The sequence below is a fragment of the Amphichorda felina genome (genome assembly GCF_050947745.1).
Source record: "Amphichorda felina strain 45539 chromosome Unknown scaffold_9, whole genome shotgun sequence".
Classification (NCBI taxonomy): Eukaryota; Fungi; Ascomycota; class Sordariomycetes; order Hypocreales; family Bionectriaceae; genus Amphichorda; species Amphichorda felina.
Window position 1 is genome coordinate 1 of NW_028145041.1, and position 1,069,665 is coordinate 1,069,665.

The window sequence follows — 1,069,665 nt, forward strand, 5'->3', positions numbered from 1 at the left end:
CTAACCCTAACCCTAACCCTAACCCTAACCCTAACCCTAACCCTAACCCTAACCCTAACCCTAACCCTAACCCTAACCCTAACCCTAACCCTAACCCTAACCCTAACCCTAACCCTAACCCTAACCCTTTAGGGTCATAGGAATTCTAGTCGAAAACCCGCCGAATAGAGAGCTAGGGTAGCGTCGAGGGTAGCATTAAGCGTAGCGTTAAGTACGGCGTTATAACGTATTAGGTATATAATTATAGCGTTACGGCGTTAAGTATAGTATTATATCGTTACGTATTATAGAGGTTATAGGTAAGAGCTTTAGATTAAAATATTAGAAAATAGTAAGTAATAGGCTCTCTAGCTAACTAGTAGGGTTAACTCTAGCGGTTTATATAATAGATATAATAACTAGGCGTAGGTATAATATTTTATCGCGGGGCTTAATTATTAGGGTAAGATCTAAGATTAAGATAATAGGTATACGGGAATAATATTATAAACCGACTTTAGATATAGTATAATACTAATAACGGCGGCTAACTATACGATAACTATATCGTAGCCGGCTTTATTTTTAATATGATACTAATAGCTAGTTATATAAGAATTATCGTAGTTAGCTTTACTCTTAAACTATTATAATATTAATAATAGCTTACTACGGGATATATTTATCGTAGGTAGCTTTAAAGATTATCGTATCTATACTATACCTATATCTTTATCTTTATACTAAAGATATTATAAGTAGCTTTAAATACTATTATACCTAGTATTATACCTATTATTATTATTATATTAAAGGTATTATAATTAGCCTTAAAGACTATCGTAATAGTATAGTTACTATTATACTAAGAGGTATTATAGGTCGCCTTAAAGACTATTATATCTTTATACTAAAAGTATTATAACTACGCTATACCCGTATTATATCTTTATATTTATAGGCAGCTTTAATACTATTATACCCGTATTATTATCTTTATACTAAAGATATTATAGGTAGCTTTAAATACTATTATACCCATATCGTTATCTTTATATTAAAGATATTATAGGTAGCTTTAAATACTATTATACCTATATTATTATTATACTAAGAGGTATTATAGGTAGCCTTAAATTATATTATATTAGACTATTATCTTTATATTAAACGTATTAGAGGTATTATTATTATATTACTAGAACTATCACGAGTAGCCTTATTAAGAATCATAATATTATAATACGCTATTCTAGATAAAATACCCTAAAAAATAGTATTATAGGTAGCCTTATCGCCGCTACTAGCATAAGCTACCCGAACCGCTACTATCGCCGCCCTTAGATACTATCGCGGGTAGCCTTACTTATACCGTGATACCTACGATAGCCCCGAACCTACGGGACGGCGTAGGCGCGCCGGCTGCCCTATAGCCCCGCTAACCTATAGCCGGCCTATAGGCGCCCTATAGTAGGCATGTAACGCGACTTACGGGGCCCCTATATATATAAACCATAGGGGTAAGGCGGCCCGGTCTATTTATAAGCCTAGCCGGATTAGTAGCGCCGCCTCCTCGGCCGCTATATTATCTAGCGGCTAGTCACGCGTTTACCGGTTCCTCTTAGCGCTTCTTACCTACTCGGCTACCTCTATAATCCTTAGCTTATCGCGTAAGCCGAAATATTATACCTATTATATCCTTTTAACCTATAATAAATCCTAGTCGATACCCTCCTCTATATCCCCCTTCCGGAGCCGCTTAGTATCCTTAGCATCGATCTTAGTAATATACTCGGCTAGTATAATATTAAATATATTATCGCCGGGTATATACTTAGTATCCTTATCCCCCCTTATACTATAACTATTATCGATAATCTAATACTATATAAACTTACTTTAGAGCTATATCTAGAGATATACTTCGGCGTTATTCTAGCTAAGGCTAGCTAATATATACTAGGCTTCTCGGTAATATCGCTATAAGCTTTTCTAAGATATCGTTAGAAAGCGGTAGCTTAGATACCTAAACCTATATAATACTAGTAGCTAGGCGATTAGCGATAACCTATCCTAAGGTAGTAGGCTATTAGATAGGTCTTAGAGCTCTATTAAGCTAGTATAATCCTTAATATTAGCTAGAAGCTACCCTTTTACCCTATAGCCGCGGAAGTAACGCTCGATACCGTTATTAGGCCTAATACTATTACTATATAGCTAATATACTAGTATCTAATACTCCTCTACTAAATATATATACTCTTTTATAGTTATTTCTTTAATCGCTATTACCTACGCCTTAGCTATTAGGCTAATTAATAGGCGTATTAATTAATTAATAGTAAGGTTATTATCGGATATATACGCTATAACTTATTATACCGCTTATAGTTATACTATCTAGGGATAGGATTCTAGATTAAAGGCGCTAGAATTTTAATATATTTAATCTAAAATAGGCGCTCTTATAACTATTAACCGATAGGAGTTAGGTTAGGTTAGGTTTATTTTTTAGACTAATTAGTAGTAGAAGCTAACTAGAAAAGAACTTAACTAGAACGTATAGACTATATACTAATTTCGTACTTTAGGGTTATAGGAATTTTAGTCGAAAACCCGCCGAATAAAGAGCTAGGGATTCTATTATTATAATAATATACTAGCGTCTAGTATAGAGAGTATACTAGTATCTATTATACTAGCTACGATAACTCGCTACGCTATAGAACTCTAAAGAAGAGTATCTTATTAAAATAACTTAAGAAGTATATAACCTTATCTTCCTCGAATATAAGCCCCTTTACTAGTACTCGTTTAATCTACCGCTCGGAAGAGCGATTCTAATTAGTGATATAGGCATGCTTCTACTCGATCGAGTAAACCCGACTCTTATTAACTATATAAATAGACCCTTCCGCCGTTCCTATGATCTACTAAGGCTACGAGAAGACTCTGCGGAACTATGGCATCTTAGGGCCGGGTATCTAGGCTTAACGGTGCTTGAGAAGCTATTCCACGCAAGGATTATGAAGATTATAAATTGACCCATGTAACTTAGGTCGTCTCGCGTAGAATTTCAGAGCATCGGGCCGCTCGGCTATTCTAACGCGTTTATTAGGATCTTTAGGACTTCGAGGTTAGCTACCTAGGATTCTTATGGCTAATGGTGCTCGAAGATAAGTATTCTGGTTGCCTGTTTGCTTAACCATTACTAAATAAGCATATGACTACCGTTTTTAATATGCTATTTTATTTCGAACGATGGGTTAGACGCCAATATAGCCTTGCAATCTTCATATTCCGACAAGACAACGAACGTGCCGTGATCGCCGTATCAGGCGTTAGTTAATTCCAAAGTTGGGCACGCGCGGAAGGAATCGAGCTTGAGCTCGCTCCACCCTATACACATGACCCGAACGGATCCATCGAAAGATTCGCCTTCTTTCGTGGTTGCATGTTATCGATTGCTCGTAAATTGCATCGTTTAATTGTTTGCAGCGCGGCTCGAGCTTCATACGACACATTACTAGACGCCTCCCGTATTTGCTGTTTTATTGTAATTATTGCCTTCTGGTGCTCAGGCATAGTCTGTTGCTTCTTCAAAGTCTCTTGAGGACTGACACCCGCTGTAGCTGTTTAGAACAGCCAGGGCAAGAGATACTGCATTTGACACCTGTCCGTTGGTTAGCTACTACTATGTTACAATTTAAAACAGGAGGCGTTACGGGTATCATAGTGTCGAGAATATTCTGTGAAGTTTTTATCGGGTTTCCGGTAGCGATACTTAGGACAAGCAATGTCGCTGTCAACTTCTTTATTGGGTCTATTGCTCCCGTTCTCATCGCTTTGGTCGCTATCGTCGTCATCTGTAACATCCTCATTATCTTGAGAGCATTGGTCGGCTCGGTCGAATTCATCGTCTCCACGGTCGTTCAGACTAGGGTTATCCAGTTTTCGTAGTAACGCTTGAGAGTGCTAATGACGTGGCTCTAAAAGCTGTCAAAGTCTAGTCAACGTGCAAAGTGAGGTCATATTACCGCATAAGCCTTGATTTCCCTAGTTTGGCGCCCGATTTCGGTCCACAGGGAAGTTCAGTAACCAATCAGTCGTTCTTCAGATATAGTAGACATACGCAAGAAGAACATGTCGCCATCAATTTGGCTGTTGGGCGCCTGTTGGGCGCGAATTGGGCTGCTGAATGGTGTTGCAAGTTGGAGACATGTACGTATTACGTGGCAGTAGCCACGTGTCCGTGCTTTTGCATATTACGCACTCTGTATCCGTACACGTCAACTTGAAAAGAGTGGGGACCAAATCAAGCATATATTCGCCCATATCGCACCAACCCTTGGAGACCAAATCCTCACGCACGGTCTTACATAATTACAGGTCAGTACGTTGCTATGCTTTTTAAGCACGTTCATTTTTTGACGGGACATAGCAATTTCCATCGCACCGGCGAACACAATAAAGATGTGCGCAAATTGCCCAGTATGCGACGGTAACCCTGGTGCTACCCGATGCGGTCGTTGTGGATGTTCTGCATAAATCCTCGTAGGGGTGCATAGCGGCATTACACCTCTACAGTTGGAAGGGAAAATTGGACAAGCGACCTTCCAAGGATGAAGTTGCGGAGCGTCGATTTCATTATGTGGATCACTACGAAAGCATGACAGATCGGATGAACAGGAAGGGGCAGAAGGAGCAGAGGGAGATGATGATGCGACTTTTGCCGTCTAATCAGAGCACCGATTGAGTTTCTGTTTATAGGATGTGAAACCACGATGTGCCCGGCAGGCCCGACAGACTGAATTTTTTAATGGTTCGCCCCGCTGCAATCTACATTGCTTCCCCATCTGCTTCCCAATCAAGGCACCACTGGAGCTCTGCCTGACTATATCGTACAGGCAGACCCGATTCCATCCGATATTGCTGATTCGTCTTGATGCCGCCGGGGCTGTGCCTTGTGTCACAGCCGCTGAGGCACTAAGGTATAGTTGTTGTGGCATTGATAGCCTCCCATCTTCAACCCAGTTTTGCTCAGTCGTACCCCTTGTCGGGCCCGTGACCCTCAACCATGACGCGTTTGTTGCTATGGGCCCATGGTGTTCGACAGGGTGTCTGGCTGAGCGTAAGGGTTGTCACCTAAGCTTAGCAACGGTGGTCTCGTATCAAGGGACGATAGCAGCTTACGATCAATCTACCCTATTTTGTCTATTTGTCTATTTGTCTATTTGTCTATTTGTCTATTAGTACCACGCCTACGATCGAGGGAGCTATAGGCTATCGAGAAGTGCCGGTAGAGACCTATGGGATCCCTTCCCATACCCTGCCTTCTAGATATTCGTATAGGATAGCGTCTTTATGTAGCGTGTATCCCCCTTTATTAGCATCTTAACCGCCCTATTGATGAGGGCGATATATACGCTCTTCCTAATGTAATAATAAAGGTGTATAGCATTGGCTAGGGACTAATATAGATATTTCGGAGCCGCAAATATATTTATTCTTTTGCCGGATAAGTATATGTTTACTCGGGTTCCGAAATACGTTAGTAAAATTATGTATAAAGCCCTCTAATTCCCACTACTATACTCAAAAAATCCTAATATCATCATGCCTATATATCAGCACTCGAATCCGCAGGCTGGAACTAGGGCGTGGCCCCAGCCTTAGGCCCAACTTGCAATATAGTTAGCCGAGAGCTAGAAATAAAACTTGCGCGCCCCGTACAGACCCAATATCAAATAATAAAAGGCCAAATTAATAATTCTCACGAAAATTTAACGATAGAACTACGACACTATACTAAGTCCGTCATATCTCTACGCAAAGAAGTCGAGGCATTTCGGGCTAATATACAAAGAACGGTCGAAAGAACCATGGATCAAGTAACCGAGGTGATGTGTTTGGCCAGGCCGCGAAGCAGGATTCACTTAATTCGCACTGGTTCGACCGGCTATGATAAAGTTCTGAGTAGTATTCGGGATTGCCTGTGTGTCACTGCCCGGGGCCGGTAGGCCGTCGATTTAGGAGGGCCTGTGGAACACTTAGAGTTATCCGCCGTACCTAACCCAACCCGCCAAAACACTAAGTATATATATAAAGATCGGTACTGGCCGCCTAATAGCGGCGTCGCATTTCTGCAACAGAAGCAGAATATCAAATTCAACACAATTAGGCCTTGTGACACCTATCGATGCGCCACGTGAACGCCCACCATGTACTTGTTTCTTAGGCAGTTCACGGGACCTTGGAGCTAAAATACAATGCCTTTAAATGATTCCGAGTGTAGGAAGGCAAGGATGCTTAGCGATATTATAATAACTGAACTGGGTGGGACCGGAAATATCGGGATGACAGGTGGTTACTTTTCAAGCCGAAGAGATATGGATGATCTACCTCCAGCCTATGCCTGTGCCGCACTATTATAGCTCCTTATGATGCATCTCCCCTTCCCTCTTTCAGAAATACCAGTTCTTATCTTAAATTCAAGCGATCCATATTTAGACGTCACATATCTCTGATGGCTGCTTGTTCCGAAGCACCCTATAGCCTATTTAGTTTAGAGCTAACCCAACGTGCGGACTTCGAAGGCCGCCAAATACCAAACTTTATGACTAGTTATACGCGGGAAGTTGAAAAAAGGGGGTTAATCTGGAAGGGATTTACAGAATCTCTGGAAGCACCACTAAAGTGTCCAGGTTTAACAGGGACGGATAGGGTCATATAGTCCAATAATATCATATCATCAGTGAGCGGATTGAAGCCCTGCGTAGTGTATTCCATACCATGCCTCGGCAGCACCTTGACTATCTCCAGTATATCATACTTCATCTTAAGCTACTCTCTCAGAGACAAGCAGAGAACGGCGTTAGTTATGAAGCATCATCCTTTTAGCACCCAAATGCTGATAGTATCTTAGATGACAGCAAAAAACTCGCCGTCGTGTTCGCCCCTACGTTAATGAACATTTCACTATCGATAATTATTATAGAATTTTTGATATACGATGATTTTCCTTTGCTATACGATAACTTCCTACGTCGATTTTATATAAGAAGGCGCCTCATTCAACGATTCTAACACATGCTCGAAAATTATTCCAACTTCGAAAGGGTTAAGATATAAAATTATGTTATTTTTATGGAGCAAACAAAAGAGGGGGTACGTATAGTAGGCGGCAACAAGTCTTAGCGGGGCATCGCGACTAACCTTGGTTGTTGCTTGTTTTGCCTTATCCGTCTTATAGTATCTTTACTCGCCTCGACGGAACGCCCTTTGAATGGTACAGACCACTGTAAGGTCCCCTCGCGCTTCTATAAGCTTCCCTATGCTAACGCCAGTCCGGAAACCATGAGCGTATTGCTAATAAAGCCGGTGCTTTGGAGTTGATATCTCGGAGGACGACGATTCCTGTGCCGAAACCTTATATGCTCTGGACGACGTTTTTAGTCACAGAGCTCGTCGACGGTATTCGGCTAGACCTGTTTTTATGTTATATAATGATTAATAAAGGAATATAGAGCGTATATTAAGTTAGGGTTAATAGTTATTATATATAGGAGGTATTATAGGTAGCCTTATTTATAGGTAGCGGCGAGATAAGCCCGAACTAGTAAGATAGGCTACTATATAGCGTAGCCCTAAGCCTTTAACCTAGACGCGCCTACGTAACGTGCCCTATAGGCGCCCTATATACGTAAATTATAGGGGTAAGGCGGCCCGGTCTATTTCTAAGTGCTACTACTCTCCTTACCACGCTATCCCTTATCCCATTCCAGAGCAGCCTAATATACGGGTTAGAATTCCGGTTAGGTCGCATATTGGAATGTGGCACCAGATGATTAGACCCTTGATATTTCCGGAGCTGCTATATGGAATGTGGATCGAAGTGCTGCTCCCTTTAATACTATAAGACCCCCCTAAATCGCGGTCTAGTATCGCTATAAAGACTCGCTAAAACTAATCCAACTTCTTCTTACCCCACGCTTTCTTTGATTGATATCAATTGATCCTAAATCATATGATAATTGACTCAATCGGATCCCTTATATTCTTTTTATTTCGACCTTTACTATCACATTACTGTCCCTAAACTTCACCACGTGAAAACACACATACCAATTGTCAATCATGGCATGCACCGATACCTTTATCAATCTCGACGATGAGAATTTTGCCCTTCACCTTCAACTTGAAGAGATTCAAGCGCACCAAGAACGCCAAACTGAAAAATGGACCGAAGGCAATACTCCCGACCCGTTGCTGGCATTTGCTGAGTTCGAAGCCGAGATCAAGCAAGTTGTCAGTTTCTTCGAGGATCGAAAGCTCGCCCACAGTATTGCAAAGGCAGTGGACTCTGATGCCGTGGCTATCAATGAAGCAATGGCGGAAGAGACGCAGTCTTTCCAAGACCGGGAGTTTATCCTGAGCATGAACGAAGATGAAGGCTTGCCAACACAGGAAACCAACCATTTGCTAGCACCCTCCCGCTCTGGGTCGTCATGGAATGATTGGGCCTATGTGCCTCGTGATATGGACGCTACAGCGGCAAGCATCGACTCCAACACCACTATTGCAGGTCCTTCCGTTCCATATGCCCTTCGTCAGAGAGAAGGCTTTGAGCAAATACCTGAGCTTAGGGTCGACTGCAGCGTCTGTGGAGAATCTATTCACCCCCACGTCACCGTGCGCCTAGCATGCAATGATATATACTGCAAGCCTTGTCTCAAGGCCTTCTTTATGCGAGTCGCCAACGATGAGAGCCTTTTCCCACCAAAATGCCACCGCCAACGGATCGATCCATCTGTCATCGAGGCTGACTTCTCCGCGGAAGAGCTAGCCATATATCGAAGTGCTGAGCTGGAATTCAGCAGCACATATAGAGTCTACTGCGCTGATCCAGCCTGCGCCATGTTCATCCCCGCGGCACAGCGAACACCTGATACCGCTTTGTGCGCGGCGTGTGGAGTTGAAACCTGCATGCACTGCAGAGAGTTAGCACACCATGGCTTAGCATGCCTAGAGGATAAAGAGGGGCAGTTCCTCCTCCATTTCGCAGACGAGCAAGGATGGAAAGCTTGTTTTGGATGTGGCCGAGTGCTGTCTCGGGATCAAGGCTGTGACCATATGACGTGAGTGTCTACTTCCTATACATCCCCGCCACCCAGAATACTAAGTTGGCAAACACAGTTGTAAGTGCGGTACCGAGTTCTGCTATAGATGTGGTATACAGTGGAAGAATTGCGAATGTAGCGACTGGGTCCCAGAATTACTTAACCGAAGAGCACAGGAGGTCGTCGATAGGGAGGCTACTTTTCCTCTGGCTCCAGCTACGCGTCAACGTCGTGTAGATGCTATGGCACAGGAACTACGTGAGAATCACGAGTGTAGCCATCGTGGAAAGTTTACTAGATTAAACGTCGGAAACCGCGGCAGAGTATGCGAGATGTGTGGTACTAGACACCGCAAGTATCTCTTGTCTTGTAGAGTTTGTCATATGTTGGCCTGCGAAGATTGCCGACGTTACAGAATATAGATCACCATACCCTAATATTTCACCTATCAAAACCAGACAGTTAATAGCCGCGGTATAGAGCGTATGCCTGACAGCTTTTTCACTTCTGACATATAGCGTAATTACGATCTAGATGCATTATTTAACTACCTTCCACAGTATCATAGCCGGCTCCTAGGAAGTTAATCGATAAACTTGATTAATAGACATGAACGGAACGTGCTAAACGTTAGTCAATAAGCAATTTCCACTTAAATAATCCTGAAGTCTCCGAGCACGGATGCATAAATGCTAGTATAGGGTGCTTTGATAATTATATAATCTGGTTTTAATTATCCTAACAGTTTATAAGTACTGTCATACGTTATGAGACCCGAAATCATTAGAGATAGTTATATACCCTTTTACTTTTCGCAAAATCTGTTTATTTAAACCTCTTTGCCGAAATATAAGACGATTGGAACGCACCTTCTATCGCGTGGTGTAAAGCTTATGATTATCAGATATAGGCTTAGCAATGATAAGCAGAGGCACGTGTCATAGGGGCAGAGGCAAGTCTCGTAGTTATAGTCTTAACAGCTTTTTTCATCGAAGACCAGCTATTACTAGGCGGCAATAGCTATTACAATTAAATAATTTATAATAGCCTACTAAAGCTATATCTAAAAACTCCCCTCCCGCGAAGGATACGGAAGTCCCTAAAGCTAAGGCGGTTGCCGGCCCAGACTACTATAATCTTAGGTTTAACAGTGGTAAGCCTACATAGCTAGACTTAGCAATAATGTAACCGGCTTAGGCGAGTTCTACGTCTAGGTTAGGTCGTGCGTAATTAAATTAATCGGAATCCCATATAACCGACCAGTCGGCTAATCTATGCTTAGTATTATAACGCCATAGCAGAGGTCGAGCTGGAACCTATCTATAGGGATGCGTTTAACGGTAACACGCCTCTATGCTCTAAGCTATAAGACCGCACATTTACCTCTGTATTCGACGCGATTCTAAGTATCCTTAAGCGAGGCCCTAAAGGCACTAGGAGTACCTCGTTTAACTTCTAGCTAACGCTTATGCCGCAAACCTCGCCACCATTCAATATCTCCAGTATTAGTAGCGATCTACTCTATAACTCTCCTCGCAGTATTTCGTATCCTATCCTATCTACTAAGTTAGCCAATCGACGATTACTAAGTCTTAATTTATTTCGTTAAGCTGACTTATGGCTAGTCCTAGTCTTACTTAGCATTCTTCGGGCTCGGATCTTAATAACTTTAATTTTACGACCAGAAAAACTCAACAGGGAGCCTGCAACCTTACTAGGTCTTTACAGAATACCCCCTCCTTTGCCTCAGCGATTAGCACCAACTAAATCTTCCCTATATACAACACGACATACCTAACCGGCGGCTATAATATAGATATGCTTCGCACGACGCTATGGGCCACGGAGGGCTAGGGCGAATGACGATACCCAGTAGTCAGCGTACAATTCGATGATAAGACGGCTAACCTAACGCTGAATAGCGTCTTCTCAGCGGCCCGCTACGTGCAATCCGACTACTAGGTAAACGGAGGGCCTACCATAGGCGGACCAGGGGCCCATGGCTTTATCAAATTCAGCTTTGCCGGAGCTCTAGACGCTTATCACTCTTACTCACTGAGTCTCGATTCCGACGAGACTTCGTGGCTGCGCACGGTGGGGTCCGAGAATAATCCCTCGAATATTAGATACGGGAGCAATGCGGACTAGCCGCGTTTCGGGTCTGGTTTTGCTATCACGGCTCCTATACTATCAGTCTCTGCAATGCTCTTATAATAATGTTTGATGACTTCGAGAGCGTGTCTCTCCATGACATTAAAATAGATAGATAGCGTAGGGGTTGATATCATGGGATACTATTCGCAGGAGTTGGGGGTTAGATTTGATTCTGTCCCGCACCTTTCACCCAATTCCAATTAGAATTCCTACTATGTTCAAAATGCCCATGTCTATGGTCGTTGCTAGTTACGAGCCTATACTGAACCCTTATCTAAATATCCACTATCCACACACCAGCTTGATCGAGTTGAGCCCTAGAGTCTCACTTACCTCTAGCTTCAGTCTCGCAGGGTTATATCACCCCCATCCCTGAGAAACAAATAAGTGATATTATGAGTCCTGCTTTTGTCCAGAAGCTCACTACTATTGGTGACTGCAATTACCAGAGGTCCTACAACCATTCTTATCGAGTACCTTGCCCTATTATCGTTAACGGGCAACGGGGACCGAGGCATGGCCGGTAGGGATGTCAACCGTTAGCGAATTCTGTCGAGTCGTCCTCAAATCTTACCCTAGTCTTCCCTATCGCCGAGTAGAGTAACGGATGAGATACTACATAGAATTAGCATTGTATATTTGAAGTACTTCTTTAGTGTGCCGATCATGACTAGGGCCGTTACCATGTCGCTGTCGCCTATGCTTTATATTCCACCTCAGCTCCGGATCTCTAATGTGTCTGTCCGACTCATGCCTCATAGCAACGGCCAGCTTTCTAAAGTTTACCGTGCCGATAGTACCTTCAGTAGTCACAATGACACCCTTCTATCTCTTAGAAGCTACTAAAACGGACCGAATCTCCTCGGCGTGCTTATTGATGTGAAAGCTCAGCTGCGTGAGGATAGAGACCCAAATATCTTCTAGTCTAAAGGTCAGGGTAGTGATAATGGCTATACACAGCGTAGGCAGCCCGGACTAATCTATTATCTGAGCTGCTGATGTATATAATAACGAAAGATCACTCTTAGTTAAGAGAAGATAGTTTTATCATCTTCAGAGAGCGTCTTAACAAATCGGCGCTGAATATGATGACCTACGATATCCTCCCCGCCGGACCCATCCAGCGCCGTGATCTTAAGCTTCATATTACCATTAAAGAAGAAGGGCACGCTATAGCGCCTCTTTTCGCTATAGGTGATAACCCGGTGTCGCGCGCTACGGTAGTAGCCATTTGTCCACTTCTGCATCACGTCGCCCATGTTGATGACAAACGTGTTCTCCTTTACGGGAACCGGAATCCACGTCTCAGTAGGTGGGTACCAAACCTCGAGGCCTTCGCGATCGGGTTCTTGCAGGAGCACGGTCACACCTCCAAAATCTGTGTGGTCACCGACTATGCGAATCGGAGTCAGTTCTGCTACCTCGTTCGCAGGTATTTTAACACACTTACCGCCGTACTGCTCCGTATCATTTCCAATCTTGGGTGGGTAATGGAGCAGACGCATAGGTAGGGACGGCTTGACAGTGAAGTCATCAAAGACATTGGGGGGCTGCTTCCACGACGCCGGCAGGCCACAGCCGAGGATGCGAAGGATGACTTTGACCAGCTCGACCATCTTCTCTCGGTAGTCCATGATGGGCAAGCGAAATTGGTCGTCTGGAAGTGACTTGGGCCATAGGTTAGGACCCATGGAAAACTTGCCAGCGTCTGGGTCGTCGGCCGGGATCTCTGCCCCTATGACAAAGGCCTCTTTAGTGTCGGGGCGCAGGACGTTGTCGTGTGTCTGAAGGCCACAAGGCTCGTAGCCTCGGTTGGACTTGCCCATCGAATTGCCAATCCACAGTTCCATGCGCTCCTCAATCGGTAGCTCGAAGAAGGAACGCGCACAGTTGAGCATCTTAGCCTGGTCTTCCACCGAGATACCATGGTTGGCAAGGTAAAAGAAGCCATATGTGTGGCATGCATCGCGCATGGCGTATACGACTTGATCCTTTTGCGCTTGGGACGCCGAAGGCGACAGCCATGTACCAATGTCAACAGTAGGGATAGCTTCGACAGAGCCCATTTTAACTGTGTCGTTGTTTCGTTTTCGTAGAGGCTGTTATCGAGATAGAGATACTTCGCAAATGTGTGCTTGATGGCTGGGCAAGAAATATAGAAATTATTGGTGTGATATATAGTATACAATCGACTTGTTTATAAACACGTCCAAACTAGTGGCGTAAAAGGGATGAGCAGCTTCGGATAACTGCAGGAATCTACATAGCATAAAGTCTTCCGAAGCGTGCTCACATAGTGCCTCGCCGGACCAAGTGAGCCCTGGTCCAGCTTGCCGGAGCAATTCAACATGTAGCCGGAGCAGAGATTCCCCAGAGACTCATTCCATATCCGGTCATATTAGCAAGATGCTGTTGAGTGGGAAATAGCCTTCCGAACATGGGCCTCCAATTGATTGCTATCAATCCACGGCTTTTCCTTTTATGAACCACTTAGATAGAGCGCCAGATTATTGTTATGATTGTTGTGAGGTATACTCCTGTAAGTAAAGAAGCTGCCGTAGCTTTAAGATGTACTATCTATCCTAGTTTCCTCTACCTCTATGCTTATATTCAGGATATGTTTAATAAATCATACCCGTATATGGAGCCTGAGCAGGTCTTGGGAAACAATTTCATTCCTGCGCGCTTCCAAGCCTTCCATGTCCCATTGCGAACTCACAAAGCGATCCTGCAACCACTCGCGCCTCTCTCTGGTGAGCCACACGACCACGTCACCACACATCTCGGGGGTGTCAATGAGAAGGGCGTGGACTTGCGACGGCATAGTCAGCGACAAGTCCGTTCTAACAGAGCCGGGGTGGATGTTGTGCACCAGCAGGCCCTGGCTGCCGTACTCGATACGGATATGGTTGCTCATGCGAACGACGGCCGACTTTGTGCCCTGGTAAGCACTCGCTCCAACACCGGTGGACAGCGCACCCATACTGGTGACCTGCACGATAGTCTTTGTGGTGCCCCGGAGGAGTAGCGGGATAAAGGAGCGGCACATCAGGTAGGGCCCCTTGACATTGACCTCCCACGACTTCCACCAGTCTGCAGGATTCGATTGGGCGATAGGCTTCCATTCCTCCATGTATCCCGCGTTATTAACCAGGATGTCCAGGCTTGCAAACTCCATCTCGACCTGCTTGGATGCGGCTTCAACCTGGGCCTGGTCGGTCTGGTCGGCGCGGAGCATCAGCACACGCGGCTTTGGGCGTCCGGCACCAGTGGCCACTTGCTGTAGCTGTTCACTAAGCTCTTTCATGTCCCGCCGGGATAAGATGGCAATCTGAGACGCGCCAGCTCTGGCAAAGGACGTTGCCATGGCTCTCCCGCAGCCGCTGGATGCACCGGTAACCAAGACCGACTTGCCAGTCATATCAGCATTTTGCGATGCGATGCTCGGATACGTGTCATGGTGAATCGCGCCGGCAAAGCTTTGGACTTCATCTCATTTGTATCAATTTCTCTATTGAGTTTTGAGAGGAAAATACCTGATGGTGGAGGGAACTCGATCGTCATCGGCTCCGACATGGTGCGTATGCTATTCTAGATCGTTGCGTATCGCACGGACGAGTAGGGCTGATCGCCTGTAACCTCTGGTTTTGTCTTGGGGATAATGACTCTCAAGCCGGATAGAGATTGTCCTGAGGAAGTGGATTGCGCAGATCGTTCTTCCCACATTGGTCAAAATCGCGTACAGGGTCGGATATAAGTTTTCCGAGACGCCTTATCGGGCCCGGTCATGTCAGGACCAACCCCAACGTATGCAATACATCATGTATGGGCCATGAATGGCCCTACCACTCCAGCAATATTTATGTAGATTTATACTCGGTTCCGAGTAGCACAGCATATTGTGCTCAAGTCCCGCAGAATGGTCGGCCGGACTTTCCATGCGTCGCTCCCCCAGCTAAAGGCATTTAGCCCCGAGTTCAAACTGGGACCTTTCCAACAAGTCGAACCTGTGCTCTCTACATGTACGGCATGGTTGACCGCGCTTCAGACTGATTTGGACCACACAGACCACAACTATGACTTCTCCATTTTTGCTCTATGTACTCTCAAGGCCTCATAGCATTCCCGCGTCGTCCTGGGAACAGTTCTACCATGACGACCACCTGGACGAATTGATCAAGAACAAGGTGGCGACGAATGGTTCCATGTACACCCTCGTGCCCAATCCGATGGGAAGAGACCCTCCCGACACGCATACGCACTTGGTCCTCTTTGAGACCGAGCACCAACGCCCCTTTGAGTCGGAAGGTTTCAAACATGTTCACAACGGGAGCACGCTGTTCCCTCCAGGAGCCAGCACTCCAGACGTATCCGACCTCGAGTGCCGCCATTACGAGCTGCTGGAGGTGTTTGACCCCAAGGGCATTGGCAAGCCAGGTGCGTCGCTCCCGTGACCTGGTTCAAACGACACAATGACTAATAACACGCCTACTACAGCAAAACCCGCACCTTTTGTCTTGCAGACCGAAATTGGTGTTGAGGATGTTGACGCTTTTCGCCAGTGCGTTCCTCTTTCCTGTCTTGTCGTAAACGCTCTCGTCTGAGTAACCATAGCACTGACAACACTAAGATACTACCGTGAGGAGCACATCCCCATGACAGCCAAGCACAAGGGCTACCGCCGCGCCACCATGTATCGATACCTTAACACCAGCGTTGTGTATGGCGTCACGCCCGACCCGCACCCCGGCTCGATTGTTGTCGTGCACGAATTTGAGAATTTCGAGGGCCTGGGTGGCTCAACAACCAGGGCCGCATTAGAAACAGACTACGCTGTCAGGATGCGGGCTGCGATCAAGTCGATGAAGGCGCGGACACTTAAATTGGTGTGCACTGATTTATCCCAGCGTTAGGCTAGGCCTCAGGTTAGCTGCTGTTGACAGTTGAACATCCACCATGATCGGCATAGGGTAGATCAATAAAGGGGCTGCTGGGCCATGGCAACCGCACACGCATTTCATAAATGTATGACGTGATGTGATATTGAGCATTGTCTACGTGGCCTGGACCACCTTGAGACCGCCAGTGTAATGTTGAATTAACTCGCTGGGAGGGACGGGGACCAGGCGATACCCGTAGGTCGCATGCATGCGGACAGCAGTTAGGCCGTGAAGTCTCACTCTCGGACCAAAGATGAGACCTCAACGGTGGGTCCGGGAAACTTTGTCCACCAGCCATGAGCCCCAGCCTGTCAACCTAGTATCGCGTACGAGCAGCGGGACGCAGTGCGATCCGGGAATTCCAACTTGTTTCACATTGGCCAACAAACTTTGTGCGAGCACACCTAGGAGGTTTGGTGCTCACGTGTTCTATGTTATTACATTCACTTCCATACTCCGGCGCCTAACCGCTTGACCTGTCCGTTTAACGGCTTTCAAATTGTACTATGGCTACAAATCTATTTCAGGCGCCGAGGATTATTTTCATTGCCTTCTCATAGCCGTAATATCGTTAGTTGTGAGAAGGGAGCCGACGACTGGACATGACCATGGCGAGTGCAGTCAGTGCGTCTGACTCCCCCGGGCGCGGCGCGAGCAACAACTCGAGCGACACACGACTGGCGAATGGTGGCAGCTTGATTCAATCGGCAGACCACGACTCCAACCCAACCGATGTTGAGAAGAAGAAGGCGATAGCTCTCACGCCCACGCCCCTGCCCACGCTGCCACCACCCGACCAGGGAGCCGCAGCATGGGTGGCCGTGGCCGGGGGCTTCAGTCTCTTGTTTGTCAGCTTTGGATGGATTACATGTTAGTGTCGATGATCCATCTGTCAATTTTAACAGTAAAGCTGACTGATGGTCGGATTCGAGGTATCGGCGTGTTCCAGAACTATTACCAGACCCATCAGCTGAGCCGGTACTCGCCCAGTATTGTTGCCTGGATATCCTCAGTAGAGACCTGTATCATGTTCATCTGGGTAGGTCAGCCGTGGCCTGTGTTCTATCGGCAAGCTAACGGATGATTAAAAGGGCCCTGTTGTCGGCAAGATCTTTGATAACTATGGGCCGCGCTGGCTCCTTATCACCGGGACGGTCTTGCACGTTTTTGGCCTGATGATGGTCTCACTGTGCACGCAGTACTACCAGTTCATACTGGCCCAGAGCATCTGCAGCGCCACGGGAGCATCTATTCTCTTCTTCACAGGCCTGACGGCAGTGTCTACCTGGTTCGTCCGCCACCGCGCACTGGCACTGGGTATCACTGTGGCCGGCTCGAGCTTGGGTGGTATTGTCTTCCCCATCATGGTCGACCACCTGAATTCGAGTATTGGATTTCCCTGGACAATGCGCACCTGCGCCTTCCTCATCCTCGCATGTTGTATTTTCGCCAACTTTACCGTCCGATCGCGGCTGCACCACTCACCTAAGCCACTTAATCTCGACGATTACTGGCGACCCTTACGCGAGGCTCCCTTTTCCACATTTACATTTGGCTATTTCCTATTCTACCTGGGCTTCTTTGTGCCCTATAATTTTATTATCCTAGAAGCCAAGCGATACGGCATGTCACCAGGTCTTGCCTCCTACCTGGTCCCCATCTTGAATGCTGGCGGGTATGGCTTCTTATTTCCCCTTCCCTCCCGCCTTGTCTGGGGCCGCGAATGTGGCTGATATATATCCTTGTCTACAGATCACTCGGGCGAATTGCACCAGGCTGGCTTGCTGACCGACTTGGCCGCTTCAACATAATGAGTTTGTGCCTCTGTGGTCACCACACCCAAAGAAAAAGATCCATTTGCTAACATGCGCCTCGTCTAATAGTTATTGTGACGCTCTTCTCGGCCATTGTCGTTCTCGCACTCTGGATCCCTGGCAAAGACGACGGCGCCATCATAGCATTCTGTGTTCTATATGGCTTCGGCTCTGGCGCCTTCATCTCGCTTGCCCCCGCCATCCTCGCCCAGATTTCGCCGCTCCCCCAGCTAGGTGCGCGTCAAGGCACCTGCTTTGCTTTCATCGCCATTGCTTCGCTCGTCGGTAACCCTATCGCTGGTGCTTTAGTGCCGGATACCTCGGTTGACCCGTTCTGGAAACTCCAGCTATTTGCGGGAATGCTTATGCTTGGAGGTGCTGTGATGATTACCGTCGCACGAGTCGTCACAGGTGGGGTCAGTTTAAAGAAGATCATATAAGCCCATGACAGCGGGAGATGTTTGAAAGTTTAGGGGAGGGGATGGGGGTAATACCTACTATATAACAGAAAAAAAGGATTAAAAAAAACCAGGAAAACAAAATCGAAAAAATAAACGTGGCAGGTAGAGTGAGATAGGCCTCGTAATAACCAAAAGAATAAATAAAGATATTAAGAAACAATATATACGAAGAGACTATAGGACGAACAGGACTTTTCAATATATATGAATCAATTTATAGGAGGCAAATAGTTTCCATTTCTCCTCCCAAATAAACTCTAGGTACCTCACAATGTGTGCTTGTGTTTAGCGTACACGGGAAATGGTGTGCCCATGATATCGGCCTTGATCTGTAACGCGAGGAAGCGCGAATAGTACCTTGAATGACCCATGCCGCCACCAATATACCAAAGTCCTGGATCTGTAACGGAGGTGTGATTAGTTGCGGTTCAAGCACTATGGCATGTAGAAGAGACTTACGACCTGTCGGCTTGAACACACCGTGCAGCTCGCCCTCCTCGTCCACACCGAAGCAGTCGCCGGCAAGCTCCGCCACGTCGGCGCCTAGAATCCGGGCAACGTGTTCCTTGAGGTTCCCCAAGAAGCCCGTTGCAAGCACGATGATATCTGCGGGCATGTTAGAGCCGTCGCTGAATTCTAACCCCGTATCGCTATAGGAGACCGGTACGGCGTCAGACTTCATCTTGATCTGGCCGTCTGAGATCAGCTTCCCGGCGCCAACATCAATATAAAACCCGCCAAGCTTAACGTTGATGGCGCGCTGGATGTCGCCATAAGGGTCTGCCTTGAAGCCGACCTTGGCCAGTGATTCCCAGCGCTCTGGCGTCTCGGCAGCCATGCGGTGGAAGTTTTTGCCTGAGACGAGGCGCGCGACGGCCATGGGTGCAGAGAACCAGATGCGATCACTGATCTCGGTGGGAATCACGTCGTTATAAACACCTGTGGTCTCATGTCAGATTGGAGGAAGTCTTTGGGGAATATCCGGCGGGAAGAACCTGCCTCTGTAGCGCTGCATCATGTTTTCGACGGGGAGCACGACTGCAATATGTGTTACTAGTTAATCCAACACCATTCCAGCCTTTGAATGATACGAAACTCACACGTTGGAGACCGTTGAACCATGGTCACAGAAGACAGGCCTGCCGCCACCATGTCACTGGCGACATCGTGCCCTGTGTTCCCAGAGCCAATGACGACTCCTCGCAGGCCCTTCCATGAATCTGCATCTTGGTAGTCGACTGAGTGAACAACCTTGCCACCGAACTTTTCGCGACCGGCCCAGGGCGGAACCACAGGGGTCTGACAGCCGGCGCCGGTAGCAAAGATCAAATGTCTACCTCGAAGCTGGCTAGGTTGGCCGTTCCTAGTGATATCCAGGGTCCACTGGCGGCTAGATGCGTCGTACTTGCCAGTGTCGAGGGTGGTGGAGAGCCACACGTTCTATGCAACGTCAGCCGGTGCGGTTGTTTTTCCATCCAAGGGGAGGTACTAACAATTCCATAACGTTTAGCCCAGTCAGCATGGCCTTTGGCGACTTCATCTTTGGTCAAAAACTCCTGAAACTGGGGGCCAAATGTGCGACCGAATGGCATGTGTGCTGTTGACTCCCGTTAGGAGTCACAATAGATGCATGTTACCGACAACGGCTCAACTTACCATAATTTCTCACGGTATGGACTGCTGTTGTCAGTTCTTCAGCTCTCCTAGAATAAAAAGGAGTACCTACGTCTGGCAGACTTGTACCGTTTCGCCCAGGGGTCCTCCAGGCTCTGCTCGCGCTCGAGACAAACGTAAGAAACCCCCAGGGTCTTGAGACGGCCACCCATTGCAAGGCCGCACATCCCGCCTCCAACAATGACCGTGTCGAAATAAGGCAGCCCATCTACAGAGCCGTTCATCTGCGCCAGAGCTGTGCCGTGGGGCACCTCAGCGGGCTCCATCTTATCGACGTCGCCCTGGCCCTCAATTTGTTCCAAGACGGTCTTGATGACCCAGATTTTCCACCCACCCTCCGGCGTAGGACAGATTGAAAGGAAGCCAGAGCACTTGGTCTTGACCGGTTTCTCCACAGTAAAAAAGAAGCGACCCTCGATCCACTGACTATGCTCGTCGAGTTTAATCTGCTGCACAGCGGGTGCAAATGATTCAAACCCCTTGGCACCGCGGTCACGGATAAGCTCATGCCATGCTTGTAAAATCGTTGTGCTGGTGTAGAAAGTGCGCATCGTGCCGCTGAGCGCAAAGGTGTCACGCCAAATGGCATCGTCTTTCAGCTGCGACGCCGTCAATGTAGGCAGGCTAGCGACGAGCTGACTAGCAATATCAGCGGGTTTAACATCGGCAGGGAGGCTACCCTGGGGCAGCTTGCCAGGTAGCATGCCTAGGATGTCTCTGGACTGGTCAACTCCATTGTTGACCACAGCTTCTCCCGTACGCCAATGTAGAGAATTTTCGGTAGCCATTGTCCTGGTCTTGAGAAGGTTGTGGTCTTGCAAATATCGGTTATAGAGTAAAGTGGCTTGAATCTTGGTCTCTCACGTTGTGTTGATTAATGATATGCGCGTCATGGTGAATTTATTTATTCTTTTGCTGTATAGATATAATAACAGCTATATGGCAGATACATAGTAGCCACCCTCGCTGGGGACAAACGAGCAACCGAGAACTCTAATCGGACTGCATGCAGGTCGGGTTGGCTCTGCTGGATGCGTACAACATTAAGCAGGACGCTTTGAAAGAGATTACCCGAGCTTGAAGCTCGGGGAAATGTTCACCGACCCTAAACCAAACCTCCCTTCACCCTGGAACATGGTTGGCCCGGGAGAGAAAATCCAAGCCACAAAGGAAGAAAGTGGTTTTTATTATGAATCGTTATTCCCTTTACGGCACTAAATTACCATTCCCTCCTTTACGAGTATATTCGTAATAAATGGGAGTTACTCCGTATCCACACGGAATCACCAATTCTTCGGGTTCAGTAATAAAAATTAATACATTTTTGCATCTTCCTTTCGGACGTATTTCTAGGACTAATGTCTTGCAGGATAGACAATCGACTAGATAAGACCAAGCAAAATGGACAAGAAAGAGTATATTTACGCAACTCCAGCGGACGCGCCTCCCGTCATGGCCGACGTGTATTATCCGTTATCGGATGATTTAAAATCGCCCAAGCCAGTCGGTTAGTGCCAAGTCGAACGGCCAGCTTTTCTAAAGCCAGAATAGTTAATAATCATCCCAGCCATCTTGTTCCATCCGGGTGGGTTCGTCGTCGGTAACAAGGAACTCGTCTCGAAAGGCGTGATTGAGTGTCTAGTCGTGGAACTGGGTATGATTGCCGTGGTCCCTAACTATCGTCTCTGCCCTTCTGTTTCCGTTTGGGAGGGACCAGTGACAGACGCCAAATCTTGTTTGGAATGGGTACACAACACCCTCCCGTCGATACTAGCCAACAACAGCACCTTGGCCGTCGATGCAGAGCGGATCACAACCATAGGGTTTTCAGCCGGGGGTACTCTGGCGCTGCTTCTGGTGAGTCATGTTTCGATCTCTGGGGAGATAACCACGAGAGCATTATTAACCAACAACCTTGTCCCATTTAGGCAGCAGAAAAGTACAAACCCATTGCATGCTTGACGTTCTACGGCGAACTCTACTGGTCCGACCCCGTGTGGAGCCAGCCCAAGAAGGCGCTCGCAGGACTCCCGGTACTCAGCAAAGACCTGTATGACCAGGTATACAATGAGGGAATTGTAGTTGCTGCTCCTTCGACTCGTGGCCCCACGGGACCTGACTTGACCAAGCCGCGAAATGCCTGGCTGCTGACTTCCATTAAAGAAGGATGGTGGATCAAGGAGGTTGTCAAGGATGACGACTATGCGAGAATCGACCCCGCGAACCTCTTTGGGCCGGGGTTTCCGCCAACTGTATTTATACATGGTACTGCAGACGTGGTGTGTCCACACAGAATATCGGAGACGGCACATGCATCTCTCAGGGCGCATGGAGTTGATACGGCCCTATTTTTGGTGCCAGACAAGCCGCATGATTTTGATGCTAGCATGGAAAGATATGACGCTGATTTCGCGAAGGTACGTGAGGGTTTGCAGTGGCTTTCGCATAAAGTTGGACGCAAGTAGATTTCTCGACGATTCTGGACAGGGTAATTCGGGACCTTAGTAGTCAATCATTATAGGTCGTCAAAGTTAGCATGAAAACAGCAGCAACAGGACGAGTTGATATTTTAATATGAGTGATCCTCGAATTCAACTTCCTCCACGGGGCCTGCTACACATATCCACGCACACCGCACACCTAATAGGCGTCGACAGATTCAAATGATATTTCTAGTGTCTTAATTACCGCGGCCTCTAGTCTATTGCAGCTCAGTAGATCTTTCCTCTCTACTATTCGGCTACTTCCATGGTAAATCATCGAGGATAGAGCCGCGCGACAGACTTCGCTGGTGGGTCGGTGCGCTATAAGGAAAGTTTTGGAGTGCATATAGAGCTTAAATCTTATCCTGTGCTGGTTGTTGGTGGGGAATATAATGTGAAATAAAAAGAAGTATGGAGAGAAGAGTAGGTTTGACAGCCCCCCTCCAGTTTCCTAACACCCCTTCGAGGATCATGCTTCAACATTTACGCGAGAAATAGTGTCCCATCGCCACGACAGGACTTAGTCTTCAGCATAATGGTGCACTACGAGAGGATCGTATGTGTCATTACCATACGCATCGCCTCCATTGGTCAGGTAGCCGTTCATAAGATCACGGCTAGTCCCTTGAGTAATTTCAGTGGCATTGCCCATTACCCAGACAGACTGCATTCCCATGACCATATGAGGCAGGGTATGACAATGCAGCATCCAGACACTCGACCAGTTAGCTCAAGTACAAGATAAAAAGCGTATGAGAGACAAGACATACCCTGGTTCTGTGACGTTAAGCCTCCACGCGCGCCAGCCTTGGTCGGTGTAGTTTAATCCTGTGCCCACCAGATCTGTGGTGGAATACTTGTACAGCATGGTAGTGTCGCGCAATACAGGTGTGTATCCCTTCAAACGCTGCTCATTGGAGGTCGCATTGTACGTGCCGGGGCCGCTGCCCAGATCATAGACGTGGCCGCCGTGGATATGAAAAGGATGGGTGTCGTAGCCACCAACAACGCCGCTGGGCTGGTTGACGATGACAATATCAATGATCTCTCCCAACTTGGCAGCATAGACGTTGAGCTCTGGGTCCCAGCCGTTGTACTTGCCGACGGCTAAGTCGTAGTTAGGAATAGCGGCTTCTCCGCGGTTATAAATGTCGACAAGGTAAGGGGTATGAGTATCGCTGGTTATGTTTGAGACGTCTGTGTGGTTGTAATGCTCATTCTCGTCGGTCCAGGTGTGGTTGTTGATACTCCAGAAAACGTGAGAAGAAAGAAGTTCTGCCGCTCGGAGGTAGACGGTACGGGTGACCTGGTCGACCGTAGGGAAACCATTCGGCTTCATGGGCTTGAGCGAGTACTCGAGCCACTGTTGGACGTTGTACGTGAGCGAGAGCACCTTGTTTGCTGGCGGCTTCTCAGGTACGGCGACAGGTGCTGAGTTGGAGATGTTGTAGGAGAGTAACGCCCACGAAGTGATATTGGTAGGTCGGTAGCGCGACTCCAGTTGGATCCAGAATTGTTTCATGCCAAGTTCTTGGAGCTCAGACTCGTTCTTTGTCTGTAGAATAAAATCAAAACGCTGGCCGCTAGCCACTTGAATGTGGTCTGTTTCGAAGGGCATTGTGTACTTTCCATCAACCGAGATGATGGAGAGATTGTTGTGGTCCTCAATGCCTAACGAGATCAAGGTAAGACCGACACCGCCGATGGCGCGCATTCTATACGAAGTGCTGGGCTGGACCGTAATGACTTCAGGCCTGCAGCTCTCCTCCACAATAGCAGATCGCTTGGAGTAAGATGGGTGTGCGTCAGCTTGAGATGATCCCAGGCTTGGATAGCTATTTCCGTTGACAAGCAGCGCTTCAGCCTCGCCGACCCTTGGGAACGGTGAGCGGTCTGTCAACCTATGCACCAAGGCCAAAGCAACCACATGGAGTACCCAACTCACCAGGTGAAGTTCTCTAAGCCTTGTTCCATGCCCTGCTGAGCGACAAGGTCTGTTTTGTTCCACATCTCTGTAATAAACAGGGTCCGCTCGTCGTCATAGTGGTATGCAGGTTGTAGGTTGTGCGATGCCACGAGGAGTGGCCCGGTCGCAGTCACTCCCTGCAGGCCCACATGGGAGTGGTAAAAGTAGGTCCCAGCCTCGCCAATCTGCGGTCTAACCTCGTAGTCGAAGAAGTTGCCGGGCTAGTTGTTGTTAGCAATGGGATGGCGTGGCGGAGCTAACAGCGAACTGACTTTAATGGGCCATTGGCTAGCCAAGGGAGTGCCGTCTGAGAAGGGCGCGGACGACTGCGATAGCCCATGCCAATGCTGGGTGGGAAACGTCAGATAATAAGTCTACCTAGTTGATGGAAGCAAAAAAAAAGTACCATGGTCAGATTCTGGTTGGGGATATCATTGTACACTCTGACCCAGGTGGTGTGGTTCTCACGCATATAAATCGTCGGCCCTGGCGATGTACCTTCAACGCGCAATTAACAGTGCGATTCATCGCCAGCAATATTGGAAATATACGTACCATTAACGAGAGCACTTAGGCGAGACCGGCATGCTATTGATATTTCTTCTTCTGTCACACGGAGCATGTACTCGGGAGGATAGTCGACGCTGCTATGGACGACGGAACGAATGGCGCCGGCATGAATGGGAGAGAAACAAGACACTGAAATTAGCAGCCCAATAAGCAGGCTTTGAAATGATGGTATCATTTTTGCAAGAATGCCAGTGGATAGCTAGATCCGCAGTTCTAGTACATAAGGCACAACAGAGGGAGGTTACTCTGTCGGCCCACAATATTTGCCTTTTCACGCTCTTATCAGGCCCCCGATGTAAGTACGCGAGCGGGTTTTTTTTATAGCTGACATTAACTGACCGCACCCGCCATTGGAATATTACCACAGAGACGGCCTGCCTGAGAAACGGCACGGGTTCAACAATTTGTATTGGTTCGTCGGCTCGCAGGCAATCCCCTGAAAGAATGGGCAGATCAGTGGGGAAGACCCCGGAAATTTATTTGACGAGGAGGGTAAAATACACTGCATATGACCTGCTCCGGTGTAAAGTGGCCCCGACACAGGGTTCAGCCGGCGCCTGTCCAAGACTCCGAATAAGGCTGTATATAGAAATCTCCCTAACCAATCAAGCCCTTCTCGGATTGTTCATCCTGGGAAGTGATCCCTGCCAGATATACATGCTAATACTCCGTACCATACCACTCACTTCAAAGGATGAACGGCATCACATTGAATGAAAGGAGAGTTTTGGGCGGCTTAGTGGGGAACCTCCGAGAGTCTCGACATGTCCGGCCCCGTCGACGGCCGAGTCGGCCGCTTGGCATATTGGATATGGCAGACGCAATATCTTGGTTGCCATTATGCACAAGATTAAATTATTCAGTAAGGAAATCTTGAAAATATCTTGCTGATCTACAGCTTTATCAACATGAGTCGCTTCGATAGTAGAAATTTCAAGCGTCTTCCTGATCTTGCCCTATCACGCGTGGGTGAGATAAAAGACACCACGGAGAAACTTTCAAACTCTCAGCGCACTTCGCCATGTCTATAGTTGCCGAGACCACTTTTTTCACATCCGTTGTCTTGATGGGTAACCGATGGCCCCCATCCCAGAGCACCAGTCGCGTTGTTTCCAGGTCGCAGCAAAACTCGTACATTTGGCGGTGGCACTCCAACCCGGGGTCGCTCAGCCCATGCACATGAACTGTGGGGATGGAGAGGCGCGTATGATTTTCGCACATTTTGAATTCCGGACTCAGATCCAAAAGCGGCCCTCTCGCAGCAAGGAGTAGTCCAAATCCGAAGGAGAGACCGCCAAGGACACGCCGCTGTTGTTGCTGGAGAAGTAGGCTTGCTGCCACCCTGCCGCCCTGGCTGAAGCCCATGACACCTACCAAGGCGCCATTTGCACCGAGCTGGTTATCAGCGTGCATAGCTGATGATATCGCGTCCTCGATGGCGTGAATATCTTGTCGCTCAGGGACGATCACATCGGGCGAGCGCAGCCAGGCCTTGAAGGGTCCCCATTCGGAGTAGACAGATACAACGTCAGGACCCGGAACTGAGGGGAAGGGCGCCTCTGCGTAAACGAGTCGAAAGCCATGGGCCTTAAAAGAAGCCTCCAAGACACGGCACTGGGCTCTGAAGATGCGTTTGTTGGTGCCACCACCGTGTAGGGCGAGGATACGAGATAAATGTAGGTTGCTGGTTTCGACCTCCAAGCGTATGGGAGGGGACCCCATGATTCTTGTTGCAGACACCATTTTGCTTGAAGGTAGAAGGCCGTGGTGCTTTCGTAGAGACAGCGAGCTGCGGTTTCAGATGCGCTATGAGAGAGTTACCCTGGATCAGATCATGCCACAGGTGCTAGGTTTGATACTTGGGTGATTATTCTACCTTGCTACCTGTGATGGGAAGGTCTGTCTTTAATACCCGATAGTGCGTAGTCATTGACCCGTATTTAGTTCCGGCAACGGCGAGATATTCTGGCTCTGAATCACTATGCAAGTCAGCACGCTAGAGCAACTGCGGGAAGAGTTCTCCGTTCCCTGCCCCTTTTTATTTACAATCACATCACTTTATTATAGATATTATCGCCTTTTACGCACGAAGTTGTATTATTCGGTCAATTCACGAGTAAATTAAGATATGTGAGCAATTCTTTCCTCAAAGCTCCTCACCGTCTCTTCAAGCATCGCCTCGTAATCAAAATGCCAAATCTTCAGCGTCCGATCTCGAATCTCCTCGAAACACACTTCTGCTTTGGTCCGATGATGCTGGTCAGCCCATTCCCCTTGTTGATAGAGATCGCACACTCGTCTGCTGCTGTCTACGAGCCACTGAGTCCGCGGGCGTCTGGTATTGTTGAACGTTTCGAAAGCCAGCACGAGAGCTTGTCCTTTTGGGGCCTTTTCACCTTTCACACAGGAAGAGACTGCCTTCATCAACTCGACGAGGCAGAGGACGTCTTCGACACCCATGCAGGCGCCTGCCCCGTGGTGCGGCGTGGAGGCATGGGCGGCGTCTCCGGCGAGACACATCTTATCCTTGTGAAAATGCGGCGCAGGGAAATCCCACATATCGTACAGGGCCCATTTGTCGAGCTTTTCGGGCAACAAGCTGACGAGGTTGCGCAGGCTTGGAGCCCAATCGCAGAACACGTCCTGAACATCTTGCCGCGTTGCGGGAGCCACCATCTGAGTCTCGTCCGGCCAGTCATCTGCGTCGTGGGCAAAAGCAGCCACGTTAACCATCGTGTGATTTGCCACTGGGTAGTGTATCAGGTGTGCTCCTGGACCGACGTGCATGTGCTGGTTCTTCGCTTTGTAGTCCCCTAGCGCCACGATGGCCTGTTCCATAGGCACGAGGCCGCGAAACGCAAACTTGTGACTGTAGTGAGCATACGACGCCTGGTTGCCCCTACCAAGAATGACTCTCCTGACATGGGATTTGACACCGTCGCACCCAATAACTTTCGATGACAAAAAGATATTGTTAGCGAATGGCAATGGCAGGCAGTGATATGCCGGGGAGCAAGGAAACTAACCAGCATCTGCGTGAGCAGTCGTGCCATCCCCAAACATCAGCGTGACGGGATCTTTAGAATCAACTGGTTGGATAACGTCGACGAGACGTTTCTGGAATGCAATCCCCTCTGTAGGTATTTGTAGGGCCAGTGCTTCGAGGAATTGGTCCCGCCGGCAACCCTCAAACCCCCGGACTCCCGCATCTATCTTGTAGAGAAATCTCTGGTGTGTCGTCTCGTCATGGCCCACCTCAGTGTAGCCGTCGACCCACCTAAGGTAGTCGTTGGGGTCGTCAGGATCGCCGCTCGTTGGGATAGATCCACTGGCGCGGAGGGCCGTCACTATGGACGGATCAATAAGATTCATACAACGGATGGCGTTGGAGGTGAAGGCGATGCCGGCCCCGATCTCGCGGAAGCCCCGAGCCTGCTCGTAAACCTTGGTCTTGAAACCCCGTCGGATAAGCCCTAGGGCGAGTATCAGGCCAACAATGCCCCCGCCAACAATGGCAATGTCCACTGGGCAGTTTGGACTGGCCTTCGTCTGTTTCTTCCCCGAGAAAGCCATGGCCACGAAAAGATTGCAAGTGCTAGGCAGTGTTGATGCTTTAGGTACCCACCGTGATAGGGTATAGAATGCTTGCGCTGGCCGTTTCCACTAAGCGCCACTACATCTACACCTTTGTATTGTGTTGCTTCGGTGTCTACGATGCGCCTGTGGATGACTGCAAAGCATCCCCGAACACTGTTACGTAGACTAGGGCACAGAGAAAGACCAAAGAGAAGGTTGCTCCGAGGCAGTATATTCCCCCCGCGAAGCCGAGATGGATGTCAGCGTAAAGTATCTCCGAGCCCCGGCAGGATTCTGCGGGCCCTCGGGGCTGAGCTCATGTCGAGGCTAGGCACGGCGATCCCGGATTCGCCTCCGTCAGCCGTAGCCGAGCTGGCTCGCCTTAGTCACCACCGAAGCACTTTGATACGCCAAATGACAGGAAAACAATGTGCTGTGATGATAGTGACGGGTAGAGATCAGCTGCCTTGCCCGTGTCTCGGTTTAAAGAGCGGTCTTCGCTCTGCTTGATCGCATAGCTCGTCTATCGTCTTCATCTACTCCCGTCTGTTCAACATTTCAACATTCCGACACTTCTCTCGCACGTCATTAGTCAATTCCTCAACATGGTTGACCGTATCGCCCGTGCTAGTCAGACCAACTCGATCCTGCTATTTGGGTCGCAGGTCCTGGCCCCCAACGATGATGTGTTGGGTTCTATTCGATCGAGGGTGCTTAGCTCGGACGACAACCTCTGGATATTGGACGTTCTCGCCGATCTCCCCGAATGGCTTGCGAAACTCAAAGATGTCTCAAATACGTTTCATGCTACAGCCGAGAAGTTGCTCGTGGACCTGAATATATGGTTCAGGACGGGGCGTTCTCCGAGCACGACGTTCAGCTCCTTCAATGTGGTGCTCACGCCGCTGACTGTCATTCATCATTTGCTGCAGTATACAGCGTACCTGAAGACTGCATACCAGGAAGTGGACCCGAACAGAAGATTTGGCATGTCGAGGTACTCGACAGAGACGGTTGGATTCTGCACTGGTCTGCTGAGTGCGTCTGCTATCTCATGCTCGCGCCATAGACAGAGCTTTGAACAGTACGGAGCCAGCGCGATACGCGTCGCAATACTCTGCGGCTTGGTCGTCGATGCGCAAAATAACTCGCCCACAGAGGCCCAGGCCACGTCGCTTGCCGCAGTATGGCATTCGCCTCAAGCAAGAAAGCAAATGATTGAGATTCTTGAAGAGTCTCCCGAGGTTCGTCTTATATTGGCCGCGAGTGGAGGCATCTAGTTTGCTGATGATTCAAATAATGATTTGCAGACACGTTACTTATCAGTTCTCTATGATGAGAACAGGGCGACCTTGACCCTCCCGATGAAGTCCATTGCCCAAGTACAGCAGCAGCTCAAGGAAATTGGCGTGACTACCGCCGAGGTTGGCCTCCAAGGGCGCTTCCACTGGCCGGGCCACAAGGAGGCTGTCAAGAAAGCCATTGCTATCGCAGATGCGCATCCAGAGTTTCAATTTCTAGAAGCCGAATCGCTAGTCCTGCCAACCTACTCAAACTCAGATAGAGGCTTTTCTGGTCCACTGCATCGTGAGGTTATCCGGTCTATCCTGCTCGAGCCACTACAATGGCACCAGACGATGCTCCGGGTCCAGGGCTCAACTCTCCGGGGTAGTAACTCAGTTCTCATTAGCTTCGGCTTGGACCGATACGTACCACCGTCCCTGCTGCGGAGACTGAACCCGCAGCTAGTCAACATAACGGAGCTGGAGCAACAGACAGCCGGCGCAGGCGCAGGAGGCAGCCGGCTTTACACCGACACCGACATTGCCATTGTGGGCATGTCCTGCAAGGTCGCGGGAGCCAACGACCTGGAAGAGTTTTGGCAGATTCTATGCGAGGGCAAGTCGCAGCACCGAGAAGTCCCGCCCGACAGGTTTACCTTCAAGTCGGCGTATCGCGAGGCGGATGGGGGGAGAAAATGGTTCGGTAACTTCATGAAAGATCACAACACCTTCGACCACAAGTTCTTCAAAAAGACACCACGAGAGGTGGCATCCATGGATCCGCAGCAGCGCCAGGTCCTCCAGGCCGCATACCAGGCTGTTGAGCAGTCAGGGTACTTTCGCAATGCGCAATCAGACCGGGATACACGCGTTGGCTGCTATATCGGCGTATGCGCAGTCGACTACGAGACAAACATTGCCTGCCACCCAGCTAATGCATTCTCAGCGACAGGCAGCTTGCGTGGTTTTATCGCTGGCAAGATCAGCCACTTCTTTGGCTGGACGGGTCCTGGCCTGACCCTGGATTCGGCCTGCTCGTCTTCCCTCGTGGCTGTTCACCTAGCCTGCCAAGCAATCCTGAACGGCGAATGCAACGCGGCTGTTGCAGGTGGTACACACGTCTTGACGAGCCCTTTATGCTATCAGAACCTAGCTGGAGCTTCGTTCCTGAGCAGGACGGGGCAATGCAAGCCTTTCGACTCTGAAGCCGATGGATATTGTCGCGGAGAGGGATGTGCTACTGTTTTCCTTAAGAAGCTGAGTTCGGCTACTGCGGATGGTGACCAGATCCTGGGCGTGATCCCAAGCACTGCCGTGCAGCAGAATGAGAACTGCACGCCTATTGTTGTGCCCAATGCGCCCTCGTTGACTGATCTCTTCAGAACAGTCGTCGCCAAAGCGCAGCTCCGCCCTGAGCAGATCGGTGTGGTTGAGGCGCACGGCACAGGAACCGCCGTTGGTGACCCGGCCGAGTATGACAGCATACGCCAGGTTCTAGGGGGAGATGCGACGAAGCGGACATCACAGCTGATGCTGAGCTCGGCCAAGGGCTTGGTTGGCCACCTGGAGTGCACTTCTGGTGTCGTCTCTCTTATCAAGACTGTCTTGATGCTTAGGAACGGAGTGATCCCACCCCAGGCCAGCTTCAAGACGCTGAATCCGGCTGTCAAGGCCAGGGCATCGGACCGTATCACAATCCCGACAAGTATGACGCCATGGGGTCCTGGTTTCCGAGCAGCACTAATCAACAATTACGGTGCATCCGGTTCAAACGCGTCGATGATTGTCGTTGAAGCACCCTCAAGAGGCCATGTGTTGGAGGAGACAGTGGCCGAAGAGCCCGGAGTCAGGAGGCCGTTCTGGGTTTGCGGCCTGGATGATGAGAGCCTGGGCGCGAACGCAGGCGCTCTTCGTCGCTATCTGCAGAAGCACCCTGCCACTTCACTGGCGGATCTGTCCTTCAACATGGCTCGCCAGTCCAACCGTACTCTCCCTCGGCGTCAGTTGTTCACCAGCCGCTCCTCCAGCGAACTGAGAGAGCAGCTCGCAGCGCTGGAAACGGGCTATCCTCTGCAGCCAAGCAACACTCGACCGGAACGCAGCCCGCCCGTCATTCTCTCCTTCGGCGGGCAGGTATCAAAATTTGTAGGCCTCGATCGTCGCGTGTACGAAGATGTTTGCATCCTGCAGAAGTACGTGGACCAGTGCGACAACATCTGCTGTTCGCTGGGTGTTGGCAGCATCTTCCCTCACATCTTCCAGCGCGAACCCATCGACGACACAGTGGCTCTACAGACGGCGCTCTTCACCATCCAATACTCGTCGGCAAAATGCTGGATCGATAGCGGCGTCCAGCCCGTCGCCGTGGTAGGCCACAGCTTTGGCGAGTTGACAGTGCTATGTATTGCTGGCGTCTTGTCGCTGCCAGACGCCCTCAAGATGGTAGCCGCCCGAGCCAAAATCATTCAGGATCAATGGGGCGCCGACAAGGGTGCCATGATGGCCGTAGAAACTAACTTGGAAGATGTTGAGCGTCTTGTCAGGGTCTCGAATGCTTCTCTAGGCCAAGGTCAGGAACCTGTCGTCATTGCCTGCTTCAACGGGCCTCGCAGCTTCACGCTTGCGGGATCCACGGCAGCAATTGACGCCGTGGCAGACGTCCTCTCCAGCGATTCATCCTTCTCCGTCAGATCGAAGCGGCTAGCCGTCACCCACGCCTTTCACTCAACACTTGTTGAACCCCTAGTGGTTTCCCTAAACGAGTCCGCAGCCGAATTGAGTTTTGAAAAGCCGGCAATTAGGTGGGCACGCTGCACCGAGGCCGACTCCCAGTCTTGTCCGGACATTGCTGCCTACTTCCTCGGCGAGCATATGCGCCAGCCCGTCTACTTTAATCACTGCGTACAGAGGCTGGCTGCGAGATGGCCTGAATGTGTCTGGCTCGAGGGTGGATCCAACTCTACCGTCACCAGCATGATCAACCGCGCCTTGGGGGCACCGAAGAAGAACAGCTTTGTGCCTGTCAACATCACCAGCGATGTAGCCCTCAACAGCTTGGCGGACACGACTGTCAATCTGTGGGCTGCTGGTGTGGACGTGGCCTATTGGGGTCACTCAAGCATGCAGACAACTCGGTACTCTGTCCAGCTGCTCCCGCCGTACCAGTTCGCGAAATCAAAGCATTGGGTAGAGCTCAAGGAAGGCCCGTCTCTTCCCGTCGAAGCAGCAGGAAATCCTCCTGTGACACCCGAGCCTGATAAGATTCCAGACACGCTGTTGACTTTTGTCGGCTACCAGGACGGATCAGCCCAGCAACATGCCCGCTTTCGTGTAAACACCATGATCCGACAATTCGAAGAGCTCATGATGGGCCACACAATTGCGCATACTGCTCCCATCTGCCCAGCAACGGTTCAAATGGACCTTGCCATTGATGGTCTATCGCAGCTAGTCTCTCTAGGGGCTGACTACAACCCGGAAATTTATGGCATTGAGAACCTTGCACCCATCTGCGTCGACCCTTCGCTGTCCTTGTGGCTTGATCTCAAAGTCTCAGCGGGTCGACCAGGGGAATGGCTGTTCAAGTTGACCAGCACCAGCGGTTCAAGCGCGCGAACAACCGCCACTCACACGTCAGGCCGCATCGTCCCCTCGGCGAAGAACCTCTCGACGGAACTGGATCTATCCAGGTACCAGCGCATCATCAGTCATGGCCGCTGCCTGGAGCTGTTGAACTCACCAGATACCGATGACGCCATACAGGGACGCAACATTTACAAGGCCTTTGCGGACGTTGTCGACTATGGCGACCAGTATCGCGGCCTTGTCAAGCTGGTTGGTAAGGACAATATGTCGGCCGGCCGCATCGTCAAGGGCTATGACAGTGAGACGTGGTTCGATGCGCATTTATCTGACGTCTTTTGTCAGGTCGGTGGCATTTTTGTAAACTGCATGACCGACAGATCCTCAGGTGATATTTATATTTGCCGCGGTCTCGAGCGATGGATGCGATCTATTACGCTGCTCAACGAGCGTCCTGAGACTTACCACGTCCTTGCGTTTCACAACGGTTCCACGGCCAGTGGTAGCTTTTTGACTGACGTCTTTGTCTTTCACCCTAGCACTGGTTCTATGATTGAAGCCATCCTAGGCCTTCATTATGTCCAGGTGCACAAGGCGTCCATCTCCAAGCTGTTGAACCGCCTCTCCAGTAGTTCCGCCTTTCACGAAGCCGCGCCATCAGTGATGATTGACGATAAACACGGCACCGTTGCGAATGGTACAAAGACGGCGGCCCCGATGGTTGTTGAAGAGTCGGCACCTGTGCCCGCAGAAAACTCCACAGTCGCACTGCGACGTACGAAGCAGAGGTCAAATCCGCCCCACGCGCCCCACGATGACCTTCTGCCCAAGCTCAAGGCAATCATCTCCGAGCTATCAGGTGTTGATGAAGTTGATATCACACTCGAGAGCAATCTCGGCGACCTAGGGATAGACTCCTTGATGGGTATGGAGCTTCTCACAGAGCTGGAGACCAAGTTCAAATCTACCTTCTCCGCAGATGAAGCCGCCCAAGTCACCAACGTTAAGGAGCTAGTCGAGTGCGTCCGCAAGACTATCGGAGTTGCTAATGCGAGTGGTGCTGATGAGGAAGACGAAGATGAGGAAGAAGAAGATTATTCCCCTAGCTCTGCTTTTGATTTGGATAACACAACCTCGAGAACGTCCGCTGATAGCATTACCTCGGTGGAGGACTCTGATGGTTGCGAGAGGACTCCCAATCTCATCCCCGTTGATGGGACTGATTACGCTGATTCTCAAGCGTCTTCCCAAACTTCACAACCGACTCCTTCATCCCAACCAAGAGATCAGCTTCGACTCCCGCTGGAAGCCATAACAGGGGCTTTCAATGAAATCAAAGCTCATACCGACCAGAGTATCGCAGCCGGTGGAAGTGCCAACTATATCTCCGACGTCTTGCCCAAGCAGAATGAGCTTTGCGTTGCGCTCACACTAGAAGCATTCGAACAGCTGGGCTGTTCCATCAAGCAGGCAAAACCAGGGGAGTCCCTCCCCCTCTTTGACTACGTCCAGGCACACAAGCAGCTCGTGTGCTACCTGTGTCAAATGCTAGAAGCGGAGTCCGGTCTGGTCAGGCCTGGCGATGGATTCGTCACTAGAACCAACAAGCCATACTCTGCCAGGTCGAGCCAGACCATTTTGGAGGATCTGCAAAGGGTGGCGCCAAACGAGGTCACCGCCAACAACATGACCTACTACGCTGGCTCGCACTTGCCCGATATTTTGACAGGAAAGACGGACGGGATCAAGCTGATCTTCGGGTCTGAAAAAGGCCGCAGTCTAGTCTCTGGTGTCTATGGCGATTGGCCCCTCAATCGTACCTACTACCGGCTAATGGAGGCATTCCTCTCCGCTCTGGTAAAGAGACTCCCACTGGAGACAGAAGGCCCGCTTAAGATTCTGGAGATGGGGGCAGGTACTGGCGGTACAACCAAGTGGCTCGTCCCTCTTCTTGCCGGTCTTGGAAAGCCAGTGGAGTACACCTTTACCGACCTGGCCCCTTCATTCGTGGCCACGGCACGCAAGCGCTTCAAGCAGTATCCGTTTATGAAGTTCCGCACGCATGACATCGAAAAGGAGCCCACCTCTGATCTGCTAGGAACGCAGCATATAGTCATTGCCAGTAATGCCGTGCACGCCACCCGCAGTATGATCAAGTCGACTACCAACATCCGCAAGGCATTGCGACCAAACGGCATCTTGATGATGCTAGAGATGACGGGCACGCTTTACTGGGTCGATATGGTCTTCGGCCTCTTCGAAGGCTGGTGGGTGTTTGAGGACGGTCGCAAGCACGCCGTTGCCAGCGAGACGCAGTGGTGCCAGGCCTTGGAGACAGCAGGCTACGGCTTTACCGACTGGACAGACGGATCACGACCAGAGAACAAGGTTGAGCGGCTGCTCATTGGAGTCTCGTGCCCCAAGCATCTGGTGAGCTCGTCACAGGACCTCCAGACCCGCCAGAACGCAGTTGACGAGTACATTAGTAAAATATCACGGGACCTAGGGGAGGCTCCCACGCCATCAACAAGTGACACACTCCAGAACCAGTGTAGCGTCCTGATCACTGGCGGTACGGGAAGCCTTGGATCTCACCTCGTCGCGAACCTCGCTGAGCGCGAAGACGTTGATAGGGTGATTGTGCTGAACCGCCGGAACGGAATGGATGCCATGCAGCGCCAGAATAGGGCACTCACGTTACGAAGCCTGTGTCTGAGTGCTAGCGCTTTGAGGAAGCTAGAAGTGTACGGCTGCGACATGTCCAAACCTGACTTGGGCCTATCTCCGGAGACTTACAAGTCCATTGCCTCAACTACCACGCACATTATCCACTCAGCCTGGGCCATGTCAGCAAAAAGGCCAATACAAGGCTTCGACTCGCAGTTCAGAATCATGCACAACATGATAAAGCTGGCACAGGATGCCTCCAGCAGCCTCCCCGCCACCAGAAAAGTTCACTTCCAGTTTGTATCGTCCATAGCCGTGGTCGGTCACTATCCTCTCAGGCACAACACACCACACGTACCCGAAGTGCGCGTCAATATCGGCGATGTTTTGCCAAACGGATACGGCGACGCCAAGTACGCTTGCGAGTGCGCGCTTGACGAGACGCTGCACAAGCATCCGGAGCGTTTTGCTACCAGCTGCGTCCGCATCGGTCAGATTGCGGGCGCCACAGCGAGCGGCTACTGGAATACGCAAGAGCATCTACCGTTCCTCTTGAAGTCGTCGCAGACACTGAAGTGTCTTCCCAATTTCGAGGGTTTGTTGTCATGGACGCCTGTAGACCGCGTCGCCGGGACGCTTGCTGATCTGATTCTAACGGATAAGCCACACCCGGTCTACAATATTGACAACCCTGTGCGGCAGCAGTGGGCCGATATGGTGCCAGTCCTTGCCAACTCTCTGGGCGTGACTCTGAGGGACGGCATCATCCCTTTCAAAGACTGGCTAGATAAGGTGCGTACAGCGCCGAGCGGGGCGGGGTGCGGCAATCCAGCATCGATGCTAGTCGACTTTCTCCAGGATAACTTTGAGCGGATGTCATGCGGCGGGCTGCTCCTCGCTACGGCTCGCAGTACGGAGCATTCTACTACACTTGCCGGTACAACGGCAGTGAGCACAGAGCTGGTCCACAGATTTGTGCGGAACTGGAAGGACCATGGATTTTTGGACGAGGTATGAGGAGTCTGTGCTGTTTGGGTGTGATATTGGAAAGGGGCACGCCTATATGACGTTGTGCTTGGGGAGATGATGATACGTGTTACATTGCTCTACTTGCTTTTCTCTACTGCCTTCCATCCATTCCTACTTCTTACTTTCTCAATGACCAGCCATCACTTCATGTCTCCGCCACGGGGTCGCAAAGTACGAATATATACAACCGAACCCGGGCACGGCCACAGGAGCAGGAATCAGAACACGAGACTAACAAGGACTTTTGGGGCTAGGCCGACTGAGATTTCCGGTCATCTAAATAATCCTGGGCCACATTATTGATGCTGCTCATGTCGTGTAGTAAGTTTGAGAGCTCCTGCATCTGCGGCTCGGTAGAGTGGTCGACGACCCACTGCCCACCATCAAGAAAGTCGCGACAGATTCCAAGCGGTAGGGGCGTGAATGGATGCATCTACACAGTAGAACCTCATGTTAGAGAATGTACGCTAATTGGGGCCACATGGGGACTGAAAAGTGGGTGGGATATGGCTACCTTGAAATAACTCAGGGAGGCAATAGACCCAGCGAGGTCGACCATGCCGAACACGGACTTCCAGGCGCGGTGCTGCCAGGCCATTACCAGGCCGTGGCAGTCCTCGACATCTGCGGGCAATGTCTTCTTCAGGCAGCTGCACAGACAGAGGGCGAGGGCATTGGCGAACATGCGTGTGAATAGTAGAATAGGGTCAGAGGTGAGCTGCGAGGATGGGTAGTTGGCCTTCAGGGCCTCGGTACGCAGATCTAGTGTGCTTGATAGGCGGGAGTGGTGGCTGAAGAGGTCATGTGTGGGTATGACACTATCGCGGCCCTCGAGGCGATTACGCTTGAGCGAGGCAATGTTACGAGAGATTGTGCAAAATGTGATGAGCTCGAGAAAGGGGCTTCGATTGAGTTCAGCTGGTATCTCCAGAAGTTCGTGGAGGTACTGCATCTTGTGATGCTCGTCGTTTTGAAAGGCGTCGTCCGGCAAGGGGAGACGGGTCGCGCGCTGGGTAACATGGTTTTCTTTGGTCAGTCTTGCGCCTGTTGGTATAGGACGAGAGGACAAGAGGAGAGGGTAAACTGTACCACGTGTTCGTGCAAGGTCAGAGGCCACTGTCCGCGTTTGCTAACCAAGACATCAACGCAATAAGCCATCCAGAAGGCGCGGCGCATCTCTTCGATGCGGACGGATCGGTCGTGGTCATCGTGCTCTACGGCCTGCAGAGGATCATCGAGCTGGTGAAGGCGCATGAGCTGGACCATACGGAAGCACTGGCCGGCACTGATCCAGCCCTGGCGGTGGCTGCGATGGACAAAGGTGTGGATGGATATTAGTATATGCGCCTGGACGTACTCGATGGCGGCGTTGGACGGGTCGTTGCTGGCAGCAGCCAGCAGCCTCTGGGTCGTCTCGTAGAGGGATTCCTGCAGCGGCTGCAGGTGGGACGACCTTGAGGCGGCCGAGGTCCACATGGCATACTGCAGACAGGTCTGTGCCGGCGTCTTGTTGGGCGACCGAGCCCATGAGAAGTATTGCCGTCGGTGCAAGATGGGGACCGATGGGTGCGTCCTCTCAAAGTAGACCTGGTCACTGTGACAATTAGTCAATAGGCCTTGCTTCATGCTGTTGGCGGTTCCACAATTGACAATAGGTGGACAGACATCAGAGGGCGGCACATACAGATCAGACTGCAATAAGGTCGTGGGAGAGAACGGCTCAGCGGTGGCCGGCGCAGGAATGGCCCTTACTTCGGCGGGGGCAAAGTTGTTCGCCGAGATGGGGCCGGCCAAGACGGGTCCAGCCAAGACGGAGCCAGCCGAGATGGGGTCAGCCGAGATGGAGCCCGTGGTGACGGGGCCTGTTGCCGAGGGTGGAGTCGGTACCATGCCGGTCCACACCGGTGGTCCCAGCGGGTTCGGAGACAGTTCAGACGAGGAGGCGTCGTGATAGTCGTGGTCCTGCGTGGGATAAAACTCTCCCGAGACATCGGCCATGCCAGGGTCCATGGAGAGAAAATCCAGCTCGAACGGCGGCGTGTGGTCTGGTTGCGGCGACGCTGGCCCCGATGCCGCCGTTGTGGGCCTCAACCCGTGTGCTTCTGCAAGCTGCTGCTCCAGCGTCGCTGGAAGACCGTTAGCAGGCAGCCGCCTTGTGCCCTCAAGTCACTTAGATATTACCTATCTTGCCCTGCAGCTCCTTGAGGTAGCCTTTTTTGGGTCCACGGTGGACCTGAGCTGCAGCCGGCTCGCAGTCTACATTTGACCTGATGCACGTCCCGCAGCGAGGGCGCCAACCGTCACACTTGAGCTTCTTGGCACGACAGCGAACGCAGGCAGCGCCTGATTTCTGTCGGTTAGGGGCCATCTCCGTGTCTGTTGTCTGGTGTTGGTGTTAGCCATTGAGTGGAACAGTCAGAGAGGACAAGATGATGGAGGCCAGCTCACACCACGGCCCGTCAGCGGTGGTACCACCCTGGTTGTCGGATTGCCCAGGCAGCTTGCCAGGTAGCGTGCTACCCCCGGGGCTCAAATAATTCACCTTGATCAAGGTAACTTGGCCAGCTTGGGGCTAACAAGGTATGAGGCAGGGAGTGCCGATGGTGCTAATGCGTCCGGGATTGCTGGCCTGTTAAGTATGTTGAGTGAGGCTCAGGAGTTCCGCCAAACTGGGCAGCTCCCCATGAAGACCAGAGGCACAGTCCATAAACAGGCCTTTTCAACCAAACAACCAACAAGCCGTTCCAACTGAGACAATAACAGTTGATCAACAACGGAACCTTTGGGATTTGGGCGCTAGAGCATAGGGGGAGTGCATTAGCGCTGTCGTCAGCATCCCTTCTCTTCTCACGCGGAATAAAGGCTGAGGAGGGCTTCGTCACGGGTTGGCACGTCCAGCATCGGGCACAACAAGGCATGATGGCAGAACCAGTGCGATTACGTAATATGGAGCCGCAAGCAACGGCAGAATCCATTCACCCTCCTTCTTCTCGCCTTATCTTTAGATAGGCTTGTCGAGGGCGCCCTACTAAAGCTTAAAGTTATTAGACTATAGCTGATTAGGTTAACTACAAAGCAACTACGTACGCATAAGCTTCTTGAATCCGTCCCAGGGACCGAGTACACCATGTGTTCCCGTCTCGGCTTTAAACTGGCGGCCGATTGTCGGGTCGTCAGCACTTCGTTTAGCCATGCCGTGTCTCACTATGCACCGAATCCTCCCAGTGCTGTTAACATACGACACACGTGTTAAGCTATTGCATTAACTAGACTGTGCTATTGGCGATAATGAGCCACCAAAATAATACGCAAACTGCACCAAGGGAATACGCACGCTGCATCATCATATTCTGTGAATCATTAAAGCGTAGCAGGCCTAAATAAATGATACAGCATAACGAAGCTTATGTTCTACGAGAGTCCTGTGTCCAATGCTGGTCACTGCCAGGCCGCGCTAATGCCGATGACCAAGGGGCCAGTTGCTGACAGGGCTGACTGCGAGATATGCTGTGGGCCGCAAAGTCTGCCGTTGGCTGCGAGGGTTGTCGTTAGCCTCTGATCGTGCTGATGCTGCTGATGCCTCTAATTCCAAAAGCGCTCCAGGGCCTCCTAGCAAGAGAGCCTATCTTCTCTACACTCGTCCTTTCAACATGACGGGATCAAACTATTCTATTGAGGCATCACTAAAGTATCATATTTATTATATAAGAACTCCTATACTATTTTTTCTCTAGTCTCGAATAGACCAATCGCAGATCATATCGGAAAAGGTTACTCTCATTTCTAAAAAGCTCAATGACAGAGGGTATACAGACCAGGGAGTGAGATGCAAGCAAAGGAAGAAGGATGAGGGACCCGACCCTCAGCTGAGCATGTTGCAAATACGGGCGACGCCCATGGTACGTGGTGGCACGGGAGCGGCCGTTCCAAACGTCATCTGTCAGGGATGCGTGGTTCTTCGGGGCTATGTCGTCATGGGCTGCGATCGTCTTTTCGGTCTAGAGGCGCTTCCTAGACCTGTTCTAGAAAGATTCGGCTGAAGTTGAAGTAAACGTCATAACGGCTTACTAGTTACTATCCGTCCAGCTACATGCAGTACCCAGAATTGACCAAGTCCAATTATGCTATCGTCCCCTTCGACTAGTAAAACAGCTTATGCCGCAATTGTGTGTCTTTAAGGTTTAGGTAATAACATGCGTGTCTTTTGTTCCATGGTGTAACGGCGACGTATCTCTCCATCATATCAACCGATTATTCAAATCACTATGGCTGGCGAACAAGACTACAGTGCTCCGACAGCACGCCAGTATATACCCCCTAACACATATCTAGACTCCAAATCTAGTAAGATACGTACTGTTAAATGATTTTAATATAAATGATGTGTTTCCAAGAACGGCTCCCTTGCTTACGCCGCGGAGATGAGATAAACCTCCGCCTACAATACGTCAGATGACACCAGTGGATCCCGTCCCAAACTACCCTGAATACCACTGACAACCCGCATTACATCTTCCACCCTTGAACATTAGGACAAGATATTTGAAACGAATATTCTCTTTTTCTCATTAGACCGTACCGATATATGTTCCCTAAGAACAATATAAAATCAATTAAAGAATGCATTAACACACTCAGAATAGTTGTGCCCAGTTCTAATACATCACTTTTTTCCCAACGAATATTAATGCCAGCGTACCACACATCTATACCATGTTGGCTTCCCTAGACTCTCATGCCATGACACAGCTCACATTGACCGAGGGGTTACCCAGAATCCTCACCGAGAATTTTTTTGAACCAAGGCTGTTTAACGAGAGGGCGGGGGATAGGATGGCATCCCAAGTATGCAGCCAGGCTTTCTCGTCGAGCCCAAGACAAAAGACTACCTCCAAAAGAATAGCCATCTATTCACTCATACAATCTTTGGGTGTCTCCCCTGAGATCTCACGCAGTAATTGGTCAACTAAGTGGTTTTGATTGGATGGTACCCAGAGAGTATGCTGCGCAAGTCTCTCTGTTGCGATAGGCCTCTTCAATAGCCACTGGATGCTCGTGAGAGTTAATAGCAGATGCGTGACTAAGAATATCGACAACTATTACATTCTCATTGCCACATTCTCCAAACTCGGGCTAATATTTAGATACATTCTTACCGGCGCCCAACAAGCTAAGACCATTGAGAATACTTGCACCCCATGCATTGACGGCCTTAGATAAGGTAAGAGTAGGCCACTGTAAGAGTTTCTCCATTGTGGGGCGGTTCAATGCAAAGGAACAGGGAGGCTGCTAGTTCACGCACAGTTTATTCCTATCAGAAGACAGCGTCTACTATCAGCTTGGCGTCGTATTCCACCGAGCGTTATCCCAATTCCTTTCCTCGTGGGAATACCAGCATCTCGATTCCCCTGGTCTCCTTCCGGCCCCCACCGTTTCAGCTTTTAAAAACGAACAGTCCAGTGATGAACTATGGCATCAAACATGAAGGAATAATGTACACTCTTATATAGATGAACCTAAGCTCGCCGTGCGTAATCTGTGTACAATACTACGTGATCATCCAAAGCTGAGCTAAGAATAATTAAATACGCGTAGGGGCTGATTTAGTGCTCCTCGCTCAGTTTAAATCCTCCCCAATTGAGCTTAGTGAAAACATTCTCCGGGTCGTAGGCCCTGCGGATCTCTCTCATCCTCTTCACATTCTCGAGGGGGAAACCAGCGTACGGATCCTGGAAATCTCCCGCGTCGCCGGCATAGATAAACTCTGAGGCTAACCCTTTGGCCGCATTATCTGAATGCCAGTATTCGACGAAATCGTGAGCCCATTTGGTCATCCGGGCATCATCTGCGGCATTCGCCCACCCTGTGGAAAGCTGCCACACTGCCATCTGTTAGCATTGATTATACGGGAAGAGTTAGAGTGCCTGGTCGTACGGATATAGTCCTGGTCATCGTCCAGGCCCCAGGTGTTTCCAATTCCGTTATTCTTAGCGACGGATAGTGTACTCTTAGGCAGGATGTTCATCACAAAAGTTGGATAAAGGCCTTCCACGTCGCTGACCTCGTCTACAGCAGCCTTCCAGGCTCGGAAGATGCGCTGTAGTTGTGTGGCGTTGGGCTTGATGGTATGGTGGGCAAATTGAACCCTAGACAAAATTATTGGGGTCAGCCATATGAAGTTCAATCAAGTCATGGTATTTAACCAGTATGAGTGGATATTTGACTAAGAGAACTTGATCAATCTTACCGGAACATTTGGAACGGAGTATCAAGTGCCGAATGGAAGTCGGCGGGCTTGACAACGTTATTTTGGGCTGATACTGAAGGAATGGCTGAGAAGTTGGCGAATCGCGAGGGAGGCGATTCTGTGCCTTCTTGGACACCCATAAGCATAGGAGATGTTGCCTTAGTCGTTGTATTGTACCCGATGCTGATGACACTGCCGGCAGCAATGTCTGCTGGATCGTTCAAAGTCAAGTCCACGGTTGCCTTGATGAAATCGTCAACAGCAGAGTCGTCGAATGTTTGGACGGTTGTGCTGATCAGCGGGATGGGCAGGGCCTTGATCGTAAACTTGGTAACGACACCAAAGTTGTTCGCTCCACCCTTCAAAGCCCAGAAGAGGTCGCGATTCGTTGTCGCGTCGGCGACGACCTGTGTGCCATTGCCGAGCACCACATCGTAACTGAGCATGTTATCCATGGTCAGGCCGTACGTGTTAATCAGGTAGTGGAACCCCCCGATTAGCGTCAAACCGGGAACTCCAATCGTCTTGAGACGGCCGCCGATGCAGTACAGGTCGTGTGCCCCAAGGGCCCCGTAAACATCGTACCATGTAGTCCCGGGACCGACGTCTACAGCCTTCTTATCGCTTGCAACACTAATATCCTTCAAGCCGTTCAAGGCGAGGAGAACACCGCCATTGATATTGTTGGATCCCGGGTACTTGACAATCGGTTAATTCACTGTACTCCTTTCAAATTGCCCATAGAAGAGCTCACGTTCATATGACCTCCTCCACGGACCGCAAACTCAGCACCACAGGATGCAAATATGGAGACCGCATTGGCAACCTGGTCTGCACTTGTTGGAAGAAAGATGCATCGAGGGCTCATATCCGACCGGACATCCCAGTACGCAGTCGTTTCGGCAGTGTAGTTGGCAGAGTCCTGGAACAGAACGGAGCCTTCATACTGTGTTGACAGCTGGGTGCACGCACAGCTTACGCCATTTTGCCGGCTGATGACAGGTGGCGACTCAGTGTGAGCGAGAGCAGTCACCACCAAGCCGATCGTCAGGAACTGGGTTGCCGGGGAAAAAATCATTTGTGCCAGGTCGTTGGCTGTCTGGTTTTAGAGATGGTACGAAACAAAAAGGACAACCGTGCAAGGCTATCCTCCCGGGCAGTTATGGGAGTTTTATACAAATATAACCCCAGGGGTTCGGGAGTCCGGACAAGGTGCTCGCCGCGCAACACAACTCACGTCGACGCCGGCAACGATGTGCCGAGGGACGTAGAGAGACAGGCCCGAATCGCCCGATTAAAGCTCAGTGAAGCAATGCATGTAACCCTGCTAACAGGGTGTAAAGGAGTGGGAACACAAGCATCTTCAGCAAATGTAGGAATCAGCCATGTTGGATGTTCTTCCAGCGCTAAGCGGCCCAGATAGGCTGGCACTTCTAATTATACTAGAGCGTGGAATTATAACCCCTATGGTATTACGGCCAGAGCTCCCGCTCCCTTTGGCATCTTGAAGAGCACGAGCGAGATGTAATGGCAAGTCCGCAATTTCAAGACAAACTTTCGCGATTACTAGAAAACGATACCCCTTTCGGAAGGGAACCCGGCCGCATAATTTGGTAATGGTAGGATAATACCAGCATGCACGGACAAGAAAGGGGCTGTGAAATTGTTTGCAGACCATGAAACATGCGGTTGGTTGGGGATCCTTGCAAATTGTGGGCATGAATCTTTATGGGGAAATAGATCAGATCCGGGACCGAGACCGAGACCGAGGTCTCCTAGCCCATTCCAATGTACTTTCAAGGAATATGAAGCGACGTGTATCCATACTCTATACAGATTCCTAAACTCATGTCAAACACATATAAACTTAATATCCTACCCCGAAGAGCATCTGTGCTACGCCATATATTAGACCCACAGTGGATCTCTCCGCCGTTCACATGGTTAGAGAACCAGACGTCCATATAGGTCACGTTATAACTAGCCTTTGCATAGGCTGTCGTTACGGACTCGGCGATGATATTCCTACCGTCAATAACAAGTCCCCAAGAGTTTAGAGCAAGATAGGAGAGATTGCCTAATAAAACGCCGTTGATAGCACCAGGATAATGGGCGATTAATTGTTCCATTTCGGGGTCCTAGAGGATGCGAAGCTTAGGGCTATCCCGCAATGCCGCGTCGATAATATTAAGAGGCTTGGGTGAATGCTTTCCGGTAGAGTCCGTTGGGCGGCAGCCTCATTGAGAGAAATAAGTTTTGGCATCTTGATCTTCTCATTAACAGTCATCTTGGGAACGCATTGATCATCTTGCTCCGAAGGGAACCTAAGCCGCGATACCGCAAGACTCCCACCATGGCCGTTCTTAGACGCGTTTCGGAGAATATCAACACCGACACGAGGACCGTCAACCATCATAACCCAGCCACGTTTGCTTTTAACCGATAAGAATTGCAAGAACTCGTCAATGTGGCCAACCGCCAGCCATGACGTGTCTAGCTCAAGAGGAGTTTGAACCTCCTGGGCTCGAGAAATAGCCATGAAGACGCGTTCGCGATCCCAGGAGCCCTGAATAACTCCACGTGCTGAATAACTCTTTCCACTGTGATTATAGGGCGGGATGGTTTTTAGACTTCCCGTCGAGTCCAGAGTGTCGCCTGGGGCAAGAAGCTGAACGGCGCCCACACTATCCGAACAAAGATGTTGAAAAACTTGATGGCTAGCAAGTCAGTTACTTTGCGAGGACCGAATCGTGACACGAAGTACAATGGGTCCGTCGGGTCCAGGGATGCTGGTATAGCCCGGCTCGAAGAAGTCTTGAGTCCAGATATCGTAGTCGAACTCAAAAACTGGTTCTTCAATGCCAGAATCAAGAACCTGAGTCTCCAAATCGTAAACAGACTTGTTCTGAGCCTCTTGGTTGCCACTAGTGACAAAAACCTTTTGAGCCAGCTGAGCATTGTGATGCGTGAGGACGGGGGCAACGCGAAGGGCGACTTAATCCTCAATCGTATCACCCCTGTCCATTACTGAGAAATGCACTGTGGCTCGACCATCCCTAGCAAGCCAGCTAGACCGCTGGACATCACGAGCGTCTATCCCAAGCCCCTAGCCATCTTTAAGCTCCTCTGCTGTAAATGTGTGGCCGGCTCCGACAAATACCCAGTCGGAGTTGGCTTTGATAAATATACGGACCATTTCGGCGACATCCTCGTCAACGTAGATTGAACCCAAGGCGTCCGAACTCAGTTCTTCGGTGGGAATAGTCCTGAGGGGAGCTAGGTACTTGGGGCTTCTCTGGACTGTACCCGAGGCATCGTTGCAGCTGTCGAACTCCTCGTTGGTGGTATTCGCCGTAATCTTTTTAGAGCATCGCTGGTTTGTATCGCCAATTTTTGCGAGGGATAGGGCACCACGCTCTAGTGTCCAATTCCCTTTATCCTTGACGTCAGTATCGCCGTCGATATCGACTATTCTATCACGATTGGTATCAGCTAGGATAATGGCCTTCAAGCTATTGCAAGCCTGGGCTAGGGCTTGGCGGTTTATATTAAATTCTTTATGGAAGCACATATGTAGGTAGAATCCCCTACCTAAGGCAAGAATTGCGATCTTAGTATTAAGGAAACGCATGCTGAAATCAGAAAGCTACTCTACCCTGGACATGGGATATCGCGTTGAATATATCAATATCCCAACATCAGTATGTGGTGACGGAGGCCCTTTTTATACTTCTGAGTCAGTCCCCTGTAGCCGCAAGTTTACTTGTTTATTGGGGTGATCATCTTTTATTCGAGGGACAGAACCTCCTCCTCCTTCTGTATTCCCTCGTTGAACTCGGTCGCTGCGCCTCGATTGTCATCACGCTAAGATACAAAAGACCCCGCATGATGCATCGGCGATTACCCGATTTATGTTTGGTATTCTAGAACCTCTGTTTCGGGCGGCAGTGCGTGTCTCCTTGCCGTTCAGTTGTTACGTCGTTCTCGTGTACTTGGAGTGTTGCCTCCAGTAGGACCCGTATCGCAATACGAGCGCGGGGATGACGGCGACCGCAAGGCCCAGGAGGCCAAGGGAAGTGTATCCCCAGCCGTACCCGACAGAGTCAATTAAATGTGCTGTGGCCAGTGGGAAGAACACGCCGGCTAGGCACCGAATCGTAATCACGCCGGTGAGAGCGGATGCTGCGTAGATGCCGCAAGCGTCGACAATATACGACATAACCGGCACCATACACAGCACCAAGCATACACGCAGCCAAACGAGACACAGGAGAAGGAGAGCCAGAGGCAGCTTGAGCTCGGCACACCAGCCACACAGCATAAGAGCGGGAGGCATGCAAAAGCCAGCGGCAATGCTTAGGGGTAAGCGGTGCTCTGGGTGACCGACGCCGTTGTTAGCCGTACTGAGTTTGATGTAGGTCCGGTCGAGGTACTGTCTACAAATCACAACACCGATGGTTGATCCAAGGCCTGCAAGAGTCCAATTAGCGAACACCCCTCAGATGGTTGGACGAGCTAAATATATGCTCACCGTTTACCAGAAAGGCAGAACCAATCTCAGCCTGTGACAACCCGTACACATCTTCCAATATGACGGGTAGCGTGGTGGATAGAACGTAAACCTGAGAATAGTGGAATGCGCCAAATAGTGACAGGGCCACTAGGACACCGGAACACATGAGCACACCGAATGGGCGCAGCATCGAGATCATCAGATTATCCGGGCGCTTCTCTGAGTCGGGGTCGCTGGGGGGATTCCCAGCCTCCTTGCGCAACCTGGCAGCCCTGCTGCGCAGGATCTTGACCTTATACGTCTCGCGAAACAAGGTCAAGGAGAGAAGCCCGCAAACGCCTGCAAGCCCCATGCTGACCCAAATGACGGAGCGCCAGCCCAGAAACCCACCGACGAAACCACCGACGGCGGGCCCTATAGTGCCACCAACAATGGGAGCAAACGTGACCATACTCATAGCTGTGCCTCGCTGCTCAGGAACGAATATGTCGCCAATGATAGCCGGGCTCAATACGTTAGATGCTACTGCCATTCCGGTCAGGGCCCGGCTGATGAGGAAGACGGGCATATTTGGGGACAATGCAGAGGCGGCCGTGCCCATAAGGAGGAGTATGTTGGCGGCGTTAACAAGCGGGTAGCGTCCAAATATCTCGGACAATGGGCCTATGAGAAGAGGACCAACTGCCTCACCCAGCTCCCATATGGTGATGGGGAGCACAGCAGCGAAGGGAGTATCGGCTCCCTCTCCATCGCGGAGCTCATCAACGATGCTGCGTGCCACGGGGACGATGGACGTGCAGTTGAAGGTTCTGGACGCCGTGTCAGCCAGAGATATCGGCCCTTAGCAATGTGAATACCTACACCGAGAGGGCCGTAGAGGCCAGAATGGTTACGACGCCCCATTTCAAATACACTGACCACTCGAGTGGATTCTCTGGGTCACCCTGGGGGTGGAAGTTGATGCCATCTGGAGACTCCTGCTCTGGAAGCTGGCGTGACTCTTGCCCGGCCTCGACTAGGAGAGGCGTGGTCTCATCGACAGCATGGCGAGCCATTTCTCGGATAAATTTGGGCATAGGTTGATGGAAAGCGTTCCGAACGATGGAGAGAGGGACTGTGGCCAATACCTAAAATGCCTGGACTCAATGGATCTATGAACTTGTGAAGCTGGTGAGACACACACATGTACTCCATGCCTATATGTAGTATGCAAACTCATAAAAACTGGCGACAGTAGCTCTCAAGTACGAGTAGTATACGAGCAGTACGAAGTACTCCGTACGAGTACGTATTCGTAGGATGGTGAATTGAGTGCGAGTGCGACGCCACCATGCGTGTCTCAAATTGGATTAAAGGTCTCATTGATGGTTCGGTCCATGGTAGCGTGAATGACTTTATGAAAGGTGTGTGTCGGCCTCAAAGGACTCCGACCCGTGGGTACACTACTGATCGGGCCATCCCATGCAAGAAGCTGGGGGTCGTGGCTCTCTGCAACCGCGCCTCATGGAAAGTAGTACGGCACCCTAGACGATCACTTTCATAGCAGGTATCTTAAAGTGATGAAAGTTACGGAATGAGACCGCCTCCATGATCATAAAAAAAGTATGAAAAACAGTAGAGCATTCCAACAAACGGTGTATATTATGATACAAATATATCAATACCATATCGTACTGGTTAATAACCAAGAAGACAGATGGAAGACTGAGAGGAGGAACAGCAGATGGTCCCTTGTGACTTAGCCCCTATCTGATCAGGCCTTCTTCCTGAGTACGCCCCAGATCCTGGGCAAGCAGGTATGCGGGTCATCGCCCTCCTCGATGTCGCCAGGGTTCTCCCACTCGCCCGCAGCGAGGATATCCGCCCTGATGTTGCGATTCATGTTGCACCCGGCAAACGTACTCCAAGCCGGGTTCCAGCAGACTATTTTCATGTTAGCCTCGGCTCCACTGCCCATTTGTTGGTGGATTGGTAACTAATGACGTACTTTGGGCGACGGCCGTGATCTTATCCTTGCTAAGCTCATGCTCCCAGAAGATAAAGCTACCGCCAGGCTTTAGAAGCTTGTACATTTGCCTCGTGACGCTCTTGACGTCTCCCACGGCGCATAGGGACTGGATGCTCAGCACGGTATCCATGGTCCCCTCTGTGACTCCCTCGTCTGCCAAGATGTCGCTGTCCTCGATGCCACAAGCGATGAACTTGAACTTGTTGGCTAGGGATCCATGTTCCGCAAGCTTTGTAGTGATGGACTCTCCGTAGCCAGCGTTGGGGTCGATGCCGTAAACGTACTCGACGAGGGATGGGTCGTAGCGTTGGATCTGATTGCCTGGTCCAGAGCCGACGTCGAGGATCCGGCCGTGAGCCTGTCGGACTAGAGAAGGAACCACAGTGGTGTTTTCGTAGGCAACGAAGCCATCGGCTATTCATCAGGGTTAATAACTTAGCTGGGTTGATCAAATCGGGGGGACACGTTACATGCTTGTACGAGAACTCGTGCTGAGGCGACATCTCGAATGCGCTGGGGACGGAAAAGTGCGGCAATGCCGTCTTTGCGCAGATATTCGAGGAGGACCTCATAGTGTACTGTTGGCAGCTCAGGTATTAGCATTATAAGTGAAGGAGAAGTAGGGGAGCGAGAATCACCTTGTATGGAAAACCAGATGAGACGCCACGGCCCTATGAGGCCATTCAGACGGCCTTTACGAGGCATTATCCTTCTTTCTAGGGTTCGTTAGCATAGGCCTGGTACGCTCAGTTTGGTGGTATGGAAATATACCAGCAAATATAACCACGGAGGCAGAAAACGAGACGCGTTTCTGCTAAGTGTGCAGGTTCAGATTGCTTATGAAGCGGTGAAAAGTGGTGATGATTAGATAGTGGGGGAAAATCACAACATCGAGGAAGAAAAGATGCAAGGAGGGGTAGAGCTGGAGGTGGTACCCCTGCCGGTGGGTGGGAAGCTGACAAGTTGCTTCGTGCGAGTACGAGTACGTAGTATCCGTACAGTGGCAACAGCTACTTCGTAGCCACGACGTGGAATGTGAATGGACTTTGGGCACTATGATTGTGAATGGTCGAGACTCGAGACATTGTCACAACGCATCGACTCCCTGTTGATTCCTCAAAGGAAAAAGCAATTAGTGATTGGGCGGAAAATAAGACCAGTGCGATGTGGTTGGGCCATGTGTGCAGCTGTGCCGTGTCCCGCCTCCTGAGTCTTGCCAGCCGGTGATCGGTGATGGAGACTAGACCGTGTCACTGCAGATCGCGGCTCTGCCCAGGAGGCTGGAACAGCACAAGCGATCCTTATTCTCGCGCTGGCGGGAAGAAGTATTGGGAATCAGGCTCTGGGGATGAGTCTTTCGTTAAATAGGTAGCTAGTACTGAGTGCCATGCGTCCGTTTATCAAATACTGGGCCCCTTGGTTAGGACCTCTGCCATGGCCAGCGAATCCACCCCCTTACTGCAGCGGCAGTCCCATTGCCTTCCGCGGAACCGCCTCCTGGTGGTCTTCCCAGCTCTCGCCCTGATCCAATTCACCTCGTTCCTCGACCAGACCGCCATCGCAACGTCTCTACCCGCCATTGCCTCTGCCCTCGACACGGGCGCCTCCATCTCCCTCGTCGGCGCGAGCTTCCTCATAACGAGCACCAGCATCCAGCTAATCAATGGCCGACTCTCCGACATTGTTGGCCGCAGGGCCTCCCTGGTTACGGCACTTTCCATCATGGGGGTAGGGAGCTTCCTGTGTGGGCTCTCGGCAACGCCCGTGCAACTATTTGCCGCCCGTGCCTTCACAGGTTTCGGCGCGGGGGCCATAAATGCACTCGTCCAAATTGCCATTGCCGACATCACGACGCTTGAGCAGCGAGGGTACTATTTCGGAATCGTTGGCATGGCCGTCGCCTTTGGGAATGGGCTCGGCCCTGTCATCGGCGGGGGGCTTACACAGGCCGTAGGGTGGCAATGGGCATTCTGGTTCGTGTGCCCTCTGTGTGCTTTTGCCATAAGCTATCTCGTTTTGGTTTGGCCGGCCTCGGGCCCTTCTGCTGCTTCCCAAGAAAGGATCTGGGATAAGCTCAAGCTGGTGGACTGGGTTGGGGCCCTGGCGAGTCTGCTGGGCATCGCCTTGCTCCTCGTTCCATTATCACAAGGCGGATCGTCCATGTCATGGGCTTCCCCTGTGACCCTGTGCATGCTCTTCACCGGATTGATGCTGATGGGTGCCTTTCTGATATTCGAGTTCCGTTTTGCGCGGCTACCCCTGCTGCCGGCCTGGCTGTTCCAGTATGGTCGCTCCACCAACATTCTAATATTTGTGAATATCCTCATAGGCTGGGTCTACTGGGGAAACAGCTTCATCCTTCCGCTGTATTTGCAGAACGTTCGTGGGGCGACCCCCTCCATGGCGGGGGTCTTGATGCTTCCCTTGGTCATCACCCATGGACTCACATCAGGAATAACGGGCATTGTCATCTCCGCAACGGGCCACTACAAGCCCATAATCGTCACTGGCGCCGTCTGCTGGGCCTTGGCTGCGATTGAAAAGATGCACTTTGATCAAGAGACGCCGATTTGGAGATTGATAGTTGTCGGCATCTTTGACGGCTTGGGAGTGGGCTGTTCGTTACAGCCAGGTAAGTGACTCGCCCATCAGGCCGCAGAAACATCCCGCTCAAGCATAACCCCAGTTCTTGTTGGCCTCTTTGCAGGCTCCGACCCCGAAGACCGCGCCGTACTGACTGGTCTACGAAATTTCGTGCGAGATCTGGGAGGAGCAACTGGTACGACTGGTACGCATAATAAACCTTGCTGCGGTATCCCGCTACTACTTGATGTCTGGTTGGTGGTACTGACGAACAACAATGTACAGTTTCTGGAGCTCTTCTAAGCAACGTGCTTTTCAGTCAATTGAAGTCAAAATTCAGCCCCGGCCTCATTTCAAGGTTAACCTCGTCGGCATTCGCATTGGACGACCTTAACTTAACCGACGAAGAGAGAGACATGGTCTCTGGGGCCTACATGAATGGTATCCGCGGAGTTTTTATCTCATTTGCTGCACTGATTGCCGTTCACCTTTGTTTCTGCATGTGTATCACAGATTACGGCTTGGCACGAGGGTCAAAGCAGCAGCAAGAGGGGAGAGTCGGGGAGTATGCAAGAGCCGACAGCCCAAGAAGATGAGTGGTTGTGAAATCCGAAAGATTATTGTCATCGGTACTTTAGACAGCACGCTCTAGCTAATCTGTTGCAGCCCCAAGGAATGGGATAGCATCCCATCGTACCCGACGCAAGTGACGCTCCGGATCCTTGATGTCATTCCGTGCATGCAACCACCGCCTGTTATCCATCAGTATCACCGACCCCGCCGGCAGGTCCCTCGAGGTGAAATGCAATGTCATATGTGGCTGAGACTCAGCTCCCTGCAAGGCCATGTCAAACTCGTGCAGTGCCTTCGAGGCTCTTTCTGTCAGGGGCGTCAAGAGATCTCTCCTAAACCTCATCATGCTGGATGGGACCCCCTCGCCAGTCGCCATCACACTTCCCACGGTACTTCGTTTTTCTGGATCCTTGATGAACTCGAGCGGAATTCTGATATTGAATTCTGGGCGCATCAGGCAGGTCCTCGTTGATGGTGATAGGGACTCGGCCAGGCGTTGGATGTTCATGGCTGAGAGGGTCCCTCCCCCGAATCGGTCGTGCTGGAGGACATGAAGTGCAAAGTACCGTGGTGGTAGATCTTCATAGCTGCAGTCGGTGTGCCAGGGGAATTCGTCCATAGTTTCCGACCGGGCTTGGTGGTTCTCGGTCTGGAAGGTGACCTCGCTCGGTCGCACATCCCAAAACCACCCTCTCGACGCGCTGTGTGTTATCGGAAGCCGGTGGCCGTGGTTCTGATGGAGACTAAGAACGAGTTGCTCCAGATACTGGCTCTGTGAATCTGGAAAGCCCAAGTTGATCTTGAGGACCCCATTTTGCTTGAGAAGCTCGGCAACATGGCCAACGTGAAATGGCCGGCTTGCATCCTTGAGATTGGATGCCGTCAACTCAGGTGTTGTAAGTGGACTCGCAGCGGTGACTGGGGATGCTGCGTAGTGGCGAGTAGGTCTCGAAAACCGAGTCAACTTGCAAACCACAGGCAGACGGGTCGAAGAGGGGATCCGGGATGGCTTGCCAAAGAGCGTAGCCATTGTGCGGACGTACAGTTCCCCAGATAAGGTATTTGCTTAGTGCTAGGAGGGACGCGCGGATGCGATCATCCTTCTGCAGAAAGGCATCCCCATTTTATGCCGGTACGAGCATTCAGTGGTGAACCTGGCTGGACTCATACAAGCGCCGGCGCCAGCCAGCTGCTTGCCGCGCATGTACTGCCAGCCATTTCGGGGGAAAACCATGTCTTTTCCCGTTGATACCATGACCCCGTGCAGAAGAGACACGCGGGACGAATTAGTGTGGCTTGCTGAAACATGCGGGACGATCTCGACTGGGCTCTTGTACTTCCCGTACCTGTAGTATGTAATATTCATCTGTACGGATACATGTCGATAGATATGAGCTGAAGTGCACCTCCGGTCAATGTGTGATCCGAAGTCCGAACAACGCCAACGACCCCAACGACAAAACCCGCGGTCTGCTTCCAGATTCGTGGGCATCCTCAATCCTCCTTAGCATTTCTTCTCCTCGGGAGACTCTTTTCCATTACGTTATCCATTATTCTCACGGGGGAGGATGGAGAAGCTTCCTACCCACCAGCCACCCACGACTCGGCAGAGACGCTCTGCTTCATGGAAATGGTGCCTCCTCTTCGTTCCCATCCTCACTTTAACATACTGGCGGACACCCACCATCAATTTCATGATCTCTTCCTTTGACCTGCACAACATCCTGCTTTCCGTCCCGTCTGGTCAGTATGCTCGCAGCTGGAGCACCTACTATACCTCAGAGACCCATCTCGCCGGCCAAGGATTGGATCAGGCGGAATGGACCGAGGCCAGATGGAAGGAATTCGGCATTCCCGACACCCACATATCTTCCCACGACACTGAGGTCCCGCTGCCCAGGGGCAATCAGCGCGTAGCTCTCCTTGATGGCGACAAGGTCGAGTACGTGGCACCCATGGTTGACGGCCCAGCATCGGAGGACAAGGGTTTTGTATCGGCCCTCTTTGGCTTCTCGGCCAACGCCAACATCACTGCCGACTACGTTTACTGCAACTTTGCCAGCGAAGAAGACTTCCAGGAGATGGAGGAGCATAATGTCAACGTCACCGGCAAGATTGGTATCGCCAAGTTGGCAAATGCGTCGCCGTACCTGCGTGAGCGTGGTCTGGAAAGCTTCCGGGCAGCACAAGTATTCAATGCGGAAAGGGCGGGTCTGATTGGCTTGATACTGTACACAGATCCCATGAATGACGGTCCCTTACTCGAATGGAACGGATACAAGCCGTACCCACATGGGGTTGCGCGGCCACCCACGGCCATTGAGAGGGGAGGGCTCGGAAACGCTGGTGAGAAACAACTTGACTTCCTCGTCCTCGAGCAGGGTTGCCGCATCTTGTTGCTGACTAGTACCGCACAGAGGATTTTCATCGTGGATTACTAGCCAAAATCCCATGCATACCTGTATCCTACGCCGACGCCATCCGGCTTATGGCGCCCCTAAATGGAGTTGGTCCCTCATCGAGAAAGCATATGAGTGATCGCTGGCAGGGCGGCGAACTCATGTACTACGGCGTGGGCTATCACCTCGGGCCCTCGCCCGGTCAGCTCAAGATCAATATCGTCAACGATGTGGATCTTGTTCCATCCAAAGTCCAGAATGTTATCGGTACCATCCCTGGAAGCATGAGTGACGAGGTCGTTATTATTGGCAACCATCGGGACGCATGGGGCCCCGGAGCAGGAGATCCTGGCAGTGGATCAGCCGCCCTCAACGAAGTTGTACGCAGCTTTGGTGAAGCCTATAGGCGTGGTTGGCGGCCACATCGTACTCTCGTCTTCGCCAGCTTTGAGGGCGAAGAGTTTGCTCAGATTGGCTCTTCTCTCTGGATCGAAAAGAATCTCCAACATCTGAAAGCCACCACTGTGGCCTATCTGAACGTGGTTGTGGCCGCCTCTGGGTCCAAGTTCCACGCCAAAACTACGCCTCTCCTGTACAGGGCCGTCCAGGCCGCAACTAGCCTTGTACCATCACCAAACCAAACTGTGCCTCATCAGACCGTCCGAGACGTCTGGGGTGGTGACTTTGGGACTCCTGGTAGTGGCGACGCCAATCCCTTTCTCGGCCACTTGTGTGTTTCGACGGTTGATGTCGGATTCTCGCCGTACCTAGGGGAGAAGGTCTTTCCATATCACACCGGCTTTGACACTTTCGAATGGATGGACGAAATCGGCGACCCCGAATGGGAGTACCACGTCACCAGCGCCAGAATTCTATCGCTCATGGCCGCTCACCTTACAGAGCCTGCCGTTCTAGACGTGAGCGTCGGAGACTACGCAGTGGCATTGCGAAAATGGGTCCAAGAACTTTGCAGTAGCAAACTCTGTGCTCAAGAGGTCGATATGACCGACATTACCGATGCAGTTGACAGGTTATCGCAGGCTGCCAAAGCGTTTGACAGCTATGCCGAATCCCTGAGAGCGTCCAAGAGATCGTGGTGGAAGCCCCTGTCAGCATGGGATTGGGACCTCAAAGTGCGGAGAGCAAACAAGGTTTATCTTGAGTTTGAGCGCCAGTTCTTCCACGCACCGGGCATTGACAGCGACTCCAACTTCCACCATGCCCTATTTGCACCATCAGCTTGGCACAGCAACCCCCCACCTTTGGCAGGGCTGAGCAGGAGTTTGGCAAAGGAGAACTGGGAAAATGCCAAGGTAAGAGGCTTCATTCATAGTCTCATTCACATTCATCTTTTGGCCTTGGCCTTGCTAACCATAGATTTACAGAAATGGAAAGACGTTATGGCGGACAAGATCATGGATGCGGCCAATTTGCTGGAGTATAATCTTTCTGTGATAGACAAACAGACCTTTCCTGGGCCTTAGGCTGAATCAGATTTCCCATACGAGCACAATACACTGGCAGCCTAGCGGATAAATTCAGAATGCAATTGTTCATGGTTTTCTTGTCCACCCAGTCCATTGTCGTCCGTATTGTGACTCTCGCTATAGGTACATGTATAGGGTAGTATGACTGTTGCCCACAACAGGGCGCTGCTTCGCCACCTGATGTTAGTAATAGCTGTTTTGGGCCGTTCCTAACATGAAGTGAGCGCCAGTCTGTGCCGTCTTCAGTAGTTGTGATTATTCGTCTTGGCTTGCTGGCCCGAGTGCTCAGGCCCCGTCAATTTGATAGATCATCTACTCGTATGCCATTCTTGGATCTTGAGAGTTCAGCTCATGCATCTGCAGTTTTCAGCTCATGCATCTGCAGTGTTCAGTTCATGTACGGCATTCGTACAGATGGTCCGAGACACCGAGTTCCAGACTTGCGGGTAGGGCACGGACTCATGGAGTACTATGTAGTAGTACTACTACCTCCCAGCACATGCATGCACGAGGATTATTGTGCTAGATCCCGTGTCACCGGTGGGCCGTGGAAGAGGCGACATTCCGGGATGAAACATGGGCCGCGTGGAGTTCTCCCCCCCCGGTAATCGGCATCAACGCACTCGTACATACGTGCGAGTACGGAGTACGGAGTAGTAGTAATCTGCAAGAGTAGTGTACTGTCTTCAATGTTTTGGTTCAGAAGACAGACGGGGCGGCCCGCGTACGGAGTCTACGGCCCCCCTGGGCGAACACCGGACCCTGGTTACCTGAACCTCGGTCGCTTGGCCCACTCCTACATCGGACTATCGGACGTCGCATGACAGGCGGATGCCTCCCCGGTCATGGAAGGCATCTTCTATCACTACTCGTACATGTCCGTTCACTGAAACATCGCAGCGCCGATGATCCGATACCTTCGGTGAAACCTTGGAGCGCCAACGATCCGATTGCCATGATACAGCAAGACAACTTCTCTGGTTTCAGCTCACCCATTTTATGATATCATATCTCCCCATTGGAGTGTGATGAGGCAGCCCTACTGCAGTGCGGGTCTCGCCATGGGTCCATGATTAGGCACGGGTATGAGTATTCAGGTCGGCGATACGAATACAGCTCCCATTGCTTTTCCAAATCACCGAGGGCCCGATAACTCAGCGTTGCCGCATGGTCCCCAAGGCATACGCGTGTCTTAATCATGGCACGGCACGGAGATCACCGTCGGCTTCCTCGCGCCAAGCAAAGAGGCGGGAGGGTGAATGTTACACAGAAGACTAGAGTGGACGATGAGACATGGCTCACGTCGGTATCTGTATGCGTCCACAACAGGAACGATAAACGCCAGGGAATATCGGAGTGCGCTGACAACCTTAGACTGCCAAATAAACGGATCATTACAGCAAACAACGCTGCCGTTATCCACATGATTCCATGTGTTCTTGAACCTTACCTTGGTGGTCATACTGCGAGTCTGAGGCCCGGTCCGTCTATAGGCCATCTGAGAACTACACATCATTCACCTTGTTGATGCGTTTACATGATGCCTTTCCTCCCAATTATTCTACTGCCAGCAGTCATTGTATGTTGGATAGCATACCTCGTTGCTCTCCCGCGCAACTTCCCCCGGAACATACCTGTTGTACCGCTCTGGCTGCAGGTGTGGGATGTCCTACGGGGAGCCTCCAAGTCCGATGTCTACAACCGTCGAATCCGCGGGCCCATTGAGAAATATGGCGCCGTCGCATTGTGGCACGAAGGAAACTGGACTATTCTGGTAACTAAGCCAGAATATCTGGTCAAGATATTCAAGAACAGTGAGCGCACACTGCTGAAGAAAGGGCTGGCTGAGCGAATCCCCTGGGGGAGCGGCGCGAAGCTCTTCGGCATCAATATCATCGACTCGGATGGCGATGAATACGCACAATTTCGAAAGCTCCTGAAGCCGGCATTCTGCATCCCCACCACCATTCCATTCATGAAGGCCAAATCCGAATACTTGGCAGGCGAGCTGTGTAGGGAGCAGCAGTCGACCGGCCTCAATGCTGGAATCCGAGTTGGCCCGGCGGTCTGGCGCTGGGCGCTTTCCGTCTGGGGTGACTACTTCTTGGATGCGCAATTCAAACCTCTGGATTTCTCGCAATTCAACATCCAGCAAATACTTGGGGTCCAGAACAGCAAGTTTATGGGGCGAGCCAAAGGTCTCTTTCCATTCCTTGACCGTCTTCCAGGCTGGAAGTGGTCCGTCACCCAGCACACAGACACCCTGCTGCACCAGGTGCAGACTATGCTATACGACCTAGCTGAAACACGGGCCAAGTTGCCGCCTGCTCCTGGAGGCGAGAACAAGCTCGGGTTCCTCTTGCATCAAGCCAGGGAGCAGAATCTGATGTCGGATTTCCACTGGGGTGGGAACTTGAAGCAGCTCTTCATCGCAGGGCACGAGAATGTCGAGACGGTATTGAATTCGGCCCTGGAGGAGCTTGGTAGCAACCCGCATATCCAGAATCTTCTCCACGATGAGGTGATGCAGCTTCTCCCCGAAGATTACTCGCTCAAGGACTTGGACCAGCTTCCGCTGCTCAATTCGGTCATCTACGAAACGCTGCGTCTGTATCCCCCACTGGGACACATGACAAACCGTTTGACCACTGAGCCATTTTCTTTCGATGACAACATCACAATCCCACCTGGGGTCATGATCGGATGGCACGCGTACGGAATTCAGACCGACGGCCAAATCTGGGGCGAATCTGCCAGGAAGTTTGACCCTTTCCGATGGGGTAGCGATGCCGCAAGCGTCAAACAAGCCCTGCGTAACAGGCAGGCCCGAGGCGAATTTATCCCCTTTGGAATCTTCTCACGCAAGTGTCTGGGCTACACTTTTTCTCTGCAGATGTTGCAGTGCACCATTGCCGAACTTGTGCGAAACTTGGAGTGGCAGCACCCTCCGGGCTACAAATTCTCCTATGGCAAGGTTGGTCTACACAACCCCGTACCATTCACGCATTCTTGTAGCGCTAACTGGTTTCCAAGGCGGCGCTGGTTGTTCCCGATAACATCACTTTGGTTATCAAAAAGAGGGACTCTGTGGCAAGCTAAATCTGGGAGCGGGTGTGTTGACCTAGGGCTAAAATGCTCATATGCTGGAAATTTTGAGATAGAGGTTATTAGGGAAATGCGAGCCTGGTGCTACTAATGAAACTGAGTATGTAGACTCGATAGTTTGAAATTGTAGTGTCACGCGTTAGCTTTGCTCATTGCCTTGCCCATGTGATTGAATGAATGTCGAGGATGTGAGCCGCCGGAAGTATTCTATATAGCAATGCAGAATCACGATGTACGAGTACTTGCGCACTTCTAGTCCCGCACCCTTATTGGCAGCCCATTTTGGCCCTTAGCCCATGTTGTACGGAGTACTCGTACGAGTATTTAACCTGGCATTACCCCACGTCCTTTGGGACTCTTCCTCGGTTCACTTTCAGACACCCTCGAACTTCCGAATTCCCACTGCAAGAAAGATTTTGACATCAAACAGTCGATCATGCCCGAACTAAGCGAGACATTCCCCCAAGATCCCGTTCTTGCCAAACTGCTTGAAGCAGCCCAGCATGTGCCTGGCTCGCAGCTGATTATCAAAGACGTCTTTGGCTTTGAGAAGACGTATCCCGAGATGCTTAGTGACATTCTGGTCACACGCAATGATCTCCGAACTCGACTGCCACCACAGGTCTTTGATGAAAGAAGCCTTCTGTGCGACGAGACCCCGTATGTGGCAGCCTGTACGCGGACCGGTTATGAGTTTGTAGTCGCCTTCTTCGCCGTGAGGGCTCTGGGGGGAGCCTTTCTGCCTCTAGGTGAGTAGTCTTTATACTGGCAGTTGGGCCAGAGCTAAAAAATATTAGATCCCAAAATGTCCCTTGAGAGGATTGCATCGTTCATCTCCAAGGCTAAAGCAACCTGTATTCTGGTTGATGAGGGACGCATTGAGCATGTTGAGCGAATCCGTGCCCATGTTAGCGAGACGGAAGAAAAAAGCTTGGCCGTTGTGCCCATATCGTGCCGCTCACCTCCTTTATCCAACGTCAACAACGTAACCATCGACAACACTCAGCAGTTGGATCCCGATGGCCCCGGTTTCGTCGTATATACATCTGGCACCACAGGGTACTCCAAAGGAGTCGTGCTTCGAAGACTTTGCCTAGCCCAATCGACGCTTGACAAGCCAGGCAGTGCCGTGGTCAACTACAACGAAAGCCACTGGCTCGGCGGCACCAAGAATGTCATCGATGGCCTGCTCACTGGAAAAATGGTGATTGCCCTCGAGGGACCAGCCAGTGCAGGCGATGTCCTAGAACAGTTCAAGACCCACCGCATCAACAACTTCGTCTTCAACCCAGCTCTGCTGCGCGGAATGAAACAGCTGCTTGTGGGTGACAGGGAGCTGACACCTGAGGACCAAGAGAGATTCTCGGACTACTTTGGTGGCCTGCCTTACTTCCTATGTATTGGGGGGTTGGTTGAGAAGCCGACAATGGAATTTTGGGAGAAGGTTTTGGGGCTTCCGCTTCAAAACCGATATGGGACGACTGAGCTGGGGGGATTGCCAACACTAGGGCTCACGAAGCTGGAGGTATGTGCTAGTTCGTGAGCATATTTCTTTCACCTGCTGAATTTGGCTGACTTGTGCTGAAGGGTTCCGTTGGCAGACCTGCGCCTGGCATCGAGGTAAAGCTGTCCGAAGGGACGCATGGCGAGATGTTTATCAAGAGTCCAGACAGATTCGTATGGTAAGTGTGGGAAAGTCATGGAAAATATTTAAGAATTAAGACTGACAAGCAAATCACTACTAGCTATCTTGGCGACCCAGAGGCAACACGAGCTGCGTTTGATGAAGAGGGCTTCTACAAGACGGGGGACATTGTCGAGCTACGAGAGGGCGAGATCATCTTCCATGGTCGGAAGAGGGACGACTGTAAGTGCGGCGATCAATTTAATAACATGATAGCTAAGTATTGGCAGATGTGGTATTCGGTGTGAACCGAATCCCGGGCCTCAAGGTTGAGCAATCCTTGATGGAGCTGCCTTACATCTCCGAGGCCTGTGTCGTTGCTGTTCCGATTGACGACAACAAACAGCTGTGCGGCGCAGTGGTCAGACTTAGGGGAGGCAATGTCACGACATCGTCACAGATTACGCTGGCCCGTATTAGGTCTGACCTTGAGGCTACTTTGGACGCGCTGATGCTCCCGACGGTTCTCCGAGTTCTGGGGGAGGATGAGGAGTTGCCACGTACGGCTACTGGAAAACCTGTACGAAGGCAGGTGATCGAGGATTTCTTCTACGATGGGGACTGTGGGAGAGATTGGTTTGCCGTGGACAACCCGCCACAGGGTATTGAGGTGCATAGCATCCGTGTGCCAATGACGGAGGTGCGGGCTTGAAGCTCAGGATGACTGAGATTGATTACCAGGTTTACTTTTTCGCCTGTTCAGCCGCGTTATGCAGCGGCTCACTGATGTCAAGCACCCAGAGGCATCCGGGACAATGTTCCTCAATGTCATTGGCCGAAACATGAAAGTATACAATTTCGTAATCTTCAGCGGAATGAACTGAGCATCCGAGTCCTACACCCTCCCCGTGGCTTAAAGCAGGAGTGCTGAAACGGAACATGTCTCAGTTGTATTCTACGAGACCCTGTTGTCTCAGTTGTGATGACCCGAGAACCTCGTTACCAATCGATTTACGCTAATGTACCTTATTCCGATTTTACTAATACGTCTCTAGCTATGCGCCGTCGCCGGGAAATGCCGCGACAATTATACGTCCAAAGTTGACGGGATTCCGCTTGATACCTTTGGTACGAGTACAGAGGGAGGTATCAAAAGCCTTTGTAGTGGCGTGAAAGCACATCGCAGCTTTGTAATGTGTAGCTAGCAAAATCAAGGTGCCTGTTGCAGATACCTGGCACACCGTAGTGAACGTGCAAATATCTACAATAGTTTTCAACTGCACCGACTCTGCGATCTCGTCAATTGTCAAATCCTCTGCTCGAGACGTGGCACTGAAGCATTATGTTCGTCGCCGTGAGCTGCGTCGTCTTCTTGACGCTACTAGTCCTCTTATACTCGTATTCCGGAGGACAGTCACAACACTCTCCGCAGAATGATCTGGACGACTTGAGGCATCTGCAAGAAGATGTCCAGCACGATGTTCTCTCGGCATTCCTCAAGTTGGTCGATGATGACGGTGCTGGCCACTGGCCACCAAAGGCCAACCATGACGAATGGCCGCTTCCCCTTCGCCCATACAAGGATATCTACTTGATGATGGCACCATCCCTCGTCACTGCCGACCCATCCAGAGATGATGAGTTGAATCGGAAAAGGCGCCAGGAATTCCGCTCCCGCATGGAGGCTCTGCTCACCGATTGTATCGACATTGAAGCAGCTGAGAGTTCCTTGGCTGCCGTTGCTGCTGGCGATTGGGATTCGTTCTCACGAGAAGCGTACAATGGATTCTACTCATGCATTGCCTGTTTGCGCCATGCATACCGGTACGAAGTAGGAACTACCTTGGATCATCTACCTTGCTAATATGACTGCAGATGGGCGACAAATCCCGTCGTCAAGGTAGCGCAAGACGAGAAGCGAATCCGTTTTCCCACTGAACTTGATGTGGCATGGTCATATTGCAAGCGAAGATTCGACATTACATCTCCCAGCGGGAACATCATGGCTAATGCAGTTTGCAACTTCGACGCTCAGGGTCAGCTCGTGTATACTGTGAACGAGGGCATGGCCGACATCATTGTCAACACGGAACTTGCATGGTGCCGCATATTTTACGATTCCGAAGTTATGGTAATATGGCCTCCTATAAAAGGATCCGGGTGTCTTGGCTAACATGGCACAATTCAGAGTACACCGATATACCGTGCCATCATTCGCGCCATAATCTGCTTCGAAGCAGGTGACAAGGTGTTGGCTCTCGCCCATTCTAAAACGGCTCTGGAATATCTGCGCAAGGTTATGCAGTATCTTTACGAGCATATGAATGAACCCCATGTGGCACGTTCGGTTTGGGTTAGGCACGTATCTGGAATTCACAGTTGGGGCGCAGCCGATGCGTCGTATGACAACGAAATCGAGTATGGCGGGCTTTCAGGTAGCCAGATCCTCCTTTTCCTGGCAGTGGATGCTTTTTTGGGACTTTACCACTACCATCCGGAGGATGAGATGAAGATGCATATCTCTGGCAACATGAGGGACGTATGTGCCGTTATCACCGCCCATTCCTTTAGGAAAAAGCTGTCTGAGAAGAGCCCCCATGACACCGCCCTTGGGGAGGTGTTTGATCAGATGGTGAAGCAGTTACGGGTAAGCTTAAAACAACTTGACACCCCTGAGTTACGGTAATAGTGCTGACACAGGTTCAGACTTTCAGGAGCGTCCATAAGACGCGAGCAGTTCGTTATCTCTCTGCCCCTGCGCCTGAGCGTGTGCCAATGACGGCAGCGCTCTCAGTCTTGGACGGACCGACGGATAAAACACAGGAGGAAAATCCATACAAGGCGATTGAGAGCATCTTGATCAAACGTCTGAACGAGACTATCTAGTTCCATAGTTATGACCAACAAAGTTAGTCACGAGGCAGTAGACAAGAGAACAGAATGTACAAGTACACACGATAAAAAGCGAGGGCCCTTGTAATGGTCTCATAGTCTAGTCACTTCATACCACGTCTTCCGAAAATACACCTCGCTGATCTAGGGTAGCCCGATGAGTAAAACTTCTCATGGTATGAAAGAGTCAAAGAATAATACTCGCATAGAGCCGATGTGCTTGACCTCCCGCTGCATGTACGCGCCGGCCTGATGCATGCATCTCGCCGGTTCTGGAACCTGATCTGTGACTGTGATGTCAACACCGTAGATGTTGTAGAGATCTACCCGTGCGACGCGGCTCGGCCCACATGTACCGCCATGAGTATACCGACCGTCCGACTGTCCGACCATCCGACTGTCCGACCATCCGACCGAGAGACCGAGACACCGGAATACAACAATGGCTCCCTCTGCGAAGAAGCATGGCTGGATTCCGGTTTGTTGCCACTTGTCCCACCTGCACTGCAACTACGGACATGTTGAAGTGTTCAAGCTGCATGTCTCAGCACGGACCCAAGCCATGTAGACTATCGAACAGGGTTGGGTCACATATGCATGTCTTCTCCCGAAATGTCGCTGACTGTTTCGTCGACACTCCACTTCAGCCAAGGCTCTGTTTCGCGAGTCCGCCCATCTTTAATGTTGCTTTTAACTTGGCCTAGCTGATGTGGTGGCGTTTAGTTTCAAACCTCATGTACATGTACATACACACCATGTTCGTTACTTATGGCTATTCACTAGTGCTTTTCACACGGCAAATCACCTTGGTTTGCCTGTTCCCCCATGTACCTTCAAAACCAACCCGGCCACTGGTCTATTCATGACCTCGCCTGCTCCCACAAACCAGCGATCATCACGGAGGACCTGGAAGTTGACCTTGGTGGCACCACAAACTTTCAACTCCCCTGTCCTAGGGCAACGAATCACCATCGGCTCATCCATGGTTGCCGGACAAGATGATCCAGCACCGACATAGAATCGGCTTTTTGACAGTCCTGTTGTCTATTTCCATCTTACTTGTTATTGCAATCACTACCTGGCCTACCTATAATCATCATGCTCTTCGATCACTCGTGTCATGGGATGAGTCACAAGGCTCCATGAACGTTGACAACAATGAGAGGCACTTATCTTCAGCCTTGTCTTGCTCTCCACAAACTGCCAAGTGATCTCTCTACCTTGCCATTTAGCAAGTCATCAAGACTAACCCAAGCTTCGGCAAGTAGGGTACCCGAAGCTGGCAGATGGCGGGAAGAGGATTATCTTGCGCACAATGCATATCTGCAGCGTGTTCTCAACCAAGTTGACTCAAACCCACCGAAGATCCTGACACCAGCTCTGCAAGAGTTGAAGATGTTCATTGAATCATCCTCACGTGCATACATGTACTTTGAGCAGATGTTTGACGAAATTCCCCAGATGCCGCCATACGACGAGGACTTGCATGGAAACCCACAAATTCGCGACTACGACCGTCTGTTGGAGGTCCTAAACCATATTCTGACAACTACACCTGGGTTCCACTCGCCCATACCGCCAATAGCGGCTATTCTTGCCCGGCCATTGGGCACACCGAGGTATGCTAACGACAGAGAGCCATACTCATTCCACAACTTGGATTGCTAACCATGAAACAGTGGTCTTGCTGCGTTCCTGGATCCTGAAGTCAATAGCCTATTGAAGCAAGTTCTCAAAGAATGGGGCAGCTACTTGCAGGTGCGACTATCTCAACGCTTCTCATTCTAAACCCGTGGCAATGATTATCCTTGAGCGATGATTACTGACATTTCTGGTATATAGAGTCCAGACTCACGGCTTTCTCTTGGAAGGGGTGACGACGACTGGTTTGGCCAGCAGTCCATGTTGGCCTTGGAGAAAGCTGCCAACGCACCATACAACACAACTGACAAGTTTGAAGATATCTTCGAATGTGATCCATCAGATGAGTATCATGGGTTTCATTCGTGGGACAGTAGGCTATCTCGTTTCCTTTCATATCTATTATACCCTTGACACTGACCACAACATGTAGGCTTTTTTACACGCCAGTTCCGTGATGGCGCTCGCCCTGTCGAGAGACCAGACGATGATGATATCCTCACCAGTCCTTGCGAAGCTGTCGTGATGAGTATAAAAACTGGAGTCAAGCTGAGAGACAAATTCTTTATGAAAGACCAGCCCTATTCGGTCCTCGACATGCTCGACCATGATTCCTCCGCGGAATATTTCGCCGGGGGAACCGTCCTACAGGCGTTCTTGTCAATGTTGTCCTACCATCGCTGGCACGCGCCGGTTTCTGGAACCATTCGGCGTGCGTTCGTAGTCGACGGAACCTATTACAGCGTGCCCTTGAGTCAGGGTATTGAAAATCCAAACATCACGGACATTGGGGTGGCTGGGGTGGGGGCTTCGCAGGCGTACTTGTCATCTGTGGCCACACGAGCAGTCCTTCTTATTGAGGCGGACAATCCCAACATCGGGCTCATGGCTTTCATCGCCATCGGGATGGAGGAAATCAGTACCTGTGACATCACAGTTCTGGAAGGTCAGCATGTTAAGAAAGGAGAGCAGTTGGGCATGTTCCATTTCGGTGGCTCCAGCTACGCGCTGATCTTTCGAGAGGGCGTTGTGTTGGAGGAAACTCCAGACTTGGGCAATTTTAATTCTCCAAATGTCGCAGTTCGGAGCAAGCTTGCAGTCCTGCGAACAACTGATACACAGATATAGAGGTGAGGAGTGGTCAGGGGGGAAATATATTGAAGCATACTTTGAGGGTTAGGATAAAAAAACGTTTGTCCCTGTAGCTTGGAGCAAGCTGCCATAGACTCATGGCTGCCTGAGCTCAGTATACAATCGAACGAAATAGCCAATGGCACCACTTGGATAGACCCTTACATAACATCACAACACGAGAATTTCTTTTCTGGGACTAGAGCCATCATGATTTCCTCTTGTCGGTGTCTACCGTCGGACAGTCGAAAAGAATCTTTCTAGTGGTACCGAATGATGGGGAAGTTCTATCCGTACAATGCTCTATTATTCTGGGAAAAGAAAAACACCGCGCCAAAACCTTCCAAGTCTTACCCAGGTCTGGAAACAGCCAAGAAATACAGATACAGGTAGAGCCACATGTGGGGGGGGGGGGGACACGGAGTATCGGCACGTTCAGCCTTTTGTTGACATTGATGAATGTACATGTACACGATGATTAAAAACTTCCCATGCCTTCATGTTGCATGCGAGACTTTTCGGGCATGAATGCGGGGGAGAGAAAAGAAACATTTCAGCTAGCCCCCTTATGTACGCGCAAGACTTTGGACGGGTCAGCCCTGAAGATGTCGGGCTTGCAGATGTCGGCCTTGTCTGAGCAGTGGAGCGAGACATGCGCCAGCAGCCAAGGGCAAGCACTCAAGTGGGATGCTGCTGACATCTCTACATGAAGACAAGGCGCTGGTTCATCATGTAAATCCTCGGTATTATGTTGAAATCTTTTGTATCACATCAAAGAGCAGTATGTCTGAATCATCAGCTGACTCCTTGTTCCTTGTCTGTGACTTGTCTTTCGGACACGGCGAACACGGCGAACACGGCTCGGTAACAGCCAAGACACCTCCGGGGCCAGGTCTCGAGAAACTTGCTTGTCTTAAGCGGCAAAAAGATACGGGGGTGCTCGTTATATCCGCTTTGCGTATCTTGACAAGTGCGTATGTTAGCATAATGATTTTCAACATGAAAGTGCATTGGAGCATTCCAGACCGCAACACCCAATGCCACGGGGCGAACTCCTAATCACATGAACCAAACATAAATTGAAGTCAACGTTCTGGCATTGCCCTCCGTCTATGAACTGAGCAGTCCTACACGTACAGAGGACACTTGCGCCAATCCAACCAGTATCACCATGGAGTATCTTGAGACATTTCAGGAAGTCCCCCGAATTCTCAATGAGTTCTCACTTCAAGTCCAAGAGTCTTCTTGGTCAAGCCTTGCAACATCTCGACTTGTCCGGCAGCTGCTTGCAGGTTGTTTGGCACTTTGCTGTGCCCTTTTCCTCCGGAGCTCGCCCCTTAGCCAATTCCCAGGACCGCCTTCCTGGCCCATTGTTGGCAGTCTACCCTCTCTGTTCCGAAAACATGCCGACAGACAATTTTTTGAGTGGTCCAAAAGATACGGCAGTGTCATTCGGGTCCGGATGGGATCAATGACCATCCTTGTTGTCAACTCTGCATCTGCGGCAAAGCATATCTTCACGGGCAGCGCAACCGCCCTCTCATCTCGCCCCATTTTTCACACATTTCACAAGGTACGAGAAATATCTACCCACAAATTACCTCACCAAGTCTAATGAGGGAATGGCAGCTCATTGCTGGTACTCTGGGGCCGACAATTGGCACCGCTGTATACGGGGACGCTCTGAAAAGGGGCCGAAAGGCAACATCCGCGGAGCTGAGCAAGCCAGCTGTCAAAGCAAACCTGGATAAGATCGACCTCGAGACTCGACATCTTCTTCATGAACTGGCCGTCTACGGCAACGAGGGCGAGAGCGCTCTCGAGGTTTCCAAGCTAATCAAGCGGCTGGCGCTGAGCCTATCACTTTCCATCTGCTATGGTCGTCGCATGTATCTCGGCGACCCTCTCACACAGGAGATCATTCAGGTGGAAGACGAAATCCTGAGGCTGAGAAGTATGACGGACAATATCCAGGACTACCTTTCTCTATTTCGCCTGTGGCCCTTTAACGGGTATTATGCCAAGGCGGTAAAGTTACGCGTGCGCCGAGACAAGTATGTTTCCACTCTCAACCACGAGATCCAGGCCAAGATCCAGAAAAACACACATGAGGAGTGCCTATATTCCAAGAACGAAGCAAGCCCGCACCCACTTCCTCTCGATGAGCTTTCTACGGTTCTTCTCACATTTCTTTCTGGAGGATTGGCAACGGAGAGTAGCACCATACACTGGGGGTTGACTCTTCTCGCCGCGCAACCAAAGATCCAGGAAAAGGCTTTCAAGGCTATCCGGGAAGTCTACCCAACCAACGAGCAGCTCTTCAAAGCTGGGCTTGAAGATGTGGAGGCAATTCCTTACATCTCGGCACTTGTTCGCGAGATTCTGAGGTATGATGTGATTGTATCTATATCTATCTCTCCACCTTTCTAACCGTCCGCAGATACTACACTCCATCTCGACTAGCCCTTCCAAGGCTAGCCGTACACACCTTCCAACACGAGGGCAGGGTGATCCCTGAAGGTACCACCGTGATATTGAATACTTTTGCGTGTAATATGGGTGAGTCCAATAGTCAGCCCATCATTGGCAGCGTTAGTCTTCTGACTGTTGATAGATCCCTCGCTGTACGGAGATCCCGAGAATTTCCGCCCAGAACGCTGGATCGAAAGCCCCGATCTTCCCATCCACAGCTTCGGTTTAGGCTATCGCATGTGTGCAGGCTACACACTTGCTAACCGGGTAGTCTACACTCTAATAGCCCGCATCATCTCCGTCTTCGAGATCGACGCTGAGCCGGGGATTAACGACGATCCCATCACCGGCTGTGCAGATGCCGCGCACCAGGCCATGGCTCCGAAGCCTCACGGTTTATACTTTCGACCAAGGGACGGCAAAGCTCCTAGTGAGATCTACACCGTGACTTTGTGAAGAAAGCATGTTTATTTTACATGATGTAGTCTCTATTGTAGGCATGCGCACTGTGAATCTCTGGAAGGGCCACGGATAGTCTGGGGAAGCGCTCACAATCTCACGAATGGCATGGTAATATATAGTAGCAAATATAATTGAAGATATTCAAACACTGCCTACTTAATTTCCCCGAGTTCAAAAACAAACACACTTTATACAATCTGAATCTTATATACAGTCCACCCTATGTCTGTAAACCATATTGCTATGCGCAACCCCTCAAACATAGCAATCACGCCTGATCACTCTATTGGTTTAGATCCACTCCCAGGTAGTGTCAGCACGGCCGATATCCAAGCTACCGACGATCATCTGGAAGGCAGTGGGGGAGAGGTCGAGGCCGTTGGGGCCGCATCCGGGGCAGCGGTCGACAATCTGCACGTCAGCGGTACCGGCAGCGCCAGTGACGCGGACCATGCGGCCGCAAGGGGCCTGGGAGTCGAAGACACCGGAATCAATGGCGGCAATCATATCACCCTCGCCGTTGGTCCAGCCGCAGGCTCCGAGGCCGGGGGTGAAGTAGGATGTGGAGCCGGTCTCGCGCTTCTCGAGGGGCGCGCTTGGGGCCGCGAGAGCGACAGAGAAGAGAGCAAAGGTGACGATCTTGGCGAACATGATTGCGGTTGAGGTTGGATTGGTAGAGAGGCTGGAATATTGTGTATTGCTTTGTTGTAGAGGCTGTTGTTGTTGAGGTCTGATGAAAAGGAAAGGGATAGGCAGGAGGTTCGACGACTTTATATCGCCGTTCGACACCAGTTTAACGGCTCACGGTACTCAGGGGAGATGAATTAGAGATACACTCGTACTGCTCTAATGTTACAGCTGTGCTGCTGGTATTTGGAAATGAGATGTTCCCTTCAATGATGTTGGAGTTGAAAGTGCTACCTGCCCGATCAATAAGTGTGGAAGGAATATAATTTCGGGTATCGCAATGCCTACTTCACGTCCAGCGCCTGGACACATAGAAACGTAGCTTGTACGTTAACTACATTTAGATGAAACCCTTCCATCGATGAGATCGAGAAATCCTTCAAATTACTTCAAGTCGCAAAGGCAGTCAAAAGTTCTTCATATCTTACGTTCAATCTTTGGTGATAAATTCGAAGGCGCAGCCCGGTGTTACCGCAAAGAAATCCTAGTACTAGCAAGAATGCATTGTCTTCTTGTGTAGCCAATGGACGAGTACATTTCTGTAAACTGTCTACTTCCCGTAAACTCATCATTTGCTTAGTGGCTGGGTCCCGGCATGGGTCTTGAGCTACCATCACCCACCTTTGCCTAGGACAAGGCTGCCAGCACAAAACCCCTGCATCTACTTCTTTTCAGCGCTCTGATTCCTAGCTTCTTCTTATGGCAAATTTGTTGGGTGGATGCAACAGTGCGATTGAGTGGTCATGGCTTATGGGTGTTCTTTGCCCATCCTACGGCGCATGCTGACATGCATGCCTGGAATGAAGGGCATCTAGATGTAAGCAGGATCCTCTCGAATCCTTTCATTCAAATTGACTTATTATGGAGGCCTCCGCGTCAACCTCATCCACTACATCGCTCGTCTACTATATCTTTATCTCGTAAAAGACTACTCCGTAGCTACTACTACTAGGCGCTGTGGGCGATCTACGGATACTCGTATTATAAATTTGATCGACATCGATTAGCCGCGGACTTTTTAGATTATTCTGGAGTTATACGAGTAGGTAATCCCTTATAGGATTAGTGGATGTAGGGATTGAAGGATTGTATCGTCGCCAGGGACCGCGGCGCATTCTATCATTCCACCTAATTGGTAAGCTCACATCTGTGAGATGATACGATGTCCAAATCCGGGCTCAAAGTTTGCGTAGGAATGTAAACATATTCCCGTAGGATCCTTCGGCGCTTCGCCGCCATCCTCAGCACCTGAGGGGCTTCAATTATTCTCACAAGGAATTTCTCCATCACAGGCAACGTTTGGTCAATTGCGGAGCATCTGCGGATTCATTAACACGTTGTTGATCCGTCCATCCGCCACATTGTCTGCCCACTACCACTTGGATATCTAATTTACTGGCACTAAGATGGGACTCGGGAGGCAACACATCAGCTCAGAAACAGGGCGGTCACAGAGTTTTCAGAGTTCTTTACTCTCACGCAAGCGTCTAACACCTCCCTCTGTCCCAAGTACGAGGGCTGCCTTTGCTCACATAGAAGTACAAATCCAAACCCCAATTTGCAGTATTAATCCACTCCTCTCTTTGGCCAAAGTTCTGACATATGGGAAATATCTACTTATCTTACCACTCTTCTCCCCACGAGCCATTTCTATCCATGATCTTGGGCGTCTCGTCGCTGGACGAGCCGCATGTTTGGGGCACAGCGTCAACCTAGAGATAGTAAGCAAGAAGGCCCATGGTATTTAAAAAACCTCGACTCACCTCCCCACTTGCAAGATTCCACTTATTATTCAAGTTGACCCCGAATAAGGTTCTGCCACCATTGTCAGTGCCTCTGCGTTCTAAATAAAATTGGCAGCACAGCACTTACGGTGCTGAAACACGCGCGAACATTTCGTATCCAGCCTCCACTCCGTAACAGTATTTCAATGCTTCATCGGTGTTGGAACCCACGGAGCCGTACATTTTGGCGTACGTGTCCACAGCAAAGTCAACCTATCATTTCATCAGCGGCTAACTCTTCGAGTTCATATATACTAAAACTTACGGCTGCATTTGGTATCTCGTATTTGCTGTCAAATACAACTCCGAATGTAATCATGGGGGTGCTATTGTAGCATTTGGGGTCAGATATTATGGATCAGCTCTGAACGTTGGCTCATTCACTTACACATGAATTTCGAGCTCGCCAGAAACCCCAATATCGTAGCCGAAAGTAGGCTTTGAGGAACCTCCTTCTTCGTCCGTTTGACCAAAGGAAGCATTCTCAGGGTTTTCCTTATCGTTGATTGGGGAGTCATCGACGTAGGGATACACTTGACTGTAGTCCCACTTGGCAACCTGGTAGTCAACTCTGGCATTCCTTGATTATTAGTTAGCATCTTTCTCCTATTCACGTCAAGACCAGCCATAACTCACGCGTGGAGGCTCATCCGGCCATCCATTGACCCGATGACCTTGAATTCGGGGCCGACTGTGATGATACCGGGGACCTTGAAACTGGCACCCAATGGCGCAACCCCTAGTCTATATCAGCAGCAGCACTATAGCTTCTGGTTTGCATTAGCATACCGAATAAGGTATGTTCATAATGCGGTAGTCGTAGCTCCGCAAAGGCATTAAATACTAGAGCCGCGTCAATGCTCCCCTTGTTCCGGAACATGATGTGCGACTGGTCAAAGGTCCGGAGATCGCCGAGGTTTCCAATAAGAGAAAGCACGGCCGGTGTCTGAATGTTGGCTTGGATGATGGCGTAAATGTGCGCCCTCACATGCGTCGGAATACCGCCTACTGTACACGACCGCTCTTCGTTAAAAAGATCGTACTGAAAGGTCTTGTCCACGCTATGTTCAAGAATGTCATGCTCCAGGTTGACATCCCCTTGCTTGTGGATCCAGTCCTTGGTCTCGGCCACTTTGTCAGCGGTCCAGGCGGAGAACCAGCGCTTGTGAAGAATATGTAGGTCGTCAGTTAGGGTCGACCGCTTCTCTGTCTTCCACTCGTGGTCGAGGTAGCGCTTGTAGCTGCCTTTGTGATTACGCTTAACAATCTCGTGGACTGTATCCATGTCGCGACGTCGTTTTCCGTCTTTCTTATCTGGCGCCGCCGCTATGTAATCTAATTAGATACTGTTGTAGGGCCACTAGGACGTCAATGACAGAACTTACCAACCACTTCTTTCCAGTAGTCTGGGGAGTCGCTGTAGTCGACCCGGAAGAGCACGTCGCTTTTGCCTCTCTTGCTCAGCCTATGGAATCCGTAGTCAAATGTAAGGTTATAAATAGTAGACGACTGGGGAATGCGGCCCTCCAGATGGCGCGGGACTATCTTGTCCTCGTGAGGCTCGATGCTCACAACCATAGCATATTTGCCTGGCCCACACTCGTGAGGCATCTCCACGACGGTGTCGGCTGCACCACCATCGAAGATGGTATCACAGTTATGTCCGTCTTCTTTGCCACATACCATGAGTGCGGACTGTACCCCATCATGCTTCTCGGTGTCACAACCGAAGAGTTCCCAGTCCGATCCATCACGCTTATTCAGCGTGGTAAGCTCTTCCTTTGGACCGGACATGATGTACCCTATAATCATAGTTAGAACAATAACCAGAGCTAGATCACCATTGAACTTACATCCAAAACTGTGTTCATTTGGATGAAGGTCCTCGCCACTGTCGGCATCCACCTCAATTTTGAACTCGGGCTCATCATTTTGTTCGCCGGGTTCCGGGAACAGATTTTCGAGAGGTACCGGCAAGGTCTTTAGCTTCACTCTCATGGCCTCTGTATTGCAGCATAGAAGTCTGGGCTTGTCGACAGTCTCGGGGAACCTTCCTTGGCCCTGATAAATGCAGTTTCTGCCACCACCGTAGTCATGAGCGCCAAATTCAGATTCATCCGAACCACAGGACGGCTGGCAATCATCTTTTAGCTCCCCTTTCCAATGGCACTGTGGCTCAATATTCTCGTCGCAGCAAAATGGCTGATACGAGTCCTTGAAATGTGAGCAATGACCAGCCCGATAAGTCGTAAACTTCTTGCCACTAGGGCACGCATCACCTTTGGGCTTACCGTCGCCGTCGATATCGACGCACGTGTCCTCCCATTTGCACAACGAGGGGCGTTCTTCTTTGCAGCAAAGAGAAGCATCAGAATAGGCGCAAAACTCGTCGTCGCCGTCCTCGTCGATGTACCACTTGTTGGTGGTCATCTCAACCTCATCGCCATTGCACTGCCGACCTCCTGCAAAATTACAAAGGCCAAAAATAGGAATCGCGTGAGCACTCCATCTGCACTCGTCGGGATCTGGAGCGCTTGCCAACGGGCAGCAGAACTTCTTTTGTCCATCGGAGCCTGCGCGGCATCGGACCTCGGTAATCTCCACGTATGGACCAGGACAGGAGTCGTCGCAATCTGTGTCCAAGTTTCAGTTTGACCACTCACTAATCAGACGCAGGAAGTGCAATATCTTACCTGACCAAACACAGTTTCCTGGTTCGACGGTGGTCCAATCGTTTCCGTCATTGGCTGCGCCGTTTCTATCCTTGAACTTGCCGAGTCCTTCCGGGTATAGAACTGCATCCAGTAGGTCATTTTTGTGGTTGTCTTGCGTAACTGCCCATATAAAAAGGCCGCGAAGGCTAGTTTTAAGATGTCAGCTTACGATATAGGTAAGCACGAAGTTGAGAAATGCCATGGACGAACCCTTGCTTGTTTGCAAATGCCACCTTCTCTTTTATTGTCTCCACATCATCGTAGGACACCCATTGATCGCCATTATACCTTTCACCGTCATCATTAGTCGCTCAAATCAAATGATGCACCGATTTGTCTTACACGAAGTAGTTGGTGGCAGTTTTGGCGTCATGGATCTCTTCAACGTTGCCGCCCTCCAGGTATCCCGCAATATCTTGATAGCTCATATAGCCATCCTGCCCCTGAAAGTTTCGGAGTTTAGAGCCTGAAGGTTGAACGAAGATGGGTATTTAACTTACTGAGCAAGTACCAGCCTTTCCTGCTTCTTTAAACTTGCAACCGGGTTTGTAGCAGTCCTTATCTTTCAGTTTGTAAGTTCTAAAAGTGACATCAGCAAATTACTATCAAGAGTGCTGCATAAATCATAGGCAAAGCCTTACCGGCCATAGAACCCAAGACCCAAGTTGACCTGATTAGCAGGGACGTTGTTTCTCCATAGAAGATCCAAGGATTGCTTAATCTCCGTGAGATTTGTGTGGGAATGTATGATGGGGCCGATGAAGTCGGAGTCCTTGTCCCAACTTCCGTGCCTATTTCGGGTGTGAGCAACGTCAGTAGCGGGGCTTCCAGACGGGCGAGAGACTCACAAGTCATAGGTCATCAGGTTGACAAAATCCACATATTTCATCATCTTCTCGATCTGAAAATGTCGCAGATACCAGTACGATGAAGGGGCTGTAAAGGAGACCCCCCATCCTCGGCGACTATTTTCAAAGCGTCTTCGCACATCATCAACGAGGGCGACATAGTTGACGCCATCGTCACTATGGCCTCCTCTGTCTTTGGCGCCAGGATATTCCCAATCGAAATCGACCCCGTCAAAGCCCCATTGCAACATGAACTTTTCAAGCTGATCAATGAACTTCTTACGCTTGCTTGGTGTGCTAGATAAGTCGCCAAAAACTGGCTGCGTGTCAGTGCCGTCATCACTAAAGGTCCAGCCTCCGAGCGCAAGCCAGACCCGGATTCCAGGAGCCTTTTGCTTCAGGTCGGTGATGGCCTTGAGGTCTTTGATGTCGACGTCAGGCATGGGGTAAATCTCATATGTCCCTGGGTTGATATAACCGAAGGATGCAAAGAGATGCGTGAGGGAATCGACTCGGATGGCATCGAGTTGTCGCTTTCCGCAGCCATCCTTGCTAAACGCCCATGCTTCCACATAACCAATGACCATTTCGCGAACATCACTCTTCCATGGGCTGGTCGACCCTGGCTGGTCACAATTGCTCTGGCATTTGCTGTTGCAAAATTCCTACATCACATTATTAGGACTTTGCTCTAGACTGGGCCGACACTTGCTTACTTCTGTTGTCCCGCAAAAGCCGTGCTCGCTGCAGCAGACATTGATAGGGCATTCTTTTCCAGGAGGGTCTGCGTATTTTCCACACTCCGGTTTGGCGTCGCACTGAGAGATGCAGTCGTCGCCGCAATGCTCTGGTGAGAATCCACACTGGCAGTGTCAACTTCGAGCCATCTACCGCGAAATTAGACTGGGCGAAGTTGGACTCACGTTGCTCCCGTTGCAGCATGCCTCCGTCTCGCACGGGGTGTCCTTGTTACATTTTCCCTCCGGCAGGCTGTCTGGTTGGAATAGGCGGGAAAAGTCGTAGGAGCCCCATCGAGCTGGTGAGGAATCGCTGGACGCGGCAGCTAGAACCACCACATACTGAAGACAAAAGAAGACAAGGAACCACCGTACCCATGTCCGGGTACGGAAGAGGAAGCCATATGGTAGCATATCAATGGTCACATATACAGACAAAAGGTGCAGAGCTGAATATTCGCCGTGATATGTCCAAAGTGAAAGAAGTCAGGCCTCAAATATTTCCTACTGTTGGTATGTTATGGCCCAGGTTGAGCATAGCGAAAAATAATCTGAGTTGAGATCGTCAGGTAAGTAAGGCTTCTAAATTTTGGCACCAGCCGCGTCGAGCGCAACACTGTACTCGACCATTTTACTGCATGATGGACAACATCCGTATTTTCTCTGTTGGTGTGCCTGGATCCTGCACTTGTGGCCATGCATATTTGGTATGCATGTTGGCTCTCTGATATTGGCTCTCTGATGTTGGTTGTTGGTAATGCGGCTGCTGTAGGAGACGGGCACAGATGTTGGTCGTGTTGTATGGGCTGAAGTCTGAACCTATTTCGGGGTGACACGGCCCAGGGCGGGCAACAACCAACGTGAAACATATAACAATACACGGGAGCCCCAAAATATCCGTCTGTAGGATTGCACCCTAGCCCTCAGTTGCATCAAGGAGTATGAGTGTGTGAGCATCACTCGCCTGCGGAACGGGACAATCTTTACTAGTCCTAGTTTGGAGGAACTTGTGAAATAAGGCCGCAGCAAAGGGACCCATGGGCAATTGTGAGGATGGTTTATGGAGCCCTGGGATCACAAGAATAGGACTAACAGCCTAACACAATTGCGAACCTCGAGCATGATTCTCTCAGTCTTTGCGCATTTCATCTAGAGAGTGAGATGTTTGACTTCTTCCGTCTTTATTTTCCTCATCATTCAGCATTATGAGTCTGTTACTCTTGTTCGTTTGCGCTGCTACCTTGGTGGCTGGCGATGTCAACTTGATGAACGTTACGGGGCCCATTGACGGGTTCGCCGACGCGTGCATCTCCGTGGTTAACCAGGCCGTTAAGTGCGACTCCTCGATACGATGGGCCGGAAAGGACAATAAATTTGTCCCGGACAATATCCTAAAAAAGCTTTGCACCTCCGAGTGCACTGAGTCTATGAAAACTTATAGGCGCCGAATCGCTGGTGCTTGTGGGGAGGCAAGATTCATCGGCTCAGATGGGTTGTCATATCTGGCTGGATACTATCCTCAGGTTATTCTTGAGCAGTACGAGACCATATGTCTCAAGAATTCGTCGGTTATTTACCCCCAGCACGTTGGCTCTAACTCACTAGAAGTTCTAGGGATGGCAAATTTTGCAATATCGAGATCAGGGATGCGTTGGGCATTGACCCTGACACGCAACACACGACGAAGCCTCCCAGTCAGCGATATGGCAAGTCAAGAGGCTTTAGGACCATGGAAATGCTGATATCTGTGCAGGTTCTATGCCGACGTGCCTTGACTGCTTTGCGTCCATGTTCAGCACCCGGCTTGAAATGCCCCTCCAAGTCAATAATTCTCATCTCTCCAGCCAATTCTCTGGCTTGACATCTTCGTGTAAGATTTCGAACATGAAGCCAACACCACCAGCCACTTCGACTGTTTTTGTGAGCAAGTAAGTAAAACCCGTGTTTTCCGACCCTGTGTTTAGCAGTCATAATGACATTCTAGGCCGTCCACGACGAGCGGTGTTCCATCCCCAACTTGTGCAGGGACTGTGCATACGCTGAGTGCCGACGACAACTGCAGAAGCGTCTCCCTTGACCAAGGCATAAGTACAAATCAGCTTCTCATAGACAATAACCTTCCAGCCTGGTGCAGAAAGTTCCCAAAAAAGGGGGAGCTCTGCATTCCAGACAAATCCACATGCAAGCCTTACCAACTGTCTCCCAACGGAGATGATACCTGCGCATCTATTGCCAGCAAGTTTCATGTCTCTTGGACACAGATCATCACTTGGAATATTGACTTAGGGAAGTACTGCGAGAATCTCCCAAAGCTCTCTAGTGAGGGATTCGTTCTGTGCGTATCTAAACCAGGAGGCGACTGGGTTAATCCTCATCCCGTGGAGCCGACACCAGAGCCGACACCAACCAAGTATGATGGAAGCACATGCCCCAACGATAATCTAAAATTAGAGAACTGACCTTATGATAGAACATACTTCACGAGGCCCGGGATCGAGTTCTCCGACGCCCCGTCTCCCTCACGAACAGCCGACTTTCCTATGGCTGGATACGTGCCGGCATACGCAAACAACACGAGTCACAATTGCGATGTTTATGCCACAGGTCCGATCTGGAAGAGTCGCGCAAATTTCACCTTTTCCTACAGCTGTCAGGATATTGCAGACGGTTACAACATTCCGTTGGATAGTCTGAAGAGCTGGAATCCATCACTGTCTGATAATACTGAGGATTGTCAGCTCTCTTCTGGTCTGCAATACTGTGTCCAGAAACAGCGCATTGTTCCCGATAAGGTGACGGACGCATGCGTTCATTTCGAGATTGCCCAACCTGGCAGTGACTGCGAAGGCTTTAGTCAGTCATTCGGTGTGAACAACGGGACCTTTGTGGAATGGAACGGCTCCGATTGCGAATCCTTTCGCACTGGTACGTGATCATATCGTACCCTTGATTGGAGCAAGATAACCTGAGACGGCGACCCAGGGACCACGTACTGTGTGGACGTGCGCCACTTCCGGCCCAAAGGTGAGTAAAGACCATGCGATGGCCTGTCTACACCGGATTAACTTTTGCTCTTTGCGAGAAACAGGGACGATATCTACATGCAACCGCTGGGACATGGCAAATACAACTAATGGTATGACTCGAGAGATGGCTTCGTCTATGGCTGGGCACTCTGCTAACATGTTAATGTCAATCCTTTTAGCGAGCAATGATCCATGTGGGCTGTTTGAGGAGAAGTTCGGTCTCTCCCGAGACCGATTTGTAGCTTGGAATCCATCCCTCAAAGAGGATTGTGAGTGGTGACACGGCAAGACTGAATTCGACTAATTGGGATCGAACAGGTTCTGGCATAAAGCTTTACTACGACTACTGCGTTGGCACACCAAATTTTCCCCCTTGAAAAGGCTCATCGTCTTGCAGTAGGCTGCCGTAAACAACCAGGAGGTCTGGTTGGTAGTGCTAGGTGGTTTTTTTTGTTCAAATTGTGACCTAGGTTAAAACGTTGGACGACAGAAATACATGGTTTTTTTCCCTCCTTGAATCCTCTGAATGTCCCCCGCTGTTCTTAGAAGCGGGGGTCCGATTATCACTGTTTGTTTATGTTCATAACACAAGAGCCTTCTCGGCCGGTGTTGGTCGACTCTATCAACTCTTTGGGGCTAATGCAATACCAACCCCTTGTACGGGAGTACCTAGGCAGCATGACTTCTATTATGGGTCCATGTAACATCTCCCTGTCATCTTTATATGTATGAGCCTACAAAAGGGAGCATTGGATTGCATAATTAGTATCAATACATGTCGAAGGACTCTGGATCACCGTGACCGTTGTGTTTCATAGCAACCGGTGGGGAAAAGTAAACGAACGGCAGCGACTACGCGCTTGATAAATGTAGGATTGTGGCATGTAGCATGTGGCCCGCGGCTTAGAACCAATATGAACGCAGATAATCCCTAGACACTTACTGTTGGCTATTACGAGCAGGCCTTGCATAAGGGGTAGACCGGTCAGCTACTCCGCAGACACTCCATGACTTGAGATACCCGATCCTTAAGGGATTTGCGGCATTTAACAGCCATACATATTAATAGCACGAGTACTGTGACGGAATAAATATAACTAAGGAGGTAAGCTATCAGTGATACTATCAGCCGACCAAACAACCAACCAACCCCCAACCAACCCCTGCATAACCAGCCACATTTAAGCACTCAACAGTTGGATTGGATACGATAGGATGTTCTAGCCAGCCATCGCCCAAATGAAATAATTAAGCTTGCGAATGACCATACCTTGGTGCCCTTTTTAGGTCTCGCGCAAAGGATCCAGCAATAAGACCGACGAGGCTAAAGATCAACATCTAGGATGCATGTACTTGTTGGTCAGAGGCTACGACCGGCCTCCAACATCATGCATGGGAGGGAAAAGGATTGCCTCAGCCGGCTTTTTAAAAAGAGAGACAACTTCTTGAGAGATCAGGATTGCATCCACTGTATTAATTCGTCAGGCGGTATGACGAGTGAAGGGTGATCCCACCTTGATGCCTAGAACTAGCAATGTTTCAATCTAATAGCACCATGTGGACTAATTGTTCGGTCAATTAACAGACCCGTCAGTAGGCCCATCTAGGTACTTGATCTCGTTGGCTCCAAACGTAGGACATCTTACACTGTCCGGTCCCTTAGCAGAGTCATGGCTTGGCAATTGTTACGTTTGACTGTTCAGTACCTCAATATGACTGTTTGATTAAGTCATTTCGGGATTTCAAATTGCACAGTGACAAAAACCTAAAATAAAAAGCCGTTGATATTGTTCGGGGCAAGTGGTAGGAGAAGTGTTCCGGAAAAGGGCCTGGATTACCCCCTTAAAGTAAACCAGATTAAATCGTTCTTTTTTGCATGGTCCCCATTTCTTTAGTACCAAGGTTTTATTTAAACCAGTCAGCCATAGACGACATAATCAGTATCTGCTGTCCTAAGACAAATACTTCTCCGGTATATCAGTTAAGAATCCGCCAAAAATGTCCAGGTCCTCAGGTTCAGCACCAATCCCCGAGTCTTCACAGTTAAGCCCCAAAGAGCCAAAGGCTTTCGGCTTGATTGGCGGAAGTTCTTTTCCTCTACTCAGACTTTTGGGATCGAATTCCCAGGCCTTCTTTGTGTCGTAGTCCACGATAACAAAATTCGTGATCTTCCCATCTTCTTTCATTTTTATCAGTGTCGGTCTCTCTATATCGTTCCAGATATTACGGTCAGAAACAAACTCCGTCATGGAATCTGAGTTCTGTGTCATTATCAAGACTTCTCCACGACACATCATGGCCATGGCCTGAGACATGTTTGAGAAATACTCGATGAAACCTGGAGGTGATCTGTTTGGTTGTGTAGTCTTCAGGTCATTGATAGAAGAAAGCCAGCTGTTGGGTTTAAATAGACCATAGAAGTCTTTGTGGCGTAGCGGGTAGTCTTCTTCCGTCGCGGCATTTGGCCATAGGTGCTATTGTCAAGGTTGCAGCACGTTAGCAAGGACAGACGACAATTTAGGGGTGAAAGAGAGTACCCAGATGCTAAATCTTTTCATACTACATGCCCATTTTGTCGCTCCCGCGCTCAGCTTCTTCTTGGGGTTGGTTTTGCGGTCTTTATGCGCTGTGTAGAAGACACATTTGTTGTTAAGCTCTTTGAGGTCCGCCCTCGCGTAGGAGATCATTGTCTGGGTATCAAGTTCCCTGAGAAGGTCCTCTCCGCTCCGCTTCAGTGTGTCTGCGGAGGGACAAAACAAACAGGATGCCTGTGACCAATCCGGACCGTAGGTGTCTTTTTCATTGGGCTCGTCATCCGAATCCCCACGAATACGGAGTACACCAGAAGGCCAGTTGGAGGTTGTTTTCGAGTAGTTTGCCGAGTGTAACTCCGAGATAGGTGAGATCCTAGAGGCGCCGCTAATTCTGATATGGTGATGCGGATGTGTAGACGCCGCCGTCATAGATGCTAAGAGAGATAGGATGACGAGCATCGCGAAAAGGGTCGGAGGTGCGCTCGCCATGTCGAAGACTGACAGCACTTTTCGTCTCTGAATCAAAATTATTAGGAAAAGAAAGTTTCGGGATAGGGACTGGAAAATGATTTCTAAATAAGGCAGCACAGAGTGGCGTGTTCAGGGGGCATGTCATGTGTCATCTATTACATAGGCAGTCTGCCATTACCTTCCTCTGCCGCTATGACAAAACCATGTTGGTCCTGGTGACACGACCTGGTACTGTGTTGGTGAGCAGTTTGAAAGCCATGATGGTTCAAACCAACAGGTCAACACACATACTTGTGCAGAAATCTACAAATATAGAACACATCGGTCGAATTACCGCCTTCCTCTGGATGAGGAGATACTAAGCAGAGACACCCTGTTTCAAAACGCAGGCTCAACCGATGAATTGAGCTCCCATTTCCTCTTTTCAGCACCAACAGCATATGTAGCATATTTCGTATACGCAAATACACCATGAATGCTACCCGTTGGCTAATTTCCGCATGCAATATGCATGGCACCCACGGCACGGGTCGCCAGACCCAACAGCCCCCAAATATCGACTCCTTCGCCAAGTACCTACAGTTACCCCACCTCTGGATTTCGAAAATCTAAACTGAAATCTTCTCACGTCCTAACCAGGCCTAGTACAGGCAGATGGAGTGCGGCGTTTCTGAATGGGGTAGTTGCTCATAACTCAAGAAATTGGACTCTGTATTGCAAAAATTCCAGATTTGACAGTTTATAATAACTGAGATTCTACTGATTTTCTTCCTTGCTTCTCCTTTGGACTGTGAGACCTTCTGGTACTATATGGTGCAGTCTCAAGGACTCCGCCTCTAAGTACTCCCATCCATCTTAAATTGATATTTCTTCTTGCCCAAGATCCACTATGAAACTCGCTTCCGCGGCGACTATACTGGGCCTTCTTCCTTGGATGGCACTGGCTAACTGGCCTGTTAAACCACCGAGTGATGCTGACCCTGATACGGTCGCGGACTGTACCTACTGGAAGGTCGCTGCCGACTCGGATACATGCGAGGGGATTGCAAAAGATGCGGCTCTGACGCTGGCAGAATTTAAGTCCTATGTGAGAGCCTCATCCAAGTAAAGATAAAGGTGTCTAATGTTCGCGGACAGAACCCCTCTCTCGGTGGCCCATGCAAGATGGTTTCCGGCAACTCGTACTGTACTGAGCGCAACTATGGTATCCCAACACCATCGCCGACCACAACTCCGGCGCCGACTACGACACCACCCGGAAATGGCATCAGTACACCAACTCCGATCCAAGATGGCATGACGAAGGACTGCGACAAGTTTTATCTAGTCAAAAAAGGCGACTCATGTGATGCAATAGCGTCCAACCATGGTATTTCTCTATCCAAGCTAAACGCGTGGAACCCAGCCTTGGAAGGCGACTGCTCCGGACTCTGGGCCAAGACTTACGTCTGCGTCTCCATCATTGGAGAGGAGCCCACCCCTTCACATTCGCCGCCGCCGACTACAACCAAGCCTGACAACGGCATCAAGACTCCCACGCCAACCCAGGATGGGATGGTGAACAATTGTGACGAATTCTATCTCGTCAAGAAGGGAGACCAGTGCGCGGGAATTGCCAAGAGTCACAATATCTCTACAAAGACATTCTACTACTGGAATCCCGATATTGGCGACGGCTGCAAGAACCTCTGGGCAGATGTCTACGTCTGCGTTCACACAATTGGGTTCGTGCCTTCAACTACCGTGCACCCCACGTCGACAGGGAATGGTATTGCGACACCAACGCCGATTCAGACAGGTATGACCAAGAAGTGCGATAGGTTTCTCAAGGTGAAGGAGGGCCATAATTGCGACAAGATTGCAAAATATGCCAAGGTTACGGTCGATACTTTTGTCAAGTGGAATCCCAGTGTGGGAAAGAAATGTGATGCGCTGTGGTTGGGATATTATGTATGCATCTCCTTGATCTAGGGTACATATGCTGTGTGGACTACCTTATTCGTGGGTGGATGAGCCATGTCCGCATACGCACTTTGTATTTGCCCTTGTACAAGAGAACTTGTAGGCGATGATATTGTGTTATGGGGTCTCATTGTCCCCCTGGTGCGAGTGATCAACTTCGAATGTGCTACACCTACCTACAGTGCATGTACGAAGTACATACAGCCGCCCTACCAAAAAGTACATGTATTGGCGATGTTGGCGCCCAACCAGCTGTCAACAACTGATTTGGAACCAACCAAGATTCAAAAACAGCTCAGACGGAGCACCCCCACCACCTCACAGGCTCAGCCCGTTCTTGGTCCCTCTTCTTTTCCTTCATCGCTCTCGAGCTCACTTGTCCACCACGTACCCAATCTTATACCTCCACGAAGACCATAGCCTCCCAATCATGATACTTCTTGCAGATGTGCCCCTTGAGCTGCGCCAGGCAATCTGGAGGTTCAGCCTGCCGACCGACGACGACGATGTTCCAGAAGTGTGCATTGCCTGGCCTCTCTACGTTGACGGCGCCAGGAAGATAGAAGTTGGAGAAAACCGCTTCTTGGGAGCACGACCTACACGCCCATTCGTCGTCGACGTCGGCTTTCCTGTCGCCATGCATGTCTGCCGCGAGTCGCGGGTCTTTGCCCAGAGCAAACTTAGCGGTGTCCGATTTCGAGAGTCTCCCGCAGCAAAATGCATGGTCCCCTTTCGACACTTCCGACCCGAACTCGACATCATGCACTACCCTTTTTGGAATGCCAGCCACATCATTGATCTAGGGGGACCCCAATCCTTTGGACATTGGTGGGCTGAATTGCGTCACTTGGCCTTGAGCGCCCACCATGCGCACGCCGTACCTCTTTCAGAGTTCATCTTTGACTATCTCCCAAAGCTGGAGACTCTGTCCGTCGTATTGGCCGACTCTTCTAACAACAATGCTGTTTCAGTACGCATCAAGCCGCCAACTCGACGTTGCAGGCTTCGCCCAATCCCCGAAGACGTTGCTAGAAATATGACAGTCGCTATAGACTATTGGGGCCAGAGGCAGCCGCAGAGTTTATCTGCATTGAAAAGTGAGATCCAGAGGCAATTGGATGGAGAAGGAAAACGCCACTTTGGTTGGACCCAAATGCGCAAGCCACTTAAACAGCCTTACAGCGGAGGATTCAATCCAACAACAGGATCTTTCGAAAAACTCCGAATATCCGTCCTCACCTTCGTTGAATATCATGGAAACGGGGCGTGGGTTGAGGTTTGCAGTAACAGGAAGTATCAGGATAGGTGGAAGGAGAATGACGGTCTCACGGAGTATGAGATGGCTACGGACCGGTGCCGTTACATTCCTATCCCCAACCGACGCAACCCGGAGGAGTATCGCGTTAACGATGATGACGGCACGCTACTTGAAAAGGCGGGTATTTTTTGACCTTCAACAAAGCGCATTCTAGTGCCACAGGGCCTTTGGGCGCCCACATCACAAACATCAACGGCAGGTTTCTCCAACAAGTGGCAGTATTGCATGTGTCCCCTTGTTCTCGATATGGCTTATAGCACTTAATGAGACAACCAACTCAATAAAACCTCGAATCCCCTCTGTTTAATTATTGATTTCTTCTTCACGAAGCGCCCCGACTTTGTGTATACGATGAATTTGAAACAAAAAAAAATCAAAAAATCAAAATCGTACAAATATACATACATCTGATGAGACAATCTGTGATTACCGCAGCTCGTTACAGCCGTTGCCCTCGGTCCGATGGAAGCCACCTATCAGGGGTTCAGCTCCCTGCTCCAGAGCCTCCAAAAGTCCTCCGTGGGTGATCACCACTAATCTTCCAAGAACAGTCTACAAATAAAGCCTCAGCTACACAACACGGGTAGAGGCTAAGTTGGTAGACTAAACATGTTAAAAGGAGAATCGCAAGATGGGGGGCCCAGCGTTTGGCCCGGCGGGAGCAACATCCAAAATGGCATGACGATTGATCTGGGACACCTCAACTCGGTGACTTACGATGCGACGACTAAACTTGCATACATTGAACCTGCCTGTGGATGGGGCGATGTCTACCTAGCTCTCGAGAAGCAGGGCGTGATTGAGGAGTTGGTGCTGGAGGGTTCATGACCGGCGGCGGCAGTTCCTACTTCACAAGTCGTTATAGATTCAGATGTGATAGTCTTATCAATGTAGAGGTTGTTCTGGCGGACGTGAGCGTTGTCATGGCCAATGTAGAGTCTCATCCAGATCTCTGGAGAGCGCTGAAAGGCGGATCGGGCAACCAGGTTCGGCATGTCCACGTTCCCAGCCAAGGATGTCTATGGAGGTGCACGATTTGCGCCAATTACGGCAATTGATGCCATGATTGACGCGCCTGTCAATTTTACATATATGCCCCAAGTTGCGACGGTCATCATTACTGCGCATATCGTGGTGGACACGGAAGAAACAGAGAAGTCCCCAGCCTTTGAGGAGGTCTTCAAGCTGCCTGAAATATACAGCAAGGTCAGGACGAGGTCGTTGAGTAGCATGACAAACGACTACACTTTGCCTACCGGCCTTTAGTGAGCCACCTTACCTTGAGTCTTGCCACGGCTACATACTTACACTAGGGGGAGAGTAACAATTGGTTCACACTCACCTTCAAAAATGGCATTTGCGTTGTCCGGAAGGCGATTGAACTCGACGAGAAATATCTGACCGAGATGAAACAGGTCGTGCCCTCCGAGGAACTCGTCACCAGGTGCATGTTCCATCCGCTTCCCAGGCTCTTTGCCGGCATTGGAAAGGCTCGTGGTGGCAATGTACTTGGGCTCGACAAGTTAGAGAGAAACACCCTGCTCTGGCTGTACACCATGACGAGCAAAGCGCCCGAGCACGAAGAGTTCCTGCACGGCAAGGCCGCCGCATATGTGGCGGAGATGGAGGCCTTTGCCAGGTCAATCGATGCCAGCGTCTCGTAGATCTACCTCAACTACGCTGACGCCAGCCAAGAGCTACGGTGAAGGCAATATTCAATTCTTGATGGACGTGTCGAACAAGTACGATCCTGAAGGGCTATTTCGGAAGCGGATGCAGAGCGGGTTCAAGATCCCCCATCTATGAGGCACAGAAGCTTTAAGATGGAATATTTGCGCATTTCAACTAATCAACGCTACATGAGGACATCGCTTCTAGAGCTTGCTCATATTCGACTGGCAGCACGACGGGAGAGCCTCCGGCACAGCATTCCTGGACGTCTTGTCCACCACAACGTCCGAGGGGGGGACCCAGAGGGCGGGATTCTTGAGGAAGAAGTTGGACGCGCGCATCATGACGCTCACCGGCTCGGCGGGCATGACGGGGAAGTCCTCGGTGCGGGGGAAGTGAGTCAGGCCGAACTGGATGTAGCAGACAATGTCGGTGTTGTCGATGGACTGGTCCTCGGCGACCCAGTCCTCGATGGTCCGGTTGTCGCGGTGGCCCAGGTCGCCCGAGGACTGGCAGACGTAGTCCCCGGCCGGGAAGAGGGCGTAGTCCTCGTAGGGCACAACCCAGAGACTGTTGCGGGCAAAGGCAGCGCGCTTCCAGACCATGCTTCCGGGCTTGGCGAGGATGGCAGGGCAGCTGTTGTTGATGATCTTGTAGGCGACGGGCTTGCCGGCAGAGGCGTTGAGGACGTTGGGGTTGACAATGTCCCAGGAGCGGCTGGTCTCGTGGCAGTAGCTGGCAGCTCCGTCCTTGGCGGTGAGGAAGGGCGTCTTCTTGCAGTAGAAGCCGTTGCCGTACAGGTTCTCGGGGGAGCCGAGGGGCGCCTCGGAGGGGAGGGCGTCGCTCTGGAGGACCGAGTTGTTGGGCCCGTCGACCTCGGGGTCGATGCGCAGGGAGAAGATGTGCTGGTGGTTGTGGGCGTTGATGCGAGGGGCCACCTCGGTGCCGTAGGGGGCAGCCGTCTCAGAGGGGTGCATGCAGTAGGTATTGAGCATGCCCGTGAGCTTCACCTCGAGCTTGTAGGTGCCATCCAGCATGAACATGTGGTAGAAGGCGTACTCGTAGTTGGCGGCGGTGATGATCTGGGAGATGATCAGGCGGCGGTCGCGGGCCGAGACGACGGAGCCATCGCGGTAATCGGTGTGCTTGTACAGCAGGCCGTTGTCCTCCTCGTGGATGCAGATGGCATTCTCAACCACAGCGGGGGCGCCGTCGCTGGTGGTCATGACGGCGTCGAGGTAACGGATGGCGCCCTTGCAGTCGCATCCCAGCTTGAGCGAGTTGGTCATGAGACCGGTTCCGTACTCGCCAACGTCAAAGGCGTGCTTGCGGTGGTGAGGCGGGTCAGGGTTGCCGTAGGGGACGACCATCTCGACGACGCTGATGCGGTTGAAGAGCGAGCGATCGCGCTTCTCGTACATGTCGTACATGCTGACGTCGGAGATGACGATGCCCTCGCGGTAGTTGAAGCCAATGTGCATGGTGTAGCCGGCCCAGGACAGCACGTTTCCGCGCATCTGGAAGGACACACCCTCAGGCTGGGTGATGTCGATGGGCTTGAACTTGGAGGCGTCGTACGAGTCGGCGATGAACTCGGGCATGTAGTTGTGCTCGCCCAGGGGAGGGGGCGTGCGCTCGCCATTGACGAGGCGGACGTCGACGGCCAGCACCTCCTCCTTCTCCGTGTCGACGACAACGACAAAGTCCAGCGGGTGGGCGTACTGGTTGTCGTTGGCCGTGTTGCGGTAGTACATGATGCCCTGCTGCAGGCGACGCTCCATGCCCCAGCGGTGGTCGAAGCCAATGGCCCAGGCATCGACAAAGACCTTGGTCATGTCGGTGATGCCGATGTCACGGCAGGCCTGGATGACGCGGGGGTCGCGGCGGGTGACATTCTCGCAGATGTCCAGGTCCTGGAGCGTCAGAGTTGGCCCAACCTCGGAGACATACTTCCAGTCCTCGAGGGTGGACGAGCTGAGGTTCACGACGGCCTCGGCAATCTTGGGGGTTCCTCTCTCCAGTACAATGGCAAAGGCACGGCGGTCGGGCCGGGGGCCGCGGCCAGCACGGAAGGCGGAATACTCGGCCTTCTTGGGCTCGCGGAGGGTGATGCAGTTGAACTTGAGCGTCTTGGAGGGGTCATGGTCACGGATGATCTTGGAGGCAACGCGGATCTCTTCAATCGATAGCTGATCTGGTCTGGGTCAGCACGGCCAGGGCCTCGGGAGTGGGAGAGCAGATTGGGAGTTGGGCTACATACCGAGAGGATGGACTGAGCGCTGCTTGGACAGATCGGGAACGGCGTCGTTGGGCTCTTCCCGAAAGATGGTGTATCCGGCTATGGACGATGTATCGGCAATCATGGTGAGAGATGATCTTAAACTGTTCCATACAAAGGGTGGTGACGGTGTCGTCTGGGACTGGGGTAGGAGGGGGTTGACTCGGGGGGCAGTGCCTATGGCGAAGACTGGAGCAGCTGGAGATTGTGCAGTTCTGTGAGGCAGATGGGAGGCTGTGATGGGTTTGGAGCGACGACGCTGAGCAGTACAGGGGCCTTCTTATACTACGAATGTACGATGCTCGGCCCACCTTGGTCCATCGTACGAGTAGCATTGCTGACCGGAGGACACCGACGACAGCCGTGCGTCCGGTCGCCGGACATGGCATTGGCCCACTCGAGATTAGAAACGGCGTGGCGGCCGGTCGGAGGAGGCTCATCACCGACCAGGGACTCCTCGGGGGCTCAAAACTCAGGGACTCAGGAGAGGCGGGTCTGAGGAGGAGGAGTCGTGGAGCAACTGGAGCAGCTGGAGCAGCTGGAGCTAATCGAGACAGCCACGCTTACAGCACGTTACAGCAAGCGACCAACCAGAGCGCGCGACTCCAGAACGGCGACCAGATCGAGCAACTTGGCTGCCAATATTGGGGCCCGGGGTCGGCTGACCGCATCTTGGACGCCATATTTGCCTCTGTAATCTGGAATATCCGGGCAATAGCCATCCCATTGAAACCCGGCACTGGGCCCATCATCCCCGGCGTTTCCCCAGACTCGTTTGGGAAACTTTTGTGTCCAGCCGGTCGGCTGGCCATGACACACTACGGCCATTGGCACCTGGGCGACCTGGCACTGGGGCGTTAACGAACAGTGTTCCCACCTTTTATCCCACCTTATCCCACTTATGTGCCGGATGCCGAGTGAAATGATAATGTGTGATAATGCCACGGCTAAGACTTCTCCACCCCTCTGATAAGTCGATAACGCCCCCCCCTGCCCTGGCCCTCGTCTAGTGACGCCTGTGGCGGGAGAATCCTTATCGCCCTCATCTGGCGCGCCGTGACAGATGGAAAGTCATAAAAGTCGTACCAGGCCCGGCCTCAGCGACTCGACTCTGGCCATCCGGAGCGTCGCATACGCACCAACGGCCATCTCTCCATCGACCGCCATGGATCCGACCTCCGAGCCCCCGGTCGCAAAGAACCTCGCGGTCGCTGCACAGACCGACCGCGATGCGGCCGACCTCGCCGCCCTGGGCCACAACCAGGACCTGAGTCGCAAGTTCAGCCCCTGGAGCCTGTTCTTCCTGGCCTTCAGTGTGCTGGGCACATGGTCGACCTTTGCCATGGGCCTCGACAGCGGGCTCACCAGCGGCGGGCCCATCGCCATCCTCTGGGGCCTGGTGCTCGTCACCTTCTGCAACCTGTGCGTCGCCGTCTCGCTGGGCGAGATGTGCAGCAGCATGCCCACTGCCGTTGGCCAGGCCTACTGGGTCGCTCGCATCTGGCCTGGTGAGGCTGGTCGCTTCGTCTCGTACATGTGCGCCTGGATCAACACCTTTGGCTGGTGGACGCTGTCGGCCTCGCAGCTGGCCTTCATGGCCGACTTCATCCTCAGCATGAAGGTGCTGTTCGTCCCCGACTGGGTGCACATCAGCGACGGATGGATCAACTTCCTCGTCTACCTCGCCCTCACCGCCATGGTCACCCTCATCAACATGGCCGCCTGTCGTCGCGACCTGATCCTGCCCTGGATCAACAACTTTGTTGGCGCCTGCTTCATCAGTCTCTTTTTTGTCTTCGCCCTGGCCCTTCTCATCTCTGTGGGCGTCCGCGAGAAGCTCTCCTTCCAACCCGCCTCCTTTGTCTTTGGAAAGTGGCTCAACCAGGGCGGCTGGAACGACGGTGTTACCTGGTTCATGGGCTTGGTCCAGGCCGCATACGGCCTCACAGCCTTTGACGCGGCTGTCCACCTGGTCGAGGAGATCCCGGCTCCCCGCAAGAACATCCCCCGGATCCTGTGGCTGTCTGTCAGCCTGGGCGCCTCGAGCGGCTTCGTCTTCATGGTCATCTGCCTGTTCTGTATCCAGAACATCGATGATGTCCTCGAGCCCTACACCGGCTTCCCCTTCATGGACCTCCTGGTCCAGACCATCGGTCTCGAGGGAGCCGCCGCCCTGCTCGCCCTCTTCATCTTCAACGGCGTCGGCCAGGGCTTCAGCATCGTCACCACCGGCTCGCGTCTGACCTGGGGCTTTTCCCGAGATGGCGGCCTGCCGTGGAGCGACTACTTTGCCAAGGTCAACGACCAGTGGAAGGCCCCGATCCGTTCGCTGTGGCTGCAGGGCATCATTGTCGGCCTGGTCGGCGTCCTCTACACCTTCTCGACCACGGTGCTCAACGCCATCCTCAGTGTCACCACCATTGCGCTCACCGTCTCCTACGGCATGCCCATCCTGACGCTGCTCATTGTCGGTCGCGACAAGCTGCCCCCCGGTGGCGAGTTCTCGCTGGGCCGCTTCGGGGCCGTCATCAACTGGATCTCGGTCATTTACTGCGCCATCACGACCGTCTTCTTCCTGTTCCCCGGCGGGCCCGACCCCACAGGCTCCGACATGAACTACGCCATTGCCGTCTTTGGCGTCATGCTCATCGTCTCGGTGGCGTTCTGGTTCATCAAGGGCTCCAGGACGTACCTCCGGAGCGAGCATGCGGAACAGCGCATGGCCCAGGCGCGGCAGATGGAGGTGTCCTACCTCCAGGGCGTTGGCGACAGCGGCGGCGATGTCAGTGAGGCGCCCAAGAAGGAGGCGGATGGGAAGTAAGTGCACGTTTCGCAGCACACATTTATCTACCTGTATCTATCCGTACGGATACCACACTTTGTTTCTTAGCACACTACTTTTGGTCAACTAGACCTTTATGTATAGTTTATACCCATTTATTATTACATGTCCGGCCAACTGCCGCGGCCGATCCTCCTCTACGCCCTCCGGACTCTGTGAATCGATGTCGATTCGTTTTTCACACGACCCCAGTGCTCGGGCTCGGGGCCATCCCAGCATTGACTATCCGTATTATTGCTTGCACCAGATTCAATGGCAGCAGCAGGGACGGACAGGGGACCCCGCTTTTGATAGCCCGACCGGCAGTCTATTCCTGGTTGGGCAGTTTTCTGGCCCACCATGGCGGTTAGCGTCCCAAGGCTGTTGATGTTATCTCCACGTGTTATCCGTGGCTCCACCGTCCACGAGCAGTCGCTGCACAGCACCGCTGAACAGCCGATCGCAGCTTCCCCACAAAGATTGGGCTCACCCAGTACGTAATACTATACGAATACCTGGTACCTTGTCACCTTGTGAGCCAGGGGTGGTGGTGCTCCGGCCTGCTTGGGGCAATGGGGAAGCACTCCGCACGCGTTTGAGAGTCCCAACTCTCCTCCTCCTTCACCTCGTCTCACCGCATCTTCACTCACGGCCAGTGCTTCCCATTCGTGCACCCCGCCCGCCCAATTCGATCCACCCGACAACGAGTCACCACCAACAACCTCACCACTCCCGACGACGGCACAGGGCCAGCATATCCAACGCATGGGGATGCTGGGGACACTTCGCCCTCACAAGGAGGAGGCCGACTCGCTGATGCTGCATTTCCAGGTCCAGTGGTTGCGAAATATCCACTCCTGCAGTTGTCGCCGTTAACCCGGCTAACCGCCAACGCCATTGGCACCCAAATACGAGTAATAAAACAAACACACACACACAGGTCCACAGCAAGCCGGAATGGTCAGGGTCCGCGTCGTCCAGGGCTCATGCTGGCCGTGCAAGAAGCGCCGGACCCGGTGTGATCTTGCCAAACCCGTCTGCCAGCGCTGCGTCCAGACCGGCGCAACGTGCGACTACAGCGCCCAGCTGATCCGCTGGAGCACCCGCCCCAGCGTCCGTGTCGTCCCGTCCCTGTACCAGGTCTCTGGGCTCGGCCAGGACAGGCTGGCGTACACCGAGCGGCGTGCCCTCGACTACTTCCACGGTCGCGTCTGGCCGCTCCTCCAGACATCCGAGGACCCGTGCCCACCCCCGCTTCCCGTCGCCCTGGAGCACCGCGTTGTCCTCCTGGCGACGTGTGTCCTTGCTGGATCCCACCATCTGCTGCAGGGTGGCAAGGACCGTCATGGGATCAATGCCAAGCGACTGGAGTGCCTGGCAGCCATCAAGTCCGAGGTGGACGGCTGCTGTGCGGGGAGCCGATCAGGGTCGCTCTTCATCCTTCTCTTTGCGGTCCTTCTGCTTCACCTCCACGATGGCTTCATGGAGCCTGGCGTCCAGGGCGCATCCACGGCCATCCACCACCAGGGCGTCGCCGCGATCCTCGTCCAGCTCGGTGGCATAGAGCACGTCCTCCTGTCGGCTCCCGAGTCTCTGCAGATGCTCCTGTCCGAGTTCGTGTCCGGCGATCTGACCACGGCGATGCTCCAGGGCACTCTGCCTGCGTACCCACCGTCGATCTGGCACGTCATTGATCAGGGGGCCGTCTGGTGGGGTCGAGATCCGCGGAACCGACAGTCCCTCGCAACCGTGCTTCGTGAGATGTCGGCCCTGGCGTTCTACCACCACTCCATCGCGAATGGCGAGGTCGAGCTGTGCATGGACGAGGTTCGTGCATTTGAGGAGGTCCTCCGTCCCACCTACACGCCTCTGGCAGCGCACAGCCCCGGCAGCGACTCGGCCGCGAGCGACGTGGAAGTGGCCAGGGGTGTGGAAAGCGATGACATTGAAGCCGTGCATGCGTTTGCCCTGATCCGGTCGTTCCAGCACACAGCCCTCATCTTTCTCTACAGGGCAGTGTGCGGGCTTCCCATAGCCCATCCGCTGGTGCAGCAGCATGTCCTGTCGTGCCTGAACTGCATCTTTGAGATTGAGCGGCCGTCCAAGGCGCTGCACTGCGTCATCTTCCCGCTGTGTGTAGCGGGTGCGCATGCCCAGTCGTCCAAACATCGCAAGTCGGTTCTCGACATGCTCGCCTTCGTCCATGATAATATGCGGTTCGCCTCGGTCAGGGCCGTCATTGATGCCCTCGGTGCAATGTGGAGTTCGCAGTCGGATTCGTCGTGGGTCGAGCTCTTTGCCGGTCTTGGTCCCCATATTCTTGTTTTGTAATGGATTTCCCAATCGAGTGTTATAATTTAGCGCTGCAATGCATCCATCAGTTCTAGCGTCTTCGTCAGCGGCGTAATTACTAACCCGTATGGCGAATGACCGGAGTTTCATGGTGATGGGCAACCGTGACTGACTGTGGCTTTGGGAGGCGCCCACCCCACGATTATTATCCAGCAGATCAAGTCTGGTGTCTTGGAACTCAACCATGGATATTGAAATCCCCCTCTTGGATCCGCTCAAGACACACGCGCTCAGCGACGGCCGAAGCAGCGTATCATGAGAGGATGATGCGTGGAATTACCGGAAGGTAAATCGTAACCATATGGTTTCTGGCGGCCATCCCATGATCCCTCTTGGCCCATATTACGCGGGGACGGGGTCTGATGCGAGACAAGATACCCGTGTAACCGCCTTGGTGCTTCCAGCCTATGCCGTTCCTGGGAAGATTTGGGTCCAACGCCATGGCGTGTGCGGAAAAAGACCCCTGCTCCGTAATCAGTCCATCAAATTCACTACCTGCGCACAAAGGCCCCACGGGACCGAGCTGTGCTCCGGAGCCGGACAATGGATGATAAAACTGCCTCACGCATCATCTCGGCCTTGTGTCCTGCTCACAACCAACCCCCAATCACCTCCAGTCCCTATCCAACATGTCTCTATCCACGGAGCTCACGGCGCCGAACGGGCGCAAGTACACCCAGCCCACCGGGCTCTTCATCAACAACGAATTCGTCCCCTCGTCCAGTGGGCAGACCATCACATCCATTGACCCCGCGTAAGTGCTGCTGCGACAGGGGGCCTCCAAACCCCAACCGGAAGCGGGGGGGCTGACTTGCCACCGCAGGACCGAGGAACCCATCGCGACGGTGCAGGCTGCGAATGCCGACGATGTCGACAAGGCTGTCCGTGCCGCCCACAAGGCCCTCCGCGACGAGTCCTGGGCCGACCTGCCTCCCACCGAGCGCGGCCAGCTCATGTACAAGCTCGCCGAGCTGATTGAGCAGAACCGCGAGCTGCTCGCCACCATTGACGCCTGGGACAATGGTACGTCTTCCTTCCCCCATGAACGACAACAGCCAAAGGCCGCATGACTGACAGGCGCACAGGGAAAACATACCAAGACGCCCTGGACGGCGATCTCGTCGAGTCCTTCACCACGTTCCGCTACTACGCCGGCTGGGCGGACAAGATCTTTGGCCAGACCATCAGCACGACATCGGCAAAGTTTGCCTACACGATCCGTCAGCCCATCGGCGTCGTCGGCCAGATCATCCCCTGGAACTACCCTCTGTCCATGGCGGCGTGGAAGCTCGGCCCTGCGCTGGCGTGCGGCAACACGGTCGTCATCAAGGCGGCCGAGCAGACGCCTCTCAGCATCCTCGTCCTGGGTCAGCTGATCAAGGAGGCTGGCTTCCCCCCTGGCGTGGTCAACATCATCAACGGGCTGGGCGCCGAGGCTGGATCGGCGCTCTCCCAGCATCCCCTGGTGGATAAGGTTGCCTTCACTGGATCCACGGCCACGGCGAAGCAGATCATGGCCTCTGCCGCCAAGACGCTCAAGAACATCACGCTCGAAACCGGAGGGAAATCCCCTCTTCTCGTCTTCGACGATGCGGAGCTGGACCAGGCCGCCAAGTGGGCGCACCTCGGTATCTTCTCCAACCAGGGCCAGATCTGCACGGCGACGTCCCGCATCTTTGTCCAGGACGAGATCTATGACAAGTTCATGGACAAGTTCCTCGAGACTGTCGCGACCGTCAGCAAGGTGGGCAGCCAGTGGGAGAAGGATACCTACCAGGGTCCTCAGGTGTCCAAGGTGCAGTACGACCGCATCTTGCAATACATCGCCATTGGCAAGGAGGAGGGAGCCACCCTGGCCAAGGGCGGTAAGCCTTTCAAGGTCGAGGGCAGTGACAAGGGCTTCTTCATCGAGCCGACCGTCTTTACCGACGTGACGCCTTCGATGCGCATCTTCCACGAGGAAATTTTCGGCCCCGTGGTGGTCGTGATCCGCTTCAAGACAGAGAAGGAGGCGCTGGAACTGGCCAACGATTCCACCTACGGCCTCGGCGCCGCCGTGTTCACGACGGACATGGTCAGGGGACACAGAGTCGCTGAGCGCCTCGAGTCCGGCATGGTCTGGATCAACAGCAGTCAAGATTCGGATCCTCGCATTCCCTTTGGTGGCGTTAAGCAGAGTGGAATTGGCCGAGAACTCGGCGAGGCGGGCTTGGAGGCGTACTCGCAGGTCAAGGCGGTGCACGTGAACATGGGGAGCAAGCTGTGACCTGGTCGACTCGACATGCTACCCTAGAGACCAATGCCGAATCTTCAAGACTTGACTACGAATGAACTAATATAAGATGGAATAAATAAATAAAAAAAATTTAAACGTTTGTTAATTTTTTTTCAGTACACACAGGCAAAAATGCAATTGAATATTGTAGTAACATCAGCAATCTGTTGATATCCTACTTCATGGTTTGGCCATTTGCCAACATGAGGCCAAGAAATCATGTACGCCAAAGTTGTCACGATACCTAAATTCCAGACTCTATCGGACCAGAAGAGAAGCAATATTTTCCAGATGCGGTGACGGAACAAGATCGCCCTTGCAGCCGATGGCCACGGTAGCGGAAGCCATGGTGCATCATGGCGTACAGAGCTGCACAATAGGCTCATGATCTCATGGACGGCAGTCGGTGCGACAAGTACGGATTCATTATTTGATCACAGCAAGAGCCAATCGCGACTTCCCCACCAATACCGACGCTGCGGGGTAACACGGTAGGGACCGAAACCCCGCACTGCAGGAGCCAACCAATCTCCTTCCCCATGTGGCAGGTGGACGGCCACTGAGACGGCAGTCTCCCCGGCTATGTACCTGTTACGGCATTACGTACTTGATAATTCAAGTCTGGTTCCACTGGAATGTACTTTGCATCTCCTAACACCCAGAAAAAAAAATGCCACCAGGTTGGACTGGAGTATTGGAATCAACATGTCCACCAAATCCTGCCTGTTCCCCAGCCGTTGCAGAAATGTGACCGGTGGCGCATATCACCCATCATGTTCGGCGTCTTTGGATCTGTACCGCCGGCTTGGCGGGCCTAGAACAGCACGGGTACGACATCGAAACGTGGCCGCCAATGGTATTACTCGCCTGACCGGTGACTGGTGACAACCTCACCTGTGATGAAAAGAATATAAGAAGGCCTTGATTCGTCTCTGGGATCGCCTACATCAGCACATCTCGATCTCGAGTCTGCAGCTCATTAACAGCCATGCTGCCTAGAATTACTGCCTTTGTGGCCGCTCTGGCCGGCCTCTCCACGGTCAACAGCGAGCCCTTGCACCGTCGTACTGGCCTGGAGGATTTTATCGCGACACAGAGCTCAAGATCTATTGCCGGTGTTCTGGCGAATATTGGCCCTGCCGGCTCCGAGGCCCAAGGGGTCCCTGCAGGCATCGTCGTTGCCAGCCCGTCACGCTCCAGCCCAGACTGTACTTGCTCCCCATCCATATATATATATATATATAATACCTAGGATACTCTGCTGATACAGCCAGACTTTTACACATGGACGCGCGACGCCTCATTGGTTTACAAGTCTCTCGTCGAGCGCTTCATTGCCGGAGACACGTCCCTCCAGTCCAGAATCGATGACTTTGTCTCTTCTCAGACCACGCTCCAGGGCGTGTCCAACCCCTCGGGCGGCCCAGACTCTGGGGGCCTGGGCGAGCCCAAGTTCAACGTTGACATGTCGGCCTACACTGGCGCTTGGGGACGGCCGCAACGCGATGGACCTCCGCTGCGGGCCACCGCCTTGATCCTGTATGCCAACTGGCTCCTTGCCAACGGCGGGGAGACGAAGGCACGTACCAAGGTCTGGCCCGTGATTGCTAAAGATCTGGCCTATACCGTGCGGTATTGGAACCAGACCGGATTCGACCTTTGGGAGGAGGTCAACGGGTCCTCATTCTTCACACTGTCGGCGTCACACAGGGCCTTGATAGAGGGAGCTGCACTGGCCGAGGAGCTGGGCCAGACATGCACTGGATGCGCCGACGCTGCTCCTCAGATCCTGTGCTTTGTCCAGAGCTTCTGGAAGGGTAGCTACATTGATTCCAACATCAACGTCAATGAGGGCCGCACGGGCAAGGATGCCAACTCGATCATCTCGTCCATCCACACCTTCGATCCTGAGGCTGAGTGTACCGACTCGACCTTCCAGCCGTGCTCATCTCGGGCATTGTCCAACCACAAGGCCGTTGTGGACACCTTCAGGTCCGCGTACGGCATCAATAACGGCATCTCCCAGGGCCGTGCCGTCGCTATCGGCCGATACACCGAGGATGTGTATTATAACGGCAACCCGTGGTACCTGACGACTCTGGCTGCTGCGGAGCAGCTCTATTCGGCCATCTACCAGTGGCAGCAACTTGGTTCCATTGCTGTTGACGCGACTTCTCTGTCGTTCTTCCGCGATATTCTCCCATCCATCGCCACTGGCACCTACGCTTCGAGTTCCTCGACATTCACCTCCATCATCAACGCCGTGCACACCTACGCGGATGACTTCATCGCGGTGGTGCAAAAGTACACCCCATCCAGTGGTTCCATGAGTGAGCAATATGGCCGGAATAACGGCTCGCCCCTCTCTGCGCGCGACTTGACCTGGTCGTACGCCGCCTTCCTCACGACCGTGGAGCGTCGTGACGGTACTGTTCCCCCAAGCTGGGGTGAGCCTGGAGCTAACACTGTCCCCTCCGTCTGCACTGGTACACCGTCGTGCAACTCCCGCATCACATTCAACGAGCGCGTGACAACGGCGTGGGGCGACAACATCTTCATCGTGGGATCGCTGACCGAGCTGGGCAACTGGTCGCCTGATAGCGCCATCCCGCTGAGCGCCTCCAGGTACACCCAGAACGACCCCTTGTGGTTCGCCGAGATTGAAATTCCTGCGCAGAGGTCGTTTGAGTACAAGTACATCAAGAAGCTGGCAAATGGGGGGCTTGTCTGGGAAAGCGACCCGAATCGGCGGTATACGGCGCCTTCTGGTTGTGGGAGCACTGCGACCGCGAACGACAATTGGAGATGATGCATCTATATTGATGACGTAGAGGGCTAATGGAGGTGGGAGCGACTGTGATACGTCTTTCATCCTCGATGAGCACGTTCAATTGAAAGCTTGGGATGGTTCGAGTTACGCATCAAGGTTCCCCCAATTGACAAGAGACCTATGGTCTGGCATATACGTAAATGTACCTAAGCTATGCGCCACCACCTTGCTATTTACATGCAGCAACTCTCAGGTCCGGAGTGTGCCTTTGATCTCTCAATCCCAGATTGAACTTAGCAGCTGTTCTGCCCGTTTCCGGGAAGTCCCGTCTGCGAGTAGGCACCACCGGCGTCTCCGAGGCACTCAGCGACGGTGACCAGCTGCAGGCCGTTGGTCTGAGCCCAGTCGATGAGCCACGGCGTAAGCTGGTTGACAGTCGTGTCATACGTCTCGTGCATGAGAGGGATATGGCCGTTGCCGGAGGTACCGGCCTGCTGGAACGCCTGCTGGCTCTGCGCCACCGAGTTGCCATTCCAGTCGCCGGAGTCGACGTCGTTGGTGATGACCTTGTAGCCCAGGGAGCCCAGCGTGGAGAGCACCTGGCCGCCGGTGGCGAGGTAGGGGGGCCTCATGTACGCCGGCTTGACGCCGATGATGTTGGCGAGGGCCTGCTCGTACTTCTGCATCTCCTGGGTGATCTCGTCGCTGCTCATGGAGCCAAAGTTCTGGGGGTGGGTCCTGGGCTAGAGTCAGCTACCTATCATCCAAGTCGCATTCGGGAGGAACATGGAGGTCTACCAAGTATGAGAGGCAATCTGGTGGCCAGAGTTGTAGGCCTTCTGCACGGCAGACGCCTGGTTGTAGATGCACCCGTAGAGAGTGCCCGTGAAGAAGAAGGTGGCCTTGGCATTAGCCGCATCGAGAAGGTCGACCAAGGCAGACGTGTACTGGTAAGGCCCATCGTCGTAGGCCAGGGCAATCATCCCAGGGCTGGCACACTGGGTGATGACAACGCCGGGATTTGGGACACGGGCTCGGAGGTCTGCCGGATCGGCGCTGGGAGCTGCCGCAGCAAGGGTGGGCACAAGGCTGATCAGTGCAAGGGACCAAAACATTTTGGATGGTGTGCTTTTGAGTTGATGTGGGTGGTGATATTGAATGGATGTTGAAGGTGGTGAACTGATGATGTACTTCGTTTGGGAACATGCAACTTGGTCGGTGCTTATATATGAGTTGTCCAGACTATTAATGAGAGGCCGCAAGCCCATGATGATGCCGGCCCATCCGCTCCGGTCGTCCGATTCTCGACCATTCGAGGTCTCGCCATAGGCTTCATTTCACGAGGTCTCATGGGAGCAAGCTACGATGGGCGTTTAAATGCAAACAGCCGCAGTTTCATTGGACATTTAGCCTTATCCGGGGTGAAAGCAGGACTGCTCTGGGAAGGATCAAGCTAATGCTGTCTGGAATAGGGAATCTGGGGTGCGGAGGAGTGGTCCCTTCACCGCATTGACTCCCTTGGCATCCACTTGGCCTGCATGTGGTCGGGCTATGCCGCTTGGGTATTGACCTTGTTCGGCCAAGACAGCGCCTCCGGACCCGTTCAAGAATAATGCGGGGGGGTAAATTCGCAACACGGCAATTGACGGTGGTAACCGACAACTATGCCGGCTGGCCAGAGTATTCCAATTGGTTCATTCGCATCGCATCCCGGAGGCTGTATCATGGTCCCATTTTAGCCTGAGTTGAAAACCATGCGACTCGGATCGCGAGGGGGACGGGCGCATGCATCCAAGTGCCTCCAAGTGCCTCCAACTGCCGTCCCCCTGACGGCTGAAGTGCCCGTGTCCTGGGGAACCCATGTTTCACCCGGGTCAACGGACAATGCACGTTGGGCTCTGCTCGTGTTTCACCGGCTAATTCTACTCCTTGCTCGCCTTGCTCCAAATGGAAATTCTCTACGCTCCGAAATCTCTGACCGGATAGGAGAAAATGCTAAGATCAAACATCATCATCGGGTGATGATACAGGGGCTTCAGAGTATATAAAGACATCCTCTGCCCGTCCAGTCGCATCTTGGAACAACCACAGACCAAACAAATACCATCGAGTCAAGCCTGACAAGCGCAAAATCCAACATGTTCCTGACCAAGTCTCTCGTCGCGGCCTCTGCCATCATCTCGGTGGCATCCGCTCTCCCCAGCCTCAGCCAGAGGCAAAGCGCCACTCCCAATGAGGAGGGCACCCACGACGGCTACTTCTATTCCTGGTGGTCTGATGGAAGCTCTCCCGTGACCTACACCAACGGTGCGGGAGGCTCTTACAGTGTCGACTGGCAGTCCGGAGGCAACCTTGTCGGTGGCAAGGGCTGGAACCCCGGTACCTCGAGGTAAGACGACGTCCTTCAGTAAAGCGGCCATACGTGTGCTGACAATATTCCAGGGACATCTCGTACGAGGCCAACTGGCAGGTCCAGAACAACGGCAACAGCGTAAGTAGTCCCAGTCTGGGATAACTGAGCATGAATCTAACTGGAGCCAGTACCTCACCGTGTACGGCTGGACTGTGAACCCTCTCATCGAGTACTACATCGTCGAGGCCCATGGAGAGTACAACCCTGTAAGGTCATTTCCTTCCTGCTCAAACATATATATCTAATACATTCCCCAGGGCTCTGCTGGCGAGGCCCGTGGCTCCGTCGAGTATGACGGCTCCACGTACCAGCTCTACGAGAGCACCCGCGTCGATGCTCCCTCCATCAACGGCACCCAGACCTTCCAGCAGTACTGGGCCGTCCGCGACACGCACCGAACCAGCGGCACCGTCAGCACGGGCGTCTTCTTCGATGCCTGGGCCGCTGCCAACATGCCCCTCGGCAACCACTACTACCAGATCCTGGCCACCGAGGCCTACAACAGCCAGGGCACCTGCTCCGTCACCATTAACAGCCCGGCTTAGGCGTGGAACAGTTGGAACCGATCCGCAATGGACGGATGGGAACGAGCTGGCCTCTGGTGCATTTTCGTTGCGCGGCCATGGGGGGAGAGGAATCGGGCTAGACCGCTGCAGGCAGCTCACTGTCGAGAATTATATTCGCTCATTACATAGTTGTATCAATGCGTATTTAACATGGTATGCCAGCTATTTATCGCGGGGAAATGTGTTTGGGAACACCCGGGCGACGGTAGAACAGTGTGTCGATAGCCCGCAAAGACAGCAGAGATTCGCCCCAGTAAGGCCTGTCGAGTGAATGATGAGAACAAGTCTTCGCGCACGCCCTCTTCTTGGTACATGCGTCGCGGGTTCTTGATTCTGCGCCCCACGAGCGCTGTTTTACCTCCTCTTAGCCAGTTAGCCCCTGGGCAATGAGGTACTGTCCAGTGTAGTACAGAATCCAGACGGCATACTGCATCCACGGGCGATGGGACGATGTGGGCGCGACGAGGAACCTGTCGATCGCGAGGATGCAATCGGATGTGGCGAACAGCAGCGCACCCCTCACAACAAGCTCATTCTCCAGTGTAAGGGCCGACAGACACATGGAGACAATGACGGCAGAGTAGACCATAATGGGCACACGAAGGCCCTTCTCCAGCTTGGGCATGAGTTTGGAATTGAGCGCCGGGACCGCGAGAAGCAGGATACCAACGAGCAGAATTCGCCTGGGGTCGGATTGGAGGCGGGCGTAGCCGCTGCCCACCTCGAGGAATTCGACAATGTAGAGCAGGTGGGCGACGAGAAAGCTGCTCAGCCCGCAGAGGAACGCGGGCTCGCTGTCGTCGTCCCAGGCCAGGAAGGCATCGCCAAGGGAGCCGAGGGCGAGGGCGCCACCGAGAATAGACGATCCCTCGCGGAGGAAGATGAGAGAAGACAGGAGGGCCGTCGACGCCGTCTTCATGGTCAGGCGAAAGATACCCGGTGGTGTTCGGACGATGAATCCAAAGACGACCGAGGTGGCCAGCGATGAGGCCAGAATGGCCGTTTCCGTGGTTATGGGCGCGCCGTCGGAGAACATGATGCCTGAAAATTGTCGAATACCCCAAGTGAGGCAGATGCGAGGGGTGGTCGAGGTGGTGGAATGGGCCTGAAATATGTCTGAGATGTATCTGAAATGTGACGCGGGGAACATGGCTAGGAAGGAACATCCATGTACTCTCACGTGCCTTCCGTGGCCCAACGTTGTGTGGGTTGGGGTCGATGGTCCTCGGCTATTAGCCTATTATTACAGGGGCCTTACAAGGCAGTACAGGGGGTCGGCTCTCGCAGCAGCGTCGTTGGCGCCTACCGTTGGTAACCGCCCGCTAAACCCCACTATTGTGCGTTCCCCAACCCCCAAAGTGGTAGTTGAGGCGTCGATGTTGCCCAGTTTGAACAACACTTGCATCATCATCTGTACCAGCACATGCAGCTGCGTACTCGTACTCGGATAATTTGCAAAATATTGAAAGGCTACCACGATTATGGAGATGAATGCCAATCGTGCATTCATCAATCAGCCAGCGCAGTACTGGCTCTTTCCCCTGATCCTCTCCCCGTACCTCCACATAGCCGCTGGCGCTACGATGCAGATGGCAAAAGCCACCCCGGCCAACACGGCGTTCCCCCGCGCGATGCCCAGAGCCTCATACAGACCCGGCGCAAATAGCGGGAAGCTGAAGCCGGCCATGGTGCGGATAAAAGCTGCCGCCCCCGTTGCACTCGCCGCATATGTCTCGTAGGCATCCACGACATAGGTTTGGGCGCATTGAAACGACAGTATCAGCCCCAGGGCGAATATGGCGGCGCCAACATTGGGCACGATCCAGTGAAGCTTGAAATGCGCCGCGATCCCGTAGAGTAGGAGACCGCCGGGCGCAATAATCGCCGTTGGGAACATGAGGGGTACTCTGAATTCGGGTCGACCGGGATGGTTGTATCTCGCCTTAAGAGTTTTGTATACCTACGACAGTTAGTAAGGTGTAGATGATTGGGAAGAGAAGCCATACCTTGTCAATTAATGGACCGGAGATTTGCAGCCCAATGACGAATCCCACCCCAAGAGACATGTAGTTGAGACTTGCTCGACCAGGTGCCTGGCCGTATTTCTCTTCCCATACCATTGGGAACGATGCCAACCTGGCTTATTAGATGTTTGTCACTATCAAAGGAAGAAAGACTTACACCAGGTACATTAGACCGTACAGGTAGGCCCGGTACAGCCCAGTGAGCTGAATAGTTGGCTGCGTCAGCAGCATGATGAACGGCCGGGCTAGACTCTTGCCTAAAAGGTTCTTAAACGACCGATCCGGACGGTCAAACTCAGTATATAAATCCTTGTTGCCCGTCTCTTTTCGGAGTCCCCTGGCTTTGTTGGCAAGAATCTTTGGCCTGTAGGTCTCGGAAAGAAATAGAAACGCCATCACCTGGACAACTGCATCTGCAATGGAGACAACCCAGAAGATCCACCTCCAGTCCATGTATTGCGTCAGGTATCCCCCGGCTGTTTTTATTAGCCTCGCTGTATGTGCGTAATCTCGATGGGTAGTCTTACCAATGGGTCCAATTGCTGGCCCTAGAAATGGTGCCAAGCTATAAACAGCCGTCGCACTGCCTCGCTCATCGGCTCTCCAACAGTCGCTCAAAACACCTCCTCCAAGCTTGAAAAAAGTCAGCGACAATGTTGTGATGCGAATATGCCAACGTACTGCCTGCGGAGCAGCACCTCCTAGGCCACTGAGGAAGCGAAAGGCCAGAATCTGGGCTTTTGTCTGAGAAAACCCACAGACAGTGTTGAACACAAGGAACACCATGTTGGCAGCCTGAAGGACCACCACTCGGCCATACATCTCGGAGAGCGGTGCCAGGACAAATGGGCCGACGGCGTATGCGAGAAGGAAAATGGACATTATGAGGTACGTCTCTAGTCCCGAGGAGGTCTTGAATTTGTCGGCTAGATCAGGCAGCGCTGGTGCCAACATGGTCGACGAGACGGGGGAAATAAATGTGAAGCATGAGACAAGGATGGTGGAAGACCACTTCTTGTGTCGCGGCCAATTATGAGGGTTCGTAGGATCGTCGGGTCCGGACCATGTGACCTAGAATTGTTGGATCAGACGATGCATGGAATATAGGTCCAGCAGTTGCTTACCAGGTTAGGGTCTTCAGGATCGGTGGACGACCGAGAAGATCCCCGTATGAAAGGCTCATATGAATGTTCCATAGAGCCATCGGTGCGCGGCTCAAGTGATTGGGACTCTGGGTCGCCTGTGGATGTGTCTCCATAGTTTGGCCTACCAGTAGCAGTCTCCCATGAGCACAGTTCCTCCTCCATTGATGTTAGAGGCGGTGCTCTTTGCAAAGCCTCATGTTCATAACCATATTCGACGTCCTGCGACAGCCAGGGAAATTTGTAAAGAGACCTTTCATAGTCCCCAGCCGGATTCGGGGACCACGAGCGCCATAACGAAGACTTGGAAGCGGCTCGAGAGAGCGAGCGACTGAAACTCATGATAAGACTGTGAACGAATATGTGCCAAATTTGGAAGCGAGGGTGTTGTTTGATAATCTACTGTGCAGGGCAGGGTTAAGTAATAGGAGCAAATCTAGCAGTAGAACGTCAAGGCCACTTACTTTATCAGCCACCAAGACATCATGCTCTGTTTTCTGCAAACATGATTTGGATGGAGAATTCCACACCTGGGTATAAGAACAGAATAGGCGCAGCTATGATGCCTCCACAGGGAAGAAATGCCATGTCACAGCGTGCAGACGTGGCCAAGCCGGGCGAGGCACCAGCGTGGCCCTTGAAGCTGGGTGGTAGTGATCCCCTCCATTTGGCTCACGGGGCGCAATCAACGTCCATATGGCGGTGATGGTCTTGGCTATCCCACCAAGAGGCCTCAAATCACTCAGACATAGATTGGCACTGGCGTCACCAAGGTGGCTGTGCCTCGACCCTGGGGCTCGTGTTCCAATGGGACGGGCCATTGGTGTCGGGAAGTGGGCAAGGAAAGTGGGAACTCTTTACGCGTCCTTCAGCCGCCCCAGAGTAATTATTTATAGGTTTGTAACGTTTCGGGTTGTTTCGGCTGGATACAAAGGTCCTCACGATGCCTTGGCCCTTGGCGTGGCAGCGTCCAGGCCGGATTCCATGAATCCACGCTGTCAAGGAGAGCCAAGACGCCGGCCCCACCCCCACCAAGTATTAAGGTTAATTAAATACGAGGTGGGTATCACTGGGATGTGGGCAGATCGGAGTGATCCATGATCCTGGGTTCCCAGCCACTTCGCGCCTCGTCCCTTGCAACTTGTTGTGAACTGATGCTGGTTGTGATGGCGGTTGACGACGAGGACCACCATCAGCCACAGCCAGGCACAGTGGCTCGGCAGATGACGTGGAAATCCCCTCTTGTAGTGACACGCTTGCAGAATCAAGGGTCTCGTCCAGTCATGAGGGCTGCTGCGCAAGTTGCGCTTCGCCTCGATCGGGAATCACGTCGCGTGGGTACTACCTCAGAAGGGGACATTCGAGACGCGAGCAATTTTGGGGTTTGAGACATAGAGAGTCGAATATTAGCACTTTCTGGACATCAAATCTGTTGCTATTTTGGTCAGACAACCTGGAAAAGCCTCGTCTTGCAAACGTACCTCTAGGTGTTCCAAAACTTGGCGCTTGTGGACGCAGTCCCATAGACCGCTGAACGGGAATCCGGGTCCCAGTTCTCGACAGCAGGATAGGAAATAGCATTATGATCATGTAAACGAGTTAGCAAGGCTCGAATAGAGACTTTGGAGTATATGAATCCCAGCATCTGCCGTTCTCAATCTCACATCCGTAGCATCATCCCAAGTCTCAAGTCATTCGCTCCAACTCCATCGCAGCCGCTCGCTTGACTCCAGTCTGAATCTGTCACTCGCTCCCAAAGCCACAAACCCACATCACTATTGATTCCTTTTTTTTTTCTCCATTTGAAATTCATTTCGAAACACAAAAATTACTCAGCAACTACCGAATAATATGCGCATTCTTGTCTGTCCCTCAGGCTTCAAGGGCAGCCTGCAACCCGACCAGGCCGCCGACTGTATCGAGCAAGGCATCCTGGCCGTGGAACCAGGAGCTTCTGTTCGCAAAGTTCCCCTCGTCGATGGAGGCGAAGGATTCACGCGAGCCCTCGTTTCCATTACGGGAGGCACGCTCCATCCAGTATCGGTCCAAGGTCCTGTCGGTGACCCAGTCTTGTCTTTCTTCGGCATGCTTGGCCCAACTAGCACTGAGCCCTCAACCGCTGTCATTGAAATGGCGGCTGCCGCTGGACTAAGCCTTGTTCCACCCGAATATCGTAACCCAGGCGTTACGACCACATATGGTGTGGGAGAGCTTATTCTTGCTGCCATGAATGCTGGCGCTCGACGTATTCTGATCGGCTGCGGAGATTCGGGGACTTGTGATGGTGGAGCGGGTATGTTGCAGGCTCTGGGTGCCTGCCTCTTGGATGAGGATGGAATTCCACTCCCAACTGCCGAAGGCGGCGAGTCGCTGACGCGGCTTGCCTCCATCGATTTCTCGGCCGTTGATCCTAGGATTAAGAAGACGACTGTTGACGTGGCTGTGAACTGGCATAATGTTCTCTGTGGGCCACATGGTGTGGCAGCTGTTTATGGCCCGCAGAAGGGAGCCAGCCCTGAGCAGACACATCGTCTATCTTTGGCTATGGGTGTATTCTCCCGTGTGGCAGGATCACTACTCGGGGACGAGAATGTCAGTCTAGCTCCGGGAGGAGGGGGTTCTGGAGGACTCGCGACTGGCTTGCGGCTGCTTGGGGCCACATTGAGGCCAAGATTCGAGGTTGTCATGGAGTACATTGCGCTGGATGAGCTGTTTGACAGTTGTGATCTAGTTGTGACAGCCGAGGGAGGGATTGACGATCAGACACCTAGAGGTAAGATCCCAGGAGAGGTCGCTAGACGCGCCAAGAAACATAATCTGCCCGTCATCGCGATAGCGGGGACGATAGGGCCTGGTGCCAGAGTCAACTACGATTTTGGCATTGACGCGTTTACGTGCATTCTGCAAAGACCTACCACATTGAATGACGCGGTCAGCGAGGCGGAGAGACTGACGAGGGAGGGTGCAGAGTCTGTTATGAGGATCGTTGCGGTTGGCAGGATGCTTGGACTCGGTCACGGCTCTGGAAAGGGGCCAAGAGTGTATTCATGATTCTACGATGTTATGTAGCAGTTGATGGAACCATACAGATACTTTGAAACGTTGTTGTTGAGGCTGTTCGCATAATTTGAAAGGCCACGGGCTATTCTACCAACATGCACCTAATGTTCAATGCGTTTCTCTGTTTCTGCATGTTCCGAGAATCCTATCAGTCTTGTGATCTGACCTCAGCCGACTGTATGATCTCAGCCACGTTTCTTTAACAACCAAACATTGTCTCGGATCTTGATTAGGACTCATAGTTTCTGACAGCTGGTTGCCAGCTGCCAGAGGAAATAGAGACTACGCGGTGAAGCTCACCGGGGCATTTGCTCCTGTGCACAGAGTTGTTTACCAGTGCTATAGAGCATGTGACCGCCCCAGAGACGTTCCATTCACTCGAGGCTCACCTTTTCGTGTTGTTTATATTTCTTCCTCGCCGAACTTCGTGAACTCTTACTTTCTTTCCTTCACACCACCTCGCTCACACTTTCCTCTTTTGCCAACCTTCAAACGAACCTTGCACCACTTCTCTCCTCATACATTGCCCTCGAACATTGCATCTTTGAATCTTGATCCCTAAATGTCGGGCTATCAGGTTCCTGACAAGACTGCCTCGCAGCCCGGACCCAAGGACGCGTCCAACACCCGAGGTGAATGTCAGCAACCTTGGGAAATGGGAACCAAACTGACATCTACAGACCCCTCTAGATCCAGAGTCCGAGAGGCCATTTCCAGCGGCAAACAGAACCCTATGACCATGGCCCAATTCGCTATTACACCCTTTGCCCGCGAGAATCAGAACCCACAGAACACGGGAAGCCCCTTCACCCCGACCGGGACTGGACGAGATGCCACACTTCTCGATGAGTTGCAGGACTCCAACCTCCCGGGCATGGATGAAGAGATGCAGCCCACCAACCCGAACTTTGACACCTTCGAAGCGCAGCTCCCCGGAGATGCTGACTACTCGGGCGTCGAGATCTGGGACCAGCCACCACTTGACTTCGTTCTAGACATGAACGATGCATTTGATCTCATGCAGAGAGACGACGCATCTTTCCCCGACCGCTCATTTGACCCTATTCTGGGATTGGAGGACCCTTTTACAGAGCCTGGGACTTTTGATCCCACGCTGGAGGGAGCAGCCCCATTTGCAGAGAATGGCTCATTTGGCCCCATGCAGGGAGAAGACCCTTTTTACACAGCCAACACTGCGTTCAACCCCACGATGGGAGCAGCACCATCTTTCCAAGACATTGTCCCAATTGATCCCGCCCTGGGAGGAGTAGGAGGAGCAGGAAAATCAGACGACACGGAGATGCCAGACTTTGCAGGCGAGCCCATCTCCGAAGAAGCACGCCAAGAGCATGGAGGCAACGAGCAGGGACTAGGCCCAGAGAACTACGCGGGCAACACCCAGATGCCAGAACACGGGTCTTCCGAGGAGGGACTGGAGACTATCTTTGAGGGTGTGGAGAGCGGTTCTGTCGACGCTCCAGGAGAACCAGACATTGACTGGACCAAGGCACCTTCGACAGAGAAACCCCAGAACACCAATGCACCAACCGCCCAGAACACGGAGGCACCAACTGCACATACCACAAATGAACAGGAGCCTCCTCGGGCCATAACATCTATGGCCGAATGTATTATGGCCTCTCTGCACGGAATACCAAACCATTGTGCCATTTGCCAGGGCAAAGTTGTTCGCAGCAAGTTCCGCCGGGAGGGCCACCAAGCGGCTGCCGAGAGAGTCATCGGTGCTTTCATGGCAGTTAACGCCAAGTTCGGCCGGAAGCCAAAGATCCCACAGAGCCCACAGCAAAGCCCACAGAACCCTCAGTGATTGGATTGTTGAGTGTGATTGGAAACAAGAATGACACCTGGGATCGGAACGATTGACGGAAAGCAAAAGTCTCAATGTTTGTATTCAGGAGTGATTGGAGTTTGGTTTTGATTGTACGAGTACCACTTGGCATCGGATGCGTTGGGGACTTGGGGGATAATGGAGTTGGAGGAGATAATGGAGTTGGAGGTACGAAGTAGGGTATCTACGCAGACAAATTGAGCAACAAACACAAAAGCACTAGATCCCATCGCGATTATTCCGCCAGTACTGTGGCATTGTAAGGCAAGATGAGTAGAGACTGTAGCTCCAATAGGGAATTTCTACAGCCGAGTGGAGGTAGCTTATCTCCATCCAACTACTAGCAGGTGCCCCAACTTGATTCTTCATCTATTGTCGGCATGATCATAATTGCATGAAAATGGGCGCAAGAATTCTAGGAAAGAACAGTAAGCTACAGAAACTCACGGGAAGGCATTGTTCTCATACATCCAGCTTGTAGGCAGAGTGAACATGTGATGTTCAAGTTGTGCGATTTGTCCCAACCCGGTGTCACGTGGTCTCCCAGAACGGTACCCACGTACAGCTATTCCTACCTAAGTAGGTAGATAACTGTTCTAGTATCTCACTAAGCCTGGTCCTTCCTGTCCGTCACCTCGACATTCTGCAGCTCCGTCTCGAGAACCTTGTCAACGTTCTTGTCGACGCGCTCGCGCACCTCCTTGCTCTCAAACATGAAGCTCAGCTCCTCGAGACTGCGTCCATGCGTCTCGGGGAAAATGAACCAGACGGTGGCAATCTCGACGACGATCCATACGCAGTACACAATGTAGTACTTCCACCCGATCGAGTCCAGCGCGATGGGGTTGACGTAGGTGTTGAAGAAGACGGCGAAGCGCACCGTCATCTGCTCGACGGCAATGCCCTGGGACCGCTGCTGGTAGGGGAAGATCTCGACGAGGTACGTATACGCTAGGGAGTTCCACCCAATGTTGTAGAATCTGCGCTAATCAGTAATCTATGGACTTCGAGAATGACACGGGCGACTTACGGCGAATAGACAAAGATAAAGACCAGCACCGGGATGGCCGCCGCGCTGGTCGGGTTGATCTGAAATCGCGCTGACGCGATGGTCCAGACGGTATAGACAACAGCCGTTCCGATCGTGCAGACCAAAAACATGGTCCTTCGCTTGAATCTGGGGGTAATCAGGGCAATCGGAACGGCGTTGATGAGGCCCCAGCATGTGTTGCTCAGGATGATCTTCTGCACAGTCCGGTCGTCTTCAATTCCGACAAGGTTGAGAATCTTCTTCATGTAGAATGATATGAGGCCGTTGCCCGACCATTGCGTGAAGAAGCCGATGACGGAGGCGAGCAGGAACCGCTTGCGCATAGCTGAATCTCGGAAGACGTCTGCCCAGATGAACTTCTGGGCCAACTCCTTTTCCTGGGCCAGGGTAGATTGGATCTGAGCAAACTCGAGGCGGACGTACTCGTCGCCATCCTGGCCCTCGGAGTGGTATTTCTGCAGGATGGCAAACGCCTCGTCGCTCCTGTCGCGGCTGACGAGCCATCGGGGAGATTCGGGGCACCAGTACATGAAGGTGAGCTGGAAGAAACTGGGGACGAGCTGGAGAAGACTGGGGATGCGCCAGGCCCAGGTAGACGACATTTGGAAGGTTCCGTAGGTGGTGCCGGCGGCCGCGATGGCTCCGATGAACCAACTAGCGTTGAAGAGACTAGTGAGGAATTGGCGCTCCTTTTCGTAGCCGAGCTCACCTGAAGGCTTGTCAGATTAACTTCATCTTTGTCAGCAGAGTGGGATAATTGGGCGCATACCGAGAAGAGCGGAGGCGTTGACAATGGCAAAGGGAATGCCAAAGCCGAGGAGCCAACGCGATGCCAGGAACATGTCTGTGTTTACGGAGCCTGCTTGGATGGCAGCGCCGAAAACCATGATAATGGATCCCGTGATAATAGTCATACGTCGTCCAAGGTACTGCGAGACGCTGGGGATGAAGGGGATGGCCATCAAGGCCCCGAGAGAGTACATGGCGTTGAGCAGGCCCAGGCGTGCCGAGCTGGGGTTGCCAAAGTAGTCGACCCACGACTCAACAGCCTGGAGACTGTTCATCATGGACGAGTCAAAGCCCGAGGTCCACTCGACACCGAGACCACAAGGGATCAGGATGAGGTAACAGAACCTCAGGTTCGGTTTCTGGTACCATTTTAGGGGATCGGCCTGGGCGATCTTGGCGATGCGGCCATCGCCCAGCTCTTCCTTGCCGCCAATAATGGCCATTTCTTATACTTGGAGGGGTGGAAGTGATTTGGGGACTCGGTGAAGATGGGAGCCAACACGGATATGCGCGCTTCTTATAAACCATCGCATGGGCCGTCTGGGGTTCTCCCCGCGGGGGTCCATGCATAACGAGGGGAGGCTGGAACATTTCCACGAATCCGGATGTCTCTCTGCTGACCGCATGACCCCCATGGCAGAGAGCCGCCCGGGGACAGCCAACAGACTCAAATTGATGCACAGGCAAGCAGGGTCTCAGGGTGACAAGGTCCGGCGTGGCGGGATTCGCCAGTGCGAGGTGCGGGGGCCCCCCGGGGAAGTGGATACCCCGGTGCGGGGCGGCAGCCTCCGGGCCCCTTCCGGAGGTATAAATCACCGCCTGCGGTCGTCTCTCACCCTGCCCCCCAACGCACGGTCAAGCTATGACAACCCGTGACTCTTCGCCGCCATTCAGCTTCCCTTCCCACTGTCCAAGCTCTTCTTGGCGTGGGATGCTACCATCGGCAGAGTGCGCCAAACCCCTCGGCATAGGCCCGACTACGGCAAATTTTCCCAAATGCGTGGTGTTGAGAAGTTGAGAACAGGGCATATAAGTATGATTACATGAACATGAACATGGGCATGGTCGGAGACTCCGCGTGAGGGGTAGTATAGCCTATGCCACTGCTTAATCATGTCTTTATCCATCCAACATGTTTAACACTTCTTCTACCCCGCTCCAGATGATATTAATCTTACCAACCCCCCGTTGCTCCCTTGTCACTGACCATTGCTGACACCTCCTTGAAATGTACCACTACCATTTTAAATGTTGGTTAAATATGTACAACAATATGCAAAAAACGAAGAGCCAGCTAAGATGAAGAACAACAGGGCGGCATTCGTCGTACCGCCTGCCTTGGTTGAAATGGAAAAGAGCGTAGTGCACCACTATTCTTCGCGAAGCGATGGGGCAGAGAGAGATGAAGAAACGCTTAGGATCTTGAACAGGCATAGAAGACGGGCTCTTGATTCCTATTGGGACGGAGCCATCCGAGAGGGCATGCAAACAAAATTGCGACCCCCACTGCAGGTATTGGAGATCTAGACTCAAAGATGCTTCCCCCTCACCGCTCTCACGACTCCCCAGACCGTCTATGCGGCGCAATAGGAGTCGCCCATAGGCGCAAATCATCAGGCCGTTCTTCGTGGGGTTTATTTCAGGGTATACACAGAGGATTGCGATGTTGCGAGATGTCAATCAGGGTTCGGCAATGTTCTGAGTCTCGGAAACAAAGCAGCCAGTGCGCCACACATGGGAGATCTTGAACACGTTCCAGATCTAGATATACACGCCCTCGAGATCTCGAGATATGGGTTTGGGTCTCGGGTGGGGTCGGTTAAGCTTCACGCCGCGTATTCAATTAAATTAAGCTTCATATGGAAGCGGATAACTTGTCTTGGGAGGGAGCACTTGCGTCGATTGATTAGCGAAAGCCAAAACTGACCCTGGGTTAAACTCACCAATCCTGCTAGACAACATTGCATCTCACCATCAAGCACAATGAAATCCCCAATCCCAGACTACCTCAAGCAGGTCCTGGAAGATGCCCGCGCGGACGAATCAGGCGAGGTGGCGGGCTACATCGACGTGCTGGCCGAGGCAGACCCGTCCAAGCTGGCCGTGGCGCTCACGACGGTAGACGGCAACCTGTACTCGGCTGGGGACGACCAAGTCGAGTTCTCGATCCAGTCCATCTCCAAGGCCTTTGTCTACGCGCTGGCCATTGAAGACATGGGGCTGCCGCGTGTCCTGGAGAAGATCGGCGTGGAGCCATCCGGCGGCGGCTTCAACAAGCTGTCGCTGCAGCGAGGCACCAACCGGCCCATGAACCCCATGATCAATGCCGGTGCCATTGCCACGCACTCGCTGGTCGTGGGCCCAAATGCCACAGCGGAGCAGAGGACCGATCACATATTGGAGGCGCTGTCGCGGCTGGCGGGTCGGCAGCTGCACGTCGACGAAGCCGTCTACGAGGCCGAGCTCAAGGACGGCTATCGCAACATGGGCCTGGGCTACATGCTCAAGGCAGCGGGAATCATCGAGTGCGACCCACAGGAGGTGGTGCGTGGGTACATCCGCCAGTGCTCCATCAATGCCAACGTGCGCGACCTGGCGACCATGGCATCCACTCTGGCCAACACTGGCGTGAACCCGGTCACTGGTGAGGCCATCATGCCCGCCGAAAGCTGCCGCCAGGTCCTGTCTGTGATGACCACATGTGGCATGTATGACGCTGCTGGGGACTGGGTCTCGAGAGTCGGGATACCTGCCAAGAGCGGCGTAGCCGGAGGCATCATAGGTGCACTCCCCGGCCAGGTCGGCCTGGCCGTCTTCTCGCCCAGGCTGGACGAGCGTGGGAACAGCGTACGGGGAGTCGCCATCTGCGAGGAGCTCTCGTCCTACATGGGCCTGCACATGATGGACATCAGCCAGATCGGCCTAGCCAGCGTGCGCACCTGCTCCATGACCATCTCCGGCGGCGCCCACCAGCCCCACGAGTGCGAGCAGGTGATCCCCGTCTTCGACGTGCGAGGCGCTGTCCGTTTCGTAGGCGCAGAACGCCTTACGCGAGCCATCGTGCGTGAGCTGACGGGCCCGAATCCCGAGGACCCTGGGTCTGGACGCCATATCGATGCCTGTGCCGTCATCTTTGCCTTCAGACATGCCTATTCCCTCAACTCTTCGGCGCAGCGCGTCATCCGCGAGAGTATTCATCGTCTGATGGAATCGGGCAGGAATGTGGTACTCATCGATCCTGACCGGGTGTTGAAGTTCGAGGGCAATGAAGCACTTGTGGCCAATCCACCGTGTGTGGTCAATGACGAAGCCGAGACGCGTCAGTACATTGGAGGGAAGGGCTGTCGAACTGTATCACACGATAGTTGGTGAATAATTTTGTGTGTCTGCTCGTAGATCCCATACCCATATAGAGTCCTTTTGCTAGGAAGTCTTCTATTCTTTGCTGTCGCCAGTGCTGGTGGTGACCTGGCGGGTGCTTGTTCTCGTGGCTGACTTCCCTTCCCGAGGACAGCAAGACTAGCTGCGTTCACTGTGGCTGATTCGCTGAATAATCTCGAGACAAAGGGAGCAGTGAGGTAGTGTTCCCAGAATATTCACAGAGCCATTTTCTGTGTTCTATTCTTCTCGTTAGTTGTTCTTTCAAAAGTGTTGCAGGGTAAAGTGGTAGAAATAATATTATGTAGGGTTCTATATTCAACTGCAGACGCCAAGGGTCTAGCATAGCTCTTCGGTAGCTGGTACCCTTCTTGAACAACCGCCATAAAAAGACAGACGCTATGTATGCATTGGGTATCGGGAGTTGCAAATGAAGAAAACGAAGAGACACGGGGTGCCTGCCACAGGTGTCTCGGACTACCAGTCATGCCCACAGAGGGCTATCCCCCGTAACAACAAGCCCCTTGCCCTCCGGTCGGAACAAGAGTTTTTCGATCATAAAAGCTTGTCATTAGTCTTTGATTTTTTGAAACTCCCCTTCTCCCCTGGTAGACGACTGGTTAAATGTCCTCATGACCCGTATCATCTGCTTCGTGCTGCTCGTATCATCTTTGCCGCTGTGTCCGCTGTGTCCGCTGTCCCGGTCGTTCTCATCGCTCGCCGCAACCGTCACTGAGATATCGGCGTCGTGGATAGGGTGGTGCTTTCCCTGGATCCGTCCAAACGTGACGAGATCGATGTTGTTGCTCGAGCTGTGCGCGTACGAGCTTTCATCGCGGGCGAGGCTCTTGATGAGCTTTCGGAGCATGGGCATTGAGCCGGCAATGATACCCAGGTCGCACTCGATAACGGTCCAGAGGATGATGTTTCCAACGTTGTCTAGAATTGAGCGTGTCAGTCCATGTGTCTCATGATGGAAGTCAAGTAAAATCGGGACCGCCTACACAGGAGGTCGTGTGGATTCGCGTATGCTGAGGAATACGGCATCCTGATGATGGTCGCAACCGACGCCCTGCAAAAGTACCAACATGTGTTAGCAAAGAGTCTGCACCCCGTGTTACACGCATTCAGAGCGGCCACTCACAAAACACCAAGGCCCATGACCAGCCCAGCCATTCTCTTCAGAGTTGCCCTCATCTGGAGGTTCCAGAGAATAAAGGCCGGGAGAATGGCGACCACCCAATCCGTGGCAATATTCACGCCAGAGACCACGTAGGTGAGGACGATGATGATATTCTGATCGATGCATTTGCCCTCCTGAGTCCATGATGCCGAAACGGGCTTGCACCGGATCAGGACCGCGGTGATGGCAACAGCAGTCGTGACTGTCGAGACGCCAATAAGAACCCACATGATGATCTTGTACAGGCGCCGTGTTGCGATGCGCATGAGCTGGGCGCAAATTGATGCCTTGATAAAGACGGAGCCAGAGACGTAGAAGATTTGCCAAAACACCACCACCTAAGTTGGGCGGGAGTCCATGTCAGCTCCGCTTCCAGGGAGAACTATTGCTGATACCTGGGAATTCGGTGACCTACTTTTGCGCCCTCCATCGAGACCAGAGGGCTATACCCTGCGAGCACGGAGTCTCGAGTCCCTATGCCGGTGAAGCAGCCATAGAGGACAAAGCCGTTGTGTACAAAGTTGATGACCTATTGTCAAAGATTCGTCAACCTCCATGCGCGCTACCGCAGTTCCGTAGCCTCCCAAACATACTGTACCAATACACATAAGCCAGTCGTCAATGCCAAATCCCCCCGTGGTGAGACGGATCCATATGCGAAGCCCGATAATGGCGATACACAGGATTGTGAAGGTGATTGTGACTCCGAGAATCGAGGCGGCGAGGCCTTTAGGTTCGACCGCCTCCCAGGGCGGCATGTCTGCCATGATGGACGAATTCGGAGCTGGCTGCCTTCGATGCTGAGTACAAATGAGGCTGATTGCGAGCCAAGAAAAGAAGAAAACAGATAGATACGTAGAGCAGCAGGATATCCCCGTTTTGAATGACCCTCACCTCAGGCAGGAAACTCCATCCGCAGAGTTAGCTCGCGCTGGGGGGCACAGACACCTGCTAATCCCTACGAGTACTATGACTAGGAAGCAAAAGTGAAAATCATCGCCGTCAGCGGTTGCGGTTGAGTAACGTGAGTTGCTCTGGCCGCGCCTCTGGCAGGTCAGGTTATTCATGCCATCAGACTCGTCATATTATACATAATAATACCTGGCAAGTGGAATTTTGTCCCTGAAACAATCCCTTGTGTCGGGACCCAGTAGCCCCCATTCCCCGAGGGTTGGGCCACCAATCTTCCATCTTATCAACTTGTGTGGCTGGTGCCGGGAGGTCGGGTCTGCTGCCGGGGGAATTGGGCCATGCCCAGAAGCCGGGGTTTGTATACGAGTACCTCTGTACGTACTGACAGGCTCGCAATACATTCTCGTTTGTCTGTGCAATTTGAATCCTCGCCCTGAGCCTGCCAAGAGCCTAGTCGCCTCGTCCCGCACGGGAGTGTCAACGGCCGGTACGGATACGGATGGTCTAAAGGTGCGTTTGCCTCTTACGTAGCTGGCTGATTTAGTATGTGCCCACACACACCTCTTGCTAATGGAACTTGCCGTGCGCTAATAAATGTCAAGTCTTTTATGCAGCAGGCAGACAATTGTGGCGTGGTGAGCGTGCGCGATTGCGGTGAACATCCGAGATACAACACCTATGTCATGGGACACTCACACAAGAACTGTTCTGCGCCATTCTTCGAATCGGGTCATTGGCTGGAAGCCCGCTCGTCAGGTATTATCAGATTGAAGCGTCCATCATTTACCAAAGAAATAATACACTCATGCCCCCCCTGCTCTGTAGGTTCCTTATTAACGTTGTATCTACGGTAGCAAATCTGCCCCTCCTGAACAAATAATGACATTGCGCCATAACCGAGACCGTTTCTCTTGGGCAGCAAGAGGCAAACACCTATCCGTAACTGCCGTGTAATTCTGCCAGGCCACCAGCGGTGTCAGCAAATCAGACAAATCATATTCTCTGCGGGGACTCATACATCAGACCCCTGCATAGGATGAGACCGTTACAACCCAGGGAGCTGATTGCTTGTCACGGGATCAAATGTGTACCATAGAAGTACCCTAGGAATACCCATGCGTGGTACTTCGTAGTACGAGTATTATGGCCAGATACATACACAGTAGTTGCCGACTTCCAGAGATACTACTATGTATGTACCTGTCTTGTACGAAGTAATATCCGTAGTTGTATCCGTTTCCCTTTGCCTCAGCCCCGCAACAAATCAAGGATTGCACCGGGCTGGGTATAAACGTGGGGAATCCGACAGCTTGGGTTCCATGACGATCCAGGCGATTATTACATAGTATTACCAGATTATGAGTCTGTAAAGCAGGTGTATGAGCCCGAGCCACAAATATGTGTGTCCATACCACATATATTCAATGCGAAATGTCAAACTATTGACATGATGAAGGACAGGAAAAGGCGGCGATGGAGCTGTTATTTTAATCTGGGGCGTTGGTGAGCTTAGCTGTGGGGGCATCATGGAGACCGCATCAAAAAAGAGGCCACTGCCAAGGGTCCAGGGGACCAGCAACCAGGAATCAGGATGACCTCAGCCCACTTATGTGGATATCAGAGCGGTCCCCAAAACAGTCCCCTTGGCCTCTTAAGGTAAAGTCGTGTGGAAACCTCCAGCCAGACACACGAGTCCTGGAGACCCGAGTTGTCCGTGGCGATGGCGTCGAGGGCCGTCCCTGGCTCGTCTTCAGTAGCCTCTTGGCTGAGCGCCTGTCGTCCGTCGCTTGTTGGGCGAGATCCGCGGTGTCCCATCATCCCATGGATAGGTACGTAGTCCCATGACTCCCATCTGTCAGTTCCTGGATGGATGATGCCAGCCTGTCAGTGTCACTCGAGCGAGCCACCAGAACGGCAGCATCACCTTGTGGACTCCGACTTGCGGTGTAGGCGCCTGATCCTTGTCTTGGACAGTCGGATATGTTTTTTTTTTGACATGACTCGTTCAACCCAGAGATATGGCTCGAAGCGTACTCGTATCATGCGTCGCTGAACTACCGGTCCCCAATCTGACGTCCAGCGTCCGAACGAGAGGGGGCGGGGGCTCTACTATTATCCACGACTAGTATCCGTACTGCATGTAAAGTACGGATAAATATTACCATGTGCGTCCCCTTGCTCTTGTGCGTCTTGATTAAACCTTGTTCCATCTCCTCGCTTGCTCTGTACCTTGCCCTGTAAACACCGAACCCCCTTACACCTTGTCTGCCTCGTTGTCTGCCGCCACCATGTCCGCCTACGACATCAAGGGAAAGTATGCCATTGTGACCGGTGCTGGATCTGGTATGTCACTCTGTGGGGGTGGATGATAAGTCTCCGATCTAGATGACGCATGCCGAGAGCTGACCAGACTTGAGGCATCTGCCAATCCTTCACCAGGCAGCTCCTCGAGGGCGGCTGCACCGTCATGATGGCGGATATCAAGCTCCGTCCCGAGGCTCAGGCCCTTCTTGACGAGTGGACGACGACCGCCGAGGGACAGCCCACGGCGACCTTCCAGCAGACCGATATCAGCGACTGGGCCCAGATCTCGGCTCTGTGGAAGGCTGCCCTCGACAAGTTCGGCCGCGTTGACATTGTCTGCAACGGCGCGGGCATCTACGAGCCCCCCTCCAGCACCTTCTGGAACTCGCCCGGTATCTCCCCCCTGGCCGAGGACAAGGAGGATGCCAGCCCCGGCGTGTACAAGACCTTCTCCGTCAACACCATGGGCCCCATCCGCCTGGCCCAGATCGCCGTCGACTACTGGCTTGAGAACCGCAATGTCCAGGGCAACCTGCTGTGGATTGCCAGCCTGGGCGGCTACGTCCACTCGCTGCAGTCGCCCCTGTACTTTGCCAGCAAGGCCGCCATCGTCAGCATGGTCAAGTCGCTGGCCAACCTGCGGAGCCGCTTCAACATCCGCAACGCGGCCATCTGCCCTGGTGCTGTCTACGTTAGTACATCCCTTTGCGTTGAGCTTGTGGGAAATCAGTGCTAATCCAATCCGTCCTCGTGCAGACCCCCATCTTCCACCCCGAGTACTGCCGCGACCGAGTCCGCGCCGACGACCTGACCCTCACCCCCGACCAGTGCGCCGCTGTCATGATGAGGATCCTCACCGAGGCGCAGTACGGCGACGGCAACATCCTCGAGACCATGCTGGTGGGCAAGCGGGGAGAGGCGACCGTCAGCGTGCGCGACGTGCCTCTGCAGGCGCTGTACCCGACCCAGGGGCCTGTCGGAGAGGAGAACCATCTTCTTGAGGAGGAGGAGAAGTTCACCAAGCACCTCCAGGACCATGGCATGCGCACCAGCATCATGAAATAAGTGATTGGTTTCGGGAGCGAGCTGAGATGACAAGCTACGATGAACTTATATAATAATATATACATGCAACCAAGGCCGAGATGGTCCTGTGCGTCTGTCGGCCCCCACGTGTTTCGGAATCCCAATCCTGGATCTTGCTCACGATCCAATTCGTGGAATGGTGTCGGATCTGACATCCACAGCATCATTGTGAAGCATGCCCAGGCGGCATGCACTGCCCCGGTCCCCGCATTTTCTCAACTTTCAACCAGCTTATTATATTACATGGACTATGGAAGTGGCCAATCCGAGGATTGATTCTGGGCGATGGTGGTGTCATGGCGAGGGTTGCCAAGAGATGGTCGATCGATTGCCCTAAACAAGGTACGGAGGCTAAACTTCCCTCCTCGATTATATTACCTGCCCATATTGGCAAACCAGGAAGCATCATGGCCGCTCAAAATAGAGATTTAATATAATGGACGAGAACAAGGTACGATGGCGATTCTATGAAGATGACATACATAAACCTGTGCCCTTGAGCCGTTCGCCCTTACGCTATCAACCATACAACCACCATCGCCATCAGCCATCACCCACGCAATATTTGTGCCCATCATGAAGACCGCCGCCCTCGTCGCCCTGATGGCTCCCGCAGCCCTGGGCCACTGTAAGATTTCCGGGCCTATTCTGAAACTAATGGGCATGTCGTTCTTACAAGGTGCTGACCACGGAACCTACAGACTTCTTCTACCAAACCATCGTCGACGGGACCACGTCGGAGCAGTGGGAATTCATCCGTGAAACGGCCAACAACCCCAACGCCTACCCCGTCGAAGATGTCTCCTCCAGCGAGATGACCTGCTTCGAAAAGTCCGGCCGCCCCGCCGCGGGCGTCCTGCCCATCGCCGCCGGCAGCGAAATCGGCTTCACGTCGAGCAACAGCATGGGCCACCCAGGCCCCCTGATCTTCTACATGGCGCGCGTGCCCGACGGCGAGGACGTCGACTCGTGGTCGCCCTCCGGCGACGTCTGGTTCAAGATCGACCAGACGGGCAACGTGCCCGACGAGTCGCCGCCCTTTGAGACCAACATGTCCGAGTTCTTCACCACCATCCCCAGCAGCCTCAGCCCCGGCAACTACCTGCTGCGGGCCGAACACATCGCCCTGCACATTGCTGGCGCGCCCCAGTTCTACATTGCATGCGCACAGCTCGAGGTCTCGGGCAGCGGGTCCGGCAGCCCGTCGTCGCTGGTCTCGTTCCCTGGGGCGTACTCGCTCAGCGATCCTGGCCTGGCTTGGGATATGTATGGTGATACGGGGGCGTATCCTTATCCTGGTCCGGAAGTCTGGGGTAACTAAGGACATCATGTTTTGTAATCCTTCAGTGGGAGATTTAGTTCGGCAGGTAGAACTTGTTGAACTTTCTAACTTCATGTTTGTTGGCAGACGCCGATATTTACAAGGCGAATTCAAAATCAACATGATGTAGGGTATTTCGAATCCGTAAAAGACAGGGTGAATAATCTGATACTCCAGCGGCATGCCATTGTCCACATTAGTGAGGCGCTGTTCTGGGACAAGTAGCATAGGGTAGCTTGCGAGTACATCTACCAGTCGTGAAAGGACTTACAGCCGCTATAAAGATTAATATAAGACTGACTTCCAGGTTATAACCTTGGCATAGGCATATATAGTACCTAAACTCAGACTCACTATATTTACTCCGTGGAATATGGTAACTCTGTTGACATGACACTGGCGGTTATTGATGGCGCGGCAAGAGTTTTTAGTGTTAGTCTTCCTTTGAACAATACCTAGAGTCGTCGTGAAAGCCACGACAATGATGTACTATGTATGAATTCATTGTAGAACTATTGAAATTAGAGAATCTACAGTTTCTGGAGACAATATATGTGTGTCACCGCCATGAATTGGAAACATGCACAAGGGCAGCAGACAGAATGCAATGTGACCGAATAGACCATTGGGGTACGGTCTACTAGATCACTATGTCATGTCATGTTTTCTTGACCCGTCTCGCCCGACGCCGAGGCCACCCAGGGGCTGCAGAGCTGGATCGATGGTGCGTCTTTTTAAACCCAGTCGGGCAGGTCGAACCTTTCATTGTTTACTTGTGCTCAAACAATTGTGAGTTGATTGGATGGAGGCGCGAGGGGTGCAGCTGACGCGGGAAACGTCACAAGAGACACAACACCCAGCACCCAACACCCAACACCAAGGCAATGCGGTACATCCGACAGTAGCAAAAAAAACCTGTCACGTACAGCCTCTAGTTCTATCCACACGGCAACTTGAATAACTAGGTTCATGGCTTGTTAATGACCATCAAAGTGAATTTCTATCTGGGCTCCGAATTTCTCATAACTTTCTCATGACCCAAAACTTCTCCGCCGCGCCTCGTGAATGTACATGCGGACCACACCACATTCTCACTACTCTGGCCAATCACTTGCGCAACCCATCTGTGAAAGCCCGTAATGGCCACCTTGCAGCACTGTCTGTATTCAGCTCCTCCTCGTCGCCGAATCAAAAGTCCAGTTATCACACTGTCAGCTGCCTGTGAGGGGTCGAGGTGGGCATGTTGAGGTAGCTCGACCCTTCTGTATATATGTACATGTATTGATGCTCCCCCTCCTGCACTTCCACCACGTTCAGCAGCCTTCTAAAAAAAATCCCCCGGCCAAAATTTCCCGTCTTTCGCTCGCTCAAGGACTAGCAACAGCGAAGGGTCCTCGAGGTTCCAAAATCCATCCTTGGTTTTCGTCTTTCGCTATTCCCCAAAGTTCACTTTTATGGAACTTGAGATGCTATAATCCACCATGGGCGCCAAGAGTAACAGCTCTCGAACGGAGGAATTGTCCGACTGGATACATGTATGGGAGGAAAAGTATTTGCGGGACCTCAAGGATGACCAAAGTTCGAGTGCTCCCCTCAACGGTAACCTGTAATGTCACTAACCAGAACTAGATCCCCCAGGAGAGGAGTACAAAGCGCAAGAGAATTATCAGGCAACTGAGGATGTTCAGCAGCAGTATCCTGAACAGCCTTCCGATGGGCAGTTAGATCAGCGTAAGATAGGCAAACTGTAACATCATTTGAAGCTAATCAGCCCTAGGGTATGAAGTACATCCCACGTACGAGTTTAGGCCAGGAAAAGTAGTAAGATAAGGTCCTTAGCTAAACAAGCATACTAACATCCAAATTAGATCTTTAAAACATATTGGTCTGGGCCGAAAAGCCCCATAGCTGGCGGAAAAGAAGGATACAAGCTAAGTGAGCTTGTCTACTTAGGCTTTAGGCGCTTCGTTATAATTGCAACTGACTACGGACACTCGCAATGCGTGTAAGTTATTATTATAGGAGAGTATAGCAGACGTCTGAGGGCGGCAGCTGACTTAGATGTATTCTCAGACCAATTATGACCTACGAGGGTAAAGCTTGCTCACAAGCAGGCGTCAGACCCCATAAGCATGGAATCATTTACGATGAAAGAAAAACGCCAAAGAGTCTATCTGGCGAGCCGCCTCTAGGCTATCAACCGGTCCGAGCCACCATGTACAAAGGCGCCGAAACACTTGCCAGAGAGTCACGCGTCAATTACGCCAGTATATCCGCTATCGAGCATAATATGCCTGTTTGGTTCATTGGAGAGGTCCATGTGGACGATTTTCGTATTGTTAAGAAAGCCTACGACAGATGCTGGATGAAGCAGAATCACGGTGGGCACCATTGTAGACGGGATAACCACGAACCCAATGTTACCCTCAACGACTATGTTAAAATTTATCCTTTGGACGACGAAGAAGAGCGGTCAGAGTTGGCTGTCAAGATGACAACTCATAGGGCTTTCCCTGAAGAGGTGGACCTACTCGAAGAACTCGGGCAACACCAGGTTTGCAGCACATCCCCTGTTGCAGACGAGTCTCTCCGCCATGGAATGGAGTCTCAAGAGCAGGAAGAGTCTACGGGACAAGGCCAAACCCCCAGGCAGCCATCAGATACCCATGGTGAAGACGAAACGTTACAGAGAACCATACCACTTGCTCCTACAGACTCGGGATACGGATCAGCATCTGCAATGGATAGCGAGCGGAGTAAATCTGGAGACCAGGTTGCTTCCCAGTCTGAACAAGAGCTCGCCGACCAGGACACTAGTGACACTGCTAGCGAGTATTCCAACACGTCAAGCACGTCATTTTCGAGACAGAGGAGCTATATATCGGAACTGGCAAATTATTTGGCTAGTGAAGCTATGATGCTTCATGTGGAGAAAGAGACGCAGAACCGGGTTTCGGCAATTTTGCCCGATATTCTCAAAGCCTTCGCATTGAGGCTTGGACACCATGCCCCTACGCAAATGCACAGAGATGTTATGGCTTTTGTGCACAGGTATAGACGGTGAGTAAACTATACACTTGTAGATCAAAGCCCCCAGTCGACTCAAAAGTCTTTACGGATATTGAGAGGAAGTGCTCAGTACTCTGATCATAATAACCGTGGTTGTTTATATGGGCCATTCTAACAGCACTAGTGAAATTTCTGCGACTTTTACAGATATAAGTTTCAATCAGGAGAATGACGAGATTGATAAAGACACATATAGCTCGGATGCTATGTCTTTAAAGGAACTTATGGACCGCTGGGATTCGGCAGGAAGCCTCGAAGGCCATCGACTAGAAGAAGGACCAGAAAAACTGGAATATCCGCAAACTCCATACGCCAACAATACTGAGGACGAGAAAGATCCGTACACAACCGAAAACGAGGATGAGGATGACGCGTACACAAACACGAACGGACATGAGGATGTGCCCGAGAGCTGGCTTCTTGCCTATCGAGAGTTTGTTTTCAATACCGATGCGTACACATGGTTGCTATCTCGATTACGAAAGGAATTTCACCTCATTCCGACAGAACCAAATAGCATGCGAGTAATCGGAGATAAGATCATGTCCTCGCTCCCATCAACTCGCAAGATCAGTAGGAAGGTATCTCCACAGAGTTACAGTGCCAGATTTGAGCTCGACTTGGATATTCTTAGTTTCTTCGCCACTCAGGGATATGTAACACGACCAGACGAGGTGTTGGAGGGTGTCATCACCCTGACCGGGTCTTGTTCGGATGCACAGGCGGCAACTTGTGCCCAATATATGAACCAAACATGGCCTTCAGCAGGGGCGACCACACTTGGACTGGTTAAAAGGGCTCTCAAAGGCAAAAAGACGCATTCGCAGCAGTGTAAGTGTAATTGTGAAGGCATATCTCACTGTTCTGCTTACATAACTGCCTACTAGGTGAACTATCGGACGGAACAACGCTCAGCGGGTGGTTCAGCGGGTCAAGTTTCATAGCGGAAGTCAAAGGTGTCGCGGCATCTATCGTCGAAATTGGAGAACAGCTTGCCTGGATTGGGGCTGCTTTAAGGGCGTCCCCGAGGCAGCACGGACTCGTCTATTCCACACCAATCATCACCGATATCCTTCAGAACACAGAGATAGCACGTCAACCTCTGCTCCAGCAGTCATTAACCGATATCACCTGCAAGATTGGATTTAAAATGGAAGAAATTGGACTAACCGTCAGCCCTATCAATGGACAGTGCTGGCACGACATTTTCAAGAACCCAGTCATTGTGAAGGGATACCCCATTCCCCAGAGACCTGAGTGGAGTACCGGCCTGGAGATACCTCTCAACATGATGGCAGGACTAGCTCGGAGTCAGCGACTCGACCGATTCAGGGACAAGCTCTACATTAAGGGCTTTTCAACGATGCTGGTTCCGACAAAGCAAATTGGTGATGTGATTTGCTGGCATATGATCTACAACAAGGATGGAAGCCGGATATCCTACCTAGATGATAACGTGGACCAAGAACAACAAATCGGCCGTGTAGGCCTGGAAAATTCCCGCCATGTGCTAGGATGGTGCTCAGAAGCTAGGTTTTATGCCGGTGAGGCCATTCCTTGTAAACATTTGACCAGGAAATTGCTGCTGACTTGGAATATATGACAGGCTCAGCTGAAGGATACCATCCGGTCACTCACTCGGGTCTCCCTAAGCCTCACGCAGGTTGTGCCCTCGCCAAAACCTTCGTTTCCCCTGGGCGTATGATCATGGGTGGTCCAGCTTTTAAAATTGGTGCTAAGGACACCCCTACTCAGGTATCTCGCAACGGCTATATCCCCAGACTAAAGTGGATATCCACCAAGTTCGTGCTCCTATGGGACGAGGACGACAAACGAGGCTGGCTTATTAACGGCACGAGTGCACTGCTGCACATAGTGCGAGCATCCCTAGCACATGACAGTAGCGACAAGTTTCAATCTGCGTTTCTTTTCAAGAGCGAGGACCTGAAAGAATCGACAACGCCCTTTCTAGCCGACTCGGCCATTGACGTGCTGATCAACCCCGAGAACCTGGGGCTGAAGCTATACCCCGAGAAAGACGGATATCTTCTCCTCGAGAGCCGCATTGACCATTTTTACAACATTTTGGAGAAGTTGATCGATCATCAAACCGACATAGCGGGAGACTGCGGCGGGAATTTAAGTGGGAATCCGCGAAGCCATCTCGAGGGATGGGACTTTGAGGACCTAGCGACGAACCGCGACCCGTTGTACCCCCGCGTGGCCATTCTTGAGGCTGCAGGCAAAGGATGGGTTGACTTCGCCAGAGCCATCCACGCTGTCACATTGGTTGGGCGCTGTTTTGGCGAAATTATCCGGCCGACCAATGCGGATATGTGCGAATACTGGGCTGAGCTGCCCAAGCAGAAGTATTACATCGCAAGTTGCTTCTCTGACCTGAGAGAGGTGGTCAAAGAGCATGGCAGCCACGAGGATGGTCATGTTAGGCTCAGCGACAACCTGATATGGCACACCCCGACGACCATTCTGGGGACCTGTCGATGCAGAGGTGCATTAGGAAAAGATCATTGCGACCCAGTCCAAACCCTGTACCCGTCAGCTCTCTCTACGAGATTGCTCCCCAGAAGACACCCAATTCCACTACAAGGTGAAGGAGCTCTTATTTTTGGACAGAGTTCCAATTTCTCGTGGGTATGGGGGGATATCGGTCATCCTCAAGAAGGCCAGCTCGAACCGGCAGCGTCTGGGGCCAAAGAGGCCGGCGCAGACTCACCTTCGTTTGAGGATAGCGGGATCGGCTCAAGCTTGACACGATCGGCGTCTGAGACATCTCGGCCAAGGTCTATTGCTCAGTTGATGAGGTCTCCAAGCGACTTTCGCACCGCGAAGCCAAAGTCTGCAGCTCCTATCAAAAACGAAAAACACGGTAGAGAAGATTACACGGTGGGAATTATCTGTGCATTACCGGCAGAACTGATGGCAGTAAGGGCGGTCTTTTCCTGCGAGCACAATAGCCTTGAGACAGGGTCAAGGGACAGCAACAGCTATGTGCTCGGCGAGATAGCTCAGCATATGGTCGTCGCGACGTGTCTCCCGGCCGGTGAATACGGAACCAACTCGGCTGCCGCAGTCGCGTCCAACATGGTGCGCAGCTTCTCATCACTCAACCACGGGTTCTGCCTCCTGGTTGGCATCGGCGGCGGTGTTCCCTCAGAGGAAAACGACATCCGGCTTGGGGATGTGGTGGTCGGCCTCCCTAAAGGCAAGTTCCCTGGGGTCGTCCAGTACGATCTGGGCAAGGAGATGGATGGTGGCACCTTTGAGCGGACAGGAACTTTGCGGGGCCCGCCACGCGTCCTAACAACCGCCATCAATATCCTACGCTCTGACCCGAGTCTGCGATTTGACCCGTTGGGCCCTGAACTCGGCGAGATATCCGCCCGCCTGCCCGGGTATTCCCACCCCGGACAGAAGCTCGATGTGCTGATCCAAAGCTTCTGCGCAGCGTGCCGGTCGCGAGAGGCATGTCCCTCAGGTGGCTCCCATGCGAAGCAGCGCATCCCACGCCCGACAGACGCACCCGAGATTCACTACGGGCCCATAGCCTCAGGCAACCGTGTCGTGAAAAGCTCCAAGTTCCGCGACTGGCTGGAGGGCGAGCATGGCGTGCTGTGCTTCGAGATGGAGGCTGCGGGTGTGGTCAACGCGGTGGATTGCCTCGTCATCCGAGGCATCTCCGACTACTGTGATGGACACAAGAATGACACCTGGCAGAACTATGCGGCCGCCACAGCGGCGGCGTACGCGAAGCTATTGCTTAGTGTTGTGGGCAAGGAGAACCATGTGTCTGGCCGCGGTGGCTTCGGGAAGAGTTTGAAAAGGGGCCGCAGTGGGAGAAAGAGGCGCGAACAGAAGGCATAGTGTTGCACTGGCTGGTTGAATACATGCATGTTGGTTGGGCTGCCAACGGTTTAATGTCTCGGATCGCAAAACTCGTCCTGCCTCTCAAGAGACGGAGCGGGGCCCTCGTTCTCCCAACTCCCCAGGATACACTTAAGTATCACAAGTATACACATCACTTCAGCTTTCCCCTCCTATCCAAATTCTTCCTTTGCCTAGTCCTGGTCATAATTCTATTTTACTTCAGCTCAGCGCCATATAGACGTATGGCGGATTCCGAGAGTGTCGTGATGAAAGTGATCAAGGTAAGCGCCAGTGGTTACATACACTCATCGGCCCAAGCGAGTTTTTGCCATGGAAGCTAACATTTTTCCACCCAAAGGTCACCCAAAAACGCTACGGCGTGGTGGAAGGCGACTATTTCATCAAGGGCATCCTGCCAGTTGGATGGGAAGATTTGATGCTTCCTTTGCTGTGGCCCGCTGAGCGCATCAAGAATGAGCACGCAGCCCTTGATCTCATCAGAGAGAAGACGAACATTCCAGTACCTCGGGTCCTGGAAAGAGGTTTTAGCGAAGAGTTTGGTCACTATCTCAAACTGGAGTGGGCAAGCGGAATCGAAATGTACGACATCGTCAACGGAATAGGTGCTGGTGCAGCGTGCTTGATGACTCCTGGCCAGCACGGGCACGCAACTGAGGGCCAGTGCAATCAGTGTCGGGATATGGTCATGGCAAACGCGGACCGACTCGTGAGCGAGACATTGTACCCTGCTTTGGAGGGGTTGCAGAGTTTCCAGACAGGGCTGAACGGCACGGTGATCCCGCCACCCTGGATCACTGAGGGTGACCGCCGTGAGCACTGGCCCGTCAAGACCTCTGACATGGGCCCTGACGAGGACCGCCGCTCATTTGTCCTCTGCCATGGGGATTTATCATATCACAACATGCTGGTCGCCCCAGACACTCTCGAGATAAAGTGGCTCCTTGACTGGGAGTGTGCCGGCTTCTTCCCTAAGGAATTCCTACGCATCTTCGCTCCCACCCGCGCAGAATACGAGAGCCTGTTTACGAGCGAGGGGCGCAGACAGCATTTCATAGACCTTCTCGAGTAGATGGTGACACCACATTAACAATATCATTCAATCACCATATTGAATCAGCCACCAATGCGCAACCCGCCTGTAAAATCTTGTTCTTCACCTAGCAAATGGAGGTGCTTTACCGAACCCTATCATAGTTTCTCAGTCACGCGTGTATGATCACTTCCCCTACCTAGCCTAGTACATACAACCGCAACCAGCAGTAAATACCGGTCTCTGTCAAGCGCTTGCCAAGAAGACATCTTTGGTTGCCAATGCATGAAGACTGCTAAGCAAATCCTCCTCTTCAATACTCAAGACAGACGCCGCAGATACTCCAGAGGATGGGAAATACTCAGCGTCGATACCGCACCTGCTTGCCTAGTAAGTATGTAGCCACCAAAGCTGGAACAAGAGTAAAATCCTACGTTGCGCCAGCTTCTGGGAGAATTCCCTCATTGAGATACTGCCTCAAATGCTTTGCAGTGCACAGTGACGGCATGCTGAGAGTACAGTGCCCATAGGATTTCTGCTCCACCAGGCGAGCGCCTTCGAAGCTATCCTGGGCTTTTTTCGCAGATACCAATGGACACACGGGGTCCCAGGTAGTTGAAAGTACCAGTATTGGCTCGGCTGTCCTTATCCGCGGGAATTCAGGGTGGTACCGAGGGTGGAAGTTGTGGGTTGTTGGAATCGACCACGAGGCCCGATCGTAGATATCAGATACTTTATATGTCGACAACAAGAAGGAAATTTCCGGTGTTGAGATGGTATGGTTACGGATTGGGGTAATGCCGTGGACTGGAGCATCCTGCCCAGTTTTTCGATTATCATTCAACCCGATGAAGGTAGTCGAGTCGTCCACAATATATTTCAGAACCCATGACTCGGAGTATGCGTTGTAAGCAGCGGTTGTGTTGCCGTTCAGAAGCTCCGCCAGGTTCTTTGCAAGAAGAGGCCAAGTATTCGGCTTATAAAGGGCGTAAAATATCCCGTTGGACACTAGATTTCTTCGGGTAATCGCTCCGTAGTTAGTGCTGTTCAAGTAAACGGGAATTGGCTCTTCATCTAGGGCGCGTAAAAAGTCCTCGATATATGATTCAAGTTGCCCAGCCGACTTGAAATGCTCTCCTTTGATTGAGTTCAGCGGACAAGCTTCTCCGGCTCTGAAACATTCCACGACAAAGCCCGTGAAGATGGCGTCTGTGTCGATATACTCCTCTTCAAAGAGAAAGGAATTATACCATTCGTCCTGATTACTAACACCGTCAATTACCATTCGGGAGACCCGCTCTGGGAACATTTGCGCATATGTTTGACCGAGTGTGGTTCCATCTAGGCAAGTTAGTCAAATTAACGACCTTGGAAACGGGAGAGAACAGACAGCTGAGACCCCAGTAGTACATCTTCTGCTGCCCGATGGCGTCGAGGATAGAGTTCATGTCCGAAGCTGTCTGGGGAGTATTGATGTATTTTCCATACGCGCCCGTCATATCTTCACATGCCTTTGCTTTATTCTCGGCCCTCGTGTACATCTCACCAGCTTGGAACTCAAGGTCCCAAGGGTTGCTGGTCAATGCAGCAGCTCGTTGGGCATTGCCTGAGTAGCAAACGGCTTGCGGTATAGATCCACCTACACCACGAGGGTCGAAACTCAGCAAGTGGAAGCCTTCCCCGATGAGCGTATTTAGATCCGAAGCAGATCCCCGAAGAAAGCCGACTCCACTGGCTACAGCATATCAGCACATGTTACGCAAACTGAGGTCTCGGCATACCTCCGGGTCCCCCGGGATTTAGAAAAATGTGCCGATCTCCACTAGCAGATGCATTTTTGGCCAGCATTCTGATGATGGGTATCGAGAAGGTCTTTTCAGACGGTTGACTGAAATGATCCATGGGGACATCCAGCCGGGAACCTTCCAACCGTGTCAGCTCGGCTCATAATATCCCAAAAGGCGGTGCCTAATCACATTGGAGGGTGTGATTATTAGCCTCGCCACACTCCTTCCATTGCAATCCAGAGACTGCATGGGAGCTCAGAGGCATCTGAAATTCGTCTGCCAGAGATGGAGCCACAAGAGCAAAGCTGATGCATGCTGTCGCTAACACGCCCGAGATCAGGCTATTCCAGCCTTTGGCATGGCAAAACATGATGAGCGTGATGTTTCAAGTGAGGAAAAAAGCAATTCGGGAGCTTGAGTGCTTCAGCTTTATCCATGTTTCGATAGACGACATTGTGGGTGCCATGCGTCAAGATGGTTGAGTACGAGTAGGTAAAGATGGGTAGATGGGCGCAGGCACCAGCTGATGCTTACGAGTTACGAGTTACGAGTTACGGCCACCCACCCTTAACAGGGCCTATATCAGTGCCTCAGGCAGCCACCAGTTCGGAGACAATGACCGATTCGTGGCATCAATGATGGAGAGTTTGTCCTCTCTATTATGCTGCGCCGGACTATATTCTGAATCCCTCTGTAAGCTTCAGACTGTTTATGATCGGTGGGCGTAAATAGCATGTCACAATCCTTCTTGGCAAATGATAACCGTGTCGAAATGATTGAATTAGTATAATTTATAATTCAGCGCCCTCAATGCTCAACGCGTTGTTATGTTGGCGGTTTCGGGAAAAGTCTGAATAGGGGTCAGGATGGGAGACAGAGGCGGAGACGGAGGGCACAGTCCACGGTCGCCCCGTAAACCTCACCACTTTTTATTTTTTATTTTTTATTTTTTTAAGGGAGAAAAAATGCACATTGCATTCATTCAGAGACCATTAACTGCCTACTAACACCAGACTTTTGCGTACCGGACCCAATTACCGAACAGCGTAAAAACACTAAACAAGGTTCCAACACGAATCACTACTCCACCAACTGCTCACTGGGAACATTCTCCTGGAGAAGAGCGCCCGTCGATTGCTCACTGGGCACAGTCCCCTGGAACAGACCGCCCGACGCCGCAGCTTGGGTCTTGGCACTAGTTTCCTTGGCTGGACCCCATTCCATGTCCATGATGCTTTTGCGACTCGGTTTGAGCTTCGTCGTGAGATTTGCCAAGGTCAGGTTTCCCAACGGCCGCCGTTCCTTTTTGGTCCCAGCGGCAGCGGCATGTGCCGGGGTCTCCTTGGGCGTTGCTCCGGGAAACACGGGTTTCGACTCCTCGGAACTGGACCCGACTGCTCGCCGCCAAGCTCTCCGGGCCTTGCCAGGCACGGTCGAAAGCCTCCAAGTGGACAAAGCTTTCACCAGACGCCTAGTCCTCTAGTCTAGGGCTGGATCTTCCTCTTCTTCCTCCACTGGCTCCTCCTCCGCTTCGGTGTCTTCGCGTGGGAGCATCAATGGTACTCGTAGCAGGTTTGGAGGAGGCTGATGCGTAGGGTCTAGCTCCTCTGGAGCCTCTCCCGCACCAGACAGTGCCGCAACCTGGAGCAATTTCCATTGCACCTCAATGATGGTCTTTATCTTTTCCAAGTCTTCTTTCTGAACCCTGAGGTTCAGGACTCTCCCTGACTCAACACGTCGACCAGACTGATCTCGGACTCTTGCTCCAGGCTTGGGAGCCTCCACCGCACCATGCATACACCCCAAGATGGCGCGTTTGACTGCTTGAAGTGATTCCTCTGTGTCAATATCAACAATCACCCTCGCCTCGCAGTTGTCACCTTTCGGACGACTGAGAAACCCCCGCGCCAGCTTGTCGTGGATCTTGCGTGGCAACCACTGCCATTCAACCTTGTATGAGACATACTTGTCTCCGTCGTCCTTAACGTCTCCAATCCACTTCAAGCCGAAGTAAGCTTTGCCCCACCACCGGTGCAATTGCGTTTCGAAACAAATCATGTTCCAGGCCCTATCAGAGGCCGCAAGCTCTCCATTGTCTGGGGCCACCAACTTAGCCAGCTTACTCTTCAGTTCTGAACTGAGGAGGAACCGCTGGCTGAGGAGGATTTCTTGAAGGTTCGCGCAGCGGTGAAGTGTCGAATTCGATTTGAAGGGCCAGACGTGACACGCGTCTGGGTCGGGGGTGCCCATTACGACACAGGCGAAGCCGTCTCGTCGTTGTGCCTAAGATGAACCGTCAGTATTTCTTGAGCTACTCTCAAAGTGAGACGAATCAGCATGCTGGAATATACCTAGAATACACCTAGAATACACCTAGAATACACCTACAATACACCTACAATACACCTGGAATACACCCTGAAGTATGTACTGACCTTTTTCACTTCGGTTTGAGAGCGGTCGACGGCATTTCCCCGACGGCGAGGCTGGAACGTCGGGTCGGTGCTCTCATCTTGAGATGAGGCTCTGGATGGTGCTGGACTCTGGCTGCTCTGACCATCACCCCGCTGCAAGACTATCAATCGCTCAAAGTTAGAATCATATGGGCGGCGAAAAAGGGTAGAAGGTAGAAGGGGCCCATACATCTGGCCAACAGAGACTCGCAATTCTTGATGCAGTAAAAGGCATCGAACACTGATATGTCAGACATCGTGCTGAGCTTCTGGAGCATATCCAGGTCTGCAAACATCATGTACGCAATATGCGTCACGTTTGGCTGAAAATCTCGAATCTCGTTCGAACCTTGCAGCATTTCGGCTTTGGACTTGAGTTTTTCGACGAAGCCCTTCGCCAGCCGGAGTCTCTCTTCAATCTCTACATCCAATGCGTTAATCTCGTCCTCAGTGTGTTGGGGGCGAGTGACTGGTCGGGCCTTGTGGAAGCCCATGCCATCGTGAACATCTGTTAGGAGGAGTCCACTGGATCCCAGGAACTCATTAACACCGTCTAGGTACTTCTCCTTAACTTTCTCAGGTACTGGAGTTGCCATGGCCACATCCTTGTTTGCAGTGGTGGCCGAATGGTGTTGTAGACAGCAGGAAAGGATATGAGGACGGATGATGTGGGAGTTGGTGGGAGTGGGAGAAAGTGAGAGGAAGGATGGAAGGAACGGATCCAAAATACGGTATTTTGTGGACGGAAATAAAGTCTGACTGCTTGATTCTACGGGCTTCTATTTTCATCAAGCCTTATGCAATTTTAACCTTCCAAGTCGCAGCCGTGCAGTGATGTGGCACTGACAGCTGTCATGGTCGCACAGCGTGAGTTGCCTACCTACAGGTACTTACCTACTTACTGAGGTACGTAGTAGACTCATATCACCAGGGGTACGTACATCGAAGGTCTCGGTCACTAAGTAAGTAAGTTCCCATTTATCCTCATTCTCTATGTACCTTCCCGGACGCTCAAAGGGGGTGAATCTGACATGTCTACTGTTTGTCAGCCTATTTGATGTTTTTGGTGTTTGTTTATACCTTGAATGTTTTCAAACCATTGCCGTGGCAAACAAGCTAACGCGTTGCCTTCTCATGTACGTTGGACCATCAAATTAACCATCGGGTGCCAACGAAGCTAAAAACAAACGGGAACTACCTTAACGTACCAAGTACTGGTATCCTGTACATGTGGACAAAATCAGCCTCCAACTTAAACTCTAGCTGAATACGTCTAATAAATTCCAGTAGGGCTCTTCTAGACATCCTGCCGCTGTGGCGGGAAGCTGGGGACTCGGGAGTGAGGGAGAGGGCACCTTCATGTACTAATGACTATACTCGCGGGCTCAGTGTGGAGGTGGCTGATTATAATTTACCCAAGTTATGCGAACCACTTCGACATGGTTACCATTTGCCAAGAAAGCCTCTCAAATTCTATCTACGCCCACCGCTTGTACTAAACAGCTTGAAATTCATTGAGGGGCTCAAGATATGGTATGGGGCGACATAGTGGAGAGGAAGATACCTACAGGCTACTATATGTTTCTGTTTTTTTTCCCCTTTCGCTTGTGTTCTTTTTTTACACTGTTGATATTTTACGGGAAGACCGTGGACTATGTAAATAGCTATCAGTGACAGAAGAGTGCCACGAGCAGGAATTCAGCGGGCTTTAAACAGTCCTGCCAGATTGATGAATATGTCTCTAAATACCTACACGTATACACACACATGTATGTATATAAATACATATAAGATAACAAGCTAAGTACCCCCATCATTTCGGGTTTTGTGACTGATCTGTACGAGCGAGAGTGGGTGTGATTGATATATTAATATTAATATTAACATTGTGATGTTGCCATCTGCTGCCTATCCATCCGGCTTACTAGACCTATCATCTTCATTATCCACTATCTCTTGCTCCGCGGGCTCGGATGGAGATGGTAGTGATGACAGGGATATACTATCTACTGCCTTGGTCGGAGCCACTATATTTGCCCCTTTGAAACTAGAAGCGCCCAAAAACTTAGCAGGCGAGGATATTCGGCGCCTCGTTCTACTAGACAAAGCCATAGAGCGGGAAGATGAAGCCTCCCCCGTCGCACCATGAAGCGCAGGCCGCGGGACCGTCAGTGACTCTCCGAAGGGCTGGGGTCTATTCCCCTCCGCCCTCGAGATATCAATGTGATGGGACATCAGATGCCGTGCATCTGGAGACGACCTCCTGGTTGGCAGGGTGCTGGCGCGATTGGGGCTTCGTGATCGTGAGGTTCTGGGTGACGAGGGTGAGCTGCCCCGCGCGCTTGGCGCACGAGATTGTGAGTGGTCGACCATGGAAGAATATGTGGCCATAGTTTCCTGCAAATGCCCATCGCGTAGTGCCTCTGCCGGGACAGTGGGGAAGGTGTAGGCGTCGTCCCTGAGGACCTGGTCTTCCACGAGGCCCCTGGGGGGGTTCCCCAGCGCATCGCCCATCTTATTGAGAAATTTAGCCACCTTGTATCTGCCAGCGTTGCTCGTCCGACGGGGAGGATGCTGTGTTTCATCTGGTGTGCTGTTCGCCGTGGGCTGCTCGTGCAGTGGGAGGATCCCAGTCTCCTCGCTGGCGGGGCTTCCTATGCGCGGGTGACTCGATGAACTCTGAGTTTTTGGGACGGACCGACCCCTTGATTGCTGGCGGTATACATTGTGCTGGTAGCCACACGTGCATTCTTCTGGCTGCTCATCCCGTGTAACGGCGTCGACATCATCGGCAAGAAGAAGATAAATTGATCCTAGCACGACCATCCCTGTTCCGACAATAGGAGCCCATTGACCTAGACACGAGTAAGTTGCGGATCAGGGAAAGCAACATTGATGAGAGTAGACTAACCAACGCTCGCCATAGGCTCTGTCTGGTAGTTGACTTGGTCGCTGAAGAAATTGACTTCGCCAACTATGATGATGGCCACCACTGCTCCTCCAAATACGAGGATTCCAATCATGCTGAGATACTCGCCTATCACGCTGTTAATATTCTTCATCATCCCCTTCGTCGCGCCATTGGCGCCCTTGATAGGCTCGTCAGGTTGTCCTTGCTCATCTGAATCCAAGTGTTTTTTCCAGTTGATCTCGACGACCTTGCTCCACATGGAAACAAGGCAAAGAATGGCATGGAGACAGCATCCCGCGGCCAATAGAGTGGTGGCACCAAAGGTGAGTGTAGAAGGAGCGGGAATGATGTACACATTGTCGGCGGCACCACCTCTCATGGGAGACTTGGGTCCTTTCTCGACGGAGCATGTCATGCCGCATGTAATTTGTTCATCGTACTGGAAGTCACGAGCATTGGGCGAGATGGGAATGGTTCTAGCAGCGTCGGCGTACGGGCAGTCAACGGCTTTGGTGCGGTAGAATTCGACGGCGAGGCTGAGCAGACCTTTGGCGGCACTGGTTAGTAAAGAGCATTTCGGTCTCGAGAACCTCGGTTATGTCCCTCACCTGTCAGAATGAGGAGTGCCCATAAAAATATGATGTTTCGACCTGGGTCATTGAAAAATGTCTTGGACATCATGACGGTCACGGGAGCAGCGAGAATGCCAATGGAGCACAGCTGAAAAGCGCCGAAAATGTCCATGTCAACTGCGCCTGCATCAAGTCAATAAGAAGTACTGGTGCCAAGGCGAATTAATCGTGCAGATCGTGTTGAGGACTCACCATCTACATGCATCGCCGCGAGAACGATACCGTGGATGGCCGCGACGGCGGGGAAGATGAGGGCGACAGCGAGGCATGCATTGACTAGCCATCCCAGCTTTCGAGCCAGTACACAAGTTGCAATGAGCACATAATAGCTGCATATTGAATAGATGAGAGGGCTTCTGTTAGTTTCGGGCCGAAGGGATGTGGGGGAGCGCCGGATGGGGCTGTACTCACAGAACCCTCGATCCCGGGCCATATTGGCCAGATACGGGCCACGCGCAGACTACCTGGAGAACATCGCCGGTTGTGTTGTTAGGAGAGAAGGGCGAGGCGACCGCAGAAGGCTCAGCCATCAACAACGAGGAGATCGCGGGCATGGCCACTCAGGTTGCCAAAGACATGTCTTGACCAGAGACAGAGACCGCATACATGGGGAACCAAGGGGGTGGAGCATACATGAAGATGGGGAATCAGGATGGCGGGGTGCACTTGTGGAATGGACACTCTTAAGAGAGGGACATGTGCCCCGTGTTCAGGGCGAGGCTTTGTGTGTGGAATTCGTGGGGAGTGCTACTATGTACGGATCATGGTACATAATCAGCCTCACTCCGAGGGACCAGCGCCCCCAGTGTCCCAAGTCCCAGTTCCCAAGGGGCAGCTGGAAGGACTCAATGGAGATCACGGGCGCACCTCGATGTGGCTCGTGCGACAGCATCAGCGGAATGAGGACTTCTGGTCGCCCGGCACTAGTGGACGGCCGGAGCAGTGGGAATTAATCATTCACACTCCGTACTTCGTACTCGTACTTCGTAGGGCTGACAGTGACGAACAAGGCGAGACGGGTTGGCGGGGGTGGATCTCTGGTGGACTGTGGTGGACTGTGGAGGACCGTGGAGGAGGACTGTGGTGGACGCCCAGAAAGGGGGTTGGGAGCACGTCCAATCTCTGCATTAGGCAGCGGCCAGTGATCCCAAAGATGACGCTAATGGACGCCCGGCTGGGGTGGGATGACGCCCAACATCAGCGCCTCTGCGTTGGACTGCATCAGTTACGCTGATGGTCGGCCAGAATCGGAGAGACAGGATCCTGCTGCCTTGGCAGCTGCCATGTTATTGTACTCGTAGGGGTCGAAATGCCTCAATGTGCGAGCGTGGAGCATTTAGGACAAGGTTGGAAGACTCAGAAAAGCTCCTTCGAGGACGACTGTCCGGGTAATAATCTAATAAGGTGCTCTGAGCGGTGTGGGGCAGAAGGGAGCGGCCGATCGGTCCATTAACTCCATGAACCATCATCCCATTCCTCGACAATTATCACTCGCCACATCTACGAGGTGAGACCGGCTATGTTCAGTGCTCTTTCCAATGCTTCCATGCCAGCGCTGTTCTTCCAGACTTCTTGCCACCCGTTGTGCTCCTCCCATGTCCAGGGCGTCCCTTCCTTGAAAAGGCGGGCTGTGCCCGTCGATCCTGCCACATCAATAGTTCAGCACTACTTCATTCGTTGAGGCAGCAGCATTTCCACCCTACTTACCCTACCGCCTGCAGGAGGACTGTAGCTCCGCCCATCGCCAATTCCGACCCGGGAGTTCACAGCCTCACAGCCTCAACTTTTCAACGTCAACAAAGCGGGGTCGCCGCCCCCAATCGAACTCCCGGGCGCCACTCTCTCCCGCTTAGTGAGAAAGGATCTCAGGGCCTTATCAACTGCTTCTGGACGCAGAGACTCCCTCGTCCTCAGTTTGAGGAGGTCTCGGTCTCTTGGATCAGGCTCATGAGAGCGCGCGTTTGAACACGCGTTTCGACACACGTCCGCACCATGGCTGAAGGATTCGAAAGTGACACGGGCGACATCACTGAGTGGCGCTCCATAGTCACACTCATCGTCTTTGTCATCACCAGTGAGTTCTGCCTGGTGGGTGAAACATTTGTACTCTCCCACGGGCTGACCCTTGCTATTCGTTGCAGACATTATTGTCCTCTTCCCCTTTCATGTGCCTGTATACGTTCCCCGGCTCCTCTCCGATGCCGTCGTCAATTCTCTGGTTCACCTGAGAGTCATCCCTCCACATCACCACAGCAATGACCACGATGACACTGGCTCGAGAAACTGGTTCGCCAAGCACTTCGAGAGGTTGGACGTCCCATTCAACTTCATAACGGCGCCTCTTGTCGCAGACCTTTTTCTGCTTGCCATCTCGGCCATCGGCCGCAAAGAAGTCAAAGATGGCACCGTTGGGACCGCCCACATCCACCCCCTAGATATCATGATCTTTTTTATCACCCTGGCGTATATTGCCATTTCCATCGACGCATCAGGGCTCATCCGTTGGCTCGCATTCAAGGTCCTAGGATGGGGAGGCGAAGTCGGCCACAAGCTCTTCTTTTATCTCTACGCCTTCTTCTTTGCCCTTGGCGGTTTCATTGGCAACGATCCCATCATCCTGTCTGGCACCGCCTTTCTCGCATACATGACTCGGGTATCGAAAAATATCAGACATCCCAAAGCCTGGATATACAGCCAGTTTGCTGTCGCCAATATTTCCTCGGCCATTCTCGTCTCCTCTAACCCGACCAACCTAGTTCTTGCAGGAGCTTTCAAAGTGAAATTCATTGTATACACGGCAAACATGATTGTGCCTGTCGTCGTCACAGGTATTGTCCTGTTTCCCTTCCTCTTATACATTGTATTCGCCAACGAGGACCTCATCCCCTCGTCGATTGAGAGGTTTACGCTGCCAACCGAGTCGGCAAACAAGAGCCCTGTCAACCCTAATATTCCCAACGCCAGAGGCCACATTGATGAGGAGATTGATGACTCCCCCGACAACCAGCGGACGACCCTCGCGTCCCTAGAAGAGATTTTGAACCCCTTTCTTGATAAGGGCGGCGCAGCCTTTGGAGCAGTCATCATGGCTGCGACTCTTATCACAGTTCTCGCCCTGAACGCTGCCAGCCAGAGCACCGGAGAGCACCCAGTGTTCTATGTCACCCTGCCAGCAGCATTCATCATGTTCTGCTGGGATATTGCTTTTGGATGGTACCATCGGGAAGACACGCGACGCATCGCCCAAGAAGGAAGAGAACAAGTCGAGAAAGCGAAAAGGCAGAAGGAGGAAGCGAAACGGTCTGCGGAAGAAAAGAATTCCCCTACGAATACGGGAGTGCTCGGAGAAGAGGTCCCCTTGGATGAACTGACCTCACCAATGTCGGGCAGCTTACCCCTAGTCCCCACGGTGACAGTGTCTGGGGCTAGTCCTCAGCTTCACTCGAAAGGCTCCATCTCAACTTCGGGGGAATCTAAAAATGAACAGTCTTGGGCCCTGGGTAAGAGTGCCCTGGAAGGTGTACAAGAGTCGAGGGGCTCCGATGCCGGGTCCCGCCAAGCCTCGTGTACTCCCGAGACGGAGAGTACGCCCGCAACCCCAACGACACTCGTCTCTCTCTCTGCCAAGACGTTCCGATGGCTGCAAGAGACATTTCCCACCGCCGTAGCCGTCCTCATGCATCTTCCGGTTGCCCTGGTCCCGTTTGCTTTTGCTATGTTTGTACTCGTCCAGGCTCTAGTGTCCAAGGGGTGGGTCAAAGTTTTTGCTTACGGCTGGGGGCATTGGGTAAACAAGACCGGGACGATTGGGGCCATTGGAGGCATGGGCTTTCTGTCCGTGGTTTTATGCAATGTGAGCACGTCCCCCCAAAACAGTCAAGTCTCATGCTGACCGGTGTAGTTTGCGGGCACCAACATTGGCACAACCATCCTCCTATCGCGCGTGATCCAACAGTGGTACCAGATCCACGAGGAGAGTGGCGTCATCATCACGAACCGCACCTTCTGGGCCACAGTATACAGCATGGCCCTTGGGGTCAATTATGGCGCATTCAGCACAGCTTTTAGCGCATCGCTAGCCGGCCTCCTGTGGCGGGATATCTTGGAGCGAAAGCATATCAAGGTTCACGCACTCGATTTTGCCAGGGTTAACTTTCCCATCATTGCCATTTCCATGGCGGTAGGCTGTGCTGTTCTCATTGGTGAGGTATATATTATGCGAGACAACTCGCCTTACCACCAGCGATAGAAAGCATACCGGATAGGGGCTCGCCGCCTGTGTTCTGGAGCCTGTGGCTCAGATTTATGACCATTTATTTCATGCATAGACTTCGGATAGACTGTGCTGTGTCGACCACGAACACTCACGTGAATATAGACTTGTGTCTTGGTGTTGATGCTGCTTTGCACATCACCAACCAACGAACTATCGATGAGCAAAAAGTAGACATGCGTGCAGTCCACAACCAGCGAGGGTAGCCCCAGTATGCCTCGAATTTGTCCTAGAGCGCCCATCGCCTAGATTATTTGGCATATTCATTGGGATCCTGGCGCCGAAATCATGTTCCACAGCAATATAAAACTGCCTCGCCGGCGCTTTCCAACGCGGGACTTAGTCGCGGAAGCCCCTGGAACTAAAAGGGGCTAGCTGGCAACGCACCTTCATCCAAAATTGACCCAACCAGAGCTACTGGTTCTCGTACTTGACCCCAAAGCACATGTGAGTGACCCCGAGCCCTTCCAACTTGTGAGAATCATGACAAGAATATACAAGGCTAATTAACCTACGAGATAAAATATGTACACAGCAAAAATGCCATCCACGACTCTGTGCGATATGCTGTTAAATATGAACACGAAATCCTGGCAGCGCATCTAATAATCCTCCCTCCTACTGCTAGGTTCAGACCCGTGGGCGCCATGAATATCCGCGCTGTATGTGCTAGGCTCCGAGCAGCCCTTCTGGACGCTGTGCAGCTGATATGTGCGCTGGCCTTTGCTCCGGTTGATCTGGTGACGGTCGCCCCACGAGTTACTGTCCATGGTTCGCGTGCGCGATGTGAAGATTCCCAGGCGGGGGAAGTAAGCGACGACAAGGCTCTTGAGGCGCATGGCGCAGGCGCATATGATGGCGATGTTGATCTCGACGACGGACCACAGGCCTAGGATGCCCTCGGTGTAGGTGATGTCGCTGGCGTTGTCGAGCTGGAGGACATAGGGGACGCGGGCGATGGAGCAGATAACGACACTACAGAAGGGTCAGCTTGTTGATAGAGGCCCGTGGCAGAGAGACATACGCTGAACCCAGTCCTAGAATAAGGCCAACCTGGAGTTTCTGCTTGATGGACAGCTGCAGGCTGTGGATCGTGGGGATCGGCACGGCAATGACAGCAAAGTCGGACGCAATGTTCAGGCACGCGTGGGACAGGGCGACGTTCTCGAGACACTTGGTGGTGCCCTCCTTAGTGGGGTTGCATGGCCCGCCGGTGATGGTGCACAACGCCAGGGTGTAGCCAAAGACGGCGAGGGCGACGGCTGCGGTGGCGGCACGGTAGATCCTGGAGGGACTAATGCGGTAGAGGACGGCCAGCATGCCCAGCTTGGTGACGGAGGGGCATATCAGGTAGGTCATGGTGTTGGGGAGCAGGGCCTGGTGGGTGTTAGAAGACGTTGGAGGTCAGGGAGAGCGAGTGGCTTGCCTTGTTGAACTCGACGAGGTTTGCCAGCGAGACGTCCCAGAGATGCCGTCCCCAGCCATGGTGCATCACTGCAATGAGGTCAGTCAAGGTGGCAGTATCAAACAGTGCCAGGGGTAGCTACATATAAACATGCTAATGAAGTAGTACATCGAAGCGCCATAGGACAAGGTGACCAGAACTGCAACAACGTCTTTGTTAGTGGGAAAGTTGCTAAGAACTAGAAAGTCTACAGCCGCTCTTACTCATATCCAGCTCAACCTTCTTGGAGATCTTGATGGCCTGGAGGTACCGGAGTCCCAGAAACAGGGTGGCGAAGAAGTATGTGACACCAAAGGCAATCATGGTCCCAATCTGCAGAGAGGTGAAAGGCCCGTTGAAGACGGACTTCTCGCCCGGCGGGGGCGCCATTCCAGGCGTCGTGGCTGGATCCATTGTTGAGGGATCCATGGTCGCGATCCTCGTCTGCAGGTGATTCAGAGGTTGGTGATCAGTCTTCAGAGGTCAATGTACGGTGGTCGGAGGGAGGCATTTGAGAAATAGATACCCGACCACGGGCCGTCGCCCTGTCGAGAGAAAGGGTCGTCGGTGCCTTTATTATGCCTATGCAGGTCAAACCACATGGTCAAGAACGCATGTGTGTGCCGGTCCAGGGCCACTCTCCACACGCAACAAAGTCGTGCCACGGATGAAACGACCCATGAGGGTGGAAGCCGGAGCCACGAATCAACAGGGCGGCATCCTTGCTTGAGGGCGAGAAGAGCTCCAAGGACCCGCAGACTTGATTGCCGGTACAGAAGCCTGAAATGCTAGGATTCATAGAATTCTAGGACTCGGTGGACTATTCCCAAGGTGTCAATTTCGGGTTCTGGTTTGCTGCATGCTGTGGCGTCTTGCTGCTCCACCGGCCATGACCAGTTTGCCAGCCATGCGAGATATATTAATACTGCATGCCAGGTAGGGAGTATATGGAGTGGATGCTTGAAGCTCCATGCCAGGGCGCATATCGACGTGATTGGTGTCCCATCCACCGGGAACAAGAGCCGGAGTCGAGCACCTAACCATACTACACCCAGTTTCCGTAGGACCGTCAAGTCCTCGGCTTTCCATATTAATAGTATTACATGAATGATGGCACGATACTAGCACAATAGGGTGATCCACCAGCTCCTTAGCGTGCCTTGGGCAGTGGGCCAACGTCCTCGACCACGGAAGCATGCAATTCGTCTGCCATGCGTTCTGCTTTCGTGGTGGGTCGTCTGCTAACTCTGGAGGGCATGGTGTTTGGGGAAAAGGCACACTAGAGTCCAAGTGTACCAGAGAGCCGAGTCTTATATGGGTTTGGCAGCGTGGCACCTTGCGCCTAAAGCGCCTCCTGCGCGTCTGTCACCCCAGTTTTTCGGGGTCAACGTTTCAGTCTAGCAGTAATTAACTAGAGCGACCTGTTAGGCCCTCTGGTAATACCATGGCTGTTGCTGCGTTTCCGTATCTACGCAATGGGCCTTGCCTTAGCCATGGGGGTGGCAGCGGGAGAATAACTCGATCCGGATGAGCTCCACTGCCCTCCAGAGGGCGAATATTACCGGAGAGCCGGAGATGGAACGTCTTCTCTTCTGACGTCCAACTACCTCCCTTCCCGTCTCCTTCTCTTACACTAACACCGCTGATTATCGACATATCGCTACGGCTGTCCTGTTGGCTGACCAGACCAGACAGAGGCAACCACGACAAACACCACCCCCCCCCCCCCCAAATCTCCACCATGGCATCCCTCTTCGGGCGCAAGCCAGTCGTGCAGACGTTCGAGGGGGATCGGGTCCTGCCGCTGCACTTCTTTGAGAACAGTCTACTCGTACAGGGGAACAACATGGCCGTGTCAATTGTCTTTGAGGAGGTGCTCTGCCCGGAGAAGCTGCGAGACGCCCTCGAGGGCCTCATCAAACGGGAAGGCTGGCAGAGGCTGGGAGGCCGGTTGAAGAAGAATGTTCGTATAATTCAACTTCAATATCACCCGTGACAACCACCGAATCTCCAAGTGATGAACGAGACTTACCATGTAACATCTCAACAGGCCGCAGGAGAGATTGAATGGCACATCCCAGCCGAGTTCACCCCTGAGCGCCCAGCCCTGAACTTTTCCCACGTGGACCACAAGATGTCATCGTCCTCTCACCCGGCAGCCTCCAGGATCCCCCAGCCATCCTCGCGCGTCTCCGTCGTCGGCGACCCAGACGTCCTCGAGGACCTGGCATGGGGCGAAGGCTGCAAGCCCGGTGGCATCAGCGACTACCTGGCCTCGGACCGGCCCGTGCTGGGCCTGCGTGTCAACTCCTTCACGGAACGCACCATTGCGACGCTACAGTGGCAGCATGTGGCGTTTGACGCGCTGGGCATGCAGTACGTCGTCGAGGGGTGGAGCGCCATGCTCTGGGGAAAGGAGGACAGCATCCCCACGCCGTGCAAGTTCGACCCGGATCCCTTTGACGCGCTCGCCAAGGGAACACGCCCCGTAACGGAGAAGCACGTCCTGGCCGACAAGCAGGTTGGTATTGGCGGTATCCTGAAATGGGGGCTTGGGTACGGCGTGGACATGCTGCTGCGGGCCAAGGAGAACCGCATGGTGTGCATCCCCGAGTCGTTCTGGAGGCCAGAGTATGAAAAGGCACTGGGGGAGCTGCGCGCCGAGGCTGCAGAGAAGGACGAGGACGTGTCCAAGGTGTTCTTGACGGAGAACGATGTCGTGACGGCTTGGATCATGCGTTGGGTTGTCGGTCCCATGGGGCTGAGCCCTGAAAAGCTGGTAAGTTATCGCAACTACATGTATACACCGGCCCAACCCGCTAATATGATTTTTCTTTCCCTCCACTTTAGGTGTCTGGCTCTATTGCCATGTCTCTCCGCAAGGCGTTCGAGGGCGATCTCATCCCCACCGCCTCGGAGCATCCATACGTCGGCAACGCCTTTGGCTGGTCCAACATCCTCGTCACGGCAGGCGACGTCGTATCCAAGCCCATCAGCTGGCTGGCGCGCCAAGTCCGACGTGGCATCAACGAGCAGGGCACGCGCGCGCAGCACGAGGCATACTACGCCATGGTCCGCTCCTCCAAGCTGGGCCTGCCCATCGCCATCCTCGGCAGCGGCGACATGAGCCAGGTGGGCTTCTCCAACTGGTCCAAGGCCGGCCTGTTAGACCTCGACTTCTCGCCGGCGAGGAAGACCCCCAGCGAGGGCGGCAGCGCGCCGTGCAGGCCCTCGTATGTCCAGGAGAACCACGGCCCCATCAAGCCGGTGAATGGGTTCTTCATCCTAGGCAAGGACACCAAGGGGAATTACTGGACGTCGGCGTGCAAGAAGAAGGGCGAGTGGGCCCAGCTGCAGGAGCAGTTGGAGAGGCAGTGAGTGGTGTAAGAGGTGTAGGAGTCTACCATTCTCACGGGGACGGTCTCCCTTCGGGGGGGGGCTGTGTACATGTATTTTACTTCTGTACTGCGGATTACGGGGGCCTTTTAGTTTTAATACTTCTGTAATTATTTTCTAGCTAGCAGCGATCAAGTCATGTAGGAATGAGGGAACTTCGCAATATTCCGCATTTCCGGTAGGCATAGTCGCATTTGCTAACACTGAGCACCGGGACGCTAGGTTGTCACTGACAAGTGATCATGACAACATGGATCATTTACCGAGCTGGATGCTAAAGACGACTACATCAGTACACAAGGTATACCATTGGCAACACTCGCAGGACAACTACAGAATCGCGACCGCATTCCCGGGACTAGCCACACCTCCCGGAATCTTAGTTGTCAGCACATGAACAGCTGCCTAAGTCAAACTGGAGTACTCACCTTCAGGGGCACGCTGCAGAGGAAAAACGTCCAGCGCTTCCTCGCAGCACACTTCTCGGCCAGCTCCTCGAGGTCAAACAGCTCGCCCACGGGCATCCCCCATCCCGCCAGCGCCCACTGGTGGATGCTCACATCTGGGTCGTTGTAGGGTCCCCTCGTAGGCCCTCGCTCGAAGCCCGGCGAGTCCGACGCAACGGCCGCGAACCGGCTCTCCCACAGCCACCGCAGCGAGTCCGGGGTGGCCTCGAGCCCCAGCAGGCCTCCAGGCTGGCGGTCGTTGAAGCCCTCCTGCTCGGCGGTGGAGAGCTTGTCGTACTGTGCGGTGAAGCCGACGCGGAGGAAGAGTATGTCGCCGGAGCGGAACTCGAGATTGTTCTCAGCGATGATGGCTCTGATGTGGGCGTATTCAACTGCACCGGTCTGGAAGGGACTGAGGTGGATGCCGTTCTTCTGGGCCCACGAGTACCAGTCAATGAGCACGCCACGGCCTATGATGCCGCCGCTCTGGGAGTATGCTATCTGGATGAGCACTTGTGTTTTTTTTATATATATTCATAACAGTCCATGGCTTACCACTTATTCCCAGCGTCTTCGAAGAGGCAAATTCCTCCTGTTTGTGCCCCTGGTAGAACTGCTTGGTGCGCTGATAGCCTGTAGCAGTTAGCCCTGTGCCCATGAAACTAATACACTGGAAGTGAGCACACCAAAATGCCTAAGGCCGTCCCACTGTGTGCTGCTCTGGGTGTTTATGGTGATGGCATCGTCGTTCATCGTCATGGGGGCCTTGTTGATAATCTCATGCTGGAGCCTCTGGCGGTCAAAGGGCGGGAACGAGGGCTTGTCCAGGGGCCAATCGAGCGATACACGAATGCCCTCCTTGATCTCGGAAGACGCGGCAGAGACAGTCTCTGGGGTGATGAGGTTCAGCCTGCCCAGCTCGTCGTCTGGGCCCCAGAGACCCCAGGCGTTGCCAGGGGGGCCGGACTTGTCGAGAGGCAAATCATCAAAGGAGGGAAACGGGGAGGACATGGCTAGTGAGGTACTATGTATAGTTGACTATGGTTAACCCTCTGGGCCGGGTTCAAGTTTAGGAGGCGAGGGGCAAGTACTAGTGGTTAAGTACTCGTATGTAAGTACAATTAGGTACGTACAGAGTGCAGACTATCCCACGTGGAATCAATGTGTATTTGTAATTCAACGTGGGGTAAATACAGAACCGGTTGTCTGGTCTGACCCGATGTCGCTTAAACGGCTCGCCAGACGAGAAATACGCAGGAACCAGCCAGCTGGGCCAGACAACACATTTATTCAAGAGTGAGGACAGGTTTGCCTGTCGAGCCGAGAAAAGACGTTTCAATCTTCCCATGATCCCAGCCATGAACTGGGTTGAGAAGCCCCTTTTATGATTTTGGTGTACATCTACGCCCTCTTCTATGGCTTCATCTGGAACGGAATCCCCTGGCTGTACGTACACGTACGTCCGAGATGCTGCCCACGCGTGTGCGAACCCCAGGTATGGCCTTTTGCATCTGCACCCAGTGGCTGGCGCAGTTTGTCATTGTCTACAGTCTGCCGCACATGGGTCTTGGGCAAGAGTCTATCCGAAGGAACCATCTCAATGATCTTTTGGCTAACATGTCGCAGCATCCGAGACGGAGAAGAGCTACAATGATGCCTGCAATGCGGGGGCCACCATGAGCGATCAGATCCGAGATAAGCATAAAGATACCGGTGAGGGGGCTCCGTAGGAGGCGCAGACTACATATGCAGCCATTCGAGGTATTAATCCCAGGAAGGAAATTAGTATTTAGCATTGTCATCGATTCTTCCTCCACCGCTTCGAATTCGCCATTTATTTTTCCGCGGGCGTGATGTCGTGGTTTTAGGTGCAATTACGTGATACCTCTTGGCAGGGATCGCTGCTCGTACATATATGCACCTCCAAGACGTGGATGGAGCACATGCATGACTGGTTTGTTCTCCACGCGACACCTTCAATCCTCTGCCACTTCGTCTTATTCCGTGGTGCTCTCTCTGTGAAAACAGCTGAAATTGCCCTTTGTTCGTGCTGATGCTATGGGGGCCTGACCACCACAGCCACAGTACATGAAGCCCGAGTCACAAGGTCACACACCACGACAATAACTGCAATGGCCGACGGAACAGTCACCCACGGCCTTTTTGGGTACCTGGCCAAGGTGATACCCTATTTCCGAAACCCCAAGCATGTCCTCTTGTTCAAGCTGGATGTGATGCTCTTGTTGTGGATGTTTATTGCAGGGGTACGATCTCCCCATCCCCTATGATATGAACTCGGTCAGTCAACAATACTAACAACTGACCACAGATCATCAAGGAGCTGGACCAGACGGCCACTACGCAGGCCTTTGTCTCGGGGATGCGCGAAGACCTGGGCCTCTACGGCAACGAGCTGGTCGAGTTCAACACCTTCTTCTCCATCGGCTATGCGATAGGCCTCATCCCCGGGCAGCTGATCCAGACCAAAGTCCGGCCGTCCATCTATCTGCCGTGCTGCGAAGTGGCTTGGGGGTGCCTCGTCCTGTTGTAAGTCAGATATCAATATCAACCAACCCTGTCCATTATTAGGCGATGCTGGGTTGACATGTAACTACAGCACCTACAAGGCCCCCAACGCGCAGGCCATCTACGGGCTGCGCTTCGGCCTGGGCCTGCTATCCGCGAGCTTCTGGCCCAGCGTCGTGGCGCTCATCTTCAACTGGTACACGCCCAAGGAGCTGGCCATCCGCATCGCCTTCTTCAACGTGTCCGACGTGGCGGGCGGCATGTTCCTGTCGGTCCTGCAGGCGACGCTGTACCGCGACATGAACGGCGTGCACGGCATCGCCGGCTGGCAGTGGCTGTTCATCATCGCCGGGTCCATCACCATCGGCCAGGGCCTGCTGGCCTTTGTCACCATCCCAGACTCGCCCGCCATGACCCGCGCCCTGTGGCTCTCCGCCGACGAGAAGGCCCTCGCCCGCAGGCGCATGTCCTCCTTCGGCGCCAACACCTCCAGGCTGATCCCCGTCGCCGTCCTGCGCCGCAAGCTGCGCAGCCTGGCCGTCCACCCCGTGACCTACCTGGTCATGGTGTCCTTCGCCCTCAGCGCGTGGTCCGCGCGCGCCAACTCGTACTTTGTGCTGTACCTCGAGAGCATCACCGACGCCCGCGGCGAGAGGAAATACAGCACCTACCAGGTCAACATCCTTCCGCTGGGCGGCTACGCGCTGCAGATCGCCACCAGCATCGGGCTCAACGCGCTGTCGGACTGGAAGCACTGGCGGTGGCAGGTCAGCGTGGCGTCCAACCTGCTGTCGGCCGTGTTCCTGGCGGTGCTGAGCGGGTGGCCGCCGCGCGACGACGTGGTGCTGGCCTTCTACTTCCTGACGTTCGGGACCAACGCGGGCAACTCGTCCCTGATGGCGTGGATGGCCGAGATCCTGCGCAAGGAGCCCGAGGCGCGGTCCGTGATCGTGGCCATGACGGTCACGCTGGTGTACGTCGGGCACGCGACGATCCCGCTGGGCGCCTGGCGGGTCCAGGACGCGCCCAGATACCCCATCGGGTTCCCCATGGCGACGGCCATGTCGGTGGCCACCATCCTCACGCAGCTGTGGCTGCTGTGGTGGGATAGGAGGCATCCGGAGATGGCAGAGCGCGGGTATGGCGATGGCGGCTTGCCCGTGGAGGCGTCTGACGAGGAGAGGGCAAACTCGCCGGATCTTGTCAAAGGGCTGCAGGATCCCGTGCCTGAGTTGGTGGCATCGGGGGCTTCAACGAGCCGAAGCCGGTGAGATGGCAAGTGGAAGAGAAACGAATTCAAAGGCAATACCCCAAGGCAGGCACAGATCTCGGAGAGACAGGGAATACGGGAAATGATTTGATATTGACATTAGCCAGCTCATGTTAGATTTTTAGTATCGATGGCTTGTTTACACAAGGTTCCGCCTCCGTTACTCTCCCAAGCCCAACCGCCTCCTCGTGTCTCGCCAAGAGGCCATCAATCAACAAAAAAGGTATCAAGAGAAGAGGCATTCCAGGGGCGGGAGATCATTCTACGCCACCACTTTACGCCACCTCTGTCACCACTATGCTCCAGCCAGTTTGTGAGAAAATGTTAATTGATAAGCAGTACGTAACAGCAATGCTTGCAATCTATATCATAAATAATAACTCCATGCATCATGCAGCTGATATACAAAAAGTCGTAAAGGCATCGCGCGTGGGTACACTACATGTGCTACTCTACGCAACAGCACCGCAAGAGAACGCGCCACGGACAGAGCCATCCTGGAACTTCGAGTTCTGTATATAGAATTAGCATTGGCTCCCAGTGAAGCGGGTGGGGATGTACTCACAATATCATAAATACTGGCATATGTTCCGCCAATGAGAATGGCGATGCCCATCCAGAACACGATGAAATTGACAATCGACTTGAGCAGATTCTGCTTCGAGTACCAGGGGCCCTCGCGGATAAGCATGTACCACATCACGGAAGGGAAGTAGAATGTGAAGCCCGTGATGAAGAGCGCCGAGGAGAGCGACAGCAGGTCGTTGAAGAAGGGAATGGCCTCGGCAATGATCCACGCAATGACCGTGATGACAGTCACAAGACCCAGCCACGACATCCATCCCTTCTTGGTGTTGATAAAGCGGATGACCGAGTTCCTGAACATGCGACCGTGGAGGTAGCGGCCGACGACCGTCGTGTTGATGGATCCCGAGATGTAGATGACGGGCAAGCCGATACCAAAGGCGACCTTGGAAATCACGGTTCCGGCCGAGAGCAGGGCGGGGGACTTGACGTCCACTCCGACGAAAGCGTAGATCAGGGCACCGGTCACGGTGTAGATGAAGATTTCGATGAGGCCTAGCGCCCAGATGGACTTGGTGTAGTCGCTTGGCGTGTGCATCTCGCTAAAAACCTTGTTAGTCAACCGTCACTCTTTTTTGGAGATTTGGAAGAGTCACTCACTCCATCATGGAGAACTGCGTGATGGCGAAGCTGTAGGCAAACACAATGTTGGTAACAGCAATCACAGCATCCACAAAGGTCGCGTCCTCCTTGGGCCAGGCGGACCAATTGACCGAGGACATGCCACCGGCGGAATCGCCAGCCTGGATACCGGTAGCGATGATGGTGATGCCAATGGCCAGGAGGATGGAGCCAAAGTCAATGTATCCGAGGATGGCAAGCTCCGTAAACGAGGGAGGAATGGCCAGGAGGAGCAGGATGATGGCGGAGACGACGCCAAAGACGATTCCGCAGACGGCGTTCTCGGTGATGGTCTGGAAGGCAATCGTACCCGTGAGGCAGTGGGAGCCGACGAGGAAGATGAGCTGGAGGCAGAACATGACTCCCATGATCTCGTACCCAACACGCCCAAACATCAGTTTCCCCGCATCGGCGTAATGCCTGACCTCGGGGTATTTGAGCTTGACCTGGCCGACGATGTTGCTGGTGTAGATGGCAATGAGACCAAGGCCGACGGTGAGGATGACACCAGCCACCATGCCTACTGTGGCGAAGGCGGACGGCAGACTGAGACTGCCCAGGGCGATGGCCTCGACGATCAGGACAACGGTCAGGCGCTTCCATCCAAGACGGTTGAACTTGGCATGGCCCTCGGTCATCTTCTGGTCCTCGAGATCCCGGCGGCTGGCGACCTCCTTGACGGAGTTGTCGCTGCCAGGGGTGCTCTCGCCCGCGTTGCCATCCTTCTTTTCGTCCTTGAGCTCATCCTTGCTGCCCACGTCGGGGTTGCGGATGATATCGATGGGGCTCACGCCACTGGTCGCGTCGTACTGGGCCGCCATGGTTTTTGACGCGGAAGGGGGATGGGTTGTCGTGGGGCCCGGGAGGCGCGGTAGTCACAGCGGGTGGGCGAGAGTGGAAGAGACGAGGAGAGGAAGGACAGACAAGGGGATGTCGGAGGACGATGAGGGGGGAGGACGGGGAAAAGGAGGGGATGGACGGAGAGGCGAGGAGGAGGGACAGGTTTCTATGTAGTAGGAGCAGGAAGGAGCGGAGTGGAGGCCCGTGGCGAGGGACAGCAGTCAGTCGTGTGGCAGAACTCTAGATAGGCCACAGCGAGGTCTAGGCTAAGGGCAAGGCGATGACGGAGGCGTCTGGTGGGCCAAAACACCCGGGGACAACCGGGTGCAGAGGAGAGATAAGGCCCCTGGAGAGTTTTAGCTGTTGCAGCCTGCCATCCGTGGATCCGTCGCGGCTGGATGCACATCGAGAGGCTTCTTCCAGAATTTGAAGGACTCGACGCATCGTCGCTCTGCAACTGCCGTACCCTTCCCCAGGCCACCCCACAAACGCAACCTCAACTGCCCCAGGCTGGCTTTGCACCGTGACATTATGAATGCATCCTCACAGGCCGTTGTGCCCAAACCCGGATGCTCGGCTGGTGTTGAGGGCTTTCGTGAGGGTAATCAGGTGGGTATCCTGACACATGAGAATCCCAAGGCCACTCGCCGCTGGCCACTGGCGGCGGCTGGCGCACGGACGGACCCAATCCAGCGTCGGTTTCGGTGGAATTTCACGCAGGATGCAAGAAATGCCGTTGGGCCGAGTCAGGATGGAGCCATGTTAGCACTGTAGTGATTGCCGCTTACGGAAAAGCACTCGCGACTGTCGTGGTGCTTGTCATGGAACATTACAAACGACTCAAGGTTGGTAGCAGAGAGTCGGGCGGGAGTCAGTTCTAAGCTTCGAACCTTTTGATTCGGAGGTTTTGCACCTGTAAGATCTCGGTACTGTCGTCGATCGCTGCGCCAAGCCGGCATCTGCCACAGATGCGCCTTGCCCAATTGGCTGACGGCCTGGCACATAGTCGTGCTCGCACCACCACCCACCACTGCCACCACCACTACCACCACCACTACCACCACCAGGACGTCGCGCTAAACCCGGCCCTGAAAGTTTTTCGCCTCTCAGCGAGACAGAAGCCCACAAGTCAGTCGCCAGCCGGGGCGGCTCGTTTTGGTTTGGTTTTTTTTTTTTTTCCCGCAGTGGCCGTGGCTGACTGCCACTGCTGGTGGTGAGACTAAGGGCTGCCACAGTGCCAGACTGGGCCTCCGGGCTTGACCCGCCAAGCCTTCTGGTGTGCCTTCGAGAAGGATTCCCCAATGCAGCGAATGCACCACAGTGTGTCAGGGTTCATACGATTAGGCCCCGTAACTCCATATTATCGTGCCCCATGCCATGACCCCGAACAGACCGAAAGCCCCAGCCCCCCAGGTCGCCTCGGATCTCCGTCACTTTTCTATATGTCACAGCAGCCTCTAATGAATTGACGGCCATGCCAATGATTGCAGGCCGTCGGCGTGACCGTAACCGAGGCGCGAGACAATAGGCCACTGTCTCAGCCGGGACTGCCGAGAGACCCGTGCTGTCAGCGTCGTAGACAGCCGGAGACGGCTGGAATCCTGGATTACGATGCATAGTGAGGTAAGTGGTGAGACAGTCATGTAGCCTCCTGCTTACATTGGCTAGCACGTGGTTGCATGTACTATCAGCTCGCAGGCAATCGACTGGTAATACTCGTATCAAAGGCCGTTGAAAATACGAGTACGGAGTACGGGGCACTACGTAACGTGCAGCAGGCAAGCTTTCACTAACCCCACCGAATGGAATGTCCCTAATGACCATCGTATCAAACTCTTGAGATTATAATATGCTTATTATGATTTGGGGATCAGCCATCATGTAAGTACTGTCAATCTAGCGCTGGATCATAACCATGATACGCCACGTATTAGGAGAATCGCCTTAACAAATACTACCAACTCGGAAACTCGCTTCACGCCGTCATGATTAACAGAAGCGGTCAATATTGATGGAATGATCGTTCCCCTTGATTCGGCCATTCACGGAGACATGATTATTCGTGGGGCAAGGCATAGGCATGCAACTCTCCCATGTTGGTCCAGATTCGTAGTTAATGGTGGTAACGGCGTCATTAACGGTCGCAATTTCGTTATCCGCACACAAAACCCAATCTTTTACACTACTCCGTATAGTGCCTGCTCTCCCACATCGGCATGTTTCTTAGGTAAGGCATCTCAACCTCGGTTCATTTGGTCCCGGCCTTGTCGGCTTGGTCGTGCGCCACTGTGGCGAGTCATTGGGGCTGCCTGCATTGCGTCCTCCGATGCATCTCCGGGTGGTCTGATCCGCGCTGGCAAAACCCGCACGCCTGCACTCCAACAACCCCAACAAGTGAACGTGCCTGGGGAATTTGGCTGCCTATGGAGACGATAAGCCCCAGCTTCATGCTTAAGTTTACTCAAATAGTTTATTAAATAGTAATACCTATTAATGGGGCGCCTACAATGGCCGGTTCTGGGCCGACAATTCCCCCGACCCCTCAATTGATCGAAGCCTGTGGTGCTGCTGCTCCAGACCCGGGCGCGTGCCCGGCACTGCCCCCCACCAGCCGCAAGCAACCCTGAGATGACGATTGCCACTCGTTGCGATGACAGCATTTTAGGTTTGGCCAAGTCCTTGCCTGCATCAACACCATTCATCCATTCATCCGCAAGATACGATAATCTGTGTGCATCCTCATCTCGTCGACAAGCCCTGCCCTCATCCTTCGCGTCATCGATCCCAAACCCGCCGTCCGCCCACCTCCCGACGCCCAGACCAACCCCCCTCCAGCCGCCGAATCATCCGTGCAGCTGTCACCGCATCGCCAAAGACCCCGCAATCGTCGCAGGAGTCGAACACGCATGCAGGGCCACGCGTCTCCTCAGGCCCCCGCAGGCGGCCCACAGCTTCCTGAGGGCTGGATCTCTCAATGGAGCGATCAGTATCAGACATGGTGAGTTGTCGCATACCGTCTCCTCGCACCGGGAAGGGAAGAGACATGTAATAACCTTATTTATTCATTTTGCAACGTGCCAGGTTCTACGTCAATACCCGCACCAATGTCTCGCAATGGGAGCCACCCGCAGCCCCATCCAATGACCCCACGGCGGTCCCTACCCATCATGAACAGCCTCAGAGCGCACCATACACCCAGTCGCAGCAGGAGCAGGATGAGGCTCTAGCTGCAAGGCTCCAGGCCGAAGAGAACGCCCGCACAGGAAACACCGCGCCGGGCGCCAATGCGACGCCATCATACGAGAGCGACGCGGCTTTAGCTGCCAGGCTTCAGGCCGAGGAGGATGCTCGTGGGCGAGGGCAACAGCCCCCCCAGCAGGGCTACCCCCAAGGTCCTCATCAAGGAAGCACGGGGTCGTTCCCCCAGCAGCAACAGCAGCAGCCGTATGACCCGAGTCCCCAACCGCACAGTCCCTATCCGCAGGGCGGCGCGTATCCCCCGCAGGAGCAGCAGTACGGCAGCGGCCTATACGCACCGCAACAGTACGGCCATTCTCCCAGCCCGGGTGCCCAAGGCGGGAGTCCTTACGACCATAGCCCGAGTGTGTATTCGCAGAATTCCAGCCAATACCCTCAGCAGCATCAGCAGCAGCAGTACGGTAGCCAGCCGTACGGCTATTCCAACGCCAACATGACCCCGAGCCAACAGTCGGGAGACCAAGGCACCGTGAAGGAGAGTGGATTACTAGGCAAAGTAATTGGAAAGGCAAAGGATCGTCTATCCGCTGCAGGACTGGTAGGAGGTGGTGCCGCAGGAGGTGCCGCGGCCGGCGCTGGCTATGGTGCCCTCTCCCAACATAGTTCTGGCTACTCCCAAGGCCAGTATGCGTCTCAGCAGCAGCAGCAGCAGTTCGGTCAGCCCGGCCAGCAGTACGGCCAGCACGGCAACAACGGCCAGCCGAGCAAGCCCTCGTCCAAGAACAAGTGGGGTCTTCCGGTCGGGGCCGCGGCTGGTGGGGCTGGTCTCGGGCTCCTCGCGAGCGGCCTCAAACACAAGCTCAAGCACGGTCACGGTCACGGCGGCCACGGTGGCTTTGGTCATCAAGGTGGGTATTACGGGGGATATGGTGGTGAGCACGGCGAGGGACATGAAGGCGGATCCGGATCTAGTTCTTCTTCTTCGTCTTCTGACCGCGGAAGCGATGGAGGAGGTGGTGGAGATGATGGCGGCGACTTTGGCGATTTTGGAGGTGACTTTTGAAGGCGAAAGCTGCTCGTTGGATATTCCATTGGTCTCAGCGTTGATTTTGGTCATTTCATATTCCCACATACGTAAAGGTATACGCGGACGTTATGGGGTTGAATCTTGGCACAGAACTTGGCCCCTGCCCCATGACCCTGGTACCCGGGCGGCGGGAGTTTCATTTACAACAATTGCAGATCCGTTGATGCTGCATTGCGTAACCAAAGTACGAACGCGTTAAGTGGGTGGTACCTAGGCCACTTTGGGTTCCCCCTCATAACCCATCACCTATACGGAGTAGTACAGGGCAAGCAATCTAGATCTTACATCCCATGTAGTTTACCTACGCTCACTTTCCCTTTACGGAAATATTCCCCATATTCACCAGCAATTGCGCCGTCACCTCGTCACAGCTTGCGTAAGTACTTGGGGGCCGGCTGGATAATACACCAGAATGCATTATTCGCCATGAATACAGCTAAGTATAAGTACGGCCGAGAATCGCCAACATGTTCGAGGTGGCCAGATCACCATCACTCCATATCCAAACCCGAAACACACCTTATCAACAGGAATGGCCCAGTCACCGCTAACAGACGAGTTCAATGGGTGGGTGAGAGAGAAGCTCGAGGCGTGGAAGGTCCCTGGAATGTCCTTGGCCATTGTCGACGGCGACGACATCTTCACACAGGGCTACGGATACGCGACCCTCCCCGACGTCGAGGCAACCCCCGATTCGCTCTACTATGGCGCCTCCACCACCAAGGCCATGGTGGCCGCTACCCTCAGCCACATGATCGACTCCAAGAAGTACCCCCAGCTCGCCGCCGGCTGGGACACCAAGTTCTCCTCCCTCATCCGCGACGACTTTGTCCTCCAGGACGAGTGGGCCACCAACCACCTCACCCTCGAGGACGCCGTCTGCCACCGCACCGGGATGCCCCGATACGACAAGTCCCTGGCACACAGGGTCGACGGGAGAGAGGCCACGTGCAGGGATGTTGTGCGAAACTTTCGCAATCTGAGCCTAAACGCTGAGCCGCGGACAACCTTCCAGTACTGCAATATCATGTATATTGCTCTGGGCCACGCTATCGAGGCCGTTTCGGGGAAGAGCCTGGGTGACATGATGAAGGAGGTGATATGGGGCCCGCTCGGGATGAAGTCGACCTACCTGTCTCTGGATGACGTGGAGAAGGCACCGGAGCACTTCTCCGCGGGCTACTACTGGGACAAGAAGGCCGAGCAGTTCAAGGAGGTTCCCCCCATGGAGATTGGCGAGGATGCGGCCCCGGGAGGTGTCATATCGACCGTCGCCGACTATGCCCGGTGGGTGAAGTGCCTCCTGGACGAGGCAGCGCCGTTCTCGAGCAACGCGCACAAGGACATGCGGAAACCCAGGATCCTAGCGACCACAGAGCCTGCCAAAGGTGCTGACCTTAGCACGTACGGGCTGGGTTGGTTCCGCAATGTGTACAAGGGCCATGACATGTATTCGCACAGCGGCGGGATGCACGCCTTTGGGGCCCAGGTGTACTGGTTCCCCGGTGCCAAATTTGGCGCCATTGCTCTTGGCAACACAGCCTGGACGTCGAACGCCGTCGAGGACACGGTCCTGTTCCGGCTGATCGACGAGAAGCTGGGCATCCCGGAGAGCGACAGATTTGACTTTGAAAAGAGGCACGTAGCTCACTTCCCCCAGAGCACAATTCTCACAAAATTACTAACATCAGTCCAGCTGGAGAGATGCAATCCAGACCTTGAAAGGAGATGTGGAGGATCCGGTCAAAAGCGTCTTTCCCGACATTTCCGAGCCCCCTCTTCCGCCCACGTTCACAACCTCAGAGCTGGCTGGGAGATACTCTGATCCCGGGTATGGCGAGATACGCCTAGTTGAGGAGGCCCATCCTGAGAAACCGGACGAGAAGATACTCGTGGCAAATAGGGACGAGATGACGTGGCCCTATAAAATGCTGGTGTCCCACGCAACGGGCGACTACTGGGTCGTCAACGTCATCACACACCGGAATCCAACGTTGGTAAATGATTTCCAGGCCGGAAAGTTCATCAGAGGTGTGGGTGGGAAAGTGTCGGCGCTGAGTATTACATGGGGGGGTTATATGAGCGACAGTGATGGCGAGACGACATTCAAGAGGGTGGACTGAAAATACCTGGACTAGAATTCAGTAAATCCTAACCCTCACCTATACTTCTTATTGGAAGTCAAATAATACGAACATAAATCGAGTCAGGGGTTGTCTCCAAATATATTATTATTCGATCAGTTGTTCCTTGGTAACCACTCAGCAATGGGCGGTTTAGTTCCCAGCAAGAGAAAATATCCGGTGATTGCATATCAGCGCGACGATAATAGAAATCTTATAACAGTGCTATTTAATTCTACATGACGACAGGACTTCCATAGCCGCGGGACACCTTTCCCTCGATTTGTGCTACTTAGACGTCCTCTGGGCTGTTCCTTATCTTATCGCCATAAGCAGCAACGGTCGAGACAAGCGGGAAGTGCACAACACTTTTTCCTGATGATTGTGCATAAATTCTGTGATACTATATTATGGAAAGTGATTTTGTAATATCCACTTGAGTCTTCAAAGTTATTTTCTTTTTCTTCTCCATGATTTGGAGCACTATTTCAAGGGCGCAGTGTTATTCACCTTGATGTCTGGAAATATCCCACTGATAGTGGCGGGATCTGACCTCCTCCCACCTTTAATTTTTCCCACTCAAAAATTGCCCCGCCATCGACTTCATCCACCGCCACATCGGGATTCCCATCTTTGATCTTTTCGACAGCTGAAGGAATACCTGTTCTCTAAATCACACATCCCAGTGGCAGTCATGGCCACCCCCTCACCATCGACGGACGCTCCGTCCAAGCCCATCCACAGCCTCGTCCTCGACACGGGCCCGCTCATCAAGAACGACCCCCCCGTCGACATCCTCCGCGCCCAGACCGAGCAGCTCTACATCCTCCCCTCGGTGCTTCCCGAGATCCGCGACGCCGCCACCCGCTCCCGCGTCGAGACCACCCTCCTTCCCTTCGTCACCGTGCGCTCGCCCAAGCCCGAGAGCGTCAAGTTCGTCAGCGCCTTTGCCCGCCGCACCGGTGACCTCGAGGTCCTGAGCAGGCCGGATCTCGAGGTCCTCGCCCTGACCTACGAGCTCGAGTGCGAGCGCAACGGCGGCGACTGGCGCCTGCGGAACACGCCCGGCCAGAAGACGCTGAACGGACGCCCGCCCGCGCGTGAGGGTGCCCCGACGGAGGGCGAGAGCAAGGAGGAGAACAAGGACACAGAGCCGCAGTCCGCTGAGGAGCCGGCCAAGCAGGAGGCCACACAGGATGCCGCAGATGAGACGTCACTGGACAAGGGCATCCAAAACTTGAATCTCGAGGCGCCAGAGCCGGAAAAGGACGCCGCGACCGATCCCGAGACAGCCAAGGTGGAAGCACACAACATTGCTCACGAAGAGGCAGAGGCATCTGACCTATCAGGCAACGCACTGGACGACGGTGAGAAGGCCGATGAGGCCGTCATTGTGGAGGAGGAAGCAGAGGAATCACAAGAAGAGGGGGAGGACGACGACGACGATGGAGGCTGGATCACGCCGTCCAACATCAAGAAGCACAAGGCCAAGGACGACAACACGTCCGCCATCCCCGGGAAGCAGCCCACGACCCTGAAAGCCGCCATGCTCACCTCGGATTTCGCCATGCAGAACGTGGCGCTGCGCATGAACCTCAACCTCGTGTCGCCCTCGCTGGCGCGCATCTCGCGGCTGCGCACGTGGGTGCTGCGGTGCCACGGGTGCTTCAAGATCACGCGGGACATGGAGCGGCGCTTCTGCCCGACGTGCGGGCAGTCGACGCTGATCCGGGCGGCGTGCACCGTGGACGACCGGTCCGGCGCGCTGACGGTGCACCTCAAGAAGAACTTCCAGTGGAACAACCGCGGCAACGTGTACAGCGTGCCCAAGCCCATGCACGGGACGGCCAACGGGCGCGCGCCCAAGGGCAAGAAGGCCGGCGGCGGCAAGAACGGCTGGGGCCAGAACCTGATCCTGGCCGAGGACCAGAAGGAGTACGTGCAGGCGTCCACGGAGCAGCGCAGGGCGCGCAAGAAGGACATCATGGACGACGACTACCTGCCCAGCATCCTCACGGGAGACCGGGGCAACGGGGGCGGCAGGATACGTGTCGGGGCCGGGAGGAACATCAACGCACGCAAGAGACATTAGTTTGGTAGATACCTCTTAGATGTGTGGTTTTAAAAGCGATCAAATTTGCATAGAAATCTGCTCGACAGTCGACGTGTCTGCCGGCTTCAATAACGCCGTTTGCCCATAACTCCAGCCCATGAACCGCCTTTATCCACTCGGTCCAAGTCAGTCATTTTCTTTCTCCCATTTCCATCCACTGCTGTGCCACTCTCTTCCCCATCTACCCCCGACGTTCTAGTTACGACCCATTACTCCTCGTCCTCTGCAAAACAAAGTTGTTAACCATCCAGGGGCCTCCTATGTCTCGGGGGGGAAACAGATTAAGGCCCAAACTCACTCTGCTGCGTCAGGAGCAGACCGAACCGGCGCTTCAGCGTCACGCGCTGGCGCGACCACTTATCGTCGGGGGAGAAGCGCGCCGGGTGCGCCGACTTAGTGACCTGGCCGTGGGCGACCTTCTTGAGGGTGTAGAGGCGCTTGCCCTCCGAGTCGAGAGTGTACATCAGATGCATGGTGGCGGTCGGGATGGAATTTTTTCCGTGGGGTTTATCGGTAGGTTTGAGTTGGATCGCGGTTTCGAGGTCCAATTGACCGAGTAGAAGTGTTAAGTTGCGAGTTTGTGGTGAATCCTGTCTTCAATCTGCAAATTGGGGCTCCCCGAGCTACGAGGTGGGCAAAAATTTCCATCTCCAGGAAAAAATCAAGTCACGTGCGTTTGTCTTATCGATAGGGTGGCACACCAGATCCACAATTACCCGCATCTGCTGAACATCCCCTCGAAGCAGCTTGCCGATTGGCCAACATCTTGCAACACAATGTAAATGAAGATCCGTCCCAAACTCGACCCAGCCGAGGCTACACGTAACATGATAGATTTCACCCGTGAGATACCGGTATATAGTGCTTTCGCAATGAGTCAATTTCAATCTGGTCATTGTCCAAAACAAGTGTAAAATGGTCAGAGAGAACCAAAGAGTGTAAAGATAGACCAAAGTAGGCCGCAGATAAAACGAAAGTAAGCAATACCGCCAAATAATTCATCATTAATCAATCTCGCCAACGCGGGCACCCTTCTCGCCGACCCATCCCTCGCGCTCGTAGAAGCGGAAGACCAGGTCATAGTCCTCAAAGTCATGGACGATGCGATCGATGCGACGGTAGCCCTTGACAGGGTCGACAAGGCGTTGGCTGAGGAGGCCCTTGACCGAGTCGTCATCGCCCATACCATAGGGATTGGCGCTCTTTCCCTTGGTCTCGAAAAGCGTGACACTGAATCGTCCGGGCTGGAAGATGTTCACGACGTTTTCAATGATTTCGGCGGTGGTGCGTCCGTTCTGTCCTCCAGGAACGTTGGTCTCGAACGAGGCAAAGGAGCACTCTGGCTCGGGCGTGACGTGCACCGTGAAGTAATGGCCGGAGTTGGTCTTTCCAGACTCGGAGTCAACCGCAGGGGAAGGAGGCACAACGCCGTTGGCAGAAAATCCGCAAGGACCAAACAGGTAGGCATCGACGCGAGCATCAGGGTAGACGCTCGTAGGGTACACGTCGGAAAGGCCGCAGTTCTCGGAGACGACAGTACCCAGCGCATGTCCCTCGGTCGTCAGGGCCTCCGTAGCATCGAGCTTCTCGTGGTCCCCACCCATGTCCTCTCCGTTGCCAAAGACATCCACCTCATCCAGAGCGCCCAGGCTGTCCCTGGCATGCTGGACTTCGGCAGCCAGCTTGTCACTTGCGACCGCACTCGCATGCGACAGGTAGAACTGCTTGGCGTTCTCCGGGTCCAGATCGGTCATGAGAATCTCCAGCGTCTCGTCATTGTAGTCAGCCACCGCACCATTGACACAGGCAATCCCGGCAGGGATCTTGGCCTCGGGTCCATTGGTCTCCGACTCGGGCGTGCGAGGGGGAGTGAGCGCCTGGTTGGGCGACGTGATGTAGAGATACCAGTGGTCGCCATTCATCTTGCCAACCATGTAGGCGCTGCCGCCCTCGAACATGTCGTCAAGGTACTTGACCTCCTGCTTCCAGCTGCGGTGGGGTCCCTGCTGCTTGTCGGGGAAGAGGAAGTTCTTGCGACTGTAGAACACGCGGTACGGGGTCGCCGCGGAGCGAATGTCCTCGACCTTGCCGGCATTGTGGAATGGGAAGCCGGCATGGAGCGCAGCAATGTGAAGCATGCGCTGGAGGCCAAGGAGCAGCGTGGTGGTGCCACAGGTCTTGAGAATCAGCTTGTGTGGGAACACAAACATGCTCGATTCGGACAAGAGATAGGCGTCGACAGCCTCGGACTTGAGGACGGAGAGGATCTTGCAGTTGACCATGTCGAGCATTCCAACCCACGTCTCCGCAGGGACAACCTTCAAGCCATCCGGCTGGGCTCCCGGGGGAAGAGTCTCGGGGCTCGGGGCGAACCACACCTCGAGCAGCTTCTCAGGGCCTGCGCATGTTAGACGGCGGGGACATTTACGGGCAAGACTGGATTTTACGTACCTTCAAAGGCATTGGTGGAGTCGAGATCTGCAGCAACATCATGATTGATGGTCAGATGGGGTGTCGCCTCCGACGGAGAGAAGGTGTAGCCGCTGGGGACCGAGCGGCTGAGCACCTTGGTGGTCGAGCAGGGCACAGACAGCGACATTGCGAAGTCTGGAGCAACTGGTCGGTCAAGAGTTGAGCTCTGATATTGGAAATTGCCTGCCCGTTTCACAGGGTCCGCGGAGCACTAGCTGCCGCTCAAACAGACCTTGCGGCGTCTGTCTGAGAGAGTAGGCCCACAGGAGTGGCTCGGTCGTAGATGCTGGCGGAAGCCAGCAGCAACTATGAGAGTGGTCGAGCTAACGTCTCAAAGTGGACGTTAAGGAGGTCGGAGGCGAAGGGTATGCAAGAATCGCTCTTGCGACGGAATGGTGGCAGGGAAGCTGAGGTCCGATACCTGTGGGGGAGTATCGGATCGGGCAGATGAGGGATCTGCTGGTGGTCGAGGACTTGGCGGGTGTGAAGGTGAATTTCTTGATCTTCCTAGTGGAGGGGTGCTATCGAGGCCTGAAGAGGTCAGTTTCGCGTTCATTCTAGGAATCAACTGCCGACCAAGACAAGACTCACTTGCTGGGCCGAGAGAAGAGGAAGCGGAGGAGGTCGGTCGATGGCATAAAGGCCAAAGAGCAGGGCCGAAGAGAGTCAGGCAGGCAGACGGTCTCTGGGGCCGACTGGATCAGATGGGTGGATTACGGGTATTAATTGCGTATGTTTGACATTGGATCGTTCGTTGTGGGAGTCGAGAGTGAAGACGGTCGTGTGAGGGCTGACGTCGAATGCAGAAAGATTTTTGTGGTGCGGCGTCGTGGCGGGGCCTGACGTCGTTGCGGGCGAGAGTGAACAAGAGTGTCTCGTGTCTCGAGTACAGCAGCTGGTTTAGAGCTTGGTGGGAGCCAGCCAAAGAGCAGCGACAGAGATGGTGCTTCGACAGAGTCGAGGTGCTAGTGCAGAGTCGGTGTGAGAATTTTCAAAGCAGCTCTTGTGTTTTTTGGATGGGGATTGGGTGGACGGGGATCGATCGCAGGAAGAAACCTAAGCAGCAGGAACCTGGAAGCTGATGCAGAGCGCGCGCGCCTGCAAAGAATTTCGTGCCCCTCAACGGCGATTGACATGCCATGCACCAGCCAGTTGTGTGTGGCCCCCGCCAGCCCCAGCCAGGCGCCTCGCCAGGAACAGTGTTCGAGGCCCCACTGCAGTTGCAGTCCAGGCCGCTGTCCAGGCCGCTGTGCAACCCGCAGTGGGCCACTGAAGTTTTCGCTGGGGTTGACTGCCCTGCACGTTGGGCGTCATTGCCCAGGGGATGCAGCCCAACGGTCCGATCAACCTGACGCAACGTGGATATTATTATCTTGTAGCACGAGGGAATTCTTCCGTCTCCAATCTCAAAAGTGTACATCTGTACGGGGTAGCCAACTTGGGGGTACCGGCCCGGCAATCAATGAATAGGCATGTGTCGCTCTGCACAGGCACGTCTGTCCTCGACATCTTAAGTATTGCAGACTCACCGCCGAACTGTATGCAGGCAGCCGGGATGCCCATTACTTATTAATAACGGATTGCTCCCTCGTACATGGTCGTGCATGGTCGTAAATGGTCGTAATCAGTACACCAGTCCCAGGAGTCCCCAATACTCCCCCTCAGAGCTACGGGCCCAGAGATCCCTCGTCCTCTAAGCTTCCATGCCGAGGAATAAGCTCTCCCGTCGCAGCAAACAAGGCAGCCACACGTGCCCGCCGAGTCACCCAACGAAACCTGCTCCAGTTTGCGAAAAACTGTGTAAGCTTCAGTTCGCGGAACCCTTTGTGAGCTTCACGTCGCGTACACGCAGTAGCAGAGCGTGAAATTGCCAAGGTCTCCTCCGTCCATTCACGTACCGACAGCCTCCACCACCTTCTCGGTGATGTCCCGGAATATGTGACACAGCGAACAGTCCTTGTACTTGTCCACCAGCGTGCCCGCATCGTCACGGTCCCCCTCCTCCTCCCCTGCCGTGCTCGAGATATCCCGCCCAGCCACCTCCGTCCCCGCGGGGTACCGCGGCCGGCGCCCCTCCTCGATGAGCCCTATGAACTGCGCGTCCATGGGCACGGAGCCCAGGAACGGCACGCCAAACTCGTCCGCCATGACCCTGCCCCCGCCGGACCCGAAGATGTCGGTGCACTCGGAGCAGTGCGGGCACACGTAGCCGCTCATGTTCTCGACGACGCCCAGGACGCGCAGGCCCGTCTTTGCGCAGAAGTTGAGCTCCTTGCGCACGTCGGCGGTGGCGACGGCCTGCGGGGTGGTCACCACGACGGCGCCGGCGACCTGGCTGCCCAGGGCGTCACGCTGCAGGGTCTCGACGAGGGAGATGTGCTCGTCGCTGGTGCCGGGGGGCGTGTCGATGAGGAGGTAATCTGTGGGGCCCCAGAGGGCATCCTTGATGAACTGGCGGATCATGGCCGTCTTCTTGGGCCCGCGCCACACGACGGCGTCGCCGCGGTTGCGCAGCAGGAAGCCCAGGCTCATGGCGTGCAGGCTGCCCTTGCCCTCGGAGGGCACGGCGTCGTGGACGAGCACGGGCGCCCAGCCGCCGGGGACCTGTGTGACCTTGGAGGTCTCGATGGACAGCATGCGCGGGATCGAGGGGCCGGTCAGGTCGACGTCGAGGATGCCCACCGAGTGGCCTGCGAGCGAGAGGGACAGGGCTAGCTGTGTTGTGACAGACGACTTGCCGACGCCGCCTTTGCCGGACAGGACCTGCATTGTCTGCATCAGCTCTGGCGATAGAGGAGGGGTTGCGAGAAGTCATCAACGTACCAGCACAACGTGCTTTACCTTGTCCAGACCCATATTGACCAGTATGCAAATTCAAGAATCAGACAGCGCGCTCTGTTTCATGGAATGAGGTTGCTTTTCCAGGCCACAGGGCGACGCGGGTCGATGGTGTGGTGACGGTGCTTAGAAAGCAGCCTTCATGGTCTTGATGGTGACGCCGAAGACGGACCAGGTCGTCGCAAGTGACGCACTAAAAGTCGCTCCCCCCCCCCCACCATTGCCCCTCCTACATGCTTCCAGGGCCCCCATAGAGTCGTAGACATTTGTAAGCCGCCGCTACCCTGTGCCTCCCTTCTTCACCTCCAACCACTCCACTTACACGGTTTGAAACCAGCATTACGGTCATGTACGAGGCCTCGCATGCACCTCTCCATGCTGCCGGTAGTAGCTGCAAGAACTGCTTATGCCCTGACTGGTCTAGAATTTGATCGTAATCCTTCCCCCAGTATCCGCGTAGCTGATAACTTTCCACCTCGTCCAAATGTGCATGGATTTAGTATGCACATTCTAGGAGTAAAAGGATGCATTTAGAAGTATAAATAATAATCCATTGCTCATAGAGACCATCAGACTCAACATATTAAGTCTATAATGCTGAAGCCGTCCTCTATCCAATCTCCTGCTTCCTTTCCGGAGGCATCCTACCTACACTAGACCCTAAAACTCCCATAGGTATGCAAACATGAAAATACCACCTTGGTATATGATTCCGCTCAACGCCCCGCTTGCTACAACCCCTATCAAGACACCACCCTTTCAATCCATTCTCCAACCGGCCCTGGACGCCCTACACGTCTGCCCGAGACTTCCCGGCGCCCGCCTTCTCGTCCTTGTCGGACCGCCGCCCTCTGGTCTCGTCCGAGTCGCTGATGAATCGAATCGAGTCCTTTTGGTAGGCCACAATGGGCCGGTCGCTATTGCAGTACCCCAGAAGCTCCATGTTCTCGGGCAGCGCATTGGCGAAGCGCTTGTTGAAGCGCACAATTGGTCCGCCGTCGACGGTGAAGCCAATAAACTCACCCTGCACCGTCTCGTCCGATTCGTCGTCGGCAGCCTGGATGGTGTTTCTGTTTCAACGGGTCAGTTGACTCGAGACTTGCGGGTAGCCCTCGGGGGGAGGGGAGGGGCAACAGGATGCATACGCTTGGCTCATGGGTGGCCCCAGCTTGGCTTCGTCGTCGTTGGAAGCGCGGCTGGCGCTGCGCTTGATCTTCTTCACCCTTGACCAGGCGCAGGCGTGGAACAGATGAAGAAATCCTGCGATGACGAGCACGGGTGTTCCCAGAGCAAGCGCCCAGGGCCTGGAGACAAGAGTGTCAGCGGAGCCATGTGGCGTTCGGCATGGATCTCGACACTTACGGGTGCTTGCTGTTCTTCAGAGAGTGGAGCATGGCCAGGATGATGCCGACCATGGCAATCAGCGACCCAACCTGGATCATGGTCCACGTCGACCAGTACAGCGACATGAGGTCTTCCCCGTCGCAGAACTGCAGCGCCAGGAGGGCATACACCTCCATGACTACGATGACTGTCGACACCATGACGCATCCCAGGCACAGGAAAATAAACAGGCGGAGGCGCTTAGCACGCTTCTTGGGATTGTCACCGAAGCGCTCGATGGCTTCCTGGCCCCTGGGCGCAAAGGAAGTGTCAGCATTGATACTCCCTCTCGCCAAAATCAACAGTGGCGGGGATGGGACATACTTGGTAAATGTCCATGATGCTAGAAAGAGGACGAAGAGATTGGTGATGAACAGGGTCCAGTATATGATCTTGAACTCCCACCTCACCATGTGAGAGGCAAACTGGGCATATTTCTTGCAGAGGCTGGGGTCCTTGACAAAGTCGGCCATGGCAGGGAGGATGGCCAGGCCGTGAGTGTTGAAGGACGGGGTATCCGCGTAAGGAAGGTTTCCGATGGGCTGCCAAGATATATACGATGTTATCGACGCGTGGTCGTTTCAGGGATACTAGTACAGTACTATTACGTATCCTTGGAAGATTGGGCCGGAGAGGACCAGATCAGATCGGATCAGATCAGGAAACACCGGTTTGCAGAAAGTCAACTCAGGTATGAATAGGGGAGGGGGAGGTGGAAGAGGTACCTGTATTATACCACGAGTGCGAGGAGGAGCGCGGGTCAGGCCGTCGGAGCGTCGTGGCTTGTAAGCCTACGAGTAGGCGGATGGACCGGGGCCCTGGGGCGGTATGGAGTGTACGACTGGGGAGTAGGGAGTAGGGACTACTAGACTAGGGAGTTGAGAGACTAGGGAGAGACAGAGCGGAATGCCTATCTACGAGTACGCGTGGTCCCCTTGTCTCGGAAGCGTTTCCGTGGCTTTGGTGCCCAACCGCAGCCCGCAAGCATGGCTTATACATTCTTGACCACATGATACATAGCACATATGTTTTACCGGCGAGATGGCTGCCTACTACTACTCAATCACAACAAGACTGCTACACTACATGTACATTTGGCACCCGTTGTTCTCCGATAAGGGGGTGGAACTAGGCGATCCCAAGACTCCAAGAGTCCAAGAGCACCCCCAGAGGAGGGAGGTTGACGACGCGCAACCTGAATCAGCAGCGAAAAGGAAAAAAAAAAGCATGTGGGCTTGGTTGCTGGGGCCAAGGAGGGACCATGGCGTCGATCACGCGTCTGGGGTCTACGAGTATTGTCAACGCCCGCGTAGTGTCTACCGGGGGCCGGGGCGGATGGGCAGAGCGTGGAGGGCAACCAGGGACTCGGGGACTGAGGGCACAGCATGGAGGCCTGGAGAAGGGCTGGAGGCGGGACCGAGTGGGCCAGGGTGGGCATCTTGGAGTCCGTGACGACGGGAGGAGGCGGTGTTGGCATGGCAGATGGCTCTTATCTGCTCCTCCATAGATGTTTCGAACATATTGGTATGTCCGGGCATGGTGTTTCTCGTACCAGGTAATACTTGCAACCTTCGATATTCACATGAAGATATTTCCATCCCCGGCACATGATACTCGTGCGGCTGACCAACATTCAGCCCATGGCATGAGATGATGAGATTGTAAGATTTCATGAGATTGGCAGGTTGGGCACCGTCATCCCTTCAACCCATCGCACCGGAGGCTCATCTCTTTTCACCACCGACAAAACGCGAAATCCCGGCAAGGCCATGGCGAGTCCCCGGCGACGACCCACATAGCGCAGCAAACACAGTGGTGAACACGGCAGAGGCTGGGCTGTGCAGTCAACTGTCAGAAGCTCAAGCCGCATGATGCCAGCCAGGGCCATATTATTTCATATAAGATGCATGTTGGCTGTTGCCCGAATCCAATAATACTGCGCGCACGGAGGACGGAGTACGGAGCACAGGTATGTCAAGTGCCGGCATCCCGAGAGTTCGGGCCCGGTGTAGCCGAATACCGGCCCAGTTACTACGCGTATAACTACTAGTACACACACATAATATATAATACGGAGTACGGCGCGCCTGACTGCCAAACCCGGAGGAAACAAGTAACGAAGGGAAAAAAAACTCGAGAAATTCCCAATCGAGGCTTTGGCACCAAGTCGCCAAGCACCGGATCAAGCGCAGGGATGCCGTCTCCAATTCGACGCCGGCACATGCGCATATGCGCCGTCGATCTCAAGTCACAGGACCTCACAGGCCTCCAGCCAACCCTCTGGGGCTCTCCTCCTGTCTCACTGTCCCACGCTTGGATGGGGGATCGGAGATAATGGCTGATAGAACTGCTACGAGGACTAATACACCATACGTACGACGTACTACTCGTACTCGCGCCAACCCCCCACACCGACTATCAACACCACCAGACTCAGTATTAGTGTTCCTCGTAATCCAGTATCCGGCAGTTGACCGATTGATGCCAAGCAGCCCGTCTCAGCACCGCCATCATGTCGCCGTCGGGGATCCTCTTGGCGCCGCCCTCCGCCAACCACGGAGGCTGTGCAGCAGTCCAACTGCAGTCGGCAAGGCGACGGCATCACAGCGCATTGGACGGCGATCTTCGGGATTCTCGGGGGGCACAATCTCTGATATCGACTGGTCACCGTCTCCCTCACTCATCCTGACTCTTGGGGCCCCAGTTCCCGGTCGCTGTGGTACCACCACCCCCCCTCCAGTGCGCAGGCCCCCCGGCATTCCAAGCCCGTCAGATGCATCCGCCTTCCGACGAGGCTTGGCTAATCGCAAGGCCGGCTGGCAAGTGGCAACCAGGTGGTTCGACAGGGGTGAGACCGACAGGGGGCCTAAATTTATGGTTATCGCTGTCTCTCTGATGAGACGACCCTGTGAGTCGCCACTCGCCAGCACTGTTCTCGGACTGCGCCCGTTGGGAAAACGGCCTACGAGACATCTACCAGCGTTAACAGTTGGGATGTCTCACTCACTTTTTTTTTGTCCTCTTTCTTTTTTCCTTTTGCCAAGCAGTCTTCCTACTCCCTACATACGCGTACGTTATTCGTGAGATCGTATCCGCCAGAGCCAAGCCCAGAGATGAAAACATGCCGTGGCAGATTGGGCCTCCACAGCATCCATCGCCGAGCCCGCCTATTCATGGGGCCCGAAATCTCCATCTTCTCCAGGCTCCACGGAGCTCGTTCATGGACTGTTTGTCCAGGAGAAGATCTGAGCTCGACTACGGAACAGATCGGCGCCGCCCAGCCGTGGTCCTGGGGGAGGGGGAGGAGGAGGTTTGGCTCACTCCGTCATCCACTCTCCCCCATTCTCCGTACGAGTAGACTGATGATAAGGCCAGTAGCAAGGGGGGCAGCATCCCGATGGCCCAATGTCGTGGCCTTCATTATCACATACCTACGTATTCCCGATCGGGGATACATCGTCCAGGGCATCCTCCTTGTTAGGCACATTGCGTGGACCACGTTGCGTGCTGCGCCTGACGATGACGACTCCCCCCTGCCTGCGTGAGATCCGGTGTCGTCCTCGAAGCCAGCCCCTATCAACCAGCATACCAGATACTCGTACGGATACCAGACCCAGCGGCCTCCGTCCGAGAGTTCCATCAAGGTTCGCAGCCTAGTTGTTTCGCCTTGGTTGGGATCCGGGACCAATCAATGAATGCTGCTTGCACAACGTGTTGGCTGATCTCCCGGGAGTTGGGGTTTCCCATAGGCATCATTGGCCCGTCCGTTGCCAGCGAGGTGCCCGCTCGTGCTTCCGTCCCGGGATCCCAAGGGGCACAGCAATTGGTGGATGTCCCGCCCGTTTGCTCTGAGACACTCGCATGGCCATTGAGAGAAGCTTTTTCTAATAATAATAATAATACTACGAGATATAACCTGCGGCACAGGTTGCAACCTTGCACACTGCCGACAGCGTCGGATCAATATTACCGTTAATCTAGATCCTGTGCCTTGGCGACAACTAGCCCTGGTTGACCGAGGACGTAGAAGAACGCCACGAAATCCTCCTCCCAATCCCACGGAACGCTGTCAGTGGTCAAAGGGGCCAAGATCTGAACGGGTGCATATTCACGTGCCTTGCCTCCCGTCGGAATCAGAGATCTAGATCAGGGGGGGTGTAAGGATGAGCCCGGACGGTGCATACCGTCCCCCGTGATTATATAAAATCTTTCCGACATTATACTCTTCTGTCATAAATATCACACATACTAAACCATCCTTCTCCCAAAGACCTCGGCTTCATCCCGCAGAGTCGCCTCAGATGGGTGTCTAATCGGGTGAAAACGGGATCGTAGGCGGGCCGTTCTCTACTCCATTAGGCATGATCGGTCGGCGATTCTTGCGCCATTCCTATATTCTCAAGAGTTTGCTGCTTTGAAACCCCATGGTTGTGGGTTCCAATTTACTCTAACCTCATCCTCAGGTGGTAAACATACCGATCCCAAAGCCTCTGATATTGTCACTCCTCATTATTGGTTGTGTCTCGAATAGTACCAGCTTATCGAAAGTCGAAAACTAAAATATTCCCAACGGTCATGAAACTTTCATTTTTCTAGGCAAGTCTGACGAAGGTAGGAAGTAAAAGAAGGGGGGGGGGGGGGGGGGGGTTGTGGTTGTTTGGTTTACAGCGCAGAGAGTGGTACGCAGGGTAAGTTGGCTGAACACCGACCAAGTCACAACACTACTAATACTAAGTCAGTCTCTCGATGAATACTTAGCTAATCAAATCCCCCAGAATGAACGGCGCTCCCTAGAACAGTTTTCCATTTAATATACCTACTATTACGCCCAAGTCTCTCCATGACGAGGTCTTTTATACCCAATTTCGAGGTGTTGCAACACCCCATTGGCTGAGATCTCCAAGACCCCCCACATCAAGACGAATCTGGCTAGCTGATCCACCTCCAACAGACCTCATCTCATCTGTCTCTCACGTCACTCACCCAACGGCACACGCATCGCCATCAGCATCACAACTCGCCCATCTCCTACCTAGGCCACACACAATGCCCCCTCCGCTATAACGAGAACCCTCCCCCTCTTCCCCAAAAACAAACCGCCCACCATGGTCGCCTCCCACTTCCTCCGCATGCCCGTCCGCTTCACCCTCTCCACCGTCAAGCTCCTCTGCACCATGCACCTCCTGCAGACCCACGTCTTCCAGCTCTCGGCCACGGGCGGCCCCTCCATGCTGCCCAGCTTCTCCGTCGCGGGCGACTGGATCTCCATTGACATGACCCACGCCCGCAACCGCCGCCGCGCCCTCCGCGTCGGCGACATCATCAGCTACCGCCTCCCCTACTCCCCGGACGGCATGGGCATCAAGCGCCTCATCGGCCTGCCCGGCGACTACGTCTGCCACGGCACGCCTGGGACGAGAGGCGAGGACCACGTAACCCAGGTGTGTGTGTTATTTTTTTTTTCGTCGCGTGCATACCGCGTCCGCCCACGTTATCCCCTCCCCGGGACAGCTCTCATTGCTCACATGGATACAGGTTCCCGAGGGCCACTGTTGGGTAGTAGGCGATAACCTTGCAGCTTCCCGAGACTCGAGGACATTTGGCCCACTGCCTCTCGCTCTCGTCACTGGCAAGGTAATAGGCAGGGTACTCCCCTTGGCAGATCGGTGTTGGTTCGAGAATCCCCTAGAGGCTGCCCCAGATGGCAACTGAGGGCCATCAGCCCGGAATCGCCGCCGTGTACATTATATCGTCCTCAGCCACCAAGGGAAGAACTATGGCCAAGGAAGCATAGGGTAAGGAGTTATTGGAGTAAGGGTTCTTAATTACATACACCATCTGCCCGTCCTTCTCGTGTCCCTCACTCTCATAATACCTCCACCCATATCAATAAAAATTGGCTAAACCGACAGCTTTCCCACAAAGCTGCTTATGCATTGTACAAAAACAAAATGAAAACCATGCTCGCGCGACGAGAGCGTCACTCCAAGATGGCACATGAGTGGTCTCGCTCGATAGTCTATCCGTCAAGCGAATACTGCTCGACGAATAGCGAGAAAGACATGCTGCTCACTTGGCCATTCTATTACAAACGGCAAACGAGAAATAAAAAGTCATTTCCATCACCCAAGTGCTTGAAACTTGGTGACCTTGCAAACGCCATAACACCACCTATCCTTTGCCTTGCAAACTCCTTTGATGAGAACGCAATCGCTTCCGGGATACGGGAAAGAAAGAAAGAGTCCACGACATGCCGAAGCAGATTAAAGAATAACCGGCAAGGTCCGAACGACCGTTTCGACAGGTAGTCAACTTGGCACAAGGGTACGTCGAGTTCTGGGGATTAGCCCTCGATATGTGCCTTGTTGCCGCTTTGTCCCAAGAGCTCGAGGCATCTCTGGGCCAGGTTCACGACTTCCCCCTCGTCCTCCTCCTCGAGCTCGGGTTCGTTCTCGACTTGCCGGTTGGCAATGTTTCGGATGTGCTCGATGACATCCTCGGCCTTGCCAATGAGGCCGATCAGAGTCTTGTCTTCGGATTCAAATAGTTGGAGCAAGGTCCACACGGCAATATGCTGGAAGGTAGCGTCGCCGGACTCCAAGAAGCGGCCAAGGTACCCGTGAATGCCTCCATTCGGCTCGTTCCAGTTTTGAACAAAGATGGAATAATCGCCCACTGAAAGAAACGGTTAGCCCCGTCAACCTCCGCGCGCGCAGCTCACATACCTTTAGATGATAAATTACCAAGGGCAGCAGCACTATTGCCCTGGACTTCAATGCTTTCTGAGTGCGTCAGGGGAATGAGGACATCGCACACCCCGAGGTTCAAGAGGTGGGACTTGAGATCATCGCTAAGGGCCAGAACAGCAATGGCCGCGGTCATCTCTGACTGGACAGTCACAGGCACGTCAAGCACAAGTTGCTTGCACTTCTGAACCGCGCCCGCGTCGAGAACAAGAGCCTTGTTCCGGTCGGAGCTGGCCGCCAGGTTCCGCAGAGTTGAGATGGCGTGGCACTGGATCTCTTCGTTATCAGTCGAGCCAAGGAGGTCGACAAGGGGCTTCAAGAAGTTGGCTTCAATAATCAGCGACTCGTTGACGGGGTGAATCGAGATGTTGCGTATGCAGGCGACTGCCGACAGGATCAGAGGCAGGTAGGAGGATTGGAGGAGGCGAAGAAGAGGTTGCAATCCGTTTGCCCGAACAATGTCCAGCTGGTACTTCTCATCAGATGCCAAGTTGCGCAGCGCCAAAGCCGCTTGGCACTGGACCTTGGGAGATGAAGAATCCATGAGATTGACCAGAGACTGAACAAGTTTCGGCTCCGAGGAGGCCAGCTTCCTTCTGTTATTGGCGTCGACAGCAATATTGCTAAGTGCGGTCGTGCAGTAGTACTGAACATCGACATCGGGGGAGGAGAGGAGCTGCACAAGAACGGGAATCGCGCCGGCGTTGACAAGCTGTTGTCGGTTCTCGTCTGCGAATTAGGTGAGTATCCCATTGTGAACCAGACGCGGGGTTACGACTCCTACCAGAATGTGTCATGTTGAGCAAAGCACCGGTGGCGTTCCTCTGCACGCGCATATCCCTCGACTTGGCCAACCGAGTGAGGGGCCCGAGTGCGCCAGACCGGGCAATCTTGGCCTTGTTCTCTTCGTGCGTTGCTAGGTTTGTGATGCATCCGACCGCATTGCACTGAACTTCGACGTTGGGGGAAAGCATTTGGCGGATGAGAGGTGTTAGCCCACCAAGCTGGACGATCAAGACTTTGTTCTCGGCTAAGGGGCATTGTGAGTTCCTGGTCGAACAGGAGGGCAGATCTAGAACTCACTGTTGACAGCTAGGTTGCCAAGGGCGGCGCTGGCTGCCCTCTGCACCTCAATGTCTGGACTTTGCAGAAGGAAAAGAATAGGCTCAAGTGTGTCCCGGTCAACTTCTCGAACATCTGAAGCAGCTCAAATCAGTTCTCTGCCCAAGCTTCGTATCGTATGCGAGACCAGTCGCAGCCACGGTGGTGCGTCTACGACCGGTCGTGGTGCGTACAGTTCTGCCACGCCTCCAAAACATACCTCGTTCTGTGATCTCGGCAAAGGTCAGACTAGCGCTGCGTTGAAGATCGATGTTCTCGGAGAAGACTAGAGTGCTAAGCGCGCGGAGGGGTTCGCCCGAGAAGAAGTCCGTCTCGCCCCGCTACAAGTGCATGGGTTAGACACAACACTGTGATATAGACGGACATGCTGCTCACATTCTCAAGATATTGAAGCAGATCGGCCACAGCTTCCCGCTCACTGTCGGCGAGAATCGGGTCGTAGAGGCCATCGCGGTTCCGCCCTGGAGCAAGCGTTAGTCGGGGAACACGGTAGGTCGCAGACACGAGCGTCATAAACACACCTCCGCAGCAGGATGAGCTGCAGATACCCATGGCAGGGATGAGAGGCTCGGGGCCTCTGTTCTGTCTTGTCGATCGGGTTGGGGCGGTCAAATGTTACGATGGGGGAGTTGGCGGAGGTTTGTTTTGGTGGTGGCTGAGTGACGCTCGGGGTCGGTCTGGCTGGGGAGATTGGCCAAGGGAGGGTTCTCCAGCCTCTAGGTCAAAGGCCGGGGGGGCAGCCCAGCTCCTCGGCAGTCAAGAGGGAGCTTTGAGGGCGATGCGGCCAGTTGATGGCGATGTCCCGAGGACGAGAGGATGGGGTTGGTGATGGAGTCAAGTCGGGAGCGGAGCCCAAATGTCGAGGCGAGGATGGGGTAGGATAAGCTGCGCCGCCTGGCTCCCTACCTAGGTGGCAGCCGGGGCGAGTTCGGGGCGGGAGGATCCAAAGTCGGTGGGCCACCAGTGGGGGGCCAGCTGCACTACTACTAAGGTACCTACAGGTATGTAGCTGGTGGTGCGGCCACTGCGGTCGGGTGCCTGAGCTATGGTGCTCTCGCTACTGTACTCTGGGGCCTCTGGCTGGTCCTCTGCCGATGCTAGCGGTCCACGATTGTTAGCGCCAGACTCGGGGTGGTGCTGTTTTAAAACCCCAGGCACCTCTCATTGGCTGAGACACGCAACAGATACGGACTGGAGGCAAGATGACGACTAGCGACTGCCACTGGATTGCTTGCCTTGTCGAGGAAGCCGCAGTTATATGCTCTGCCTCGAGCTTCCTACCAGCCCCACGGCTCACCTATTACGATCACCAGTAGTACTCTAGTACAAGTACTTACTAAGTACTTGTACTTTTACAGAGTACGCTCACCGACTTAAACACTAGGTACTAACTAACTGCTATAACAACCAGAGTCCCTTGCCCACCTAACTGGATAGCACTGGGCCTTCTTCTCTTCCAATTCCGCGCACGCATGTTCTAATCAAGGAATTCGACTTTTTGACATTCCCCAGATGAGGGTGTCCGTGTGATGGTGGTTGCGATACGACACCACCTCGAGGTGCTGGTTAACATCACAAGACCCTGCAGCGCCCCTCACAACTACTGCCCTTTACCTTGGAAACATGTTTTAGGATGGCATACTCCGTAAATACTATTCGCACGAGTACCCAGTAATAGGTCGTATCCGCAAGTGCTAGGAGTAGTGGGAGCATGTCTCCTGGCGAAGATAATACGGCTCGTATTTCTAGATTCCACCGCCACCAATGGCGGCTGTCTCATCGTCAGCGGCATACGAGAACCAACTAGACTACTGGTGTTGGTTGGTTTCTCAGGGTATGAGTATTATGATGTGATGCTGTCTGTGATGCCAGAAGTAAGCAATGTTTGTCGCTCATTTGTTCGGCTACCTAATATTAGTGGCTTACCCTGGAGACCACGTTGTATCTAGATGAGATTTTTGGCAAGAGACGTTGATGAGCTCTCATAGGTAGGCGATAGTGTGCGAAACACTCTTAGACAGGAATGCTTCTTGTTGATTCTGCGCTTCTGCGACGTTGTGAAACTGCGCGGGCTTGTAGTGTGGTTCAAAATGACCACTTGCCGGTCGGCAGGATACAATGTCTGCGGCAATCACCCGGACTACACGGGCATCTGTACCAGTAATTGAAAATGTGCTGCGTAGCCAAACTTTGGAGAGCACGATTACTATGGCTGGGGAACCCTAGGCACGAGCAATATTTCCCACCCCAGGAAGTGGCGGCTTATCTTGTCTCGCGTTTATTATTATCGACGCTGGATAAACGCTGATGATGGCGTCCATGTGGGTTGGTGCCAGTGCACAGTGCCCAGGGGGAACTGGAGTCGGGAACCGAAGTCCTGGAGATAAGGCCGGCAAAATGACCAAATTGTCAAAATGACGCTGGAGGCGCCGCAGCAATAGGTGACCAAACCTTGAGGTGATCAACCGGCGCATCTCATCAACCGTCTGGGGGGGGGCAACTGCCTGCAACTTCAACCTGGAACTGGATGCCTCCACCTTGTTGTCACCCATTCTCTCCCAAAACTTCGAGCCGCATCACCGCCATCGTCCTTATCAGTCATCGCCCATCCCTCGAAGACTGACGCAACCCCCGTTTCCCAACCGTCTCGCTGTGGCCGCTACTAGGTTTGGCCGTAGTCTGGCGGCGCGCGACGGGCAGCTCGGACGCAGGAATGGACTGCCATGCCCCAGCTCCGACTAGCGGCCGCCCAGCCCAGCCAGAGCACCCAGACCAGCTCGACCAGCTCGACCAGCACCACCAGCACCAGGCCGCCGCCGAGCACCCCGCCCACAATGTCCCGCCGCACCACCAACATGAGCGGCTCGAGTCGCTCGACCTCCCGCAACCGCCGCCACCGATTATAGCTGAAGGACGGGATCCGATACCACCAGCAGCGCGCTCCGTCGTACCACCGCCAGCTGCCGACCGACGACCGGGGCTGGAGCCTGATCCTGGACTTCACCCTTGGCCAACCACTGCTCGAGGGCCCAGACCATCAGCGCCGTTGGGTGCCACTGCGTTGACAGCGTCTGCGACATCATCCGCCGGTCACGAGCCTCAGCGCCGTTCCGTCCCTCACTTTGTCGCCCCGTCATCATACCTGCGCCCCCAGGCAATAAACCGCAGCGCAATGGCCGCCGCGCCCGACCCGACGCTGCCCCATCAGACTGTCCACGACAAGGACCAAATCCAGGGTCTTGTGCGCACTTTTCCCCCTCTCTGTCCCTCATCATCTTGCTAATCGACAGCCCCTCCGCAGAGAAATATTCGCGACTTCCTCAAGGTCCGCTGCGGCTACGATGTCTTCCCTCTTTCCTTTCGCCTCATTGTGCTCGACAATGACCTCCTCATCAAGAAGAGCCTCAACATCATGATCCAGAACGGTACGCTCACCGACCCCGCTACTGCGCCTCGCATGGTTACGCCGGTGTCCGGGGTAGACAGAACGATGGCGCGGGCAATAGATAGCCGTGATGGTAGACATGTGCTAATGGTGCTGTCCAGCGATCGTGTCGGCGCCACTATGGGACTCGCATTCTTCGAGCTTTGCTGGCATACTGACAGCCACCGATTATATCAATGTTATCCAGTACTACTGCCAGTTCCCCGATGAGATGGCCAAGCTGGATCAATTTCGACTTAGCAGTCTGCGAGGTACGTTAAGCTGCCGAGCGTGACTTGGCACTGCTGACTCAACGTGTTTAGATATCGAAAAGGCCATCGGCGCCGTCCCTATCGAGACCGTCTCCGTCAACCCATTGACGCCCCTATTCGACGCCATCAGACGCATGTTAAGCACACGGGCACGCCGAATTCCCCTAGTCGACATCGACGATGAAACGGGCAAGGAGTGGGTGGTTTCGGTGATCACGCAGTACCGTATCCTCAAGTTCATTGCCGTCAACAACGAACACAACACAGTCTTCTTGAAGAAGACGGTCCGCGAGTTGAACCTAGGAACGTACACCAACCTCGCCACGACGCAGATGAACAACTCGGTTCTCGACGTCATTCACCAGATGGTGAAGCGAAACATAAGCTGTGTTCCCGTCGTCGACGACGATAATCGACTGCTCAACGTATTTGAGGCCGTCGATGTCATACCGTGCATCAGGGGTGGCGCGTATGAGGAGTTGAACGGGACGATAGGCGATGCACTTTGTAAACGGCCCGAGGACAGTCCGGGCATCTACACCTGCTCGGAACACGACCGACTGCAGGCTGTATTCGACACCATCCGCAAGAGCCGCGTCCATAGGCTTCTGGTAGTGGACGACGATAGCAAGCTACGAGGTATCATCTCGTTGTCGGACATCCTGTCGTATGTGCTCTTTTCGGAGGAGCCATGAGGAATGTGAAAAGCGCAGGAGTACTGCGGGCAAGACGAGACGGGACGACGAAACGAGACGACGAGAAACAAGACCGGCTATACATGATGGTATGGTGGTAGAGTAATGTATTTGCCTGGTGGCTTATATGGGCTACGGGCGACGCAGCAGTATATGACTGGGTTTGGCCAGGATGCATCTAACAAGGCGCAAGGGAAGGCGGGAACTGAACTGGATGAAAGATTTACCAGGGGAGTGGGTGGCATGGTACGTTGCTTTTTAACTACGATAGACTGGAAGCGGACTGCCGAGGACAGTCCGTTTGAACATAGGTATGGCTCGGGGTTGGTGATTAGGCGCCGACTTGGATGCACGGGAGTCGCTAGCTGCCGAATGCCAAACATTATCAAGCACATGAGCACGAGAGAGGAGGTGACACCAGGAATTCCGCGTGGTACGAAGAGCCGAGCGTTGGATCTGGCGTTGTAATGATTGGCAGGGTGGTACACGGCCTTGAGGCCTGGCTGGGTGCATCACTGCCCACAGGTGCTTGGACCTTCAAGTCGCCTGCCAGGATTCTGATCTGTCGCTGCAGCTCTCCTTCCGCCTTTTTCCTCCATCCCGCAGTCTCTTCAAGGGAAGTAGCACCCGCTTCTTCTCTCATCATCGTCACTTCCCGTTGAGTCCACGCTCAGCCCTGCGTCACCTTTCGGTTGCCAAGGGCAGCAAACCAGGACATGACGCGCCCCCACAAGCATTTCAACATCTAAGGAAGCCACAGGTCTTTTACTTTTGGTTTGGTGACTCCTTCGTCTCTGCATTCGCCTTTACTTGCCAGTTGCAATGGGGTGATACACTCTAACCGAGAACACGACTTCGCGTTGCGTGCCCTGGTCTCCCGGGCCCAAGTCTTACATTTGCCTTTACATGCGCGCCGCCTCTCTTACTCAAGGATTTAGCTTACGCGCAGAACATCCATATCTAGAAAAGATTCGGATATTCGTCTGTCGGGTCTGTATCGTCTCTACCGTCCTTTCTCACAGCCATGGCGCATGGTCAACCAGCTCCCGCGATGCAATCATCTCACTCGACCAATGGCATCTCCATCCTCCCGCGACGCATTGGTTCCAACCACAGAAGCTCGAACCCTCTTGGGATTCCACAGAGCGCGACTATTCATAATGTCACGGCTCACGGCGCGCATTTCGAGAGCAGTAACAACTGGGCGATGAGCGGCGGAGAGCTGGGGCTGGTGAGCGACACGGATGAGATTGAGGATAGGGCACTATGGGTGGAAGAGTATAACCGGCTGGCTAAGAAGGTATGGGAGGGATTTTGGATCCAGAAGACTGGGTTCTGATGGCGGCTGATGCTGGCGTAGCATGGAGTGAGAGGGTTAATTGTCGACGACTTCAAGGTCCAAAAACAAGTGAGCATTCACCTTCCGGGCATCCGATAAGAATGATTGCGCTAATACCTCCGTACAGATACAGGGAAAGGACTCGCAAACTCCCGAGAAGCGAGGCTGGTTTTCTCGCATTCTACGATCCACCTCAACGAGTGGCCCGCTCCGACCCCTAAAGCCAGGCATGAGACAGCCGCCCATGAAGCGCCGCCGAAGCGTGTCCGACATTGCCCTTGGCCTTGCGCCGTCAAGGAATGGTTCTCCAAGGACACTTGATCTCCAAACCATGGTTAGGTTGAGCGGAAAGAGTGTACTGTATCTCCCCAGAGACCACACGCCAGGGTCTCTAGTCATACCGACCTGTTTTCGAGCGACTGCCCAGCATCTCGCGCAAAATACTACTGCTAGAGGTGTTTTCCGAATTCCGGGCTCTGTGAGAGTTGTCAGTGCTCTGTTCAACTACTACTGTCACATGGAGGATGGAGAAGCTGAGGTGGCCAGCACTGTCCGATGCGCATGTTTACCGCAGCATATCCAGGCTTCCGTCCATGATGTCGCCTCGACGTTCAAACGGCTACTTTCAGTACTACCTGGAGGGGTTCTAGGAACCCTTCCCGTCTTTGACGCCCTTGTTGCGATTCACTCTCATCTCCACACTCAACCAGAGTTTCCACGAACCAAACAGGCGCTAGTACGCGCACGGCTGATCGCCTTGGCCATCGGGACCATAGAGTCACGATTTCGAAGGGAGCTCATCTGCAGCGTCTTTGGTCTGCTGAGTCTTATCGGCCGAGCCGCGGAGGTAGCACCGCGGGAAGACGAGAATGGGACATCACTCCCAGCTAGTGACCTGATGGGCTATAGCGCGCTGGGCATCGTCTTTGGGCCGTTGCTCGTGGGAGATCTCCTGGACCAATATAGCATGAATATTGCGACACCAGAGTCCGGTCTGCTTCTCTTTCCTCTTGCACCCAAAAGGCTTCAGAAAGGGCAAAGACACCGTGCCAAATCTGTCCCGACAGGGAAGCTACCCTATGGACCCCCAGCCTTTGACAAGATCCATATTGCCAACAATGTGGCTGAGATGCTCATTTCATACTGGCCGGATATCGTCCGCCAGATAAAATATCTGGCCACAAATCATCGCAACATTATATCGTCGCTTTGTTCCCGACCTGCCTCCCTACGCCCGTCTACCTCAGGCTCACACGTTATCAAGAAACCTCCAGGCTGGGACCAGGAGAGAAAAGACCACACTGTGGAGGTTAATAGGGATAGTAGACCTGAGCCCGAGACGCCGAATATGGGGTTGCAGAGGCAGCAGCCCCGAACTAAGAAGAGTGTCGCACCCAACAGACTGTCCGGAAAGCCAAGTGGCGTAGTGTTGAGCTCAACGACGGAGGAAAGGTCTGCTGAAGACTTGTCTCTTCATGTAGGCGGTAGTTCAAACAATATCGCAACCTACGCTATAGCAGCAGACGCTTTCAACAAGGACGCCTTTGGTAGACATCTTGAATCTCAACATCCCCGAGACGTTCACTGCGAAGGGGTCTTTGAGAATTTTGAGGCAGAAGGGTATCTGAGACATCGGCCTTGTAGTAGACAAGAAATCTCGGTGCGCGAAGGCCCTGGGGTATCGATGGAGGACATACCCCCGAGAACATCATCGAAACAATGTTTATACGTTGAAAACTCGCTGATATCACAGTCTACGCACTCGGTGGAGAGCACTGATATGGAACCTGCCCCTCAAACTACAGAAAGGCACGCGCATAGTTTGGGAAATGGGGGAGAAAATCAAAATCCGACCTCAAGTGATCTGTTCCGGTGGAAATTCAACAGTCACGGCTTATTAGGTGCTGGTTTACATGGTGATCATCGGCAAGCGACTGGAGGAAGAAATTTCCGGATCTCTCAAGGAAGCCAAATCACCTACGATCCAGAGCACAGGACAGCGGAGGCAATCAATCGCCCAAAAACTGAGGTCGGCTCAGAGGCTTTTGAAACCATGACGATGCTCACGAAGGAGACTGTCAATGGTCATGCCGTGGAGGCAGTTGAGGACAGCCAGAGTCTGGACGGGGCAATGTCGTCTGCACGCAGCCGGGACTCACAAGACAAAGAGCCTGAAGTGAGTCTCCTTCCACCAAGCAGAAATATGGAGTGTGGTATATCATCACATGGATTGCCCGATCTGGCGCCGCCCTCTATTGATAGTACCCCGAAGACCCGTTATGCCCTGACAAGGAGGCCAATTTTTACTAGAGAACATAGGGGCCATCTAAAAGCTGGACAGGGGAATTGGATGGTGTCTTCTAACAACGGTTCTGAATCTGAAGTAGGGAGCAGGCGAGTTGGTGTCAAGGCTATGGCAGCCATGTTTGAGGGGCAAGAGAAGTCCAAGAAACCACGCTCAGAACCGAAACATGGAGGCAGTGGTCGAGTCTCTACAGAGGAAAGGGGCGAATACTCGCCTAGCAAACCTGTTCATGTCTCTAGATCAGGGTCATTGTGGGAGGACTATAGTCCTCAAAAGACGGACTGCTCTACCAGGCGCCTAACTGCTTCCTCAAACTCGCTACTCATGATATTGGATCATGAAGAAAGCATAGGAAAGCCAACATCGCGGAAATTGGCTGGTCATGGTGCGGCTTTGCGCGCAGCGGAGATCATGAATGCAGAGAAAAGGCATGAAACCCTCGACATTGAGCGACCTCTGTTATCAAGGCCGAGGAGACAGCTCAACTCTCCAGAGGGGTTAGACTTGGTTACTGGTGATGAAATACACGGCCAAAAACAAAGAGTTCCTAGTCTTGGGACCTTGGGACCACATCGGGAGCAGCCGCCTATTGCACAACATCTTAACCTAATCCGACCTTTACTCTCACCTATACCTTCTAGCTTAAATAACCCGGAAGACAAAACCTCGCAGAATATTTCGGCACCTAAGCTACATTCAGGGAGTACAACTTCCCTCCATACGCAAATCTGTCACCTTCAGCACCAGCTAGACGTCAAGACCGAGGAAGCCCTGCAGCTTCGTCGGCAGCTAGAAGCACAAAATGATTTAGACATTGGGACACTCAGTGAGCAGCTGAGGGAAGCCAGGACAGAGGTACAAATGTGGAAAGAGCGAGCTGAGGCTGCAGAGAGACGAGTCAAGGTGTTTAAGAAGCTCACAGTGAGAATGAAGGGTATCCAAGAAGCAGCAGAGATTGCTAATCAGCAAAGAGGAAATCCTCAAGAGAACCCCAACAATGAGCTTGATTTAGGAAAGATTTCTGATCGCAGCACGGACGTTGGCTCGGGGGAGCAGCCTGGGTCAGATAAACGGACTGTGAGTGAAGGCTCTAGAGGTACCGAAGACGCAGAGACAGCGGCGATACGAACCCGTGAATGTTTGCAAGGTTCCCAAGACACCAGCGCCACCACGGCTACTCAAGATGAAGTGGCACGATACAGATACTCTGATACAACTGCTGGGGGGTCAGATGGCGAGTCAAGACTGCCCGGCAGCGGGAGAGAAGCCATTAGTAGTATGGGCGCTACGGAGATTTGGATGGCAGCGCAGGATTTGCTGCGTCTGGAGTAAAGCATTGGTTGAGAAAATATTATGAGAGAATAAGAGGGCGGGATGGAGCAATGCGAAGGGATGGCTGAGCTTCACGCTACGTATTGAGTAAAGAGTATGAGATGGATAATGGCGGTTTAATACACAAGTACCTGTGTTCATTGAAAGTCAAACATCAAATAAATCGTAATCTTGTCTTGCTAGACGGATAGATACAGGGGATACGGAACACACATGCTAGTCTTGCCATCTTCGCCGACCCCCCAGATGGCCCATGCTTTGCTCCTCGATCCAGCGCTCGAAAAGCCCCGATTTATCACGGCGGCGGGGATGCTCCTAACTGTCCCCCCTACCCGAGCGCTTGATGCGCCAGCGTCCGGCCCCGTCCTGTCCCATGGTGACGTGCATCCTCCCAATGCCCTCGAGGACGGTGTTGAAGAGCTGGTCCTGGTTGAGCTCCTCGTCTTTGGGATACTGCTGCCGCCTGCCTTGTACGGTGGGTCGTGCTGGTCTGTTTTGCGCGGTGGCGTCGGCAACGTGTCTTCGCGAGATGGGCTCAGGATACCAACTGGGGGACGGCGGGATCGGTCTCTGGGAGATCTCAGGCGACGGGGGTGTGTCGGCCTGGGAGTCTGGCGGCGAGGGTAGAGGGCTTGGTTGGCCAGATATGGAGAACTGCTGGGGCGACGGGTCGGGCGTGAAGATGGGCACGACGGGCTGGGCAGAGGGGATGGACTCTTGCTCCTGAGAGGCGGCGGGGGAGATGTAGGGGTGGGAGGTTTGCGTCTTGGGGAAGATGCCCGAGTCGAAGGATGGGTTTGTAGGGGAAATGTGAGTGCCAAGGGATTGGTCGGTGGGCGCGATGTAGGGACATGAGGATCGGTGGGATGCTCCGCTAACAGACTGAGTGAACTCGGACGGAAGGTAAGGGAGAAGAACAGAGGCTGGTTGAGGGGTGGGAGACCGAGAGCGGCTGGAGAGGCGACGGCGGCCATATTCGGACGATGCAGTCGTTGTGGCATTGGTGGTTATCGTAAAGGACGTATAGTTCGTTGAGGTAGATAGACGGCGGGACTGTCGTCGTTGCCGCGAGGGGCGGGCCAATGGGTGCCCGTCACCATCATCATCATCATCACCCCCGTTTGGCTGGGTCCAGACCATGGCGACGCGAGGAGAGTAAGCGGGCTGCGAGAGTAGGGGGCCATGATCTGGTTGGGCAAGTCAATTGTCCGAGACAAATATGGACTTGTGGCGGTGCGTGGCTTCAACGACCGAGGCGTATAGTCCAAGATCTAATAGGGAGGGTTTAGATGACATGATGGGCGACACTGATGGGAGGTGAACGTACCGACACCGGGGCCAAGGTCCTTGGAGTTTAGGACTTTGATGGACAGATCTGGGTTGACCTTTCCAATGACCTGTGCGGCGTTGCCATTGGCGAGATGAGCGTCCTTGAGATGGGTTAGCTCCAGTTTCTCAGGGGAGTCGAACAAATAGTGCGAGTAGTCGGAGGCGGAAAACGTACGCGGTTGAGAATCACAGTGACTGTTCCATCAGAGTCCAGAGTAGCTTGGTCTCCGCGGAGCTGCGTGACCTTGCCAACCAGGAGGACAAGGCGACCGACGAAGCTGTCGAGGTAGGGCGCCGTGATGCGCGGGGTGGAGAGCTGTTCTGCCATTGCGAGTTGGCTGTGATGGATATATTGATGGTTCCTTGGGCAGCTAGGCCAGTAGATCCAAGCGGTCTTCAGGATTGGACAAAGATTCTTTGGGTGCTTTGACACGTTGTTTCCAATTGCTAGGTGCTGTCGCCTTGTCGTTGTGAGCTGGGCAGGGCTGCCTGAGACAGAGCTGGTCGTGCCGCCTGTGTTGCAAATAGACGCGTTGAGGGGTCACAGGGCGAAGCGCGAAATCACGTGATGCGCAATGGTCTCCAGACCTTTCCAAAATTGATTTTTGTTCTACCAGGCTTCTACATAGTACCTATTTGCTGCAGTGTGGCGGCTGGCTAAAAGATTCCGAGTGTTCCATATTTTCTATCACGATCCCCAGCTGGCAAGCGGATTTAAGCCTTGACAAGGCCAATGTCGCAACATGAGAATAGAAGGTACCTACACGGCGGTGGCGCGAGGAGCACACCCTTCAGCCCTTCAGCGATTGCTTAGCTAGGAAAACGAGGCAGCCAATTGCCCAAATAGGATGCCCACGATGTCGCTGGGGAATGGTGAGCCGCCCGCTTGACCAAGTGTGTCGCCCCCTTTGACACGAGGAGCATCTTTGACATATGTCTGGGTATCCAGGGTTGGTGCATCAAATTGAAGCTTGATAATAAGTGGAGCATGGCGGGATTGGATCAAAAGCTTGTTATCGATGCTTCGAAACTTCCAGTGTTAGGCCTGCCTGGAGATGATCAGCCGGCTATCCATCCACCCAGTTTCTGGCCATATTGCGCCATTGCTTGAATGGCTGCAAGGTGATGCCAAAGGCTACGGGAATTGGGCGGATCAAAAGCTCCGTGGGCAGCCCGTTTGGTGGGGAGAGCTCTCCGTCCCCACTGAGACCCATTTTTTGATGTGCTGATCGATCCGGCTTCCGGAGCTGTGGGCCTCTGGTTTGCAACTGGTTGACAGTGGGCTTGCACGCAATCGCTAGTACCAGCAACTGCTCGCTGCTCGATACTATCCACAAGGATAACAAAGGTTAGCTCGTTACATGCCAACTTGTACCTTTTTCAAACCCGATTCTCATTTTCTACAGGCTCTTCAACTCTCTTTTTTTTTCTTTACTTATCATTAGTATACCTTAATATATTTTCATGCTATGTAATAAATCTTAATACCACCAGAGCTTTTATTATTTTGTGACGATGATGAGAAAATTGAGCGGCAAAGTCACGTACGGTACTCCGTACTAGGCGCACATTGTGATCCTTGTGGATAGTACTTGATCAGCCTCCCTAGTGTCCGTAGCAACCCTGGAAACCTGCGCACGTTGCTACACGTAAGACATCCCACTCTGCCGGTTTGACGGTGAAAAGCCCCTGGCAAGCCTGCCTGCACATCATCACAGCGTCCATGACGACATCATCGGCATGGCCGCAACTGTCCTTGACGGCCTCGAATCAGACCTCAAGGAGCTCCATTAACGGCCGTAGAGCACACGAGTTGGGATCTCGAGGATGTGCAACCACACCGGGGAACGTTGTCATGCTGCCTGGTCGATCCTGACGGCCTGTGACAGTGCTCCCTTGGCTCCCTCTCGCAGCTGCTTGCCCCTCATGAGTTGGTACCAAAACATTGAACTTTGTCAACCCATCACGACCGCCCGAAATGAGTTTTGACTACCGATCCTGTCGACCGATGCGTGCCTGAGCAGTGCCGCTTTTAGACCCAGCCCCTGCCATCGTCTGCAACAGCCACAGGGATATATGGGCATGCTGCATAACGATGGGGAATTCGAAGAAACTTGAAGATACTCGAAGACATTCGAAGAAATCCGAACAGAAAAGAACCTAGGAGCTTGTGGTATCAGCTTTATGAATTGCAAAATGAAAAAGTCGAAATAGGTAGTTTAACTTCCGATGTCTACCTTGTGATAGTACCTTAAATAGAGACAGACATCAATGGCCTCCTCAGATGTTTGATAAATAGCAGTTTGGGATAAATTCAATGGAAATAAATTGTCCCCATGTATAATACGGGGAATCTCCTCACCTACTAGGTAGGTAAACATCGATCTTCCTCTTTTCCTAGGTCACCTGGTAAGGTCGTTGGAGTTGTCGTCCATTGCTATTCGTAGGTTTATTTACAAGTAGCAGCCAAGACTATCCGATGCATGGCGTGAAAGAGTGCGGATAAAGGCGGCGTGAGAACTATTCTGGATTTGGTGAAAATTGAAGTCATCGACCATCCCACCACGAACTTGAACAGCCTGAACCTTGGCCAGGCAAGGAGCCAATGGGACGGGCGGGGCATCCTTAGGCACTTCGGGATCGTGAGAGCACACCGTGGGGCTACCCACTGTGTGTCAGACATTCCAGTTTGTGGACAGCTGGTCTCAAAGACTCCCAATAGTATCCGGGCGTACTGAACTGTCTGCCTGTCTCGTCTCCACGGGCAGCCGGGTGCTTGGATGGTTGGCCCCCGGCAATCCGTGTGAGCATGACGGCCAATGCCAAGTTGCGCGTACCTCGTGCTACCAGCCATTACCTCAAGCCGGTGGGCGGCCGCATCGTCAATCATGGTCAGCCCAGGAGGCGACAAGTGGTACAACGAGCTGGCGCCTTGATACATGGCCTCGCCTAGTAGGATCCTGTTCGGACAGCAATAGCAGTATGGCAGAACATACATAACCGAAGCGGCGAGGCACAAGAAGAGAGGCCAGGGGTGGAAAACCCTCCGGATGCGTGGCCGCTTCGGATACTACAGTGGTCCTGCATGACAGTACGTACTGATACGTATGAGTCTTGTTGGAGCCGGGATCTAACGTTGTACCCCCGGCAGACGCAGAATTGCGGACCGCCAAACATCCCATTCTGCTAAATCTCGATGAACTCATCGCCCCTAGTGACAAATGCGTGGAGAAGACCTCCAAGGACCTCGAGGGCTGTGCTCCGTATTACCGGTTTGATTGAAAAAAGGACGAGATCCTCTGCCTCCACCGTAGAGACGATGCTGTTTCTCGAAAAACCATCAGACAATTCTTCTCGATAATATTTTACATTCCAACCTCTTGATATTCCTCTGCCTTCGGCACCTCTGGCATACTCATACGAGTACCACCGCCAATCTGATGGACGCTACCACGCAACCACCGCCCGGCAGACTCAACCAGGCGTGGCTCTAATAAGACGCCACGCACGATTCCGTCGACACCAGTCGCATTCCAGCCAGCAAGCTCGGCATCGCCTCGCTGGAAGCTCCCGCAGACCTGGAAATTAGCCCACAACCTGGGAGTTTGGTTTGGGTCTCGGGGAGTCGGGGACTCTCGATCTTGCCGCCCTCGGCGTTTGCCAGCCAAGGCCCCCGCTTGTTGTACCTGGACTTGCGCCGGGGTTGAACCTCCCAGCGCATCACAGCACTTGGACCCGGTATAGGTACATGCCTATCTTCACTTTGATTCCAGACCGAACCGGCAGCAGGACCTGACCGACCAAGGAAGAGCAAAGTTGCACCTGCCTCCAGGTGAACTGAACCCGCCTTCGCTCTTGCACTCAACTTGCCTCACCTTGTCCTTGCGGATTGAACACCGTCTCTCTCACACACTCTCTCTACTCCATCTCCTCTCCCAGTTCATCCGGGCCACACATCTCGCACTTCTCACCTCGCAATCCCCATCCTTCTTGGCTTCTGGTAACTTTCATCAACCTTTCGACGCAAACGGACATTTAAGCTCGCCGTCTCTGCCCCGCTCAAGCACGCTGGCACCACTCCTCGGCACGCACAGCCACCTGCCTGTGCGCCATTGAACCAACGGCTTCAGCCTTTGTCGAGTCTCCCGACCCTTCCGCGGCGACATCTTTTGGTAGACGAACAGCTTCTAGGCTGAATCCCGCACACTTTTCTTCCATATCGTTGACGCTCTCCACACGGACAAACGCCCTTAACTTGAATTCGCCGGTATTGCACGGAAAGCTGTCAAACTGAAAGCTGAAGCTCCCCTCCAGCTCTTACATCCAACCACACATCTGATCTCCGAGCACGGTTATCATTGCTTTCCATTACGCATCGCACCGCACTCCAGCTCTATACGAAAGCCCATTTAGGGAGAATCACAGCACGATGACGACCATGACGGAGCACATGCTCGACGAACCCGTTCATATGGAGGACCTTATGAACCTCAACGTCGATCCTGACGCGGCCATGGTCGACCCCCAGCTCGCGATGCCTTACTTTGGCGGCCTGAACGGCAAGACACCCGAGCAATTAACGGTCAACCCTTCCATGTGGCCAAACCCGTTCGACACGTTCAACCCATCGGCACAGTCTTTTGATTCCGTCAATCAACCTCAAGACGACCCTCAAGACAACATCGATTCCGCCACCAGTGCCTCCTCTCCCTCCACCACAGCTCCAACTCGCCTGACGGGAAAAACCTCTCGAACCTCGAGTAAATCATCTATTCCTTCATTGTCCTCGGGCTCGACATCTCCGGGCAACCGAACGCGCAGCAAAACAGCTGCCAAGAAGGCGGCTGCTAGGGGATCTCGCGCCAAGCAGAAGGCTAAGAAGGAACTAGTCTTAGAGGAAGAGGATGAAGACGACTCTAAGCGCAATAAGTACTTAGAGCGCAATCGAGTAGCAGCCTCCAAGTGCCGTCAGAAGAAAAAGGCGTGGGTCAGCGATCTCGAAACTCAGAAGAGCGATCTCGAGGCAATGCACAGCAATCTACAGCGCGAGTACAGCAGCCTGGTGGACCAAGTCACCCAGCTGAAGAACGATCTCATGATACACGCCGGTTGTGGTGATCGAAATATCGACAGCTGGATCGAGACGGAAGCCAAGCGCTTTGTTCAAAGGACAACCGACCGCTCTGATGTCTACCAACGTCGCCTGTCTAGCAGCGGGTCAACCGGCCGTCGCCCAAGCCATGGTGGTATGTGATGATTTGCACACTCCTGAGCCTCCTACGTACCACACTCGGCTGCCCATTGTGTTCATTCGCCGTCCAGCTTTCCCATCAAATTCAAGGTTAGCATCTGATCGCTAACCTCACACATGAACAGATTCTTTGATGCAGCAGTCTCCCGCCATGTCCACCAGTGCTTTTGCCACATCGCCAATAATCAAGGACGAGGAAATCAACTATGACCACATGCCCGATACCATGTTTGATTGAGCGGGCGAGACAGCGCACGATCAATGGCATCCAGCGCTGGCAGCCAATTCCAGGCAACACGCGGCGTTCGTTGCGCAATAAAAAGGGGTTGAAAATGGAGGGCGGTAAAGACTCTAATTCGCTACTTTTTTTTATGATCAGCACGGCGTTCATGGATTATTATGACGAAACAATACCCTTGACGACACTAGGGTTGTCTCCAGGCAAATCGGAAGGTCGTTCACGGTACGGGGCAATAGGCTTTTTTTTGTTTTTTTTGCGGCCTGGGCGTTGGTAATCTACAGTGTACCGATATTCGGAAACAGATATTGAGGGAGGATGAATGCGTCGGCATCAGGACACCACCTACGTGCGAGTAGATAGTACCCGCTTACACCAGTGTCTCCGGCAGACACCGGCGAGGCGTAGAGGCGCGAAAGAAATGTATTATTTTGCACAGAACATGGCGGCAACCGCACCTACTATCACTTAGCCTCTCGCAATAAGGGGAACGGGTGATGTCGCGGTGGTCTCGTCCTCTTCTTACTCATCTTGGTGCTGATCGTGAAGGTACCCAAAGTCTCCAAGGTCCGAGGACAGTTGCTCGGGGAATGCGTGTAGGACTAAACCAAGATGTGAAATATTTGAGGCCGATATAACAACGGAGCCGACTTTTACATGATCTGTATACAAGCCTTATTCGTACATGATCCCTCTCCTTCTAGATGTAACAGCCCCGACCATACCATCATCCACCGCATCAGCAGCACTCGTAGTAGTACACGCCCTCTAGACGAACCCTCCCTACTTCCTCCTGGTCCAGCCACGCCCATTGGACAATCCACGGATGCGCTTGGTGTACTTCCAAAGGTGGCGGTACTTGGGACCCTGGCGCTTGGCCTCCCAGCCGCGGGGCTTGACGGGTGGCTTGAGGCTGTGGACTCGAGTGGGGCGGAACTCGACGTCGGCGCCGGGCAGGTTGTGGCGGGCCATGACGGCGGCCGTATTCTCGTCCCAGACGGAGCGGAACATGGTGAAGCCAAAGGGCTTGAGGGCGAACTTGTCGCGGAACGACTTGAGCGAGAAGCCGTCGCGGCCAGAGTACAGCTCGCGCAGGCGGGCCACGTCGACGCGCTCGCCGGGCTTCTGCTCGAGCAGGAAGACGGCCAGGCGGTGGTACGGCGCGCCCTTCTGCGAGAAGGCGGGCAGCCAGGGGACGGCGAGCTGGTCGTCGGCCTTGACGCGGCCGAGGGGCAGGGACGTGTCCGTGGGGCTCAGGGGGATGTTGGCAGCGAGGTAGTGGCAGCGCTTGCTGAAGGTGTCGGACTCGGTGTCGGGGACATCGGCGTCCATGACGACGACGGACACGAGGCGCTCGCCCTTGTCAAAGACCTGCACCCGCAGCCGCGGGGCCTTCTCGCTGACGGCGCTGTCTACAATGTCGCCGGCGGGGATCTTCTGCTGCAGGAAGTACAGCTGGACGTCGGCCGTGGGCTCCAGCTTGGGGAGGATGTCAGGGACTATGTGGAACTGCTCGATACGCTGCGTGACGACGCGGTGTTCGTAGGAGCGCCACTTCTTCTCGGCGTAGTAGCGGTAAATGGGCTTGTTCATGTCGCCTGGGGCATGTCAGCATTTGGTGCGCTGCAAATTCAACGAGAGTCAAATAATAACTCACCCAGTCCATCCTCGAATCTCTTCTTGACAACGGGGTCGTTGACATCGGCAAGGATCTTGAGCTCCTCGACATGCCTCCGCAGACTGGCCAGCTTGACGTCCTTCATGTACTGCCCGCCCTTGACATCGTCGGCGCTCTTCTCCTCAAGCCACGCAATCTTGGCAAGCTCGGTGCGAATCTTCTGCAGCTTGTCCTCGCGATCAGCAGCGAGGATCTTACGGGCCTCCTGGAAGGCCTGGTAGGGCAGCTGCTCAAAGGGGAGCGGCTCAGGGACGGACCGCAGGGCGAGGCGGCGGCGGCGCGATCCCACGGGCATCTTGCCCGCCTTGATGAGCTGGGCCTCGAACTCGGGGAGGACGGTGTCGGGGTCCAGGTCCAGGGGCGAGGGCTGCGCTGCGGCTGACGGCTGCTGCTCCTTGACGTCGGCTGGTTTGGCGGTGGTGGATGTGAAGGGCCGGGCGAGGCATTGCTGCGGCCGGCTGGCCAGCTGCCGGACCAGCGGCCGGGCGACCGACTGACACCGCGACATTTGTGCTGTCCAATGCCTCGCAATGGGGGCTCTGTGGTTGGGAATTGGGGTGGTGGTGGTGCGACTGGTGATGAAGATGGTGCTTGGGGCTGGAAAAAGTCGAGGATCCTGGTGCACGCGACGGACCCACAAATTCTTCTGGGGCGGAATCTGCCGCGCCGATTCTCCCTGGTGGTTTGGTGCATGGTTTTTGACCTCCAACATCACCACCAGCGACATCTCGACCACCCAACGGCTCCAATCGCTTGCATTGGGTCACATACGGTCGCCTCGAAATGGCTGGGAAAGGACTTGGATGCCTCACTGAGGCGATGGGCGCATTGAGGATAGCCTCCTCCAAGGTAGGCAGCCTGTGTCGATGGGCGCCCTGGGACGAAAAGCTGATCAGGCACCTGGTAGCCCTCGCATCTCAGCAGGACATTTGCGCGCTCAATGGCCACAGAGGCCCCTACGGCGAACATTACGAGATCAGCAGATACGCAAACCATTATACAGTCCTGGAATCCAGGTCAGACAGCCCCAATGCAAGCAAGCACTCCTCAGGCCCATACTAACAACCCCCCAGTGTCTAGCGTTCCCGTCACCATCCACAGCTTCCCCTGGCTCGAGCCCACGTCCCTCGAGCAGTGGTCCGTCGAGCATCTCTACCTCCCTCTCCGCCGCGACCTCCTTCACCTCGCCGTCGTGTACGAGGGTGACAACACCCGCTCCGGTACCGCCTCGACCAAGACGCGCTGGGACGTCCACGGCTCCCACCGCAAGCTCTACCCGCAGAAGGGCACCGGCCGCGCCCGTGTCGGCTCCAAGCAGAGTCCCATCCGCCGCGGTGGTGGCAAGGCCCACGGCCCGCACCCGCGCGACTTTGGCACAAAGCTCAACCGCAAGGCCTACGACAAGGCCTGGCGCACCGCCCTGAGCTACCGCTACCGCCGCGGCGAGCTGCTCGTCTGCGAGGACGGCATGGAGCTCGCCGTGCCGGCCGACTTTGCCATGGTCGCCGACAAGTTCCTCAAGGACGGCCTGCGCGAGACGTATCTGGCCAAGTACATGTCCGGCGTGCTGGGCAGCCTGGGGCTCGGCAGGGCCGATGGGCGGACGCTCTTCGTCACCGGCGACCGCCGGGAGAGGCTTTTTGAGGCCATGGACCAGGTTCCCTGGGAGGGACGGGCTCTGGATCTGGAGGATGTCGATGTCAAGGACCTGCTGGAGGGCGGCAAGGTCGTCATGGAGCGGAGCGTGCTCAAGGAGATGATTGACCGACACCAGAGCGACCTGGTGTCACAGGTGTTTGTCCATGGGCTGGCGCACCACGGTCCGCAGAGCGGCCAGAAGGTGCTGGGTGCGTGAAGGGAAGGAGATGTGTAGACTAGTATTTGTAAATCTATCAACCGTGTACAGCTCTGTAAGAGAAAAATATGATGCAATCTTCTTTTGTATGTTTATTTTACAATGGGTATCTAAGAATCTATGTCCCAGGTATTGATGGAGATGTATCCTGACGCATTTATACAAGATTATTACAAGGCGCCACCAACCATCTTGACGATCCACATGGCGATGCGGACGTGCAGCCCGACCCTCCTCTCGTTCCTCGAAAAGTCGTCCTGCGTCACCGGTTTGGCATGCTCCTGGAGCAACCGCTGCTCGCCACCCAGCCTGGACTTGAGCCCCTCGTTGCGCGTGACGATGAGAGCGCCGGCCTCGAGATCAAGCGAGTAGCTCCGACGAGTATAGTTGGAACTACCAATCAGGGACATGGCCGGGTTCTCATCGCCGGGGAGGGTCACCCAGAGACCCTTGGCGTGGTACGTCCAGCCGCCCGGCTTGCCAACGGTGCCTCGGCGCCATTCCTGGAGAGATATCTCGCCGTCCCTGCCACTTCGCTGGACAGCGGTGAGGAACCGGCGAGCGAGGAGCACATAGGCGTCAGGGAGGAGGCCAGACACGCCGGGGGAGCCGTAGAAGCCATTGGCTTCAGGAGCGGCAGTGAGGACCGTGTTTGTACGTCCAGAGGAGGCGGTGCCTATTAGGAGCCTGGTGAGGGACGGATCAGGATTGAAGTAGCCTGCCGTAAAGGTCCAGGAGGAGTCGCGGTAGGCGGGTGATCCTAGAGTTTTGAGAATGTGGGTGACGGCGGGGAGTTCAGTCGAGACGTCCGGGTCCATTACTTGCGACATCTGGGCGAGCATGTACACACGCGTGTCGGCGAACTCTGTCGTGGGGGATTCTGTCTCGGAGGATGGTGATGGTAGAATCAGAGGCTTAAGGGTTGAGGTGGTCCTCTTGACAAAGGACGTGGGGCGCTCCAGAGGCGATGGAGCCGAGTTGGTCTCGGGCCATGCTAGAGTGAATCCAGCAGGGTCATCGGTTGAAGGCTGGACAAGGAAGCTGAAGCTGGTGACGGCCTCGTGGATGCGCCAAAAGTGCTCGGTCATATCGCGTGAGGAAAACAGATGGTAGCGGTCCTGACGGTTGGTGAAGTAGTCGGACGACAGATTTGCCCTAGTTTTGTTAGCCTGGCTCTACAAGCCCTGGCTATGATCACAACATACCCCGACATGATGATCTCATCATCAACTCCATACAGCTTCATGTGCTGCAGTCCCCAACCCTCGTTGATGCGATTCGGGACAGCCTTCTTGCGCAGGCCCGTCAGGTTCGGCGTGTGGTACATGCGCACCTCGACGCGATGCGCCCCGAACTCCTCGACTAGCGGCACCAGCAGCGAGGCGCAGGAGGCCTTGGGAGCCTCACGTGTGCCCCGCAATGCGTCTGTCAGGATGCTCAGCTTGAGCTCAGGGTTCTGCCGGAGAGCGTCGCGCAGCGTCTCGATGAGCTCGCGCTCTGTCTTGCCAATGTAGAGGGTCGAGAGGAAGATGCGACGCTTGGCGTTGCGTATGCGGTCCTTCAGAGTCTCGTAGAATTCGGCCGGCGTCTGGATGATCTGGACCTGGTCGCCCCGGATATCAAAGCTCGGTGCTATGCGGTCCAGCTCGCTCACAAAGGGTGCGAGTGAGCCTACAGCGCTGGTGTGGTTGGACGGTGTTGGCGCAGCTCCAGCACCAGTTTGGCTGCTATAGCGACGGCATTGCGAGCGCGCAGCGGGTGGGATCCTCGGCCTGGACAGAGGTCCCGCTCGGACCCTACCGGCGCATCGAGCGCATCCCCTCGCAAACATCGCAGAATTGTCGTGGCGATCCCAATGGATATCGACTAGAGGCAGCGATGGGAATTTAATATGGAAATGGAAATCCCCGGCTCTAGAGTTCAAGGTCCCACTAAAAATTAACCCTTGGCTGCACCCGCAACCAAGCTCCGTCACCCGTGGGTTGCACCGAGATTTAGCCGCCGCCGGCATCTTCAACCTCCCACGTTCAATTGAAGCCTTGCGACCGATCGATCACAGTCAACGGCCAATTGCCTCACAACCGCAGCCATGTCGACTATTTCACGAACGTTCCAGAACCTGCGCAAGGTCGGCATCAAGGTATGTCACTCTTCCCCATCCCTCGTGAGACTATCCCGCTAACAGTGGCCGCAGGACTACTTTGTCCAGATGTTGGTACGTACAGAGAATCCTCACGACTCCAGCAGCAACGACTAATCCGCGCCCTCCTCGCCCTCCAACAGTACATCGGTACGTTCTCAGCCATCACACACTGAAAGCTCTCCGGCTAACCCCCGACCAGGCGACACCAAGGCAGGCACCCTGATAGGCACCGACCGCGCCGGCAACAAGTTCTTCGAGAACAACGAGGAGCTGCCCCTCCGCACGCGCTGGGTCGAGTACGCCAAGCACGACTACGACGCCGCCCAGATCGAGCCCGGATGGCACGCCTGGATCAGCTACTCCGTCGACAAGGCCCCCACCCAGGATGCCCTCCTGCAGACCGGCACCCGCTCCTTCGAGCCGGCCCTGCCCAAGCCCAACTTCACCATGACGCCCGGCGCCTTTAAGACATACAACACGTGAGTTGGAGGACTACGAAGCTGGTGGAAATTTTGCGGTGCTGACTATGTTGCCTACAGAACCAAGTCGAAGCTTGCGACGTGGGAGCCCGTCGCTGCGCAGCGGGCTTAATTTGGAGAGGGACTTGGATGGGCGCACAGCCTTTGTACATAAGGGATGCGATGAATAGAGAGTGGGCGTTTACCTATCTGGCCTCAGAGCGAATCAATGCGTCGTCATATTCAAGGCAGGTTTGATGCAATGAGAGCTATGCTGGATCTAAGAAAAAAACAGCAGGCTGTCGGACTAACCAACAGGAAGCTATCAACCACGAAAAAAATGAAATCAAGAGCAGTATATACGATTCACGCTACGATATGACCAGGAGATCCTCCACAGCACTACACCTTGGTCTCGATCGACGCTTTGATAGCTTTGTTTAAAGTCAGTACAGCTGGGCTTGTCTGGAAGAAGGGCGGGCCAAACTTACCTTCGCAAGATGTCCTGGCATCGCCAAACAGCATCTTTGCGTTGGGCATATAGAACATCGGGTTCGGGACGTCGGCTGTGAAAATGGTCAGTCGAGACCAAGGCATCAGGAAGCATGTGGACTCACCGTATCCACTCCCCAAGCTTCGCTTCATCACCACCACCTGCTTGGCCTTCCAGGCATGCAGGACGGGCATACCCTCAATGGAGCTGCCCTTCTCGAGAGCGATGGGGTTCACGGTGTCGTTGGCACCAATGACCACGGCCAGGTCGGTGTCGGGGAAATCATCGTTGATCTCGTCCATCTCGAGGACAATATCGTACGGAACGCTTGCCTCAGCTAGGAGAACGTTGCACTGCCCAGGCATGCGTCCAGCGACAGGGTGGATGGCGAACCGCACTCTGATGCCCTTGGCCCGCAACATCTCCACAATGTTGGAGATGGCATACTGCGCCTTTGCAACGGCCATGCCGTACCCGACAATGAATATGACCGATTCAGAGTTGAGTAACGCGTCGGCCAAGTCGTCGACCGATGTCTTGGTGACTTCGCCTTGAGGTTTGTACTCTTGCACTGCAGTTGGGGGAGATAAACCGCCGAAGAGCACGTTTGTTAGCGAGCGATTCATGGCGACACACATGATATACGACAGGATGGAGCCCGAGACACCAATGAGCGCTCCGACGGACGTCAGCAGCGGGTTATCAAGCATGAATCCCTCTGCCACGAGGGCGAAACCGCTATATGCATTGAGCACAGTGATGACGACAGCTATCTAGTGTCAGCACATCTGCTGCAAAGGTGTCCTCGTTTTACTTACGCATATCAGCGCCACCAATAGCGGCAGTCGTAGTATAACCCTTGATGAAGCTCATGACAGTGTTTGCCGCGAGGGCCCCGGCGGCAATCACAGGGCTGGCAGGAGCCATGGTAATGAAAGCCCCCATGGTTGCAGCATTGGCTGTCAGCAGGCCGCCGTTGAGCCAGTGACGGCCAGGGATCACGGCAGGGCGCGACTTCATCTTTCCAGAGAGCTTCAGGAACGCGACGATAGACCCGGTGAAGGTGATGCCACCTAAAAAGAGGTAAGCCAGAAGCGGTCATGGCAGGTTAGAACAACGACTGACCGATAAGGACTCCTAGATAGGCCGTCACCATGTGTAGAGTCGAAAGGTCCGTGACGTGGCCCATGACACTGCCGATACTCGTCAACACTGCTGCCAGACCGACGACGGAGTGGAGTGCTGCGACTGTCTGAGGTAGGTCGGTGGGCGTGATGCGTTTGCCAATGAGGAAGCCTGCATATGGTCAACAGCCGTGGTCATAGGAGCCATACAAATACTCACCAGCAAGGGTTCCAAGGGTAGCCAATGCCCCGAACTGGGTCAGTACCTCGGGGGTGAAACCAGCGGCGAGGAGACTGGCAAGGACACCAGTTCCAACGCCCAGCATTCCCAGCATATTGCCCATCCGAGCAGTAGTCTGAGACGCGAGTCCAGTAAGCGAACCGATGCAGAGCACGGTACTAGCAAGATATCCAGCTTGGACAAGCCCAGCTGCGCCAGTGCCGGCAGCAGCAAGGAATCCGCCGCCAAAGACAGCCGCAGGGATGGCATAGAGCCATGGATACTCGGGAGGATCGGTGGCCCCTGAACAAGGGTTAGTCCTGCCTAGATTGTTGCTCTCACTGAATCACTCACGCTTAAACATATCCAGCATGCGTTTAGTGACAACAAAACCACCACCAACGTTGACAAAGGCCAGCAGCACACTAGCCGCGCCAAAGGCCTGGGGGATCGTCTCGGGCACGTACCCTCCACCCAGGATGAAGAGACCACCCAGGCCAACCATTCCGGAGATGGCGTTGGTTACACTCATGAGCGGGGAGTGCAGCGCAGGCTGGACGCCCCAGACCACACGGTAACCAATGAGACTGGCCAGGGCGAAAGTAAAGGCATTCCCCATAAAGAGCGGGCTCGTGAACTTGCCCAGCGCGAGAACGGTACTCATGCCGCCAGTCACGGCAGCAACCTCACGCGTCTTCTTTTGCCAGGGGGTGAGTTCCTTGACCTCAACCGTGACCTCGGCAGCAGCAGGCTTTGCAGGAGCTGGGGGAGGAGCAGGTCGTGGGGCGGGCGGGAGGACATCTCCATCCTGGGTAACAATGGCGCCGCGCACGACTTCGTCGCCGAGATCGATTCCGTATTCCTTCTCCTTGGGGGTCATGGAGAGGAGGAACTTGGTGATGTTGTTGGAGTACAGCGTGGAAGACTGCGTGGGAAGTCGAGAGGGCAGGTCCGTGTAGCCTAATCTGTCAGTACAGGTGGCATACTCGCGAGGCAGCCTCTCAGCTTACCAATAACCTTGACGTCCTTGTACATGGTGAGCTCGTTCTTGACGGTAGCCTCGCAGTTTCCGCCAGCCTCAGCCGCCAAATCGACCACAACACTGCCGGGCTTCATGACATCCAGGGCCTCTTTCTTGATGAGCTTCGGGGCGGGCTTGCCAGGAATCAAAGCGGTAGTGATGATGATGTCAACATCCTTAGCCTGCTCTTTGAACAGCTTCATCTCGGCCTCAATGAACTCCTTGCTCATCTCTTTGGCGTAGCCGCCGGCGCCGGAGCCATCCTCCTTGAGATCGACCTCGACAAACTCAGCTCCAAGGGACTGGACCTGTTCGCGGGTGGCAGGGCGAGTGTCAAACCCGCGGACGACGGCTCCAAGACGGCGAGCGGTAGCGATGGCACTCAGACCGGCAACACCAGCACCAATGACCAAGACCTTGCAGGGGGGGATCTTGCCAGCCGCAGTGACCTGGCCAGTGAAGAAACGACCAAAGTTGTTGGAGGCCTCGAGGACAGCCTTGTATCCGGCAATGTTGGCCATGGAGCTGAGAGCATCGAAGACCTGAGCACGAGAAATGCGGGGAATCATGTCCATGGCGAAGCTGGTGGCGCCCTTGGCGGCAATGGCGTCGACCAGATCCTTGTTCTGCGCGGGCTGCAGGAATGAAATGATTGTCTGCTTCGAGCGGATGGACTCGACCTCTTCCTTGGCCGGGCTGCGGACCTTGAGGACAATGTCGGCCTCGGACCAGATACCGCTGGCACTGTCGATGAGGGTTGCTCCGGCAGCTGTGTAGGCCTCGTCCAAAAAGTCGGCCTGGGAGCCGGCACCGCGCTGGATCAAAACCTTGCCAAAGCCCTTCTTGAGGAGCAGGGCAACATTAGTGGGCGTCAGGGCGACACGGCGCTCGCCCTCGAAGATCTCGGTGGGGACGCCAATGACGAGGTCCTTGTAGGGCTTTGTGGGCGGAACGACAGTGGTGGACTCTGTCGAGTAGGTCCTGGGAGCCGGAGGAGGCGGGGCAGCGATGACCGAGGCATGGCGGATGAGACCGAGTGGTTTGACAACGGCTGGGACCAGAGCTCGCTGGGTAGACGTGCTGATGGTGTTGTGCCATTGTCGTCCGTGGAGACTCACAAGTGGTTTCACATCTGAGAGCACATGTCAGCCACCTGGTTCTTGACTCTTGGGTAACCCGCCCAAATTAGCTCACTCTTCAGCACGCGTCCCGCGAGGCGAGGCGCGGATGAGGACGAGAAGCAGGGCAGCTCCGAGGCCAGAGGGCGTAGTGAATTCGACGCCATCATGGGCGAGAGCGTATCATCTGCGGCAGTCGAGGCGGCTCAGCCAGAGCTGGGCGGATGAAGGCAGAGAAGATTGCCGCTACTGCGGTTAGCCGTCTGCCCAAGGGCGCCTCCGGGGAAATAAAGCCTGTGCAAGCCTCACCGACAACGTGGAAGCCCAGTCTAGTCGATCTGGGCAGAGGAAAGTCAAAAAGCAAGAATGCACACGAGGCTATGCAGAAAGCATACGGGAGGGGGAAAAGAAACGATGACGATCTCTGCAACGGTTACAGCAGAAACAGAAACAGGAGTGTCTCTGCCTCTCGGAAGCCCGGGCGAGTAGGGTGCGAGGAAGGGAGGAGGCGAGAGGAGGAGATGGAGGGAGGAAGAGGGGAAGGGAGCTGGCGATTCGGTCAGGCAATCTAAGTCATCGAGCCGCCCTTCAGGCTGATGGCCCTGAGATGCTCTGATTCTCTACCCACCCTGTACTCGTACGGCACGGTGAGCGAGCCGCCCAGCGGTGTCCACCAAGGGTATAGGTATCCAGTACAACCGCCTACAGGGCCTACAGGGGGTCGACTCACTGTGACGGTGGGGGTTGCAGGCTTGCAGCTGCTAAAATCTGGGGGCGGGGCTGCCGTGCGGAGAAGCCGCGGGGTCGGCTGTCCCCGAGTGTCCTTGACTCGTTGTCGCCATCAGGGCTGATGGATGGTTGCAGCACAGAGTGAGCTTCCTAATTCAGAAGGCCTAACATGGAAATACTGCACTCCGTCACTTGATTTGCATACGGCCATCTCAGACATTGGCCTCCATCTCAGATCAATCTAATCTCGCCCGGGTGCTACCCACAACGGTCGGGCCGGTTGCTGAGATTGCAGCGTTTTTATGCAGCAAGTCTACTCGTACTAGGGCCGAGTGTGACTGCTGTCGATATGTGTGGTATTGGCTAGCTACCGATGAAGGCGAGAAAGCTACGTAGTATAAGTAAGCGCCGACGGCCAACTTCCATTAGTACACACTTCACTGATACCTATTCACCCGTGTCGCTCATCTTGCATTTGCACGCGGCGCCTCAAAACAAATGCCATCTATTAATAACCAGTGAGATCATTCGCTTCTCCACCTCAATTTTCTGCTGTTCAGTGTATAATACTAGTAATAGATTTAGTCTCGCTAATCGAATTTACTGCTACGTATTTCAGCACCACGTCTTTGGCGAAGCCTAAGCACTGTTCCCTTGGTATTGTTTTAAGATGCTTAATTACTAACCCCAAAGTCGACCAGGGACAGCTGAAACCCGATATATTACCCTACAGCCTGGAATCGCCAGTTTCGACACTTATCTAGTTTGTGGCTTGTAGTGACGCCCTCGCCAGCTTGCTTGTGCTGTTGGATTGGTAGTTGGGTTGGTCATCACCGTTGCTACTCACGACGGGGCCGCCCGCCAAGATCACCAAACCAACCTATTTCATATAGAAGAAAATCATCATTTAAAAAAATAATAAAAAATAACAGAGCCTAAGATATTCGAGTTGACTGAATTTGGCCCGAAATGACACCAATGTTTCCACAGAACCCGAAGCCGAGGCAGACTAAGAATAAGCGCACCTTCCTTCCGGTCGGCCCACCGAAAAACTGCCCCTCCAAGTCCAACTCTCGCCCCTCCATGGCCGCATCTCACCTATGCTTCAGATCCTGAACCATCATCTCTGCTTCCATCCCTCGCCACCACTCTCTGTCTTCACCAACCCATCCCGCCATGGCTTCTACCACAGACGCGCCGCAGAACGCGGCCAAGGTCTTTAATGTTGGCACCCGCAAGTCCCCGCTGGCAATGGCCCAGGCCGAGATCGTCGTCGCGGCCCTCAAGGCGGCCCATCCCGACTGCTCGTTCCCCATCCACGGCATGACCACGACCGGCGACCGCGACCAGAACACGGCCCTCTACAACTTTGGTGGCAAGGCCCTCTGGACCTCTCAGCTCGAGGAGAGGCTCGTCGCCAACGAGCTCGACCTCGTCGTCCACTCCCTCAAGGACATGCCCACCACCTTGCCCGAGGGCTGCGTCCTCGCATGCGCCACCACCCGCGAGGACCCGCGCGACACCCTAGTCCTCAAGAAGGAGCTCGCCGATAAGCACGGATGGAAGACCCTCGCTGACCTGCCCGACGGCAGCGTCATCGGCACCAGCAGCGTCCGGCGCATGGCCCAGCTCAAGCGACGATACCCGGGCCTCAAATTCAAGGACCACCGGGGTAACATCCAGACCCGCCTCCAGAAGCTCAAGGATGATCCGGAGCTCTCTGGAATCATCCTCGCAGCCGCCGGCCTACAGCGCATGGGCCTCGACGCGCACATCTCGCAGTTCCTCGAGTCGGACAACGGCGGCATCCTGCACGCCGTCGGGCAGGGCGCGCTGGGCGTGGAGTGCCGGGCGGGAGACGAGCGCACGCTCAAGGTGGTTGAGACGCTCAAGGATGAGCAGACCATGCTGGCATGCCTCGCGGAGCGGAGTCTCATGCGCACGCTCGAGGGCGGATGCAGCGTGCCCATCGGCGTAGAGACGCACTGGGTGGACGGCAAGCTGCGACTGAGGGCTACGGTGGTGGGGCTGGAGGGCACAGAGGCTGTTGATGCCGTGGTGACCGAGTCGATTACTACAGCCGAGGCGGCGGATGCGTACGGAACCAAGGTGGCATTGGACCTGGTGGAGCGTGGCGCGGGCAGGATTCTGGATGCCATCAACACCAAGCGCCCGGCACCAACTAACACGGAATGAGACTCGGGTGTCACCCGGGGCGGAGTGACGGGACGCATATATGCATGAACAGAGAAAAAAAATAGTTTGCCGCTGATAAACCGGCAATGGGAACCAAATATACCCATCCGAGGATGCCCTTCATATGGTACACAAGTGCTGCGTCTACACAGCCTTCCCAGGTTGAACTGTCCCGCCCAACAGTCATATAGTAGTGCCCCTTCCTTTCCCAGATTACCTTCCTTGTCTTCCCACGGGACGTTTATTCCTCGCCGTGGGCGAAATCCTTGTAGGAGGCCTCGTCCATGAGGGCCTCGACCTGCTTGACGCCGGCCTCATCAACCTCGACCTTGGCGATCCAGCCGCCGCCGACGCTGTCGTCCTCGGGGACCTGGTTGATGGTGGAGGGCTTCTCCTCGAGGGAGACGTTGACGGAGGTCACCTTGCATCGGACGGGGGCGTTGATGTCGCTGGCCGACTTGACCGACTCGACGGCGCCGAGGGCATCGCCCTGCTCGATCCACTCGCCCGACGTCTCGGGGAGCTCGACGTAGACGACGTCACCGAGCTGCTCGGCAGCGTACTCGGAGATGCCAACGACGGCCGTCTTCTGGTCGGCCGACAGGTCGATCCACTCGTGCTCCTTGGTGTACTTGCGCAGGAGGCCTAAATTCTCCAATGGTCAGAACAAGAAATTCCACCGCAGAGCTTCACATGTGTGTGTGTAGTGGCGCCATACTCATCCGGGAGGTAGAAAAGGTCCGGAAGGGCGTCCGGGCGGCGAGGGGGGCGGCGCGGGGGGCCAGGCGCAGCACCGCAGGGCGGGCAATGAGTAGGGAACGGGTAATTGAGGCCATTGCTGCGGTCGAGGGATTGTGCGTGAGGAATGGTGGTTTAGGTTTGTGGTTGCGATGCTGGCGACAGAGATGGCCCCAGCCGAAGCGACGGCTCAGGTGCCGGAGCTTAGCTTAGTCATGCATTGCCGACGGAAACACCAGCGAAGGGCTCGGCTGACAGCCGAGTTTCAAGGTGAGAGGTAGCTGGCCAATCAGGGAGCTGGGAGCTGGGAGCTCTCACCTGGACATATATTTCCCCTAGTACTCCGTACCTCACCTCTGACAGTCACGTTAATTTACTTTGCAGCATTAACTCTCATCATCCGGCCTACGAGCATTAGGCCGTGGTGTTTTGAGATGCTTATATGGCAAGCGCATCACTGTGCATCGGGTTGTCAGCGTACTGATGCGGCCATGTGTGAGCGAAAGTGGCTAGCTGAGCTGCCTCATTCACGGTTGTTCTTGGTGCTTTCGGCTACCAGCATCGCCATTGCAGTTGTTTCATTGGCATTTGGATCGTGGTGGGTGGTTGACGTGGGCTGTCGACCATGCAGGGTGGAATTGGACAACTCATCATGGCGACGCTGTGCTTTGCAAGCGATGGAATGGGTTGGCCTCATGCACGTTTCACAGGGAGACACGTCCGGACGGGCCGGTCGCTTGCTTGCATTCGAGGATTGCAAAGTCCACTATTAATTCAAGGAGTCGGGGAGTGTACAGTGCACCCGGGCGGATGCCAGTACTAACATTCTGTCCCTGGTCGCCTTTCAAAATAAGGTACGAGGTAGGGTGGAATTTAGAGTTAGAATTCAGGTAGTTCCCGTGAGCCATCCTGCATTGTTTGAGAGCCCATGGAGTCACGCGTAACGCGTCCGACTAGGAGCAGAACATGCACCTTGGTAGATCTCCAGACGTTGTGAGGCTCTACAGTGGCCAGTGGGAGCAACCGTGCTGGACCGCCAGGGCGGCTGGCCGCTGCAGTCAGCCCGTTCCATTTCCACCTCCACTCCACCTCACACTCTGCCATCCCGTCATCACCGCCCCTCCTCGCTTGCCCACGAGTCCCTACGACTCGACAAACTCGGTTCATCCCACTGTACACCGCTTCAAAGACTCTTCCGACGTCCTCCGCTCCAACTGTGGGCTTCACGCTCGCTAAATCACCCGTGGTGCAGCCTCGAGACGCTGCCTTGCTTAGCTTCATGCATTCGTCCTGCTGACCACGACCTCCCGCCTGTCGTGTCACTCTCTCCAACTACAGTCTCTTCGGCTCTCGATAACCTGCTCTACCGAACGGCCGTGGCCCGTCGAGACAAGAACCCCCCATAAACCGCCAGCTACACAATCCGCCAAGCTGGATCCCTTAACGAACCCGCCGGCAGACCCTGCCCAAACCCCGGCAGCCATGGACATGACCATGGACACAATACTGCTGCAGCCGCAACAGGAGCAGCCGCAACAAGAGCAGTATCAGCAGGAGCAGCATCGTCAGGAGAAGTATCAGCAGGAGCAGCATCAGCAGGAGCAGTATCCGCAGGAGCAGTATCAGCAGGAGCAGTATCCGCAGGAGCAGTATCAGCAGGGGCAGTATCAGCAGGAGCAGTATCAGCAGGAGCAGCATCAACAGGAGCAGCACCAACAGGAGCAGCCACAATTTGAGCAACAACAACAGGAGCACCAGCAATTTGAGCACCAGTCGACGCCTCAGCAAGGCCACGATGATACCCTTGGAGGACTCGACGGCTCGCCACACATGAGCTCATCTGCTGGTGGCCTCCACCATGGGCAGAGCCAATCGCTAGACCAGGGCCTCGCCAACGCTACTCACGAGGGCAGCCCTCGACCCGAAGACGATGCCGCCGCCTCCTCATCCCACTACACGCCACCCGTCTCGAGTGCCCCGTCTCTCTCTCGTCCGGCTAGCGGCCTTTCGAACCCGACACAGCAGGCATACAATGACCAGCGGCAAGGCGAGGCGTCCAACGGCCGCAATCACGTCGTGATCAAGGTCGGAATGGTTGGCGATGCCCAGATTGGCAAGACATCGCTCATGGTCAAATACGTCGAGGGAAGCTGGGACGAAGACTATATCCAGACCCTTGGTGTCAATTTTATGGAGAAGACCATTTCCATCCGCAACACGGAAATCACCTTTTCCATCTGGGATCTCGGCGGCCAGCGCGAGTTTGTCAACATGCTGCCCTTAGTCTGCAACGACGCTGTGGCCATCCTCTTCATGTTTGACCTGACCCGGAAGAGCACCCTGAACAGCATCAAGGAGTGGTACCGCCAGGGTCGTGGTTTCAACAAGACGGCTATTCCAATTCTGGTTGGCACCAAGTATGATCATTTTGTCAACTTCCCCCCGCAGGATCAGGAGGAAATTTCGAACCAGGTATGTGTTTCAGAGCCGACTCTGCCCCAACCTCATCTAATTCCTTTAGGCTCGGCGGTTTGCAAAGGCTATGAGGGCGGCTCTTATTTTTTCGAGCACCAGCCATAGCATCAACGTGCAAAAAGTAAGCGTCTCTCTGACCCCTGCTCTCCGGCAGCGACACTAACCCTGTGTAGATCTTCAAGATCGTCTTGGCCAAAGCTTTTGACCTGAAGTGCACAATCCCTGAGATTGAGAACGTCGGCGAACCGCTACTTCTCTATCAATCCTCATAGTCATCTGAGGAACACCACGCGAGCTTTCATCTGAGCAATACGGCATGTCATGACGGTCGATGAAAGATGCTTCGCGTCAGAGAACAACACGATCCCTCCGTGAACCACGTCGACGTTCAACGACTCCGCCCTTGCGATAAGCGACCGACACTAGAACAAGAGCGACATGGAATCCTCTTTTGTACCCCATCACTTCAACACACATTTCCTTTGTCACACAGCTGGACTAGTTATTTATGCATGATTTTACTGTCGTTAAGCTGTCTGTTCTATTACCAGGGAGACGAGGGCAAAAGAAAGGTGGATCACCTCCAACAGAGGTACACATGGACGTTTGGCGCGGTGGCTTGAACTTTGACCTTTTTCTTTCTTCCCACCCTTCCACGGCGGCTTGATGCTACCGCGGCAAGGCTTTTCGAGTGGGAACCAATATTTTGTAATCGACGCATACGTTGGCAGTGTGATACGCAACGGCCGGCAGGGGGGCTTACAACGGAGAGACAGCGGTATTACATTTCTGCGTCGTATAGAATAGGGAGGAGGAAGGGCCCGGGCATGCATGTAGAGAGGCAGATGTGAATGAAGAGCAACGCCGAGAAGCAGCCCAGGGGTCCGTCGTGACACGTTTACGGATGGTTGACTGGCGAGTGCCCACACGACTAATCTGTGGAACTCACATTACCTAGATAGTCATCAAGGTTGGTGGCTAAAAGGGGAGCCTCAATTTTAGAGAACAATCTCCGCTGTATAATTAGAGCCCCAGTGAGCCTGTTCCAGCCCCTACTTATTGGTAGGCAGACAAGTACTGGGTAGGAACAAGTCCCTCATGTACCTAGAACACTACTAGGCAAACTTGCCCTGATTCAACCCATTAACAATCGACATAAGCAGAGAAGATAGACATGCCACGCAACACCCAAGATAGCCCAGCATCATCTTGATGCCACCCAGGGTGAGACAAATTTCTCTCGACCAATTCCCTCCCGCGGCCACTAGACTGTCGGAAACTGGCGTGCCACCAGGTTCGGTGATGGTCAAGCGTCAAATAAAAAGGAGTTGTGTTCCATAACTGCATGGTGCTTCTGTTCCTGCTCCTGTTCCCGGGGAGACTTCTCCCGCCAGTGAATCGGTGACAGAAGTGATACCCCTGCTCCGGTGAATGAACGCGAACATGAAATCAGGCGGAAACAGACGTCATATTCGGATATCGAGTTGCAGCCCAAGTAGCGCTAGCACTTGGTCTTGGGTTTTGGTACGGAGGACGGTAGACGAACAGGCGTATGTTCGATGTTTTCTAATAGTCAGTGACGATAGTTTATATTAGGGGGGGTTACAAACACAGTTCTCGTTCCTACATCAAGGGTAAGTAGTAGACGTCTCTCAGATACTAAAGCAGTTATTCATTCACAGATATAGTTGGGGATCCTGGAAGACTGACCTTTTATACTCTTGGAGAAGCGATATTTGGGGGAAAGGGGTCTTTTTTATTGTTTTTAATGGGATATCCAAAATGGTTAGTAGAAGACCTAGAATGTCAGCAAAAAACGCCACTGGGCCAAAACGCACCTGAGATGTCTAACACCCATCTCTCAAGCCCTGTCGGGGCGGCCTGCCGCCCTCTCCTGGTGATGGCGATGGTGCTGCGCCTGGCCACCGGCCCTGGTCACCTGCTCCAGGGCAATCTCCTCGTCCCTCTCCCTCCGGGCACGCTTGTTCCTCAGGGATCGCCTCCGGAGGCAGGTGAGGATCACACCGAGGGTGATCAAGGCTGCAATGCAGACCAGAGTCACCAAGATGATGTCGGTGGAGCGCTGGGGGCGAGGGTCGTCGCCGAGGGTGGTAGGGCCGATCTTGATGGGGCCCTCAGCGGCACGGGGGGCCAAGGTGATGATGTTGTTGTTGTTGGCGAAGGGAGCCATGGTTGCTTTGAGATTGCGAGAGTTGAAAAAAGTGCTGAAAAGGTTGCTAAGTTGAGTGGTTGGTTGGTTTGTGAAGGCAAGGCCGAGTTGAGCAGAAGCTGACTGGTTTGATGAGGAAAGGAAAAGAGAGAGGGAAGGGGATGATGAGAGGGGATTTATATACTTGGGGGTCCCATGGTGTTCTTCTGTTTGTAGTGTTCAGCTCGCTCTTTGTCCTACCTGGTTCTATCGTATTCTGTCGTGTCCTGCCTTGTTCCTCATTGTCCCAGCAGGAACAGCCTCGGGGAACAAAGAGAACGCCCATGGAAGCAACCACAAGCTCAGAGCAGCCCTACCAGCCCTACCAAGCCCCGGGCGAACAAGATCCCTAGTTGCAGAACAATAGTCTATTTTCAGGGACTAGGCACATGGAGCTGACCAGTTCCGGGGAACTCTGGGACTCTGACAGGCTGACAGCCGTTCAGCCGGAACGTCCGGAACATCCGGAGATGGAGGTGGGCCTCCCGCTGCCTGTTGTGCTGCGAGATGTCTGCCAGATCTCGGGACCCACTTGGAGATGCAGGAACGGCGCCATCTAAGATCTCAGCAAGCCAACTTTCCTCGTGGGGAACCTGGGCGGTTCCACATCTTCACATGTTGATGGTGTTGGTCATGACTTCGCTTCAGTCGCAATGTTTTCTGTATCATTAAGCTACTGCGCCCGGAACGCACTGGTCGTATCCTTCTCTACCACTATCGAGTGTTCTCCGCCCAGTTGCTGGGCTTGTCCTTCTCTGTTGTGCTTGCCCGTGAGTTATGATGCCTCCTCCTGTGTAACGCGGCGTTGACCATAGACATGATAAATATTATGCTGGTGCCTCGCCTCTGCGGCGCAGGTACCCCGAACACCCAAACGCCGCCCCTGTGGGGTTTCCCCTTGATGCTCCAATGCTGCCCAAAGCGTATATACAAATCGGTTGTTGCAAATAAAATAAAATAAAAGTCGGAAACCACCTTGTTCCATACCTTAGCGTTTGAACAAGGTCGCTTCCTGAAAGACATAAGCAGAGTCCATGGTGTGTCGCTGACGAGCGCCCTTCTAAAGCATGTCCGAAAAAGCAAATCTCTAGACATTGAAACTGACAAGTCAAAGATGATGATGATTCGTATCGATGCCGCTGTGGGGCTCTCAGTTCTTGTTGTCGCCCCAGATGGGTGCCCCGAGGGGCTTGCTCACGCCAAAGCCGACGGCAACGGCGATACCGACAATCAGGAAAGCGATGAGGATCTTGGCAATGATGCGGTTGCGGCGGCTCAGCTTGGCCAGGAGTGTGCAGCTGCGCTTCTTGACCCTGGCCGACTTGGCCCTCTGTTTCCAGTGCTCCTTGCCGGGCCAGATGTGGGCATCGCTGCGGCTGGTGTTGTTGTTGCAGTTGCGGCTGGTGTTGGTCTTGGGGTCCATAACTTCCAAAGCCTCCATGTCCGTCTCGAAGGGGTTGGACTGGGCCATCGAGTCCTTACTTGTGCGCGGTGTCCTGTCCAGCCCCTGCTCATAGGCGGTTGTGGTGTTGGATAGGGCAGCTTTTTCAGGGATTGTGACGGTGGAGGCAGGCGTCAGGGTGTTTTCAAAAGGATGGCCTCCATGGGCGGTTCTATCGAAAGATGCCATGGCGATTGTGATGCCCGAGTCGAAGTATGGGGATGGAGAGAATAATGGATGCGAGATCGACCGTTTGAAAGCAAGCGACTCGTCAGACAGAGCGAGTAAGAGATGTAATCAACGTCGTGCGTGGTAATGTATCTGGCGCTGCGGCGACGTCAGTTTGTTTTCCCATGGACCATTATGTCTTTGTCTGGCAGAGACCTCCCACCACGAGGGACATGCTGGCTCCCGGGCGACAAGCCGCAGGGATGGAATGAACAACCTTGGGCAGTGAGACAAGCATACCTTGATTCTTTCACACTTGGCAACAAGGAAGGAGATGTTCGACAGCCGAGGAAGTTGAAGCCGGGGTGTTTGAACAACGAAGCAGTATTCGCTCAACAACCGGGTCGAGTACTTTGGTGACGCGTGATGAGGGAGGGACAGTAAGAGAGGAGGTAAGTGATATTTCCAACTCTTCTTGTTTTTGACTTTGGACGCTCGAGTGCTACAGCGCCATTGCTGGGCCACCAAAGTCAATCAATGTCTCAAACGTTGGGACTCTTGAGAGGCCGTAGAGTCTTGGAACAACGGTGGGAAGGCGGCAGCAGCAGGAAGGGAGGATGCAGAAAGGGGCCACCCGCATGTGCTAAGGTAGGAGTATCCGCAGACCGTGACAAAGCGACAACCGAACCGTCCTTGCGAACCAATTTTGCTCAACAAAAAAAACAAGTGCCCGTGATAATCAAGCGACAATGAAGCAAGAAATGACGGCAAGAGGAGCGGGGAGCGCGAGACGGGCGAGGGCGTATGGGGGTTATTAGTTATGGGTGTTTTAGTAGGGGAGACGACGACCGGCGCCAAATGCCAGGCGCGCAGCTGTCCCGCCAGGAGGTGAGGACTGAGCAGTGAGGAGACGCCAAAGACCTTGAGATGTGGGCAGATTGGAGGCCCAGGCGCATGGACCCCAGGCAAGTCCCAGGGAGTCCAGGGACTGAGCCTGCGCTAGCCTCAAACCGGGGGAAGCCCAGAGATTGAGCGACTGATGGGCTTGGTCTCTCCACTGGATTCTCAACGCCAGTGGAAGCAGTGGCCTGGAGCCTCCCGTCCCGACCCCACTGTCCAGTGGCACCCACTATTATTCCACTGGCTAGCCCAGTGGCAGTGTGGCACCACCTCTGGCGTCTCTCAACTCTCACTGACTGATCCATGGATGACAGCACCTTGTCTTGCCTCTCTAAACTGTCATTCTGGCCCTGGCCGTCTCGATGCCGATCACCATAGCGGTGCAATTATCAGACCAGAAATTTCTGATGGGCTAGGCCATTCTGCAACGGCTTGATCGTGATGGACAAGGGCAATCAGGCAATCAGACAATCATCTCGCCTCTCGCCCGGCGTCGAGGCCCCGTCTTGGCGTCCCTTCTCCGCTCACGGACTGGCTTCAGCCTTCAGACGAGCTCGTTCATTTCTCCCCAGTGGTGACCTCCAGCGTCCCACACGGGTGTCCACACTCGCCACACCCGCCTGGTCCCCTGAGTTCCACGGTTTGCTTTCGTCGATGGGAGTGTGGAAGTGCGCCGCAGCCGACATCAATGATTCAAATCCCACCATTTTAGCCATTGCGCCAACAACAGCAAGGCACAAGGATCCAAGGAGCATGCCAGCAAGCCCAAAGTGCCTGCTAGCATGAAATAGCATCTGCTAGCCAAGCTAGCCCATGCACGCCGCGTGCGCCTCGTGCGCGCCTCATGCATCTCATGCCACTTGAGGGCCTTCAGGGCAGGAGATCCTCGATATTGGCGCCAAGCCCTCGTGAAAGTGCTTGCCCAATGTTGCCTGCTGCCGTTTCGAATTTGGATTTTGGGTCTGCTCGACCGCCATGGTCCCTGGATAACACCGGTCTTGGCGCCCAGCCTGCAGCGATGCCGCCCCAAGCCACCTGCTGATGACTGTTTTCAGTGTTCGCTGTTGAGACCCCAAAGAGGGGGTTCCCCAGAAATCCAGAATCCAACGTTGAGAGGCAACTTGGAACAGCTGGACGGGCAATGCCGGGACTTGAAGGACACCATTTGAACAGTACCTATCGGTAACTGCCCCGATGGCACGTCGTACTCCCGATGCACCCAGACTACTAGTATGTACTATGGATACCTGGGCTCGGGGACCTCGTCCCACACAGGGGAGGACTGAGATCCTCTGTGGTCTATACGAGTATTACCCCGTACCGTCTTGTTGGTTCTGCGGATTGTCGGCGCATTCTGCATTCTGCAACCTGCAACCTGCAACCTGCGCAGCGATAAGCCAACCGGTTATTCAACCTAGACCAACGTGCATCTTGATCGAAACATGTCCTGCAGAAAAGGCCCTAGGGCCTAGAACACCCCCCAGGTTCTATCCGAAATATTCATGTCGCCACCGATAGTAACCTAATAGTCCAGTGCGGCGACGGCTGCGCTCGAAACACCAAAACGTGTGTGGGTGGTATGTAAAAATCGTCATCACGAACCACCACTCATCGCACTGTTCGCTCTCATCTCCAGACCTGCACCTCAGCCCCGCAACAATAAATGCCGTTCATCAATTGAAGGACTCTCCTAGACTCCTGAGGCCTCAACGAGTGAGCTATCACTCATAGTCATCATGGTGGCCCCCGGGCTCCACCACCCGCATGGGCCCTAGTCAATTAATGATTACGTATGCTACTACGGATAGTACTCAGTCGCCGATTCAAGGGGTTGTTCAACTTGCTTGGTTGTTCTTCTTCTCTTCAAGAGTGCTTGAGCTCCGCAGCACGACCAACCTTCTGGGACGTCATGTTCGCCCCTCGGCATTTGTGCTCGACCCGCAAACGGTTGTTGAGCCGATGCCGATCCCTTCGTTCCAAGGTTTGTACATGTGCATGTCCACAAGGAACTGCCCTCAGTGGATGCCCAATGGAACGGAGTTCCATCCAGACTTGGTGTTTTTTTTGTCATTCATTAAGCTTATCACCACCGTTGGTCACGACCTCGGATCGGCTTGACACTGCCTTGCTAGACACAAGATGAACAAAGATTTGGGCTGCGATGGGCTCTGGACTAAGCTATGGTCTTTTTGCTGTTCTCGCAAGATGCCACCCTACCCGGTGGACATTGAGAGCCACTGTGCCTTCCACCTCCCACACCAGCAGCAGTTCGCCTCGGACGTTGCATCGAAACCGCCCCTTTTTTAGAGGGGCAACTCTGGGTGTTCCTAAGCTGTTGCATACTCGTAGGCATTAAAGCCTCGAAGAAACTGGTTCATTACTCATTATAGCCGTAGTGGAGAGGTATTCCCTCTCATTAGTTCCCCAAGTTCAAACCAGTAATCAGAAACATTTTCGGGAACGTTCTGAGAGCCTTCAGACATTCACAGCGACCCAACATGTCAACAAGGTTCTGATATCGCACGGGTATTGTGATTCAAGGTCGTCGGCCACAATGGTATGTTCTAGCCCCATGAAAGGGGATCCATGGATAGGGAATAAAGATTGGATGAGGCGGGGGGGAAATAGCGGCACGCAACCGTCGCAAAGTCGTGGACTCACGGCCCCCTGCTCTTGGGCAGTGCAATGTGCAGCGCGATCCCCGAACTGCGGGGGGGCATAAAAGAAGAAGAAAGTAGGAAAACACCCGTCTCCTCGGTACTATTTACCACATACTAGCACTCGTAGGTATGTAACGCTGGGTGGTTAGCTTTAATATTTCGCCTTTAAGTGATCGTGAACACCAACTTCCCGATGACATCCTTAAACACGTCCGAGACAACTAGATTTTTCATACAAAGTTCACACGAAGGGAAGAAGAACCCCCATAATCGACTGAGATTAGGGCGTCGTTGGTGTTCAAGAAAATTTTAGAGTCTATATCATTGTCAGGAGTTGATGACGATGAGGGTGCCCACGTGACTGGGGGTTGGTTATAAGAGGTACGACTTTGCGGCGCCAGTAACTTAAAACTTTCAAGATCAACAGCGTCACCTTACTCTAGTAATTGATGTTATTTATTAACGGCTCTCTAATTCGTAAGATGCAACCACCATCTGAGCGCACCTCTTCACTTTCATTATCCAACCCGACTTCTGACGGCCCTATGGCTAGAACGGGATAATCCAGGAAGTATTGGGAAATTTCACTATTTGGGAATAACCCCTCCAGTCAAATAAATTGAGACATGATGGCCAAATTTACCCGACTCAGCATTTGGTTTCCCGGCCGAGTATTGACAAGCCCGGATTATGTGAACTGAGCAAGGGTCGTAGAGAAGGTCGCAGAGATATTTGTGCCTGCACAATTCAGCCGGTACAAACACAAAATTTGTGCTGTATAGCCACCCACATGAGTGTTTGTACGGTACCTTGGGATTATTTAGTCCGTGGAGGATTTAGCTCACATCGCCACCAATACGACCAAGAACAGAGCCAAAGAGTATGAAGGCGAAAAGGAATGATAGATACAGTATATGTAGAATCGATCCACCAAGAATAACCATGATTCCCTTCTATCGAAGCCGCGTCGGCGGTGATCCTCAATCAGGGGTTTGACCAAGCCGACGTCTGATACATGCGATGCTCCGTTGAGTTAGCCCCAACTGACGTTATTCGCAATATATCGTTCCTCCTCGAGAAAAAGGCGACAGTAGATGCTATTGCCGCAGCAGACGGAACTCTGTTGATACTATCTCTCAAATACGGCTAGGGAAAGGTGGCAAAGCTTCTTCTGCGCAACGGAGCGAGTCCGGCACGTACACTTACCGCACCCGACATCAGCTCGCACTGCTCTGGGTGTGGCGGCGTTTGTAGGAGACGCTGACATGGTTAAAAGGCTGTTGGAGATTGACAAGAATGCCGAGTCGCGTCGACGAGCAGTAGAGAAAGCACTATTTGGGGCATCAAAGAATAACATCCCTCACATTGTTGAGCTTTTGCTTGGGGACGCTACTGTGACTGAGCTTTCCTGTGATGAGGCTTCCGAGAGAGCTGCAGAATATGGAAATGACCGCGTGCTTAGGAAGTTGTGGTCTTACCGCATCGACGAGTTTGATGGCGCTCTCTCTCAAAACGCCGTAAACCGCGCATTGTATTTGGCAATAGACATGCAAAGAAAATCTACGGTCAAGTTCCTCCTTTATGAGTTTTGTGGAAATCCGAACGCTGGAGGCAAGGATCAAGGAAATGCCATCACTGCGCCCGCCTATGACGGCAACATGGATATCCTCGAGTTGCTGCTAAAAGTAGAGGGTGATGTCAACTCCTCCACGGGTTATCCTCCCCAAGCAGTGGCAGCCCATAGACATGAAAATATCAAGACCTGACCCTGACGACCGGACAACTCCACTCATCGAGACTGCCTGAAAGTTCCCTCAGCCTGCCAACTATATTGAGGTGATGATTATGTACGAGGCTGATGTGGACGGCGAGGATCGCAACGGCGACACCGCTCTAATCATCTCTACCTATTTCAGTGACGATAAATCTGTCGAACTTCTCATCCATAACAAGGCCAACATCGATTTCTGTAGTAAAAATTACGGAACAGTACTGCACGCGGCTGCTGCTGAGGGCTATTTAAGCACCACTCGTCTACTACTGGATCTCGGGGCCGATCCAACCATCCAGGGCATTCATACAACACAGTACTCCAGGATGCTACCAGCCCTGATAATAAGAAGGTCATGGAGCTCATTCTGGGTAAAGGTCAAGACGGATAGACCAATATCGGCAATGTCGACGACAATAACCAAGGCGGGGAAACCTTCACAGCCCTTCACGCTGCTGCCGTTGTTCCCAATGATGAAGTTCTGAGACTTCCACTTAATCGTGGAGCTCTTCCCAATGTAGTTCCACAGGTTGCCTGCGAGCCCCAGATTGGGACATCAATTCAGTCTGCCATCTTGTTTAGTTGCAATAGCAACGTTCGGCTTTTGCTCAAGGGTAAAGCTGAACCCAATATAAGCGCTGGCAAGCATGGTTCAGCTCTGCAGGCAGCTGCCTTGAAGAGCAGCATCGAAATCATCTATAAGTTGCTGAAACATAGGACGAGTCTCGATGTACGGTCTGGCAAGTATGGCGGTCCTCTTGTAGCTGCCGTTGTGCGCGACTACCACTCCTGGGGCGGTGACCTCGATATCCGTCAGCACCTTCTCCAGAAAGACTTTGCGCCCAAAGCTTACCTTGACGCCCTGGAGAAAGCATTCAAGCTGCGACTCCTTAAGGACACCTTCAGGCTCATCTGGGAAAGTGCCCAGTCCAAGGGCAACAACAAATTGCCACTGACCTCGAAGAAGCTCCTCGCCTATTTCAAGCACACCGAGAGGCAGCGACAGCCCAAGGATCTAGAGGAAGATAACGACACCAGCTACTTTGAGGACGTTTGGGAGAGTGACTGGGAAGATTACGAATACGATAAGTCCGAATGCGATAAGCTTGAAGCCGATGAGTTTGAAGGGGATGAACTTGAAGAGAAGAAGAAGCTCCACAAGCCACTAGAGAAGTTGAGCGGGGATGTGAGCCGCAGTCGTCAAGTCAAGGGCTCTACTTACGGGGCAAGCGGCTATGCCTTGCCAATTCGATCTGCAACTAACGGAAATTCTCTCGCTGTTGGAGAGTATCGTGGAGAATCTCGAGGGCATTCTGATGGAGGGTTGCACAGACCGAGTTCCACGTCACGCACGGTCACCGATATGGGAATTGGGGGCGCCGCCGTTGTAGCAATGGCGTAGGGTGATGGGCGTAGTGATGGGGAAAGTAAACCCCAGGGGGCGTAAGCGGACGAGGAGCCAACCGGGGAAGAGGCTACGAAGGGGCCCCTCCAGAGGAGGAACAGAATATGTGAGAGATTGAAGAGGATTCGGTACAAGAAAGTTAGAAAGATAACAAAAAAAAAGGAAGAAAGAAGAAGAATCCGACAGGGGCAATCCAAAGGAAGAGTCCGGCGAAGATTCAGAATAAGATACTCGGGAACAGGGCTAGGATAAGGAAGAATTTGACGAGGAATGACGATAGGTATATTCAACCATGAATGCGCTCACTACAGCACTTCATCTTCGGCAGCTTCGACAGATGAGCGTATTTGCGCCTTACAAACCTGTCGCTCTTTCTGTACATGCAAGCTGAGATGCTCCTCGGACGCAGCAGGAAAGAGCGCTACTATCCGGCCAGCAGCTGGTAGTCCACTCTGCTTTTTTGTCTGACACCGGTGGACTTCCTTCTAGATAGGGGTATGAGGATACCATTGCTCAATTGGCAATACTGACCCAAACAGACGCCCCATTGTGGTGCTCTGTTGATTTTCAGTTTGTTTCTACCATCTCACAACCTTCACCCACCACATCGTTGTATACAATATTCCTCCTGTCACCATGGGAAAGCCGGAGAAAGCTGAGTGCACCAATCAATGGCGCATCGCCGCTCCAGACTTCCAGCCTCGTCACCCATTTCTCTCATGCCTCGACCTCACATGCTGCCCCTGTGCCGGCTACGCACGTGTCTCGAACCATATCCGTTCTCATGCCGACGGCGTCCCCATCGTCATCACCAAAGAGGACGGCTTCTTTACCAGGAGTTGCTTTGGCTTCCTTGGATGTCTTCCCTGTGCGTTCCTTCAACTATTCTCCATGAAGATTCAAGTACTTACAATGACTAGGCTATAGCTGCCTCATCGCAAAGCTACAGAACCGCTTCCGCCATGTCTACAACCTCAAAGGCAACTACTGCACAGACTACATGGATGCCTGCTGCTGCCCCGCAGGTACCGTGACGCGAATGGAGATAGAAGCCATCGTCCGGCAGAAGGAACATCAGATACTTAAGAGCACACCCAGTGCACTTGGAGAGTCTGGTTCTGGTGGGGGCAACGTCGATGGGTACCAGAACAGTTCCCCTATGATTTACCCCAAGCCCATCGGGAACTACGTCAACATCAAGCATCCCGAACCAGCCCCCAAGTCTAAGGACGACCGCTTCAAGTCAGCTTTCCGCCGGCGCAAAGAGAACTCGGAACACGACGTGGCTGTCCTCGACACCATCCCCGAGGGGAGCCCGGAGCCTTCTATCACAGCGCCCGTCTTTTCTCCGTGGCCTTTGATAGATGAGAGCCCATTATCAAAGATATCCAAGAGACACCCATGGCAAGACGGTGCAACCATGAACGCTTCCACTAGAACCAAGCCCTGGCCGTTGTTCGAGTACCTTGGACAGAAATAGTACATTGCTCCTGCGGTCACAGAGGATAACGAAGGACCCATCTCAGATACAAGCGGGAACAACAGATCGACGCGCGCTGGGTCATTCAACAAATCTCCAGAGAATGAATTGGAGCTATCAGCAGCACAACGTACCGCCCAATTGTAGGATGAGGATGCGATGGCGCCTATGGATAGCCACAACAGTCGATTCAAGGAGCACTTGTTCGAGGAAAACCTACCTACACAAACCAAGACCCCGGCCAGTAGAATATCTCGCCGTCCGGTGAGCAATTTCTCCCGGACGGGTGCGTCGAAAGCCCTCACCAAACAAGATCTCGACAATGACGAGGTGGCCTTAAAGGCGGCGTTAGTAAATGCGCTCTCCGACATGCCGCGGAGGTCAACGTCACAAGGAGGCCACGGTCAGCACGCGTCTGATGGTCAATCCGACGTGGATGAGGGTCTAGTGTGATTTGTCGGTAAGCGGGGGGGGGGCTGTAAAGACTCGTCATGAGACGCAGGTCGCAGCGACGGCGCCTCGCCTAGGACGGTGGTGACAAATATGGTTCTAATGAGTTTAGAGGTGGTGTTCACTGTTGAAGCCGCCGGTTACATGAGCAGAACGACTGGATGGAACCCTAAGTAGTAGCAGCACGAAGTATCGATTAATGAACATTAGTAGCGTACAGATGCCTAGTTGAAGTGATCCCAAGGTTCTGAGAATGGAGCCAGGACAAGAAGCTGCCTATTCCAGCTTGGTGGCGTTACCATGTAAGCTGAGAGCCAACTCAGAGGGGCGTAGAGCGGCCGGCCATAGCAGAGACGTTTTAGAAAACCAAGAGGTGTGCTCACTCGAGCCCGTGGAAGCCATTTGGTGATATCACAGTGGCGGTGTCCAAGGCAAGGGAGAGAGGCCACAGTCAAGGTCGGTCTGAACTCGAACATCTAAAGGGGGGTTTCTAAAGGGGGTTTTCTAGGGGGGGGTGCCCCAGGAGCAGGCAAGATCCACTTCACTGCGGGGTTGCCTATGGCTAAGAACACGAGAGAATAGGAATGCCAATCGCGACGATGTATAGTTGTGACACGACTCTGGCGAGAAATGAGGTTCTTGGAGAGAGCCTCATAGGATAGACAGACGCTGAGGTCGCAGCGCCGGGCAGTTTCAGGGCAGCAGACGGCGATGCAGTGTGCTCTGGGCGGCAAACCTGAGAGGCCTGGTTTGGGGTGGTGAGCGAAACTCCAAACGGAGGCGGCGCTGGCCGGGGTCCCGGAGCGTGTTGGACGCAGGTGTGACGGCTATATAGGTGGAAGAGACGCGACGAGACGTGAACGCGGGTGGTCTGGCCATTATAATACCTAGCCGGCGGTGGCGATGTCGACCAGCACCTACTGGTCTTGGGCGTGACTTGAGGTCACAGGTGTGATGACGAGTGCCAATGGTGGAGTCGCTGGCCGGTTCGGGAGGCCTAGTCGACGCCTTGGAGACCAATGGCGGGGGGATCCTGGGGACCCTGGGGCGGCAATGGCGATGGTGATGGCTCGAATTAGATGATGGCTGCATAGGATATGACCAGGACGAGGGACCTGGCCATCTGGGGGGCCCCCCGTGTCTGTCCGCGTCACCGATCTGTTACATTTGTTACCGTGGGCGTGGGCGACCGCATGGCGAGGCCGAGTCTGCGGGGTGTCAGAAGTTGCTGGCTCTGATGTCGGGAGCGAGTTTGCGGTGCGTTCCATGAGACGGCTGTTGGATCAATTCGTCAATTCGTCGATCCAGCAAGGGAGTTCTCGAGGGAGATGGGGGCGGGCACGAACGCTATCAGAAGCAGTGCGGTTGCTGCAGTGTATCTGTTAGGGGATGAGACTGTCTGTCTGGAAGGAGGGGCAGCGTACTCACCACAGTGGGTTTAATGACCTGCTGCAAGCCAGAACGCGTCGTGCACAGTGGGAGATGGAGGATTCAGTCGCCATCGACGCGTCGCCATTGGCCAGGGGACACCGAAATTGGGTCGCACAACGCTGCAGAAACTGTGCAGCTGAGTGGTTCTTCAACGCCCTCGCATTGGATGGAAATCACAACTGCATCTCCCACTGGACGCGTCTGGCCGCAGCGAAAGAACTCTCAATCTGCCCAGTCGTCTGCCTTCTGCCCATCTGCGTCCTCCCACCCATCCCGAAGCGCAGCCAGGGCGAAGCGCCGTGCTCCTCACTTCGGGCCTTGCAGCCTGTCTCAGCTGCTTCGCTCCCTCGGCCTTCATTGGAGCTCGACCGTGGTCGCCCATCTCGGTCGCCTATTACGCCCTCTCTCCCTCGCCTTCCCCTCCTGCTGACACTCGCCTGTCCCCTTATCACTGTTTGTCGCCCGCTTTCTGACGTTTCTTGTCACCCTTTCCTGTCCCTCACTTTTGTTGTCCTCTTGTCAGCATCGTGGAGGAGGAGATCAAAACGCGATCATAACATTGGACTGTTCGAGGACAACAGAGGAAAACAAACACTGCCCCGCCTCTTGGTGCCTTACCTATACCTCCCTCATTTATACTATTATCCACGGAGCGCATTGAGCATCTCCCATCAGATCTCTCCACCATGGCTTCTGTTGCCCGCCAGCCCTTTGCTCCTCTAGATGGGGCTCGTCTCCAGAACCTGACGAGCCTCAAGAACCGCCAGAATGGTATGTCCCACTGTCTGCCGCAATGCCCCGCTACCCAATAGCGGCGCCCAATTGCTACCAGAGGCCTTCCAATGGCAACATAACAATCACTGACACGACGCAGCCATCCACCCGTCCCCGGCTGCTGCTGGTAAACGCAAAGCCGAGCTCATTGACACTGACGACGCTGAGAACGTCGATCCTCTGTTCTCTGCAAAGCGCTCCAAGGCCGCCAAGTGCTCCAGTGGCTCCGTCAAGGATGTCATCTTCAAGCCCTCCAACTTTATTCTCAAGACGGCCTCGCCTAAGCCGCTCTCTTCCTCTGCCCCCACGCCATCCCTGACTGTCACGGCGACACCCCGCCGCACTCTCCAGCCCAAGTCCCCTGCCGCCAGGCTCAACACGGCCATCTCCAAGTCGTCTCCCCTGACCGCCCCTGCTGGTCGCTCACCCACCAGGGCAAAGCGCTCGGGCATCCTCTCCAACCGCCGACGTACTACCGGTCCCTTCTCCCGCGTTGACCCGCCATCCTTCAGCATCGGTGGCGGCGCCGCCCCCTTCTCTCTTGATGCCGCCCTCAAGGGCACCATCTCCAGCTACACATCCCGCTCTTCTCCCGCCAAGCCCGCCCCCAGTTCCAAATCGTCCCTAGACGAACCCGAGCTGAAGGCCAGCTGGTTCTTCGACATCCACGAAGACACGGCGGAGCAGGAGATGACGAATCTGCTCCAGCACGGGACGTGTGTGCTAGACATCTCGTCGGACGAGGAGTCGGCGCAGCGTGCGCGCCGCGAGGGTCGCGAGGACAAGGAGAACGTGCCACCCATGGATGACGTCTCGCAGACGCCTGCGCGCGCGCAAACCAGGCTCCGCAACCGTTCCACGGACGACATGGTTGTGGAGAAGGAGAGGGTCGCGCTGGGTGAGATGAACACGGCGGATTTCTACGCCGAGGGATGCGATGAGACGTCTGTGATTCTAGTGCCAGCCGATGACGAGGAGGAGCGCCAGGAGGTGCCACAACAGACTGAAGCCCCTTCACAGCCGAAACAGGAGCAGGACAATCAGGAACCCATTGTGAGAGACTTCAAGTTTGCGCCTGAGATCAAGTCATTACCATCCGTTTCGGCGCCTGAGAAGGAGGCTGAACCCGCCATTACCATTGCGCCAGAGCAGGACTTTGACATGCTTATGGGCCGGACACCACAGGCCTCGTCGAGCAAAGCGGCTGTACTGCAGCCCATTGATGGCACAGGCGATAGCTTCGAGCTATGGGAGAGCGACAGCACCAAGGACGAGAACGAGACAGTCCCTGCGACCGCGGGGAGCTCGTCATGACATCGCCGATGAGATTAATGAGTGAAAACGTGTCCCTGAGTCTAACGGAGTGGCGTTCGGGGACTAGTAATACCGGTTGATGTTTATACTGGGATTTGGCGTTCTTGGGATTTCTGGCTAGTAGCCGGCGTTTGGGTATACTTTTTTTTTTCCAACTGCGTTTGCTTCGCGTGTATGATTTGTACGCGCTGGGGAATTTCAATTCTTGAAGTGTCCGAAATACCTTTTGTGTTAGATTTGATTCCTCGTGTGTAGGCCACGAACAAGACCAGATTACTTTTCCTATGTTCGGGGGATAGAGCCGTAAATGTTTTATGGAGATGCTATACACGTAATTGAGACTTCAATTCCCAGCTCCCTTGGCTCAATAGGCATTATGAAAGTAGCCGTTGCAGGAATGAGCTAGGGATTGGTAGTATGCGCACGGCTCTGCACTGTGCTGGCACTCGAAGCGCGGCGGAATTTCACCGTGCGAATTGTGATCATCCCCACCACCGTCCCACCTCACACAACTTGCGCTCAACTCAGTATCATCAACCCACGGACAAGCCGCTCCCTCAGCCCCTCCGTCCTCGATATCGGCCACACATAAAATGGCGTCGACAGGCCCTGCAGATGCGCCCTCGAAACGAGGAGCCTTCATCGTCCTCGAGGGCCTGGACCGCAGCGGCAAGACAACGCAAGTGAAGCTACTAGAGCAGCGCTTCGTCGAGGCGGGGAGGCCGGTCACGATGATGCGGTTCCCAGGTATGTGTGGCTATTTTTTTTTGTCTTTTTATTACTGGTATGGGTGTAGCTGACGGGAGTTGAAGACCGCTCGACGACGATTGGGCAGATGATTGATGCGTATCTCAAGAGCAACGTCGAGATGGACGACCATGTCATCCACCTGCTCTTCAGCGCCAACCGGTGGGAAGCCGCGTGAGTGAACCCCCCGACTCCCTAACACCATGTTCCTCCCAGACTTACCATCACGCAGCAAGAAGATAAACGAGCTGCTAGCCTCGGGAAAGACCGTCGTCTCGGACCGGTACTTCCACTCGGGCATCGTCTACTCGGCGGCCAAGAATAACCCGTCCCTGTCCCTGTCGTGGGCGCGCGCGCCCGAGCGCGGCCTGCCCCGGCCGGACATGGTGGTGTTCCTGGACCTGACGCCCGAGGAGGCGAGCCGGAGGGGGGGGTGGGGCGGTGAGGTGTACGAGCGGGCGGAGATGCAGAAGCGGGTGCGGGAGCTGTTTCGCGGGCTGGGGGGCGTGGAGGAGGAAGGGGACAAGGTGGAGGGAGGCGTGGAGAGGGATGAGGATGTGGTGGTTGTGGATGCAGGGGGGGGCGTGGAGGAGGTGGCGGAGAGGATCTGGGGGGTTGTCGAGGAGCGGGTTGGGGAGGTTGATAGGGGGGAGGTGGGAGATGTGCGGACGGTGGAGTAGTCTCTGTGGGATACAAGGGGGGTTTTATTTTGTCGTTCTGTCAAGGTTATATAGGTTATCCAGACCCCATACAAGCTTGGGAGATAGAGACGACGCAGGGGACATGAATCTACGAATATCATCATATCCAGTTATGCTCTGGTTATCACGTATAGACAGATAATCAGACTAAACCCCATCCGTGCTACCATTATGTTCATTCTCACATCACTTTTACTAGTAGTTATTTAGGAAAACACAACCGTCTTCATGCCATCCAGGAAGACACGCCGCTCTGCATACCACCGCACGGCCGTCGCCAGCGTCAGACTCTCAACGTTGGATCCCTCGGCGGTCAGCTGCTTAGGCTCCATGCCGTGGTTCACCCTGGCGACCTGCTGCTCGATGATGGGGCCCTCGTCGAGGTTGGCGGTGACAAAGTGGGCCGTGGCACCCATGATCTTGACGCCGCGCTCGTAGGCCTGGTGGTAGGGCTTGGCGCCCTTGAAGGAGGGCAGGAAGCTGTGGTGGATGTTGATGATGCGGCCGGGCAGGGCGTCGCACAGGGTCGGGGACAGGATCTGCATGTAGCGGGCCAGGACGACGAGCTCGACGTTGTGCTCGCGGACCAGGTCGAGGATCTGCTGCTCCTGGGCCTGCTTGGTGGCGGCCGTGACGGGCAGGTGGCGGAAGGGGATGCCGTAGCTGGCGGCGAGGGCCTCAAAGTCCGGGTGGTTGGAGACGATGAGGGGCACCTCGATGGAGAGCTGGCCGGCGCTCATGCGGTAGAGCAGGTGGTTGAGGCAGTGGCCGATCTTGGAGACCATGATGAGCACGCGGGTCTTGCGCGAGGCCGGCTGGATCTTGTAGTCCATGGTGTAGTCGGAGGCGAGCTCGTCGAAGGGCTGGGACAGATGGGCCACGCCCTCCTTGTCGGGGGCGGCAACAAAGTGCACGCGCATGAAGAAGCGACTGGAGGATGGGGTGCTGAACTGCTGGAGGTCGGCAATGTTGTGGCCGTGCTTGGCGAAGATGCCAGTCACGGCGTGGACGATGCCGGGACGGTCCGGGCACGACAGCGTGAGGATGTGGTCCTGGGAAGAGGCCATGGTGGGCGACTGTGCTGCTGCTGAAGCTGCTGTTGAAGCAATTGAGCTGGACTGCGATGAGATGAGAGGACTGGTTGTGCGAGGTGAGGCCTGAGTGGATAGAAGTAGTGGTTAGTGCCCAAAGTGACTCAGATATGGTTGAATGCCATTTATGATAGCATTATGAAAAATATCGGAGTCTCCACCGCCGAAGCTTCGGAGGGCCGGCCTAGAGCCTAGCCCTGTGGAGGCGCACTTGGGCCCTTTTCAGCCTGTTTCCAGCGCTCTCGCACCGGGTCACGGAGTTCACTCGGCATCTTGTGTGGGAGAGGACTCGGGGGACCGCTGGGGAAATGGGGAAATTGAAACGTGGGCGGAATTAGAGTCCGATTATCGTCGCCGCTGTGAGTCTGTGTTGCACCACCAAATGCCATCCCGGAACTATCAACCACGTCATCAGCCCTTACCACGCAGTCCGGAACGCCGGTCCCAATATATGAACATGTCTCATGCCTGTAACTTGTTGTCTCTCTAGGGCAAGCCGACATCACCTGCGCCCCCGTCCACCGCTGGGAGGCATCCCTGGCATCCCTCCGCCCATGCCCATGCCCATCTGGCGCATCATGGCCTGCATATCCATGCCGCCCGGCATGCCACCGCCTCCGCCTCCGAGCATCTTCATCAGGCTGCCCATGTCAGGCATGCCACCTCCAGCTCCGCCCGCGCCGCCGCCCATGCTCTGCAGCCGCTTCTGCATGGCCGCCAGCTGCTGCGCCTTGTTGCCGCCGCCCATGGCCTGTTGCGCCCGCTGCATGTTCTTCATGTTGCCACCCATCTTCTTGGCCATGCCGGCCATCATACGCTGCTGCGTCAGCAGGTCCTCCACCTCGCGCACCGACGTCCCCGATCCCCGCGCGATTCTCGTCATTCTCGTGGGCTGGTCGATGAGTATCTTGCCGTCCGAGTCGAGCTCCTTGTCCGTCATCGAGTCGCATATGTAAATCATGCGCTTCAGCTTCGCGCTGCCCTCTTCATCGTCCATGCCCTGCATCATGTTGCTCATCCCCGGGATCATGCCCGCCATCTTGGACAGGGGCCCCATCTTCATAATGTTTGATAGCTGGTCCCGCAGGTCCCGCACCGTGAAGATGCCTTCTTGGATGTGCTTGATGGTGTCTTTCTGGTTGAGGTTGAGGCTCTGCACGTGTTCCACCAGACCAGCCATGTCGCCCATGCCCAGCAGCTTCTGCACAAACTGTTGGGGAGCGAAACGCTCCAGGTCGAGCATGTTCTCTCCCGTGCCGATAAACACGATGGGGGTGCGCGTTGCGGCGACGGCTGAAATGGCACCACCACCGTGTGCGTGGCCGTCTGTCTTGGTGATGATGATGGCTCCAAAGTCGGCAGCCTCCTTGAAGGCCTTGGCCTGTGACTCCGCCTGTTGACCGATGGAGGCGTCCAGAACCATGATTGTCTCGTCCGGCTTGATCGCGTCCTGAATATCCTTCATCTCCTGGAACAGTGCTGACTCCTGGCGATGTCGTCCGGAAGTATCGACAATGATGACCTCGAACCTCTCCTTCTTGAACTGCTCCACACCTGCCCGTGCCACAACCGCAGGGTCCGTCTCGGTAAGCGAACCATAGTATGGGATTTTGACCTTGGTCGCGTTCTGCTTCAGCTGGTCAAAGGCACCGGCTCGGAAAGTGTCTGCGCAGACAAGACCTGTGCGGAGGCCCCTGGTCTGGTAGTGGCGGGCGAGCTTGGTACACGTCGTGGTCTTGCCCGCACCTTGCAGACCAACAAACATGATGACATTGGACTTGCCCTTCTTGGGCTTGAAGGGCTCGCAGTGGGGGTCGACGAGCTTGACGAGCTCATCGAAGACAGCCTTCTGGATCAATCGCTTCTTGTTGACGGCCGGGGGCAGTTCTTTGAAGTTGACGGCGGTCTTGATGGATTTGCGCAGTGTTCCGACAAGCTTGACGTTGACATCGGCTTCGAGAAGGGCGGCGCAGATTTCCTTGAGCATGGAATCGAAGGCCTGGACAGGTGTCAGTTAGCAAGATGGTTCGGTGGCGGGGTCTCGGGGTGCGACGCTGGTCGTGCCTTTTCGTCGAGGTTCTGTTCTCGCGTGAGGTTCGAGACGGCCGTGTTGATACGGCGCCCGAGATCTTGAAGAACCATGGCGCTGTGTGTGGCCTTGGAGGCACTGGCGCTGGGTATTAGGTGGTTTGATGTTGGATGGCGGGATGATCTGGGAGGCGACGGGGGCGTGTGGAAATGCACTGCCAGTCGTCTTCAGTTGTTCGCTGTGGAGGTGGGGCACAGGGACAATCGCCAGGCGGCGTCAACTTTTTCCGTTGCCTAAACAGACTCCGAGAGATGCACCACTTCTATTGACAGACTCGCAGCCACTAGCCAACTAGATATCTTCGTATATCTTCTAAATGTTAATTTCATTGGACGATTTTGTTCGTTTTAGAAAAGGATAAAATTGCTATAGAAAGCTCAATCAACTCATTAACTTGCGAGAGTAATTACCGTTCCAAGCTGTACCAACCAGATTGATTATCCACCCTTTATTGATAGCAGGACATAACAACTAGCTCCAGCTCGCAGCACATGAGACTCAATAAACTCACATATTTATGAAATGAATAATGCAAGACTCCTATGTATTACAAACGACTTGTACACATTTATCTATTTATCTGCCCAATCTCTATGCTATAGGGTAGGTGGTGTGCGGGGAGATCGTCCGGGAAATGATTGGTCAATCTGTCGGGGATCTCTCCAGGTCCACAGTGACGTGCAAAGCTTCAGCTTTGACAACCCCAGACACCTCCAGCCATCGTTACCGAGCCGCGGTTCGAACTACTGCCCAGTTACACTGCTGTCCTATACTTCGTACCCCGCATACGAAACAAATAGACAGAAAGGCCTCATTCTGCAGCATTCGCCATGCCCGGGCGACCGAACCTCCACCACTCTCGCCGGGTACTCTACCGTGCTTTCCTCTCCCAGACAGAACGCAGTCAAGCTGCGGGACGAATCTCCCCATGGACACGCGCACCAGAAGAACCCCTCCGCCGCGCCCCGATAAGGTGTCAAGCGCGATGCCTCAGCAGCTCCCCGTCACTGGGCCGACGCGGACCGGTTGACCTCGACGAGAGGGGAGCCGCCATGGCCGCGGAGGACAAGATTGACCGGCGCTTCACGCTCGGCGACTACATGGAGAAGACGGGCAAGGACCGCCTTCCCCAGGACTACGAGATCACCGACCCGAAGATCCTCGTCCTCGACGGCGGCACCATCGAGGGGCCCCTGGTGACGCGCTTCGTCATGACCAAGCTCAGCACGGGCGAGTCGCTACGCATGGTCCAGCCGTACAAGCCGGCCAACACCAAGGAGGGGACGCCCGAGCAGTACGCCCTGTGCAAGATTGTGAACGTCCAGGAGGAGTACAAGGCTGAGAGGGAGCGCAAGGAGAAGAGGAAGCTGTCGGCCAAGCCCAAGGTGAAAGAGGTGGAGCTGTCGTGGGGCATCAGCGAGAACGACCTGGTCACCAAGACGCGCCAGCTGGGCGAATTTCTGGAAAAGGGCTGCAAGGTGGAGGTGGTGCTGGGAAAGAAGAAGCGGGGGCGCAACGTGACAGAGAAGGACGCCCAGGAGGTGCTGAAAAGGGTCAGAGCAGAGGCGGAGGCCCGGAACGCGATGGAGACGAAGACGCCCCAAGGGGATGTCGGTGAAGTGATGAGGCTGACGCTGGAGAGTAAAGCGCCGAAGAAGAAATAGGCCTGCTTGGTTCTCACAAGTCTTGTACAACAGCTGCACTGCATGGTTGGATGGCATAGCGACAGTCATATGTCCTTGTAGATGTATTGTAGATGGAACTTTGGTATCTGTGACCAGTTCTGGCAGATATGCCCAATTCATCATCATTCAGTCAATTTTTTTTAAAGTCCCAGATCCGTGCGATTTCGCCGAAACGCCTGCGCCTTGAGTCCGTAAACCGTCATCGTCTATAGAATCTCCTCGTCGTCATCTACGGGGATAAAGCCCTCGTCGGCAGGCGCCTGGGCAGCAGGGGCCGACTCGGGGTTTGCGGCAGCCTTGGCCCCCGCGCTCATGTCCTCATCCGTCTCCCAGCCCTTGTCCTCGCCGTCGGCGCCGTCGCTCTCCTCCTCGTCGGCGCGCTGCTCCTCGACCTGGGCCTTCTTGTTGATATCCTCCCACCTCTTACTCCTGTCGACAACGGCGCGACCCCTGACCTTGCTGCGCTCGACCTTCTTGTGCGTGCGCTCGGCGACGGCCTCGCCCATCTGCAGGCCGCGCTCGTGGCGGCGGCGGGCCTTGGAGGACATCCGGCTCTTGGTCTTGGCCTTCTTCTGGACACCGGCAGATTGGTGGACGGCGAGGACAGACGGCCGCTGGGTGCCCGACGAGTAGGCGGGCGGCTTGAAGTCCTTCAGCGACTTGTCGAGGTCGATACTGGGGGACGTCGCTCGACGAGCGGCCCGGGAGTGTTTTGACGGCGCTGCGCAGATCATTAGAACGACGACCATTGGAAACCGGGAGAGGGCCTCTCACCTCTGTTCTTGGCCATCTTGTGCTATTTTTGTGACAAGCTGGACGATGTGATATGAAGGGATTGGAAAGTTGCAACTTTTATCTTTCGTAGTGGGGTTTCCGATAATACGATAGCGGTGGGCTCCATGGAAATTTTGGCACCCCACACTGGAATCTGGCGATGGGGCTTCACCGAGATCCAGGGATCTTCACCGAGGTACGTACCTATAACTAGGCACCTTCCCGACGTGCCGTGTCTTGGAGGATCATGGATCGTCACGCGCGTCGCCCGTGTCTCCTTTCAGCTTTCTTTTCACCTATTTCAATTGCCTTCTCCCACCATGTTTTTTTTATTCATGATTGCCTGAGCCATTTTCATTCCAAGACCCCGGCTTTTTGCTGTCGAGATGGTGTCACTCACGACCTGCATGGTTGCAGGCATCCACTATCTCATTCACCCCCAGAAGCTGGTATGGATATTGTCCCAGCATGTATGCGTAGTTGAAAACCCCCGCTGAACACTACATACAGGGCACCATTACGGCGACTATCAACCCAGACTCTATCCTGCCGGTCACGCTCTTGACCACCGATGAGATCTTTGGCGGCCGTCTGGAGCAGCTCTTGGACGAGTTCGACCGAGTTGACGATGTCTTCGTCCCTGACTTTGGTGGCGTCTTGGTTGAAAAGGCACCTGGAAATGAGACCAATTCAACATACGTACGGGTAGATGTGGGCCGGGATGTCCATCACCTTGAGGTCCCAGTGGGAACACGGGAACAGCTGTATGAGCTGCCGTCGGGACCGTACATCTTGCATGGTCCCAACGTGTACCAAGCATGGCGCCTCTACGAAGACTCGTATGAGGCATTTGACTTTGGCGTCATTCCAGAGAACGTTACTCGCATTGACAGGTATGAGTGTCTCTTCATCCCAGGAACTCGGGGGTCACTAAAGCAAGGTCAGGTTCCGAGCCCTCAACGCCCTGTCTCCTGGGGGTGTATTTAAGTCTATCCCTGTCCCATCTCGCCTCTACTACCCGAACCCGTCCACCGAGAAGCCTCTAGCTGGCGTCCGCTTCTCCATCAGCGACGCAATGTCACTCAAGGGGGCTCGGACCACCTTGTCCAGTCGAGCTTGGGCGTCCCTGTATCCGTCAGCTGCGGACAAGACCGCTCGCTACGCCCAGAAGCTGATGGATCTCGGGGCTGTGATTGTTGGCAAGACGAAAGTCTCACAGTTTGCCTCTGGCGAGCAATGGGTTGACGTCCAGGGCCCATGGAACCCCCGTGCCGACCAGTATCAGGATCCATCTGGTAGTTCTGCCGGGGCTGGTGTGGCCCTGGCAGGATACGAATGGCTGGAGTATGCAGTCGGCGAGGACGGTATGCCCCGAGTTCTTATCTTGTGCTTGGGCTAGGCTAATGTGACCAGCAATTGACGGATTGCGGAGTCCGGCGGCACACAACGGAGTGTACTCGCTACGATCTTCGTTCTCGAACGACTCCCTAGATGGAGTTCGTGTCAGCTCATCGTAAGTACCTATTGTAGGCTCTGTGGCACCTGTAAAACTTACCCATCCCAGGAGATTTGACAGCATAGGCCTTGCGGCCCGCAGTCTCGAAGAATTGTTGGACACTGCGACTGCTATTCTCGATGCGCCTGCTTCCCCTACACTGCCCAGGAAAATTGTCTACCTCGATAATTTTGCGGCCGAGCTTCCCAAGCAACAACTCGACCTCATGCACAATTTTGTTGGAAGCCTTGAGCAATACCTCGGTGTCAAGGCGCAGCGTTTGAGCCTAGGGGACATCTGGGACGCTAAACCTCCGAGTGATGCTGGAGGCCAAACTCTGCAGAGCTTCATGAAAGATGTAATGACCCTTCTTGAGGTAATCTTCTGTTTTGCTGACGAGTCAAGGCCCCCTTTCGATCATTCTGCTATGATTACGCTCACGAATACCAAGATTTTCGAGCCAAGTACCACCAGCGATTCGACCGGGAGCCTTACGTTGAAGCGACTCCAAGGTACCGATGGTTTGTGCTCCTATACCTCCCCGCCATTGTTATGACTGACGAGTTTGTAGGGGCATTGGAGGAGGTGTGGCCGAGGAAGAATACAAGTCGGATTTGGAACGTATCCAGGTCTTTCAGTCGTGGTTCAACGATAATGTCGTCCCTACTGACTCTAGTACCGTGGTCATCTTTCCTTCTGGTTTTGTGGAACCTGATTATCGCCATAACAAGCCTAGCAAAATGCCTGACCCGATTGAAGGCGTCACCTCTGCGATGCTTGCTCCCATACTCGGCGCTCCCGAGCTAGTCGTTCCGTGTAAGTGGAACACTGTTATAGCAATTGATATTTCTCGCTGACTGGGAGCAGTTGCCCATATCCCGTACGAGTCAAAGGTCAGTTGGAGGACGGAATACCTCCCCGTCAGTGGATCTGTTCTTGGTGCCCCTGGCAGTGACACTGCACTCATCGACTTGGTGAAGAAAGCTTTCGAAAAGGCCGGACGGAGGGCCAAGATCAACACTGGGCGGTTTGCATTCCCGGTGGAGAAGAATGCCCGGAGCGGTAATGCCGAGCTGCGATAATTAGGGCTCCATGTCTATCATTACAGGCCAGTATTATTACCGACCATCCGTTTGGATCAAATAAGATACAGGCAAGCTACATGTAGCATTGTGAAATCAATTGGGCCCACACAGCTTACCTGGCGCCTTTCCGTCCCTGAGACTTGTACGGCCTTGAGCTGAGGACATGCAACCGTGGAAAAGCAATCGGTCTTTATTGGCGACTGTGATTGACTGATTCTCGCTGCACTGAAGATGCGACGACGAGCTCAGTACCCGCTGCGAACAGCATTATACTACTACTACCTGGCTGGCCCGACGGTGGTTGTCGCTTATTATAGCTGGTTCGGCTGTGGCTGAACTGCATAATATATTAATGCTGCAGGCCTTATCTCTGCCTTCCTGTATCGGATCTCGCTGGCCAGTCTGACAGTCGTACGAACAGCATGACACATATACTGGCCCCAACAGCTCCATGTTACAGGGTTGCATGCTTGGGCACCCACGGCGCCTAGTGAGATATTGCAGTATCGTGAAGAGGCTCGCCACGCCACCCGATATGGAGCTGTACGAATCAAGCGCAGAGACCCTGCGATTTCAGCTGAGGATGGGTACAAGCACCTTGCAAGCTACATAGCACCAGGAACCTCAAGCTCTCGACCACAAAACACAATCCAGCACTTGGTCTCACGCCCTCTTCACACTGCGAGCACTGTGGGAACTTTGCAGGGCCCCTACTCCTCCCCATCGGCTGCATCTGCTGCCGTCGCCATGGCTGAGCCCGTAAATACGCCGGTGCCGGCGTCGACCCCTCGTTCGGGATCGCCAGCCCCTCCCATGCCCAACATGCCCACCCCCAACGCGCCCATCGTCCCCATCATCACATCTCACCGCAGCGTGCCGCTCTCGCCGCTCTCACCTTCGAGGCCGGTCGGGAACCGCAGGCCTCGCGTGCTGCACATCGGTGACCCCGTGCGCTACAACCCGGACACGTACATCTCCTTCTGCGGCCAGTGTGACATCATCCGCCCGTCGGCGGCTGAGCGGGAGCGCCCCGAGTTCATCAGGGCCCTGAGGGAGCAGAGATGGGGGGATTTCCACGCCATATTCCGGCCCTTCTGGGGCACGGGCGGTGAGATGGGCAAATGGGACAGCGAGCTCATTGACCTGCTCCCCCCGAGCGTAAGGATCTTTGCCAGCGCCGGCGCTGGCTTCGACTGGGCCGACACGAGGCTGCTGGGCGAGCGAGGTAACCCCCTCCCCCTCCCTCATCACCGGTGTTATGCCACTCATGCCAAGATACTGACAAACTCCCCCAAGGCATCATCTACTGCAACTCGGGCCTGGCCTGCGCCGACGCCGTCGCCGACTTTGCCGTCGCCATGATCATATCCACCTTCCGCGTGCTCCCCTGGTGCATGACCTCGGCCGTCTCCCCCCACCCAGACGACTTTGCCATCTGCCACCGCGACGCCACCGCCGTCTCGCACAACCTCCGCGGCCACGTCCTGGGCCTCGTCGGCCTCGGCAACATCGGCCACCAGATCGCCTCGCGCTGCCACCACGGCTTCGGCATGCCCATCCACTACTACGACGTCGCCCCCGTGGCCCCGGCCGTCACATCCGCTCTCGGAGGCGCCATGGCCCACCCGTCCCTCGAGAGCCTCCTCCGCTCCGCCGACTGCGTCGTCCTGTGCGCCCCGGCGGCCCCCCCGGGTACGGGGCCCCTCCTCGGCGCCGCGCAGCTGTCCTGGATGCGGCCCGGCGGCCGCCTCGTCAACGTCGCGCGGGGCAGCCTCGTCGACGACGACGCCGTGGCGGACGCCCTGGACGCGGGGCGGCTGTCGTCGGTGGCGCTGGACGTGCACCCGGACGAGCCGCGCGTGAGCGGGCGGCTCAAGGCGCACGCCGTGGCCGGGAGGGCCATGCTGACGTGCCACAACGCGGGCGGGACGGTCGAGACGCACAAGGGGTTCGAGGAGCTGAGCATGCGCAACATCATGGCCGTGCTGGCGGGTGGGGAGCCGATCACGCCGGTGAATCTGCAGTACTTGAAGTGAGGTACCTGAGGTGAAGGGAGGGGAAGAGGGCATGTGCTTCCCATCCATGATGAGGGCGCTGTGGCTTGGTATCAGATAATAAAAATCGAATTGGGATCAAAGACCCGTCACTTGCTGAGGCGTGTGATCCAATGGTTAGCCTAGGTATAAATAACTCCATGCCAGTCTCCAGGGACCCGATTTACCCATCTCCCAAAGCCCTTGAGACCCAAAACGCCGCGCTCTATAAAAACCACCTGGACACTCCTATTTTCCATCAGGACTTATCCTTCTTCCTCACCAATCCTCCGCCGAGGGCATTGACCTCGGGTTTCGGGGCGGCCTCCTCGTCCGCCTTGGGCTTCTTCCTGACAAGTCCTGCACCGAGGACCTTGACCTCGCCCGCCGCGGCCCCAGACGAGTCGGTGCGCTTCCTCTTAACCAGGCCCGTCAGGTTATTCACCTGCGGGCCCTTCTCCGCATCGGACTGCTGCTGCTGCACCGCCGTACCCTGGGCAGGGGTGGGGACCTCCCTTGTCCCCTCCACGGCGTAGCCCCAGGGGCTGCCCATGCCAACCTCGCCCACCCAGCGGCGCGTGCTACCCGCAGCCTTGTCCAGGGTGGCAAAGTCGAGGTGGAGCAGCAGCTCGACGATGCGCTTGTAGTCCGTGTCGCTGACGATGCGCTCGCCGCGGCCCGCCGGGTCCCAGGAGTAGTACGCCGTCGAGACGGGGCGGTCGAGGAGGTAGTTGCGCTGGGCCGTCTTGACCCTGGGCTGGCGGGGGATGATGATGCCGCGGAGCTTCTGCTTCTGCTTCTTCTTCTTTTCGTCTTCATTTCCCTTTTGGGTGTCCGGGTCGGTCAGTGTGGAGTCCTTCTTGGATGGGAAGAGCTTGCGGGGCGTGGTGGTGGGCGTGATATTGGAGATGGTGCGCTGCTTCTTGGGCGTCTCTGGCACGGCGGATGGCCGCTCCTTGGACGACGCATCCGGTGCGGGAAGAGGCGCCTTCTTCGCAGAGTCCGCTGCGCTCTCATCGTCAAACACCACCCATATGAACCCCGTCAACCTCCCGCTGGAGCACTCCTGCCGGAACGCCATCATCTCCCAGAACGTCTCCAGCGTCCGCACGCTCTTCCAGCCCCCCGTCGTGCGGAAGTGGCCCGTCTGGGACGCCTCCTCGTCCAGCTCGTCGCGGAACCGCGACTTGGGGTCGTCCGGGTAGCGGGGGATCAGGCACCGCGGCGGCACCCAGTCGAACTCGCGGGTGTAGTGCGATATGCGCTCGAGGGGGTGATCCGCCGTCCACCGGCCGGAGGCCCCCGCGCCCCGCGGCACAAACGCCCGCGTCTCGTACGCGTCCAGGCCCGGCACGACGAGGTAGCCCCCCACACCCGGCTGCAGCAGGAGGGGGTCCAGCACGCGGCACCACCACTTGACAAGCCCCCTGTCGTCGAGGACGTGCTTCCCACCGTGCTTGACGCTGTTGGGGAAGAGGTACTGCGCCTGGGCGCGGGCGAACAGGCTGACGACGAGCTGGACGTCGCTGCGGCGGCGCGTGTCGACGAGGAAACGGATGAAGGCGGCGCAGACCTCACGGATGGGGCTGGGAGTGCCGTCGGGGAGGTTGAGCAGGTGCAGGTAGCCGGTGGAGTCGGCCTTGGAGACGAAGATGGTGGTGGCGCGGGCGGTGGTGAAGATGAAGATCTCGACGCCCAGGATGAAGACTTGCTTGTTGTTGATGTGTTCGTTGCTGTTGTCGGCGTTGGAGGGTGAGGCGGAGGAGGAGGGCTGGTCGATGGAGACGGCGAGGAAGTGCTTCTCGCAGTAGGTACGGTCGGGGCGCTCGTTGGGAGGAGGGGAGCAGAGGGCGTCGCACTTGGTGGGCGGCGTGGAGAGGTGGTAGACGTTGAAGTGCTGGCCCTTGGGGAGGACGGCGGCCAGGCGCGAGCGCAGGCCATCGTGAGGCTCGTTGGAGGCCATGGTGGGAGTTGAAGGGCGTTGAAGGGAGCTGACTGCGAGTTCAAGCTTGTGGGGAACCACGTAGCAGGGGCATCTCCCTCGTTTTTGCTGGTCCGGCCGATGAACCTTTTGGGTACAACTGACTCTTCTCAACCTGTTGATAGTAATTGGGGGGCCCCAGCCTTGAAATAGATGACAGGTGGTGGTTGTCGCCCTCGACAAGGCTCCCGGGGACGCGTTCAAGACCTTTTGTTCAAGGGTCGCTCTGGCGCCAAGGAACAACGCTGGAGCTGGTGGGTGGGTGGGTCTCCCGCCGCGTCCCCTGCCGCGCTGCACGTGACCTCGAGAAAATGTTCGCGATCTTCCCATATGGTCAATTGCAAGTTGCAAGCCTCGCTCGCCCATCGCGAGAACAGACCCCATCCCTCTCCCCCGACCACAACGCCGCAAAACCACACACACACACACACACACACAATGGCGATGCAGCCCTGCCGCACAGCCCTGGCGCGCACCAGCCGGCAGGCCCTGCGCCTACCGGGCCTGCGCGCATGCTACGCCACCGACACAACCACGACCACGCCCCCGGCCGCGACGACGCCCACGCCCGAGTCGTTCAAGGTCTCCGAGTCGCAGACCGGCGAGCCCGCGCCGCGCTGGAGCCAGACGCCCGCGGCCATGAAGGCTCCCATCCAGATGCAAAGGTCCAAGAAGCCGCACAACGCGGTCTGGTCCGTCAACAGCAGCCCCGAGGAGCTGGACGACATGTACAACCGGCTGCTGGGCCAGGGGGGCAGCAAGATGCTGCCGGAGGAGCTCAAGTGGCTGGCCGTCACGCACAAGAGCTTCGACGGCGGTCGGAGAGGCTTCAATGACCGCCTGGCGCTGATGGGTATGTTCCCGGGGGAAACTCGCAGAGGAGGCAAAAAGAGCTGTGGTGGCTAACCGTTGGGGAAAAAATACAGGTCGCATGGCGCTGATCATGGAGACGACAAAATTCGTCGTCAACCAGGCGCCCATGGAAGGCGCTCGGGTCGAGGACGAGTTCAGCGCGCAGAGGCAGCCGTTTGAGCACGAGCAGCTGCTCCCCGTGGATAACCTGTCGGTCGAGAACCCGCGGGCCGTGTCCAGCAAGGACAAGCTGTACTCTCTGGCGGCCGAGGTGGGGATGCTCAAGGTGCTGCGGTGGAAGCCCCGGTTGGTATGTCTATCTGCAACCCCTACTATGAACTACCTGTGTGTGTGTGTGTGTGGGTGAACGGTGGTGCTAACTGGATGAATTTACAGCCCCACAAGCTGGAGTCCTCTGGCGTGGAGACGGTACTTAACGGCGCGGTCCTGGCTATCATTGGGGCCATTACTCTGCAGCACGGATCGGCGGTTGCGTCCAAGGTGGTGAGGGAGAGGATATTGCCCCAGCTGCAGAAGCTCTGAGCGCGGGAGGAGGGGGAGAAGGGGTTGTAACCATACATGTACTATTTTATACCTCGGGACGAGGAGGCCTTTTGAATCTGTATAAATTTGCATACGAACGAATGGGTTGTATTATTGCTTGAATGCGAGCTAGCTACCTAACATGGCGGGACTCGTCGTGGGGATCGAGCTCGACCTGGGGCCCGGGGCCGAGGTTCTCGGTGGCCATCGTTCTCTTGTCTTGTTGGCCTGCAGAGAGAGTGGCATAGGGAATGTTGTCAAGGGGAGAGCGTCTGCCACTGTTTCGAAAGCGTACCTAGAGCTTTATATACATGGCAGCTGAGAATTGGACCATCTCTATGCTCTATGGCAATCTCATGGTCCAAGCTTTCCCAATCTTAGCAACTAGGAGGAGATACCTTGCTAAACTGTACGACATAGCTGTCGAGTACTGTTACCTTGGGCCATGGGGTGATGTAGGAGGTTCCTTTCAATCACCCAGGAAACACAAAATAATTATAAGCTATCCTTTGGACATATCTGGAATTCACTCAGATCTACGGGATCCATCTTTGGTGCAGCAAGCCACGTGGAAGCCACCGTTGCAATCCGAGTTACGTGGTGCGCCATTGACGGCATCAGCCTATAGGTTTCCTTATTGGCAATGTGACCTGTGGATGAAAACAAAGGCACACGAGTCTATGCAAAATATCGTTGATGAGCATTTATTTATTTATGTCAATGGTTATATGGAATTCTCACCCTATTGTGGCCTTAATTAGCCACTGGCGGCACGCACCTGATTCATGTTACTAGTAGGGAGTTTTGATGTAGGTGGACGATGGGGTCACCATCTACAAGTAATACTAATAGGTAGACGCTTACGTACCTACGTAGCATAAATTAGAACCCCAAGGACTTGGGCTGAATGACCTCTGAAAGTTCCATCTTGGTCAAGGAACTCGGCGCCGTGGACCGAGAAATACGACGTACGGTTACGCCCTACTGGGCTTTGCCGGATGGTGAACCGAAGCCAGCTGATCCGCCACAAACATTGCCCGCCCCAGCCGTTATTTTATCCTGTCATTTACATGAAACCGTAATAGTACAGAGCTTCCAGTGTTGTAGACAATGATTTTCATCATAATGATGCCCTATCCCCAAATAGTACATATACGGCCTATACGAGTCAGCCTTTCCCCGGCCTTTTATGCCTGACCTGACTGTCGATCCTACCCAGTCCGGTGACTACATATTACGAAGTTGGAGTAGAAACAAGCTGCTAGAAAAGTATAAATACACGGCAGGAGATCCCTATGACTGTTGGTTTGATACCACAGATCAACTGCAAGCAAATCCCCATTGCTCTCATCTCTATCACAACATGAAGCTCACCCTCCTTGTCCTCTCGTTGGCCTCGGCCGTCTTCTTCCAGGGGGCGACCGCAGCGTGCAGCACCAGTTCCTGCGTCAAGTCGGTAAGTGGGGAGGGGAGTCTTGATACTTGAAGCAATCCGGCGGTGCTTACCGTGAAAAAGTGCAAGCAGGAATGGGGCAGCGGGGCGTCGGGGTACTGCGACAGCGGGTGAGTACCACTACTGTCCTAGGTAGCCTGTTTGCGTTGTGTGCTTTTGCTGATGCATGGTACAGCAAGTGTAAATGCATCTACCCAGTCTAAGGGCTATGAGAAATGGAACCGGGGGGAGGAAAGACCTGGATATTATGGTCTGGATATGATCTCCTGATCGTGTCTGGGCCGCCGAGGGTCCGGAGTGTCGGAGAGCCGGAGGGTCCCGGTGCCAAAGGATCCACACCCCCGACGACCCGGGCCGGATAACTGGGGACTGGGAATTACGAATTCCTCCGAGGAGCCTAATTTCTTACTTGGATTATTAAAAAGAAAGTTTTTTTCCCCATCCCGCACGGGAAAGTTCTGACACATGCAGGAAGCCGGAAATGGGCAAACATGTGTAATACTGCCCCTAGACTCCGACCCCTTCCATGCCATTGTCAGCCAGGGAAAAGTCGGAGAGCAGTCTTGCCACGGCTCAACTCCCGTCCGTGCTTACCATTTCCTTTATTAATACTACTCGTACACACCATCTAGTGGCGGACAGCGGCTCGATGAATTGCTCCCTTTCCCTATTCCGCAACTCCGTTTTCAGGCACTCGGCTCCGCAACTCCGGAATGGCCCCACAATTCGGCGACGGGCAGATCCGGCTGGAAGTGGTGGGTTCTGGGCAAAAGACGCGTTTGGTCAATCTGATGAAAAGTGCCGTAGCGCTTGACGTCAATGCCGAAGGGCTGAGGTGCCACACAGAGCTCCGGGGGCTGCTTAGTTCTGATGGAAGCTTCCCCCGCCTTGGGGGCGATAATAAGGCTTGGAATGTATATAAAAGAGGCTTCCCGGTGACATCAACTCAGCTGGCACTCGACGCTGTCATCATCATCATCTCAATTGACATATCCTCACCACATACACAGACTCACAGCAATCTCAGTCTCGATTCAAGCAGAAACAATGGCGCCCAAGATCCTCATCGTCCTCACGTCGGCCGACAAGATCGAGTCCATCAACCGGCCCACGGGATGGTTCCTGGTATGTTTGTCACGGAAATACACCCACAACCAAAGCTGACATCCTCCCCCAGCCCGAGCTCGCCCACCCGTACGACGTGCTCGCGCCCAAGGCCGAGCTCGTCATCGCTTCCCCCAAGGGCGGCGTGGCCCCGCTGGACCCAGGCTCGGTGGAGATGTCCAAGAACGACGAGTCGTCGGTCAACTTCCTCAACACCAAGAAGGCCGTGTGGGAGAACACCAGGCCCATCAAGGAATTCCTGGGCCGCGCGGGCGAGTTCGACGCCGTCTTCTACCCGGGCGGCCACGGCCCCATGTTCGACCTGGCCACGGACGCGCAGTCCATCCAGCTGATCCAGGAGTTCTACGCCGCGGGCAAGCTGGTGAGCGCCGTGTGCCATGGGCCCATCGTGCTGGGGAGGGTGACTCTCCCCGACGGCACGCCCCTCGTGAAGAGCAAGACGGTGACGGGCTTCACCAACGAAGAGGAGGACCAGATGCAGCTGAGCAGCGCGATGCCGTTCCTGCTCGAGGACGTGCTGATCAAGGCGGGGGCCAACTTTGTCAAGGCGGATGAGCCGTGGGGGGTCAAGGTGGTGACGGACGGGAAGCTGATTACGGGCCAGAACCCGGCGTCGGCCAAGGGCGTGGCCGAGGCCATTGCCAAGGCGCTGGGTATTTAACTGTGAATGTGAATGCTACTGATATTGGTCTGACTGCATCTATCTGACTGCATCTGACCGCATCTGACCGCATCTGACCGCATCTGACTGCATATGGCTGCATCTGTATTCACCTCACCCTCTGCCAAACGCCTCGTCGTAGCCCGTCATGGCGAGCCGGTAGCGCACCTTGTTCGCCCTCACCCTCTCCACGGCCTCCCTGCACCCATCCTCGCCCATCTTCAGCACCTCCACCCACGGCTTGACCCCCTTCTCGGCCGCCAGCCGCAGCATCGCCTCCATCTCCTGGTGGTTCCCCAGGTGGCTCCCCGTCAGCCTCGCCCTCGTCCATATGAAATCCCCCGCCGACATCCGGGCCAGGTCCTCATCCGGCACCCCCAGCATGTGGAAGTCCCCCCCCGGCCGCATCAGCTTCATGCACTTCCCCATGTCCAGCTTGTGCGCCATGTCGCTGCAGCACAGGATCATGTCGAACCTGGACCTCCACTCGTCCTCCCACCCATCCTCCTCGCTCGTGACGATGACCCCCCCGGCCCCCAGGGCCAGGCAGTCGTCCACCTTGCTTCGTGACGTTGTCAGCGCGTACGTCTCGGCCCCCAGCGCCCGGCTGAACTGCAGCGCCAGGTGTCCCAGCCCGCCGATGCCCATCACGCCGACCGTCCTGCCCGGGCCGATGCCCGCGCACGAGAGGGGCGCGTACGTCGTGATGCCCGCGCACAGCAGGGGCGCTGCCACGGCCGGCTCGAGGCCCTCGGGCATGCGGAACGTGAAGTACTCGTGCGCGCGGACGTGGCTCGCGAAGCCGCCGTGCGAGCGGCTGCCGTCCCGGTACCGGTCGTTATACCTGGAGTGATGTGATGACATGTCAAAAATGCTGCTGCTAAGTACTGTACTACTGCCTTATAGACCCTCCCCTGGGAGAGAGGAAGCGGAACACACACGTGTCGATCAGCTCAGCGCAGTAGTTCTCCTGCCCGTCCCTGCACAGGTCGCACTCGAGGCACGCCCAGACCTGCCCGCCGACGCCGACGCGGTCTCCCCGGGAGATGCCCCGGACGTGGGAGCCCACGCGGACGGCTCGGCCGACAATCTCGTGGCCGACGCACAGGGGGCCTTGGTAGGGGCCCCAGCCGCCCGTCACGGTGTGCACGTCGGAGCCGCACACGCCGCAGGCCTCGACCTCGACGTCGATGTCGTGGTCGCCGAAGGGTTTGGGCGTCAGCTCGGCGCGCTGGAACTGGTTCCACGTCTGGGGGCTGTCGACGCAGAAGCCGGTGAAGGTGTCGGGGTAGCCCATGGTGTGAGGTTGTTGGGATATGCAGACAAGGGTTGTTGGTGGAGAGAGAATGATAGGAACGGCTAGTTGCTCATATCTATATACTTGCCCACGTCTGTATAGCATCGCTCAAGTCTCAGCTAGGGTTAATGGTAACGTCTCCATCATGGCCCGTCTGTGTCAGAATGGCTACGTTGATGAGCAGCGGGTGTCTTGTCCATACGCAAAGAGGCTTCTTCTCCGATGTGACTTGCGATAGAGATGTCCCTCTGATGCGACCTATGATGGAAAGGCCCTTCTATGGCGTGATTTGTGATACGCTTGGAGCCCAGAGGCTCTTCCCACCTTTGGCATGAACAACGCAGGAACCGTCGGTCCCGAGTTGTCTCGGTGTCACGGTCTGCCTCATCCTAGGCGGTGATGTGACTGCGGAATCGCTCAACGCTGGTCGTCAAACCGCCTGCAACCTTGACGCCAGGTAGCTTTGGTGGATGGAGGGTGGCAGGATGGTACCTAGTAGTAGCAGTTTTCCCTCTACCGAGGTTCTACGTAGCGCGGGCCAACAAGCCCAGCTTGCACCTAGCAGGTCTCACAAGCGCCGACTGGGCCTGGTATATACAACGGGGAGTCTCTCTCACCCAGATGAGTCCATCACGAGCGTAATCCTGTGACGTGGGGAGAGCCAGCAAGCGGGCTTCCTCCTCGATGCTGATCTCCGATAAGGGCGCCCCATAAGCCAAGACCATTGGAACGCCTTGGCAGGTGGTATCTGGGCGGGAGCTGGGCGGTGGCTGACGGCACTCGTACATGGTAGCAAGTCGGTTAATAAGAACAAAACCTAAGATGACAGCCGGCGTGGGGTATTATGATCCATTTCGCGCGGCAAACTGCCGTGTGAAACGCGCGTCGCATCTGGTGGCGTCTGTTCTGTGCAGGGAACTTCTGATCTGCGTCTTGTCGGGACTCGAGAGATTTTAGCTTGACTTTAAGCTTACATCCTTGCTTGTGACCTGGCTGCGTCTCGACTGCCGGCCAGCCCGGGACTGCCGGACGAGCTGCCGCTGGCCTGGAAACACGAAACAAGCCAGAACGAGCTGGAATGAAATCGGACTTGGGTGTAACAGGGCATATCCCATTCTTCCCCTACACAAGCAACGGCTTCTACCCCGCCTGGCAGCCCGCTTGGCGCCTCCGCGACGCCGTTATCGTGTCTCCGCTCGCACCTCCGGCCCCCCGGAAGTCTCTTGCCTAATTGGGCAGGTGGCCCAGGACTCCAGCCAACTGCACATCAAATCAGACCAAACATCCGCCATGCTGCCCATTCAACTGCCGGAGAGCGACGCTTCAAGAAAGTGTGATATGGCCACACTTCCACAGCTACGGATGGATATTCGGCTGTATTCCTGGTAGTAGCAGGTACGCAGCTACTGCATCGGGTGTGGGAAGCTCTATCAAGTACATCCCCAGTACCAGTACTGGGACACCTCCGCCGGTGACTCGAGCAGTGGCATAAAACCCGCCGCCCCCGTCGCCTCCAGTCTTGCAGAGCTCAGCCCCAGGCCATCCTCCATTACCATCATTAAGTTATTCCACACCATGAAGTCCACCATCACCGCCCTCGCCGCCCTCGCCGGCTCCGCCGCTGCCTGGTCCGGCCATATGCGCAAGGAGGATCTCCCCGAGCTCAACGCGGCCAACCGCATGAGCACCCTCCGCCAGATCAAGCTCTCCCAGCGCGACGCCGCCCGCGCCGCGGGTCTCTACGACGCCGGGCGCTACCAGTCCGCGGCGGGCACGCCCTGCAGCAGCAACGGCACCGCGGGGGAGTACAGCTGCCGCAGCGTCGACCTGGCCGCCCACCTGACCCACGAGGACATGGGCAGCTCTGAGCGCGAGGGCAACGACATCTGGGGCTGGAACTCGGACGACGGCCGCGAGTTCGCCCTGGTCGGCCAGACGGACGGCACGGCCTTTGTCGAGGTCCTGGACGGGTCGCTGGCCTACCTGGGACGGCTGCCCACCCAGACCGCCAGCTCCACCTGGCGCGACATCAAGGTCATTGCCGGCCACGCCTACATCGGCTCCGAGGCCAGCGGCCACGGAATCCAGGTGTTCGACCTGAGCAGGCTGCTGGACGTGGACCCGTCCTCGCCCGTCGAGTTCAGCGTGGACGGCGACCTGGCCGCCCTGTTCGACGGCGTGGGCAGCTCGCACAACGTCGTGGCCAACGCCGACAGCAGCACCCTGTACGTCGTGGGCGCGGCCGAGTGCTCGGGCGGGCTCGTCGTGGTGGACGTGTCGGACCCCACGGCGCCTGTGCAGGTCGGCTGCGGCGCCTCGGACGGCTACGTGCACGACGCGCAGTGCGTGGTGTACCCGCCGGCGGGCGTGGACGAGGCGTACCGCGGCAGGGAGGTGTGCTTCGCGTACAACGAGGACGCCTTCACCATCTACGACGTGAGCGACAGGGCGAGCCCCGTGGTCGTGTCGTCGACGCCCTACGACGGCGCCTCGTACACGCACCAGGGGTGGGTGGTCGACGCCGAGTTCCGCCACGTGCTGCTCGACGACGAGCTGGACGAGACGTACGGCAGCGACCAGAGGACCAGGACGTACGTCTTCGACATCTCGTCGCTCGAGGCCCCCGTCCACACGGGCACGTTCGTCGCCGCGCACAACTCCATCGACCACAACATGTACGTTGTCGACGGCCTCGCCTACCAGGCCAACTACGGCTCCGGGCTGCGCATCCTGGACGTCGCGGGAGTGGCCGAGGATCCCACGGGCGGAAACATCGAGGAGCTGGGCTACTTTGACTGCTACCCTGAGGACGATGCCGACCCCGCTGCCGAGTTTTATGGCTCCTGGAGCGTGTACCCTTACTTTGCCTCGGGGACGCTGATTGTCAACTGCATCGAGCGCGGCCTCTTTGCCGTCAAGTTCACGGGTTAACTTGGTAGTTAGTCGTGGTAGTTAGTACTGGTAGCCTGGACACTGCTCTTCATTAGCGAGTGAACCGAGGGGCTGCATACCACCATGATGCTGATTCATGAATGAGAGAGTCATTCTCATGAGAGCAGAACAATCAAGTCCATTGACTTTCTCAGAGTACATAGAAAAAAAACACCCCCGTGCTTTCAAGCAAGAAATCAAGCAGAACCTGGACACCTCGTCTCTGACTGGCGCCAAGTGTATATCCCATGAAAGACCCTCATACCAGCAAAGAACAACCACTAGCAAAGAAGAAACGCTAAAAGGAAACACGGCTGAGGAGCAATAAAAACAATAGCACCCAAGCAAAGAAAAGTATTCACAGCGTGAAAGAATGTTCTTTTCGCGTCCCCGTCTTCCTCCAATTTCATTCATCCAACCCAACCCAACCTCTTCTCTTACGTCTCTCGTGTAGCGAAAGGAATGCCCTGCCTTTCTCGGCTGGGACATGTGGTATCAATACTCAACTCCCCTCCCCCCGTCTCCCCTGAACCGCTTTGAATCTGCATCTGTCTCGACAGAGGACGACGAGAACCACCCGGGCGTTCGTCTTCAACAACTCCTGCTCCCTTCTAGTAGGCGCCCTCATCTGTCTTCGTTCTCTCTCGTTGACAGTGGTGCCGGTCCCGCCAGCTCTATCCGTTTTATTTTCGTTTTCGCTGTCGTTCTTTTCCCATCTGTCCCGTCTGTTTCTCTCGATCACCCGGCGCCCACTGCACACACCCCCTTCCCTTCCCCTAGTTCATCTTGACGTCTCCGTTGGGCTCCATCTGCGTGGGGAGCACGGGGCGGTTGTCGGCGTCCCTGCTGTCGCGCCTCTTCTTCTTGCCCATGCGCTCGCACCACTCCTCCGCGCTGACAATCGTCCCGTCCACGATGCCGCTGACCTGAGACACCATGTCGAGGCCCTCCTTGGCCAGCACCAGCACCTTCTGCGCGCCCTCGCGCACCGCCGAGTCACTGTCCTGCGCGCTGATCTGGCCCTCGTCGTTCTCCGTCATCGTCGCCAGCCGGAACCGGTGCGGCAGGCTCGTCAGGTGCCGCCGCACGAGGACCCTGGCGTTCTCGGGGAGCGCTCCGCCCGCGTACCGAGACACCATCGTGATGGCGTCCTGCAGTGTCTTGAGGACGTCGCTCTTGAGCGAGTTGATGCGCGACACGAGCTCCGCGCGCGACGGCTTGGGCTCCTGGTTGTCATTGTTCGGATCCACCAGCGCTTCTAGCGCGGCGGCGTCTCTCTCTGTGCTCTCCCACTGCGCCATGTCCTTGTCCTCCGGCCTCTCGTACTGCTCAAGGGTAGTCTTCAGGGTGCCAATCACGCCCCCGATGTGCTCGTTGGCCCAGCGCAGCCACCGCAGGCAGTACTTGAGGCTTCGCAGGCTCTCGTCGCTCATGGCAACACCAAGGCCCGAGGTCGACATGACGAGGCGGGACTGCCACGGGGCGTTGGCGCGGTTGGCCCGCGACTGGGCCTGGCTGTCCATGGACTCGCTGTAGGCCGGGGAGCGCATGTCGTCGTAGGCCGGAAGGGTGTCGACGGTGCTGGCAAAGGATGGCCTCCGCTCGCCCTTGGGGGTGGATGGGAATGAGTCTTCCAGGCTCCCAGCCTCGGCGGGGACCTGGGACAGAGCGACTAGGCCCTCTGCCTCGGCGCGCTTCTTGGTGATGGGCTCAGGCCCGGCGGGATCGACCTTGCGTCGCTTCTTGGAGCTCCCCGCCTCTAGGTCAGAACCGTGCCTCCGTCCGGCGCCCAGGAACCAGCGGACGCCGCCCTCCACGCCGGTGACGCGACCAACAGAGCCGACAGTGTTGGCGATGGGGGTCAGGTAGCCCTCGACGTACTCGGCGCCCGACTTGAAGCGTGGTGAAAAGTTCTTTGCGCCGCCGTAGGCCGACGTAGCGCCTGTGATGGTTGTCGCCAAGAGCGGATGCGACGTGGTGAGGAGGGAGAACAGCGGCTCCGCGTTCCGCGACGGCTTCGTCTTGGGAGGTTGGGCAGTCGGCGCGGGCGGGCTTGGAAGAACACCACTCGAGTTGGGTGGTGAGGAGACAAAGTCTAGGTTGCCAGAGGTCAGTGCCGGCTCGACTTGATCTATATACTACATTTGCGATCTACGGGGGCCACTCACCTGCACGAAGATCGCCGAGGGCTTCGGCTGCGAGCCAGACATCAGGGTCGTCGAGATTGACGCTTCCCGCGCGGCCATGGCTGCGGGAATCTGGCGACGCTGCGCTGGCGGCGCTGTTGCTGGCGGTATCAAGATCCATTGTGAGGGGACTGTCCGCCTTGTACTGCGCTGGGCGGCTAGGCGCGACGAACCCAGGATGCTGCATCAGAGGGTTCGAGGCAGGCCATTGGGACGCCGGGTGCTGGCCGACGACGCTGGCCATGTCGCTTCGGATAGGGAGGCTGTGACCGCCCGTGACACTGCTCAGCGGCGGGAGCATCCGTTCGTGATCATTGTTCGGTGATAATGGTGGGAGAGGGTTGGTGGTGGCGGAGGCGGCGGCGGCAGCGTCTTTAGCAGCCGGCGAGGTTACGGATGCGGAATAAGCAGGAGGAGAGACGGGAGGAGGATGACGATGGTGGTCCGCCTGCTGGGGGTTAGGACCCTGGTCGGCGGAAGGTAACATGGTCGTTCGCGAGGGATCTGTGCAGGTTGGGATGGGATGCGACTGGGCTGGGTGGAGGTGGTGGTGACGCTGGAGCGAGCATGTGATTGTGCCCACCGCCGCAGCTCAGCTTCCAGTGTGCTGGGCAGCCAAACCACCGGCGTTTTCGCTACCGTCGGCGATAAGAGTGGGCAGGGTTGTCTGTCTGGACGTCTGGAGGGCCAGACCCTGGCAGTGATTTGTGGTAAACTGCGATTGACCCGGCTGGAGCAGCCGGCGAGCCTTGCGGGCAGGCGATGGTCTGGCGACACGGATACGCAGCAGTTTAGTGGTGGTTGGAAGAGTCAAGTTGCTCAAGCAGCCAGCCTGAGGTCGTGGGGGAAGAGAGGGAGTGGAGGGTCATCAAACGGGCACTTGAATCAATTTGTTGGGCATCGTCTCACTCGCCCGAGTCACTGAGGTGCGACCATGGCGCTCACCCAGCGGCCAATCGTGGGGGGTCGCTCCACCACTTCGGCCACTGAGGCTGCCCTAGGGTACGGGTACTGCTATTAGCTCTGGCGGGCTGTCCACTGGACCTAAGCAGAAGAGAGCGCTGTGAGCCTGTGACGGCCTGTGAGGGGGCGCTGAGAGCCTGAGCCAGATCGGTGCATGTGCTGCTACAGCCTTGGCAGGGTCTCATGGAACATGATCACCCAACTAGGAGTGCTGATCCCCAGCACCACTCCACTGGGAGTCTGGCAGTAAGTGGCTAGCCGCCCACTGTTGTAAGGAATGTGTCAGCAGCACAGTCGCCCGATGCGGCGAAGCCACTGACGATGAGTTGACTTGGGCATGTGAAATTCATCCTGCTCGTCATCATCGCAATCCATCCGTGCCATCCTTTCAGAATGTCCTGAGATGCCTTGATGTCTCGTATCTGGGCTACGGACGACCCCATACCGAAGGCCAAAATTCCAAATCAACCCATGGTCAACGAGTACGGGCTGTGTGACCCGGCCCCGCTTCGAAGGACTCGTGGAACTGCCCGCGAGTCCGAGAGTCCTCCTTCATGGCTTCGTTTCTGACACGTGAGAATCACATATTGTAGCCCTTTAATCCGCGCAGCTTGCCCCATTCACATTGCGATGGTCTCAGCACGTGTCTGACAAGGGTCCTATTACTAGCCAGTCGCCAGCAGCCGGCTTTCGACACTGGCCGACCCTTGGGTTTCGGTTTTGGGGGGGTTTGCATGAACCCTGACAAAATCACATGTTGTTAAACACCCTCCACCGCTGCCCACGATGACGAGCTCAGGTAGCGATTGTTACTGTTGACACGTGCTACCGCTGTCGCTCCTAACATGGAATATCTAACAGCCCTGCCTTATTGCCTCCGCTCAACAGACAACCACGCGGGTCATCAATGAATCCCCTTCCCAAGATGGAGAGACCGGTTACCAGTGTCGTGGCTCGTGCAGGAAGATATGGTTCCTCCCCCGCTTGACGATGAGGAATCCCTATGTAGCAAGAGAAACTACCCGGGGTTGCCCAAACAGGCCGTGATGTCTCTTGAAGTCACATCGTGAACTCCGTCTTACCAATTCTCCTCGGCATCCTGTTTCGGAGCCCCCCCTCGGCCTTTCATACCGTACCTAGGCATTAGGTAAGGGACATGGGAGCCTTCCAAAGTCCCAAGTCGTTGATGAGCCCGTAATATTCCCCAGAGCACAGACGACACGCCTGTCGGGTTCGAAGAGGATACATACTAGTATTATTCAAATATCTTCGTCCGCTATGAATCTCGTCTACTTGAGAGCCTAGAGAAGACGGTGAAGTTCCGCCAACCCACTGCGGTCACGTGATGCATCTGTGGATGCCCTCAACCGAGTCTTTTTGACTTCAATGTCGTTGCGGGAGTTTAGGTGGTGGACAGTAGAGAGCTTGGTCTAGTTTCACGCACTATTCACTTTCAATTTAACTCATAAGGGAGACTGAGCACTCCCATTTGCCATCAATCCCTTTCGTCCAGCGCATTGTCTTTGCGAACCCAACACAAAACTCCAGCATCATGGCCGATTCACCTTGCCGCATACTGGTCATGGCCAGCGGCAACGGCTCCAACTTTCAGGCGCTCTGCGATGGGATATCAGACGGGCGCATACCCGACGCCAGCATCATCCGCCTCATTGTGAACCGTGGCAAGGCGTACGCCACCACCCGGGCCGAGAGCAAGGGCATTCCCTGGGAGTACTTCAACTTGATATCACACGGCTTCCAGGAGAAGGGCGAGAAGGATCCCCAGAAGGTGCAGGACGCGCGGGATAGGTACGACGCGGCACTGGCGGCCAAGATTCTCGAGCACCAGCCGCATCTCGTCGTCCTGGCGGGGTGGATGCAGATCTTTGGCGAGCACTTCTTGGATCCTCTGACAGCCAAGGGGATCCGGGTCATCAACTTGCACCCCGCGCTGCCGCGTAAGTTTTTGCTCTCATATCCATCTCTTATTTGGTCTCACAGGATCTAACATTTTGATTTTAGGTGCATATGACGGTGCTAATGCGTGAGTTTCCCGCACTCGTCTCGAGGAGTGAAACGTGAGCTCCAGTGCTAACCAACATGGCAGAATCGAACGAGCCTTCGAGGACTTCCAGAACGGCAAGCTTAAGGACAACAAGACGGGTATCATGGTCCACAATGTCATTAAGGAGGTCGACCAGGGTGAGCCCATCCTCACGAAGGAGATTGAGTGCCGGCAAGGGGAGACTCTGGCTCAGCTCGAGGAGAGGATACACTCACATGAGCATGAGCTCATAGTCCAGGCAACAGCCAAGGTTGTGGGAGAGATCTTGGGCAAGAGCAACTGAGAATAGTACCAGAGTTCTGGTGAGGCCCTCATTGCGCCGAGACTTTCGTCAGCCCAACAGGCATAAAGTACGAACATTGGTTCGATCATGGTGCCCAATGCCAACTCCCCTCAAGACCCATGATACGCCAAACTCCCACAGAGCAGCCGCGGACGCTTAGAGCCTGGCTGGGCAGAAAAATGGATGGAATCGGGAGGTGAGGCTACAAAGCTGCCATGACGAGCAGGGCTTCTAGCTTGGATGGAAGCCTGGACGAGCTCCGGCAGCGTGTACTCCATAGGCAGCCACCAAAGCTCTGCACATCCGTAGAGCGCATTCACGAAATTTTTCAACGACACTTTTAACTCAAAGATATCAAAACCATGCAGGTGTAATGTCCGGCCTCTCTGACGCCGCCCAAGCCACAGAAACAGTTGGAAGTCCGAAGACGACCGTACTCGGGCAGCTCTTAATGAAACCATAGAATAATCATCCCTCTCCGCGCCTCGAAATCGCGGCCTCAACCCCGAGCCCACGGTTAAGGAGTAGCAGAATGCCGCTCCCAGGTGTGGGCTAATTGGTGGACCGCACTGTCTAATGGACGCGTTGTGAGAAGAAGAGAAAAAATAAACAGGCGTAAAATTTGGGGGTTTTTATTCTGCATGGGCCCGTATCGCATTGCGATAAAGGTCACGTGAGAGTGGATGTGGGAGGATGACGTCCCGAGAATCTCCCGGCACGGGGGCTGCTGGATGCGTGTCCCCCCCCTTGTCTGGGGGAGGCAGCTGTAGTGAGACAGCTCGGGGCAGCAAAAAGATGCCACGATAACTCGAGCTCCACGACCACAACCCCTGACGACGAGCATGTTGCTCGGCTAACCTATTGCGCCACAATTTGACGAGACTCACTACCAGGTGCATGAGATAGACCATCTGACGTATTCTCGCCTGGCCACCGCGCCATCCTCCCACCGCCAATAGCTCCCTACTCTGCCCCGCGATCCCCACGACTCTCATCCACCATGGCTTCCGCGCTCTTCTTTTTAGACCTCAAGGGCAAGGTATGAACGCACCCGAGGACGCTGGAGATGGAGAGCCATGGATCTGTGTGACTAACGCCAATGGACGCCAGACCCTCCTTGCCCGCAACTACAGGGGCGACATCCCCATGTCCGCCGTCGAGAAGTTCCCTGTCCTCCTCTCCGACGCCGAGGAGGAGTCCTCTGCCGTACCGCCATGCTTCTCACACGAGGGCATAAACGTGCGTTTCATATGCGATCCCCGTTTCTCAGCGACCCGGCAGTAACTGACCATATCAGTACCTCTACATCCGCCACAACAACCTCTACGTTCTTGCCCTCACCAAGCGCAATACCAACGCCGCCGAGATCCTCCTTTTCCTGCACAAGCTGGTCGAGGTCTTCACCGAGTATTTCAAGGTTCTTGAGGAGGAGTCGATCCGCGACAACTTTGTCATTATCTATGAGCTGCTCGACGAGATGATGGACTTTGGCTACCCGCAGACGACCGAGTCCAAGATCCTCCAGGAGTACATCACGCAGGAGTCCCACAAGCTCGAGGTCCAGGCCCGCCCACCCATCGCCGTCACAAACGCCGTCTCTTGGCGCTCCGAGGGCATCCGATACCGCAAGAACGAGGTCTTCCTTGACGTCGTTGAGAGCCTCAACCTCCTCGTCTCGGCCAACGGCAATGTCCTGCGTTCCGAGATCCTGGGTGCCATCAAGATGAAGTGCTACCTGAGCGGCATGCCCGAGCTGCGCCTCGGTCTCAACGACAAGGTCATGTTCGAGACCACCGGCCGCACCACTCGCGGCAAGGCCATCGAGATGGAGGACGTCAAGTTCCACCAGTGCGTCCGCCTCTCGCGCTTCGAGAACGACCGCACCATCTCCTTCATCCCCCCGGACGGCGAGTTCGAGCTCATGTCCTACCGCCTCAACACCCAGGTCAAGCCCCTCATCTGGGTCGAGTGCGTGGTCGAGTCTCATTCGGGCTCCCGAATTGAGTACATGCTCAAGGCCAAGGCGCAGTTCAAGCGCCGTAGCACCGCCAACAATGTCGAGATTATCGTCCCCGTCCCCGACGATGCCGATTCCCCACGCTTCCGCACGAACATCGGCTCCGTTCACTACGCCCCGGAGCAGAGCGCCATCGTCTGGAAGATCAAGCAGTTTGGTGGCAACAAGGAGTTCCTTATGCGCGCTGAGCTGGGTCTCCCTAGTGTTAGGGGTGATGATGAGACTGGCGGCGGTATGACGGGAGGCTTTGGTGGTAGCATGGGCGGTCTGGGAGGTGGAAAAGCTGGAAAGCGTCCTATCCAGGTCAAGTTTGAGATTCCCTACTTCACCACCAGCGGTATCCAGGTGCGGTATCTCAAGATCACAGAACCCAAGGTAAGCCCCCTGTCTGAAACCAGTTAGGACTGGACTGCGGTTGCTAATAAGGACGTAGCTTCAATATCCCTCGCTCCCCTGGGTGCGCTACATCACACAATCCGGCGACATCGCCGTGCGCCTACCAGACGCTGTCTGAGGCCCCAACCACCCCATCACGATACACACCTTTACTCGCTCACCACACCTATCCATCTTTCTCCAACAATACGGCACTCCACGAGGTAGATCCCGGGAGCGCCCCAGCGTGCTTTCTGGGACGGCCCGGGAGGCCCCCTTCTTGCGCGCTAGCCTACATGATATCTTATGCAAGGAGACGGAGAAACGAGATGTTCAGACCGGGGCTGATAAAATGGGACGGCCTGTCATGTTTGAAAAGAAGACTTGCATTTGTAACTAGATAAGCCATAATGATTGGGAGGTAGACCAAAGTCTGAACATACATAGCCCTGCTTAGTCCATCCTCGACCTCGTCTGTCCAACGCGAAACAAAAAGGCAAAATCGCACAAACGTTATCATTCAAGAGGCGCCCAGGCGCAGTCATGCATATACCACTCCGCGACCTCATACCAGCAGACATTCACGATCGTTCTGTCGAGTGGGCACCACCACTCTCAAAAACAAAAACAACACACGGGGTATGCCCTGAGCATAAAAGTAAAAGTCTGAAGGGACAGGCGCTTTATACGAGGTCCCCCACCTCACTGTGATTGCCCCATCTGGCAAGCCGACTAGCCCATCACGGCCACATCAGAATACTCAAAGTCTTCCAGCGCCTCGATTGTGGACCCCGTAGGGTTCCAGGGATCAAGGGCGATGGTGACGATGAGGACTTGCGGAGTCTCGGTTGATAACCTGTTGTCTGTAAACCAAAGAATTGATTTAGTAAAGGAGGCATTAGTTGCAGAAAGGTGTGTAGACTTACACCCGGCAGGAGGATGGTTATGATGCCATTGCCTGTTCCTCCAACGCCCAGCAGGTCCGCAAAAGACACCTTCTGCCCTGGTTCGCCCCTCCACTCTCGGGGCCGTGTAGGCCATGATACCGAGGAGTATAGAAAGGTCACCTCCGAGGCCGCGAGACGGGGTCACGGAGAGGGGGTTTTGGTAGGTCCGCGGAACCAAGTTTGGGATCCAGCTAGGCTGCTGGCCGGCAACGTAGGTGGTGAGGCTTCCTCCCACATGGCTAGGTGTCAGATTACTGCGGAACATGGCCTGAGAACGGCCGGAGAGCGAGCCATTGACGTCCAGGGGAAAGAAGAATAGTAGCGGTTGCCAGATATTTTCATCCGGGGAGAAACCCATATCTGATGTGTAGGTTCGGGCAATCATGGCGTCTGTCTGTACCATGGCAAACGGCATTAAGGGGTGACAAGACGACACCGTCGACGTTCTGTACGTCTCAGCCGAGGAGAAAGAACCCTCTTGGTTGATGTAGAAGATGGCCCCTCCAGGGGCGTCTCCGTCACGCTCCCAAAAGGCGACCTCGGGCGAGAGCATCTGGATATCATGCCCGTCATGGAATCTCATGACGGCACTTGGAATCTCGTCGTAATATGCCCTCGGGGTGGTGGGAGGCCGGGGATTTCCCCAGGTATCCGCTTCTGTGTTGGCGATGGATACCTCGTTGACCACAAACAGGAAGCTCAGGCTAGATCTAGTGCCCCCTGGGGTCGACTGCCCAGAACTGTGCTGGTGTCGGCCGTATGTCGAATTTCCCTGTCTTGATGAGTGCCTGCCCGACTTTGACGAGCGACTCTTGGCTTTTCTGTCAGTATAATACTGGTTTAGGGGTAGATTCGCACCTACATATGAATCTCTGCCCATTACGAGAAATTTCTAGTAGCTGTGTACTGGTGATGTGGGAACCGGCATCGATCGAGCACCTGTCGCTCGGTTCCTAGTAGGCCAGATTACTTCATCTTATACAAAAAATATTAACTATCTACATCTATAATTCTTAACATGGCTGCCAGACCCATACTTCGACATAGTATACCGGTGAGGTTGGGCTATACACTGGAAGCCCTGGATATGCTCTCGCATCGTAAGGTGAACTGGGTATCAGTACTTAGCGCCATTTCGGGGTTTGATTACCACCGCCCAAGGTTATTCACTCGTACTGGGCAAAGATAACTACTCTGACGTCTGCCCGAATGCAGGAATATGGTCTTGTGAGCAGCATCGCATTACCGGTGACAGGCTCCCCGGTGATCGGGCACGGTAGCATCACACCATCCCACGGCGGTTTGTTGGCAGCCGTCATTGTTAGCTGGTCATCTCGGCGACTAGGCCGCGAAAGTAGCTCATTAGAGGACAGTTCTTGGAAGCCGTAGTGCTCAGTTAGTTTAGACGTATTGTTCGCCGTAGAGCCATAACAATGCCCCCCCAACTCCACATCTAGTTGCTCTCATCGCAGGTCAACTGACCCTAGATATATGCCTCAAACTCCTACTGGGGGATTCTTTGGAAAGAGGAGATGTTTCTTGGCCAATAAAAAGACAGTCTCACATGTCTCGATCTTCATCTTAGAGATGACCGGGTGGCTTCCCCGGGAAATCTTAGACACTCCCTATACCAATCGAGGTCAAGAGAGCCTAACGTCTCCTGGTGAAATTGATCACCGTCAAAGATAAATGTCATGTTTTCGTGTATCATTCCAACCTAGGTAAGCGGGTCGCGGCCTGGATAGTGTTGTACCTGGAGTCCCTGCGTCAGCCTTGTGACCACTGACACTGGCCTCTAAAAAAGAACTCGCAGCGGCGCTTATAAAAACCAAGCTCAACGGTACACATAATGACGTAGTGGAATCATCTAGGGGACCACGGCACGGGCTTTCTTTCTAGATCTCCTAAGCCGGAGATGCAGAACAGCCCAACATCGGTGTAAGCCACCATGGATGGGGTCATCTCGGAGTTTCGAAAATGAATGTGCTGCTGAAGGGTTGATGAACAGTGGGACTTCTACTCCGTATAGCCGAGTGAAAGCGAAGCACGAGCTCAATTTCCCAGAATCACCTGTGAAGTGGTACACGTGGAGGGTTACACAGCCGCCAAAATGGTCAATGATATTTAGTCCTGGTCTTGGCGGACTCGGCGGGCAGAAAGGCAGTTGGCAACAGGAAAAGATGCCAGTGGGCCGGGAGAAAAGACCACGTTTGACTGGCTCTAGGTGTTCTTCACCGGTCGATGACAGCCGCAGTCTGTCAGCTTGTCCAACACCAGGGACTGGAGAGGTTGGGCCAATGCCCAATGAGTCGAAACAAACTGGGCACTCGCCGAAGAGATGCAGCCAGCTTCTTGAAAATACGTCAGTAGTCTGGCCGCAACCCGGTGCAGCCTGGTTTAATGGCGGGAGAATGCTTTGAGTCGTCATTGCTAATCAGTCTGGGGTAGAGGAAGACAATTGCACTTGCATAGGTTGGAGCGGGACTTCAAGAACGTTGACAATGGTATCCCGCTATGGCTGACAGAGTATAAATCAACAGAGAGGAACAGGTCGATAGTTGGTGACTTTATATTCAATCAATAGACGTGGTAGTGAGCTGGTGCGCATTATTCTGATTGCTCTGGCGTGTGGTGAAATGATGTCTATTCAACACCGACCTCGCTAGTTGCGCGTGTGCTTTGTATCGAGGAATACCGGTATGTCATATCTTCAAGAAGTTTTGCTTCGCTTGTTAGTTTCGGATGACGGATAGCTCGATCCGTCTTGCGGCCCTCCAAGAAGCATAGCCTTGGCCTCTTGCAAAAGAATTTTCTCCCCAAGTCTGACCGCGATAGCCATGCGCTGGTGTTGCGACACACCGTTCTGTTGAAGCAAGCGCTCATCGTCGGCAGTATTTGTGGGGTATCGAGACTCGAGAGCATATAGCGACCGCGCCAGGATTGTTTGCATGACGTCGTCGCGCTTCCTCTTGTCGGGAAAAGACTCTGGATCAACCTTTTTGATGCCCTTGAGAAATATCTTCAGCTGCTCCAGGAGATCTTCGGGCATTCCTGTGAGTGTTGCAGGTCCGGCAAAGGTGCCGTCTGAGTTTGGCTCGCCGGACTCGCGCTCAAGGACAAAGGTATCCTCTAGCTCGTCCTCATCAATGCGTTGACGGACCTTGTTCAATTTGTCCTCGGAGATGCCCAGCTCAGCCTTCAAAGCCGTTTCTACCACCTCCCAAGGGACCTCGACGACGTCGTAGCGCGAATGCTTCGGGGTCACGTACCCATACCGTCTCAGGAGCTCGGAGTTAGGATGGGGCCCGTAATAGTTGAGGATCTCCTCGCCAGCCTTAATTGTCCGCAGTGAGGTGACAGTCAGCTCGTCGTCGCCGTGGTTAACATGGGCCTAGGAGTGTCAATACCTGTCATAGTTGGGTAATTATCCAAGATACTCACGTTGAACTCAGCGTCTGCATTCAAAATGTCCGCCATGGGCACCATGCCCATCAGAGATTTGCCGTCGCGATCCTCGACCCAGCCGTCCGAGTCGTCCTCGTCGCGATCATCCTCATTTTCCAGATCGAAAGCGTACGCCATGATTGTGCTTCCCATACGATGAGCCAGCCTGATGAGTTCATCATCGGTCTTCTCTCCACTCGACAGGAAAAGTCCCGGGTTTTGACGAATGATGGGGAGGATATTGGCACGGAACATATCCTCCGCCTCCGCCTTGCCCACCTTGCCCCGTGTGGCGCTTGCCTGGAGCTCGCTGAGCTCGGCATCAGACCAGAACATGGGCGTGTCAAATCTCTCCGGGAGCACATCAAAATACGGCTTCCAGAGGGACTGCTCCCCGCGCAGGAACTCGTAGATTATGATCAGGATCAATGAGCTCCAGCTGTCCTGTTGCGGCGCATTGTCATCAGCGGGAGCAGCATCCAAGTCAAAGACATTGGGAATTTTCGAAGGCAGGTCTGATGTTTGGACATTAATGATTCCTTTTCTAGGTATCGTAAACAGCGTAGTGTCTGGCTCAATGTCCTCAGTGGCAACTACGTGCATCAGTATTCAACTTTCATAATTAGGATAGTGAAGAGAGCTAATTACTGATTCCACGGCCAGCGTTTCTTCCCCGGAGATCGACTATTTTGATTGAGTCAGAGAATGTAGCTCCTGGCAAGGATTTAAACCAGGAGAGGAAGGCATTGGTTTGTGTCTCAAAGTCTGCCGTCGCCATTGTGGGATAGCAAGACCTAAGCAGAGTCACTGTATGGTCAATTGGCGGAATAAAGTGTCTAAAATCTCTGATGTAAAAGCAATGGCGTTGTTTCGAAGCGATGTTGGCGAGGATGATGAGGTCAAAGTCGAGGAGACAAAAATCTTTCCTGGTGGTGAACGGTGAGGAAAGAGCTAGCACCGTATATGCACAGTGTAAAAATGCGCTTTCCGTCTTGATAACACTGTGCGTAGCACTGTATATTTCAGTGAGGTGGGCGGCTCCTTTTCCAGTCCCCAGGTTCACGACACTCGAAACTTCAGCCAGAAAATGTTTGCCTTGAACAAAGCGTCTAGCAACTCTCGTTTCTTTTCGCATACATTTTTGTACAATATTACTTCGATGTTGTTTTAACCGGAGCCTGGTAGGTTAGCCTTGTTCAGTCACCATCTCGCTTACCCTTCTTAATCTCCCTCTTCCTTGGCCGCAGCCACTCCTCCATACCCTCGGGCCAGTATACCCTACCCTCTGGCCCGCCCATCCCAAAGTCCTTGTCGCTAACTACCCTCTCAGGCACTTCGATTTCGTCATCATCATTATTCGCGTCATCGTTAGTGGCACCGTTGCCACCGCCCTTTCTCCTTCTTGGCTTGTTCTTGGTCTTCTTCCTCTTGATTGCCTTTCTAGGCTCGTCGTCCCGCTCAAAAGGCACGACATTGTTCGTAAGGTCCCATCCAGGGAGCCTGAAGGTCCGCATCAGCTCAAAGACTGCCTGCTCCTTGTCCTTAGCCTCGATCATGAGGTCCATGTCCGGAGGGCAAGGAGGTAGCGTGCGCACACGTGCCGAGTGCTTGCGCCGCTCACGCGGGGTGATGGCCCCGGCTGTCGGTTCGCTGTAGTGCATCTTCTGTCGGATACCCTTTCGCGTCCACGTGGCCCGAATACGGTCGAAAAGTGCCGTAATGTCGTGAGTACCCTCCCGGATGCTGGGGTCGAAGATGATGTTGTGGTGATGGAAGTCGAGCACTAAGGGGATGTTGAGCTCCTCACAAATAGGCAACAGGTCGTGTACGCTCCACGCAACGTCATCATTCTCAAGGACTAATCGTTGCTTCACTCCGTCCGACAGTTCCTTGTAGTTTTTCCTGAATCGATCCAGCGTTGCCGCCTTGTCCCCGTACGTCCCGCCCATATGGAGGATCATGACGGCGTCGCGATCCATCTGCTCAGGAAGCTTGAGTAACGACAGCATCTCGGCATGATACTCAAGGTCCCGGATCGCCGCGGAGATGACCTCTTTTCGCGGGCTACCAAGCTGGGTGAACTGGCCCGGGTGCGTGGTGAGCCGATGACCCAGCTCAGCGGCGACTTTCCCAGCCTCCGCCAGCGTCTCGGCAGCAAAGGATTCCAGCTTATACCCATGCTCCTCGTGGCTTGCAAACGGGAACATCTCGCTGCTCAGACGCATAAACTTTATGCCATATTTTTCGTTCCACCTCAACATCTTGACGATATCCCGGGCGTTCGCTAGGCCAAGTTCCTGCACATACCTGCGGCCGCGCTCTATATCGGGCGGCTGGGTCTTGTCCGGGCGATTTTTTGTCGGATGCTCGGGCTGCGTCGGGTGCTCTAGCGGATGGCGGTGTTCAATAATGGAACTCATGCGACAGGTCCTGGAGGAGAAGACCGGGGGGTTCGAAGTTCTTAAATATGTGTTGAGGCATGCCTAGGTCACCATCGGTTAGCACATCGCTGGTCTAAGGTGCGTGCGTCAGCCCAGGCGCGAGGCCATAGCCCCCGCTTGGGAGTTGAGCTCCTCACATAGCCCAGTCGACCAGACCACGGCAGTGGTAGCGTCTCACTATTCACTGGAGGCGCTCTCCTGGCGCCTCTTTCGATGCTTTCTTCTTCCTTTATGCACGATGGTATGTCGCCTTCTTCCAGTTCTCCTGAGTACTCATCTAGAGAGGCTTTCCCAACGGAGTTGGAGTTCTTTGCGTCGCCCTCGTTGACAAACACCTTCTTGGGAGAACCGGACGGCTGTGTTGGCATCGTCTGCTCGGTCGTTTTGTTGTCGAAATCGCCACTGAGGTCAGATGTCTCAACCGCAAGTTGCTGCCTCTTAACTGCGCTTTGGAACTCGTTCTCCATATTCTGGAGATTACGCATTGCGCGCTCGACATTTCCTCGCACCTCCCAAGAGTCTTGGGCCGAGCCGCGGGGTCTCTGACCGTCATCAAGGACTCTCTGGGCAGCAGCTGAGGGAGACTGATCACCAGTCATAGCCGAATCCTTGCCTCCTATTCTCCTACTGCGTCTTATATTATCCCCCAGTGTTGGAGATCTTGGGGCGTCCGCCTCCACCCGCTTTCTCTTTGCCGGCATAGCGGAGACGGTTTTGGTGCGTTGAGGCCTGTGTTGCCTAGAGAAATTGGAGGACACAAGACGAAAACACAAAGATTCTGCGGGGGTGGTGAAGCGGGTCCCCATACGAGCTCACGGTGTATCTATTTGAGGCTCCTGGTGTTCGCCTTAGGGGTTGTGCTGTATGTAGTGTATTGTGTGTGCTCAGGGCGAGGATGAAGGAGACATGTCCGGGTTGTTCAGACAGCCGAGGAGAATACGGTTAAGTTAACCGAGACCATCCTTTCCTGACGTAGCCGGATCAAGTCTGTGCAAGCGATGATCGCAGGCAGTCCGGAGGTTTGTTCCGGAGGAAGTATTGGATGACGCTGAAAGCGTCAAGCATTAAGCACAGGCAAATTCTCAGCACCCGGCCCGGCAACGTCCTGTCCTGTACTCGCTCGGTATGTGAGACAGCCCCCGCCGCCATTCTTTCTGGTCACGCCTCAGGGCTGAATCCCTCAGTCTCTCAATCGCTCAACCCCAGCTTGGCGCGGAATAGGGCTGCGCAACTAGATGGGGCAGAATGGCCTAGGACCATTATTGCGATGCCCATGAAGTCATCATCCGGCAGTGACGTCGATCGTGGATCTCCCGGGGCATCTGCTCCACTTTAGCGTCCCTTGGCCGGCCGGCCTTGGCGACCAACAACCGATCTGTTTTTGCGCCGCGCATCAGGTCAACTCAGACGCGCCGCCCAGTGTCACCTCGTATCAGTCTATGTTGGGCCAAGAGCCCGGAAGTTTCCTCCGGTGGTGTGTGCATCCTTTTCAGGTTCAAGGTTGAGAATGGCTAAAGGATGGGTAGCGATGGCTTCACGGCCTGGCGCATCACCATACTCCCACTTGGCCAACGCTAAAACATTTATCGTCCTTGAATTTTTTTTAATTTTTTTTTAATTTTTTTTTTATTTTTTTTAATTTTTTTCCCCCATGAAACTACGAGGCAACCTTGCACCAAAAGGCAGCCACGAGATTTGACCGGGAGAGCCCCTCATAAGCATCCTGAGATGATAACTTATTAAGTACAAGGGCATTATGCAATGTCTGGGAGCCAAGTCGGTCTGAGGGACTTGGCTCAACCAAGCTTGGCTTCCCGGCTTGCAAATCACCACCTCACACCCACAGCCATAATGACTGTTCCCTAGGCCTGGCGTCGTCGCCTTGGCCAGAAATGTACTGGTACCGAGTTGAGGTCGATTCCAGGATGCTGGAAACTTCACATTTGGACATTCACCACCGTGCTGCCGTTTCCAAAGCTTCAACTAGGGCGTTGGGGAGGGGCTCAACGTCGACGACAATTTCGTCCTCGTCAACCTCCACACTTGGAACCCAGCGACGGACTGCCATGCCCAGTACGAGTAAATTGTGGTTCGCTCAGGAGTCGGCCTGGCTGCCTTCCAAAGCTACTTGCCCACGCGTGTCGTGGACTAACAGGTCTACGATTTGCGGTTTCAAAGGAAAATGTCAGTGTAGCTCAGCTTTGCTCAAGAAGGGGCATGACACGTCAGGAATGAAACACAACGGACGCCACTCATTGCAGCCGCGCGGCACGGCCACGGAGGTACGGCCAAGCTTTTGTCACCAAAGCAGACGTTTGGTTGACACTGAGGCCTCGGAGGCCGTGGCTAATGTCGAAGAAATAAGCCCATTGCTACCGAACGCTAACCAAGACCATGAAGTCATGATCCGACATCCCCGGGGTATCACAGAATTCACAAGAAATCATCGCAACCTACATCCGAACTTCACATCCCTGAGACAATCAGCTAGACCTGTTATGTCATCCCATCCTGATAAAGCGCCCTCCCGCCCCCATATAGGCACCCGGGCGGGCCACGGCACGCTGTGGCAATGACGGGCGTTTGTAATAAACGACACGACAGACGGGGCAGTCGTAGCGCTGGATGAGGAACCACGAGGCCAGACAGCGCGAGTGGAAGGCATGGCCGCAGGAATTGAGCGTGAGGACGTCGTTGCCTTCAACATCGCCCTCCTCTCCCCCCGCTGCCCCCCCTTGGCCGTCACGCCGCTTCTTCCACTTGCTCGCTGCGGCAGGGAGTCGTCTCCTGCGGGCAGCCAGCGTGGTCAGCTCGTCAAGGGCCTTACGGATGTTGCGGCCATCGACCAGAGCGGGTTCGGGAACGAGCGGCCCGATGCAGATGGGACTGCCGGCAGATAAGTCAGCATTGGGCTCGGGTTGACCTGGTGTGACACGGGTTGCAGTGATGAGGGACGTGTGCGAGATGAACAAGACGGCATTGGAAATGGAGAAGCCTCACCATTCACCCAACTCGAGCTGGGCGGCGGTGGCCTCGACGTCAGGGCTCTGAGTGTTGCCGGTGTCCCTAGTCACGTTGCTCATAACGGTGACGGTGCTGAGTTTGCGGCGAGCGCGCATGAACTCCTTGGGCCCAGGGTCGGCAGCACGGGCCCTCGAGGCTCGCTGGCGAGAGTGGAAGACGCCGATTCTGAAGATGTTAAATACCCATCCGAATCTACAGGAGGAAGTGGCCAACATACATGGGCGCCGTGAGGAAGAAAACACAGAAGAGGCAGACTAGCACAATGCTCAGGTCCTCCATGGCGGCGGGAGCATCTGATCGATGCTGAAGATGCGGCCGGTCACACTTGTTGGCTGTCAATCAGTTCAGTCAAGAAAACAGGCTGGGGTCGCGGCGATCTTGAGGAGATCGAGCTGGATGACGTTGGCCTGGGACCGGCAGCCCGTGACAGGATTTGGGTTTCAATAGCCTGGAGAGCTGTGTTCTTATCGGGCAAGATGCAGATGCACTACCGACAGCCACCAGCATCTTCCCCTCCTCCATCACACTGTCGATGTTGCACCACCCGTAGCCAAATGCCAGTTCCGCGGGGAAGCGGCCCCCAGCTGCGTCTTGGCTTGCCGTTGATTGCACAATCGTGGTGTCATCGTCCGATGCCCATTGGGCGACAACACCAACTCGAGGGCCGGGGTTAGGGTTGCCGCTGTTGTACTACGAGATATCGAGCAGCAGCATCCCGTACGTAATACTACTAGTTGGAGTGTACTGGCCCTCTTCAGCGCAACTCAACTACCAGTCCAGCTTCGGACTCCCGAGCGCCTCCGAGCTATCGTTCGCCCATCAACCTCTGATTGTTCGGTCATTAATCTTGGCCCCGACAAACCCGGGGGCCCCGGTATTCCGCTGCGCCATGATCGCTGGGGTTGTCGCCATCACGCTGATCACATTCCACATTCACAGCGCCGCACCGCCGCGCCGCCAGGTGGCCTAGCCCAGCTGGGTGCCCCCCAGAGCGGAGACGGGCCAAAGCGCCAAGGAAAATAAGCTTATTGTTGAGGCTGCACCGCTGCAGGCTGCCAGCCAAGACCAGGAGGAGCCCCAGAGGAGTCCCAGAAGAGCCCCAGAGTTGGCCCCTTATCACACAAGTTACGCGCGAGATAGGCGCACGGCGGCCGGCCCCAGTACTGTTACTAACAGAAACTGCCTGAGCGCATTATCGCGTTCCCATACCGCCTTGGCAACACTTGCATGCGTTTTAGGATGCCCCATCTGAACTCCGTACAGACATCATCCATCCCACCTAGGATCCCAGGAAGATGCGGCACAGCTGCCCGCTTCCAAGCCTGCCTGGTGCGACTTGCACAGTTACACCAAGGAACGTTCAACAAGGCCACTTTGCTTGCTCCTCGTTGCCCGGCCATGGCGCTCCTGAACAGAGACATTCCAAGCTTGTTTTTTTTTCACCCGTCCAGTCGGCGTTTCTGGAGTCTGACCGTATCTACGGATACTACCTCCTGTATTACAGTACACATTACTACCATGTACGAAAGTAGCCAAGCCTCCGGTGCTGTCAACTGCCCCGGTCACCCCGCCCGAGTCTCCATCATGTCCCATTTCCCCCGACCTTCGAAATGTTCTTTGGAAGATTCCAGAGTCAGCTGACCAGTGACCATCTCTCCTGCCGTGTTGGGCTGTCTGATAAGAGACTAACGGTAGACGCCCCCGTGGACGCTACTCCCGCTCCGCAACATACACGTACGTATCACTAGCACCGCTACTAGTGCATTAACAGTATTACGCGGCTCCGTGACTTGACCAGGGATCCTTGTCCGCTGTTCTATCTTATGGACTCCTTCCCCGACTGCTCCGGGCTCGGCTTCGGGTTATTATCCGTCCTTCGCAAAGACACCATCACCCGGGTATATTGCGTGAGGACACGCGTGTTGCGACCTGCCCTCGGGTCCGTCGCAATGGGACACGTACTGAACAAGCTATTACATAGGTACGGGTACTACCAGGTATGTAAAGATTCAATGACCCGAACAAAGAAAACAGCCGGTATCCTCGGATTCTCTGGTTCGCCAATGCCCGGCTGCGACCCCACCGGGCGCTAGAACTACTTACATACAGATAATAGAGTTAAGATGCCAACAAAACGGTAGAGCTTATCATCAAGCGGTGACCCCGTGGGACAATGCTACAATGTCATTCGCCAATTCGCAGTTACCAAGCAGAGGCGCCAAGGCGCCGTGAGTCGTGTACCGGCGACACTTTAATTCATACCCCAACATTTGGATTTCGCTGTACCGAGTACCGAGCACGGAGAATCCGCAGGGTCCTTCACTTTTCTAGCGGGAGTACAAATTACAGCAGGGTCGACGTCCGAAGAGGAGTGACGACATTCCGCAACAACCCTGGGACGAACTCCCGGGACGAACGACGTCGACATTGTAGTCTGGGGAAGGATTGGGACACGGCTAGAACCTCCCCGCGTGTGTGAAACCGACGTGGACGCCCTGCTTCTGAGTTTCTGGACACGAACAGGTAGGCCAAGACACTACTACGTATGTACGCGCCCACACTGCAAAGCCTGCCCCCTCACCAAAATTGTGTTGTCCGAGAGCTCCGGTCACGAGGTCATTGAAAACGGGGGTGGGATTATTGCATGTCCCTGCTATGGAAATCGGGCGATGACAGCAGCTCTTCTTCCTGCTGAGCAGAGAGCAGGACGTTGGCCGAGCAGGGATTGGGATTTGGCTCGCCCAGCTTGGGCCACCCTATGAAGTCATAACCGCTACGTACAGTTACGACATAGCATTGTCCAGCAATACCGCCAACGTTCTCGCCATTGGGCTCTTGACTTCGAAATTGCAGTCTTGTACGGTCCTAAATCTTCCCCTGGCTTACGGCCAAGGTGTAAAGGCGTATCAATCAAACGCAGACCCGATCAAGACGGGACGAGCACGCAAAGGCGTTGAGCGCAAAGGTACAAGACCACAATGATATGTTGGTTCTTGGCTGCAACACATGGCGAATTGGCGAGCAGGGTGGCCCACTTGGGTCTGGGGCCCAGGGCTTGGCAAACGCAACAAGCCTGCCCAGAGTCCCCAGTGGCGGCCAGCCTCGCGTCCTCGAGTGCCTCCACTGTTCTCACCAATATGGAAGTAAGATGGACCATCCATACAAGGCCAGGAGCGCAGCACGTCGCCTTAAATTCGCCAGCATTCCAGGTACCAAAGTCTCTTTCCCCCCCTTCTTCCAACCGCTCTCCATCAACTCTGACCCTCCTTCTCGTCATCTACACTCCTCCCGCGTCTCCCGGGAGCAGATTCCAAAGCGAGAAGACCCGGACCCGGACCCGGACCCGGACCCGCCCTTGACGCCCCGGCACTCATTCTACATAGTAGATGGTATAACCCGATCTGCCTGGCCGAATTACCTCTTCACCTGGCCGACCGACGACGGCTCGACACACGCCATCGGCCGCCGCGACCATGGGCAAGAAAGACGGCGACAGGGAGCTGGCCGTGGCCAACCATGTCTCGGGCCAGGCCAACAAGCCCATGTCGGCACCCGCGCACGCGCTGCCCTACGAGGAGGTCGCCCGCGAGCTCGGCGCCGACATACAGAACGGCCTGACGCACGAGGAGCACAAGAAACGCCTCGAAGAATATGGGCGCAACGAGTTTGGCGAGACGCAGGGCGTCCAGCCTGTGCGCATCTTTATCGGGCAGATTGCCAACTCCCTGACTCTGGTAGGTGCATGTCCAATTACAAGGGAAAACAAACGGCTCTTCCCCCCCCCTTTTTGAATTATCTATGCATCGTTTCGTTTTTCTTCTACTCAATTGTCTTTTTCTGGTGTTTTTTTTTTTGGGTTGTCTGTCACAATATTATGCCACTTGTGCCCCCCTGTCTTTCTGATGATCCCTTCTGGGCGGAGGGGAAAACCTTAATTTCAAGCTTAAATCCGCGGGGGAAGATGATGGACCCTGGCCCCATGACACGGATGCCACAATGCTACAATACAACCACCACGAAAATATAATCATGCTGACTCGCTGCTGCAGGTGCTCATCCTGGCCATGGCCGCCTCTTTTGGCATCCAGTCGCCAATCGAGGGCGGCGTGCTCGCCGCGGTCATCGTCCTCAACATCTCGGTGGGCTTCTTCCAGGAGCTGAAGGCAGCCAAGACTATGGACTCGCTGCGCTCCCTGTCGTCTCCCACAGCCCAGGCCGTGCGCAGCGGCAACCAGGACACGGTTGTCACAGCTGAGATTGTCCCCGGTGACCTGGTTGAGCTCAAGACGGGCGACACCATCCCCGCCGACGTGCGCCTGATCGAGGCCGTCAACTTTGAGACCAACGAGGCCCTCCTCACGGGCGAGTCGCTTCCCGTCCGCAAGGAGACCAGCACTACCTTTCCAGATGAAACAGGCCCCGGTGACCGACTCAATATTGCCTACAGCTCCTCCACCGTCACCAAGGGCCGCGCGCGCGGCATCGTCTTCGCCACCGGCCTCCACACCGAGATTGGCCAGATCGCTGCCGCCCTCCGTGGCAAAAGCTCGCGCCGTCGTGAGCCTAAACGCCGTGAGGATGGTACGACCAGCTTCGGTCGCTATTTACAGGCTTGGTCGCTCACTGCATCCGACGCCCTCGGCCGCTTCCTGGGCGTCAACGTCGGCACTCCTCTGCAGCGGAAACTGTCCAAGCTGGCCCTGCTGCTGCTCGGCACCGCCATTGTTTGCGCTATCATTGTGCTCGCCGCCAACAGATTCGTCTCCGATAAGCAGGTCGTCATCTACGCCGTCGCCACGGGTGTCTCCATGATCCCCGCCTCCCTCATTGTCGTCCTGACCATCACCATGTCCGCTGGCACCAAGCGCATGGTCGAGCGCAACGTCATTGTGCGCAACCTCAAGGCCCTCGAGGCCCTCGGCGGCGTCACAAACATTTGCTCCGACAAGACCGGCACCCTCACACAGGGCAAGATGATCGTCAAGAAGGCGTGGGTCCCCGGCCGCGGCACCTACTCGGTCGGTACCACCAACGAGGCCTTCAACCCGACCGACGGCGACGTCAGCTTCAAGGGCAAGGAGCCTCGCAACATTGACTTCCAGAGCAAGGATGCCGAGGGCGAGACCATCGACGCCAAGGAGCGCGTCCACTCGGATAGCACACTGCGCGACTACCTCAACGTGGCGTCGCTGGCCAACCTCGCATCCGTCACCAAGGTCGAGGACGAGTGGCACGCCCGCGGTGACCCGACCGAGATTGCCATCCAGGTCTTCGCCTCACGCTACGGCTGGAATCGCCTGGACCTGTCGTCGGGCGAGGGCGCGCAGTGGAAGCAGGTGGCTGAGTTCCCCTTCGACTCGGACGTCAAGAAGATGTCGGTCATCTTCGAGGACACGCACGCCAACAAGCAGTGGGTCTTCACCAAGGGCGCCGTCGAGCGCATCATCGGCTCGTGCCCTCGCTACGCCTGCGGCGACGACATCATCGACTTGCCCGACTCGGTCCGCGACGAGGTCCTGCAGAACATGGTCGCCATGGCCTCGCTGGGCCTGCGCGTCCTGGCCCTCGCCTCGCGCACCGACTTCCGCCACGTCACTGACAACGAGGCCGACCTCGACCGCTCCGAGTTCGAGGAGGACCTCGTCTTCCGCGGCCTCATCGGCCTCTACGACCCGCCCCGCCCAGAGTCCGCCCCCTCGGTCCGCAAGTGCCACGAGGCCGGCATCGGCGTCCACATGCTGACGGGCGACCACCCGGAGACGGCCCGTGCCATCGCCCTCGAGGTTGGCATCCTGCCTGCCCGTATAGCCGACGTGGCCGCCGACGTGGCCCGTACCATGGTCATGGCCGCGGTGGACTTTGACAAGCTGACCGACGACGAGATCGACCAGCTGCCCCTGCTTCCCCTCGTCATTGCCCGCTGCGCGCCCCAGACAAAGGTGCGTATGATCGAGGCCCTGCACCGCCGCAAGTGCTTCGTCGCCATGACGGGCGACGGCGTCAACGACTCGCCCTCGCTGAAGCGTGCCGATGTGGGCATCGCCATGGGCCAGGCCGGCTCTGACGTCGCCAAGGAGGCGTCCGACATTGTGCTGACGGATGATAACTTTGCCTCCATCCTCAACGCCGTCGAGGAGGGCCGCCGCATGTTTGATAATATCCAGAAGTTTGTGCTGCACGTCCTGGCCGAGAACATCGGCCAGGCTATCACCCTACTCGTCGGTCTGGCCTTCAAGGACGAGAAGGACCTATCCGTGTTCCCCATCTCGCCCGTCGAAATCATGTGGATCATCATGATTACCTCTGGTTTCCCCGACATGGGTCTCGGTTTCGAGGTCGCCGTCGCTGAGATTATGCACCGACCTCCCCAGAACGTAAGTTATTATCCTCCTAATTAGGTTCTACAGCAACTACAGATGTCTTTGATAATCCGCGGAACACTAACCATGTGCCAGCTGAAACAAGGCGTCTTCACACCCGAGCTCATGTGCGACATGGTCGTCTACGGCCTGTGGCTCGCCGCGCTCTGCCTGTCGTCCTTCACCCTCGTCCTCTTCGGCTGGGGCAACGGCCTGTCGGACATTGGGCAGGACTGCAACGACAGCATCCACGACGGCTGCGAGGTCGTCTTCCGCGCCCGCGCCACCACCTTCGCGTCGCTGACCTGGTTCGCCCTCTTCCTCGCCTGGGAGATGGTGCACATGCGCCGGTCCTTCTTCCGCATGGTCCCCAAGAGCACGCGCTACCTCACCCAGTGGTGCCACGACATCTGGCGCAACAAGTTCCTCTTCTGGTCCATCATTGGCGGCATCGTCACCATGTTCCCCATCCTGTACATCCCCGGGCTCAACACCGAGGTCTTCAAGCACACGGGCATCAGCTGGGAGTGGGGGATCGTCTTTGTCGAGTCGGTACTCTTCATCGCCGGAATCGAGGCCTGGAAGTTTGCCAAGCGCGTCTACTTCCGCCGCAGGGTCGCCAGGGAGGGCGTCGGCGCCAAGGCCGACCTCGAGGAGCGCACATTTGGCCACTACTTTAAGCACGCGCCCAGCTCGTCGAGCGTGGACCGCGGTGGTGATGGTGGCGGCAACAGCCCCAACGCCGAGAGCGATGCAGAGAAGGCCACTGCTAATCACTCGTCTTCGTCGTCGTCGCCGACGGCGTCGAGAGGGAATGGCGCCGATGAGAAGCAAAGAGCCGAAGTATAAAAGTCCTCGGCTTTTGTCCTTTGTAACGGCCACCAAAAAAAAAAAAAAAAAAAAAGGGAACACCAATTTCTCTGCATCAGGGAGCATAATGAAAAGGCAATCTCTGTAGTCTTTTATTTTTGTTATTGTTGTTTTTTATACGATGCCATACACGACTGCATACACCCACCGACCACAAGGGAGGGCCAGGGATGGGTGAGCAATGAACTCCCAGGAGGAGAAGAGAAGGATGGAATGAGATACCAGTGTGCTGCAAGTCAGTTTGCGTGCGAGGATATCCGGGAGTGTTTTGCTTTTTTAACGATGGAGTTGCTATTATCAATGGGAAGAAAAACTCGAGCCATCGAGATGTGGTTGGGTATGAACTTGGCAGAGGATAAAAGGAGAGGGACAAAGGGGGCATCGGGATGTCTTACCTATGACCGAGGTATTTTGAATAAACCAAGCGGTCATCTACTCGTACTATATCCTTGTGGACGCTAGAGTTTGTATCCCACATGCCGTCGATATTATTTCTCGTATTGATCGTCTTACTGAGAGTCAAGAGAATGATGTTCTCCCAGACAAACACGTACGAGTGCTCGTAATATTCCCAACATGAAAGCTGATGCCTGGAGTTTGGTGATGCCACACGCGAAACTGCAATACGCATGTCTCACCATGGCCTCAAACCTCTCATCTCCGTGCCGTTTTGTTATCTCCATAAAGATAAGCAAGGCTCGGGTACGGATATCCTGTTCATATACGGACGACTAGGTGAGCAACTGCCCTACACAGAGGCTTAAAGTAGTAGCCTCGGCTGGGAGCAAGAGGTGAGCGATGGGATGAAAGCAGCGGACGAGGGCGGGAGAAAAACCAAACTGGCTAGGTTCGCCGAGGGACAACGTTGCATCGCGGCAGAGGCTCTGGGCAGTGGGAAGACTTGGTTGGACGTGGCACAATTCTCCCACTGCCGGATCGGCGTTGGGGCCCCCCTCGGAAAGAAGAGTGATGGGCAACGGGGATTGTTGCGTGCCGGGAGACATGGCTTGGGAGGGGGGGTTCCAACTGGTAAAGGTGTGTCGGAGATGTTGATGATAGGCAACCATGCTTGCGGTAACTGTCCACACTATGTATAATCTGCCACCATCATGCGACGGGCGCTAACCAGTGTTTAAGGCTGCTGCTTGAACGTGGTGCTGACGGGGCATCTCTTCCGTGTCGAGGGTTGGGAATCCGGAGTTGAGACATGGGCAACGGCGAACCCCGCGGTGGACGATACAGGTGGGATATCCGGTCATCTGGCTGAGGTGCAATCCATGGTAAATGTTCGATCTGGAAGAGGAGGAGAGAATCGGGACTCTTGCCACGAGTTGAGATCAAGCAGGACATGCGAGATCAGTGCAATGCACCTGCCAACGGATACGGTAGGTACTTGGGAAGTTGCGAGTATTAGTATCGTTCATCTTGGAGAGTGCAGAGCGCAGCCAGTGCAATGGTGCTGACAGCCACAAGGTGACGGGCCAGTCATGTCTGCAGCGAGGTTTCAGGCGGAGGCGCCCGGCGTCGGCCAGCACTGAGGTAGTACGAGCAGTAGTAGAACTGGGCTAGCACCAGCTGATATCTGGCTCTCCGTGGCTTCTGGTTGGACGACTGTACGAGACGAGGAGACGGCATGGCAGCTTGTAATCGTACTATGTGTACATGTTTAAAGTAGGTAGGTGGCAAGGTTGCCTAGTGACTGTCAATACAGCAGCGTGCGCTCCAAGATGTGCATGCCATGGCTGGCAATCTGGGATCGCATTCCTCGATTGGGGCTGATAGTGGGCTGCTCACTGGATCTGGCTGGATCTCACTGGATCTCACTGGACCCTGTTCTGTAACCTGTTCTGGATGGATTCTCCGGCGCTCCATCCAGTGTCCATTTTGGCAAGGGCGGCGCGGGTCGGGACCGAGGAAGGCACACCCGTGTCCCGCGACCCCCAAAAGACCCCAGCCACCCAGGGCGCCAGAGCCACCTACAGGCCAGAGTTCACCACCCCCGTTCTCCACATCCACCCCCATCCCACGACCATCTCCACAACCACTGCAGCCCGTCCCGTCCGCTGCAGCTGGTGATTCCAGTCCACTCACTGTCCATCCACCCTCGTCCCTCGTTCACAATCGACGTGCTGCCCTGCCGTCCTGTACATCTCCGGCAGGCGGCACGCATCCATGATCCTGCTTCTTCATCAGCCCAGCGCATATTATTCTTAGCCCTGTCATCCTTTGTATCAAGCCATTTCTTGCCATTTGCATCCTTGCCTATACCGAATACGTCGTCTTTCTCCCATAACCACCTCCTTTTCCTGGACCACACGTCCACTGTTCACGGTCCACCGCCCATCGTTACGCAAAACCGCAGCATTCTGCACCATCTTGCGACTGTGCCGCCCGCCCCCAACGAACAACCTCTCCCCAGTCCTCAGTCCTCACTCGTCCGCCTTGAGAGACCGAACCCCATCTGGGAAGCCATCTGCAGCGACTCCAGCGACCAACACCTGGAGCCCTGTCAGCCGTCAGCCGTCAGCCTGTCAAGCCCTTGCCCGCAGGGCCACAAACACCCAACGCCCCCAGCCTGCCCTGAGGAGCCCGTCGGCTCTCCGCCCTCGTACGACCGCCGTTGAGCCCATTGCAGCCCACTGCCTCTCAGGCTCACCCTCCAGTCACATCGCCCAGGGCGGCGTAATACTAGCAGTTCGCCCCTGCGCAGAGAACCCCGCCCACCGCCCGCCATGCCACACATGCGCGAGGTCAAGACGTGCGACCGCTGTCGCCATTTCAAGCGCCGCTGCGATCTTCTCAAGCCCGCCTGCTCCCGCTGCGTCCAGGCCGGCGTCCGCTGCAGCTTCGAGGCCGCAGGCGACTCCTCTTCCACGGCCACCTCGTCCACCGTCAAGGCTTCGCTGTCCCCAGACCCAAACGTCGAGGACACCGCCGACAGCCAGATTTCCCCTTCCGTGTCGGCCGAGGATGCTGATCAGGTCCGCTCCGTGTCCTTGGCTGGGGCCGCTGACGGCGCCGCCCTCCTGGACGGACCTACACCCGGTGGCTCATCCTCATCCGCCGCCGCCGCCCCTACTGCCGCCAGTGGCCAGCGTGTAGTCCGTAAGCGTAAGCGCAATTGTTTGAGTTGTCTACGCTGTCATCGTCTCAAGGTCAAGTGTGACAAGGACCTGCCATGCGGCCGCTGCAAGTCGAGCGGAAACGGCCGTGAGTGCTACTACAGCTACAACAAGGGCCCCAACGGCGGCAAGTTCCCCTGTCCAACCGTCCCCAACAGCTCCCAGCCGTCTGCCAGTGATATTACCAAGTCTACCCAGGCAACATGGCATGTCAGTCATGAGCCTCGTGGCTCGAGCCACTGGAAAGACTTGATGACCAAGGTACGTCTGCTCGTCTCCATTGCGACTGAAGTACGTCCTGACCTGCTCTAGATTGGTTCTCTGACAACAAAGGAGTCACCGCCCCTGGCCGCGGCCCTGGAGAATGTCGCGACCAACGCTTGCCTGGCTAACTTTACCTTGCCCGGGAACTTCCCTTTTGGCACACCAGGTGCTACCAAGTACTTTGCCCGCGATGCCGTCACTAGACTCATCGAGAGCGAGCGCCCGCGCTGCCAGATGTACATTGACCGATACGTCAACCTCCTCGACTGCATCAATCCCATCCTCGATGTGCCTCAATTTCAGCGTGAGCTGGAGCAGTATTGGCAGGACGCCAATTCGATGAGCCTGTGCTGGATGGCCCAGCTTCTCATGGTCATGGGCCTGGGCGCCTTTGCCGACCCGACCAAGGAGGAGCCCAGCATCGCCACAGAGCTCATGATGGGAGCCGAGGCCTGCCTCATGCAGACGCCCTTCATGTTCCGCCCGACCTTTGCGACGCTCAAGGCCACATGCCTGATGGTGGTGGCCAAACAGACCTGCAACCCGACTTGCTGGTTCACTGACTCTTGCTGGTCGCTGCTGGGCCTCCTGGTCCGCATGTCCTTCATCTTTGGCCTGCCGCAGGATAATTCGGAGGTGCTGGACGAGAGGGAGCGCTTCTCTCGCCGCCGCCTGTGGCTGACCATCATCTACCTCGACATCAAGCTCTCCATGCCTACGGGCATGCCGCCCCTGACGCGCCCGGACGAGCTCAGGTCGCTCAAGAGCATTTCCGACCTTGGTGAGCACAGTGGCCTGCAGCAGGTGCTTGCCGAGTCGCTTCCCACCGTCCTGAGCATCCTCGTTCGGCTCAACTCGGACAGCGACCAGATCCCCTACCCCGACGTCCTCCAGTACAATACCCAGATCCGCGCCCTCATGTCCCACGCACAACGTGTGTGCAGCAACCCACTGCAGCGCATGACTGTCGACATCTACCTGCGACGCTGCCTCATGGTCCTTCACCGCCCCTTTGCGCTCCACCTCGACGGCCCGACCCTGTTCCCTCAGTCGTACTGGTCCTCGCTCGAGTGCTCCCTCGCCGTGCTCATGCACTACCGCGACCTCTGGGACGAAGAACCGAGCCACCGTCATGACCTCATCGGCCGTGCCTTTACCCATGAATTCTTCTCGGCCTGTCTGCAGACCAGCGTGCACGTCCTTCGCGAGGAGGCGCCCCTGGCGGGCGCCTCCACCATCGTATGCGACATCCCCCCGCGGCAGATCATCCTCGAGACACTGCGCAGCTGCGTCGAAATCTGGGGGGGCGAGCAGGACAAGAGTGTGTGCTGGCGGACGTCATACAATATACTCGACAACATACTGGGCCTCATGCCCGAGTCTGGAATGGAGATGGAGGCCGGGGACACGGCGATGAGCCACGAAGCTGGACTTTGATGGCTCTGATGGCAAATGCGATACGACAACATTTTTTATTTCGACATGCTGAACGAACTTGTTTTGCTAAGACTTTTTTTTTTATTACTAGGACACTCATGTACAGACACGACAGAAAACTACCGTGGTACCAGCCGGTGAGAAGGACCTGCATTGGGAGAGCACAGCTACTGTTAGCTAGTTACGACTGCGCACTACTATCCACGTTTTGATACTTGGCAGAAAGTCAATTAGTGCCGGCGTTATTGTCTGGTTGGAGATTATTGCAACGGGATTCGGACATCTTATTATCCCGATTTGCGAAACAGATGTGCCTTGGCGCACATGCTCGGCCATGGCTGCGAGATTTGATCATACGAACTTTTCTTCTCCAACCGGACAGACGATCGGTGACGTGAGAGACTCATCGGAATGAAGGCGGCTTATCAATCACGGGGATAGGCAGCCCTCTGCCATATGTCCGTGGAATGTCGTAGACACAGCGTGGTGACTAGGCTGGCTGGCTCAGGGGATAAGCCACACGGTTGGGGAGAGGCCAGACGGGAGGACCTGGTGTCGGCCAGATGTCCAACTCCTGAGCGCGGAAAGAAACAGCCGAAGAGTATAATTACTACGAGTACTACGTAGCAATCTTGTCTAGCAGGAAAGCAGGCTCCGCGCCACGAGGAGGCGGGATCTTTTGCTGCTGGTGCCACGGGAGCGGCATCGAGAGTGTCTCGGTAAGATGGGGCTCGTGCCTGGGCTGTGTGACGGAGGCGGGGGACCTCTGTTCAGAGGGGATGGGCCATGGCAAGTGAGGAGGTGTGAACTTTGTGGTGCAGAAAATGCATCAGTCGAAGGTGCTCTGCCGATATGAAGGGGCGCAGTGTGAACAGGTCACGTTGAGCTGTGGTGGTGTGAGAAGTTGAGAGTGATGTGAAGCGAGGGTTGAGAGGTTCCCCACATCAGCTGCAAGCAACACGCTCCCCCACCACCCGAGCACCACCCGAGCACCACCACCAGAGAGGCCTGCCACTGAGGGGACCTTCAGTGAATGCCGTCATTGTCGGATGGTGAAACGCTCCCAACCACCCTCTTGGGCTCCCAATAAATCCTGCCACTCACGGACATCGACATTCTTGCATCGTCCCTGCTTTACGAACACCATCCTAACGAGCCAAAAGACAGCCCGCACACGCCCCAAGCCGCCACACTCAAAGCCACCCGTGGTGCCAGGTCTTACAGCCGGCGATTCCTTAGGCCTTAAATCCACCACCCAGCCCAAATAGCCTCACGTGCGGGGCGGCCGAACGCCTTTGACCTTGTGCCACCTCCTAGGAGGGGCCGAACCTGCACTTTTGATCTGCTGGTCACGAACCAAGCCCGCCACAGCTGCAGGTCCATCGTCTCTTCAACAACCGACATCGACGACGTGCTGTACGTGACCGTCTCAGGTCCCAGCCAATATCCACGATGGCTTCCGCCGTGCAACACTCCCCCCCGGCGCACTCCCCGCCCGGGCCCGACGCCAAACGACCCAAAGGTGAGGCCCACACACCACCATTTTCAACGTCGGTGAATGGTGATGGTGGTGGTTGTGATGATGAAGAGGAGGTCTAGAGCTGACACCTCCCCCCTTCACAGGTATCCTCAAGAACTCAACCTCGATCCAGAACATCGCCGCGCCCGCCGCCTCGGTCGAACCCCACCGCCGCGAGCGCTCCATGTCCAGCAAGGAAATCACCATCGAGAACACGCACATCAACGCCGGCCACCGCCGCTCCTCGTCCGCGGCCGGCCACCCGCCCCCCGCCTCGCGCCGCCAGTCCTCACACGGGCCCCCGGACGGCCCCGCCGCCGTCGACGGCGAGTCCGGCCACCGCCTCAAGTGGGACGAGGCGAACCTATACCTGACGGAGCAGGAGCGCACGGCGACCATGAAGATCGACGAGCCCAAGACGCCCTATGCTAAGCACTACGATCCCGCGGAGGACCCCTCCGACGAAGACGAGGACGACTACGAGGGGGACACGCCGGCGGGCGGCGTGGAGGGTGCTGGTCCTCAGCGCAAGGCTGCACGTCCTCCTGCTGAGGACGACATTCCGGGCCTGTCTCTGGGCGAGCCGGAGGAGGCGATCCCGGAGCGCCCGGCCGCCACCGCGACAACGGTGGCGCAGACGACTCTTCCGGGAGGAGGAGGAGCCAGCACCGGAGAGAAGCGCGCGCACGTGGACGACGAGAGCGTGGGCGGGCACGACACGGACGGCGAGGACATGGTGGGCCTGTCGGCCGAGGAGCGCGAGAAGCACCGCCGCTTCGAGGAGGCGCGCAAGAGGCACTACGAGATGAAGAATGTCGCGGCGCTGCTGGGGAACCCGGAGACGCTGCCGGACGACGAGGAGGACGACGACGACCAGGATGATGGGCCGCGGGGTGTGCCGCCTGTGCCGCCGCTGCCTGCGGGACTTAATGGGTCCAAGTAGGTGGTCTGGGCTGGGCTGGGCCGGGTATCTTTTGTCGTGGTCTGGTGTGGAGGGAACCGCTGCGCGGAGGGGGGCTGTAGTATTGGGCTAAAGCTTCGGTTTTCATTTGTTTCTCTTCTATTTTGATAATGATGGTGCACGGTGGGCCTATACGGCCGTCTACCTAGGAGGATATTATGGGACACCACGGTTTATGAGGCGTTAGTGAAGAATACCGGGTACAGGAGGACCTTCATTGACGTGACTGGGAGGACAAAGATGACCGGCTCGTTGAGGAGCCTCTTACGACGAAGACGCAAGGTTAACGTATGCATTGCAATGACTGAATAGCATAGGCATTCACCTCTCGAACAATCCATCTCTCTCCCTCTCTCTTGCAGGCAGTGTGGTCTGATATCTATAACGGCGCATTCGCTCGCCTTGGTCGTGTCTATACATGCAGTCGTGAATGCATACTACCGCTACTAGCAGGTAGTACTAGTAGCATGTCTCCCATACTTTTAGGCACCCTACAGGAGACCCTTCCTCGCCAATTCAATCTTGCGCGACGCATCGGTGGGCTTGAACCCGCCCCGGGAGACGCACACCTTCTTGCCCTCACCCAGCTCGAACTTGTCCTCGTGTGCGTCCCAGGCACAGGGGCAGTGGTGAGGGAAGTGCACACATGCAAGGGTGTCCGGGCAGAGGTATCGGTCACAGACAGCTGGCATTGTCAGAAAACCCTCTTTTCAAATATACATCCTACACAATGGGGCCAAGACTTGGACGTACAGCTCTCGTAGCGGTGGCGGTAGTGGGAGGCGTCGCTGGGGCTGTTGGACGAGTGGTGACCGCGCCCGTGGCCGGCGTGGCCGTCGTCAGAGCCGAACATTTGGTCGAAGAAGCCGCCAAATTGCGCATTGGCAACGGCCAACAGCGAGAGGAGGGCGATGAGGTATCGCATTTTGGCGTCGTCGAGTCCTTGTTGGGAATACTTGAAATGGAAGGGAGCTCGTCGTCAAACAAAGAGCGGCGTTGGTCCGTTAATGACGAGCTGGCATGTTCCGGGATGTTATCGATAAGGAGCCGGGGGTTGCAGGGGTGAGTGGTGGTGACTGACTAAGCGCCAGCTCAAATTTCAAGACAGCTCGGAGCGGCGACGACCAACGACCCATTCATCCGCAGCAACGAAAGCAGATCGACGCCTGCCATGCGGTTCCTCACGATGCAGCGCCCACTGGCAGCTGTGGCTGGGGCCCTCGCCAGGACGACTGCGATACGGACGATCCCGACCGGTGCCCAATTGACCAATGCCCGCGTTCAGGGTGTGCGATACGCCTCCGTCAAGTCGCAGGGCGCGTACAAGAAGAAGAGCAAGAGGGGAATCCCCAAGAAGATGGGTGCGAAGCGCACAGGTGGTATGTCTATCTTCCGTGATGTGTGCTCTCTCGGGAGGCTCTTGCATGGCTGACAGTATGGCAGACCAATTCGTCATCCCCGGCAACATCATCTACAAGCAGCGCGGCACGCTCTGGTGGCCCGGCGAGAACTGCATCATGGGCCGCGACTTCACCATCCACTCCATGGCGACCGGCTACGTCAAGTACTACCGCGACCCTGCCAAGCACCCCGACCGCAAGTACATTGGCGTGACCTTCAACAAGGACGACGTGCTCCCCTACCCGCAGCACGCGGAGCGCCGACGCCGCCTGGGCATGACGCAGCACCCGATCAAGGCCCAGCCGGCCCAGCCGGCGCTCTCGCCGTCGGGCATCCCCTTTGAGGTGCGGCGCGTGGTCAAGGGCGAGCCGGACCGCCTGCTGCGCCTGCGGGCCGACTACAGCTACCGCGAGGACAACTGGCGGATCGGGCGTCTGGCCAAGACGACGGGCCTGCGGACGACGCGGTTCCGCACGCGCAAGCAGTACTTCCGGCATCGGCGGTGGAGACGCGAGAGGGAGCTTGTGGGCCAGAAGAAGGCGGCTGACGAGAGGGCGCGGCTGGGCGTGGACCTGAACCAGGACAAGAGGCCGCTGAGCAAGAAGCAGCAGAAGCAGGCCAAGAAGGCCAAGAAGGCCAAGAAATGAAGGAGTGTGGAAGGGTGGTTGAGCGCGGCATCGGGATAGTATTGGTAGTACCCTATCTGGTGCTCGGTGTATAACATGTCAAACTGCTGTATACTAGAGAGGTTCTTGAACAGGAATCAGGTTCATTTTTTCCATCAATGATTTCCTCGAGCACCCACGGATACTAGTACACACTTTTTTGTTTGCCTCGCTTTTCTGTCAGTCTGTTTTTTTTTCAGGCTCGAGTATGGAGTAATGGTGCAAGACTGTAAGGTAATATCCAGCAGTACAGTTATTAGGAAGACAGGCGAGTGCTAATAGAGGCAAGACCGCGTGCGATGAGGTCAAATCGCAGTTCCTGGCTTCCGCTGACTTGGAGAAAACAACATCCTTTATTGAATGATACCTTTCCTCAATCGAGCCTATCTAATTTTCTTGGTGACAATTATCACCACCTTAATAGTAATGAGTTGACAGTTGCGTACCTAGTAATTAGTAGTTTTCATGAGGCAGGCTTGATGGCCACTCGATTTAGTGCGAGGAAAGTGCCATGTACCCCCCTGCCGATATATGCGGAGAAGTACATGCATGCGCGCTCCACGTCGGCGCGTCTTCTCCATCAACCTCACTCGACCTCCGTCGAAATTCATGATGAGACCCTCACATTGAGCACTGCCATTAGCAGGGCAAATTCTCCCAATCACATAAACCTTCACATCTACTCTTACCCCTCACTGCGGCGACTTTTGCACATTTTCTCGCCTAGCACGTTGCTTTCCTCTGGCGCCTCCAAACCCTGATTAACGGCAGTCAAACATCACTAGAAGAGGTTCTACGGCGGCGACACCGGCCAGATATTGATAAAATGGATAGCGGGGCCTCTACTCCTGCGACAGCTAAGAAGCCTGCCGTGAAACGCACCAATGTCACGCCCTGGAATGCCGCTATCATGGGTAGCAAGGCATCCTCCTCCATAGCCTCAGCGGCGGGCACCCTGGCAGCATCCCCATCCAACCAAACGGATAATACCAGCCCATTACCGGCTCGCATCGTCAGTGATGTTCCGCTGCCTTCAGCTGAACCGCTCCAGAAGAAGTACCCCAATGGGCTAGCGGGGACCGCCAAGATGAAGGCACTCCAAGAGCAGTGGGAGAAGAATCAGGCTGATCGACTATCGAGCCCCTCGAAACTGGCCTCAGTCGAGGGCTCAAAACCACCTGCTGTGTCGTCTCATGGTGTAAACTCTTCAGCTAGCCCCAAGCCATCAGTCAAAAGCTCGTCAGGTGAGCCTCCCCTATCTCCAGTTGTCCACACTTCTCCCCCTCATGCAGCCTCCCGTTAGCACAAGGCCTGCGGCTATCTAACTCATCCAAAGCTACCTCAAAGCAGGCTCCTCCTGTCATATCACCGGTCCCCATCCCAAACTACGCGTTCTCTAGCAAGCGCTCCAGCATGGGGATGAATGGGACCCCAGAGGCGCCGTCGCCGAAGCGGGCACGACCTGACACCCCCAAGGCGAAGATTATAGCCGAGGCGCAGCGCGTTACAGAGGCTGCTACGTCTCAGCATCCGGGCCAACCTTTGACATCCCAACCCCAAGCGCATAGCAAAGAGGTAGGGGCAGCCACCTCGGGCCGGTCCACTCCCACAACACCCTCCTCGGTGCCAGCGAGGCCACCAAGTACTCAAACCAAGCCTTCCCTGCCTCCGGCGAATGGGCAGACGTCACAACAGGGGCAAGGCTTAAAGAAAAATAGTTCAGGCAAGACGATTGACATTATTACCGAGACACCAGATGGCCGCCGGTATGGAGAATACAAAGGTACGTTTGTTGCTGCCCATTGAAAACACTAATTGGATTGCTTACCAGCCCATTTCAGTTCCCGGTGGGCAGATAATTCCCGCTTATGGTGCCCTCATCCCTATAGGATATTCCCCTCTAGATACCGACCAGGCCCCCTTCATTTGTCCGGTGCAAAACTGTCGTCGAAGAGTGGATACGATCCGGGCACTCGGAGGCCACTTCAGCGCTGCACATGCCGCGACAGCCTTCAACGATAATGGGGATGGAACACTATCCACCGTGGGGATGTATAAAAGGGAAGGGCTTAAACATGCCCCAGCCATCATCATCTCCCAGGACCCGTTATATCCAGACGCCTCTGCTCTACCTGAGCCAGCGTTGTCGTCCGCGAACCAAATCCGAACGTCCAAATCCTCACTCCGTCAAAGCCCAACCCCCACTGACTCTGCTTTGACTCCGAATCCCTTGAGATTCGAGACTACGCCCGATGAGTCCGATGCTGTGTCGTATCTGCACGGTTTCCTCTCCCAGAAGCAGATCACGCCAGCAAGGGAGGATATCATGTTCATGGTGAACCTTCCCCGACGCCGGGATCTACCTGATAGTTGGTTACAGCATCACCAAGGCGAAACGCTGGGCACAAATCACTATACATGTGCCCTGGCATATATTGTTGGGGAGGAAGTCCAGGGCGCGATCAGATGCACCCAAGTTGAGAGCAGCAGGAACAGATTACTTTGCAGGTTGTCGGAAAGGTGCATTAGGTTGCCTGCTGGGATGCCCTTCAGCACGAGGGAAACATTTTCGAGGATCCTGACATGTGTCGGCTGCCGATACTGGAGCCATCTTCAGAAGGCCGCCAATCCTTGCGACTGGAACCACAACCGTCGTCGCCCTGGTAGTCACAAGCCATCTACTCCAACTATGGCTAAGAGAGAGGACAGCCGTGAGAATAGCTCTTCCGGATCTATGGAGCCTGAGATGCCTCCTGCTGACCCGGAATCATGGCCGCTGCCTAACGGTCTCCGTAAACGCAGATCAAATCCAGCTGTCGCTTCCAACAGCTCCTCAGTGCCCTCAGAGCAGGCGGATGACGGAGACGTCGAGATGGAGGACTGGGAGTTTGCACCGGGCAAGAAGCTAGAAAAGACGGAGACGGAGAGTGAGTGGTCTAGACCCAGCCCACATGATCAGGCCTGTTCTCGCTGACACGCATCGTAGGTATTGCCTTCTCAGCGTCGTACCTTACGAGCCCACGGCCTATCATTATTGCAGACGACATCAGTATCAACCGCATCCGCATGCCCCCCGGCGGAAGCCAGCACTGGTCAGCCGAGGAGGACAAACTCCGGTACTGTGAGGTCATCCAAGGCAAGGTACAGCTCAAGTCCGGAGGCCAGTCATTTGCGGTCGGCCAGGGCAGCGTGTTTATCATCCGCCCGGGCATGGCCTGCACGGCTGAGAACCGGAAGTACACCGAAGCCGTTCTCTCATGCCATACGAATTCGAATTATTAATTTATGCCAGCGAATGCGCAGGGAAGGGCCTTCACCCAAGCGGCATTCCACCTTGCTCCGCGTATTGCTATAAACTCGGTCTGACTATGTGCTATTATCGGAGATTCTCATCATCAAGGCGGAAATGGGTGGCTACGTAAGGTATGGAGCACGGGTTACCTCACTATGGATTTTAGGACGGCGCTTTTTGAGGAAGCATACATGAATAGGTACACGGTGGCAACACCACGGTGAAAACTTGCAGGTAGAAATTAGCGATTCTAGGTAGAATTGACGATGAGATTGAATTTGCAGCTCATCTGGGTGGCGTTTCCAGTCCTCGAGGGAGACGGCTACTCCCATGTGCCCCTGTCACGGGAAGCCTGACATGTCTCATATCAGCTGTTCAGGTGGTCACCCCGTCGCGGCGCAAGTTGCGTATACCCCACAGAAGTACGGGGAGAGGGCGTCACGAGCAGGTGGAGCGCTACGGGATTTCTCGCCGTCGATACCACATTCCTGGGAAATGCATCCGGGAGGGCATGTCGTGACCTCTGCTGGGAGGATCTGCCTGGTGGGCATTTTGGTGAGCGTGATGCTGGCTTCATGCTGGCTTGATGCTGCGTTCGTCATAGAGCCTTGACGCGGAATGATGCGCCTGTGGCTTTTATAGGAGCTGGTCCTCGAATCTGTAGAGTGGGAATCCCCTCCCATCCAGATGGTTTGTCCGTGTCTTATTGACTTGTTGGAATATCTTCAGTTTAGTCACTTTGTTGAAGTTCGAGGTCCACTGATAGAGGATGGCACCAGGCGCTGGCCGGGCCAACAAGACCCCTAACAGCGCTATAATCGAGGGCCAGCGGTCTGCCTCTCTGCACGTCAACCCACCTGGGACTCCTCGCAGTCCCCCACCACTTCCCCATGAGCAGGAGAGAGCACTGAGCCTGGAGACGGACGAGACCGATCTCAAGAATGACAGCGATGGCAAGAGGTCGCAGGAATCCAGGAGTACTCGGTTCATCAAGGATCCAGCAGGCCCTCTCACCCACGATGAGACGACCGTCGACGTGATCACGGTGCCCTGCCCTGGAGGAGACGCCCTCGGCAGCTGGAACCGAGACGGGCTGCTGGGCCGCTACTTTGGTGCGCCGTCGATGCGCGACGCTGAGGTCGAGCGCGGAGGCACTGGACCTTCATGGGTGAGGCAGGGCATCCGCAGGGAGGCCGACGTGGCCAGGATCCTGCTGTATTCGCACCCGCCCGCCATAGAGGGCACCACGCTGGGCCAGCTGGCAGATGTGCTGCTGGAGGAGTTGAAGGTGCTGAGGGATGAGGAGACTGGCGACGATGGGGTGTCGAGGCAGCGGCCTCTGGTGTTTATCGGGCACAGCATCGGCGGGCTCGTGGTCAAGATGGCCCTGGCCAAGGCCAGTCGCCAAGGTCGCTACGAGGACATCCGGAGGGACTGCTACGGCGTCGTCTTCTTTGGTAAGCCCCATGAGCCCGCAACAGAAGAAGAGAAACTCCCGTACTAACAACAGACAGGAACCCCTCACCAGGGGTCCAGCTACTTTGCCATGCCCAGCCTGGCCTCTAGTATCCAAAAGCTCCTCCAGCTCTCCTTACCTCTGCCAACATCCATCACCGACGACCTGCGCGTGGGCAACCGCACCACACTTCGCGCAGACGAGGACTTCAAGTCCATAGCCCACGATCTCCGCGTCTGGACCCTCTACGAGACCATCGACTCCCGCCTCAGTGGCGGCGAAGGCGTATCATCGGGCGCCAACAACGACAAGAAGGACACTGTCTACTTCACCGCGCCCCTGACGTCCGTCAGGTCAGCCATCCTGGGCATGCGCCAGGAGCGCATCTTCCCCCTGCAGAGCGACCACGCCAACGTCGCGTCCTTTGGCCGCCACAATGCCCACACGCTGCGCCTGTTCCTGCGGCAGCTGGCCGTCTTGATCAGCCGCGCCGATTCCAGTGTGCGGGCCACGCGCGAGGACGGCGAGGACGGCGGCAGCGGTGGCGCCCGGTGGACGCTGAATCTGGAGCAGAGAGTGAGCGTTGAGGTGCATGGCTTCTTTGAGGATACGGCGGGTGAGCCGGGGCTGGAGGAGAGGATCACGAGAGCCTGGTCCACGAGGCTGCCACTGGGGGAGTTCCTTAAAAAGGGCCCCGAGGAGTGTCTGGGAGAGAGGCTGAATGAGGTCGAGGGGGTTCCCAACGAGAACCAGTTCCTTCGATCCCGCGGTCGGACCATGTCCATGACGGAGGCTGAGAACGACAGGGTTAGGCGTGAGGCATCGGCTAGAGAAGGGCTGGGCATCAAGAATCAGTTCCTGCAGAAGGGCACGCCGCCCATCTCGCCTTTCATCCGGCCACTGGATGCGTCTCCGAGATCAGCACCGGAGGTGCTACCCTCCTCACAGCACATCCAGCGTGTTCGTCGCATCTCATCGCCTGGAGTGCAACCCACGACTCACCGAGTCCGTACTCCCTCGCGCCACTCGACGCCCATCCGCCGCCCCTCGCCCCTGATCCGCGCGGAATTCGACCAGGACCTTGTCATCGACAGGCTCTCCCCTCCGACTAGACCACGTTCCATCATGTCCATCGGCCGCTCTGTCAGTGACCAGCACTCGCAGTTTGAGTACCGAGACTTCCCACCCTTCTCTCAGCAGCGTAGCCGCAGCCATGTTGGAGACCGCGGTGTGGGCGGCGTTGATGATAGCATCGAGACATCGCCGGCACTGCCAGAACCGGTGCTAGCCATCCGCAATTTTGGAAGGGATGCGAAGAGGAGACCGAGCGAGGCGGTCGTCGTGGATGAGGTCCCCACGGCCTTCTCCCGACCAGACGCCAGCCAGCGCAAGTTTGTCTGGGTGCATCTGCCTTACAATAACCCTACCTGGGTCAAGGTGAGTAGCCCACTCGATGGAAGGACTCGGAATAAAGGGAGATAACTAACAGCTGTCTAGAACATCATCGAAACACTCCAAACCTCGTATAGAGAGGACTACTCAGCACTGTTCAGTCATGACTTTTGGGCCACGAAGCATACTCGGGGAAGGCACTCACAGCATTATGCGTACTTTGCGAAGCCTGGATGCTATTTTACTGCCCCGAGAACTTGTAAGGACAAACCCCCTAGAATTGGCGTCGCCTCATTCTGACACGCATTAGTATCCCCCCCGAGCAACCCCATGTCGCCGGCCATGTCGCCCTCTTCACAGCTGGACGCCATTTCCCTATGTCTCTTCCTGCCTTACCTCCATTTCGACTCATACAAACGCCTGCTGCGTCGCCGCAACCTCATCTTCCAACGCATCACCCGTGGGCGTGCCAGGCCGGTGCCGCACGACGTCGCAAAGTGCGGCTCGATGGAGCTGCAGGTCATCTGGGAGTTCCTCGGGCACGATCCCCCCGTCAACTGCCGCCGCACGCTGGACCAGTTTGGGTACCCGTCGCTGAGGGACACGCGCTCGAGGGACGACGACCAGATGCTGTACAAGCTGACCAAGGAGAGAGGGTGCCGCTATGGAGAGCATCACAACGACATGTACGCCCATTCGCTGAACAGCAGGTCTGGGTCATATGGGAGTCACAACAGCTGGAAGGACGGACTGTCGGGGCTAGAGAATGTGAATGACGGAGAAGAGCCGGATGATGATGATGGCCTCCGAAACGGCAATGTGCTGATGGTGGACCAGATGTGGCTCTGGGTCATTCACTCCCGTAAGCCATCCCTCTCCTCGATGAGGAAGCATACTGACAAGCCAGACACCCTGCTTTCTTTCTTCCCCAAGCGCGAGAGCGACCCGATCGAGGGGCCTCTATACCAGCAAGCCGACCTTCGAGACAGCATCTTCAACGAAGTCAATGTAGATCTCACGCGACAGTGTGAGAATGCTCTTGATCTCGCTGCACTGGCAGCCCTTCATGCCGTCACGGTTCTGCTTGACCGCGCATCTCACCCTGATTTGGAAGTGTTTCGCATCTTTGACGAGGCCATCAGCGTGCTAGTATGTAGCCCACTAGTTAATACTGAGTCTTGACGCGACGCAAACTGACACACGACATAGACCGAAAAGCTCACCTCGTCCCTCAAGAACTTTCGCGCCGAGGGCTTCAAAGACAAGGCCTCAGTCTACGAGCCCGTCGAGAACAAGGAGCGCTCCATCCGCGCACGTCACAAGGAGGAAGGCCGCCGCGCCGAGCAGGAGAACCGCGATAACACCTCGGCCCTCCTCGAGCTACGCGACCTCGAGGACGAGCTACTCGTGCTACTCCAGCTCTTCGACCGCCAGCACGCCGTCCTCTCCTCCATGCTCACCGCCTACGCCAGCCCAGCCCTGCGCGACCGCACCGCCCACGGGCGCGCCTTCATCGCCGAGGCCCTCCGCCGCGTGGCCGAGTACCGCCGCCGCGCCGACGACATGACGCAGCGCGTGCGCGCCACGCGCGACGACTACGACAAGCTACTACAGATGGTGCAGCGCCAGGCCCAGGTCGACGAGGTGCGACTCAGCAGGCTGCACGCCGACCTGGCCAGCTCGCAGAGCCGCAGTGTCCTCGTCTTCACCGTCTTCACGGTCATCTTCCTGCCACTGACCTTCTTCACGGGGCTGTTCGGCATGAACACGCGCGAGTGGCAGGATGAGAACATACCCACGCTGGGGTTCATCGGCGTCGTGGCCCTGCCGAGCAGCTTCGTCCTCGTGGTGGTGTCGCTCGTCGCGGCGTTTAGCACGCACGCGAGGAGGGTGCTGCAGTGGGTCAAGGACGTGCTAGTTGATGCGATGCGGTGGGTGTACGACACGCTGGTCGCGCCCGTCGAGGAGAACCTGCGGCAGAGGTGGTATCGCCTCGGACTACGTGGTAAGGTGAAGAACGGCAAGGGCCGAGGGAACGGCGGAGAGAAGCGGGACGCGAGGCGGGGGGTGAAGAAAGAAGTCAGTGACTTCTGGGCGAGGCACCGCCCGGAGCGGGAGAGGGGATATCAGATCCCAGAGGTGAATAAGAAGGATGCCGCGAGGAAGAAGCTGAGTGGTAATAGGGGGAAGAAGGATAGTCGTGGGAGGTAAGAAGCTACGAATACGGAGTACCCTGTGCGAGTATAGATTGGTTTGTTTTGAATAGGCCTCGCAGCGTCAACATCTTATCTATTTCTCTTACCCCCCTTGTGAAATTTACTGGCCGTCAGGGAGAGCCCTCGTGCCATGGAAACACGTCTTGATGCCACGTAGTTACAAATGTGGGAGGTAAGACAACAGCACGCGTCACGACCATCAAGGCAGCGAAAGGATTCCACAGCAGTTTGGTCATGATCTACGTACATCAAGGACAGCTGCGTCCTGACAATAGCAGGCGGCTTCCTCGACCCATAACCCATATCAATGCAACACAAAAGAGCAAGAGCTCACGAAGAAATGTAGATCTCAAAATGAAACGACACCCAGACGGGAGAGTAAACCAGATGTCGAGATTAACGACGGATCCATTCTGAAGAAATTTCTCTCCGAGCAGCCAAGGGCGCAAAGCCTGCCGAGTAGCCGTCCTCCATGTGTAGGAAGATGGCGGTTCGGCGGACGCTCGTGACTATCTGGAGAGAGAAGAAGAAAAAAAGCCGCCAAATTTCAGTCGTGGTTTTCTACGACGGGTCCGTTGCACAGTCGCTGAGTCATCGCCTCAGCACGTGAAGGTGCTCCAATCAGTCACGTGTCGTCTCCCGATGAGGAATTCGAAGCCGCTGATTGGCTGATTCTGCCGAGGTGCCGGCCACTCCGTCGGAAGCTCTCGAAACCATCATCGTTGGATCGGGACAATTGCCTTTGCGACCTTCTCGACGACGAGACACCCCCCAAACGAACGAAACGACGTCGACGATCGGGACACCCGCCACACAGTCCACGGCTACTGCCCCTACTCTCCCGGTATCACCGCCAGAATGATCGCCCAGAGGGTCGGCGTCACGGCCGTGCGCGGTAATTCCCCCCTCGTCCCCGGACCAGATTTGGTCGCATATACGGATAGCCTCAGGACGCTGACAATTGTACCTCGCAGCCGCGGCCAAGCCCAGCAACTTCCTGTTCGCGCAGAACGCTCCCAAGATCGCCCTCGCTGCGCGCCTGCCCACGACGCAGTACCGGTAAGACATCACTCTCCCGGCCTATCGAGAATCCCGGCGTCACCGGGAAGGGAAAACATATAATATACCTGGGGGAAAAAAAAGAAGATTGACTGACATCTCCCCCCGCTCGCCAGCCCCGTCACGACCTCCAAGATCTCCAACGACGAGGGTCACGAGATCCTCGCCAAGCAGCGCCTCCACCGTCCCATCGCCCCCCATCTCAGCGTGTACAAGCTCAACCAGACATGGTTCGGCCACTCGGCGTGGACGCGCATCACGGGCTGCACCCTGTCGGGCGCGGCCTACGTCTACTTCACCTCCTACCTCGTTGCGCCCCTGTTCGGCTGGCACATTGAGAGCGCGGCCCTCGCCGAGGCCTTCGCCAGCATGCCTGCCGCCGTCAACGGCGCCATCAAGTTCGCCCTGGGCTTCCCCTTCGCCTACCACTTCATCAACGGCATCCGGCATCTGGTGTTCGACATGGGCAAGGGTTTCGCCAAGCCGACGATCGTCAAGACGGAGATTGCCACGTGGGCTGCGAGCGTGGTGGGTGGGCTGTTCCTTGCGTTTGGTCTGTAAAAAGAGTACATATATGGCTTTGGGGGGATGACGAGGAGAGGGAGAAAGATGTGATAGGAATGGAGTGTTGGACGGGCGGCGGTTTGTGTAGAAGTATTAGCCTGTAAAAGGCGCTGTTCAAACCATTCATTTGTCTACATCTGCTGTAAAACCAGTTTGCCCCATCCCGAACCGTTTTGGTATACTAACTGCCCAACACCGTGCGCCAGTCCAAAGCATATACGATTAAATCCCACTCTCGACGTGAGCAGCCCTCAGCCTAGATTGCGAGCATCCAAAACAGTCGAGATCAGCTTCCTATTCCCTGAAGCGGCAATCCTGCCACCCACGATGGGTCCGATCCATTCCTTGAGCTCCGAGATATCGGAGTCGGACACGACGCCGTTGACGCCATTGACCCCATGGTCGTCCTGCGGGGCCAGCGACGCCACGGCGTGCACAATTCCCTGGACGAGCATCTGGTAATCGACCGACCCCTCTGATTTCTCCCTGAGCGGCTGCAGAATCTGCTGGTCAAACGGTTTGAGGTTGCGCAACACGAGGACGCGGACAGCCTCGGGCCCGCCGGCCTCGTACAGGCCATAGATGGCGCCGCACAGCACCGCTGGCGGCTTGGTCGGATCCAGGAAGTACTTAAGGCAGGTGCGGGTGAGTTTGGGGCGGAGCAGCGTGTTGGACGCAGCGTACTTGCGCGCGATGCGGCCAACGAGGGAGGCGGCGAGCTGGCGGAGGTCGTACTGCTCCTCGAGGGCGCGAGGCCCGTCATCGGAGCCGAGCTTGCGGGCCATAAGGCAGGTCAGGACGGGAGCGGACAGGGGGCTCGCATAGGGGTCGAGGAACAGCGTCTTGTTCTCAATAAGGGCGTTGGTGAGCTCCATCATCTGCTTGAGGGTGAAGGTGTCGTCCAGGTTATGAGTCACGCGGTCCATGATGAAGTTGATGAAGTAGGGTATCAGCTGGTGCAGGCCCGGATCATCGCGAACAGAGCCCAGTGCAGCCTGGCGCAGTCGGACGACCTCCTCGTCGGGATTATCGTCGAGGATGGCAGCCTGGATCTTGTCAAAGTATAATATGAGCTCCTTGCTGACAATATGCTTGATAGAAGGCACCATAGACGGATTATCGTTGCCGGCGAGGGCGGCGAGGGCAGGGTTTGCGCCGGGCCCCTTGGGCAGAAGCTCCTGGGATCGTGATTCGACCGAGGTCGGATTCTGGGGGATGGAAGGCTGGACGCCCTCAATAGCAAGCCAGTGCGCTGTAATATAGTTAGATCCGATCTTTCTACGAAGGTTTTGAGGCGGAATATACCAGTCAAGCTCATGTCGCGAGGAACCTTGGGAAGAGGAGCATTGATGAGCTTCTCGAAGTCAACCTCCTCGTCCTCGATGTAGAAGAGCGGCTGGCCGGGGCCCAGGCTGGCCTCGCCGAAGCGTAAGGGGCGTGTCGAGTCGTAGCCGTAGAGTGGCTCAACGTCGAGGACTCTGAGAGCGAGGGAGATGTCGTTAACGGTCATGGTCGTGCGGCGGGCGGCGCGCATGAGGCGCAAGGCCTCGATGATGACCTGGCCGATGCGGTACTCGACATCCTGGGTGAGGGCCTTGAGGGCCTCCTCGTTGAGCGAGCCGATTCCCACAGACTCGGCGACATCCTTGATGTTCTCCGGATTCCAGAGAAGCTTGGCGTCGGCGCTGGCCATGGCGTCGTTGGCTGTGGGGTGTTGTCGGCCGTGATGCGCGGTGGTCGAAGACGGAGCCGACGAGACGGGCTGTGCTGGGAGGTGATCCTTGGATGCGCCTGGGAGATGTTGGATGACTAAGCGGCTTGGATACCAACAAAAATGGCTGGCCCGCTATGGTCGTCACCCTCCAACACCACAAACACAAGGTGGGTCATCACGGACTCATCCACGAGAACATGTGTTCATGAACACAATAAGTATATACAGGACTTTGTGTGTCAAAGGCGATGATTTCCCAGGACAATGAAGGCCTGGCCAGTCAGCACCCAAACTCGCAAACAAGGTCATTATCCCACGACCAAGACAAAGACCAGTCCGAGGATACTGCTCCTACCATGTTCCTATGCATTTCACACAACCAGAACAGTCTCATCTGTTCTAAGAATTACTTCTATGCAATTCTCCCTTAAATTCAGTACGAATTTTGCTATATCGTCCGCCTGAATGCCCCCCAGAAACTCTTTTTTCCTACCCATCTCATCGAGACTGCCTACCTAAACTCCCTAGACCACCATCACTACCGTCCACCAAGAAAGGTACGTCCCCTCACGACGCAGCCCATCTAAGACCATGAGCCCGCAGTGTCCTCTCGCACCCCGCCTGCCTCCCCAGGGCATCAGCCGTTTCACCGAGGAATTCGAAGTGGCAAGTGAACCGAAGAGTGTTAACACGGATGACATGGATGGCATGGTTTCCATCGATCTCGGACCCCCCTCGTATTGGGAGACCCAGCTCAAGCAGAACGAGAAAACGCGCGCTGAGAAGGAGGAGAGCAAGCGGAAGCAGTGCCGCAGGGCCAGGAAGCAGCAGATCATCATTCTCATTATCGCCGCGGCCTTCATAGGAGGCATGGTGCCCTTGGTGGTCCTGGCCTTCAAGAAGAACCAATGAGCGGTCTTGAGTTGCATCTTTCAGTCGCATTAAAACGAGAGCGACTTGCGAGGCGCATGGCGTTTTTTTTACCATATCGCAGTGGTATTCATAATAGAGCATGCTTAACTGATCCGGTCTATCTGTGAATATCCCCCATGACCCTACCGCGGTAATCATAAGGCAGCAGATACTTATGTGATATATTTTAACCGCCCACCCTACCCGTGAGTTTTCAGTCACAGTCGCCATGAACTGTATTAAAGAACAACATGTGTGTGCCATGTACCGTCGTCACCAAGCCCGAGTGTTCTCTCAGAACACTCATCTTTGCCAGGTCACCCCATTCGCTCACGTTCTATAGAATGCAAAAACCATGACTACCTTCCTCCTGTCTCCCCCCCCCCCCCCCCCTCTCTCTCTCTCTCTCTCTCTCTCTCAAATTAAGCCTATCACGTCACACACACACACACACATAGAACCAAGCAATGATATTCAAACCGACAAGAACAACTTGACCAGCTTCTACGTCGGTATCACTACCGGGCTCTGTATTCCTCGCCATCTTGCCCTGTCTTGCATTTCAGTACTGTACCCACCACCGTGAGCGTTATCGCCACCTTGAGAGGGGCGAGTCCAACAATAGAGGGGGTTTAGCCTGCGCACCGGGGCTACTCTGGTTGGTCAAACTGGGGCTTTATGGACAAGAACCAGGAGACCGCTTAGGGGTGAAAAATACGGAATGTTCGAGTAGGAATCTTTTATCTGTGGCGAGTGTAGTATGTCAGAGAGTCGACCATTGGAAGGCTACAGTATGAAAACATCACAATAACCTACTAGTGGATTACGATTAATGATTCCCAAATTAACACCAGATGTACCAACTCATGTGAAAGTAGTTGTGATTCGTTTGATATTGTACAGAGGTCTTTGGGGGAGATTTTTGTCCGCCGCTTGTAAATACAGTTACAGCCAAGATGGGAGGGTGGTAGATGTAAGAAGGGGAGAGAAAACGCAGAAAACCAGCCCCTTTTTCTATCGTCACATCCAAAACACCAGCCAAGCCAGCCAGTAGTCGCTGCCTCGTTCCGCTTCGCTTCATCTCAAGTGATCCATGTGTTGTAATGCCGAAAATAAAACTCCAATGCCGTCGGAAGCTGGGAGGCCCAATGCGCCCAGTCCATTGCGCCGATACATATTCCATTGCCCGCCGTTCTTTCTCCGCTCGATTGTCCCCCGTCTACATGTCGCCCATGTTTCCCATGTTCCCTAGACTGAAGCCACCTAGAAAGGCGGCTGACATCTGATTGTTGTTGCCGATAGTACTATTGTTGGACCCCATATCACCCCACATGTCCCAGTTGAGTGATGATACGTCCATGTAGCCTCCGAGAAAGTCATCCAAATCGTTGCTCGTCTGCCGGGACTGTGTTGCTGACGACGGAGTGGTGGAGGGTGCTCTGGACGAACGCGAGTCGTTGGAGGGGACACTGTCGCGAAGCCTGGTGATAAAGGCTGGCGTCTCCAGAGGGCGCCCTTGCCGGATAAAGGCCTGCTCACGTACCTTCCATGCCTTGAGAGTGAATTGCGCCTGAGACGCATACGGCTTCTGCGACACGTCGAACAGTTCGGGGTGCCACTTGTAAGCCTTCTCCACGGCGGTCCAGCCCCGGTCAGGCAGGGAGCCCGTCGGGCGTTTGCACAATTGGCCGGTGAGGACACCCAAGATGTCGACTTGGAAGTGAAGTCTCAGATACCAGATAAAGCCGTGGCCGCCTATTCGATCGTAGGCATTCATGGAGTACTCGACGTTCGTGAGCACAATCTTGAAAAGATGGTCTTTGGGCCCAAAGATCTCGGTCCCCCACTCAGGCTGCTCCTTCATGGGGATGAGCATATCTTGCAGCCTCTGCGAGATCATGGGCCGGATGGAAAGTGCAGCGTTGTGAACCCCGCCCGCCGAGGGGTCAAGATACTTCCGCTCAATCTCTGCTATATCCAGGTCCAGTTCTCGAGAGATGGCTCGGTATTTCTCCAGCATCGCCCGGTTTTTAGTTGCGGAGTCCGTAGACCCGGCATCCTGGCCAAGCACGGCAGCCTCAAAGCCCACCCTCGTGCTTTCGGAAAGCATAAATTGAGTAAGGCGACTGTTAATAAGGATAAAAGCCATTTCGGTCGGGCCTTCTCGCGAAAGAACAGGCTCCATGGAGTCGGGGAACAGGTCGGCGTCGTTGAGATTCTGCGGCTGCTTGGTGTCGAAGATATCCTGGGCAAAGTTGTGGTTCAAGCCAGAAACAACGGCCAGCTTGGTATCCTGCATTAGGATCTGCCACCAGATCCGGCGACGCATCTCGGTCTCAAAAGGTGACAGCTTGAGAAGTTCTCCATCGCGATGATAACCCATCTTTTGGGCGATACGCATAATAGTCCCGCTGAGGACCCAGGCAGCGTGTCGATCGTAGCGACCTTGGAGAGAAAACTATAAGAGAAACAGGGTTAGCATGGAGGAGATAAGCCCCATGGAGAGGTTGAGGAGCATTACCAAGAAGAGAAGTAAGGCCTGGATGGTGGCCATGTCATAGTTGCGGAGGAAGCCGGAACGGAGCAGAGCGGATCTGGTCGCCGAAGTATACCTCTGCAGGGCCTTGTCACGGGCCATACCTAGCAACTGACGACACTCGTCATCGCTTAAGGATATGGTGGCCATGAGATAAATGGAGAAGAGAAGTGCCTGGTACTTGGTGGGAACGCTGCTGGGGTCTGTCGTGGCCTCGATCACGTACGGCTGGAGGGAAGGAACATGAATGATCTTGGTTAGGGGATTGACCCGGTCCAAGAATATCTGCCATAACTTGAAGGCTTGGACAGGAGCTGGGTGATGTTCTTCGACAGAAGCGGGGGACCCATCTCGAGGAACGAGCAGCTCAGCATTGTTATCAGGGGTAAGGCCCTCCGTACCAAGAGCACTAGACTCTTCTGGGTCTTCGGTGTCAACGATTTGCCTCATGGCTTGAAGCTGCGATCCATAAAGTTAGATGCCAGCTAGTGTCAAATTCGTCGACGGGGCACATACCTCATCGTAGAAGCTCGTCCACAGCTGGCTGTCAATGAAGCGGGCGCCACCCTCCTGTTGGATCATCTTACCAGCCGGGGGCTTCTCGAACGACTCAGTCGCCGTTGATGGCGATGGTACAACCTGGGAGTGAGAAGACACAGGGGACTGCCGCCGGGAGTCGACGTCCATATGAGCTACCGGGGGAGAAGAACCGCCGGCATACTGCTTGAGGAGAGCCTCGCAACGGGCTAGGCGCTCCTGGAGATCCTGGTTCGGCCTACGGCGTTTACGCGCCGGAGCTGGTGTGCTGGGTGTGCAAGTGACATTGGCCTGGGTCAATGAGACAGAATGTGAGATGAGGGCCAAGAAGGGGGAATGCGCCTAGGGATAGACTGACCTTGAGGCAGTTGGAGCAGGGTGTATTCCGGTCGCACTTGATCTTGCGATGCTGGCAGAGGACACAGGCAAGGACCCTGGGCTGTCTTTGCGCGGCCAGAGGCGCACCCACATTGGCCGACATGGCTCCGCGCAATCTGGGACCACAAGTCGTCGTCCGAAAGAGATCACATGCGGTCTTCCACGAGGGGTATGTGGTGGCTTATGCCAGAGCCAGGCGTAGATGGTTGGTGAAGTGGGACCCCACAAGGTGGCTAAGCGATGTGCTACAATGTCGATATAACTAGATAGACGGCCTCAAGGTTGGATGTGGCCAGCGGTGGGCAGAGGCGACAGGAGGCACGTGAGCTGGTGCGAGGTTTGATGTGGTGTATGAGATGAGTGAGGGTAAGGATGAGAGCGAGGTGAGTGGAGGGTTGCCTTTCCACGTTTCCACTGGGCGCGCACTGGGCAGTGGACTGGACTGGCGGGCAGTCTAAAGGTACCTCCTACCTACCTAGCGACGGCTTGGGAAGAGGAAAGTGGGACCCGCTCAACGGGCTTCGAACTCTTAGCCCAGAGGCACGAAATTCACGGATTCCACAAAGTCCGCCAATTCCCCGCCTCCAAGTCCTTTAAATATTTACTCCGTAGGAATTAGGCCACCAGATCAGAGGACGGTTTCCAGGCCTGATGCTAGCCGTATTGAGGCAGTGGTGTCAGTCGAAGGGAGCAGGCACTCGAGTTAAGAGTTACTGCCTAGTCGCAATGTTGGGCGGTGATGCCACGCAAGCGAGCAGCCTGTCGAAAAAAAAGAATCTTTACCCGAAAGGGAAGCAAATCCCCGTTGCAAATTGCAATGGGAGGCTTAGACGTGGCGCGGACACATGTAACAACCAAGTATCGTTTGGAGGGTGGCCTGGCCAGGCGGATGACTGTGCTCAAGTGCGCGGCTGAAACGGTCGACTGGGAACGCCCAGGCCGCAAAACAAGCTACGCGTATCTCGTAGAAGTTATACTTCGTACGGGGAACGAGGACACGCTTGGTCGTAATGGATGCGACATCCGACGCGGACTTCAGGTGAAGGGGTTGGAGGTGGCCTTACTCGTAGTATTCGTACATGCCTTCCTACTATGTATACGATACGAACACCAACTTACGTCGTACTCACCCAATACTAGGCGAGCGCGCTATCATGTGAAAGGCCGATCTCCAAGAGACACAGGTGTGCAGGAAAGCCACACCCGACGAATAATGAGTCAAGTCCCGCCGGGCGGCCCTTTCCGGCAGCATGCATGTACCTACCGAGCAGGTTGTGTTGATTTTGCAATGTGCAGAGTCGGCGTGGGGTTTGCCGAATTCCGCCGCTTCTCAGAACACTGGCGGAGATGACGACATTTTTGTAAAGTCCGCACCGGGAACCCATCTCTCACTCTCCGTCACTGCAATCACTGGAGTCACTGCATCAGGATCCTGCACATGGCCATGGGACCATGCACATGGCTGAGCGGAATACTACCGCCCAGAAGGGACAGCAAGGTACACGTGGATGACCTGGATATCGGGAAGATTAGGGGCCAGCCAACTTCCAAGAAGCCAGCGGAACAAGAACAAAGGACATGGTTAGTGCTGACCTCAACTAGGTAGTAGCTAGGGTTTGTCTTCGGGATCGCGTCGTGGATTACTATTCGCATGACCCTGTGACTCTCTTGATTTACTATGGTTGGGATTCATCCCATGTCTCATCTTATCCGTCTGACCTGTCATGAACCTGGTGGTGGTATTGGCTGACGGCTCTCGCTAAGATAAAATCGACATCCCCATTTGGATTTGTTTGGACCTCTATATCCCTCTGGTAGGTGCTTACCTACCCTGTAGGCCAGTTAGGTCGTCCAATTCTTGAAATGCTACTACATAGTATCCACATATGTTATTCGTTATAATTGGTTTGGATAATCACGAAGCATGAGCCTTTCAAATCTGATCTGTTGAAATAGCAATATTTTTATTATTGTCAGATGGAGGCGGGTTGTTTCGCCCGCACGTGCAGATGTTCTCCTTAGAGACATCCTGCACCTGTCACTTGTCTGTGTTGCCATGCGCAATTCTAGGCGCAATTGCTCCACAACTCCGTTAGGATGACACCAACGGTAAGTTAGCCGTCTTCACTTAATTGTATCCTCTAGTACAGCTCTATCTCCGCCTCATCGGCAGCCTGTTGCTCGGCGGGGCGACTGGCAGGTTCTCGACGCTACGGCTACTGCACTGTCCTGCGGTTGTGGCTCTTGTATCGGCCTTGACACCGGGCTTCTAGAAGATGGAGAAGTTAGCATCAGTGCTAGAAACTGGAATTTCAAGGGTCGCATGGGAAGTCCAGTAAAAGGCCAAATGTACTTCATGTCGGACATGGACTACGCGCCCTAGCACAGATTGCCCTAGGTCGGATTTCTGGAATAAACCAAAATTTCGAATATCTTGGCTTGTGTTACTAGTTCTAGTTGAATATGGAAGATATTTCGGGCTCAGACGCTTCACCCTCCGACGTAGATGTTTTAGTGGTGTCCTCTGTAGGCACAAGTGCCAGCCTCTTCTTCTTCTTCCATTTGGCCTTGTGCATCCTCGATCGCAGGTGCACCGCCCACTGCTCCTCCGTCGTCGCCGTGATGCCGCAGACGTCACATGACTTGTCGCACAGCGTCCGCTCCGGGCGCTCGCGCTTTGCGTCGCTGAGTGTCTCGCGCGCCAGGTCTGATAGCTCCGCCGGATGCACGCGGGGCCCCCCCTTGAGAAACTGGCCCGTCAACCGTGCGGCTGGCTCGACCGCCGTCTCCTGGAAGCGCGATACGTCGGTGCTATCCAGAACGTAGAGGCTATCCAAGGCCTCAGGACCCTCCTCGCTCAAGCGCGGGATCTTCTTCTTGTGTATCCATCCAATCTGGTACTTGGCGTACTGTCGGGTTCCCGCCTTCATGTCCTCTAAGCAGGTTGACTTGATCTGCTCCAGCTCAGCTCCGTCTTTGCCTTCTTCCTGGGCTAGAAGGTACGGCGCGAGCTGCTTGTACCCGATAGACTGCCAGATGCCTCGCGTCAGGTCCACAGTACGCCCTGCAGCCTCCTCCGCACGTTTGAAGTCGAGAAGCTGGCGCACCTCTGCCAGGAGCCCCGCCTCGAGCATCTTGTCCACGCGGGCATCGAGTCTGGCCTTCAGCACCTCTCTTTCGGAGTGAACCCAGAGTAATAGGTTCTCCCAGGGGGATTCCCGTGCACCCGCCGCCCTGCGCTCCTTTTGCTCGGCGTAAATATCGGATGCGCGTCTCCCCGTGCGGAGGTAGATCTCGAGTGACTTCATGATTTTGCGCCGGTCATTAGGGTGCCAGTGCAGAGCCATGGCTGGGTCAACCTTCTTCAGTTCTTCCAGAAGCACCTCGGTAGGCTCCTCCAGTACGGGTAGCGGCTCGTTGTTCGGGTACCGCTCGGTGAGGATGACGTCGGAATGGAGTAGCGCATCGACGTAGTAGTTCGTGCCGCCGACGACAATGGGAAGATTGCCCCGGCCTCGAATTTCGCCAATGACCCTCGTGGCTTCGCGGAGGAAATGTCCAACGTCCCAGGGCTCCTCTCGCAGGGACACATGTCCGAGGAGGTGGTGGGGGATGCCGCACTGCTCGGAGACGCTGACCTTGTTGGTCATGATGGGGAGGCCTGTGTACATTTGCATGGCGTCGGAATTGATGATTTCACCGCGAAAGCGCTTGGCAAGCTCGACGGCTAGCTGCATCCCGTCAGTCGATGCCTTCTCATACCTGCAGCACCATAGCTCTCACCTCGGACTTGCCTGTTCCCGTCGAGCCGAGAATGACCAGCAGTGGTTCAGCCGGCACTTTGGTTGGAGCCGCCATTGTCGAAACATTGCGCCGCGCAGCGAGAGGTGGCCACAGGCGGCGGAGCATGTGCGGATGAAAATCAGCCTCCCATAGTGCGTAACTTGTCGTTCGTCACGGCAGCGCTTGGTAAAGCAGATTTTGAATGCCGATCCAGGGTCTCCAAATATTTCCCCACACTTTCCGCAACCAGAGGCTTTGTGACCGGGAGTGCACGGGAAAATTACCGCCGGTTGAATGGAGTGCGTGTTGGCTGTAACGGTGGCTGGAGCCTGGTGCAAATGGAAGCCGTTGGAAGGCTCAGGGTCCTGGTCTCGTCCCCCAGAGGGCCAGCACTGGCTGCACTGCAAATGCTGCTCCAGTTCCAGACCCCCTGGGGGTCACGTGCAAGCTCCACCAAATTTTGGACACATCTGCGTTTTGGGGCCCATCAGCTGTTGAAGCCAGATCGCCAACCTTCGCTGCTGCCCAGCTCCTCTCCTTTAATTGCTCTCCATCCTCCCTCCCCATCGCCACATTGCCTGGGCTCATCAAAGCTCGGCCTCCCCCCTTCTTCCCTTCTCTCCTTGGGTGAAGTGACCGGATTCTTCTTTGTCTTGCTTACCCCCAACAGCCGCCACCATGAGTTCCCGTAAGTCCCCCTTGTGCCGCAGCTGCACCGCATCATCGCGCGCCGTGGATAGCTTCGCATGCGCGCCATTGAGCCCTGGGGATAGTTTACTGACGCGCCTGTCGCCTCTACAGTCCGATTCCTTGACCTGGTCAAGCCCTTCGTGCCGTTCCTCCCTGAGGTTCAGCAGCCGGAGACCAGGATCAATTTCCAGCAGAAGCTTATGTGGACGGCCCTTACCCTCCTCATCTTCCTCGTCATGAGCCAGATGCCGCTCTACGGCATTGTCTCCTCCGACAACTCGGATCCCCTATACTGGCTGCGAATGGTCATTGCGAGTAACAGGGGCACGCTGATGGAGCTGGGTATCACTCCCATCATCTCGTCCGGTATGGTCTTCCAGCTCCTTGCTGGCACCCACATGATCGACGTCAACCTCGACCTCAAGTCGGACCGTGAGCTCTACCAGACTGCTCAGAAGCTCTTTGCCTTCATCCTCTCCGCCGGTACCGCCACCGTCTACGTCTTCACTGGTCTTTACGGCCCCCCCTCCGACCTTGGTGCTGGTATCGTCTTCCTGCTCATTCTCCAGCTCGTCGTCGCCGGCATGATTGTCATTCTGCTCGACGAGCTCCTCCAGAAGGGCTATGGTCTCGGCAGCGGTATCTCTCTCTTCATTGCCACCAACATCTGCGAGTCTATCGTCTGGAAGGCTTTCTCGCCCACCACCATCAACACCGGTCGTGGCCCCGAGTTTGAGGGTGCCGTCATTGCCCTCTTCCACCTACTCATGACCTGGCCCAACAAGCAGCGCGCTCTCCAGGAGGCTTTCTACAGACAGAACCTGCCCAACATCATGAACCTCCTCGCCACCGTCCTCGTCTTCGCCGCTGTTATCTACCTCCAGGGCTTCCGTGTCGAGATCCCCGTCAAGTCGTCCCGCCAGCGTGGTGCCCGCGGCTCGTACCCCGTCCGCCTGTTCTACACCTCCAACATGCCCATCATGCTGCAGTCGGCTCTGTCCTCCAACATTTTTCTGATCAGCCAGATGATGTACTCGCGCTTCTCTGACAACCTCCTCGTCCGTCTCTTCGGTGTCTGGGAGGCCAAGGAGGGCTCCTCGCAGCTCCACGCCATCTCGGGTCTCGTCTACTACATGTCTCCTCCCCTCAACTTCAAGGAGGCCCTCCTTGACCCTATTCACACTGCCGCCTATATTGTCTACATGCTCGGCGCCTGCGCTCTCTTCTCCAAGACATGGATCGAGGTCTCCGGCTCCAGCCCCCGCGACGTTGCTAAGCAGCTCAAGGACCAGGGTCTCGTCATGGCCGGTCACCGTGAGCAGAGCATGTACAAGGAACTCAAGCGCGTCATTCCCACTGCCGCCGCCTTTGGTGGTGCCTGCATTGGCGCTCTCTCGGTCGCCAGCGATCTGATGGGTGCCCTCGGCTCCGGCACTGGTACTCTCCTCGCTGTCACGTAAGTGTTTTCTGCTCTAGCTATATAAAAGGCTCCAGCTAACCATCACTAGCATCATTTATGGCTACTTTGAGATTGCCGCTAAGGAAGGAGATCTGTCCGGGATGAAGGGCATGATCATGGGCTAACAGCGAAGCCCTTGGGGGAAGTTTTCAACCCCTGGAAGCTCATCGTTCGCATAATCATGCGGCTATGAAGCCGCCTTTGTAGCAACATATGGTTCCACATGGAAGCCCGTTGAGGAGTTTATTTTAATTTAAGAAAAAAATCACACTAGCGTCAAGGGATACAATATGGCTGGAGATGCTACATCATTCGGAGTCTGCTGGACATGGCAATGGGGCGGCGACGGAGACGGTTTGCTAGTCAATCTGATTAGGTTTCATCAAGGATAACAGGAGTCCAATGCCTGCTGCTGGTGGAAACACCAGGCAGGGTGTAAAAGTTATGCTGCGCATCGGTACTCAAGGAATGAGAGAAGCTATCCTGTCAGGTGCCATGATATGATGCGACATGAAAGGCGGTAATAGAAGATGTATGATCTCTGTGTTCCTCTTGCCACGGCCACGAGACTGCTGCTTGATGAGCTCGGCCCGTGTTTTGCCAAGAACGACTTGGTCTTTAGAACGTAGTCTAGAAAGCATCATCTCGGCCATATTCTGCACCTCGAGCCCTGATCACGATCCTAACGGGCGGCTAGTTACATAGTAGTAGCAACGGCACACGGTAGATCGCGATTTAGCGCTTGCGCTAAGATCATGACTTACACCACCCTGAGCAAAGAAATTTAAGAAATGCAGTGAAAGTTATTGGTTTAGTTCTACGTTTACCTATCGTTGGCTACACGGCGAGCCGCATGCTGGTATAATAACCATACTACTTTTGACGAATCACACCCAACGACTGTATCGTCTTCCGGATTTCGGCAGGCTTGGACTTGTTCCCGTCTTCCGGACTTCGGATCCATGTGCCGTAATGTTCACACTGCGACTATACGGGGTGCCCTGCCCTCGCTTCTATTCTGGTCATCCAAGGCACATCCGGTGATCTGTTGAATCGTCACCTGTGCCTTTTGTTGTTTGTCACGAGATAAATGGGGTGTTGTGTTGCTATATAAACCGTCCGAGTTGTTTGTTGTCAGATGGTATCTAGATGAGACACAACGCGCGCATTTCACATTCCTCGCTAGGTCTCAGGATATTAACAATTTAGTTTCACATAGCCATCGCAAAAATACAATATCGATACGACATATAGACAATGGGTGGAGACGGCGGTTTTTGTACCTTCTCAGGTTCATCTACAACCAACTCTTTGTCCATCTGCCCGTCCCCACGGCATCATTCGAGGGGCAGCCAGTCATTATCACGGGTTCCAACGTCGGACTCGGTCTCGAAGCTGCGAGACATGTAGTCCGGCTCGGGGCTTCCAAGCTCATCTTGGCATGCCACTCTACGGTAAAAGGCGAGGCCGCACAGCGTGACATTGAAGAATCGACCGGGTGCGCACCCGGCACCATCGTGGTGTGAAACCTCGACATCAGCAGCTATGATAGTGTCAAGGCCTTTGCTGCCCGTGCGGCGAGCCAGCTAGACAGAGCTGACGTGCTCCTCACCAATGCCGGCGTGTCCATGTTTGAGTGGGAACGAGCCGGGGAGGACGCGACCAACATGACGGTTAATGTCGTCCCAATCATTCTCCTGGCCTAAACTCAGTGATACGGCTGCACGCTTCAACACCCGGCTAGTCATTACCTTTGTGTGTCGAGCTCGGTGCATGAAACTGTCGACTTCCCCGAGGCGGATATTCCTGGGGGCAAATTCAACTGCCTCGACGACGAGTCCAAGGCCAACATGGAGGAGCGCTACCCAACCAGCAAGCTAGTGCTCAACTTTATTGTGCGCGAGATGGCAGCACGCCGACCTGTGGACTCGCATCCTGTCATCATCAACTACATCAACCTGGGGCTATGCAACAGCGAGTTGTTTAGGCACGCGGGGGTAGCACTCGTCATCATCAGAACACTGCTTTTACGGACGACGGAGCAGGGCGCGCGTGACTTGGTAGCCGGGGCATGTGGCGGGCCAGAGACGCACGGCCAGTATGGATATGTGCGTGGTGGTGGAGCCAGGTAGCTTGGTCACGAGGCCAGGAGCGGAGAGGAGGCAGAGGAGGCTCTGGGGCGAGCTTATTGCCAAGTTGGACAAAATCGAGCTTGGAATCGACGCGAATCTGTGAACGGGGACCTGGTTGGGAGGAGAGCCTTGTTGGTTGTAACTGGGTGACGGGCTTGCATGGAGCGGGTGGACGTGTATGGTGTTCTTTGAATTGACCAATTATAATGAGAACCGAAATCGCCCAACCCTTGACCGTGGGAAGTGATGTGACAGGTGTGAGCCAGTCAAATATTTTGGGGATGCCAGTGTTACGCAACATGGGGTGGTGCGGAGTACGAGTATGTATAAGCTGAGTAATACCTACATCTTGAACTGCGATGCTCAGGTCCTTTTCACTGGAAGTTGCTTTGGAATAAAACCATTGGATGTCGTATTAGTCGTATCCCGCCAATTATCCCTATTACCTCCAATAGTTGTCAAGAGGATATTCGAACTTGGTCCCCATGAGAAATATTTGGGATCTTATCTGTTCATGACTCTATTACCGACGGTTGGAGCCCATAGATGTCTAGAATCTCTCGTGCCACCCTCAACGGTGCTTCTTTTTGGATCCAACTGAGGGGCAACTGCCGTCGCTGATTGGAACCTACATAATACTAATAGGACATGGTCAAACGGAGGCGCACGGGAGGAGCTGCACATGCTGCAGGTGCGGGTTCAGGGTAGGGGTTGTTGAGTCACGGCCGAATAATTCTTTACATGTACCAGTAATACCACATGGCTGGTTTGGTCTCGACCTGCACAGTACTCGTATCAGTTAGTAATAAAAGTTATCGTGTGAGGGCAATCGCATCGGCCGGTCGACGGAGAGTGAGTCAACATTGTTATAAAGGGCGTCGTCCAAAGGGGGAAGGTCGTGATTGCGAGGGGCGACGATAATTGGATCCTCGTAAACCATCGTGTTTCTCAGCGAGACGGTCAGTCTGTCGTGAAGTGATGCCGCTTTGGGCGATAAAACGGATACGGATAGACCTTGACTGTTTTTCGTTGTGGAACGGCTGCTGGCGAAGTGGAAACGGTCGTGAATTAGGAACGAGCGGAGTCGGAGGGACTGACTTACAGACCGGCGGGGAAAGGGAGCTTGGCGTCCAAGGATGGTGCATTGCATCGCATCAGGGCGACTGTGGGCGTGGGCGGGTTCCCGTTCTTCTCGGGTCGCGAGGACAATCTCTGATTCTCTGCAGTGGAGAAAGAAGCTCACAACCTGGTCATCGTCAGTCATCTGGGGAGGTTGATGGAGGCTGGAGCGGATGGCGGTGTCGAGGTGTCCACACCGGGGGGCGCTAACAGGTTCTTTTGATGCAAGGCGGCAGCCCACGAGCACGGAATCACGAGCGAATGGTGGTAACGGCGTTTACGACTGTGGTACATAATGGATACCATGGGGAGCCTCCGGCTGGCAATGCTTCACCCCCGAGGCTTAGGTACTGCCCAGTAGTAGGTAGGTAAGTTGTAGTAATGCTCCAGGACGTGATGCAATTGCATCGCTGCTTCAGTCTCAAAGTCGGGGTCTTTGATAGCTGGTGACGGAGAAAAACAGTCAGCTGTCATAATCATCCGAAGCTGTTGCAACAGGAGAGCCCCGCGGCCTCCAGTGCCCCACCTTCCAATTGGCGCCAGCGCCTAACAAGGGCAGGCGCCGGGCGGGCGTCGGTGAACCTTGGACGTACTTGCTGCCTGCAGGCCCGGGCTGCGTCCTGCCACGCCGGTTGCTGCCCCGGGGCGTGACTGCCCTGTGCGCGTGCAAGGCATGCGCTGCATGCCTTGCACTTGCCTCCGGAACCTCCCCACCAGCTCCGCCAAGATTTGTGGACTTGTCTCAACGCGTCCAGCCCTTTTCTTAACTTTGGTCCCCGGTTTCCACCTCCATTCTCGTCTTTATCCTCAGAGTTCTTTCTTCTAGAAATACATAGTAGGAACTCAGTGTTACGGGAGGCCTTTTTTATTTATTTATTTATTGTTGGGGGTGTGAGGATTCGTTGCTCAACCTAATAGCAAAACGGTCGTTGCGTATCTTCAATTTGTTGGCGTATTACGGACCACACCCGTTCTAGGTTTTTCCCTCTAACTCATTTTCGCCCCTCCACCTACTACTACCGATTCGGCCACCGCGTTCGCCGCCGTCAACCCCCCCGAGTCCACCGCCGTCATAATAATAGGTGCTAGACAGACCGAGCCCTCGCCCGCGTCGACTTTTCCTCCCACCTCCATCTTCTACGTACAGTGGTGTCTCGACCACAGCTCTCCCCGCCAAATCACCCATCAACCTTCCAGCACGCTCTCTTCCGGGCGTGTTGTCTCACAGAGTCGAGGTGGCTTCCTATTCCGAGGCCTGACAGGCGCACGGCAAAGCTCCATTCACCATGGGCTTTGCACAGTGTTCGTGGCCAGTATGGCGCATCGATGACTTCACATTATGTTTCCAGCTGGAGTAAGTCCTTTTTTACCAAGCACACACAACCTGTATCTGGCGCACAATAGCGGCTAACCTCGCTTCTCGCTTTCTAGATATCTCAAGTTTCTCTTCCCTCTGATCGTCGTAGGTCTGTCTCTTGTCAACATTCTCTGGTTCAATGCCCGCGTCGCCTACCAGAATCGAAAGACCAAGTCTTACACCAAAATACCCACCGACGAACATGACACGCATGACCACACTGGCCTTCCTCCCGATGAGGAGGCCGAGGTTGAAGAGGAGGAAGCTCTCGAGGCCAACGGGGTCAACGGGGGCCGTCTCGCCCTCGCCAAAACGACGACCAAAGGATCCATCGTCCAAGTCGATACGCCTCACGCTCAGTATCTATCCCAGGTGGTGGAGGAGCTCGCTATTGTCGGCTTGATGGCTGTGAACTCCACTGCACTTGCTACCGGAGCGTACGAATCCTCCCGTGGATCAGTGGCGGCTACCGCCGGTCTCGTCACCTGGATCTATGCCCTTATCCTTACTACCCTGCGTCTCCTCCTTGGCAACACCAAGTGGCGCATTCCGCACCTATGGAATCATACAGCAATCATATATGGCTCCAACTGGCTTTTTGTCGTCTTCATCTTCCGCTCGGTCATCATCCACCCGAGCTCGAGACTCACTCAGATTCTCATCATTGTTGAGTTCGCGCTCGTGTCGCTGCTCTTTGGCATGGCGCTGTCCACTCGGCGAGGAAACAAGACTGTGGTTCTCGAGTGGGAGGATGGGATTGAACCCTCCCGCGAACCCCTTGCAAGTCTCTTCTCAGTTGCCACCTTTGGCTGGGTTGATGGTATCATTTGGAAGGGCTGGAAACAACCTATGGAGATCGAAGATGTGTGGAACTTGCTACCCAAGGACAAGGCCGCTGCTGTGCTGGCGGACTATCGACAGATGAAAAGAGCGACGTCCCTGGCGTGGCATATGCTTAAGTACTTCAAGGCCAGCCTCATCGCCCAGTGTGGTCTTGCTGCTATTGCCGGTGTCTTTGCTTTTGCCCCTACCCTTTTGCTTAAGGCCATTCTGCAGTACGTTGAGAAGCCAGATAACACACCTATCAATGTCCTCTGGTTGTACGTTATTTTGTTGCCCATTCTCGACGTTGTCCGCTCATGGGGCGATAACATAGCGCTGTGGATCGGTCGACGGATTTGCATCCGTGTACGCGCCATCATCATTGGCGAGATTTACGCCAAGGCACTCCGTCGCAAGGCCGCGGCCGGAAGGGACAAGGTGCTCCTCGAAGACAAACCCCCGCAGGCTAAGAACGACGAGGACGCCAAAGAAGGAGCCGGTAGCAGGCTCAAGCGTGCTCTTGGCCTCAAGAAGAAGGACGACAAGCCCACGAGTGACACCGAGTCCGCCAATGAGAGCGTCAAGGAACCCAACATTGGCGATGACGAGCAGGCGAACCTGGGGACCATCATCAACCTCATGTCTGTCGACAGCTTCAAGATCTCGGAAATCACTGCATACCTCCACTTCCTGTGCGCATCGGCCCCGACTATGCTCGTCGTCTCCATTATACTCTTGTGGCAGGTCATGGGCTACAGTGCCATTCCTGGAATCGTTGTTATGGTCTTCCTGCTTCCTGTCAATTACCTCATTGGCAAGGGCTTTAACGTAACCTCCAAGAACATTCTCGCAGCCACCGACAAGCGCATCAGTATTACCAATGAAGTGCTGCAGAACATCCGCATCATCAAGTATTTCTCGTGGGAAAAGCGTTTTGGCATGATCATTGACGAGAAGCGTCATGCCGAGCTGCGAGCCCTGCGCTCTCGGTTCCTGGTGTGGGCAGCGGCTGTGGCAATCTGGAATTTTGTTCCCGTCCTTATCACCTTCTTCTCCTTCTTGGTCTACACGGTTATTGAAAAGAAGCCCCTGTACCCATCTATTGCCTTCACGGCCATCTCCCTCTTCATGCTTCTCCGCATTCCCCTGGATCAGTTCGGCGACATGTTTGCCCATGTTCAGGAGGCCAAGGTCTCTATTGATCGTGTGGAGGAATTCTTGATGGAGGAGGAGACTGAAAAGTACACGCAGCTTGGCACGGACAATATTGACGAGAACGGTGTTAGGCACATTGGTTTCCGAGATGCCACGCTCATATGGGGTGGTAGGGATACCGTCGCAGAGGACGGCTCCCGGGCCTTCCGCTTGTTGGAGATGGATATTGACTTCCGAATTGGCAAACTCAACATCATTGCCGGACCGACAGGATCTGGAAAGACGTCGATGCTGATGGGTCTTTTGGGCGAGATGACCATGGTTGAAGGAAGAGTGTTCTGCCCTGGTGGACAGAGCCGAGAGGAGGCTAGGCCGGACCCTGAGACTGGGCTCACTAACACCATCGCATATGTGGCTCAAGCAGCCTGGTTAATCAACGCCAACATCCGGGACAATATTCTCTTTGCTGCGCCTTACGATGAGGAACGGTATAGGGACGTCATCGTTGCTTGCGCCCTCGAACGGGACCTGGAAATTCTAGACCATGGAGATGAGACTCTGGTCGGAGAGAAGGGTATCACTCTCTCCGGAGGCCAGAAGCAGCGCATTTCCCTTGCCCGTGCCCTCTATTCCAACTCGGCTCATCTGCTCATGGATGACTGCCTCAGCGCCGTCGACTCTCATACAGCCCAGTGGATCTTCACCAATTGTATCAAGGGACCTCTGATGGCGGGCCGCACCTGCATCCTCGTGACGCACAACCTGCAGCTTTGCGTCCCGTCATCTGACTTTATCGTGGTTCTTGACAACGGTCGTGTTGCTATCCAGGGCCCATCGGACAAGGTCATCGCTTCCGGAAAGCTTGGTGAGGAGATTCAAAAGACGAAGCCCGTCTCTACCGGTCCCTCGCGTGTCCCCTCTCGAGTACCCTCCAGCGTCGGCGATGACGAGACGATGGTCAATCAGAGTAGTGAGATTGATAGTGCGAACGGCAAGCAGAAGAACAAACCGAAGAAGAACGTGCCTCCCCAGCAGGACGCTATGGATGAGGGTAAGGTTACCGGGGCGGTCAAGTGGCCAGTCATGAAGCTCTATCTGTCGTCCATGGGATCTTGGTGGTTCTGGACCCTGGCCATGATCGTGTTCAACTCCCAGCAGCTGTCCGCTGTGGCTATCCAGGCTTGGGTCAGAGAGTGGGCCAACCAATATGTCGAGAAAGAGGTGGCGGGCAATTCGTGGCACCATGCACTTAGGGCTTCCGCATCTTCCAAACTTGCCAATATCGACTTCACGCAGAACGCCCCCTCGGACATCCAGGCGCCGCTCATGGTCAACCAGATCCGGAGCGTCAACGTCGGTTACTACCTGTCTGTGCTTGCGATTCTCGGCATCTTGAGCGCGGGTACAGCCCTTCTTCGAGACTTGTGGGTCTTCTTTGGCTCTCTCACGGCGTCTCGCCGCATCCATAACCTACTCATCCAGTCTGTTGCTCGAGCAAGGTTCAAGTTCTTCGATGTCACGCCTCTCGGACAGATCATGAACCGTTTCAGCAAGGATCTAGAGGCAGTCGATCAGGATATTGCGCCCACGGCAATTAGTGTCTTGTCTTGTGCACTCTCACTGCTGGTGACGGTGGTCCTGATCACCGTCATCACCCCTGGGTTCCTTATTGCCGCCTTTTTCATTGGTATACTGTTCTACTTGGTCGCAGCATTCTACCTCCGTGCGTCTCGTGACCTGAAGCGTCTGGAATCCGTCTACCGCAGTCCGCTCTTCCAGCAATTTGGTGAGACGCTGAGCGGCATGACCACAATCCGCGCCTACGGTGAGGAGCGACGCTTCATCCGAGACAACCTCAGCAAAATCAACAAGCAGAGCCGACCTTTCATCTACCTGTGGGCCTGCAACAGATGGTTGGCATTCCGTGCTGACGTTCTGGGTGACTTGGTAGCCTTCTCCGCCGGTGTCTTCATTATCCTGAGCCTGGGCAAGGTCGATGCGGGAGCGGCGGGTATGTCCCTGACGTACGCAATGAACTTCACCGAGAACCTGCTGTGGCTGGTGCGCAACTACGCCATCAACGAGCAAAATATGAACTCGATGGAGCGAATCAAGGAGTACCTGGACGTCGAGCAGGAGGCCGATGAGATTGTCGAGGACAACCGTCCGGCGCCGGGATGGCCGTCAAAGGGTGGGGTGGAGTTTATCGACTACTCGACGCGCTACCGTGCCGACCTGGATCCCGTTCTACGGAAGGTGTCTCTCAAAATCAACCCCAAGGAGAAGGTCGGCATTGTGGGACGAACAGGAGCGGGCAAGAGCTCGCTGACGTTGGCCATTTTCCGGGCTCTGGAGGCGGATTCCGGCAAGATTGTGATTGACGACGTGGATATCAGCAAGATTGGACTTCGAGACCTGCGGGAGAATATCACGATTGTGCCGCAGGACCCGACGCTGTTCCAGGGCACGATCCGGACCAACCTGGACCCCTTTGAGCAGTACACGGACGAGGAAGTGTTCGCTTCTCTTCGACGAGTGCAGCTGATTGGGTCCAACGAGCCATCGACCGGGCGGACGACGCCGAGGATAACAGGGTCTGAGAACTCGGCTGCACCGTCGCTTGCGATGAACAAGAATGTATTTTTGGATCTGTCGTCGCCGGTGAGTGAGGGCGGATCGAACCTGTCGCAGGGCCAGCGTCAGCTGCTGTGTTTGGCGAGGGCGATGCTCAAGAACCCGACGGTGCTGGTGATGGACGAGGCGACGGCGTCGATTGACTACGTGACGGATGCCAAGATCCAGGAGACGATCCGGGAGCTGACGGGGACGGTGATTACGATTGCGCACCGGCTGCAGACGATTGTGGACTACGACAAGGTGCTGGTGCTAGACAAGGGCGAGGTGATGGAGTACGCGCACCCGTGGGAGCTCATCAGCGACGAGGAGAGCCTGTTCAGGAGCATGTGCGAGATGAGCGGAGAGCTGGACGTGCTTCTCAAGGCGGCGAGGCAGAAGTGGGACGAGGGCCGGCTGGTGGATGATTCATAGTCGCCTCGGTGCCCAGCGCGATGGGTGGGAGACATGATGATGATGATGTCTGGTGGTGTGTGGGTATCTTTGGAAAGATGATTACTATTATAACTACAAGATGCACAGCTGGTTATATTGGAAGACGGTTGGAAAAATTCCCACACCATAGCATTGCATTTAATTTACACAAGAAGATGGTTTCACATTTTCGTCCTTTTCGTCCACGCCCCCCGGCCCATGAAACTATGACAAGCCCTGGGCTCTCAAGATGGCCTCGGCAACGTCACGGAATTCCTTTCCAAACTGTAATGCGTTCTTCCACTCAGCAGGGACAGCCTCCTCGCCGTCCCTCGCCCCCAGCAGGCCACCCGCAATGGCAGCATTGGTATCCGTGTCCTGGCCCACCCTCACCACATCGACGAGTACTTCCTCTAGACTCCGGTCATCCAGCACCGCCGCCACAGCCAGCGTCAGCGACTCGAGCACAAACCCGCCACACGACCCGGGGAAGTCCCGCGCACTGGGCCCCTTGTCAGCCACCTCGGCCAGGGAGATGGTCCTCCCCAGCTCGATCGCAGCGTGGACGGGACCCCCCGGACGGCCGCCCTCGAGAGACGCGGCCACAGCGCTCCCCGCACACACGGCGTCGCGAGCAGACGACCCGCGCACGACCAGCGACGACACCATGGCGTTGTAGGCCGCGCAGGCGACGGTGCACCGGTGGTCCCCGTGCGTGATGGCGCTGATGCGCCGGCTCTCGGCGACGAGCAGCTGCGGGTCCGGCTGGAAGAGCCCCGTGGGGAGGCAGCGCATCAGGCTGCCGTTGCCGGCGCTGCCGTTGCCGGCGCTGCCGTGGCCGTCGCTGCCGTTGCCGGCGCTGCCGTGGCCGTCGCTGCCGTTGCCGGCGCTGCCGTGGCCGTCGCTGCCGTTGCCGGCGCTGCCGTGGCCGTCGCTGCCGTTGCCGGCGCTGCCGTGGCCGTCGCTGCCGTTGCCGGCGCTGCCGTGGCCGTCGCCGGAGGTGGACGGGTCGTGGGAGGCGCGGAAGCGCGAGAGGCCGCGGGCGGTGGCGTTGCCGATGTCCACGGGGGCCGAGCCGGGGGTGCGGCCGGGCCAGTGGCCTTGGTACCAGGCGAGGCAGTGCTCTGCGGCGCGCAGGACGAGGTCGACAGGGTTCTGATCAAGGATGGAATCGCGGTAGGCGAGCAGGACGGCGCGGGTCAGGTCGGTGTCGTCGGTGGCGGCGCCGGGGGCCCAGCGGAAGACGCCGCCTCCGGTGAGGGCCCGGGGGAAGTCCGCGTTGCCGCCCGGGTGGCGCGAGCGGATCAGGGCGTGGGGCTTGAACTCGAGGGGAGCTCCAAGACAGTCACCAGCGTGCAGGGCCAGAAGGGCGCCGACGGTGCGGGAGGAGCGGGAGGGCATGTTAGTGGTAGCTGGTGGGTGTTGTATATCAGTCATGATGGGGATGCAGGTGCACTTTAATACGGGACTATGGGTGGCGGTTCAGCTGCCTGGGGCTGTGCTTTGGAGTCTGTCTGCCCCGTCCTCTGCCCCGTCCTCTGCCCCGTCCGCTCTGGAGACAGGCCACAAAACTGCATCGTGGAGCTCGATACAGCTCTATCCGGTATCGCGCATGAATGGTCAATTGGAACATGACCTGGGAGAAATGGCACGAATAAACGTAAAGCAGGCTGCTTATACCGGACGTGGGGCGAGGCCGGTGCGGGGCGGAGCGCTCCGACGGACTGGCAGGGGAGTGGAGCACTGGAGCAACTTGCCCTGTTGCACTGGATGGGGCCCCTGGAGACCCATGACGCTGCACCCTGGCCTTAGCAGCTGAAGCGCTGAGGCATACGTAAGGCGACGCGAACGCTGCCTCGACCACCACCAACCTCTGCTCGCCTCGCCTCACTCACGTCTCTCTCTCTCTCCCCCCCCCCCCCTTCTCTTCTCTCATCTTCCCCATTCCCCACGACAGTCACCACCATCAACACCCCCCAAACACACACCATGGGAAAACCTGACAACGACCTCGTGCCCTCGCCCAACCCGGCCACGCCCCTCGGCGAGTCGGCGGCATCCATCTCCCTCCATGCCCACACCGCAGGGTCTGGAGCTGTGCCTCATGCTCCCCAGCGCTACTTTGACGACGATCCCACCGAGCTCGCAGACGACGACCTCCCCCCCCTCTACTCAGACCACGAGCACGACGCCCCCGCCGGCCCATTTGGCGTCGTCGACCCTCTCCTGCCCTCCGGCGCAGCTCCCCTCGAGGTCCAGCCCTTCCTCCGCGACAAGGTCTCAGGCACCGAGTACTACCTCGACCGCCGCCTCGACACCGACCCCGTCTTCCTCGCCACCCACCTCGACCGCCTGGCCCAGCTGCCCCCGCGTCCCCACGTCCACATCCGCGGCACCCACCACCAGTCCGTCCGCAAGGAGGACGGCAAGTCGGAGCGCCGCCAGGTCGTCGACTTTGACATCCACATCGAGCTCACCCACCTGCTCTACCAGGACATCCAGTCTCGCCAGCCCTTCCTCCGCCACGTCGCCACCGCCGGCCACTTCGAAAAGGTCCGCCGCGGCACCGTCTTCGCCACCCGCGCCCCGGGCTTTGGCGGCTGCGGCGGCGCCGCGGAGGAGGGCGTCCCGGACCTCGCCGAGTGGTGCCGCCGCTTCTGCGCCAGCCGCGCGGGCCTCAAGAACTTTGTCCTCGAGCGCCGCGTCCTCGGCTGGGACTTTGACCTGCTGCGCACCAAGCTCGAGGCCCTCGTGCGCAGCACAAACTACCGGGGCCACGTCGCCGTCGACTTCCCCGTCCTCAACGCCCGCGCCGAGGTCTACAACGACTGCCGCACCAACCGCTGGCGCCTGACCAAGTGGATCGAGATGCTCTTCGTCTTCACCCTGCTGTTCCTCTTCTCCTGGCCCTGGCTCTTCTTCCGCACCGCCCGCTGGGAGGTCGCCAGCGCCCAGTGGCACATGAGCTCCCGCGACGCCCAGGGCCGCAAGCGCTACGCCTCCGTCAGCGAGGACCGCTGGTACAACATGTGGGCGCGGCCCGTCCAGCGCGCCGTGCTGGAACGCAGGCAGGGGACCCTCGACCAGGGTGACCTGAGCCGCGTGGACGCGCCGCCGCAGAGCGGCTTCGCCGGGGCGGTGCAGGCGGGCGTGGAGGCCATGGGGGTCGTCAACCGGTCGTTTGGCTGGGGAGGCGATAGCTAGGTAGGTAGGTAGGTAGGGAGGTAGGGTGATGGTGATGGGGGAGCAGTTGGATTTGGAGCAGGCATTTCCTTTCTTCTGGGTTTGGCGGGATAACGGGCATGGGACTGGAATTGGGTCTTTGGGATTTCGTGTTTGGCACGCCTGTCGCTCGTTTGTGACGATGCAGATCTTATGAGCCTTGATGAATTGTTTGAAATGCAATACAGTATCTTTGATTCTGGCGTATGGAAACTTTGACTTTCACGCAAGTAGACTCACAGAGGCAAGTCGACTGTCTACCTCAATACAGCGGTTTTTACTCTGCACTGTACCTTGTAGCCTGGGCTTAATCGGGACAGTCCAACTGGACCCTGAAAAACCCCGCCACTCCACCAACGTCCAAGCTAGCAGACGCACCCCAACGTCACTCATCACCAACATTGACATTTCACACACTGGTACCTCACCTCACTTCACATCACCGCTCCTCATCTCGCTTGCACCCTCAGAAAAGTGAATGGATGGGAAGCCCACCATGCCCGATGTAGCGCCCATATCGAATCCGCGGAGGATACTCGTCGTCAGCCTCGAGGATGCGACGCACCACCTGAGCCGCACCATCAAGGGTATGTCCACCCACCCGTCTATCTCATCATGGCTGCCACAGAATAAAGGAAAAAGGAAAAAAGCTCACACATAGTCCATCATCGTTCCAGACCTCTCCGGCTCAGCCCCCGTCCCCGCATCCACCTCCCTCGCCGGCACGTCCCACGACCTGCCCCTCTCCACGCCCTACTACTCCGCCACCGTGCCCCTGTGGCTCGACCTGATCGCCTCGCCGCGCGACTGGGCCTCCTCGTTCCTCTCCGAAGAGGCGCGCGAGGTCCTCGCCGTCATCGGGGGGCTGGTCCTCGTCTTCGCCCTGCCCACGGGGGCGGGGGACAACGGCGACGCCGCCGCAGCCGCAGCCGCAGCAGCACCAGCAGCAGCCGCGCGGGAGCTGATCCGCGAGGTCGGCCGTGTGGTCAGGGATGGCCTGGGCGGCTGGGAGTGGGATGGCGTCGGGCTGGCTGTGGGCGTGGGCGAGGGTCCGACCGACGAGTGGGATGAGCTGTGCGCCGAGGCGGGGCTGGAGTTTGTGCAGGTGACGGGCCGCGAGGAGGGTCGCCGCAACGAGTTTGGAGGTATATATATATATATCCTCTCCCCCCTTCTCTCTCGCCCCCAACACCCTCCCTCGTTCCGAGAAAGTCAAAGCATCTCCAGATGGGCTATGGGTTTACCTTGCTGACACGGACTGCCGCGCAGAAAAGACAGGCATCCCCCGCGTCAGGGAGGCCCTCGAGGCCAACGACTGGGCGCAGCTCGACGCCCCGGACCTGTCCGACTTTGGCGACTTCGAGGACGCCACATCACCCGGCAGGCCGGCTCAGAAGGAAGAGGACGATGGGAAGGAGCTCGACCCCGAGAGCCTGGACTTTGGGTTTGACCGTGCCGACTTTGAGGGCCTGCGCAGGGCAATATGGAGTTCTGGGCAGGTGGACGACGACCAGAGCGGCGGAGGGGATGACGGTACAGCAGCGGCGGACAAGGAGAAAATGGCGAGCAGCAAAGACGGAACCGAAAAGGGCCCTGGGCCGACAGAAGATGGGCGAGGGTACAAGGCAGGCCTTGATGACGAGGACGTCGCTAAGGTGGAGAGGATGATGAGGAAGCTCCAGGTGGCAAGGGAGGCTGGCGAGGGAATGAGCCAGGAACAGAGGAGGAGGATGGCAGCGAGGGCTGTCGAGGAGGTCATGAAGGAGCTGTGAGAGAAGTCGAGGGAACACAGCTGATAGGATGGTGGTCAGAGTCTGTTAGGCTCTGCATGCACGGCGTCCAACAATGAATCGTTTGCAGTCTACGAGGCCTGTCCCGCAAAGCTGGCCACCGAGCAGAAACCGAACATGGGCCCCAGGCCTTGTGGGATAAACTCACTTGCCTGAGATGCGTTGTGGGCTGCCTGTCAGACACATATCGGATAGCCCCCCCTTGAGAGCGTAGAGAGTGCTTTAATTTCGCATGACGTTGCGACTGCTGTGTAATCGAAAGGCTGGTGTTCCACTGCCAACACTCTTCTGGCCTTTTTGTATCGGCTCAGAGCTAAAAGACAAACCGTTAGGTGCATCATACACTACATCCAAGACAGCACATCGGGTACCCAAGTCTCCGAGCTGGTCGTGTTGTACTAGGAACAGCTTAATAGCTAGCAGTAGCGTATCGTGTGTATACCTGCTAGCCCAGAAGACGAGCGTCGAAGAGCCAGTACTCGTGCTCATGCGGACGTAAGGGAGAGACTAGAGAGGGGTCCCTGAGTCAGAAGATGAAGGGTCGTGCTGCTTATCCAGCCGAGACATTTTAGTTCCGAAACACGTTACACGATGCCATAAACTGCGTCTCCTGCAAGACAAACGAGAAGGCTCGGCCCTTCTCTGCTCGTGCGGAATACTCGTAGTTTCCCATTGCCAAGGTTGCACGTACAACTCCCGAGAGCACTGGCACGAAGGGAACGGAGTTTTCCAGCGTGTCAGGAAGAGTGCAGTGGAACCTGGAGTGCCTGCTGACAGCGTGTAGAGGTAACTGCCTAGGTCAGTACTCGTCCTCCTACTACCAGAACCACCCCTTCACCTGTTGGCTGTTGGATCTTGTTCCTAAGAATATCTCTTCTGTTCGCCAGGGGTCAGCCAGCCCTTCCAATGGTCCGGCACTCTGGAATGTCCTGATAGTAGCCCGAGCCAACGCGTTGGTTGAATTGGCGCTGACCGGGGATTCGACATTCGATTCCAAATCTTGAGAGCAGCCATAGCCCCGTTGTGGCCAACCCGAATGCTCTGGAAGCAGTTGGTTATTCTAATGCCTCGAGTTGCTCCAGAGCCATAATTCTTACCGGGGCTGCCTGCCGAATCGTGGATACCGAGAGTGAGACAGAATAGCTTCTAGTACTACTCCGTACATAATAATACTACAGTGCATCTGCATGTACATCACAAGGCTGGATTGTGGGTCATTGTGGTCACCGGCGGAGAGAATGCCATCACCGCCTTAGCCCAGTGTCGGATGTGATTGTGATCTTGCAGATTTCGGGGGAAGTGATGGGGCCCATGTTGCTGGGGTTCCTTGTACTATTGTATAAACTCCAACATATGGAGAATCCATCCCAATGTCCATTCGGATATGCCATTAGTATTGGATGGTGAGTACCGGACAGGCACCTGACAGATGGTCTGCCGTTATGGTACAGCCAAGACAATGGGATGGTTGAGCAAGCCCACTGTTGTCCGTAGGCCCCCAGCTGTGTATCCTCTCGTACTTTGTGTCCGGTGTCGTGGTTTCCCTGGCACACTGTGAGCGTCTATATGCATGCATCCTCCTTAGAGATGCATTTTAAGTAAGCAGCGCTGCGTATTTCACCCGCTCCACCTCAAAGGCCAAAGGAATTCATTACGCCGCGATCGACAGCCCCCAGGACGTGTTGGAGCTTCTTGGGGGTAGCTAACTGGGTCACGCTTGTTGCGCAGGAACAGGTGGCGTTACTGAGTGAGTGGCGTGTTTTCTTCTTACTGTAGCATCAAACCCTCTGGTCCTTGGTCAGAGTGAAGCTTGGTTTGAGCGGTCAAGGAACCGGACGGAACACTCGTACACAAGATAAACAGAGAGACGAACGCCCGATTTGGTTGATCGGCCACCGTTGCACCAATGGCAGTTGGTGACCCGTTGGCACAGAACACACCACTTGTCCGCGTGGCGTGTATCACAGCAGTGTTCGCCTGTAATTCGTACCGTACACCTGTTCTGGCCCAATAAAAGGGGTCAGAAACTGAAAACGCAAAGGGTTCAGGGACGCGTGGAAGCCATTCCATGCGTTCAACCGGCTGCGGCTGATTGACTATTACCTACTCGCCAACTCCAAGGGTTGGATTTGAAATTTTCGATCGTAAAAAAAATACCGTGTCTGTAGAACTGTGGCGTCTGTTAGATCCAGTACCGACCGGGCTTCGGCATCTGCTCCATCTCCGCAGTGTCCGCTGCCTTGTCGAGAGCTGTCGTGGCAGGTATTATTATGCAAGAGGCCAGCCAAGGGCCCAGGTGTGACCCCTGAACAGCCGCGAGTCTGTGGCCCATTGACGCCAGGACGGCGCTGGAGGGAGCGCAGTGGTGGGATGGACTCCGCTGGCCAGTTCTGGTTGGACTATGGAATGCCAAGGATGCATGGATCCAGAGCTGCAAGGCACAGGATCCGGGTCAGGGGCTGAGGGTGTCGCCTCTGGCTCTGTCTCGTGAGGGTCCGGTCCCGAGGGGGCCAGTGGGGATATCGCGCACTGTACGGAGTACTGCGTTGTCACTTGTAACATGCCAGCCGACGTTCTCCGTAGGGTGACAGTATTGTGGTTGACAACCATAGTTGTGTGGACTGAACGACAGTGGCAATACCGATTTAGACATGTCTGAACGTTCTTTTTCTTTGGCCGTCAACTCTGCGAGCTGCTCCTGATTCACAAACGAACGCCGAGATCTGCCGTCTGTTTAATCGTCCGGCTCGGGAGTCATCCGAACAAACACACTTCGCCCTTTCGCCGATGCCATCTAGAAACATGTACTTGGAGCGTGCTCCTCTCCCATTGTTTTTACCCTAACAAGAATCGGATGAGGCCAGAACGTTGCCTAGTGAAGGTATTAGTACTCTGTATCCGTAGTACGTACAAGAATTTCAGAGCTCCGGATTGTTGCGCCCGGCGCCGGCGTGGGGTTGCCGACTTCTATTCGTAGTTGTGTTGCTTCATGCCGCACTGTGAATGTGGCTTGGCGTCGAGCTCAAATCGGCGCCAACAGTCAGCGGTAAGCTACCACAACCCGGGCGAGGCTTCGATGCTGGCATCATCCTGCGTCTGCATGGCTGGGCCGCCATGAGCCCTCTTGGCTCTCTCCTGGGCCCTCCTGAGTCTTGCCCCTCCCGCTCACTTGAAGCATCTCTGCTCTTATTACTGTGGCTTGTGGGGACCGGAGCCCATCTTGAGCCCCCAGTCTGTTTGTCAACACGCTGGGAGAGAGATGCATTGCGACGTCGGTGGCGATTGTTGGTGGTGCCAAGGGTGCGGTGACGCCTGTTTGGTGATCGACAATGACGCTCTGGTGTCTTGGCCAAAGCATCGGGATAGGCTTGAGGCTATCCAAGAACTCCAGGGCAGGACTGGTCTAAGAATCAACCGTTCAAGGGCACTGTATTCGTACAGTGACTTGGACGAACGCGCTTTACGCGACGGGCACAGACTAAAAAACATAAGTCGTGCCATGGCCACAGGCTGGCACAACACAAGGTGCCACTTGTGTGTCGGGACGTCGATGGTGGTGCCTTGCAGTAGCCTCGCGACTTGGCGGTATGGCGCAGGTACCTTTTTGTGGTGGCCCAACGAGCCCGTAAGAGAGGCCCCTCATGCCCCCTGCCCCTGACTGTCTCCAGCCTCCACTCGCCTTCCAGGGAGGGCAACGCATGACCACACATCCCCGTCCATCCCCGTCGTCCGATGTCAGTTAGGGGCAAGCGTGCGAGGGACCGGCAGGCGTGTCTGTGCTCTGTGGAGGTATCATGACGAAGGCGGGTTGAAACCACGGTTATGCCGGTTAGTACGGATACACATTATTAGTATTCGTACTCGTACGAGTACGAGTACTAGTTATTTTGCCACGGGCCGGGTGATGGCGGCCAGAGAAGCCTAAAGAGAGGGAGGGCAAATTCAGGCCTAATAGGCGAGGGACCCAGACAAGTCTATTATGGATGGATGGCGTCGCTCCGTTGTGCACGATGGGATTCGGGCGACGACAGTTTTGTTGTTGCTGTGCTCATGGAGGGGGGGAGGGCAGACGATCGGCAGGGCAGCACACCATACCTCTCGTGACGCGATTCGCTAGGCAAGGAGCCTCATGCTCACAACTGGAAAGCGCAGCCGCGAGGTGTGCCTGCGCCGTGGTGGTGGTGGGTGTACTGGTGCACCACCGTAGTACTTCGTACCTGCTGCACTGCAGCCCAGGTGGTGCACGCCCGCACCGCTGGGATGATGGATCAGACGTTGTCGTGCGACAGCCTGGAGCTCCGGGCATGTTCCTTTTTCCACGGCCTGTCAGTGGTCCTCTGGGCCACTGGGTGTGGTGCTGTGTGGGCCTGGCCACGGCCTGTGAGTGGTGCATCGGGCGGGCAGCACCTGCCACTACCTGGACAGTCCCTGAGCCAGTGAGCCTGTGCCTGAAGGGTGCGGCACTCCACTGTGCCCTGTGCCTGGCCGCCCTGGCCGCCTACCCATCCAGTCCACGCCTGTCCCGTCTTGGGTGCAGGCTGCTGCTGCTGCTGCTGCTGGTGCTGGTGCGCGCATTCTCTTTTCCTCCTCCCCCTTGGTTCCCGCCTCCCACTCCCCCCCGTTTTCCCTTCTCCATCTTCCCAAACCCCGTCATTCTTCTCTTGTGACCGCCTCTTCTCTTTCGTTCCCCGCGTCCGTTTTATTTCCTTTCCTTCAGTCACTCTCTTGCTTGTTTCAAGCCAATTCGGTGTCCGTCACTCCTTTCGGCACCATTACATTCATTCGGCTCAACCCGCGTCTATCGAAGCCTACAACTCTACGTAGCTACTTTGACGTCCCTCTCCAACCAATCCTCGTTCCACGATCGCCTTAACAGCTCCTGAGCGAGAAAGACACTCTTTACCAAGAAGCTACCTTATTCGACTCTTTCCCTGAAACCCTCCCGATTGACATCGCTTTTACCACGGCTTTGCCCTATTGTGGCGCCTTCACTGGACCAGGACAGCTCCTTCACTGTGTCCAACAGTCCTTCAGCCACATTCGCGGCCTACTCGACGGCGTCTTCTTCTCGGACGAATCAACCTGCAAATTCCCTCTCTCTGTGCCATTGATACTCACAGTGTATCCAATGATGGCCACCGAGGTTGAGCAGCCGCTGTCCCTGGGTCCGACAGAAGCTGTCGGTACCCCCATGTCCGGTCACGATCAGATGTCGGGCGTGACCGGAGCTCAAACGCCTTCCTCTACTGCGCCAAGCAAGCAGACACCTTCTCCTGCGACCTCAACCGGCACCGGACACACCCAGAACTCGACGGCCTCGAGGCGCCCACCCCGAAAAAGCACCCTGACCCAGCAGCAGAAGAACCAGAAGCGTCAACGGGCGACCCAAGACCAGCTGACAACTCTGGAGCTCGAGTTTAACAAGAACCCGACCCCAACTGCCCTTGTCCGTGAAAGGATAGCCGAGGAGATCAACATGACGGAGCGATCCGTCCAAATCTGGTTCCAGAATCGGTAGGCGTCTCCAAGGCGTGTCCAGTGTGGTCGTTGCTGACATCCAGAACAGACGTGCAAAGATAAAGAACATGGCCAAGAAGAGCCTCGAAACTGGTGAAGACATTGATTCCATTCCCGAGTCGATGCGAGCCTATTTGGCAATGCAGGCTATGGAGTCTGGCAAGGGTCTGGGTGGAAACTACTTTGGCCGTACAGGGTTGTCGCCGTTTGGCCACGGCGGCATGCTCCTCGGTGATCCGAATGCTAAAGTTTGTAAGTTGCTAGAACTCGAAAGCCCCAGCTAGACGTGTTGGAAGACAAACTAATGGTCCAAGTGATCAACCACCTGACTTGCCGGTCCCTTAGCATCGGCGAGTGGACGCGTGTGGGACAGAATGCCATGGACCTGGTCATCTTCTACTCGCCTGACAAGTGCACTATCACCTACTACATCAACAACGAGCAGGCCGGGTACAAGATCGAGTACCCCTTCTCATATGTCAAGAACATCTATCTTGAGAACAACGAGACCGACCCAACCAAGATTGGTGGCATTGTTATCGAGCTCACCCGGCCACCTCACTTCCTCATGGACTGCTCCAACGGTGCTGGGTTCTCCCAGGTCGGCGACTTCACCCAGGATCAACAGGCTTCACACTGCCTGGTTCACCACTTGGGCGGCAACCCCAAAGTACTGAGCGGACAGCTCGCCAAGCTAGTCTCACTCGAGTCGTTCATGAACCGCCACAACCTGCACAACCTGGCCAACACGCACCAGTTCCACGATCCACACGCTATCTCAATGTCGGCGCCCGTCTCGCCTACTGCCCGGCCATCCTCTCAGCCCAACTTCCACCACCCTCACCATGTTAACATGTTCCAGAACCAATGGGGCCTCAACCAGATGCACTCGGACATGCGACCGCCAGGCCACAAGCGCCAACGCAGTCGATCAGTGCCCGGTCCCGTCGATTTTGCCATGTTCCAGAACCAGCCCATGCCCTCGTTCTACATCCAGCCGCCCGGCGAGATGGCTCCTCCTCAGCACAACCCCAACATCTACGCGCCTGTCCCGCAACAGCCCACCCAAGTGAACGCGAACCTTCGGATCGACACTCAGGCGGGCTTTGGCTTGGATATGCGCCAGTATCCTATGTCTGCCACGACGGCCTCGCCCTCCGAATTTCCTCCCAGCCCTGGCTTCTTCCCACAGCAAGCTCAAGAGCCCGCCCACGTCGCCCCCGCCGGCTATGGCGCGCCGTACAACAACCAAGGGTTCCTGTCCCCAATGCCAGGCGCCGAGACCAATACAGCCGTGCAGACTGGCTCCATGCCGTTCCATGGGCCGGCTGAGCCATCAATTGTCGAACAGTCCCCTCCCATGGCCATGATGGGTCGTCCTGGATCTGCCGAAATGTACAGTGGCAACGGTGGCGGCTCGTGTGCCGTGTCAGAGGATGGCGCCAGCCTGAATGAGATGTACTCCAAGCATACGCTCAACATTCCGATGCAGTCGCAATCTCCCAGCTATGTTCACTCTCAACAGGCCGACCTTGACATGGACCAGCTGGTGTCTTTCGACCCTGTCGATCCAGCAAGCTTGTCCCCGGAGGCACCGCCTACGACACAATAATAGAAGTCCCACCTGGGTCTTTGTCAGGCTTCGGGGTCTGCTCGGAGCATGGTGATGGCTCTAGACGGTACGCGCGCGATTGCACTGGAGGGCGTTTGTTGGGATGTTTACTATACCATGGGCATTTTCAGGCTTTGGGTTCCTACTATTTCTTTATAATCTTTCTTCGACTCACATCACCTCTCCTCTTGCCAACATGGGACTCCCTGCCAATATCACTGGTTTCGGCTGGAAGCGGCGGCGGCTGCCCATGTTACGGCCATGATGAATCTGCATGACTATGTCCTTCTACACTCGGTCATGCATGTCCGGGACAGCGATCGTTCACAGTTTAATCTTCGGCGACGAACAACTCAGCACTGAGCGAAACTTCGCCGTGGGAAGCTACTACATGGGTGGTTTGGCTCTACGGCTCTTGGCCGTTCAGCGTCTTCTTTTGACTTCAACTTTATCTTTGCTTTTTTTTTTGTTTCTTGGCTATGAAAGTTCTTGTCTGCGATGGCAGTGGCTGACCACCACACTGCTCCTCGAGACCTAATAATCTTACACGCACATATCGAACCACGGGGAAATTTTGACTTTGATTTCTTTCCACCATGTTTTTTCTCTTCTTTCTTGTCAGGGGTGATTCAAGCTAGGGCGGGAAAAGCCCAGGAGGCTTGTCGGGGTGGCCCACGGGCCTTAATGAGACGCTGGGGAGGTTGGAAAATCCCTCTCGAGTGTCGAGGAGAGATGAGCGGATGTTCGCAGTCGAAGAAACTGGCTGGGGAGACCACATCCGCGCATCAAGAGTTATCCAGGGGGAAGCGGACGCTGTTGTGATATGATAATACGGCTCTAGGGTTTTTAGTCCGGGTGTCAAAATAGTTTCAATGTCTACAAAAGCGTACTTTTGCTACATCCCCTTTATTGTCTATGAGCGGAATAGGTCGGGCATTGTTTCTGAGGCCCATGATGCTGATGTCGTCGTAGACCTGTGGCTCAGACCATGCGTTTCCAGCCCAGACCATGCGTTTCCATGCACTTGTAGGCATAGCGACACGTCAGTCGAGGGGGCTTCTCCGTTTGAAAGGAATTTCTATAAGGAGGAGGGCCGGAAGAATTGGCTAGGCTCTAATTGCCTCGTATTACATATTTGAGCGGCTGAGCTATGAGTATCGATTAACTTCGTTGGCAATGATGGGGCTTATTCGGTGATAAGACGCGGTCGGGGGAGTGTCCTTGTGTCAACACAGGCGAGCACCGCCTCGTTGGGACGTACGGAGTACATATACGCTAGTATAAGGCCCAGCCGTGGTTTTCTCTCTTCGGGTATTCCTATTTAAAGTATCATCAAGGTTTTGTACGCCAGTCAAGTTTACGCTAGACGGAGGTTGCGGGCTGACTGTATTTCGGTGATCTGCAATACTCCGTAATCGTACTCCGTACTCATACACACAAAGTAGTAGTAGGTACCTCGGGCCAATATTGGGTGGAGTCGAAACCACATGGGGGTTCCACGAAATAGAATGCATGGCTGGCGGGTCTTCGAAACCCAGGTAACTAGACAACTCGCCATCTGATCGAGCTTGCCACAGGTGAGGATGAAAGCTCAGATGCGGGTAATGCTGCCGGAGTGGAGGACACTGCTACAGACTTGGACCATGCGTATTGTAGCAATATACAACGCAATTGGGGTCGAAGCCGAGGAAGCCGGGAACCCAGCAAGGTGGTGGTGACACGTTAAAACAAGGTGCACTGCGCCTCCCCAAAGTGCCACGGCGTATGGGGCAGGCGCCAATCAGGGGGCAGCCGCGACCCACGATTTCAAAGATTGGCCTTGGGCTTGGATCTTTCTTCGGGGACTTGGTTGAGGCCGTACCGCCCATTGTTGGCTCGTTGCTGACCTAGCTCGCTCGCATCATTCGAGGCATTCACTCATTTCTTCTCACTGCCCGTTGCGTCGTTCGCAGCCCACCAGTCTATCTTGTACAGTTTCGTGTCCTGCGTTGTATCTATACCCACCCGGCCCCTCTGTGTCTGAGTCTTGTCGCGCTGTTTCCCGCCTGTCTCATAATTGACGCGCGATCCCCGGATACGCACGATAGTACTACTACGTACCGTACCCTCACCCGAATCGAGGACCACGTCCGCAGCAACATCGTCGTGCCGGACGGACCTCTGGAGGCGACCGATGCTACGAGCTGTTGGTCAACGATATGGCTCCTGGCCGCACTGACCCTGAACCTGGTCGGTCGCGAGGCGGTCACGGAGCCCACGACGATCACGACACCGAGCACTTCCGCCGAATCCCCTCGGCGGGGGCCTCGATACGTAACAGCGCCGGCATCGAATTCAACGGCCCTCACGACCCTCACGATCCTCGCAACCGCGACTCGCAACAGCCATTATTCGACCCGCCGGAGCAGAGTCCCAACTCTAGCCGCCAGCAGCCCGATCTGCACGCCGCATCCTCGCGCGAATCGCTCGACCCATCCTCAGACTACCCCATTCAAGGCAAAAGTGGCGCCGCACCACGTAGTAGAGCGATGGCGTCCTCGATGTGGAAGAGGAAGGGCGACAAGAACCGAAAAGTCCCTGCCCGCGTAACGTGGAAGCACCAAATGGCTGATCGACTGGCTGCGCTCTACCAGCTCATCATTATAGAGACCATCCTCCGTCGCAAGCCTCTCCCGCCTACCAGGGATGGCCGACATGTCCCCCTTAACCCCACCGACGTGGGCAACAAGGGCCTCGTCGACGAGCGAACCGAAAAGCCCTACATAAGCAACTTTATCCGCTCCCACCGCTACACCATCATCACCTTCTTGCCAGCTCAGCTCATCTACCAGTTCAGCAAACTAGGCAACTTTTACTTCCTCGTGGTGGGTATCGTCCAGACGATCCCTGGCCTGAGTACCGTTGGAACATGGACCACGATTGCCCCCCTGGCAGTATTCGTTGCCTTGAGTATGGCAAAGGAAGGATACGATGACTGGCGGAGATATGAATTGGACAAGGTGGAGAACCGAAGCACAGCTTGGGTATTAGCTCATGGTGTGAGGCAGAACGTGCACAACAGGCCCCACAGGTTCAGCGGCAAAGGATGGAAAAACGAAGAGACGGAGAACGAGGAGAAGAAGCGCCATCACCTCGAAGCAACAAAAAACGTCAAGCTCGACACTGAGGATTGGATAAAGATTCAATGGCAGCATGTCCAGGTTGGCGACATTGTCCGTCTTCACCGCGACGATGCCGTGCCCGCCGATATTGCACTTTTGCATGCCACGGGGCCTAATGGAATCGCCTACATCGACACCATGGCTCTCGATGGCGAGACCAATCTAAAGAGCAAGCAGGCCTGCCCCCTCTTCGCAGAAAGATGCAGCACGGTGGAGGGTCTTAAGAGTGCCAAGGCTACCATTGTCTCGGAGGACCCCAATCTTGATCTCTACAGCTATGATGGAAAAGCTATTGTGGACGGTGAGACGCTCCCCCTGACCATGGCTAATGTGGTCTACCGTGGCTCAACCCTCCGGAACACCGCCATGGCCATTGGCCTCGTCATCAATTCGGGAGAGGAGTGCAAGATCCGCATGAATGCCCAGAAGAACGTCCGCGCCAAGAAGCCTCGGATGCAGTCCGTCGTTAACAAGATGATTCTGATCCAGCTATTTGGTGTGTGCATGCTCGCGGCCGGAATGACCATCGGATACTCACTCTGGCAAAAATACGCGGAGAAGTACGCATTCTACCTACAGGGTGCTGCCGTTCCATATATTCAGATTTTCTTTGGCTATATCATCATGTTTAACACGCTGATCCCCCTGTCTCTGTACATCAGTTTGGAGATTGTCAAGGTTGGGCAGTTCCTCCTCATGCAGGACGCGGAGCTGTACGATCCCATCTCGAACACGCCCATGGTGGTCAATACGACATCCACCCTAGAGAACCTGGGCCAGGTCAGCTACGTCTTTTCCGACAAAACAGGGACCCTGACGGAGAACATCATGCACTTCCGCAAGATGAGCGTGGCGGGCGTGGCGTGTCTCCATGATATGGATGTGGGGAAGACCGAGGATGCCAAGCAGAAAAAGATCCAAGCGGCAGAGAAAAAGAAAAGCAAACCCACGACGAAGAAAGGAAAGGCCAAAGCTTTGATTCGCGACGGGATATCGTTGTTGCTCCAGGAAAAGAACTATAAAGCTCCCGAAGAAGGGGCTGACGCATCGCGACCCGCTCTTGGGAGAATGTCAACGGGTACTTCCATGGCACAGTGGAGAAAATCTGTTCAGCATGATGAGGTGCCGGAGATGAAGACGGAGGATTTGCTGGATCTGATTCAGCGCAAGCCGAACACTCCTTTTGCCCGCAAGGCGAAGCACTTTCTTCTCTGCATTGCGCTCTGCCATACCTGTCTGCCGGAGAGGACCGAAGATGGCCGTCTTGAGTTTCAGGCAGCCAATCCGGATGAGTTGGCTCTAGTGGAGGCCGCGCGCGACCTTGGTTACCTCCTAATTGATCGCCCTACCAACGCTATCAAGCTGCAGACGACCAACCCCGACGGGACGCCCCACGTAGAGGCATACCAGGTGTTGGACGTGATTGAGTTCAGCAGCAAGAGGAAGCGAATGTCAATCATTCTCAGGATGCCTGATGGTCGCATCTGCGTGATCTGCAAAGGCGCAGACAACGTTATCCGAGATCGCCTCAGGCTTCGCCACCTGGCAGAGCAGAAGGCCACCGATATCAACCGGAGGGCGAGCCGGCGCCGGTCCATGGAGCAGAGCATGGCTAGAGAACGCCAAAGCTTCCAGGGCGAGAGATACGCTTCGCCGCGTAGTAGCATGGCTCTTAGCCCTCGCAACTCGATCAACCCGAGCCAAGGGTGGAGAAATAGTGTTCGACGGTCCACCGATCTCAAGAGAGTATCACACTCGGAGGATGCTTCGCCGTGGAAGAACCAACCAGAGGCTCAAGGGGCCCAGGATCCATCAACTAATTATGGACATAACCCAAGGCCGAGTTTGGGCCGTATGCAATCCTATGATAGCGTCGATGATTTGGTGGACGAGGCTGTTGCCACGACGGATGCGGATACCTTCGAGCGCTGCTTCCAACAAGTTGATGCCTTTGCGTCGGATGGTTTGAGAACACTGCTCTACGGATTTCGCTACATTGACGAAGAGTCTTACGCCAAGTGGAAGAAGATTTACCACGAGGCCGAGACCAGCCTGGTTGATCGACGGGAGCGCATTGAGGAGGCCAGTGAACTCATTGAGCAACAGTTTGATCTCGCCGGTGCCACCGCCATCGAGGATAAGCTGCAAGATGGCGTCCCGGACACGATCGACAAGCTCCGCAGGGCAAACATCAAAGTATGGATGCTTACGGGTGACAAGCGCGAGACGGCTATCGAGATTGGGCATTCAGCGCGCTTGTGCAAGCCCTTCTCGTCGATCTACATCTTGGACGAGACCCTTGGAGACCTCCGGGAAACGTTGCAGATGACTATCAATGAAGTTGGACAAGGCGACATGCCCCATACGGTCCTAGTTGTTGATGGAGGGACTCTGGCAACTATCGATGACAGCGATGATCTTTCCCTCCTCTTCTACGATCTGGTCGTCATGGTAGATTCGGTCATTTGCTGCCGTGCGTCCCCTTCGCAAAAGTCTAATCTAGTCAAGTCTATTCGCCGGTACGTGCCGAAGTCCATGACCCTGGCCATCGGAGATGGCGCCAACGACGTTGGCATGATTCTGGCATCGCACGTGGGCGTTGGTATCTCAGGCCGCGAGGGTCTTCAGGCTGCTAGGATCTCCGACTATTCCATTGCCCAATTTCGCTTTCTCCAGAAGCTCCTCTTTGTGCACGGACGCTGGAACTATGTCCGTACGGGCAAGTATGTCCTGGCCACGTTCTGGAAGGAAATTCTCTTCTATCTGGTCCAGGCGCACTACCAGCGTTCCACTGGCTATTCGGGCACTTCGATGTACGAGAACTGGAGTCTGACAGTTTTCAACGTCCTCTTCACGTCGCTGGCGGTGATCATCCCCGGTATCTTCGACAAGGACCTCTCGGCTGACACGCTGCTCGAGGTGCCCGAGTTGTATACCTTTGGCCAGAAGAACATGGGCTTCAACTACTGGCAATATCTCGGGTGGGCCATTATGGCTACCGTGGACAGCGTCATCATATACTACCCCGTCTGGCGATTCTATGAGGTCACGCTCTTTACATCAGACACAAGCTTGTACGCCATGGGCTGTGTCTGCTTCACAGTAGCTGTCGTCTTTATCAATGTTAAGCTATTGTAAGTAACTCCTGGGTTCGGAACACCTGCCGCAACTTCTAACTAGGAACCTACAGCATCCTGGAGACACACTCCAAGTCTATCATCATCTTTGGCTGCTTCGCTCTCAGCGTTGCCGGATGGTTCATCTGGATGTGCATTCTGTCTCAGATGTATAAGCCTGCCGTTGGCATTTACATTGTCCGCGACGCCTTCATCCACAACTTCGGCCGCACCCTCAACTGGTGGGTCATTATTCTTATGGAGCTCGCCACGCTCATTGTCCTCGACCTCGCTGTTCAGTCCGTCCGCCGCGTCTACTTCCCCAACGATGTCGACCTCATGCAGCGCATGGAAAAGGACGCCGTCAAGGCCGCGAAGCACAAGGCCGCTGCGGCGGAGAAGGGCCAAGTTGAGGGTGTGGAGTTGGAGCAGATAGGCAACGGAACCACCCCTGAGAATGGCCACAAACATCAGGGCCAGACCGTGTACGAGAGCTACAACGACAATGGCGAGTCACGCCAACCCACGCGCCCGCAGGCCACGCACTAGGAATCGCATCGGTGACCTACCCGCTACGGCGACGACCGCGCTTACTAGATACCATTCTACAACCACCCTGCTTATACAAACAGATATACGTATGTGTATATATATAGTTATACCTCACCACCGCCGTTATGCCTTGGCTTCACAGGGGAGGCACTGCCCATTTTCCTTGCCGAGCGACATTTGCATTTCTATGATACCCTTCGGACAGGGTTGGCGACGGCGTTTTATTCGGGGACTTTGGAGTACCTTTTTGGGTGCACAGGAAATATTAGCCTGTCGTTTACGTAATACCATTTCTTGGGACATGGGCGCGTATCGATCTTGGATTGAATGGGATGAAGGAGAGGGAGGGGGTGACGAGTCAACGTGGTGTCGAGTACTAGTAGTATCTTTTTTTTTTGTTTTTTTGGAATAGGAATATTCAGCATACATTTACATACACAGTTAGCTAATTACTCAATTCCCATGAAAGTAATGCGTCGCGGGCGAGAGCCTTGGCCTGCCGTTTCTTTGATCGGCCTGGTAGGGAGGACTATTTATACATATTCGTAAACCGAAATGTTGTCCGTCTATGTTGCCTCTAGTGGTAGCTAGATTGACGAGGTTTTGTTTTCATTCTCCATGGCCTGCTCCTAAGGCATGAGTTAATCTGAAAGCTGACAGAAGCCTCAACTTTCAAGCCCCTTGGTCGGCTTTCAGACGGAAGGTTCGCCCGACCTAGGATTCCCTAGATGGTTCCTTGTGCGCGGGAACAGTCCTTTAAAATACAAACGCTATATTCTCGTGTTAACGTAGTACTTACCCAACTTACCTAGCCGCTCATGATTGTTCTACTTGGTTCGGCCGAGGACGAAGAAGAAGTTTCGGGGTCGGATCCGATCGACGACGTTTGGACCTATTGTTAGCAACCAAGTTGGACTTCGTAATATATGATCCAAAGATCAAAATACAATCTTTTAAATACTTTGTCAGCTGGTGGAGCAGCCCAATATAATTCTTGTATAGAGGGCGCCGGTGGCTTCCCAGCGTGTATGATGCTGCGTGTGTGGTATCATCCAAGGTTCCCCCCTTAGCCCAAAACCATGCCCAAAACCAATAGGTAAAACAAAAAAGGTATCTATCTCTCGCTGCCGTGTTTGTTTGTCTCCGTCGAGAAGCCATGCGACAAAAGCCTGTTCAGGTCAAGAATATAAGAAATGTCCCACAAGGATGATGGTGCGAAAACATAAAACAGCCCCCTTTTACAGCACCCGCTTTCACTGCGAGGTATGTCGTTTAGACGTGTCTTCTCTGAGACCACCCTGGTTGCTGCTATCGTCCTCTGATGAAACGGCAGCTAGGTCTTGCCCTCTTTGCAGGGCAGATCCCTCGATCATCGCGCCACCATCGAGCTTGTGGGCTTGCTCCATCTTCGCGTTCCGCTCCATTTCCTCGGGATCAGCGGCCACATTAGCACCCCAGTTGACCTTGCCCTCGCCTCGGCGGGATGGCGGTACAAAAACGTCGAACCACTTGGGCATTATGAAACCGGCAAATATGATGATTAGGGCGATGTGGCCGACTCCGAAGCCCATGATATGTAGGGGGTCGTTGCGGAGCAGATAGAAGCCGGGATATGAAAAGCTGAAGACGATCGCCAGGGCTGGGGCGGCAACGTAGCGGAGAATGGGGGACCAGAACACGGGGATATTCCAGTTCTCTCCGCGCCCGACAATTACATTCAAATCGCGGCATAGCTGGTTGCCCTAGTGCGAGGTTCAGTTGGGACGGCCTTCCCTGGTTTACAGACGAGCAGATGGTACTTACCGAGTAAAACGCAACGTACCAAAACCGCTGGGCCAGTGTGTTGGAACCCCAGAATCGAGGAGCACGAGAGTCGGGAGCTTTCGCGACCATGACAGAGAGCAAGGCGAAGACAATATAGATGCCGAAGCCAACTCCGGCACCAACGGCGGGGTTCTTAGTATGAGCAACAATAACACCAAGAACCTGACCGCCGAAGTAGCCAAAATTGTAAGTGACAAAGGAAGGCATGCCGACCTGCTCAGTGACATCATGCCAGCGGTAGACAACGGTAGCACACACGCACTCGGCCCAGACAACGAAGACAAGGGCCACATCGTTCGTCCAGCGGTCGATGCCCGTGAGCAGGTAGTATCCAAATTCGGCACAGTAGGGAATTGAGAGGAGGAAAGAAAGGACGACGGCCGAAGTGACAACAATGATGCGGTTCCATTTCGGCTGGGCATCCATGATCAGGGTAACGACGGCATCAAGCATGGCGAAGGCCGAGCTGTAGCCAAGGACCATAAGGGTGAAGAACAGTAGGATGGCCCAGAGGTTAGGGACAGGCATCTGATTGATGGCCTCAGGGAGGGTGAGGAAACCGACAGTGAAGCTTCCAATGCGTTCAGCGGGGTCGGGGTGCATGCCTAGGAAGCCAACAACACCGAATACGGCGAATGCAGCAATGTTCTCGAAGAGCACATTGCTAGTAACGACAAGGAGCGAGTCGACGACAGCATTAGAGTGCTTCTGGTTGTACGAGGCGTATGAGGTGAAGTAGCCAAAACCCACGCCAGTGGAAAAGAAGACCTGACCACATGCCGTCTGCCAGACGGTACCCTTTGACAATTCAGAACCTCTCCAGGTCGCGAAGTAGAGCTTGACACCGTCGACGGCGTTAGGCAGGGAGCAAGAGCGGCCAATGAGGATGATGGTGATGACGATCGGTAGACCCATAGTGAAGTAAACGACACGACCAGTCAGACCACAGCCGCGGAAGATGGAGAGCCAGACGAGGAACCAGGTGAACAGAGTCCAGCCAACCATCTCTCCATTCATTGAGATGCCGTTATAGTGGACCCAGTCGGTGATGCTAGATCCGTCACTGCTGTAGCTTCCAGCAGTGGGCTCGGGAATGATACCAACTACTTCGTTATAGAACTCAGTAGCACGGCCGCCCCAGGGTAGGGGGTTGTGGAAGGAGTGGCGGAAATAGATCATGATCCAGGCGAGGTTTGCGACAAAGTACGGCCCAACGACGAAGCCAATGTATAACATGGCAAGGCCAGTGCCCTTGAGACGGTGGTTGATGCTGTTGTAAGCGACGACGCAGCCACCGCGGTAGGCATTTCCGATCGAGATCTCGAGAATCAGGACGGGGATGGCGATGAGAAAGACACACATCAGGTACGGGATGTACCACTGCAGACCGTGATTGTTGTAGACGACCGAGGGGTAGCGCAGGAGGTTGCCCATACCGGCACAACCGCCCATAGCGGCGAGGACGAAGGCGGTTCGCGAGGGCCATTGGTCACGTCCATCTTCGGCGGTTGAGGGAGGCGGCGCAATCGAGTTTCCAATCTTCTTGAGAATGCCCATTGGGCCCAGCTCGGCCATGCGCTTCGGAGCGTTGACCACGCCGCGACCAAAGCCCTTGACGGCGTTCATGCTGACGGCGCAGCTCCGGCTAGGGCACCGGGAGCTGGGGAGAAAAGGCCGTCGATGAGGACGACGGAGGCTGGAGGGGGGAAGTGGTGGTGCGATCGTCACGATGTCATTGACGAGGCGGGTATGGCGTATGTAACACGGGAAGCTTCGCGTGTGTTGGGGGATGAGAAGAATGGAAGGAAGGAGGAGGAGGAGGAGAAGGAGAAGAGGGGATCAGATTCAGAAGGAAGGAGAATCTAACAGAGAACGCAAAAGAGAAGACGGAAAGGACTCGAAAACAGGGACTGGAAGGAGCTGCCCGGATTTCGACCAGGACCCAGCACGACTACGAGTGCCAAGTGAATGTGGATGGAGTGATATTCCCTCCTGCCCTGGCGTTGGAGCTTGACAGTAAGCACCGAGCGCCCTGCACTCCGCACCAGGTGTCGTGACATCAAAAGCGATGGCCCGGATTCGCCGAGTCCATCTGGATACTGGGTCACAGCCTCCCTAGGCGCTCGCCCAGTGACAGCTAACAATATCTCGGGGTGGAGCGTCCGCCTCTGCAACCACCACGGATGGTAGGGAGTTGCATGCACGAGTAGAACTTCCCAGTGGAGGTTGGCGGCGGTCCTGCGGCGGCAGTGGGGGGCGACTGGGCGGGTCACGGAGACTTCCAGGGGGGTCTTCATGGCCGGACACCGACTCCCGACTGGCTCGCCATCGCCAGATGGAGGGAAGCTTTTTTTTAAGCTTCTCGCCTTTAAACTCTTTGCCTTTTGCGCCGCTGCATCTGATCCTGCTGGGCCTGGTACCTGGCCTGTATGATATGACCCTGCTGCGTGTTCGCTGACAAGTTACTACTAGTATTAGTATCAGTGCGCAATTATCCACGTCGGCCTTACTCGTACTTCTTCGTCGTCCATTACACCCACCCTGTCTCGGTTCCAATGTCTCATCTGGGGATGGACGAAGCCGTCGACCTGCATGCGGAGACTGACTGTGGATACCCCCTGTCAATGTTCAATGTTCATCCCACTGCGAGTCTTGCGACACCCATCCCCAATCCACCAATCCATCATCATATCCTCCACGAGTGGCGGCGATTCAAATTCACCTGGCTCGAGAGAAGAAAAAAGAAACAAGGAGCCGCATCCTCGGCGTCCCCGACTCCCTCACCTGCCACGACCCATTCATTTTAATTATCCATCATAGGTACTGCTCCGTGCTATTAGTACTAATTCCCACATCCCACGCAGCTTAACGTTTGCATTTGTAAAGAAAAAAACGCGTCCCCGTCTTGGCATGGGGCGATGACGGAGGCGCCACGAGTCTCCAAACTGTGTCCGTACAATAGTATCGGTAATACTATAACAGGTACGCGGCTGCCTGGCCGATGCCAAGCTTGCCAAGTCGGACTTTTCCCACCAGGACGGTTCGCCATTCAAAGATGTTGGACATGTCGCTTGGAGCTGCCGTGTCTTATTGGGTGGAATACGGCAACGTTTTCAATCAACGGGCACTCACCATCTCATACTCGTTCACTCGTTCACTCGTCACAATAAATCCAGACAATCTCAACAGCAGGGGGGAAAAGGATGTAAAAAAAGGATGGAAACCCCGACCTAACCATCCCAGCCCGCCCAGCCCCCCCAGGGATCGCGAATCCTCATCACACTGCTGACTGCTCGCACCACAAAGCGCCTGGTGCCTACGAGTACTTATGTACCTAGAGCGACTGGGGAGGTGTTATTCCCATCCTCCCTGGCTCTCTTGCGTCATTTCCCGCCTCCATTTTGTGCCTCCCGCTTAGACTAACCTGGTCTAATATCGCGACTCCGGCGAGACGGCGGCGCAGCGCCACTGGGAGGTACATATCGGAACCTCGAACTTGTAGCTCATCACACTCAACGTCTTTCAACAATACTGAGGTAATCTCTGAGCTGCCGCGAATTTTGCGCTCAATAAACTCGTGATTCATATTCATTTCTACATTTGGCCAGCCTCGACCAACCAACGCATTGATGCCGACATTTAGACCACCCTAGTCTGCAGCAGCCTGGTCTCTTCCCGCAGCCCCCTAAGCTGCTTCTCAAAGTCCTTGTTCACCCAGTCCCAGTACGACAGCCAGCCTCCCGGCGCTGCAGTGTTGCTTGATGCTGCCCCTGCGTTGCCCATGATGGACTTCATCTTGTCTCCGAGAAGCAGTGTCACCCGAAGCACGCTCTTGTTGGCCTCCTCCTGCTTCTCAATATCCTGCTTCACGGCACCGTCTTTGAGTTTAACTGAGAGTACGGATCGATAAGCCTCGGCAATCGAGTCAAGTCGACGCGCCGTCTCATCAGGATCAATCACTATCAGCTTCGTAATCATGAGATTGCAAAGCTGCCGAATGTCATTCTCGTCCTTAAGTCCCGCAACAATTCGGTCGTAAAAGTCGATATTGTTGATCCGACTGAAAGCTGTTTCCATAAGGGCGTATAACGTCTCGTATGCGCTCTGGTTTCTACGTTAGTAAAGCCTCACAATTTCGCTGAGATGTTTAAATGTACCTTGCGGACTTCGAGTCCTTCATCCACTCGGTGCGTGAATGGTCCCAACTTGATTTCTCGCACAAGCTCCGGTTTGATGACCGACTCACGAAGCACAAACGGCACAAGTTGTCCCAGGTGCGGCACAATGAGGTCAGGCTTGTTGCGCGTTGCCGAGTTCAGCGTCGTCATGGCCAGTCGCTGGATCTCCATGTCCTTGTCCTGCAGCATTGTGAGAAGCATATCAACCAGCACATTACGTAGCATTGCGTCGAATGTGTCGTCGCTCTCAGGAAGCGTGTACCGAATAGCCTGCACAGCCATGCCGCGAACGGCGGGCGACGGTGCTGAGAGAAGCGTCTACTGATGTTAGCAAGCTTGCAAGGGACCATTTCCGGAGACGTTCTCACCTGCAGCTGTGGCATAAATTCGCTCGGGTTCAATATGACGAGACGGCCTGCGCACTCGGCGCACACCACCTTGTTGTCTGCCTCTTCCGATGCTTGCCGGAGTTTTGTCCAGATATCAGGGGCGTAGCTCTCGAGTTCGGAGAAAGTCGAGATAGAATGTAGGATCTCCTTGATGGACTGGATAAGGAGATACTGGGTGTTGCCTCCGTGGTTCATTGTTTCTAGGATGACGGGCAAGAAGCCCTGGACGTTGCCGGATCCTGCCCTGCCCAGTGCCAGCGCAGCAGATAGGGAAACCTTATCGGGCTCCTTGTGGAACTGCTCAAGGAAGAGACTAGGCTGAAGCGGTGATTGAGTACCAAGACCCTTCCCGGCTTCTCCTAGAACCGCCAGAGCAAGGCTCACACGGGCCTCGTCGCCCAACTTGGCGCTTTGGCGGAGCTCTGAGACGAAGCTGTCGATCGTCACGCCAGTCGACGCACCGCTAGTCACAAGAAGTGTTCCAATAACCTTCCCTACAACTGCAGGGTCACCGGAGACACTGACATCCTTCAGAAGACCCTTCATCAGGTCACCACCGGCTCCGCTCTTGCCAACATTGACTACCAAGTCAATCAAAGGATCCAGCACAATGCCAGCAAAGTGCGTCTTAAGAAGCTCACATAGTGCCTTAGTCATCTCCTCGGTCATAGCGATGTCGGCATGCAAGGGCACAAGGTTAGCAAGGATGATGAGGGACGGTCCTAGGAGCTGTGTGTCGCTATTCGTAATAGCCGGCATCAACGCAGAAACGACTCCCCGGACGGTGTCAGGCTCCAGCTTGTCTTTGGCAGCGGGCGAAAACGTCAAGTGCCTGAGTGCCATGATGCTCGATGCCCGGAGAGCTCTGTTGGCTTTGCGTAGCTGGGCGGCAAGCTCCAACGCAACGTCCTGTACCCAGTCCTTGTCTAGTTGATTAGGCAAGTTGGCAGATGCTGCCACTTGATCGACTGCGCGAACAGCCGCCAGACGGGTTGTCTCGTTCTTGAGCCTCTCTCGAAGAATGCTCAGGCCAGCTTCACGCCCTCCCGTGGGTAACAACGCAGCGCCATCAGCCGACGATGTTCGTGAGATGAGTACTCCCAAGGCATGAATCGCGCGATGACGGACTTCGACATCAGCATCATTAGCAGAGCTGCGATCCATAATCACTTCATAGAGCTTATTGAGCTCTGCCTGATGCTTCGTCCCCGTGTTTTTTGCCCGCGGAGGTGTCATGGCCTTGACTAACTCCTCCACAGTCCTGACGGCCTCGCTGGATATTTTATAGAAACGGTCCTGCACCGCCGAGGTGATCCCGGACACAATCGTGGGAAAGAATGATTGCAACGAGGCCGACGAGTGGGTCTTGGTAATATCACTGATCAGCTTCATCGCCGCAATTTTGAGGGTGCTGGGAGTAGCAGAAGCGGAACCGCCGGCTGCTCCCAGCGAGGAAGATGCTACTCCGGAGCCCGCAGACTTAACTGCCTCAATGATGGGACCGATGATATCGCCTAGATAATCAGACAGGCCGCCACGCTGCACCGACACCATATCGTCGAGCAAGTTGACCACAGCCTGTTTAGTTGGAACCGTCTTGCCCTTCAATTGCTTGGTGACAGCTTTAATAATAGTAGGAGTGAGACGGGCAAGGTCGGCCTGAGGCCCGGTTTTAGGGATCTTATCCAGTGTTGGAGATACGACACCAGGAACGGCGGCGAGTTGGGATCCTCCTTCTGCACTGTTCTGTCGCCGTCTCTTGCGGCTAACAGGCATTTGGGCGATTGCTTCAGGCTCGATATCATCCAGAGACTGTTCTGAAGTATGGAGTCCTTCACCGGTCTTGCGAACAAGTAGAGCCAATGCCGAGATGACCTCTAGTCGGACATTCTCCTCCCTCTCGCCGATACGCTTAATCAAGTCCGGCGCAGCTTGGTTATAGAGGACCCCATTCTCCAGCAAATCGCCACTGCCACGGGTTGCGATCAGGGTGTAGAGCGTTTTGGCAGCGCAGCGCCGGACCTTCCAGCTAGCGTCGTCGTCGTCGTCTTCAAATCCGTCATCATCGTCAAATTCGTCATCCTCATCTACGTCATCGTCCTCATCGTCGTCGACCTCCATGTCGTCATCATCGTCAGCAGCATAGTTGGGGTCGTACTTCAAATAACGAAGACAGGCAGCGATCATGTCGTCCGTGAATGGCTTGGTCTCCTGGGGACAGGAAGCCAGGAATGCCTCCAAAGCGACCAAAGCCGCCTCCCGTACCTCGTTAAAATCCTGTCCAAGATCCTCGCCATCGCTCACCAGTTCTAGATGAGCCCCGAGCTCGGATTCGGACAGGGCGTCGATGACCAAGGGTGTAGCCTTGGAAATGTGTGGGCCAAAACGGACCGGGACGGACCTGGCCATGCTGCCCAGGATGGAGATGTATAGTTTGCGGGTGACCGGACTCAGCCCTTGGCGTGAAAGACCATCTGTTATGCGGCTGACAATGTCTCGCAGATGATCCTCAGTAAGATACACGGCAAGCATGGAAATGGCGACAACTGCACGCTTCTTGACCACGGACGTTCCCTTCTCGCGTTCCAACATCTGGATGACGATTTCTTCCATAGCCTCTACTTCAACTTGCTCGAGGAGCGGGCCAAAGCACCGAACAACCTCAATCATGACATCGATCGATTCTCCAGTCAAGTCGCCCTCGTTGTGGAGCATACCCTCGGGCACGGGTGGCAGCTTGATGTTGGTCGTCCGAGGGACCTTGGTCTTAGGCCCAGGGCCAATCAGGCGGGGGATCAAGACCCTGCTGATAGCTCTGTATGCCTCCTGGACATTGGGTGTTGTGGGGACCCCGGCGACAGGGCGAGGAAGAGCGACGAGGACGGTTCTGAGGGCCAGTGATGGCACGGAGTTGTCCACGGCGTTTTCGATTTTCAGCATTGACAGCTTGTCAATCATGGGCCCGATGATGGCGGCGGGTACCTTTCCGACGAGAGGACCCAGGCTGTTATTGGAGAAGGTTAGTGGTCACACTCGGTTTGGGAAGAAGGCGGATGGGGACGGACCACTTGATGGCCAAGTTCTGAACCTCTCCATTCTGATCGTCGAGGGTTTTGATGATGCTATCTACGGCCCTCGCAGCTGTGTTGTAGTCGTGGTGCAGGAAGTCGGACTTGGCGTTCGTCAAAAGCTGTAGGAGATCGTTGAGGGACATGAAGCGGCAGTCGGGGTCAGGGTCGGTGAGCTTGCCAACCAGGTTCAGGACTGTCTGGGGCGTCGCGGGCTGCGGGGCCGCCATGGTGGGCGAGCGCCTCTTAGGCTGGGGATGGATGCTGTAGAAGAGATGTTGGTACTCATGCAATTCGGGCCGGTGATAGAAGATGGACCCCGACTCTCAGAGCTGGATAGGAAGAGAACGGTGGAAGTTGGAGGAGAGGAGATCACGCATGGCTGTTGCTCGCGTCCGGTAGTGGGGTCGGCAGCAGGCAGCTTCAAGGGAGCTTGGTAAGACCAGGCTGAGATCCGGAACCTCCACGCCTGCCCCTCCAGAAGTTCCCCACCAAGCCCATCATCGGGGACTCTATTTCTCCGGAATCCGGTAGTGAATTTCAAAACAACCCCCCCAAAAAACCTGCAAGGCACCAACATCCGGTCAAACTCCCGAGTCACCAAGTTCAAACAAGTACGGAGTATAAGTACAAACGGCAAATCCCCAGTGCCATCAACATTGCATTTGCCGGACGATTGACAATTCATTGCAAAGTGGAAATGATATCAAAATCTTTCCGCGCAACTGCTGCTTGCCAGCTGCCTCACCGCTACTGTTTGTGGCTTATTAGCTGAGCTTGCTATATTCTCTCCCTATCGACGACTCCATTGATGAAGCGTCCCGAATGATGGAGTTTGCTCGAGACTTCCTAGCAAAGCCATTGTAGTGCTAAGTGCTCAGTTGAAATCCTGCCTAAAATTGTCAACTGTAGCCCATTGCTATGGTCAGAATCTGGTGACAACCGTCAGCAGCTAGCACCGCATCACTGCCACAGATGAACCGCACGTCATGATCAGTCTCACAACTCACCCTCACTTCACTGCTGCCTCTCCTTAAAAAAGAAAACAAAGTACAAGTAAACAGTGAGCAAGCCGCATCAGCCCAAGGCCCAAAATCAATAGGCTCGTAGCTCTATCCCCCGACATGCGATTTACGGGCATCACAGCGGCGCTGGCATCTGGCCTCGTCGCTGGTACGGCCGCCGTTGAGAAATCTTCCGTGGAGACCACCAAGGACCCGTCCATGATGGCCTACGCTCTCCGAGATTACACTTGGGGATGTGGAAACGTACAGCCACCCACAACAAAGGCATAGCGCCTTCGGAGCAACCATACCGCTAACACGTAACCCTAGAATGTCAACATCAAGTTCGAAGACTGCATCGAGCTCCGCGAGATACTTCTCGAACTCGGCGAGGCGCGTATCGGATGGTGGACCGCCAAGAAGAAAACCTGCCAGTCGTGGAAGAACGGCCGGTGCAAAGTCACCTTCTGCCCCCAGGTCTACCCCAGTGACGGCCTCAATATTTACATGCCTGACCTCGCCTTCAAGCAGTTCTTCTTCCTGGGGTCCATGTGTGCTACCAAGGGTCAGCGTGGCATGATTGTGCCCGCCAATGCCAGCTACTCACTTTACGTGTCCGAGCCGGAGTGGCGAGGAGACTTGGAAGAGGTTTGAGGCAGGGCAGACGCCTCATAGATGTATGGGCTTGAGTACAACAGAACGATCGAATTAAGATATTTGAATGAGAAGAGATATTGTGGTTCTTATTCGAGTATTCCCGAATACACTTCAAGTCCTTCACAGCTGCCGATTTGTCTCCGAGATCCGGTACATGCCTTCTTCTCCGATTAATACCTTGTGGGGGACATGCGCCACCCATCTAGAAAACAACATATAACAGGTACGACACCAGGCTCGATTGTCTCAGCAGTGAGACCATCTGTCGTCATATGAAAGACTTCCAAGGAGGAAAGCGCCCAGCCAAATACCGCCGAGGACTGAGAGGAAGTACCCGACATTCATAGTCATAACGGCGAGCATGCTAGTGATGACAGATTAGCTCGAATATTAGAGAATAAGGGATCAGTCAGGAATAACACACAGGAGGTATCCAATACCCGCAATGACCAGATCGTACGTCGCCCTTGATGCCGCCGTGCCAATGCGCCACCCCGACCAACGCCGACCAATATCCCTCCGCACCGTCGCCATAACGTGTCCCGGACGAGCAGTAGCAACACCAGCAGGAGCGAACATTTGATCCTCTTCCTTCTCGTTGCCCTCCGATGTCCTGATTACCGACACAGCAGCTGCCGTCTTGCCCCAGAGGCGCGCCTCGAGGGTAGGTCTCAGCGCGAGGAGGAACCGCATGAGGCACCCCAGGAAGATGAGGAAGATGCAGGTACCGGCGTACTGGCCCGCGCTGGAGAGATCCCAGAAGAGGGGAGTGTGGGAGGATTTGAAGAAGGTTACGTCCATGTGGTGGTGGCCGCCCGTCTCGCCGTGCCCGCCGCTCATGTCCATGGGGGATGTCGAGGAGGCCATGGCTCCGGTCGACGTCGCGGTGCCGATCATGTGACCCCCGTCATCATCACCGTGTCTTCTGAGATTCATTCTGGGCGAGTTGAGAAACTGAAAGAGAGTTGTGGTGACGCTGTTGCGGACTAAGCTGGTGGTGTCGGGCATGTAAGCTGGGCAGATCAGGGTTGAAATACTAGAAACGATCTCGGGGTCGTGTTGTATCTTAATTTGCTCACGGAATGGATCCTCGGAGCAAACTGAGACGTTGAGAAGTAGATAATGAGCTGGTATTCTAGGAATGTTGCGTGTGGCGCGCTGGTGACATGATGTGAGCAAGTTATCGGGGCTTGTAAGGCGGAACCTGGGGGTGTCTTTCGTCTTTCATCCACACCCCCCTTCACTTACACCTCTACTACAAGCGTTGGGTAACACAGTAGACAGCCCTGTAGCACAGGTTCAAGTAAGTATAGGATTTTTTAATGCTCAAAGTGTCACTTGAATACCGCAGGTATTATTTTGAAGGAATTCAGCATTCTTCTCGTAGGGGGGACTCATCTCCCTAATTCCATGTTCCTACGATCGCAATGTCTCAAGCCAAATTCATATCTAGATATCCGTGGAGTCATCACGAAAAGCTCTCCTTGTGGAACCAAACCTCAGCAGCACCTGGACCACCTCTTATACAATTCCCCTGTGCAGCAGCCGCAATCTTCCCTACGTCGTAAACCATGGACGCCGGGCCACACACAACCAGACCGACCGAAGCGCTCTCTGCAGCAACAGCATCCTGACATAGAGCGTCCAAGTGGGGGCGACCCTGGAAGACTCCCATCTCGAAAGTCTTCAAATCAACCTGGGAAGCATCGCCGGTCTGCTCCGGAACCGCAACTGCCTTGTCTGACCTGGTGCTATCCTCACGGTCGCTGGTCTCCATGCCGGGCTCACAACCGCCAGTTTCGTGGATACGCACTGAAAGGCCCGAGGACTTGTAAATCTCAGTCTCGTCCTTCTCCCAGTTGGCGACCATCTGCTCGAGTGCTTCCAGGTACCACCGCCTCACCCCGGGATCACGAGACGACACCACGAGCGTCATCCTAGCACCGCCATCACGGCCCCGGCGAGGGCGGGACTGAATGAGAAAGTCGTGGGCAAGTGCTAGGGTGAACCCGGCGCCCGCACCGCCGCCAACTACGACGGTATGATCAAACCCGGCAAACCACCTCCTCTGCACGCCACCGTACGGTCCGTCCAGGAGGACCGGTATGGCCACGCCAGGGTTCTTGTCAGCGAGTCTGGCTAGCCGGGCAGTGAGACCGCCGCGGGGCTTGACGTAGAAGACCATCTGGTTGCGGCCGGCATACCGCTTCGTCTCAGGCAGAGAGCAGATAGTGAATGGGTGGGCTGTGAGGGCGTGGACGCCCTGGGTCAGGAAGCGCAGGTAGATGTGCTGGCCCGGGGTCCATTCGGCCGTGGTAGCGATAGTGATCTTGAGCATCTTCCCCGTCTCAAGAGTAATGTGGGCACGATGGTTGAGCCCGTGCTCCATGTATGTTCTGCACTGCGAATAGAGCCATGGCAGGGAGTAGAGCACGCCGGCGGCAATGAAGTAGTCCCACGACGTGAGGCGAAAGTCGCAGTGGATGAAGAGGAAGACGACAAAGACGGCGGCAGCAAGGAAATGGGTCGCTTTGAAGAATTCATAGTAGCGCTCCCTAGGCCATAAGTGTCAGTTGAGCTATTGCAGTTGATAAGTAGTTAAGTACCTTAGCCATCGGATTGACATAAAGGTCAGCCATGCCTGCGCGAGTAGGGCAATGACGCCCGTCACCCAGACACCGCCCGAGTTCCACTGGGTCACAATGTCGCCCTCCCAAATATTGTATACGATAAAGGGAAACGTGTGGATTAGGGCTAGAACAAGCATGGCCCAGGCTATCCAAATGTGCCACAGGATTAGTTTCTCATGCGATGTGCCTATCAGACTGGCAATGGGATTTGCCTTGGTGGCTAGGACGCTGTTGAGCAGAACGGTCAGCTTCCCCTTTCTAGCCGCAACGCATACGGTACTTGGTGGGATTTCCATACAGAAGAAAAGGCAGGCAAGCTAGAGCCATCCAACCGGCCCGCGTGGCAATAGGGGGCGAATCCCCAAAGTTGACTTGCCGGGTATTGGGCCAGTAGTACGGTTTCGGCCCAAGAGTCATACCTGTGAGGAAAGTTGCGGTCAGTAATAGTATCATAAGAATGAGGCTAGTTCTGCTTACAAGCGAAGAAGATAACACCAACGCCGCCGAGTAGATAGGCACCCAGGGACTGGGAGTTCCAACCCCAGATCCTCCAATGCCTGTAGGATGCCCATCTGGCCATCGACACAAAGCGCCTCCACGGACCAGAGGTGGACCAGCGATCCGGGGTGACGGTGAAAAAGACGTAAAGAGCTGAGAAGAGGATAATGCATGAGAGGAAGAAGGCAACGGTCGGGAGGGCATAACGGTGGTCGGCCTCGTACCAGAAGACCCAGTAGCGGCTCTTGTAGGCGCACTGCTCGGGGGTCATCATGCACATGGCATCACGGTTAGAGTGCAGCTTGACGGGCCGCGTGAGCCAGGGGAGCGACATGGCTGTAGTTGACTGTATAATTCTCCTAGACAAGGGGCTGTGAAGGAGAGAGATTTACACAGCTTCATCATCTAGGAAGGGTGAAGTTATGTATGAAATATCCACTAGTCAATAGGAAATTTTGGCATTCTGCTCTACAATTCTCCCTCACTTCCTCTTCTGGTCGGCTCTTGAATGCTGTGCTAGTGAGCAAGTTAAAAGTACCTAGAATGGGCGTGAAGAGAATAAGGAGGCAAGGTATCAGGACGAGCGAGTTCGAGCTAGTTCTCTGGCACTCGATTGGCCGTGATAACCTCACCCCTGGGCTATGTTAAACTTCGTTTAGCTTTCCCGAGACACTAAACTCAATTCATTCCTCTTCATTATTTTACTCATAGCGACAAGATGTGTTACCATAGGAGCCGTTTGGGTTGCAATTCGAATTGAGCCGTTGACGCCTCTGGGGTAGGTGGAACTGTGCATACATTTACGGAGCAGTGAACATATTTTGGGTTTGAAATAATGTGTTTTAGAAAAATTCACACGTATATTAATCGAGTATAGGTATATATATTAGATAATTATCTCAGTAGACCAGTGAAAAAAGCAGTCTAGATAACCTGACATCAATGATACTCGTCCCAGACATTTGAAGTCAACCCTAGGTAGTCAAGCCAGCTAGCCCCTGACATGGAGCTCAACCCTAAACAGCCCAGTCCCGTACGGATCTAACTCAACCGCAGATAGTTCAACCACAGACTAATATCAGCGAGTCCACATCCAGCACCTAGCCGTCGAGGGCAGGATCAAACTCGGGCAGCGCATCACCCAAGGCATCCCTCAGGGCACCCTCAAACTCCGAGTCCAGCCACTTGGGGCAGACACCGCTGGGCCACTCGTCGACCAGGGCCTGCCAGACGCTGTCGTTGGGCCAGCCGTTCCACCCGACCAGAGGGCTGCGGTAGAAGTCGCCGCTGAAGTTCTCGGGCCCGTCGACGTCCTCCTGGTCCGCGGGCCGGAAGCAGTGCGTGGTGCCCTCGCCGACGGTGCCGTCCTTGTGGTAGACCATGTACGGGTGGGCGCCGTCCTTGAGGATGATCTTGCCCTCGCTGATGTCGAGGGCGTCGTCGTACTTGCCATGGCACGAGGGTGACACGCGCAGCACCTCAGTAGCCTCGTCGTCGTCCTTGACGAAGACGACAATATTCTCCCAGTCGTGCTTGTGGCCGCCCGCAAACGTCCCGCTGACCGTCTGGTCCTTCTCGAAGTAGTACTCGTACAGGATCCCGCAGTAACCGTTATTGCAGCGCGCCCGCGAGTACACGTTGCTGTTCTCCAGCTGGTGCGCGTCGCGGCAGTCGCCCTCGGGCGTGCCCGTAGCTTCGTGGCCCTCGTTGACGTTGCCGTCCGGGTCCACGGCTGCCGTGTTGTAGCACCCGTCCTTATCAAAGTCAATCAGCGGCTGGTACTTGAGCTCCTTGCCGTCGGCATTCTCGGGTAGCGCTGTAATGATGTTTCGAGGAGTAAGGCGCTGAGGTTTGGCCTGGGCGGTGCCAAGGGCGCCGAGGAGGGCAGCGGCGGTCATGGTTTTATGCATGGTGAATATGGGACGATTTGAAAAGTATGTGAATGATGTTTCTATGTCTTGTATTGTCTTTGTTGTCTTGTTCTGGCTCTTGGGAACCCGATATTCAAGTTGATGGCTGGCCTCTTATACTTGTTTAGGCCGCCCAAGAACCAACTCGGCATCGTCTTCATCGAGGTTAATACTCGGTAGTTGTGGAGCATTAATTGGTTCATTTTGTGAGAATTATGATCATCGACAATATCCTATCACTTGTCTTGAAGTTATTCTATATTTAACCCCAGAACAGCACCTTACTATGGAGACTCTGAGACAGGCATGCAGCATACAGGGGCCACAGCCCAACTGCCCTGGCATTTTCCATGATGAATAAACACGAGAGAACAGTCTTAGTTCCGTCTTCATTCTGGTGCCTACGTCATGGTGGTTCCTCGTTAGCAATGTCAGCATCCATCGCGTTGATGGAGGCTACTAGTAGTACGGATGATCGACTATTATGGGGAAAACTGCTACTAGTAGTAACTAACAAGAGCATGGATGTTAGACCGTTTTGGTTTTAAATCAGGAACAAAGCACGCTAGAAGCTTTAAGCTTATGCAAGTCTTTCTTATTCTCCGTATCTTAGGTCCTTGGCAAGGAATTCAACTCCTCAAAGGGAGGCGAGGCAACAATAGTTTAGGCCGGCCCATATATCATGTATTATGACTTGACATGTTGCCGCAGCAAAGTACGAATACATCTTTATATTTCCCAAACGGCTGTATAACAGGTAGAACATCCAATTCGATGCAATACAAACGACATGTATTTCTTCGTCTGTTCTTTCGTTAGCGGATAGACCAGGTGTCAATACCAGAAATTCACATGACAAAACCATCTGCACGGCGACTTGCAAGATCGGCGGAAGGATTCTCTCCACCAAGTTTCAGCCCATATCGTCACCGGTGATCAGCGCACATTGTAATTTTGGAACTTCCATGATCGACGATGAGTCTGCCAGGGCCCAGGGGGAGAAGGGTGGGGGACTGGGGCGATTTCTATTTCGGGGTGGATAAATCCCACACTCGGCTACATTATATTTTCGCGGCTTTTTGATGAATCGACTCCGAATGGCGGACTCTCCCAAGTCTTTCGCTGACATGTTCCTAAGACTTGACGTAATAGTCGGGGCTCAGGGGTCCTCGGGTGAATGATCTACAAGTTCCCATTAATAAAGATACATTACTACGAGATGTCTCCTGTACCATGCGACAACCCGCGTACCCGGGGTGGAAGCTCCAGCCTGCTGCATGGAAATGTTAATTGAGCCGACCACGGATAATAAGAGCTAATTACAGGGTATTGGAGGGTCACATCGGGGCGCGGCGGGGCCTCAGCCTTACATCATGGTCCGCAACTCGATCGGTCTGTAGACTGTCGCTGGAGAGAAGTAAGGCGATCGACCAGGGAGGACGTATGACTCGAGATGGGGCTGCAAATAAAAATTCACCCCCAGCCACCATCTGAGGCTACACAAGGCGATATAAAAGTCCCCACCGTCGCACCCAGTCGCTCCTGTTCAGGTTTGCTCGGTCCTTCCCCGTTACTATTGCTCCGAGCTGGCAGCTTGGGATCGCTCCTGGATTGCCTTGCTGGTCCTTCCTCGTCGTGGTTGCGCCCCAGTCGCTCCAGCGGTGCCTCCTTCCTGTCACTAAAAGATAAAAGTATTTGGCCAATTGGCCTCCCTATCTCCCCCGGCCATTGCTACTCGTACCTTGGGTACTTGCTTAGTTTCTGAGGCATTATTGGCAAAATCACCGCTGCCTGTCCGTAATTTTCCGCATTTGAAACTTGGCTCGCATCTTTGACCCAGCAGTCTGGGGCATGGGGTTGCTCGTGAGATTAGTTGCGACACATGTGCCATGGCCATGGGGAATGACAGACTGTACCTTAGTAGATATGGACTCGCAGAGTACATAAGAATGGTAGACTGGGGCCGGGTCGACGGGGAGTCTGACAGCGGCAGCATGAGCTGAACCAGCTGGAGAGGCCATTGGGTTCGTCGAACCAGCAGTCCGCCTGAGCCACACATCACCGTACCCTGTCCTTCCCTCCGGGCGTACCTCAGCCTGGTGATCTGCCACGCAGCATGTACACCCTGCTGTCGATGTCAGCGCACCGAGCGCTGCCGGCATCATTGGCCTCGTTGGCCTCGCTGCCACCCGCTACGACACACACTATGCAGGCAGCCCAACCCAGCCTGTTGGGGGCTGCACCGAGAAGTCAGTCGTCTCTACTAGTATTCAAATGAGAGACATGGCCCCGTGTCTCTGCCAGAGCCCCGATCCTGCAAACCTCTCTCCGTGAATGATCTCCCCCGATCCGGTCCGCTGAGGTTGTATAGGCCGCCGCCATGGCCGGGCTTCAATCCGAAATCTACAGCGCTATCGCCATCACCTTGACCGTCGCCTTGGTGGCCCTGGTCCTCCGGATGATGGCCCGGCGAATAACCAAGCAGCCACTGTGGTATGACGATGGGTTTGCCGTGGTCGCGTTAGTAAGTCCTGATATTACTTGTCTACATAGCATCAGCATTCGCATTGACATTAGGGCACAAAAGTTGTTTGCAGTCACGTATTGCATAATAGTCGTTATCGGTAGGCCACCCATATCGTGGAATTATCGACCGATATACATCGGTCGGCATTCAGTACATAACGATATCTGACTTGACCAGCGACGGCACGTTATGGCTTCGGGACGACCATCAAGGAATTCGATCCCTATCGAAAATCTAAGCTGGAGAACTCGCGCTTGGTGCTGTGGATCGGCTCTTTGACCTACGCAGCGTCCATCGCCGCCTCCAAAATTTCCTTCCTCGCCTTCTACTGGCGCCTCTTCAAATTCACGTCGATCCGCGTTCCCATCCAGGTCCTCGTCATCACGGTCGTCATATGGATTATCGTGCGCACGTTCCTGACCATTTTCCAATGCGTCCCCGTCCAGGCCAACTGGGAGGATATGGAGACCATCCCAGGCGCCCACTGCCCCATTAACCAGTCCCATTTCTTCTTCTTTAGCGTCCTCGTCCACTGCGTCATGGACTTGGTCATCCTGGCACTGCCGCTCTTCCCCGTCACAAAGATGCGCCTGTCCTGGAGCAAGAAGATTGGCGTGGTCGGGCTCTTTTCCTCTGGTGCTGTGTGAGCAATCCCGGGCTGGGCACCCCATCTTGCAAGGGGTATTGAGGGGGACATTGGTCTAATCAGTTTTCTAGGGTATGCGTCGCATCCGTCTTTGTCCTCAAAGAATCCATCCAGTTCAACCAGAAAAAAGACCAGTCAACCCGTGGTACCGCTCAGAACTGGCTATGGGCGGCCGTCGAAGTCAACATGGCTATCTTTTCCGGTAACAATGACCTCACACCTAGATCAGGTAGACCTCTAAGCTAACCGTGGTTTCCGCAAGGCTCGCTCCCAATGCTACGCCCGATTGCCCTCAAATTATTTCCGTCATTCATGAGCACCAGCGGCGACTATAGTCCCAGCTACCGGAGGAGTACCGGAGTCCGGCTCTCGCATATCGAGGGCGTCAGAATGCGACTGGAAGATGGTCAGACAGTGTCGTCTCGCAGAGTGTCCAGGGCAAAGCCGCAAAACAGGCCTAGTTGGACAGACCTTATAGACAACCGATCAGGGCCGTCATCCATAGGGCCCACACGCGGCACGGCTGATGAGGATTATGATTTCGATGACGATGATATGAGTGACCTGTGGCCGCCGGCGCCAGAGCCTGCCCTTGGCCGTGGTGATAGTAGGCGTGATGACGGCATTGTACGACGAGAGGGGACATGATGGGGACTGTGGAAAAACAAAAGGGAACGGCGTCACAGGTTTTATGAGATTAATTGCTGCGTGAATATGACCCGCTTGGAGTTGATGTTGTGCTATGTTGCCGCCGGCTATCCTCACGACCGTCACCCGGAAACCCTCGACCAGGAGGGAAAGCTCCAAGAACCGTTCAACGTTTTATCTCATGATCCCCGGAACCGAGACTGACTGATAGATACTCATTCGTAACGCTGACCATCAATATGGCAACTTGAACCTTTGAAACTAACATTGGCATCTATAATATCCCTTTTGGGCTAAGCGCACTCTACGACACGCGGGCAATTGTGGGACGGAGGATAAGGTTTAGTCTCTTGGCGCTTCTATTATCCTATTTAGGAAATATGCTGGTCTCGCTCTTGCCTATGGATACGAATGTTGGAAAAATGTTTCAGTCGTTGAGAAATGAATAAAGACTGAGACGCGGCTGGCAGGGCTGGTCCTCTCACTACACCCCTCGTCCTGGGAATTACTGCCACCGTGTACGTACAGGCAAGTTGTCCACCAATGGCTATGGTCCCCAGCACACCACAACTGGGCGAGGAGAATAAGGCTATCATTCTTTGCTAACTTGGCACTAGACTGCAAACAAATTTAAATTCTATAAAGCCTTAGCTCGAGATTCCCGATATGGACAGGCCACAGCCTGTTTTGATGTACATGTACGTCAGACGCGCTCTGTGCTGCTTCAACTTCCCCGCCAGACTCTATTGGCCGCCACATGCGGGTTCCGTATCAGTGGCCAGTGCAGCAGCCGACGCACTTTGGCACTGCAGTCCGGTGACATCAATTATTGAGGGTTGGATAAGACTGTGGTGGTGGTCAGGGTCGACATGTACACCGGTTCTCATGGGCTGTGACCAACGCAACCGCCTCCCAACATGCAGCTAGGCGCATTTCCCCTCCCCTCTTCTCCTGCGGACCGCCACACACCTTCAGCTAGGCTTCTTAATGTCGTTGACCACGCAAGTTGCACATTTGGGCGGGGCGCAACCCGACAGAGAATGACTCTTCCTGAGTGTAACTCGGCATGGTCCTGGACGAGGCTCTGGGCTTCGCGCTGAAAAAACAACAACGTGAGCTTTGAGCTTTCGGCTACATATGAAGAGTTCCTGGTCGCAGAAAATAGCTGAATGACATTCCCCTACCCCCTCCAAATCAGGATACTCGCCAAATTGTAATACTCGCCACCATGTGCCGGTCTGAAGAATCGTACCACCAATACAGCGGCTGCAGGTTAATCCAGACAGTTTCAGCGCCGTCTATCCACTCGGACCAAGATGAGACCGAGCAGAAACCCGAGACAGGAGTCTTCATTATCTTTTCCGAGTTCATACGTCGGTACGCTAGCAATCTCCAGAATGCTGGCGAGGGCAGCTCGGATGAAAAGGACGATGCCATCCAAGACTACCCGGAGCCGCACACCGTAAAAGTCATCTTCATTATTCAGTGCGAGACCGCGGAGATAAATGAGAGCCTCCACCCGGACAGGCTAAAGCGGAGGTGCCGGGAGCTGCGGTCGCTGGAGGAGCAACGCGACAGCGTTATGGAGGAGAGGCCCAGACTTACGACCATGAACACGGCGTGTCCGGTCTGCGAAGCTATTGAAAGGGCCGAGCAGCAGGCACTCGTACAGGAGAAGATCGTAAGTCTAGACCCCTCTATCGGCGCCTGTCTTGGAATTTACCCCTTGCTAAAGCCGCTATTCTTCAAGCATCCGCGAAATTCCACGATGCTCAAACCACCAGAGCCTAGGAGGCCCAGTAACAATGGCCGCAGAGGGGTAAGTCACACGGTTTCTATCTGGCGAGCTGTGTCTGATGTCGACTGGTTAGGACGGATCAAGAAAGAATCCCTACCGGGACAGCAGCTTCGACGTGGGACAGGGCCGAAGACCAAACAGGGGAAACTCCACCAGGAAGAAGGACAAGAGTAGAAAGGTAAAACTCCATCTTGATCTAAATCCGCGTCTCACCATGGATACTAATATTTGCGATAGAAAGGTGCACGTCACAAAAAGGATTGTCAGATCATGTGAATCACGCTATTTGACTATTACAGAACGGGCATTGGCTCATTGTTCGGCAAGTGGTATTCATGAGTTATGATTACAATCTACCTAGTATTTTACTTTACACATACTATCCGAACGATGCGCTTGGAAAGATTGGTTAAGGATACCGTCACGTGTCATGGATATCATACCTACTGTCCCCCAAAATAGGAAATCCACCTATCTACAATGTTAGGGTCCTTCTGGTTTTTCTCCCGAACAGTTCTGTGCAATCTCTTTCTTGGGAAATTTTGTTGATTTTTTGATGTGTGTTCTGGCACCTGCTTTGTCGACGCCCAACCGTCGACTGGCTGATTCTGGTATGGCATCGCAGAGTAATCCCCGCTTGTTGGTGGGCCGTGGACAAACAAGTTTGAGCTCAGACGATTCTGGGAGCTAGGGCTTGCGATGTAATCGGCGACTTTCTGGGCGCTTGAAAACCGAAGTTCCCAGCATCCAGTGATGGCCCCAAAAAGCCTGGGGTTTGTCCGGCGTATCTGCCTCATGTCCGGCCACTGTTGACGCTTAAATCGTTGGCGGACCAGTTTGTCGGGGACATCGTGCAGCGGAAGGTGTCCGGTGGCCATCTCATATATCGCGGAGCCTAGGGCGAATATATCTGTCTGTGTGCTGGGCGCTTTGGCATTGGGAAGTTGACTCCGGACGCCGTAGCTCACTAGAGCGGACTGTTCCATGCCGTAGGCAGATTGAATCACTGAGCCGGAGAAATCCGCTATTTTGACAGTATTATGCTTGTCAAGAAGCATGTTGTGACACCCAACTGGCAGAGTGTGAGCAATAGTAGAGAAGGAGCTGAAATGTGAAACGTACCATCAGCCTGGATGATATCATTCTGGTGGATGAACTCGAGCCCTGACGCCGCTTGAAAAGCCCATTGTTCTGCTTGTTCCATCAATTCGTAATTCCCCGACGTGGAGGCAAATGCGTCTCTATGCCCATGAATTCTGGAAAGCCGGCTCCGAAGTGTCTCAACGCACCGCTCCAGCACTAATCCCCTCGGGTTACTCCAGTCAAGACAAGAGATGACATATGGCTGTCTATCCCTGGTGGAGCGCTGCATATAGAGATAAACATCTCGCTCGCGCTCAAAGGCTTCATCACTGACGGGTAATCCGTTAGGCACCTTGACCACAGACCTCTTGTCCACGATGAAGACAAAGGCTGTCGCGCCCTGGCCGATCTTTTTGAGATCTGATATATTCCCGTCCCAGGGCTTCCGGGAGGTCCTGTCCTGTTTTCTTGATGCTCTTGGAGCCATAGTGCAAGGTTTCTTTTTGATGCCTGTTTTTTTTTTCTCTCACTGTGGCGAACTGGGCTGTAGTCTGAAACTCCTTCTCAGAGTGACGCCGGGGGAATAGGGGCCATTTGCCATGTGCGCTATCTCTTGACCGTTTTTGTTCCCAAGTTGAAAGTCATCGAGTAGTGATTATTGTGAAATGAAGATGGATTTGGGGAGTACTGCAGGTCATGGGGCTGAGGGGAGGGGGTCAAGGAGGGAGGTGCTCGGTGTCCTCATGAGACGGCACCTAAGATCTCAGCACATTTCAGATTCGGGTACGTACCTTACGGCATTTTTGTGAAGGAGGGCTGGGAAGGACTTGGGAGATGAGGTATGCAAATATAGTACACCAATGAAAATGCAGGAATTGAAGCACACCGGATGCACTCCGTCAGGGCACCACCTTTCTTACATACGCGCTCCATTGGTCGCGCTTTGTCAATAAATGCATCATGTGGTCGTATTCTACCTCTAGGGGGGGACCAAGTGTTTTTGGGCACATGCGCAGGGTGTGGCTACGAGTATTCTTATAACTTCCCGTAGGTAAGGTTTTCACAAGTGCGAAGAGGCAGGTGCAGAGATGCCAATAACTTGGTACCATCTGGCATTCATACCTGAAGATACACACTGCCAAGGTATATGCTATTGGGAGTCGTAAAGGTCGTAAAACGCACAGTGTCACCGTTGGCCCTAGTCTCCGGGTACGCGCATCGTTTGGCGAAAGAGTGCGGCAAGCCTCCAAGTCTCTACAACACCATGTCCACACTCTCTTACCTCTAACCAACAGCGGGCTGCCGCTCCGGCTTGAATCCCCGCAATGACTACCTAGAAACATCGGAATTTCTGAAGATAAAACTCTTCAGCTTGGGAGTCTTGGCCAGCGTTGTGGGAGACGGACGGCAGCGGCTATCGAGGATCAACACCTCGAGGCTGTTGCTCAGCGCCTCAATTCCCTTCGGCGTATTGTCCGGCTGAATCAAATCATTTGGTAGCTCCGCGAGATTTCGGCTCAAAATCTTGACTCCCGGGAACCGGCGTAGAACCTAGGATTCCCAATCCCACTCAAATATACCGGGAAGATCGTGGTCAACTGGACCTAGGAGTGCTCGCAGCGGCACTTGGTGCACATTTCCAAAATTGGGCCGAGTCTCTAGGAGGTATTTCATCTCATACTTGAGTCGAAGCTCTCTTACCTGGAGCGCGTTTCTCAACTCTCCGAAGACTAGGAATAGCCTATGCTGTTCTACCGAGTCGACTGCGACCTTGCAAGGATCAGAGAAGAGATACAGTAATCGCATGAGTCCCAAAGAAATATCTAGCCTCATAAAGTCGAAATGTTTGTCCTCAAATCCAATGGCCACCACTCTCAATCTGCTGTGCACCGTTCTGACAGGCCAACCGGCGACAATGAGGGTTCCGGTTGTTTCCTCACACACGGGAGGGGCTCCAGTCTGTTGCTCACGCGGCCCTAATACTATCTTATTCCAACGGCGGTGGAGAACAGATAGGGTCGTGGCCCGGTGAGTTAGGCTCAGCAGATAGAAGAACGATAAGCGGGTAGTAACTCCCGCATCGCAGAATATGTGTCTGACCCGATGTCGAAGCGAGGTATTTTTACTCAAGGCATCAAGCATGGGTTCAAACGCCTCACGGCTCGTTAGAAAAAATGAACCTGTCAGTTTTCTTGAGGAGAGGAGCTAGCTCTATACGAAGAGTCCACGACGTCGAGCCCAGGTTTCTCAAGGCGGCTATGCCCTGGCGCCATGACTTCCACTGCGAGCTGTGCAAAACGAGGTAGTCGGGAGAGTCGTGGGTCTCTTGAAATGGCTTAGGCGGGAGAAGATAGCAGCGTATTTCTCTGAAAAGCTCAAGAGGAATTCGAAGCTCCCTGTCTGCAGCCTCTATAATGGTGCTCGAAACGCCTTAGACGCGCGAACGGCGGGTAGTGTGTCGGGACCAGATGTAGATCATCAATGCTGAAATGAGGACCAAAAGCTAGAGAAAGAAATTATCTCAGGTGGGCGCCACCAACTTGGAGACAACAGTTGGAGATAGGATAACGATCAAAGATCGTATCGTCTCAACCCGAGACAACATAGATATGTGCCGATACAGGGTCCGGCTTGTTAGAGAGAGACATGATCAATGAGGAGTGGCTTGCGGCATCGATGAAAAAACTGGTTTCCATGGTGATATTTGGCTGCCTCTTTGGTTCCTAGCGATAGGGTTTGGGAAAACTGATGGAGGACATTCCACGTTGGAAGTCGACGGGTTGAAGGAGGTTGACGTTGGGGCTTGGTTCCCCACCAGTAAACACACCCACCAAATACTTCCGGGTTGCTTGGCCAAGCTCCTCCCCCACTACAACAGCTTGACCATCAACATCTTCCAGGAACAAGCCCAAGCACAAATTAGCAATCATGGTACGCACCCTCCTCCATTAGGATACATCGGAGTCCGCCAAACTCTATCGCCCCAAACTAAACAGATCCCAGAACAAAGACGCGTGCTTCACCCACGTGCACATGCGCGAGCAGCACCACGCCGACTTGTTTGAGGACTTTTGCAAGGACAAGTTGCCCAGCGACGACATCTACGTCCCGCCACAGCACCAGCCCATCAACCCGGAGGACGAGGACGATGTGGTCCCCGACCAGCACGCCGCGTTTGGCATCCAGCGCGCGACTCAGAACTCCAAAAACCCTGTCTGGAAGGACCTGGGCCTGGCCGAGCTAATGACGAGGAGGCAGGGCGGCGGCGGCGGTGCGAGGAGTGGCCCCACAAAGACGCTGCCACGATGATTGTCAATGTGATGCTTTCGTCTACATTTGCTGGCGTACGGGTAGCGTTTAGGGATTCTGGCACGGAGCATGGGGTACAGTACGGCGTTGTTCATGGGCGCAGGGAAGCGCTCCAGTAGATATAATTTGAGGCTGGCAATAGAAATCACTTGCCGCTGGCATCCGGTCCCGATCAGGTCTCCTGAACTCCATAACTCCAGTCCATGCTCCCGCCCATATCTTGATGTCTCCTCTCATTCCCCAGCTCTTCAGCTCTTTCCCAGGAACGCCTCGCGCTCGATTACCTCGCCCCGGAACTTGACAAGGAAGACTGTCTTTCCAGGCCACATCTCGCCCTCGGCGACCGTGTGCGCCGTCACGCGGGCGGGGAAGTCGGCGCCGTCGCACACGCCCTCAATGATGCCCGCAACAAAGGCAGCGCAGTTGAGCTGGCTCATCTCGCGCGGGACGCTGATGTATTGGTTGACGAGGGGTTCGTTGTCAATAATCATGTACTCGTCGGGGGTGTCCGGGTTAGCCGACTTCTCGAGGCGGTCGGCCTGCCGACCAAACAGATGCTGCCACACGCTCTGCTTAATAAAGTGCAGCAGGGTGATGATGTTCGTCGGGCGCTGTTGCGAGCGCGGCGGTTCGCGGTAGATGAGCAGGTCGAGGAGCTTGAGGCCGATGGGGTGGCCCTGGAGGTTGAGCCTGGGCGCTCGTCAGTAACAATTCCACGTACCGCAGTGGGTATGGAGGTGCGGGGGGCCATACCGCTCCTCGAGCTCCTGGATGCCCTTGACGCGACGCTGGGCGTAGGTGACCATCTCGCCGAAGAGGTAGGCGAAGCTGGCTTGGCTGATCTCGGACGTCTTAGAGCGGTTGAGGGGCCGGTGGTAGATGGTCTTTCCACTACTGGGTACCCGCAGCCCAGACTCCTTGCCCGAGGGCGCGTTGGGCTGGAGATTGGACATGGCAGGGAAGGTGTTCTGGCAGCTTGGGGTTGAAGCTGTCGTGGAATGGGGGGTGCTTGGGGATGATCAAGGTGACGTGGGGTCCTACCCAAATTCCCACCCAGTGCGAGAATCCAGAGCGCCGGCGTTGTGCCTGCCTGGCCAACCTCGAACGCGTTTGCAGGACCCCTTCAACCTCAGCTGTTCTTCCCTTTTACATCCATCACTCGAGAAAAGACCTCACACTAGCAACGCAATTAACAGGACCTTATTATTCAAAAATCTTCACCACATTCATCATATCGTTAACTGGTTATCTCCTTGGCAGTCTATTATTATTACTCGCCACTGTCAAGTCGACAACATCTAGCCCCAGTTCTCTACTGAACAGTCGTCACCTTAGACTTGGACTCCTTCTGCTTCAACAATGCCTCGATCCAGCTGGGTGCGTCAGCAAGGGCCTTGCGCGGACTCTTCTTTCTCTTGAGCAGGAATCCCTGAATTTCAGCCGGCGAGAAGGTCTTGTTGGGGACCATGTTGCCAAACTCGCGTGCAATCTCCCTAAGCTCCTCAGGCGTCACGGGCTTTTCGCCGGCTTCGCCGTACGTCATCTGGCTCTGATTCTTCTTCTCCTCTGTCGCCGACTTCTTCTTTTCATCCTTGGCGCCCACAGTTTGCTGCTGATTCGGCCACCTTGTCTCGTACATGCGATGGAGTAGCTCGCCTGCCTGCTCACTGGTCGCATTGGCAAAGGCCACTTGCCGGTCGACACGGCCCGGTCGTACCAGAGCTTCATCGAGAGACTCTGGCTTGTTGGTCGTCAGAATGAGAACCCGACCCTCGTGAGATGCTACGCCATCAATTGCGTTGAGCAATCCTGACAGCGAGATGGCTTCTGGCGTAATGAGCTTCCCGTCCTTGCGCTTCTTTTTCGCCACTTTCTTCTTCCTCCGCCGCCTTCTGCTCTTGCGATCCTCATCGGAAGAGTCGCTATCTGAGCTGGAGCTGGAGTCGGCGCTAGAGTCGGAGGACTTCTTTGTTTTCTTCTTTTTGCTCTTCTTATCACCCTTTGTGTCCTTCTCATCGACCGAGTTTCCAGCCTTTTCGCCGTTTACCTTCACATCCTCCTCCTCCTTCTTACTCTCCTTCGGCTCGATCTCTTTCTTTCCGTTTGTTTCTTTGTCAGCTTTTTCAGCCTTTTCAGCTTCCATTTCGTCATCTTCATCGTCATCCTCGCGGCGCAATCCAGCCGTGTCGATGTCTTCGAGCAGGACAAGACATCTCCTAGGCAACTTTGTGAAGAGGGCAGCTAGGTCTTCCTCGGTTACGCTTGCGTCTTGGAGACTAATAACGTATATATCGATACCGAACACACCGGCTATGGCAAACGAGAAACTCGTCTTACCCGTGCCTGGCGGCCCGTGAAAGAGATAGCCTCGACGCAGCGGGATACCACGCGAGGCGTACCACCGGGGCGTCGTGGGGTGCAAGTACTCGTTTATGTCGGCTAGCACGTCGTGCTTTTCCTGCAAATCTAGCACCACCGTGTCCATAGGCCGCACGGGACGGCGTGCGACCTGCTGCCAGAGGCTGTGATACTCGCGGCGATTCTCCTTCTGCCTCGGCCGGAATATGGTGGTCTTCTGATGCGTGTCATGGTAATACACCATCTTAGCTTCACGAAGCAGGTGTTTGATAGGAGCTGACGCCGTAGGTCAGCTCATGAGATCTAAGGTTTGAACTGTCTTACTTACCGACTGATCGACCATAGCAGTAGATCTTTATCTCCTCTTGGTCCTTCATTGCTTGCCAGCCACTACTGACGACAGTATCCTTACGTCGTGTTAATCGAAAGTAGGTCCTGTTATGCCAGAAGCGCGTCGCACCCATGGCCGGTACGAACCGCGGAGTCTACTCAAGCTCATTAATATTTGTCCGGATCTTGGCCGATTCAAGACACTCACAGATCGCGCCGCCTGGTTGGAAAAGTTGAGATATTTCCGACCATCACCCCCCTCACCCGCCTCCGTCCAAAAAAGCCCGTCTCTCGAGTTCTCGCCATCGTCATCGTCCTCTTCCCATGCGCTCTTCCAGACTGTCTGCGCCATTAGGTATCGGTTATTATTGAGCTTGGGCTGCTTGGACAGCCACTCCATCAGGTGGTAGTAGATGCTGTCGTCCTGGGCAATCGAGATGGAGCACATGAGGTAGCTCTCGACAAGATCCTCGACATAGTTCCACAACTGGAACGCAAAGTACTGCACGCCCCAGAGAAACCCAAGCATCGTGAGCAAGACCGTGGGGTCGATGCCGAGGTGTGTGCCCAGCTGCCTGTTGATAAATATGACCAGCTGGATCAGCGGTGATGCATTCAGCCCAGCGGAGGCAATGAGGCTGTCCATTATGCCTGCTGGGAGTCCACTCGCTGTGCCATTGGCGAGCGTGTCGTTGAAGGACCTGTCTGGGAGTATCCCCAGCTTGGCGAGCGAATCCATGACGTTGATGGAGGATGCCATAACCTCTCAGTCTCACTACTTTAGGTCAGAACAGGCATCCGTCCAGGTGTCACAGTGAGATGAACAGGGAAGAAAGAGCAGAATGCCATCTTTTATACCCAACCCGGGGCCCCCGGGGGGGGGGGTTGAGGGTGGAGGGGCAGGGCCGTCATGGCTGGCACAAAGCAAAGCGGAGATGCGCTCTCAACCACATATTACCTACCTACTAACATACATACCCAGGGCACTAGAACAACCCCGCAAACCGACAGCATGCAGGGTTCCGATTTGCCGGGAAGCTCGACTGTTGAGTGTTGATGTTGGGTTTCTCCTAGGGGGGGGGCATAAATACGGGCGTTATCAAGGCAAGATCCAGACCGGGATTTCGTCTCCTTGGGCAAACACGTGGACAACGTCGTCCTTTAGTCTTGGATGACAGGCAGCCGGTGTAGATTATTTGATTGGAGGGTAAGCGACACACTACAGGGCATTGAACATGGGGCTAGTCTGTAGGCATCCATAGAGAGCCCTTGCTCCCCATTGCAAGGCTCTTGGTCAATCAATGGCTTTATTGAGGTTTTCTCATCATGTAAACTAAGGCATTCTTAGGACTAAGACACAAAACTTTGCCACCTGTTGCCGTGGGCACGAAGCAAAGAGGGGGGGAGACTGGGCAAGTAGTGGGAATGGTGTGACTGTGACTCTTTTCGTTCCCGACGGGCGGGACACCAAGGACGGCATAAGCATGTTGGGAGCCTGAGCTTGCATTCGGGGCACACACAGCATGCAGGTGCGTTGTCACGATCTCCTTGGGTGCAAGCGCAGCAAGAGCCCGGAGCTGGAGCGCATAGCCGCATGACACGCGCCCATCTAGGCTCCAATGTAGCCTGTCTCGTCTCTGAAGGCGGCCGCATGCAGCGCGCAATCGCCAACATGCTTCGTACAGATGGAAGCATTGGGAACATCGGTCAGCACTGTATCTGTGGTGTGATGATGCAGGTCTACCGATGCTGCGCTTTGGCAACATCCTCATGACCTAATTTCTCTTTTTGGTGGCAACAATCCTTGTGTGTCGTCCTGGTAGAATGGCACATGTGTGTACGAAGTATGTATGTATGTATGTGGCGGCGGCGTGAACGTTTGCACAGACATTCACAACTCGCACAGCGGGTGCACTTTCACGGTCGTCGTGTGTTCCTGACGCCTTGTCACACCCTGGTTCGTGAACATGGTGGTCAGCAATGCGAAGTGGAATAAATCGAACACCTGCTACGTACGTATGTACACTATTAAGGCCTGGGACAGTGGATCGTAAGCTCAGCCCTACGAGCCCATGCCGATGACGACGCAGGCCACTCCGTATCCGTCTTCAGCTCTAGGTAGTAATAGGTTTGGTCTAATAATAAGCCTCTCGAAGGGCATCTAGTAATATGCAAGATTATGTAGGAAACAAGGCACCATCGTGACAGCCCACATCTAGGCAGCAGCAGCAGCATCAACGGCGTTCGCCGCCACTTTGGTGTCCTCTAGCTTGGCCTCTGCGAGCTTCTCCTCCACGGCGCTCACCCCGTCGTTATCGTCCTTCTTCTTCTCCTCCACCACCTCCCCCTGATTCCCGGCGACGTACGTGAAGCCCTTGGCGCTCTTGTCGGTCCCCCCCGAGAGGTACACCTCCGACTCGCCGATCTCCTTGCCCGCGGCCTCCCACCGGCGGGTCTTCTCCTCGCGGCGCCGGCGGCACATGTCGTTGAGCGCCGGCCAGTACACGGCGTGGTCGTACTCGAAGTCCATGTCGCCGCCCCAGTCGGCGCTCCACAGCTGCTCCGGAGGCACGTACTGCTTCATGTCCTCGTTGAACTTGAGCTTCTCGCGCGTGACGGGGTCGATGAAGGGGGTGATGAGCTTGAAGAAGCCCCAGACGACCCACGGGACTGCCGGAGGAGGGATAGGTCAGTTTATTTTTCTTTTCCTTTCGTTTCTTTTTCTTGTGTCTCTTTATTTTACATATAATACTAGGGGGTGGGAGCGGGGGGTCGACAAAGCAAAAGTAAAAGCAAGATGAGAGAAACTGACCGTTGATGATGAGGGCCTTGCCCAGACGCTCCGGGTAGTGGTTCTGCAGGATGTGCAGCACCTCGCGGGCCGTCGATACGGGGACGCTCGTGTTCTGGCGGTTCTTGCTGGGCTTGAAGTTGACCATGAGGCTCAGGGTCTCGACGCCGGGGGGCATGAGCTCGGCGACGCGCTCGACCATGTAGAAGAGGTGGTGGATCTGGCGCGGGGAGGCGTCGGTGTTCTGGCGGTTGGGGTTGAGGTACTGGCAGGGCCGGCCGTGGACGTCGAAGCCGACAATCATCTGCTTGCCCGTCTCCTGCTCGGGCGAGATGTACTCCGGGGTGAAGCCCTCGAGGCCGTACTCGCGGCGCCAGGCGAGGGTCGCGAGGAGACGCTTGGCGGCGTCGTCGACGCTCCAGCGAGTGGCGCGCAGGTAGCGCAGCAGGCACTCGCGCGTGAGCCACATGCGCTCCGAGTCGGTCAGGGCGCCGGACTTGGAGGGCTCCTTGGGGCAGGTGACGGTGGTGAAGTCGCGCGCCTGGGCGAGCAGGGCGTCGTACTTGGCGGACTGCTCCTCGGTGAGATCAGGCCTCGCCGGGGGAATGGTGTCGGCTGTTGGGGCGGCGATGGGCGTCTTTCGCACCGCCGGCTTTCCATGCGTGTCGGCCATGGCTGCTGTGTGCTGAGGGTGGGGATGAAGTTGCGCTGGATGAGTGGCCTCCTGGCAGAGAGCGGAGGCTGAGATGAGGGTTTGATGAGGGAGAGAGCCCCGGGAAGCCAAACTGCAGCGCGAGGAAGGACTTGCGCGCTCTGCAGTCCGCAAATTGGCTCAAAATATCCCCTAAGCCTGCTTAGTTCCTTAACTGACGTTTGCCGACGTTTGTTCGCGACGTCGATATGAGGGTGAGGACGAGAAATGTTGGAGGACCCTGGTAGCCTCATGATAAAGGGTCGGTGGGGAATCTTGAATTGGAGGTCGGGGTCTCGGGGTCCGCAGCCTACAGGGCGCGACCTAAGGTAACTAGTTACTGGCAGGTCACAGGCAGCTGAGGCAGATTACAGGGGGTTTACAGGCGGGTGGGGCGCTGCAAGATCATCTGTGGAGGCACTAACCCGCCACGCCGGCCACCGTAATTTCAGTGTACTATTGTCATCGAACTGACTCAAGCCAACGACTCCTGTGTCCTGCTCGTACGAGTAGAATTAATCGTATGCTTGATACATAATACTCGTAATACTAGAAGGTTCTCCAGAATCTTTGCATCGCCCCATTATCAGCCGCTGGCCAAATTATAACGCCGTGCCGGTATGGCGCACGCTCAAGTCTATGTCTCGGCAAAGCATAAGACAAGAAGAAACCAGGAAACGACAGACTCTATAGTGCTCTGTGCGTCGCACGCCTCCCCGTCAATCATCTCGCGTCCTACGCCTGTAGGTATTCGTAGTATCCCGCCTCAACACCAGTCAATTCCAATCCGTTTCCATCCGCTGTCCCAGGTCCATTATTTTTTTGAAAGAGTAAAGGGGCACACAGCGAGCTGTTTAGTTCACTTCCCGCGTCCTACTCGGGCTGCGGTGGAGTTTCCTCGTCGCCTTCTCCTTAATCAGGCGCTTGCTCGTTGCTTCGTCATATCCACAGACAGACATCAGGTAATGGAGCCTGCGAGACGGTTAGTTACACTCCATCTGTACAGAGAAAGTTAACGTTGAATGACTTACTTCTGGTCGGCCGTCTCCCGTACCCTCACGGCTTCGAAGCTCTGCTGACTTTCCATCCAAGCCACAGCCCGGTCCTTGGGCCTGACCTTCTTTACCCAGAATCTGAAGTTGCCCGTGACAGGCCGGTGGTCGCTGACATAGATCTCGTGCCTCCGATAATCCAGCTGCTGGACCCGGCCACGGCCCCGGAAGAGAAGCCGGTCACACCAGGCTGGACTGCGTCGCTTCTCGCTGGTGTCGTATCTGTCTGTCCCCACATCGTACTTGTACGTCGGCGCAAAGGTGATGGGCAATTCCTCAAACGCACGGAGCCTAAACCCGGGGTTCCGACGCCGAGCCACCAGAAGCTGGTCGCGGTCTAGGAGCTTGGCGAGGTTGTTCTGCTTCACAGCTGCCACCACCGTGTCTCGGGACATGGTATCTATCCGGTAGTTGAGATCGCCGTTGAGAACACACAGTTCATGGTCCATGACCATGGTCCCGTCACCGCCGCCAGCAAAGCTGTCTATGCGCACAGCAGGGTCTCTCTCGACCGGGAAGAGACTCGCCTCGAGGATCTCGGCAATGTCGTTGTGGCGCGCTGCCGCTTGGGACTGGCCAGCGGCAAGATGGCAATTGACGAAGCACACCGAGCTGTCATCAATTCGGAAACGGACTGCCACAGCGCCCTTGTTTCCGTGAAGCCCACCCATGCCTCGCTTCACTTCCGCGCCGCTCAGCTGGATGATCCTGTCCCGCAGCGACGCCTTGACGAAAACGCAAGTGAAGAGTCCCACAAGGGGCGCCGTGTGGAGCAGTTGATACAGATCATCGCCCGGCATGTAGTCATCCAGAGTCTTAGTCAAGAAGTTCTTCCAATCGCGGTATTGATGGCTCATGTTTTCTTGGTCAGTGCCTTCCTTCTTCTTGACTTTCAGGAAGCGCTTTGCTGTCGCAGTCTTGTCCTCGAGATCCACCAATTCCTGGAAGCCGAAGACCAGGATATCAGGGGAGCCGCTGGATTGGATCAGGTCCGGGAAAAAATTCCCATCGTCGCCCGAGTATCGCAAGCTGTGTGGTGTAGATGCTCCAGCATTCCAAGTAAAGACCAGTGCCTTGAGCTCATCAAAGTCACAATAGTCCGTGTCCTTAGACTTCATTTCATCCTCAACCCAGTCGTCCTCCAGCAGGCCATCCCACATCTTGATCTTGCTGTCCGCGCCGAGGGAGACAACTTGCACGCCGTCGAAGCGGTAGGCGCTAGCAGGGTCGCACTTCATCCCAAGGACTGGGTTACCGTGAGCCTGCCACTCTTTCAAAATTGACCATGGGGTCTCGGTCAAGTCGTAGACGCAAATCCTTCCAGTATTGTAGCCAATCCACACACGGTGCCCGACGCCAACCATGCAGTTTATCTTCCACGTGCTGATGTTGAGAACACCGAGGCAGGAGTAGTCCTTGGTCGAGAAGATGCTGACCTTTCCATCCGTGTGTCCGAAGAAGACTTTTCCAGGTTGAGTTTTTATAACAGTTCCAGAGGTGACATCCCCGGCGCCATCAGCGCATAGTGGTCGGATCAGCACTTGGAATTGAACACGGCCATCCAATGTAGGCGCAAACACACGAATCTCCTTCCCGGATGCATGCCATAGCTCGTGCCCGATGACCATGGAGAATGAGTGTTCCCGCGGCATCTTGTAACTCTGATGAGGGTGGCTTGCAAGGTTTGGCACACCAGTCTCATCAGGACCCCAGACAAGTAGTGTGCCCAGTTCATCGAGCGTCCACAGCTCATTATAGTGCCGATATATCCGCGTGACTTCGCGCCTCTGATGCACACTTCCCTTGCTAGGGGTAATGCTATGTGTTGTCAGGTCAACCTCCATGAGCTCCCCAGAATTGGTCCCAATCCACACAGCTGAGCCTTCATCCTGCGGACCAGCCGCGGGCTTGAAAGCGACAGCGGTGGCTTTTATCCCCTCCGTGTGCGACAAACTCATCAGCATTTCTCCATCGAGAGTATTCCAAAGTCGTGTCAACTGCCCGGTCGTACATACGAGCTCGCCGCAGACGTCAAAGATCCTAGGGTCATACTTGGGCAAAATTTCGTCCGCTCCTTTCTTCATGTAAGGGGGACGACGATTTGTGCTGGAGCAATCGGGGTAGGCTGTTGTTACCTGCGCCGCGGCTTCAGGCTTGGAAGCAGGTGTGATGCTCACAGTTTGTGCTTGTGGCGCGGGGATAACCGGGGTCTGAGTGGAACGAATTTCAACAGCGGCCCGGTCTGGAGTCCTGTCCATTGTCTTTGAACGGCTATGGGCCCAGGTTGGCGGCGGCAACGAAAGTTGCTGGACTGTGGGATTGGAGGATATCCTCTTAGAGGGTACAGATGCGCTCCCAGGCTCGGCGTGCTTGGCATTGTGCGCGACGTTCGGGCGTGGGGGTCGCGGAGGGGGGGTGGAGATATGCATAGAAGCAGGACGTGGAGGAGCTTTAAGACTGGACTGCCTCGGAAGAGACGCGGGACGCACGTCGTCATTATCGCGATGTGCCCACTGGCCATTGCTGGCCACTCCATTTGTTTCCGATGCCCTTCCTCTCCTCTTCATGGCTATCGAAGGATGCACCGGGGGGGGTTCAAATCCACCTATGGTAGATATAGGCCGGCTCATTGTCTCATAGACAGTTTGGGGTCTAGGCCGGGCAGGGAGTTGTGGAGGAGTGGCTTCGGCATCAGTCCCAGGACTACTAGGAGGGCTGTTGAACGGAGATGGCTCCTCCGATAAATCTCCACTCTTGGACGCAGAGAAGCCATTACTCTTCACAGTCAAGGACTCCAGTACCGACGGCTTTTCTCGCCGGGGGGCGGGCGGCAGAGGCGCCACCTTTGACTCTCGTCGGAATTCCCCTGATCTTCTCGGTGGAGGCGGCGAAGGAGCCTTCGAGCCACGAGGTGATCTTGGCGGCGGAATGGCTGGCGAAGGACTAGTCGGTCGACTGGGGCCTTTGGTGAAAGGCTTGGGAGAACCACCCGGAGTTGATGGGCTCGCCACGGAGTCTGGATTCAGAAAAGCGGGATGCTCATCGACCGCGAGGACAGAGGTTCTACTCCTGGGCGGAGATTGCGGGGGCTGGATCATAACTGCTGGTGTCTGTGGTTTCGGGGCATACGGTTTAGGAACCTGGGGTTTCGCAGCCGGGGTTGGTTTTGTGGATAGAGGGCGTGGCGGAGGATGCGCGTTCGCTTCTTTCTCTGGGTGATGCGCCTGAGCAGAGAGCAAAGCCACAGACTTGGGTCGTTCTCTCGGCCTTGAAGGTATCGTCGGCGTCATTGGCGCAGTCGGAGTAGCGGGGTTATGGTCTTGAGCCAGTTTGAAATCTCTCAACTTCTCGGGCTTCGGCGCGGGTGAGATAGGTCGCGATGGAGGTTTCTGGGGTTGAGAGGCGGCATCGGCGGGCTTGTTGAAGTTCTCAAAGCGGGCGAGCAGAGACGAGACGGGTCGCTAAGGGGTTTAATCAGCGGCGGCCTGACGGCATCCGTATACGGAGATACACACAAGGGATGAGCCATCTGGCCCATCATCGTTCTGTTCCATGTTGGATGTTGGAGGGGTTCGAAGCTGGCTTAGACGGCGGGGTCCAAGGGGATGGTCCCCATCACATCGACGCCAGGGGGAGGTCGGTCATGTAAGCATTAACGGTTGAACGAGTGGAAGCGCTGCTGCTCGACGGCAGTTGGCAGACGCAGTTGGCACACGAGGGGTTGGAAGCTTGTTCGTCCTCGTTGGCGGCGGGTGGGCAATTGTGGCGGAGTCTTGTTGGCTTCGTCACGAGGGGAGCCTTCCAAACAAGGGGTTCTGTATCGATGTGGCCCAAGGGAGGAAATTCAAGGGGCGAATGCAAGAACGCAAGAGAAAGCGAGTGAGAAATACGGATGCGCCGTCTGTTAGAGAGTCAGCAGCAGCCTTGCTCGTGTAGCGTAGCGCCGCCTTCGTTGATGGGTTGAGTGAATGCTCGGGCCAAGGTAGGGGCTTGAGTGGTTACTGGTCACCCCATGACAACCTGTCTGGGGCTGCCTCGAAATCCATTTCCAATTGCCGGTGTCGCTGGTCGGCGCTAGATCATGCCTACACTGTGCTTAGCGGGGGGCATTGCGCCGATAATCACAGTGCGAATCTGGCGCCCTCTGGTCACAAAGCGCAAATCTACAGGCGCTATGGCGGGTCCCGAGCACTAAAAGAGGATCAACGAATCGCCTGCGGGTTGCCACGGCCAAGAAGTCAGTTCTTGGCTTACGCACTACGGAAGGATGGGACCCTGTTGCTTCCGGAACGGCGGTTTCTCGATGGCAAAAGTGCTCCAAATTTGCCCGACGCCGGTCGCCGGATGATCCGCATCTATCCCACTTCCACACCCGAACCCGAAGTCGCCTCTTTCCCCTAATACCACGAAGTAGCTGCACAGTGATACACGGGCCATATCTCAGTACAATCTGTCGCACAATCCTATACAAGATGAACACGGTAAGCCTCCCACTCTCCAGCCCCCCTGAGGAGCCAGGCGCGCTGACAGCTTCAAGGTCAAGTCTTTCTGGTACACGAGCTCGAACGCCTTGCCACTCGGGATGCCTTGCTAACAGAATACGCCCACAGGTTGGGATGGGGCTCTGTCTGCGTCGGTAAGAAACCCTGCGTCTTCTTCTCATCCGTCTTTGCCTCTCTTTGCTAACAGTTCCTGTCGCATGCAGCTGGCGTTGGTGCCTACATCTTCGCGAAGAAGGAGATCAATGCCGATCGCCAGTCAAAGCTCGAGCAGCAGCGCATGAAGAAGGACGCCATCCGATCCCTTGAGCACTCCGAGAACGTCCCCAGCCAGCCAGGATCCGCTTCTACGATGGCCAATGGCAGCAGTCCGGTTAGACACGACACCGCCGGGTCACCGAGCCAGGAGGCGACCAGCGATCCCGCACCCACGAGGCACGAACCGACAACGGAGGATCAACGGTTGAACGAAAAGAGCAAATACGAGACCGGTTCGACATACCGCAGTCGCAAAGGAGACCGGTTTTCCTAAACCCCAAGGCCTCCTCCCCCCGGGGTCTGTGGCGTTGGGGATTGTAGGGCGCTGTGTAGGATGATGCTGTATACGTAATGTCTCGGGTACAGCGGTGATTCGATCAAAAGTCTATTTTTGTCTGGCGGTTCTTGTAGATCGTTCAAGGCTGCCCATATAATCTACGGGGCCGTACGATAGTTGACAGAGCTAGTTCGGTTGTGTAAAATCTGTATTCCGGCTCGACGCCTACACCTCGACTCCGCGCCTCTTGGATTCCGTGTGGCCTCGATTTGATATTATCCTCGTAGCATTACCTATGCTAATACGTACTATGTATCATATTCCCATTCCCTTGAGTGTACTAGAGTCGTATTCGCTCCACTTAGTCTTCCACGTTCTTTTAACGTCATGGCATCGTGACCAGCGCCGACGGTCCCTAAAACTCCCGCCCGAAGCTTAGCCGGGGTTTGTTAGAGCTCCCCAGGTACGAATAATAATAGCACAAGCTCAAACTCACAACAGCCCTCACATCCCATTCATACATCAAGATACTTCTTGCTTTTGTTCCTGTTGTGCAGCCCCCCCGCGCCCACGAGGGCTACCGAGCCATGGCCCAAGACCTTGCCATCGCTAAAGCCGCCCTGTCGGCATCTCTCTTTCGCGCCGACCCAACCTCGCTCTCCCGTCCCGCTGTCGAGGCATTCTTCCCGCTCCTCAGCTCGACCCTGACGCAGTGCTCGCGCCCCAACGTCCAGGTTTGCCTCATCGCCTGCAGCACACCTCTCCCCTGAAGAAGCATTTCTTCATTCCCATCACTCGTTTGTTTGTTGAGCGCAGATGGCACTAAACTGCTGCCCCGGGCAATACAGAAATGCAAGGCTTGGATCGTCGACAATATCGCCCCGTCGCCGGCGCGCACCGCGGCGCTGGCCAAATTCCTGGCTTCGCTGAGCAACAGTTTCCATGATACGGATGGCGAGAAACCAAGCGCCCGAAGGAGAAGGCTGCACATACTCTATGTCGTTCACGATGTGGTGCATCACGTCGTCGTGAAGCTTGGAAATAAGAAGTTTGGAGATGCCTGGGAGACCCATCTGCCGACATTGGTTGCTTCCGCCGCTGCCTTCGACAATTGCCCGAAACACCAGAAGAAGCTCCGCGATTTGGTCCAACTGTGGGAAGATGAAAAGGGATACTTCTCCCCAGCGCTGATAGCTCGGATACGAACGGCCCTAACAGACGGTTCGGCGACTGTGCAACCGCCGACCGGAGTGCAGGCCCCGATGCCATCAGTCAAGCTCTCCAAAGACTCCCCCTTTGTTCTCCCGTCCTTTCACGGCGATCCCTCCACTCCGTGGTACGATCTACCTGCGACGACATGGCTCCCGCATATGATACCAAACTCCGCCAAACCCCTCCGGCCCGATGACATCCGGCCCATACAGCTCGCCCCCGGGTCAGCAGAGAAGCAACTAGTCGCGGCAGTCCAAGGCCTTCTGGCTGATGTTGAACTGCTGTTCTCAAAAGAGCGTAAGCTAGAAGACGAGCCCCAGACCGACCTCAACGAACTCGGCGAGACGATCATACTAGACGAAGTCACAGGCGAGCCTATAGGTGGCCAGACTTACTACGGTTGGTCTCGTACATTCTGCGAGAAAATGAAGGGACGGAGGAACAAGGCAAAGAATGGCCAGGATAGAGGACGGTCACGATCTCGCTCAAGTAGCTACTCCCGTGGACGTTCAAGGAGCTCCTCCGGGCCACCCGCATTCAAGCGTCGGAGGGCTTCATCTGGGTCTAGAAGTCCTCGCAGACACAGCAGGTCTCGGAGCTACAGCCAGTCCATGCGGCGGGTTTCTGGCAGCCGCAGTCGCAGCCGCAGCCGCAGCCGCAGCCCAGATCAGCGTTCCAGTCGTCCATTTCGCCGGCGCTCTCATACCCGCTCTCCGTCTCGCTCTCGCTCTCGGTCGAGACCAAGTTACCGCAACCGCTCCCCGCCTCATCAGCTTTCTCACCAGCCTCCACCGCCTTTCCCGCCAGCGCCACCGGCCGGGGACCTGCCTCCTCCCCCTCCACCGCCAGCCGGATACCAAGGTGCTTGGCCACCGCCGCCTCCGCCTCCTCCGCCCATGGGCGGCTCCGCGCCGTCACATAACTGGTTCCCGAATCCAGGCATGATTCCGCCGACTATGATGGGCCGCGGTGGCTGGGGTAACGCCCCTCCCCCACCGCCTCCCCATCATTCGCAGGGGCCGCATCATCAGCAGGGGCATCACTTCGGTGGCAGAGGCGGGGGTGGCTTTAGAGGCCGTGGGAGAGGAGGATACGATCGTGGCAGAGGCTGGTAAACAGCATCAGCCATATACTTTGTAGCATGTTGTGTGGCGCTACTGAGAGCATGATATACTGCACCATAATAATACCTAGAGTTCTCAAAAGAATACTCGTCGATCCCTTACTGAACAGTGAAGCTACTCATGTTGTACTAGATCTCTAATGGAGCTATAGCCTCTACTAAGAACTTTCTAGCACCGCTAATAAGTACAAGTATAATGGGATTGTCATCATAGCTACGAAGCTTGCGGCCAAAAGACTTGTTCCATTTGACCCCTAACCCACTAACAACCACATACATCGATGTCTTCCTTCGTACATCAGTATGGATATCGTTGTGATAAACGCCTTATTTTATAGCGGTTACAGCCCAGATCTGCAACAGTCCGAGTAGTAGCTTTACCCTTACTGAAAGTCTATGCAATTCCACTTTTAACCTATTCATTTCGTCGTCTACATCAACATAACCACAAGAGAAAAAAAACCTATGAGAGAATCCCCACCCGCTTCGATCTACCACCGGCCCCCTACTCCACCCCAATCCAACCTCGAAAAGGCCAGCGGGGAGAGAGATTCGTGCGCTCAACAAAAAGCAGCCTTCCCGCTGAGCTGAGCCCATGCGCCAAACTAACAAAGCCCCCCTTTCGAAAACTCAACTCAGAAAGTCCAAAACGGGAGAATAGAAGACACAACATGCCGAAGAAGTGAAGTCAAAAGTGACACGGAAACAGAAACCCAAAACCACACGGAAGTTGTGGTCTTTTTTGTTTTCCCTGCGTTCTCATGTACTCTATTCCTCCACGTTTCCATCTCAAGGTTCAGGCACGGGGGGGTAAAAGAAGCCAGACGGCGATACTTGCAAGAACTTCCCTATGGTATATGCACGTCGCTCATCATCGATGCTCCAGGCGCATCGACGAGAACAAAAGTCGGGCGAACAAAGCAAAGCTAGGCTTCTAGGTCCCCAGCGCACCGGGTCGAAGGAAGGTGTGGGGGAAACGCTCCAAGGACAGTGGTCGAGAACGCCCAAAAGCCGTGAATATTGTCCGTTCTATTGAATCCATGATATAGAATCGCGATGCAGAGTACCGCTAGGGCCAAGGTTTTCATGCTTGCCGAGGCCAAGCGACGACGTAGGCGCCAGGCCTTCGCGCAAGCCCGACATTAAGAGGTATGGACACTAGGCCGGCAGACCGTCGAAGCGCCAACAGATGATCAACAACCACATTTCAGCATCTCATCCTCAGCCTCTTCATCTACTCCTAGCTGATCCCGAAGAGCCTTGGCGCTCGTGGTCTGCGGGGCGGCGTACGGCCGCATCCTGAATTTTCAGCGAGCCGAGGCGCTTTTGGTTATCGTCGGTGACGGGATCGACCTCGTCAACTCGAGCCAAATTCCCTCCTTGGGCCCGTCCGGCAGTGTGTGCGGTTCCATTAGTGGCGCGCTGCTGCTCTGCCTTCTCAGCCAAGGCCGCCCACTTGCGCTCACGCATGGCTTCCCTCGCCGCTGCACTGTTCTGCTGCTCCGTGTAGTCGTGCGAGCAGTCGTCAAACAGTTGGGGGTTGATCTCCATGAAGAGCTTCATGGCATTGTAGACCATCCCATGAATCGTCCTGGGAACAGTCAGTAAACAAGCCTTGCCTCACCCCATCTTTACCATAAACATACCTATTCCAATGACCCTTAGAGTTCTCATAGAGTGGCGCGAACATGATGGGAAGGATGATTTCCACGTTGTCACTGACGAGGTTGCAGAAGTACTCATTGTTCCAGAAATACAGAGCACGCTCCGCAACTTGGAAGTGTGGACTGGCAACCGATTTGGCAAGCTGATGGAACAAGGGCTCTTGAACCTTGGCGAACTCTGCTGGATCCATAACTTCAAAGATATCTTCGACTTCGTTCAGGAACATGACCTCCTTAGTGCTGTTGACCTTAGGCCAATAGCGTAGAAGCCCAAGAACAACCTAGGCAGTTATCAGTATTGATTTCACGGCAGTGTCTAGGAGATGGGGGTCTCTTACATCTTCGGTCAGAGAAGCATCCTTCTCCAAAAATTGAACAATACAGTAGGCGAGTTGAGGGTGATACATGCTCAAGCTCTTGGGCTTGTGGAGCGGTAGTAGCACCCGGGTCAGGAAAATCTTGTGCTCTTCCTTCAGCGGCAAAGCAAAACCGTTGATGATGGAACCAAGGATCTCGAGGAGTTCGGCAATGCCGTTGAATCGCTCCGTCTCATAAGTAAATTGGAAGAAGACGTTGTTGATAGACCGGCGGATAAACGATCGGAGATTCAGGAATTTGCCATAGATCCTGTGAAGGGTGGTCTTAAGGAAATCACGTTCTCGTGGGTCTTCCGAGTCGAAGAGCTCCAACAGCTGGAGGACAAAGCTATGATCGATGTAGGCCTTGGCAATGTTGGTGTTGAAATCTTGGCTCTCGATGAAGCGCAAGAAGAATTCATAGACAACTTGGATGTGCGGCCAAGCAACCTCCAGCACGGGCTCATCTTCCTCCGGATCGAAAGCCTCCCCTTGAGGATTCATCGGTGGCGGGATCGGCCGGAAGAGGTTCTTGGCGAACATGTCCACAACCCGTGGATACATAGGCTCGGTAATGACTTGTCTGTTATTGGCAACATAGTCGAGAAGCTCATGTAGGGCGAGGCGCTTGATTTCCTTGGACTTCATGTCGCCACTCGCGTCGTTGAAGTCGAAGATTACGTTACACTGGTCAATCTTTTGCATGAAGAGTTCCTGCCGACGGTTGGGCGGCACCTCGTGGAAGCCAGGGAGCTTCTCAAGCTCACGGTGAGCCGAAATGTCGAAGCGAGACGAATGCTGTCGTTTCGGCGTTCGTAGACCCTCGGGAATGGCGTCACGGTTGTCGATTCCTCGGTGGATCGAAAGCGACTTCTGTCCAGCCTTGGGGGGCGCCAAGTCGTGCGGCATCGTCTCGGCTGCTCCCGGTGGGGGGACGTGCTGCAGCTGCAAGTCAGCGACAACTGCTAGTCGGGTATCAAGATAACTTACACCTGGTGTTGGGCTGATGACAACCGAGGGAGGTAGCCTGGAATTGGCGCTGCCGCCATTGGGACTGGAAGCTCCGCCTGACTGTCCAAATCGATCAGGGACATTACCCGGCTGGACGACGTTGGACAGGTTCGACGGCTGGCCAGCAGCATGATCCCCTCCAGCGACGCCGGCATTGCCAGGCGCGTTCTTGTTGCGGCCATCGTTGAGCGTGGACGTTGATGAGGAGGGTGTAAGGACGGGGGACTGGTTGGACGAATCGCGGGAGGAAGGGGATGCTGTTCCATCCTTGGGGTCCTTATTCTTCTTGGAGGATTTGCTGGGATCCTTGCCGCGTGACAGCTGCGACAGACGTGTTAGCAATGACGGCAACAGTGCCCGAGGACAGGTGGGGGAGGCGAAAGTTGGGCATGGCTCACCACTCTTTGACTGAAACGCTTCATCTTGGACGTCTCAAGCATATCCTCAGAACCCGGCGGCGGCTCAGTCTCGCGGCGGGGGCGCCCGGGGGGGTTGGGGATGTCACGTCGAGCGACGACCGCGCGGTGGGGCAGACGAAGAGCAACAGGACGAGCGCTCAGTGAAGGGCGGAGGATGCGAGCGCTGGCGACGCCCGCAAGAGGCGAGATGGGGTCGTTCGTGTGGTCGACTGTCGTTAGGGATGAGGATAGACCGTCGGCACCGGGGCGCTGTTTGAGGGGGTGAATTGGGGGATTGAGGTCGGGCGACAGGCAGCCTGACGGGGCGGCAAGCTGGGGTCCGACTAAAAGACCAGGTAGCTACAGGCCAAGACCAGGGGGTTGCGCTGCTGTGCGGCGTCGAGGTGGCCGAGTCGTGTTGTGCCGCGCTATGCAGTGAGTGGGAGAAGCTGCCGTCCAAAGAGAAGCGTGACCAGGAGCCTGAGGGAGTGATGCAGCAATGGGAGTTGACAGGGTCTCGTTCGATGGAGGTCGGCCGGCTGTGGTGAGCTTCGGTGGTACAGTGGGGAGGGGGAAGCCTGTTAAGCAGAGGTAAGGAGTACTCCAGCAGAGGGGCGTCAAGCCACGGTAATTAACCTCGTTGCGCTTCGGAAGACAGGGATAGTCGTAGTAGGTTCAATCCCTTGCTCTCGTATCCGGTGGAAAGATATCTGGAAGGACACGAGGATACGGCCAACAAACTCTGGTCGCGATACCGTACCTGGGGAGCGGCTATCAGGTTGTTTGTAAACGGGGGCTGCCAAGGGGCCTGAAGCTGGGCGGTGAAATCAGTGGCTGGTTGGCTCCAGGTGCCACTGTTCCCAGCCCGCCATCGCAAGCAATCCACCTAGCAGTGGCCCAGGAATTTCGGAGGGTACGCCTATGCACTGTGACAGACACTGTGCCTATCACCCCTAACGACACTCTGATCCCGACCTTGCTTCGCAGAACATCATAATATCATAGAATTGATACTTTTTGGGGTATGTATACGAGAAAAATATATTCAAATTCCAACAAGCAACGCAAATCCATAGTTGTTGGAACAACTCGGATCCAACACGCGATACTCCGAGTGCCGCTAGCACAGTCCGAAACCTGTGGTGGTGTACATGGGGCGATGTACTACGTACCTCACAGCCTCTCGGTGCTGGAATACCGTTCTCCCGTCCGCGTGACATCCATCCTTTCCCTTACCTACCCTAGATACGCCCGGTCAGTCATAGATTTTATTCCTGACAAACAATTAATTTGTGTTCTCAAGTTATATATATACTGCTTTAGAATTTCTGTATTATGTTTTTCACGCAAAGTGACGTGCCTCCGGATAGTGATACGTTCACTGCGACCTGAGGGTGCACCACTACCAACGTACCACGTAGGCGAACTAAATGCATTCATTCTACCACCAACATGTTGTCGGCAATATTATCGTGATAATATATGCACTCATAGTACTCAATCAGTCTATAACCATACCATCGCACTAAAATTCGTATTATATGTCCAGTATGAGATGTTTTAGATACATTAGTATACATAGCCTTTCGGATCTTCCCTCCAGAACTTTCAATTTGGACAGTGTTGTCTTACCCAAAACCAAATTGGCACTGTGGGACTAGTCTCGGATATCAACCACTACACAGTGTGCTGTGACATCAGAAATCATCAAACTCACATCAACAAGACTATCCAGGAAACACACGTGTTAGTTCTAAGCACAGCGGGGTCGATCCTAGTCTCGGAGACTTCCGGATGGTCATGAGTGGGGAGTGAAACATACGCGAACGAGACACAGTGGACATTACAATCTTTCTAGCCTCTTACCGTTTGATCCAGCATGGAGACGGGAAGGTTCTCAGAGGACGACACGCCCGAGAACGGCGCAAATGGGGGACCCGAGAGTCCGCCCGATGTATCTGGGCATGGAGCACCGCGATATCCCATTCCACGCACAAAGTTGAGCGCGGTTGAGGTCCCAGCAGTGATACAGAATCTCGACCGCGCCATCAAGGCATTTGGCAGGGTTCCCACGCTGAACCATGTGAGTAACTGCACCTGATCTGGGTGAAGCCTCCATTTTCGGGAGTCTAACGGTCAAATTAGGTTATGAAATCGGGTACTCACTCTATACCTTTCTACCTAAACCCTGAGAGCCCCTTCTGCAAGCCCCTCATGTCCCACAATGCCAGAACCCACAACGTCGTGCTCAAGGTCACTGTTCCCAAGCGAACAGGCCGGAAAAGAAAACGAGGCTCCAATGACCCGTGGCAAGGAGATTTAGAAGTTTTGAATGCGGAATCGGAGGGGTCAGAGCAGGTTTGCTCTCGCGGGCGTCAGGATGAGCCGAAAGTACTGAGGAGAAAGCTAGCCGACAATGTGGGCAAGTACGATGTCGAGGCCGTCGGACTGGTAAAACATACACACCGGTTCCGAGGTCTGGCCGACTTCTACTGGGACATATCTGGCAGGTCTGACTTTGCTCGACGATACTGTGACCAGGTCCTCCCGGGTGATGGTAAGTTCCTCCTTTGGATTTTGGAGTAAAGGAACGAATGATGCTAATACCATGGCAGTCGAGAAGATGACGGAGTTCAGTTTTCTGCCAGGGATTGATAAGGGACCCAACGTTGATGTTCTCCCGCCGCCAGTGTTCACGCACATGAGTCTCCCCTTCAACTACTTCTACTCACAAAATCCGTATGTCCGCACGACCGAGGATGGAGGTACATTCAATGCCACTGCTGTGAAGCATATTGGGCACTTCATTGGTGCAGAAGACCCAGCACCGGAAGGGCCACAGCATGAGCCAGACATGACAGACCCGCGGACGGTTGAAGTCATCGCTGACCTCGAAGCTGCCTTTGTGGAGCGCCCAGTATGGACTCGAAGGTCGCTTATGAACCACCTTGGAGGAAAATTGAGGAGCTGGACTGAGCTCAAGACGTATCTCAACTACGTGGCGTACCAGTTTAAAGGTGGCCCGTGGAGGGATAGCGTTGTCCCTTACGGACTTGACCCCAGGGTGGATCCAAAGTACAGGATCTATCAGACGGTAATGTTCAAGCTGCTTCCGAGGAATGCCCAAGTCGCCCAGGAATCGGCGTGGTATTCACTCCACGGAAACCAGTATGATCCTGACAACGAATTCTATCCAAACCTGTCCGAGAGCCACATTTTCGACGGCGAGACTTATCACCTAGACGGCAAGGTGTGGCAGGTGTGCGACATCACAGACCCCATACTAAAGGGTCTTCTGGACAACGCCGCTGTACGGCCAACCCGTGACATCAACAGTGGGTGGTACCACGGGGGTTTATGGGCCAAGTTCAAGGCCATCATGAAGACACAGCTGGTCGCGATCCGTTTCGGGCGCCACCTAACCGAGCAAGATTTTGAGGCAACCCTGATGGCTGGCGATGCGACTCCCGTGCGATCGGCCGGTACCACGTCGGTTCTGCCATTGCCCAAATTGCGACTGACAGACGAGGAGTTGAGGATACTGCGAGGCCGCGAGCCAAGTCGGAAGAGGAGCCACCTAGGGTACACCGTACGGGTGCGGAACGCACCACTGGGCGAAAGTCAGCCGCCTGATGAGGAGCTGGTAGTAGCCGAGGAGGATACTCTGGTGGAATTTGCCCAGGGAGACTCGGAAAACGAGGACGAGCTTGGAAGCGGCAGTGACAATGAGCTCGGAGAGGACGAAGAGATGGGCGACTATCCTGATATCCCAGTCTAGGAGCATCCGTAGTGGAAAGTGGTAGTGGTAGTATGATATAAGATACCCGATACCTCCCTCTGCTGTTCCTAAGTAACACTCTTTCTGTAAATGAGCTTTACGACTATCTTTCCAGTCCGAAGTCCTCCTCTTGGCGAAGCCATGTACTAGCGATAGGTAACCTCTGCACTCTTAGAAGCTATGTAGGTGGAAAGGGGTGTATGGTTCGAGTCTAGTGCAATACTCACGTCTAGGTTATCTAGCGGCGGCCTCTTTCCCTTTTCTCTCTCCATTTCTCTTATAGACTCCACAACCAGATTCTTCAGCTCAACTATGGGCCGATTCTCCTCGATAGCCCTAGGAAGGTCACAAATTCTGGGCAGACTAACAGCTGCTCAAGAGGGGCGACCTAGGCACGATCCCAATTAATAATTTCTGTCAGATTGTACTCGCTGTCAAAAAGCATATTGCCGAAATGTAGGTCGAGATGGCACACGGGAAAAGTGCCTCGGACTCTATCATTAATGATAATGTGGGTTAGAGACTTTTTCAACACCCAACAGGCGGTCAACCAATCTGGATCATCTGGATGCATGGGAAGTATTTCCCTACTGTCATCCTGTCTCTGGTCGTAGAAACATTCGAGTAAACCCAGGGAGTGCTAGGGCATGGCTATAATCTCGATAGGCTGATCAGCACTTTTTCCACACCAAAGGGTCCCAATGAGACTAAAGGTCAGATTCTGGAGTTCCGTAAAGACATTTGCAAGCTGCTTGGCCACCGCGGTATGGTATAGGTTAATTATGGTTGTCGCTAGCCCATACGGAGGGGTACCGCCACCTAGGTACTCTATGAAAACGTACGGGTAGCCAAAGGGCTAGTCTTGCGGACGTCTTGAAGTCGGAAACCTGAGGGATAGGGAGAGTGCTACGTTGTCATATGATCTTCATTGTAGTAATCTCGCTGAGGATCGAGGTTCTGTCGCCGTCATTAAGGGAGTGATGGTGAGGGTTGCCTCCGAATAATGCTTTGACGTTCGGGGCAGTAGTTTTCAAAGAATTTGACTCCTGCGTATATTATTAAGGCATGAAGATGCAGGGTTTCTATTCTCTTGATTCAATGCGTAGGGTTTCTAAGCTATTCTTGAGCGGGGATAGTCCTTTTATCAACCCAGAGGTGATTTTACTCCGCAGGGTCACTATATTCGAAGAAGGCAGGGAGGCAAATTTAAGCCCCTGTTTGCAGATTTTAAGGCAACCTAAATACTTACAGAAAAAACGGCGAGCAAATTGATCAAGATTTGTCTTATAATCCCGGAAAGCAATCGTAGAAGTGGCACTGTTAGACCCAAGTAACACGAGTGATGAGAAGTTGAGAGAGGAAAGGGCGGGGTGGGCATGAGGACAGGCGCCCTGGTCTCTACTAATATAATGGTATAAATAAGCTAGAGGCCTAATGTAATGGGTACCTAGGTAGGTAAGTTTCAAGGCTCGTATAGCTACGCTACTACTGTTGGTTGCAGGTTCTGCGCAGGGCATGAGGGTCAGAACAGATCATGTAGGTAGTCAGGTAGGTAGGGACTCTTGAAAGGCACCTAGGGTCTGTAAATGCAAAACCTGAGACTTTCTCCCTCAACGTTTCGTTGACAAGAGCATGTCCAAGTACAAGCGATTAGTGCGTGATCCCCCAATGGTTCAACAATCCCACGAACTAGGTACCTAAGGGTATCTTATTAGAGTCCCGGCCCCCTACCATTTTCTACTACTACCTAGGTCCGGTTGTAAGATTGGGGGTTACTGAAAAAGGCCGTATTGTGTTAAACGGAGGACCTTATTTGCAAATGTACGTTTCTTCTGGTATGTAATTGAGGAAATGATATAATCCAGATATCCGGTCATAGCTTCTATGGTTGGGGCAGGAGAGTCCGACGTCTGTTGCCAGCTGTCGGCAGCTGGTATGGCGGGAAGCTGCCTCTGGGAGACTTACCACTGTCCTCCCCCCATATTCGAATTATTTTCAACTTCTCTTACTACTCAGAACTGCCCTCATTCCTCCTTCTAGTCTCCCGCTTCTGCTCACTGTCGCGTCTATTCCTGTGTACCCTCGTGAACAGCACTCTCAACATGGCACCCGCAAACCCCAAGCTCCAGGGTTATGGCGAATTCCTCTGTCGGCCATGTAATGTTCGGTTTGTTTCCAAGGAGGCTCTCATGAATCACAAGGCCGAGAAGCGCGCCCGAGGCTCGGAGAAGCACATTCACTGCAAGTTTTGCGGAGTTGACTTTACGACCGAGGAGGCAGAGATTTCTCATATCCAAGAAGTGAGCCTCTGTTACCCCAACAGCAATAGCAAGACTGCTTCCACCAAAGGTAATCGTTAATACTTGCATAGTGTCATCCGCACACCCAGGAGCTCGACTGCCCCGGATGTGGCCGTGGCCCGTTCTCCCGCATTTCTCACCTCATGGCTCACATCGAGTCTGGCGAGTGTACTCGGATCGATATCGCCAAAATTGAGGCGGCCCGCGAAAAGAAGCAGGAATTCCCCCAGAAACTGGAGGCTCTTACCCAGGGGCCGGTTAGGGGAAACTACGCCAAGTTCATGCCTTCGAACAAACCTGACAACTATACGACGACAGTCCCGTGGGCCCACCAAGAGGAACAGAAGCCGCCCAAGTTTGAAGAGAATGACTTTCCCAAGTTGAATGGCCAGGCTGGTGCTGGAAACAGCCCGAGCGAGGATGCTGTTCCTAACTTGGGCAGCCTGGCTGAGCAGACCAAAGAGCTTAGTATTCGGAATAAGAAAGAACCCAGTGCTTGGGCCGAGCAGGAGAACGTATTTCCCAAAGCCGCCCCGGCACAGCGTCCCACGAAGGAGCAGTTGAAGGAAGCCACGGGCCCTAGTGCTAGACAGGTGTACGATTACCTGGACCCCGATGACCCAGACCATCCAAGCTTCAACACAGCTCGCTACTTTTGCCTGTATTCCGAGACTTTCGCTTGCCCACGAAAGGGCTGCATGTGGGTTTATAGACTGGCTCATGGTGATTCCCGAGGACAGAGCGAGCTAATGTACCACTAGGAAAGGTTTCAAAAAGGCCGGGGGCCTCATTGCACATTTGCGATCCCCTGCGCACGGCGACAAGACTTACATCTGCCCGTACTGCTACAAACGATTCAAGACACTGGCGGCGGTGACGGCTCACTCGGAATCGTCTAGCCTGCGCTGCAACATCCGGGCCAGCCATGAATACAATGCCTATTTGGATCAGCTCACGGGCGGCATCATTGATGTCGATCCTGATCACCACGATGATGGAACTCTCATTTATCACACGTCTGAGTCCTCGCGCAAGATGTTTGGCAATGGGGGCAGGGTTGCGAAGCCAGAGAATAAGGAAGGTCCTGCCAAGTTGGTTCAATGGTGAAGGGTCATTGCATGCACGGCCGTGTCCCGTCGCAGCCCAAGCTGAGATTGCTGTGTGGTGGTATAGGATCGAATCAGGCTGGGAAGAGCACAAATAGCTACCTAGCAGCAGAACGAAGAAGCCCGTTGAGTCTGAGCAGATGGATGGCAGCAAAATGTTCGCGAGATCAAGTTGCAAGCCACGACGTGATGTGTGTCAGCCACCCCAACCCAGCCGGGTGGTTCCGTACTAGCAAAAAGAAGTGAGACACTAACACAACTACGGATAATACAAGTCTAGTAATATCCTACGTGTAAGTATTATCTGTACGGATAGAACATAAAGATAACACATGATCCCTAGGAATCTATTATGCGTATAGAGACAGAGGAGCACAAATGTACACATACAAATTACACGAATGCAACGGTAAAATCTGTATATGAGTACGAATGGACGAGTATGCATAGGCATAGAATACTACGATGGTGTCTCGCTTTTTTTCGCTAAACTCCTGCGGGCCTCGCGGCTCCGCCCCGTTCGCAGCCGCCCCTGATGACCTAAGCCTCATTCGGGTTGTCTCCTGTCCACTTCGACCACGCAGGCAAGCTAGGGTCTTTACCAAACGGCACGTCTTCCCTCCGATCTGCATTACTGATTGGCAACATCTCTCGCTTCTTTCATCCCGTCCGGCACTGACCAAGCTGAGTTTCCGACCGTGCGACCTCGACCACATAGACGATGCAGCCTTGAATCCGAGTCCGACCAGTTCGACGACGAGACAACGCGACGCCTGCTCCACGGAGATTGCCCCCGAGACCATGGTCTATGAGCGCGACGACGACTTGAGACTTCCCTGACCGTGATTGATTTCGCCATGATCCGCCGGTATACGCGGAAGCTCGAACGAGCATGCTGCGTGACGGCAAAGTACACGCCCTTGGTTTTTGTCTATGGTCTGACGACGTGGGGCGTATGGGTGGTGGTCAAGATTGGCGCCTCCGGCACCAGTAGTCACTGGATAGGTGCGCCGTTCTGTTCGAGCGGTATTCCCAAGGCTAGCAAATACTGACAGTCCCCAAGGCACTACATCATCTACCTTTGGCGTCCTCCTCTACCTACTCCTCAACTGGTCCTACACCACCGCCGTCTTCACCAATCCCGGCTCCACGACCAACGACGATGGCTACGGCCTCCTACCGACCTCACAAGCCGGTCCTAATCATGCCACATCCTTCACCGTCAAGAGCAACGGCGAGTTTCGCTACTGCAAGAAATGCCAGGCCCGCAAGCCCGACCGCGCCCACCACTGCTCGACCTGCCGTCGGTGCGTCCTCAAGATGGACCACCATTGCCCCTGGCTCGCCACCTGCATTGGCCTGCGCAACCACAAGGCCTTCCTGCTTTTCCTCATCTATACTACCCTCTTCTGTTTCTACTGCTTTGCTGTTAGTGGTACTTGGGTCTGGAACGAGGTCCTCACCAACACTCAGTACATGGAGACGCTTATGCCCGTCAACTTTGTCATGCTCTCCGTTTGCAGTGGCATCATTGCCATCGTCGTCGGTGCCTTTACGTCCTGGCACATTATGCTCGCCAGCCGTGGCCAGACGACCATTGAGTGCCTCGAGAAGACGAGGTACCTCTCTCCGCTGAAGAAGACCTTCCAACAAGCCCATGACCCCGCGAACCGCGTGCCCCAGGCTGCCCAGCAGTTTGTTGACTTCCACGCCAACGCCGTCCCCGGAGTTACCCGCCCCGAGGAGGGCGAAGAGCGCCGTACAATCGAACTCCCTCGTCCGCAGAATCCCGTGCAAATGTCGTACCATGAGATGGAGACCCAGCGGTCTCGTAAGCGCTACGAGGAGTACCTCGACGAGCAGGACTCTGGCAAACTTCCCAATGCCTTTGACCTGGGCTGGCGGCGCAATTTGCGCCATCTGCTCGGCCCTGTTCCATGGCTGTGGATCCTCCCCATCTGCAACACTACTGGTGACGGATGGGCATGGGAAGCCAGCCCCAAGTGGCTCGATGCCCGCGACAGTCTACGTGCCGAGCGCGAGCAGCAGGTTGCCCGCGAGGTCAATGCCGGCTGGGGCGGCTTCGACGGCAACAGCGAGCCACCCGCCATCACCAGGATCGACGCGAACGGCGGTGGGCGACACCTCGCGCCGCCGACACCCCCCGATAGCGGCAGGAGGACACCCAGCAAGGCTGACCGCGTGCTCGGCCGAGATCCTAGCCTCTATGCCGACGGGACGCAAGATGTTCCCTTGCGCCGCCTTAGCCCGCGCGGCCGGACCGTGGAGGATGAACTGGACGAGATAGACGCCGAGGAAGCACACAGCCACTATTACATGGATGCAAACCAGCAGGTGTCCAGGCAACAGGCGGAGCACAACGCTATGAACGTCGTCACCAACGGCGGGTGGAGCCGCACCGGTGCGAGCGGCGTGTTGAGGACGCAGCACAGCAACATTGGCAGTGAGCGCACGTCAAGTCCGCGCTTCGAGGCTGACGAGGGTGTTGACTGAGGGATGAGCGGCTTGGTTTTTTCCCCCTTTCTTTCAGCTTGGAATATTATAATGACTATCTACGGTATAGAAAATGGCATGGCGAGATTGGATGGGACGGATCTTTCCCTTCCTGTCTTGGAGTTTTCATTCGTCGTTCCAAGACATTGGCTTTTCCGATAGTGCCTAACGTAGTACAGAGTACATTGCATACATACTACATTCTCCATTGTACGCGCGTCCCGCCTCGGCGTTACGGATGGGTGTACGTAACGTTCATCTTGGCTCTTTAGACGCCAAAGCGGCAAAGATGGTCTTTGTCTTTGCCTCTCTTTTCGTCTTTGTACAGATACACACAGAATGGTACGAGTACAAGATCGCCCAAATCTCCACATACACCCCCCCCTCCCCAATCCCCTGACCTAAGCTGGCCCCTTAAGCTTGGCAGTGTAAGAAAGTGCAAAAAAAGGGGGGGTAGATACCCGTAGATCTACATGTTAATATGAAATGACCCCAGGGGAAAAAAGTATGAACCCCTGAATCAGAGGATTATTTCCCACGTTGCCCGCTACGTCATCTCCCTTACCGGTACGTAATTCGGCATCCTCGATACCGGCTCGTCAGGGGTAGGACTCAGGAGCCATAAACACACCGACACCGAGATCCGAGTTGGCACGTGGAAAAGTTGTCAGTCAATATGTTTGTTTCATAATATGTCGTTTCATTCGTTAATAACTCCTTTCTTCGGGAATTCGGCGCTCCGACCATCAGTGAGCTAGCGGCCCCCCAATGGCACAGGACGTCCTCTTATTGCTCCCTTCTCCCGGCCCAGCCGGGAGGTAGGTAGTACGTATGCATTCTTGCAGCGTGAGCCGCCAGTGGTGCTTTATCATGCATGGCCCGCGTCCCAAAGTGTCCCATATGCAGATCCCGAACCAGGAGAAAGGAAAACACTAGCCCCCTGTGCGCCAAACAAACCTGCTCGAGCATCCTTCGCCGCCACCAATTCGGTTGAGACGGAAGCAGCAAAACCAAGGGGAAAAAATAATGGAGCAAAGCAACCGTGATTTCCCTGCCCCTGTCTATGTAACGATTTTGATGTTCCTTTCCATATGCTATGCCTTGTCCGTTCAAAAACAGAGATTCCAAACTTGCGTAGTGGTATATGCATCCCCTTGCCTTGGGTGAACCTGTATGCCATCATTCAAACCGACAAATTTCAAGATATGGGGTATTTTTAGTCTCCCATTTCGGACTTCATGCCCCATTGCAAACAAAGGAAATATCAAAGAAAATGCATGTTGGCTAGATCTCCAACAAACGGTAGTAAGACACAGTTGGTCCAGCCTCTTGAGAATGAAAGTAAAGCCCGCGTATCCCCCGCTGCCAGCGCGCCGGGACCATCAAGGTCGTGGGACGAGGTGATTTGAGTACTGACTTGTAGTCTCCCAGCCCAGGGGAGAAAGAGTCTCTAAATGCCATGGGCACAGATGGATAGGAGGAACCATTTCCATGCGATTGAAAGAAACTGAAGAGGACTAGGAGTAGAAGCTTTAGACTGCGCTCTCAAAGCCTGTCTTCTCCACACTGCCCTTATCAACACTAGAGCGTGGGCTAGTGCCAATTCGCCCAAAGACCTTGCCTCCTAGGCTTTTGAGCTTGCTGACCTCTTGCTTGCGCCGCGGAGCCTCAACCATGGTTTTCACAATGGGATCTACCTGGATCCGGCAAAACAATGTTGAGAACAAATACTGTTCACCCTTCTCGTTCTCCAGTGGTATAGTGCGGTAGCCTTGCCTGAGGTTGGTGAGTTTGGCGGTCCACGAGGCGATCCCGTAGATGTCTTTGTTGTTGCTGCTGTAGCTCTCGCCGTTAGGGGACAGCTTGACGGTGAATTTGACAAAGATAAACTCCGGATACTTGGTCGTAATCCGGAACCTGAACTGGCCCTCGTTGAACATGGGGTTGAAGCCATTCTCGCGGACAATCTCAGTTTGCGCCTTTAGGGGGTTCTCGACATGCGCAACAGTTTCTGTCCGGAGATCCTTGATGCAATTCGATCTCCCATCGAAAACTTCGACCTCGACGTAGGGATTCATCGCTTTGTAGGCGGCCAATTTTACCGGACGCATGAGCTGCTGCGCGGAGAGAAGATCGACTCTGAAGTCGACAATCGATCGTTCCTTTTTGCCCCCTGCAATATCCGTATTGTAAGGCAGAACTTGAATGTTGCGAAGCCCCGGAGGTTTGAGGACGTATCCAGATGAATCCGTACCGCCATCAAACATGGCGCGGTTCACTTGGAGGGCAACGTCGTTACTCTGCCAGTTCAGCGCCGCCATTTGAACACCCCGTCGCCAGTACATTAACGGGTCGAAATTGCTAGACTGGACGCGCGTGGGGTCGGGGTAGACCCGCATCAGGTATCTCATATTATGGAGATCGAGTGCCATCTTCATGTCCTTCGTTCTCGAGTTCCTGGACAGCGTCGATTCTTGGAACGAAAAGATGTGGTTGAACTCCTTCGCCTCTGGTGTGTCGAATCCGTTGAACTTGACACCGGCGCAGTAAACACCAAGCTGGCCAAGAGCCTTGACCGTGTTGTCAGTGTCAAATGACCCCGAGTCGCTGCCGCTGTCGTTATCGCTAGTGTTGCCATTTAGTAAGTCCGTCACCCTGCCCTCGGCAATGGTATTGACCCTGTTCTTGCTTGCGAGGCGCCGGGATGAATGGCTGGGGGCTAGCATAGGACTCTGTGGAAGCGACTGTGAAGGCGATGGTATCACATTCTCAGAGAAGGTGGGTCTGATCAGCGGCGAGGTCAGGCTGTTGCCCCGGCGTCGGCTGGTGGGCTCAATGGCCTGAGGCTCCTTGGGCTTCTTTACCTTGACAAGCACATGCTCCAAAAGCTGCGATGGCGAGGGGAGTTTGTCAAGGTTCGAAGATAAAGGCTCCTCAATCAATTGAGAGCCAAAGACTTCCCTCAGGATGATGGCCATGACTCGTTGCTGTTCCTCGCTGCATCGAACCTCAAGAGAGATCCACAGTGGGAAGAGCGTTTTGACAAAGGCATATTTCTTGATGACAACCAAAACCTCCTTGAAGCTTACATTGCTTGTGAGTGTTTGGCCATGTGTCACCTTAGGCTGACCGTTTGGACCATTCCAACAGTCAATCTCAACACAGCGGCAGCCTTGGACGAGGGCGGAGATATATCCTTCGACACTCGAGGTGCCTGCAATTTGGCGGCCCGTAAGATACGTGTTGTGAGAGCTCGAGATGAAATACTCATTCATGGGTCGATCAAGTGTGTACTCCTGTGGTTCCTCGACCAAGGGCCCGTTGTGTTTGGAACTTAGGTAGCCGATGAAGGCAGCCTCGGACATCATCTGCGCCTCGGGTCGATCTGTGTCCGCTCGCTCGGCGCCAGGCTTGCGGATGAGTCTCGTGAACTCCTTCTCCCAGGCGCCGCGATTGGAGTCAACGTTCTCTCCTTGAAAGTCACGGAGGAATGTGAGAAACTCGTCCATTCTGATACCAACTTCTGGCTGCTCTGCAATGCTTCGGATGATTCGGCGAATTTCGGGTCGTTGGTTCATGCGTCGCAAGAAGTCCATGAATTCCGAGAAGCTAAGCCTTTCACGCCGACGCACATCTGACTGGTAGAAGTTGGCTTCAAGCGTCGCCTGCGAACTGTAGATGTGAAGCTTTTGGCAAACGCGTTTGACGCCCGCGACATCAAGCTCCTCTTGCGCAGGTGAGCGAGGATGCTCGCCAAATTGTTTGGCCATTTCAGACTGCCAGTACTGGGCTATGGCGTCATCATTGAACGCCATGAGTGAAGTCATGAGCTCTTGTCGATGCCTTAGCATGTCATCGAGAAAGGATGTCCACACCTTGCAGATATCGCGACTTTCGGTGATAAGGTGCATGATTTTATCCGACTTCCTCGGGACAGAGTATATAATGGTGAACAGTAAACCCTCTGCTTCGGGTCTGTTCAGGTCGATGCCGTATTGACGAACATCGGAGCCACTGCGGACGGCCAATACCTCGTCTAGGTGGACGAACTTGTTCGGACGCTTCTTGTCCCAAGTGAGCTTGCTCGAGTCGGGATCGTACACAAGGCAAACTCGTTTGGGGCGGCTCTTCTTGGAGACTTTGACCAACCATGTCCCACGTTGCAACGCGGCGGGTACGGTAGGAGCATTCATCGTGTTTGGCTCTTCGCCAGCGGAGTCAGCAGTACTGCCAGCCGAAGCACTCCGAACCGAGGCGTCATGGCCACCTGTGGCGCGGAAAAAACGCACATCATCCCTATCATCTAAGTCGGAGTCTGAGTCGATCGCGACGGGGGGGAAGTCGGGTGGCGCGGTGGCGGTGCTGTCGCTGCGTCGTCGCAAGAGGCAGGGCCCAACACTGGCATCACGGCTTGTCGGTGCAGCTGACGATTGGCGCCTCCCGCTGGTGAGGCGTCTCGACGCGCGACTCGATATACGCCGCATCAGACTTGTCTTCTGGTTGGTAGCATTTGGGCTGAAGCCGGCTCCAGGAGTTTCAGGAATGGCGCTCGACTGGTTCATTAAGCTCTGGCCGAGAGAGTTGGAGCTGGTCTTGCGAGACACGATGGACTCTGGGAGTTGGAAGTTTGGAGGACATTGTTCCTCGTCAGTTCCACGCACCGGCTCCGGCGATGCTTGAATGGAGGAACTGTTCGTTAGAACAGCGGTATCTGGAGACATTATAGGAGAGCCTTGCTGTGAGCTGGAGGCCACGGAGGAACCACTTTTTGCCGATAAAGGCAAAGAGGTTGAAGCCTGCGTTTCGAGGCTGGTCTGAACCTGACTAGGTCGTAATTGTTTTTGCTGAGACGGAAATATGGACATCATGTAGCCCAATAGAGAAGAGCGTGAATGGTGTGGATCTGGATAGCTTGACATGGCTCAGGCGGGCGACGGAATGCGCTTTCGAAAGAGTGACCTGGGGCGATTCAGAAAGGTTGGGTCACAACATTTATACAATGCGACCAAGTGCGGCATACATGATGGGACGGGCCGCTCCAGCAATTGGGGGTGCGGGGAAAAGCAACGGGGGGTTGAAGGTTGAGCAGGTGACCAAGAAGGAGACGTCGTCAGCCTGCTTGACAGGGAGTAAACCAAAGACCGGGGACCAGGGCGCCACAGGGTGTATCTGAAGATGCGGATGCCGAACTTCCTTGTACGGGCTCTGTATCAGGGCCGGGAGCGTAAACGAGACGAGTTGGGGCCGCAGACGCAGAGGGTAGGCAGTCAAGGAGGGGTATGGTAACAGTTGCTGCAGGCAAGCTGTCGCTGGGTGGGCCGCACGCGATAATCCCAGAAGGGGTGGTGAGCGGGAGCTGCAGATCTGGCGCAAGTCGAGATATAGGTGCGCAATGTCGCAGTGCAATGCTGAGGTGGCGGATGGTGGAGGAGATATGCAGGTCGCTTTTTTGGGTATTGTCGCCAGGCGAGAGGGTGCTGCTCCCAGAGCAGTCGGAAAATAAATGAAGCACTCTTCAACGACCACTTTGGCCAGGCTTTACCCAGAAAGCCTTGAATGGAAGCGCGAAGATGACGCCTTCGACACAAGCTTCTCGGCCAACCCGAAGATACCGAATTGTGCGTAAATTGGAGGGTTGCGGGTACCCGACAGGAAAGCGAGGTCGGATATCGAGTCGCGCTGTAGGTTCGCGGTAGGAGAAGTCCAAGGAAATTATCGAGAAAGCGGGTTAGAGCAGGCTCGGGATGGGTGACCGTCAAGAGGGCTCGTCGGTTGAGCGCAAGGAGGGCGCTAGAGCAGCAAATTCAGGATTTGAGTACTCGGTAGCTTGCGCTGAAGTGCGTCGTCCTGACCAGCAGTGCGGTGATGGTGGGGAGAAATCGTCGTATAAGGGCGTAGGAAATCGGGCGTTTTGGTTGAGAAGACGAAAGCGACGTTGAAGCACGTCGAGAAGAAAGTAATATGGCTTGCTCGAAGAAGGGAGGTTGATGTGGTGGGAGGGTGTGTATGGCAGGTGGGTGGGAGTCAACTTTAGTAAGGTGTGCTTGGATGGGCTAATAGGAGCTACCAGGAGCTGGGGCAGTGGGAGGTCCTGGTTCGGTGTCCTGAGGGGTGAGTCAAGGTACACGCTCACAAAGCCACTTTGGATAGACCGGGGCTTTGATTGACATTGACGTGGAGGTTTCCAGGGGAAGAAACAATGGGGGAAAGAGGCGCATTTATTTTTTTTAGCCCTTGTCTTCGTTCTCCTTCCACACGTAGTGCGCTGACGGCGATACCAAAGCCTCAGAATGTCGCTCAGCTAAATTGTGCTACTGCGGATATGCTGGCCTGCGCGTGGATGCTGTGCTGCGCACCTGTGTAGTCATCAGCCACCTTGGGGCAAAGTGACCCAAGAGACGGGACAGTTGCAGGTGGACGTGGACAAATTGCATCCAATCTCAGTTTGGTCAGTGCTCAGGGATTTTTTTTTTCTCCCCTTCAACAGGCTACCCCTTGCGACCAAACCCCCAGGCCGGGTGGGGATGGAGGGGTGAAGATAGCAGCCAAGTTCCGGTACCTTTTAATAGGTCTGTGGGGGGGTGCTAGAAGCACTTGCAGAGGGGCTGTTCGCCTCCACCGGCTTCCTGCAAGGTCCCCGCTTCTCTGGTGCTGATGCTCATCGATGCTGATACTATTATTACGGATACTGATGTTCACTTTTGATATTACGGACACTATTACTAGGTATGTATGTACCTCTTAGTAGGCATCTTTCCATGCCAGGAGAGACTTGTCTCGAAATTAGGATGACGCTGTGATGGTCCACACATCTCTAACGTGTTACCTATCTGGTAGCACCTATACGTCCTTATGTACGGACACTTGTAGTAATACATTACAGCTACTAATAACAGTGTAGTGGGAATGTGGGAATCAAACATCATGTCTGACCGACAAGCTGATACGCTGTTCCCTCCTGTGCCTATGGCCTCGACCGCACCTCACTTTTGGTTGAATGCGAAGGCCGTTCTAGGGCCTTCCAGTTGGTGCGAGGTATCCGTAGCTCAACCGGTCTCAGTAGTACAGAGGGCGCCCTAGTAAATTGAAGACGCCTCTCCCGCCCACACTTTAGTTGTTCACCATTTCGCCTACCTACTAGTATGTACTCCTACGGGTGCTCCGTACCTTATCTACATAGTAGTAATAGTAGTAGTAGTTAGTAGTATTACAGCTATTACTAGTAATCATGACGACGAAGTATTTGATGCGGTTTTCAAATAAAGTGGCGGATGTGACAGGTGCCAATTTCGGTGAGTCGATGCCTACTCTATGGGGAGGTACGGTGTCACCACATCATAAGTCGGTAAGGAGGTACCTACTGTAGCAGCAGGTGCTACTCAGTGCTTGCACCACTGGCGGCTGGGTGCCAAATTCTCAACAACCTGCCACATGGTTGTCCCCTAACTACCTAGTTCCATGGCATACCTTACTTCCATCTCAATTACCAGGTACTAGTACCTTGTTCATATCGTTGCAACTCCTTCATTTCCATGGAGCTCTTCGATTGTGGCTAGATTTTACTGTTCGAGTCCTACTGCAATGGCGGGCCTGCCGCCAAATCGTCACCGAAAACTACCTTAAGCATCATGCATGATATGCCTCGTGGCGCCAGGCAAGAGATGCAGCCACCCACTGCCTCCCTGCATGCTCCCGCTTTACCTGGCCACCTAATTACAACCTTGGGTAGGCACATGTGGCATTTTAGTATTATGGAATTGCCAATAGTAAGCACACAAGTGAGGGAGAGACACCCCGACGAGGCTGACCGATGTTCCAGGTTGTTCTATTTGGGACAGATACTCGGAGTTTACTGCTGCGTGCGCACTCTTCAATCTTTCCCAAAGAATCATGGGCCTAAGACGATAGCCAAGACATTTCATCGCGACCACGGCTGACTGGTCTTCACCGCGAGCTAAGAATTTCTCAAACAAACCCTACTTATGAGGATACAGCCCGTTTGACGCTACGAAAAGTTCAATCCCAGCGTATCAACTGTCGCAAGTCTTCATATCCCAGGTTATAATCAGTTTCTAGGTCCGTGGATATGGGACTGCGGGGGACCAAGCTACAAACGCCATGCTCTTCAAATCGTGTCGCTTCGCCCTGACGAAGAAGAGTCGTCATTGTGAAACTCTGTCTGGCCGGTCATCGCCTCGAACAGGAGAGTGGAACAATACCAGTGACCGTACCGCGACGGGCTAGCGCTGTCATTCAAATAAATGCCAATGGTGGATATCCGGTGCATCTGAAAGTTTAGACACCGAACTAATTGTCGCGCCCCTAAATCAAGCTCAGGCTGCGATACCTTTCCACCAGAACCGGCAGGGAGGCCTGCAGGACTTAGATCCGTCTGATTTAGGGGCGCGACGATTGCGAAGAGCTCCAAGATAGAGAGAAAACTCAGCTCTTCTTGCATCACATGGAGACCCCAGCGACATGAACATCCGCGGCTAGTAGCCCAGAGACGCAAAACGGCTGTAATACCAACAAATGGTGGATTGGAAGCCTTGGATGAAGAGACCACCAGCCGCAAACCTGTTTATACCCAAAAAGGTGACCCATCCGCATCTATCGCTACAGATCCGCTGTGTTTGGATGGGAGGTAGCTGTTCAACCGTCGGTTGACACCCTCATGTGGCATGTGGTGTGGCATCTCGGAACCCCGGAGTCAAGGCTGGCAACTTGAATCCCAGAGGTCTGGATGCTGGGGTGGCGTTAGAGTCTCCAGCACCAGGGGGGGTTGGCTTTTAAAAACTCTCCCTGGGCCTCGCAAAGGTGTACACGTACTGCACACCATGGCGGCATTGGCGGGGTTGTGTTTGACTGGTGCTGGAGGCACCTCTAAAACACCTTTTCTGCAGCCCTGTTGCCGCTGCAGTGTTGCTGAAATGCTGGTAGCCCCCCTGGTCCATTGCGATCCTCAACTCTTCTGGTATTACTCTGTAGAGCACCCACAACAGATGCAAAAGTGCGCCGCTTCGCATCTGACCTCGGGGAATCCGTCAGCACGACGGTGTACGAGTAATACTAACTCGGACATGGACGGGGCAGGAAAGCCAGGGATCGGTGTCTCGAAAATCCTCATTCGCCCGCATCCCAGTGCGTGTTGTGAATTTGAAGACGGCCCTTCCAAGCCCTTGGGGATATCCATTCTAGGGGTATTAGCCAAGAGCGCAGCCGGGGCCGCGTCGTCTTTGCTTGCCCTAGAGGCACGATGAATGGGCAACAAGCTCGCCAACGGCAATGCTCGTCCGAACCCTGGTCCTATCCGCGACCTGTTTGGATTCACCGACATTTACTTATCCGGCGTCATGTGGCCGCATCTTCACCCAGGGCGAGTTGATGATGTGCTTGGCAGTTGCTTGGACGTGCCGTGCCCAGGCCGGTATTGGCAGCGTGGTGGGTGGTTGACTCACGGGACGGTACGCAATGACAGCCACCCACAAGCGCAGCGCCCAGAGATCTCGTGTAGCGGTGTGGGAAGGCCATGCGATCGTCGACCGAACAGCCTGGAAGATGGGGAAATAATACGATGTCAGGCTCTCAGGAGTCGGGCATCTCCATTCTCCTTGAAGGTGCTGTAATAGCGTGATTGCATGGGCCTGGCACCGGCCACTCGGATAGCCAGAACGGCTTTGGGGCGACGACGACTCCTACTATGACGTCTATGGACACGGGGCGCCCAATCGGAGGCCACGTCAACGCTGGCCGATGCGTGGTGCCCGTGCTGGTCCCAGGGCACAGAGATGAGCTGGGGTCACACCAGGGCTTCTGAGACAGGCTGACGTTTGTTCTGCTTTGTTCCTGTTCTCGAATCATTCCGCGACGCCCACCAGCCTGCGGATACCACATTGTAATACGGATACCTAGTACTGACAATGGCATGGCCAGGAACGGGGGTCTTGGACTTGTCGATGACCTCCTGGGCAAATTGCAAAACCCCCCACACTAGTCAATTGCTCTCGTACTCGTACACTTTACTAGATGTCTGGGCATACTCGTACATACATACGTATGTACCTAGTATGGGTGCTCGAGTCCCTGTGCTCATCCCGCGGCGCTGCAGCCTCTCAGGAAGGACAGGGCATAGCGAACTATGAGCGGCACCGAGGAGTGATTGGTGCTTGGCTCGCCCTCGTGTCGCGAGAAGCAACATGATGATACGAGGACGATCACCGATAATAGAAGGGCAAAGGTGTGTCACGCGAACAGACACGATCCCTTTGGTGGCCCTCACAACTGGCAGGAGGCTAGGTAATTGACGGAGCGCCATTTCTCGCGCTCCCCGCTCCTTGGCCGTTTCGAGTTGGCTGTAACCCTAATCTATTCGTCCTTGCTGGCTGGGCTGCTTATATGTGCGCTGTGATGGCCCATCCGCGCAATGTCGGGAGCTCCAGTCGAACTTGGCGAGTCGAACGGGCATCTCACACCCGGCGAGACAGGCGGCGAGGTCGGGGACCCTGAGATGATTTGCGACCCCCACCATAGCCGTCCCGGGCGACCCCGCGACGACTTCTGATACCTATTCGCTGATACTACGTCGTCTGCTCGTATGTACGAGGACAAGGGACACCAAGGGACAAGGAAGTTGCAGGCCTCCATTGCGGCAACCCATGCCAATAAAATCTGGCATTCCAAGACCGAATTCCACTCTGTGATGGGAATCTCTTCACTGCCCACGAGTCCAGCTGATGCGAATCCCGCATTGGCGTCTGGACTTGTGCCTTGTCGCCGGCATCTCTGGGCAGTGGCTGGGAGGGAGAAACGCTCCGCTGTCCGCTATCGACCCATATTCAAATGACCAAGCGGGTTTCTGTTCCTTGTATTTGCGTCGCATGCATGTTTATTATGGCGAGGCCGAGGAGAGTGGTTCGGTTCTGTGTTCTGCCACAAGACTGACAGCTCCAGCGACACCTACCCCCCACACCACAACGCAAACAAGCAAACAGAGATTGGATTGTATGATGGGCGCTCCCGGACAAGCCGGACCTCGAGACAACTCACATAATTAGACCGGCACCCCGGCTGTCGCAGTGGGCTGCAACGCCGTTACGAGATGCCCAGGCGCCTATGCTGAGGGACTTCTGGGCGTTTATTACTCTGTAGTATGCTATTCGCCCAACGGACACCCAAGGCTCTGGGGCACAGCAAAGGCCGCGCACATCAACACACCCGTCCACCAGGGACCCCTTGGCAAGCACGCTTGGAGTCCGACTACTAATACTGCATCGTATGTACCTATGTATGTACGGATGGACGAGGGCGCAGTCTCGTGCAGGGATCGTGATAGACCTGCAACGAGTGACACGAGTGTTTGGCCGACCGGCTGCGGGTGATGCGGGTTGGATGCACACAATGGTACATTGCCCGTGAGCATGTTAGGCGTGCATCGTTGGCTGCCAAAGAGGCTGAGGCTGCGCTCCCCACAAGGGCAGTGGATACTAGGTTGCTACTCCTACTTTTTTTTTATCAGCAACCACAATGGCATGCTACCATGGCAGTATACCATCGTCATGGCTCAGTCATGCAGTGGGGTGTATATTAACAAATAGGCGGCGCGTGTTCATCTGCCATTGGACAGGTCTGGCCATGATTGCGACTAGACACTGGCAAGCTCGAAGCCAGCGGGGGCGACACCATCCTACTCAGAGGTGCAACGACGGTAATGTATGGAGGTGCGGGATGTCAGCTTGCTCGATCAGATATCCGGGACCAATTTGCCAGTTGGCCTTACTGTGACGCCTTGTTTCATCCGGGGCCTTGGGCTTTGGGTTGCACCAGCGGAAGGCTTTCCGCAGAGTCGCTAGCTGTACATCGTATCCCTCTGCCCTCCATATGGTACTATGTAGTACGAGTACCTACTCGGTACAACTCTGGTGGGAGCTGCTGGGAGCTGCTGGCAGCTGCTGGCGCGGTTGTCGCGAATAATCAGAGGGAATATGGGATTGCATGGTCAATCTTGTCACGGGTGTGGGCTGAGGTCATTACCGTCATGCTGCATACGGGATTCGCTAGAAATTGAGGAATGATGGCCCCCGCGGGGAAGTCAGTGGGCACGGGCCGACTATGGCCTGATGGAGCTGCCCTCAGGATCTCAGGATAGGATGAAGGTTCGTCACGAGAAGACTCGCCACGAGAAGATCGTTCGTCCCTCGCTCGCATCGGCTCGCATCGCGCCAATGGCGAGTCGTGGTGGTTAAAGCCGATGCATCGTGGCGCGGGGTTTGTTGTGGCACCACGAATACCACACAGTCTGACTACATGGTAAGTATGTATGCGCTATGTACGTCGTAGTTCCCCCGCGAGACGCTGTAACTCTTCTGGGTCTTATTTTAGCCTCTTCACCCGCCACTTTGGAGGTTGCCAGGCCTGTACGAGTACGCGTATACTACTTCAGCAGCCCAAGTACTTACTTGACCTCGGCCTCCATTTCACCACCCGATCCATACTCGTCTTGCGCAGTCTACCGCCGTACCGGTCGCTCATCGGGTCCATCCCAAGGTCTCCAAGGCGTCTACGAGCAATAGAGCCCAGGCGCCAGCGCTGCAGCAATGCCGCCAGACATGGAGCCCTAGGGGCAGCCTAGCACACTGTGACCCCTGGCCATCGCTTTACGAGCTCACGAGCATCGCAGAGTCAAGACGACCTGCACGCGCATACAGCAATCCATGGGTATTTCAACACGGGGAACATCCGGACGCACTCATTGCAGTCTGCACCGCCACAACCCTGGCACCCTTTTGTCGGCCCCCGCAATGTCGAACGGGCAGGGCAGGCTCCCACCTGCGCGCACAGGGTCGTGCATCACACATGGTACATGGGAGTAGCTGTGCAGCGAATCTTTGAATCTTTGAGGCTGGGCGACGTCGAGTCAAGGGGCCAGGGTGGCATGGAGTAGCCAAGATCGAGGTTACGTCAAGACCCTACCAAATCAAAAGGCCCAGGCTGATAATTGTCGAGGCTTCGCCAGAGCAAATCTGGGGATGGGCACTATTCTACAAAGCGTCGAAGCACCGATGGCCCGTCCACCTTGGGACGCCTGCCTTGACCAGGTTGCAATTATTCTGTCCAGGAACGAAGAGGCCACCCACGTCTTGAAATAGCACATTACTCTCAATGTGGACTGGCTTCGTTCGGGCCGCTTGCATGCAGACTTGCAGAACGAGGCGGACCAAACTGAAATGCGGATGCCAGGCAACCATTCAGCAAACTAACAATCCCATGTTGGCTCTTTGGTGGGCGTCATGGCATGCACACCGAAGTCACCGGCGCACGTCGCCCGCGCTCAGCAGACCGACCATGGAATCCTCCCAGGGTCCCAGTTCCCGCTATTATCCCGTTTCGGGGCTTAGCCCAACGCACTTCTACAGTCTACACCAAGCACACCGTCGGTCAGCTCGGTCTTACATAGTAACACGGCATGTAATGCTATGTATGCATCTCTGACCTGCAGAAGTGTTGGGTTGATGATTGACTCTCTGGCGCAGCCACCTGCGGCGACGCCCTGGGGATTCTGCAAATGCTGGAAATCCATCTGCAGCGAGTGGCCATTTCAGCGTCGTGGCGCGCGGGGTCTACGCCAAGCGAGCTTCTTTGAGTCTAGGCCACCCGAGGGCGGTCATGATCTGCCTATTCTGCACGGCTCGTCCGTCTTGGGGACCGAGGGTCAATCCGAATATGTCGAGCAGCATATCGTCTTGTCTCTCGTCTTGTCTCTCATCATGTCCTGCCCCCCAGAATCTTGGCACACTACGAGTACTGCTACGTGTAGAGTACGTACTACCTTGTTGTTCTTTGAATCCGCCCCCCCCACGTGTTGGCGTATCCTCGCGATGTATCACATCTCGCATACATTGTACATGGCCGAGTGCTATTATGCACTTTGGCTTACTATGCAGCGCAGCAACGACACCAGCAGCGCCAACAACGCCAACAAACACCCTCCCGGGCTTCCTCTGGTTGATCATTCGCAGAAGCAGTCTCCATAGTCTCGCTTGATCCAGGCAGCGACACGGTGACCCATTGGCCCAGCAAGTCGTGGCTAAAGACATTTGTGTGTGCGGAGTACTTTACTGAGTGGACGTACGGAACGGAGGGTCCTCGGAAGCGCGCATCATCCGGCTCGCCGGCTGGCTCTGGAGAATGTCAACGGGGCCTCTCGGTTGCCAGTATTACTATCTGCCAGTGGCGGCGGGTGGTAATACAAGCTACGGATAAATCGAGACCCCGAGTTGTGTCACCAGACAACTGCCGGCAGAGAGGCTTCGCTTGTATGTAGCTGAGGTGGCACCTACATACATACTATTCAGCAGTACTTTCTGGTACATGGCAGTATTGGTATGTGGGATATCAGGACTATTCATCGACTATTTGGACCGGCGGCGGCCTCCAGCGCGAGGGGCGCCGGCCTCGAACACGGCGCCCATGCAATCCCGGGAATCAAGGGACCAAGGACCAAGGGTAAGCTTATCATGGCGGGCCGCCACCGTTTTGTCTCGGGCGCCAGTCTCAGTCCATCAACACATGATTGCCCTGGTGTGCTAACAACAGACTTGTCTGACCTTGGGGTTGGGACTTGGGAGATGCAGCTGTCAGCCGCAAAGCAGCAAACACCTCTATCACGGCTAGCTTCTACGAGACAAGGATCGCGGCGCATGCGTGCCACGTCAATCCCGCCCCGGGAGCATAGTCAGCCTTACTGCACGGGGGTCATCTGATGGTGACCTCGTGGATGATGGTGTGAGGAGGCTTAGAAATGGATGTGCAAAAATAACCCAAGAAATTTAAAAATAACAAAAAAAAAAAAAGTTAACCAACATGGGACTTACTTGCACACACAGCACACACCCGCCACCCTGGACCCCTAAAATGGGTATCAGCCACAGATGGCGCCAAATCTGGCGATGGATGCTCACGACACAGAACGCTGGCTGGGTTCGGGGCCTCAAGACAGCTTTTTGGGGGGGAGGGGGGTCAACTATCTGTACTCCCTACGGATACTAATACTGCTACTACTATTACCTGCCACTTCAATCTCGGGGGATCCTGTAATCACCCCCCCTGAGAGAGCACTCGCATGAGTTGAGAGTCACGTTTTCTTTGCGCTCTGCAGCCAGTAAGGGAGGGAGGGACAGGCAGGCAGGCAGGCAGGCAGGCAAGGACCTCTGGGGGTTTGGGGGCCGGGTTTTTTGCCAGCTCGTTTATCCCACAGGGGAAGGCGTTTCGGGAGGGTCGGGGGGCGGGCATCTCAGGGGTGAGGCCTGCAAGCAGGTGCAAAGCCCGGTGTTGGGGGAAACCTCGCAGGGGGGATGGATGGGCAATGTTGGGATCAGGGTGGGATGGTGCTCGGGATGCTGTCCTTTCTATTATTATTACAAGTGCTACTACGGATACATAGTATGTATCCTTTTCCTTCCCCAGGCCATGATTATTATGTTTTGCATGTTTGAAACGAGGGGTCTACTGTTATGTGCAGAGTTGGTCGGGGGGGATCCCGGCGCTGCAGGGATGCCGTTTCCGAGTATTCGGGCGTCTCGGCCCCGGAGGTGGGGCCCCCCAGCCATCATATCATCTTATCCACCCAGAAGAAGAAGTCCGAGTTTCAGAGCTCACCTTCTCTCCCTTTGGGGGGACCCTCCCAGGGGGGGGAAAAACATGGGAATCTCGACACACCCGGATGACTCGCAGCTGGTCTGGGGGCTTCGGGGTCTAGGGGTCCCAGGGGGGAGGGGCCTTTGTATCAACACCGGGGGGCGTGCATGCCTTGCAGTGCGTGCTTCTCCCCCGGGGTTGGTGGAGTTCCCGGCCAGCCTCCCGGATCCGCTCGGGGGTGAGGGAGGGAAGCTGCCTATGCCCTGGAATGGCTTTAGTGTTTCATCGTGGCCATAAGAGCAGAGAGCGTGGCGCATGTGAGGCGCATCCGAGGTGCATCGTGCCACTCCGCATAATGATGCCTATTAATATTGCCCAAGCTCCAACACGCAGAGTCCGATCAGTCATCATCACCGAGGGAATGGATCGCGAGCAAGTGCGGGTCCCCGAGTTTTGCATGGCAAAGAGATGAAAGGGTCCCCGGATCACATCGTCTTGAGGCTGAACCGATGCACACGCCCAGATTCGATGGGACTGGGACACCTCCCCGTCGCCGAGGATCCCTAGTACTGCGAGTACTAGTATAGTGGGAACCATCATACTAAGTTTCTAGTAGTATTATTAGCCTTGAGAGATGGCCGAATACCCTTGGAAGCTGCCTTTCTGGAAACATAGTAGCTGTAGTTCACTTGTCTCTGCATTGAAGATTAGATCGCGCGGTCCTCCTATCATCTCACATCACGCCATTATTTGCCCTCTCGTGGATATCCTCCTTCCGCAATCCTTTCCATTCGCCAGGAGAAAGCCCGAGGATCGAAACGCCTCTAGCTCAATATCGACTTCAAACGTACCAGACATGTTTTGATGGTGATGAGGACACCCCCCTTGGTACGACTCTTGACACTTGTTCCGGTACATTCTTTCAACCCGCACGCCGTCCCCCTCTCCATCGGGGTATTATTAGCGGATTTTGAGTTGCCATGGGCATGCCAACATGGGTTTCAACATTTCCCTTCCTTATTACTATGTAGCGCCTCTGTAAGACCGTAATACAGCGCTAGTGCTCTGGTTGCTGGTATTGTGGCACAACGTGGCGCCGGCTTCTTTGACAGCATGTTTAACACTGCCGACCGCACCGCGTCGCGTTGATTGAAACTACACTGCTTCTCATGCCCGGTTGGAGCCAATTCCACCGAGATGTCACCCACCATGTGCCCTTCGTCCGACCTGGAACCAGCTCCTGGGCCGAGGCATGATCGCATTGCGTGATCGATTCCTTCCTTTTGACATGGCGAGACCGCCGCAGCCGGGGAGGCAGTCCGCATCGTACCACAGGGCATGTGGCGCGTATTTGACAGTCGTGGTTGGCAAACGCATCGTCGAGGTCTCTCTGTCTGTCTCTACATGCCGTGCAAGTTGTCGGGAGAGAGGCAAGAGCTGTCGGCATTGATAACACCCCCCAGCTTGTGTCGCCACGAATCGGTTTTTTTTTGGTCTCTTGAAACACAGCATGACACGATGCTCGCGCCATGGCATACCACCTTCCCCTCTCTCTTTTTCCCCTCCGGCAACGGGAGTGATCCGACCCAGAGCTTTGGAGAGAGACGGCGAATGCCTACTACTCGCGAATCCCGGGCGGATCGGGATGGTGTATGAGGCAAAGACGTGATAGGCAGGAGAGTGACCAGTTCTAAGCTATTTGTCCTTGTGCTGCTTGCATCATCGGCAAGGGCCGGAAGGACAGACGAGTCTAGTTGAGCTGGCATGACGCGCGTCAAATGGGATGTTTGTGAGGGGCCAAGCCTAGGCGGCGGTGAGGCACCTTGGCTGGCCTAAAAGGAGGCAAGGGACGCGCATCATCAAAAGAAGTTTTTGGCTCCTGGGGAGATGGGTCGAGCTTCTTCCTAGGCCACGTGTCGCGGACTGCTTGGGGCCTGAGCCAAATTCGCATATGCACCGGAAGACAAGGGAGAAACCACTGGTCCGATCCTCTCTTTCAAGCTTATCTTCCAACCACTGAAATTCGCCTTCGTTGATCGAGATCTCGGAAGCTGCCATTGTGCCCCGCCAGAGGCAAACAATTGCCCGACGCGGTGCCATCGTCACAGCATCGAGCTACTAGTCTGGCACATTGGTATCACGACATCTAGGCAGCCGGACCATGCCGGAATTATCGTCACCCGATACTCTACGCAAGACGACGTCGAGACACACGATGATGGGGGCACCTCTGTGCCTCCGGTATCGGGGGATGGATGCCACGCTTCGCCTCGTGATTGGCATTGGGGGAGCTGGTCAGTGCGTGGTGGGCAGGGCGAGACTGATGCCCGGCGAGGCCTTGTTCGACAATGTCTGGACTAGCCTTTGCGTTCTTTCCGAGAGGGGTCCAGGCCTGGGTGATGAGGTGAATCCGAGTCGATAAGGTGAGTCAACGAGACATTTTGACACGGGACGGCGAGTCTGCGTTTGAGACAGTGGACATCTATCGGTATAATTCCCAAGTGATGTTTGTAATCAAACAACATCTATGCCAGCGGCTGCGGCTTGGCTTGAATCTCCCGGATTGCTTCCCTCGTCCTGGGGTTGCTCTCGAAGCTCGCCTCAATCAGATCCACCACCTCGCCGGCCGTGAAGTACAGGCTCAGCTCGCTTTCCAGCCAGAGGAATTTGACCTCGTTGAGGTTGCTCTGGAGTACCTCGCTAAGATACTTCAACCGCAGCCAGTTAGGCGCGTACTGCGACGTCGTTGGCACTTCGTCCTCAGACGGGGCCGTCCCGGCTAGCTTGCTCGGCAGGAAGAGATCATCAAGCTCCGTGGCCGTCGCAATGACCTTAGCAATGCTGTAGGCATCGTCCTGGCCTATAGACGACATCTCCAAGATGTCGGTGATGAGCTTGGAAGCCAGGGCGTCAGCCAGGGAGCCAACAGCCTGGGACCAGACCGAGCGTGCCAAGATAGGCTCCCAGATGGCGGCCATGGTCCTGATGCGAGCCGACCCAGACTCAATGGCCGCTTCCCACTCGTCCGCGCCTGCCAGACCCTGAGTTCCCCCGATTAGGTCTCTCAGGACCGTCTTTTGGACATTCATCTCCTGGGCGTAGCTACGGTTGGCAAAGTGCTGCAGGCTCTTGATGTCATTGTCGAGCTGTAACATGTTCCTTGCCTCGGGAGTCAAATCTTCTCGTTGCTTCCATTCTGCAGAAAATTCCGACAGTCTCTCGGCCAGATACATGGCATCATTGTAGAGAAACCTATAGGGGAGGGGGGTTAAATTAAACAGTCAACGAACTGCTCAGCTGGGGTACTCACATGTTGCCACCCCCATCGAGGGCATAGTAATGGGGTGATATAGCCCGGAATAGTGCTAGTACAGCTGTCGGCAGGTCAAAGAGCCAAGGTGCTGTTGAAGCAATGGGGCCGTGCTCCGCCGCGCCCTTGGTCAAGGCTACGGCATCTTCCAGTATAGCAAAGATGAGCTCGAGCACAGGCTCAGGCATGGATGATATGTGATACGTCTCCTTGAGAACAAGCTCCCGAGTCTCCTGCTGACCTTTGTTTCTGGTGGCTTTCGACGGGCCCTTAGGGGTCGGCTGAGGTTCGGGCTCGGCAGTCGCATCGTCGTCTCCCCAGCCCCATGCATCGGCACTCTCGTCCACGTCGTCATCGTTGGCGCCTGAGGGCTGTTCTGGCTCTTCGGCAGGTTTCCCACCCTCATCATCATCCCAGCCCCAGGCGTCCACCCCATCATCTTCGGGGTTAGCATGAGCACCCTTCTCCCCCTTCTCGATCTCATGGGGCTTCGGGTCATTGTTGGCCTGGCCATCGTCATCGCCCCACGCATCGCCCCAATCGTCACCCCAATCATTCGTCTCGGCGGTGGCCCCCGCGCCTGTGGTTGCAAGCTCTTTGCCCTCCGACAGGGACACCATATGCTTCTCAACTTTCTCCACCTCTTTCGATTTTCCAATACCATTGGCGAGTCTTTTGCGGATGGCATCAAGAGATGTTTCCCTACACTTGCCAAGCCAAATCGTCGGTGCATTGTCCACCCATAGCTGAAGCTCGTCGAACCCAGTGTACCCCTGTTCTTGCAACGCCGCGCAAAACCTCCTCGAGTCTTCAACCATAGCTTCAAACTCTGGTATATCTTTCAGCGACGGCGGAACGGCGGGGCTTAGCCAGTTCTGGATTAGTCTTGGTACCATGTCAACCATCATGAAGCCACACAACGAATGGAGGAGGTCGGCAGGCAGTTTGGTCGCAACAAGGGCAAAAATCTTCTCAAGATCAGAGAGTAGTGCTCCCACTGACTTGTCCGATCTCCCATCCAGCTCCAGTACATGGCCGGAGGCTTGAATTCTAGGCAATGAGGTAGCTTTCGTGTCCATGCGAGGGGAGACAAGAGCGGCATCTAGGTTTCGCCAAAACTGTTCCATGCGCTCGTCCACTTCCTTGTAGGCCTTGAGACCAATGACGGCGTCATCCAGATTCATCCTGTCATCTTGGGAGCATTAGCAACTGCTAGTAGATTCTGTCATCATGGACTCACCTTTCAGGGTGTCATAAATAGCGACCTGGCCAGCGCCAATGTCGACCTGAATAAGCTCCTTCCATATTCTATCAAAAACGGCGTGTACGTCTGATTTGAGCTCGAAGGCTCTTATGTCCAGTAGCCTCATGACTCGGCATGTCCTGCTCACGCCCAGCTCGTCGATTGCCGCCCAGGATTCTCCTTGATGTCAGCTCTACGAAAAGACAGAAATTCAGGTTTAAAAAGCCTAGACTTACTCTCCAACATCCGTAATGAGTCTAGAATCCGACGCTCCTGGCTTGCCTTTTCAACCTCACCGAGTAGCTGGTTCACATGTCGGATCCCTTTGAGAACGCCATAAAGCTGCTGGGTGTACTGGACCTCGCGGTTCAGAAAATCCGCCTTCTCCTCCGCATCCTGGATAGCCTCTCCCGAAGTCTCTGGAGCCTCAGACTGGCGGATAATGTCGTTCGCGATGGCTTTGGATCGGATGATGTCGTCTTGTAGGCTCTTGGCATTCTTCTCCCAGGAGCTCACTTCCTCCCTTGTGTCTTCATTGATTGTGTGGATTTCGGCCTGCCATGCTCGGTGAGACGTTGCGCGATGTTGGGAGACAGGATCGGCCTACCTCCAGCTCCGCCCTGCCCTTCCCCAGTGCTTCAATTGCAGGTCCCAGGTCTATCTGTGAGACGGGGGGCAGGGATGAAACGTCGTCTGGGAACTTCCCCTCGAGGGCAAAAGCAACTATAGCATCGCTCAGCTGCCGCGACTCCGACATGGTGGTCATGGCTTGCAAGGTTATGTCGGAATGCTAGGGTGGCTTTGACGCATTCGGGGACGAGTTGTGTTGTAGACGGGGGTATTTAGGTTTCGAGGGCGAGGTATAATAATGCCCCAGCAGAATCAGGGTACCATGGCGCAGTCGTAGCTTTGCAGCAGTGGGAGTTGGCTCTCAAGGCGTTGGGGGTTGGGGATGCTCGTGGTAGGTCCAAGAAGCTGTCAAGAAGCCGACGAGAAGCCGTCCATGACCATTGCGGCCAGCTGGCGACAGAGTGGGTCCGAGCTGGGCATTGTGGCCAATCAAAGCTACGACTCTCGGATCTAGGTGTGACTTCAGGCAGGCGCCATTGTCCCACGTAGCCGCCTCGCCTCAATGTACTGCCGCTCTCTCGACACCACTCCGACCGAGCTCTCAGCTTTGGGATTTCCCAGGCTAAAGCGTTTCAGCTTTCCTTAGTATTGTTTTCCTTCCTCCAAAGCACAGGTCTGACAAGAAGAACCACGTCTTTTTTTCTCCGTTGACCGTCTTTCCTGTGGCCCAGTAGGTACAATCTGCTTAGATAGCGGGGCATCGGTACGTGTCCCACCATCTGCCCTCGAGACGCCTCACCACCTTCACGACTCCATCTGTTTGACTGCTTATGCCCGATTGCCTCGTCCAATAAGGCAGCATCCCTCATACAGTTTCGTTCGGTGAGTCTTACAATTTCTCTCGGTCTCCAGATTCTCTCCTCGGGCCCCATAATGCTCCCATCCTGTCTTGGTTTCACAGGCGCCCATCTCCGTGCCCATCTCTCTGCGCATCTCTGTTTGCTGCCCCGCGCTCAGTATCCTTTGCCCATCGCGGCGGGGTCGGCATCAAGACCCCCGTTGCCTCTGGCACCATGGCTCAAGGGAAGGGTGCCCTGAGCTTGGGCGTGGCCATGGAAGTTGCTCTGATTGCCTTGGCTTCATATCAGCTTCTCCCTCGTCGGGACTTGGAGTGGAAGGTTTTCATACCGTCTTCGCTGCGGTTGGTTTTTTTTTTCCACACTCACATGTCCGTTCCGAGTACCTTGGCGTTACCCCAGGCTACCACAACTTCACCATCGTAGAATATTTTCTTCGACTGTTCACTCAGTGATTTCTTTGCTATATTTTTATTTGATTTGTACACGACGACTACCTGCTGACGCTGCCCCCAGTTCTCTTTGGACAGCCATGCCTGCCGCCAAGGCCAAGTCTGGCTTCCGCCAGGTCCAGAGCTTCAAGACTGAATATGCGCCATGCACAATCACTCAATATGTCTCTGAACGCAGCGGAATGCAGGTGGTCGTTGCCGACCGCAAGGGCCCCAAGATCAACGGCTACTTCACTCTAGCCACCGAGATCTTTGACGATTCGGGAGCCCCTCATACCCTGGAGCACCTTGTCTTCATGGGCTCCAAGAGCTACCAGTACAAGGGCCTCCTAGACAAGCTTGCCTCGCGGGCCTACTCGACAACCAATGCTTGGACCGCCACAGACCACACAGCCTACACCATTGACACTGCTGGCTGGGACGGCTTTGCCCAGATCCTGCCCCTCTACCTGGAACACATCATTCTGCCTACCATCACCGACGAGGGCATTGTCACTGAGGTCTGGCATGTCGATGGTGAGGGAAACGATGCCGGTGTTGTCTACTCCGAGATGCAAGCTGTCCAATTCCAGAGCGCCGAGATTATGGACCTCAAGGCTCGCCGCATTCTGTACCCCGAGAACGTCGGCTTTCGCTACGAGACTGGAGGTATGACGGAAGCTCTGCGTGTCTTAACGCCAGAGCGCATCAGGCAGTTTCACCGTGACATGTACCAGCCGCGCAACCTCTGCCTCGTCATTGTTGGAGAGGCCAACCATGAAAACCTGCTCGAAATCCTTGATGAGTTCGAAGAGAGCATCAAGGATGACATTCCGCCGCTGGATTCTCCATTCAAACGGTGAGATCTGAAAATCCCTTCTCTTTTTCCCTTGGTACGTTACTAACTTTAACCCCAAAGGCCTTGGGTGGACTCCGCTCAGGCTCCGGCTCTCAAAGAGACTGTGCTTACCACGGCTGATTTTCCTGAGGAGGACGAATCAGTGGGCGAAATCCTCGTCGGCTTCTTTGGTCCTGACTGCACAGATATCATTGCCACATCGGCGTTGAGCATTCTTCTCACGTACCTTTGCGGCTCTTCCGTATCGATCTTGGAGAACGTTATGGTCGAGCGCGAGGAACTGGCCAGTTCGGTTTCGTATTGGTGGGATGCTCGGCCCAGCACCGTCATCTGGCTGCAGCCGACGGGTGTTGCTACCGAAAAGCTCGAGTTCGTGGAGAAGCGACTGTTCGAGCTCCTGAAAGAGGTTTCTTCGAAGCCCCTCGACATGAAGTATATGAGAGAGTGCATTCTCCGTGAGAAGCGCAGAATCAAGTTCCACGCCGAGGTCTCGGAGTCTTTCTACGCCACCAACATCATCACCGATTACCTCTTTGGCAAGCGGGACGGATCAACGCTGAGGGAGCTGGAGAGCTTGAAAGAGTACGATTTGTTGGAGGACTGGACTGACGAGCAATGGCGTGCCTTCTTGAGCAAGTGGATGGCCGACGCCCACCATGTTTCTATCCTTGGAAAGCCTTCGCTTGAGCTTGCCACCAAGTTGAAGACTGATGAAGAGACCCGCATAGCCAAGCGCAAGGAGGAGCTGGGCCCCGAAGGGCTGAAGAAACTCCAAGAGAGGCTAGAGGCGGCCAAGAAGAAGAATGATGAGCCTATCCCAGCTTCGGTGTTGGACCGCTGGAGCGTGCCAGGGACGGAATCCATCCACTTCATCGAGTCCGACACTGCTCGTGCCGGCTACGCCAGGTCTCTCGGACTTGGTGATGGATCTGCCCAGAAGCTGCTCGATGCTTCACCTGCAGGCGAGCTGCCTCTATTCATCCAGTTTGAGGATGTTCCCAGCAACTTTGTGCATATCACCGCACACATTGGAACCTCTCAGGTCCCTGTCGAGCTGAAGCCACTCATGCCCATCTTCACCGACAACTTCTTCAACACTCATATCAAGAGAGACGGAGAGATTGTCAACTTTGAGCAGGTTGTCATGGAACTGGAGCGGGACACCGTCAGCTATGGCCTCAGTTCTGCTCGCCACTTGGGAGATGCGGATAGCATCATGGTGAGCCTGTCCGTCGAACCACAAAAGTACACCGCCGCCATTGAGTGGCTCCGAACTATGGCGTTTGACTCGATTTTCGATCCCCAGCGCCTCAAGGCGGCCATCACAAAGGCCTTGGCTGATATCCCCGAGGCGAAGCGCGACGGTCGCGGCATGGCAGGCGAAGTCGATGCTGCCATCCATCTTGAGCGTTCGTCCATGGCTGTTGCTAAGCGGACATTGGTCAAGGCTGTGTACCTGAAGCGCCTCAAGAAGCTCCTGGAAAAGGAGCCCGAAAAGGTTATTGGTTGGTTCAACGACCTCCGCTCTTCGCTCTTCAAGTTTGAGAACATGCGATTCCTGGTCACAGCCAGTCTTCAGGCCCTCCCCGAGCCACTCAAGGCCTGGGACGTTCTCTCCGAGTCCCTTACTGCCAAGGAGGAGATGATCCCCATTGTGAAGCCCGCTACTCTGCTGAATGAAGAGGGCAAGAACCCAGGGTCTGTTGGAGTTGTCATTGTTCCTATGACCACCCTTGAGAGCTCCTTTACCGTAAGCACTGCTCCAGGCCTCTCTTCCTTCTCGGACCCCAGACTTCCCGCTATGATGGTCTCGATCGGCTACCTCGAGACTGTCGAGGGTCCCCTGTGGAACGCCGTCCGCGGTGCTGGCTACGCCTACGGCTCCTTCTTCTCCCGAAACGTCGACTCAGGCGCACTTTCGTACCGAGTTTACCGATCACCCGATGCCTCCAAGGCCATCCTCGCCTCCCGCGACGCCATCCGCAAGATTGCCAACGGCGATGTCGAGGTGGACAAGCACCTCCTTGAGGGCACCATCAGCCAGATCGTCACCATGTTCGCGGACGAGCAGTCCACCATGCCCAGCGCCGCGCAGCAGAACTTTGTGCAGGCCGTCATCCGTGACCTGCCGCGTGACTGGAGCAAGCAGATTTTGCGCCGCGTCCGCGACGTCACCATCGATGAGATCAAGGCCATCATGACGGACATGATTCTGCCGTGCTTTGAGCCGGGCAAGAGCAATGTTGTCATTACATGTGCTAAGTTGATGCAAGAGGTATGTAACCTGCCTCTCCATTTCGAGTGTACTTCTTTTTACTGACAATGTAGCAGGGCTTGGAGACGGCGTTCAAGAACTTGGGATACGAGGTACAGACGCGTGAGCTTAGCTATTTCCACGACGACTACGGGCTCAAGACGGGCGACGATGATGAAGAAGAAGACGAGGAGGAAGACGAGGAGGATTTTGAGGATGGATCGGAGGGGAGCGACGATTCTGATGATTCAGATGACTAGATCGTGAAGTCGCTGGATGCTATAAAAAGACTAGCATAGAACTTTATGAGATTTATGGAAGACTTGGTTCTGGGAGGATTTGGGATCAAGAATGCTACTCCAAGATTTAGGCCTCTTGAGTGCCTAGTTTGCATATGCAGGAATTCGACGGACGGATATCCTTTTTTTTTTTTTGCGAGTATCTATCATACAGTGCACCTCAATTCTCTAGAGGACATCGGCCTGCTCCTTAGCTAGGATTTACATCCTAGCACAGTGAATCCTCCTAACCACAGCGGATACTATATCCAAAGTAAGGCCTTACACGTCGCCTTAAATCACCAAGTACTCAACTCCCTTAAAGCTCATCCCGACCGGAGGCCTTGACGACACCATCGCCCTCCTTCTCCAGCGCGCCGCCCTTAACCTTCTCCTCTCCCTTCCAGCCGAGAGCCTTGAGGCGCTCGGTGAGGTGGGGGTGCGAGAAGTGGTAGCTGGCGTAGATGGGGTCGGCGTCGAGGCTGCTGAGGTTCTGGGTGTGCAGCTTGAGCAGGGAGCGGGCGAGGTCGGTGGCGTAGCCGAGGTCCATGGCGAACTTGTCGGCCTGGAACTCGTACTTGCGGGTGATGATGTTCATGAGCAGTTTGACGACCGTGTCCATGGGGGAGAGGGCGTCGCTAAAGAGGAGGAAGCCAATGATGATGGGGCGCTCGGTGACGAAGCCGAAGGCCGAGTAAAGGGAGGCGTTGTTGATGAAGACGGAGAAGAGCGTGAAGATATACAGAAGATGGGCCTGTAGCAGGGGTTAGTGTGTGGGACAGAGAAGTTTGCCTTTGCAGAGGGATGACATACCTGAGAGATGCACATAAGACGAGTCGTGTGGCCAAGCTTCCAGTGGCCGAGCTCGTGGCCTAGAACAGCCTTGACCTCGTCGGGCTCGTTACCCTCAATCAGAGTATCGTAGAGCACAATGTGCTTCTTCCAGGGGAGACCAAAGAAATATGCATTGGAGTGGGCGCTGCGCTTGCTGCCGTCAATGACAAAGAGCTCGTGCAGGGGGAACTTGAGGCTGGCGGCCAGATCGTCAACCTTGGACTTGAGCTCGCCCTCGGGCAGCGGCGACAGCTTGTTGAAGAGGGGCAGGATAAAGGTCGGGTACGCAGCCGTCATGAAGATCTGGAGACCGGCGGTAAAGACCCAGAGATAGAAGAAAAACTGGTTGCCAGTCTTCTGGATGATCTTGAGGAAACCGGCGAGGATCGGGGGCAGGAGGACGGCGGTGACGGCATTGGTCTTGATAATGTCGCTGAAGAATAGCTTAGGGTTCTGCTTGTTGAAACCGTACTTGTCCTCGAGGACAAAGGTGTAGTAGATGCGCGCGGGGAGATTTAGGACCTGCTGGACGACGAGGAAACTGAGGACGAAGACTATGGAGTGGCTAATCTCGCCGGTGAAGCGAGCGGGTGCCCAGCGCAGTAGAAGATCGCCGGTGAAGGACCAGAGCTTAGGGAGGACGTCGAAGTGGATGAAGGCGAGGTTCTGGAGCTGCTCCCAGAGACCATCGAGGACCTGGAACTTGGCCTTGGCGCGGCCGTAGGCCTGCGACTTGGCAAAGGTTTCGGGGGTCACCTCCTTGGCGAGGACGGCAGGCGGATTGGGGCGCTGGAGGACGCGATACTGACGCAGGGTGAGGAACGACTCGAAGAGGTAGTGGCCGACCGAAAAGCCCATGATGAGCTTCTTCCATGGGAAGAGCGGGCGGTCGAGGAACCGCGCCAGGCGCTGGAGAGGGCGCGCAAATGTGTCAGCAAGAGAGTCTATTGGAGAGGAATCGCATAAATGCCATTTTCTAGCTGGTTGCTTACCTGAAGAAAGTCCATGGTGGGCGGCTTGACACTTCCCTGGACTTACGTTGGCGATAGTGATGGTGGAGGAGTTGGGTTGGCGTGGAGTTGGCGCTAGGTGTCCCCAACGGCAGTAGGCTCAGCTCCCAAGGTCGCATCCATCAGATTACGTAGCGCCATCCGGGGCTGAGCCGATCTCTCCTCACCTCGCATCACGCCCCTGGCACATAATTGAGCTAAATATTCATATGCTTCACCTCATAAAAGATCGGAATTTGATGATTGTTTGTATTGGTTTCTTCGCCCCCTTGCTTCAATTCAAATACACGAGACGCGAAGATGATGCAACAGCAAGTTCCAACAAATAACTAGCACGCACTGTCCGCGAATGTTTGTGGCCGCCAAGGTTGCAGAATGCTGACGCTGACCGTGGAATTTACAAGACACTCAGAGCTGCTTGGACGGCACATTTCGCCAGCTGAAGTTTATCATCATAAGGCATGTCGCCGAACCGCGGGACGTTCTTTGGCAGCCACTCCACGACGATGTATGTTGCCACAGCTTCCGCTTTTCCAAAGTCCACTAGAGAATCAGGCAGATGGCAATCCACCTCAGTGCCGTTGTTGTCCAGGGTGCCCGCCTTCACCGCGAGCAACCTGGCCACCGCAATTTCAACCTCGAGCCCCTGGGCCGCCTAGTGCCCGTTGACGCTCGGCTGGGCTTGTTGGTGAGGAGGCCGTTCCGGACCGTATGTAACAGGAGCGCTTGACTCGGCGGGCTGGGCATCTTCCTCGGTATCCTCGTCCTCGTCGAACTCGCTCATATCCTCTTCTTCGCCTTCCTCGGAGTACTCACTCTCCTCGTCACCCTCGCCTCCACCGTGACTGTCTGAGAAGCAGCTGTCCAGGGTGCTCGCCATACTCGGTGGAACCCCCCTGCCCTGCTGCTGCATCGCCTGTATGATGCTCATCAGCTTCTCTGTCTTCTTCTCTGCTGCCTCGCTCCTCTTCTTGAATTCTTGGCGCTCTTCTGCCATCCGGATGATGTTGGCTGCCGTGGCCTCCTTTTGCCTCTTGAGCCCTTCATTCTCCTTCTCCAGACGCTTGCCCTTCTTCGACATGTCCTCCATCTCTTTGCGGAAGGACAAGAATAGGTCGTTGCTGTTGTTGAGTGTGTCCTCAACCTGCTGTGGCATTAGTCAGAACCGTGGAGCTCGCACGTCTGATGACATACCTGTTTGAACTTGTCTACGTAGACGTTGAGTTGGTTTCTCAGCTCTGTCTCAGTCTTGGTAAATGCTTGAACCTGACTTTGAAGTTGGCGAGCTTTGGTTGACTCTCCCTCGGCGTTCTTCTTCTCACGCTCGTAGCGCGCCATGTGATACTGGACTTCCAGCTCCTTGGTCCGCATCAGAGAGTGAAAGTGTAGCTCTCGTAGCTCGTACTGATCAATGAATGACTTGAAGCGAGATTTGAACCTGACACATGTTAGCTGCACGTCTTCGATGTACCACTGCTAATGTGCTCACAGCTCGTCTTTACTCATGTCCACCACCTGCTTCTTTGGCGTGTCTTTGTCTTCTTGATAGCCTTCCAACTTTGAGAGCACTGTCGCGTACTTTTCATCCCATGCCGAGTTGTTGCGTTTTTGCGTTGTCTGGAGTTCCTTGTTTTCGTTCTGTAGGAGACTGGTATTAGTCCCGTCTCTCTGGAGTAGCCCGTCCGGTGCTCACCAACCTTCATCTTGTTGTTATCCCGTTGGAGTTCCCGACATAGCTTCTCTAGTTTCTCTTTGAGGCCAACAGTTTTGCTGAGTTCGGTGCGGCTGTTATCTCGCTCCTTCTGAAGGGTGTCTCCGCGTCGTTTGTTCTTCTGGTTTTCCTTCTCTAACCTTCGCATATCGGCGAGAAGTTCGCTCGATCGCTTCGTCAGGTAGTCGATCTTCTGCATGCTTTCCATTTTTGATACTTGCTGCATCAGATCACGGTTTGCTCGTTTCACCTCGCGCTCTGTACCAAGGAACGAGTGTTAGAATCCCAGCAAGACGTGGGCTCAAATGCATTGCGGGCCAGCGGCAATGTTCCGTGTCTGTAGACTCACCAATCTCCATCTCCTGGTCCTTCTCGCCTGCGGCATCCTGTTCTAGCTGGGAAATCCTGGCATGGAGGAGTCGTGATGCCTCGTCGGTCGATTTGGGACCGGGTCGCTTGACTGCCCTGTTGGCGGCATTGGGCTTTTTGCTGACCGTAGAGCCGGAATGTGATGACTCATCGTGGCCGTTTCCGTTGGTCAAGGCGGACTCGACGTGACTTGAAGGCATCGCGACAGCGCTGCGGGTCGGGTCTTGGGTTGGGTCACGAGAGCAGTGGCATCAACGGCGTACTGTGTCGCATCGAACCCAGAGCACGAGGTCGTCCGTCGAAAGTCGGCGAGCTCGAGTCCGGGGTCGGGGATCGTGTCTGCGCTGAGCGCAATCGAGGTCGTCTGATGGTGGCCCCGGGGCACAATGGCGTCGAATGAAACCTGCAGCATGACACAAATGTTAGGTCTCTTTGGTGCACAACCGCGATGACCTCAGACCTGGGACTCGGGAGATAAGTATGGGCGCTTACGCAAGATTCAAAGTAAAGTCCTGCAAACAGATTATTGTGTAACGTGCCTCGGCGTGCGACTTGGTTGCCACGGCTTGGGAAATAGGGTCCGTCTTCGAGAACGGGTTGGAAGAAGAGATGGTTGTTTTCTCAGCGGTGATGCAGCCAGCTAAAGCCGGTGTTAGCGTGTTAAGACCATTTGCTGTGGCCGCTGGCTTTGCTCTCATTCTACACTAACACTCTCGGAGCCACGGCTTCAACTGGAGCCGGTGCATCCCCACTGTTGCGTGACTAAGCATCGGCTTGCAGGGTCTCATGCAGGCGCCATCAAATCTCTGGAACCCGAGCGTCATCGCGTCTCCAATTTGTGCAACCTTGCGAAAATCGTAGCACCGCCATTCAGCTGCGTAATTCCTTCATTACTTGCCTCGGTGGTTTTGATTTCGTTTCTCTGTTGTTCCCTGTCCATGGTATCTACAGCTCTCATTCTTTCGATCCACTAGTCATGTTGCGCAACGCTGCCAACGCGGCCCGCAAGGCCGTGACGGATCTGTCGCAATTCCCTAAGCCCGGGGAGAAACTCCATGGGTTCACTCTGGTGCGCTCCAAGCATGTTCCCGAGCTTGAGTTGACCGCCCTGCACCTGCAACACGACAAGACCGGTGCCGACTACCTGCACATTGCCCGAGACGATAGCAACAATGTCTTCTCTATTGGCTTCAAGACGAACCCCCCGGATGATACGGGAATTCCTCACATCCTGGAGCACACGACGCTCTGCGGCAGCGAGAAGTATGTGGAGCTATAGGACTATACGTTGTTAACGGCATAAGGCTGACAGATGATACAGATACCCCATCCGGGACCCCTTCTTCAAGATGCTGCCGCGAACCTTGTCTAATTTTATGAACGCCTTCACGGCCTCGGACCACACCTTCTATCCCTTCGCGACTACAAATGCTCAAGACTTCAAGAATTTGATGTCTGTCTATCTCGACTCCACATTGCATCCGCTGCTCAAGCAGTCCGATTTCACTCAAGAAGGCTGGCGAATCGGCCCCGAGAACCCGCTGGCGGAGGACAAGGAGGGAAAGAAGCTGGTTTTCAAAGGCGTTGTATACAACGAGATGAAGGGACAAATGTCGGATGCGGGATATCTCTATTATATCCGCTTCCAGGACCAGATCTTCCCCGACATCAACAACTCTGGGGGCGATCCTCAGAAGATCACCGACCTTACGTACGAGCAGCTGAGAGCATTCCACGCCGAGCATTACCACCCGAGCAACGCCAAGGTGTTTACGTATGGAGATATGCCGCTCGTCGATCATTTGCAGGAAGTTGATGCCCGACTACGAGCCTTTGACAAAATCGCTATAGACCGAAAGGTTCACGAGCCAATGGAGCTAGATGGGCCGAGGGAGGTCACCCTTTACGGACCGTTGGATCCTCTGGTGGATGCCGACCGGCAGTACAAGACGTCTATTTCTTGGGTGACTGGGGATACAGCGGATGTGCTTGAATCTTTCTCGATTGCTCTCCTCTCCACCCTTCTCATGGACGGGTACGGGTCGCCTTTATACCGAGGACTGGTTGAAACCGGCATGGGCGCCGACTGGAGCCCGAACGCTGGATATGATAGCTCAGCGAAGCGTGGCATCTTTTCGATTGGCCTTACTGGAGTGCAAGAGGCGGACGTACCCAAGCTCAAGGCCAGGGTGCAGGAGATCCTGCGTGAGGCCCGGGACAAGGGATTTGACAAGACCAAGATCGACGGCTCGCTGCACCAGCTAGAGCTCTCTCTGAAGCACAAGACGGCCAATTTTGGATTTTCTATGCTCAACCGACTCAAGCCTAAGTGGTTCAATGGCGTCGATCCGTTCGACTCACTGGCTTGGAATGATACTCTTACCCGGTTCCAGGAGAAGCTCGCCGAAGGCAACTACTTGGAGGGCCTCATTGATAAGTATCTCTTGAACGACAATACCCTGACCTTTACCATGGCCCCTTCCACTACGTATGGCGAGGAACTTGTCGCCGAGGAACAGCAACGCTTGTCGACCATGATCAAGGAGGCAACGGAAAAGGCTGGTGGCGAGGACAAGGCCCGAGAAATCTTTGAGAAGCAGGAGCAAGACCTTCTAGTGGAGCAGAACAAGACGAACACCGAAGACCTGAGCTGCCTTCCGACAGTTCACGTCAAGGACATTCCGAGATCCAAGGAACCGGTGGTCATTCGTGACGAGAAGGTCGGCGGCGTCCCTGTGCAGTGGCACGAAGCGCCGACCAATGGGCTCACCTACTTCCGGGCCATAAACACACTGGAGGGTCTCCCCGATGACCTCCGGGAGTTGATTCCTGTCTTCACCGATAGTATTATGCGCCTCGGGACAAAGGACATGACTATGGAGCAGCTGGAGGACCTCATCAAGCTGAAGACAGGCGGAGTCTCAGTAGGGTACCACTCGACCCCTTCACCGACTGACTTCCAGCAGTCGAGCGAGGGTATCATTTTCACCGGCATGGCTCTGGATCGCAATGTTCCGGCCATGTACGACTTGTTGAGGAAGCTGGTGCTGGAGACCAACTTTGACAGCCCGGAGGCTGCTCTCCGAATCCGCCAACTGCTGCAGGCCTCTTCCGACGGTATTGTGAACGACATTGCGTCGTCTGGACATCGTTTCGCGATGGGCTACGCCGAGTCTGGTCTGACGCGGAGTGCATGGCTACGGCAGCAAGTAGGTGGGCTGTCACAGGTGAAGCTTATCACGTCGTTGGCCAGCCGGCCAGAGTCAGATACCCTGGAGGACGTGATTGGGAAGCTGAAGAAAATTCAGAGCTTCGCATTGGCGGGCGGTAACATGCGTACCGCCATCACGTGCGGATCTGAGAGCGCACAAGATAATGCTGCGTCTCTGCAACAGTTCATGGGCGGGCTTCCACAGGGCGTCACGGCACCAAAGAACCTGGTGCCACAGCCACTGCCGAAGGACAGCAAGACATTCTTCCCCCTGCCGTACCAAGTCTACTATGGCGGCCTGTCTGTGGCGACGACATCTTATACCTCTCCGGAGGGGGCGCCGCTACAGATTCTGTCCCAGCTTCTGACACACAAGCACCTGCACCACGAAATCCGTGAGAAGGGCGGAGCGTACGGAGGTGGTGCCTACTCGCGCGCCCTGGATGGTCTCTTTGGATTCTACTCGTACCGTGATCCTAACCCGCAGAACACCTTGGGCATCATGCGTAACGCTGGACGCTGGGCGACGGATCGAGAGTGGACTGACCGGGACCTTGAGGAAGCCAAGATTTCCGTGTTCCAGAGCGTGGATGCGCCCAAGGCGGTCAACCAGGAGGGCATGGGCAAGTTCCTGTCGGGCATCACGGAAGAGATGAAGCAGAAGAAGAGGGAACAGCTGCTGGATGTGACCAAGGCACAAGTCAAGGAGGTGGCACAGAAGTACCTGGTTGAGACGATGGAGAAGGGCGAGGAGCGCACGGCGTTCCTGGGAGAGAAGCAGGCGTGGGTGGATGACAAGTGGACGATCCGGGATATGAATGTCAAGGGCGAATAGAGCTACTGACTGCTGTACAACAGAAGGACATGGGGTGATATTACACGAGGGATGGTTTGTACTATATGATAATATGGCTGTATATAGATGACGGATAGATCGCGGAGACTCTACTCACAAGAAAATAGGTACGGCATGGACGGCTGGCGAGTCAGACCGAGTGAATGTTCCCCCGCATCAACGCGTTCAGATACGATACGTCTTCCTGCCCTTTTTACTACCATGGCATGAAGACCACAGCGAAACGCAAGAGCAAAACAGACCACCAAGCTGCCCACCACATCTCTCAACTCTGTTCCCAAACCTTCCTTGTCTGGCTGCGGAGCTGTCAGGCACCAAGCGGACGGGGATGGGCCATGGCCAGAGGGAGGAGACGGGGTAGGCATGGCGACGTGGCGCTCGCTCTCTCAGAGCCGGAACTTCCTTGAGCGTTGGATTACCGGACTAAAGAGCAGAGGACATGCATAGCAATTTGCACCCAGTTGAGGTTGACTGTGGGGCTCATGTGAGACATGGAGGCTGAGACATTGACACGACGGGCGGCGTGGAAATGAATGATCGATTGCGCGGGATCTGACTCTGTGAGACTGTGACCAACCATTGGGCTGGCTAGCCAAGAAGAATCCAAGAGAGAGAAAAATTGCCCCGCATACGTCACTGTAGCCACAAATGTATGGGGCTCTGAATGGGACGACCACAAGTGTGCAAGTCTGCAACACCGGGCGTGTACTATGATGTATTACTACTTCGTACGGATAGGTAGTATGTGCGTATTAACGGGGGCCGTCTGGACATGGGTGAGCCATGGATGAGCAGTGCCGGCTCGATTTTCCGTGAACAAAATAACTCTCGTTGTCGATGTGTGTCTCGAGTATTACCAAACCTGCGAGACACTCACAAGGCGAGGGACGGGAATCGGCATCGAGTCGAGACCAGCGGGATCAACCGTCAGGTTGTCACTGCATGGCAGCCATCAGCGAGTACTCGTAGCGAATAAAGTGGTGACGTGGTCGAGCCCCTTCGAAAGCCCATTTAAATAATAGTAAATACATGCTAAAAGCAGCGGGCGAATCCGACAGATCTGCCGAGGGGCTGAGTAGGTACGTAGCATTACTCTATATCACATTGCAGGTAACTCGTGAGCCGGGACGCTAGAGTGTGGCTCCCCCAGGAGAAGACGGGAGGCCTTCAGGAACAAGAAACACAGCGGAGTCTGGCTGATTGGGCCGTTTGTTGGGCGCCCGCATGCATGCAGGAGCAACCGCAGAGTACTACTATGTATGTAGATGCACAGAGTTGCGGTCTGACTGTCCGATGAGTATGAGTTCTTTTTAGTTCTCATGGGCAGTCAGCCGGGCGGGTATGGTGGGTGGACACACGGATGGAGCAACGGGAGGGAGAGGCTGATCGAAGACTCGAGTACTCCGTACCCGTAGGTACTAATTACCACCTACGGATAGTACTAGTAGTATTCTTCGTGGGCCCCAGCTGCGGCTGTCCTGTTCTTCCCGGCGGCTGGCAGGTTGCCTGGTTACGGTGCCAGAGTAAATGGCAGGTAGCTTGATACGTATAATTATAGGAGCAGTACATAACAGGAGGTTGATGGGCGTCATCAACAAGCTGTGTGTGGCTTGGAGGCTTGGAGGTTGTGCAGCTTGTGCTGGTGTCCAGGGGGACAGACGCGCATTGGGAGTGAGTGGAGGGGAGAATTTGCAATGGCAAAATTTTGTGTGGCCGTGTGGGGAACTTTAGTGGCTGATCCCGCCGCCGCTGGGGCCCGTCGCCCACTGTCTGGCAACATTGGACCAATGGGAAGCCGTCTCAGCACCAATGCACGCTTTACATCTTCGCGGGAACAGATAAAATCAAAAGTAGCTCCCCCCTCCAACTTTTGTCTCCGTCACACAACAACACCTACTTGTTGCACTACGACCTCTCGTCAACAACAGTAACAACAACACCTACTCGTCCCGAGTTAACCGCACTTTGGCCCCCTCAGCTACCACGCTGACCCCATCGCCCCGTGCCCAACCCAGGCACGTCATTTGCTCTGGCATCCTAGACCAGGTGAGTGGGAAATAGCTCAGCGGCTCGGGCACAAGAAATCACTTTGTCCCGGCCACATTGTCGCCGGCGCTACCTAGGAGGCCTCTTCGACTTGCGATAAGCTACCTAACGAGTGTTGGCTAACTCTTCCCCTCTGCAGAGCTCCTTCAGAACCCCAACCGACAGCCTTTGGTCGTCCTCAAAGGCACCGCCCGCACTACGGCTTCCCAGGCCGTGACCTTCGTCAGTGACCGAGATTTCAGCCTGCGCAAGACCAGCCACATTATCAACGCCATCCCTCCTCCCGGAGTCGCCCCTGCTGAGCTCGTCTAAGCTCCTCGAACTGCTGTTTTTCTCGCCCGGCTCAGGCCGTCGAACCCCTCACCAGTCCCCGCCATCCTCCCATAACCGTCAGCTGCCGCATAGGAGGATCCCTGTGGTTCTTCCTCTAACCGAGGGAGAGTCGTGGAGGCCTCGCCAGTCCATTGAGGGAATAGTCTGCTATCGCTTTCGACCACCCTAAAACCCGCTTGACCGCTTCGTTGAGCTTCTCTACCACATATAACTGATCTCACCGCCACCCTGTGTGTGTGATCTACCTGCTTGCCACGGCACCCCCCGAGTTTTCGGACCTCGACCCGGCGTCTCTTGACACGAAACACTACCCTTCTCCCCACGGACGCCCCGTCAATACCTGGGATATGGTAATGGCAACTGCTGCTCTCGACTGCCATGTCCAGACTCACAATCATGTGTTCATGAAGAGCCCGCGCTTCGCGGAGCCTATGCTTCACAAGAACAATACCAACCATGCCGCTGTCGACCCAAAGCAGTTGATTGGCAATGCCCTCCACCAACGTGTGGAAGCCATCGACCATGAACTGTGCGACGCTGGCGATGAGGACACCTTCTACGTAGCCGATCTCGGCGACGTCTACCGCCAGCATCTCCGCTGGAAGAAGAACCTCCCTCGCATCAAACCATTCTATGGTGGGTTTTACCCAACTACTCTGAGTCGAGTCTACGTGAATATTTGCTGACCAATTTCCAGCGGTCAAGTGCAACCCTGATCCCCAGGTGCTCAAGCTCCTCTCGGCGCTTGGCACGGGCTTCGACTGCGCCTCCAAGACGGAGATTGAGCAAGTCCTGTCCATGGGAACTAGCCCTGACCGCATCATCTACGCCCAGCCGTGCAAGACCAACTCGTACGTGCGCTATGTCAAGACCATGGGCGTCAAGCAGATGACCTTTGACAATGCCGACGAGCTCTACAAGATCGCCAAGCTCTTCCCTGGCGCGGAGCTCTTCCTGCGCATCACGACGGACGACACCTCGAGCCTGTGCCGCCTCAGCATGAAGTTTGGTGCTGCCATGGACACTACCGAGAGCCTCCTGACTCTGGCCAGGGACCTCGGCCTCAATGTGGTTGGCGTCAGCTTCCACGTTGGCTCGGGCGCCTCCGACCCCATGGCCTTCTTCAAGGCTGTGCGCGATGCCCACACTGTGTTCCAGCAGGCCCGCGAGCGCGGCTTTAACATGCGTACCCTCGATGTGGGCGGCGGCTTCTGCGGTGACTCGTTTGAGGACATGGCGGCTGTGCTCGACGGCGCCCTCAACGAGTTCTTCCCGCCCGGCTGCAACGTCGACATCATCGCCGAGCCCGGCCGCTACTACGTGTCGTCGGCCTTCACCATTGCCTGCAACGTGATTGCGCGCCGCACCGTCGAGGACCCGACCATGGACGGCAAGGGCTACATGGTGTACGTCAACGATGGCGTCTACGGGAACTTCTCGAGCATCATGTTCGACCACCAGAACCCCGTGCCCAGGATCCTGCGGGCGGGCGGCCAGACACTGTACAACACGCCCGTGGCCAGGCCGGTCCCCACTGGCGAGGGTGTCGAATACTCGATCTGGGGCCCTACCTGCGATGGCATCGACCGCATCGCCGAGAGCGTCCGCTTCGACCCCATCCTTGATGTCGGCGACTGGCTCTACTTTGAGGACATGGGCGCCTACACCAAGTGCTCGGCCACGCAGTTCAATGGCTTCTCCAACTCGCACGATGTCATCTACGTCTGCAGCGAGCCTGGAGCCAAGGCCCTCATCGAGCTGTGAATGCTGAATTTCGGTTATTTTACGTATTCTGAGAGCGAGTCGGACTAGAGACGGCGAGGTCCGGGTAATACAATAGATAGACCAGAAGACAGGATAGAAGAGAGCAGATGATTTGCAATACAAGTTTGTTTGCTCAATACTTGGGTCCCTGCAGCTTTGCATTAGCATCCACTAATGCCGTCAGTCCCCGGCAGATATCCATGCTGTTACGAAGTGCCTGGCACCCAGGCTACCCCCACAACCTCACTTTACCCGGCCAGACATAACCCAAGCGCTCGAATAGGGTTTGCTGGAGTCGCATGCTTCTCAGCCTCTGTTTTCAGGGCGTCAGGCCCATCCCCGTTAGTTTATCCGGCGGCTGATGTTTGGAATGTTCGTTTAGCAAAGAGTTGTGGTTCACCGTCTCCCAAGAGGGCGGCGGCACCCGATGCCGTTGCCTCTCATGCTCTCCGCCACCACCAGCCTACACAATTCACCAAGCGACCTTGAACCGAGCATTCGTTCGCTACCAGCGTCAAGGAAACATGCTATTTCATGGGTCAATGACCTCCGCGCACCCGCACGAATCGGGCTTGACCCCACGGGCGCTTCTCCATCTGCAAGCCCCGCGCCCAGTCCCCAGATCGCCAGCGCAATGGCCTATGCCACCAATGGGCGGCTTCGGTGCTCAACACCCCGAGTCTTGGCTTGTGCTGTTCTCCATGATCCCTGAATGTTGGACGATGAGCTTGAGCTTATTGCCCTGCCTGGGCCTCAGACTCGGTCATGACGTGAATAGAGCGCAAGTGTTGTCCTAGGTGGTCGCCGTGGCCAGATGCTCGTACGCATGGGTATAAATATATCCCCACCGGTCCAGCCTACATGTTCCCTTTTGTGAAAGGACGTGCCTGTCTCTCGGCAGCTAGAGAAGCCATACATACATATCTCCTTCGAGATGAAGTCCCTCCCCCTGGCCTCCCTGGCCTCCCTGGCCTCCCTCGTCGTTTCTCTCCTCCCCACAGCCCTCGCCGTCGACATCACCGTCAAGTCATCTGGAGGCAATGCCACCAGCGGTCACCAGTACGGCTTCCTCCACGAGGACATCAACAACTCGGGCGACGGCGGTATCTACGCCGAGCTCATCCGCAACCGCGCCTTCCAGTACAGCGACGATTACCCAGTCTCGCTGTCCGGATGGCACTCGGTCAACGGCGCCAACTTAGCCCTGAACCGCCTCGACACGCCCCTTTCCGACGCACTGCCCGTCTCCGTCACTGTCAGCCCTGGTCCTTCGAACAGCAGCAGCAGCAGTAGCAGCAGTAGCAATGGCGACCCCCGCGTGGGCCTCCGCAACGACGGCTATTGGGGCATGCACGTCGCCCGCCAGACGTACACGGGCAGCTTCTGGGTCTGGGGCGGCTATGAGGGCGTCTTCACCGCCGAGTTGCTCAGCGACTTGGACGGCAGTGTCTTTGGCAGTGTCGACGTCGAGAGCAGGGCCCAGGAGGGCGAGTGGGTCGAGCACACGTTCGAGCTGGAGCCCACAGTCGACGCGCCCAGCAGCAACAACACCTTTGCCCTGACATTTGATCCGGCGGTAGGTCTTCTGTCTTTCTAGCTTTCACACAGCTCTACCTTAGCTTCTCTCTCTGACTCCTCCTAGGGCCTTTCTAAGGACTCGCTCGACTTTAATTTCATCAGCCTCTTCCCGCCCACGTACAAGAACCGCAAGAATGGCCTCCGTGTCGATATTGCCGAGGCCCTCGCGGAGCTGCACCCGGTGAGCAAGCCCCTTCTACTTACAGCAATAGACCTAATAGGGGAACTTGGATATACTGACCAGCCCAAAGTCCATGCTCCGCTTCCCCGGCGGCAACATGCTCGAGGGCCAGACCAACAAGACCTACTGGGACTGGAAGGATACCCTCGGCCCCCTGAAGGACCGCCCGGGCTTCCAGGGAGTCTGGAAATACCAGCAGACGCACGGCCTGGGTCTTATGGAGTATCTTGAGTGGGCAGAAGACATGGACCTGGAGATAGGTAAGCCACCTTAGTCCCCCTATTTCTCCCATATACCCTCTGGCTGACTTGGGACCCTGCAGTTGTCGGCGTCTGGGCCGGCCTCGCTCTCAACGGCGATGTCACACCCCCTGAGGACTTCCAGCCCGTCATCGACGACGCCCTGGCCGAGATCGAGTTCATCCGCGGGCCCGCCGACTCCAAATGGGGATCCCGCCGCGCCGAGCTGGGCCACCCAGAGCCCTTCACGCTTCGCTATGTCGAGGTCGGCAACGAGGACTGGCTAGCGGGCTTCCCCGCGGGCTGGGACTCGTACCGGGAGTACCGGTTCCCGCGCTTCCTCGAGGCCATCACGGCAGCGTACCCGGATATCACCGTCATCTCGTCGGGCGCCACGCACGACGGCTACGACGACATCCCTGCCCCGGGCATCGGCGACTACCACCCGTACCGCGAGCCCAACGCCCTGGTAGAAGAGTTTGACAAGTTCGACAATGACATGGGCCACATCGTAGGCGAGGTCGCGGCCACGCACCCCAACGGCGGCAGCGGCTGGGACGGCGACCTCATGCCCTTCCCCTGGTGGATCGGCACCGTCGGCGAGGCCGTGTCGCTCATCGGCTACGAGCGCAACGCCGACCGCATCCCCGCCACCTTCTACGCACCCGTGCTACGCTCCATGGATCGCTGGCAGTGGGCCGTCACCATCCTGCAGTTCGCCGCTGACTACCGCCTGACTACCCGCTCTACCTCATGGTACGTCTGGGAGCTCTTCGCCGCCCACCCCATGACGCACACGCTGCCCGCCTCGGCCGACTTCGACCCGGTCTTCTACGTCGCGGGGGCCAACGAGGACACGGGGTCGCGCATCTGGAAGGCCGCCGTGTACAACACGACCGACCACGCCAACGTGCCCGTCTCCCTGAGATTCGAGGGCGTGAAGAAGGGGGCCAAGGCCGCCCTGACGGTGCTGACCAACAAGGCTGGCGATCCCTTTGCGTACAACGACCCCCACACGGGAGTCAACATTGTCGAGAGCACCACTACCATCCTCAAGGCCGGAAAGGGGGGATCCTTCAAGTTTGACCTCCCGGAGCTGAGCGTCGCTGTCCTGGACACCGACTATAAGCGCCACCATAAACATGGAGAGGCCAAGAACAAGTCCAGGGATGCCAAAGACGGTGCGGCAAAGTAGATCTAGAAAGTATAGAGCCAATTAGCCACCATATTTCAAAGGATCACAATTCCGTCGAATGGTTGAATAGTATGCCTCACTAGCAGATCCCGAAGAAGCCTGACTATGTGTAATTTCTACCGTCGTCTGCCTGTACACGCCCAAAGTCTTAGCAAAGTGATCAATTCTCCCCGACTATATCCCATCCCTCTAAACACCTCGCCCTCGTAAACCCGCAAGGCCATAACCCTTCGTAGTAAAAATCTCGTAAACGCCGGAATCAGTACCACCTATCGCTGACCGGGGAAACAGAATCGAGAATAACAGAAATCAAGGGCATCAGTGTAGCGTATCTGCGTCAGGTTCCACGGAAGAGGAACTGCATATCCGCAGGGCTCAACGACTCCATTGCTTTGTCGTCCGCATTAACAGTCGAGTGAATCATGCTTGTCTTCTTTTCCTGGATCAGCACCATTCGACTCTCCACCGAGTCTTCGATGCAAAGTCTGGTGATGGTACAGGGTCGGGTCTGGCCGATTCGATGGCAACGGTCGGCCGACTGCCATTCAGCCGCCGGATTCCACCATCTATGGAACATTATTAGCATCTCTTAATGTAGCTACTAAAGAAGGGACTTACGGGTCCACGATGAACACTCGAGATGCTTCCGTGAGGTTAAGGGCAACGCCGCCGGCCTTGAGCGACACAAGAAAGCACTCGACGTCCACGTTGTTCATGAAGTGCTCGATCGAGGCCTGTCGTTGTGCGGGTGTCATGCTACCATCTAACATCACCGTCGTGATGCCAGCACGGCGAAGGCGCCACTCAATGAGCTGCAGCATTGTGGTAAATTGGGAGAAGATGATGGACTTGTGCGTCGCATTGTCCGAGCGAAGCTTGTGCAGCTCATGAACTAAAAGCTCAATCTTCGACGACGACGTCCAGTTCTCCATTTTAATTCGGTTGATGATGGACGACTTCTTGACTCGGTTCTCGTCCTGCTCAATCTCAGGCTGCTCAAGGTCGATGGACAAGGGTATGTGGCACCGAGGGCAGTCAGGGGTGTCTGTAGACCTGACGTAACTAGCGACACAAGTCCTACAAAACTCATGCTTGCAACGACTTCGAACCGTGTCCTCGGCAGGCTCATCGCAAATGCAGCAGACCAAAACGTTCTGACCACCCTCGGCGTTCTTCTTCAAGATCAGGTCTGGATGGTCCGCCACTTGTCTCATCTGCATGATCAGGCCAAAGATGTTTGCGTAGTTATTCAGGAGGACGCCCTGAGCGACATATGTGTCAAACTTGCGCTGTCCACTGGTCATGATGCTGTTGGCAAAATCGTTCTCCTCTTCACCGAAGAATTGTCGGTCGACGTAAACTTCCTTGACAGGAAGTTCCATGGAGTTGGTGTGATCCTTTTTCAAGCGACGCAGCATGATACGATCTGTCATCATCCGCAACTTTTTGAACGCTTCACGGCCAGGTCCAAGGTTGCCGTACTTCTGGATAGGGTTCAAAAGCTCCTGATTGAAGACGGAGACGTGCTGCATTCCGGCATGGTTACATTGAGAACAGCGCTTGTCCTCGTCCATGGTCCACTCCAGCGTAGAGCAGGGGCACTGCTTGCAGAGGTAGGATGCAAAGGGGCGGACATTGAGGAACCGAATCAAAGAGAAAAATTCTCCAATGCGATTCTGCAGAGGTGTGCCCGTCAAGCACCAGCGGTAGTCTGTCTGCAGAGCAAAACAGGCCTTGGCAGTCATGGTGCTCCTGGTTTTGATACTGTGGGCTTCGTCAAGGATGACTCGATGAAATTGGATAGAGTGAATAACACTCTGCTCCTTGTGAATAGCGTCCTTGCGCTTAAACCCCTTCTCCTGTTTTCGGTACATAGATTCAAGGCTGTTGTAGGACATCATGATGACATCGTACTTCTTCAAATCTTTGATGGTCATCGACTTGGCTTTCTGGTTGGTGCCGTGATACACAAACGTGTTGAGCGTGCCGTCGGTGTAGGACTTGATCTCGGACTGCCATTGCATGAGGGCCACTGGGGGAACCAAGACCAAAGATGGTTGTTTGGCCGGATAGTCGGACATGATGAGCGAGACTGCTTGAATCGTCTTGCCCAAACCCATCTCATCTCCGAGAAGGCCGCCCTTCCATTCTGTCTGCTCCATGGCTTTCATCCAAGCAAGACCCTCAAGCTGGAATGGCTTCAGTTGACGTGAAATTGTTCGAGGCTGATCTGCCCTCCCCGCTTTGAGAACAGGCATCTTCTCCAGATCATCCCACATCGTCTTAATTTCTGGGTGGTGGAGCTCTAGTCGGTCCCTTTCTTTTCTAACACGTCGGGTGCTTCCAGGTCGCCGGTAAGCACGACGTCGCTCTGCAAGTCTCTCAACAGCGCCAGCGCCCAGAGCACTCGTGTCACTATCACTAGTAGCGGCTGAGCTGAGAACGGCGGAGATGGAAGAGATGGAGGAGGTTTCTAATCCTCCCGAGCCAAGTTCCGTTCGCTCAATTTCTTCAATGAATCCATCGGAATGGTAGTCATCGGGGACGGCTGTTGAATTTGCAGTCTGGCGCAATTGAGTCCTCGCTCGGGTGGGTTTGTATGGCTCAAAATCTTCATCCAAGTCATCTGAATCTGACGAGGCGGCAACAAAGGCTTTGTCGTCTTCCACTCCCTTTCCCTCATCATAACGAGTGTACTCCTCAACCTGGAGTTTGCGAGCATATTCCTGGTCCATATCCACATCATCCTCTGAATCGGGAATGAATTTGGGCATCTTGGAAGGTCGGCCGACTTTCGTTGTAGAGGCAGTTGAAGCTCTTCCCCGTTTGCGAGGGCCTGTTGCTAGCGAGGAGGAAGACCTTGACCCAGGCACATGGCTTTCCTGCTGAAACAAAGATTTCGGGGTCTGGGAAGGGGCGGCCTTCTTGTTTTCTTCCCGCTGGAGCCGACGGGCAACTACGGCATCGGGGGAAAAGTCTAACAGGTCATCATCCTCCTCACTGTCCCCAATCACATCCTTTGTCGGAACAGATGAGTTCATCGAGTACTTGCTGCCGCGAAGAGCCCGCTCCCTTCCCAAACCCCGCGCAGGTAGTTGCACTTCCAAAGAATTGGCGTCGAGAAGTTTTGATGATCCAGGAACGTCCGTGGCGACCGGGGTAGGGAACTTGCTCGTGGCCGGAGTGGAATACTCGCTCCCGGAAGTTGCATCGATAGGTGTGTGAACTGATGAGACGGATTCGCTGCCAGCGGGCGCAAGCTTGTGAGGTCTGCCTGGTCCTCTTCTCGACGGAGCGGAACCGAGGCTGGCAGCAGACGAAGATGCAGCAGGCGAAGGGGCGCTATCCGACTGATGCGACTTCCGAGGCCTACCCCGGAGACGCGCAATAGGAAACTCCATCTCGTTTTGGACAACAGATGGGTCGGCTATAGATGCGCCAGCTATATCTTTGGATGAGCTGGACCGCGTGAGGCGCCCAGTGCCACTCGACGGAACCTCAACTGAATCTGAGTGGCGAATATTAGCCATGAACGTAGGCAAAGGTTGGGCTGGGGAACCATACCGGTGCTTGCAGATGCTAGAGTGGCATTGGAGCGAAGAGACGGGCGACCCCGAGGCATTGTGCTGATTGGTCAAGGTCTTCACTATAGTACAACCTCGCTAGATAGCTAGGCTCATGGTCGGTGAGCACTGAGTTAAAAGATAAACAAATGAGGGTCAATAGACCATACAGTGGAAGCGCCTTGCCTCGACTCCCGATACGGATAGCCCCTTTCTGTTGAACTGAGATGACAGCAAGAAGTGAAAGCCGACGGGGTGACGCAAGATGTAAAAGAATAGTGCTGAGCCTTGTGACGGACTGGGAGCAGGAGGACGAGACTTAGAGGGGGAGAGAGCATCCGAGGGGATGGACATAGAAGTTGAAAGAGTTTGACGGGATGAGATTCACGCTACCGCCCAAAGCTGAGAAAGTTAGGAGTTGCCACCTGGTTTCCCTTTTTGCCGCGAGCCTGGTTGTTGGGAAGGCGCCAGGGAGTCAGGGACGGCAGGCGCCAATTCACAGTGCCTGCCTTGGATCGAGTGACGCCCGCCGCCCAACGCAGCGCCCAGATACGCGAAAGCACGTGCGCTAGACAGGGGGCTAAAGAGGTTCTGGCAAGACGAGAAATACGGCTCGCACTGTGCCATGACACCAATGCCGTCACAAATCTCACCGTCACTGGTGCATCTGAACAGTGCAAACAGTGTCCAAATTTTACCAGGGATTCTAAGTGAATCACATGACGTCGTGGATAAAACGCGCGACACTGTGAAGGTGCAGCGGTCCGCGCTACCTTAGTACCCGTTGCCACCGAGTAAGGGAGCAGGCTGGGCGCCGATGGAAAAGCTGAAAGCAATTCACACCTGAATCTCTTAATATCGCCTAAGATTTCACAGTTGCTTTGCCTTTTCTGACAAGTACAACTCTTCGCATCGCCATCCTTTGTGCGAGCGTCTTTACCGATTGTGAACGTTCATTCATTCAATTTCACACCCGAGACTCTCGAGTACCCCATCCAACATCATGTCCGTTTCTCTGGAGCAGAATACATGCTAGTGACTGACATGACCCAGGGCATCCAGGAGGCCACGACAAAATCAGACCAACGGTGCCAACGATGCCAATGCAAACAATGGGACCAATGATACAAATGGCACCAACAGCAATCAGAACCGACGCAACATCATAGGACCGTGAGTGATCCCCCTAAGCTGCAAAGAAGCCAACATTCTAACCTCACATTCAGCCAATCCGCATTAACAGACTTTCTTGCCGTAAGCGCTAGGTTCTCCCCCCTTTTCAATACGTTCAGTGTGCTCATTGAATATAGTCCCACAACATCTCAGCCAGGCAGATCCGTGATGAGGCCGACCAGCGGCGACAGGCGGCTGCTGCATCCCAGACAAGAGAAAGCGGCCCTGGTACGCCTGAAGAAACGACCACAACCCCCATCACTCTGCGCAGCTCTCGGCGACAGTCCATCCGTGAGGAGCAGAGTGAGGTTTCCGACAGGAAGCAGAAGGAGAAACAGAAGACCATTGAAAAAATTAAGGGATCTAAGTCTTTTAAGAAGCGCAAAAGAGATGCCGTCGACTCAGACGATGATGATGCGCTTGCCCGTGCCATCTTCGAGGAGAGACATGCGCCGCTACCCGGGCAGATGGAGAACTGCGCCATCTGCGATAAGCGCTTTACCGTCACCCCATATTCCGTCGCAGGCCCTAACGGAGGTCTTCTCTGCGCCCCTTGTGGCCGAGAGGTTGCTAAGGAGCAGCAAGGACTACCCAAGAAAAAGGCACCGAGGCGGCAAACGGGAGGCGTAGGGTCGCGCCGCACGGTGCAAAGTCGAATCCTCGATGGTGATGTCGGGACCAAAAGTCTTGCTACGCTTTGCGTGCAAACGTTGGCCAAGAACGTCGACATGGCCGAGAGCTTAGGGGACTTGCCCGAGCACCTCATTGACAAGATTGCGCGGATCTTTTCCAAGCGCCGCCTGCTGAAGCCAGACACCCTACCGCTCTTCGTTCAGCCTACGACCGAAATGGTGCACATTTATGACGGTGCCAAGCTCGGAGAACAAGATCTCATCAGCATCTTCCAGGTGGCGCCAAACCTGCGCAAATTCAAGGCTCGATGCGCGGTACAGTTTAAGGACGAGGTGATGGACTATCTGCTCTCTCGTGACACGAAGTTCGACAGCTTTTACCTGCACGGCGCGAATCTCCTCAGCGAGGAGAAGTGGCACGATTTCATCGCTTCCAAGGGTGCGGATCTCAAAGGCTTACAAGTCTACTACACCGACAGGCATTTTGGAGACGAGACAGTGGGTATGATCAAGACGCATTGTCCGAACCTCACCCGGTTGAAGATTGAGAACAACCAGAAGCTTAGCGACGACGGTGTGAAGGGCCTTGCCGAAATCTCGTCGCTCGAGCATCTTGGTCTTCAAACTCAACACAGCATCTCACCCTCCGCGATCAATCATGCTATCTCCTCTATCGGGGGCAACTTGAGGACGCTATCCCTCAAGATTGTTCCGCAGGCAGACGACAGTGTCCTGGAGACTATTCATAACCATTGCCGTTCTCTTACAAAGCTACGTATCACTGATAGCGAGCATATGACAGACGCCGGGTTTGACAAGCTCTTCACAAACTGGGAGAACCCACCTCTCCACGTCCTAGACTTCCAAAAGTGCCGTTATGTGAGTGCTACCGCTCCGCGTGACAACGCTCAAAAGGTCGGACTCTGCAGCGAGGGTTTTAAAGCACTCATGGCTCACTCGGGATCGGGGCTCCGGAATCTGAACGTACACGCGTGCAGGAATATTTCCCGCGAGGCATTCGAGGAGGTTTTTAGCGAACAAGCGCATTATCCCGAGCTGAGGCACCTCGAAATCAGCTTCTGCGAGGAGGTGACGGACTATGTGCTGGGATGCATCTTCCGAGCCTGTCCAGGTATCAAGGAGGTCAACGTCTTTGGATGCATGAAAGTCAGAGGCGTAAGGGTACCTCGCGGGGTTATTCTCGTTGGCGTGCCCAACGCACAGGGGATGGTTACGGAAGGCCTGCATTGAGAGCATGGTTGATTCTGTAGTTCACTGTGCACGATGATGATAGTTTGCGTTTTAACATCCCCAAATTACGTGGCAGGTCGCTTCGATGCAAAGACGGATAACAGCGATGACAGTATTGGAAGCACTGCGTTTAAAGTACCTGAAGATTTAGTTAATAGAGGTATTTGGCTTCGGGTTGGCTCACACGTACAAACAGCGCCGTTCTATGGCAGGTCTCGGCCCGGGTATAAAGTGAGGCGGCTCATGCATGCAGTGGTGCAGGATCACTGTCCAGTAGTTTAGTTTCGCGCTGTTGATACTCGGGGGGTTGAGTGAGCGAAATGGGAAAGAGATAAAGTTGAGAGGTGGTGGTGTGATGTGCTTTCTTTTCCTCGGGCGGGCAGTCAGGTGCAATCTGCCAGTTCCTCCTCACCTAGCAGCTCCTCCCAGCACTCAAGTCCTCCCACTCACAGCGACTCACCCCTCTCTTCATCCCATGACCTCTTTACTACTTCACATGTTTGCATCAGTCGTCGCTTTGTCTCAACTCTAAATACGGACAAAGCGTCGTTGTATTCTCCGATATCCGAGTATTGTAGTCGGCAGTTACTGACAAGGTCTTTGGAAGCTCCCCAGCTCCCCCTTACCCTGGCTCCCTCCACCCCCAATTTGCACCCCAGAGCGGCAATCGGATATTATGCCCCTCCCCGGCAAGGAATGGCGACGAATTCGTGTTCCTCACCTCGATTTGGCTTCTCACCCTCCATCCCTCCTAACCCCCATCTTGCCGCCCCTCCAACTTCGGATGCCAGCAGGTCACAGGTGCGGCCTTGCGGGGCCACAAAGGTACACCGACGTAACCATGCCTCGTTGATTTTAGCCAAGTCCGATGCGACCTCGTTGCGCACAACGCGTGGTCACCTATCCACGCGGGTTTTAGTCACTCGCAGCGGCTCAGCTTTTACTATAGTACGGTAGCATTTACTAACTCGCGATGGCCCTGGCGACAAGAGGCCAAAAGCTGGGGCAGCAAACCAGTACAATGCCGAGGCATGCGGCTTTTGGATCGAGTATCACCAGCTGGGCAACCTCTTCGAACCTATCCGGATCCAAGCGGGGAACGCCTGGCAATCTGCGATCCTGCAGTGCATCTCTTTGGGCAGCCATCCATCATCTTGTATTGCCCCGCACCTGACAAGGGTTATCTCCAAGAACTACTCTGATCGACAAGTCATCTCGGCTGTTGTTTTGTCGACGTACTTACGGATACAAAGTACGAAGTACCAAACCTCACCAGTCTCGTGTCAGAGATCCAGCTTGATTCTAGCCCTACGGTCCTCTTTCCGTGCCGTCAGACGTCCAGGTGATGTTCACAGCAGGCTTCGTCACTGGTGGATATTGCATAGAAGCAACCCGAGTTGGATCACATATCCATCGCCATTGGTGGCTGGTGATTCCCCAATGTCTTGCGTACACCACAAGGTCGCATTTACAAGGGCCCGGCTGCAAGGTTAATACCCGTCTCCATCACTTACAAGGTGCTTGAACCGGATCTTGCGCTCAAGTGACCATTATTATTATCATTATTATTTGTTGATAAAAGGGGGGGCATGGCCGTTCTGGATGGCCTACCGTATTCGCCCCCCTCGACCTCCCACCACGGCTTCAAGCGGTTCTCGTTATTATATTATTATGAGGCACACCGCACCCTCGTGATCACCTCTCTTATCTCACCGGCCAACTCGGCATCGTGACAATGGGTCTGGCAAGTGTCACAACCCTTGCCTACGCCGTGTCAGGCTTCCTGGCAGTGGTTTCGGCAAGCCCAGTTCAAAACACCACCGCATCCGACCTGCCCGATGGCTTTTACGTACCAGCGTACTACCCTGCCCCCTATGGCGGCTGGGTGGACAGCTGGGCAGACAGTTACGACAAGGCCAAGGCCCTCGTCGATCGTATGACCTTAGCCGAGAAAACCAACATCACGGCCGGAACTGGCATTTTCATGGGTAAGAACCCCCCAATCAGTCGCTAGAAGTAATGCCATGAATCTGCTAACACCAGTGTGTCAGGGTAAGTTGAACTTATATCGAGAAAATTGACTGGTAGCTAAATATGGTGCAAAGTCGCTGCAACGGTAACTCGGGATCCGCGCTTCGAGTAGGCTTCCCCCAGCTCTGCCTCAACGACGGTGCCGGCGGCGTGCGTCAAGCCGACAATGTGACCGCATTCCCAGATGGGATCACCATCGGCGCCACGTTTGACAAGAAGCTCATGTACGAGCGTGGAAAGGCCATTGGTGAGGAGCTCCGCGGAAAGGGCGTTCACATCTGGCTAGGCCCCTCAGTTGGGCCACTCGGGCGAAAGCCAAAGGGTGGTCGTAACTGGGAAGGTTTCGGGTCCGACCCGGTGCTCCAGGGCTTTGCCGCTCGGGAAACCATTCGGGGAGTGCAGGAACAAGGCGTTGCTGCGACCGTGAAGCATTTTGTTGGCAATGAGCAGGAGATGTACCGCATGTACAACCCTTTCCAGAAGGCGTACAGCTCCAACATCGGTGAGCCCCATATCTCTATTCGGGAAAAACAGCATATTCTAATCAAGGACGCGAGCAAGACGATCGAACTCTGCACGAGCTCTATCTCTGGCCATTTGCCGAAGCAGTTCACGTTGGCGTCGGCGCTGTCATGATGGCCTATAATGCGGTGCGTTTGAAGAGCAGTGCGTCATGTCTCTAGCTAACCCCCCTAGGTCAACGGTTCTGCATGCAGCCATAATCCCTACCTCATCAATGGCATCCTGAAAGATGAGCTTGGCTTTCAAGGCCTCGTCATGACAGATTGGCTCGGGCACATGTCTGGTGTTGACTCTGCTCTGGCCGGATTAGACATGGACATGCCTGGCGATGTCCAGATTCCTCTCTTTGGCGGTTCTTTCTGGATGTACGAGCTCACTCGCGCGACTCTCAACGGCACAGTCCCCATGGATCGCCTCAACGAGATGGCGACCCGCGTCGTAGCCACTTGGTATCAGATGGGCCAGGACCAGGGCTTCCCGAAAACAAACTTTGACACCAACAGCAAAAAGGCAGAGGGCGCCCTTTACCCTGCAGCCTGGCCTGCATCTCCACATGGGATTGTCAACGAGTTTGTTCCGGTCCAGGCTGACCACGACGTGATCGCTCGCCAAGTTGCCCAGGAAGCCATCACGCTCCTCAAAAACGAGGATGACCTTCTTCCGCTTTCAACTTCGCGGCCACTGAAAGTATTTGGCACCGCCGCTCAAACGAACCCCGATGGCATGAATGCTTGCGCCGATCGGAACTGCAACAAAGGCACCCTCGGCCAGGGATGGGGTTCGGGAACAGTCGACTACATGTACCTCGACGACCCCATCACAGCGATCAACGGAAGGGCCAGCGACGTGACGTTTTATAACAAGGACAAGTTTCCCAAAGTTGACGACCCGACAAAGGATGACGTTGCCATTGTCTTCATCACATCTGATGCGGGCGAGAATCAATATATTGTTGAAGGAAATCACGGCGATCGTGACGCCAGCAAACTCTTTGCTTGGCACAATGGAGATAAGCTTGTCAAGGATGCCGCAGAAAAATACAGCAATGTCATTGTTGTGGTCCAGACGGTTGGTCCAATGGAGCTAGAGGAATGGATTGATCTCCCTTCTGTCAAATCCGTTCTTTTTGCCCACTTGCCAGGCCAAGAGGCCGGTCAGTCGCTGACGAATGTGCTCTTTGGAGACGTTTCGCCATGCGGCCATCTTCCTTATTCCATCACCTACCATGAGAAAGACATGCCTCCGAGCGTCACGGACCTTATTGACAGCGCGTTCCTCAACCAGGCACAGGACACCTTTTCCGAGGGCCTGTACATTGATTATCGGTATCTCAACGACCAGAAAATCAGGCCCCGTTTTGCATTTGGACATGGCTTGAGCTACACAACCTTCTCCTACTCCAATGTGACTATTGCCAAGGTCACGGAGCTCGATACTCTTCCCCCTGCGAGGCCCAAGAAGGGCCCAACACTGGATTACTCGCAGTCTATTCCTGAGTATAGCGAGGGAGTGGTTCCGGAGGGGTTCCACCGCATCGGCCGATACATCTACTCCTGGCTCACCGAGAAGGAAGCGAAGGCCGCCGCCGCCGACTCGGACAACGAGTACGACGCCTACCCAGATGGATACAACACGAACCAGAAGCCAGGCCCCCGCTCAGGTGGCGGGCAGGGCGGCAACCCCGCCCTATGGGATGTAGCCTACAAGCTTTCTGTCACGGTTACCAACGAGGGATCCAGGAAGTTTTCCGGCAAGGCTTCGGTGCAGGCATACCTGCAGTTCCCGGGGGGCATCCCCTACGACACTCCGCTGATTCAGCTCCGCGACTTTGAGAAGACGGCGGAGCTGGCACCAGGGGAGAGCGAGACGGTAGAGCTGCGCCTGACGAGGAAGGACGTCAGCGTGTGGGATGTTGAGATCCAGGACTGGGTGGTGCCCGAGGTGGATGGCGGGTACAAGGTGTGGCTAGGTTCGGCCAGCGATGACCTGGGTACTGTGTGCTACGTCGATGGATTGGAATGTGAGACCAGCGTTAAGGGACCAATTTAAAGACATAGTGATAGTTGATGTCGAGAAGATGTTCGTTCTCATAATCGATGTGGATTATATATCTTGCCGCTTGGACAAGCGTGATCTAAAGATCCAACAAATGAACCCCCATCTGTTCTGTATATGTAGTCGTACACATCTACCAGACCAATCTTCGGTCCAATCCCTACGCACAGGGATTTTTCCTACGCTTCAGCGTTTTTCCTTCCCCTATCGTACAGCCATCCTCACCCCCTGGGGCACCGTCTCCCTCCTCATTGCGCAATCTCCCTCCGGCCCTTCATCCTCCTCCTCAGCAGAATCTTACGCCCCGTCCTGCTGCGCTTGCGCGCGAGGAAGCCCAGCCGGCGCTTCTGCACGAGGCGCGTCGCCCTGATCATGGTGTTTCGCGGGCCGCATCGGATCGCGGCGGCTGGGTCCGTGAGGGCGGGATGACGCGTGATGGCGGACGTGGGGACGATGTCTACGCCGGCGGTGGAGGGGGTAAAGGTGGTGGGCGTCGGGCGGAAGGCGGAGGGGAGGACCGTTGGACGGAGGGGGGAGAGCGTTGTGAAGGTCCTACTGCGACGGGTTAGTCTTGGATGGGGGAGTGATTGGGATTGGGATAGGGGGCAGACGGACCTCGTGGCAGTAGATTTGGCGACGGTAGGTCGCACCGCTAGGCGGGTGAATGAGCGCGTTAGGGCGTTCATGGCTCTAGATTGACGTTTATGACGGGCAGGCGAGATAGACGTTGAAGGTAATCGGTTAGAGGTTTTGGTGATGGCTGTGGATGGAGTTGAGAAATCTTGATCAGTCAGCCGAGCGAGGGGCCCTGATTGGCTGTCTAGGTTACCCTGTATCCAAGGCTCAGCAACCTCCATGGCTGAGATATATCATTGATGAATAGTAATTTCATATGATTTGTGTCTGATGTATGGTTTGGAGAAATAGATTATTGAAGAACTATTGAGTATATTATTCTCGTGTAATGAGTTCAATTGATTGATGACCAGGTATTTCAACTCAATGTAACATCTCCCGGCTGAAGTGTATTTCTGAGAGTTGACGTGGTGATGGTTTCGCTAAAAACTAAAATTCCCTTGATACTCTAGTAGACTTTAACTATTGCGATGTAAAAGTCATTTCTATCAATATATTCTAGCTATGTTGCCACTATCTTGGCGTCGTGATATAGGAGGAACAAAGATGGCTCCTTGACATCTTGAACCTGGCCAAACTGTGAGCTGTAGGTGTGTTTTGTGTTCGAGTTATACGGTCTTTTTTTCAGTCCAGTCATCTAACTAGGCATATTTGAGCTCATCCCTCAGTCCTCCGTATGGTATCTGGATCCAGTCTCCTAGAGCCTGGTCCCACCACGGCTGACTCTGTAGCTCAGCTAACTCCATGACCATCTTGACCTCGCCGAAGTAGTTGACGCCCCCCTTCTGCCGGAACCCCAGCTTTTCAAAGAGACTTCTGCTCCCTTGGTTCTCGGCTTGAATCTTGACCATCAGATTCTTGAGCGCCGCTCCCGTCTGTCCACCCTTCGGCCCGTTCATGACATACTCCTCCAGGATGAACCCTAGCTGCACCTGAACGTACACCAGCAGCGCGCAAACCGCCGCGGTCCCCATACCGGAGCGGCGGTTATCCTCGTCGGCAATCATAATGTCCACCTCGCCCGTCAGCCAACCCCGCTGCTCCTCTGCCTTCCTGTCCGCGTCCTCATCCTCATCGCCCTCGTACGGGTGCAGGAAGAAGTTGACATCCCCGACCATGCGGTCCATGCGGTCCAGTGTGCTCATGCGAATAAAGTCCACATGGCCCATGCCACCTAGAGAGCGGTCGATGGGCCGGCACACGATAAAGGTGAGCTTGTCGTGGGCTCTGCGCCACTCGACCTGGTTGCGGTACTCCTCCTCGAGGGTGAGCTGCTCTGAGGCGGTGGCAGCGCGGATCTCCTGTTTTCCAGGTTAGTGAGATGTCGCCGTATGAATATGCTGGGGCAAGTTGTGGATAAGGGACGCACCGGGTCTTGCATCCAGCCATGGTACTTGGCGACGTGGTGCCCCTCGTAGGGAACGAGCAGCACCTTGGAGGTGGATATCGCTGTGGCGAGTGAGCGGACGATGCCAAAAATCAATTGGCATATTGTGAGTGCATACCCGTTTTGCTGTTGAGTCTCATCTTGTCTGTGCTGGTTGATTTGAGAGATGTGTGTGAGAATGTCAACGTTGAGCCTGATGGAGGGGCAAAAGTGCGACCAAAAAGCCAAGCTTCATGATTCATCCACACCCCGAATAGCGTCCATTGGCAACAACACTATTGTGTAATAGCAGCCTCTAAGAAGACTTGGTATCGTCATGCTGCCTGATTGAGCTATACATTGAGATTATAATAGTCTGGCAACCTACTGTACAAGCCCCGAATGACCACTAGCCTCGGATCAACATGATGGAGGAGGGCTACAATTTACCTTGTTTGCAGTTTGGTACAGGGCAGTTGGACACCCTGGCTTACCGTTGTTCTGGTTTCCGATCACGCGTGCAGCGGCCAGAATAGCTCATAAGTGGTTGTATACATTGGTCGTAGCCGCTATCGTCGTACATCTGGCCCGCTATTGTCTATCGTACAAATTCATACAAGTTGTAGAATACTCGTCTACTAACGCCGCTGCGCGCTTGGAGGCCTTCTCACCTAAGGCTTGCGAGACCCCAGCAACTTAGCCACGGCCTTGGTGCCTATCCGAGACTCCATGGCAATGTACTCGTGCACCGCCCTCAGATTGGGCATCCCCCCGGCCTTGTGTACAACTCCCCTAAACGCCTCCTTGACCTGCTCGTCGGTGAGCTCACCGGCGGGGACGGGTGGGAAGATGGTTTCCCAGATCTTCACCCTCCCAAGGGATATCAGCTCCTCTTTGGTTAGGCCGTAGTCGGTGTCGGCGCCGTATCTGGCCCAATCCATCGTCCGTCGCTTCGGATGCACTTGCATCTCGTCGAGCAGACGGCTTGCCTTCGAGGGAATAATTGGCTGGAGGAGGATGCCGGCTATCCTCAGCGCTTCGGCGCAGTTGAAAATAACCCAGTTGCGGGCTATTCCCTTCTCGGGGTTGCCACCCTGGGGGTTAAGATTCCAGGGGGTCGTGTCGCTCACATAACGATTCGTCTGCTTGATTAGCATTCCTCCTGCAAGGATCTTGGAGATGGACTACTCACCGAACTCAGAAGAGTGTAAACATGGCTGATAGCAAGAGAAATCTCGTTCGCGTCCATTGCCTCCTGGAATTGCCCTGGAATCGAGCGGAGGGTCTCCTCCAGCTCCGCGTAGTGAGTCGCGGGGCTTTTGGGTTTATTCAAGCTCTTATTACTCTCAAAATCTCCGCGGGCAAAAGCATTGACAGCGTCTCTGGTTATCCAGGCGTCAGCCGATTTGGGCCGGAATATCCGGTAATAGAGGTTGCCTATATTGGCCATAAGCTCTTTGACATAGACCGCGTGGATGACATCGTTAGAGTAGTCTGTGTCCTTTTGAAGAGAGCCATTGCGCATGAGAAAATATCGCAGCGCGTCTTTGCCCCAACGTTGGACCGCGAAGAAAGGGTTTACCACATTGCCGACCGACTTGGACATTTTGCGATTCGACATCTTCCAGTGGTTGTGGCACAAGATCTTCTTCGGTAGCGGGAGGCCGAGACCGAGAAGCATCGCCGGCCAGTAGACTGCATGGAAACGGATAATGTCCTTGCCAACAACGTGCACATCGGCCGGCCACTGGCCCATATTCTTGTTGCCACCCTTCCAGTGGGGATGCCAGTCACTCCCGTAACCGGCAATGGTAAGGTAGTTGACGAGCGCATCGACCCAGACGTAAATTGTCTGCTTCTTGTCCTCAGGGTCGCGGATACCCCATTGTAGCCGCGTATGGGGGCGTGTCACGGACAAATCTGACAGGTTGTTTTCGACCCAGTTCTGGACCTCCTTCATTCTGGATGCAGGCTGGATCCAATCGGGATTATCGTTGTAGAACTGAAGCAGCTGGTCTTTATACTTGGTTAGGGGGAAGAACCACGTCTCCTCCTCGACCCATTCGACCTTGCTCATGGTTTCTGTGCTCACCATGAGCTTTACGCCAGTCTGCGGATCGATGAACGGCGCGACCATCTTTTCCGGGTAGAAGCACTCATCGTCAACGCTGTACCAGCCGGCATGAGTGCCCTTGTACAGGCCCATCGAGCTTGGCAGGTCATGCTTGAGCTGCATCCAGAACTGCTCCACCGATCTCTTATGCTTCTCCTCCGTCGTCCGGATGAAAACGTCCTGGGAGATGTTCCCTTCGGTCGTCAACTCCATGAACTTTTCCGCGTTGGTGTCGCATAGCTCTTGAGGGGTGATTTCTTGCTTGGCAGCCGCTTGCTGAATCTTCATTCCGTGCTCGTCCGTGCCGGTGCTAAGGAACGCCTCCCTGCCCTTGACCTGCTGCCACCGTTTCATCACGTCTGCGAGAATCATGGTGTATAGGTGGCCGATGTGAGGTGCTAGAACTGTGTTAGTTATCTTCACGGAAGGCTCTTCGGAAATAATATGAGATATACCGGCATTGACGTAAAATATGGGCGTCGTAATATAGAAGGGCTTCTCGTCTTTGGGCTCTGGAGCCTGCGGGGAGCTCCCAGAACTACTCCAGCGGCACTGGGCGGCCAACCGTGGGTGCGCTCTCAATCTCCCAAAGCCATACTTCGAAGGTGTGAAGCGACCACTGCGCAACCCCCGTAGGGATCGTAGCCCCGTGGGAATCATGGCGCCTTCCAGAGCTTCACAGTCGCGATGTCGAGTCACCGATCGTCGGAAGTGGAACGAGCTTGGGAGTCGCGACTCTAAGAAATTGACTAGCGATAACGTACAGTGCGGATTAACCTCCTGGATAACGTTGCCATTTCCGTCATACCTGCAACGGAGCAAAATAATAGTTCTCCTACAAACGCGACACCACGGCGCAAGAGTGCCAAGTATTTTATTATGCCTCTCCCCAATACCGATGTCGAGGTAAAGGCCTCGAGCGAGGGTACTCTACGCTATGCCTGCTACCTTGTCTTGAAGATGCGCTGACTTGCCCCCCAGCTGCCCAGAACTTTGTCAGCCGCTACTACGAGGCCCTCAACCGTCGCACCGCACTCCTCCCCTTCTATGTCAACTCGACAACCCGGTATTCGATCAAGGCCGACATATCCATAAATGGCGCGCAAGTTGAAACACCGGCGGACTACTACAATCTGCTCGAGGCGCAAGGCGCTGGGGTCCACTACGAGGCCGAGTCAATCGACACGCACGTCGTGAACCCATCGTTCCAGTACAACGCGCCCGACAACATCCCGAACCCCGACAAGGTTGAGCGGACAGGCGGCCGCATGAGCATAGTGGTCACAGTTATGGGCAAGGTCCAGTACGGGAAGGGCAGGGAGGCGCCGCGCAAGATGTTCAATGAGACGTTTGTGCTAGTGCCCAACTGGGAGGCCATGCAGAGGAACCCACCGGGCGGGATCAAGCAGTGGCTCATCATGTCACAGAACTTTAGAGCGCTGTGAGTGGCAGTCTCAAAGATGGGCAAGAGCGAACAACAATGGGAGCGACTAGCAAAGGGGACTACTGCGAGTCTGGAACCAGCCGAGGACGAGGACCCTCGGTTCCTGTGACCGCGTCATGGGCCGCGAGCTCGATGGGGGTCCTAGCCATTCCCACAAGGAGCACTGGGAAGAGGGATCACCGTTACCGAAGGACCACCCGCCAAAAAATACTACAGAATGGCGACCGGGAAGCTAGCAGGGAAGATGTTAGCATTTGATGGAGTCGGTACGGATACACTACGTTTGGTTACTCGCACCGCACGCTGTCGCTCTCCAGTTTGGATCATGGTTTTACCCTTGCATGAATGATTGAGAATAAAACTAGAATGAACCAACTGCATTAAAGTGACCGTAAATAGCACCTCCTAATGAAGTATTGTTCACTGTGATCTGAGCTTGATGCCCCTCCCAGAACAATGTTAGTACTAACTAGAATTTACCAGTGTTGGCGGGGTACAGAATTGGGAAGCTCCAACATCTTTCCCTGCATTTGGACGCGAGACCGACTTGAGCTCAAACCCCACCATCCCATCAATCCCAATCACCGGGCCCAGACCATGCCAGCCAAGCCAAAAGGCAGCTCCAAAGGGTCCGCCAGCACTGATCCCAAAGGTAACTCCTTCTAGCCCTGCGCAGTACTCCGCGCCTTCTGCTCATTCAACTCCAGGTGCCCCCGAACCATCACCCGAGACCATCACTGAGCGTTCGACCCAGCGCTTCTACCAGACGAACCCGCTCGAGAAGCGCCGCGAAGACGTTGGTCTCCAGGGCCTCACACCTGCCGAGCGCAAGACGTATAACTACGCCAGCCTTATCATCCCCGTCTCCCAGGACAAGGTCCCGCTGTCTAACAAGGCCGAGCGCGAATACTGGAAGTCGGTCACCAAAGAAGCGCTTCCTATTCGCCGTCTACGTAGGGACTACAACTGGGGCAAGGATAGAAGTGGTCGTGATCTTGGCACGTACAAGATTGCCGACTTCGAGCAGCGGAGTCTGAAGCAGGCGCGCCTGACGGCATTGGACATTCTGCACCGCCAATTCCTGACCAAGAGGGACGTGGCGCGGCGCGAGGGTAAAGAGGTATCAGAGGAAACTATCGAGGAAGAGAAAATACGCAGGAAGGTCATGGCGGATCTGAGAAGGGAACTCTACGGGGAGCAGACGGGGTCCCTGGCGCAGGACCCCGCGTGGGACGATGTGATTCCCATTCCACTGAATGAGCCCGAAGGGGCCTTGGCCCAGATTGCCTACCCGGACGATTACGCTGAGGGTATGTAAACAATCGATCCAGACTTTTCCAGATAGCTCTAATAACGTTAGCCGTGTCGTACCTACGTGCCGTCATGGCCGCTGAGGAGTGCTCTCCCCGGTGCCTGCGCCTCACCGAGCATGTTATCTCCATGAACCCGGCCCATTACACTGTCTGGCTGTATCGCTTCAAAATTGTGAAGCATCTTGGCCTCCCCATCCCGGACGAGATTGAATGGCTCAACCGGGTGGCTCTGGATAACCTTAAAAACTACCAGATCTGGCACCACCGCCAGCTCCTCATGGACTACTACTACCCTACTGTCTCTGAACAGGGTCCCGATGCTGTCAAGCGCCTCGCCAAGTCTGAGACAGACTTTATCACCAAGATACTACAGGAGGACACCAAGAACTACCACGTGTGGTCCTACCGACAGTACCTCGTCGCCAAGCTCGGGCTGTGGACCCCCGGCGAGCTCGGTGCCACGCAAAACATGATTGAGGATGATGTCCGCAACAACTCAGCCTGGTCCCACCGCTTCTACCTCGTCTTCTCAGATCCAGGCCACTCTACCCCCGACGCCGCGCCCACGGTTCACGACCCCAAAGTACCGGCTGACGTCGTCGATCGCGAGCTCCGCTACGCTAGGGAGAAGATCCTCCTGGCCCCTCAGAACCAATCTGCGTGGAACTATCTCCGCGGCGCGCTTGCCAAGGGAGGTCGCGGGTACGGTGGCGAGGTTGGGTTTGCGGAGCAGTTCGTTTCTGGCTTAGGGGAGGAGGGCGAGCAGGTCAAGAGTTCCCACGCGCTGGACTTGCTGGCGGACGCGTACTTAGAGGACGGCGACAAGGAGAAGGCGAAGCTGTGCCTGCAGAGGCTGGCGGAGAAGTGGGATCCCGTGCGTGAGGGATACTGGAACTACCGGGCCAAAGAACTGGAGAAGGCTTAACTTCTTTTACCTGTAGACACGCGGAAGCTAGAAGCATGTTTGACGACGATATTACGACCGGTATTTTCATCTAACTGCCATTCTTCTGTGCCTCTCGAATCCACGATGATGCTAGTTGGTTCGTCGTGGCTGCCTCGGGGGGCGTTAGCCATACTCGAACTTGCCCCTATGGCCTCTAGTACAATGTGTAAGGCGCCCAGCAGGTAAAACAATTTGGAAGCATTACGGTTGTCGCAGGTAAGGTAGGTGATTACAATACTAGAAGATACCTAGGTGCCTCCTTGTGAAAAGACGCAACCATTTTGAACTCCAAAGAATCCCAGCGAGCTCTGCTTTCACCCACCCACCTACTTACCCACCAACTTATCTTACCTACCAACTTCTCACACGAAACTTTCGAACAAACAATGCCACGGGCTGCTTCCGTCCTTCCGCTATCTCCGTATCTCTAGACAAGATGAGTACACGGGTTGGCTGCTCGTGAACCTCCTCAGCCTGGACAGCAGACTGGTCTTGTGAGGATCTCAGACCTGATGAAACTAGGGGCTTGTCATCTACGAACCAGGCTCCTGGTGATAGCACTCACTATACTAATACGCACACAGTACGTCGTATGCGGACGGGCTTGTTGGTGATCAATGTGGAGCAAGCTTGGCGGTCTCATCGAGTTGTCACTCGAGCAGGACCTAACAACTATTAATGTACCAGTCTCTCGGGTAGACCTACAGGCGGGAGGCATGTCTCCTGACTGGCCAAGTTCAGTGCTTTGTGAAGCACGATAACTCAGCTAGGTATCCTGAAGCCATGTGTTTCCAAATTTGGACGGCTGAGGCTAGACCTGGCCCCTATGGAGAGGGCCGTACACTTTCGTGACATGGTACGTCGCTTGCTCAATGCGGGTGATGATGTTCTAGCACACGACTACCATGAAGCGAACCATACCGCTGGGCCAGCCCCCGACTCAATCACGCAAGGTCAAAAACCTCCCAGGTCGACAGTCGCCCTGGCGGAATCTGGCCAACTTCTTCGTCCTGGATGCTTTACTGTTGTTTTTGTCGATGCTGACAAGGCTGAACGCGAGTATAGATTGAAACAAGGGTCACAATATCCGTATCCGTACTCCACACTATGGATGACAAGGAATGGAATTGACCGTCAAGGACAATGGGCTGTGCTTGAGCTGAGACAAGGATTATATCCTGTTAGCCGCTCGCTCGCGGATGTCCAACCAATCCCGTTGGCTACTGATTGATTGTCTGACAACCGTCGGCCGACTTGTTAACAGTTGAGACCGACGACCCCAACCCTCCCTCCAATGTACCGCACATTTTGTGCTCATAGTCCTTGGGGGGTGTAGGGTGTTGGCTCTCTTTGGTTTCATCCCAGTACGTCGTCGCGCCACGGACTCAGCGCCAAAGTCTCCAGGACGCGCACGGATACGGGCAAAAATGCGGTATTGCCAGACCTTTGAGCGCACTCTCTCGATATAAAAAGCCCTGACAATGGGGTGGACAAACAGACAACTTAGACTTGAGACATGGAGTCTTGGGCCCTTGGGGAGACGGATTCAATCTCCAAAGCGAGAGCTTGCCACCCCCTTGGCTCCATGTGCTGGAGGCGCCCCCCCCCCCCCCCCCCCCCCCCCCCAGGGCCCAATAGTCCAATATTCAAGGTTACATGTCACGCTGCATGGAGTTGCATCGTCTCGACATGGATAGTGGCTGACCGGAGAGGTCGGCACTAGGGGCACCACCGCATCAGCAGCAAGGCCGCTGCGTCTTGCTTACAAGAAAGTATACCCGAGTTAGGATAGGAGATCTAGCAGGGCGCATATTACTCCTATCAATTTTCTGGGTTACGCTTGCAATCGTGTTGGTAGACGGCCGCCACTGTGAAACTTAGCAAACCACGTTCGGCTCCTACCCATAGGCAGTGACCGTCCGCGAATAGCCGGAAACTTAACCAGGAATAGAGGGTTCTATGACACTCTCAGTCTTGTCCTCCATACAACTTGACCTGCCGGTTGGCTGGTCAGTTGCAAAGGACACCTCGACGGCAGGTTTGACGCCAATGGACCGGCGGTCGGACAATTAACACTGTTTTCGCAGGCATCCTCATAATTTGTACCCCTAAATCCACTTCAAGCAAGCCTATCCAGACGTCGGAAACCCGAAGGGACCTATTTCTCGTCACCTATCGCCAACCCCTCGTCCATCACCGTCGACATGGTGACACCGACCGGCGAACCCGAACCGGGAACCTCGCCCTCGAAGCACTCGGCTCTAAATCAATCAATAGCATCGCCAATTTCCTCTAGAGACCCGTTACCGGAATTGGTCCCTTCCACTTATGAAGAGCCGTTAGAGGCAGAGGTGAGAATCGGCAGGTCTGCGCTTTATGCTGGACGATGAGTTGATGAATTCGTCTTTTTTTCTCGTAGGGAGGAGACGATGACGGCGGCAATGAAATTGACGGCGATTCGACGCTGGGGGTGAGTGATGCTGACATGCATGTCCTTGGGCCGATTCCTAGTCGTGATGCTGACGTTGACCACGCAGGACGACAATCACTCCGTTTCAACACATTCTCTATCGTCGAGTATCTTCAATCAGCGTATAGAAAATGGAAGGACCTATCACTCTTATAAAGAACATAGTTCGTTCTCGTCAAACCGTCATAGACCTCCAAATTGGCTAATCTCTCCCCGCCATTAGTTAATTATGTTTTACCGAATGACGGTGTAAGTGATGTCTTGGGCAAATAGCCCAGGAGTCCCCAAGGCCGCGAAGACGTCTGCTAAAACTACTGGGAAAAAAGCCCGAGCGAGATCGATTGGGTGAGTGCGCACATCCCTGATGTCTCGCAAACATTCGGCGCACACGACTTTTCATCTCCGAGTCAATACGCGATGCTACCAATGCCTTGCCTTCTAACTCCGTGCCAGATCTACAGCATCATATTTTCCGGCTCACTTTCGGGGGTAGTTTGTATTTGTGCCCTGCCGGCAGGCATGGATCAATTCGACGTTGCCTGGATGCCGGAACGGGCACTGGACTCTGGGCGATGAACTTTGGTTTGTATTACGGCAGTCGTCTCCCTGAATCCTACACTGACTGTCTCCTAGCGGATGAGAACCCTGGATCGGAGGTGATTTTCCCCTTTATCCTCGTTGCATTCAACCGTACTCATAACCGAACTAGGTTGTTGGAATCGATATCAGTCCCATTCAGCCAAACTTTGTCCCTCCCAACCTATACTATCAGATCGATGACCTCGAAGACGACTGGTCCTTTCGATATCCCTTTGATTTTATCTTTGCTCGCATGCAAAGCGGCTCTTTTGGCGACTGGCCACGGTTCTTCCGACAAAGTCTCGAAAACCTCGAGCCGAAAGGTTGGTTCGAGGTTCAGGACATTGCCTTCCCAGTGCAGTGCGACGACGGGACTCTTGCAGAGGATTCGTATCTATACCAGTGGTCTAGCTACATGATTCAGGCGTCTGAAAAGATCGGTCGGTCGGGCAGGGGGCCGGCCTGGTATAAGCAACAGATGATTGCCGAGGGCTTCGTCAATGTCACCGAGGTTGTCTACAAGTGGCCCATGAATCGTTGGCCAGCAAATCCCCACTACAAGAATATAGGTAGGGGCTCCTTTCTGCCCCCATAGGGCTATATTGACTATTATGTTAACCATGGGTAGGGTTTTGGTGTCATCAGAACATCGCTGGCGGGCTTAGTGGCCTCAGCTTGGCCCTTTTCACTCGCACTCTAGGTTGGAAGGCCGAAGCTGTTGAAGTATTCCTGGCAAGGGTCCGCGAGGATATGGGGAACACTAATATTCACGCTTGGTGGCCGATGTACGTAATTATGGCCCGTCTACTGATACCAAAGGAGGCCGGCTAACGTATCACAGACATGTGGTCTATGGGCAAAGACCAGGCGACTGAAGTTTTGCACACTACTACGGAGCAAACGGTTACGCCGTGGTTCCCGATGACAAATGCGCGTGTGATGAGCTAGATGGGTCTAATTACTTTGCAACGATTTCAGGCATATATAAACGGGTATTCAATTCTTGTGGCACTTAGGCCCTTTTATCTAGGCTACCGAAACATTTAGTTCCGGAGGGATCATCTGGCAAGCCAATGCTAAGCCAGGAAAGGATCATATATGGCGATTAAGAAATAGTATGTGGACACCGTAAGGTAAAAAAAAAAAATCTATGTAGAAGCCATCATAAGATCTGCTATCTGTTGCTAAATCCCATTATCCGCCCTCGCATACTGCGGGTGTGTAAAATCCTGTACCAGAATCCCAATATACTCCCTAGTCGCCTCCCAACCGCTGCTCCGCTTGCTTCAACTCAAGACAATGAACGGCGTGACGCCCTCTCACCGGCCCTCGACGCGCCAGAACTTCCAGCCCTCGCTCTCACCGCCGTTCCTGTGCACCCCCACCAACTTCTCCACGCCCTCAGTGCCCTCGGCATTGAGGAACCTCTCCAGGTCAATCTCCATGCCGCCCTCCTCGTCCTCCTCGGTGCCGTTCTTGAGCACTGCCGGCCACAGCACGCCCACGCCGTCGCCGCCCAGCGTCGTCCGGAACTGCCGGTACCCCTCGTCGGCGAGCTGCGTCTCGAGCCTCTCCATCTTGGCGGCGGGCACATCCGGGTGCAGCAGCGTGATGGAGCACCCGCCGCCGCCGGCCCCCGTGAGCTTGGTCCAGCCGATGCCCTCGTGGTCGACGAGCTCGCGCACGCGCTCCAGGCGCGGGTGCGACACGCCCAGGGAGACAAGCAGGCCGTGGTTGATGGTCATGAGCTCGCCCACCTGCCGTAGGCTGTCCTCGTCCTCCTCGTCAAACTGGGTGTCCTCGAGCAGGTCGGCCGCCGCATTGGTGACGCGGTCCATGGCATCGAGGATGGTGCCCACCAGCTTGGGGTGGGTGTTCTTGAGCTTGGCCACCTTGCCCACCTCGTGCGCCGTCGACTTGGCCTGCTTGGTGTCGACGAGCAGCAGGGGCAGCTCGGGGAACTCCCACAGCGGGCGCACGGTGGGGGGTGTGGTGGTGCGCTGGAAGACAACTGCCTTGCCCTGCGTGGCGACGGTGTTGTCGATGCCCGAGGGGTTGCCGTGGATGCACATCTCGGAGACAAAGGCCCAGCGGTTGATGCGCTCGAGCTGGAGGGAGGCCTCCTCCTGGGGCTGGTCGGGGTGAGGGCCGGCCAGGGTGCGCAGCTGGATGAGCATGGCCGCGGCGAGGCAGACGGATATGGAGGCGCTGCTGCCCAGGCCGGCGCCGATGGGGATGGTGGAGCGCAGGGTGTAGACGCAGCCAGCGAAGGAGGGGGAGGCGAGGGAGCAGAGGAGGTAGAGGAAGGCGGTGACGGAGTGCCTGTGGATCTTGCGGATTTCTTCTGGGCAGTCGGGGGAGACGGCATCGATGTGTGGTTGGAGGGCAGCGAGGAGGTCGGGGTCGAGCTCGGTGACGAGTGAGTAGCAGGTCTTCTTCTTAGAGGGCTGCTGGAACGCCTCCCATGGGAGTTCGTCAATGTTCCACGTGTGGATGAGATCGACGTCGGGGAACCGCAGCGAGATTGTGCGCTTCGACTTGGAGAGGGTTGTGACATGCATGTAGGATCGAAGCGATATCGCCGCAGCGATGGCAGCCTGCGAACTGGTTGGCGGTTAACTGGCAAGCGGGGAGTGGATGGCATACCTTGCCGTGGACGACAGAGTGCTCTCCCCAGACAATCACTTTGCCTGGCGCCGAGACCATGAAGGCTGGCGCCATGGGGCTCGAGACTTTGCGCTGCATCTTGAGTCGCTGGGAGAGCGGTCCGTCACCGTTGATACGGGGAACACCGTTGGTGGGAGGCGCCATATCAATCTGAGCACCCATAGAGTGCTGTTATCGAGTCGGGATCCACCCGTGCGCCTATGTTACTAGTCGTTATCGATCGTTGACGTCGAACGCCGTTCGTGGAAGAGAGCGTCGCGCTGTCGTTTGCGAAAGGGAGTTCAATCAAGGGGCAGAATGACGAAGTCGGAGATGGGGCGAAAGGAGAGTCGGGAAGGCGGTTTGTCGTTAAGATAATAGATGGTATACAGAAGATCTGATGGGACAATAAGCGTAATGGCTCCTAATTAGTACTGTGTAGCACTGTCATAGACAAGAAGATCACAGCCACTCAATGTCGTACGATGTTGCATCTAGGGAGGCAGTGGAGTAATTTCTGGCCGTCGATCTGAGGAAACTCGGGGAAAGGATACACCCCCTGGTGTTGTGGGGCGTCAAAAATACGCCGAACCAATGCTGTGGGATTGCGCCGAGCCAGTGCTGGTGATTTTTTTCGAGACCCCCTAGTCCCCCATGGCTGCTCTGTAATGGACGCCAGTGGATTGGGAGATGGGAGCTGGGGTGAGACAGTGTGACAGCGAGCCAGTGAGGCCGTGCGAGAGCGGCCACCCACGGCCTAAATAGGCGCCATTTCGCTGATTCGGGGCCTGCGGACCACCACCTACGACGTAGTGCCTCCAAAGTCGCATCAGTGCCGCAATAATAAGTCCGACCGTCCATCACAGCCAATGCCATGGGTTGGGTGAGAGTATAGCTTCTATCAAAGCCCTTTAGGAAACATAGCAGCGAGCATTTGCTCGTCTACCGTACGCGTAAAGTAACTCCAACCGTGTCCAGTGACACGACCATGGCGTGCGTGGCAACTGTGGGGGATAAATAAACTCTCGCCCAAATCGAGTGATGACGCGCAATCGGTTGTGAAGATGAAGGTCGCTGACGGCCGTAGATTGGCAGCCATCATGGTAGGGGCACCGCAAAGTGCTTCCGACCTTCTCTCTCCACCCATGCATTCCTAAGACCTGGGGAATTCCAATCCGGTCAAATACTCGAGCTCTCCCATCTCGCCGTCTTCCCCGTTTCCTCCGCTGTCCCGCTGGTCTATTGACCCCGGAATATGTGTCGAACAGAGTTCCATCAACTTCAGTCGGCGCAACGCAACACTTGAGCTGCCTAACGTTAGAGGGGCTGCAAACAGCCCAGAGTACGAATGCGATCGACTGCCTGTTGACACTACTCGTCATAAGCTACGTCGCAGACCCGTCTCCATTGACCGGGCCAACCGCTACGAAAGAATCAGCCCTTAACCCGAACTCCACGATCACAATGACTGTCACCGAGTTCGCGCTCATCAAGCTACAGCCGTCCTACGACGAGCTCGAGCTCTATGAGTGCTTTATGCAGTTGCTCGAGATCCAGGATGAATGGATTCGACGCCACCAGCCTCACCTGCTCAAGGCTAACAAAAACAGCAACCTGAGCAGCGTCTACAAGACCAAGTCCGATCCATCTTACCTGCTCATCATTGCACCGTGGGACTCGCCCGATGGTCACCAAGAATGGCTCAATAGCGAGGAGAACAAGGCCGGCATGGCCGAACTGCGCCGGTACATTGCCCCCGGCGACGACTCGGTACTCCTGTTCCACATGGAGCCCGCAGGCCAGCACAAGGGGCCGCCACCGTCGTTTGTCCGCCATACCTGCTTCAACGTCGACCGCATATTCGTCGAGCCGGGCGATAAGGAAACAGTTCAGGCCAAGTACCGGAAGGTGGAGGGCGCTCTGCAGGACCTGAAGCTGGAGGACCAACTGTGGGGCGGATGGAGGATCGAGAAGCCGGGGGACACGGAGGAGCTGGTCGTCTTCTCGTCGCATTCCAAGTCTCCTTTGGAGAAGGCAGTGCAAAAAATTGGTCTGACCCAACGAAAGGAGTCATACTGCTTCCACCACATAGTAGGTTAGATTGCACATGGAAGAATACGCCCAGCTCAAAGGAAAAAAAAAAGAATCAACCCCATTGTCACATCAGTCGTTGGCCGTGGCGAGGTTTGGTTTGTCTTGAATCGTTGGTTTTTTGGTTGGACTCTATCCGAGCATGGCTTTTCAGCACATGAAATGCAAGGTATCCCGAGACGCCCAGTTCGTGCACGTAAGACCCTACCACCACCGCCTCCCATATTTTACCATTGTCGCTCCATCTTAGTTCTTCTTAGGCACCTCCGAGATCTGCAGGGCTGCAGGAGGGGATCATTGTCAGTATTGGGAGTCGCGGGAATTCAGCTTTGTGCAAGGAGCGGACGGGCGGGCGTACTAGGGGGCAGGCTCTGCTTGAGCTTCTCGGCCTTCTCGGAGTCCTTGAGCACCAGGGTGTACAGGTGCTTCTGGCAGCGGACCTTGAACTTGACGTTGCCGACCTTCTTGTTCTTCTTGATCCGCGCGGCTGTAAGAGAAGGAAAAGTTAGAGACGTTGCTCCTCGTCAGGGAGCGATCCCAAGGGGTAGGATTCTCTCGTCTTCGCGGGTCGGAAAAAACGTACAGGAAGCGTCCTTCCGACGGCAGATCTCGATGAACTGGAATACGGATTAGTTTCGTGGCTTCGCTGGAGGCGCTCCGTAAGAGCAAAAATAATTTACCTTCTTGATATCAGCGACCTCCTGAGGCATTGTGGCGGTTGTTCAATGGATTGGCTGAACTGGGTCTTGTCGAGAAGCGGTTTACGATTTCGAGGATTTTTGGAGGGAATTGAATTTGTGCGCTGCAAGTCGCGGGGCCTGGTGAAAGCACGGGCCATGTGCAGCGCAAATGTGGCACAAGGTCTGCTCAAGCCACATTATCCATTGCCTCAAGCGGGGAGGCAGGGTGTGGCGTCCACGTCACGACCTACGGCATGGAATGTGGCGTCGAACTTACTTGGATGCCTCAACTACAGGTTCGTTGTGGACAGGTTTCATCACGTCAAGGGTACTAGAGCCGGAACTCGTCATCTTAGCTGTTGAAGCCTTTTACTTTTCTTAAAGGCCTAGTTTTCTCTTTTACCTTTCTTCTAACTACCTATCCTTGATTCCTAAACCAAACAGTTTCATCCATTCCATAAAACCCCACCATCACGGAGTCAACATGCCTACACATCTCGACAAAATGATGAAGTCTAAGGTCAGTATTCCAGATCTTGTTGAACACAGGTGGTCTAACTTTCACAGAACATGGTTCTTGGTAAGATTTGCCTTGTGCCCTCGAGGGTTGATATGGGACTGACGCGATAAGCCTTTGGCGGAGCCGTGGCTGCCGCGGCTGTTTATACTATCTGGGGCGGCGAAATGTTCCCCTCGGAACCCGACCCAAAAGGGAACCCAGAAGGGTGGACTCAGGAGGAGTTGCGACGGTGGCTGGCCGCAGTAAGTCAACTGCATCCGAGGGCAACAGCCATGGCTTTTCACTAACCATTTGTCAGAGGAACTTGTTCCCTAGTCCTCATGATACGAGAGAGCAGCTCCTGGAGAGGGTAAATGCCAACATGAGGATTTCCCGGAAGTAGCATGCCCTCCGGCGAAGTGCCTTACGGTGCGGGTTATGGGTCCCACTGCGGCCAAAGCGGCGGCTCTCGCTCGGCAGTCCGGAATCCCGCAGAGACACCCAGAAGTACGTATATATGCGCCGGGTTTCCAAAGTCCCACCTGGGTCCCGGACTTGCTCCCATTCCCCCTGGGCGTGCGTTGATCAGCAACCCAGGAACCTGCTAGCGGCCAAGAGTGGTTAAGTTGACTACAAAGAGATGGACCTTGCTATAAAAGCAAGAGCATGCGTGTTTCCTTCGCAGGGCGGTATGCTGTTGTGCTGCTCCGGTGCCAGTCATAGCCGAGTGATGAAGCCTGCAGCTTCTTGGCCTTCCAAGCCCAACCCCGGTCCGAGTGTTGACTGGAGAGAAGACTTGAAACACACAAGTGTCCGGCAATTACACGTGGCAGTTGTAGCCGTTGAACAGCCTAGAACTGAAGCCTCAAAGAAACAAAACGTATTAATTTAATTCCGATCCCCTTATAGACCAAAACAAAATCACTCATACAACGATATAGGGTAAGAATGCGTGGGATGATGTTGCGAGGCACAGAGTCTCAGGTCTCAACTCCACTGTGAAGTCCTCAACAGACCCACCCAGCGCCCACCAACTTTAAAGACGCTCGGGCGCCCATCAGCGCTTGTTGCCGCTGCACGTGCTGCATCACCCCTGTGTAGTGCAAGGCTCTAGTTAGGCGCCTCAGCAGCTGGAGCTCCCTTTCCAGCGTTCCAGTCTCCAGCGTGTCTCCTCCGCCCCCAGGCTCACCCCCAATTGCGCCTGTCAGTGAACAGGCCTCATCCCTTCAAACTCTCTCCACCGCCAACTCCTCAAGACAACACCTCGCCTCTTCCATCTACGCATTGAAAACGACGACGACCTGCTGCCATGGTCTCCTAGTGCGCCGCACAGAGGCCAGAGCTCTCCATCCCAAGCGACGATTGCCGCATGCGACGCCGACCGGTGACATCCATGGTCTCGACGTCATAAGCCCAGCTCAGCCCAGCCCAAGCCCAGCTCACCAACCCTCAGCAGAACAACCATGGCCTTCCTCGAGGACCCGCGCCTGCGCCAGCGCTGGAACCGCATCGCCCACGACGCCGAGGCCGTCACCGAGAATGCCGCCGCCGGGATCTGGTCCTTCCAGCAGTACTACGTCAACCCGTGCCTGGGCTCGCTACTCGCCTCGCTCGAGCAGTGCACCACCGTCTGCCTCGGCGACGTGGAGGAGCGGCGCCGGCGCCGGCGAGAGCGCGACCACGCCCAGGCCGAGATCACGTTTGACTTTTACGACGACTGGTACGAGGAGGAGGCGCAGAGCGGCGGGCTGCTCGGCGGGTGGGGGGGCGAGGATTGGGACCGTCTGCTCGCGGGGACGGGCAGCCAGAGGAGGCATACGGGGGGCGAGACGTCGGAGCAGCCGCGCCGCAAGAGGGGGATGAGCTACGGGACCAGGGGCGTACGGAGGAAACCCAGCGGAGACGATCCCACAATCATCCCGAGCACGCAGCCAATTGGGTTTCTGAGCAAGCTGCCATGGAGGATGGGGGGGACATTACGTTACAAGCCTAGCGCGGCGAATCTACAGGAACACCCAGGGAAGCATGAGAACGCAGAGGCAGAGCCTTTGCTCGGCGGCCACTCGCCACCCGACATGGACGAGGTTGTCGCCCCCCGGCAACGGAGCGGCACGGTAGGATCAGGCGACACATCAGACTCGTACCGTTCGAGAGGTGATCTATTTCCCAGCGACGGCGAGGGTGAAGAGGATGCAGTTCCGCTGGACGATGAAGTGACATATGACATGGTGCGCAAGGACGACCGGAGCAGCGGTAAGACGCGCAGCAGCAAAGGGAAGCGTCCGGCCTTTGGCATGTCAAGAACAGTATCCCGGACGACAATTGGGTCGCACGGGTCCCGAGAGTCGCTAAGAGTAGCGCGCGCATCCTCAGGGTCGCTCTCGGCGACTCCAGACATTGACAATGTGCCCTCCATGGTGGATCTCCATATGGAGGAAGAGAGGCTCCGGCAGGAGGAGGATGAGAAGATTTCCAAGCAGAAGGAGGCTGCTGCGCAGCTAGCAGCTGCACGGGGGCTAAAGATGGCCAGCACCGAGCTGCCATCCCCTTCGGAACCCAAGCCAGATGTGGCCGACGATGAAATATATGAGCCTGAGCAACAGCCTGCGCAGGAGGACCAGCCGAACCAGCCGGGCCACTCGGAATCAGACCCCGCACGGCCTCGGACAGGCACATCTGGCAGTAACAACTCCACAGCGTCTGCGAAGAATGACGAGTTTGTACCGGCGAGGTTACCGCGTTTTGGGTAACGAATGATATCCCCTGATTTGAAGCCAGCTAGGAGTTGGCGGGCCTCGTTTTCTAGACGTATTTTGACGACATGTGTATTATTGGTACGATTTTCTTATGGGCGTTTGGGACGGCAGTCGTTGTCTAGTACGAGCGCGAATCGGGGCGACTAGTTGTTTAGAGTGAGGGGATGATTACCTCCAGCATTAAGGGGGGGACAATAGATGCCAGCATCAGTATGGCGCATTTCCTCCGGAAAGCTATCGTTATCCCCCACTTATTGCTCCAGCGTGGCTTGGGGTCATTGCCAGGTCTCCGCCTCGGTTATTACGGGCAGATACTGAGACATAATATGGCAAGAATACATTGGGATCCTATCTGAGAGCATCCAGGCCCAACCACCACCAACAGTGGCGATCCTACGGGGAGACAACAATTGGAGAGAATGGAGACACATGCTGGAGACTGATGCAAGGACGAGCTGGTGTCCCAAGTCGGAAGTGCCTCGGCGAATCCCCGCGAACCACTTTCCCCGCGCTTCTCCACACTGTCCCCATCACCCGCCGTCACCGATTCAACCCCCATTATTATCTCCAGCCATTGCCGAGCTATTCGGTGGGCGTTCCTGGATTATGGGCTGAATAAAGACTGTGGCCTTCTCTGGAACGTTCTGTCTTCCTGGATTACATTCCCCCACCGGCCCAATACCACCAAACTTCCGAGATACCCCCTCCCGACTACCATCACAATGGCGCCCTCTGGCCCCATCACGACGCCCCTGACCCAGCTGCTGGGCATCCAGCACCCCATCGTCCTCGCGGGAATGGCGCGCACATCAAACGGGCCCCTGGCGGCAGCCGTTTCCAACGCAGGCGGCCTCGGCGTCATCGGCGGCTTCATGTACACGCCCGACCAGCTGCGTGAGATCATCACCGAGATGAAGGCCAACTTCAAGCGTCCTGACCTCCCCTTTGGCGTCGACCTCGCCCTGCCCCAGATTGGCGGCAACGCCCGCAAGACCAACCACGACTACACCAACGGCAAGCTCGAGGAGCTCATCGACATCACCATTGACAGCGGCGCCAGGCTGTTTGTCAGCGCCGTCGGCGTGCCCCCCAAACACATCATCGACAAGCTGCACAATAACGGCATCCTCGTCATGAACATGGTCGGCCACCCCAAGCACGCTGTCAAGGCCCTTGATCTGGGCGTCGACATTGTCTGCCCCCAGGGCGGCGAGGGCGGCGGCCACACGGGCAACGTCGCCAACTCGGTCCTCATTCCCGCCGTCGTCGACGTCGCCCGCCGCTACAAGCCGCCCATGCTCAAGGGCTCGCCCGCGCTGGTCGTGGCGGCCGGCGGCATCTCCAACGGGCGCTCCCTGGCGTCGTCGCTGATGCAGGGCGCTGTGGGCGTGTGGGTAGGCACGCGGTTTGTCGCGTCGGTCGAGGCCGGCTGCAGCGAGCAGCACAAGGAGGCCGTCGTCAGCTGCGGCTTCGACGAGACGGATCGCACGCTCGTCATCTCGGGCCGCCCGCTGCGCATGAAGGTCAACGAGTACATCCGCGGGTGGCACGCGCGGCCCGAGCTCATCAAGGAGCTGACGGGCAAGGGCATCGTGCCGATCGAGCACGACATGGACCAGGGCAACGACATCGACCTCCCGCACCTCATGGGCCAAGTCGCCGGCTCGATCCAGAAGATCCAGCCCGCGGGCGAGATTGTCGACGAGATGGTCAAGGAGGCCGAGGAGATGCTCAAGCTGGGTGGTGCCTACCTGAGTGGCCGGAGCAAGCTGTGAGACGGTGTGGAGGTGGGTTCTGTGCTGCCAGCGGCGCGCATGTTTGTCAGATGTAATACTATGGACTTTGGGCCTTGTATTCCTGTACTGAAGAAGAAGGTCGATGGGGCCTGAGTGGCATGGAGATGTACAACGGTACGTGACGACTAGGTCAAATGGTAACAATAGAACAATCATCCATATTCTAGAGGCTATCCGAATTCCTAGTGATTGGATATTAATCTCTTCTTTCGTCATAGACGCCGACTTGAGGCTTGTGGGGGTTTCCAACAAGAATTTCAAGAAGGCAGCCGTGACGACCAGGCCATCGTGCGGGTCATTCACTCGATTCTTTCCATCTTTGTAGGTCACATCATCTAGGGATGATGATGATGCGAGTCTTCGATCTAACGTTTCGTTGGCAACCTTCGTGTCGTATTCCGGATGCCCTTGCAAAGTCATGACACGGTTCTTGACATATAGTCCTTGCACCTCGCAAAGGTCGGAGTGGCCAAGCTTCTTAACATTTGGTGGATACCGCGGCACGATATCGTGATGCATCTGATGAAGCGCCTACAATACAAGGGCATTCTCATTAGCGCAGTCCAGCACCTCGGCGGCCGACGTCGTTTCATGTGGTTGGTGAGACGTACCAATGAATCTTTTCCAAAGACTTGTTTCCCCCTCTCTGTGAGGATCATGGGTGTGACGGAAAGCTCCCAACCGGAATCACTCCTTTCTGGCATAACCCCCAATGCGCGTGCGACGACCTGATGTCCAAGGCAGCCAGCCATAATGCGAACTCGCGACTGGTCTTGTAGCAACGCTTTGGTGAAATTGACGAGCTTTGATATCCAGTCCTTTACACCTGGTGTGAAAGAATCGTAGCCTTTGGCCATGACCCAGAAGTCAGCTGTTTGGCTCATTTGTCTGGCCGCCTCCCTGAGAAAGTAGGGCAGGCCCTCTCATGGGTCACACACGACTGCCTGATATGAATATCGCATCGATGGTCTCGATATCTGGATACTCTTGCTTGTTTACCACGTCATAGGAAGAGACGTCGATAATGGCTCTCTCGTAGAGATCTCCTTCTTCGAGTTTTGATGCACCGGCCTCGAAGAACTTCCTCATGATATTTCCAATGGTACCATGATCTTTCCCCATCTCTCCAGACAGCCCATCACATTCCAGAGGACGGCGATACGCAAAAGCGAAGTCATGGTGGCTGATTTCCCAATACTGCGGCGATGATGCTCGGCGTAATGGCCTCTGTTTAGGCCGTCTGCAAGAGCTCCCGGGTCAGATTGCCTTGATGGAGGAATAAACCCTTATTGTAATAGCTCACGTCGAAGTTTCTTCTTCCTCGGTCAACTGCACTCTGCTGCTGGCAAACTTCATGCCCTGTCAGGCCAGTGTCCAAAATCGCCCCAGGGAATCCATGGTGAAACTCTGTGTGCAACGCCCAACCAAGGCGGGATCTAACAGTAAGCACGTATTAAATGACCTGTAGTATTGGGCACTTTCCACCAGAGGATTACTACCAACGAGAATGCCGAGATCAGCACGTCTGCTCTGACAGGGAGGCTCTTCTTAGCTTACTGTATCTCGCAAAGCGTCAACCACGCTGCAGGCCGACCCGCGACCTAGCTTGGCCTTTGACTTTGACGACAACTTGGTAAGGTCCCAAAGGAGTTCTTAAAATGGTGGGGAATGCAAGATTCTCCAGTACTATTCAAGTCGCCCAGGCTCTGGTCCTTCCATTATCGAGTGCGTTTCAGGTTGTATCAATGGTCTTCGAGTCATGTTCCCAATTCGCAACAAATCCCAATGTGTAATCACCATCCAGCCTAGAACTACAAAGCAGTACCCAGTATAATGATTAATTTCTTCATCTAAGATACAGTTCAAATCTGCATAGCATACACCCGTCTTGCTGCGCTCGGCATGACATTTTCTGTCTCACCACTCTCAATCTCCAACATCTCCTAAGCCCACTCGCAAATGACGTTAGCCAACGTCTCCGCTTGATCCAGTCCGTTGTGTGCATGAAAGACCAGCCGGACACGGGTTTTCCCCTTGGGAACGACAGGAAACGTAATGGGATAAGCGTTGATATTGTTGATCATGAGATGGAAGAAGAGGTAAAGCTCGTGCTTCTGACGTGTCAATACCGGCATGATGTGAGTTAGGTGTTCGATGCTTTCATAGTCCTCGGTGAGAGGTATATTGAGGATGCCCTCATCCACGGCCTCATCCCATATAGAATGGGGGGGTTATTGTCTTACCTCTAGTTGATCCTAGGGCCTTGCTGCACATGTGGATGCGAATAGCGATCTCTTTCTCCAGACCAAACATGTTTACGAGACCTGCTCCCTTTGGCCCAATAACGCCATTACTATGAGCCTCATCAATGATAAATTGGGCATTGCCAAGGGGAAACAGCTCCTTCGCCACCTGAACCATCTCTTTGAGTGGACAAATGTCCCCATCCATGCTGTACATGGATTCAACCGCCATTAGAATCGACGAGGTTCCAAGCGTCCTGGTGCCATTTTTGGAGCATAGAATCAGCGTACATGTTGATTGTCTCTGCCTCGAGCGCGCTGAAGATTGGAGGACTCAGTCAGTGTAAGGATGGGAGAGTTGTCTAGTCATGGACTCGTGGTGACGCTCGGTAAGGCACAGGTAGCGATATCAAAGGGCATAGTACAAATAGAGAAGTCATCTCTCGGCTTGACTGACTTTCGGGACTGGTCATCTTTACCACAGGTTGACCTTGAAACACAGAAAATTGGGGCTTCGCTGTGGTTACACGTGAAATCTTCGCAATTTGGAAGTTCAAAACCCGATGGTTTGTCTGCTTACTATGATGGCAGGATTTGAACGGGTCACAATACTACACCAAGGAAGGGCCCGTGTAGCTTACTACATAACCATTTAGAATGGAATAATTGAGTAGCATAATAAAATCATAGGAAAGATCATGAGCCGAATGACAAGGGTAGGATCCGATGGAAGTGGTCCTAGTCCTAGTGGCTACTGCGTAAGCGTTAGAATCAACGCTTATCCTCGATTGAGATGATTCCACTACAACGCGAGGGGGCTAAAACAAAGACGGGAATAAGCTTCAACGTAACATCGACAGTTGCAAAGTGTGCGGCTCATTCCTTTTCCCCAATGGGGAGATCCTCATAGGGTCTCCGTCGAAGCCGGCCTCGCCCTTCAAGTACGTGCTGTAAAAAGGAGTAAATCACCAGCTGAATCGCTCCTTGCAATTAATACCTTGAAATAGAAGAGGGTCGAAGGAACAATGCTTCTTAGCCAGCGGTTCGAGGCCGAGCACGTCGCTTTCTGCTGTTGCATTTGCATCAGGCTGCGCCTCCAACGCACTATGGTCATTGCGGCTCTCGACTTTCTCCATGGTGTATGAAGAAAAAGGCTGGTTCAGGAGCAAAACCTGGAGAAAATGGGAAGATGAAATTCGACAAGATCCCCCACGGTTGACCACTGGTCTGGTACCAGACTCCCTCTGCCTCTTTTGGAGGGCATAGTATCCGTACCTTAACTCATAATACCCATCGCGTGACGGTGAAATTTGCCAAGGCTCACACAAGCATGTTGGTTATCCATCATAAGCGCATGCGTCCTTTGATAGGCCTGACCATCTAGCTACCGAGCAGAGCCCCGTAGGAAGATGCTCCTTGCAGAGTTTGGGTTGGAATTTTTGGTGCTTACTACGCCGGCATGCATGATGCATCATGCTGGTCCCTGGAAAAGGCCAATATAATACGGGTAGTTGGCCAACAATCCTTGGACAGTGGGCCCAGCCTTAGAAGTGTACATGTACACTATGTGTACGCCGCATTTGTCGACATGGGGGGCCCTGCTGATACGAATTATAGTACTAGGAGCTATGTAGGATAGTATGTACGTCGTGCCTTATTATCGCACTGAGAACCTGGTAACACATAGTAAGCACCCTCGCGGCATAGTAAGCCAAAATGCATGGCAATGATGCCCCAATTGCTTAGACTCCCGGCATACCACTACATACCGCCACATACCGCCACATGCCATTACTATCCTTGGCCTTACTACACACCCGTGGAGCAAGATTCCTCGTGGTGCATCAGCTCTCCACAAGTCGACAACGTCACGATGCGTGTCTGCAGCACGACACCTTGGACACGTGCTGGGGGCGCGCGCAAACTCGCCCTCGGTATGAGTTGCAGTTTTAACCACAACTCAGACTACAAATCCAGACACTTCTTATAGAGAGGGCAAAGAAAGTAGCAGTGCATTTCATTTTGTCCATGGCCCGGTATCCCTTTTTAGCCAGCCGTGCATGTCAATGACTACGAGTCCACGACGTTGAAAACTTGAGGCTCGCATGAAAAACTCCCACTTACACGCCCAACATCATCTGCCAACGCTCGTAGGTCAACTGGGCGGACAAGATTCACACCTGCTATCCACACAAGCCACGGCAGAGCTGGTGAGCTATACGTTACTGTGGAACGTTGGCAGGAGGCGTTGGCAACAGTAGGCCTCCAGCCCACTGGTGAGCCTGCATTCGACTCGTCAGAGTCGAGCCATATAAGCCACATCATCGTAGCGAGCCCCCGGCGTGACCACGTTCCAACAGAGAAGGCGACTATTCTTTCCGAATCCTCTGATGAAATGTCCAAGCGTCATCCCATCGTGGAAGAGCTGCTCGCGCAAGAGTATGTGATTTCTTACCGTAGCCTCTCAGACGTTCCTCCATCGGGTCAGGACATAATCGCTGTCCTCGATGGGCAGACATCGTTCTTTGACCAGCTGGATGCCACCAAACTTGAGCTGCTGAAAACATTCATTGGCAACATTGCGGATTCCGGGATCCTGTGGGTGACTAAGCCTTCCTATACCTAGTGAGAAGAAAATCAAATTCCTCGTACAAGAGTTTGGCATCTCGAGAGATCACATCTTCAACTCGCGGAGCGTAAGCTTCGAAAAAGACTTGCTAAGGAAAACCAAGGGTAGGGGAGTTGGCCTTGCGCTCAACTCGCTGTCGGGTGAGTTCCTCCACGCAACTTGGCGGTGCATTGCTAAATGGGGCACAATGGTAGAGATTGGCAAGCGTGACCTCCTCGGAGCTGGCAAGTTGGATATGGAGGTGTTCCTTGCCAATCGCAGCTAGCGGTGTGTGGATATTGACCAGATGTGCAAGGAGAGGCCGGAGATGGTCGGCCGGTGAGTATTTTACCTGCGGCCCACATGATAATGAACCATGCTAAAGTAGCTGGCAAGCTTACTTGAATCGATGATGGACTTCTACCGCGAGGGCCATATACAAGCCATCCCAATCGACAAGGTCTTCCCTGGCTCCAAGATGGCAGAAGCCTTCCAGCATATGCAGCAGGGCAGTCACATTGGCAAGATTGTGATTGAATTGCGCCATGTAATATCCGGAGAACGTCAGCTGGGCCAGATCTAGCCTGCGATTTCATCTGGCACATCCCCCTTGGATGGCTCAGCCTCGTACCTGCTTGTGGGCGGTCTCGGCGGCTTGGGCTGTTCTGTGGCCGTATGGATGGTCTAGAATAGAGCCCGGCACCTCACGTTCCTATCCCGCAGTGCTGGTACAACCGAGAGAGATAGGCTCTTTGTCGAAGAGATCGAGAGCATGGGTTGTGAGGTGCATCCGGTACGTGGAAGCGTCACCGAGGCGGCAGACGTGGCCCGCGCCATTGCAGAGTCCCCCCACCCATTGAAGGGAATCCTCCAGATGACCATGGTGCTCTATGACCAAGCCTGGCGGAATATGTCCATTGACGAGTGGAACGGAGCGACTGCGCCTAAGGTGAAGGGCACATGGAACCTGCGCAATGAGACACAGTCGCTAGACCTCGAATTCTTCATCCTATTCAGCTCGCTCTCCGGCATCGTGGGTCAGCCGGGGCAGGCCAACTATGCCAGCGCCTATAAGTTCCTCGACGCCTTTGTCAGGTTCAGGACGAGCATGGGGCTGCCTTGCACTTCACGTGGAGGGCGCAGGATACCTCGTCGAGAATGACGAGCTGCTCGAGAAGATGAAGGGGACAGGTTGGCGGGCGGTGCAGGAGTCAGAGCTGCTGGAGGTGTTGAGGACGGTAATACGCCGATCGCCCTCGGCCATGGAGAATACTCAGTCAGAGTCCAACCTCGTTAACCCAAACTCGACGCTCGTAGGTATCGTTTGTGGCCCAGTTGGCGCAGGAGATTGGGAAGAAGCTGCTGGGCCTAGTGCTGCGGCCTGTGGACGACGAGATTGACGTATCCCTGTCGTTGGCGCAGCTGGGACTGGACTCGATGGTGGCGGTGGAGATGCGGGCGTGGTGGAAGCAGATGTTCGGGCTAGACATCAGCGCGTTGGAGATGCTGAGCATGGGGACACTGGAGGCGTTGGGCAAGCGCGCTGCCGAGGGTTTGCATGCGCTGCATGCCTGATGACGCCGTATGGAGGCACCTGTACCTTCCAGTTACTACTATTAATTCATTAGTAAGGTAGCACCTACCTAAGCTCCTATGCCTATACCCGTAGACAGTTTACCTACCTACCTTAAAGTATAGTAGTACTTAGTAGTATCAGTACGGATACTATCCGTAGTAGTAGTACTAATATGTGTCAGTGCCTACTAGGTACTAACTAGTACTAATGGTACTGTATGTACGGAGTATGAAGTACCTTTACGGATAGTAGCTTGTGCTCTCACTAAAGCCCACCGTCCCTTGCCATCTCCACCCACGACCTTGATATCGGGCCCATATATCCCCGTTTTTACAATGAAATATACAACTCCCCAAAGAACATATTATGGACAGCCCATCGTGAATGCAATGCATGTAGGACCCCTGCGATCGGGCGTCAGCACCGCAGTAGCAACATGTCTCGGGCCCCACGATGCCGGATTTGCCGTACTATATGTACTATGTATCTGTCAGAAGTGTCGGGACGAGTCCAGACCTCAAGACTGCAGTGCATCTTACCATCAGCTGAACTAATAGTCTCGCGTTTAACGAACATCAGCTGGCTCGTAACCTATGCCGTGCAGAATCGGGCCATTTGGGCTGGTGGGATGGATGGCGCACTCCCAGAATAGTGCTTATAGTGTCTCTCGGCTAGCTGGGCCGAGTGAAGTCAGTTAGTAAGTCTTCAGCCTCTTAGATCATTCCATCTGACCTAAGCTTCGTGTTCCCGCCTCTAGTCCAGCCATCGACGACTATTGCACCTCCTTTGTGAGTCTCGTCGGAGAATAGTCGATAGCTGTCCATCGTACCACCTGACAAGCCGGTCTGGGGTGGGGTAATGCGCCAATCCCGTATTCCCCGGGGAGGCTGACGAGAGCCAAGACGTCAATACGAGCAAACAACGTTCAAGACAACGATCAGATGCGTGTTAGCAGCTGGCTACGATGCAATCGAGACCATGGGAAGATAGACACTACGGCAAGTAGCAGTGGACTAGAAAAGGTATAAAAAGCAGCCGGAAACCTCCTCTCTTGGGTCTCTTCCAGACAGCAGATCAGACTCAGACACTCAAGACCAGCAACAATCAGACACTCTCGCTTATAACCAAATACACTATCTACTACCTTATACAAAACTACCACCCCAAACAGCCAAGATGAAGTTCTCCGCTACCGCCCTCCTCACCGCCATCCTCGCCTCCTCGGCCCTCGCCGCCCCTGAGGCCGGCGTCAAGTCCATGGCCACCACCGACAAGTGGATCATCGAGAACATGAAGCGCACCTGCAACAGCGGCGACACGAGCTGCGCCTGGTCCTTCACCATCAACGCCAGCGGCTCCCGCACGGGATGCTCCTACACGGTCAAGAAGGACGGCAGCACGCCTGCCAGCCGCTCGCCCAACAAGGGCACCGACTGCGGCGTCTACACCGTCACCAGCGGCTGGAGCGGCCACTTCGGCCCTGGTAACGGCTTCACCACCCTTAGCGTCGTCAACAACCCCAAGAGGCTGATTGCCTGGCCCGCCTACACGGACAAGCAGCTCGTCAACGGCAAGGTTGTCAAGCCGGACCAGAGCTACCCTGTCCAGGCCCTCCCTAACTAGAAACCCCTGATACAGGGATGGAGCTTGAAACGAGAATGTGCAGGATTGGAGTTTGTATTATGTTAATTGAATTGTTTAAATGTTTGGTAAAATGAGGTAGCAGCAATATATTACTTGTGGAGATATACTTCGGTGCGACTTGTGAATCCCTGAATTAAAACTGATGCTCGGTAATTGATAATGATCTGATATTGAAGGATCCAGCAATCGATATCGCAGTCGCAGAAGAGCCACCCGATTCATCAATTCGAGTTGGACCCTGTAGGAGTGGGGCATTGTCCCCACCTTATCGATAAGCCCGACACAGCGCTAAAGTGGAGCAACCGCCGACTGTGTGCTCAGTCTGCTGGAGCGTCTCGAACTTTTTTTCGCCCAGCACCACAAAAAAGCTGTCAGCCATCCTCCCCCAGTCCACGACACGCCCACTGCGCAGCAACAAACTCGACGCCCACAACACCTGACGTCCTGTGTGTCCTGCATCACAGCCGCCGCCATGGGTTCAACTACGCTCAACAAGAAGCGCAAGCTGAGGGATGCCGACAGCGTCACCGAGGCCGTCGCCCTGTCCAAGAAGTCCAAGAAGTCCAAGAGCCCCGCGCCGCCGGTCGACCCCCCCAGCGAAGACGAGGAGGAGGAGGACGATGAGTCTGCTGCCGGCGAGGGAAGTGCCTCTGAGGATGAGGAGGAGCGAAATGGTGACGACGAGTCCGACGGCGGTGCCTCCGCGCTGGAAGATGGCGACGAGGCTGGCGATGACGACCTGCCCAAGGACAGCGCACCGCTGTTACCACCCACCACAAACTCTGACCTGTTCGAGGACCTGAATCTATCGGAGAAGACCATGCGGGCGATCAAGGAAATGGGTTTTACCAAGATGACCAACATCCAGCGGAGCGTGAGTACCCCCCTACGACTGACTGTTGGGCAGAGAAGGCTGACTGCAGATTTAGGCAATACCCCCTCTCCTCGCCGGCAAGGACGTGCTCGGTGCAGCAAAGACAGGCTCCGGAAAGACGCTGGCCTTCCTCGTCCCCGTCATCGAGATGCTCAGCTCCGTGCGCTTCAAGCCCCGAAACGGAACCGGCGCCATTGTCGTCTCCCCGACCCGAGAGCTCGCCCTCCAGATCTTTGGCGTCGCCCGCGAGCTCATGAAGAACCACTCGCAAACCTACGGCATCGTCATTGGCGGCGCCAACCGGAGGGCCGAGGCCGAGAAGCTGCAGAAGGGTGTCAACCTGCTCATCGCCACCCCCGGCCGGCTGCTCGATCACCTCATGAACACCCCCTTTGTTTTCAAGAACCTGCGATCCCTCATCATTGATGAAGCCGACCGGATATTGGAGGTCGGTTTCGAGGACGAGATGCGCCAGATTATCAAGATTCTGAAGCCCAAGGACCGGGAGAACGACCGTCAGACCATGCTCTTCTCGGCCACCCAGACCACCAAAGTTGGTAAGTTACTCCCCGAGTCGCCCACATCAAGCGGTACAGCGCAGCTGACACATTCAAACAGAGGATCTCGCCCGAATCTCGCTACGACCCGGGCCGCTCTACATCAACGTCGACGAGGAGAAGCAGTTCAGCACGGTGGAAGGCCTGGAGCAGGGCTACGTCATGTGCGAGGCCGACAAGCGCTTCGTCCTACTCTTCTCGTTCCTCAAGACCATGAAGGACAAGAAGAAGAAGGTCATTGTCTTCTTCAGCAGCTGCAACTCGGTCAAGTACTACGCCGAGCTGCTCAACTACATCGACCTCCCCGTGCTGGACCTCCACGGCAAGCAGAAGCAGCAGAAGCGGACCAATACCTTCTTCGAGTTCAGCAACGCCTCGCACGGCATTCTCATCTGCACGGATGTTGCTGCCCGTGGATTGGATGTGAGTAGATGACCATGGTACACTCACTACGTGACACTTGCGCTGACACTGTTTAGATCCCTGCCGTCGACTTTATCGTCCAGTTTGATCCCCCGGACAATGCTACCGACTACATCCACCGCGTTGGCCGGACGGCCAGAGCCAACACCAAGGGCCGCAGTCTGATGTTCCTCCAGGTAAATTCGACTCTCTACTCACAATTCGCTATGCGATCGGCACGCTAACAATCCATTCCAGCCCACCGAAGTCGGTTTCCTGACGCAGCTCAAGGCGGCGCGCGTGCCCGTCGTCGAGTTCGAGTTCCCGGCCAAGAAGATCAAGCCGGTGCAGTCGCAGCTGGAGAAGCTCATCGGACAGAACTACTTCCTGTCGCAGAGCGCCAAGGAGGCCTTCAAGTCGTATCTGCACGCGTACGCCAGCCACAGCCTGCGGTCCGTGTACGACGTCAACAAGCTGGACCTGACCAAGGTGGCCAAGAGCTTCGGCTTCCAGACGCCGCCGCGCGTCGACATCCAGCTGGGCCAGAGCATGGGGAGGAACAAGGTGCAGGGCCGGAGGGCGTACGGCAGCCAGCCCCGGCAGGGCAGTGGCTTCAAGAGGAGAACATAGATGGGGATGGGGATATGGAATGGGTAGAAAGTAGATAGCTGTGTAGGAGCGGCTCTGTTATAGGCTGGCGTTTATGTCTAATGATATCGAGCTTCTGACTCAATATGTACTTCATATTCGTGCTTCTCTTTAGGTTATATTGCGTTAGCTTGTCCTCTAGTAGTTTGAGGGTCTAAGTGTGGCAGTAAAAAGAAGAACAAGACACAGCCGAGCCAACACAGTCGTCGGAATTTTGACTATCCCATTTTCCCCTATGCAGTCTTTTCATGAAATATTGGATATCAGTTCTGAAGATGCTATTATAATGAAGCTGAGGATGGGCATAGGGTAGTTGAAGAAGATGTTTGCTTGGCGTACTACTATATGTAAGCAGGGGTGTATTGGGGCGGAGCCACCAACAAAGGTAAGCTTCGTCATCACCAGCAATCATTCATCAATATATTTTCAGTTTCACCAACCCGACATTCATTCACCACTACTTGGACCATGGCCCAGTGACGTTGAGTTTTTATTTTGTGTATTAATTTGTTTATACCCTCATTAATTGACATTGACTTGCGAAGCCTTTGATACATTTCTCGACCCAGGCCTCCAACCCAGCCTCCAGACATCATCATGGACGCTCACAACGCCGAGGTGGCCAAGGTGGCCGAGCGCGTCAAGCACTTCCACTCGATCCAGAAGCCCTTCCGCATCTATCACGGGTCGACAAACAGCACGCGCCAGTCGCACCGCCGCGCCGACAACACGGTCGACACCAGCAAGCTGACCAACATCCTCTCCATCGACAAGGACAAGCTGACGGCCACGGCCGAGCCCAACGTGCCCATGGGCGCCCTCGTTGCCGCCACCCTCAAGCACGGCCTGCTCCCTCCCGTTGTCATGGAGTTCCCCACCATCACCGTCGGCGGCGGCTTCTCGGGCAGCTCCGGCGAGAGCAGCTCCTTCAGGCACGGCGCCTTCGAGGCCACCGTCGAGAGCATCGAGATTGTCCTACCCGACGGTACCATCGAGCACGCCTCGCGCACCGTTAAGCCCGACCTGCTGTGGGGGGCCGCCTCGGCATTTGGCACCATTGGCGTCGTCACCCTCGTCGAGCTGCGCCTGCGCCCGGCCAAGCCCTTTGTCGAGCTGCGCTACATCCACTGCAAGACCCCCGAGGACTATGTCGGCGTCATCAAGGCTGAGTCGGCCAAGGACGACATCGAGTTCCTCGACGGCATCGTCTACTCGCGGGACTCGACCGTCATCTGCTCCGGCCGCTTCGCCGACGACGTGCCCAAGGGCAAGAAACCCGTCGGCTTCACCGCGCGCCGCGACCCCTGGTTCTACCTGCACGCGCAGGAGGCCGAGAAGAAGCTCAAGCAGGGCACGCCCGAGGACGACCTGGTGGACTACATCCCCATCACCGACTACCTGTTCCGGTACAACCGCGCGGGCTTCTGGACGGCGCGCTACGCCTTCAAGTACTTCCTCACGCCCTTCAACCGCGTCACGCGCGCCGCGCTCGACCGCTTCATGCACACGTCCGTCATGTACCACGCCATGCACAAGAGCGGCCTGCACGACTACTACGTCATCCAGGACGTCGGCGTGCCCTACGCCCAGGCGCCGTCCTTCCACCGCTGGCTGCACGACACGTACGCGCTGTACCCGCTGTGGCTGTGCCCGCTGCGTATCCGCCGCGACGACCCGGCCTCGGCGCACGGCCTGCACGCCGAGTTCGCCGACCCGGCCACGGAGGAGACGCTGCTCAACTACGGCGTGTGGGGCCCCGTCCCGGGCGACCGCGCGGCCGTGGTGCGCCAGAACCGCGCGCTGGAGCGGCGCGTGCGCGAGGCCCACGGCAAGAAGTGGCTGTACAGCCACGCCTACTACACCGAGGATGAGTTCTGGGCGCACTACGACCGGCCCGCGTACGACGCCGTGCGCGAGCGGTACGGCGCGGGGCACCTGCCCAGCGTGTTCGACAAGGTGCGCGTCGACTGGGAGGCCGAGGAGGCCGCGCTCAGGGCCCGCCCCGTCAAGTCGCGCCTGTGGAAGATCTGGCCCCTGGCTGGGCTGTATGGAGTGTACCATGCGTGGACGGGCGCGGACTACCTGCTGGAGAAGCAGAAGGGCGAGGCGAAGAACGCGTAGGGGGGGTATGTATGGATATTAGAACTGTAATTGTTTTTTGGAGATACCTTAGACCTCGTTTTGTAAGATATAGGTGATACTTATACACCGTGACCCCGAGAAATCAACCGTCCAAGAGAAAAGGGGTCGACGGTATCAATGCAGACTCATCAAGACGCCCGAAACACCCAAACCCGAAAAGTCACCCGGGGGTCGGCGAGGCCGGCGCTGTCGTCGTCGTTTTTCTTCCTCCTTGCTAGTCGCTACGAAAACCGCCCATGCCCCCGGGCTTGCGGCCGCTCAGGTCGCCCACGCCCGTGTCCTCGAGCTTGCGCAGGCCCTCCTGGCCCTTCCTCTTGAGGTCCTGGGCGCGATCCTTGGCCGCGTCGAGCTCCTCCTGGGCCTTGTCCTTGCCCTTTGGTCCGCCGCCCGTGAGGTAGGCGTAGGTGGCCACGAGGACGAGGGCGACGCCGCCGATGGCGGGCCTAGCGGGAGGGGCCAGTCAGCTGGGATGGAACGGGAAACAGGGAATGTTCACTGATGTGGCGGTTAAGACGCACCAATTGCGCTTCAGGACATCGGGCCCGCCGGGACGGGACGGCGGCTTCTCTTGCCCTCCGGGGCCGCCGAGGTCGTCCATCTGAGTCCGGATCTGCATGCTGCGCAGAGGAGTTGCCACGGCGGCCGGGCGACGGGCGATTTGGGTGCGGAGCATGCCGCTGGAGGCTCTGAGGATGGCCATGTTCGAATGGTGTGTGTGCAAATGTAGACTTGGCGACGAGTTTGTGATTTGATTTGATTTGATTTGCTAGAGACTGGAAGAGCCAAGGGGCATGTCATATGTATTTGGGAGATATGGCCTTTATAGGCGTCGTGGTGTGGCGGTTTGACTGGTGATGGACTGATGACTTCAGGAATGATGTTGCGATGACGACGGGATCGTGACATCCTGTCGTCGGCCAATAATGTCTAATGACGGACCAAAAGTTCCAAGGACATCAGGTATTTGTAGTTTTCACCCATTCATCGTATTTTTGATGTGAGCAAGTACATACCATGAAGGTAGCTCGGAGTTGGCGTGGAGCACGCCCTTGACCCGGATGCCGTTCGGCAAATGTGGGGCTCCGGCCGAAACGTTGCCCTTGGGCCTCCGGGCCTCCGTATCTCTGTATCTCTGTACCGCTGTACTATTGTGCCTACTGCTGCACGCAGTACCCGGGGGTTTGGGATGAGTAATAGACTTTGACCGTCAAGTGGACTCGGCAACGTCAACGTCTCAACAAGAATGCCGGCCGAGGCTGTCAAGTCGATTACGAACACTCACACGGCCTAACTAGGAGCAACACAACGACGTGGCAATTTTGCAAATGCGCATTGATGAGAACATGTGTTGTCTGATAGAGTTTAGCCTAAGCCTGACATGATTGCTGTGTCTGCTTCAATCCTAATGGGGGAGTTCGTTCCAGACAAGGCCAGCCTCCGCCCAGGAGGCTGAAGTCTACCTTGCCAATTTTCTTCATGAGGCATCCAAGGCTTCCTGAAGAGTCTAGAGCTGTATTAAATCATCATCGAATTCATACGCCCGACTTTCCCCATTGATTTTGAGTTTCCATCATCTTCTCTGGCTCTCAGCGCCCCAATATCCTGCCACCCTAAATTATAGACGTTGACCAGTAAGTTGCCACCTGTCCTCGCGGAGAACGTTGTGTTCCCCTAATCTGATCAGATCTATTATCAATCAGAGTCACCCACCGTATTTCAACAATGAAAAATTTCGACTTTGACCCGCTGGTCCACTTGTATCACCGGGCTCGAGCTAGGATCAGATCGATATGTCAACCGCATGCCCACGAGCCTAGAAACCGCATCAGGAGGAGGCAGAGGCCGAATTGCCCAGAAAAACCAACGAAGTTTTCGGATGCGCGGAGGATGTTACTCGAACTTGCATTTCCGTCTCACGACTCGCTGTCGCAGTTGCTCCTGGACATTGTTAACCCGGCCGGCTTCTCCAACACCACAGGTAGTGTCACCGGGGAGAGATCCGCTGGCAGGACTGCTTGTAAGGTCAACCACGTGCCTTGCAATATCGAAAATGTTCCCGCCGATATCCTCCTCCTGATCATGATGGAGCTGTCTTCCGTGGAGGCGCTTCAAGACCTCATCCGGGTATCCCCAGCTTGCCGACGAACATTTGACGGTTTTGGGGGCCGAATTACAATAAGGCTGCTGGAGCACGATGGGGCTATGAGTTCTCCGGCGTTCCATTTCGCCCACGCGGCGGCTGCCGTCCGAACCGGCATGATCCGCGATTACATGCCCTGCTTCAAGTCGTTCAACATAAGTCTCGGCTTGCCCATCGACATTTTCAAAGACCAGGAAATTAGGGAATTATACGCATCTATGACGGCCGAGGAGCTCCACCTGTTCGTCCGCACCGCGTGCCACATTCGGCGGGCCGCTCGCGTGTGCGTGGCCTTTCCCAATTCGTGCTGGAGGTTCGAAAGCGAAGGCGATACAACTATCACGTCTGTCTCGGAGAGGCTCTTCTCAAGCCTCCTCAATTCTGGGACATGGCAGTTACGCAAACCAATCAGAGGATTTTGCTCCTCTAAGGAATATGTTAGGCATGATGGAGACGAGTCGGACGACCCGTGGGATGGATGGCTCAAATGGAACAGAAGTTCGATAGGAGGCGACCATTATCCGGGTCGGGAATTCACCTCAGAGCAACGAGCCGTCGTGACCTGCTGGAGGCTACAGCTCCTGCAGGAGGTGTATCACTCGGCGGCAGAGCACAAGCTGGGCTGGACGGATGCAGACCACGACCGGGCCATGTCGCCCGGCGACCTGGACTATGAGGTGTTCCTCCGGGACCCGATGATGCCAAGGTACGACGCGGAGCGCGTCGCCATCCACAATGCCCACATCCGCAGGGAGCTGGAGCTGGTCAAGGAATACATCGTCCAGCGCTTCGGGAAAGACGGCTACCGCCAGAGACACCGCAAGAGGCTGCTGCCTGTGGACCTGGCAGACGAGAAGCTGGCACAAATCTCCCCGCGCAAGAAAGGCAAGGTCCGGGCGGCTTGCGTGGCCGTCTTCGAATCGCCGCTGCTGAGGCGCCTGACAATGGGCGGGCAGTTGGATGATTTCATCATGTCGAGCATGGAAATAGTGTACTCGAACGGGGTTGCCGCATTATTACCAGAATCCACCATTGCGGACCAGGATTGAGCGAGTTTGCACATGTAGGTATTCGAATTCTGATGATAGAGGGCGCTGGGGGCGGAGTACGGAGTATGGAGTGCGGGGCATTTAGTAATAGAGACTTAGAGAGGGATGTTCGAATAAAGTGCCAGGGGTTGAGACGCCATGACACATGGGCAACTGCAGCAAGTCTGTAGCTTCCCCAGCCTGACGGGCTGACGCTGGACAGCTTGATGGGCAGGAGCGGGTCGGAGCGGATGTCGGACGACAAGCAGAGTTGGGGTTCTTGGGGAAGGGGCGATCAATGCGGGGCTTGGCGTCCCGAGTTCCGATCTACATGAGGTAACCATACCGTCTGATGCCAATACTACTGGATTTATTATACATAATGGCAACTCTGGGGTTCCTTGAAACCCAGATGTGAAGTTAGCGTGGATGCTGCTGCTATAATAAGTACTATGGCAGTTTTTGGGGCATTAGGGGGCTCTGACTAGTGGCCGTGTTCGCGTGTTTCGGACGACGTCATTCGAATGATCCAGTCACCTAGGAGACGGGACACCCTCCTGTATGACTTCAGGGACAGACTGGGTGACATTTCCAGGGAGAGAATCAGATGCTTTTGAGAGATGGAGCGAAACGGCCGCGGACCAGTCCTAAACTAGACAGCCACCAAGAAAACCAGTAGTATCCATGACTCATCGGCCCTCGTTCCTGGGCTCGGCGGCTCGCACGCTTTGCTAGGCAAGTTGAAGCCGTGCCGCGGGAGAAGACGGCCGCCCGCATCCCGCAATCCCGCAATCCCGAGTTGCACAACAGACCGGCCGGAGTCTCGGTGGCGGGAAGCACCCTCCGATGATACCGCATAAGAAGGCAGAAGATGCTGAACAGAATTATAAAGACTCTGTGTCGGGCCACCGCACGGAAGACGTCCAAGGTCATGGAATTTTCGGGCCATCGGTGGCCCCGTTGGGTCGGCCAGTGGGGCCCTGCGCTCTGGGAACCACTAAGAAGTTTAACCATAAGGTAACCAGCAACCACCAGCAGCCACCAGCCAGGACGATCAGGATCGCTGGTGCTGTCAATCGCTGCCAACTCTGCTACCTCGTCCCCAGTTCCACCCGCCCACCCTCCCTCGACCCAGAGGAATTTTCCCCCTCCTGCTACCCTTCTAGACATCACTTCCAGACAAACATCGACATCATCGACGCCCTCGCGACCCTCGTCTCGCCTTGCTGTTGGCATACTTTTTCCAACGCCGTGCCTCCTTCCCACGCCCCGCTTCGTCGACGCCGTGCCCGTCATTTGCCCAACCAATTGCGCCATTCCTGGAATACTTGACGTCTTCCCGGGGCGGTGTCTCGTCCCGATGCGAGACTCGCCATGGACCTGTCCTCTGCGCCCACGACTAGCGTCGCGAACTCGTCAGCTATCCCCGCAGTGGGCAATGGCAATGGCAACGGCAACGCCGTCGTGAGTTCTGCATCTGGCCTCGCCGACACCGGCACTCCGCAGCCCCCCGGCTACTCCTCTCCAAACCGCCCACCAAAGAAGTCGTCGACGACCTGTACCACCTGTCGAGCCCGCAAGGTCCGCTGCAACGGCGTCCGCCCCATTTGCTCCAACTGCCAACGCCTCGGTTTTCCTTGTTCCTACGACGACGATGCTGTCGACCCGGCCGCCGCTGCCGCTGCCTGGTCCGTTGCCCTGCCACGCCGCCGTGTCAAGCAGGCTTGCCTGAGCTGCCACAGTCGAAAGGCAAGATGCTCCGGGCACATGCCTGCCTGTGACCGGTGCCGCGCCCAGGGTATCGAGTGTGTCTACCGGCCCACCAAACGAGCGAGGATCTCAAACAAGAGCCTGAGTGGTGGCCGTAATAGCCCGCAGAGCCATGACGAGGATCTCCGGGATGATGTCCACAATGACAGCGACGGCTTCGTGGACGGCGTGGTCGTTACGACGCCAAACTTCACCAACGACATGTACGACCTCACTCATTCACGACGGTCTCAATCGAACATCTCCCATACTAACCGTGGCGGCAGCCCTTGCCCGGATGAATCTTTCGATGCTTTGATAGGGCGCACATTTGAGAAGTTCTTCCGCCATGTCCACCACATTCCCATGTACTCCTTCCTGCACCGCGCGTCCCTGATGGAGCAGTACCACGCTGGCAAAGTCGAGAGACCGCTGCTGCTCGCCTTGGTTGGAATCACGTCCTGTCTGACCGACATGGGTCCTGGAATGCGGTCCTACGGCAGCCGTTGTATCGACGAGGCCGAGTCCCTCATCCTGTCCGACTACTCCCGCCCTTCCACGATCAAAGTCCAAGCCCTCGTCTTCATGATTAAACACCGCATCCTATCCAACCGCTTCCCCAGCGCCTTCATGCTCCTCGCCATCGCCTCTCGCTTCGCCGCTGCCTTGCGGCTCAATTACGAGTCGCCCAACATCTGTTTCCTCGCCCAGGAGTCGCGGCGGAGGTTGATGTGGACGCTCTATTGCATCGATTCTGGAATTTCTGGTGGCCACAGGGACTTTTCGCTATGGAGGGCTGAGAGGATATTTGTGGGGCTGCCATGCAACGAACGCAACTTTGAGTTTGATCTCCCCCAGGACACGGAGAAGCTCATCCCTGAACCCAACCAGCCCCAGTCGGCTCAGGCCGAAGATATCGGCAGCCTGGCTCTGCACATTCGCATCCAGCACATCCGACACAAGATCAGCGAGTTCACCAAGGACGCCCTCGTTAGCCGATCTGTCCATCCTGGCGACCTCCAGACCCGTGTGCTATCATTACACAGGGAGCTTGAGGACTTTGCCGCCCACCTCCCCGCATCTTTTCAGTTTTCCGAAAATTCGCTTCGATTACGAGCATACTCCCCCCGGATATGTGTTTTTGTCATGATCCATGTTTGGTGGCGCCAGTGCCACTGTGACCTCTACCGCCTCGGTCTCATCGGTCTTCGCGAAGCCCTGCCTAAAAGCACATTGGAGAAGTTTGATGAGAGTTTCATCGAGCACTGCCAGAGGCAATGCGTCGATCATGCCATGGCCATGGCCAGCATTTTCGCCTCCATGCAGAAGCTCGGCGCTAAGCCCGTCGCCGACCTCGACCTCGCCATCTGCGCGTACCAATGCGCTCGCATGCTCAAATACGCCTACCATGCCAACTCGGGAAAGCTCAACCTCTCCCCCGAGTCAGTCATGGAGCAGTTCAAGGTCTGCCTGCAGGCCGTCAAGGAGTGCTGCGTGGGCATCGCCGCCGCTGGCATCCGGTCCGATCTCGAGAAACTCATCAGCCATGGGCTGGGACCCAGGGTGATGCCATCGCACATGACACCGCCGCCAGACACCAACCGCCATAGAAACTCTGGGGGCTTCGGAAACACTGTATCGCGCCACGCCATGTTCAAAGACATCGACATGTCGGACGACACGGGCATGACCTCGACCCCGGCCTCAGCTAATACCATGGCCTCCGACACATTCCCTACTCCTGCACCCCCAGCCCAGATGACCATCCCGCCCTCCATGATGGCCACGGACGCGTGGACCCCACCCACAGCCTCCGGGCCCGATGCGCAGAACGCCATGCCCGATGTGCAACACGATGACTTCTCGGCTGGTAACCCGCCTGCACCGCCGTCCACCTCGCAGCAGTCGGAGCTGAATAATGCATTTGAAGGTGCCATGGATGGTCTGGGACTTGACAACGGGCTGGACTATGCCATGGGCATTGACATGAATATGTGGACTCCCGGTAATGGGGAGTGGTCCGCAGCTAACGAGTTTATGAGCGGTACCGGGGTTGGCGTATAGAGCTCGCTGTAAAAGAACGCGGCTTTATTTATCATTATGCGAGCTGTATAGGGGAAAGAGAAGAATATGCGTTGAGTCTTGTAGATAGGACCACGCAGTTACGACTAGGAGGGTGACATGCATGGGTAGTGTTCTCGTTTACGCATCGAAGATACCCACAGAATGGCTTATGATGTTTCCCCTATACAACCATGTTTTGAACGGGACCGTATACACACTATTCCTATCAAATGACAGAAGGATAGATATTTTCTTATCCATTGATTACGGGCCACACGAATCATCACATTTATTGATCGTGTAACTAGTTATTACTTAGTACTTATCAAGGTGACATTGCACGACGTCCTAGGCAGACTGGATTTCTTTATCACCCATTGAATGTGAGAAAACAGACATGATTCCGCTGGAAATCACCCCTACACCAAACAATGGCAACCAGAACCCCCGAAACCTTTACTCACTCTCTAGAAATAAAACCAGCTTACTAGTACGTATGTGGTAGCCTCGGTTTGACTAGATCTTGACGCGGAAGAGGTAGCGTAACTTGACCTGGGCAACATCGTAGCAGATGTATTCGTTGTAATAAAGGCCCGCACCATCTACCCCTGTCGGGCCAGGTGTCTCGCTTAGATCGGGCTAGCAGGGTATTAGCACAATATTCCATTACAGTGGAAAAGAGAGTAAGGGTTATATCTTACCATCTTGATACCCTTGAGATTCTCATGCACACTTCCGGCATCTGTCCACTTGTTGGGGCCCGTCTCGCCCTGGCCCCAGGTACTGACCATACCCTTCTTCTTGGCTTCCTCACCGGCTGTATAGCTGGCATTGGTGAGTTTCTGCATGGGGTCACCCAGCTCCGCCTCGCAGAGAAGCAAGAGTGCGTATCCGCCCGAGTTGTGTGAGCAGCAGTAGCCGGCCGACTTGGAGGACATGTCGGCGAGATAGATGCCCTTTCCGAACATGTATCCTGACACGGGGGCTTCCGGTGGGGCAATACGTAGACCCTGGCTGAGGATGCCACCAAAGTTGGTGCAGCGCGATCCATGCCAGAGGAGGCGGCGGTCAGACTTGATGCTGGCATAGGGGGACTGATCGAAGCGCTGCTTCTCGCCCTTCCGCTCGACCCGGAAGATTTGCTCCACCTTGTACGACATGTGATGCGTGGCACCACGAGATTCGTTGAGGTAATTGGCGAGCATGGAAAATTCGTTGCTGTTGCGTTTGAGTGTTGTCATCTCCTCCATACCAAGAGTCTGGAACTGGCGGTCCAAGGGGTGGATCGTTTCCCTGGACTTGGACTTGCGATCAATCTTCATGATATCGGTCGCGTCCTTCATATCTGAAAGGCTCTCAAGAAGTTCTATTTCTTTCTTGAGCATGACATCGTTGGAGATGATGGGTGGTCTGTTCCGGCCAAAGTCGTGAGGAATGAAAGAATAGTAGGTGTTGGACAGGTGCTCCATTGCAGGTCCGAGGGGCATGTTCCACTTGCTGCTGGCTAGACTGGAATCGTCCATGAGGGCAGCAAGGTCTTTCAGCTGCTGGAAACCGCGCATAATGGTGGCTTTGCTCAGCTTTCCTAGCGGCATCTTTTTCGCATCATAGTTGAGGGCGCTCATGGTGGCCTGGAAGTATTGCTGATTGAAGATGAGGCCCATGAGATCCTGGATCGGTTGCTCCAGTGTGCACTCCGGAGGCTCATAGTCGTCATCCGGGTCCTCGTTCTTGGTGGCCTGGACGCCATCCTCATCCGAGTCTTCACCCGAGTCCGGATCGTAGCTTCGCTCCACAAAAGCATACTTGTTCGGTTTGGGCGCATCACCGCGGTTTCCCCAGGACAGTCCAGTTTTGTCCCTGAACTTCTTCTCAAAATTTTTGGTAGCGTCGGCGAGGCTACCGTTGCCGAGGGTAGAGTTCTGGCCACCCTCGCCGACACGACCCCATCTCGCCCAAGTCTTATATGTGCCTGACTTGGGCTCGTGGAGAACCTGCCAAGGGTAGAGACTTAGTAAACTTGAAAATGTGAGATGGTTAAAAAAAAGGGGACATACCTGTATACGGTAAAATTTGTTGTTGTTTCTCCCTGAGTTGGACTGGTTGAGAGAGGCGTCCCAAATCAACCCAGAGTCGGACTCGACGTAAACTTGATACGTGCTTAAGGGGCAATATTCATCTAGAGGAATGGCCACGTTCGCTTTCTTTATGAATTGGCCTTCGGCGACCTGTTTTTCTTCCTTGGATGCCTTATCCTCAGTTGCACTCTTGGCCTTTGTGCTTTTGGCTTTGCCTGCTTTGACCTTCTTGGTATCTGGCTCATCGTCATTGTCGTCTTTGGTGGCAATAGCAGGTCGCTTTTTGGTGCCGGCTGTGGTGCCATTCACCCCATTGGGGCCTGGTTGAGTCTGAGCCGCCCAGGCAAACGTCGCCTCGTCCACCTTGTTTCCTTCAGTCTCGCAGTCGAGAATCCATTGAGGGCTGACAAGGAGAAGGTCCTTGGATTTGCCCGCAACAACTTTGGCAGAGTTGGCATTGTAGTCCTCTTCGGTGCAGGCGACGTGTGTGGTGTCCTTGGTAACGGACTTGGTGACGTTGCCACCTAGTTTGCGCACTACGGTCTCTAGCGAGCTCTGATTGTGGCCAAAAGCGTTGAACTTGCCGCTCAGGGCAATTTTGCAATCCTCGAGAGGCAGAGCTGCTTTTGCTGCTTGTGCTGCTTGTGCTGCGGCAGCTGCAGCTCCACGTCTTGTGGGCATGCTGTTTGGGGAATGTGAAATGTGGGGAGATCGGAGAAAGCGGAGACGATCCGGGAACACAATGTCTCGGGAGGATTTGACTCTCAATTGAAGGTCAATTGCCCAACACGCCGATGCTGACTTGTCAAGATATTGACGCCAGCAAAGAGAATAGTCAGCGCCTGAGCAGAGGAGGTCGAAGATGCAGATTTCAGGGTGGCTGAGGTGAGCTGAGGTTGAGGTGGCCTGTGGGCTGTGCTGAGCCGGAGCCAGGGTACTAAGGGGGCACTATTGGCCAATGGGTCTTGTCAGCACCTTCCAGACAAGCCGAAGGTGTTGTTGGTGCAGAGATGGGGTTTGCAAAGATAAAGAGAATGAAAACTGGTGAAATTGGAAGAAGATACCGTTGGACAATTTTTATTTATGTATTGTTGGGTCTCTGGGTGAGAGCTGGCAAGTGCTGGGCTTCTCGGCAGGCCGCCGTTCGTTCATTCGTCCAGGCCGCCAGGCACCAGCGCGCGCTGATCCAGAGTGAAGGGGCGGCCCCCCGTAGCCGGACCGCTCTGACGCGAGAAGCTGCGCGAAATCACGTGTCGTTGGAGCAACTTCAGCGACACCAGGCAGCCATCCCCACTCATTCCCCAACCACCTTGAGCTATCGAAACAAACGGGTCTTGTTGGCACCACTCGGCCGATAGCTGCCTGCCAATTTATAGCAATTGTTATTAGATTTGATGCTGACCCTGGCTATTTCGTCGGTTCCGGGGAGAGCGGCTCGGCGCCCAATCGATTCAGTCTTGGGACAACTAGCGATTCAGGATTCGAAGATACCCATGAAGGATAACCTCGTGTCGCTACGAGGAGACCGCCCAAACACTTGGGTAAGTCGATGTCGCCTAGACGGGGGTAGTCGCAGAGAGTCTGGGGATGTGCGCTAGGACAGGACAATGATGGTGCGCTATTGAGTGTTACTGGGGATGGGCTTAGACCATCAAGGTATGCACGATAGGAGCCATCTCCCATCATGATATCCGTATACATGCACATTATGGATATCTTACACCGACGACTCTCCGCATGGGGCAAATCATCCACCCGCGTTGGCAACCCATGTTTGCCCAATTGCTGGGCCTCAAACGACTGCACGAGACCGCGTCGGGTATTGGATCCATGCATCTTCTCCTTGGCGATTCTGGACATTTGGAGTACGAACGTAGGATGCGGTGAGGCCTACCGGACTCGCCTCACCAGGACATTCGAGCCGACTGCGGGGAATTCGGGCTAGTAGCACAAGCCACATATTTATAGCCACTCAACCGTAGGAGTTGTGAGGCTGGCGGTGTGATGGTCTCGGACACCTATATGGTCACTGGCAGGATGACATGTTGTCGGTCCGAGATTGTTCACGATGCATCACCTGTCGAATCATCCTCCACAAATTAGCACCTCATGCGCAAGCGTCTGAGTGGTACAACGCGGCGTCGGCCCGGGATGATTTACGACATCTCATCGGTCGAATCATCCCCCGCAGATTAGCACCTCGTGCGCAAGCGTATGCAGGCGGTCTCACCTTTGCCTCCGCTCCCGTGTCGTGGTGATATGATGCGGGGAAGTGGCATACAAGTATAAGAAGGCCGCGGGATCCGATCACAAGCTGATGCCCTGAGGGTCTGAAAGTAGTAGGCAATGCCCGTTTTGTGTATCGCTGAGCAGCCCCCCCAGAGCAGACACAATGAACCAGTACAAGTTTCCAAATGAACCCGTGGCGGAGACGGGCTCTATCATCCAGGGCCCAAAGTATCGCTTTACCCTCATCAATGACTTTGTCATCCGATATGAGTGGGCGGAAGACGGTGTATTCGAAGACCGGCCGTCGACCTTTGCCGTCAACCGCCGCTTTCCGACTCCCGAGCACCAAGTTCATGAGACTGGTGACATGCTAGAGATCCAGACACCGGTGTTCCATCTCGCTTATGACAAGAAGCGTTTTAGCACCAATGGCCTGACGGCCAGCTTCACCAGCAAGATTACCAAATGGGGCGCTGAGTGGCGCTACGGCAAGAACTCGCGAGCGAATCTGGGTGGGACAGCGAGGACTCTTGATGAGGTTGACGGGCGCTGTGATATGGGAACGGGAATTCTGGCGAGGGATGGCTTTACGGCGCTCGATGACAGTGGCTCTATGCTCTTCGAAGAGGACGGTTTCGTGGCTCCGCGACGTCCGGGCGACCGCATCGACGGGTACTTGTTCGGCTATGGCCACAATTTCAAAGGCGCCATGAAGGCTTTTTACGCCATCTCGGGCCACCAGCCCATGATCCCCCGGTGGGCGCTGGGCAACTGGTGGAGTCGCTACTACGCGTACAATGCCAAGGAATATCTCGACCTGATGGACCAGTTCCGTGAGCGGGATATCCCATTTTCGGTTGCCGTCATGGACATGGACTGGCACCATGTTGCAGGGGACCATGTCCCGCACGCCGGGTGGACGGGATACTCCTGGAACAAGGACTTGTTCCCCGATCCCAAGGGATTCTGCGAGGCACTGCACCGCAGAGGGCTGAAGACGACCCTCAACGACCATCCCCATTCCGGCATCCACCACCATGAAGATCTATACGAGGAACTTGCCACTGTTCTCGGCCATGACACGTCAAAAAAGGCCCCGATTCTCTTTGATCCCACATCACCAAAGTTCCTGCATGCTTATCTGAACGTTCTGCATCGGAGACTCGAGGACGAAGGATGCGACTTTTGGTGGATAGACTGGCAGCAGGGTCCCAACTCGCGCGTCCCGGGCCTTGATCCGCTGTGGCTGTTGAACCACTTCCATTTCCTGGACCATCAGCAGCAGCCCAGGAACTCCAAGCCCATCATCTTCTCCCGTTACGGAGGGCCAGGTAGCCACCGGTACCCTGTGGGATTCTCGGGAGACACCATCGTGACTTGGGAGTCTCTCCAGTTCCAGCCAGAGTTCACCGCCACGGCATCCAATATTGGGTACGGATGGTGGAGCCACGATATTGGCGGTCATATGGGAGGCTACAGCGACGACGAGCTGTCAACCAGGTGGGTTCAGTTCGGTGTCTTCTCACCCCTCATGCGCCTTCACTCGACTCAGAGTCGCTGGAGGTCCAAGGAACCATGGCAGTACCGCAAGGAGCACGAGGAAGTGATGACGGCTCTGCTTCAGTTCAGGCACAGGCTTGTGCCGTACCTTCACAGCATGAACCAAATCGCAGCGTCCAGGGACGAGCCCATCGTACAACCGCTGTACTGGAGATTCCCCTCCCGTGACGAGGCCTACGAGAATCGGAACGAGTACTTCTTCGGCACCAGTCTCGTGGTGGCGCCCGTGGTTCATCCTCGCGACTCAAGAACTAACCATGCCTCAGTCGATGCTTGGGTACCCCCTAGCAGGCACATTGATATCTTCACCGGCCTCGTATACGATGGTGATCGCAGGCTCAAGATGTACCGTCCCATCGATAGCATCCCGGTCTTGGCCCCAGAGGGCTCCATCATCCCGCTTGATGGAGCCGCCTCCCCTAAGAATGGCTGCCCGAATCCATCATACCTGGAGGTGCTGGTGGTGGTCGGCAAAGACGGAGAATTCACGCTATACGAGGATTGCGGAGACGATGAGGTTGACCAAGAATCAGACAAGACTGCAGACTCTCGGAAAATACTGTTGGAATATAAGCAGGCTGACGGGCGCCTGGAAATTTCCAGTTCCGACAAGAGCTGGACTTTGAGGTTCTTAGGCGTATCTACTCTTCCAGCATCCTGCCAAGTCATGAGGGATGGAGTTGAGTACAAGGACGCGAAAATTGGCATCGAGCAGCAGGGCTTTCCTACTCTAGTTGTTCAGGTCCCGAACTTGTCGGGCAGCAGCGGAAGTGTCTCGTTGACCCTGGGACCGGATCCCCAGCTGGGATTGGTTGACAAGGTCCAACGCATCGAGGACTTACTGTCGGATTACCAAGTGGGCTTTGATGTCAAGGACAAAATCCTGGCTATTTCCGAGTCAGCCCACTCTTCAGCCGTCAAAGTCACCGAGCTCTTGAGCCTCGGGGTGGATGGTGTGTATTTGGGCCCGATTATCGAGATTCTGACGTCGGACAGCCGGGCAAAATAACTTTCTTGAGGGTGTTGACATGGAGGAAGTTAGAGCAGCATAGTGGGATCTGTAGAAACTTTGTGGCTTGGCCATGTGCTGGACTCAGGGGCTTGCGAGGTCTAAGTTGTTAGCTGCAAACAGTACTAGGCATATTTTCATGCCTTAAGTTTTCTTCATATACCACACGGCGCCATAATGTAGGAGGATATGTGATCGCTTGCTTGCCGGCCGGTGGCTGAACTTTAACTAATACATGTGTACGGGGCATGGTTGGTATCTTCACGATCTTGCTGGTAACCACGGCTGATCTTGAGATGAGATGGACACTTCTGTCACTATGGGTCCATTTCCACCCCCTAGCCTTCATTCCCCAATGGAACACCGTCGTCAGACGGATGGTCGATCTCTTCCGATTCTGAATTGAGAGCCCAGGACGGCAGTTGAAAGCCTGTGGCGCATTTCTCGCTTGAAAAATCGAAACCCCCCCGCATTTGAGGCCCCCTGCTCCTTTGCCTGTCGTACGGGGTACAGATAATACGGGGTAGACGTCAGCCTTCGGCAGATGGAGGAGGGAAAGGGCCATGGCAGACCCATACCAAAGATCCTCAATTGTTAAGTAGTATGCTCCGTATAGGGTTGTGAGGGAGATATTTCACGAGAAGGCGTCTTAGGGCTTAGAGTTGTGTTGAGCCAGCTACGCTGCTCGCCGTTGCACGTGTCTCCGTCGGCGAATGGCAGCCCCCCCGACAGTTCAAATCGCAGGATTCAATCTGTTGGCCAACTCCACAGCGCTCCAGCGTTCAACAAAGTCACAGTCGTCATTGGCTGATTGTAGGTGGCCATAATATTCATTGTCGTCCTAGGTATATTGGGGACCGACCTACGTAGAATTCTGGGACTCGTCTACCCTTTTGCATATCAACAAAGCATCAACCTCTTGCAATTGTGAGAGTCATCGCTAAACACCATGAAACTTACAGCTTCTATCGCTTTTTTCCATGCCCTGGCTGTCCAGGGCATCCGGATCATCCATTCCAACGACGATGGCTGGGCCGAACACTACGTACGCTCGTTCCATGCCGCTCTGACTAGCTCGGGCCACGATGTGCTTCTCTCTGCTCCGGCTGATAACCAGTCCGGAACTGGTTAGTTCATTCACTCCCAAAAGAAACGAATTCAGGCAAATTGAGGGCTGACATATATTCTCAAGGCTCTAAGGACGTGGAGCCGGAGCCTCGCTCGGAGCCGTGCATGTACGACAGCTGCCCTGGGAACAACGGGCCCATTGGATTCAACGAGACCAGTCCGGAGCTGAACTGGGTTAACTCGTTCCCAGTGACGGCCATGAAGTACGGGATCCATACCCTCGGGCCTAACCGCTGGGATGGAGAGGGCCCCGAGCTGGCCGTGTCCGGCCCCAATGTCGGAGCAAACCTTTGGGGCGTCGTCAAATTCTCCGGCACAGTCGGAGCGGCGTCCTATGCAGCCAACAAGACCGGTATCCCTTCGCTGGCCTTCTCGGGCGCGACGACCGGCCACACGGCGTGGAATGAACCCGCCCCGAAGGCCAGCCACGTCTACGCAGAGCTGGCCACCAAGGTGACCAACAAGGTCATCGACTCAGGCAGGCCATATCTTCCTGATGGCATCTTCCTCAACGTCAACTTCCCCGAGGTCGATGACAGGTGCTCGTCTGTCGATGACTTTGAGTTTGTCCTCTCCCGCATCAACAAGGGCTTCACATCCCCACCCGATGTTAAGTGGTGCGGCTCAAATAAGCTGCCCACAGAGTCAGTAGTCAGTGTAGCTGATGGATGCTATGTCTCCGTGAGCATTGGCGACGCGTTCGACAAGACGACGGCCAACGATGAGCGTCAGGACGTTGTCCTAGAGAAGCTGAAGGACATCCTGGTCTGCCTCCCAAGATGCGAAGATGAATAATGTTCGCACAACTATATGTATGAAGAAGATGTGAATAACACGGTGATGCAAGAGACTATTAAGTCAATGGCATAGATATTCTGGGACAGGCTGCACTTCAACTGATAGTCAAATCGGGTAATGGATCGGGAATGATGTCCGTGGAGAGATAGGCTGTGGATGGGTGGTGTGGATTGACCCATCGGCAGTATCTTATCGATTGGAAATTTAGCTCACGCCTAACATTCAAGGCACCACCATTGTTCCCTGCCTGTGCCATTTTGCGCGTCTGAACTACCAGCTTCTGGAAGCGAAACCCAAGCTTCAGAACCACTGGCACCCACGATGGCGCCAATCGACCGATGCTTGGCCTCCATGGCCAGGCTGTCTCTTACACAGGCCACGAGGCCAGCGGTTCCGACGATACCACGGTTCCTCGCGCCGTCCCTGGTGCAGACTCGACAGGCCTCCGTCGTGCGCATCAAGGGAAAGCAGAAGAAGAAGAAGCCCCTCCCGAAGGATTTTAAGCGCCACCGCCTCGAGAAGACCGACTTCCCTCAGTTCTCCCTGTGTGAAGCTTTGCGGTATGCTTCACCCCCTGGCGCATCGCTGCACAAGACAAGCCCCAGAATCTAGAAGAAGACTGACACAAGGTGCAAACAGAGTCCTGCGCGCCTACGAAGTTGGCCAGCCCCCCGCTGCGGTCAAGTACGAACTGCACATCCACCTCAAGACGCACCGCAACGGCCCTGTCATCAAGAACAGCATCCGACTCCCTAACCCCGTGCAGAGTGAGTGGCAGATCGCCGTCATCTGCCCCGAGGGCAGCGACATTGCCAACGCCGCCGCGGCCGCGGGTGCCAAGGCCGTCGGTGAGGAGTCTCTCTTCGAGGCCATTCGCCAGGGAAACATTGAGTTTGACCGCCTGCTCTGCCACGAGTCGAGCGAGAAGGCCCTCAACAAGGCCGGCCTAGGCAAGATCCTTGGACCCAAGGGCCTGATGCCCAGCCAGAGGATGCGGACCATCACTAAGGACGTGGTCAGGGCGATCCGTGACTCGGCGGGCTCGGCTGACTACCGTGAGAAGATGGGTGTTGTGCGTCTTGCCATTGGCCAGCTGGGCCACACGCCCGATCAGATCAAGGCCAACATCGAGGCCATGGTTGGGAAGCTCAAGGCCCAGTGCGCCGAGCTCTCGGAAGACGTTCCTAAGGAGCTGCACGAGATCATCATCAGCACGACGCATGGACCTGCGCTGAGCTTGAATGGAAAATTCAGAGACCTTGAGGATAAGGTCCAGCCAGCGGAACTCGCTGGTGTCATGTAAAGAACAGCCTCCTAGAATGGCTTATATCACTGTATCATATGTCCCAATATCAAAAGCATCAACCATGTTCAATTTCATCTCTTGGATATGGGTATCTAATTGTACACGTTTCGAGCTCATTAATCGTATTGCCGTCACCTTTTTTGCAGCACCTTGACAGCCTCGTCTTGCGCATCTATCAAGCGGTATATGGCCAGGTATTTCATCACCCTGTCCTGTCCCTTAGTGCCAGCCGACCTTGCTTCTCTCAAAGCGTTACCCAGATCGAGCAGCAGCGTATTGCGGCACCGAGTGAGGCGCTCCTCCTGCTTGATCACAAAAGCATGGTCCTGGTCCATGGTGGTTATTAGGGCGGTGATATGGCGACACTCGTTTGCGGATGCGGACAGCTTCGCTGGAGAACTGGCAACCAGGCCATCCACCTTGTCCTCTTCGTCCTCCTCACCCTCCTCATCCTCGCTGCTATCGTCGGCACCGGATGGTTGCCCGCCATTGGCTGTCGGAAGGCTGTCCAGCGCTAGCCTCTCTTCCAGCGCTGACAGTCGATCAGAAAGCTCCAGCATCTTGCGCCCCTGCTCAATACTGGACCGCACATCTCTCAGGTCGTCGTTGAGCGTGGATGCCTCCTCCCTCCGCTGCGTCACCTTGGCCTTGACATCTTCCACCCCGCGGCGAAATCCCAGCATGGCGACACGGACATCCTCGACCTTATCGTCACCTCCCCGCAATTCGTTTCCAAGGGACAAGAAAGCCGTGTAGTTGGAGTTGACTAGCTCCAGCAGCTCGGCGCTGATGGCGGCGCTCCGCTCGCGCAGGTCGGAGCGGAGGTCCTCGAGGGTCTGATGGCGGTGAGGGAGGGCGGACAGGTAGGCGGCGGGTTCGAAGTCGGGTTTGAGGAAGTCGGATCGCGGGAGGGCAGTGGGGAACGGCAGGGGCGTGTCGTCTTCACCGGCGTCCGAGGAGTCGGAGGACGTGTTTGTGGAGGAGGGGAGGTTGAAGACAGCAGAGGCGGACCGCGATGAGGGCGTTGGCGCGGCCATAATGGCGGCGTTATGGCTCCCAGACGCGCTTTAATTATGAGTCCAGGGTCTCACACGTGAAGGCTGCGGGAGGAGACGTGGTCTGGTGAAGCTGCGTGCATCGTGGCCCAATGTGGACTCTGTGGTGTCCGCGCTCGCATTACTAAATAACCCCCCTACTCGCAATACCACTTCCATGCCTCAACACTTGGGCGCTGTGTTACATCTAGAAGTCAAGTTGGTCTTTTCCGTTAATAAATCTGGCATTGCTGACGCGAAAGCAGACCCAACCCTACCAGGTTCGGTTACCTAACGCAACTGCTTCCATGCGATACCGGAGGTGTCACCGCTGGGCCAGCCAGGTTGATCGACCGAGACGGCACACTCAGGTGCCGAACGGAGTCGCATGATTGACTGTCCACCTTGGTCTGACCACAGGTGAGCTGACTTAGTGTCTCCATTCCAAGCCCTAGAGCGGGGAAAGAAACCATGGTGACGTGAGTGTCGGTTCGTCACCTCCCGTGAAATCTTTGCGGTGAACATCAGTGATGAAACTCATGGTGGAAGATTTCTCATCGCTACAGTATTCGATTGGACAGCTCAAAACGCCGTAGGTACCCTCATTCGTGCATTGATCTCATCGAGAGCCTGTGGCAGGGAAGGTCGGTTCAAGTGGATAGGATGGAGGCGCAAACAGGTCTCGGCCCTGAAGAGGGGCTGCATGAGGCTATGAGCGCATGTCTTGGGGTCTTAACCAGTTAACCTGCAGGGTCCCATTGGGCGACATGTTGAGATTTTATCAATCGGATCTTATCAATCTGATCAGACCCACCTCGTTCTTCCTCCGCCTATCAATCACTGATTTTCAGCCATGGCGTAGAGGTCATTTCGGTTGTGCTCGGAACACCCACGCGAATGAGAAAAAGACGCATCCGAATTGCAGAGTTCTTCCCAGCTTTTGAAGACCGCACAGTCTCGGATCTGGGTAGTCGACTAATAGGACGTTTTTCAATAGCGCTGAGTTTGGTCATCGTCACGTTGACACCAGGCCAGATATCTCCCGATAGTTCACCAAGGGTATTGATCGTATTCACTGGTAAACCTGCTCAAGCCACCACACAACACAGACATTAAATGAAATACACCCCTTAAACTAGCTGAGCCTATAGGCTCTTCGTGAGTATATGCGTACTTCTTGTGCTAAATGAATACATTTCATGTGGTGTTGCGCGTTCGACTCTCGGAGCACCGAGGTGAGGGTACCGCCAGATACAGACTAGCCGCTAGCGGGCCTGGATTTTCCTCCGACCACGGCGGCGCCCACCACGGACCACCGCTACGAATCCCCCACAATGGTGGCTCCCGCCCCAGCAGTTTCTTCCACCTCTTCACCTCCTCATCAGGAGCTCGGAGGCATTTATCTCGACTAGCCCACCCACCTTACCCCTCGCTTTCACCGTCATCAATCTCTTTGCAACCCTCAACCGCAAGCCCTCACATTGCCCAGTGCCCCGCACTTCGAAGCAATCCCGAAAGCATCACCGGCTGCCTCGTCATCGGAGTCCTCCACAATCGACACGCAGGCACACTAGATAACGGGCCCGCTGCCCCCCACTACAGCATCTAACCCTATTACCCATAGATGCTGTGATCATGTCAGCCATTCTCAGCCCTCATCCAACGCCGGACATGGCGACTCCTAGGGTATCCATGACATCGAGAGAATGGATCATCCCGCCTCGTCCCAAGCCAGGTCGGAAGCCCGCGACCGACACTCCGCCCACTAAGCGCAAGGCACAGAACCGCGCTGCCCAAAGGGCTTTCCGTGAGCGCCGTGCGGCTCGCGTCGGCGAGCTCGAGGAGCAGCTGCTCCAGCAGAAGGAGGAGCATGACACAACGGAGGGGGAGCTAAAGGAGAAGATCCGCGGCCTAGAGATGGAAGTACAGTCCTTCCGTTCTCGCTGCCTTCTACTAGAAGGTATGCTTGAACGTGAGCGCAAGGAGAGGGTCCGCGCAGAGAAGGAAGCTGAAGGCTTGCGACGACGGCAGCACGAAGGCTACCCTCGACATGGCGATACGGGCACTCCACCAAACACCTTACCAAGCATTGCTGGCCACCAAAGACGAAGCATGAATAGCCAGCATGGTGTGCGCCAGGATAGTCTGCCTCTGATTCTCCCATCTCTGGAGGTTGCCGATGCAGGAAGCCCTCCTTTAACTTGCGGAAACTGCTCGCCTAACGCGTGTGCCTGTGCCGAGGATGCCATGGCCACCGTTGCCAGCGCATTTGGCCAGAGCAGTGATTTGAAACGCCCTGCATCGCCATCAGCTCCCGTCCCGTATGATAAGAGACAACGTCCAAGTCTTGTTTCGGATATGACACACTCCGATCACGACCAACAGCCCCCTTCGGGTGACGACAGCATGGCCTTCAAGGACGGCTGCGGTTTCTGCAAGGACGGCACCTACTGTGTCTGCGCAGACACAGCCATGGCGACGCCGGCCATGACTCCCACGGCAGACACCCTGCCACCGATCACTCACCAAACTCAGACCCCACCTCCTTCCGAGCCGGATTCTAGCATCAGCTTCCAAATGGCCATGGAGATGACGGCCGATGGCGCTGTCAAACTGCCTCGGCGGACCCGTCCATCCCGGCGAGGTCCTTCACAGAATACTTCTCGGGGATGCGGCCCTAACGGTCCCGGATCCTGCGCCCAGTGCCAAGCTGACCCCAAGTCGGGACTCTTCTGCCGCCTCATGGCCGCTAAGCTCGAGCGCGGTGAGGGCGGCGGCTGCTGCGGAGGGAAGGGAGCCAGCGGAGGGTGCTGCAAGTCGAAGCCGAAGCCAGAGAGGATCACACTGCCCAGTCTCCCCAGCTTGGGGTTGACCTGCGCCGAGGCCTATCAGACACTCTCGAGCCATCGGAATTTTGACAGGGCATCCGATGACATTGGATCATGGTTGCCTAAGCTGCGTGCCACGCCGGTTCACGAGTCTTCGGCGCCGACCCGGATGATGCCCATGGAGGTTGAGGCGGCGAGCATTATGAGCGTCCTCAAGGACTTTGACGTGCGGTTTGGAGGTTGATTGATTAGCCTAGATTGGTGGAATTACGGTGTGCTCTCTGTCCTATTAGCCTTGTACGAACGATATGTGCCAAAAGAAACGAAACCTCTCAGTCATCATTCCGCACGCTCTCCGCTACGTGTAGTCTTATGCCGATTGCATGTTTCACCACGTTTGCTTCAGCGATAGAGTCTAGGCCTTGCCTTGCAGAGTTGACAGCATTCGTCTGATATCTGAATCTCATTGCGGCTTCACCTCTGGATAACTGTTCGTCGTCAACTCTCACCTCGCAATCGCCATCTTATGCTGTCCGACTATTTTGTTGCCCGCGCTGTCCAAAACAACGAGTACGAGTAGCTACGTACCATAGGAACATACGTGCTGTGCTCCCACTTGAACCACGTCGGCCAAAGGGGCCAGAACGATGGAGTTTATCCAAAGCAATTCTCGATACAAGTACGTACTACGGATACCATAATAGTCGGTCGCTTCTTATGTCCGACGTATCGGCTCCACAAAGGCGTACTAGTTGCAATCTATAGTTTTCTCACCCGCGTTAGAGACCATGCGAGCGAGAAGTGAACAATTCGCCTTGGGAAAAGTACGAGGACTGACGTGCATACTGCGGCCTCGCCACCTGCGGGCGGCTCAAAATGGGGGGGAAACGCCGGAAACCCTCGTTGTCTGGATGGGCTGTTGGCGCGCAAGAAGCACATGGGAAACCGGCGTGCGCTTGCTCGTCGCAGAGCGGGCAGAGCCATCGGGAACCTATCACTGAGAGTCGCCACCGAGAGATGGTCAAAAAGGCGGGCTGGCATGGGTGGTCGTCTGGTCGAGTCTGGAGCATGAGCTGGCATGCATGGCGTGTTGGACGTGGATTGGCTGGGGCGGCGGTGAGGAGGGGGAGCAGGTGCATGGTGATCCGGCACTGGGCCTTGGTGGATGGATAGAAAAGCAGTTGCGGTGGAATAGTAGTATGCAGAGTCCCTGCAATGCCAACTCATCCCACCATTGTGGCTATTATTGTTGGAAATGTAACGAGGTCGGTCTGGAAAGTCGGGCCACGAGGCGGGAGATCCAACAAGAAGGATGGTTGAAGCAAGACATCACTGTGGGCCGTAGGTATAGCGGGGCACGAACCCCAAAGAACAAACCAACATTCAAGAGCCGTTTGGCTACGATAGAATTCGTATCCGTATAGGAAGCCGTACAGGAGGCCAGGAGCCAGGGATAGGTGGCTCGAAGACAAGTAAAGGCTCATACCTACTATGTAGAAAAAGAAGCGACGCTGGCCAACCATAGCGGCCTCAACAGCAGACGCAGATGACTCGGTGCAGGCTTGGTACCGATACTTAGCTACTCATCGGGCGGGCAGTGACAGAGCACCGTAACCACTTAATAAATATCCGTATCAGAGCTACGTGGTACCAGAAGCAGAGCCGTGCCGTCGACGAGATGTCGGTATCCCCCAGGGCGCACAGGCTGGCCCAGCCTCCTCTCCTTTTGGCCATGACACGACAGCTCTTTGGTCTGCCCAGCCTCCCGTTTTGGCACCCGACAAACAAACTATTGCCGGAAACGCTGGCAGTTTGTGCGGTTCCTGGATCGTCCGTGGAGAATGCCTGTACCTATGTCCAGCATGGAGGCAACACGGAGGCACCGTGCGTCAAGCATCAGCTAGAATGGGGTCGGTAAGCGGTAAGCGGTAAGGGGGTCTGTAGTTTAGTCTGGCCAACGCATCTCGCATCTGGCATCTGGCATCTCGCAGACGTGGAGGTCTGGAGGAGAGGGAAGAGGCCTTCTCTCGGCGGTGCCAGTGGCCGCCAGCTGGCACCCGACCCTGATGCCGTTGCGCCCGATGAGGCCTAGCGCATGGCTCTCCCAGCCGCCCGTCGTCGCCCTCCGTCTTCCCGTCTGCAGTCTGCAGCAGGAGCAGGCTGCAGCTCGCTCGGACCTTCCAGCAGGTGGAGTGCTCCCAGGTTGTCGTACCCCACGCCGCCACGCCGCCTGTGAGTATCTGGGCGGGCAGGTATCAACGCTGGGCGGGAAGGACCAGCCCAGCCCAGCAGTTGTCCCCCAGTTGTCCACCACCGGCGCCAACGCCAGGCCCAGCCAGCGCGGGCATCAGCACTTGTCGAGCGCCCACTCATCCTGGACCACGTTCATGCACCTGTCCTGGGCCGCTTTCTTTGATAGCTGCTCGAGTCCCCGTTTTCTCTTTCTCGGCCCTCGTTTTTTTCTTCCTGTTGCTTCCCCCAAGCCTCGTTGCGACAGTACGAACCACCTGATCGAGGCCTGCTGCTCCAGGTCCCCTCCGGATCTGCACCTCTCTCTGCCGGAACTGGCCTCGTGCCAGAGTCCTACTCTCCTACTCTCCTACTCTTCCTACCTCCTCTCTATTTCTATCTTCATCCCATCACTCCAGCTTATATACCCTCGTTGCTCTGTCATACGTACGAGCCTCGTTCCCCGGCGACCGACGAGTTTACAAACGACTCGGACACCGTCCGTCCAGCTTGGTTGGTAGCCTCCATCGCGAACCTGCGTTTGGGGCCGCCTGACCGTGACACGACGTCGACGACTTCGATGGGTACATTATGATTTCCATGCAGCGCTCTCTCTCTTCGCCGGTTCGCGTTCATTCCTCCCCACGTACGTTGCGCCGTGATCTTCTAGGCTGGGGAGGGGTTCCTGTATCTTGCAACCACTTGATCCTGTGCATATGCTGACGGGTTGTATCTACTGCTATAGCTGTGTCACCCACCGTCCCCCATACCGAGAGATCCCCTACCCCGTCCCCGGAAAGCCATGTTGATGTGGCGCGCCCGCGACGCTACCGATCTCGCAGCCCGACCCGCGACGACAGTCAGGCGCCGACAATATCTCTGCGCCGAAGCGAGGATGCTACCAGGAGGAGCCAACACCAGCATACGTCCACCATGAACACTTCTCGGAAGCCCATCGTGGCGCAGCCCTCTACTCCAAAGTCTGGCCACTCGCGCCATGGATCGTTGGATCGGCCTGTGACACCCCCACCCACGTCGACGGATAAGGCACCCTCTGCGTTTCCCAAGCCTCTGTTGGAGGACGTCTCCTTGTACACCAACCATCACCTGGCCCGCGAAGTTGACAATACCACGTTGGAGGAGCTCGCCCACCTTGTGCGGCTGTCCAAGTACCAGGAGCGCAAGCGCGCCAACACACGTACCCGCCTCCAGAGGAGCCTAGTTTCCACCTCCTTAAGTGCTCGTCTGACTCGCTGCGGCGAGATCGCCCATCGTAATCTCGTGGACAGCTTCCGTCGGGATGAAAAGGAAAATTTTGCCGCCCTTTACAATGCCATCAATAACGTTCGGAAGAGCTGCGACGAGCTCCGGCGATATGCCTTGTTGGAACAAGACCTGGATTCTCTTTCGTCAGCTGCCCTTGGATCTTCGGAGAGCCTGGATACACCAACTAACTCGACAGCTGGCCCTGGAAACTTGAGACCTATGACACCCTTCTTCCAGGATATCTCAGCCTCTGCAAGGGAGACGTTTCTTGATTTTCTCACTCAACTCAGGACAAACCCAGACTATCTAGCAACCAGGATATGCGCCCTGACTAGTTCGGAGTTGGGCGCTTTTCTCAGTTTTCATAAAGGTTTGGAGCCCGTGGAGTCCGTTCTTCCCTTCCATGGCCGCTCGGCCGCTCGGTCGCACGCAAGCGCGTCTGCGCGGCATAGCGCCAATGTCGATATTGAACGCCTCATGTCCTTCCAGCGTCATGATCCCCTGTCCATCCTTATCCATACCTGCTTCGCCAACTCGGCCGGACCTGACAGCTCCGAGGATCAGCGGCGGACGGAAATTTGGGCGACTGCTCTCGCCCGGCTGATTTCGGAACCCAAGTCTAATGGGGAGCAGTTCCTTATCTCTGTGCTGAATATTTGGACAGCCATGCGAGACTGGTCAGGCAAATCCAACATGGAATGGTATCTGATGAAGATCCTCAAGGATGGCGCATTTCTCCTGGAACGAGCCGAGGATCAGCATGGCACGCGGTTTAACCTTTCCGACTGGAACCATTCGGACGAAGTCGCAGCGAAGGAGTTTTACGACAAGGCGGTCAACGAATTATTTGAACTGGTGGATGATGACGACGCAACGGGTATTCCGGAAGGTCTCCTGGAGCTTGGAAACGCGATCCTAAAAAAGCTGGATAACAAGTACGTTGAGAATACCTCCCGCTGGCTTGTTTGGAGATGCCTCTTTTTTGTGTTTCTCCTCGGCGTCATTATCCACCCCGAATCCTACGGCATGCTGGTCGACTATCATATTACCCCCTATGCCCGAGAAAAGATCTTGAAAAAGGTGGCAATGAAGGCTCACGAATACGTTTCGAGCATGTGGAACGGTAAGCCATCGGCAACCTGTGTTCCCGTGGAGGTTCCTCCCAAAATTAAAGGCCACGTGGAGAGCATTCTGGCCAGATTCCAAGGCTCTCGATCCAAGGTCCCGGCCGCCAAGCTTCTGCCAGCGAGATCGATCACATCCCTCAGAGAGACTGCAGAGGTGCACCCGTACCTAGTCCTAGGCCCGGCAGACCTGGTTTCCTTGGTCAGCGCCTTGTACCCTGAGAGGAGACCGTTGTCCGCGGCTTCGAACAACATCAGGTCCGGTCCAGCTTCCATCTCTGGCATGTCAACTATATCCCAGCCCATCCCAATGACAGGCTCCAGGAACAACTTTGAGACTGCATCCATCATTAGTACAAGTGTGTCTTCGGCGCTAAGCGATACGACCACTCCAGCCGAGGTTCCGCCTGACGAGCTCGCTGCCTCCACCCCCCAGCGTTACTCGCCCCCAGCATTAGACCCCGAAGCCCACCAGCACCAAGGCAAATATGAGGAAGATGGTTACAAGCTCCGACTTGCGCTCCATGAAATGACACAGGCCCTTGGTCCCGAGGCCGTCAAGGGATCCTGCCATCCCTGTGCGGAACGTTGGACCGTGCTATTCATATCATCCGACGGAAAAGGCTTGTCGGCGCAGATGACATATGACCCGGATGATGATGTTGATGACGAGGACAACTCGTCCACTACTGACACGGACGAGGACGACCCCCCTCAGGGCCCTCAATTGGATAAAGACTACCATCAGCTTCGCGATTCTATCCTCAAACTCGTGGAAGACTATGAGATTCCTAGAAACTTAGGGCCTGAAGGGGGAACGCAGCTCAGCAACCGGGCTTCGGGGCTGAAGAGGTACAAGTCCAAAACCACAATTATCACTCCCGAGAAAACCATGTTGAGCCGTAACCCGTATAGGAAGAAAGTCATCGTGGATGCCGTCGATCCGTCGCCCGAAACAACCTCCAAAGGGGGCTCACATGGATCCCGGACGAGTGCTAATGAAGAAAAGCCTGAAGCAGTCCTCATCACTATGCTGAAGTCGGCCTCATCCCAGTCCAAGGCCCAAGCAGACTTTGTCTCATCGCATATGTACTGGAAGACATTGAAGCAACTCAACGCCTTGGAATCATCGTCTCTCCGCCACAATGGATTTGCCGCCTTGGTCAACATCTTCTCCCGTGGACCCAAGGACTCGATCCGACGATCAGCTGCTGCGATTGAAGAATATGATGCGTGGCTCATATGGCTCAAGCAGAGTCAGGAGAGGCATGAGGGCCTTATTGACAGCATGATGAGGCGCGTGAGAGCTATTCGTGACAAAATGTGGTATGTTACGGATGTGCGAAATTCCAAGGAGTATGCGCACAGCCGTGATATCTGCCAAGCTCTTCGCACCATGGGAATGTCTCGACGGTGGAATTCTTTCCAGCGGTCTCGTGCCAATATTCCCCGAGGATCAAGCTCCTCCTATCTCTACCGCACTGAGTCGCAGATCATGGACCTGCTGGCCGCTTCGGAAGATCAAGGCGGACCTAACAAGCTGAGCGACGACCAGGCCGAGATGACTTCAGCTTGGCTAAAGCAGTATGGGATCGAGAACTTTTGCCAGGGAGAGGAACGAATGCATCGATTCTCCTGCGAGGTAGATCGATGCATCTCGAAGTTAGTCGGGGAGACGGTCCGCGAAGCCCCAGTTTTGTGGTCGAGCGAACTCTACAAACGGGACAAGATTGTCTACGACCAACTGAGGGCTCGCGAGCGGGAACAATCCTCATGGGTTGGAGATGATGCAGCGAGCATCGTCAGCGACAGCGAACGAAGGTTTCCTTCCTCGTCGGGTCGGGCAGGGTCACTCAACCGCGACCTACGGAACTTGTCCATGCACAACACGAGCCAGCAGTCCCTCGACGCAGCAATGAGACACGGGATGCCGAGACCTAGTGCACCCTTGTCGGATATTCTAGACGGGCATGAGTATTTTGGCGGGTCGCCCGTTCATGGGAACGATTCGGCCGGTACTTTCTGGACTCCGTTCCAGCCCATGTCCGCTAGCTCAGGCAACTCTCGGGGATACTCGCCCACCACAAGCTTGACAAACTTGTCAACGACCTTCTCTGGGCCTCCTCATCATGCCACGCTCGCATCAACCTCGAGCATCTCCATGGGACGACCCGGAACTTCGGCTTCGTCCAATGAGACCATCTATCAGCCTCGTGCCGAGGACGAGAAGACGAGATTTCTCAACGAGCTCAAGCAGTCACTCACGAGCCTCTTGCTGTCTGATCTTGGAAGCCAGGTGTTGGCTGGGGGCTCAGAAACCGACAGGTGGTTTGAGAAAATCGGTCAGCAATGTCTTGACCGAGAGGAGCGAAAGGACCCTCTGGACCGGCGCACCAGGCGACGGCTGGATAAGAAGGAGAAGGAGAAAAACAGCCGAAGCTCGACACGGCCCAGAGTGATTGAGAAGAAGAAGAGTTTCAGAGATCTGCGAGGCGCAGGAGACAGTGAATTCGAACGACGCCCAGATACACCTGATGGTAGCGAGGCTACCCACGCTACTACCGACTCGAGCGGGCGCAGTCGCCCGGCCAAGGATGACCCCTCTGGATTTCCCTTCAAGAAAGCCTACCAGCGTCTGCTCAACATGTTTTGCGTCCACCCCAACCCTCATGCAAAGCTGCATGCGCTAAACGAACTGGAGAACTTGATTATCGCGTCGCTTTCATCTAACGGATCTAAGAAGTCCAGGTGGAACCGCTCAGATGCTGGGTCGAGTGTCACGGAGGATCATGGGGGTGATCATCACCGTTCAACCTTGCTAGAGGGCACCATCGACAATGTGCGGGAGCGTCGGAGTCTAGCTTTGCAGTCTTCCGCTTCCCATGGTTTCGGGGGACAGAGTCGCCAAGGGGCTGAGACAAGATCGATAATCTCCTCCGGCCCCGGAATCTCAGACGCCATCACGAGCGAGTTGCAGACATTGTTCCGCGATGCCTCGATCCGCCCAAAGTCTCTTTTCCGAGACTTGCAGCTCATCGCGTCCTTCGTATCTCCCTCGATTCTCGATCAGTCAGAGCGGGGCAAAGCTTTCTGGAATACGGGTCTAGCAGCACTGAAGCTCAAGTACGAGGTTTGCCAAACGATGATGTTGTTAGCCGACGATATTGTTAGCGCCCACACAAATGCCCGCAACGCCTCGAACGAGACAGCCGTACCACCTGATCAGCCGCAGTCTGTGACAGGCACTCTGCTACCTGCACCAATATCCTACACACTTGAGGAGGCCGGCAGGATGTGGGCAATCACGGCGAAGGAGGGACACCCTGCTGCCCAGCGCGAGCTTGGTCTCTTTTACCTCTCGAACCCAGAGTTTGTCGAACGCACAACCCTACCATTGTCGAAGCCGCGCGAGGTGTTCAAGCAGGCAGTGATGGAGAAGTACGGTCGCAACGAGCGAAGCAGAGCCAACACAGGTGGCCCGGGCCCTAGTGTCCTAGGCGGTTCGGGGTTGGGCGGGAGAGGGAGTGGTGTTGGTGTTGGAGGCAGCGTTGGTGAGAGCGGGGGCAACGAGGGAGATATCAGGAGTGACCCTGGATTGATGTGTCTTGCCGTGCACTGGATGGAGGCGGCCGAGCGAGGCGGCGATGTGGTGGCGGCGAATTTCCTGCGGCAGAACGAGTTTATGGGTCTTGCATGAAGGTATTTACGAAGCGCGTCACAATCTGTTTATGCATTTGCGAGCGAGGATCTTCCTCTTATGATACCCTATCACGGAGTATGAAATTCTGCGGATACATATGTTTACGCATAGATGGCGGACAAGGGTATCTTCCGGTTCATCATTTGTTGGCTTTATTTTTGGGATTCGGGATACACGGGCACATTGCGCATTCTACTATGTATTGGTTTGATAGACATGGGGCCCAGGGGCACTGGGGCGCGAAGAATACCATGGAATAGCCTGCCTTTGTCTTGCAATGGCCTAGACACAAATATATGTTAGTGATGGTTTTTGGTGGTGGAAATATGGCCTCAGCTCATCGTCCTGGGCAGAAATGCGCCAACTGACTGGGCACTGTTGCGCCGTCGGTGATTGGAGCTGGTGCCTAGCACATTATCGCCATTTCACGGTATGTCTATGGACAGTACCTACCTACTAGTAGGTATTCATTTGTATAGTAGGGGGTCCTATTTAAGTAAGATACGGAAGAATGGAGCGTGAATGGGAAAGTGACGCCCTACCGTTCTTATCCTGGGCTGGGTGCTGCCTGACTTGCAGTCCTGTGTCACAGCATGGGAAAGTGGGAAAGTGGGAATTGCAGCAAGTGCTGCCTGCTGCGCCGGCGCCACGTCCCACTCTCCTCTCGCCATCCATTCACCTCACAACAACACACGATACTTCACTTCCCACCTCTCACCTCTCACCTCCACCATAAAAGAAGCAAGCGAGTTAGAAAGTCATTCTTTTTTTATTTCCGTTAAGTTCCACAATCTCCTCCCTCTCCTTCATATTTCTCCTCATTTCCCTTGGTATCCAGTCCAGCCACTCCTTCATCCATCACCATGGCGGTTCCGGACGAGACCCTTCCATCATGCCCCATCAAACACATTCCCCTCGAGCTCTTGCTTCGCATCACCTACTGGCTGCCTACTCCAGACCTGGGAAGCATGCGCCTTACTTGCCGTGCCATCGAGAAGATGCTCTACCACTCCTTTGCCGAGGAATTCTTCTCCCGTAAGCAGTTCATGCTCAGCCAATTCAGCGTCCAGGCCCTCATCAATATCTCCAAGAGCAGGATGGGGGGCCATATACGCCGCCTGCAGTTTGGAACCGACATGATGGCTGGATATCCAGGCTATGGCCAACCCACTATCCTGACTGCTGAGGCTTATTCCTCTGAGTGCGAGTTCCTTAATACCAGCCTCCACCGGGACATGCTAGCCGAGGCCCTCCGCAACTTGACCAATCTCGAGGACGTCGTCATTCGAGACTTCAACTCGACTAGAAGGTCAAGAGATGGTCCGGCCGCACAGTGGAGGAGTTACGGTTCCTCCACAGCCAGAAGAGAGCTCGGCTTTACTCTGCAAATGAACCAGCAACTCTTTTCAACAACCCCCCTTCATCATTTCCCTGCCCGGGTATTCATGTCGCTCCTCGACGCTCTCGGGGCCTCAGAGGCGCGGCCTACAGGAATTGAGATCATGACAAGATTTGGAAGCAACCTAGCCGATTTTGCTTTCTCCCTGAATCCTTCTCTCCGGCCATCAGTCGTGTCCATGCTCAACCGCTTAGAAAAGTTACACCTCAGCATCAATTTTGGCTGGACAGACGGGGAATCTTTTGACCCGGCATCCATACAAAACCATATGCAAAGTAAGAGCCTTGCCCGGTTTCTTGGACACACGCATGATCTCAAGAACCTTCGAATCAATGAAGTAGGAAAGTTCAATGGCGGGCTTGAATCCTTCCTCATGTGGCTGGCTCAGCCCGCACCTCTAGATCCGAAGACACCACACGATCAGGACTGGCCAGCTCCTGTAGCCTTGCCCAGGTTAGAAGAGTTGAGCATTGGTCACATGAGCACACAGGACACGGTTTTGCTTGATATTATCAAGAAGTTTGCCCCCTCGCTCAAGAGCCTCGAGTTATGGAGGGTTTGCCTTGTATGGAGCCGCCCGCTCCATCTGGATGGCCATGATGGGAATATCTATAAGCGTTTCCTCTCTCACCTCGTCGAAATCCCAGAACTTGACCTACGTCATTTTCAGGCGGGAAATATAGAAGAAAAAGTCCACGAGAAAGGCACTGACAGAGTCCCGTTCGACAAAAGAAGAGTATCATTCAAGGACACGGGGTCCAACAGCGCTTACACTGGCTCTGACTGGAAACACTTTGTGCAAGAAATGATTTCAACCCTTACGAGTACGAAAGTACCGGACCCGAATCATCGTGAGGATCCTGGTCAAGATGAGGATACCAATAACGGTATGATTTATCCCCTTTCCCATCTACTAAGTCGTTTTCTAACTTGAATAGACGAGTCCTCCGACTCTGACGCCAGTGATGAAGAAAATTCGGTTGGTGATATGGATGGTAGCTAAGGACTTTTCCATCTGGAGTATGATGTGGATCATGGTATGTCTCGTTTCCTTTTTTCCTGTCGTCGAGTCGCCGCCTTTCAAGGTCAGTCCGTTTTCTAATCTAAATCATATATTCTCCAGATGATTCTTACGTGTATTGGGACAAGCTTTTAAACGAGTCCTCGAATGAATCTACAAACAGTTTGTTAGACGAGTTTTTAGACGATCCCTTGCACCTCAACCCTATTCATTGCGAAGATATGGATACAGGATATGGAGGGCAGCGATGGTAACGTGGAACACATCTATGATGCATAACCCTCTCTTATCCTAGATGGTGTATTGTTCTGCGTCTACGGAGTACATAGTAATAGAGGGGTTATAACTTAAGTGGTGCTGGTGTGTACATGAGAGTGCCAGTGTCATGAGCTCGGATGAGTTTTGCACCGATCTGTACTTGAGCACTCCGTAGGTAGCCCAGAAACGAATTCTCTCCCTTAGGAAGGTTGGAATTTGGGGGATGGGCACTATACCCCCAACTGCAGGGTAGGGGTTACCTGATCATCCTGCCGCCAGAAAAATCCCCCGTCGATTCCGTCACTGGCGGCATTTGATTGGTCGGTTCCATAACAAGGGTCTCGGCATTCGAGACCGTCTTTATATGGCGATGTCCCTCCGCATGCTCCCTCGCTCTGCAGAAGAATCCCAAGTTTATACTACTTTGCCGAATTGTCCCAGATAATCAATTGTATTTTGGCTCTCAGCGTTAACAATGGCGGATATATCCCAGCAAATGGGTACAGATCCTCAGACACAGCCGACTACGACGCATTCCCATGACCAGCCCAAAGACCACGACCAGGAGAAGCAGGACCAGCACGCAGCTGCCAACGAAGATCATGATGTCGACAAGAAGGTATCGGCCTTCAAGGCACTGGGCTGGCTCGACCGCTTCCTGGCCGTCTGGATCTTCCTCGCCATGGTAATCGGTATCCTCCTCGGCAACTTTGTCCCCAACACCACCGAGGCCCTCGACAAGGGCAAGTTTGTCGGCGTCTCGGTGCCCATCGGTAAGTATCGCTCCGGCCCCATAACCTGGTGGAACGCCCGTGATCTGACCAGATGAAGCCGTCGGGTTGCTCGTCATGATGTACCCCATCCTGTGCAAGGTGCGCTACGAGGCGCTCCATCATATCCTTCGCCAGAAGGCCCTGTGGACGCAGCTCGCCTTCAGCATTTTTGTGAACTGGATCGTAGCTCCTTTTCTCATGGTACGTCACGACCCTAGGCCAATTCCTCAGCATCGGCAGCAAAAGCCATACTGACAGCCAATAACTAGCTCGCCCTCGCCTGGGCCTTCCTCCCCGATGAGCCCGCCCTACGCACCGGTCTCATTCTCGTCGGCCTCGGCCGCTGCATCGCCATGGTGCTCATCTGGAACGGCCTCGCGGGCGGCGACGCCGAGTACTGCGCCATTCTCGTGGCGGCCAACTCAGTCCTGCAGATGGTGCTCTTCGCGCCCCTCGCCATTTTCTTCATCAGTATCATCAGCGGGAATGACGATGCCGCCATTCGCGGACTATCGTATGACGTCGTCGCCACCAGCGTCGGCGTCTTCCTCGGCATCCCGCTGGGAGCCGCCGTCGCCACGCGTCTCGTCCTCCGCAAGCTCGCGGGGCCGGACTGGTACCAGGATGTGTTCATCAAGCTGGCCTCACCGTGGTCCCTCATCGGCCTGCTGTACACCATCATCATCCTCTTCGCGTCGCAGGGCAAGCAGGTCGTCCGGCAGATCGTCTCGGTGGTGCGCGTCGCCGCGCCGCTCATCGTCTACTTCATCGTCATCTTCTTCCTGACGCTGTGGGTGACGCGGCGCCTCGGCTTCGGGTACCGCCTCGGGTGCACGCAGAGCTTCACGGCCGCCAGCAACAACTTTGAGCTGGCCATTGCCGTGGCCGTGGCGACGTTCGGGCCCGCCAGCCAGGAGGCGCTGGCGGCGACGGTGGGTCCCCTAATTGAGGTGCCGGTGCTTATTGCGCTGGTGTACCTCGTCCGATGGATGGGCAACAGGTGGGGGTGGAAGTAGTGGTGGGATGTGCTGCCAGTCATCATCAGGGTGTGTTTAGACCATAGTTGCAGAGATAGCGTAACGTTAGAAGCTCGGTGAGGATCAATGTCTTCAAAGTCCATCGCCACTCCCTTCGAGAATTTGGAACAAGGATGTGTTCTTGACGATGCACTCCCGCCGGCTGCCGCACCCCAAGGCAGCCTTGGCCATGTCGCTGTCGCCATATCCCTGCATCTCGGCGACTATCTTGGCCGCCTCGGTGCAGGACATGGTGGTGGGCGAGGAGACGTCAACTGGGCTTGCTCCACATGATGTGTCAAGCGTGTTTCTGCCATGGCTTGGGAATGCTTGCGCAGAAGTCCCAATAGCCCCGAGTTCGTCCGAGGTCATAGTACACTGTGTTTTGCCACCACAGCAGTCCTGCTGCATGCTGGCGTCGGCCAACGCAGCCAGCTTGTCGGACGAGTTGTAGCCGTCTCCCTGAGAGAGGTACTTCCCAGATGACGGTCTGGACTTTGCTCTATTGGGCCTGCTGGCTTCCTCTGGATGATCCTCCTCCGAGAAGGACTGGAGAAACTCGTCGACCTCATCGTCCGCAACACCACGACGACGCAGGAGGAGCCTCAGTCTAGAGTTCTCGATGGCGACGGTGCGGGCTGCCTGCTGCATCTCCATGGTGGCCTGGATCCCGCGCTGGTCGTACTCCTGGACGCGGCGCCGCAGGTCCTCGACGTAGGCTTTGTGCCGCTGGCGCGCGCGGCGTTGGTTGTCACGAACGCGGGCGGCTGTGCGTGTGCTTGCATCGCCGTCGTCCTTTGACTGGTCAGCAAGAGACCCGATCCGTTCTATGGATGAAGAATTAGGTATGAAGCTTACCTTGACACCGTCCGATGCATCCATTGTCAGCTCAACGAGTTGAATGCGGATCCAGGGTCACCAAAGTCAGAATGAATTCGTTGTTTTCTCTGCTCAGTCGTGTTCGGCAACATAGATGTGTGATGACGACAACGAGTTGTGGAGAACATAGTTAACGTCGAGGAAGAAAGTTGAGACTTGAGGTTGAGCAATAGAGTTGGCCCCAGCTTTTACCCTTACCGAAGCCGAAATACGTAGCTACCCTGAACCACCTAGGTATAAAGGCACCCAAATAAATACAATATCAGTTCCTTCTGCCCAACATATGTTCTTCCACAGAACAATCTTGAGGACATGAGTTGACCACGGCAGACACAGTTTCCACTTGAATCTATTTTTTTCTCCCGTCTACTCGCTTATTTTGGCGGTGGCAGCCTGTGCCTGGTCCTCCTCCCCCATTCCTCTATCGACGTCAGCGTTACCGGTAGCTCTTTCAAGACAGGCGCCATGTCGATCTTGAAGGGCTCCTCGGGCGCCTCATTGTAGAAGGTGTAGGCCTTGTGCATTTGGCGGATGATCCTGTCAGCGTCGATTCCCGCGCGCTGCTTCATGGCCACACTGATCTTGTCACAGAAGTCGTCCACCGTCTGGTTCTCATACGCCATAGGCCTGTCCCACCCACGCGACAGATTCTCAGCCAGCTGCTCCAGCCGCACAGTCTCGGCCCCCCCCACGGCAATGTTGCGACCTGCCAGGTCTGGCCGGTCCATGGCGGCTACCATGAGCTGGGCCACGTCGTGATGGCAGATCCACGACACCTGCAAGCCGGGTTTGTGGCAGTAGACAATGGTCTGCCGCTCAGCGATGGGCGGGTATGCCCAGCCCTCGAGGAGGTTGTCGAGGAAAACAACGGGCTGGATGGAGATGACGGGCAGCCCCGCCTCGCGTAGGATTCGCCGCATGTCGACGCGGTCGTCCTGGGCCTTGATCCCGCGCTTCTCCTCAGGCACGGGCATACTTGTGTTGAAGACGACGAGCCGCACCGTCGACGAATTGCTGCTGGCCACGCGGCCGATGACGGTGGCTGCGGCGATGATAGGCTCCGCGGCCTGGAAAGATGTCGACGGCAAGTTGAGGAAGATGACCTCGGGCCCGTCCAATAGCGTCTGCAGCGCGGCCTCATCGGCAAAGTCTCCTGCAAAGGTCTCTACGGGCCGCCCGTCGATCTCCAACGGCTTGGGATTGCGGCTGACGGCGACAGGGTGGTGGCCTGCTTGCGAGAGGGCGGCTACCTGGGCCGTGCCCTGGACACCGGACGCGCCAAAGACAACGACTTTTTTCATGGTAAGAGTAATATTATGCGCTGAACACGGGCGATGAAGAGCGTGTCCCTGTACTCCCGGTGCCCCGGGGTAACATACTATGTAGTATGTGGCATCGTTGGAACGGCAGTGACCGCGAGGTCTATGGCCTGCTCCATCATCATTAGCGGGTCAGGATATCCGATTCTCGTCGTCATGCTCTAGATCGGTCCACTGCATGTTGAAGATGTGAAACCAAAAAAAAAAAACATGGCGTTCGATCAACTTCCGGGAAAGCTTTTGCGGGGGAGACGGGATAGACGGGGGCCAGATCTCATCCCCCGCATGTGCCGTCTGGGTGTGGCCTCGCCTAGAGCGCCACCCCTAACCCCAAGACAGTATGGTGAACCGTTCTCCAGATTCTCAACCTTGATCACCCCGGGCTGACTCCTCCCCCTTAGTCTTGATGTGGTAAAATGCTTTGTTTGTTTGCCGCGGGTCGTGGGGTCTCCGGTCCCCCTGTCAGGTGCGGAGTATGGGGTACCGCGTGAGACAAGAACTTCGGAAGCTTAGCAAACCACGATGATACCATCAACGAAACCTGGTATAGAGTATGCGGAAGGAGTATTCCTTGAACAAGGAGAATCTTCTCTCTAACCCCTGAAGTAACCCCTCCCCTGAAGGACTAAACGACACGGAAGAAGGCCCGGTAGTACGACCTTCCGTCCCTGACGAGTGACAACCACTAGGAGAATCAACTTCCGGACTGCAGGTGCTTTAGCATGTTATGAATTATGGCAACCAGTTTGTCGGGGACGTGGAACATATCGAAACCCAACCCCAGCAACCCCCCAGCCAGCCACGAGCGTTAAATTGGTCGTTGGGCACACAGAGATCCCGCATCCTAGTGGAAATGCGATCCCGAGTGGCACTGAAGATTCCCTTATGAAGGTCAACGAAGCCAAAATTGCTTGCAAAACTTTCTAAGGGTTCTTCAGACTGTCTTAGATCCTATGTCTCACATCTGCGGCAGATCCCGTGAACTCCATTGGCCCGCACCCAACGCATCACTACGAGTACTCGTACTATAGTGACACTCTGCAAGATCGTCCCCATCATGACCATTACACCCGCAGACTCGCAGAGTTTAGATTCTGCGAGAATCCGGGATGTAGATACCATCGAAAAAGGGGCCCATCACCAGGAGGTTGAGAACACCAGCTCGGCCATGACATCCATTCCCGACCATGATCCCAACGATGGCAAGCTCAACAGGGAGATTATCCTGGCCTACATTGTGAGTACCGTCTCTATGGGGTGCTGAGGGAAAATGCGATACTTACCTTACAAGGCCCTGTGTGGACAGATTAACGCCTACATCATGTCCATGCTCATCCCTGCCTCGACCCTCACCATGATTAACGCTGAGCTCGGCCCCGACCCCAACTCGACCTGGATCACCCTCAACTGGTCTTTTGGCGCTTCCATGGTTGTCTCCATCGGTGGCCGTCTGTCTGACATCTTTGGCCGCCGCTACTTCATGATTACAGGCGCTATCATCTCCATCTGTGGCACCCTCGTTGGCGCCAACGCCACCTCCATCAACCAGATGATTGCCTCGGGCGCTCTCTTCGGTGTTGGCTCCGGCTTCCAGGAGCTCTGCTACGCCTGCGCTCAGGAGCTTGTACCCAATCACTACCGCATTATCGCCGTCGGCGGCCTCGATATTAGCCTCGCCATTGCCTTCTCCAGCCCCGTCATTAGCTACGCCTTCATCGCCTACCAGGACATCGGCTGGCGCGGCGCCTACTGGTACCTCTTCTCCTTCCACATCGCTGCCTTTGTGCTTCTCTTCTTCTTCTACAACCCGCCTGACTTTGAGATGAAGCACCGAGAGGATGGCAAGACCAAGTGGCAGCTGGTCAAGCAGATGGACTGGGTCGGTGTCTTCCTCTTCCTCACGGGCGGCGCCCTCTTCCTCATCGGTGTCAACTTTGGTGGCCGGACGTACCCCTGGACGCACCCGGGTACCCTGGCGCCCATCATAATCGGCGGATGCTGCTTCATCGCCGTGGGGCTCTGGTGCTCGTACGCCAAGTTGGAGTACCCCCTTTTCCCACCCAAGCTCTTCAGGAGAGTCCGAGAGTATGTTGATCTAATAATTACAAACAGAAAAAAAAAATCAAATCTTCTGACCCCTTTTCTCTATAGGTTTGACATGGTTATCGTCGTATGCTTCGTAGGGGGTATGCTCTACTACAGCATGAACGTCCTGTGGCCCCGTCAGTCGCAGGCCTTTTTCATCCCTGAAGGCGACATCATCATGCGTGGCGTTTACGCCGTCATCTTCTCGTGCGGAACCTGGCGTATGTACATACCTGTTGCAGCATGTCCTCAAGCTGACCCCCAAATCCCACAGTCGCCGGTCTCCTCACTGCACTTGTCTGCTCTCGTCTGCACCATGAGAAGTGGCAGCTCGTCGGCTTCACCGTGGTCCAGACGGCCCTGATCGGATCCATGGCATCGGTGGGCGCCGACGACAAAGCCCAGGCCATTGTCACCGTCGTCCTGGCTGCCACCACGATCACGCCCCCGCAGCTCCTGTCCTTTACCATGCTGTCCTTCGGACTAGAAAACCAGTCAGACCTGTAAGTGCACACTCTCACCCTTTGTACAGCACAATATCCCCATCATAAGCTGACCTCTTCTCTCCAGGGGCATCGCCGTAGGTCTCGCCGGCACATTCCGCCTGTTTGGCGGCGCCGTCGCGACCGCCATCTACACGGCCGTGTACTCCAACCGCTTCGCCACGGCGCTGCCGGCGCACATGACGAATGCCATCGAGAACGCTGGCATGGACGTGTCGGACAGCCTGCTTAAGCAGCTCATCACGGCCGCCACGACCAACACTCGCGCGGCGTACGAGGCCGTGGCGGGGGCGACACCCGAGCTGGTGGATCAAGCAGTCGAGGCCGCCCGCGCGGCGTACGTCGAGGGCTTCAAGCTTGTCTATCTGATTGCCATTGCGTTTGGCGTGCTGGCCACGATTGCGGCGGCCTGCACCGTCAGCACGGACAGGAGCAAGAAGAACAATGATAGGGCCGTCGTCATGAAGACTGAGGTTCAGAAGAGGGAGGCTATGTTGCAGGAGAAGAGGGCGGTCTGAAGAAATGTACCTAAGTGATGTCCTAAGTCATCATCGTAGGAGAAATGCGTCAAGTGGAGTTCCATGTTAAATTCTGGCTGCCTAGTTCAATGTTCTCTCGAGTGTGAACGTGGAACCTGACGAGAATCTTATGGAGTCTCTATGCGCTAGGTGAAATCCATAAAGGATGAAGCTAAGCTTTTGTAATGCTTGGAATCTGTCTTACCCGTAACGCCGCCTTCGCAAGATATACCAATGTCGATAGTCACTGGTGTAGGGGTATCATACCATCAATTTGCCCATAGCGCCCATTCCACCGCCATTCGCAAGACCGGATATCTTACTTGAATAGCCTCTTCCCCGTCCGGGTCGAGAACCTCTCTACTCCGTCTCCCTGCTGCGCATGCCATAGCTGCTGCACACCCACCCCACGGCTCTCCCCACCCGCCTTGTACCGCCGCCACGCCTCGCGCAGGTGCTCTGGCCGTAGCGGGCCCATCCTTACATCGAGCACCTCGTCTGCGTCCGCCACCTCGTGATTGGATGGTGGCGGCGTTGGGAGCTCTGACTGCTTCTCGCCCGCTTGCGCAAACTCCCTCTGGACTTGCCGCGCCGACTCGATGATCTCTCCCGCAAAGAGCTTCGTGACCGCCTTGACGGCCGTACTGACCATACCAGGAACCGATTGCGATACAGTCGCGTTGACAACCTGGGAAACTGGTCAGTCCATAATCTCGGGTTTGACGCGGCAGTTACAACTCACTCTTTTCACAACCGACTCAGCCAGCTTCGCCGCGCGCCAGTGCTCATATCGCTCGTACTGCTCGGGATCAAACGCCTCCACGAGCATGGCCCTCAGCCTGATCTCCTCCTGCTTCTGCTCCTGCGTGCGCGCCACAACGTCCTCCAGCGCCATCTCGGCATCGTCGTCGTCGTCATCGTCGGCGCCCTTATCGCCTCCCGCGCCACCACCCTGCCCGCTCACCGACGTCGCCGCCTTGCCGCCCACCAGGCTCGGGGTCCCCTCCTTGGCCTCGTCGCCGGCCTTGGCGTTCTTGGCCTTGCGCCCGCGCTTCTTCTTCGGCGCGCCGCTTGCTGTGAAGCCGCTGACCTGGCTGCCGCTAACGTGCGACGTCGCGTCGACCGAGGGCGAGCGGCCCGCGGGGGATCGCCCCTCGGGCGGGAAGGAGGTCTGGCGGAGGGGGTGGGCGGGGGCGTTGGCCTGTGATGGCTTCCTACGCTTTGCGGATCCGGAGTTGATGTCGATGGTGGAGGAGCGCTTCTTGTTGGGGAGTTGAGCTGGCGATGGGTTGGGTGTTGACATGCCAGACGGTGAGCCGGGGTTGGGGGGTGAAGCCATGGTCGGGGTGTTGTTGCGTAACGAGGTGTCAGAGTTGTCCTATCGCCAAATGGAGGGTTCTAGGGAGAGCCGGCGAGATAGTTAAGGCGGGGATGCCGTTTTCGTGACGCGGGAGCTGTGAGGATGTCGAAAGACAGATGGTTGAAGCACAAGACCGGAAGTGGTTGGCGTTCTCCCCTCGCTGCGACATGCACGTGGTCACATGACCAGACCTGGGGCGGCGCAACGCGCAACGGTTAGGATGCCCCAGTTCCCTTTGACACCTAGGTACCAGTGGGACGTGCAGCAGGCGGCCTGCAGCTCCCCCGAACCTTGACGTCAAGGTGAACGATAAGATAAGCGTTAAGCCGACCAGTCTAACAGTCCTATCGTCGAAAATTCCATCAAAATCCGTCTACGGATGCCATCGCGGGTGAAATATTCAATGGACTGCCCATCACCAATTGCTTGGTGTAATAGAACCACGCATTTCAAGGTGTGCAGGTTGGAGGCTCAAGTCGCCTGATTTCCATTTCGGGGCACTTTTGGTCCTCCGCCGTCTGTCCCTCTTTTTTTTTTTGCCTCCCCTCATCCCCCCCAACACCTCAACTGACACATTACCACCCTCTCTCTTCCACTCGGCCCATATCCGACAAAAGCCGACTTCTCTCCGCTGAACCAACTCACCCTCTCCCTCTCGTACATATACGAAACCTCGTCTCCCTAAAAAATCAGCACTTGTCCGTCCTTTGCGAGAGGCTGCATCTCCCAGAAGAAGAAAAAGTCCCCCACGTCGAACCGCTAGTATGCCTGGCTCCGAGAACGGCGGGTCCTCCTTGATCTCCAAGAAGCGGCACCTCGACACCGCCAGCGTGTCCACCTCGAGCGACGAGTCGACTCGCAAGAGGAAGCGTAAGGACAAGCGCAACGGCAAGAAGAAGAACAGCGGCGGCGGCGACGACGACGACGCCATCGTCAACGGCGAGACGCACCACCCGGGCGCATTTGACAAGCGTCGCAACAGCCTCGGCAAGGCTGCTAGAGACCCGCGCGACGAGCCCCATATCAAGAAGAAGGTCAAGAGCACCACGCCCAACGGCACCCAGAATGTGCGGACCAGGTCTCCCACGCCCATCATCGACTTTGACGGTCTCAGCAGGCCCAGTACGTAATCCCCGGTCGGGCGCTTTCGGCGCACAATATGGCTCATCAACGCGTTGCTAATCACATCTGTCCCACCAGGTCGCGGAACGAGGGAGCGTCGTGAGGAGACCGAGGAGCAGAAGGAGGCCCGTATCCAGCGCATGAGCGGAGCCGTGCGTACGTTGCTGGAGTGCATCGGCGAGGACGCCGATCGCGAGGGTCTGCTCGCCACACCGGAGCGCTACGCCAAAGCACTTCTCTTCTTCACCTCAGGCTACCAGCAGAACGTGGAGGATATTGTTAATGGTGCGCTTTTCCATGAGGGCCACAACGAAATGGTCATTGTCAAGGACATCGAGGTTAGCAGTCTGTGCGAGCACCACCTCGTCCCGTTTGTCGGCAAGGTATGTACATCTAGGCAACTCTGTCGCCCTATTGTTCTCCAAGCAGGTCTAATCGTCAGCATAGATGCACATCGGCTACATCCCCTCCGACACTGTCATCGGCCTCTCCAAGTTACCGCGCATCGCTGAGATGTACTCCCGCCGCCTCCAGGTCCAGGAGCGCCTCACCAAGGAGGTCGCGCACGCCATCATGGAGATCCTCAAGCCCCAGGGCGTCGCCGTCGTCATGGAGGCGTCGCACCTGTGCATGTCCATGCGCGGTGTCCAAAAGACGACAGCGTCCACCATCACCTCCTGCGTCCTCGGGTGCTTTGAGCGTAAGTCCAAGACGCGCAACGAGTTCCTCAGTCTCGTCGGCGTCAACCGGTAAATGTATTCGGGCTGGAAAAGGGGGGACAATGGTGATGACGTATGATGGGAAAATCTCGACAACGAGAAATGCTTAAAAAGAGACAGGGCAGTCATTGATGAGAGCTGCGTTGCATTTTCACGGCGTTCGGGGCTTGGGTTTATACACAGCGGATCTGCAGCGGCCATGCCTTCAACATTTTGGTCTTCAACATCGTCAGGATGCATCTGACATCTATACACATATGCGGAGATACCATAGAATCTCTCCTCTGGGCTCAACATCCCTGAAAGAGGTAGATGTACACAATAATCATGATATTTGGCGGAAGATCCGATAACTTGAGTCATTGGAAGTAGTTGACTTTGGTCCAGTGGCCGATCTACCGTAAGATGAGTCATGGGAGCAGCGCCGTGCCACCAGGTCAGTAATGTCACCAAAGTATCCGTAGGGGTACAGAGAGTTACAAGATCGTGCGGAGTACATATACCTCCATCGTTTCTACTTAAAGGCACCACTCGGGGGAGAAATAGGTCCGATGGAAGGGTTTGAACCCCCAAGAGTAGGCACTATACCAATGGATCAACCATGCTCCCGACTCAACGATGGATGCTCGTTTGTAATAGTCAACGCAGTAATGTAGATCCCACGTAGCTCTTCATTGAAATAAGCTCAAAGCCTTGTGATGACCGAATCTCCGCACGCCAGCCCGCCGTAGTAAAACACACTGTGATTGTACATGTTCCCGGGGGGACAAGCCACAAGTCCGCTTGTCACCCTTAATCTGCCAGACCAAAACGCCACTCCATCCCGAACCCATGGGTTTGTATTCTTCAAACCGCTTAGAAATTCCCCAAGCTACTCCCCATCTAGCAATGCGTCGAGCCCATTCCGCTCACTCTCAAGAGATTCTGCAGTGACGGGTCCCTCAACAGCCTCGTCTTTCTTTTTCTGGTCATCCTCATCATCCTGATTGGTCATTTCTTTGAACATCTGGTCAACGTTTCCTTCATCGTGCTTCATCATAGGATCGATATCCCCAGGCGTCATCGACCGGTCGTGGTCGCTGATGGACCTGTGCCTGGTTCCCCATACGTCGGGACCCCAAATCTTCTCTGCCTGTTTCCTCCCCTTCTCCGTGCGGCTGAGGATTTCGAGAGCCTTGTTCTTTACTTCCTCAGTGTGCAGCTCAACATCATCTACCTCGCCGTGCAAGAGTCGCTCCTCGAGTGACTGGGTTGCATTGCCCACGTGTAAGTGTGGTCCACCTGAACCGAGGAGCCCTGGGTGCAAGCCGCTGTCGATATCCATTGGGTCAGCTTGGAACCGGCTATCTTCTGACGTCGATGTGGATCGTCGAGGGAGACCATGAGATGGCGCAGATATACTCGAAGACCCGGGGCCCGATGTGCGCGAGAAGAAGGGCTGGCCCCCAAAAGGGCTATGGGAAGGCGGAGGTAGAAGAGCCCCGTTACCAGACTGGGCCGCTGCGGCAGCGGCCTCAGCATTGGCAGCTTTGCGCCGTAAGCTATTAGCCTTGCCCTTTGCATGTTCCGGCAGGTCATCGGGGTTATCGACTCCGTACTCTGCTAGCATCTTCTGTAACTTTGTTGGGCGAGGTTTCCGCGTACTCAGTGACACCTCCAGGATCGGCGGCGCCTCCGGAGCCACAGGACACCATTTGTGAAGTTCTTGCCGGAAGAAGTTTGTTTCGTAGGCTAGCAGGACTTCAGCACCCTCGATTTTTCGTAGATAGAAGCGTTGAGTCTCGACCTCAGCTTCGGTCGAGAGGATCGGGTTGCAGTATCGAGCGATGTGATCCCGGAAAGCCTGGGCATCATCAATGATCTGGCGAAGAACTTCCTCCTCTTCTGGCTGGAAGGGCAGAGACGGGATCTCGTCCACAAGAGCAAGGAGATCTTCGAGCTTGGGCCGTGAGGCATCTCGGGGAATTTTCATTCGCCAATCGCAGATAGGGCAAGTATACTTGTCGTCTTCTTTGACTTTGCCCCGAGCAATTTTTAAGCATTTATAATGGTACCTGGTCAAAAGCGTCAGCAGGTTTTCCAACATTCATACTGGCCAATTCAAAACTTACCACTCGTGGCAAAGCTCGCATTCAATCATCATTCCCGCCTCCACCCTTCGGCAGATGCAAAACACCTGCCTTGATCGGCGGTCATCGACACGATGTGGCCCGGATTCCGGACTGGGATCTCTCGAAACTGGCTCGCCCGGCAGTCTGGGGGTGTCATGTTCGACATCAAAGCAGTCCCGGTTGCGCTCCAAGACATATTCGAGGTGGCTCTTGAGAATATGAAGGGGGGCGTTGGACTTCCCGAATAGCTTCTTGCCCTTCCGCATCCAGTCCTCATGTCGCTTTCTCTCGTTTTCAATGTCGATAGTCCCATTGGGTTTTGAGCTTAGCTCCTCAAAAGTCTTCATCATATCAACGACTTCTTGGTACTTCGGCCTCTTGGAAAAATCCGGGTCCCGACATCGTTGTGCCATGTCTAGAACTTGGCGATGGGCTTCGCGCTGCTTGTGCAGTATGCGGTCGATCTGATTTAGGGTCTCCCCAGAAACAGGAAGGGCGTTAGCCTGAACCTGCGCAGACAGCGCCTCGAGCTGCGGGAAGTGGATGAATTCGGCATGGATCAGCTCCTTGGCCTTTTGCTCCCAGGCTTCGCCAGCCGCCAGCTGCTCCTGCCAGAACTGGAGGTGGTCGTTGTAAGCCGGGAGTTCCAACCGCTTGCCCTCATTGATGAGATCCTGCACCTCGTTCAATGACAGGAATACCTTGCGACTTGAACGAGCCTTCTCGTCCCATTGCATTTGCTCTAAAACCCGCGACAGGCCGTCAAGTTCTGGTATATCGACGTTGAAAGAGCGTCCCTCTTCCAAGAGTTCCAAGCACGTGTCCGTTGAGATGTTCGCCTTGTTCGCCAATGCCCGAGAGGCTTTGCTCTGAAACTCTTTAATGACGGCGGCGCGATCATGCAGTTGCGTGATCTCAGGGCAATCGAACCCGATGTGCTCGGCCTCTTGTAGAAGCCGATGGATGTTGGAGACGTTGCGAGATTCCTTCTCCTTCAGGTCCTGCGTCGAAGCTCCCGCTGATTTCCGACTGCCACTCTGCCAGGCCTTTTCGTTCTTCCGACGGTTCTGTTGCTTCCGGACAAGGTAAGTGGTTGCTTCTTCAACCCAGTCATTGCAACGGTCAACGAACTCTTTGAGGGTGGGTATCGCATCCATATCATATGCGATCCGCTCTCCTTCGTTTAAAAGTGCCCGCAGCGACTTGAGAGATGGCCGAGGGTCTTCGTCGAGTAGTTTATTGTACTTTTCCTCCCACAGATCCGGAATTCGCGCCTTCTCAGCCACCTTTTCGTATGCTGCGTCCAGCATTTCATCCGTTTTTCGGTATATCAAGACGTGGTCACGACCCAAAAACCTCTCGGTTTCAGATTGCTCGCAGCAGGGGTGATAGCCCGCATGGGAAATGCACAGGACCTTCCCAGAATTCAAGCATTTGAACCGCGAGAAGTACGCAAACGCCTTGCAGTAAGCGCAGCATTGTTCGTCTTCGTCCTGGACGTCTTCCTCAACTACTTCAAAAATGAGGGAGCAGGCATCCTCTCCATTTGAGAATGTACGGCATCGATGTGGAGATGACTCGAGATGTCTGGCTATAAAATCGTTTCGCTGCAGCTTTTCGCGTTTGTGCACGCGTTCAAGAGCTGGAGCAAGCCATTTTGCTGTTTGAATTGTCAGTCCAGATGAAGGGCTACCTTCTGAAGCTGTCCAGAGGAGCTCATCATGCGAGAAACATGGCTGTCTTCGGAACAATTGAAGCCTTTCGACGCCAGCAAGACCAAACGGCTCCCAGTCGCTGGGGGCGAAATTGACCGCCTCGTTGAAGTTGAATCCATGGTTAAAGCCAGCGTGGTATGCCTGGGGAAAAGTGATAACAAATTGTCCCGCGCGTTGGTCAATCGCGTAGACCCTCACACCAGCCTTTTTGAGTTGCTCCGGCGTCAGGAGCGTCACAAGCTGAAAAAGCAGGTCTGGTTGTGTTTCAAACAGCTCCGGAACGGTATTTCTCATGGCGGTCTCAAACTTCTCGGAATCTTCTGCCGGAATTCCGTACCAAGTTTTAGTCGCTCCAAAATGCTGGTAGTTGGCCGAGTACGCGTAATGATCTTCGTTGTGCCAGCAGAACGTCGAGAAGATCATACCAACATAGACCCACGGAACCGTCATGCCCGATATGTCTGATTTGATGTGACGGAATAGGCTTTCGGGGTGGAACGGCAAGAGATTAAGGTTCCAGGGATCCGCTGCATACTTATTGTTTGGGTGCTTTTCCAGAGTGGGAAAACCAGATCCATGCGTTGTGCAGTGAATATCCGCGCCGTATTCGACTTCGATCGTTTCCTCCAGGTCTGTGACGAGCCGCCAGAACTCGTTCTCGACGTCCTCCTCGGTTACTGGGCGGTGGCAGTTGAGGTTGTGGTCAAAAGGCATCTTGTTCTCAAAGTATCCCTGCTTAAAGTCGTTCGCCTTTTGCTGGAATTGCTTGAGCGAGTACAAACCGCCCTCCTCGAAACCGAACTGGCCGTCGCCGACCAAGCATCGAGGGCAGTTCCACTCCGCATCTGGCTTCCGTTTCACGGGTGGATCGAGGCACTGGCCATGATACGCGTTGTCGCACGAGTCACAGACGAGAAGTTGCCCAGAATTATCGCTCTTCCCACAGTTCAAGCATTTCTCCTCTGTTGTGGCATGATCTTCCCTTGGAACACGTGGCACAGACGGGCGGAATTGGGACATGTGTGAGCCCGCGACGGTGGGTGCAACGTCCTTCCTGAGACGCTTGCTGCGACGGTTGGTGCTGTCACCTTCGCCATTTTCGACCTCATGTTCTTTCTTTGTCGAGTCCGATGAGCTCTCCCGACTGAGTTGGCGTTTCAGCGAAGCTGCCGAGCTCAGCCCTGATAGGCGCACTTCCGGGGTGTCCTTTACAGAGGGCAGCGGGCTATTATTGCGTTCGGGCGTAAAGCTGGCACCATCACGATTGAGAGGGCGGTTGACGCTCGTGAACCCGGAATTCGTTGGGGTCGCGGCTGATGAATTTACCGCGGTGAAGCCTGACGAGGCGACTCGAGCCGGCGCTGCTTGGTCATCTCTTATCGGTGTGTCTCGTGCCTCTTCCTTCACTCCATTAAGACCTGACTGCAAGGTGTCGGACGCCAGGCGGGCAGGAGAGTCTATAGCCATGCTAGCCGGAGTGTTGACGTTTGATCGCTTCATGGGTGTTGGCGCGGGACTCGGAGTCAAGGGACCACCATATTCAGCCTCCAGCTGTTGATGGACACCCGGTTTGGCGAGCCGTAGATAATCCTCATACGGGCATAGCCACCGCTGGTAGGAGTTCTTTAGTGATGTAGACAGCGAAGACATTATCTTGCCGCTGTAGCCGAGGTCGCGACCTATCTCAGCCCATTTCTTCAACTTGCAGACCTTGTCAAAACCTCCTCGGGATTCGACTGCTTTCTTCAGACGATATAGGTCGAGAGGTTTCTTATCCACGTACGGCAGACGGTGGAGGTTGTTACCCTGCTGCTTATGGTATTTGACAAGACCATCAAGGTATGTGAGATTGGCCCGGGTACCTAAGGAACCGTTGGTCAGTATCCCTGCCACAGTTCAGCATCCGCCTTTTGTTACTCACTTCCTTCGACGGAGTTGAGTTCTTGCTTCCGAGTTCGAAAATGGAATCTCTGTTCGCTGTATCAGCATACTGCATCCCTGAAGAAACAAGGATGACTAGCAGGCTGGAAGGATGTTCAAAATGGGCCACGTACTTCTGTGTCAATGGCAAAATCTGGGTTCCATGATTCCGGCGGGATCACTTTGCAAATGCCATATCGTGATGCCTCAGCGGAGATCTTCTTGATGTACTCAACGGGATCCCGCCACTCCTCCGCAGTTGGAGAGTATGTCGGGGCTTCCTCGATCCCTTGGGGCCGACTCCTTGGCTTCTGCGGTTCGCGCACGGCATTTGGCTGACCTCGGCGTTCGACTGAGGCCAAGTCCAACGGCGGGCTTACAAGGGAACTGAGCGGCTTTTGGGGGTTGATTGGGTGATATCCGTTCGAATTGATCTTGTCCTTCGGTCTCGATAACGGGGCATTGCGCGTGCTCGTTCCGAGAGCAGGTGAACTTCTTGCGCTCGCATTATTGCTGCTCGGGCCGAGGCCGCCGGCCGCACTGCCAGGGTTCGAGACAGACACCATGGCGAGTTGTATGGAGTATCAGCCGTGTGGATCGGTTCGAACGAGCGCATATAATTGTATGAGATCGTTATAGAGTTGCGGTGATGACGGTGTCTTGCAATGAGCTTGAAATCATCCTTCCTTGGGGGCGCTATCGTCTCTGGGCTGATCGCATTCTAACGTCGACGGGAAATAACTTTGGCTCGGACACGATAATCGTTTCGCTCAAAGTAAAAGGACGGGTAACTGCGTCCACGCGGTTATGTCTATTGCTGCGGGTGGTCAGAAAAAGAACGTGGGAAAAGCTTAAACAACCCCGATGCCAACGGTAGGCAATCCCACTAACACCGTGGACAATGCAGCAGCACTCACAGACAAATGTTGGGAGTGCCAGTGGATTGCACGAAGGAAAAAAAGAGTGGAAGCACAGGGGAATCCAGGGGGTGGAGGTTTATTCCGGGGAGCGAGTCATGCAGCCTCGCACGGGAGGTGTTGGTGGTGATGCCAGAATTAGATGTGGCAGGAGGGAGGGAAATGGGAGAGGGCGAAGAAGGGCGAGGTCAGCGAGGTGGACGATCACAGATGTGGGCGCGCGAGCGAGGGTGCTTGACGGCAGGTGCAACCGGGGCGTGAGTGCCACAGCGCCGCGCAGGAACCAAGTACTCGAGACTTGTTACGCCGCGTGTCAAAGGTAGCGGGGGAAGTACCACTTACAGGAGCTGGTGCCGAAGAACGGTGGGCACACTCGGACCCGCTCCTGGCGGGAGTCTGGACGGCGGCGTTCAACTTTTGCCTCAGGCTGAAGCCGCCGTCCTCCCGAGTACCAACACAATTAATCGCCCTACCATCATCACCCACATCCGCCAGATTGGGAGCCATGTTCCTGCTCTTACCATAATCTCCCATGTGCCCTTTCCCCCTGTCTGTTGATCAACTAAAATAATCATGCTGCGCGTCCGTTAGACAAAGCTGAACTCAGTCCCCAATACTTTCCCACGGCCCTCACGCCAGGGACCCACCGAAGACGACATCCGATCCGCTTTCAGACTTCATGCCGAGCTCACGCAACTTCTTCCAAGGCCATGCCAACTGGCATCCGGCGCCATATGCCTCCACGCTATGCTTCCAAGGGCTTATTGGAATGGCTACTGGCCTATGGGAGATCAACCTCCCACCGGCTCCTTGCTTGAGTTATTGATCATGTATGTGGTCAATCCTGCGACTATGAGCAGTGTGCGTGTTTGAAAGACCGCGAAATGGGGAAAAAGAGGGGCCCCTAAAAATATCACCAGCCTGAACACGAAAGGAAGAAAAGATGCCTCATCGGTGACCCTACGTACAAATACCAAGTACGCAATTGCACATAATGAGCACCGACCACCTAAAAACTGCTACGCACCTCAGGTACAGGAGTAGTACTCGTAATAGTGCTCGTAGTATCGTACAACGCCTAGTGGGTTCGCGGAAACTATACTACGCATTCTTGAACTCGATGTCCCCTGGGGATTGAGAGCCCGCTAAGTGGCCAGCAAAAAAAGTAAGACATCAAAAAAACCATGTAGTGCTAGCACCTTAGTACGTACGAGTACTTACGAGGGCGACCCCCGTTTTTGGAGATAACGGAGGGTGCCAGACAGGCTCTCGACAGAGCATAGATTCCTTCCTGAGTAGCCGAAATCTTTCAGGCGGTTGGAAAAGATCTCAATACCCTTTAAAGACCATGTCTATCCTTTTTAATCGTCTCCAAAAAACGGGGTCGCCCCCGTAAGTACTACTGCTATTTGTATGGTACGGAGTATAATACTTGCCATCCCTACCTATTCGTACTTTTATTAATACTACTCATACTACGGATAATAGACAGTAGATATTAGAATACAAATATGATATGTAACCACTAGAAGCCTACTGTACCCATGATTACAGATAGGTATACAAGTAAATATTACACGAATGCATCCACGAATATGTACACGAATACTTACGTATGTTGTATATTAGTAGTATGATGATTGTATATCGCTTTTTTTGCAAATCGCTTTGCCGCCTATACAACCTAAGTAGTAAAGATGTGTACGGCCAACCCCCCTACCCTAACTGCGCACGACGAGCATAGAAATTTGCTTTCGTCTTCCTAAAACACGTTCCGCTAAACGCGGGATCACTTGATTAAGTTTCCGTGCAAGGTCGATCAATAAGCCGTTTACAGCTGAAAACAAGATAACACTGAGACATTCCAAGTCGCATTGAGAACCATCTTGCATCATGCACGTACGTACCCCGTGCTCAGATCGCTACTACCTTAGGTATTCTAACTAAAGATTTTTTTTCGATCTCGGCTTCTTCTTCAAGAGCTTTTCGACCTCCTTGGGCCCCCTGACCCGTAGGCTCAGCTCCTTCATCATATCGCCCCATCGCACGTCGCCTCCGCATGAAGGGCATTTACATATATTGGGAAGAACGCTGCCATCCGCGAACTGATTCCGGCCATTCTTGCCCCAACAAGTGAGGTGACCCATGGCCTCGCATCCTTCGTTGGGGCACATCGGGTAGAGTCCTCGGCCAGGCTCTAGTTCTTCATGGCAATGCACGCACTGTCCCTGGCGCTCAAACGATACCACGTTGTGTGCCTTTTCGATATAGTCCTTTAAGGGGCTGTAGTCTAATGGCAGACCATGAATCCCACCGAGGGTCTGTGATGAGCCTGTTAGGGACGCGGAAGAACTGTAATCCCCCAGAATTTTCAGGTCAGCTCGCGCGGACTTCTGGGTGGACTTAAGCCAATCGTCCCATGCTTTCCTCGCGTCTTTGGACAGGAAGTGTAGGTTTAGCGGCCACCTGGCAAAGCTCGGGACCCCGGTGAGCAGGTGAATGTTGGACATGATCGATTTGAGACTATTGGGGGGCCGCCGCGGCATCCCATTTCTCTTGGTCTGCGTCGAAATCGCAAGACGCGACGCATCGGGAATGTGCAACGATAAATGCGGGTTTGTCAGCGCCCATCTAAAGCCGTGTCAATCATCAAATCATATCAACGGTCGGCGCCACGTACTCAAACTTGAGGGCAGCAACCATGCTGGGGAAGCCGGACACCAGAGCAATCATCTCCCAGGGGCGCAGGGACTGGCGCGATGTGCGATTCGCACCGCCTTTGACCTCGCCATTGTGCTGCTTCAGCCGTCGTGGCGGGTTGGGCGTCGAGCCAATGTACAGGGAGGCACGGCGCACAGTGGAGCGGAGGACGTAGACCGTGTACAGCGCCGGGAGGGGCTTTGTGGATGATGATGCCATGCCCTGCTGAGAGGCGCGGCTAGCAAAATCATGACATCCTGCGCACAGGAGAATTTTCTGGGTGTTGAACGTTCGCTAAGAACTAGACTCGGTCTGTCATGAACGAAACGCGAGAGCCAACACGTCGCTCGTGTCATGAATTACTAGAGCACATTGAGCATCCGTACTCATATTTGATGACTAAGCATCCAGAAGAGACACACTACAACAGCCATGTGAACATCATACTACTAGTTAGTAAGTAGCTTCACAATCGATGACAAGGTAGGATTCTAAATCAATTGCAGTCCTCCTATGGCCAAACCCAAAGTATATTACAATTGAAACAGATGTTTACAAAAGACCCTGCTTTTGGAGATCATAATACACCTTCTCCGGCATCACATTACCCTCGGCATCCTCCATCTGCACAACACTGCCCTCGTCCACTTTGCTCTTCTTCTTTTCACGCTGAATCTTATCCCAAAGCTTCATCGCTTCGTCGATCCGGGTAATATCACGGAACAAGGTTACGTTAGTGATACCCAAGCACTTGAGACCATAGACGTGCCGCGCCTCGTTGAAGTGCTTATCAAACGCTCGCCGCCCCATGTAGACAAAGTTGCCACAGATCTCGCAAGGAAACTCAACACCTAGGCCGTGCAATCGGTACAGCCAGAACGGAATCGGCTTGCCGTCCCAGGCCAGGGGCAGCTTGAGAGGGTTGTAGATCTTTTCTTCGCCATCTTCGTCCTCTTCGTCCCCGTTTCCTTCATGCTCCTGCGGCGTTTCTGACGCGCTGAAGAGGTTCTCGAGCTCTTGCTGGCGCTCACGCTCCGTCATACCCTGCTTCCGCTCCACGTTCACCTTGGTATCACCACGTTCGGTGCTCATCGCGCTTGCTAGGCGCTTAATGCGATACTCTCGCTCTGCCACGGCCTTCTCTTTTAATCTCGTAGCTGAGATGCCGGGGGCCTTCGGACCGTCAGTTGTGCTGCTCGTGGCCTCCTGCCTCTGTTTCCTCTGCTCAGCCGCCTTGATATGTTTCCGCCCTGTCAGATGGTTCTTGTACACGTTCTGGTTCTTGAACTCCTTCTCGCAGTCCGGGCACCACACCGCGTCAGCTGTGCTCAAGTCTTTCGCGGGCTCGTTTCCGGCAGGCTTCTCTTCTTGCCATCCCTCGACCTCATCCTTCTCCCAGGCGACGTCAAACTCCTTGTCAAACGTGTCCAAGACCTTGTCCACATCCTCCAATGGCCTCGTCCGCCTCATGAATGATTCAAGGTAGCTCGCAAGCTCGCCGAGGTATTTGAAGTATTGGTCCGTGAGCTTTTCTCCTCGTTTGACGCCGCCGTATCCCGGGGCGAAGTTGTCGAAAGCCTCGAGGTATTGGAGATAGGTGAGTCGCTTGACGTTTGGCAGGTTTAGGTATGACTCGTGGCAGGTATTTAGATCGAAAAATCGTCCGTAGGCCTCCTCGCCAGAGAAGAGCGAGTCGACAATTGACGGCATGGGCTCGCCATCTCCGGGGCGTCGCGTCTTGTACCGCTGCTCTGAGTTCTCCGCCTGCTCGTTTGGATACCTCGCATGGTGATCTCGCACGTCTTTCAGTTGCTTGTAGAACTCTTCAAAGGGGTCGCCCGTCCCAATCTGCTGAATCTCCCTTGCGCGCGCACCGCTCTCATCCTTGTATATGTCTATCAGGTTGCTGGACTGGTGCTGAATCTGGTCTAGAAGCTGCGAGATTTCATGGTCTCGGTTGAGGCGATCGCGGATCTGTAAATGCATTAGAAAGAACCGTATGTCTTAAATGAAGATACTTGACTTGCATGTTTGGGCTCATCATGTATGCGATCGGCAATGCCCTGCTCTAAACGCTCCAAGTCTTCGTGGATATATCGCTGCTCCTCAAGGACCAGCATTGTCAATTAATGAGGCTCCTTGGTGCTCGAACCGGTCGATCCTTGTCTTATCGGATGGTGGTGGTTCCGTGAGGCTAATATATTCAGGTTTGAATGTAGAGAAAAAGTCCAAGCACAGTCGCGCTGTGACTTCCAAGTTGCGATGGTGGCGTTCAAGCTCTCTGTAGCCGAAGAAACGCCGACAGAACCAAACAACATGCTCCCAAAAATTTCCCCAGATCCCACTCGTCGCAACCAACTTCGACGTCACCCATCACCAACTTCCTTCTTTGTTTTCGTTTAGACCTCAATCCATCGTCGCAAAAATGGCTGAAGGTGCTGGTGGAATTGACCGCAAGGCGGATGAGAGGATGGAATTTTCCACCTCTAAGGAAGTGACAGTCCATCCAACTTTCGAGTCCATGTCGCTGAAGGGTTGGCTTCCATCGATTGTGGAGCTTGGCTTGCAAATACTAACTCCCATGCAGAGAATCTCCTTCGCGGCATCTACGCCTACGGATATGAGTCCCCCTCAGCTGTGCAATCCCGAGCGATTGTGCAGGTGTGCAAGGGCCGCGATACCATTGCCCAGGCGCAGTCTGGTACCGGAAAAACGGCGACCTTCTCGATTAGCATGCTCCAAGTTATCGACACGGCCGTGCGCGAAACGCAAGCCCTTGTCCTGTCTCCGACCCGTGAACTGGCAACACAGATCCAGTCTGTGGTGATGGCGCTCGGCGACTACATGAACGTCCAGTGTCATGCTTGTATCGGTGGCACCAATGTTGGCGAGGATATTAGAAAGCTAGACTACGGGCAGCATATTGTGTCGGGCACACCCGGGCGTGTGGCAGACATGATCAGAAGGCGGCATCTGCGGACGAGACACATCAAGATGCTGGTGCTCGATGAGGCCGACGAGCTACTCAACAAGGGTTTCCGGGAGCAGATTTACGATGTTTACCGGTATCTCCCTCCGGCCACCCAGGTTGTCGTCGTCAGCGCCACCCTTCCCTATGATGTCCTCGATATGACTACCAAGTTCATGACGGACCCAGTTCGAATCCTCGTCAAGCGTGACGAGCTGACCCTCGAAGGTCTCAAGCAGTACTTTATTGCGGTGGAGAAGGAGGACTGGAAGTTTGACACACTATGCGATCTCTACGATACCCTCACTATTACACAGGCGGTCATTTTCTGCAATACACGCCGCAAGGTCGACTGGCTCACCGATAAGATGCGGGAGGCCAACTTCACCGTTAGCAGCATGCACGGCGATATGCCCCAGAAGGAGCGAGACAGCATCATGCAGGACTTCCGGCAGGGCAACAGCCGTGTTCTGATCTCGACCGACGTGTGGGCTCGTGGCATCGACGTGCAGCAGGTGAGCTTGGTCATCAACTACGATCTGCCCAGCAACCGTGAGAACTACATCCACCGCATTGGCCGAAGTGGACGATTCGGCCGAAAGGGCGTTGCCATCAACTTTGTTACGACTGAAGACGTCCGCATTCTGCGTGATATCGAATGTGAGTGTGACACATTCCCTGAGCTCTCTGTGTTCATACTAACAGTCAAAGTGTACTATTCCACACAGATTGACGAGATGCCGATGAATGTCGCCGACTTGATTGCTTAGTTCTAGAGCGACTTGCCGGCATCCACAACCCGACAATTTCCAGTGCTCGTTCATGAGCGCTAATGAGTACGCCGAGAAAAGACGACGTGGAGGAAAGGGGCCATGATTCAGTTCCGGTGAGTGTCTCCGTACTTGAGTGTTCTACCCTGGTTCTAACGTACGTAGACTCAGAACGCGAATCCTAGAATGATACTTTTACTTATAAAGAACGGCTTTATTAGCTAATTCACCCCGATATGACAACTAATAACGAAGGCAGCGGTACTGCCAGCATGTTAGTAACTGCGGATAAAATTCGACACACCAGAGCCTATCACTTGTTTAAAACCATCCAGACCCAATAACGTTTATTTATTTTGTGATTGACTGCTTCCAACAACGGTCTCGGGCCCAGAGTCTAGCCCTTTGCCCCTCACTACTACTATGTACTTTGTCCAAGCTTGCGCCCACTGGCCGAGCAGGTTTCAGCAGCCCTGTTGTTTTGGCGTCGCCGGGGAACCTAGAGACGGAATTCCGCACAGGGCTCCCACGAGCCTGCAACGAGGCGCCGGGATTATGCACGACAGTGGTCAGCCACGCCGTTTCGAGTTTCGACAATCCCTGGCCGCAACGAGCCGGTTCCCCAGCCGGAAACAGGTTTGACATGTCATTACGGACAATACTGAGTGCATAGCATAAACACCGATCTATTGGCACAAACTACGTATAAATATGTGCTATTAGAACTACAGGGTAGTATCGAGAATATCTAGATCAGATTTGTTAGAGATTGGAATTCGTCGTTACACGTCATTGTTATCAGCTTGTTGGTCGGCCCGAGTCCCAGTAGTCTCTCAATCATGGAATCGAGAATCAGAGCTTTGCTCAAACTCGCCACATATTGTACTCCGTACGGTCGATAAATATTAATACACCGGCGAAGTTTCAAGGAGATGAGGAATCTTCGTCCCAGGGACGGTGGAAGTCCTTGCACACGCCAAGAATGCCCCAACAGCATGGGTGCATGACCAGGGAGCACTATCCGTACCATGGTACGTAAGTGTTATGTACCTACTAGTATAGAGCAGTTGGTTCGAGTACGCTGCTTCAAGGGTCAATATCCTAGCTGTGTCGTTTGCTGGTGTTGGGGTTCGATCGATCTGGTGTGCCTTGAATTGGCAGCGCTTGGGTTTGTGAGGTGGAGGGCATGTAACATACCTTCATCAGTTGGCACTTGGTAGTAGGCGACGTGATGAGCCTGGGGCCCCTTGCGATGAGATGCAGGAGTGACTCGGCCACTCGGTGTCACAGTGGGATGCGTAAGGTTAGTCGAGCCCGACAAGGGTCACACATGGAGCCCATGGCTTCTAGATGACAACACCGAGGATGACCAAGTGACTGGGAGACGCCACTCCGTGCGGTGGCGTACAAGTGAATGAAGGAGGAGTCGAGGACGACGCTCGACCGGACCCTGTTTCAAGCAAGCGACACACCCGGACGGAATTGGCGGCCCTATGGACCAAAGGAAGCAGACATGTGACTGCTCCAGGGCCGCAATGGGGGCGATGCAAGGTACCCGAAGGATAATGCGGCTAGTAATGCATATGTATGCTCGCAAAATGCACTCAACCAGATCTAGGATACCCACGCCTTGTTGCGCCGCTTCGCCGCTTTGCTGCAACTAACAGAGTCTAGAGGGGCGGGACTGGGGGCAAAGTGGACGGAGTGGACGGAGATGACAGATTCCAGCCTTCCAGGGGCGCGATTCGGGAAAGATTGAAAAGATCCAAAGTAGAAAAAAGAACGCAGACAGGACAGGGAACGTTCCGCCGGCAACCAGGGTGTCGAGGCCCAGTCCGAAGGGACGGTATCCATGGATCCGTTTACTAACGTTAGCTAGGCGCAGGGGACCCAACCTACGGATGTGTCTCGGTGTCGAAGGGGACCTGGGAGCGGAGTTTTGTCCAGGAAATAGGAATTGGTCCGTGGTCGTCGGTGGTTTGTCCCTGGAGGGTAGGTAGACAGAAGATTCCAGGCTTAGAGCTCCATGTTTCGTCTGGCCAAGGCGTCGAGCTTCACAGCGCCAGGACGACAAAATCCGGAGTTGGGGATGGATCCGTCCTAGGCTTGTCCCGAGTGGGCGGTTTGACGATAGCTTCCTCAGATCGCACCAAACCCAGGGTAGGCAGCTGGCCGCGAAAGGCCTTCGCATCTCTGATGCCTCTATTCAATGCGTTGTCTCGGATTCCAGAAGTCTTCTGACATTTAGCGACTGCATATAATGTGTGCCCAATTCCAAATCGAGACTTCAACCTCAAGGCCAAGGCGCGCTTGTGATGCCCATCGAACAAGATCGACCAGCCATCACCACGACTGATGTTAGCACTACCCACTTTGCCAGTGCCCACTAGTTGGAGTGCTGGGCACTTCTGGCGGCCAGCGACTTGACAGTTGACATGGAAACCCAACTTGAATGGAGCCTTTGAGAATTCTCCCAGTTTCTCGCACGACCTCCCGATCAGATCAGGCCATCCCCTCCACAGTGACCACTGTTGGGGGCCTGGAACTCCCCCGGGCCATTACCTAGCAGGCTGGTAGTAACTGCCAGGTCCCTGTGCCGGCGGGGCTTCGCCTAGCCTAGTAGCAGCCTAGTGGGATCCGCCTGGCGGGTTCACGGGTTCGTCCGCGGGCAGGTGCCAACTTGACTCCCCTGAGGAGTCTCTGGCCACCCTGCTTGCCTGCCTTGGTACTTTGTACGTCGTACCTGCCTAGCGATAGGGTGGTGGGTAAACCCGTAAAAGGCAGTGCTACCCCCTGCCCCTCAGAAGCGCCAGACTCCAGTTGTCTGGCAGCTCCCCCAAAACCACAGGACACCTCCCCGACTCTGACCTTCGTCCTGTTTCTCGAGCCATCTTCTACTGGTGCAAGTCTGGGGAGCTCGATCTATTGCGCCTGAAAGCTTCTTTCAATTGGCTCCGAGCTCGATCTTGGGCCGTTCTATCATTCCGATTTCGACGTCATCCTACCGAACGTCTATTAGACCCGCCGTTGCATTGGAACTGCCACATCGCCGGCAATCGCCGCCCCCACCCCGAGCTCGCCCTTTCGCATCACGCCTATGCCCGGCTCGCTCTCTCACAGTCTCAAAGCCGCCTGAAGCCATTCCACTCGTTTGCGTACCGTACCTCCCTTTCAACTTCGGCCATCTTCCGCCTATCTGTCCTTCCCTATATAGTCTCGTGGCGGCCCCTCCCCTCACCATCCGTTATCATGGGTTTCTTTTCCCGCAGAGAAAAGGCCCCCAAGTCCGATCCTCCCATTCGCAGCTCCTACTCAACTACAAGCGTCCACTCGGGAGGCTCAAAAGGCATCATCAACCGCATCTCTGCCGGCAGCGTCGGTCTCACAACACCCGGCCCCCCCAAGACACCCGCCAAGATGCCCAAGCTCGATCTCCCGCGCCCGCCTGACCCTCAACTCGACCCCGCGGGGTACCTACGAAGCCTCGTGGCCATCAGGGAGCGCACCCGGCTCGTCTTTGAAAAAGCCCTTCAAAATGATCTGAAGCACTTTGACGTCGACATGTCCAAAATGGATGATGTCGTCACGTTCGTTACCAGACTGATCAAGGTGTGTTTTATCTTTCAATTGGCGAGCGCAGTGCTCTGCAACTGTCGGCCCCCGCCGAAACGCCTGGTTGCTCTCAGGGTGGTTGTGATAGGAATGGAGCTGCCCCACGTTGAGTGAGGGGCAACACTACACTTGGCACCTGATATGGGCATCGGAACCTCCGTTATCACAACTCCTAGAAGGGTTCATATGGAGCAAATCATTAACCAATTATGCGCTACAGAGAGATTACGATGCCCCTTTCACTGGCATTCCTGGCCATGGCCGCTATCAGCACTTTTGCGTCGGGGGCCGTGATCGCATCGCCCAGCTCCTATCGACATGGCCCGATGAGGTTGAGAGCTCTGAGCGTTGTCGCCGACTGATTGATCTCTTCCTCGTCAGTGTCCTGCTCGATGCCGGCGCAGGAACTCAGTGGAGTTATAAGAGCAACGAGAATGGCAGAGTTTATCGGAGATCCGAGGGCATTGCGGTGGCAAGCTTGGAGATGTTCAAGACAGTCAGTGGCGGTAAACCCATGATCAACTTGTACGAATGACTGACTGGTCTCAGGGACTGTTCTCTGGCGATCCTTCCAACAGAGCGCAGGTTGACAAGGATGGGCTGCGCGCACTGACCCCTGAGAAGCTTGCGGCCGGCCTTCAGTCGGGTCCCGGAAACGAGATGGCTGGCCTGGAGGGCCGTACGGAACTTCTCATCCGGTTGGGCACTGCCCTTGACGAGAAGAAGGAATACTTTGGCGAAAATGGTCGTCCTGGAAATATGGTTGGTAAGTTGTAGAGTCAGTTACCCCCCATAAGATTCCTAGACCACTAACAACAACAGACCATCTCCTATCACACCCTTCAACGCAGGCCTCATCGCTGCTCATTGTCCCCCTTCCTGTTCTCTGGAGCGTTCTCATGAACGGGCTTGCTCCCATTTGGCCACAATCCCGCACGGCGATCAACGGCATCTCTCTCGGCGATGCCTGGCCGTGTCAGTCAATGCCGCAGCCAGGCTCCTCTTCTGTTTCAGGCAGCGCTGACGAATGGGAGTCCATTGTTCCGTTCCACAAGCTGACACAATGGCTTACCTACTCGCTCATGCAACCCATGCAGTCCCTTCTGAAGATGCATTTTGCAGGAACCGAACTGCTCACCGGACTGCCCGAGTATCGCAATGGTGGGCTGTTTGTGGATCTAGGGGTTTTGACTCTGAAGAAGGATGATGCGGAGCGGGGGCTACAGAACTACTCCGACTACTGCCGCCGCAAGGGAACGAAGGGTATCGAAGTGGCCCCCATGTTCGAGCCGAGCGACGACGTGATCGTGGAGTGGAGAGCCCTAACCATTGGCCTACTTGACCAGCTCTGCGTAGACGTGAACAAGGCGTTGAAGACGGAGCTCGCAGGCAACGAGATGACGCTGCCACAGCTTCTAGAGGCCGGAAGTTGGAAGGTATGTCTATCTCCAAATTCCTAGCAAAGATTAACGGCACTGACAACAATGCATCATAGGGTGGTCGCGAGATTGCCGAGATCAACCGCCCCAATACCAAGGAACCACCAATTCTCTTAGATAGCGATGGTACGGTCTTTTAACAGGCCTGAAATTCTTGACATCAGACGCTAGGAGGAACATAAAGAGAGGGGCTTCCGGGGCGTGGCGAGGGCATGGCATTAGACATGATATGACACACACACAGAGCCTTGAGCCATGTGAGTGGCTCGGCTATGAGGAGGCACGAGTTATGATAATCAAGAACAACAAGTTCCCGCTCGATCTATGAGATAGAAGGGACTCTTGACAATTTGAGAGCGATTTGACACGATCGTGCGCCCAGTCACACTTTTGTATCCCCCAATTTTAGATAGGAAGTTGGTGCTACATATGCTCAAACAAAGCATCTATTGTACAAGTTTTACTCTCCCAGGCTCCCTAGCAATATATTTACATCCGGCGGCCTCTTTTCAGCCTGTCTATACGAACCTTTCCAAATGTTGATGGAGATTTTAGTCAGTTTCACCTCTTGCCCTTGTACTTCTCCTCAAAGTGATCACGCTCCTGCTGCCTACGCTTCTCCTCGAGCTTGCGAATCTGTTCTTTGCGCTTGCGCTCCGCCTTCTCCCCCACCGAGCTCTGCGCGGACCCGGTCATCTTGCTCATTGAGTCGCTAATGCTCTTCTTGGTCTCGTCAAAGGAGCTGGTGAGCTTCTCGCGTATACTCTGCGGCTGGCGGGGCGCCTCGTATGTGGGCTGCTGCTGCTGGGCGCCGGGGGTGGAGGCGGTGGTCGGGATGACGGCCGGGGGCTTGAGCTCGGGGATGCCGAAGGCGCGGCGGACGGAGTTGTTGTTGAGGAAGACGGTGGTGCCGAGGGTGGCGGCGCCGAAGGAGACACCCATGAGGTTGACGGCAGCGGAGAGGAAAGAGGTACCGAAGAGCATGACGGGGACAAGGACGTATTTCATCTTCTTGGCCATGCCGGCCTGGTTGGCGCTAGTGTTGCGGGCGTTGAGCTGTGGGAGGTGTCAGTACTACTAAGGTCTGGAGAACTTAAAGCACTAAATTGGGGTCAGAATGGACGTACATCGATAGCCAATACCATCAAGCCCGTGGCGACCGCGGGGAGGAGCATGTAGGGATCAGACTGGGTCAGGTCGCTGAACCAGAGGAAACCGGAGGTCTCCAGCGACGGGACCGGGATGTGCGTCATGCCGGTGACGACACGGAAGAGACCGTAACTGAAGGGGATGGGCACGAAAGACCATCCCATCTTCTTGAACGGGACATTGTACTCGCGGCGGAGCAGGGAGTTCAGGGCCTGGGCCTGGGCCTGGGCGGTGCGGTCGCCGGTGACGATGGCCGCCTTGAGCTTCGCATTGACCTCGGGGAACCGGGGGTCCTCCTGCATGCGCTTCATCTGGGCGCTGAACTTGGTCGACTGAATCAGCGGGTAGATCATGGCTACGCGGAGGACGACGGCGGCAGCGGCGATGGAGGCCGCCCAGCCGATGCCGCCCCAGACGTGGATGTGCTCGAGGAGCCACTGCATCATCGAGGAGGGACCCCAGCCGTAGTCGAGACCCAGAGATGAGAGATATCCAATAGCCTCAGGACGGTTAAGGATCTCGCTGCCGGTGGTGTTGACAAGGTCGGTAATGGCGGAGAGATCGGTGGCTTGCACAGCGTCGGCCGGGGCGGAGGAGGCTGTGGTGGTGGCTTCGGCCGCAACAGCGCTGGGGCCCTCGGCCGCCTTTTCCACAGGCGCCTCGACGAGAGTCGGTTCGGCTGCCGGGGTGCTTGTCGCAGTCGTCGTCGTCGTCGTCGCAGCGTCTTCGGCCTTCTTTCCGTATCCCCATAGGGAGAGGTTCCTCGTCGACGCAACCGACCCAAGAACAACAGGCGCAACCGCCTGCTTGGTCTTCAGCTGAAAACCCGATGTCGATGACAGCCCATTTGTGCCGCCTACGCTCCGTTGCAGCGTCCCATATTGCCGTCCGTTGCCCAGCGTCGTAGCCTGGGGTCAAGGGTCAGCGTCCCGATTGCTCGACTCTGCGGCACGAAAATACTGGTAGACTTACGTGCCGGCTTGTTATCTGTCTCCTTACGCCCGCCGTGGGCAGGGAGCGCACAATTCCTCTGCTTGGGAGCATCGTGGCGGCCTTTGATCGGGTTTGGGCGTGTAGTTGCGCAAGGAGACGGGATTTTTTTGAGGCTGGACGCGATGAAGGTATCTGACCCACTTTTCCCTCCGAACTACCGCCAAGGCATTCGGGTAATCGGGGTCTTCCACTGTCACTTGCAAGCTCAATACGTGACCCCGATGAATTCAGTAGAAGTGTTTTTTTTCCTGGATTTTTTCTTGGTCTATTGATGAGTGAGTTGCATGATTTTAGAAAGCATTCGGCTATGCCTTTGTCTACCCTTCCTACTTCTTCTCTGTGATCAAGACCACCCTGGCTGAACACCGCAAACCAACAGTCCCGAATAATTGCACATAACTTGCTCTTTCCACATCTCAAATAGATAAGAGATACTAATAAAGCCCAAATAGACATTTCCCGTCTATTCCAGGCTGGCTATATCGTCCAAGTTCGGCCTAAACCTGTCACGTCGCTCCCTGACCTCGATGCCAGGTCCAATAGGGTGGGCTCGTCTGCGAGACATGGGGAAAACCTGCTCTGTTGTTAGCAACACATAGCCTCGTGACAACCTGACACCATCGGATAGCAACTGTTAGGTCCGACGCACCTTGGTTCCACCCCAGCCTAGGCGGAAGGCGGCCTCGTGGGCAAACAGCTCTCCGAATCCCAGCATCATGCCATTGATGAAGGGCAGCAGCAGGTTGATGGCGGCGCCGCGTACAAGCGACCAGATGGTGGGCGGCTTGTACAGAATCACGGGAGAGCCGGATGAGGCCGGCGACGCGGAGAGGTCCTCTCCTTGCGAGTATCTCTCGCTGTCGGAATGCATCGTGACGCCGGACTCGGCGAGGTGGTTGGTGGGCTCGTCGAAGGCCATCGTCTCGCAGGCGGGATCGCGTAGAGCGGTTGTTATGAGCTTTGCACTAGACCCTCGGGCATCTCTGAGACGTGACCTTGGGGGTGTCCAGCACGTCGTCCAGAGGTTGAAGCTTGAGACACAGGTCAACTCCCCAGCTGAGATCCGTGGATCGGCTGTTGCAGCCGCTTATGTAAGGAACGACCTCGGTGCCGGCCAATCACTGTTCCGGTGGGGTGCAGCGGGCTCCTCCCCCCACCTGCCCACCATCCTTCAGCTCTGGAGCTGTGACGTGAGTGTTGAAGCTGCCTGCAGCTCTGCGGCCAGTTTCTGGGCCTTTCCTCGTCCTTCGGTTTCTGTTCCTCGGCGTCACCTGTAACGACTTCATCCTACCGCCCGACAACAGACGTGCCTATCACCACAAGTGCCGTTTATCTCCGTTTCAACGACTCTATCACCACTGTACACCCCCAGCATCACTGGTTTGCCTCTCCCTGCATCATGGCTGGCGGAACCGACCCTTCGCTGCTAGTCAGCGACTTCTGCACTATGACTGGAGCAAGTCCCGACAAGGTACACATTTCTCCAGCTGCGAATCATCTCGAACAAAACACGCTAACCTCCGGTGTCTAGGCGACCCAGTACCTCGTCGCCCATGGCTGGGACATGATGGCCGCCACCAATTCGTACTTCCAGGATGACGACGAGAGGAAGCTCGAGGACCAGTCAGGGGAAGCAGCAGACGAGAACTATACCGGTCCACGGACTCTAGATGGTCGACCAGCGCCCCAGGCATCGAGCAGCCGCCCTTCCCGCAAGTCTGCGTCGCAGCCGAAGAAGAGGGGCATTGCTACACTGGGGTCTCTTGGCGGGGGCGCGCAAGGCCACGATGACGACGACGACGATTCTGATTCGGACATGGACGACGACGAGGACGATGATGGCCGCGGCAATCTATTTGCTGGCGGAGAGAAGTCGGGACTGGCTGTTCAAGATCCCAAGCAAGACGGCGGATCAAAGAAGATTATCGGTGATATTCTGGCCAAGGCAAGAGCGTAAGCAGTGCGCATGCTTCAGGCGGACAAGATCGATTCTAACGTATCTTAGGAATTCTACCCGCCCTGAAGTAGCTAGCCCTGAGTCAGGGTCTCCGCAGCCCTCGCACTTCCGAGGCACTGGCATGACCCTAGGGGGCGAAGGTACCGAGAGTCGGAGCATCCCCGATCCCCTAGGTCCGATGCGGCCTTCCAATGCCGAACCCCAGGAGCGCATACTACATATATGGCAAGACGGTTTCAGTATTGATGACGGCGAGCTGCGCCGGTTCGATGACCCTGCCAATGTAGCCGACCTCCAGCTCATTCGCCAGGGGCGAGCGCCGCTTCACCTCATGAACGTAACCCACGATGCGCCTGTTGATGTTAAGCTTCAGCAGCACGACACCCCCTACCAGCCACAGCCCAAGAAGTATAAGCCTTTTGGCGGCTCGGGCCGGCGCCTTGGCAGCCCTGTTCCGGGAGACGGCAATGCCTCCTCCGTCGTTGCTCCCCCCAAGAGCACTCCTACGCCAGCTGCTGGTGCTTCCTCGTCCGATAACGCAACGGGCCCTCAGGTCGACGAATCCCAACCTACAGTCATGATTCGCATCCAGCTACCCAATGGCACAAGGCTCCCCGCCCGGTTTAACACCAACAACACAATAGGGGATATCTACGGGTTCATCCGGGGCGCTTCGCCGGAGACTCGCACTCGTCCGTGGGTGCTCGCGACGACATTTCCCAACAAGGAGCATACAGATCAGAGTCTGGTAATCGGCGAAATGTCCGAGTTCAAGAAAGGTGGAACCGCAGTGGTGAAATGGACGTAGTGAGGAAACCCTCGATGGCGTCAGGTGGAATGGAACGCATAGTGGTATCCAAAACAGCATTAGTAGATCAGATATTCGTATTCGTAGGCTCTATTAGAAGGAGAGACCTGCAGCAGACGACCCTACGGGACATTAAGATGGACGCCTTTTAACGCTCATGGAAAACATTACTCTGTACAGAATATTTCATGACCAAGTGAAACCGCCCCGAACTCCTATATAAACATGGTATCTCCCAAACCCCCAACTCCAAGCTTGCTTCTACCCTTAGTAGTCCAACTTTGTGACCCTACTTCATCACATCATCGGAGCCGGCGCTGGCACTTGAGCGGTCGGCCCATCCAGGAATTTGAAGTGCTGAATCGCAATCTGGCAGTTCATCATGGCTGCGTTGAAGCGGGCCTCGCCGGGCGGCAGGACGACCATGAGGTAGGTGTTGGTGGTGAACTTGAGGATGAAGAGGCTGAAGCGCGGGCCGGCCTTGTGCTCCATGCGGATGAACTGCTCGGCGTTGCGGGGCGTGCCGGTGAAGCGCGAGATGCTCTGCTTGAAGTGTTTCATGATGTTGGACATGCGCTCCAGGCGGTCGTCGGTGGGGTTGCGCTGGCCCTCGGGGGACGTCCAGGAGGAGACGGCCAAGAAGGAGGTGCGCTCGAAGAGGAGGAGTTCCTCGGCCTCGATGGCAAGCCCGAGATTGGCGAGGTTGCGCTCGATGACGGAGAGGTTGGGGACGAGGTCGTGGATAATGGACGCCCAGGCTTTGTAGAGACTCTGGTCCCATATTGACGTCGCAAACGGGGCGAGGTCGACGGTGGTGTCCTCCCCAGCGGTGCCAGCAGCGCTGCCGCCGCTGCCGCTGCTCAACGAGTGTGCAAACTCTGCCGTCTTCTGCCGCACAAGGCGGACGCGGTCCTCGTACATGGCCTCGCGGGCCGAGGGGACCACAAGGTCCATCTTGTGGATAAGGATGTAGATCTTGGCGGTCGGGGAGAATTGGAGGAGGGCGGAGAGAATGGCCACGTAGGTGGCCAGGTCGCGCTCGACGTCGCGGGACTCGATATCGAAGACGTAGATGAGGACGCCGACATTAGAGAAGACGTGGACGCGCTGCTGCGTGAGATAGTTCTCCATAAAGGCCTCCTGGCCACCACAGTCCCACAAGTTAAGTGTGAGGTTGCCGAGGAACTTGACATGGGAGAGATCGATATCGATGGTGGCGCCTCTGCAGTCTCCGGATCAGTGATTGCACCGGGGTCAATGGGTGAGGGAGGGGGACGCACAATCGGCGGGTGTCGCGTGCAATGTAGTTGCTAAAGATGATGCTACGCATGCTGGACTTGCCGGAGCCAGACTTGCCCATTAGGAGCACCTTTTTCTTCTTGGGCTTCTTGACCTCATTTTTTATGTCCGCAGGGGCGCTGCCCGAGGACTCGGAGAGTGGGTTCTCTGTGTACGAGGCCATGGCAGCAGTCTGGATACTACCAGGTGGTGATGAGCTGTGGGAGATGGAATGGAGGTCAGAGTTGGCTTGACATCGTGGGGAATCGGGAGCTCGCGGTGGTGGTGGGGGGGGGGACACTAGTCAGTATCTGGCTCGGCGTGGGCTCGTACATCGTACCGTACCTAGGTAAGTAGGTACCAATATCAACGTTTGTCGGTGCCAAGGTGGTAACTCGTACATACCTAGGTAGTTAATCCTCACTGCCTTTTAGACTTTGAAATGGGCTACAAATATTACAAATTCGGCTATCTAATTATCAATCACCTAGTTGGAAAATCCATTCAGGATTGATTCGAGTTATGCCAGGTACCTTTTTTGGACCCAATCATACTAATTAATGGCTGAACATCAGCGTTGATTCCGTAAGTCGCGTCAATGATTTATTAAGCCTATTGAGTAGACTTCATATTGATACTGCGAGCATGTACGTATTTATTATTCCATGGTAACTATCGCGTAAAGAACCTCGCGAGAAAGATATGGCGGAAAACAATATCCATTTATACTGGCTATGTCGGTGTGTTGACCTGACTGGGTACGAGTAGAATAGCCAATCTTCAGGGTAGCATGAAGTAGCACGTTTGTCTGCACAGGATTGAGGCCATGGCGAAGTTGTAGATGCGATGCCGACGGCCCGGGCTTACTTGGAGACATATCTCGGAATGGCTACCTTTCTGCGAACATTCGATCATACACTTGACAGCCGCGAATCTACGGACAGATCCCTTTGAGAGATCAGCAAGCGCCCCGACTGATTTAGGAGAAGGGATAACCCCATTAAAAGACGGTTAACAAAATTGTCGGCTGTAAATCATCTGAATGAGGCCGCTTTCTATAAGTGCATTACCTCTTTCGATAATAGGCCATGGTCTAGAATTTGGTACCTGGAAGTTCGACACATTTGATGGACAGGACCCCAAGGCCAGAAACTACGCCCAGAAGATGGCTGCCTTGTACGCGGCTGCTGAACTCATCCATCCAAAGGCCCAGGCTAATTATGAGCGGCTAGTGGACTCCATCCTCAAGGACCAACACATCCACAAAGAATTTGTCAAAGGGACTAACAACGGCAGACAGTCGACCAAGGGGCTGGTGCCGGATAGACGATATGACATCACCACAGAGTCAGGCAGGCGAGTTACAACAATTGCATCAGCTTGTCAGTTGGACCAAAACATTGTCATCTACTTCTCGGGAAGATAGGTCATACTCATAAATCATAATATATTTCAATATATTTTCATCCGACTAGACTGCCATGCGAAAACCTGTAGATGGCGTATTAAAATACTAGTCTCGTGCTGAATCGCTGAATAAAACCATCACGCTTATGACTGGGACTTCTTTGTCTCTTCCAGCTCCACGCCACCCTTCTCCTCGTCAATGGGCTTGTCCTTATCAAACGTCGAATCGCTATCAACACCAGCAACAGCACCCTCAAAGCTTCTTCCTCGCCTCTCAGGGCCAACCAACGTGGTCAGAACAATGCCAATGACAATAATGGCTGTAGCAACACCCATGGTCGGGCCGTAAGCCTCAACCTTGTCTCCCAAGGGGCCTTTGATAAAGGTGCTCTCGGCAACGGCATTGACAATCTGGGCAGAAGGGGATGAAATCATGTTGCCAATCTGGTAAGTCACACCTGGGAAGGTGGACCGGAAGGCGACAGGGGAGAGCTCATTAAGATGAATCGGAATAACACCCCATGCGCCCTGGACAAAGAACTGCATGAAGAATCCAGTGGCACTAAGAGACGCCTCGGACTTGGGCAGGATCCAGGCCGGAATTAAAACGCCGGAAACCAGAGCCGCTGCGATGATTGCGCGACGACGGCCAACAAACTGGCTCATGTATCCAATGATGGTGCCTCCAACGCAGGCGCCAGTCTTCATGATGATAGAGGCGCGAGACGCGGCAGGATTGTCGAGATCCTTTCCAGTCAACATGAAGGTAGTGTAGGAATCTTGCGAGGTATGCGAGTAGTAGTTGAACCAGGTCATGAGGATGCAGCAGTAGATGAACATTCCCCAATCGCGGCGGAGCATCTGCTTGCAATCGCGCCAGAAAGCCTGAGGAGAGGTGGTCTTTCCCGCTGCCTTGGCTTCTAGGAACTGCCTGGACTCGGGGAAGAAGATGCGAATGATGCCGACGCCGATGGAAAGGCCAGCTGGACAATAGAGTTAGCAAGAGATGCGGAAGGGGAGGGCTAGACTTTGGAATGGCGGTACTCACCTCCAACCCAGAAAACAGTCTTCCAGCTTTCAATGCCACCTCCAACACCAAGATTGGCGCACGCGGCGAAGACGTAACCCATAGAATAGCCTTGCTGCATGATGCCCGACATGAGGCCGCGAGCAGGGATCCTAAGCGACAGGTGAGTATAGAGATACCTCGGGCAAGGCGGTGTGATACTCACGGGCACTCTTCTAGACCCATGGAAACAGCATTTCCGTAAACGCCACCCATGAACAAGCCAAAAAGACTTCGCACAGCGAGGAATTGGGAGAAGGTTGAGCTGTAGATGGTTCCAATCTGCAGGATACCGAGAATAATCATGTTCAAGACCATGGGCCACTTGCGACCCCACTTGTCACCAGCAAGGCCGAAAACGATGGCGCCAACAGAACGCAAAAGAAGGGTGAGGGTAATGGCGGTGGAGATGTTGGTCTTGGAGGTGCCGTAGTAATCGCTGAACTTCTTGGTCTGAATGGACAGGGCGTGAAAGTCGAAGGCATCGGCAGCCCAGGCGGCAAGACCGCAGAGGAAGAAGAGCCAGCCCTTGACGCCGAGCATGGCGAAGAGGGTGAAAGGATTCTGGACCGGATCGGGTTTCTTCCACTCGCACGTCGTCTCCCCATATTCATTGCTGACAACGACGCGCTGGTCCCAGATGAAGAGATCACTCCAAGACTGCTTGATCGTGGGGATGATACCCACGGCCAGCGGGTCGGCTGGCCGGTTGCCAGAGGCTGTCGGCTCGGTGGTGTCAGCCATGGTGGTGCGGCTGCTGGTTGTCGACTTGCAGATATTATGTACTAGCAGGAATTGCGGGTGTATAAGCCTGAAGTGCGACAATTCGGCAGCATGGACAGAAGGACAAGGCCGCTGAGGAGCGAGGGGAGGTGGGAGGCTTTTGTACTGGCGTTCACGCAGATCTCAACTCAACTGCATGGCTCAACGGCTTTCGCCCTTAAGGGATTGGCTTGTGGTACGGACTCTGGAGTACCTTCCTCACAGTGGGGAAGAAGCTGGTCGAGTAACAGGGCGAGGCCGAGTCGGGGTCGCCGTCTGGACTCCTGTACGTACTCCTGGAGAAGGAACTACGCATACCTGGTACATTGACATGGAATCTGGAAGCTTAACTGGGTTAATTGTGGGCTCTGAGATGCAAGGCAAGTGCACTAAAGAAGTGAAGGGCGAGACAAGTGTGTACTCACCCGCATCGCGTCATCTTCTCATGTCAGAATCTTGCTGCATCTAGTCCGATTCTACGCGAGTCCTAGGGCGGATCAGCCATACGCCCCAACACCCCCAACACATTGGCCAACGCCTCTCCCGTCCCCTCCCCCTCATTTTTGTGCCCGCCTGACCGAGTCCATCCCAATCATCCCATTTCTCCGCCTGGGGAATGCTCCCTCATGATATCAATTCGGGCACACCGGGCGGCGCGATGCCTTGGAAAACGGTTCGATGATGTCGAGATCGACATCGGCCGACCGACCAAACGAACCGCGGGCATACACGACTACGAGCACATAATAATAAGGGCTTGCGCGAGGCCACAAGCTTGCGGGGTGGTAGGTATACCACGGGGTACAACTCCATTCCCTCTTCCTCCTCCGTATATGCGTACTCGTACAACCAGGCAAGCGATGGCGAGGGGTTCGTCGGGGTTCGTCGGGGTTCCTTCGGTGCACCTTCTCAACACAGTTAAAGCGCGGGGTCGAGCCCCCGACTCCCCGCACAGCATGGGGCAAGATGGAGCCCGTCGGTCAATGACCGAGGAAAATATTGAAGAGTCAGGGCCTCAGAAGTCAGAACTCGGGGAGCTCGCCAGGAGGACGAGAAGAGCTCCAAAGTGGGACTGCCGATCTGGGGTCGCATGGGCTTGGCTTGGCTCCAAATGCCGTGGAGGTCAAAGGGCTCAAACCACACCATTTAGAAGCCCGGTGCTCCATCGGTCCTAAACGTCCTCCTCCAGCGAATCAGCAAGACGAGCTTGCCGGAAGTGGGCAGCACGACCAGCCGTAGCCAGTCCAAGGCTTTGCAACCCCTGGCATCACAAAGGGATGTGGCGCTTTGTGACGTGGAGCCATGCGCGCTGGTGCCGGTGTCCCGAGACCAAGAAATCTCGCAGCCATTACCGTCTCGAATTGCCAGCCTCTGCCAAGATTCTTATGCAAGTTGAGGCGCTAGGGAGGGTTTGTTATCAAGGGTATAGGGAATACGGACACTCGTACTTCGTACGACGCTCGCACGATGCACTGTGATATTTCCTACGACTTCTGCCTGGCGACTAATACCAACAGCGCCCTGACGTGCTTCGCACATGCAAGTAAGAACACAACTCCAGGAATGCCACATGCACTATTACTATGTACGCATGAGGTAATTCCTTACCATTTTCTCGCCATGTCATTATGACCTCGCTAGACTCTCTTTTTGCACAACCGGGCGGAGGCTCGTCAGATTAACCTTAGAAATGAGCTTAACCTAATACCAATGCTTGTTTTTTTTTGTTTTTACTTTGTACAAGGGGTAAGAAACGTGTAAACTAGGTTTCTAACTCCACAGCCCCAGACTGGCTGCCTCCCAGGAAATGGCCAGCCTCGGGCTCGGGAGTTATGAATCGGCAAACACGGCAACTCGTGTGTCTTGTTGCGATAAGACAAACATCCACTCTCTCCGTCTTTCCTCGCCCAACCCCCCATGCTCCAATCCCCGCGGGGTCTGGAACCCCCAAATATTCCCCATAAAGCACGCCAGGCATTACTTATTTTGAGGAGACCAGCTGGATTGAGACAAGCATCAGATCTGTTGACAAGGCTTCTACCGAGCTATTACTAGCATCCGAGATAAACCGCACGTAGTAACGCGTCTGGGCTCTGGAGGCATGGAGCAGCCGTCCCTGCCGCGTAAGGAACTCCACCACCCGGACTCGATGTCATCTTCTTACTGGAGTCTGAGGAGCTCATGCGCTTTTCACTAGCGCACAGGGGCAACACATCCCCTTCCCCCACCATCCCCTCCTAGACTCCATCCGCAAGTCTATCGGCTACAAACTTTGCATGCTGACTGCAGAATGTTGAGCTTTGAGACTGTCCGTGCTTTGGTGGCTGCCGCTGCTGAGTCCTGACTGGCTTTCACAAGATTGGCCGCGAAAATATGGAGTCTAATGCTTCCGATGAACTCACTCAACGCATCTTGCAGGGGACGGCCGAGATCCATGTCAGTTTAAACTTTCTCTGAGGGCCTGAGGCTCTGGGCTTGTCCGACGGCCCGACATCTACGTTGGACTAATGTCCTGCAATTATTTGAGCCGGTACGTCGGAAGTCGGGACTTTTCCCACGTTTTCAACGTCTCACAATCTCACCGAGCCCTGGAAATAGACCCATGTTGCGGCAGCTCCTTGTAGATTATACAGCATTGGCCAGATAATAAGAAGTATAATATCATACGTACTAGGTATAAGCGGCTGAGCTACGGATAGATACTACATAGTACTACTAGTAGTATGTGAATAGTAATAGAATATACCCCTGCCTGAAGTGAGGCGCATAGCCGAGTCTCCGCTGGCCCGAGAAAACGTGTACTATCATGCAATACTAGTACCATTATAGTTGTCTGGGGGAAAAATCCCAATTCTCGACAAAAATTTCGTTCAAAGTCGTACGACAAACCCAGCTCAGTACTCGTTTTAGATTTGGAGGTAGGATTTGGGGTTTAGGTAAATAACTTGGCACCTCCATCCACTGCTCTAGACTTTGCCGGATGGCGGGTCTCTGATGGAGAACGTTCGCGTCCTCTTCAAGGACGCACAATTTTCCTCCAGCGCTTCCATAGAACCCGGGGTTGGCCGTGTTTGGATACGACCGCCTGTACTTGCCCCAACCGGCCGGACCTCTCCGCTTCCCCAATAATTCTTAAACAGCTCTGGAAAGATAAGGAGGGCGGGGGGTGGGGGATATGTGGAGACATGGAGTCATTCATGTTGGAGATGTTGAGACTCAAGTGCCCTGAGACCTCAGCCTAGTCTGAATAATGCTTCCATAACAACGGGACGTACGAGCAAGTTTTTACAAATGCGGCGAGCCACTTAACAGCGCCACTTGAACTCCAACGCCCACCCTAGAGAGCAGAAAACTGGCCATGTCCTGCCTAGCCAACATGAACAGTTGGTCGGCTTACCACGTACCACACCCTCCCTACCTGTGCCATGATTGTTCCTTCCAGAGATTGCAGGCCATAGCAGGTTTCGATTTGGGGGATCGAGATGGATGATGGTGGTACCACAGCAAATAGTCGAAACACTGTCCGAATTGTCGTCAAGTAACGCTCCTAGACCTGGCTGTATAGCTCGCAAGTGGCAGTCGCTAGGCTGACGGTGGCGGACTACTTCGAATACCCACAGCAGAAACAGATCTTCATGTTCAATTCGCGCTCCGGAATCACCCGACCCTCGGATACATGTCCCAGAAGTCCAGGTCGCTATACGGACCAACGGAGATTTGGCTCTGCCCGTCAGCCCGTCGCGAGGAAGCCCCGGTCTTGTTGAACCCGAGAGACTACCCAGACGGTGTACCTTCGGCGGCCACTGTCAGCAGGGGAGAGATGTAAAGTCGGGCCGGTGTGTCATCATCGGCAATAGATTGGACGGGTAACTCGTGAAGGACCATGGAGAGGCCTGGGTTGTCACCGAACTGCATGGGGAGCTGTCCCGGAGAGGAGATGATGCCACTGGAAATTGCGCCGTCCATCAGGTCGGGTGATATTGAGTCACTTATGGGCCAGCATACCGTCTTCCCTACGTGGGAGGTGATGCTCATCAGGGGGCCCATGAGGTAAGCAACACACCCCGTCCCTGAACTTCTACTGGCACCAGAGGGTCGAATTCGAAGGCGGCATGGTAGTCGCGATGTACTCTGCATCAAACTCAACGAGGTATTCTGAGGTCCTGAGCTGAAATGCGTTGTTCTTGTCCTTGATAAGGATAGTAGCCCTGGTCTTAATCGAGCTAGGAGCAGAGACTCGTAATGGACATGGTCAGATCGTTCACTAGGAAGGGTCCTTAATCGCTTTCCCTGTGGATGACTTTGTAGGTAAGAATCGAATTCCCGGTCCCTGGGAAAGTCGTGCTCTGAAGAGATTCCGGCATTCTAAGTAGACTCTAGCCTGAACAACACTGCCGTGATCTGGAAATCGAACAACAAGGGACCTTGGTGTGGGGAGAGTTCTTTGAAGCTGAGGCGAAGGATGGTGACCACGACGCTGGCACAAAGGCCTGGAGTATATGTGACTCCTCCCTTTTTTTTTGGTCGATAACCGACCGAGAAACAAACTTCCGTGCTTTGGTCAAGGCTTCCCAGCTACTAGTGTGTGGTGTTAGCTGAAGTCAACCACACGAGCGAGTATCTTTTGGGGGCAGCCACTATTAAGGTCTACTACAAGGAGAGAAGAACGAAGTAAGAGGTCCATGAGCCCTATGGTCGTAGTCCTGGTATTGAGCCAGTTTGAAGGCATCGTCACGTCCGTCTCCTGTGGTGAATGAAAGTTGGGGGTGACCAAAAACTCCGTTGGATTATAGCTGGAATTCCTGCAAAATAATAAGTTTGAGAGTTTCCACTTCGCAAAATACAAAGGCCAGTGACAACCCACTTGTCTCCTAGGCATAATACGGTGAGTTGTGACGAAGACGATGTTGGCGAGGAAGGTTGGAAGTGATCCGAGACCACAAACCGGATTGGCTGGGCGAGTTCTGTCGGCTAATTGCCGCACCCGTAGTTTAACCGACACCTGCCCAAGTTAGGGTGTCTGGCCGTTGGGGAATGTCCCCAAACAAACATGAGAAGAGCAATCAGCCTGACGGCAGGCATTGTTATCTCTCATGTGCTCATACAAACTGACGGTCGACCCAAACGTCCGTCTTTTATTCTACGGTTGAAAGTGGAAGCTGCCCTATTGTTTAGGGAAGAAAATCGCCCGGGAAGCTTGGCTGAGAGTTCCGGTTGATGTCAGCCGTATGTACGAGGGTCGTCCCGCCATGTCTCTTGCTTCATATCTAAATAACTTGAATGTATTGTCAATCTTATCTCAACCATTGCTTGATTATACGTAGCTTTTGCCCCGCTTCCTGAATTTATATTATACGTGGCCGTGATTCAAGTTGGCATCTGTAGACGCTTCCCACTTCCGGGCAATTGTGGGTCATGTGACGACCAAGATCCAGCCGAACTCGCTCTGAGAAACTTTGCATCTAAGCAGCCTTCACGTTTATCAGCAGGTCCATCGACATTTCACACAGACTCAAAATTACAGACGAAATTTCTCACACAAGATGCATTTGAAACAGACTGAGCGACTAGAGCTGCCGCCGACGGCGGACATGCACGTCCACCTGAGGCAGGGCGAGATGATGAAGTTGGTGACGCCTTACATCCGATCTGGCGGCGTCGATACCGTCTTTGTCATGGTATTTCATTGCATGCAACTTGATTTTACTCGGGAATGCTAACAAGGATAGCCCAATCTACAACCGCCGATCACGACTGTTGCTCAGGCCCTGGAGACCAAGGCTCAGCTTGAGGCCATTGAGCCGAATGTCCATTACCTCATGTCTCTATATGTTGGTTGCCTTGTTCTGAAATCTGTACGAGTAATCTGACTGTTCATCTAGCTTCATGCTTCAGTTACTCCCGAGGTGATCGATGAGGCGGCTGCTGCTGGCATCACTGGTGTCAAGGTCTATCCTCAAGGTATGTCTACTATATGAAAGCAATCTTTTAGGATGACTCTTTGTGCTGATGATTCAAAGGTGTTACCACAAACTCCGATGCTGGTGTGACATCTTTTGATGATTTCTACCCAACCTTTGCCGCCATGGAGAAGAACGACATGATCCTGAACCTTCATGGCGAAGTTCCTGGCGTTGTTCCCGAGGGAAAGACCCACGAGGAGGCCTTCCTGCCGACCCTGCAGAAGCTCCATGAGAAGTTCCCTAAGCTCCGCATTATTCTTGAGCACTGCTCCACTGCCGCTGCTCTTGATGTGGTCCGGGCTTGTGGCCCTACCGTAGGCGGTAAATCGCCCGTTTCATATACTAAAGGGAAACATGATCTGACTCAACGTAGCAACCATCACGGCCCACCACCTCTACCTCACCGGAGAGGTTAGCCACGTGGACCCGCTTGCATTCTGCAAGCCCATTCCCAAGACTCCGGCCGACCGAGATGCCCTGCTGAGGGCGGTCTGCAGCGGCGACCCCAAGTTCTTCTTGTAAGTCATAATCTTCTTGTGTGGACCCTGAGCGTTACAGTAACATGTTTCCCCCTACAGCGGAACCGATAGCGCCCCTCACCCTCTTGCATCGAAGAACGTGGGATCCGCTCATAACCCCCCGGCTGGTGTTTTCACGCAGCCCTACGCGACGCAGCTGGTTCTCCTGGCCCTCGAGGACGCTACCGAGAAGGGTATCATCTCGGAGATCGACGTGACACAAGAGAAGCTCGAGGGCTTCCTGAGTGGATTTGGCAGGAAGTTTTACAAGCTATCGGCCAACAACAGCGGCTCCAAGATTGTCTTGGAGAGGAAGGGCGAGACCATCGCGACCAGCATCAAGCGAGGCGACTTGGAGGTGGGCAACTCGCGGGCTGGGACGCCCGTCTTCAGTCTGCGTTGGGAGAAGGCGTGATAGGACTGTCTTCTCTACTCGCTAGCATCAAGAGGAGTGCCCTCGGTTGGCGAGATGAGTTCTGCGAAACAGACACAAGTTTTCACGACATGCATGGTCGGACTCTTGACCGAGTCCAGACCTGGGGAGCTCTCAGTGCCGTAAGCCGCCCCATGAGCTAGTAAATGGGCCGGTTAAGTAGGCTCGGAAGAGAAGTGAATTCCCCCAATTGCTGCTCGTCTTGGCCATTGTCATGAGCCTCCAATGTCGCCAGGTCTTCTGGCGGTCGCAACCGGATGCCATGGGACGACAATAAAAGCAAAAAGATGATAAACGATCCCGTTCTAGCCTCTCGGCTAAGGTAAATCTGGTCCCTGGGTAAGATACCTTACTATACGAGCAATGTGACCTGACGCGCGCCTTGCGCAACGGGAAAACTCCCTCCACCATTCACACGATGTCGCTGGAAATATACTTGCAAGCCGGCTGCATGATACAACCCCCCGCCATTACCCCAGCTTCCCCAAGGGCGTCTTGACCAGCTTTTAATTTACGGGACCACGGGTGCGAACCATGTTATTTGTGTAAATTGTGGTGCTCTGCATGCCTGGGCAGTCAATTGAGGCCTTTCATACGTGGATATCGCCTCGACTGACGAGGCAAGCGGATACATATATGCGGGGGACCTATAGACTTGGCTTCCCCACGAAGGCGCAGGGAATATGACGCCAGATCCAACTACGGTGCTGGATGCAATGCGACGAGACGATTGACGGAGACATTTGGTCCGAACCACGACAGTCTGGGGGGAAACCCTGGCGATAGACGTGAGTAGCTCCTGCAGTACAAAATGATGCTGTTCGCCTCGAGGTAAAGCATCAATTGACTTCGGCCAACCTCCTCCTCCCTACCCTTTCTAGACTTGCTATCCCACCATGCGTCTCGGCACCTTCATTCTCGCCAATGCCGTCTCTTTGGCCGCGGCGTCGCCCCTCAGCAGTATCGGGGCCAAGACCTTCGGCCTCGCTGCCTGGGACCTGGAAGGCTACGCCAAAGAGAATCCCATCGGCCCAACCACGGGTGGCAAGGGTGGTGAGGAGGTTTACGTGACCACGGCCGAGGAGCTCCTTGAGGCGGCGCTGGGCGATGAGCCCCGTATCATCTACGTCAAGGGCGCGCTCGAGCTGCCCCAACGACTCAAGGTCGGCTCCAATAAGTCCATCCTCGGCGTCGGTTGGGATGCGCAGATCCTGAAGAATGGCATCAGCGTCAACAGCACCAACAATATTATCATCCGCAACTTGAAGATCTCAAAAATCTTGGACAACGATGGCCTGGCCCTCACCAATGCCACGCGCGTCTGGATCGATCACAATGAGTTCGAGTCCGAGTTCAGCGAGGAGATTGGCCCTGACACCTACGTGAGTCCAATTCATCCCTACATCCCTGATACATGTACGGAGAGGTGCGCAGGAGCAAGTGACTGATAGACAGACAGGACGGCCAGCTCGACATTGTCCGCGCGTCCGACTGGGTCACTGTCTCGTGGAATTACCTCCACGACCACTGGAAGTCGTCCCTCGTCGGCAACAGCGACGCCCTGCGCGACGTCGACTGGGGCCACCTGCACATCACCTACCACCACAACCACTGGCGCCGCTCGGGAACGCGCGGTCCCGCCGGCCGCTTCGGCCACCAGCACGTCTACAACAACCTCTACGAGGACTTTGCCTACCAGGCCATCCACTCGCGCTCCGACAACCAGGTGCTCGTCGAGGGCAACGTCTTCCGCGGCGACACGCGCGAGGCCCTCAGTACGTACGGGCTCGTCATCCCCGAGGACAGCCCCAACACGTGCGTGTGCGGCGACGAGGAGATTGACGGCTTTGCCAACCTCGGTGCTAGTGAGTATTCCCATATTCCCCAAGTTGGCTGGATGGCAGTGCTGATTGCGATGTGCAGAGAACGACTGGGGCGGTGCCGGTGTCAACATCACGCAGGAGGGAGACTTCTACGAGGCCGAGTACAAGTACAAGCTGACTCCCCTCTGGCTGGTCAAGCCCCTCGTGTCGCTTGGGGCTGGCGTCGGCAAGATCTAGATAGTCTGGTTGAATGGGGGATGGTCGACGTTCAATTTGATAGAATAAGAGGCTGTGAATATGAAAGAATACATGAATATTTTTGTATCGTCGTAGGAAGAGTCGCATCGCTCTCGTATTTGAATTCTCAGTCCATCCGTACCTCGCTGGCCGACTGGGGACTTGGACTCTATAGAGTTGGAGGGCGATATAATTTTATGAAGGGCCCTAAAGATTTAATCTCAAATGACTGAAGGTAACATTTGTTGAACTAAAGCGACTCAAAGCTATGAATACCTAGCGATATCGCGTTCGAGTTGAAGGGCGTTTGTTGACAGTTACTTGTAGTCGGGCATGTCGATGCGGAGGTCGGTGTCCATATTCCGTACCTTGGTGGAGCCAGGCACGGGCGACCGGTCTCTCACCGCCTGGCAAAATTTGGAACGTCTCCAGCGGGTGAATTCCGCACCAAAGCGCCAACGCGGGATGGTGGGGCAATTTTTTTTCCTTCCAGGTTCCATTGAATCTCCAACCTCCAAAAAATCATCACCACCATCAACCACAATACCAACCGCCCAAGATGCGTCCCCTCACGGAAGAGGAGACTCAGACTCTCTTCAAGAAGCTCGCCGACTACACTGGCCCCTCCCTCAAGAACCTCATCGCCCCCCTCGACTCGTCGCCCAACGCCGACCGCTACGTCTTCCGCCTGTCGGGCCAGGGCCGCGTCTACTACGTCCTCCTCTCGCTGGCCAACATTGCCACGTCCATCTCGCGCGACAAGCTGCTGTCACTGGGCATCTGCATTGGCAAGTTTACCAAGTCGGGCAAGTTCCGCATGCACATCACGGCGCTGCCCGTCATCGCGCCGCACGCCCGCCATAAGATCTGGATTCGCCCCAACGGTGTCATGCCCTTCCTCTACGGCTCCAACATTGTCAAGGCGCACGTCGGCCGCTACTCAGAGGACTGCCCCGAGCACCAGGGCATTGTCGTCTACAGCATGGACGATGTCCCGCTTGGCTTCGGCGTCACTGCGCGGAGCACCAGCGACGCACGGAGGCTGGACCCCACGGGCATTGTGTGCTTCCGCCAGGCCGACTGTGGAGAGTACCTCCGTGACGAGGATACACTGTTCTCTACTGGTTAAACACTCAGAGGGCGCGAAGTTGTGGAGTTGGAATTCCCGGGCCCTGCCTGTTGTTATCGGGGTCGTTTCGCTTTCCTGGTCATAATGCACAGGGGGGCAGAGCATTGCGGATATTCTTCTGAGAATTTTGAAAGCCTGCTCCAGCATTACTTCTGACCACCAGCAGAACGCTGATGATTCATCTCGGCCGCGATCCAATGCCTGGCGTGGCACAACCGCGGACTACTGGTGCAAGAGTTGCCTCGAGCGCTCCTAGGGATGAGATGGGATACAGTGGGGATCTATGATAGGACACGAGGACCTAAAGGCCCTTCTTGTCTACCGTGCAGGAAACGGAGTTTCGGCGTTGTTGGGCGCACCCGGCATCATTCATGGGAGACAGCATTTAGACGAGCAGATTTGAAGATGAAAAACTTTGTTCGATTGGCCTTTTATAACTTCCCTTGACCTTGCCCCTACTTGAAGTGTCTAACAAGCGTAGCGAGACGATATTTTCCTCGAGAGACGCTAGGGTTTCTGAAGTATCCTCTGTCTTAAGCCCTGGGAAGCTTTGCTCAGGTCGAGGGTAGCCTTGATTTGCATCAATTATGGCAATAAGAGACGATCGCTGTTCAGCGATCGCGCCATATTCTCATCTATGTACGTATTATCACTACACTAATCTAGATATTATTATAGTATTCGTCTACTAGTTCGCGACAAGTGGCGGAGGCGTCGTATGGCTCTGTGGCCGCTAGGTCGAAATCTCGCATGATCTTGATTCCAATCTAGGCGGCTAGTGATACCCCCCCCATCGAAATCTGATTGCGCAGGAAGGAATCACGGGTCATTGATTTGGTGTGTAGACAGGTGGAATATTGGCTATTAGGGCGTTGCTCCCACCCACCCATGTTTGTCGAAGTGCGCCATAGCTTCCTTCACCAAGTCAACGATAGCCTGTGGCCCACTGACGAGGTCATTCCTAATGTAGGATTTAACGATGTCCCAGAAGATTTGGTCTGTTTCGGCAAGCAACGTAGTCGAGCGGAAGCTCAATACCAGGTCACGAGGCAGGTTAAGCATGGCGATCGCTCGTGGCAGGGGAATAAATATGCCTAGCCTCGTCCGGGCAAAATTACTATATAATATTATATAACTTACTCATAGATAGTTATAGTTATGTATATTTACCTAATAGTAGTTTTTATAGGCCGCCTGATAAGTTTATCGAGCAGCTCCATATCAGCCTCGCGGCATTCATCCTCGTCACCGCTCTCCTCCGACCTGTCCGAGTTTTCTTCCTCAGAGTCTTCACTGTCTTTACTGTCCGGTCCAGAGTCCTCCGAATCCTCCAGGAGATCCTCTGCAATAGAAACGACCTCGTGCGACGCCTTGTAAACTTGACGAGCAACTTCATCGGCCTCCTCGGGACTCAGCTTCAGCGTCATCGGCGTTTCAAAGCCATGCTCCTTGATCCATGGTTCCACAACAGTCATATCGGTGCTCCCGCAACGAGTGACAAGGGCGCGCAATATGCTCTGCCGAATATAGCCCCCTGTTGGGACTGGGCGTTTCTCGTTCAGAAAGACCAGTTCCTTCCCATCGAGGCCGCATCCTATTTTAAGAATATCAGATGACAGGATATCTATGCGCCATCTTTTGATAAGGAGTTTCCGTCGCATCCACTGGAATGATTACCAGATCGTAGGTATCAAACCAACTCTTGATAGGTTCTGATATCAAGGGTGCGTTCCCAGCTCGTGACGGTAATGGCGCCTGTGCGCCAAATGCCATCTTGCTGATATCCCCGTTGAGAGAAAAGCTCTAAGATAGGCGATTTTGATGCAAAAGCTGGGGAACTACTTGCCGGTTACATGGCACCAAACGTCCTCCTTAACATCTCCATAGTCATACTCGCTCCCAGCCGCATAATGATGCAAGACGTCTTTGTGGCACTTTGAGGATAGTGTTTTCTTCTTGTTGTCTAGGCCATGAAATTTTGCGTAAACGCCCAAAAGACATTCGGGCATACTTTTGCCATCTGCATTCAACCGTATTTTCCTGGAGTCTTCGAGCCGCATCTTCTTCTTTCGATTCCTCCACAGGTCGTCCCCGGCAGAGAAGAGACGCTGATTTAGCTCCGAATGATGATACTTGGCAGCTTGTGAGGGTAGTATGCTGGTGTTTTGCTCTAGGTTCACGACATCTCGCTCTAGGCGTATTGTTTCCTTTTCCTTGAAAGCCCGCTCAATACCCAAAGATGCTAACGCAAGGATTTCATCGTGGTTTGGCTCCTTTATATCCTCGTCTGGTTCCGTGTATAGGTCGACTCGGCGCTCCAGGGCTTCGTATAACTTCTGCAGCTCCACCGAGGCTGCTCGCGCTTTGCTGCACTTGGCTCTAGCCATGCTAAGGCAATATTCGTCGGCTCTGGGGCGCTTGGCATAGCTACCCCTTCTGTTTGGTGGGTGTTAGACATCTTCGGTTGGAAGGGAGAGAACTCTTTTCTGTAGAGAAAGGCTCAAAAAAATATGGCTGATAGATGACCGGAAGATTAAAAAAGCTACTCTAGTAGGCGGGGAGTGAGGGCGCACCTTTATATCTAGGATCTTCTAGATTAATTCCCCAACAAAGCCAGGTGGCTGCAATAAGATGAACCAGCAGAATACAGCTTAGCAGCTATAATGATAGATATGAAAAGTTTCTTATCCTATTCGCTAAAGTTATTGTTCCTTTTTATGTCATACGGCGGGGTTGAGTTAATATCATTTGTCCCGACCGCAGCTATATTATACACTCTATTGAACGTATTATATAGCCCTTTGGCCGAAAACGTAGGCCTAATGTGGTTATTTAAAGATACCCGAGTCACGAAAGGGTAAGATTGCCAAGGGTATGGTCTGCCTCTAAAGAACCGGTCATCTTGTAGAAGATGGCGGCGTAAACGGGTATCCATATATTTGCGATGCCGTTGCTTATCTTGCGGAATCTTCAATGTAGAGTCGTAGGTAAATATGTTAAGGAGAATAGCAATGATCCGTATAGTATCGTTGCCCGCATTATACCCTATTTTAGAGCCCCGTATTATAGGCGGTTCATGTTCGAAGCCGAAAGCAAGTAGTGTAGTACGCATACTCGGGGATTTGGAGTAATCCGGACCAGCTATCTCTTTAATAAGCCTTTGAAGATCTACCCAGGATGAGAAGGATTGTAATACTTGGGGATATGAGGTCGATAGACAGCGTAGTCCGACAGCGTAGTCCGAAGTTCAGATCGAAGCTAATAAGGCATAAGTTAGGCTTTTGGCTCAAGGGTATCGGGAATTCCAACGCTTGGATAATGGCATCTTCTATATCCGTAGAATCGACCGTGATAGGTTCTCCGCTCCAAAATAACTCATCTCGCCGCGTTGGTCCATGTTCTCTTCCGGCAACTCTAATGCAATGGGAATGAAGAGTAAAGCTATCGAGTAGAGCTTCGAGAGAGGCCGGGCGAATCGAGTTGGCTTTGTCGTCAACGGGCTTAAATATTGTTATACCGATCTCAGCAATTTCTAAGCCTTCAAGGCGCCAAGGCTCAGCGTCAATGGCAACGAGCGTCGTCGACGCGGAAGCTTCCCTCAATGATTGGCGATTTGGGATATTCGCCAGTTAAGTGGCTCCCCCGGTCATTGGGCCGCCTACAGTACCACCACATATGTCCGCGACTCCGAGTCCAGCGTCCCGTACTTAGGCTACTGCGTATTAATAGAAATGTAAAGCGGAGGTTTCTACGGCTTATAAGTTACGGTGCTTATTCGTTGGAAGCTATAGTGCAACGGATAGCTGAGACTATTTAAAGTACGGATAGAAGGGGGTGGCGGGGTAACATGGCGGGAAGAAAATTAACCATGTATACGGGCGAAGGGGTCTGTACGAGCAAGGTGACATTGTAGCTATCGCGATGATACTAGGTGGGTAGTATTTTGGACAGGCTTTGGGTGCTGTGCAGTTCATATGTACCCCTACGACTCACAGCCCGGCCTCTGTATAATTATCGTGTGTGATCATATTTAGTTGCATACGGATATATTAAACATCCAATCAAGTTTCACAGAGGAGATTAATCAGTTTCTTCAGCAGTTCAGCCTCAGCCCTGACGTTTGGGCGTGACCGCCGATCTCCCATGCTCTGGCATCCCAGCAACCGGGGTTGCAATCTCTGTTCCCCAGCTGGGCTGTATTGGCTGGAGACTAATAATACTCGTACAGTAATACTAAGAATGCCGAGTAGCATTAGTGGTCCAGGCCCCAGCCCCAGCCCCCCTGTCGCGGTACGTGGGCACCCGCGGTTTGGCAGCCCGCTTCCCACCACATCCCGAATTCTTGATGCGCTGGCTGGCAGCCTGCAGGTTGTCTACAACAGATGCGGGGGGCCAAGTCTGCCTTGTTACTAACTTTATTGACCAAGACGACCAGCCATCTGGGACCGCCCTCCAGAGAAGTTCCAAACCCTCCTCGGCCCTATTCTGTCCTAGAGGTCTAGCTCTGGTTATTATCGTGTGGTTGAGTTGACTGGTGTCGCGACAACCGCCACCAGTCGCAACACCAGTAAAGCCGTGTAAGGCTGTAAGCATGGCACAAAGATGGTCCGACCTCTAGGTAGATCTTTTCATCTTAGCATCTCATTCAGATTCATCACAGGAACCCTGGTTTTGGTGCCCGCGCCACAGCCCAAGCTGAATCGTTAGCGCTATGCTGGCGGGTCATCGGGCGAAGGACATGCATTGCTCCCAGGGTTCTGGGCTCTTGAAGCCTCTGCATACTATTAGTGTGAGCATAAAGAGCTAACCTAAGCCTCAAAGCCCATCTTGTCAGGCCTGTCCGATGGGCAGGGCTGACTTGAAGGTGTGATGCCTGGGGCTCGGTATTGTTGTGTCGTCTGTGGGAGTATAAGTTGGCCGCCACATCCCGTTCTCAGCCCTATGCCTCCCATACGTTAGCACACCCATCACCACTGGCGACAGCCTCTCCCTTTCTCCTAATCTTGGGTCTCATATCCTCCTTCACCTTCACTTCCTTATTATCATTCCACAATGCTTCGTCAGTGCGCTCTCCTCCTCGCCCTGGCTACTGGCCTACGAGCCACCAAGGCCACCGGCCGCTCCCTCCCTAGGGGCGCCAAGACCAATTCCCTCCTCCCGGGCTCCAGTGCCCTGACCCTGAGCCTGGCCAGCGAGTGCTACTCCTTCCAGGACGAGTGCGACGACTACTGCATGGAAGCCGGCAACGTCTGCTGCGGTGACGGCGACGGCGCCTCCTGCGACCCGGGATACTACTGCACTATCGAGGGCTGCTGCCCCGAGGGCGAGATCTGCTCCGGCGGAGGCGGCTGCAGCGCGGACAAGGAGATCTGCGGCGACTACTGCATCCCCGAGGGAAAAGTGTGCTGCGACGACGGCGTGTACTGCGAGGCGGGCGAGACCTGCGCCAGCAACGGCTTCTGCAACAGTGGCAGCTCAAGTGATGACGATGATGATGACGACGATAATAGCTCCGGTGGTGGCTTTGGCTCCGGCTCTCCCACTACCGAGGCCTTCTCTGAGCCCACTTCGGATCCTACCGAGGACGTGTTGACGTCTGTGGCTACTGCCCTTGCTGCTCCTACCTACTCATCTTCCATCTTCGACGACGACGACGATGATGATGATAACGCGGACGATAGCTCTACTCTGTGCCGTCGTAAAGGTGGCAAGGGCGGCGGCGGCGGCGATTTCGACGGTGACGACGACGGCGATGGCGGTGATGGCGGCGATGACGGCTGTGGTGGTAGCGGTGCCAGCGGTCTTGCGATCCCAGCCGTCTTTGCCGTGCTTGGCGCCATGGTGCCCATTGTCCTGTAAAAGCAGATGGCACAGGTTCGTCGTCAACATCTCGGAACAGGGGGAGACAGGGGCGGACATCTTTCAGCAACAGCGACTTATATCTGATTTGAAATTGACGGAAAGTTGGTTTTAAACTCGAGGGAAACTGGGAAATTTCGAGTTTCACCACACTAGATACCTATACACAGGGAGGGACATCTGGAGCAATGTTTTTTACTTACGTCGCTATTGTCCTGTTCTTTTAACGGCCACTTGGGATTTGGAGCGGTTCTGGTATATACCTTACTTATTTAATTCTATTCTGTCCCTCCAATCGCTATCCTTCTCAATGTAGGGCTTGTCGATCGGTATCTACACGTCGTATGCTATGTAGCTGAGGCCTTGCTCCTAGATGGGGCATTCTTGGCGAAGCGAATTGATGGGAGATGTCGATGGGAGGGAGCCCGGAGACTGTCACGGGGAGTAGTTCTCGGAGTGAGATGGCGGCAATGGGATGGACTAAAAATGTGCTATCGTTCACTGCGCCTTCGTTGTTGGTGATGTATCGAGAGGATAGGGGCCGGCTCCGTTGTACCTACCAGGACCATATAAAGATGCCTTGCGCATAGTGAAGCAGGTTCATTTAGTCCGTCCGGTCCTTGCTCGAGTGCCTCTGGCTCTCCAGTTCAGGTGTCCTCGTTGAAACGCGACCATTTGACCACCGCGGCGAGGTTTCTTCGACTGTCGTGTCGAACCGCACCTTGAACGTCTTTCCGCGCCAGTTGACCGTATCACCAAGCAACACGGCCCACGTCCATATGGGCAATGCCATGACCTCGCGCCCAATCCACGCCGGGAGCCACTCCAGGAATCGACGAGTGTGCACCCTCGTAGGCCCCGTCGTGCCCCTGGCAAACGCCGGCGTGTGCTCGTCAACCTCGATGGACCTGGCAGAGTGCAGGTGGGACGAGACCACCCAGTCGGCCAGCATCCAGGCTGTGACAAACGTCAGCCACACGGCGCCCATGGCGGCCCACGTCTGGGGGATGCCCAGCTTCTCGTGGAACCAGGGGATGGTGGTCACGGCGAAGCTGAACTGGGCGCCGCAGAGCAGCGACTCGACGCCGGGCTCGACAAGCGTGGCGGCGAGGACCGTGAACTTGCGCGCCCGCAGCCACCGGACTCTCCGGGCCACGTAGGCCGAGACGGACATGCCGGCCATGGGCTGCACGACGAGGTCACCCCAGACGATGCCGTGGTTTGCGTGGCCGGGGATCTTGGATCGCCACAGAATGTCGCCGATGGAGTGATCCTCGCAGATGTTGTGCGAGAAGTAGTCGACACCCGTTGGGCGCATGTCGTCGTTTGGGATGATAGGGTTCTGCTTACGGTCCGTCACCTGGTCGAGGTGTGACTTGCGGAACATGTTGCTCTTGCCCACGATGCAGGGGGCGATGCCCACGATGTTGATGGCGCTGTAGAACTTGGCGTGGGTCGTGGCCATGAACAACTCGTCCAGTCGGCCACCGCCCTGGTATCGGATCTGCGTGAAGGTGTTTGGGTCCCGCGGCAGCGCCAGGTCTGTGCTGGGGGCAGCTTCGGAGGCAGACGACAGCAAGGTCTGGCCCTCCAACGCGTTTGGGCGCGCATAGTCGACAATGTCCACCACAATCGGCATCTGGTGGACAAACTTGTAGGGTCTAGCGCAGCGGTTGCCCCTGGTGTAGCCCATCAACTTATCGACCATGCGACCCAAGACGCCCCGGGCAACCCAGACATTGCAATCGAGGACCCATACAATGTCGTTCTTGGCTTCCTTGTATGCTCGGCTGATGTTGCGGATCTTGGGGTTGGGTCCCAGGTGCGCCACATCGTCACTCGGCGTATCGCTCTCGACCAACACCTGGGCGTCGAACTGGGGGAACTCGTCGACGACCCTCTTGAGAATCGGGTACGCGGGGTCGCTGCGGTCGTCAACGCAGAGGCGTATGGAGATCTTGTCGACGGGATAATCCTGCCGAAAGACGGAGGCGATGCACTCGAAGAGGCGAGGTTCGAGGCCCTTGACGGGGCGGATTATGGTGACACCAGGCGCATCTTGACCGAGGCTGGGGGAGATGGCAGGTAGTGGTCTGCGGGAGAAGTGCTTGAAGCTGCCAGCGACGTCAGCGGTGGTGCCGAGATAGGGGGTGCAGCAACGGTGGAGATGTGGCGTACATGGCTGTGATGCCTATCGACTCGACGAGAATGACGGCACTGCTCCAGACGAGGCAAGCTACAGCAACGGTTTCAACTAACGAGGGCATCTCCGGAGTGTCGAGGCGACCATTACTTTTCTCTCAGACGGCGTAAGACTTGGACAGGACTTGACCATAGCCAGGGGCTAAGGAACGGCGATGATGTACGGATAGACAGGAGAAAACTAAAGAGAAGGTCTAATAATAAGCAACGGCCTCCATAAGGTCGTTATTATTAATATACTCGTAAAAGGGCGTAAGGGATTGGAGGCCGCGTTGTGGCCGTGGCCGGGCGATGCAGTCACTATGTATGATGAAGGGTGGACTCTGGAAGACACTAGCCAGGGCTTTTGATAGTAGCCAAGAAACGGAACATTCGGCGGCCTGGGTGGGAACCGTCGTACGACGCAGACCAATGTTTGCACTGGATTTGCTATTATTTTGCCGCACGGAAGAGCCATCAGCAAGTCATTGGGGATCGGACAGAGTCTGACTGACAATCCTGGTGGAAAATCTGGTCACGATAGAACGGTAAACCTTTTTGCTTCTTCCCCTGGTCAATAATAAACGGATACCACCAGGTTACCAAGGAGTATTACTAACTCGCTCCCAGTAAAGTTGCTGGTGGTGCTCTGCGGCTTGAAGCCTTGCGCACGAGGCACCCAGTGGGGCTCTGCGTGAGCTCCCCACCCACAGTGCACAGCCCCAGGCATTAGAAAATTTCCCATCTTCCCAACGACTCTCACCTTTCTCCCTCTTCACCATCAAACCATCCCATCCTCTGCAGCACGGACAGAACCTGTCCTGCAACAATTGGCCTGGCTCAAGTTGCCACCTCTCCTACATCTTCTAGAGGTGCACCTCACGAGTCCTACGGCCATATGGCCATGTCCTAGAAGGGTAAGTCGCTTCTTTCTTCGCCCTGATCCAGCTTTTCCTTGCACTTTGCCTGCTGCTATGATGACCATCATATGGTGCTAAGGGGAAATATCCATTCAGTTGGTCCCCAGTGATTGCCCAGTATTATAGACTACAACGGTATCTGATTCAGCTACACTACCACTACTTGCTTGTCACTCAATGCCGGAGAAGCCCTCGCTGACCTCCCTACCTAGGCCAAAATGACTTCCAGACAAGACGGCTGAGATCCAACCCTCTGCCCTCGAGCACATCATGACTACCCCTCAAAGCCCCAACGGGCACCCCACTCAGAAGCGAGGTCCTCCTCTACACGAGATCTATGCCCTCCCGGCTCCGATCCGGACCTTCCCGCTTCCAACATTCTATCCCAACAACCCCGTTTCCCTCTTCCACGTCGCCTATGCCTGGCTGAATCAGATCCTCTCCCCTCCCCCGGCAGAGCCGGCAGTGATCCACGAGGGGACATGGTCGGAAGCCACCGGCTCCGTTCACGTGACAGATGAAAAGTCTGTCACGGCCCTGTGGCAACAGGGCTTCTACGGAAAGGGCAGTCTGAGTCGCAGTGAGCCGAACTGGCTGAAGAGGGAGCAAGTCCGTAGAGGCCTGGAGAAGGCCCACGTCAGTGAAATCCTGACGGTAGAGAGACGCGAAGAGCGCCTGCGGGCAAAGTGGGAACGAGCAAGGCTCGAGCAAGAATTCATCCGAGAAACACGAGAGGCAGAAATGAAGCAGGCTGAGCAACGGAGACGGCTTGCAGAGCAAGTCGCCCAGGCTGCTGAAACGGCGAAAATAGCCGAAGCAGCCAGGGTAGCCAAAGCCGCCGAAGCGGCCAAGGCAGCTGAAGAGGCTAGGATAGCTAAAGCCGAAGCGGCCAGGGCAGTTGAAGAGGCCAGGGTAGCTGAAGCAGCTGTAGCCGCCAGGATGGCCAAGGCTGCCCAGTCCCAGCACCGGGCACCGCCCGTTGCTCTGCTGGTGTCCCCAGTAGGACCCCTGGAACTTCTGGCTTTGCCCAATTCTGTTGCAGACATTCTGCAGGCCACTGAGTCTCCCCAGCCCCAGTATCAGGTGCCGTCTCTTGCGTCGCCAGCGGCACCTATAGGACCCCTGGAACTTCTGGCTTTGCCCAATTCTGTTGCCGACATTATGCAAGCTGCTGAGTCGCCTCAGCCCCGTTATCAGGCACCGTCTTTTGCGTCGTCGGTGGCGCCTGTAGGACCCATGGAACTTCTGGCTTTGCCTAACTCCGCTGCCGACCTTGTGCAAGCTGTCGACGTTGTGCAAGCTGTCGACGTTGTGCAAGCTGTCGACATTGTGCAAGCTGTCGACATTGTGCAAGCTGTCGACATTGTGCAAGCTGTCGACATTGTGCAAGCTGTCGACATTGTGCAAGCTGCCGAGGCGGTTCAGCCTCAAAGTCCAGCGCTGTTCTTCGCGTCCCCAGTGGGGCCGATGGAAATTTTGGCTTTGCCCAATTCTGCTGCCGGCCTGGTTGATATGTCTCAGACCGATGGAGCCATTCCTGAATCGTCGACAAACAGCGTTGTCGACACCTTTGATTCAGGTGACAGCGAAATCCATTGCGATGGACTGTCCTCCACCGGAGATTTTCCATCCCCAGTCCAGGGTCCGTCAACCCGTGTTATTCCTGGACTCCATATACTCAAAGAGCGCAAGAACGTGCGATTCTCGCCTCGAGTGGATTCAGCAACATTTGAGGTCTCGGATCCACCAAGCCCGAGCATATCTCCAAGCAATGGAAGTGCTATCATGCCCACCGCCAACAGCGACGCGGTGTCCAGCGACCTCGCCGAACCCATCACCATTGTCAACAAGGAACGCCTGCAGCTCATGCCAGAGGAGGCTCTTTGGCTGAGCTTTGGCCTAGGAGCTCTGGTGGTGAAGGACCCGGTCTCGGGGCGCGCACTGTCGACACAGGAATTGCTGACGCTGTTCCGACAACACTGCTACTTCCCGCCTCACACTGGGCCCGACGACCCGTCGCTGCAGCCAGACGACCCATTCCTTGTACACTACGCTGTATATCATCACTTCCGCTCCCTCGGCTGGGTGCCACGGGGCGGAATCAAGTTTGGTGTCGACTGGCTCCTCTACGCCAGAGGCCCTGTTTTCGATCACGCACAATTTGGACTGGTTGTTCTCCCGTCTTACTCGAATCCGTGGTGGAAAGAGTCAGGAAAGAAGGGTCCACAAATGACATGGTACTGGCTTCACAGCATCATCCGTGTCTTGACGCAGGTCATGAAGAGCCTGGTCTTGGTGTATGTGGATGTACCACCGCCTCAGCAGTTTGAGGAGGCCCTAGAAAAGGGCTTCGCAGAGGCGCTGAAGCTATATAAAGTTAGAGAGATTATGGTCAAGCGATGGTCGAGCAATCGCAATCGCTAAGCAGAAACAAAAGATTTCAAAGACACACCGCAGATTATCCCGTGCCCCGTTAGTAGACCCATAATAGCCCATAATTGTGAATCGTACGAACACTGTCCAAGCAGTTTGAACACCCGAACACATGGCCCGCGACGAGCCGAGGTTGTACCACTCCATGTCCCACAAACCACCGAACTGGGCCAACTGGTGCAACAGCGTCCCGCGCGTAGAGTCCAGCACCTTGTGAGACACATTCCGCCTCAACGAATCCCCTAAGCACGGCCGTCAAAAGAAAGCAGTGCCACCATGTTCACCGTGTCTCGCGGGCTGGCCCGCACTCCCGTTGGCGCTGCGCGCATCCGCCCAGCCGCCGGTGCCAACGTCGCGGCTCTTCTCGCAGGCGCGTCCTCACGACGACACTCCTTGTATGCCAGCAGCTCAACGCCGCACCCTCGCTATTCCAGCTGGGAGGCTGCCACGCAGCGATCATCCTTCCGCAGCCCGTCGCCTAAACATGGAAAGGGAAGGCCGAGATCCACTGCGCCGGCAAGGGACAATGTGCCAGCTGATGCCACGACGGTGGAAATGGCAATGCGCGATGGCCAGACACTCGAGTACTCGTGGGGAAAAGACAACATATTCTTCTTCAACAAGGACAAGGATTCTGGTAACCGTGTGCCCGCGCTCATGCTTAGGGACAGCTGCTCATGCACGGCGTGTCGCGACGTCAGCTCCGGGCAGAAGACCTACGCCACGACACAGCTTCCGTTAGATATCAAGATCACAGACGTCAGGCAGACGGAGCAGGGGGGCCTGGTTGTCACGGTCGACAAGGACATGGATACCCACGGGGGAAGCGCCGGCCACAGCATTCATCTTTCGCCGCGGTGGGTGCAGGATCAGCTCCGGCCCACGGAGCACCCCCCGATGAGGCTCCTGCATCGATTCGGGAAGACCTACTGGGACCGCCAGCTGATACAGTCCGAGGTCCGCCGGATCGACTACCACGAGTTCATGCAGGAGGACAGCACTGCCTTCTGGGATGTCATCCAGGACCTTGCCCGTCTCGGCCTCGTCTTCCTGCGGAACGTGCCCAGCGAGGAGGGCGCTGTCGAGCGCATCGCCACGCGCATTGGCAACATCCGCGAGACCTTCTACGGCCGCACCTTTGATGTCCGCGCCAAGCCTAACGCTGAGAATGTTGCCTACACCAGCGGCTACCTCGGCCTGCACCAGGATCTCATGTACCTCCACCCGCCGCCCTATATCCAGATCCTGCACTGCATGGACAACTCGTGCCAGGGAGGCGAGTCGCTCTTCAGCGATGCCGAGCGCGTGGGGCACATTCTTCACCTCCTCCGTTCCGAGTTCCCCGTCCTCAACACCCTCGCCGATATCCCCGTCCCGTATGGGTACGAGCGCGGCGGCAAATACTACCGGCAGAGACGCCCGCTGCTCAACACGAGCCGCGAGAGGCAAGACTTTGAGGGCGTCTGGTGGAGCCCCCCCTTCCAGGCCGAGTGGCGGCGGCCCAGGCGGCTAGACGGGTGGATCGCCGCGGCGCGCATCTTCGAAGAGGCCGTCAACTCGCCCGAGGCCATGTATCAGACGCGTATGGAGCCCGGCGACTGCGCCCTGTTCAACAACCTCCGCGTGCTGCACGGGCGCACCGCCTTTGATGCCGCTGTTGGCAGCCGCTGGCTCCGCGGCACGTACCTTGCACTAGAGGACTTCCTCAGCGCAGCGATGCAGGCGCCCGCATCCCATGCCGCGCCGATGGAAGAGCCTGACAGCTGGTGGTCCCGCCGTGAGGCTGAGGAGCAGCTTGAGACCACGGCTGCCTACGAGAAACTGGGATATCAGGCTCAAGACGCCCAATCAAGTGTCAGCCGACGTAAGAGGGAAACACCTGTGCGGGCACCGGAATACTACGAGTAGTCTACAGAAAAGCACCCGTCACCGCAGATGAGGACACAAGAAGGGAGAGACCCTAGAGGACGGAAAAAGAAGCAGAATTCTCGCGGGCGACATAGCGATGCAGTGTAGTTGATTTGTATTACATACAGTTTTTGTCAATGTCACCGATGCCACGACATACCAACGACCCTTTTGCTTGGCTCCACTGAGTCCCTGACTGATTTGATGAGCGCCATGCCCTAGAGGGGAAAAGAGAAATATTAATTCATGAGATCGTTAAGTCTCGGAAGGGAGTCCCGTCAATTATTCCCACTTCTTGGCCTCGACTCCCTCGGGGGGCACAGCATCGACAGTTCGACCTTTGACGTCGTCCCAGTCCGTGCTTAAGCTAGTGCCGCTGCTCTCCGTGAAACTCTTCATCATGGCGCGTTGTTGCTCCGGTGTGGCGTTTTTGTACAACTTCTTGAAGAAGCTGTTGACGTCCGACTCCTCCTCGTCTGAGTCCACATCAAGGTTGTCCCAGTTCTTGGGACCACCGCGTGACGAGGTTGGGTAACTCGGCCTAGCCTTTTTGGAAGGCTTCTGGTCATCTGCTGACTTCGTTTCTTCTGTGGATCGCTTGGGGTCGCTTGCCGCATCAGGCGCGGCAGTCTTAAGTTGCGTTGGGATGGTAGAGGTTGCTCTGGTGAACTGTTAGGAAACGGGCGAACAAGAATATCTGTCTTAGTGATGGAACTTACACCTGCGTCGTGGGTGCCTCTTCAGCAGTTCCTTGGCGCTCCAGAGAGGCCCATTTCCCTTGACTCTTCTTCTTCAACTGAAGTTCGACCTTGCTTGGCGTAACGGTGTATTTGCATTCTTCAGGCACAATCTCTCCCCAAGTCGCAATGGTGAACTTCTTCTGCTCGCCGTTGGGATAGACAATCGGGTCGAGAATAACCTCTGTCGGGTTAAACTGAACACTGAGCTTTGCCTTGTCGACCCCCTTAGAGAATATGGAAACACTCATGGCGGCATTGCTCTGAAAGTCTTGAAGACGGGGCTTCTGGTCCTTTGGTGGTGGTGGCGGCGCCGCAGTGGTGCTTGGAGCGGCACTAGGCTTCGACGGAGCGGGTTCAACCTTGGTAGAAGCAGGCTTGTCCTTTGAACCAAGATCGGCGAGTCCTCTCTCGGGCGGCTTCTGCGTGGTCGTACGCTTGCGGGCCGGGTCGTCGGCCGGCAGCTGATCCATCTTGTGCAGGATCTGGAGACGCATAACGCTCATGATCCGCCACTGCTTCGTCTTTTCCGTCACCTCCGCTGAAACATCAGCCAGCGTGCGGGCTGGGGCAGCTGCCTTCTCGCTGTCTTGCCTCTCCTGGGCCTCTCTCTGCGCATCCGCCCGCGTCTGCGTCCAGAACCCCTCGTCGTCCGTGAACTCCGCAGCCGGGTCGTCCGCCGCGACCGTCTTACCGCCGTCCAGCATCCGCATGGCGTAGACGCAGCAGGCGTCCGCGTTGGCCAGCTCCCCCAGCCGGTTGTAGGCGACGGCGCGGCGGTGGTGCGCGTCGATGATGGCCTCGCGTTTGTTGCGTCGGCAGGCCTCGTGCCATGCCAGGTCCGCGTCTTCAAGGGCCTCACGGAAACGGCCTACGTTGATGAGCGCTCTGGAGCGGGCAGCCAGCCATGCCGGGTTACGAGACGAGGCGAGGGCGCTGCTGAGCTTGGTGATAGCCTCCTCCCAGTTGCTTTTCTCCAGGGCGCGGAGGCCCTGGTGAGCACTATCGGCATACGACATGCCTATTGTCTGAGCTTTGAAACGTGGCTGTATCTGCTGTTGTTTCCTGTATGTTTATGATTTATTTCATGGGAAGGGGGCGGTCAAGTTGGTTGAAATCATGAGATGTGTTATGAGGCGGAAGTTTGTTCGGTGAGCTACGTTCCAGTTTAGGTGCAGGTGATGTGGAGGGGTAGGTACGATGCGTGTGGAGAGCTAGAAGCTTCTGTATCTGTACCACCGGGCAACGCCACCCCAACATGCACTTGGAAGTAACAACCCATATCTCAGCAAACATTGGAAAGCAAACAAAGGTGAGTTGTTGGGTACCAAGGTACTACTACTATTAGTAGTATAACGTCATGTAAATTCACTCAGAACGCCACAGGATGGCAAAAACAAAACAAAAAAACCTCTCTTGATACCACTGCATAAGTATATACGAGTACTTCACAGTCAGGTTAGAATCATAAATATGCTATAAATTGGTATTATATCGGTCGTATGACTCATCCTTGTCGCTAAAGCTATTCAATTCATATTCAGATGTTATGCCAGTGAAATCTCCTCATCAGGATACTTCCTTGCAAACATACCCAGCGCCTTGATCGTAAACGAAAACTTATAGTTAGGGTATGAAATCATGCACGACTTGTTGAAAACACCCTCAATGGCTTCCTGCTTCCATTCACCGTTGGACTGCTGTCGGTCCATGATAAACTTGATGCCCTTCCTGAGGGGCTCCATGTTGGTGTAACCGGCCTCCATGAGCCCGAGTAAGGCCCAGGCCGTCGGTACCACGAGGGATCCCGACGGGTGCTCGTGATACTTCATCGTCTCGCATGCCTGCACCACGTTAGAAACCTGATCAAAGCAACAACAATACATCCACACGTACCTTGTAACTCTCAGACCAGCCGCCATCCTCCCTCTGTTTGGATACCAAAAAGTCACAGCCCCTCCTGGACACCGAGCTGTTTGTGTATGTCTCGCCGATGCTAGCCATACTTTCGAGGGCAAACATGGTGGCGTATGTAAAGCAGATGGCCCAGCTTCCGTACCAGCTGCCGTCGATCCTCTGATTCGTCTTGATCCAATTAGTCGCTCTCTTGATGAAGAGTTTGATTTCATCCGTGCGATAATCGGGCCAGTGGGTTCGGAAAAGGGACAGCGCCGTCACACAAGCTGTGGTACACTCGGGATAGTCGTATTCAACCATGATGTTGCCAAACACTTCGGCCACGTTGAAAATCTCCATCCACTCTCCAGCCCGACGCGCCTCGTAGGAAGACAGCGCGCCATTGTCGTTCTGATACAGGAGGACCGTATCCACCGCGTCAAAGATTCGCTGATCTTCAAGGACCTCGGGGAAGCCTCCGACTTTTTGAAGTAGAATTATTGATTTGAGAGCCTCGGATATGCAGTCGCTGACACCATAGCCCTGGTCGCGGTTGCTAAATGGCCAACCTCCCTTGCGAGCTTGGCGATAGCACTTGTCCTGATCCTCACAATTGTCGCGGATTTGTTGGCGTTCCAGAAATTTCAAGGCCTTCATAAGCATTGGGCGGAATCGTTCATCCCTTTCGAATCCTGCATCAAACACAGCCTGAATCGTGAAGGCCGTGTCCCAGCACTGAACACCGTTGGTGCCATTGCAGAGCATGCCCTCGTCCTTCACCCAAAGGAATTCGTCCAGGCGCTCAATGTGCCGCTTGACGGTGTAGGACCCAGGCCCATCGCGGACATAGCAGACCACCGTATTCATTGCAGCATTGACGGGAGCGAGATCAGCAAAGTCGGTGTTCGCGTCTTCCATGTCGATAAGCTTGCTGGTCCAAGCCTCGGCCTTGTCTTTGATGAAGTTAGCGCGCAAGTATGGGTTCCAGACGTTCACTAGCAGCCAGTTCGCAGTGTTCATAACCCAGGACTTGGGGTGGTAGTTGTCCCCGGGGTGGATATCGTTCCTGTGGCTTGCCCAGTTGATTTCGGCATGAGGTTGCACGAACAATTCTTCCTTGAGACCCCTAGTAATATCGGTCTCCTCGCAAGACCACCTCTTGGAGTACAGGTAGCCCATTGGCAGAAAGACTTGACGAATATGAATCCACCATTTCCAGGGGGCAATGGGAAACCAGTCTGGAAGGAGCCACAGCTCTGGTGGGACCGGGTTGACAATGTCCCAGTCGACAACACCAAGCACGGCTAACCAGAACTTGGACCAATGCGGCGCATTGGTCGCTCCTCCAAGCTTGTGCAATGTCCCCCGAGCCTTGACCATCATTGGATCCTCCGGGTCGACCCCGACCAGGCGAAGTACGGTGTAATTCAAGGAGGTCCCGAACACAGTGCTTTCGCCCTCGATGTGGAGTCCCCAGCCTCCATCATCTGGATTGGCCCGCGCGGCAAGGTAGTTCTTAATTTCGGTCGCATAGGACGAAGGTATAGGCGTCTTAGTCACGTACCAAGCCACCACCACGCCAGGAAGGAGGAACATGGGACCACCGTACTCGCAACCCCAGTGGCCAGAAGGCATCTGCAGCTTTTCGAAGAACTCGAGACCATTTCTAGCGGCATCTAGGGGCTTGTTGGATCGAGGTAGGTCGGGCAAGTCCTGGGGACATAAGAGTTAGCTCAGGGGCCTAGATGATAAGAAGTGTTGTAATACGACGACGCACAAGAGGCAGGTTGAGAAAGTATTTCTCGGCGTAGCTCTGGGGCCACGCCTTTGCAGCCTCGTCATCTTCCAGATAATGCCATGTGTGGTTGCTATCATCGTCCTTTATCCGCCAGCGAGTATGGTCGGTCGTCTTCTCGAGCCGGGGTTTCTTGGGGAAGCTCTCGTCGGCATCGCTGGCGCGCTTGCGCGACTTGGTCGTGGTGGTAGTGTCGCGGCCCGTTGCTTTTGTCATGATGTCTTCCCGATCGCTGTAGAAACCATTGACGATCGAAGAGGGCGAATATCAAGGGAGGGGACCTTCAATTTCAATGTGGAACTCCAGACGCCGAGGTAAGGAGAAGCGGTGATGGGGGGGTGGGAGAAAAGGAAATGGTCTGATGCTCGATGCCTCCCGCGCAGAAAGGTGGGGCCAACCCCCTGTGAACCCCTGGCTACCCCAGCCTAGGTAAGCAACCAGATCGTAGTGATCGCCTCCCGCTTCCACGACGCTTGGGTTCTTACCCTGTGTCTCCTGCAGACTGCGCCTTCCTCAGTGTCCGCTTTGAGCTTAGAATCTTCTTGATGCGTCCAAATTGTGCCTCTAAAGCTTCAAACATCGTACGAGTTTACAAATTGGTATTTTTCACCACCTATTAAGCCCTATCTGCTTCTTTGTAGACCTTATGGTTACGGTAAAGCAAACAAATTGACCATAGATAAGCGAGACATGCCGGAAACTCGAAGTGTCCGAGCCATCCGGGTTTTCGGGGGTCATATAGCACCGACGCCAAACGAGGTACCTGTTGACCGCTTTAGTCGTCCAACAGGCGCCGTCGTCGCACAAATCGAGGAAATATTGGATCGTGTTCTGGGTGACATAGCGGCCAGGCGCGAACTAAGCATCGACTTTGCCTCGAACCCACGGTCTCGTCATATAAGAGGGGGCGGAATCATCTAGGAGAAAATCCGCTTCCCTGGAAGGACTTATGAGGAAGCCAGAAAATTTGGTGAGTGCGTTTGTACTGGAATTGGGCCTTGAGGACTTGTGATCTCATTGATGTAGCTCGGGTATTGCTCATCCTCCAACTTTCTCACGACGCACTCGTGTCCAATGAAATACTTACTAAAAGGTTGGTTGAAATTTCAATGGCACTGATGGATATCCTTGGCTTCGCGCTGATGTTGATTAGACACATTTTTTACCAACATCGGGAGCTCTTTGGGAACCAACGCCAGGTAGACGACTTGGTGGACCGCCTTGCCCTCACACTTGGAACTACTCGTGAGGCGCTGAACATTGTATGTGAATTTTGCAATGCCTGGTGTTTCGCGTCTGACGAAAGTAGACTGCGACATCAAAGGGCATCATCGCAGGCCGAATTAAGTTGGAACTTGTGGATGGGCCCTGGCTTGATGCATCAACTGAGGAGCTTGTGAGTTGTCCTGGCGGGGTTTTATCAAGCCGTTCTGATGCTTTCAGGGACTTGCAATTCCACCGACAAGGACAATAGCGAGGATCAACCTGTCCCAAATTCGATGGATCCTTGTTGTCGAAAAAGATGTCAGTCTCGAAACCCCGTCGAAGGAGTGTGATTAACATTTGGCAGGCATTGTTTCGATCACTATCTTCATCGAGGTTTTGGGAGACGTCCACCTGTGGACCAGGCCTGCTAGCCACTGTGGGTTACGCATAACTTTGAATTATTAAAAAAAAAGAAACTGACAACTTTTAGGCAAAAGGATATCCCGACGACATGACCTGTTCGTTCCTGCGCTTCATAGACGGCCATGATGATCGGGTGCCGATCCTGGTTCTCGTGGATTGGGACCCAGACGGCGTCAACATCTTTCGATGCTACCGAGATGGGATATCTGGGCAGATTTCGCATAATCAAACCGCAATATACTGGCTGGGGATAAAAAATGAACAGGTCCACGACCTGGGCGCGACGAAACCTGGTTCATTGGGCCTGGAGGAGGAGAGCGAACAGGGCAGCCAGCCGACTCGATCCACCACCGACTCACGGACTTCTTTATCTTCGACGGCATGTAGAGATCCTGTGAGTCATCTCACCTTGAGAGACCGGAAGCTGGCGATCGGAATGTTGCGCCGTTTAGAGGACTCGTCCTAGGAAGACGATCAATCGGTTGAGATGAGGAGAGAGCTCCAGATTATACTCTGCATGGGGGTCAAGGCAGAGATACAATGGCTCGATGAGTCGGGAAACTTGACTGGATGGCTAGATCAGCAGATCAGCAGTGTGATGGAGCGAGAAGTCTAGCCTGGTGCGAGTTGCGCCGTTGATAAATTCAATGTTGACGTAGAGGGACGATGTTCCCAAAGTGGGTCGCAGATGCCAGTCTTGAAATGTACTGTGCGGATAGTGCGGGGTCTGTGTACACACAGTCCCCTCATCAGACCCTTGATCCAAAATTTCAGTTCACGACCAACATCGCCCACCATACCACCATCACAATGGCGCCTCAGCTCTCAGAAGACGAGATCGACGATCTCATTTATTTCTCCCGGGCCGGTGAGAATGACGACCTGGTGGATAGTGTAACGGCCCTGGCCGACCGCGAGAAGGTCTCTCCGGCGCAGATCCTCCTCGCCGCCAGGGACGAGAGCACCAAGTCGACGACGCTTCACATGGCGACGGGGAACGGACACCTGGGTACGCTACCCCGGGATGCCGGAATATGTATTTTCTCATGCTGACGCTTTCGTAGAAACCGTACGCACAATTCTGGGATATTTTGACGGGCGGCCAAAGGAGGAGAAGCAGGCCTTCCTTGATGAGCCCAACGAGCACGGCAACACCGGCCTGCACTGGGCTGCACTGGGCGGCCACCTGGATACGGTGAAGCTTCTCATGGACCAGGGCGCGTCCCCAGCGCTGGCCAACGAGAGCAACTACGTGCCGCTGGACCTGGCCTACTTTGGCGAGAAGACCGAGGTGGCGCAGTACTTCCTGTCCGCCGCGGGAGCGCTCGAGGACAAGAACCAGGAGGATGGACTCAGCCACGCTGTCACCTCTGTTGAGATTGTCGACGGGGAGGAGGACAAGGAGGCGGACACGAAGGAGTCGAAGGACTCGTAACTTCGACTGCAGGAGGAGGGCGAGCGAGGTACGCCTCGTGCGTATGGGACTGGACGCTTTATGAGACGGGAAAATTTGATGAGTGAGCACCTGCGATATAGCAGTAGTGCTGTGGGGGAAAGGGGGGGGCATTGGAGTTGGGAGTAGAGTTGGCTCTGTTCTGAACACGGGAGCTGGAACGTCTTCCGGCAGACTCTCTGATCGTGGCCAGGCAGCATGTGTTTTTTCTTTCTGTCAGAAGGGGGTATTGGACCGCTCTGAGTCGGCACAGGCGGTATGAATAAGTCAGCATCAAACGACTAGGGGCTTTTGTGTCGTCATTTCCGAGTCCCCCGTCATGGTGTGTGTCGTTGTGAGATGCATTCGAGACACCTTCCATTGGGAAATCAGGCCACGATAGGCAAGGGCTAACCTGGAGTCGGAGTGCCTTTGGACAGTGACTGCTTTCGGGCCTCTTACCCATCCCTTTTACGTGGACCGGTTGCGAGTTTTGCGCAATGACCGGCTGCTTGGGCGAGAGCCTTGCGGCAAGTACAAGTTAGTCCCCGCATGTTGATACCCAAGACTTACCTACTGGATGCAGGTCTCATTCAAGGTCGGTCTTGAGATATTTCTCAAACAGTGACACTCGTAGTAACCTCTACGATAACCTGGGCTCGATCTATCCTAGCTGCCGGCTCTAGGACTCGTGGCATCTGCGCACTGCCGGTCAATTTTGCACATTATGATATTTGATCAGGCTGAAACGCTGTACTATTACATAAACGCTTGGTGTCCCCAAAACTCGGAGATTTGGCCGACATCTGGTCTCCCAGCACAACCTCCGAGTTCCGGACCAAATTCCCGGGTCACCAGCAGGCGAGGGGAAGAACAAGGATTGCCTACTACTGCACTGGTGGACTGCACTTCAGGAGCAGGTTTGGCGGAAACAGGGAACATACCTGGTCTTGCTGGGGGCAGACAAAGTGTGCCTCCGCCCTGGTAATGACCGAACGTCATCAATGCTGGGTGCACTTGGGAGCGGCGGTGTCCGATGCGACGGTCCCCAACAAAGGCGGGGCTCCTGTCCGACTTGGTACGAGTATTATCAACGGGGTTGTGTATGGATTGCCAAGTTTGGGATGTTTCAGCTTGTTCATTGGAGAGGAGGAATGCTTCTGGAACTGTTGCAACTCAAGCCACAGGGCGCCCGACTTGACGGTACGTATACGTAAGCGGCAACCCGATGTCGGGTCACGGTCAACCGGGGGGCCGAGCACCTTTGTCACTTGTCGAGGTTATCTCCAGTTTCCAGTCTCCACACACGCGGAGCCGACAAGGATGTGGAGGTGGAGCCGATCCTCGACTTCGGTCAGCTCGCTGTCAGACCTAAGGGGGAACTTGATCCTGTGAGCTTTTAGAAGTCTGGGAACCCTTTCTCGCTTCTCTTCTTGGTAATGAATAGAAAACTTGTTTGGTGGTGTTTGGGATAGGCAATGATGGCATCTCTGATGTCTAGCAACGCGGGTAGATCGACACGGCGCTCGGCAAGATGATAATTGCCTGGGAGACGTATCCTATTGGCCAATGGCACCTAACGGCGAAAGCCATGAAATAAGCATAACGTGAGGGCGATAGAGTCGTCAGATTGCGGAGCAACGGACGAGTGCCGGCTAACGTTGGGTCTTGGCGACGAAGCTCGAAGAGGCAGCTGGTCGCAGCAAGTGGGCAGGAAATGAGGGGGAGCGGGGAGAAACAATTGGGGGTTTGATAACGATTTACGAATGAACGAGTCCCGGGTCTATTTGGCTGATTGAACCATGGCTCTATTACCAATTCCAACGGTGCCCCTGCCAGAGGGCAGAGGTCACAAGGTGTGACGGCTATGATTTGGGGAGGGGGAGATCGGAGCAAGTCCGACAGACCGTCTATAAAGCCTGAGGATCTGCTATGGTGGTTTTCTGTCTGGCATTCTGGGCATTCTTTTTCTGAGGACCTTGTGAAAGCTTCAAGATGAGATCCTCCAGCCTCCTGTTCGGCCTCGCCTCCGTGGTGAGCGCAGCCAAGTATGGCTACAACCACGTCACCGTCCGCAAGGACTCGGAGATCGTAGCCGGCGCCTTCAAGGATGTCGACGTTGAGCTCCTGTCGCCTGCCTTTGCGACACCTGATATCCTCCAGCCTGGGTTCTCGGATGGTACCCAAGGCCCTTCGTCCGCGGAAGACTTGGGTGAGTATTCAAGATGACCCATGACCTCCTCCACGGAATATTCACTTGCTCACCCCCAACACAGACGCCTTCCTACAGGACCTGGCAGACCGCAACAAGTACATGACGTACCACACCGCAGACTTCACCTCGGAGGATGGCCGGGCGTTCCCCTACATCCGTCTCTCCACCGGCAAGCCCTCGCGCAAGGGCTCACGCAAGGTGCGCGTCTGGATTCAGGCTGCCGTCCACGGTAACGAGCCCGCGGGTGACGAGGCCACCCAGGCGCTGCTCGCCAACTTCGATGCCGACCCCAAGTGGGCTGCCGAGATCCTCGACAAGCTCGAGCTGGTTGTCCTGCCGCGCTACAACCCAGACGGTGTCTACTACTTCCAGCGTTACCTGGCCACCAACTTCGATCCCAACCGTGACCACATCAAGCTTGCCCGCCAGCAGACGCGGGACATCAAGCAGCTGATGAACCAGTTCAGCCCCCACGTCGTTGTCGACATGCACGAGTACAGCGCCTCCCCGACCTTTGGCGACGGCCAGTACCAGCATGCTGCCGACGGTCTGTTCTCGGCCGCCAAGAACCTCAATATCGAGTCGAGCATCCGCAGCCTATCCGAGAAGCTCTTTGCCAAGAACATTGCCAGGGATCTGAAGGCTGTGGGCCTTCGCGGTGAGCCGTACGTGACGGGCTCGTCGGCCTCGGGCCCAGAGTACGTTGCCGACTTTGCTGAGGCGGGCACCGATGCCAAGATCGGGCGCAATAGCATGGGTCTGACGCAGGCCATCGTGTTCCTGTGCGAGACGCGTGGTATCAGCCTCGCGGACCAGGAGTTCCAGCGACGCACCGCCGCATCGCTGACTATGCTGAGCAGCATTGTCCAGACAGCTGCAGACAACGCCGACAAGGTCTACAAGACGGTCGAGGGTGGCATCCGCAAGTTTGTCAAGTCCAAGGGCGACATTGTCGTCACCGACTACAGCGAGGTCGAGATCCGCCCCTTCAGCCTCGTCGACGTCAAGAACGGCAGCGTCGTCAAGCCTCCCGTGCGCTTCTCCAAGACGACACCGGCGTTCGCCAACCTCACCCGCTCCCGACCGGAGGCCTATCTCATCCCCGTGGCCTGGGCTGACCTGGCTGAGCGCCTCCGTGTTTCTGGGCTCGAGGTCAAGACGCTCCAAAAGCCCTGGAAGGGCACCGTTGAGGCCCTGACTTTTACGTCCACCGAGGTTGACACTTCGTACTACGAGGGCGCGATCCGCGTGACGACCACAACTAAGGCAGCGGAGCGTGAGATCAAGCTCCCCGCAGGAAGCTTCCTCGTCAGCACGAGGCAGAAGAATGCTGCCCTGGCCATGATTGCCCTGGAGCCGGAGAACATGGACTCGTACGTCTCGTTCAACATTGTTCCTGTCGAGAAGGGCGATGAGTATCCCATCTTCAGGATCATGTCTTAGATAGACGGGCTTTATTCATATATTTAACATAACATAAATGTTGAGCAAATCAAGTTCACGTCCCGTTGACCGGTCGTTCCGTTTGTGCGTTCTGCACTTGACTGACTGGCCTTGCAAGGAACAAACGAAGAGTGTTCTTTGTTGGTGGAAGTGAGATGTGACGGAACAAGGCTCTATCATCTTCTTCCTTGGCCTATAAAAAGCAGAAGGCATGGTCGAAAACCCAGATCTTTCTTGATTCAAAGCCCTTGCTTATTCGACCGAGACCCAATGTCTTGTGACATATCTTCACCATGTGTCACTTCCTACGCATCGACTTCACCTGCGGGCACCAGCGCAATACTAAAGCTCTCGTTCTCTGTAGTAACCCCCGAGGCTGCTCAAGTCGTGAGCTGACAGAGGTGGGAGCTGATTACCTGGAGAGACTGGATCACTCGGCATTTGCCAACAATGTGTTTCCCTTTCCACTGACCAACGTTATCTGTGACGGATGCCTCCGGATGGTGTACGAGAAGATTCAAGAGAACAACAGCTTGGAACTCAGGGCCTGCAACTATATCCAGGATTTGGAATCGAAGCTCGGCGATGCGCTAGATAGGGCCGACGCAGAGGTTAGCAATGTCGAACTAGCGCAGCAGGACGAGATAGATGACCTGCGTGCCCAAGTCCAAGACTTGCAGCTGGAGCTCCGCAAGGAGCGAGACAGAGCCAACTCGGAGACCCGAAAAGCAAATATTGCGCAGCTCATCGCCGACTCGAAGGCCTTCGCCAGACCTCACCATGGAGGGTGGACGACGACCACCGACCGCGCGCCCCTCAGCGCCCCAACGAGAATGCACACTATGTGCGCGTCGGGAAGGTGCTCCAGCCAGGCCGTCGTCTGCGGCGACGGGCGTAGGGGGGAGTTCTGCAGGGAGCACACGTGCTCGGCGCGAGACTGGGGCTGCCTGCAGGATGCATACCACAGCCCCCTGGGCGAGGAGAGGCCGGAGGATGCGCCGCGTTTCTGCCCAGCGCATACATGCTGTGTGACTGGATGCGGGGCGAGGGTTCTGGGGAAGGATGAGTGGTTCTGTCAGAGGCATGGATATCTAAAGGGGAATGTGATGGCGATGAGTGTCATGGTCAGGGGCCGCCAGGGGCCGAGGAGTCGGGGAGGAACGGCCTAGAATGAGTCGAGTAGAGAATATGAGAATGCCAATCATTTCTACGCTGTAGAGCCAGCTTTCTGTCCCCGTTCGTATCACCTGTATATAAACTCTGCCCATTCAACTTGACGAAATGGGCCATCTAGAGCGGTGCTCGGATCAAAATTGACGTACAATGTTCTCAGGCTCGAAAGCGTCTCGAATAATGCATACTCCGTACTCTAGTTAGAAATAGGGAACGTCCTTCAGCTTCGTTTTTTCATCGTCTCCAAAAACAGGGTCGTCTGCGTAAGTACAAGTATGTACCGCCGTAAGCTACCATCTGCGAACGTAAACGTACCTAGGCACACTTCCTAGCCTGGGCCCGAGTCTTGACTTGCTGGACTCAGTTCATTGAAGGGAGTTTTATCATAGTCGTGAGAAGGTTCTGAACCGTAACTGAGCAGTAGACGAGCTAGGTCTTATACCTCGACTCTTCCAATAAACGCGAGGAAAAACAACTAGAGTATTTTTAAATGCACTCCTGTATATATTGGGAGGTATTTCCGTCAGATTTTTAAAATTAATATTCTGCGTACACCTAGTAAGGTGTTTATATATTATATACTATATATTTAAATCAATCTCTTTCTGGCTGTGCCTATGCTTGTCTTGGTGCCTATCACTTTGGCCACCTCCGTGCCCGTAATGGTCGTCCATTGCACCTTTCTCACCATTGCTCCTCGGCGAAGCGATATGCGCTCATTATACCTTGGTCTTGGATATCTGGGACTGTTTATGTTTGTTCATGTTGGTAGCAGCAAGTCGATCGACCTGATAACTTTACAATTCCATTTTTCTCACAGTGGAATGCTAGTGCAATGCCAGGGTGTAAAGTCAAACTATGAAATCTTGTTGATCGGGCTTCGGCAGCATCTGTTTTCAGGGATGGCCAAGGCCTTCTCATCCCCCAATTGGCCACTTCGTGACATGCACGAATACCGAGGGTTGATATTCTCAGCTTTGCTGCGAGCCTGCGCCACAGCACGGACATGTAAGGAGAATTTGGAACGAAGCCGGGAACTGGGGGATCGACCTTTTCACTTCCCGATGCGCTGTCTCCCATCCATCATGTTGGTCACCCTTCTCTACCCTCTTCTGCACCCGGGGGTGCCATTGATGCCAGCAGCGCCATCACCCGCTCCATTATGGCCCCCCCGCGGCCGCTGCAAATACTCCCACCGATAAGCACCCTCGGTGTCCTAATACTACTGGTGCTTTTGGTCTTGGGATTCGTTGTGGCGAGACTCGCCTTGGGTGCTCGTCGCATCTTTGGTCACCATGCAGGCTTTGTCCTCACACAGGAGCAGGTACAAACTGCCTACAATCTGATTAACCTGATGAGCACCCTACGGTCCTCCCTCATATCTAAGATGGTTCACCAGATCTTTCACAATTGGGATGATCCCGCAAACGCGACGGTCCCCTCGGAATGGGACGAGATGCGTCAGTCCATCTCCGTAGGTACATAAGAAATATATGTGTAAGTATAAGACAAAATATATCCTGAAGAAAAACAAACGCCTATCGCTGATAAGTTCCTCTGCAGCGAGCACGCCCCGGCAATCGGAGAACTATACAAACGAGTCAAAACAAGAAGAACGAAGGCGTGCTGGGCTTCCCATTTTCTTTGGCTGTGGATATTGCCGCCCGGAGACAAACTGTTCGGAGACTTTCCGGCGACTTCCGCAGCATAAAAAGGAGCCAAGATTCTGGCGAACAGAAGCAGAACCCTTTCCTCAAAATATTCATTATCTGTTCACGACTGTTCTGGAATTAACTAAAAATCAACGTCCCAAGTCTGGCCCGTCGAACCATGGATCACCACCATCATGCCCATAGCCATGGCCACCACCAGTCGGGTGTTGGGCAAAAGAACCAGGAGCACTTCGAGTTAGTCTTTTTAAAAGCGTATAATTCTATGGGTATGGGCTAATAATTTGACCAGCAAAGTCGCCGCAACTGTATTCGACACCCCCTGGATCCAGAAACTTTGCAGCCAAATTTCGGACGAGCTGCGTGACCAGGTCGACTGGATAGGGTTTCCCAAAAAGAACACAGAGAACAAGGAGAACAAGGAGAAGAAGTTCAGAATGCTCGACTACGCCTGCGGGAACGGCCTTGCATCTCGTGTAAGTCTACAATGGTAAGCCCCTGCAGAGGCGAGAGCTGACTTGGAGTGTCGCAGGCTCTGGCGCCTTACGTCGACACAATCCGTGGCATCGACATATCCTCCGGAATGGTAGAACAGTACAACATGCTGGCGAAGAAAAATGGCTACGACAGTTCAGCGATGCATGCTGTTCACGGCGACTTCGTCGACGCCCGCACAAACCCCTCGGTGGATCTCAATGGGCCTGAGTTCTCCGACTTTGACCTGATTGCCATGAGCATGGCTCTTCACCACGTTGAAGATCCGAAAAGCCTAATCAAGACGCTCTCGAGGCGGCTTAGAGGTGGTGGCGTGCTCTTGATAATTGACTGGGTGTCTGCATCCGAGAGCGGGTGCTCGTCGGCTGGACCACCCGCTGGGGAACCGGTGAGCCATACCGTGGCATGCATGGGGTTCGAAAGAAGACAGCTGGATGATTGGTTTGCGAATGCCGGATTGAAAGCTTTTGGCTGGAAATGGTTCTCTTCTCAATCTGAGCTACCAGGGGAGATGGGTGGATTGAAGCAGGGTTTCCTCGCCAGAGCCATGAAGGCATAAAGGGGTATTTCTTGCGCGACCAGGTGACATCTTTCAACGTACCTCCAAGTTTCTTTTGTTCAACTGTGTGCAAATGGGTCACTACTGTTTGCCAAACACTCCTGAATCTTGATTTGTTCTTATTTGGTTCGCTTCAGAACTATGTATCAGTCCACGTGCAATGTGAGTGAATGCGATTTCGTCCGCGAGAACGAGTACCATCTTGCCGTCTATAAATTCGTCGCAAATCTTTCTCCTTTTACTCTAACTTTTAACTTTTTTTTATGCTAATCACAGATCAAAAATCACCCGGGAAACCAGCAAGCATGGATTCCCTCGACTCTGTCACGAATATGCCTGGCTCTTGGGCGGACTCGCCCCCTAAATTCAGCATCGACGAGGTCGACGGTGATTTAGCTCAAGGTACGGATACGCACAATCCAGGCCCAGAGAAGCCGCTTGTTTCCATCATGAAACCCTCCGAGCCGCTCGAGCGAACCCTTGATCCTGCGATTGCCCAGTACCAGACATTCTACTGCGACCTCATCCGCGGCTTCACCGACCTCATCGTCTCAACCTACCGCCGTCACTACCTTCCCAAGATCGATGGGGATGTTATACCCGGTATGTTTGTGCTGAAGAGCGGTAACCCTTCCGACGCGTTCCGGCGCGTGCTGTTTGGTTCCAGGAGCGAGGAGGAGAACTGTCTCTCGTGGGAGGTTGCCTCGAGCCCCCTTTTCCAAGTCGATGCTAATGATATTTACAGACCGATTCTCAGGCTGGGAACCCATTTCAGCATCAGCGCCTGTCCCGATAGGGTGCCTTTAAACCCAGTTCCCTTCCGCAGGATGACCACCCCGATTTCTGGAATGCAGAGACGGCCCCGGCATGGACTCAGCAGCCCGATTTCCCCTCGGTCCCCTCGGCCCCCCCGTCTCTTCAGCAGCCCCGGGCGTATATCCAGCCCCCTCTCCAGCCCTCTGTCCAGCCCTTTGTCAAAGTCCTACCCCAAGTCTCCCACATCGGCACCCCGCCAGGCACCACATCCACAGGACATGCACGAGGGCCACTCGTGCGTGGACATTGAGCGCCTCGCGAGGGAGTTCATGTGGTGGTTCCTAGAGTGGCGCGTCGCCATCCCCCGAAAGATCCGCGCAGGCGTGGAGCAGAGACTGGACGTCGCCGTTGCCGGCTACGTCGAGGAGGAGTACAACAACCAGGGCGCAGACGTCGACAGGGCCGCGCTGGCCCGGGGGTACAGGCAGGCCCTGAGCAACCTCGTCTGGGAGCTGCAGCACCCGCGGGAGACCAGGCCCGGCGCGTGGAACCCCAGGGGCACGCTGGTCGCGCACCCGTGGGTCCACGGGGACGAGTACATCCATGGCGTTGCGGGCTTTGTTGGTTCTTCCGAGTCGTTCTGCGTCATGAGGCTGGCCAACGGGATGGGCTTGTCCAAGCAGGACCGCTTGAACCCGCTCAGGAGGGGGTGTCTCCCGGATCTCTTCGCCCTGCTGACGCGCAAGGTGGCCCCCTACAACGACAGCAGCGTTCTCACAGTTGATGGTGCTTTTAAGATTGGCGAGAAGCGACTCTTCTGGTACGATGTGGATGGTCGGAAGCGACGGATGCTGAAGGATGGCCGAGATGAAGGGCAGAGTGACGGCGAAGAAGGAGGAGCGAGCGAGGAAGAGTCAACTCTGGATACGCCTAGTAGGATGCCAAGAGCTGGGGATGGTGCACAGTTGACGGAAGAGGAAGTGCGCGGCGAGGGGGAAGTCGTTGTCAAGAATGGGGAGGATGCCAATGTGGATGACGGTATGTACCCCTATGATCCCATGGACATTGACGATACTATAGACAATGATGATCCTGTGGACAATGGCGACCCTATGGATATCGATGGCTAACTGGCACGGTAGGAAACATGGACCTAGATTGATTTGCATGGCGTTGCTTTAGTAGAGATTAGATATTGACGGCTAATCGGCGCAATGCGAAAACTATATTGATTCACATTATATTGCTTTGGTGTAAAATATTACGCGCTTGCTTTTTTCCCCGAGCTCTTATTTTCGCATGAGCAGTAAACGGTGGTTTCTTAGATGACGCATCAACTTATTTCTAATGAATGGTAACTACTCATGTTCATGTAGCTGTAAGAGATAAGAATACATGTGGAAGTTTCCAATAATTGGAATTTATATGCGTAGAACGGCGCATCAGTCGCCTCTAGCCCGGACTGACCTAGTGCGGTTTAAAAGGCGTAGCCGCTCTTCTTCGCACCAGGGAACTTCTTGAGAAGGTTGCCGATGAGGTCCTCGCCCCCCTCCTCGAGGTCATCAAAGGCCGGGCAATCGAGATCCAGCAGAGGAAGAGAGATGGCATCCGTGATCATCTCGAGGGGCTTGGCTAGGGTGGCAAACAGGCTGGAGAGGGAGTTTGGCGCAAACGTCTTGACAATCTCGAGGGTGAAGCAGACAAGGTTGTTACCCTCGAGCAGGGACAGCGAGTTGACGACGCCGCCTGTGATGTTTCCCAGGTCGACGCCGGCAAAGGTGTTGACCTCGCCCATGTTGCCCCCGATGCTGGCCAGCTGTGGGTGCTGGGCCACCCAGGCGACGAGATCCAGGTTAAGCGGCACGAGCCCGTAGTCACCCACGAGGCGGTACCAGTTCTGGGGGATGCGCTCCCAGCCCTTCTTGTACTCGAGCTTGCCGTCGTCAGTCTTGTATACGCCCCAGAAGCTCTCAAACACTTCCTTTGCTGGAGGAAAATGTTAGTAATATTGTTTGTGTTTCTTAGAGAACAGAGAGTACGAACTTAGGTGACCGCCACGAGGATGTTCAGCACAGTGGTTGCTCAGCAGTCGTCCAGCGAACAGATATCCCGCGTTCCTGGCAATGAAGCCGGTGTAGGGGCCATAGTAGAAGTCGGGGTTGGTGGCAATGCTGTAGTCGAGTCGCTGGGCGGCGCGGTTGCCGAGGTCGATCATCGTGAGGGCCTCCTTGTCCTCGAACAGGTCGTGCACCTCCATGAAGAGGGTCATGTTCATCGTCGAGGCATCGCCCGTCATGTAGAGGTCGTCGCGGGTGTTGGAGGAGTCGCCCTCAATCCAGTTGTGGCTGCCCTCGAGGCCCCTGGGCTGTCCCAGGAGACCGAGCAGGTTGCCGAGCAGGTTGCTCGACTTTGTACTTTTACCGCCTATGGAGAAACCAGCCTTGAGCGAAAGAGGATTTCCAACGCCGACGGTGCCCATGATGGCCAGGACGGTGGCCAAGTCGACGCCCATGCCAAAGACTTGAAGAGGAATGTCAGTATAGTTTCTTAGAATTGCGCGATGTGGGATGACGAACCGGTGGTGATGGCCCCAATGACCTCCAGGAACTATTTTTATGTGAGTCGTAAGAAGCATTTGCGGGAAGATCCAACTTGACTTACGCCAACGACGCCATGACGGGGAAGGTATCCATGGTTGGCGAGGGCATTCAGACCTGGGCAAGGTCCTCGCTGGTCGCCACCGTCGAGATCCGGAGGTTGGAATTCGTGATAGCCATCAACTTTGAACACGATCAGTATAATGTATATCACAAAACGTCCTGTGCTTACCTTGGACTGGGGTGTTCAGGGGATCAAAGAGCTGCCGCTTCTGCTGGAGCTCTACCAGGTGCTCATGGATCTGGCGCGCTGTGAGGCCTTCACTCTGGGCGAGCCTGGCGAGGTTTTCGGCGGTTGGAAAGGACTGCGCGAGGCCTAATAGAGACCCAAGGCCAAACACGAGGTGGCCAAGACGGGGGGTCAACTTCAACTTCATGTTTGGGTCTGGCGACGTGAACGGCACAAACAAACGAGCGTGTGTAGAGAAGGGGATCAAAAGACCGACGATTGGGCGTCACCGACGCAGGTGCGAGAAACGCTGTGAGAAAGAATGTTTTATTGGGGACTACTGGGATTCGTTCAGGCTGAAAGTGCTGGTATTGCGACCGTCGCTGTACTCGGCCGGACTGACTGTTCTTGATTCTGATCAGTGTCAGCGGGGACAACCGGTCTGCACCTTGCAGGGGCTTCAACACTGCGAACATGAACACACGAAGATACATGGAGCATTGGAGACATATGGAGAACAGCCCCACGAATGATGACAGGCAAGATGATGAGCAGGGTTCTGGTTCCGTAAGCCAATTACAGCAAATGCGGCCATGGGATCAATTCAATGGGGATACCTCTGCACCTGCCAAAACAACACCCTTGGTTATTTTGTCACCCAGCAGCCAACAGGCAGTCTATTCGCATCGTGCGCCGACTCCCAGTCGCCCACGAGGCCGTGATCGAGCCCACCGTCTTCACCTGAGATTTGCCCGTCATAGCGTGCCAAGTGTTGGCGATTTCCCCGTTGTAGGCCGTAGCGCGCCAAGTGTTGGCGATGGATTTAGATTATAGCTCCCGAGCTGTCGGTGCGATCCAACGAACATGGTATTGTGCTTTGTTCTGCAATGGCCAGTACTCTGTACAGCTCTGTTAGGAGGGTATATCAGACCTCGTTGTACCGTACCTCATGTACCTGCCAACAGGGGACTGACCGTCGGTCAAAATTTGGCGGCAAGGGAGAAGAGGAGAAGAGCAGAAGACTTTGCGAGGCTCGCATTGCAATCTCCAGCGTACTCTCGTTTGCTGGAGAGTTCCCCCTGGGCTGGCGGAAAAGCGGGAGACTGGGAGCAGATTAGGAGATTGGCGAGAGCAGAGCCAACATTCAACCAACATTCAACAAGAAGAACATGGAATCACCCACCATCGGTGCCTGGCACGTCATTGCCTAAAGGGGAAATGGACGGCGCGCCATCGACCACTGTGGCACTGTCACGGCAGTGCAACCCTGCAACCGTGCAAGGAACAGGGTAACAGGGTCGCAAGCCCCTGGTTCATCTTGTTCCCCATGTCGACGTTGGGAATCCTCTGGGTTCGGGCTGTAACATATCATTTCTGAGGATATGGCTGCATGTGGATATAATGTCAGCCAAACAGCCAGGCAACACACATCCTGGAAGCACTGCACGAAGCACAGGCACAGGCTCATCCATCCACATCCATCCATATTCATCATCCGTCCACCTCCGTCCACCTCCGCTCACCTCTATCCATGCATGGCCCCAGCCTCCTGGGCCGTTGTCGAGCCGCTGTCAACCCCCGAATTGGACGATGAATCCCCGCCCCCAGATCCCGGATTTCACATCCCAGATCCCCGCCAACGGAGCCGTTATTATCTCACTCGTACTGCGTACTATGTATGATTACATGCTGTGTATTGGCGTGCCGAGTACCGCTGAGGAGAATCTCTCAGGAGTAAGGCACTCCAGGGAAATCAACCCAGCATGTGCATATGTTGAGGAACTCGAAGCGAGGCCAACTCGACCCCCCTAATACATAGCGAGATCTCTGTGAATAGTATGCAGAGTATACAAGTGTCCCACATCCTCTTTGCACTCTCCACTAGGAGTACCACAGCGACTCCCGCTCGGTCAAGCTTCCACCACTGTCCTTCAATTCACCATGTTGTTCTCTACAGCTCTACTAGGAGCCGCGGCTGCCTTCACTGGCCTGGCTTCGGGCCAGTCCACGCAAGAGAAAGCCCTTGCGGCGCTGCAGGAAGCCCAGGATAATTACCCCGTTTGTGCTGTAAGTGGACTTTGACAAAACTGATAGCCAACAGCTCGGGGCCCGAGACACCAGTGTGGGCTAACATGGACGCGCCCAAACAGAAAAAATGCATGGCGCCGCTCATCAAAGCTTCCAACTGTAGCCAAACCGACATCACATGCCTCTGCACCAACGAAGACCTCAACCTCCAGATCGCCGGCTGCGTGCTCCAGGGATGCACAACCTACGAGGGCCTCCAGACGAAAAATGTCTCCATGACCATGTGCGGTCAGCCCGTCCGCGACAAGAGCATCGAGCCGCTGGCCATCGGCATGGTGTTTGGCGGGCTCGCCCTGCTGACCTTCATCCTGAGAATACTGTCCAAGTTCTCCAAGGGGCGAGTCATGGGCATGGATGACTGGATGATGATTGCCAATGTCGTGCTTGCTGGGCCGCCGACTGCCTTTGCTGTGACCTGTGAGTTGGACGTCTGCGTGCTTTTGTTTCTAGAATAGTAATTACTGACTGTTTGCAGTGGTAAACAACGGCCTTGGAAAGGATATGTGGACATTGCCATTGCAGAATATCAAGAATGTCTTGATGGTGAGTGTTTTTTTGCTCAGTTCGGCTTTTTCTAGAAATCCACGTACTTACCAGCGCTCTCCAAGTATTACTACTTTGGCGAAATATTCTACTTTGCCGCCATCACAACGACCAAGCTTTCCATTCTATTTTTCATCCTGCGGGTCTTCCCTGATCAAACCTTCCGGAGAATTGTCTACGGCGTGGGCGGCATCTGCGTTGCCTACGGGCTGGCTTTCGTCTTTGCCACGGCCTTCCAGTGCTCGCCGGTCGAGTGGTCCTGGCAGCAGGTGGACGACAACTGGGGCACGGGCACCTGCAACAATATCCATCTCCAGGGGTGGATGAGTGCCATTTTCAATATTGTCATCGACCTGATTCTGCTGGGTCTGCCGCTGAAGCACCTCTGGGGGCTGCAGATGAAGCTCAAGAAGAAGCTCATGATTATGTTCATGTTCTCTCTCGGCATCTTGTAAGTCCCCGCCAGTCTCCTGTCTTGGATTTCCCCAACTTATTCCTTTTAGCGTCACCATCATCAGTGTGATCCGTCTGCGTGCCTTGGTTCTCTTTGCCAACTCGGCCAACATCTCATGTACGTTTACCCACAAACAACTCTTGGAAACATGACAAGCAGAATCGCTAACTATTGACTTCCAACTCTTCAGGGGACTATACAGAGGCAGCCTGGTGGAGCACCCTCGAGATTCACATCGGCATCATCTGCGCATGCCTCCCCGCCGTCCGCCAACTGTTCATCTCCCTGGGCGCCAGCATCCTGGGCTCGTCCAAGGGAACGTACGGCAGCTCCAAGGGGTATTACAGCAGCAAGTCGGGCGGCCTGGGCAGCGGCAAGGGGGCCGGCGGCGGCTCGTCGATGGGCAAGGGCGGCGACAGCGTGCACGCGCTGCACACGCCCAAGCACGGCGACGAGAGCGACTTTGTGCCTCTGGTGGACATGGAGTATCCGGGCCACTCTCACAGGGGCCTGGACAAGGGTTCGTCGACGTACAGTGTTGGTGGCTCATATGCGCACAACGCGGCGTAGGTATGTGTGTACTGCACTGTACGGATGAGTAGGATAGATGTACTTCGCACCCAGGGCCCAAAGTAGGCATAGACACATGGGTTTTTGTTTTCGTTTCTGCTGGGATGATATCAATTGGGACAGCTCGGTCATTTTGTTTGAGAGCTTATGTTATTGGGATAATCTCTTAGGAGGCTGAGTTGTCAATTATCATGCCTAACACACATGGACAGGTATGTAAGACTGCGTATCATGTTTACTACTAGTACCCTACCATGTAGCTGAAGTCGAAAACGCCTCTTTGGAGGCTTGACTGGGATAACATTACCCGGTAGACATATAATGGCTCGCATATACCAGTCAGTTTGGGCAGTAGAGCACCGTTTGGGAAAGCCCCTCGCCGGGATGTGGAACTGGTGTAGTCGTTGGTACCTTGCCGAACCATCGTAAGCCTTTCTCAGTGGGGAGATGAGCCGTCCTGCCCTGTCGGTTCTGGCCAGGACAGGTGCAGGACAGCCCAACAGGTACCGGCAGGGGGCGCCGAAGCCTCATTTGATGTGCCGCTATCCCCAGGTCTCTCTCCCCCCCAGGCCCAAGGTCGACCAACAGCTTCAACAAGGATAGCTGGGCATTCGTCATAGGCTGACGAGGCTGACAGGTCCCACCGGTTATGCATATTGCATCCGCGGCGGGTCTGGCAGAAAGAGTGGGAAGAGTGGACTTGTGGAATCGCGGATGGATGACGGAAGACAGCCGGCATAAAAACCGGGGCGACGGGGGGGAGAGACCGGGGGAGGGACCCGGTCCAGCGCCGACATGGGTCGCCTTGGTTGAGGTACCTTAACATGCTCAGTGCTGGGCGTGCTCGTTCTCCAACTTCTTCAGTTCTCGGGCTGACCCGTTAATGGGTTGACCCCCACTGCCATCATCCTAGACGTTGAAGACTTGCCGACATGGCATGTACTGATACGGGCGTTATGGCGTATTGCTGCCCCCGTCGAGGCAATTCCAACATCCCTCTCAACCCATTCCATTCACATGGCGAGCTGCTCAGGAATCATCGGGGGGGCATAGCTCATTGTAGCTGCAGGCACAGGCAGTCAATTTCACCGCTACATCTGGCCAGTGACAGCCATTTAAAAGTGCTTTGGCGCAACCCTACATGACCTTCACAATATCTAGCATTTGGCTGCGCCGCTCCTTTGGCCCCTCGTGCTCTCCGCTCTCTTTCAGTCGCTCGTTGAACCAGCTGCCAGCACGACAGCTAATTCTCTCGCTCTAGTCATTCGTTGTTTCTACACCCACAGACATGAGAGGCATCACTCCGGTGGCCCTGTTTGCCACAGGCGCGGTCGCTGCGTAAGTCAAAGGGCTCCAATGTCAATGTTAAGCAAGATGTGGGAACTGACACCGCGTAGTTGGACGGCCAAGCCGGTTCAGGACCAGAACATCTTCCCGCCCAACGGGTACAACCACCCTGCCCAGGGCCCTGAGCCCAACTCGACCTACGAATACATTATCGTGGGTTCGGGCGCCGGTGGCTCCCCTCTGGCCGCTCGTCTTGCCCTGGCCGGCCACAGCGTGCTGCTCATTGACGCTGGAGAGGATCATGGCGCAGACCGACAGGTCCAGGCCCCGGCGCTGCACCCGTACACCAGCGAGTACAACCCCATCCGCTGGGACTTCTTTGTCGACCACCATGCCGACGAGGAGCAGGCCCTCAAGGACTCCAAGTACACGTATCTGACCCCGGAGGGCGAGTACTGGCACAAGATGGACCTCTCCGACGCTACTCCTCCCGAGGGCGCTGAGAAGAAGGGCATCCTGTATCCTCGGACAGGTGCCCTCGGTGGTTGCTCCATGCATAATGCCCTCATCATGATCAAGGCCACTGACAAGGACTGGAACGACATTGCTGCCGTGACAGGTGACGAGTCGTGGTCGGCTGAGAATATGGACGGGTACTACAAGAAGCTGGAGAAGAACCGCTACCTCCCGGGTCTTCTGAGCCCTGGACACGGCTGGGACGGTTGGCTGCCTACCCGTCTGACCCCGACCATCCTCATCGCCCAGGACTTGAAAGTGTTGTCGCTTCTGGTTGCGGCCGCCACGGCCACCGGAAAGGGCCTCATCGGCTCGCTCCTCAACACGGTGACGGGCATCCTCGAGGTCCTCACGCTGGATATCAACACCCCCGTCGACACCCGCGACAAGATCGACCTCATCTACCAGATCCCCCTCTCCATGGACGAGAACTACATCCGCACCGGCCCTCGTGACTTTGTCCTCAAGGTTGCCAATGCCCAGAATGATGATGGCTCCAAGAAGTACCCTCTCGATATTGCCCTCAACACGCTTGTTAGCAAGGTCAACTTTGACACCTCGGGCGACGTCCCCAAGGCGACAGGCGTCGACTACCTCTACGGAAAGAGCCTGTACCGTGCTGACCCGCGTGCCTCCAAGAAGGATGAGGGTGTCTCTGGTACCGTGTATGCAAGCCGCGAGGTCATCGTCTCTGGCGGTGCCTTCAACACGCCTCAGATCCTCAAGCTCAGCGGTGTTGGTCCTGCAGCCGAGCTCAAGGCTCACAACATCCCCGTAATCAAGGACCTCCCTGGCGTCGGCGGCAACCTGCAGGACCGATACGAGGTTGGCATTGTCGGTCAGGCCCAGAGCGACTTCTCCCTGCTTGCCGACTGCACATTCCTCGAGGGTGACGACCCGTGCTACAACACCTGGTCCAAGTCGATTGGCGATCTCAAGGGCGCCTACACCACCAACGGCATCGCCTTTGGCTACCTGCACCACTCCTCTGTCGCCGGCGACGACCACGACCTCTTCCTCGGCGGTGTCCCTGCCTACTTCAACGGCTACTTCCCCGGCTACTCGCTTCACGCCACCGCCAACCTCAACACGTGGACGTGGCTCACCCTCAAGGCCCACAGCCGCAACAACGCCGGCACCGTCAACCTGACCTCGACCAACCCGCGCGACACCCCCAGGATCAACTTCAACTACTTCACCGAGGGTGGCGACAAGGACCTCCAGGCCATCGTCGAGGGCATGCAGTACGGCATCGAGGCCTTTGACAAGCTCATCCCCCTCGACGGTGCCTTCGAGCGCGTCTGGCCCCCGACCAACATCTCCTCGCCCGAGGACCTCAAGCATTTTGCCCGCGACGAGGCCTGGGGCCACCACGCGTCGTGCACCGCGCCCATTGGCGCCGACGATGACCCCATGGCTGTCCTGGACAGCGAGTTCCGCGTGCGCGGGGTGAGCGGTCTGCGTGTTGTTGATGCCTCGGTGTTCCCCAAGATCCCGGGCATGTACATTGCGCTGCCGACGTACCAGGTTAGCGAGAAGGCGGCTGATGTGATTATCAACAGTGCTGCGGCCTCGGAGTAAGGACTCGTTGGTGTAATACTTCAAATGTTGCATGTTGTTCTTCATGTTTTGTAGAGCCCTGATACTTCTTCTCATTTTCTATATAGATAAATATCTTCGTGTCTGATGTTGAAAACCAACCCAATGAGTCCTGGCAATAAATGTAGATAATGGGGCATGGCTTTACCACGCGCATCTTGATGCTCTGGATGTGGTAGTGTCCACAGGCTGAGGCGAACAAGACGACATCCGACATGAGGACAATAACCATGGAATGCAATAGAGGTGCATGTACATGTACACGTGCATATGGGGTACATAATACGGATACAAAATTCATATTCCTGCACCTCGCTCAACGTTTCCTGGAACTAGTGGAGAATACCAGGAAAGCCTCAGGGGTCTATGTGGTCATCTTGACCGGGTCCCTGGAGGAGACTCCGCTCATGTACACATGTTCCCCTGGACGCGACTGCATATTTCTCTGCAAGGATGCTAGATTAATATGATCCGGGGTTCTGGTACATATCTGCGCGGCATATTCGATGATACGGGAACCCATGTCTACACGCATTCACCGATATTGCCCGTCCCAAAGAACCTTGCGATGGAAACCAGGAGAAGTTGGCCGACATCACAACCACATTCAGACACAGAGAACCGTCCCTCACCTCTCCCTCATTTCAATTTCTTACCGTCTGTTTCACCATCTTCCGCTCTGGGATTATTCTTGAGATCCTTGTATCCCACACCCAAGGCCCCCTCGCACACAAACAAGACGTATCATGGTGTACAACATTGGAAACGAGGTTGACGTACCTAGTGTCGACCTCCTGACATTCCTCTTTGGTAAGCTGTCGGCTTCGTTGGGATAACGAAAACAAAAGGGTGACCTCACTGACTGATTCGTATCCTTGATATCGGAATAGAATCCCGACACTGCCACGCGGTGGAAACCACGCCCATACACGCAGAAGCAAGTGATCCCACCACGGCCATCACCAAATCCGATGCGCGCACCATCGCACAGCAGATTGCCCACTGGCTGCGCGAGATTTACGGCGTCGGCGCACACGGCCCAGCCAAGGATGTCATTGTCACCTTCAGCAACGGACAAGCTGCCCTGCCCTGCCTGTTCTATGGCATCGTAGCCGCCGAGGGCGTCTACTCCGCCGCGAGCACAATGCTGCCGGCCGCACATCTTGCGCGCCAAATTCAGCATGGAGATGCCAAACTGCTGGCGTGCAGCGAAGAAATGCGCGACATCGCCGTGGAGGCTGCCGAGCTTGCCGGACTAGCACCGAAGAGTGTGCTCATCCTCAAGACGTCTCCGATGCCCAGCCTCGAGGCCGCCGATGGCAGTGCCAAGTGGTCCTATTCTCCTGGACAGCATAAGCTGCTCTGGAGGGTCATGACGGACCCCCAAGAGCTCCAGACGACCACCATCTGCCTCGTCTACTCCTCGGGAACGACAGGCACCCCCAAGGGCGTGCGCATCTCCCACGCCAACATGGTCTCCGAGGCCTTCCTGCCTGCATTCATGAACCGGCCCATATGGGACGCATGGGCTGCCGCAGGAAAGCCTTTTGAGTCTCGGACCATCGCCCACCTGGGCTGCGCTCACATCTCGGGCGTGCAGGGCTACTTTGTGAACCCCCTCTACGACGGGGGCATTGTCTACTGGATGCCTCGATTCGATCTGCCTGCTTTCCTCAAGTACAATGCGGCGCTCAAGATCACCACCTTCTTCAGCTTGCCCCGGGTGTACGCCGCCGCCGCCTTCCATCCTGCCGTGACGGATCAGCTGTCGTCGCTGCGCATCGCCTACTCTGGGGGCATGCCACTGGACCCGAGAGTGTACGCAAGCCCCAAGTTGGGGGGCGAGGGTGATGGTCGGGCATTGCTCAGCCAGACATGGGGGTCCACCGAGACGACGGGTGCGGCAACGCACATGCCGCCCGACAGGCGCGACAGGACTGGCAGTGTGGGTGTTTTGCTTCCAAACTTGTTGATGCGGTAAGTTTATAATCCCTGTGGCCTGGCTTTCAATCAAACATGTTGACGTAGAGCTACAAGTTTGGTGGACGAGCATGGTCGTGAGGTCGAGCACGGACAGCCCGGCGAGGCATGGCTCAAGGGCCCCATCATCGCCCAGGGCTATCACAGGAATGATGAGGCCAACGGATATGCTTTCAAGGATGGCTGGTACTGCACCGGAGATGTTGTTGAGGCCAGGGGTGACATGCTGTATGTTCTGGGGCGCGTAAAGGTAATGTCGACCAAGTCTAATGCCGTCTTTGAGGTGCGAATTGCTGAGGTTTGTCCAGGAAATGATCAAATACCATGGCCAGCAAATCCCGCCCTCGAAACTCGAGTGGCATCTGAGTCAATACCCAGGAGTGGCCGATGTAGCTGTGGTGCCGGCACCGTGGGAGGAGGACACACAGGTGCCTCGCGCCCTCGTCGCCCTAGCAGCTGGAGTTGAGGGGAGTGAAACGCTGGCGCAGGAACTCGTGAAGCACGTCGATGACACGGTCGCCGACCATGAGCGGCTGCGTGGGGGAGTTACCTTTATTAACAGTATTCCGCGACTAGTCACTGGGAAGTTAGATAGAGCTGCGCTGCAGAAAATGTGACTTCTGTAATAGATGATGCACGCAACATTCCAAAGCGGTACCGAACTGAGTGTTTCTGTCCATTGGATAGTGTACGTGGCTGCTCGCGCCGCTGCCTGCCTTTGCTCCCTGCCTTGTTATTCTTAAGTTTCGGCTGTATGTAAAGTGAGCTACTATAACTTATAGACTGATGAAACCTTTATCATATGACTCCATACTTAGCCCCATAGGAAATATAGTAACTATTACTATTCTTTGTTATACTATTCTTTTCACCCTCTCGATATACACCTACTCAATGATGAAATAAATTACCAGAGACTTATCAATGGCAGCCATAATTATTATATAACTAATAAACTTCCCAAGTTACACTGGACAGTTAGTACCAATTAGCAAATGATGTGTATCCGACTCTTTCGACCCTCCGCCAGTATGCACTGTCGATGCAAATCCAGCCTCGTTGAAAATCCTCATCCAAGTATCTGCAGACTGGAGAGGATATGAATCATGCACTGCTTCTCCATCGCCTCGCCACCAGCCCTCCAACAAACCAAACACAATGTCATACCAGTCAATACGGCGCGTCAGTTCGGAAAGAACCATGAACCCATCAGGCTTGAGCATCGTCCGAATGTGACTGGTACTCGCCACCTTGTGCTTTGTGGCATGAATACACATGGTGCTAATGGCAATGTCGAACCTACCCAGTAGGTGTTGCGGTGCGGGCTGCTCGACATCAAGCTTCTCGTAAGACATCCAGGTATACTGGGCAAATCGCTTCTTTGCCTTAGCCACCATGGTACTAGAGATGTCGGTAAAGGTATACTCGACCTTGATACCCAGGCGCGCAAGCTGAGTCGCAAGCTCTGCGGTTGTGCCTCCCGTTCCGGCCCCAACTTCGAGAATTCTTAGAGGGGTGTCACGGTTGATGTTCTTGGAGCAGGCCGTCACCAGTGTCAACAACTGACTTGTCATTGTCGCGAACATGGGCGTATAGCAATAGAAGTCTTCCAAGACTTTCGCAGCACTACGTGGCCCAAAGAGTAGACTGAGCGGGTCGACGCCTCCACGGAGGCACTCTGCTAGCCGAGGTCCTGTGATGGCAATGAGCTGCGCTTCCGTGGCGAAATCTGGGTGCTTTTTGGTGAACTCTTCGTGGAGCTCCAACGAGGATCTGCTCGGGGTAGGATTGCCGGTGCGAAATATTTGGCCGCTGCCTGATATATCGACAATGTCATGTTTCGCCACTATCTCCCAAAGTCGCTGGGACAGACGGCTATGCCGGGGGATGCAGCTAATATGCGGGACATGCTGGCCCTTTCTGGCCGAGGCCAAGTCCACTCCGAGCTCCCGGAAGGCTTCAAGGACATAAGCAAGAGTCAGGGCATCTTGATCAGCTGCCACTTCCGTCCAAAAGGATTGAAACCCTTTGCTTGCCGCCGCTTTCTCAAACTCAGCGGCACAAACAAGCAATCCTTCTGTCACCAGCATTGAGGCTCCCGCTGTGTCATCGTTCTCCTGAGACTTGGAGATGGATGTGGCGAGAGAGTCCAGCTCTTTCGTAGTCTCACTGCTGGTTTCTTCGCTTGTCGTACTGCCTGGGCCGTAAAGTTTGCTCTCGAGTTCCTTAAGTGATAGATTGAGCAGGTCAGGCCCAGTGATACATATGTCATGAGCGGATTGAAGTTCGTCGGCCATCTCGATCGCAGCGATGGAATCGAGCCCGAGATCCCCGAGCAGAGAGTCGCTAGATATCTCTGAAGCGTTCAGCCCAGTGTAAACCTCGAGGGTCTGACGAACTGTATGCTGAGGGGCCATCGGTGCCATCGATGCCTTCACAGGCACTGTCGAGGCCTGGGAAGATATCTTAGAGACCTTAGCAGGCAGGCCATTCCTGCTAGTTATCTTGTCCTCCAAATGCTTGACAGAGATATTGAGCAAGTCGGGCCCGTTAATGAGTATCTGGTAGGACGACTGCAGTTCGTCGGCCATTTCAATTGCTGCAATTGAGTCGAGCCCAAGATCTCCCAAGACCACGTCGTCCATGATCTCATCAGGTGCCAGTCCGGTATACAGCGCAAGTGTTTGACGAATCGCATCGCCCCAAATAGGTTCGGGGCTTTTCAGTCTTGATACAGACTCCGGTGTGACGGGAGGCTGTGGAGGTGCCACCTGACCTGCACCTTCGTTCGGGCTCTTGCTGCTTGGGTCCAGGAGTCGCTCAAGCTTTGTTATCTCGAGTTTGGAAAAGCGACATCCGGCAAGCGAGGCTGCGAAGGAACCGTCGGGCGCAAAAGCAAACACATCGCCGATGGCACGACTAGAGTCTAGTGCAGTATAGGAGGCATACACCCTCCAGGATTGGGACGCGGAAAGGTCAACACCGTGGGCAATGGCACTGCTGTCAATCCCGCTGCACACCATGACCTCCTTCTCGCCCACCATTTCGCTGGTGTTGATCAACAGTCCGGCGACTTGGATAAAACTGTCCAGAGCTACTGCGTCGCAAGTAGGACGAGAGGTGCTTTCTTCAACGCCACAACCACCAGAGGGAATCATGATATTGGCCATTGCCTTTGTGCCGCTGATGGTGATGTCAGAGACACCTTGGAGTACCGGCGCGTATGTGACGACCCGAGAGAAGAGATTGTAGACGCGTCTTGACTTGATTCTCTCTGCATCAGCGTCGTTGGCGAGCGATCCGGAAAAGTTGGCAAAAAGGCGAGCCGTGGTATCTAGTTTCGTCTTCGTCGATCGAGAGACGGAGCCCTTGGCATGCAAAACCTCCCTCTTATCCCGACTAATGACCTGAAATTTCCACATCTCCGCACTCGTCTCCTGTATAAGTATCTCAACAGCCTTGGCGTTTAGGCCCAGCGGAGCCTGGATCTCGAGATCGAGAAATTCAAGGGGAGAGCTCTTCAGGTTCTCGGCTGAAATATCCAGAGCCATGGCAATACACTCGAGATACAATGATGCGGGACAAAGAGGGCGATTGCGAACAGCGTGAGCGGCAACAATGCCCTGCCATCGGATGCCGTCAATGAGCACACGAAATCGTTGCGTCTTATCGGTAGAATCGGAATTTGGCAGTAATTCGACCATCCTCGCTGCTTTTTCCACGACCTTGGGTTGCTGATTGCTCGAGGCATTGAGATTCAACTGGGACTGAAGAACAGCTGCACGGTCAATATTCTCAAGCCAGGCAGATGTAGGATCAAATTGATACGGCGGCAGCCAAGCGTATTCGATACTGCAGGCCTCATCTGCAAACTGCCAGTGAGTAACATCAACACACGCTTCCCAAAGTGTGCACACCGTGCGCGTAACGAGGTTGAACCCGACCAGTTCATCCGTCGATGACATAGCAACGAAAGTGTGACTCTCTGGTCTTGTTACTGCTCTCTTTATCATGGAACTGATTGGCGTATTCATGCCTACCTCACAGAAGACACAGGGGCCGAGCCTTTTCTCTAAGCGTTTCACGGCGTCGACCAAGAATACTGGGTTGCGCGCATGATCGGATAGACTATAGGACGCTGTTGGATCTGTAGGTGTCTGCGTGCACAGCTCGATAGGGATAGTCGGCTCCTTCCATTCAATAGAGGCTGTGACTCTGTCGAGTTGGTCAAGAATAGGGTCCACGAGACGAGAGTGGAAGGCGTGGCTGGTATCAATTCGCAATGACTTTATCGGTGGTGACTGAGATGAAAGTCGAGTCTCAAGCTCGGCGATGGCATCTTTCTTTCCGCTGACGACCTGGCTCGTCTCCGAGTTGTAACACGCTATATCGAGGCCCAACCCCGCAAGCATGTCCCTGACAGTGTCCGCGGCGGCGAAAACGGCGAGCATGCAGCCCCTTTCTTGGCCCCATTCACTCTTCATCAGGTCAGCACGGGCTGCCACGAGCTTGAGACAGTCTCGAATAGAAACCCTCCCGCTAACAGCTAGTGCTGTCAGCTCGCCGAGGCTATGGCCAACAACAGCATCAACTTTCAGACCGGCTCTCAGCCATGCCTTAGCCACGGCGTACTGGACAGCGGCGAAACCAGTCTGCAGAACAACAATATCCTGTATGTTGGCCGTACTAAACACGGCAGGGAAAATAGAGGGATAGCCCAGCTCTTGCAGGATTGAATCACAGTTGTCCAAAGTAGCCCTGAAGCTAGGAAACTGCTCATATAGATTCCTGTCCAGGTCGATTGTTTGCTTGCTCTGGCCACCGAATGTGAGAACAACCGATTTCGAAGTACCATGTCTGAATCTTGGCTTCGGACCGTCAACAGAGGATAGACCGGTCACAAGCTCCTGGACATCACTGGCTTCGAACACAATAAAGTCCTTGTGACGTTGTCGTCTTTCGCTCAATGTACGAGTAATGCTCGCGAGGGAAAGCTGTGAACCCTTCCTCGTCAGATAATCCACCAGGGAGTCCTGGATTCTCTTGAGACTCGTCGTAGACTTTGCGCTGAGGATGAGGGGCCACTTCAAACTAGCGACCTCAGGAGGGTCCTGTGCAGGCTTGGCTTTCCTCGGAGCCTCACAACAGAGAATTGCAGCATTCGAGCCTGCAGCACCGTAAGAGTTGACGAGGGCGGCGCGAAAAGGCACATCCCAGTCCATGAGCTCTGCGGGTATGGCCATTCGATCCTGCGAAAGAGATGGGATCTTGGGATTTAGGACCTGGTGGCTCGCTTGAGGCGGTATCGCACCGTGTGTGAGCATGCATATGACCTTGAGGAGACCTGCAGCGCCTGCGGCAGTTTCACAATGCCCGATGTTTCCCTTGATGGAACCAATCTGGAGCACCTCGGGCCTGTTGCTGTCTCCAAAGACATTGCGAATGCTGCGTACCTCCAAAGGATCACCCACTTGTGTGCCGGTTCCATGTGCCTCCACATAAGTGACTTGCTCAGGTTGAATGGCTGCCTGCTGGAGCAGTGACTGGTACAGCTTTGTCTGAGCATCAGAGGAAGGGATTGTGATGCTTTCTGAGAGGCCTCCTTGGTTAGTGGCAGCCCCTACAATAACACCCATGATGCTATCTCCGTCAAGCCGAGCCTGCTTTAACGACTTGAGCACAACAAGCCCTACACCTTCTGACCGACAGTAACCATCTGCTGACTTGTCGAAAGGCTTACATTGTCCTGTTGGGCTCAAGAAGCCTGCTCTTCCAAGATCGAGGAAATTGTTCACTCCTGTAATGAGGTTTACGCCACCGCTAAGAGCCAATGAACACTCGCCGGACTGTATAGCTCTGACGGCTCTGTTGATAGCCACAAGCGAGGATGAGCAGGCTGTATCAATGACCTCAGCAGGGCCTGTCCATCCGAAGTGATAGCTTAGCCTTCCGCAGAGAAACGCGCGGATTGTACCTGGCGCAGTGTACGCTGTCGGCGGATGCGCGGTGGTGTTTTCCAAGTATTCGATCAGACTGGCGCCGATAAAGCATCCCACAGGATCGCCACGCGACCGCACATGGGAGCGGGTGTAGCCACTGCATTCCATGGCCTCGTAAGCCACTTCAAGCAACATGCGCTGTTGGGGGTCCATATTGAGCATCTCACGGGCATTGATCCCAAAAAACGCATTGTCGAACTTGTCGATGCCGTCGATAAAGTTGCCAAAGTAGTTGCGGGCCTTGGTAGAATCACTGCTCTGAGAGACTCTGTAGCTGTTGTAGAGGTCGAAGCGATCCGACCTCAAATTTTCATGTCTGTCCTCCCCCTTGGAGAGGAGTTCCCACATCTCGTCCAAGTTCCTTGCACCAGGAAGACGGGCGGAGGCTCCGATGACTGCGACTGCATTCTCTGGGTATGAGAACTCTTGGATCGGATCGTCAAGTGCCTGTTCTTGTCAGTGCCTATCTCTCAGGTTGAGAAAGTCACTAACCTTGTACGAAACTCCAGTTGCTCTTGCCGGAGTGATGAGTTTGCTTGCCAGTGTCTTAGAAATGCGTAATCCCTTGTCCAGGAATGTATCGATGGATATGACATCCGTCAAACCGAAATTGATAGCCACTGGTGCTTCAAGACCTGATCTCTTGAGATCTGTAGCAGTTTCCACCAGCACGGTGTGCCATTCGCTCCTGGAGGCGAGAATCGCGGTAACAAGTTCAGTTGTAAGTGATCCGTTTGTCAATCTCTGGCCGTTGATGTTTGACCGGACTGGTACTTGAAGCTCAGCCGCGTCGGGGAGATGCAGGCCAGATGTTTCATCACATAGCTTGCACAACGTCGCAGCGAGTTCACCATTCTCAGGTGAGTGTAGCCTTCCGCGGACGTCGATGATTCGTGCTTGTAGTTGCTCCTCATTTCGGACATATGCGAAGAGTTCTTCTAGAAGACCACTAGGCCCGGAGACACTGACAGATAGTGGCCCTGTAACAGTGGAAACATATGAGCCTGGGAAGCACTGGATAATGTCTTCGGCCTGGCCTTCGTATTGTAGGCGGATGGCGATGGTCGTCGGGGAAGCACCCAGATTCTCGTCTGCGGCTTCACCATAGGCAGCCACCGCAATCAATACGCGGAGAGCGGCAGCGGCATGTTGTACGACGGCAGTCTCGTCAGTCGCAGAGGAAATAGCCATGGCAGTCTACAGAAATATTAGTGAAATCATCGCATACGTCATACAGTTCATAGCATACCGCTAATCCGCCGCAGAAGCCCTGCAAACCACCCTCCTGGACATTGTCAAGGAACTCACGGTGTGTGAGACCACAGAACTCAAGATACCTCAGGTATTGGCCGACCTGGACAATGACCAGCAAAGGAAGAGCTGAAATGCCAGATCTTACTCCAGCCAGCGGTCCACAGATTCCATTGGCCGCCCATTCGTGTAGCCAGTCTAAGGAATCGAAACCTTTTAGGGATCCGACATCCTTGTGTGATGCAACCAAGGTGGAAAGAATCACACTGTCTTTGAGATTGGAGATTTCGTGCAGGAGTAGCTGGCCATGCGTATTATGGCTCAGAAAAGAATATAGCGCCCTCAGGTATTCTTCGTCTGGAGCGGCGGCCTGGGCACAGAAAAAGGCAACACATGCAGCATCTGTGACGCCCTCCGAGATAGACATTATTTCGAAGTTCTCGTGGTTCGCTGACAGAGCAGTCAAGAGAAGTATGTTGAATAGTCGCAAGGAAATAGCCCTAATTGCAGCTCAAGGGCTGTTCTAGGTGATAAACTGACATCTTCTCGGATCAGTAGATGTAAATTACCTAGTCACTGCGGAACTACGAACAAGATATGAATCCTACTGCATGGGTGATGGTCGAGCTTGGAAATGGGTCGGTCCGTGTTCGGATGCATCAAAACATGCCGGAACAGGGTTCTCCAACCCGCCGGATACCATGCAGGTGCATTTCCAACCCACCGGATACCATGCAGGTGCATGTCCAACCAGCCGGGGAGATAGGGAAGATTGCTCAAACGCATGGTTCACATCCCCGTCTCTATCTGTGTACGTACAAAACCGTCTGGGGGAGGGGTCGGATTCTTATCAGCAGAGAAGCGCGATTTGTGTTGTACATCGAGACTGCTCCAACATTGAATTTGTGCTACAGCTGAGATTGGCTGTGCAAAGCAGCCACTGAAAACTCCCCTAAACCCGCAGCCACCGCTTTCATTTTTTATTATCTGGGTAGCACTGTGAATCGAGACTCTACTCATCAGGTCTTTCTCACGCAACGACGGTCTTGGCGGTTTTGCCCCTGTTGGAAACTTGTGTTCGTAGAGAACCAGTTGTCGAAATGGCGTTGGCTCTAGCGGCACTGTGGTACTTTTTATGCTCGACTCGTGGAAAGACGAACCTGGCTGATCATGACAGGGTGTGGAATGTATACGACAAAGCATTGATATCACATTACGCTAGGAAGTACCGAACCACTCCTTTGCCCGAGAAGCCTTCCCACAACTCAAGCGATGTGAGTATCATCGCTCCGACAATCGACACCGAACCAACCTTCACGGAATGCATGCGGCTCTGGCTCGAGTCCAACCCTCTCGAGGTCATTATTGTTACAGTGAAAAGAGACGAGGCCAGAGTTAGAAAGTTACTCGAGCCACTCGAGGAGTATGCTGATAAGATCATTGTTCTTCTGGCACCTTTCGCGAACAAGCGTCAGCAGCTCATGGTCGGTGTGGATGCTGCCAAGGGAAAGATACTTGCGCTAGTGGATGATGATGTGTATTGGAGAGAGAAGGGTGTTGTGCCGCATCTTTTAGCCCCATTCGAGAACGACAAGGTCGGTGCTGTGGCAGGCATTCAGAGGTTGGTGAATACCATACAACTTGACTGTTCTTGCTTCTAATACAACCAGTGCCGAAATCCCCATCGAGCGCCAAGATCCACGAGTCATCACACCATGGGAGGCCACCGCCACATATGACTTATTCCTATGGAAAGGCTCGCGAGAGGTGCATTTTGCAGCAGATGGTGGATGTTGGTGCCTCTCGGCCCGAACTTTGTTTATCCGGGCGAGCATTCTACAAGATCCAGACTTTGCTCAAGCATACACGCACGAGGTCATTGGCCGAAGAATTGTCAATACTGCCGACGATGTAGTCTTGACTGAATGGGTGTTTGACCGCGGATGGGAAGTTTCTATTCAAAATACTCCAGAAGCCGAAGTCACCACTAATATTCCACGAGACCATAAGTTTGTATGGCAGATTCTTCGATGGGATAGAGGAAACTTCCGCTCGTTCCTCGGATTTCTATTTGTGAACCCGGGACTCCGCAAGATGATGAAGTAAGTCAAGTCATGATATGGATATGCGGAGCGTTGTACATGTCACTGACCCTCTGTCACAGGCGTCACCCATACACAACCTGGAAAATGGTGGAACGCCTGGCCCGTCCCGTCTGGGTCATAACTTCCTTAATCGTCTGGTTCAAGACCCTCTACACAATGCCCCTGATCGCGTACGTGGATTTCATAAATGCTTTGGTGTGCTTCCTAACGACTGAATCTCAGATATGCTTACGTAGCTTGGATGGTCTGCGGATGGGGTGGCTTGATTTGGAGTTACTCGTCCTTTCTAAGGAAATATCCATATTGTGCCAAGCACGTCTGGGCTTTCATCATTCACGAGTACATTGGTTTTGTTGTAGATATTTACGTCTACCTTACAATGAAGAATGACAACTGGCTGACGAGAGTCGCGGACATCCAGAACATCAAGGCTTAGTGGGTTCAGATATAAAAAGCACTTCAAGACATTATTCATTCCTTAGTCCCCCTTCTCTCTCGATGTGCAGTGACTTCAACATAATCTAATAAGCATCACCTCAATGTTTGTAGCCAAGGGAGGTGGATAGCTCGGGAAGATTTGCTAGCGCATACGTACCCTACTGTCTGCTAGCTGGTTTACTGCTGTTCGAAACATCTTTACAGTCATAGACAGCCCTCTGATAGCATCTACGGACCGACACTGTGCGAGTTATTCTGCCGATCTGCAGCCTACTTAGCTACAATTATCCTGGCAGACAGGTGAATCCAGGAGTCTGCCATCCACATAAAAAAGGTAGACAAATGTACATACGACAGCCAACAATTCGCTGGTGCTCACTGCCCCAATTGCTAATACCCTCCTTAGTAGTTCCCCTTTGGGAAAGAGGGCAGGATGCTGGTCTCTCTATCAGTATGGTCTTCAAAGGGGGGGCCACCCGTGCAAACCAGCTTCTATGCTCGAGTTCTTTGAGTGACAACACAATAACCCCTCTTACCCACACCAACAATTCTAAAGCTCTAGAGTGTGGTGAAATATCTGAATCATAACTCAAAAGTTTTCTGTTAACACAAAGAAGGCATTTTATTTTACGTTATTTTATTTTCTCTTTCAATTTTTCCTGTATGGTTAATTCAAGGGTAGTTGAGGTTAAGAATTTCCTCTCTCTGTGGACCTCTTCGGTCGGGAATCAAAAGCTGTATTGGGTACTTTGTAAAACGATAAAGGGCGCACCTTCCAAGATCGAGGCCGCTACGAACATGGTCGAAGGTGATATTTCGCAATATCCCATAGCTCCGAGTAAATTCTCAGTGGTATCGTTTACTCCATCCAAAATAGCCGCATACCCCTTGATTGGCGGCGATGTAGTCGGGATAGTAGATGCTAGGAAGAGGCACCAGATTGGCCATCTGCTTCCTAACCTGTACTTTCAGGGTTGGTTCCAGCACAGCTGCACGATCCATAGCCTCAGCCAGATTCATGCTCCTAATATCCCATCCACCAATGACAAGATCGTTAGGATGAACCATTAGAAGTACGTCATGAAATAGGATGTTGACATCTCGACATGTCTCGGTGTCAGTACCGAGCTTCATGGTAGACCCCATGATTAATGATCCATAGTAGTTGGCCGTTCTAGGGCCTTCGCCTGTCTCCCAAGTGAGCTAGGAACGGTTAGCAATAACACCATCAGTAATAGTTGTATCATTATTACTGCCCCATCCCACCAACATCATGTCAACCTTTAGTACCTTGCAATCAACCTTGAATTCATACGCGGTAGTCACTAATGCTAATACTAATACTTGTTAAGGGCTGGCCCCGAGTTTGTTCAACCAAAGGTGTCCCTAGAATTGTCTATCTAAAGCTAAGGAGAAGAAACAAAGGAGATCTCCAGTCCACATACGGCTTCCCCCTTTATAGACGCCAACACTGCTGTGGAGATCCCGGGGCGCTCCGAGAGCGCTCTGGGGCATTCCACCGGAGATGCATTCAGTAAACTATGCACCCCTCTACTAAGGCACTGCGCGGACTATGCTATGGTGCGAATTTCTAAATTAACACTATTCCCTTCATATTCTACGTATATACGGATACCTTTTCACTAACTATAATAGAGGCAATACTTGTAATTAAAGGTAGCATTCATAATTAAACGCAGCACTTCTGATTAAAGGCAGCGCTTATAATTACGAATAAATACATCGTTTATAATTCAAGGCAACGCTCACAAAGGCAGCACCCACTACAGCACCCACTACAGCGCCCACAGAGGCAGGACCCGCTACAGCACCTACTACGGCACCTACTACAGCGCCCACTACAGCGCCAACAGAGGCAGCGCTATACCGCCTATAGAGGCAACAGCGCTCGCGATCAGAGACGGCGCTTGTGATTAAATACAGCGCTCGTAATCAAAGGCAGCGCTCGTAATTAAAGGTAGCGCTTGTGATACGGCGCTCGTAGAATCAGAGGTAATAGTATCCGTAGAGAGAGGCTATATTAGTGCTTGCGTGAGAATTTTAATTGGGTTAATCAGGATTAGCGCCATACTCCTTCCGTATTAGGTTAGACATAGTCCACGCAGTGCTTTAGCAGAAGGGTGTACAGTTACAGAGGGTATCGATCGTCCCGGCAACCACGTGTTGTGGCCAAGACGGCCGAGACGGCCGTAGTCGGGCCGTGCCGTTGATCTCGATCGGCTAGGGGTCGCATTAATACGTAGTCGGGAGGTTCCGGTCTAGGCTTGTGACGCTAGGTAGCTGGGGTATCTGAACCGGCAAGGCCAGGATCCGGCGGAGCCGGATTTCTGCTAAGGCCGAGTTCACCATACCAGGCTCCAGCCTGTAACAATACTAATACTAATACGAATGCTAATAGTATAACGTATTTTATATGCGAGCGAACCACTTTCCACCATAGCACACACAAAATCTTCAATTAAACCACCACAAAATGAAATATCTACTAGAATTATATCTAAATTCATACATTAGTCCCTTCCCGTAGTATTAGGGCAGGTTCGGATATTATGACCCGTCCCACCGCAATTGCCATAGCACTGAGCCTTCGTTACAGTCACCCCGTCTACAACCACTACCAGAGCACTCTTCCTTCTTTATCTGCTCATCTATATCCCTTTGACCTATTAGATCCTTCCTCTCTTGAATAGCAAGAGCGCCCCTAAGCCGTGGATTTTTTTTCACTCTACGACGGTTACTTAGCGCCTCATTGGCCTTACGGGGTGATAAGACCTCGTCATTGAGCCATACAGGGTAACTGACAGGCGGAGCTACAAGAACCACAGCCTGGATGTTACGGGCCAATGCGACATTCGTTGACCTATTGGCCCTTTACAGTGTCGTGATGCGCCAGTTCCGAAGTTGATGATAGTAACTCTGGTCAAATCTGGGTTGAATGAGGATAGATTGTAATCACATAGCCCATGGAAGTGAAGGCTTATTAGAAGTGGGTGTTTTCAGACTCTCTGTTTGTTCTATATATTGTCAGGGGATAGAGACCGAAGTATTCACCCATTTTAGCCTTGCTGTTGCACGCTTTCTGTGACTGTGTTTTGGGCGAGGATATCCTCCGGCTCATCCTCCTTGCCATCAGATAGCTTGCGCCACTCCATTGCCCAACTCATCATCCATGCTAATAAAGGACTTGCCAATGATACCCAAAAGACGTTTGCTAGAGCAGAAGAGAAGGCCCCAATGACTGCATCCATGAGCTCTTGCGGTACAATGCTCCGGAACTCTTTTCCACCAGCTGCAACAACAGCATCTCCGTCTATTCCACCCACATCTCTTAGTCGGCGTAGAAGGGTATCGACAAAAATGTTCTGTCCAACACTTGGTGCCAATGTGCCACCAAGGATCTGAAAGAACATGACTATGACGAGGCCAGTCGGCACGTCTGCCTTGCTGAGGACGACTTGAACCGCCAGGATTGGCATCTGTCCACAACTCCCATAGCCGACTCCGCTCAGTATCTGGGCTGCTATCCACAGTCCACGAGTGCTATTGTTGTCTATGAGCTGGTAGAGTCCAGCTCCGATTGCCAACACTGGACATCCAAACCACATCAGGGGCACATAGTGGCCTGTCTTGGATGCGATGTACCCAGCAACAAGCGTGGCGACGCTGTTGGAAACTATTATAGGAAGCAAGAATACCCCTGAATCCCTAGCACTTGTGTTATGTACTGATTGGAAGTAGATGGGCCAGTAGTAAGTCTGCTGGACGATGGCCACCTGGATGAGCATCATGAAGCTGCATGACACAAAGACAGTCCTATTGCGCAAGATGTAAAGAGGGATGGTTGATCTAGGGTTCCATTAGCAAAGTAAACAGCATCTTGGCGGGATTTAGGGAATATGAAAAATATACCTCTCTTTCCCCCGGGCCTGGAGGAAGATGAAGAGAACCAAGAGAACTACAAAGCCAATCAGACACCCAAAGACGTTTGGATGAGACCATGGGTAGACAATGCCACCCCACTGGAGGGTCAAATTTAAGCAGGTAGTTGAACCTAAGAGGACGATCGCTCCGGGGATATCGAGTTGTCGTATCTTTTGCAACCATGGTAAGGCCCCCTTGGCGGCTGGTGGAGGCTTCTTCAGGGTAAACCAGAAAAGCAGAAGCCCAACGGCTCCAAAGGCTACCAGGGAGTCGGTCAGCTGCCTAGTCTTACAGAAGGTTAGAGGCGCGGTACATACGCAGGTTGATCCAAAAGATGAAACGCCAGGTAAGAGCCTGGTTATCAGTAATGGCGCCTCCCACAAGGGGCCCCACGGCAGATCCGATTCCATACAGGCCAAACACGATGGGCAGAGCGATCGCCTGGGTTTTCAGTGCTACGCAGTATGACATTATCGTAGTTGCACCGCTCACCAAGCCAGCAGCGCCCACACCGGAAATGGCTCTCCCAACTATGAGGCTCATTGAATTGGGAGCAACCGCCGAGATGACAGACCCAGCCTCAAAGATGACAAGCATGATGCAGTACGTCCATTTGATATTGTAAACGGTGTAGAGTCGGCCGCAGGTAGGCAACATGGCCATTTGCGCCATTAGGTAGGACGAGCCATACCAGCCTATGTCGTTCAGGCTTCTGAAGTCGCTCGTAATCTGTGGTATTGCAGTAGCTGAACAGTTGCGTTATTAGCAGAAAGTTGGTTTGCTGTAGACGAAACCGAACCTAGGATAGTGTTGTCTAATGCCAGGACGAAGGAAATGGACATGAAGGCCAAGACCAGGGTGGCGAGCGCCCAGCCCTGCATGTACTCTGTCTTGAGCTCATCGTCAGCGGGCGTAGCATCGCGAGCACCGGCAGATTCTAGGTTTGGAGGCTCAGCGGTCTCCGTGATCTTTTCCCCCATTTTAATGGAACGAAAGAGGCAAGGGTTGACAAGGAGACTGTCTCTGCAATGCTTGAAACTGAAGGAGACGGGATGAGAAGGAAGGAAAAGGCAGGTGGGGCGTGGGACAGGTCAATATGTTGCTCGCCTCTCTCTGTTGCCCAGAGCTTGTCACATTCGGTGTGCCGGGACGGCAATCCGGCGCCTCTAGCCAATATGCATGAGCAGGATTGCCCGGCGGGTTTCCGCGCCAATCCTAAATTCGCCTACTTGGAGCTTCGGGCCTGCTGCGGGGTACTGCCCAGGGGCTACCATACCTCGCTTGCAATGGCAAAGACGCCTAGACCAATCCATACATTCTGCAGCCCTGGACAGGACCCTGGGTGTGCTTCTCCAACTGCAGATAGGACCGTGGATCTGGTGCGCCTGGTAATTGTCAAAACAAGGGATGTTGAGGTACGGAATTCCTGTGGGCTAATATGGCGTGAAGAAGGAATATAGCCTGAATGGGTGCACTTCTCTTTGATCTTACATGCATTATACGTCTTTGCCATTTATATGAATGTGGGTCGATGCTGGTGCCATCTGGGCTGCATATTATGTTAAGACGGAATATAGCCGGAATTGGTGCACTCCACTTCTTTGATCTTACATGCATTGTACATCTTTTTATGTTCATGTGGGTCGATGCTAGTGCCATCTAAGCTGCAGTCAGCTTGCGGCGTCGTCTCGTCCCGTCCCGTCCATGGCATATCCGCCAAGAGAAAACCCTCCCGGCCTTACTGTACGCGGGTCGGTATCGTTCTCTGCTTAAGGTGATGATAGATGATGCTTGCGAGTGTGAGTTTAACGTACATGCATAGCGAGTGCAATAGACAAGCGAGCAACATAATTCCCTAATAATCTTCTGATTAAATGCTTCACCACAACTAGCCATGTCAATCTCAATTAATGATTGAGCCACGCTGGGTTTCATATTTTATCAAGCGGCAACCAGACCTCAAGACGCGTTTCTTTCGCAGATATGACTTCCAGAGAGCCAAATGTGAAAGATCTAGTCGCAATAAACGCGTGGTTCTCGCTTGTTAAGAACACAGTCGCAAAGTATAGGTTTGGGATAAATGATAAGAACGATTTTAATAAGGTAGGTTTTATAATAGGTGTTATTGCACTCTATATGCCGCCTGATTTATCTCGTCTACTTTGGCCTCTTTGTGACGTTCGGGTTTGGCTATAGGGTAGTTAGTAGACGTTTAGTCGTTTATGTTGATAAGAAGACTTATCGCTCAGAAATAGAGCATCTAAACAGATGTTCTATAACACACATTTCAAAGACTGGGTTCTTTTTCACCTTCTACGTTACACAAGAAGCTACTATAACAAAGAAAATTATCTAGGGAGGCTTTAGAAGGACTGGGCTTGTTCCCCTTGACGTAGACCTTGCTATCTCGAAGCTTGATATCTAGTTACAAACTCCAACACCTCGTATAGAAGACCTAGAGCTTCCTGCCCCTTGGACCTCAAGGACCCCAAAAACAGTTACGGAAACTGAATCGCAATCTAAATATCTAAAAAGGAGAATTCAAAGGCACCATAGCAGCTCACCAGCATCAATGATTGAGGCCTTGAAGTTAATGACTAAAGGAACCAAGGCAGTATTGCATGAGATGACATTATTGAGGGTTGAGGTCAGGGATCTTTGAATGGCAAATGAGTAACTAAGCCGGCGCCGGAGGGAGAAAAAAGAAAAGCCTACGGAATGGAGGGACTATGACTGTAGAAGAAGGTCAAGGATGAATTGGTTACATGGGTGTGAATATACAGATAGTGGCCGAATCATCAATGAGAGGTGGTGAAGGAAGGTCAGCACAACCAACCAAAGGCGCTGTGGTATATGCGGCAAGCCTAGACATAGCGTACGAAGTTGCAAGATTGAGGTAGAGGTATCTGGGCAAGAGTATAGCGATTAGTTTCAATTGATCAGATGGTCTGTTGTGTTTTTATTGAGGTTCCTGTCTTAGGCGTTGAGACTTTTGTTGCACTCGGTTGTCTATTGTACTTGCTTGTCTATTGTACTCGCTTGTCTATTGCACTCGATATGCATATACTTGGGGGGTGTTGAATTTGAGACCCCCCAAGTACGCTAGTCTATTTGCATACTTGGCGAATACTTTGCCACAATGCTCCTGCTAGAGCGTGATGTCTATTCCCCGTTCGTGTTTTATTTTACCCAGGACAAGCCGAATCTTTGACAGACAGGCCGTCTGATCCTGGCTAATTAAACCATGAGCATGCATACTTAGACCGGTGCTGACCGATTCAAGTGCCTCTAACCCTTTCAAACTTCCTTGGATGCACCGCAGGTGGTGCACTGCAGTGTGGAGGATAAGTTCAAGTCGAAGTTGAGGCGACGGGGCTAGTTTTACCCCCGCAATGGAGAACAGTGGCAGCTCCATTGTCGATCTTGGCACCGTATTGTCCTTATCACTTGACTCAAAACCCCCCTGCTGGAGACAGCAGTGTATGGACGAGTATAGCAGGTAGTGCATCTCCGTGAGGCGCATAGATAGCGAAGACAGCTGTAAGAAGATGGCGGTGTCGACCGGTGATGGTTGTTGCAAACCCTTGGCCGTACGAGCAGCGCTTGCAGGCAGTTCGACGAGTTCGAGAAACTCTAAGGAGCTTTGCAGCACATGGGCAGCGTCCAGCTCAAGTTGAAGTGGGTCCGTACGCCCATCAAAGCTCATCATGCGGGCTATCTTGACTTGGAAGTATGCCAGATTGTGGGTGTAGGTGCCGTCAACACAGCCCACTCTCCCTTTCTTTGTGGCCATTGTCTCAGCCCCACTTTCACTATCCCGGAGGCTTCCTCTATGAGGTCTTCGAGTACTGAAGGTAGTACTTGGTGTTAGACTCGGGGGGGAGTCGTCAGATGCAGTCGTAGTAGAGGACCAGTCGGATGGCCCATGCGGCCTCGTCATATCCACATAGAGACCAGCGCTGCCTAGGTCACCATGGCCAATAATCTGCTGTGCCCAATTCCCCGTATGATCGTTTATAATGCTGAAAGAGTTCTCATTGGAGCCGTAACTCGCGAATGCGGTTGGATCCCAGTCGGCTTCATAGTCCACGGCACAACTCCCAGATTCCAAGACCGTCGTTGTCTCTGGAATAAGCCGTACAGCCTGGTTTGTCCCCACGCCGGCGTTACTAACAGGTCTTCCTGGTTTACCAGGCTCACTGTAATGACAATTGACATTGGCAGCTCGACAACGCTGGCACTGTTGACCAGACCCATCCGTCTTGCACTGCATCTTCATCTTGTGACATCGGTCACATGCTGCTCTCTTCGCACTCATGTCGCGATCGGTACAGCACGGAGGGTTGATGGAGAGCTGTGTCGTCGTATTGGGGATTGTGCCGTATCGAACGTTGTTGGTTGGAAGACCGCCACGTGAACTATGAGCGATTTGTACTTGGGGGAAAAAAACACATGGATGCCTTGGTTGTCTGTAACGCACAGGGGATGAATGGGTAGCATTGCATACAACATGCTTGGAGAGGAAGTACCTGGCCTAGATCACGGTCAAAGGCCAAAAATACAGGCATTTCTGCATCTGGTCTTATTTTCACTCATTTAATAAGTCGCGTATGCGGCCCGGACAACCCTCCGCACCCTAGAGATGCTGTGATTATTGCTACTGCTACCAGGGTACCCAAGCACTTTTGTAGCCAGTCGGGAATTGTCTAGTTATCATATCATATTCATGCATCCGTTAGCCCCGCCAATGCACGAGCGGGCTCCCAAGCCTAGGCTCTGATATACATGCTCCTAACCATGCGATTCATACGGCATGCATGTAGGATTGTCACTGTCTAGCGCCGCACGCCCGCGTCTCGTCCTCGGCCTCCTGTCAAGACTACCGTTCAGGGCCAAGCACCCAAGTACCCCCACACTGTGGATACGGGGTACAAGTTGGATTCATGTAATCGTGGCCGTAGGTAAAATCACCGGAGGATTCCAATTCGTGGAGGCCGTCCGGGGCCGAGCTCAATCGAACCATGCCTACTGCATCACCACCTCCTTACATTACTACCTTAGTGGAGCGCCTTCTTCTTGCCAGTAGTATAACTCAGCTAATCTTATGACCTGTGAGAAGCAAGATATAGGCTTTTCCGCCCTACCAGCTCCATCGTCACAGCATTGGTCAACTGCCTTCCAAATTCATCAACCAAAATACCCTATCTACTACAAGAGTGCCTATCAAGATGGAACCAATCATTCGATACGTTACGGAGCTTGGCATATCGCATGATCAGAAAGATACGCTATTGTCTCTGATAGCAACATTGGTGGTAGCAAATCAAGAGACATCGTCAGAGTCGGCTATTCTTTCACAATCAGCACATGACAATGCCAACTTCCAGGAGCAGGGGAACAAAGAAGATATTGATTTCGTGGCGAACAAGCTACCGAAATTCCCTCTACCCGATATCAACGCGCTTTGTACTGCCTTCTTAACAGGGGTCAAGGCATTTGCAACCCCCAAGGAGCTCGAGGTTACCATGCGCGCGGTGGAAGAATTCAAACGACCAGGCAGCTCAGGCCGCCTCCTATACGATCGTGCAGCAGCTAGAGCAAATGACCCATCCATTGACAACTGGGCAGCGGAGCCACAACTTCGCCGCGGGTTCCTGGACCGTCGGGTGTCCCTTACTCCCTGCTCAAGCTTCTGGCTCGGTCACCCATTCAGCAAAAGGCAGCATTCTCAGTCAGAGCGAGCTGCTATTCTGGCATACACAGCCAATCAACTTAGATCGCGAATGGAGGCTGGTCTGGTCGACCCAGTCATCCTAAACGAGCAAGAGCTTACCAATGCATACTATCCTTGGATCTTCAACGCAGTCCGCATTCCCGGCGCTGAAAGTGATCGGATGCAACGGTACCCCGGCAATGCCTACTTCGTCAGTTTCTGGAAAGGCCATGCCTTCAAGATAGACCTCGTGCTAGGCCACCGACCTGTCACTTGCCGCGAACTTTTTAACGCCTTTGAGCTGGTGTTGAACCATGAAATGGCGGAGCACCGTTCCTTTGTGACCATTTTCACAGCTGATCACCGCCAGCCTTGGTCAGAGGCACGGGAACGACTCCAGCAGCTGAGCCCCGAGAACGCCTCCAGTATCGCAACAATCGAAGCCGCAGCCTTCACTTTGTCTTTGGATGAAGCCTCTCCTTCCACACAGTCTGAGAGGGGGCGACAGTTCCACTTCGGAGGCGACGAGGATGCGGCCAATCGCTGGCATGACAAGTCCTTGCAGTTTATCGTGTCTAAGAATGGGTATTCCGCCACGCTGGGCGAACATACCATGATGGACGCTATGACATTGAATAGATTGAACGACGATATTGCCGCGGCCATCGAGAAAGGTTTCGATGCAGGAGCAAAAAGCCAAGACGCTTCAACTGCAGCGACCCTGGTACCCACCTACCTCCCTCTGCAACTAGATGCCAAACTCGAAGCCCATATTGACATAGTTCGGCCTCAATACGCTCGCTTTGTCCAAAATTCGGAGCATGGGCATTATCTTTTTGAAGGCTACGGCTCTAGATTCCTCCGAGCGCAAAAGATGTCCCCCAACAGCGTTTTCCAGATGATTGTGCAGCTAGCTGCCAAATCACTCTATGGAGAGTCACCACCATGCTTCGAAACAGTCAACCAAGCACAGTACCATATGGGACGCGTTGATATTATACAGGTCGTCAATCCACAGGTTGCCGCTTTCCTTCAAGCTGCGGGTGACACGTCTGTAGGACGATGGGAGTGCCGCAACCTGCTCATCAACGCCACTCGGGCTCATGTTGCGTCCATAAACAAGGCGCGAAGGAACCTGGGTTGGGAGCGCACCCTCACCGCCTTACATGCTCTTATGGAAAAAGATGATGCTATACCGTCCTTGTTCCTGGATCCTGTCTACAAACGAGTGCGGCCAAGATTGATGATCAGCAATTGCTTCGAAACAGGCATGTTGGAGAAAGGCTGTTTGTGGAGGGATAGAGAGGCGTTGTGGCTACACTACGAGGTGCATGAAGAATGGTACGTATATGAATGTTGCCTGCTCATGACTACTAGCAGTACTGATTTTCTCTCCCAGCGCTTTCTTCTCTGTTGCAACGAGGGAAAATGGTCGCGCAACAAAGTTCCGCGAACACTTGATGGAGGCGGCCGAACTTGTGCGGAGGATTGTGCTCACCGACCAGTGAGCAAGCGTAAGATGGGAAGGTCGAGTGACTTGAAATCAGGAAGACAGGCCAAGGCGCAATTTGATAACGGCATATAACACCAGAGACTTTAGTCCAATTCACTTTTAGAGTTCTCAACAAAGGGTTGTGTTCCGCGTGTAATGCATGACTGAATTAGCTGAAGTGCCCAGTGGCTGGATCATCACTTGACTTGGGTTCACGTGGTGTAACAAGCGCACACGTGTCTGTAATCTCTGCAGCTGGTCTTGTTTGTCATACCGCTGTACCACGCATAATACTGTGAGTTTCGGTGACTTCAATAGCCAGCAGTTCATACGATACCTAAACTCGTTTTGCAGATATCTAACTATGTCTGCCTTTGGGGTTTCTACTGTTCATAGGGCCACAAACACTTGTGCTCAAGCACATCACTTGCGTTTTATAATGACTGGCAAGCAACATATGTTCAATTGGACGCAGCATACAGACATAGGGCTTTAATAGAAACCGAGCAGCAAGACCCAGAATGAGTAGAGACGTATGTGGCAAAGAAGAGATTTGCTGGATTGTAGCTACTACTCCGCTTGGGCATTAAAGACAACCTCAATGATCCCCGTGAAAGGACCAAAATCGCCTTTGGTATTGAACCTTCTGCGACTCACGATATCGAAGCGTTGGTCCGCCTCCTTGAGTATCTTCAGCCACTCACACTCCTCGCGCTCACGACCCCTCGCCTTGGCGAGCATCAAGATGTCAAAGGCTCTGAAGTAAATCCCGGTAAGCAGAAGGATAAAGCGGCCGAACTTATAGATACTCACCTGACAGTCCGGTCATCCATTAGTGTCATCTCACCAGGCGGGGGTGCAGCGCTGTCGACAATAACAAATCTAGCGCCAGGCTTGAGAGCCGGGACTTGATTCTTGAAGATCTCAACACAGTAATGATCTGGCCAATTGTGCAGGCACTGTTTGATTAGATACACGTCGGCAGAAACAGTCTGGGGCGTGAAGAAGTTGTGAGACATGAATGAGATGCGGCCACTGTCCAGTAAATCCTTGGGTAATTTGGTCTCGGCACCTTCCAGCTGAGTAGGGAGGTCTTGAATCATGACGCGTAGTTCGGGGTTATTCGTTGCAATGTGAACAGCATCGGTGCCATGGGATCCCCCCAGATCGACTACAAGACCTGATTTCACTGAAGACCAATCAAATGCTCCATTCAGCGTCATTCGAGATTCTGTTATAGCTGGACGATTTGGAAAGCTGGCATACGAGTTTTGAGCCATTCCAAACCGATGAGCATACTCTGGGTGTGACTCCATGTAATCGTATGCCGACAGCTCTGTGTCATGGGCAACCTGGAAACCCGTGTGGTTGGGTTCTTGGCCTTTCTTGAACTTTTCGAGGGCCCGAACAATGCAACTGCTAGACGAAAAAGTGTCCTCGGCTAAAAGCCACAAACCCTGGCGCAGCAACGGCTCCTCTGCCAGAAGTCGTGAGGCCAAACTATGTCCCACGTAGCCTGGTCGCGGTTCATGGAAAAGTCGGTGAAAGACCATAACATACCGCAAGATGCGCTGCATATCAGTTTCGTGGACATCGCACTGCTGCGCCAGATCTGCATAGGAGACCGTTTCCCCTACTGGTATCTTTGCCGCAATGTCCCATTTGGAAATAGCTTCCAACGGGGCACCACTTTCCTACTGCCTGGTCAGCACAATGGCAAGCAAACAATACGCCTACTGTATCAGGCAAAGGAATGAACTGGGTGTACCAGAGGTCTCAGGAAGTTCATGGGACCGTGGAGCAGATCAGCCAGTTCTATCGAAGCCTCGATGACTTTAATTCGCGAAGCTTCGACATGTTCGGATCTGATCCCAAAGTTCACAGGGCCATCGATGTCAAAGGACGGGCTTGGAAGACTGTTCTCCTTAAGGTACGTGTCGATGGCGCTTGTGTTGTTGAGAATGGCTTCTGCCAACTCAACAATCTTTGAAACCATTTTCGCTGCTTTGTGGATAATTGTATCGTTCTTTCGTTGCGAGTGGTGAGCAGGCAGGTGAAGTGTAAGGGCTTGGCCGCCTTGGAATGCCCTGCATTCACTCCTTTCAATGCGTCCTTTAACGTACTTTCGAGGCGTATCACAACTCACAACTTCTTTGTCTGTGATCTGCACACAATGACGCCGGAGAAGGGAAGCTGTGGGCTGACAATGCTCCGGGTCCGGCTGACGTCGTGCACATTCCCCGTCCATCTCCGCTTATGCATAACCCGCCGGGCGTGCATGATTACGCCGGCATGCAGAAGGATCCGCCGGTCGGTCGTGTGCTCTTGTATTTCCAAGTACAGATACATGCATTTGACATTTGTTCCTCGCGCAACCTCAATAGGATGCAGCAGGAGTTGTTCGCGCTACTCATAATTGCTAGGGGTATTGCTGCGTTGTATCGACTTATTTCCTGCATCATTAGCAGGGCCCTCTGTGATCAGAAGTCTTTCCCTCCCCAGCCTCATTGCCTCATCGTTACTTGCACAACCGGTTGTGTTTCCTTTTCGATCCAAAACACCATGAATGACCAACTGCATAGCCAGCCCCTGAAGGTATGGAATTCACTCGTAAAGACGTGTTTGCCGCTCCAAGACCCCAGCTTTGAGTTCTGGTGGCAGCATACGGGATACCAGTTGGCTGTAATGGCCGAGGCAGCACAATATTCGATTCAGAGGCAATACGAAATACTACTATTTCATTACCATTGGATTGTAAGTCTCCTATTCCAGACTAGTCCCTGACAAACTCATCCATCTGACTATGTCATAGGTCCCTCGGCTGGGACCTGCCCCGGATACTGACGGGCGTCCCAAGTGGGTGTCACGCATCTCGCAGGATTGTTCACCGATTGAGTATGCTTGGAAGTGGAACACAGCAACATCAAAACCTAAGATCAGCTACTCGTGGGAAGCACTGAACCCCAGCTCAGGGTCTTGCCAGGATCCTGCGAACCACAAGCTTTCCCTCCAGTACATGCACGACGTTCCAAGGCTGGTTCCACATGCTGATTTTACCTTGTCTCGCTTCTTCCTCGAAGCTATCGAAAACGGGAGCCGGAAGGCCTCCAACTTTCTCCACGCCATTGATCATGGCTCCGAACGGCTAGAGCTCAAGTCATACTTTTTATCACGGGACGAATCCACCATGAGCGAATGGCATGACGCTATTACAAAGCTGGATCCAGAAAATCCTGCTCATCATGCTTTGAAAGCCTTCCTAGCAGAGAATCCAGAGGGCAGCCTACTCAGTCCCATGTATGTTAAGCTTCCAACGCTTGGCACACGTGCATGAACTCGCCACTAACATTTGATGTGGCAAATAGCGTTCTGGCGTGGGATAATATAGCCCCTAGCAATTCGCGTCTGAAGTGGTACTTCGTAACGAAGAACACAAGCTTCAACTCCGTGCGGGAGATCATGACAATGGGTGGTCGACTTGATATCACCGAAGACAACCTACAAGACCTCCGTTCCCTCATTACGACTATCCTTGAGCTCCCGGCCGACTATCCTGAAGATCAGAACTTTCCACTCCCGCCACCCCCCGCCAAAATGTGGTCAGAACAAGAAAGCCAGGCCGACACCTTTGCGTACTATTTTGACATTGCCCCACGAAATGGCAGTAAGCCTGACGTCAAGATCTATCTCCCCACACGAAGCTATGGTCCGAACGACCTTGCCATTGCGCATAACCTGCTAGACTGGATGACCGCTCGAGGTCGTGGTGGGTACAGCGACCAATACCTCACCATGCTAAAAAGAATCTGTGATCATCGCGAATTGGAAAATGGCAAAGGAATACACAGTTACATAACTTACCAGTTTGGTAAAAGCGGTGTTCCAGATGTCAAGTCATACCTTATTTCAGAGACCTACCACCCAGCGAGATTCAACAAGACGTAAAACCAATAGCATATGGCATTAAGATTGATCATCATGGATTGCACTTTACTGAAAAGGCTCCTCAATATAACTTCAAGTGATGTCATGTGAATAAAATACCAGGAAAGAATTTCCTGCAACACGCAATAAAAGCTCCGGTATAGATTGTCCAAAAGCCTAAAAGACGTCCGGTGTGACGGCTCTCGAGCGCGGGTGTCTGAAAATAAAGCCGTCGCGCAATGGCACAGTCAAGAAAATAATCCTCAGCGCGCTCGCTGTTCAGCTACGACGATCGGACAGGCACAACTCTTGTAAAGCTCCGGGGGCTAAGCCACAACAGAGATCTGTACGACGCCACATTGTCAGGCGAAGGTACCAGGTAGGCAGTTCACACATCGGCTTCATCCGCTTTCGACGATGACGATCATGCTCCTTCGTCTCAACAGCCGCCTATTTCTACTGGGACCGATATCTGATTCGCTACGTGTGATGGTGTAATCCATGTTGCTCGACGACAATGCTCCACAAATGACTAGGTACCTACGTAGGTAGGTAAGTAGGTACACTACGTTTTGCCAGTGCTCTTTTGTTGGGCTTGGATTGATTGTTGGTGCTTCCTCGATCTAAGCGCATCGCTGTTAATGGGCACAATAAGACTTGAGGGGAGCTTTAGCATGTATGGGTTGTTCCCCTAAACTGGTCAAAAAATTTAGACACGATACCTCTTGAAAGAATGGGCTGATTAACCCCAAAGTCGATGGGAACATACTGCGAACAGTTTGTATGCGCGGGGAGTGTAACAGCCCTAAGGGGCGATGTCTCACATAGATTGAGATTGGATTGGCTACTACCCCGAGGATCAAAGAGACCCAACAACGCCATGCCATGATTCAACATCCCAAATAGAGCATGACAAAGATTCTGCTCGGTACTAGTCGTGAGTACTGCATGTATGGGGCTAATTCCATCCGCAGACTTTTCATAGCCTGTGAAAGGTGTCCATGCATCAGCGACCATATCACCGCCCTTTAGTTTCATGACAAAACACGGATCCCTCTTTGCCACTATCGTATGCAGCACCTATATATGCTGGATCTTGATCTCCAGCTAGCAAGCACTGACTTGGTTCGCGATGAGCATGATAGGTCCAATTTCCATGGAAAAGTCCCGCCAAGCTAGTATCTCTCATCGTGTACAATTGCAGCATGGCTTCCGTGCGGGTCCGCGTAACTCCTTCAAATTCATTTTCTAATGCCACCTGCTGCCCGTCTAGAATTACCCTTCCCCAGAAGGAGCAATGAAAGTAGTCATGTCGCAAACCACAAAGGATCGCAACACTTTCGTCAAGAACACGGGTTGTCAAGGTAGAAAGTTTGCAGTTGTGGGATCCGTTGCAGGATTCGGGATGGAAACGAGAGTCCCGGATCAGCTTGATGGCTTTGACCAAGGCATGCACGCTGAAGCCCTCAAATGGTGGTCTTGGTCGGGGGTGAAGGATACCGTAAGCATCCATTCCTTTAACTAAGGCACCGAGCAGCATCGATGAGCAATCGTACAACCAGGTCCTGTCGCTTTGGGTTGAAGTGGAGAATAGGCCATGTAGCTTGGTGATAATTTTGTCGATACATCTTTGCCTGTATAATTCCAGACTACCTATGGATACATTTAGAAATAAGAGACGTTGTAGGTTTCAGGATGCTTGCCACTAATGACTGATAGTCATGTAAAGCCAAGGGGATGAATAAGTCCTCGACTGAAGTCAGAGCCTTCAAGATTGTGTCGAAGGTGCCAAAGGCTGCGTGATGTGAGAGTCAGAGAACTGTCACCTGTGGCAGGTGCACCTCAGTAGTCTGTCAGAGTATTTTCAGGAAAGTCATAACTACTGTCTGCCTAAGATTTGGGGATCAGGCGTTTCTGAGACCTCTCCTGCTGTCAAATTTGAAAGTACTTTAACCACAGGACCTACCTCAATACAAATTTAAAGTCAATCAAGATCACCTCACTTTTCACTAGTGGCCGGCCGGGGGCCCAAGACAAGATTACTAGGTACCTAGTAATAATGTATCAGGTATGTGAGTATCCAACCACCCTTTGCTTGGATTGCATATCTCAATTTATACTCCTTTTGTTGTCAATCAGCCTGTAAAGTAACTGAGTGTCAAGTTTCCTCCCAAGTCCTCCAACTTCAAAGAATCCTTCCAGATATATCTTGAGGACGTGTCCCTCCTCCATGATAGCAACCTCCCATCGTCCGACACACCCAAGAGAAACAGCTGGTCTCCCACAACCTCTATTGATGGCGCGCTATTCGCCCGGATACCCAAGTCTTCCCATTCCGACCACTTCTCGCCGTTGTAGTGTATGTGCTGCAGATACCCATCTTTCCCCAAAGCAACTATATCAAGATCCTTTTCCCCCAAGGATATCACAGCAGGCGCACTAAGGAGGCTGCCACCCAGCTCGGTCTCATCGAAATCGGACTCTTCTTTATCATGCAAGCCTGTGACGATGAAGTGCTCGAGTGTTCTGGCGGTAGTGATGCAAAAGAGTTCGATACGGTTCTTGACACCGTCGAACACATATACGACGGGGTCAGCAAGCCAATCGCCCTCCTCCATAAACCCTTCATGCCAATCTTCGCCAGAATTGTGATAACGATAGTGTAACAATGTCGTTCTGTCCTTCCCGTACCAGAAGACTTCGACGGGGAAAGAAGAATCCAAGTGATGACATGCAACAGCAGGAGCAGAACTAGCACTGTAATCCATGGACGGCCCCACAGCGATCCAGTCATCTCCGTCACTAGAAAAGTCACCCAAATCCTCTGTCAGTCCATCTTTACCCTCTTTGGAGACGTCCTCTGGGTTCGAGTACTTCGGGTCCCACTTGGAGAAGCGAATCTGTTCCGTTTTGTAGTCCTTCATCCAGAAATACATCTTCTTGGGATCGGAGAAACAGGTGTTGATGACGCTGCCGGCCCTACCACCTCGGTCGACCCAGTATCCTTCCTCAGGCGCCCAGCCCTCGTGTTCCGAGTACCACGTTCCGTAGGCAGAACGTCTGTTGTTTGTGACTGCTACAAGATCGACACGAGTAAACTCTTTGCTGACTTTCCATGATCTGACAAAGGGCTGGCTGATGAAATCGCCGACCGCATCGCCGAGGTCATTCCAGTCCGCCCACGAATCGGTGTAATTGCGGTACGCAATAGTGCCATTGACTGTCCGTGCAAATACTAGAAGGGAGGACTGGTAGACTGTCGTGGCGAGGATCTGCGGGCATATGCCGCCGTTGCAGGATGGAGGAGGGCCGGTCGAATCCTCAGGAGGGTCGGATTCACCTGACTCGCCGTCGCCCTTGTTCTTGGAAGGGAGACCAACTCCTAGTCCGACTCCGAAGGCTATGACGATGAGGGTCACTGCCGTGATTGTGCTAAGCAATATGGTCTTCCTCTTCCACCATGGTCTTGCTGGGGTTTCTTCGAAAGCGGGAAGCTCTACAACAGGAGGACCGTTGTCTTCTTTCTTATTTGCCTCGGTACCGTCCACGGTAAACTTCTGATCAGATGGGTCCTCGTAACCTCCGGAGATCCATTCCGGGATCGATACTGCTTCATTGTATGAGACTTCGAGCCCGTCACTGTATGGCGATTGCGGAGGGTGCTCTGGCTGCGGCTGGTAGCCCGACATGTCGGTGGAGTTTTGGGAAATAATGCCCCTAGGTTTCGATGAGAAGATGGTATATTCTCGCTTGTCAAGTTGGTAAGGGGAGAAGCTCGTTCAAGAGAGACTGAGATGGGGGGGGAGAGCGAGGCAGGGCGACCGGGCGGGGACATCGTCTTTCTATTTCGTGTTTAGGTACAGTCTCTCCAGCTCATGTGCGAACGACCAACACTATCAAGCATTTCCAGCCCCGCTGTTAGACTGATGTAGTTCATTCGACCGGTGCTAGCAATCCTTGAGCGTTGGTCGTGATGTGCGGACCAACATGCATACGGCGGCCGTGTGGGGTGGCCAGGAGGATGGAGCCAACTGCCTCGACGGTGAACTTACGAGAGTGCAAAATCCCTTGCGCGATTGTATGAAGAAGACTGCTGTGTCGAGTACTATTAGTGTTGAAAATAGTGGTGTGCTGCAAACTTCAATGTCAACATGTACACACCTAGGTACCTATGCCATATCCATGAGCGGTCAGCTTTTTGGTGTGCGTAATGGAACTGGGAAAACTGTGATAGGAAACCCAGTCACTTGGCCGGCCGTCCAACATGCATATGTAACAGATGCAACTGGCCCATCATGTGCGCTTGACAACAGTGGTTTTATGTACCATGTAAAGTTGCCCAGCCATGAGTTGGCAGTCCCACGAATGTGATGTGACGGAGACTCGTGTATGCTTCCAACATGCGCGCACATAAGATGCACGTCGGCTGAGACCGCTCATCCATTTCGCTTATCTCGTGGTGGGAAGGTGTTGGACAGTCGCACACGCACAGGCCGCCCAGACTTTGCAACGTTCAGAACAAGTCGCGAACTATGCCAGCATGATGGTCGCAGTTCCGCTATCGAGGTTGTCAACGGTCCCTCTTGTGTTCTTGCTGTGGGCAGCGTGGTCCTGCTGGTCAGGCTCTCTCAAATTGCATGGGGTTGATGTCGGTTGGCAGTGGTGTCCCGTTGCATCCACACCAGAAAGGGGCACAAATGAATCCCTGGGTCTGCCAAGTTCCTCCAAAATATCGGGCCTGCTGATCAGCACGTGATGAGTCTGCCCTTTGGGAGACTCGACGTCTGCCACTGCGGCCGGATAAGTTGTTATATCCTGAACTTGTCATCCACCCTGTTCTCTAAGTATACAAAGTAGGACCGACCACCATCTCTAGAGATGCTTCGATCCTATCTGAACACGGTCCTAGGGCCGGTCAGGGTGAACGATAGGAAGTTTAAGACAGGAAAATTAGGTCAGAGACACGGATGGAGGGACAGACATGTTGGACTAGACTAGAGACGTAATCTAGCAGGTTGAAATAGGACGGAGAGGGAGACTGCCCTAGAGGACAATTGAAAGCGAGTCGAGAACAAAACAAGAGACTCGGAAACGAGGCGGCTGGTTGGTGAGATATATCCATGCAGGCACTGATGGTGATGTATGCACAGGGATATCCGCTATAAAGATTTCAATCAGAGAAACTAGTCAAATCAGGTCAAGGATTCTTGACTGGCAGTGGGATCAGCCTGTTGCCAAGTACATTCTAACACCGAGTTCAGGGAGTCCGATGGGACTAGTTTGGTATTTTTGTTGCGAGTGGTTTTTATTTCTCCTGATCTTTGCCAAATGCGTGGATGACACAGACGGGAGCCGTCGAGGGCCACATGCCTGGTGAAGGTGATGATCTAGCCGCTGCCTCGTCGTCAAGAGTAGATTTAAGATGTCTCGCTCCTGATACTTGACGTGTGGTATGGCACTAGAAGTTGTACCAAGGCTTGCTGTCTGGTCAGGCTTGGTGTATACAAACCGGCCCGCCACCCCCTCTGTCCCAGATGTAGCGTACGCGCCTACCAGTACGACTTCCTGTCGCCCAATCTAGTAAGTAGGCAGTCAGAGTGCGGTACTGCAATACGAGCAGTAGACTGCTAGAGAAATTGGTCAGTCCTACTTCGTGTATGTAGAACATGGTATATTTCAAGTCCAAGAAATAACTTACCCAGTGGCATCGTGATGAAACGCACCGACGATCCTCGAGTGCCCGAGAGGGTGAATCCAATGATAAATTCGCCCACCTTCCTCACATCCTTCCCTTCGCAATTGTGGTATCCAAAGGTCACATAAACTCCTTGAGGGAGGACTCTCTGCCAGAATCCCCGCCACTGATGTATACGACGTGGTCGGCGCCGTTATTTATGCGCTGGGCGATAGACCGAGTGAGTCCCACAGACCACTGGGCAATGTACTGGGCCCCAAGAAGACCACTGGTCTCGCCGCCTAGCTTGGTCTTCATGGCTTTCTGCTTCTTGGCCATGGCGTCGATCCTCCTGTTTACGTCCTACAAAGTCCCGTTTGGATATGTCAATACCTAGAACTCGACGTCGAAATGTGCAAACGATATATAGGTCAGGTGTCGATGTTGGGAAACGAGCATTCTGCTTGTGACGGTGATAGAGGCAAGTCGAAAGATGCCTGGTGGGCATTGGTGAGGGAGTTATGTAGCAGGTGAAAAGACGGCGACTAGTTGGCCCTTTTCCAGAAAAAAATACATCATGTGCAGACTTGGATGTTTGTGTCAAGAGTAGTCTCACGATACATTCACCTCGACCCGCATCCCAAACACCGGCGTCTTGAAGAAATCTTGGGATAGAAGAGTGAGTTGTTTGCCACCTGGGCTAACACCGAAGAACCACGCGACTAATTGTGTCAACATCATTGTTCTTATTACAAGTGATATCATAGCACTTGTTGCAACTCAATTGTAGCCATATTATGGCACTTCCGCGCACTGGACGATAACAGCAACACAACGGTAGGGTCAATGACCCGAATACGGCCCAAGTAGACTGGTAAGCTCTATTCATTCCATCTTTACTCATCAAGTGCATGCCTCTAATCAAAAACATCCATGACATAGCGGATATTCCGCAGGCCCTCAAACCACTTCCTCGTGGCCGCCTCATCGGCCTCATCGCCATCGGCCTCGACCTTGATCTTGACAATGGCCTCCTTGACCGCCTCGGCCACGCCCCTCGACCCGCACACGTAGATCTTGGCACCCTGCCTCCACAGCTCCATCAGCCGCTCCCGCCGCTGCCACATCATATCGTCCACATGCTTGCACCCATCCGTCCGGTCCGCCGCGCGGCTGTACGACCGCAGCACCTGCACGGCGCCGAGGGCCTCCCACTCGTCCAGCTGGGCGCGGTACAGGTCGTCCTGGTCGGGCGACCGGCACCCGAAGAAGAGCACGGCGGGCGCCAGCGTGCGCTGGCCCGACGACAGCATCACGGCGCGCTCCTGGACGAAGCCGCGGAAGGGCGCCAGGCCGCTGCCCGCGGCGATGTAGATGGCCGGCGTGGACTCGGGGCTGGCGGGCATGCTGAAGGCTGGGTGGGAGGGGCGCACAGCCACGTGCAGCGTGTCGTGCTCCTGCAGGGAGGAGAGGTAGGATGTGGCGACGCCGATGTGGGCGCCCTGGCCCGAGAGGGAGGGTTGGTTGAGGACGGAGAAGGTGAGGGTGGCATGGGAGGGGTTCCAGAGGGGTGAGGAGGAGATGGAGCTGTGAGTAAATGTTAGCGAACGGGCAGATGGCCGAGGTGATATGAGGATAACCTACTATTGGCGAACGCGCATGGGGGGAAGCATGGAGAGGAAGACACCGATGGGGAGGTCAATGTCAGTGAACATCTCGAGGACGTCCAGGATGGAGAGGCGCTTCGCCTTGACCTCGTCGGTGTACCCGTCGTTGGCCAGGCGGTCCAGCTCCGACTTGGTCTTTTCATTCTTCACGTACTCAGCCACGGTGAGTAGATTCCTCTTTGTAACGGGCTGTGACAGCTCGACATACGACCCCAGCACCTCGTTGGCGGTCACAGAGGTGTTGGTCGGCAGAGTCGTGGACGTGCCGTCTGTGGTGATCTCCAGATGGGCATCACGAGCCAGTCCGAAACGTCTCAAGGCGCGGTAGATCGTCTCGCGCGGGTTGATGGGGAGCACAGCGAGATAATCGCCCGCCGAGTAGGTCATACCGTCGGGGAGCTTGATCTCGAGATGCCTCTTGTCGCCCGAGGCAGACAGGGCGCGCGACTCGACCACAACGGCCTCGCGGACATCCTGTCGGAGAGTATTGATCCTTGGGTTGGTGATGGCCACCTTGACGCCGGCGCCCTCCTTCTTGTCATGGCTAGAAACGTCAAACTTGGAAGACAGCGAGGGCCACAGAACATTATCCTCCCACGTCTCGAAATCAGTGAAGACGTCACCAGATGAGGCATCCGTCAGGCCCATCTCAGCCACGCGTGACGCACCGAGCTTCTCGAGCTGGCTGTCGACGAGTCGGGGAATGCGGTGGAAGGTCTGAACCCAGTCCTTATGGCCGCAGCCAAAGACGGCGTAGGGGACGTCCTTGAGGGAGTCTTGCTCAGAGTCCTCGATCCACGCGACAAAGTGACCCGCATTGTCAGGAGGCTGACCCTCGTACGATGCCGTGATGATGACGACGGGGTGGTCCTTGGGCAGCGCTCCCTTGGCACTGTCAAGGCAGTCCACCTTGGCGGCACGGAATCCATGTGCTGGAGCGTCAGCAGCGACCCGTCGAGCGAGGGCTTCGCATGTGCCACTGTTGGAACCGTAAAGGAGGGTAACCGGGAATCCTGTCCCATCCGCCTCCTCGGAGCCAGCCTCAGCCTTGGCAGCTCCATTCTTCTCATGCCCAGCCATGCCAGCCAGGCGATATTGCAGCGTTGTGGGCGTCAGCTGGTCACGCAGGATCGCGCGCATATACATGTCCTTGGGCTTGATCGTCAGGGTCTGCTTAATGTCCAGCGTGTAGTTCGAGTCCATGACAAAGTTGAAGTTCTGCAGCAGCATGGCCATGACCAGCAGCGCCTCCTGCCAGGCAAACGGCCTCCCGATGCAGGCGCGCATGCCGTTGCCAAAGGGCTTCCACGAGTCCGGGAACTCGCGGTTGAGCCTCTCAAAGGGCTCGTCGGCCATGCGCTCCGGCCTGAACTCGAGCGCATCGTCGCCGAACACGGCCGGGTCGACCTGCGACTTGGCCAGCAGGTTGATGATGACCTCGCCCTGCTTTACCGGGTACTTGCCCCCCAGGAGCGTGTCCTCCAGGGGCTCTACGGTGAAGACGGGGATCGTGGCGTTGACCCGCAGCGTCTCGCGCAGGACAGCGTTGATGTAGGGCAGCTTAGACAGGTGCTCGACCGTGATGACCTCCTTGCCCACCACCTCGTCCACCTCGCGCTGCGCCTTCTGGTAGGCCTCCGGGTGCTTGAGGAGCTGGTAGAAGGCGAACGAGAGGAGCCCCGACGTCGTCTCGTGGCCGGCGATCAGGAAGGTGATGAGGTTGTCCATGATGCTCTCGTCCGTCATCTTCTTGCCCGTCTTGGGGTCGCGGCCCTTGAGCATGGCATCCAGCAGATCGTGGCGGTCCTCCTCGCCGCCCGCCTTGCGCGACTCGAGGACGCCCCTGGCGGTGCTGCGCAGGACCTCAATGTCGGCCGCGAACTTGTCGTCCTTGGCGCGGTAGAAGAACTCGGGCAGCGGCAGGCGGCGGCCGCGCTCGCCCGACTCGGTCAGGAAGTCGCCCATGGCCTCGATGAAGGGGTGCATCTCCCGCGAGTAGTAGCTGTTGAAGCGGTAGCCCATGGAGCACAGGGCCAGCGTGTCGAGCGTAAGGCGCGTGAAGTCGTCGGTGACCATGATGGGCGAGTCGGGTCCCGCGCGCGCCCACTTCAGGGCCAGCTGCGATGCAATGTCGTGCATCTCGTCGAACATGCCGCGGATCGAGAGCGGGCCAAAGGCGGGCATCAGCACGCGGTGGGCGATGCCCCAGTTCTCCTCCTCCTGCCTGGCCGTGAAGAGGCCATCGTGAACGCCGTGTCGAATGTGCTGCGGGGCTTAGCAGGTGCCCTGGCAAACATCCTCAGGGACACGCCTCTAGCCAACTCACCTGGAGCGAAAGGTTGATGCTCTTGCGGAAGCGCTTCTCGTTGCACGCCTCGTGTACCAGGGCCCGGGTCGAGATGACGACGACGGCCCTCCCGGGGAAGTGCAGGCGGTAAATCTCGCCTGTGGAGAGTCAGTCAGGAGCTCAGGGGGGTGGTGGTAGCAGTAAGACAGCGCGTTGTCGCTGGCGGTCGCTCACCATGCTGCTCCGCAAGGGATAACATAGACCCCAGGGGGAATTCTGGGTCGAGGGCTTTGATGTTGCCCAGGAAGGGCAGCCCTGGAGGCACGGGGATGTCGGCCGTGTCGGCCATGTCTGCCACGTCTCCTCCCATGTTGAATATGGATGGCGTAGTTGAAGGGTGTAGCGCGGGATTCACGCGATGAGCTTGGTGGTGGGGAGGGATCTCCTAGTAATGAAAATACTAAAAAAGGCCTCGCCTCGGAGTCTGGCTTGTGATAATTGATCAGATCATCAAATGATCAAATGGAATGCTCGACGGGCCGCGCCGGCGTAATACCACAATCCCGAATCCCGGCTCCGTCGGGAGGACCCACTCCGACCGGCCCTAACATGTTCCTACGACCATAATGTGCCCAGATAATGCTGCTAATGCCATCTAAGTGTGGTAGTCGCCGTGTCGCCGCCCTCTGACTCGCCGAAACAGCTTCAGCCATGGTCCCGGCGTTTCGGCTCGGCGTCTCCGGAGCCACCCACGGACGTAGTATTCCTCCAAGAATCCGCCACCTGGCCAACGCGCCTAGTAGTTTCAAAATTTTGCAACAGCCAACGTTGGAGGCCTGACCCCTTATCGTGTGGGGATGGATTTGATGCAATCCCGCCTACAAATCCGCATGGTGCCATGTCTCCTCCGACGCATCATTCGTCTGGAGCCAACGCACTGGGGTCAACGGAACATTAAGATCGATCTGGCATCGGTACTCATCAAGGCACCGCCGCCAAGATACCGGCACAGTGGTGAGCTGCCGGCGTTAGTATCGGCCGAAGACGAAAGGACACCGAAAGATGAGCTATTAATAATAATGGAATCCCGTATTGGTTATCGTCAACCACCCCTTTCCCACCCGCGCTGTTGGGGCAAATCATGACTCCACATCCATTGAAGCCGAGGCATTCCCCACACAATCCATACAGATGCATATTACATCATGCACGAGGTATCCGTGCCGTTCTCGATGTTTGAATGCCTGCCTTGAATCTTCACAACCCACGAAACTGCTAAAACCTAGCTGTTTCTGATATAAAGCCTAGGGTGGTCACCAAGACAAACCCAATTGCAACGCCGAGGCCTAGTCCCCAAGATGCACGTGCGATGCTCGCCTCAAACCGACTACCTTGGACTCAGCCGCTCCCAGCCCTGGAATCAATCCCGGGGCCAGCTCATGTTCCTTCATCTCGGTGTCGCCGCCCTTCGGACTAAGCCTTGCACTCCTTTCGCCCAGCTGATAATTAGCAGCGGTGTCGGCGTAGACCTCTGAGGAGACAGCGGGAATTGCGTCATTATAAAGGACGTATTGGGTGGAATTAATAACTCAAGGAAAAAAGGCACTGTCCTCGGGTCGCCCGGAGCCGATGGCAAGTGGCCGACTTGTAGAGAACTCGCATACTGTGCCTATCTTGCTCGGGATGCCGAGTGACAGGGAGCCGTTGATGACGGGGCTGGAGGGGAATAGGGATACCGTGGCTTGTCCCTCGAGGCGTGGTCTCCCAGAGATGGAGGCTTGGTACCTGTCGGAGGACAGCCCATATAAACAGTCCGAGGCGTCACAGCCAGCACCGTCGAGGAACACCTGGTGCTGGGTGTCCCAGTTCATCCACCCGGCATGTATGTGGGATAATGAAACCAAAGCAGCTGTCTTTAGCATCATAATGTAATTTAGACATGGGGAGGGTTTGTCAGGAGTAAGCAGTGAGATAGACGGAGGGGGAGAGAAAGGCGTGATTAGAGGAGATGATAAGGAGTTGAGAGCAGCCATCTCACACCTTTATCTACCGCTTCATTCTAGGGCCCTGAAGCTTCGGCGACCCTTAGATTCACAGACCTTTTTGCGAGCTTTTGCATTTGCCTGTCTAGGCGGCTTTGTCAAGAGTATCACCAAAATGTGCATTTGCTTATGTACATGATCATTTATTGCTTAATCACTGCCGGTTTATAACACAACAAGAACATACAGTACTTCGGACATATTGATAATCGCCAGGATGCATCATGCCCAATCACGGAGACAACATGGCACCATTCCCTTAGCAGTAGTCCCAGCCAACCTCGACGGTCCAGCCATCCGAGTTCTCCTGCGACCCGTACGCGGCCTTGACATAAGTCTGGCCGTCCGACTGGCACTCGTCGAAGATGTGGTCCATGTAGTCGGCGATGAGACCGCAGTCGACCTCGGCCTTCTCGTCGCCCGCGCAGAGCCACATGCCCGCGTCATTGGAGCAGCTGACGCGCGAGCACGAGTTGGCTTCCGCTACGCAGGTGCCCAGCGAGCGCAGGTACTCCTGGCCCTCGACGAAGTTCTCGCGCTCCTGGATGGGGCCGTCGACGTTGCTTGGCTTGTCGCAGCTGATGGCGCCCTGTTTTATGCTGTGTCAGTAGATGAGGCAGGGTAGGGTGGCAGTATTTGTTGACGCTTTTACTCACGTCATCTCCTCGAGCCAGAACCTTGGGAACGGAGGGTAGAGACTAATTAAACAATCCGAGTCAGTATAAGCCATGGTTTGACTGTGGTGTGGGTAGATGTGACTTACAGCAGCGGACACAGCCGCAGCGAAACCGAGGATGGTAGAGAAGAACATTTTGAATAAGTTTTGCGAGGCGGTTTGAGCTTAGATTGATGAGGGATAAGGAAGTGTGTCGCCTTAGAATGTTTGGTTGGGATTGTAGTAGTAGTGTTTGTTTCGTGATGTTGCTGTCTCAAACTCCATTTCCAGCGGGCAAGCAAAGGCTTAATATACTTCGTTCCAAACGGCTCCACACGTTTCCGAGAAGGAAGCCTGATCCATTGCAACATACGGTCATTGCATGTTCAACGCCGACGAGCCGGAGACTTGGCGAGATGTTCTCCCTGGGAATAGGCATCCGACCAAGCATTCAGGGAGGAACGTCATTGACGGTTTCAATTTACGACCCACGATCCCCCTCTGCCAGTTCCAGTTTCTAGTTTCTAAATTTATTTACATAGTAGATTGTGATAATCCGAAGGAATAGGAATAAGCTTACTAGCTCCTGTTCTCCGCATTTTGCCCACTTCATGTGTGTGGGCTGAATCTGGACGCCTGGTCCGGGGAATCAACATCAAAACATAATGCAAGCCATCTCTATACATGCACGCAGACGCTACATAGTATTAATTTAGAGATGGCAGGAATCTAATACAAATTGTTTTAATGCCCGTACAAAAGGATGCATTGAGGGACAACACAACCCATTAACAATATTAGCTGTCCCTTGGCACATCTGAGGTGTTGGCCAGGCAAGTTGAACTATTCACAATCTACCGTAGACCGGCACTTCATATTTTGGATGGAGACTTATTTTCCTATTAGAGATAGAAGTACGAGCAATCCTCGCCGTTACAGATCGCCATGCCCCGACTCCTTAATCCCTACACTGTTATTTTCGCGTCACTCCTGCGGGCTTAGACTGTGGGGCACGCAACCTCGGGAGTCGGGTTTTAGGAGGTAGATGGATGTAATGTTAGTAAAGTACCCGTTAACCATTTTACCAATACGTAGTTGGCGGCTTTTGGGATGACAAGTTGACGATTTGGTGAATCCACTACTCCCCACCGATCTGCGACTCCAGATACCAGATCTCGGCCTCCCCCGGTCCTGAGCATCCGCAAACCCGCATGACTGCATGCATTTCTAATTTCTAGCGATCTGAGAGGCCCGTTTCAATAGATGCAAGTTGATCCTTTATGATGTCAGTGAATAATGCGCTGAGTCCGCCATTTCCCACCAAGCCAGCTTAGCCGGCATTTGGGCAAGAACAATAACTCTCTGCTTATCCATGTAAGTCGTGGAATGGAACTCGGGATTGATGCCGAGCCACACGCCAGGTGCGTCATTGCACAGTTCATGTATTTTTAGCATCTAGCCCAAACATAGTAAACATCATCCATAATCTTTCATCGCTCACCTTTAGACAAGGGACAAGGCGAGCATTGTTTGCTTCGTGACTATACCCTACGACAACTTCCCTTGCCAGTTGTCACGTCTCACTGCACCCCTCGCATTACACGGCACATTTCTCCCGTGATACCACTAAAAAGAGCCTCCAGCTTCGGATTATCTGGAAAAGTCTTGTCCACAGACCCGTGCCATCCGCGGTCGAATTTGCGGGTATCCAGATATTCCACCTCAACTCCAGCCGAAGCACGCGACCGCAGCGCCTCCATCAGAACCCTCCCCTCGCCTCCCCCAAGGAACGACTCCATGGAATCTCTGTTCAGGTACCGAAACGCGGCACAGAACGACTCTCTGTCCAGGCTCCACCCGTACGTGCACCCGCTGGCGACGACGCCGCCGGGACTCTTCATGATGGCTCGGGAGAAGTCGCCGTGCAGGGCATCCCACTGCGCCCCCGAATCACTGCCGACCGGATCGGAGAATCGGAATGTGAACATGACACATACAGTATCATACGTGCTATGAAAAGCCGCCTCTCGTCCAAACTGGTAGGCGGCTGAGTGGACTGGCTGCGAGGTGATAGGCGCCAAGGCGCTGCGCAGGGCTTGCCCTTCCTCACTAGAGTCAAATTCTTGTCGGCCTTGCGCCGTCTTCCAGTTTAAACAAATATTAGCTCATTTACACCAGATGGTTTAACCGTGCGCAAGAACGCCAGGGAAAAAGACAACAGACACTCACTGACGAGGAGCTTCGCCTTCTGCGGCGCCCCTTGGATAGACGCCGACCAGACAGTACCAGTCTTGTCCAGCTCAAGATATGTGCGTACTGTATAGGCCCATACCTGGCCTACAGTGGTCGATTCATCAGATAGGGACGAGGGATCCGAGAAGTGGAATGTGAGCGACTCGGTGTACTCGTAGACGCCCGGCGAGGGAGGGGCGAAGAGGGAGGGCATGGATACTTCCAGGGCATTTGGCCCAGGCTCTGTATCGATGTCTGCTCTCTCTGTGAGCCAGAGAAAAGGATTTTGTCAGAGTTTAAGGGCCAAATATTTCAGCCGGAGGAAGATGCAGCTTTCAGGTTGTAATTTGCAAGACACCTCGGTGCTAGAAGCGGGGGTGCGGGCGTAAACAGATACATCAGCGACTCCTCCGAATGTTGGCCTTTGTTCATGTTGCTACAAGTAGCCGCCCTATATATATGCTACATCGCAATCAAATGGGGAATATCGTGCCAATAGATGGCATAGCCCTTGTATAATTCGTAACATCGTCCATTATCATCCCATCAACCCTTGAAATCATGGGGATGGTGTCCCCCACCACTGGCCTCGAGCGGACACAATATCACCATGCCCGTCTCCTGGTCCTCCCTGCCAAGCACCGGCGCCTCGACCCCCATCCCCTCAACCAGATGTCGAACCTATTTCCCAAGAGTCAGCAAACCAAACTTTCCCCTCATGGTACCTCGCATAAGGGATAGATCATACCTTCTGCATAGCCGTCGGATCAACACCCGTCTTGTCCAGCTCCCTCGCCATCTGCACCGCCAGCGTCGCCGCAAACCCGGGGTTCTGCGTCCCGACCGCCACCATGACGTCCAGCAGCGCCACCAGCTTGTGCATGCTGCCCCCGTCGCGCGTGGTCACGTAGTCCTTGAGGAAGACGAACGACGCCATGAAGGCCGCAAACGCGACGAACGGGTTCCGGAAGCGCGTGTTGATGTCGGCCGCCAGGGCAATGGTCGTCACGATCTGCTGCGCCGCGTGGGAGGCCTTGTCCTCCATGTCAGCAACGGGCATGGCTCCCGTTTGGGATCGTGCCTGGGCTGCGCGGTAGAGACAGATGGTGGCCGTGTGGAGCTGGAGGCCGATGAGGACGGCGTCGCTGTCGTGGGCGTTTTCCGGGCACCGCAGTGCCTGTGGTAGGGTGGTCAGGGCAAGAATCAGGCTGCTGTCCAGCCGTCCGACTTTGCTCCAGAAGAGGTTGTCCTCTTCATCGACGGGTGTAGGCGTGATGTTGCCAGGAGGAGAATGGTTACTGTGGAAACACTCGTGGAGGAGGTGCATGGCCACCACCCTGCAAGCAAAGGCGGACCGCGAGAGATCCTCATAGCTAAGTGCTTCAGGAAGTGTGGTGGACACGCCTTCGATGCCCTTTCTGTAGGCTTCTTCTGATCCAGGAAGGCGGGTTGAAACCTACTCGTGATGCTGCAATCAGTCATCAGTCGTCCTCTCCCATCGGCATGTTTGCTTACCTGGTTCACATCTACTAGGACTGGCCAGGTCGTGGTGCTACTCGTCCCACGGTCGATACAGAATATGGTCCAGAATGTACGCCTTCGCTCCTCAGCCTCGCTCCAGTCTCTCGGCGGCGGCAACACCTGGTTAATGGGCCCCGGTCCATCCAGCAGATGGATACCCAGGATCTGGGATAGACGGACAGCTCGAGAGGTGCTCATGGATGCTCTCGCGAACCACAGGTGCTGCGCCTCGAAATGCCCAATGAGCGCCCAGCACTGACAATGAGCCAAGGTGACATGATGTCCATCTTCCTGTCCGTGTCTCTCATCAGCTGTCTGCCCCATAAGATTTATCAGCGTGGTTCGGTATTATACCAACCTTCATTTCATCCGCTTCGATGTAGTAACGAGCCCGGCGGTAGAATGGCTCCGCCAGCTCCTTGTACTCGGTTGAGACCCTCGCTGCAAGAGCCATGACGATATACTGCAGGCACATGGGCGGCTGCATGTGAGGAGGCTGGTATAAGGAGGTGAGGTACCGAGATGGGTGGATCATAGGTGACTCAGGGTGCAATTTTGCAAAGTAGATATTCGTCCTAGACGCGAGGTGTCAAAAAGTCATCACCCCTCTGTTTACCTTGGCAGATTCACGCACAGCTCTTCCATCTGGCATTGCGGCGGGAGCTTCTCAAAGCGGCCTGTCCCGACCAGCGACGTCCCTGGGAGGTGGCGTTCAGCCGCCTCCTTCTGCCTGAGCTTGTCCTCCAGCTCAACTGAGTCGTGTAGATACCATCAGCGGCGCCGATCCCAACCAATGCCAGGCCGGATCCCATACCTAGTCTGTTCTCCAGCTCATGCAGCCTGGGCCGCGAGGGCAGCTGCAGGGGCCTCTTCCGCGAGGTGGGATAATGGCACGAGGCATGGTCCTTGGTACAGCGGTTGCAGATGGGCTTGGTGCGGTCGCATTTGACCTTGCGCGTCTTGCACTCGGAGCAGGCAAACAGCGAGGGCCCCTCGTCATTGGCCGCATCGTTCCCCATGCTGGCGGAGAATCGGAGGTCGCCAAGGTAAACCCGGGACGTGGTCCTTATCCGGAAGCTTGTCTGTGTACGGACGGATATTACCCAGTCCTTCAAAGCCTCCTCGGGACAGATATCGCTGCTCGTATATGGTCGACTAGTTTGAAACATTTGTAAGCGCGAGTGGCGACCCCGCGAGATCTATCTAGATACCTTGGGCGCCTCGTTATTGGTCGGCGGATCAATGCGGATTATCCTCGCTCTCCGGGAGGTCGGAGGCCGCCCCGGGACCGACCCGGACCCTTAAACTCCGATCCATTTCTACGTCTCCAGTAGACTACCCGTATCCGTGCATCGTCAAACATATACTATTAGTACTCTAATAAACTCCTGTCCCAAAACTCCGACCCAGTTCTATCTGTCTCAGTGTCCTATTTGTCTCAGTGTCCGAATCCGGACGTCATCTAGTAGTACTACTAGTAGTACGGAGTATACTCCGTCATCATGTAAGTCATGTCTCATATGTGATCACTTTGCCATCTTGTGCAAGAACACCTAACTAGGCGGCAGCAACAGCAGCAGTCACGCCCAAGGCCCGCACGACAGACTGTGGGTCTTGTTCGCTCGGCTCAAGCTCGCCCTTCATCTTCTCCTCGCCCTCCTCAACCTGCTGCCCCACTGTCTTACCCTTCTCCTTCTCACCAGCATCGCCTAGTCCCATGGTGTCTATCCACTTCCAATGGTCGACAACATGAGTACCGGTGCGGTCGAAAATGGCCCTGTCATCATCTAATCCGCTAGGCGGTTTCGTCTCAACACCCCCCTCCCCAACTGCATCGAGAAGATCAATATGCGCACCATCCACAAGTTCCTCGGCAGAAGTACGTGCGACGGGAATTCCATTGGCACGGAGGAGCTGCAGTTGCGCTCGCAGGTTCAATCGGAGGGCCCGCTCAGGCTGCTCCGCATCAAGGAACTTCTTGGTGAGCCAAGGGAAGAGAATACCAAAGTCTGACTGGTTAACGTGAGCCGACTTGACAACATAGAAGAAGTTTGGCTCCGAGTGTCTGATGCCGCTCGGTCGCTCATATAGTGCAGGCGATACAGTTTTGACCTTGGGATCTGGGGACAGGATTCGAGCTTTGACGTGAAGCTGTTCTGTCCACTTGTAGAACGCCTCCGATTCCACGACCAGCAGCGCAGTGCCACCGGCTGCCGACTCCAAGTCATCGTACACGGGCAAAGGGAAGTCGAAGAGAGGCTTGGAATTCGGGCCGAGGAGCGGCATGCACCACATGTCCAGCAGCATGGTGACAGTCTTCTCGGTGATCTGTTTCCGAATTTCGCTTCCCTTGTCGGGTGTGAACAACGGCTTTGCCATTCCTGCAACGTCGGCATTGTCAGCATAGTAGGTGCTCTTCAACAACTGGGTCATGGTTGCCGCGCCAAAGCTGTGACCTCCAAAGATAATGCTCCCAGGCTCGTGGACATGCAAACGCCCAGCAAAGTGACCTAGACTCGGAGTCGACGCGTTCAAATTCGTCAACTTTGAGCCCTGGTCAATAGCAAGTATCGCCTCGTGAATCAATCCCATTTCCCACAGTCGAATTCTCAGCTGTGCTTCCCGCGCCTCGTATGTCTCTGGAGAGACCTCCCGAGGGACCTTGTGGTAGGGGACGGCTCGACGCGTCCTGGACCTGAGGAACCGATTTTGATCGTCAGGTAATCGAATGAAGGTGCACACGGCGCTGCCATCGCGATGCTCGGGGCAGAAGACGACGACGCCGTGCGACGCCAGTGACCCGGCAACATACGAATACGAGTTTCGGGTGCCGGCCAGCCCATGCGAGAATATCATTGTCGGCCATCGCTGGTTCTCTGTCTCAGGTGCGAGCATAGCCGCATTCTTCTGGGCGGGAATGGCTGTGTAGTGCAAGTGTCGAGGGAAGAAGGACAGGAGCTTGGCTGCAGTGTGACCGATGCCCATGAATTTTGTGTAGGCTGACACATGGTGGCGCTGGGGTTTCGGCAGCCACCGTATGCGATTCTCGTCGGATTCGGGTACGGCAGGGTAGAAGATGCGAAACTGGACGGTGTGGATGTCGGCGGCATTGCCGGGCGCAGGACTCGGGGCATTCAAATCGGCGACGGCGACTTCAACATCCACGGTGCCGACCTTAAAGGGCCCCGTGTATTCTGGGAACGTAGGCACCAGGCTCAGCTTGGAGAAGTAGTCAGCCATCTTGGGCGACTGTGTCGTGTTTGCGTTTGCCATCAGTAGGGCCGCGAGAAACAGGCGCAATTACCAGCAGCGACGTGGAAACACAACGTAGCGCAGGAGTATTACAGGACACTAAATCAGAGAGAAAAGCAACCCGCCTCCAATGGGGGTCAAAGAAGGGCGAAGAGTGAAGTTAGGATGAAGGTCATGTCAGAGAGGAAATGGCGATGGAGTGGCGATGGGATTTCACATGCAGGCAGGCAGGCAGCCCAGGCAATCAGGGTCGTTGCTGCCCTTAAATCTCCCGGTCGGAGTGGGGCTTCGATTGACTTCATGTTTCTCCCCTTACGCAATCTACGGTTCATTAGTCACATCTTGTCATCATGGATTCTCCAGAGACCTCCTGTTTATATACTAATACTATAGATGACTAGTGAGGTCTCAGGTCAAACTCAGGTTACAGGGCATTTTCTATTGGAGAAAAGCTCAACTGACCAGAGCCTGAGCTCCGAAGCCAAGACTGAGAGCTCTGCTGGACCGAGGTTCCAACACCCGGCCACGGTTCACAGAATCCGGGGACTCCGATATTATGGGACTTGGACCGATCCAGCCCCCCGACTCCCGAGTGGGACACCGGGGAGCATGCTGTTCAGAAGCTGAAGGAGACAGCCAGTTTTGCCGATGAAAAAAAAGTGATTAATAGTAGCAAGTAGCAAATATTCGACTATGCGACTTTTGCATTACTAAACTTTCAATGACATGTCATGAGCCAGAAGCGACCCATGCCAACTCTCTCCATTGCTAGTAGGTAGCAGTAGCTAAGCTCAATGGAGACAAGAACGGGTGCGAGCCTTGAAATGGGACATCATGATTGCTAGCGTTCTGGGAAAAAGTAGCAGATTTGCACCATTGCAGAAAGCTGGCATCTTTATTAAGATATCTTTCTTTGGTGCATGAGTATACCTATATGGGTACTAGTATCCGTAGTCTACAATGAGTCAGTGTCGTATAATTCCGAAGTATACGAATTCAGCGCAAGCGGGGAGAGTGAATTCATTCATCATCAAACACAAGTCATTTACAAAGCAACACTGTAACGCGGGGACATGTGTAACGCTTGACCACAGCGCCGTGACTTTCGTTTCGCTGTCAACCGCGCCCTGCACGCACGCTGTGTGACTCAAATCCACCAGCTATTGACGTTGGCAAAGCTATATATATTCAGCAAATCCTCGCTGTCTGATTCTCCATTCCATCACTTTGGAGCACCCCCTTGATCGCAAGGTAGATACCATTGTCTCCATCCATCATTTCAATACAGCATCACTATGGCCACCAACGCCCTCGCCAAGACCCTCAAGGGCCTCCACGTCCCTTCCAACCCCGTCATCTTCGCCAACATCTGGGACCTTGCCTCCCTTAATGCCCTTCTCTCCCTCAATACCTTCGAAGCCCAGCCTGTCAAGGCCGTCGCCACTGCCTCCTGGGCTTTTGCCGCCGCTCTAGGCATCAAGGATGAGGAGCTTACCCTCGAGCAGAACCTCGATGCCGTCCGCAAGCTTGCACCGGCCGCAGTCAAAGCGGGACTTCCCCTCTCAGCCGACCTGCAGGACGGCTACGGCTCACGCATTGAGGAGGTGGTCGCGGCGGCTGTCAAAGCCGGTGCGAGCGGCGCCAACATAGAGGACAGCATCCCGTCCGAGGGCCGTGATAAGGGTATCGCCGGATGTCTGTACCCGGTTGACGAACAGGTCCGCCGGATCAAGGCCGCGCTCAAGGCCGCCGCCGATGCAGGATGCCCGGACTTTGCCCTCAATGCGCGCACCGACGTCTTCGTGCTGGATGCTTCTCCGGATCTGGATGATGAGACGCGCCTAAAGGAGACTGTCAAGCGCGGGAAGGCGTACCTCGAGGCTGGCGCAACGACTGTGTTTGTCTGGGGAGGTGGAAGGGGTCTCAGAAACACCGAGGTCGAGACGCTTGTCAAGGAGTTTGATGGGCGTCTTGCTGTCAAGCTGGGACAAGGTGAGGGTGCCCTGTCGACGGCAGATCTGAGCAAGCTGGGGGTTGCGAGGGTTAGTGTTGGGCCAAGCTTGTTCCTCATCGCCATGGCGGCCCATAAGAAGGCGGCTTTGAGCATTCTTCAGGGGGGTAACTTGGAGATTTAATGATTTCTTTCAACGTACTTAATACATATGTATGGCAACGTGTTAAAAAAAACCTCTCAGTTGTCATAGACAGCTCCACGGATACTCTATTCCCAATCGAAGCCAACGTATTCTCCATAGCATTACTCGTCAACAGAAAAGTTAACAACAACCACTCTTATCCTACGCCAGATTGATGCGCTGTCCAATGCCTACGATATTACCCCGGAAGGGAGACAAGGTGAATTTCTTTGAATCAGCTGAAGACGAATCTTGGCACCACTGAGGCCCATGGCCATGGATACAAGCTCCACCATGATTTCGATCTGCGAGATTTCCAAGCCACAACGCGATATGTCGGTGACATACCCTTGGACTCAGCTGGTCGAGCTGTTCCAGACCGAGTAAAGACAGCATCGTAGCGGTGCAGCGAATATGCATGCTCTATAACGGAGTACGAATATGGGCCAGTGGGATGGTACCAGCACGAAGCTAAAGATTCGAGTTCGTTTATGTACTACTAGTATTGAGCGTATTTACTGCTACTCATGACTGTCGTCCTCGCTCGGCATTTAAAAATCCTCGAGCCGTGCATCTGATTTCATTCTAGTGGCCTTAGCCCGTGTCCACCGTCTTTCAAGTAGCTGCCAATGGCGTCCACGCCACCCTCCGATGCGAGCTATCCTCATCGCTTTTCTCCGGCCTGTCGTTCACCCTCCAGGGCCACGACGGCGATTCTTCCATCGTGGAAAAGATATCGTCCATGCACTCCATTGTCTCTCCGGCAGGCAGTGTCTCGGTCGCCGGAGACTCGACCACGTGGGATATCTCAGCCATGCTCCGTGCGAGACAGACCGACGGCACCGAGGCCGTGCATGAGATGACTGGTGTCGACAGTCTCCGCGAAGAAGGGTACACGGGTACCGGAGTTAAGGTCGCTGTGGCGGACTCGGGTGTGGATTACAAGCATCCGGCGCTGGGTAGCTGCTTTGGCGAGGGATGCTTGATCTCGTTTGGCGCTGACTTGGTAGGCAATAACTTTGCTAAGGGATTAAGTCCTAACGCTAACCCTTATTCAAACTGCCAAGGCTATGGTGGGTGCTCATGATAGGCATATACTAGATGAGACAAGCTGACTCTGTATCGCCAGAAACTCATGTTACCGGCTTGGTGGCCGCTCAATCGAGCCCGTACGGCTTCACCGGCGTCGCTCCTCATGTCACACTGGGACACTATCGTGTGTTGGACTACAAGGGCCGGGGAACCACGGACATCTTCATGGAGACCTTTATGAAGGCTTATGACGATGGAGCTGATACCATCACTGCATCTCTCGGAGAGTACAGTGGCTGGTCCGAAGGTAGGAGCTTGATGTTAGGTTGAAGGGACTTGGACAAGTAACTGGCCTCCTTTTTGACCCATGGAGAGTTTTGATCCAGAGAATCACAGAGGCTGGGATTACTTGTCTCGTCGCTATCGGCAACGATGGATACTACGGCTCATTCTATGCGTCCAACGGTGCCGATGGCAAGGGAGCTACGGGAGTAGGCTCCATCAACAGCCCCCTAGCGCTCCCGTCTTCCTAACAAAGGTATCCTACACCAGCCGAAATTCAACTGCCTTAGACTTCGGGTGGACGCCCGCTACCAGATCCGACTATCCCAACGGGACATATCTGCTTCGTCCACTGAACCTCAATGCCACAGTCCCTGAGGATGTGTGCAAGCCACTCCCAGCCAACACGCCTAATCTGTGTATATTATGGATTCGATACACGCTTTGCAATGTGCAGACCGGGGTGCATAGTCATACGGCGTACATGCGAAAGAATAAAGAATATATTTTACCCTGTTTTGATCGTTGCATAACCACAAATTAATCCCTCGTGACTCATTTATCATCCAGACGCAACTTCCACTATATCGCTTCCACTGTATTATTCCCGCCGCCAACCGGTCTCCCCGGTGCTGTCTCGCCCTCTCAAGCAGACATGTTCTGCATCCTCACACTGGAGCTGGAAATCGAGCTCTTACCCGTGCCATCCCAGGCAACACCCCGGCTCGAGTTGGCCTTTCTGATCTCCTGAAGACGCTGGCTCTTACGTCTGTAAACGAGCAGGGCCGCAGTTGCAATGAATCCTACCCCAGCGACACATCCAACGACAATACCAGCGATGGTCCCGCCAGAGAGGTCCGATCCGCTGCCGCCAGACTTTTTCTCTCCTGAACCACCCTCTGCTGCGTCAGGGCTGGATGTAGAAGACGGGGATGCCTCATCGCTCTTGTCGTTATCCTCCTCATCATCATCGTCATCAAAGTTGTCATGGTAGTCCCACTCCGACCCGGCGCTGTCCTCAGCATCCGGCTCCGTGGCATTGAAGCATGGTATCGCAACGTCGAACGCGTCGGTCTCGACAAACTTGATGTCAGCGCACGCATAAAAGGTCTGATTTTCCGGTGTATCAAAGTCGGCAATGTACATGATCTGCAGCGTGGCGTAGTCGCCGGCCGTGACAGAGTCGGGCGAGTCGGTGATGGGGATGCACGTGTGGCCGGGGTCCATCTCGCGGAAATAGTCCCCATCAAGAAGAGTATTGAAATCATCGTTTGACTTGGGGTCTAAGATGGAGGTTAGAGATATGATACATTGGTGGCAGGTGATGGATATATGTTATTACCTTTCGAGTAGGAGATGCTGAGCTCAACCTCCCAGGAGTCATCTTGGGCAACCAAAGCAATTTTTCCATTTTCTACTCTGTTTAGTAACCAATTATCAAGAGAAAAATTTCAACAGACAAACTTACCCATAGGGAACTCAGTCCTGTTTCCGGGGGAAGCAACCGATCCGCAAGGGGCATTGTTGTCGGCAGATGCAGCCCAGACTCTGTCTGGGGGCCACAGGAAGGCCGCGGGTCCCATATCATCATACTCTGCGGCAGATGCCACAGCCACAGCAAGGGCCAGTCCGGCCAGGATAGATGTGCGGGGGGACATGGTGGATGACTGGATATTCTCGTCTGGGCAAGATAAGCAAACAGAAGGTATCACTGACTGAAAGCACAAAGACTAAGGAGGGCGGACGAGGAGAAGCTGACACCCTTCATATACCAGATATTTTCAAGTGTTCCACCCTCTTCCCTCACCGTGAAAATCAGTCCTCCCCAAATACGCCGGTCGGCGAGAACAGCCAAGTAACGCCAAATTACGTATCCAACTCGCACCATCGAGTTCTCTGGAGCCAATTCTGACAGCAGCCAAGAAAGCTGCCTGGTTTTTTGCCTGCCAATATTCCTCTCTAGCCGCAATCAACACTTGAGTCAGAGGCCCAGAACATCCAGACAGTATGAGGCTTTATTATCAGATGATCAGATAAAAACAAGATTTTGATCTTATCAGATGGCTGGCAGGACTCCGATTGGCCACAGATGCCAAGCATCTCCAGGTTGTTTATTCCTTGTCAAGGCCCTAGTGGCCTGACTTGCCTGCAGCCGATGTCGGCTCCTGTGGGTTTGAGCCAGAAACAGAAAGGTTGCCCAGCCATGCTGCGGAAGAGCGGGTCGAAGAGTTTGTGTTTCCGGCATGCAAAGGTCCTCCTGCCCTGTCTGGGCTCGGTCTCCGATGGAGCCGGTGTATGCTGTGAATTATTGGGATGCGTCTTGGTATTGGGAGGAAAATTCAGACCATGTCCCAATTCCCAGACATGTCCTGGCCCTTGGGTTGTGTGGCCTGCGGGAACTGTAAGAATACATGTATAAGTACGGCCCTTTCCCAGCATGGAGGCCAAAGTCGCCATTGATACCAACCACTGTCCCTGATTCTACTATACATCGTCACTCGCTTAATTTCACACTCGTCACAATGCAGTTGATCTCCTCCATTCTCGTCTTGGGCTCTCTGGCCTCGACGGCCGTTGCCCTGTCCAATTTAGGCTTCGAGTTCCCCGACACTGTCCCCATGTCCAAGAGACAGACCTCAGGGCCGGCCTACGAGTGCCACTCCGACTGCGGTACGTCCAACCCAGGCGTCTTGACTTGTCAACACAAATCTGACATTAACCTCAGGCTTCGCCATCCTCGGCTCTAGGGAGGACGGCTACTGCAAGGACGACGAGTGGCTGGACCTCCTCAACAGCTGCCTTGAATGTGCCGAAGATGTCGGAATCTGGCAGTACTACGGCAACAATCTCAGTGCTGCTGCTAAGGAGTGCGGACTTGATGCCACGCCTGACCCTGCCGACGGCGATGGTGAATCCGAGACCTCTGCTACCGCGGCATCCACCGCGACCAGCGCTGTCGAGCCCTCTGCTGCCCCTGCGACTTCAGTTGCTGTCGAACCTTCTGTGGTTCCCACGACTTCGATTGCTGTCGAGGCCTCTCCATCTGGAACCTCAATCCCATCATACTCGAAGCAAGGCTCCTCCGCTGCCTGGACTTCTTCTCTTACCCCCACGCCCACTGGCTACACCAGCACGGTAAGCATACCTGCTCTTCGTTTTGTGCTAGCCAAGGGCTGACATACCGCCCTTAGAATAGCACCTTGGCACCGACAAGCGTCCCTGGAAACGGCGCTTCGCAGAATTGGGGGTCTCATATCCTGGTCGGCGGTGCGGCCGTCGTACTCGCTGCAAACTTGATGTAATGTTCTGTGTAAAGTAGAAGTATAGCTTCACCGTCGAGTGAATTGCTGAAGGAGAGCCTAGTCGCGCCGTAATAAGTAGCAAAGCCACCGTAACGCCTCATAAAACCAAGTACGCCATGAATGCCCGCTGTGCCTACTTCAGTGCCATGCCTCCAAACGCCCTATCCAGCTCCTCCCCGCCATCCCCCGTCGCAGGCACAGTCCCTGCCGCCGCCTTCTGCTCCTCCGACTCCCTGTCCATGAGGCTCACCTGCTCGACCTGGGTGGCCGGCCTCTCAGGCTCCAGGATGCGCGCGTCACTGTCGAGCCAGCCGGGGGCGACCCTCCTCTTCTCGGCCAGCTCGCGCTCGCGGATGCGGTCCTCGAACTCGCGCAGCGTGCGGTCGGCGTCCTCCTGCATCTTGGTCAGGTGGGACTGCAGGGCGCGGCACGACGCGATGATGTCGTCCGGGTGCGCCGCGTGGCCCGAGCCGGAGACGATGTACTTGGGCTTGGGCTGCGTGGAGGGGTCGTCGGACGCGGCGGGGATGCCGAGCGAGGAGGGCGGGATGGTGGAGGGCATAGTCTTGTAGTTGTAAGAGAGGGTCGTGGCGCTCGGGAGCGAGACGAAGGGGGAGACGGTGAGGGGGACCTGCTCGAGCAGGTGATGGGGGCCTATGCCAGAGGTCAGTGAGGACACGATTGGGGGGAATGCGTTCGTGGAGGCGGCTCACGGTTGTTGTACATGGTGCCGGTGGTAATTGTTGCGGGGGGTGATCGCTATGGCACCATTGAGGTTCAAAAACAAGGTGTAGAGACGGCAATGTGCAGTTAGTTTTTGTGCAAGGCGTATCGCAGTGACGGCCGCCTCATGCTGCAGTAGAAACGTCCAGGTTGCAGTCGACAGGTGAGTGGTGCATGGTTGGATCGTCATCCTCGAACAGCGATAAGCCGATAAGGCAGAGCGCAGCTGCGGCCCCACGTCGAACAAGCTCCAAAGCCTTCCGCCCTCAACAACTTCTTGGAGCTTCTTCCTCGCCAAACACTGCACAATTGACTTCGCCATGCCGCCTACCACAATCCGCTCGCCGCCCTCCGTGGCCGATTACACGCCTCTGGAGGAGTACCAGACGCGGACCCCCGAGTCCTTTGTCGGAGGGAAACCTATCCTCCACTACCATGCCTCTGGCGCGAAGGCCACCGTTCCCAAGTCGCAAACAGGCACGCTGGCAGTTTTTCCCGCCGACGCAGCCCCCAAGGAGACCAACGAGACAAACGGAGAGGCTGAAGATGTGGTCGAGCGCGAAGTCGACGTGTTTGTCAACTCTGAGTGAGTTGCCAGTCCACCACGACACTCTACGAACAAACGCGCTGACCAGCCACCAGAAACTTCACAATCTTCAGCAAAGACGCAGAAGTGGGCGTCTCGATCCCGTATCCCTCGATATCGATCCACGCCGTCAAGCAAACCGGGCCCCCAGACGCGCGAACCCAGGCCCTCTGGATGCAGCTCGAGTTCTCCGACGGCGGCCACGACGACGACGACTTCAACTGCGTCGAGCTGACCATCGTGCCCCCCGCGCAACCATCCCCGGACTCTGATGCGACGCCATCTCCGGCCGCACAGCTCTACGAGGCCATCGCCAACTGCTCCAACCTCCACCCGGACCCCTACGACGAGGATGGCGAGGACGAGGGCAACGACGACCGCATCATCTTCGAGGGGAGCGTCGAGCACGAGGCCCTGGAGGGCTTCACGGGCGTCCTGCGCGGCGCGGCCGACGGCTCGCTGCCGCCTCCCATGCCGGGAAGCGGCGGCTGGATCACGGCGGACAATGTGAACGAGTACTTTGACGAGGAGGGGAACTGGATCGGCCAGGGGGGCGACGCCGAGGAGGCCGAGGAGCTGGGCGATGGTGCTGGTAGGACTCGTGGGCGTGATGAGGTAGACGGCGAGGCGAATGGCGACGGTCCTGATGAGACAAAGCGCCCTAGGGTGGACTGAGCGTTGGGATCTAGCTTGGCTACAGGTGAAAACGGAGTATGGCGCATGGATATTGGAAATAGCAAAAGACATGGCAGTTCCAAATAAAGAGTTTCTCCCCAGTATAGGGATCATTATCATTAAAATTAGGTATCAGCTTCAGATTACAAAGTTCATATCCAACCCCAAATATGTCCGTTGAAAGGGAAAAAGAGAGCAAGGTCAGTCGATCCTCCTCCAGGCTAGAACAGCGGCGCTAATTCAAGGTTCAAGGATACAAAAAGAAAAACGCAAAGATTAGTAGAGGAGATGTACGTAGTACATCCAGTCAGGTCTTCTTCACCCCTGGCCCTCTCACATTCTCAACCGGCCCGCCTTGGCCATGGCGTCCCTCTCTGGAGAGCTCTTCAGGAACCCATCCTTGTCATATAGGCCCAGGCTATCGGCACTTGAGCGCTTCACATGCATCGCCGTCATGTCACGCGTATTTCGCGTCGGGCTCCTCGACGGTGGCGGCAGGCTGACGACAGGACGGCCCGAGCCCAGTCCAACGCCAGACGGGATGTCGAACCGCACAGTCCTGAGGTTAGGCGCCTGGTTCTCCTTGCCACAGTTCCTGTCCTTGTTGTCCAGGAGGACCGGGATGCTCCAACGACTCTGGGTGCGTCTGTGACCACTTTGCGGCCGCTGCGGACGCTGTTGCGGTGAGCCCTGCGGCGACTGCTGCTGCTGCTGCTGGGCCTGGCTCATTGACGACCGCTTCTTCCCCTTGTCTTTGACCGGACTGCCCCCAAGATTAAGATAGTTGCGCTTCCCCGCAGCCTCAGCCTTGTGGTCCTCCGTAGCGGGAGAGAACCCGCCACCGCGCAGCGAAGTCAGCGTCGACGACTCGGCCAGCGTCTCGCTAAAGAAGGACGCCATCGAGGCCACGCTATACGAGCTGACCATGCTGTTCATGCGCCGCAGCTCTGCGACTGAGTTCCCTACTGAGTGTGCAGCCCCGCGGAACGCAACGCTCAGGCTACTCGAAGTGACGCGACGGCTGGGTAAACTGGCCCTGGGATCGCTGCCGTTGTCCTTGTCTTCGCCAGGTGAGTTGATGGGGGTCTGGTCGTAGTTGGAGCTGGAGGTGGAAAGGACGGAAGCCCTCTTTGATAAGGGAGGAGAATACTGCTTGTTCTTGCTCAGAGGAGAGAGTGGCGCGGGCATTATGGTCTCGTCGTTGAGGGTGATACGGGAGGGAGGCATAGGGAGATCTCGCTTCGGCTGCGTGCCCTGTGTCATCATGGAGAACAATTCTCGCTCAGTGAGCGTCGAAGATGATCGATTCCAGACCCAACCATTATTCGTCGCGGTCGTCGCGGTCGATACCGAGGATCCCCCCCGTTTGTGGAGGTCTTCGGCTGGCTTGATCGTTTCCTCAGATGAATCCCCGACAGAATCAGCAACAGAGACGTCCGTGTACGCAGAGTCGGACACAATGCTCGTTGCAGACGGAGCCCCGCTCAGGCTCGCCCTCTGAGGTACCGTCAGGAGCTCCGAAGTCTTGGGCTTGACATCCTCCGACTGCGTCCTCTGGGGCGGCTGGAGCACAAGGGAGAGTCTGGAGTTTCTCTTCTCAAGTCCCTGGAGACTGGTACGTCCCAGATGTGAATTGACCGACATGGTCCTCAGTGGTGCAGGAATGGCGCTCTCGTCGATGGTCTCGGTAGAGAAGCTTCTCGCGCTCACAGTCTGGGTCCGCCGCAGCGGCCGGGGTCCAGTGAGTTGCTGCTGCTGCTGCTGCTGCTGCCAGGTTTCCCAGCTCGATTTTTTGAATAGCAGCTGCTGCTGATGTATCCGGCGTGTCTCCACAAAGGGGTCGTCGTCGAGTTCTGCCGCCAAAGTCATCTTGCCGCGCTCCTCCTCTTGCTCGTCAGGCTCACCGACGCTGTACAGTGTCGACAGACAGCTAGACGCCTCGCTCTCTAGCGAGATACTCCGCCGGCGCTGGGGTTGTTGCTGCTGTTTCTGCTTCCGCGGCTGTTGTTGAGTCTGCTGCTGCTCCTGTTCCTGTTTCTGTTGTGGGTTGTAGCGAGGGGGTGCATCCCAGTTCTCCTGGTGATGGCGACTTGGACTCGAAAGCCCACCAGGCAGTTCGAGCTCCTCAGTGGCCACCTGGATGAGGCTGTCGGCAGCACTGCTGACCGAGCTTATCGACACATTCCGACTCTGCTCGTTGGTAGCTGTGAAAACCGCAGCCAGCAGGTTCATCTTGCTGGGGCTAGGCGTGAGCCGGCCGGCTGTCTTCGTCGACGATCCGGTGCGGCAGACCCGTGGTGTCCTTGTAGGAGAACCCCTGGTAGGTGAAGACCGCGGTGTCTTGACAGGGGAATGGCTCGACCCGTCCCTGAGCCGCTGGTCCGTCGACTTCAGAATGTCCCGGAGGTCCGTCTCGGTTGCCCAGCTCTTGGCGCGATGCTGATACAGGCACTGTTGCTCCTGTTGCCGTTTCTGTTGCATCTGGCATTGATCCTGTTGCTGCTGCTTCTTGGAGGGCTGGTGTATCGGTGGCGGTTGCTGCGGTGCTTGGAACTGCGGCTGTGACCGTCTTTGGATCGGCGCAGCGACTCTCGACCTCCCCCTCGGCGGCTCATCATCGTCGTCGTTCATCGACAGTTCCGGCGCTGTTTGGCTCGTAACAAGCGTCGGCCTGCCTTGCCTCTTCTTCTGCACATGAATCTCGTTCCTCAACCTCTCCTGCCACTGCTTCGGCCCCGACGCCTCCTCAACGACGGCATTACTCTCCATCTGAGCTGTCTCCCTCTGAGAGACATCCCCTTTCTGCGCCGCTCCGCCAGCATCCCTTTTCGTCGGTGTACCCATTACCATCATGCCCAACCAGCCGTCTCTCCACGATCGCCGCCGAATCGAAGAACCCTGGTCCGTCTCCCCATTATCCTCCCTTACCTGCCACCGCCGCCTCTCACCCTCGAGGAAACCACTATTGTTCATCGGCAGGGGTGGCAGCACAGGCGGCCGCCACACAGACAGGTTGCTCATGGAGATGCTGCTGGATAGCTTACTCAGGGATGATTCCGACCGCAGGAGACGCGTCTTGGAGAGCACATTGGTGAAGGACGAAGACAGCGTTCCGCGACGACCTTTCGCACCACCGCCGCCGCCGCCGCCGCCGTCACCAACGCCGCCATGACTAGGGTTCTCCTCGTCCCGTCTGTCCCCGGCGTACACCCTCACCGTGCAGGGCTGCATGCGGACCTTGATGCGCCACACGAGGAGGTACCCCAGCGCTGCAAAGATGAGCACGCCGCCGCACAGCGCGATGGCGAGGATCCATCCCAGCCCGAGGGCACCGGAACTCGAGCCCCCATCCCGTTTATGTATATATCGCGGGAGTTCCATGAGTACTAGGCAAATGGCGGCTCGATTATCGAAAGGTCCAGATGGTTAGTTGTGAATAAGGGATACTCAACACGAGTATCCGGACGGATACCAGAGTTCGTAACAAAAAAAACACCCCGGGGGAAACAAAGTGAGCAGAATGACGACGTAGCAAGTTCGACTGGGTGCACTCACCAGAAGGTGTGGCATTTTGTTAGATTTTCCACCCGTGGCCGCTGCGGTAAACAATCCATCATCAGCATCAGGCATCATGATAGGGGTCTCAGCGCAATATGGGCGAGGAATGCGTTGCCAGGCGTGACCCATTCCACCGACACCGGGCGCTCACCACACAAAAGAGGATGCAAGACACAATCAATTTTAAACTAGAAAAGAGAGCCTACAAATCGCGCCATGAGAATGACCTTGGTCGAACGCCAGAGGCCACCTCGAGGGTCTCGTGCCGCACTGAGATGGGTGGAATCCAACCCAGTTTGGCCATGGCGAGCATGCCAGTAACGGGAACACCCTGGTCGCGCGCGCGATCTTCAATGCTCCATAAATGGCACGGCAGCTCACTTTCACTTCTCACTGGCGTCGACCAAAGACAATCGCGAGGTCATCAATCATCGTTGCCGGTATCACTGCCTGCGTAAGTTTCTCTAAGACCCTAGGTCCCCCAGGCGGGGGCAACAACAACACTGTCTGTAATACGAGAAGTAGAAGAGAAGAAGTAAGGATTCCAAAGCAAAAAATGTATCTTCCTCCTAATAGAAAGTCCGGAAACCAGTCCAGGTGGCAAAACATGAACACCCCCAAAAACAAATCAAAGGGTAATTATATCTTGCACATTTTCCCACCAACTCCTAGATCACCATCTCTTAAAGGCGGTGGTGGTTGTGAGCGTGGAGGTGGCGCCGGACGGCCGCACCAGGCTCGGGAACAGCAGTGGGAGGAGGAGGGCCCTGGACGGTAATAGTGGTGGTGGCATCCACCAGCAGGGTCTCCCAGACAACCTCCTCGTCCCAGAGGATCTTAGTGACAACATCGCCGTTGGTAATGTACTGGGTGCTCTCGTAGCTGACATTGGGATCGATTGGGGGGGCCGAGGTGGTGGTCGGCGCAGGAGGCGGGGGGGGAGGAGGAGGAGGCGAAGAGGTGGTGGTAGGAGCGGGAGGAGGGGCGACGGCAGCGGCGACAACGCTGCTGGTAGTGGGAGCAGGACCAGCAGAGGACTCCTTGAAGACGGCACCAGGCAAGACAGCAGCCGCAGACGAAGTGGTCGGCTTGGGCTTAGGCTTGGGCTTGGGGGCCGCGGCGTTCTCATCATAGGTGATCTGGACGTCACCAGGCAAGGCGCTCAAGCCCTCCAGCACCTGCTCGGTGAGAAGTCGCAGGGGAGTCTTCATTTCGCATTCCTTGGCCTTGGACTCGTCAACGATGTTGAAGATGGGGCAGTCCTGGATTCTGCCAGAGTCGTTGGTGCAGGTGTCCACGGCCTTCTGGAGGAAGTCCTCCTCCCAGCCCATGATGAAGTCACCGTGGTATCCGAAGCCTGGTACACAGCATGTTAGTCAAACGAAGCGCGGCATCATCGCGGAGAGACCTACCAGTAGGGTCGCCGTTGGACATGACGAACATGCCGTCACGGCCCTCAAACGCCTCGGTGGCCCAGATGGTCTCGAACAGGAGACCGGGGAGCCTAACAGGGTGGGAGTCGGGGCAGGTGCCGCTCATGATGCTGTCGGGGTAGGCAACGTGGCTCTTGTGGTCATCGGACGCGACATTCTTTCCATCCCAGCACGAGGGGAACATGAGCTCCAGGCGAAGGCCGTCCTTGCAGTTGGCGTCAAGGTACTCCTTCTCGGGCATGGACTGGCGGTAGAGGGTAGCCTCGGGCTGAATGGCGTAGTTGAGGCAGTTGAAACCAATAGCCCGCTCCTCGAGTTGCTTCTGGGTCTTGCCGGCCAGCGAGAGGGTAGAAGTCCTGAGGGGGTCTCCGTCACTGAAAGTGCGGCGTTTGGTGTCGCCTGCAATCATCTGAAAATTGGCGGGGAATGTCTTGATGTCCTCGCCATTAAGGAGATAGTACCTAAACGGGCATCAGTGAAGAACCGAGATGGCCCAGCAAAGCAAGAACTTACGCAAGCATGCCGCCAATCTGCTCAACAGCCTCGAACTGGCCAGTGCTGGCATCCTTGAAGTACATGGCGGGAGTCCAGTAGGCGGACTTATCCTGAGTGACACGGCACGAGGTGCAGTCGCCGTCGAGGAGGGACGCGGTATCGGCTGACAGATCGAAGGCTATTAAGCTTTGGTTAGTCTCGATTCCCATCTTTAGCTCCCATTGTGGAGGTGACATGGCAAAGATGAATGGTTGAAGCTGCATATCGTGGGGGGGCGGGAATGCCCGTTGCGGCTGCATCAACGACTGCAAGTCACCCTCCCACTAACAACCATCCAAAATCACACATGTCCATCCGACATCAGAAGAGCGTGCATGGGGATGGATCAAGACTCACCAGACGAGCCGTGAATGGAGTGGACGTGGGACGAGAGATCGCCGGGGTTGACGATAGGGTCCATACGGGCGATACCGACTCGGCCAGGGCACTCCATGCGCCAGAAGGCATGGGCGCAGCCCACGACCGAGGCGGCAATGAGGGACTTGAGAATAGCCATGGTGAATCCAAACTCAAATGTTGATTGGTGATGGGGTCACAGAAGCGACCAACTTGTGGTGAAAGGAGCGGAACGACGCGAGGTCTAAATCAAGAAGTGTCAGTGAGATCAACTCGGCGCGGTTGTTCGACATGATGAAAGGGCTGTGCAAATAGAGCATCGGGAGAGGTATGAAGGCTTGGTAGTATACGGTATGCCTCGCTAGGGGGATTGAGGAGCGGATATCGCGAAAGTGCAGGTGTTGCGCAGCCGTTTCAGGGCAGGTGCGAGCCGAGACAGTTGACGAGAGTTGTGGCAGTCGCAGCCGGCCGTCGATTCCATATTTCGAGGTTGCCAAAACGACATAGTTTCCAGATCTTGCCCCGCCGCTCCTTAACGTCCTCTTCTGTCTGTTCCTCTAGGATCCCGTCGTCGATAAATATTGGACAAACCCGAAGCGTCCAATGTTCCCTTGGCCCCTTGACACAAATTGGTTCGATCCCACCATCCTCTCCTTCGCCCGGAGAGATTTTGTCGATTAGGCAGACAGTTGGTGTTGGTGAAGTGGAGTGTTTGAGTGGTGAGATGATGAGGCACGATGCCAACTTACCGTGCGACGTCTCGTCTCGAGCAGATACCAGCTGCTGCAGCGACAACGACTCGACAAAAGGTCAAAAACCCTGAAAGCCCGCTGGAGTCTTTATGCCTCCAAGCTGACTAGTTGTCCAGCCTTCTATCCCAGCCTCGCCTACGACAGGTTCTGAGACTCGAAATACCAGTGCAAGGTCGTGGATGCTTTACCACGACGCAATGCTTCTAGCAGTTTTTTGGCGTTTCCTCCGCGTGATGCCCTTGAGTTCCTTCGACGGTGACGTGGGTCCCCGGTGTTGTCTTTCTATCCTCGATCAATCCAAAAGATCTCTGTCAAATACGAAATACCGGAAGTCGGAAGGGTAATCGTCGAACGTGGCGGAACCGAATAATCAAGGAACGTGGTCAAAAGGAGAGGAGCGCACAGCTCAAAGCGAGTGAGTAAGGTATGTTGTTCGAGTGAGTGAAATGGTCGTTGAATGAGCGGCAGAGTTCAAAAGAACAAAGAAGTTCGCGATGCGAGTCCACGGGACGCTCTCCAACAATTGAAGAAGGGCAAAGCTGGGCTAGAGAAAGGAGCCTCCGACAAAGGGAGCAGGTCGCAAAAGGGAAGGAGTAGATAATAGGGTGCTAAGGCAAAGCGGCACACGCAAAGTGGAATGGGCAAAGGGTTCTGAGACGGGACTAAGAGGTTGGGAGACATCCACTTCCACCGCCCCAGTGCCACTGTTTCTGGCTTCATTTCCCACCTGGGGCGAAATGGGGTTTCCCGAGGGGCCCAGCGCCCGAGCGGACTCGACTGTTGAGCACGGTCGCCATTACTAGCGGGGCATCAAACCCAGCACCTCCTGGCTAGCACCGTTGTATGGTCAAAAGCAGTTGGGTTGGGCCGATCCCGTTGCGCAGATGACGTCCAGTCGTCCACTGGGTGAGATCCACGTCCCCAGGACACCTGTACAAGACCTTCCGCAGAGAGCACCAGCAAAGGAGAGGTACTCCTGTCTGCATATTACCGTGAGAAAGGGGTTGCGACGATCTATCGCCAGCAAGGATCACCAGGGGCACGACGCCGTTGATTGGCCTCCATCATGTACCTGGCGGCTGGGCAGGGGCTGGCGCATACCAAAAAGGGGACACACGCTGCAGCCTGCGGCTGGGAGTTTCAGCATGTGCTCACCATGCAGTTTGGCACAAGTCGTTGATATTGAAAAGTGCCTGTTCATCAGTCTTGCCTGGTCGAAGGGCAAGCACAGCGCGGGCTTATTGGAGGTTTATTGGAATGCTTCTGGCGAGCGCGTGCGATGCGCGTAACTCTTGACGTTGCACAGCATAATAACGGCAACGGCAAAGAGCTGTATCCGTGTCTGTAATTCGTACGGAGTACCTAGTGTATTCCGCTGTGCAATACAAATAAATCCCAGCGGTTGCTGCGACGGGAACTGTTGCCAATCGAGGCCCCTTGTGCAAAGTAATCCAGGGGCACTTGGCGTCTGGAGATGGCCCAGGCCCCTCTACCACGGGCTGGCTATGAGCCTAAAGAATGACGTGGGCCAAATTTCCAGTGTGGGCTGGGACGGTTTGCGCAACCTCGAGCTTGGGCCTCTTAACTCCAGGCTGCGTCTGTTCCCCCGCACAGAGCAAGCACTGGAAAAACGAACAACGAGGAGCAGGAAAAGGGATAATGTATTGTTCTGTCCGTGTCTCACGAACCCATCGGCAGAGTGAGTCTGTCGCCACGATTATTACCAGTCAGCACCGCTCGGAAACGCGGCATGAAATGGGCAGCAGTCGCCGATCAACCTGAGACTCAATTGACCAGCACTCCAGCACCAAAACGCTGGGCAGGAGAGCCATGAAACGCGTGACAAGAATCGCTGCCCCTCACTCATCAAAAATCCCACCATGCGCCAGATTCCAAAATCCAAAGTTGCTAGACCCTGGTCCCCAAGTGGTCTGCACTGGGGGGGGTCTGAGCGCCTGGCTCGACCCCTTGTCCCGGCCTCCTCCCACCGTCCCGAGGCGCGAGGACCACCAACCGGCCGTTTACACGGCACGGGAGCGACTTCTTCGCAAGCTGTCACCACTGCTCGGCCGCCCGGCTGAGTATTGACGCGCATCAATAATACGGGGGACTTCGTATTATTATGGTCATTCTACGCTGTGTGACAGCCTTCCATCAGGGGCGACGCGGTGCATTACAGACGGTGAATAGAGTGGCCCTTGGTGCCTTTAGCTGCTTGGACAGTGCCCCAGTATTCCTGCTGGTCTTGTCAATCACAATTCCAGCAACTGCCGTGGCGGCTAGTTAATAAGTAGGTAGTATTGCATCCGCACGTGGCCTCGCATCAATGCTTCTCCTGAGTCGCCAGATAATATATCCGCATCCGTAGATGTACGTGGTATTATCTGTATTATGATTGCACAGATACTCGTATATAGTATGTTGCATCGTTCCCCGCGAAATTGCAATACAGGATAGGATGTTCATTGACTACAGGGTATCCGTACTCGTACGAGCAGAGTAACACCAACAAATAGACTAAGCCATCGTGCAACCATTTCATTTTATCTCTGCTGGTATTTCTAGTACAATTGCCTGTTTAACTGGCCTTGGTAATTACCGCCAGAGCACGCCAATAATTTCAGGAGTTTAGGACGTTTCTGAGGTCCAAGTCGAAACAGTTTCCAGCCCCTTGTATCCCGTACGATGTAAGCCGGCTCTTGCCGTCACGAGCCCCAGCACCAATCCCAAGGTCTACGAGTAATAATGCAGAGTACGGATACTATTCGTACCATTTACAAAAGTCCTTGGCAACAGGGGCCGAAGAACACAGAAGGTCCTAAACCTAATGTTATCATGACATTAACACAGCAGACTGTGTGAGCAATATGAGACAGTGAGGTTTCCCCTCGGCGTGGGATCCCGCTGCGGATCCTGGTTTAATGACTTGACGCTGAGATTGTCTTGGGAGGAATGGCCGTAAGGGCCTCGAAGATACATACTCGTGATCACGAAAGTGAAAAGTATTAGTATTATACAACGTTAAACCATACACGAAAAAGGTCAGCGCAGAGTGTTAAATTGGTTGATACTAGTGTGTAGGTATATTTCTCAATGTCAAGTACACATACTAGTATAGCTACTACTACCTAGTAGTATTGATAGTAAGAGTAAGGTATAGTACGCGTACGAGTAAGGGGGTAAGTCGTGACTAATTAAGGTATCAGTGTTCATGTCGGCCAAGACCGATACGTTGAACCATCTGTGTAGGTGGGTGAAACGGAAACAAATAACACTGTTCTATATCAATTGAACTGTAGGATAAAGCAAACAGATTGATTTCGGCATAGACATATTGAACTTTGGATCTTGTACCAAGGCTGAATGTATCACATATTGTATACATTCCTGGCCCAACACATTCATCCTGCCCAAAAGCATAGGGTAGGTCAGGCTCACCATCGACTCTGCCAAGGGAATATATCTTCGATTTCGCGACTTGACGGGGTAAAAGAAAAAAGATATCAAATATGTATTATTTTATACACAAAGCTAAGTAAAGGAGCGAAGTTTTGTATCGCACATTGAGTTTTGTTGGTGAGCAAGGTGTGAATGAAGTATTTCGTGTTAAGTAAACTGGTAAACGTGCGCATCTCAATCCCCGTATCCCAACCCAGTCGAATGCCATGGCAGACGTTCATCTCTATGGACCACAGAGATATCCCGGGCGCGTTTATTTGAAGGCATTTCAACCTTTCTAATTACTTACGCTTCAAAATTACTATTTGGGTTATACAGAGGGCGATGATGACTTGTCGCCGTATTCATGGAAGGTGACTGGTCACGTGGGTCCGGCCAGGAACAGCTCTGACAACGTTCAAGCCACATTTGCCACATTACAGCCACAGCACGGAGGACATGCAGACCCCTGCTGTTCAGCGTGACGACAGCTCAACTCCCCTAATCGCAGCGCCGCAATGCACATTACCTGTCCCGACCACGACATTCGACTATGATAGATTCTTTGTCTTTCTTACGCTCGCTTCACGATGGACGATCTAACGGGCATTGATTGGTCTTCCAAGACCAACAGCTCGCAGCGCAAACCCCCGCCCATGAACCCTCCGTCCTACCCGGCTTTCCAAGCAACACCTTCGGCCTTCTCGTCGGGTCGCAACACCCCACTGCAGCCGCAGCCATCCTCGAGCTCTGCCCACAAGCCACCAGCCACGCAGCCAGGCCAGGACAGCTTCAGTAACTTGATGAAGTTTGGGCCTGCCAAGTCGAACCAGAACCTGAGTCTCGCCGAGCGACAAGCGCAGCTGGAGGCAGAGAAGAGGAGGAAGGAGGAGGAGAAGAGGAAGCTCACCGAGGCCCAATTTGGCAGCGGGCAGTTTTGGGATACCCTCGGGTCTCGGGGTGCGACTTCGAGTCCCGCTGCGCAGCAACCGGCGCCTTCGAATGGCTTCAAAAACGACGACGACGATCTGTTTGCGGCCTTCAACAAGGACACCGAGGTCGACAACGCTAGCCATTTCCCGCCGGCCGAATCGCAACGCTCGACACCGGCGAACAATGCTCTGGATTTGAGCGATCCCAGCTCATGGGGTGCGGCAAGCAAGCCGGCAGGCGGAGCGCCGGCGCCCATCATTGATGACGATGATCCGTTCGGCCTCAACGAGCTGAAGCCACCCGCCTCGGCCGCACCCCCGCAACAAACCGTTGACGACAATGACTTCCTGGGCGACTTGGCAAAGCCTGTTGAGGAGATCCGTAAACAGAAGGCTGCAGCCCAGCCTCAGCCACAGCCTGGGAGACCAATTGAGGACGAGGACTCGAGCACAGATGACGACGTCCCGGCCCCTCCACGGCGGCCAGCTGAGCGGCGGCCAGCACGGGCGCAACCTGAGGACGCCGCCTTCGACAAAGCTGTGGCCCAGCTTGTTGACTACGGATTTGCGGCCGAGGACGCTCGGCGGGGTTTGTTAGAGAGCGGCGCTGGCATCAACGTCCAAGCGGCTGCAAACTGGCTCTTGGATGATGCCCATAGGAAGGCAAAGGATAAGTCACAAGGGGGACGGAGTTCTTCAGCCGCCCCTCGAGTGTCCGAGCGGAGGGATAATAGGTCTCCTGCAGGAGGCGAGCAGGATTTCACCAAGACAGCTGCCTCCATGGGAAACAGCTTCTTCAAGACGGCAAACTCACTGTGGAAGACGAGCCAGAAGAGGATGCAGCAAGCCGTGGCGGACTTTCAGCAGGATGGGGATCCAAATCAGCCCAAGTGGCTGCGGGACGCTCAGCAAGGCCAAACATCATCGGGCTCCCGCGCGGGCGGTGCCAGTGCGACTGACGAGGCACTAATGCTAGAGTCAGGTGGGCGACCCCAGCCTGCGCGTTCCAGCAGCCGACCAGCAGCGGAATCACGTCCAGCATCCAACCCGCCGCGAGGGCCAGCATCTCAGCCTTCCTCGAGCCGAAGCAGCCCGGTGCCTCGTTGGCAGCAGCAGTCCGCCCCGCCAGCTACGTTCGATGCCAAGGCCAAGTTAAACCGACTCAAAGCAGACGATGACATCTCTACGTACAGCAGCCCCAACCGAAGGCGGAGACCAGCTCAGCCAGCCCCGGCAAAGCAGCCTGAGCCTGAGCCTGAGCCCGAGCCCGATCTGCTGTTTGGCACGGGGGCCCGGAAGCCGTCCCAGTCGCTACCCGAGCGGCCGGCCCAGCGCTCTGCTCCACCACCGGCGAAGCGACCTTCACCGAAGCCAGCTTCTCCTGCTCCACCTAGACCTACGCGCCAAACACCCGCCATATCGCCAGACGCTCTTCAACGGTCCACGCGGTATCGGCTCGAGGGCACGGCGCACTTTAAGCGTGGCGACTACGCCTCGGCCCACTCATCGTACTCCTCGTCGCTGTCGGCTGTTCCGCCTACGCATCCTCTAGCCATCCTCCTCCTCACCAACCGTGCGCTGACGGCCCTCAAGACCGGAGAACCTAAGCAGGCCGTCGAGGATGCCGACCGGGCCATCCAGCTCATCGGACCTGGCAGCGGACAGGGGGAGACGGTAGCCGTGAAGGGTGAAAACGGCCAGGACGAGAACCGGGACATGAGGGACCTCTACGGCAAGGCACTCAGCCGCAAGGCCGAGGCGCTGGAGCAAATGGAGAAGTGGAGAGATGCCGGTGCGGTCTGGCAGCTGTGCGTCGAGGGCGGACTCGGCGGTGCCAATGCCATCAAGGGCCGTCAGCGGTGCCAAGACGCCATCGCACCGAAGCCGAAGCCCGCACCCAAGCCTGCCGCCAGGCCGCGCCCCAGGCCGTCCGCTGCCGCCAGCATGGCGCCCGCCAAGAGCTCCGAGGCGGTCACCAGGCTCCGGGAGGCGAACCTGGCGGCGGCCAGGGAGGACGACGAGAGGTTTGCGCTCTCCGAGTCGGTCGACGCGCGCATCTCCGCCTGGCGGGACGGCAAGCGGGACAACCTCCGCGCCCTGCTGGGGAGCCTGGACCAGGTCCTCTGGCCCGACAGCGGGTGGAAGAAGGTTGGGATGCACGAGCTGGTCATGGCCAATAAGGTCAAGATTGCGTACATGAAGGCGATTGCCAAGACGCATCCAGACAAGGTGAGCCGGCCCGTTGCAACAAGATTTAGCTTTTGGACCGTGGAACTGACCGTTATAATAGCTACCGCAGAACGCCAGCACCGAGATTCGGCTGATTGCGGGATTGGTTTTTAGCACGCTAAACGAGAGCTGGGACAAGTTCAAGGCGGAGAATGGGCTATGAGCGACGAGGACACGACGATATAGAAGAAGGAGGACAACTGCATAGAGCGTTCTGTAGAAATGCATTAAACCAAGGGCGATAAGGGGGAAGGGGGCCCCCGGGGGATGTTGTTGATATTTGAATTTTGAATTCCACTATAACACCGCGCCATGCTTGCCGCAAGGTAGTAGTCTGAAAAGAAGCCGAAACCCGTCATTGATCATGCTCCAAGCGCCTTTGTTCCACCATTCAACTCTGGGACCGGCTACATAGCCGATCTGTCTGCGTCCTGTCCTTTGGGAAAAAGGGGGGTATTTGAAGAATTGATAGTGATGTGTGTATGTATATATCACCAGCCGAAGGTCGGGGGGGGGCAGCGCCAGCTAGCTACAGGCCCAGCATGGCGCGCACGCCGTCGCGGACCTTGCCCTCGTACTCGCCCCTGCGCTCGCGCCACATCTTGGCGGCCTCGACGTTGGCGGGGCTCTCGTCGTTGGGCTCGGCGAGCATGCTCATGACGCTGATGAGGATCTTCTCGACGGACTGGATGGGCGACCAGCGCTCCGAGGCGTGCTCGTAGTGGTTGGGGTCGTCGCCGGGCGGGTGGAGGATGGAGATGCAGACGAGGCCGCTGGGGTAGACTGGGGGGTGGTTAGTCAGAAGGGTTCGTAAGCAGATGAGGATTTGGGGGGGGGGAGGAGGGGGGGGAGGAGAGGGGCTCACCGTTTGGGTGCCAGACGTCGACGAGGAACTTCATGGAGGGCGGGGCCAGCGGGTAGTCCTTGGGGAACTTGAGCTCGGCGGGGAAGACGCCGCCCTCAAAGGGGGTGTCCTCTGGGCCCTGGATGAGGCACTCCCAGTGCAGGAGGTCGTCCTCGGAGACGGGGCCGGCGGTGATGCCCTCGGGTGGGTTGTTGGTCAGGGCGCGGTACTCCTGAAGGAGGCGCCTGTGCGCGGTGGACTGGGCCATGGCTGGAGGGTTTCTATCGGTGCGTCTATTGGCGGTCTATCGGGTCGGCGAGGGAGGATGATGGAGAGCGGCGGCAGCCAGTGGTATGGCGCGGTGGTTAGGAGCAGATTATGTCGAGTGTCGAGTGTCGAGTGCTAAAGTGTCGAGGAGTCTAGGTGTCACTGGTGGCGATGATGGCAGATGGCGGCAGATGGCGGGGGCGTCGGCTTCAATCATCATGGCATGCCCAGGTGGGGCAATCCGATTCGCTCCTCCATTCCACCCCATCCTGGGCACCTCGGCACCTCGTCAACGTCGTAAGATTAGACTTTTTATTATTTACTATTATTTACTGTTATTGTACTTTATTTTTATCCTTTTTGTTCTTTAGTCTAGGTGTTTCAACCTGGTTACCTTCCAGTATATGCCTAATTGGCTGATTCTCTGGCACGTTGCGGGATGCCACCGGCATGATATGTCCGCTGCGTAATAGGAAGTCGTTCCATGATGCCTTCAATTGAAGCCTTGATTTTGCCGCTCTTGGTGCTTCCTCGTTGCCATGAATCTCACCAATTTCAGCCCCATGGTATGCGCTAGAGCGGGTATCTGAACCGGAGATCTTGTCTGTCCGTCTGATCTAGGTCCTCGTCGTTGACCTGGATGACTTGGCTGCCCGTGTCGAGCATCCCATTCTCGTCGAGGCTTCCATTTTCCTGCTGGAAGTGATCGCGTCGCTTGTTCTCGTGCTTCAGATAGAAGCGTATGAAGAGGCATATGGCAGGTGAAATGACCCAGAAGGATGTCATGAACGCCCAGGGCAGCCGGTACCGCGGCATGTACTTTTCCTGCCAGAACCTGTGACCGCCGTGTAAATAAGCGTTTACCAATTGAGGGCATCGATGAAAAAAAAAAGCATTGGAAACTCACTCGGGCGAAATCATGTTTGCCACGGCCGCCGAGACGACGCAGCTGGCGAGCACGACGAGCTTCTTTGTGTAGCCCCTGGTGGTGGTGCCGGCCCAGGAAAGAGTGAGAAGATACGAGGGCTTGAATGTAGAGATCTGTGTGCCGATGACGAGGGCGACCTTGTTTGACCAAGGGGAGGTGAGCTTGGGCAAGTTAGCCTGTGTGCGCGCGCCCCGAAGACAGCTGGTGGTTTCCCAGAAGGGGCCTACCTCGATGATACCTCCGATGATACACGGGACATATGAGAGGGCACATGTGTATCCCGTGCCCAGGTTGGTCCTCCAGAGGAGAAAGGCCGAGATGACGAGGAAGATGCTGCCGAGGAGCGGCTTGGCAGTGTTTAGCAGGGCGCTCTCAGCGGGTGTAAAGCCGAACCCCACGAGGATCAGCGGCAGCTGCTGGGATGTATTGTTGGGGAGCTCGTTGAAGAACATGTGAATTCTGCCAGAGGTCAGCCAAGCCTATGAAAGCCCCCAAAGACAGGATGCACCAACATGAACAGCCAGCTCTTGACATCGGTAAAGGCCTCGCGGGCCTGGGCCCAGTTGAAGGACGAGTTGGCAATGCCCGAGTGGCTCTTGCGGATCAGGGCAATGGTATGGATCTTCTCCTCGCTGGACAGCCACTTTGCGTCGACGGGCGAGGCGGGCAGGAATATGATGAGCGGGACGCAGACGGCAAAGGTGAGGACGGCGCAGATGATGTTGAGCCACTTCCACGATAGCAGGCCGCCGACGAGCGGGCCCGCGCCCTCGTCGGTGATGAGCCGGTACGAGACCATGGTCAGGGTCACGTTGGCGAAGCTGCCTGCTGCCCACCACAGGAGCTGGACCCAGGGGCTCTTCATCGGGGGGAAGAAGGACTGGTGCAGCACCGTGGTGCTGGGTATGATCTGGGACTGCGACTGTCGTGTGTGGTTTCTCGAATAAGCATGTTCCATGGCGCCATGAAATACGGGGGGGGGGGGGGGGGATGAATGATAGCAGAGATGCAACTCACCAGTCCCAGGATGAAGCGCAGGGCAATGAGCTGGCGCCCCGTCTTGACGAGGGGGTGCATGCCCAGCAGGAAAGCCCAGGTCAGCAGCGAGCCGGTGATGAACCACTTCTGGCCGACGCGCTGGGACAGCCAGGCGCCCGGCCAGAGGGCGACGAGGTAGCCGGCGTAGAAGACGACAAAGAGGCTGTTGAACTGGCCCTTGGTCATGTCGACGTCCTCGAAGATGCCCATGGTGCTGGCCTGCCCCAGCGTCGACTCGTCCAGGTGGATGAGGAACGAGATCCACCACGTCTGGCACAGGAGGCACCAGAAGTTCTTGCGCGTGAGGCGCCGCTCCATCTCGGGCGTCAGGGGGCCGGCCTTGTCCTTGTTGAGGCTGTAGAAGACGGCCGTGTCGTCCACGTCGGACATGCCCACACTGCCTACCATATTGGGGCCGTTTCTCTGCGCGCATGGCCCCTCAGTGGACAGGGCTCCTCGCTTCTCCGGGTCCCGCATGGCAGTATCAGCACCGCGGGGCCCCATCACGGCCGGGCTGGTGCTGACGCCGTCGCCGGCCGGGGCGTGAGTCTTTATCATGTTAGAGGCCATCTCGGGGGATGGGAAAAGGTCAGGTACTGTTGGCAGAGCACAAACGTGCACGACGAGATCGAGGGGCGTTTGCACAGGAGGCAGGACATCAAAAGCATTAGAAGATCTGGCGGCCTAGATTAAACCAGGGAACACTTTCTGTGGCGATTGTACCGACTACGGATTCATGTGAGAATGGATGGATGGATGGATGGCGAGCACTTTCTTTTGAAGGCGGGGCGGGCCGCACAACAGACTGCCATCGGGGATCCATCCGGAGGACGCCGGGCTGATAATGATAATACTACCAGCAAGTAGCAGTAAACTAAGAGACCTGACAAATATTCTTACAAATGGCTATCGTCTTTTCTTGGTCCGGCTCGCCAAGCGCCGATTCTTATCAAGGCTTGACAAACCGTTTCTTGGCCGCACGTGTCTCGGCGTATCTATTGAGTAAGCGTTTAAGCGTTGGCAACAACCTTTACCCTAGTGCCTGAGACGACTACCTATATAAGGTAATACATTTCAATTGATGCAGCTACACGGGGCTACATATAAGCTGTAAGCGGGCCAAACACTACTGTTCGGTCTTTAGTAGCCATAGGAGGGATTGTATGGAGTTCAAATATATCAACATTCGACTGTATCAACGCGAACCACAGGCCAATCAATGCACATATCGCTGTACCCAGGTCAATTCTAGTTAGACATCCTACACATCCCGGAGAAGGCAAATCTCATACTAGATGTGCTATAACGTCTGACTGATCACGCGGAGGTGGTGACGACGTGCTATCGAGACATGTGCATCATGTAATAGCGATTTAAACGTCCAATCTAGCGTTCCGACTTGAATTCGCAAACATATTCGCCCCAGATATCCTTGTCCCGAAACATGCCGCTTATATTGACCCGCGAAACGCCGGCCTTGTTGATGTTAATGATGGGCAGACTTTGTATTTGGCGCGGGACAAGACGGGAAAGTCTACTTTGGGTAATACGTCTCTGTCAGCAAAGACATAGGACTAGTAGAATGGAGACAACATGGGACGTAGGTAGAACTAGAGCTCAATGCATTAACTTGGACATTTGTTTTGTTCAAATTGTCAAGGAGTCCCCGTTGCCGTTGTGCAAAGGGACCTACAATATTCGAACAATAAGACTCTTGAATCTGTTGACCCGGGACTACTATGGCCGGGCGATAATTGAAAACTTGCGTTTATGAGTCGATTTTTGGAATTTTAGCGAGGCACTTGATGACACCCAAGTAGATAAAGCCTGTTACCAGGCAATGGCAGAAGTCTCCGTACATGAGGTGATCGTTAAAACGATGCAGGATCGCTAAATGGATGCCGCATTGCCAACCCCTGCACCCGTGCCAGAGTCAACAAAAATCCCTGGATTATAACTCGACCGAGTTGACTCTGTTGGGTGAATTCAGACCAACTTGTTCCTCTTGACATTATCAACGTCTACCAAAGATGGCCAAGCCCACGGCCGCAAATGAGGCACACGATGCCCCAGCCCGGCGCGACACCGACGTCGAACGCTCATCCATTGACAGGATCCCAGAGCAGGAGAAGAGCAGCGAAGGAGAAGTACAGGCACCACGGGATCCCAACATTGTGGACTTTGACGGCCCCAACGACCCAGAGAATCCGCTGAACTGGTCGACGGCCAGGAAGACAACGTCCATTTTCATCGTGTCTCTGACCGCTTTGCTGTCGTAGGTTTCTGCTGCAATCCACTCTAGTCACTCGCCGGCGGGCTTGATGTAGGGCGCCAGAGCTAATCTATCATCTGTCTGCTCTCTATCTCAGCCCTATAGGCTCAACCATCAGCGCCGCGGCAGCGGCTAATATCATGCAGTACTTTGGCACCACAGACGAGACGCTGGGGTCGTTCATGACGACCATCTACCTGCTTGGATACGCCTCCGGCCCCTTTGTCATCGCCCCGCTGTCGGAGCTCTACGGGCGGGCCATCATGTTCCGGTCCTGCACTCTCCTGTTCGCCATCTTCAACATGGCGTGCGCCGTGGCCGACAGTTTCGGCTCCCTGGTGGTGTACCGCCTGCTGGCCGGTATCGCCGGGTCGTGCTCGGGCACGCTGGGCGCCAGCTCCATCGCAGACATGGTTGTGCGCGAGAAGCGAGGCGCTGCCATGTCTGCGTATGTCATGGGGCCCGTCTTTGGCCCGACCATCGGGCCCATCATCGCCGGCAGCCTGACGCCAGCTGCGGGCTGGAGGTGGGACTTCTGGCTCATGACTATTGCCTCGGGCGTCATGGCTGTCCTTGTCTTCCTCTTCGTACCCGAGTCGTACGCGTACGTGATCCTGAAGAGGAAGACAGCACGACTGCGCGAGCAGACCGGGAACCAGGACCTGCGGTCGGCCCTGGACACGGGCAAGAACCCCAGACAGCTGTTCGCATTCGCTATAGTTCGCCCCCTGAAGATGCTCATCTCCCCCATCGTCTTCTTGCTGTCTGCCTACGCCGCCGTTGTCTACAGCTATGCCTACCTCTGCTTCACCACTTTCCCCCGCATCTTCGAGGACCAGTACGGCTTCGACACCCAAGCATCCGGGCTGGCCCCCATCGGGCTTGGGGTTGGGTTTGTCCTGGGTCTTCTCTTTTGCGGTGCTGTCTCCGATCCCTGGTCTGCCTACCTGGCAAGGAAAAACGACGGTGTGGCCAAGCCTGAGTTTCGACTGCCCACATTGGTTACCGGCGCCATCTTCGTCCCCATAGGTCTTTTCTGGTACGGGTGGACGGCTGAGCACAAGACCCATTGGATTGTGCCCATCATCGGAACCACCTTCCTCGGCATTGGCATTGTCACTGCATATGTGAGTTCTCCCAGCACAGCAATCACAGTACGGCTGGTTCTCGTTTCCAAGAATGCTGATCAACAGCCCCGCACAGTCAACCGGTGCTACGTATCTCGTCGATGCATACACCATGTATTCCGCGTCCGTCATGGCCGCAAACACCATCTTCCGTTGTCTCTTTGGAGCCCTGCTGCCCCTGGCTGGTAGCGCCATGTTCGACTCTCTAGGAGTGGGCTGGGGTAATTCGGTCCTTGGGTTTATCTCTCTTGCCTTTTATCCCCTACCGTTCATTTTTTACTTTTACGGTGAAAGAATCCGCGAGTCCAGACTTTTCAAGATGGAGTTTTAGAATGCTCGGATACCCCTAAACTGTGATACCTGGTGCTGGTCTGCACTCACCGGTGTTCTAGAACCCTGGCCCCCGATGATGTCTATACGTGCAATCTACGGTGCCGCCTTTCCAATGTTTCGCGCGCCCCCAGGGCCCTCCTCCAGCCCGTTTTCCCTACCAACATGGTCGCGCCACTGCCAGTGCGAACCCATGTATGAAGAGCTCTGCTCCCCGTGCTCGAGGATATCGGCGGCATGCTGCATGCGAGAGAGAGGAACGTGTTAGTTGGGTTATACTCGGTAGGCAAACAGGGGCCTCTTGAAAGAGACATACCTTGCCAAGCACAGGCAGGAACTTGGCACCATGCCCGCTGCCACCGGTGCAGACAAACACCGATTTATCGGCATAGGTGGGGACATAGTCAATCTATAACCAGTGTCAGACGGCGGATCCCAGCTTCGTTTAAAAAAGAAGGGGGGGTTTACTAGAAATGAATTGTCCAGAGTGTCCGTGTACCAGCACATCTTGGTCGCGTAAAACTCCTTGCCGTCAAAGTCCGGGAGGAATATCGATACGAAATGTTTAATTTCACGGGAAGCATCCTCCTGGATCCCCAGAGACTCGGCAGGCGACAGTGGGACAGACCACAGGCCATGCTGGTTGAAGCTGGCGCTGTCCGGGGCGGGCTGGAAGTTGGTGAACTGAGGCAAACAAGTGTTAGGTATATAGCAGGAAGGATCCAAAGGGGAGGGGGCAGCTTTTCATACGTACCTTTTTACCCCTGAACCCTATCTTTACAAGGCCTTCCGGGGTCCGAGGGAGGACATAGATGCTCCCGGCGTCTGCGCCTTTGTTCCGTGCAGAGCCCTTCCACGTGATAACGGGGAAGCGCTCTGGAGAATACTTGTCCCAGAGGGCCGTATCCTGCCTGTCAATTTTGAAGGTGGCCAGGCTGCCGGCCGACGACTCTAGATGGTATGCCAGCTCCGGGAGCAGCTGCGTCGAGAAGGATCCAGCTGTGGTTTAGGCCTATGTCAGAATATGGAAACAAACAAAAAAAGCAGAGAGGATGGCAGCGCTGGTTTATAAAACTCACCCGCAATAACAACGACGTCAAACTTGTGCGTTGTCCCATCCTTGGTCTTCAGCCCAGTGGCCTTCTTCTGGCCCTTCTCCCCGACCCGCTCCTCGACCCGCTCCTCCACCAAGCACTCAAAGGCGCCCTTGTCCGGCCCAAAGCAAAAGGTAACCCCCTGTGCGGCCGCCTTCTTGTAGAAGTAGTTGCACGCATCGCTGCATCGGATGAACCCAGCCAGGCTATCGAGCACGGCCTCGAAGCTCTTGCGCGGCGACTCATCCGGCATGCCAAAATCAAGGACTTTCGCATCCCAGCCCAGATCCCGAGCCCGCTGCCGGTCAGCCTCCACGCCCCTGGCAAACTGGGTCTGCCGCAGGCCGTCGCGCTCCATGTTGGCCAGCGTCTCCCTTTCGAGGTCGTCGAGATGGTCCGCCGACTGCACACGGAGCATGCCGCAGGCGTTGAAGAGGGGGCCCCTCTCGGCGACCTCGCTGGCGTCGAGGGAGGCGTTGATCTTCTCCCATGACTGGCGGCTCTCTACCGCCAGGCGCTGGTAGTGGATCTTGGACCCGTATGATGCGCGAAACTGCAATCCATCAGTGTCTATGCATATTCGAACGCTGGGTGGTGCAACGACTAACAATCTTGTTATGGTCCACTGACGCGGCCTGGACCTTGTCATCGAAGCCGGGCGCATAGCCAGATTCGTCGTATTTGTACCTGTCAAAGACGGTCACATTGTACCCTGAGGGCATATCAGCAAGTTGGATGCCTGTGGTGTCTCCTTATCGGATCTTACCCGTCTTTGAGCTCAGAGCAACGGCAAGCGAAAGGCCGAAGATGCCCGCTTCACCCGATATTAGTAGATGTATAAGGGGATGGCTCGCTGCGATAGTGGGAAGGGAGCATTACCGCCGACAATCCCGACCGACTTTGGTTCCGCCATTATGGACACGCAGAATGAATGGGTGATGATGTACGAAGATGTGTATGACGTGAGTTCGCCCATCAAGGTGCGATCACGGAGGGGCCCTTATTTGAGTGCTTGGCCATGCGGGGGGATGATGAATACCGGAACTTCGACCGAGGGGCTCCACATATTCCGGCGGTCCGGAGCCGGAGGGGCCTGATTTGGTTGCGTCCATCCCTGCAAATGAACATGTCTTGAGAGCTCTTCTCATTCAACTAGAACAGTAGTAACTCTAACGCGTGGCATCTAGCCTCTATAGCCCCCCCTTGGCCTTCAGATCCTCATGCGCCCGCTTCTGCTTGTCCCACAGCTTCTTCAGCTGTTTCTGCTGACTCTTGGGCACGTCGCTGCCGTCCTTCATCTTGGTTGGCAGGCCCTGCGCGTCCCACGCGCCATACCGCTCATCGCCCTTGAATAGCTCCTCCGGCGGTACCTTGGCCTTTTCCCTGGCCTCCTGCTCCGCCTTCTCGCGCGCCAGCCGCGCCTCCTCCTTCTTCCTCGCCTTCTCCGCCGCCTGCGCCGCCTTCTCCTCCCTCGCGGCGATGAGCTCTGCCGCGGGTATGAACTTGATGAGCGACGGCTGGTTGTCCGGCCGGTCGTCCAGGTAGACACCCAGGTTCGTGAGGTCCTGATCGCGTATCCGGTCAGTCAGGGCCAGCAGGGCCTTCTTTGTCTCTGCACTCTGCGTAGACACGATGCGGCGAAGCTCGTCGCGGATCCTCGACACACCACGGAGATACGGCAGCGCCAGCTTCTCAAGATCCCGGGAGCCAGCTTGGGCAAGGGCCTCAAATTCGGGGGCGGGATCATGGGCAAGGAGGGCGGGCATCGCCTCCCCATCGGTGAGTTCCAGTGCGCTGACATCAGCCTTGACGCGGTCGAGCGCCGAGGCGTAGGGCTCGACAGCAGTCTTGGGTTCGACATCCGCTGAGATGGAAGAAGCCCAGCCAATACCGTCGTAGGGGGGCTCCGCGTTGGCGTCCAGACCAAAGATGCCTACAATCTTGGTGATCCACCGGGCAATAGCCTCCACCTCGGCCAGGTTGACATCTTTGTTCTCCTGCAAGAAGAGATTGGTCGCGTTGACCAGCTTGAGCATGACAAGCATAGCTCGGGGGGTATCAAAAGAGTTGAGCAGCGCAGCATTGAGATCGCTCTTGGCCTGCTCGAGCTCGGCGAGGAGTCCTTCCTTGGGCTTATCCCCGTCCAGAGATATCGACTTGACTCCGCCAGTGACATCAGCCTCTGCGAGCCAGGACTTGGTGTTGGTGAAGAAGTTCTGCAAGTGTTAGCAAAAGCCCTGGGGCAGTTGACATCAGATAACTAGTACTTACGCTGATGGTGGTCTCCCAGTTGTCAGCCTGGGCCCGCATATCGGGAGAAATCTCCACGCCATCGTTCCACTTGCCCATCAGGAACACAACCCGCATGCTTCGGGCCGTGTAGTTGGTGGCCAGTGCATCCTGTATCGTCTGGAAGTTCTTGAGCGACTTGGACATCTTGGATCCCGAGATGGAGAGATGGCCCATGTGGAGGAAGTAGTTGACCCAGGTGTGCTCGCCCTTGTCATGCTCGCAGAAGTAAGCTTCGCTCTGGGCCAGCTCGTTGTCGTGATGCGGGAACGCCAGGTCGATGCCACCGGAGTGGATATCCATGCGCGAACCGAGGATGTCAGAGGCCATCACAGAGCACTCAATGTGCCATCCCGGACGGCCCTCTCCCCACGGACTCGGCCAGTACGGCTCTCCAGCCTTGGACTTCTTCCACAGGGCAAAGTCACCGGCGCCTCGCTTGCCCCCCAGGTTCTTGGACAGTGATCCCTCGCCCTCCTCCTGCAGCGACTCGTCGTTCCGGACCTCGGGGCGTAGCCGAGCATATGTGTTCCCGCCCTTTTGGAATGCCGCGATATCAAAGTAAACCGAGCCTTCGGCCTCATACGCAAAACCCTTCTCCACAATGCGCTCCACGAACTTGACAATCTGCGGCACGTACTCGGTGACGCGCGTGATAACATCGGGCCTCAGGACATTCAGGGCATCCATGTCCTCCATGAACAGCGCCTCCATGCTCTGCGTGAGGTCCGTGAACATGGTCTGGTCAGCCGTGTCGATGGTCTCCTTGTACAGCGAGTCGAGGTATGGGAGGAGGATCTCGTCGGCGCCCGGGAAGATCACGCCCTTGTTGATGGCCTCGGCAGCTGCGTCCATGTTTCCAATGTGCATCTTGACCTTTGCCTCGTCGTCACCAGGCTTCCCCTCGCCGGAAATGGTGCCACCCGCCAACACCTTGCCGTAGCCAGCCGCCCTGCGCTCGGCGTAGTTGGCTGCGCTCAGCTCCTCCCCCTCCTTCAGGAGCAGCGGCAGACTGCTCTTGGCATAGGACTGGAAAGCGGCGAGGGCCAGGGCGCGAAGCTCCTCGTCCGTATAGGGCTTCTTCTTTTCAAGTTCGAGGAGCCGCTGGCGTCGCGCCTTGATGATGATCTGCCAACCCCGTCAGTTCTATCGCGCCAGAGAGCCCAGCGCGGCACTCCCTCACCTTGTCATCAATGTCGGTAATGTTCATGACAAAGTTGACCTCGTAGCCAAAGTAGTGCATGAGGATGCGCCGTATGATGTCGGTCGAGACATAGTTTCGCGCATGGCCAAGATGGCTCTTGTCGTACACGGTCGGGCCGCAGGCGTACCATGAGACCTTGCCCGGCTGGATTGGGACAAAGGGCACGGGGCTCCCCGGGGCGAGGGAGTTGTAGAGCTTCAGCGACGACTCCATGGTGGCAGCTGGGGCGCTCGACGAATACCCTCGAAAAGTGACGGCGCGGATCGCAGGGCTCGCAGGGTTCGCAAATCGGGGGGCGGTTGGAATTCGGGACCGTACAAGGCGCTGGAAAAAATTCATTCAGAAGACAAGACAGGAAGCGAAGGGAAGGAGAGGAGGAAGAGGAGGAGGGGGTCGCAACGGCATGCAGCAAGCAGGACGGCGGGAGGTGGAGGTTGAGTCACGACTCACAACTGAAAGCCAATTGCCAACGAAGCAGAAAGCGTCGAATCCGTCCAATCCAACTGATGATGACCCCAAAAACTGCCTGGCTTGGTTGCCCCTCACTAAAATTGGTCCGTGGTGGGGCAGCCAGGCGCTGCAAGATCGACGCCCGCCTGCAGGCCATTGCAGGCAAGTTAGACACGGCGCCCAAAAGTTTTCCTCCCGCGAGTTCAGGACGTTTCTTTGTCAACTCTTGCGCCCTCCTCAACCCCCAAACAACTCTCCCATCTGCCATTGACTCTCCCGAGTCGTGGGTTCCAGACTGCTACTACTATGTCGAAACCTTCATCCTTCCTCGAACCGAGTCTGCGGACTGCCCCGGGAGACCTGGCCATCGTGCTGCTGGCCCGCGACACCTACCAGCCCGTCATCCTCGAGGAATCGAAAAGCGCTGTCGATGGATACGCCGAAGGAGCCGTGCTAAACACACGATTTGGCTCATTCCCGCACTCGACCCTACTCGATATCCCCTGGGGTTCCCAAGTCCGTGCATCTGCCGTGGACACTGGGTCAAGAGGTCGCAAGCGGCGGAGGGAGACAACCGGCGAGGACACCTCCACACCTGGCGATATCGAAGACGAGAATCCCTCCACGGGCGGCCCGGCCAAGAAAGCTGTCGCAGCTTCCAGCGGCTTCATACACCTCCTGCGACCGACGCCGGAGCTCTGGACCAGCTCCCTACCCCACAGGACACAGGTCGTCTACACCCCAGACTACAGCTACATCCTGTCGCGCATCCGGGCGCGCCCTGGGTCGAGGATTATCGAGGCTGGAGCGGGAAGTGGGAGCTTCACACATGCGTCGGCACGGGCTGTGTACAATGGCTATCCCAAGGATGAGGAGGACATCAAGGGCAAAGTGTTCAGTTTCGAGTTCAACGAGGCTCGCTTTCACAAGATGCAAGAGGAGATAACGGAACACCACTTGGATGGTATGGTTGAGATTAGGCACCGAGACGTGTACCGAAATGGCTTTCTCGCGGACGGCAAGTCGCCGAACGCGACAGCCGTCTTTCTTGACCTGCCCGCTCCGTGGGAGGCTCTTCGCCACTTGTCGAGGCGGAAACCCGAACAAAAGGAAGGCGAGCCAGAAACTGACGCCGAATGGGTATCACCGCTCGACCCGAAGAAGAGCGTTCACATATGCACATTCTCCCCATGCATTGAGCAGGTCATGCAGACCGTGACGGAAATGCGGAAGCAGGGCTGGACAGAAGTGGACATGGTCGAGATTGCTCACAAGCGCCTGAATGTGGTGCGCGACAAGATTGGACTCACTCTTCCGAAAGAGAAGGGCTTCAACCAGACACCCGCAGACGTTATGGAGTCGGTCAACAAGCTGAAGGACGTCAACAAGAAGATCCAGGAGTTTCACGGAAACCAAACGAAGCAAAAGGGTGGGGAGACATCCGATCAGATGGACGTTGATGCTTCAGGAACAGACGCGGAGAACGGCTCGTCTGCCGAGGCGAAATCTTGGCTGTGCGGTCGGCTGGTGCATCGCCCAGAGGCCGAGATCAAGACACACACGTCGTATCTTGTGTTTGCCGTCTTACCCCCTGAGTGGAGTGAGGAGGAGGAGGCTGCTGCTTTAGCCAAGTGGCCCTGCGGAAATGAGAAGAAGACTATTGGGAACATTGACAAGGCTCTCCGAAAGAAGGAGAAGCGAGAAATGCACCAAGGCAAGAAGAAGCAGAAGCGGGGCAAGTCGGAGTCGCAGGAGCTCGCTGGGTGAGACGCCGGGGAGATGAGAGACACCAGCATGGATTAGGATATAATCAGATACCCCTATTCGTACATGGACAACGATACATGTCCAGGAAACGCGCATCATCCTTCCTGGACGCGCACAATCAGCTTTTTGTTGGCCCTCTCCGCCTCGAAATACCCAATTGCCTTGGCAAGTGTCTCCCAACCCACGCCCTTGTACACCTCGCACTCGACCGGGGTGATGGTTCCGTCGGCGATATGGGCCTCCAGGAGAGGGATCATATTGGCCGTCTCGGACGTGACGTGCCTGCCCACGACATCCTCTCGCCCAAGTAGGCCGGCCTGAACGCGGTATTCCTGCACAAACGACGGAGTGTGGAAATCAGTGCTGGAGAAGAGATGTCAGCTGTGCTTCGACAGTGGAGCAAACCATGTGCAAATAGTCTAGATTACATGTCTAGGGCGATGACTTACGCAGTGTCAGTAGTGCTGAAGTACTTCTCGGTGGCCGTCGAGTCCTTGAAAGCCTCGAATGCGACGCCGTGGCACTTTGCGGTAGCATCGAAGACGAGTCCAAAGTGCCCTTCCGTGATGGCTAGGATCTCGGCGGCTTGGTCGGTCACTGGCGAGCGGTTGTTGAAAGTCGCATTGGCGCCGCGTTGCAGCACGATCTGTAGTGGTATGGGCTTAGTAGGGGAGGTATGCGACGGTGGGATCTATTTCTTACAGGAGTCTTGGCCGGTGGACAGGAGGCAGCTACCTTGTATCCGCAGAGGCGGCCAATCTGGAACAAGTCAGCGTGGTAATGGCAGGGTGTGGTTGTTCTTCGAGTCCCTTACTTGAATGGCGTATTGCCCAACGCTCCCATTGCCCCCGAGGACAATGATCCACTCGTCATGCTCGGCAATCTTAGTTCCATGATGAGGGAGAGTCTTCTTCCCTCCGATGACTACCCCAAACACCGACGTCTGCGAGTCCTCTTAGTAACTGCATCTCACAACCTGGCTTTGGGGGAAGGGGGGATATACCATGACTCCCACTCCCATGCTCGCCGCAGCCTCAGGGGCGACCCGCCCTTCCTCCTCCTTTTTGAAAACAAGATCCTCGTCCACCAAAAACGTCTCCTGGAACGGGGAGAACTTATTCATTCCCAGCCGACACACTCCAAAGACGTAGTCGCCCGTCTGCAGCTTCTCGCAGCTCTCGCCCACCTGCACGACCAGCCCGCAGAAGTCGGAGCCGAGAACGGCGGGCATCTCGGTGGTGAGGAAGCCCGTCTTGGACATAAACTCGTCACTGTGGATCCCGGGTCAGCTACCATTCATGAGGATTGTATTCGGATTGCTGCACGTACATGGGGTTGATGGCTACGAAGAGCGACTTGACCAGCGCTTGCTTGGGGCCGGGGGTCGGCCGTGGGAGCGAGGTGGCGACCTGGAACGGAGCGCCCGGCTTCTCGAGGACGAGGCCAGATTGAGTAGACATGATGGTGCAACTTGGCAATCCAGACTCTTGCTTTACTCTGGTAGATGATGGCGGTTAAGTTGAGTTATGGCACAGCTGGGCGGTCGGCTCAATCTATGGGTGGTCTCTTGCTTGATTATCACTGGTGACGATATTACTACGATAGTATGATCCTTGTTATGATGATATTAATAAACGTATTATGGCTATATTGAGGAAATACTATAATGCCCATTATAGAGATATTAAGTGCTTACTAGGAGGGAATTATATTGTTTAACATGGGAGTATTGCAGTGCCTATTACGGGGATATTGAGTGCGTCCATTTCTATGCTAAAGATACCTCGTATCCTCATGTCACACTCGCCCACACATCAGCAACAGTCTGAAGATCTCGATCAAGGTAAACTGCGTGGGTAATTGTTATTGGATCTGCCAAGTTGAGGCCAGGTTTGCGACATGCCGCTCGGCCACAAAATGCACCTCCAGAACCTTGCTCTACGAGTACACGGAACTATGTCTTTAGCTACACGATACAGCAGAGCCAATGAATATAAACGAAGCGGTTCGTCTGGTTTCTCTTTATTGTGAGTCTACTCTAGCTAACCCTAAATGTAGAGGATATCAGCGACTAACCTCTTAACCTTGCTCTATATCATGCTGGCTGCAGCTTGGAGTTCTGATACTCCTTAGAAAACCTCCTCATAGAAATAATCAAACGCCCATTCTATTGCACCGGCAAGGAGCCTTTCCGAGGGAGCACCTAGATGATACTACTGAACTCCATCTAATTGTATGAAGCGCCGTCCCCGGACTCTGTAGGTCTCCTTATTTAGCCCAATAAGTATGCGGGATAGATATCTACTAAATCCACGCCAAGATAACACAGTTGGTCGTCTTCCATTTCGAACTAAGGTTACTGTTGGCGTTTACATCATGATAGAGAGCCTGTACATGTTGTCCTGCTAATGCGAGGTGTTAACTGTGGAAGAGTGGGAAACTAGAAAATACAACGCCTCAATGATGAGTATTTCTCATCACCATCTCTTCATCCTCTCCTCCATACTCAGCCCCGTCTCCACCGTGGGCAGACTCAATTCTGTCTCTGGTAATTGTGGCGGAGGTGGTGGCGGTGTTGTTACTTCCGCTTGCTCTTCCCCCCCTTCTTCTTCTTCGCCATCCGCAACTTGGACGGGCAGGCTCGCAATAACCTCCATATCTCGCAGCTCCATGGCAATCTCGTACTCCATCCCTAAGCGGGAAAAGACCACCGAGACCAACAGGCGCAGGATCACAGTGACACCATCAAGCACGGAGATGAACAGGATGCTGGAAAAGACCAACGTACCGAAGGTAACATGGACAATAGCGTAGATGGCAGTGAGCCACGTTAGAATCATCGAGGCGATGTCCGGAGGGGAGACTTCAATCCGATTCCGCATCCTCCCGCTATACTTTCTCGATGATGATGGTTTGTGGCCATCCACTTTGACACCTTTCGAGTATGATTTGGCCTCGCCGGTCGGTACACCCGTTGAGTCATGTATAGCGGGAAGGTTCTTGATCCGTAGCCACACGGCAAAGGCACCAAGGCCGTGGATTGTCAGACCCAGAACGACCCACAGTATGAGAAACCAGCTGTCCGAAAGGGTAAAGGCCAATGCCGTACGCGTGATGAGGCGCCAGATGACTTCTCCTACATTTGCGACGGATGCCAGGCCGAGGATGTAAAAGATTATCCAACCCGTTGATTGGAAGACCCTGCCCCACGCACTGTGGCCTCCGACTTTGCCATCACGCACGACCTTGTAGATCCACGGTGGGAAGATGAAGCGCTGGCTATTGTCGCCGCCACCGTGTCCCCGTTGGAGTAAAGCGGCCAGGAGGCCTGACCCGCTGGTGAGCGAAGGTGCCAATGTTGGTGAGCCCGCAGCTAGGAGGAGCGCCAGCAGGGGACGCCTTCCCGCGGTTGCGATGATGCCTGTCTGCCACGCTCCGGGCGCCATGACCGCGAGGATAGACGGTGTCAGGCCGAGGACGACCTGCGCGCTCGCCATGCGGGCCTTGATGATCTCTGGCGTGCTATCGAGGATGCAGTCGGCGAGCTGTATGGTTGACTGGTCGATGTGAAACGCCCTGCTCAGCTTGTCGAGGACGATGGATGGGGGTCCGGATGGATCATCCTCCTCGTGTTCCCTCGACGGCCTCGCAAGTCCCTTTTCCTCTGTCCCGCTTCCCTCCACCAAGGCACGGTGGCGCTGAAAAACCTGGCCACAGAGGGCGTCCTCTTCAAGGATGTAATGGAAGCCAGGTGAGTACTCGGGGAAGAAGACGGTGAAGTCTGGGCCGACACGGTGGGCGTTCGCAAGCGTTGATGCAAGCTCGAAGGCGACAGCGACAATGCACAGGAAACGCATTCCCGCATACTGATTTCTATTAGCCATGGGCGCTGCGCCGTCGGCGTCCGGTATTGTTTGGGTTTCGTTCAGACGGAAAGGATCGCTGGCTCCGCGAGCAGTGCCGAGTTCGATAACCTGCCGGGAAGGCAGTGCAAGGGATAGACGGAGCTGATTCTCTCCTGATCTCCTCAGATATTCTGGATAACGATGGGACGTATCCGTACTTCGTATCCGTAGGGCGTACTGCGTACAGGGGGGACGACTCCAAGGCCACCCCAAGTACGCGAACCAGGCACTGTCACTTGTGCGTTGGATCTGCTTGCTACCGTGGCTTGCGCCCACTCCCCCCTGTCACATCCTGGTCTCCAGTGGCACAGATGAGTGCGCGCAGACGTGCATGCGCAGATGTGCGTGCGCAGGTTTGCTTCAGTAGACCTATGTAGGCAGACCGGCCTGCGCACATTAGACCTTGCCTACGCAAACTGATGCTCAGGCTAGGGATCAACATCCGTCCTCGGCACTCGCTATGTGCCCGCGCACGCAGAACAGCCCACGCACCAATGTGAGCAGGCCATCTCACACACGAGCGGCCTCTCGTGAGCCAATGGTCATGCGATCATTTCAGCGGAAGCAAAAGTGCTCACCCCTCTATCCTGCGAAGCTGCGTGTTCTTTACGTGTTCTCTGCGCTCACTTTTTGCCCTCCTGTGCCGCATAGGTTGTCGTTCCTGTCTCGAGACATGGCCTTTAACAAGATAGTACTGGACCTAAGGCAATTCCTAGCTTTAAATCATTGCCATGTACATGAAATAGAAGGATCCCCTTTCCCGCTACTCGTTCCACCTCTGAGGGGTCGGAAGGATCAACGTTAAGCGTGTCGGACACACGCATTCCGCCATCAATCTACCGCTCCTTAAACTCGATGCGTACCAAAGGCAAACTGCGTACCCCTCCTATTGCGTTCAGCCCTTGCGTGTGATTCTTGAGTTAGATGTCCGAACTAAGAACCGTCCACATGCACGGGCGTTGGTTCGTCCTGGTCAATATACAGCCCCGGATCAAGCCCACGTCTGATCATGAACAGACTCAGGTTCACTTGATCTTGAATCTGGGCCTGGAGCTGGCGTTGAGGATTGGTCTCTCATGTTTACATCGTCCATGGCCCCGGCGCAAGGAACGCAACCGACTATCGATGGAGATTGTCAGAAATATGCTAGACACATAGACTTCCTGGTAAATAAAGAAGACATTCTTGCTTCACTAGCTCTAGCAGTACTCTCCATACTCGGGAATAAAAGAGTAACGCCTTGTCCTGGGTATGATGGTGGTCATGTGGCGCACCCTCCTCTCTCGTCTCGTCCACAATCTTGCCTTTTTCTAGATTGAATATGGTGGTACCAGAGAGATGAATCTTCTTGCCCGTGTTTGGGCGATTCAGGATTCAGGGAACCAGTAGCCAGGCCACTGAGCATAACTTATCGACAATATCATCGTTACCTTTGGCCCAGTACTCCGTGAAGTATTCCTTGATGACGGCAAGTTTCTACTGCTTCTCCCCAGTAGGCGTTATAGAGTCTTCTGTCGTTTAAAACTGGCGAGGAATAATATAGACTTTCTATTTGGTTATGTTAGTGGCTGCTAACCACTTGCCCGCCCACTTGAGCTGGGGCTTGGGCCGTTTAAATGATAGGCAAGGTAGTAGTTGTTAGTCAAAGACAACACTCAGAAACTCAGTCACACGCCACAGTCGAATAGTGTTAGATGGATTCCGCTACTCAGGGTGCAGGCGAGACGCCGGTTTTCAAAATCCGGAGCTACCCATCAAATGTGAGCCCACGTGTGAAATATTGGAGGTGGAGGGAGGGTACCTTGGGAGGGGAGGGGGTAAATCGGGACGGCTGCGGATAATCTGATAGTCCGCGCTTCGTGCAGCCTGCAACACCACCAACCCGCGCCTCGATAAATTTCGTGATACGGATAGCAATAGCTCCCACCACGCGACAGCTCCCATCCGCCCACCGCCGCCATGACGTCCACTATCGGCATCCCAATCAAGCTCCTCAACGAGGCTGAGGTCCGTCTAGCCCCCTTCCTAGGAACTCCCCCCAGGAAATCCCAGCTGACACATCCCCGACAGGGCCACATCGTCACCCTCGAGATCACCTCCGGCACCACCTACCGCGGCAAGCTCCTCGAAGGCAAGCCAGCAAACCCTTCCCCCTTCACATGTTGCGCGCACCTCCCATACTAACCGGACATGCAACCAAAACAGCTGAGGACAACATGAACGTCCAGCTCAAGGACATCACCGTGACGGCCCGCGACGGCCGCGTCTCGCATCTCGACCAGGTCTACATCCGCGGCTCGCACGTGCGCTTCTTCATCGTCCCGGACATGCTCCGCAACGCGCCCATGTTCCGCAGCCGAAACGTCCGCGGGCGCGGTGTCGGCCTCGCCAGAGGTCGCGCCACCGTCAGCCGTGCTCGGGCTGGTGGCAGGGGCCGGTAAACCGAATCTTTCGTGCGCGCGCGCGCAATTGTTTACTTCGGTTCAGGGGTGGAGGGAAAGCGAGAAGGGTGGAGAGTCTCTGGGAAAGGGCCAGCTCGTGTGTGTGTGTTCCCGTGTGGATAGGGACAGGGCTGGCGGATGGGAACTTTTTGCCTGGCGTTTATGGTTTCTGGAACATGAATTGAGCGGAATGGCCGCCGCGCAATGCGGTCTCTCGAAGCGTGGGGTATAACAAAATACTAGACACTGGTCAAGAGGCTGGGCGATGGAGGAGCTGCGACCGAGAATATGAATCAAAGAAAAAAGGCAGCACATGCCAGATATCCCCGTTAATCTATCCGTATAATATCGTTACACTGATCCCGTCTATACAATGTTTTTACATGGCCCTACTTCATCCGACCGAGCGCATCCTCGGCCTTGGCCACCAGTTCACGGGCTTTCCGCAGCTCTTCTGCTTCTTTGCTGCCGTCCTCGACAGCATTAGTACCCTCCAGCACATCCGTGACGCTGCCCTCGACGCCTCGAACCGCCTTGCGTCCTTCCTCGCGCACCTCGCCCTCCCAGAAACCACGCGCCGTCTCCCACTTCTTCTGCATCCTTCCCAGGCTGTACACGATACCCAGGGCCGCCACAGCGCCAGCCTCATACACCGTCGAGGCAAAGGAGGATACGTAGAGCAGCGCTCCTAGCGATGTAGCCACGGAGGATGTCCCGATGGCCTGGACGACGAGTTTCTGGGCCAGGGCCTGCAGCGCCGGGATCGTCTCGTTCTGCAGGTAGCGTCGCGTGAAGGCAATATGGCCCGGCCACTTGGGCAGGATCGGGGAGACAGGGGCGACCTCGCCTGATCCGAGCTTCGTGGAGGTATGGGTAGCCCCCTGGGCGGCCCTTGATGAGGTGGGCTGTGAATATGGCGGGTGCTCTCCTGCCGGCCCTGCGATGCGCCCGGTGAGATAGACCAATTCCTGCTCAGCGGTGGGGAGGAACCGCTGGCTCAGCATCTCGTTGGTGAGCATGGCCACGTCATCCACCCGCCAGAAGAGCTTCCACCACCCGAGCTTGCGCCACCGCCGGCCCGTAAAGGCGAGGTCGAGCTCGCCCTGGAGCTCTGCATGGGCATTCTGGGCCCACTCGGCGAGGGCCCCGTTCAGCTCGCCGGCCTGGGGCAGGTTCTTGATGGCAAGTGCCTTGGAAACCTTGAGCGCCTCGCGTTCCTGAACAGAGGAGAGCGTATCCTGCAGTAGCTGGGCAATCAGTCTGCGCACAATTGGCTTTGTGGCAGCGTCTGTTGTTGCCAGGCCGGACTTGAGCCAGTTGACCAGTGTTGGCATGTTGCTGGCGGACCACAGTCGTTCGTATTCCATGGCATGCTCGGGTCCTTTCCGGAAGAGCGCGAGTGCCTTCTCGGCGAGGGACACGTCCACCACCTCGAATGCAGCGTCGAGCTGCTGCTTAGAAAGACCCTCCATGTTGGACGCCGCAAGGACAGTGTCTGTGTTCTCCAGAATGGGCAGAGGGAGTGCAGAAATTCTGACTGCACCGGAAAGGCCACTCGCAATCAGGAGGGTCTTGTGGACGGGTGCGGGAACTTGCGAGACTCGATCTTCATCGATGGGGACATCAATGATGGGGCTGAGGATGGTTTCTTCGACAGTCTGGGTAAGTGGATGGAGTATATCTGTTGCGAGACTGGTTTCCGTGAGAAGCAGCTCGAGGTTCAAACCGTTGAGCGCAGCCGACGAAATGTGCACCTCATTGAGGCCGGACACTCTCTCCATCGTCAAGGTGCCCTCCTCCCGCCCATCAGGCCTGACGCGCACAATCAGCGGCTGGCTGGGGTCATATGCGTCTAGTTCCTTCTCCCACGGCTGTTCATCAACAAGCGGGTCGGTAAGGAAAGCGCGCAGGACTCGCTTGGCCGCCAGACCAGCATGGTCGCCGTTTTCGAGTCCCAGAATCGCGATCCGGATGTCTTCCTCGCCCGCATTCTGTCGCAGTCCATTGAGTGCCAGCTGCAGCCGTGACAGGTCGACAAGGTAGGGCGTTTGATCTTGGAGCTGCTGGAGCGTCTGCTCGAGCTCTGCACGTGGGTTGCTCGTAGTCGTGGCGGTCGATTGGTGGCGTCTAGCAACAATCTGCCGGCGTGGTCGGGGAGGCAGACGAGCTGCGGGCGAGACGGAGCAGAATGGGCATATCGAGGACGCCGGGGCGCGGTTCTGTCTGACCAGACGGTCCAGGCGCCTGGCCTGGGGCCAGAGCTGCCGATTCGAGGACATGAGGCTGTTACTTGGGTGTAGTTGAAGCTGGCATTATTTTGATGGTGGCATTCGGAGCTTGGAGGAAGCTTTCATGGGCGCGGCGCGGCAAAGGTGCGGCAAAAGTGGGCGGCGGGCAGAAATGACGGAATTTCTCGCGCGCTCTCACCTCTCTGCTCACACTCAACTCACTCTAAACAGCACAGGTAATGAATGGGTGGTACCTTGGGTATGGCATTGATCGCTATCCCAGTTTACTACCACTACTAGGACTGAGTTAGGGACAGTTATCTTCCCTCCCCATTGCTGATCCTATCGGTCTCGTCTACTGCTTCTCGAAAACAGGCATCGTGTCCAACGGGCAGTCCACCGTCACCGTCTTGGCCCCGTCATACACCCTGCCATCGGTACCCTTCCACTTGAGACCCTCGCCTGGGAGGTACACCTCGCGCTTCCTCTGCCCAGCCGCCAGCACGGGCGCGACGAGGTACTTGGGCCCGTACATGTACTGGTCCTCGAGCCTCCAGCACTTGTCGTCGCCGGGGAAGTCGTAGAAGCACGGCCTCATGAGCGGGTCGCCCTTCTCGTGCGCCTCCCTCATCAGCTCGCGCGTGTAGTCACGCATGCCCTCCCGGATGCGCAGGTACTTCTCGCAGATGCCGTACACCTCCTCGCCGTACGACCACACCTCGTTGGGCCCGCCCGACAGGCAGAAGCTGCCGCCCGTCGTGCCCTGCCGCGGCTGCTTGGGCTCGCGGTCGCCGTGCAGCCTCATGACGGGGCAGAAGGCACCCCACTGGAACCAGCGCACCAGCAGCTCGCGGAACGCCGGCTCGTCCGGGTCGCCGCCGTGGAAGCCGCCAATGTCGGTCGTGAACCACGCGAACCCGGACAGGCCCATGTTGAGCCCCGCCGACAGCTGGTTGCGCAGGCTGCTCCAGCTGGACGCGATGTCGCCCGACCACACGAGCGCGCCGTACTTCTGGGCGCCCGCCCACGCGCAGCGCACGAGGCTGACAATCTCGTCCTGGCCCGCCTCCTTCATGCCCTCGTAGAAGCCCCGCGTGTAGTCGGACGGGTAGAAGTTGCCGACGCTGAGGTTGGGCCCCGCGTGGTAGCGGTAGATGTCGAAGTCGTAGACCGAGTACTCGGGCTCGGCCTCGTCGAGCCAGAAGACCCGGATGCCCTTGTCGTGGTAGTTGCGCTTGGCCGCCTCCCACACAAACTTGCGCGCCTCCGGGTGCGTCGCGTCGTAGTGGATCGCGTAGCCCCGGCCCTCCATGACGGCGCGGATGCCCCGGTCCTGCCGGATGAGCAGCCCGCGGCGGAGCATCTCGTCGTAGTTCTCGGACGACTTCTCCACCGTGGGCCAGATGGAGACCATGAGCTCAATGTTCATCTCCTTGAGCTCGGCGACCATGGCATCTGCGTTTGTCTGTCAGCACATGGCTCCAGGGGGCCGGTAGCACTTAACACCGGAGGGTAGGAGGGGATAGACTCACCGGGGTCCGGCCAGAAGGTGGGATCAAACTTCCAGTCGCCCTGGTTCGGCCAGTGGAAGTAGTCGCAGACAATCAGGTCGATGGGCAGGTTCCTCCGCTTGTACTCGCGCGCGACCTCGAGCAGCTCCTCCTGCGTCTGGTAGCGCAGCTTGCACTGCCAGAAGCCCAGGCCGTACTCGGGCATCTTGGGCACGCGCCCCGTCACGCCCGTGTAGGCGCGCACAATCTCGCCGGGCGAGTCGCCGGCCACGACCCAGTAGTCGAGGGTGTCGGTCGAGTAGGCCTCGAAGGTGGTGGTGAGCTTGCTGAAGACGGCGCGGCCGACGCCCGGGTTGTTCCACAGGAGGCCGTAGCCCAGGCTGGACACGGCAAAGGGCACCGTGGCCTGCGAGTTACGCTGGGCGAGCTCGAGGTCGGCGCCCTTGAGGTTCATGAAGGGCTGTTGGTACTGGCCCATGCCGTAGATGCGCTCGTCCGGGTCCTGCGACTCGAACCGCATGGTCAGGTGGTAGTCGGCCGAGCCCAGGCGGGGCTTCCATTCGCGCGGCTGGATGCGCAGCGAGCTGCACTTGGGGTCGAGCACGTCCAGGCGGTGCCGGGCGTACTCCTCGAGGAGCACCTTGCCCGTCTGCACGTTGGAGATGACAATCTTGCCGTGGCGGCTGATGTCCGCCTTGATCTTGCCGTGCGTGATGGTGGCGGAGCGGGGCTGGATCTGGATGTCTGGCTTGGAGCTTCCGGGCTTCTCGGTTATGGCCCAGTCGCGCTCGGGGATCGCTGCCAGGCAGCTCGCTCGGATGCGGAGGGCATTGTCACCCCATGGCTCGACGTAGACCGTCTCGGAGTCGTAGCTGAAAATGAGGCGCCCATCTTCCTTGGTGAAGGCTGGGGCCGGCCTGCTGCCGTACTCGGCGTTGCCGTCGGGGTCTGGAGACATGTTTGGAGGTTCGGTATTCTGCTAAGAGAGCCACGAAGAGTGTTGAATAGAGAGTACCCTAGGGATCGAGGAGCGACTCGACCACCTTAGATCTAAATACCATTCAAATCCAGCGCTCACATGGTCACGATGCACCATGGGCTGACGTATGGATACCCGACATGTCGAGGTGCAATCCAATGGCACAGGTGGGATCTATTTAGCCAAAATTAAAGATGCGACGCGTGTAAGTGGGCTCTCTAAATGCTCAACTCTGTCAGGTACAATACCACCACATACCGTTAGTAGTAGTACAACAAACTCCGTCACCGGACATTGAGACTTGCCCCTCCCCCGCTGGAGAACGCGGGGCCTGACTGCGGGACTCGTCCGTCTATCGGTGTTGCTCCTAGTTAGCATCGGCTTTGGGAGGACTTGATAGGTCCAGGAGAACAGTATTCCGCAGTATCGTGTTAGCTAATTAGGCTCCAAATTTGGCTGGCATCGATCAAGTAGACAATTCAAGCCATCTTGTTACTGAAGAACATTGCCTATCATAAGCAGTCAGGATATCAAGGGGCTGCGGGTGACGAAAGCTGACCGCGGGGGGCCTTGACCCGTGGGGGCTCCCGGGGAGTTTACGGGGGTTCCCCGCGGATTCCGACAAGTCTTGAAACCTCGGACGGTACCCTACCGAGTGGAAAGTATGCCTATAGGGTGATTTGGAGAATTCATGACATTTCATTGTCCAGGAAATGGGCACATTTCCATGGTGTATCTGTAGGGGTATGTATACCTTAGAGTGTCGGCGAATGAACGGATATGTTGTCTTGGGTAGACGACATCACAGAGCCTCGCTGGAGCAGAGGAAATTTCCACAACAGCACGATTCCCAGGCTTTAAGTCTCGTTGTAATGGATTACTACATTTTAGACCAACAATACCATGTGTCGTCAAGGCAGATGATGAGCACCAAGCTTACAACTAGCAAGGTGTACGATAGTCAGTTCCCCAACTTGCTTCTTTTTGAAGAAATGCATGTACCCCTCATCTAGGATCTCATGTCCTGCCTTGATTCGTCAAATGCGCCGGGTAAATGCGCATTGGAGAAACTAAAGCCGGGGACAGTCCGGAGATGGCCTGGGGAACTTTGGTCAATCACAGTCCCACACTAACAAGTACGAAAATAGGAGGAGAGAATCATCCACCACAGTGTTCAAGTTGTATGTATAAAGAAATCGCTAGTCACTTCAATTATGACTAAATTTGAACTAGATTTCAATGGAATAATCGCTTGCGTTAATAAAACGACGGAGCCGGCCGGTCCTTTGGCTGCCCTTCCCCCGGCCTCATGCTGACACGAGACCCGACACACCTCCCCGGGAACCACACGGCGTACAGCACCACGGCGATGGCAACGGGCACAAACTCGAGGCACGCAAAGTAGATCTCGTTGGTCTGCAGCTCCCCGCTCAGGCCCTGGGCCGTCTCGGCCAGCCGGAAGCACGTGCGAAGGTAGACGAGGACGGCGGCGACGCAGAAGACGAGGGTGAAGAGGGACAGCTGGGCCTCCCTGATGGCGGTGCGGGCGCGGAAGACAAAGGTGGCCGACAGGATGACAAAGATGCCCATGGAGAAGACCTGGTAGGCCAGGCCGCCGAGCAGGATGTTGTTGGCGTCGGTGGGGTCCTCGCGGTCGGACTGGCGCACGCCGATGAGGGCGGCGCCGGCAACCTGGGTGACGGTGGCGATGACATCGGAGGTGATGAAGAACCACAGGACGACCTTTGGTGGGAGGAACGAGTACTGCCTGCCGAGGCGCGGGATCAGGGCCGACAGGATGGTGTATATGCCCCCGGCGAGGAAGACGGGGGCGGTGACGATGAAGAAGTACTGCAGGATGAAGTACAGCAGGTGATAGGGGTCCTGCTTGGCGGACAGCGAGCGCGCAATGTAGCCGATGACCTCGAACAGCAGGCCGATGGGGAAGGTGACGAACCACCAGCTGCGGAAGCGGGCGACCTGGACGGCGTGGACGACGAGGAGGAGGAAGAACCAGACGACGGCGAAGCAGGACAGGGCAAAGGCGGGCGTGTAGCCGTAGATGATGACGGGCGTGTCCCACTCGCCGCCTGGGCTGGGCCAGTTGGGGTCGACGTAGCCCTTGCCTGTCGGCCCTGAGGAAAGGTAAGTCTTGAGTCTGGTGATGGGGGCATGAGGGTATTCGAGGTGCTGGAAGAAGGGTAGGTACTTACGGCCTCCGGGAGGACCCTCGCTCATGGTGAAATGGGCGGATGGGATTGGTATCTGCAGGTACAGAGTGTGTCGCGGGTGAAGATGCGACGTCGCACGGTAATAGGGAGCCAGGCCATTATATTTGTCGGTCCGCCGGTGGTGTGGTGTCCCACTTAAGATCCCGCGTACTTTATTTTAACCATGCCATTAAAAAGCTGTCGCCCCCCGATGTACCTGACCGTTCGCCGTTTGGCCCATCGCGCAAGCCAATGTGAGCGTTTAGCCACGCGCCAAAGTCTTGGGCACCATGTGGGAGATGGGCTGGCCCGCCTGCGCGTGGTCGATCAGCAAGTCGTGCATCATGGTCTCCCATCGTGGCACATACGGGGGAATCGAGGGAGACCACAGTAGTAAATTTCAGGTGAATTCAGGGACGGCGCCACCAGTCTGGCCTGGACCTTGCCGGCTTCCATGCCAAGAGGCCATGTCCACCAATACCGTCTGGAATTATAGAGGAACCATTAGACTCGTTTAGGCAATGAGTTCGCATCAGGGGGGGAGGGGAGCAAAAAGTCCTTGGATCAGATCGCTGAGAAAGAAGAACTGGTGATTCATTCATTACTCTTGACTTTTGTCCGTCAGCACCCTCTCAAAGACGCTCTGCCTCTCGAGCTGCAGCTCGTTGCGCGCCTTCTCCAGCTCCACCTCTGCCTCGCGCAGCATCGCGCTCGCGACGCCCTGCACGTTGATGGCCTTGCCCCGCTCGCGCACAATGTAGAGCCGGAACTGTATCACCTCGTTCTCACCCCGCTTGATCTCCTCGTTGCGCGCCAGGTCCGTGAAGATGTTGTCGAAGAAGATGTCGCTCATCAGCCCGCCCGTGTCGATGTTGACCCGCGGCGCGCCCTCGAGCCCCGCGCGTTTCACCAGCGTCTGCGCCATGCTGATGGCCCGGAACGCCTGGTCCAGCGCGTCGTGTTTCTGGATGTCGTTGAACATGCCCCGGCCCATGATGTCCCCATGCGACCGCGAGTGCGCCTCGTCCATCTCCCGGATCGCTATGTCGGCCTGGCCCTGCGCCTTCTCCAGCAGCTGCAGGATCTTGTCCTTCTCCTCCTTGTCCACCCGCGTGTCGTGATACCTCTGCAGCGCCTGGTCGCTCTTGCGCTCCAGCTCATCCTCTAGGGGGAAGCTGGAGTTGCTCCCCGAGAAGATGGAGTCGTACAGGCCGTCGAGCTCTCTCTGCGCCGCATCGTGGACCGCCTTGGCCTCGTCGAGCTGCGTCCTCACCGTCGTGGCGTCCTGTAGCTGCTGCTGCAGGTTGGCATTGAGGGTCTGCGCCTCGTGCTCAGCCTGCAGCACCTCAAAGTACTCCCTCTCCTCCTTGGCGGCCTTTGCGTCAAACTTGTCGCGCTGGCCTACAATCTTGTGGAGGAAGCGCTTTACGTTGCTGTCGCGGTACTTCTCGTGTTCGGATAGCTCGATTTTCCGCTTTTTTTCGAGCTCAAGTATGAGTTTGTCCGACGCGGCAATCTCGGCCTTGAGCTCGCCAATGTAGCGCTCTTGCTCTTTAAGGGACGGAGAGGCATAATCGGTCTGCGTGAGCGTGCTGAGAAGTTCTGTATTCCTTGCAGCGGCGTGTTTGATCTGGGTTTGAATGTCTGTTGCCATGCTCTAGGGTAGGCTGTCAATTGACTGATGAGACCAAAAGTTGATTACTACTACGAAGTAGGGAAGCGGGAGAGAAGATACGACGGTTATCTACCGAATTGTTATATATGGCAGGAGCCTCAACCCCACTGATGGGGACGTTGTCACAGACGGGGGTGCCAGCGATAAGGTGTAAGGCTTCCTCGTAAGGCTTCCTCTCACGTTATACATCGTCAGATTGAGCGTCGGGAACTAATGACGTGACATCAATCGGAAGCAGTGCGGGGACGAGCAATCATCCAGCTCAGCCACCGCTTCACCAATCCTCATGCCTGGCCTGGTTTGCCTATGATTTCATCAGCCAGGGGAATCCTGGAATGTCGGAGTTATGACTTGTTGCTTCAATTGCGGCACAGTCGATCCTTGAGTCACTCAAGTACGGAGTAGCAGTAATAAGTACTCGACGGGTTGGCATTTGACAATGCGCAGCAGGCACAGCCATCCGCACGTATGATTGACGCGGGGTAGATGCTCCATCTGTCTCAACTGCAGGTGACCTGACTTGCGCACTCTAGATTTAGTCCATCGGACAGATGCCGCTGAGCGGGTCGGACGGGGTTGCTTTATCACCCCATGCCAGCTGCTCTTGCTATCTGTCCTCTTTTGATCGCTCCCCTCGTTGACACACTTCAGCGACTCCATCTCCATCTCCTGTCGACACGTCTTCTGGCATTTATCGTGCCGAGCTGCACGGAGTATTCCTTGCGAGCAAGAACAGTGGCTAACTACCTCCCTCCCCTCAGTCCGAACACCTCTCAGTTGGGTTAAAACAGGTGCGGCTGAACCAAGAAGTCTCGAAACCATGCTCGACGCGCCGACCAAACTAAAGTCGAATCATCAGAGGCACACCTGGTTTTTTGAACAGGTTACGCAACTGAGCCGCCATCATCTAGGGACCTGAGAGGTAGTCGCCCTATTCTTGTCGGAGGCCCAAACCCATGTTGCGCGGAGCTCTGTGACTCCAGGTTGGGGTATCGCGAGTACATCCATCTAGATGCACGACCAGCGCAAAGTACAAGTACCTTGAATCCGGGCCCAGATCTCAACTCCGACAATAACCGTTGCCCGGTTAGCTCAATCGGTAGAGCGTGAGACTCTTAAGAGCACACGATCTCAAGGTTGCGGGTTCGACCCCCGCATCGGGCTTTTCCTATACACTCGATTCTTTTTTTGACCAATTTTTGGATCGTATTCTTTTCGCTGTCTTCGTCTTGCGAAGGGTTCTATTCTTGTTACAGGGGTCGCTCTTCCATCAAATCCAATGGTTAACCGCCCGGTTAGCTCAATCGGTAGAGCGTGAGACTCTTACTCAAGAGTACACGATCTCAAGGTTGCGGGTTCGACCCCCGCATCGGGCTTTTCCTATACACCCAACGATTCTTTTTTGTCGTTTTGCGCAATTCTTTTGAATTTTCCCATTCTGGAGCCCCTTTATACCTCCAGCAGGGGTCCCACCTCCATCAAATAACGGTTAACCGCCCGGTTAGCTCAATCGGTAGAGCGTGAGACTCTTAATAAGAGCACACGATCTCAAGGTTGCGGGTTCGACCCCCGCATCGGGCTTTTCCTATACACCCAATGATTTCTTTTTTTGCCCTTTTTGCCTTTTTTGTTACCTGTATGTTCTGCTTGACGCTTTGCCTGATGCTTTGTACTGGGCATGCTCGCTCATGCGGCTCGTAGACACGCCGGGATTCGATGATGTTTTTGTGTTGCATGGGTCTGGTCATTTGTGGAAACACGTCAAGGCCTTCGACTTTGAAGCCTCCTGTGCCTTGGTAAAAGCGATATTAGCCGTGGCTGTTGGGCAGTTTAGTTGTCTAGTTTTCTGCATTGGAACCCGGGCCATCAACATCGGCCAGTCGAGGCTTCTGCGCCACAATTGTCCGATCCAATCACCATTGGATATTGATGCTACCGCCCGGATAAGTCTGTCAATACGGGGGAATATCTGGCGCCTGCAGTCTGAGCACGCCTGCTTTTTTTTTTTCCAACTTCACGTGGCAATCTCGAGGCCTTGAGTCAAATTGTGCGACTCGGAGGACTCGGGGTATCCACTTTCCCGGGCGGTAAAGTGGGGCCGATTGTCACCTCCGGTGGGAGAGCCAACGCTTAATATGGAAGGAACCCTGTCTAAAGGCAATAAATGGTATGGTGATTTCCATGAAAGCTGTTGAAAAGCCTGATGTGGCAGCCACGACGTTACACGAGAAATCGAACACCAAGGAGGTGACGAGGCGTGAAACACCTCGATGGCTTTGTGACTGTGAGCTATTTGGAGCTATACAGGTGTCACACCGCACACCTGCAATTCACTTTTGGGCTTGTTGTTGGGCTCCGACACGAGAATGCCAAGGAAGCCATAGGCAGAATATTGCTTGTCGTGGCCCTTGAATCATGCTACTAGCATCTCAGCTGGGGTCAACCCCAAGCCACCCCCGCCCAGTCCAGGACGCCCAGCCTAGGCCAAGCTTCCGGAGGATGTATAAGGCTGAGGGGCGGACACCCCCGTCACCAACCCCGGCGTTATCTGTGATTTGTTGGCGAGGTTCCTGGAAGCCTATTTTGTGGATAATGAGTGGTAAGACGGGCATTGATTCCCCCCGGTTGTGCATGGAATACTGGTTGCGGCTGAGGGTGGAGAGCTCTTGGCTCCATGCGTGAATGCAACGGCCTCAGGACAAGGCAACCGTGAGGAGCTATAAGTTGGGTACAATAGCCTTATTTGGGGGATACAGGTGAAGTAGGATTCAATATCCATTGCCGCAGGGTTTCATAAGAATCTACTCCAATCGTCCATCAATAAATTCTCCTCACAGGCCGCCAAGATAGCCATGACTCGGCTCATCCTCCTGGCGCTGCCTCTCCTGGCCAGCGTGACCCAGGCAGCCCGCCTCAGGCACGATGCCCTGCACCGCGAGGGCGCCATATTCCGGCGCCAGCTCGAGTGCGAGATCGGCTACAAGCCCTGCAGCGACGGCCAGGGCTGCTGCGAGATCGGCGAGACGTGCACCTCGTCCCGGGGCATCCCCATCTGCGCCGGCGGCGACTGCGCTCCGGGGGTCATGACGTGCACCGGCGGCGGCATCACGGCCTGCTGCCAGAGGGTGGGCGAGGTGTGCGACGAGGACCGGCCCGGGTTCTGCACCGCCGAGACGGGTGGCAACGACCCGACCGTCACGTATCCGCCGACACTCACGCTCACTAGCGACGTCGAGCCGACCGAGACGACCTCTGTCGTCGAGCCGACCACCGAGACGACGGTGCAAACGCTGACGTTGGATGACCCTACACTTACTTTCCCGACCTCGACGCCGGGCATCACGCCAGGCCCTGAGCCGACTGATGGCCCGGGAGATGATGATGACGATGACGGCACCGACCTCGGGGATGATACCGACCCTGGTGATGACTCTGATGGTGGTGATGACACCGATGGTGGCGATGACAACAACTCGGGCGAGGACACTGCAGCTGACCCTGAGCCATCAGTCCCACCAGAGGGAGCGGCAAACCTTGTCAGGGGTAGCCTTGGGGCAGCCGTTGCCGCGTGTGCTGGTCTCGTGTTCTGGGTCTTGTAGACGGTAGCTACATTGCGGGATAAGAAGACGGAGGACTTGAAGGACAGTAATAGTCGGTGATTTGAATCCCGGTATCAGATTGTTATTATACACGTACGTTGCCCCTTGGACGAGGCTTAATAATTCTCAAAGCAAAGACATCGCTATTCTATATATTCCATCCCATAACTCCACGGAGAGATATTTTCTGACCCTACTTGGCCTGTATGATTCTCTTCATAATATGAGAAGCCTCCTCCAGCCGAGCGGCAAATGGCTCCGTGTTTCCCGTCGTGCCATCTATGGCCACATGGATGCTATTGAAGAGAGTCAGCGAGCCCACCTCCCGCACATTTGAAAATGCAACAGTTGGGAGAAAAAGAAACATACCTATGACCCTTCGGGCTCAGACTGACAAAGAAGCAGTCCTTCTTCTGCACGCCGTGCAGCATGCTCGCCCCGGCCACCTCCTCCGGGACATGCTGCAGGATGACAAACGGGCTGCGCCAGAATATGTTCCTGGCGAACATCTTGGCCGTCGGCTCGCCCTGCGGCCACGCGGCGTCGCGCAGCATCTCGAAGAAGCGCAGATGGTTCCGCCCGGCCTGGCATCGCTGCAGGTTGGCCGTCATGTCGCGGGCCAGGGACACGAGGCGGGCGCGCAGATCGGCCGCCGGGATAGCTGCTGCTGCTTCTTCTGCTTCTGCCTCGTTGACGGTGACGGCGGCGTCGGCGCAGAAGCGAGCGACCTGGGGCGTGGCGATCTGGAGCATGTCGCTGCGGCCCTTGTGGTAGTGCGACATGGACACGCCCTCCCAGCAGGGCACGTTGTGGCCGTAATGGAGGTGGATGGCCAGCTGGACCGTGACGTCGAGGACGGATTTCACGGGCATGCCCCAGGCCATGAGGTCGGCGGTGCCAAAGGCATGGAGGTAGTGGTTCTTGTACTCGGCGGTGGAGGTGGCAGCGACGTAGCGGTCTCGAAGGGTGAGCATGTGACGGTCCAGATCGGGGGTTGACTGGAAGGTTAGTTCCTCGATGTCGAAGGGCTGCTCCTCGAGGGATGATGGTGCTGGTCCAGAGTCGGATCCATTGGCAGACGACACTGGTGGAGTGCCCAGGATGGCTCTCTGAACCCACTCGGAGAAGCGCCACGATGTGAGACCGTCGATGCCGCCGTGCTCAAGGATGGCGCTGGACTTGCCGTTGGCTGCGACAATGATCTGCATGCTCTTGTCTGCCCAGCGGTTGAAGCCATCGCCGAACCACGCCTGGCGGACCTGCTCGCTGTCCGTCTCGGGGGCTGCATCATCGAGACAGACGACAAAACTTGATTCTTCAATGGTCTTGATGTACTCGATATTTCCAGGGCTCAGCTTGAGAGCCAGAGTGCGGTTCTGTTCGGGTCAGTTGTTATCCATATACTGTGCCATGATTGGATGAATGGAGTACTCACCTCTGCCCACGAGGTCCGGTTGTCCGATGTGAGCAGACCAGTCCACAGTCCCTCATCCTGCACACGGCGCACAATGGCCTCAAAGATGCCCCGGAGCTTGGAATGGGACATGTGACGGCCCCCATCTGGCATATCCACCTTGAAGACGTGCCCCCTCCTGAGCACAACAATGTAGTCCGACTCCTGGTACAGCCTCATGCGGTCCGTCTGGGCCGCAGGCTCGCGCACGGCGTCAAACAGCCACTTGAGCTGCCAGGTGCACGTTGCCCGGCCAGAGTACCAGTGCGGCTCGACCTCGTCGGCCATGACCTTGCGGCGGAACCCGAGCGCGGCGAGCGTGATGATGGCTGCGCGCTCGCTCTGCGTGTGAGGCAACGGCCCATCTGCGTTGGAGCCCACAAAGCTCGAGAAGGGAGCCACGGGGAAGCGCTTCCCCAGGTACAGGATGTCCGTCAGGGGCTCGTAGAGCCAGCTGTCGAGGCTGGGGTCATCGTAGCGGGCCTGGAGATGTGCGTATGCGGCGCGTCCGGGGCCACCGGGTGCGCGGAGGTCGTCGGCTGCTTCCTGGAGGAGCTTGAACTCGTCGGGCGGGAAGAAGTGGCCTGAGTTGTCGAGCATGTAGTCGATGGCATCGTCGAGGTCTACTAGGGGGGACTTGGGAAGGGTCTCGGAGTACTTGCAGCACTCCCATCCGTGGGAGGGGTTGGCCCCCTTTTCGACATGATTGCCATTGCTGTGGTCGCCGTTGGTCTTGGGGTCTTCTGCAGCATCTTCTTCGCTTCCATCGACCTCTTTACTTGACGGTTCTCCCCGGAGCTCGTCGCTGATGCACTTGGACCTCGACGTCAGCAACTCGGCGAGAGCCTTGATGCTCAGCGCACCCGCAATCTCGGACGCCTGGACAGGGGCTTGGAAGGTCCGCGACATCCAGTTCTTGAGCTCGATGGACACGAGCGAGTCTATGGCCAGCTGCACAATGGGAACATCGATAGCCACCTCTGCGTCGAGAAACACGGAGAACTTGTCGGCCGTGGCCCTGGTGATGATATCCCTTGCCTCGTCCAGCGTCTTGGCCCTCTCGACGAGCTTCCCCGGATCCTGCTCCGCCTGCTTGCTGCCACCTGAGCCTCCCTTGCCGTCTCGCGCATCGTCTGCCCCCGTGTCAGGCAGCAGGCTGAACAGCGGGTTGTCGAGCGATGCCGTGTCCTGCATGGTGACCATGACGTCGCGGTCAAAGCCAACCATGCAGTGGGAGAAGTCATGCTCGACGGCCGAGGGCCCCATGGCGTACTCGAGTAGCAGGGTGACCTCTTCGAACGTCATGAAGAGCACGCTCTGCTTCTGCATCTCGACGCCCTGCAGCGGCAGTCGCGAGATGTGGCTCGAGCCGGCGACGGCACCAATGTCAAGCGAGACGTAGCGCGTGTGATTGCTGCTGGACCTGGCATTGTGGGCGTCGGCAAAGGCGTCCTGGAATGTGTTGCCCGCGGCGTAGTTGGCCTGGCCCTTCATGCCGATGATGCCCGTCGATGAGGAAAGCAGGATCATGAAGTCCAGGTGCTCCGAGGCGAAGGCGTCGTGGAGGTGCAGGGTGCCGTGGACCTTGGGCCTCACGGCTGTCATGTACTCGTCGTGGGTCATGAGCTCGAGGGGCCGGTCCTGCATTTTGATCATCAGTCAGGGGTTGGTTGTCCAAGAATATGAAGAGGTCAACAATGGGACGCGAAGTCGGCACTTACACTGAGGACGAGACCGCTGTGAACAACACCTCGCACCGGAGGAAGCTGGGATCGGCACACTTCAGCCGCCTGGAGCACACTGTTCGGATCGGTGACATCGCAGCGCATAGTGTGGAGCGTGCAGCTGCTTCCCTGCTCCTTGATCTCACCCCGGAACAGCTCGAGCTCGTCGTCAGGGGGAAGGCTACGCGACAGAGTGACAATATGGCCCGCTCCGCCCCTGGCCAAGAGTCCGCACACCCGTCTGCCCAGATCACCGAGTCCACCGAGAACGACATACGTCCCTTGGCTGTCCAGCTGGAGCGGCTTGGGAGGTGGCAGGGGAGCTTTGACCTGGCTGTCCTGGTCAGCAACGATGACCAGCTTACCCGTGTGCTTGCGCGCAGCAATCATGCGGAAGGCCTCTTCAATCTTCTCCACGGGGAACGTGGTCACAGGGTCCACGGGGGACAGAACCCCCTTCTCGAACAGCTCAAACACGGCGCCCAGCGTTTCGTGCACAATCTGCGGCCGCTGACGCATAATGAGGACAAAGTCAACGGCAGACAGCGAGATGCCCCGGTCAAAGTGCGCCATACTCAGGCGGCTGCGTCGGTAAATGTCTGACTTGCCAATCTCAACAAAGCGTCCAAACGTGGCGACCGACTCAAGCGTGGCGGTGGCCTGGTCGCCTGCCAGCGAGTTGAGGACCACATCGACTCCCTTGCCTCCCGTTAGGTGCAGGATGCCGTCCTTGAAGGTGGTGGACCCTGACGAGAGGATGCGGTTAGGGGGGAGGTTATATCTGTCTATGAGCAGCTGGCGCTTCGAGGCGCTGCCCACGGTGGTGAAGATGTCAGCTCCAATGTGCTGGGCAATCTGTATGGCGGCCTGGCCGACGCCTCCAGAGCCGGAATCTGTATGTCGCAGAGTTAGTAGTTAGTCCGTGTCAGGGGGCTGATGGAGGGTTCCGGCTGTTCAGGGGTAACATGACATACTGCTCCAAGTTAGCATACACACACACCTATGATACATGTCAACTGAACATACCGTATAAGAACCGTCTCGCCTTTCTGCAGATTTGCAACCGTCACAAGGCAGTACCACGCCGTACAATACACCACCATGGCCGAAGCACCGTCCACGAAGCTCACCCCGTCAGGCATCTTGTGAGCATTGAGCCCGTGCAGCCGGGGACTACTGGCAAAAGGCTCTGCTCCCATACCCACGACACGGTCACCAACCTGGTACATCCCAGCCATTTCTGACCCCACAGCCGTGACGACGCCCGCGACCTCGCCGACCATGATGGCCCCAGGAGGTCCCTGACCCAGGGCCACGAAGACGTCCTTGAAGTTGATTCCATGTGCATGAGGATGCACTTGAATCTCGTGCGGTGTCAGGGGCGTTGAGGGGATCGGATCGTCGACGAAGCGCAGCGTGCTGAGAAGGCCCGGCGTCTCAACCTCGAGCTTTAGGGGCCGCGACGCCTGATGGTAGGGTGTGGGCGTGAGTGTCTTGTTGTCGGCTCTGGTGCTGGCAACCCAGCTGTTGAAGGAGGCATCGACACGGACGCGAGGAACGAGCACCTTGCCCCCGCGAATAGCAAACTCCCTCTCCTGCGACGCTGTCGTCCCTGGGGCGGGCCAGAAGCTGGCCTTGGTAACCTCCGCTATGCTCTGTGCCAGGTCGCGTGCATTGTTTCCAGACACCCTGTCATGGATGTCTATTGTCACCAGCTTCACAAACGAGCTCTCGTTGCGAGCGACACGAGCAAGGCCGTTGACCATGCCCTTGAGGGCCACAGCATCAGCCGAATCTGACGCCTGGAAACCCACCCACAGCACCTCCTTGGACCCTGTCACAAGCCTCGTGATGTTGGTGAGTTGTTCTGGGCTCGGGTTCTTGAGGATACCGTGCTCTGCCGCGTCGAGTACAATATAGCTGGCATCCTCCTGATTAGTCGCACTGCCAACGTCCTCAGCATGGCATTCCACATGAGCCTCGTCTCTGAGCGACTGACACAGACGGTCAGCCAGCAACACCGACTCCTCGTCGTCGTGGCCACGCAGCACCGTGACCTTCTGTCGAGCAACACCATTCCCATTAGTCACAGCCGTCTCTTCGACAGCCCGAGCAACCATGGCAGTCATGACAGCCGTGCCTCCACGATGATCCGGCGTCGCAACCTCAACACCGGCAAACCCCTGACGCCGCAGCACCGCATCCCACTCCGGAAGAGCCACCGTCGGCGTGTCCTCCCTGCCGTCCTCGCTCATCCACCAGCCAGGCAGCGTGCCAAAGATGGTGTTCAGCGTCAGCGTCAGCCGCGTCACCTCCATCAGCATGAGCCTGCCCCCCGGGCGCAGCAGCCTGCGGCAGTTGGCCACTGTCTCGTCCAGCAGCGGTGTGGCGTGCAGGACGTTGGCCGCCACGATGAGGTCGAACTGGCCCTCCGCCTCTGCGAAGCCAGGCTGTGTTAGGGGATCCCGGGACACGTCGAGCGTCTTGAAGTCCATGCGGTGCGCCCACCGCGCGAACCGCGCGCGCGCCTTGTCGAAGAAACCCGCCGAGATGTCGGTGTAGCAGTACCGGCCAAGCAGGGGCCCGTCGACGGGATCGTCCAGCGCCTGGAGGAGAGGCAGCGTCGCGCCGCCTGTGCCCGCGCCGATCTCGAGGATGTTCATGCGCGGGTGCTTGAAGGACAGCAGCCGCGTGTACGCAGCCATCTGGATGCAGCTGGCGCGCATCATGTCCTCGCTGTACACCCTCTCGAGGAGGTCGTCGCTGAACATGAGGGGCAGCGAGGCCGTGCTGCCTGTCAGGATGGATGCGAGGTGCGAGCCGATGCGCTCGAGCATGGCCCCCTGGGCGCCCGTCTTGGGGGCCTCCTGCAGGATGAAGGTCTCCAGATCGGTGTCGTTGCTGGGTAGAGAGCCTGGGTAGCTGGGGATGACGGGGAGCATGTGCTTGTTGTCGTCGCTGGCAATCTGTCGCATCCAGCTGTAGAGCTTGGCCAGGTGTGGTGATGATGTGTCGGCTGTCATGCCTGACGACTCCATCTCCTGCACCGCCCTCTTGATGTATATCAGGGCTGCAGACTCCCTCAGGTACAGGGACTCGGCGACTTCCTTGTCCTCCTGGTACCCGATCCCGTCGAGGGCGTCTCTGGTCAACAAGTCGACGTCCTCGCGCCACTCCATCTTGTACGTCATGTTCCTCTCAAAGGGGACGTCCCCCTCCACCGGCCTCGCCTCGCCCACAGACTGCAACCTCCATCCACGTATAGAAATAACAGGCTCCTCGCCCCCCTCGGCACCCTGAAACACCCACGTATCCCCCACGGCAGACCGGCTCGTCTCGGTCGTCATACGCGACGCCACAGCGAGCTCCGCACCAGCCTCGGCCGTGACGCGCGCTGAGATGGAGAACTCGTCGATGGCAGCGGCCACGAACGGCGAGCTCCCGCAGTGAGCCCTGTACAGGGCGGCCGCGACGTGGTTGAGCGAGTCTAGCGTTGCCGGGTGCGCGACGTGCGGCTGCATATACGACGCTGGCATAAGGCTGGCAATATCCGGGATGACAACCTTGGCGCAGGCCGAGTGGTCGCCCAGATGGAGTGAGTCAAGATCGCGGAACGAGGGCCCAAAGGCGTTGCCCGTCGAGGCGAGGTCTTGGTAGAACTGGGCCACGTCGACTGGTGTCGTTGACAAGGACCTAATCTCGTGGAGGAGGTGGATGGTGTTGGCACCACCGGCCTGGTCTGCATCGACCTCGAACTCGCCTGCGCCTCGCTCCATCTGCACGCCCACGGTGCCCGTGCAGTGCTCCGTCCAAGTAGAGCTGGTCCTGTCGTATGAGGATACGCGGAAGGCCTCCCACAGCCCCTTGCCTCCCTCGGCGGTCAGCGAGATCTGCACCTCGACCTGCTGGCGCTCCTCGTCCCGGGTTGGCTGCGGCACCACGAGGGGCTTGATGAACTTGATGTCGCGGAGGATGAAGCGGTCCACGACGCCGGGCGTCTTGCGCAGCTGGAGGAGCTGGTTGAGGGCTTCTACCGCCATGGAGAGGTACCCTGTCCCCGGGAAGAGGATGAACCCGTCCACGACGTGGTCGCGCAGCCAGGGCATTTCCTCCGGGTCAATGTGGTGTCTCCATCGGGGGCTGTGGATGTCTCCAACGACGTCGAGGACGCCGATGAGGTCGTTGTACGGGAAGTGGCGGAAGCGATGGTCTCGGCTGAGGCGCGACTCGTGCCAGTATGTCGACGTGTGGTCCCAGGAGTAGGGGGGAAGGTCGGAGACGACACGCGGTTTGGTCGTCGAGCTGACGAGGTTCGATACTTTTTCCATGTCCATGGGGTAGCCAGCTTCGAACAGTTTCCCCAGTACCTCGAGCGTCGTCTTCACGGCATGCTGCTTGCGCAGAAGCGGCGACAGATAGACATGCTTAAACGAACCACCTGGCATCACCGACAGGATCTGCCTCGCCGGGCCCTGGAGTGCAGCGTGAGGGCCAACCTCGATCAAGATGTTGCTGGCGGACTGCGACCCAGAGGAACTAGCCATGTCCTCGGCGGCCGCGCCCAGGGCCTTCTGGAACTGCACGGGTGAGACAAGATTCTGCGTCCAGTACTCGGGCCCAAACTCGGAGATTTTGCGTGTGCCCGTGACGGAGGAGAAGAAGGCTGTACCCTCACGAGGGGCCGAGTGCTTCACATCCGCCAGAGAAGACAGGTAATCATCTGCCACGGCTGCCATGTGATGCGAGTGGTACGCCGTGTCCACGCGGAGCTTGCGGTTGAAGATGCCCTGGCTGGTGAGTGTCGCTGCGAGGTCATCAATGGCATCCTCGTCTCCCGAGATGGTGGTGCTCTCGGGGCTGTTTATGCACGCCGTCACGAGTCTGCCTCCCCTGGCTGCCTTGACGTAGGGGAGGACGGTCTCCTCGCCCAGTCCTGTCGATAGCATAGAGCCCCTGCAGAGGTTGGCCTCTTTGGCCTGCTTGGAGCAGATGCCTCTCCAATAGGATCTGATACAATCAGCTACCGTGCATGTATATATGCCATTGATGCCATGAGAGGGGGGGCTTACACTTTGAGAGCGGCCTCGTGGCTTAGTGCGCCCGCTGCATACGCTGCTCCTATCTCGCCGGAGCTGTGACCACATACACGCTGTGGGACAACTCCGACATGAGCGAGCAGGTCGACGAGGGCTACCTGGATAGCCGTGGTGGCCGGCTGCGCAAGCTCACTCTCGTTAAGGCGCGAATCAGCGTCGTCCCTGAGGAGCTCCTCGTCAAGAGACCAGGGACTCCCCCAGTGCTTCAGCAGGCTGGAGGATGTGGCTATGGAATCTCGGAAGATGCTGGAGGATAAAAGGAGCTCTCTGCCCATGGCATACCACTGGGCTCCTTGCCCCGTAAAGATGAACGTGACCGCTGGAGAGGATGTGCCCCCTGAGCTCTTGGTGGGCTTGACTCGGCTGAGTTTATCAATTAGATCCTGGGTGTCTGAGGCCACAATGGCGCTTCTCCAGCCGTGCAGAGAGCGCCGGGCGGCGAGGGTATAGGAGAGATCGTGGAGATGGCTGCCTTGTAGTTGTTTGTCCGAGAGCCAGGCTTGGAGGCGTGAGGCCATGGTTGTCAGGGAGATTTCTGATGCTGCCGAGAGGACATGTATCCGGGGGCAGTCGGTGGGAATTGAGTCTGGGTCAGATTCATGTTTTTCTCCGTTGATTTCGTTGGAGTCTTTGGAGGTTCCCTCGCTATGGCCATTTGTGTGACCATTTGTGTGGCCGTTGGTGTGGCCATTTGTGAAGCCATTTGTAAACTCACCACCCAGCCGTCTGTCTTGTGATTCCACAGTCTCCAAGATAACGTGGCCATTTGTACCACCGTATCCAAAGCCACTCACCGAAACCCGCCGCGGCCCTTGATAGCTGGGGTCGGCCAGGGGGACAACTTCTGTTGGGATCTAGTTTATTCCAGTCAGCACAAACGTCGCTGCGAGTACAGAAGAGCAATTCACCTTTATAGGCCGGCCTTGTAGTTTCAGCTCTGGTTTCAGTGTCTTGAGGTTGATGTTGGGAGGCACATATCCCTTTTTCAGCACCATGACCGACTTGATGAGCGCGGCAATGCCGCTGGCACATTCGAGATGGCCAATGTTGGCCTTGATGGACCCAACATATACATCAGAATTGCGACCCGAATCTGGGCAGAAGACCTCGCCGATAGAAGAGATTTCAACCTTGTCGCCTAGAAACCACATTCGTCAGTCAAGCTCAAAGTCTCGCCGTGGCCAGGGACATGAAGAGATTCGGATGAGACATACCAGCTTGAGTGCCCTAGACATCGAGTACATTGATGTCAGCCATTTCACACCACCCATTGCCCTCATCCAAACTTACCGTCCCATGCGCCTCGACATACAGCGTCTCGGCAGGATCCAGCCCAGCAGCCGCGTACACGGACCTTGCCAGGCTCGCCTGCGCCTCCCCGCTGGGCAGCGAGATGCCCATCGTCTTGCCGTCCTGGTTGACGCCCGAATTCGCAATGACGGCGTGGACCGCGTCTCCGTCTCTCAGGGCGTGATCGAGCCGCTTGAGGACGACGACTCCAGCGCCCTCGCCGCGCCCGTATCCAGCGCCTCGCTCGTCGAAGACGTAGCATTTGCCGTCTGGGTTCATCATGCTGGAGGTGGGTCTCAGCACATGGATCTATTTTACATCAAATGATGAGTCTCGACTCACTTGATCTGGCTCATATTCATGCCCTGGTCGGGATGCAATATCAGCTGGCAGCCGCCCGCAATGGCCATGCTGGACTCGCCGGTCCGGATGCTCTGGCAGGCCTGGTGGACGGCGACCAGACTGCCTGACTTTGATGAAATCAGCAAAAGAGAAACCGATCAGACGAGGGACAGGAAAAGAACATACACATCCCGTGTCGAGCGTAAACGACGGACCCCTGAGATCCATCGTGTACGAGATCCTGTTCGCCAGGATCGCATCGCCGTAGCCCAGCACATGCATCTTGTGCACATTCTGCACGTCCTTCTGCGCCATCCTGTCGTAGTCACGCGCAAACTCGGCCATGATGACAGCCGTGTCGCTGCCCCGGAGGCTGCCCAGAGGCATGCCCGCGTTCTCCAGGGCCTCGTACGTGGCCTCGAGCAGCAGGCGCTGCTGGGGGTCCATGCCGTTGGCGTCGCGCGGCGACACGCGGAAGAAGCGCGCGTCAAAGGCGGCGATGTCGTCGCTCAGGAAGTGCCCCGACCGGAAGGGCACCGACTCGCGCGCGCCCGGGTCGGCGTGGTAGAAGGCGTCTGCGTTCCAGCGGGTCGTGGGGATGGGGCTGTGGCCGCTGCGGCCGTCGTGGAGCATCTGCCAGAGCTCCTCGGGGCTGTTGGCGCCGCCGGGAAGGCGGCAGCTCATGCCTACGATGGCGATGGGCACGGGTGTGGTCATGATGGGTGGGAGATGGTGGCTTGGAAGGGGGATGGATGTGTGAGTGTAGGCGGGTTGTTTGTGGACAGGGGGCTTCTATATGGGGCAATGCGATGAGACCGAAACGCCAGTCACTGCAGTTGTATAGTCAAGTAGTCATGAGCTTCACAACTGAGCGGACTGAATGTTGCCTTACTGTATTACCTGTCTGCCCAGACTGGACCCTGTCTCGAGAGCGAGACTCCTAGGTTGGTTAGGGAAGCCATGCCGTGATGCCCTGCACCAACCCCATGTGGCAATGATTACATGTGGGGGGCTTATACTTGATTCGATTTTATTGATTGCCCCCAGGAGCTTAATTCCATAAACACCCTCTTTATCAACGCAACGAGTGGCTCCGGGTGGCAATCTAGGGGTGGTCGCGAGCGGTCGTTGATGGGAGTCCAGGCCACCATGGACAAACTTGCAGCGCAGTCTCTCACCCATCTGAATAGGCTCAATGCCGACTGCAGCTTACTTTTCTGTTTCTGGCACCACAGGTAATACTTTAGTACGTTGTAATGTATGCAAATGGGAACTCGGGGAGTCGCCGCCGAGAAGTGGGGCACGGAGCCCGGAGATCCGTCGGTCCCGTCTTCCGGCCGTGGACAGGGACCCGGGCTTCGGTAATCCGATACATGCATGTATGCACCACATGAGGGGTAGACAGATTCAGGAGCAAAAGCCCCCGAAGCGACCGGTACAAGGGACCTGACACGTTCCAGCTTCCGCCAATAATAGGGTGCCATGGTAGAGGGACGCTCGATACGACGAGTTCTGGGTTCAAGCATATCGCTGCGCTGGTGTTCGTTTGGGGGAGACATGATGGATTAAATTTCCAGAGTCCATCATCTAGATAGTATCCAAGCAGTCAAAGAGATGCTCCAATAATAGCTTCTGACACCCAGGCCCCCAACCCCCCTATCTCCTCACGTGGAATCTCGCCTTGACCCCGTTCATGATGCTCGTCCCATACGTCAGCATCTCGTCCGGCATCTGCACCTCAATGTCAAAGTGCTTCATGAGCGTTGGGATCGCCTTGTATATGCACTGCTCCGATATGTGCCTCCCCGGGCACGACCTGTTCGCGCTCCCAAACGCCAGCGAGTACTTCTCCAGGACGATGCGTGCACCCTCGTCCAGCCACCTCTCGGGCTTGAACTCGAGCGCGTCATCCCCCAGGATGGCCTTGTTGCAGTGGACGGCCAGAGGGCTGCATGCAACCGTGGTGCCCGGGGGGATCTGGTACCCGTTGAGCGTCATGCCTTGTGAGGGCACCTCGCGATACATGCCCAGCCCGATGACGGGCCAGTGGCGCATCGACTCCTTGATGGTGGCGGCGGTGAACTCGAGGTTCAGGCCCTGCTGGAACGAGGCAATGCCCTCGACTATATCCACTTCATCTGTGACCTTTTGCTTCACACGCTGATCCTCATTTGCCTGGGCAATGACGGCCACGAGCGATGCTGTCAAGGTATCCCCCCCAGCCCGCAACGTCGTAGCCACCATCTCGGTCAGATACTCCTGGTTGAACTCGGGCCTCTCCTGGTGCAGCCGGACTAGGTCGTCTGACAGACCGCCGATGGGGTTCTTCTGCAGGTCTCGACTCCCGACGGACTGTGCCATCATCTGCGCCCCGACATCCTGCCATCCGTTAGGGACTGTGTCAACGAAAAAGCACATGTTGAATTAGGAGGAGTGATAACATGACGTACAATCCAGATGTTCTTGGGAGGCGTGGGACAGCTCTCCACGCCCAGCGCAACCAGCCTCTGCAGCAGTCTCTTCGACTTGATGCCCAGCGTGTGCGACAGCAGGACAAGGCGCGGGAAGAGCCCGATGACGGTAAAGTACCTCCAGAACCTAAAGTAGCCGTCCATGAGGGTGTCGTAGTTGGTCTCGTCCTCGATCAGCCGCGGCGACCAGCGAAACGTGACGGCCGAGAGGCTCTCGATGGTGAGTATGTTCATCCACTCGGCCAGGTCGACCTCGCGGCCGTCCAGCTCGCGCAGCTTGGCCACGAACCGCCCCAGCACCTCGTCGACGGCGGCCTCGTGGCTCTGCAGGTTGGCCGCACCAAAGGTCGGCCCAATGAGCCGGCGCTGCATGCGGTAGCGAGGCATGTGCATCTCCGCCACGAGGTCCAGCGTGTCGGGCGCCTCGCGCTTCAGGGGGAACCACCGGATCGGGCCGTGCTTGTTGGCCACGCCATCTGTGGTCCGCGTTAGTGAGCCAGAGGGGGAGTTGGGTGCGAGATGTTGATCTATTGTAGGTATGAAGACGTACAGTACCAGTCTGATTTTCCGAATGGAGATCCCGTCCCTTCAGACTGTCAGCATGTAAAATCTAATGCGGGTATCCCCTTCTCATATTCATGTCCCTTACTATAGACTTCTCTGAATCCCTCCGCAGTGTTGAACCAGACCATGTTGGGCGTCACCCTCACAATTGGGCCGTACTTGTCATGGAGCATCTGGGTCAGCTCCCGTGCCCGTCCCTTGCGCGCCTGGTAGGCAAACCAAAACGTGGTGATGGCACCAGCCTTGGGACCGGGGATGCGGGCGAGCGGATGGAAGAAGAGCCTGTACACGACCACGGCCACGGGGAGTAGACAGAGCGTTGTCAGGACTGCTACCGTGGGTGGGAGCTCAGCTACCGTAGGGACAGCCATTCTAACAGTTCCCTGGGCGTTCCAGAGCGTTGCTGGTGGCAAGGTTCAGTGTGCAAATATGTGTATATGTATACTACAGGAGAGAGTCCAGAGACACTTGAAACCCAATATTTCATGGATTCGAAGTTGTGTCGTAGAGAGGACCCGAAGATCAGTGACCGAGCAGTTGGGACTATGCATTTAGCCGGTCTGACCAGCTCGTCGATGGACCAGGAGAATAGGATTGTTTCACATAGACGATATGCATATGTATGTATCTACTAGGCATGGAGCTGCAGCTAGGGCTATTGTTTTCGGCACGGATGGGTGGAGGAGAGTTCCGCTAATGCCCAATCGGGGGTTTACGTGTCATGGCGGTAGACTGCAAGTGTTGCCAGGGGTCACTGGTGATAATATTGAACGTGGTGCAGATGAACTATGGACGTGGATCTTGACCCATCCTGGCGGCGTGTAAGACAGAACATGCAGGACGCTGTCCTCTTTAGGCTCGGTCATCAGCGCATAAGTATCCGCCAGCTTCGGGGTGAGGAATCCAGATCCTCCTCATCTCTACGGGTGACTGCTACAAAGCTGCAGTAATCCTAGTGCCCATGGAAGAGGTCGATACTACTCAGTCTCCCCACGGGGAGGAGCCGGGATCCTCACCATCCCCGTCGTCCGGCCATGGAGACTCCATCCCGCACAGCGAGGATCTCCCCAAGTGGCGCCTGTATCTCCTCACCTTTTCCCTCGGCTTGGCAAACCTCTTGGTAGCCCTCGACTCGAGCATCCTGGGTATGTACGGATCGGAACTAGTCCTCCCACTCCCTTACACCAGCCAGCTAATCGCCCGCCCAGGCCCTGCAATCCCCGCCATCACATCCGAGTTCCACACCCTGGACCACATCGGCTGGTACACCAGCGTGTACCTCCTGACGCTGATGCCCTTCCAGCTGCTGTTCGGCCGCCTGGTGGGCTTCTTCGAGCCCAAGCTCTTCCACATGCTGTCCCTGCTAGTCTTCGAGGTAGGCTCCGTGATCTGCGCCACGGCCCCAGGCTCCGCCGTCTTCATCCTGGGACGGGCCGTCGCCGGGTTCGGAGCTGCTGGCATGACGGCGGCTGGATTTGCCATCATCGGACACACGCCCATGAGGGAACGTCCACGCCTCATGGCCTTTTTTGCCGCTCTCCAGGCTGTGGCCTACACGGCCGGGCCCACCATGAGCGGCGCCCTGACGGATTCCCATCTGACGGTGAGTGGTCTCGGCCCTCAAACCTACATTTCAGTATCAATACTGTGTTATGTAGTAAAGGTTCTCCCCGGATAAATCTGACATGCGGTAGTGGCGCTTCAACTTCTGGGTCAACCTGCGTAAGTGACCCCCATCTCACCCCCATCTTACATGCATCTACGATCTTACCTCTTCTGGACTCATCTCACCTTGACCCCCTCAAACTAGCACTCGGCTTCGTGGCCCTCGTCATCCTATACTTTGTCGTCGACAAGGCACCCAGCCCCAAGCAGCATGTCCCGCTGCGGACCAAGCTTACAAGCTGCGATCCCGTAGGCGCAGCACTCCTGGTCGCCTGCCTGGCGCTGCTGTTCCTGGCCCTGGAGTGGGGTGGCAATGCCCTCCCGTACTCGTCGCCCCAGGTCTGGGGGTGCTTCCTGGGCTCCGGGCTCCTGCTCATCGCCTTTGCAGCCTCCCAGGCCATGAAGAAGGACAAGTGAGTCCACACACACACACACACACACACACACATACACCCCCCCTCTGGCAACTAGAGGCACATTGATGTTCTAACACGCAATGTCAGCGGCGTCATCCCCGTCCGCATCCTCAAGCAGCGCACCGTCGCCGTGTGCTGCCTCTTCTCCGCCCTCTACGGCATGGCCAACGTCATCCACATAACCCTGCTGCCCACCTACCTGCAGACCGTCCACGGCCTCAGCGCCACCCTGTCGGGCGTCTACCAGCTGCCCATCACCTTCTCCAACCTCGCCAGCATGGCCCTCGCGGGGCTCGCCATCAGCGCCTGGGGCCGCTACGTGCCCTTCCTGTGGTGCGGGCCCCTGGTCTACCTGCTGGGCGCCGTGCTCTTCCAGCAGCTGCGCGCGGACAGCACGGCGGCGCAGTACGTGGGGTACCAGGTGCCCACGGGGGTGGGCTTCGGCGTCGCGGTGCACTCCTCCATCCTGGCCGTGCAGGCCGTCAGCAGCGCCGACGACATGCCCGTGGCCAGCGTCATGGAGGTCTTCTCCATGCAGCTGGGCCGCGCCGTGGGCATCAGCGTGGCCCAGAGCCTGTTCGTGCAGTACCTGCAGAAGGGGCTGAAGCGCATTGAGGTCCTCTCGGGGGGGCAGGCCGGAGCGTTTGCGAGCGACGGGCTCCGGAGCATGGTGGCGGCCATGGAGGGCATGGATGCGGAGGCGGTGGGGGAGGTCCGTGAGGCGCTGAATGAGGCCATCACGACGGCATTTGTGGTGCCGGTGGCGGCGACGGCGGCAGCGGCGGTTGTGACGTGGTTTGTGGAGAGGAGGACGATGGATGTGTCCAAGAGGAGTAAGACTGATGGGGACGAGGCGGCAGCCGGCTCTGCGGATCAACCCATGTCAGAGGAGGCCAAGACAGAGGGTAAAGAGTAAGAACAGCTGGGGTAAAAGGAGATGGGGAACTTGGTGATTTGAACAAGAGTAATACCCGACGGAACCTGGGACCGACGGCCACCGTCCCACTCCGTTTCAAGACTAGATCCAAATGATACCAATGTCGTCAGCAAGAATGGTGATATCCGGCTTAGACTCTTGCTTAGCTCGTGAGAAATCGATCTAGATCGCACGCTGTGCCGTAGCGGCAGGTATATGTATGCAACAGAATCCTGCCAAGTGCCGCGATCAAAGTCTTGGGGGTCTTCCCACCTATCAGCCATGCCGGTCCTCTCCGCAGATTTATGCAAGTGAGACGGCCCGACGAGGCCGCAAGTGATCATATGTGAGATGTATAAATCGCCAAACATGCAGCTATCAAGAAGACTGCTCTGTGTGTCATATAGTATGTTGCATCGGGCGTATTACATCGAGCGGAGAACACTCACAGGCGGGATATGTTCCGGAGCTCTAATAGGCTGGTGTCCCCGGAACGAAATCTGACAATCTGGCCTTGGACGCTGAATTTCCTTTTATGGAATCAAGGAAAGGCTCCGAGAATGCAGTATGCACGCAGTAGAATCCCCCACGCCGTTTGTTTCAGATGCGGAGTTGTCCATCTTCTAGGGTCCAGAACGATTCTTTAGTCGGTGATGGACCACCCTGCGGGATTAGGACGACCGTTGGGACTCTGCTTACCAGCTGTTAGTGTCTCTCAGCTCTCCTACTCTGTGTTCTTGTGCATTATGCCTGACTAGTACTCCGTACATGTGCAGTCCAAAGGGGGAAGCTTTCGAGCCTCCGTGGCTCTCCAAGTGTGCAGGGGCTTGGCTGTTCATTTATGGTCCCGTCTTTGGAGGAGGGCATACGCAACCAGCACTCTACACTCTGCTCACACGTCCCACATCTTAAAGATTTACTCCAATGCGGCAGAACAGTGTCGCATTGAATTTAACAGTTTGATCAGAGCGCTCTGACTTGTGGAAATATGCTGTCTTGCCTGTACCTGGGGGCGAAATGGTAAGTGCCCATGTACATGTAAACACATGTACGTGCATACTGTACCTAACCTACAACATCAATCAACCTTCAAGCGAGGCTGGATGCTCGCACCATTGAACTCGCGTTGGGAGCCTGCTAACCATGTTTGCGACAGCCTCCTAGGTGTTTACGAGCGCCATAAGAACTCCCACACGAGAGATCTCTGTCCTCCCATCCCGCTCCCCGAGAAACCAGCCTTTGCGACGACAGACGTCAGCATCCTCATCCCCACCATCAACACGCCCGACGCCTTCACGGAATGCATGCAGCTATGGCTGGCCAACGCGCCCAAGGAGATCATCATCGTCACAATACCCCGTGACCTCCAGAGGGTACGTGAGCTGCTTGCCCCGCTGGGGGACAGCATCTCGACCCCGATATCCGTCTTCACGGTGCCCAAGCCGGGGCGGCGGGCACAGATGAGCCTCGCCTTGAAGAAGGCCAGCGGCAGCATCGTGGCCTACGTCGACGACGACACGTACTGGCCGAGCAACAAGGTCCTGCCGTATCTCCTTGCGGGATTCAACGATCCCGCCGTCGGGGGCGTCATGGGAAGGCAGAGGTAAGCTTGAATCCCAGACTCGGTCACCAACAACCCCCCCTGGGATACCCCCGATAGACTGACACTCATACTCCCACATCAACAGTGCCTTCGTGCCCGTCCACCGCCGCAAGCCCAGCATCGTCACAGCCTCCGAGGTCGCCACCATGCGCGCCCTGTCCTCCACAGGCGACAGCAACGCCAGCATGTACGCCACGGAGCGCATGGTCTGGTGCCTCACGGGACGCACGCTGCTGGCACGCTCCGCTGCGCTGCAGAACGAGAGCTTCACCCACGCCCTCACGCACGAGACGTGGCGCGGCCGGCCCATCAACACGGGCGACGACGGCTTCGTCACCCACTGGCTGCACAACCGCGGCTGGCGCCTGGTCTTCCAGAGCGCCCCGGAGGCGGAGGTCTTGACCCTGGTCGAGAGCGCGCCCAACTTTGCCAGGCAGCTCGTGCGCTGGCGGCGCTCCGGGTACAGGACCCATGTGGTGCTGATGATGGAGGAGCCTGGGTTCTGGAGGCTGAGGCGCGAGCATCCCGGGTATGCGCTCAAGATACTGAGGTTCCTGGTCAGGCCCCTGAGTACGCTCGTCGATGCGGCGGCTTGGATCCAGACGGTTTACCACTGGCCTTATTTTGCGTGAGTTGTAACCCCTCTCTCATCGTCTCTGAAGCTGCGCATTTGTCGTTCTCCCAGGCTTCGACAGCCCTCCTGGGTCACTGACTGTCGTCATTAGCATGCTCCTTGCCGGCTATTACCTGTACCGATTCGCGACCGCCGCGCTTGCGTTCCACGGCAAGAATCCCTGGGTTGGCTACCGTCACCTCTGGGCCGTGGTGGCCGTGGACCATGTGTATCGGATCATCAACCTCTATGTGATCTTGACGCTGGGGGTGGAGGGCTGGTTGACGCGGGATGATTCCGCCAGGGACGACTCCAAGGAGGATTCATAGGACCTGGCTGTGTGCATACAGGTGCTCGGAGAAATGGCTTGCGCAAGGTAATGGGAGACATTGAGTACATTCTGGCAAATCATATTGCCAAAGACCATGCCTCTACGCCGGAACCACTCAACAAATGCAATTGTCTGTTAAGACGCTGTTATTAGTCCCAGAGGTTCACGCAGCAAGCAACGGTATGTATCGGTTAGTTTCCAGCCAAGCCGCACTTCCCCCGAGTAACGGTTTGAGAACAGGAGAAGAAATATAATCATGATCAGGTCGATGAAAGAAAGAAATACAGAATGAATGGAACCCCCCGAGACAATAATACAGCATGTCCAGACGAACATATATAGTCAGACGGGACGACTGAACCCCGATTTCCTCCCACACCAGTTCGGTCCCTCGCATAGCGCGCTTCGCCTCCCAGCCGCCCCTCCACAAGGCACAAGGCGCACGCACAACATGTCTGATGGCGTCTGCGTTCAAGCAGTTCCTTGTAGCCCTATTCGCACTCCAAGTGACTTACATGGCGGCTGAAACACGTGTCGTGAATACTAGTGTGTTCCAGTGTTAGATCCCACGATCATCCCGTGGCCCTCCTCGGCAAGCAGCCGGAATCTCGCCCGTGGCGGCGCTACGCATTACAGGGGAGCTAGGCCATGCTTTTTTTCCCCTTCCAAGTACGAGTACTCCTGTTTGATATGAAAGCTTGCTGTGTCTGCTGCGTGTTCTCGCATGTCTCCCCCGGGGCGATCTTTGTTTCAGAGCGGGATGATCGATGAGTCGTCGACTTCAAGGTCGCTACGAAGTAGAGGGAGTGGTGACCAGACCCCCGACAGCCCGAGACCTCAAAGTCCATGCGGGTTGTCCCTCCTTTGGTCCTACTCGCAACGAGCGAAACATGTAATAGCAGTAGCACGCTCAGCAGAAACCCACGTTGCGAACCCCGAGCACACGTTTGCCGGGGCTTGAGACAGTGAGATCCTGGATTCACGCTGTGTTTCATATTCAGCTGCTTACCGGCGCTCAACGTCTTGAACCATCCTTATACGATGTGATACGACAATTGTCCGTACTACTCCGAACTATCATGCGAAACTCGAAGCAATTTCCCTCGATTACATGGAAGTACATAGTACTTGCAGCAGCAAGTCCGGATAGTCGGATAGCAGTTGTACGTGTAATTGTACAAGTGCCGAGATTTGTGGGTAGGACCCTATTCTGGGGTGTGGGGACTGGGGGACCTGTCATCGAAGAAGACGGGAATTGACAATAGTCTCCATACTATATACTCGTAGATTTTATATCTGTATCCGTACGGAGTACTCTGTGGACGGTTGTGTTTGCCAGCGATCGTATCTACGAGGTTTCCTGCCTCAGAGATTGACCCCTGAAGAGTTGAATTGCTCAACGTCCTTACATTTCTCCTGACATACGAGTTAATCCCAAAAGGTAAGCCGTCGTGTTGCTCGGGTTCTGCCTTGAGTCGCCAGGTTCATCATCCCATGTACCAGTCAAGGGTTACATTCTCCACCGTAACTCAGCCCTAACCCACCCAGAGTGGGGGGGATTGACATTCAGCATTAACCGTTTGGTTCGCAAAGTTGGCCCGTCTTACGCTCGCCCACCAGCCGCCAAGGAGCCAATCTTGATCTCTTGCACCGCACTGGTCGACGCTGCGAGCCATCATGCTCCCACGGGGCAGGGATGTCGGAGGACGCCTCGAGGCGAGCAGCCGGGGAAGCTGCCAGCTTATGTTGCCAAAATTCCGACTCTCGAAATGATCGGCTCTTGTCCCTTGGCTCTCTTCTCCTCTCTTCATCGTTCTCGTTCGTGCTCGTACTAATCGGTTCAAGTTCCCGAGAGAACGAACATCAACACCAAGAGCCCAACAAGACTCAGCCCCATCACCATGGGCCCTATATCGCCAGCTTCGACGAGAAGAGAGGACGGGGCGTCAGAGGACCCCTTCTCCAGTCCTACCTCCACCGTCGTGTCGCCCGTCTCCCAGTACCAGAACCCGCCCCAACCGCCACCCGTCTCCTCGCACCGCGATGACAATCTGCCCGAGGTCTACGTCGACACATCGCCTCACTCCGTCTGGCACAAACCCGCCGTGGCCCAGAATCCCTCTGCCTACGACACATCTGAGAAGTACGCCTTGCACAATGACAATGACACCCTCAAGCTGGCCGTCCACCCGGACCCGAGGGACCTAGGCGCGGAGGAGGCCCCCGGCGACTTCCCCCGGGGCGCCATGGCCGACGTTGAGCGCAACCCACCGTCAACTGAGAAGCCCGCCAGCAAGGACAAGATCCTGGGGCTCAAGCGCAAGACCTTCTTCCTGGTTCTGGCCCTCGTGCTCATCATTGTCGCGGCCGCCGTGGGAGGCGGCGTCGGCGGTGCCGTGGCAGCGTCTTCAGGCTCCGACGCCGCAGCTACCACGACGGTGGCTTCGTCTACGGCTCCCCCGACAGCGACTTCCGAGCCCCCTACCACGTAAGTGCCCGGGAAACCGTCCTCTCCTCACCCAAATGCCAACCCCAATGCCACTCCGGGAGACTAACAGCAGCCCTGACAGCACCGCCTCGGAGGCCGCCTCGACCACCTCGGAAGCGCCCAAGCCCACCCTCACGGACCTCAGCGAGCAGACGCGGCCCGAGTTCACCTTCTTCTTCCAGGCGTACGAGGAGGCCGACTTCAAGGGGAAGAAGTCGCCCGTGATCCGCAGCGAGAACGGCTCGGACCTCAACTTTGACGCCAACAGCTACATCTGGAAGCCCAACGCCAACGGGTGCTGCATCTCCTTCTGCAACAGCCAGACCGAGAAGGACCCGGACTGGTACTGCGACGAGCGGTACCGGGATCAGACGTCCGGCCCGTTCAAGCGCGTGTTTATCTGGTGCGGGCAGGCGAGGGACAAGGCGAACTCGAGGTGCAGCTGAGAGTAGCCGCACTTAGGTTGTCATTCGATGATTTTTCGGGGCTATTCAGCGGGACTAGTCTCCAATTACTACCCCTCATTTGTTTTTGTCCCATTCATGGGGCCAGTATATAATCACCGAGAGCTATGTCGGGGGCTCGGCGTTGGTGGGGATCAGCAAGGCATGCATTTTCTTGGGTCGTCTCAGCATTATGTAGGCTGGGAAACAATCCATCTGATTATTATTGTTTTTCATTTTTTTTCAATTGACGGTAAGCTAGGTGCAAGGGAGCATCAGCTAGGAACAAGGATGTTGTGTGTGTTGCTTGTGAAAGTACAGCAACTGGGCAAGTACAGTACTGGGGGGGTTGAAGTGATGGAGATGACCTGGGTTGGAAACGGAGGAATTGTCCCAGGACAAAAAATTGCGATTGCGAGTTCCAGAAAAACAAAAATGAGAAACTCATCAAGAGTACTATAAGAATACAATAACATTAATATCGACCCATAGCTCAAGCTGGGCTGTGGTTGAGTTCATGTTTCAACGCCGCATTCACTCAGGCGGGGTCACGGCTCACTCATCAGACTGGAATCTGGATCCAGTCTCAACCCAGCTGTTGGGCTTGGCCCATCTCCATCTCGAGGTTACACGACATTGAACATCAATAGACACCATGCCACCCATACCTCCAGAGCCCAATAGCCTGCCCCGGATCATCACATACTACCAGACACACCACGATGACGCTGGCAACCCCATCTCGGTGCTGCCGCTCCTCACGCAGCCTGGCCTCTCGCTCACCCACGTCATCCTGGCAGCCATCCACCTCAACGACGACCCGGAGGCCCTGACCCTCAACGACCACCCGCCTTCGCACCCGCGCTTCCAGACCCTCTGGGCCGAGCTGCGCGTTCTGCAGGCCTCGGGTATCAAGGTGCTGGGCATGCTGGGCGGCGCCGCCAAGGGCAGCTACGAGCGCCTCGATGCCGACGACGCCCAGTTCGAGCGCTACTACGCGCCGCTGCACCGCATGATCCGCGACCGCGGCCTCGACGGGCTCGACCTCGACGTCGAGGAGCCCATGAGCCTGGCCGGCATCATCCGCCTCATCGATCGCCTGCGCGCCGACTTTGGCCCGGCCTTCATCATCACCCTGGCCCCCGTCGCGGCCGCCCTCGTCGACCCGAGGAACTCCCTCAGCGGCTTCGACTACGAGGCCCTCGAGGTCATGCGCGGCCGCGACATTGCCTGGTACAACGCCCAGTTCTACTGCGGCTGGGGCGACTGCAGCAACCCCCTCATGTATGAGTTCATCCTGCGCAGGGGCTGGCCGCCCGCCAAGGTCGTCGTCGGGCTCGTCACCAACCCGGCCAACGGGAGCGGCTTCGTCCCCTGGGACCCGCTGTCGCAGGTCTTCACCCTGCTTCGGGGCCGCTATGCGGACTTTGGCGGCGTCATGGGCTGGGAGTACTTCAACAGCCTGCCGGGGGGCCACGAGAGGCCCTGGGAGTGGGCGAGGCAGATGACGACGCTGCTGAGAGGGCATCTGCTCGAGGCAAAGCAGCAGCAGCAGCAGCAAGCGGCCGAGTCAACGGCAGAGGTTGATGTTGACGCCCCGGGGGCTCCGGCAACCCAGGTTCCGGCCAGATTTGAATACTACTCAGATGGAATAGACGATTAGAAAGCCAGCACAGAACGTGGTGGGCGAGCCATGTTGAGACTTGTTTTCCCCTTTTGATATATTCCCCACGGCATGGACTGGAGTTTGCCGGCATCCCATCTAGTACCCGGTCCCATCTTACCGTTGGCACCCCCTTTGATTTGGATTATCATATATTCATATGTATCTTCATCAATTCTGGCATCTTGGGCGTTATCCTAGAATAGCTTCCATTATCAAATGACTCGGAAACGACCCTTAGGCACACTTTGGAGTGCTCCAGGCGTTGTTCTTTCCAAGGTGGCTGCCTAACTAATACCAATATATACCTAAGGTCAAATACTATCATTAATGAATGTGCGACCGAATCCTAACGCAGAGGGATAGAAGTGTCACCTGTGCGACACAGGTCACCTACCAATGCCATCGCACGCACGCGACACGTACCAATCTGTCGGTACATGTACTGCCGAACCTTGCTCTTTAATCTCAACCAACACCTGCCTAGTAATTAACGTAACCTTTACAACACTTCGTCCTGCATCATCCGTGGGAGCTTGCGCGGACTGAGAAACAATATGAGACTGCAGGCCCCCATCAGGCATCTCTCATCGAGATTGCGGCCATGGTGCCCGTCCTTCTTAGCGCTCGGCGAGGGAACGGCCGCGCTGAACCAACCAAGCCGGGCCCTTCGCCAGATCCAGTTACCCTTGAGAAGAATTACGCATAGCCCCGTGCGACATCTTTCCACGAGTAGCTTTGAGGAGCTACCGGCTGAGTCTAAGGTTGAGGAGGAGCAAGCACCGTGTTACAACCCGGATGAGTATTACCCTGTGAAACTTGGGGAGGTATTCAACGGAAAATACAAAGTGGTTGCTAAGCTTGGGTGGGGTGTTGGTTCCACGGTATGGCTCTGTCGAGACTTGGCGTATGCTCCCTGCTTTCTGTCTTTAGTTGAGCCCCATTTGTTTATCATCTAATTACTTCCAGAGACAACCGCTACTTGGCACTCAAAGTGTGCACCGCGAACCGGAAAACTGTTGTCCCACTTCAGTCTGATACCGAGGCCGCTGTCTCTCGGTATATCAACTCTCTTAGCACTGAGCATCCCGGAATTAACTGCGTACGGCTCGTGGTAGACGAGTTTACTGTTCAAGCCATCCCCGGGACGACCCATAGATGCATGCTGTTCAATCCTTTTGGCATGACTTTGACTGAGCTGCGCAAACTCATGCCAGAGAAGGTCCCAGAGAAGAAAATCATCCAGCCAATGCTGCAGATGGTGCTCCTTGCCCTCGACCTCCTGCATCAAGCTGGTGTCCGTCCACACAGGTATACTTTTGCCATCATGAGCCCATGCGTCAAGGATGAATTTAAGAGCTGAGTCGGTTTAAGATATTTCTGGCAATAACATCCTTATGGGTGTTCACGACCCGTCAGTCTGGGGAAGACTGGAACAGGCCGAGAAAGACTACCCGGCTCCTCGAAAAACGCTACCAGATAGGGCGATCTATCTTTCTTGCAACGTTCCCCTAAAAGGTTCCGGTGGCTCCGTTCTCACCGACTTTGGCTACGCTAGAATGGGGGAGGAGAACGGGAAACATAGGGGCGACATCATGCCCGAGTTTTACCGCCCTCCAGAGGTGATTTTAAACATGGAATGGGATTCCAAGGTTGATATATGGTCGGTTGGTGTTATGGTCCGTTTCACCTCTGTTCACCCCTTCTCCCACTTCATACTAACATGGTGTAGACCTGGGACTTGTTCCACGACTCTCGACTCTTTTACGCTCTCAAAGGCCGCATGCTAAACGACGAGCAACAACTTGCCGAGATGGTATCCCTTATGGGACCTCCTCCGACCAGCTTTCTAAAACGCAGCGAGAAATGCCGCCAATATTGGGATGAAGATGGTACATCCCTGTTATCCTCGACTACGTGACTTGAGCCAAGCTGACAACAAACCCTATAGGAAACTGGATTGCATCCACACCAATCCCCGAGCAGTCCTTTGAGGAAAGATTGTGTCATCTAGGGGGGGGACCATGATCTCTTTGTTGCCTTTGCTCGTAAGGTGTTTCGCTGGCTGCCCGAGGAGAGACCGGGGGCCGACAACCTCATAGCTGATGATTTCCTGTGCCAGCACATTCGATAGAGTGAGAGAATAAACCAGCAGCCTAAAGATGATTAGGTACATCTAATCAAGGAGCTGTGTTACCCAGCAGCATTTCGTGCCCGGCGTAGGCTTTACAATGCATACGAGCAATCCGAGCAGAAATCGTTTTTGAATATTTCTTCCCGATACAAATCCCTTTAAGGAACTCTCGAACTAAATCTAAAATAGTCAAATCTCACCATACGCAATATTATAAATTCATCTGTGGCCTATCATTGTGTCCAAGGTCAGAAGCCAGAGATGCGGTTCCAAGGATAGCATCAGACCGCGCATTGTACTCAATACAAACTGGCCAAAACGGACACCACGGTGACAGTCAACACAAAACGGAATAAACTACCATTTTTACAACATTTAACTCAAATTCTACCAACTACATGCTCTTTGAGCCACGAAGAAGGTGGTTTGTCGGTTCATCGAATGTTTCTCGGCCCGTTGATTGGCCAGAGAGGTCCCCAGCTAGCTTCACCTGGGTCAAACACCTCCCCTCCATCACCTCCGGCCAGAACTTGCTCTCTCTCCTCCACCTCCCATCGCCAAATCCTTGTCCTAAACGCGAACCCCGCGGCCGCAAATGTTCCGCCCACGCTTCCCCTCCGCGGGAGGCCCGTTGCGGCGGCCCAACCACATCCAATTGCGGCCCAATTGGCCCACCAGGCGGCCTTATTCCTCGCAACCCTCACCCAAGACGTCGCGCATCGACAGGATCACGTCCAAGCTCCCGCGCTGGCTGCAAAAGTACACCACGGGCCTCCGGAACGCGCCCCTCTCGCACGTCGTCTCGTTCCTCATCCTGCACGAGATCACGGCCATCGTGCCGCTGTTTGGGCTCTTTGGCGTCTTCCACTACACAGACTACGTCCCCGTGTCGTGGATGACGGAGCATTTTGGCCGCTATGTCGAGCGCGGGGTGGCAAGGTTCGAGAGGTATTTTGCCAGGAAGGGCATGTTTGGTTTCAGCAGCGAGGACTTGGACTCGGACGCGTCATCGACCAGTGCTAGGACCGGCAGCAGGGAGCAGACGGATGAGGCCGTGACACGGTTCCGGAGCGGCGATGAGAAGTATAGGCTGCTTATGGAGGTTGCCCTGGCATACGCTGTGGCCAAGGCTCTTCTCCCAGTGCGCATTATCATCAGTGTATGGGCAACACCGTGGTTCGCGGGGGGTCTGATGAAAATTCGGGGTGCTCTATCACGCAAATCATAAATGGGTCCAGCGACAATCGGCTCATGTATTCTTTTTCTTTTTGATCCACCCAGTTTCATATCTATCTGTCACTCAGATATATGTATGGCCCCAGGGCATCTATCACTGCGTATCGCGGAGTGAGGCGCTTAGGCCTTCTCGTAGATCCAGTCGAAGGCAGCGGCCTTGTAAGAGACAGCCTCACCATCCTTAAACCAGAGAGCAATCTCCTTCTGGGCGTTCTCGACGGAGTCGGAGCCGTGGCAGACGTTGCGGCCGACATCGATGGCGAAGTCACCACGGATGGTGCCAGGGGCGGAGGCAAGGGGGTTGGTGGCACCGAGGATAGCTATTTAATGGGTCAGAAGGGACGGCACTTGTGGAGGTACTTGACAATACTTACTGCGGCCGGTCTTGACGGCGTCACGGCCCTCCCAGACCATGGCGCAGATGGGGCCGGAAAGCATGTACTGGATCAGGCCAGCGAAGAAGGGCTTGCCAGCGAGATCGGCGTCTAGGCGAGTGTTATTAGGTCAAGTTAAGCGCATAGGATCGTCGCGGGAGACATACAGTGCTTCTCGAGGTGCTCCTTGGAGGGGGTGACGAGCTTGATGGCAACGAGCTTGAAGCCGCGGTTCTCGAAGCGAGAGAGGATGGGGCCAATCAGGCCACGCTGGGAAAGAGTCAGCAGGTTGATCGGGGTAGCAGGTTCGCACTGGAATGGTCCTCACCTGGACGCCATCAGGCTTGATAGCAATGAAGCTGCCACAATGTTAGAGGGGTCGATACAATGGCCGTGGAGGAGGGACGGCGGGAGGGGCTCTCACGTCTGCTCGGTGGAAGACATTGTGGATTCGGGGAAGTCTGATTTGACTTGGGGGATTGGAGTAGAAATGGAGTGAGAGTTGAGGTCCGACGAGATTGGACTTGGGTTGTGCTTGAGTGAAGATGAGAAGAAGAGGAGGACGGCGAGCAAAACAAAAAAGAGGCAAAAAAGTGGTGGGGTTTGGTCTCCCATCCACCGCAAAGGGTGCCTTCGCTTTGCGGCCGGAGGAGCGGGGTCCTGCTCATGGTGGGGTTCGGCCATGGTGAGTTGGCGCTGCTACCCGCCAATAGCACAGTGCGGCGCAAGAATCTGAAGAGTCTGCAAAGTCTGATACTGGCGGATTCGAGGAGACGGACGGGGTTGATCGCGTCCCAAGTCGAGCTGGCCTGTTGCAGCCCAAGGTCTACACGTTCGAGACTGAACAGTTCGCGTCCTGCTCCCCGGTGGACAGTCTTCTAAAGCACGATCAATGCTTATAGTCAAAGTATCTCAATCATCAACAGAAGCGTAGGCACAGTGCATAGAGAGTCAATACGAGCACGCGGACGGGGGTAATTGAGCTTCAAAGCCCATTCAGTTCGGCCTACGGAAGACAACGGGAGACTGGAGCTTTGGAATGTGGATGAGGCTAACAGTGATATGAGAATAGCGGTGTGTGCCCCACCAATCTCACTCTGAACCCCCTGCCGGACGCGCCAGTCCCAAATTGGAACTCTGCATCAAGGGACAGCTTGACCTCAACAACGTCAAGACGGCGACTCGTGGACTCTCCAACCTCATCTCCAGCCGACAGAGTCCTGTTGGCGAAACTTAGAGAGCCTCGTGGTAGTCAAAGAGACCCGATTCGATGTCGTATTTCCCCTCCTGATTCATTCTCCCCCGCCACCTCTCCTCTCCTGATCTCGGCGCCTGGTACCGGCTACCATGAGGTCCGCGCCGTCGCTGTCCTGGAAATGGACAGCGCTTTTTGCCCTGCTGGGCATACTGGGTCTCCTCCAACCCGCTGGTATGCTTTCCTGCTAGAGAATTCTATCTATCCCCTTCATCTAACAATATGTGCTCTAGTCGCGGTCAAGGAACACGATTTCAAGAAATGCGACCAGTCTGGCTTCTGCAAACGCAACCGCGCATACGCTGATAACGCAGCCAGCCATGTCTCTACCTGGGCATCCCCATACAACGTAATTCAGGATTCGATAACCTTCAACGACGGCCAATTGCAGGCTATCATCCTAAAAACGATCAACAACAAGGGCGACACCGAACGCTTCCCCCTCACCATCTCCTTCCACAAATCGGGCACGGCTCGAGTCTCGGTCGATGAGGAGAAAAGGCGCAACAAGGATGTTACCTTCAGAAACGACAGCCCCGTACGGAAAGAACGTTACAATGAAGCGGACACTTGGGCTATTGTCGGCGGTGTCGACCTGGACAAGGAGGCCAAGCTGACTTTCCAGGATAAGTCCCAGGTCAACATCAATTATGGCCCAGAGTCCGAGTTTGAGGCCGTCATTAAGCTATCTCCCTTTGGGATTGACTTTAAGAGGGATGGAGAGACGCACATCAAGTTCAATGATCGCGGCTTGTTCAACATGGAGCACTGGAGGCCCAAGAAAGACGGCAAAGAGAGCGAAGAGGAAAGCACTTGGTGGGACGAACAGTTCGGCGGGAATACTGATTCCAAGCCACGAGGCCCTGAGAGTGTTGCCCTGGATATCACTTTCCCTGGATATGAACACGTCTACGGCATTCCCGAGCACACTGGCCCAATGTCCCTGAAGCAAACGCGAGGGGCCGACGGGAACTTTAAGGACCCGTACCGCATGTACAACTCTGACGTCTTCGAGTACGAGCTCGACAGCCCAATGACTCTGTACGGATCCATCCCCTTCATGCAGGCTCACCGAAAGCACTCCACGGTGGGCGTGTTCTGGCTCAATGCTGCCGAGACCTGGGTGGACATCATCAAGGGCAAGGACAGCGTCAACCCTCTGAGCCTTACCAAAAAGAGCAAGACTAGCACCCAGACTCACTGGATCTCCGAATCTGGCATCATGGACGTCTTTGTCTTCCTTGGTCCGACGCCCAAGGATCTTACTAGTGCTTTCGGTGAGCTCACCGGGTACACGGCCATGCCACAGGAATTTGCGATCGGATACCACCAATGTCGCTGGAACTACATCTCTGACGACGACGTCAAGGATGTCGATCGCAAGTTTGACAAGTTCAAGATCCCCTACGACGTTATCTGGCTGGATCTCGAGTACACCGACGACCGCAAGTACTTCACATGGGAGCCAAACATGTTCGCTGACCCCATCAGCATGGGTAAGCAGCTGGATAGCCATGGCAGGAATCTTGTGGTTCTCATCGACCCGCATATCAAAAAGATTGACGGATATACTCCCAGCTCGGAACTGACCTCCAAAGAACTCGCAGTCCTTGACAAGGATAGTAACATCTTTGAGGGTTGGTGCTGGCCTGGAGCTTCCAACTGGATCGACTGCTTTAACCCCAAGGCTATCGAGTGGTGGAAGGGTCTGTTCCAGTACACCTCTTTTAAGGGTACCATGGAGAACACCTTTATCTGGAACGACATGAATGAGCCGTCCGTCTTCAACGGCCCCGAGACGACGATGCCCAAGGACAACATCCACTTTGGAAAGTGGGAGCATAGAGACATTCACAATGTGAATGGTCTTACTTTCCACAATGCCACCTTCCAAGCCATGGTCTCCCGCAAGAAGGGCGAGATGCGCCGCCCCTTTATCCTCACCCGCTCGTTCTATGCCGGATCTCAAAGGCTGGGTGCTATGTGGACTGGCGATAACCAAGCTTCGTGGGATCACCTTGAGGCATCACTCCCCATGGTTCTGAACCAAGGCATTTCTGGCTTCCCCTTTGCTGGTGCTGATGTGGGCGGTTTCTTTGGTAACCCGGGCAAGGAGCTGATCACGCGCTGGTACCAGACTGGTATCTTCTATCCCTTCTTCCGAGCTCATGCCCACATTGACTCTCGCCGCCGTGAGCCCTACCTACTCGGCGAACCCTACACCGAGATTGTAACTGCGGCCATCCGCCTGCGCTATGCGCTTCTGCCCGCCTGGTACACCGCCTTTTACCAGGCCAATGTCGATGGAAGTCCCATCGTGCGGCCCATGTTCTGGACGCACCCGTCTGAAGAGGGTGGCTTTGCCATTGACGACCAGTTGTTCATTGGCTCGACCGGCCTCCTCGCCAAGCCCATCGTCCAGGAAGGCAAAGAGACGACTGATATCTGGATCCCCGACGACGAGGTGTACTATGACTACTTCACATACGAGGTCAAGAAGACGCAGAAGGGCAAGCACCTGACTGTTTCAGCACCCTTGGACTCGATCCCTCTGCTCATGCGGGGAGGCCACATCTTCCCGCGGAGAGACATTCCCCGCCGGTCAGCGGCCCTAATGCGATTCGACGACTACACGCTGGTCGTGTCTGTGTCCAAGGATGGCGACGCTGAGGGAGAGCTGTACGTGGATGACGGCGACACGTTCGACTACGAGCAGGGGCAGTACATCCACCGAAAGTTCACCCTGGCTGGCAACACCCTGAGCTCGACAGACGCCGAGGGGCGGGATACTAAGAGCATTATGCCGGGCAGCTGGCTCAAGGACATGGAGGATGTTCACGTGGACAAGATTATCATTGTGGGCGCACCGGCAGCCTGGGGCCAGAAGGAGGTACAGGTCCAATCGGAGGGGCGCACATGGGCGACCAAGGTGCACTACACCAAGGCAGAGAACGGCAGAGCCGCGTTCGCGGCGGTTGGACGCGTGGGCGCGCGGATTGGGGCGGACTGGACGATTGAGGTTGCATAGACGGGTGATGAAGATACTGCCTAGAGAAGAGTAGCGAGCGAGCAAGTCTAAGAAATGTGTTTGGGCGATCATGCCTTTGAATGGTTGATGGCGATTGGCGATCGGGCTGTCTCAGAAAAAATAAAGCCACGGACCAGGCCGGGTTGCGCCGAGCCATTAGCGTCGGCAGTGGCCAAAGCTTGTTCGCCGATCTCCAATCTCACGATCCCCTTTAATCAGGAGTTCAGAACAAGGCATAAACACGAGAATAGATCGAGCTGAGTACGCACTCGTACGTGTTACTATTTGAAGTGAAACTTGATTCGCATCACTGGCCCACGTTGGGGGTTTGGAACTGCTGAGCCACCGCATTTACCAGCGTCTAGTGTCTTTAATGGAGATTCATCCACAAATGTGTACGAAGTACAGATTATACACTGGGAGTATCCGTACTGAGCCGAGATGACGGAGAGGTACAAGTTCTCGGTAGTTCGCGGAGGTCATATCCTATTCCAGTCTCGTTGTCGGATTGGCTTTGTGGGAAAAATACGGGAATAGCGTGTGCTATGTAGGACCAAGGTAGTCCTCAGCGATGTATTTCAGGCAGTTGGCTACTCTGCAATAGAATCCGTAGATGATGTAAGAAAGCAATCGCTGCGCGTCAAAATACACATGCGTCACCCGTTTGCTCCGTGATGCCCAGCTTCATGTCTCCTGCGGGAACAAAAGGCACCATCCATTCATGTTGATTGGCTGGTTGATGTCTGTTCAGTGGACCCATTTTTCTCCCGCTGACAGTTCGACACCAAAAAAAAACGCCACCATGCAAATGCGCCAGGGAACAATCTTGGAAACGCCCAAAAGCTTGAATCCACACCCCCACGATAATGACGAGACGTACCTGACTCGCTCCACCACAATTCTTGTCTGCCAGTCTGGTCACTCTGGTGCTAAATAAGGGAGTGGCGACTGGAGAGGCCCGTCGTGATTCTTGTTGCCAGCCATTGGAACATGACTGATGACATGTCGTGCGTGCCCCTCCTGGAGCGGTGAACTTGTAACAGCGACTCTCAGCCACAAAGCCAATCTCTCCACTGGAGGGCACCACTGCAGTTAACGGCTTTAGGCGGTTCTGCCCCTGGAAGCCACCACGTTTCCCTGCCGCCACTGCCAGGGGTGCCAGCCACCATCGGGATTCGGCAACAAACTCGAAGTTGAGCCGTTAAACGTCATGACGGTTCACATGTAAGGATTGCGATCCAATGCACCTCAACGCTTCAATTGCAGCATTCCACAAAACCACGACGCAAAGTAGTAGTAGGTAACACTAGTAGTACGGGAGACAGCGAGTCAAACGGCTCGAGGAGTCGGGAGCGAAGTTCGGTGGGTCACCCAGTCCGAAATGCTTGGGACGAACTGTGAGGGCATGCTGGCAGGGAAGAAAAGACCCGGTGTTTTGTGGAAGGGCTGTCTTCTTCTCCCTTGGCTATCACAGGGCCTGTGATGCACCCCTCACCATCGAACTCGCACATGCCCGAAGCATCCGATAAAAACCTCCCCAGGCCATCCAACAGGTAATCCAACAGCGCCGATATCTGGGCGTGTCTTGCCTCAGATTCAGTCAAGATCTCACACTAGCGACGTGTTCGGCGCCTCTAGGCTCTGGTAGGCAGCCAAAAGAATGTACAGCACGGCACCACAGCACTACCTACAGCGGGATGGTGGTGCGGTAACTGACTCCATTGACTCGGTGCGTCCATCACCTTCCACTGCTCCACTCCCCTCTCCATCATTTCACGTCGCGCTCCATCGTGAACACTGAACTCCGCCGTTGAGGTCCCACAGTGTCCAACCGCCCGTCCAAACACCATCCACCATCCACCATTCGGTGTTCACCATTGCACCAATGCTTGGATCCTGGTACTTGCCTTCCCGCTGCCCGTGGCGCGTCGCCTGCATGACGGACGTGGAGTCTCCCAGCGGTCCGACCGTCCGACCGCCGACGCCAGCAAAGATTCCAATTTCATCACTTCCTTCCCGATCTTGGCTCCCTCCTGCTGCAACCTGATTATTCTTCTTCTCTCGTTTCAATCTTCATCTCATCTCTACCTGCGTATCATCATCATCATCACCATCCTCCATCACCGTATCTGGCCCATCGGCCGCTGCCCCTCGTTTTTATTTTCCCGCCCGCCAACTCTATCCTTGAGGCACCCCACAGTATTACTGGATGCTGCATATATATCGGACCCTCCCGCCCGCCCTCCCGTTGTGCATCACCACTCGATAAGCTGCTTTTCTCAACTGACTGCGTCCCTAATATCCAATCCTATCATTAATCCCTAATCCAGCGGCGGGGGGTGAACGATGGCTGGCACATCATCGGATCCCCGTCCCTCAAGGGACCCCCAAAGTCCCCAACAAACCCCCCACGACCCTCCATCACACACCGACGGCCACCAGCTCGCAGGCCAGACCTCAGTCCCAACACGGGAACCGTCGCCAGGCCTGTCGCCGCAATTACAGCACCATCACCAGCAGCAGCCTTCACCGAGCCTCTCGGCGCAGCTCTCACCCCCCAAGGTGTCTCTTAGCCATGATGGCGACTTTGACGAGAAGCAAGGTGGCGCCACAGGTCCTCGCCTCGACACCTTTCCCACCGTCGACCTCAACCTCAACGACTCCCACGACCACGACATCAGGTCTCCATCGACAAATGTCCGCGCCGACGCCAGCCGCCTTGATGATGACATGGAGCTCCTCCGCGCCGAAAGGCTCATCTCCAACCAGGAGCAGGAGATGACCAGGAGTAGAAGTCGCGGCAAGCCCGCATTCGACCGCCACAATACCGACCTGGAGGATACATTCAATCCGACCGCCACCGAGGAGCCCAAGCTCGTCAAGAAGAGGGACGAAGATGCTCCCATGTACAAGCTCTTCAAATTCCTTAAGAAGTTTCCACGATTCGTCCGCTACTTCGTCTACCTCATTCCTGGCGCCGCGCTGCTCCTCATCCCCATCCTTCTTGGTGCCCTGGCCTTTCATGACACCAACCCCGTTGGAGGCTACGGTGGTACTCCTCTCATGTGGTTCGGCATCTGGCTCGAGATTGTCTGGGGTTCTCTGTGGGTGGGCCGTATGGTTACTAGCCTTATACCCCACCTCTTCCACTCCATTGCACGGATCTTCGGGTCTACCAGTGCTAAGAAATGGAAGGATGTCGGTCAGCAGCTGGAGCTGCACACGGCCCTCTTCCTGTGGATGCTCGCCGTCATCATCTCATTCAAGCCTGTTGTGGCCGGGCACCGAATTGACGTCCCCAAGGACCGCAAAGACGATGTCGATCAAGAGTGGATCAACATTGTCTTCAAGGTCATCATCGCCTTATTCGTCCTTGCCACACTCAACTTTGTTGAGAAGATTCTCATCCAGTGGATCGCGGGCGCCTTCCATGAGCGAACCTATGCCACCCGCATCGAGAACAACAAGGGGGATATCCAACAGCTGGTGCAGCTATATGAACATGCCAAATTCAGACTCAACGAGTCGGATAGCTTCTGGCAAAACAGCGGCAGGCAGTCGTCCCAGGGGGCCCAGACTCCCCTGCGGACGCTCCATGAAAATGCACGCCAGGTCCTTGGGAAGTTCGGCCAGGTCGCCGGCAAGGTTGGCAATGATTTTATCGGACGTAAGACGGACTTCAACCATCCTAAGAAAGTTGTGTCAGAGCTCCTCAGGACGACCAGCTCCTCTCATACACTCGCACGCCTTATCTACCGCAGTCTAGTGCGGCCCGACCAGGAGATGGTGTACCTAGAGGATGTCCAGCTCGCATTCAAGACCACCGAAGAAGCAGAGGCCGCCTTCAATGTCTTTGACAAGGACCTGAATGGCGATATCTCCATGGAAGAATTCGAAGCCGTTACCAACGAGATCGCTCTAGAGAAGAAGGCGATCGCGGCTTCGCTTAAGGATCTTGACTCGGTTATTCGGAAACTTGACAAGGTCTTCCTCTTCATCATTGTCATCATCACCATCATCGTCTTCATATCCATCATCTCCGGCTCTGCCGCCGCAGGTCTAGCCTCCGCCGGCAGCTCCGTGCTCGGTCTGGCGTGGATGCTCCAGGCCACGGCCCAGGAGTTCCTGCAGTCCATCATCTTTGTCTTTATCAAGCATCCATTTGATGTCGGCGACCGTGTGACCATCTATGGGTCCACTGGTGCCAACATGACAGGCGACGACTATTACGTTACCGAGATTTCGCTGCTCTACACGGAATTCAAAAAGCTGCAGGGGCACGTCGTCCAGGCCCCCAACTCTCTCCTTAACACGCTCTTCATTCTCAACCAGCGTCGCTCCAACGGTCTCGCCGATCCTATTCCTCTCCAGATTCGCTTCGGCACGCCTTCCTGGATGATTGACGAGCTCAAGGCCCGCATGCTCGAATTCTGCTCCGCCAACAAGCGAGACTACCAGCCAACGATTCTCACAGAGTTGTCGGCTATTACCGACATGAGGGCGGCGACACTAACGGTTGTCTTCATCCACAAGAGCAACTTCCAGAATGAGCTTCTGCGACTTGCGCGGCACAACAAGTTCATGATCGAGCTCATGGCTCAGATGCACGACATCGGCATCCAGTCCCCGTACCGCATCGATCCTGGTGGCAGCCGCGAGAACCCTCTGCATTGGACTGGCATGCAGCCCCCACCGTCGTACACCAAGGAAACCGAGCACGATCAAGGGCCCCAGGGCCCCGTGCTCCAGCCGACTCAATCCTTGCGCCGCCAGTCCATCACTAGCAGCGGGAGCGCTCGTGCTAATTTGGCGCAGAATGCCAATATTGAGTCAAGCCTGAACAACTTCCAGGATGTTTTCGAAAACCGTCGCGAGCATTTCCTAGCCAACCGACTAGCATCGATCAGGGAGAAGAACCAGGCGGCCAAGAAGCACGAGGAGACGATCAAGGAGGCGGAATCAGAGCCCCGAGGTAGCTCCTCGGCGCTGGCGCCGGCAGAATCTGTCAACTCGCAGTCGCGCTCGCGCCTGTGGGGTAGAGCCCGCAGCCATTCTAAGACGCCTCAGCCATCACATACTGGCGACGTTGTCTGACGGGCGAGAGGAGATGACTGTCAGTGATGGCATCAGCTAAGTCACGACGAGGGGTTACGACTTTTCTAAGGGAGGAATTAGACTGATGAATAGAGAAAGCGTGGTTCGGTTTTACTTTTCAATTTTTCAATCCACCTGCCGGTTCCAGCTGGCGGCACAGTTGACAGGGTAGCGCATGAGGCTATCGGTACGCAACACTTGATTTATGGCGGCCGCAGATGACGGAGTCCACGGAGTACTACGCCGTGTAATACTAGGAACGAATAGACAACACTTGGAAACAGTTTACCAATCAAATCAGTTACCAATCACGACCGCTCTCCAATTCGGCGTCTCACACCGACAGGCTCACAGCAGCTGCAGCGCCAGAGAAGCTCAACTGTTCTTCGCACGTGTGTATGCATGCATGGGGTACGGATGACAGGATAGCTCATTTCCCCACGCTCGGATCCACCAGGAGTCCAGGATACAGTAAGACGGGCTAATTTTGGCCATGAACACTCCACAGTCCACTGATTGCCAAACCAAAAAAAATGTGTCCGGGGACTAAAGACGAAGCTAACGAGGGAGATAACACCTCCTACGGCGAGCTCTAGATGCCCCTTCGACAGGCATGCTCCGGTTGCTTCGGCTGGTATTCTACTTGCCAACTTGGGTTCGCTAGACGTTGGATTCCAGAACTGGACTCGCCACGTGGACCAACGTAGCAATGGCCGGGGAAAATACTAGATCGATGCCGTCACCCGCGGGCCGCGGTAGGTGTTTGAGACCAGAATCTAATCGATCCCGGGGCGCGCCGTGCTAGTGTATGGGGATGACAATTATTATGCCTACATCGGGCTTCCAGAAGGGTAACATCATCATCATAATTCCCGGCAACTTGGCAAATGCCAACCCTCCAGCATCAAACCCCCCACCACAAAATCCGCCTTGCCCAATGCCTAGAGGAGGTATAAATAGCACCCAATGGGCAGCGCAGGGGCATCCCGGCTGGGGGGCCGCTCAGCCTCATCCATCGTTTGGAGGAGTCGCTAGTGCGTGATCATCGTCGTTGGTCCGTTCCATCGTTGTTGGTTCGTTGGCAGAGGGGGACGCACCGTGGCAATCCCCGCTCCGTCTGTCTCGAACCCTGCGTCTTGATCCTTTGAGATCTATACTACAACGGCCCGCGTGAGACAGCGTCTTCCTTGTTCCGCGTACTGTCCTCGATTTCTGGGGCGTTGAGCCCAAGTGTGTTGGCTGAGACGGATAGCCAGGACATGCGGCGACGGACGCACAGCGACAGCGACAGCGACAGCGGTGCCCTACCCCCGACCGGATGAGCGACAAATAAACGACCGACGCCGGAAACGCGAAGAAACGAGCAAAGACGTAAAGACACATAACCGCCCACCATGGCCGTCCTGCCGCAGGGCTGGGAGTGGGACTACGACGGCGCGCGGTGGTTCTACACGTACAAGCCCACCGGCCACATCCAGTACCACTTCCCCAACGAGGGCGACGAGTTCCCGGACTTTGTCGACGCCGCCTCGCCCGTGCCCCAGCTGGCCCCCGAGGAGCGCCTCGAGTCGCAGCAGCAGGTTCGTCGCCACTCGAGCCAGCACCAGCCCCACAGCTCAACGGGGGCCGGCGACGCCGCGGAGCGCTGGAAGAGCCGCATGACGGCCACGGCGAGGCCCGTCAGCAGCGTGTGGGAGGAGGAGGAGCGCCGGCACAACAGGGAGGTGCCCGCGGGCGGCGCGTTCCAGCCGGAGAGCTTCATGTTCCTGGGGCCTGGGGTATATGCGGATGTGAGCCCGCCCGTGGAGGACGAGGAGGAAGAGGCGGCGAGGAGGGTCATCGCAGGGGGGAGTCCTGAGGTCAGTATCGGGACGCTGACGCCCATGGGGACGGGCAGGGCAGGGCTGTCGTCGACGGGGTCTGTCAGTCGTGCGGTGACGCCTGGAGGAGAGGAGGAGGCGGAGGAGGAGGAAGGGGTGGTGCACATGCTGGATGGGCGGGAGATGCCCCTTGAGCTGCCAGCCGAGGAGCGGTTCAACCCGGTGGGCATGATTGCAGAGATGGCGACGGGGGAGACGAGTAGGGCGAGAGCCGAAACGCATCCGGATCCGGTCGAGATTGGGGATAACACGGTGCTGGCGCCCATCGAGACAGCGGTGCAGAAGGTGGTTCCCGAATGGCCGGGGAAGGGCAGTCCAGTTGGCAGGGGGCCGAAAAGTGACTCTGATGAACTGGAGGAGAAGCAGCAAGATGCACAACAAGGGGAGAAGTCAGAACAGCAACAGCAGCAACAAGAGCAGCACCAGGGCGAGAAGACGGCGGAACAAGGCGAGCCTCCTATCAGCGTTGCGAGTGAGCCAGCGGATGGCCCCAAGTATCGTTCATATAACCCCGATCAAGTGGATGGCTCGTCCCAGAACGACACCGAATTCGACCCTAGCTCGGTTCCAGCGGCCCTTTCGCTGCATAAACGTTCACCGTCGCCTGAAAGGCATCCAGAGAAGGTACCCTCTCCTGAACAGGAAAGGTCGTTAGATCTGGTGCCGTCCCCGTTGAAGGCTGCAGAGAGCGAACAGAAGCCCAGCTCAATTCAGGGGTCTCCACAGCCTTCTCCTCTCATCATCGAGACTCGGCCATCACAAGCACCAAGCAGCGAATTCCAAACATACCAAGATCCACAGGGAAAGCAGCCCGAAATCACCAAGGTCCCCTCAGTTCTCAAGCCCGCCCGGGGGAGGGTACCTTCGCAACCCACAAGGGTCAATGCTACTAGATCCAAAAACCAACTGCCGAGGAAGAGCTACCTTCAGACAGTCGATGATACCCAGAGTGCCCCTGCGTCGCCGGACGAACTCCCCCCTAGCGAGAGAAAATATATACCTTATACAGGGCAAGAGCATATCCAGACTCAACAACCGTTCGGACTTGCGAACGTCATGCCCATCATGGGGCCTCGTCTACACCCGGTACATGGGACATCATCTGAGCAGCAACACCAGTTGAACCAGGCACAGATTCACCGCCCAGCATCAACGCCTGCTGTCATTACGCCATTACACCCCAAGCCATATACCATCATTCAAGCTGCTCCAGCCGTCCCTACGTCTAATCCATCGCCGTCCGTCAGGGGCACAGCAGTTGTCGGCCCTAGCGAGATATCTCCCCTACGGTCAAGGTCCGCCAGCTTAACATCGATTGCCCCGGGCCAGTCACCATCTCCTGTGGATCGCAGACGGCGAGCATCGTCAGCTGCATCTCAAGCGACGAGCATGGACAGTACAGCTCCATTCACTCCCTCGCCCGACTCGCAAACCCCACTGTCTGGATCCCGGAGCAATCTCTCTCCTTTGGCGAGACAATCTGGGCTACGAAATCCCATATCGGACCCTATGCCATACAACTCGCCAGAGACGGTGGTCAGCCCCGGTCCCCCAGTTCCCCGCAAGGTCCCCCTCGAACCAGAGCCAGGTTCATACTTCCCACCCCAAGACCCTGCAGCCTCGGCGCTGCCGACGAAACACTCTTTGCCTCCCAGCACGGCTCCGGCTCTAACCCATCAGGTCACACCTGCTGTACCGTCCGGTCCTTCCGGCCCTGCCCTACCTCCAAAGATACACGAACAACCCTCGCTGAATCTCCTAAGACCACAGCCTACGCGCGAGACTCCTCAACCCGCCCCGACCCAGCAGCGAGAGCCGCCACCTCCCATACAGTCACCACCCATCCAATCCGTGACTACTCCGGGCCATGTTCTCACTCGTATCGAGGAACACGACGATGAGTCAATTCTAGACGAAACACCCCGGTCTGGGGGAGCATCGAGCCAGCCATCGCTCGCCCAGAAACGCTCTATTTCGGAGAGCTTACACCAGTCTCTAGGGAGAGAGTCGCCGGCGTCGGGGTCGGTGGCGAGTTCAGTGTCGGTACCGGCGGCTGCGGTGGCACAGCAGGTCCAGATGACGTCTAGTCAGGTCCATGTGGTTAATCATGGGCAACGTCCTGCCGCCGCGGAGAGGCCAGGGCAACAAGGAACACCGCCTCAGGGGCAGGTTCAGAGACAGGTTCCTCAGGTGCAACTCCCTCCTCAGGGTCAGTCACACCCAGTCTCCAATATGCCACATCCAGCGATACCTCCGCAGGAGTATCCGGGATCCGGATTCCCACAACAGCCATGGAACTCCCAGATGGCCCCAAACACGGCCCCAGGATTCGGCCCCGGACCAGTGCCTCCCCAGCCCCGAGCGTCTCCAGCCCCCAAGGAGAAAGAAAAGAAATGGGCAAGATGGTTCAAAGGCTCCAAGACACCCAAACCTTCTCAGCCTGTCGACCATCAATACTTTGTACCCGCGCCCGGCCAGATGCCGCCATCCGGGGTGCAAGGGCCTCCTCCCCCAGGATGGGCTCCTGGGACATATGGCCAGCCCGTGGCTTGGCAGCCCGGACAGCCTCCGCAGGGTTATCCTCAGGATCCATACCAGCAGCAACAGACTTCATCCCAATTCGCACAATGGCAGCCTGTTCATGGGCCTCCAGGTCCAGGTGCTATGCAGCAACCACCACCTGGACTTCACAGGAGAAACACTGGTGCCTCGACATCAAGGAATGAAAGTGGCAGGCAGAATCGACATTCGATGGACTTCCAGCGCCTTCAACCTGGGACACCCATCCAAGGCACAGCAGCGGCGGCATCAGCCACTCACTCTCACGCATGGTCAACGACAAATCTGCCTCCCCAGTCAAGCAATGGCAATCGTGGTCCATACCCCGTCGACGCGGCGTTGATGCCTCGCCCTCTTTTCTTCAAACCGCCCGCCGCTGTGCCGCATGGGCATAACTAACGAAGCATTCTGCTGACGGCCCGAGTGGTGACTGGGTTGGGATGATTAGAATTGGCGTTAATTTAAGTCTGTTTTACCTGTGTTGTTATATTTTCCATATACCCCCAAAAGCCAGTTGTTTCATAGTACAATACCACATAGTTGATGCTGGTAAATTTCCCCCACATGGTGTTTACACGCCTGTCTGAAAACTTAACGCTTGCATCAGTCGTAGTGAAGTTGAAACAAGTACATACATGTATTAATATAATCATGGCTTAAATGACCCCACGCATGAGTAAGTGGTCTTCCAAAGTGACCCAAATACAATCAAAATATCCAATAAATATGAACTTATTATTTTCTCACGTAAAATATACACTGCGATGAAGAACGGTGCTGGGGAAAAAAGGAGAGGATGTTTCCAGGGTAGTCACGTGCACACGTGTCATCGGCGCGATTCAGCTTCACCAGTCCCACGTCTCTTTGTTCCACCGGCTGAATTCAATCATCATCAATCCCCTCAATCAGCAGGCCTCGATGGGTCCGCGCAAAATGCCCCCGGAACCGCCACGATGACGTTGCTTGAATCGCAACCTCAGACCGACTGGGGCGGCAGGGAGACACAGGATAGCCTGGCCCTGTGCGATGCCCTCAGGGAAGAGCTAGGCCTGGCCGCGGTACGTATCCGTCCACTTCGCCCGCTGGTGCGCGCCACCGGGTGCGTGCCGGTTGTGGTGCTGGATGCCTGTCATCGCGCTGGGGCACTGAATGGCGCTGACGGGATCTTGTGGTGCAGCTCAGCGACCAACCAACACGCGATTACGGCCAGAGCGGCAGCCGCCCTGCAGATGGGAGCCGAGAAGAACAGCCATTTGCAGGACCTGAGTTTGAGACAAATGGGCAACAACTTGAAGTCGATACGTCGGTCGCACAGGAGAAACAAGACGCGACGCGGTCCGTGGCCCAGGTCTGTCTGCCTTGCGTGGACGAGTATGGGTCCATTGACAGGGATGTGCTGACAAGCCCGCAAAAGCAAACATCATCCGTCGACATCACTGTAGCGAATCACCCACCTGCGCAGCCATGGATCGAGGTGCCCCGGTCACTGGAGCCCTCTTTGAATGACGACCCCCATCTCGAATCTCGTGATCGTTCGCGACCGACTCCACAACACGATGCCCGACTACTGAAGCGAAACGGCGAACCTGCGGCGACGCCAGCCGTGGGAAAGATGGACGCATCGCAGCAAACCCCCACCCAGATCAACGAGGACCGCGACTACGCCGAGGTATGCGACTCGTTGCCCTCGAGCTGCGCCCCCGACCACGCCAAGCATATCCAGGATGGAAACGACGAGCGCACGCTCCTCGATGACGAAACCGGCGCCGTCAACTTTGCCAACCTCAGCCAGTTTGGACGGCCCTCCTCTCAGGTCTCGGAAGATGGAGGCTTTGACAATTCCAGAGGCGACTGGAGGCAGCCGGATCACACCTCGCAGCAGGTCTCGAGCCATGCCCACACGCCCTTCAAACCATACAGCACAGTACCGGAGACCCCGACTCTGTCAAAGAACCCCTTCGGTGCGAAGCCGAGCATCTCGGCGCCGCTTGCACCCAGCCAGCTGTTTGGGCAGACGCAGTTCTCGTCAGCGCTGAAGCCGACGGGGGTGAGCCCAACGTCCTCCCGTCCATCACCCCACATTGCGCACAACTCCATCTCCCCCAACGTGGCCGAGGCGTCTCCGCTGAAAGGCCGGACTAATGTTTCGTCTCCGACTGATATACGGACGTCGAGCCCGCAGAGGCTGGAAGACGTCCCCGCGACCGTCACTCGACCGACACACTTGGAACGAATTGATGAGGAAACGCCGTTACATAACCGGTCTATGCGGAGAGAGGAGGCGACCCCAGAGTCCCCGACGGGTGCTCCTGTCAGGTCCTCTGGGCACCAGCCCCTTGCACACTACGAGAACATGAAGAAATCACAAGAGAGGAAGCTCACTGGGGAGTCAATGTATCACTTTGTCGCATCGGATAGCGACGATGATGACGACGCCATCCGTCGCCTGGAGCGTCGTAGGAGGGTCGAAAGGAAGAAGGCCCAAGCCGCTCAGGAGATGGAGAAGGTCAGCTTCACCCCTCTGCCACGGCGTGACTCTGGGGACCGGCCGAGCAGTAGTAAGAGGAGGCGGATCTCAAGCGACGCAGAAATGAAGTCTGCACCCGATGGTGTTCCAAAAAATTGGAACATTTCCAAAAGTCCTAGCGACCAGCTTCTCATAGCTGACTCGCAGCGGCGTGGAGTGGCCTCATGCCTCCCGGGAGCGGATGAATCCACTCAGGGAACCGAGGACCCTGCGCCAGGAGCAGAGGCTATGGACGTTGATAACGACGATGATGTCGAAGGCAACTTCGACGAACAGCATGAGGCGGAAGACAGGATTCCGGCTACCAGTCCGGCGTTGTCTTCCCCTCCGGATGAGGAGAAAGTTCCCCTAGCCGAAGAGCAGGATCCAGAAGATGAAGAGCAAGATCCAGGAGATGAGGAGCAAGATCTTCGAGACAAAGATCAAGATCCCCAGGCTCAGTCCGAGCCGGACCTTCCTTGCCTCGAGGAAGAAACACTGGATGCAGCTCACGCGGATGACCCAAAGGCCTCCTCATCGTTACCACCAACTCGGCGCCGAGGCCGGAGGACGTATGGACGAGGGACTCGGACACTGAGGAGAAATACGGTGGTTAGCTCGTCCGCATCCGAACTACTGCCTAAGCAGCCTGCTATCAGCACCGACCACCATTCGTCGCCATTGAGCAGTCCGGCACCCACCGCTGTCGTTGAAGAGGATAGCCATCAAGAAATCCTACTCCAAGAAGCCCGGACCGCTGAACCCCCGCCTGATATCGGGGGAACGCGAGAAACCCCCCAATACAAGTCTCCACCTAACTTGTCAGCATCAGCGACTAGAAGATCGCGCGCGAAAGAGCGAAACCCAATTACACCCCAGGCACCTGAGGCTGAGCAGCAGCCACTTGAGCAGTCCTCCGATGTGAGCCCGCTATCATCGGCTCCCTCGTCTTCTGCAATGACTACCCCTTTAATTAGAGAATCCCCTGAATCAGAACGTGCTGAATCTCTCAACCTGCCATCTCCCGCAGGGGGCCGCAACTTGCGGAAGAGGGCGCTGCAAACGGGGTCGAAGCTGTCGGTCTCACCACAACCGACCATGCGCCCTGCTAGGGCGGCTAAGCAGCGGGCACCTCGCTATGGGTCACAGTCGACCGACGAGCTGCAGCTATCGCCCTCTACGAGTGTTCTCGAGAAGAGCATGGTGCATCCCAAAGTAAGTAGAACCTTCAGGCAGAGCATTGGCACCGTCAGCCGAGGTGGGCGACTGTTTGAAGGCATGGCTTTTGCCATCTCTTTCCAGTCGAACAAGTCAAATGCGCAGAGCCGGGCCAAACTAGAGGCCAAAATCGTGCAAGCTGGTGGGGTGATCCTGTCAGAAGGGTTCGAAGAGCTATTTGAGAAGTCATCCGTCCTAGAGACGACCACCTCGATCTTTGACCACGATGAACCCATGACGCTGAATAGGGTGCATGGGGAGACGGGGTTCACGGCGCTAATAGCGGACGGCCATTCGAGAAAGGCCAAATACATGCAAGCCCTGGCGCTAGGCTTGCCATGTTTGGCACATCGTTGGATCACGGCATGTCTTAGTAAAGGAGAGATAGTGGACTGGGGGCCGTATCTCCTATGTTCAGGGGCATCGGCGGTGCTCGACAACGCGATTCGGTCACGAAATTTGGCGCCGTACTCGGCCGCTGATGCCAGACTCGCCGAGGTTGTCGATTCGCGGCAGAAGCTGCTTGAGGGTCAAAGAATCCTCGTGGTCGTCGACTCCAGAAAGGGCCGCAGCGAGGCCAAGAAGCCGTACATTTTCCTCGCCCAAGCTCTTGGGCCCAGTATATCGAGGGTGTTCACGACGGAGCAGGCCCGTGAGGCTATTAGCACACGCGCCAAAGAAGGACAGCCGTTCGATTGGGTGTATGTGGACAAGGGGACTGGGACTGTGGAGGCTGTCCTACACGTGCCAGAAGCTCGCGGGAAGAAGCGAAAGAGGAAGTCGGCGGCATCGGCGTCGTTATCGCCGATTGGTCATGTCCGGGTGCTCAATGATGAGCTGGTGATACAGAGCCTTATTCTGGGGAGAATGGTCGAGGACGAGGAGATCAATTTCTGACCATTGGGATGGCAAGCGTGAGAGAGTGTCTTGGGAGCAAGGGTAGTCATAGGTCAGACAGCACACCCATACTACCCACGGATTCTCTTCACGCGTCTGTGCAACTGCCTCGTACATGTGCGGAAACAGAGACACATGCTGTCAAATTCAATCGCCGGCGAGGGGATTTGCTATTATTTCTAACATTGACCTTCCTTAACTATTGGCACATGTATGAGGGTGGGATAGGTAGGTACTACTGACTTCAGCGGAGGATACCTATTCCTGGGTGGCTATTCCTGGATAGCTGGTAATGCTATTACTACGTAGTATTGATACTATTATTATAAGGTAGCCCAGTGGCTGGGGTTTTGCAGTTTGCCTGTCCACGCAGCCAACAGCCAACAGCCAACTATCATCAGAAAGTGCAGTTTGTGTTGTCAACTACGGAGTTCCCCGCTCGCCATGACATTACCAGCGAGTAAGGAGGGCGCTAGTTACTACCGACCATGTGAGCAGAGACAAGGCTCTGGCTGATAGGTAGATTACATGCCTGGGAGGTTGATAAATCGCAGATGCCCCAGGCGACATGACGACAAAATCTAGTAACGGTACGGATACAAGGTCTGGCGCCGTGATAACACTACAGGCGGCAATGGCTCCGGCAAAGAAGTTCGCGATGGCAACGGCCCTGCTGCTATCGGCAGTTCTTCTGACCCAGCAAGCATACGCACAGCGAATCGGGGGGTACTTTACCTACCCAGTTGACGAAGGACTGAAATTATTCGACGGCGTCGAGATCATCGTCCGGTACAAGTGCGACGATGTCGGCGAGGAGAGAGCGAACCTGAACCTCTGGTGCCGCGAGCTCTCCTCGAACAATGTCAAGCTAGGTATGTAATATGACTCGTTCTCAGGTCGTGGATTGGGGGATTTGCTGACCAGGTACCTGTACGGAGGGCACAGTGGCGAGGGCGCCAGACGTGGTGTGCGCCAAGGGCTTCCACGAACTATACATAGACTTCGACTACGAGGGGGACGAGTGCTGGTTCAACATGCGCGACAAGCAAAAGGCCGGCATCATTGACTTCAACAGCATCTCGTTTTCACTGTCGGCCAAGGCCAGGACAACGTTTGGACTCGAGGAGCCCACGCCAGCCTCCACGAAGACAGGAAAAGCCACCACGGCCGCCGAACCCGCCGAACACACCGAGACGAAGTCTTCCGGCGATGATGAGATGGGCATGGGCGCCAAGGCAGGGATAGGAGTCGGCGTGGCCCTGGGCGTGGTGGGCATCGCCTCGCTTGCCGGTGCCTTCTGGCTGGTGAGGAAGAGGAGGCGTGGCCATGATTCTCGACCGAAGTCGGAGCCGGACGGCCCATCATCCAATCCCAAGTACACGGCTGTGTTCCAGACGGGGCAGACGTCAAATCCCGACGCAGCGTTTCCATCTGAGTTGTTGGGTACGAGCCGAAGCGAACTCCACGGGCAGTATTCGTGGTCGGCTTACCGTGAGGTGACGGAGGCGGGTAGCTGACGAGGGGATCGATTCATCGGGTTGAGGGTTGAGGGAGGAGCTCTGAGCTTGAGCATACTACGTACCATATATCTCATCTTGTATAACGCAGCGTGAAATCGAGAAAGCCGAGTAGCATTTGTTTGCGAGTCGGTTGTGCGGCGTGAAGCTGGGAAGGCCGTCGTCAAGGCCCCTGTTCCATCCCCGGGGGGACCTTTCCGGCCTCGTCTAGATGCCGTCATAAGGCTCCCATTGGGAATGCTTCAACGGCGAGAAGAAGCGTGGCAGGATGCGTAGTATTCTCGTCTGCGAGATAACTAGAATGGAAGCTGGCAGTGGGTTGATCATATTAGTCCCACATTGTACGGATACGCTACATGTACTTACTTCGAGTATACTCGTAGTACCGTAGGTTGTACTGCATAGTACGCACTGTACCTTAGTAGTGGCCCCCCCTTCTGAACGGGCCGGGCCCCAGATAATAGGGCTGTGCTACCACTGCCGCAGCCAAATTGTTTGTTAGAACTTAGTTCTCAGCAACTCAGCGTGGCTGAGCGTGGAGATTCTGGTTACTATAACCCTTCAGCGGACTCAAAACTGGTCTACCCTGAACCTTAATAATAATATAATAATAACATGCCCCTTCTTGTCAACATCCAGTCCGTTAGTTTGCAGGTGGAGCTGACTCAGCCTGCGTTTTGCTTGTTGAGTCGTTGACTGGACACGCAATATGGCTGCTATTGACGCCATGTGGGGAAAAGGAACACACGACGCAAACACCCGTCCTACCTAAAGGATGGAATGTCGCCTGACCAGCGCAAATTGGAGGAACCCTCTTGTCAATGCTGCCCGGGTGAATAAGGTCATCATCTGTGTATTACTCTGAGTGATCCTGTCAGGATGCGCGAATACGTGATAACTGTCCCCGCCAACACACAGAGTCGCTGGCGGCTGCCCTGTCAGCTTCTATTTCAACCCGGATCGCTCGGCAACTGCTGAATGGGTTCCTCCATTGTATCCACTCTCAAGTCCGAATGTTGCAGACTCTGGAAACAGGAGGACCGGGGTTCGGCGAAGCAGTTTTTGAGTTGTATGGGGAATCGGAGGACAGTGTGTCCGAGATGCCGAGGCGCTGAGATTCTGGAGGTTCCTGAAATTCCTGGAATTCCTGAAATCCCTGAAGTCCCTGACGTTCCTGACGTTCCCGGTGGACCTGAGCGACGCCGTCAAAACTATCGTTACGTGTGGTGGATGCTCACATTGCTCAGTGCTTCTGGCCTTGCGCGAGGGGTGCAGGCTGTGGTAACTGGCTGCTTCTGCTCTGGGGATGCGTACCTAAGGATGAGACCAGGATCTATCCGTGCATTTTAAACGCGCCACTATCCGGATACCTGGGTGGTACCTGTGTGTGGCAGCGTGTAGGCCTAAGCGACAGGTACCCGCGAATGTCAGCGCCTCGATCCGATGATCTGATCACTGTCCGAGCTTTCGTGGCCCGTTGTAATTTCACAGGTGCTCCAGTTGGGCAACGGGACACGCGACGGTCACTCCACAAGCCCAGAGAATTCCCGTCTCGGCGATGCCCCATCACTGCAGTCAGGGGCCAACAAGGGCCTAAAAGGGCCCTGATCCATCGGATTCTCAGCGAAACCCGACCCTGAAGCACTAGATCAGCCCCACTGGGTGTTCCGCCAGACGGCGACGGGACCCATCCATGATCCAACCCTCCAGTGGAATGTCACAGGCTGACAGCCTGGAGTGCAGCGTGCTGACACTGCTGAGTTGCTGACTCGCTCCTGTAAATAAAAGTCGCCCCCCGAGTCCTCCGCCAAACTTAATCTGTTCCACCAGCCCCCCTTTGGTAGTTTTCTCGATCTTCTCCCTCACGCAAACTCGTCGGGCCGCCACACCTCTCCTTCCATCCCCACGACCGCCCTCCATCCTTCATCTGGATTGCATTCCTTCCATCCCTCCATCTCTGGCACCCCTTTCGCTTCATTTACTGGCCACGATCCCCGCATTGTCACCGCCCGGGGCCTTCTCCGCGATCCCATCACCGCCTTCTTCGACCACCCACGTCCGACATCATGGGTGTCGGCGCATTTCTCGAACCCCTTGTGGTCGTCACTCTCCTGTTCGGCGGTGCCTATTTCAACCGCAACAAGGACTATGACTTCTGGCAGGGCAAGTCTGGCTGGGCCGGCGATTCGAGCCATAAGAGGACCGACGAGCGCCCAAACGGTCGCAGCCCTTCGGCCGACAGCTGGAGCTCCAGCTCGACCCCGACGCTGCTCCCTCACGAGATCCCTACCCTTCGCCGCCGCAAGCTGCAAATCTTTGGCTTCCGCCGCGTCGTCTCGACCCCCAATACTCTCGTCTTCAAGGACCGCCTGCTGAGCCGCGTCCTGCAGAAGTTCCCCTTCCTTGCTGAGGCTTGGTACTGGGCTCTTCTCTACTGGGTCTACCAGGTCGGACGCGCCTTCACCGCCCTCACTCTCGTCGAGGGCACCGTCCACGTCGCTCGCAAGCATGCTCTGCAGGTCATCCACCTCGAGCAGAGCCTGCACATCTTCTGGGAGCTCCCTGTCCAGAAGTGGTTCCTCGACCACCCGACCCTGCTCCACTGGATCAACCGCATCTACTCGTTCATCCACATCCCCGGAACCATCTTCTTCCTGGTTGCCCTCTACTACCTCACCACGAGCCGCAAGCGCCGTGTGATGACCGGCCGCGCCAACACCGACAACATTGCCGCTGGCCCTGCTCTGTATGAGGCTCGCCGTCGTACCATGGCCATGTGCAACCTGCTTGCCTTCGTTGTCTTCACCCTCTGGCCTTGCATGCCCCCGCGTCTTCTGAGCGACCCCGAGTACAACGGGGAGGATGCGGCCGAGGCGAAGAGCTACGGCTTTGTCGACACTGTCCACAGCAAGTCTGGCGAGAGCAGTGTCTGGACCACCAACAAGTTTTGCAACCAGTATGGTATGTATATCAAACCACAATCCCATCAATAGAACCCACCCCTCTGACATGTAGACAGCTGCCATGCCCTCGCTCCACTTCGGCTACTCTCTCCTCATCGGCCTGACCGTCGCCACGCTGCCCATCCACGGCCTCCGCCCGGGCTCCTGGAAGCGCATTGCCATTGTCGCTGGCGGCATGGCCTACCCGGCTCTCATCCTCACCGCCATCGTTGCCACCGCGAACCACTTCATCCTCGATGCCGTCGCTGGCGCTATTGTCTGTGGCATTGCCTGGAACGCCAATGGCCTCCTCCTCAACCTGTGCATCATCGAGGACTACTTCCTCGCGCTCGTCCGCATCCACAAGCCCGTCAACTACACTGACCCCGAGACGGCTGTCGACCCCGATTTCCAGAGCTCCCTGCTTCTTAGCGAGGAGGTTTAAAGGGCGAGAAGTGGCGTTTCTTAGATTCTGGCGGCGTGGAATGCCGTCTAGATTGGGTTAATTTGGGCCAGCACCGGTTCCTGTGGAGTTATCATGGTTTTAATGCAGGACACGACCGCTCAAAGACATACATATAATAATTAATATTAAACATACGGCCGAGTAGAGAGGCCAGTTCTCTCGTCTTACTATCTTTTGAGCTCTCGAATCCCGACAGAACCCTTTGAATTGACTAGATAATATTTCGCATAGAGAAAAGCTCACTTGAGTACCTATATCAACGCGACGGGAAGTGCTTCACGTGCTAGACATGAGCGTGGGCTGTGTCTGACATCGGTGGGACACGTCCCTATTGTGGGCCATGGATGGGATTACGATCCGGGAAATAATCTGGACAGGACTCGCAGCTTCTCGAGTACTATGAGGGCAGACCCTGACGATATCTGTTCATGAGGAGATCCCGATCTCGTATGCTCGTGTGCCAAGGCTCGTCACAGGAGATTTAACCGCCCGTACTCGTAATGAGTAGCGGAGCTGATGTTAACGGCACGGATGCTCTTCGGCGCAGTCCTCTGACGTGACTCGAGATGCCGTGCGGGGCTTGTTTGGGGTTATGCAGGTTCGGCGGTGTCATTTTGGTTTACATCCCACAGAGGGAACAATGGAATATTATATACTTCCGCGTCTAAATAACCAGGTCATTGATGTACAAGGCGAATATTTCATGTGATGATTTGTGAACGGTGGATCCTAGGCGGTTACTGTCGGTAGCCCGGGGCCGCCCGGTGGCAGGGAACAACACCGGGAGATCTCCCGCTTAGTGTCGGTTTCGGTGGTTTTTTTTTTTTTTTTTCGCGCTGGCGTATGCCAAGAATCACGGGCCTTGAGAGGCTGTGGGTTGTAAGAGCGATTGAACAGGTAAATGGAAAAAATGGAGCTAGCGCCTGTGGGATCATTTGATCAAGACGTCGGGGGAATCAGGCTTGAACTTGAACCTTTCCCCAGCTTCAACTCAACTCAACTGCTTGCTCGAGTACTCAACGACTCGAGCGCCAACTCACACACGGGCTTCAACCCCGTTATTGTCTTGCTCCACAAAAGAAGCATTCATCATAGCACTTTGACCATCCCAGAGGAATAGTTCCGCCATGAAAAGCCGAGAGCAGTTCCGAGCCGTCATTGTCGGGGGCGGGCCGGTAGGCCTTACGGCGGCCCATAGCTTCGCCCTGGCAGGCATCGACTTCATCGTCCTCGAAGCCAGGGATACCTGCGCTCCGGATGCTGGCGCCAGCATTGTGCTGAACCCGGCCTCGTTGCGAATCTTTCACCAGCTCGGTCTCGAGGATCAGGCGAGGCGGGCATCTGCCGAGCATGAGCGCGCTCTGCTTGTGAGCTATGGAGGAAAGACACGTAAGGACGTGCGTCCGTTCACCGCATTCGACCAGAGGTAGGAACCCCTTTCTGCATTGCGGGCTGCGCGAAATGTTGACTCCCGAGGATAGTCTCGGACAGCGACCGATGACGTTCCACCGACAAGATGTTCTCAAGATCCTGTACGATAACCTGCCCCAGGAGGTTCGCGCCAAGGTTCTGGTCAACAAGAAGGTCGTGAACATCGAGACCCGTCCCGACGGCGTTCAGGTCACGTGCGCCGACGGCAGCACGTTCGAGGGCAGCATCGTCGTAGGCGCCGATGGTGTATATAGCAAGACGCGGGGTTTCATGAGGAAGCTCGCTCTGGACGCCTCGCCGAACACGGCTGTGAACCCCGAGAAACCGTACACTGCCTATTACAAGTGCATGTGGGGAACGGTGCCGATCCCTCCAGGTCTGAGCCCAGGCGACCATCTGGACTGCCACTCAGATATGGGGATATCTTCCATGTTCCTCACTGGCCGTGATCGAGGGTGGTTCTTCCTGTTTGGTCTTCTCGACAAGCCCACGCAGGAGAGGATGGACTATACCGAGAGCGATCAGGAAGCGTATGCCGAGCAGCTGGCAGATCTCCACATCGGCCCTGGGCTGAAGTTTAGGGATATATGGTCCACCAGATACAGCGCGGGCATGTCGAACCTCGACGAGGGCGTCCTTGACCACTGGAGCTGGAACAGAATCGTCCTCATGGGCGACGCGGTGCACAAGGTCACGCCCAATGCCGGCTGGGGCCTCAACTCGGGCATCCAGGACGTGGCGGTGCTCACCAACGGCCTCCGCAGGCTGCTTCTCGACAGCTCTGGCGCACCCAAGGTGGAAGCTCTGGAGCAGGTCTTCCAGGCGTATCAGGAGGCGAGGCGAGAGAACATGCAGCAGGTGTTTGACTTCTCGGCGACGCAGACGCGCCAGTCAGCTCGCGACGGCAGCTGGAAGGGATGGATACACTGGGTGGTCGAGTCCATCACGGGCCTGATCCCGCACTTCGACTGGTTCATGATCCGATACAAAGGGTCCAAGCTGGTGAGTGCGGGATACGCATTGGACTTCCTGGGTGGCTGGGAGCCATTTTCTGGGGTCGTTCCATGGGCTCACCCAATTCGACCTTTGAAGGGATGATGGCGCATCTCGGAGTTGAAGAGGAATGATGGATAGGTTTGAGCGGAGTTCAGGAGATAGAGAAAATAGAAATTAGAAGGTCAACAGGCGTACACCCGGGTAGATGGGCAAGAGCAAGCGTGGAGGAGCGGGAACGGAGCTCTGAGCATAAATAAAGCCCCTTCGTAAATTGTGAGGCCCCCTCGTCGCTAAGCCTGATTTGTCCAGCTCCCGGCAGGTCAAACCACCAACCCCACGTCACTGTCTCGAGCTCTCAGGTGTCCATCGACTCCCACTTTCCGACACCTCCAATGCTGACCTCCTCCAAATCCTCGAAACCCCGCAACCGGCACGCACCTTTTCAGTAGAACGAGCACGATCGAACTCTTTTCGACTGTCCAACCGACGCCAACCCAAAAAAACCCCCCGAACGAAGAATCAGGACGTCCCGCCCCCTCCAACCACCCGCCATGACGTCCTGGTACTCCAATCTCCTCACCAAGACCTCGTCCCAAATCTCTAACCTCCGCTCCACCCTCCTCTCCTCCGAGGCCGACGGTGACACCGACGACGACACCCACGTCTGCCGCGTCCTCCGCAACTACTACACCGAAAAGGGCCGCCCCTTCCCGCCCTGGCTGCCCCCGGACCCCAAGGCCCCCGCCCAGCCCGCCATCCAACCCCTCTACGCCCAGGCCGGCGGCCACCAGGGCGGACGTCTCACCCCGGGGGCCCACCATCCGCAGGCCCAGCAGCAGCAGCAACAGCAGCAGCAGCAGGGCGGCGGCCTGAGCAGCCTGTGGGACAACGGCGGCGCACAGCAGCAGCAGCAGCCCGCGGTGCCGGCGAGTCTACGCGCCGGCGGCGGCAGGGGCATGATGCAGCGACCCGGTAGTGGCATGGACGACCGCCCGGGCTCTGGCCAGAGAGCCGGGTCTAGCTACCAGGGGAGCTCGCGGGAGACGACACCCTCGGGCGGTGCGTCGGCGCAGGACCGCCTGCGGCAGCGTCTGCGGGGCGCGAGGACGACGAGCCCGAACCAGGGCGCGCAGACGCCCTTCCAGCCGCCTCCTTCGAGTAGCAGCACTCCCGGTGGTGGCGGTGGTGGCGGTGGTGGGAACTACGAAGACCGGTTTGCGCCTGGAGGGTCGTACGATACTGGGAGGGGAGGGGCCGGAGGAGGCGGTGGCGGCTCGTACGCCAATGCCCCATGGTCGAGCAGTGGCGATGATTACAATGCAGGAGGGCGGCCAGCCGTAGGGAGGCGGACCGGTCTCCCCAGCGGCCCCAGGGGATATCGATAAAAGATCTGTGGGTGCGAGGAGGGCTGGAAGCTGGAAGGACGCTGCCACATGCCTGCGTTTTGGCGTTGCTTTTCTTCCTGTAGAGCATGGCGTTATATCTGGATACCATCTGTTCAATTCAAGTCATTGGGGGTGCTTCGTAAGAACATGTTACATTACGGAGATGATGTGAGAACTAATGCCGCCTGTAAACTCCACGTATTCCCGTCCAGTAAAACAAAAGAACTCCTTGGATGTATTGTCCCAACAACAGAATTATGCAGATACCCGTAGCTCATGGCACACCCAGACTCCAACATTATTACTGGACTCGTTTATTTCCTCGCCGGCATCCCATCACCCTTCTGAGCTACGGTTGTTCGCGGAAGCACCTCGACCTTCCGGCTGAGCAACTTCCGTAGTTCTGGGGTTATGACTCTCGGCGTCTCCTCCGTAGCCTTGCCCTTACCATTGTTCCTCGCGGACGGGGAGTTTCCAGGCCGCCCCTGTGGACTGGCGCTCGAAGCTCCTGTACCGGCTGCTGACGTTGACGGTGGTGATTGGTCTTGGATCTTTCTAGGGCCCGGGAAGTTCTGCTTCTTGTCTACTGCTTCGACTAGTCTCTGGTAGCGGCGGAAGAGCGCTTCCGCCTTTATGAGGGTGGAGTCTAGATCCATCGTGTTGCTAAGTTCGTTGACTACTTTGTGTGAGTAAACCTGTTGAGCGAATAGAGTAGGACACACGTACTATATTTCAATACCTCGTCAAAGGCCTTGAGATGGGTCATGATGACATCTCGGTGCTTCTCCAGGATGGCCAGCGCGATGAAGAGGTGGAAGTTTGCGCTCAGGTAATCGGTCCACAGCGCCTCCCAGAGCCTCAAAATATCCATCCACTGGAACTCTCGCTTGTACCAGACAAGGATCATCCGGAAGAAGAAGAAGAAGTTTGTGCTGTCAGCGCTCTGTAGGTGGTCCCAAAGCTTCGGGTCCATGAAGTGAACGAGCTGGTCGAGCGTGAGTAGCTGGCTACGCATGCCTGACTGATCACGCAGGAAGTTGCGCTCCATCCGCTCCATGAACTTCTGGAATGCCCAGAAGGCAATCGCATCGTCCTGGATGACGGCATATACGGGAGCCAGAAGGTCCGACATCCCTTGAACGTAGCCAAGGTCCTTGTTGTACTCGTTGTAAGTGAGGAGCATCTCTTTCAACTGTTCGAGGTGTACGTTGGTGCCGACGTCGGCGAATGGCGAGTTGGGGTCCGGGTGAGGCGTATCATCTCCTTGGAAGATTGGTACATTGCGATCTGTGCGATGGACATCCTTTTCTGTAACATGGTTAGCATTCGAGGCTCGACCCTGGGGTGGAAGGACTCACCTATGCGTCCCCTTTGCTCTCGCCACCATTCACCAGTCTCGCCCTCGCCTCCCTCGCCGTCTAAGCGCTCCCACCACGACAACTTGAGCTTATAGTAATGATCTCTCAGCGAGGCAATTTGAGCCTTCCTCTCGTCTGCTGTGCTATACCACTCATGGACGCCGAGGAGGAACAGCCACGCCTCCTTGCGAACTCCGTCTTCAGGATCGAGACCTCCGTGGAAGACGCGGTCCTTGACTTCGTCAATTGTTACAGACAGCCGTCCGGTTTCGGGGTCGAAGAAGGTCTTCCACTCCTTCATGGTCACCGGCTTTCTCCGGTCTTCCATGGACAGGGAACTGCTTCCTTCTAGGAGCTCAAATTCGCCGACATCCGTGTCCTCAAGCTCCATCACATCCCTGGCGGTCCAAGTGCGACGTCGTCTGTCCCGTTCGCTCTGCTCCGCAATACCCATCGCCCACCTGGCGAGGTATATGCGGGCGCTGTCGAACTCATCCTGCAGAGTCTGGACCTCAGGTGTCCTCAACAATCTCTTGACTTGCGGGGGCAAGTTGGGGTTCTCGGCAAAGTCCTGGGCCGCTCTCCTGGTGAAGGTAGTCACTTTGCTGAATTGGTTCATTATATTCCAGCCAGTCTCTTTGACAAACTTGACGAAAGGGTCCATCTGGGCATCCCGGCTGCCGCCTCCATTGCGCCTCTGGACTCCACTGGAACTGTCCTGGCGACCGACACGGGAAGCATTGGACGAGGTTAATTTGTTGCCAAAAGCCTCCAAATCCTCCTTACTGGGCTCAATGAGGTAGATGTTGGGCTCGGCACCGGACCTCTCGATCTTGACATAGCGGCGCAGCCACCGGACGACCTCGTCGCCTCCCCAAAACATCTCCCCGCTTTTGCCAAAGGGGTCAAATGTGTCACGGGCCAGCTTCTTCCTGTGCAGAATGGTACTCTGGCACTCATTGTCGTGGAAGAAGAGTGCGGGGAAGCTGTCGCCGGCCCTCGAGTTGATGATGACGGAGCCGAACCACCAACCGAGACTTGGGGGCCGAACTTGGAGGGAGTAGATGGCGCTGACGGGAATAGCAAAGGAGTAGATACCGGCGGCGCCACTGCTGGTTGTCACGGTTGGAGGAGGAGGGACGAGATATGATTGTTTGGGGGGCGAGTCCCCGTCGCAGAGGTCGACCTTGACATAGATGCTCTCGGAGTCCCCGAGGGACGACTCTGGTATCCATGCCAATAACAGGTCGGCTGAAGCTATCGAGTTGATCTCGTGGGGTGACGAAGGCGTGGCCCGGCGGTTCTTGGATGGCTTCTGCTGCAATAGGGCAATATATCCAGGGATGTTATCCTTGGAGGATGGCGTGGGGTGGATATAGACCTTAAGCGAGTGTCAGTACGGATACGTGCAGGATTCGGATCGCGGGATTCGTGGTCTAGACTGACCTTGCTCTTGGAAAAGAGGAGCTTGACAGCCGTGCCGCTGCGGGAGTGGGTGATAGTGTCATACTCGCCCTCCTCGTCGTCGCTCATGGCGTAGAAGCTGTTGGATGGAGACGAGGGGCGAGGCGGGGTGTCATGGGCACCGGATGGGGATGATGAAGTCATCGCGGTGGATGGGGTGCTGGTTGAGATGGTTCGGCCCGGCGATGCCACGATGGCAGGGTGCCAGGTCAGACTGGCTCAAGTATGAGGAGAAGGCAGAAGATGACGGTTGCGAGGTCAGACGGTAAAAGGCTTTGGGGAGGGAGGGTGGTTGAGGTGGTCACCTGTACTTGTAATGTACGAGGCGTTGGAGCCACTGAGGCGAACATGTGAGGCCTGGGAGGTACTTCCACTTGGCCTGGCGCAATGGTGGGGTGCTGCAGCTGCTACAGGGCTGGTGCAGGGGCTGCTGCGGGTACTTGCGGGTGTGGCTGGGTCACCATGACGAACCTTCACTGACGAACCTCAACCTACTCACCAATTGCACATTGACTCGCCGCGCGGCCTCGTCGTAGCCACTCCTCCACTGATAGTAGTATTCACCTCTGTCATCTACGTCTGGAATCGTCACGCCCCGGGTAACGTATCCTTTGGCAAGGAGATCGAAAGGACACGCATCCACCAACATGGACTTGACAGCGAACAATCTTGCCCCCAGCGTGTGGCGAACGCTCCGTTTGATCCACACACCTTGCTTTGGTGCGAAGGCATGCCCGGTGCTCGGATCGTTGGAATCGAACCAAGATACGATGTATACCACGAGTACGAGTAGCGCCAAAAAGATCCAACGCCCGTCTTAGCATAGGGTAAGATATTGAGATACTGGTATTAACTGATGATAAATGGGGTGCCAAGGAAACTAATATGGCGGATTATCGTGGTAGCTTTGCTTAATCTTGATCTCTAGGAGGTGTTAGTTCTCCCTTCTTCTATTCGACAATCTACCTAATACGATGTTCCTCGAATATATTCTGCCTCAGGGTCCTGGACATGTCCTTCTCACAGCTACCGCCTGAGCTCGTCAAGGTCGTGGCTTGTGCTACGGCCTCCCTCGATATCGCGGAGGGCTTGTCATCTGTCAACTCATTGACCCGGACATGCCAAATGCTTCATGATCGCGACCCCCATTCTTTACTGTTATGATGCTAAGTATGCTAAACCACAAGCAATACGGTTGGCTCTCGACAATGGCAACCCTAGGACTATGCGCCAGATGGCCGCCTTTGTCCCTAGCACCCTCAAACCATCACTCTCACTAGGGCAGTCCGGGATGGACACGACTCAACTTTCAAAATCCTTATCTCCATAAAGCCTCTATGAGATTCCATAGTTGCCGCCGGTGGCCTAGATACGAACCAACATAGCCCACTCTGCACGGCTGTGCGGCATGGCCGATATGAGATGGCTCTCGCTCTTGCTACCAAGGGCGGATCTGCTGTGATGGGTCGTGACAACAACTGCAACCCCCCCATGCTCACGGCAATTAAATGTCGCCAACCCGTCGAATTCGTCAGGAAGCTTCTTGACTATGGCGGCCTAATCAAAGCCCCCTTGCAGGCGGCCCCCCTTAAGCTCGCAGTCAAGTTAGAAGACCCTGCCATGGCTAGACTCCTGCTAGATAGAGGCGCCGACCCCACCCCTGACTTCGGAGCTCTTGTCGAAGCGGCAACTCAGCCACATCCCAACCACCTCAGGCTGCTACTGGAACATGGAACAAACTTCGAGCCCATGAAGTTGGGTGCGGCCATCATGCACATCTCTGAGGGTCACCGTCAGAGGAAACCGAAGCCAGCTCACCTCGGGTGTGTCAGTCTTCTCATCGATTACGGAGCCGATCTCACCTTCACCGTTCTCGTGGGCTCTGGAAGAACGGTCGGATGCGAGGTTCTGTGCTCCTTCGCGGAGGTGGGAAACAAGGAAGCGGTCAAGGTGCTTCTTGACCATAGAGTAGATACCAATTCTGTCAGACACAAGGGGCGGACAGCCTTGTTTTGGGCGGTGGCTTCGAGTTCATTGGACGTCGTGGACCTCCCTATTGCCCATGGAGCTGATCTTAACATCAGAGATGAACTTGGAGAGACGCTGTTGAGTGCGGCCATCAAGGTTATCGACATGATGCGGTACCTTGTGGAAAATGGTCTCGACGTCAACGCGGCGAACCATTCGGGCACTACGCCGCTCTTGCAGACGGAGGATCCCAAGGTTGCCGAGTATCTGGCGCAGAACGGCGCCGATATCAACGCTGAGTGTCCAGATTTGGGCAAGACGGCACTGCAAAAGGCTGCGTCCAAAGCCAACGTCGAGCTGGCCAGGGTTCTGCTCGAACAAGGCGCTGATGTTAGAGCATCGCCATTCGGAGAATTGACCGCGATGCACGACGCTATGAAAAGTAAGAGTCTTGAAATCGTTGCGATGCTCATGGGCCATGGCGCCGACCCAACTGCTGTCTGCGAAAAGGGCCGCTTCCCACTCATCGATGCTGTTCGCTCTGCTGCAGGCATAGCTCTATACATTGTGGCTGAGCACAAAGTTGACCTACACCAGATGTTTGGTAGCACGGCCCTACTGCATACATGTCTTGATATAGCTTTGATTGTGGAATTAACTCCAGACTAGAAGAAGCTCCTCCAGACTATTCTTGAAAAGGAGAAGACCCCAATCTCCTAGACTGTGAACAGAGGTCGGCCCTCTGTTGGTTGATATACTTACCCGAAGGGGCCACCAAAGGGGGGAGACATGTGGATGGCAAAGCTGCTGCTGAAGTATGGAGCGGATCGCACCATTAACAACCTTAATGGCTCCGAAGGCCTGACCCCGACCCTTGGGGCGACAAAGACTATAGTCCTGAAATTAATGTCTGTAGCATTCGAGGTCATCTCAGTTGCGGCCCCCCTAATCCCGAACCTGGGCAGTTTCGTCAAGTCGAGAAGCGCGGCGTTGGGAGCGGGGCCGTGAAGACAAAACAGACGACGTTTGGGAGGATGGCCCTCGTTATGTCTGAGGCATGTGTCCGAGCTACGGCGGCTGAGCAATCCAGTTCGGTCACTGTTCTCCGGAAAGGCGACTAGTAGCGGTATTCGCTGGAGCGGGATATGGTTGCTCGAGGCGAGAAGAAGATAACATTTATCTTGCTCAGCAAAGTCTTGTCTTTATTTATGAACCCGGAACAACAGGGATTGTTCTAGGAATCTGATCAGCAAAAGCAGCCTGCGGAAAGCCGATGGTTTATTGACACTTGCGAATATAAATTCTGAATTGGTTTCGAAGTCCTATGGGGAAGTTGGTGCTCAGCTTAGGCCTCGGGTTCGGGGTTGTGGAGTTACCAGCATGATGCATTAACGTCATGAAGACACCTTGAAATGGCCTGTATCGATGATATGGTTAATACTAATACTACTCCATAGACACCAAGTCGATTATGCCTTGATCCTAAGTACAGGTCACACACGAGTGAAAGTTGAACATCGCATTCAAATTCGCATCTCTCCCAAACATTAAGCTTCATTTGGTTTACATAGTATATGAGACATCCAGCATGCTAAGTATATAACAACCTGCCATCATGCAAGAGCAGTCCCGAACGCCACAACACCCACCCGGAAGTCATCCATGCCCTAGTGAAACAAGTATGAACTCGAGAATATGCTCCGAGAATGCGTTCCAGAGATCCCAAACACTCCGCCTGCATTACCAATCGAGGTCGTTGGTCAGCGCCGGCAGCTTCTCCTTGACCTTCTTGTTCTTCGGCTCCTTCTTGCTCATCTTGACCGCCCGGCCTCTCTTGCGCTTCAGGCCGGCCTTGCTCTTCTCCGTCTCCTCCTCACTGTCCTCATCCTCCTCCTCGACATCCTCCTCATCGCTGCCGAGCCAGTCCTCGAGATCGTTGAGGTCCTCATCGCTCTCCTCGATGTCGGAGACGTACTGCACCACCTTCTCGGGGTCGCTCTCCGCATCGCTCTCGAACTCCTCCTCCTCATCCGTCTCGATGCCCTCGTCCATGTCCTCGTCCCTCATGCCCGCGCCCTCCCGCTCCATGGCGTTGAGGACCTTCTTCCAGATATCCTCGCTGACGTTGAGCGGCTGGTCACCGTAGGCGCCCTGCCTGAGCCGCTCCAGCAGCTCCCTCTCGATGGTCTTCTCCAGCTTGGCCGCCCGCTCCGCCTTGCGCTCCCTCGCCGCCTCGCGGTGCCGGATCTTGGGCGCCATGCGGGGCACGAGCTTCTCGCCCAGCCGCTCCTCCTCAGCGGCGATCTTGCGCATGCGGATCTGCACCTGCGTCAGGCGCGTCAGGCGCTGCTTGCACTTGTGAATCATGAAGTTGGGCCAGTAAATGAGCCGCTCGTCAATCTGCTCCAGGGCCTTGGTGTAGTTGTTGGACAGCTTGATCTTCTCCCACATCTTGGAGGGCATGTGCGCCCGCTCCGCCGTCTTGATGTACAGGTAGAGGGTCGCCTTGGTCGGGTGCTGGCGGATGGTGGCATAGCGCGAGTTGGCGAGCGGGCATGACTGCCGGTTGCAGAGGCCCGTGACATTGTACTCGTTGCGGCAGAAGTTCTGCTTCTTCTCTGTTCTGGTTTTCGTTAGCATGCGACATGGCCGTAGCTTTTGGACCGATGGGCTTACTTTAACTTGAACGCGCAGAATTGCTGATTGATAATCTGCCAGATAATCTCGTCGGAAGCCATCTTTGCAATTGGCTCTCCCTAGGGAACCGTAAAATGCAAGGTCAATGGGAGAAGTGCAAAAGATGCTGCTCACTTGTAGTCGGGATGAAGAAAAGATGGTTTACTTTTTGGCGGGGCCAGTTTTTCTCCATCACCTCGACGTTTTTTTTTCTGGCTGGGCAAAACAGCCTGTCTCTGATTGGCCAGCCATGGCAGTGGGGAGCTCCCTGCTTCACCGCTTTCCTGATTGTCACTCAGTGTCGGGTTAATGTCGGCTCCAGCGCGGTGTTGGCTAACGCAGGTACGTACCTCGCTGTGCCTTGCCAGCACGTTGCGACAGCTCCAACTCATCTCCAGTCAGCTGCATCATCGCATCCACCCGCGCCTCCGACGACACGACCGACCCGAGAACGAGGCCCCCCCTCCGCAGCCCACCCTACAAGCGCATCCCCAACAAGTCCAGCAGGGGAGAATTAGCACCGCAAGACACCGTCTAGATCGAATCCATTCGAACCTCTCTTCGGAGAGTCTGCCCGCCCGCCATGCCCACCGCCGGCCTCAAGACCATCATCGCCCTCTCCTTCGTCCTCGCTGTCGGCTTCCTCCTCGTTATCCTCTCCTGCGCGCTCTACAAGGCATACTACCCGCTCCTCGTCGTCGGCACCTACATCCTCGCCCCCGTCCCCAACTGGATCTGCAGCCGCTGCGCCAACCCGGACGACTTTGTCGAGAGCGCTGGCGCCGCCGTCCTCGACCTGGGCCGCTTCTTCACGGGCTTCTTTGTTGTCATGGGCATGGGTGCGTATAATTCCTCCCCGGAAAGATGCTTTGGTTTCATTGTTGCGCTGGCGCGAGGATAAGTGTATGCTAACTTCGTCGCAGCCCTCCCCGTCGTTCTTGCGCATTCCGGCCTCATCCAGGTTGAGGCCATGATCATGTCTATAGTCGGTGGACTGTTGATCTACGGGACCATCATCAGCTTCAGTATGTTCTTCCACGAGGAGCAAGAATTTTGAAATGGCTGGAGCGGATATCGATAATCTGGGGATCGTGGGAGCGAAGCATCATCAGGCGGAGGGGTGGCTGTTCAAATGCTCTATCAATGCGTATGTTCTGTTATTTTAGGGGTCCATTAGGCACGGAGTGCATTGCGTCGGTTGACTTTATATGAGGGAACAACGTTTGATCTTGGAATGGCTTCACGTGTAGCCCATTTCCAGGAGCTGTTGGCATTTCTGACGAGGCCGTGTGTGAAGTATTGAGAAAATATGAACGCTCGCGCAGAACGTTTATAATGTACCTGGTCTCATATCTGTGTATAAGCTCCCATCGTGGGTATTCATACAAAACCCATAAAGTCGTCACTCCCTATCCTTCACCGTTAGCACGAATGGCTGTCGTGAATGCCAAACCCGTCGCTCTTGAACCCCCAACGCCGCATCTATCATAGTTTGGGTATCCGATCGCGCGCGTCCACCCTGGCTCTCTCTCTTATCCTTGTCTGCTGCATCGGGATCCTCCCAAACCTGGATCTCCTCCACTGTTGCTGTGAACTCAAACTCGCCCCTGCATAGCGGAGTCATGCCGATGACAAAGTCAGCACTTGCCCGGCCCTGAAGTTTCGGCAGGACGTGCTGCAGGGTGCCGTTCCACCCCAGCTTCCGAATGTAGTCCAGGGCCACAGTGAGCGACCGGTGGCAGAGGGCTGGCATCAGTCGGACGATGGGTGATATAGGCTTGCTGGTTCTGTTGGTGACGTGGACTCTGACCTGGAGGAACTCATCGACGTATCCCGTTTGCTCCGCCGTGGAATCCCCTCCGGTATTTTCCACCGAAATATCAATCCCAACCTCATCTATCTTGACAGCCTCCACCATCCGTGGCGTTAGGCGGAGATTTCTTAGCTCAAATGTTCCGCTCCGTTTCGGCGTCGAAGTGGTAGTCCATGTTCCCTTGAGGCTACCAAGGATTTTTTCCCGGTACCAGAAAGCTTCGCGGTTGGCACGCTCCATGTCCGGTGTAATTTTGGTCGAGCTCACAACGAATTGCCTATCCTGGGCGGGGTTTAGACTCGGTATAGATGCATACGGACCCTCTAGGAAAACCCTTTTCACGGGCATCAACACACGATTCGTGTTGCCCGGCAGGATGTTCTCGTCTACCACAATGCCGTCGTCGCCCTGGAGGTGAATAGCCATCTGGCTCGGCCAGGAATTCCGGAGATCCAGTGACAGCAAGCAGTAGTCGTCAGCGTCTCGTGATATAGAGGTGTCAATATCATCCAAGAAAGGCCGAGGGACCGGCCCGTCCACGGGCAATATGTCTGCCCGAACTAGTTCTACACTAGCATTGACGGTCACAGTCAAATCCAACGAAACCTGCCGCGTGTAGAACTGCTCTGTGACCTCTTCTCGGGGGACACCCAGATGGGTATAATCGACCTGGATAGTCGCGCTTGTAAGGCCCGGCTTACCCAAGATCTCAAAGTCAAACGTGGCTTCCCCGCCAGCGGCTATATAGCGCTTCCGATTGCCATTTGGCAGTCGCAGTGCTTGCTTCTTCATCAATATGAGTTCGTATTCGTGCATTTCAGCGGGCGTTGCGTCTCGGCTACTCAACGCTGCCTTGAGTGGCGCCTGCGTTGAGTCTTTGAATGTAAAGAGCATGAAATCCACGGGCGTCGATGATTGGTTTCGTAGAGTGACGGAAAACACCCGTCTCTCTCCCTCCAATACCATAATGGACGATTGAGGAAGCGATGTCGACGTGACGGTCAACAGAGGCTGTGCTTCAATGGCTGTAAGGTTGAGTGTATCTGTCTCCAGTGGTGGGCTCATTCGCTTGATGGGCTCGGCTCCTTTTTCAAGCGCTTGTAAACCCGTTTCTTTGATCTTCAGATCTCGCACTGGACGCCAGGATTTGGAGAAGATGGGGAACCTCCTTTCGCGGCACCCCCGAACCCTGACAATGACACCAGTGACCTTGATCTCCCCTCGCTCTTTCGGCTTGCCACTCAATCTGACAAGTTGCGTGCGATTCGGGCCGAGCCTTGCTGCTTCTGGAAATGGCTCGAAGGCGGCACCAGCAGTCTCCAGATGCATGGACTCGATGTCGACCTCCATATCGAAAGTGTTCTGCATGGTGACCCTGAAGGTGGCGGGTTCTTCGGCTACTAAGAAGTGCTCGACCACTTCGTCAGGCTTCTTAAGGAATGGGTTGTAGATAAAAGGGTCGACATCTTGCGACGCACGTCCAGCCATCGCCCCAGGCAATGCGCTGTGAGCATGAGGAATAGGAGTCCGAGTGTTTGACAGTGGCTCCAACTTGATGCCTCGAACAAGGAACTCGTCCCAGTACTCTGCCGCCGTGTGACGAAGACCTAGTTGCTGGGCAAGGACCCAAGTCCGCGAAATGTTAGTGGCCAACCGTGACTGCTCATCTGCAAAGATCATGGGCGATAAGTCCTCCCTGTATGGGCCCGGGGCGATGCCTGCTCCTGCCGTCCGAAGCAGGTCACTGGAGAAGTTGAGGGCGCCGTTGAAGTCAGGGAGGGCCTCTGAAAAGTTGATGCAGGCCCGCAAAATATTCAGCTTGATCCCCTTGAAACCGAAGAATCTGGCTGCAGATTGCGAGTAAATCCTGGAGATGATAGCTTCGTCGGAGTCTTTGACATCTAGCGACTCGTGTGTCGTATTCTTCTTCCTGTCCAGGCTGACTGTCCCATAGGAGTCACATAGCAGCCCCAGGAAAGCCTCTATACCATGCTCAATGTCACCTTCGCCGAGGTCTAGGGCAACTCCGTTTCGAGAGTCGACGCCTGGTGGTAGAGATACCAGGCCCGCCGCAGGATGCACTCCAGCATCAGCAGCTCCCCGAGTCCGAGCTTCTACCAGGCCAGTGATAAGCACAGATACGAGCTCCCGTATGACCATGGCCTTTTTGCGACGGTACCCCAGCTGCCCAAGTACCGAGGCGATCCCGCTCAGTATGGAAGCGCGGTCGACGGTTGTAAGGAACTCGGCAGAGAACCCTGGCGATGAAGGGAATGCGTCGAACAAAAGGTTGGCAATATGATGTCTTGTTGGGACAATATTCAACCGAGGAGATGATGTGAGCTCCTTTTCCGGCAGCTTCCCAGAGACAATCATTTCAAGCGACCGTTGGTTGAGTTCACCACCACAAATGTGCAGTGCAGCCAATATTTTGCAGAATCGGATAGTAGCCTCGGCGAACGGTAAAGTGGGGAGCTTCTCAGATTCAGCCCTCTTCCGAGAGTACAGGTTGATAATGCGATCAAGGAGCTCGGGGAGGACAAGCTGGAGATTTCGGAGGTGTTTCGGCTGATTAGTAGGTGCCGGCTGGGGATCTGATTTCGGCCACGACGACCGACTCGGCGCATCCTGTGTGGGGAGGCAGACTTGGGGAACCTGAAACTCCAAGCCAGACCAGCCGAGGAGGAATAGGTTCATGAGGATTAGCTCCAGTGCCTTGCCGTGCCATAGGTGGTCGTTCAGTGATTTCGCCGATGTAGCACCATCTACAAGCTCCTTCAGAGAGTCACTCCACCGACCAGCTTGAAGGTACATGGACCCAAGGACGACAGACACTCTCCCTTTGCCCCGTATCCGCCATTTGTCGCTAGCTCCACCAGGGCCAAATCCTTGCACGGAGACCCTGTTGGATGCCAGGTCACGAGGTCCTTGGGCGCTTTCCGGCCGGGAATTGTTCTGGTCAGGGGTAGGCGGCCCGCTGTTTGGGTCGCTCTGCACCCCTTCTGGTCCAAGGGCATGATTCGATAGGCCACTCTTGATTGGCGTCGACGGCCGGCCAGGGGTAGAGCTGCTTGAGGCGGCATGTGGCCGTGATGGGACGACAGGCATGGACATGCGCACATGACCCCTATCAGTGACTCCAGCGGATGAGGATCGTCCGTTGGTTTGATGATGGGGTAGAGAGAACTGCGAGTTTCTCCTGGCCATCCCATTTGTGTTTCCCTCACCCGGGGACCAGGATGTCCCGTTCATGTGTTTTGCGCCAGAGTAGTGCACAGGGGAGTCGATGGAGGTCATTGCCTCGAAGGATTTTGCCAAGGTGGTCATCTCAGCCAGCAAGACTGAGGAAATATCGCACATGACTGTCTTCATTGTGGTTCGCAGTGATGATGCCGTCGGGGGAATAACAACGATGCCTTCGGGTATGGGGATTATGCCCGTGGTCGGAGGGACATAGTCGAAGATCAGCACCTGGTGCACCAGGGCTTTAGGATACTGGTCGCGCAGATCCTCGAGCTCCTGGTACAGAGACCGGATATTCTTCTCGACATTAGTCGACCCCGTCCCGTTCGCGGAGTTCCTTTTACTGAAGGTGGCGTCTCCCAGCTCCCTACCATCGGCCAGCGCAACGACGGCCAACGGTTCTCGATACAAGTCGAAAGGGGTCAGGGCGAGATGCGACGGCGGAGGAACGTGGGTTATGAGGTCGTAGAGCATGGCACCATCGGGGTAGGCCAGGGGAGAAAACATGTCTGCAGGTGTCTGTCAGTACGCGCGCGCCGTTGCACTATCAGACCACAGCTCTTAGAGCTCTTCTCGAGGCTTACTTCGATTCGGCCGCCCATCAGCGGTGATGTCGCGGAGGTGGACGACATGCTCGCTCTGCAGTCGGTCGACAAACGAGGCGAATCTATCGGTCGCGATCTGGCCCAAGGGCAGGAGGAGTGCCTTCACCCTCGCAGGAGCGGTGGGCAACAAAGGATCTAGGCTCATCCTAGGGATTGGTATCGTCCAGCATGGTCCAGCGCGAAGTTGGGGGGTTCAGAACATTCTCTGGCAGTGCGCCCCGCAGTCTCTCAGTGTGCGAATGGGTTGCGCTTCACAGCAGATGTATGGTGACGCCGTATGTTTGGTTCGTTACGTTCAGGATCGAGGTCGAGGTCGAGGTCGAGGTTAGGAAACAAAGCGACGAGGCAATGCACAGCTGTTGGGACAGGGGGAAGCTCCCACCAGTGCGCGACTCGTTGGTCGGCCACGGGTTTAGCCGCGACCTGAACGGCGTGATAAAGCGGGTACCCAGCAACCCACCCACATGGTCCACCCCAGGAGGTTGAATCCCGGCTACAGGGTAGGCAGAAGGTAAAGTGTACATGCGTGGAGTGATGCAGAATAATCTCAGAACGTAGCACTATATGCACTTTGGAAGCTCATAATATTGTTACTCAAGTTTATTTACATGTAATTGCTATCCATCAACCGCTCCAATTATGAGATAGTGCTGTCTGAATACATCTTAAAGATACCCACTCTACGCACGCTGGGGGTCTTTGTCAAATCTATATACAAAAGTCAACTAAAACAAAACTAGGGAAAATTGCATCGTCATGCAATATTTGGATTGAGGAGTCTGCTTCGTCTAGACGGAGTCAGGAATATAAGCGTACCATCGATGCCACCACTGGTCCCAGTTCATGCCGTCGACCAGTGCTTTGCAGCACAGATATGTGCTCCCGTACCGAACAATCAAAAATTCTTCTGGAAGGTCACTCAAGATGAGCTGCTGGCACCAGAGAGGAGAGGCTTGGACGCCGATAGCCTTCATCAGCGAGTGTACGGCGTAGCTGATAGGAACAAAGCCATCGGGCATTGTAGGCACCGAGCTGCTGCGGGTTTCCCCCTTTTCTACGTCTTTAGGGCGATTAGACCAGAAATTGTCTTCTTGAGCTTCTGTGGCTGCTGAATGGATGTAGTAAAATAGTAGGATACTAGCAAAGGGAAAGACGAAGAAAATATTGGTGATGCTGGGCTGACATGGCGGCTTTCCTCCAGGTGGATAGGGCCAGGTATTTGGCTGCCTAAGCCAGTTTAGACTCCAGGAAAGAGAAATTTGAGGCTTTCTTGAGGAACCCTTGCGGGCAGTGCGGGGAAATACAGAGAATAAACCAGTAAAGTTGAAACCTAGTGTGGACGTTCCAGAGGACGTTTGACGGATCGGGCCGAGGCCACTGGAGAAGACACGGAACATTTTGGGAATGGGGAGAAAGCAAGAAGGCGGTCTGAGTAGCCCCTTGAGCAATGATGATGCATCAGAGGCTTTATAATTATTATGGCTTGGGTAGAAAAACGATGGGAACAACCCGAACAATAACTTTGTTTAACATTGAATGTTCTTTATATTGCCATGAAGAATGGGGCCCGGCCCCTTGTGGTGGGTACGCTTTGTCGTTAGAGTCAACAAAGGATTAAAATATGGGTAGGGTACCAGGTATTCAATTTGGAGCTCAATATACAGGTAAGTTAATGATTGACTTGATAGTACGTAGCTATATGGGTAATATGTTGTATTTTACATCTTCTTACCCACATGTAAGCAATGTTTATGTGCCCGCGAATTAAAACCACTCCACCAAACCCCAAGTTGTAATGGCCATAACCGGGGTAGGACTACCATGATAAATTAAATTCAAGACTTGGTCTGCTCGGGTGTATCTTGTGCTGCGGCTTTATTTCTTTTTACCTTCAAAGTAAGCCTAACAAGAGGGTTGTCCTCGGCGCCGTATGGGGGAGCCACCGGGTCGACACTCTTTCCCCGCATAGAATTAGAAAGATAGTCCATATGTCTTTGGAGCTCATCTGTTTCCTCCCAAGGAAAGTTAGCACCTTGGACCACCAGGGAACAAGGAGCCATGCCAGTGTGGTTTCCTTGACAGGTGCTATCATTAAATCCAGCGCCATTTTCGAGCAGAAGCTCGACAATAGCCCATCTCTTCCTGCGTACAGCCGCCCACAAGGCGGTATCTCCTACAAAGTCCTACCAATTGACGCCCGCCAGTTGTCCTCGCAGTTTGTCGCATTGCAACTCATACGGGCTCACTGCAGTTTTTAGGAACTATTCGCGAAGTATACTTTTAGAAGAACATACACATGTACATATTAGTCTCATCGATATCAATTTACCCAAAGTCGAATGTGGAGATCGAGCCTGCGATCAGTGCGAGCATTGTTCCTCTCCCCTTGGGGCTAACATCCCGAAGATGATCAGCTTCGGAGACAAATCGGAGTCTCTCGCCATTCCCCATCTTCTTGGCTGTACTTCAATCATCGTTGTGTCTAAAAGGGGAGCATGGGAAAACCATATATGGGAGGCACCTGTGTTCCACCCAGAGCAATTTGAGGATTTTAGGGAGGACGATGGGTCCGACATGGAGTCATCCAATGGCGAGTCGAACTTGGAGGCTGCAGCGGAGTGGTATATACCTGGATTTGAATTGGACCGGCCGGTCACGAACGGGTTCCCTTTTGATGAACAGCGGGCTTTCTTCTCGACACATGCGCTGGAAACTCTCCATAGGCGGTACAAACCGTTCACCCTAGAACATGAGTCTGGCCTCAATATCTTAATGGAACCTGAACGAATCTTTGAAGGTTCAAGCAAGCCACGGGTCTTCCTCTTTATCCCGTACAAGAGGGCTGGAGAAGACGAAGTCGGATCCGACTTACCGCCAATGTGGAATCATCCTGGAAGAGAAGAGCCAAGAGCCGATGAGGGCTGGGATTCCTTTAACGACCAGCTTTTTGCTGAGCTAAGGGCAATTTTTGGGGAGGATGTGGACATCCAGGCGAGGTATTACGTTCCGGATGATGATGATCCCGAGGACGCCAGTCTTCCAGGTCCCAAGTCCACTGGGCTTCGGCAGCATTCCTGAAGTCACGATATCAAATTCAGGTTCAGAATCTCTGCACTCTAAAATATCTCGAGATAAACCATGGGGGCGGTCTCAGTACGAAAGATCCATTTCGACAGCCACCTCAGTGCCAACGACGTCAAGCTCCTCATCGCAAACACGAGCCCGTGCATCCGGATGTATGAGTCAAACACAATTGGAGAGAAACTACACAATTATCAATTCTAAATACAAACAGACTGAGAAGGAGAACGTAAAGCTTCGAGAGAACAGGTTGGCGGACAGAGCCGATCTAGCTCGCTTGGGAGCTGTATTGGACGGTGTATTCGTATCGGAGGAGTTATCCCAGGGGATGTTTGAGAAACTGAGCTGGGTTTCAGATATGCTACTAAAGATGAAGGGTAGATTGGTCTCATTAACAATTTTCTGCATCCCGGGCTCAACTAGGGGTGAAAATGCACAACTCGCTACATGACGGCGCTGGAGGTGTTGCACTACTACGTACCTACAAACATGTCATCTAATCTTTCTAACTATATGCGTTGAGACGCTTGGTTCAACTGCAATTATGATTCAAGATTCTGGGGTATTTATTCTTGAACTCGGCCTCAGGGCCCGTCTTCGATGCCGGGTCTGGCTTTACTCCGTACAAGCATTCTTGGAATCGCGAGCTTCACTAGAGCTGCTCCAGCTTATACGCTGATACTTTTATCTCCATAATCGTCCGAAAGATTATTCCAACTTGGATTGGATGGCTGGGTTCGAAGCCGTCAATTTACGCCTCCTCCTACGCCGTCACCTCATCAATAATTAGAGCTTTTCTCCTGTTCCCTCTCATGGTCCCATGCCGGGCGGGTGTGAGCATTTCCATTAGGTTGAGGCGTATGAGAATTGCAAGGATATTCTCGAAGTTCACTAATACATTGCCGAGAAAGGGCTTTTCAAGTGGAACCCAGTCCTAGAAAAGGATTGCAATGGCCCCTAGCCATGACTAGCGCTATGTCGAGTACGTTCCCAAGGGTCAGAGTCCTCCGCCTCCGACCGTCACCAAAAAGCCCGGCACAATTCCTGGTGGCAGCCCTAGCGAATGTCGGCCCTGGTACTATGCCACAGTTGGTGATACGTGCGATAATGTTGTCAGCATATTTGGCCTCTTCAGTCTCGGCGATTTGATCTCGTGGAATCCCTCTGTAGGAAAGAGTTGCCCTAATATCAACATGTACACATGACACTGCGTTGGTAAAGAAGATGCTCCAGCAACTAGAACTGATGGAGCTCCAACTCTGACAAAGCTTGGCCAAGAAAGGTTAACTCAGTCTGGGATCTTGGCCAACTGCATTAGCTACTGGTTGGTAGGGGGCGAGGACACATGCGAGTCTATTGCCTCCGCAAGCAAGATCACCATGGAGAATCTTCTTACCTGGAACCAAGCCCTCGGGTCAGAATGCGACGGACTAAAGCCAAACTACTATCTCTGTGTTGCAGTTGATCCCAATGGTCCTCCAGCGAGCACCTCGCTACCTACCAGTACTCCAACGCAGATACCAACACCAACCACAACCAGCGGCGCCATCTCGACTCCTACTCCAATCCGAGAGGACATGGCCTCCAACTGTCAGAGATTCTATTTTATGCAGCCCGGTGACCTTTGCTACCAAATAGCTGAAGATGCTGGAATAACTGTCGAGTAAGTACCCCATGCCATCTCAATGCAATCTCATTATGGAACAGATAAATATTAACTATTAACTCTTATCAAGGCAATTCTACAAATGGAATCCGGCTATGGGAGAAGAGTGCCACAACCTCTGGCCTAAGTATTACTCCTGTATTAGCGTGAAAGGATCCCAGACTACGATCACAACCAGGTCGCCAACATCGACAGGTTAGGGGTATGTAGTGTGATAGTGAATATCCTATAGAACCATTAAATTTTCAAGCAATCTTCCTGATTTGGACACCCCTGAAGTAATACAACCGCGACTAGTGATGATGTTTGTGCTAGAAGTGTGCTAGCGACGGGATTTCCACTTTGAATGAAGATTAATGTACGCGTAGTTCATGAATGAAAGGAGTACATCAGTAATATAGAGCTCCCACCATCTCAGATAGTGGAAGTGAACAAGTCCAAAACCAACCAACACAGTGCAGATTGAGAATAATGACTGTAAGACAGGCCGTCGTAGCATTTAATAAGAGCTCGCCCCTCGCCCGCCCCTCACCCTCTCCGAGTTCTCTGCCATCCACACCTCCTTTAGTCACATCATCCTAGGAGCTTTCCAACCATGAAAAAAAAGCTACGGATTTGGCTCGAAGCCAAGCTTGGTAAATACAGAGGTGAAGACTCTATCCCTCAGCTGCTGGACCCCCGGCCCCATGTCTTGACGCCGTCATGCTCTACGGTTGCCCTGACACCAGGCTCTCCCTTTTTCGAAAAGCTCCCTCCTGAGATAAGACGCGAGATACTCACCTTGGCCTTTGGAGGCCGCACTGTTCACATGGACCTCTCCTATGGCCACCCTGTCGTCCCCGGGGGCCCCGAGCTGCGCCGGACTCACGCGCATAATGGGATGAATATTATCGACGATCGATTCCCGCCTACAGTAGTTTGCAACACGAGATTGCCCAAGCGCTGGCAATGGTGGGGCTCTGTGTGCCATCGCCTCCCGCCTGGTCACCGTAGGAGTTGGAGAGACATCAACGGCTCGTTGGAACACGGGCGAAATGAGCCCGGAGGGGACTTTTGTCGGTTTGGCCGGGGGCAATGCTGCCCTTCCTGGCCAGGGGAGATCCCATTCAAGTGCTGGATTGGTGCCATGGGATGGCTCCTTTCTTGCCGCCAAGCGTGAGTGTCGCAGCCGTCCATGCCGGGCTATTCTTTGATGGGCCCCTTGGCTAATACATTGTGCGATCCATCAGCTATGTGGAGGGCATTGAGGTTCTATATCGGACAAACACGATACATATTTCTGGCGAAGCTCTGCTCCTCAACCTTCCAAAGCTGCTTCTACCCCAACGCTTGCGCGACATCTCTTCTGTGGAGATCGTCTGGCCGCTGAGGCTGCGAGAAGACATGCGAGAAGGCCGGGAACCAAGTCTGGCCGTGGACGGAGAGCACCTGAGAACGATTGTGTCCATACTCTCCTCTAACCTTCCCAATCTCTCCCGCCCGCACTTGGCGCTTAAAACAGACAAAAAAGATGGCCTTGTAACGGAGAGTGTCGATTTCAAGCCCATGCTGACTATTTTCGACGAGTTCGCGAGGCACAAATCTGGCTTAGAGCTATTCATTGTGTCACTGTCTCGCAGTGCGTTCCGCAAGCTGTTCCCACCGGAACGAGGCGCCAACGGAATAGAATTCGCATTTCAGACTTCCGAGTTCTGGCGCAACTTTGATGGTGGGTTTGTCCCCGCGCCGCCCCTTCCCATATATAACCATTACCCTAAGCCGCCTCCCCGAGGTACTGGGGTTGGGAGCGAGAGTACTGGCACATATGGGTATTGGATTATACAAGGCGATACAGACGACGAACCCCCGATAATCATGGCTCATTGTTTCGGTGCATAATTCAAATGCGAGACCTCTCAACAGACGAAATAGCCTGCGTCTTCCAAGGCTAAATTTAATCTACCTATCTTTAGTATGATGGAAATAACAGGCACGAATACTTGATTCGTGCTTCGTTGTGATTAGTTAGTAGCAATAGTAGTCACATATACGGATATCTGCCCGGTTGAATACAAATTTACTCTTGTTTCTTTATTTTTTATTTTTTTCAAAAAAAAAAACACAACAAAAACCGCCGTCTTTCGAATCGGGGAGCCAAAAAGACGCAAAGAAGTGAACAATGAAGATATATATTAGGTACATTATTTATAGCTAATCGCATATTCGCATATCAAGATCTAATCTCAATCGCACTTCATGAACGCTTTTTAAAGTACCCAGTACGAATTATAGCGATGGTCGGGGAATCAAACAGTACGCATTGCAATTGAAGATAAGTAGCCACGAGATTATTCTTATAATAATGGCCTTATATATATATCGAGGCAACAAGTACATAGAATAGGTATTTGAAGCGGCGGCGGCGGTCGTAGGGGCAGGGTATAAGGTCTGGATGGGTTAGCCCCTACGAGTACGATTATACCAGCAGATATCACAATTGCTTCAATTAGCTGGAGTAGTCTCAGGCATTGCGCGTTCTTTTGCGTACTATTTTCTCACCGGTACATGAGCAAAAGGAGTGGGTCAGAATGGTAGATCCTAATGTGTGACTACTAGCATTTTTTCAATATGCGAATAGTGCTACGGAGTATGGAGCACCCTATTTATAATTATACCAAGTAATTTATGGGGTGATCAGAGCGTTATTGAAGTTTTCATGAATAGCCTGACTGTAGGACTACTATCAGTAGTGTCACTGATTGGTTATGGACTCGAATCCACTCACTCGTCCAGTGAAATCATCACAATTGCCTAAAACGGAAAGTAGGCGCCGCCCACACATAGCGTAGTGGGGCGGACGGAGATGACGCGTGCCTACCAGGGACAGATGATGTGGTCAAGGGACATTGAGAAAAAGGCAAACCCAGGCGCCAGGTGCATGTCTATTTTGAAGTCTACCAGCCATACCAAAACCCAAGGCATTTCGACATTAAATCCATCATGTGGGTCTCATTGTCTATTTTCGTTGCGCATCAAATCAAATCAAATCAGAAGATATGTCCGCCCTTGACGCCATTCACGAGATGCGACGCCCCGCCCTCTTGGTGCTCCTTCAGCACTTGATCCAGGATCCCGGCGCTCGCGGCCACAAATCCAAGGTAGGGTTTCTGCGCAGTCAATGTTAGCACCCACTTCGTCTATCAGGTGATCAACAAGAACTTACGCTAGGGTCAAGCACACGCGACTGGTACTCGGCATGGAACTGGGTTCCTATTGACACTGTTAGCCATCGGGATCTGTAGAACAAGAGTACGGTTTGCAAACGTACCAACGTAGTAAGGATGGTCCTTGAGCTCGAACACACCCATACGGTCACCCTTGGTGTCCTTGCCGACAAAGTTCAGGCCCGCATCCATCAGACGGTCAACATACTCGGGGTTGACCTCATAACGGTGGCGATGCCTCTCCTCAATGACCTCAGCTCCGTAGTACAGAGTGCGGAGCTTCGACCACTCGGTGCCTGACTGGAAGATGGTCTTGTGGAGGCCGAGGCGCATCGTGCCGCCCATGTTGTGACGGTCGATGTCGGGCATGTGGATGATGACGCGGTCCTTGGCGACAGCGTCGAACTCCTCCGAATCGGCACCCGAAAGCGAGAGAACATCCCGGGCAAACTGGATGACGGCGACTTGGAAACCGAGGCACACCTGCGATCTTTGTCAGCTGTGATTGAAACAAAATCGTGGACTTTCAGAGGTTCACATACTCCGAGGAAGGGAGTGCTATTCTCCCGCGCCCACTTGGCCGCCAGCATCATGCCCTCCACACCGCGCACTCCGAATCCACCAGGAACAACTAAGACGACTGGTTAGCGCGTTGGCCAGCACTACGGCGTGCATGGGGATCCCTTACTGATACCAGAGGCAGCCTTGAGCGTATCCCAAGCCTCCCGGTACTTCTCGGGCTCGTCCGTCTTGGTCTTAGGCTCGAGGTGCTCCGAGTCAATCCATTGCAGGTTCAGCTTCCGGCGCAGACGCATCGATGAATGCTCGAGGGACTTCTCAACAGACAGGTAGGCATCGTGGCACCGCACGTACTTGCCAACCAGAACGATATCGATGGTGGTCTCGAAGGACTGTGTCGTGACAGTCTTCCACGACTCGTAGAGCTCCTTACCGCTAGAAACAAGCTCCGGCGGGATCGAGAGCGCATCCAGGTTGAGCTTGTGGCGAAGCAGGGGAACGAGGTTCTGCTCGCTGAGAAGGAGGGGGACCTGGTAGATGGTCGGCATATCACGGACGACGACGACCTGGTCCACCTCAACTTGGCAGTGAAGGGCGATTTTGTTGATCGTCGAATCGGCCAGAGGCTTCTCACAACGGCAGGCAATCTTGGACTGATTAGCGGATCTGAAATGTTAGTTTGAGCAGAATCCTTATACATACCAGGTCAGGAATGAGACCGTGGCTGCGAACCGTCTTGACGGCATGCTGTGTCGGCTTGGTCTTCTGCTCTCCGTGGACTGTAGGGACGTATGAAACGTGGATGTTAAGGAAGTTCGAGGGCCCAGCCTCATGGCGCACTGTAAACAGGGTTAGTCAATGACATTGAGAAAATGACACTTGGGACTCACGTTGAGTCAAAGCCTCGATGAAAGGCATCTATTCCCATGTTAGCAAAAAAAAAAAAATCTTGCCAGTAGCAAAGGATGAGGGTCGGTGATAGCGTACGTTCTCGATATCACCCACGGTTCCTCTGTGAAAAGTCAGCATTGGCTCCAGCGACGTAACGAGGGACACCTACCCAAGCTCAATGATGCAAACATCAGGCTCCTCGTTCGAGCCATCGACAGGGATCCGGGCTACACGCTTGATCCACTCCTTGATAGCGTCGACGACATGCGGTACAATCTGCACCGTGACACCAAGGTATCCTCCTCGCCTCTCCTTCTGGAGGACTTCGGTGTAGATCTTGCCGGTGGTGATGTTGTTATCGCCAGTTAGGGAAACTGACAGGTACTGTTATAGTGTTAGGGGACGTTTCACATAGATTATAAATAAAAGGTACATACCCTCTCATAGTTGCCCAGGTCCAAATCCACCTATTGGGAGTCAATATTGTGGAGGTACAGGAGTAGATGGATACTCACTTCATGGCCAGAGGACAGGACGAAGCACTCGCCGTGTTCGGCGGGGGCCATCAGGCCAGCATCGACACTGACATAACTAGGGACGTCTCAGCAGCTTGAAAAGGCAAAAAAGTGCAACGGGCGCTGGGTTCAGGGATGGAACAGTAGTCGAGCGCGTGAGAGCGTTGGGTGTGCAAATGGTGGTTGGGTGACAATTGGAGTTTAGATTTTAAAGATGGTGACTTACGGATCGATCTGGTCCAACATGTTAGATGTGTGCCATTTTAAGAAAACTAGGACAAATCATGGGCACATACTTTAATGCAGCTGAGACGGACACCGAGCGTCTTGAGCAACTACAGGTGAAGGGTCAGAATCTAGCACGACAACGGATCATGGGCCAGAAGATTCATGGGATCATACAAGGCCGGTGGACGAGGCAATGATGCCCTTTCCGACGCCTGGAGGAGGCATTAGCGACTACTGAATGAAGGATCCAGGACGTGGATTCCTACCGGAAATGACACCACCAGAGACGAGGACGTAACGCATGCTGGCTGATTGCTGGGCTTTCGGATTGGAAATGAATGATCACAAATTCACGGTGGCCTGGGGCGGAAGATGAAAATGACATGGAGGGGCAATCGGTGAAGTTTTTATTTTTTTTGGGCACGACTCGGTGCACGCGCGCCACCAAGCGCACACGCGTAAATAGCAACCACGTATATCTAACTTTAATGGGACATAAAACCAATTTCTTTCACTGCATACGCTACATACATAGTATTTCAACATTAAGGTATAGAAAAAATATAAAAAACGACCATATAAATATGCCTAAATTCGGGTTGGGCTCTACCCTCTAAGCCCTAGATAGTTTCATTCGCTCTAGTTATCATAGCGATTTCCCTTCAAAAAAGCTTAGATGGGGAGAACAAACGGCTGGTGGACAATGATACCTAATTAGGCTTAAGAAGAGGTGCAGGACTGAGATCAAGGGGTGCACATGTGGGGGTTTCGTCCGTCGTACAGAGTACCCCAGGCACACACGAGACATGTTGCTCGTGCCGAGGATATTCCGGCCTCACGTACCCAAGTCATTGACTGTGGCCGGGAGGCAAATGCACTCTCAAAGATCCAAGTGAGAACTTAAACAGGTAAATTTTACTTTTATTGAGTAGCCGTGTTCCTGGGGTTAGTAGTGCCATGGGGATGGATGCCACGGCGGCACTCGCAGATTTGGGAGCCAGTATAAAGCCAGTAGCGACCGAGGCTGCTCCCGTCGTGGAACTTAATTCTCATGCAAGATGCGAGATCCGCGACAGAGGCTGAGAGTTCTTTTTGGCGTCAAAATTCAATGGGCGCTAAGCTGGAATAGGACTACACTGAGACCGACGTCATGTCCCACCATTTCCATCTCGAAGTCGCGCGGCAACTGATCATAGTGAACCTTTGATTCCACCAACACTTTATCATACCTTACTATCACTACTACCTATACCCTACCAGATAACGGTCAGGGCCACACACTCGTTCCCCTCAAGATGGCACCTATACCAATCACCATCATCACGGGCTTCCTCGGCTCCGGCAAGACGACCCTAATCCTCAACCTCATCCCACAGCTGCGCGCCCAGAACCCCGCCTACCGCCTCGCGCTGCTCAAGAACGAGTTTGGCGACCTGGCCGTCGACTCGCAGCTGGCCTCCAACTCCGCCATTGCGGGGGTCCAGGAGATGCTCAACGGCTGCATCTGCTGCAACCTCGTCGGCGACCTCCAGCCCGCCCTCGCCGAGCTCGAGACCCAGGTGAAGCCCGACCGCATCATCGTCGAGACCAGCGGCTCCGCCTTCCCCGCCACCCTTGCCCTCGAGATCAATCGCCTCGCCCGCGAGACGGGAAAGTACGTCCTCGATGGCGTCGTCAGCGTCATCGACGTCGAGAACTGGGAGGGGTACGAGGACACGAGCTACACGGCCAAGATCCAGGCGCGGTACACAGACCTGATTGTGTTCAACAAGTGGGAGACGGCGGGCGAGGACCGCTACGACGACTGTCTAGACCGAGTGGCCGACTTGGACGTGGAAGTGGCCAAGGTGAAGAGCGACAAGGGTTGGGTGTCCATGGACGTCGTCTTCGGCATCGATGGCGGGCTGGCCGGGGAGCTGACTGAGGCGGACGTGGATGGGGAACACAGCCATAATGGGGACGGCAAAGATCACAAGCACGGCCACCAGAGTGAGGTCGAAGTTCTGTCCGTCGAACTCAAAGGTGACGCCAACGCTGCCGTCTCAACGGAAAAACTCCAAAAACTTCTCGAGGCCGCGCCCAAGGACGAGATCTACCGTATAAAGGCCGTCCTCACACTCTCCTCACCGCCAAAGAACTCGGACCCCGATCTCCCCGAACCTCCATCGCACCCCAAGAGGCGCTATATCCTCAACTGGGCGTTTGGACGGTGGACTTTCACGCCTGTCACAGAGGACAGCCAGGAGCATGAGTCGAGCCACGACGTGACGCTACGCATGACTTTAATAGCTGGACGCTATGAGAGTAACAAGTGGAAGAAGAAGATTGAAGCAGGAGGTCTTGTAGAGCTAGACGGGGTGAACAAGGGCGACCTCGTTGTTTCAAGAATACTATAGAAGATCACGAACTGGACATGAGTTGACGATATATATTTGGATATAACGATAAAGCGCTAGATGATGCAGATGCAATGCATGAATAAAAAGACAAGATGCTTCAAACACAATGCTGGCTATACGATGCAAACTGTAACAACATATGTGTATCAAGTGGGAATAAACCACTGTTGGCGGCTGAAAATAGAAAAAAGTCATACAGCTCGTGTCGCCATGACGGTCATTTCCGGATCACAAACTCACGGTGACCGTCATGTTGTTGCTCAGTACCATCAGCGTCGGGGGTAGCTCGTTACATAGCACCTCGATGTCGGACAGGTATTGAATCGTGTCAGTCTCGTCGAGACTCGTGCCCTCGGCAGGAATCGGCAACGTCGTCATCAGAACGGCCGTGTCCATCGAGTTTCGTCGTATCAGCTCGTTGAGAATCAAGTGCTGCGCCCGGCTGGGCAGATCATTGAATGAGAGGGAAAATCCCTGCGTGGAGTACGTCGATCCCGCCTCTTGCTCCTCGCTCATCCGCCGGCCGCCCTTGTACGATCCGAGCAGCTCTGGGATGGAGAAGCTCACATCCCCCTGAGTGGAGTACGAACTCTGTCGAGAGTGATTTCGCGAGGCTTGGAGGGAGTGGTGTCGGCCATGCGAGGCTGAGGGCGGCGCGGAGGGTGAATGGTGGTACACAGGCTGCTCTGCGAAGGATATGGTTCTCGGTCCCTCTTCTCCCCCATGGAGCCGTGTCGCAGGCGTCGGGCGGCTCGAGAACTTCCCCTGGCCATAAGAGGATTGCCTAGATACAGATGGGCGCTCGGCCTGTAGCCCACTAGTCCCTGATTGCGCAAAGCTGATCCTCGACTCTTCCCCCTCAGCCGTAATAGTGGTCTCGGGAACGGGTCGGCTCGAGAACCTCATGGCGGAAGACTGTCGGGATACGCCTGGACGCGATGGGGTGTTGGTTCCGCTAGTCCCTGGCAAGCCGCGTGCCACCCTCTTTGGACTTGCAGACCGACTCCGGCAAGTGAAATGGGAGGACTGATCGAGGGGCTCCAAAGGCGGGATGGAAGGGAACATCTCCATTTTCTCATGTTTCGAGTGGCCGTCGTCTTCGATCTCAGAGCCGGCGCCATATTCAGACACCATAGGTATCTGCATCTGGCTAGCGCGTGGGGTTGTTTCAGATTCGGTGCTCCCCATGAGACTTTGCGATGTCGACATGGTGCCGTATGTGGGAGTGACAGTCTCTTCTTGTCTAGACCGAGATTTTGGACGACGGCTCTTCTCTTCCGCAGGTCCCTCGAGCGTTTTCCGTGCTTGATTGATGCTTCCTCGGCGCTTGACTCCCGACAATAGGGGCTGCTTCACAGGATCAGATGACTCCCTGCTTGATTCACCCAGTCCGGCATCTGTATGATCAATCATTCCTTCATTTTCATCCGAGGAGGACTCGGTAGTACTTCCAGAATCTCCTTCGCGATCGGATTCTTCTAGCACGTCGTCGTTGAGGTGGTGAGTGTGCATCCCGACGCTGACCCCAAGATTCGTGAGGAGCGAAATGCCTTGTCGCTTTGGCATCTCTCCAACATGAGCCAAGCTTGATCGGCGCCGTTCCGACCCTGCATCTTCGTGAGGGTTATATATCCCTGGCCGGCCAGATGTGAAACCCACAAGGTGGGCAAGGTGTGCCATCTCTTGGCTTGAAGAGAGATGGTCGAACTGTCCTCGAAACATTTGAAGATCCTCCCACCACTCTTCATCCCGCAGAGCATCGTTGACGATAATTTCCCAGTCCATATCATTGCTTTCTCCATTAATAATGAGTTCGTAGGTGTTCAGCTCGCCGGATGCGAGCCAGAACACCACCACTCTAGCGTCAATGCGGAGCTTCTCGAGAAGGGTCCTCACTCGAGCGCTCTCCTCCTCGACTTCGCTTTCATACTCAACAAATACCATGATTCGCAACCTGTACGCATGCTTCCATGTCTGCACACTGTGTAGGATGTGGCCGAGTTGCAATATTAGCGTGTCTAAAATGAACAATCAGCCAAACGACATTATTTCTTTCTAGCCTTACAAGAAACGGCCAGCGGCACACTTACAAGTGTCAAAATTTGTCGTCAACACATTCTTGCCATCAGAGGTCACTTCCGCTGACATCTGGATTGGCCACAGATCGATATACTTCTTGGCATTCACGCCATCCTTGCGCGGTGTCTCCAGCTTGTCGAAACCATACCCAACAGCCACGTTCATCCGATGGCGTAGGGCTAAATCTTCTAGTATAGTCATATACTCTCTAGGGCTCATCATTTCTTCTGTTCGGATGCTATCGGTGGGCAAAACACCCGCCAGAAGACGCGCAGAGGTATCGCCGCGACGGCGCCTCGGAGCCTTCCCTTCCGATTTGGGCGGTGGGCGGTTCATCTTCATGGCGGGGGATGAAGGCACATCGGGCACAGCATATCGGGTATTAGACTTCCGGAGGTCGTCCATATTGTAGAAGCCCAAGACCGCGATATTGGGCCGCATACCTCCAAGGCCTGCCGAGAGGATCAAGTTCCGGACCCCCCAAGTGATCGACGGCGACATAGTGAGCTGCACGAATGCTTTTATTCTAGAAAACTCCGAGATGTAGTTGCTCCAAGCATGCTGTTGCATTCGGGCTTCGTCAACACCCGTATTAAAGTCGTCCGTCACGATGACATGTCCAAGGATATAGAGCGATCCCTTCTTTAGTGAATTGCAGAATTGGATGAGACGCGTTTGCCGACGAGGGTTGTTGATCAGCAGAATAATATGTGGGCGCCAGAATTTGATGTGCTCTGGTTTCAAGCGCAGTAAGTACTTCCTGACTTGATGGTAGATGAGATTCTGAGACACATCACCCCAGCGTTTTGGTGGGCATAGATAGTGAATCAGCAGGAAGAGAAAGACGAGGACACATATTGCCAAAGAAGCGTAGGTTTCGTCTATAAAGAACATGGCAGCGGCCGATGAAAGACTACCGAGGCAAGCTGTTTGCCAGTTGAAGAACTTGAATCCCGGGCGGAAGTTGGGGGCTGAGCCAACCTTGAGGAAGAAGCAGGCCAAGTTCATCACGAAAAATGTCATCTATTGAGAATCAGACTACGTTCTGTGGTGTAAACCCCCAAAAGAGTCACCCTCCGGGTCGAACTCAGGGGTAACGGATTTCATTTGGACAACTTGCTTACCTGGAAACCCATAGATATAAATGTTGCGATCTGATTCAGGTCAGCCAGGAGGGCGATCTGGGCAATTGCATAAGTCAACAGAAGAGCCGCAATAGGATCGTCCCGGCTTCCAAGACCCTTGTCGAAAAAGGCAAACCCCGGTAGCAGCTTGTCTCTTGCCAGGGCCCGGAACAGCCCAGCAGAGGTCTTGATCCCTATCAATGCAGAGAAGGCGGTGACAGCACACTCCCCAGCGAATATGATGGGTTGTGACAAGTTGGTCAAGGGGATGACGTTTGGGTTGGCGAGGAACGACGCACGTGTAGTACTGGCGGCCATCGAAAGAACCACGACGAAATACACAATGAACGTAGTTAAAGTTGCCCAGAGGGTCCCCTTGGGAATGGCCTTGCTCGGCTTTCTGAGGTCTCCGGACATTGAAGCACCGGCAAGAATGCCAGCAGTCGCACTACACAGCGTCAGGCGCCATGACTAGGGAGACTTCGAAAGGAAACTTACGGAAACAGGATTCCAAATAACTCGCGGAACGTCTCCAAGCCACTGTAGGAGTGGCCATTCGTGTGCGGCAAGAAGTTATCAGCCAGGGTCTCCAAGCTCACACCAGTAAAATGAATGCCAAGTTCCTCATCGTAGAAAGGTTGCTTAAACAAAGCCGAAGCAGGGATGCTAGCCACGGCGAGGGACAGGATAGCGAGTAGTCCATTGGAGGCCCGGGAGAACTTGGTAGAGCTTAGAAGACACAGGCATGTGCTGAGCACGAGGGCCGCTGTCTGGAGGCCATAGCCAGTCCAGTATCCTTCAGGAAACCGGGGGCCAACGTTGAGTCTAATACAGTCGATCAAACCAACAACGTTCATAGCTGAGTTCAGAACTGAGGCGAGGTAGAACAAGATGCCGATAGAGCCTCCGAATTCAGGGCCGAGGGAACGAGAGATGAGATAGTAGGCACCACCTCCCTTAACCTCGCCATTGGAGGCAATGGCGGACAATGAAAAAAGCGTGAGAAAATCGATGGAGTACGCCACGACAAGAAGGCCTGGAGGGGTCAATGTGTCAGCTGCCGGTGTATAAAAAGATACATTTCGCCGCTTGGAAACCATACCGATGATACCTACAAACCCAACGCGTCCAAGGATAACACCAAACCGCAGGAACATGAGGATGCTGAGAATATTAAGGCAGACAGGGATGTACACCCCCGACACGGTACCGAGCTTGCCGCCATGCTTTCTAGAGTCCGTGGACGGCTGCATCTTGAATCGTGCTCACAAGATTCGAGCGCAAGTATGAGGGCCACGGAGTGCCTCACCTCACTGAAAGAACGAGGTCAGGGACATGCAGACACGCCTTGCTGCCCCGCCAATATGGGGCCAAGGACCTGAGTTTGGTGAGTGTGGTGCGAAGGGCAACAAGCCGGCGACGATGGTTTCGGGGTGTCAGTTCATCGCCGAAAGAACAGCGGTCAGCCAGAGATGGCAATGAGAATGCATGGATAATAGGAAAAATGCCATGGCTCTCAAGGGAGAGCAGAAGATGCAGCGATCGTGGGAGAGGCATCTGCATAAGGGTCCCACAGCGCTAGAGGTGCCTATTCTACTTGGGTAGGGGCAGCTGGGGCGCCTACCTAGGCTGCCACACCATCTCCAATCCCCATACCTTATCAATATCCAGTCGACTCACGCCATTTCCAGCCTCTAAACAGAGCAGCCATAGGGACCTATCCAAGGCCTACGACTCTTCCCCTCGTGCCCCCTCCCACAGAACGACGATCCCCACGGTATGCCAGGATTTTGCTCCCATTAACGCCAGCCTATTCGTCGTGTCTCCTTGCTGTGGGCGGGGATTTGCGTTCTGTGCTACGGGAGTTGACGGGGTCCAGCACATGCACAGTGACGACGGAACCCAAGCAGGCCAAGAAATAGATGACACCAGACAGTCCACGGTTGGTGATGAATGGTGGATAACGTCCTATCGGGCACCTACATGTACCAGTAGACTATGCGGTTCCAAGCCCTCAGCGGCGAGCCATCGAACCTACCACGATATATCTAGGAGCATGCGACTCCGTACTCGTAGATCCGACTGGCACCTTTAAGTCTTCGCCTCTCACCATCCTGCGGGGGGAGAGATCCACAGCGGCAACTCCAGCCTCGCGGTTTCTCCGCACCAAAACCGCACCGCCTCGACTCGGCGCCTCGCAATACGGTGAGCCTCGTATTTCCACCAGGACCCATTGTAAGCTGAATGGACGGCTGATCTGAGACCTGCGAGCCCAAGTTGGAGTCAAATGTCTGAGGCGTCACTCAAAATTTGCGACTGGTGTTCAATGTGTTGTTGCCTCCTTCTCACAAGCCCGATGAGTCAGGAAAGTTTGTGTTCTTTTTGCGTGGTGTCCGTATCCGTACCCCACGTTGTAGGTGCGAGTATCCGTACTCGTACGAAACACGCACACCGTGGTTAAACATGAGTGACTCGTTGCAAGGGTACCAGGATGTCAGCCATCGCTTCCATGTCGCCGAATTCGCTCGTGACCACGTCCAGCCATCCCAGTTGCGGATCTTGGTGTTGAAAGCATGGGGGTGATGATTTCCCAGCTCCAAACTTCACATAATAGGTACATCTCTATCCGTAGAACGATACTTTACCCCGTAGACAACGAAGCAGCCAATTTCGGGCGATAACTTGTCGCAACCATACAGCTACATCCGACAACACCCTCAGCCAAGCCTCCACCACCCGTGCTGCCGTGTCTACAAGCCTCGAATAATCAAATTGAGGTGTTGGGTGAGACTGTGAGACTGAGAGGCCCCGGCCCGTCCACTTCAGGCAGCTCCCGCCTGGGCCTGGGTGGGGACGATGCCGCCCACCAGTGGCCACCATTACTACACAGGGTTTGTCCAGTGGAGCCGCCCACTGTGATGCGCCCTTCAGTCAGCAGACCAGTGCCCAAGCCTCGGCGTACTATCACTAGCCGTTCCTTATCTATCCTCCAACCACACGCCGACTTCCATCCCATGTCTGCCATTGTCCGCGTCACCTGAGATTCCCAACGGCTGGAGCTCTTGTCATCTGTCCAACCTCTTTCAACCATTTCCCGCAACCGGGTGGTCGGGAACAACCCTGTCTTATTTCGTTAACCACCAAAGCTTCGCGTGTCCAGCAGCGCCCCTACCCCAACTGGGAATCGACTCATTAGCTTTCTCCCCCAAGTCCATATCCGTATCGAATTGCGCCCTCCCATAGCTATGCGGATGAGCTAGCAAGCTCCCTCCTCCAACTCCCTGAACGTCGAACCGCACAACACCACGATCATGTCTTCGCGTCCGAGAAACACGTCCAACCCACAGTCCATGTCGGGCTCACCCGCTCCGGACCCCCAAGCCCCCCGATCCATCGTGGGTTCGCTGCCCCGAGCTGACGCGACCGCACGTCTGGCCTCGCCGATTCACTCGCTTCCCCGGGGCGGCACGCCGCCGCCAATCGCACGCAACGGATCTCCCCGGCCTGACGACTCCGACATTAACGCCCCTCTCCCCGGAGGCGGTGGCAGCTTCCACGGTCCCGGCATCTCAGCTCTGGCCGCGGCGCTGGGTGACTCCCTTGGACAGTCCCCCCCTCGCCACGGGACGCCCTCGCAGCCTCTAGGCACTCCACCCCGGACACAGTCGCCGGCCTTGGGCGGGCGCCTCACGCCCACCAACTACGGCTCCTTCAACTCGAAGTCGCAGCTAGGGCAGGGGCAGGGGAGTTATGTGCCTTCTAGCACCGGACCGTACGAAGACGTCGAGGTCGTCAAGAGGCATCTAGTCAACCCCAACGACAACGAGGCCCCCGTTTCGGAGGAGTCGTCTCTTCTCAGCGGGCCCTCCAAGGGCAAGCAACCGGAGACTGCGGCCGCCGGCGTCGGAGATGATGAGTTTTCGAGCCTGCAGCTGCAGGGCGGAGATGTGACCCGGCCCATCTACAAGTGGACGGAGCAGGCCGAGGCCAAGTACAAGACGCAGCGCAGCAAGAGCTTCGACGCGCCGAGACCGGAGCCCGAGAACCAGGTGCTCGACATCAACTCCATAAAGGTGCCCGGTGGGTTCCGCAGGAACCACCTGCGAAGGCTGGCTGCCAGCCCGTCCGGGGCCGCGCGACGCGGTGCGCACCATAGCGACGACAGCGCCGAGGCGCAGCAACCGCAGCTCTTCACGTCGAGCTTCCTAGAGTTCCTATCCATCTACGGGCACTTTGCCGGTGAAGAGCTAGAGGAAGACGACGAAGTGCTGGGACCGAACGAGTACTTCTCCTCGGGCGAGGACACAGACGAGTATGGCAGCGATCGGGAACCCATGGAGGACAGCGCCCTGCTGGCGCCGTCTAAACGGAGACGCAGAAGAAAAGTGCGTACCACCGGCAAAAACAGTCCCACCAACGCCATCATGCTGCTTCTCAAGTCCTTTGTCGGCACGGGAGTCCTCTTCCTGCCCCGCGCATACCTCAACGGCGGGATGCTGTTTAGTAATGTGGTACTCCTGGGTATTGCGGCGCTGAGCTACTATTGCTTTGTCCTGCTGGTTACCACTCGACTCCGGGTGGACGGGTCTTTTGGCGATATGGGCGGCATCCTCTACGGAAAGTGGATGAGGACCATCATCCTGGCGTCTATTGTGCTCAGTCAGATTGGCTTCGTAGCGGCATACATTGTTTTCACGTCGAAGAATCTGCAGGCATTTATTCGCGCCGTCTCAGATTGCAAGACGTCCATCAGCATTCCCTGGTTGATTATAATGCAGATGGTCATATTCCTACCGTTCTCGCTGCTCCGCGATATCGGAAAGCTTGGCTTCACAGCGCTCATTGCGGATGCCTTCATCCTCGTCGGCCTTGCTTACCTGTTATACTATGACATTCTGACGCTCAACAGCGAGGGTGTAGCCGATATCGTCATGTTCAACCAAGACAACTGGACGCTATACATAGGAACGGCCATCTTCACCTTTGAGGGAATCGGGCTCATCATTCCCATCCAGGAGTCAATGAAGAACCCGGAAAAGTTCCCCAAGGTCCTACTCCTCGTCATGGTCATCATCACGGTTCTCTTCACCACCATGGGCGCTGTCTCGTACGCCGCCTACGGCTCCAAGACGGAGACGGTAGTGCTGCTCAACCTGCCCCAGGACAACAAGCTGGTCAACGGCGTGCAGTTCCTCTACTCGTGCGCCATCCTCCTGTCGACGCCGCTGCAAATCTTCCCGGCCATTCGCATCGTGGAAACCGAACTCTTCACCCGCAGCGGCAAGTACAACCCGTACATCAAGTGGCAGAAGAACGTGTTTCGCTTCTTTGTCGTCATGCTCTGCGCCGCCATCGCCTGGGGCGGAGCCGATAACCTCGACAAGTTTGTGGCGCTGGTGGGCAACTTTGCCTGCATCCCGCTCGTCTACATCTATCCTGTAAGTTCCACCCGTTTCCGGCATTAATTTTTTGTTCTATGCAGTCTGCTAACGCGCTGGCAGCCACTTCTGCACCTCAGAGGCGTCGCACGGACCCGACTCTGGAGGTACTCGGATATCCTCCTCTGCGTCTTCGGCCTCGTCGCCATGGCGTACACGACATCCCTGACTGTGATGAGCTGGGCCAATTCCGAGCCGGAGGGCCCTGGATACTGCGACAAGAGGGGCACGGAACTTTGAGCATCAGGAAGGTCTTTGAGACTGTTGTGAAGAAGGAGCTAGAGTCATCGAGATTGTCATCGTCACTGGGTATGGTTACATCTTGTAGTAAGGTGTGCAGCGGTATAGAGTACTTTTCCCAGCGTACATCGTAGATAAATAGAGCGAGCTTTCACACACCTTACCCTACTTCAGTACTTGCCATTCTTTCATGAATGACAACTCGGTGCTGCGATGTACCATATGACTGGTTACATGGTACGGATAGTAGTATTGTGTCCAGGAGCCAAGCCGCAGTGATGCAATGGCGGTCCTTGGCTGTGGGGTTCCGTACCATCCCGAGTGTGGGGATCCCGCATGATCGCCATTCTCGGTCTCCGAGTGTCGAAATGTCCGTACTTTGTAATCATCAATAGCCCGACTTCGCCATTCCCTCGACTCTTTCGTTCTCCTCTCCTCCTCTCCTCCACCTCCTTCCATCCCCTCATCCTCTCTCCCAACAAGAAGATGAGGCTCAGGTGCCAATGGCTGCCGCGCCGCATCGCGCTGGTGCCGCGCAGGACCCTAGCCACCAAGCCCCGATCGAAACCGCACCCGCGACCGCCACCATTCCCGACCGTAGGGACATGTCCGTCGCCGACATGCGGTTGCGCCCCCATGCCCCAGGGGCTGGATATAGACCACAAGAGCCCGCTCAACGGCGTCATAACGGGGTATTCGGAGCAGATCCTCGTGTGCACGGGGCACGACGATTGGCCGTCTAAGATCGAGGAGGAGAGCGGAGGGGATAACCTCGCCGCGGACTTGAAAGAACTGTTTGGCCGGGGCGGCACGTTCAGCGATGTGAGAAGTCCTTGTTTCTTTTCGGTTTTTTTTTTGTTCGAGTACGTTAAGCTAATATTCTGGTCCCAGCCCTTCCACAATGTGTCGATCCTCAACGCGTCGTTCCCCAGCTCCATACCCCCGCGAGCAGAGGTGCAGTCGACGTCGGCGTACCTCTTCCCGAGCTTCAAATACGTGCCGTACCTCCCTCGAATATCGTTTGACGCCGTCCAGGCGCTGGCCAAGGGATACGTCCTGCCCACCAAGCTCCACCCGATGCACGACGGGCTGTCACCCATCCACCGCGACCGGCTGACGCGCAACGAGTCCTACGCGGGGCTGCTCCCCGGGGTGAGCGACGTGGACGAGGTGCTGGTGCTGATATGCGGGCACGGCGGGAGGGATGCGCGGTGCGGGATCATGGGCCCCCTGCTGAGGAGGGAGTTTGAGGAGAAGCTGGCGCAGACGGAGGGGATGGAGGTGAGGACGGGGCCGGTGCAGGTCGGCAGCCTGAACGGGGAGACGCCGAGGATAGACGGCAACGTGGGAGAATCCAAGACTGGGGCGAGAGTGGGATTGATCAGCCACATCGGCGGGCACAAGTTTGCAGGCAACATCATCATCTACGTGCCGCCGGGGTTGAAGATGGGGAGCAAGCCTCACCCGCTGGCCGGGTGCGGCATATGGTACGGCAGGGTCGAACCTAAGCACGTGGAGGGAATTATAGAAGAGACTATATTAAAGGGTAATGTCGTGGAGGACATGTTTAGGGGAGGCATAGACCAGCATAGGAGGATACTGAGGATATGAGCAGCGGAACACATAGCGGCAGCATACAGCGATTCCATAGATTCCTTGTAACATTAGTCTTATGTAACGAACACAGAGCTCTAAATACCACTGAACTCGAACATGGGCAAGACGATGGTCAAGTCGTCGGCGGGCTCCAAATTGGTATGCGAAAGAAGCCTGGGAATTTGGCACGTGACCTCGCGTCTAATTCTTGTAGTGCGTGACGTTGACGATAATCTGATCGCCAAATCCCTTCACAACCGCCTGGTGCAAGACGCAATTCTCGCCACTAGGAACTCCGGCTGGTATTTCCCTATTTGCGGAACTGTGACATGGACTTTTTCTAGGCGAATCGCCTCGGACCCGGGAACAAACAAGCCCATCCATGACTCGTGCCCTCCGTACTCGTACAAGAATTTACGACACCACTCACCAGTTCATGCATTCGCTGAAATCAGCGTCGGTGCGAGTGTCAATTAAAGCGAAACCATGGCGACCAGACTTGGGCCGAGGGTTATAGCCCAGGCCCTTTCACAATGTCCGGCAGCAAAGCCGTGTAAATCGCCCATCCACTCACTCCGGCTCCGTCTCCCTACATCCGTCTCACACCCTCGGTCGTCCTACACGACCAAGGCCTCATCCTCCCCTGAGGCCCAGCCTCAAAGGTCAAAGATCCTGCGCCGCGGCCTCATTCTCGTCGTGGTGCTAGGAGGCACTGTCTACTATCTGGCCACTCCACCCTCCGCCAAATCCACGACGCTCAACGACATCACATTCGTCCCCTACACCATCACCTCCCGGACCGCCCTCTCACCCTCCTCCTTTGTCCTCACCGTCGTCCCGCAAACCGCCAACCCGGATCCGCCGTACTTCCTCCCCGGAACCGACCGCTGGCGCCATCCCCTCTGGTCCGTTGAGTTCAAGCAGCCCGAGGTCCAGATCTCCCGCCACTACACCCCCCTACCTCCCTGCTCTCGCCGCGACGCACCCACCACCCCGACCGACGCAGACCACGGCGGCGAGGCCGATGGCGCCCTGCGCTTCTACATCCGCACCGTCGGCGACGGCGAAATGTCCCGCTACCTAAACCGCCTGCGCGTCGGCCACGCCGTGCACCTGCGCGGCCCCCACGTCGGCTTCGACCTCGTCGGCCGCCTGGGCGCCAGCAAAAGCATCGTCTTCCTCGCGGGGGGCACGGGAGTCGTTCCCGGCATGCAGGCCGCCCGCGTCGCCCTCGAGGGCTACGAGGACACCAGGGTCAGCCTGCTCTGGGCCGTGCGCCACCGCGACGAGATCCAGAGAGTCGCAGGGCCCCCTGAGGCGCCGCCGGCCGGCCGGTCGTGGTGGGACCTCGGCTGGAGGTCGTCGTCGTCTTCATCGTCGCCCGAGCCCAGCGAGCTAGACCCCGCGCTTGAGGCGCCCAGCCCCGTGGCGCGCCAGCTCGCCGACATGAAGAGGCAGTACGGGCCGCGCTTCAACGTGCAGGTCGTGGTAGACGAGGAGAAGTCTGCCTTCCACCCGCAGCACGTGCAGAAGGCGCTGGCTGGAATCTGCGAGAGCGACACCTCCTCCCCGTCGCCGTCCCACCCGGGCACGGGGTGCTCGCTGCATGACCAGAAACTGCACGAGCGGGCGCCCGAGTTCGAGGCCAGCAAACCCGAATGCGAGTGTGCGCCCGTCGATGGAGCCCTGCCGGGGAAGAACCTCTTCATCGTTTCGGGACCGGACGGGTTCGTGACGCACTACGCGGGGACCAAGGAATGGCGCGGCGGGCAGCACACGCAGGGTCCTGTGGGCGGCGTGGTTGGCCAAGTCCAGAGCCAGAACCCCCAGCTTGCGCGCGACTGGCTGGTGCTGAAACTGTAGTGAATTCTGTATAGTAGTAGCCGAGACCTTTTTGCATAGCGTCCGCCTGGTTGTTTGCATGATTTAGGGGAGGTGTATAAAATCTGTTGTATTTATATCTAGAATAGACATGATGATGCGAAACCACGCTCTCTGACAACCTAACCCTCCAACGCCGATGACCCGAAACCGTACACTCATGTGCTCTGGACCTTTCTATATGATGGCGGCTTCATCGTCCTCCTGATGATCTTGCCGAGATACGGCGGCACCAATGACACCGCACCGATGGCCAGAACACGCCAGACAAAGCCCCTGGGAAGATGTTAGACCCTGAATGCAGTAAAGAGACCCGATGCCAGGCGGACTCACCAAGTGATGATAAACTCGAGATCGAAATACCCGCCCAAGAAGGGGATCGATCCAATGTAGAGGATAAACGTCCCCACGATGCTAAGAATCATGACGGGATGCCATGTTGTGATCTCAATGGCTACCATGAGAAGCTCGTTCAGGACCAAGACGGTAAAACTAACAGCCACCATCTTCGGGCCGTCCACCTCGGTTAAAATCTGCGACAGACCCTGGATCATGCCACCTTGGTATATGGACACAAGAACCCAGACGAAGAAGGTGCGGTACGACAGGGACCGGCCCGATGTCAGCTCCTTATACAGCTCGGGGTACAGATTGGCCAGGTTCTCATCGACGTCCTTGTCGAGAACCAGGGACAAGACAGGTGCTGCTGTGTAGACCGTCGCGTAGCCGACAAGGAGCCAGTCCTATCACATATTAGCAGACGTCGTAGCTGACGGGGCTGATAAAACTCACCTTATACAAGCCTTCGGGCTCAAACTTCAGAGCAATACTATACATGGTCTGGCAGACAGCGATGATGAGACCACGGTGGATAACAAACTGAGCGAGCTTGGCGCTGCGTTTGTAGCTGTTGCGGCCATGCCATACGAGAAGCTTTACGAGATGGCAAAACTGCTCGATGGAAAAGTCTGCCGCCAGACTAGCCTGACGTCCCTCTTTGCCCACGATACCAACGCCCACATCGGCCGCCTGAATCATGGAGACGTCGTTCCCGCCGTCGCCGATGCAGCACACGCGCTTCTTGGTGAATTCCTTGATCAGCTTAGCAACCTCGGCCTTCTGAGTGGGCGAGCAGCGAGAAGCAACCACGGTTGGGAGTGTGACGGCGATGGAGATGAATTCTTTGCGGAAGTGCGTGAGAAACAGGGCCAGACTCTCTCCATCAAGAAGAAGACAGGCGTCAGTCTTGCTGCGCAAGAAGTCGAGGTGATCCTGCGCATTATCTTTCCTCTTAAGCTTGGCCACGGTGTAGATGTACTGGCCCCTTGCAACCAGTTTGGAGCTCACCGCAACACACCGCGCAGTCTCGACCTTGTCGCCCGTCAACATCCAGATCTTGATGCCAGCGTTGCGGAGGAGCTCCAGCGAGGGTTTTACGTCCCTCTGGAGCTTGTCCTCCACACCTGTCACACCAAGGAGCTCCAAGTCGTTCTCAAGGTAATGGGACACAACACGCTGCATCCCGGCATCTCGTCCAGCAATGGCAAGCGAGGCTTCGTGGTAGCTGGAAGAAAACTCTTGGTATTGCTGAAACGACAGCTTCTTGCGCCCAACTACGAGCGTCCGCAGTCCTTCTCGCGCCATGTTAGCAGTTTCTTCATCGAGCCAATCGTTCGCGGCCACAATGGAGCCCATGACAGTATCAGCTCCCTTCTGATAGAACCATATCTCGCCAGTTGTGAGATCGGGATTCTTCACTTTGGCGTCGGTGTGGAAGTGAACAATGATTCCCATACGCTTTCCATCGGAGGTGAAGGGGAAGACGTCCAGAATTCGAACTCGCACAACAGGTCGACGGCTATCTGCCATCTCCAAGACCATACTTGTGCGATCTCGAGAGGCTAGCCGTAAGCCAACAGACTCGGTCCACCGAACGATGGCAATTTCATCCGGAGAAGAGGCCTGATAGGAAGTCACTTCCCTACCATCCTCGATGTCAACCGTGGGCGTCACGTTGTGGCACAAAGCCAACGCGAGAACCACGTCCCGCACACGCGACCCAATCTCCCTTCTGGTGCGAGTCGCGCCGACATTGGCGGCTGCCGAAAAAGTAGATGACGGTGTGATGAGTGTAGATTGGGATGACGGGTCGGTTGTGGGCTGGACATGGAACCCCTGCCGAACGTAGGAGGCGACTTCGTCCATAGCTTCATTAGCGTACGAGACAGTTCCAACGTGGATCTTCTTCATCTCCATCTCGTTCTGGGTCAAGGTCCCCGTCTTGTCGCTGAGCAAATACTCAATCCGCCCAAGATCTTCAGGAATGGTGCTCGTACGGACGACAGCCCCGGGGATGCCCGGATCGCGCTGGATGAACCAGGAATAGGCACTCTTCCCGAGATCCAGATTGACGCGCAGACTGATCGGGACAATGGTTGAGAACAGGACCAGGAACCTCATGATCTTGATGTACCATACATTTCCTTCCGTGTTCTCGAATCCTTCCAGAGCAACCAGAATAACAGACAACGCAAGAGTTAGGACACATAGGATCTTGGTAAGCGAGTTGATTTCGTACTCGAGGAGGCCAGTTTTGGAACGGGAGGGGGAGGTCGAGAGAGCGGAACGCGTCTGGGGTCCCGTATACATGATGACCGCGAGCGTTATTGCTTGAGAGGCGATAACAGTATTGGCCCAGGCTGTATTGTCAATGGAAAGGGGTGCTGATTTGACGCCGTCGTCATCATTCTGGAGCGCGGACTGATGACTGAGTGCGTCTTGCCTCGACTGTAGAAGCTCAATCTTCCCTAGGAACTCATTGACTTTCTTATCTGGCTTTCCTCCAGTCACACGAAGCCTCACAAACTCTTCTGCGGGTAGGTTCTGCGTCAGAGGTGAAGATAACCTCAGCTTCCAGTCGGTCTCGCCGTCGAGCTGGTCAGTCCGAATGAAAGTTTCGCCAACGGGGCCGCTGTCCGTCTCGTCCTTCAAAGCCTCCGCTTCCGGCTCTTTTCCTTTCACGGAGGGATCCCCTGATTCTTCTAGTGCCAAAAGAACTTCCTCCTCGGCTGGCTCCCTCGCGGCAACAACTGCGTTACCATCCGAGGCGTAACACTGCAAAATGACAACGTCCGCGGGGACCCGCTGTCCTTTGGACAGTTTCAGCACATCGCCGACTTTCAGGTCCTTCGACTTGCGGCTCATCTCCATGACATGGGAGGAAGGCTGATTGGTCTGTCCATCGTCCTCCTCTTGGATATCTGTTAGATCCGCGCGACTGCCCCTCGACCTTTTAGAATTCTTCCTATATGTCTCTGATTTCAATTGCCGTCGTGGACGGGCGGGTCCAGGAGAGAGGCCCGGCTCATCGAATACAAGGACCTTATATGCTTCCGAGTTCGCTTCGGTATCTCTTTTCCGTCTTCCGATATCATCATACGCTTCCTTTCCCATAGTAATCATAAGAACGAAGGCGAGCGGTGCAATGTAGGTTGTCAAGTAGCCGATCCGTAGGGCGGGAATCGCTTGTGATAGGGCGACAAGGAGGAAGTACATGTTGAAAAAGAAGGAGAATTCGTTGTAGAGAGTGACTGGTAGAAAGGTGAATGCTGTGTATTTGGCGTTGGACACCATATTGTTTGGGAATCGAGTGAGCTGGCTGGAGCCGACGGCGACATGGCGCGATGCCGAAGGGTCGTCATCTTCCCGTCCTTCATGCTCATCCTCGTCGCCTTTTTTCGATCCAGACATGAAACTAGGAAGCCGCACTCTTGAGCTTCGCGAGGATCCGCGGCGAGACGCCTGCTCCCCTAGCAGCGGAGAGTCATCGTCGCCATTGCCGCTCCCATCTGAGTATCGCGGACGTGATGCCTCATTGTCGGAGAGCAACCCTTGGGTGTCGTCACCCCAGTCGTCCCTGTTGTGGCCCAAGTCGCCATATCCACGGCCTCGCTTGTTGGTACGCCGCAGACCACCCATACGCAGATTCCGCAGCGCTATTCTCGACGTCTTGTGTTCGGCGCCTTGCCGTTCCGAGGGCGACCCGCGCGTGGGCTCTGTGGATATGGGGTCGAGCTCCTCGATTTCAAGGTCGAGATCCGAGTCGGAGTCATTCGTAGGGGAGTCGGGCGGCTTGGGCGGATTGGTGGAGGTTGAGGAAGACATGCCGCTCCGAGAGCTCGATTTCTGCTAGGCAACAATGTTGAGAGCTCCTGGTGCAGCTCACGGAGTCGTCGACATGCTGCGATCGTCGAAGACAAGGCGATGTCACTTGTGGCGAAGGGACCGTGTCTCAGCGGTGCGCATGACCGTCGCAGGGTCAGCGATCGGTAGAGATGACTATAATGTTTCTTGAGGATGCTAAACTGGAGATGGGTCTTTTGTAGGCTTCAAAGCGGGATGCAAATGCGGCACGTATCGTGGAAATTGTCTTTATCGTCGGTGAGCAACAGCGAAGGAAGGTTGGTGTTCTCGAAGTTGCAGTTGCCCCGGGGCGGCGTCACTCCGGACCGTCAGGATACGTCGCTGGAATCAGGGGACTAGTTAGGTGCCTGGGGGTGCCTGGGTCCACTGGGTTGGAGCTACAGATAGAGCTGCCTGCACGAAACTGAGGTTGCCACGTAATAGGGCACCTCGATTGAAAGCCTCGCCGGGTGCGTCACCCTGTATGGATAATAGACTTCCCACCTTACCTATTCGTAGTAAGATCAAATCTGGAAGGTCAAGTTCGAGTTCGGCATATAAAACGATCCTATGGAATACCTACTGGACAGATCTCAGTTTCAGAAACGGATGATAGCTGTTAGGAGCGGTTTTTATCAAAGCATGGTCATCCGTGGTCTTTCATTCCGACTCGGTTGATCAATCACACCACGAACATTTACAAGCGTCCTCTCATTTCTCACATAGAACGGGCAAACTGATTAATCGCCCTACCTACCTCTTGCCTTTTGCGGCGGTCTAACTGTGGTTCACTGGTTGCGTCGTATCCCCCTACCTTACATAAGGTAAGGTGTCCTGCTCTGGTGACTTGCTTCCATGCGACGTCACATAATCGCATCTTTGTATACGTACTTCGTACCAGGCTGCATATTGAGAAAGTACGGTAGGTATGGATAACGGGCACAAGCATGTCCTTTCAGGGCCAATGCTAGCTGGTGCTGCGAATAGAAGGACTTGACACAAATACCACGTGGAAATCAGTGCTCGATATGAACTACCTTATGTAACTTTGACCGAAAGCATGATGGACAGACGGAGCACACGGCCGATGTGCCCCGGTTCAGTCCCGGAACAGGGTTCTCCTTGTAGCATCGTTGATGACGACGGAGGCAGCTGGACGCATCACCTGCTGGAGCGCCATGCTGCCATGCATCACCCAACAAACTCAACCTCAAATGAGGTACGTGGCATCATGAAAATCAACCCTGCAGTCGTTCTACGTACGCTCCGCGATCCTGAAGCCGGCTGCGGAGAGCTCGGCTATGGGCAGCATGTGATAGTGTGCAGGTGCGGAGGTCCTCAATCCTGATGATCAGGATTAGCCTTGTTCAAGGAGGAAGAAACAACTTTTAACATCGCAACTAGAGAACAAATCTGCAACATCATGTAGAGATATAATACCTACGAGTACTCGGTGATAGGAGTGGCAGATAAGAGAAGTTTAATTACTTGACAGAGATTTCTCCAGGGGCGTAGGAGCTCATTTCGCAAACTCTCTCCGCAGATCTAGAAACCTAGTCGGATAAACGCCGGGGCATTCCGGGCCATTTTGGGGGATTTGCGCTATGATGATCACTGATGACAGCACTTTAGTCGGTACGGAGTAGTATTATTACTATTGCTGGTTAGTACCTACAAGTCTGGCTCTGCACCGCGTCTCCTGATTTTGGACAGGCCATCTGGCACTTGTTGGGTCCACGTATCTTCAAGCTACCTACCTACCACCTTGCTCGCCTCACGCCACGGCCTGCATCTCATTTGATACCCAACTCTGCCTCTGCGCACCGGTTATGACTATGAACATGACTGCTTGAGGCGCTGCTGACACTTTCTTTCTGTAATAGTGAGCATCTCCAATTCCCGCTCGCGTCGCGCCCTGTTCGCGCTCCTAGTCGCAGCCAGCGCCCCTATCTTCACAATGCCTCTAACAGCCAACCAGTTTTGTTGTTTAGATTCGGCGTCCTAGTCCTTTTGGTCCTCGTTCGATATCACACACATCATGGCCTCCGAGGCCCCCAACTCGTCCTGGCATCCAGCGTTGATGCCCGACCATACGCCCACCGCTGCAACCTCTCCCGAGCCGACGCGCAACATCTCTCCCGATGCGTCCCCCGATTCATTACACAAAGGCACGCCGTTAGAGCCCGAACCCGAACCCCACAGCCTTGACTTTACTGCCGACGATGGCGACGTAGACCCCTCTTGGTTCGCAAAAGACGAAACCGATGAAGGTGGCGCTTGGCTTGCCTCAGACCAGTCGGCAACGCAACTCGTGGACACCACCGATGCCTCCGAGGGAAATGCGCAAGTAGACACGCAGCCCCCGCCTCAAACCAGCGAGGAAACCCCATCAAAGCCAGTGTCACAGCACTCCAGCTCCATGTCCTTTGCGCGAACCGTCTCTCACGAAGTTAGTCTCGGCGACGATGACGAGGGTGACTGGAACCCGGGCCGCAACAGCACGGATCCTTCTAGTTTCATGCCACCCTCAGACCGGACGAATTCGTTTCCCGTTGTGCCGCCTATGGCTTCAAATAATGACGATCATAATGATCAACCGCTACCTTCGAACCAGGCTTGGGACGTGTTGGAGGAAACTGAAAAGGAATGGGACCTTCACGACCAGTCAGAGCAGACTGGGCAGACTGAGCAGACTGGGCAGACTGAGCAGACTGAGCAGGCTGCGCAGGCTGCGCAGGCTGCGGGCTCAACCACTCAGCCCGACGCGCAAGAGACGCAGCCAACCCGCGGTAGACATGCCCCCTCGCGGTCCATGGGCGGGGATGTACAAGCATTCGAAAGCCAAGCCGCGGATGCGCGGTACGAAGAGGGTGTCCCTTTAATTCCCAACTCCGATAACGAGCGTCGTGGATTCCTAGGCTCCGAGCAGAAATCTGCCGAACCCGATCCTTTTGCGGACGACGACGCCAATCAGGACGACTTCTTCGCTCAGATCGAGGACTCCCAGGCAAATGAGCCAAACATCCCACCTCTGGAACGAAAGTCCACGTCACAGGTCTTGGGATCTTTCGACGCAGAATCACTCAGCCGCCAAGGTACATTTGGTACACTCAAGGAGAACGATGGGCCAACACAGGCAGCGACCGAAGCTGCCGGAACGCCTCAGGCTTCAACGCGCGGTCGCGGCCATAAGCGCTCCAAGACTCAAGAGTTATGGCAGGCGGCGTTTGCTGACGATGATGACGACGATTTCCTCCTAGACGACTCCGTCGACGAGGGAAAGGACATCGACTCAACCGCCTTCCTGGGAAGCGACGATGAGGGTTTCCTTGACGAGGCTGATGAGGCTACTCCTGCACCGGAGCCCGCGGCAGCCGCTTCCCCATCCACCCAAACGACATCGAGGCCGGCTTCTGCATCGAACCCTTACGCTCCCACAAACGCCTATCAACCGATGACCCCAGTGTACCAACCAACCCAGCAGCTCCCTTCTCAACTATCCTACGGCTCAGTCTATAACCCTCCTGCTCCGACGAACAATTTTTCCCCGACACCGCAGTATGGCCAGCCTCCGCCTGTGCTAGGTACCGAGCAACCCAAGACGCAAAGCTTCGCAGACAAGTCCAAGGGTGGATACGCCTCGCCTTTTGATCTGCCATCCGATATCATAGGCAGCGTGCCGAAACCTCGCAAGCGACCTAGCACCCAGTCACTTTACACTCCTCCTCCAACATCCCAACCTGGCCCAGTTCCTACCAGTGCCCGGAGCGCCAGCGCGGGAGTACCTGCACCGCCTCCTTCGAACTCGCGCCCGCCATCCAGTCATGGATCCCAAGGGCCTCCCCCTGCGGCGCAAAACCCATCGATTCCAACCCTGCGAAGCAAGAGCAGTTTCTTCGAAGAACTCCCGATGGCACCGAAACCACGTCCTACTTCAAGGCATAGCAACCGGGCACCATCCCCAGCTCAACACCCACCACAAGGTCCGCCGCCACTTGGGCCATCTCCTTTGGGACCTTCGACAACCACTCAGATGGCATACGCGCCAGCTCCTCCGCCGAACCAGGCAGAGCTCAGCCCGCCGCAGTCTGAAGTTGGGAGCCTAGTAGCCCCCGACAGAGTCAACCCATACAGCGCAATGCCTAATGGCTCCAGCCCCTTAGCCCCTCCCCCAAACAACCCAACAAGGTATTCCCCCGCTCCTGGACAGCCATCTGGAAACGGGAGCACATCGCTACCGCCTCCCACCGGCAATCGGTACTCCCCCGTGCCTCCAGCCCCTCGTCAGGCGAGCTATAGCCCGTCGAGAACATCCACCACGACTCCCCCCATTCTACCTCATCAGCCCCGGACATCGAGCCCCTTAGCCCAGTTTGAAACGAGCAGTGGAAAATCATACGGCGATGTAGCCCTGGCGGAACGACGGTCAAGTAGCTCCTCGTACGAGCCAAGGCTTGGCCGGGTCCCTTCTCTGCCGCCTACCCGTGAGGTCGACGAAGAAGACGACCAGATAGAGGCTGGGGTGTCGCTCGGCACCCGCCACTCCTCTGTCGAATCGAGATACGGCCCCAATACGTCCGCAGCCCTTCAATCGCCTCCGCCCCCGGCCCAAGCTGTACAGTCGACCCTGTCGCCGCCCAAGAGAGCCGGCTCCAGCTATATGCCTCAGGCCCCTCCAACAAGCCAACCCGGTTTCGTGCCGCCCCCTAGGGCGCAGACACAATCCCCCGGAGCTACGCGTGGAAATAAGCCTACCACATACGGCCACGGTCGCCGGCCGTCTTCCGCTCATTCCTCGGCATCACCAGAAATGACAAAGGCAGCCCACCAGTCCAACGCCCCTCAAACTCGGCCCCGTGGACAGTCGTTGACGATGAATATGGTTCCGCCAACAGACGGACAGGAGCAAGATCCTCTTCAAAGGTGGAAGGGTGTTCCAGTCTTTGCATGGGGCGTCGGGGGAGCAGTCATCACATCGTTTCCGCAGAGCATTCCGCGCTACACTGTGGCATCATCTACCCCGACGATCTCGCGCGCCCCAGGAGAGGTCAAGATTAGGAGCATCAAGGAGATTGACCCTCTGCCTGAACGGTTGGCCAAGTTTCCTGGGCCCTTGAAGGGCAAGTCGAAGAAGAAGGAAGTCCTTGCTTGGTTGTCATCCGGCATCGAGACTCTTGAGAAGGACCTCCCAGATGTGTCGTTTCACTCTGAGCTATCCCTCGAGGCAAAACGAGCCATCGAGCGCCTACTGCTGTGGAAAATTCTTCGCGTCTTTGTTGAGCACGACGGTGTGCTGGAAGGGACACCTGCGGTTGAGAAGGCTGTCAGAGACATCCTCTCACCAGACTCCCCAGCTGCCACGAACGAGGCGATGTTCCCTCAAGACCTGCCATTGGCCTCGTCAACTATTTCCAACACCCAGATGCAGCCGGATGCCGTGGATCCTCAGACCATGGAGTCCGTCCGTTTGAGTCTAATGAAGGGTGAGCGTGAGAAGGCCGTTTGGGCTGCCGTTGATAAGCGCCTATGGGGCCACGCCATGCTCGTTGCTCACACCGTGTCTCCAGATCTTTACAAACAAGTCGCACAGGAATTTGTTCGAAAGGAAGTCAACTATCCAGGTCACAGCAACGAACCTATGGCAGCACTTTACAAGATCTTGTCCGGAAATTTCGAGGACTGCGTCGACGAGCTTGTTCCATCGCACGCCCGTGCTGGTTTCCAACTCATGTCAACGGATGCATCAACCGGCCCTACCAAACGCGCACTTGATGGCCTAGACAAGTGGCGGGAGACTTTGACACTCGTCCTCACCAACCGTAGCCCTGACGATGTGCGCGGCTTGAATGCTCTTGGAAATCTGCTCGCAGGATATGGGCGGGCTGAAGCGGCCCACATCTGCTTCATGTTCAGTAGGAGCGTCTCGAGTTTTGGCGGTTTTGATGACCCGAACACTAGCATTGTCCTGCTGGGCTCAGACCATAAGCAACAGGGCTTGCACTTTTACAGGGAGCCCGAGGCTCTCGAGCTGAGCGAGGTATACGAGTACGGCCTCTCGTTGGCTGGAGGCAGCGCTGCTGCTGCTGGTGGCACTCCTCACTTGGCATTTTACAAGCTCCAACATGCGGCTACATTGGCCGAGTATGGTTACCGAGACAAGGCCCTCCAGTACTGCGATGCTATTGCCACAGCCATGTCTTCGCAGACTAAAAGGTCACATTACTACAACAATCAACTTGCAACAGCAGTTGACGACTTCATGACTCGACTGAAGCAAGCACCCAAGGGCGAGTCCGGCTCATGGATCTCCAAGCCAAGTATGAACAAGGTATCCGACAGCATGTGGAATAAGTTCAACAAGTTCGTGTCTGGAGACGACGATGGTAGTAATGGTGCCAGCGGTCCCAAGAACGGAGATGGCAGCCCTTTCAATCACGTCGGCACGACTCCAACAATCAGTCGATCCCCATCCACGAACAACTTTGAGATGTATGGAGGTGGTGCTCCCGGCTATGCCCCTGGCACTGCGCCTTCGGCTCCAGCGGGACATTCGATGTATGCCCCCCCGGCTACTCAATTTTCTGCCTCGCCGAACGCCTACGAGTCGACATCCCAGTACACACCGACCAGATCATCTCTGGATGCAGGTTCGAATGGATATCCGGGGTATCCCGGAGGGTCCACAGAGTCTTCGTACCCCGGCGCCGCCGCAGGATCGACGCAGAGCAGTCCTTACGCCCCCGTCCCAAGCTTTCAGGCCCCAGAAGCTAGTCACAGTGCTCCTCAGTCGTCCTACCAACCCCCCGGGCTGCAGCCGTCCCCTAGCATGCCTGCAATGCCTAATTCTCAGGGTCAAGACTCTCTCAATCAGAGTTATGCATCACCCACATTTAGCTACGAACCTTTCCAGATGAACAATTCGGCTCCCGAGACCCAAGACAGTCACAATGATGATGGACAGGAACCTGGGGGCTATGAAGCTCCCTCGTACCAGCCATATGGGTTCGAACCTCCGTCATACGAGCCTGGTCCTGAGCCATCCAGTGAGGATGGCGACGCCGCACGAAAGCCGAAGAAGAGCTTTATGGATGATGATGATGACGATATGCCCAGTGCCCGGGAGAAGTCCAAGGCAGAGAAGGACCGAGAAAACCAAGAGTTGTTCCTTAAGGCTGCTGAGGAGGATGGTAAGAGCTCTCAATTACCTCTAATGAAAGACACTCGCTAATACCTGAACAGCGAAACGTGCTGCCGAAGAAAAAGCGTCCAAGAAGGGTTGGGGCTTTGGTAGCTGGTTCTCCAAGAAACCCGATAGTCCCAAGCCGGGTGAGACACCCAAGGCCGTGAGGGCCAACCTCGGTGAGGCCAGCAGCTTCGTCTACGACCCGGAGCTCAAGCGCTGGGTCAACAAGAAGCCGGGGGCTGAGAATGTAGAGCCTAAGAAGGAAACACCTCCGCCGCCCAGGGCCGGTCCTCGTTCGGTCTCTGGCACTCCTCCTCCCCCTCTGTCTGGCACGCCTCCCCCGATGCGATCCGTTTCCCAGGGACCGCCCCCTCGTTCCGTGCCCCCTGGTTCAGCACCTCCAGTGCCCCAGTTCCCTCAGCTTGGCAAATTCCCATCGCAAGAGAGCCTGGGCGTCCCACAGGGAGCTACCATGGCCCGCTCGGTGTCCAACAACAGCATCAATGGTCCCCCCAGCGCGCCGTCCAGCCGACCCGGGACGAGCATGAGCAACGCAAGCAGCATCGACGACCTCCTCAGCACTTCCGCTCCGCGTAAGGCTGGCCAGAAGAAGCCGAGGAAGAGCGGACGATATGTCGACGTCATGGCCAAATAAAGCCAGACAAAAACGAGATCGCCCCCGCACGGGAGTGCATACTCATACCTGTGCATAATCATTCAACGGCGTTTTTGGGGCGTGGCGGGATACCTGTATTATAGGCCGCGTGTGTGCAGTACATACATGAGGAGGTAAACCTCTTGGGACAGTATTCTCAGTCCCCAGACGAGAGGTGTCTTAAATGTACGTTGACGATGGTGGCGAAGGCCATTTGGCGAAAGCACGAACGAGATATTATATCATGAGTTTTAATATGCATTAATTAGTTAACACGGAACGCCAACATTTATCATTTTTAGTCGTATTAGCTCGTTGTTTCATCCACAACCCATTGTACAAGGCTGCTGCTGCCTATCCTAACGCCGAGAACAAAAGATCGCCAGCCCGAAAACAAGCCATAATGGCCAAAACAAGTTTCCCCAACTAAGCACTGTATGACTGAACATAGTACTGCGATCCAAGTTAGCGGAGATACTAGGCACGCTGCTGTAACAGGGTGTTGCCTACCGTGACAACTGAATCCTCAGCCGATGCATCATCGTAGTGCGGCACGTAGACGTAGAGGATCAAGGCATGGTCGTCCGCGAAGCAGGCAATAACGCGTCCCTCCAGGCGGCCGACGCTCAGCACGCGACTCCAGTCCTTGCCGTCGACGCGGACCGTCGCCCAGCGGTCGGGCCCCTCCTCGCGGAAGCGCGTGCTGGGGTGGTCCTCGACGGGCATGTCGAGCTGCGCGGGGTCCAGCTCCGGGTTCTCGAGCCCCGACCAGACGCTAGAGATGTCGGTCGTCTCGGTGCGGATGCGCAGGCGCAGGGAGCCGTGCATGTTGGCGCTGAGCTCGAGCTTGGGAGCCTTGGTGGCGCTGGTGGTGGTGGTGGTAGCGCCGCCGGTGGCGAGCTTGGTGAAGCGGTCGGAGATGGCCTTGAGCTGGAGGAGCGGGGGCAGCTGGATGTGGACGTCTGGCTCGCGGACCTTGGGCTGCATGATGGTCTCGACGGTCTCGGGGTGGAGGACGCGGACGGGGATGTCTTGGGTGATGATCTTCTCGTGCTCTCTACGCAGGGAGGTCTCGAGGTGCTCGGGGCGGAAGAGCATGTCATCGTCGTCGGCGGTGGCGAAGGGGTCCCTACTGCTGGCAGCAGCGGGACCGGCGTTGGAGGTGCTAGATGTTGTGGTGGTGATGGTCATGGAGAGAACTGGGAGGCCGTCCTTCTTCGTCAGGCGGAGGGAAGCGGACATGCTGTTGAGGGCAGACTTGAGGGCACGCTGGAGGGGCTGGAGGGGCAGCTCGAGGTTGATGGTGTTGGAGTCTTCGGCGGATTGGATGTGGTAGTTGTCAAAGATGAAGTCCATGGCGAGGGAGGCCCATACTTGGGATCCCATGTCGGGAATAACAGTGAAGCGCACCGTGTCATCGCTTAGGCGCACCCAAGCAATCTTCTCGAGAGAGGAGAGCGCCGCGGTGAGTTCTAGGACAGGTTCATCAGCAACTAGTTTTCCTGATGCGGACAGTGACAGAAGGCCGGGCATGCTCACTCGCAAAAGTGCGAATATTCTTGAGTTCGGTGCGGAATCGCATCTTGAAGGGGGTGATGGCGGCGCACCATATGGGTGTGGCAGGTGGTGAAGTGAGTGAGGTGAGGGTGAACTGAGCTGAGGTTAGGTGGATTCTAGACATGCTTCGTAGATACCCTGTGGTCGGTCGTCACATAGCCCATCTTGCACCACGGTTGTATGTTCTAAAACTCAAATGTGGTAATTAGGTCTAAGGTCTATTCTTGTATACTAATTTCCTATTGCTTGGGTACTTTAACACCAGCATCAATATGAATTGAATGCTAGTTACTTTACCGAATCTTTGGTCGTCTTCAAACCGTACGTACCCGTAAAGACTAGACAAGTCCCCCAACGTAGGACCAGCGTATAGGTCATCGTCCACCCCAATTTGGCAAGAGGACTAGGAGTAATCTGGACGGCAAGAACTGATGGGAAGAAAAGTCTAAGTTGAACATGCCAATAGTAGGCACTATGAGCTAGATGTCAACACTTAGTTCACACCATTTCCCATCTCCTACACTTGCTATCATCACTCTGATATCCTTTGCTCAACCTACGATACTCCCTATAATATCATCAGAATGCCTGGCCGTAAAAGACTAGGCAAACCTCGGCTGCCCGATTTGGCCTTCAAGGTCTCCAATGCGAGCTCGAATGGATCAACCGACAGCTTCAACTCTCAAGACACCATTGGGCGCACATTTCCGCAAGCCCGCCTATCCGTCACTAAATCGGTTCCTGATTCGGCTATTTCTTTCAGATCGTTGGTTCATGGGACACTGGACTCTGTCTCGCTATCATCCGATGAGCAGGTGACAAAGGCAAACGAGCAAAGCGCTTCCTCCGAACATGATACCGAAGCAACGCTACAGCAAGCCCAAGCTGAACCCTCCCCCAAAGAGCCGCATGCAGATAATGATATGCAGACCGGATATTGTGTTCTTTGCGACAGAAGTATGTGCGGTGACAAAGCAGTTAAACCGCAGATCAAAGGGTACTACCCTTGCGGTCACGCATTCGGCCAAGATTGCCTCTTCAGGGCCAGTAAAGGCCTCGGAATAATCCGTATAAATCGCTATCGCAAGAGTATCCGTCGCCGCCCCGTAGCTCGCTGTCCCAGGGAAGATTGCGCCTGGATCGTACACGACTACTGCAAGCACCTGGCTATCCCAACGGCTGAACCCCCCGAAACTCCCCACACCGAGAAGACAGCACCCTGGGTTCCCGGACCGTGTGAATCTTGTGCCGGGAAAAAGGCACAGAGAATCCACAGGAGTTTAAAGAAGTGGAGGGGAAAACATGACGGCCCTGCCATAGAGCGCCGGGCGCGGCCCGGGAAAATCTATCGCAGATTGAGAAAGCTTGACAAGCTCTAGGCAAAGTTTCTCAAACGGCGGGAGAAAGAGCTGTACATGGCAGCGGAAAATCCGGGACAATATTCTTGGGGCTTCAATAATGGGTTCCGGCGCGTGGCGCGTTTGAGAATTCAACGCAGAGGAAGGCCGGATAGGACCATGGTCGAATTTGCTGAGAAGATGGGCCGAGTTCACAGTTCTGTGAACAATCCAAGAACGCTCAAGGTCTTCCGAGCACGCCCTGTAGTTCCGTCGAATATTCCATGTAGGAAGAAGTCAGGCAATTCTCCGGGGGGGCTGGCCAGAAAGCGGAAGAGACGGTCATCCGAGTGATCTAGCTCACAGTAACCATGGAAGGAACCTGGGGATCGAAGCACTGACAGACCCTAGAGAGTCGACTTGATATACGTGCTGGTTGTATACCATGAGCGGTTTGGCGGAAATGGGCAGGTATCTGCTTTTTCAGACCATAGCGATTAATTCTGAATATAGCAAGTCAGCGATGATATCCGCGTGTGCCTTGATATGTGATGGAAGAGCTCAGCAACACGAGCGAGCATCGCTCAGCCCACTCCATGACGGCTTGGAAGCGAAGAACGAAGAGCACTGTGGACCGGTTTCTAGTGGAGACGGCGAGATCCATTCCTCCCACGAAAGGAGCAAAAAAAAGAGGGCAAAAAAAAAAAGATGATCTCGACGTTGGCCTGATTCGAACAGACGCTCCCGAAGGAATAAGATTTCTAGTCTTACGCGATAACCACTCCGCCACAACGCCTGGAGATGTTAATCTGAGCCGCGTATGCCGTACGTAAGGTCCCCCCCGTTTGCCGCATCAGACAAGCTCCTTAGGTTTCCAACATTAGGAGAAGGTAATCACGGAAGAGTAGTTGAACTCTCAAACAAAGGGTATAGTATTTCTTATCGATCTGGTTCATCATCGCTATCGTCTCGAAACCCTTCTTCAAGGCTATTATTGCCGGGTGGTTAGCCACGATCCCCGTACTGTTCTAAAAGGAATGCATAGACTTACTCCCTGCTCAGCCTTCGAGTATTGTCTGGCCTTGCGCCCATTGCACGCACGTGGCTCTCTATGGCCCGTCGCATATGCCCGTCAACGTCGCCCAGCTCCTCGCCCTCCCCATCGTCGATCTGTTCGTCCCGGTGGTCAATGCCGAGCGCCCCGGGGCCGAGATGGCGGTCCTCGCGGCGGTTGGCAAAGGTGGCGATGCGTGTGGCCACGCGTTCGCGCAGCGACCAGGTGCGCGAGGCGAGCGAGTCGATGGGCAGGTACTGGGCGTAGCGGGCGCGGTACCGGCGCCAGGCGGGGAGGAGGATGTATGTGAGGAGGAGGAAGAAGAGGAGGGATATGACGGCGGGGACGACGAGCGTCTGGAGAGATTGGTCGAGGTTAGTAGTGGTTCTGCCAAGTGTAATAAGGATGGGTAGGTAAGTCATAGAGAGGTACGGACCTTGAGAAAGGAGCTGCTGTCGCCCATGGTGTCGACGGCTCCGTATCCGTTGGTTGGGGTTGCTTGGATAGATGAAATGCAATAACAGGCTTCATAGGCCTTCGTGTGGTCACCGGTCCATTCCTAGGGGAAGACAGAGTTGACACTGGAGATTAGGTTGGAGCTGACTGGGGCCGGTATTAGCGGTGCTTAGGCTGACGACGCTCTCGTTGATGGATAGATGGAGCATGGAGGTGATCCCTTGCTGGTCGCAAACTCGCATATGGGAATTGGCCCGGGCCTCTGGGGACAGGTGGAGTGGCGTCAGGGGTTCCACTCTCAGCGCCCAGCGTAGTGCAGGGACGGGAGCTTCCAGTGACAGTAGTATCCGTACAGGGGCCCTGAATGAGACACTCGACGCTGTCGATTCTGGGTTCTAGAATTTCGAATTCGTTTAGAATATCTCTAGTTCGGTCCCGATGGGGAGCCCCTAATTATCTACATACTATGTACTATGTACTACTACTAGTACGATGTACCCAAGGCGGTCGGCATATGGCACGTAATTACAGGTTGTAGTTAGTACGGAGTGCATGCCCCATCACTCCCACTTTAGCACTGGAGTTGAGAGACTTCCATCCGCTCAAACTTTCTTAAAGGTGTGTATCTCGTGGACGCTCAAAAGAATCGCCTTCTCCGCCTGGTTGAAAGTATGTCCATACGTACGGCAGTACTGCCACGTTAAGTAGGCAGAGAATGATGGGGTTGCGTTGCATTTCGTGCATGCCGAACCTGAAGATTGGTGGTCCGTCCGTCCCTCCACCAGCACCACCACCAGCACCACCACCACACCACCAAGGAAAATGGCGAAGGTGGCCTCCTCCTGAACCTTCCATGGCCCCATTTAATCGTCTAATCAGGGGTCCTGTCTCTGCGCCCTGCTTCCCGTCCCTCCGCTCTCAACCCCCGTCCATCGTTCTGCCTTTTTTTTTCTGCCGCATGCGCGCATGCACGGCTGATGTGCGACCGACGAAGAAAGGGGAAAAGGTGAAAAAAAGAGAGACATAGCAAACACCAAGCTGCTGCGGTGAAAGAAGAACCTGGGGAGAGCTTGCGACGCTTACCCAGCTAGGCACGTGGGGTTACCTCCCATTTGGCCTGGTCTCCGTCTGTGCATTGGTACCATCCCAGCATCTACCGCTGTCTTGTCCCTGACACCCAAGTCTTCTCTTCTCCATACGTACATACGACCTCGGCCGCACCAAGCCCGTCACCCCCATACCCAGATCACCAGCGGGGCTCGCGTTTGGAAGGCCTCGACAGCTACACACGCGCCATCCTCTACCGCAGCACCTACAGACTGTGCTCACAGTCTCAGCGACGCGACCCTCTTCCCGCCTCGACTGGCTCATCACAATGCGAGCGGCCTCAGGCTGCACTCCGTCGCCCTGACCTTTCGATCCCGACCGTTCGAATCTCCTCCTGACGCGCCTCTCGATCGACCGACCGACCGACTAACGCCTTGCCATGTCATCTGCCGACAAGACGAGGCAGTCGTCCGGAGGGCGCTCCCTCTTCTCCAGAAATAAGTACAAGGACAAAGACAAGCACGCCGCCGAGCCCAGGTATACCCAGGAGCAGCACCCCTACGACTCCACCTCACGGTCTTCTCGTCACAAGCGGGAGTCGTCAAACCTATCTATAGACCGATCACACTCGCCCGATCCTACCTTCAACCAGACAGCCGGCGTCATCACCTCGATCCCCTACGACGCCCTCACCTCAGGCTCTCGCTCGCCCATTCCCGTCGAATACCTGCCCAAGGGGGACCAGCCACCTGTGCGCAGAGATCTTCAGCCACACCAATTGAACAGAGGCAATGTCGATTATCACCAGTACCCGTCTGTCGACCCCTCGAACGCGCATCCATACAGTTCCGCACAGCGCCCCGGCACCAGCCATTCCAACATAAGTATGGCCTCAGCCGGTAGACAAGCCCAATATCAGCAATGGAGCCAGCCTCGGGGCAGCATGGCCAGCTCGGCCAACGGATCGCATGGCTCTCGTTACGACTCGTACATTTCGGCCGACAACGTCAGCTTATATTCAGGTAATCAAGGCAATCGAGATGTTGGAACCGGTCGCTCATCGCATGCAGCACTTCCGAGTGCCTCCTCACAGAGTTCCTACGGTTCGCATCACTCGCACCGAGAATCCAACCGCCTGACCAAGTTCCCCGGACCCGGAGCCGCCGCCGCCCCCGATGGCTTTTACTTCCCGAAACCGGACGATGAGAATGTGGTCCACGAGATGTTTCTACAGCTCATGCAGAAGCGTGGGTGGCACAACCTGCCCGAGCAGGCGAGGAGGCAGATGATGGCGTACCCTTCGCAGAAGAAGTGGACGCTTCTGCACCAGGACCGGCTTACCGAGTGGCAAGGAGAACAGAAGCGACGCACGACCGCACGACCGCACCAGTATGCCGCCCCGGATATCACCACCTACTCTGATGAGGAGGGAACGCCTGAATACTATGTCCGGCGCGTGATGGAAGACCGACTGGACACTAAGGGAATGGGGAGTTTGGAAGTCAACTTGAGAACCCAGCAAATTGGTTGGGTCAAGAGATTCGTCGAGTGTCAAGGTCAGGTCGCTTTAGTCACTCTGCTCCTCAAGCTTAATCGCAAGACGGGCCACGGCCCAGCCCCGGACACAAACAAGGTCGACAAGAACCAGGACAAGGAGTACGATATTGTCAAGTGTCTCAAGGCACTGATGAACAACAAATTTGGCGCCGATGATGCCTTGACGCATACAAAGGTGCTAGTGGCGCTCGGAACAGCGCTCATCTCGACACGTCTGTCAACACGAAAGCTGGCAAGCGAAATCCTCACTTTTCTCTGCACTTGGGGAGAGAATGGCGAGGGTCACCTCAAGGTTATTCAGGCCTTGGACGAGGTCAAGACCCAATCAGGGGAAAATGGTCGTTTCGATGCCTGGATGCGGTTGGTGGAGGTGACTGTCGATGGCCGGGGCAAGATGGGCAGTCTCGTCGGCGCAAGCGAGGAACTGCGTACTGGTGGAACCGGCATGGAGAATCTGCTCATGGAGTACGCCTTGACGACGCTCATCCTCGTAAACATGCTGGTTGACTCGCCAGAACGAGATCTCGAGCTTCGGATTCATATTCGTGCTCAGTTCACGGCATGCGGCATCAAGCGGATTCTGAGCAAGATGGAGGCTTTCCAGTATGACCTCCTGGATAAGCAGATTGAGAGGTTCCGCACCAACGAGGCCATCGATTACGAGGACATGCTGGAGAGGGAAAACAGCAGCATGAAGGATGGCGTCGAGGGGGAGGTCAAAGACATGACCGACCCGGTGCAGATTGCAGATGCTATCCAGCAGCGACTCCACGGCAGCAAGACGAACGACTACTTTGTCTCTGCCCTGCAGCATCTAATGCTGATGCGCGCCCAGGATGGTGAAGAACGCTTGCGCATGTTCCAACTTGTGGATGCTATGCTGAGCTACGTGGCTATGGACCGGAGGTTACCTAACATGGACCTTAAACAGAGCCTCAACTTCACCGTTCAGAGTCTGCTAGACAAGCTACACACGGACTCTGAAGCACGGCAGGCGCAAGATGAAGCGCTCGAGTCGCGGCAAGTTGCTGAGGCGGCCATGGCAGAGAGAGATGAGATGAAGGCCCGGGTTGAACTTGGTGCTGACGGCCTCGTCGCTAAGCTTCAGAAACAACTGGATGAGCAGACACGCTTCATCGAAGCACAAAGGAGGCAGGCTGACGGACTCAAGGCTGAGCTGGAAAACCTTCAAACCGTCCGAGCTAAGGAAGCCCAAAGGAACGAATTGGAGACCCGAGAGCTGTATCTCATGCTCCGGGACGCCCAAGATGTAGCTGCCTCTAACGCTGCAAAGGGCAATGCCAAGAACACCGCCGCTGCGGATTCGACCAAGATGCAAGGCATCCTCGACCGCGAACAGCTGATGGAACGCCTCCAGATGCAGATCGAGCGTCAAAAGACCCAGTACAAGCTTGAGGGCAGAGTTTGGGGAGATGCAGATGGACCTTCGGACCGCCTGCGTGCCCTACGAGAGGAGATGGAGGGAGAAGATGGGGCCGAGTCGCTGCTACCTGACGGTGGTGCACCGCCCCGTGATCTCACCAACAGTGTTCTGGGCAGTATCAACCGACAGACCAGAATCCCACGGAAACCCATCAGCCCGGCCAAGGACGTCATCAAGGAAGATGACGAGGACCCCAACAGCAAAGCAAGAATCGATCCCACGCAACAGGCACACCTGGTCGATGAGCTGGGCTCTAAGATTAAGAAGTACGATGCCAGCGACTCGGACGAGCCTGACGAGACGACAACAGGACCCTCGCCTGCCACATCGGCTGAGAGCGATACTCCCAAGATCGAGATCACCAGCGCGGGTGCTCCTCCACCTCCACCTCCGCCTCCACCACCACCCCCGCCTCCCCCTATGCCTGGGCAGATACCAGGCGCTCCGCCGCCTCCTCCGCCGCCTCCTCCGCCACCTATGCCTGGCCAGATCCCGGGTGCTCCTCCTCCACCTCCCCCGCCGATGCCCGGTCAGATCCCAGGCGCGCCTCCCCCTCCCCCTGGGATTCTTCTCCCTCCAGGTGCGCCAGGCAGCGGCCCGCCTCCGCCGCCTCCCCTACCGGGAAGCTCTGCCGCAGCCGACGCGAGGGCCATGCCTCCTCCACCGCCTCCTCCCCCAATGCCTGGCGCCATGGCCTCTGGACATTACTTGTCGCAGAAGCCTGCCTACGCTGCCTCGCCGTCAGTTGGCTTGCCCGTGGCCAGGCCCAAGAAGAAGCTCAAGGCTCTTCACTGGGAGAAGGTGGACGCTCCTGAGACCAGCCACTGGGCTGCACACACGCCCTCTGCCGAAGAAAGAGAGGAGAAGTACAACGAGCTCAGCCGCAAGGGTATCCTCGACGAGGTCGAAAAGCTCTTCATGGCCAAAGAAATCAAGCGGATCGGTGGAGGGAATTCCAAGAAGGACGACAAGAAGCAGATCATTTCTACCGATCTGCGCAAGGCCTTCGGTAAGCGCAAGTCTGATCGTAATGGGTTACAGTCACTAACTGTGCGCAGAAATCGCTCTTGCCAAGTTTTCACAGCACCCTGTTGATAAGGTCGTTCAGATGATCATCCATTGCGATACTCAAGTGCTTGATAATCCAGTCGTCATGGATTTCCTTCAAAAGGAGGATCTTTGCACCATTGCCGATAATACCTTGAAACAGATGGCCCCCTACAGCAAGGACTGGACAGGCCCCGACGCCAAGGACCAGACTCGTGAGCAGGATCCATCCGAGCTGACACGCCAGGATCAGATCTACTTGTACACTGCGTTTGAGCTGCACCACTACTGGAAGAGCAGAATGCGCGCATTGGCCCTGACAAGGAGCTACGAATCCGAGTACGAGGAGATCAACGAGAGGATACGCCAGATCGTACATGTGTCCGAGTCGTTAAGAGACTCGGTAGCACTGATGAATGTCCTTGGTCTCATCTTGGATATCGGAAACTACATGAACGACGCCAACAAGCAGGCCCGTGGCTTCAAGCTGAGCTCCCTGGCAAGACTGGGCATGGTCAAGGACGACAAGAACCAGTCAACCCTGGCGGATCTCGTGGAGCGAATTGTGCGCAACCAGTACCCCGAGTGGGAGAGCTTTGCCGACGACATTGGTGCCGTTATGACCGTCCAGAAGATCAATGTCGAGCAACTCCAGGCGGATGCGAAGAAGTACATTGCCAACATCAAGAACGTCCAGATGTCTCTGGACTCGGGCAACTTGAGCGATCCGAAGAAGTTCCACCCCCAGGACCGTGTGAACCAGATTGTTCAGCGGTGCATGAAGGAGGCCAGGAGGAAGGCTGAACAAATGGAGTTCTACTTGGACGAGATGGTGCGGACGTACAAGGATATCATGGTATTCTATGGCGAGGATCCCACAGACGAGAATGCTCGCCGAGACTTCTTTGCCAAGCTGGCATCGTTCTTGGGAGAGTGGCGCAAGTCCAGGGACAAGAACGTGCAGTACGAGGAGCTTCGAAAGCGGAACGAGGCATCTATGGCACGCAAGCGTGCACAACTCAAAGCCAGCAACGCATCCAACGAGAGCGGTGGCACCACATCGTCAAATACAGGCGCCATGGATTCGCTCCTCGAGAAGCTCCGGGCGGCTGCGCCACAAGCACGGGATCAAAGAGATCGCCGCCGGCGAGCACGCCTCAAGGATCGCCACCAGGTTCGTGTGGCCTCGGGCCAGAATATTCCCGAAACGAACGAGACGCCCGAAACGGAGACAGGCCAGCAAGGCAAGGGGGAGACGATTGAGGAAGAGGGTAACCCCAAGAGTCCCGACGGCGCGCCCCGCGAAGGGGAGGATGATGTCGCCGACAGAGCGGCAGCGCTGCTGCAAGGCATGCGCGGTGGCGACGGTGCGGACGACGACGACCCGGAGAGGAGGGAGAGTCTGAGGAAGGCGAGAAGGCAGACGGCAGAAGAGGAGCGCAGACTCAGGAGGAGGAGGAGAGACAGGACCACAACAAACCAGTCCGAGGATGGCGCCAATGAGAGTATAATCGCAGAGGAGGAACAGGCAGCGCCGGCGACGGAGAGCACGCCGGCGGATCAAGAGAAGGCATAGACACGTGGAGCGAGCATCAGCAAAGCGTATATACCATGTCGCAGTACGTAATGTCTAGAATCACACATGAGCGGAAGGCTTGGTGGATTTGGTTGAGAAACTATTTAGAGTGGTGATAGGATGGGATGGCGAAGTGGTGGGTGGCCATGGTAATGAGTTATACACTATAATCTCGACCATTTGCACGCCATATTCTGTGTCTTTGCCGTGGGGTCAATTCTCTGGATTGTTCTTGTCCAACAACCTGCTCACGACACCGCGTCAGGAAGTACAATGCGTCAGTCATAAATATCATTAGTATTGTGCAGAATAAGCTCCAGAACGGCGATGAATAACCAAGACGCCATTGACCCCAAACTCCTTATCTCATAGAACCCATTACCGCGACGGGCTCAGAGGACGGTTGAACCCACCCTGGCGGTTCATGTACTGTCTATACTCCAGCTTCTTGCCTTTGTGCACGGCTCCAACGTCGTTGCCCGCAACCTTCTTGCCCTTGGTGGAGCCGAACCCGCCAAACCCCATCATGGCCTTCATGGCGGCCATTTCATCGTCCTCCTCCTCCTCATCCTCCCCGCCCGCTGTTGCTGATGCTGGTGCTGGGGGAGCCTTGCGGTCGTCTTCCTGGTCCATGGGGGGCGGGCTATCACGATGTCGACGACGGTCGGGAAGTGACGTTTTCTGGTCTCTGGCCGTATCGGCACGTGGTGGTGGCGGTGAGACAGAGCGGCGAGACGATGGCGGTCCTTGGGATAAATGTTAATAGCTGTAGGTTGAGTAGAGGGTGCGGGGAGCATTGTACCTCTGCGATCCCAGCTATCGTCGCCATCTCTCCTGCGGTCGTGACGATCCCTGTCCTCGTAACGTCCACGGCCACCGCGGTCACGTTCCCTGTCGTTACCGCGGCCACCTCGTCCTCCGGGTCCGCGGCGTGGGCCTGGCGATCGAGAGCGGTCACTGGGCCCTCGGCGGTCGGCTCTGTCGCGTGAGCGCGAGCGGTAGCTCCTGCGGTCGCGGTCTCGGTCTCGGGGACCATTTCTATCTCTCCGGTTTTGGTCGTCCCAGTGTGGGCGACCCTCTGGGCGGCGTGGGTGCCGTGAGTCGCTCATCGTGTGGTGGGAGTGAGTGGTGGTTTGGGGTGGTATGAAGTTGGGAGGTTTCCGGGATTCTGGGACCCTGACGCAAATGGATCTTTAGCTTGCCAGTTCCAGCCAATCGCACGGCCGTGCTTCGGCAGTAGCAGGAGCACCCCGTCCAAAAAAAGAAATCACAACACCAAAAGTTCAAAACCACGAATACGATCTTGGAGAGCAAAAAAAAAAAAGAATGCCAGGATCAAAAAAATGGTTTGATGTATAGGAAAAGCCCGATGCGGGGGTCGAACCCGCAACCTTGAGATCGTGTGCTCGTAAGAGTCTCACGCTCTACCTTGAAGGGGGTTAGCCGCAGTTGCTTCAAGGTGTTAGGGATTGTACTAACCGATTGAGCTAACCGGGCGGTTGCTTGATGTCGACGGGAGGATACAATGGTGTCTATATGGCTGAGCTGGGAGAAAGTGGGTAGGAGAAGAAGCTTCATACCGAAAGGCCCGAATCAAGATCGTGTGGGAAGCTCTATATGGCCCCGCCATCGTGGGTCGCGCCACGCGTGGTAAGTACTTTGGATGGAGTATTCACAACTCGCTAGATTTTTCCAACGTACCTACCCTGAACACCTGATTTGCCTCATCGGTTAGCATGCAGGCATCGCATTGTTGGTTGAGTGTGTATCAATAAGTAGAATGTCTGGTAGTAATCTATCCATGAGCTTACCAGTAGATTGAAATATCTAGTTAAGTTCACGAAGATATTGTATAATAATACGGATACTAGGTATCGATTTGTTACTGCATGGATACCTAAAAATTCTAAATACAATTCACGGCTGTTTAAAACAGAGTACCTAAGAGATAATGATATTAAAATCATTATAATCCTGGGTAGAATTATCAAGTGGATAATGAACTGATATTAAATAAACACACGTGTACGGAATTTTGATGGATGGGAACTATAAAAAAGGGCAAAAAAGGCAAAAAAGAAGGTTCGCTGGAAAGCTCTTATTATAGGAATAGCCCGATGCGGGGGTCGAACCCGCAACCTTGAGATCGTGCACTCGTAATAAGAGTCTCACGCTCTACCGATTGAGCTAACCGGGCAATTGTTGAAGTCTGTGACATGAATTAGACCTATATTCTAGAAGGACAAACCTAAGGCCAAGCCGTTGCGAATTCGATTAACATCGACCACCTTGTATTCTCGAGCCTAACCAAGGTTTCCTTGTTTGCTCTGCATAGGTTACGATTCGCTCTTGCTGCGATTTATTTCAATAAACATGTCTCTTCGCCGGGCGTTTCTGAAGAGGCAGGCCCGATCATGCTTGCCCAGTAGTGATTGGCAGGGGCCTGACACCTGTACGCTGCAACTTGGGGTAACTGCAGCCTTGCACTTCCACACCTTCCACACCACCTACCTCCACCACACGCAGTCTGTCCTTCCCACTTCGACCAACCCAATGGTCTGCGCCTTCTTCCCGAATTTCTTTAGATTCTTCCGGTCCTAGCTCAAAGGGGCATCGCGTGGACCTGCCCTGGGAGGAACGATGACCAAACTAGGTCAATTGGTGACTACGGCGGTTCTGGCGCTGGGCGCCTCAGCTGCGGATGAGTCTGTCCTTACCAGCGAGATTGGTCGCCAGAACAACCAGAGCCTGCTATGGGGTCCCTACAAGCCGAACTTGTACTTTGGCGTGCGACCGCGTGTGCCAAAAGGGCTTTGGACGGGGCTGATGTGGGGAGGAGTCAACACCTTTGATGAGGTTCCGAGTAGGTTAATGTCGGCACTGAGGGTATGTTGAAGCCACTGCTAATGTGACCCCATTCAGATCTCCGATACACCTGCGAGCAAAGCGAGGACATCCATGGATACGGATGGGACGAATACGATGCGCGAGTCGGAGGCGTTCAGTCGATCCACGACGAGGGGAACCACATCGACATTACGACCTCTTGGGTGAAGATCCCGGGCGGCGCCCACGGGGGTAGTTGGGCTGCTAGGATCAAGGGCGAGCTTCAGCAGGGCGCACCGGCGACCACCAAGACCAACATCTTCTACTATATTGCCCAGGAGGGAGAAGGCGAGCTGGCAGCTGAGGGGCAGGCCGGCCCGTTTGGCTTTGACGGAGACGTGAGCTTCAAGGGCAAATCTGAAGCCCTTGGCGACTACTCCATTGTTGTTACGAAAGGCGAAGGGAAGCACCCCACCAGCGACTTTGAAATTTTAAAGACTCGACGTGGAGATACTACCCTTGTCCGGAGCTCTGATGCGGCCGAGGACATCCAATGGCAGGCAAAGGCAGTCTTGTTCATGCAGCTGCGGGAATCCGTTGAGGAGGTTCAGAACATAATTGATCCGCAGAACCCCCCACCACCTTGGCAGGTCTACCGCCTGCCGTCTCGTCCTGGTAATGGGAACGTTCAGATTGTGCAGAAGACGTTTGAAGGACCGTTCGAGTTTGATGTCATATTCTCGTCGGGCTCCGCAGGCAGGGAAATTACTTCGGATGATGTGACCCGCGAGATCAAGACGGCGTCGCAGTCCTTTGGAGAGCGCTTCGCCCGTGTCTTTGATCTCAAGCAGCCGTTTACCGCCGATAAGTACCAGAAGTTTGGCAAGAGCATGTTCTCGAATCTCCTTGGTGGTGTTGGATACTTCTATGGCCAGCAGGTTATTGACCGGTCGTATGCGGAGGAGTACGAAGAGGAGGGCGAGCGGTTTTGGGAGGAGGCTGAGCAGGCGAGGGCGCGCAACAAGCAGCAGCTGGAGGGGCCGTATGAGCTCTATACCAGTGTTCCCTCTCGACCTTTCTTCCCCCGTGGCTTTCTGTGGGATGAGGGCTTCCACCTTGTCCCAATCGCCGACTGGGATATTGACCTCACCCTCGAGATTGTCAAGAGCTGGTACAACACTATGGATGGGGATGGCTGGATTCCCCGGGAGCAGATTCTCGGAGACGAAGCTCGAAGCAAGGTCCCCCCAGAGTTCCAGATTCAGTATCCGCACTATGCCAACCCTCCGACCCTCTTCCTCATCATTGAGAGCTTCATGGAGCGCCTGCGCCAATTGAATGCTGCGGGCACGGAGAAGCCCAATAAGGACAGCGACTTGTATACGGCGCATCTCGACAACCAAGAACTCGGCGAGGAATTCATGCGAAAAATCTACCCTCTCCTTCGACGACAATACGACTGGTTCCGTAAGACACAAAGGGGCGAGGTTAAGGCGTATGATCGCGAGGCGTTCTCTAAGAAGGAGGCGTACCGGTGGCGTGGTCGTACCGAAACGCACATACTCACCAGTGGGATCGATGATTACCCTCGAGCACAGCCACCTCACCCTGGTGAACTGCATGTTGACCTCATGGCATGGGTCGGTCTGATGACAAAGTCTCTGATGAACATTGCTCAAGCTCTCGGCAACGAAGATGATGCGGCAGAACTCAAGAAAAATCTCAACGCAATTGAACATAACCTCGATGACCTGCATTGGTCCGAAGAGCAGGGCTGCTATTGCGACGCCACCATCGACGACTTTGAGGAGCACAAGCTTGTCTGCCACAAGGGATACATCTCCCTCTTCCCCTTCTTGGTCGGACTGATGAAACCGGACGATCCTAAGCTTAGGAGGATCCTCGATCTGATCGGGGACGAGAATCACCTGTGGAGCCCCCACGGCATCCGCAGTCTCAGCAAGCAGGATCCTTATTACGAGACTGGCGAGAATTACTGGCGCAGCCCCGTGTGGATGCCAATCAACTACCTCATAGTCTCCCAACTCCGAGTGAGTCAATGCCCCTTCCAATGATCCCTCTAGTCTCAAGCTAACATGCGATAGAACGTTGCGACGCAGGCCGGACCACAGAAGGTAAGGGCTCGGGATCTCTACTCACGCCTACGCAAGAATCTCGTCGAAACGGTGTACAAGAGTTGGGAGGAGACTGGCTTCGCATGGGAGCAATACAACCCCGAAACGGGTGCTGGACAGCGGACCCGGCACTTTACTGGCTGGACGAGCCTTATCGTTAAGATTATGGCTATGGATGATTTGAGCGAGGGGCATGTGAAAGACGAGCTTTGAAGGCCGCGAAGCGTTGCAAACGACCAAGGCGGATAGATGAGCAGTGATGTCCTTCTGCCTCTACATTTAGCACTTGTTGATCTATAGATGGCATGGCATATACCAAAAAAGAAGCAAGTGCCACTTTCGATGTGGCACGTATACGCCCCTGACCAGGCTGAGTAATTGCGCGCCTACGTATTACTACGTACATGTATGGCGTATGAAACACGGCAGTGACGGCTCTACGAGTACCCGTATGAGCAACACGCCCGGTCTGGGGGGCCACAACCTGGAACCTTCGTAGCCTGCTAGTACTCGTACCTGCGGCGTAGGTGCTCGGGGGGATCCGGGCCCCACCGTACCGGAACGAGTGGTGAGGGCGGGAGCGGAGTTTGCGGAGATGCGAGGTGATGCTATTCCGGGGGTACGCTAAAGACCCTAAGGGCCTTTTTACGATCTCGTATGGGAGCCCCCATGTGGCTAAGAACGGTGATGATTCATATTGAGACACGGATCGGATGCAGATCCGAGGCGCGTCAGATCATCAGAATGACCAAATGGCTTGGCCGGCTCGAGTCGGCCGGGTGAAGTGAGTGTGCCTCGACATAAATATCTGCCATATGGTAGTGTACATGGTGGCGCACCTACAGTGGGCGATCCTGTGGTTACACAGTCCAGAGTGTCGGGTTGCGGCGGTGCGGCACTCGAGATCCCATGAAGACGGCAGCCAAAGATGACTGGCGCGCGTCTATGGACCAATGGGAGGCCACTATAATTCGACATGCTATATTTACCCCGCGCTTGTAGGCGCTAGCGGGGGAACAGTGATACAGAACGGAGACTGGCCGGCTGGGTGATTCCGACAAGCCGCTAGCTAGTACTAGGCCCAGGGATCCCGGAGTGGGACATGGGAGGATGGCGCAGGAGGAAAGGATGAATTCTATTTACGAAGATGGGATTTTTGTGAGATGTGAGACCGGTTTCTGTTGCGTGTTCGGTGTTGTTCGCCCAGCGGCAGGCGGGCGATCTTCTATTCCCCATTGCATCCCGTCCACGGGTCCCGCTGGGCGCAGAGCTCAGTGCTGAGGCAGTGAGGCTGCCCAGGTACTGAGCAGACCGCTAGCGACCACCACCACGCCTCTAAAATAGTGCCCCATGCAGCGTTGCAGTGGTCGATGCTCTCAGGGCCCGCCACACACATGGAGCGGCTCCAGGCGGCCTTGACAGCCTAGAGTCCTGGACTTACTGAGACATGAAGAAGGGCAATCGTAAAATACCAATTGAAGAGAGGCAAACGTCAAAGGCGGAACGAGCGGGAGTCGACGGCTCCTCCGACCCGGTCGGACCAGGCAGAAGCCAACAGCGATGACTCAAATCATGTCGGTAGTTACGGTCACCGACCTGCGAGTGGTAGGTCTTCCATGGCGTCACGTCCCGTCATCTAGGCAAGCACATGTACGAGTAGGCATGTCGTCAATGGAGTGGCAGCATCTGTAGGCGTGCTGACTCAACCGGTACGACGGGTCGGCCCCCCCGGCGTGGCAAAGACATCGCGAGCTCAATTGTTTGGTAACTTGGTGCTGCGGCTGGCCCAGGCACACGGATCCAGGCACGGAACCATGATCTGGACCCCGGGTGTTGGGAGTCCTAGATAATCGGTTGCATCACTTAGCAATCGTCCAGTCCTGCGAGTACACACATGCTCGTAATACGCTCCGAGCAAACCCCGCCACCAACGACAGCAGCACGAGTGCTGCACGACTAAGGCATTACCAAGGCCGCATTACCAAGGCAGCACCAAGCCACACCAAAAAACCCCAATCTCGAACAGGCCACGTGAACCGAACCGGCTGCCGTTGACGACTCCTTGGATGAACGGGGGCACGCGATTGGCCTGCTGGTGTTCCAGGGCCGATGCTGCCGAGATATTTTGAAGCATTTGGAATTGTTTGGGATTGGAATGTTCCTTGCATTCGCGGAGCCACGAGGAAGGTCTTGGCACGGCTACTGGACAGGACCGGGGAGGCCAGGGCCCCAATATGTCAGCACAACGGAGACAGCATAGTACCAGAATAGGAAATAAAGCGAGGCGTAAACTGCGCCGCACCGCACCGCACCGCACTCGAAATGGGAATCATGGTTCCTAACCCTCTTTGGCGCCTGTGGTTGGTTTGTCTGTTCCTGCTGACTGAGATTCTAGCACTTCAATGAGGCCATCCGGTCCGCACCGCCTCAGCCCTACGGCCACAATCTACACACCCCTGGCCACCAAAGCAGCGGCCTCCGGCCCAAGAGGCCAGGGGCGCGCGCCGGATTGGACCGTTTGCAGTCTCCTCGGTGGCCGTCACTCGGCGAAATTGAGTTGGCGGCCATCTCGTGGATTTGAAACCTGTGGGTCGGGTATGAGGCTGAGGAGGAGCCGTGGTGACATGGAGGCTTGATATCGAGTACCGAGCATCCGTGCCATATGCACCTCTCCTGTATATAAGACGTCCACGACGCCAGAGTCCAGAGTCCTTTCTTCACTACAGCAATCACTGCAACAATCACAGAAACATACAAGACTCTTCTCTCAAAAACTCGACCATCTACTCTAACATCCATCAATCTCCCACTCAACTTCACACCACACCACCACATCACAGCACCTCACCACACCACACACACCACTACAGCCTCAACCTCAACTACCTTCATAATGGCCGCCTTCACCCTCTCGTCCGCCCCCGCCGTCCGCAACTTTGGCCGCTCTGGCTACAACAAGGACGACGATGACACCACCAAGGGCAACAAGGGCCGTTTCACTGAGTACTCCTCTGACACCACCGCCCTCCTCGACTTTGGTCGCTCCGGTTACAACAAGGATGACGAGGATGGCAAGCCCAAGAAGAACGACGAGGAGGGCCGCTCTGGCTACAACTAAGCTGGCCCCGGCCCGCATTTCTCAACGGGAGCATGGCCATGGCGTTCTGCATTGTTCAAAGGATCATCAACAAGGAAAAAAAAAAGTTTATCGGAGCAGATTGGGTTCATTTTGTTTTTCATTGGGTCGGAATGGGATAGACTGTCTCCGCGCTGGATGGGGGGATCGGAGTTGCTGTTGTTCGTGGCTTCATCATAAACTTCTAGAGATTACTGGGGGATCACTCCTAACCGCATAGATGAAGGACGCGTTGGATAGATAGAATGAGAGCTCGCTGCTCAATATTATTACTTCCCCACACAGAACCTGAAGAGCCCAATATTAGTATCACGTAGCACTAAGAGCCATTTGGGGGAAACTTACTTCTCAAACACCACACCCAACACATCCTCCACATCGCCGCCCTCCCCTCTTCCTGTGATGCGCGCGAGGCAATCCGCCGCGTACCGGAGGTACTCGGCCGCCAGGACCGTGTCTGCGTCCCTGTCTTCACCTTCACCAGGCTGCGCCTCATCCATGAAATCCTCCAGGTGTGTGCGGCACTTGACGAGCAGCTGTCGCTGCCGCTCCGTCACGCCCAGCAGGTCCTGCAAGTCAACCGGCATCTCAGTCATTTGAGAGAAGGACGCGACGAGAGTGTTTATGAGCCCTTGAATACCCCCTGGGTCTGTGCCCCCGGAAATATTCGCCTGTGCCTCTCTGCAGGATATGGTGACGCACTCGGTCGCTGCCAAGTCAGCGCTCTTTGCAGCCGTGGTCTGCCGGAATTCGTCGAGCAAGTCATTGAACTCGGATTCATCCACGGCATCCGCCTTGTTGATCACAACCATGCATGCCTCTGCCTGGGCCGCAAGGTCGAGCGTCTCCTCGTCGTAATAGATGAAGTGGCCATCCGCACCCTTCTCGACAGAAGCCAAGACGACGACAATATCCGACTCTTGTGCCTTCTGCTTAGCACGCCTGATTCCCTCCTCCTCAACGAGCCCAATTGGACCGGCATTCAAGCCTCCATTCTTAGCTAGCGAAGACTCGGAACGGAAGCCCGCCGTGTCGGCAAAGGAACACAGATACCCCCGGATATCAAGACTTGCCTCGACAATATCCCGCGTGGTGCCCGCCTCCCCAGACACAATCGATGCCTCCCTCCCCACAACGAGGTTCATCAGCGAGCTCTTCCCCACATTCGGCGGCCCCAGCAGCGCGATGCGGATCCCGTTGCGCAGCAGCTCGCTCCGCTGGCTGCCCTGCTCGTGCAGGCGTATCCCGCGGAGCATGTCGCCGATCTGCGCCGTCACGCTGGCGAGCAGCTCCGACTGCGGCTCGTCAAAGTGCTGGTCCTCGGAGAAGTCGATGAGGGCCTCGATCTCGCCGCGCGCCTGCAGCAGCTGCTCGCGCCAGGCGTCGTAGGTGCGGCCCAGCGCGCCCGAGTTGCCGCGCACGGCGGCCCGCCGCTGCTGCTCCGTCTCGGCGGCGAGCGTGTCGCTGAGGGACTCGATCTGCGCCAGGTCGAGCCGGTCGTTGACGAACGCGCGCTTGGTGAACTCGCCGGGCTCGGCGTAGCGGACGCGCCGCTGTGCGCCGGCCATGGTGCGCGGGATGGCGGACAGGACGGCCTTGACCGTCGCGGGCCCGCCGTGGACGTGCAGCTCCAGGACGTCTTCGCCCGTGACGGTCTTGGGGCCGGGAAAGTAGAGCACCAGGGCTTCCGAGTCGAGGACGGAGGCATTCTGCGAAGGAGGTGCTGGGTCAAAGAGCGTGCGCACCGCTGCGTATCTAGGCTTAGGGACGGTTTTTGACGGGCAAAGGGCCTTGTATATCTAATAATGTTTTTTTAGTAGTAGTCCTGGGAACTAGAGGTTGAAAAACTCACATCGAGACATGATGGCCCAGAGATGCGGATTACGGCGATGCCAGCTTTCCCTTGTGCTGTTGAGAGGGCATAAATAGTGTCGCCGATAGCCGGAAAACCGACTGAGCTATAACACCTATGATGGGCAGGCCATGAAGATCGGCATTGCAACGGGTCATGCCTATCGGACCGTGCCGATGGCAATAGCCTGGTCCATCTGGGCAGACTCTGGGGCTGGGCACGCAGCAGACTCCCGACGTGGACGAGTCTTCTCGGTCGGAGGCTGCGCTGCAGCATCGACTACGGTTGCCTGAACAAGGAGCAAGAGAGAAGCCCAGTATGAAACGAATGTCGATGGGTGTGAGCGAGATGAGTCGAAAGGATGAGACGCGGTGACGAAGCGTGCCGAAAATCTTTTGATGACGTGGGGGTTTGCAGGTTCCCCCAGATTTTGGTAGTTTGCGCTGCACTATCTTCTCCACAGCCCCTGGGATTACTACTACGTACGAATACCTCCCGTCAGTTTGCTATAGTGTCATCATTATTCACGATTATAGGTATGTAGAAACACACCTTTGAACCGACTCTAATTTGCTGTGCCTGTTGAAATGAGCAGCTACTATTTCCCTCTTCAGGTTGACCTGCGCCACATAAAAGCGCCATTGCTCTCTACCTACCTAACCTCTACCCATGCCAATCCAGCCACCTCACCCACTTAAGCCTTGGCAAACGAGTCGATGAACTTGGCCAGCTTCTCCGCTCCCTCCAGCGAGATGGAGTTGTAGTTGCTGGCACGGATGCCGCCCACGCTGCGGTGGCCCTTGAGGCCCGTCAGCCCCAGGGCCGTCCCCTCCTTGAGGAAGGCCTTCTCCGCGCCGTCCACGTCGCCGCCCTTTGTCACGCGGAAGCAGATATTCATCCGCGAGCGCACCGACTTGTCGGGGACGACCTTGTACACGTCCGGGTGCGCATCCAGCGCGCCGTAGATGAGCTGGGCCTTCTTGTCGGAGACGGCCTCCTGGCCCTCGACCTTGTTGGAGTATGAGCGAAGCAGCTTCTTCAGCACCTGGCCGGCAATGTATACGCTGTGCAGGTGTCAGTATTTTCTTCGACTCCTACATCGCAGCTACCTTGAAGGGGAAATACTTACTCGAAGATGCTCAAGGTGTTGTACAGGCTGTTGTTCTTGGCAATAGTCTCATACTGCAGGATGATGGGCGGGATCGGGAGGCCAACCTTCCTCATGATCGTGGCCGAGGGCTGGGAGATCTTGGGCGGCAGCAGGTCCTTCTTGATGACGACGACGGTGATGCCCGTCGATCCGAGGTTCTTCTGGGCGCCGAAGAAGATGGCCGAGAAGTTGCGGATGGGGATCTTGCGGGACAGGATGTTGGACGACATGTCGGCGACCACAATGGGGCCCTTGCCGTCCGGTCCGGGCTCGAGGCTCTTGGGGAAGCCAGGGAACTCGACGCCGTCGACCGTCTCATTGTCGCAGTAGTACACCATGGCGGCGTCCTTGGACAGGCTCCACGTGCTCTCGTCGGGGATGGTGCCAAACTTGCCGCCGTTGGACTTGCGCGAGTCGGTCGCAATGTTGACGTGCTCCGGGCCCAGCAGGCGCGCCGCCTCGGCCGCCGCCTTCTGCGACCAGCCGCCAGTGACGAGGTAGTCAAGCTTGAGCTCCTTGTCAATGGCAGTGCGCAGCTCCTGCATCAGAGTGGGCTCGTTGAGGCAATCCTCATCCGACTTCTTGAGCTCGCCAAAGATCTCCAGGCGCTTGCGGGCCACCCAGGCGCCGACAAAGTTGTACATGGTGGCAGCGAACTGGCCAGAGCCACCGCCCTGCATGAAGAGCACCTCATAGTCATCGGGAATGTCGAGGTACGAGGCCAGGTCGGCCTTGGCCTCGTTGATGATGGTATTGGCCAGCTCAGAACGGTGGGAGTGCTCGGCGATGCCCAGGCCCGTTTCCTGGTAGTTGAGCAGAGCCTGGGCAGCCTGCTCGAGCACATCGGTGGGGAGCAGGGCGGGCCCGGCCCCGAAGTAGGTGATGTCTGATCTGGAAGTCATGTTTGTTGACGCTCTTTATGTGTTGAGTCTGATGAAGTTGTCTAGATGGAGGTGGCCCCCGTCTGAACCTTGGATGAGATGGTCAGTGAGTCACAGAGTATAATCAGCGCAGTGGTGTCCCGACGAGATGGTCGTATCGTCGTACCTGAGGGAGGAGGGGGGTACGAAGCAGAGGGCGATTAGATGAATTATATTACAAGAATGCTGCTTCAAAGGATATGCAACAGTGTTCTGGGCTGGCCAGTCATTGAGGATGGTAGACTTTTTACTCCGCACCACTGGCGCCATTGCGTGGGATGGCGCCGGCCTCGGAGGCAGAGGTCATTGACGCAGACCAGCAGTCTTGCCGTCTAGAGACACGCATTCGTCTAATGCAACTAAATACATACATGCTCAGAAAGAAGAGAAGAGCAAACAATGACATAACCCTACGGCATTGGGCTCCCATTCTTTGCTTACGTCTGTCGGGCAGCTCGTAGTGGACTTGTGGTGGGGTGCTGGGCTGCAGGCACTGGAGGTGCTCAACCTTGACGCCTTCGGAACGACATTCCCCTGAGAAATGCATGGACCTGGCTCGAGAAATCTCCGGAGATGAATATAAGCGGAGCACATTAATTGCAAGTTACCTGTTCGTAAGCACTTGGATGAATACAGCGTACACATTTCAAATACTACATTCAATAAGATCTCTTCAATCAATGACGATCATGAAGTGGGGGTTGCAGAATCCGATGGAGGGGCAATTCTGGTCCCTGGAGTTGTCCTTCTTGCCCACCCTATACCTGGGCAACTACGGGGGTCAAGTACCTCAAGAGATTTACTTGCAAAGCGCATTTCTCTAATGAAGAATATCAACATGGTTTGGAGCCATTAATCATATTTTAGAAGCATTTTTATCCCTAGCAGGAATTTGGTTAAAACATGGTTGTCGTGGGCAGGCTAGTTGTTGAGATGTGTACTCCGTACCTATGAATAGTTCCTCCTACTACGATTGGCTTTCATTGTATCCTTAGCTTTATGGGAAGAGACCCCAAGTAAGGTTCATAGGTTCGTAATTTTTTTTTCTTTTCTTTTCTTTTTTTTTTTTTTACGTAGAGAGAGCTTTAGTAAAGCAACTTCTGTCCAGGTTGGGACAGGATGTGAGTATTGGTGGTGGCCTCGGGGCATCGAGTTTGGTGAGCTCCTTGGTCGCCCCACCAGGCTCGACGGTGGTTGCCAACCGCGTCGGAAAAACCACGGGCAACGCAGCTCCAACGTCTCCGGGCAGGTCCACGCCAGGGCGACGCAGCTGGAGCTGCCTGGTCGGAGGTCCATCATCATCCATCCATCGACGTGCTACCTCCCCTCCACGTCGCCATCACCAACCTGCCCGACTGAATTTGGTACTGCGACAAACTCACAACCGCCACCATGTTCAGAAACAACTACGATAACGACTCTGTCACATTGTACGCTGCTCAGACCCCTGTGGCCCATATCCTCATCCGCCCCCGCGAGGTAGCTAACGGAACCTAGCTCGCCCCAAGGCCGAATATTCCAGATCGAGTATGCCGGCGAGGCCGTCAAGCAGGGCTCAGTAGTCGTCGGCATTGCCAGCAAAACCCATGTCGTCCTCTGCGCTATCAAGGCACGTCTCCGCTGCCCTCTCCCCCAACTCCTCCGCGCGATCCTCACCGACCAATATATGCTAACATGTCCCGACTCTGCAGCGCAACGCCGAGGAGCTGTCCTCGTATCAGAAGAAGCTCTTCACCGTCGATGAGCACTGCGGCCTCGCCATCGCGGGCCTCACCTCGGATGCTCGCGTCCTCTCCAACTTCATGAAGCAGCAATGCCTGGGCCACCGCCTGACGTACGGCCGCGCCATGCCCCTCCGCTCCCTAGTCGATATGATTGCCGAGAAGGCCCAGATCAACACGCAGATGTACGGCAAGCGTCCCTACGGCGTGGGGCTACTCGTCGCCGGCGTCGACGACAAGGGCCCCCACCTGTTCGAGTTCCAGCCCTCGGGTATGACGGAGGAGATGGTGGCGTTTGCCATTGGCGCGCGCAGCCAGATGGCCCGGACGTACCTGGAACGGAATCTGGACAAGTTCGCTGACGCCTCGCGCGAGGAGCTCGTCAAGCACGGGCTCAAGGCCCTCAAGGAGAGTCTGGTGCAGGACAAGGAGCTGACGGTGGAGAACACGTCGGTCGGTGTGGCGGGAGCTAAGGTCGAGGGCAAGAAGGGCATCGAGACGTTCAAGCTGTACGAGGAGTTCGAGGTCAAGGACTGGCTGGAAAGCATCAACGAGAGCCAAGCTGGCGGCGACGAGGCCGAGGGTGAGGGCATGGACGTGGACAGCTAGATGATAGAAAGCTGAACTACGGTACCTACTGGGATAATGAGCTACGGCGTCGCGGGATCGCTAGATCGTGTACCACTTAGCCGACTGCGGCTGGACAGTCAAGTTGTCGGGGTCCATCGAGGGCGAAAAGAGGCAATTAACGAATTTTTGTTCTTTTTTTTTTTAATCTATCCTGTCGAAACAAGGTGGCGGCACTTATGGTATCTAATGCTATGCAATGCCAATGAACGCCGTCGCGACTAAGCAGCGCCTGGGGTTTCTCTGGCCGAAATATATATCCTGGAACCGAACCTTTCTAGTGGCTTGACCACTTCAACTTGTATGTCCCCTCGGAGACCTTGTACTCTGCTAGCGCCTTGATGGCCTCCTCGGGCGTGGTGGCTGTGACCAGGATGTCCTTGTTGCACGCCTTGATGAAGCCCTCCTCGACGGCGTTGTCCAACCACTGCACGATGCCGTCCCAGTACCCGTTGATGTTGAGCAGGCAGATGCCGTTCTTGTGGATTCCGAGCTGGTTCCAGGTGGTGGTCTCGAAGATCTCCTCCATGGTGCCGTAGCCGCCGCTGAGGCCGATGAAGCCGCTGCCGGGCCCGCCCGCAAAGACCTCCTCGGCCATCATCTTCTTGCGCTCGTGCATGTCCCGGACGACGGTGGTGTGGCCGTAGGTGGAGTGGTCGGGGACGACCTGCTGCGCCGCGTTGGTGGTCTGGTAGGTGCCGTCGCGCTCGTACTTGACGAGGGCCTCGGGGATGATGCCGTGGACGGCGCCCGGACCCTTGAGGGCGCAGAGGGTCTTTGCCACCTCGCCCATGAGGCCGACGGTTCCGCCTCCGTACACTATAGGGGGTCATGCATGTCAGCTTGAGGGGCGCTGGTTTTTCTGGCTGGTGGGCTGGTGTGGACGGGGTGACTCACCAAGGTCAATGTCGTTGGCAGCCATGACTCTGGCGAGCTGCCGCGCGGCCTCCATATGCGCAGGATTCGAGCCGCCGCTGGAACCGCAGTAGACGCAGACCTTTGTACGAGGGGTGCCGTTGGAGGCGCCGTTCTGGCCCGAAGGCTGCTCCGTGGGAGCTCCGTCTGATGTCATGGTGCGTGGGTAACTGGCTGAAGCGAAGGACAGCAGAAGTAAAAAAGAAAAGCTGCAAGTGGAAAACACAAGCTTGCAAGGCACGGAATGCTAAATCTGGAAAAGAAAAAGTGTTGCGCAGAATGCCAGTGTAGAGGTTGCGCTTAGGAGTAGGAGGAGGTAGAGGTGAGAGGTAGCGGCGACGTCTTATACCGCACCGATGTTCTCGGTGTGTTGGAGACGGTTCGAGGTTCGAGGTTTGACTCAGAGACTCCACCACCGGACTCGCAGAGTTGTAATACGCTAGCAAAGTGACGTCGAGGTCCCGAGACCAGCTGGGGAGGCGACCTATTGGGTGGGGATGGACAAGTGAATCGCGAGAGACGCAAAAGAAGGAATGAAGACAGCGGCAGGCATTTGATCGGGCCCGGGCTCCAAGAGCCAGAGTCACGGGGTTGCAAGTTGGGCCGCATTACTGCAGCGCTGCATGTTGTGTCGTTCAGCTTGTCATACTTCATACTCGATGTTGCTGGTTTTGCCCCTCGTTTTGCCCCTCCACCCCTCCATAATCTCCATTCCTCCATCCCCTCCATAACGTCCACGTGCGCCTCCCTCAGCCTCAATGGCGTGCACTCTCGAGAGTATTCTACGCGTAAGGTACCTGATGATCCGCATTATCGTACGCCAGATGTGTGCACTCGTGTCTCGGCAGCATTTCCGTGCGAACCCCCCACCCTGTTTACTTGACCACTGGCCCACCACATCTGTTGGACCTTCTTTGCCATCTCGAGTGGACACTGTCGACTGCGACGACTCCACGAAGTCTCCCAGCCAAGAGCACCTATAGGTTTTAGAGGGGAGCTCTTTAATTCACCAATATGCCGAAATTAATACTTCTACTAGGAGCTCAAGAAGCTGGTGGTGGTCGTACATCTACCGAACCCCGGGGCCCCAAGGGCATGTGAGGGCCCCGGCTATCATCACTTGATCTCTTTTCGTCGCTCACGGCGTGCCTCCATACGAGATGTAACCGTAGAATCTCGCAGTAAGTGACTGCCTGGAGAGAATGGAATGCAAGGAACTCACCGACTGTGTCTGCACTGGTGTGCAAAGCCACAAGACGACGCCTCTACAATCCATCACGAGAACTAGCAACAGGAGGACGTGAATCTGACAGAGTGAATTGCAAAATATCCGCTACTATGGCTAAGTTTTGGTGCCATAATTCTCTGTTTAATGTATACCTAGAGCGGAAGGGTAAGGTATCCTGGCTGACGACAGTGTGCAGGAGCCTTGATAGGTAGGTCCTAGTTACTGTCTCGTTACGTGCTCCTGCTTTTTTCTGTGGAGAGGTGCATAGAAGTTGAAAGAACGCGATAGCACCTATCTATCTGATGAAGACCTTTGCTATTGGATGGATGGCATTCAGCGAGAGCTTCCATTGTTTTTCTACTCAGCAACTTCAGATATCGATTTACATGTTGCATCCAGTCTTTCAAATTACGGCATCAAAACCCTCCAGCAGATTGTTAACCCAGTATCGTCACATCGAAGGAAGTCACCATTAAAAATGCAGGCTGCAGAGGATAACTTCGATACACCTGCACGTCTTTTCGACCCGTCAGAACACCTCCCGTACTACAAAGTCCCAGAGCACCAGCTCGTGGTGTAGAACCCTATAAAGATGATCCTGCAGCTGCAGTTCGTGGACTGGACGAGGGGGCTGATCGTACCCGAACGCAATACCGTCGTCGTTAAAATAGATGGTACCTGTAACAACAGCATACCACCCCTTCCGCGGGCTGCATGGGGCGTCTACTTTGGTCCGCAATCGAGTATCAACATGAATGGCATCGTGGACCTCCACCTTATGCAGTCGAAAAGGCGTGCCATGATCGAGGCTTTGTGGAGAGCACTGTTGATCATCTACTACCAAGTTTCCCGGGATTACTCGCTGGTACAGATCTTCATCGTCTCGGATTCAGAGTACCTGGTGAATGCCATGACGAGGTGGATCGAGGGCTGGATAGCCAACAACGGCCGCACCAACGACGGACAGCGTGTGCCTTACTTTCCTCTCATCATGCAGTGCCACTGGCTTATCGAGGCTATAACGTCCGATCACGGACCTCACAGGGATGTCAAGTTCTGGTTCGTTACGCCGGAAAAGAACATGGAGGCCCAATTTCTCGCGCACCAGGCACTTCAGGCACTATACACGCATAATAATCGGTATTTTTATCCACACCAATGGTACTAGTCAGGTTAGTATCAAACTGAATTAAGATAACAACCTGCTAACAGTAGAAGTTTTGACAATGGAAGCACTTCTTGGGCTGACTCCTTGTGGCTCATCGGCGACAAGGGCCTCAGAGTTTGGATAGCATATGCACCCCACTTCCCAACGGGTGAAGTGTCCCAATGACTCTGGTAGTTGGTATACCAGGTTGACGCAAATGGTATAGGTGTGGGCATCGATGAAAGTCCGAACAGAAGACTCACAAGGAACAAAAATTGTGGATAGAAAGTGACAAACAAAGGTATGAGGGGCGTTGACTCCCAAATAAATATTATGCTTATCATTTTTGATGTTGATGATCTGTGGTTCCCCTGATAGTGCGACTGTAGAAGGATCTGTTGGATCTTGACACTGGTCGGAGCCATTGTATGGCTATCTGGACTTTACGGGATGTGGAAGCAAGCTCCACTGCAAATGATTGTGATGTTCTCGTTGGCAAGAGCCCAAGGCTGTACCCCGCCATGGGCATTTGAATTAAATCTTCTTGTCAATGAGTACTTGTAGCATGAGGCAGAGAACAAGGTTAAATGTGAATAGTTTCAAGGCTTCTTTGGTGAGATCGAATATCCGCAGGACCCCGGTGTCACTCAACGGCTATGTGACGAGTAACCAATGGTGGACCACATAGAATTATTTTCTAGGAGAGTGAGAATAAGTACCAGAAGTTAGTTATCATAATCAAGAGGATGTGTGCCCCAGCCCATCTTCTATACCTTTTAGGCTTTCAGCCCCCTTTTCCGATCATGGATAGCCGAACACTTAACCGAGCGGAGATTTTAGTCTCGCAACCTATGCCGGACGAGAATTTTTCAGGCCATGTTTACATAATTTTGACTGCCTTCACCCTATTCCAGACTTGCCGCCTTCACTAGACAATATAAAAAGTAGGTATGTTCTGTAGGACGTAACCTCTGCAAGAAAGAGGCTACCCCTAATCTGAGTTGTGAGGGCATATCCCAATTGGCCGAATTTTTAATCAGAAAATGTCTTTGAATATAGTACTTTCGAACTGATCTGAAGATTTTTCATGGCCAGTGTCAATATGAGTTCCTTAAAGGAGAGGTTATCTACTAACTAACTAGGTAGGCAATGTAGGCATCTCATGGTTGCCCTACCTAAAAGCTCCTCGGAAACGAACCCTTAATTATATCCGTATCCGTATTAGTCTATAATACTAGGAGTATCCGTAGTCAGAGATAAAGGCGGCCGAACGTTTGCCCGGCCCTCTATAAACTTAGCTTAACGAATGTCGGGATGCTAAGCGAGAGGAAATTAGCGCTGTGAATATACAATTCAACCCTTGAATTTTTGTTAGTTCAGTTACGGGGCAGGGATCAACAGCCAATCAGCGATCGTGCATCGTTTTTGGGATCACCTGAAGCTACATAGTACTTTGAGGATCGCCTCATAACAGGGGTTATCTAGGTATTATCAAGTGCCTCGCTAAAACGTCAGAAACCCATAATAAGCGTATCTTTCTAGCCATCATCACCGTGTATCAACGCTTCAAGCTACAACTATATCCTTCCACGATTCAAGCTAGAATACGATATATTTTCTATTACAGGGGTTAGTATGAATACTATCATTAGTTTGGTGTGATATATTTCTTTTATCAGGATATGTCCCTTTTGGCTTGTTATTTATCCACCTAAGTACCAAACCAATAAAATTCAGGGGTCGGATTATATTATACTATACCCATGTAGGTGAGAAGCTGCCTTTCCTAATCTAGCCTCGGGTGTTCCCGATAGTCGTTCAGCTTTAGTTGACCGCCCCCGGGACGATAAGCACCCCAGCCAGTCTCTTTTTAGCTAGTGGATATCATTACTACTAGTGATAGGGGACGGCAGATGCTGTCTACCGCGGGCCTGTGACAGATCTGGGGAAGCCAGGTACTCGTACTCATGCAATGCCCGACCAACGTCGCAAATTCAACAGGTTTAAATTACTGAAATTCGATGTCCGGAAAAGCCCGTTTGGATTCGCGCTCTTGCAGACTTGGGCTTCCACAACCATAACAACACACCACTGACACCATTCACGACGCAGCAGTGACAGCACCGTGCCAGACTAAAATGACCAGCATGCATGTCAGCAGCCCTACGTGCCAGGATACAGGGATAAAATCCTTCGCCTGAGCCCTGGCAGGCTGGCAGCCCGGCAGGATGGGCAGAGGTCCATCATAATAAGCGGGAAACAGCTGCTCCTTTCCTTCATCGTCTGGGTTCCCGAATCCTCACTGTTAGTGCCACTACCAGGTCGCAGACGTAGCCGTGAACGGGTGCAAACCATCGAGATGACTCCAGACGGCCTGCTCCTGGCAGCCCTGGGCAGTGCCCTCTTCCCCTCGGCGGTCCACGCTGCCGTCCAGTGCTACAGCATCAACGGCACACGCGCCGACGACAGCCACGCGCCATGCGACCCAGACGCTGAGGTCAGTGCGTGCTGCGCCCTGAACAAGTCGAGGCCCGACATCTGCCTTTCCTCGGGCCTCTGTTATGCCCAGGATGTCAACTACCACGGCCTCATCTATTCCAACGGATGTACCGACCCGACCGGCCAGGCTGACGAGTGTCCTCACCTCTGCCCCGACCGTATGTCGTCCTCCTAAATTCTACAATAACGAACGTGCGTTTGTGCTATGAGAGGCCCGGTTGCTGACATTCCTTCTTCCGCCTGCATCAGGGACCAACGACTGGGACGGCGGCTCGGAAGTCTCTGTCTGGAACGTGCTTCAGTGTGACAAGGGCGACTCCTTCTGCTGTCGAGCAGCGACCGACTCGGAGAACTGCTGTGACAGCGCGACCCGGCTGGACATTGGCACGCTGGTGATCCCCACCAGCACAGCGACGGTCCACATCAGCGGGAGCGTGACGGCAACGGCGGACGTGGAGCAGGTGACAGCGACGGAGACGAGATACGTGGCGAGCGACTGTCCCAAAGACAACACGGCCGTTGTGGGCGGTGCCGTCGGGGGCGCGATGGGGGCCGCGCTCTTGGCCTCGTTGGGTGTCATCGCGGTCATGTGGAGGCGGAAGCCGCAGGGCCCAGCGCCAACCGAGTACACGTATCCTGGAGACGGCCCAGCGGCAGCCGAATACCAGTATTCTGGAGACGCGGCAGCGGTGGGTGGGTACATTTATACTGGGAACCCGGCAGCCGTGGCTTCACCTGCTTCGAAGGGATATACGTCAACGTATGATGATAACACCATGACCAATCCTACTCCGGAACTCGAGGCAAGGGGCAGGAGTGAGCTGGTGGGGGTCTAAAGAGACATTTCCGGCTATGATACACTGGTGCTGCATTTTGTTTTTGAAAGCACCGTTTGGCTCATATACTCAGCCAGTGAGTTAATTTCAGTCTGGATGTGGTTGATCTGAAGTCTGTATTTCTAGCCTTTTTGACATTATGCTGGCGGAGTAGAAAGAAGTTGGGCGTTGAGTGGGTAGATGTATGTTGCTAGATATGAATTCTGTAATTCGATTTACGAAGAAGAAACGGCTTAATGAAAAAGAAATGTACACACGCTCCGAGCCTTTCACCTCTCGGTTCTCCACCATGCATCCTCTAAAGCGCGAATGTCAACCCGACGGCTCTATCACCTTCAGCAGCCCGTCTACTGCCTGCTTGCCCAGCCCCCCAAGGGTCCCTAAGCCCAACAACTGAAGCACACTGATGTCAAGACCAAAGGCCTGCCTCCACCAGTTGCGCAGCTCAATGCCCACAAGCGAGTCAAGGCCAAGCTGGGCCAGCGGCAGGTCAATGTCCAGGTCCTCGTCCGACTTGAGCAGCAGGCTCATGAGATGCTTGCCAATCTCGAGGGCAACGTAGCTGACCGTCTCGGGCTTCCGCAGGATCTCCGCGTCGTTCTTGGCCCCCGCCAGGAATGCCTTGAGGCTGTTCCCGCTGGCGGCGCCGTCCTTGTCCTCGCTGGCCTCGCTGATGTTGTGCCACACGGCCATCCGGCTGTCCTTTTTCCACCACGAGCGGCTCTCGGGGCTGCTCAGCGATATGGTCGAGCCGAAGCCAGTGGCGAAGGTGTTGCGGTGGACAAACTCCTGACGCTGCATGTTTGTGTCCGGCTTGGTCGCCGGGAACGACATGGCGGCCGTCATGGCCTGGATCATCTCCCCCTCCGTGACGCCCGAGTAACCGTTCTTGATGAGTCTCTGCAGAAGGGCGTCGTCGCGCGCCGCGTATCCCATGTCGGCGACGGCGCCAATGTCAATAGACGAAGCGGCGAGGCCCAGGTTGTTCCTGTACTGGGCAAAGGCGTCCAGGAAAGTGTTGGCACCGGCGTAGTTGGCCTGACCAGGCTGTCCGTTGAGGCCCGACATGGACGACAGGAAGACGAGGAAGTCGAGCTGGATGCCCAGTTCCAGCGCGGCCAGATGCAAGTTCCACGCGCCATGCACCTTGGGATCGGCAGCCCGGCTCCACTGCTCGACCGTCATGTTTCTGAAGGCCTCATCTTGGAGGAGCATGGGCGAGTGGACAATGCCCTTCAGATTTGGTGCCAGCTGGACGGCCCGCATCACGTCGTCCTTGTCGACCAGGTTGCCCTTGACGAGCACAACTCGGCAGCCCATGCTCTCCAGCTCCTTGACCCTGTCAATATCTTCAGGGCGGTCCCCGATGCTTCGGGAGAGGCAGACAAGGCAGCGGGCACCGTTCTCGACGAGATGCCTGGCAATGACGCTCGCTATGCCGCCGAGGCCTCCAGCCAGGAGGTAAGAAGCAGAACTGTCAAGCTTAAGTACATCGGCGGGCTTCAGAGCGGTTGTGTCCAAATTGAGACTGCCGTCTGGGCTCCTCAACGTAAGGACTACCTTGCCCATGTGCTGCCCTTGTTGCATATATTTAAAAGCATCCTCTGTGGCGGAGGCATCATACGCGACTTGAGGGGCAAGTGGAGCAATAAGCTGCTCCGTCAGGAACTGGGTGGTTGATTTCAGCAGCCTATATTGTTCAACAGAGTAAGCCTGCTGTCATATTTACGTAGCAATTGATCGGGGGATATATGATGTGTACTCACTCCTTGACAGCAGAGGGCTTTCTGGCCATGAGAGCATCCAGGTAGACGCCGCTGTAACTGCGCCCGCCCAGGAAAGACTTCAAATCAAGCTGGCCACCGCCAACCATATCCCTCTGCCCGATCTCAACCATTTTGCCGAATTCGGCGACACACTCCCACGTTGCGTGCAAGAGATTGCCAGAGAGCGAGTTGAGAGCGAGATCGACGCCTCGACCGCCCGTCGCGCGCATGATACCGTCGGCAAACCTGGAGTCCCTGGAGCTGAAGATGCGGTCCCTAGACAGGCCAAAGGTTTCTGTCAAGTACTTAACCTTGTCATCGGTGCCAACCGTGACAAATACCTCCGCGCCCGTCATCTTGGCCAGCTGGAGCGCAGCCAGACCGACGCCTCCGGCAGCACTGTGAATGAGAACAGACTATAAAGGTACAATTAGCAACTGAAGGAATTTCAGAGAGAAAACTCGTCAACCAACTTACCTGCCCTGGCTGCAGATTGCCAACGCTGTACAGGCCTGCCATGGCCGTACAGAAGGCGGCGGGGATCGTGGCTGCGTCTTCAAACGACAGGCTGTCTGGGATCCTTTCGCAGAGGGTCTCGGGCGTGACCAGATGCGAAGACAAGCTTCCAGCACCCAGGCACATGACGCGGTCGCCAACAGCAAGGTCCTTGGCCTCGGGACCGACGCGGGACACGACACCGCTTGCGTCCAGTCCCAGGCCTCCCTCGGGATACGGGGCAACGCCAAAGACCCCTGAGGCATCCTGTTTTAAACATTATCAGCCACTGCGTGTTTATGATAAGCTCGGGTGTAGATGGGACCACGTACCTTGGAGCTCAGTCCGGCGGCAAACACCTCGACTTCTACCTCATCGCCAACGAGCTCCTTGGCTGCCCCTGAAACCCACCGCAATGACGACAGGCGGCCAGGCTTCTCAGCCACAAGGGACACTCGGGCTTTTGCGCTGCTTGGATCCGAAACTGGCTCGTCTTCCAGGGCGAAGGGGTAGATTCGAGGCACGTGGACGATGCCGTCAGCAATGACATATTCGTAATCGGGCCTGAGGAATTCATCCTCCAGCCTGCGCTGGAAGTGAGAAAACACATCAATGACAAGGTCCAGGGACGACTCAAGGCTTTCCACCTCACAGGTGGCGAAGTCGACGATTTCCTCGTTGCGGATCGACCGCGCTGCACCGATGACCTGGGAGTACCTTGGGTCGAGGCAGTTCATCTGACTGGGACGGGTGACCCAGAAGAGACCCGAGTCTCCGAGGTTGGCCAGGACACGCTGGAATGATTTGAAGTTATGCTCGTCGGGGTTTTCGAAGAAGGGACTGGCCTCGTCGAGGAGGCAGATGATGTCTTGAGACTCGGGCAGGTCCTGACCAAGCTGGCGTCGGTCGACTGCGTAGCCTAGGCTTAGTAGTCGTAAGGCTAGATCGTTGGAGCACTTCTCGTCGTCCCTGAATAGGAGAGTGACGGCCTTCCTTGCCGACTTGGAGTTCGCCAATTCTGGCTTCGCAACCATAATGGCGTTTAGTTGGTGTGGCTCCTCGGCATCAAACGCCAGCGTGTCTAGACCTGCGAACCCTGCGTCCTTGAGCTCCGACTCCCAGCGAGCTGGTGACACATATGGCTCATCGGCGCGGCCATCAAGCTCGCCGTACCACCAATCGTCCAGAAGACCAAAGATGTAGTTAATCCACTTGGATGTGGAGTGAAGCTCCTGGAGAAGGAGTCTACCGGTGGGAGCCACGAGCTTGCGAACATGTTTCAGAGCCTCGTTGAGACTGTGGGTTCCGTGGATGACATTGGTGGCAATGACTAGGTCGTAGGTGTCGTTGTCGAATCCTTGCTCGGAAGGGTCCTTGCTGATATCCAGGGCACGGAACTCCACGTTTTGCTCGTCCTTGAACCGCTTCTTGAGGCTCGCCAAGGAGGTGGATGAGGCATCGGTCAATGTGTACTTGGAGTACAGGGGCTTCCCGATGGGCAAGACGAGGTCCTCCAGGATGCTGGCAGCCGCGCCCCCTATACTGGCACCAATCTCGAGGATGCGCAGGTTGGGCCTGAGGTGTGCAACGCTGCGGATAAATTCACGTCTGTCAATCGCGTTCCCCGAGGCGAACAGATTGACGAGGGTGTCGTCGGCCTGGAGGAGCTCTAGAGCGTCGGCCTGACCAGAGAGCAACGCGTCAATGTTGTCAATGATCTTGTAGAGTCCATCTGCGCTTCCAGCAACCGGTGAATTAGCCATCTGCACTCTCAAATTCTGAATCTTGCCCATGATGGCTCCGTCATCAAGGTCAACAGCCTGCGCTTGGCGACTAATCCAGGCCGCATATTTCTGCACCGTGGGGGAATCAGACAGGGCTGTAACACTCCCTATGCGTCTCTGCGTGTAGGCCACGCACAGCTTGCCCATATCATCCAGCAGAGGCGTCCACTCGTGGCGAGCAATCTCTGGCTTGATGAGCTTCGCCGTATCGAGGAAGTCGGTATGCGGACGCCAGCTGACACGCGCGGTGATGGGAAGATGGTGCTCGCTCTGCCCCCCGCCGTCTTCTAGGGGCGTGAACCGAGCCTGGGCCATGTTCATCAAGAGCCTTCCGTTGGCGATGCACTGGAACTGGCCGCTGATCTCACCGCTGCCGGGGTGGACCTTGGTCGACGCCGTCACCTTCATATCAGAGTTAGGGTCGCCACGGAATATCGTCACCCTCTCGAGCAGCGTGGGCATGGCTCTCGAGTTGCTCGTGTCGATCTTACCACACCGGGCAGCGATCAGACCCGACTGAAGGGCCGCATCGATGACGGCCGGGTGCAGGTGGTAATGGTCCTCGTCCCCATTCAGGTCCATGGTCAGGTTACCCGCTGCCTTGGGCTCGACCGTCCCTGAGGTGATATCGTCGAGACGCTGGAAGCGAGGACCATACTCCATCCCTGCCTTGGTCAGGATGTCGTAGATCTTCCTCCGCGCCAACTTTCGCGGCAGCGGCCCACCGTCTTCAGCTTCAGGGGCCGGCTCGGACGGGCCGGCGCTGACCTGGCCGACGCAGTGCTTCACCCACATCTGGCCGTTGTGGGAGGCAATGGTGAAGTCCCACCACTGGCTGTCGGCCGAGTCGGTGAGGCGGCGAGGGCGAAGGTTGGTCACCACCTCGGTGTCGACTCCCTCGTTCAGCACCAGGGCCTGGCTGAGCACGACGTGGCGGAGGGTGTAGGCATTGTCAACGCCGCTGATCTGCCGTATAGCCTCACCAGCCATGGCAAGGTAAGCTGCGGCAGGGAAGACGACGGTGCCCTCGATCTTGTGGTCTCGGATCCAGGGGGCGTCGTCGATGCTGATCAGGTTCCGGAAGCTGGGCTCCAGGCTGGTGCTTTCCAGCTGGAGCCGGCCCAGGAGAGGATGTTTGGCGAATTTGGGAAATCTCCATTCGTACGACATCCTTGACTCGTACCAGTACTCGGTGTCGTGGTTCCAGGGGTAGCGCGGAAGATCGGGGAGACAGGTCCCCCCTGGCGCGATCACGGTGTAGTCGATGGAGATGTTGAGCTCGAAGAGCTTTCCAACAGCTGTCAGGAACGACTCGACGCAGTCCTCGTTGCGGCTCATGGCCGATGCGTAGGGGGGCGAGGCAGATGCCTTGGTGAAGATCTGTCTCGCAGGACCAGCTAGCGCTCCATGGGGCCCGACCTCGAGGAACGCAGGGTTCTTGATATGCTTCAGGACACCAGCAACAGCGGGGCTAAAGAGAACCGGGGACTCAAGATTCTGCTGCCAATACTTGGCATCAAGCGGTCGCTGCTCCGGCTCTCCGCTGCCAGATACGCTGGAGAAGAAGGGCTTCACCGGTGGCTTCCCCTGCAGATGCTGCCGGATAGATTCGCAGTAGTCTGATCCCACTTCACGCATATGGTAGGAGTGATAGGCCTTCTCAACCTTGAGCAGTCTGGCGGTGATGTCGGGATACTCCTCCTTGATCCTCGACACGGTGGCCTTGACCTCGTCGGCGTCTCCAGACAGAGTCACACTCTGGGGCGAGTTTTCGCACGCAACAACAACCTTGGGGGCATTCAGGAACCCCTCCACCTCGCTCCAGCCAAGCCCAATGGCAGCCATGGCGCCCTTCTTGTTCTGGAGCTTGGCCGCCTGCCCACGCTGGTGCGCACCCACGATGGCCTCCTCCGCCGTGAGGGCACCAGCAGCGTAAGCAGCAGCCAGCTCGCCACTGCTGTGGCCTACAACGGCCGCCGGCTCGATGCCAAAGGCCGCAAAGAGGTCGACCAGGCCGATCTGGATGGCGGTGCACAGCGGCTGGGAGAGCTCTGCTCTCTGGACGCCGGATGTTTTGGGCGGCTTCTGGAGCTCGCCCTCGATGGTCCATTCAGGGGGATGGGGCAGGGCCTGCAGGTACTTGTCCAGCGTCCTGATGGTCTGTTGGAAGCACAGGTCGTCGCGCAGGAGGAGCTCGCGCCCCATGCGGGGCCACTGCGCTCCTTGGCCGGTGAAGACCATGACTAGGTTCATGGGCTGGTTTGGCATCCTCCGGCCTGCAGAGGAGGGAGTCTCAGTCTTGCCAACGACCTTGAAAGCACGGTGTGTGAGATGCTCTCGCCTATTCGCGAGCGTGTAGGCCAGGTCATGGACCGCGTCTGGCCTCTTGCTGAGCCAGTCCTCATGGTCCTTGGTCATGGTCTTCAAGGACGGAGCGGACGCTGCCGAGAATAGCAGTAGCTGTGGCTCTGACCCCAGTTGCTGAGCCGCTTGGGTCTGACCTCCGAGGTTGAAGCTGCGTGCCGAGTCTACAATGACGTGCGCGTTGGAGCCGCCGAGCCCAAAGCTATTGACGCTGACTCTCTCATGTCGATCCTCGGGGAATGGAGTTGGCTCAACGGGCACATGCAGCTTTCGCTCCTTAAACGGGATTCTCGGGTTGGGGACGTTGAACTTGATGTTAGGTGGGATGGTGCGGTTCTCCAGGGACATGACCGCCTTAATCAGAGACACGAGACCAGAGGCACCCTCAGTATGGCCTACATTGGGCTTAACAGAAGTGATGTGAATACCCTTGTCTTCAAAGACGTTGGCGACGGCGTTAGTTTCGATGGGGTCTCCTACAGGAGTACCTGTTCCGTGGCACTCAAAATACGCCGTCTTGGAGAAGTCCTGCGGGTCCTTAGTACGGCCAAGAGCTATCACCTATAAGCCAGAGGCTTGGGGGGAAGCCACTAACCGTGATGCCAGCCATCTTGTATGCCTTGCGGATCATGGCCTCATGGGCCTCACCGTTGGGGTTCGTGATTCCTTGCGTCTTGCCATCCGAGTTGGCCGTGACGGCTCTGATGACGGCGCGAACTGGGTTGCCATCGCGGATGGCCGCATCCAACGGCTTGACGTAGATGGCTGTGACAGCCTCGCCTCGAGCATATCCGTCTGCGTCCGCAGAGAAGCTCTTGCATGAGCCCTCGGGGGAGAGGATCCCCTTCTCTGTCATGGACTGCGTTGTGCCGGGTGCCATGATTATGGTGCAGCCTGCTATAATGGCTCCATCGCAGGTTCCTTGCTGGATGGCCGTGCAGGCCTCGTTGAGGCAGGTCAGCGCGGAGGAACAGGCTGTGCGGATTGTCATGCTTCATGTTGACAGTGGTCAGCTTTGGCCTAAAAAAGGGGGGCCTCGAATCCTCAAGTCTCAAGTATCTCACCTCGGTCCCTTGAGATCAAACTCGTACGAGATGCGGTTCCCTAGCATCCAGTCATTGTACCCATCGATTCGGTTTGCGCCGTGCGACATGGGGTCCCTATTCATCATCTCGCCCCAGTCCTCACCCATGTTTCCGACGTAGCATCCAATGGACGCGCCCTAGAAAATAATCAAAATTATTAAAGTCCAAATGGGCTGGTCAGGCAGTAGATAACCCACCCTGAAGCTGACGTCTCCAGCGTCATCAAAGGCCTCCCTGACCACCTCCAGCAGTCGTCGCTGCTGCGGATCGGCATATTCGAGCTCGGCGCGGCTCAGCGAGAAGCGAGACGAGTCCAAACTCCCCAGCTTGACGCTCTCGTCCAGGAAGTACCCGTACTCTGACGCGATGGCGCCTGGTCGCTTAGACGTGGAGTGGTACGCCGACACGTTGTAGCGTGACTGTGGAACTCGACTTCTTCCATCGCCCTTGGATAGGAGGAAATCCCAGAATTCCTGCGGGCTTGACGATCCTCCTGGGAGCCGAAGAGCCATGCCGCAGATGGCAATAGGAGTGGTAGTGGACTCAGTTCCGTTGGCATGATCACTTTCATGTGTGCCGTTGGCGTTGGAGATGCCGTTTGCCCCATTTGCTCCATGTCCATTTACCCCGTTTGAGCCATTTGTAAAGTTGGTGCCGTTCGTGCCATTTGTACCATTTGTACCGTTGACACCATTAGTGCCATGTGTGCCGTTTGTGCCATTTGTAACATTAATGTCAATGCTGTATGAGGCACCGTTTGTGCCGTTGGCACCACCGTCAATCATGGTTGCAGCTGTTGGCCAGTGGCTGCTCGTCGTGGTGCTCTTGATTGTTCTCCCTCGTATGAGATGTAATTGAGAGGAGACGTGAAGAGTGTAAGTGTTTCAATAAGTGCAGTACTAGTAGGTTTGAATCTGAAGACGGCGATGAGGCAACTTCATGAATCCAGGCCTACATACACCATACATAACCATAACCCCTTTAAAGCTACATGCGCCGTTGGGGCATTCGATGCCGTTGATGGCTCTTCCACCTGGAACTTGAAGGCCCCTAAGGTCTCCTCCGCCGGCCCGAGCCTAGTTTCGCCACGAACCGACATATCTCAAGTTCTCAACAGGACTCCGAAGGATCCCCGACGACAAGGAGGCTCTACCTGGGGTTAGGGATCCGATAAAGCCGACAGACCAAATTCTCTCAGAGAAGGCAACGAAGCCAAGTTTGAGAGGAACCCGTAAAATACGAGTAGCTACACTGGTGCTCTAAAGCCGATGTTACTGAAATTCCTATGGAGAGGGCTTAGATCTGATAGTCGTCAAGTTCTAGTTCCGTTCGCATATACAATGTGGCGTCCGGCGATCCGATATGCAGCCAAGATCCCGAACGGACTCCGGCTCTCGTGTCTCCAAAACCTCACATGGAGCCTTTTGACTCGAGGCCTTGCTTGAGCAGAGTCGCCAAGACCCCGGTCGGATTCCGCACCTGCAGGTTGATCTCGGAGTTTTGAACAACAAACTCGTAGACATGGACAATTGCGTGACTCTCTTCATTCATTCCTCGGTCTGTTACAATTGATGCCAGAGACGCTTTAACCCGTATCAGAAGTTACGATTGTTATCATCCGGCTGTAATTGATCATGCACATCCACTCTCTACCCTGCTGGCAACTGTTGTATCCGTACCTTGAGGGTATATATCAGATTATCTGAGAGGCAAACGGCCATTCGAGGTAAACGGCTTGCCGCTTGGACCCATCTAGTCTCAACTTTGGACTTTGGATACCCCAAGGGAGCTTTCACAACTGGCAAGATTCATCCCTCATCACTCACCATGGCTGCAGCGACAGAGCCTGGGTCAGTCTGGGTCTCCGAGTGGGCCAACGCACAGAAGCTCAAGGGGCCGAGCGTAAAGAATGCCTCCGTCTTCTACCGGAATCTCGAGGAGGAGCTGGACGTGGCCAGGGCGTCAGGTCACTCCCTGCCTCTACACCTCCCGAACCATGAGATCGACTTCTCCTCGTGCGATGTCATTTCCCTTGGCTCCTCTGGCGCCCTGCGGAAGGAGTTCCTCCAGGAGCTCGCCGACAACCCCAACTTCCATCTCGGCGCCGGCGGGTCGCGCCTCATGGACGGACACACCCGATATCAGGATAAGCTGGAGCGGGAGATAGCCGAGCTCTTCGACGTCGAGTCGGCCCTCGTCGTGCACTCTGGATGGACGGCCAACCAGGCCATCTTCTCCACGATTCCCCGTCCGGGGGACGTCATCGTGTACGACGAGCTGATGCACGCCACGGCCCTCGCGGGAATGAAGATCAGCCTGGCGCTCGAGCAGCGGCTGTTCCGGCACAACGACGTCGAGTCCTTCATCGAGGTGCTCGAGGACGTCCGCGAGACGCAGCCGCTCGTCCGCACGGGGAAGCGCTGCGTCATCATCGCCGTCGAGAGCTACTACAGCATGGACGGGGACATCTGCCCCCTCAAGGAGCTCATCGATGCGGCCAAGGAGATCTTCCCTCATGGAAATGCGCAGTTCGTCGTCGACGAAGCCCACAGCTTTGGGGTTATCGGCCCGCAAGGGTTGGGCTTTGTTGCGGAACTCGGTCTTGAGAAGGAGATTGCCATTCGGATGCACACATTTGGCAAAGCTCTCTCTGGCTCTGGAGGTACGTAAAATGACCCCCAAGATCCCCAAGATGGTCTCTTTCTCAGTCATAGAAAGCTGAGCTAACAAATATTCTCCCGCAGCTGTGATACTGTCCAATGACACGGTCCGGTGGACGCTCATCAACCAGGCCAAGGTTCTCATCTGCTCCGTGGCACCTCCATTCCCGCTCCTAGCCGCGGCTCGTGCCGGGCTCAGGCTGATGAAATCCGATGAGGGGCAAAAGGTACGCGTTCTATGTTTTCAGAGAAGAAGCATAAGACTGCAGAGAAGGGCTAACGTTGGGCATGACTGTAGGCTCGTGACAGGCTGCAGTATCTTACCAAGATGTATTTGGACACACTCACCTCGCATCCCACCTACAAAAAGGCCAATGCCCGGGGGCTTCTCCGAATCCCCATCCACGAGGAGGAGGACTGGCACTCGCAGCCGTTCATAACACACATATGCCCCATCTGGACGCGGCCAAAGCACGGGCACTACCTGTCGTTCCACCTCGTGTCGGCGGGCATCAACGGCACGCCCATTGTGTTCCCCATTGTCCCCAAGGGGGAGGACCGCGTGCGGCTCATCATGCACGCGTTCAACACGGACGAGGACGTCAAGACGCTGGTGGGTTCCATCTGCTCCTGGGCCGAGGAGATGATGGAGATTGAGGCGAGCGGCGATAAGAATAGACTTCCGACAGCAGCACGTCGAGCGTTTGAGCTGATGAAGACGACGGCGAAGGGCGGCGACATTCATCGAACCAATGGGAATGGGACGATGTAGAGCGGGTCGACGTATGAAGTTGCCAGGCCGCCGAGACAGGTCTCTGCTTTTCGTAGGTAGTTAACTACCTATAGATACCTAGTCTAGTTAGGTAGTGTCAGCGACGGTGATAAAATACGGATAACAAAGACGCTTCTCGAGATGGATTTCTTGCATGTCTACTAATCCTTCAACAGGCTCGCAGGATTGACCTGGTAGGTCTAGTGATGGTAATGCCATCTTGCGACAGTTCTAACAGGCACACGCAAACGATGGACGCGAGATGAGATGACGAGAGGCGCCGCGTAAGTAGATACGTCGATGAACGGATTTCGGAGGGTCTTGCCGCAGAAAGTCCGTCTTATGGACCGGTAGGGCATAGGCTAAAGACCCCTGGCAACCTGGCAACTTGCCATGTGTGTGGCCACGAGCAGCTGGCGCTGGCCGGGGAGTCCTGCGCGTGCAGCCGTGGTCACTGGTTTGTGGCAGAGGTGGAGAAAGGGGGACTGGGGAGGGGAACAAGATGAGGGGAACATGATGATGGAAAGGTTGAAGCACTGTGGATCCATCATCCGTGGCAGCCGCGCGGCAGCCGATGAGGCGCTGGCGTGCCATGTGCGGCGGGAGATGTAATGATGCACAGCTGGTACCGTGGAGAGTGGAAGTTGGAACAGGCTTTTTAGCGAAGAGGGTCTGTATCCGTATTCGTACTCCGTACATGGTAGTGCATGGTACGTGCTGCAGGCGGATGCAGGGGGCAGCAACCCCCGTCAACCTAAAGGCGGGCCGTGACGCGGGGGAAATCCGCCTGCACCCGCCATCACGCATCCATAGATAGTAGTACACCACTACACAGTACAATATACGATATAGCGTCGATCTGGGCTGATTGACAAATGACAACTGAACTTGACAAGTCACTACCCCCAGGGCCTTTTGCTCGGCTGGCTGTTCAAAAACGCCACCCGAGCACGACGGCATAGCCCTTGCGCGTTGGCGACCACGAGTGACAGTAATATGTAGTTTGTGATATGTACGAAGTAAATGTAATATGTATCTCAATCTGTTCTGATCCAAAGTTCCCAGCCATCCGTACGCCTGCTATGTGATAGTATGCAAAACGCCATTCTGCCCCCACCCCTGCTGCGACAACGTCCTGCTCAGGTCGTACTGCGTGTGGAAGAAGCCCGAGCGGGCCTGCGCGCGCCGCCTCCGCTGCTCCTCGTCGTGCGCGTTCAGGCCCATCTGTCCCCCCCGGTGGCCTCGGTACGCCGCGCACGCCTCGACGGCCTCCCGGGACCGGCGCGCCTGGCCCAGCACCTGCTGCGACGCGATCCGGCTGACCTCGCGCATCCGCTGCTCCACCGTCTCCAGGAACTTGACCAGCCCCTCCACGCTCTGCTTGCGGTCCAGAATTGACTGCCGGAAGTAGCCCGCGTACACAGCCGTCGTGTCCGCCACGCCCATGATGTCGTGCTGTGCCGACACTGTGGCGCTGTCCAGTGCGGCGAATGCCTGCAGGAGGCGCTCGATGTCTCTCTGGTCGGAGTTGTTGTTGTCGTCGTCGTCGTTGAGGTCGTCGTCTGTGAGCCCGGTTTTTACAGGTGTTGTGCGCCACGCCCATTCGTCTTGCTGACTGTTGTGGAAACCGGGAAGCTGCGACTGGTGTAACCCCCCAGCCGCATCGGGAATCGTGGATGCTGGATTCGAACCGACGTCTGCCGGAAAGAGCGACAGACCTGCCTGCTCGCTGACCATTGGGGTCGGTGATGACCTCATGTCACCCTCTAATTGGGGCCCTAACGTAAAGAAGTGGCCCAGTGGGAGATCAAGCACATCTGGAGCATCGTTCTGCAATGGCACGCTGCCAGGAGTTCCCATGAACGGCGAGCCGTCCCCGTGGGTGCTAAAGATGGTCTGGCTCTGCCCGCTTTCGCCCCCATCCGAGTCGAACAGTGCGAGGGGCCGTCCCATAAACGAAGTAGTATCGAATGAGACGGGAAGTCGACAGGCGCAGTTGGCCAGCCGCTGCTGCTGTGCCATGAACTCGGCTTGATTGGCTTCAGCCTGCTCTAATACAGGTTCGATCAGCCAAAGTCTCATAATACTACGGATAGGTACCGTAGTATCGGCAAAACAGAAACGCAGCAATACCCTACCTATCCTCTCATTCAACTGAAGTATTGTCTCGTGCAGCTCTGCCCGGGACGCCTTTGGGTTGACCATGTAGGAGCAGGTTTCACCTGCCTTGATGCACTTCTCACACGACGGCTTCCCGCCGTCGCATTTCACCTTGCGGTCCCGGCACAGAACGCAGGCCAGGTGTCTGCCCCGTGCCGACATGGAGGCCATCGAGGCCATCGAGGCCATTGACCGCCCGCTTGCCTCGCTGCTGAATGCGCCGTGCCACGTTGAGATGGGCAGCAAAGCCTGTCATTGGGTTCCTTTTTCTTCTCTGAGACGAAGACGGGAGGAGAGATGTGCAATATTATGTATGTACTCTGGAAACCAGAGGTGAATGAGTACTATTAAGGTATACCTAGTAGACAGGGTCAATGATCGAAGTAGGCGACTTCCGGACAACCGGCAGCGTGCTTCTCCCGACCAAGCCTCGTGGCAACGTCGGCAGCCACAGTCGACTACTCTAGGTGCGTATGTACATATGAAACAGGGTGCCCCAAACCACGTGGACCATGGGTAGGCGGTGACAGTGCTCGATCGAGCATCGAATCCGCCACGAACTTTGCTGCCGTCCTGGACTCTTGATAGCTGGAAGAGGACTAGTGCATAAGGCTGATCTTGATATGCATACAGGGTGGGCAGCTTGACGGCTCCTCCAAACGGCTCCTCCAAGACCTGGCACCCGCGGTGACACTAATACCTGCATTTTCTGTATGTATGCTGTATGTACGAGTGCCTTTCGCCTCCTGCAGCAGTGCGGTGCTTCGGCAAGCAGCATGAAGAGTGTCACAGCCCGGGGTGGTACTGCCGCCCATTGACACAACGGTATCATTCCGCACCTACAAACCAGGGATTATAACCCCCCTCCCCCAGAGCCCCCTATTCTATGAACCTCAAGGGCACTTCCGGCTTTCCCCCACCCCTGAGCCCCAACCCTGTAGAGAAGCATGTCCGAAAAAACATGACCTGCCTCATATCTAAAGGGCTTTGCAACACATGTACGAGTACCATTATCGCTTACCGCCGGGTGCGCAGAATCAGACCATATGCGGCACGTCAACGTGCGGCGGAATTTGTTCCACTCCTTCAAAGTCCTCCGGCAACGGATTCGTAATCTATTAGCAACGCAGGCTGATAGCTGAGCCACGCAAAGTACCCCCCTATTCGATTGGCGCACATGGGCCGCTTCTGCAGTAGCGCAACGTTGCCCGGCTGCAGGATCTGGCTGTCCGGCTCTCATACATGGCAAGTTGGGCGGGAGTTATTCCGGCTGCGGAACGGCTTCGTATTAATATCTGTGTTGTTATTCTCGTTGTTGTCTCTGACAAACGCAAAAGGCCCTCGAGAAATTGGACTAAACTAAATAAATATCTACTGGCCGTGCCACGGAGCTCGGTGCAATATCTTCTCCACGTCAAACATACATGTAAGTGATGCAGGTAGTAGTAACGTAATCGCATCAGGTAAACCCCCGATTGCGAGCTCTCTCTGTAGCTCCCCCTCCTGCCACCTAGGTAGCATTGTTAACCCTGTCACGCTCATGTGCCCACTGTCGACATGCTTATTATTATGCTTATCTGCAGGGTATCGTAAACTGACACGGGCTTTTATAGCTCGTGATACTTGGAGCTATACTTTTTGCACATCCCATCCCACCAGGGCCGGCCCACCAGCGGCCACGCAAACGCCATCAGCACCCCGACAAGCGTGTCGACGATGCCGAGGCCTCTCTTGGGCGTCACGCCCACCATGTTGGCGAACAGCACGGGGCTCTCGAACGACTCGTCGCAGATGGCAAAGTCGCCCCGGGCGACCCCGGCCAACACGATGTCGGCAATCTTCCCGGCCGACGGGTGGCGCTTGATCATCTCCTCGGGTGTCCCGTCAGTGCCCTCGATCTGCTTTGTCAGCTGGGGCTTGCCCTCCTGCTCCTGGAAGAAGGCGTCGCTGATAAAGGTGGACGGGAACGCGCAGTGGATGGTGTAGGTGCGGGTGGGACTGGAGTAGACCAAGGCCTCCATGCGCAGGCAGTCGGCCAGGCCACGGACGGCGCTCTTGGGTGCTGGACAGAGGGCGGCCGCATGTCAGCCAGGATGCAATTCTCACGAGAGCAAGCGCAGCATGAGCTGGGGGGCTATGGGGATTGGGGAAAAAAATTACCGCTGTAGGCACACATGCCGGGGACGGTGCAGAAGGCGGCGACGCTGTTGATGAAGACGATGCGCCGCGTCGAGTGCCCGGACGGCTTCTTCTGGGCCTTGTGCTCCTCCGTCCAGATCTTGAGCATGGCCTGGGCGGAAAACGCAGCCGTCAGGTAATTGTTCTGCATGCACGTCTCGAGCTGCGTCGGGCTGATGTCGTTGACAAACCCCGTCTGCGTGGGGGTGCCCCCTGCGCAGCAGAAGAGCAGGTCGGCAGGGCGACTCTGGGCACGAAAGACGGTGCCGACCTAGCAGCGGGATGTGTCACTATTGCATCAGCTTTGGCAAGGATCACGGGGGGCGCCCCTTACCTCGGTGGCGTTGGACAGGTTGACTGAGGTAGCATTGACCTCCTGGTCGTCGCCAAGCCGTGCATCTTGGATGATGGAGCGAGCCTCATCGAGCACCTTTTGCCTCCGGGCAAACACGGTTACATGTGCACCTGGAGGATTTAGGTCAACAAAAGTTCAAAAGGTGCTGTCGGCTTTTGGGGGGAAGGCCTCGAACCCTGCGCAGCGACAGCTTTGGAAATCTCAAGGCCCAGCCCAGCTGAACCACCCGTCACCCATACCGTCTGCTTGCATGTCAGCCCATGAGTCCAGGGCCACACCTACATCTTGATAGCAGGAAGAGGCCTTTTTGCTCACCTTGCCCTTTAGATCGAGCTTGGGCGCCATGCTGAAGATGACAAGACCCGGTAGAGTCAAGTTGTCAATATGTGGTAAACGGTGGAGGAAAATAGGGGAGATTTGGGTTAATTTTGATACTGCCAACTCTGACCATATATATCAGCACTAGTCCTTGAAGGCTGTATGTAACTCATGGAATCACAAACAAAACGTACGCAGACAGGACAACCACGGGAGTGAAAGACCTTCGGGGATCTTGTTCCGTATCCCTACCCTTGCTGGCGCGCGTGCACGGGATGATGGGGTTCGGAACGCTCTTCGGGAATGTTTAATGTTCGCTTGATCGTGGCTGCGGAAATCGGAGGTTGGTCCCTGGTGATCTGCCTGCAGATCCTCCAATGCATGTATGGCATCCACGCTCCGATACGATGCATATACGCGGCGTCGCGTGCATGCAACACGGAACATGGCTTACAAACTACACCTGCCGATCATCTTCCGCTCTCTTCTGCGCTTCGAATCCCGAAGCTAGACTGCCAAGTCCCCGAGGCAGGTCCCCATTTGCTTGGCCTGGTCAAACGGTCATTGATGAGGCCTCGGGAAAGTGGGAGTTGCATTCGGGGGGATATGACTCCCGTCGGAAGCGCGTAACTCGTCAACCGGTGAGCACAGTACTCCGCGTCGGAGCCGATTCGGGTCCGGATTGGAAATTTCATACAATCTTAAACATGGACGGCTTGGCGTGTCTTTGTGCTGGCAGGATCGACGGTTCTTGTACCTTGTAGGGCTCGGTGGATTTCACATGTAGGCAGTTCTCATGGGTTTCCCTTGGGGTAGTCATCTTGGGTAGTAGTCTTGTTTGTAGTAAGACTAGGCAACAGCATAAACGAGAATAGGCCTGTTAGAGTTTAATCGGTCTTGAACGTGTGTATCTCTTTTGTCTATTTCCATGTCTTATAACAAGGTTCCCCGAACTATGAGTAGTAGTCTATAGGCAGTCCTATCCATAAGACAATTTGGGCTCCCTCAACCCCAATACTGTCTTAGCCCATCAATTAACTCGAGAGACAACGTGCTTAAACTTTTCCGAAGTTCCGTATCCAATTGCTTCAACACCGTCACAGAGAAAGGGAACACCGCCCGTGTCGCGTCACCATCTGCCTGGGACGCCTCGCTGCCAGCCATGCGACTCCGCCTTACGCATATCTGCGTCCTCGAGCCAAGCTGGTCCACCAGTCTCTGGACCTGATACAGCTCACTCAGAACTCGCTGCGCCGTCTGCGGATCTCTTTCCCCTGCCTCCAGGGCCGCGCCTGGGACTCGCTCGGACGCCGAAGAGGTAGCCCACGGCGCTGTTGATGTCGACGACGTTGCTGTCGACGCCGTCAATCCCCCATCGTAGCCTTCGTCAGGGGCACAAGAGCCGTGGACTGCGGCGGCGTATCTGTTTAGAACTCTAGAGACAACCAGACTAGCGACCACAAGGAAATAGCCGTCGTGGGAGCCGGGGAATTGCATCATGGCGCCGATGGACTCCAATATGCCCCTGTTCTCGTCTACCACCATCTGCAGCCGAAGCCCAGCCGCGTGGTGCTCGCGGTCCGCCGTGGTTGGGCACTGGGAGGAGAGCTGCCCCATGAGCCGTAGAGCAATCATGAGGCAGTTAGGCTGCTGAGAATCACCGATTCGCTGCGTCTCGCCCAGTTGCGACGGCTGTGTGGTGACTGGAAAGGAACAAGACGAGGGATCAGCAGGCCCGTAATCCGAGAGGTCGGGGACCGTTTCAGTATCCATAGAAGCGGATAGAGTGTCCTGCCATAATTTGAAGGCTGAATTTCCGGCATAACTTTCGTGTGCACCCGGAATGTCTTGTTGGTTGCCAGTAATACACGTATTAGCCGAAAGAGACTGAGGCGGTGACATTGGGACATGAAGCGGCGCCAGCCAGTCGTCGATGCTCCCGGCCCAGGCCATGAATGGCGAATCCAGCAGCGATGCTCCATGGCCCGTGGCCGTCTGCGGCGGCTCTGGCGAGTGTGAGTGTGACGATGTCGACAATGCCGCTGCGGCTTCATTTTGACTTGAAGATGCAGTATTTCGGCGGGCCAGCTTGCGGCCAGTCCGTTGCGTGACCAGGTACCGGCAGGGCGTGCCTCGGTCTTCGCACCTGGCACATATTGGCTTGTCTTTGGAGCACTTCACTTTGGCTGCTGCGCAGGCATGGCAGCTGTCGCGCAACTTGATTCCCGACGGCGGGGGCATTGCGCCAAGACGAAGGGCATTGAGGATTGAAACGGGAGGTTGAGAACATGAGAGTGCAGACGCTGTGTGACGCTGGTATCGTCTATCACTGCAACGCTCTGGGACCTTTTTGATACGGGCATCATAATGGATTCTCGCATCTTCAGAAGCACGCAAGAACAAAATCATTGGTGTCAGTCTTTGAAGGCCATAGTTTCTCCTCGCAGTCGCAGCCAAAAGCCACAGGCGCTTGCATCGACGCGTTTACGAGTTTGGCAGCCGGAATCGCTGGTTCGGACCGAGTGGTTACATTCTCGGACCGAAGAGGGCGCTATGTTTGCTAATATATATATTGCCTGCTGTAAGGATTCTGCAAGTGCATGCAAGATGTTAATCACGGCAGGGTAGTAGATTCGCCATTGACCGCAGACCATGGATGTGAATTCGCAAAATTCTACATGAATGGTGGCAACTACGAACAACATGAAAATGAAGTTGGCGATTACATACATGGCCTGGGAGGTAGGGCAAAAGCCCTTGAGATGAAATATAGTAAAAGAGTAATTACGTGCGCCAATAGCCCCCTGTATCTGAAACAGCCCAAAACAAATTTCCAATCTCGACGTTCAGGATTTCGTCTTCTCGGGCTCTCTGGTGAGCTGATTAGCCGCCAAGGAAGTAGAGCGATTTGCTTATAATTCCCACCCCTTCAACCTTCAGAGCTGTCCTATTTAGGAAATCCATCCATAGTAGTACATATAATATCTGCCTCCCGCACCTGGCATCCACCGTTCCAACATGGTATTGAATTAATCACCATCATCATAGCCGCCCGACCACGACCACTTGTCCTACTGTATGGCAGCAGTGGGACCAACACTAACGACACTAGTGAATATCATTACTGAAGGCAATCCGCTTTTAGCGCTTCATTCAAAGCGCCTAGAGAATTTAGCATCGACAGGACCAATCGTTCCATGTACGTACGAAGTACACGAGACCTCCAATGAGACTTGCAGCGTTACAAAGGCTAATTAGATGGTAGCCCGAATAACAGCGGGAGTTACTTCGTAGCGAGGGGGTAAAAAGGTGACTTGTATCATATAGATATGTCATAGATTTTGTCTTGACGGACCCTTGGGGGACCCTGGGCAAATGGTCTTTTACCGTTCCCGTTGACAGCATTCTGAATAAATATCTCTTAGCCCCAGCCTCCAGTGCATTCTCGTCCAGAGAACACTTTCTGCATCTTCTCTCATCTCCACCACTCAACTACTTGATCTAGCTATCTTTTGACATCGGCCGCGTGCCCTGTCTCGACATGGCGGGAACGTACTCCAGGCAGCTGGCCCTGCCACTGCTGGTGCTGCTGGTGCTACAATGGGTCATGTCCCTCAGCGGCGCGACGCCCGTTTCGAAAACGAGATGCACCAAACCTATCATCCGCAAGGAATGGTGAGTACATGTGCGGATAGTCGCGATTACGGAGATCAACCATGCCATTCGTCGCATTGGATGCATGTATGGGCTCGCTTGGCGCCCCTAGAAGAGGACTGACGCAACATCGCAAACCAGGCGGACCCTGAAACGATGGGAGCAGATCGAGTATCTCGCCGCTGTCAGGTGCTTTATGGCTAAGCCAGGAATCACGCCCAAGGCCGATGCCCCTGCAGCCTTCAGCAGATACGATGATCTGGTTGCCACGCATATCACCCAAGCCCCGTCCATTCACTACGTGGTGCGTCGAATACCCACAACCCTATTCCTACCGTGGATTGAACTCACACTATTCAGGGCCATTTCCTGCCCTGGCATCGATGGTTCACTGTTCTCTATGAGCAGGGCCTGCGCGACGAGTGCGGCTATTCAGGCGCCCAGCCGTACTGGGACTGGACGTTAGATGTGACTCCCTCCTCCAAATTCGTCGACTCTCCTGTCTTTGACCCCGTCTTTGGCTTTGGAGGCAATGGGGCTTTCGTCGCCAGCAACGACTCCCACGTAGTGGACGTGTCTGATCGCACCGGTGGCGGCTGTGTCCAGGATGGCCCATTCAGGGACTTGGTTGTCAGCCTGGGCCCTCTCGACGATGTCTCTGGAAACCCCCGCTGCCTGAAGCGATGTTTAGTTCCCGACTTTGCCAGCCGATATCTCAGCATGAACCAGACCGCATTGACTCTGGACCAGCCGGACTTTGGATGGTTTGCTAGGGTCCTTATGAGCGACCCCAGCTCCGACGTCTTTGGAATACATGATGGTGGACACTACGGCGTGGGTGGCCCGTACGGCCAGATGTGTGATGTGTATGCCAGCCCAACCGACCCTATATTCTTCATGCACCATACCAACCTGGACCGCGTATGGTGGTCGTGGCAGATGCGAGACCCCCAGAATCGGTTGGAGGATATCTCCGGCCCAATCTACAAGAGCGACTATACCAACTCCCGGGGAGCGAACGTGACGCTAGACTTTGAGATGACTATGGGGGTTAACGCGAATAACATCAGCGTTATGGACACTATGAACATTGTGGGGGACACTTTTTGCTTCAACTATGACCAATTGTACTAATAGCACTTTCACTACAGAAACAATTAATACATATATATATATATATATAAATAGACCCAGAGCTCTAAAACATGAATTCTTTCTTTTATCGCAAATTAATCCCTTAACAACCAAAAACACAACTTCTTTCTTTTTTTTTATCACAAATTAATCCTATGATAACCATGAAATATGAGTTTTCTTTTATCACAAATGAATCTTTCGATAATGACCGAATCAAGGAAAGACTGAAAATTCCCATTGGGTGGCTGTGGAGCATGGCATATTCCCGCAATGACCGCCTGGAATAGACGGGGCTAAATGCCAGTGCTAAGATGGCCTCTCTTCGAGACTTAGCCAACTTTGCCGAGCTGCGTTATGATTAGCATCCAAAATCAACCAAGCTACCCAGTGTCGATATGGGCTCCACTTACCCCAAGCAACGGCGAGAGCAGGGTCGTGATGCCACTCGCAGCAATGGTCAGCGTATAAAGCTTCCCCATGGCCTGAATAATGGCCCTTACGATCTCTTCGCGGACAGTCTCAGAGAAGTTGAGAAACTCGGCGCTGCTGGACCCGGCGAGGATCTCCTCCGGATCGCCCGAGTACCCCACGGGTAGATGTGGTCGGATGTAGTTGACACCCAGGTTCTGGAAGATGAGCCCGGCAACCGCGACGAAGAAGACAATTCCCAGGGCCTGGGCGACGCTCATGACGCCAATGGCATTGAAGACGTCCTTGGGCTCGACGACGGCTGAGAGGCACCCGAAGGCGCTCATGAGGAGGCAGCCGCCGCCAATCCCCAGCACCACGCTGTAGCCGTAGAGTTTAGATGTCGACGTGTCTGTATCGACAGTGATCATGAGTGCGCCCCCGATGACGGACAGAATTCCTCCGCCCAGGAACCATGGCATGTAGTAGCCGATCCTAGACATGAAGACGCCGTTGAGGATAGAGAAGGCGACGATCATGAAAACGAAGGGCAAGAGTCTGACTGCAGCCTCAACGGGTGACTCCCCCCTGGCGAACTGGAAGAAGAGGGGGATGTAGTAGATGGGGATGTAGACAGCGCTGGGGGCGGCAAATGTTGCGAACTGGAGGATGCCCAGCTTCCAGTTCTTGAGCATGTGCCCAGGGTAGAGTCTATCGTCAGCGGACACAAAGGGGTGGAATCTGTGTACCACCACAAAGGCAACGCCCAGGACGCCGGTGAAGACCCAGAGGATGATCTCGCTGGCCGAATTCCAAGCGTAGACGGTGCCGCCAAACTGGATGGCCATGATGAAAGAGATGCACCATCCAATAAAGACGACAAGACCAAGCCAGTCCAGTCTGGCCAGCTTCTGCTTGCGTGTCAGGGTTGGCTCAAAATTGAGAGACGGCAGAATGAATAGCATAATAGGGGCCACGGCCGCAAAGATGAACAGGTTGATGTAGAAGCCCCATCGCCATCCAACCTTGCTCTCGGCGAAGGCGCCACCAATCTAACAGCTTTGACTTAGTGGATGGCCTTTGACAACAATTCAAGTGGAACTCACGATTGGACCTAGCACAGTACCAAGTCCCCAGACCGGCGTGACAAGGGAAACGTAGATTGGTCGCTCTTTGACAGTGGTGATGACACTGAAAAAGGTCAGTCCGCCGACATACATCCCGCAGCCTCCAATGCCAGCAACGGCTCTGCCGACAATGAGGGAGTCCATGGTTGGAGCCGCGCCGGAAATGGCGCTCCCAATCTCAAAGATGGTGACGCAGGTAACGTAAATCCACTTGATATCAAACATAGAGTACACCTTGGACCAGATGAGGACCAGGGAGGCCGACGGGAGGACGAAGGCGGAACCCAGCCATGGGAACTTGTCAAATTCCCCAAGAGATTGGATAATGTTTGGCTGGATATCAGCGACCTGCATTCATCGATAAACATGTCAGAGTTTAGCTTCGTGGTGGGCCTAGGGGCGGATGGCTTGGGGCATGAAGCTGAAACGTACCACGGTGGTGTCCAGGGAGAACAGGAAGGTTGATGATAGAATAGCGACGACAGTCAGGGCCCATTTGATGCCGTGGATGGATCGTTCGCCCTCGAGCTTCGGGGGCCCCTCCAACTCCGGACTCTGGGCCTCGAGGGCTGGGCCATTGGAGTTGTTGGCTGAGTTGTCAGGGCTATCGGAAGATTTCTCGTCCATCTTCGAGGCAAGGACACCCAGCAGGAGCAAGAGGTGTTAGTCAGCCTTCGGTGGAGATATTCTGTGTGGCTTGCAGTAGCTGAATATGGTGGGGAGTCTGGTTTCGGCAGTGAAAAAAGGTGTTGCTGGGTGCAATCTACAGTCTGCAACCTGCGTATACTCTCGACAGATAAGCAGCACCGAAGACAAAGTAACAGATTCTAGGGGGCAGATTCGTTCTGCCAAACATTACCAACCCGGACTCGGGATTATAAATCGCACAGCTAATTATTAATTTGCAGCTTCGTGCCGAACCAGTGAATGCAAGGAATGAAACGCAGCCGCAGACGCTGGACAGGGGGGCCACCAACAGTTTACGGAGTCTCGGAGTTGAGAGTAATATCTGGAAAAAATGCTGCTGGGTGTAATCTACAACCTACGTGTACTTTAGATAGACCAGCAGCCCCGAAAAGAAAGCAACAGAGTGGTAGAGGGCAGACTCGTTCTACCGACAACTACTGTCTCCCAAACTCGGGCTTATGAATCGTATACGGAATTATTAATTTGCAGCTTTATAAATCGTATACGGAATTATTAATTAACACCTTCGTGCCGAACTAGTAAACGTAAGGAATGAAACGTAGACGAGGATACTTTATAGGGGGACCACTAGCAGGCGATGGAGTCTCGGAGTTTAGAGGACTGCTGCCGTAACTCATCCCTTTTACACACCTTAGCGCGTCTTCTCCCCAGAAGAGCTTCCCTGCCGAGGCTAGTACGAGTGGACGCTGTGTATCGAGAGTAAAATCATTCCCAGGCCAGTTCCCGGCCGTTTTCGTGGATAGATCCCATGCAATCATTCAGACAAGGTGGATGAAAGAAGTGAGTGCTTACGGTACGAGTATGGCAACAACTTTACAGGAGGAATTAAACAGGGAATTAAGCATTAGATTAAACGTTAGCGCTAGCGGCCGGTTCCCGCGCAGCCAAGCACCCTAGTGGGTTCAATAATATGGGGCTCCGGCAATAAGAGTGGGGACCAGACGAAGAAAGCACTAATCAAAAGTCGATCTCGGGCCGCATTCTCCGACGCTATACCATATCCAGCCATGTGCATGTACTAGTATGGACACCACGTACTCGTGCTCGTACATAGTAGTACTTGAGCCACTTCGTCTATGACACGCGATAGCAACGATACCCCATCGATGTCATGACATCCAAGCGAATGCGAATGCCGGCAGTCCACACGGGATCCGCGTCAATGTGGCGTTGCTCGGACCGAAAATCTCGGGCTTGATCTTTTGCCAAGGGCGGGCGGATGTGCAAAGTCCAGCCTCCCCGAAAAGCTTGACTGAACATTGTCCACTGAGAAACCCGCGAGCCAGACGTGGTGATTCCGACCCCGGGTCCATGTACAAGTACGTGCGGATGATGAATGGTGCCCGTAGACGCTATGGTCCGGCCATAGATATAGGCACGGCGTGTTGAAAACAAGTCGACTTTCCCCGTTTCTGAGAGACCAGAAGCGACAAACGCAACTACCCGTTGGTTGATTGATCCCTCAAATGTCATCATCCGGAGTTTCGGCCAGCTCACCAGCCATGGAGAAGACAGACCAGAGCCCTGCTTCCAACTCTTCCGCCTCCTCGAGCCCGCAAGACAACCTGCAGCCGCCTGCCCATAGATCTAGATATGCTAAGGTTTACAATTTCTTCGGCTTCAACCGCGCCTACAACTTTCCCCTGTGTAAGTGCATCCTATCGTTCGCCGGGCACCTCGAGTCCCCGACGCTCGCTTACCACCATGCCTCTCCGTAGGGGTGATATTTGCTGGAGCCATGTTTGCATTCTCCCTCTCTCGGCTCCAGGACTTCAATTATGATGAGCTCTTCTCCATCAACATAGCCCCGGGATATATGTACTACTTCTCCAAGGGGTCCTACCGTGTCGGCATGATACTGCATCTCGCGGGCGCGCTGCCCGCTGGCATACTCATGGTCCTGCAGTTCACCCCCATAATCCGCCGCAAATTCCTCACCTTCCACCGCATCAACGGCTACGTCGTCGTCCTGCTACTATTCGTGAGCAACGTCGCAGCGTGCATCGTGCTCCGGCACAACCACGGGGGAGCCCGCGTCGCCGCCCAGACCTCCGAGGCGTTCCTCGTCATCATCACAACCATTGGCATGGCGCTGGCCTGGTGGAACATCCGCCGGCTGCAGATCGACCAGCACCGTGCTTGGATGCTGCGGACTATGTTCTACTACGGCACCATCATCACCAGCCGCGTCCTGACCGAGATCTCGTCCGTCATTGTAACCCGCATGGGCGACTACTACATGGTGTGGAAGTGCGAGGAGATAGATTTTGTGTACAAGCAGTACGGGCTCGGAGGCCTCCCTGCAGACAAGTACCCGCAGTGCCTGGATCCCAACGGGACGCTGGATGGACGCGTCGTTGTCAACGCGGCGCGGCTCCCCATGGAGCCGGAGCGAGCGGGAACGAGCAGCACTGTTCCGTTTGGCGCCGCAGTAAGCCATAGCTCCTCTCCAATTTCTCAAACATGAGGGCTTTGGAAAATATTAACGTGAGCATCAGTTATGGATCAGCATCGTGCTGCACATCATTGGCGTGGAGATCTACCTGAATCTGACACCCAGAGAATCGGAGAGACTGCGCCGGGTCAGCTACGAGAAGCAACTCGAGGCCGGCTTCGACAACCCTGGGAGTGCTGGTCTGACATCGGATCGCTGGGGGGACGCCGAAATGTATACTCCAAAATGAGCAAAAGAGACGAGGGCTTGTGCTATGGACTGGACACTGCCACTTCTGGACACTCCTTATTCACGGAAGCTGTATGACCTAGGCTCAAGAAGACACAATTAAGAAGTTGCAAATTCATTGAATCTGTTTCGAGTCCGGATGCTCTTGGAATAATGGACTCTGTCTGGGGTTAGAGATTTCAAGATGCTATCGCCATTGTTGTCAATAGATATGAAGCCTGATTCCACGGTCAAAGTCCAGTCTCTTTAGAGCGTATCTCTTCCACCCCAGCTAGATAATACAGGAAATACACACCAAAGTTCCGAGTAATACATAAAATAGACATATAGTTAGGGGTGATCTATCACTAGGTGTTAGTGAAAAATGGCCCCCGACAACATGAATGCTGTTGGCTGGCTTCGATTGTCATGGCGCGACCAACAAGCGGGCCTTGCTGCAGCAGATCCCTGGTCAGAGATCGCCAAGACCCCGAGGACAGTGCTCTTCATGGGCTACATTTCTAATCGAGGCATCGCAGATCAGACCACAGCCTCATATATGTCTCATAACTGGAGGGGTCTACATAATAGCCCCCTGATCGTCCATGATGCCACCCCACCAGTGAGCGGACATAGTAATATATAACACACAGGCTGTCAGTTGCCACAGTCATCTATGACTTGTGGAATCTTGGTCGCGTCAGCCTCATTCCTTTTTATTTAAAGTACACTATTCTTCTGGTTTCCTCCACCTCAACCTCTATTCACCCTCAATAATCGAAACTCCTTCGCACTATTCGAGAACCATGGTAGCAAAACAGCTAATTACGGTCCTTGGTATCACTGGGACACAGGTCAATGAAACCCGATCTAGCCTGGAAGCTCCACGCCTTACTGACATGGGAGTAGGGGTCCTCTGTCGCGAATGCCTTCATAAAGAACAGTACATGGCAAATCCGTGGTATCACACGCAACCCGGCCTCTGACAAGGCCAAGGCATGGGCTCAAAGGGGAGCTGAAGTCGTCCAGGCCGACCTCGATGACGTCGAGTCGCTAAAACGGGCCTTCCGAGGCGCCAGTGCCATATTCGCCGTCACCGACTACGTCGCCAATTACTCCAGAGTCGACGGAGACCACATGTCAGAACAGGAGAAGGGTGTGGCAGCAGGCAAACTCGAGCAGGCCCAGGGCATCAATGTCGCGACCGCGGCGTCTGATCCAGAAGTGCTCGCCACGCTGGAGAGGTTTGTATTTTCCACCTTGCCCGCCATCACAGCCCTCAGCGGTGGCAAGTACACGCACGGCTATGAGTTTGATGCCAAGGCCATTATCGAGCGGTATATTCGAGAGGAGAAGCCCGAGCTTGGCAAGCGGATGAGCACCGTCACTATGGGCAGCTACCAAGAGAACTGGAGAGATGAGTCCATGAGGAAACTGTTTGCGCCGGTAAAGCAGCAAGATGGAATCTATCACCTTGTGCGGTTCGACTGGCTAGGGAACCATGTGGAACATCCTGAGGTGGTGGCTTCTCGGGACATGGGTGCCTTTGTGGAGGCCCTGGTTCTCCAGCATCCACCAGGCACCAACGTCCTGGGTGCCACCCAGATCATCTCCAAAGACGACTACGCTACCTTGTGGGGCCGCATTCTGGGGGTGAAGACTGTCGTCAAGGACCTTCCGGTAGACGAGTTCGCCAAGTACATACCAGAGGAGCTTTGGGACACGCTACTTGACTTTTACAGGTTCATTTCCGAATACGGATATACCGGTGGGCGCTCTGATGTTAAGACCCCTGCGGAGCTGGGGATTCAGACGTCATCACTGGAGGAATTCATCAAGGGGGAAGATTGGAGCGTGGTATTGAAGGGAAATTATTAGTATCTTTGTACTAGGCAGAGAGCTTCAGACTATCGCCTCCTTTCAGACATCGAGTACCAGGCTTTGCCAGAGTCCCTCCGTTATCACGACTTCCAACTATCCCCGTACTGAATCGGCTGTTCTGGGCGGTTTTCAGGGCTGCTTAGATTCCTCAGCATCTCTCTGACTTCGGTCTCCGCCTCCCTCAACCTTTCCCGCAACTCTTTGTCACTGCAGGAACCGGGGAGATCCCATGGCGCAATACTACCCGTGAGTGTGTAGAGCCAAAAACTGCGATTCCAGATAACCGGATCCAACCCCCGTGCTGGTGTGGACACTCCCCTCTCTTCTAGACGCGCCAGATACGCATCATAGAACACGGGCGGCCAGTTTCCAGCGTTGGCAGTGCAGTCGTTCAGAAACTCTTCGACCGGCGGAAAGAATCCTGCAAACTCAAAATCCACAAGCCCTGAGATGCGCGGTGGATTACCAGAGACAAGAACATTCCGCGGGGAAAGGTCGTAGTGCGTCAGGACGAACTCGTTGGGGAGGAGGCCGTTGTCGCCGCCGGTGAGCTCGATCTGTGGGAGTGTTTTGGAAATGAACTCCTCAAGTGGCCCCAAAAGATACCTGTTGGGGGCGTACGTATTTGAAGTCTCAAGCTCGCGCATCTTGTCCGTCAGCTTGAGCCTGTAGTACTGGTTGGCGCTAGTGATTGGCTCGTCCACCTTGATACCATCCGGTAGGATATCTCGAATCGTCAAGTCCGCGCCATCCACTAGTGGTGCTCCCTGTCTTCCAATTTTTTCTAGTGGGAGACGAATATTTCCACAGTAATTCTGACGCGGAACGTCTTGACGCAGGGACGCGACTATGTCGCCGAGCTGCCTCCCCAGGTCCTTGAGAGTCTCCTCATCCAATTCGGCGACTGGCATCGGAACTCCTGGGACCTGGGACATCAACACCCAGCCTCCATGCTGGATCTTATCCATACCGGTGGGTAGACCGAGCGTGCAAACTCCCGTCTCGAAAGGAGTTGCAAAGGACGCGACATTTCCATCCTCTGACCAGGCCAGGGCACGCGGCGCAGGGATATCGGGGCAGTGTTGCTGAAGAAGCTGAAGGCAGGCTACCTCATTTTGGACCTTGTTCGCTCCAAAGAATCGACCATTAACCTTGAGAACGGCTTGTTGCCCCGATATGCCGGATAATGTGCCGCCCTCGGGAGGTTGAAGTGCCAGAAAATAAATACGGTTGTTGTACGACTTGCCTGATGGGAGTTGTCTTATTGACACAATTTGGAAGCCTGGAAATGCAAGATGCGCAATGTGTTCGATCTCCTGGCGAAGTATGCGAACACCTGCCGTAGGGTGGTGGGGAGGAGTCGAGGGGCGTCCATGGTCGAGATCCTCCATTGTGGATAGCTAACTCGAAGTTGAGAATAATGACCGTTCCGCGCTTGCTGTCTGAAGTAACCAGTGGGGGTTTCCCTCGTCAATAATTCTCTTCGCTATCAAGCTCACCAGTGTTGCTATATGTTCTGGTTCAAGGCTTAAGGGATGGTTTAGCAACTCCAAGACGACGGCGAGATGACTCATTCGGTATCATTTACTGACCACGCTTGCCAAGCACTGAGTTGCGAGCGGGGTGATTACATAGTGGGAGCTTTGATCTTCCACCCTTAAAAGACCGTAGTAGATGAGATCCCTCCAATGAGCAGGTCTTCTGGAGTGAAATCACAGCATGACCGCCAATCGCCCCCCGCTCGCGCTATCTAGGATCCAGTCGTGAGAATATTGGAGATGGCCTGCTGACGAATTTTCACAGCCCACATGGCCTTCACCTCACGTGCCTTGAACAAGGCATGGACCATATCGACTCGTATGGTATTTATTAGTACTTCATCTGGTTACTTTTTGTCGGGTGAGCCACGGTCTAAAATCAACCGTTTCTAGCATTCATTTATCGGTAAAGCAAATACAATTAACCAAGAATAAAAGCTATGAATGTATCCTCCAAGAATCTCTCTTTCATAGGAAATACCAGAGCAACCCGTTATACATTCTACTGTACTGATTTATATTGTAAGGTATGCGTGCATCAATATCAAATCAAGCCAATACCGCATCTTCCTGTCCTCTTCTCTTCATCCGGTGCTACAATACCTCTTCTCCCACCTCTATTAACCTAAAACCCCCCTTGATAGATGTACCTCCTGTGCCCTATTCTGACAGGTTCAACATCTTGAGAGACAAAGCCCACAACTTCTTCTCGCCCTCCGGATCAAAGGCATATGGTGCAACACCGACCGCCAGTGTACCACCCTCGGGGATCGGGCCAGCTTCCTGGCCATCCTCCAGATAGACACCACCCTTCCCTTCCCATTCCTTGCCGAATGCAGCCGTTATGGTCGTGGCAGCGCCCTGAGCCGGGCTCTTCATATACTTCATCGTAATCTCACTCGAACCCCACTGCTTCAACGTTTCTGGGTCCATGTAGCGCTGTAGGTCGGTGGCAATACCGCCAGGCATCAAAGAGAGGCCGTGCAGACCCCTAGAACCGTATCGGCGCTCAATCTCGTTCGTCATCCAAATACAGGCTGTCTTGGCATTCCCGTATGCCTTCCACCCCGCGTACTCGCCATCAAGGTTAATGTTGTCGAGGACAACGGAGCCCATGTGATGGCCAGCAGAAGAGACGTTGACGACACGGGATTGGAACTCGGGCGTGCAGCTGGATAAGAGCGTCTGCTCGAGAAGCTTGTAGAGAAGGAAGTGGCCGAGATAGTTGATCGCAAGCTGCGACTCGAAGCCATCCGTTGTCTTCGCCTCTGGGCATGCCATGATCCCCGCATTATTGACCAAGACATTGAGCTGGGTCGACTGGGACAGAAAGGTCTTGGCCGCAGCGCGGACGCTTTCCATTGAGCCAACGTCCAGCTTAAGCAGCTCCACACGACCGGGTTCGAGGATCTCTTTCAGAGCTTGCTCTCCCTTCTCCAAGTCACGAACGCCCAGGTACACTTTACCACCAGTTGCGGCGAGCGCACGGCCAGTTTCAATGCCAATTCCTCCAGAGGATCCAGTGAGAAGAAAGACCTGGCTATTATCAATTCTCGTTCTAGTTCCCAGAAGTAGCAATGCTAGCTCACCTTGTCCTTCATGGTACCGATCCGGTCGTTGTCCTTGAGAATGTCGAGAGCTGTAGGCCGAGCATCTCCAGGCCCATTCTGCTCCAAGAAGGCCTGAGTATACTTGCTCTTCTTGCCATGGTGGTTACTAATAAGCGGATTGGCCATTATGGTGATTTTGATGATGGTGGATAGCTGGTAGGTGACTTTACAAGTGAAAGATGGATAGAAGGTGTAATACGCCTGGAGGTACTTTATATAAGGGGTGGGGAAGTTGGTTAATGGGGACGGGAAAGTTGTTGGAGTTGTTGGTTACCCGTTGGCGAAAGGGAGGGTGGGTACCTGCCACAGCCAACTAAAGGGCACACAAACATATGGTCTCTGCTAAGATATGTAGCCAATGCCAGACGTATGGCAACGCTCACCGGGTTCTCCGGCGTCCTGTCCGGGTTGGCGCCCGGTCAATAGCCTGTGTTTCGATGTGTCAGGCCGGGGACCATATGCACTTGCGGACTTAACCGTATGCATTTTCGGACTTAACCGGAAACTAGATGGGCAAATTCCGATGTCGGGTGGAGCGCCCTCATAGAAATAGAGCACCGGAAATACCGGCTCTATTTCGATACAGGTGCTCGCAGGGCTTCGTAGATTCTGTGTTGCATTTCCCAAAGTGGCTGTTTCCCTATACTACTAGGACTCACATTTGATCGCCTTTGATCAGCTAGCGTTACCCTGGCTTGAGAAGAGTGACAGGAGTCGGAGGATTTTCACCATCTGGAAACTATTTGAATGACTGTGGTTAACAATGGCTATACTTAAAAAGAAGCGGGTGATTCAGTAGGCACATAAAGATGCTGGCCTGGCAGCTCCATAGCACCTTTCTGCTTGATATCGCTGGCTGAATCTGCATTCTTTGTCGGAATCGTGATTGGTAATGATCCCCCCTCTCTTACGTATGTCAAGATGTCCACGCGGAAAGGGGGCTAACACTTGATGGTGTGGAGCCCTGATCTCAGACCAAACAACACCAACGTGTATTTTTGCTCCAGCTTCGGCCGAGGAAGTAGCTGGTGGTCTGGGTATTCTCCGTAAACCTACCAGGCCTTTGCTGTTCTCACGCAAGGGCATATTCCCATCCCTGGCGCTGCCGATATCAGCAATGACGTACTCGTGGTTACCACCAGCCTGAATAGCGTACAGTACGCAGATGACTCCAAATCTGTTGCCCATATTGGCGCAGGAAACCGTTGGCTGGAAGTTTACGAAGTACTTTCTAAAGACTGCCTTGCCGTTGTTGGTGGGCGCTTTGGATCAGTCGGAGCGTCTGGCCTTCTGCTTGATGGTGAGATCTCTTTTCAGCGACGGTACGTTAACAATCGGTCACTCTCATCAAGAATCAAACTAACTAAGCAAGACCATAGTTTGGGGAGCGAACAATGTAGTTAATTACGGAGTTGTGCGCGCCAGCGGTACTGTATGCGAGGAAAATGCGTAACAGAACTCCGACTAGTACTGGGTCTTGAAGGGCGGTGCTTTCAACTTTGGTATTATCACACGTTTCGATCTGACAACCTTGTTGATTCTACCCCCTCCCCTATTTACATTACTTCTTTCGCTCCTCTAATAGCAGTATATGGAATCGGCGGGTAGGTTTCTGTATATCTCGGCGGGCACTATATCTAGCCTTACTTACGGGTCATGCCATAAACTTATATACGTGAGTAGGCTGAGTAGATAATCCTCAATTAGCACGCCAGCGATCACTATTTTAGAATAGAATTAGAGAATTTTGCTAACATAGATACAATTAAACGTTGCCTACCTCAGGTCGTAGCGTGTTGTTTAATTATAGACAGTGCCAGAAGTATTCCCTATAGTCTGGAATATGCTGTTGCACTCACTGGGTTTCCCTGGATTGCAAAACTACTATCGTAATAAACAAATAGTCCTAATTTTTGGTCCTAGCTTTCCTCGTAGCCCTATCTGTTCGACAGAGGCATCTCGATACGCCATAGCTCGAAGCGCTGAGGAGAGCTTGCGCCTCGCGTGACCTGAGCTACCCGTCATGCCCCTACCCATGATCAAGAGATTAGATATAATATAACATACAGAGGCAGCCTGATCATCATGTCTTCCTCATATTACGAATATTGAGGTTTCCATCTCAATACCATTGGTTTTCGTCCTTTTTGTCTTCTTTTGCAATCAAGGCAGTTAGTTCGTGTAGTTGCTCACACAAACTTAACAAAGGTCAGAGCAAGAAATGCATACGATTCAAAGGCTAATCATGAGACGAGTTCGCCTAGCTGAAAGATTGAGGTGACTGATGATTTTGCTAACAACAAAAGAGAGGGTTCGTGACAAGGTCAGGGTGCTCAGGATTCAGGAGGCACTGACGAATGTCACGTCACACATCAGGCCATGCATGTGTTATTGGTCAAAAGATGAGCTGCGCACCTTTTCGGCTCCCCCGGCGAAGGTACGACAAGCAAATAATATCTTGTGCCGGGGCTAACCTTCTCGAGGCAACCTAATACGGAATGAAGATCTTATTGGGCAGAGCGTGTCATTCTATCGTATAAATCCTACGAGTAATGCAAATCCTCCGCCATCATCACATGGTATCCGTACTTGGCTAAGTCTGCTTACTGGGTACCTACTTAGGTATTCAATACCACCATACTAAAGCATCTTTGTGCATTTTGCTTATACGTATTTAATACGCCTATGTCAGAATTTCTCTTTTGCGTATCAACTTCAATTACACCCTTCCATCCTTCTGCTGACTGTACATACCTCATGAGACTTTTGCATCCTACCGTATGAAAGAGTGCGGCTGGACTTCCAAAGATGGGAAGACCTACGTTACATACCTACATTAGAGCATTGCTGTAGGAATATACGATTCAAACTCCAGTTCAAGTTGGGAAGACTCGCGTAAGCGATGATCTAGATAGATGGGGTTCGCTACGATAACGACTTTAAGAGTACTATAAAGCTCATCGACCATCACGTTTGTCTTGCCGTACGTACATCAAGCTTCGCATCGACACATTAGCCACATTCTCAAGATCAGCAACCCCCTAAGAAGTCTACAGCGCTTCTTGTCCGAGTTATACCATTTCTCTTTGCCCACAAACCCGCCACCGCTTGTGTGAATCTGCCCATTATGAGGTCTCTCTCGACGGTCCTATCTATTGCTGGAGCCACTGCTTTTGCTAAGCAGGGTGCTTCTTCGCTCATCCAGCGTACTGAGGAATTGGAATTGAGAATTATGCCATTGGGCGCCTCCATCGTCAATGGGGTTGGATCTGATCCCGACCATAACGGGTTTGTCTTGGAATCCTATCGCAGCTAGATAAAGGGACTTAAACTAACCTTATCAACTATAAAGCTTCCGAGGCCCCTTGCGATCGGCACTCCGATTTAATGGTTTCCCCGTGGACATGGTTGGGTTCAACAAGGACGGAACCATTGAGGACAATGTAAGTCAGCACGCTCTGCAAGGGCTCACACCAATACCGCGAGTCACGGTAGGGGTAAATAAAAGAAAGCATGCTGACAAGGCCTGTGACTTGTAGGACAACGAAGGCACCCCGGGGGCCATCATCGACGAGACTCCTGAACACTTCGACAGATCGAGCAACTTCAAGCCTAATGTGGTTGTCATCAACTTGGGCACAAATGATGCCAATAGGGATATTGACATTGCCGGTGGAAAGCAACGTATGTCGGACCTGCTCGCGCATATCTGGGACGCGCCAGACATGGCGGGGGCATGCATCTTCTTGTCGACCCTTATTCCCAGTGGCCTGGATAACGGCATAAGGAACGGCCCGACCCTCAATGGATACTATCGGGAGTTGGTTGGAGAGCTGAGGGACCAGCATTGCATCTACCTGGCCGACATGGACCCGGCCGAGGGTGACGCGCACGATTGGATCAGGCCCGACCTGAATGACGATGGCATCCACCCTAACGTTGAGGGTCATCGCAAGATGGCCTATGTGTTCTGGCAGGCTATCCTCCAGGCATATAACGATGGAAGGATTCAGCCTCCTGTGCCCATGGAGGAGCCCAACAACAACATGGGCGACGGCGGCAGCTGCTGCGATGACCCCGCCTTGCCCGTGCAACCTGGCACGACCCCTATCGGCCCTAATTAAGGATGCCAATTAGTGGCGACGATGGTGATAGTGATGGCGATGGTGAACTTGGTTTTGAAGGTAAGAGGTGGTTGTTGAGACATATGTACTAGAGGTGAATGTTGTTTCAATTTGTCAAGAGGTGGATTTCATTTCAATATTTTCAATATAGTTAGTGTTAGATGTTTTGGATTGTTGTTATACACGATGAGAAACGTACCTCCCGAGGTATTGAGTGTCAAGTAGTGGGATATATCTAGACTAAAGCCCAAGTTATCGAGTTCAGATAAATGATAAAAGCCGCTCTCTTGGCAGGGAAAACTGCTCTTGATTCAGTGTTGTAACCCGTCAGTTGTGTCAGATGGATGAGTCAACAACTTCAATCATCAATCATTAATCCCAAGCATACCTTCGGGACCTCCCTGCCATCATTTCTGTCGACATACTGGCCAGTGGCGCTGCTATAGAGGTGTTTGTACTAGCACCAATACTCACATCTAGGAAACAGGGGCGGGTGTCCCTCAATGGCGGCCTGAAGTATAGGCTCAAGTGGTAGAATTACCTTGGTCTGACTTTGTTTATCCGCTTTACAACAGCAAGTTCATTGATTAATGGATCGTATTTTTCGTATTCGCGATCCGACAGTGTCATCTGGCGTCAACCACGCCCTGCAGGACTTCATCTACGTATCCGTACTTAAGCTGGAAGATACTGGATTCCCGACATTAGAACTACCCAAAACTACCAGTCACAATCGACCTACATTTATTCATGACCGTAATATCCATCCAACATGAATCTAGCCCTCGAGTCTACCTCATCTAGCGGCATTGTCCGCTGGACCAAGTTCGGCTCTGGGCCACCTATGGTTTTCAACCACGGCACCCCATTCTCCTCCTTTGTCTGGAACGATATTGCACAAAGCTTCTCGTTGAGTCACACTGTCTACCTGTGGGATATGCCCGGATACGGCCAGTCCGACATGTACGACAATCAAGACGTCTCGCTCGGTGCACAAGGCAGCATCTTCAAGACCCTTCTCACCTCATGGGGCCTACAGGATGAGAATCAGCTCCCTATTGTCATTGCGCACGACTTTGGCGGCTGCGTCGCCCTGCGAGCACGACTTTTACATGGCGCAAAGTACAAAGCATTGGCGCTCGTCGACCCCGTTGCGATGGCACCATGGGGCTCGCCATTCTTCCGGCTGGTCAGAGACAATGCCCAAGTCTTCACCCAACTTCCGCCAAAGATCCACGAGGCACTTACCCGTGAATACATTTCCGGGTCCAGCCATCAGACCTTGCACCCGCAAGCGCTCGATGCCCTCGTCGCGCCATGGATCACCGCCACAGGGCAGGCAGCGTTCTATAGGCAGATTGCACAGGCGGGTCAGCGGTACACGGATGAGATTGAGACAAAGTATGCAGAGCTGGAAGTTTCAGTTATGGTGTGTTGGGGGACGAATGATACCTGGATTCCACTGGAGAGAGGTCGCGAACTAGCTAAGCGTATACCTGGAGCGACGCTGAAGGAGATCGCAGGCGCGGGCCACCTCGTGCAGCTTGACAAGCCAGCCCAGCTTACAGGACTGCTGACTCAGTTTGTGAATAGCTTACCTATTAATTAACTAAATTTTTGCTATGTGTTTTGATTTCTAGGGGTGGCGCCCAAGAAACACCACTAGAGGGCATAGTATAGCCAGCCATGTATCCTCGCCTTCCATCGCTGATAGCAAGCCACCCGCTACAGTCGGATGGGGACGTATAAGGCTGTGGAACTCTAAGGAAGGAGTAACCTCAGACGCAGGTGATTTCAGATGCGGGTGATTTCACAAGAGAGGGAATATCGAGGTCTACCACCTGCCAGAGAGTGCTTAGATGCCACCATGTTATATCGTTTCCACGGTGCGTCCCTTCCGCCCTTAACAACTGTTGGGGTGTCGACATAGCCTTCAAGCCCACTGACATGAGCCTTCCCAGAGAGATTACGCAGAAGTCAACTCGAAGACAATATAAAATCCATAATCCAAGCTGGTCTCTTCCACCTTCATCCAAAACGGCAACAAATAAACAGTCCGTACGCTTGCATCACGCCCCCGATCCGGCCAAAAGACACCAACACAATCTTTATTCAAGACACAGCTAAAAAGATGTCCTCGGCTTTCTCGAGCATATTCAGCCTTGAAATTGGGGGCAGCATGCTCCTCGCACTTGGCTGCGTTGCATGCAGTTTCCTGATCTATGAATCGATCGAGCAACCGAGCCAGCTGCAGCTCATTTGCCTAACTTGCCAGCCTCTTGTCGCTGTACATCTAGTTGTCACCATCATGAAATGCTCCCAGGATTATGCGGAAACGCTCGCAGACGCGGAGAGAATGACGGAAGCCCGCTTAAAGTGGATCATGAGTTGGTTGAACGCAATTAATCGCAAAGCCACGGGACTTGTGCGCAATATGAGCACTTTGCTGGGGGGCTCTGGAATGTACGCAGTCGAGATTAACACTGCGAAGGAGCTCAAGAACTAGAACACAATGCTCATGGACAGGATTCGCGGATGGGGCTATACAGAGCAAGTAAGTTCCCCCGATATGCACCTATCCTACCTTGTGCAATAGAAGCTAAAAAAGAGACAGGAACCGAAAAAGAAGCTACCTCAAGATAAAGATGAGCAGCCCAGAAACGAAGACTGATCCACAAAGAATCTGGCTGCAAGGAGAAGAAGCTACCAAACGGGATGGTCTCAGTATATTTCAAGTTTGCAAGGCTTTAGTCACCAGTACATGATTCTCTACGATGGTTGATAACAGTGTTCCATGCAGTGGATGAACAATCCTTTACTCAGGCTTGACATTACCTAGGCCATAAAATACGATGAATAATATTATCCCGAGTAGCAGTCAATTACAAATCAAATCACCTACGAAGCATTCATAGTTTGGCCCACATCGGTAATTGAATTATTGCGTTGCATTGCGAATCTGTGTTGTCAGATGACAATCAGCTGTGCAACCCTTTGAGGCGTATATTCCCTTTTCATGTGGACCTCTTCTAGGCATACGACAATATGCAATTCAAACACAGGCAGCCCAATAAGTAAGCTCCCATAGTATTTGTCTGTCGTTAGCCCTCCCCCATCAGAGACATGCCGTCCTTTTATGATTGCCGGTGTCACGCCGCTTGTTGTTCTCTTGCTCCCTTCCTTTACCTACTACCGGCGGCATATTGGACTTCGCCGATGGCAGTGGCGACCCCTCCAAGCCATGACGAGTGTCTTTTCCCGTCTCTCCTGGACGAGATTTTAAAGACAGGACCGGACCGTGTCCACTACTCTATTGCCAAAACCAAGAATCCCGCCGACGGTTTCCAAGGTATCTCGTCCCAAACCCTTGTTAGGAGCCGTGGATCTTTTGCCATGGCATCTCGACAAGAACCTCAGACAAGTTCATCACTTCCCGACACTGACCTGTATGGGACCACAAGACATCGTCTACGCCATGGCCGTACTTACCTACAACAAGACGGGCTACAAGCTCCTCCTCAACTCACCCCGCAACACCCTAGGGGCACATCTATCTCTATTCAACAAGACCCAGAGAAGGAATGACTCCCAAGACTAGTCGCAAGCTGCAAGTACCTAGTCAAACTGCTAGATATTGCCCGTCCAGCTGCAGGTGGTGGACTGCGTCCCTGTTGACATGGCGGCATAAAGCATCGCCGAGCTTGCACCCCACTCCTCCTTGAAGAGCACACAAGGTACGGGCCCCATGGTATGCCACCTATCAAACCCAATGTCCAGGCCTAGGAAAATCTTACTCCCATGGTACCGCGTTCTCTCGGCTGCGCCAACAACACGAACGGGGTCGAGATGGTGCCGCTGGAGACGTGGGTGCAAGCGTGTGTGAGAGTGCGTCCACTGTAGATCACATGGCACAGAACCCGGCCATCAAACTTGTTGAACTTTTTTGAGAGCTTGGTATATGGGCGCGCACAGCCACTTCTGTTGGACAAAGGAGGCTGTGGGCGCGTCGCTAGTGCTGGATCGTGTTGGGCCTATCCAAGACGTCCTAATGGACAACCAGGTGATGCAGTGGGGTTTGTAGGTCGGATATACTATTAGCATGCTTGATTTGTAAAATGATCCATTAAAGCGTCGATCTACAGTGGATGCTTACGGTATGAAGGAACTAGCTCAGTCTAGCTGTACGTCTCAGGTCGTAGAATCAAACAATGAGGCCTCTGTGAATAACCTCTGTAAGCTTGTGACGTGATATGCTGCAGGCACCCGGGCACAGTTGTTGGCGTGTGATGTTACTCGTTGCTTGGCTCACTGTGCCGCTTCCTTCATTGCTTGGCGGTATCATATCAGCCATATGTGGTAAATCTTAGATCACGGATGCATACCTCGATCAACCGTAGTGACATCATTGAATGATTACACCCTGGCTCTCACGTGCGATACAGTGTAATGCTCCGTCCTGTAAGGCTAAAACCTCCGGCCCGAGGATCGGGAGTCGGAGCCTGGGGTTAGACTACAGACCTGAAGTCCTAGAACAGAAAGGAACTCGTACACTTGACAGATCAAAATAAAGAGCAGAAATGGCTAGGGTCAAATAAATGCTTAATTTTGGTAACCGGAGTTCTGATGAGACACTATGGGGTTTCTCCAGTTTCTTTCCCTCTGTTGCTGAGAGGGCAGTAAAGGCGTTGGGAATTGCCTGATGGGCGGGGCTTTATTCCGTGTCTTCTCTACACACCTTGACAATCCAAGATCTACTTCCTAGTGCCTTAAGGGAATATTAGGATCTAGCCCGCCCCGGGATGTGGAGACCAACTAGCAGTTGGGTCCCTAAAAATAAGAAGGCTGTGAAAGATCGTCACGATGTTGCTATGTGCATCGTCTCCATGCCGGCCGTTTCCGATTTTGGATATGATCGATCCCCCATACGTAGCGAGAGTGAGGGTGCAAAACAACGTTTCTAATTTTGAAGCATTATGATGTAGACCTGTGGAGCTCTTGTTCGTCGTCAACAGCAGTAGCTGGAGGGTATTTAAAGAAGCGGAAGTCTGCTCTCAAACATATTCCAACTCATCAACCCAACTACCAAGACACTTACAAGCTTATCACCACCGTTGACCAGCATTTACCTTTCCTAGGAAAGCCTCCAGATTCTCATCTACCTTTTGACTTTTTACCAAGTGAGACATTTGGGCTTCTCAAAATGCATTCCGCCATCGTTCTCCTTGCCAGCATTGGCGCGGCCATGGCCGCCTCCAACGATATCTGTGGGCCGGATTCGAATTGCGAGTTTGTCGACGTCAGCGGCCGCAAGACCATTCGCTTTCGGGAGAACATGGGCCCAGGGAGCGACGACTACGTCACTCGGTTCGGCAATAAGGAAGAGCAGATGAGACGCCTTCGGGCCCGCAAGGGAGACGATATCAAGACGAAGGTTACCATCGGCGAGAATGAGATTCCCTGGGGCTGCAGAAGCGATATTGTCGTCGAAGACTGGATCCGCGAAGGGCTGGATGAGCTCTGCAAGGATAATGGGTGTGACGAGGGCTCCGATAAGAAGTTTGACAGCGAGTACGTCGTCGTTGAGTCCCTAGACGAAGCCGATCTCATCATCACCGCCGAGGGGATCTACCCTGATGGGTTTAAGGACAACTTTATCGATGCCATGGCCGCCATTCCGCCCAGCGGTGCCGTGACGTGGAAGGAGAAGGACTACGTCATATGGGGGGCGGTGGCCTCGCCAACCACCTGCGATTCGCCTCGCTTTGCCAACTATGTCCAGGTCTCCAAGTTTGAGGGCGATACGAATCTAGTTGGCCACATGGAGTTCAAGGCCGAGCTGTCCATCAAAGACGAGTCAGGTATGTTGCCCTTCTTTAGGCCAAACCCAGTACAATACTCATATTGATCTGTTTCTAGCCATCTGCGAGATGATCAACAAGATTCTTGGAAGCGTTGCTGGCGCTGTGAGTGGTATTGGCGGTGGCTTCTTTGGCCTTGTCGAGGTCATGTGTGGATAAGTGGTGCGAACGGTTGGCAGCGTCCTAAGCGGTTCCGCTCACGTGTCCTTTGGAATTGTTTTTGCATATTGGTAGTCTGTGACTTTAGGTGGCAGAAAGAATTAGAGTCGGTAGGAGTGGTCTTGTGCGACATTAGCGGTTTAAGTTAGCAGTCAATATGTTTCCTCGAGCACATACCCCCCACATGAACAAAAGCCGTACAATTCAAAGACAATCAGAATGATGGAAGGTTGAGGAAAGAGTTTCTTTTCTTCAATCGCGCAAGCAATGGTCACGGCTGGGCTTTCAAAGAGGAGAAGATAAAGGCAACATGTGTCTTGTCCAGAGCTGGAACCAACCACCCGTCGGTATCCATCTACATTCTGGCCGTAGGTATTGCGAAGGAATGTTCGGAAATTGGGGCTAAGAAAATCTCAAGAAGGTTTCAAAGGAGCAGGAGTCAACAAGCGGCTAGGGTAAACATAGTCGCTGAGTATTGGAGTGTGCCTTTTCAATGACGATGGTTTGGAGGAGGTGTGAAGAAGTTCACTGAGGAGAGGGACCCTAGATGCGTGATGTGGGGTTTATGCCTGGTCTCCACAAGCTCCAAGACCCTGTTCCAGATTGCAGTGCTGCTAAGCCAAAAAATACCAGCCGTTGATTCGCCTAAAGCTAAGCTACCACCCCACACTAAGCATGGAACCAGGGATAAGCGAGACTTTCTGCAAAGGCCAGCTCTCCCATCACAACGTGTTTACCAGATCCTACGGACGTCCTCACGCCTTCACCACCATCGCGCCACCAATCCACGACAAGCGCGAGCCATCATGCCACCCCCTGAGGCAGCAGTTCTTCCTAGGGGCCAGGGCGGCCAGGCCCAAGGCCAGGAGCAGCGAGGCGTCGGTTTCCCCTCTATCCGCAATGCGAGACGACTCATACTAACATTCTCTGCAGGGAGGAGGCTTCAACTTCAACAGGCTTCTGATCGGAGGCGCCATTTGGCTGGGCGGCAACTTCCTGGTGGGCCAACTGACCAAGAAGACGCAGACGGGCGTTCCTGTCACCGATCCCAACACGGGCAACCTCGTCACCGTTCCCGGCAACACTGGCGACATCCCCCCGTACCAATTCCGCCCGAACGAGCTCAACGAGGGCGCGACCTACCGCTCAAAGCCCCGGATGGTTGCGCCCATCTGGCCTCAAGACACCCATGTTGACATTGTCGTTACCCTGTCGCCCTCTTTCAACCCGGCCCCCCTCTCGAAGACGCCTGAGGAATACGTAGTCATGCAAGAGAAGGATTTCCACATCAACAACTACACGGATACGCGCACCATCGAGACCACCTTCACCGTCCCAAAGGCTGTCCAACACAATGGTACTCTCTGGGGCCACTTCTATATCGGTCTGCCCGGAAGCAACCTCGACCCCAAGACGCCTGGCTTTGACCCCGGGAAGGCCTATCACTTCGCGTACCCGTTGACACAGTACCTCCCCAAGAAGAAAATTGCCAAGACTCGGAATCTGCTTGACGATATGCCTGCCCCTGTTGAGGAACAGGAAGAAGACGAGCCGAGCGGTCCCATCATTGCCAACTACTACCACCCGAATACCACTTTGGCCTTCGTCCCTGACATGGGTGTCAAGGATCTGGCCCAATTCCCCCCGGCAGCCAAGGCCTTCATGCGACTTGAGTCGACAGGCGCTCGCGATGGAACGGGGCAGAACGGCTGGTACTGTAAGTGCTCACCTACAATTTACACACGACTGTTCTAGTATCTAACTTTGAATTCAGACCCTATGCTCTTCGTCAACTCTTTCTGGCAGCTCAAGAACCAGATGACCCTGCTCAACGAGACAGTCACCGAACTCCCCCTGCGGATCGACCTGGGCAACATGGCCAGCTGGAAGTTCCAGATCATGGCCAATATCGAGTTCAACTCCAAGGAGTCTGCTCGCCAGGCCGCCTTCGGCAACGGCATCCCCACCAGCGGCGACGGCAGCGAGATTGAGATGGTCAAGGAAATTTTCATCGACACCAACCCAATTCTGCTCGGCATCACTGGCGTTGTGAGCATCGCCCATATCATCCTCGAGACCCTGGCCTTTGGATCCGACATTGCACACTATCGCAAGAAGAAGGACAATGTCGGCATCTCGGTACGCTCCATCCTGGCCAATGTCTTCATGCAGACCGTCATCTTCCTCTACCTGTTGGACAACTCGCAGAACACCAGCTGGATGATTCTCGGCCAGCAGGTCATCGGCATCCTCATTGAGTTCTGGAAGATCACGACCGTTGTCAACGTGCGCATGCGCCCTGCAGAGCCTGGATCTTGGCTCCCCTTCTGGATCGTGTTCGAGGACAAGCACAAGCTCACCGAGACTGAGGCCAAGACCAAGGAGTATGACGAGATTGCGTTCAAGTACATGTACTACGCCGCGATCCCTCTTCTCGTCGCCTACGGCGTCTACTCGCTCATGTACGACAGCCACAAGTCGTGGTATTCGTACGTCATCACCACCCTGGTGGGCTCGGTCTACACGTATGGTTTCCTGATGATGGTGCCCTCGCTCTACATCAACTACCGCCTCAAGAGCGTGGCGCACATGCCCGCCAAGGCCATGATGTACAAGTTCCTCAACACCTTCATCGATGACCTGTTCGCCTTCACCATCAAGATGCCCCTGCTCCACCGGCTGTCGACGTTCCGCGACGACATCATCTTCTTCATCTACCTGTACCAGATGTACAAGTACAGGGTTGACTATAGTCGTGTCAATGAGTTTGGCCAGGGCGGTGGCGATGATGAGGCTGAGGAGAAGAAGGAAATCGAGGCCAAGGAGGCGGCTGAGGCCAAGGATGTTGCAGCAGAGGCCACTGACAAGGCCGAAGCCAAGGCGAGTGGCGCTGACAAGGGCAAGGCCAAGAAGAGAAAGTAAATGAGACGGGAATTCAGCAGCCACACATTCTTTAGATAGATGGCTCTAGTCATGATAATAGAATATGTAGTCATTTGTACTCAAATGAGACAAGCGATAGCCACGATTTCATAGTCCCGGTCAACGGGCACGCCACCCGCGAATACGAGTAAAAGCGATCTGAAGTGCCGATACAGATCGGCCCTGCAGCAGTGCACGAGTCAACTACGCTGCGGAACTTAAGCTCCAGGAACGGGAAATGGGGGTGGCGCTGCTGAATTGGGTTACGGGGACGTCTGCCAATGTGCATCCCAATTGGAGCTCATGTCCTCCACAGTCTCAGAGACACAGCCTCCCACCAGGCACCTCGGTGAGTGACAGTGACCTAACCAGATCAACAGCTGGGACCAGGGGGGTGAAACTGCACGGCAGCCCAATCTGTTCTTGGCAGGCTGTTCCAGATTGTTTATTCCTCGTGGCGGGAGTTCACCTGTCGTCAGCAGAGTGGCTGGCGACTCAACCTCGTATCATTGGCATGGACTATGCGTACGGGGCCTGCTAGGGTCTAGCTGGCCCCAGCAGTCCAGTAGCTCCAGTCCCTCAGGAGCCGAGTCCCGTCCATACCTACCTTAGTTACGATAATCCCCCAACGCGCCGTGCTTCTTTCCTCACCAGCTTGCGGCCTCCCGCGGCCAACCCACGCCGGTTTGTGCTCCGCCTCCGCCTCTCGCCATCCCTTGAGGCCTCGCTCTCTCCCTTGGTTGGACCCTCGATGCCTGCCGACCGCCTCCCATGGGCCGATGACGACAATGAGCTCTTATCCCTCCCGACGTTGCACCACTTGATGCGCCTTCCCCCGAGCACCAGCCGACCATCACAGCCGTCACAACAACGGCCACCATGAGCAGCGGCCTCGCCGGCCGTGGCAGCTTCGCCGTCGACTCCGTGGGCACTCTCCTGGCTGCCATTGCCAACCTCATCACCGAGGGCCTCCGCATCCTCAGCTTCTCTGACAAGCGCCAGTGGGGCCAGGACGAGCACGAGCAGGTCCGCGCTCTCGAGGACGCCCTCGACGAGGCCAGAAAGGATTTCCAGGAGCTGGGCCCGCTTGTCAATGGCCAGCTTCACTACGAGACCGACCGCACCCGTGAGTTTTGACCGAGCTCTTCTACTTCACCCTTGATTACATTGCACACCCACCCCCCACTATCTACCTAATGCTATCTCCTGCCGTGTTCCTGCTTGCTATGACGTCGTTGGAGACAGCTGCCGCGCCGTGCTCCTCGATGATACTCAAGGTGGAAAATATCCAGGACACTGACAGCTCCGTAGATGCTTCCCTCCAAGAATTACGAGCCCTGCGCGACAAGTTCCACGCTCACGCCAGCTGCCTAAAGGATTGGAGCCGCTCAGGCGGCCCGATAGACCCGATATGGGTGCGCGACACACACATCCTCCAACGAGACCTCCACCGCGCCCAGTACCGCGCCGCGAGGCGAATATTCACGTCCGGGCAAGAGTCCTCCGCACGATGCCTCGGGGCCTTTCTAGTATACCGCAAGCAGAGAGCCTGGTCAAACAGACAGGTCGCCGGAGTGGAGGAGGGGGAGTACCAGAAGAGATACCTGGAGGAGCTGCAGACTTGCAACCGTGTGGGCACCTTCCAACGGTTCGGCGAACAAGATATAGCCTTCGTATGCGACTTCTGCGATGGGCACCTGATATGGGAGGACCTCGAGAGGATGCCATCGGTGCGCACGGCCCACGAGGACGCCGCATGGCCAAGCTCGCCGGTATCCCCAACGACTGGGAACCCCCAGTGGCAGGCCACGGGCTTCTCCTTCTCTAAACATGAGGAGAAGCAGGTCGTGTTCGCGCCCGAGGCCATTGCCAATCACATTGCTCCTCACCCCAATGACTGGCAGGCTAGGCTCCTGTGTCCGTTGTGCGAGGATGAGGCCGCAAAACCTCAGGATAAGGATGATGAAGAGGACATTTGGCGGCCGGAAAATACCTTTGACGACATAGTGGCCTTTCAGGAACATCTAGAATGGGAACACACCGCGACACCGACACCGGTGACTCCCTCGACGAATAATTGCAACATCATGTAGCAGGACCACAACCACCCTACTCCTTGCTTGGACTACACATCTAGCTATCACAACGTTGGGGTCATCGCAGAACAGACTGGGGCAAGGCTGACACGGGGGAAAGACTTGCCAGAGCCCGCTAGCATCATACTTGACGATGGCGACGAACTTGGCAAAGATGAAAAAGAGTCATGACTGAACACCATGACCGCATCATTGAATGTACATAGACCACAAATTTTAAAGCAATGACACCGCTGGCTCCTGTATTCCCCGCTGACTTGGTCCCCCTCCACATACACAAACGACCATTACTGCCTAGAAGAACCGGAACCATATAAACATGAGGATAATGAAGCCCAGCGCCGCAAACGGGCCGTACTGCTTAAGCAGCAGCTCCCAGTTGATGCGCACGGCCGCGCGGCGGTACTTCTTGCTGTCGTCGCGGAGGCGGCTGCTGATCTCGCCCATGCGCTCGAGGGAGTCGCCGCGGTACAGCAGATCCTCGATGTTCTTCGTCATGATCTTGGTGACGTCGCGCAGCTCGTCGTTGAGCTGGTCGAGGCCCTGGGAGGCGCGGGCGTCGGCGTAGACGGCCTTTGTCTTGGCGATGAAGCCGTCAAACTCCATGAAGGCGTAGGGCCGCAGCGTCGGCGAGTGGATCTGCTGTGGGCCGTGCGACGTCAGGAACTCGCGCGCCAGGTCCGACAGGTACGTGAAGGCGAGCTTGCGCGGGTACGACCGGTCGCAGATGGTCAGGAAGACGACGTCCTGGTCGATGAGGTAGTGCACCGTGTACTGGCTTCCGCAGTCCACCGACGCCTGGGCCTCGGAGTTGCGCGTGAGTTTGCGGAGGACCTGGCGGACCTGACCCTTGACTTCAGTGAGGGCAGCCTCGGACTGTAATCGGTGAGAGAATATTGTGTTAGTCGGGGGTCGGAGGGGATCGCGGGCGGAGAGGATCGTACTTGTTCCTCGTCAACCGAGGCGCAGAGCATGAGGCCTAGAAGGGGGTCCGTTAGCTGGTGGCGGGTCAAGCAGTGACAATCGGGGCAGCTGTACCGTCTAGCCTTGATATTTGTGTCGAGCGAATCATTTTTGCTATGTATTTCGACGGGGACAGAAGATGGAGGTGAGCTCGTGCTGTTTCCGCGCTCGAAGTCTCGGGGACGACTACGTGTCCAAGCTGGGAGACTGGCACTCAGAACGTGTCCACTCCGATGGCAGGAGCTTTGTAGGTCTGACGCAGCCAATGTGCAAGTGCGGGATGTGTCGTGATATTTGGGGTATCGTGGATATATCAAATTGTCGCCGTATACGTGTCGCAGAGGTCGTTTGGGAGTGGTTGTGGGAACAAAAGTTCGGTGTTGCGAAGTCCAGAATCCAGATCGGGGTTCTGTTCTCGATGCCTGGACTACGACGTACAGGGGTTGTGGCGATGTGGTGGATGCCGCTTGGTGCGACACCCAACATGTACTACCACCATCTCCATCGAAACATAACTTGGAACGGAGGCAGGCATAAACTAGGTAGTAGTTAGTCAGTTGCTCCAAATATGGGAGGTAGTTTTTCTTATTTTCTCTACGACCTAACTGTTCATATCTCATCCTCTTCATCATCAAAGTCATCCTCTCTCCCCATTTCATACAATATCCTTCCGCCCTCCCCAGCACCAATATCCGTCTGGGCATCGAAATACGGCAGCACAATCCCCTCCCTATCCTTTCGCTGCTTGTCTGTGAGCCCTAGGTTGAAAGTGCTTTCTGGCTCCTCTTCCCCGGCACCATCCTGGGACTCCTCCACCGGTGCCGCGAACATGGGGTGATCTGTCAAAAGCAGGACTTTACCCGTTCGCATCTGGGCCGCTCCCGTAGTTGATGGAACAAGTATGAACTTTTCGTTGACTGTCCTTCCGCTCCGCCTCCGTACCTCCATTTCAATCACGGCGCCGCCGCGATCCTCTTCCCTGCCCTTCTCGACCAGACCGACGAGCACTCCCTCGCGATGCTCCTTGAGGCCCCACTCTGGCTCGACGAGACTCCGGTTCCTCGCCTTCTGCCGCTCAATCTCCTGCTGGAGACTTGACAGCCTTAGAATGGCCGTGGCGAGATGGCAGAGAATTGTGAACGGATGCGGCTCGTACTCATTCCAAGAACGGGGCAGGATAACAGGGACGTCCACGTGATAGACGGAAATGAGCGAAACAGCCGGTGTGATGATACTGCTTAGGAAGGCAGCCAGAGTCTGGGGTGCTGAGGAGGCGAGGGTGTTGAGTGAGTCTATGACAACCACAGCTCCTAGACATGGATTAGCGTCCTGAAACCCTCACATGCAATTCCAGACTCACTCTGCGAGGGCTTGTCCCTGGCTGTTGTTGCATCGTAAGAGGGATATTGAGCAGCAAGTTCTGCCCTGACGGTCTGCAAATCTCGACCCGCCGCCTTAACAAAGACATCTACATCCTTGGGCCTCTGAAGCGTCGCAAAGGACACAAAGATGACCTTGGACTTGGAAATCTGCAAGCAGATTGTCAGTTACTCTGCCTGTCCGCGCCACAGACCAACTCGTACCTTGGCTCTGGAAATGAACTCGGCCAGTACTGGCTGCGCCGTCTGCTCGAGGCTGTCGAGAACCAGGGTCAGAGGACTAGCTCCATCACGAAGATTCAAGAGCTTTTGAAGCAGCAGAAGGCTATGTGACCGGCTATGGATGTTGTTGGGTGGCGCCATGGTTGGGCGATCCGTACGCTGCTGGCAGAGGGCCCGAGTGACCAGTAGTGCAGAACACGGCGGACAATATCTTTCTCTCCGTTGAGGCTACCCCCATAGGTTAAATCTTTAAGACTCGAAGGACTTATTCGGCCGTCGGCGCTAAAAGTGGCCGGTCGACGAGACTTATTATGGGGATGACGAAGAACAGCTTTTTGTGTGGATTGAGACCAGTATCGCCAGCTTGAATCTCCGGATTTCGCCTCTCAGCCCGACACTGAGCGATCTCCTCGTGTCTCTTAGCGGGTAATTTTCTGGTCTTGCAAAATTGGCTAGCTGCCTTTGATAGCTAAATTGTTTTGGAACCAACGGAGTTGTTGAGGTTGAGTGATAAAAGGACTTTTGAATGGTTTTCAGTGATGGAGTTGGGCTGGTGTAGATCTGCCACTGTGGTGGGTGTGAATCATCGATGTGGAGGGGGGAAATAGTGGGGACACGCCGACACCAGATGCCACGGTTGGTAAAAATAAGATTCAGACCACGATTTACACACATGCTTTCCCCGATATGGAGGTGAGGTATGTCCTCCTTCTTGATATCTTTAAACTGGAATATGAATTTTCTCATTTCCGTCAGCGGTTAATGAGAATTAAGAGATGGAACATCTATTCTTCAGTTTCCGATATCATAGGCTGCCAATTCTGGCTCGAACTCGACGCCAATATTTCCTCTCACCCAAAATGCCCTCTACCTCGCCCATAAACACCTACTAGATAACCCAAGACAACGTCAACCTGAAGGTTAGAGAAGAACAGTTCATTAGATCTGAGGAAACCGTCGTAGAAGCTTATAGATTATAATACATTATGCCATGTCTAGGCATCTCGCTCTACTGTGGTCGTTACTCGTTACATTACTTGTCTAGACGCCGTCGTTTGCCCCGTTCTCAATGGAATGGGTAAATAGGTAGGTAATCAACCATCAGGCCAATTCATCCTCGCTCTCCTCCCCATCAATTTCCATCCTTGTGCTCTGAATTCTAACCATAGGCCTCCTATAGAGTCTCCTACACTTAGCCTCAGCCTGCAGTTCATCGAGCATCATGTTGTCGGAGTCCGTTTGGGGTTGGCTCCCTCGCTCCCCACGTTCACCCTCAGCCTTCGTCGTAGACCCCTTGGGGGTATGGTTGAAATGATCAACGCTCTTCTGCCTCTCCTCCTTCTTACTGTTTTCTGTTTTGGTGGGATCCTCGATGGCATCTTTAGTATGGTTGAGATGATCATCGCTTTTCTGCCCTTCCTCCTCCTTCTTACTGTTTTCTGTTTTGGTGGGCTGCTCGATGGCATCTTTAGAGTCGGCTGTCTGATCCTCGCCCCCACCCTCTTTTTCCCCGGCGCTGGGTAGTGCCCTCTTGGGCCTAAAGTCTTCGGGCAGATCAACCTGCCAATCTTCCTCAAACTTGTTGTTCAAATGCTCGTCAAAGTCACCCATCTTGCGCCTCTCATAAGCCGTCCAGGCGCATGCGAGCCACTCCGGGTCAAAGCGCCCCTGGGCGACATGCTCGGTGTACGTGGCGCAGTCGTGTCGGAACGTGTCGTCGTTCCTGAGCGCGCTCACGTCCGGACGCGCGGTCTCGGTGCCCGGGGAGAGGATCTGCGACTGGTCAGGGAACAGGGCGAGGATCTCAGCCTTCTCATCCGCGTCAAGGCTATCCCACGCCATGGGGCTGGACAGTAAGCTCTGTGATTTGCATCAGTGTCTATTTTGCGTTCTATATTCTAACAAGCTTGTGACGTACACGCAAATCGGCTGACCCAAGGGGCGACTTGGGATCGGTGATAATATTTTCTGCATCCCATTTCGACTTCTTCGGTGGGCGCTTAGGTGCGGCCTTCTTGACTGGCTGTCTCCTTGGGCTCATGACGCGACTTCTCTTGCCCCGAGACGATGATGGCGGCACATCTTGGCATACCTCGCTCGCAGCGGGAGGGGATTTGACAGCCTGCGGGGGGGAAGACGGCGGTTTGTCGCCAATGGAGGACAAAGGCGAAGAGTCGCCACTCTGGTTTGCATCCATCCCGTGTTTGTCTGCTGCTGCCAGCGGTGCGAGCATGTAGACTTGGGAGATTTTGGGGTGCTCCTCTACTTCAGTAGGAGATTTGGTGTTTTAAAAATGGCACAATCGTCCCATCTTGAATGCAGCGATCAGTATGCGTATCCATCAAGGTTCGTAAAATGAGGGCGAATATGATCCGAGACTTTGTAGGCCGGATTTGGTCTCGTTGTTATCGACGTGTTTTGGGGTTTGGTTAGGGTGAAAAAGAATCTCCAGACCGCGTTTGATATGGCTCGCACAGATTTGATGCGCGATGACCTCAATGCTGCTGGTAGTACCTACCTATGCTACTGAGGGTCAAACAGCCCCTCGGTATCCGTATTCCTGCCTACTATATGTTGCACAGAAGGCAAACTAAATTTACTAATATAGTTACATTCAACAATACTACTACCGGCACGGATACTAACAAAATCCTTATCTACTGTACCTGTTAAGGTACGCAGGTATTGAATGAGGCGGTCGCTTTACAATGTCGATCCCGGGTAGGTACATAGGAATCGACAGCTGATGGTGTGCAATGGAGGGGATGCTAGCTGCCTTTTTAGCCGATGAACGAGCTCCCCCCGTCCCCACCAACCGCGTCCCCGCACGGCAGACCCCAATTCACCCATTCAGCCATTCACCCACTTCTACCCCCTCGGTCTTTCATGCTGCCTCCTCACGTTAATACCATGGGGAAGCTCTTACGTGGGGTCTCGGCCAGACCATGCACGAGATGCCGCCGGGGACGGCCCCGATGGATCGAGGGAAGATACCCCAGCGCGTGATGGACGACTGGCTGCTCCTCCTCCAGCTATCACATCTACTGGCCACTTCTTCCAACTGAGCCTCCCATCTTCAACTTTCTTTATCTACCTGCTTCTTGCCTGCCCATATCTCCATAACCTTAGAAATGAGACTGCAGTTGGGCTACAACGATGTCCACCCCTTCTCCAAGGTCGACATCAAGGACCGAGCATCCGTCCAGAAGCTCCTCGAGACCGTCCTCGACCCCCTTGAACCTTTCTTCTCCCCCAACAAGGCCCGCGTGAACTGCCCCGGGGCTACAGCCGTTCGGTTTGACCAGACCGCATCCGAGGTCGAAGGTTTCGCTCGCCCGTTATGGGGCTTGGCTTTCCTCTTGGCTGGCGACGGCCAGTATCGCGGGACAGAGTGGTGGATCCAGGGCCTTAAATCGGGGACAGACCCGGAGAGTCCTGAGTATTGGGGTTATCCAAGGGACAATGACCAGCGAATGGTGGAGATGTGCCCACTAGGTGAGTTCCTTCATTGACATTACTCAAGACTGCCACCGCTGACTTGCCCTACAAGGCTATGCTTTGGCTGATGCACCAGTCATTTGGAACAGTTTGACGCCTAAGGAGAGGGAAAATGTCGAGCAATGGCTGGGGAACTCCATCAACGAAAAGGAGTATGACGAAGATTGCCCCTCGCGCGATACAGATGCTGACAATTGATAGTATGCCTAACACGAACTGGCTTTGGTTCCGGGTTTTCGCAAACCTCGGGCTCAAGAAGAATGGTGGCAAGTTCTCGCAAGAGAGGCTGAACAGTGATATTGAGCACCTGGAAACCTTTTACCGTGGAGGCGGGTGGTCAAACGATGGCCCAGAAGGCATCCATCGTAAGTATTTCCATGCCCTTCTGTTTTCAGCAACTGACAGCCATAAAGAGATGGATTACTATTCTTCGAGCTTTGCCATTCAATTCCTTCAGCTCATTTATGCCAGGCTAGCCGGGGATGAGGATCCAGAGAGAGCCGAAGAGTTTAAGAAGCGGGCGCAGCAGATTGCCCTAGACCTAGTACACTACTATGATGATGATGGCAGAGCTATCCCGTATGGCCGGAGTCTAACATACCGCTTTGCCGTGGTTTCGTTCTGGGGAGCCATGGCCTATGCCGGCGCCGAGCTCCCAGCCCCATTGACTTGGGGCATGGTCAAGGGCATCGTCCTTCGCCATCTACGGTGGTGGCAGACGCAGCATGCCATGTGGACTTCCAGTGGTACACTGTCGTTGGGGTACTCATATCCCAATATGTATGTGAGTACAGTCGATCCGTCTAATTGGAGATTCCGACTCTAACCTAGACAGTTGACCGAAAACTATAATAGCCCCGGGAGTCCGGTAGGTTCTTCACAGAATAAATTTTGACCCGGGATCTGACACATTTTAGTACTGGGCGTGCTTGGCATTCATCTGCCTCGCTGTTCCCGAGGCCCATCCCTTCTGGACGTCCGAGGAGGAGCTCCTTGGTGATGCCATCCCCAAGGTGAAGGCACTCAAGCACCCCGGTCATATCGTGAGGTTGGTCCTATCTGTGGAATTTCCCAACCAGTCAGTATGGCGGAGGCTAAACATTGGCAGTCATCTCGGCGGGCATGATATGCTATTGTCTTCCGGACAGGCTTGCAGTTATCCCATGAAAGGCACCCACGCCAAGTACGGAGGCTTGGCTTACAGCAGTGCTTACGCCTACTCTGTCCCTCCCGGCCTTTTCTCCCTAGAGCAATACGCCCTAGCCTCGCAGCTAGGGCTTTCTGACGATGGGGGCGAATACTGGAAGGCGAGGAGGACAAATGAGTACGCTGCCATCGAGTATCGTGAGGACAAGCCGATCCTCGTCTCGGTGTGGAGGCCGTTTCCCGATGTCAGGATCAAGACAATCCTAATCCCTCCGACGGAGGAGACGCCCAACTGGCACCTTCGAGCCCACAAGATCGAGGCCGGCCGCGAGGTCATGACAGCCGACGGCTCCTTCGCCATTTCCAATGTCAATTCGGAGGACGGCCGCTACTTGGACCTGTACGACGCAACTAAGTGCGAAGGGACGTGGCCCAAGATTATTGGCAACTACGATGTCAAGACTCCGGCTGGATGGGCGGCAGGTAAGTCGGGCGCATTTGCCGTGTCCAAGGGTGCGGTCGGCATCAAGGCATTGGAGTCGTGGGGCGGGCGGCAGGCGAACCTGGTTAACGCTGACCCGAACTCGAATCTTGTGGAGAGTCGGACTGTTATCCCGACACTGCAGCACACGGTGAAGCAGGGTGAAACGGTCTGGTATGTGACAGGCATATATGCCAAGCCGAAGGGACCTAGGAAGGAGTTCCTCAGCGGGTGGGAGAATTCGCCAACGGTACCCAGCTGGCTGGACGCCGAGATCAAATCCATCGTCTAGAGACGGGAACATGTGCGGAGACGTTGGGTGCACGGCCTGCAGCCTCATCCGCAGTCCGCAATGGTCGTCAAGGCCGATGGGTGCTGATAATCCAGGCGGTATGTCGGAAATCAAGCATAATAAGATGTGTGGCTGCAGTGAAAGCTTGGCTGCGATGACGGATTCGAATTTCGAAGTTTAACAACGTACCACTGCGGGTATCCGTGCTTGGTACTCCGTACACGTACCCGTATTACATGGTTACAGTATAAATCGTCAGACTTGGCATCTGGGGGTGGAGAGGTTCCCCATACTGAGCTACTGCATCAATTCATCCGTCGGTCCGTCCCTAGATCCATCAACTGCACTCGTATAATAATTCCATCTCCTCGGGCTATGGGAAACCCGAGACGGGATGCGCGAAGATTCACCGTCGGGTATGGATCGGTGGTTTTATGAACAACTTGGTCCGGAAACCTTGGCTAGCAGTGTGTGTACTTGCCTCAGTCGAACGAACCCATGGAGAGAATGATGGAGAGCTGGAGGGTGGATGACGGAGGGTGGATGACGGAGGCCTGGGGTCCAGGTCCCGCGATTTGGCTAAAACCAGAAGCGCCGGCAGAGTGACAGGCCCGCTAAATTAGACGAAGCGGCCGAAAGCCAATATTGTGGCCCTGCCAACGTCAGCCCTTGGGAGCTACAACCATCATCCACCAGTCACAACCATCATGGAGATGGATGTCAAGAAGACGGCTGACTAGAATCCGGATCCCAGCTAAGGATCTCATTTTCTGTTGCAGTCCTAGTTGGCACCACACTGCCACTGCTCAGGACTCGGCAAACCACCATCCATTCCGGGAACACGGATGAGCGATGCCATTCGTGGGAATGTAATTATCCGTCTGGTCATCCAAGCTTTGGATACGGTGCGGATACACAAGACCCTTGCCATCCGATCTCTGAGTCCCTGGAGGTCTAGGATGCTCACGGGGACCTCAATCCACAATCCAATCCAAGCCTCTCAAGCCTCCCCCAGACAAGGACCTCGTTCGAGGAATAATTGTTCACACCAATGAGACAGAGTCTGGGGGAAAGGGGGTCATCCATAATGGCCTCACACTCAACACCTTTGAAATTTCTGGCCCGTTGGGGCTTGGTAGAGGAAGATCTCACTAGTCCTTGGGCTCATCTAGCCGTTCGATTGCATGTGCCGTACGCGTGCTTCGTACATGTAGCCGGCCTTGATCGACCCCGTCTTGACCTTGACCCCAGCTTTTTGCCCAGAGTGAGGCTAGCGCCCTCGTGCGGTGTACGGAGAGCTTCCCCTCATGTCCCGGACCCAGATGACCAGGGTAGCTACCTGATCCAGGGTGTTTGCAAGCATCTAGACGTGACACCGACCAGCAATGGGTAAAGATTAATTGGAAAAGGGACGGGGTTAGAGACAGTGCTGTTTCGGTCCAGTTTGCCGAAGTGCATATCACATATTAAACTGCAACTGACTCCTCGCTGTCGCATTCATAACCTCCTCTCCATCCTCCTCTTTGTCCTCGTCTCATTCCTTGTGCTGGCACATACCTTTTTCCTTACCACCATCTCTTCTTCGGAGGCTCACAATCGAGTGAACAAGCTCTACTTCACCTCTACCACCAATCAGCCTCAGTACCCGGGCATTGTGTGTGTGCGCCTATCGCCGCCTAAACTAAAGGTCAACTCTCGCAGCACGTACAACAGACCTCAAACGCCGCAACCATGGGGTTGTTAGTCAGGATTCTGCGGACCATCATCCGCAATGATGCCATGAAGACGGATCCTGATGAGATCTATGGGTGGCGCGTCTTCGCCCTCGTCTTCGCCGCCTGTTTCGGTGGTATGCTCTTCGGCTGGGATACAGGCGCCATCAGCGGCGTCCTCGCCATGGACCAGACCAAGGTGAAATTTGGATACGACGGCTGGGGGTCCAAGGCCACAACTACAATGGAACAGAACATCGTCTCGACCCTCCAGGCTGGCTGTTTCCTTGCGTGCTTCTTCACCGGTTACCTCGCCGATCGCTTCGGCCGTCGCTGGTGCCTCATTGGTACTGGCTTATTCACCACCGTTGGCGTCATTTTCCAGGCTGCGTCGGCTGCGAAGGGGCAGATTGCCGTCATGTATGTCGGTCGCTTCATTGCCGGCATGGGTGTCGGTGCTGCGTCGACCCTGACGCCGCTCTACGTCTCCGAGTGCGCTCCTCGAGCCATCCGCGGTGCCCTGACCTGTATGTCCAATGAGTATGCCTAGATAAGGCCTGCATGTTCATACATGAGACGGTCTTGAGAGCTAACATACTTGTAATAGCCTTTTACCAGCTCTTTATCGTGACTGGTATCATGGTCTCCTACTGGTGTGTAAACGCCAAACGCCATTAGCACTATCGGGAGTTCTCGGCTGACAGCGAGACAACATAAACTAGGGTCAACTACGGGTGTCTTCTGCATGTGACTGGCCCGGCCATCTACATCGTGCCTCTTGCTCTGCAGTGCACCCCCGCTATGTAAGTTTCGGGGCAATACACATCAGGGGCCGTCGTTGGCTAACAGATCCTCTAGTCTTCTCAGCTTGGGCATGTTTTTTTCGCCTGAGAGGTACGAAAGACTTGTCCGATTTTGAATGCCCCGAGACTTGCGTCTAATTTGATGATAGCCCCCGTTGGTGCGCCAGAAAGGATGATTGGGAGCGGGCGACGGCCATTGTAGTCCGGCTTCGAGGGTATGTGACGAGACTCCCGTCTGTGACTTGCGAAAACTAGCTGAAATGGCCGATCTTAGCCTTCCTGCCGACTCCGATTTTGTGCGTAATGAAGTCCAAGAGATGTCTGAGCAGCTCGAGGCTGAGCGTCGTCTCACTGGAGATGCCACTTTTAAGACCTTGTTTAAGGAGATGCTTACCATTCCCGGAAACCTCAAGCGCGCCATCATCTCAGTGATGCTCATGGTGTGCCAGCAGATGACTGGTGTCAACGCTATTGTATGCTTTTTCTCCCGAGCCCATTCTACGATTAGGCTGCTTGACTAATACACGATGTTTCGTAGAACTACTATGCCCCTCAGATTTTCAAGAATCTCGGTATGGTCGGCACTGATACTGGCCTATTCGCGACCGGTGTCTACGGTATCGTCAAGTTTGTCGGGTGCGCCTGCTTCCTCACCTTTGTTGCCGACTCTCTTGGCCGTCGTAAGAGTTTGCTTTGGACCAGTATCGCTCAGGGTCTTGTCATGTACCTTGTCGGTATTTACGGGGCAGTTGAGCCTCCCATCGAGGGCCAGGACGTGACTGCGTTCGGCTATGTTGCCATTGCCTGCATCTTCATCTGGGCCGCGTGAGTGCTCCCTCCTTCTATTAAACCACCTTGACAAGCGACTGACCGAGCCTGTGTAACAACAGTCTCTTCCAGTTTGGATGGGGTCCCGTCTGTTGGATTCTTGTCGCCGAGATCCCCACTGCCCGTCTTCGTGCCATCAACGTGGCCATCGGAGCTGCCACACAATGGCTTTTCAACTTTGTCGTTGCACGGAGTAAGTCGCTCATCACAAGCCCGCCCGCACTGGGGATCGCCCTATCAGAATGTACTAACCGCCTCCTGTAGCTGTGCTCACTATGCAAGAGACCATGGGTGAGGCGGGCTTCGGCATGTTCTTCATGTTCGGCACGTTCGACCTGCTCATGTTTATCTTTGTCTGGTTCTTCGTGCCCGAGACCAAGGGCATCAGTCTGGAGAAGATGGACGAGCTGTTTGGCGTCGTCGACCACGCCAAGAGCATCGAGGAGGAGCCGACAACCCGCATCGAGAGCATTGGCGAAAAGAAGGTGTAGAGGAGAGAGCGTATAAAGGGGGGAAGATGACCAATCTCAACGAGCTCATTTCAGAGCGACCTGTTTCTATTTTATGTGTTTCCCTGTGTTTACGCTGTGTGTGGGGATGGAGAAAGGGGGACCAAAGACTGATTGCTGATTGAATGAAGATGTCTTCTTTTCGGGTGCAACGTCCGACCGTGATGAATCCAATGGTGGTGTCAAGCCAACTTCATTCCCCCAGCTAGGGGCCTACCTTATATTGTGCTATGGCTGTGAATGGTGATTCAATGCTATCTGCACACGTGCTGGCGGAGGGTGGATGACGGATTGGTTGAAGAACCAAACTCGATGGAGCGTGTTTAATTGAATCGGGGAGCCACATGCGCCACAGATGCAGAGTGTCGGGCAAGGACACCTTAAAAGGGCCATGGCCGTCCACATTGAGATCGCAACTCCCGAGCGGATTGTTGATCATGGCATCAGAACCAGCCGGCTGGAGACTCAGGGCGTGGGCCAGCGCCGAGGCAGCCAGGATGGGAATGATGAAATGCCAATTCCGAGTTTGATTGCTGGGGCAGTGGGGGACCCATCTCCGGCTCTCATCTGGACAGATGACGATATGCGAGTGCTCCATGCTCCATGCGCCATGCTCCATGCGCGTAAATTTGACGGGCATGACGGCTTAGGGCGGCCGCGCTGACGCGGAGTCGCGAACCCCTTTCAAGTCGCAATGGCGCGTCGACTATGCTGGGCGGCCTCGGCTCCTCGCCGAGGGCTCAAGTGGTTCAGGGCTTCGCCGGCGTTTGCTTCGAATTCATGTACAATGTAATGATCTAATGTCAAGCTCGGAAATGACCGCCTCGATACAGGCCAGGCAGCATAGCCAAGGTAGTAACCATGGAGGCCGAGCATCACGGCAGGCGCCCCGAAAATGTGAGTGGAACCGCCTAGCTTGTGGCTCTGAGGAAAGAACCACGGACGAAGATTTCTCTTTCTGGGAACGCCTTCTGGGCTACGGAGTCAGTCCGGAGAAGGTACGGAGGAGGCAAAGGCAGGGGCAAACCCAAGGCGTGTTGTTATTGTCGAGGTTACCTTCCAAGGTGGTTGATCGCTTGCCCATATATCGGACCCCCCCTCGCTTCAGCATCGCTGTTGCAATCGGCGTCCTACCGTTCTCCATGTAATGGTGGTTTGTTCATGAGTACTAGGCAAGAGACGACGAGGCAAAGGATAAGGATGGACAGAGCTGGAGTGAGGATCACGACCACCAGTTCTGGCCCATTTTCTCTCTCTTGCGCCATTCCCTGCTTGTTCGTCTGTTACTATTAGAGGGTCTCTCCTCTCCGAGTCGCTTTTTCTATTCTTTTTTGGCTTTGGGGCCCGGCCCTCTTGGCTTTACCTGCCTGACACCGACTCCCCGGACAGCCATGTCCCTGAATGCGTCCCGATCCCCAGCGTCGGTACTGGCAGAAGCCACCGCCACTGGAACCGCCCGCGCCTCACCAGCCTCAGGTCAACAGCACCAACAGCACCATCAGTTTCAGCAGCACACGGCGTCCACAGTACCGAACCCCTCCTTTCGTAGGTACCTACTCTATGCCCCCCAAACCAAATCCAGGCTTTTCCTGTTTCGGCCTCATCTCACCCATCACCGGATGTCACAATCTTCCCCAGACTCGGGCTCTTTCAGACCCTCTCGCTCCGAGACTCCCAACTTGAAACTGCCACATTTCCTCCTCTCACAAGTTTCTACGTATAGTAGTTCACTATCCACATGTCCCCAGCAAGATATTGCCAACTCCTCCTCTTAGCCTGCACGAACATGACAGTGGAGAGAGAGCAGAGGGAAGGCAGAGGATGGTGAATTGGTGATATCTTCGACGAGCAAACATGGCTGACCAAGACGCGTCTTCTTCCCCCCCTGCAGCTACGCACAATTCCCCGCGCACGTGGCTTCTGACAGCCGCTCTATCCCCCCTCGCCGTGCGCCTCACCCGGCAGCTGCTGGCCCACGGCGACAATGTTGTCGCGTGTCTCCCGCCCCACGAGATCGATCATGAGGACCGCGGCGCCGAGTTCCGCGAGTTAATCGGAGAGTGCAAGAGCGATCGGAGCGATCGCGAGGGATGGAGAGATCGAATTCGTGGGATCCGCTGCGATGGCCGGAGTATGGCGGGTTGCGGCGCCGCCGTGGCTGAGGCGGTCGAGGTGTTTGGCAGGATCGACATCTTGCTGTGCTGCAAGTCTGAAGGTGAGTTCTAGCTACCTCCCCAAATTCCGTCTATAGGGGTGAGAAGAAGAGCTGATGCTGGGTATAGCCATTGTGGGCACCGTTGAGGAGCTCTCCACAACGCCCGTCGCACGCAATCTGGTCCGCGAGCAGTTTGAGACTGTCTTCTTCTCCCAAGTCAACTTCATCAAAGCCACCCTCCCTGTTCTGCGTGCTCAGAACACCGGCCACATTATGGTTGTAACCAGCATCGGCGGCCATATCGCTACACCCGGCATGTCCATGTATGCAGCGGCCACCTGGGGTCTCGAGGGTTTCTGCGACTCACTCGCCTACGAGGTCGCCCCCTTCAACATCAAGGTCACCATTGTCCAGCCCAGCCAAGAGACCCAGAACCTTACCAACCGGCTCGTTTTCGCGCCCCCGATCCCCGCCTACGACCACGCCTATGACCCCGCGCCCAACATCCGTGACATCTTTACGAACGTCCTCAACTCGGATCCCGAAACGGCCGTCCCGCCTCTCTCGTCACCGCCGCCATTGGCCGCGCCGCCATCCGAGTCCGTCATCTCCATGGACTCGGATGTCGACACGAACCTTGAGCCCGACCCGGCCCGCGGCGAGGTCTTCCAGCGGTACCCACGACTTCCGGCCGGTGCGGCGGATCGCCTCGTCGCCGAGACGCTGCACGCGCTGATGGCGATTGGTGGGCACGAGAACCCGCCCGCGCGGCACATTGTCGGGGGCGAGGGCGCCACGGCGGTGCGCGAGAAGCTCAAAACGGTTTCGGAGGAGCTGGAGGACTTCGTAGACGCGAGTCTGGCGGTGGACATATTTGAGAGCGAGCTCAAGGACGAGGCGCGTGAAGGAGAGAAAGGGCCGGGTGAGATGTCGAGTTAGACCCGTCCCCCCTTTATTACCCCCCTCAGACTTGGGAAGGGGAAACGGCCTGAATCATGTGAGTTGGGGGGAGGGGTTTGCTTTTTGTGTGGTGTGGTTCACGTGTGATGTGATGACGAATCGGGCGTTGGGAAGACATGATGATGGTTGTATTATTAAAACTTACGCTGGTTTAGATAGATGGCTGTAATGATAACATGAGTGTGTGGAGAGTCAACGTACAACTATTGACATTCCCGATGTTTTCAACATTGTGTTGTACAAGCGATCCGGTGGCCTGCAGAGGTAACAACAGACGTGCCAGGGATGCTTTTTGGCTGTTTGGCATCACCTACTGGGTATGCATAGATGATATTGATCAGTGATACTCGAGCTTTAATAAATCTCTACCCGAGCTCTATATCCTATATAATGTGGTGGTTATTATGCCGATATTGATATACGAATGCGAGGATAATGATAATAACCTATAGTAATATTAATGAAACGAGTAACCAAATATGTCAGCCATTTATTAAGGCTAAAGTTTTCTGCTAAGACTTTTTCTGATACGCAGTGCCTCGCAGGCCAAATTTCACCGACCTTCCCGAGGAGCTCCTTGACAAGATTATCGGAAAATTCGCCGAGGAGGCGAATGTTGCCGCTGCCTGCCTCAACCGCCCGCCCGTCTGTCCAAGATGTCGCGGCAGTTCAACCGGATCACCGAGCCCCATTTAAACGCCGTTGAGGAATCCCAAAATATATACCATTGAAGTATTCGTACTTATATTAAAACATTATAGTCATTAATATTCCTATGGGTTATTATTATCCTCTTATACGTATATCAATATCGGCATAACAAGCACCGCATTATATAGGATATAGAGCTCAGGTAGAGATGTATTAAAGCTCGATATCACTGATCAATATGCAGGTATTATGGGGCATAACGGAGTCCAAAGTGATCACAGCGCACTAGGTGGGAAAAGAGAATACACTAGCAAGGTATGAATAGGTTGTCTTGTTCCCAAACTCCTCTATATATGACATTAATGTTTCCCTCTCCACGCAGAACCCCCAAAGTGTTCCCCCCACGAGCGGATTTAGCACTCAGCGGGGAGGCCCTTGTCGGTAGTGGCCTTCTTGGCCAGGGCAACCTCGTCCTTGCGGCGGTTGACGAGACCTTGGATGGGGTTGCCGTTGTTGTCATGCACCCACTTGGGCATCTCCTCGGCGACGACAGTGTTGACGTTCTGGCCCTTGTTGACGCGCTTGACGAGCTGCGAGCCCTGGGCGGCGGGGCAGCCGCAGTTATAGGACCAGCTGACGATGGCGCCGTACTGGTTGGCGTTGAGCTTGGCGTCGACGGTGCCGGCGATGCACTTTTCGAACCTCTGTCCAGGCACTGTCAGCACATCTCACTCCGTTATATGGGGATACTAGGTTGATGGGGTAGGCACTTACAGCAATGTCCTTGGCAAGGAGCTTCTTGCCATCGGAGACGGACAGAGGGATAGAGTAGCTGACGTCGGAGCACTTCCAGTCAGAGCAGAGATGGCCGTAGCCAACGGTGGGGTTGCCAGTGGCATCCTCGTCTTGAGTCCAGTCAGTTACCAGCTTCGCTCCTCCAATATTCAAGGACATATAACTCACAGATATCGGCCCTGAAGCCCTCCCACTTGGCAATCAGGTCGACGGTGGCCTTGTTCACCTTGGGGGGCCCGCAGTCGCCGCCGTCATCACCGCCGTCATCGCCGCCACCCTCGCACTTGTCGACGACGTATCCATTGGTGCCCGTCTTGACGTAGTAGTCAGTGACATAACAGTCATCCTGGGTCTTGTCCCAGATGTTGTTACCCGAGATGGTCTCTCCCTTGGTCTGGCACTTGAGGGTGACGTCGGTGTTCTTTGCATACGTCTTCTTGACGCTGTAGCTGGTTCCGGGCCCAGAGCGGCACTTGACCTCGTCTCCAGTGATGGGGTAGGCGCTCGCCACGGAAGCCGTGAGGGTAGCAAGGGCGAGAAGAGAGACCTTCATCGTGACTGTGTAATGTGTGATAGAAGACGGGGAGGGTGTGGTGCGTTGGAGTGGTTCGAGGCGATGATGACTTTCTAGATTTGTAGAAGATCCTGAAGATCCATCTATGTGTTATATATTCGCAAAGGTCAGGCTCGCTCTTCTCTCTCACGGCCAGGAGATACGTCGTGCAAAGCCGTTCAGCCTAGACCCACTGTCGCAAAGGCTGTTAATAGCAACATGCTTGACATGTTCACACTTGGTAGCTTAGCGAGCAGTGAGTTGGCCCATCCGTGGAGAACCGTCGTCCTAGTTGCTGTCGAGAATGGAAAGCTCCCCGCAGCTCAAGGCACGCAACTGCTCGTATCGCCTCGCGATGCTGGAAAGCGACGGGAGACGTGTTGAGGGGAAATTAGGTTGGGCTGATTCCCGATGTCTGAGATGCCAAGCTCAGCTCCAAGAGCAACTACCGACGGTTCTAGAAAAGATCTGCGGCAATCCTTTTCCCAGCTTCCATGTGGATCCTTGCTGTGCCCTGACAGACGCCACCAGGCACAGCTTGGGCGACCGGAGGCTATTCGTGCACCAGTCTTACACATGGAAACGTGCCCTTACGATTTTCTTACCCCTGAGTCGATCCCCATTCTCAGGCTTTCCCATCTCAGCTGCCCAGCCGCCAGCCACTTTCCAACCACGAGACGAAGCCTCACAAACAAAGCGGCCTTCCTCTTGAGGGCAAGATACATTTCGTTTTAGGTGCACCGCCTCGTTTGAAGAATGGGAAACATCGCTTGGCTCGACGGGTCTGAGCGCCAATACGCGCTTTACGATCCCACCCTGGTTGCCCAAAAAAGGCAATCCACTTGTCGCTCTCCCCAACCCTTTAAGCGAGGTCACGCACTGTGTCGGATCGCCACTTGGATATCGTAAGATCGGGGTGGTTCAATCCGTATACCACGCCAAAAAACACCTCGCTTCGTCAACCGACGGGTTGTGGTATACTATGCGCATGGAGGCCCGAAATAGACTCGAGGGCGAATCGGGTATGCCATCGCGAGATAGCGGTTTCATCTTTCATGCAGTTCAACGAGGCAGAGTCACAGCGGCCAATACTCTGGCCAGCTTAGGGCATGGAATCAGTTGTTCTGGAACGATGGAAGTCCGCTCGCTTAGACGCCGTACTTGTAAGTCCAGATATACTCTCTGGAGGGACATGGTAGATTGGTAGAGATAGGTAGATGTCCTACAAATTTAACAACGGCACATAGTGGATATCTTAATTTAGGCATATTGGAGGGAATAAATTTCCTTCACAAGACGTACTACTACATCTGGTTATACTGTAGGCAAGGAAGATGACGAATGTAAACTCTTTTGTTACCACCAAGTTGTGACGATGCTATAGCTATAGACTAAGGATATCGTAGATGCCACACCAAACGGTTAGCGGCGTCATAGAATTGATAGTAGACAGTAGTGTGTTCAATAATAACGATTTAAGGGGTCTTCAGGCTGGACCGCTCAGAGGTGATGATGTAGCGGCCGCCAGACACCTCGGTCAGCCCATAGACGACATCCGTGCGCTTGTCGTAGCTCAGGTCCTCAGGGCTGGGAGGGTAGAAACCGGCATTGTTGACGGCCAGGGAGCCGGGAGTCCAGCCCCAGACGTCCCCCTTGCTGGCGCCGTTGCTGCGCGAGAGGTAGAAGGTGTCGCCGTGGGCAAGGCCGCCCTGCATGCGCTCGATGGCCAGGCAGTGGGCGAAGACGGCCGCCGTCGTCGCCTCCTTGAGTTTGTGGGTATTCTCGTCTAGCTCGTACTGAACGATGCGCGTGTCCTTGGCGTCCGTGTCCGTCTGGTACTCACCGACCAGCAGGCGGTGGGGGGTGACAGTCCTGTCCAGGGAGACCCAAGAGTGGCGGAAGGCGAAGTCGGCAGTGAATTTGTACCAGCTGGGACGGTTACGTTAGTCCCTACATACTAGATGTACAAAGAAAATGTAGAACATACCGAATCTGAGGGATGACATATTTGTAGCCAGCAGCTGAGTAGCCGCCGGACGATGTCTTGCCGACGCCATCTCCAGAGCCAACATGCCAGATGTTGCTCATGTCAAAGACGCGGATTCCGTTGCTGGTGTCGACAACCCAGAGGGTATCTCCGTACCAGACGATGCCTCCAGCGTGCACGGGCACCTCACGGAAGTCATCATCGGCCTCCGGGTACACCAGCAGAGCATTGCGATACTTCTTGGTATTCTTGTCAACAAAGGAGATGCGAACGCTCTTGTCATCCTCACGGTGCCAGCTGACGAGGAAGCCATCGGCGCCCTCGTAGGTGCCCTCGTCGGCAGCGTCGGCCGTGGAAGAGATGCCCTGGGGCACCCACTTGTTGGTTTTGAAGTCATCGTAGCCTGACTTGGACTCCCAGGCGAGCTTGGAATCGGAGCCAGTCATGACGTGGTTGCCATCCGCGAAGACGTCAGACACGTTGACGAGGTTGCCAGCATCCTTGAAAATTTTGGACAGAGGACCCAGGTGCGAGTTGTCGCCCTGGTCGACGAGGACAAAGTTGGAGCCGTCCAGCTCGGGGGAACCGCCGTTGCAACCCTGGGCGTTGCCGAGGGTGCCAGCGGCGGCGATGGCGATGAGGGCGGAGAACTTCATTGTTCCCTTATCTCAAAATGCGAGGTTGAGCGATGAAGAACGAGAGTCGAAGGATGCGGGGATGCGATGGAGTAGGAGTTCTGGGTGGCGGAGGCAGAGGGGGTTTATGGTCGAGCCGAGAGAAGATGGGCTACTTACCTTCCTAATCAAGTCCATACATGAGGATAGTGTCGATTTGACTGTAGAATTTGGATTCAGAGATCCGATGCAGGGCGGAAACGGGGCTGAACCGAAGTGTTAATTTTAGCATGCGAGTTAGGTAGTACATCCAAGCGGGCTCATGAGGCTTTCTAGAAGTAACTTACACCTTTGGGACAAGATGGCATGGCACTTATGCGGGGCCTAGGCTGACAAGCTGAGCATGTCATGTCAGTGCTTAGCGACATGGACAATGCTGAATACTATCTGATTACAAACAGAAATGAGGTTCTTCCATCGCAGTTGAATCACTTCCAGGGCCTCTGGGCTCCGCCACTGCATGACCAGCCAGCATAAACGCAGGACAGGGACCTGGAAACAATACCAGGCGCGTCAGTGTGTCAGTATCAGTAGCCAGGCACCTCGCATGATGCATCAATACCAGGTATCTCAGTGCCGTCCAGAACGGCAGTTGGGAAACCACCAGGTCCGACCTGCCCCTCAACACACACCATTGCGCAATGCGCACTGTCTCGCACAGTGAGCTCGGAAGGGCAGGTGGGTCTCCCCTTTCCTGAATTCCCGGGTCCACTTCTTCCTTCCTTCCCTCACCCATGTGGCAAGCGGCCCCAGTGTGCCTTACAGGTGGGACTCGGGACATTGGAGAGGCTGAAAGTCTGAACGCGAGGTAAACGAGTGCTACGCCTCAGTTTCAATTTCAGCGCGCATGGTTTGATCCCTACTTCGCAAGTGATTGGCAATCCAGGTAATATATGAGCATGACGATCCCATCTCCAGCTACCAACTATCCCATCATCACATCCCCATCAAGCCCTTTCTTCTTCCTCACACTCCTCTCCTCAACATGAAGTTCACTGCCATCGCCGGCCTCCTGGCCCTGGGCAACATCGCCGCCGCGACCAAGTACCCAATCAAGGGTGAAAAGGTCAACTGCCGTAAGGGCCCCAGCACCAGCTTCGACGTTGTTACCACGTACGAAAAGGGTGACGAGGTCGACATCTCGTGCCAAACCGATGGCGAGACCATCACAGGCAACAAGATCTGGGGCAAGACCGAGGACAACTGCTATGTCGCCGACTACTACGTCAAGACGGGCAGCGACGGCTACGTCGAGGACAAGTGCAAGGACGTCCCCAAGCCCCCGGACCACGGTGCCGGCCCCATCGTGAACGACTACCCCTACTCGCAGAGCCAGTGCGGCCCTGCCGACAAGTGGAGCTACTTCATCTGCCAGTGCACCAGCTTCGTCGCCTGGCGCATCAACGACCGCCACAACATCAAGTTCACCAACTGGTACAAGGGCTGCAACTACGGCAACGCCAACGAGTGGGACGAGTGCGCCAAGCAGACGGGCGTCAAGATCAACAACACCCCCAAGCCCGGATCCATCGCCCAGACCAACAAGGGCGGCGGCGGTGCCGGCCATGTTGCCTGGGTGGCTGCTGTCGACGGGGACAAGGTCACCATCGAGGAGTACAACTATGCCAATTACCGCAACTACGGTACCCGCGTGGTCGACAAGAGCGCCTACCAGTACATCCACATCGAGGAACTGGCGAAATAAGTGGCCCAGCCATCTTGTCTACATATACCGAGGGCATGGAGGAATACCAGGGAAGCGATGGGCGTAACGGGGGTTCTGTAGCTAGTAGCAAAAATAGTACTGGTTTGTTTCTGCATTCTGGCTCATCTTCCGACATGTGTTCCACCCAATTCATAGTCATGAAGTTGCCTCAAGTATGCGTACCTGGTACTGCTAATATCTCAGAGTCAAACAGTGATGAACTCGCCTTCCCGCCTCTCCAATCGAACTTTGGTCAGTGCAGCTTCCAATTTGGCCATCTCATACGTGTTGTGCCCGAGGGCATCAAACATAGCGTCGACGTCGCTTCCCAGGCCGACCTGCGCGGCCGACTTCAAGCTCCGGGGGTCCAGAAACGGCGCGACGCGTGGGCAGTAATGCTGCATGGACCCCAGAAAGATGGTCGCCCCTACTGGTCCTATGCCCTTGACTTCTTTCAGTCTGGTTGAGAGCGTGTTTCGTGCTTCTTCCCCTGGCCGCACCGACTCTGCTGGTAGCATCTTGGACGCGTCGTCGTCTGCTCAAAGTTAACGCACGATATACCATTAGAGGCATGGCCAACTATGATGGCCAAAGGAATGTTTCAAGTATTAACATACCGTACTTATGTGACACGAGCTTCCTCAGCTCTCCAAGGTTTGTCGCCGTCCTCTCGTCGTACCGGGCATAGCCTCCCGCATCCAAGAGCTTGACCCTCGCTGGCCACGACGTGTGCCGCAGGACATCAATGTCATTGTACTCCTCATTCAAGAGAGACTCCAGCGTATGATTCACAATATTATGCGAGATCCGGGTCGAGGAGAGCAGTGCGTTGAGGATGTGTGCCATGACGACCTTACTCGGCGGCCACCGGTCGTCCACCAGGTCCTTCAGAGGCGGGTCGCCGTACTTGGATATCACCTTTTGCATCTTGTCTTTCTGGTCATCGTCCAAGCCAACTTTTCTAACCTCGGGCTCTCGCTCCTTGGCCATCGGTCTATTACGCAGATGTCGTTTGGTCACGCCAGCAGGCTCGGTGAGCTTACCCTGGGCTTGACCAGCGGTACTCCGCTTCCTGCCCGCGTGAGGCTGCGTGTCGGTCTGTCTCGCCATCTTGGACACTTGTAACTATGCCTTGGTTGAAAGAGATAGAGTTGGAAGGATGATGTGGTGTTGCTTCAATTCTCGTCGGTGACAAGTTCCATGTCATGATGATACTGCTTCCATAGGTGGCTTTAGCCAGCGAAACAACATAACGCAAACATGACGTTGGCCGTGCCTATCTGATGATTGCGTCTACGTTAGTAGTACCTAGCCGTTCCATTAGTATTTTAGGTATTTCATAAGATGAGAGTGTGCTAGGGCATGTCAGAAGCAGATATTCGTAGACAGTGCGTACATAGAGGATCAACAAAGGCACACAAAATGCCCCGCGCAAGTGTCCCGCGACATGCAGTCGCTCTTTGACGTCATGAGGCAACGCGTCGTCACCGTCTTCATCAGCGATCTAAGCTTCGAGTGATAAAACCTCTGCTTGCCTTTCTTATTCGTTCTTATCATCGTTTTATTTCAATCAGCGTTGATACTTTCGCGCCCACAGTTGCTCTTTACAGGCTCAAACCCATACGGGCACACTCCCTTCATCAAACATGGCTGGAGACCAGGCGGCAGAGCAGCGTCAAGAAGACTTCAAGGAGCAGCTTGACCGAGTAGCAGAGGAGAGACGCAGCGGTGCGGATAACCAGCAGACCAACCCCATTGTCGAGAAGAGTAAGTGGCCCTCGCCATGGGCATCCTCAGCAGGGTATTAGCTGATTGCACGCCTTGGGTCCTAGTCACGGAATACGTGCCCGCCGCGTCCAAGGTCCTGGGAGGGTCAAAGGAATTTGAGCCGCACACGAGTAACTCTGAAAATACCCCGGGGCCGCCTAATAGGCCAGACCACGACCACAAGATTGAGGATTTCGTGAGGGATCAGCATCGCAGCAAGACTAAAGACGGAACTCTCAATTAGGTTATGCTGGCCTCAGCAAAGTCCGCCCGAGGGATAGAACAGCGAGCACTCCTAGCTGTCTGTATTCTTAGACACATGTTGATTTAACGATAGCACAGCCGGTTATTATTATTCCAGGCTCGAAAGATGACGGTTATCCGTGCTCGCTCAATGTTGCCCGATGCTGCCGCAAGATGACAACCCGGAGGCCAGCTTCGAAGCACCATCAAGGTGGTACAGAATCCACGGAGCTACAGCTGGCCCAGACATACAATCAGGGCATTAAACGCGGCACAGCTGGACAATAGAGTTGCTTAGTCTCATCAACGAGCAGCAGAGATACTACTTGGGATTGTGATGTCCCCCCTTCTTGGCGTCTCCCGCCTACAATTAAAATCGTTGCGAACAACGACAAACTGCGGGAGACTTCCTATATCCAGGGGTTTTACTCTTCTGAGCGCTTCCCCCGAAGGGGAAAGGCAACGCAACACCGTGGAAGATCTTGGTGAGGGTCGTGGCTGCTCAGTTAGCTTTTTGATAAAGAAGAAAAGAAGAAGAAAGAGAAAAAGATTTTTGGCCTCGCGGTGCGTTGATATGCTCGTGGGCGTGGGCTGGCGCTAGTCCGTTTATGGAATATTACTCAGCACTCCAGGCTATACCAACCTCCTCCATTGATGGTCCACCAAGCGCTACCCTAAACCCTCTGCGCAGAGCACCCTGATTATTGCCTCACATTTGAGTGGGGAGGCGACAAGGTCAAGTCTTAGTAAGAATTAATGGGAATCTTCAATTTGTGAATTATTCCACTACTTTGTCAATTTTATGAAGAGATGGCTGACTTCAGACTTCCACTCGATGCCCATCGATGTCGGTCCATAAGCTGATTGCGACTGAGTTATACGTCATTCACACGGGCGTGTGGTCTAGGGGTATGGCGTCCGCTTCGCATTCATCAAACGACTGTGTAACTGCGGAAGGTCAAGGGTTCAATTCCCTTCTCGTCCATTTCTTTTTGTATTTCTTTTTGTTCCCTTTGCCTAGTAGGGGGCGGGTATTCGCCCTTTTACGTACCAGTGTCAAAGATCAAGGTACCTATCCCCCAACCAATCAACCAAACCAACATGACCATGGAAGTGGTATTAGTTGGGGAAGGGACCGCTATTTTATCAGTCGTATTCACTCGCACGCACCTCAAGGGTTTCGAAGTTGAATTTTTTAAAGATATTATGACTTCCATTTGCTGGCTACCCTCAAGGTTTTCGGAGCCCTTTCCCTAACAACTCACTACCCACCTCTGTAATGAGGTTCTCGTTCGGGAATATCTTCTTCTTGCCCAATATTGTGCCACCAGCATCCAAAGCACGAAGCAAATCGGCCAGGTCATCGTTGAGGTCGGCCCCGTAGAAGAGGTGACCAAGCGCCGACAGCATTCCCTGCAGAGCCTCGACTGACTTTTCCTCCTGAGCGATTGCCTCCACTACCGACGCGGCAAGCTCAACTTGGTCGGCCTCGGGAAGGCATGACTGAGATCCCTCAGCCCTCGCTCGCCTATCTGCCAGCGCGACATTGAAGAGCATAGATGAGGCTGCCACCCTGACATTGTTGTGGCTTTCGTCGAGAAAGCTCGAGGATATCAGCTGTGTGACGGCCGACAGCAGATCACCCGCCCGTAAAAGTTCATGTGCAAACAAGGGAGTCGAGAAGAGGTTGCAAGCCATTTGAAGCGTCACCAGACGCAAAGCGTATGGACAGCTGCTAGTCTCGTTGACGAGTTTGATGGCACTAAGAACTGTCTGGCAGTCCTTTTCCTCGGCAAAATACCCGCTTACCCTGGGGTCCACAAGAGTGCAACGGAAGAGGTCGATGATGGTGAAAAGTGTTTCGAGAGGCAGCTCTTTGAATGACTTTTGCACCAGGTTCGAGAGCGATGACAAGTCTGGCAAAACAGCATCTAGGGATCCCTTGGCTTCCCGTGTCTCGAGGTACGTCTTTGTGTTCTGTACTTCCGGCTTCTCGGCCAGTTCATTGCCAATCTTTGCCATTAGCTTCGCCATTGGGGGAACCTTGGCATAGAGAACGGGTTTCCTGTCAGCCGAGAAGAAACTTGGCACCTTGAGATGGGCGTGAGGATGGGATGGCGAGGCCATCTGAGTTAAAAGCTGAATGCTCTCTCGTAGACTTTGTGGAGAAGCACCAGTCCATTTATTCTCTTGCTCTCCTTTTAGAAAGGTGACGAAAGTAGGCGTTGACCGGATGGAGAACTGTGCCGCTATGTCTTGTGCTTGGGGTTGGGAAATGTCGATCTTTATCAGTGTCGCCTTGCCTTGGAACTCGTCCGCCAGTTGGTCGTACGTTGGGTACAGCGCCTTGCATGGAGGGCACGTGGCAGATGTGAAGAAGATGATGGCACATGACTTCTTGGTTTCTTCCAGAACCTTTGTGAACTCAAATGGGCTGGTGATATTTCGCACGCCACTCTTCGGTGCTGCACTACTCTGTTCGAGACCGAGGATGGAGCCATTTTGTCGGCTGCTGTTGACCCCCTGAGTGAGCTGCGGAAGCAGCATGCGCCCCATAGGAGAGTCCATCACCGCCTGAGGCATGTTGGAGATATGGTGTGGGATACCTTTGCCTAGAAGGAAATTAGAGAAGGAGTCGGTGAAGTTATTGCAATTATGGCGAAATAAGTCATAAGCCTGGGACTGTTAGCGTTTGCTGGTCTCTGCCGCTGGCTACTGCAACCTACTTCGAGTGTGAATATTGGCCGCACAGAGTCGAGATACTCTTCGACAATGTCCATGGAGAGGTTTGTTTTGCCCAGATGGAGCCTCTCCATAGGCTGGCCAAGGTGAGATGAGCCTGGACTGATGGAGATGATACCACCGTCGTACACGTATTCACGGCCCTGGAGCTCAATCGATGTGTGATAGATGGCGTCAAGCTGAAACCCGAGGATGCCCATAGACATCTGACGGGCCATGCCTCTCGAGAGGTCGTACACTAAGAGGTGTACATCCATATTGACGTTGGCGGCGGGGGACAGGCGGATGGATAGACGGTATGATTCAGTATGTAATCTAGGTTTATGATGGGTATCTAGAAGCAAACAGGGCTGCAGGGTGCCGGAGCGTGTGATAGTTCAGGTGGATGGCGGTGGTGGATGTTGAGGTCAGTTTGGAAGGCAACAGGCGCCTACGAGTATTACGTCTGCGAAGCTTCTGGATACCTTCGCATTGCCACCCTGGTCACGATGGGTGATGAATCGAGCCAACGCCAATGTCGATAAGTAGATAGTGACTTAGGCATCAGCGTGATGTCCCATCCATGGTCAAAGAATTATATCCGATGCGATCGATAAAATTCGCGATTTGTACGGATGCGAGTCGGGCTATAGAGGATGGACGGGACGGCACGTGAGCGACACAGTCATGAACATTGATGACATTTTGAAGCAGCTCTCAGGGGCTGAGTCGCTGCAAACGGTGCGAAGCGGCGTGTCACAGCGCTGTGGCAACTGGCGGATCCGCATCCAGTGCCTGACAACCACCGTGGGGCGCTACGCAGGTGGTTGCGCGTCGAGATTGGCCTGGGGGTCCCCTCGATGTCCTGCAATCCTGTTTGCCCCCCAAAATCTCCGTCACTCGACCTGGAGATCTTATCTCTTGTCTCTCATCCCCTTTTCCCGCGATCGGCAAATCCTACCTGGCCTCTTCCCGCCCGGCCATCGTCCTTTTTCTCGTTTTAATCCGTACTTGGCCTTGTCGCTCCCCTCACTCGTTTGAACACTGCCTTTCTTCGCTTCCTGCCTCTCTAATGCGTGACGTTACCACGATTCCTTGAACGTCGTCTCTATCCCTCTCCCTTGAACGGCGACCTCATGAGGAGAACTTCAGTATCGCTGCCCACGAAGCAAGTCGCTCACGATCCCTTCGAGAAACCCGATCGATACGCCGACGATCAGCGCAGCAGTACCTTCGGCAAGATGAAGGAATCCTGGTTGGCACAGTCGCAAAGGTCGCGATGGATTAAGATGGGGACCATCGCTTTCGTCATCATCTCTCTCATCTATTTCTTCTCTCCCAGCGGAGTTCAGGTCTACAAAGGAGGTCGGTAGGATTGTTTGCCTCGCGGCGTGGCTTTTAATCTGACTTTTATAGTTACTGGTGGCACCAACGACGGCCAGACCCCATCCGACTCGAGCTATGGCACCGACAGGTGCACCAAGTCGTATTCTCGTGACAAGCCTATCGTCCAGTACGTCCTCATGGTCGACGCTGGCAGCACCGGATCGCGAATCCACGTCTACAAATTCAACAATTGCGGCCCCACTCCCGAGCTCGAGTCTGAGGAATTCAAGATGACTGCCAAGGAGGTCGGGGGACTCAGCAACTTTAAGGATGACCCTGTGGCTGCGGCCAAGAGTCTTGATCCTTTGCTGGATGTCGCCATGAAAACTGTCCCTGATGCCCTCAAGGGCTGCTCCCCCATTGCTGTCAAGGCTACCGCCGGCCTGCGCCGCATCGGCGCCGACTCCGCCGATAAGATCCTGAAGCAGGTTCGCACTCACCTCGAGGAGGACTACCCGTTCCCCGTCGTCTCCGAGGAGAATGACGGCGTTGTAATTATGCCTGGCTCTGAGGAGGGTGTCTACGCGTGGATCACGACCAACTACTTGCTCGGCAAGATTGGCGGACCCGACAAGAGCGAGACGGCTGCCGTCTTTGACCTCGGTGGCGGCTCGACTCAGATTGTCTTCGAACCGACCTTTAAGGGAGCTGCGGACGGAGGCATGCCCGAGAAGCTCGCCGACGGTGACCACAAGTACGAGCTGGATTTCGGCGGTCGCAAGTTTGAGCTCTACCAGCACTCGCATCTCAACTACGGTCTGATGGCTGCCCGCGAAACGATTCACGAGACCCTGGTTAAGGATCTTGCTGTCGCCAAGGACAAGGATAACAGCTGGATGGACAAGGACATTGTTCACCCCTGCTTCTCTGTTGGCATGACTAAGGAAGTCGATGTTGCCTTTGATGGCGCCGACAAGACCTTCAACTTTACAGGCCCCTTGCAGCCTTCGCCGGCACAGTGCCGCGCCCTGGCTGAGAAGATTCTCAACAAGGACGCCGCTTGTGACCTTGCACCCTGCTCGTTCAACGGCGTCCATCAGCCTCCCCTGGCTAAGACGTTCGCTAAGGAAGACGTCTATATCTTCTCCTACTTCTACGATCGCACCAAGACGATTGGTATGCCCGATTCCTTCACCCTTAGGGAGATGCATGACCTGGCCAGCACAGTCTGCCAGGGAGAGGTGGCCTGGGATGTGTTTGACAGCATCCCTGGCGCCATGGAGGAGCTTTTGGATCGCCCCGAGCACTGCCTCGATCTCAACTTTATGATGGCTCTGCTGCACACTGGTTATGAGATGCCCATCGACCGTGAGGTCAAGATTGCCAAGAAGATTGATGGCAACGAGCTCGGGTGGTGCCTCGGTGCTAGGTTCGTTCACTCCGCTATCTAATTATCGGGATTATTTACTGACATGTAATAGCTTGCCTCTGCTTGAGGCCAACTCTGGCTGGAAATGCAAGGTCAAGGAGATCCACTAAAGCGATCGTTGGCTTCCAAGGCGTTTTTGAAAGTATCATTTCACAGTTGTTGCTTGCTCTTAACTGGGATTCTCATCGCTTTATGACGGAAATGGAAAAGAAATGTTAATAAGGCTACTTGTGCATTATGGAGCACTGGAACACATGAGCGTTGCAAGCTTGGGGCTGGCTTTGACAGTCTGGATTACTGGGCCTCCCTGACAACTTGCGGATAGGACCTAGATGCTTCGACAACGCGAGGGCAAGCATTTATGTAGACTAATTATGAAACGGCAGCTATAGTGGCGCTGTCACCATTGCCAATACGTCCTCGATGACTTCCTCAGGACCTACGCCTTCTAGCACAGCTTCCACTGCTTCGAGTTTGCTGCCCCATTGCATGCTTCTCTCCTTTTCAGGTGGAGTGATGCGTATCCGATGCAAGTAGACCTTCCTCGCCGCCAGGCCGACTAGGGCTGGAGTGACGAAATCAACGTTGTGCAAGGGCGCAAGGCACCGCGCCAACAGGTCGAGGTGTTTCGTCCCTGCCGGACTGATGCCATCGGCGACAGCACGGTGCATGCGCAAGAAAGAAACCATGTTCATCTGATAGCGGGTGACCTCGACATCTGCCTCAACTTGCTGGCTCAGCTTTGCAAGTTGTTTCACGTCCTACGCCACCGTGTCAGTCCAGCATCCTTCTGTCAATTAAACGTCTGGTCTTACGTTTTCTGAGATCAGTGCCTCCGTCACCAACCCAGGAGTCCCGGATTTCACGACACTCTCTGTCGACGCTGTGTCATCGTCAAAACTGCCGTCCTCTTCATCCTCGAGATTCACGTAGCCATCCTCTGGGTTGTGCCAATGCGCTAGAAGAAAGGAGTCATTGAGATGCCTCGTCACACGTGCCTGCCCGCCACTCTCCGCACCCAGCACAGGCACAAAGAGGAATCTCTTGGGCGCCACGTGAACGTCTGTGTGTGTGAATATGCGGCGCGTGCGCAGGAGCTCGAGGGCTTGGATCTGGACGGCGTGGGGTGCGCGGTCGAGATTCTTGGCGAGGACGATGTTGGCGATGCGGACGGACTGATCTCCCCCGGACGGCGGGTGGTAATTCCGCGCACGGTTGGAGAAGTACGATTCGGAGACGATGTTGTATCGGGCTGTCAGGGAACCGCTTGGTGTTTGGCGATCGGCGAGGAGGAGGGAAGACGCGAAGCTGTCGACGGTGGTAAAAGGGTCACAATTGACGACTACGCAGCTCAAGCCAAACGACTTGGTTGCTACCTGATCTAAGGGTCAGATAAATTTGGACATAAATAATTGCAAAGTAGCTTCATACCAGCCGTAGCTCATCTATCAGATCGTCCAGGCCATCTTGTGGTGTGCTAATCAAGCAGTGCTCTCGAGCTATTAGGCTGAGAAGAATGGCCAGCTCTAGATCGCTCAGGTCGTGGACTTTTTGGAGTAGACTCTCATCCGCCATCGTAGAGCCCCATAGACTTTGTGCAGTCCATTTGGCATGGGATGATGTCAATTATTCAATGGAATCTGGGGAAGATAGAAGGTCTCGCGGATTTGGAGCAAGGAGGGAGTGACTAGGATCAGGTATACGTCACGTGGGGTTGCACAATGATGTCGACCCACAGTGTCTGGAGTTATGCATCACACTATTCCTAAAAGAGTTAATCTCGTCTCATCAGCTTCCATGCGACCACCGCCGATAGAGCTGCAGGCAGGTGCTATCGCTCCCTCCATCGACCCTCAGTCAACAACAACCCAACCGCCACTCTTGACTGCCTCACTAGGATCCTGCGTCAACTACCGATACTTTGATACCTCTTCTACTACTATTAACCGGTAAACCATTTGCGGGGATCTCTGCACTGTCTCAAAGAACACTTGGCGGCCTCCGCGTCTACGTCACTCTCAACAGATAGCTCACGACCACAGCCCAACATGTCGTCCAGGAAGAAGGTTCTCCTCAAGGTATGACTGCTATTGCTGGGGTTGGAATGATGTCGATGAAATGCTGATGGGTCTGACAGATCATCATTCTCGGTGACAGCGGCGTTGGGAAGACGAGTTTGATGAACCAATATGTACGCCAACCTCCGCTCGAACGATATCGCACGGTCGCAACCGATACCACTGACACTTCGCCACTCCTAGGTCAACAAGAAGTTCAGCGCTAGCTATAAGGCCACGATCGGCGCCGACTTCCTAACTCGAGAGGTCATCATCGACGATAAGCAGGTTACTATGCAGGTGCGGGACGTCGACTAGGCTAAGCGACGATGACGAATGCTGATCGGGTTGGTAGCTATGGGATACGGCTGGCCAGGAACGTTTTCAGTCCTTGGGCGTTGCCTTCTACCGCGGAGCAGACTGCTGCGTTCTGGTCTACGACGTGAACAACGCCAAGAGCTTCGAGGCTCTGGACAGCTGGCGGGACGAGTTCTTGATTCAGGCGTCGCCTCGAGACCCTCCCAACTTTCCTTTTGTACGTACTTGTCTTCTCTAGGGAGGTATTGTTCTTTTTACTAACAGCTTTAGGTCGTTCTTGGAAACAAGATTGACGTCGAGGAAAGCAAGCGAGTGGTCAGTTATGCATGTTCCTCAACACATTGAAGCACGCGGCTAACGAGAACTAGATTTCGAATAAGCGGGCGATGACCTTCTGCCAGTCGAAAGGCGACATTCCGTACTTCGAGACTAGCGCAAAAGAAGCTATCAATATTGACCAAGCCTTTGAGGGTATGTGCTGCTCAGGTAGCGGTGAGCGAGCGTGCTAACTGGTCGTAGTGATTGCTCGAAATGCCCTTGCGCAGGAGGAGTCCGAGGAATTTAGCGGTGACTTTGACGACCCTATCAACATCCGCATCGACAACCCAAATGAAGGATGTTCTTGCTAAAGAGGCTGGTGACGAGGGAGCAGAGTGAACGAGGTATTTCCGGAACATACAGTATACCCTTCTTCGGACGCCACAACCCGGTGGCATGGATGTAGCATATTGGAGAGACGATGCTTGGGGGTGTTTTCTCGTACGGTTTGGTTGAGGGTGCTTGTCCGTACTATGTAGCTGCAGACTGCTGTGATGGAGAGAGTGTGGCAAGATGGGCAGACACAGAAGAGCTAGGAACTGCAATACGCCGGCTTCTACAAGTAGACCAGGCGGCTCATAGACAATCTATTCGAAACGTTACACAGAATAGGGAATATGGAATACGAGTATTATTATTGCTTCCTGCAACGCATCTCGTGGTTTGATATTGGCTGTTAGTAAGAGTAAGATGGAAGACAGGTGTGGCAAGGAGCCTCGGCCCCTGGCGGGGGCTGAGAGGACCCGACGGCCCCGGCCGCGGTACTCGATTCCGGCGGATCGCACCTACAGAGTAAGGTACCTAACCTAGGTAAGGTCTGCCCACTGTAGTGGTGAGTGGTGACTGGCTCAGCACTGAGCACAGCGCATTACCCCAGCTTGCCCAGGCCCAGGCCAGCGCTTCCCCCACTCCATATCGGCCTCCGCCCGCGATTGCTGGGCTGACCCCCAAAAACAACCTCGGCTCCGTAAATCATTCCCCGGATGACCAGGCCACCGTCGTACGATCTGCGCAGCGAGAACCCAAAGAATTCGGACTCAAAACCCATCAATCCTCCCTACCGGATCTGATTCTTCGTTCTGGACAGTTTCCCAACTTGGTGAACTCCCAAACCCACCGTCTCTCCAACCCCGACCACCCAACTCTATCCAACCATGTCGGCCAAGATCCCCGCCATTGTACGGGTACTCCACATCCAGAGTTATGAAGCGCTGCTGATTACCGACGATAGGTCTCCAACCGCGTTAGCGACGAGGCCAAGAAGACGCTGGACGTCGTGGCCAAGTTCGTTGAGGAAGAATGCATCCCGTGAGCAGGCCCCTGATCCTCTGCCCTGCCCCAGCAACGACCGCTGAACCACACCGTCCCACAGAGCCGATGCCGTCCTCGAAGCCCAAATCGGTGAGGGTGACGCCCGCTGGGAGAGCCACCCATCAGTCATTGAGGACCTCAAGGCCAAGGCCCGCAAGCTCGGTCTGTGGAACATGTTCCTCCCCAAGGGCCACTACACCGAGTCCCCAGGATGGACCAACCTCGAGTACGGCCTGATGGCCGAGTGGCTCGGCCGCTCGCGCTCCGCCAGCGAGGCATGCAACTGCTCTGCCCCCGACACGGGCAACATGGAGGTGTTGGCCAAGTACGGAAACGCCCAGCAAAAGGAGCAGTGGCTGAAGCCCCTGATGGACGGCCACATCCGGTCCGCCTTCCTGATGACGGAGCCTGATGTGGCGAGCTCGGATGCGACCAACATTGAGCTGGACATTCGCCGTGAGGGCAACGAGTACGTCCTCAACGGTTCCAAGTGGTGGTCGAGCGGCGCCGGCGACGTGCGGTGCTCCATTTACATTGTCATGGGCAAGACCGATGCCGCCAACAAGGACCCCTACAAGCAGCAGTCGGTGGTGCTGGTCCCGGCCGAGACGCCCGGTATCAAGATTCAGCGCATGCTCAAGGTCTACGGCTACGACGACGCACCCCACGGCCACGGCCAGATTACCTTCACCAACGTGCGTGTGCCCGTGGCCAACATGGTGCTGGGCGAGGGACGTGGATTCGAGATTATCCAGGGACGCCTGGGGCCCGGGCGTATTCATCATGCCATGCGTAGCATCGGCGCTGTAAGTTTCACCAGATATTGGTCTACGATGGAATTGACTGCTGACTGGGGTATATTACAGGCTGAGCTCGCCCTGGACTGGATGCTGATGCGCGTCAACGACGACCGCAAGAAGCCGTTCGGCAAGCAGCTGCGTGAGCACGGCGTCATCCTCGAGTGGATCGCCAAGTCGCGCATCGAGATTGACGCGGCACGCCTGATCGTGCTGAACGCTGCCATCAAGATGGACGACCTGGGCCCCAAGAAGTCGCTCAAGGAGATTGCCGAGGCCAAGGTGCTCGTCCCCCAGACAGTGCTGACCGTCATTGACCGCGCCGTGCAGTCGTTCGGCGGTGCCGGCGTCTCGCAGGATACGCCGCTGGCCAATCTGTGGGCTGGCATCCGCACGCTGAGGCTGGCCGATGGGCCGGACGAGGTGCATCTCCAGCAGATGGGGCGCAACGAGAACAAGCGGGGCAAGCAGGTTACTGAAAAGATCCAGTGGCAGAAGAACAAGACACAGGAGCTGTTGAAGAAGTACGGGGTCTCGGCGGCCGAGCCGGGGACCAAGATCAACAGGTCCAAGATCTAGAGTCGTTGGGGCCAATACTTTGTAGTCGGATACCCGAGTAGTATTCATTTCGGGCTCAATGCCGAGTACAAATGTACCATGTACGAGTAGTATGATATGATCCTGGATAGCTGCAGCATGAATGGACAGCGTTGCGTAAACCACCACTGATGATCAGACACACGGCTGAAGAATGCTGGAGAATGGCGTGAGTCAGGGGCCGTTGGACGGTTCATGCCCATTGCCCCGACGACTCCAGCCGGTCAGTGCTTGTTTTCACTCTGACAGGGCCAATTTCGTGCCATAATTCACGGTGTCGGTGGAGTTGCACTCATGCGCTGGCATGGACCCAGTCTCCCGTAGCTCCGTTGCCCTGTCAACGGCCCCAGTCAACAATTTGCGTCGACTTTTCTGGTCTTCCACACTGCATCCTTCCCTTTGGTCCCGACGGACGTCATTTGCCGCTGCCAATCTGTCATTAGAAAAAAGCTCGACTGTCTCTTTATTTCCCACCCTGTTCAACCAGGTCAAGTCCACCTTCAACTCTTCACCAAACAATCCATCCCAACGTTCAACTACCTGCCCACGCCGTTTCTACACCCGCCAACCTTGAACTAGTACACACGAGATCCCCTCTCACAGCAACAATGTCGGCCAACGTTCTCGGGGACAAGGACATCAACGCCACCATGGCGGACCAGCAGCAGACCGCCGGTGGCAAGGATGTTAAGAGCATGGAGTACCATCGCCAGATGTTCCAGTCCAAGGTCAACGACAAGTAAGGATGACCCTCTCGCCGTGAATCAACGTTCCAATCTCTAACCTGACATGCAGCAGCTCCGACGACCAGTACGTCTCGCCTTCTGACAACATCATGAGCCCCTGCTCTGCCAAGATCAACGCCCTGCGCAACAAGCACGTTGGCAAGTGAGTACTCCCACCGCCGTCACCCACCCCCTTGTTGTTCGATGACCATTGCTAATGCCTTCACTAGGGTCAAGCCCAAGTCGCTTTTTGCCCAGGCGAGCGCTAGGAAGCTCCGCAGCGACGGCGCACTCGGCGAGACGCCCGCGAACCCTTAAGCCCGACTGTCTGTTTTGTTCTATGGCGACTGTATACTCGGTATACTTGCGTGTTATGACTTGACTTTCCCGCCTCCCTCTCAGAGGAGCTACGAATATGGACTTGGGTATCGGCGTTGGCGCATGTTAGAAATAGGTTCCCTGGTCTAATGGGAGGATAGGGTCCCTGTTGTAATGATATGCATGATGAGGAAGTGTTTTTTTTAAGCTTCCAGGAACATTCATTCGTCAAATTCAACAACATTTTCATTTCTGCCTTCATAAAAACCTCGGGTGTCGTCTATGCCCGCCAAGCGCTGACAATGTGAATAACGTCTTCATCGCACACCGTATGGCCTAGGCCGACTCTCTGCGGTATGTGCCTGGCGCTGGCACCCCACACCAGAGCATACTTGAACGTGTCCTTCAAGCTGCGGTGGATGCGGTCACAGACGTCCTCCACCGTGCTGTTGCTGCGCACAATCAACGCCTCGCTAAAGTCCGGGTCGACGCCCTTGCGCTTGGTGTAGATGCGGATCAGCTTGAGCTCCTCCCAGCAACGGTCCACTACGTCCTGGATGCCCAAATTCATCTCGCAACTCATCACCACCGTCTTGGGCTCCCGCGCCAGCTGGTCAAGGAAGTCGAGGGACACGCCGTCAATCTTGTTGTAGACGTAGAGACACTTGATGTACTTGCGATGGTCCTTCATGATGACGTCGATGAAGTCGTCGATGGTGGCATTTTCGTCGCGCACCAGCACCTCGCAGTTGAGCATCTTGTAGTCGCGGAGAATGCCGGAAACCACCCTCTCGCTGAGATTCTTGGGTGGCGTTTGAAACGTAATCTTCATGCCGCCGGCCATCTTTGGCTTCAGGTAGATGTTGCTAATGCTGTCAACCCTCCATGCTTGCTGTCGTTAGCTGGACCAAGACTTACGGTGGTTCGCAGTTCAGCCGGATCCCGACGGATTCCAGTTCAGCCTCCAGGAGAGCCCGCTGCTCTGCACGTTTCGTGGCATCTAGGACCATGAGGATCATGTCGCTCGTCTTGGCCGCCGAAATGACTTGCCGCCCGCGGCCCTTGCCCTCAGACGCACCCTCGATGATACCCGGCAGATCGAGCAGTTGGATCTCGGCTCCTCCATACTCGAGCACACCGGGAATGGCCGTCAGCGTCGTGAAGGCGTATGAGGCAACCTCAGACCTGGTCTTAGTAACCTTTGACAGGAATGTCGATTTTCCGACAGACGGGAAGCCGACTAGGGATATGCGCGCATCTCCGCTCTTGCTGACATCGAAACCGGCACCGCCGCCTGATCCGGCGCCCGGGCCGGGCTCTAACAGTTGTGCCCTTAGACGAGCGAGTTTTCTGCAATGGTGAGAATGGTGGTCCAGTAGCAAATATGTCCGTGCTTACCCTTTTAGAAGACCAAGGTGATATTCTTCCTGTTGTTAGCACGCGATTTCTGCTAGATGCAATGAACGACACCACGTACCCGTTGCCTTATTTTCTGTATCAAAATTAGCAATCGTACTCTTAGATATTCGCAAAGGTACCCATGTGGCGGGCTTGTTGCGGTCACAGCCTCCGTTTCCCTTCACTAGCCCCAAGGGCAAGGAGTCCAAGATGACCTGCCGGGCTCAACTGGAACTGATTTGACTCGAACAAGCTCGTGCACAACATATCGAGGCCATGTAAAATAAAGATGAGACGAAGATGACTTACTTTGTGTCCTCCTCATCTCATCCTCAATCCTGGTGAGGAAGGTTAGACGAGCGATTGCGACGCGGGGGAACCCACTCACTCCTTGATCTTATCCGTGATGTTCACCATCTTGACGGCTTCCCAAATCTCTCTAACCAATGAAGAAATTATATGATATATATTCGGGGAAATGACAGAAGCGGTGACGTCTCCGCAAATTCACAAGGCTTGTTCGGATTTGAGATTCGACGTGGGGTGAGGCACCTTGCGATGAGTTCTGGAGGGTGGCGGCAGAATCCACATAGTGGGGCAACCACTTCGTGGCAACCTTTCTCACCGCCTGCCTTTTCCAACCACACCAGGACCGCCCAAGATTTCTCGAGACGTCGGTAGTCCAGCTCAAAAGCATCAACTCCAACCGATATTCCCCTCTCTGCAGCCCCTGGACGCGTTACGAGCAAATCAACATGGCCGATCAGGTAGAGCAGGTTGATGCGGCCCTGGCAGCCGATCAAAGCGGCCAGGAAATGACTGTTGCGACAACAAATACCGAGGTCGCCGCGCCGACAGAGAAGAAGGTCAAGAAGATCATCCGGAAGAAGAAGCGCCCTGCCCGCGTGCAGATGGACCCCGATGAAATCTCGTCAGAGCCCCCGCCGCAGACCGGCACAATCTTCAACATCTGGTACAACAAGTGGTCGGGCGGCGACCGCGAGGACAAGTACCTGTCCAAGACGCACGCCAAGGGGCGCTGCAACATCGCCAAAGACAGCGGATACACGAGGGCCGACTCGGTGGCCGGGAGCTACTTCTGCGTCTACTTCGCGCGGGGGATATGCACCAAGGGCCAGGACTGCCAGCAGCTCCATCGGCTGCCGGGGCCATACGACTTGTTCAACCCCAACATGGACTGTTTCGGGCGCGACAAGTTCTCCGACTACAGGGACGACATGGGTGGCGTGGGGAGCTTCATGCGACAGAACAGAACGGTCTATGTGGGCCGGATACATGTGACGGACGACATTGAGGAGATTGTGGCTAGGCATTTTGCGGAATGGGGACCGATTGAGCGCAGTAAGTACCATAGGCACTCAAACCCTTGATGCGTCACGCACTGACACACATAGTTCGCGTTCTGAATAGTCGGGGCGTAGCATTTATCACATACACGAACGAGGCCAACGCGCAGTTTGCCAAGGAAGCAATGTCGCATCAATCATTAGATCACGACGAAGTCTTGAACGTTCGATGGGCTACCCAGGACCCGAATCCCATGGCCCAGGCACGAGAAGCACGAAGGGTGGAGGAGCAGGCCGCCGACGCGATCCGAAGAGCGCTTCCCGCCGAGTTTGTGGCAGAGATTGAGGGCAAGGACCCCGAGGCTAGGAAGCGAAGGAAGATTGAGAGCAGTTACGGCCTTGAGGGCTATGAGGCGCCCGATGAAGTCCACTTTGCTCGGGGCACAAATGCTGTCAACCCCCTTGGCCGCGAAGGGTTCGAAGTGGAGTACCACCAGCCAGCCATGATTGAAAACGGACCAGCATCAGAGGCACCAGCAGAGATGGCCCCAGAGGAGACACCTGCGCAGGAATCCGGAGGGATCTTCTCAAGCAACACATTGGCTGCCCTGAACAAGGCCAAGGTGTCAGTTGCGTCCAAACCCAAGGCGTCGGCAGCAGGGCCGTTGGTTTCTTACGACAGCGATAGCGATGAATAGGCGTTTTTGGGTGTGCTTATAGGAATGGACGGAAGATAACGGGCTTGTACAACAATAATGATACCATATAATATGCTCGCCAGAAATGGCACTGTACCTGGGGCTCAGCTATTGAATATCCTCGAGTAGAGAACCTCATGTCTCCCGATCCATAAATCCATGACCGGCACCGTCTGCCCAGCTTCCTCTACTGGAGTGTCCCATTCTCTATCTATCACAATATCAATCATCCGCTGGACGTTCTCGCCCGCAAGCACCTTTTGTGCCTGATACGGCCCAAACATGCTCGCCCGCACCGCAGCCGAGACAAGGGCCTTGGCATGACTCAACATGAACACGTACGCCGTCTGCCGCAGGCTCAGGCCGACAATGGCGCAGATGGCCCCGAAGAGCGGCCCCAGATGAGCAGACACCTGCGGCAGATCATCGCCCTTGCTCTCCCTCAGTTGCGTGGCAAAGTCCCGCAGGACCTGCACGTCTGCCGTCGCGGGGGACAGGGCGCCGCGGAACGAGCGCTCCCAGATACCCAGCAGGGCGCGACCCTGTGCGACGCTGGCGCGACGGCCGACGGTGCATATGACGGCTGCGTCGAGCTGGTCGTCGAGGTCGGCGACTGAGGTAGGAGAGCGGTGCGCGGCGAGGACAAAGGGGAGCGTCGTGGAGGCCAAGGAGGAGAGGGATGAGGGGAGGAAAGCATCGAAGGAGGTTGTGCGGGCCCGGTTGTGCGCGAGATAAGACTCGAGGCCACTGCTGAAGGCGAAAGAGCCTAGAGGAAGAGCCGAGTCGGAGAGGAGCAATAGAAAGTGAGTTGGGGAGCCGAGCGCAGCTGTGGGAGGTTAGCTTGGGGTCTGGTCATGGTTGAGAACAGTGCCCTACGTGGTACCGAGAGCGAGGGCTGCTTGTCAGGTAACCCATTTTGTTGGACTCTTTGGATTGATTTCAGTCGGTTTCTGGCCTCTTCTAGACGAGACTCGAGATGTTCAATCTCATTTTGTATGGCCGTCTCGGGCCTGTGCTCGTGGGTTGCCATGGGGAGCCATGAAGATGAATGTGCAAGGTTGAAGCTCTCATTGAATGACTGATCGGGCACCTACGCCCGCCCCTACTACCTATGGAAAACACCCAACTCCCATCTCAACATGCCATCATCTCATTAAAAAAAAACAAATCAGGTACGTCACAGATAAACAAAAATGCAATTAAACTCACTCATTCCGATTTCCTAAGCCGAAACACCATGCTGATCCCATTAGAATTACCCAAATCATGCTCCATCATGCCTTATCAAGGTCGAACGTTCTCCTTGTCCAACCCATTCTTCCTCGCTCGTTCTTTGAGTTTCTCGGCTCGCCTCTGCTCAATCCTGGCCATCGCAGCACCTCGCCTCTCGGGTGAAAGATTGCTCCTCGGCGTATGTCTAACCACGGCGTTATTGCTGTTCGTATGACTCGTGGTAATATTGGGGCCTCCAAGATGGACGAACCGGCTGCGAAGCTTGTCATCCCCCGGCTCATCTTGGCCGACCCTGTCCATTCGGGACATCGACTTGGCGGCAGTGGGTAGATCATCAGCACCGATTTGCTTGGATCTAGTCTCCGCCGGTGTGATGCCGTCATCCTGGGTCCGATTGGAGGTCTCGCCATTCAGATATCCCCTGTTCCTCGGCGACCTGGGAACGAACGGTTGCCATCTAGGCTTCTCGAGTTCCGGCCGACCCACGAGCGCGCCGGACATGGACTTAGTCGGGGAAGGCTCTGGTGCCGAAGGTTCATGGTGAGTACCTTCCCGGTATTTCTCCCGGAGGCTTCGACATTTCTCATCCAAGTCTCTTGCCTCCGCTGAACTATGATTTTCCCGCAGGCCGAGTTTCTCACTGCTCCTACGCGTCGTTCTCTCGTAGGAGCCCCGAGTGCGAGCCCCAACTGTTGCGGCGGAGGCTTCGTTCACTTCTCCGGCACCGTCGTACTTCGCCGTGCCGGGTTGGCCAACCCTGTTCTTGGCCTGCTGTTGCTCCGACGCAGCAGCTTTCAGATTTCTGACTTCCTTTCTCAGTTCGGCAATCTTGCCGTGGGCGCGCTCAAGTACCGCCTTGGTATCTTCATCACGAGTTTCGCCTTCCTTCCTGAAGGTTTCAAAATCATTCTTCAGCTGCTGGATTTCTTCGTCCTTTCTCTTTGATTCGTCCTTGGCTTCACGTAGTTGAGCCCTCAGATCCCTCGCTCGGCTAGGCTCAGCGTCTTGCAAGCTAACGCCGACTTCCGCTTTAGCCGCTCGTTTCTCGGCGGCTTTGAGTTGTTCTTTAAGCGATGAGACCTGCTCGCGAAGAGCGCCCATTTCCCTCACTTGAGACCTAGCTCGACGCAGCTCGCGCTGCGTTTCTACCAAGGTTTTCTGAGTCCTTGGTGAGGTGGTCGCTAGTCTCCGGCGACGACCATTGGACTCAGCTTCCTCTTGTTTCTCCTGGAGGAAGTCCTCGAGCTGGTCCTCGAGGGCCTGAACGCGTTGCCGGTACTGGACAGCAAGTGCGGTCTGCTTGGTGAGCTTCGCTAGTAGTTCGGGTGACGCCTCTTCGGGAGTGTCCTGTTGCTGGGAGATGATGTTGGATGCATTCTGAGCAATCTTCTTCTCCATCTTGATGACCTTTTGCTGCTCGTCCTTGAGCATCTCAGCCAGTCCGATTGCCTCGGCATCCTTCTGTTGGGCGTAGGATTTTGCCAGCTGCTTATACTTGAGCAATTTCTCCATCTCGGCCTTGGCATCCTTGTGGTATTTCTCAAACTCCTCCTTCCAGAATCTTCCAGACTGCGAGTGCGGCTCGTTCAAGTCGAGGGTGATATCGTGGCTGCAGTAGTTGTCCTGGTCAACCTCCCCATCGTCCTCTTCCTCCCACTCGTCGTCGGACAGTTGCTTCTTCTGTTGGGTCGTTGCCGCCTTCTTGTTGACGTTGGTAACCTTCTTTTGCCGTGCCTTCTCGAGTGCTTCGTTCAGCCGGGTTCTCTTGTGTGGGCCACCCTCCTTCGAGGTCAACGGATCTTTGTTTATTTTCGCAGCATCGTCCACCTCGCGGCCAAAGGAAACGCGCTTTGGCCGATTGGCCCCGGTGCCGGGAGTCAACAGGATTCCTTGGGGTTTCGAGTTTGGTGTCCGGGCTCCTTGGTCTGTTGACGCACTTGCTTTGGTGTGCCTAGTGCGTGGCTCCTCACGAGGGGTTCCGAACAGAGCACTCTTGAAGGCTCGAGCAGCGAAGACGGGCGCTGGAGTATCGGGAATATCAGCCTGTGTTGTGTCTTCTGGATCAGAAATGTCAGTATTATGTGTGTCCGGAGTCGTAATGTCTTGGAGCAAGCAATGCGTACCTCCAGCGTTGGCAGCGTTGGCCGCGTCGGCCGCGTTGTCGCCGCGTTTCAACATCCAGCCCAGCATCCTGGCTACTGCGTTTATGACAGAGCGGAACAACCCCCGAGCTAGATGTGATGAAAGCCAAGGTGCATCAAATTTAGGAGTAGCAGTTGTCGTGGCGCAAAGTGGTTCCTGCCTGTTCCAAGCGTGTTGCGTGTGTGGTGTGGTTGGGGTGTGCGTATTTGGGGGGGTTTGTTTACTTGAAGTGGATGAAGTTGCCGTGGGGGGTCTTGTTGACAATTGTTGTTGTCAAGTGGGTAAATAAGGTGCAGGCGTGCACAAGACCTGGCTTGGTTGGCCAATCAGGTGCACGTCCTGGGGTTCCCATTGGCCCAAACCTTGCTGTAAGCCCCAGCGCATCTTCAGGGCCCTCAAGCTCGCTGCCCCTCCATTGGATGATTAGATCCTCATGCAGCCCTGCCAACTGGCACACCTCAGGCGGTCACCGCCCTTCCAGCTCACTCTGGCGATGCTCAGTGGCTCCCAGTCACCTCAGTCAATCAGTATTCGTCCAGAATACCCCGCCACTAGTATCACCACCAGCCCACCACACATCAGTTCCAAAGCTCAACGTCACTTCACCCGTCTTTTCATCCTATCATCTCCCTCCTCAAACTCACACGTGTATCATATAACCCCCACCAACCAGCACATACTGAACCCGGTTTCACAATGGGCCTCCCTCAATGAAGCGTCACGGCTTTGCTGTGACACTTCGTTGGACCTCGCAATAATGGCGTGGAACGCATCTGGAGCATGGAAATCGCCGCTGAACCAGAACATCCCGAACCCAAATGACTCAAGCTTCCCTGGGCTAAATCCCACCACTCCAGATGCTGCGCCCAAGATCGACAACACTGAGATTCAAGAGAATGAGCTCCTTGCTCTGGAGGCCATCTATGGCGAAGATTTTGTCAACCACACTGGTGGGCAGAGTGCTTGGAAAGTTTGCAACCCCTTACCCCCTGCGGTGACTCAGCTCCGTCTCTGCTCACACACACACACATAGAAAACAGAACCAACGTTCGACATACGCATCAGGTCCTCCATCGATGATGATTTCTCGGTGACACTAGGCTTTGTCATGAATGCAACATATCCTAAGACCCCTCCTATCCTTACCGTCAAAGACCAAGGACACCTCCGAGAAGTTACCCAGTTCAAGATTCAAAAGTTTATTGAAACTCAGCCCAAAATTTTTGCCAAAGATGAGGAGGAAATGATCTATAAGATCGTCGAGGGCGTCCTGGAGATTTTGGAAGATGCTGCGCAGATCAAGGCGAATGGCAAGAACTTGCCTTCTCTTGAGGAGGAACGAGAACGCCATGAGGCCATGATAGCCAAGGCTGCACAGGAGCAGAAGGAGAAGGAAAAGAAGGAAAAGGCGGAGCAGAGCAGGGAAGAGGAGAGAATGATGGCTGCCATGCTCCGGACCGAACTCGACCGTCAGGAACAAATCGCCAAAGAGTCTAAGAATGGCCGCCGCGCCAGCTCGACGCCGTTGCAGCCTTCGGACAACACGGCAGCGGATATTGAGAAGCTCGAGTTTGACCAATTCTGCACAACCACGGATAAGTTAGGGGATCCAATTTCTTTTCGTGCCGTGGCAGGCAAATGCGAACCGCGCAAGGGGCAGGTCTCGGTGGTCTACACAGTACGGCCGGTGTTATCCAATGGCCAGGGAAGTCATATGATGGCACTCAAGGAGTCGAACCTGCGCCCGAACGGAAAGGACGTCAAGGAGTTCAAGAAGAAGCTCCAGCTACTCGAAGCCAAACTACAGGACCTCAAGCATACCAAGGGTCTCGTACATCGTCATCTTGTCGAAGTTTTGGATTTCAAGGTTGAGGGAACCTCGGCCGGTGCCTCAGGGCCAGCCAGCTCATGGAAAGTCAGCATTCTCACGCCACTTGCTGATAAAGGCCCTTTGGAAGAGCTGCTTGATCTCGCTGGAAGCCTAGAGCTAGGGAAGGTTCGGTCATGGACCCGTGATCTACTCGACGCCCTCAGCTTTCTTCACAACAAGAGTGTTTACCACGGCGACATCCACCCCGGTAACATTTTGCTATTCCGCGACAGCACTGGAGAGATTGTGCCAAGGATCTCAGATGTTTCCTATCAAAGGGAACTGCACAACATTTCAACGCAGAAGCGAGGGATTCCGGGGCTCAATTCGGCCAAATCCGCTTACTGGCTGCCTCCGGAGATAGCTGCAGCCTCCAAGCCTCAGTACTCATTCAAGACAGACATCTGGGACTTCGGCGTTGTCTTTGCGCAAATGATTTTTGGCTTAGATGTACTGCGAAAGTACTCTTCGCCCAAGAATTTGATGGAGTCTCTCATGCTTTCCCATCCCCTACAAGAGCTGGTCAGCAGGTTTTTTAAAGAAGACAAGAACAAACGTCCCCGCGCCTTTGAGCTTGGTTCGAGTGAGTTCCTAGCCACTGATGCACCGATTTTCTTCGAGGACTCCTCTGGGATGCTATCGAGCACTCCATCGCTTACCTCGCTGGTGGCACTCCCTACCAGACTAAGGCGAGAGTCTATGACAAGAGGGTCGATATCATCACGGTATGCTGAGGACTTTGTGGAAGAAGGAAGACTAGGCAAAGGCGGCTTCGGAGAAGTAGTGAAGGCAAGGAAAAAGCTGGATGGGCAGATCTATGCTATTAAAAAGATAACCCAGCGCTCTCAGGCCAGTCTCACAGAGATTTTGAAGGAAGTGAGGCTGCTGTCGCAGCTCAGCCATCCAGCTGTTGTCCGCTACTACAATACCTGGGTCGAAGAGGTTGCAGATGTGGGTGGCAGTGATGCCGACACGTCAACTGATGCCATGACAGAGGATACGAGAGAAACCGGATCTGACGGAATCGACATTCAATTTCACACCAGCACCGCCGGGCTCGACTTCATCTCTTCCAATCCACATGTCGAGTACGGATATGATGAGGAGTCTGACGAAGAAGACGAAGACGATGAATATTCCCATGACGATGAACTGAGCTCCGATGACGATGACGACGCCACTGATGAACGTGCTGTGTCCCCTCTTAAGGAGAGGAACATGGCAATACGTCGGGCGCGATTTCAGCGACCATATCGGACCATATTATACATTTCTATGGAATATTGCGAGAAACGGGTAGGGCTCCCATCTTCAGCCCTTTCAATGTGCATGCTAATATTTTCAGACACTGCGAGATCTCATCAGTCGCAACTTGTACAAGAATACTCAGGAGATTTGGCGTCTCTTCCGCCAAATACTCGAAGGCCTCGCGCATATTCACAGCCTCAGCATTGTCCACCGCGATTTGAAACCTGAGAATATCTTTATCAGCAGCAGTGCTGATGGCGTGGACAATGTCAAGATTGGCGACTTTGGACTAGCCACCAGCGGGCAGTTCTCAGTGGATAAAGCCAACGCGAACACCGTCGACACAGATGACTTGACCAAGAGCATCGGCACCGCGTCGTATTCTGCGCCCGAAGTCAGGTCGGCTGCTCATGGTGTGTACAGTACCAAGGTCGATGTAAGTTCCCATTTCCACCTGCTAAATGTCATCTGACAAGTGGCAGATGTACTCCCTCGGTATCATTTTCTTCGAGATGTGCTATATGCCCATGCTTGGTATGCAAAAGGCAGACGTCATCGGCCAGCTTCGCCGACCCAGGCCAGTTTTGCCATCTGACTTCCACCCCGCTGCGAAGGTACAAGGAGATATAGTTCTCTCGCTCCTCAATCACAACCCAAGGGAGAGGCCTTCCAGCGCCGATCTCCTCAAAAGTGGAAAGCTGCCGGTGCAGATGGAAAGCGAAACTATTCGAAGAACACTTGCTGGCCTGGCCGACCCAAGCTCGCCCTACTACCGCAAGATGCTGTCGACGTTGTTTGCCCGCCCCGTTGAGCCTACCCGAGACTTTGCATGGGACATCAATGCTCCCCATCCCACGTCTGCGGAGCTTTTGAACCGCGGGATTGTCAAAGAGAATTTGATATCTATCTTTCGCCGCCACGGGGCTCTGGAGGCATCCAGAGGGGCCATTTACCCGCGGTCTTCTCACTACACAGATAATGTAGTCCAGCTCCTTGATCAGAACGGAACAGTCCTTCAGCTCCCCTACGATTTGACCATGGGGCATGCCCGAATGATGGCAAAATCATCAAGCAACCCGCCAGTGCAGCGAACATTTACTTTTGGGAGCGTTTTCCGAGACAAGCAGGATACTGGGCAGCCCCAGATGTTCGGAGAAGTTGACTTTGATATTGTCACTATTGACACCCTCGATCTAGCATTGAAGGAAGCTGAGGTTTTGAAGGTTCTTGATGAGATTATCATGGCCTTCCCATCGTTATCTTCGGCTCAGATGTGCTTCCATGTGGGTCACTCTGACCTCCTGCAACTCATCTTTGAGCATTGTGGTGTAGAACCTGCCTGTCGGAGGGGAGCTGCCGATGTATTGAGTAGACTCAACATCCACGGGTACACTTGGCAGAAGATAAGGACTGAACTACGATCGCCAACCATCGGTATATCAGCCACCAGCGTGGATGAGCTTCAGCGCTTTGACTTTAGAGGTAAGCATTGCCACTTAGTCTAATCCCTCCCGCAGAGCTAATGAATCTAGATACACCCAACAAAACATTCTCGAAACTCAAGGGATTGTTCGAGGGAAGCGACATGTATCAACGAGCAGCATCAACTATTGCACATCTCAAGGAAGTGTCCGAGTATACCAAGCGTCTTGGTGTCAGCACTAAGCTCTACATAAACCCTCTCAACAGTCTGAAGGAGAGCTTTTACGTAGGCGGGATTCTCTTCTCTTGCCTCTACGACAGGAAAATGAAGGATGTATTTGCGGGTGGCGGTCGATACGATCACTTGATCAAGGAGCAACGGCCCAAGATTGGAGGCCAAGTCCACGAGCGGCATGCGGTGGGCTTCAGCCTAGCGTGGGAGAGGCTGGCAAGGATGCCCAAGAACACCGGCAAGGCATTCCTTAAGAAGGGAGAAGACTCGGAGGCCGGGGGCTTATTTGCAAGCAAACGAGTAAGTCTGGGTCGTAAAAGTCGCCTATGATAAGCTAACAGTCTACCAGTGCGATGCCCTGGTTGCGAGCTTCGACGCCGCTGTTCTGAGGTCCTCTGGTATCGATGTTTTGCAGACACTTTGGACGCATGACATCAGCGCCGAGCTTGCCAAGGATGCGAGATCACCCGAAGATCTGATGACGAAACACCGCGACGACTCGTATTCGTGGATCATCATCATCAAGCAGGATTCCATGCTCAAGATCAAGACTGTCGGACGCAAAGACGTGCCCGACGCTGATGTGCCGATGCCACAGCTGCTCTCGTGGATACGGACCGAGATTCGCGAACGAGACTCCAAGGGGTCTGTCAAGTTGAGAGCTAGCGGCCCTCAGCTAGAGACTCCAGTCAGCGGCGATACGAAGCATGAGCAGGATGTCAAGATCTTGGTGGGCCAGACGCGCAGCAAGAAGTTCAACCGGCGCACTGTGGTCGAGCAGGCCCAGATCAGGGCCGCCGGCCTGATGGAGTCGTACCTTGACGGGCCCATCCTCGCGGTTGAGACGACGAGCGACCAAGTCATGGAAGCCATGCAGGACACGAAGCTCTCAGAACCCGAGAGCTGGCGCAGGGTCGAGCACGCCGTGACAACGTCAGAGAAGAAATACGTGCGCGAGATCCACGACCAGCTCGACACGTGGCGGTACAAGTTCGACAAGAAGGGAGGCTCGAGGCATTCTTTCCTGTATAACTTCAGAACAGGCTACTGTTTGTATTACGATCTGTCGGCCTGAGTTGGTTGGCAGTGTTGAAATTTCAGGTAGCATATGTGGTGGGTGACTAGCATAAGCGTCTACAGACCCATGCAGATGGGCGCATCGGTATCATTTATAGGTTGGATACATCTCAGCTAGAAATATATCGTATATAAAACATGTTAGGCAAGCAGGTCATGGCATGAGTTATTAAACAGAGAAATGCTATACCAGAGGAATGGTGCTTTATAGATCCCAACTTGGTGTCCAAGGTAGGTGGTTCCAATAACTATCACATTACTACTAATATTCTTAGCTACCTACCTAATTAAAAAGATTGTACTCCCATCCTAAGACGGTCAAATAAAAACCAAAACGAAAACAAAAACAAAAAAAAGTACCTGCCACTACTAGGCAAGTACGGACATGCCAACCTTGTAGTTCAAGCCATACCAGGTTTAAAATTTTGGAAGGCAAGCATTAGACGGACAACCTTGATATATGGCTACAGGGTAAGTGGTTCTGTTGGAGGTTCCCGGACCGGCTTGTTGAGATTAGTACCTCGGCCTGGCTCTGGTGCCGTCTGCGGGTCTGACTCTGGCTTTTCTTGCTGGCTCCTTAGTCCTTAGCCTGCGGACCGGCCGAGCCGGGCGGCGGGTATTTTTGGATCCCGGGATTCGGAGGAAGTACTACTACAGTAGTAATACTCGTACTCGTAGCAGATAGGTTTGAGTCAGGCGTCAGATGGAATGTGTCAGGACGCTTGGGGAGAATACTCGGGGCGCCTGCGTGAATGAGGTTTGGCTTGGAAACTGGGACAGTTGTTGAGGGCAGGCGTCACTTGACGACAAGCGCCATGCCACCGTGCCCAACTAAGTAGGTAATACGTATAGGGAGTCGTGCGGGAAGACGGTAGGTATCCATCGTGGTGCAGGTGACGGGCCTGACGTGACCCGGCCGGTGGGTGAGATGACGGGGGCCAGACCCTGCAGTGGCTTCAACTCAGGTTCCCATCCGGGACGGCTTGGGCGTCATCGCACCCGTCCTCGACTTCCGCCTTCCAGGTCGTTGGCCCGCAGTTCGCTCCGCTCAATGACTCTTGCAGCCTGACAAACCTGACAAACCTCCTTGCCTCCTAAAACCACCACCAAACCCAACTGTGGCAACTCTGTTTTCCTTTCACCCACAGCACCTTTTTGTCCACAATTCTGAACCCTGACGGTTCCTGGCAAATCTAGAGCCTGCCCGCGCTTGCGTCTTGCCCCTCGGGCCTCCCCCCCTCCGAGACCGCCTTTCCTCCCACTCGATCCTCGCTCACTCCTCAACACCCAACTCCAGCTCCTGCCCGCCTCCACTATCTCCGACCGAGGCATCCTTCGCGTCCGCATCCACTCGGCTTATTCTCCCTAACGACGCCTCTCCGCCGCGCCTATACGAACCCTCGTCTCCCACCATGGCTCTGAAGCGACTGACGCAGGAGTTGGGGCCCCTCGAGCGGGAGAAGTGGGTTAACATCGAGGTAGCAAACACTCTGGGACTCACCCTCTGAGGATATACGCTGATTTTGATTCCATAGCCGGATGACTCCAACATGTTTCGCTGGAAGCTGGGACTCTGGGTCGTCAACCCAGAGAGCGTCTGGCACGGGGCGTACCTCAAGGTAAGTCACACTGTGCCTGACCATGTACGACGACATACGGTGAAACTGACGAGACCACTCCTGCAGGCAGAGATGCGGTTTCCCAACGATTACCCCTACCAGCCTCCGACTTTCCGCTTCCTTACCAAGAATATCTGCCATCCCAATGTCTACCTCGACGGCAACCTCTGTATCTCGATTCTCCACAAGCCTGGCGATGATGCCCAGTCTGGTGAGCTCGCAAGCGAGCGATGGAATGTCCTCCACGGCGTCGAATCGGTCCTCCGCTCCGTGCTCCTTTTGCTCGACGATCCCGAGATCAACTCCCCCGCCAATGTCGATGCTGGCGTGCTCTACCGCGACAAGCGCGCCGAATATAACCAGAGGGCCAAGGAGACGGTCGAGAAGTCCAAGAAGGACATCCCTCCGGGCATGACCATGCCCACGCCCGAGGACCTGGCGCCTGCACCGGTCAAGCCCGTCGAAGACGATCCAGACTTCTGGAACATGTCGGATGAGGACGACGACTTTGGGGGCAGCGACAGTGACATGGACGATTTCGAGGAGGATGACGATGACGATGACTACAAGAGCAACTGACGGAGCTCAGGAGGAGGGATCTATCCATCTCGAGCGCAATAGCATAGCGGATTTTATACCTGGGGATAGGAGGCGTTTAGGGGTTTGGTTTGTGCCCGGGTTGCCGATGCGTGCGGCTTATCTATACTCGTACAGCGTGACCTGGGAGCGATGTGCGATTTGGGCGCTGGGACATGGGGCTTTTTTTTTATTCGATTCGCTACACCATGAATATAGAAGCAAGGATCTGATCTGGGCTCTCTTCAGGTCGCCGGACGAATTCGATCTTAGTTGTTTGTAACCAACAGGGTGTCTGATGTGTTTGTGGTAGTGATTACGGCCCGAGCATTTAAACCGTGCTGCCCAAATTTCGTCACACCTTTATGAAATACTAAAAACCAAAAGAAAGGGATGACGGTTTAGGAAGTAGCCAGCCTCAAGTGTTGATTCTTAGGAAGCGCGTCCAGTCATTTGCTTGCGCGGCTGCACTTCGTCATCGAGGGGATATGATGGGGGGGTTCGCTTATCTTATCGGGGGCAACAGCTGCCAAACATGCTTGCTGGTGTTGGGGCCAATGCGTCCGTCATCGCGGCAATGGGCCTTGCTACGTGCAGCAAACACTCCAACAACGGTCAACTCTGACCACCCGCCATCCACCGGGGGAATTTCCTGCCTCCTTATTCATCTTTTTCTTTTCTGGAATCACGCGGCTTATTCTATTTTTGCACCTCTATTTGTTCTTGTCAGTCGGCTTCTCCCACCCGACGACGAACCCAGACCCCGAGCTTTGGAGCTTCCCTGTTTCGAGCCTCGAGCTCGACGGGAGGGGCCGATCGCGAAGCACGCTGAGCGGGAGGAAACCGATTCCATGGGCGGACAGAAATAGAAAGAGACCTTGATTTTGGATTACGCAGAGATTATACCATGACGGATCCGTTCGAGGATGACATCGCCACGGTGATGGAGGTTACCGGCCTCGTCTCCGTCGATGACCGTAGCTTGGTCATGCAGGCGCTCAAGGTGAGGATGATTCTGTATAGAACCCCGCATCTGCGAGCAAATGTGCTGACTACCCGAGGAATAGAGTGTCCGATCGGTCGAGAACGTCATCAACGAATTCTACAACGATCCAGACGGAGTATGAGCCTAGCTACTTCGCGAGACGGCAGTTTGTCGCTAACGCCGACAGTTTCGGAAGAAATACAGCTCAAAATGGGACGATGGAATGTTTAGTGCGGATAGAGATGGCTCCCAAAATGCAGCCGGAACCTGTATGTCAGGCCCCATTGTCGCGTGGGACAGCACTGATCGTTGGACAGCTTTTCACATTGAGGCGCCGGATCAGACCCCCCAGAGTGAGGTCATCTATGGCGTAGAGCCACCACCAGATAGCCAAGTGGGTGCACCATCAAGGCCCCCATCGAGAGCGAACGCCCCGTCGCCCCTGGAGAGGGTCGTGGACTGGACAGCTGCTAACTCTGGCGGTACTCAACCCTTTCCCTTGGACATACATGAGAGGAGGCGCTAACATTCGGCAGCTGTTCCACGATCGCACGCGCAGGAAGAAGAGGAGATACAGCGAGCTCTGCGAGAGTCAGCACAGGAAGCTGGCATTTCTATGCCCGTGCAAGAGTCAGGCGTCACAGAAGCTTTGATGGCGGGCCCGCAGTTTGGCCCAGCTAATCGCGATGATTATGATGCTTCGCAGTGGTCCATGGTTCCCACTGCAATGACAGCCCCAATAGAGCCACAGGCGGCTCCTTCGAAAAGGAAGAGAGAACAAGGGACACCAGCATTCCTGGTGCAAGGGCCATCCGAGTTTGGCGCTCATCGACTCGGTGCCTTTTTGACGATTTTACACGAGATACCTCTAGTTCGCAACCTGCTGCTTCAGGCAGGAAGCTCTGTCGCATCATACGGCCACAACACGCAATGGTGGAAAGGCCAGCAGATCATCCCACCACATGTTCTGGCTCGACTGAGCGCGGGCGAGACCAAAATGGAAGATGGACCCGAAATGGTGAATTTTGAAGAGGAGCTTCACAGACTCATGGCGTTCCTAGACTCGACCGAACGGAGTTACGGGACTGTCACTGTGCTTGCCCACCTTATTCCTAGCGCTTGGACCGCGATTGAAAGGCAATTTTGCGAAAATCTCGGAGCCCGGAACGCGATAGAGAGGAATCCATTCTACAGCTCTGTCATCATAGAAAAGGCACAGGGCGAGGATGGCGGGGCTGAGGAGCAGAAATTTTGCGTGCTCGAGTCACAGGCTACGAAGCAGGACTTCGCCTCCATCAAGACGCTGTACGAGCTGCTCGATCACATAATGTGGAGCGACGTGCTGAGCTGGTACGAAGACCCTGATGAGGCTAGAATGGCTGTATTGCGTGACATGGGGGATATTTTCACAATCGACATGGCGGGTGAAGGGCCCCCCAAGTCAACTGGTTTCAGCATACCCGAGGAGCTGTATCCCGAAAGATGGCTCGAGAGCCGTAAGGATGAGGCACTTCGGATACAGATGGCTTGGAAGGAAACAAAAAACGCTATCGTCAAGGTGAACGAGGCTAAGGCGAAGCTCTACCAATTACACGATGCCGAGGCCGGGCGCGTCCATGACAAGAGGCAGGTGGCCATGCGCGCTCAAGAGTTATTCGATGCTTGCTGCGAATATCTTGAAGGCCGAGGACGCTTTCGCACGGTTGAAGAGTCGGGATTTGACCTGGACAAATACCCCGAGTATCGTGCTGCTCCCTGTCAAATGACGGATGAGGAGAAGGAACTCTACAAGAAGCTCCGGGATGCTACTGGCTTTGCGCAGCGAGTGCTCAATGACTGGAGGAGCAAGATGGACGGTGAGCTGCGATGTCAAGTTGTCTATACGCTCAAGGCGCTAACCAGTTCTCCAGAGCTCAACCAGGAGTTGAAGAAGATCGAGGCGAAGCAGCGTTTTCTCGGAAAGCTTCTAACAGAACCTAACAAACCCGGGCGCCCTAAGCCCATGACCTGCAAGAAGTTCTTGCTTCAGGGTATCGCAGCGGGTTCGGACGTGGTGTATGTTTGCCGGCGCTCTAAAGTGGATCTGATAGAATTGGATGATGAACCACCAAATGCGGCAACGGATCAATGGTGGCGATTGGCCTATGCTCCGAGTGACGAGGCAAAGCCAGTCAAGGCTGAGGTAGGCATGCCTACTGTTTAATGTTTGCACCTTACTAACACATGATAGCAACTAGATTACGCACAGGTCCTGGACCGCGTGTGGGAGGACACTAGAACACCGCTTTTGGTATATGCCTCTGAAAAAGCCGTCTACGCCGACTCCATTCCGCTGCCGAATGCGCTGGAGCGGTTTGTCAAAGCAGACAACAAGGCCTTCCGCCAAGAGCTGCATCAGGAGGTGTCAGACCATTCATGGGAGAAGGAGGTTGAGGCTGCCGAGGTCAAGTCCCCGTCAAAGCGAAAACACCGTGCTGATAGTATGGACTCAATGGCGAGCGATCGGGCCTCTGCGGGGAGCGAGGATAGCAAGAGAACGCACGACATCTTTGTTGAGAGCGACAAAGATGATGAGACGGTGGCAGTTGGACCCATGCAGAAACGCGCGTATGGCGAGCAACCGGACAAGGACCGTATGGATCTGGATGTCTCCGACGCAGCCCCAGTCTTGCCTAAGCGGCACCCGGCATCGACCGAAAACACCTCGACCACCCTGACACCCGGCGAGGGCGGGTCCCCTGCTTCACGGGAGACTCAAAAGACGACGCCATCCGAACTCCGAGAGGTCACGGGGGACTCTGCCCTCGAGGAAACCAAGGGGCCTGAGATGCAGGAACGGTTCCAGATGCCCACTCTTAGAAGACTTCTCTCCAGTGAGAAGTCCGAGGTAAAGCCCAGCGAGGCTGGAGATATGGAACTTGAATAAATAGTTTCATCGTCGAAATGAGAAACGGTTGGAAGACGGGCAACTTGCCCTGTGAGACTTGAGATAGTCATGATCATCGCTTGGCGTTAGGAGCACACGGTTTCGGTTAGCAAACAGTGGCACGGAAAACCCCCCTGTACACGGCATAGCGAGTAGCGATAATATGACTCGGCATTTTGATCCTCTCTGGTGCCAAGGGTGCCTCATGCTTGATACTATAACCAAGGAGGCCCCGTGATTGGGGCAGATGACTTTGGTTGCTGAATCCGGCGATCAGGGTCCAATGGTAGATTTGATAGAAGGTTCTGGAAGGTTCCATCAAACCGGGCCAGCGACCCCAGATGAACAGGGCGAGAGCACTTGCAGGGCCTGGTATTATTATTGCTTCAAGTGGCCATTGGGAGCTATCGAATCATACTCGATTGATCTGCTCTTTTCCTGGTCTTGAATAGTTGTCTGCGAGTTCAAGGGTTAAACCTTGAGTCATAGGGCCTCAAGCTTGCAGCTCGGGCTGCAAACGTCCGAGCAATAGGCCACAAGGGAAAAAAGGGCAGAAAAAAAGGGCAAAAATAGATCCAATTGAAAAGGGAAGACTTTATCTTATCTCAAGAACCCTGATATATTCCACATGCTTGAGATCGTGGCTGTACCACATCTTTGTCCCCGGGAGCATCTCATGCCAGAATTACTACGTCACCGTAGCGAATCTTCCACAAGGTCCCACGCCCCACAAGCCACCGACCTGGAGAGAGCTCCCCTCGAGTCTCGAGACCACCTCTGCCCACTGGCATTTGACTTCGTTCACTTCCGCCCTCCTTGCTTGTCATCATTCCACGCACAACCATTTGCACTTTTCATCTCTCATCCTCCCACAAGCGTGAGATTTTTCTAATTCCTTCAACCCGGACCTCAACCCACCAACTCGTTGCCTTCGATATACACCAAAATCATCGGTGACGTCGATTATTACGCACGATGGTCCACGAGACTAAGCTTTACGACACCCTTAGCGTCAAGCCGGAGGCGTCGCAAGACGAGATCAAGAAAGCCTACAGGTAAGCTTCTAAACATTTTCCTCGCCAATTTTTGCCCATGACGGTTGTCGCATCTTGAACCCCCCGTTCACCCCGCCATAACGCTGATAACGACATGCTAACCGCGCCCCCACGGACAGGAAAGCAGCTTTGAAGTACCACCCCGACAAGAACAAAGACGATCCCAGCGCCGCCGAAAAATTCAAGGACTGCTCTCAGGCCTACGAGATCCTGTCCGACCCTGAGAAACGCAAGATTTACGACCAGTATGGACTCGACTTCCTCCTCCGCGGCGGCCCACCGCCTCCGGAGCCTGGACAGAACCCGTATGCTGGCGCTGGCGGCGCGCCCAACTTTGGCGGCTTCCAGGGCTTTGGGGGCATGCCTGGCGGCGGCGGTGGGGGTGCCAGAACATTCCACTTCACGACGGGAGGTGGAGGCGGGGGTGGCGGATTCCACTTCACGAACCCCGAGGACATTTTCGCCGAGTTTATGCGCAGTAGCGGTGGTGGTGGCGGCGCTGCGAGGAGCGGCGGCATGGATGATGAGGACTTTGATATGTTTGGAGGGCTTGGCGGTGGTGGGCGCGGGGGGCAAGGTGGTCCTAGGATGAGGACCACGTTTGGAGGCGCCGGCCCTCGCGGGCGGGAGGCGACGCCCGAGGTCTTGTCAGTCGATCGCCCTCTCCCCATATCTCTGGAGGACCTCTTCCACGGCACCACCAAGAAGATGAGGATCAAGGCCAAGCGGTACGACGCCTCGGGCAAGCAAATCACCAAGGACCAGATCCTCGAGGTGCCGATCAAGCCTGGACTGAAGAAGGGGTCCAAGATCAAGTTCAAGGGTGTTGGCGACCAGGTGGAGGGTGGTAGGCAAGATCTTCACTTTATCATTGAAGAGGTGAGCACCAGTATTCCCCTGATAGCCATGCGGACAGCATGCTAACAATTCCATAGAAACCACACCCTCTGTATACCCGGGAGGACAACGACATTGTCTACAATGTCACACTAGAGCTGAAGGAGGCTCTTACCGGTTGGCATCGGACCGTCCCGACCATTGATGGAAAGCAGATCAACCTAGATAAGGGCGGACCGACACAGCCCGGCAGCGAGGAGCGTTACCCCGGTCTGGGTATGCCCATCTCGAAGAAGCCAGGCCAGCGGGGTGACTTTGTCATTAGGTTCAAGGTCAAGTTCCCCGCAAGTTTGACAGTGGATCAGAAGCAGAAGTTGCGTGAGATTCTATAAACGACGGGTATTGGCAAGTATCGTTGCGACATGACGGTTTATTTTTGTTGGGGGACACCTGACGATGTGGACAAAGCAAGGGCCATACAACGGCAGAGGCTGTGTCTAGACCGGCACGAGTACAATGACTATCTGCAGGCTTTACGAATAAAATGGGAGGCGTTACGGCGTTGGGATTTTGTTTTGTGTATCTGCAGCTTGCCGGCGGGAGGGAGGCAGACTGGCCAGCGCTTGGGATAGCCTGGAACAAAGGTGGGCGGTTAGCGTTTGATATTCAGTAGGAGTAAACGGCAAGCAGATATAATATATTATTAACTCGTGTCCATTCTCGAAGAGGCATTATTGAAGTCGGGCCGTCTGGTTTATGGGAGCACTGGGGGGACAAGAGATTGATTGTTTGCCTGGGTATGCGTCATTTATCTTATCCAACCGGTAACGGCATGATGCATCTGAGATTAACTATGGTGTACAGGATAATCTGTATCAAATGTTTGAATGGGTGTCGAAACTGCCAAAATTTATGAGCCTGTTCCTTGCTTGAATGTCGGGAGGAACCGTGCTGGGCCTTGGCGGAAATTATGACGACAGGGTCGCGATTGGGAGGGGCACTACGAACCATCTGAGGAGGGGGAGGGGCACCTTCCGGTGGGGTGGAAGTCTTTAATAACACAACCACATTACACCAATATAAAGCATCAAACTACACGTGATTTAATGTCGGCTCTGCATGGAGCTATGAGACGGGACGCGCGCACTCCTTGGTTACATTACATGTTGCAAGGCAGTACGGAGTATTACAGGCTCGCCTCCGAATGTATCTGCCCGGCTTCCCGATGGCTGGTACGGGACACGAGTTCTGAGGTATTTTCGAAACTATTGGGTGAAGCTCAAGCTGAAGTCGGTTGTGCTCGCCCACCGTTGGGATCATTTTAACTTTTCCCCCTCCCTCCAGCTCCTTCCACAAGCCGCGCCCACCTACTGCCATTGACTTTGGCCGTGCCTGCCCTGCCTTTGTGACCCACTTTTCCGGACTTGGAGCTCCCTTCCACTTGCTCCTCTTTTTGTAAGTCACTCGGACCTCTACACTACTCCTCCACGGTTCGACAGCTCCCAACCTCCCATCCTCCCTGATTTACGGCTCGCTCTGCCATTCTCTACCAAGTGCCCATCTCATTCAAACCCTCACTAGACCGCCTCTTCTAAATTACAACTCTATAATACCGCCAAGATGCCTCAGGTTAGTTCAGTGTGCTCCTTTACTGCTGCGTCCCAGATACCCGAACCAAGGAGTTTACTAACCCCAGTCTCGTCCGCAGATCAACACCCTCCTCTTTGACTGTGACAATACCCTCGTCCTCTCCGAGGAGCTGGCCTTCGAGGCCTGCGCCGATCTTATCAACAAGATCTGTGAGGAGCGCAACGTCGACCTCCGCTTCACCGGCCCGACCCTTATCCTAGAGTTCGTCGGCCAGAACTTCCGTGGTATGCTCACCTCCCTCCAGGAGCGCTACGACATCAAGATCGACCCCAAGGATCTCGAGTCCTACGTCCGCCAGGAGGAGGACGCCGTCATTGCCAAGCTGCGCACCTCCCTGCGCCCCTGCGATGGAGTCGACGAGCAGCTCGAGCGCCTGGCCGCCAGCGGCAAGTACCTCCTCGCCGTCGTGTCCTCGTCGGCGCTCCGCCGCGTGCGTGCTTCGATCGAGAAGGTCGGCCAGGACAAGTACTTCCCCGGTGATGTGGTCTTCTCGGCCGCCACGAGCCTGCCCAAGCCCACGAGCAAGCCTGACCCAGCCATCTACACATTTGCTCTCGAGAAGCTCGGCAAGAAGGCTGAGGAGGCCATTGCCATCGAGGACAGCAAGAGTGGCACCCTGAGCGGCACCCGTGCGGGCATCAAGGTCGTCGGGTACGTTGGTCCCTACGAGGCCGACAAGAAGGAGGAGATGGTCCAAGTGCTCAAGGACGCGGGCGCCGCCGTCATCATGTACGACTGGTCTGAGTTCCCGGCCATTCTCGAGAAGATTGAGGCCGGCCAGATTTAAATGGCAGTGCTTTGCGCGCAGGAGCCAAATGTAAGGAGCGCTCTTGACATGCAGAAACATGCAGAAAGAGGAGATGTTAGGTAGCATCGATAGACATGCATGACGCAATGAGAGCCTGGTTCATTTTCGCCAGTCCATTAGGAAGCTGTTGACGCTCTGCAATGTGTTCCTGCTCGGGTTTGCGCCTGGGTAGGCTGTCATGATGGTCCCCAGCCTGATCTTAACAAAGGACTTGGTGAACGACATGCTCTCATCCGGAACACGGAAGTTGCCCTCGTCGTCAAAGAGGTAGCATGACAACGCTAGGACTGTTCCCACCGATAGATCTCTGCCTGACTCACATGCAATCACAATCTGGTGTGGGGCGTCTCCCGATGAGACTAGGTTCTTGGATGCGAAAGCGCAGATTTCGGGAAGCGCTAGACGGAGGTTCCTACTAGCTGCTTTTGACTTGCCAAGCCCGACTTCCATGTATTTAGGGGACTTGACCCATGTATCCTTGGGAGTGACTTCGGGCGTGAGAGCGATGCAGCAGCACTCGCTTGAGGTCGACGGGTCTAGAGGCAGCGGGCACACGGAGATGCGGGGCGTGAGCCGCGTCTTGTTGTCACTCTCCGTTCTGGAAGCCTTCTCTTGCTCCACGAGGGTGGCTATCAGCCCCGGCAGCTCATCCTCGGGTGTCTGCAGGAGCTTGTAGGCATTGCTCCAGAAGACTTCGGGGGTCAGCCCGTGGGCCCAGTTCTCAGTGTCGTCGGCGGCGCCCTGGATGTAGCCGCACTCGTCGGCTTCGCTGCCGGCGACGACGCGCCTGCTGGCGGTGCAGCATATGACGGGGCGGTAGTCCTCGAATACCTCGCCCTTGCCCCTGGCGACGCCGTCGAAGGTGGTGTCTTGGGTCACCCAGAAGGGCCTCAGGGGCTTGGTGAGGGTGGTAGGGAGAGATAGGTTGAGCTCCTTGAGGGACGCGAGGAAGGAGGGGATGAGGGCGGAGATTTGGGCGTGTGTGGAGGGGGAGTAGGAGGGGGGTAGGAAGAGGCGCTGGGAGACGGGATCGGAAGGAAGGAGAGCTAGGTTGAGGACGTTGCACCATATGGGGATGGTGGCGGAGAGAGCGTCGGGCATGCCTGGGATGGTGAGTGAGCGGGTTGTCCTGTGAAAAGAGAGGCATGTTATGTGAAAAACTCACGCTTTCCGCGACGTGTTGAGTCTACAACAATGATTCTGCAACATCTTAGTCTCGTGTGTATCTACTGAGTAAAACTAAAAGAAAGGTCATGGAATGGCCAGACATACCCGTCGTTCTGCTCTATCATGTCTACCAAATGCAGGTTCAGCCGGCGGGTGCTGAACTTCCACGCCCGCTCATGGCCATCCGTGCTCTTGAAGTACGCACTGCCTGACTTGTCGCCGGGGGAAATGTACCAGCTTCCGCAGCGCTCGTTGGCGACGAGCGGCCTCCTGCCGTAGGCCTCAGCAGCGGCGAGGACGAAGCGCGCGTCGGCTTGGATGGAGGCGAGGCGGTTGTGGATGGAGAGGTTAGTGCGCCGGAGAGAACCCAGGAGGTGGGAGAGTGAGGGAGTCTGCTCCTGGGGGAAGATTATGTCCTTGTACTGTGGCTCGGGCATTTTCAATCGAGATGTTAGTGGGCGAGGTGATGTTGGAGATGCGAAGTTGGGAGTTTGTGGGTCGCGAGACGACATTAAACTCAAGGTCGTTTCTAACCCTCCAATTTTTAAAACATTCAAATGTTACAAAACATGGCCACAACAACCTATGAAACTGCGACCGGCGCTTCTATACTCCTTCAAACCCCCTTTTGGGATATACTTGGAACTCTCTAATATATAACATTTGCCAATTACACCAGTTTCCATTCGTCGCCCTCGATGGCGATGCCAACCTCGCGCCCCTCGTCGATACTCCTACGACCCGCCTCGAGAATGGCCGTCGTGGCGATTGTGTTCTTAAGCGTCGGCAGGCCCTTGGCATCGAGATCATCTAGGGTAGCCTTGCCCTCGTTGACGGCGCGGCACCCGTCGATGAACTTCTCAATCGATACGTAGCCGTAGCCCGTGTGACCCTGGAAGTTGCCATCCTCGTCGGGCGCGTAGCGCATGTAGAAGGGGTTGAACCACTGCAGCTGACCGGCACCGTCATCGGCGACGTCGTAGCCGCGGTGCGCCTGGTCGACGCGGATCTCGCCGTTGGCGGCCAGGTAGTGGAAGTACTGGTTGGTGTGGATGCCGGCGCGCTCGGGGGCCGTCCACGAGGCCGTGTAGACGCCCACAGCGCGCTTGGTGGGCTCGCCCGTCTTGGCCCAGGTGACGAGTAGCGAGATGGTATCCTCGGTCTCATCGGCGCAGCCCAGGTCGACGGCGACGCCCTTGGACGACGAGGCCGATACCTTGACGGGAACGTAGCCGCGGTCCTGGACCATGGAGTCGCAGATGTCGACGTGGTGGCTGTTGAGATAGTAGGAAATGTCCGACTCCTTGCCCGCCCAGGACTTGAAGGTCTCAAGCTGGTACTTGGGCTGAGACATGTACGAGTAGAAGTAGTTGAAGTCGCCGAGGTTCTTAGCCTTGAAGCGAGCGTCCGAGTAGGCCGGGTCGAAGCGCTTGTGGTGCTCGACGAAGACGTAGACGCCCTTTTCTCGGGCGCGCCGGATGAGGTCCTGGTGGTGGTCAAGCTGCTTGACGGCGGGCTTGGTGAGGAGGACGTGGATGCCACGCTCGATGGCGTAGAGGGCGATGGGGTAGTGGCTCGGGTCGGGAGTGAAGATGGTGATGGCGTCGCCGGGCTTGAGGCTGTCGATGGCGGCCTTGTAGGCGTCGGGATCCTTAGTGTTGTTGTCTGGGAACGAGTCAAAGGACGTGTCGAGACCGTTGTAGGCCTGGGTGATATTCTTATTCAGGTGCTCGCCTGCGTCCTGTTAGCTTTCCATCACAGCTCAAGATTGGATGAGGCATTCGTACGAATGGCGGGAAATTTGGTGCCATTAACGCCAACCATGCCCAGGTTGCCGACCTTGCCGCGCCTACGGAGGTCAAAAAGAGTGAGGCCAACGACGCCAACCTTCTTGTCCGAAGCAGAGGCAGCACCACCAACAAAGCCGGTGGTGTACTCGCCAGTACCGACCTATGAAGGGCGTGTGAGAAAGAATTTCGGCCAGCAACAGGTTTGGAATATTTACCATCAACACATTTGGGGCAGCCATGGTGAATTAGAGACTCGTGGTTTTTTGGGGTGTGGTGTTGAAGGGGTAAGAGGAGGGGCAATTGGAGATGTCGTCCAAGTTGCAAGTTGAAGGAGGGAAGCAGCGAGTGATATACCGCCAACAGCTACAAGATGGATAAGTTATCAGCAGTACGCGGTCAGGGGCTCAGTTATGGATAAGAAAATGGCGGTTTAAGCTGTGGTTTGGAGATGAGGTAGGGATCGTGAGTCGGTTACGGAGAAATTGGAGAGATGGAGGCTGGAGGGGCAGTCATTGGAGGGAAAAGTACCCCGCCTCCTCGCGAAGTCACGAACTTCCAACCGGTGTCATTCAGTTTATGGACGGATCAGCTCAATTCTTTGGCTCTGTCAGGGTTCATTCTATAGCGGCTGTACTACTAATGTTCTATTTCTGTGAGTATCTCACGCGTCCTAGCGCCTCAACATGCTTTCTCTCTCGCAGTGACGGCAGTGACTTTCCAGCTATGGTAAATGTTGGCAGATTGATTCGCATTGTTGCGATATTGTAAAGTCCATAGTAGGTTATTCTCGGCGAGTGTGGCCTAATCAAGTAAAGCCAGAGCGCTGCCTAGGGCCTAGGCAAGTGGGAACTCGAGAAGGTGCCTGGCCCAGTACCAGAGCCAGGCCTCTGGGTGAGGGACAGAACTTCAGAACTTCCAAGTTGCCGGTTCTACGTAGATTCCACCTCAGAAGTGCCCCTCCCCCACGTCGACCCCGCACCAGCTCCCCTGTGACTCGTTCGAACTTCTCCATCAATAACTAACCGTCGGGCAATTCAGCCGCATCCATCTTTATTCGTGGAGCTCCGACCCTTGGTATTTTCGTACAGGCTTGGATTTATACCTCATCACACTCTGAGATATGATGTGATCTTTCACTGTATTTGCTAGATCTACTCAAATAGCCTGAATAGCAAATCACACAACACCCTGATCTTTTACGGCCGGCACCGCCTCGTACGTAATTCCTTGTCGGGGGTGGACGCCTCCCATTGGTGGAAGAACCATGGACAGCATTTTTCCGCCAACTTCACGGTGGGGATGCGCCTGCCTGTGACCAGCCTCGAAAAACTCCCATCTTCAAGACCTCAGGACGAACCAACAGCCATCACACTCCCGATTGCTTCGTTGCCGTACCCTCCCGTTCCGGAAAATCTATATTCATACTCCTAGCATGCATCTCGGTCTGTCGCCCGTCTCTAGGCTGAACTTTCGAGGAAGATTGTCCCAACTTGACATCCGCCCTGCCGCTGTCGTCGGGCAACAAGCCGACCGGTCCCATCCGATGCCAGGCTCCGCAACCAGTTTTCCAAGGCCTGCTCCGCCGATCCACCTCGGCCACCTCTAAAAGCTCATGAAGGCGCTGTTGGCGGCTCCCTCCCCGAAACATCCCCCGAACCCCCGACGCACGCCTCCCAACCCTCGATTGGACATGAACGAGACCCTTTCCGGCACGACCTGCGAGTCCCAAGTCACAAGATGACGGTTACACTGCGTCTGCGGCTTCTCGTGTCTGCTGTTTTCCCCAGACGGCGATCCCTGTCTAAGCCGGCCCCTGAACGAGAATCCACCACTGGAACGCAACTTGGACCACAATCAACGTCTCGGTCATCTCTGCCCGTTGCTCTCGAGCGATCTCGGTCCTAGACCGCGCCCCTGTCCATTCATCCCACGCTTTTAGTGCCATTTAGCCCATCGCTACCATGTGGCTTCACTGACTTGTCAGTCATCAAACTCCCCTTGTCTCCTATCATATTCTCTGGCCTCAAAACGAGGCCAGCAAGACTGTGCGTGTGTCCTGCCCGTCCTCGCCTAGATGTACCCAAAATGCCACCGTTTTGCAAGCTCCTACAACCGACAAGTTCAGTATGCTCAGCATCATCCCATACCACTTCTCATTTATTTTTTCCGCTACCATTGGATGCCACATTCGCCGTCTTACACCACACCCTCCTCCACTTGGTCACTTTAGCTCTCGGGTCCCCATCTCTTCCCGTCCACACACCCTAGTGAGCGGTCCCCATCGGGCCATCGCGACCATGGCGTCCCATCATTCGGACCAATGTCCTTGCGAGCCAGTTGGTGCCCATTCGGTACTCAGTCAATGCTCAGCCGACGGGTAGCCCAGTCCGGCCACGAGTGTGGTACGTACAACAGTCCCGGGCCCTTGGTGGCACCTTCTTGCGTATCCCCGGCTGCTTTTATAAGTAATACGTACAAGCCCGGGCCCCGAACCAGAATTCAATCCCTCATTCTCTTCTATTGCCAGGTGTTTGATCCGGTCCACCACACAGTGTTCGGCGCTCATCTTACCTTGCCCTACCCGCTGCTCACCCCCCTGCATTGGCAATCCGACTACCGCATTCAACGTCAGTCATGACAGCCACCAACGGTTCCTCGAGCAATGGCAACGCCGCCCGTCGCGCCTTGCCTTGCGGCATCTATGCCCCTACTATGACCTTCTTCGATCCCGTCACCGAGGACCTGGACATTCCCACGATTAAGAAACACGCTGAGCGCCTGGTACGCAGCGGCCTCGTTGGTCTCGTAACACTCGGCTCCAACGGCGAAGCGGTTCATTGTACCCGCGAAGAGAAGCTGGCTGTTACTAAGGCGACACGCGAGGCGCTCGATGATGCCGGGTTCACATCGACGCCCATCATCTTTGGCGCGACTGATGGCAGCGTTCGGGGCACCGTCGACCTGTGCACGCAGGCGGCCGGTGTTGGCGCCGACTACGCCATGCTTCTACCGCCGTCATACTACAAGGCCCAGATGGACGCCGAGGCCATCTTCAACTACTTCATAGCGGTCGGTGACAAGAGCCCTCTCCCAATCATCATCTACAACTATCCCGGCGCTGTCTCCGGCATCGACCTGGACAGCGACACGCTGCTCAAGCTGGCTGAGCATCCCAACATTGTTGGGACCAAGTTCACTTGCGGCAACACGGGCAAACTCACTCGCGTAGCCCTGGGCACTAATGCCAAGACCCCCTTCCAGGAGGGATCCGGCTACATGGCGTTTGGTGGCATGTGCGACTTCACCGTCCAGACCCTGGTGAGCGGAGGCAGCGGCATCATTGCCGGCGGCGCCAACGTTCTACCCAAGATCTGCACTCGCGTGTGGGACCTCTATGTTGAGGGCAAGAAGGACGAAGCCGAGGCACTCCAGAAGGTGCTGAGCAAGGGTGATTGGCCGCTCACCAAGGCGGCCATCGCAGGCACCAAGCAGGCCATCCAGACCTACTACGGGTACGGAGGCTACCCCCGGCCGCCCCTCAAGCGTCTTGAGAAGGCTCAGGTGGCGGCCATTGAGCAGGGGACCCGCGAGGCTATGGAGATTGAGAGGAGTCTCTAGGATACTACCCGTCTCATATGACGCCAGAGGCGATGTCCTTGGCTGGAGAGGAAATGTTTCGCAGGGGGTCCGGCCCAAAATCACAATTTGCATATTAGATAGAGCGATTCTTTGTTTATATTGCAGCGTACATTGAGCAATGAAACTTCTGCATACTGCCGGATTTACCTAAAAATGTTTACCTGGGTGAAGCCGCCATAGGTTTTCAGGGTCCAAAAGTCAATCGCCTCGAAGGCGGCCACGTGGCCAGAGATTGACTACAAATAGAAACCCCCCCCGCAACGACAACATGAATCCTTACCTGCCTATTTCCTGGAGGTCAACGCAACATGAAGTCAGTTCAACCCTTCTCTTTTAGTTGAAATTCTTTGGGGGGTTGTCCGCCATTGCAATACTTCTTCTATTCCCACAGGCCCTAGTCCCCCCCGTTGTCGACCTGGCTTCTGACACAGACGCACCAGCTCCGCCAGTCGACCACCCCGGTGGATTCTGGCGCCGCGCAAGTACAAGAAGACTAGCCAGGCTAGGGTCTTCGGGCGAACAAGCCCGTACGATTGTATTTATTCGAGGCGCCCATGGGAGCTGGGAGAGCAGTAGCGCCGGCGCAAATTCTTCTCCACGGCCCACAACCCGGAAAGACCGAAATTTGCGCAAAACTCCCATCAACTAGAACAGGTCGTGTGGCCCAATGGCAAGGCGTTTGACTACGACTAACCATCATATCAAAAGATTGCGAGTTCGAGTCTCGTCACGACCTTTGTTTTTTGCCAGTTCCCGTGTTGATTTGTTGCTGCGGACTGGATCTTGTGTTTTTTTCCCCTCCTGCTCACAAGGGTGGGGCGACATAGTGATGCCTGTGGTCGCAAGCATAGAGACACAAGGCATAAAGTATGAGGTAATCCAGTTCTTACGGCCTCGTTCTCATATAAAGAGCGGTGGACCCGACGTTTGATACACAGTTGAGCTATCAACTTATGTGTGACATGCAACAGACGTGGGCAGGCAACTTACAAGCATGAGACTGACTAGTATATACGTAATAAACACCGTTGCAACACACTCTTCTGCCTCTCTTACGACTGAATTGACATAGGCGAGCGATATGATGCGGTCCTTGAGAAGAGCTATTGACCATGCGCGTGAAGTAAGGCACCTTGGCATTGGAACCGCCGAGTACACGGGCCATTACACGGGCCATTGTGGGGCTGATCCAGGCCCGAGACCTTCGGAGGTGCTCCACTTTTCTCCCGTCTAGTCACCCGGACAGTGATGAAAGTAGATGGTATTAGTTCAGATTCCAAATAACAACAATGGTTGAATCATACTATAATTCAGTTGGGATTCTTATTCAATGCTTTCCTCTTCGGAAGAAGCCTCATTGTGTTCCCCTTCTTCATCCCCTTCACTTTCTTGCTGAGCATCGAGCTCTCGGTCCCAGACCAACCCTTCTCCAAAGGCAGCTGCAAAAAGCTCTGCCATCCCTGGATCACTAATGGCAAACACCACCTCTTCTATGCCGTTCCAAGTCTCCAGATGGCACTTTGACTTGCCATTCTTCTGGCGCCCCTGCCTGCTCTTATTTCTGGGCAAGAGCACTTTTCGCCAGGCAGCGGCAATCTCGCCCAGCGGATTTCCATAGGCACCACAGCCCCAGGCGCCCAGCACCACTCTCCGAACTCCCTTGAGCTGACAGGTTCGCATTACCATCCTCATCTTGCTCAGGATCATATCGCGGTCCTTTCCCTGCGTGTATCTCCCCCTGCCCGTGACCTCATCGCGTTCAGTGTCCGGATGCCGCAGCATGGCGGCGCTGATGCAGTCCACGAGCCACCGATCGCTCTTAGGTAGCACTCCATCTTCTCCTGCTTCATCCCGGAAAATCAGGACGTCGGGTGTGTATATAGCGCCAATTTCCGGTAGGCGGTAATATTCGTCTCGCAGGGATGGAAGGAGGGTGGTGCGCACACAGAGGGACTCTTCCTGGCCTTGGGCGCCGTTGAAGAAGCCGCCGCTGGGGCATAGAGGAGACGCCATGTTAAGAATCGCCACTCTATGCGGCGTGTTTTTGCCTGTCCTAGATGATGAACCTAGGGTAGTGTTCTCTTCGCCTTTCAAGACGAGCGCCCTCGCAACTGTCAAAGTGTCAGCGACTTGTAGTGTTAGACGAGGACCCATACCCAGGGTAGTACTGTCCAAGTCGGTCTCGCTACTATTATCTGTTCCCAGATGAACAACAGGTGGAGGGTCAATAATGAGCTCCACCGCCTCGATACCACGGCGTGCGCGAGGGTGTGCAGAGAGCAGCCCTGGTATCACCTGGTTGGCAGTGGCCTTGGCCCTCTTTGCTCGGGCATCGCGACGGAATCCTGCAGGCGGCCGTCCGACCGAGGGTACCTCTCGCCCCATGGCCCTAGCGCGAGTACAGGAATTACCCGATAATTTGGTGATGTGTTAAAGTGTCTGATTTACTTAAAAGCTTATGTCAAGGAAATGTTGGCTTTTCTCGTTGAGATCTGGCATTTAACCTTCGTGGCTTCTGGTCAACTGGCAGGAACGACAACCGATAGACAAATCTATACCCGCAAAATGATACAGCAATGAGAGGTGAGATCTTCTTAGATACACATTATTGATTAAAATATCAAGCCAGCTAATATTAAACCTTCGGTATATTGATTATATGCTACTTGTTCCCTACTAGCATGCCAGGTGTTGTGTTTTAGGAACAGGCTTGTTGAAGCATAGGGTAGACTAGTCGGAATAGAACAAAAATATATATAGTGGGGGATTAATGCTGTGCAACACTGAAAGAAATGATCTTGGTTATCAAGACGCTAACAAAAACATCAATAAAAACTGCAAAAAAAGAAGGGCACGGTGGGGATCGAACCCACAATCTTCTGATTCGTAGTCAGACGCCTTGCCATTTGGCCACGCGCCCTGCGTGATTTGTTGAAGTACAACTCACTTGTTGTAAAATATGAGGGAATGCACCTACCCGTTCGAACACCAGCTTCGAATCCCGCCTCTAACCTGCGTTTTCACATTTCGAAACAACACTGTTTGTTACCTGTCCTAGATTTCTTGGTGGCAATTCATTCCTTCTCAGACCGTCCTAATAGCGGCGTAATGTATTCCTATTGTTGCAATTGGCGCTTTGGATCCGTACTTAGTGAGACCTTTTTCACTGACAGGTCACTAGATGAAGTACTAGTCAAGATCGAGGAGGTCATGGCATTGGTTCGCATTGGTTCGGCCGGAGACCGGCGGCGGGAATGACCCATCGTCGAGTCCTCACATCCGATGACTAAGTCTTTCATCTCCGATCATATCCGCTTTTTAGATCTGACAGCCATTTGTCAGAAATGCATCTCAGGCGCGTCTCTTATTATTATCTCTGACCGTTCCCCCGTCTCTCGCTGCCAGCACCCACCAAACAATGGCTGGTTCGGTGACCGGCAGCGCGCCGCGCTCAGCGGATGAGGAAAATGGACCAACCGTTAGTTCGGAGCGGACGCCACTGCTGAAGCCAAACGGTTCAAACGGAACTCTCCCGGACACCCACCAAACCGGGGATGGAGCGCACGACGACGAGACGGCCGTCATCGCCGAGGAAGTCTCGTTCACCAAGCTCGCTCTCATCATGGGAACGTCTTGGGTCGGCGTCTTCCTTGGCGCCGCCGACTCAACCATCATTGCCACCCTGAGTGGTCCTATAACCAGCGAGTTCAAATCCCTGAGTCTCATGTCGTGGCTCGCCACAGCCTACCTCATCTCCAATGCTGCGTGCCAGCCCATCTCGGGTCGCCTCACGGATATTGTTGGCCGCGGCCCTGGCCTCGTCTTCTGCAACCTCATGTTTGCGGCGGGCAACTTGATCTGTGGCCTGGCTCACGATGAGAATTCCATGATTCTTGGACGAGTTGTCGCCGGTATCGGCGGTGGAGGGCTCATGAGCATCTCGACATTCATCGGGTCGGACCTGATTCCGCTGCGCCAGCGCGGTATTATACAGGGCATTGGCAACATTTGTTACGGATCCGGAGCGATGCTGGGTGGCATCTTCGGCGGCCTCATCAGTGATCATACAAAATTGGGCTGGCGTCTGGCGTTTCTGATCCAGGTGCCTCCGGTTATCTTGTCGGCTGTGGCTGTAGGGATTCTGGTCAAGATCCCACCCAAGCAGTCGGACAAGTCATTCCTGGCGCGTATCGACTATGGCGGCGTCTTACTGACAGTGTCCTTCCTCGTCCTCCTGCTGCTTGGCCTCAACTCTGGCGGGAACAAAGTGCCATGGACACACCCTCTACCCCTGACAACAATCCCGCTGTCCCTCGTCGTCTTTGCCGGTTTCCTCTGGTGGGAAAGCAAAGCCAGGCAGCCGATTATCCCTGTCAAGCTGCTCATGACCCGCACTATTCTAGGTGCCTGCATTTCCAACCTGCTCTGCGCCATGGTGGTCATGACGGGGCTCTTCTACGTTCCGCTGTACCTCCAGGTGCTCGGTGACAGCAGCAGCGCGGCCGGCCTGAAGTTGCTTCCGTCCCCGATTGGTGTTTCGGTTGGCTCGGTGGCCGTGGGGTTCGTAATGAGGAAGACTGGCCGCTACGTCAGCCTTGGGATCGCCGGTTTGGTCACCATGATTGTCGGCATCATCCTCTTCACGCTTCAGAGTGAGAAGAGCTCGGCGTGGTTGACGTGTTCCGCCTTCTTTTGCGTGGGCTCCGGCTACGGCGCCATGCTGACGACGACGCTGCTCGCGTGCATTGCCTCGGTGGATCACTCCCAGCAGGCCGTGGTTACTTCGGCGACATGTAAGTTGTCCTTTCCCCATTGGGCGAGTATCTTCGATCCCGTGAAACTAACTGCGGGGATGCAGATCTGGCAAGGAGCTTGGGCGGAACCGTGGGCGTGACGATTGGGTCGACGATATACCAGAATGTCCTCAAGGCTCGACTATGGGAGCGATTCGGCGACTTGCCGGGGGGCGAGGACGAGATCCGCCGCATCCGAGACTCCTTGGACGAGCTGAGGAAGCTCCCGGAGGGATGGTACGAGGGCGTCATCAACTCGTTCATGGAGGCATTCCAAGCGGTGTGGCTCACGATGCTCGCGCTGGCAATTGGCGGCCTCATCTGCGTTACCATGATCAGGGAGCACACCCTCCACTCCACGCTAGACAGGCGATGAGCGATGCTATCCCGGACACGCACGTTTCATTAACTTCACTGGTCGACCGAGTCCAGCATCCAAGACACGAAGGCTGGTTGACAGGGAATAGCATCGGGTCACGCATGTATGATACCAAAGACAGCGGGTGCTATAGACAAGATCTGAAGGTAGTTTTCTTTTTTTGAAAGTCGAAGAGAAGGATTTTGGAGACATTTCAAGAGAAGTTCATATCGTACCAGATTGTTGCTAGTACATACCGTGTGCAATTATTTTCCGAGACCTTCACAGATCGCCCATTAGACGAGGGCATCACGATCCCCAAGACGCGGAAGACGCGGAGGCTTTGGGGAGAGCCGGCACTAGTAATAAGGATTTTTATTCTGCAATGACCCGGTGTGCCACTGAGAGTCCCGATATACAGTGGAGATACGTAGTAGTTTTGTCTGGAACTAGCAAGCCGGGAACAGTGAGGCACTTTGTCGCCCGAACCCGCGTGGCGCAACGCATAGACTCGTGGAGCGATCCGCGGTGAGCCGTTATTAAAGTTGAAACGAGGCTCTGCCAATGCCACGGCTAAAATCTACGCAGTGGGAATCTGCCGGTTCTTGTCCATTCAGACAAACTGACGTCGGACTTCAACGATGAGCCTCGTTGGCCATGACGTGAGCAGGCTGACCATAAATAGCATCACCACCCACTGTCGTCACCAGTTGAGAGTGTCGTGTGGCGCATTGCCAACTGGGGACGATGGCTCGGCATCAGCCGCAAGCACTGGAGCAGAAGAGACAGGGATGAGGTGGTGGTCCACTGGGTGAAGATCCACGGTCGCTTCGGCGTCGCGACTCACAAGTGCGAGCTCACACCCGAAGACCCGAAGACAGCCTCCAATGAAGGGCGACAGGCAGCTGGGTGGAAATCATGGAATCTAGTACGAGTAACTGTATGACAAGCTGTCTGCTGGGATTGTGCAGCCTGTTGGGCGATGGCGTCGTGCAGTCGTGGCGGAGCGTCGGCAGAAGAGGACTCCCTTCATCACTCTGGGAGAGCCAGAGGAGGGAGGAGCCCTGGAGAGGCTCTGGTGACCCACTGTGTGGCTTTGCAGCGCTTCGTTGCCCGGCGGCCAGTTGCTACGGCGTCAACGCGCGGCAGACCAGGGTCGCCCTGGCTCCAGGCCTGTGCTGTGGGTGAGGCATAGAAGGGGTCGAAGGCCTGGCAATGTCCTTTTTGTTGTTGCCATTGCCAATCGTCATCTTGGCCTCCTCTCCTTTGCAACATCTCCAGCATTCCTCCTCACCTCCTCACTACCTCACTATCTCACTATCTCACCACCTCACTGCCTCTGTCCCCTCACCCAACCAGACCCTCTGAATCCCTTCATTCCTCCCACCTCTTACCGAGACCACCCGCAACCTTAATTTTCCTACACTAGCCTGGTTTACAAGGAACTACCGGTCGACCGCACACACGACTGAGACGACCGACACTGCCTCACTCGCATTTTCGGCCCCGATCGCCGCTGTATCTGTGATACTTCCTAGGGGCGAGCAGCTCCGACTTTCCCCCCCAAAGGAAACGCCCACACACTCCACGAAAGACTACAGTCACTATGGTGTCCTGGGAATGGGATCCCAACTACGTTCCGCCCGTCAAGCTGGGCCTACACTGCGCCCAGATCCTCCTGTCCTTCGTGCTCTGGTGTCTTGAGTTGGCCGTCTTCAACGGCAAGGACTCGAAAATCGTAGGCACTAATGGATGGACATTCGGAGTGGTAAGTAGCAGCCCCAGCACGAATGACCCCGGGACACATCTCACTGACATGCCTTGACCAGTGTTTCCTCTCGATACCAGCCTGGGTCTATCTCATAATGACCCCTCGCTTTGCGCGAACCCGCAGATACGCCAACGCGAATGTCATGCTAGCAGTTGATCTCCTGTTCACCATTATCTGGATCTCTGCCTTTGCCACTCAGGCGGATTACAACACCCAGAACCTCTGCGGCAAGGTCTGCAAGCTGAGCAAGGCTGTCGTCGGCCTCGGCGTCTTTGTCGCGTACGTAGTTCTCCCTATACTTCCTCCCATCCACCCTAGTCCATCGCTAACCCGAATCCAGCCTGCTCTTCGCCCTTACGACGCTCATCAGCGGATACACGATGCAGTATTACAAGTTCCACGGCAACCTCCCTGGTTACGACAACCGCAAAATCCGTGGTGGTGAGAACATTGATCCCGACAAGGCGGCCTTCTCCATGGCGCCCCATGACGACGAGGCCTATGAGCGTGTCAACATGGACGACAACGATGCCTTCGCCGGCGACCAGTACGGCCATGCCAACCCCTACAGCGCCGATGACTTCGGCGACCCCAACCGCTACGGTGGCCAGCCGTCCCGCACCAATGACATGTTTGACGCAGACACCGAGTACAGCTCCGCTATTGGCACCGCTCCCACGTCTTACGGAGGCGCTGGCGCTGGCGCACCCTCGCGCACGTATGATGATCCGGCGCAGTTCCCTGCGGCCAACTATGATCGCATTGAGCGATAAACGGGGGAGAGACTCGACCCCGCATTTAGGTGTATGTTTAGAGATGGAGATGCCGTTGTGGCCCTCCCTGTAAGGTACAAAGCAGCTCACTGGGCCTCTGGGACAGGCGTTCTGGGTTGCTTGGTTTATGGAGGGGAAGGCCGGCATGGCCAGGATGGACCGGCCCACGATCTGATATAGATGAGGAACAACATAGCATGCGACGCTGGAATTGACTCGGCTTGGGATACACATTTTTGTATTTGATTTCAGAAAATATATAATCCAGCTTTTTGGATGAACCAGTAGACTCCCATAACGCCTGCCTGACTTTCACGGTGCCAAATAATGTAAGATCACGCCTTCATCTTCTTGAGCCTCCGCGAAATATCCGCCGCCGTCTGCTGCATGGGGTTCAGCTTGCGGTCCTTGGCCATGGCCATCACATTGTCCCCGTGCTTGGCCACCAGCTGGCCCAGCCACTCCCTCTCCCGCTCGCTCTGGTACCGCGGCTTCTTCTCCGCCGGGTTGCGCGCCTCCTCCATTAGCGTCTTGACAACCTCCGTCTCCGTGCCCGTCTCCCTGATGCCGCCCCACTCCTCGTACTCCATCTCGTCAGCGCCCTCGCCATCCTCGTCGTCCGAGTCCAGCGCGCTCAGCGGGTCGTTGAGCGGGTTGGCCGCCCCCCGGCCCAGGATGCGAATAATCTTGCCGTCCGCGTCGCGCTCCACCTTTGCCTCGGAGACGACAGCCTTGGCGATCGACTTGATGGCGAAGGGGTCCTCGGGCTGGGCCCCGGCCGCCGCCGTCGAGTTTTTCGCGTCGCCGCCTCGGGGCTTCTCCGTGCCGCCGGTGGGGGCTCGTAACCGCGCCGCGAGGCCGAGGCGGCGGTAGTTCTGCGCAAGGGTCTGGGTCTTGTCCCTATTTTCGCGACCCGGTTAGCTGGGCTGCAAATTGTCCCGCGGGACTGGGACTTTGGGGTGCGTACCAGTTCTGGGCGATGGTGCTGTTGCCGAGGGGATTGAGAGGGTTCTTGGGGCGGTTCGACTGGCGGATGGGTTGCCGCTGGGAGCGGCGCTTCTTCTTTTGCAGGTCACGACCCATGGTGAAGGATACGCTGGCCGGTGAGAGATGTGGGAGATTTGTTCGATGTCGTGCAGTAGGTGGGATGGCGGTTTGTTAGCATGGCGGGAGAGTCGCCAAATTTTCTGATGGGCTGTTATCGATAAGACGAGATGACCCAGGTACCAAACCCAAAATAGTTCCAGGGTTCGGGTTACGACGGTCGCGACGCCTGTCAACTTTTTTCCTTGAGCATCTCGGCCAATTTATTTTATCTTCAATTACAGTTAATGACCACATCAAATCAAACCAATACGAAACATCTCAGCATACAAGACGCATTGATCTCTAACCCTAATATTATATTTACAGACGTCCATGACTCCCCTCAGACCTTGAACTTCCTCGGGTCCAGCTTCTCCACATTTGCACTTGTAGCCTTACCATCAAATATAAACTCAGACATGAGCTTCCCTGTCCCAGGCCCGTTCTGAATGCCCCAGCAAGTATGGCCGGACGCAACACACAGACCCGGTACCGTCGTCTTGCCAACGAGCGGGCCGCTCTCCTGCCCGAACCTCATGTGCCGCGGGAGGTAGCACGCCTGCTTGGCCTTGATGGGAGCGGCGCCGAGGAGAGGGCTGATGGTGCTGATGTAGGAGATGATGTCGTCACACTGGGCTTCGTCAAACTCCACCTGATCGGCAGTCTCTGGTAGTGGTACTGTCGTGTCTGGCTCACCTATGGCCGTGTTAGCTGCACATCGAGGATGGGATACGTGGGAGGGCAAAAGCTTACCGCAGGCATATGCCTCTCCAAACGGCCGTGCGTAAATCTCGGGGTCTACATTTCCCTTGTGCTTCCTCTTCTGGCCCATCTTGGCGCGATGCTCAGGCACAAAGGCCGCCGGGAGGCTAATGTCGGTAAAGACGGCGTAGGGACTAACTTCTACGTCGTAGACCACGCTGTGTGCCCTCAGCCCTTCAACTTTTGCTCTAGGAAGAACTCGGCCTGTCCACGGGCCCGCTGCTACCACGATATCCGTGACGTTGCTGATCTCTTTTGTCTCGTTCGTCTCTCGATCCAGGTACTCGACTCCCTCCACGCCGCTGGCCGAAGCGCTGATTTTGGTGACTTTGGCGTTGGTCCTCACATCCACGCCCGCATTGCGAGCCAGCTCGCCAATGGCAGTGGTGAAGTGGTACGGGTGAACCTGTGAAGTCTCCGTCTTTCCCGGTGCACCCATTTCGGCGTACCCATTCACAACATCCCTATCAACCCAATCCAGGTCACCGGGCAAGCTGCCAGTTTCGAGAAGATCCTTAGCAGCGTCATCTTGCTTAGGGAGCTTCTCCCACGCCTTCCCCTCTTCATTTGGCTTTTGCAACTGCTCAAGCTTCTTGCTCGAGACGGTTGCCTCGATGGAACCGCATTTTAACCTGCGATAACCCCATTTCTGAGCACCGTTATGCTCGGCTGCTAGCTCAGCATGGAGTCTGTACGACAATGGGACTAAGCAAGAGGGATATGCCCATAGAGCAAGTAGACCACCTGCCTTGCCAGAGGCGCCCGTTGCAATGGATGGAGCGGCCTCGAGAAGTGTGATGGTGTGCAGTGCTGGGTTGAACTTGGGGTGCCGTGTGAGATAGTAAGCAGTTGTGCAGCCTATAATCCCACCACCTATTGTAATATAAATGTCAACCTCGGTCCAGTGGATAGGTGCAAGGAAGTGAAGGCTGAGGTCACCCGAGCGGGTGGAAGGTCCTGTACTGGCGTAGGGTAGTTGGACTCACCAACAATGACTATATTGCGCTTCCCCTCCATGTCGGAGAATACGTCTGGGGGGGTTTCGTCCAAGACGCCTTTGATTCACAGGTACAGAGCTACGGGGTCGAGATCGGGGTCCGGGTAGGTCAAAGTGGCGTGGTAATCAAGGCTGAGTGTCGTGAAAGTGTCGGCCGAGATTGGTATTTGGAATGTTGGAAGGTGGGGTTCAGTGAGGCGGGCCAAGGAGGGGCAGCGGTCGCAGTGCAGGACGATGTCGGAATGTGAATTACACCGAATCGATGGGCCAAATCCTTTAGATGAGAATGAGTAGATACCACAAGAAATGTGAATTGACCGCCAATGACGGAGCTCGTATCAGCATGAGCTGGGGCAATTTGAGGGCCAGCTTGGTGCTGTTTCTACCACGTGCGAGTCGCTGTCTGCGTGGGTCTATTGGCTGGTAACATGCGAACGCTCAGAGATTCCCATGCAGTTCATGAATACGAATATAACCGCGACTACACAAACAATGATCGCAATTAGGGGTACTAAAAACACCTACACCATCTATAATACCACACAGTACTGGGTACCTATGAAAGTTAAAAGTGTCACACCGAGTTCAACGCTCTTTCGGTTCGGGTAACGGAGGAACAGGCGCCCGACTGGCTCCACGAGGAGGGAAAGCGGCACCTTACGTCACCGCTTGGAGAACCACGGTAGGAGCTCTGGGCCCTGCCAAGCCTCCCTCCCTCGTGCTGTAGACGCTGAAGCTTCGAGATCCGCCCAGTCAACAAGCCCACCAGCCAACCAGTGAGGGGAAAGATTGTTGCGCCATCCCGTCTCTTCCAACGACCTCGGCCATGCTACGTCGCAAGCTTCTGCGCACCTCTTTATCTAATCCGAGACTCTTTTGCCTGACGCCCGCTGCTCCCGCCGCCGCGACCTCGACTCTTCTTCCTCCCCTCCGCTTTCTGCATTCTCCCTCCACCAGCGCCTTCACCCGCAGTCGACGAGCATTGCAACCACTGATCACAGTTCGAACCATGGCGTCCGCCACTAGCTTCTATAGCTTCAAGCCGCTTGATAGTGAGTCTTCAACCGTCCCGTCTTCACGCATTTTCCGAAACTCCGTCGCGACACATGGGGACTGACTTCTCGGCTTCCACCCACAGAGCGCGGCCAGGAGGTTCCCCTGGAGAACTACAAGGGCAAGGTCGTCCTCGTCGTCAACACGGCCTCCAAGTGCGGTTTCACCCCCCAGTACGCCGGCCTCGAGGACCTCTACAAGAAGCTCACCAAGTCGCACCCGGACGACTTTGTCATCCTTGGCTTCCCCTGCAACCAGTTTGGCGCTCAGGAGCCCGGCTCCGACGACGACATTCAGAACTTCTGCCAGATCAACTATGGCGTCAGCTTCCCCATCATGAAGAAGGTCGACGTCAACGGCGACGGCGCCGCGCCCCTCTACCAGTGGCTCAAGGAGGAGAAACCCGGCTTCATGGGCCTCAAGCGCGTCAAGTGGAACTTTGAGAAGTTCCTCATTGGCCGCGACGGCACCGTCAAGGGCCGATGGGCCAGCACCACCAAGCCTGACGCCCTGGAGGCCCCTATCCTGGAGGAGTTGGAGAAGCCTAAGGCTGATGAGAAGCTCTAAATAAAGGCGCAGCACGGCAATTGGTGACCGGCGGAGCGCGGGTGGATGAGAATACCATTCAGAGCTGTCCTCGTGGAGCCTGATTTTGATCTTTGTAGTTATCCTGGCATGTAATGAATCTACCACGCCTATTTTGAGGCCTCGAGCATCAGTTCACTCGGCCGTCCTGTGCTCTTCTCGGTGTGCCGGTCGTCGCTAGGTAAGCTTTCTAGTTCTTGGGGACTACGGACTATCGACTGACTAGGTGTATGGTAATCACAACAATCAGTCCTCTGATTAAACTGAGATGGGCCTAGGTTCAGACTTGTGATCTGGATACAATTGGGAAGAACTATACTGCTAGATTAAGTGCCGGAAAGGCAATCCACGACCTCAAATACGGTATGATCGAGGCGCGAAGTACCGGGCGTGGGGCTTGTTGACTGCATCTTCCAAGCAGACCAGCGTGAGGATAAGCCTAGGCTTTTTTTCATGCGTCAGGAATCATGATCGTGCTTGGAGCCCATTGCACGTTGGTTGCAGCGTGGGCCTAGCCAACTCAGAATAGTCCGTCCACCGTGGCATACCACCAACCCAGCCTACTGGGCCTCATCACGGCACCATAAAAGATCGGAGAGCGAAGCTTTGAGCCGGTTCTCTGGACCGTGGGTTGAGCAAGATCTGGTATCCGGGGCTGGTATCTGTCTCGTCACCTCAATACACCCATTCACTTCCATCTTCGGAGCGTCAAGATTGGAATAAGGTGATGGGGCATCTCCTTTTGTTGAACGATCTTTTGCACGACGTCTCAGCGGGGCCTTGTGCGGCGTAGGGACGGTGTGAGAAGTTATTCGAATGGTGCTAGGGCCACCAGGACCTAGGCAAGGCGTCAGTCTTTTCTCTTGTCCGCCTTCTCAGGGCTGATATTCGAATACCGAAAGGTATATTCCCAGCCACCCCTTGCGTATAACTCCCGATTTGAAGGCTGTCTTGCCGCATTCTTTTCTCGACGCGACCTCTGCCGCTTGGGGGCCAGGTCTTCGATACCCCTGGCGACATACTGCATGATTCAATGGTCTAGACTCTTGCAGAAGAAAACATCACAGAAAGATATGCACCCAGAATATTGGGATCGCGACCCGGCGTCACGGAACCCCCTACATCATACATTACCGTGGCCTTGGGCGGCCATGCTGTCACTGTCCAGTCTGATGAAAGCTATCCTTGGGAATCCTTTCCATCCTGTTGGGTTTAATAGGATCACCAAAAGTGGCGGCCATGTTTACCTCTGCGTCTTTAAGCGATATATTAAGTGTGGTAGTAGATGGGCTGAGATCGAGCATGGTCACGCTTTTGTCCGCATTGGATGTGATTTGTCTCTGCCCGTGGGTATTTCTTGAAGGTACCTGTTGAATTGTTGCGATACTTGGCGAGGTTAGCCCAGAAGTCCTCGGAGTTTCGACAGACAGTGATGATACTGCTCGTCGGTGCTGGGCCCAGCTCAAGGGTTTGCGGGACACTGCCGCTTGATATCGACTCACCGCCTTGGAAGAGCTTTCGGTGTTGAGGTTTGCAATCTTGAGGTACGTGATGCGCACATATACCTGTCTCAGTGCAGTGTGACTGACAAACTAAGCTCGGCGGTATTTAGTGGACATTGAAAGAGGTCTCAGTCTCTTCTCTGTCTCCGCCTGCTGCTCCCGAGCTGAGACCGCTTTCAAGCTACAGGGTCGACTTCAACGGTGTCAATGTCGGTATGGAAATGCTGCAGAGTTTACTGTCTCTGGGCACGGTGCCCAACCTGTGGCCTTCGATAAGGGGAACATTCCAAGTGCTTTCCTGGGGCTCGTGTTCAACCACTTACCCCTGGCTTCCCCTTAGACGGAACTCATCTCCGGAAAGAGATGTGTTATGTCAACTATGGCCTCATCAACACGGAGGGCACCGTTGACTTGACCTTTTGCGAAGCGATTGTTAACGTACCCCTATGTGGACTGGGCCTAGCAGCAGGTGAAGGGTTCCTAAGCAGGCGTCGACGGATAGAGGAAGGTGGGAGACCCGAAAGACCTTTTCACCAAGACGCCGGAAGACATGGGGATGAGGGTAGCCTGTTTGGACAGCCAACCAAACCTTCGGAATTGGCATATGGGCCAAGATACCGAATCTTCTTCTATGTACGAGTATGTATGCGCTCTGCATAGGGTCCGGGTCCGGCACTCAGAGGATACCCACTGCCGGGCCCTGCATCGCATCCCGAGTTCCCCATTCGAAAGGTACCATGTTTCGGCAATTAGAGGACCATGTGGAGGTCAAGACAAAAATCCCACGATTTCCTCGTGGAATGCAACGGGGTCTATGCGGTATGACATAGGACTGTTGCCACGATCCTTTCTGAAACCCATGAAGGAAATTGGGTTTTACTCAAAGGTGTGAGGGTTACGAGAGGTACCATTTTCTTTCCATATCGACCTCCAAAAGTCCCTGAGTCGACAAACAGCTGCCAGCAGGGACAGCAGGGACATGGGAGGCTGATATCGGTTCATATAGGCAAGGGCAATGGGCGATCACCCCAATGTGTCACCGCCTCCATCTCAGGGACCATCTCCAACTGCATAGTATCCCCAACCGCCCATCCATAACGTCTCGGGGAGCTGCTAGTTTACCAGACCGAAAGTTCTTGGTGGTGGTGCGCTCAGGGGCTTCTCTCCATTCACGCCTCGCGATGGTCAACCTCGGTGTGGGATGGCGGAAGCTCCCCATCACCAGCGCACACACACCATCCACATACTACCTCCTCGTAGGTGCCCTCGGAAGCCGCCGCTAGCCACTGAGATGCGCAACAGCCTATTATGATACTCCGTAGGCATGGCTCAAATCATATCTGATCGAGCCGTCTGTCAGCCCCCCCACGCTGCAAGATGATAAGTTAGCAGTAGGCTAGCGGGAGAGCATTGGAAGCTTCCATACCTTCCCCTAAAGGCTTCTAGAACGTGTAATAACACCCCTGGAACACCATCAGTGCATCGCACAGCGATGTGATGGTTAGTGCATATCCTCCGCTGCACCAGTCTACCTCAGGGCAAGGTGTTCTGGCAGGAAACTCCCGTCAACCTGACAACCCTCCATGACCATAACCAGCCCCCCTGCATGGGCGGTTGGGCCACACAATCGGCACCTGGGAATCAGCCTGGAAACCCACGATGGTGGAATAAGATTACAGGCGCGCGGGAGGAGATGCTGAGAGACTCTATCGCTGTTTCGTTTCAAAGCCGGTGCGTCGAAACGTCATTCGGGCTGGCTCTAGTCTCTACTCTGGGTGAGATGCGGCCAGGCAGAGCAGTGTAGCATTGGGCGCCCAAAGCGGAACAGCTCGCCGCACACAAAAGTCCTGCATGCAAATGTCCACACTTTTCTCTAATAAGCCCCCCTCCCAAAACAGCCCATGGCCATCGTCGAGCGCGTACATACATAGTACATACTCGTACACTCTCGTAGCGCCCTCGACATGGTGCTGCTGCCCACTGATAGAGGGGGCCCCTGGGGCCGCATACAAGGCTTATTGTCGGCAGGCGCCGGCCCGCGGCATAAAGGCACCAGGGAAGACTTGGTGGCTCGTAATTATTCACCGGAGCCTTCACTTTGTTCCTCTCAAGGCTTGTCTGCTTGTCTGCTTGTCTGTTCGTCCCCACCTCGACGATAGTAGTGCGGGCGCTGGGAAACCCCGGACCTCCAGCTTGGCCCCGACTGACCGAAAGACATCTACATGCCTTTCGTCGGGGTCTGGAAAATGCCAATTGCCAAATGGCTTTTGGCCGTGGCGGACGTCGAGGTGTATCCTTACTGGGGCACGCGTGGTACGTGCAAGTTAGCGTGCGAGGCTATCGTCGGCGACTACTCGTACGAGCATAAGCCGCAGAGCGCAGAGGACAATGGTGTACACTCCTAGTCCCTGCCCAACACTAAGACGCTCGGTGCTTCATGCTGGGATGTGTTGTAGGCGCGCTTCTTTAGCTCATGGCCAAGCCACAAGCGTCGAGTCATGTAGTAGTTTTTTGAACTATGTTGTAAAAGATTTCATGGTAACATGAGATCAGTGGCAGAGCAAACCTGGGGAACCTGGAGAACCTGGAGTAATAAAGGTGAAGCGTCGGTCGACGAATGGAGGATTTCACAACGTTGCCATCTGACGTCATGAACTTGGCGAACCTGTCCATCGCTGCTTCGTATAATCCGTATCCTGCAACGTCAACGTCTCTAATTTGCACGCGCAGCATTCATATACATAACGCGTTTTAACCTGTGATCTGCATAATAATAGAAGCAGCATGGTGAGTCTGGTGGGTTCCAGCTTCTGCGTGTCTCTGATCTCGGCTTGTCGATCCATGTGTCTTCAGAGACCTCTTCCAAGTTCCAAGTCTCCGGGAAACCCACCCAAAAGGAGACATTGAGGCTTGGTCACCCGTAAGACATCGAACGAGGCCGCTCATCCAGTCAGTAATCGGTAATCCTCACAAGCACGGCTGCGTCACGCTCACGCGCTGACCATCGAGTCGCTGTTTCAGTCTTCGGGCACGGCAGCAGAGTTCAATGTGCGTCGGGCGCAAGCACCTGACTCCGGAGCGATCGCTGGTTGTTAATGGCCTTGGCCCGTCGCTTCCGAGCAGCAAGTTTTTGACCTTGGCTTCTGCGCGGTATTTCCCCAGACTCTGGGGTTGGATCCGGGAAGGGGGGGTGTGCGTGCTCGAATGTTTCCCCAGACTCAGGGACTCGAGCTAGCAACTTCTATTACGTCCTCGAAACTCTTCAGTGGTGCCCGCGTCGTCCCTGCCCAGCACACCTCTAATTGCCCATGGATTATTATTGACAAGGCACTGGGCAGCGGAGAGCGGCAGTCGCGCACCATGAGGCGTCGGCCATTTTTGCGGGGAAATACTATGTAGCTTTGGGTTCTTAGTCAGTTGCTAAATGTCTGTCATACGAGTATCACCGCCGGTTCGGGGAGAGAGCCCAGTGTGGCCATTCCCCGCTTGTAGCCCATTCCCACAGCTCTCCCGCCAACCAACAAATTGGGCGAGCCCCTCGTGCCGTAAGCGTTGCCTGTTCAACTGTGCATCTGTGCATTGTCAGCACTGAACACGTAATTCTACACTTCGTACTATGTGGTACTCCGAAGCCTGGTGGCGGATAACGCTTTGATGGCCTCTGCCCGCCCCCACGGCAGCTGTACGGACAGTGCCTCATTCGTCCGTCTATATCCGCAGATGGCGCACAGGGACCTTTGGGTCCTTTGGATTCCAAAGCGGCGAAGACTCGGGAACGTCAAAGATCGGATCTGAATCTGACTACCCTGGGGTGACTGAATCGAATGGGGCAGCGCCATCTGCCGGTCCAGGGTGCATTATCAATCACACCGGCACCTCCTGAGCAGTTGAAACAACTGGTGATACACTGATAATAGCGCTTCGCTCGCACACGATTCCTGTTCCAAGTGTTTCTTGGAGGAGTCAGGATAAGGGATTCAGCGGCCTCTCCCGACGGCCCCGTGGCTGCAAGCTCTGCAACGTATCATTCCCCCACACACGTCGCCCAATCATGGTCTCGTGCCCCTGGCCCTCATGGGCCACCCACGGTAATGTGCCGGCCACAGAATGCACATACTGCATTGCTTGACTGGCTATTACTATCAAGAGGCGCTGAGGCGACATGAAGACCCCATCGTGGACGGTGGCATTCCCACGGTCCATTGGGGAGATTACGTTCTCGTCGTCCGAAGAAGCAAGTCCCCTTCTTCTCTGGGGGTAAATAGTTTGCGCGGACTTGCATGTTAGCTTAGTGCCTAGAATGCTGTCAAAAAAGAAAAGAAAATAAAAAGAGAAAGAAAACCCTGCCATCTTTCTTGGGAAATCCGTGTCGGTTGACTCCCTGTACGGAGTACTCGTATATCTCCGAGAGGTGCTGTGGGGAGCTCTGCGCATCATCCCTAGTGCCATTCGTCGAGCAAATTGGGCATCGTATCTGGCTATCTGCCACCTCGAAATGTACGAGTATGGCGCTTCGGAAAATACGAGCCGGCAGCGTTCGTACTCGTAGCAGGCTCTACCCCGGCCGGAGACACACACGATAGTACTCCTCTCACTGGTGGCGCTGTGATGAGTCGCACCGCAATCGCGGCTCTTCGGGAGAGCGAATCCACCTCCTCCTCAGCGGCTGCATCATGAAATATAGCGTTATCGCTCGCGTTCCGCACGTCATGACCACAGGATCAATTCAAAAAGTCCACCGGCTGCTTTGATCTGGCCTGTGCGAGTACGGATCCCATTACCGTTGTTAACTTAACTGTGGGTTGCATACCTAGATAGTCGTAGCATCTGTTCCTGACAAAGGCCAAGGGGAGTCGAGGGCAATCAGGCCCATGGCCAATAACGCGCTGGCGCCAGGCGAACAAGGTTGTCGGCGAGCAGGGCCAAGGGTTTCTCTGCGGGGCCGATGCGGGATGTGAGGCGGCATGAGAGCTCACTGGTCAACCATAAAGGCCCAGCATGTTCAACCTCCGGAGCTAACCCTGCTTCAGAGGGGATTTTTGCAGACTGCGAGGCGCGGGTGGGGGAGGCACTCCGTCTTGGTTGGCCGCCGAGCAAGCCAAGCCAGCCTAGCCAGCCAATCCATCCCAGTTCACTCTCTGTTCCATGCGTTCTTCGGTCCTTCTAGCGCTAGGCGGTGATGGCTGCTGCTGGGCGGCGGGACTGACATGGCTGGCCAACTGGCTCACCAAGGCCGTTTGGCGCCTTGGTGTGACGGGCGATGCTGATGTATTAGAACATCGCAGGAAAAGTCGCACACTGGTCGGGTTGAAGACGGGCAGTCATACTCCAACTCAAGGCCGAGGTTGAGGATGTTTGCTTCCCGTGGAGACGACGGACTCGTGATAAGTCGTTATCTCGTACTCGTAGAATACGACATGCGCAATTGTATATCAATATCTTCGCCAGTTCTCCCATTGGCCTCCACCATCACAGCCCAAGTATTATCCTGGAAACACAAACGGTGAGAGTCGGCGTTTAAAACTGCAATCCGCCAGCAGTCTCTTACAACCGGCATTCGTGCTGACAGGAACTCGTTGAGCACTGCAAGGTGGCATGTGATTCTGCCGCTCACTGCAGCTTGATGGAGATGGGAATGAACGGGTGGCGTTTTTTATAGTGCTCCATCGTCATCTTGTCGGTTGTCGTGGCGCCACCCCCTTCGCTGCTGCGGTGTTGCGTGCTCAGCGCTTCGACAAATGCCACTTCTCGACTTTTGGCATCAACAATCACGCACATCACGAAGTGAGATGCTGTTCCTGCGGCAAGTCCATCGGCCCCCACCTTAGCTCTGTCGAGTGTCGACACCTTCCTGGTGGGCAGAACCCTGATCGACATGAGCTGCTGACAGGCACAGATGGTCGTCCCCCGTCCCCAAACCTCCGACTGAGGGGAAGTGGGCTGTTTGGCCGACAGCATGCCGCCAACACACCAATGACCACTGACAGAGCCGAATCGCCGACGACGGAGCCCCGGTATTGAGACGATCCCTTCCCAGACGGCTTTGCATCAGCTGCGATCCCTGAGGGGCGATGAGACCACCACTGTCGGGAACGGCCGACAGGCACATTAATAGTGACAAACCGGCTCTGGGATCAACGTTTAGCATGAACGTTCTCGTTTCTACTGGTCGGGGGAATTTCCCTTTGTGAAGCACCTAATATGATCCTAACCCCCGCGTGCCTCAAGATGGACGGACAGCGGAAATGAAAGTTCGACTTGCCACAGGGTGAGCAGAACTTCCAGAAAGTGGCTGTCGAGTTTCTCAAGTTGTGACGGAGATGCGCGAGACAAGCTTCAACCTCGGGCCCCTAGGGCTAAAGAGGTTAACTGGGCTAGTTGGCAAGACAAGGGTCTCGGACAAGTACGGAGTGCGGATACGCCGTCACCACAAGCTAATAAAGGCTGGGACTGCATGTTTATTAGCTTGCTGAGTATGTAATAGCAGCGGTCGACTGAGAAACTGCACAAAAGGTCGTGATAAGTGTACTCGTAGTATGTAAGCAGGCCTATTCGTGGGCCGCCTAGAAGTGGTGGCAGCGGCAGGGATATGGGTTGCTGCAAAACGTCGCTATGACCACTTCTTAGTGGCAGCTCTGCAGGCCAGCAACCGCCGCATCATGGCCGCATGGGGCCTATGCGAGCTTCGAGTGCGAGAGTTGAGTTAAGCAGACTGTAATATGAACGCCACCAGATGACGAGTTGGTCGGGGGTGCGCAACCCACCTGTTGACGCCGCTGACAATTTCTTCAGCCAGCACCCCCAAAGATTCCGAGTTGGCAGTCGTCTGACTGCTGGGAGAGGCAGAGGAACTGTACAGTTGGGGTCAAATGTCTCAGAGATGCTCAGCCCGGAGTTGCGGCAGAAGTCAGCTCCGAGTCTCCGACAAAGTGAAATTTTGCTGTTGGTGGCCGAATATTGCGTGTTAGTCGGCATAGGGTGGTACCGCCATGACGGCAGTGGTAGTAAGATTACTCGCAGGTTGTAGCTGGTCTGGTTGATGTGTGTTGACTCGTGAGATCCTTGCGCGGGCACCGCCACAACGGTCAGCCAGTGTCACTTGGTCTGGGCGTGCCTTGAATGATGTAAGTGATAGATGTCTTAGGCTAAACTGGGCCTGGTGGTCGGTCCGGTGGCAGGATTCAAGAATGGGGGTTTCACCTTGTTGATCAAGGTTGGTGAATCGGAATGGCAACTTCCAGGTTTCCAGGCTTCCAGCCGTCCGAGGCTTGTCTCAAGCATGGGGGGACAGTGTACGAGTAAGGCTGATCGCACCTGACGTACCTGGAAAAGAACCTCGGTTTCGGAAAGTTCTAAGCTCGCTTACAGATACAGGGGGTAAGAACGACGAGCGTTAGTGGACTCTGCGATAGAGCCCTGGTCTGTTGCTTGTTTGGCCGCAAAGCAACGCCGAGTGCAGCATGGTTGTCATCTCGCGATCACTGATCATAGGGGGGACAGCATGCGGCAATCTGGTGGAAGTCTGCATGGAACGTTTGGAAGCGTGGTGGTGCCGGCCAGGGGTTTTAGGCCAGTGCAGCACTGTAGTCTAATACACTACTGCAGAACAGAGAAACTGGGGGTTTGCTAGTGCCTGTGAGACATTGAGACCCTTTGCTGTCCCCCAAAGTTAGGGACGACTATGGCCCTGTCGACTATTAAATCGCGGCAGTTGTTTTTGGGTGGATATGAGCGCCCAGCCACTATTCGCTCGCACAGTTGCCGTATTTGGTGAAAGGTAAAACGAGGGTTGGCTTTACGTTGTGGCGTTGTGGGAACCGCTGCTGTTAGAGATGTCGCCGCTGTCGATCAGGGCGGCTGGGGGCCTTGTTGGTACAAGGTGCCTCGAGAAGCAAGCCACCAAGTGTATGTGCACACAAAACGTCCTACGAGGAATACAAATCCCTCTCATCACGTCATGTGATTTGAGAGACTCTAGGAAGATGCTTGACTAGGGGCAAGCTCTGAAAGTCTCCGGCCATCGAACAGAGCCACCAGAGAACGGAAAACTTCGTTTCTCCAGGATCCAAACATAGCACACAGAGGCGCCAAGGGGGTCGGGCGATGGGGACCCGCAAGGGAAAATCGCATCTCAGATAAGGCACGACGCCGAGGAATGATTGCCGGCGCTTGGATTCCATCCGTGTAAGTCATACGAAGGGACCGACGGTGAGCGGGGGCCAGATGGTATGTGCGTATCCGTACGGAGTAGTACTACTGCGTCAGAGAATCGTGGCAAAACTCCACCATCTGACTCATCCTGGTCATTTCTCGCGCTTGTGTGAAGAAAAGCGATAAATTGAGTTACCAGCGTTAAATACTGCAACGATTGGTCCATGCTGCCTGGAGAGCGGTCATCTGGCTGGAGCTCTGAGCTGAGAGAGCGATCGGACAACGTGGGGCGGCCACGGCTCGCCCCTAGGGCCCCAGAACTGTGGAATTGTCGTTCCACCGTCCCCGTGTGTTCGCACGCGGAGCTGCCATGTGCCACGCTGCGAAATGATCAATGGCCACACTATTTGTGGCCTGAGCGCTGCTCTGATGACATCGAGCTCAAGTATCTGCTGATGGCAATTGGCTTATTACTGGACAGCTTACAGGTTCCTGTGCATCGTACATAGAGGGGCGTCCAAGTGTCCAAGTGCCTTTGACCAGAAGTAGCTCTGGGGAACAGATCAATGCAACCCTGGCCGAATCCGTTCCTGGCTTAGGAGGCAGTGATCGAGCTCCCGGCCTCACATGTCAAAAGTAGGACGGCTTAGTAGGTATTGGCAGAGGCTTGATTCCATGGAAACGTGCGTTTCGAGGTAGACAAGCCGAGCACGGCGCGCCCCCGGGCGTGTGGGCATAAAGGCTGCGATCAATGCACGTCGTCTGCAGCTCAACTTCAACATGCAGAGCGCTGTGGTGGGTTTGCAAAAGAACCTGATCTCCACCCCTCGATGGCGACTGGGATCAGGCTGGGGCGTTGGGCTAACAGGCGGCAAGGGACCAAGGGTAAGGGGACAGATGGGAAGCGAGCAATGGGGCATCGAGCCCGGTGTCCACTGAACAAGCACTGCGAATGTGGTGCCGTGCGGGTGTGTGTGTGTGTACTATGTATGTGTATCTGTTCGTCTGTCCGTCTGTCCGTCTGTGGGCTATTACGTGCGACTGAACGTGTGGCTCAATGGCTGTCGAAGCGCGCATTGTCGCGCCAGGAACCGCTTGGCAACTGGAGATCCCAGGTCAGCGCCGGCGGAACAGGAGCAGCCCACGCTGACTGTATATCGTCCATGTCAGTAACTGACTATACGGCCAGGCCGGTTGCTTACTACTACTACGTAGTATTGCTGGCGCCATTCCTCCCAGGCGCCAGTGAGCCTTATGTATTAGTATAGTGCAAATGGATCGCATCCGTTGCAAGGGATGAAATATTTACGTGGAGGATCAGAACGGACCAGGGAATTTTGCCGGCGGTGTCCCCGAAGCTCCGTTGCGCCTTGCGGAGGCCCCGCCGAGTTGTCAGGCCCCAAAAAAGGGTCCTTGGAGGATCCAAAAAGCGGTGCTGCGTCTCAATACGAGTCCGAGTCCTCCGTCGGTGTAAAGGTAGATGGAGGACAGCTTCATATCAATGATGACAGCCGAGAGCTGGGGGGCGTTGGCTGTCTCGGTATTCGATACCGCCCCCAATCGGCCCCAGGTTCGCACCCTGCACCGCATACAGCAAACTTTCGGCAGTGGCAACGAATGAAAGCCGCGTTTTGCTGGCGGATGTTCTTCTTAGCTCGGGGTCTCTACGATGGCGGTTTCTGTCGTATCACCTGGATGTCATCAAGACGATCGTTCTTGCCTCGCCTGTTGGTACTTACTCTGTCGGACCGGCGCTATTGACGGTTGTTGGCATTGAGGGAAAGAGTGACCGCCGTGGACTCGGTCTTCCAGCTCACGGTTGATCCAATAAACGTTCCAAACAAGTCACGTTGATCACGGTGTTTCGCCCGTGTGCCGAAACGCAGGCCTCAGTCGCTGGCAGGCAAATGAACGGGTCAGTCGAGGAGTTGGCGACGGACGACTCACGAGTGGTAGTTGAACGTCTCAAACGCCGGGCTTGCTGGGCCTTGCTAGGCCCTGGTGGTGCCCTGTTGTTGCCCTGCTGGGCTCGTCACGCACCAAAACACTTGTACGAATCGGGAGACGCAGCGGCTCCAGGTCGCCCAGCAAGCCAATTCCAGCCACCATCAAGCCACCCTCCTCTCCACCAACGGCCACTCTCCCCTCCCATTTGCCATCTGACCACTCTGACCACTCTGCCCGTTCTGCCCGTGTTGCTCCCGTGGCCACCAACTGGCAAAACCCCTCCGTAGCGTCGCTGTCTGCTGACTTCTCAACTGTTCTGGGGCGCTCGTCCGCCTCTCGTAAGCTCGTCGTACCTGGCAGCGATAGCGCCTCTGCAAATGTCCCTTCCAGCGCCACCCCGCACCAAGCCCCAGCCTCCCTTCTCTTGGGCTTCTCGAAAATGCGGCTATTAGAGCACCAGGCGAGGGACAGGCCACTCGAAGGGCGGCGCCGAGCGACGACACTCTCGCCAGTGCAGAGCCATGTCATCATCATCGCCCTGTTTGCCGTGATGGGTTACTCCAGCCCGGCGAAGGACGACCCTCTGGCTGGCCCCTGGTCTTGCAGGCTTGCAGCGTCAGAGCCATGAGGCTCCGTGAGGTGGGCGACGACTCAACGAGGTGGGCAACGAGGGTTCGAGGGGCTCAAAGACGACAAAGTCCAAAAGTCGCCCTCGGGCCTGTTGACGGCGCAAAGCAGGGGTCCCCTGCACCGCGACGAGACGGAGCGAGACCCTCTTTCTGTGCTCTTCTGTCTGCAGTGTCTGCACTGCTGCAGGCCGATGGTCCCGCTGATCTCCTCCGACTTGAACTTCTGCTCCACTGCTCCAGCAGACGCCAGCAGACCAGCACGCACTCCTTCGGCTGAGGCGACTCCTCAGGTGCTGGGATAATCACTTGGCCCACTCCCCACCCTTGTCTGTTTCCACCCCTTGTCTGGTCTTCACCACCGCCGTTATCTCCAACATCACTTGCTCTGTCAGAGGCCACCGACCACCCCCACTGGCTTGAGATGGTGGATTGAAGGATCCCTACCAATGGACGGTACGTACCATACGTACTCCGCTCTCTCCAATGCCTATCAGTATGGGCCTCTCTCCAGCTGCTCCCACCGAGTTCCATATGCATATATACATTGTCCTCCAACGTTGTCCCGCTTGCCTTGGTCTACACAGTATATAGCTCTCCCGCCTCGTCACTCCCACCTTCCACCATCTCTTGCATATTACTTTATACTTTCATTCCATCGTGTTGCTTCTGTTCAGCTTGTAATATATCAAGCATCCAAGTTTGTGGAAACGGCAACATCTTGACTGCATATACTCGAGAGGATACTGCCGGCTCCTGCATCTCGTACTACCTTGGTGGACCAGAGACACTACGAAGCTCCGACTTCCCGAGACGCCTACCAGGCACCCTCCTCCGCCATGACGGCCTCCATTGCCCAACAGACCGTCCAGGTCAAAGACTCTGCCGCTGCCCGCAAGCGCAGAAGACGCGCGCCTGCCGGTGGCGCCTCCGACGACTGCTTCACCTGCACCAAGCGCAACGTCAAGTGCGATCGCCGCCGCCCATACTGCTCCCAGTGCCTCGAGGTCAGCAATGAGTGCTCAGGATACAAGACCCAGCTCACCTGGGGTGTCGGTGTTGCCAGCCGCGGCAAGCTTCGCGGCCTTTCCCTCCCAATCGCCAAGGCACCTCCCGTCTCCCGCGAACCCAAGAAGGCATCGACCGGTCGTTCCAGAGCCAACAGCGCGGCAGTCACGGGTGCTCACAGCCACGCCCGCCATCACAGCCCCAACTCTCTGCAGTGGCCGGATCGCGAAGACACACGGGGACATGGTGCGGCGCCGCAGGCGTCCAGGGGCCCCATTGATATCCCCTCCGTGTCACAACCTCCTTCCGGGCCTTCGACGCCATATGGCATGCCCGCGTACGAATATCTGACCATTTCACATCCTGAAAACACTCCCTCCATGCCCCACGCCAGCTGGGGAAGCATGGGATACTCTCACGGCCCCATGGGTCACTCTCCCGATGGTCACGGTCGATTTTCCAAGTTCCCCCTGGATCTCGTCACCGACGGCCTCTCGTCGTCTGTCAGCTCGGTCAACAGCGAAGTCGAGTACATGTCGCCCATGAGCCAGTCTTATCCCCGAGAGGAGATGCCTTTCGTCAACAGCCCGCCTCTCATGTACGAAAACTACAGTGCCCACCAGCACTCCCCCGTTCCCCAAAGCCCTCCCTCCAGCATTACCATTGACCATTCCCGCGCCCCCACCTCGTGCCCCGGCCTCGTCTACACCCCTTCGGACCACGGCTCGACCCTCACTTCGCATCACCTGGACGTCTTTGAGTCTCAAATCGGCCCTAAAATGATGCGAGACTGCGACAGCCTCAGTGAGCATCATCCGGCTCCCTGCATCGCCTACACCTTCTAATTTGCCAGCAGATGTCCCTGATGTTGATGCCTTTGGCAATGGACGCGGCTCCTCCGGCTCCGCGTGGACTTCTGCTCAGCAGCAACAGCCCCAGCAGCCTCAACATCAGCCGGAAGAGCAGTTGTTGTCGCCTACATCTGAACACTCCCTTCCTCAATGGCCCACCGAGACCCAGACCACTCAAGTCAGCCAGGACCTGGTGTCTCGGATGCCCTTCTTCATGGACTACTACAACAATACCGTCTGCCCGTCGATGGTGTATATCGACGGCCCGAGCAACCCTTTCCGCGAGAACATTATGCAGCTGGCCAGTGGAAGCCCCAGCCTGCAGCATGCCATCTGTGCTCTGGCGGCATGCAATCTCAGGATGAAGAGGAAGCTCAGCCTTGGCCAGGACATTCATGAGTTATCTGCGAAGCTGCTGGCCGAGAAGCAGGCCGCGGAATCCGTGGCCGACACCCAAATCGAAGATCAGGCACTTTCAGAGGAGTATCAGCACCGGAACTTGGCGGTTCATCTGCTTAACCAACAACTCAACGACCCTGCCAAGTCGAGCCACGACTCGGTGCTCGCCACAATCCTGCTGCTCTGCCACTGCCGCATGGTGGAATCTGGCATTGCCAAGTTCCAAACCCAGTTTGCTGGAGTCAAGAAGATCTTGTCGATGAGACGGTCTCAGCAGATGGCACCTGCCACCGAACCCTCTTGGATGGAAGGACTTTTCACGCACTTTGACGCCATCTCAGCCAGCATCAATGACCGCGAGGCTCAGCTGTCGGGGTTCAATGATCCGCTCTCAGACAGTCCCGTGCTGCCCGCCGGCGCCGAGAACCTCATGGGCTGTGACCGCGACCTCTTCAAGACGATTGGCAAGCTGGGGCGCCTGAACCTGCTGTCTCAACATCGGCCGGTTCAGACCCCAGCTACGCCACCTGAAGAGCTGGCGCGGTCTCACTCACCATTCGGCATGCCCATGGGCCACGGACACAGAGGCAGCATTAGTTCTGCTACCAGCCAGCCCGCCGGTGGAGACATGTACAACCTTCCTCCGGGTCCCCGATTCGATGGCAATGGCTTTGGGTCAACACTTGACGAGGAGGATGTGATGGCGTCGATGGCGCGCTCAACCGGCTCATACGATGCGCAGCGATCTGCGTTCTGGAAGGACTGGAAGGAGATCCGGCTTGCGCTGCAGAACTGGCAGTTCGATTCATCGGCCGTCGCGGCCAACCTGCCTGGCTCGCCTAGCCCGGCTCAGGTGCGCGACCTCGGTTCGCTTTCCGAGGCATTCCGATACGCAGCCCTTCTCTACACGGAACGCCTGGCCAGCCCGACGCTCCCCTCGAGCCACTCCAACTTCCAGAACCTGGTCAGCCAGGTCGTGTACTACGCGACCAGCCTAGAGACGGGCAGCGCCGCCGAGAAGTTCCTCCTCTGGCCGCTGTTTGTGGCCGGGTCGGAGTGCGTCAATGAGCTGCAGCAGACGATGGTGCGGACCAAGTGCCGGGAGATGATGTCCCGCTCGGGGTACATGAACAACCTGTCGGCCCTGGATGTCTTGGAGAAGCTGTGGGCGACGGAGCTCAGGGAGTCGGAGGCCAGGACCCCGGGGACCAGGCTGCATATTGCTGGTCGACGAAGCCCCTTCAACTGGGCCAAGTGCATTGGCGGCGCCGGGGTGGATGTGGAATGGATCATGTTTTGATTTTGCAGCAATGGGGGTTACTGACTACATGGACAATCAATGAGGGATGAGGGACGAAGGAAAAACCTGTATATATATTATGCGCCTGGGTGTATGATGTGTACTATATCATGTGGTTGGGTTTTTTTTGGGGGGGGGAGGGGGGCCTCTTCTACGATGATGGGATGATGAGAGCAGGCGTCTTGGGCTATACCTTTGGGTTTGGGTTTTTGTCAAGGCATTACTGGGGAGCATTATGGAATTGACACGAATTTGATTCTCCAAACAATTGCAACTGTCGTTGATCTGTGATGGCTTGTACCGCGCACCATGTCAGCCTCGCCAGGTATTATTACACACATATCGCCCATGCTGGTACTAACTAGTCGTACCTTGGCTGTTAGTTGACGCCGGGTTCGAAAGCCTCCGGGTGAATGCCGGCCGAAATGCAGTAGGGCATGCCGTGGCAATGGCCCGAGTAGCACGCCGGAGGAATATTGGCCTGGTCATGATGTAGTATTATTACGAGCTCGCACGGCGTCGCTCATCACTCAGGCCGTCTGCCTGTTCTGCCTGTTCGCGTCCCCCCTGCACTGCACGACTCCTTCGCGCACACCCACCCCTACGCCCCCTCCACGCCTATGAATTGCACGGGGTTGGGCGACGAAACACGCTGGGGACCACACGTATTGCACAGAAAGTGCAGTATTATAAGCTGTGCAAAAAGGGTGCAGATCGGCCCGGCCCACGGCGGAACGAAGAGGGCGCACGGCTCAGGAAGCATTGGTAGTAGGTAGGTACTTGTAGCATGACGGGGCGCGATGTGGCCTGGACGTAACTGAACGGCTCGGCAAATGCATTACGAGGAGGGTTGAGCTTATCTGAGGGTCTTCCCGACACACGGTCCGCCCGGACGAAGAACGAGATAAGAGCCTAAAAATAAAAAAGAGACATGACAATTGGGAAAATCAAGATAGATCTGCCGGGGGGGTCCCCAGTCTCCGGAGCCGACGGATGAGACACACGGCCTTTGACAAGCGGAACGGGCGACGGGCTGAAATGGGTTCGTCCGGCACTCCGGTGGTCAACAAGCAGATGGGCGTAACCGTGTAAGTGTGTGAATGAGGGGCGAGCAAGAATGTCCCACGCGAATCCTTCTTCCAGCGTCACACACCCCCTCTGGATCCCCCCCTCTCTCTCAGCCCCTCATGCCCCTCGTGGGGGTGTGAATGTGGACTCGGCCCGGGAAGATCGGGCAGTCTGCAAAGCTGTTCTAAATGTAGCCATCGAGATTACTGGATCGGGGTTGAAAAGAAACGTTGTAAAAGGTGGTAGTGTAAGGTGTTCCCATCGTCGGATATTGCCGCCACTTTGGGGTGTGGGACTCTGACATTGAAAGAGGGGGGAGGAGGAGGGAGGATTGGACCCTGACCTGCGCCCCAACTGTCGTTGCAACTCCAATACCTAATACATACTACACCTAGACACCCCTTCTTCTTGCTCGGGAAAAGGATCGCTCCGTGGATCGCCAGGGGCGAGTGCTGGCGCCGGACGGCTGTTCCTGGAGGGGATAGCTTGCGGAGGTGCCCAGTATTACATCCTCCTGCTGGTAGTATATAGGCCTTCATTGCAACCCTGTAATACCGGCAGTATATTCATGCATAGTAGTACCTACATGGCCGTGTTGCATCCAGCTCCCGATCCGCATGTCAATTCGTGCTAGGCGGGCTTGGCTTTGCCAGGACGTTGAAAATATGCAGCAGTCTGCCTTACGCCCCTCCAGTGATGTAGTGAACTCGGCGACCATCCCCCCCGTCACCATATGCATGCAGGTATATTGAAACCAAAAAGATTCAGCCCTAACTCGGACTGACATCCACGCCGGGGCTGCCATGGCCCATGGTGGTGCTATTTTTAAAAGGAGGCTCCAGCTCAGTATAAGTTGCACATGTGGGAGGATAGCTTGCTAGACCGAGCAACCGGGCCAATGGGCCCATGCTATGCTCCCTGCGTCCTCAACTGCAGGAACAGCGCTCCCAAGCCCTGTCAAAGGCAATGACAGGTTGGCTACGGCAGAGTATTCTCACCTGTCACGGCCTGTCCATAATGCTTGGTGGTAAGCTGACAGCGGGGGCTGAGGATGAGGCTGCCAGCTGGAAAGAGGCTAAGGAGCCACATGGGGGGTGGGTAACTATGAATGAAGAAATCAAAGGGTGGAATTATCCTTGGAAATGTATCTGGGGCCCTCCTTGAGGCTTCAAACCCCCGGGCTCTTTTAAGAGGGGGGGGGTTGGACATTGGTAGTGGCTGTACTAGTAGAAGAAGACAAGTTGGCCGCCACTGGCTGAAGGATCACAAGGTCCAAAGGGTAGAACGAATGTCAATTATAATACAATGCAAGGACTGACATCCTGCTGGGCTAAACCCTCCCCTCGTTTCTTGGGGGGGGATTTCAGGAACCAGTCATCGTACCAAGTAGGTAGTAGTTATTTGACTATATCGTGATCGCCACTAAATCCCGTCAAGCGATTAGCCCAAAGAGAGAGAAAAAGGCGAGACATTGGGGAACTGCTCGTACAGATATATATATACAGATGGGATAAAATATAGGTAATACATAATACAATAGTCACATATGATACACGCGGATATACGTAGGAATATATATATATATATATATCACATCAAATACGCGCGAATGTATATCCAAATATGCACACAATTGCATATATTATTATGGTGGTATCTCTTGGGGTTTTTGCTAACCGCTTGGCTGTCCCCAACGACAACCGCGCTGTGACTACCAAGAACTATTCATGTTTGTACAAGATTTATTCAGATCGGACGACACTTCCGGCGTATCGTCGTCCTCCATATTGAGGTCCTGATCCGCGTTGCCTTCCGTGCCCTCGACGTCGCCAGCGCCCTTTTCGTCGGGCCTGGATCACTCTGTCTCGAGTATCCGGCTTAGCCTCGTTGGAAAGGGGCACCGGCTGTCTGTGGCGACAGTCAAGGCCTACGGCTTTCTCGCCAGCCCGCTCTTGAAAAGACGCAGCCTATAGTCCCTCGATACAGCCCCGGACCGGATTGCAAAAACGACTCGACAAACCCCAGCGTCCAATCTTTCACATACCGGGTCTCCGACCTTATGGCGTGGTGTGTCGCCAGAATGCGGTCGCTCCTCCAATACCCCCTACCGCGCATGCTGTCCATTATATGAGGCTTAACGGCCGGATCCATGCTCTTGTTTTCGATGACCGAGTCCCTCCCGTCTTCCCAGCTCCCATTCAGCCAGAACCAGCTCCGCTTCAACATCGCTATGCGGCACTCCTCACAGGACCACATGTACTGCGTGTGCAGCAGAAGCCTTTGTCGTGTCCTTTGGGCATGTTCCATTACAGCCCTGTTGGGTGCAGAGCAGCCGAGTATAATGTGAGTGGCCACATTGGAGAGATGCTGAAGGAGGGAGAAACAACAAACCATACTGCTTGGTTATGAAAGGACGGTGCGTGCCTTCCGAAGATTTCTGGTATAAGACGGAGCTAACGCTTCAAGAAGAGTGGTTCGACGGTTTGTATAGCACCAGAACATTGTAATCTTTGGACATGCTTGTGTACTGGTGTCTAGTGGAGCTAATATAGCCCTCTAAATATAATTTGAGCGCCATGGTTTATCAATTATAGCGTGGAGAACTGAACAGATCGCATTGTTCGGCCTAAAACGACCTGGATAAAAATTCGCATTCCTTTACATGAGGGTATTCCGTACACGCCATACGCTTTGCCTTCCAACTTTCTTGAAATGCAGACGCAAATGCAGACGCCATAAACTGCCCCATATCAAACAAAGACTTCTGGTAGTAGTGTACAGGTCGGCTAGGCCGGGTTCAGGGGGGACAAATTCCCTGTTCTGCGTGTATCGGCGCTGGGGAAGAACTGAGACAGCGTATTCCGAACGCCCGGTAGGGCGTGGTCGTATTTAAGATAGCCATGTTTACCCCACGTGGAGGCTTGGCTGGAGGCATGGTGAGATCGTCTCACCTACGCTGGTGGCGCCTTGGGCGCAGATGTATTAGGTGGTTGATGGGTCGCATGGACAGCAGTGACTTCTCTGCGCGATTGTGGCGTCAAAGAGCGCCGAACAAGGTCCGGACTTAGACTTCGATTCCCGGTGGCGCAGCCCATGAATTTCTTAAAGCTATCATGCCCACAGGCGCCATCAATGGCAGGGCTGGCTGATCCGCTGGTAGGGACCTTCTCGTTTGATACCAACCCTTTGGCCTGGACAAATGCACTAGAGCGGACATGGTATGGGTCCCGCTCGTAGTACTTGTCAAGAATCGGGTGCATCATGACCGTCTGCCGATGGATAGTCAGGATAGAGTTTGTAGGTACATTCACCCAGTTCTCTGTGCTCATGTTAGTGGGTTATGATCACGTGTAACAGTCAGTAGACAGGGCCCAAACTTGCCTCTCTCAAAGGTCAAGGGTTCGCTAGCCACGAGAACGACGTCGGCCCCCTTGTCTTTACGCTCCATCTGGTACCGTCGATCGTCTGGCGACGCCGTCTTGGTCACCCATTGTGTGCCTGATGAGTAGTATAGGCTGGCAGCCTCGTCCTTGGAACTGCTGATATATCTGGTGCAGATGACGCTGTGGCCATCTGTAACGGCAAAATTGAGCAGACTCCGCGTGTCGACGTCTTCGCTCTGGATAATGTTGTCGGGAATCGCGTCTATCAACTCGTTGATTTGGGCAATGGTCTTCTCAATGGCCTTGCGTAGGACCGTGGGTCCGAAGCCGTTCTCGGGGCACGAGCTCGGGTCATGGCCTAGACGCTCGAGAGTATCAAGGAACAAGGCGAATGCCCACTCGCTGTCGGTTCCGCCCTTGACGCCCAGGAACCACTTGTCCGCAAGTCGATCGCCCAAGCGACGCTTGATGTACTTCCAGCCCCCAAGTCCGCCATTGTGCATCCACATAAGCGACCCATGGGTGAACGGATGGCAGTTGTCTTCGGCGAGGGAGCCTTCGGTCGTGGCGCGGACGTGGGCAAAGATGAGGCGGGACGCGGTCTTGGACGCGATGCGGTGAAGGTTGGTGCAGTTCCACGCGGGGATGGTAGAAGTGAAGAGACACGGGGTGGGTCCTAGCTTGGGATCGGTATAAAATCCTATTCCAAAGCCATCGGCGTTGTTCTGGCCTCGTCGCGTATCCTGTACCGGGCAAGATATCGTGGTCAGATAAAGTGCTACCAAGGACTCATCAGATAGGTGACGGGGAACTTACGAGGCGCAATCGTGAGTCGAAGGACTGCTTGAGGATCGAATGGGTTGGATCGAGGATAAGTTTGGATAGGAGGATCTCGTCGCTGCCCTTGTAGACCTAGAAGACAGATGTGCGTTAGCTGTGTGCTCGTGATGCCAGCGCAATTGGCCGTCTCCGGAGTTCGGAGCGGTGGGAGAAGGACAGTGGCAACTCACCAGGAAGCGGCACATGATGCTGTCAAGACGAGCAAGGTATTGGAGCGAGTGTGCCAATTGTCAACAGCAAGCCACTCTATCGTATGAGCGCAGGAACAGAATTGGAGATGGGAATATGGGAGAATCCTAGAGAATGAAGGGGCAAGAAATGGGATTTGAATCATGTTCAGATGACACAATCGGCCAGGTCCATGGCGCTTTCCCGTCCGTCTGTTAGTGGACCTAGCGGCAGTCGGCGTTGTGGCTGCGGTGGCTTCGTTGGGGCCGTTAGCGGCTGGCGGTCTGGAGGTGACGGGACGGTGTAGCGTTGCCTGCCCCCGTATCCGTACTGAGTACGAGTAAGTGCCAAGTGCCAAGGACAGACCCCACTAGCACAATGCAGTGGGGTGACTGAGGTCACCGCTTTGGTAGTGGTTGTATTTGTGCTGTGCAAGTTGTGAGCTGCGGTTGTGTTAGTATTAGGACGCGGTCGGAATCCATTTACACGCTCCGCGTCCACGACGCCCTCAAACCGCGTCTCTCCACCATCGACCCTGGCCGGCCGTCCCAGCCACGGCCAATCCGCTCCATTCTTTGACGCTGGCTTTTCCATTCTGTGATCGTACTCAACTTCCCCCGCGCCATGACATTGTTCTTTTGAATTGATTTCTTTTTTCTTCCCATTGGCATCTTCTTCGTATTTTGGATAGCAGTATGGACGTCCACCGCCACGGCACCGCTGAATCCGACTATGCAGCTGCCCACACGAGCCCTCATCCGCCCTCTTCGTCCCCGGCCAATGGCCTCCTCTCGCCCACGAGAACCACCCGGCGGAAAGAAAGACGTGATCCCTCGGTGACTCCTAGGAGATTTGGCAGGTTCTTCACCCCCCGGCCTTCCCAGCCCATCGCCGGGCGCCGCATCTTGGTCAACATCGCTGCCGAGGAGCTTAATCGCCAACCGATATCACCCCAATCGCTAGCCAGCGACGCCCTAAGCTCCGATCCCATCATCCCGTCTCCGAGTCAACTCCCCTCAAGCCCAAGCCGCACTAGGAAAAGAAGCAGTCCGCGCCACCATGCAGAGCCCATCATCCGGCGTCGAGGGCTTCTCCTCGACGACATGCATCCGCCACTCCTCAACCTTCCAGATAGAGGCGATGTATCCCAGCATCCCCCAAATTCTCAAGGCCAAGATGTCCTCGGAGATTGGCGAAAGAATAACCTGGTATGTTTGGAAAGCTAGAAACAAGATGCTTATACTAAGACACGGCAGAACCGCTTCTTTAGGACCAGTCGCGGCCAGGATCAGTCTATGAAGGACAGACTAATCAGAGATGCTCTCCGCGGGCCCCCACCCAAGAGGCAGCGAGCTGAGGTTCGTCATCAATGGCATGGCCCATGATCAAGTTGTTGGTTAACCTTCGGCTTGTAGTCACCCAACCGACATGAGCCAGTCCCGGTCCGGAAATTTGGCAACCGTGGGTTCGAGGCCCAGCTTCTTGACCGCGAGCATGGATTTTCCTATCACAACGGGAGACAGCACCTGGCTTTCCCAGCTGCCGATCCTACGGCGCAGACGGGCGCGTTCTACAGCAACTCTGGCGATCACGAATTCACCACGAGCTACGAAGGAGGGGGCAACACCACCCCTTTCTGCCAAGCGAGCTATCACAACGCGCCAGTCACAGCCATTGGAGACGAGCAGGGGTATGTTCGTCTGTTTAGAACCGACGGTTGGAGCAATGATCAGGGCAAGGTAGAATCTTTCTTCAAGGCACACGACAATGCCATCATTGATGTGGACGTCTCGGCGGACGACATGAGGTTGGCTACGGCGTGCGGGGACTGGTCCGGAAAGGTCTTTGACCTGACAACCCAGAGCGCTGCTGTTGACCTCAAAGGCCACATGTCGGGCATGCGGCAGGTCCTGTTTCAGCCGGGACGCGCCAACGGTGATGTGCTCGCGACCGCTGCCAAGGACGGTTGCATTAACATATGGGACCTCCGCTGCGGTCCTTTGCCCGTGAATACCTTCTCGACCCAGTTCGGGGACAACCAAAGAGCGACTCGGAGAAACACTGACCTCAGTATTCTCGAAACAAAGCCGATCAACTCGATGGACATGGCCCATGTTCGCACAGCCAACGGTGTCCACACCCCCGGTTCCATCACCGCCCTCCAATGGTTCCCTTCTGGCCGCGAGCACCTCCTGGTTTCTGGCTCGGAATGCTCTGCGGCCATCAAGCTCTGGGATATCCGATGCGTCAAACCTCGCCACCGCGACCAGGCGACACCCCTAGCCGTCACAGTTCAGCCTCGTCACCACACATTCCGCGCATACGGGCTCACATCCCTGGCCCTCAACTCGGACGCCACCCGCCTCTACTCCGTCTGCAAAGACAACACCATCTACGCATACTCCACCGCCCATCTCATCCTCGGCCAGGCCCCGGAGCTCGTCAGCAGCTCCGTGAAGCGCCGGCCCCGGGGCCTCGAGGGCATCGGGCCCCTGTACGGCTGGAAGAACGAGCGTCTCAGCGGCATCTCCTTCTGGGTCAAGTCGGCCATCCGCCCCGCCCACGGTGCCCAGCCTGAGCTGCTTGCCGTTGGAGGCAACGACAAGTGCCCGATCCTCTTCCCCACCGACGAGCGCTACATGCGCACTGCCTTCGCCCAGCGTAGCCACATGCTCGAGTCGTCCTCCTCGGGGACTCTCACCTCCTCCGTCTCCAGCCGGCCCGCCTCCCGCTCCACACCCTCCTCGCTCAACCCTTCCTCGGCCAACATCCCCATCTTCAAGTGCGGCACCCCGCTTGTCGGCGGCCACGACAGGGAGGTGTCGACGGTCAGCTGGACCAATGCCGGGCGGCTCGTCTCTCTCTCCGACGACGGCAGCGTGCGCCACTGGCAGGACAATGACCCTTCGAGGGCGAGGTACCTGCGGCAGGTGGGCGACTTTGGCGGGCAGAGGTGGAATTCTGGGTGGGCCGAGGTCAGTGAAGACTGGGATGAGGAAGATGATGAGGAAGAGTGGTGATGTTCGCTGGCTGGGGGTTGATTTTAGAGTTGGAGTACAAGGATTTCGGACACGATTATGATTCCCACGAGGTTCACTAGCGGCGCTGGAGTTTCTTTCCTGGTTATGAGCATTGTTGTATTGTGTGGCGTTTGGGATGACGATTTATGAATGAATACAATCGTATTGAAAGACTTGCCTACACAACGTTATACGACTATGGTTAAAGATATGCTTCCATTCCCCAATTTGCAAGGCTGCCTTCATCGCTCGCAAAGTTCCCCCGTAGCTCCAATGCCTGGAATTGACGCAGGACAAGGAGGGGAATAGATCGATAGCAACCCAGACAATGTTGTGCAAGCCGACCACCAATAGTCACATGAGGCAGTGTGAGGCTGTGAAGCTGTGAGGGGCTGCCATACGGGCGAGACCCCCCCTGCTCATTATAAAGAGCTGTCCTTGTCCCCCCGAGGGAAGAGGGCTTCGCGGTTGGTTCATAGTGGTATTTGTTGTGTCGGAGAAGGAACCGGTACACCATCCAGCTATAGAGGCTAATGTAGGTAAGCAGGAGAAGCAGCAGCATTATAACCGTCTGCAGTCCGAATCCAAAGTCAGTCTTGACGTTGGCCCTGACGGTAAGATGAACGAAAGTGATGTGGATGGCCAAGGTTGGAATCGTCGTCAACAATGACACGACTTACACCGCCCGGAGGTGCGAGGGGCTGGGCCTCTGGTAGCCAAGACACTTATGAGGAGTCTAGAAGAGAGCCCGCCAGGCGATTCGAGTGGTTATAGCGGCGATGGTCATGAGCGTGATCAGCACCTTCAGGTTCTTAAAGTGCTGCCCGCTCTGAAACCAGTGGTATACAACCCAGCCAGCCAAGACGGCCATATGCGCTCCACATAGCAGGTTGAGTACATGATGCCACGACTGAGGTCTCTGCTGCAGCATGCGGCGTAGCTGCTCCTCGGTTCGCTGGCGACTCTGCTGAGTGACAAAGCATAGGTCTTGGCTTTGAGGGCTTGCAGCCGTATCAGACATTTTGCACCATTTGCAAGGTTGGTAGCTTTAACTGTAAGAGAGACAAAACCGTGGAAGATTTCCTGGGAGGATGAATGAAGATGATGGCAGCGGCTGAGTTCCCGGTCAGCACTTGGTATTATTGGGCAGCACCGCCCCTGTCTCCCATCTGCATACCGTTCTCTCAGAGTCGCATAGAGTGCTGCCTAGTCCAAAACACGGGCTGGCGATGGTTCCTCGCGATGGGCTCGGAAATATTGGAAGATAATATAGATATTCCGGTTCATAATTCAAGATCAAATTGGGTCGTATCCAAATGCTTCCTACCTCATCCTTCTATACAGCCGCATATTCTGGCCCAGCCTCATTGTGAGCCTCCCCTTCATGGCTCTCATGGTTGATAAAGACAAACGAGGCGAGCACCACTATGGCCCCGACCCAGTACACGAAGCTCGAATACTGTCCGTACTGAATCATCTCCCCAATAAGCGATAGCGGGATGGTCAGAGACATCCCCGCCGTCACCACCAGTGGCGTCGTCAGCAGCATGGCATATGCCCACGCCATATCGCCAATGAACGATGATAGCGAGTTGATCTGTTGGGCGATTAGTCCCAGCAACCCAGCCAGAAATCCTGCATGCCAACTTACGATGATAATTCCCCAGATCCGGCTGCTAGGCGGCATCTCAAACTGCGACATTGTCAGTCCGTGTCCCCAAATCACAACCGGGGAACATTTCTTACCGGCTCAATACCTGTCCAATGCAGGATGAAAAAGATAGGCCACAGTAGTAACAAGTTCCAAACGCCCACCATGCCAAAGAACAGCTTCATATCCACCTTATCCTCATTCCCAACGCGCCGCTTCATCACCGTCACGTACATGCCGTACACCACGGCGCTGAGGAACGCCATCAGGTCGCCCACGGCCGTCTGCGCCGTCGTCTTCTCCGGGAACGTGCCCCGGTCGTGGTCGCTCGCGCCCGTCAGGTCCACGGTGGAGATGAGCACGATGCCCGCCATGGACGCCGTGACGCCGGCCAGCTTGCGCACCGTGAAGGCCTCGACGCGGAACGCCGCGCAGAAGACGAGCGTCCACACGCTGCTCGTCGACGACAGGATGGTCGCGCTGCCCACGCTTGTGAACTCGAGGCACGCCGACGCGAAGTAGTTGGCGAAGAACCACAGCATGCAGAACTCGAGGCTCAGCGCTGTCGTCTCGCGGAAGCTCAGCTTCTCCTCGCCCGGCTTGGGCTCCGTGTCCGCGGCATCCCCGTCGTCCACCAGCAGCCGGTCGCCGGCCCTGTCGTCCTCGTCCTGGAGCGCGGCCTTGCTGGGCGGGAGGCCGTACTTGTGCTCGTACCACATCTGGCTCACATCGCCTCGTAGGCCGCGGATCCCGCTCTGCCGCAGGTATTTCGTGAATCTCGGTATCAGTGCAATCGCAAAGACCGAGGTGTTGATGTAGACGAGGAAGAATGGCTTGTCGTAGGTGTGATCAGAGAAGATGAGCTGGACAGCCGGGTTAGCGTCGTGAAGCAGGCTCCAGGGAAATGGCCGTCGCTACTTACACTGGCGAGGAAGTTGGAAAGCGTCCACATGAACACGGTCATCAAAAGCAGAAGTATGCCCAAGGTCCTCCTAGCGGCCCCCTTCAGACCGACTTTTGCCTTCAATCCCCTAGCCATCGGCGATAGTGATCGCGTACGCAGCGAGGAGCCGATTGAGGCGGCCAGATCAGCCACGGCATCGCCGTGGACGTCGCCATGACGGCTGGTAGCCATGGTGTGTGTGTATATATGTGCCTGTGTCTGTGTCTGTGTGTTGGGAATCGGGTGCCGACCTCTATCTACCCAGGCTTATCGCGGACTTGGCGATTCTCGCGCAGATGTGTAGGAGCGGGCGACACGATACTCATTGAGGCCAAAGGAATGACAGATTAGAAATTGGCCGCGGGAAGTTGCGGGGGAGGCGGAGAGAGGGATTGGAAACGAAGGACTGAGAGTGATGTGTGTCTAAGGTTGAAGCCGAGGGCGGAAGGGCGACGGCAGAACTGAAGTCGGGACTGCAGGGGAGCATCCAATGACGGCATCGGTGTGCGTTTCGCCCAGGGCCCCTGGCGCTGCCCTGAGTGTTGAGGGGCTGTGACGATCTCAAGCCCAGGCACCAATGAATAAGGTCTCAATACGCCTTGTTGAACAGCTCAATTCGGATGCATATACTGAACAAATTCATTGCTGATGCGAAATTTGGCCAGGTTATGTGCCAGCATACGCCATCGCGAGAGCTTTGAAGTCAAAAGCCCCCCCACCTGACCCTACGAAGTATAATGGAAAGTACCTATTCACGACGAAAAGGTCATGGCACCGGGCTCCATTCCCTTGCCCTCCTTGAGCACGTGGGCTTTTCTCAGAATAGACACGCACTCCTCGACAACCACCGGGTCGACGCCCTCCGTCTTGGTCGGAAACCTGACCGTGGTGAGCCACTCGCGGGCATCCGCCTCCGTGTACCCTAGGTTGGTGGAGATGTACTGGACGGCCTCCTCATGGTTCTCGTTGAAGTGCTTCACGCCCTGGTCCAGCCTGGCGAACAGGTCCTTGACGCGGGGGTCCAGCGCGCCGCCGCGGGTGAGCTCGGTGGACGCGACAATCTTCCAGCTGCTCCAGGGCGTGTAGATGTCGCCGAGGCGGCGGATCTCGCCCGAGTCGTAGTACTTCTTGGAGGTGAAGTGCTCCCACATGAAGAAGTCGGCGTCGCCCGAGTTGACGGCGTCGCGCAGCTTGTCGAACGTGTGCAGCACCACCGTCTCGGCGTAGGGCGACGCCGACGACAGCCAGTGCTGCTGGTCCGCCAGCACGAAGCCCATGACGTAGCTGCCGGATCCGATGCGCGAGACGCCGATCTTGCTGCCCGCGAGGGATGCGACGGACGTGATGTCGGGGCGATGGGCGCCGGTTGAGATGGCCCAGCCTATGTGCCGTGGTCAACTCGCTGCTTCGCTTCGGGTGAGGCGGGGATGGTGAGCTATTACGCTACTCACAGAGAGGTGTTTCCACATAGGTGCCCACGAGACGGTAGCCCCCGTCGCCCTCGACGTCTTCCTTGCCCAGGCCGGCAATCCAGCCCTCAGTCAGACCGATACCAACATCGATCTCGCCGGCGCGGAGGGCCGTGACCATGTGCCCTGTGCCGGAGGGGAAGGGGATCAGGGTAGCGTCGAGGCCATAGTGCTGCTGGGCAAAGTGAAGCGGAGTGGAGAAGTGCTCGGGCACGAAGCCAATGCGCAAGGGCGTCTTTGCAGCCATCGCTCCTGAGTTGTTGTTTATTTCAGGATATCTCACTTGAAAATGGGTGGCTGTCTGTAGATGATTGAAAGTTGACGTGGTTCTCGTCTCGGAGTCCGGAAGACTGGTGGTGGGTGTCAAGGCGTCCTTGGGCCTTTGGCTGCAATACCACCTCCCCCTCACTCTACGATTGTATAATTGCTACAGTATTATTACCTACCGAGCTGGATGAACTGCTGAGCAAAAGAATTCATAGTAGGCAAAATATGAAGCAAAATATAAAACATAGGGTAAAAAGTTGCCAAGACAGGGGTTCGAACCCTGGCATCTCTCGATAGTGGTGTATAGGAGTCAAAAAGACTCTTAAAACCACCGCCTTAACCACTCGGCCATCTTGGCGTGGACTCGGTTACCTTTTATTTCTGTATATAGGATGTCCATTTTTTCTAGCAGCCCATTTCGAAAGAGAGCGGTCTGGACAGAGACCAAACACTGGCTCCAATACGACTACCGGGTTTCCGGAAGCTACTTAAGTACAATCAGGATCATGTTCGCCTGAGAAGGGGTTGCATGCTGCAGCATCGATGTCCGTACCGATCATAGTGGCTTTTGACAGAGGACGGATAATCAGCCACCAATAGGGCATGGCCCATTTTTCGTAATCTCCGTCACTTTGGTATACTCTTCCTTCATACTACGGGCGTTCTCGAATAAGAGTTTATTCTCGCTTTTGATGCGACGCATTGGGCTTGCCTGGGGGTTCGTTCTCGCTTTCAATGCGATGCTTAGGCCAAGCCTCTGTCTATGTGGGGCAAGGGTCTTACCATGACGATGGCGATGCGATGGGGCCCGCTTTTTTGTGAGATTGGTTGATTTGGTTCATGATTTCTTGAAATCGCGATGATGCAATAATCCCGAAAACACCATATTCTACTCTCTACTAGGAGAATTCTATTTAAGATAGTATTTTAGGCAGGTCCCTCTATCATTGTCATTTATCTCATCAATTGCCAGGTGCATAATCTATTAAACAGGCCTAAACTCCGGTGATGCCCGTATGTTATTGACCGTCCCATTCCCCACCAGCGAGCGACTCGACCGACTAGTCGAGTCGGACGTTCGACGCTGAGTATGGTGGCGCTCGGTGCGCGGGGGGTTGGCCTGGACGTCAGCCACCGAGCGCGCCCGGCTGTGCCCGAATATGCGGCCCTCGAGGCCGTCGCCCAAGTTCTCTTTGGAGCCGATGGACGACCTGTCGACGTGGAAGGACCGCGTCAACAAGATCCTAGGGAGGGGAGGCGGCTGCTCCTCGCGGGCAGAGCTGCGGCTGGCGGCGTAAGACGACGACTTGACCTTGCCGAGGACGGTGTTGACGGCGGGGAGGCATGCGCAGATGAGGCCGATGCCTACTTCGGCGTTGCTGATGGTGATCAACCGCTGGTTAGCCGGCGTGGGAACCTTTCCATTGATTATTGATAGTATTTGCGCCAAACTCACCCCGACAAGACAACCTTGGTAAGCACAATGGTCTCGTTGGGCGACTTGTCTCTCAGCACAACGAGGACCAGGCGGTACACGCTGAAGCCCGTGGCGACGCCGCCGGCGCAGAGCATGCCCGTGATGCGCATGCGCTTCTTGCGCGACATCTGCAGCGACCAGATCAGGGGCGTGGGGAGAAGCAGGATGACGAGGTCGGTGACGACGCTGATGACGGCGTCGACGGTGAAGACGGCCCGCTGGTCGATGCACTTGGACCGGGGGCCCTGCCAGTAGGCCGAGATGGGGTGGCAGGTGAAGATCTTGACGATGAGGCCCGAGAAGTAGTACAGCCCGATGATGGCCAGGAATAGCTTCATGCCCACAATGGTCCGGTAGTGGACGGTGCCGAACACGCGGATGATGATGAGGAGCAGGGCGAACTTGACCGTCATGGCCATGGGTGCGTAGAAGATGGTGGAGGCATATATGCACTGTTGCACATGTTAGTAGAGGGCCTCGGACTGGATCCTAAGATCTGGGAGTTTTCAGGCGAACCTTGAGGAAATTGCGGACGTCTTTGTTCGACACCTCCCACTGGTCATAGCCGGCACCATAAACAGCAGCTATGAGATTTTGTCAGTCTTTTTCTTGTCCCCCAAGGGTGAGAACAATTCCACGGGGAAAGGGCCATACCAAATATACTCGTGATGCAGTATCCAACCATAAGAACCTACAGCCATGTAAGCTAAGTACTCTCATGTTTAGAAATAACCCGGGGTCGGCCAGGGCAGTGTAGGAGTAGCATACATAGGTAATGTAAGTCGACCCTGTCCACACTCGTCAGCATCAGGACAACCTGAGTTAATACTGTTCATTGTGGCTTACAGTCGTCCCAGGTAAAGGCCTTCCCCATAATCCACCTCTTGGAATAGACGCGCAGCGCGATAAAGATAGACACGAAGAAGAGCGTCAAGGCCTGAGTGACATACATGACCGTGTTGAGCACATCTTGAGGGTTCTCGAGGTCGGGCTCCACGCCATCCGGTGGCGCAATGGTTCCCGGGTGATTCATGGCCATGCAAACGGCCAAGGCAGACGGTAAGCGGTAAGCGTGGATGAACAGACCCCGTTACGCTCAACGGGAGTTCAAGGCCACGCCTTCCGGGACAGGAGACTGGGTGGTTTGTAGGAGTGGCATTCTGTCAAAGCAGCAATCAGAGTGAGGGTTCCTAATTTTGTATCGTGTCGAGATCGAAGTGCCGACATTCCAACCCGTCCAAGCCGTCCCACCCCGAAAGTCGACAAAGTTTATTTCATCACCGCCACCGCCACCGCTACCAAGAACAGAAGCCCAGTTGTCATATCATGCCTAAAGCAAATAGCTTAGTGGCTACTTGCCTTGATGCGGCTGAACTCTATCACCACTCTCGCCCGTGTTTATGACGGGTGGCACAAGGCACGGCCAAAGTCTATTCGGGTAGTCGACTACCATTTAACCGTTTACCTTGGTCCATGTGGCGCATCGACGAGTCAATCATGCCGGCTACACACCGTTAATACTCTACAGTCACCAATTGGAGTTTAGGTGTATGCGCATTGAACCCGGCTGATGGGGGAGGCCGATGGAGGAGGTCCTGGGAGCCGAGGTGCGTTTGGGGGGAGGTATCCGCATATATGATGGAACCACCTGTTAGCGAAATATCGCACAGTCTCTCTCTGTATTATCTGTCCTATCACACGCGTCCGTCTATACAGACAGTGGCTAAACTTTCTAGTATTAATAGATTCCCTGGAGAGCTGCTAGTGGTATTGGCTGCATGTCATATAGACTTCGTTGTCGGGTATAATAACACACCACGGTCTGATGTCGGGTATAATCGAGAAATATTATCAGTCTTTCACTCTCTGTCCCATAACCCGACCTCTCCGAGCATTTTGGAAGCATTCTTATGCTTCTTTGCGTAGGCCGCACCCCAGTGGTAGCACTGGTTACTATACCAATACTTGGCAATCTAGGTTATGAGACTATGGCCGACACAAGTTCTTCCCCCCCTGTTAGGTGATGAAAGAAATAAGAAATGGGCCCCCAGTCTGTTCTGGCTGAAAGCCGGCAACCAGTTGATGGACTCGAGTTACAATTGGTGCTGGACGTATAGGATGGAGTCTCGTATCGGGACCCGTATATCGTATAAGTGTTCTTGAGCCCCAGATGTACACAAGGTGCGAGCAAGTACATAGTTAGTATGTACGTTTGCTAGCACACAATATCATCATCGATGCCAGCCCAGCTTATAAAAGAGACGAAAATTACCTATGCGATGAAGGCTTCGAGTGCCCATTACTTGAATCACGAGTGCAAATATTTCAACAAGTACCTTAGGAGGAAGACAAGTTTGCTTGTGATCCGTTGTTGCTTGGGTCTAGGGTACCAAGTAATAATCCAAGATGAATTAATCCCCGAGTATTACGATTTCTTACCCGCTTCAGCTGGTCAGCTCCAGGGCTCCAGGGTCCAGGCATCCATTTTAATCCCTGTTTCATCAGCCGGCAATGCACCCTGCATGCAATCTGGAGGAGTCTGCAGTGGTACAGTGGTGCAGCCCCCCGTGGCTTCGTCACTGTTTTCGTCACCGGTATCATGGACAGCCTCATTTCTCTTTATATAATCCCGCCTCGCCTCCCACCGTGGTCCATCTGCGATGCGATCTAGCCTCAACCACCTGACCGCCCACCATGTCGCGCATCGAGCTGGACGCCCACGACGGGGAAGATGCGCCCTTCCTCCCCATTGACCATCACGCAGAGGAGGGCCGCCCTGATCGCACAGTCAGCCTCGCAGATGGCCTGGCCAACGAGCCCATCGCATCCTCCACCACCTCACCATCGCAGCCCCCGTCTCTGGCCCGTCGCCCAGCGTCATGGCAGGCCAGCTCGCCCTCGACCATCGTCATCCTCGTCACCGCCGTCAAGTTCCTGGTCGTCACCAGCGGCATGCTCATCCTCATGCCCATCTACCGCCTCATCGAGGACGCCTTCTGCCACGTCCACTACCACGACGACTCGCCGGGCCTCATAGACGAGATGAAGTGCAAGGTTGACGAGGTCCAGTCGCCCCTGGCATACATGATGGGCTGGTTTGGCCTCGTCAACTCTGTCGTCAGTGTGTTCTCCCCCCGTCTCACCCTCGTCTGCCACTGTCCAATTCCCACAAGCTAATTCGATGCTAGACTTGATCGCTACCTATCCCTACGGCATGCTCGCAGATAGGATCGGACGCCGACCTACGGCCCTCCTGTCTTACGGCGGCGTAGCCCTGTCCTTCTCGCTCTCCCCCCTCATGCTGGGGCCCTGGAAGTACTCAATCCGCCAGAACCCCTACGTCCTCCTGACAGGCAGTGTCTTCACCCTGCTTGGCGGTGGCATCCCCGTCCTCATGGCCACGCTGTACGCCATCGTCTCCGACGTGACCACCGAGAAGGACAGGTGAGTCTCATTTGATTTTTTTTCCCTACAGCAAAGGTCCCGCCCCCCTTTCTAACCCTGGCTTCCAGAGCAGCGAGCTTCCTCTATCTCACCATGGGCGCCACGGCAGGCGGCCTCCTCGGCCCGCTCCTCGCCGGGCTCCTCATGGAGCGCTGGGGCCCCTGGCTGCCCATCACCATCGTCTGCTGCAGCGTCCCCTTCGTCCTCGCCCTCTTCGTCTTCATCCCCGAGACCCTGACCGTCAAGCTCGAGGCCCAGCGCCCCGAGGAGGAAGAGGGGCCATCGCCGTCGTCGTCCCAGCCAGCCCTCGTCGTGCTCAGGGGCCACATCGGCCGCGGGCTGCGCGACCTCGTGCGCTCCCTGCGCATGCTGCGCAACCCCAACGTGCCCCTCTGCCTCGTCACCTTCTTCTTCACCAGCGCCCGCTTCACCGCCGGCTCGTCCACCCTCGCCCAGTACATCAGCAAGCACTTCGGCTGGACCCTCGCCGAGACGAGTGTCCTGCTCTCCCCGCTCGGCCTTGTCCACCTCGTCGTGCTGGGCGCCCTCCCGCGGCTGTCCAGCATGCTCACCTCGCCGCGCTTCGGCGGCCTCACGCCCTTCCGCAGGGACCTCCTCCTGGCGCGCGCCTCGCTCTTCGTCCTGGCCCTGTCGGCGCTCATCCGCGGCCTCAGCCCGTCCGTCGGGCCCTTCCTGTTCGGGCTCTTCGTCGGCGCGTTCGGCGCCGCCGAGAGCCCCCTCGTGCGCTCCGTCGTGTCCGGCTTCGTCGACCCCTCGCACATATCCCGCCTGTACGCCCTGGCCGGCACGGCCGAGGTCCTGGGCGCGTTCGCCGGCCCGCCCGTCCTGGCGTGGTGCTTCGACAGGGGATTGCGCCTCGGGGGCGTCTGGGCGGGGCTGCCGTGGTTCTACCTGACGCTGGTGTGTCTCCTCGCGTGGGGGGCTTTGCTCTTTGTGCGTGCGCCGAAGAAGGCCTGGGATGAGAGTGAGGTCTTTGACGATGATGAGGCGGTGGGAGATGATGTGCGGCCTAGAAATCCCGTTCGGTTGGAATAGACTCGGAAAAATGCGTAGAATATAAATTAGACTGAAATGGATCTATTGACTTGATTGCCTGATTCTTCCTGCAGTGTAGGCATAGAAAATCCCACTTCTCCTATAAGGCTCGTCGCTATCTTGACTCCGGAGTGCTGGTCTCCTTCCTCCCGTCCGCTCGATATAACCTCGAGAATGCACTATCCTCGTCGGCCAGCAAGTCACTTGGCGCCCCCACCTCCACCACTGATCCCGCGTCCAGAACGGCAATTTTATCAAAGTCCAGCAGAGTGGAGAGGCGGTGGGCAATCATGATGATGGTGCGCCCCTTGAACTCGGACCGGATGACCTCCTGCATCTGCGCGTCGGTGCGACTGTCCACGCTGCTCGTCGGCTCGTCGAGGATGAGCACGGGGCTCTCCTTCAGCAGCGCCCTGGCCAGGCAGAAGAGCTGCCTCTGGCCGTGCGACAGGAACGTCTCGTCCATCTTCTCATCCAGTGGCGCGTCCTCCTTGTCGAGCTTGGCCTGGATGGAAGCCCACAGCCCAACCCTCGTCAGGGCGCTGACAATCTCGTCATCGGGATATTCCCCTAGGGGGTCGGCATTGAAGCGGATGGTGTCGGCAAAGAGGAATGGATCTTGGGTCAGGCAGCTCAGCCGCTGGCGGACCAGATAACGAGGAACACGGGCAATGTTCTCGCCATCGATGATAATCTCCCCGTCGACAATGTCGACCATTCGAAGGATGGCTTGGACCAGTGAGCTTTTCCCACTCCCACTTCTGCCGCATAGTCCAATCTTTTCGCCGTGCCTGATGCTCAGTGAGACGTGTCGGAGGGTGGGCTCCGTGGCACAACTTTGGTATGTTAGCAACAGGCTGTGCGCTAGGAAATCTGATTAGTGCTACTCACTCGTACTGGACAGACAAGTTGCGAATGTCAATGTCGCCATTGGCAGGCCACTTCTCGGCTGGGCTTGCATTCTCCTCAGGGAGGACCTCGGTAGGAGTGGTCTCGGAAAAGTGGCGGATGCGGGTGATGGCGCCCAGGGAGGTCTCTAGGATGGACCAATGCATGATGATATTCTTCATGTTGGTCCCTAAGGTCATCATGTTGACGAGTGCCAGACCCAGCAACGAGTGGTCGATCTTCTCCCGTAGTGCAACAGCAAGGACGATGAGGAGAACAGTCAGGACACCGACCACGAGATCAAGAACCAGGTTCAGCCATCTCTGGAGGCAGCTGAGCAAGTAGGAAGGCCTCTGGGCATTGTCAAGCAAGGTCAGGTTCTTGACGTTGTACTGCCCAGCCCAGCCAAAGGCACGGATCGTGACCAGCCCCTGGATAGATTCGAGAAAGTGAGAGTATAGTGGTGCCTTGTGCTCGATTCTCAAAAAGACGTTAGTGCACCCGTCACTAGTGCAAATGATTGTTGTACATACTCTAGAATACGGAGCTGCTTCGAGGTCCGAACATAGAACCGCTGAATTGTGACAAGGACGGTGATGACTACGGGGATCGCGATGGCGAACCAGCCAACGGCGGCAATGGCCAGGCCAGCGGCGCCGAAGCAAGCAAAGACCTCTGTAGTATCGTTAGCCATTGTTTCCCAACAAAAGGGGAAACGTGGAAACTTGCCAACAAGGAACACTATGAACGCCAGAGGCAAGGTGACATCTACGAGCCTCATATCCTGACTGAAGCTGCGAACTGGTCAGACCCAGACATGTTTTAGAGGGAGAACGGAATTCCATACCGATTCACCAAAGAACCCGTATCTGTGTTGGAAAGAAACGACATGGGCGCACTAAAGGGGTCAGACTAGGCCTTACAGCGACAGCACACTCTTGGGCTTACTTCATTGCGGCCACCAGAATCTTGTTATGAAGCCATCTCCCACTGACGGGGCTAATAATGAGGAAGAAGTGCCTGAGGACCATCAGCATAGTTTCGACGACAAAGCCAGGGCGACGATGACATACGCCAATGCTGCACAGACTAGGATGCAATCCAGCGCGGTGAGGCCGCCATATGTCCCAAGCCAATACCCAAGATTAGTACTTGGACGATCTCGGCCATTTCCCCACCAGGTAACCCAGACATCTGTTCTCACGAGGTCAGGAGCTGTTTAGAATGACAGGGGGCGGATAGTAAAGCAGCTCACTGCGGAAGTTTGTCACGACAGTGAACAAGATAACCATTGCCATGATGATGGAGATGTTGACAAACCCGATGGAGGTAAAGTAGTACACAAAGACACTTCTGTCACTCGGCAAGGGCGAGTCTTGGACCATCTTCTCATCGGGCGCCTTCGTTGTCTTTTCTGCGGTATGATCGGCTTTGGGCTGCGGGTTCTTCTCATCTTCATCATCGCTGTCCTGCATATTGGAAATGTCAAGGCTCTGGACATAAGAGCCTCCACGACGGAGCTGCTCAAATGAGCCTTGCTCGACAATCTGTCCTTGTTGGTCCAATGCCACAACTGAGTCTGACTCGGGAAGTCGATGGACTTTTATGGGGTTTCAGCATCAGTTGCTATAGTTTTTGGGAGGGCTTCTTACCGGCATGGGTTGCGAATATCACGGTCGTCCCATTTCTTTTCAAAATGCCATCTTTCCCGAATACCCGGCTAAACACAGCCTGCTCTGTAACTTTGTCCAACCCGCTTAGAACATCGTCAAAGATGGCTATGGGTTTTCGAGAGTAGACGGCTCGAGCAATTGCCTGACCACCGTCTTATTAGCAGCTACTCCGTTTGACTCGATCGACACACGTACAATTCTCTGCTTCTGGCCGCCGCTGAGCTTCAACCCACTATCTCCAACCACGGTCGAAGCCCCGGATGGCATTCGTGCCAGATCTACGGCTAGGTCACAGGTCTCAACAACCGTGTTGTACCAACCGTCATCGAATCCCTTTGACTCGGCGATAATGTTGTCTCGAATGCTGGCGTTCATGATCCACGGAGTCTGATCGCAGTAGGAGATATATGGGGAATTCACCGCCACGACCCCGCTTGTCGAAGGCGTTTCGCCCAAGATTGCTTTCAGGAGGGATGACTTGCCGCATCCTATGGGACCAATGATCATTGCCAGGGACCCTTTCTTCCCGGAACCAAAAGACGTGGTGATGTTGCTGAGGACACTAGCATCGTCCCAGCGGAAGTCACCGTCCACAATGGAGGCGCCTGGACTGTCGCCACGAGACTTTTCAACATTCTGTAGCTCCAGCTCCTCTTGTTTTGAGAGATTTGGTGTACATCCGGAAGCCGAATCTTGGATGTTTCTACCCTCGGATCTTTCTTCGAGCAGAAGGAAGTCTTGGATTCTTTTGAAACAACCAAAGGCAGAAAAAGAGATGACCACATTTCTCAGCAGCATTATTAGCGGCATCATCAGTATGTTAAGGATGGAGAGGGCCGTGATGGCTTGGTTAGCGGAGAAGGACGCGGTGCCGCTCAGATGGGCAACGATAGCATAGGCGCCAAAGGTTACGAGCTGCGTCAGGTCGACATTGCAATTGCCTACATGCTGTCAGCTTAGGGACCTTGGTTGAAGATTGACTGATGACTGCAGACTGCAACATACCAATACAGTTGCTGTACAGCGACATCTCCCTGAACCGGTTGCCCATACGGAGATCCTGTATCCTCTTCCGCTCAATCAGAGCCGTGAAATGCTCGGTAAAGCCCAGCATCTTGACGGACTTTATGGAACCGAGGACTGACGAAGTGAAGTTGATGCGTTCCTGGGTCGCTTCCTGGTACACTTTTTGGCGGCTCATCATTCCCTTGCCCACCATTGTGGACAAGACGAGGGAGACTGCATTAGAAGTCAGTTTCCTGGACGGTATCGGGACTTCTGGATCTTTCTCTTACTGAGAGCCATGATGATGGGGGCTACACCGACGACACCCAGCTGGTCCGTCAGCATCCACACGGCAATTGCGACCGTGATGCCGAGGGCCCAGGTTTCAACAAGAAGAGCGTCGATTCTTTCGACGAGGGTCTCGATGTCGTTTCCCATTAGAGCCATGGCAGATGACTCGTTGAGCTGTTGCATTGGGAGCCGAACCATCTTGCGATAGATGAGAGTGATCAAGCCGCCGCGCACCATGGCCCCAGCACGGTACGTAACATACTCATACCAAGCAGTCACGATCTGTAATGAGGAGTAAGTTAACTGGCATCAAAAATTGATACCCATGGCCACCTGACTTACCGCAGAACCAACGAAGACCAACGCGAAGGCTCCTATCAAACTGTACCCTAAATTGGTGGTGGAGTCGCTACTTGGCATGGAGAGGAATCTCAGGGTGTGAGAGACGAGGAAGGGCTGGGAAATATCGAGACCAATCTTTGCAGCACGGGGTAGAATGATGCGGACAATCTCCCATCTCAGCACCTTGATCGTTTGGAGGAAGAGCGATGGGTTCTTACGATTCCTCGCCGCTATAGAAGAGGGAGCGGTCAGCATAAACACCAAAAGGGGGGGAGAAGAGATGATGCCTTTGTCCCAAGTCTTGCCAAATTTCTCAGCCAGATGTTCCGAAGAGAGTCCCTCGTAGATGGTGGGCAGGTTGTCTTGGCTCAGAACACTGCCCCATCCTAGGAAGAGTAGCGAGTTGAGCCACACGAATAGACCTTGGTTGAAGGGGCCACTGGTGCTTTCCTTGGATGGCTTTTTGCCGGTGTCGATGAGAATGCGGCGCTTTTCGACCGTCTCGAGACACAGCATAGCCAGCTTGACGGCAACGGCCACGGAGAGCACAGCGGCGTAAGCCGTATTGACAGACAGGAGCCATTCCGTCCTCACTCGGGCGACATCAAAGACTAGGGAGACGAACAGATAGGCCGTGAGTAGGAAAGAGGGTCGAATGGACTTGACGTGTTCAAAGTGAATGAGCAGGACCGTGAAGGCGGCCGCAAGGAGGTTGAGAACAGCACAAGCGAGGGTGAAGCGGGTGTTCAGTTTCTTGATCGAGGCGACCAAGGCGAGTAGAGCGACCTGGATAGCTACGAATAGGCAGGCAGCTCCCTGGTCGTGTGTCAGGCCAGAACACCCAGAGCGTGCAGAACATCACGGAGAAGCCACATTGTTGGCATGCGAAATTATGCTTACCAGCTTGGACGTATACACCGCTTTCCTTTTGGTCTTGTTCTCTGCGCGGAACAAGTACACGGCTCTAGGGACAGCGGCGAGAACAAAGAGAGCGGCCGGTACAAGGGTCATCAGGCTCTCCTGGAAGGCGACTGTTTTATCTTAGCATGGTGGCGTTGAAGTGGAGACAAAGAGAACGAACGTGTAAAGTCGAATCCACCGCGACAGTCCTGGGCCCAGACGCCAGGGCCAAAGAGGCCGTCACGACACTGTGTGGCATTGTAGGATGAAGCCATGATTGCTATGAAATACCCAGGGGACAATCATGGAGAGAGACAGAAGATGTAGAGAGGGGAGACATGGAGGCATCTGGGGCCCGAGGCTGGAGTTGCCTTAAGTTAGGCCAGTTGGTGGCTGGAACGAGGGCGGAAGTCGTACCCGGCTGAAAGGTGATGATGTACGAAGAATACGTTAGTTCCTCATCTTGTCGGTTCCTTTGCGTGTGGCGTCTCGAAACATCGTGGCCAATTGGTTTTTTTTTCTTGGCGCAAGCTCTCTGGTGACTCTGGTCATCAGCTCCAGCCAAGATGGCATGTTTATTGGATCAAGTTGTGTTGTTCTGCATTTTGTCTTGTAGGAAGCGTGTACTCGAGCTGCGCGAGCAAAGGCATGACGGTTGACCAACACAACATGGCTGTGAACACTCGGACATGTTCACCACCACCAGCGCCCTTCTCCCGCGCAATGTAAATACCACATCGTCTGCAACTCCCGTCTGCGACTCGTGCTCTGTAACTTACAGCATACGGACATTCCCTGTTGACATCACTGATTTACCACTTCACAGTCGCCCCCGCTACACCCCTGACACCCGCCCACCATGTGCATCATATCCGAGATATACGACCAGTGCGCCCTGTGCTTCAGACTCGAGATCCTTATATCTTATGGCCCCCTCAGCTGCGACCACGCACAGCGCGTCTGGTCACCCCCGTCTGCGCTCACATACGGCGACTGCCCCGGCGGCATGACTACCAACCGCATCGTCTACACCAAGGACAAGATCTGCGAAGGGTGTTGTACCCCATGGCCTGGCTCATCATCCCCTGCCCTCACTGACAGAAGCTCCACACAGGACGACCTCTGGGGGACCAGCACGAGGCAGCTGGGTCCCATTGGCCACCGAAGGCCGCAAGCCTCCGCCAGCTGGGACAAGTCCGAGCATGGGAAAGGCCTGAGCGAACCCTCCTCCTCTCATCATCTTCCCCAGCTGGAGAATGACGAGGACCAGGACTGGCCCCAGTTTCCCTGCCCCGAGCCCGACGCTGATGCATGCCTGTGTCGCTACATGTTCTAAGCCATTGGCGTGACAGTGACCGTTGCAGGACATGGAAACCTGCTCGCTATTATTCTCCGAGCCGGTACGGCCCATGAATCGAGGTGAGTAGATCCAACACTCAACATCCCCATCAATATACTGGTATGAACCCCAATAGTCACAGCTCCAGATGCACGATTGAAACCCCTTCGTAGTGTCATGTTTGCTCTAGCCTAGCCCCGAAATCAAAACAAAAAGCGCCATAGCCATGTCGCTCCCAATGCAGAAAAGTATCCCAAACATGCAAGTTAATAATAGTGTACACCGGCTCCGGCTGATATACCAAGGGCCGTCGTCACGTCATCTAGAATAATCGTGCGGCCAAATGTTCCCGAGATGCACATCATCTCAACATATATGTCAGGTCAGGCAAGCCATTCAATATCCGGGTTGCTGTTTCGTCATCGTGCTGGTGTTCGGGTGACGGCGGCAAGGTTGGTGAAGGGTCCACTGGTGCCTTTGATAGCTGCTGTAAAGGCGGCGATGTTATGGTTGGCGACTTGGGGGAAGGTTGAGGGGGCGTATTTGATGTGTGCATGTCAGAGGCGCTGAGTGCTGTAGGGGTTTGAGGTACGTGATTCTGGCCACCAGCGAGTATATCCATATTGGAAAAGCCGCTGGCTCCAGGTTGAGAGGGTGTGTTTGGTGTGGGCAAGTCAGGGGCGGCGAGTGTTGTAGGGGTCTGAGATACGTGACTCTGCCCACCAGCGAGAACGTGCACGTCACCAGAGGCCCATGTGTCAGAATCAGCCTCGGTGTTGTCCCAAGGTGATGATGTTTCGGCACGTGGTGAGATTGTCGGATTCTCCGTACCGACGGGAGGCGGAGGAGAAGAAGGTTGTTTGGCATCCTTCCAGTCATCTGCAAGTGCCGATTCCTGGAAACCACCGTTTGCCGGTACTGTGGGAGACGACACCATCTCACCCCAGTCATCGTCATCGCCGTCCTCGCCTGCGGCTATAGATGCCTGGAGGGGAGAAGGGGCCGCGGGGGGCGAGGCAATAGACATGGCCAATGCCTGGTCGATGGAGGGTCGTTCAATGGCTCTGGACGGTGGCATGATGAGAGACTGTGGTCGCTGCTTTGACCGGGAAGCCAGCCTGTCACCAGGGGTAGGCATGGAAGGCATGAAAAGCGACTGCGGTCGGCTCTTCGGCGGTGGCGGCGGCGGTCGGGCTGCGGGTAGAGGATCGCGAGCAGCTGAGAATGATGCGACAGCAGGTGAGGGCCCAGGCGGGGATGGGAATGATGTAGCAGTAGGTGAGGCCCCAGGTAGGCACTCTGGAGCAGCTGGGAATGCCGCAGCAGTCGGCGAGCGCACAGACAGGCGCTTCTCTGGAGGGGGCGGGAACGAAACAGCAGTAGGCGATGAGGTGGGCGAGCTCCATCCAAAACTCGCGACCACAGGCGACGCGGCCGACACCTTGGACCCAACAGACGGTTCCTTCGAATGCCCCTTCTTCCTCCTCAGCAGCTCGCCAATCTCCGTAGCCGGGGCCGTCGAGTCCCAGTTGAACATGCTCGCCCCGATGGGGCCCTTCTGGCGACCACCCAGCACGACCCGTCCCGCGATGGAGTCCTCCTCCATCCACCGCCGGACAATCCTGAGGGTGTCGGCCCGCACCGTCGAGTGCGCCCAGTCCATGCGGACGTAGTTCTCGTCGTTGCCCATGTCGTGCTTGCGCATGGGACCGAAGCGGGATATGCGATACCATGCCTTGCGCTCCGATGATGAGGCGAAAGTGTCGTCGATGATGACATCTGGTAGGGGTTCTGGATCGGGATTCGACGGTGAGATGGAAGGGAAGAGGTCGTCTAGCTTGGATAGATCGATGGGTATGTTCATGGCAGGTGCTTTTGGTCGCGGAGCCTTATCCTTGGTTGTATCGTCCTGCTCGGGAATCTTCTCGTCGCATGGAAAATCATCCACAGAGACATCGTTCGGGAATGGCTCGCGGTCGCAAGCTTCATCCGCAGAGTCCCCATTCTGGAATGGTTCGCTGTCCAGCACCTCGTCATGTTCCTTCTCCAAGGTGGGCGTGGGCGATACGATCCGCGGAGCCGGCGATTCATCCTCAGAGGAATCCTCTGGCATGTGTATCTTCTCCGGGGAAGGAGTCGCGCTCTCCTGGACCCCGGGAGACGCACTGCGCCTCGAGATCCCATCATACATTTCCACCAGCCCTTGGACCTTGGACCCGGGGCGCATCGCCTCTGGCCGCTGATCTGGGCGCAGCGCTGGGCCCGGCGGCGGAATATCGGGCGACTCAGAGCGCGCCGGCGTGTCGACCATGGTGGGTGACGCAGGGCTCTCGTCTGCCGTCGGCCCCATCGGCTCCTTTGCCTGCCACACATCGTACGCATCAAACGCGACAGCAGAAGGAGTCTTGGCCTCCAGACCAGCCCCCGCCGTGCCCCTCCCCAGGCTGATGGCCGAGTCCGTCGCCCTGTCCTCACTCCTCTTATCCCACGGTCCCGGGGACGGATCCCTCGACGCCGCCGCAGGGACGGGTCTCAGCCCAGGACTCCGCCCCCAGCCAGGACTAGCCGTGCCGACTGTAGCGGCGTCATTCCACCCTCCCCACGCATCGTCCTCGTTATCGTCACTAACACCGCCGCCGCCGCCACTCCCCCAGAAGTTCGAGCGGCGGCGACCGCTGCTGCCGGCGCCGTTGGCGATGACCGGAGGCGGCGCGGTGGGAAGATCTATCTTCGGCGTGGGCGCGTCGTCTGTGGCCCACGGGGAGCCCCAAGGATCGTCCATGCCTGGCGCATGTCGCGGGGGGGTACTCCGAGCTATCTGTGGTTATTATGCGGGTATTATAACGTCGGAAGCAGAGGCATTGCGGCGGTCGTGGGCGTCGTTTGAGGGAAGATGCTGGTTCTTGATGGCGTTTGGTAGGCACCCAAGTGTCGTCCAGTGTGGGATGTGCGGGCGTAAGCACAAAAGGCAAAAGCGAAGGAAAAATTCGAAGTAAGGATAAAGAAACCCTAACACCACGGAAGAGATCGCGAAAAGGAATTACTACTGATGAAGCGATGATGAACAAGGTCGGGTTTGCCCCGTGTCGATAACAGACGCCGCAATGAATCTGCAATACTATTGGAAGTCAATCTGCAATATTGGACCCGCATTATTGGCCCGCTCACAGTTGAGCTCCGCGCCGTCCGGGGCTGAACTTACCCCTGCATCAGCGCATTCGCCCCGCAGGCAGCAACCTGAAGTCCTGAGCATCAATGGATGACAATGACACTCGCATGCCATGCCAAAGCGTGGTGAGCATCTATAGATAGCTACATTAATGCTTGAGTCTATAAAGAAAATTCTATACACAAAGGAAATAAGGTATTCTCGACCTTCAGATATATAGGTCGTGCTGCCAACTATAGCGCCTAATTATACGGAGTACGCCAATTACATTATCGGATAGGTGTACCTGCTCACCTGACTTGCATCACCAACAAGGATACTCGAGGAACAATAATTCCAGAGAGATGCAGTCCAACACGAAGAATCCACCGGTCTCCGTGAACACCAACCCTCGTTACCTCCGTGGACTCTTTGTCCTCAGTTATAAGTCTGTAGGGATTTGAGCGCCTGTTGATACCATTCACTAGTATTATTAGCCGCGATCTCTCAAGTTTGACGCGGAGCCCGATCTACCGCGCGGGTGCCTACCTGCCCAAGTAGGTGTGTTCCACCGAGGCTTGACGATCCAAGTGTTAGTCGTGTGATGCCCAACAGCCCATGCTAATGGTGCCTTCACCCCCACCGCAGCGCATCAAAAACCGCAGCCCACCGTCTACAAGGCATCCGTCCCGCCTACTTGGACAAATTGCGTGCAGGTGTTTCTCGTGGTGGCTGCATCTCTGGGGCGCATTGTAGGGAGCGGCCCGGTCCGCCTCCTTTCCAAGTTACATGCCTGTACACTGATGATACATGGCCGATGTGAATTCAGGTACCTCGAGGCTCTGGGCCTTGGCGGCGTGCGGCGATTGGATTCATTCTTGCAGATGGTGCTGTGGTAGAGGGTCGAAACGTGGCGATGCTCTCCCCTTCTGACGACTTGGTGGGCAAGGCAGGCCACTCAGAAGCCGAAACGTCACTTAACTTATCTCACCGGGAATCTAGCGGTCAAAGAAAACTTGAATTGTTTTTCACCGCATTTTACGATGTGCAGAGTGTTGGCTGTAGCTGAAGGCAATGATGGTGTTGAGGAGGAGGCTATGAAGTTGTCTGGGAGCCTGATGCCTTGGAAGGTTTGGGCAGCCATGGCCAGTCAACCACATCTAGAAGGGAAAATTTTAGAGTCAAGAACGTCCTAAAATCCAGAATATGGTAGAAAATGTAATAGGATTTCGAATTAGTTAACGGAGTCGTTGGGGAAGTTGTGGCTCTCCAGGAATATGAAACTTGCGGGCCAGGACCCCGCGTTCACAAAGGCCAATTCCAGCAATGATCATTCCTATCAATCAGTAGTACTTTTGGGTGTGAACAGAGCTTGATACTGATTTTGTGCGGACTTGATGATCATGTGTGCATTGTCGTCTCATATGATATCCGGCCGGGTTTCAACTGCGCGTGCCTCCCACGGCGCTGTTTGAGAACGCTGAATGTATGACAGCACCTTGTACTTAAAGAATCCTATAACTCAGTCTTTTTCCGGATGCAAACCCTTATAGGTGGAATTTATTTAGATGGGAGCAACCCTTATCTAACTATGAGCGACCGGGTCGTGGCCATGATTTACGTCAACATTAGCCCGGTGATCGCAGATTCTATCAATAGGTTGGTAAATATAATATAAACGAATCGTCTTTACTATACAAATGCTTTACTATCCCCATCCCACCCTGACAGAGAATTTAGACATACGAAGACCAGATATGTAGTCAACACCGGTGGCGGAAGAGCACTATAATTGGCCTGGGATTTAGATGATATATGGTAAAATATGTACTCCGTACGCATATAGGTACCTAGGTAGACAATTGTACATGGGTACTGGGGCTTTTTAACCCGGAAAAATGTGTCAATTCGCGGCAGCATCGTTAGGTCACGTTACACAGTATACCTATCACATTTTTGCATGCTAACTAGCATTTTCACGATCTGACAGGGGCCTCCCCCTCCCCTCCCCCTCCCCCCCCAGACTCCAGCCTTTAAGAGCCGTTGCCTGCGATCCCTGACAAACTAGAGTTAGTAATAATTGGGTCTAGTCCGAGATCCGAAATCCACGATGTACCTAGGGCAGGCAAGAGAGATCCATGTCGTGCGGCTGAATTTCGACGTCAGCTGTCTGTATCAGGTTTTGGATCTAAGCGACGGAACGAGCTTCATAGGTACTCAGGCAATGTAAATCTGCGTTGGCGAACTTAGGTCCCTCAGCAGCTGTCAGCAACAATACATCTGTCAGATAGTAATATCTCCATCCACTAGATCCTGGAACCTCTGTATTTATTCACTAAAGAAAGGCATCTGTTGCCCAAGCTTCCAAATCAATCAGAAAACTTTGGTACTCGTATCTTCCATGTTGAACAGAAAAGTGTCTTCTGCAGGATCCCTACAAGTCACTGGCATAGAGGTCCTGTAATGGTGTGTCCTCGGTCTACCTATGGCCCTTCCGAAGCAGCTTGGCAGCCTCGGTCTCGGCCACTCGCTCCCGAACTATCCACAGCCACAATTCTCGGGCTGCTCTTCTAAAGGAACAAACATATCGTTTCATAATGAGACATTACAGTGGGGAATTAATCTTGTCTCGCCTTCTTGACACAGCCTTACGGGGAGGCACAATGGTATAATACCCATGACACCTCGACTGTCAGAGGTAGCCTCGAGAGTCATGGAGTTATGATAGGGATTAAGATAAATAACAAGTTATTAAGTATATAAAAGTATTGTGTTAGATTAATACAGAAGTATATTTCTTCTTAGGAAGAAAATAATTTTTGGCCATTTGTTCGTCGGACAGGGGGTGATCATCCGAACAGTGGGTTCTCGTGTATACAGCTAACTTTAATCTTACGGTTATAAAATTTCTTTTCAATTCTTCCAACCCAAATGCTTTTTCCCTTTATACGATGAGTACGGACCAGCAGCAAGTGGTCCTTGGTTTTTGGCAGTGACAGTGATGGTGGTCCATGCGACCGGCCCTGAACATGGAGCGACGGGCGCAGCAGTGCGGCCCTCCTCCGACGAAATGAGATCCAATAGTTTTCAGCCCAATGCGTCCAACACCGCAAGGTCGATCTCGATTCTTCTTGAAACTTCCAGTAATATCTTGTTTGGCAAGGAACGAGCGGAAGTCGGTGAGCAGGTCAACAGTGTCCCCAGCCCCCCGGCCGCAGTCAACCCCTGGCAGACAATCACAAGATTCCCCCATACGCATGACGCCCGAAAGAAGTGGCGGCGGCACAACCCAATGTTTGTTTAGGGAGTAGTGTGCGAAGTAGAAAAAGTCCAATTTTCCCATGTCCCATGACAAAGCTGCAGCTGAATGCTACTTACGTTAGGTAACTGTCTGCCTTTCCTTCTCTCTACCCAGGTAGCTTCCTTTGCACCTCCGTGATTCTTGCCGCTCGAAACCCGCGCACCTGCCCTTCTTCTGGCACGACTTGGAGGATGGCTCAAACACCGAAGAGGCGTATCGAACCAACCCCCCCCCGGCCTCCACCGCCGCTACCAACGATCCTACCCATCCCATTACTCTCCTTCAACGTTGACGCTAAACAAGACTGCCGCGTAAGCGATCATCAAAGCGATGGGCAGTGCGGGTTCCTCCACCCACCAGGCTGCAGCACAGCCAAGAGACAGAATAAAAGTTATGATCAAGGCAACATCGACTTCACGCGTTGTAAAGTCCAAGGCTAACACCACCATAGGAACGCAGAAGACGACCCCGACGACCAGGGTGCACAAAATGGTGACGACCAGATTCAGGCTTTCAATCAAGTAGCCGTGCCGGATGGTCCCGTCGGACATAGTTGACGAATGATGCCGGAAGCATGACTGACATAGCGGTTAGCCAGAGACCGCATCGATAGTCTCAGGGGTACGGAGTAGAGTGCTATCTCGTACCAGTAGAAATCTCTTCACCCTGCCGCCCTCCGGGAGTATACTCGCGAGCTGCTCGTGCCGACGCTCAAGCCGGACGGTCTTCCAAGCCAGAGGCTCGTCTGGAGGTCGGAAGCCCTGCGATCGAAGGTGAGGAAAGTATCTCTTCATCGGCTCAAACACACTGTCCTTTGGATATGGGAGGCTCTCCACAGCCATGCGAGACTCGACAAAGGCATCTACCGAGGCCCAAGGAGTTAGTCATGTCCACCCATTTCAACATGGTAATGCTCACAGGATTCAGTGACGGCCTTTTTCAAATCCTTCAGAGCATCTCTCCAACCTGCTTCGTCTCCGGCCTGGTTAGCGTCGCAGACTGTATCGTACAGGTCGTAGACCGTTCGGTCCATGAACCATTGCACGGCACAGGCCGCCTCCGCACAAGGCGCCCAGAATCTCTGTTTTGGGTCCCTACCCTGTAGCTCGCATACTCCTACAATCCCGAGGTCGTCTTTTCAATGTCATTAACATCCTCTTTGGAGATCCACACGTACTTACTCTCTCTGTCGGTAGCCATCACCCCATCGACACCACGATGTCTCTGGCCTAAGTCCGCTTGCTCCAAATCATCGGCCGACATCCTACCTTGAGGATCCATATGGCCATTTGAAGGCAGGCTGCTGCTGGAGGGCGGCAGGGGGGAGGCAGAAGAGTGTCCGAGTGGGTTCCTCTGGGGCTGTCTCTCGTGGTCAGAGATGTTTTCTTTTTGTTGGGCTTCCATTGCAAGTGAGGACAAATTGCTAATGTTGTATGTCTGAAGTTTCCAAGCCTCAAAGACGCTGGTCGCCAGGTGCCTTATATACTTGATGCAAATCCGGCTGGATCCCATTTTCAAATTCCTAGGCTAACATATCAGCTTGCCAGGGCACATCCAACTCATCACGACGGTCACCGAAGAGTCCCAAAGCCTCATCAGACAACGAATAAGACATATTTCCATTACACCCTTCAACCCAAGCAGTGCAGTTCAGTGTTGGTTGCGATTCCAATCCCAAGATGCGTGATTGGGAAGAACGATCCCCCGCCCATCTTACTGGACCGATGCCAAGAGGTTCCTCTGTTCAGCACTGAAGTCACTTCACGTATCTCACATGTCCAGATGCGATGGGCACCCTACGCATACCAGCCCCACGGCTTGCCGCGCGACGACCTATGACTGGACTGGACGACACGAGCCAACACATATTTATGGAGGGGCAACCAATTGTCCCTTAAATAAGCGCCTACTAACCGAGGAGGCGCCGACATTGCTGCCATAATATCTACTACATTAAGTAGGTATATGATTAGAGTAAGGTAGCTACAGGTAGTTGACAAACCTCACAAACCTCGGGTGGTTTGTGTACTGCCGCAGATAGATAGTCAAAGACAATGTGAGCGTCATGGAAGACATTCTCTAATATTTTTCCACGTCCTCTTCCGTCACAAATCCAACCCTAGGAAATATGTTGAATTTTCCCCGCAGGTCATTCAGGACCTAGATAGAGTAGTTCCAGATGACTATAAACTCCATTCTCGAAGCGCAATTGGAACACAACAAAGGATTGTGAACCCAAAACCCCCCAGGCTCTTTCCTGGTGCCATTCTTCTCCAAATTGACGATGTCCACTACCCAGGCCCCTTGCTCTGTTTTTTTTCTCAAGCCAAGGGCTGATTAAATGACAGACGTTGCCACGTCGCACAAGCGCGTCGACCATTATGTTATATAGATTATGGAATCACCCTTTAATCTGGTCAATATACAAACTTTGTAGATAGATTTTTGAAGTAGTCTCCATACGAAGGCATGGTCCCTTTTTGGGCTTTGGTCCCTTTTTGGGCTCTGGTCCTTTCTTGGGCCCTGGTTCCTTTGTTCTTGGCTTTGGGTCCTCAATGATGATGCGAGTCTCGGCGCCCATGGTGCTGGAGGGGGGCGATGACAGGACGCAAAAGGTCGAGGAGAGAATATAATTGCTTTAGATGGAAACAGGGTGATATGTCCAGGAATTCTGTAGAACTCGATGGGAAATTGGCGGCGGTGTTGATCCTTTTAATAGTCCGCACTGCTTTACGTGATAGACTCTTCTTGCACTGAATAAGCGCAGAGCAGTACTTCGTCACAAGCTAAAGAAAAAGAAAGCAAAATAGACCTACTGGAGGTATCTTGGTTTAAGCGACGACAGTCCCCCATACCAATGTGATATGAGGGGATGACTAGCCTGGTGGCGGACGGCACGGAGTCAAGGGGGGAATAAAGGGGGTGGGTACGTGAAGCAACGTGTAGGCGTTAGAATTGAATCACATCGGAGATCTACTGAGGAAGGGGCGTGTTTCTTTGTCGAGTACGGATATGGGTATGGTCGGACTCCGACAAGTTGACTCCTGAGACATGGCCGTCCAGAGTCTGCACTAGCGCCTGCAAGAGCTGCTTAGAAGAGAGAAAGGAGGAGGCCAGCGAGGTAGATCAGAAGATGGTTGCCAGAAAACTTTTCGTGTTGACAGGGGACGTCTGTGAGAAAATGAGGCTCCGTCTCAACCGCCCCTCACCCCCCCCTTGTTGAGCTGCCGGGTAGCTTTGGAGAGTGGGCGCCAAACACACGTAGGAGTCACAACCTCAAGCCAAGATTTAAAGAGCAGTTGTTATCTTACTTCCCTCAGGAGAAGAAGTAAAAACAGCAGGACAGCAGGGTTAGAGGACACGGATTCGGCTCCGCAAGGAGGAGTAGGTGGAGGGACTGGAAAGCAGCCAGAGTGGGAAGAGCAACAGACATGGGAATCATTCGAAGCCCGGATCTGACATGTCAGGGATGACTCCGTTGCCGCCGGGCAAGAGACCCACGGCTGAGAGAACAAGGCATTGCCCCAAAGGAGTTGAGCAGACGACATCTGGCGCCAACTACCGCCACACGGCATTTTCCATTCCTTTCGTGGCAACTACCAGGTAACTTGGTAAGTGACATAGCATGACATGGAGCCTAGTCTCTCAGGGCTATAAGCAGGGTTACACGTCGTTGGTCAGCAACTGTTACACAGACTAGCATCGACTCGAGCCAAGTTGTGAGTTAGGGTTCCACCATCACGCCGTCCCAGGAGCCCCCTGCAAGATGAAATAGACAACTGATAGCAAACCGGCGACCGTCCTGGGAAAATATACATTGTGAAAGTCCTAGTACCTGGAACTCCAGGTGAGCCTCTGAAACTAGCACCGTGGATCCTAGACCGGTGCTCATCGTAATGCGGACAAAGAAAGGGGTCTTAAATAAATGCCCATACTTATTATATTGAACTCGGGGGTTTTTGCGCGTGAATGATAGAAACCGGGGCCTGAAAGCCCCCGTGTACCGTGTACGTACCGTGCGCCGGCAAAGATACTCATATGCCCTTGTCCTTCGCTTCCGGTAGATCCCCCCCTCCTCCCCCGATGCTGTCCGTCCAGGGCCCTGGCCCTTGGGCGTTGTTGGCATTATCATGACAGCATACGCTTCGGTAGAGTCATTTTCCATTTCCTAGTACCTCTGTGTACAAGTAACCGAGCAGGGGAGTGTATGGCCACAGAAGTTTGCCTTTCTCGCGCGTCCTCGTAAACATCAGCAAAAAACATATCAGATATCACATCCAGGGGCCTTGACGTTGACAGGAGCAAAACAAGGAGGAAGGCGGAGGGCTCGCTGGCGAATTGGCTATGTACCTCTGCTAATTACTGCATATTAACATGCATTATGCAGCGCCAATGCACGGCACTCAACCAGGTATTCGGGATTCTGCTTCTGCCTTGAACCGCTCTGGGAGTCGGACTGACGGACATGGGTCCAGCCTGGTGCTCTTTAGTTTTTAACAGTAGTATTCGTACTCGTACGTCGCCAGCAGGGAAGAAGAGACAAGGTGACGGCTCCGTGGCCATGAGGCCATGATCTTGAAACAGTTTGAAACGGCCGCCTGGTCGGCTCAGGACAACGTGCACCGAGCACGAGGAGGTTCGCTCCCCCGATAACCAGCGGATCGCCATCCCTGTCATAGAGGCGAATGGCAGGGGTATCAGCTGCCAAGTTGTGGGTTTGTCGTTACAGTCGGGCTCGTGGAGTCGTGTCATTGTCAATAGCCCTAACCCGGGATCTGAAGTCGACAGAGTATGCAGGGGTTCCCGAGTGCCTGCATATATTAGTGCAATCCAGTTGAATAGAACCACCTGCATCCGTACGTACTAAATTGTATCAAGCCTGCATTACATACATTATTTAACTAGTCGTACGTAGGTACTGAAGTACTAGACGCATGCAGGCAATGCTTTCCGCCACGCAGCCACAGGCCACGGTTGTCTTGGCTCTTGACTGGTGCCTCAAGTTCCGGCACATTCTAGAACCGGATCCCCTCGGCATCGCACCGTCGTGATGCGTTTTTCGAACCCGCGGACTCGCAACGGTGGCCATGGTCGGTGCCAGACGGAGCACCCGCTGCTCGCTGTGCGTGAAGCGACGTGTCAGGTGCGACGAGAGCGGGCCGGGCTGTGCCAACTGCGCCAAGTACGGCGTCTAGTGTCCAGGCTTCCATAGACACTTCAAGTTTCTCGGGGTCAAGCACGGCCTACCTCCTGGCTTTGAGGAGGCACTGATACTGTGCAGCCTTTAGTTGTGGGCGCAGCCGGCGTTGAAGAAGGAGACACTCTCAACAGACCGGGAGCCAGGGTATTGCTGAGATCACCACCCCAACCAACAGACGCGAACTGCCCCCACGCGACGCGCCCAGCTCATCCCTCTCGCGCAGATCCTCTGGAATGGCGACTACGCCGAGGAGTTTTTGCACTTTGCTCCTTGGCTGTTCATTCCACACCGCCTCGGGTCCAGAATCTCGCTTGATGCCTCACTGTGTGCTTTTGCCCTCCAAGTCCGGGGCCACAATCACGCCGATGAGTCGCTTCTCGCCAGGGCGCAGACGTCCTATGTGACGGCTCTGTCCGCTCTGCAGCATGCGATAGACCACCCCCCGGAGTGGAAGTCCAGCGAGACTCTCTGCTCTGCCATGCTTCTTTGCCCGTACGAGGTGTGCCTCCAACTCGTCCGAGTCGTAGCTTGCCTGCACTGTGCTGAACCTGTCTCCTCCCCCCCCCCCCCTTCTTCTAGTCATTTGCCGGGACCTCGAGTTCCTCCGGCTGGCTAAAGCACGCTCACGGCGGCCGCATTATGGAGACCCGCGGCTCCCAGCCTCACAAGTCCACCTGGGATGTTTCCATGGTGGACGCGTTTCGAGGCCTCTTGGTTGGTCTTGCCGTCATTCTCTCCTCTTCTCTCTCCTCCCAACTGTGCCTCTCAAGATTATGCAGTCTCTCTTCACCCAACAGGATGGCTTCCTTGCCCGAGGGGAATGGAGAGAAGTCTTGCGGGTTCGGAACAAGGGCCCCGCCGGCGAAACCGTTGAGCAGTTCTGGCTCTATCTTTCGCTGTGCCCAGCCATTGTCTGGCAGGCCCACGACCTCCGAGCGCGAAGGCTGTGCGGAGAATTCATCGACCCGGGCGAGATCATCGACGTATCGCAACAAGCCGAGACCCTCCACAGCCGACTGTCACACTGGTACCACGGCATGCTGGGCTTCCTGCCTCCACCGGAAGAAAGACCGAGCCAGAGTCCCGAAGCGTTGTCCTCGACACTGTACACCTTCCGTCGCCCTGGATAGGCTCTCTCTTTATGGGGTGCTGGACCACACCCTGTTGATACTCCAGGCGATCCTTGGTAAGTGCAACTTCCGCGAGGACTTTGGTAACCATGAGTTACTCGACAAGGTTCTCAAGTCGGTCGGGCACACGTCTCGAGGCATGATGGGCCCTTACTGCGTCGGTCATGCTCTCAGGATTGCCGTCGAGTTTGCTGATCCACCTACACGAACCCGATTTATCGATCTTCTGGCCAGCATCTCGACTTCTTATGCCGCCGTCACGCCCACGAAAAGCCCAGGCGTCCTCCCAGTGTTGGTTGTAGGACGACCGGACAGCTCAGCCAGCCTGAGGTTTAAGGAAATACGATTGGATAAAGAATAAAAATGGGGGGTATCTATAACGAGGAGGTGGGCCGCCAGAACCAGTTGGTCCCTCGAATACAAACCAGACGATGGCTGTGTGACAAATGAAACTCCACAATGAGGTCGGGCACCATGTATCCCACCCAATCACTCTATTCCAGACGAGCGCTTCCTCTCCGAGATGCTCGATCAGCACAACACATCAGCCTCCGACATTCTCCCCAACCTCTTGCAGGATATCAAAGATTTTATATCGCAACCGATGCTCCGCTTCAGCAATCATCCAGCACGTAAAGGCAATCATCTCCTCAGTAAGATCACCTGCGTGCTGCCCGCCGAGTTTGACGTTCTGTTCAAGCTTATCCTTGTTGCCGCTCAGCTTGTGGTCCAGGTCATCAGCCCTGGACTGGACGGCAGACGAGTTGTGCCGCCGCATGTCCACCGCGGTCGCCCGGCCGGCCGACGGGTAGATGGAGAGCGTTCCCAGGAAGGACTTTTGCTTGTTGTGGGCGTTTCCGGGCTTCTCGCTGCGCCTGTACGTGGCCCAGCGGTCCTTCTCGAAGGTGGCGGCGAGCTCACCGTGTGAATTGATGAGCTATGCGGCCATGGTTAGCGCATTGTCCCCAATGTCCTCTCACCAGGTTTTTCATGCCTTAAGGTCGTGTGACATGCCCTTGAGGCTGCTAGACCAGGACGGGAGGAACGACCTCGTGCCGCTCCATCTGTACTCCTCCCCCGCCCAGTCGAACCGCAAGGTCCTGTTCAAGAAGGCCCTCCTCCGCATCGCGAGAGCCATGACGAACCCCTCGACCTCCTTCTCATGTTCGAGGGGTTTCTTGGGCGGCTTCTCTCCCATGCAGAAGGCCTTGCGCCACTTCTGCTTCCTCTCGTGGGATTTGCGCTCGCTGGCGCGCCGCTCATTCTCCAAGACGTCGTCCACGCCGTCCCCCAGCTCAATCCTAAAGGAGCTCCAGAACGTCGACCGGCCCGCACGCCCAATCACGCGGGCGCCCTCGAAGTACTTGGGGTTGTCCCCGCGGTACAGGATGGGTTTCCACCGGCGGGCATGTCTATGGGGGACGGGGTTCAAGATGAAGTAGCTAGCCTCAGAGTCGGGGTGGTCGCGGTCGGCGGGGACGTAGAAGTGCTTCCGGCCGGGTCCGCAACGACGGTAGAGGTGCATCTTGGTCCTAGGCGATGGGCCGTGTGGGTAAAGCTCATGTCCGCTGCCGACGGGCTCGTAGCCACGGTGGTCACTGCCTGTTGCGGCCATGCTTGATGGTGATGTATAATTAACTAGATGATGTAGACTGGAAGCCGTGAGACTGGACTCGTGGATTGCATCGTCGTCTTGCCACGAGCAGGCGCGTTGGCTCGCCTACTTATACACGATACGCCACGCCACAAGGTCGTGCAGATTGAGGTTAGAATAAGGACGGGTGGCCAGCATCTGAGGTCGAGGCCGTTATCCAAATCGGGAGGCAAGCCACGAGATTGGGCATGGGGACGATGAGGCCCTGTGTATTTGAATGAGTGACATTCCACTCCTCCCACCCAAAAGCGGGTTCGCACCGCGTTGTGGCAATGCGATGGATACGACAAATGATGGAGGAAAATAATTGCAGGGCTGAATTGGCTAGTTGGGGTCGTAGATCTCCTTTTCAGCTCAACCACGGTGCCGTATAACGTCTCGGGCGCTAGACTGTAACGGGCGGTATACCACGAGAGCTTCTAACCCAGGACTGGGCGCTGTAGGTTGAGGGCCTGTTGACTCTAAGGCTATGTTTTCAATGTGGGGACGAGGCCCAAATGTCGAACTGGTTCTCGAATTGTTGTCCGTCGTCAGCGTAATTTTATTCCGTCGAGGTTGGGTGAAGCCCAAGGCCGACGATAATACGGGGATAGTACCCAACAGGTATTCATAGGTCGTCTAATGTATTGCGACGCCACCACCACGATGATAGGCACCTGTTGCATGAGGACGGGGTTCTCACCCCAGCCACTGTTCGCCGAATGGGGGAAACAAGGTTGCCATGTGGCACATCATAGTAGCAACCTCAGAGTGGGCTAACCAATGCAGCCCAATATGCAGCCAGGCTGGACGGAACAGCAAATTGTTTCACACGGACGGTTATCTCGCTCAAGAGTCGACGCAATCAAAGGGGTCAACCCCTTCAGAAAAGCGGCTCAACCGAGTAGAACGGACCTAGAAAATCGCCCCAGTCTTTGCCCTCAAAGTCTTCCCATTCTTCCTCTGACCTGTGAAAGTACTGCGACAGAGCACTGAACACGGACCAGATCTCCCCGGACAACGCCAGGTGCATGAGCTCGGCACCAAGAAAGTTTACAAGCCACGTCATATTGACTCCGCTGAACAGAGTGAGGCCGAGAATCGGCGAGCATGGCAGGTTGCGACGATCGCAGAATGTTTGAGCCGCGAACCGAAGCGCCACGGCCTCACAGGGAGCTATTGAGAGTCTGAGGATGCTGTCGGTGATGACTTTGCCCGCCATGAGAGCAGGTAGCCTCGTGAGCATTGTGGACAGGTAGATCGGCAGGATCTCGCCACCTAAATGAGGCTCGGGCGCGGGGGTGGGCCGAAGCTCCGCGGACCATAGGCCCTGGGGAGGCATTTCCGTCGCCTCGGTCGCTTCGACGTCGAAGCTTATCAGCGCCGCGCCGACTACCTCGTGTTCATCGTCATCGCTGTCTTCCCCGCCTGCTACAGAGTACACACTCTGCCGCCTGGCAAACTCCGGCTGCTGAATAGGTGAAGGGCTTTCTTCAGGAGTGGACTGCAGTCCATCCTCGCCGCTATCTTCGATGGTGACCGGTTCCTCCTGCACCTCCGTCTCCGGCTCCCCATGTGACTCAGGGGCGGGGGGCCCATTCGTGGGCTGCTCTGTCGGCAGAGGAACAATTAATCTTCCATGATATATGGGACTTGGCAGGCGAGACAGGACCCATTGCCAGATTTTCGGCTGCCAATCCTTCATCAGACGCTGCGTCATGGCCCAGAGGAGAAGCGGGGTCGCCGATAGGAGAGCACTGCCAGTCCACCGGAGTAGAGATGGGAGGGTAAAGTCGGCCATCAGGGGGGGCGCTGGGATCGGGGAGTCGCCTGTGAACGGCACAAAGTACTTCCATGACGGTAGCAGCTGCGTGCTCCGAATCAGCCCGAGTCTCTGGAAGGCAGCAAAAAGTTCCAAATGGAGTCGCAGATAGGTCCAAGAGTGGTCAACACTGCCACAGCGTCAGTCAAAAATAAGTGCCCAAAGGACCCGCTCGCACTAACCATCTTCTGAGGAAGCTCCTATCTAGGCTTAGGAACCATTGAGGAATAAATCGACGGTCAATGTAGTTGGCAAGGAGGCTAGCTGGTGCTCCCGGGAGCATATCTCGGGAGAACGAAAAGTTTGAGCGATAGGCCCTATAAAGCTCCCAGCACGGTGTCTGGGAATAATGCTTGTATACCTATTCAGTTAGCCCCATGTCGTCATGATGGTATGGAATGATTGACCTACAAGCACCCTTTGCCTCATCCCGTTGATACCAAACACGCCCACCATCTCCACACATCGCTTGGTGGCCCAAATGAGCCTGACACCCAGAGAGCTCTCGTAGGCATCGTGCTGGTGCTTAGATTCGAGCTCGGCGGTGGGGTCCGGGTTCTCAGGCTCTGCCACTCCCACCACAAGCATGACCTCGTTGTGGGACCGGATGATGTCCTTGTTGATTCTCTTAGACTCAGGGTTTATTGGACGCCCTCGATGGTCGTATTGCTGCCTTGGGACATGAGGGTCCTCCTCGCCCTCCCCTGAAATGACGTCTGGGTCATAAGGAGACCTGCCCTGGAATAGAAGTCAGCCTGAGATGCACATCATATACATACAGCTATAGCGCTTACCAAGGCTTGCGCCGTCAAAGGGCCTAGCAAGCCCATTCTCAAGTCTCATTCGCGCCGAAATCTGGTGATGCAGGAAGAAAAGCAGCCAACATAGTGATGAGATGGCTCAGGCTCATCCAGCGAAGTTGGGGTGACAGGTGATGCTTAGTCAATTTGCCAACGTTGGCAAAATGACTAAGGTTGGCATTAATGGATCCACCCACTGCGACAGAACTTCCGCTGTGGACCCTGCAGCCTGCCTCGAAGCCTTGAACCAAAGAAAAAAAAAATCTACGGTCACTTCAAGCAACAGTCTCACTGCTGTGCTGCGCACAGCAAACTGTTCAGTTGATTCAACATGGCAAACAAGCAGCCTCTGAAGACGACCTTTGACGTGAATCGCGTCCTGCGGCCCATCTTCACTGGCGGCGCCGTCTCAATCGACAACGATGCACGGATTCTGGCGACTACAATTGGTGAAGATGCCATTCTCACCGAACCTGCCACTGGGAAGCATCTGGGCCAGATCGAGGGCGATGGAGAGCAAATCTCGACACTGACCCTGACCCCGTCAGGGTCGCATCTCATCGTATGCTCGAGATCGCTGTCCATGAGGATATTCTCGCTGAAACGGTCACCTGTGGACGACTCGCTGGAGCCGACTCTCATTCGGACCCTGAAGCCTCATGGCACGCCCGTCCTCGTGCTGGCCGTCGATCGGACCAGCACTCTTTTGGCCACCGGTGGCACAGATGGCGCGATCAAGGTCTGGGACATTGTGGGCGGCTTCGTAACCCACACGTTCCGCGGGCCATCAGTTCTAGTATCGGCGCTGCGTTTCTTCGAAGTCGCCGCCCGGTCAAAGGACGCTTCCCGCAGCCGCAAGGGGAAGAAGGGATCTCATGCTCAGGAAGATTCGGAGGACGACGATGAGAGCACTCAGACGAAGCACTTCCGACTCATCTCTGGAAGCCAGGATGGCAAGGTCCGGGTCTGGGATCTCAACAAGCGCAGCTGCATCGCCAACCTTGACTCGCATGTCTCCGATGTCCAAGCACTAGACTACTCGCCAGCACAAGACACCATCGTCACCGCCAGCAGAGATAAGACCATCATTTGGTGGGACGCGAAATCGTGGAAGATTCGAAAAGTCGTGCCTTGCCTGGAGCTGGTGGAAGCAGCGGGATTCGTCGAGGACGGGAGTCTCACCTGGTCAGCTGGTGCCAACGGATGCTTTCGTGTATGGGACACCGACACCGGACGCGAGCTCAGTGGAAAGCAGCAGGCAAAGAGTGAGGAGGAGGCCTTTGTGTCTGGCATCTACCGACCCGGTCTTCCGTTCGTCCTCGGCGTTCTAGTCGACCACACCCTCGCGCTCTACCGGGTGCCGAAGAGAGACGACGCGCAATCACTAACACAAACCGAGCCCCTTCGACGCATCTCGGGAACGCACGACGAAATCATCGACCTCGCATACCTGCTGCCTGATCACTCGTTGATGGCATTGAGCACCAACTCCGAGGATGTTCGAATCATCTCCGTAGCGGAATCTTCACCTGCGGAGGAGGACCGGGCCTGGGAACCAACCAAGACCCCCTATTTTGGTCAAGATGTTGCCCTTCTCAAGGGCCACGATGAGATCGTCATTGCCCTCGATGTGGACTGGTCGGGTCACTGGGTGGCCACTGGCGCAAAGGACAATACAGCCAAGCTGTGGCGAATCGACCCGTCAAATAACTCGTACACTTGCTGGGCCACCTTCTCGGGTCACGCCGAATCTGTCGGAGCAGTCGCCCTCCCCAAGAGCATTCCTCCAGAGTCATCAGCTGCTCGCACCGATCCCGTCAACCACCCCCCAGCCTTCCTCTTGACGGGCTCGCAAGACCAAACAATCAAGAAGTGGGAAATCCCAAGGAAGCCTCAGGAGAAGGGCCAGAAATCTGGCATCCGTGCTGCTTTCACGCGCAAGGCGCACGACAAGGACATCAACGCCATCAGCATTCAGAGCTCGGGTGTGCTCTTCGCCTCGGGTTCGCAGGACAAGACGGTCAAGATCTGGTCCGTCGAGGAAGGTGAGGTGCAGGGTATTCTGAGGGGTCACAAGCGAGGTGTCTGGTCTCTGCAATTTTCCCCGTCCAACATGCCCGGGATTCAGGGCGAGGACGGTTTGGTCACCAGCAAGGGCCTCCTGCTCACGGGCAGCAGCGACAAGACAGCGAAGCTCTGGAGTCTGGCAGACTATACCTGTGTGAGGACATTTGAAGGCCACTCGCACAGTGTGCTGAAGGTTACGTGGCTCACCATGCCCTCCTCTCAAGACAAGGGCAGGAGACCGCCCCAATTCGCCACCGCTGGCGGTGATGGCCTCGTAAAGGTCTGGGATGCCAACTCTGGCGAGACCGAATGCACCCTTGACAACCATGAGGACCGAGTGTGGGCAATTACCGTTAACCCGGACACAAACGATATTGTTTCTGGTAGCAGCGACTCGACGGTTACCTTCTGGAAAGATACCAGCACCGAGACGCAAGCTGCGGCATCTCAGGCGGCCCTTGAGCTGGTGGAGCAGGAGCAGGAACTGCAAAATCACATCCACGCTGGCTCGTACCGCGAGGCCATCACGTTGGCGCTTCAGCTCAACCACCCTGGGCGACTTCTCAGCCTCTTCACCTCGGTGACAACCACCAGCCCTCCCGAGAGGGGCAGCTTGAGCGGACTGAAGGCAGTGGATGAGGTCCTCGGCAGCCTGTCAGACGAGCAGATCTTCCTCCTGCTCCTGCGGCTGCGGGACTGGAACACGAACGCCCGGACAGCCCCCGTGGCGCAGAGGATCCTATGGACACTAGTCCGCAGCTATCCGGCGTCCAAGTTCTCCCACCTATCGGTGAAGGGGGCGAGGGGCCAGAAGAGCCTGAAGGACGTGCTGCACGCCCTGCGGGTATACACGGAGAGGCACTATAAGCGGTTGGAGGAGCTGGTAGATGAGAGCTACCTGGTGGAATATACCCTGCAGGAGATGGATAGCCTGGCGCCGGTTGATGATGAGGAGGATGTATTGATGCAGGAGGCTGGACACCAGGATAGCATTATGGCGTAGGTCGATAGAAATGAATGATTTAAATGCACTACACTCAATCTGTTTTTTCCGGCCAGTGCTTCGGTTGCCTTGATCTATCAAGCGCATAACCTGCATCGTACCAGTTGAGATTGTTCGCGGTGCATGGTACCTTATATCCGAAGACAGCGTGTAACTCGTGGAGTTTGAGCACTTCCTAAAAGTCTCAAACTGAATACCTACTTTGAAACCTCATCTTGAAAGAAATCAAAGTCAATCTGCGGCTCCAACATCACATTTATATATTTTCCTAGATAGTTTGTAGCCTATTTCGCATGGATAGACGATGTTCTGAACGCGGCAATCTGAAGAGTTGAAGTCTTCGAGTGCCCCACAATGACGCTCCTAGGATTATGCAGGACCCAATCTTTTCTGCCTACATAGTGTTCAGCCTTGCTTCGTGCTGTTCCCTTGAACGGACAACCACAACAAACGCCGAAGACGACGGAGGCTGCCCATCTCCCTCCTGTCCCCGGCAGATTCTAGCGCCTTCGAGGGCACAGCCACCACAATGGGCAAGCGTCAAGCTTCAGAGGCTCTTGAGGAGCTCGGTGGTGTCGCGTCGCCCGCGTCCAAAAAGTCGCGGATGGACGAGGGCGACTCACCACTCGAGAACAACCAGGAACAAGCAACCAGCGAGGAACCCAACAGTCTCTTAAGGGAAGACAGCAAAGATGACGATGAATCTGATGATGAGACCTCCGCAGCCGCCTCCACAGCGCCGATACGACAAGCTGCCCCCACAGATGGCTACGACGACCTCTACCTCGACACCATCGACCGCAACGTCCTCGACTTTGACTTCGAGAAGCTCTGCTCCGTCTCCCTCTCCAACATCAACGTCTACGCATGCCTCGTCTGCGGCAGGTACTTTCAGGGCCGCGGGCCCAAGTCGCATGCCTACTTCCACTCCCTCGACGAGGACCACCACGTCTACATCAACCTCGAGACCCAGAAGGTCTACGTCCTGCCTGAAGGCTATGAGGTCAAGAGCAAGGCCCTTGACGACATCAAGTTTGTCGCTGACCCGCGGTACACGCGCAAGGACGCCGCCGAGCTTGACCGTGTCCCGCGGACGAGCGTCACCCTGGCCGGCAAGCCCTACACCCCGGGCTTCGTCGGGATGAACAACATTAAGGAGAACGACTACCTCAACGTCGTGGTCCAAGCCCTCTCGCACGTCACACCCCTGCGCAACTTCATGCTCACGGCCGACGTCTCATCGCGCTCCGAACTCGTCAAGCGCTGCAGCATCCTCTTCCGCAAGATCTGGAACCCGCGCGCCTTCAAGGCCCACGTCTCGCCCCACGAGCTCCTCCAGGAGGTCTCGCTGCGCTCCAACAAGCGCTTTACCCTCACTAACCAGTCCGACCCCGTCGACTTCCTATCCTGGTTCCTCAACAACCTGCACCTCGGCCTCGGCGGCTCCAAGACCAAGCCCCGGAGCTCCGTCGTCCAGCTCACCTTCCAGGGCCGTCTCAAGGTCGAGTCCCAGACCATCACCGCGCGCGCCGACGTTGGCGACCGCCTGCGCTTCGAGGAGGCCGCTGAGGTCGACGTCCAGCTCGCGCGCTTCCTCTTCCTCACCCTCGACCTGCCCTCGGCGCCGCTGTTCCAGGACGAGCTCGAGAAGAACATCATCCCCCAGGTGCCCCTCACGACGCTGCTCAGCAAGTACGACGGCCGCAGCGCGCAGGAGGAGCACGCCCGGCGCAAGCGCTACCGCCTGCTCCACCCGCTGCCGCCCTTCCTCGCCTTCCACGTCAAGCGCTTCTCGCAGAACAAGTTCGTCTCGGAGCGCAACCCCACCATTGTCACGTTTGACGCCCGCAACCTCGACGTCTCGCCGTACGTCGAGCCCAACCCGGACGAGTGGCCCCCCGGCGAGCCCATCTGGTACGACCTCGTCGCCAACATCGTCCATGAGGCGGTGCGCGTCAGGGAGGACGTCGCCGACAGCGGCGAGGAGAAGAAGACGTGGAAGGTCCAGCTCAAGGACAAGGCGACAGGCGAGTGGGTCGTGTGCCAGGACCTGTTTGTCGACAAGGTGCAGAACGAGTTGCTGTACCTTGGCGAGTCATATCTGCAGATCTGGGAGAGGAGGCGGGAGCCAAAGGGGAAAGGGAAACCAGGCGCCTGATCATGCATGTATGGAACAGTCATAAGTTAAAAAAAAAATAGAAAAAAAATGGTAAATGTGATAATGCCTCAAAGGACCACACATGTAGCTCGTCATTTAGTGAAGACTTGCAAAACTTCTGTATTGATGTCTTCATTCCCGTTGGAGCGTTTTGGGCCTCTTTTTTCCCAACACAGAACATACATAGTACATAACCGTCCATCCTACCCAGCCAACCGTCCCACTTCGTCCATACATTCACGTTACAGCATCCTCATCCAAGCAACGGGGTCAACAGGGGAATGAGGTTGTCACAGAGAGAAAAAAAGCCAAGTGCTTAAACCAGTAGTATACAAATCCAGAAGGGGTGTAAGCAGAAAAGGACCTAATGTAGGCGACATGAAGCACCGTCGAACGGATCCTACTCGGCGTTCAGCCTAGCTCCACCGGACGTCTGGCGCTTCTCGGTTTGTTGCTGATTGGCCTTCTCACGACGCTGCTCATCGAGGGCTGTGCGTTGTTGAATGCTCGAGTCGTGGCTCTTAAATTCCACACGAGTGTTTGGAGGGAAGTTGAGGACATGCTTCATGATTTCGCTGTGACCAGTTAGTTTTTAAAACCATCCACAGCTCGCTCGTTTCGTCCTGAGGGAGACTCACCGAATCTTCAGCACGCGGCCACCATCGGTCCTCGTCCAGATGCTCAGGATGTCCTCGCCATTTCTGACACTAAGGACAGCACCGCACACATCTTCGCCCGCATCGCCGAACTGGTCGCCGATGAGAGCGAGGAGAAGGTCTTCCCAGTAGCGATCGGCCACTCCCTTTCTCATCCGTACCACCCACTTTCCTCCGTTCCTGTTTACATCATCTTCCCAAATGGGACGAATGTCCTTCTTAAATAAATGATAGTCGGAGACGACCGGAAGCGACGACGGTCGCTTCAGATGTGCGTAGACTTCCCAGAACTCCTCCCCCGTCCCGACCGTGGCAATAGCGTGTAGCGTGTGCTCGTACTCGATGTAGCCGTGGGCCTTGGAGATTGGCGGTCGGTACCAGAAGGTCCACGAGTCTCGAAGCCTGTGGGTAGTAGGGGCTGAGGACTTGATTTCCGAGATGGACGCCATGCTAGGTGCCCTCCCCAAAACCTTGGAGGAATCCTTAGACTGACCGGGCTTAGGGACGGCCGAGCCCATTGCCGTGTCGAAGGGGTTCCCGGAGCCCTTGGGCGTCTTGGCGGATCCGAAGGAGGCGAACGCCCCCGAGCCCAGGCCAAAGGCGCTAGACGCCCCAGCGGATGGGGATGTCAAGCCTCCCCCAGGCGTTGTGGCGCTAAAGGAACCGTTCTTTAGATGGGAAGGAGTTTCGCTGCCGCTCTGACGCTTCGAGAACGAAGCATTCCGGGGCGAGGAGTCAACGCCGTTGGGGCCGGTATTAGATGTGGACAGGGAGAGTTTGCCGGTGCTGGTCACGGGGGTCAGTCAACTGGTGTTTAATGTGGGTAGGTGTGCATGGGGAGCACAAGGAACTTTGCTCACTTTGTGCGCCGAGTCCATAAGTTATCCATGAAGACTGATGGCGGGTCCTTCAACCGTGCTTCGGGCTTGTCGGGAGACGGGAGGGTTGTTTGCTCGAGGGCGGGTCGAGGCGGTTGGGTAGAGACAATGACGACAGGCAGGGGTTCGTGAAGCACTTCTGGGGAAGGTTTGTTCGGGGTTGTTTGACGTAGCGCAGCCCGAACTTTGGGGCTACGACTATTTAATTTGAGAATAGATGGACGGCGTTCGGGGAGGGCGAGAGTGGGCGGCTGGGATCGGATAGAGTCGTCAAGGGCGGTAGAGTCGGTCGTGGGGTTGGGTGTTGGTTACGTATTATGAGGCTCGAGATGAATTTGCAGGAGACGGTATGGAATTGTTGGTACTGGTACTGGTGTTATATTGTATAGGGCTGAGTAGTGATGGTCGAAACGTGTTGGAATAGGTGATGTGATGCGTTGGTCCGGGTGAATGGCAGTTGGAAGTGTCGATGAAATCTGCAGACAGAGACGAGCTTTGGGGGAATGCGTGACAGGGTGAAGCGGTGCAAAAATTCGAGCTGGTACCTAATAACATCCAAGCGGCCAGGCTGCCCGCTGGACTCAGTGGAGTGGAGGACGACGAGGCCGCTGGTATTGGGGACCTGTTAGTGGAGCATCGCAGCCAAACAACAACGCCCCAAGTCGTAAAAACTCCACTTGGGTATCTCCCAGTGCTAATGAAATAAAACGTCAAGCCTCAACTTTGCTCTCGCATATCATCATGACGAGCTGTGCCTCGAGGGCCCCGAGTGAACAGTCAGCTGCCCAGTTTAAACTCGTCGGATCACTCCTTACCTACAGCCTTATGTGCTCCTAGAAATATCATACTATAGATAATTCTCCACTAGCACCCCTTTCAGTTATCAGCAAGACGGCAAGTATCATTATAGATTGAGTGCAGAGCCTCACCCCAGCAGCATCTCTCTCGTCAGTCGATCCCCGGATTGACGTCTTCGCTGTTGCACAGCCGTGAATGATTGGCTGCCTAGTGTGTAGAGTGTGGCGGCAGCGCCAACCACATTACTCGTCCTTTACCAGCATGGAGTAGAAAGTACTTGCACACGGCGTCCGGATTTGGCTGGGTATAAGAGTGACGGTGGTTGACTGAGGTGCTGACTCAACTACGGACTGAGATAGTGACAAGTCACCAAATCTTCAGTCATTTCACATGGAGGATAATGCACCACATGGGATTATCTCTTTAGATGTTTCTCCGTCTGCCTATAGTCAAACACCTCGACACTCAGAGTCTGCTTTAGCAATAGTTGTAATAATAGAGTGAGACTACAAATTCTACAGGGTACTTAGGCTATAATCCTGAGACAAATCCCAAGTTCCCCTCGTGCTTTTAAACCCTGTTCTCTGTGATGTTAGCATTATGAAATAGTATGAGCCCTTTTAGATCAGCACTCTTTTTTCTATTATCCGTCAGCTGGCAGTATAACGTGGGAAAAAGGAAGTTAGAGCAGAAGGGTACTCCGTAGGTAGTATTCGTCGTACGGCCCCACCCACCACGAGCTCCGCCTTATCGCCCCTCGCTTATCGCCCAGCCCTCCAAAAAATTTCCCGTACGCTGTCGCGCGACTCCCATAACCAGCAACCACACACCCGAGCGGGCTCCTCAATCAGCAAATTGCCCCGAATCCGACCGTCGCAATGGCGCCCTCACGGACGCGCACCGTCAAGAACAAGCATGCTGCCCCCAAGGGGGGCGCTGCCGACAAGACGTCATCCAAGGACCGCGTCTCCAAGCCGGCGCGCAAGAGCAACAAGAATGGCCCCGTCTCGGCCGTCCAGCTGAAGGAGAAGAGCCGCGCGGCGCTTCTCAAGAAGCCCAAGAAGAAGACGTACACGGACGAGGAGCTTGGTATCCCCAAGCTCAACATGATCACCCCTGTCGGCGTCGTCAAACCCAAGGGCAAGAAGAAGGGCAAAGTCTTTGTGGACGACAAGGTAAGAATTCTCCACGTTGCACAGACGGCCCTTCCTCGCGGCTGTCAATTGTGGCTGACAATATTGTAGGAGGGTATGGACACAATCTTGTCTATAGTTCAGGCCGAGAAGGAGGGTCAGATCGAGTCTAAGATGATCAAGGCACGCCAGATGGAGGAGATTCGCGAGGCCAGGAAGGTTGAGGCCGCTAAGAAGGAGGAGGAGAGGAAGACTAAGCTCGACAGCGTCAAGGAGTCGCTGAGGAAAAAGCGGAAGCGGAAGACTGCGGGCGAGGACGAGAGCCTCCACGACGTGACGTCGGCCGGGACCAAGGCCGGCGGGGCTGGGAAGAAGAAGAAGAGCGTGTCGTTTGCTTGAGCAGGAAGAGGTCGAGGAGTGAGTCGATTGCATGGCATTGCTAGGCGCTTGGAGTTATCCTACTACTCGGGGGCATCTTTGCGGCATACTCGGAAAAGTGATACGGATTGGATCAATAAAATTGTCTATTTTACACTCAACCACGCGAATCTGCCCCGACCACAGGCGAAACAAATCCCATCTATCCATTATCTATCGTCTATATTTCTCGTCTAGTATACCATCTGCTCCAAAAAATTTTAGTATATCCTGCTTGCCAGATCTCGCTATAACACAATGCCGAGTTTCTGGCTCTAAGTTTGTCCCGACATGACCATCTTGCGCCTCATGGGATCGTACATGGTCTGCCGCGCCGCGACACCCGAAGTCCTAGGCGCTTGCGATGGCTGGACGCTATCAAGGTCAACCTTGAAAGCCATGTGGTTGAGGAAATTGGTGACCTAAGCTTTTTGTGAGACATAGCCATGTGAGCTTATGACGGGGAAACTTACGGGACGGGGATACCAGCGGCCCCCACCAGTCTCGAACCAGCACAAGTGGCCGCCCAAGGAAGTCGTCAATAAGATGGTGTTAGGGTTTTGCTCAAACTCTTCGTAGGGGATGGCTTGCTTGACAGCAATCTAGGTCTCGGTCAGCTCTAGAATCTTAGGAGGAAGGTTGGCTATGCCTACGGGGTCGTCGGTGGCCTGGATGGCCAGGAATGGTATCCTTATAGCAGTGACGGCATCGGTGGACGAGGCATCCCGGTAGTAGGCGAACTCAGTAGGGTAACCCCAGCTCGGGCATCTATACAGAGTCAGGAGACAAGTCCTCGCTCAGGACTGCGTATTCGACTTACTGGATCTTACGATCGAACTCGTTCAAGTACGTGATGCTCTGCAGATCATCAATATCGTAGTCGGTAAATTTCTCCAGCTCGGTCTTGTGAGTCTCCACAAGCTTCTTCATGGCAACTAAAGACACAATGTTAGCAAGGAGCCCTTGTTCTCCCGCCGAACCCTGCGCTTACCGCCCATGACACGTAGGTACACTTCTCTTCCAATGAAAGTGTTCTGAAGCATCTTGCTGGAGACTTCGAGGTTAAAGGGGCTCGAGCAGGCGATGGCAGCCTTCAGAAGACAGTTTGAGCCCTCCTCTCCGCAGTACTAGTAACGATTACCAATCTATATCTTGCTTCTTTCCACGCATTTGATTTTCACTCACGTTGGTAAGCATGTTGGCACCTAGGGAGAAGCCGATGCCAAAGAGCGGGCGGTTGGGGAAGGTCTTGCTGGCCCACTTGACCACCTAGAATTCACCTGCGTTAGCCTCTAAGTTCTCCTCTCAGGGCATCTGATGATCTGTCTTACCTGTCTCACATCCCACGTCGCTCGCGCATTGTACAGAACTCCACTGGTCAGCTTGGTCCGCGCGCAGCCCCGAGCGTTGAGGATGCAGATTTCCCAGCCCCCTTGGTCGATGAGGGGCTTGATGCAGTGGCGCAGGTAGATCTCGTGGGAGCCGCCTGAGAGGCCGTGGAGGACAATGAGCATGGGCTTGCTGTCATCGGAGCCAATATTGTCCCATTGCTCGTCGGTGAAATGGACGGTGCGACGGCACAAGTTTGGGTCCACCTCGTCGTGCGGCTCTACGACAAAGTCGACGGCGAATGTGCCTTCATAGGCTTCATTCTCGGCCTCGAACATCTTCCGGCGGTAGTAGACGGAAGGGCCGTGGGGCTTGGTGGCCGTCCACATGGTCTGGAGATGGCCATTGAACAGGAGAGGATTCAGGTTGCAAGGTGGCGTAGCCTGCTCGCAAATTTTGAGAAGATCAGTCTCACTGCCGTCCTTCTGCTTCACCGGCCGCGGCGACGGGGCGTGGGTGAAGTCGATCTTGGCCTGGCCGAGCCACTCCATGGCTTCTCACAAGTGGCGGGTTGTTGTATGAAATGAGTGTTCTTGTACCTGAGAGGCAAAGCCGTGCGCTTACAGGAGCGAAAGAAACCAAGAATGAAAGAGAGTGGAAATATCAAATCACAGAGAGAATTGACAAGGGTTCAAGAACGGATGTTGAGTGCATAGGTACGAGTACGGAGTACGAGTAATAATAGGACGGCAGATACGCAAATATGTACGGAGACGGGCCCAGGGGCGCCAAATAAGTAAGTAGGTGGGACCCCAACGGTCAACCAATGGCCCCGAATTCCCGTCCAGGATTCCCACGGGTCGCTGCATCTCAGGGCTTCGGCAAGAAGATTGAACCTGAGACAACGCGTCTGGGCCCAAGGGACTCCAAGTTCAACCGCCCAGGACGCCGGGCAAGCCGCTCGGCTGATGCGATGAGTACGAAGGACTACGCCTGTCCAACGCACATCAATGGATTCCCCAGAGGCGGATTCGGGAAATGTCCCGAGCGGATGCAGAATATGCGCGAAGATTATGCGCGAAGATCGGGCTAGGTCCTCGAAGGCGATCTCCTAGTGGGTCTCTGGCGCGGCTCTCTGAGTCTCTGAGGTCTCCAAGAAGGGCGAGAGAGATGAAAGATGCCGAGGCATTCGGAGGGCCGGCTTTGGGTGGAACGGAATCCCGTTACGTCGAGCTCTGAAAAATTGGCCACTTCGAGTCAGGACGGGATTAAAGCACTACTCGTGCTACTAATTAGGTATCTACCGAGGGTAGGTAGTAGAGTTTTAGCTTGCTTACAGTTGTATTACTCGTAGCTTTTGGCGGTGATATTTTTTCTCTCCAGAAGCCAAGGCATTGCCATAGTACAGTTCCCTCTAGGACGGAGTACGTGACGGAGTATGCTACGAAGTACTAGGTACTAACTAGTACGTCCTAGTACTAAGTAGTCTTCCAACTCCAAAAGTACGAGGTAGTAAGTATCGTACTCTGTAGTCAATATCTCCTATCTCTATTCGGGTTAAACCGCCCATATTCCAATTCCATGCCCTCCATACAGGTTTTAGAAGAGAGTTATTGCTGGCGTTGACTGCTGATGAGGTACATGTAATAAGGCGGTCAAGGTCGACTACCAGTGTGCTGGAACTGGGATGCAATCTGGAATGCAGGCTCACTCAACATCTTACACGTGACCTGTGTTTAGGTAGTTTACCGCCACCTCATCCTCCATTGCAAACTCCCTCACCACCTCAGATCTTGCACCCCAACCTCCAGTTGCAGAGCGACGCATACCACCTAACTCATTCTTACTTTCCAGAACATGGGTTGCATTCTCTCGACTATACCCATGCCCATTATCTTTCCCTACGGGGATTCTTGATTAGGGCTACTCGCCGAACCTGCGGAGTCGTCATCACGACGTCCCCAATTACCGAACAGCAACCAACTTCCGAATCGTCGCCAGTCGCGCCAGCGCACCAAAATGCGCTCATATTCTCCACCGTCATCATTCTTTGTTACAACGGGATAAAATGAGCTTGGCGCATCATCTGCCATGTGAGCTAGGACTAAGCAGCGGAAGGGGTTAGAGAAGACCCTCACAATGGCATCACGATATCAGTCTTCCCTCGTGGTAGGGACCTGACTTTCAACACACGCGTGTTGATTTGTGTCAAGCCGGCAACGCCTCCCATTGCATATTGCATACCACATCTGAGGTCTGCGGGGGTCGCGCAAAAATATTTAACTTCTCGTCAACTGATTTGGCGAGCCATGTCATCTTTGACTTCATAGTCATGGCATCTGCTTTCCATTAGGGCAGCTCATTGAGCTACCTCGACTATGTGCGTCTGGACGGTTTTGCGTCGAGTGGGACACAACCCACGTTGGCAGCACTCCCACCACCTAACAAGGCACAAGGGAACTTTCGACCTGCTGTGCGACTGACTGTTCGAGCCCTGTTACCAACACAAGGTTTACAAGGTTCGCTCAGCGATGTTCTCAATCTTACTCTCCATGGAGAGTCTTGTTGCCAGGGTCGCTTTGAGCATCCACCAGTCTCCATTACACCCGTGTATCACCAGCAACCGGATCATGGATCGTTTATGCTAATGTTCTTTGGGCTGTGCTTATCTGCTCCCGGGCAACAGAGGGCATGAAGGTTGGTGTGGAGGGAAGGGAAATCGTAAAAGATCCGGAGGATCAGTATATAGTCTTTGCATCTCTGCTCATGACGCGCACGGACTCGCTGGAATGGTTTTAGAACTATTCTGGGTGCAGGGAGGCAGCGGGCGCCATGTGCACCTTCAGCTCCAGGGGCTGATACTTGCTTCAACTGCCCTGAAGGCATGGCCAACGAACTGGATTTTTGGGAGCGGGCGGTTATGTGATCCAACCAGTCTCTTTGCAAGTGCTCAGAGACACGTCCACCGATCCCGTCCAACCCATTTGAAGTGCGCAACTTCAACGTGGCCATTCTGCTTTGGACTGGGTTTGCAGGCTGTTGGTGGTGGTATCTGGCGTTTGGTTCTCACTCCAGGGATCTGGGGCCGCCTAGGTGATGAGAGATTGGAACCACGCACACTGCACTTCGACGCATGCTTAAAGCCACCGCATCATCTTTCGATGGCCTTAAGGACTGTTCCTCTTGATACTCAGTGTCCAAAGAGGTCTATATTATTATCATTATCTCCCTCTTGGGGAAGGTACTTGGCCTGCAGCAGGACTCTGTTCGCACAGAGTTGACTGGTAGGCAGGAGACTCGGCTAAGTCCCGGGCAATTACCACCCCCCAGCACTAAAAACTCAAATGGTCCACAGCTATGGCCGGCTGGATGGTAGAGCCTCCTCCACGTCGCCCGCAACATGCTGCCATGAGAGACGTCGGGGGAAACGATGATCCACGACAAAGGGCGCGAGCTGGTAGAGGTGTGAAATCCTCAGATAGGTTAGGATCTCCTCCTCGTGGGCCTCGTCTATCTCCAGATCGCGAAGCCCGCCACCGCCCATACACGAGACCAGAACCCTCCCTACACCCTCGTCACGCTCCCCTCGGTCGCGGAAGGAACCACGACCGACGTCCCTCGCCCGAACCAATCCCGCGTCGACGTACAGAACAGGAGGACCTTATCCCAAGATTTCGAGAGCAGAAGATTCGTGGCCAGGAAGCTGAGGATAGCGCTCATCGACGCAGCCGAAGTCGCGATCGCGGTCGCGGTCGCCCAAGCACCCCATCTTCAACCAAGAGGCATCGGAGCCGCAGCCACTCATCAAATTCCCGTTATCGAAAGAAGTCAAGGGGGCAATCGAGTCCCTCACACAGGAGCCGAGGTGACGACTACGAATCTAGTTCCAAGCACCGCCGCCGACACTCCCCGCACGACCGTCGACGAGGCTCTCCACGCCCGTACGCGTCTCCAAGGAGAAGTGGTGACGACCTTTCGCGTCCGAGAAGACGTCGCGGCTCCGAGTCACCGCCTGGGACAGAATCTCGCCGCGGTAGACGCGACTCTCGCCACACTGACATCGACGACCGTCGGCCCCCTGCGCGAAGCCGATCCCCCGGACCAAGCAGTCGACGACTATCCAGAAGCCGTCCTAGTGCCCCTCGTGAGGGCCACCACCTCTCATCATCCGGGCCCGCTCCGGGGGATTCGGCCGCGCCAAGTCTAGATCGCCGGATAAGTCATCAGCACGATCCGCCCCAGTCCCCTGCAGCTCATCGTGAGAGAGGCCGCCGGCGAGATTCCCCTGAGCTTCCACATAGCTCAACTCGGTCAGATATTGATGACGACATGGGGTCCCGTGGAAGCCACCGAGGAGGGTACAATCCAATGTACTCACACAAGTCTTCTTATCACCATGATAACCGGGGTTATTCCCAATCACCTCAGCATGGAGGCTCGTACCACAACTCACCGGCACAATCCCCCTATGGTGGCAATCGACCCACATGGGGCGGACAGTTCTCGCCCTCACAGTATGTACCTGAATTTTCCAATAATAAATATCCAAGCCTCTTACTAACTTGCACAGTCACTATCCCCCATCATATCATCAAGGACCCGCCAGCTACGGACCATCAAATGGGCCAGGTGGACACTATCACCCTGGCCCCCCACACTCACCTTCATACGGGCCACCGCCTCCGCAGGGCCCCTACCGTGGCGGCCCTCGGGGTGGCGGGTCGAGAGCAGGCGCGTTCAACGGTCGTGGTGGACGAGGGTCGAGTTTCAAAACTTCGCACTGGGACCGGGGTGGTCCAGCCGGAACAGGCCGCGCCTACCCACCCGATGATGCAAGCGGGGGCCGACGGACACCGAGCGGAGAGATGGAGCCCAGCTCAGCGAACACTGGGATAGAGGACAACTCATCAAGGGCCCTCGCTGATGGTCATCCCGAAGATACGAATGCACCAGACAAAGTCCCCGGAGGGCCCAAGGGTCCCTCCGGCCGAGCACCACCATCCGGCCCTAGTGCCCAGAATAACTCGTCCTCCAAGTTCAGCTTCGCGTTCAAGCCCTCGAAACCCGCGCCCACAGCACCGAAACCTGAGATATCTCAAAAGTTCAACGCTGTTCCTCAAAGAAGGGTATCGCTCGACCATAGTCAAAACGACCGAGCACCTCCATCATCCGCACCAACAGAGCCAGCATCAGCACGTCCCCGCCCTGACCCTAGGAATCCCCCGGAGGGCCCGAGGATGGCGCCCAGAATGCGCAAAGTCAGGAAGATCATGAAGCGGCCGAAGCCGCGGCCAGCTCTTACCCCTGATCTAGTGGCTTCCGATTCCGTCTTCTTCCGGAAGCCTGGTAACGAATCCGTCGTCGGCTCTGGTACATACGGCAAGGTGTTCAAGGGACTCAACGTCTACACCAAAGACCTTGTCGCCCTCAAGCGAATTCGAATGGAAGGAGAAAGAGACGGCTTTCCTGTGACTGCGGTGCGGGAGATCAAGCTGTTACAGTCTCTCAGACACACCAATATTGTCAACCTCCAAGAGGTCATGGTTGAGAGAAACGACTGCTTCATGGTCTTTGAGTATCTATCCCACGATCTCACGGGACTACTCAACCACCCATCCTTCAAGCTTGACCCAGCCCAGAAGAAGCACCTTGCGAAGCAGATGTTCGAAGGTCTTGACTACCTCCACAACAGAGGCGTATTGCATCGCGATATCAAAGCAGCCAATATTCTTGTGAGCAATGAGGGAATATTGAAGCTGGCCGATTTCGGTCTGGCTCGCTTCTATGCAAAGCACCATCGACTGGACTACACCAATCGGGTCATCACGATCTGGTACCGTTCACCAGAGCTGCTGCTAGGAGAGACGCAATACTCGGCAGCTGTCGACATATGGAGCGCCGCGTGCGTCATGGTTGAGATTTTCTCTCGACACGCCATTTTTGCTGGAGATGGAACTGAGCTCAGTCAGCTGGAAAAGATATACAATGTTCTTGGGACACCAAATCTCAAGGATTGGCCCGGGCTGGTTGACATGGCTTGGTTCGAGCTGCTCAAGCCCACAGTCAAGAAGAGGAACGTCTTTGCAGAAAAGTACAAGGACAGAGTCACGCCCAATGCTTTTGACCTGCTTTCCGAGATGTTTCATTTTGACCCGGCGAAACGGCCGACGGCGGCCCAGGTTCTGCAACATGCCTACTTCACTAGCGAGGAGCCACTTCCAAAGCAGGCAGTAGAGTAAGTTTGACTTAAGATGGACAATTTATGGAATCGAGCTAACACGTGTAAACAGGCTATCCAGCATTGACGGCGACTGGCATGAATTTGAGTCCAAGGCCTTGCGCAAGGAGAATGAGCGCCGAGACCGCGAAGCGCGTAAAGCAGCAGCCAAGGATGCCGCCCGTGAAAAGGACAAGAAACGCCCGATTGACAGCCATGACCAGTCGAGGGACGCGAAACGACAGCACGTCGAGAGCAAGCCGGTGCCCAACAAGGCTGAAATTTCGGCCGCAACGAGGGATGTCACCTAGGGGCGTGGGCTCTAACTCCATTGTGTCTGGATCTCAGGAGGGTGCGTTTGAGCGTGTACGGAATGGGATGACTGGATATGGGATTTATGTCTGTTGTTGGCAATTATACATCGGGGGGAGTGCGGGAAGGGTTGTTCTGGCGTTGCACTCGCGATTATCAAAGCAGCATGGGATCGGTTGCATGGGCAAGATGGAATGAATGGTTTGTACATAATATACCCGAGGTTTTTGGGCCTCATAAAATGGGACTCGAAGAGATAATGACGACCATGTTTCAAGCTCCAAATACTTCTCACCCTTCACATGGGGTATCCTAAATTATGACAACCAGCCATGGACTCTCGATGTATTATCTTTCTCGAGGTCTCAAACGCAACTGGGCCCTTGAACCGCCTACCTTCCCAAGGATATCTTAGCCTTACAGGACAACAGGGCCTAAATAAGCCCTGTTTCAAGCCATCCTAGGCAATATACATGACCGTCGGCTTTATTTGACTCCTTTTGTTTCCTTTCATCATGGTATCATACTATCCGGACAATCGCAACTTCCCAAGTCCCACCACCTTTGACGCCTGACCTCGAAAATCACAAGAGGGGGTTATCACTGAAGCCCCGGCGATAAACTCACCGCTCCGCACGCTCTGGAAAACACACAGACTTTTTTTCCTCAGATCTACCGTAATCATGCAAATTCCCGTTCGACACCCTTTCCTTTGATATCGGTTGTTCGGAGGAGCTGGCGCAGACTGCCCTCGGCACGGCCGGGGGACCTGCTGGCCGTGTCGGGGGATCGCCAAGGGATCCAGCCGCTCAGCGTAGAGATAAACCCATTAGGCGCAGGGCCCCGGTCCGAGGATGAAATGGCCCCTTTCGCTATTGTGATGTCCACGGTTCGCGCTCGGATAGTACGGGTTGGTACTGGTGGGGCATGTTTCTCCTTGGTCCTCTCCTCCTCGCGGGCGGTGCGGATCTCCAGCTGGCTCGTCGATGCCTTTGGGAGCGCTGGCTCGCCCACCAAGCTAGTCGCCGAGTTGCGTGGCGATGCTGGGTCGCCTGGCGCAAGGTTCTGTTTTGAGCCATCAATAAGAGCCAAGGAGGCAGACCTGCGTCCCGTAGGCGTCTTGAGTGCGTCTTGCCCGTTCAGCGAGAACTGGTCATCGGCCATGCTCCGCGACGAAGTCGTCGGGGTCGTGTTTCCCGACTCCTTTCTTGTGGCTCTGCCACGGATCTCTTCAGCGATCTCTGCAGCTGATTTCTTCCCGGACCTATCCTCATCCGAGGATCGGCTCGATGACATTATGGTTTCGAGGGTGCCCATAGCCCTGCTGTTTCTCCTAGCACCGTTCCTTCTTTTACGCAACCTCCTCATACTTCGTTCGTCATCGGAGGAAACGACCTGGAGGGTTGGGCCCTGGATGTCGTAGCCACGCGACCCGCCCATGAAAGATGCACCAGAGCCATGGGGCGCATAGTGAACCTCGTACTGGTTGCTCAGAGAGTATCTTGACCTGGCACATATTTCGGCAATGCGGTCCAGGTCGGCATTGATATCACTGCCTCCTTCCTGGTGCTCCATGTTGGCAATGAAGCTCTTGAAGGTGAAAGCTTCGACGGGAGGCAGCTCCTCAGGTCCGCCGGTGCCAAAGCGTTTCGTGTCCCGGGCTCGTCCCATCCTACTCAGCATGCCATTCCTTGCCGTGGTGACTGTGGTTGCAAAGGACAAACTCCGCCGCTCGGCCGTGACAGAGCTCCCACTCTGAGACACCGTGCCGGCGCCTCCGTGTACGATGACACCGCCGCGGGACGTGCTGATGGGACGACTGGGTAGGGGGGAGTAGTAGCTACGGACAATGACTGGTTCGGAGTATGTGCTGCTCTGGGCCCCAGTGGACCGCTCGTAGCGATGGCGGCTCGGGTAGTTGTTGTTCAACTCTCGTAGTGCAGAGGTTCGGCTCTCCACAGTCGAATCATCGACGGGGATGGGCTTGCCTTCGGCTGTCGAAGGGACAAGGCTTGTTGATGACGGGTTGGGCTGGAAGGGTCGGATAAAGGAGAATGGAAAGGCGCTGGTCCGTGATCCGAGAGCGGCACGGGCTGGTATAGAAGGGATGTCGGACACTGCACGCTGATGGTGTCTCGAGGGCGCAGGGTGGGACTGAGAGGACGGAGGCGAGGAGGGGCGGATAGGCACAGTAGGAGACGACATGGTGGGCAAGTGGTATTATATGTAGGGGAGAACGTTAGATAATCTCTGGCTGGTCAAGGCGCCTGGGTGGTCAGTCGCCTGGGTGGATCATTGAGAGAGCGGCCGGCAAGTCGGCGCTGTGCTGTCTTGCAGCAAGTATTGCTTCGTGTCGGTCGCCAGACGTCGCAGAACCTGCCGCCTGCAGCAGTGTCGCGTTGAAGAATCCGGGATCAAGGTAGTGCTGGCAGAATCGTATGCAGTCGAGATGCAAGGTCGACGTGGAGAGGCGACGGAGGAGGATAAAATGGCATAATTATAAACAGCAATATGGTAGGACGAGGGCCAAATGCCCCGCGGATGCGGTGGACAGGTAATAGGCTCGGTGGAGACAAGGATGCAGGCAAGACACGAATTGATCGAGGGCGTGGCAGATGCGAGGAGGAAAGGTGGGATTAACCATCGACTTCTAGCGAAAAGGAGAATGGACAGGCGGAGGTGTTGCGGTCTGGTTCCATGCAGTGTGTCGTGGCTGTCGTTCAAAGGACGAGCGATGTCGAGGGCCAGCCCCGCCAACTGGGCTCGGCCAATCACATCCCACCAACTGCATGCGTCTCAGGACTCTCAGCTTCCCCCCGTTCGGTAACCCGATTGCACACCTTCGAATTCCAGTGCAAGATGCCATCCATGCCATCGTTGCCCCCGATCCGTACACCCCCGCAGGCCCGGTGAGGCGAGGTCAGCCAGGAGACGCGACGAGTCAACTAGTTGTGCTGCGACACAGACACCTAGTCACCGACGCACACCGATGCCACCCATCAACGTCGTCTTAGTATCCAAGTCCGCCTCGGTCGGTGAGCGGTGGAGAGGCAGAGCCTGCCCCGAGACGGTATAAGCCAATGGCTACACGGCTTCACCACTTATTAACCGGAATGGGTCGGCAGTGGGCATCGGGGCCTGCTGTCCAGATAGACTTTACTAGGGATGCTCGCGATGCTGGAACAACTGCCCATCCTGGGTAACCTTTGCGTGTATTAGCCCCATATGGAGTATAGCTAATGTGTTGCCAGCAAATGCGATCTCCGTGGGTTCCCTCCCCTGCTCCCTTGAGCCTCGGATTTAACCTGGAACACCATAAAGCAACCATATGCCCATTCCCTCCACTCCAAGACTTGCTCAGCCTCCAGACTGTGGCAGCCATGTCACACCTCGACATGCATTTCCCAGGTAACCAGGTACATTCGCCAGACTCCCAGTGATCTGTAGTCTAGTCTCTCCTACCAGGGGCAGGTGTGGGCGTGCCGCCTGTCTGGACATTGTTCGAGAACACACCCGGTGCCGGTCGGCTAGGGATGCGGCCCTCGCGTGCCTGCTCGCGGCGGTCGTAGTATATGAAAAGTATATAGAAGGCGTGTATGTGCCCGGGAATGTAGCCCAGAACCGTCAGACAGACGTTGATCAAGAGGTCTATAAATCGGAGAGGGTCAGCCACGTCACACCAAGGGCCTCGGTTGGCTAGGCTTACCGACGCCGCATCCTGCCACGATGAAGACTCCAAGTGGCGGGACTGTGGGAGAGGTTAGTTATGCGAATGTGGCAGAGCGTCATCATCTGACATACAGATGAGCGTGAGGAGAATCACGCAAATAGACGAGGCGAGCCCCATGATGGCGATTGATTGGTATGGATTCTCTTCGACGGTCCCAGGTGAGATGATGAGGGATGAAAAAGCCAGGCGAGAGTCGAGTGAAGTGAGGGGCAAGCGGCGGCTCTATAACTCTCTTCTCTTTCTCTCACTGGGAGGAGGGAACTTTCGTCAGAGATCTAGTTAACCAAAGTTTGTTTTCAGAGTTTGAGCGAAGCTGAGCAAATGCGTAGGGTCGAGGGATACTATCACCTTGACCAGGCAATGACGTGGTTGGGAAGCACTGGCATGACGTACACCCGACTCACCCGCCAGGGGTGAATCACTGCCAGATTAACATGGTCAGTATAAAATGCCTAGGTCAAAGAGAAACATGTTGTACTGCGATAATTGGTGATATTTAGATAGAAGGCACTTGAAAGGCTTCAAAGCCTCTGAGCCTTGTACATATATCCCTGTGACTACCTAGTGGGTGAGCCACACAAGTAACATAAGACGACCGCATCCAACCACGACAGGTAGATAGTTTTATCTGTTGGCTGCGGGTATATTTCGCATTACAATCATACATCCATGTTACTCTTAGGATAAATATGTGCCTCTAGTTCCTAAGTCAATCATATGCGAGCGACCGTGGCTTGCGTTCAGTAGCACCGCAGGGTAGCTGGAAGAGAAGCGCCTGAGCAGTAGGCGGACTATCTCATAATTTAACACACATTGATATCCATATTCGTATCCATATTTGGGCGTACTCTGTGAGAAACATAATATATTCCCATGTATATCTTTGTGCGTAATACATGGTGTTATATTTGCATTCTATTTGTAAACCTAGGTATTATACTGTACTTGTACGGGTAGTTGTTTAGTGTCTCGCTTTTCTTGCTAACCGTTTGGCGTCGCTGGGAGACCCCCATTACCACTAGAAGAGGTGACCTTGCTAAGACGTCGGAGGCTGCCAGAGATTCTCTTGATGATAATCGTAGATTGGGGAATTCGCTGGTGTGACCATTGGAGAAGAAGGCCCTCTACAAGCATCATTTGTCGCCTGGGCTGCACAAGGCGGAGAATGGCACATTTCGGTGACTCAATGCGGATCCTTCTGTCGGGGATCACTCGCTCGTTATTGGGCCTGCTGGCCCCCCTGGCCAGATATTGGATGTTGCTATTCTGGGTAGCATACTCGTACAATGGTGCCATCATGTCGGGACGGCCCTGACAAAAAACCACTCGAGAAACAAGGGAAAGCGCAGTGCGGGAGTACTGAAGAGATGAAATGGAGGTTTCGCGATTGGGCGCTGAAAAAATTGCAATTGTCGTTGTTGGGCATGATGCCATATCTGAACTGGACAATTGGACCCTGACTCGACGGGACGGGCGGGACTCTGATAGACCTGCTGGACGTTTGACGTCGAGGCCCAAGAGACTGAGAGGGTGAGCTTTGTGCTAAGTGCTGACGAGGCCTTGTGACGGGAGGCCTTCAGACTCCAGTAATAAGACTCGATCCGGGTGAGCGCCAAATCAGCGCATATTATTTAACGCGTGTGGACGGTGGAGGATCCGTCCGAGCTGCTGGGAGTCCCTGGAAGCTAGATAGGTAATAGATTGGCATGGAGGAAGATGGCTTCGGATTGATGACTTTATGGGTACCTACGGTGCGAGTGACATCCGTTTGTGGCCGGCGCACGTAGTCAACTCGTCGTGACCAGCCGCTCACCCGTCGTCGCCTCGGTCCTACGGTTTGGCCCGTGGCGTTGCAGGAATTACACCAGCAGCTGCAGCCGTTGCATGTTAGACAACGGCTATCTTTTGGCTCTGCAAACACAACCAACGGCTTGTTGGAAGTTCTCTCTTCCGCTCACCGTGCGAGAGTCGGACAGTCTTCCCGTCCCCACAGTCCTCCACCAACGGTTTCCTGGCTCGGCACCTCCTGAGTCCTGACGCGCGCGTGGTCGCTCAACCAGCGACTGGGAATAGTGGGCACCAGCAGACCTAAAGCAGCCTTCCCAGCGCTGGGTGGCCTAGTGCTCCAGTCGTAGTCCACTGCCAATCGCCCACACAACCACTGGCCGGGCACCTCTGGGCACTCCACCGTCCGCTGTGCAAGGCCCTGACGGTGTGCCTGTCGTGGTACCCAGGTGCTTCCAGTGCCCTTCCAGTTTCGAGTTTCATTCGAAACTCCATTCAACTCTTGTCCTCCACCTCGAACGTCTCTTCACCACCATCATCACCTACCCACTCTCTTTCCCCCCTTCCTCTCCCTCCCCTCCACTCCGCTACTGTCACGACGAGCTGGCCGGGTCACAGGCTGCAGCTCGTTTCGTCCTTGTTGACAGTCTTATCCCCCCAGCGGATTGCCTCCTGCAGCAGCCATCGTTAGAGGCTGCCGAGTCGCCGGACCAGCCTTGCGTCGCATCATTTCGCCTCGCGATCCCCGATAGACGGACATCATGTCTTCGCAACAGCTCTCCCAGTTCAGCGTTGATCGCTATGTCGTAATTCACGTTGCGACCACCTGTGACGAGCATGGCGTCTATGTGACAAAGGACTCCGCAGAGGTCATTGAGCTCGGCTGGATTCTCATTGACGCCAGCACCATGGAGGAGGTGAGCATCCCCCATCCTGTCCAAATCTTGTCACGATCTTCAAGCCTCGTTTCTTCTCGTCTCTTGTTGAACCTCGCTGACTCTGTCTTTTTTTACCCTCGTTACAGCTTGTCCACGAGAGTGTCCTTGTCAAGCCTGTCAACACTCCCATCACTCCACTATGCAGTAGGTCTACCGAGTTCTCCAAAATTTCGCGTCCCTCCCGATCGCTTTCCACCCGAACCCCCCCCCGACCCGCGATCGCTTCCCACCTTTGGCCTCCCAACAATTCATTCAATTGCGTTGATACCGAGAAATTTTTTAAGCTAATTGCACCGTTTTACAGCGAGCCTGACGACTCTGACTTGGGAGCATGTTCGAAACGCGGGTACCTTTAGGGACGCTATCTCTCGATTCGACGCATTCGCCAACGAGCACCTGACGTCCAAGAACCTCGACTTCGTCTTCGTCACCCTCGATGCTTGGGACCTCCGCGTCCAGCTGCCTCGTGAGGCTCGCGATAAGGCCGTTGTTCTGCCGCCGTATCTGCAGCATTCTCGTACCTTCGATCTCCGAACCGAGTATCAGCGATGGCAGCAGCATCACCCCGAGTCGCTGCCCTTCGGTCCGTCCATGCTGACCAACATCTGCGCTGCCCTCGAGGTCGAGCCTGTCCAGTCGAGCGCCCCGATCAAGCACAATCTCCCTTTCCATCTCCAGGCTCTGGCTCCGGCGTCCCCTCGTCGTGCCATGGAGGAGGCTATCACCCTGGCCCGGGTCCTGCATGGCCTTATCCGCAAGTCTCAACCTCGCCAGGAGCATCCTGATGTTCTCACGAGACCGATGGACGCCCGTGCCGACGTCCGGGCTTTTCTGTCTGAGAGGAGCAAAGTCCTCCACATGTCTGGTCTGCCGCATGACACGACACAATCTGAGCTGGAGAGCTGGTTCACCCAGTTTGGTGGCCGCCCCATTGCCTTCTGGACTCTGCGCACGCCCGAGCAGCACAAGCCCACTGGAACCGGCTTTGCCGTTTTCTCTTCGCACGAGGAGGTGAGTTCATACATCCATAGGATGCTGCCCTGCTGTCTGATTCGAGACGGCGTCTCTCAATTTGGAACGTGCATTCCTTGGCTGACATGAATCTTTTTAGGCTGCCGAGAGCTTATGCATGAACGGTCGTGCCTTGAATGAGAAGGCTATCGAGGTCTCTCCGTCTTCAAGCCGTGTCCTGGACCGCGCCCAAGACATCCTGACTCCCTTCCCGCCGAGCAAGAACCGGCCTCGTCCTGGTGACTGGACGTGCCCCTCTTGTGGATTCTCCAACTTCCAGCGCCGGACCGCGTGCTTCCGATGCTCGTTCCCTGCCATGGGATCTGGTCCTCAGGAGATGGGCGGGGCTGGTGGCCCTGGTGGCTACGGCTACGGCTACGGACCTCCTCACATGATGGGCCCCCCTCCCCATCACGGCGGCCACCACGGCGGCCACATGGGCCACGGTGGGCGTATGGGTGGCAGCGGTGCTGTGCCCTTCCGTGCTGGCGACTGGAAGTGCGGCAACGAGGTGTGCGGCTACCACAATTTTGCCAAGAACGTCTGCTGCCTTCGCTGTGGAGCTAGCCGTGCTGGTGCCGCCGTCGTTGCGGACTCTGGCTACCCCGGTCCGGGTTCGTCCATGGACAACTCGTCGCAGTATAGCATGAGCCAAGGCTCCATGGCTGGTACTCCTGGGCCCGGTGCCGGGCCCGGACCTTTCTCGTCTGGCGGCTCGTTCGGCTCTGGTGCTGGCGGCTACAATCAGCACTTTGGAGGTCCCCCTAGCCACTTCCTGCCTTCCGGTATTGGCGGAGGTGCTGGTGGTTACCCCAGCTCCCTGAACACCCAGGGCTTCGGCGCTGCTCCCGGCTCACACTCGGCTGGCCCCTTTGACAGCCGGGCTGCCGAGGCTGCTTTCCAGTCCGCCACGAATGGCCCGGCCTCCGCAGGCGGCTCGAACAACTTCTACAACGGCGGCAACAACAGCAACAACAACGGGGGCGAGAATGATCCGTTTGCCTTCCTCTCCAGCGGCATCGGTGGCCTTTCTGTCAGCGGTAACGACGCGCGCCAGAACGGCGGCAGCGGGCCCAGCAAGTCCCCTGCTTAAACTCCCAGCACCTGTAGTTGTCAGGTCGCTGTGTACTCGTCCCTATCGATTGTCATAACTCGCCCTGACGGATGAGCTTCTCACAATGTCCATCCTCGTGCACGATGGCTTTTGGAACGATGAACATAGAGCATTTGGAGCTATGGCAAATACCTTTCTGGCTTTTACCTGGTATCTGGCGAGGTGAATGTTTGTGTCTGTTGTGTATGTGTGCGCACGTGGTTCGATTTGGGAAGACCTGGTTGGAGTGTCGGATATCTCTTTTTCTTTTTCACAGGCGAGGGGCGATAAAACTTGGAAGGCTGGAATACAAAAGTGACCATACCCCGGCTGCTCCTGGGTGGGCGAGTCATCTGTATAGGCATGGTTTGGCTTGGCTAGGGCACCAGCATGGCATATCTTGTTTTGCTCGAGGCGAGGCGAGACTTTGCTCACTATCTCCTATTAGTGAGATGGAATTACGGCTTGCACTGGTCGTGGGGAGGATGATGGGATGGGAGGGCTTTATATAATGCTGGAAACAAGGCGGTGTCCGGACGCGGTGCATAGCGAAAGGAGTGAAGGGAATGTCTTGGCTGGGTTGCGTTGAGTGACTCGGGGTAGTCGGGATAGTCTGCCTTACCTAGTCTCCCGGGGCGTACTCATCACTCTGGCTCATCTTGTCACCATTTTTTGTTCTTATGTCATTTCATCTTCTTCTCTCACAAGCTACTCTCCTGTCGCAACTTTGCTTTCGCATTCATGGCTTACCTACCTACCCACCAACCCCCCTTTTCCTATCCCTCACCTACTTGTCCATATCTGGATAAGCTGGGAGCCCCTGGGAACCTCTTTCCATTCTTTTGCTGTATGTAACTTCTTTTCTTCATTTCCGTACTGATACGCTTTGGGAGAAAAAATCAGAATAAAACGGTGTGGGCGGCGGTGATGGCGGGGGAGTCGGGGAGCACAGGAAAGATTGGCGGTTCTTGGTTTGCTTCTTTTACTCATAACTTCCTGTTTGATTTTGAGTTTCTTTTTACACCTGAATAACAAGAAAAGTATAAAAGGAAATGAAAGAAGGACGGCTTTTAGAGCCTGTTGATATTGCGCGCTGCTGATGGTCTTCTCTCGCCGTGTTTGTGTGGTATGTGTATGAAGATGCAAAAAGGGATATGGTACCTGGATAATACACATATCGACGAGACATATCATCTTACGCCTCACCCATATCAACATCTTCAGCGTTCGATTCACCTCCCTGATTACCTACCTCACTACTAGCCTACGAAACAGGCTTTTATCCTACCGTGTGCTCCCCTCGTTACCATGGCCGTCTACATCGAACCCTTCCTCACGCATCCACGCTCTCCAGTCAAAGTTGTCATCACTGAGCGCAGGGTTGAACGCCTGCATGCGCAGAGCCTCATCCTCTTCCAGCTCGAGCGTCGTCCCCATGAGCGTGCGTGTCACAAAGTCGGCCCAGCCGTCCCTGTCGTCGAGTGTCGGCACCGTCGACTTGTGATCCGGCGACTGCTCCGGTACGATGAAGCCCCGCGTGATCTCGTCATTGAGCGAGTATGTATCCTCTTCAGTCCAGTCGTACTCGGAGTCGTCGGCGTCAGCCTCGTCGTTTCCGCACCAGGCCATGGCACGCAGCTGCTCGTCCTCGTCATCCTCGCGGATCGCCGCCTGTTGCTCGGGGGTGAGCGTGTCCCAACGCTTCTTCAGGCTGTGTTTCTTCCGCCAATGATGGCGGGTGTCCATGTGCGCCAGCACCGTCTTCTCGTCCGCGATGTAGATGTCCTCCTCGTTGGGCACAATGTTCTCCCCGGTCTCCCAGTCAAAATAGCCCCAGAGGATCATGTGGCGGATGTGGTCATCCAGCTGCAGCCCCCGCGATACCGCCTCGACCGGCACCAGCTCGTCTGGGCGCATCAGGTGCTGCCGCGATGTGCCGTCTCCCCAGCCTTCGCAGTGGCCGGTACCAACCTGCCACAGGGGAACACCATGCAGTTGGCCTCCCTGGGAAAGGCACCTGCGCCAGTGCTCAGGGGTGAGGTCAAAGTCGTAGCGCACCTTGGCGTCGACAATTTCGTCGAGGGTGGTGAAGCGCCTGCGCATGAGGAGCTGCCACAGGGGGTACAGGCCGCGCTGGCCGAGTATAAGGTGCAGAAGCTCGTAGGAGCTGGGGCCGAACACGGGGTCGTTGAAGTGCATGCCCAGCTTGACGAAGAGCAGCTGCGCGTTGTACAGGTCCTGGTCGCGCCACAGCTTGGGGTTGCGCAGCATGGCGCGCCGGTGCTCTGTGTACCCCGTGTCCATGAGGAGCCACAGGCGGAGGAGCGTGTCGTGCATGGACCGCGGCATGAGGTGCCCGTTGCGCGCCATCATGGCCGTGATCTCGCGGCAGTATCGGTCGCGGCCCAGCACGAGCTGCATGTACTTGAGTCCCGGGATGGTGCGGATCTTGTCCAGGTGGTCGGGTGTCATGGGTGTAGTCGTGGTGTTGTCCTTGTACATGTCGGCCCAGGTACGCCCATGGGGATCGCGTATGAGATGGTTCTTGTAGAGCTTGAAGGGGAAGATGCGGCCTGCCTCAGGGCAGCGGTCGGCGATCCATATGCGGATGCTGGAGAGCATGTATCCGTTGACGACATCGCGAAAGGCCTTGCTGGCGATGTAAAGGTTGAGTATGTCCTCCGGGCGGAGCTGCTTGCCAAGTTGGACGGCGAGCTCGACGTTGGCGCACAGCTTGGTGACGATATCTCTCCCAGGCACAGTGTCATTGATGCTGACGTTGTTCATCTGGTCAGCCAGTTCGTCTCTGTACGGGTCCTTGCCCTCAAAGTATTTGTCCAGCGCCGGCTCGTTGAACTTGTACTGCATGACCTTTCGTCCCTCGACCAACTCCTCTTGGATATCAACCTTGGGAACACTATCTTCGGCCGGGAGGCACTTCTCAATCTCATCCTCGATCATTGCCAAAACCAGGTCGCGCTCAACTCCAACCACATCCTTGTCATCTTCAGGGTGATGGCTGAAGTCTATTTTGTTGATTTCAGCGCGAATCCGGAGCCGAATGAGGCGGACGGCTTGCTCTTTACTCAGGAGACCCGGCTGGGTAGCTGTAAGACATTGAATCTCGTCTTGAGCTGCGTTGGCTAATATTCTGGCCTCTACTGGGTTGGCGCCGCGTCTCTCAGCATCTTGGATGATGGTGTTTGGGTCGAATAGGTTAATCGTATCGGGGGCTGTTGACTCATGGTTTTGTCCACCGTCGCCGGAGTTATGGAATGAGAACACCATGAGAGCGGCCATTTCCCATGGAATGGAAGGCTTGGTGTAGAATAATATAAAGAACGAAGTTGGGTCTGATTGTGTACCGGACGTAGATCGAAGACGCTGAGATGGGTGGGAGGAACGGGCGAGGGAATGTGTCGTGTGGCGTCCCATCCATATTGGTGACTGATAGTGTCTAGTCTATTATCGGAAGACCTGGAAAAGGAAACAATAGTACTGCGAGGAGTGAATAGACATTAGAGGACATGTGATTGGGCTGTGAAGATAGTAGGCAGTGGCTTGAGTATATAGTGAGCGACATCTGAATTTCACTACCTGGCCACGCAATTCTGGGATATATAACCGTACTGTCTGCAGTTTAGAGTGTGAAGATGGCTGAATCATCAGGCCTGTTTTTTTGATTACTACCTAGACATGCTGTGAATGCAGGAATGATAGTATAATCTCGTCTCGGTGATCACAGTTTCGAGTCGGCTGCTGTTCTTTCGTCGCTCACCGTCTCCGCACGTATCTCCTAAGGGGCCAGAATCCCCAGCGAATGCCTGTTCGAGCAGACTATTGTTTCATCGTTGCTTATCATCTCATCGTCCTCCTCCTAAGAAGGCCGAACCTTCTCCGCGAGCTTCCACCTGACCTATCGGTCAAGCTCATCGACAGGCAGCTCGCCATCATCCTTGCCGACAATGGATTCGGCGACCTTCCAGATCTGCAGCAGGTTGTCTTCAGCCGCGCTAGCCACAAGCCACGGCTCGTTGGGGTTCCAGCTGAAGTCGGCTAGATGGTTAGTGTGGCCTCCATGCATGAACAGTCTGGATCAATATGTTAGTAAATCGAGTCAGGCAAATCGGGATATGTATGTTGACCCACAGCTCGGGTGGACCGTCGTCTAGATCATCTGGCAGCTGCTCTTCGCCAATGCGAGAGAGATCCCAGAAAATGATCCTCCTGTCATAACTTCCGCTGCCCAGGATGCCCGCTTCCGTAGGGTGCCAGGACAGAGATGTAACCGCATCATTGTGACCCTCGAGCGTGTGGACCTTCTCCTTGACATTTCTCAAATCCCAGATACCGATGGTCTTATCGGCCGAGGCTGTGGCCACGAGCACTTCGGAATTAGGGTTGAAGGCCAAGGCATTGATAGCGTCCAGATGTCCTCCTCGAGCGACCAGGGCAGCCTTGTCAGACTCGCTGTTCCGGACGTCTACGATCTGCAGAGTAAGGTCGTCCGAGACAGAACCAATAAAGCTCTTCGAGATGGGGTGGTACTGAACGTCATTCACAATCTGGCTGTGATGCGTGTATCTGCGCGCGGGCTTGAGGATCTTGGAGTCGGCTTCAAAAGTCTTCAGGTCCCTAGTAACTGTTAGAACGTAGCTTCATCGATGACGGTACACAACCTACCATAGACACATGGTCTTGTCCTCACTTCCCGAAGCCAGGCAGCCCTCCTCATGCGGATTCCAGTTCAGGCCGAAGCCCTCTGCCTTGTGTCCGACGAGCTCGATTTGGGGGTTGATCTTGCCAAGGTTGGTTGGCTGAAGGGCGTGTTTTGTCCGGTCAAAGATCAAGATCCTACCATCCACGCAGAGAGTGGCAATGATGTCTGGGTTTTGAGGCTGGTATCGCGCCTTATTCACCTCCCCGGGGTGCTCGATCTTGTGAACAATGTCGCACTTGATGGGTGCGACATCCCCAGATTTGCCGTAGCCACCAATCTCTCCCCTCTCCTCATCAAATTCATCCGGATTGGGCGACACCGCTTTGGGGATCTGGACGTCGGCGATCTGAAGGAAATTGGGGCTGTCGTCGGAGGTGTGGGTGCCGAGCAGGAGCCTGTGGGTGCGGAAATTCTGACCCTCCACGTCCTTGACATCAGGGAACCACTGGACAGTCAGGGTAGGCCAGGTAAGAGCCTTGCTGCAAAGCATCAGAAGGACCACTCTAATTCCATGAGGAGACGCTGTCCTTACCCCAAAATCATATCATACAAAAAGGGACTGTTCTTCTTCCACGTCTTGTACTCTAGAAAGCCGTTAGCTAAGGTACTGGGGTCTCCTTTTACATATGGCGCCATACCTTCGTTAATGAGGCGCTCTCCATGGTCATCTTCCTCCTCGTGGGTCATCTCAACTACGGAATGTCAGTCCAGCAAGCTAGAGGTCGGGCTTAAGCTGAGGTTACCATCCACGTCGGGGTCTGCGACCGGTGCGGGCGCCATGGCGGGTGGGCTTGTCGAAAAATTGATTGGGATAGACTGATCGCGATGTGTATAGGGGTTGTTGCGAGAGCTGAAAAGGTCTGTTCCAAAACAGAATGATGCTGGAGCAAGGGAAAGCGATGACGGCTAGTGAAAAGTGAGGTTAACGCGTCGCGCGTAAATGGACAAGTGAGAGTGGGAAGGCTTCCAATCATCCGTAAGGGAGAGCTAACGCGCCACACGCCTGGGTGTGCTGGGGCTTGAAGGTGTGGCGAAGCTGGTGGCAGTTTGGTGACTGGCGACCGAGCAAAGTGGGTCAATGCACTCCACCTGAATCGCCCCGCCACCTTCCTGCCCGCCAGCGGCCACTGGTGGGTTTGGAGTGGAAGGTTTGGGCTGAGCCAACCAGCAGGAGGCCGGCCAACCAAGCCAACCAGGGCCAACCAGGGCCAACCAGGCTTACATGTACCAGTCGTCGCCAGTTGCTCCATCACCGAGTGACTCTCACATCGCTGCAGCCTCCATCCTGTTTCTTGGTCAAGGGACAAAAACCGACCGCCGCCACCGCGCCCGACCTCTACCCCTCCCTCCTCCTCCCTCTCCCTCCATATACACGACGACGAGTTTGGTTCATATCCAAAGTTGCCCTTCTTTGTCTTTGTCTGGGTTCGGCTTTGGGAGTTGAGTTTCCTTCTTGTACTCTGCCATTTGCGACACCCGATCGGCGCCCAAATTTTGCGATACTGTTTTCTCGCTGCGCCGACCTCCCGGTAACGCTCTACCTGGGAATTCTATAAACGCGAAAGCCATCCCTTGCGACCGCGTACTTCTCCGGGCTGAGAGTGCCCGCGAACCGTCACTATGGGGTTCGTCACTGGTCCTTCTTCCATCTGCTATGTGGTCATCCCTAACCTCGTCGCAGTGTGCCCAAATTTTTCAGATGGCTCTCCGAGCGCTACCCCCCAATCTCGCAGCTCATTGCCGAGAATCGCATTCCCGAATTTGACTGCCTCTACGTTCGACGCCCCGAGCCACCCCGATCACATTTCCCGCTGACCAGCTCTTTAGCTCGATATGAATGGAATTATCCACAACTGTACCCATAAAGATGCCGGAGAAGACACAACCTTCCGTCTCAGTGAGGAGGAAATGTTTATAAGGATATTCAACTACATTGAGCATCTGTTTGGCAAGATCAAACCTAAGCAGCTCTTCTTCATGGCTATCGATGGCGTTGCTCCCCGAGCGAAGATGAACCAGCAGCGTTCGCGACGTTTCCGAACGGCTCTCGATGTCGAGAAGGCCCGTGAAAAGGCAATCCGAGAGGGCGTTGAGATGCCCAAGGAGGAACCGTTTGACAGCAATTGCATCACTCCTGGTATGGAAGACGCGAGCTCTTGTGCGTCTCGAGCACAGCTAACGTAAGCTGTAGGAACCGAATTCATGGCGAAACTGTCGCAACAGCTGCGCTACTTTGTCAATAAGAAGGTGTCAGAGGACAGCGACTGGCAGGGATGCGAGATCGTCCTCTCTGGCCACGAGGTTCCAGGAGAAGGTGAGCACAAAATCATGGAGTACATCCGAGCCTCCAAGTCGCAGCCGGGTTATAACCCCAATGTGCGGCATTGTCTGTACGGCCTTGACGCCGATCTCATCATGCTTGGTCTTCTCAGCCACGACCCCCATTTCTGTCTTCTGCGTGAGGAGGTCACGTTTGGCAGGGCATCAAAGTCCAAAGCTAGCAAGGAACTCGAGCACCAGAACTTCTATCTGCTCCACCTCTGCATAGTAAGAGAGTATCTGGAAATGGAGTTTCGGAAGCTCGAGGAAGATGGCGCTTTGAAGTTCCCTTTCAACCTTGAGCGAGTTATTGATGACTTCATTCTGATGGCCTTTTTTGTTGGAAATGATTTCTTGCCCAACCTCCCTGGTCTTCACATCAACGAGGGTGCACTAGCCAACATGTTCGGCATCTACAAGAAGGTTCTACCGAAGTGTGAGGGCTACATCAACGAGAACGGTGTCATCAACATCCCTCGACTGCGGCTCTTGCTGGAAGAGCTCAGCAAACTCGAGCTAGAATCGTTCGAGAACGACGTTTCAGACGAGAAGTGGTTTGCGGCGAAGCAAATGGAAAAGAAGGTGGATGGCAGAAATGGAGCCAAGCACAAAACCTCCAAGGGCAACCAGCTCATTATCACATCGACGCAGCGGGATCTTTGGAAACAGAAAATCCGCCCTTACGTATCGAAGCGCTCGGACCAGCCGCTCGATCTCGGTACAGAGCTCAAGGCCGAAGATCGCAAGTTTGTCCAGGACCTAGCAGACTCCATGCATCTCGAGTGGGCAACCAAGGAAGATGACGACGGCCGCCGACATCTTGTCGTTTCGTTCCCCCCTAAGCTTTCTAACGACGACGATGACGACGATGACGACGATGACGACGACGACGAAGGCAATCTTGCTGCATACAGGGTCATCAAATCATATGACAAGGCAATGGTTGTTGATGCAACACCCGAGGACGCTCAGAAAAACTACGAGAAGTTGTATCAGGACAAGTACCAAGGTTGGAAGACCAAGTACTACCTGCAAAAGTTCGAAGAATGGCCCCCGGAGAAGTTCGATCAGGAGATGGTCGGTCTCTGCGAGAACTACGTGGAGGGTCTTCAATGGGTCCTGTTCTACTACTACAGGGGTATCGCGTCGTGGCCGTGGTTTTACAGATACCACTATGCGCCCCTCATTTCCGGTGAGTCGATAGCTCCGCTAGCAAAGCATTAACTAACTCGACATAGATGTTGTTAAGGGTCTCTCGGCCAATCTCAACTTCACGAAGGGCCAGCCCTTCAAACCGTTTGAACAGCTCATGGGAGTCCTACCGGACCGAAGCAAGAAGATTGTTCCTACGGTGTATCGGGACCTTATGACAAACCCCGAGTCACCTATTATCGACTTTTATCCGAGAGATTTTGAGCTCGATTTGAACGGAAAGAAGATGGACTGGGAGGCCGTCGTCAAGATTCCATTCATTGACGAGAAGCGCTTGTTGGACGCCATGGGCCCAAAGAACGAGCTGCTGAGCGACGACGAAAAGGCCCGCAACGGTTTTGGTGTCCCCATCAAATTCACATATTCGCCGGACGTCAACTTCACCTTCCCGTCTTCTCTACCGGGTATCTTCCCCGATATCCAGTCTTGCAGATGTATCGAAAATATTTTCGATCTGCCTGACATGGAAGGGCTAGAGTATGCCTCTCGTCTAGCTGACGGTGCGCTGGTCAATGTTCAGGCGCTGGCCGGTTTCCCAACTCTGCACCACCTCCCACACACTGCTCAACTAGTAGCGGGCTTTGGTGTCAATGTATTCCAACAGGACAGCAGGAACCCCAGCATCATCGTCACGCTCACCGGAACGACGGAACGGGCCAAGGTCGAGACATGGAAGGCAAAGTTGGGCCAGCGTTGTTACGTTGGGTACCCGTTCTTGCAGGAAGCCAAGGTCATGAAGGTCCAGGATGAGCTCTTCAGTTATGAACTTTCCGAGGACGACAAGGAAGTTGTGATGAGGGATCACAACAACCGGGAGGCCTCTGAGTTTGCTAAGGAGTCAGAGTTCCTCGAGAATTGGCACGCCAAGCGTCTCGGAATCGTGATTGGCCAGGTCGAGTGCCTTGTCTACGTCCATATGCTCAAAGGATTGATCAGGACGGAAGAGGGCGCGCTGATCAAAGAGTACGCTGAAAACCCGAGCTTGAGGAGTACGTATGCTGCTCAGACCATTGTCGACGAGGTGATCAATGAGGACGAACGATTCATTGAGAAGGCAGCTCTTCCCATCGAAGAAGACTTCCCCGTTGGCACGCGCGCGTTCTTCCTGGGCGACTACGCCTATGGAAGGCCTCTGGAAATCACAGGCCACGTGGGACCCAAGGCGGAAATCATGGTTTCTCTGTTGTCAAAGAAGGAGCCTGATTTCGCACGGTCCATCATCCACGCCGCTGAGAGAAACAACCCCTACACCCCTTCCTTCGCTGTTGCAAAGAAGCTTGGTATTCACCCACTGGTCCTTAGCAAGATCACTTCTTCTTACCAGGTGCTTAGCTCGGCTGGTCTGAAGCTAAACCTGGGGCTTAACTTGAAATTCGACGGGCGGAAGCTCAAGGTCCTTGGATACTCACGAAAGTCCCGGACCGGCTGGGAATTCAGCAATTCGGCCATCAAGCTCATAGCAGACTACATGGTGACATTCCCCGATTTCTTTGCTGCCATCCAGAGGGAACCTCAGAAGAGCGAGATATTGGAGACGGACCTCTGGAACGACCCCAACGCCGCATCCCAGCGGGTTAAAGATATCGCCGCGTGGCTCAAGAAACAGGAGACGGGCAAGTTTGAGAAGGTGCCGCTCGAGGCCGAACAGCTCGACTCGGAGGTTGTCACGTCCCTAGCGAAAGTGGGGGAGCAGATGTTCGCAGCTTCGCAAGATTATACCATCAAGAAGATGCGTGGCGTGCCCCGCACAGCCTTGTTGAAACCAGCAGATGCAGAACTTGTCTTGAACAACCAGAGGTTCAACCTCGGTGACCGGGTCACCTTCGTGGCCGGTTCCGGCAAGGTCCCTATCGCAACGCGCGGCACAGTGGTTGGCATCAGCCGAACTGCCACGGCGCTTCTCCTAGACGTTGTGTGGGATACCTCGTTCATGAGTGGAACAACTCTAAACGAGAGAGCACCAATGTTCCGCGGCCAGACTGTTGCAGCCTCCTCTGTCCTCAACACCAGTGACAGGCAGGTTATTTCTGCGTCTAGCAAGTCGCAGCAGCGCCGTGGGCCCTCGGGTTCAATTATGGGATCCAACAATGCTGTCACTGCCACGCAATATAAGGATGCGCCCGCACCCCCGCCTCTTCGTGGTGGCTACCGAGGAGCAGTGAATGGTAGCTCCCCTGGCCGCGGCCGGGGGGCCCGTGGCGGAGCCCCCAACCTGGTGCATAGCACTCTGGTCTACCGTGGAGGGCCTAACGGGACTGGTCAGGGCCAGGAGAATGGGTCCCAAGGCCACAGAGGACGTGGTGGCCACCAAGCCAATGGTCAGCCCCGAGGTGGCAGCGGTGCACCAAGAGGGCGAGGCGGCCCTCAAGGGGGATACGCCCCGCAAGGAGCACCGTCCGAGTCTGGCGCTATGTACGGCAATGTACCGCCCCCATCCAGCTTGGACAACCAGCGTGGCAGGGGGCGCGGACGTGGACGTGGTGGCCGAGGACGCGGTGGACAGAATCGGGGTGCATGAGTAAACGTCATGGATGGTATATGTACATGTCAGATGGGGTTGGAGAATGATTGCGATGGGTTTTGGCATCATCTCCGTGTATGTTTTTGGAGGGCCGCTTTCATTGGGCCCTGGATCCTGTATCGTATGCAGGATGGGCATGGGTTCATGGTGTTCTGTGGTGGCCATATACAGCATGGAGGCGATGATTTTAGCCGTCAGAAATCATGAATGATAATTCGTAAACAAAGTACATGATGAACCGTGTCACCGCCTGCTCATATTAACGCCAACGCCTAAATACGTATCAGGAGCCTCAGGGCTTCTTGGTTCTTTCGTCCTTCCGCTTGACTGCTGGCAACGTGAACCTTTTGCTGAAGCCGCCAGAGAGTGCCTTCCAGTACCCATAGTCCTGTGTCGTATCCCAGGTCAGAAGACCGAACCAGGGCTGCACGTTGTAGTGAAGCTTGAGGGTCACATCCTCTGCCTCGCCAATCTTGCCGCTCGGGTGGGTAATCTGGTACTTTGGTTTCTGATTCTTCAGCTGGAGCAGGCCCCTGTATATCTGTTAGTTGGTCGCCTTTATTGAGGGGCACGAACCCATGGTGGGTGAGACTGTACCTTTCAGGAGCAATAGTCTTTCCCTTGGCGCTCTCCTTGAGCTTCCGCAGCGAGTGAGGACCGAGGTTGGTGAGGTGGTCGGCGCTGGGGTTGGTGATGATGGAGTCCCAGATGACGGCCTCGTTGGTGGCGTCGACGCCGGCCCCCTGAGAAGGCCACTCGGCCGTCACGTAGACGAAGACTTGCTTGGTGTTCCACGTAAATAGCGACGACAGGTCGGCGTCGAGAGAGAACTTTATGATGGCATACTCTTCCTTCTTCGAGCTATAGTAGTGGGGGCGGCCCTTAACTCTGGAATGGGTGTTAGCTCTCCGTACAGGCTGGGAATATCTCCGAGGAGATTCGAGAGGCCGCGAACACTTGGGTATTTGTCGGTTTGATGACGCCAGTGGGGGTGCGAGCGGCGAAGAGGTCCGTAGCGGCGATCAAAACTCCCAGGGTGAAGGCGACGGTCGTGAAGAAGCCGAACACGTTTTGTAGGCGCGCGAGCGAGTTGTACATGGTGGGCGAGTGCTGTAGGTTGTTGGGATTACACCCGGGGCACAGCACAAGGGTTTGGTTTAAGGGGTTGGATTCGACCGCTCGCTATCAAGGCATTGGTTCGCGCGTGCCGTGGGAGTTTGTCGTGGGACGGCAGTTGGTGTTGGGATGCTGGAGGTGCTGGGCTGGGGAATCTGGACACGTACTTCGGAGGGACGATGCGAGGTTGAGCTGCGTTCTGTATGATTGGTGGTTAGAGGTGGTGGGTCCATGCACCTGTTGTGGCGGCAGGGCTGCAGGTGCGGCATGGAAATGGACCAACTCCCAAGTGCCAACAAGCCCATATAACGGATGAGCACGAGGACGGGTGATGAGTTTACCAGTGGTGGCATATTTATGAAGGGGGTATTGAGTTCAGAAGATGGCTGACTACTACTACTGGTGTACTGGTATGTGTGTAAATATGTCTACCAGATTGAAATCCGACCAGAGTGCACGAGGGTAGGACATACAGCAGAAGGTGGGCCCCTAGCATGTCGGTTCCTTAAACGAGTATCCGTACCTAAGGGTCTAACAGCCGTTCAGGCGACCAGAGTACTTACATATAGCCTCCTCCTGTGTTTCTCCTCACCACCATAGCTGACCACCATCCGTTATCTCGACTATCCCACGCCAACCTATTCACATCCTGCCGGGCCAGCGCTGTCACTTGAACCGCTCCACTTGTCAACTGTCGAAGCATTCCACCTGCAACACTGCAAGGCAGTTGAGTGGAGCCTGGGCGAGGGTCCGGACCTTCAGGCTTCAGCACAGCGCCCCGCTAGCTTCGACCCTCTTTAGGGTCCCGGCCTCGTTCACGGTTCACCACGACTACATCGCCCGTCACTTTTCGGAGCGCCGTACTCGTACGTTGACGGCGGGTGCTGTAGCGACTGCTTGTAAGCTCAATATCTTCAGTGCTGAGCCCTCTGCTCCACAGCCCGGTAGACACCGTAGTAGAACTGGCTATCTCTCACTCTGCCTCGTCTCGGCCAAAAACCGGCGCAGCACCTCGCAGCTGCCTGCACCAAGTAGTACCAACATCCCACCAGCCAAAAAACTGGACGACCACGCCCAAGAGCCCACCGCTTCCAAACCTTACCCAAGGAAGCCACACATAGGGGCAAAACCAGAAACGGCTCCATGGGAGTACGTTGCTTTCCTCTTTGTCTCTCGCATCTTGAGCTAAACATCACCAGTCCGTTTGCGCGATACTACTCCGACGCCAACTCGTTCCCGGATTACCGGTATGTGCCATCGTCTTTGCCAGCCTGGGTTTCGCTCTGGCGCTAACCATCTGCTATACAAAGGGCTCCGAGTGGCAAGATGGGCCTTGGTAACGTGGTGAGTCCTATTGTGAGACGTCCTCGCTGGCTTGCTTGCTGATTCAACAAAGAAGAGCCTCAACAGGTCTGGGGGACCTGTGAACACCTTCCATCGACAATCCGCCTCCGATCCTCGAGCAACGCCAACCGTTGCGCCCGCCGGACCATCTGCCAAGAGACAGAAGATAGAATCCCCTTCGAGGCACGCCTACACAACCTCGCGATTCTTTACGAAAAAGTCCTCCCGAGCCCTACTCTACGATCTGAGCCAGGATGGCTCGTTGGAGGATCCATACGACCTCAAGAGTACCAGTTCAGTCGCGAGTTACCAGAAACCGTCGATCCATCCCACCATTCCCGAGTTCCGAAACGCACAACCAAAGAATAGAACCCCCTCCAGGAGGTCGAGAAGACGCCGGCGGCGGATGCCCCCCAACCTTCACACTGAAGGTAGCGTCAATGGATCGGGAGAAGATTCTTTGGGCCCAGATAGCCCCGATGTCCTGGCTATTGATAACGGCAGCCCACCTCCTGCGAATATCATATCCGACATCGCGTCACAACGGGGCCCGGCAAAGCGGGCGCGCCAACCATCCTTCTCGGGGCCTCAGGTGAAACGCCCAAAGCCGGCCCACGACCCTAGCGAATCGATTGAGGTTTCGGAAGACGAACTCCAGGCTGCATCAAAGGAATCTCGAGGGGGCGCGGCTAAGAGGAGGACCAATTTTTCCGGTCTCGAATATCGAAGTCCCACCGGGGCTAGATCCAGGGGCGACTTGGCCTCAACCGATTTCCGTTCGTCCAAGACTTCGAAGGCGGTTGGTACTAAAACGAGGGCTGGATTTTCCTTGAAAAAAGCTGTCTGTGGCTCCAACATCTTTTGCCACAAGCCAACTCAACAAGCCAAGCTAGTCCCTCAACTTCGGGACGACGGTTCTACTAAGTCCTTCCGTCTCAGCATTCAGCATGTCCATGATGAAACGACACTGGAGAATCCATTGGAAGACGAGAAATTGGACGTTGAGGAATCGATCCCTTGGCTCCAAATTATTCCAGATAAGATCCAAGCCATTGAGCACCACGCGACACACAGTCCTTTTGTCCGCATCAGAAAGAGAACAGCCCCCGGCGCACCCCCAGTCTTGATTTTGTTGTTTGACTCTAAGGAGGATGCTCTGAAATTTGTTGGATGCATTCCCACATATTTACTTCATATTGTTGAACCGTAAGTTCAGAATCGGTCATTGATGTCTCTATTCTCATACCTAACCGTGCGCAGAGAGAGGCTAGAGAAGATGTTTCACGTGGCTATGACGAAAGCTTCAGAACAGACTCCTGCAAATGGCGACCGTGCCAAAACAAACGCTACACTACACACGTCACTTGTCGTTGACATACCGGAGAAGTTACCTAGAAACAGAGCGGACCTACCAAAAAAGGAGAAACTCACAGACAAAATGCTTTCGGCAGAGCGTTCGTCGACTCCCCAGAGGTTGGACCTCACGGAAACTCCTGAATCGCCACCAGTTCGGCGTAACGGCGGCCGCGAAACCCGTCGCACACGGCAGTCATCGCCGAAAATTGTCGCGGATAGCGTATTTCACTTCCCAGATGCCTGGACGCTCAAGAACCCGAACTGGCAGAGTCAGTGGCACAAGTCTCTCGTCTTCCCTGCCACCGGGAAGAACCGAGCGACAGTGGATGCCGAGGACATCAAGCGTCTAGATGAGGGCGAGTTCCTCAACGATAATCTTATCAGTTTCTACCTGCGATATCTGCAGGTGCAGCTGGAGAAACAACGCCCGGAAGTACTCGACAAGGTCTACATCTTCAGCAGCTTCTTCTTCGACAAGCTCAAGACGTCTAAAACTAGGTATGAGGGCGTCAGAGGATGGACCGCCAAAGTGGATTTGTTCTCCTATGACTACATTGTCGTGCCGGTCAATGAACATGCCCACTGGTACCTAGCAATCATTTGTAATGTGGGTAGAGCTCTTCCAAGTGCTCAGGGCCCCAATCGGGAGGATGAGCCAAAAAGCTCTAGCACTGTCGAAGAACGAGAACCGGCTTCGCCTAGGATGCCAGCCGTGGAAGAACGTATCAAGACTATCTCTCTCGATGACGAAGCGCTCTTGAGCTCGCCTTCAACGGTTAATCGGATGGACAATGCTACGACGTCTCCGCGCCCCTTGTCCACAAACCTAGAAGGCTCAGCGAAATCGAAATCTAAAAAATCTTTAGGTGGCCCAGTACAGCGATTTGATCCCACGGAGCCCAAGATCATCACCTTAGACTCCCTTGGCAGCGCGCATTCGCCGACATGCAAAATCCTCCGAGAGTACCTTGCAGAGGAGGCCAAAGATAAGAAAGGGGTCGAGCTCGCTTTCAGTCCCTCAGGCATGACTGGGAAGGGTATTCCAGAGCAGGATAACTTTTGTGACTGCGGAGTGTTCGTCCTCGGATACATGGAAGAGTTCTTGAAGGACCCAGATGAGGTGTTCAGGCGACTTCTTCAGAAGGAACCCTTGAAATGGGACATCAAACCATCCCGGCTCCGACAAAACATCAGAAACCTGTTGTTTTCCTTGCAAAAGGAACAGCAGGAACGGCTGGACAGGGAGCGGGAGGAAAAGAAACAGGCTCGGCGAAGGATGAAGGCTGTAGCAAATTCGCAGTTGGCTGATCCATCTACAACGGCTCCCTCAGCCACGTCGTCTCAAGAACCACCATCTCGACACTCCATCGCACAGAGTCAGGATTTGTCCCCATCAGTGGATCTTACTGGCAAAGAGTCGACCGAGCCGACTGGGAAGTCTGAGGTGGTTGAGGAAGCGTCAATCCCTGAAGTCCAAGAGCGTCCTGGGGCGATATCAAAGGACCGACCTGAAATCCTTGACGGGCCCGAACCCAAACTCATCAGTCGTTTGAATGATGATGAGGATACCCCAAACAGCGACGATCAGTCGCCAGATACATTTTACTCAGCTCCTTCATCGCCTTCTGATGGTGAGCAGAAAGTAGAGCAGGACCGCGCGACCAAGTCTGAAAGTTCCGCCAGAGGTCGCTTTGTCGAGAGAATACTCAGCTCCGGGTCAGAAGATAACGAAGAGTCAAAGAAAACCAAGGCTCTCATTCGCTCTTCTATCGAGGTAGAAGATGATGAGCCGACTTTGGTGCCAAGTCCAAGGCGGCCCAAGTCAAAGCGGCTGTCGACTGAGCGGCCGTCAACCGTGTCCCCGTATGTCGAAGTAAGGGATTCTGTTGAGCCCGATGTTGTTGTGGTTACAAAAGGGCCCAGATATGATGGCATTGAGCGCTCTTGAAGCTGAAGACAACCATTTTTGAGTGTTGTGTGAAGGTGAACTGGAACGGAGTGCCACGATGATGATACCCATTGGCAAATGGCGAATGTGTAAAGCGAAAGTTGCGTACAAAGGAAAGCCATGCATAGCGTAAAGACACACGGTGTTTTTATTTTGTTTCGTTTCCGGGATCTGGGATCAGGTTGGCGATCACAGCAGGTAAGGCATCCGTCGCCCGGGGAATATCAGGAGGCTGGGACTGTTCCACGAGCTTCTATTGTAATGACGAATACTCATACCTCGTGGATTCATAATACCATGAAAGCTACAAAAATACACCGGACTTCACTTGAGGCCGGAACGCTGCATATCGAGAAGAAGCGGTGAAATGGAGAAATATGTACAGTTCTGTTGTATTGAAGCGGAGTCGCTTAATCGTCGTCCTCCGAGCTGGCATCTACGCCGTTCGACACCGTCCGTTGCACCCTTGGCACCTCGAACACCACACCTCCGTTTCGTGCCTTGTTCCACGTCCTCCACCGACCCAGGCGGTGCTCTTTGGATATAGCGGCCACCACACAGACTCCGTCCTGACCCCTCTCACCTCGCTCGAAGACAGCGATGTCGTTGATGACGCCCATGATAGGTTTGGTCGAGTGCGAATCCCCATTAGGGAGACTGCCATTCGCCGTTGTGCCATTTTGTGCCGCGTCTTGCTTACTCGACAACACTCCAAGGGGCTCGATCTTCCTCTTGTCCTCGCTGAGGCGCCACACACGGACGTACCCGTCCCAGCTCCCACTGAAGAAGACATCAGAGTAGGGTATCGACTTGAGGGCTGTTATCCAGCGCGGTGTGGGGTGGGGAACGACGTCGTCCTTCGGGTTCTTATCGGCTGACGCCTGGGTGGGCAGCAGCGGCGGGTCCAAGCCATGGGCAATGGGCTCGATGTAGACGGGCTTCTTCTTCTGGGCACTCCACAGGGCGATGGAGCCATTGTCACTGCCCGTAACGAAGAGGTCGTCGTCGATCATGGCGATGCGGTCCATGCTGCCCTCGTGGAGAAGAGAGCGCGGGTGGACGCCCGGTTTGCCCTTCTTGTCGGTGCCGCCGCCGCGGAAGACGAGCTGTGTCTCTTCAGCCACCTTCCACAGGCGTGCGGTGCGATCACGAGCGCCGACACTGACACAGCGTTCCTGGGCCAGGGCGTCGATGTCGACGATATGGTCCTGATGACCGAAAAGGGTCTCGACGTAGGCAAACTCGTCCAAGCTCCATACTTTGACTGTCCTATCCTTAGCGCACGAGTAGAGCTGGTTCGTACCGCGCCGGAAAGCTAAGCCAGTGATGGCGTCACGATGATGGGTGAAAATCTTGATAGGTTTGAGCGTAGCGGCATCCCAGACGATGAGCTTCTTATCCTCGCCTCCAGTGACGACGTACTTCCCATCGGGGGACGCAGCCACTGCTAATATCTCGCCCGCGTGGCGCTTGTAGGCTTTATCCTGCGCCTTTGCCAAGTTGCCCTTGACCCACGACTCCAACTCTGGTTTCTTCTTCGGAGGGGCAGGGGGCTTCTTTGGTTTCCGTCTTGTCGTTTGTGGGTACTGGTTTTGGGGAAGATCCTGTGTCCTCCACTTGTGTAGGTGCATGTCCTTGGTCGTAGTGTAGAAGTAAGGTGCGCAGGCAGCGATCGAGGTGACGGCACTTGTGTTGCTGCGGAAGAAGGTTTGTGACGCCTCGTCAATGGCCAGCTCGGACGCCAATTGGCGGTAGACCCTCCCCTTTGTTTCCGCAACATCTTCCTGTAGCCTCTCGGCAATCAGGTCCTTGTCAATGTCGGCTGCATCGAAGCCCGCCTCGTCCACGTGCTCCTTGACGTTCTCGAGGTATCGCTCTGCGAGCCGCAGTCTTTTCTCAGCGGCCGTCTCGCCCTCATTGTCGGATTCACTGGCGTCTGAGCGCTCCTCAGCGTCGGAAACTCCCTCGTAGCTCTCGTCATCGTCTTCCGAGTCGCTGCTCCCGGAGATGGACTCGTCTCTCTCGACGCGCTTCTTGGTGGGGCCGGTGGCCTTTGCTGGTGCTCTGCCGGACGATTTCGAAGGGGCGAGTCTCTTTTTTGGTACTTCAGGAGCTTCGGGTCTTTTCCGCTTCTTCAGGGCGCTCGGAGCCGTGAAAAATGAGGACATCGTGTCTGATGGAGGTCCTCTGACCTTTTTTCCCAACGCTGTCGTTCCGCCTGTGAAACAAAAATTCTTAGAGTTCTGCTGCCATCGCCCAAGAAAAAAAAAAAGTCGCCTATCCTTGGGGTCGGTGGGTCCGCTCAGAAAATCCGGGCCCCACTATGAGCTGATGGCGGTCCTCTGGGCGGGACAGGGGACGTGGGTTTTTCCGAGGCGAGGTGAGGTGGGCGACAGCGACGGTTGCTCTCAGTGACGCGCAGCGCTACAGCCTAGTGGAAGGAAGCTCCCCAGCCCAGGCAAACCAGCTCCCAGACCATCACCACCACCTTGACACCCCTCCATCTCCACAACACAGCTCAGCAGACAGAATGTGAGAACAGTTGTGCTCCCCCGGGTATCTTCAAGGCTAACATGGATACAGGGAGGTTCTTCTGGGTATCACGGGCAAGGACTTCACCCTCATCGCAGCTTCCAAGGCTGCGATGCGAGGTGCCACCATCCTCAAGGCTTCCGACGACAAGACGCGGGCGCTAAACAAGAACACACTACTGGCCTTTTCAGGCGAGGCGGGAGATACAGGTACATCGTCTTTTCCGAGTATTCTCTTCAGAGAAGGCCTAGACTAACAAGGGCTCTTTTTCAGTGCAATTCGCCGAGTACATCCAACGAAACGCCCAGCTATATTCCATGCGCAATGAGGCGGACCTGTCGCCCTCGGCACTGGCACACTTCGTCCGCGGGGAGCTCGCCTCGAGTCTGCGGTCCCGAAAGCCCTACCAGGTGAACCTGCTGATGGGTGGCGTTGATCCCATTACGGGCAAGCCAGCTCTGTACTGGCTGGACTACCTCGCGGCGCTGGCGGAGGTGCCGTACGCCGCTCACGGCTATGCACAGTGAGTTTAACCACTCCTCAGATAGCTTGAAAGTAGCAGATGCTGACTGCGGTCTTTTAGATACTACTGCCTCTCGATCCTGGACAAGCACCACCACCCGGATATCAGCTACGACGAGGGCATCAAGCTCCTGAACATGTGCACCGACGAGCTGAAGAGGCGGTTACCGATCGACTTTAAGGGGATGCTGGTGAAGGCTATCAAGAAGGACGGCATTGTCGACGTACCGTTCGACGACGACAAGGTGGTCAAGAGCGCGTAGTGTTGGAGCCTGGTGGGGAGAAACACGGATTGTACTTTTAGACCGGCTAAAGGCTAGGATCCGGAATCGATCGGAATTGTCCAACTTGCTGGCTTCCCATGAGAGGGGTTAGGGTTAGAGATCGCCCTTATTGACTGCCAGCCTTCATTATCAAGTGTGGCAGAGGAGGTTACCCATGCTGCTTGCCCCTCTGCAACTACCCTTGTCAAGCACCCAGCAAGCTTTGCTACGATGTGATGGCTTGCAGCGAATCGATATAGGATACAGTTATTAGGAGAGCCCCGAATACTAATGTGCACAGTCGGTCATTTCACCAGCATGTTGGGATTGTTGACATCCCTTGAAAGTGATACCGATTTTAAAGCGAGTATCTGAGGTTCTGCCCCTCCCAATTGACGTAGAATCCCCCTGGCGTTACTAGGTACAACAATACTTAAGTCGTAGGGTTGTATTACGGAGTACAGGTTTAGCAGATGGCCGCTAATGGTTCACGACCTCGCCTAAAACCTAATAATTACCTGGTAGAAAATGAAGTGTGGTGCACACCGTGTTGGGAATCGAGGTTTCCAAATAGTATCATGACCCCTAGTAGGAAGGTATCAATATGGTTCTCATTCATGTTCGACTGGCTGTAGATGTCAAACATTATCGTTCTCCCAGGAAACTAATGTGGCGAGACGAAGATACGGATACGTACATTGATGACGAAAAGATGCAGATTCTCCCCGCTAGAGACGACGTTTGTCCTGACATCTACTGTTAATGTACGTACTAGTACTACTACTACTGAGAGTAGTAGTAGTAGCAATGTCGGTCTGTGAGAAGGTAAGTATACGTACTACAAGAAGGTGTGGCTATGAAACACCGCCCTTTGAAGAGCCCCGCAGCCCACAGGCGCCAGATGCAGGGGCCTGGTGTCTGCGAATAAGCGGCGACCCTTTCCGGGCAATGTGGTCGGGGAGATGCTATCGAAGAAAGGACGAGAAATCCTTGAAGTCAAACCCGACTCTTACCAAGGTGTGCGGCGAAGTTACTACTAAGTCAGGTTCCCAAGGCACCGATGGTTCCCGAACCTTACTTGTGACTCGATTGGGCATCATGAGTCGTGGTCGTCTCGTGTCCACGAGTAACATATACCCGCCCCTCAGTGGTGAGGGGAGGTGGCTAGAAGTGTCTAGTGACCTCACAGGCTCACAAGCCTCCACGCTCGTTGGTTCTTCTAACTCAGCGCCCCAAAACTTTTCACCGCCCGATCCTGCTCTGGCGCCACTAAGCCACTTCTGACACAACCGATTTTTTTTTTTACCCTTTCGCCTCCCGGCTTCTCGTCCTTTTGTTTTCCTCACAACAACCTCACTTCTCCCCAAACCAAACACCCTCTCCTCTCATCGTTGCCAACCCACGGCATTTCCGTCTTTCCTTGTCTTGTTTCTTTCCTTTGAAGAGTCTGTTTGTTCTTCGAGGGGAATTTGCAAGCATCAGGCTGTATCTTACGCCTCAAACATAATCGATCGGGAGGAAATTTGGAGTTTTTTATCCTCCTTTCTTTCTCTCACTTCGCCTTCACCGCCTCTGCTTCTGCAGACGACGAGATATCCGATCTTTCACTCTCTTTCGTTACATTGCGAGAGGGAAACGCGTTCGACGACGATCGCAAACAATTTCTCACGAATCCCCTTCCGATATTTGACTTCGACATCCAAACATGGCGGACCAAATCAACATGGGTGGCCTCAGCCTTGGCCCGGACGGCCAGCAGCAGCAGGGCCATGTCCAGAATCGCTCTTACATCCCTCCCCATATGCGTAACCGCCAGGGACCCCCTCCCCCAATGAACGGTCCGGCTGCTCCTGCCGCTGCTCCCGCCGCTGCTCCCGCTCCCGCTCCTGCCGGTCCTGCTCCCGGTGCTCCCCAACCTGTGGATGGTCTGGGCAACAGCAACTGGGCCAAGTGAGTTAACAACATCTTACCTGCCGATTATTATATGCTGACTTCCTTTTTTTAGCCAAAACTACGGTGCTCGCCAGGCTAACTTCAGCAATGGCCCCGAGGTGCCCGCGTTCCAGAACAACCGCCGTGGCGGCTGGGGCGGTGGTGGCCGTGGCGGCTACGGTGGCGGCTACGAAGGTGGTCACGGCGGTGGTCACGGCGGCGGTCACGGCGGTGGCAACTACGCTCCTCGCGGCTCTGGCGATGGGCAGTGGCGCGATGGCAAGCATATTCCTGGCCCGGCCAACCCTCGTGTCGAGCGTGAGCTGTTCGGCACTCCCGATGACCCTTCCAAGCAGCACACCGGTATCAACTTCGAGAAGTACGACGATATCCCTGTCGAAGCTTCTGGTCGCGATGTGCCGGAGCCTGTTCTCCAATTCACCACTCCTCCCCTGGACGAGCATCTCCTGCGCAATATTGAGCTGGCTCACTACAAGGTCCCCACCCCTGTCCAGAAGTACTCCATCCCCATTGTGTCGGGTGGTCGTGATCTCATGGCCTGTGCCCAGACCGGTTCTGGCAAGACTGGTGGTTTCCTTTTCCCCATCCTGTCTCAGGCTTTCCTCAATGGCCCTTCCGCCGCTCCTGGCAATGCCGGAGGCAACTTTGGCCGTCAGCGCAAGGCTTACCCCACCTCTCTGATTCTTGCTCCCACCCGTGAGCTTGTGTCTCAGATCTACGAGGAGTCTCGCAAGTTCGCCTATCGCTCCTGGGTCCGGCCCTGCGTCGTCTACGGTGGTGCCGATATCGGCTCTCAGCTGCGTCAGATTGAGCGTGGTTGCGACCTCTTGGTTGCCACTCCTGGTCGACTTGTCGACCTTCTCGAGCGCGGCCGCATCTCTCTGTGCAACATTAAGTATCTTGTTCTCGATGAGGCCGACCGCATGCTTGACATGGGTTTCGAGCCTCAGATCCGTCGCATCGTCGAAGGCGAGGACATGCCTGGTGTTGCCGACCGTCAGACTCTCATGTTCTCGGCCACTTTCCCCCGCGATATCCAGATGCTAGCCAGGGATTTCCTCAAGGATTACGTCTTCCTTTCCGTCGGACGTGTTGGTTCTACTTCAGAGAACATTACCCAGCGCGTCGAGTACGTCGAGGACGTTGACAAGCGCTCTGTCCTTCTCGATATTCTCCACACCCATGCTGGCGGCCTGACGCTCATCTTTGTGGAGACCAAGCGCATGGCTGACTCCCTGTCCGACTTCCTCATCAACCAGAGCTTCCCTGCCACTTCGATTCACGGAGACCGCACTCAGCGTGAGCGTGAGCGTGCTCTTGAGTTCTTCCGCAATGGCCGTTGCCCCATCCTGGTCGCTACGGCTGTTGCTGCCCGTGGTCTTGATATCCCCAACGTCACTCACGTTGTCAACTACGACTTGCCCACCGATATCGACGACTATGTCCACCGTATTGGTCGTACTGGCCGTGCCGGCAACACCGGTATTGCCACCGCCTTCTTCAACCGTGGCAACCGCGGTGTGGTCCGTGAGCTTATCGATCTCCTCAAGGAAGCTAACCAGGAGGTCCCGGCCTTCCTTGAGACTGTTGCCCGCGAGTCGTCCTTCGGCGGCGGTGGCCGCGGTGGCCGGTCCCGTGGTGGTGGCCGTGGTACGAGTGCCAATCGCGACTTCCGCAAGTTTGGTGGCGGTGGCTTCGGTGGCAGCGGCGGTGGTGGCGGCGGTGGCGGCAGCTTTGGCGGTCACCAGTCCAGCTACGGCGGCGGCGGCGGCTTCGGCGCTCCTCAGGGCGGTAGCGGCTATGGTGGCTACAGCGGCGGCGGCGGCGGCGGCGCCGCTTCTGGTGGTGGCTACGGCGGCGGCGGCGGTGGCAGCTACGGCAACCCCGGCGGCCCCGGTGGCCAGTCTTGGTGGTAAAATACCCCAAGCACACCGCCCAACACCGCGGAGCTTAGCCTGCATGTCTTGATGTCAGCATGCACATTTTTCAACCACGGCATCACTTCCTCAGCATTATCCTGCTGAGCTTCCATCGACTTGCTTTTTCACGCGTATTTGATTGTTCTTTTTTTTTTTTTTTAACGACATGGCGACCCAAGCATGACCTACGGAGGCGGCATCAGTGCCTTCTGTATAGCTGGCGAAAAGCAGCATCGGTTTGGGGCATTCACGAAGCATGTGATAGATTGCATTTTGTTTTGATTTCGACACCCTTCTCGATTGATACCCTTAGACCGAGATTTGGGGGCTTGAAGCACAGGACGCTACAGAAACGTGGCGTTTATGGATCTAGGGCAGCCTTGATCTGGACAGACGCATCACGATTCACATCACGATTCTCATGTTTCTGCCGTCTACCAGGGGTCCCCTGAGAGGGCATTTTCTCGCTTTCACGATAGAGGGTCATGACATCGCCGTGCGGACATAGACAAAAGTGGATTTTTCTCAGTTCTCCAGTCGGAACATGTGCTCGACCGTCTCCCGGGCGAGGGACTGACGCGGAGACGAAGGGCATGGAAAGAGCACGGAGGACGGATGGTCAATAGGCCAGTTATCTCTGTTTTCTTTTGCACTCGACGAGCACGATCGAGGCCGCCCCGATACAAAGGTTATGAATTTTATGGGTGGACGGCATTGGTCAAAGGTTTTTTGTTGACCGTTGAGGCCGTTTGGCAGAGGAACAAGGAGTGCCGGTAGACCTGGCTGTGAAAGGACAGCTGGGATGAGGCCTTGGTAAATGGGACCAGGCTTTGGCATTCACGGATTTCTGTTCCCATGGAAGGCAGACAGCGGAGACCAGAGTGAACTGAGGAGTTCCAGGACTAGAAAAGACAAAAAAAGAAGTTATTCACTGTTAATCTCTCTCTCGCATATCTCTTGCTCGTGATAATGAAGTTCTGTTCAATTAATATTTGACTTGGCGTTTAAAAAAAAAAAAAAAAAAAAAAAAAAAAAGGGCTTCGGTTTGTATTATCAGCAAGGCACCAGCAGGGGTTGGACATGACTTAAATAAGCCCAGCTTCAATAGCGCCCAGGCTCTGCGTACCCAGGTAATAAGGATACGTCATTTGATATCGGGCGCCAGAATCTAGAGGCGTGTCAGCACATTTGGGTACCTCGGGTAGTTATTTGTTTAGAGCAGTTGACAGGTCGTAAGGTAGGTAGGTGCACAGCATACTGGCACACAGAGAGGAGGCGCCAGCCCGACGGCGTGGGGCGGGGAATAGGCGCCTAGGTCCTGACCTCCAGCTCTCCCAGCCAACAGGCCACCATTCACCAGACCACCATCCAACAGACCACCACCCGCCCACTTCATCGCCCAAACCTCGCACTGGGTGCCCGGCTCCCTTACCTCCACGGAACGGAATACTTGCTCATTATTGACACGGGAATCCTCGAGCTCGCTGAGGATCTCACACTCTTATCTTCCTGAAGCTTTGATGACCACGAAGCTCAGACCATCTTCCCGCTGAGGAACCTCGACCTCCTCACGCCCCGACGAACGCCCGCCATCTCCCGCAGAATCTCACGGCGACTGACCGTACCGAAAACGCACGGCTGATCGGACGGCTGTCAACACGAAAATGGGAGTGTTCGATACCATCGACGCTGGCTTGACCAGCCTAGTCGGGCAATGGAACCTGTACTCAACGGGCTTGGCCACGCTGCTGGTGCTCATCGTCTCGTACCGAGTCATTTCCTCCCGCGAACCCGACATACACCCAATGCTGCTGGCGAGGCAGAGTGTCCCGTCGACTGTGCGCAACGAGGGTCAGAGCGCCGTGTACCGCTCCCAGGTCTCACCCCATGGCATGTCCCTTAACAGCGGGCTCAACATCAAGGACCCCGGTGCTTCCAAGTGGGCAAGGGGTCGCGACGGTGACCTGAGGGACGTCTGGCGCAAGGCTGCTCTAGGTGGCGAGAATGGCGCCAAGGGGAGGATCCTGACTGTTCTGGGTTCGCAGAAGGTCATTGAACACAAGCCTGGTGAGTCTACCTTGAGGTGTGGAGGGAGATGGGGATGAAGGAGCTAAATGGCGCGTAGAGGACCTCACCAGGCAGATCAACCTCATCGGGCACCATATTGCAGAGCAGGGCGGCATTAGGGTCGCCGTCTACTTGCCCAACTCTGTCGAGCTCATCACCACTCTCTTCGCTTGCAGCTTCTATCCGAACCTGACGACCGTCCTGATCCCATTCGACGTCTCAAGCGATGAGCTCGTCTTGATGCTGCGGCGCTCTGCCGCTGACACCGTCGTTACGGCTTCCGGTTCCTTTCCTTTTGACAAGGTTGTCAAGGCGTATCCCTCGCTGAGGCAGCTCATTTGGGTGGTGGAGGAAGGTAGCAGCCACCTTGACTGGAACGAGGTCCCCAAGGGCATGGGCGGCACCGTCAACGTTGCCACGTGGCAGGATATTATCAACGATGCCCCCGAAGCTGCTGGTGCCGAGCTCCTGCCCCTGGATCCTGCCACGGCTCCCAAAGACGTCGTGACTTTCTGGCAGTCTAAGTCGGGCCAGATAGAGGAGATGGTTCGCTTCAGCCAGGCCAACTTGGTTGCCGGTATTGCCGGGCAGCTAGCTGCCTTCCCTGCAAGGGAGCGCCTGAGCCCGTCCGATCTGTTTCTCCCCGCTGATTCGTTGATTCATACTCACACCCTGGTTCTGACCTTGGCGGCGTTGTACTCCAACGCCTCTGTGGCGTTTAACTCGGTGGCCGGGAAGTCCCCAGACTTGGTGCTCGCAACTCAGGGTATTGCGCCTACTGTTGTCGTCGCCAGCCCCAGAACTCTGCTCAAGACCCACGAGGAGAGTAGTGGTAAGCTTACTTCGGCTCTGGCCAAGGCTGCCCATGCTCTTTCCACACGTGCCCTTACTCAGGACGGTATCTTCTCTCCATCCAACATCCTATCCCCGTTCTCCTCCGCAGCTCGTCCCGCCATCGGCACCACGCCTGGGAAACTCCGGCTTGTGTGTGTGGCTGAGAGGGCCGGCGCCGATGAGCCGCACCTGTCATCGAAGGTGCTCTCTGACCTACGCGTTTTCACTGGCGCTAAGATTGTGTATGCGCTCTCGGCAGCCAAGGTTGCTGGAGCTGTTTGCCAGACAGCGTACTTTGACTACAGACTTGACGCAGGCGGCAAGGGCCACTTTGGGGCACCTCTGACAAGCATCGAGATATTCCTCAAGGATTCCGGGGATTTGCGGACGACGGATGACAAGGTTGAGGGCGAGGTGAGTCTCGGGTTTTCCCTTGGCTGTGACACGGAGAGTGCTAACACTAGGCGAAGATCTATGTGCGTGGACCGAGTGTTGCTGGTGACGAGGCCAGCATTGGGGTCACGGGCATGATTCGAGACGACCATACCTTGGCATATGCTTAAAGACTTGCACGCTGAGCGTTATACCAGCACATGAGAGTACATCAGAGTATATGAGAGCACACGAGAGCACATGAGAGCGCGTCGAACCCAGATATCACATGCAGCTTAGAGTTACGAATTCCCAGCTCTTTACGAGAATTTGAACACATCCGATTGTCCTTCATGTATGACGTCCAACAGCAGCTCGCGACTCCGGGCAGTATTTACTGCATACTATTATATTAGTACGGTAGGCGTTGAGACTCGAGTTGGCCCGGACTGACCGGTCTTGCATCCGAATTTTCCATCATGATGGCACTGGCCACGGATAGACAATGTCATTATCAGATGGGGCTATTTTATCCAATTTCTTTTCTTCCCCACTCTATGGGGAGCCGGTTCTTGTCATTGTCGTGGTATCCAGAATTCCAGATAATTCAGTATCCACTGACGGTCTGACAGGATGCCATTGCCAGGTTTGCAGTACTAGTGGGAAATGGCAATTATTAGGCTGGCCGGACCCCTAGACACAGGCGACAGGTTGCACAAGGTGACAAGGTGACAAGGCGACAAGGCGACAAGGCGCGCGGTGAGCATCTGATTGTGATGTGCCAATGTGGTGGTAATTAGCCATCAACCAAGGGCTGGTTAATCAGGTTAATCATCCGCCATGCGCCGTCCGCCGTCCGCAGCCTGGCGCCCCCTTCCCCCCCCCTTTCCTCTTCAGTCTTGACCCCGAACCCCGAAATGTCCAGATTCCCCTCAAGTTAGCTCCTAAGTTTTAGCTCCCAAGATTTTAGCTCCCAGCTCTTCCGCGAGTCCGCGACCTGCTTGACCAGGAAATAAAGTAGCGCCTGGTGTCGCGTGGCTTGATTCGGCCGAGCAACAACCCAAGTTCGCTACCAACCACACCGACTTGGCCATCTTGGCCATCTTGGCCATCTTAGCCACCTTAGCCATCTTAGACTTTCCACCACGTGGCTCTGAGGCGATCGACAGGCGTCGTCAAATCATTTCTCTGGCTCTGCACCAGGGGTCTTGGATATTGTCATATTGATTGAGTTTGGACCACTGCAGACATGTCGCAGACTATTATTGCGCGACAGCGATAGCATCCCCAACCACCAAGCGCGTCCCAGGGCAGCCCCCAAGTGCGTGCCCGGGCGAGGGAAGCCTGACATCTCACATCAACAACATCGCCATCATGAAGAAGTTCACCAAGATCCTCGCCCGCCGCCGCGCCAAGGACAGCTCATCCGGCAGCTCCAAGAGCGAGCCCGCGCCCTCGAGGCTCTACGAGGCGCCCTGCTTCCACCAGCTCAGCTCCAGCCGCCTCGTCCACGGCGGGAGGCCCACACGCGCACCCGCGCCCTCCTCCAGCCGCCTCGTGGCCGACGAGATCCCCGAGCTGACCTGCCCCACGTGTGCCGGCATCAACTTCCCCAGCCTGCTCGACTGGCGGCCCGGCCAGCCCCGCCCATGGATTGGCCTGTCGCACGTGCTCGACCACGACGGCGAGCCCGGATGCCCCTACTGCGCCTTCTTCCGCGCCCTGCTGGGCGTCAGGTCCGAGCCGGGGGGCCCGGGGGACCTGGGGCACGAGGCCAACGGCAGCGGCGGGGGCAAGTTTGCACCGTACCTGCGCATCAGGCTGGCGTTTGAGCGGCTGGGTGTGAGGGAGAAGCACGAGCTGGGCGCGGCGGTGCTGATCGAGGTCATGGCGCGGAACAAGAGCCTGCCTTGGGGCTACGTGGTCAAGGCGGCCGAGGACGAGGGCGCGAGCATGGCTGGGTACCTGGGCAACGAGAGGGTGGTTGGGATCCGCGGGAGGACCGTCACGCCGCTGCTGGACCCGGCACTGGCCAGGACGTGGGTCAAGTTTTGCCAGGATCACCACAGCGAGGCGCCCAGCTGCGGGAGGACGACGGAACCGCTCGTGGAGGGCCTGAGGCTGGTCGACGTGGAGGAGAGGCGCATCGTCTCCGCCGGGGACCTGGACACCAACGGGTCTGATTACGCCACGCTCAGCTACGTCTGGGGCGAGGGGGAATGGGGAGGGGAGCTAGGCGAGGATGGGAGCCTGCCCAAGGATATACCCCCACTGATAGCGGACGCGGTCGACTTTGCTAAGTCGCTGGGGTTCCGATACATCTGGATCGACCGGTACTGCTTCTTCCAGCTTCCCGACGACGTGAGGCAGCGGCAACGAGACCTCATGGGCGACATATTCTCCCAGTCCTCCCTGACGCTGGTGGTGGCTGCGGGCGATGGCGTCAACGACGGCATCCCCGGCGTCAGCGTTCCTCGCGATCCGCAGCTCTCGCTCAAGACGGCGTCAGGCCTCTTCATCACCTCCCTACTACGACCGGATCTCGAGGTGGCTAGCTCCACGTGGGCTTCCAGGGCTTGGACATACCAGGAGGGCCTCTTCTCTCGCCGGCGCCTCGTCTTCACACCCACGCAAGCCTACTTCCAGTGCGGAAGTCTCCACTGCCACGAATCCCTCTCCATCCCCCTACAGCTCTCCGCCGACCTCAACCTCGGGCGCGTCTTCCCCGAGACGGGCCCCGGCACACAACCAGACGACCTAAAGAACCACATCAAGACCTACATGGGCAAACAACACACCCGTCCTCAAGACAGGCTGGACGCCTTCCGGGGTCTCCTCCACCACTACAACCGCATGGACCGCCCCGTCGACAGCTTCCTCGGCCTACCCCTCTTCCACCCGCATGCCTTCTCCTCCTCCGCCAGCAGCAACAGAGCCGTCAGCCAGACCGACCGCCTCGCCGTCGCCCTGGCCTGGCTCCCCACCCCCGCGCGCCCCTCGCACACCACCACCACCACCACCACCACCACCACCACCGCGCCCTCCACGCCGTACCTCCTCGACCCGCCCGCCCGGCGCGCATCCCCCTCCTGGACGTGGCTGGCCTGGCATCCGCGCCTCGCGCGGGACAGCGCGGCGGCCCCGCAGCACTCGTTGTTCCAGCTCAGCCTGGGGCCCGAGGCGGGGCGCGGCGGCGACGTGTGCGCGCCGCCGGGGATGGGGGTGTCGGTCGGGTTCGACGACGGCGAGGTGCTGGGCTGCTGGGGGGTCGACGGTGAGGCCACCGGCGGCCGGCGCGAGGAGGCGGTTCGCTTCCTGCGCGTGCGGAGCTACATCTTCGACATGGTGGCGCGGCGGGAGGGCGACGGTGTGTCGCTGACGGGCGTGGGTCTGGGCGCGGCGCAGCGTGAGGCCGTCGAGGAGTGGTTTCGTGCGGCGAGGTTGGATAATGGGGAGTCTCCGGTGCCGGATGGCGAATATCAGCTCACGGGGGTGCTCGTGTCGGGGAGGAACTGGCGTGGCACAGGAGCTAAGGAGGCGACGGTGCTAGTTTTCAGGAGAGAGGATTGGAAGAGGATACAGGATATAGAGAGACAGGAGAAAGAACCTGAGGAGAAAGAGCAAGAGAAGACAGGGGAAGAAAAAGGAGATGAAGGGAAGAAAAACGGCGACGAGGAAGTAGAGGAGAAGAAGGAACAGGAGGAGGTGGCGGAAACTCGGGAGAATAAGGAGAAGAGCGATAAAGGAGAGGGCCGTCTAGTGCGGTTTGGTGCCCTGACATTGTCGTTCGCCGAGTTCAAGATCGTCGACAACAAGTCGGCCGTCATCGAGGGCGTCAGCCTGGAAAGCAGCAACAAAGGAGACGTCAAGGTAGAGCTGCGAGAAGTCGACATATACTAACGGTACATCACCTGGACATTACATAGGAGCCTGTTCTTCTGTTACACTTTTCCCTCTGTTCCGGACTGGCATAGATACCATGGGGGCCGTTCGGGGTTGTCACATGTCATGATATACTTTGGCGGCGTGTCTACGAATAGATAATAATGAATTAATAAAGGGGGTATAGGTTCTCGTCCAAAAAAAAAAAAAAAGGAAAAGAAAAGAAAAGTCTTCTTCTCCAGCTTCCGCGATCACTGGCTCTGCTCTATCTCCAGGATGGTCCTCTTGGTAAGCTCGTCTTGAACCCAGCCCATTATCCTGCTCCCCACATCGCCAACCAGCTTATCGTAGTGCGGCCCTGGGAAGAAGAGCCCACAGTGGGCGCTGACTTCGTCCATGCCGTCCATGTATATGTCCACCCAAGCGCTGTCATTGGCCCCGTGGACCTTTCTCGGCAGCGTGCAGAACTTCTTGTTCTTCTTGGCCTTCTCGGCTTCAGGGCCGCGAGCTTCCTCTACCAGCGAATCGGCATGGCTAGTCGTCGATTCTTCTCGGTCGATGGACGGCGCATCCCTCTCAAGCTTTTGCATCTGTTTGTAATCCTTGGCTTCTTCCTTTTCGATCTTCTCTTGGTCCTTCTGCGCCTTCTTGCGGCGCTTCTCGAGGAGCTTCTGGCGCTCTCGGATCGCCTTATTGTGGTCCTTCAAGGCCTGCTCGTAGGACTTCTTGACCCTTTTGGCCTCCTTTTCGGCCTGCTTACGGGCGTCTTTGTCGGTGTACTGTTCGAGGTCGGGCGTGGGCGGCCTAACGGGGGCGTTCGGAATGGGTGGGAGGTCCGACGCCGGGTCTTTCGTGAAGGTCTGATCGTCATCTACCATAGGCAACGGTTCAAGCTCTTGCATTGAGAGAACGTCCATTCCAGTGAGGATCAAATCAGCATCCTGGGCAGGTTGGCTGCTGTTGGCTGGCTGGTCCAAACTGGTACGTTTGGAATCTTTCAGGTCGCTGTAGTCCTCGCCGTGGTCTTCCACTGGGATGTCTACGTTGGAGGCTGTCAAAGATGCTAATGATGTCCCGGTATCTTGAGTCGTTTCACGACTTATCAGTGAGTCCCCTTCAGCGCTCGTTGAAGTGACCGGCGTCAGACCTTGGCTGGGGGCTCGGCTGGACGACGAGTCTGGTTTCTTGCGCCCAGACGAAAGTGTGTAGTAGTTGACGAACCGCACCCTCGCCTTATCTCCCAATGGCTGCCCGTTATGCAGTGCCTGGAGCTCGTCGACGTCCTCTAGCTGGCGGATCCTGCTATATCTGGCGATGAGGCCAGGGTAATCGGCAAGACACCCGCCGTATTCGAGATGGGAGAGCACGTGCTTGGCCGTCGCGTTGAAGATGCCCTCTGCCTTGTGCTTCCTAGCAAAGTGCATAAGGCGCTTGACAAAGGGGGCCTCCCGGAAGGGATTGTCGTTGAAGAACGGGGGGTCGTAAAGGGGGTCTGCCGTCGCCTGTCTCCATGGGGGGCCGGTGGCCTGGCCATCTCCGGTTGGAGATTGGAGTTGCGAGGTGGTAGAAGAGGCATCTTGGGCCGTTGGCGGCTCTGGGGCTTCCCGGAAGAGGCTGGATATCCCTGAGACGACGATGCCTGGATGAAGGCCCAAGAAGGGGCAATCCAGCGCGATGGTGCCCAGTATGCGATGCTTGAATGGGTGGTGGCTGTATGGGTTCCGGTTGGGCTTGCGCAGCTTGTCAGCATCCTTATGCACACTTGCCATGACACCAGGACATTATCCAAGTTAAAACGTACCATGAGCACCACATCAGCGGCGAGGATGCCTCCCATCGAATGCCCCACGAGGATGACATCGGTGGTAGGCGACTCGTGGGGCTCGAGCCACTGGCTAAAGTTGTCGCGAGCAATCTCGATGGCGCGGTACGTCTTGTAACGCGGGTAGATCTTGGAGTGGATGACATGGGTCTCGGCGAGAGCCGTCCTCAGGAACGAGTGGACATGGTAGGGGAAGGACTGGAAGGACTGGTCATTGCCATAGAAGCCATGGACGTAGATGAGGATCAGGGTGCGGCGCGGGTCCGAGTCGGAGACATTAGAGACGAGGGACTGTGATGACGAGGTGCGCGGGTCCGGTGCGAGGTAGGGAGAGTACTTCGGGGGTTCTCCTGGTGAGGAGAACGACTCGGCGGGTTTGGAGGCATAGTCGGAGATAGAGTTGGGACTGGAACTCTTGTCCATACTGGCGCTCATAATGTGACGTCAAGCCGAGGGCCGGCGTGCAGCAGGCGCAGCGGCCAAGAGGACAACGCTGGCAACGGCGACGGTTGAGGCGAGGCTGGTGACGATGAGCGCGTACTCCTTACGGTGGTTGATCTAGACGTTGCAGATGCGGACGAGTGGCTTTGCTGACCGAGAGGGTCTAGCAGACGGAGGTTGGTGAAGGGACCATTGATGACCAAGGCAGGTCAAGTAGGTAGTACTACGTAAGTAGCGACTTATTCTTGTTGGGCCCGTCTCCCACAACTCGCAGGGTGTTTCAAAGACTTGGAGGGCCTGGAGGGTGCGCAGCAGCAGCGCTTCTTGTTGATGGCGGGGGCGGGGCAGCGATAGAGGCGTGGAATTGCCAGCGTTGCTGGTGGCACAGGATGGCGCTACAGAGAATGATCCGCCATAATACTACTTGATGCTCTGTGCTCTGTTCCGAGTGACACTTGTTTAGCTTCGCTTGCATCCACTGGTTATTGTGCACGGGGAGTCCCCGAATCAAATACACTGTAGTACCTGGGGGTGGTCCGGTCTCTCTCCTGTATCACCGTCTCCCGCCGCATCAGAGCTTCGACTCACGAGAGCTACGAGTCTTAGTACTCATAGTAGGAATTCGGTAGTCCACTGAAGCAACAAGACGGGTGGCAGAAGACCTGTGAATATACTATGCAGTCCATTCATCTGCAGGTCATATTCACTCCAAGTCCTACTACTATTGCCAATTTGGAAGCTACGTTGATCTTGGTTAGCTTCTAGAAAGCGTTTCGAAGCCTAGGCGCAGCGCACTCCTCCAACCGTCGTAGATGACACTACTCGTACGCTCAACTTATCTTGGTAATTGTGCGGCCCAGTCGATTGCAAACCAGGAGCTTGTGAATCCCGTTTACTGAGGCGGCTCCACCGATCTA

At 54.8% G+C, this 1,069,665-nt stretch overlaps 357 protein-coding genes and 10 non-coding genes across 367 annotated transcripts; 201 read left to right on the forward strand and 166 right to left on the reverse strand.

Annotated features, from left to right (window-relative positions):
• Positions 1-8,115: 8,115 nt before the first annotated feature.
• On the forward strand, positions 8,116-9,204 carry ACO1O0_008534 (uncharacterized protein; the record flags this gene model as incomplete). The annotated part of the gene is made up of 2 exons (XM_083197898.1): positions 8,116-8,641; positions 9,182-9,204. 2 exons carry the CDS (start codon positions 8,116-8,118, stop codon positions 9,202-9,204), a joined length of 549 nt encoding a protein of 182 aa, XP_083045633.1.
• Positions 9,205-12,280: 3,076 nt separating this feature from the next.
• Positions 12,281-14,828, reverse strand: ACO1O0_008535 (putative secondary metabolism biosynthetic enzyme; the record flags this gene model as incomplete). The annotated part of the gene is made up of 4 exons (XM_083197899.1): positions 12,281-12,645; positions 12,703-13,351; positions 13,972-14,738; positions 14,789-14,828. The coding sequence occupies 4 exons, from the start codon at positions 14,826-14,828 to the stop codon at positions 12,281-12,283; spliced, it is 1,821 nt and encodes a 606-aa protein (XP_083045634.1).
• Positions 14,829-15,328: 500 nt separating this feature from the next.
• ACO1O0_008536 (MCT family MFS transporter) lies at positions 15,329-18,446 on the forward strand (the record flags this gene model as incomplete). Its single annotated transcript, XM_083197900.1, has 8 exons — positions 15,329-15,689; positions 15,867-16,138; positions 16,500-16,518; positions 16,814-17,062; positions 17,125-17,231; positions 17,284-17,867; positions 17,945-18,006; positions 18,076-18,446. 8 exons carry the CDS (start codon positions 15,329-15,331, stop codon positions 18,444-18,446), a joined length of 2,025 nt encoding a protein of 674 aa, XP_083045635.1.
• Positions 18,447-18,733: 287 nt separating this feature from the next.
• On the reverse strand, positions 18,734-20,929 carry ACO1O0_008537 (uncharacterized protein; the record flags this gene model as incomplete). The annotated part of the gene is made up of 5 exons (XM_083197901.1): positions 18,734-18,867; positions 18,927-19,406; positions 19,568-19,907; positions 20,137-20,147; positions 20,194-20,929. 5 exons carry the CDS (start codon positions 20,927-20,929, stop codon positions 18,734-18,736), a joined length of 1,701 nt encoding a protein of 566 aa, XP_083045636.1.
• Positions 20,930-23,144: 2,215 nt separating this feature from the next.
• Positions 23,145-24,999, reverse strand: ACO1O0_008538 (uncharacterized protein; the record flags this gene model as incomplete). Its single annotated transcript, XM_083197902.1, has 4 exons — positions 23,145-23,241; positions 23,395-24,498; positions 24,570-24,811; positions 24,997-24,999. 4 exons carry the CDS (start codon positions 24,997-24,999, stop codon positions 23,145-23,147), a joined length of 1,446 nt encoding a protein of 481 aa, XP_083045637.1.
• A 2,282-nt stretch (positions 25,000-27,281) lies between these two features.
• On the reverse strand, positions 27,282-28,733 carry ACO1O0_008539 (FAD-dependent oxidoreductase; the record flags this gene model as incomplete). Its single annotated transcript, XM_083197903.1, has 2 exons — positions 27,282-28,111; positions 28,187-28,733. 2 exons carry the CDS (start codon positions 28,731-28,733, stop codon positions 27,282-27,284), a joined length of 1,377 nt encoding a protein of 458 aa, XP_083045638.1.
• Positions 28,734-29,341: 608 nt separating this feature from the next.
• On the forward strand, positions 29,342-37,285 carry ACO1O0_008540 (Type I Iterative PKS; the record flags this gene model as incomplete). Its single annotated transcript, XM_083197904.1, has 2 exons — positions 29,342-29,980; positions 30,047-37,285. The coding sequence occupies 2 exons, from the start codon at positions 29,342-29,344 to the stop codon at positions 37,283-37,285; spliced, it is 7,878 nt and encodes a 2,625-aa protein (XP_083045639.1).
• A 262-nt stretch (positions 37,286-37,547) lies between these two features.
• On the reverse strand, positions 37,548-39,665 carry ACO1O0_008541 (uncharacterized protein; the record flags this gene model as incomplete). The annotated part of the gene is made up of 4 exons (XM_083197905.1): positions 37,548-37,670; positions 37,812-38,306; positions 38,432-39,423; positions 39,479-39,665. 4 exons carry the CDS (start codon positions 39,663-39,665, stop codon positions 37,548-37,550), a joined length of 1,797 nt encoding a protein of 598 aa, XP_083045640.1.
• Positions 39,666-42,900: 3,235 nt separating this feature from the next.
• On the reverse strand, positions 42,901-44,622 carry ACO1O0_008542 (FAD-binding oxidoreductase; the record flags this gene model as incomplete). The annotated part of the gene is made up of 4 exons (XM_083197906.1): positions 42,901-43,178; positions 43,232-43,443; positions 43,545-44,242; positions 44,299-44,622. The coding sequence occupies 4 exons, from the start codon at positions 44,620-44,622 to the stop codon at positions 42,901-42,903; spliced, it is 1,512 nt and encodes a 503-aa protein (XP_083045641.1).
• A 2,028-nt stretch (positions 44,623-46,650) lies between these two features.
• ACO1O0_008543 (uncharacterized protein) lies at positions 46,651-47,763 on the reverse strand (the record flags this gene model as incomplete). The annotated part of the gene is made up of 2 exons (XM_083197907.1): positions 46,651-47,056; positions 47,522-47,763. 2 exons carry the CDS (start codon positions 47,761-47,763, stop codon positions 46,651-46,653), a joined length of 648 nt encoding a protein of 215 aa, XP_083045642.1.
• A 265-nt stretch (positions 47,764-48,028) lies between these two features.
• Positions 48,029-49,133, reverse strand: ACO1O0_008544 (uncharacterized protein; the record flags this gene model as incomplete). Its single annotated transcript, XM_083197908.1, has 2 exons — positions 48,029-48,866; positions 48,919-49,133. The coding sequence occupies 2 exons, from the start codon at positions 49,131-49,133 to the stop codon at positions 48,029-48,031; spliced, it is 1,053 nt and encodes a 350-aa protein (XP_083045643.1).
• A 677-nt stretch (positions 49,134-49,810) lies between these two features.
• On the reverse strand, positions 49,811-50,637 carry ACO1O0_008545 (class I SAM-dependent methyltransferase; the record flags this gene model as incomplete). The annotated part of the gene is made up of 3 exons (XM_083197909.1): positions 49,811-49,980; positions 50,045-50,479; positions 50,529-50,637. 3 exons carry the CDS (start codon positions 50,635-50,637, stop codon positions 49,811-49,813), a joined length of 714 nt encoding a protein of 237 aa, XP_083045644.1.
• Positions 50,638-51,499: 862 nt separating this feature from the next.
• Positions 51,500-52,951, forward strand: ACO1O0_008546 (uncharacterized protein; the record flags this gene model as incomplete). Its single annotated transcript, XM_083197910.1, has 3 exons — positions 51,500-52,697; positions 52,752-52,819; positions 52,934-52,951. The coding sequence occupies 3 exons, from the start codon at positions 51,500-51,502 to the stop codon at positions 52,949-52,951; spliced, it is 1,284 nt and encodes a 427-aa protein (XP_083045645.1).
• A 1,964-nt stretch (positions 52,952-54,915) lies between these two features.
• On the forward strand, positions 54,916-57,104 carry ACO1O0_008547 (uncharacterized protein; the record flags this gene model as incomplete). Its single annotated transcript, XM_083197911.1, has 3 exons — positions 54,916-55,603; positions 55,639-56,933; positions 57,006-57,104. The coding sequence occupies 3 exons, from the start codon at positions 54,916-54,918 to the stop codon at positions 57,102-57,104; spliced, it is 2,082 nt and encodes a 693-aa protein (XP_083045646.1).
• Positions 57,105-58,647: 1,543 nt separating this feature from the next.
• Positions 58,648-60,320, forward strand: ACO1O0_008548 (uncharacterized protein; the record flags this gene model as incomplete). Its single annotated transcript, XM_083197912.1, has 3 exons — positions 58,648-58,686; positions 58,765-60,081; positions 60,279-60,320. The coding sequence occupies 3 exons, from the start codon at positions 58,648-58,650 to the stop codon at positions 60,318-60,320; spliced, it is 1,398 nt and encodes a 465-aa protein (XP_083045647.1).
• A 328-nt stretch (positions 60,321-60,648) lies between these two features.
• On the forward strand, positions 60,649-64,722 carry ACO1O0_008549 (class I adenylate-forming enzyme family protein; the record flags this gene model as incomplete). Its single annotated transcript, XM_083197913.1, has 10 exons — positions 60,649-60,961; positions 61,010-61,737; positions 61,800-61,894; positions 61,958-62,079; positions 62,127-62,536; positions 62,613-62,684; positions 63,269-63,660; positions 63,712-63,967; positions 64,025-64,483; positions 64,543-64,722. The coding sequence occupies 10 exons, from the start codon at positions 60,649-60,651 to the stop codon at positions 64,720-64,722; spliced, it is 3,027 nt and encodes a 1,008-aa protein (XP_083045648.1).
• Positions 64,723-66,153: 1,431 nt separating this feature from the next.
• Positions 66,154-66,827, forward strand: ACO1O0_008550 (uncharacterized protein; the record flags this gene model as incomplete). Its single annotated transcript, XM_083197914.1, has 4 exons — positions 66,154-66,347; positions 66,408-66,486; positions 66,571-66,734; positions 66,803-66,827. The coding sequence occupies 4 exons, from the start codon at positions 66,154-66,156 to the stop codon at positions 66,825-66,827; spliced, it is 462 nt and encodes a 153-aa protein (XP_083045649.1).
• Positions 66,828-69,114: 2,287 nt separating this feature from the next.
• Positions 69,115-70,428, forward strand: ACO1O0_008551 (uncharacterized protein; the record flags this gene model as incomplete). The annotated part of the gene is made up of 3 exons (XM_083197915.1): positions 69,115-69,887; positions 69,941-70,059; positions 70,115-70,428. 3 exons carry the CDS (start codon positions 69,115-69,117, stop codon positions 70,426-70,428), a joined length of 1,206 nt encoding a protein of 401 aa, XP_083045650.1.
• Positions 70,429-70,725: 297 nt separating this feature from the next.
• ACO1O0_008552 (RlpA-like double-psi beta-barrel domain-containing protein) lies at positions 70,726-71,085 on the reverse strand (the record flags this gene model as incomplete). Its single annotated transcript, XM_083197916.1, has 1 exon — positions 70,726-71,085. The coding sequence occupies one exon, from the start codon at positions 71,083-71,085 to the stop codon at positions 70,726-70,728; it is 360 nt and encodes a 119-aa protein (XP_083045651.1).
• Positions 71,086-72,743: 1,658 nt separating this feature from the next.
• ACO1O0_008553 (glycoside hydrolase family 18 protein) lies at positions 72,744-77,224 on the reverse strand (the record flags this gene model as incomplete). Its single annotated transcript, XM_083197917.1, has 15 exons — positions 72,744-72,833; positions 72,885-72,936; positions 72,994-73,118; positions 73,171-73,231; positions 73,294-73,485; positions 73,542-73,644; positions 73,695-74,231; positions 74,291-74,707; positions 74,759-75,538; positions 75,599-75,765; positions 75,962-76,062; positions 76,120-76,198; positions 76,261-76,410; positions 76,468-77,079; positions 77,184-77,224. The coding sequence occupies 15 exons, from the start codon at positions 77,222-77,224 to the stop codon at positions 72,744-72,746; spliced, it is 3,507 nt and encodes a 1,168-aa protein (XP_083045652.1).
• Positions 77,225-84,496: 7,272 nt separating this feature from the next.
• Positions 84,497-85,206, forward strand: ACO1O0_008554 (LysM peptidoglycan-binding domain-containing protein; the record flags this gene model as incomplete). Its single annotated transcript, XM_083197918.1, has 2 exons — positions 84,497-84,505; positions 84,622-85,206. The coding sequence occupies 2 exons, from the start codon at positions 84,497-84,499 to the stop codon at positions 85,204-85,206; spliced, it is 594 nt and encodes a 197-aa protein (XP_083045653.1).
• A 2,302-nt stretch (positions 85,207-87,508) lies between these two features.
• On the forward strand, positions 87,509-88,179 carry ACO1O0_008555 (uncharacterized protein; the record flags this gene model as incomplete). The annotated part of the gene is made up of 2 exons (XM_083197919.1): positions 87,509-87,721; positions 87,829-88,179. 2 exons carry the CDS (start codon positions 87,509-87,511, stop codon positions 88,177-88,179), a joined length of 564 nt encoding a protein of 187 aa, XP_083045654.1.
• A 210-nt stretch (positions 88,180-88,389) lies between these two features.
• On the reverse strand, positions 88,390-90,549 carry ACO1O0_008556 (copper amine oxidase; the record flags this gene model as incomplete). Its single annotated transcript, XM_083197920.1, has 2 exons — positions 88,390-90,380; positions 90,447-90,549. 2 exons carry the CDS (start codon positions 90,547-90,549, stop codon positions 88,390-88,392), a joined length of 2,094 nt encoding a protein of 697 aa, XP_083045655.1.
• Positions 90,550-91,629: 1,080 nt separating this feature from the next.
• ACO1O0_008557 (amino acid/polyamine transporter I) lies at positions 91,630-93,285 on the forward strand (the record flags this gene model as incomplete). Its single annotated transcript, XM_083197921.1, has 1 exon — positions 91,630-93,285. The coding sequence occupies one exon, from the start codon at positions 91,630-91,632 to the stop codon at positions 93,283-93,285; it is 1,656 nt and encodes a 551-aa protein (XP_083045656.1).
• A 957-nt stretch (positions 93,286-94,242) lies between these two features.
• On the forward strand, positions 94,243-95,616 carry ACO1O0_008558 (transcription factor domain-containing protein; the record flags this gene model as incomplete). The annotated part of the gene is made up of 1 exon (XM_083197922.1): positions 94,243-95,616. The coding sequence occupies one exon, from the start codon at positions 94,243-94,245 to the stop codon at positions 95,614-95,616; it is 1,374 nt and encodes a 457-aa protein (XP_083045657.1).
• A 650-nt stretch (positions 95,617-96,266) lies between these two features.
• ALD2_2 (mitochondrial aldehyde dehydrogenase) lies at positions 96,267-97,903 on the forward strand (the record flags this gene model as incomplete). The annotated part of the gene is made up of 3 exons (XM_083197923.1): positions 96,267-96,391; positions 96,461-96,660; positions 96,723-97,903. 3 exons carry the CDS (start codon positions 96,267-96,269, stop codon positions 97,901-97,903), a joined length of 1,506 nt encoding a protein of 501 aa, XP_083045658.1.
• Positions 97,904-98,900: 997 nt separating this feature from the next.
• On the forward strand, positions 98,901-100,721 carry ACO1O0_008560 (glucoamylase; the record flags this gene model as incomplete). The annotated part of the gene is made up of 2 exons (XM_083197924.1): positions 98,901-99,120; positions 99,187-100,721. The coding sequence occupies 2 exons, from the start codon at positions 98,901-98,903 to the stop codon at positions 100,719-100,721; spliced, it is 1,755 nt and encodes a 584-aa protein (XP_083045659.1).
• Positions 100,722-100,975: 254 nt separating this feature from the next.
• On the reverse strand, positions 100,976-101,797 carry ACO1O0_008561 (chitin deacetylase; the record flags this gene model as incomplete). The annotated part of the gene is made up of 2 exons (XM_083197925.1): positions 100,976-101,420; positions 101,481-101,797. The coding sequence occupies 2 exons, from the start codon at positions 101,795-101,797 to the stop codon at positions 100,976-100,978; spliced, it is 762 nt and encodes a 253-aa protein (XP_083045660.1).
• Positions 101,798-102,820: 1,023 nt separating this feature from the next.
• ACO1O0_008562 (glycoside hydrolase family 11 protein) lies at positions 102,821-103,640 on the forward strand (the record flags this gene model as incomplete). Its single annotated transcript, XM_083197926.1, has 4 exons — positions 102,821-103,071; positions 103,125-103,173; positions 103,224-103,301; positions 103,353-103,640. 4 exons carry the CDS (start codon positions 102,821-102,823, stop codon positions 103,638-103,640), a joined length of 666 nt encoding a protein of 221 aa, XP_083045661.1.
• Positions 103,641-104,025: 385 nt separating this feature from the next.
• Positions 104,026-104,697, reverse strand: ACO1O0_008563 (YhhN-like protein; the record flags this gene model as incomplete). The annotated part of the gene is made up of 1 exon (XM_083197927.1): positions 104,026-104,697. The coding sequence occupies one exon, from the start codon at positions 104,695-104,697 to the stop codon at positions 104,026-104,028; it is 672 nt and encodes a 223-aa protein (XP_083045662.1).
• A 477-nt stretch (positions 104,698-105,174) lies between these two features.
• On the reverse strand, positions 105,175-106,992 carry ACO1O0_008564 (MFS transporter; the record flags this gene model as incomplete). Its single annotated transcript, XM_083197928.1, has 6 exons — positions 105,175-105,621; positions 105,668-105,797; positions 105,843-106,161; positions 106,213-106,318; positions 106,367-106,756; positions 106,810-106,992. 6 exons carry the CDS (start codon positions 106,990-106,992, stop codon positions 105,175-105,177), a joined length of 1,575 nt encoding a protein of 524 aa, XP_083045663.1.
• A 1,686-nt stretch (positions 106,993-108,678) lies between these two features.
• ACO1O0_008565 (glycerate kinase) lies at positions 108,679-109,878 on the forward strand (the record flags this gene model as incomplete). Its single annotated transcript, XM_083197929.1, has 1 exon — positions 108,679-109,878. One exon carries the CDS (start codon positions 108,679-108,681, stop codon positions 109,876-109,878), a length of 1,200 nt encoding a protein of 399 aa, XP_083045664.1.
• Positions 109,879-110,449: 571 nt separating this feature from the next.
• Positions 110,450-111,715, forward strand: ACO1O0_008566 (uncharacterized protein; the record flags this gene model as incomplete). Its single annotated transcript, XM_083197930.1, has 2 exons — positions 110,450-110,519; positions 110,568-111,715. The coding sequence occupies 2 exons, from the start codon at positions 110,450-110,452 to the stop codon at positions 111,713-111,715; spliced, it is 1,218 nt and encodes a 405-aa protein (XP_083045665.1).
• A 628-nt stretch (positions 111,716-112,343) lies between these two features.
• On the reverse strand, positions 112,344-114,019 carry ACO1O0_008567 (uncharacterized protein; the record flags this gene model as incomplete). Its single annotated transcript, XM_083197931.1, has 3 exons — positions 112,344-112,716; positions 112,767-113,496; positions 113,557-114,019. 3 exons carry the CDS (start codon positions 114,017-114,019, stop codon positions 112,344-112,346), a joined length of 1,566 nt encoding a protein of 521 aa, XP_083045666.1.
• Positions 114,020-115,559: 1,540 nt separating this feature from the next.
• Positions 115,560-116,948, forward strand: ACO1O0_008568 (glutaminase; the record flags this gene model as incomplete). Its single annotated transcript, XM_083197932.1, has 1 exon — positions 115,560-116,948. One exon carries the CDS (start codon positions 115,560-115,562, stop codon positions 116,946-116,948), a length of 1,389 nt encoding a protein of 462 aa, XP_083045667.1.
• Positions 116,949-117,525: 577 nt separating this feature from the next.
• On the reverse strand, positions 117,526-118,904 carry ACO1O0_008569 (uncharacterized protein; the record flags this gene model as incomplete). The annotated part of the gene is made up of 4 exons (XM_083197933.1): positions 117,526-117,893; positions 118,106-118,475; positions 118,553-118,666; positions 118,731-118,904. 4 exons carry the CDS (start codon positions 118,902-118,904, stop codon positions 117,526-117,528), a joined length of 1,026 nt encoding a protein of 341 aa, XP_083045668.1.
• Positions 118,905-121,337: 2,433 nt separating this feature from the next.
• ACO1O0_008570 (uncharacterized protein) lies at positions 121,338-122,418 on the forward strand (the record flags this gene model as incomplete). Its single annotated transcript, XM_083197934.1, has 3 exons — positions 121,338-121,392; positions 121,467-122,044; positions 122,110-122,418. 3 exons carry the CDS (start codon positions 121,338-121,340, stop codon positions 122,416-122,418), a joined length of 942 nt encoding a protein of 313 aa, XP_083045669.1.
• Positions 122,419-123,015: 597 nt separating this feature from the next.
• Positions 123,016-123,760, forward strand: ACO1O0_008571 (lytic polysaccharide monooxygenase auxiliary activity family 9 protein; the record flags this gene model as incomplete). The annotated part of the gene is made up of 2 exons (XM_083197935.1): positions 123,016-123,067; positions 123,141-123,760. The coding sequence occupies 2 exons, from the start codon at positions 123,016-123,018 to the stop codon at positions 123,758-123,760; spliced, it is 672 nt and encodes a 223-aa protein (XP_083045670.1).
• A 4,219-nt stretch (positions 123,761-127,979) lies between these two features.
• ACO1O0_008572 (uncharacterized protein) lies at positions 127,980-130,711 on the forward strand (the record flags this gene model as incomplete). The annotated part of the gene is made up of 4 exons (XM_083197936.1): positions 127,980-128,312; positions 128,436-128,528; positions 128,585-129,271; positions 129,464-130,711. The coding sequence occupies 4 exons, from the start codon at positions 127,980-127,982 to the stop codon at positions 130,709-130,711; spliced, it is 2,361 nt and encodes a 786-aa protein (XP_083045671.1).
• A 245-nt stretch (positions 130,712-130,956) lies between these two features.
• Positions 130,957-131,804, forward strand: ACO1O0_008573 (uncharacterized protein; the record flags this gene model as incomplete). The annotated part of the gene is made up of 2 exons (XM_083197937.1): positions 130,957-130,995; positions 131,073-131,804. 2 exons carry the CDS (start codon positions 130,957-130,959, stop codon positions 131,802-131,804), a joined length of 771 nt encoding a protein of 256 aa, XP_083045672.1.
• A 3,227-nt stretch (positions 131,805-135,031) lies between these two features.
• On the reverse strand, positions 135,032-136,601 carry ACO1O0_008574 (uncharacterized protein; the record flags this gene model as incomplete). The annotated part of the gene is made up of 3 exons (XM_083197938.1): positions 135,032-135,835; positions 135,988-136,127; positions 136,196-136,601. 3 exons carry the CDS (start codon positions 136,599-136,601, stop codon positions 135,032-135,034), a joined length of 1,350 nt encoding a protein of 449 aa, XP_083045673.1.
• Positions 136,602-138,911: 2,310 nt separating this feature from the next.
• ACO1O0_008575 (uncharacterized protein) lies at positions 138,912-139,981 on the reverse strand (the record flags this gene model as incomplete). Its single annotated transcript, XM_083197939.1, has 4 exons — positions 138,912-139,462; positions 139,525-139,671; positions 139,741-139,824; positions 139,960-139,981. The coding sequence occupies 4 exons, from the start codon at positions 139,979-139,981 to the stop codon at positions 138,912-138,914; spliced, it is 804 nt and encodes a 267-aa protein (XP_083045674.1).
• Positions 139,982-141,540: 1,559 nt separating this feature from the next.
• On the forward strand, positions 141,541-143,797 carry ACO1O0_008576 (uncharacterized protein; the record flags this gene model as incomplete). The annotated part of the gene is made up of 3 exons (XM_083197940.1): positions 141,541-141,622; positions 141,690-143,401; positions 143,450-143,797. The coding sequence occupies 3 exons, from the start codon at positions 141,541-141,543 to the stop codon at positions 143,795-143,797; spliced, it is 2,142 nt and encodes a 713-aa protein (XP_083045675.1).
• Positions 143,798-144,423: 626 nt separating this feature from the next.
• On the reverse strand, positions 144,424-145,679 carry ACO1O0_008577 (uncharacterized protein; the record flags this gene model as incomplete). The annotated part of the gene is given in 4 exon segments (XM_083197941.1): positions 144,424-144,796; positions 144,846-145,198; positions 145,218-145,315; positions 145,490-145,679. The coding sequence occupies 4 exon segments, from the start codon at positions 145,677-145,679 to the stop codon at positions 144,424-144,426; spliced, it is 1,014 nt and encodes a 337-aa protein (XP_083045676.1).
• A 1,327-nt stretch (positions 145,680-147,006) lies between these two features.
• Positions 147,007-148,643, forward strand: ACO1O0_008578 (uncharacterized protein; the record flags this gene model as incomplete). The annotated part of the gene is made up of 3 exons (XM_083197942.1): positions 147,007-147,228; positions 147,316-148,044; positions 148,116-148,643. 3 exons carry the CDS (start codon positions 147,007-147,009, stop codon positions 148,641-148,643), a joined length of 1,479 nt encoding a protein of 492 aa, XP_083045677.1.
• A 76-nt stretch (positions 148,644-148,719) lies between these two features.
• Positions 148,720-150,118, reverse strand: ACO1O0_008579 (uncharacterized protein; the record flags this gene model as incomplete). The annotated part of the gene is made up of 4 exons (XM_083197943.1): positions 148,720-148,725; positions 149,090-149,619; positions 149,663-149,740; positions 149,794-150,118. 4 exons carry the CDS (start codon positions 150,116-150,118, stop codon positions 148,720-148,722), a joined length of 939 nt encoding a protein of 312 aa, XP_083045678.1.
• A 1,121-nt stretch (positions 150,119-151,239) lies between these two features.
• Positions 151,240-152,904, forward strand: ACO1O0_008580 (major facilitator superfamily domain-containing protein; the record flags this gene model as incomplete). The annotated part of the gene is made up of 3 exons (XM_083197944.1): positions 151,240-151,371; positions 151,437-151,654; positions 151,725-152,904. The coding sequence occupies 3 exons, from the start codon at positions 151,240-151,242 to the stop codon at positions 152,902-152,904; spliced, it is 1,530 nt and encodes a 509-aa protein (XP_083045679.1).
• A 451-nt stretch (positions 152,905-153,355) lies between these two features.
• ACO1O0_008581 (transmembrane amino acid transporter protein-domain-containing protein) lies at positions 153,356-154,930 on the reverse strand (the record flags this gene model as incomplete). Its single annotated transcript, XM_083197945.1, has 3 exons — positions 153,356-153,415; positions 153,469-154,030; positions 154,089-154,930. 3 exons carry the CDS (start codon positions 154,928-154,930, stop codon positions 153,356-153,358), a joined length of 1,464 nt encoding a protein of 487 aa, XP_083045680.1.
• Positions 154,931-157,923: 2,993 nt separating this feature from the next.
• On the forward strand, positions 157,924-159,210 carry ACO1O0_008582 (uncharacterized protein; the record flags this gene model as incomplete). The annotated part of the gene is made up of 2 exons (XM_083197946.1): positions 157,924-157,947; positions 158,125-159,210. 2 exons carry the CDS (start codon positions 157,924-157,926, stop codon positions 159,208-159,210), a joined length of 1,110 nt encoding a protein of 369 aa, XP_083045681.1.
• Positions 159,211-159,766: 556 nt separating this feature from the next.
• Positions 159,767-161,357, forward strand: ACO1O0_008583 (uncharacterized protein; the record flags this gene model as incomplete). The annotated part of the gene is made up of 2 exons (XM_083197947.1): positions 159,767-160,876; positions 160,926-161,357. The coding sequence occupies 2 exons, from the start codon at positions 159,767-159,769 to the stop codon at positions 161,355-161,357; spliced, it is 1,542 nt and encodes a 513-aa protein (XP_083045682.1).
• A 694-nt stretch (positions 161,358-162,051) lies between these two features.
• Positions 162,052-163,449, forward strand: nob1 (rRNA-binding endoribonuclease; the record flags this gene model as incomplete). Its single annotated transcript, XM_083197948.1, has 1 exon — positions 162,052-163,449. One exon carries the CDS (start codon positions 162,052-162,054, stop codon positions 163,447-163,449), a length of 1,398 nt encoding a protein of 465 aa, XP_083045683.1.
• Positions 163,450-163,679: 230 nt separating this feature from the next.
• On the reverse strand, positions 163,680-163,943 carry NOP10 (H/ACA ribonucleoprotein complex subunit NOP10; the record flags this gene model as incomplete). Its single annotated transcript, XM_083197949.1, has 2 exons — positions 163,680-163,693; positions 163,769-163,943. The coding sequence occupies 2 exons, from the start codon at positions 163,941-163,943 to the stop codon at positions 163,680-163,682; spliced, it is 189 nt and encodes a 62-aa protein (XP_083045684.1).
• A 531-nt stretch (positions 163,944-164,474) lies between these two features.
• SPE2 (S-adenosylmethionine decarboxylase proenzyme) lies at positions 164,475-166,069 on the reverse strand (the record flags this gene model as incomplete). The annotated part of the gene is made up of 2 exons (XM_083197950.1): positions 164,475-165,868; positions 165,922-166,069. The coding sequence occupies 2 exons, from the start codon at positions 166,067-166,069 to the stop codon at positions 164,475-164,477; spliced, it is 1,542 nt and encodes a 513-aa protein (XP_083045685.1).
• Positions 166,070-167,832: 1,763 nt separating this feature from the next.
• CFD1 (P-loop containing nucleoside triphosphate hydrolase protein) lies at positions 167,833-168,798 on the reverse strand (the record flags this gene model as incomplete). The annotated part of the gene is made up of 2 exons (XM_083197951.1): positions 167,833-168,714; positions 168,766-168,798. 2 exons carry the CDS (start codon positions 168,796-168,798, stop codon positions 167,833-167,835), a joined length of 915 nt encoding a protein of 304 aa, XP_083045686.1.
• A 772-nt stretch (positions 168,799-169,570) lies between these two features.
• On the reverse strand, positions 169,571-170,636 carry ACO1O0_008588 (uncharacterized protein; the record flags this gene model as incomplete). The annotated part of the gene is made up of 4 exons (XM_083197952.1): positions 169,571-169,850; positions 169,926-170,084; positions 170,143-170,415; positions 170,488-170,636. 4 exons carry the CDS (start codon positions 170,634-170,636, stop codon positions 169,571-169,573), a joined length of 861 nt encoding a protein of 286 aa, XP_083045687.1.
• Positions 170,637-175,268: 4,632 nt separating this feature from the next.
• ACO1O0_008589 (endopeptidase catalytic subunit IMP1) lies at positions 175,269-175,957 on the forward strand (the record flags this gene model as incomplete). The annotated part of the gene is made up of 2 exons (XM_083197953.1): positions 175,269-175,604; positions 175,853-175,957. 2 exons carry the CDS (start codon positions 175,269-175,271, stop codon positions 175,955-175,957), a joined length of 441 nt encoding a protein of 146 aa, XP_083045688.1.
• Positions 175,958-176,506: 549 nt separating this feature from the next.
• On the reverse strand, positions 176,507-178,583 carry VAC8 (protein anchor VAC8; the record flags this gene model as incomplete). The annotated part of the gene is made up of 7 exons (XM_083197954.1): positions 176,507-176,838; positions 176,889-177,638; positions 177,694-177,939; positions 177,993-178,106; positions 178,231-178,351; positions 178,407-178,492; positions 178,553-178,583. The coding sequence occupies 7 exons, from the start codon at positions 178,581-178,583 to the stop codon at positions 176,507-176,509; spliced, it is 1,680 nt and encodes a 559-aa protein (XP_083045689.1).
• A 2,620-nt stretch (positions 178,584-181,203) lies between these two features.
• On the forward strand, positions 181,204-182,422 carry SNF4 (AMP-activated serine/threonine-protein kinase regulatory subunit SNF4; the record flags this gene model as incomplete). The annotated part of the gene is made up of 4 exons (XM_083197955.1): positions 181,204-181,272; positions 181,333-181,456; positions 181,578-181,727; positions 181,779-182,422. 4 exons carry the CDS (start codon positions 181,204-181,206, stop codon positions 182,420-182,422), a joined length of 987 nt encoding a protein of 328 aa, XP_083045690.1.
• A 5,291-nt stretch (positions 182,423-187,713) lies between these two features.
• On the reverse strand, positions 187,714-189,055 carry ACO1O0_008592 (replication factor A protein 3-domain-containing protein; the record flags this gene model as incomplete). The annotated part of the gene is made up of 3 exons (XM_083197956.1): positions 187,714-188,585; positions 188,726-188,828; positions 188,903-189,055. The coding sequence occupies 3 exons, from the start codon at positions 189,053-189,055 to the stop codon at positions 187,714-187,716; spliced, it is 1,128 nt and encodes a 375-aa protein (XP_083045691.1).
• A 4,101-nt stretch (positions 189,056-193,156) lies between these two features.
• On the forward strand, positions 193,157-194,216 carry ACO1O0_008593 (bZIP transcription factor; the record flags this gene model as incomplete). The annotated part of the gene is made up of 2 exons (XM_083197957.1): positions 193,157-193,973; positions 194,104-194,216. The coding sequence occupies 2 exons, from the start codon at positions 193,157-193,159 to the stop codon at positions 194,214-194,216; spliced, it is 930 nt and encodes a 309-aa protein (XP_083045692.1).
• Positions 194,217-194,999: 783 nt separating this feature from the next.
• Positions 195,000-196,402, reverse strand: MRPL35 (mitochondrial 54S ribosomal protein mL38; the record flags this gene model as incomplete). Its single annotated transcript, XM_083197958.1, has 2 exons — positions 195,000-195,814; positions 195,874-196,402. The coding sequence occupies 2 exons, from the start codon at positions 196,400-196,402 to the stop codon at positions 195,000-195,002; spliced, it is 1,344 nt and encodes a 447-aa protein (XP_083045693.1).
• A 522-nt stretch (positions 196,403-196,924) lies between these two features.
• Positions 196,925-197,749, forward strand: yml6 (mitochondrial 54S ribosomal protein uL4m; the record flags this gene model as incomplete). Its single annotated transcript, XM_083197959.1, has 1 exon — positions 196,925-197,749. One exon carries the CDS (start codon positions 196,925-196,927, stop codon positions 197,747-197,749), a length of 825 nt encoding a protein of 274 aa, XP_083045694.1.
• A 170-nt stretch (positions 197,750-197,919) lies between these two features.
• Positions 197,920-199,580, reverse strand: PGS1 (CDP-diacylglycerol--glycerol-3-phosphate 3-phosphatidyltransferase; the record flags this gene model as incomplete). Its single annotated transcript, XM_083197960.1, has 2 exons — positions 197,920-198,904; positions 198,955-199,580. 2 exons carry the CDS (start codon positions 199,578-199,580, stop codon positions 197,920-197,922), a joined length of 1,611 nt encoding a protein of 536 aa, XP_083045695.1.
• A 258-nt stretch (positions 199,581-199,838) lies between these two features.
• Positions 199,839-200,483, forward strand: ACO1O0_008597 (NADH ubiquinone oxidoreductase subunit NDUFA12-domain-containing protein; the record flags this gene model as incomplete). Its single annotated transcript, XM_083197961.1, has 5 exons — positions 199,839-199,889; positions 199,944-199,964; positions 199,997-200,039; positions 200,092-200,371; positions 200,432-200,483. 5 exons carry the CDS (start codon positions 199,839-199,841, stop codon positions 200,481-200,483), a joined length of 447 nt encoding a protein of 148 aa, XP_083045696.1.
• Positions 200,484-200,752: 269 nt separating this feature from the next.
• Positions 200,753-204,493, reverse strand: ACO1O0_008598 (NAD(P) transhydrogenase beta subunit-domain-containing protein; the record flags this gene model as incomplete). Its single annotated transcript, XM_083197962.1, has 9 exons — positions 200,753-200,784; positions 200,842-200,916; positions 200,968-201,612; positions 201,662-201,916; positions 201,969-202,139; positions 202,188-202,490; positions 202,542-203,147; positions 203,198-204,288; positions 204,339-204,493. 9 exons carry the CDS (start codon positions 204,491-204,493, stop codon positions 200,753-200,755), a joined length of 3,333 nt encoding a protein of 1,110 aa, XP_083045697.1.
• A 1,738-nt stretch (positions 204,494-206,231) lies between these two features.
• Positions 206,232-207,251, forward strand: HEM3 (hydroxymethylbilane synthase; the record flags this gene model as incomplete). Its single annotated transcript, XM_083197963.1, has 1 exon — positions 206,232-207,251. One exon carries the CDS (start codon positions 206,232-206,234, stop codon positions 207,249-207,251), a length of 1,020 nt encoding a protein of 339 aa, XP_083045698.1.
• A 241-nt stretch (positions 207,252-207,492) lies between these two features.
• Positions 207,493-208,087, reverse strand: GCV3 (glycine cleavage H-protein-domain-containing protein; the record flags this gene model as incomplete). The annotated part of the gene is made up of 2 exons (XM_083197964.1): positions 207,493-207,896; positions 207,970-208,087. 2 exons carry the CDS (start codon positions 208,085-208,087, stop codon positions 207,493-207,495), a joined length of 522 nt encoding a protein of 173 aa, XP_083045699.1.
• Positions 208,088-209,471: 1,384 nt separating this feature from the next.
• TEM1 (Ras family GTPase TEM1) lies at positions 209,472-210,736 on the forward strand (the record flags this gene model as incomplete). The annotated part of the gene is made up of 3 exons (XM_083197965.1): positions 209,472-210,461; positions 210,511-210,585; positions 210,638-210,736. The coding sequence occupies 3 exons, from the start codon at positions 209,472-209,474 to the stop codon at positions 210,734-210,736; spliced, it is 1,164 nt and encodes a 387-aa protein (XP_083045700.1).
• A 1,589-nt stretch (positions 210,737-212,325) lies between these two features.
• ACO1O0_008602 (uncharacterized protein) lies at positions 212,326-212,831 on the reverse strand (the record flags this gene model as incomplete). Its single annotated transcript, XM_083197966.1, has 2 exons — positions 212,326-212,753; positions 212,819-212,831. 2 exons carry the CDS (start codon positions 212,829-212,831, stop codon positions 212,326-212,328), a joined length of 441 nt encoding a protein of 146 aa, XP_083045701.1.
• A 992-nt stretch (positions 212,832-213,823) lies between these two features.
• On the reverse strand, positions 213,824-214,303 carry ACO1O0_008603 (uncharacterized protein; the record flags this gene model as incomplete). Its single annotated transcript, XM_083197967.1, has 1 exon — positions 213,824-214,303. One exon carries the CDS (start codon positions 214,301-214,303, stop codon positions 213,824-213,826), a length of 480 nt encoding a protein of 159 aa, XP_083045702.1.
• Positions 214,304-220,038: 5,735 nt separating this feature from the next.
• On the forward strand, positions 220,039-221,015 carry ACO1O0_008604 (uncharacterized protein; the record flags this gene model as incomplete). Its single annotated transcript, XM_083197968.1, has 1 exon — positions 220,039-221,015. A coding segment is annotated over one exon (977 nt), but the record flags the coding sequence as incomplete, so codon positions are not given.
• A 639-nt stretch (positions 221,016-221,654) lies between these two features.
• On the forward strand, positions 221,655-222,498 carry ACO1O0_008605 (PLAC8 family protein; the record flags this gene model as incomplete). The annotated part of the gene is made up of 2 exons (XM_083197969.1): positions 221,655-221,886; positions 221,939-222,498. 2 exons carry the CDS (start codon positions 221,655-221,657, stop codon positions 222,496-222,498), a joined length of 792 nt encoding a protein of 263 aa, XP_083045704.1.
• A 2,567-nt stretch (positions 222,499-225,065) lies between these two features.
• ACO1O0_008606 (uncharacterized protein) lies at positions 225,066-226,467 on the forward strand (the record flags this gene model as incomplete). Its single annotated transcript, XM_083197970.1, has 2 exons — positions 225,066-225,150; positions 225,254-226,467. The coding sequence occupies 2 exons, from the start codon at positions 225,066-225,068 to the stop codon at positions 226,465-226,467; spliced, it is 1,299 nt and encodes a 432-aa protein (XP_083045705.1).
• A 593-nt stretch (positions 226,468-227,060) lies between these two features.
• Positions 227,061-227,894, forward strand: CDC8 (bifunctional thymidylate/uridylate kinase; the record flags this gene model as incomplete). Its single annotated transcript, XM_083197971.1, has 3 exons — positions 227,061-227,214; positions 227,280-227,388; positions 227,447-227,894. The coding sequence occupies 3 exons, from the start codon at positions 227,061-227,063 to the stop codon at positions 227,892-227,894; spliced, it is 711 nt and encodes a 236-aa protein (XP_083045706.1).
• Positions 227,895-228,121: 227 nt separating this feature from the next.
• Positions 228,122-228,982, reverse strand: ACO1O0_008608 (formyltetrahydrofolate deformylase; the record flags this gene model as incomplete). The annotated part of the gene is made up of 1 exon (XM_083197972.1): positions 228,122-228,982. One exon carries the CDS (start codon positions 228,980-228,982, stop codon positions 228,122-228,124), a length of 861 nt encoding a protein of 286 aa, XP_083045707.1.
• Positions 228,983-229,508: 526 nt separating this feature from the next.
• SRP54 (RNA-binding signal recognition particle subunit SRP54) lies at positions 229,509-231,148 on the reverse strand (the record flags this gene model as incomplete). The annotated part of the gene is made up of 2 exons (XM_083197973.1): positions 229,509-231,005; positions 231,146-231,148. 2 exons carry the CDS (start codon positions 231,146-231,148, stop codon positions 229,509-229,511), a joined length of 1,500 nt encoding a protein of 499 aa, XP_083045708.1.
• Positions 231,149-231,925: 777 nt separating this feature from the next.
• ACO1O0_008610 (uncharacterized protein) lies at positions 231,926-232,759 on the forward strand (the record flags this gene model as incomplete). The annotated part of the gene is made up of 2 exons (XM_083197974.1): positions 231,926-232,068; positions 232,093-232,759. The coding sequence occupies 2 exons, from the start codon at positions 231,926-231,928 to the stop codon at positions 232,757-232,759; spliced, it is 810 nt and encodes a 269-aa protein (XP_083045709.1).
• Positions 232,760-232,986: 227 nt separating this feature from the next.
• Positions 232,987-233,570, reverse strand: ACO1O0_008611 (Alb1-domain-containing protein; the record flags this gene model as incomplete). The annotated part of the gene is made up of 2 exons (XM_083197975.1): positions 232,987-233,501; positions 233,555-233,570. The coding sequence occupies 2 exons, from the start codon at positions 233,568-233,570 to the stop codon at positions 232,987-232,989; spliced, it is 531 nt and encodes a 176-aa protein (XP_083045710.1).
• A 370-nt stretch (positions 233,571-233,940) lies between these two features.
• ACO1O0_008612 (uncharacterized protein) lies at positions 233,941-236,131 on the forward strand (the record flags this gene model as incomplete). The annotated part of the gene is made up of 8 exons (XM_083197976.1): positions 233,941-234,003; positions 234,065-234,447; positions 234,500-234,918; positions 234,968-235,067; positions 235,119-235,407; positions 235,455-235,561; positions 235,621-235,865; positions 235,917-236,131. 8 exons carry the CDS (start codon positions 233,941-233,943, stop codon positions 236,129-236,131), a joined length of 1,821 nt encoding a protein of 606 aa, XP_083045711.1.
• Positions 236,132-236,881: 750 nt separating this feature from the next.
• On the forward strand, positions 236,882-238,170 carry ACO1O0_008613 (D-mandelate dehydrogenase-like dehydrogenase; the record flags this gene model as incomplete). The annotated part of the gene is made up of 2 exons (XM_083197977.1): positions 236,882-237,359; positions 237,431-238,170. 2 exons carry the CDS (start codon positions 236,882-236,884, stop codon positions 238,168-238,170), a joined length of 1,218 nt encoding a protein of 405 aa, XP_083045712.1.
• Positions 238,171-238,426: 256 nt separating this feature from the next.
• On the reverse strand, positions 238,427-240,130 carry ACO1O0_008614 (histone acetylation protein-domain-containing protein; the record flags this gene model as incomplete). Its single annotated transcript, XM_083197978.1, has 1 exon — positions 238,427-240,130. The coding sequence occupies one exon, from the start codon at positions 240,128-240,130 to the stop codon at positions 238,427-238,429; it is 1,704 nt and encodes a 567-aa protein (XP_083045713.1).
• Positions 240,131-240,586: 456 nt separating this feature from the next.
• On the forward strand, positions 240,587-241,543 carry ACO1O0_008615 (mitochondrial 54S ribosomal mL57 domain-containing protein; the record flags this gene model as incomplete). The annotated part of the gene is made up of 3 exons (XM_083197979.1): positions 240,587-241,001; positions 241,075-241,310; positions 241,397-241,543. 3 exons carry the CDS (start codon positions 240,587-240,589, stop codon positions 241,541-241,543), a joined length of 798 nt encoding a protein of 265 aa, XP_083045714.1.
• Positions 241,544-244,043: 2,500 nt separating this feature from the next.
• On the forward strand, positions 244,044-244,782 carry ACO1O0_008616 (class I glutamine amidotransferase-like protein; the record flags this gene model as incomplete). Its single annotated transcript, XM_083197980.1, has 2 exons — positions 244,044-244,121; positions 244,174-244,782. The coding sequence occupies 2 exons, from the start codon at positions 244,044-244,046 to the stop codon at positions 244,780-244,782; spliced, it is 687 nt and encodes a 228-aa protein (XP_083045715.1).
• A 114-nt stretch (positions 244,783-244,896) lies between these two features.
• ACO1O0_008617 (NAD(P)-dependent alcohol dehydrogenase) lies at positions 244,897-246,079 on the reverse strand (the record flags this gene model as incomplete). The annotated part of the gene is made up of 2 exons (XM_083197981.1): positions 244,897-245,626; positions 245,724-246,079. The coding sequence occupies 2 exons, from the start codon at positions 246,077-246,079 to the stop codon at positions 244,897-244,899; spliced, it is 1,086 nt and encodes a 361-aa protein (XP_083045716.1).
• A 1,575-nt stretch (positions 246,080-247,654) lies between these two features.
• Positions 247,655-249,010, forward strand: ACO1O0_008618 (uncharacterized protein; the record flags this gene model as incomplete). The annotated part of the gene is made up of 1 exon (XM_083197982.1): positions 247,655-249,010. One exon carries the CDS (start codon positions 247,655-247,657, stop codon positions 249,008-249,010), a length of 1,356 nt encoding a protein of 451 aa, XP_083045717.1.
• A 776-nt stretch (positions 249,011-249,786) lies between these two features.
• OPI1 (transcription factor Opi1-domain-containing protein) lies at positions 249,787-251,440 on the reverse strand (the record flags this gene model as incomplete). Its single annotated transcript, XM_083197983.1, has 2 exons — positions 249,787-251,105; positions 251,179-251,440. 2 exons carry the CDS (start codon positions 251,438-251,440, stop codon positions 249,787-249,789), a joined length of 1,581 nt encoding a protein of 526 aa, XP_083045718.1.
• Positions 251,441-253,711: 2,271 nt separating this feature from the next.
• Positions 253,712-254,507, forward strand: ade5 (phosphoribosylglycinamide formyltransferase; the record flags this gene model as incomplete). Its single annotated transcript, XM_083197984.1, has 3 exons — positions 253,712-254,117; positions 254,182-254,203; positions 254,267-254,507. The coding sequence occupies 3 exons, from the start codon at positions 253,712-253,714 to the stop codon at positions 254,505-254,507; spliced, it is 669 nt and encodes a 222-aa protein (XP_083045719.1).
• A 1,000-nt stretch (positions 254,508-255,507) lies between these two features.
• On the forward strand, positions 255,508-257,038 carry apm1 (Mu homology domain-containing protein; the record flags this gene model as incomplete). The annotated part of the gene is made up of 4 exons (XM_083197985.1): positions 255,508-255,546; positions 255,618-255,746; positions 255,805-256,899; positions 256,958-257,038. The coding sequence occupies 4 exons, from the start codon at positions 255,508-255,510 to the stop codon at positions 257,036-257,038; spliced, it is 1,344 nt and encodes a 447-aa protein (XP_083045720.1).
• Positions 257,039-260,556: 3,518 nt separating this feature from the next.
• On the reverse strand, positions 260,557-264,330 carry SETD6 (UV-endonuclease UvdE-domain-containing protein; the record flags this gene model as incomplete). The annotated part of the gene is given in 6 exon segments (XM_083197986.1): positions 260,557-261,237; positions 261,288-261,883; positions 261,939-261,974; positions 262,507-263,662; positions 263,869-264,305; positions 264,324-264,330. The coding sequence occupies 6 exon segments, from the start codon at positions 264,328-264,330 to the stop codon at positions 260,557-260,559; spliced, it is 2,913 nt and encodes a 970-aa protein (XP_083045721.1).
• A 1,902-nt stretch (positions 264,331-266,232) lies between these two features.
• ACO1O0_008623 (RING finger protein) lies at positions 266,233-267,034 on the reverse strand (the record flags this gene model as incomplete). Its single annotated transcript, XM_083197987.1, has 3 exons — positions 266,233-266,617; positions 266,732-266,920; positions 266,973-267,034. 3 exons carry the CDS (start codon positions 267,032-267,034, stop codon positions 266,233-266,235), a joined length of 636 nt encoding a protein of 211 aa, XP_083045722.1.
• Positions 267,035-270,228: 3,194 nt separating this feature from the next.
• Positions 270,229-273,963, forward strand: ENA2_2 (uncharacterized protein; the record flags this gene model as incomplete). Its single annotated transcript, XM_083197988.1, has 3 exons — positions 270,229-270,489; positions 270,805-273,129; positions 273,211-273,963. 3 exons carry the CDS (start codon positions 270,229-270,231, stop codon positions 273,961-273,963), a joined length of 3,339 nt encoding a protein of 1,112 aa, XP_083045723.1.
• A 2,753-nt stretch (positions 273,964-276,716) lies between these two features.
• Positions 276,717-278,807, forward strand: ACO1O0_008625 (uncharacterized protein; the record flags this gene model as incomplete). Its single annotated transcript, XM_083197989.1, has 2 exons — positions 276,717-277,367; positions 277,419-278,807. 2 exons carry the CDS (start codon positions 276,717-276,719, stop codon positions 278,805-278,807), a joined length of 2,040 nt encoding a protein of 679 aa, XP_083045724.1.
• A 1,452-nt stretch (positions 278,808-280,259) lies between these two features.
• On the forward strand, positions 280,260-281,269 carry ACO1O0_008626 (PP1-complex regulatory subunit GLC8; the record flags this gene model as incomplete). The annotated part of the gene is made up of 2 exons (XM_083197990.1): positions 280,260-280,329; positions 280,431-281,269. 2 exons carry the CDS (start codon positions 280,260-280,262, stop codon positions 281,267-281,269), a joined length of 909 nt encoding a protein of 302 aa, XP_083045725.1.
• Positions 281,270-281,778: 509 nt separating this feature from the next.
• Positions 281,779-282,212, reverse strand: LCL2 (uncharacterized protein; the record flags this gene model as incomplete). The annotated part of the gene is made up of 2 exons (XM_083197991.1): positions 281,779-281,972; positions 282,041-282,212. 2 exons carry the CDS (start codon positions 282,210-282,212, stop codon positions 281,779-281,781), a joined length of 366 nt encoding a protein of 121 aa, XP_083045726.1.
• Positions 282,213-282,307: 95 nt separating this feature from the next.
• ACO1O0_008628 (mitochondrial 54S ribosomal protein bL27m) lies at positions 282,308-283,335 on the forward strand (the record flags this gene model as incomplete). Its single annotated transcript, XM_083197992.1, has 3 exons — positions 282,308-282,349; positions 282,396-282,666; positions 282,731-283,335. 3 exons carry the CDS (start codon positions 282,308-282,310, stop codon positions 283,333-283,335), a joined length of 918 nt encoding a protein of 305 aa, XP_083045727.1.
• An 844-nt stretch (positions 283,336-284,179) lies between these two features.
• On the forward strand, positions 284,180-286,635 carry ACO1O0_008629 (uncharacterized protein; the record flags this gene model as incomplete). Its single annotated transcript, XM_083197993.1, has 5 exons — positions 284,180-284,597; positions 284,690-285,136; positions 285,438-285,688; positions 285,971-286,280; positions 286,340-286,635. The coding sequence occupies 5 exons, from the start codon at positions 284,180-284,182 to the stop codon at positions 286,633-286,635; spliced, it is 1,722 nt and encodes a 573-aa protein (XP_083045728.1).
• A 697-nt stretch (positions 286,636-287,332) lies between these two features.
• On the forward strand, positions 287,333-291,704 carry ACO1O0_008630 (uncharacterized protein; the record flags this gene model as incomplete). The annotated part of the gene is made up of 6 exons (XM_083197994.1): positions 287,333-287,339; positions 287,425-288,102; positions 288,160-289,538; positions 289,599-289,752; positions 289,804-290,642; positions 290,703-291,704. 6 exons carry the CDS (start codon positions 287,333-287,335, stop codon positions 291,702-291,704), a joined length of 4,059 nt encoding a protein of 1,352 aa, XP_083045729.1.
• Positions 291,705-292,567: 863 nt separating this feature from the next.
• SDH3 (succinate:quinone oxidoreductase subunit C) lies at positions 292,568-293,329 on the forward strand (the record flags this gene model as incomplete). The annotated part of the gene is made up of 3 exons (XM_083197995.1): positions 292,568-292,604; positions 292,684-292,768; positions 292,885-293,329. The coding sequence occupies 3 exons, from the start codon at positions 292,568-292,570 to the stop codon at positions 293,327-293,329; spliced, it is 567 nt and encodes a 188-aa protein (XP_083045730.1).
• Positions 293,330-293,583: 254 nt separating this feature from the next.
• Positions 293,584-295,025, reverse strand: taf6 (TATA-binding protein-associated factor TAF6; the record flags this gene model as incomplete). The annotated part of the gene is made up of 2 exons (XM_083197996.1): positions 293,584-294,584; positions 294,638-295,025. The coding sequence occupies 2 exons, from the start codon at positions 295,023-295,025 to the stop codon at positions 293,584-293,586; spliced, it is 1,389 nt and encodes a 462-aa protein (XP_083045731.1).
• Positions 295,026-295,637: 612 nt separating this feature from the next.
• On the forward strand, positions 295,638-295,958 carry ACO1O0_008633 (uncharacterized protein; the record flags this gene model as incomplete). The annotated part of the gene is made up of 1 exon (XM_083197997.1): positions 295,638-295,958. The coding sequence occupies one exon, from the start codon at positions 295,638-295,640 to the stop codon at positions 295,956-295,958; it is 321 nt and encodes a 106-aa protein (XP_083045732.1).
• A 1,219-nt stretch (positions 295,959-297,177) lies between these two features.
• Positions 297,178-299,512, reverse strand: ACO1O0_008634 (transcription factor domain-containing protein; the record flags this gene model as incomplete). The annotated part of the gene is made up of 4 exons (XM_083197998.1): positions 297,178-298,416; positions 298,480-298,953; positions 299,011-299,322; positions 299,390-299,512. 4 exons carry the CDS (start codon positions 299,510-299,512, stop codon positions 297,178-297,180), a joined length of 2,148 nt encoding a protein of 715 aa, XP_083045733.1.
• A 2,350-nt stretch (positions 299,513-301,862) lies between these two features.
• Positions 301,863-303,267, reverse strand: tit1 (tRNA dimethylallyltransferase; the record flags this gene model as incomplete). The annotated part of the gene is made up of 2 exons (XM_083197999.1): positions 301,863-303,140; positions 303,193-303,267. 2 exons carry the CDS (start codon positions 303,265-303,267, stop codon positions 301,863-301,865), a joined length of 1,353 nt encoding a protein of 450 aa, XP_083045734.1.
• Positions 303,268-303,870: 603 nt separating this feature from the next.
• On the forward strand, positions 303,871-305,466 carry SEC61 (translocon subunit SEC61; the record flags this gene model as incomplete). Its single annotated transcript, XM_083198000.1, has 3 exons — positions 303,871-303,880; positions 303,994-305,338; positions 305,391-305,466. 3 exons carry the CDS (start codon positions 303,871-303,873, stop codon positions 305,464-305,466), a joined length of 1,431 nt encoding a protein of 476 aa, XP_083045735.1.
• Positions 305,467-307,008: 1,542 nt separating this feature from the next.
• On the forward strand, positions 307,009-307,473 carry ACO1O0_008637 (uncharacterized protein; the record flags this gene model as incomplete). The annotated part of the gene is made up of 2 exons (XM_083198001.1): positions 307,009-307,014; positions 307,138-307,473. 2 exons carry the CDS (start codon positions 307,009-307,011, stop codon positions 307,471-307,473), a joined length of 342 nt encoding a protein of 113 aa, XP_083045736.1.
• Positions 307,474-309,878: 2,405 nt separating this feature from the next.
• Positions 309,879-314,974, forward strand: YBT1 (uncharacterized protein; the record flags this gene model as incomplete). Its single annotated transcript, XM_083198002.1, has 2 exons — positions 309,879-309,946; positions 310,024-314,974. 2 exons carry the CDS (start codon positions 309,879-309,881, stop codon positions 314,972-314,974), a joined length of 5,019 nt encoding a protein of 1,672 aa, XP_083045737.1.
• A 225-nt stretch (positions 314,975-315,199) lies between these two features.
• On the reverse strand, positions 315,200-316,375 carry ACO1O0_008639 (ADP-ribosylglycohydrolase family protein; the record flags this gene model as incomplete). The annotated part of the gene is made up of 1 exon (XM_083198003.1): positions 315,200-316,375. The coding sequence occupies one exon, from the start codon at positions 316,373-316,375 to the stop codon at positions 315,200-315,202; it is 1,176 nt and encodes a 391-aa protein (XP_083045738.1).
• A 588-nt stretch (positions 316,376-316,963) lies between these two features.
• Positions 316,964-318,178, forward strand: ACO1O0_008640 (uncharacterized protein; the record flags this gene model as incomplete). The annotated part of the gene is made up of 1 exon (XM_083198004.1): positions 316,964-318,178. One exon carries the CDS (start codon positions 316,964-316,966, stop codon positions 318,176-318,178), a length of 1,215 nt encoding a protein of 404 aa, XP_083045739.1.
• A 514-nt stretch (positions 318,179-318,692) lies between these two features.
• Positions 318,693-319,968, forward strand: ACO1O0_008641 (uncharacterized protein; the record flags this gene model as incomplete). Its single annotated transcript, XM_083198005.1, has 3 exons — positions 318,693-318,783; positions 318,874-319,341; positions 319,466-319,968. The coding sequence occupies 3 exons, from the start codon at positions 318,693-318,695 to the stop codon at positions 319,966-319,968; spliced, it is 1,062 nt and encodes a 353-aa protein (XP_083045740.1).
• Positions 319,969-325,117: 5,149 nt separating this feature from the next.
• TRF2 (homeobox domain-containing protein) lies at positions 325,118-327,115 on the forward strand (the record flags this gene model as incomplete). Its single annotated transcript, XM_083198006.1, has 3 exons — positions 325,118-325,500; positions 325,553-325,755; positions 325,818-327,115. The coding sequence occupies 3 exons, from the start codon at positions 325,118-325,120 to the stop codon at positions 327,113-327,115; spliced, it is 1,884 nt and encodes a 627-aa protein (XP_083045741.1).
• Positions 327,116-329,313: 2,198 nt separating this feature from the next.
• DNF3_2 (uncharacterized protein) lies at positions 329,314-333,941 on the forward strand (the record flags this gene model as incomplete). The annotated part of the gene is made up of 2 exons (XM_083198007.1): positions 329,314-333,410; positions 333,467-333,941. The coding sequence occupies 2 exons, from the start codon at positions 329,314-329,316 to the stop codon at positions 333,939-333,941; spliced, it is 4,572 nt and encodes a 1,523-aa protein (XP_083045742.1).
• A 1,256-nt stretch (positions 333,942-335,197) lies between these two features.
• Positions 335,198-337,394, reverse strand: ACO1O0_008644 (sodium:neurotransmitter symporter family protein; the record flags this gene model as incomplete). Its single annotated transcript, XM_083198008.1, has 2 exons — positions 335,198-335,686; positions 335,748-337,394. 2 exons carry the CDS (start codon positions 337,392-337,394, stop codon positions 335,198-335,200), a joined length of 2,136 nt encoding a protein of 711 aa, XP_083045743.1.
• A 2,013-nt stretch (positions 337,395-339,407) lies between these two features.
• On the reverse strand, positions 339,408-343,633 carry ACO1O0_008645 (armadillo-type protein; the record flags this gene model as incomplete). The annotated part of the gene is made up of 4 exons (XM_083198009.1): positions 339,408-339,872; positions 339,926-340,264; positions 340,315-343,339; positions 343,401-343,633. 4 exons carry the CDS (start codon positions 343,631-343,633, stop codon positions 339,408-339,410), a joined length of 4,062 nt encoding a protein of 1,353 aa, XP_083045744.1.
• Positions 343,634-344,527: 894 nt separating this feature from the next.
• On the forward strand, positions 344,528-345,061 carry ACO1O0_008646 (uncharacterized protein; the record flags this gene model as incomplete). Its single annotated transcript, XM_083198010.1, has 2 exons — positions 344,528-344,671; positions 344,738-345,061. 2 exons carry the CDS (start codon positions 344,528-344,530, stop codon positions 345,059-345,061), a joined length of 468 nt encoding a protein of 155 aa, XP_083045745.1.
• Positions 345,062-345,469: 408 nt separating this feature from the next.
• ACO1O0_008647 (uncharacterized protein) lies at positions 345,470-348,526 on the reverse strand (the record flags this gene model as incomplete). The annotated part of the gene is made up of 5 exons (XM_083198011.1): positions 345,470-346,199; positions 346,537-347,619; positions 347,671-347,914; positions 348,027-348,113; positions 348,172-348,526. 5 exons carry the CDS (start codon positions 348,524-348,526, stop codon positions 345,470-345,472), a joined length of 2,499 nt encoding a protein of 832 aa, XP_083045746.1.
• A 766-nt stretch (positions 348,527-349,292) lies between these two features.
• On the reverse strand, positions 349,293-350,102 carry ACO1O0_008648 (NPP1 family protein; the record flags this gene model as incomplete). Its single annotated transcript, XM_083198012.1, has 1 exon — positions 349,293-350,102. One exon carries the CDS (start codon positions 350,100-350,102, stop codon positions 349,293-349,295), a length of 810 nt encoding a protein of 269 aa, XP_083045747.1.
• A 2,380-nt stretch (positions 350,103-352,482) lies between these two features.
• On the forward strand, positions 352,483-353,923 carry ACO1O0_008649 (uncharacterized protein; the record flags this gene model as incomplete). Its single annotated transcript, XM_083198013.1, has 4 exons — positions 352,483-352,626; positions 352,842-353,272; positions 353,347-353,504; positions 353,754-353,923. The coding sequence occupies 4 exons, from the start codon at positions 352,483-352,485 to the stop codon at positions 353,921-353,923; spliced, it is 903 nt and encodes a 300-aa protein (XP_083045748.1).
• A 1,228-nt stretch (positions 353,924-355,151) lies between these two features.
• On the forward strand, positions 355,152-355,895 carry ACO1O0_008650 (uncharacterized protein; the record flags this gene model as incomplete). Its single annotated transcript, XM_083198014.1, has 1 exon — positions 355,152-355,895. The coding sequence occupies one exon, from the start codon at positions 355,152-355,154 to the stop codon at positions 355,893-355,895; it is 744 nt and encodes a 247-aa protein (XP_083045749.1).
• Positions 355,896-359,732: 3,837 nt separating this feature from the next.
• ACO1O0_008651 (Apc13p protein-domain-containing protein) lies at positions 359,733-360,113 on the forward strand (the record flags this gene model as incomplete). The annotated part of the gene is made up of 2 exons (XM_083198015.1): positions 359,733-359,735; positions 359,808-360,113. 2 exons carry the CDS (start codon positions 359,733-359,735, stop codon positions 360,111-360,113), a joined length of 309 nt encoding a protein of 102 aa, XP_083045750.1.
• Positions 360,114-360,361: 248 nt separating this feature from the next.
• trs31 (TRAPP subunit TRS31) lies at positions 360,362-361,066 on the reverse strand (the record flags this gene model as incomplete). The annotated part of the gene is made up of 2 exons (XM_083198016.1): positions 360,362-360,803; positions 360,867-361,066. 2 exons carry the CDS (start codon positions 361,064-361,066, stop codon positions 360,362-360,364), a joined length of 642 nt encoding a protein of 213 aa, XP_083045751.1.
• Positions 361,067-361,425: 359 nt separating this feature from the next.
• On the reverse strand, positions 361,426-363,540 carry ACO1O0_008653 (BCS1 N terminal-domain-containing protein; the record flags this gene model as incomplete). The annotated part of the gene is made up of 3 exons (XM_083198017.1): positions 361,426-362,747; positions 362,800-362,956; positions 363,010-363,540. The coding sequence occupies 3 exons, from the start codon at positions 363,538-363,540 to the stop codon at positions 361,426-361,428; spliced, it is 2,010 nt and encodes a 669-aa protein (XP_083045752.1).
• A 1,476-nt stretch (positions 363,541-365,016) lies between these two features.
• PDR16 (CRAL-TRIO domain-containing protein) lies at positions 365,017-366,265 on the reverse strand (the record flags this gene model as incomplete). The annotated part of the gene is made up of 2 exons (XM_083198018.1): positions 365,017-365,471; positions 365,614-366,265. 2 exons carry the CDS (start codon positions 366,263-366,265, stop codon positions 365,017-365,019), a joined length of 1,107 nt encoding a protein of 368 aa, XP_083045753.1.
• Positions 366,266-367,137: 872 nt separating this feature from the next.
• Positions 367,138-369,593, reverse strand: ACO1O0_008655 (Endonuclease/exonuclease/phosphatase; the record flags this gene model as incomplete). The annotated part of the gene is made up of 2 exons (XM_083198019.1): positions 367,138-367,255; positions 367,315-369,593. 2 exons carry the CDS (start codon positions 369,591-369,593, stop codon positions 367,138-367,140), a joined length of 2,397 nt encoding a protein of 798 aa, XP_083045754.1.
• A 2,214-nt stretch (positions 369,594-371,807) lies between these two features.
• ACO1O0_008656 (uncharacterized protein) lies at positions 371,808-372,366 on the forward strand (the record flags this gene model as incomplete). Its single annotated transcript, XM_083198020.1, has 2 exons — positions 371,808-371,816; positions 372,025-372,366. 2 exons carry the CDS (start codon positions 371,808-371,810, stop codon positions 372,364-372,366), a joined length of 351 nt encoding a protein of 116 aa, XP_083045755.1.
• A 590-nt stretch (positions 372,367-372,956) lies between these two features.
• ACO1O0_008657 (RNA polymerase II-binding domain-containing protein) lies at positions 372,957-374,563 on the forward strand (the record flags this gene model as incomplete). The annotated part of the gene is made up of 3 exons (XM_083198021.1): positions 372,957-373,103; positions 373,218-374,053; positions 374,521-374,563. The coding sequence occupies 3 exons, from the start codon at positions 372,957-372,959 to the stop codon at positions 374,561-374,563; spliced, it is 1,026 nt and encodes a 341-aa protein (XP_083045756.1).
• A 1,371-nt stretch (positions 374,564-375,934) lies between these two features.
• On the reverse strand, positions 375,935-378,175 carry RTS1 (protein phosphatase 2A regulatory subunit RTS1; the record flags this gene model as incomplete). Its single annotated transcript, XM_083198022.1, has 5 exons — positions 375,935-376,295; positions 376,351-376,649; positions 376,707-377,669; positions 377,715-378,056; positions 378,134-378,175. 5 exons carry the CDS (start codon positions 378,173-378,175, stop codon positions 375,935-375,937), a joined length of 2,007 nt encoding a protein of 668 aa, XP_083045757.1.
• Positions 378,176-380,012: 1,837 nt separating this feature from the next.
• TFC1 (transcription factor TFIIIC subunit TFC1) lies at positions 380,013-381,911 on the forward strand (the record flags this gene model as incomplete). The annotated part of the gene is made up of 3 exons (XM_083198023.1): positions 380,013-380,216; positions 380,279-380,690; positions 380,749-381,911. The coding sequence occupies 3 exons, from the start codon at positions 380,013-380,015 to the stop codon at positions 381,909-381,911; spliced, it is 1,779 nt and encodes a 592-aa protein (XP_083045758.1).
• A 2,102-nt stretch (positions 381,912-384,013) lies between these two features.
• Positions 384,014-385,318, forward strand: ACO1O0_008660 (uncharacterized protein; the record flags this gene model as incomplete). The annotated part of the gene is made up of 3 exons (XM_083198024.1): positions 384,014-384,211; positions 384,283-384,911; positions 384,973-385,318. 3 exons carry the CDS (start codon positions 384,014-384,016, stop codon positions 385,316-385,318), a joined length of 1,173 nt encoding a protein of 390 aa, XP_083045759.1.
• Positions 385,319-386,174: 856 nt separating this feature from the next.
• PFA3 (Palmitoyltransferase PFA3) lies at positions 386,175-387,831 on the forward strand (the record flags this gene model as incomplete). Its single annotated transcript, XM_083198025.1, has 2 exons — positions 386,175-386,322; positions 386,381-387,831. 2 exons carry the CDS (start codon positions 386,175-386,177, stop codon positions 387,829-387,831), a joined length of 1,599 nt encoding a protein of 532 aa, XP_083045760.1.
• A 1,532-nt stretch (positions 387,832-389,363) lies between these two features.
• Positions 389,364-392,552, reverse strand: ACO1O0_008662 (uncharacterized protein; the record flags this gene model as incomplete). Its single annotated transcript, XM_083198026.1, has 1 exon — positions 389,364-392,552. The coding sequence occupies one exon, from the start codon at positions 392,550-392,552 to the stop codon at positions 389,364-389,366; it is 3,189 nt and encodes a 1,062-aa protein (XP_083045761.1).
• A 13,437-nt stretch (positions 392,553-405,989) lies between these two features.
• On the reverse strand, positions 405,990-408,774 carry YTM1_1 (uncharacterized protein; the record flags this gene model as incomplete). The annotated part of the gene is made up of 5 exons (XM_083198027.1): positions 405,990-406,716; positions 406,775-407,966; positions 408,015-408,197; positions 408,254-408,572; positions 408,625-408,774. 5 exons carry the CDS (start codon positions 408,772-408,774, stop codon positions 405,990-405,992), a joined length of 2,571 nt encoding a protein of 856 aa, XP_083045762.1.
• An 886-nt stretch (positions 408,775-409,660) lies between these two features.
• ACO1O0_008664 (Metalloenzyme, LuxS/M16 peptidase-like protein) lies at positions 409,661-413,248 on the forward strand (the record flags this gene model as incomplete). Its single annotated transcript, XM_083198028.1, has 4 exons — positions 409,661-409,788; positions 409,961-410,734; positions 410,795-413,009; positions 413,066-413,248. 4 exons carry the CDS (start codon positions 409,661-409,663, stop codon positions 413,246-413,248), a joined length of 3,300 nt encoding a protein of 1,099 aa, XP_083045763.1.
• A 337-nt stretch (positions 413,249-413,585) lies between these two features.
• STE24 (zinc metalloprotease) lies at positions 413,586-415,107 on the reverse strand (the record flags this gene model as incomplete). Its single annotated transcript, XM_083198029.1, has 3 exons — positions 413,586-414,020; positions 414,080-415,009; positions 415,093-415,107. The coding sequence occupies 3 exons, from the start codon at positions 415,105-415,107 to the stop codon at positions 413,586-413,588; spliced, it is 1,380 nt and encodes a 459-aa protein (XP_083045764.1).
• A 658-nt stretch (positions 415,108-415,765) lies between these two features.
• Positions 415,766-417,390, reverse strand: ACO1O0_008666 (myosin-like coiled-coil protein-domain-containing protein; the record flags this gene model as incomplete). Its single annotated transcript, XM_083198030.1, has 5 exons — positions 415,766-416,254; positions 416,305-416,548; positions 416,600-416,748; positions 416,808-417,079; positions 417,171-417,390. The coding sequence occupies 5 exons, from the start codon at positions 417,388-417,390 to the stop codon at positions 415,766-415,768; spliced, it is 1,374 nt and encodes a 457-aa protein (XP_083045765.1).
• A 776-nt stretch (positions 417,391-418,166) lies between these two features.
• CYM1 (pitrilysin family metalloprotease) lies at positions 418,167-421,236 on the forward strand (the record flags this gene model as incomplete). The annotated part of the gene is made up of 2 exons (XM_083198031.1): positions 418,167-418,453; positions 418,512-421,236. The coding sequence occupies 2 exons, from the start codon at positions 418,167-418,169 to the stop codon at positions 421,234-421,236; spliced, it is 3,012 nt and encodes a 1,003-aa protein (XP_083045766.1).
• A 2,804-nt stretch (positions 421,237-424,040) lies between these two features.
• On the forward strand, positions 424,041-425,400 carry SPE1 (pyridoxal-dependent decarboxylase; the record flags this gene model as incomplete). The annotated part of the gene is made up of 2 exons (XM_083198032.1): positions 424,041-424,272; positions 424,334-425,400. 2 exons carry the CDS (start codon positions 424,041-424,043, stop codon positions 425,398-425,400), a joined length of 1,299 nt encoding a protein of 432 aa, XP_083045767.1.
• Positions 425,401-426,334: 934 nt separating this feature from the next.
• On the forward strand, positions 426,335-428,593 carry ACO1O0_008669 (glycoside hydrolase superfamily; the record flags this gene model as incomplete). The annotated part of the gene is made up of 4 exons (XM_083198033.1): positions 426,335-426,976; positions 427,043-427,159; positions 427,230-427,419; positions 427,482-428,593. 4 exons carry the CDS (start codon positions 426,335-426,337, stop codon positions 428,591-428,593), a joined length of 2,061 nt encoding a protein of 686 aa, XP_083045768.1.
• Positions 428,594-428,930: 337 nt separating this feature from the next.
• RAD16 (SNF2 family N-terminal domain-containing protein) lies at positions 428,931-432,215 on the reverse strand (the record flags this gene model as incomplete). The annotated part of the gene is made up of 3 exons (XM_083198034.1): positions 428,931-429,159; positions 429,212-432,101; positions 432,158-432,215. 3 exons carry the CDS (start codon positions 432,213-432,215, stop codon positions 428,931-428,933), a joined length of 3,177 nt encoding a protein of 1,058 aa, XP_083045769.1.
• A 944-nt stretch (positions 432,216-433,159) lies between these two features.
• Positions 433,160-435,212, forward strand: RAD7 (uncharacterized protein; the record flags this gene model as incomplete). Its single annotated transcript, XM_083198035.1, has 4 exons — positions 433,160-433,165; positions 433,238-433,329; positions 433,383-433,410; positions 433,467-435,212. The coding sequence occupies 4 exons, from the start codon at positions 433,160-433,162 to the stop codon at positions 435,210-435,212; spliced, it is 1,872 nt and encodes a 623-aa protein (XP_083045770.1).
• Positions 435,213-436,947: 1,735 nt separating this feature from the next.
• ACO1O0_008672 (glycosyl hydrolase family 3 N terminal domain-containing protein) lies at positions 436,948-439,814 on the forward strand (the record flags this gene model as incomplete). The annotated part of the gene is made up of 4 exons (XM_083198036.1): positions 436,948-437,200; positions 437,356-437,745; positions 437,793-437,893; positions 437,940-439,814. 4 exons carry the CDS (start codon positions 436,948-436,950, stop codon positions 439,812-439,814), a joined length of 2,619 nt encoding a protein of 872 aa, XP_083045771.1.
• A 254-nt stretch (positions 439,815-440,068) lies between these two features.
• ACO1O0_008673 (bL34 family ribosomal protein) lies at positions 440,069-440,506 on the reverse strand (the record flags this gene model as incomplete). Its single annotated transcript, XM_083198037.1, has 2 exons — positions 440,069-440,372; positions 440,436-440,506. The coding sequence occupies 2 exons, from the start codon at positions 440,504-440,506 to the stop codon at positions 440,069-440,071; spliced, it is 375 nt and encodes a 124-aa protein (XP_083045772.1).
• A 591-nt stretch (positions 440,507-441,097) lies between these two features.
• On the reverse strand, positions 441,098-441,983 carry ACO1O0_008674 (GNAT domain-containing protein; the record flags this gene model as incomplete). The annotated part of the gene is made up of 3 exons (XM_083198038.1): positions 441,098-441,757; positions 441,826-441,905; positions 441,962-441,983. 3 exons carry the CDS (start codon positions 441,981-441,983, stop codon positions 441,098-441,100), a joined length of 762 nt encoding a protein of 253 aa, XP_083045773.1.
• Positions 441,984-442,493: 510 nt separating this feature from the next.
• Positions 442,494-444,307, reverse strand: MSM1 (methionine--tRNA ligase MSM1; the record flags this gene model as incomplete). Its single annotated transcript, XM_083198039.1, has 2 exons — positions 442,494-442,964; positions 443,015-444,307. 2 exons carry the CDS (start codon positions 444,305-444,307, stop codon positions 442,494-442,496), a joined length of 1,764 nt encoding a protein of 587 aa, XP_083045774.1.
• A 507-nt stretch (positions 444,308-444,814) lies between these two features.
• On the forward strand, positions 444,815-445,380 carry ACO1O0_008676 (uncharacterized protein; the record flags this gene model as incomplete). Its single annotated transcript, XM_083198040.1, has 2 exons — positions 444,815-444,860; positions 444,917-445,380. 2 exons carry the CDS (start codon positions 444,815-444,817, stop codon positions 445,378-445,380), a joined length of 510 nt encoding a protein of 169 aa, XP_083045775.1.
• A 596-nt stretch (positions 445,381-445,976) lies between these two features.
• On the forward strand, positions 445,977-447,617 carry RAM2 (bifunctional protein farnesyltransferase/protein geranylgeranyltransferase; the record flags this gene model as incomplete). Its single annotated transcript, XM_083198041.1, has 3 exons — positions 445,977-446,031; positions 446,087-446,689; positions 446,740-447,617. The coding sequence occupies 3 exons, from the start codon at positions 445,977-445,979 to the stop codon at positions 447,615-447,617; spliced, it is 1,536 nt and encodes a 511-aa protein (XP_083045776.1).
• Positions 447,618-452,006: 4,389 nt separating this feature from the next.
• Positions 452,007-453,516, reverse strand: ERG12 (mevalonate kinase; the record flags this gene model as incomplete). The annotated part of the gene is made up of 2 exons (XM_083198042.1): positions 452,007-453,284; positions 453,334-453,516. 2 exons carry the CDS (start codon positions 453,514-453,516, stop codon positions 452,007-452,009), a joined length of 1,461 nt encoding a protein of 486 aa, XP_083045777.1.
• A 1,281-nt stretch (positions 453,517-454,797) lies between these two features.
• On the forward strand, positions 454,798-455,433 carry ACO1O0_008679 (uncharacterized protein; the record flags this gene model as incomplete). Its single annotated transcript, XM_083198043.1, has 1 exon — positions 454,798-455,433. The coding sequence occupies one exon, from the start codon at positions 454,798-454,800 to the stop codon at positions 455,431-455,433; it is 636 nt and encodes a 211-aa protein (XP_083045778.1).
• Positions 455,434-455,670: 237 nt separating this feature from the next.
• On the reverse strand, positions 455,671-456,134 carry RPL38 (60S ribosomal protein eL38; the record flags this gene model as incomplete). The annotated part of the gene is made up of 4 exons (XM_083198044.1): positions 455,671-455,705; positions 455,783-455,911; positions 456,008-456,041; positions 456,105-456,134. 4 exons carry the CDS (start codon positions 456,132-456,134, stop codon positions 455,671-455,673), a joined length of 228 nt encoding a protein of 75 aa, XP_083045779.1.
• A 1,932-nt stretch (positions 456,135-458,066) lies between these two features.
• On the forward strand, positions 458,067-459,353 carry ACO1O0_008681 (uncharacterized protein; the record flags this gene model as incomplete). The annotated part of the gene is made up of 1 exon (XM_083198045.1): positions 458,067-459,353. One exon carries the CDS (start codon positions 458,067-458,069, stop codon positions 459,351-459,353), a length of 1,287 nt encoding a protein of 428 aa, XP_083045780.1.
• Positions 459,354-460,081: 728 nt separating this feature from the next.
• Positions 460,082-461,134, forward strand: ACO1O0_008682 (2-nitropropane dioxygenase; the record flags this gene model as incomplete). Its single annotated transcript, XM_083198046.1, has 1 exon — positions 460,082-461,134. The coding sequence occupies one exon, from the start codon at positions 460,082-460,084 to the stop codon at positions 461,132-461,134; it is 1,053 nt and encodes a 350-aa protein (XP_083045781.1).
• Positions 461,135-466,418: 5,284 nt separating this feature from the next.
• ACO1O0_008683 (beta-ketoacyl reductase) lies at positions 466,419-467,581 on the forward strand (the record flags this gene model as incomplete). Its single annotated transcript, XM_083198047.1, has 3 exons — positions 466,419-466,569; positions 466,750-467,096; positions 467,324-467,581. The coding sequence occupies 3 exons, from the start codon at positions 466,419-466,421 to the stop codon at positions 467,579-467,581; spliced, it is 756 nt and encodes a 251-aa protein (XP_083045782.1).
• Positions 467,582-468,758: 1,177 nt separating this feature from the next.
• On the forward strand, positions 468,759-469,205 carry ACO1O0_008684 (uncharacterized protein; the record flags this gene model as incomplete). Its single annotated transcript, XM_083198048.1, has 1 exon — positions 468,759-469,205. The coding sequence occupies one exon, from the start codon at positions 468,759-468,761 to the stop codon at positions 469,203-469,205; it is 447 nt and encodes a 148-aa protein (XP_083045783.1).
• Positions 469,206-469,698: 493 nt separating this feature from the next.
• On the forward strand, positions 469,699-471,689 carry HAS1 (ATP-dependent RNA helicase HAS1; the record flags this gene model as incomplete). The annotated part of the gene is made up of 5 exons (XM_083198049.1): positions 469,699-470,100; positions 470,156-470,657; positions 470,719-471,080; positions 471,137-471,256; positions 471,318-471,689. 5 exons carry the CDS (start codon positions 469,699-469,701, stop codon positions 471,687-471,689), a joined length of 1,758 nt encoding a protein of 585 aa, XP_083045784.1.
• A 615-nt stretch (positions 471,690-472,304) lies between these two features.
• On the forward strand, positions 472,305-473,828 carry ACO1O0_008686 (uncharacterized protein; the record flags this gene model as incomplete). Its single annotated transcript, XM_083198050.1, has 1 exon — positions 472,305-473,828. One exon carries the CDS (start codon positions 472,305-472,307, stop codon positions 473,826-473,828), a length of 1,524 nt encoding a protein of 507 aa, XP_083045785.1.
• A 235-nt stretch (positions 473,829-474,063) lies between these two features.
• On the reverse strand, positions 474,064-474,549 carry ACO1O0_008687 (uncharacterized protein; the record flags this gene model as incomplete). The annotated part of the gene is made up of 2 exons (XM_083198051.1): positions 474,064-474,292; positions 474,368-474,549. 2 exons carry the CDS (start codon positions 474,547-474,549, stop codon positions 474,064-474,066), a joined length of 411 nt encoding a protein of 136 aa, XP_083045786.1.
• Positions 474,550-475,650: 1,101 nt separating this feature from the next.
• On the forward strand, positions 475,651-477,038 carry ACO1O0_008688 (uncharacterized protein; the record flags this gene model as incomplete). The annotated part of the gene is made up of 2 exons (XM_083198052.1): positions 475,651-475,717; positions 475,828-477,038. 2 exons carry the CDS (start codon positions 475,651-475,653, stop codon positions 477,036-477,038), a joined length of 1,278 nt encoding a protein of 425 aa, XP_083045787.1.
• Positions 477,039-478,391: 1,353 nt separating this feature from the next.
• ACO1O0_008689 (transcription factor domain-containing protein) lies at positions 478,392-480,830 on the forward strand (the record flags this gene model as incomplete). The annotated part of the gene is made up of 1 exon (XM_083198053.1): positions 478,392-480,830. The coding sequence occupies one exon, from the start codon at positions 478,392-478,394 to the stop codon at positions 480,828-480,830; it is 2,439 nt and encodes an 812-aa protein (XP_083045788.1).
• Positions 480,831-481,346: 516 nt separating this feature from the next.
• On the reverse strand, positions 481,347-483,589 carry ACO1O0_008690 (poly polymerase catalytic domain-containing protein; the record flags this gene model as incomplete). Its single annotated transcript, XM_083198054.1, has 3 exons — positions 481,347-481,469; positions 481,532-482,824; positions 482,888-483,589. 3 exons carry the CDS (start codon positions 483,587-483,589, stop codon positions 481,347-481,349), a joined length of 2,118 nt encoding a protein of 705 aa, XP_083045789.1.
• A 1,711-nt stretch (positions 483,590-485,300) lies between these two features.
• ACO1O0_008691 (glycosyl hydrolases family 31-domain-containing protein) lies at positions 485,301-487,706 on the forward strand (the record flags this gene model as incomplete). The annotated part of the gene is made up of 1 exon (XM_083198055.1): positions 485,301-487,706. One exon carries the CDS (start codon positions 485,301-485,303, stop codon positions 487,704-487,706), a length of 2,406 nt encoding a protein of 801 aa, XP_083045790.1.
• A 949-nt stretch (positions 487,707-488,655) lies between these two features.
• On the forward strand, positions 488,656-489,629 carry ACO1O0_008692 (SurE domain-containing protein; the record flags this gene model as incomplete). Its single annotated transcript, XM_083198056.1, has 2 exons — positions 488,656-488,833; positions 488,899-489,629. The coding sequence occupies 2 exons, from the start codon at positions 488,656-488,658 to the stop codon at positions 489,627-489,629; spliced, it is 909 nt and encodes a 302-aa protein (XP_083045791.1).
• A 324-nt stretch (positions 489,630-489,953) lies between these two features.
• ACO1O0_008693 (mitochondrial 54S ribosomal protein uL1m) lies at positions 489,954-490,935 on the forward strand (the record flags this gene model as incomplete). Its single annotated transcript, XM_083198057.1, has 2 exons — positions 489,954-490,192; positions 490,272-490,935. 2 exons carry the CDS (start codon positions 489,954-489,956, stop codon positions 490,933-490,935), a joined length of 903 nt encoding a protein of 300 aa, XP_083045792.1.
• A 134-nt stretch (positions 490,936-491,069) lies between these two features.
• Positions 491,070-491,975, reverse strand: ACO1O0_008694 (oligomeric golgi complex component, COG2-domain-containing protein; the record flags this gene model as incomplete). The annotated part of the gene is made up of 1 exon (XM_083198058.1): positions 491,070-491,975. The coding sequence occupies one exon, from the start codon at positions 491,973-491,975 to the stop codon at positions 491,070-491,072; it is 906 nt and encodes a 301-aa protein (XP_083045793.1).
• A 1,668-nt stretch (positions 491,976-493,643) lies between these two features.
• ACO1O0_008695 (uncharacterized protein) lies at positions 493,644-495,044 on the forward strand (the record flags this gene model as incomplete). Its single annotated transcript, XM_083198059.1, has 1 exon — positions 493,644-495,044. The coding sequence occupies one exon, from the start codon at positions 493,644-493,646 to the stop codon at positions 495,042-495,044; it is 1,401 nt and encodes a 466-aa protein (XP_083045794.1).
• Positions 495,045-497,962: 2,918 nt separating this feature from the next.
• On the forward strand, positions 497,963-503,116 carry ACO1O0_008696 (uncharacterized protein; the record flags this gene model as incomplete). Its single annotated transcript, XM_083198060.1, has 1 exon — positions 497,963-503,116. One exon carries the CDS (start codon positions 497,963-497,965, stop codon positions 503,114-503,116), a length of 5,154 nt encoding a protein of 1,717 aa, XP_083045795.1.
• An 866-nt stretch (positions 503,117-503,982) lies between these two features.
• Positions 503,983-505,521, forward strand: ACO1O0_008697 (F-box protein; the record flags this gene model as incomplete). Its single annotated transcript, XM_083198061.1, has 2 exons — positions 503,983-505,405; positions 505,457-505,521. The coding sequence occupies 2 exons, from the start codon at positions 503,983-503,985 to the stop codon at positions 505,519-505,521; spliced, it is 1,488 nt and encodes a 495-aa protein (XP_083045796.1).
• Positions 505,522-506,272: 751 nt separating this feature from the next.
• ARR3_2 (arsenic resistance protein) lies at positions 506,273-507,586 on the forward strand (the record flags this gene model as incomplete). The annotated part of the gene is made up of 3 exons (XM_083198062.1): positions 506,273-506,570; positions 506,623-506,771; positions 506,840-507,586. The coding sequence occupies 3 exons, from the start codon at positions 506,273-506,275 to the stop codon at positions 507,584-507,586; spliced, it is 1,194 nt and encodes a 397-aa protein (XP_083045797.1).
• Positions 507,587-507,679: 93 nt separating this feature from the next.
• On the reverse strand, positions 507,680-508,468 carry ACO1O0_008699 (bZIP transcription factor; the record flags this gene model as incomplete). Its single annotated transcript, XM_083198063.1, has 2 exons — positions 507,680-508,381; positions 508,445-508,468. 2 exons carry the CDS (start codon positions 508,466-508,468, stop codon positions 507,680-507,682), a joined length of 726 nt encoding a protein of 241 aa, XP_083045798.1.
• A 371-nt stretch (positions 508,469-508,839) lies between these two features.
• ACO1O0_008700 (SDR family oxidoreductase) lies at positions 508,840-509,766 on the reverse strand (the record flags this gene model as incomplete). The annotated part of the gene is made up of 1 exon (XM_083198064.1): positions 508,840-509,766. The coding sequence occupies one exon, from the start codon at positions 509,764-509,766 to the stop codon at positions 508,840-508,842; it is 927 nt and encodes a 308-aa protein (XP_083045799.1).
• Positions 509,767-510,841: 1,075 nt separating this feature from the next.
• On the forward strand, positions 510,842-512,890 carry ACO1O0_008701 (uncharacterized protein; the record flags this gene model as incomplete). The annotated part of the gene is made up of 5 exons (XM_083198065.1): positions 510,842-511,021; positions 511,076-511,869; positions 511,936-512,090; positions 512,144-512,372; positions 512,440-512,890. 5 exons carry the CDS (start codon positions 510,842-510,844, stop codon positions 512,888-512,890), a joined length of 1,809 nt encoding a protein of 602 aa, XP_083045800.1.
• Positions 512,891-513,209: 319 nt separating this feature from the next.
• On the reverse strand, positions 513,210-514,229 carry ACO1O0_008702 (TATA-binding protein-associated factor TAF11; the record flags this gene model as incomplete). Its single annotated transcript, XM_083198066.1, has 2 exons — positions 513,210-513,578; positions 513,633-514,229. The coding sequence occupies 2 exons, from the start codon at positions 514,227-514,229 to the stop codon at positions 513,210-513,212; spliced, it is 966 nt and encodes a 321-aa protein (XP_083045801.1).
• Positions 514,230-515,014: 785 nt separating this feature from the next.
• Positions 515,015-516,125, forward strand: GCH1 (GTP cyclohydrolase I; the record flags this gene model as incomplete). The annotated part of the gene is made up of 3 exons (XM_083198067.1): positions 515,015-515,372; positions 515,451-515,755; positions 515,820-516,125. The coding sequence occupies 3 exons, from the start codon at positions 515,015-515,017 to the stop codon at positions 516,123-516,125; spliced, it is 969 nt and encodes a 322-aa protein (XP_083045802.1).
• An 837-nt stretch (positions 516,126-516,962) lies between these two features.
• On the reverse strand, positions 516,963-522,403 carry ACO1O0_008704 (PLU-1-like protein-domain-containing protein; the record flags this gene model as incomplete). Its single annotated transcript, XM_083198068.1, has 4 exons — positions 516,963-518,145; positions 518,203-521,779; positions 521,839-521,887; positions 521,972-522,403. The coding sequence occupies 4 exons, from the start codon at positions 522,401-522,403 to the stop codon at positions 516,963-516,965; spliced, it is 5,241 nt and encodes a 1,746-aa protein (XP_083045803.1).
• Positions 522,404-525,403: 3,000 nt separating this feature from the next.
• SLX1 (endonuclease) lies at positions 525,404-525,673 on the reverse strand (the record flags this gene model as incomplete). The annotated part of the gene is made up of 1 exon (XM_083198069.1): positions 525,404-525,673. One exon carries the CDS (start codon positions 525,671-525,673, stop codon positions 525,404-525,406), a length of 270 nt encoding a protein of 89 aa, XP_083045804.1.
• Positions 525,674-526,006: 333 nt separating this feature from the next.
• sap61 (SF3a splicing factor complex subunit PRP9) lies at positions 526,007-527,483 on the reverse strand (the record flags this gene model as incomplete). Its single annotated transcript, XM_083198070.1, has 2 exons — positions 526,007-527,428; positions 527,478-527,483. 2 exons carry the CDS (start codon positions 527,481-527,483, stop codon positions 526,007-526,009), a joined length of 1,428 nt encoding a protein of 475 aa, XP_083045805.1.
• A 396-nt stretch (positions 527,484-527,879) lies between these two features.
• FAL1 (ATP-dependent RNA helicase eIF4A) lies at positions 527,880-529,192 on the forward strand (the record flags this gene model as incomplete). Its single annotated transcript, XM_083198071.1, has 3 exons — positions 527,880-527,988; positions 528,042-529,082; positions 529,134-529,192. 3 exons carry the CDS (start codon positions 527,880-527,882, stop codon positions 529,190-529,192), a joined length of 1,209 nt encoding a protein of 402 aa, XP_083045806.1.
• A 3,249-nt stretch (positions 529,193-532,441) lies between these two features.
• Positions 532,442-534,383, forward strand: ACO1O0_008708 (URC4/urg3 family protein; the record flags this gene model as incomplete). The annotated part of the gene is made up of 5 exons (XM_083198072.1): positions 532,442-532,801; positions 533,025-533,300; positions 533,354-533,570; positions 533,627-534,240; positions 534,300-534,383. The coding sequence occupies 5 exons, from the start codon at positions 532,442-532,444 to the stop codon at positions 534,381-534,383; spliced, it is 1,551 nt and encodes a 516-aa protein (XP_083045807.1).
• A 421-nt stretch (positions 534,384-534,804) lies between these two features.
• On the reverse strand, positions 534,805-536,436 carry ACO1O0_008709 (membrane insertase OXA1; the record flags this gene model as incomplete). Its single annotated transcript, XM_083198073.1, has 3 exons — positions 534,805-535,299; positions 535,371-536,300; positions 536,365-536,436. The coding sequence occupies 3 exons, from the start codon at positions 536,434-536,436 to the stop codon at positions 534,805-534,807; spliced, it is 1,497 nt and encodes a 498-aa protein (XP_083045808.1).
• Positions 536,437-536,848: 412 nt separating this feature from the next.
• On the reverse strand, positions 536,849-537,304 carry ACO1O0_008710 (outer membrane protein TOM13-domain-containing protein; the record flags this gene model as incomplete). Its single annotated transcript, XM_083198074.1, has 2 exons — positions 536,849-536,959; positions 537,035-537,304. The coding sequence occupies 2 exons, from the start codon at positions 537,302-537,304 to the stop codon at positions 536,849-536,851; spliced, it is 381 nt and encodes a 126-aa protein (XP_083045809.1).
• Positions 537,305-537,784: 480 nt separating this feature from the next.
• On the forward strand, positions 537,785-539,150 carry SHP1 (protein phosphatase regulator SHP1; the record flags this gene model as incomplete). The annotated part of the gene is made up of 3 exons (XM_083198075.1): positions 537,785-537,856; positions 537,917-538,338; positions 538,391-539,150. The coding sequence occupies 3 exons, from the start codon at positions 537,785-537,787 to the stop codon at positions 539,148-539,150; spliced, it is 1,254 nt and encodes a 417-aa protein (XP_083045810.1).
• Positions 539,151-539,447: 297 nt separating this feature from the next.
• Positions 539,448-540,612, reverse strand: GTR1 (Rag GTPase GTR1; the record flags this gene model as incomplete). Its single annotated transcript, XM_083198076.1, has 2 exons — positions 539,448-540,372; positions 540,431-540,612. 2 exons carry the CDS (start codon positions 540,610-540,612, stop codon positions 539,448-539,450), a joined length of 1,107 nt encoding a protein of 368 aa, XP_083045811.1.
• A 1,367-nt stretch (positions 540,613-541,979) lies between these two features.
• On the reverse strand, positions 541,980-543,645 carry ACO1O0_008713 (major facilitator superfamily domain-containing protein; the record flags this gene model as incomplete). The annotated part of the gene is made up of 3 exons (XM_083198077.1): positions 541,980-542,818; positions 542,884-543,014; positions 543,068-543,645. The coding sequence occupies 3 exons, from the start codon at positions 543,643-543,645 to the stop codon at positions 541,980-541,982; spliced, it is 1,548 nt and encodes a 515-aa protein (XP_083045812.1).
• Positions 543,646-549,206: 5,561 nt separating this feature from the next.
• URA4 (dihydroorotase) lies at positions 549,207-550,559 on the forward strand (the record flags this gene model as incomplete). The annotated part of the gene is made up of 6 exons (XM_083198078.1): positions 549,207-549,341; positions 549,393-549,494; positions 549,546-549,624; positions 549,684-549,947; positions 550,000-550,144; positions 550,205-550,559. 6 exons carry the CDS (start codon positions 549,207-549,209, stop codon positions 550,557-550,559), a joined length of 1,080 nt encoding a protein of 359 aa, XP_083045813.1.
• Positions 550,560-551,473: 914 nt separating this feature from the next.
• ACO1O0_008715 (pectin lyase fold/virulence factor) lies at positions 551,474-552,637 on the forward strand (the record flags this gene model as incomplete). The annotated part of the gene is made up of 3 exons (XM_083198079.1): positions 551,474-551,959; positions 552,037-552,442; positions 552,501-552,637. 3 exons carry the CDS (start codon positions 551,474-551,476, stop codon positions 552,635-552,637), a joined length of 1,029 nt encoding a protein of 342 aa, XP_083045814.1.
• A 559-nt stretch (positions 552,638-553,196) lies between these two features.
• NIP7 (ribosome biosynthesis protein NIP7) lies at positions 553,197-553,766 on the forward strand (the record flags this gene model as incomplete). Its single annotated transcript, XM_083198080.1, has 1 exon — positions 553,197-553,766. The coding sequence occupies one exon, from the start codon at positions 553,197-553,199 to the stop codon at positions 553,764-553,766; it is 570 nt and encodes a 189-aa protein (XP_083045815.1).
• Positions 553,767-554,932: 1,166 nt separating this feature from the next.
• On the reverse strand, positions 554,933-556,153 carry ACO1O0_008717 (uncharacterized protein; the record flags this gene model as incomplete). The annotated part of the gene is made up of 2 exons (XM_083198081.1): positions 554,933-555,430; positions 555,632-556,153. The coding sequence occupies 2 exons, from the start codon at positions 556,151-556,153 to the stop codon at positions 554,933-554,935; spliced, it is 1,020 nt and encodes a 339-aa protein (XP_083045816.1).
• A 2,665-nt stretch (positions 556,154-558,818) lies between these two features.
• ACO1O0_008718 (uncharacterized protein) lies at positions 558,819-559,625 on the forward strand (the record flags this gene model as incomplete). The annotated part of the gene is made up of 1 exon (XM_083198082.1): positions 558,819-559,625. The coding sequence occupies one exon, from the start codon at positions 558,819-558,821 to the stop codon at positions 559,623-559,625; it is 807 nt and encodes a 268-aa protein (XP_083045817.1).
• A 604-nt stretch (positions 559,626-560,229) lies between these two features.
• HSX11 (uncharacterized protein) lies at positions 560,230-561,892 on the reverse strand (the record flags this gene model as incomplete). Its single annotated transcript, XM_083198083.1, has 2 exons — positions 560,230-561,739; positions 561,804-561,892. The coding sequence occupies 2 exons, from the start codon at positions 561,890-561,892 to the stop codon at positions 560,230-560,232; spliced, it is 1,599 nt and encodes a 532-aa protein (XP_083045818.1).
• A 1,104-nt stretch (positions 561,893-562,996) lies between these two features.
• On the forward strand, positions 562,997-565,150 carry SEN2 (uncharacterized protein; the record flags this gene model as incomplete). Its single annotated transcript, XM_083198084.1, has 1 exon — positions 562,997-565,150. The coding sequence occupies one exon, from the start codon at positions 562,997-562,999 to the stop codon at positions 565,148-565,150; it is 2,154 nt and encodes a 717-aa protein (XP_083045819.1).
• Positions 565,151-565,435: 285 nt separating this feature from the next.
• Positions 565,436-567,067, forward strand: ACO1O0_008721 (uncharacterized protein; the record flags this gene model as incomplete). Its single annotated transcript, XM_083198085.1, has 1 exon — positions 565,436-567,067. One exon carries the CDS (start codon positions 565,436-565,438, stop codon positions 567,065-567,067), a length of 1,632 nt encoding a protein of 543 aa, XP_083045820.1.
• Positions 567,068-567,349: 282 nt separating this feature from the next.
• On the reverse strand, positions 567,350-568,823 carry SGT1 (co-chaperone SGT1; the record flags this gene model as incomplete). The annotated part of the gene is made up of 2 exons (XM_083198086.1): positions 567,350-567,728; positions 567,787-568,823. 2 exons carry the CDS (start codon positions 568,821-568,823, stop codon positions 567,350-567,352), a joined length of 1,416 nt encoding a protein of 471 aa, XP_083045821.1.
• Positions 568,824-569,351: 528 nt separating this feature from the next.
• On the reverse strand, positions 569,352-571,711 carry ERG7 (lanosterol synthase ERG7; the record flags this gene model as incomplete). Its single annotated transcript, XM_083198087.1, has 3 exons — positions 569,352-569,648; positions 569,701-571,413; positions 571,478-571,711. 3 exons carry the CDS (start codon positions 571,709-571,711, stop codon positions 569,352-569,354), a joined length of 2,244 nt encoding a protein of 747 aa, XP_083045822.1.
• A 2,223-nt stretch (positions 571,712-573,934) lies between these two features.
• Positions 573,935-574,559, forward strand: YAR1 (ankyrin repeat-containing domain protein; the record flags this gene model as incomplete). The annotated part of the gene is made up of 2 exons (XM_083198088.1): positions 573,935-574,133; positions 574,189-574,559. The coding sequence occupies 2 exons, from the start codon at positions 573,935-573,937 to the stop codon at positions 574,557-574,559; spliced, it is 570 nt and encodes a 189-aa protein (XP_083045823.1).
• Positions 574,560-576,551: 1,992 nt separating this feature from the next.
• On the forward strand, positions 576,552-578,214 carry ACO1O0_008725 (M14 family metallopeptidase; the record flags this gene model as incomplete). Its single annotated transcript, XM_083198089.1, has 2 exons — positions 576,552-576,768; positions 576,833-578,214. 2 exons carry the CDS (start codon positions 576,552-576,554, stop codon positions 578,212-578,214), a joined length of 1,599 nt encoding a protein of 532 aa, XP_083045824.1.
• Positions 578,215-578,507: 293 nt separating this feature from the next.
• On the forward strand, positions 578,508-579,383 carry ACO1O0_008726 (uncharacterized protein; the record flags this gene model as incomplete). Its single annotated transcript, XM_083198090.1, has 1 exon — positions 578,508-579,383. The coding sequence occupies one exon, from the start codon at positions 578,508-578,510 to the stop codon at positions 579,381-579,383; it is 876 nt and encodes a 291-aa protein (XP_083045825.1).
• A 1,834-nt stretch (positions 579,384-581,217) lies between these two features.
• Positions 581,218-582,111, forward strand: ACO1O0_008727 (S-adenosyl-L-methionine-dependent methyltransferase; the record flags this gene model as incomplete). The annotated part of the gene is made up of 3 exons (XM_083198091.1): positions 581,218-581,294; positions 581,350-581,533; positions 581,590-582,111. 3 exons carry the CDS (start codon positions 581,218-581,220, stop codon positions 582,109-582,111), a joined length of 783 nt encoding a protein of 260 aa, XP_083045826.1.
• Positions 582,112-582,416: 305 nt separating this feature from the next.
• ACO1O0_008728 (uncharacterized protein) lies at positions 582,417-583,997 on the forward strand (the record flags this gene model as incomplete). Its single annotated transcript, XM_083198092.1, has 1 exon — positions 582,417-583,997. The coding sequence occupies one exon, from the start codon at positions 582,417-582,419 to the stop codon at positions 583,995-583,997; it is 1,581 nt and encodes a 526-aa protein (XP_083045827.1).
• Positions 583,998-584,344: 347 nt separating this feature from the next.
• On the reverse strand, positions 584,345-585,901 carry ACO1O0_008729 (peroxidase family protein; the record flags this gene model as incomplete). The annotated part of the gene is made up of 5 exons (XM_083198093.1): positions 584,345-584,853; positions 584,911-585,387; positions 585,444-585,474; positions 585,529-585,647; positions 585,697-585,901. The coding sequence occupies 5 exons, from the start codon at positions 585,899-585,901 to the stop codon at positions 584,345-584,347; spliced, it is 1,341 nt and encodes a 446-aa protein (XP_083045828.1).
• Positions 585,902-587,634: 1,733 nt separating this feature from the next.
• On the forward strand, positions 587,635-589,348 carry ACO1O0_008730 (CFEM domain-containing protein; the record flags this gene model as incomplete). Its single annotated transcript, XM_083198094.1, has 6 exons — positions 587,635-587,760; positions 587,844-588,198; positions 588,257-588,324; positions 588,360-588,775; positions 588,828-588,895; positions 588,969-589,348. The coding sequence occupies 6 exons, from the start codon at positions 587,635-587,637 to the stop codon at positions 589,346-589,348; spliced, it is 1,413 nt and encodes a 470-aa protein (XP_083045829.1).
• A 1,288-nt stretch (positions 589,349-590,636) lies between these two features.
• Positions 590,637-592,732, forward strand: ACO1O0_008731 (GMC family oxidoreductase; the record flags this gene model as incomplete). Its single annotated transcript, XM_083198095.1, has 2 exons — positions 590,637-590,686; positions 590,746-592,732. 2 exons carry the CDS (start codon positions 590,637-590,639, stop codon positions 592,730-592,732), a joined length of 2,037 nt encoding a protein of 678 aa, XP_083045830.1.
• Positions 592,733-593,496: 764 nt separating this feature from the next.
• On the forward strand, positions 593,497-595,123 carry ACO1O0_008732 (putative NRPS-like protein biosynthetic cluster; the record flags this gene model as incomplete). Its single annotated transcript, XM_083198096.1, has 4 exons — positions 593,497-593,560; positions 593,686-594,727; positions 594,779-595,028; positions 595,109-595,123. 4 exons carry the CDS (start codon positions 593,497-593,499, stop codon positions 595,121-595,123), a joined length of 1,371 nt encoding a protein of 456 aa, XP_083045831.1.
• Positions 595,124-595,179: 56 nt separating this feature from the next.
• Positions 595,180-602,407, reverse strand: ACO1O0_008733 (Type I Iterative PKS; the record flags this gene model as incomplete). The annotated part of the gene is made up of 5 exons (XM_083198097.1): positions 595,180-595,280; positions 595,881-600,650; positions 600,705-601,176; positions 601,222-601,926; positions 601,979-602,407. The coding sequence occupies 5 exons, from the start codon at positions 602,405-602,407 to the stop codon at positions 595,180-595,182; spliced, it is 6,477 nt and encodes a 2,158-aa protein (XP_083045832.1).
• A 673-nt stretch (positions 602,408-603,080) lies between these two features.
• Positions 603,081-604,086, forward strand: ACO1O0_008734 (uncharacterized protein; the record flags this gene model as incomplete). The annotated part of the gene is made up of 2 exons (XM_083198098.1): positions 603,081-603,601; positions 603,651-604,086. The coding sequence occupies 2 exons, from the start codon at positions 603,081-603,083 to the stop codon at positions 604,084-604,086; spliced, it is 957 nt and encodes a 318-aa protein (XP_083045833.1).
• An 83-nt stretch (positions 604,087-604,169) lies between these two features.
• On the forward strand, positions 604,170-604,521 carry ACO1O0_008735 (uncharacterized protein; the record flags this gene model as incomplete). Its single annotated transcript, XM_083198099.1, has 2 exons — positions 604,170-604,255; positions 604,377-604,521. The coding sequence occupies 2 exons, from the start codon at positions 604,170-604,172 to the stop codon at positions 604,519-604,521; spliced, it is 231 nt and encodes a 76-aa protein (XP_083045834.1).
• A 4,232-nt stretch (positions 604,522-608,753) lies between these two features.
• On the reverse strand, positions 608,754-609,445 carry ACO1O0_008736 (uncharacterized protein; the record flags this gene model as incomplete). The annotated part of the gene is made up of 2 exons (XM_083198100.1): positions 608,754-609,211; positions 609,265-609,445. 2 exons carry the CDS (start codon positions 609,443-609,445, stop codon positions 608,754-608,756), a joined length of 639 nt encoding a protein of 212 aa, XP_083045835.1.
• Positions 609,446-613,693: 4,248 nt separating this feature from the next.
• On the forward strand, positions 613,694-615,686 carry ACO1O0_008737 (choline/carnitine O-acyltransferase; the record flags this gene model as incomplete). The annotated part of the gene is made up of 2 exons (XM_083198101.1): positions 613,694-615,519; positions 615,578-615,686. The coding sequence occupies 2 exons, from the start codon at positions 613,694-613,696 to the stop codon at positions 615,684-615,686; spliced, it is 1,935 nt and encodes a 644-aa protein (XP_083045836.1).
• A 554-nt stretch (positions 615,687-616,240) lies between these two features.
• Positions 616,241-617,666, reverse strand: ACO1O0_008738 (uncharacterized protein; the record flags this gene model as incomplete). Its single annotated transcript, XM_083198102.1, has 4 exons — positions 616,241-616,427; positions 616,484-617,170; positions 617,231-617,364; positions 617,439-617,666. 4 exons carry the CDS (start codon positions 617,664-617,666, stop codon positions 616,241-616,243), a joined length of 1,236 nt encoding a protein of 411 aa, XP_083045837.1.
• A 566-nt stretch (positions 617,667-618,232) lies between these two features.
• On the forward strand, positions 618,233-619,615 carry ACO1O0_008739 (uncharacterized protein; the record flags this gene model as incomplete). Its single annotated transcript, XM_083198103.1, has 3 exons — positions 618,233-618,265; positions 618,483-618,967; positions 619,066-619,615. 3 exons carry the CDS (start codon positions 618,233-618,235, stop codon positions 619,613-619,615), a joined length of 1,068 nt encoding a protein of 355 aa, XP_083045838.1.
• Positions 619,616-621,729: 2,114 nt separating this feature from the next.
• ACO1O0_008740 (uncharacterized protein) lies at positions 621,730-623,283 on the reverse strand (the record flags this gene model as incomplete). The annotated part of the gene is made up of 1 exon (XM_083198104.1): positions 621,730-623,283. One exon carries the CDS (start codon positions 623,281-623,283, stop codon positions 621,730-621,732), a length of 1,554 nt encoding a protein of 517 aa, XP_083045839.1.
• A 2,902-nt stretch (positions 623,284-626,185) lies between these two features.
• On the reverse strand, positions 626,186-629,592 carry ACO1O0_008741 (bifunctional cytochrome P450/NADPH--P450 reductase; the record flags this gene model as incomplete). Its single annotated transcript, XM_083198105.1, has 4 exons — positions 626,186-626,855; positions 626,913-629,200; positions 629,262-629,380; positions 629,457-629,592. The coding sequence occupies 4 exons, from the start codon at positions 629,590-629,592 to the stop codon at positions 626,186-626,188; spliced, it is 3,213 nt and encodes a 1,070-aa protein (XP_083045840.1).
• Positions 629,593-631,523: 1,931 nt separating this feature from the next.
• Positions 631,524-632,075, reverse strand: ACO1O0_008742 (uncharacterized protein; the record flags this gene model as incomplete). The annotated part of the gene is made up of 3 exons (XM_083198106.1): positions 631,524-631,853; positions 631,921-631,962; positions 632,028-632,075. 3 exons carry the CDS (start codon positions 632,073-632,075, stop codon positions 631,524-631,526), a joined length of 420 nt encoding a protein of 139 aa, XP_083045841.1.
• Positions 632,076-633,499: 1,424 nt separating this feature from the next.
• ACO1O0_008743 (uncharacterized protein) lies at positions 633,500-634,365 on the reverse strand (the record flags this gene model as incomplete). Its single annotated transcript, XM_083198107.1, has 2 exons — positions 633,500-634,050; positions 634,149-634,365. 2 exons carry the CDS (start codon positions 634,363-634,365, stop codon positions 633,500-633,502), a joined length of 768 nt encoding a protein of 255 aa, XP_083045842.1.
• Positions 634,366-634,893: 528 nt separating this feature from the next.
• Positions 634,894-636,691, reverse strand: ACO1O0_008744 (uncharacterized protein; the record flags this gene model as incomplete). The annotated part of the gene is made up of 5 exons (XM_083198108.1): positions 634,894-635,607; positions 635,667-635,963; positions 636,031-636,247; positions 636,289-636,424; positions 636,487-636,691. The coding sequence occupies 5 exons, from the start codon at positions 636,689-636,691 to the stop codon at positions 634,894-634,896; spliced, it is 1,569 nt and encodes a 522-aa protein (XP_083045843.1).
• Positions 636,692-637,229: 538 nt separating this feature from the next.
• On the reverse strand, positions 637,230-638,912 carry ACO1O0_008745 (platelet-activating factor acetylhydrolase; the record flags this gene model as incomplete). Its single annotated transcript, XM_083198109.1, has 1 exon — positions 637,230-638,912. One exon carries the CDS (start codon positions 638,910-638,912, stop codon positions 637,230-637,232), a length of 1,683 nt encoding a protein of 560 aa, XP_083045844.1.
• Positions 638,913-640,219: 1,307 nt separating this feature from the next.
• On the forward strand, positions 640,220-642,624 carry ACO1O0_008746 (phosphoenolpyruvate phosphomutase-domain-containing protein; the record flags this gene model as incomplete). Its single annotated transcript, XM_083198110.1, has 4 exons — positions 640,220-641,042; positions 641,683-642,132; positions 642,189-642,398; positions 642,488-642,624. The coding sequence occupies 4 exons, from the start codon at positions 640,220-640,222 to the stop codon at positions 642,622-642,624; spliced, it is 1,620 nt and encodes a 539-aa protein (XP_083045845.1).
• Positions 642,625-643,018: 394 nt separating this feature from the next.
• ACO1O0_008747 (uncharacterized protein) lies at positions 643,019-644,031 on the reverse strand (the record flags this gene model as incomplete). Its single annotated transcript, XM_083198111.1, has 2 exons — positions 643,019-643,656; positions 643,842-644,031. The coding sequence occupies 2 exons, from the start codon at positions 644,029-644,031 to the stop codon at positions 643,019-643,021; spliced, it is 828 nt and encodes a 275-aa protein (XP_083045846.1).
• An 864-nt stretch (positions 644,032-644,895) lies between these two features.
• ACO1O0_008748 (uncharacterized protein) lies at positions 644,896-645,675 on the forward strand (the record flags this gene model as incomplete). Its single annotated transcript, XM_083198112.1, has 3 exons — positions 644,896-645,043; positions 645,099-645,508; positions 645,565-645,675. The coding sequence occupies 3 exons, from the start codon at positions 644,896-644,898 to the stop codon at positions 645,673-645,675; spliced, it is 669 nt and encodes a 222-aa protein (XP_083045847.1).
• Positions 645,676-645,808: 133 nt separating this feature from the next.
• ACO1O0_008749 (uncharacterized protein) lies at positions 645,809-646,401 on the reverse strand (the record flags this gene model as incomplete). Its single annotated transcript, XM_083198113.1, has 2 exons — positions 645,809-646,329; positions 646,389-646,401. 2 exons carry the CDS (start codon positions 646,399-646,401, stop codon positions 645,809-645,811), a joined length of 534 nt encoding a protein of 177 aa, XP_083045848.1.
• A 317-nt stretch (positions 646,402-646,718) lies between these two features.
• On the forward strand, positions 646,719-647,659 carry ACO1O0_008750 (regulator of volume decrease after cellular swelling-domain-containing protein; the record flags this gene model as incomplete). Its single annotated transcript, XM_083198114.1, has 2 exons — positions 646,719-646,984; positions 647,041-647,659. 2 exons carry the CDS (start codon positions 646,719-646,721, stop codon positions 647,657-647,659), a joined length of 885 nt encoding a protein of 294 aa, XP_083045849.1.
• Positions 647,660-647,992: 333 nt separating this feature from the next.
• Positions 647,993-651,040, reverse strand: ACO1O0_008751 (uncharacterized protein; the record flags this gene model as incomplete). The annotated part of the gene is made up of 1 exon (XM_083198115.1): positions 647,993-651,040. One exon carries the CDS (start codon positions 651,038-651,040, stop codon positions 647,993-647,995), a length of 3,048 nt encoding a protein of 1,015 aa, XP_083045850.1.
• Positions 651,041-651,900: 860 nt separating this feature from the next.
• On the reverse strand, positions 651,901-653,701 carry ACO1O0_008752 (DUF1996 domain-containing protein; the record flags this gene model as incomplete). The annotated part of the gene is made up of 4 exons (XM_083198116.1): positions 651,901-652,574; positions 652,630-653,111; positions 653,164-653,323; positions 653,542-653,701. 4 exons carry the CDS (start codon positions 653,699-653,701, stop codon positions 651,901-651,903), a joined length of 1,476 nt encoding a protein of 491 aa, XP_083045851.1.
• Positions 653,702-658,321: 4,620 nt separating this feature from the next.
• On the forward strand, positions 658,322-661,055 carry SWA2 (auxilin-like protein SWA2; the record flags this gene model as incomplete). The annotated part of the gene is made up of 2 exons (XM_083198117.1): positions 658,322-660,892; positions 660,954-661,055. 2 exons carry the CDS (start codon positions 658,322-658,324, stop codon positions 661,053-661,055), a joined length of 2,673 nt encoding a protein of 890 aa, XP_083045852.1.
• A 366-nt stretch (positions 661,056-661,421) lies between these two features.
• Positions 661,422-662,004, reverse strand: ubc7 (E2 ubiquitin-conjugating protein UBC7; the record flags this gene model as incomplete). The annotated part of the gene is made up of 2 exons (XM_083198118.1): positions 661,422-661,675; positions 661,758-662,004. 2 exons carry the CDS (start codon positions 662,002-662,004, stop codon positions 661,422-661,424), a joined length of 501 nt encoding a protein of 166 aa, XP_083045853.1.
• A 572-nt stretch (positions 662,005-662,576) lies between these two features.
• ACO1O0_008755 (uncharacterized protein) lies at positions 662,577-664,539 on the reverse strand (the record flags this gene model as incomplete). Its single annotated transcript, XM_083198119.1, has 4 exons — positions 662,577-662,838; positions 662,911-663,390; positions 663,444-663,853; positions 663,949-664,539. The coding sequence occupies 4 exons, from the start codon at positions 664,537-664,539 to the stop codon at positions 662,577-662,579; spliced, it is 1,743 nt and encodes a 580-aa protein (XP_083045854.1).
• Positions 664,540-665,999: 1,460 nt separating this feature from the next.
• Positions 666,000-667,699, forward strand: ACO1O0_008756 (MFS transporter; the record flags this gene model as incomplete). Its single annotated transcript, XM_083198120.1, has 3 exons — positions 666,000-666,244; positions 666,339-667,368; positions 667,445-667,699. The coding sequence occupies 3 exons, from the start codon at positions 666,000-666,002 to the stop codon at positions 667,697-667,699; spliced, it is 1,530 nt and encodes a 509-aa protein (XP_083045855.1).
• A 95-nt stretch (positions 667,700-667,794) lies between these two features.
• ACO1O0_008757 (FAD dependent oxidoreductase) lies at positions 667,795-669,705 on the reverse strand (the record flags this gene model as incomplete). Its single annotated transcript, XM_083198121.1, has 7 exons — positions 667,795-667,938; positions 668,015-668,107; positions 668,167-668,382; positions 668,453-668,697; positions 668,778-669,345; positions 669,401-669,504; positions 669,672-669,705. 7 exons carry the CDS (start codon positions 669,703-669,705, stop codon positions 667,795-667,797), a joined length of 1,404 nt encoding a protein of 467 aa, XP_083045856.1.
• A 277-nt stretch (positions 669,706-669,982) lies between these two features.
• On the reverse strand, positions 669,983-672,498 carry CYR1 (cysteine--tRNA ligase; the record flags this gene model as incomplete). Its single annotated transcript, XM_083198122.1, has 3 exons — positions 669,983-671,008; positions 671,064-672,209; positions 672,265-672,498. The coding sequence occupies 3 exons, from the start codon at positions 672,496-672,498 to the stop codon at positions 669,983-669,985; spliced, it is 2,406 nt and encodes an 801-aa protein (XP_083045857.1).
• A 543-nt stretch (positions 672,499-673,041) lies between these two features.
• Positions 673,042-674,502, forward strand: TRM61 (tRNA 1-methyladenosine methyltransferase subunit GCD14; the record flags this gene model as incomplete). Its single annotated transcript, XM_083198123.1, has 1 exon — positions 673,042-674,502. One exon carries the CDS (start codon positions 673,042-673,044, stop codon positions 674,500-674,502), a length of 1,461 nt encoding a protein of 486 aa, XP_083045858.1.
• Positions 674,503-674,597: 95 nt separating this feature from the next.
• ACO1O0_008760 (chaperonin 10-like protein) lies at positions 674,598-675,962 on the reverse strand (the record flags this gene model as incomplete). Its single annotated transcript, XM_083198124.1, has 5 exons — positions 674,598-674,865; positions 674,952-675,148; positions 675,317-675,445; positions 675,506-675,773; positions 675,832-675,962. The coding sequence occupies 5 exons, from the start codon at positions 675,960-675,962 to the stop codon at positions 674,598-674,600; spliced, it is 993 nt and encodes a 330-aa protein (XP_083045859.1).
• A 1,017-nt stretch (positions 675,963-676,979) lies between these two features.
• ACO1O0_008761 (uncharacterized protein) lies at positions 676,980-678,386 on the reverse strand (the record flags this gene model as incomplete). Its single annotated transcript, XM_083198125.1, has 1 exon — positions 676,980-678,386. The coding sequence occupies one exon, from the start codon at positions 678,384-678,386 to the stop codon at positions 676,980-676,982; it is 1,407 nt and encodes a 468-aa protein (XP_083045860.1).
• Positions 678,387-680,366: 1,980 nt separating this feature from the next.
• On the forward strand, positions 680,367-680,848 carry SMD3 (uncharacterized protein; the record flags this gene model as incomplete). Its single annotated transcript, XM_083198126.1, has 2 exons — positions 680,367-680,568; positions 680,613-680,848. The coding sequence occupies 2 exons, from the start codon at positions 680,367-680,369 to the stop codon at positions 680,846-680,848; spliced, it is 438 nt and encodes a 145-aa protein (XP_083045861.1).
• A 389-nt stretch (positions 680,849-681,237) lies between these two features.
• ACO1O0_008763 (uncharacterized protein) lies at positions 681,238-683,127 on the reverse strand (the record flags this gene model as incomplete). The annotated part of the gene is made up of 1 exon (XM_083198127.1): positions 681,238-683,127. One exon carries the CDS (start codon positions 683,125-683,127, stop codon positions 681,238-681,240), a length of 1,890 nt encoding a protein of 629 aa, XP_083045862.1.
• Positions 683,128-683,431: 304 nt separating this feature from the next.
• ACO1O0_008764 (glycosyl hydrolases family 31-domain-containing protein) lies at positions 683,432-685,545 on the reverse strand (the record flags this gene model as incomplete). The annotated part of the gene is made up of 2 exons (XM_083198128.1): positions 683,432-684,531; positions 684,609-685,545. The coding sequence occupies 2 exons, from the start codon at positions 685,543-685,545 to the stop codon at positions 683,432-683,434; spliced, it is 2,037 nt and encodes a 678-aa protein (XP_083045863.1).
• A 1,278-nt stretch (positions 685,546-686,823) lies between these two features.
• On the reverse strand, positions 686,824-687,804 carry ACO1O0_008765 (RTA1 domain-containing protein; the record flags this gene model as incomplete). The annotated part of the gene is made up of 1 exon (XM_083198129.1): positions 686,824-687,804. One exon carries the CDS (start codon positions 687,802-687,804, stop codon positions 686,824-686,826), a length of 981 nt encoding a protein of 326 aa, XP_083045864.1.
• Positions 687,805-688,377: 573 nt separating this feature from the next.
• Positions 688,378-689,430, reverse strand: ACO1O0_008766 (uncharacterized protein; the record flags this gene model as incomplete). The annotated part of the gene is made up of 1 exon (XM_083198130.1): positions 688,378-689,430. One exon carries the CDS (start codon positions 689,428-689,430, stop codon positions 688,378-688,380), a length of 1,053 nt encoding a protein of 350 aa, XP_083045865.1.
• Positions 689,431-690,532: 1,102 nt separating this feature from the next.
• ACO1O0_008767 lies at positions 690,533-690,615 on the forward strand. The gene has a single exon. It is a non-coding gene; the product is annotated as a tRNA-Lys (tRNA).
• A 125-nt stretch (positions 690,616-690,740) lies between these two features.
• On the forward strand, positions 690,741-690,827 carry ACO1O0_008768. The gene has a single exon. It is a non-coding gene; the product is annotated as a tRNA-Lys (tRNA).
• A 119-nt stretch (positions 690,828-690,946) lies between these two features.
• ACO1O0_008769 lies at positions 690,947-691,032 on the forward strand. The gene has a single exon. It is a non-coding gene; the product is annotated as a tRNA-Lys (tRNA).
• Positions 691,033-692,303: 1,271 nt separating this feature from the next.
• On the forward strand, positions 692,304-693,050 carry ACO1O0_008770 (uncharacterized protein; the record flags this gene model as incomplete). The annotated part of the gene is made up of 1 exon (XM_083198131.1): positions 692,304-693,050. One exon carries the CDS (start codon positions 692,304-692,306, stop codon positions 693,048-693,050), a length of 747 nt encoding a protein of 248 aa, XP_083045866.1.
• Positions 693,051-693,243: 193 nt separating this feature from the next.
• On the reverse strand, positions 693,244-703,672 carry ACO1O0_008771 (Type I Iterative PKS; the record flags this gene model as incomplete). Its single annotated transcript, XM_083198132.1, has 11 exons — positions 693,244-693,346; positions 693,420-694,426; positions 694,486-696,144; positions 696,225-697,120; positions 697,318-701,234; positions 701,297-702,177; positions 702,232-702,461; positions 702,538-702,550; positions 702,614-702,896; positions 702,956-703,083; positions 703,142-703,672. The coding sequence occupies 11 exons, from the start codon at positions 703,670-703,672 to the stop codon at positions 693,244-693,246; spliced, it is 9,648 nt and encodes a 3,215-aa protein (XP_083045867.1).
• A 939-nt stretch (positions 703,673-704,611) lies between these two features.
• Positions 704,612-706,361, reverse strand: ACO1O0_008772 (uncharacterized protein; the record flags this gene model as incomplete). The annotated part of the gene is made up of 3 exons (XM_083198133.1): positions 704,612-705,334; positions 705,406-705,902; positions 706,076-706,361. The coding sequence occupies 3 exons, from the start codon at positions 706,359-706,361 to the stop codon at positions 704,612-704,614; spliced, it is 1,506 nt and encodes a 501-aa protein (XP_083045868.1).
• Positions 706,362-706,951: 590 nt separating this feature from the next.
• On the forward strand, positions 706,952-708,987 carry ACO1O0_008773 (MDR family MFS transporter; the record flags this gene model as incomplete). Its single annotated transcript, XM_083198134.1, has 5 exons — positions 706,952-707,135; positions 707,199-707,593; positions 707,685-707,712; positions 707,801-708,068; positions 708,159-708,987. 5 exons carry the CDS (start codon positions 706,952-706,954, stop codon positions 708,985-708,987), a joined length of 1,704 nt encoding a protein of 567 aa, XP_083045869.1.
• Positions 708,988-710,090: 1,103 nt separating this feature from the next.
• ACO1O0_008774 (uncharacterized protein) lies at positions 710,091-711,532 on the forward strand (the record flags this gene model as incomplete). Its single annotated transcript, XM_083198135.1, has 3 exons — positions 710,091-710,590; positions 710,676-711,218; positions 711,253-711,532. 3 exons carry the CDS (start codon positions 710,091-710,093, stop codon positions 711,530-711,532), a joined length of 1,323 nt encoding a protein of 440 aa, XP_083045870.1.
• A 1,903-nt stretch (positions 711,533-713,435) lies between these two features.
• ACO1O0_008775 (uncharacterized protein) lies at positions 713,436-714,468 on the forward strand (the record flags this gene model as incomplete). Its single annotated transcript, XM_083198136.1, has 2 exons — positions 713,436-714,022; positions 714,105-714,468. The coding sequence occupies 2 exons, from the start codon at positions 713,436-713,438 to the stop codon at positions 714,466-714,468; spliced, it is 951 nt and encodes a 316-aa protein (XP_083045871.1).
• A 652-nt stretch (positions 714,469-715,120) lies between these two features.
• Positions 715,121-716,128, forward strand: ACO1O0_008776 (glycoside hydrolase family 18 protein; the record flags this gene model as incomplete). Its single annotated transcript, XM_083198137.1, has 1 exon — positions 715,121-716,128. The coding sequence occupies one exon, from the start codon at positions 715,121-715,123 to the stop codon at positions 716,126-716,128; it is 1,008 nt and encodes a 335-aa protein (XP_083045872.1).
• Positions 716,129-718,523: 2,395 nt separating this feature from the next.
• On the forward strand, positions 718,524-719,490 carry ACO1O0_008777 (uncharacterized protein; the record flags this gene model as incomplete). Its single annotated transcript, XM_083198138.1, has 2 exons — positions 718,524-718,528; positions 718,941-719,490. 2 exons carry the CDS (start codon positions 718,524-718,526, stop codon positions 719,488-719,490), a joined length of 555 nt encoding a protein of 184 aa, XP_083045873.1.
• Positions 719,491-719,618: 128 nt separating this feature from the next.
• Positions 719,619-720,316, reverse strand: ndk1 (nucleoside diphosphate kinase; the record flags this gene model as incomplete). Its single annotated transcript, XM_083198139.1, has 5 exons — positions 719,619-719,818; positions 719,873-719,983; positions 720,040-720,142; positions 720,201-720,231; positions 720,297-720,316. The coding sequence occupies 5 exons, from the start codon at positions 720,314-720,316 to the stop codon at positions 719,619-719,621; spliced, it is 465 nt and encodes a 154-aa protein (XP_083045874.1).
• A 903-nt stretch (positions 720,317-721,219) lies between these two features.
• On the forward strand, positions 721,220-724,155 carry ROT2 (glucan 1,3-alpha-glucosidase ROT2; the record flags this gene model as incomplete). The annotated part of the gene is made up of 2 exons (XM_083198140.1): positions 721,220-721,301; positions 721,361-724,155. The coding sequence occupies 2 exons, from the start codon at positions 721,220-721,222 to the stop codon at positions 724,153-724,155; spliced, it is 2,877 nt and encodes a 958-aa protein (XP_083045875.1).
• A 2,346-nt stretch (positions 724,156-726,501) lies between these two features.
• Positions 726,502-729,249, forward strand: ACO1O0_008780 (Mechanosensitive ion channel-domain-containing protein; the record flags this gene model as incomplete). Its single annotated transcript, XM_083198141.1, has 1 exon — positions 726,502-729,249. One exon carries the CDS (start codon positions 726,502-726,504, stop codon positions 729,247-729,249), a length of 2,748 nt encoding a protein of 915 aa, XP_083045876.1.
• A 1,394-nt stretch (positions 729,250-730,643) lies between these two features.
• ACO1O0_008781 (uncharacterized protein) lies at positions 730,644-732,252 on the forward strand (the record flags this gene model as incomplete). Its single annotated transcript, XM_083198142.1, has 2 exons — positions 730,644-731,987; positions 732,139-732,252. 2 exons carry the CDS (start codon positions 730,644-730,646, stop codon positions 732,250-732,252), a joined length of 1,458 nt encoding a protein of 485 aa, XP_083045877.1.
• A 2,389-nt stretch (positions 732,253-734,641) lies between these two features.
• RAD9 (chromatin-binding protein RAD9) lies at positions 734,642-738,309 on the forward strand (the record flags this gene model as incomplete). The annotated part of the gene is made up of 3 exons (XM_083198143.1): positions 734,642-734,746; positions 734,866-737,409; positions 737,431-738,309. 3 exons carry the CDS (start codon positions 734,642-734,644, stop codon positions 738,307-738,309), a joined length of 3,528 nt encoding a protein of 1,175 aa, XP_083045878.1.
• Positions 738,310-738,943: 634 nt separating this feature from the next.
• Positions 738,944-739,826, forward strand: ACO1O0_008783 (uncharacterized protein; the record flags this gene model as incomplete). Its single annotated transcript, XM_083198144.1, has 2 exons — positions 738,944-739,181; positions 739,255-739,826. The coding sequence occupies 2 exons, from the start codon at positions 738,944-738,946 to the stop codon at positions 739,824-739,826; spliced, it is 810 nt and encodes a 269-aa protein (XP_083045879.1).
• Positions 739,827-741,892: 2,066 nt separating this feature from the next.
• On the forward strand, positions 741,893-743,213 carry ACO1O0_008784 (PAP2 superfamily-domain-containing protein; the record flags this gene model as incomplete). The annotated part of the gene is made up of 2 exons (XM_083198145.1): positions 741,893-742,787; positions 742,846-743,213. The coding sequence occupies 2 exons, from the start codon at positions 741,893-741,895 to the stop codon at positions 743,211-743,213; spliced, it is 1,263 nt and encodes a 420-aa protein (XP_083045880.1).
• Positions 743,214-744,361: 1,148 nt separating this feature from the next.
• ACO1O0_008785 (FAD-dependent oxidoreductase) lies at positions 744,362-745,763 on the forward strand (the record flags this gene model as incomplete). Its single annotated transcript, XM_083198146.1, has 2 exons — positions 744,362-744,660; positions 744,716-745,763. 2 exons carry the CDS (start codon positions 744,362-744,364, stop codon positions 745,761-745,763), a joined length of 1,347 nt encoding a protein of 448 aa, XP_083045881.1.
• Positions 745,764-746,212: 449 nt separating this feature from the next.
• ACO1O0_008786 (Sec1-binding region of Mso1-domain-containing protein) lies at positions 746,213-747,046 on the forward strand (the record flags this gene model as incomplete). Its single annotated transcript, XM_083198147.1, has 1 exon — positions 746,213-747,046. One exon carries the CDS (start codon positions 746,213-746,215, stop codon positions 747,044-747,046), a length of 834 nt encoding a protein of 277 aa, XP_083045882.1.
• A 314-nt stretch (positions 747,047-747,360) lies between these two features.
• GYP7 (GTPase-activating protein GYP7) lies at positions 747,361-750,012 on the reverse strand (the record flags this gene model as incomplete). The annotated part of the gene is made up of 4 exons (XM_083198148.1): positions 747,361-747,722; positions 747,773-748,354; positions 748,405-749,785; positions 749,851-750,012. 4 exons carry the CDS (start codon positions 750,010-750,012, stop codon positions 747,361-747,363), a joined length of 2,487 nt encoding a protein of 828 aa, XP_083045883.1.
• A 1,278-nt stretch (positions 750,013-751,290) lies between these two features.
• On the forward strand, positions 751,291-752,505 carry ACO1O0_008788 (ankyrin repeat domain-containing protein; the record flags this gene model as incomplete). The annotated part of the gene is made up of 1 exon (XM_083198149.1): positions 751,291-752,505. The coding sequence occupies one exon, from the start codon at positions 751,291-751,293 to the stop codon at positions 752,503-752,505; it is 1,215 nt and encodes a 404-aa protein (XP_083045884.1).
• Positions 752,506-753,576: 1,071 nt separating this feature from the next.
• On the reverse strand, positions 753,577-754,574 carry mak16 (ribosome biosynthesis protein MAK16; the record flags this gene model as incomplete). Its single annotated transcript, XM_083198150.1, has 2 exons — positions 753,577-754,459; positions 754,513-754,574. The coding sequence occupies 2 exons, from the start codon at positions 754,572-754,574 to the stop codon at positions 753,577-753,579; spliced, it is 945 nt and encodes a 314-aa protein (XP_083045885.1).
• A 521-nt stretch (positions 754,575-755,095) lies between these two features.
• On the forward strand, positions 755,096-755,569 carry VPS55 (vacuolar protein sorting 55; the record flags this gene model as incomplete). Its single annotated transcript, XM_083198151.1, has 2 exons — positions 755,096-755,351; positions 755,436-755,569. The coding sequence occupies 2 exons, from the start codon at positions 755,096-755,098 to the stop codon at positions 755,567-755,569; spliced, it is 390 nt and encodes a 129-aa protein (XP_083045886.1).
• Positions 755,570-755,914: 345 nt separating this feature from the next.
• ACO1O0_008791 (trafficking protein particle complex II-specific subunit 120) lies at positions 755,915-760,318 on the reverse strand (the record flags this gene model as incomplete). The annotated part of the gene is made up of 2 exons (XM_083198152.1): positions 755,915-760,077; positions 760,153-760,318. 2 exons carry the CDS (start codon positions 760,316-760,318, stop codon positions 755,915-755,917), a joined length of 4,329 nt encoding a protein of 1,442 aa, XP_083045887.1.
• A 7,628-nt stretch (positions 760,319-767,946) lies between these two features.
• URA7 (UTP-ammonia ligase) lies at positions 767,947-770,579 on the reverse strand (the record flags this gene model as incomplete). Its single annotated transcript, XM_083198153.1, has 15 exons — positions 767,947-768,066; positions 768,123-768,169; positions 768,228-768,606; positions 768,666-768,754; positions 768,812-769,295; positions 769,345-769,481; positions 769,533-769,560; positions 769,630-769,654; positions 769,703-769,917; positions 769,971-770,000; positions 770,049-770,124; positions 770,275-770,282; positions 770,345-770,383; positions 770,451-770,488; positions 770,543-770,579. 15 exons carry the CDS (start codon positions 770,577-770,579, stop codon positions 767,947-767,949), a joined length of 1,752 nt encoding a protein of 583 aa, XP_083045888.1.
• Positions 770,580-771,571: 992 nt separating this feature from the next.
• On the forward strand, positions 771,572-772,672 carry ACO1O0_008793 (CobW/HypB/UreG, nucleotide-binding domain-containing protein; the record flags this gene model as incomplete). The annotated part of the gene is made up of 1 exon (XM_083198154.1): positions 771,572-772,672. The coding sequence occupies one exon, from the start codon at positions 771,572-771,574 to the stop codon at positions 772,670-772,672; it is 1,101 nt and encodes a 366-aa protein (XP_083045889.1).
• A 231-nt stretch (positions 772,673-772,903) lies between these two features.
• Positions 772,904-777,131, reverse strand: ACO1O0_008794 (amino acid permease-domain-containing protein; the record flags this gene model as incomplete). Its single annotated transcript, XM_083198155.1, has 5 exons — positions 772,904-774,693; positions 774,766-775,777; positions 775,879-776,326; positions 776,377-776,914; positions 776,981-777,131. 5 exons carry the CDS (start codon positions 777,129-777,131, stop codon positions 772,904-772,906), a joined length of 3,939 nt encoding a protein of 1,312 aa, XP_083045890.1.
• A 2,097-nt stretch (positions 777,132-779,228) lies between these two features.
• ACO1O0_008795 (transmembrane amino acid transporter protein-domain-containing protein) lies at positions 779,229-781,556 on the forward strand (the record flags this gene model as incomplete). The annotated part of the gene is made up of 2 exons (XM_083198156.1): positions 779,229-781,316; positions 781,380-781,556. The coding sequence occupies 2 exons, from the start codon at positions 779,229-779,231 to the stop codon at positions 781,554-781,556; spliced, it is 2,265 nt and encodes a 754-aa protein (XP_083045891.1).
• Positions 781,557-782,192: 636 nt separating this feature from the next.
• Positions 782,193-783,167, forward strand: ACO1O0_008796 (sucrase/ferredoxin-like domain-containing protein; the record flags this gene model as incomplete). The annotated part of the gene is made up of 2 exons (XM_083198157.1): positions 782,193-782,378; positions 782,448-783,167. 2 exons carry the CDS (start codon positions 782,193-782,195, stop codon positions 783,165-783,167), a joined length of 906 nt encoding a protein of 301 aa, XP_083045892.1.
• A 471-nt stretch (positions 783,168-783,638) lies between these two features.
• Positions 783,639-785,015, forward strand: ACO1O0_008797 (cytochrome b5 reductase family protein; the record flags this gene model as incomplete). Its single annotated transcript, XM_083198158.1, has 1 exon — positions 783,639-785,015. One exon carries the CDS (start codon positions 783,639-783,641, stop codon positions 785,013-785,015), a length of 1,377 nt encoding a protein of 458 aa, XP_083045893.1.
• A 176-nt stretch (positions 785,016-785,191) lies between these two features.
• NEO1 (aminophospholipid-translocating P4-type ATPase NEO1) lies at positions 785,192-789,197 on the reverse strand (the record flags this gene model as incomplete). The annotated part of the gene is made up of 3 exons (XM_083198159.1): positions 785,192-785,309; positions 785,367-785,776; positions 785,826-789,197. The coding sequence occupies 3 exons, from the start codon at positions 789,195-789,197 to the stop codon at positions 785,192-785,194; spliced, it is 3,900 nt and encodes a 1,299-aa protein (XP_083045894.1).
• Positions 789,198-791,253: 2,056 nt separating this feature from the next.
• SEC16 (Sec23-binding domain of Sec16-domain-containing protein) lies at positions 791,254-797,053 on the forward strand (the record flags this gene model as incomplete). Its single annotated transcript, XM_083198160.1, has 3 exons — positions 791,254-793,198; positions 793,583-796,402; positions 796,455-797,053. 3 exons carry the CDS (start codon positions 791,254-791,256, stop codon positions 797,051-797,053), a joined length of 5,364 nt encoding a protein of 1,787 aa, XP_083045895.1.
• Positions 797,054-797,530: 477 nt separating this feature from the next.
• Positions 797,531-798,635, reverse strand: hus1 (checkpoint protein Hus1/Mec3; the record flags this gene model as incomplete). Its single annotated transcript, XM_083198161.1, has 2 exons — positions 797,531-798,525; positions 798,593-798,635. The coding sequence occupies 2 exons, from the start codon at positions 798,633-798,635 to the stop codon at positions 797,531-797,533; spliced, it is 1,038 nt and encodes a 345-aa protein (XP_083045896.1).
• Positions 798,636-800,662: 2,027 nt separating this feature from the next.
• Positions 800,663-800,743, reverse strand: ACO1O0_008801. Its single transcript has one exon. It is a non-coding gene; the product is annotated as a tRNA-Ser (tRNA).
• A 251-nt stretch (positions 800,744-800,994) lies between these two features.
• Positions 800,995-801,464, reverse strand: ACO1O0_008802 (uncharacterized protein; the record flags this gene model as incomplete). Its single annotated transcript, XM_083198162.1, has 2 exons — positions 800,995-801,357; positions 801,438-801,464. The coding sequence occupies 2 exons, from the start codon at positions 801,462-801,464 to the stop codon at positions 800,995-800,997; spliced, it is 390 nt and encodes a 129-aa protein (XP_083045897.1).
• Positions 801,465-802,943: 1,479 nt separating this feature from the next.
• Positions 802,944-808,128, forward strand: ACO1O0_008803 (formin homology family protein; the record flags this gene model as incomplete). Its single annotated transcript, XM_083198163.1, has 2 exons — positions 802,944-806,514; positions 806,564-808,128. 2 exons carry the CDS (start codon positions 802,944-802,946, stop codon positions 808,126-808,128), a joined length of 5,136 nt encoding a protein of 1,711 aa, XP_083045898.1.
• Positions 808,129-808,506: 378 nt separating this feature from the next.
• ACO1O0_008804 (SNUT3/LISCH7 family protein) lies at positions 808,507-809,164 on the reverse strand (the record flags this gene model as incomplete). The annotated part of the gene is made up of 2 exons (XM_083198164.1): positions 808,507-808,809; positions 808,931-809,164. The coding sequence occupies 2 exons, from the start codon at positions 809,162-809,164 to the stop codon at positions 808,507-808,509; spliced, it is 537 nt and encodes a 178-aa protein (XP_083045899.1).
• A 327-nt stretch (positions 809,165-809,491) lies between these two features.
• Positions 809,492-809,625, reverse strand: ACO1O0_008805. Its single transcript has one exon. It is a non-coding gene; the product is annotated as a tRNA-Lys (tRNA).
• Positions 809,626-810,239: 614 nt separating this feature from the next.
• On the reverse strand, positions 810,240-810,325 carry ACO1O0_008806. The gene has a single exon. It is a non-coding gene; the product is annotated as a tRNA-Lys (tRNA).
• A 443-nt stretch (positions 810,326-810,768) lies between these two features.
• Positions 810,769-813,302, forward strand: CWH41 (mannosyl-oligosaccharide glucosidase; the record flags this gene model as incomplete). The annotated part of the gene is made up of 3 exons (XM_083198165.1): positions 810,769-810,991; positions 811,051-813,005; positions 813,060-813,302. 3 exons carry the CDS (start codon positions 810,769-810,771, stop codon positions 813,300-813,302), a joined length of 2,421 nt encoding a protein of 806 aa, XP_083045900.1.
• Positions 813,303-815,982: 2,680 nt separating this feature from the next.
• ACO1O0_008808 (uncharacterized protein) lies at positions 815,983-816,207 on the forward strand (the record flags this gene model as incomplete). The annotated part of the gene is made up of 1 exon (XM_083198166.1): positions 815,983-816,207. One exon carries the CDS (start codon positions 815,983-815,985, stop codon positions 816,205-816,207), a length of 225 nt encoding a protein of 74 aa, XP_083045901.1.
• Positions 816,208-816,566: 359 nt separating this feature from the next.
• Positions 816,567-818,087, reverse strand: MSS1 (GTP-binding protein TrmE N-terminus-domain-containing protein; the record flags this gene model as incomplete). Its single annotated transcript, XM_083198167.1, has 2 exons — positions 816,567-817,972; positions 818,078-818,087. 2 exons carry the CDS (start codon positions 818,085-818,087, stop codon positions 816,567-816,569), a joined length of 1,416 nt encoding a protein of 471 aa, XP_083045902.1.
• A 684-nt stretch (positions 818,088-818,771) lies between these two features.
• Positions 818,772-820,129, reverse strand: SER1 (O-phospho-L-serine:2-oxoglutarate transaminase; the record flags this gene model as incomplete). Its single annotated transcript, XM_083198168.1, has 2 exons — positions 818,772-819,141; positions 819,207-820,129. 2 exons carry the CDS (start codon positions 820,127-820,129, stop codon positions 818,772-818,774), a joined length of 1,293 nt encoding a protein of 430 aa, XP_083045903.1.
• Positions 820,130-821,539: 1,410 nt separating this feature from the next.
• PRE5 (proteasome core particle subunit alpha 6) lies at positions 821,540-822,477 on the forward strand (the record flags this gene model as incomplete). The annotated part of the gene is made up of 3 exons (XM_083198169.1): positions 821,540-821,626; positions 821,670-821,735; positions 821,839-822,477. 3 exons carry the CDS (start codon positions 821,540-821,542, stop codon positions 822,475-822,477), a joined length of 792 nt encoding a protein of 263 aa, XP_083045904.1.
• Positions 822,478-822,772: 295 nt separating this feature from the next.
• On the reverse strand, positions 822,773-823,567 carry ACO1O0_008812 (LOG family protein; the record flags this gene model as incomplete). Its single annotated transcript, XM_083198170.1, has 2 exons — positions 822,773-823,314; positions 823,393-823,567. The coding sequence occupies 2 exons, from the start codon at positions 823,565-823,567 to the stop codon at positions 822,773-822,775; spliced, it is 717 nt and encodes a 238-aa protein (XP_083045905.1).
• Positions 823,568-825,230: 1,663 nt separating this feature from the next.
• Positions 825,231-825,806, forward strand: ACO1O0_008813 (uncharacterized protein; the record flags this gene model as incomplete). Its single annotated transcript, XM_083198171.1, has 1 exon — positions 825,231-825,806. The coding sequence occupies one exon, from the start codon at positions 825,231-825,233 to the stop codon at positions 825,804-825,806; it is 576 nt and encodes a 191-aa protein (XP_083045906.1).
• A 2,338-nt stretch (positions 825,807-828,144) lies between these two features.
• On the forward strand, positions 828,145-829,120 carry ACO1O0_008814 (uncharacterized protein; the record flags this gene model as incomplete). The annotated part of the gene is made up of 2 exons (XM_083198172.1): positions 828,145-828,442; positions 828,534-829,120. The coding sequence occupies 2 exons, from the start codon at positions 828,145-828,147 to the stop codon at positions 829,118-829,120; spliced, it is 885 nt and encodes a 294-aa protein (XP_083045907.1).
• A 312-nt stretch (positions 829,121-829,432) lies between these two features.
• On the reverse strand, positions 829,433-837,399 carry ACO1O0_008815 (Type I Iterative PKS; the record flags this gene model as incomplete). The annotated part of the gene is made up of 7 exons (XM_083198173.1): positions 829,433-830,810; positions 830,887-831,302; positions 831,364-831,648; positions 831,714-836,090; positions 836,125-836,521; positions 836,594-836,751; positions 836,812-837,399. 7 exons carry the CDS (start codon positions 837,397-837,399, stop codon positions 829,433-829,435), a joined length of 7,599 nt encoding a protein of 2,532 aa, XP_083045908.1.
• Positions 837,400-838,441: 1,042 nt separating this feature from the next.
• Positions 838,442-840,046, forward strand: ACO1O0_008816 (aminotransferase class I/II-fold pyridoxal phosphate-dependent enzyme; the record flags this gene model as incomplete). Its single annotated transcript, XM_083198174.1, has 3 exons — positions 838,442-839,276; positions 839,359-839,501; positions 839,573-840,046. 3 exons carry the CDS (start codon positions 838,442-838,444, stop codon positions 840,044-840,046), a joined length of 1,452 nt encoding a protein of 483 aa, XP_083045909.1.
• A 1,080-nt stretch (positions 840,047-841,126) lies between these two features.
• Positions 841,127-842,368, reverse strand: ACO1O0_008817 (Zn(II)2Cys6 transcription factor domain-containing protein; the record flags this gene model as incomplete). The annotated part of the gene is made up of 2 exons (XM_083198175.1): positions 841,127-842,097; positions 842,185-842,368. 2 exons carry the CDS (start codon positions 842,366-842,368, stop codon positions 841,127-841,129), a joined length of 1,155 nt encoding a protein of 384 aa, XP_083045910.1.
• Positions 842,369-843,813: 1,445 nt separating this feature from the next.
• On the reverse strand, positions 843,814-845,084 carry ACO1O0_008818 (putative secondary metabolism biosynthetic enzyme; the record flags this gene model as incomplete). Its single annotated transcript, XM_083198176.1, has 5 exons — positions 843,814-844,268; positions 844,367-844,655; positions 844,719-844,849; positions 844,915-844,981; positions 845,055-845,084. 5 exons carry the CDS (start codon positions 845,082-845,084, stop codon positions 843,814-843,816), a joined length of 972 nt encoding a protein of 323 aa, XP_083045911.1.
• Positions 845,085-848,598: 3,514 nt separating this feature from the next.
• On the forward strand, positions 848,599-849,845 carry ACO1O0_008819 (tyrosinase family protein; the record flags this gene model as incomplete). The annotated part of the gene is made up of 3 exons (XM_083198177.1): positions 848,599-848,732; positions 848,853-849,015; positions 849,072-849,845. The coding sequence occupies 3 exons, from the start codon at positions 848,599-848,601 to the stop codon at positions 849,843-849,845; spliced, it is 1,071 nt and encodes a 356-aa protein (XP_083045912.1).
• A 332-nt stretch (positions 849,846-850,177) lies between these two features.
• ACO1O0_008820 (MDR family MFS transporter) lies at positions 850,178-852,010 on the reverse strand (the record flags this gene model as incomplete). Its single annotated transcript, XM_083198178.1, has 4 exons — positions 850,178-850,195; positions 850,259-851,308; positions 851,363-851,731; positions 851,816-852,010. 4 exons carry the CDS (start codon positions 852,008-852,010, stop codon positions 850,178-850,180), a joined length of 1,632 nt encoding a protein of 543 aa, XP_083045913.1.
• Positions 852,011-853,593: 1,583 nt separating this feature from the next.
• On the forward strand, positions 853,594-856,631 carry ACO1O0_008821 (uncharacterized protein; the record flags this gene model as incomplete). Its single annotated transcript, XM_083198179.1, has 4 exons — positions 853,594-853,738; positions 853,810-854,522; positions 854,590-854,759; positions 855,698-856,631. 4 exons carry the CDS (start codon positions 853,594-853,596, stop codon positions 856,629-856,631), a joined length of 1,962 nt encoding a protein of 653 aa, XP_083045914.1.
• An 83-nt stretch (positions 856,632-856,714) lies between these two features.
• Positions 856,715-858,025, reverse strand: ACO1O0_008822 (phosphotransferase family protein; the record flags this gene model as incomplete). The annotated part of the gene is made up of 1 exon (XM_083198180.1): positions 856,715-858,025. The coding sequence occupies one exon, from the start codon at positions 858,023-858,025 to the stop codon at positions 856,715-856,717; it is 1,311 nt and encodes a 436-aa protein (XP_083045915.1).
• An 807-nt stretch (positions 858,026-858,832) lies between these two features.
• PRX1_1 (peroxiredoxin 1) lies at positions 858,833-859,908 on the reverse strand (the record flags this gene model as incomplete). Its single annotated transcript, XM_083198181.1, has 2 exons — positions 858,833-859,708; positions 859,762-859,908. The coding sequence occupies 2 exons, from the start codon at positions 859,906-859,908 to the stop codon at positions 858,833-858,835; spliced, it is 1,023 nt and encodes a 340-aa protein (XP_083045916.1).
• Positions 859,909-862,909: 3,001 nt separating this feature from the next.
• On the forward strand, positions 862,910-863,906 carry ACO1O0_008824 (uncharacterized protein; the record flags this gene model as incomplete). The annotated part of the gene is made up of 3 exons (XM_083198182.1): positions 862,910-863,070; positions 863,135-863,225; positions 863,322-863,906. The coding sequence occupies 3 exons, from the start codon at positions 862,910-862,912 to the stop codon at positions 863,904-863,906; spliced, it is 837 nt and encodes a 278-aa protein (XP_083045917.1).
• A 772-nt stretch (positions 863,907-864,678) lies between these two features.
• Positions 864,679-865,511, forward strand: ACO1O0_008825 (alpha/beta fold hydrolase; the record flags this gene model as incomplete). The annotated part of the gene is made up of 2 exons (XM_083198183.1): positions 864,679-865,335; positions 865,500-865,511. The coding sequence occupies 2 exons, from the start codon at positions 864,679-864,681 to the stop codon at positions 865,509-865,511; spliced, it is 669 nt and encodes a 222-aa protein (XP_083045918.1).
• Positions 865,512-869,106: 3,595 nt separating this feature from the next.
• On the forward strand, positions 869,107-869,923 carry ACO1O0_008826 (uncharacterized protein; the record flags this gene model as incomplete). Its single annotated transcript, XM_083198184.1, is given in 2 exon segments — positions 869,107-869,764; positions 869,784-869,923. The coding sequence occupies 2 exon segments, from the start codon at positions 869,107-869,109 to the stop codon at positions 869,921-869,923; spliced, it is 798 nt and encodes a 265-aa protein (XP_083045919.1).
• Positions 869,924-870,729: 806 nt separating this feature from the next.
• Positions 870,730-872,845, forward strand: ACO1O0_008827 (CLPTM1L-like protein; the record flags this gene model as incomplete). Its single annotated transcript, XM_083198185.1, has 3 exons — positions 870,730-870,801; positions 870,857-871,640; positions 871,698-872,845. The coding sequence occupies 3 exons, from the start codon at positions 870,730-870,732 to the stop codon at positions 872,843-872,845; spliced, it is 2,004 nt and encodes a 667-aa protein (XP_083045920.1).
• An 879-nt stretch (positions 872,846-873,724) lies between these two features.
• ACO1O0_008828 (uncharacterized protein) lies at positions 873,725-874,938 on the forward strand (the record flags this gene model as incomplete). The annotated part of the gene is made up of 2 exons (XM_083198186.1): positions 873,725-873,971; positions 874,157-874,938. 2 exons carry the CDS (start codon positions 873,725-873,727, stop codon positions 874,936-874,938), a joined length of 1,029 nt encoding a protein of 342 aa, XP_083045921.1.
• A 297-nt stretch (positions 874,939-875,235) lies between these two features.
• SEC22 (SNAP receptor SEC22) lies at positions 875,236-876,013 on the reverse strand (the record flags this gene model as incomplete). The annotated part of the gene is made up of 3 exons (XM_083198187.1): positions 875,236-875,817; positions 875,886-875,920; positions 875,980-876,013. The coding sequence occupies 3 exons, from the start codon at positions 876,011-876,013 to the stop codon at positions 875,236-875,238; spliced, it is 651 nt and encodes a 216-aa protein (XP_083045922.1).
• A 500-nt stretch (positions 876,014-876,513) lies between these two features.
• ACO1O0_008830 (Elongator subunit IKI1) lies at positions 876,514-877,646 on the reverse strand (the record flags this gene model as incomplete). Its single annotated transcript, XM_083198188.1, has 3 exons — positions 876,514-877,214; positions 877,265-877,433; positions 877,488-877,646. The coding sequence occupies 3 exons, from the start codon at positions 877,644-877,646 to the stop codon at positions 876,514-876,516; spliced, it is 1,029 nt and encodes a 342-aa protein (XP_083045923.1).
• A 960-nt stretch (positions 877,647-878,606) lies between these two features.
• ACO1O0_008831 (Asx homology domain-containing protein) lies at positions 878,607-879,702 on the reverse strand (the record flags this gene model as incomplete). Its single annotated transcript, XM_083198189.1, has 2 exons — positions 878,607-879,365; positions 879,424-879,702. The coding sequence occupies 2 exons, from the start codon at positions 879,700-879,702 to the stop codon at positions 878,607-878,609; spliced, it is 1,038 nt and encodes a 345-aa protein (XP_083045924.1).
• Positions 879,703-880,636: 934 nt separating this feature from the next.
• Positions 880,637-882,922, forward strand: ACO1O0_008832 (DUF2264 domain-containing protein; the record flags this gene model as incomplete). The annotated part of the gene is made up of 6 exons (XM_083198190.1): positions 880,637-881,000; positions 881,056-881,155; positions 881,205-881,368; positions 881,417-881,787; positions 881,921-882,051; positions 882,160-882,922. The coding sequence occupies 6 exons, from the start codon at positions 880,637-880,639 to the stop codon at positions 882,920-882,922; spliced, it is 1,893 nt and encodes a 630-aa protein (XP_083045925.1).
• Positions 882,923-884,653: 1,731 nt separating this feature from the next.
• On the forward strand, positions 884,654-885,184 carry ACO1O0_008833 (uncharacterized protein; the record flags this gene model as incomplete). Its single annotated transcript, XM_083198191.1, has 1 exon — positions 884,654-885,184. The coding sequence occupies one exon, from the start codon at positions 884,654-884,656 to the stop codon at positions 885,182-885,184; it is 531 nt and encodes a 176-aa protein (XP_083045926.1).
• Positions 885,185-885,697: 513 nt separating this feature from the next.
• Positions 885,698-886,756, forward strand: ACO1O0_008834 (uncharacterized protein; the record flags this gene model as incomplete). The annotated part of the gene is made up of 4 exons (XM_083198192.1): positions 885,698-885,910; positions 885,976-886,262; positions 886,328-886,458; positions 886,530-886,756. 4 exons carry the CDS (start codon positions 885,698-885,700, stop codon positions 886,754-886,756), a joined length of 858 nt encoding a protein of 285 aa, XP_083045927.1.
• A 1,872-nt stretch (positions 886,757-888,628) lies between these two features.
• ACO1O0_008835 (uncharacterized protein) lies at positions 888,629-889,868 on the forward strand (the record flags this gene model as incomplete). The annotated part of the gene is made up of 2 exons (XM_083198193.1): positions 888,629-888,989; positions 889,057-889,868. 2 exons carry the CDS (start codon positions 888,629-888,631, stop codon positions 889,866-889,868), a joined length of 1,173 nt encoding a protein of 390 aa, XP_083045928.1.
• Positions 889,869-890,953: 1,085 nt separating this feature from the next.
• ACO1O0_008836 (uncharacterized protein) lies at positions 890,954-891,888 on the reverse strand (the record flags this gene model as incomplete). The annotated part of the gene is made up of 3 exons (XM_083198194.1): positions 890,954-891,244; positions 891,315-891,445; positions 891,504-891,888. The coding sequence occupies 3 exons, from the start codon at positions 891,886-891,888 to the stop codon at positions 890,954-890,956; spliced, it is 807 nt and encodes a 268-aa protein (XP_083045929.1).
• A 1,475-nt stretch (positions 891,889-893,363) lies between these two features.
• ACO1O0_008837 (uncharacterized protein) lies at positions 893,364-894,531 on the reverse strand (the record flags this gene model as incomplete). The annotated part of the gene is made up of 2 exons (XM_083198195.1): positions 893,364-893,817; positions 893,876-894,531. The coding sequence occupies 2 exons, from the start codon at positions 894,529-894,531 to the stop codon at positions 893,364-893,366; spliced, it is 1,110 nt and encodes a 369-aa protein (XP_083045930.1).
• Positions 894,532-895,534: 1,003 nt separating this feature from the next.
• ACO1O0_008838 (uncharacterized protein) lies at positions 895,535-896,254 on the forward strand (the record flags this gene model as incomplete). The annotated part of the gene is made up of 1 exon (XM_083198196.1): positions 895,535-896,254. One exon carries the CDS (start codon positions 895,535-895,537, stop codon positions 896,252-896,254), a length of 720 nt encoding a protein of 239 aa, XP_083045931.1.
• A 206-nt stretch (positions 896,255-896,460) lies between these two features.
• On the reverse strand, positions 896,461-897,364 carry ACO1O0_008839 (uncharacterized protein; the record flags this gene model as incomplete). The annotated part of the gene is made up of 2 exons (XM_083198197.1): positions 896,461-896,789; positions 896,872-897,364. 2 exons carry the CDS (start codon positions 897,362-897,364, stop codon positions 896,461-896,463), a joined length of 822 nt encoding a protein of 273 aa, XP_083045932.1.
• A 536-nt stretch (positions 897,365-897,900) lies between these two features.
• ACO1O0_008840 (uncharacterized protein) lies at positions 897,901-898,265 on the forward strand (the record flags this gene model as incomplete). The annotated part of the gene is made up of 2 exons (XM_083198198.1): positions 897,901-898,021; positions 898,087-898,265. 2 exons carry the CDS (start codon positions 897,901-897,903, stop codon positions 898,263-898,265), a joined length of 300 nt encoding a protein of 99 aa, XP_083045933.1.
• An 891-nt stretch (positions 898,266-899,156) lies between these two features.
• Positions 899,157-899,249, forward strand: ACO1O0_008841. Its single transcript has one exon. It is a non-coding gene; the product is annotated as a tRNA-Ala (tRNA).
• Positions 899,250-899,494: 245 nt separating this feature from the next.
• Positions 899,495-901,263, reverse strand: ACO1O0_008842 (PUL domain-containing protein; the record flags this gene model as incomplete). The annotated part of the gene is made up of 2 exons (XM_083198199.1): positions 899,495-900,796; positions 901,015-901,263. The coding sequence occupies 2 exons, from the start codon at positions 901,261-901,263 to the stop codon at positions 899,495-899,497; spliced, it is 1,551 nt and encodes a 516-aa protein (XP_083045934.1).
• An 858-nt stretch (positions 901,264-902,121) lies between these two features.
• GDA1 (guanosine diphosphatase) lies at positions 902,122-903,850 on the forward strand (the record flags this gene model as incomplete). Its single annotated transcript, XM_083198200.1, has 3 exons — positions 902,122-902,350; positions 902,402-903,740; positions 903,793-903,850. The coding sequence occupies 3 exons, from the start codon at positions 902,122-902,124 to the stop codon at positions 903,848-903,850; spliced, it is 1,626 nt and encodes a 541-aa protein (XP_083045935.1).
• A 276-nt stretch (positions 903,851-904,126) lies between these two features.
• ACO1O0_008844 (uncharacterized protein) lies at positions 904,127-905,315 on the reverse strand (the record flags this gene model as incomplete). The annotated part of the gene is made up of 3 exons (XM_083198201.1): positions 904,127-904,501; positions 904,556-905,116; positions 905,172-905,315. 3 exons carry the CDS (start codon positions 905,313-905,315, stop codon positions 904,127-904,129), a joined length of 1,080 nt encoding a protein of 359 aa, XP_083045936.1.
• A 473-nt stretch (positions 905,316-905,788) lies between these two features.
• RAB7 (Rab family GTPase YPT7) lies at positions 905,789-906,744 on the forward strand (the record flags this gene model as incomplete). The annotated part of the gene is made up of 7 exons (XM_083198202.1): positions 905,789-905,818; positions 905,878-905,931; positions 906,002-906,097; positions 906,153-906,332; positions 906,386-906,430; positions 906,484-906,586; positions 906,635-906,744. The coding sequence occupies 7 exons, from the start codon at positions 905,789-905,791 to the stop codon at positions 906,742-906,744; spliced, it is 618 nt and encodes a 205-aa protein (XP_083045937.1).
• Positions 906,745-907,587: 843 nt separating this feature from the next.
• Positions 907,588-909,120, forward strand: ACO1O0_008846 (acyl-CoA dehydrogenase/oxidase; the record flags this gene model as incomplete). Its single annotated transcript, XM_083198203.1, has 4 exons — positions 907,588-907,611; positions 907,665-907,741; positions 907,806-908,550; positions 908,611-909,120. The coding sequence occupies 4 exons, from the start codon at positions 907,588-907,590 to the stop codon at positions 909,118-909,120; spliced, it is 1,356 nt and encodes a 451-aa protein (XP_083045938.1).
• A 626-nt stretch (positions 909,121-909,746) lies between these two features.
• ACO1O0_008847 (Spo12 family protein) lies at positions 909,747-910,181 on the forward strand (the record flags this gene model as incomplete). Its single annotated transcript, XM_083198204.1, has 3 exons — positions 909,747-909,877; positions 909,934-910,026; positions 910,094-910,181. The coding sequence occupies 3 exons, from the start codon at positions 909,747-909,749 to the stop codon at positions 910,179-910,181; spliced, it is 312 nt and encodes a 103-aa protein (XP_083045939.1).
• A 280-nt stretch (positions 910,182-910,461) lies between these two features.
• Positions 910,462-911,996, reverse strand: RBG2 (P-loop containing nucleoside triphosphate hydrolase protein; the record flags this gene model as incomplete). The annotated part of the gene is made up of 6 exons (XM_083198205.1): positions 910,462-911,047; positions 911,100-911,531; positions 911,580-911,604; positions 911,659-911,673; positions 911,889-911,917; positions 911,968-911,996. The coding sequence occupies 6 exons, from the start codon at positions 911,994-911,996 to the stop codon at positions 910,462-910,464; spliced, it is 1,116 nt and encodes a 371-aa protein (XP_083045940.1).
• A 338-nt stretch (positions 911,997-912,334) lies between these two features.
• Positions 912,335-913,584, forward strand: CWC2 (active spliceosome conformation promoter CWC2; the record flags this gene model as incomplete). The annotated part of the gene is made up of 2 exons (XM_083198206.1): positions 912,335-912,941; positions 912,995-913,584. 2 exons carry the CDS (start codon positions 912,335-912,337, stop codon positions 913,582-913,584), a joined length of 1,197 nt encoding a protein of 398 aa, XP_083045941.1.
• Positions 913,585-913,688: 104 nt separating this feature from the next.
• Positions 913,689-914,499, reverse strand: ACO1O0_008850 (urease accessory protein UreF; the record flags this gene model as incomplete). Its single annotated transcript, XM_083198207.1, has 2 exons — positions 913,689-914,410; positions 914,496-914,499. The coding sequence occupies 2 exons, from the start codon at positions 914,497-914,499 to the stop codon at positions 913,689-913,691; spliced, it is 726 nt and encodes a 241-aa protein (XP_083045942.1).
• A 369-nt stretch (positions 914,500-914,868) lies between these two features.
• ACO1O0_008851 (spindle pole body formation-associated protein-domain-containing protein) lies at positions 914,869-917,007 on the reverse strand (the record flags this gene model as incomplete). The annotated part of the gene is made up of 2 exons (XM_083198208.1): positions 914,869-916,874; positions 916,941-917,007. 2 exons carry the CDS (start codon positions 917,005-917,007, stop codon positions 914,869-914,871), a joined length of 2,073 nt encoding a protein of 690 aa, XP_083045943.1.
• Positions 917,008-917,716: 709 nt separating this feature from the next.
• Positions 917,717-922,806, forward strand: GCN2 (serine/threonine-protein kinase GCN2; the record flags this gene model as incomplete). Its single annotated transcript, XM_083198209.1, has 6 exons — positions 917,717-917,909; positions 918,000-920,125; positions 920,175-920,513; positions 920,560-921,559; positions 921,610-922,031; positions 922,081-922,806. 6 exons carry the CDS (start codon positions 917,717-917,719, stop codon positions 922,804-922,806), a joined length of 4,806 nt encoding a protein of 1,601 aa, XP_083045944.1.
• A 1,414-nt stretch (positions 922,807-924,220) lies between these two features.
• Positions 924,221-925,006, forward strand: ACO1O0_008853 (ubiquitin-conjugating enzyme/RWD-like protein; the record flags this gene model as incomplete). The annotated part of the gene is made up of 3 exons (XM_083198210.1): positions 924,221-924,286; positions 924,344-924,427; positions 924,494-925,006. 3 exons carry the CDS (start codon positions 924,221-924,223, stop codon positions 925,004-925,006), a joined length of 663 nt encoding a protein of 220 aa, XP_083045945.1.
• A 904-nt stretch (positions 925,007-925,910) lies between these two features.
• ACO1O0_008854 (uncharacterized protein) lies at positions 925,911-928,914 on the forward strand (the record flags this gene model as incomplete). Its single annotated transcript, XM_083198211.1, has 4 exons — positions 925,911-926,006; positions 926,071-926,124; positions 926,548-928,170; positions 928,219-928,914. The coding sequence occupies 4 exons, from the start codon at positions 925,911-925,913 to the stop codon at positions 928,912-928,914; spliced, it is 2,469 nt and encodes an 822-aa protein (XP_083045946.1).
• Positions 928,915-929,889: 975 nt separating this feature from the next.
• On the forward strand, positions 929,890-931,198 carry SIS1 (uncharacterized protein; the record flags this gene model as incomplete). Its single annotated transcript, XM_083198212.1, has 3 exons — positions 929,890-929,969; positions 930,089-930,848; positions 930,905-931,198. The coding sequence occupies 3 exons, from the start codon at positions 929,890-929,892 to the stop codon at positions 931,196-931,198; spliced, it is 1,134 nt and encodes a 377-aa protein (XP_083045947.1).
• Positions 931,199-932,426: 1,228 nt separating this feature from the next.
• On the forward strand, positions 932,427-933,243 carry ACO1O0_008856 (HAD-like domain-containing protein; the record flags this gene model as incomplete). Its single annotated transcript, XM_083198213.1, has 2 exons — positions 932,427-932,435; positions 932,515-933,243. 2 exons carry the CDS (start codon positions 932,427-932,429, stop codon positions 933,241-933,243), a joined length of 738 nt encoding a protein of 245 aa, XP_083045948.1.
• A 120-nt stretch (positions 933,244-933,363) lies between these two features.
• On the reverse strand, positions 933,364-934,868 carry RIT1 (tRNA A64-2'-O-ribosylphosphate transferase; the record flags this gene model as incomplete). Its single annotated transcript, XM_083198214.1, has 2 exons — positions 933,364-934,393; positions 934,537-934,868. 2 exons carry the CDS (start codon positions 934,866-934,868, stop codon positions 933,364-933,366), a joined length of 1,362 nt encoding a protein of 453 aa, XP_083045949.1.
• A 233-nt stretch (positions 934,869-935,101) lies between these two features.
• On the reverse strand, positions 935,102-936,460 carry ACO1O0_008858 (Gfo/Idh/MocA family protein; the record flags this gene model as incomplete). The annotated part of the gene is made up of 3 exons (XM_083198215.1): positions 935,102-936,165; positions 936,219-936,381; positions 936,437-936,460. 3 exons carry the CDS (start codon positions 936,458-936,460, stop codon positions 935,102-935,104), a joined length of 1,251 nt encoding a protein of 416 aa, XP_083045950.1.
• Positions 936,461-938,855: 2,395 nt separating this feature from the next.
• On the forward strand, positions 938,856-939,839 carry LGA1 (dihydrodipicolinate synthase family protein; the record flags this gene model as incomplete). The annotated part of the gene is made up of 1 exon (XM_083198216.1): positions 938,856-939,839. One exon carries the CDS (start codon positions 938,856-938,858, stop codon positions 939,837-939,839), a length of 984 nt encoding a protein of 327 aa, XP_083045951.1.
• Positions 939,840-940,513: 674 nt separating this feature from the next.
• ACO1O0_008860 lies at positions 940,514-940,596 on the forward strand. The gene has a single exon. It is a non-coding gene; the product is annotated as a tRNA-Arg (tRNA).
• Positions 940,597-941,183: 587 nt separating this feature from the next.
• On the reverse strand, positions 941,184-942,245 carry ACO1O0_008861 (uncharacterized protein; the record flags this gene model as incomplete). The annotated part of the gene is made up of 1 exon (XM_083198217.1): positions 941,184-942,245. The coding sequence occupies one exon, from the start codon at positions 942,243-942,245 to the stop codon at positions 941,184-941,186; it is 1,062 nt and encodes a 353-aa protein (XP_083045952.1).
• A 463-nt stretch (positions 942,246-942,708) lies between these two features.
• On the reverse strand, positions 942,709-942,780 carry ACO1O0_008862. Its single transcript has one exon. It is a non-coding gene; the product is annotated as a tRNA-Arg (tRNA).
• Positions 942,781-943,278: 498 nt separating this feature from the next.
• Positions 943,279-945,029, forward strand: ACO1O0_008863 (major facilitator superfamily domain-containing protein; the record flags this gene model as incomplete). The annotated part of the gene is made up of 2 exons (XM_083198218.1): positions 943,279-944,653; positions 944,719-945,029. 2 exons carry the CDS (start codon positions 943,279-943,281, stop codon positions 945,027-945,029), a joined length of 1,686 nt encoding a protein of 561 aa, XP_083045953.1.
• A 1,588-nt stretch (positions 945,030-946,617) lies between these two features.
• On the forward strand, positions 946,618-947,555 carry ACO1O0_008864 (MARVEL domain-containing protein; the record flags this gene model as incomplete). Its single annotated transcript, XM_083198219.1, has 3 exons — positions 946,618-946,779; positions 946,841-947,061; positions 947,123-947,555. 3 exons carry the CDS (start codon positions 946,618-946,620, stop codon positions 947,553-947,555), a joined length of 816 nt encoding a protein of 271 aa, XP_083045954.1.
• A 335-nt stretch (positions 947,556-947,890) lies between these two features.
• nop16 (ribosome biogenesis protein Nop16) lies at positions 947,891-948,638 on the reverse strand (the record flags this gene model as incomplete). Its single annotated transcript, XM_083198220.1, has 2 exons — positions 947,891-948,455; positions 948,523-948,638. The coding sequence occupies 2 exons, from the start codon at positions 948,636-948,638 to the stop codon at positions 947,891-947,893; spliced, it is 681 nt and encodes a 226-aa protein (XP_083045955.1).
• Positions 948,639-948,984: 346 nt separating this feature from the next.
• ACO1O0_008866 (FAD dependent oxidoreductase) lies at positions 948,985-950,420 on the reverse strand (the record flags this gene model as incomplete). The annotated part of the gene is made up of 3 exons (XM_083198221.1): positions 948,985-949,337; positions 949,395-950,360; positions 950,390-950,420. The coding sequence occupies 3 exons, from the start codon at positions 950,418-950,420 to the stop codon at positions 948,985-948,987; spliced, it is 1,350 nt and encodes a 449-aa protein (XP_083045956.1).
• A 989-nt stretch (positions 950,421-951,409) lies between these two features.
• On the forward strand, positions 951,410-952,020 carry GPX2 (thioredoxin-like protein; the record flags this gene model as incomplete). Its single annotated transcript, XM_083198222.1, has 2 exons — positions 951,410-951,452; positions 951,539-952,020. The coding sequence occupies 2 exons, from the start codon at positions 951,410-951,412 to the stop codon at positions 952,018-952,020; spliced, it is 525 nt and encodes a 174-aa protein (XP_083045957.1).
• Positions 952,021-965,103: 13,083 nt separating this feature from the next.
• ACO1O0_008868 (transcription factor domain-containing protein) lies at positions 965,104-967,822 on the forward strand (the record flags this gene model as incomplete). The annotated part of the gene is made up of 2 exons (XM_083198223.1): positions 965,104-966,076; positions 966,129-967,822. The coding sequence occupies 2 exons, from the start codon at positions 965,104-965,106 to the stop codon at positions 967,820-967,822; spliced, it is 2,667 nt and encodes an 888-aa protein (XP_083045958.1).
• A 4,393-nt stretch (positions 967,823-972,215) lies between these two features.
• On the reverse strand, positions 972,216-973,298 carry DUG3 (glutamine amidotransferase subunit DUG3; the record flags this gene model as incomplete). Its single annotated transcript, XM_083198224.1, has 3 exons — positions 972,216-973,016; positions 973,090-973,185; positions 973,284-973,298. 3 exons carry the CDS (start codon positions 973,296-973,298, stop codon positions 972,216-972,218), a joined length of 912 nt encoding a protein of 303 aa, XP_083045959.1.
• A 1,042-nt stretch (positions 973,299-974,340) lies between these two features.
• On the forward strand, positions 974,341-976,301 carry ACO1O0_008870 (WD40-repeat-containing domain protein; the record flags this gene model as incomplete). Its single annotated transcript, XM_083198225.1, has 3 exons — positions 974,341-974,489; positions 974,552-974,639; positions 974,697-976,301. 3 exons carry the CDS (start codon positions 974,341-974,343, stop codon positions 976,299-976,301), a joined length of 1,842 nt encoding a protein of 613 aa, XP_083045960.1.
• A 1,336-nt stretch (positions 976,302-977,637) lies between these two features.
• ACO1O0_008871 (DMT family transporter) lies at positions 977,638-979,087 on the reverse strand (the record flags this gene model as incomplete). Its single annotated transcript, XM_083198226.1, has 4 exons — positions 977,638-977,898; positions 977,953-977,994; positions 978,048-978,815; positions 978,875-979,087. 4 exons carry the CDS (start codon positions 979,085-979,087, stop codon positions 977,638-977,640), a joined length of 1,284 nt encoding a protein of 427 aa, XP_083045961.1.
• A 560-nt stretch (positions 979,088-979,647) lies between these two features.
• Positions 979,648-980,611, reverse strand: ACO1O0_008872 (substrate-binding domain-containing protein; the record flags this gene model as incomplete). The annotated part of the gene is made up of 2 exons (XM_083198227.1): positions 979,648-980,276; positions 980,347-980,611. 2 exons carry the CDS (start codon positions 980,609-980,611, stop codon positions 979,648-979,650), a joined length of 894 nt encoding a protein of 297 aa, XP_083045962.1.
• Positions 980,612-980,889: 278 nt separating this feature from the next.
• ACO1O0_008873 lies at positions 980,890-980,989 on the reverse strand. The gene has a single exon. It is a non-coding gene; the product is annotated as a tRNA-Leu (tRNA).
• A 627-nt stretch (positions 980,990-981,616) lies between these two features.
• On the reverse strand, positions 981,617-983,147 carry ACO1O0_008874 (uncharacterized protein; the record flags this gene model as incomplete). The annotated part of the gene is made up of 4 exons (XM_083198228.1): positions 981,617-982,010; positions 982,088-982,560; positions 982,625-982,692; positions 982,955-983,147. The coding sequence occupies 4 exons, from the start codon at positions 983,145-983,147 to the stop codon at positions 981,617-981,619; spliced, it is 1,128 nt and encodes a 375-aa protein (XP_083045963.1).
• Positions 983,148-984,802: 1,655 nt separating this feature from the next.
• Positions 984,803-986,608, forward strand: ACO1O0_008875 (major facilitator superfamily domain-containing protein; the record flags this gene model as incomplete). Its single annotated transcript, XM_083198229.1, has 3 exons — positions 984,803-985,229; positions 985,297-985,552; positions 985,621-986,608. The coding sequence occupies 3 exons, from the start codon at positions 984,803-984,805 to the stop codon at positions 986,606-986,608; spliced, it is 1,671 nt and encodes a 556-aa protein (XP_083045964.1).
• Positions 986,609-986,723: 115 nt separating this feature from the next.
• ACO1O0_008876 (P-loop containing nucleoside triphosphate hydrolase protein) lies at positions 986,724-991,982 on the reverse strand (the record flags this gene model as incomplete). The annotated part of the gene is made up of 11 exons (XM_083198230.1): positions 986,724-987,444; positions 987,500-987,976; positions 988,030-988,171; positions 988,649-988,690; positions 988,752-989,096; positions 989,361-990,110; positions 990,175-990,408; positions 990,465-990,747; positions 990,808-991,623; positions 991,708-991,838; positions 991,889-991,982. 11 exons carry the CDS (start codon positions 991,980-991,982, stop codon positions 986,724-986,726), a joined length of 4,035 nt encoding a protein of 1,344 aa, XP_083045965.1.
• An 803-nt stretch (positions 991,983-992,785) lies between these two features.
• On the reverse strand, positions 992,786-995,828 carry ACO1O0_008877 (uncharacterized protein; the record flags this gene model as incomplete). Its single annotated transcript, XM_083198231.1, has 2 exons — positions 992,786-993,163; positions 993,756-995,828. 2 exons carry the CDS (start codon positions 995,826-995,828, stop codon positions 992,786-992,788), a joined length of 2,451 nt encoding a protein of 816 aa, XP_083045966.1.
• Positions 995,829-1,004,545: 8,717 nt separating this feature from the next.
• Positions 1,004,546-1,005,825, forward strand: ACO1O0_008878 (uncharacterized protein; the record flags this gene model as incomplete). Its single annotated transcript, XM_083198232.1, has 4 exons — positions 1,004,546-1,004,638; positions 1,004,871-1,005,194; positions 1,005,275-1,005,409; positions 1,005,466-1,005,825. 4 exons carry the CDS (start codon positions 1,004,546-1,004,548, stop codon positions 1,005,823-1,005,825), a joined length of 912 nt encoding a protein of 303 aa, XP_083045967.1.
• A 544-nt stretch (positions 1,005,826-1,006,369) lies between these two features.
• Positions 1,006,370-1,007,440, reverse strand: ACO1O0_008879 (uncharacterized protein; the record flags this gene model as incomplete). Its single annotated transcript, XM_083198233.1, has 2 exons — positions 1,006,370-1,006,700; positions 1,006,836-1,007,440. 2 exons carry the CDS (start codon positions 1,007,438-1,007,440, stop codon positions 1,006,370-1,006,372), a joined length of 936 nt encoding a protein of 311 aa, XP_083045968.1.
• Positions 1,007,441-1,008,341: 901 nt separating this feature from the next.
• Positions 1,008,342-1,010,110, reverse strand: ACO1O0_008880 (uncharacterized protein; the record flags this gene model as incomplete). Its single annotated transcript, XM_083198234.1, has 3 exons — positions 1,008,342-1,009,352; positions 1,009,692-1,010,018; positions 1,010,075-1,010,110. 3 exons carry the CDS (start codon positions 1,010,108-1,010,110, stop codon positions 1,008,342-1,008,344), a joined length of 1,374 nt encoding a protein of 457 aa, XP_083045969.1.
• Positions 1,010,111-1,010,411: 301 nt separating this feature from the next.
• On the forward strand, positions 1,010,412-1,013,150 carry utp13 (U3 snoRNA-associated protein UTP13; the record flags this gene model as incomplete). The annotated part of the gene is made up of 1 exon (XM_083198235.1): positions 1,010,412-1,013,150. One exon carries the CDS (start codon positions 1,010,412-1,010,414, stop codon positions 1,013,148-1,013,150), a length of 2,739 nt encoding a protein of 912 aa, XP_083045970.1.
• A 529-nt stretch (positions 1,013,151-1,013,679) lies between these two features.
• ubp10 (mRNA splicing protein SAD1) lies at positions 1,013,680-1,015,308 on the forward strand (the record flags this gene model as incomplete). The annotated part of the gene is made up of 1 exon (XM_083198236.1): positions 1,013,680-1,015,308. The coding sequence occupies one exon, from the start codon at positions 1,013,680-1,013,682 to the stop codon at positions 1,015,306-1,015,308; it is 1,629 nt and encodes a 542-aa protein (XP_083045971.1).
• Positions 1,015,309-1,015,708: 400 nt separating this feature from the next.
• On the reverse strand, positions 1,015,709-1,016,853 carry ACO1O0_008883 (translation initiation factor eIF 4e-like domain-containing protein; the record flags this gene model as incomplete). The annotated part of the gene is made up of 3 exons (XM_083198237.1): positions 1,015,709-1,015,883; positions 1,015,947-1,016,750; positions 1,016,825-1,016,853. 3 exons carry the CDS (start codon positions 1,016,851-1,016,853, stop codon positions 1,015,709-1,015,711), a joined length of 1,008 nt encoding a protein of 335 aa, XP_083045972.1.
• Positions 1,016,854-1,018,518: 1,665 nt separating this feature from the next.
• LOC1 (uncharacterized protein) lies at positions 1,018,519-1,019,172 on the forward strand (the record flags this gene model as incomplete). Its single annotated transcript, XM_083198238.1, has 2 exons — positions 1,018,519-1,018,815; positions 1,018,885-1,019,172. 2 exons carry the CDS (start codon positions 1,018,519-1,018,521, stop codon positions 1,019,170-1,019,172), a joined length of 585 nt encoding a protein of 194 aa, XP_083045973.1.
• A 293-nt stretch (positions 1,019,173-1,019,465) lies between these two features.
• On the reverse strand, positions 1,019,466-1,021,070 carry ACO1O0_008885 (Alpha/Beta hydrolase protein; the record flags this gene model as incomplete). The annotated part of the gene is made up of 7 exons (XM_083198239.1): positions 1,019,466-1,019,612; positions 1,019,664-1,019,792; positions 1,019,844-1,019,958; positions 1,020,011-1,020,125; positions 1,020,182-1,020,317; positions 1,020,376-1,020,459; positions 1,020,522-1,021,070. The coding sequence occupies 7 exons, from the start codon at positions 1,021,068-1,021,070 to the stop codon at positions 1,019,466-1,019,468; spliced, it is 1,275 nt and encodes a 424-aa protein (XP_083045974.1).
• A 3,936-nt stretch (positions 1,021,071-1,025,006) lies between these two features.
• On the forward strand, positions 1,025,007-1,027,047 carry LSK1 (CDC2/CDK family serine/threonine-protein kinase; the record flags this gene model as incomplete). Its single annotated transcript, XM_083198240.1, has 3 exons — positions 1,025,007-1,025,033; positions 1,025,208-1,026,754; positions 1,026,819-1,027,047. 3 exons carry the CDS (start codon positions 1,025,007-1,025,009, stop codon positions 1,027,045-1,027,047), a joined length of 1,803 nt encoding a protein of 600 aa, XP_083045975.1.
• Positions 1,027,048-1,027,729: 682 nt separating this feature from the next.
• On the reverse strand, positions 1,027,730-1,029,253 carry ACO1O0_008887 (uncharacterized protein; the record flags this gene model as incomplete). Its single annotated transcript, XM_083198241.1, has 1 exon — positions 1,027,730-1,029,253. One exon carries the CDS (start codon positions 1,029,251-1,029,253, stop codon positions 1,027,730-1,027,732), a length of 1,524 nt encoding a protein of 507 aa, XP_083045976.1.
• A 1,243-nt stretch (positions 1,029,254-1,030,496) lies between these two features.
• Positions 1,030,497-1,030,895, reverse strand: ACO1O0_008888 (YqaE/Pmp3 family membrane protein; the record flags this gene model as incomplete). Its single annotated transcript, XM_083198242.1, has 2 exons — positions 1,030,497-1,030,696; positions 1,030,850-1,030,895. 2 exons carry the CDS (start codon positions 1,030,893-1,030,895, stop codon positions 1,030,497-1,030,499), a joined length of 246 nt encoding a protein of 81 aa, XP_083045977.1.
• Positions 1,030,896-1,033,324: 2,429 nt separating this feature from the next.
• Positions 1,033,325-1,035,605, forward strand: NRP1 (3'-5' exonuclease family protein; the record flags this gene model as incomplete). Its single annotated transcript, XM_083198243.1, has 4 exons — positions 1,033,325-1,033,480; positions 1,033,588-1,033,645; positions 1,033,806-1,034,512; positions 1,034,613-1,035,605. The coding sequence occupies 4 exons, from the start codon at positions 1,033,325-1,033,327 to the stop codon at positions 1,035,603-1,035,605; spliced, it is 1,914 nt and encodes a 637-aa protein (XP_083045978.1).
• Positions 1,035,606-1,036,889: 1,284 nt separating this feature from the next.
• ACO1O0_008890 (uncharacterized protein) lies at positions 1,036,890-1,038,893 on the reverse strand (the record flags this gene model as incomplete). The annotated part of the gene is made up of 1 exon (XM_083198244.1): positions 1,036,890-1,038,893. One exon carries the CDS (start codon positions 1,038,891-1,038,893, stop codon positions 1,036,890-1,036,892), a length of 2,004 nt encoding a protein of 667 aa, XP_083045979.1.
• A 628-nt stretch (positions 1,038,894-1,039,521) lies between these two features.
• On the reverse strand, positions 1,039,522-1,041,105 carry HAT2 (WD40-repeat-containing domain protein; the record flags this gene model as incomplete). The annotated part of the gene is made up of 6 exons (XM_083198245.1): positions 1,039,522-1,039,696; positions 1,039,755-1,040,240; positions 1,040,289-1,040,804; positions 1,040,876-1,040,909; positions 1,040,964-1,041,017; positions 1,041,069-1,041,105. The coding sequence occupies 6 exons, from the start codon at positions 1,041,103-1,041,105 to the stop codon at positions 1,039,522-1,039,524; spliced, it is 1,302 nt and encodes a 433-aa protein (XP_083045980.1).
• A 1,053-nt stretch (positions 1,041,106-1,042,158) lies between these two features.
• On the forward strand, positions 1,042,159-1,046,378 carry exo2 (XRN 5'-3' exonuclease N-terminus-domain-containing protein; the record flags this gene model as incomplete). Its single annotated transcript, XM_083198246.1, has 4 exons — positions 1,042,159-1,042,462; positions 1,042,517-1,043,836; positions 1,043,883-1,046,021; positions 1,046,080-1,046,378. 4 exons carry the CDS (start codon positions 1,042,159-1,042,161, stop codon positions 1,046,376-1,046,378), a joined length of 4,062 nt encoding a protein of 1,353 aa, XP_083045981.1.
• A 291-nt stretch (positions 1,046,379-1,046,669) lies between these two features.
• On the reverse strand, positions 1,046,670-1,047,475 carry SPC3 (signal peptidase complex subunit SPC3; the record flags this gene model as incomplete). Its single annotated transcript, XM_083198247.1, has 3 exons — positions 1,046,670-1,046,910; positions 1,046,975-1,047,265; positions 1,047,333-1,047,475. The coding sequence occupies 3 exons, from the start codon at positions 1,047,473-1,047,475 to the stop codon at positions 1,046,670-1,046,672; spliced, it is 675 nt and encodes a 224-aa protein (XP_083045982.1).
• A 2,800-nt stretch (positions 1,047,476-1,050,275) lies between these two features.
• ACO1O0_008894 (SUMO protease ULP2) lies at positions 1,050,276-1,052,141 on the forward strand (the record flags this gene model as incomplete). The annotated part of the gene is made up of 1 exon (XM_083198248.1): positions 1,050,276-1,052,141. One exon carries the CDS (start codon positions 1,050,276-1,050,278, stop codon positions 1,052,139-1,052,141), a length of 1,866 nt encoding a protein of 621 aa, XP_083045983.1.
• Positions 1,052,142-1,052,551: 410 nt separating this feature from the next.
• On the reverse strand, positions 1,052,552-1,054,309 carry RRP9 (ribosomal RNA-processing protein RRP9; the record flags this gene model as incomplete). Its single annotated transcript, XM_083198249.1, has 1 exon — positions 1,052,552-1,054,309. One exon carries the CDS (start codon positions 1,054,307-1,054,309, stop codon positions 1,052,552-1,052,554), a length of 1,758 nt encoding a protein of 585 aa, XP_083045984.1.
• A 163-nt stretch (positions 1,054,310-1,054,472) lies between these two features.
• On the forward strand, positions 1,054,473-1,055,458 carry PRE1 (proteasome core particle subunit beta 4; the record flags this gene model as incomplete). The annotated part of the gene is made up of 4 exons (XM_083198250.1): positions 1,054,473-1,054,501; positions 1,054,725-1,054,882; positions 1,054,947-1,055,196; positions 1,055,257-1,055,458. 4 exons carry the CDS (start codon positions 1,054,473-1,054,475, stop codon positions 1,055,456-1,055,458), a joined length of 639 nt encoding a protein of 212 aa, XP_083045985.1.
• A 1,705-nt stretch (positions 1,055,459-1,057,163) lies between these two features.
• On the forward strand, positions 1,057,164-1,059,327 carry DED1 (P-loop containing nucleoside triphosphate hydrolase protein; the record flags this gene model as incomplete). Its single annotated transcript, XM_083198251.1, has 2 exons — positions 1,057,164-1,057,408; positions 1,057,464-1,059,327. The coding sequence occupies 2 exons, from the start codon at positions 1,057,164-1,057,166 to the stop codon at positions 1,059,325-1,059,327; spliced, it is 2,109 nt and encodes a 702-aa protein (XP_083045986.1).
• Positions 1,059,328-1,060,994: 1,667 nt separating this feature from the next.
• Positions 1,060,995-1,062,794, forward strand: ACO1O0_008898 (uncharacterized protein; the record flags this gene model as incomplete). The annotated part of the gene is made up of 4 exons (XM_083198252.1): positions 1,060,995-1,061,002; positions 1,061,033-1,061,397; positions 1,061,456-1,062,645; positions 1,062,702-1,062,794. The coding sequence occupies 4 exons, from the start codon at positions 1,060,995-1,060,997 to the stop codon at positions 1,062,792-1,062,794; spliced, it is 1,656 nt and encodes a 551-aa protein (XP_083045987.1).
• Positions 1,062,795-1,063,977: 1,183 nt separating this feature from the next.
• ACO1O0_008899 (heterokaryon incompatibility protein-domain-containing protein) lies at positions 1,063,978-1,066,503 on the forward strand (the record flags this gene model as incomplete). Its single annotated transcript, XM_083198253.1, has 1 exon — positions 1,063,978-1,066,503. The coding sequence occupies one exon, from the start codon at positions 1,063,978-1,063,980 to the stop codon at positions 1,066,501-1,066,503; it is 2,526 nt and encodes an 841-aa protein (XP_083045988.1).
• A 233-nt stretch (positions 1,066,504-1,066,736) lies between these two features.
• On the reverse strand, positions 1,066,737-1,068,730 carry ACO1O0_008900 (uncharacterized protein; the record flags this gene model as incomplete). The annotated part of the gene is made up of 2 exons (XM_083198254.1): positions 1,066,737-1,068,236; positions 1,068,287-1,068,730. The coding sequence occupies 2 exons, from the start codon at positions 1,068,728-1,068,730 to the stop codon at positions 1,066,737-1,066,739; spliced, it is 1,944 nt and encodes a 647-aa protein (XP_083045989.1).
• Between the last annotated feature and the right edge of the window lie 935 nt (positions 1,068,731-1,069,665).